Raw genomic sequence first — 1062517 nt, forward strand, 5'->3', positions numbered from 1 at the left:
GAAGTTTTGAATCTGGAATCTGTGTTATTGATCAGTGCTGCGCAATTAACTTGCCACCTTATGATTATGATTATGCCGCCGAATGGGGGGTGGTGAGTACAAGGCATCATGCATGTGTGGTGGTAAAGCCAACAGGTTGACAGGACCTCTGTTTCGTTTCCATTTCGTTCCAGTGCACTGAGCATATTTTGGGAGCCCTTGAATCTAAATATTTGGTTCTTATTACATTCATTTTTGTTTTACTTAATCAGTAAGTTTTCTGACAGTTATTCATATTTCATTTATATATTATATGGATGGTAACATTAGTATGTATAGTATTTATAATATATAACATATACTTTCTTTAAAAGTAGACAACTAAAAATATACAAGTAATTATATAAATATATGGAGAAATATATATAGAATTAAGCATTGCGTGACACATGCACCCTAATTATTTCTCAGTGCAGGGGTTGCTTATCCACCACTGCGTCGGTGGAGTGGGCAGCTGCTTCGCTGCCGCCGCCGACTGATGGTGGTGGTGGTGGGATGGTGGTGAGTTCAGTTGCAACTTCAACTTGTTCCTGAGGGTCGTGGACGTGGATATGGACGAGCAGAAGCAACCTGACTGTGACTGTGGCTCGCTCGGTTATTCGCTCACCACTCGCGCTTGAATACGGACGTGTTTGCGGTTCGAACTCGAACTCGAAGTCAAAGTCGAAGTAGAAGGCGAATCACAACGGATCGGGCGCCGCGCATCGGTTGAAAGTTCAAAAACTCGTCAATTGACATAAATTGAGTGCAATTTGCAGTGTGCGAAATGTGTGTCTAAGTGAAGCCAACCAGTCCAACCAGCCGATTTGCTATATTCGCCGCCTTCTGTCGCGAGTTCGTCGCTTAATTTGACCACTTAATTAGTAGACACAAACAAATCGCGCTTTGAGTCCGACATGGCCGACGAAAGTCTGCACACCGTGCCCCTGGAGCACAACATAGACTACCACATCGTGACGCTCTTCGAGCGCCTGGAGGCGATGCGCAAGGACTCGCACGGCGGTGGCCACGGGGTCAACAATCGGCTATCCAGCACCCTGCAGGCTCCCAAGCGCAGCATGCAGGCCGAGATTCGCACGCTGGAGTTCTGGAGGTAAGTCACTCCTGGCCTTGGATGAAGAAATATATAAAAACTAGGCGACAAGTATAGGTTTTATAATTAAAGATGGGATGGGATAATCAAGCAGGGAAAAGTTTAAAAAACTTGAGTTAAAAGTTATCCAGAATTATGTATTGCGCTTATGAACCCAATGACCTATAAATGCATATCTATAAGTACATATTATCTACTTAACAAACATGTTGTATTATATTATAAAGAGGGAATTATATATTTTATAAAAACATTGAACTATAAATACATGGATACCTCTAAATACATATGTTGCATTAAAAAGAGATAAAGAATTTTCCAGTTTTCCACTCTAAAATGCTTAAATAGGAATAATATTAGAAAAGTGCCATCTGTCGCATTTGATCAATAACTTGTTATTGGAGAGAGTACTTTAGGTGGTTTTCTTCGAGTGTAAGCCATCTTCAAACCTTTTGTTTTCGTAGTCATTATCTGCACTTGCTTTCAATTTGCTCAACTTTAGATGGCAATTGTTGGATGCCAACTGGCTCTGTCTGAACTCTAAGTAATTGAAATCCAAGTGTTATCCAGACGCACATCATCAAGATAATCGCCAAACTAAACACGACCAAAGTTTCGAGCACTTTGTGACCCCATACAAGGACCTTTTGCTCAGGGAACTGGCAAATGATTAACATTTCATCACGAGCTGATGGAGTAATTAAATCTTAGCCAGCAGCAGTGGCAGCAAATGCTTTTGAGGCATGTCGAACGCGTAAATTCCAGCTAAACTGCGGGACACTTTGCTTCAAGTCCTCCGACTGACCAATTAAAATGAAAAACTTGAACTTAATGGGCAGAGGGGAGAAGTTGAGCTACATAGTTCCAATTAAAGGGCAGCGCAACTGCCAAACCAAACAGCTGAATTTATGATTTTGTGGAAATACATAAGACCTCGATTTGTTTGCACTTTCGTTATCGTGCAGCGGACTTCGCGTTTTTAGCATAATGTGAATCAACTGGATTCGGCGGCATTGCAGCTGCTCATCAGAGCGCTTCCCCTAGAGCTCCCCCATCCGCTCCAGAACTCACTCCAAATGCCTCCAATCCCTCCAGCTCCTCAGCCTTCCCACCCGCCCCCTGCTTAATTGTCACTCCACGACTTGGGGCAACAAAAAAGAGCTTTGTGTGCAACTTGATTTGTGCAGTACAGTAAGAACCAGCTAACTCGAAAATTAAAAAGAAAAGAAAGAAAGATATTGTAACTACTTAATGTTGAATCTTTAAGTTTCTTGCTTCATATTTTATGCAACCAATCCTTTAGCTTAAGACGCTTAGCTTTATGTTATTTGAGCCCCAATATAACCCCGTTTACTGTAACCGATATTCACTGTACTGTACACACTCCATTTGCACATGCAGTCAGAGGAGCCACATGCAAACCAAACCCAGTTGCGGAACCATGCTAACCCCGGGCTCCTCCTCCATTCCAGATCCATCATCAGCGAGTGTCTGGCCTCCTTCATGTACGTGTTCATCGTCTGCGGTGCCGCCGCGGGCGTCGGAGTGGGGGCCAGTGTGTCGTCCGTGCTTTTGGCCACGGCTCTGGCCTCCGGGCTGGCGATGGCTACACTGACGCAGTGCTTCCTCCACATCTCGGGTAAGTCGAAGGAGACAATAAACAAGCGCAAAAACATCAACAGAACAGCAACGGGGCGACAAGTGTTTTTTCGGGGTGCCCATTGGAATTGCGTGGGAAACTCCCGTTTTCCACATGGAGGAGCCCCATGACCACAGCCAGAACATGAACCCCTTCTTTGTTTGCTATATTTTCGAGAAGGCAATGCACTCGGCTCCACCTACTCCAGCTCATTGGAATCTTATCGCCCCGGGCCAAGTTCCCCCACTTCTGCTGCTCCCTTATTCCCTTGCATTTATTCTGGTATTTATGTATTTGTTCATTTGCGTTGACATTCAAGGCAATTAAATGTCTTCACAAGTAAAAAAAAATCCGGACTAAGACCAGAATAATGCAGTTTGGAAGGGGGCCAACCACCCCATCCTTAAAAGCATCTTGAAACATGTGTTGTTGATTTTCCTGCAACTCCCCCATTTTGTGGCTTGCAATTGCCCGCCCTTTTCACAGCCAATTGGTTGTGCATTAAGTTATGATTTTATCTGGCCTTCTGTAGGCACTGCCTTCCGCAGAAGTGTCAAAGTGATATTAAATGGTGCTCCCCTTTGGGTGGCCCCCAAAGATTACATCCAGTATCTAAAGCCATGTTTCCCCTTTCTAGGCGCCCACATCAATCCCGCCGTAACCCTGGCTCTCTGCGTGGTGCGATCCATATCTCCGATCCGGGCTGCCATGTACATAACCGCACAATGTGGCGGAGGAATCGCCGGAGCCGCTCTGCTCTATGGGTAAGTTTCAAACTCTATACATACATATATTCTTTGGAATTAAGTACACACACTTTGCCAACGGCAGCGTTGATTTGAAGCAAGTAAACCGAATTAGTAAATAAATATTGCCCAACAAATGGGGATTAAGGCAGCTGTATTAAATACAGTTTTCCGTTTGGAAAGCCTCTCATAAAAAATGTAGCCAAATGATTGAGGAAAGCCATTGATAGTAAAGGCCATCTATTATGCAGATCAAAGCCCCGCATTAAAAGCATTATGTTGTCGAGTACAGCACAGCAAAACCAATTGAACAGGAAGGAATTCAATTTAAATACTCGGTGTGCAACAGTGTATTTAAAACTGTGTGTATTTGCACGCCTGACCACAGCAATGGCAGCATTATGCGAAGGACATCCTGCATCTGCCTGTGGAATTGCCCAAATGCAAGCTGAAGAGTCTCAAATTAAATCCAACAGGCTGTCCAAAGGACCTAGTCGTAAATCAAGGCGCAAAAGGTTGTTGGACAGAAGCGGGGTGACAGGACAGAGGGATACTAGGATGAATCGGATAGAGACAGATGAAACGCACTTTTGGGCGATGACTGTACAACAAGGACTCTCGGCAGGAAGCGTGAAATGCGTAGAAATGGGAAATCCTACAAAAGGAATGTGCAGGTAACCTAGCACGAGCACACACACATACACGCACTGACATACACACGCACAATCACCTGCAGGAAAAAGGACGCAGGTAGGCTAGGATTCCCTATCTGCCGGAGAAACATCTGCCCCTGCACTCAGTTGTTTGCGCAGTGATTTCCCGCTTCGAAAATGAAATTTCTTTGTGATGCCTAGATAAAGGAGCTACAAGGATCTACACGCACACCAGCTAGCCAAAAATCTGTCTGCCTGTCACGGTTTTTCCTTTGTAACCGAAAATCGCAGGACGAAGGAAATATGTACATACATATATATATATCTGCGCATGCGCACCATTTTTCAAATGTCGCTCCAGTTTTTTGTTGAACTCCTTTTGGCAGCAATGTTAATGTTAATGCCTCTTCCCGATTGTCTGCTCGACATCTGTTTCGACCCTCGGAGAAGCCTCTTTTTGAGTGCGTTGGCATCTTTACTTTCTACAGATCCCAACTGATCCTATGCGATCCGTGCGGGAGAATCAGGAGGCGGAGAAAGGGACGTGGAGAAACATGTTTCAGCTGCTGCCACTGCGATCAGGTTCGGGTTTTTTCTCCATCTTCCTACTCCTCCGATATGGATTTCTTAGGGTCCGACGAGTTCATCGAGTGCTTTAGTTGGAACATATGTTTCCCTAAAAAGCGGAGACTCAGGGAAGCGCGGAGCTCCTTCCCCCAGCTGCCTGTGTGCTGATTAATTGGTTTAGATTCGGCCCATATATGTAGGTTATAGCTGCGCCAGGCGATTTCTCCGAAATCGTCGTGATTTTATGATGGGTGTTAAACTTAATTTGTTCGTGATTTGGTTAAGCTTTGTGGCCATTAAGGGTTAAACACATAATACGCAACTTTAGTTGGGATTAGCAAAGGATTTATAGCTTATGTAGATTAACACATGCTTATTTCTAGCTAAGGATGAGGTAGAACCTCTAGAGGTTTGGTTGGAATACTGGCTTGAGCAGGAAACCAATTTGTTCGCTCGCTGCAAACAATGTGTGATAAACAACAATTTTAGAAATCTAGTGGAAAGGCATCCACTCTCCAAGGACCTCGCACAAGGAGCACTTCAGCACTTCAGCTGCTCCTTCTGGCTGCTCCGCTAGTCCGTTGTCACATGTCAGTTGGCACTTAGCCTAATTGCGACGCATATGCCACATGTGGCAAAGTAGCTAAAAAAGTACCAGCGAACTGAGCACATAAAACCCCAGTATGAACTTCATTATCTTTCGTAAAAGAAAGAGTGTTTCATAAAACAAAGAGCGTTTGAAAAAACATTCTGGTACTCGGAATGGGAAATGAGCGGGGCAGGGGCACGAACCTGAGTATCGATATCCGGCTCAGGAATATTTGAATAGTCTTTAGCTGCTCCTCGAATTTCAATGATTTCTTCCCGTTCTCAATTCATATTATTATTATGATGGCCTTTATTTTTTTTCTTTTGGTTGGTGGTTCGAAGAACGCACGCCGAGCACGTTCCAAAAATGCGAGTAGCCTTTGGAAATGTCGAGAGATAAAAATCAGGTAGAGGCCGCCAAAGGCAGCGGACGGCAAAGCAAAGGAAAAGGAGCCAGAAAGCAGAAAAACATAATTAACATTTCCCTTTCGGATGCGCCTTTGTCCAGGTTCTCCTGGTTCTCCTGGCCGCCCAGGCAATCCAGGCAGTCCAGGCTGCGCCTGCGCAGGATGCGTGGTGCGGAAACTTGAAATCAAACACGTGTCCGCTGCTGCGATCTGGTTGGTCATTCGAGGAGCAGCTGGAAAAAATGATCGGCGCACACCTGCTGCCCAAAACAAAAATTACTGTTGCCGAGGATACACGAATGGAGTGGAAAACAGGATTTCGAAGCGAACAAATTTAAATTTTAAGCAGCTAACTGCAAAGAAACGAACTGGACAACTCAAAAAGAAGAGAGAGAGATCTGGACTTGCACTGAGAGAAAATCAATGAGCACTACTCACGGTCAACGAATTGACTTTATATGCACCTTCATTTCAAGCACAGATCACTGATTCGTATTCTAAATGAATATCTGAATAAGATATTAATATGAGATTTTTTAACTCAAGGCAACATTATTCTTCTGTGTGTCCGTCGATTTGTATCTAGCATGGAAATGCACTTCCTGCCGTGCAAGGGATGGTTTTTAGAAATCGAAAACGAAATCGTAATCAATTCGTGTCACATAGGCAATTCAATTACTAAATCCGTTCGCCGTTGGATTCCGTTCCCCTTTTCTTTATTTGCTACTCCTCCGGCAGGCTTATCGCACTTGGCTGGGAAATAGCATCCTGCCAGTGTTTCCGGTTGCCTGCACTTGGTGGCCCCCGCATCCTCATTCCCATCCCCAAGCCCATACCCATTGCAATGCTGCACAGGTGGTCCAGTTATAGAGTTATGTCGCCGGCATTCATAAAACACCTGAAATGGTACATAAAACTGCACTTTTAGATTGGATGAACTGCAGGAAGCGGGGTCAATCCTCATTGTTTCTAAATACAAAGCGAAAGATATAGGTGCATACATTTATAAGTGTGAGGATGATGTGTGGCTGATTATTGTTTAATTTCATAAAAAAGAGCTTTGTAAAAACAAAATAGTTCAAGGATGAAACGTCTCTAGTGTACTTTGATTTTAATCAAGTGCGAAGCAGAAATAACTTCATTTGGCGCTTGCATCGGGAGTTCAAGTGCTCCACTCCCGGTCCCCAGCATCCCAATGAGCTAGAAAGCCAGCCACAAGCCAAAAAAAGACAGAAAAGCAAACGAAACCAAACCAAACCAAGAGCGTTGCAAATGGCACATGGCTATCCGCAGCTCACAGTTTGCAGTTCGCAATCTGAAATCCGCAATCCACAATTCGCCTTTCAGCCGGATACGCGGTGGCCACCAGTGCGAGAAAATGGGCTATGAGACGCCTTCGCTTGGGGATGAGGATAAGGATAACGATTCCGGTTCTGAGTTCAAGTTTGCAGTTCGGCTGCCACTTGTTTCTTTTGGCATTTTTTATTCCGCAAACAATTTGCACAGGAAGCGCTGCTGAAAGCCGCCCAACATTCTGCCATTTCCGGCTACTTAGTGGCTTTCTCCCCCAACTAAGTGTTTGTTTATCCCAGTGGATGAGTGCCTGTTGGCCTCTCGTGTCCTGTTGAATTAGCACTCTATGGATTTATGAGCAAGCAAGGGTCACTTTCAAGTCCGACCGTTGCGAAAATGTCTTTCGAAGCGATCAAATTTTAATCAAGACTCGGGAGCAGCTGTGCCAAGGAATTTTGGAAGCCAGTCGAGGATTAGGGCATCCCAATGCTCACTAATCCGCCCCACATAGATGGCGTATCTATTGCCCACCACATCGCATCTCAACCCGTAGTGCAGCCGGATTTTGCAGCAATTTCCTATTTGCTCAAGTACTTTTAAGTGCATTCCGAAAGCACTTATTTCCGGATTTTCAAAGTGGGCGGATTCGCAGTGGCAAAGGTTTGCGGTATGGTCTATATAAATACCTACGCTGCTCCTCCGCATTGCAAAATGTTATCTCACGGCGATTCCTGTGACAACAATCAACTTCTAGAGCGCAGTAATATATGGAGCTCTCGAGGAACTTTGCATCTGCAACCAGGAAACAAATTATCCGGCTGTTGAATCGCAAGGATTCAAACTCATCTGGCCCAAAGGTGCTCAACAACTTTGGTAATTGAAACTTTGACAAGCTAAATGATGTTGAGGCAGTTCATGGGAGCGCAGATTAATGGAATTGACTTTGGCGGGGTGTGCAGATGGATTGGAGGGTTGATTGCCGAACTGTCAGGATGATAAATAATAAATTAAACAAATTGTCATCGGCTTTTAGGCCAAAAAACTTTGCACTCAGATATTGGTGCAATTTTTGTGGGAGTTTAAAACAATATATGTATATGTATAAAATATATGTATAATGCTATAAAATTTAATCATAAGATGTACTTATTTATCCTTTCGTTTTATTTCACTTTACAGCGTTACTGTGCCTGGTTACCAGGGGAATCTGCAGGCCGCCATCTCACATAGCGCTGCTGTTGCCACATGGGAAAGATTCGGTGTGGAATTCATCCTCACCTTTCTGGTGGTTCTGTGCTATTTCGTATCCACGGATCCCATGAAGAAGTTCATGGGCAACTCGGCCGCCTCGATTGGATGTGCCTACAGCGCCTGCTGCTTTGTGTCGGTAAGTTGACTTCCCCCAACTCCACGAATGCGACGGTCAGAAATCAGAAATCAGCAAACGAAAACCAAAACCAAAACCCGCCAAAACCGAAAACGAGCCGAAAACAAACAACTGAAACGCACCTGCCGGACTGAGACGCTGTCATTTTGATGGTGCAAAATCGCAGCATGACAACGGACGAACTGGGATGAACTGAACTGGGTACACTCAGGTAGAGACAATCCCACATTCGCGGGATGCTGGAAGTTGGTTGAGCTGCAAGAGATAATTAATTTAGCACAGGGACTCCCTGGACTGAGCCGCATTGTTGGCATAACGGATGGACAGACGGTGGCGGCATCCAAAGAAGATGATGGCATCACATGGTTAAGTTCTCGAGGGGAACCGATTAGAGTCAAGAGTATATCGACCCAGGATTGAATTACGATTAAGAGACACCGCGGATAACGCGGCGTTTTAGCTCTCGTTTAGGCGCTATCTTAATGTCCTTAAATTCCGCGGAACTCGTTAGGGATAATTTATATCAAGTTATCTTATTTTTAATCCTTCAACTGAAAAACTGCATAGAAACTGCTGCGAACTCCTTAAACTCTTCAAATTGTTTAAACAGTTTACTCCCAGCTTTGTTTGCCAACTTCTTTCACAAGCATCCTTGGATGAAGAATATGCCCAGCTAGAAGTTGACACAAACGACATTGACGGCTGACCTATGCAGACCGTAAAGTACTTTCCTGGCTTGGCAGACATCTAACCAAATCCTCCCGCCTTCTTCTCCTTGCAGATGCCATACCTGAATCCGGCCCGCTCCCTGGGTCCTTCGTTTGTGCTCAACAAATGGGACAGCCACTGGGTGTACTGGTTCGGACCACTGGTGGGCGGAATGGCCTCTGGCCTGGTGTACGAGTACATCTTCAACTCGCGCAACCGCAACCTGCGCCACACCAAGGGCAGCATCGACAACGACTCCAGCTCGATCCACTCGGAGGACGAGCTGAACTACGACATGGACATGGAGAAGCCCAACAAGTACCAGCAGTCGCAGGGCACCTATCCGCGTGGCCAGTCCAATGGCAATGGCGGAGCTCAGGCGCCCGGAAATGGTCAGCACCAAGCTGCCAATATGGGCCAAATTCCGGGAGTGGTGGCCCCTGCCGGCCAGGGTAACTACTGCCAGAATCTGTACACGGCTCCACCGCTCTCCTCGAAGTACGATCAGCAGCAGGAGCCACTGTACGGCGGAACCCGCTCACTGTACTGCCGCTCGCCCACTCTGACCAGGAGCAACCTGAACCGCTCGCAGTCTGTGTACGCCAAGAGCAACACGGCCATCAATCGGGACATTGTGCCGCGTCCAGGTCCTCTGGTGCCCGCCCAGAGTCTTTATCCCATGCGCACCCAGCAGCAGCAGCAGCAGCAACAGCAACAACAGCAGCAGCAGCAACAGGTGGCGCCCGCTCCTCAGTCCTCCCATTTGCAGAACCAAAATGTCCAGAATCAGATGCAGCAGCGCAGCGAGAGCATCTACGGCATGAGGGGCTCCATGCGTGGACAGCAGCAGCCAATCCAGCAGCAACAGCAACAGCAGCAGCTGCAGCAGCAACAGCAACAGGCCAACATGGGAGTGCAGCAGCAACAGATGCAGCCTCCTCCACAGATGATGCCCGATCCCCAGCAGCAGCCGCAGGGTTTCCAACCAGTCTACGGCACTCGCACGAATCCCACGCCGATGGACGGGAATCACAAGTACGACCGACGTGACCCGCAGCAACTGTACGGCGTGACGGGACCAAGGAATCGCGGACAGTCGGCGCAGTCGGATGACAGCTCCTATGGCTCGTATCATGGCTCGGCTGTCACGCCGCCAGCTCGTCATCCCAGCGTGGAGCCATCACCTCCGCCACCGCCCATGCTGATGTATGCCCCGCCCCCACAGCCGAATGCAGCCCACCCGCAGCCCATTCGCACCCAGTCGGAGCGGAAGGTTAGTGCTCCAGTTGTGGTATCCCAGCCGGCTGCGTGCGCCGTGACCTACACAACCTCTCAAGGATCAGCGGTGACAGCCCAACAGCAACAACATCAGCAGCAGCAGCAGCAACAACAGCAGCAGCAGCAACAGCAGCAACAGATGATGATGCAACAGCAGCAGCAACACTACGGAATGCTGCCGCTGAGGCCCAACTGAAAGCGGCTGTCATGGGGTCCGGTGACCACGCCGCCGCCAGGGATTCACGCCCTCGCCCTCCAGCCCGGAGGCACCATGACCCTGCACCGCTGCAGCCTAGCCAAGCAGAGCAGTTTGTTTTAGTCGTAGTCGTAGTCGTAGTAGCACTCGGGCATCGCATCCAAAGGAAATGTACGCAAGTCTCAGCCCCTTAGCCTAGCATAGTCCTAGTTTAGATAGACGCAGCATAGCCACATTGTATTATTCAGAGCCAACGCGACGAGGAACTCACACCTAGCAGCAGACAACGATGCGATCAAGCAGAGATCATGTACGCTTAAGAAACTCATAAACGCAGATTACTACCGTTCACCGAAAGCTAGACTAAGCGAGTATAGGTGATCTAGACTGAAAGCCAGGTGCACTTAACTAAGCCACTTTCCTAATGTTTTGTTCAACTCTTCCAATTGCAAACAATTATGGTTACATTTTGATTTTGTCAAAAAGACACTTCCTTCTTTTTATGATGTTACAATGTTACTTTTATTTGTTTTGGCAAATCATTCGGTTATTTATGTTTCTTAAAAATGCACAACTAGACTGAATTTACCTGCATTTACTCAAACCATTTTGTACTTTATATTACAAAGTTTTATGAACATTTCCCATTTTCCAAGGACACTCAAAGATTTTCTTTTACTTTTCGAATTTAATTTGTATATAGTCCATATAGACCTAATATTAGACATATCTAAGCTATTCCTGTAAATCTTACGACCTTAGGCTCGGAAGTCGATACCAACTTATATGCTTACTTATTAAAATAGTTGTATTTTCTTAGTGATAAATCCGTTTGCTAATAGTTGTTAGAGCCTAAGAGAATAATGCAAATATATTGTGTATCAAAATAAAGACGAGTTCATCCAAACTAAGAGTTTACATTCTTATATTATTTTGCCAAGAAGCTAAGGATACATGCTTGCGGCTGGAGTCATTTTGTAAAATTGAGTCTTTTTTAATACATATGTTTTAAACTGGCATCAGTTTTCATCTTAATTACTTGATTTGACACATTCTACTTATCTTTAGAAATACATTTGTATTCTGAGAATCCTACTATTCAATAGCTATCCATATCGTTGTATGCGAACTTGAGAGTCTTACTTAAATATGACCTAGACATGTTAGGCGTCTTGTTGAGACGTAACTACTTAGAAGAAATACAAATAACATTTAATGCATTCTACGTTGATCGAGTTGCAATCAATATCTAACGTTGATCAAAGGAATAGTTTGGATAGTATCACTATCCAAGTCAACATGCATTTGGAAGATCCTGTTTGGTGGGCCAGTCCATGTGAGATTACTTCACGAAGGCTAACTCAACTCATCATCAGTGAAATGAGTGGTTGGTCCTCTGGATTCTAGGCCGAGGACATGAAAGAGAAATACAGCCGAACCTCGGACACAGGAAAGTGGGGTAGCTCCTTCCGGATCTTCGTGAAGTCGGTGCCGTATTGCTCGAAGGCCTTTGAAAGTCGGATCAGATCCTGGGCCTTCCAACGATGATAGCGACATCCGCGAGCTGTCTCAATCCTCTCCAGACGTCGGCTGGCTAGGGGCAGGTCGAATCCGTGACGTCGCAGGATGAACAGCGCCTGCTCCTCCTCTATATTGTAGTGACTAGCCGCAAAGTCCAGGTATTCGCAAACAGCCTTTTCGTCTTGATCCTGCAGCTGCGGCGACCACAGGATCGAGGCTCGGTGTTGCAGCTGCCGCAAATCATGTTCCCGCTCCCTCGGTGGCACATAATCCGGTAAGGTAGCTGCCTGTTTTTGCCAGTAATGGAAGTCTCGTTTCTCCTTGCGTGCGGACATCCTTCGTTCAAAACAAAAACAAAACAAATGACCTACATCAAGATAACACCGAGGGCAAAACAGCCCAGTGTTGTGTTATGATCTCTAGTTTCAGTGTTGGCTACTGCTGTTACTACACTTGACAAAATCACCCACGGAATTCATTAATTAATACAAATTTCTTTGTGTTATTGTCATCTCATTAAAAATTAAGAACAATATTTTAATTTGTTTCAAATTTTTGTTATTTTATTTATTTGTTTTAAATAAATGTAGGTATAATTCTAATGGAAATTCTAGTTTAGTTTTTAAAGTAAACTAAAGCAAATGGCAGCCCTAAAAACGCTGTTAGTCTTCATATAAGGTTGAGTCCATATCGCAATATTCCACCCCTGGCTCGAAGTCCTCTGGTGTGGAATCGAATTCATCTCTTGCAGGATCGGAGTAACTCTTCGTTTTCTCGTGCGTCAGGTACCCTTCCCAAAGGACCAAACCCAATGATGGAGGTGGAGGTCCTTGAGAACGCTCCGTATCGTAGATCAGCCAGTGGGCATGTTTTTGGAGATACAGCGAGTTGAGAAGAGTTGGCCAGTGGAAGAGTAGACCAACCTTGGTCAACTTGATTCGTAGGTAATAACCGTGTTGCTTCACCGAGTCAATCCTCACCTCTCCAAGCAGATTAAGGATGAATCTCTGAGGAGGTGTCGTTCCATTCACATAATATTTTAACGCATTTCTTTTTAGAACAAGCTTATACTCCAGCACCTGCTGTTCAACTATAAGTTCGACATGGGTTTGTGTCTGGTGCCATTTGACCATCGGATATACCGATTCTCTAGATTTTGCGACGCAGTTTAGGGACTGTAAAACGAGTTCCTTTGGAGGATCTTGGGGTCCAACCACTAATGTTTTATCTTGTTTAACGGATTTTTCAGAGGACATTTTGTGTGGAATTGTCTGGTTCTCTTCTCTATGCACTAGGTTTTGTAGGAATTCCTGTGTAATCTTTTTCTTTTGCGGACTTGTAGTGTCTAGCTCGTGAATCAGAGCGTTAATTAATGCAGTGGAACTATCTATAGGTAAAGCATCTCTGACTTCTCCCACCTCCACGGATTTGCTTAGGTCATCTACATCTGCTAGTGCAGAATTATTTTCATTCGGGAGTTCGACATCATTTCTTTCCTCCAACTTTTCATTGCTGTTAGGTGAAGCTGTGAATAAGTTCTTCTTAACCGGATCAAGGTCTTCTACATTTCTTTCCAACGAAGCTTGTTTGTTGTTACGATCAGCTAAGTCGGTAGCACAACATTCAATGTTATTCTTGTTGGCTTTAAACTCTCCCATTTCTTTTTTACAATCATCATAGATGGCTTGGAGCTCTCGGATGTTTGTGTTGTCAATTTTGGCGAATCCTTGTCGAAGCAGTTCCTTGCGCAAAAACGTTCTGTATACACTCGTTAGCATTGTTGGGCACTCCTCTATCAGAGCAATTTCCTTGACGTAAGCCACATCCAGAACACCAAAGTCGACTGTTATCTGCATGATCTCTCCGTTGATGGCAGCAAACCGCTCCTGCACCCATAGAATGGAGTCAATTGACCACTTTCCTCCTTGTCGTGATCCAACCAATCCCGACAAACGTATATCCATGGCCAGTTGTGGCAGGTTTCTAAACTTCTCCGGACACTCCAGCAGCTGACTCCCCTTGACCTGCACCAACTCAGTGCCATGATCCATCAACTGAACAGTGACCGGACGTCCGACAGGATTGTCCACAACCCTAACCCGGCTTAGGAGTTCCTGATGTCGCACAAAACACACATCGTTAATGTTATATGGGTCTTGTACCTTCCGTGGCACACCGAAGCTCATCTTGAAGGCTAACGTCGATGGATGTGAAGGATAAGGCACATCCATCCAACTGGTCGATCCTTTAGACTTGTACTTCATGGGTATAACAGCCATATGAGCGGCGTCATAAGCTTTGAGGAACTTGCATCGAATTAGGGTACCCGGTTGCAGAAGAGGACTTTCAATCTTCGGAAGATCCGTTTTAAGGAAGTGATGTCGCTTGTTGCACTGGTTGCGGTTGCAATCACCATTGCTTAGTTTGTATGGGCAGTAGGGAGAACCGACATCGAACTGCTGCTGACTAAAGGATGGGAATTGGGACATCAAGTGCTTGGTGGCCAATCCGTGATCCTGTAAGAACTTCATGGTGCGAGGCCATTCCTTGGCCTTCTTCTCGTCCAGCAATATATAAGTAATTAACTGCTGCACTCTTCCTATTGGTGTTGTAAATAAATTCGGTATGTTGTCGGCCATTGTGTGAAATCTGGCGGAAAATCTTAACCACGACTCCGGAAGACTGAAGTGGATAAGCAGCTGAATGTTTCTCACTTGCAACTGTCCCTGGACCTGGCTATCGTCGACCAGCATCAACTTATTAGGGTCCTGAAAGAGTTGGTTCGAAGATTAAAAGATTAATATCTAAACCAATAGCTGTTCTTATACTAACAAGATCATTTTTATGACGGACAACTCACCAGATTTTGTGAATTTGAAATGTCTATACATTGATGTCCAGCCCCTAGCAAGATCACTTTTAGATCCTTCAGCTCCATCTGATTTTTGCAGTAGATCAGTGTGCGCTTTCTGGGACCTTTCTGTGCTGCCAGGACATCGAGAAGCTGTCTTGCCTTCAAGGCGAAACTGCGAAGAATGACATTGAATTTGAGACCCCCGTATAGGGCGGCCTCTAAGAAGTCACCAAATAGTGCCAGTGGCTTCGTTGTACGATTTAAGAGCTTCTGAAATCTCTCAGAGTGCCATTGTTGAGCTACCACGACTAACTGCATTGGCAGACAACCCATGCTATTAACTTTCTGAAACACTTCTTCCAGAAGCTCCGGGTTCTCCAGTCGCATGCGATCATAGTCATCGAAGACTAGGAACTCTAATCTAGTCGAATCTACCAGTGGTAATTCATTGAACAATATGTCCTTTAAGTGCGCCAGTGTTGTCACTAAAACACCGCACGAGTTAAGTAGAATCAGGTACGCATCTATCACGGAACAAGCATGTGTATTGAGCACCTTATGATTCTGTGTTTTGAAATCTCTCATTAGGAAATCGCAATGTGAAGTCAGCTTTTCAACATTCTCTACAGAATCCACTACCAGTATGGCCAGAGGACCCGGGGCCATCCGATCGTCGAGGTTTGAAGTTACATTTTCCAAGGAGCGCAACACGGCAGAGCAGACAACAGGAAGGTAGCTCCAAGAGCGACCCGTTCCGGAGGGATTAACCAGCACCAGGGATCCGCGATTCACGAGATGCGGCCAGGCGTAAGTTTGCGTGGGCAGGGGTGTGTTGAAGTTCAAGTCATCCATGGCCTTTGAGATAGTGTTGCCTAAGGACAATTCCTTGTAACTAGTTACAGGATTCACTGGCTCAGAACTGTGGGCCAGCACTAGATTTTTTAAACAGGCACTTGGTTTTCTATCACCTGTGCTTTCTAAGCGAGATAGGTCCATCTTTTTTACAACTCTTTTTGTTGTTGAAACATTTGGATTTGACATCTGGTTTCGGCTTTTTTGTCCAACTCTATCGGAGGATTTTTTACCCATCATGTCATTAAATATCTGTTCCATTTTATCCATTGAAAATGATACTGCTCGATTTCCCGATTGGTTGGTAACATTTTCTTTTAAAGGTGCGGATGATGAAGGCGTTAAATGAGTTCTTGATGCATTTAACATCACGGAAGTGGGCACAAATGTTAATGACATCGATTTACGCACATCTGCGTTTGAATTTGTAGATGAACACGGTCGGTTACTTAATCCAGTCGATGATGAAAGCTTCAGTTTTGATAAACATTGTGATAGATGATCAGATCCCATTTTTCCATTTACGTCTAATAGTTTGTTTTTATCTGGCATTTCTTGGATCATTTGTTTTGACCTGTTAACCAGAGCAGTTTGCACGGAACTTCCGTTGATACTTTGAACCTTGCTCAGGACTTTCACTGACTTTGGTATAAGATAGGTGTCGCGACTCTGGAGCAGGGCATCTAACTGCTGCTGCTGAATCGCTGAAGGAATTGGAGTTGAAACTTGTCCAATTGGCTGTACGTTCTTGGACAATACGATGGGCTTTTGAAGGAATGGATTACCAGCCACTAGTTGGATTATTCTTCTAACACGTGGTCGTGCTTCGATCGACATGTCGTTGATCTCGGCCGTTCTAAAACTGTTATCCTCGTCAGAGCCGAGCATCGTCAAAGAGTCATCGTAGCGTCCTTGGTCCTGCGCTATCAGAAAGTTTGCAGCATCCTCAGTCTGGCACGGTGATCTGAACTTAAGTACGCCGAAATTCCGATTTGATTTGCCACGATGTATGACTTGAAATGTGAGTTTATTAGCTGCCTCCAGTTGCCTGTCCAAAGCGTTAATGGCGGATCGGGGCCAGCCACTGTCGCAATGGGGAGCAATCAAGGCCACACCACCCTCTTTAAAGTTGCATAAACTGCGGCTCAAATGGTCAGGCAGCGGCCACAAATCCCGCACAGAACAACATAGGTTAAATCCGTAATCCTGGATCCAAACCAGGTACTCATCGTCCTCCCGCCGGCGCACCACACCCCTCAGGAGCTTGTGTGGACGCCAGGGCTTGTAGCGCACAATAACTCCCTCATTCTCCACGTAAACCTGCTGCGTCCTTTCACTGGTGCAGTAATCCGCTAAATCCTGCTCTATTTGGCGGACCAACATGGCTGAGTTCTCGACATCTATGCATCTCACATAGCTGAATTGATGGGGATTTACAAAAAGAGTTATCAAAATGGATTCTTCCTGGCCAGCATTCAGTTGTTCCATTTTCTACATTTGGAAAGAAATAAGAATTGATTTTAAATATGGGTTTTTAAATGTTATCACTACCTGTTGGAAATGCTGTTCATGAATAAACTATTTCTTAAATCAGATACATATTTTCGGTAAATGAATATTTTATCTAGCAAAACTTGTCGGTTTAAATGAACATAGTTGTGCTTAAAGTCCGCCTAACTTTTGCCTGCTCACTCATGTGGAAATTTCTGCGCGTCAGAGAACTTTGCCCAAAGCGAGCCAAAAATTGTGTAGCCGGCCACAGGATTAAATTTGTGGATTCGGTTTGTGATTTAGTGTGGAGTGAATTAGCTAATTTAAGTTGGCCAAAAGCGAAAGCAAATGCGGCGAATGCGACGGCATCTGCAGCTTTCAAATGGGAAAACAAAGCAACTGGCTAAGCCGCAAGTAAGGAGGTCCTTGTGCCTATTTGCTGTTTGTTTGCGCTGCACTAGATCCTGCTGCAGTGCCTCCGCCCAGCGCCCTTCCCCTCCTCCACACCCACCAGTGGTGTGGCAAGTGGTGCTCCACAATCGGCAGTGGAGCGTGCTGCAAGTTGTTGTTTTATCAACACTTTAATTGACCGAGATGTTCTCTAAGCCATCTAAAATAAATGCTATTCATTATTTAAGTTCCTCTAACATGTGCGGGAAATCGGGAATTTGTCGATGCAATTGGATCATTGCTAAAAGTATCACGATCCATCCCAAATTAAGGATAATGCTGGCGAGTGTTTATTGGATCACTAGGAATTGCCTACTCACAAAACACAAGGAAATGGTTTAAAAATCTGTAAATAGTTATTGTTTAGTAGTCAAATAATTAAATTTCAATATCCAAGGCTCCAACTTTTGAGATGTGTAAAACCAACTGAATTCCAATGGGCAAACACTTCCAATTTTTAAACAAAATTCCAAGCGACATACGCACATGCATACATACAAGCCCACTTGTAAACAGAGAAGCGCCTGATTTCAAAGTGTCAGCACAATTGGAAAGTCGTAAACAAAAACGCAACATGAGATTCAAGACACTTTCTTTTGGGAGGCTGAACAGAACTATACGAAGAAATAGTTCCATACATAAGTATATAATATACATACCAGAGAAAGAAAAAATGTAATATTTCCTATTTTATGTTGAAGGAACCACCATTTTTATTGCACCGCTAGAGCTAAGAGGAAGAAAAGCTGGAAACTGAACATTTCCTTGCAAATTAATCGATGTCCCAAGCTTTAAGAGATCGATATCATCTTCAATCGGAATAAATCTACGGATCAGTCAGTTGAATTAAAAAATTTATTCAATATTCCCCGCAATTCAAATTGAAACACACAAACAAATGAATGTACCTAAATCCTTTTTTACCTAGCGAGCAAGCGATCATAACTAGGGAAACATATGTACGGTTTTTCCCCTATAATTGATGGCAATCTGGTCCCAATAAATCCTTTTCACCCATTTCGCGCCTGCTAATTGCCAAACAAAATGCAATGATTCAACCCAAAACTACGCTTTCTTTTCCTAGCACAAAAGCAACTTTTTACCCCTTTAACGGCCACAATTTCCCTTTTTCACCCTTTTGTTTGCCAGGTCACCCGAAAAAGTTTCACCGAGCAGGGTTGTCGCATGCCCCCCGCAACCCCTGCAGGATTTGCTTTTTATTCTCGTTTTATTTGATTGTTTCATATTTATGAGGATTATATGGCTGATGGCTGAGTGCTGAATATCACAGAAAATTGGAGTTGGACGTGTGGTAATATATTTTGCGACTAAGAGGACTGGACTTGTGGTTAAGTGGAAGTCCTTTTCCGCCTTTTGGTTTTTTGAGCTCCGGATTCCAAAGAGTATAATGAACTAACCTTGCCTTAATATTTTTTATACGTATGAAATTGTATATTAATTAAAAGTTGTTTTGTGTTTCGTTAGATGCTGTATAGAAGCTGTATAGGCTCTGTTACTACAACTTTTTTATAAATAAATTTGTAAAGCAAAATGATAACGAAGTTAAAAAATATTAAATTAAATAAAATATGTAAGTGCCTTATAAGGAACGCTTAAAAACAAAACATTAATTAATAAGTGAAAAGTTAATGACACTAGTTTACTTTGTATTTGTTGTTCAATGGCATTATACATATGTGCAACAAAAATGGCTCACATATGAAATAATATTTATTTATAATAAAATCCCATTTTTAAAAATATTCTGTTAACTAATTTTAAAAAAAATGCAAATTTATAATTAACTGAGTTCGAGACGGGTTGGCAGTCCAATTGTGTGACGTAGCACCTCCGCTGCTTTCCAACACTAGCCGATAGCCAGCCAAAATGGCGCCTGCCTGCTATCGCATTGCTCGAGCAAATACTATCGGTTCGGCAGCGCATCACACACACAAAGCGAAAAAAAAAGAAAAATACGGGTGGCCAGCGAGCGAATATCTCCGAAATTCATTAAATCCCGACGCCGAGATTTGTGCTACGATCCGAGAATCCAATAAGCTCCCGTGCACCGTCCACCCAAGCCAGCAAAATAACCAAGTTCAACATACGCCTGGACAACATAATGTCGAAGAATAAAAAACTGTCGCTGTCGGGCGGCGATACGGCGGAGAAATTTATTTACAAACCCAAGGATCTGATATGGTAAGCCGGGACCGTGGACCCATCAATATACTCGCTGTATTTCCAGCTCCGCTGTGCCGCGAAAAAAAATTAAAAGTATGAAAATCAAAGCAAATACATAACCTCAATCGCGCACCGTTGGCGCTCCGAAAAAAATAAGAGGAAAAAAACCCAGTGAAGTGTGCATAAAAAGCAATTAGCGCTGCCTTCTCGACCGCCACGCAACGCCATATCCGTGTAGCTCCATCTGAATGGCGTATATATTCCGGAGCTATATGCGTGGATTCCGGGCGGCGACGTCGACTTCTCTGCGTTGGCGCTTTTTTCGCGCGCGCGCCCTTTTTTTTTTTCTTTTATTTCTCCTTGCGACCAATATGAGTTTTTCCCTGTTTTCCGCAGTCAATTTGTCCTAATAGCGCATTTTCATCCTTTTTCTTTGCAGGGCCAAAATGAAGGGCTTCACTCCGTGGCCAGGAATGGTAAGCATTGCAATCGGCGATCGGAATGTTTACGCCGCGTCGACGTCGCGTCGCTGCCGCCTTCTCTGCTGCCATGTTGTTGTGTTTGTTTTCGACTGTACTTTTCGATTCAATGCTGCCGGCTTCGCTGCCGCCGCTCTGCCCACAGCCACGCACTTGCACACATTGCCCCCGATATTGCTGTTGTTGTTGCTGCTGTTGCTGGTGTGGCCGTCGCTGCCGGCGGAGGTCGGGAAATGGTCTCTTCCATGGGATCCGCTATCGGGGGCCACGAGCTACAGCTTTCGATCGTGTGTACAGCCGCTGGAAACCAGCATGTGCGGCCGGAGGAGGGGGAGTGACGCGCGGCGGGCGTGGATTTTGAGCAGACGTTGCCAAGGATATGAGTTCTTGTATATTAACTTTCATTTAACATAAGCATTGTCATTGTTGATCTTGTGATAAACCAATTGGTTTTGTGAAGTTTCGCCAAATGTGCTAATGATAGTGAATCACCTCAATTTGGATTTTATCAAATTTTTGGTGCGGATTTTATCAAATTTTGTGCAGGTTTCGAGACAAGTGAGGCTCCTCTTTACTAAATCCTTGTGATAATTAAATACTCAATGCAAAGTAAAAGCAGTGGTTTTCCAAAGAAAATTAACTGTCATATAGAAAACATTTTGGATAAGTTTAGTTTCATGTGAGAGATAACTTAACATAATCGAATAACGCTAAAAGATCAGTGGAATTCATGGGTACATCTTTATAGAGAGAAGTGTATTTATTTGTTTAAACGTCTGCTTGAAATATTAGGAATTCTGCAAGCTTGTTTAGAGTTTTAAGATGTGATGTAGCGAATCTAACTATAATTTCTCTCCTTAGATTGTTGATCCACCACTTGATCTGCTCAGTCAGCAGCGCCGGGCGAATACCAAATGCGTGTTTTTCTTCGGATCTAGGAATTTGTAAGTAAAACGCACACCACCCCAAAAGCGCTTGTAATAATGCGGGCAATATTTGACAGCGCCTGGATTGAGGAGAACAACATCAAGCCCTTCGAAGGTCCCTGGAAGGAGGAACTGGCCAAGGTGAGCAAGCCCGCTGCTTTCCGGCACGCCATGACGGACATCGAAAAGTACATTGACGACCCCGCCGAGGTGGACGAGCAAGTTAACAAAAGCTGCGGTGCGCCAAATCACGCCACCGAGGCCGATTTTGACAAGATCCGGGATGGCTTAGACAGCGAGGAGATTGTGACTGAGGAAGCAACTGCCGATGCCAACAATGGAGTGGTGGCCCATGTGGTGGGCAGCCCCGATGAGGGCGATGGGTTGGATGTGGAAATCAATGCAGATTCCTCAGCGTCACCCGCCACGACGCCGGCGGCCACAACGAAGGCAGGTGGCAAGCGGACGCCCAAGGCCAAGTCCGTGGCCGCTACATCGGTCAAGTCGACAAAGGGATCGGCAAAATCAGCACAGAAACGACGCACCTCTGCACAACAGACGCCCAGTGGGCCATCGCAGGCCAAGCGAGGCAAGAGGGCCGCTTCCGGGGAGGCATTGCAGGATGCGGATGAAGCCAGTTCCACGCCCACTGGCCGACGTCGGGTCGAGACTGACGCACTTTTGGCCTCAATCGCTGCCAAGCGTGCACCGAATGCAATTGCCCTGCTTGACCGACCGGTGGTCACGCGACCAGAGACCCAGGTGATCGACATGAGCTCCCGCTCCAACACACTGGCCGATCGCGAAATCGTGCCTTCAGAGCAGACCTTCGGCTTCCTGGGTCTTGGCATGATGGGATCTACCATAGTCAAGGATTTGATCTACACCGGTCACAAGGTTGTGGTCTGGAACCGCACCATTGACAAGGTAAGAGCGTACTGCACTGAATTCAAACATAAATCCTAAAAAAATCTCGTTTTATAGTGCCAACCTTTTGCCGAGGCTGGTGCTGAGGTTAAGGATACGCCCATGGATGTTGTGGAAGCTGCCGACGTTATCTTTTGCTGTGTGTCCGATCCAAAGGGCGCCAAGGATGTAAGTCTTCAATGTATATATGTATATATTTTATTTGAGCAATGCTTAAACCACCACGTTTTTGAATTACCTTTGAGCAGTTTTGTTTTTAATTAATGTTAATCGATCCGCCTTTTGTTACCACGATTTTCTGATGCTATCATTGTAAAGCGATGTTTTTTCGTAGACTGCATAAAATACGTAAAATTAAAGTAAATTAGAATACAAAATAATAGTGGAATTGGCGTGGCGTAATTTAATTTTATTTAATTCTTATTTATACATTCTTCTTTTCGCCGTTTAGCTCGTTTTCGGCAACTGTGGCGTTCTGCAGTTGAAGGACTTGAACAATAAGGCCTACGTTGAAATGTCTACGATTGATCCGGACACTTCGTTGGACATTGGCGAGGGTATCAAGCAGTGCAACGGCCGCTATCTTGAGGCACAAATTCACGGCTCGCGCCAGGAGGCGGCAGATGGTATGCTCATCATCCTCGCCGGTGGAGATCGTTCAGTGTTCGAGGAGTGCCACTCGTGCTTCAAGACCATCGCTAAGAACACCTTCTTCTTGGGGAGTAAGTACAGCCCGCACTGATGATAATTCCCCTAAAACAATTTATTAAAATACGTCGTTTGTTCACATCTAGCAGATATCGGTAACGCCTGCAAAGTAAACCTAATTTTGCAAACCATTTTGGGAGTGAGTCTGGTCGGATTGGCTGAGGCGTTAGCACTTGGTAGGTTTTGTTTAATTAATTGTGATAAGCTTTTACTAATTCCTATTTTTTTTTTGATTACTTTTGCAGCTGATCGTTTCTCAATTTCTCTGAACGACATCATAGACATTTTTGATTTGACTTCAATGAAATCACCCATGTTACTGGCTAAGGGCAAAGGTATGGATAGCACCAATAATATTTCCTAGTGCTTTAGCTTTAGTTATCATGTTGGTAAACACTTTCCTAATTCCTTTTCAGAAATGGCAAAGGGTGACTTTAATCCACAGCAGCCTTTGAGCCACATGCAACGCGACTTGCGCTTGGTGCTAAACATGGCGGAGAATCTGGACCAGTCCATGCCCGTCACCAGCATCACTAACGAGGTGTTCAAGCACACCAAGCGCTTGGGCTACAGTGAACACGATTCGAGCGCCGTATTCGTAAGATCCAGATTTTAACATTTAGTTAACACGACTAACGTTTAAACTATGTTTTATCAATTAGTTTAAAGCGTACACCGAACAGAACTGCACCGACACTGACAAACATACCAAACAGGACAGTAACAGAAACGCATTACCCTCACTTACCCACCACCCACCAATCCAAACTGACAGAGGCGTCCGATTGCAAGAACTTCCTTGCGACTGGCAGCGCCATCCTAACCTCTTCTACATCTTCCTCAATCTGCCCACATGCAAAGCGTTCATTGCAATATGGCTCCGATTCGCATTGAGCCGCAGACCGTCATATCAGGTTCTCCTGGTCTGACCTCGTCGGCCTGCTTTAGGCGCAGGAGCCACTGAGGTGTGCTTGGGGGAGTGTGTTTGACAGCACAGTCTTTCCGGGATTACTTTAATGAATTGTGCATTATACGACTTTAGAGTGTTTTATTGTATTCTTTGACGGGTGAAACGCAATCCCCAGCGAGGAGGGAGGCCAGGGCGCCGTGTTTCCGATTTTATATGTGTAAGGTGTTGCTTTCCAAATATCATTTTTACGTATGTGCATACATAACTTGTAATTGTATAGAATACTGCATCCGAATAAAATGTACAAAGCATACTTGTGAAAGACAACTCCGATTGTGAAATACCAAACGAATCATGGACCCCTAAGTGTGTCGATCCAGCCTTCCAACCTCCCAAACTCGCAACCTCCCACATTTTGTGCATTTACTCCAGTCTTATATTATCATGTATACATTTTACACAATCTTTCTAAGAATAAACAGTAGGCTAATCGATCGTACTGAGAGTAGAGTTGCAATCATATTTGGAGTGACGGTAACGACAGATTGGTTTAGTTTTAGTTATCTTTCCTCATCTGCAACAAACGAGACACAACCCGAAACGGAAAACAGAACAGAACGTACCACAACCGATACATGAACTAAAACAACAACCGGAAGCAAACAAAATAGCGTAAACTTTGATCGACCCCTTTGCGAGGGTCGTTATTAATAATAATAATAAGAATATATAATAAATAATATATTTTACTTATTATTTAGTCTGTATTTTGTTGTAAAACAAAGATTAATAAAAAGATAATTTTAATAGAGGATGTAAGGAAATGAAATCGAGTTCGCATTGGAATCTTAACATTTGTTTGATGTTTTTCCTAATATTTAAGTTATATACTTATTGGGTAATCTATCTATTATTAGTACGAAGGTATATTTTTATTTTTGTTTACTATTTTCCTTAAGGAAATAGAAAGTTGTTTTCGGCAAACAATTTTATTCTTTTTTATATTATGAACTTATAATAGTTGAATAAAATTACGTCGAATTCTGGAGGAAAATTTTAGCACGTTCTAAAAATATTAATACCATCTTTTCATAGTTTCTAGGGCCAATAAAAATAAGCCTTCCGACAAACTAAATTTAAATATTAACTTCAGAGATGTAAATATTAAATATTAATTGAACGGAATAAAAAATTCGAAAATTACTAGTTCCGTTTGTAGTGGTTCCAGCGATAGTTCCTGCGTCACGGAGAATAATCGTATCACGGAGTTGCTGGAAACATCGATAGTATCGCGTAAGCATCGACTTTTGTTCCACCTCTGTCGTGGATGTTTATGTGGTGCGTGTGTGGCAGAATTATTATCAAAATTATTGAAAGAATCAATTTTAAACCCCGCAGATCGTCACACTTGATAGAAAATGTCGGAAAAGAAGCGAACCCGTCGCCGCAAGGACGTAAGTGCAACCTGTTTCCAATTAGGTGGTCCTAAAGTGACTGTGCGTGTGTGGGTGCTACAGTCCATCCAATTGGCATGCCGAAAGTGTTTTGTTTTTTGTTTTGATAAAAAAGGAGAAAAAACGTGTGCTTGCCGAAAAAAAACGTAAAAATCGAATTGAAACATTACGCTGAATTGCGAGATCAGATGAGCCATTCATTATTTTAATATTATTTGTGGGGGGCGAGTTCAGTGCATGTTGCGCTGCCCTTTGGAGAAACCCCCGTGGAATGCCCCCCGCCTACAAAGGTCTATAATTAGCTTTGTGGAAAATGTCTTTGCTGCGTATTTTGATGTATCTGGAATTTCAGTTCTTCCTTTTTAACTTTTCAGTCAATTAAGTTGGGGTCTACAATACAAACAGCTGAGCTTGCAAGCTTTTGCTATCTGGCAACGCTGTAAGCCCGTCTTGTAAGCCGATCTCACTCATTCGCTCGCTCTCTCCCGCTTACCCTCTCGCTCATTACCCACACATGTCAGGTGCAGGCCCACTTATCAGCTGCTGTGCTTGTTGTTGTTGTTCGTGTTGTTGTTGGGGAAAGTTTGAGTACGCGTGTATTTTGGGCAGAGGCGGCGTTCAAGAGGGCCTATTAATAAAAGCCTTTTCACAATCTTGTGAAACTATTACCCATATCGTTATATCATTTAACAATTAGGAGTATCAATGCAGCTTGAACCCCCATGCGTGTTTCCCAACTCCGCCCCTGTTAGTATCCATGTGCTGCTGTAAGCGTGTGTTTGTTTGTTGTGGTGATCACCAGCTCGTTTGACCAGAGTCAAGATTCAATACTTTCTAGACTCTCCGAGCGAGTGCAACACGTCACGACCAAGAAAAACTACAGCCGCTTCTGGACTAGTTTTTCTATTTATTTAGATCGCAGTTTTAAAGTTATAAAAACTCTCAAAATGAGTGGCGAGGAGGAGTACTTCCAGGAGGAGGAAGAGGAGCAGGAGCAGGAAATTTACGACGATGGCACGGTACTTAGGCTCAAATAAAACCCACGTACATAATAAAGCCATCTCAACGGATTGAGGGTGACGAATACAAATTTGGTGTCGTGGCCTATATACTGCAAGCGAATATAGGCCCCCATTGAACTAATCGATCGTGAAAGTGAGTTTCTGACCTGGTTTTCGGACCTTTTTCTTTTTGCTTTCCATAGGAATACACCGAACCCGGTGCCCAGAAGGTGGACAAACCATCGAAGGATGAGAAGAACGTGGCCAAGTGGCTGAAGAAGAACGTTAAGACGAAGAAGACCAAGTTCCTGAGCCACATCGTCGAGTACTTCACCTCCAGCAAGGCCATCGACGCTCTGATGAAATCCAAATTCACCGAGGGCAGCAATCCGCTTTTCACCACCCGGGAGCAGGTAATCGAGTTTTTGGACGTGATGCTGGAGCACAAGTTCTTCCATCGCGCCAAGAAGGTGCCCGTCACTCTGGAGGAGATCAGAGGAAAGTCTGGAGGCGAAAAGAAGGCGGACAAGGAAAAGAACCAAGACAAAGAGAAGGAAAAGGATAAGGCAAAAGACGACAAGAAGGACACCGATCCGGAAGGAGATAATGGCCAAGGAGAAGGCGGTGCATCTGGCAACGAAAAAGAGAAGGAGAAAAAGGAGAAGAAAAAGCGCAAGATCCGCCTGGACATGCATCCCGAGCAGATCTTCGTGGACGGCTCCGAGGCTTACGTGTGGATATACGATCCCATTCCGCTCCATTACTGGATATTCGGCTTCATCCTGCTGCTTGGCGCCGTGGGCATTTGCCTATTCCCCCTGTGGCCACCACTGCTACGCAAGGGTGTTTACTATTTGTCCATTGCGGCTGCCGGCTTCCTTGTTTTCATTCTGGCTCTCACCATTGTACGCCTTATTGTGTTTATTATCGTGTGGGCACTAACCGGTGGCAAGCTGCACTTCTGGATCTTCCCCAACCTGACTGAGGATGTGGGCTTCTTCGCCTCTTTCTGGCCGCTATATGAGGTTTGTTTTGTGTTATTCATTTATGTTAGTTTACTAAGTTCACGTTCTCTGCAGAGCAACTATAACAGTGACGCGAATAATTCGTCCGCCAAGACCGACAAAAAATCGAAATCAAAGGACAAGAAAAAGGAAAAAGAAAGCGATGCAGAGGATACAGCTGTGGATGTGGATGCTGACGGTGATGGTGATGTGGATGCGGAGGTTTCCACGCTTGAACCAGAGAAAATCGAGCTCATTAAAGAACACGACACCGACATGGAGATCCGCAAACGTCGCAAAGTGGGAGCCGACGAATACGAGGAAGACGATGTGGATGATGAAGAACCGAAGACGCAGCCCAAGGATTCCAAAGCTGGGTAAGAAGGAACCGCTCAGTAATGACAAGGATTCCTGCTTTATTGCTCGAATTTGTATTTATAATTTCTTATATTTCCGTCGAACCTTTGGTTGTATGTTTTTCATACAGTAAACCATATTGAATAGCGCAAAAGACATACATTAACTTTAGCTTTTAATTGTAAAACTTTTGTTCCTTAATAAATAATATTGTATAATTAAAATGCATTAATCCTATTCTTGGTTTGCGTTCATAACATTATATTTCGTTTACGGAGCATGTCATTTTTAAATACATTTGTTTCGTGATTTGTAAGGGCTCATTTTATTGGTAGATGGTTTTTGTTTACTCATTTTTACGATCGTTGGTGATTTTGTTACTGGTGAAGTTCGAGGTATTCCAAAGGTTTCCAATTCGTTAAAATGTAAATAAAATTAAAATCGTGTTATCGCATCAAAGCAGAGTAAGTTTTGCATCCCATTAATTTTTATTTAACTTAATTTTTATTGTACGTACAGCTATACATTTACTTATGATAAATACTCTTACATTTTTAGTAATTTTATCATTTTTTTTTCTTTGCTTTCAGAACGCCACGCAACTCGGGATCCGATTCGGAGAGCTCGAGTAAAGATTATGAGATAATCAGTTCAAGTGAAGTCCAAAACGTTGCTGGCAACTAAGATGAAGAAATCACAATATATATTATTATTTAATGATCCACTTCTAGCTAATTGATAAGACAGAACAAGAATCACACATCAAGTACATCAGCATACACACGATTCCAAGTACAGCGAATTATAGTCCCACAAAAAATGCGATCGGTGTCGTAATTTTCGATTGATGATTTCCTAATCCGCTTTAAATTGAGCTTAGGTTTGAGGTTTTCCAATATTTTTGTTTGGAAGTAGGCGCGTGCATATGAAACAATATTTTCTGAACGCAATATTATGTAACCCAGAGACATTTGGTTTCCTACCATGCAGTTGGACCTTGTTTCGCCGCAAAAGTTCTCAAGCCGTTAAACAAACTATATATTACTTATTTGTATTCCTATGTTTGTAAATGTATACAGCAGAGCACTAGGCGGGTGCAAGAAAAGATTGCAATTGATAATAATCATAGCCAGTACGTAGATGTGAGCGCATACGTTTCTATGTGCATAAATATTTACTCTACATGTAATTAATGCAAACTAACAACTTAATGAAATTAGTAGTGTAACACGCGATTAACTATTATATAAATAAAGCTAGGCAATTCTGATCTGATGTGAGAGATATTTGAGCGTTTTTTAGTTCTTGCTCGAACGTTTTATTAAAAAATATACAACAAACAATTCGTCTTTAAAATGAAACTCGTGGTACTACTGGTATTAAAGGGATTATAACTGAAAGGAACAACATCGTATATTTAGGTTTGCTTTTCATCTATGACCACACTTATTTGAAACGTCCTTTTCCTGTGTGGAACTGTTATAAACAACTGATCTTTGGAATTGGTGGGCAATCCTTGTGGGTCTTGCTTTTGAGGTAAAGGACGTGGCCTAATAATCTCACTCCGTCCAACTCTATCTAGTGGATCGTAGACTGTGAGCTTAGCAAGAAGTTTGGCACAGGAGTTACAGCCGATCAGCCAGAAGAAAACGCCGGTCAAGGGAACATCCTTACCCTTTTGTGGAGCAGCTAGTAAGGCCAGCGGATGATTCCGCATAGGAAGTGATCTAGGGGTGCTGTTTTTGGATTATTAAATGGGTATTTATTTGAGTTTTAGTAGCTAACCTTTCCCTCGTTAAGCTGCTGTAAAAGAGAAGGGCCACGAAAGTGTTTCCTTGGGTGAGGAGATCGCCATCGAAGGTGAACTGCTTTGGTAGACCTTCCACTACTTGATGGCAATCTTCCTGCGACCAAGCGTTTTTGGTTTTCCTACCTCTATGATCTCGCTTAAAATGGGACGCAAATGTCTTCGACCTTATGAGGCATCCGCACATGTAAATGGGGCATAAAAACTCTTCTTCCAAGATTGATTCCGATGCTTGATTCACAGTATTATTTGGATGAGCTGGGTCCATTGAGATTACTTGCCAGTTCAGAGGGGGCAGTCCTTCATATTCGGTGGTTTTACAGATCATTTTGGGTTCCGATGCGGAGTCACAGTCAGTTTCTATCTTGGATTCCATAGTTAGGTCCTTTAATTCCGAGTGATTTGAGGAGTACGGATTGGCTAATAGACGTAATGGCTTTTGACTTGAACTTATTTCCATGGAGGAACTAGAAGAAGTTGATTCCTTTCGTGTATTCAAAGCAGCTTCGCTTTGTTTTGGGGGACTTAAAATAACATTTGGTGTACGTGAAGAGCTTAGATTATATTCTTCGGAAACACTTAATTTATTTGTAAATGGCTCCACAAACCTTTCAACTGAATCTGAATCAGTGGATCTTAGCAACTTTATCGGTTTACTCATTATTTTCTTGATCTTCAGTTGCAACGATTTGTCTATTTGCTTTCTTATCTCATTGCTCAGTTTTGATGAATTGTATTTTTGTATCGCTATGGGTTTCTTTTGGTAATATAAATCTTCTGAATTTTCTTTATCTTCTTTTGATCTCGAATACGTAGCATTAACTGCCTTTGGATTGGTTTCTTTTAATGGGTTCTCTTCTTTTTCCAAAATGTTCATTCCTACATCTGATGTATGCCATTTAAAGTTCTTGGCTTGCGGCTTACAAGCCTTCGACTGGCTTATATTGTTATCACTTAAGCAACTTAAATTAGCATCTATTGATTTTATTGGCAGAGACTTTCTATCCTTCACTGTTTTCATGCCAAAAATACTATCTGTCTCATACAAATTGGAAGCATCGTTGGTATGTATTATATTATTATGTGCTATTTGGTTGTCATAATGAAGCAATTTGTCATTTGGATGGTTAAAACTATCTGTTTGTCCTGCGTTGAACGATAATTCGAGTTTTTTGTATCTAATCTCGCGACTTTCGTATTTTACTGATTGGGCTGGAGGACTCGTTTTTTTGTGGATTTTAGACTGCTCCGGCAAAGGTAACTTCTTTGGACTGGCTTTATGGGGTATAGGAGTAACGTTTCCGCTATTATTATGCGAACTTTCTCCAAGATTTCGGTAAGTTAGCAGTTCGTTGGGACTAATGTCGGGCATACGAAACTCAAAGAGCGACGAAGGAGCATAGTCCGGAGGAATATACTCCTGAATATAGCCATGTATGGTTTGACCGATATCCACCAACTCCCTTACAAAGGTGGCAACTTGTACTTTGGGGATCTTGTGACACTGATGAGATACGGTCTCGAAGATTTGTATCACTCCCCAGTTGGTCGATGCCTCCTTATTAACTGGTACTTGAGATCTGAGTATATTCGTATCTTTAAGTGCGTTTCTGTGACGTTTTCCCAGACATTCGTGGTGTATCTTAGGAAGAGTATTCCTTGGTTGATCATTGATTGTGGCTGGTTTGTAAACCCTCAATGGCTTATCTTCTTTTGTTTGTAAATTTAAATATTTAAAAGTTCTATGAAATTTGAAAGCAGTCTGCGATGCGAGGGAATCCTTATGACCAATTCGTTCTCCTTTGCTTTGAATGTTTGTATTTATAGGTTGTTCTCGTAGAATGCTCTCTTTTGGGATTTCTTCAGCTGTTCTTGGCTTTGGGATACGTAGATTTTCCCTAAAAATCTCTGGGATTCCTCTTTGGTCTGCTATCTTTGGGGAATTCTCCATTTCGTGATCCACTTTTATATATTCTTGAGCTCCTGATCTTACGCTATTGAGCCTTTGCTTTATGGCGATTCCTACTTTTTTATTCAACCTGATTTCATCTGTATCTGTTTTTATAGGACTATTATGCTTTGTTTTAATTTTAGTAACCATATCTTCACGCTTCTTATGCTGTCCGCAGCGGGCACACTTATATAATGTCGGTTTGGCTTTAGCACAATCATCTTTTGTGTCACAAAACCGTTCCCAGCTAGAAGTGCTTAGTGTGTTTGAAACGGGTTTGGAATAATCGTCGTAGTGGTTTGTTTTATTTGAAGAAAATACAGTTTGCTCATTGGATACATCACTTTTCAAAGATACGGTTTCAGGGTCCTCGATGAACATGTCGTTAATCGTCTTATTAATATCCTCCAATTCAGGGACTTTGTCATCTTCGAAGATTCCATTTGAGCTTTCGGATGTCTGTGAGCAGAAGACTTGGTCCATGATGGAGCCTAAAATGGAGGATCTGTCCAGCTTTTCGGACTCTTCTGGTTTATTTTGTGGAGTGGTCTGCTGCATAGCTACCGGTTTGGAGGCCAAGTTGCTTGGTGGGCTCGTTTTATCTGAAATATGGCATTCGCTTCCAAGTTTATTAAGGGTCGTCATAAGATTTTTACGAACTGATTGCGTCATGAATAGGATCCCTGGTAGATTGTCAGCCATCGGATTCGGGATGTCCTTGGCTGCAGAAGTTGAGCTGAACTTATAGTTCAAGGATTCAATGCGATTGTTGGGCAAGTCCTGTCGTGGTTCGATGTGCAGCGATTTCGGACGATGGAGTAGATATCGTGCGCTACTCCCGACGAGAGCGTCTTCGGATGGACCTTCATACTCGTCGAAGGGGCAGAACTGGCTGGCCAGCTCGTAATCGGTGGTCTGCGAGTCCTTGGAATTGGAGCTACTCAAGCCACCACCCACTTCTCTGCCATCTGTCGAGTCTTGGCTGCTCAAGATGTTGGTTAGCACTTTGGAAAGGGGTGGCAATGGACGACTCCTGTGGCAGCGCGGCGGACGAGTGCTGTTCCTGCTCCTCTTGGAGATAGCTCCGCCAAAGGTATCCGTAATGGGACTCTGCAAGGGAATAAAGTTGCTGACAAATAGATTGCTGTAGTTCTGTAGTATGTGGTTTTTCGGATTGAAAACGGTATGGGCCATGGCCACCAGGCTGGGCATCTCCGAGCGTGGTGACTCCGTTGCTAGACGAGGAGGACGTGGTGGTGCCGTGGGCGATGGAGGTGATGAAGCCGAGGGTGATGGCGATAGCGTTGGAGATGTTGATGGTGTCGAAGGTGGCGGTGCTTTGGGCACCTGCTGTCGACGGGGCATTCCCTTCGGTTTCGAGTACAAGCCATGACGCCCCGGGTACAACGTGTTCTTCACCTCTTTGGGTGCCTCAGTACATTCCTGGCCAGCTTCTGCCCTGGCTAAGCCACCACACTTGAGGCAGTTCGTCCGGCAAATCTTCTTGGCTTTCGGCTTCTTTCCCCTAATGGCTACCTTCACCCTAGTCACTTGACCCTTTTTGGGCTCCTCCACGTGTCGTTGCTCCAGGATATGCGTCTGGCGTTGGGTGCCCTGATCTGCGTCCTCATCGCTGGAGGAGTCGGGTCCAGCCTCGGGGCGCCTGGCCAATCCGCACACCTGGCAGAGCATGTGACGGTTCACCGGGATGTGGAGCACCGCCCGCGGCAGCTTCTCGCACAGGCACCACTCCCGCGGCCATGTTAGCCCACTGGTCATGTTGTTCATGTACAACGAGTACAACTTGTAGAAGCGAAACATCAAAAGCTAGCTATTTTGATTTTTGGGGGGCCAAGCGGGTCGAGATACTTTACAAACAACCAAACGGCACATAGATTCCGGAAATTTGTGTCAGTTATGTTTTCAGAACTTTTTATTTGTACAACACATTCCTAAATATTGCCTATTTGTTTGTTGTCAACGGATACTTATAATATTTAGACATATGTTTGTTTATATGAGTGGGGTAAAATGGTAAAAGAACACAAATTGTACAAAACGTATGAGAAAAGACTTAACTGAATTTAGTAGTTTGTGGCCTTTAAAGTAACTGGCTATTAAATCACTAAATCAGATTGATCCATTCAGAACTGGCAATCAACTGTTTTCTTAATTAATTTTATTCAGTGAATATAAACCAAGTTCTACGTTATGGAATGGAATTATTAAAATTTTCCATTGTCTTTGTTTGCGGTTTCTGTAATTTGCCATTGAAGTTTGTGTGGCCGAATGGCTCTGATTGTACGTGTTCTAGCCACACTGAGTTGGGAAATTTAATTAAGTTTCTGCTGCATTTTTAATGTACGCATTCAATGGAGTGTTATTGAGTTTTTTGTACAGCTGTCCGAATAAAGCAGATTCTCCTGCGTCCTTCGAGAACCATTCACCAAATACTATTAAATGCACTATGCATACCCGCCCACTTCCTGCAAAAGGAGATTAGTTTCTAACCCTTCTAAGTGAAAATGCATGTTTCATATGCAATTACTGCTCACCGAGCGGGATTACATAGCACATACTTACATACACATGTATGTATTAACACTTAAAGTGGTCAAACACACACTGCACTTTGCCATTCAATCGTACTTGGAATTTATTTCGATTTTTACTGCAATAAATACAATGTATGCACAATGCTGCTCGGTAGCGCAAGGTGCATGCAGTTGACCCAAATTCCCGACTCCTTAGGCAGCTTCTTGTTTAATTAGCTTCTTGGCATTTGATGGATTGGAGTAATCCCCCTAACGTTCGACACCTAAGCCCGGTCATCAACGCATTTGGCAGGACCAAGTCAATAAACACATTAAAAGCGCATCGCCTTACAAAATGCTGGGCATCTTCGGCTCATTGAGCAGCTTTGGAGCAGCAAAATGGGGATTCAAGGCGTTTGGCAGCGCATTTATGCAGTCAAATCAAGCAGGTCGATAAATTATGGATCTATGGTCGCTATCCAGCCGGGAATTACTTAGCTCCTCTGTCCATTTTGAATTACACGCCGGCTGTCCGGGATTTATGCGCGCCACTGGCCATAAAAATATTATTCCCAGACTACAGACTATAGTCCCACCGAATCGGCGCCTAATTGTTCAGCATCGATTGTATTTCAATATATTCGACTTTGCGGGACACCGAGAAAAATTCTAACCTGTTATATTTCCACATTTCTTTAGTAAATTAGCTAACACAATATACAATATAGTTGTGTGGAAAGCACTTCAAGAGTTGTCTAACTTGGTGCAGCTAAAAGTAAATTCTTTAATAAATCGTAGCATACTTTGAAGCACCTTTAACCTTTTTAAACATTTAAATATAAATATAAATTTTAAAATATTTTACCATAGTTGCATTTAGCGTATAGAATGTTGTGGCTTTTTTGTCCTTGATCTTGGAAAGTGTTTCTTACCCTGTACTCGGCGGCAAAGTCACATCGATGTCTGCGATTGGAGCTGCAGAATTATTTACTCCCTGGTGAGGCATTTTAATGCGTTTTTATTGCGATACTTTTAGCGTCATTTCATTTTCGGCATTTTTCCTTGCCATGGCATTTTCATGGCCCACCCATTAAACCCCCTTTGCTTTGGCTTCGCCAGCCGTAATTTTTGTAATTTTTTGGCGTGGCTTTTAGTTGGCGTTTATTGCATTTCCTTCTGCATTTAAGGAACGCACGCCCGACCGGAAATTTAATGTGTGGTGCAACTATTTGAGGCATGCACACACGCAAAACGGGGCATGTCGAGGGTCAAAGGGCGGCAGCTGCAGGGTTGGCCGTTGGTGGGGATTTTGCTGGCCAAGGGGAGAGAATATTTTCGCATGCAATAGGAGGAAAGTGGTCCGGAAAATGCATCGCATACGTTGAATGCGTACGGTAGATGGTCTTTGTTTTTTTTTTGGTTTTTTAACGCTTTGGCCAGATCAAAGGTACAAGAACATATATATAATTATCCGCAATCGCAGCTGTTGCACCTTCATTTTAATTACGAAAGCAATTGCCCAGCAGTGCCACAAGCTATTGGCCACATTCCCGGAAGGCAGCCAGCGTTTTGGCAAATTCCAATTGTACGAGTATATTAAATACTTGCCATTACGTTTTAAGCAAATTTTAATTACACTGCCCCGTCGCTTCCGCCATTTAACACAAAAACAATTTCCGCCCGGGCATACATATTTTAGATCAAATATTGCAACTGCGCTGTGAGTGGGCTCCAAAAGTGGAGCTGGGATGTGGGTGGTGCTGGTGTGGGTGGTGGTGCAGGTTGCCTAAACGGTCTTTTCATACCCGTTACTCGTAGAGTAAAAGGCTATCGCACATCGATTTGCAAATCGATTTTCTGTGTTTTTGCGATTACAAATATCAGTATTTTGATCAGATCATTAAAAATATAGCTCCAAATATGGAATGCCATACCTCGTTGAGTTCGCAATTAAATTTCCAATCAAACTGTGTTTTCAAAAATAAAATTATATTTTTCTCAAATTTTGTTTGCAATTTTTGACGATGTGCTGTGCTCAAAAAAGGAAAATGTAATTTTTTGCCATTTTTTGCAAATTTTAATAATGCTAAAATTTTTTTTTTTTAATCAGGTATCAGATAGTCGGGAAACTCGACTATAGCGTTCTCTCTTGTTTTCCACTTGGCTGGGCGGCTGGGCTGCCCTGCCCCATGAAATATGAAATTCAGTTCGTGGCTACGTGACTTGGGAGTGTCTATTTTTCAGCAGGGTTTCTGCTGCACAAACGCATTCCCTGTTTACTTATTTAACACAATTTTCACATTTCATAATTCAAGGTTGGAGTTGGGAGTCTTTCGGTCACAAAATGATGGGCGGTGGGCGTGGCGGTTGTGATACGCATGCGTAACCCCGCTTTGGGGCACTTGGGGAGGTGCCATCACAACGTTTTTGCCGCTTAATGTTTCTCATCTTGCAACTGGTGATTGCATGCAACTCTTTTCCGCTTTTCCTCTTGGCCAGTGCCCTTATGCTACAGTACATAAGTGGAAAGCGCTGTCTGGGATCTCTAAGCGAGACGACAACCTTGAAAGGCACTCAACAAATAAAAGTGAGCACTTCTTGCTAAACTCCGTGTGCCCGTGTGTCCTTCGCTCACAATTATTATACATAGTTCCTCTCATTGCACAGGCACATCACGTATCCGCCGTGGTGGCCCACTCACGAACTCGACTCCTGATGCCTCCAATGGCGAGGAGGGGGGTGCGAAGTTTGCCTTTGAACACCGTGTCCCATGCCCACAAAACTTGCGCTTGATTTGCAAGTGCAACTAACACGGCAAAAATACTTTTGTATAACTTATTTACGAATCAATGGATATCTGGTAACCGCGGCAAGCCATCCTCTTCTTTAAATGTAATTGCATGGTGTACAGAAGTTTTTAATCTCCTTCTAACTTATTGCTGGAAATTGAGTGGAAGCAATTCCTTCAATGTTTATTAACATGACCCATTTTCGGCTGCTTTCTTGCAGTGCACAGGATGAGCATCTGGGCGGGATGTGGCAGAAGTGAAAGGTGTGCTCCTGATTGCTGCTCCTGATGTGACGGAATGTGGGCCTAGATGGGATTTGATTGATTGCAGTATGGGACAGAATCAGGTGGCTCGGCTGCCGTTTGGCCAGGAATGCAAATCCCAACTTTTCCGCTTTAATGGCTGTTAATGGCTGTGGTCTCTGGAGAATCTTTAATAAACAAATCAGGGAACTGCATAATTCCCTGCACAATGTGGAAGGATGCTTCGTGGCAAAGCTACTTTCGGGTTGGCCAGTAACTTCCGCTGAAAAACAAGCACTTCTAAAGGTAATTGTTTAAAAATGGACTTTATTCAGTTATGGCGCAGCAATGTCCTCAGTGGTCACACACATGCATATGCATCTGCATCCGCATCCACGTCCTCCTCACTCTCCTCCAACTGCATATAGTACTCCATATAGTCCATAGATCGGCTGTCTAGTCATGTGTGCGCGCTGTCCATGTAAATTTTAAGCAACTCTCCAAACTAACAACCGACGCAAATTGCTGCTGTTGCGGTTTATTTTGTGTTGCAAAAATATGCAGTGCCCTGCCCTTACCGTCTGTCTCCCGTGCGCCGTTCGTTGTTCCCGGGTCCTGAATCCTGTATCCTGGTTGCAGAATCGTGGCTCCCGTCTCCAGTCCCCTGCATCTGTGCATCTGCAGCTCCCCTCTAGTTGCGCAAAGGCCAGATGGAAGATCTGGGGGATGCAGATTGGACGGACGGCTGCTTCTAGTGGCGCATTGTTGGGCCTGACTTTTTGCTGCCCGGAATGTGCGGAGTTTGTTTGTTGTGATGTGTGTGCTAGCTGGTTGGTTGGATGGCTGGTTGGTTGGTTGGTTGGTTGGCTTGGCGGGCTTGTTATTTTACCCAAAAGCTGTTAAATTGCTTGAAACAAAACAGTGGAACTTCATGGTACTGGGTGTTCCGGGAGTACCGCCTGCGTCCATGGCCATAAATATTAAAGTGGGTGTCAAAAGGAATATGTGGTGCGAAATGCTTTGAATGCTGGTCCTTCCAGCATCCAATGAACGTGCGATTCGGCAATGAAATAAATGCCAGTGCCCAATGGAACATCCAAGAACGTGCCAACGATCCCTTTTCCAGATAGTCCGTGAAAAGCTAGCTTCCACTCGCCACATTAATCAGAAAAACAACCAAATGCGTAGACAAGTCGCAACCCAAATCCCTCGACAGCCGTACTTTATGGCCCAATGAAAGTTTCCACTTAAACGGGGATTAATTAAAAGTAAAAACTTGGCAGTGCACCTTGAATGAAGACTTTGCCATGCATGAATATTTTAATCAAATATCTTGTGCTCAAGAGAATGAAAAGAGCACGTTTTTTTTCGGTTGCACTGGCCATAAGGATTTGCCTTTAGCTGCGAAACTTTGCTTAAAAATTAAAATTATGCAAGACCAAGTTTTCTCGTTTATAGAGCACAGAGAGCTAAGCGAAAAAAGAAAAAAAAAAGGGGAATTGCTCCTTATTATTTATTGTGTGCCCAAGCCTTTTCTTGCGATGTGTTAAGAAATTATGCGGATCCTCTGACATTGAACTCGCCAACTACTGCTGCATCCGGGATTTTTATTAAGTTTCAAACGTTCAAGAGCTTTGCATTTTATCTGGCTGGCAGCCTTTGAGCGGTCTTAACTTTTCGACTACTCCCCGGCATCGAGCCCTTCTTATTTGTTATGAAAACTTCATTATTTGTTATGAAAACTTCGGTTTGGCGGCCTTCCAGGGGGCTACGACAAGTGCAGCTTGGGGCTTAACGTCTATGAAAAGCCCGCCTCGAAAAGCGACGTGGAGTCCTTTGTGGGCGGGCAGGTCCTGGGATCCTGGAATGGTGGCAAACAGAGCGGTGCGTACGGTGCCACGAAACAAGTTAGCTCCTTAGTCCTTGCTACTTACAGGGAACTACTTGTTTCCTGCCACCTCGTGTGTGTGGGTATGATGTGGGTATGTGTTCGTACCACCACTTACTTTGCTTGGGTGTGGGTACGGGTATGGGTGTATGGGATGCTGTTGGCTTCCTAAACGGATATACCGACTTCAAATAGTTTTTTCCTCTGTGAGCCCCATTCTTGTATGCTTCTTTACGAGTATTTCGCTTTTTCCAGTTGTTGCGGTTGCACTTTTTGTTTGTTGCCAGCCTCAAGGAGCTGGGGGTGTGGATTCGGGCAGGGGGTTCCTTTGCCGGATCCGCCCAGAAATTGCGGACGGAATCGGGATGCAGCAGCACGTGCCAGAGGTGTTCCAACTCCGTCTGCTCGCCCCCGACACTCCGCAACTCGTGCCTCGGCAATGATGAGTTGTGGAATATTCCCGAGGAGCCGGAGAGCCGGACGGAGTACGGAGTACGGGCCACAGCCAACGGACTTCTCGACTTTGCGACCCTGCCTGCTGATACGGAGATGTGCGGTGAAAACTCAAGTCTACTGCTACACCTGAAGAAATTGACAGAAACGTTGGGACATAATTTTTCCAGGGAATATTACCTTAAAATAGGTCAGATGTATCTAAAACACACTACGCAGCAACTAGTCAACTATTTCTTTTGGCTGAAAAGTCCTGTTTCCTTGCTGTGTATTTCTTTGAACTAATTTGTTGCAGTGCATGCTTTGCTGTTATCTGGTCCAGTGTTCTCCACTCGGCAACTTGGCTATCCACACAGGACTAGGAGCGACCCAGGAGGCGGTCGAAGATGCCCGGATTCGCAGGACTCTGTGTTTGGTGTTTGGTGCTCGGTTCACTTGCTGCTTTATATTTACTAACAGGCACTTGAAGTTCATCGCTTACAAACATATTTTCACTTCGTCCTTCCCCGGATCCACATCCACATCCACGACCACCAACGTCCTTGGTGAAAGTGCTTATCGCTTTATGATGGGTTCTGTTCAGTTCACTTCGGCTTAGAGAACTGGTATCCTTTGGCGCCTTGGGGGGGAATTTAATACTTGGGTGTGTGGCCAGGAAAAAGGTAAATGCGGTAATTATGTCCTTAAATTTCTGTTTCTAGCGTTCGACAGCCATTAGGCCAAGCTATCTGGGTTAATTGTTTAGGTCCAGCTATCAGGCAATAGCCAGAACCTACTCGAACTAAAATCGTCCTTAAGCTTTTGCTGAACATTTTAAATAACGTGCTGGGGCGGTAATTACAGAACAGTTTTGTAAAAATAAGCGAGTTGGTTTTTGGATTTTGTGAGCTGCATAAATTCATTGGGCGTTTTAAGCCACCGCCAACACGCAAGACAATGCCGCACAATGGGTGCAAAAACTGGAGCAGGGATTCGTTGGGGATTTTGAATGGGTGCAAGGGGTTCTCCCAGCATAATCACACCTTGACCACCACCTGTCCGCGCTGACGGACACCCTTTTTTCTGCCCCATGGTCGTTGCAGTGCATTTAATCTCGACAACATTTCCTTTGCCGTCGAGGACGAGGACGCAGCCCATGACATTTCCTACCTGCAGTCCACCTCCTCGCTTCCTTCCGGCACCCTTTCTTTTTTTTTTTGCTTCAGCCCTTTACTGTTGGCGACGTTGTCGAAAACAAAAATTAGTCCTGCCGTAAAATGGGCAAAGGAAGTGGTAAGTACCTGAACATCCCAACTGAAACCAACCCAACCCAACCCAACCATCCGATCCGAGCGTAGACGCCATCGGCCGACTGCAGTAACCGACTTTGGCAGTAAAAATTCGTAATGTGCTGCTAATTAAGTTCAAAGCATAGTTACAGGCGCTCTTCCCGGCCAGTCTAGTCCTCCTGCATTTAGTCCTGTGCCGCAACCGTCCGCAACCGCCAAAGGTCCTTGCAGTGGAGCGCCGAATGGCCGGATGGCTGGCTGGATGCGTAGGATGGGGCTATGGTGAGTTTGGTTCTGGCTCCAGCCCGTTGACAGTCGCAATCCTCAGTGAATTTTCGTATGATTGCCCCGGAAAATCCACCGGCCTCGAGGTCGGAGTTGTCCGCTTTGTGGCCGCCACATCCTTTATCCTTTAGTTCACGCAAATAAAATACAAAAATTGATTCCGCCCTCAAAGGAGAGCCAGTTGCCATGGCAATCCTTCGGCTATCCTTCGACCTCAAAGCATATCCAAATCCTTTACAGTGGCAGCTTTGCCATCAAAAATGTATATAATAAAATGTTAAATTTCTTATGATTTTGTGCTTATAGAAACAAACGAACAATTCAAAATGTATAGTAACTGCTAAATACTTGGTTTATTAATAAACCAATATTATTTGAAATATAAGCTTTAATAAATTGGATATTATATTTGCCAAAATATTTATTTTGTTCTATGTGCTTGACTTTGATTGTGAAGCTTATAGTAAGCCGAAAATTGCGGTCTGGGGAGCCAAGGACTTAACTGGCGTGTAAATATTTTGCTTTAGCGGAGCCTTGGTCATCATCAAAATTTAAGGACCCTTGTGAAAAGTAGCGGACACTTTTGACAGGTAGCCCGGGGGAAAGTTGTGGGACGGGACACTTCATTTAACGCCACTTAGAAGCGAATACACTCCATCGTGCACATTAAATTTATAATTGCATAGATTTAGACGGCATTAAAAATGCAAAATGCGTCTCGTGCCGCAGCTGCGGCAGATGGAAAGCGGAAAATGGGGGTATGAAAAGTGGAAAATGGCGAATGGGAAATGGGAAATGGTGATTGGGGTAGCTTGCTGCTCGCAACTTTATCGGTCGCATTTGTAAAGTTACGTCGCCTTATTTATATGCAAACGGCCACTGGCCACTGCCCACAATGCAACTAATTGCCAACGAGTTGAAATCCGGCAAAAGAGCCTTTTTCAAACTGGTTTCTGATGCGGCCAACGTTGCCTAAGCGTTGTCTAGTGTTGATCAAATACTTGCCAACTGCTCTGTGCCATCAAGGGCCATTTTGATATAGGGGCTTGCGGCCAGTGATATCGGGGCTGTCATTTTTGCCACTCTGGCCCACTTGTTGTCACTGAACTGGCAGGCAAACATGGAGTTTGGCCAGACGCTTTGCCGTTTTGCATGGACTGCGAATGAAAAGTGAACAACAACGCAACTGTTTCGAGTTTAGAGCCACGCCTTATTGCGCCCGGGGGCATGCAACAATATTTGTCGTGCAGTTGATAAAACTGTCCTTAACGGCCCTGCCCCGTTATCCTGCCCGATGATGGCGACGATTCCACTCGCAGGACCAAAGAGTCCTGCCACATTGTCGTTTTGTCTGATGAGTTTTTAAGTACAGACAATTACAAACGACAAGCGAGGAGCAACAAATGCAACAAACGCAATCAGCCAGCCGCATGCCATAGTCGCTCGCTTACTTAGCCAAGCCAGTGCCACGCCCCCTTTTCGGTCCTTGGTCCTTCAGGGCCAACTATCCTGCCCTTCGTCTCCCCCCCTCCATACAATCTGGGGCATTTCTGGGCGATGGTAACCATCTCAGGGACCTGCGTTTGCGGTTATCACATTCTGCTGGGCAGTTTAGCTGCGTAATTGAATTAAATTTCGTTTTAAAATGTAAAAGGCTTTTGATTTGGCTTGCAGTCCTTGATGTTGTTTCGTACTCCATAAAGTAATTAACATTTGTTTCAATTCCTGCGCACCAAGTTTGGACCACAAAGTGCGAGTAAATCAACGATAAGTCCTCTTTGACAGGAATTTAGATTGGGTTTCTTAAGCAATAAAAACTATAGTGAATTTAAGAACTTTGAGCGTTTTTTGTGGCGTCGAACGGGAAATAAAATGAATATATTTTATATAAATCAAATCACTTTTGGTTTGAATTTCTTTCCCTTTCGGACAATTCGTTATGCAATTTTACTATAAAACCCTTTTTCGGTTGACTCAAAAGGAAAACAAAATTCAAAGTAATCATTCTAAAAACCGTAATTTAAAAAGTAATATTCGTTTGGTTGTCAAAAAAGGTAGTTTCGAAATGCCCGGAAAATCCCTGGGCATTCACCACAATTTCGATAGTGTGCGTTGGTACCGCGGAATGTCCGCCGTACAGATGAAGGCCTGTGATGGATTGCTGCACGCCTTGCGAGATGACATGGCGCAGGGATCCACGTACCGGGTGCGCCACTGTGTCCACCAGTTGGGCATCTATCCGCCGGTGGGAGCGAGGCAGATCAAGGATATCATTGCCATGAGTCAGGGCAGCGATCTGGCATTTTTGTGGTTCCTGTGGGAGTTCGCCTACAAGAGCCGCCGAAGGAGCAGAAAGGACAATTGGAACTTGGATTCGGAACACTATTCGGTGAACGAACAGTTGCTGTTGTCCGGCATTGCCCATTTGGATATGCCATCCACCCTGAGAGCCTTGGATGCTCTGCTGCCACCTGGAACTCAGTCGAAAAAGCTCAACTCGCCAGTGAAAACTGCACAGAGTTCTTCGAAGACAATCCGCCCAAAACCGAAAAATTATGCTCTGCCATATTTTGCTCCTCAGGTTCGACCTCGTAAATATATCCCAAAGTCCAAATACCGGCAACCTGAGACCAAGGTTCCCTTTCTGGAATATTCGCAATATAAGGATCGTATGCAGATAATCCCAAATGAGAAGCCTCGTTGGTTTGCCCAATACCGATTGTGTCCTGCTAAACGAGTGGTAGCCACAATGCTCACAGAGGAGCTCAACGGGCTCTCATTGCAATCTGACAACTATAATTTGGAGGACAAAGATCCCAAATGTGAAACACATCGCTTCTTGAAGGAGGCGGAGAATTTGCAGAAACAGGAAAAAATCTTCAATCAGCCATGTCTAGCCCAGCTGGATGTGGTAGGAGATGAGTTGAAAGCTCGCCGAAAGCACATCCTACAGGATATAGAAAACAATGTTAAAAGGGCGAGTAAAAATCTTGGTAGGCAAACAAAAAGACCTTCAAGCCCAGTTAAACATGCGAGAACTACGAGGAAAAACTGTGATTCCACCATGGTGATGGGTTTGGGTATCGAAGAGAATCCCAGGTTGCATTCGTATGCCCATTCATCGGAAAACTCGATCAGGGTTATGCTCATGAAGGGAAACGAGTCCCATCGCTGTGGAGCAGGTGACTGTGAAGTCCTGGATGTGGACTGCGACGTGAAGGACTCTACGGACATAAACATTAAACCACAATCTAAAAGTACTAGGAGTAGTTACAAGAGCCAAAATGTACTAAAGCAAAATCGAAAATCAATTGAAAAATCTACAAAGTCCATTGAAGAAAAGCCATTGAATTTCCCCACTTCAAGTTTTAAGAAGCTCGCAGATCTTATTCCCGCTTGCAGTCGAACTCTGCGTTGTCTGAAAAGATCAGCCACAAAGTGTCCTGAAGAGGAGACCTTCACCAACAGCACTATTGCTGGCATTCAGTTGGACCACCACAAGGTATTCGATATCCCATCGCCTCCTGTAGAGCCCTTGCCATGGGAGGACAAGGTCCTGGACTTGGAGGACAAGAAACCTGTGATCAAAAGGCTCTGCATTGATGCCCTTGGCAATAACGAATCCAAGTCCAAAAAGGAGTTGCAGCGAAATAAATTCTTTCCGCCAGTTTCACGAGCAGCTGCCAATTGTGCAGTGGATATGTTTCGTAAAAAAGTTGCAGAGACCAAGGAGAATTCAGCTGATAAGCATACCAAAAATAATGGGGGGGATATAGTCATCGATCCGGATGACGACGAGCAGATAGAAAATCTTCTGAAGGAAGCTCTTCGGGTTCTCCGCGGCAATCGGCAATACGTGCTAGCAACCTTTTCCAATGCCCACAAGATGCCCGTGCTCCTTGATTGGGTGGCGAATCGCTATGGCAAGTCGTACAATCGTGCTGGGATGAACTCGCTGGTGAAGAACTCGTTCCTGATATACGAGAGCGTCTACCAGGATGAGAAAGGGCACAAGCGGGATATGCTGAAACTGAAGAGATCAGTGACGGGTCTGGGTGCCTCCATCAGCTATGCCAGTCACAAGAAGTTCATGTCCCAAGTGAGCCAGAGGAAGGCCGAGTACCACAACAAACTCAATGAACTGGCACTGGAGCAGACGCGTCTTGCCTGGCTGGCAATGCGAGGATACTCGCACCTGGGCGGCAACATCAAGGACGCCTTCTTCGCCTACATGCCCGCCAGGCGGCAGGATATCAAGCGCCAGCATGTTTGGAAATCCTATGATTACAGGGATATGGTTAAACTTCGGCTGAGATCGCGCCCAATGTCCATCTAAAAATGGTGATTTTAAATTTCAGAATGTATTTCGATTTGCCATTTGGAAACCACATCCTCCAGGACCGGTTCCGCAGGACAGATCGAAAAACATGCATGTCCATTTGAAATCGCCATTACATTCCCTGGTTTGCACATATCTCGTGATCTGCTTAGTGGCTGGTACACTCGAAAAAACATTCAATGAAATTTGTCATTCGCCATTGCGGCCAACTACTTATGTAAACCAAACTATGTATAATCCCAATTAAAAATGCTGATGCCCAACTAAAACGCCATGGACGGCAAATGAATAGCAAACACGGCCGAGTCGGGGCTTAGTTTCAGATTTTCAGCTATCGCCTGGTCGCCAGATTGCCGATGGGCCGTTGTTGCTCATTAATTAAAAACGGGGTGGTGAAACCGGTTGGAGGTTGGAGTGTCAAACCCATTTCGCATGCCCCATGCCCCATGCCCCATGCCCCACGTCCCCTTTCCATGCCGCACTGAATGGCGGAAAAGTGGGAAAGCGGAAAGGGGGAAAAACAACAGACTGGCAAGCTGCTGGCCATGTAATGGCGCTCCAATGACGCACGTGACACGTGTGGCATGGCGCTGACAATTCAAAATCGACTCGCTGACAGCGGGCAGATGACGCAGCCAGGAGCACAGGAGGACAGGAGGACATTTTCGGGCGGCGACGTCCTGGCTGATGGCAGGCAGCGGTCTGCCCGCAGCACTTTGTGTATTGAATCGGTTGAGCATGTGACAGGATTATGATATAAATCATTGCATACTTTACGGCTGCGATCGATTTAAGGGCGTCTGGCATTTTTATTTTTTGATAAACTGAAACAACGGACGCGTTCCTGCAATTGATGAGAGCTTAATTATTTATTTACTTCATTATTTATATATTTAATTTGTATAGTGTAAGTCAGAAATCATCCTTTTTTTTGGGTAGTTACAGATACCTATTTGCTTTGTAAAATGTTTTGTTAATTAATACTTTTAAGCTTATTAAAGAAAATAAATTAAAATACTTTCAGCTTAATCGCATTTGATACCTTTTCATATATTTAAGTACCCTATAAATGTTAATATTTATATACATATGTATTAAAAGATGTATCAATAGCACGTCACAGATTATTAGCAGGTCAGTCACAAATTGTATGTTTTTCCCCCTTTGGAAACCGTTGGACCAACATACTTTTGTAGGTGTCTTAGTAAGACCCAATCACACAGGTCCCCGGGCGGATGTTTTTATACGGACCCTGCAGGAGCTGTCCGATAATCGCCGGGTGGTGCAATGAGCTTGGTGTGGCAGGAATCCGAACAATGCCCCCCGGAGACGGATCCCCCATTGGCAGTGCCATTTCCATGGCCATTATATTCAATTATACGACAATAACGTGGCGCTTAGGGCGCTGCGGTTCACGGGAATTGAAAATAATAATAATATGGGGGGTGGTAGTAATGGTGGGTGTGTTACGTTGAATAGATAAAAAGTGCAAGCTGGCTTTTCGGAATGGGGGGTTGATGGTCCGTGCACAAGGACTTGGCCAAACTATCAGCAAGAAATTATGATTAGCTTTTCGTTTTGCTAAAGTTTTCGACCGCAGTCAGCTGTGGTGGGGCACTTGCGAGCTGCCATCGCATACTTTGCGGCACTAATCCGCCGGGCGGACGGACCAAGGACTACGGACAACACACAACGGACAGCGGGCAACGGACAGCGGATTTCGGACGGACAGCGGATTTCGGACGGACAGCACATCAGTGGAGCATGAATCGTGGAACCTGAGAACAAAAAAAAGGGAATTTCCGCAAGCGCAACGTTTTAATTTGACTCTTGATTGTTATGCCATTGTTGCCTAGCATTGTGCATTCCGCATTCTACACTCGACATTCAGCGCCCTTAACTCTGTGTGGGCTCTTTGTGTAATCGCCGCTAATGCGCCCGAAATTGTGCTAAACGATATCCATGCTGAAGCCTTACCCTCCAGCACATCCCAACACATCCCAGCACATCCCATTTCCGCCCACCAATTTTCGAGACTCCCGGACCGCGGGCTATTAAGCAACTAAGGGCTGTGCGTTACAATAACCAAGTTTTAAAGCCCCGAGAAATAGGGATGCTATTTTTCTGACTTATCGCAGGATTATGAATCGTGGCCCATTTGACTTTCCTGGGCATTGTGATTTGCATTTGCACGCAACATTTGTTAAATTTCTATCGTCTATCGTCATGTATGTCATTTCACTTAATTATGCCATTTACTTTGCATACAAAGCTGCCACAAGTTTGCTCCCAAAATTCTTGGACAAATTTTCGGGGAAGAGGCGAGGCAGTTTTCCAGCACAGAACAATTTGTCACAATTATTGCACACGAAATGACAGGCAGATGAAAGCCAAGCAGCTGGAAAACAAGCTCCGGCTCCGGAAAAGTCGACTCCAAGTAGGCGAGCCGTACTTTGACAAGTTAAATGTGTTCTGGGCCTGCACAATGATGCAGCAAATGCTCGCCGGAATATTCAGTAGCAGGCGTAGGAATGGGGAGCATGAGGAGGAGAAGGAGGAGCAGCGGGGCGAGTGAGCCAGGTGGCTTGGGCAAACGTGTCCAAAATTTTGTCATATTTTTTGGTTAATTTCTAAAATGCAAATCATCGATGTCCTGGCCGAGCGGAGCACGTCCTGTCGCCTTTTTGACAAATTTGCCCGCACTGCTCGTGCGGCAATGTGCTCGTCACAACTTTCTGTGGCAAGGAATATCATGGATCCGGTTGCCTTTTTGTAATTTTCCATCCTGCAAAAACCCGTGCCTGTCGATGTGAATGTCGATCGTTATGTTTTCCATGGAGCAGGCAGTCGCTCATTTGTTTGCAGCTTATTCGCATAGTTGATGTGGCTTTGCTGCATGGTTCAGAGAGCCATGGCTCCAATGGGCCATGTTATGCAAAGTTGGCATTTCCATTTCCTGCCTTTGTTTGCCCATTCCTTGGTTTGTTTAAGCTTAAATAGTCCTACGAATGCAACTAAATTGGATTATTTTTATACCCGTTACTCGTACTAGATTCGTTGACAAGTATGTAAAAAATATAAGTATGTATAAAATATATATATTCTTGGATCAGGATTCAGTTAATGAATTATTTTTATAATCGGAAAGCAACCCGCACCACGCACCCCGCACCCTAATTCCATTTTAGTTAATTTAAATTATTAAATAAATGAATTAATAACTTATTTTTGTAATTTCCTTATGTCGGAATGCACCCCGCACCCTAATTCCATTTTAGTTATTTACAATAATTAAATAAATGAAATAATAACTTATTTTTATAATTTCCTAATAGTCGGAAAGCTGGAATATTGTTGTGTTTGAACATTTCTATCTTAATACTGAATCATGATCGTTTTCGAACACCACATAGGAAAGCAACTTCGATGATCAATCTTCACCTTCTTTAACCATATGACATTCAGAGTGTAGAGCTTTCGTAAAGCTCGGACCGGTTCTCTCCAAATCCGAACTGCGCATGCGCAGCCGTCTCGCTGCAGTTTCCACGGCGCAGGGCGAAAGCAGAGAAGGTGTTGGTGTTGGAGACTTTTGGGCGTTAAAACTCATTCTACAAGCGATCGGATCGCACAGTTGAGTTCGAGACGTAGACGCGTGCGCACCTACACGAGCTTGGTGAGTCCCGATTTCTGCGAGTGTAGTGCGGCTGATGTGGTGAACCAAGTGAATCAAGTGCATTGATGGCGGACTGCGCTTACATGCCGTTTAAAGTGGCGCAAAGCATATCAATTTGCAATATTAAAAAATAATCTATCTGTCCGTGCAGGTTAATGTCGGCTAACGAAATGGCGCTGGTGAAAATATGCATATTTGCTTTGGCTTTGGCCGTGGGTAAGTGTGGAAAAAGCTCTTAATTGCATTTGCCAATTAATGATACGTCAATACCATGGCGTGCAAAATGTCCCTGTGCAAACGCCATTTGAATAATGTGCCGTGACTTTAATGCTCTTCTGCTCTCGGCGAAAACAATCGCCTCTAATTGTTGGCCGCACCCAAAACAAACAGCAACAAACGTACAGGTCAGCCTACAAACAAGCGAGCAACGCAACAAACAAACGAACAAATAAACGAACAAAAACCAGCATAATAGCGACAAACAAACCCCATATGCAAATGCGGTATGCAGAATGCAGCGTGCAGAAGCAACTAAGCTGAAAAATATTGTTGTTAACATTATTGGCGACCATGTTTATGCATATCTGCAGTGTTTGCAATTCTGGCCAAACCACTCTCATCATGTCAACTGTTGTCCGATTTCGATGGCACAGAACACGTGTAAATGCCACATGTAGCATATATGGCATCTATGGCATATAGCACACTCGTCTACCATATAGCACTTGCTGTTGTTGCTGCCAATTTGCATGACTTTTGTTATTCGGTTTTCATACCCGTTACTCCTTGTTTAACAGGGTATACTAGATTCGATTAGTAATTACCAAGTATTTATAAATTTAGAAAATCTATAAGCTGGAATGTTGTGTTACGATATACAGATACTAGAGACTTATGGATTCGTACAGAGTGCAAATCGGGGGTATCTGATAGTCGAGATATATAGCTGAAGCGGTCTCTCTTGATTGGTATAGAATTACAAGTGCGAACCCATTGGCATTCCAATTGCAATTGGCGAAATTCGGCAATTTAATTTTCTGGCAAATTTTCTGCTCATCTATTGTGTGAAAGCTCATTAAAAATTTGTTTGTCTCCAATGTGCGGGACATTAAAAATGCATATTGTTAACTCGCCGGCATAAAACAGACATATATTAAACAAATTGATAGGCGAGCAACTGTTGCACTCGGGGGCGTAAGCTGAATTTGGTAATCACATTAAAATGGCTATTGAAAAATATGCCAACAGCTCATAATTAAATGTATTGCAGTTTCGGGGCCGACGGGTGAAAGCAAATTAAATTGCCAGTTAATTGAGGGAAAAACTCGCCGCGTTGAGACAAAGGAAAAGTTTTAATTTGATTGCAAACATGTTTGCGTGAAAAGTTTATAATGTGTGTTTGCCCATCTAGAGAGTCAGACGACGAACACCTAACACCTTTCCCTCCACATATAAAAATCTCTTACATCCAATTTAACAAACCGGTCGGTTCTATGTCAATCTCGCATCAGTTCAGTGAATGACATGAAAAAGTGCTTCAATCTGTTTATTTTTAATCTATTTAATGTTCATTGAACCTAACACGCTGCCTGCACGCACTTTCCCAAGATGACAGCCTCGACACCCACGACACCCACAACGACGTATGTGACTGGAATCGAAAATCCAAAGATCCAAAAACCGATCCAAAGCGGGCCACAATGCGTATTATAGCCACCTCCGCCTGCTTCGCAATAGGCAGTCAATTAATCTAGTCTAACCGGACTGGGAACCGATTCAAGCGGTCCAGGACCGGGTTGAACCAGGCCCGTTGACAACGACTGACTCCGACTCCGACTCCGACTCCAATTCCAATTCCGACTGCGACTGTGACTGCGAACTCCATGGCAAACTCCATGGCAAACTTGTTGACAGACTGTCAGAGCGACGCGACGGCCCCCAACCAAGTGGACCAAGTTGACGAGCCCAAAAAAGCCAGGCCCAAACCGCATAGGCCACGCTTCGCTTGGCTCACTCGCTGTGCGGCGATATAAAAAAACGGGGGGCCATAAAAATGAAAGGACAATACCTATTCAGGAGCAGGTCGTAAGGGAAATGCCCTTGGGGGAAAACCATTTGAGGCAATTACTAAAGAAACGAGGAAACACGTTAATATTCGTAGGGTTAAATGTAATTTTTTGCTTCATAAGATACAACCATTATTGCACATTTAATTCTACACTATATTTAACCTATATAACCTATTAAAAGGTTACTAGTGATTGAGAGCTTAAATTTGGTCAATTAAATATGTTGAATTTACATGTATTTGCAATTTTAAACATAAAACTCTAACGTATCTAACTGATTTAGGTAAAATTAATGTCAATATGTGTAAAATCATCAATTATTTAATTAATTACGACTTTGGTTGTCATTTAAAATCTTAAAATTAAAACGAACAGGCAGCTGGAAAAAAGTTGTACAATAATGCAATTATGCGTTTGGTTTGGCTTTAGTTAAATTCATTGAAAATTTCAATTTGAACGCTGTCGAATAAGTGTGAATTTATAAAACTAAAAATCAATTAATAATATCTGGTGTGGTGAGGCATGTTCGTTCACATTAAAGCCTATTTCTAAAGCCAAAGCTTTCATTTGTGTGTAATTCACAGTTTCGTATGCAACTGTTTCGTTTTTGTACTGTTTTTCGTTGAACTCCTTGGCAAGAGTATTTGCCCAGTGAACTATGAAGCTTTGGTTACTTTTTCTTTCCAGCTTCTTGTTTGGGTTGGGGTACATTTTTTTGTTTTTCACCAGATGCCGGGTCGTGTACGAAACATGTTTCAATGACAAGCGACAGCTGCAACACCAGCAGCAACACCAGAAGCATCAGCAGCAACTTGCTGTTGTTGGCTTAAATGTTGGCCGACACTTCACGCACTAATTGCTCTGTGGAATTGTTTCTTTATTAACGTTTAATCGAATGTCAGCCGAGCGACGTCAGCATCACCATCACCATCACCATCAGCATCAGCAACTTGCTGGCATTGTTGATGTTCACTGCGGCTGCCGAACGAAAATTGAAATCGTCTTTTCTTGTTTCTCCGCTCGCTTGCCTTTTTACTGAAGTACTATGTATCTACATATATACATACACATAATATATATATTTATTTTTGGAATTTTTGCTCTGCCTGATTGGAGTGGTTTACCTTGAGGAGAGTTGCACCCGCCCGTTAACTGGATGCATTTGCAGCAAAAGTTGTTGCAACTTGCAGGAAGTGCGTGGCAATGTCTCGGTTTTCCGAACTGTTTGCCACCGGGTTTTCAAGGCTGGGTGGGTTGGCATCAGCTGATCAGCGGCTTAGATCAGCTGTTAATGGGTCCGTAAACCGGGCTTTGTAATCCCCGAGAGACTTTCACTTTTAAGGTCGCCCCAATCCAGTGGCCTGTGTCGCAATCAAAGCGCCAACTCATATACATATCGCTACATATTGGTTGCTATTTGTTGAGTAGCCGCAAACGGGTTTTCACGCAAACATAGTGGAAACGTTGGGCAAAAAACAAAAGGCAAAAACGTGCAAGAAACACTTGGAAAAAAAATGCAGACGTATTTTAATAACAACTTAAAATAATGTACATTTTAAGAAGCTTAAAAGTTAGGTATTTTGAATTTAAATTGTCAAATTTGTGCAGTAACAAAAGCATGAAATATGTTTCATTTATTATAATAATAGTATGTGTAGTTTTTGGCTTAAGACAGCTTTAAAGTCAAAATAGGAATTCAACTTGAAAAGTCTACTGCTATTACATTGCTAAATAATCAAAAGCAATGTTCAAATCAATTTCTCTCTCTAAAACAATCAACAGAGGAGTATTGTCAAAAGCTTCAACTAGATTAGATCCTGGAAATAAATTCACAAGCTTAGCAAAGTGTTTACACTCGTGACAAACGAACATGGAAAATATTGTTAAATTTCACACTCGATTAGGCACCATTTATTTAATAGATTAGCTTAGCATTTTGTTGCCGCATAGTATAAGAATAATTGTCGGAAACTGTGAGGCTTTGCTGCAATTTAATAACGAAACCATTGAGTGCAATGTAGTAAAAGGTTAAATACAGTTTAAAGTTTTATTTATATGGGAGTTGATGGGAGAAGTTTGTGATATTTCATAAACCAGTTATTGCAGAGAGTTTCCATCAACAAAGTAGATTAAAGCCACAAGCAAGGACATTTTGTGTGTTATTTATGTATGGACTGCGTTTACATGTGTATATCTCAAATTCCAACTACCTTCTCTGCAGCTCTGACCGCAACCCAAGCGCAGGAGTCGAGAGGCGGTTTCCGTGGCAGCAACAGCCAGTTCCGCGTGGGTCCTGGACATCCGCCCTCGCAGCGCCATTTGCCTCCACGAAACCGCGATCCCGTCCAGGAGGCATCGGTGGTGCCAAAGAGCAAACAGACGGCGGCGGAGAAGGAGTACGAGCCCACCGAGGAGTGCCCGGAGCCCAATGGCTTCTATCCGGACAGCAAGCAGTGCGACAAGTACTATGCCTGCCTGTAAGTGACCAACAAGTAGAAGACACCCCCACGGCCACGGGGCGTATGAGTAATGCTGCATGCTTAATGCCACATTGACCACCTTTGCAGGGATGGTGTGCCCACGGAGCGACTGTGTGCCGATGGCATGGTCTTCAATGACTACTCGCCCATCGAGGAGAAGTGCGATCTGCCCTACAACATTGACTGCATGAAGCGAAGCAACCTACGTGAGTATAGCTCCTTAATTTGTAAGACCCCACCTCACAAATCCCAAGAATCCTCCTCCTATATACTCGTATATATAGTATGTATAGTACATATCTGGCTCCATCTCCTCCTGGGCAGAAAATCGGGCAATAAACGCGCTCCGTGCTCGCACTTATTTGCTCGTTACTTCTGGGCTGCGCTTTTTGTTAACTTATTTATTATGCAAACGGCATGCGCAGCGGTTAACCCAAATTGTTGTCGTCAATAGGTCTTCGGTCTTCGGTCTTCGGTCTTGGTCTTGGCGGTGCTTTGTTTTCATTTTTTTCGCCTCCACCATAGACTTGTTTTATTCGTGACTTTATTATTTCCCCAGCGCCCGAGTCGCGCCATCGAAATTTTAAGCCCAATTCCATGGCAATTGGCTTCCCGCGGCTTTAAACTTGCCGGCAATTCAGTTTACTCTGTCGTCTGCCACGTGTGTGTGGGAGTAGCATACTTCAAACTTTCCGACAAAAGACTTTTATTAAAGTTCTCTCGATGAGAGTTTCTTGCAACAACGCTATGAAAAAGTGGTTTAAAGAAACTTTAAGAATTTTACCATACAATTTGTGGGGGCACTTTTTAATATTAAATATTAGTGCACGTTTTAGTTTTTACATAAATGATTTGCCACCAGCCATCAAGGCAATTAGTGCACATTGTGCAGGCCCATTAGCAATTTCAATTACCTTTGTCTCCTGTTGACATATAACGTTGCCATGGCATATATGCATATAGTTCGCAAAGCATACAGCACCTGAATAAATGTGTGTCTAGTACATTGTGCTGGCCGTAATGTATTTACGGATGTGCAAAAAGGGATTTTACGAACATACAGACAGTTACCTTATGCGTGGAAAGTTCAAGGATGCATAGATGGAATATTCTATTTGGTAATTTCTTCGTTCTCCAATCCCAGAAACACCTCAGCCATCGCTTCACTGTCCCCGCAAGAACGGATACTTTGGTCACGAGAAGCCAGGCATCTGCGACAAGTTCTACTTCTGCGTGGATGGTCAGTTCAACATGATTACCTGTCCAGCTGGCCTGGTCTTCAATCCCAAGACGGGCATCTGCGGCTGGCCTGACCAGGTGGGCGTCACCGGCTGCAAGTCGGAGGACGTGTTCGACTTTGAGTGCCCCAAGGTGAACGAGAGCATCGCCGTGACCCATCCCCGCTACGCCGATCCCAACGATTGCCAGTTCTTCTACGTCTGCGTCAACGGAGATCTGCCCAGGCGAAACGGATGCAAGCTGGGCCAGGTCTTCGACGAGGAGAAGGAGACCTGCGACTGGGCACGCAAGGTGCCCGACTGGTAATATATGGTTATCCTTCCTACTTCACATCTCTAATATCTCTATTCCATTTCAGTGCCGACTGGTACAAGGATCGTCTGACCGACAAGGAGCTGGATGAGCTGGAGAACCCGAAGCCCAAGACCACGACCACCAAGAGGCCACCACGTGTCCGCGGTCAGTCGAGGCGTAAGCCCCAGCCAAAGCGTGTGGAACCGGAGCAGGATAAGGAGGAGGAGGAGGAGTAGGCCTGATCCCCCCGACTGTTTTAGTCTTAAGTGAATCCCCACTGATTGTCACCATTAAACGAGTGCAGAAGGTACACCTAACCGTTGATCGCCTTACTCCAACTGGGTAATGTCATGGGGCCAAGCGTATCACTTGATGCTGCTGGGCAATCCGCGGATGCCAGGGGAATTAGCCCCAACCCCGCTGCTTCGTTCTCGATTCCCAAAGCTCCGGCGAATGTAATATGCATGGGAATTTGTGTGAGGAGCAGTTGATGTGGTGCCAAAACGAGAGGATTTTATGCGCATCCAGTGTGCACAATCCGTGCACTCTGCGATGTCCTCGTGTCCTGTCCCCTCGTCCTCGTCCTCATCCTCATCCCCCTTCTCGTCCTGGTCCTCGTTGTGCCCGTGACATGACGAAATCAATGCAGCTCCCTGCCCAACTCTTTGCGAGAGTTTTACCCATTGCCTGCAGCGCATAAATTCAATTTGCCGATGAGCGTGCACAAAAGTATGCAACAAAATGGCAACAACTCGATACAGAACACACACACTTACACACACAGACACATGCAGGGGAACAAGGATATTGTATGTTTGTGGGGGAAAGGGGGATGATAGAGCGAGGGACTCGGAGGATGGGGCAACATGTGTATGACGTTTGGCAGACAAGAAGCATTCGATAAAACGCATTGAAATTGCATTGTGGAAATTGTGAGCAGTTGAATGGTGAGATTTACAGTGGCCATTGCCAATGGAGGGAATGAAAACTTCTGGGGTGGAGAAAAAAACTCAGCAACTCGGCGAGCAGTTGAGGGCATCAATTCTTATTGTTTAAGGACCGACGTAAAATCTGAGCAAACGATGACATTTCTACTTGGCATTGCTCGAACGTTTGCTTAAATTTATTTATTCATTCGAATTGGGGTAGTTATAAATGGATTTTCCATTCAACTTGCTAACAGAACAATGAATTGGTGACGTGCCTGGTTGGCAGATTACCATGGAACAGGTTAATTGGCCAACTCCCATTTATTGGTATAGTTAAGTGGAAATTCATATGAATATTTACAGAAAAGCTAAATATTTAAAACACACATTTTATATGCAATATCTATCATGACAATATCACTTTTAAAGTTTTAGGTGTTTCGATAAGCACAAGAGTGTTATAAAAAGTTATTTTTGGCAAGACTAATTTTAGTGGCTGTGTCTACTTAAACTCCTAATTGTTACTACCTAAGATATATGCATTTTTCAAAACCCCATCCTCGCAATATGTGGGTCAAATTACCTTAGATCCCATCTCTTTGGGAACTTAGTAAGCCTGCGATGGACCAGCTATTTTGGTGTTAATTAGCCACAGCTACGGGTCATCTACCCTGGACTTTTGGCGGCTGCCAAAGGACATGGGACAATCGCCTATTGAGCAGCTGCCTCTAATTAATCAACAAACACACATGCACGCGCGCACAAGGACCAAGGTACACACACGCACACACACACACACACAACAGCAACTCGGAAGAGAAGCGCCTCCTGCTGCTCGGCTGTCAATAATTTGGCACGTCCTGTGACCCCGGGCGCCACCTGCTTGTCCTTGTCCTTGTGCTTGTGATTGTGCTTGTGCCATCCATCGTGTCAACTCGACAATGAACCGCAGTCAGATCCGCAACACTCCCACCCAGTCCAACTACATGCCACGCCCTTGCTATCCTCACCTTTCCGGTTCAGTGGAGGTCCATCTAAAAAGCATTTCGTCGAACTCGGCGCCTACTTAATCAAGTGTAACATGGACATGTCCAGGCTCACCTGCCGTTTGACATATTGCGCGATGTCCACCCGCACCCGCACCCGCTTCACCCATCCACCCATCCTCCTCCGCCGTGACCTTCACTTGGGCCGTGTCCTGTGACGGCGACGCACAGAGAACTCCCCTTCCGTGTCCTTCGGTCAGCGTGCGCTGCTATCAAATGTCAAATTTGACATAAACAAGTGTTTACATAATGACAACCACAATTTGCGTAATTGTCACAGGCATCCGAGGCAGCAGGCGATGGATACGGACCACGCACCAAGGGTTCCGTCATATCGCTGCTGCTCCAAAAGCCCCCCTCGGAATGTTCAAACAGAAGGGGAGTCCTGAGTCCTGGCGCACTCGTGGTGGCCCTCCGAAGAGGTGTTTGCATGCACCCAACATGCTGTTTCACCCTTTCAAAGTTGTCGTACAGCAAACTAGAAATGTTTGCCGGCACTGATTAATTGATGGGCATGTGCGAGTCCTTGCCAGGATCAAGCAAGATGGGAAAATCATTGTTTCGCAGCTGGGGAGAGTCAGCTAACTTTTTAATTTCATATTCAAGTTTGTTGGCAGCCCAGAAGTTCGTTATTGTTGTTAGGCAATAACCAAAGTCGACTCATCTTTGTTGTTCTAGCATATATAATATGACATACGTAGGTTTCGGCATTGCATTGAGTCATCAATTTGAATTGATTTATTTTGGGCTTATAAAAAATTAATTACGCGGAGCTCATCAATCAGTTATTCTTTCAATTTCTCTTATGTGTGAATAATATATTTCTTTTTTTGTGACTATGTGACCTTTAAGAACTTGACATTCATTCGTTAATTTGATCCCGATTGTCACTCAACTTCCATCAACTTCAGCCAAACCAGCATCCCAGACGCGTTTTCCTCACCAACCAGCACAACATTATTTCCAAAATATACACAAAGAAAAAAATTAGAAGAAAAAGAGGAGGAAAGCGAGGATTTCGTGCCCGGCGCTGGAGAAAAGTTGATTGTTTGGCCCTTGGGTTATTTGCTTTCTTGATGAAATAATTAAATGTCATTCATTGAGGTCGTTTGCCGCTTATTCTTGCAACGCCATCGCAGGACCTTTCCAGGACTTTGCCAGGACCACTATTCTGCTTCCTGATTTCCGGGCGAGCCTTGTGTAATTGCTGACCGCTTTGGCATATCCTTTTTGCGCCTTTCGCCGACTAATTTGTGCAGACACCGCCTTGGGACAGGGTCCTTTCTCGGGTGCGGGTCCTTCCGCTTTTGATTTCAGCTATTGTGCCCATAAGTTCATTAAACCTTTTGGCCAAGCTGCGCCATCGGTTCTCGGCTAATTAAGTGCTGCACATCCTGGCCGGGGCCAAGTTTAATGAACTACTGCCCAAATCTGACGTCACACCTGACGCAAACCGTCTGCAAATTAGCATATTCATAAGATACATCTGTCGCATCGGCTGGCAGTGTCTGCTATACAGATAGATAGATACTATATAGATGGGAAGAGATAGAAAGACAGACAGCCAGACAGCCAGACACAAGCAGCTCGACAACCAATTTGCTGCGCAAACTTTTGGGTCTTGGCCAGTTTTCAATTTGATGTAAGCCACCAGCCGAAGTTTGAGCCGAGTTTATTGCCTTGCCTGGCAAGTGGAAAGTAGTCGAAAGTGGCAAGTGGCAAGTGGCAAGTGGCAGCATGGAAATCAATTCTAGCCCAAGTCGCGTCTTTGGCCACTAAACTGCAGGTGGTGCCCCCAACCCCCCCACTGGGAAATGCCACTTTTCCCCTGGGGCTGTACCCAAAAGTCGGCGTAATGCTCTGCCAACTTTAAAACTGTCAAATGGACAAGCCAAATGCCAACCCAAAACTGTCAAAAGTTATGAATTTCCCAGGCTCACACACACACACACACACACACAGAAAGGATAGTCGGTGTCCCCTGGATCGCAATTAATGTGAAAAAGCAATTTGAACGGGAAGCCATAGTTGGCCATAGTACGAGTATTATATCCAGTAGCTGGTAACTACCGCAGCTAAACATTGCAATTGGGCTGGCCAGGACGCCTTAGGCAGCACGTATAAATCATGTGAATTTATTATGATGATGGCATAAATCATAGGGCCATGCAATATATAAAATTGCACCATTTTTTTAGGGGGGCTTTTGTTTTCTGTTGAGGCATCAACTTGGGGGCATTGTGTTCGTTGTTTAAGCGCCGCAGAATATGCAATTCAAGCGATACCAGTTGACAACAAAAACAAGGAGCTGGGGGCAAGGATGCAGGACCTCAACAGTGTTGCCTTTTTAGCTGCAGCACATAATTTAAAAAAGATGTATTGTTACATAAGGTAGGACTTGGGTATTTCCTTCAATGTCTCAACTAACAAAAATATCAGGTTTCAATTAACAAAATGAAATAATACTTTAATATTGCAACACATATTGCAGAAGGGTGCATTCTGTGCCAATCACTATTCACTTAGTTTATGAACAAAATACAAAATAATATTTTGAAGCAACAGTGGTATTTACAATTTCAAACCGTAAACAAGACGTCAGTCCCTTGGCTGCAAAATAAATACATTCATTTTTAACCGTAAAGTGAAATTTAAATGTCTGTTCTGGACAAAGTCCAAACTCTGTGGAAAAGTTTTTGCCACTTTTAATTACCTAGAAGGGAATTACTTCAAGTTGCTTGTGCTGGCCTGCTCGTGGTAGTAGTTTAGCTATTTTATTGTTTTTTAACAACTTGCCGTAACTTTATTTGGCGAATCTAGCAGTTCTCCTTGCTGATATGGCGGCACCACTCGAAAACAGGGCAACTCAGGTCAGCGCCTGTCAACGGATGGGGCTGGTCAGGGTGCACAGGATCAGGAGCAGGAGTTGGTAGCAGGGAGCTGGGAGCAGGGAGCATGGAGCAGGAGCAGAGTGCACCGCTGCGGCGAAATGTTCCGACAGCTCGGCACATGTACCCCTCGGTACTTTTGGCCACGTTTTGGCCCCCATTGAAATGGAGGCTCCTTTGTTTTTGTGTGCCCGGCCTAAGCTTGGGGCAACTGGACACTGGTCACTGGACACAGGATGGAGCTCCACCACTCCAGCACTCCATTACTCCACTTGCAAGCAATTTGTTTTTAGTGGCCTGTTTATGTTGTGAGTATCGCCGCAGTGGTTGCAGGCATGTCAGTAGTTTGGGTTAGCAGTTTGTAGTCTTTTGGCGGCTGTCACTTTTCATTGCCCCAGCTTGTTCATAATTTCCATGTTAATATTGCCCTTGAGTCGCAATTCAGCAATAAAATTAACTCGACTGTGAGCTCTGCTGTTTTGTCCTGCGGTTCACGCTAGTCCCCATCGCAGTTTCATTCCTGGGGCAACAAAAACATGTCCATTGCAATTAGCATATGAGCAACCAAACCATGTGTGGCCCGGAATTGTGGAGTTTGCGGTGAAATTGTGGGCGTGGCGGAGCCAGTAATTTATGAATTTTATGGCATTTCTGTTTAGGGACTTGCGGCGGCTGTCGATGATGAGGGCGGTCAACAACTAACTACTATAACTAACTTTTTAAATGACGAATAATCATCTTTGGGGAATTGGACAGTTGAAAAACGGTTTGAAAATACCCTAGGAATGCTGAAACTGGTTCCCACTGGGGGCGTAAATAACACTTTTTAACGATTTAACATTATTCAGCATACAAAATATGGCATTTATACAAAATCTATTGAGAATTTGGCAAAAAAAATGGCAATCAGAGAAACATGTATGTATGCCCCATGTACGCAAAACTTGCTTAAATAAAATGTATAGGAAACACGATTTGAAAAGACATATAAGAACATAAAATGTTAAAATAGCCCCCAGAAAAATAAAATAAATAAAAAAAAAGAAATTTATTTTTAAAGATGTATTTAACATTTAAAATATTAGTTTTTAAAAAGAGCCCGTTGTAAATAATGAGTTAAACTCTAAATTAATATGTACTTTTTCACAATATAAAATGAAGAAAGTATAAAGCACAATATTTATCTTTAAAAACTTAAAATGTGCAGAATGGCTAATGGGATACAAAGTATTTATACCTGGTCAAGAACGTTTTAACGTGTTTCCGGTGGGTTTGTCAAGCGTCCTTTTCAATTCAATGGCAAACTTTCATTTAACTTTCATTAGGCGCACTGCACTTGGTGTATTATTCAAAAGCCAACAAATTATGCATATAAATTTTCATTTTCACTTTTGCCAGTGCATTTCGCAGACATCATAACCAACTTTTGTTCGGCCAGCAACAATTAAAGCTAAAGCTCAACCTATAGCTGTATGTATATGAAACAAGGAGTTTTGGGAGCGCGCGGTAGCATCTACAACTTTAAACCAAACCGAAAAACACAGGCAAACAATTTGCAAACAAAATATAAATTCTGCAGCATACTTTGGGGCATTTAAAAAATGTTTGTGTGGTCAGGCAGCGGAGTGGACCCCCTTCGCTCGACGCCCCTGCCTAAGCCATGTTGCTTGACCAGGCTTTAAGATGAATTCAATGCGAACAGTAATGGAGTCTGGTTTGTTTCGGAAAGTTGCAGTCGAGATAAGCAAATGAATTTCAGCACTTATCACATACAAATTGGCAATCTTTTTTTGCTTCGTTTTGTGGGGGACAAGTTTTATTGTTTTGTTTTCGGAAAACACGACCATAAGTCCTGGGGAATTTTAAAGTGCGAGCTGCAATCCACGGTGGAAGATGTGGCAACTGGCAGTGCCAGTAGTCCGCATTCGACTGACAGGATGAGCAGGAGCAGGAGCAGGATGAGGATGAGGTGGTGGCTTAAACTATGCATCAGCAATCTGGGCTAACAACAAACTTGGCCGAGAGTGTGTCTGCGCTTGGCTGTGCTGCATATTTAAAGGCGCTTAAGTGCCGGCAAAAAGTGCAACCTGAGCACCCAAGAGTGCCGGGCGAAGGGATCAGGGGGTTGGGGTATGCAAGTGGAAGGGGGGTTTTGGGGGGCAGACAGACCCCCGACATGCGTCGTCATCCGACACATCACTCATGCTGTTTTTGAGTCCTGATTGTTTTGAGTGTCTGGCAGCGACAGCAGCAGTTGCACCAGCAACAATGGGCTACACGGCGATGGAAGAAGTCGGATAATGCCATGACAATATACTCTTTAACCCTAACAATTGTATTTTTCAGCACTCCTACTTTTAGATCCACTTATAAAGCTCAAAAAATATAACAAGTTTGCAGGCTTCTAGTTCGTATTCCTTTCTAAAATTCAAGTATTAATTACTGGACTGTAAGTTAGTTTAATATAATTCAAATAAATCTTTCGAACATCTAGTTGAAGTTAAAGCTTAAACAATTTAAGATTTAAAAATTTAAAAATTTAATGGAACTCATAAGCAACGAATTATTAAAGAACCTAATGTATATATTAAAGAACTAAATTGTATCAGCAGTTTTAATAAATATATCCAAAAATGCAATTATCTTTATCTTCGTACCTAGTTTCTACTGTGGCAGCATAGGAATTGAAAGCAATTTGTTACTCTGTACAGTAAAAACTGATTGCATTTGCGTCTGCCGCCAGGAGTCAGTGAATCGGAGACAATGTCGTTGGCTCGGCAAGTGCAGACTCCGCCGGGCGAGTCCTTGTTTATGCCTAAAAAGGTACTGAGCAGAGGGTCCTTGGACTTGGCTTTCGGCACTCTGTAGTGACACACACACACTCGAAAAATCAACGCCCAGCCAGCCAGCCAGTCAGCCAGCGCAAATAGTCAAACAATGAGTGTTTGGAGGAGCTGCAACAATCTGCAGGCGGGACAATTGAATCGAGTGTGGGCGATAATCACTGCCGACACCTTTGGTCGCCCCAAATGTTGACTGCTTTGCATATTGATTGGCCTTTGTCTCCGGCCGCCATATCCTCTCTGTGAGTCCCTCAATCCTCCATCCGCATCCTTTGCATCCGTCCTTCGGCAGTCAACATGCCAGCGACACCTACATCATCAACTTGTTGACACTTTGGCATCATCAGCAGGAGGAGCAGGATGCCGGATTTGCAGGATCGGCAGGACGTGGAGCTGGTGGAGCTGGTGGAGCAGCTCACGCGACATCCGTTCTTTATGGCTGTGAAAAACACTTTATGATGCCTGAACTCCGCTGTGCGTTGACGTTGTTTGACATTGTAGAAATTGCTTTTAATTAAAATATTCTGCGCGGCAAATATCAGCGCACATGCAGTGCATTTCAGCGAGGGCGAGAAGAAAAAAAGGAAAAGGGATATAAACTATATGGCTCAGCTTTAGAGACCTTCTTTTTTCGCTTTATAACAAAAGCGAAGGAGTGCGTGCACATTGTAGCCACACTTGAAGAAAATCCTGTGTCTTGGCTTTAAGGCATATTTATAAAAGAAAAATCTTAAAAGGGGGAGTGCATATAAAAGAAATGAGAGGTGTTTTATGCGTTTCTTTTAGTCCTTACAGAAGAGGGATAAATTAAATTAGAAGGAAAGGGTTGTTTTGTGACACTTTTGCATTAAATCGTATTTAGTAAATATCTTTAACAAAAACTTGAACCCTCTACAAAGTATTTAAGTTTCAAGTTCTCAATACTAGTTCAATAAATGCGCATTTCCAAACTCGCTTTCTCTCAGTGAACTCCTCAAAGGAGCGTCTCTGTTTGTTTGAAGAGTTTATTAGTTTAATTTCGCACAGAGCCTTCTTCGCATGGCTCGAATTGAATTTGAATTTGGTTAAAGCGTATTAGCCGGATCTGAGCCAACCCTGAGTTCCCTTTGATCGCCAGAGTGTCTCTTTTTTTTTTTGTGGCATTCAGGGGGGGAAATTAGCTGGAGACTCCCCCTGGGCTCGTTGCAATGCAATTTATGCTGATTAGCATGCATCTTGCATTTGGCATCTTGCATCTTGCAGTTGAGTGCCACTTAATGAATGGATTGTGCTGGCAAAACGGCAGCGGGGAATCCAATGATTGGATCTGTATGGGCGAGGGGTGCTTGTAGGGAAGTTGTCACATAATCTAGATTTCTTTGTTCCGTTCTCGACCAACTGCCAAATCCGCTTAGCAACTTTATAATTAGCCAGTGTGCTTGTAGTGGTCGTGTAGGCGTCACATTGTTCGGCCGTCGTCAATGGGCCACAAACCGATTGACTTGGCTGGTTCTTTTCGGCGTGATTGCATAATCTCTAAGCCCGTTCGGCCAGCGAAATCGAGGAGGCGGAGCTGCGAGTCGAGTAAAAAATCAATGGAAATAAATCACCGAAAAGCGTGCGGCAGACTACAGTCTCTACTTTTTTTCTTTTCATTCATCTTAGCCTGGCCAGACAAATGCCACGTCGCTTGACGGCACACTTGGCCAGAAGGAGATCTACTCCTGGCCAGGGGCGTCGCAATGGGTTAGCTACCAAATTAAAATCAATCAAAATTAATTGCAATCCGTCGCTATTTTATTAACTTATCAATTAAGCAATTATGTGATATAAAGTGACATAAGGTGTTTAAAATGGTATTGCTCATACTGTGAGCATTTGTTGTTTGAAAGTAACTTCAAAGCTTTCCTATTATAATCTCAATATTGTGATATATATATTTTTTTTATTTTTTCTGTAAATATAATTTTATTATCTCCCCGTTTACCTCTTAGTTTCCTGGCTACGCTCCTGCGCCCGAATTTCCTGTAATCGTATCGTTAAATTGATTAATTTCTTTATTTGCGCACCCGCTGAAAATTGCGGTCGCCTTGTCGCTGCGAGATTGAGTGAATCACTGCGAGGGGCTAGTTGGGTCCCCGAGGCAATCAAATTTGGGATTAGACGGGGCGGCGATTTAAAGGGAACACCAGATTTGCATTAATACCTTCAACGCAGACACAGCTGCGTTAAATCGCCAGTTTTGCATGGAATGCCACGTAGCACAGTGCGAATTTTTCGCTAGTATGTTTATTTTTCATACTTCACAATTGAGGTGTACACTGTTCATGTTATTGTGACTTTGATCAGAACCTTATAAATCCATTCCCCCCCACTTCCTTTCATCCACCCACTTAAGTACGCCTTCCGCGGCCGCCGGCGCATATTTTGATTTCAGCTTCAACGCCAATTTTGATGGATTAATGGGGCTGGGCGGCATTTGTTGTCACTGTCGGCATCTTGGCGTCAAACAAAGGCGTGGTCATAGCTAATGGGGCACTGGAAGAGAGGGGGGGCGGAGGCGTGGACGCCGGCAATTTGCTCTGGGTCGTTTGTCTTATACGCCGTGTTGGACGTCTGGCAATTACGTATCCGCCCCGTGTGCGCAATGTGTGCGTACTCCATTCACAGAATGCGGAAAGGTGATTATTCGCTTGGGGTTCTCTAATGTTGATCGATAGGTCAGCGCAAATATCAACGCCAAATTTGCTTGGAGTTCCTGTTTCCGAAAAATAAAGGCAAGCATGGCAATGCACATTCGAATAATATATTCCATTACATTTTAAATAAACTATAATGAAATGCAAGCCAACATAAACATTTGTCCACATACTGATTACAGTTCATTAGCAGCTTTAATCAGGTGATAAACGATTATCCATATCACGTTTTTCAGCACGGACAAACAAAAGTCTAGAATGTAGATTCTGCTTGATACCGAGAATGAATCGGCGAATCTCAAGCGGTACCTCCATTGTAAAATTCGCAATCTCACAATGACCACATAAAACTGAAGAATCAGTTGGGAACAGTAAGAGCGCACATCACTACAGAGCTTATCGCATATACACTATACTATAATTAATGGTCGCCGATAAGACATCATTTCGTCATAATATAACTGTGAGCAACTGGCCTAAGACGTCAGAAGTCCGACGAATCGCACAACGTAAACAATGCTACCCACCTGGCTGACCGCGGAGTATTTGCAGCCCAGACTAAGGGCCTACTGCCAGGACGAGCAGCTGAAGGTCCTTAAGATCTGGGCCAAGCCAGCGACGGGGAAGGGAGAGAACTTCGTTGGCGTAATGACCCGCATCTATGTGGACTATCAGCTGGGCGATGGATCGCTGGAGAAGAAGACCTACATCGTGAAACAGGCTCTTGCCGACGACGTTCCCCAGACGCAGGTCTTCTTCGAGTACGATCTGTACACCCGGGAAATGGACATGTACGAGTTCGTCCTGCCCAAGCTGAAGGAACTGCTGCAGGAAGCCGGCCTGGATGGTAAGCTAACAGCAGATGCCATCACCGTGGACCGCGAGTACAACACCATGATTCTGGAGGATTTGGCGCCATACAATTACGTCAATGCGGATCGCGTGAAGCAGCTGGACCTGGCGCACACCAAGCTGACTCTGGAAATGCTGGCCAAGTTCCATGCCGCCTCCATTATCCTGCAGGAACGCCACCCGGAGCTGCTCACCAAGTGCTTCTTCATCCACTTCTTTTCGCGCGACAAGAAGGCGTACGCCGAGGTCTTTGCCGGATTGTTTGAGGCGTTCTTGAGGTTCATAGATGGCCAACCGAATCTGAAGAAAGCCTATGGCGCCAAACTGCACAAGCTGCGTGCCCACATCATGGAGTATGGAGCACGGGCCTACGACGTGGGTGAAAGTGATGTGAGGACATTGAACCACGGCGACTGCTGGACCACCAACATCATGTTCCAGTACGATGATGCGGGCAAACCGCGCACCGTTGTAGCCATAGATTTTCAGTTCAGCAATTGCACATCGCCCACCATCGACCTGCACTACTTCTTCACCACTTCCCTAAAGGAGGAGTTCAGGGACAAGGAATCGGAGCTCGTGGAGCATCACTATAGGGCCCTAAAAGCGAACCTGGAGAAGTTCTCCTACAAGGGCTCGTTTCCCAGCCTGCAGGAATATGAGCTTCAGTTCGAACGCCGCCGATTCATGAGTAAGTACTGCGAAACTAAACAATGAGAGGGATAATTCTAAGCTTTCCCATTTTGCAGGTCTTTTGGCTCACATGTTCAAGCCTTGCATGATTTACAATGGATCTGAGGAGACCTCCGACTTCTCCAGTCTGTATTCGGATACCCCTGAGGCACTTCGCTACCAAAAGTCGGTCTATGCCAGTGAAGCGGTGATCAGGAGTGCCACCAAACTGCTGGCCGTTCTGGATGCCAAGGGGCTTTTGGATCTCCAATAAGCTGTTATTGTGTTGTTACTTTATTATTAAAATTCTGTAGGCCAAAAACATCCTTTATCTTGATGGTAAATACTATATACCTTCAGTCAAGATCTAAGTAGGCATCAGCATTTATTAGTTTCAGTGCCTTTAAGTCGTAAGAAGTAAATACAATTGAATAAGTAGCTTTCGTGTGCAATCTAGTTTAAGTGCAATCTGAGTTAAGGGTATCTGATAGTCATAGAACTCGATTTCATAGTTGAGTGCTGATAAATAGCCCCATCTGTTTGTATGCCAAATGACTTTTCATAGAGCACTTTAATGATAAGCAATCAGCGAACGCTAAATTGCTTTAAAATATCACATGTGTAATAACGTTACGTCATTTTGGCGTCACTTTCGGTGGGGAATGATTAAATACAAAGGCCTTTAACCTAAACTGACTAGGTTCTAGTGATAACTGCCTAGTTCTGATATTTAATAGCCTGTCTAAAGTTAATTAAACATTTTGCAACTGTAAATATGTCTGTACTGCAAGTATAGTTCTAACATCTTATTTCTTCCTCTGTACCTGCCAAAAAGTACGCCAACTTGGAGCTTTACTACGGGTGGGAAATCGTTTGCACCTGGACGGGCTTTCCGTGCGAATGGCTTGCTCAATGACCAAGCTCAGACTCGCACAAAATGTTTACGTACTCGTATTTGTGTGATTCTTGTGTAAATTGTCTGTGAAAACGGCCATGGAGTGCCTCGGCTCAGACTCAGTTCAGATTCAGATTCAGATCCAGGTTCAGATTCAGATTCAGGTTCGGCTTTTGCATCTGCATTTGCATTTGTCTGTTTTCAATTCCTTTCCATTTTCCCACTAGCTGTGATTTCGCTTTGCATACGTACATCTTCCGCTTCCTCCGCATCCCAACGCATCCCACCCTACACAATCCTACACTATCCTATCCTATCCTTTCGTATCCTACCCTATCCTATCATCCTATATCCTTTTTCCGCACCCACACACTCTTTTTCCGGGCAGCACACACCGATGCTCATTTCGCCAGCGCCAACTAAAAATGCATTTCCTGTCAAGTGTAAAAAGGAAATGATGTGACGCTCTCCGGCTTTAACGTGCAATCAATCATTGCCGTGCCCGTTTTCACCCAAAAGGACTCTCCGTGTCCTTCCCCATTCCCCTCTCCATTTTCATGTCCTTTTGCGGCGGCAAAGTCAACGAAGGCGGGTTTATTAAGTCGGGCAAATAGTGTTAAGTATTTGTCAAATGTCAAATGTCAAATGCCAGATGCCAGACTCCCTTTTGGCCGGGCTTAATGGATCCCCTCACATCCTGGCCAGCCACACACTGGCTTTTAATTGCCACGCCGATAGGCAAGTGATTCTCTCCTGTCCCTGACCCACCTGACCCACCTGGCACACCGTTTTCATCCCGCCATCTGGCATTGAGCTGCAGATTCCGCCTGCCGCGATGCCTCCTCAATTAGAGGGTCGTTGCCAGAAGTGTTGACTATTAACCCTCCGACAGCCGACGCACCTGTCTAAATTAATTAAAAAGCCGAGTGCAAATAGTGTTCTCTGAAAGAGCAGAGAAAGAGTAATTATTTCAGGGGGCTTTATATTTTATGTACTCTATCATTTAAGCAACCAATAAATAAGGCATGGGTTTAGTTACTGAATTTCCTTAATTCCTTAATTTATTTATTATTTTTCCTAATCAGCAGAATATTTAAGTTTATTGATTGGAAAGGTTTCTGGTGCCACAAAGGGCTTTATTTATACAAAAACAAAGAAATGCAAGCCCCATTAAGGCCAGTATCGCATTTTTTCGATGAAAATGTATCATAGAAATATACAAACAGTCGACTAAAAACGGGGCATAAAAGAATCCACTAAACAACATCGATTTCCCAGTACTTTCTATTCAGCAGGTCTACCATTTGTAAACACATACATATGAGTGAAGTAAAGGATTCACCCAATGGAAATCTAAGCTCCTTTGAGGCGTGTCCTGAGTCCTGAGTTCTGAGGCACTTTGCTGTGTTGGGGGTTAAGGCAGGTGGCAACCCACCAGCGTGTGCCATTCTCCAAAACCCCGACACTTTTCAAGTTCAAGCGTGTGATATATGCGATATATATATATGCAGATATATGTATATATATATGCCATCCCCCTGCTGAGCCCATAAGTGTGCCTTGTATCTTGATGGCTTGGAGCTACGTGTCTGGACGCTGTAATCGGATGTTTATGGCCCACAGAAAACTCACGGACGATCCACGCACTTTCAATTCTTCTTGCCTCCAGAAGGAAGGGGCAGTCATTGAACGGCGATCTCTCGATGGCTCATTGTTTACCGCCATACGGAGACAATTGTGGCCATAATGGAGCGGCTGGTGGCTTGAAGGCGCTTAATTACATCGATTCGAAGCGCTCAAATGAGTTGACACATTTTTCGTTGGTTGGGGGGTTGAGTGGTGAATTTCTTAGAAAAGCCTTTTGGGGCAACCTTCGGTTCTTGGTTGTTATTATATTATTAACAATTAAGACCCATTTTCGGTGACCCAATGCGCACTTTGTTCCTGGTTGGCAACCTTTGATGGCAACCAACTCATTCATGGAAAATAAAGGAGAAAAAGCAATAAAGGGGTCTGCAATTAGTAATCCGATTTGGCAATTTCCAGGCCTGTGAGCCAAACTTCAAAACTACGTGAAACTGTGCCAATCTCCGAATAAACACCGAATGGAACAATAATACAAATGTTTCAAAAAGACAGAAACAACAAAAAACTGAAAATCATGCGCCCAATGAAGCAAACGCCCCAACTGACACACAAACGCCCCAAGTCGCAAGTTATGTGTATATAAATATATATATATTTTTTTTGGGGACTTGGAGGTGTTGACAAGTCACCTGTATTTTCGTGGGAGGTGGAGAAATAGTTGGCTTTAGGGACAGCTTGACAGCAAATTTGGCGCTCCATTGGCATGCGCATGTCGCCAAGAAAAACACGGTGACTTTCAAGTCCGCTGTGCGCCGACAGAGGGCGCTGCAAGGTGGCGAGCTGACAATTGAAAAGTTAATTGAACGCCACTCAAATCGCAATTAATTACCAACTCGACGAGTAGGCCTACAAGGAAGCGCTGAACTTGACATCGAAAATCGAGCAGAAAGAGTCGAAACGAAACTGAAACCGAAATCGACACTCAATTCGATGGCAGTACCAAAACCGTGGACAAAAAGACAAATTACCTGAAACCAGTTTTGGCCCGCAATTGTCAAATTGTCAACCAAGATGCCGAGACACTTTAGTACTTGTTACCGGTTTGCTCTTCGGTTATTTCTCTTCTTTTTTGTATTTGCCCCATTCCGCTTTTGTTGAGGGCGCCACTTCTTTGGGGGGCTAATTCTGACGCCCCATATAAAGTGACGTGCGTCGGGAGTGGTCGACATCATTAAGTCGACGTCTCTGCAAGACGGATATACTCGGACGGATATACTCGTGTATAGTCGTCAGCCTGAAAGTCATCGCATCCTGTGCGGCACGTGCCACTTCATCCTCGAGCAAACCCAGTCCAGTCCAAAGGAAGTGATTCCACAATGGCAGGCAAAGTGAGTTTAATAAAGTGGAACTCTAACCAGCTCGATTTAAAAGGCACTTCAATTGCCAGCAAAGTGTCTAGTTTTCAAGGCAATCGCTCAACTCGTGTGTTAATATATCCTTTTCAAATTTTGCTAGAACTTACACGCATTTCTCTAAAAATCTGCAGCAATAAAATATCGATTAAATGTTTAAATTTGGTGTAGCCCAAAAAATAGGAGGAAAATTCAATTGAAGTGCGCCAGTATTTATAGCTTGTGATTTGCATAATCATGAAAATAAAACCAATCCAATCGGTATTGCTTCATATTGGATTTGGAAAAATTGTATAATCGAATTTGATTTCTGTATTGCATTTGCATATATGAATGAAACCGCAGTTTTAGATCAAAAATAAAGTAGAACACTTCTTTCTGCCAGACTTATTTTAATTATGAATCTCTATTTGGAAAATCAAAAAACAACTTTAAATTTCACGTAAAAAAAAATAATTATATAAGCTCAAAAAATGTTTAAAAAATATATAGGTGTATAGAAAAATGTTTTAATATGAACAAACCCTTTTCCTTTGCAGCTCCTGACTGTTTTCTCCCTTCTGGCCATCACTGCATCCTGTCGCGCAGGATTCGCGGCCACCTATGCCGGCTACCATCCCGCCTACGCCACCTACCAGGCTCCAGCTGCCGTCTACCATGCGGCTCCAGTGGCCCAGGCTGCTGTCTACCACCAGGCGGCTCCTGTCTTCGCCAAGACCTTTGTGCCAGCTGCTCCTGTGTACACCAGATCCTATGCCGTGCCCGCTCCAGTTGTGAAGGCGGTGGCTCCTGCTCCTCTCGCTCTGCCCCTTGCTGCTCCGGTGGTCAAGACCCTGGCTGCTACTCCCGTGGTTGCTGCTCCAGTGGTGAAAACTGTGGCTGCTGCTCCCGCGGTTCTAAAGCAGGTGGAGTTGGAGTCCTCTCCCCGCTACGACTTCTCCTACGGCGTCCACGACAGCATCACCGGCGACATCAAGAGCCAGGTGGAGACCCGTGACGGCGGCAACGTGGTGGGATCCTACTCCGTCCTGGATGCCGATGGCTACAAGCGCACAGTGACCTACACCGCCGACGACATCAACGGATTCAATGCGGTGGTTCAGCGGGAACCGGTTGTGGCTGCCCGTGCCGTGGCTGCTCCAGTGGTTTCCGTGGCTGCTCCAGCTCCAGTTCCCGTCCATGTTGCCGCTCCCGTGGCCTCGCTGCCCGCTCCCATCTACTATCCCCACCAGCAGGTGTTCGCGCCCCAGCAGGTTCAACAGCAGGTTGCCGAGCAGCAGGGTGAGGTGGTGGAGGCTCCTGTGGCCCAACAGCCCGAGCTGGAACCCACTCCCATTGACTACAACGAGGGTCAGCAACAGCAGCCGCAGCAGGAACAGCAGCAGCAGCAGCAGGAGCAGCAGCAATCCTATCCCCAGGATCAGCAGTTCCCGCCCTTCTCTGGCCAATCCTCTCCAGCTCCCGACAGCGATGATTCCGACGTGGTGGAGGCACGATCTGCCCCGGAGGCCAACACCACCACCACCGCTGCTCCAGTGACGGAGGAGAACAAGAAGACGGACTAGATTTGATTGAAAACGGAAATATTGTTGAAAAAATAAATAAATTACTTCGAGAATGATAATACTTCGACTAGTAATTAATGTGAAGAACAAGGAGGTCAATCAATAGTTCACACTTGAGTTAATTATTTTAAACTGCATTTATTCGCTAAAGCTGATAAAGTGATAATTCAAAAGTCTAAATGTGGGCGCTTCAAATATTTAATTTCCCATATTAATTTAGCGGATTACTGCCCGAAGAGTTCGGAAAACACACAATTGAAAAAGGGACTAAATCGATTGGCTGCAAAGGTGATTACCTCCAAAAAAAAAAAAAAAGAGGTGTTTATTTCTGACAGCCACACATAAACAAAATTAAAAGAGCATTAACCGGAAATATCTGCATTTATTGCATTATTAGTGATAAACGAGAGATTAAATGGTATTAGTGCAATAACAACATATTTGCAAGCAAAAAAGACAATCAAATTCTATATTTATAGGTAGACAGCTAAAATCAGTACGTTGTTTTCTCCAATTAAATGTTGATTTAGATGGCTATCATTGTCTTATTAAATATGGATGGAGTTTTAATATTTAACATATATCCGACGAACTAATTTAAAGCAAAAATTAAACACATATATATACATATGTTAAGTACAAAGACAAATATATTTTTGCTTGCAAAAAACAAACTAATTGAATTCGTTAAAGCTTTAAAAGTGTACAAATAAATAATTTATTTTTAAATTTTTTTTATTTAATTTTACAACCGAATTATTCTTACTAGAGAAAATGAAAGAAAGTAATCTATAGTAATGCAGGTCATAAACATTTAAATTAGCCCGCTTGGTGTGCAGATTCAGCCGCTTTCTGTTCAGCTGTTTGCTGAATGTGGCCTGCATGCGCACACGTTCCACAAACACATGATGGAACGCAAAAGCAGGTCCACCACTTGGCAAGCGATCAGTACTACGACTACGAATCCCGTAAGGTAAAATAATAATGTTCTAATATTAAGTGGGCTATGAAAAAATTACATTATTTTAAATAGCGTTTTTTTCTACGCGCGATTCTCGTACTCCAAAATTAACAGCAAGATTACATTCGATGTTAAGCACACACGTTCACACTGGCAGCAAACATCGATAGGCGACAAAGATCGATAGGCCATCTGCGTTTCGTTCGCCTCTAAGGCTTGCTTTTCAAATCAAACGGTAAATTCTGGCGGCGCCAAGCAGGCATTGACTCCAAATTCGCATCGATTTCGAGATTGTCTACGTTTGCCACAGCACAGTTCTATCGGCACATTCAGCGTGCTAACACGCTTGACAAATTCTCGTGCTTATCTTTCCTAAGGGAACGATCAAAATTGTAAAATAATTCAGTGAAGTGATTTTCAAGCCTAAAAAGCGAGCACACGCCTTCAAAAAGGGCAAAGGTAAGTGCGTGTATATTCGTTTGTTCCTTTTCACTTGCGTTTACTACTTTGCCGCCTCTTCCTTCCTTTTTGTCCTACTCTTCTATGCTCCCCTCTTTCCGCTAATCGGCAAATGGCGGATGCTGCAGCTGTTGCTTCGTTGTTGCCAACCAAAGGCGTAGTCCCGAATTCGCTGGGGTTTGGTCTACTTAAAATAATAATCTTTTCAAATGTTTGGCTTCTTGTGCTATTTTAGCTAACATTAACCTTTTTGTGCCAACAAAGAAACCCCTTTCTTAAATTCATGACTACGCCCCTGTTGCACGCCCTTGCTAAAGCCGGTCTGCCGAAAGGAACAGGGAAATATAAGAAAGAGATAGCAAACCTAGCAGCCCTTGATTCAGCTTCTTCTCCACTTTAACTCACATTTTCCTTTTCAGTTTCATACATTTCATCGCAGCAGCAACATTAAAACTTTTAAAGGGAAAAAGAAAAACTCGACAAAATGAGTAAGGCGGATTCTAACTCGCGACAGGGCTCGTACAAGGCCAACACCATCAACACGCAGGTAATGTACCAAGAAGCCGCAGATCCTCTGCAGAACCCCGTTCAGAGCTAACCTCACTTTGTGCCCTAGGACTCGCGCATGCGTCGCCATGAGGTGACCGTCGAGCTGCGCAAGGCCAAGAAGGAGGACCAGATGTTCAAGCGGCGCAACATCAACGACGAGGACCTCACTTCGCCGCTCAAAGAGCTCAATGGCCAGTCGCCGGTGCAGCTGTCCGTGGACGAGATAGTGGCGGCCATGAACAGCGAGGATCAGGAGCGCCAGTTCCTGGGCATGCAGTCTGCCCGCAAGATGCTCAGTCGGGAGCGCAATCCGCCCATCGACCTGATGATCGGCCATGGAATTGTGCCCATTTGCATACGCTTCCTGCAAAATTCCAACAAGTGAGTAGTGGCTATAAATAGCCGATAAAGCATTACTAAATCCCCTGAATCTCCAGCTCAATGCTGCAGTTTGAGGCCGCCTGGGCGCTTACAAACATCGCCTCCGGCACCTCCGACCAAACGCGCTGCGTCATCGAACACAATGCTGTGCCGCATTTCGTGGCTCTGCTGCAGTCCAAGTCCACCAACCTGGCCGAGCAGGCAGTCTGGGCTCTGGGCAACATTGCCGGCGACGGAGCTGCCGCCCGCGACATTGTCATCCACAACAACGTAATTGACGGAATCTTACCTCTGATCAACAATGAGACGCCACTTTCTTTTCTGCGCAACATCGTCTGGCTGATGTCTAACCTGTGCAGAAACAAGAATCCCTCGCCGCCGTTTGAGCAGGTGAAGCGGCTGTTGCCCGTCCTGTCGCAGCTTCTGTTTAGTCAGGACATCCAAGTGCTGGCCGACGCCTGCTGGGCTTTGTCCTACGTCACAGACGACGATAACAGCAAGATTCAGGCAGTGGTCGACTCGCAAGCAGTGCCACGTCTGGTCAAACTATTGCAAATGGACGAGCCAAGCATTATTGTGCCCGCCTTGCGCAGCGTTGGCAACATTGTGACCGGCACAGATCAACAGGTAACAAAACAAATGATCTTATTCTCTTTATTCTGACCCGATGATTTCATTTTTTTATTAGACTGATGTTGTAATCGCATCTGGAGCTTTACCTTTGCTGGGACTTCTTCTGCAGCACAAAAAGAGTAACATTGTCAAGGAAGCTGCCTGGACGATCAGCAACATCACAGCAGGTAACCAGAAGCAGATCCAAGCGGTGGAAGATGCCGGCATCTTTCACCAGCTGCGCACTGTGCTGGAGAAAGGTGATTTTAAGGCCCAGAAAGAGGCAGCCTGGGCGGTGACAAACACCACGACATCTGGCACTCCTGAACAGATCGTGGATCTAATTGAGAAGTACCATATATTGAAGCCGTTTATCGATCTGCTGGACGCAAAGGATCCGCGTACTATCAAGGTGGTGCAGACGGGCCTATCCAACTTTTTCGCCCTGGCGGAGAAATTCAATGGCATCGAGAACCTATGCTTGATGGTCGAGGAGATGGGCGGCCTAGATAAGCTGGAAACACTGCAGCAGCACGAAAACGAGGAGGTCTACAAGAAGGCCTACGCCATCATCGACACTTACTTCAGCAACGGCGACGACGAGGCCGAGCAAGAACTTGCGCCTCAGGAGGTCAACGGAGCCCTCGAGTTCAATGCCACCCAGCCCAAGGCTCCTGAGGGTGGCTACACGTTCTAGACTAATCGCCCACCACATATTTCAAACGCCGCTCACACGCCTTACAAACTACACCAACTCGTTAGACCTTCGACCGCGCTCACACGTTATTTTTTTGTCACAAGCTATGCCATTGTCAAACATACGCACCATCACATCTCACCACGAACATTCCCAAACACTTGGAGGTATGCATGGAAACACAGACGAATGCATTAGCTTAAATCATAATTGAATCAGGTTGGCGGAGACCACCCGTACCCCATCTATGCATGAATCCCATTCAACATTCCCGCATTCTTCGCATTGGAGTTCACAGATTGCAGCATGAATCTCCGGTGCAGTATTTCACGTTCAGGATGCAACCGCTCGGGCAGCTGTGCTGGCTGGGATCATGGTTGTTGCCCAGAATCCGTCTGTACAGGGTGCCCTTCTGATTGCGTGTGCTCGGCTTTTTATTGGATACGTTTCGAATATATTTTAGGCTGTTTAGTATTTATTTATGTATACAGGAAACGCTTTTAATCCTCCACCTTCGCGCAAGCATTACAACAACTACTCATCCCCTTTACACCAGTGTCCTCATCCCCGAATTGCAAGATTGTATTCACAGTTGTCAATAAAAAATGAATTGTTTAAATGATACATGCCTAGGCGTTTTTCTATAATATCAGGCGCTTTGAGAAGATTGAAGCATATTTTTGGGCCTTTTTATATATTTTTTATAGGCAATCGAATTTAAAATGTTATCCCTTCAGTGCTGGCGCCTTTTGTCAGTACACTCGCGATAAAAAGTCGTGCAGTCAATACATGGGTTTTTGTGCGTTTAAATCGCATCTCGACCGTAAGCGGATAGCCGGAAGATTAAGAGCTATCTGCCGCAGCCACGCCCATTCAAGCAGAGTAATCCGCAGCAGCGTGCAGCGAACCCAAAAGCGTTCCAGATTAGATATAATGATTAAACAAGCGACTCAACTCAACTACTGGCATAGAACGCGCCCCACCAACTCAATCAAGATGAGTCGCAGTGGTCCAGGGCAAAAACAAAACATAACAAGTGGGGCGACGTCACATCAACAACCATGTCCACGAACTTATTCCCATCGGATGCAGCGCGTCGGATACGGCGAATCTTCTCTGTCTAAACCAGCGGCAGCGGCAAACAAATTATAAAAATAGATTAAAAATTCAGCAGTCGAGCAAGTAGTTGCCGAAAATTCAAACTGAGTTGTGGAGGCATTGGCCATCCGGAGCTTTTGCCCCAGCGTTGCCCAAGTTGTCGTCACCGATGAGGCGGGCGGATGGATCGGATCTATCCAATTGGTTCTTCGAGGTTTCGAGCTATTTTATTATTTGCGAGCGCAAGCGTTTAGTCGACTTTTGGCCGAAGCTGCGTGCGGGCGTGAATCTCTAAAGGCAACTAATTTATATAATTGCAAGACGATCTATATTTCGCAGTTTAAACTTAACAATTACTTACAAATTCAGTTCAATAAAGGTAATAGAATAATGCAACGGCTGTGAAATCAACCTGAAGATTCGAAAACTGCTTCTACATAAGTAACATACGGGTATTTGTAAAATCAGCCGCATTTTCCCAGAATATGTATCGAAATTTTCACAACTATTGTTGTTGATGATGCCACTTCGAAAACGATTCTGTGATCTCATATGCCTCAATGAAAATCGAGTGGGGATTCGCCATATGCCACTGTGTGCATTTAAACGTTTACAAAATACAAGAAGTAAAAGCGCTAAAAAAACCGAAGCACTTTTGACAAACTCATGATGCAGTTAATTTCGTTGAATAAAACAAAAAATTGGCACACCAAAAATAAACAATAAACATCTATGTATGTAGCAATAGAACAGCGCTACTTTATAGCGAGTGTGCACAGCAAAAAATAAATGTTTAGATCCAAATAATATGAGAAACATCAAATTGTTATTGATTTTTAAAGTTAGAAGAGCTTTTAATGTGAAACTTAAAATTGTAAAATATGAATATATTTTCTTTATTATTTATCTTAAGAATAATCATTGCATTTCTGAGCAATGCCTCCGAGTGACATGCTATTCTGATAATTTATTCTAACGCATTGAACGATTTTTTTAGAAGTGTGGGCAGCGTGGTTCTCGCGATTTTGAAGCGGAAAACGCTTTTTCGTTTCGCCTCGGTCCGTTTTTATTTTCCAATTGGGGTGGGTGGGCGCGTATTTTGTTTGTTGATGTGGCAATTAAGCGCGCAAGTGTGCGCGTCGCGTAGAAATCGGCGTGCAGAGCTGCAGCATTGGATTGGCCAACTATATGGCGAGTGGGCGTTGAAGTGGGCGTGGGCTTTGGCTTTGTAGTGGGCGGGAATGGGGGGGAGTGGTGTTCGCCATAGAACGGAGGCGGCTGCCGAAATTCGCGTGAAATTAAAAGTTGCCGCAAATATATAGCCGCAGCACTGTCACAAAGTTTTCCGCCTCGGCATTTCCGCTTTGTTTACTTGCCGAAAATAGTGTCAAGTTTGGCCTAGTGTGCTTGCTCCCTTGTTCAGCGCACTTTGTTTGCTCAAGGCTTTTCTTTTGTATTCACGCGGTTCTGGCCCAAATGAAATGGAAGACAATTTACATTTTCATTACAGTGTGCACTTCAAGAGCCAAGGAGAATTTAAATAGGATTCAATGGATGGCGGATGGCTCGAATTTATATTTTCATTTTATTTAAAGCATCTCATGGCCCTAATAAATTTGGCCAAGTTTACTCACAAATGTATGTACATACATCGTCGTCGACGATGGCACATGTGTTTTGCATTATGCCGAAGGGCACATTTATGCTAAACAATTACTTTTGATAGAATCAGGCATGTGGAAGCGATAAATTCACGCCTTTATAATATTAATAAGACTTCATTTGCATACAAAAACACTGCCCAAGGCTTCTTTCGGAACTCAGATTTCATTAGATTCCTGGAAAAAGTGGGCATCCTACTCATACACCCCTTTCTGAGTTAAAAGTAGAGTAACTTAATATAGTAGGTAATTTTGCATTACAATATTACAAAACTTTAATTCCAATTATTAAATTATATTTTGCAGGACACAGAATGAGTGAAGCTTCCAATCCAACGCCCTATGACTGCCCCATAGGTGCTGGCATTTACCACAGCATAGCGACCAGTTTTGGAGATGAGAATGTGGTGGTATCACCAGTACTGCTGGAAGCCACGCTGTCCCTGCTCTTCCTGGGATCGGATGGAGCCACGGCCGAGGAGCTGCAGAAGCTACTGCGACTGAAGCAGCGCTTTCCCAGCAATGCCAAAATGGCCAACTTCTATGCCGCCGAACTGGCCAACATCACAGCAGATGCAGATACCTTCCTGCAGCTGCAGAGCCGATTGATGCTGGGATGTGAGTCTGGTGTGGCCGATGATTTCCAGAAGATTGCCCAAACCTACTTCCATGCCACGGCCGAGTGTGTTGACCTGGAGCAAACGGAGAAGCTGCGTCGCCACATCAACGAACAGATCCTGGCCAGCGTGGGTGGTGGCAGCTGGAAGGATATCCACGTGGCAGATGGTTCGGCTGCCAAAACGCTGCTCCTGCTGGCGGCCACACTGCAGAGCAAGTGGTTCCTGCCCTTCAGTGCGTACAGAACCGGACTCTATGAGTTCCACAGCGGCAGCAGCCAGGTGAAATCGGTGCCCATGCTCTTCGACGACGACATGTTTGTGAAGTTCGCCGAGCTGCGGGATCTGGATGCCCGTGCCATTGAGCTACCCTTCGAGCACGCCGAGGAGCTGTCCATGCTGCTCATCCTGCCCAATCAGCGAGGTGGCCTGCAGGAACTGGAGAAGCAGCTGCATGACCTGGATTTGGGTGCACTGCAGCAGCGAATGCAGATGGAGGGCGTGCAGGTGCTGCTGCCCAAATTTAGTATCGATTTCGAGTGCAGTCTGCGGCAGCCGTTGAAACAGGTACGTAACATCAATAAATGTATCCTCTTTTTCCATTTTATTTCAAAATGTGTATGTTCTCTTATAGCTGGGCTTCGCGGAGATATTTGCTCCATCCGCGAACTTCAAGCACCTGCACTCATCTGCGAATCTGCCCATTGCCGATGTTCTCCACAAGCTGCGTATCAATTTGAATGAGTCTGGTTCCGGACCCGAGTTGCCCAAAAATGCTACAGGTATTTTATTTCTTTGAAATACCCTGCGATAGATTTACCTCATGCATAACCTTTGCAGAATACAAACCCATTGTGATCAGCAATTCCTCCCGCCAGAAATTCTTCCGAGCTGACCATCCATTCTTCTTCGCCATTCGCAGTGAGAAGGTGACCTATCTGATGGGTCACGTGGTGGAGTTTTAATAGTTCCGGGGAAACTCCGGAATACGGAAGGGTTGTGCAATATTTTAACTTGTATACAAATAAGTAAAGTTACACTAATATTTACTAAACAAGAAATACGAGTTGTCAAGTGGCTGCGTTGAATGATATGGTAGGCTGTACGATACTCAGAAAGTGGGTGTTCTTTGGAAATCAGAATGAAAGTCATAATAATATGGATTATTTAAATACTTTTATAGAAATCTTTCCACAATCGTACCTTGTTGTTACAGCTTGACAGAAATTCTCTTCTTGTAATATACATAATTTCCTTTTAAGTTGAAACACACGCATTTCGTAGATTTTCTAACAAGAGTCTTGAGTTTATTTAAAGATATATCTGTATAATTTGATTTGTTCCAGAAATAGTCCTGTTATGTTTATTAGTTTTACAATTATTGTATTTTGTATTTTATCTCTGCATCTTAATAGGGCTTAATTTGGCTTTATTCTAGGAAACTTTAAATGGAATCAAAAACATGTTGTTTACACCTCACTGTCTTTCTCGCTCAATAATTTTTCAATTTCGTTCTCATTGTATTCTCTTCAATAGGCTTTTGTAAATCTAGCTAAAATGTTATCTTTAGTTTAAATTCATTCAATTTGTTTTACATATGCAATGACGTAAACTTTAAATGGTGTTCTAAATGTGAGACTATTTATGATTGATGTCTAAATCACTGAACATTTCCTGAATCGATAGAACTAAAAGTTAAGAGTTAAAGAATAGGGAAAACCAGGAGTCAAACTGATTGTTATCCATACTTGTTTTGGTATCTATATCTGATGAATATTCACAGAGATTGCTACTGTAGTTTAGTTTCGAAATTCGATTTACACATATTTACATCTGTTGACAGAAAAACGAAGCCTCTTAAATGCATCTTAGTGTGGGCATTTGGCCTACAAATGCCGCTCAGCTCACGGATATTGCTATTGTTTCTGCTGGCCATCATCACTGGTGGGCGGTGGGTTAATCCCGCCTCCGTCGGCGGCATCCACAGCTCCCCTGTTCAGCAAGTAGTCCAGATCGAGGGTGATCCGGTCCAGCGTTGCATCATTGCCCCCACTGCAGCCGCTCTGCGTGGGCGTGGGCGTGGCCGGCGTCGTGGTCGCCGTGCTGGTGACAGTCGATGTGGAGACCACCGCCGCCACCATGGTGGGCAGCAGGGGGTCGAACGTGGTGCGGGACGTCGGCTCCAGGATGGTCACTCGCTTCTGCGTCTTCGGCGTCTGGGTGGGCAGCGACATAGTCGGTATCGTTGGCATCGTTGGAATCGTCTGCATCGCAGGCCCACTCAGGTTTCCGCTTATGGTCGGAGGTGGCGCCATGCTGAGGATTAGGGAGCTGGGCACAAAGTCCACGTAGGGATTATGCTGCAGCGGAACATAATGAGAAGTGCTTGTGGCAGTGGGCATAATGGCACTGGTGTGGATGCCAATTATACTGTCTGTGGGTTGGAGAGCAGAGGGAAGAGTGGTAATCAGACTCTGCATCATAAATAATGTATGCTCATTTGGCTTCATCCTCCAAGTTTGAGTGTATATACTGTTTTTGCACGGAGAATAAACTATTTCACTGAATATCTATTAATTATAGGGTATAATTGTGGGAAACTTATTGCAGGATTTTTATAAAATATATTTTAATCTAATTTTTAATTGGTTAAAGATACAAAGTATTATACACTTAAAAGCTCGAAAATGCATTCTATTATTGGGCACTTTTTGTCTCTGTGTACTTACCAGCTGCCACGCCCTGCAGTATATCGAGCGTCTCGACGCCCACATACTCGCCACAGGCACCTGGGCGAAAGTGCGTCGGCTGGTGATGCAAGCTGCGTCTTCCCAGGCTACCAGTGAGTCCGCCCACTCCCACGCCCACGCCCATGCCCATGCCCACGCCCATGGTGTACGCATCGTAGGCGGTACCGCCGCCCAGAATGGCGCAGCAACGGGTGTCCGGGGAGGGGGCGACGGAGAGGGTCTGGCGGTCGCCCAGAAAGGATTCGGTCGCTCCATCGGCTGTGACCTGACAGCGCGGGGCCGTCGAGATGATTGTCAACGGCAGTGGGACACCGGATGCCTGTGCTGCGGACATGTCCAGGCCCACCTTCGCCTGCAGGGGCGGGGCACCGCCCACGCCGGCTGACGAGGCCAAGGAACCGACTGCTGCGCCGGACACGCCTGCACTGGACATTGACAAGGACACGGCGCAGTCGTTCTCCTTCTCCTTGTCGTGGTTGGTGTAGACTGCAGTGGGAGAAGGTGGCGATTAGATGGTTGAAGCTGGAAATGCGATTCAGGGGGCCAAAAACCTACAGCTCAGCGGACTGTTCACATTCGCCGTCGTCGTGGTGGTGCAGTAGTTCTCGTCCAGGCTGCTCCTGCTCGTGTTGAATTTGGCCTGCTTGAGGGAGCTGCTCTGGCTGCTCCCGTTGCTGGAGAGGAAGGGTGGTCCGCGCAGCTGGCTCTCCGCCTTGATGACGAAGCAGATGAGGATGGCCGAGCCCTGGAATGGCGAGCGATTGAATCATGGCCGTGATGGTGGGCATGGCATAAACTTCCAGCCCATCTGGGCTGACCCTAATAAAATTGGGTTTTTGTCAACGGGATGGGTTGTCGCCTGAATGGAGTCATTAAGTCACGGATGACCCTTCGATTACGGCCCAGGTGGATATCAAACCAAGCGTTTGGGGGAATTAAATGCATGACCAAAAGGCGGCCATAAATCGAGGCCAAACCATATGGGCCATATATGGCTATTGTATCCTTTTTTCATGAGCGCAATTGATGGGAGACATGCTCCAGATTCCGAATTCCGAATTCCCGGCCAGGATTTTCGAGCAAAATTAATTGCGAACTTAGCGCAGGGGCCTCAAGCTCAATCGACTGAACTGCTCCAATTATATAGATTCGCTCCAAGAGGATATTTAATTACATATTAGAGGGACTAACACACAGAGAAAGGAGATTATAGTACTTAAAATAAAAAGAGATATGGCTTATCTTGAATTAAACTCATTAAAGGTTTCTCTAGTTATTTACTCTATTAGTAAACTACTTAACTTGGATTTAATACTTTAAGTGGGATATATTTTTCTGCGTGTGCTGTATACGAGCTGGCCACTGTTTAAATAATTAAATAGCAAGACAGACGCACCATTGAAAACGCCCACAATCAAAGTGATTTTGGTGCACATTAATAGTCCTGGGCCAGCAGGACCATTGAGCACTGAGTGGGTTGTAGACATTGTGGTTTTGGATTCAAGGAGGCGGCGGCTCGACCTAATTTGTTTGTGTTTGTCTTTGTGTTTGAATTTGAATGTGCCATGTGCGCATTACGCATACGCCGAGTGGCACATCGGTATACACACACACACACACTTGCCGGCTGGCCACATCAAAGTGTGTGTGCGTGTAATTATGTGATTAGTTTTGCCAGGATACGGCAGGAGGATACACTTCGCCGTGCAGATAATTGTTTATTTAATTGGATTGAGCTGATTGCTGGGCGTGCGCGCAAAAGCACGGAGCATTCTGGTTAAAGTGGCTAGAAAAATGAAACGGGGCCCGGCCATCTTGGATTGATATAAAATTGAAACACAAGGAGATGAAGCCACTCAAGTGGCAGGTGGGAGGTAAGCTGGGTAAGTCGAGCGCACTTATTTCATTTGCACAGCAAATCACCGAGAAGTGGAATAAAAAGCAAACAATAACAGATGGAAGTGAAAGTGAATGTGAAAGTGGCAGTGGAGACCGAAGTCAAGTGTCAAAGCCAAGGACAGAATAAACACGAAAAAGGCTTCTTATTCAGCTCTTTGATCAGGCAGTTAATGCACTCAATGGAGTCCTTGCTGCCACGCCCACTCTCGCCTTCAGCCCCATATTCCGGGCTGATTTTGCATGCATAATTTGCACGGCTGGTGCGGCAGGTGTAAAAATATGCAGGCTTCACACTTTGATAAAATATGCAACTTAAATAAGTCGTCGGAAATAAAAACGAAATGCGATTTGCATAAGCCTGCGCGGCAGTGGAGTGCAAGTGGCCCTAATAGTTGGACCGGCAAATGGGATTGCTGTCGCATCAAACATTCGACCTTAATCCTGGCCAGCGATATATGTGCTCATGTATGTATATATGTATTTATTGATTGGATGGTGCGCCTAATTGAATTTCAATTGCCGGTCCACCTGACGCGGCTAAGTGGATGTAAACGGTACCCCGCACTTCCCGCACTTCCCGCACTTCCCGCACTCACCAGCAGTATGCACGATATGCCGAACGGATATGCCCACAATGTATCCGGTGATGAATTAACATAAGCGATAAAGAGTCCGTCGCTGCAGATCTTGGCCAGCAGCAGTCCGCCCGCCCGGTAGAGTAATCCAAATCTGGGAGAAGGCATTAAATTAGACGAAAGAGATTTCCGTTTAACATTGTGGCGGCAGCAATTGTTTCTTTTCTTTTACTTGATCGGATTAGACGGGACGAAATGGATGGAAATGGATGGAAAGTACTGGGCGGTCATTAAAATCTAAGTATTTCCCTCGAGTCTTATCTGTCAAACGCGTTTTCATTTTCCATTTGCCATTTACCATTTACCATTTACCATTCACCATTTCGCCCATTTCGCCTATTCACCCATTCACCCATTCGAGTGTTTCTCAACTTACCGCCTGTTCAAAGCCAGATTGAATTTATCCAACGGATGCGTATGCACATTGCGATTCTTGTGCCACAACCACAAAAGTTTCTTCATTAAAATGGCAAACAGGGCACAGAAGAGCAGGATGAAGAGCAAATCGATGCAGACGAACAGGATGAAGCTCAAAGAAGGCGATGGCGTCGTCGAGGAGTCACCCGCACCCGAACCGGAAGTTAAAGGCGCAGCTAGCGCGGAAACGGAAGTGGAGGTGGAGCTGGAGCTGAAGATGGAGCTGGTGCTGGTGCTAGCGCTGGAGATGCCACTCCAAGTGGCACTGAATCCACTGCTGCTTGCACTTTCAATGCTCGTGATTGATGACGTTGACGTGGCCACATCATCATCGACCGCCCGAGCAGTGGATGCGGTGGATGATGACGATGATGCAGTTGATGTCTCTGTTGGCGCGCTGCTGCTCCCATTTCCCATCACTGCCTCCGATTCGAGCAGTAAATTATCGCCGTTGAGCAGCGAGTGGGCCGAATAGAAGGCGCCAGAATCCGTATCCGCATACCCGGCCTCCTCTTTGCCCGCGCCGGCTTCCGGGGACGCGGATCCCGTCCAGAGAACCTCAAGCCACCAGTGGCGCGGCCACTGGCCAATGATGCTGCAGATTAGCGGGGCGGCGATGGCGAAGAGGAGCGGCAGCAGCCAACTGATGCCGATGGCGCCACGCATTCCCGCCGTCGAGTTGGGCGGCTGACGGCGAGGAACGGGAGTGCTGTGACCACCAGTGGTGGTGGTGGTGGTCGTAGTGGAGCCCGTGGTGGCCCCCAGGGGCGACTGAGCCCGGATCTGGGTGATGTTGCTCAAACTATCCAGTTCCCGGTCCCGGTCCCGTTCCCGTTCCCGTTCCCGCTCTTGTTCATGTGGCCGCTTGAGGCGGCGCTTAGTTGGCGTCGCCGGCTTGCTGCCAATTTGCAGATACTTCTTCGGCATGAGCTCCGTGTGGATGGCCAGGGCAATCGCAATCAGCGTGGAGATGCCCAGCAACAACAGCGAGGCCAGCGAGCTGCTAATGATGCCGTGCCAGCTCTGCAAGAGGAACGGAAATTATGAACGGCCGTTAATAAGGAAATGGAGTGCTTTGACGGCTGAGCTGCAACATCGTTATTTTTAATTAAATATAAAAAGCTGTCATCGTGTCGCATCAGCAGCAGCAACAGCAGTAACAGCAGCAACAGCAGCAGCAGCAGTAGCAACACCCATCAAAAGTAGCCATTTGGTGGGATTTTTTGCAACACCCTAATGGTGACAATTTGGCATAAATTTTTTATTACACTTTTCTGGACATGGGTTATTACAAAGTTGTAAACAATTTGCGGCACATCATTTTTTGGGTCCCGTCTTTCATAACCAATTAGGAACCTGTGTCCACAATTTATAGCACAATAAAAATGCATCTTTAACTGCATTATAGCTGTTTCTTGCGGCAAATTGCTTTTAAGGCTCTAAGTACATTATCAAAATAAGAGAACTGAATGTAAATTTATATCTTAAAGCACAACCAATTAAATCTACAAAACCTTATCAACCTTTCATACTTAAAAAGAACTCAAGCAACGGGCTTAAAGTTGCGACTGCTGTGATGGGAACTTATCATCTTTAGTAGCCTTGAAGCCAAATGCGATGAAAACATTTTGTCAACTTTTTAATTTTCAATTTACAATACGAAAAGAAATATGTATATTTCCGTGCCGTCAGTTTGCCGGGGAGTGGGAAAATTATGAGTTAAGTGCGCTTAAGAGCTTTCGCCTTTCACATGTCCTGCTTGAGGGCGGGCGTACGGGTCGTATGCGTAATTTATGTTTTCTTATTTATTTATTGTTGTTTCTGTTGTTTTTGTTGTTTTTGTTGTTTCTGTTGGTTTTCCTCTCTCGTCCCGTTTAACTGTCGCACTGAAACTGTATTTTATTTATGCTCGCAAATATATGCAATAAGTAAAATGAATATTTTAATTGTATTTATTGTGGCATTGCGTGGGCGTAGGCGTGGGCGTGGTCGTGCTCGTGGTCGTGGCCTGATGGTGGCTGCGGTTGACGTCCGACGCCGTTGGCAGCCGCGTCTTCGCTGCTCCACTTCCTCCTCCTGATACGCCTACTCCTGCTCCTGCTCCTGCCGCCGTGACACGTGTTTCAAACCATAAAATTTGCATGTGTGCACATGTTCGGCTGTGGTACTTTTTAATAAAGTTGCTCTGGCCGCGTGTGCGCGCAATTAATGTGCAATAATAATAATAATAATGACAAGTGTGTATTTGTAAGTGTGCCAGTGTGTGCACATTGTGTTATCAGGACCAAGTTTTCCCGCGGCACTTTTGCCAGAAAGCCCGAAAGTGCCGCGAAATGCGCATTGTGCAACGCATCCCACTGACGTAAGTTGCTCATTAACTTGGCCAAGAGACCGCATTGTGCTGCGATTGCCGTGCCAAAGGCCAGCAGTCTATGCCTGGTTTATTTTATTATCCGGACTTTGTTGGCTTCACAATCCACATCCGCATGCACAAGGAGCTTCTAGCACAAACGTTCATTACTCAAAAATTCCCTCAATTGCAATCCTTTGAGACACAGCCACATCCACAGCCCGTATTGCGTGCGGCAGAAATGTCGATGCAGATAGCGATACATGCTCGCTCCTCCGAATGTGGTGTCCATGCTCGGATTCACAGGCATCCACATCTTTGTGCCGTCGCCAGCGTTTATCTTTCCAGCCAGCATTGCGAGGATGCGAGTTTTCCCAGGAGCTGCACACCGAAAAAATGTTATGTCCTCGTAATTGGTCGCTCGGCAAGGACTCTAATGCTTTTTGGAGCATCAAATTCCTGTCATAATGATCAATATCCTATTGCTTTCCCGCTTAGACTATTTTGTGTAATTAATAACTATTTTGTGAGAGCTAACTAACTAGTTTTTAAACAGTGCTTTGTAATGCAATATGCCTTTGGATAGTCGAACTAGTCATGTTTTATATATTTGTTTTTTTTTTAGAATTACTAATTAATAAACATGATTTAATTATATGCGCTAACACACATTGCAGTTTCCTGTTACCTACTTCTTCTCTGCTAGATGATACCTAGTATTTTTGCGCAGTGTGCCTGCTGGAGCCACTTCTCCTGCCCAGGCCCGTGCATATTGCGTCCTCGCATCCTGTGACATTGTGAATCCTTATCTGCAAGTGTCCGCGCCTATGTCGTCTCCTCGTCCTCGTCCTCGTCGTCGTCCTCGTCCTCATCGTCGTCGTCGTCGACAATGTTTTATTTGTTTTTCATTCGTTTATTGAGCCGCTGCCTCCACGGTGGACCAGTTTATTACTAATTCAAAAATGTTATTTCTTGTTAGAGCTTTGCAGTTGCTTCATTTTTTGCTCCACGACCCCCGGGGATTAGGCATCGCAAGTTTATTCGCTTATGCTTTTCCCCGTTTCCCATTTCCCATTTTACATTTTACGTTTATAATTTAGACGGCTTGCGGGCGCTTTGGGGACTTGCACGGATCCGGAACCTTGGCCAATGGGTTTGGAATGGAGTTTGGATGGGTTTGGATGGGTTTGGATAGCATTGCCACCATGTATTCCTTCAACGCACTCGGGTTAGCGTCTTTCGCATTAACATTTTCCCACTTCAAACGTCTGAGAGTGTGCGTTTATAAATATTAATTTCGATTCCAGGCGGAGCACCTGACCTCTTGCTCCTTGGCGTTGGAGTTGGAGCTGGAGCTGGAGCTGGAGTTGGAGTCGCAGTGGCCGTCGTGCATTGTTGACTTTTAATTTGCTTCCCAAGGAAGGATGGTGGGTGGAGGATGCCAACAGGTTTGGGAATTGTTTTCCATGAATTTTCCGTTTGGCTGCCACGAAAACTAAATGTAAATTATTTGCTTTGTTGTCCAACAAAACTCCCAGCAGTTTTGCTTGAAGTACAAGTATATATAATATGGAATGAAAACGACTTGCAGACGACACGCTAATTTGTTTTGATGATGATTACGCATTTTTGCGCTGGCCTTGATTATTATTTGAAAAGTCAGGTTGAACGGTAGGTGGAAAATCGGTGATTGCCACCGCATATAATTACAACTTAAGGGTTTTCGCCCGCTAGTTAAAGCCGCTGGGATTTCCCATCCTTTTAAATGGGGGAGTGGGTGGAGGTGTGGATTGTGGAAAACTCGTTTGTGTTTCGATTGCCAGGCGCCGTTTTCCCATTTTCCTTATATCAAGCAACACTTTTTGTTATTACTTTTCCGAGCAACTGGGGCTGTATGTTTGGTTTTGGTTCTCGGTATTCGGTTTTCGGTTTTCGGGTTGCTTTGCTTTCAGCTTGGCTTTCCTCCATTTTACTTGTTTATTTATTTTGGCGTAATTAAATTTCACGCTTTGGTTCCCTTTTCACTTGTTCCTTTTTTGCTCCCCTTTTTCTCCCAGTGCAGTGACTCAAAGGCTTTGTGTTAAAGCGCCGCAAAACTGAGATGTATTTAAATGCACCGCAGCGCGCTTTTTCGTGGCCATTCAAATATTTAATTATTGTTTTGCATTTTGAAATGTTGTTACTCTTTGGTACTTTTTGTATAAGCATTAAATTGTTTTAATAATAAACTCTTATTTTTTCTCTCATGTTTAATGAGATACAATTGGTATTATGGACAACTTACCGCCGGCAGCATTTTCATGAATCCCAGCAGGTAAATGAGCATCACACTGGACGTGGACACGCAGAACTGCATCTTGAGGAACGTGACCGCGCACTTGCGATTGCACCAGATGGGCACCAGGATGAGCAGGGCGGATCCGCACTGGAGGAGGCAGCAGGCGCAGCTGGCGATCACGAAGATGGGGCGCCGGGGTGCGTGGTGGGGCGTGGCCTGGAAATGCAATTGTCGAAAGGCGGAAAACAATTAGCAATTCAAACGAGCAGCGAAACGACGCGAGGCGAAGGCCAGCCAAAGTTGGCAAAAATGCTGTTTGCCTTGGCAGGATGGCGCCCAGAAATCGACCGAATTCTAAACCAAATAGAATTTAAGCTACAGCAGCCTGACTTTAAATCTTTAATGCTCAGCCGAAGTAATTTTAATATGCTACACAAGTAACTGAAAAAATGCCATATTAAATAATGTACAATTTCCCAGCTTCATAGCACTACATTTATTATTTATTTAGGCTATTATTTAAGTAAGCCCCAGCATCTGAAAAATATCACCGAAATATGAATGAAAAGCCCCAGTTTAAGAGCCAAGTGTGTCCCCAAATAAAACCCCCTCGGCTATTCAATCCCTGTGCATCCCCGATTTAAAGTATTTCCGCCCTGACTGACTGAATGCAGCCAGCACAATGCAGAATGCAGAATACTGAATTCAGTAGTTTCCGAATTCAGAGGCGAGGCCCAGAAAACCCGAGTGCATTTGGAGCAAGTTCATGGCAGCAAAGGCCAAGTTGTTGATTGCGAGCCAGGGAAGCGGAAATGTGGAAATGCGGACGCTGGAGGAGCACAAAGGGTGAGCCGCTTGGCCAGGTGGAGGCCACTAAATGGCAGGACCTAAAAGTGCCATAAATCAAAGCGGGGCTCTTCCACTTTGGTACACGTGAATCGCATGAATTGGGCAGCTGGATGCCATGGCAAATCCACGGCAATCCATGGCAATCCATGGCATGCCGAGTGGCCTTGGCGACCTTGGTGACCCTGGCTTACATTTGGCTGGCGCTTGGTGAGCATGACCACGTAGGTTCCAGACAGCGGGCAGATGCACCTGGTGATGTTCGCCATCAGGTGCTTGGTGATGCACAGATCCGATCGCCACGTGGAGTCGAAGGAGGCCTTGTAGTCGTGACTGCGCGTAAAATGGTGCAATTAAATAAATAGTTTGCTATTCAAATTCTCAACCAGCAAGAACTCACCCACAAACTGCCACCCAGTCGCCTTTCTTGGGCACACTCTCGTGCTGGAAGATGATCTCCACGTGACCCGCCTCGAAGGGCAGGTCCAGTGGCTCCCGGAAGTTGTCGTTGGAGCGATTCGACTGGAACAGCCAGGTCTGGATGATCCGGGAGGCCAGCACGTAGTCCGAGTCACGGGGATCGCTGTTGGGTTGGTAAGACATATTAAGATATATATTAAATATGCAGTTTATATATTTTTATAGCTGACTTCAAAAGGTTTATTAAAAACGAAATGAAATGTATACAATTGCAGCTAATCAAATCTTGAGCTTGTCCCATCTTTTATGGGCAATCATCAGGATTTGATGGCAACTTTGCTGGCATTTTCTTGTAACTGAAAGCACACTTTTGGCCATTTTAGTTCTTTTGCTTCCTTTGCTGGCAGCTGCATATTTGCATTCTGTTTACAGTTGGGGAATTACACTCGTTGCTGTGGTATTGTTGCCAGTGTTTTCCAGCTGCTTGTAATACGCTTAAGCCAAGGAGCCATCCTGCCATCCTGCCATCCTGCCATCATTCTGCAATCCTGCCATCTTGTTGGCACAGCCAAAAGGACCAAGGAGGCTAGGAGTGACAGCAGTTGGCATTACACACATTTGAGGAGCAGGCAAACATGGCTTACGAATTATACATCGGTGGCCATAAGCCGGGCTTTAGCCAAGACAACTTTCTTGGTCGGAATGCATTAAGTCGGGGTATTAAACAAGTGCAGTGGCACATTCATCTAGTGGGATCGTTTAAACTGAAGAAGTTTCTTAAACTTTCGCCACACTTTTACAACTAATTAGCGGCCATTGAACGCAGACTCGCCAGGTGATAAATGGAAACTTGCAGCTCAGGGAACTGTGAACTCACCTGCCACGCGTGTAGTAGGTTTTGGGTAGGAAACTTTTGAGATTCTTGTACGAGATGACCGAGGCGAATATGGTTGAGTTGGCCATGATGTGCAGCAGGCGGCTGGATAGTCCGATGTCCATATACAGCTGGTCGGAAAACAAATCCTCACTGAAAAGAAAAAAGGGGAAAAAAGAGGACGTGGAAAATGGTAAGGAAACTGCATGAGCCGTCGTAAATCAGGAAAATTGTAAATGTAGCCGCCTGCACTTAAGGCTATTAATTAGCTAAATTAGACACTTGAAAGCCGTGGAGCAGAGCATAAGATGGAAATACCTGTCCTGAAGCGACAAGGTCGCCCTGCCTTTTAGTCCTGCACTCGGTCGACTTGGTCGTTCGTCCTGGAAGTCCTGCTCCACTTTTATGAGCCATTCCTCATGCCGGCAGCTCGCCGGTTTTATGCATTTTTTATTTATGTTTGCTCATAAAATAAATTTTCCATTAGTACCCCCCTCTGGCAGTTGGCGGTGTGGGTGGAAAATCGCTTTTCCTTCGTCGCATATATTAATCAAGGGGCCGTAAAATGAAGTTTACTGTTTACTCGACTTGCAAATTTGCATCTACCCCCGCTCCCCTTGCTCGTAATTAGAAATTATAGCCCAGTGCTCTCGGTTCGTTTGAAAATCAGACAGACGTGTGTCTGATTTCACTTCAAAGCTCATTTATCTGTTTTTGTTTGGCAGTGCAACTCACCCGTAAATGCGTAAATTAAACGGCAGCGTTTTCACCGACGTCATGTAAATGCGCAGCGAGTTCAGTCTGTCCAGTGAAAGGGTGTCCTCATCGACTGTCAGAATGCTGGAGGCTCCAGCACCAGCACCAGCACCACTACCTCCACCAGGACCACCGCCTCCTCCACCTCCTCCTCCTCCTCCGCCGGCTCTCGTTGCCTGCAGGCTGCCCGCGGGAGCGGCGGACATCTCACCTGCCGTGACCCCTGACCCGCTGCCATCGTCACCACGGGTCGAACTGTCACCTGGCAACGGCTGGCTGCTCCCGCTGGTCGAGGTGGCCAATTGGGAGGCCGCGATGGTCTCCCGGTTCAACGCCGCTGACTGTGTGAGCTGCTGCAGCTTTTTAATTTGCTGCAAGGATAAATAAAAGGACACACGGTTAAATAATGGCTTTCGCCGATTCATTGGGCAGATTTTTGGCCATTTTAATGCCAGGCAGGTTTTATAGTTTCGCACGCGAAATATTGCTCAACTCTGTTATTTCACTCTACTGTATTTAATTTTATTATTTATCCACAAAACAAGTTCTTATTTAAAGCAATAGAAAAGTCAAAGCCTTTGCATGGAAATTTAATGTAAATTCCCACGGCGATTCAAATCGAAATATAGCAATTTTTGAGGTACAAATAATAATAACTTTGTCCCCAGTTCAGCAAAAATATTCCAATAAAAATACGATTTTCCAGCCCCTTAAAAGTGGGCACTTGTTTATTTTATTCCCCTGGATGAGCAACATTTTGGCAAGTGTTGGTGAAAGCCAATATGAAGGATAGGTAGGGCAGATAATAACCCATGGCCCATATGCCATGTTTACATTTACGGACTCCACAGACTGCCACAGAATTCGACTCCAACAATGGGCATCACATGGAGTCCGGCGATGAACTATGGGCGAAATCAATGCCACAGAGTGGCACAGAGTGGGGGCAACAAGGACGAAACCAGGTCCTGCCGCCGGCCATGTGGCATATTTTTGCAGGATGCCAGGCAAGGGGAGCGGAAAGCGCAGTCAATGAACCCGGCCATAAAAATTGCTACGTTCTCGAGTGCAGTTACAAAGCCATAAAGCGAGGCCAATAAGCAGGCGGACCCAACTATAATGTTTGAGTTTTCGATTTTTCGATTTTCCGATTTGCCACAATTCACAAATCCGAAAGCCATGACCATTACAACAAAGCATCGCTCTGCATGGGAAGGGATTTGGCCATTTCTAATTCGAAAACAGGGCGGTACACAGCATTTTGTGGGTAAGTAGAAATGGGCAAGGAGTCGGGCATTTCCTGCACAAATCAAAAATATCATCGGATTTTTACATAAGATACTCAGTCGTACAAGCATTCTGTTCTGTTGCCGGCATAAATGTTTCGGGCCAACAACTAATCGAAAGCGAAAACAATTCGAATTGGAAAAGTTTGTGTAATGGAACTTTTTTTTCGAGGAGAAATGAAAAACGTACAACGAAAAAACGAAAAACTTCAGCATCATCAGAACATTAAGCTTTGCTGCTATAAGTACCAGTGCCACGCTCCTCAATGCAAAGCCTATTCAAATGTGTGGCATTCGTATGATTTCTTTAAAAGGAGCCGAAAAGAAACTCTCGAATTTGGGGGAGAAAAATGAAAGGGAAAGGGCCGCACAAAGTTTTCCATGTGCAAATTTCACTTGACTTTCGACCTAGCCACGTTTAGCAGTTTACCGGCAAATCACTTGGCCAACACAGCGCCCCCCGGCAAAAGGGGCGTGGCCATGTGTGAGATAAACTTTTTGCAACTGGAAAGTTGGGCCCTGACTTAGGGTCACGTTTGCAGCGAATACTTTTTGGCTAAGTGATTTGCCGTGATTTGATTCGAATGGGAAGCGCTTTTGGCCCACTTTTTAGCCTGCTGCCTAAAAGCCGTTCGAAAATAGAAAAAAAAGTGGGTCAGTTCGGTTAACTTTGCTGGTCAATACAGCGAACTTGTACTTATGCAAATCCCAGCTGCGTGTGTAGAAGTGTTTTAATCAACTTTCGGGATTCGCTTTGCAGTTATCCAAAAATGAGCACATTGCCATGTGCAAAAACTTTTTCAATTGCCATTTCCACAGAGGAAAACCACAAATCGGGGCGATCTGTTCACTGGGCGTGAATGGATATTGGTTAGCAGCAAATATACGAATTTCCATGCGAAATTATTATTATCCATCAACATATTGATGAGGCTTAGTTAGGCTGGTGGCTTATTCAAATCGAATACTATTTTTTCGGTTGATTTAAGTGGCATTATGGCATTATGGCATCATGGCATCCTGGCTAAACTTGAACTTTAAAACTTCGAACTCTTCAGCTTCAGTTCGAGTGAGCCTTGGAAATTGGCGTATGCCTGATTACATTCGCGGATTTTCTCGGACCGCCTCGATTCACTAATTAAACTTGATTGCGCGCAAAAAATGCGATAAACTTGCAGGGGAAGGGGATTCGACTCAGTCCATTAAACTTTTTGCTCAGTCAATAAAAACGATGCAAACTATTTGTGCAACTTTGGGAAAGTTCGAATGGCGAATGGCGAATGGCGAATGCCAACGCTTTTTAATCGACCCAATTATGCTGGCAAGTTTTTCAGACTGCGTCAGCTAATAAAAATTTAACATAAATTGTTCTTTCGCATCGACGAGCGACTTTCGGGCTCACATGGCGCTAAGGCATTCTATTGAAATGCCATAGCTCAGCCAAAACTCTTGCGAAACTAAATTAATTTATGCGCATTAAAAAGTTCTTTAATCCAACTCCGCGTTAACTATGAGCTTAGCGAATATATCTCGTTTGAGGCCGGAGCAACTTCACCCATCTTAAAGGTTGAATATTTAAGCCACTCAGTTGGCTAATAGATTATGCTGACGGTGTCCAAAGAGGCAGCCTTCCAATTATCCTCACGTCATGACAGGTTTCCCCGTTTTTCGGGGAAAGTGCCATATTCAAACAGTTGCAATCAACACTCTCATAAATTTGCATACCAAAAAAGGCCAGCCTTATCCTGCCAGTGTCCTTTCCCTCACTTTTATGCCGCACGCCAAGTACGCAAAAATTTGCCCACGGAATAATGCATGAGCAGTGGAGTGTCTCTGCCCCTCCCCCAAAAAACAAGTCCCCCTTGAAATCCTCAGTTGAGCCGGAAACAATGGAAACAACAATCTCAAATGGAGATATACACCACCATGCCATTCCACCACACAAAATATAAGGATACCCACTTTTCAGCGCCATTTGGAGGCTCGAGATTGGCCCAAAGTGTCGGCCTTTTTTGCCAGGTGATAAGGAAGTGGTTATCCTTATTGTCCTGCGGAGGGTCGCGGGTAAATTGTTTGATTGCGCCTCATTAGCGGCACCTTTTGAGGTCCTTCTCTATTAGCTGTTCTGCTTAATGTGGCGTGGATACACAAGGAAAAAGAGAGTTTAAATAACTACAAATGCTTCGTTGAGAACGGGATTTTCGTTATCAAAAGAAGATTCAAATTAGGCAGACTTGGTTTTTAATCTCTGAGATATTTGCATAGCCAACCAATTATCGCTGCAGTAAAATCGGCACGTGTAGCACGAAGCAATCTGATCTGATCAGTAAGGATATCACATAATTCAGCTCACACAGGACATGGGTAAAACCACTGACAAACCTGAAAAATGCACAAGCTCATGCATATCGAAAAAGGTATTCATTACCAGACTGGGCCGGCAGGCTCATCAATTCTCCGGCTGCTTTGGAAATCCGTACACGGCCTTCGGGAACGGGGGAGACAAATGTCCGTATGCAAATTGCAGGAGCCCAGTGACAGGCCAACTACAAGCTAAATAAAAGCTGGCAAGTGCCCACCTTTTGGCCCAGTTCAATGTTCAATGTTCAATGTTCGATGCTCGGTGTTCGGTGTTCGATGTTTCGAGCGTAATAAATAAATGCCCGGAATGGGTAAGGAAACCCGGGCTGGCAAATATTGAATATGGCTGCAGGATATAAATTATGGCGCTCTGCCTTTTCGCTGCATGTATGGGAGCACGGAGTACACTGGGCATAATTTATGCGGCGTTGCAGGTATAGCATACCGCCACTCTGGCACCGCAGTATCCTGGCATCCTGGCATCCTGCTATCCTGCTATACTGCTATCCTAGCATCGTGGCACTTACCTGTTGACTGTTCAAGGATTGGGCATTCTGCATGACTTTATCCAGGATGCGCAGTATAATCTCCGCGGCCATCTCGCGCTCCAGTTGTGTGCCTTTCAATTGCAGGTAGGTGTCGAGCTGTGAAGTGGCCAAGGAAACACAGTTGAGACAACATAATACAAGTGGCAAGGATTACCCGCCCCACCCTCTCCGTTTTTGAGGGGCCCCAAGATGGAGGAAGCTCCTGCTCAAAGCAATTCGTTAGTCGGGAAATTTGTGTGCGCATTAAAATGAAAAATGGTTGCTAGGCGACCCAAAAAAAAAAGAAAAAGGCGAAGAAGTTTTTTTTGACTGCAGTTTCGGTTGCCCGAAAATTGTGTGAAAAATGGCAAGCCGCTCGGCTCAGCAGCTTTTTGCATTCATTTGTGTGTAAAAATAGTTGCTGCCCCATCTTCTCAAGTGGCCGCCAGCCAGGTTTCCAAGGATCCAAGTATCCGAGGAGCCAGGTGAAGCTTAAATGTGTTAAGGGTTTTGCGGTCGAAGCAGACGGACCAGATAAATGCCACCCAAAAAAACGGAGTTTGCGGCAACAGGATATTTTGGAGCAATGGGAATTGCAATTCCGATTTTGATTAGGCCAATTTAAGCAAATCTGTCACAATACGGGAGTGTTAAGGCCATTCCCCTGATGGCCTTTACACTTTAATCTGGGATGAGTATGAGTATCAGTTTGGAATCTATACCATCTGGATGCTCACCTCATGCAGCATATCGATGAGGAAGCTGGCCTCGCCGGGCAGAAAGCTGTGCCTTCGCTGCAGAGTGAACTCGAAGCAGGCCTTCAGGATGTTGGAGGAGTTCGTCTGCTGGAATCCGGCACTCAGGGCCAGAAAGCGGTTGTAGATGAGCAGCAGTTCGTCCCGGACGCAGCCGGAGAAATCCGGTAGCAGCCAGGTGGAGTTGCCCGTGTCCCTCTGTTCGCAGATGCGTTTCAGGTGACCCTCGAATCCGCGCGGGCAGTCGGTTATGATGGGCGAGCCGGGGGCACTGGTTGGCCAATGGACGCCGTAGGTGGATTCAGCCGGACAGACGTGCACGGCATTCCGCTCGATGACATTGATGTAAACACTCCGGGAGACGGGACGCACACTATTGGAGACCAGACAGGCGTACTCCGCTGACTTCTGGATGTTGTTGATCTTCAGGATGCTGCCGTCGGGATACAGGTCCTCCCACATGGCGGTGGCCGCGTCCGACTGGAAGAGCACACCATTGCGCGTCCAGCTGTAGCCCAGTTGTGCATACCGCTTGATGTCATCGTTACCGGGTGACAGACATCTCACCCGCAAGGAGTCACCTCGCTGCAGGGTCACACTCGCCGGATCCACACGCAGACGGGGCGGCGACTTGATGTGGATGTGCAGGGAGCGGCACTGCTCCACGCCCCAGTCGGTCACCTGGAGGAGCAGGAGAAAGCAGGAGGAAACCAGAAGGTGGTGGTGGTTAGTTCAGCTCATTTAACAAAGTCCAGTCAGAGGGACAGGCCACAAGAAGCGCCTGTCAGCGGCATACCATAATGCCATCGGTTTGGGTTACTCATATCAACAGAAAGCCACAGTCGTGGTCAGGAATACTATATACTAGCCATAACCACGACTGTAAATTGAAATAAAAGCTACAATATAATATTCACACTGTATTGCTTATAATTGAACTATATTACTCACTACTAGTGAAGTAAATATATATACTTTGAACTATTATTGCCGCCTCAATTGTAAGCGGATTGAGAGCACAGCCATGCCCGATAGCCGAGAATCAGCAGCCTTGTCGAAGAGCATGGCACACATCCTGCAGGATGGGCATGGGGGGCATGGCCATGTCCTTTGCACGCATGTCGACATGGACAAGGGAAACAGCAGTTGTGGCCAGCTACTGTTTCTCGAACTGGAATAGCTGTCAGCCGTCGCCGGGGCATCCAAGGATTTGTTTAATAGACTTATTTGCTAGTCAGCAGGACCTCATTGTGTGCTGATTGGATATGACGAGTCCTGATTTGCTTGAGTTTGCCCATCGGCTTTGTGGAAATGTGATATGCTGATATGCAGTCATAATCAAATGTTGGGATGGGTCTCGTATATTAGTTTATGAAAAGTAATTTAAAGGCTTAACAGCCGGAACGGAATGCAAATCATATTTGTCATTGCAAAATAGGGCATTGAGTTGGGGATTAGTATTTGCTCGAACGGCAACTCAGACGATGTCCAAGGACTCTTGAAGCTCCACACGAGTCGAAGTATTTACGACCACTTGCTGGCTGGGCCAAGATGGCTACTTAAGGCCTTGGTAGGATTGTGTGGGTTCCAGCCAACCTTCTGCATTTATTTATTTATTTCCACGCGGATGGCAAGCAAACGAATTGTAAACTTGCTTTGTCGATGCTGCCGTTGTTGCACATTCCTCCTTTGGGAAAGCATCGAGTGCTACACTCGGCAAAAAGGTTGTGAATTCTATTTGTAGTCGGGAAATAACCCTACGGTAAGTAGTTATATACACTTTAAGTTTTCAAATATGCGAGGGAAATAGATATGTCTCAGCTAACAAAACCTAGGTTGCAGGTGAGTAACTCTTCAGGCAAGGATACTCTGCATAGTTATTTCAAGTGGGAAAACCCAGACATTGCCACGCGTCAACGATGATGATGATGATGATGATGGGCTGTTGCCCAGCCCATTTCCGTTTCAAATTTAAAAAAAAATATATAGAAAAGGAAAAAGGGAACAAAATGATACAGCTAACGAGGAGGCGGCATCATTGTCGCCGTGCTGAAGGTATCGCGCACTTGTCTGGCCGGGTTTCACTGCATCCTCGCCTGATATCTGGGCCCTCGGGCTCTTGGATTCAGTCGATCCGGAAATATTTAATAGACAGCGAGAGCAAGAGCGAGACACTCTTGGTGTAAGCCAAAGGTTAGATGGCATTTTTATGGCCATGGCGGCTTTAAATTCTGCGCTTCTCTTTGTGCTCCTCTCAATCGGGATGTGTCGTTGGGATTTGCAGTGGCATTTACGACTTTGCAGCGTCAACAAATCCTGGCCGGCCACAAAATCCAAATGCCAATTAACTCATTAAGTTGCGACGCTGGCCGACTGCAAAACTTCGGCATCGCCACGAGGAGAGGAGCGCCTTTATGGCTAAATGGTATTTTATTGGCCCGGATAAGTCGCGTCTCATTAACAGGCCAAGTCGTTAAACAACACATTGTGCCCCGTGAATGGCTAAGCATTTGGCCCGGACACTTTGCGCCGATCAATGAACAACACTCCAACGGAATTAATAGTTCATAAAATGGGTTATTTTCGAAGCCACCAGCATTTATTTGGCTAATGGATATTGACATTTAGGTTTCGAAATGCAACCGCAAAAACTGGAAGCAATCTTGTTTCCTATTGCTTTCATATTGTGCCAAATTAAGAGAGAAAGATACCCTTTCCTTTGCCCAACAGCAGTTGGCTCATACTTCATAGGTCGACACATCCTTCTTTCGGTACACTTATAATCCAGAGAACACTTAAGCTCCAGTCGTGTCCTGCGAAATCTGAAGTGGCTTAGGCAGTGGGGCTAATGCAGCTGGCTTAAAGACAGCACCGCTTGGGGCCATTGTGCACGTAATGGACCCGAGACGGCTAAGTTCCCCAGGGCGGATGAATTAATTGCAACAAGGCGTATACTTAATATCAATACATAAATAATAAATGCGCCTGGCACACGCCCCCATTAGAAGTGTACGCTTGCTGTTTCGCTTTGCTCATATATATATGGCTGTGTTTTCCTGTGTATTCCTGTGTATTCCTGTGTATTCTTGTGTATTTCTGTGGACAACTTATGGACGTGGACATGCATCCGAGTCCCCAAGTCCGCATAATGGGCCGTGGAGGCATTGGCAGGCGCTTTATTGACTTGGAACCCGAGGCGGTGTTATTGAAAAGGATTCATGCGCTCGAGTTTTCAGCAAACAGCTGCGAGACGTGGGCACAATCGACCTTCAGGGACCCAGTTTGGAGCACTCAGCTCCAGCTCAGGTCCGGCCCTCATCCTCGTGATTATCGTTCAGTTGTTGCTGCTGCTGCTGCCTCGTCCTGCCATTCTGGCATCCTGCCTTTGATCTGCCGGGTGCGTCATTACGGGGGAGCCAGGACAATAATAAGTGAGCGGCACGAGGCGCGCCAAAGGCACAAAGCGGCCAAAGCAGAGGCTCCCCCATAAAGAACTTAGTGGAATCCCCCTTGGGCTGGAGAGCCTCGGACCAGGCACTAAATACAATGGGTCTTGTGTCCTGGTTACTGCGTCCTGGGCCCCAAGAAATGCCAGCTGGGTGGTGCAACAGATGCTGACGCTTTTTGTGGCTGCAGTTCCCCTCCTTTGATTGCGATGCGGACTTAAAGTGCTTAAATCTGAGCGCAAATATAATAGAATGTTGTGTATTAAGTCGGGAGCCATTATGCTAATGCCAAAGTTCAATTGAGTTGGCAACAATTCCAAATTTGATTTATACTGATTTATACTCGTACGCAAGGGACGACGCACATTTTATTACAATCTCCCGTGAGCAGGCAATCAAATTACCATTTGATTTATAACTAACTTGGCATCCTAGTGAGTTGGTCATGTGTCCACGTACTTGGAGGTCCAAACTTTTCTTGGGCCAACTTTTCACGTGGCTTCCTGTACGGCGAGCCAATATTTTTTTACAAGCCATTTGCGTAATATGTTATTACCTAAGCCATAAAGAAGGGTCCTGCAGGATTTGGGCGGCCAGGAAGAAGGGCAGTTTTGGGTCTAATCGTCCGGAACAATTTAAAACTCTTATTTAGTACCGGGCTGTAAGCCAAAAGAGAGAGTGAGAGTGAATCCAGGGCCTAAAATCATCTTTGGGCATCCGTAAATTTCTACCCGGAAACCGCAGTCAAAAGAATGTTTAATACCATAGATTAAAATTTAATTGGCCCCCGAGAAAGAGCATTCAAGTGCAATGGATGGCCACATTTCTCTCCATCACACTCCTTTCCTATCTCGCCGCTCTACCATATTTTAATTAGTCTAATTAAAAGCAACGTTATAGCGAAAATGAAGAACACAGCCGTGAACAGAACGCGGCTAAGCCAAATGTAATTATGTGGCCTTCTGGGATGGATTTTCTAGACGGCATAAAACAGTCGGAGGAGCTCTGCGCTGTTATGATATGGCAATTAGACTGATTAGTCAGCTGAAAATACTACGGGGCGTCTGCCGAGGCCTGAAAGTGTTCGGGGAACCGTAATCGCTATAAAAAAAAGAAAAGCCAAAGGACCAAGTGGCATTTTCAGATCATCAGCGCGGATTGACATGGCATATATTTCGAAAGCCATGATGCAGAATCAATGCTGGCCTAGTTACGAATTCTAAAACGAGTTACATAGATCCTTTAGGAAGGATTATTGTAATAAGGAGATTGTAATAAGTTAAACAGCAATGTAAAGAAAGGAATAATAATTAGATATTAAGTGTATTTAAATAGAGTGGAATTGATGGGAAATGAGGTAACTTAATGATGAAAGTCGAGCATAGACAGTGCTACCTTAGAATAGGTAATAATATTTTGGGTTCAGTAGCCGAGTATGATCACTTACCTTGCAGCTATAGACGCCCTCGTCGATGCGACTCGCCTTGGTCACGCCCAGAATGGCGGTGTAGACATCCTTGGTTTCGGGCGGCAGGACCGTGGTCCATATTTCCCTGCAAGGAGCAGATGAGCAAATGTGCAGATGAAAGCGCTGGTTAGTCATGCTAATTAGCACTCCACTTTCGGTTTCCGCGAGTGAAAGTACTTGAAACAGATTCGCACACTGCCAGTCGTGCATTAATTCTCACGCCCCGTGACAGCCAAATGCCGAATGCCGAATGGCAAATGCCAAATACCGCATACAATATGCCATATGCTGCAAGCTGGATACCAGGGAGTGAGCCGGGCCAAGTGAGCTGGATCATATGCAGCAAGTCCGCTAATTGACACACTAATAGCAGCTCACTTATCACGGCCCCATATCCCCATAGCCCCCACTTCCCCCTCACTGCCCCCCGTTACCATAGCTCATGGCATCCTGGGCGAAAGAAATCATCGCTAATGGGGAAACAATCGCGGATGCTGCGGTTCGAAGTCAATTAGCGGGAACATGTTTCATTTTCAAATGTTTTTCGAAATGCCCTGGATGCGGCTGGCTCTGGCAACGCATTGTTGCTAAAATTGTTAATAGTTTTTGGTTTCGTGGATAAATGGGTCGCTTTACACACGTACACTCGCATGTGCCAATGAGTTTCGCCAATGAGTCTGGCTGGTGTAAATCTGGTTCAACCATCGGGGGAATGTGTTTGCAAACGGGGAATCAATCAACTGGGTAGACGACTTTTACTCTCACTTACGTTCCTACATGACTTTTTATACACATACGTACATATATAATCCGGCATTCAATTATGCGAGAATCGCAGAGCTCGTGTCTCTGACAAGCGATGTGGAATCGCGTAATTGCGAATTTAAATTCCGCCCCTCGAAGGCGGCGGCTTGAGCAAAAGTTGCGCAAACTGTCGAAAATGCACGGTAAGCCTATTAGACTCCTCCCGGGCATGGCTCATAATCCTCCAGAGAGCTGGAAATCGCAGATTGCACCTGGTTGCAGTGGTGGTGGTGCTGCATTGCATGAGCACTAAGCAAAGTAAACCGAAAGCCGAAAGCCGAAAACCAAAACCTTCCAGCTGGCAACAACTTAAGTGCTGTTTGAGGTTTTCGTGGCCAACAAACATCAGCAGTTTCCGCCTCACTCTTCTTCTTGCGCCTTTCTTCCGCCGCCTGAGTGCATTTCACTAATAACTTTTACGCATGGATAGCGCTGACGTCACGCCGGCAAAAAGTGCCCAAAAACCGCATCCTTAACCGCATCACCCATCACCCACCCACTCGCATTGCCAGTACCTTTGGATAGCTATTTACAGGTGTAGAGGCGTCTAAAAATGCGTTTTCAATGGGAATGGCAATGGGAGTGGGTGTGGGATTGGGCCTTGGGTTTTTGGGTATTGAGCTTTCGCATGCAGAGCACTTAACCTACAATTTACTAATGGCACCGGGCGGAAGGAGTCCTTTGTGGCCCCAGCTGGGCACCGCCAAGCACCAAGCACCTTCAAAATCAATTAAATGGCAACGGAAGTAATAACACTCCCAACCGGAAGTGCGTAACGCTTAAATGCGATGCAGCAGCAACACCGTACCAGTGCCGACTATGATGTCCTCGCAGGACTCGCTAACTACAACCGCAAAAACAGCAACGCGGCCACAGGTCCTGTTTGGCGCCGCTTACGGCAAATGGGCCCAGGCAGGATTGACATCGACTTTGACGTCCTGCATTGTCCGGCATTGTTCAGCATTGTCCTGGTCGTCCTAGTTGTCCTAGTTGTCCTGGTTGTCCAGGAAGCTGGCTAAGCCGCAGCAGCACCACTAATGCCACTGCATGGCCCGGCGCAAGTGCAACTGCAACTGCAACTGCAACGGCAGCAACTGCATCGCAGGACGAAGGATTAGGACCTCAGCGATGCGTACGTGATGAGAAAAGGAGCTGGTGGTTTGCTCTCTTTTGAATCGACTGCTATCTAATATCGCTGCGAAACAGCTGAACATTATTCGTTTTGGCTCGTTGGTGAGCTGGGCTGGAGCCCATTCGATTCGCTTCATGGTGTGTGCTCAATTCGATTTCCTTCGAAGGATACGCGCATATACTGTGCGAAAAGACCCAACAAAGGGCGCATATACGCATGTCCTTAATGCATGTATTTATCTGGATCTGGGCTGGATTATCCGCGCAATGGCCTCTAAGCTGTGTGTCAAATAATCTTCAAGTGTGAACGCCATTCGGTGGTATTTGCTTGCAGATATTTATTTTTATGGCAGGCAAAGGTTCCGAAAATGTAAATCTCTTGTATTTATTTATTTAGCTGATAAACATATAACAATCCGCATTGCAGTTCGCCAGTTTCAGTTAGGGTATTTAGGGTTTCGGTGCCCGCTTCCTCTTAATGATGCATTTTCCCAATGCGATTTGCCTCACGTAACCATCTCCGGCAACTGAATTTGCTCCCGGGGCAGAAACGTTTCGTTCCGTTGTCGGCTGCGGTTGCAAAATGCATTTGCCACTCCCCCGCCCAAATCCCCCTCCCCCTCCCCCTCTTGTCCGCTTTCCGGAATTGCAAGCGCTACAAATGGCCCGCAAAATGCCTTTGCGTAGGCGTGCGTGTCTGTGTGCGTGTCCTGTAAATACAACTGCAGCCAGACGACGGCCAGGATGCGAGTCCGCAGGATGCATCCCCGAGCTGCACTTCATTTGAGCTGATGTGCTTTGGTTGCTGGTCAAACAACTCATAACAACGCATTGGCTGTAAGGTTCAATGGACCAATAACGTCGGCTCTGGTGGCAAAGTCTTACGATGTCAGCAAACTCTGTTGTACATGCTCCAAAATCACGGATTTTCCAGCCAGTAATGCCCACTTTGCACTAATCACGAACAGTTCGAACCGGGGGAAAATGTTCAGCATAAAGGGTGGTGCCACATAAAATCACTGTATACATAGGTGTTCTTTCAGTAAAATACTTAGTTATTTTACAACTAAGATAGCCAGCTTGAAAACGTGCTTAAATATACTCCCATGTTCAATCAGCAAATGGAACTTTGAAAAAAGGATAGAAAGGGTTGCCATTAAATGTTAAAGATTCATTTTCCATTTAAGAAAAAATGATAGGAAAGGTTGCCATTAAATGTTGAAGCTTTAGTGTTCCATTAAATCAACTCGTCATGCGAATATTTATATTTTCCTACATGTCAATGCTGTCGCTGTTTAAGATCCCCTGTCGGAAACAAGTCCTTCTGCATTCCAGCACCCCAGAGACCTCCAGTTTGCAGCTCCGTTACCGTCTGATGTCGCATCAATTTGCTTAATTAGCTGTCGCGTCCTCATATGCAAGTTGGCTAATCCCCGGGGATATTTGATTGCTGTGCGATTGAAAAGTTGGCAGCATAACATTCAATCGGCGCCCCGCAACGGATCAAAGGCCATTGCAAAAAATTAGTTGTGAGCCGCATACCGATTTCTGCGCACTCTCGACCAGCGACACATGAAAACCATGAAACAACAATGGGAATGACCCATGGCGATGCTCGATGGTCAATAGTCGGTGTTATTCTAGCTCCTGCGAGCGGATGAGGTGCATATGGGCGCTTTTTATGGACAACGAGGCTGGAGGTCCTTCGAGCACGGACATACGCACTTTGGCATTCATATGCGTGGTTTGTATATATAAAATATACGATTTCGAATCGGATTCCATCGGAGTGTTTTATGAGTTCATAAAATGGGTGTGTAGGTGTTTATTATCGTTGTGTTATTTTGGTTTGTCCCCACCGCCAGCAATACGGCATGGGAAATTGAAATTGTCAAGTTGCTTTTCTTGCTGAATATTTTATCGCCGTCCTTCGCCACCCTTCGCCATCCATCGCCATACTCGTAAATATGAATACACCACGGCCCGGCAAGTGAGTCCATCCAATATCTTAAAGCTGCAGGCATCATTCCCGCAACCGTAACTAGATTAGAAATGAGCCTGTCCGTCCGGAGAACTGACAAGCCCTCCGTCCGCGGATTCGACCCATTCGAGGGCCATATAAAAAGTTTATTAAACGCAACTACGCATGAAAACAAAACGATGACAAAGTACGCGACCTCGTCGCTCCTTTCTCGTTTCCCCAATTTTTTTCAGCTGCAACAATTCACTTGAAGATGTAGCAAATTTCATTAGAATCGTAACAGGAAAACGTGTCTCAACGTCTAAATTGCAAGGGACCAAAACCAAATCAAAAACGGAGCAGTAGCCCACGATTTCGCAGAAGGCCGAAGGCCTGATTGGCTCTTATGAAGTGGGTCACAGTTCCTTACTTCTTATGTATTATTTTGGGCACAATATGTTGGAGCTGAAGAGTGCTACAGCAAAGTTGCACAACTATTTGTAAACGAACTCTATAGATAGTAAATCAAAATATTAAATTCCTCATCCGACATTTAATTGCAAGGGTTTGCATACCCATTTTTGTATAGAAAATAATCTTGGGTCGATGGCCAAACTACATACATATGCATACATTTTCAGCTGACTAGCTGTGTATCCTTGTTGTCTTTTTGTGGGCCAAGTGCCCCAGGATACGAGCACAGACAAGGAAAACACAAAAGGTGTTAGTGAATTTTATTCAAATTTGACGCTAATCAAAAGCTGCGTGACAGGAAAGTTAAGAGCTGCGAGAAATCCAATTCGCTTGGGTTTTCAATTCGAGCTGGAGTTTTCCCAGAGGCATGATTTATCCCTGATTTGGGATTGTTTTCCGGATTAGCCGGAGGACACTTTCATTCGGATTGTACTTGCAATAACAACTCGCTGGAATGAATCTTTGTTATCTTTCCGTTCCCTGATCCGATTTGATTTAGAATTAATTAAATGTAATTTCTAAATACGCTTTCTAGTGAAGTAAAAACACGATTCTTGCACAATTTCTTTTAAATTCTTGCATTTACTACTTCCTTCTGAAGAGCAAAGGGTAAATCAGGATATATGAAAACACACTCACTGATTTCTGATAAAGTCCTTTATTGGCGAAAACAAAATCACAAGCGGATATCAACTCTTAAATCGAATATTGAAGCTACCTTAAGAAAATCCTACCAAACTGTTGACTTCGCCATATTTGCTCACGTTTCGAACGAAGGACTACGTGCCATCTATGTTGGAACCCAGGAACAAACCGAGTTACTTTGGTTCTCGCGAAGAACTCCAACGTGCATGTGTGTGCCAGGTGACTGGAATGTGCTCCGCCTGCCGCTCCGCCTGGAATACTCCAACTGCCCTCCGGCCGATCGACTGCCTCTGGCGGCCTAAACGTATTTGGGTTTCCGCCTCCACTTGGGGATGAGGAAGCGGAACCGTTGCGCAACCGCCAGACGTCGCCGCCTTCATTTGTCCATCGCCGTGCCAGCAGGATTAGCCTCTCCACCATCGTCGTCCACATCCGCCTGCTCGATGGCCTTGGTGGCCGTGGGATCGGACACGCTGCCAAAGTAGTTGCCCGTGGGCTCGATCTCGATCTGGCGCTCCACGTCGTCCAGTTTCGGTGGTGCTGGCACCGTAATCATCAGTATTCCGTCCGCGGAGAAGGTGGCCCGTGCCTGGGTGGCATCGTAGTGCCGTGGTAGCTTGTAGGATCGCGTGAACTCGCGTGTGATGCACAGCTGACCCTTCTCCGCCCGGTCATCCGCCTGTTTGCCCTCCACGCACACCGTGTCGCTATTCCGGGCCTTCACTGTGAGCTCGGCGATCTGGAAGTGGTGCACGTCCAGCACCACCTTGAAGGTGCCCCGGCCCAGGGAGTCCGGTTCGGTGCCGGTCTCTATCACCACTCGACCCACCAGACAGGATCCATGGCACCAGGCACTGTCGTCCATCCGCAGATGGAAGTCCCGCGCGCAAACGTCCAGGTCGTGGGAGAGGTAGTAGTGCCTCTGGCGGCACTTCGACTCCCCGGTGGACCAGTGGCGACGCGGCGGTTGCCAGTGGTGGTGACCATGCTCGTGGTCGTGCTCCCAGTCCCAGTCCCAGTGGATGGGCATGACTGCGCCTCCGATTCCGATTCCCGGTCCGGTGCCCGATACACGGTCTCCGGTTCGTTGGACACGGAGCAAGCGTGTTGATTTTTGGCTTAGGTGGCCAAAAAAACCGTTGCCCTCCGCCCGGTTCGACTCTTACAAGCTAACTGAGTGGATGAGGGTATGGTAATCGGCGGAGCTTGGAGCTGCACAACTGTACCTGGCACCGAAGCCACTCTAACTGAGCTTGCTTCTGCTCCACCTTCAATGGCGCTTCTAGGTACAGTGACTGCTCTGAAGGTGGAACTCCCATTCGCTGGAGAGGATATTTGATACAATCCAAAAGAAGTTTCTGTAATAAGCTTGACCTATTTAATCTAAGCTTTTCTAGCTTCATTTAGCTAATTTGATTTCCCATTTTCTTTAGGAAGGAGCACTACCATTTCCTCTATACCGATGGAAGTTTTACTGTATAGAGCGACACGCGTCCCCGGGAAAGTGGGTCTCAGCCTTGTCCGACAACCCGAGCTGTTTGATCAATACCCGTCCCACCAGCAGTCCAATCAGCCGCGTAGCTTCGTCCTTTTATTGCACAAGTGGCGCCAAGCAGCCGGAATTGAAAGACGGAACAAGGAAAACACTGCACAGCGAGTTGAGCCAGTTATGAGATAATGCCAAAATTTTGAAGCAACCCAGTGCTGGCGGGGAATGTTGGGGATGGTGTCACTAATTGTGCCATTGTCACCCCGCCACGATGAGAAAGCAAAGCAAATCCGGGCAACTGAACTCAGCAGACGACGAGACGCATTGTGGCAAATGAAACTAATGAAAATCGTGACCCCCCTCAAACATTGGATGTGCATGCACTGAGAGAAATGGCAAGATGTCGCACTCTGAGCATCTGAAACTACGCAAAGAAAAAGGGAAAAATTTGTTGTATAGCTATGTTTTTTTTCAGTGTAATTGCAATACTAACCAAACAGCTGTAAACAGGGTGTAAGCTATTAGAAAAAATATGGCAAAAGTAAGCAACCAAAATGTTCGCATTGGCTGAAGATAATGAAAGCTGTGTCGGATTAAATTAGACGCTGAAACCATACGGCTCGATGGACCAAAGGAGCTCCTCCTCTCGATTTGCACCCTGTATTCGAGAGCTGCATTCCATTGTCCTTCGACGACGACGTCGTCGCTGCGTTGTCAAGACAGTTGTTGCCTCTTTGTTGCTGCCTAGAGTTGAGCCAATTTGTAAAATATATACGATATATATTTTACTTATGTCTGGGGCTGCTGGGGTCAGGCAATTTGGCTGCTCGCTGCTCACTGCTCGCTGCTGAAATTGAATTTTTGCTTTGGCTTTTAAGCAAGTTTGACAAATTTTCAGAGCACGGCCAAAAGTGACTGCAACAGTTTCGTTAGCTTCCAAGCCAAAGTCGTGTTCTTGGGCCAGGGGAAAAGCAAAAGGATAAGGGGAAGATGGGTTTGAAATTGCATTGACAGGCAGTCAAGCCCTTCCACTTCATGGCGCTGGGACAAATATAGATTACGCAAGTGCTTAGGGTTAAGCTAATATTAGCAGGAATCTCAATTCCCTCCTCAAAAGGTCAATTGGCTTGCTGGCTGGCTACAAATTGTGTACCGCTTTTACATAACACATCGATGTCAAAGACGTCAGAGAAACGAGCACAGCTTAGTTTGTTAGCAAGCTCCTGTTTATGGAATTAGCTGGAATTTGTGAAGCTGGAAGCAAATAAAATGTGGCAAAAAGTGATCTCGTTGTGCTGCTTTTCACTCTCTAACTCAGTTCAATTCGGGCTTTTAAGGTGCTTGCAAGCTGTGAGTAAGCAAAGAGTGGTGTTGTTGGAACGATAAAAGGACCTCGAATAGATTAAGCGATTAAGGATTATTTTGCAAAGTGAAAGCCCAACAATCGAAGTTGTTCCAATGAGAAGCATTTGCTTGGGCGCAGCTCCAATAATTGTATTACTGCTGTTGTGACACTAAATCAGCCCAACGGCCTTGTACTCCGGCAAATCCTCGCCCCAGATTGCAAAGGACACAGGATTAGGGGCGCAATTAATGAGCGTGGCCATTGATTACTTTACACACATGTGCGTACCTCCGCCTTCAAATGGCAATTGGCACGCCAAGGCATGTTAATCAAAGCCCCTGTTTTGGCAGTTTGGCAGATTGGGAGTTTGGGAGTTGTGGAGTTTGTGGCCAGCTTTTGGATGCCTTAGTGCCGTGATTGGAAAATAATTGCATTCATTAAGTGGGTTACTGCCTATGGCGCTGCCGATAAACATCTGCTAACTGGGTCACAATTTCGGCGACTGGCAATCCAATAGATTAACGGCCGAACGCCTTCGATGGCGCACTTAAAGGTAGCTGAGTAGAAGATACTGTATCCTTAGTCAGAAAGGATTGGAGATACATGTATTTTATGGAAAGTGGAAAGTTTTTTGGCACATTCTTAATCTGCACCTGAAACACATGTGTTCTTAATCAGTGTGAATATAGTTACTCCCTTAACTCAAACTTAAGCAAAGTGTCCAAATGTGCCAATTGTTTGCAAATAGCCATCGAGGGAACTAATCGGCAGCTGGCTAGTATTGGCCGTGTTTCGATAATAAATAGCATTTGGCCAAGTGAACAGCTCCCTGCGGTGAAATCAAGCATTCAAAATTCACTTACTTCCGGTTATTTTAGTACGCAAAAGTAAAGTCATCGGACGGATTTAATGTGTAGTCGTTTGTATAATGCAAAGTTGGTAAATGTCCAAATGAATGACTTCACTCACTTCACTTTAGTTAAAATATTTACTAATACTTGCCCCACCACCACCACCACCACCACCATTGGGGGAAAAACACATGTTTGCGGCTTTGTACGCCAGTCATTTTTTACACATCAATGCGTCCAAGTGGGCCACGCAAACTGGGCAAAACTGAAACTGATGGAGGGGCTGCCAGCCACGTGGAGGTCCTGCAGCAAACAAGGATAACATGTATGTACATACATGTGCTGGATCCGTACAAATATGCATAAAAGTAATCATAAGTCTGGGCCCCACCACCTCCAAAGCCATCAGAGGAATGGGGCTAACTGGCGGAATGGCCATGAAAGGGTCCGAATTGTTCCATGTTCCATGTAGCAGTTGGCATTTGGAAAACGCATAGTTGGCTTCACTGGCCAACAGAAACTGAGCTCCGAGAATAGATTTCGTTATCGATTTGCGGGCATGGGGGCCGTACATTTATTTATTTGAAAGGTAATATTCGGATGAACAATCTTTTATTCGAATAGCGCATAAAAATAGAACACATCGTTATCAGTGTGATAGCCATCTGCCGATTGAATAACAAGTAATGCATTTCGGGTAAAGGGTATCTATATATAGTTATATTTTAAACACACTATTATGGTCTCTTTTCTATTTACAAAATATTTTTATAACCATACTGATTCTCATAGAAATTTAGATCGTTTGAAGAGAAAGGAACTTTAAATTTCTGGTCTGATAAAAACAACTTTTGGCAACGTTTCGTGACATGTAGTTGCCAAAAAACTGGTTGTACCAGAATGCCCAAAAGCCTGCCGCCAGCCAAGGCTTAAAATTTTGTTAATGAATTGCGAATTCCATCGGCATCTGCACCGCCCTGCGAACGCCGTTCATTTAAGCAATCCCTTCCAAGGACCAAAGGACCTCCGCCTCGCTCCTCGTTTGCCATTCATTCACGCAACACATTTAAAGTTTGAGCTTTGTGGTGCGCTGCCTTCGGCTGCAAGGCGAATTGTCAAGGCAACATGGCGGTCGGAAAGTGGGTGGTGTTGCTCCTGGAAGGGCTAAGCTGCTCATAACCCCTGCCAAGTCGCCCAAGTAACAGCCCCTCGTTAGTTACGGCCATATGCTTTTTATGTAATGCACCCACACTCCCCGCCAGCCAGCCAAGTGGATCCGAAGGGATCTGGATTGCGGGGTTGTGGACTCCGAAGTCGGAAGTTGAAGGGATTCCGGAATGGAGTGGAATGGGTATGCCATTCGTATATGTTAGCCACACATGTGTTCCGGCTGGCCCACTCTGTTGGATTTATGATCAATCATTCGGCTAGGCTTACTGCGGTTAGGTTTCGGCCTGGTCCAGAACTCGGGCTCCCAGCTCACCAGTTCACCAGCTCCCAAGTTAGACATGTCCCTCGTCCTTCGTCCATGGACGCCACTGACAAATCTTTATCTTTGCCCTGACTTATTTATCCTTTTTGGCCGTTTCATTTTTATTCCGCCTGGCGTTTTTATGTCATGTTTATTGATGTGTAAAAGTCATAAAGTCAAATTGAACACTTGTGACGAGAGTCATCCCTCGCGATTTCCCCCGTTCTCTGACTTTCCGAGTGTGACATTGATTTTTCCCATATTTCCCGATTTGATTCTATACTATTTTATTAAAGCTCCAGTCTTCAGTCTTAGTTTGCCGATACCCCCCTCATTCCATATTCCATTTGGGGGGCACACAGTTTATGGCATTTCGAGCTGGCTTCGCGAGATAAGCAGCTGCGACTCCTCGTATATAATATAATATAATATAATATATAGTAGACTCACCTCGTCGCCTTGCTGGCATTCACCACAGCGCCATCCTTGAACCACTGAAACTGCATCCGGGATGAGCCCTGGGCCGTGCAGGATATGATGAACTCGCTGGCCTCGCGGACTCCTGATTGCGGCTGATTGACGGTCAGCTCCTGCAAAAGGGAGACAATGTCACACTAATTAGACACTGGATGGCTGTGGTTCGGTTTTCGGGGTTTTGAGCTGCTCGGCTTGGGATTGGATGCGGTCCTTTGGGTTTGGGTTTAACACACTTCCTGTCCGTCAAACATGTGGGTGTGGTAGAAGGGGTAGAAGGGGTGGAGGAGTAAGGTGCATGCCACTGAGGTTTGGCGGCTTGTTCGTCATGTTAATGCCACTTAATTGCCGGCCTCCTGATGAGCCCAATTGTTCGGGCGAGCTGGCCGCAATTAATAAATAATTATTTTCGTTGCCGTTTTCGGTTCGAGTGTCAAGTGCCACACTGTTGACATATTTATGTGCATATTTATTAACACAGCACTTTGCTACATTGGCTATTATGTTTTTATTCCGGCACACGCCTCAATAGTTCATAAATTATTGTTTAATATGTATCGGAAATGGGTGGCAGTGACCCATGTGGGTAGGGTAGGTAATGTGGAGTGCCTTGGTATATTTATTACGCTTTTAATAGCCAGGATGGTCTGCTCGGATGCGAATTAATGAAAATACCATTCGGCGAAAATCAATGATGGAATGCCTTCGATTGATGGATGTGCCCCAGAGTGCAAAGTGAAAAAATGTCTGCGACGAAATACAAAATTTATTTGCTCGAAATGTCCAGGCTAACCGGAAAATTTCAATAGATAGGCGAGCTTTTCAACTAATACTGGCCAATCAAATAACTCGAACGCACAATTCCGTTTGAATAAATTGGTAAAAGAGATGGATTATTGCTGTCACCAGCTACCCACCAGCAAGCCAAGTGGAGGATTCTCGTCGAAGTGATGAAAATTGGCCACCAGCGTGAAGTTGCCAATCCTGCCGCGCTCCACCATCCTGGTGATGGCATCCCGGATACGCTGCGAGTCTCCTTTCACCCCAAAGAAGTGGAAGGTGATGTCCAGGCGATCGGTGGAGTTTGATATCAGCTCCAGATCGCTTATCTTTGTGATGTTGAAGTTGCGCAGCACACGACCAAGCTGAAAGCACAAAAGGGAAACATTTCATTTAGTCCAGGTCCTTAACACCTCTCTGTATTAAGGGTATACAAATTTAGCACCATATTAACCCTAATACCCTAATACCTTAACCATTCCTTTGCGTAGCTTGCCTAGTCGAAAGTCCCAAACTCGTTGACTGCGTCGCCACTTTTTCATAATTCGAAATTAATGATAATATATTCCTGCGAATAGCACCACTGGGCATTGGGAATACAGGCACACATTGGCCAAAAGATACACAATTTTCGAGCAAAAAAAAAGGGGGAAAAACTAGGGTTCACCTGGTATGGCGACGCAGGAGAGCGCTTAAAGTGTCCTTGGATGCTCGCCTTTTCGGCTGCTTTGTTCTTATCGCCTGGCTTTAAGCTGCGGGCCAAGCTTCTCCCGCTCAAATTGGCCATAAAAGGCATTTTTCCGGACTTGCCTGCACCGGGGTGTGTCATAATGCCCGGCTGCAGGACTCAACTCCTGGCATATCCTTGTTTAAATGATTATGCATTATGCTAAAGCCGTTTTCCTTAGAATGGACGGTTAGAACGGTGGGTTGTTCGGTTGTTGGCCCACCTAAGTCCTTGTTAGTTCTGTTGTCTAAAAGTTTTAGCAACTTTATCTGTGTTAGTCCCGCTTTTTGTTGCATGCTCAAATATTCATGCCGTTTTTTCTTTGCCCCAAAAGCTCGAAGTCAATGGGTGTTTTTCAGCAGAGCCAAAGCCACAAGGTTCTTAAATTCCCAATTTGATTGTAATAAAGGAGTCGCGTTACCTTTAATTGTGAATTGCTTAGTGACCCACAAGCGGTGCTAAACTGGCAGAGTTCGCCCTTTTCTTCGACTTTCAGACATAACCAATTAGCGCTTTTAATTAAGATGCCACTAGACGCTCACAATAGTGCGGGAAAATGGGAAAAACTTCACGGGAAATGTGGCAAACCATGAAATCAAAGCTGACAGGGAAAGTCTCCTCGTGCGCCGGTCACTATGGTTTGTGTGGCCAAAAACTTATTGAAAGTAATTATGGGCCCCCATCGCGCCTTTTAAAAACCTTGGACTACTTCAATTGGCTTTTTGATGCCTGAGCTTTTCTGTTTCTGTTTTTTTTTTATTTTTTGTATTTTGTGGGTACCCTGCACTGCAATTTGTAATTATTTTCGCCGAATGCGAAAACTAATGCAGTTCTGGTGGCCTAATTAGTGGGACGACGGTGGGTACTCATACAAATTACTGGCAGGCTTCATTGTTGGATTGTTGGGGCACACAAACACTTGGAGCGACAATGCCAGAATGCCAGAATTCCAGAATGCTAGAATGCCAGAATGCCAGATGAAATCCGGCTGGAGAAGTGGAAAGCAAAGCTCGGAAGGATGGAGTCTCCGGCTTTGCGCTCTTCTCAAGTGGTCGCGCCGAAAACTTCACCCAAGTTGTGCAAATATATAGTTACGGAATTAATCAGAAAAGTGCGCATACAAAATAAAAATAAAAATAAATAGGAGTAGGAGGAGGAGGAGGAGGAGGGAAAAAGGCAGCAAGTAAGCAAGAAAATAAATATTTTCGGTTAATATAAAAGAATTTACCCCCATCCTCGATTTTTGCCTTGGCTTGGCTCACTTTTTGCGCTTCTTGCTTTTTAATAAATATGCCGCAAAATGAAAGATGGCAAGTGGTAAGAAAAAAAGTGCAACAGTGAACGTGCTGCAAAGTGGCTTCGGTTGTTTGGCTTGAAAGTTCCTAAGAGGCTTGTGGAAACCGGGTGAATGGGTACGACCAACAAAAAAAAAAAAATGAAAAATCCGGAACGGCACAGGAGTACGCCCATGGAATTCGGGATGGGATTGGGCTCTAGGCCCTGATGTTCCCGCTGTCCCTGCTGTCCCTCCACTTCATGAGTATGAGTAGGCCGTTTGTTTTGGGGACTGCTGCGAAAAGTTTTTAAGTAAAGTGTTGCAAACACAAAAAAAAGGCAAGAAAACGCCAACAGTTTGTGGAAAAGTTGTGTTGGGTTTGTACTGGGGGGGTGAGGAAAACCGGAAAATGTCAACTGGGCGGAGGGCTGGCTGCTCATAAGGTGTATTCAAATATTGATTCACTTGAAAACCTTTTCATTGTTTACTTCCTTATTCGCCGGGGCAATGAGCACTCAGAAAATTATAGTTAAGCAGAAAGCGATTGGTGATTGTGTCTACACAAATTTAAGAACAAACTATGCATTAAAAGGGATTTCCAATTTCACTTTATGATTTCAGGTAAATAATAATATTTAATATTGGCGGGCAGAAGCTGTGGAATTATTTTCTGAAATACATTCTGATCTTCAGTAAAAGCCGAGCGAAAAAATGCACTTCCAGCTTGCTGGCACGCCTCGATTACCTCGAGTGCCGCAGTGATTTCACTGGCGAGTAAAAATCGCAGCTCCATTAAATCTCAGGTCCTTATGAGCCTGTCTGTGTGTGTATCTGTGAGGGTTGCTCCTGGTGGGAAACGGGGAAAGGGGGCACTCGGGCAGATCCTGCAAGGACTTAACCCTCGGCAGTAATATTCCAGAGCCGGTGCCCTTGTCGGCTCCTCTGTTTAATCGCACTCGCATCGTACTTTGCCCGGCTCGGTGCTAATGGCATTTTAATTTCGAGAAGTCGGAACACTGGGTGTGCAAATATCCTCGAAGGACTACCCATTTCTCTGGCAAGCAGCAAGCATTTTACCTTTTATTGATACTGCCGAGAATTTGGCCTGCGAAAGAGTTGGCCAGCAGTTTGATTAAGAAATTGTTGCGATAATCTGGCAGCCATCAGCGTGCCAGAACTTCAAAAAGTGCAAGTGCTGCTTTTGCAGCAATGCAAAAACACAAACAAAACGCAAACTACTTAGAGCAGCAAGCTTCGGAGCCCATTAGCGGTGCGAAGTTGCCTTAACTCGAGAAAGTTAGGCGGCCACGGCGAAAATGAAACCGGACAGAGATGCTAATGCAGTTACCGGGTATAAAAGTCGGCATAATGCCGAGTTCTTATGCAAAACGAGGTAGTGTTTTTCAGCTGCACCAAAGTGTTGCATACATCTGGGCGCCCGAGTATCTCAACTTCTTTTGGCCGCCAAGTCGAGCTGCCAAGTCTTTGTGGGGCATTTTAATTCGAAATTAATGCCTTAGTTTCAGCCAGGCTGGCAAATTTGCCAACTAAACGGTTTATATCCTTTTGCAGCATCCACAGGATACGTTGACAGCAGCGGGTGATCCCAATCAGGATGCCGGGCGTGGTCTTTCTAATCGTTGTGCCTACGGCGAATTTTGAACGTGAGCTGATTTACGGTAAGTGGACTACATCCCCTATCCCCGAAAAAAGGGCGGCAAATTGAATAAGCGCCGCTGCCTAATTAAATACAAAGTTGCAATTTTGTTTACACGAAACTGTAGCATTTATCTAGGCGTCGGCAAACCGCATAATCTACCAACACATGCACACGCACCACCCTTACACATGTAGACAATATACATATAAGCAAACACACACACACCTGTATGCATTGGGCTTAGGCGCGTAATTACGTTGTTTAGTGGCGTTATTAATTATTTTATGACATCGTAAAAGTGTTCTCCGGGCCTAAGAGCTGGCCATAAATGTTGTATGAAGCCCGGCGGCCAGAGCCAGAAGTAAACTGAAGTAAACACACGTGGGAGTAGAGTAGATTTTTTGTTTTTTTGTTTGGTAAGAGGGGAAACGAAACTTTGCCAAGATAATTTTACAAGTGAATGCCGAGCGTACGTAGCGCATTTTGCAGCCCAAAAATTTAATATTAAAATTTAATTAGCCACGATGAGATTGGTCGAAAGGAATGCGCAGCCAACTGGTTGAGTACATAGAGGAGTTTGCTGGGCCAAATTACTGAAGGCCTTGAAAGCACAGACTTCAGAACATTTCTCTATGTACATATATATTAGATAGCAACGAATTAATTGCTGGAACTCAACTTTCAGCACTAGCACTAAGCAGCGACCATTTATCAAAATCAGCGACGATAAAAAGCCCACAATAAAAACCCATAAAACAATATAATTTATGAAACAAACGGCATGAGCGAAATATGGCATCTTGTGCAATACGGCGACAAAAACAGGCATGTACGAGTCGTTTTTCGTCGAAAGAGCATTAATCAAATATTTATTTAAATGCGAAACAAGGCGATGCCAAAAGCCATCAAAGGGAATCATCATTAATTTAGTTTGTCACCATGGCAGCGCCGCTCTGATAATGACAATGGAGCAGAACCCGGATTGATGAGCACCGAGTGGATGGATGGTATGTAGGTGGTGACTGGTGTCCTTGGGCCTCCTTCAAGTGGGGCGTGAACGAAGTTGCTCCATGTCGCTGGAAGAATAAATCACCTTTGCACCCTGGCCAGAAGTTGATCGAATATCAGCAGACCAGTAAATACAATACAATTATGACAAGCGAAATAGTTGCTTTGCAAGATAAGGATATAAAAACATTGCATCCTGAGTAGTAAACTGATGTGCAATACAAAGTAGATAGCACTAGGTCACAGGGTATAGCAATTTCGATGCCTGATTCCTGACAGATTCCAAAGCATGAAGACAAAAAACCCTCGTCCTGGCAACAGCTTAAAGAGTGCAAAACACTTGGGCAAACAAAAAGGACTTAGCTGGAGACCAAAAAAATAACATGCACTTCGGGTGAAATTCCGCAGAGTTCGGCTCATAGGTGTCAGACATAAATCATGGAACCCTCAATTCCATGGCGACCTGAAACGGAGATGTTCACGGCCGGAATTAAATAGGCAAAGATGAGCACATCGATGGCCAGGTTGAATGCTGACTTTGTGGAACTTTTGCCACTAGAGAAACTATGAGAAACAAACTCAGACATCCCCAAGACAAGCACACACAGACACACACGCACACAATCACACACATACAAGGGTCCTGGAAGTCTGAAAGTCCTGGCCTAAGCGCATTTAAGCCTTATTTTGGCATTTGTCAATGTGGCGGGATTTATATTACATTTCGATGTCTGTCTGGTTTCGCTTCTTGGCATAATAAATTGTGATCCTTTGTGTGGTTTTTATGTAGACTTTGATTTGATTTTTCGCCAGCCACTTTATTTATTTATTTATTTAGCACAAGTGGAGCTTAGGCTTGTGTCTACTCGTATATTTCTGTTTTATTTTTTTATTTTTATAGGGCCAGAACTTTAATTTAAGCATAAGTCATCCGCTTAATTGCATAACAACACGCAGTATTTGCTCGCGATAGCCGGCCATTTAATTAGCGTAATTTGAAGCTAAAATAAGCGTTGCGGTTGAAAAACCAAATATTTGTTAAGCGCTTAACTGGATCCAAAAATATCACTACAATTTACGCTAATTACAATATAAATAGTGCTATTGCCGTGAATTAACTAATTACAGGCGAATTAAGCCGGCGTTTCCAAACAATGCCAAATAGCGAAATTCCATTTTCGTATTCTGAGTATCCAAGCACCCCAATCCCCTCCTGCCGCCAAGCCATTTCCATGGACACGACGAGTCCAGCTTAATGGCAAATCAGCTTACGTTTATGTACACGACCACATCACCTTTTCATTAACCCATGCCAGGCACTTCCAATAATGCCCTGCTGGAGACGTCTGTCGGTGGCATTGGTGGCCATCCGGGACACCTTGGTGGTCATGGTGGCCATGCTGCGGTCGCTGCAGCCGCCAATGGAGGTGGCAACAATAATCTGAACATCAATCTTCCGGAGAATAACAACGCAATACTACGACTCGAAGTTGAATTACGTGACAAGAATGTGCCCAAGTATCGTCGTGGCGGAGGCGGTGGGCGTGGCGGTGGCCCAGGGATCGGACAAGTGGGCGGCGGCGTACCCAAGCGAACCGCAGGTGCAGGAGGAGGACGAGGAGCAGGCGCAGGAGTCCAGATTTTGCCAGCTGACACCTCCACGATGGGTGCTCCCATGGACAAACGTAATTTAGTGGTGCCGCTCGAAAAGGTAAGTCGTCGAACGGTCAGTTACGAGTTAGGAGCAGTTTCGGTCAAGTGGGCAGAGCTTTATGCCTTCCCCAAGCACTTAACGTTGATTCTCGTGTGTGGGAGGAGTGAAGTAGTGGTTGGAGTGGACATGGGTTCGATGCCAGCTGTGAGTGCGATTCATGCACAGAGAACAAAATGTTGCAACTACCAGTGGCATTTAGTGAAGCATGCGGAAGGTATCGTTTAAAAATCTATAAAAAATTTAAGAAACTAACATATTTTATCATGAGTAGCAGTTAGAATTAATGCAAGAAGTTGAAATAGAAAGCAGATGTGCAATACAGATTAACATTTGAAGAGAAAGCATCGTTTTTCTCAGTGTTTTCCTGCGATTGCGGTGGCGATGGGAACTGCGACAACGATTGTTGCTCCGCTTGTAAGGATGCACTTAACTCGACGAGAACGTGACTCGAGCGGTGCGTTCCGTAGGAGGTTACCCAAATCGTATCTTGGGGCGGATTATACTGATGAATGAGGTGGCTTAGACGGCCTGGTTGCGCAGCAGAAGATTGATGGATGCTGGTGCATCCTGGCCAGCCAAGGACGCGGCACACAAATCGTCAATCAGTTAGGGAGCAATGGGTGCTAGGACTATACATAGTTATAATCACATTCAGCCGATCCAATTAAATGCCAAGGCCATGTGCCATGTGCCATGAAGCCATAAGCCATAAGCTATAAGCCTGGGAAAATGCCACCCTAAGCTGTTGCTTCCCTCGTTTGTCCAGGTGCTGGAGGAGCTGCTTGTCAAGCTGGAAATTGAGCACGTTACTTGGACGACCAGCAAGAAGGGATACTTCCATCACGTCGTTTTTCCGCTGCAGGCGGGCTCCCCCTGCGAGACGACGCTGCACTGCCTCACGGAACTGGGCATTGGCACTAAATTGAATTCCAGTGTCAGGTAAGTTGAGACATTCAAGGAGTGCAGGGGGTGTGGCTTCAAACGCCAAACTCCGAACGTGTCGGGAAACTCAAGGAGTTAGCAACCAGGAGCAAGGAGCAACAGCTGGTCGAGCTCATCGGGTGTCTCTGGTTCTCTGGTTCTCTGGTTCTCCATGGAGATGCAATAAAATGCCAGAAAGATGAGGAGTCTGGCCGGTTGACCGAAGGACTCCCATGTTGCCAAGGTCCTTGAGTTCTGCATTTTGATTGCCTGCAGCAGCTGCAGTACTGCTTACAAAATTCCAAATACCTTTCGATAATGTAAATGCAATTTTACAGCTACTACAACGAATCCAATTAAAACCCCTTTTTGCAAAAATGTTAAACAACCGGTATATATGTACGCGTACTTTGCCTTCGAGTGGAATTCCCCAGTAATTAAATTAAGCAAAATACAATAGAGCCGAACAATGAACAGTGAACCCAACTAAGTAGTCAGGCTACTGCTGCATTTAATATGTACAAGCAAAAGAGCAGGAGTGGCAGCAAAAGTATCTGCAATCGTGGAGGCGGGAAAAGAAGGTGTGATAATCATTTAATGGCATTAAGCAGGGGGATTAAAATGCAGTTGAAGGTGTGACCCGATGAAAAGGAGATTCTTGTGCCAGTCGGAGGGTAAAGGGCAAAGAGCAGAGGGCACTGGACAGAAGGCAGAAGGCAGAAGGCAAACAGCAGATGTTTCCATGACCTCAAGGAGCCGAGTGGCCAGACAAAGTGCGACTTAAGCTTATTAATATGCGCAGGAATTCAATTAAGAAAGGATCTGCCGGAATGCACCTTGCGTTGATTGAGTGCCACTAGTGTAATCTATAATTCAGCCTCTCTGCTCAGCCAGAGCATCTCGAGATCTCGATGTCAGCCGGCATGTGCCATGCTGCACTGCATCCTTTGACGGCCCCTCACGAAATGCGCCCGACTTGTTTTACAGATATGCACTTGCATATATCAATTTCAAACGTATCTACACAGAGGGAAAGTCTCGACCTTTTTTCGGTGAAAAACAAGACAAATAGTGAAAGTTGTGCTCTACAGCAAGCTATTGAATGTCCTTACATACCAAGGGTCTAAGAATGCAATATTGAGAAGTAAATTCGGGGATTAAGTTTAAGCAAACATAGTGGTATTTTTATGGTCCAATTTGATATGTATTTTTTCTCTGTGCAGTGTGCTGCCGTGCAGCGTTAGTTATGATGCCATCACAGATGCGGCCAACATGCGAGATGACTACAGGTGAGTGCGCCACACGCATAGATGTGCGATGCGTTTGGATGGGGCACGGGTATTGTGTTCCGCTGGCATTGTGTTTGCTGGCTTTGTGCGGAGCCGTTAGTGGAGAAGGTCCTTTTGTGAGCAGTCCGCAGCTGTCGCTTTGTTAAAAACTAATTTCAGGTGTACCCTTCAACGTGTCAAAGGCGGCAGTCATTTCATTAACTTTCACTCGCACAATTCTTTCACTTTCGGTGAAAACGTGACATTTGACTGCCGCCTCTAGATATCTAGATGTCGCAACTTGGCCTCTTTCCCTTTACGACTAGGTTGGTCTGGCCCAAAGGGGGAGAGGTCCTTGGAGGTCCTTGGCTCAGGTCCCAGTTTATTACGGCCTTGGGCCAGAGTTACGAGCCACTTGGAATGGGTATCGCCATCGTCGTCGTGTTGAGTAGTGAAAACGGCGAAATTTGAATGGGCTGCAGGGTATGGGTTGGGTATCTCCGTTTTTGGCTGACTGCTATGGTTTAAATGCATCCATTTTATGTGACTGTGCTGAGTCAGAATGGCAGAAGTCGCCACTAAATATACACAGGCGATGACTTCTTGGCAGGCAATTGTCGGTGGGCACAAAACGAAACACCTGTGTGCATACCTGATGAGCTCGTAATTGAGGTTGGCTTGTGGTTTATTTTTGGGCGATGATTGAGGTGATGTTTTGGTTGGGTTATTAGAGCCACACTCTAATCAGCAGCAGACTGCAGGCGAAATGGGAATTATGTGGCTGGGTTTTGTGGTTGGAGCAGGGTAAATAAAATCTGGAATCAATTTAGTGACACACGAAGATGGAACTTCTCCCATGTTCTGGTTATCTTTGTATAATTCTAATCACACATACACAATTGCTTCTTTGTCCGCTTGTTTTAGTAATATCCTTTTCTCTGCAAACCGAAAAATAAAAGCCAATCAATACAAGTGCACTGCTGTAACACTTTCCTGCCCATTTAAAAAAAAAACCATTTCATTTTATGGCGCTGCTTACAACTGCATTTGTTTCCTTGAAAACAGCGAGGAAGCCGAGGATGCCTCGAAATGGAACAATTTCGTGGAATCAATTAAGTCGAAATTAACAGTCAAGCAGGTGGTGGATGGAGTTCGAGCCGGAGGATCCTTGTCCTTTGACTACTTGCTGCTTATCGTTACGGCCGAGTGAGTACACTGATCGAAATTCAAAGTGAAAATGATAAAAGAAGTTCAATGAAGAAGAAAGCATGTAGTTTTAAATGCAAAACATTTTTCATATCGAACTGAAATACGAAGTAGATTCTAATATCCTTTGAGTTTATAAAAGTAACTATAGTTCAAAAAAAATGTGAAATCCCTAGTATTTCCACCTTTATACTTATTAGTGTGGCGAATAAAAGGAGTTGCAATGTGTAGTGTTTCGTAGGATCCACCAGCTGACGGTGTGGGTCAGTAAAAGTCAGTTAAAGTAATCATTATGGGGCTCTACTCTTCCAGCTCTCTGGCTGCCCTGGGCCTCGTGGAGAATAATGCCCCCAATATAGTGGCTGCCATGTTAGTTTCGCCGCTCATGGGTCCCGTAATGTCGATAACATTCGGCGCAATTATCTCCGACAAAGAACTAATGGTAAGTGCAGTTTCCCCTTATGACTGTGGCTCTGGCTTTGGCTTTTTTCGCCCCAAATAGCAAATTGTGTAGCTCCGCGAAAAGCCATTCAAAACCACCGACAAAACGGCCAACAAAAAGAGAAAAGCATACACATACATCTATGGGAAACTATACACTACAGTGTTGTGAAAAATGGAATAGTGAAAATAGTTGTGCGAAGTGCAGAGTGGGGATACCCAAAAATCCATTTCACAGCGCGTTAAATGAAATCGTCAACACTCTGGGCCAACGCAACTCATCGACTGCTTCTATGTGGTACTTTTGAGTGATTTATGAGCAAATGACATTTGCAAAATAATAAAAAATTGCAACGAAAATTGCTATGCCAGTCCGTCCGTGGTGTTCTGCATCCTGTGTGTCCTGTATTCCAGCTGTCAAAATTCGCATGCAGCCAACAGAAATATGAGGGAGCTGTTTTTGGTGGCTATTCCAGTCAAATGCATAGCGACATGTCGCTGCTGTTTTGCAAATTTGCATCGCTTTGCGGTGTGGTAAATGGCAAACTTGCTGAATTGTTTATTGACGGCGTTGGCCCGAAGAGGGCGTGGCCCTATGAAACATACAAATGTTTGTTCCGCCAAAATTGAATGAGGCTGCAAGGCCAGCGAGTGTTTGTGATACACATAAGCACCTGGCGCATTTCTGCTGAATAGCAAAATATTTCTATCCCCTCGTTTATGGGGAATTAATAGAAAGGAAAGGAAAAAACTTTGACGGGTGTTGGGTTTTGGGTGTTGCACCATTGAAAGCCATAATACAAAGCCCTGTGCTGTAAATTACTGCGCTTAAAAAACCACACCTTGCGGCCGTGCAATCATTTTGTTCCTTCTGCCCGGTGACAGTCTGAAAAGTAAGTTAAGCTACTTAGAATTAAAGGACGCAGCACTTGGGACCGCATTCAGCGCAAAGCCAATAAAACTGAACTTTAACTGCAGTCGCCAGACAGCAGCTGCTCTCCAAAGTGTCATAATTGTCACCGCCAGGTGGCGGGGTGGTGGTGAGTTGGTAAGGGCTTATGCTGCGGGATAAGAACGTCTGTGTCTATAGTTTTTGCCCATCAAAGGCGGCGGTTTTGTGCTGCAGAAGGGCCAGCTACATAGCTCAGTGTGCAAGCTGAGTGGTAAATTCCGTGTACAAAAAGGACCACAACAAATAAAATAAGTGAAATAAAAATATAAGGTTTAGATCCATATAATCATCATTTCTGCCATTTCTAATGAAGAGATGGCTCTGTGCTGCTGTGCACCAGAGGCAACTTGTTGTCTGCTGACACAATTTCCACCGCACTCCTGGCCACAAACACAGATACATACACATACACACAGATACCGGATTCAGGAGGCAGGATTCAGGATTCAGAATTCCAGGTGTCTTGCCGACTGTTGACACCTGCGTCGTGTACTTCAATTAAATTTTAATTGAAATGAATATATTCGTGTGCGCACACATGCTAGTGTGCATCTTTTTTGTCGCCTCCATCCTTTGTGAAGTGGCTCCAGCTGCGTCATCATAATCTTTGATAAAGCCAGCAAGGAAGTTGAATCTGCAGCCAGCCTTCGCCAGAGTTTGTGGTCACAAAAATGTCCAGGCAACCAGAAATTAACGCAATGCCAGCTTTATTAAATTTACTAGCTTAATGCCAAAAAATCGAAATGTTTGCCCTTTTCAATTTGTGACTTTTGGCTTGAATTTTGAGCTGATAAAATGCTATATAAGAAACATTAAAAGCCCACTGTTAATTTATTAAGCTTCAGATCCTTGAGTTGTTTTGATTCCATTACATCTCCATAAAGTGTGCGATGGCCAGGGAAAAATGTTTTTAAAATACGCAAAAACCATGGAAAAACCATGGAAAAACCCGTTTGCGGGCAAAATTCATATGCAAAAGTGTTTAAACAATTTCACACAAAAATGCCAATTACAAACGATGACAAAAACGGCAGCAGCGAATGGGGCCGGTCAAAATTGATGGTCAACTATTAAAAATAATTGGCAGGAAAAAAACTTGCACCGGAATACCCATAATATAGTGAAAACGAGTTGGCTTTGCACATATTGCCAGCCGAGTTATTGAATAGCGATTTTTGCAAATATTTGCACGCCATTTAAAGTTGATTCGCACATGAATGTAATTTGTTTGCGCATTACGCATACGCAGTGTGGGTGCAGCTGCATTGGGGTGCTTCACATTTGTATGCTAATTTTAAAGCTTCCACTTTCAAATGCTCATGAGGAGCACTTACATTTTTTCAAAGAAAAGAATCGCATTAATACCTTATCCAGCTTGTAATACTGCCTTTAAGCCATAAACCATACAAATCTGAAACTTGTAGTAAACTTATATTAATGTTAGTCATATATTTCGAGCACCCTAATATGCATATGCATACCTGCAAATAGAAGAGCGAACAGTAAACAAATTAGCAAAAGTTTTCGCACCCCACTTAAATTGTTGTGCAAACTCTTTAAAGAGCATTTACAACCGGAAAGTGCGAACTTTCATATATTTTGCAGCATTCTTGCAACTTGTTAGCCGTGTGCTTTAAGCCTCAAGACAAGTTGCTTTCTATGTATGTGCCGCAGTTGTGTTTGACTCGTAAAATGGGGGGAAATTGGAAATGGGGAAAAGACACCAACCAGCCACACGAAAAACCACCCAACTTGGAGTAGCAAGACGACATCATGTGGCTGACATTAGAGCGTTTTTCTTTTGTGTGTGCAGCTGCCAACAACAGTTTGCAGTTGCGTGGCTGCAAATTTGGGTTAACATGTCACGAATCTACTCGCAGTTCCTTGGCGCTTCAAAGTATGCGGCATTATCGCTTAAAGTGTCGTTGGCTGGGGTCCTTTGGCATTTAACTCGCTGTCTCGCCCCTAATTTCGGCTCTGCATTTTCTATTTTCCATTCGCCATTTTCCATTTTCCACTTCCCACTTGCCATTTTCTGTTTTCCATTTTGTATATTTCCAGAGAGTTGGCTTTCTCTGCCTCGGATTGGGCATGTTTATCTCCCTGCTGTTTGGCTTCATCTTCGGCCTAATCCTGGGCACCACCGAGATGCCTTGGGGCCAGAACTCCGACTGGCCCACGGAGGAGATGCGCGGCAGGTAAGTAGAACCATCAAATTGGGTCCCACATCAATGTCAATCAGGCCGAACAATTGGGTTAGATTGCGCAAAATGCCGCACGTCCGAATCAAATAGCTAAACCGCCAGGAAGCATAAATTAATTCCCTTACAGGCCCATCGACATATTGATTGTAATCAAGTAACGACATTGCAGTAGTTGCGCTCTACGCAAACGTTAATATTTCCAATTTCCAATTTCGATGTAGAATTTAATTAGGACATATTTTCGATTTACGTTTGCCATAATTCCGTGAGCCCAAAAACATTCCAGTGAATCCGAATCAGAAATCTAGACTGAACGACTGCTGTCTATTCATTTGAATACATCAAAGGAATAGCTGAGCAGAAGGTATGCAAGTGACACTGCAAATAGAGAATTATCCTGGAAACCTTCAAAAATCCTTTAATGTGCCTATCACAGAAACTGCCACTTTAAAACGCAGAATGAGCTGAAATTCTGGGAACGATGTGAGCAACTCTTTAGATCTTTGATGGATGCAGGATAAGACAGACACTTAGCGATATGTATTTTCCGATTGTAATTAAGAAGCATTATATCACAAGTCATCCATTTCGCCAAGTCATGAAGGAGGGAGGCCACTTTCAAATCCCTCGACTTTCGAGAGTGAATTAGGAGTTTGTCGAAATCCAAAATCCATTAAGTATGTTAATTAACCAGTGTCTCGCACAGCTACTTGCCTCGCAATAAGTCGGCAGCTAAATCTATGAGTGCGAATGTAACAAATTACTTGCAAATAATTCAAATAATCTAGGGCCCCGCAGTAATGTGAGGCGTGTGCTCATTAGAGCGCCTGCAAGGCTTTCTAGGACACTCTTCCACTTTCACTCCCCCAGAAAAAAAGCACCCCAATTCCCATTCTCCACCATCTCCCAGTCACTTGAGTCTATATATATGGGCACACATTTATTACGGCATCGTTTTTTGCCAAAGAAATCTTTAAGTCGCCACGCGCCGTCTGCGTAAATCTCCTCCAGCATTGCCATTGGGTTCGGGCTTGGGTGTGGGTTTGGGTTTGGTCCTGAGTTTAGGTCCACAATGGGCTTAGTTGTGTCCTCCACAACACACACACGCCCCCTGGCGGCTGAAAAAGCGGCAGCACAATAAATTAAGCTCAGCCACAGAATTCGCCGGAAGTTGCGTGAAATGAATGTGTGTCGGCAATTGTGTTAATTGCACAAAATAAATTGTTAAAATAATAATACACAATGCGAGATGTTCGGCTGGTTGGCTGCTTGGATGGTTGAATGGTCGGCTGTTCTGGCCTGACATCTAAATATACTTCCATACATACTTATGTATGTTTCGTATCTCGGCCTATCTCTATAATTAAGTGCCTTGGGTCCATTCTAGTGCTTTATTGTTGGCCAAGGCCAGTCAAGTGGCCACTCCATCTCCATCGCCATCTCCATCTTGATTTCCATGCCCATCTCTATCATAATAATAGGCACACATAATGAATTTCTCCAGATTGCGTGTGCCCATCACCGGTCGGTCATGCAATCAACGTGGATTTCCAATGGTCATCCCACAACTTCATCCGCCCCGTTGTCATCGCTCACTGGCCTCAATAATTGTGTCACGTGGCGCGTGAAAATACAGCCTTGTCATTCGGTCCATTGGATTCGTGATGACCGAGTGGGATCGCCCACATAAGTAGAAGGTACTCAAAGGACCTCTACCTTATGCATGTACGAGTATGCATCTCATTGGGCTAAATTAATTTAATATTTCAGTTAGGTTGGGTAGAATGCGTTACTTGTTGTTTCATTACTAAATAAAGAGCCAAATGCTTTGCGTTTGAATTTGCTGACGAAAGCCTTAATTACATTAAAATTGATACAGCAATCCACACAGGGTAATGCTATTTTAAGCAGACAGCCAACTGCCCACACATTTGGCCCACTCTATTCGCCATAAATAACCGCACCGAGCCAAATTAAATTTATGCCACTTTACTGCGGGGGCGTGTCGACACGCCCACATAGTTGCAACCATTGCAACAGTCGGCAGATGCCACACATACCCACAGATGCCACATGCAAACCGGCGAAAATAATCAGTGCAAATGTCCTCGTGGGAGGATGCAAGTGCGAGTAGAGTTTATACACAAGGTGGTTGGAGTTTGTCTAGTTTGCAGTAGCTAAAAATATATTTTATTACTATTTTACACGGAGAATGGGTGAATTTGCACACATTTTACGTTTTCGGCTGCCAACGAGCTCTGTTGATTATCACATTTTGAATGCAGAGCAAAGCGAATTCCCATGGTCAGCTTAGTTAAATAAATCGCAATTAAAAGCAGAGCGTCTGTTCTGGGCGTTTTTCCATTCCCCATTTTCCCCTTGATGTGAACAGAAAGTGGCAGAAACCGAAGGGGTTTAAACGATTTTTTATCCAACGCTAGAATCTGAAAACTGGACCGCTGCGACCCACATCAAGCCAATCTAGATGCTGTTCTGGCCTCATTTGCATTGTTTTCAATCTACGAATTTCAACCATAAACAATTTGCTGCAACAAATTTATGTTTAGGACTTGCCTAATGTTGGTGGCTATAATTGAGCGTAAATTGCCGCCGTATAATAAAGTTGTTTTATGCATAAAAGTTAAATACTTGTATAACTCAAACTGCGGCGTTCATAAATAAAACTCACACTTTCGGTGGCGCAAAATCGCACGAAGGCAAAAGTAAAAGCGCCATTAATCAGTGAAAAGTTGGTCCCAGGTAAAAATCCCGGGTTTTCATATAGGCAAAAGTCCGGGTCACAAATGAGGCGAATGAATCAAAAAACGAGTGAGTTACGCAACTTGGCATAGTCAAAGTCTAAAATACCCTTGCACCCTGCTTGGATTTTGGGATCTTGAGATAGGGCAAATTTGTCGTGGGAAAAATGCTCTCTAGAGTGAACCTTGTTATTCATTACAAGTTGAGAAATATTCAGATATATATATTTAGATGAGCTATGCATTATAAAGTCAGTCAGTTTAAACACTAAAGATAACAAATAACATTAAAGTTGAATAAACAAAATATTAGACAAGAGAGAACGCTATAGTCGAGTTCCCCGACTATCTGATACCCGTTACTCAGCTAGTGGAAGGGAGTCTTAAACACAGTTTTTGCCGGTTTGTAGGCGTTATAGTGGGCGTGGCAGAAAGTTTTTTGGCAAATCGATAGAAGTTTACAAGACCAATACAAAAATGAAAAAATATCAAAACATTTTTCAAAAGTGTGGGCGTGACAGCTTTGGGCGGTTTGTGGGCGTTAGAGTGGGCGTGGCAAAAAGTTTTTTTGCAAATCGATAGAAATTTACAAGACCAATACAAAAATGAAAAAATATCAAAACATTTTTCAAAAGTGTGGGCGTGACAGCTTTGGGCGGTTTGTGGGCGTTAGAGTGGGCGTGGCAAAAAGTTTTTTTGCAAATCGATAGAAATTTACAAGACCAATACAAAAATGAAAAAATATTAAAACATTTTTCAAAAATGTGGGCGTGGCAGTTTTGGGCGGTTTGTGGGCGTTAGAGTGGGCGTGGCAACCTGAATCGACAAACTTGCGCTGCGTCTATGTCCCTGGAGTCTGTATACTTAATCTCAACTTTCTAGCTTTTGTAGTTCCTGAGATCTCGACGTTCATACGGACAGACGGACAGACGGACAGACGGACAGACGGACAGACGGACGGACAGACGGACATGGCCAAATCGACTCGGCTATTGATCCTGATCAAGAATATATATACTTTATATGGTCGGAAACGCTTCCTTCTGCCTGTTACATACTTTTCAACGAATCTAGTATACCCTTTTACTCTACGAGTAACGGGTATAAAAATCAACATTGTCAGCTCAACACTGCGTATGAGTGATAAACTTCAGATGCCAAGTGCTGGTACTAATACCACTTCTCGTAGGCTTAGGTCTAGTTTAAACCCACTCCAGTACGCCGAAGTTGGGAATTATGTTTAATCAGGGACTCAACTGAATGTCATGGGGTGGAGTAAACTTATCGGACCAATTTGTAATACCCCAAGTGAAGGGTATAAGGGCCGGGCGCCGTGAAAAGTTTGCCAACATTTCTCACCATTAAACGACTCTAACTCCTGACTCGCAAATGCCATGGGCGACCAGGCCGGTTTGGCGGAAGCGATAACAAAGCCGCTGACACTTGACAAACTTGCGCGAGTGTCAAAAAATCTCCGCGAAATGGGCGGCATTTGGTGGCTGCCTGGGTTTTGCAGCTCAAAAAAAAAGATAGAAAAAAAATGAAGGAAAAAAGAAAAGATGCCATCACCTGGCTTTCACGAAAGTGAAGCATTTGGCCCACCTGCTGACCCGGACACCAAAAGCCAGATAAGCAGTGTCTGCCACAGTTTCAGTCGCCTGGCTGGCCAAACATCCCAACATCCAAACATCCATCTTTATGCGACTTAATTTGGCGCCTCTTTCGACAATGATTGTAGCATTTAGCTGCTGGGCGCGCATTTGTCATCCGCCGGCTGTTGGGTTTTTTAATTAATTTTTCACATTTTTACATTTTTACATTGCTACATTTGAGAATTTCGTGCCCACTGTTTCGATGGCCATTTCACAGTTGATTTTTCAATAATTTCCCGCTTTTCCGATTCGCAGGGGCAATGTGCGCGCCCTTTGGATGGGCGTTCTGTGGGCGTTAACATCTGGCACGGGCGTGGCAGTGGCCTTGCTCCAGGGCTCCGCCGGTCCGCTGATCGGGGTCGCCATATCCGCCTCCCTCCTCCCGCCCGTCGTCAATTGCGTAAGTATCCCCCGCACCCCCCGCCACCACACGGGCTGAAAAATTATCCTAAATTAAATCAAATATCTGGGGCACCGAAAATAAATCATATTGGTGGTCTGCGAAAGAGAATTATTAAAAGAAAGCTATAAGTTATTATACTTAAAAACCAATAAACCTATAATAATGAAATAATACATAATTTATTTAAATAAATTTCTAAAGTCAGTAGAGAGTCCAAACTAATTTCTTTAAGCACTTTACTTAATAAATACAATTTTTCTAGAAATGCAAAATTACAGCTGAGTCAAACTTGTATTTGAATAAGTTCTATTTTTCAAAAGTTTGAGTATTAAAGCTGTACTATAGAACTTCAATTTGAATAAATATTCATTTACTTCGAATTGAATTAAGCCAATTAACGTACTATTTTAGTAAATTGCGTATAAACGACTGTTGAAAGCTACAGCTTTTTTGCTCAATTACGAAATTGATTCTGCAGACACACTGGAAAGTCCTTAACCACATCAAAACAGCTCCTAAGCCAAATATTAAATTTATAAAGTGTACATTTCGATTTACCTTAATTGATAATCCTGGAGGTAACCAGTAAGGAAAACATTATTCCTCATATGTGAGTACTCAAACTCATATTTACCCAAAATGGCAAACATCTACGGCGTCGCAGAAGCCCATTTAATAAGTGATTTTCCTTGGCCTTGAAAGCGGCTTCTCCATGGCAATTTTCCTCCCATTAGCATGCTATTAACAAAAGCTTCGATTCTGGCAACGATTGCGCAGTGGATGTTTCATCATGAGTGAGCAGGTGCCGGAAATGACTTTGCCAGCAATATTTATGGCCATGCAGAGGCCCAAAAGCATTCCTCAAAATGCGAATAGAACAGGCTTCTAGCATTCCAATCGAATGCTATATAAACATATATACACTTCGGTCAGTCGCATGGAAAATTGCGCAATTCCAATTTATATTATGCTCCGTTTATATTTTGACTCCACTCGAATTTTCTACCATCGATGATCATCGCTTTAGGCCAAATTGATATATATACGAGTATATAGTATGTGCTTGAACTGCCGCAAACATGGTCGAAACTTCCAAGTGGCCAAAATAGCCGAGTGGATGTAACGCACTTAAAGACCCAAATGCAAAGCGCTGCTAGAAGTTTTTGGGCTTGGCTAATATTTTTGGGGGCCTTCGAGTGAGTTTCACCATAAATTAGGCCGAAATACAATTTGCTGATTAATCTGAAGTGCATTGCCCAAAAACTTTCGCCCATAAATCTGTCCAGCAGGCAGGCAGAGCAGTTGTAGTCAAAGTCTGGGTTTGAAGATGGTTCTCAGCTGTTTTACCACTTGGTGCGGCGCAACCGCAACGAGTGCATAAATTTCGACCCAATTTTCAAGTGCAAATTGCGAATCCAAATCCGAATCCGAGACCTAGACCGAATCTGAATCAGAACAGAATCCCCCAAGCTGCTGGCGGATGTTGCGTAAAATTATAAAGCAAGTCGACTCCTCCCAGAAGGGGAAGTGCATGCAAAAACTAGGAAAAACGCACAGGAACCGGCAGGCCAAGTGCCACACAGAAACACAGAAACGCACAAACTGGCAGACAAACAGCCCGGCTGGATGACATTTATCAATGGTGACAGTGGGACAAAGGCGCCGCCGGGAGGCGTGTGTGTGTGTTCCACAGCCATGACAAAATGATGCAAGCGGCGAATTATGGACAACAGGAAGGGGCATTCCACATAGCAATACAGCCCGAACTTTAAGCGGCCAAAACAATGGCGCTGAAATCGCTTAATCATGCCGGCCGAGCTGCGGTCGAGCATGTGTGCAAGTTTGCGAGTGTGCAAGTGTGCAAGTGTGCAAGTGTGCAAGTGTGCAAGTGTCGCTCCAACTTCGCGTTCTTATCCTGCGAAAAGTATAGCATACATATGAGCTGCATAAATCAGTGGCACGCACCGAGCAACCGAGGCCGATGGAGCAACCTTTGTCCATGTTTTCTCAGCTCTTTTCCCGCATTGTGCCCCCAGGCCAGCCAACCCAGAAAGGAGCGTGTTACAATTAATTGCCTGCTGTCTGGCCCTAAGGCAGTGTCGCGGCCAACAGAGCGTATGAGTAATTTCCAGTACTCGCCAACTGCTCGCATTTCACATTTCACATCTCACATCCCGAGGTGCTGCTGGGTGAACATTCCAGCTGGGAAAGTGAACTGCAGCACAGCGGCACAATAATTGCAACTCTTAATTTTGGCTTATTAAATTGCCAGCGAGCTTATTTATGTGGCATGTACATGAACTCCAATGCCATAAAGCGGTCTGCAACGCCTTTACTTTCAAATCCGAGCACGCAATAATTTACCCAGAAACGGTCGTAAATTCGAATAATAGCGAAAATAGAAAGTAAGTCGGGCAAAAGAAAAGTCATGAGCTCGCACACAAATGGAAAAACAAACACACTCCAGCAGATTTGTGGATTTCACAGCAGAGGTTAGCTTACTAGCAGCATCAAGAATTTATATCATAAATTATAAGTTCTAAATAAGAAATAATTTCTGTAAAATTTAACTACATCATTTGTTGTATCTCTTAACATTTTTTATTATGAATATTTTTATTTACCTTTAGAAATATTTATATTCTTTTAAATTAAAAAGCAGGAAAAGATAAAATTAAAGTTTTTAGGTTTTTTTTTCCAAGATGCTACAGTGATGAGTTGACCCCAGTAGTAGGTGGGTTTATATAGAAAAGGCACGCACTTCCGGACTTGCTGAGCAATGTGCTGAGTCATTATAATTTATAATAGCAAAGCGAAGGATACAGAGCGAAATCGCAAAAAAAAACAGAAGAATGTAGAAGAGCGAATGGCAGAAAGAGGCGGAATGAAGAACGAACTGAAAATGCGACAATGAAGTTCTATCTACGAGTGGGTGGTGGGGTGGTGATGTCCTTGGGGGGCGGGGAGGTGGTGTGGCGCCCACACATGGCGCAAAGCCATAGTGATTCAAGGGCGGCGCAGGCACTGCTTGGTATGCCAACGGGAGCGCCATCTAACCGGAACTGGGCACGCGGCGACCTTATGACCTCGAACCGAAGCACACACATGGTCATGGGAAATGGAACTTCAAAGTCACAACTACCCATATTTATGCACTTTTTATATTGCGCTTGTGTTGCAGGGTCTGTTCTGGTCACTGGCCTGCATTTGGCTCATCTATCCGGAGAAGCGGATACCGCACTTGAAGAACGAGGCAATGAACTCGACTAGCGCATACCCATTCCTCTACACCAACTATCTGCCCACCGAGTTCCTGATCAACGGCATCGTGTCCGCCTGCCTGACCATCGTGAATGTCATTTGCATATTTATCACGGCCATAATCGTATTGAAAATTAAAGAGGTCTCGGCGCCATACACCGCCAGTCCGGACTTAAAGCGGTGAGTAGACATTTTCGCCACTTTGCAGGCGTATTTTAGTCGATGACGACATGTAGTCGTTGTTCTTTTGGCAAACCAATAGGGTGGACCTTGTTAAGACTGTGATACATATATTTTTGAGTTGATCATACATTTCCATACTGCGCAACATGTGCGACTTCGACTACTGAAAGTGGTACATGAGAACAGGGTCCACCCTGGAAAACATAATATGTATGAATAGCAGCAAATTAAAAATGTGCACAGCGAGATGCGCTGGAGTGTGTTTAATGACGGCGGAGCAAGTGCTTTTGAGCTTATCATTTCCGTAATGTGCGCTTGGTCAGTTGCCCATTAGTAAGTGTAATTAATAACGACAACAGAGACAGAATAAGAGACAGAGACAGGGACAGAAACAGAAACAGAGACAAAATCACAATGGACAACAAAATGGGTTGTATGGTCCGGTTGTCCAGTTAATACCCATTTAAAATGCACATCTATTAGCATGCGAATTATATATTACGTCAACATGGCCATTGACTGACTCTGCGATGGGTTAATAAATCAGATCTTGTCTGCTTTCTGCATTAAGCCCATCTTAGATTGCTCCACACAAAACACAATGCGCAAACACGTATGACCCACTAGTTGGGAGGAAATTAACCCATGTGGCTCAACACTTGCCATCCTGAGCATTTAAATCAATAAGGGAGCAGAATCCTTTGGGGCATCTCGGACATAGCTTGCTCCATCAGAAGTCTGAAGCTGTGATTTTGGAGTAGGTTTTTTAGGCCCACCGATTTGTTGCGAGAACCCCAAGAAATCTTTAACTTTTGGCAGGCTGTCTGCGCAAGTGCTTCGCTCAAAAGATGATATATCGCGTAATTAACTGACTGATTTCGGAGAGTGGCCGAGTGGCAATCCAAATGAAAACAAATGCCGCACATCGCCAGCTAGGATGACAAATGGGAAACTGAGCTCCAAGTCTGCGGCTCAGTCTGCCGCAGACATGTGTCTTTAATTTCCCCAAAGTGGCGCATTAAATTGCTTTAAGCGAGAGGACTAGGCTTTCGTCAACAACACAGCATACATATACATGCACATATACACACACACACACTTGGCCCGCGAAAGTATGCTACAATTTTATTTCGCTGCTGCCGTTTGCGACATCCTTTTTATTATTATAGTGCACATACATATGTATGAATGTCCTGCGACTGTTCCGACGTTTATTTAAGCACGCTCACGCTCGTTTGCCCATTTGTTTGACTTGTTTGTGTAGCTTTTAGAAATTGTGTGTACTTTGTGCATACCCTACGCAAAGGATCCCATCGTTTTGATCTCTAGCCTGCACTCCAGCCAGTCGAATATTGACCACTTTTTGATCACCCAAAACAAAGCCGCTCGAATCGGATTTCAATATAAGCCGGCCACTCGAAGAAACGGCTATCCAGCAATCGGAATCCGATCCCGTTTGTTGGGCTCACTCGCTGCCACTGTTAGTCGAGAGTCCTGGTCCTGGAAATGGACGAAAGCTCGGGGAACAGGAGCAAAAACAAAAGCAAAAATGAGAAAAAGGGTCTGGCATGGCCGGGCTCTTTCCGCAGGCTGTTGCATTACGCATAAAGTGCATGATTTCATATTTATTTGTTGTTACTCGTATAACCGGGACCCATCCAGTTTGCTCGACTCTGGCGAATTGGGTTTGTTTTCATTGCTGCGGTTTTCTTTTGACAGCGGTTTATGGTTGCGAATTCCTTGTCTCCGCCAATTCAAAATGATTTTTATGGGTTTTCTGTCCGACGAGAGAGCAACTCCTATGCCAACATAAATGGGGACAGTTTCTGCCTGGAGCCCGAAGGTTATTTCCCATAATAGAAAAAGTTTCTCGATGGGCACTGAGTAAAATTGAACTAAAACTTTGGCAACAAAAAAAAATCGTGCATTGGCAATCATTCAGCATACAATTTTACAGCTCTTTTACAGTGGATTTTCATTGGTGGTAGTAAGAAACCATTAAACTTAATTACAAAAGAGCACGTCACTTTTGAAGGCAGTTTAATAGGATAACAAAGGAGAAGTATGGATCTTAGAAACATTGAATATATATATGCCGAATCATTTTCCACTGAACTCTTCTATGCACACAATAATATTTTCCTCGATTTTAAAATAAATTTCCCACTTTCGCGCAGATTTTGGGAAACAGATCTTCGCACCGTTCGCAAAACGAATCGCTCAACAATGCGGCATCCTCGCAGTCGCAGCTCGATGGCCGGAGGTCCTGGAGGACATGGCGGGATGGGCACCGTCAGGGGCATGGACAAGTTCAGCGGGTGAGTCAGCGGGGGCAGACACACACATTCTGATGGGGGAAAAGCGCTCTTTGGGGACCGGCCGACCCTGAACCAATTCTCATATTTCGCATATCCTTTACAATTCCGTTTTTGTTGAATAATTGAGCCCGGTCGTGTGTGCAAACTCATTCTCATTCGCATACGTAGACTCATACTCATACTCATACTCATACCCACACTCATTCCCGCACTCATACTTATACTCATCCCCATGAAAACACGTCCTGGGGGCAAGTCAATTTACTCACAACATTTGTCTGGGCCAAACGCTTGAACGCAATCTGAAAAGGTAAATAATGAAGGTATTTATGTCGTCAGAGTGCGAATGTAGCGCCCACGCCGCCTAGTCCATAAATAAATATGTGCTGCACATTCTGTGAAATATTTATCGCATAATTGAAATCATTGCCGAGTATTTATGGCGGTCTTAGGCAAACGCAAATGCGAAAAAACGAAACAAATGGCTTTAAAATATGGAAGAAAAATGCAACTGAAAGTCGGAAACTACCCAAGTAGCTGACTGAATAATCTGAAAGTCTGCCTCAATATTTGTATGCTTTTTCCACTTTTAAATGCAACGTTTGCATGTAAAATAATTAAAAGCAACCAAATCGATGTGTACATATGTACACACAGCCAGCTCTAATTTGGATTGACCTAAGGGTAAATGAGTCCCAAATAAACGAGTTAATACCTGCAAAAGCGTTGGGAAAAAATGGCAACGTTCTGTTGGACATTTAAACAATGCAAATTCATGCAACAAATTAACACGCGGCTGTGAGCTTTTTAATTTAGCACAAAATGCCAGCACCATTTGTTTACACAAAACTAACAAAAAGCCATAAATGTTTCGCTGCACGACGGGCCGCATCCATTTCCACGCCGACGCGTCATTCAAAGTTCGTGGCATTGTTGCACCAAATGAACACTTGTTTGCCACGCCCCCTTCCCCCCAGGGGCGCCCACTACCACGGCCTGGACGAGCGGGACGCCCAGATGGACAATGCCCTGGAGAGGGCTCTGGCCCAGGCCGAGAACGATGCCACTTTCCGGAAGGTCAAGCGGATGAGCTACTCCAGCAATGCGGCTGGCGAGGTGAGCAGTGTTCTATATATTTAGTTTAGTAGTTCAGTTGACTGCCAAATTAGTTTGGTTTTAGGATATAAGTATTCTTTACACATGGTAACTCTGCAAGATCTGTGCAATGTCTGATTTAATTATACAAAACATATATATAATATACTAAACAAGCTAACACCTTTCAAGAACAACATATCCAACTTTTACTACCTCTGAAATAATTATTTATTTTGTGGGCCCAATGTGAATTTGATTTGAATACTTAAACTAAAGTGGTTTGCGAGTATAGGGTAGCATTGCCGTGTCCTGCTGATTCCATCGCTGAGCGCCTAATGTCCAGTGTGCTTAGCCAGAGTTCTGTCTCCTGTTGTTCCTGCGCCGGTTGCTCCTCCTCGTCTTGATCTTCCTCGGGCGGCTCACCTTCCGCTTGTAGGTCCTCTTGACTTTCCGCTTGCCACTGCCTGAGTTGCTTCCGGATGAGGCGGTGGTCGTGTCGCTGGCTGAAGCGGCGGCGGTGGTGGTTTCTTCAGCGGCACTGGCCGCAGTGGTCGTGTCCGTGTCAGTTGTGGGAGCCGTGGTCTCCGGAGTGGCGGTGGCACAGTCGGCTTCAGCCGCATTCGCGGGAAGCGTACAATCGACGCAGTCCGCATTGGTGGGATCATCGGCACAGGAGACGGCCAGCCCGGTTGGAAGATGGGTCAAGAAGATGGTCACCAGGAGGCAGCCCACGATCAGTAGTGATTTCCTCATGTTGCTGTTGGTTGCGGCAGTTGGCGAATGTTAATCTTTTCCTGCCAGAACCACCGCTTTTATAGCCACTTCGCCACCGATTGATTTCAATTCGCAAGTGTGCACAAGTGTGCCATCAGCTTCAACCAATTTTCGCACTTTGTCCGTGTTTGATTACCCATTGTGCCCAAGATTGGGCCTAACAATTGGTTCATACAAAATATTTGACAGGTTTCTTCATCAATGGGTGGATGGGCATAAGTCGTAGTGATATAATACCCATATATTTACACAGTTGCTAAAACACTTCGTTTGCATGGCATCCATCGATTTTTCAAATTAAAATGTCAAGCACACCTGCTTGTGTTTGTTTAACTGCTGCCGAAACAAAGAGTTCCCCTCTACGAATTTACGAATTTATTTTAATAAACTAGTTTTCGATCGATTTAAGTTTGGCCAAGTTTCGGGGCCAAAAAGTGGGAAGTCTCTTCAAATTGCATTTGTCATTGCCCCAAGGAAGGGAAGGCCAGCCAGCATTTAAGCTTAATTGCCGGCAATTATTTGGCGGATGGGCAGGGAGCAGACGTTGGCCAACTGACCTCAATCATTAGTTGATAAGCCCTGCGAGGCGGACAAGAAAATGCACGGCGAGCGGCGGAAAAAGTGCCGGCCAAACGATGCGACAATACTCGTAAACCAAGTTGGGAAGATCATAAATCAAGGGATGCTTTCCAGGATGGGAGAGCAAAAAGAAGGGGTCACTTGGGGCAGTTGCAAGGAAAAAAGCGGAGCAGCAGAGCAACAACTGAGTAGTTGAAAATCATGTAAGATTTATAGTTAAGCCAGATGAACCTGTTGCAAGACGAATATAAACTCCTTTCGGTTTTTTTTGCACTGCTGCCAGCTGAAACTATACCCACTGGGCAAAATATCTGTCATTTTGTAGCATAAAAACTGGAGCTCTGCGCTTAAGTTCTTGTCATTGAGTTTCGTACAGTGTGCTGGTTTTTTGCAGCAGGAAAAGCGTACTTAACCAACATCTGCATGTCCCATCACCTTGCTGAATTCGCTAATGACACTTAATCTGTCTGCCACTCGCCTGGATCCATAATCATAGAGCGAGCTCTGGTAGGAGAAACTTTCTTAATTTCCTGTTTAAGAGGCAGACGAGCGCCTCAATTAAAACTCGCCGGCAAGCAGCATTCAAAAGCCATCCAAGCGTCGATTGCCACAAATCAACTTCTACATTAATTCGTTTCCAGGCGGCAAAAAAAAAGTGGAAAGTTGGTGGTAGATGGTGGATGGTTGCTGGTGGGTGATGGGTGATGGGTGGTCTTGGGCCAAGAAACTCGAGTGGCTGGCAAGCTGACATGCTCCAAATATTTCGAGAGACAGCCACCAAATAGCCGAGTGGCATGCAAAACAAACTTGCAAAGCCTACGACCATCACCACCATCACCACCACCACCAGCACGCCCTCTGGCGGTAGCTTGTAATCAGTTTAAAGTGAGTCCTGGCCACTAAAACTCAATTAACCCCATTTGAATGGAGCACGAGGCAATTGAAAAAACACAGAAAACATGAAATGAAAACGAAAACGAAGCGCAGAGCGAGCAAATCAAGGCAAAAGATTAAAAACGGAAATGGTCGGCCATTGAGATGGGTGGTTGGTTGGTTGGATGGTTGGATGGGTGGATGGTTGGATGGGTGGATGGACGAATGGATGGATGGGTGAATGGATGGATGGGAGGATGAATGGATGGGTGGGTGGGTAGCTCGGACGGTTGCCAAAGGTTGGCAGCATTTTTCACTTAAAACCGCATTGATACTCAATTACCAGGTCGGCAGTCGACTCCCCCGCAAGTTGGACAAAACAAACGGCGGACGCGGAGCCCAGGAAAACGGAAGCACTTTGCAACGGAAATGAAACATCAATTAAAGTCGCACACCGAGCGACGGCGAATCCTTCGAAGGCGGAGCGCGGCAGGCAGGAAACTGTTGGCCTCCCATCACCCAGTCAGCCTCCTCTTCGTCTGTCGTCCTTCGTCCTTGGATGCAACCAGGCACTTGGAAGCCGCTGCAGAGCGAACACTTGTTCGTTTGCCGCCACAGGGCCTAAGGGCACATTTCGTTAGTTTTTATTGCTTAATTGTAATTTCGCATATGGGAAAACGGAAAGTTTAATTGGCTCCGCTGAAGTATCAGTGCTGAAGTCTCACAGGCGATTTATTAGGAAGAGTTGGGAGTTTGGGAACCGAGGCCACAATGGCAATCTAATTGGGTGCAGAGAAAATACTCAGATATTTTACTTTCAAAGTGCGGCGATGTAACAGCGTTACTATAAACATGATTTCAGTGTAATTCGGCAATATAAAATCCAAACTACATGTTTTAAACAACTATCTGATAATATTCTACAGACTTTAATACTTCAATCTTGATTTTTTCAGTTAACCGAACGACTGGCAAAGATAGCCGGCCTAAACCGCCTCAAGACGGATGGCGACCCAGGACAGACGGGATCGGGCAGTCTGACCGGCAGTCGAATGAACTCCATTCCGAACTCCCAGCTGAATGTGGACCTGAAGGCGCTGGACAAGCTGGTTAGCACGCTCCTGGAGCAGCACACTTCCGGTGCCCAGGGCGCCACTTCTTTTAAACCGGAAGTGGGCAGCCGCACTCCGCCACTGCAGCGGATGGCCTCCAAGAAGCTGAACCGCTGGCGTCCACTCTCCCGATCCGCCCACAGCTACAAGCGCCACGAGAGCAGCGATCTCATCGGCGGTAGCTTCACCCAGCTCATGGAGCGCGTAGATCCGCCGGCGACTTCCGCCCCACATCCACCCAACATGCCCACGATCATGGAGAGCAGTGCAGGCAGTCCAGTCACTCCGACCCCCAACAATGCCCAGCAGCAGGCGGCTCATCCGCCCATGTGGAACGCATCCTTGGACGCCACGCCAGGAGCGGTGAGAAATGTCCTGCACGGAGCGGCAAATGGAGGCAGAAATGAGCCCGAGGATCAGCTCAACTTGACGCAAAACTATGTGGGCTAAGCTTTAATTTTTTTAGTGTGCGCACTACTTTTCAAAGTTTTGTTCCTAAAAATCATTATTTAAAGATGTTAATATAATACAAAAAAAAAATTTTGCTGCAAATTATTGATGCCATGCTTTTCGTATTTTATACTTGTTTGTTTACGCTAATTAATTGTCCTAATTACTTTTTGAAAAGTATCATTTGCGTAAATAAATAATATAAAAGAACACATTGAATACAAATATGTGTGCTTTTCTCCCAATTATCCCCATTAAGAGCCATGTTAATTTTAAGTATCTCACAAGTGTCTTAAGCTCACCTGTCGCTCCATAACGCCCGACAACTGCTCCCGGTCGGCATGGCGATGGTATCCTGTAAGATTGGCACCCAGTCGCATGGTCACCTCGTATCTGGTTTTTCCACTGCGTGCCGCATTCCGGTTGCCCTTGGGGGCGGGATAACTCTGGCCAGGATGGGAGGCGGAGCGGCCAAAATTGTCAAAGTCGCAGGCCTGGTGGCATTCGACGGAGCTGGAGTTGCTGGTGCAGCCTGCAAGGATGGAAAGGATGGAAAACATTTGGTAATTGCTTCCATAAAAGGTCGAAACTGAGACATGGATGTGGATGAGTGGCTGTGGACCAACACCTGTGGCAACATCCACCCAGTGGGGCGGTAAGGAGCTGCTCTTGCATTTGCCACAAGAAGAATCCTTTAAATCTCCTTGGGGCATGAAGCTGAATAAAGGACATAACATCATGCAGCAAAAATATGAGAGGCATGTGGCAGGTATTCGTTTGGATAATCTCTCGGTTTTTCACCATCCCATCAAACTGCTTTTATTCATTTTTTGCTATAGCCGAAAAGGAATGGACTCTCTCAATCGATTAAATTGGAATTTTTTAGTTGTCATCCTTCTGGTTATTCGTCCTTCTTGAAACTAGGGGCTTGAACTATTTGGTCAGCTCTTTGAAGTGTTGGTTCCTTGAACTTCTTTTAAGAAACAGCCTCTAAAATTGTACATGCTTAACATATATAAGTGCTGCTTGATCCAACTGATTCACATTTAAAGATTTCACTGTACTGTAGAGGCTTTGTAGAATTTGAGTGCTAAAAGACCAAGGAACAAAAAGGGAACATCTCGCAATCCTCTTGCAGGATTCAGGACCTGTTCACTGCGTTCTCATTACCATGGCAGGCACTTTGCGATTCAATGAACTGCACAACTTAAAGCTTAAACATTGTTGCCGGTGCCTGGTGGCTGATGGCTGAAGGATGGTGACATTTTCGCAGTTGTTCGTGTCCTGGGGTTTCCACCGCGGAAAGCGGTGTATGGCAGCCGTATGGAAATTGGCACGGAGCCCGGACAGTGACAACCTGAGGTTTTCCACCGTGTTTGCCGGCTCCCTTTCAATGCTCTCCATTGCAGTTGTTATGCATTTTTATTGTTTTCCCACGCACTTGCCGATTAAATGGGGCGAGAGAATTCCCAGCTGGGTGGGGAAAATGGGTTGGAAAAGCGGGTGCATGAAGAAAGGGCACCGCCCGTCGCCTTTCCTTTCAATTTGTCTGCTCCTGTGTCTGCGCCGGTACCTCAGCTGGCAATGAGTGCATTTTTAATGCTAATTATTTCCTTAATTACATTTTCACTTTAACAGCAGCGCCCTTTGTGCCGCTCTTCCATGCCATTTTTCCAGCTTTTTATGTTCCCCTCTCCCCTTTTTTGTGGGCTGTCCTGGCGCCTATTATCCTGCATGTTTCCCATACCCGCGGGGTGGTCTGTATGTAGATATATCGCGGAAATAACATTTATTATTGCACTTACCCTGCGTAGCCTCGTTTATTTCGGGTATTTCGCATCTGGTCCCCTTGAAGCCCTTCGGACAATGGCAAGTTATGGCGGCGTCGCCGATGTGCCTGCAATTGATGATATGGCAGTGAAAATGTGGGGTCCACCATGGCTAAGCATCATCAACTCATATGTGAAAATAAAGTCGAACTGTTGGAACTATCTGTGATATTGGTAGGTACTTAAAATACTGAAGCTTGATTTATGCCATGTGTGATATAATATCATATAGTTTTCATTTCAGACTAGCTCTACCAAGACCTGAAGCAATTATTCTGCATTTCAACTGATTGCCAATGCAATTCCTCCATATTCCAAGGCATAGTTGAGTACTTACTTGCAAGTGCCGCCGTTCTGGCAAACGTTGGTGTGCAGGTCCTTGCACAGAGGTCCATGACCACAGTCACTGCCGCTGAAGCCGGGAAAACAGGAGCAGCCATACGAGCTGCAAAGAAGAACGAAGAATGGAGGATGTGAGCACGTTCCCAGTACTGTTTGCAATCTGGAAGGGATGGGCGGAGATGGAGATGAAGATGGAGATGGTCGAGTTGTTTGTCAGGAACTGCAAACTTGGCACCCGCCGGTCAAAGTGGACAAGTTATCACAGCGCCGGACGCAGGATTCGCATTTATCTCGACCCGAGATTGCGGCTGACTCATAAAACTTTTATTGGACCCACTTGATGGGAACGTTCTTTTTTTTTTTTTTAAGTACGTGCCTAAGCTGAATTTGTAGTTATTTGGAATTCCTACTCGTCGGTGAGGACACGACCGCGTCATCATCAGATACGGACACTTGGGTCAGGCTCTTGGCCTCGGACAATAATTTAAATATGTCAGTCGGTGGAGCCAAGGTCGGGAAATCGAGAAAAATGTCGCTGTCGCCAGTGTGAAAAGCTCATGAAAAGATTTTCTCACGCATTGAGGCCGCTTGCTAAACCAATTTATAAGTTTCGCCAAGGCTTCTACTTAAACTTTTTTATTAAACGCATTGCATTGGATTATTCACTCCTAGAAGCGTTCAATGAAAATCGATTTTTATACGTCTGTACTCAATGAAAATACAGAAATCGCACTACCATTCAATGTCAAATCAGTTACCTTTCATTCGCATATTTTTTATACAACTGCCTTTTTTATTTAAGTCCATTTTAAGTGCAATTTTTCCCCGAAATCTTTTAATTCTCAGAACATAATTTACGCACACAGCATTTTTGACAATTTAATTGGGCTACCCGGTTTGAACAATTTTTTATGCCAAAACAAAATGTGTACCCATTTGCTGAAAGTAATTGGGCATCCTTGGCCATTTGTTTTGCCCCATGTCGCTCGTTTTTCAGCTGGAGAAACAATTGTTATCCTCACCCAGTTGTTCGTAAGTCATGCGTTTTTGACACACGCCAACCCGAATTAATTCCCCATTTTGTTCTTTTACTTAAAAAAAGGTTGAAAGTGCAGAAGAGCGTCAGAATCTTACAGAAATAAGTAAATTCCCTTCTTTTCCTTGGCACTTCTTCGGAAACCTCAGCCTAATGGGCTTTTGATAAAGGAACAATTCTAATTGATCTATTAGTGCCATCTGCAGCTTCCACTTTCCACTATTATCATCAAACTCGAATCATATTGGGCATATGGCCATCTTTTGTAAGGGCCAAAAAGAAAAAGGAAAAGTTTTGCGCCGCTTAGCCGGGGAATAATCAAATCTTCTCCTGGGAAAAGGACAGGACCAGAAAGTGACAAGCAAACTTTTGAAGCTCATAAAAGTTGTACTTTTATGGGAAATCTTGTGTTTTTCTTGGCTAAAATAAGGAATCACTTTTGAGTTGGGCGATTCGAGAAAGTTGAATGGAGGCCGCAATTACGCAAAATATTTATTTATTTTACTCTAGACCTACTCGAGACAAAATTCCTGGTAAGTCCCCCAGCTCAAGTTTCTGTTGTCCAGCACATTCCGCAGCAATATTTTGAGCACTATATATTTTGAAAATTAAGCAGTTTATCATTCGAGCATGAATACTAGTATAGGGAGTAGTATGTTTCGTCCTAGGAAAGCCGCCCCTTTGTTCAACTTACCCACTGACCCACAGCCTTGTTACATAAGAATGTTGTGGTCCTGTATGCCAGCCATTGTAAGGCGGAAATTAATTGCCCTGTGTCCTGACATCTGCGATGCCAGGAGTCCTTGCTGCCTACTTATCGCCATGGCTCCTTGTTTCGCCTTCTGTGGCGGAAGCGTTTTTCTCGGCTAACATGAGATATTTTACACAGCTTGAACTCAAAACTAAACTTCCGTATGAGTAAGTAGAACTCAGCTGAGTTTGGATGATGAAAGTGTTGAAAATTCCATTCTTATGCAGCCACAGTATTATACATTATATAATTGATTCACATTCAGAGTGTAACTTAAAATTCCTTACCTACCTTAAAGTTCACTCATCGACAGCTATTCGTAAGGATAAGCTGGTCGAAAAAAAGTGGAGGAAGGACAATTCCGCTGCCGATTCGGCACTAAACCTTCTTCATTTCAATGAAACGGGCTTTGCATTTTTTACGAATCCCCGAAAATCACCTGCAGCTGTTTTTTGACCGTGTGTTTGCAAGTTTTGGCTTACTTTTTCCCTGCTTTTTATTATTTTCTGTTTTTTTGCATAATTCTGTGTATTTTGCGACATGTGCACTTGGAAACTTTTTTTTTTTAACACAAAAAAGTATTTGGCACACCGGTCTTTATTTTATTTTTGCCTTTATTTGTGCTCCCCGCTGCCGGGCCTTTGTTTTAAATAAAAATTAAATGTGCTGCACATACGGCAAATGTGTTACGATTCGCCGAAAATGGTGGGCATATAGATTTTTGGGCGAATCTCAGGGGAGCGGCATTGTTTTCCACAGCTCGTGGCAATCCAATTTTTGGCATTTTAAATTCATTCAGATTTCGCAGAGAGGAACAATTAAAATCGCTTGCCAAAAATCTGCAGCAACTTTATGGCACTGCACTCAAAAACTGCTGACAACGCTGCCGAAATGCTTGACTGCATTTGGAATATGACGATAGGCGAATGCGAATACGAATGTGAATCCGACTACGAATACCAATACGAATACGAATGCGAATGAGAATGAGAATAGCTTGAATGGCTAACCCAAAATACACATATGGCTGCCATGAATATGTCATATGAGACGCCAGCATTGTTACTTAGTTGCGAGACGCTGGCCAGGATTTTGGCACATTTTTGACAAAAAGCCAAAGTGCATTGGAAAATATGAAGAAGCGAATAGTCATTCATACATACACATCGCGTAATGGAGCAGCCGAAACTTGAATGTGAAACTAGTGCTATTGACTCACTGGAAGATATAGGGGTTATATTACATTGCACATGGTATAATGTATAGTATAATAGATAGATTGCAGCACAAGAGGAACATCCTTTTCAGCCAGTACAGCAAACTTAACTTCACATTTCACAAACTTCATTTAAACATTTATTATTTCATACTTTTACACATCTTTGTAAAAAGTGTAATTTAGATGCGAAGTAGCAACGACCTTAGAGACATCAGCTAGAATTCCTCAAACTTAATTGCTTTTCGAATACAATTTCAATAATTTCCGCCATTTCCACCTTCAAAATATACTGTTGCATACTTCTAGGCGCTTTTATAAATAATTCAATTTGAGTGGCGCAGCGACTTCTGTGACTTCAGCTATGTGTGCTGCTGCTTGCCACGGAATTAATTGCTTTTAATGAGAAGAATCAATAATTAAAACATGGAGCAATCGAATCAAAGCTCAATGAATTTGTGCCCCGCATTTAATTCCACTTTAAATGACGGCCGTATACGAAGGTGGTATTGAATGGACTGTTGGCCTGGCTGGCGTGCGATGAAAACGCAATGAAAGTACAACAAATTGCTTTTTTCTTGGCGATGGCACGTGTAACCCGTAAAAGGAAGCGGTTAAAAAAATGAAAAAAAAAGAAGAAAAGGCTGAAATGTTGGCAATTACTTTTTCACCCATTCGCCTAATGCAATAAAATTTAATTTGATGGTCGTATGTAGCATGTGAAAAGGTGACTGCGGCGAATAGGGATTGTAAAATGGTTTGCGGCTTCACAGTCGTAAAACACAAAGGATGTTTAATATGAAAAATATACATATACATATCTATATATATGTGTTATTCTATTTGCATTTTAATGGTTTTGTTTTTCAGCATTCAAATTATTTGTATTTTTGCTGCGCCAACATTGACTTTGCCGAAAGGCATTTCTTTATACATAAAATATATTTCATAACTGCTCTTTATTTCCCACACCCAGGTGGTATTCGAATTAGAATTTAATTAAAATGAGAGGTAGCTGGCATTTCTTTATACATTTTTCTTTATATTATACCTCTACGCCTGGTGGCTTTCATATATTTTGTAAACTTTCGAAAGAAGTAATAACATATCTCGTTCAAGCGAGTAGCCCAATTTGTGGTCAAGGTGCCTCAATGTCGTTGCACGACAGGAAAATTAAAAGCATCGAATTGCCACAATATTGGGAGCAAAAAGTTTTAATTGAGCGGCACATGCCGTAGATCGGTGCAGGCTGCCAATGTGCGAATTTCGGGGCCAAACAAAACTTAATTGCAATATGCAAAGCCCGGACTCCGCACGGCGACTCATCCTGACCCCTGCCCAACTGCATCCCTTTGGCCTTCCGTGAGCCGTTCCCTGGGTGCTCGACTTTGGATAAATGACAATGTTTGACATGGCAAACAATGCACGGGGCGCAGGCAGGCGAATCGGAATGACACTGACACAGTTGCCATGTGGCGAGCCCACTGGCATGTGCATCGGCCGCAAGGATGCACCTCCGCAGGACCTTCCACCCATTCACCCACATCCCGTCGACCTGATCTCATTTGGTGCCGACATTCTGTTTGCTCAGCACCAGCTTCGCTTTTTGTTATTTAAGCTGAAACGAGTGCAGATCCACAACGCATATTCATTGCCAGCCATGTTTATGTGCCTCCATCTCCAATCTCCAGAATTCGGGGCAGGCTTTTGGAAAATATTGCAATAGTTTTCCATTTTCCTCACTTTTTGCGGAACATTTGCATTTAAATTTCTGCACTTTCGCATTCATGGTTAATATTTAAGGAACATGATTTGGGCTAGGACTCGCTTTTCCAATTCTTTCCTTTCAGGATAACAAATATAAAAGCATTTAACAACAAATTGCTGCCGGGTTATTGAAAATAAGTTGAGCCAAATTTCATATTGATGGTCTATTGTTTTTGAATTTTGGATTTCCAATATCAAATAAACATTGCCCATGAAAACTACAAAGTTTTCAGCTTCAAAGTTTAAATACTTGTTGGATTTCAGTTTATAATTTCGGCTGTGTTGAAAATTAAGGAATTTCATCCGAATATCCAAAGTTTTAACAAGACTCATTGTACAATGAATATACGTTTCAAATGACTAAAAATCCCTGAAGGCTTCTTCTTTTGTAATGCAAAATGTAATTTTTTGAATTCGGAACTAAAACTCTCGATAAGATCGTGCTCCCCCAATCCGCCACTGGAATTGAACCCAACCAGCCTGTCGATTTTGGGAGCCACCCCATGTCCTTGTGGATGGTGCAGGTCCTTCGTCCTTCGTCCTTCCGCCGTCTGCCTTCTGCTTGTTTACCGATGGTCGCACAAAAAGGTTGCCAATCAGTCGGTTGGGGATTGGGTTTTACGGCCTCTTTTACATTTTGGGCCACTCAAATATACAATGTTGTGTTTAGAGCGAAAGTCTGCTGGCAATATATGCGTAACGGATGGAATTTTTTCACTGCGTCTGCTCATCAACTGTGAATACATTTGGCCACTTTTCTTCACTGTTGCGAACTTAAGGGGAAAATAGATTAAATTACACTGAATCGGTTCAATAGAAGCGGGCCCATCATCTCTGGCCCATCTGACGACCCTCAAAGCGAAAAAGTTTTTCAATTAAGCGTTTGTTAATGAAAATATAGAGATGCGTCGAAAAACCGAAAGAAAAGTAAAGGAAAACGGACTGACAACGGACAACAAAAGTAATGACCGAGTCCAAAATGGCTTAAAAGCGAAAAAGTATTTAAAAAATATAAATTGGTTACTGCTGCTCTGCTACTCAGTTTTGCGGTGAAGTGCAACAGATTTTCACTGGCCGGCGGCAAATTGATGAACACGACCCAAATAAATGCATAAAAATGCGACCAGAAACGCATCCAGTCAGTCGAAATAAATGCAGGACGAAAATGGAATGGAAAAGGACCAAAGGGTTCGAAATGGAAACCAGCATTTTCTGGCGGCGACAGCCACTCCTTGCTGGCTTTTGGCCAATTGTTTATGGCTTATTGTTTCTGCTCTCCGGCTTTTTCGCCGGCAACTTGGAATCGCTTTTCCAAAGTTTCTGCTAGCAGTTCGCAGCTCAACAGCATTTTGAATATTTTATGCAAAGTTTATTGGCAATCAAATGGGGTTAGTGGTCGCCACCATTAATGAGTTGTGGTCACTATTGCGAGTATAACCAATAAATAACCAAAGGGGGCTGTAGCTTTCATACATTTCAGTCTCTTAATTCAAATAAAATTCCCTTCTACAACAAAAGTTAAGAACAATTCATTTGAAGTCCTGCAAGTATGCGATTTGGATAAAACATTTCATTAGCTTTGAGCTGCGCCACACTTGACACTTTTACTTCACGCGTCTGAAAGCGCTTATTAAAAATGCTAACACATGTATCTGTACATATATATAAAATACACCCAAGGTCAAAATAATAGCCATTAGTAGTATTGCATACACAACAAAATGGTAGTTCATTACAATATATTTATGGATGTGTGTGATATTTATTTTAATGAACTCTATCTAATGCAAGCCTGCAGAAAAGAGGTCCCAAACTATATGTTTAAATACTTTTATGTCCATAAATATGTGATTATACTATATCTTTATAATTAGAAGATAATTGTTACTATTTCCAAGTTTTGAGTTCATATCTATAACTTTCACAGAATCGAATTTCCTTCAAGCTTCCGTGGCTCCTCACTTTCCCCCCAATCGCTCTATTTACGTGCCCCAAACTGTGGATACATGTTGTAGCATATGCAAAGTCAACGAGCTACCACTCCACGAACATCACAGAGGCGGCAGAGGCAGAAAAAATTAATAAACGAGGAGGACTAAGCGTATACGCATTCTGGGCGACACATAAAGATTCGGGCTCCCAGTTGCGAGTTATCCGCTTGTTTTTTATCATCTATTTGGCTTTCGCCGATGCCATGCATTTTTCGCACATTAACCTAACAAAGGAGCTGCTGAAAACGAGTGCCATAAACGGGATGCAGTGAGAGATTGGGCCAAAAACCGGGGGGCTAAAGATGGCTAAGGGGGGATGACTGGATATTCCCCTTTATCCTCGTATATCCTGGCATATCCTTCGGGCTGGAGAGCTGACAACATGAGCATGACTGTTTGGTTGTTTATACGAGTGCGCAGCATCTGTGATGCTGATGCTGATGCGGATGCTGATGCCTGTGCTCCTGACACAAGTCACTTGACAGCCCCCACACACAACTCGCTTCATCGTGCACTGCGAGATTTTGGGGGGTGCTTCTTGGATGCTTTGGGTGCTGGGATATACATCCTTATCTGAGGCACGTAGGGTGCGAGTTGGGCGCTCCCCATTTGCCTTTGGTTGGTAATTAAGTTACGGGCTGCTACGTGGCAGGCGCGAAATTATGTTTCCAGCTCCAGCTCCAGGACTCCGACTTTAATAAGGCGAAAAGATGTGATGCAACTTAGTTCAGCTGTCACTTTTATATTAATTTTACGCGCCTTGGGGGTCTGAGCATTTCACTCACTCACTCGCACTTCGACACTTATATTAATATTCAATTAGTTGGCCGGATGCGCGGCCTTGGGCCAGCCAATTAATTATAATTATGTTAAGTAGGCGTGGGAGTTGCAGCTTTCTTTGGCAAACTTTCGCCAGAGTTTGGTGCCAAATATACAAAATATACAAAATATACAAAATGTACAAAATATACGGGCTCGTAAATAGCCAAGTGCCCCAGCAAATCGGGCAATTAATTTGATTTGTTTAACGTTCTCTGGGGTCATTGTGCGCCGTGCTATTTACATGTTAATTGCCTACAAATTTCACTTTATTATTGATTCTATAATTGAAAATTCCATTTTATTTGCCACTGTTTCTTTGGGTGGATATTCACCCAAATATCCGAATACTGCGTCAAGGAGCTCTTCAATTAATCAAGAAGCTGCACGACTTGTCAAGGCATTGTACCACCGCAAAACCCTCTCACGTCAAACTCAATTGCTGAGCTTATTCATAAAACCCACTACCTGGATTTAGTCGGGAAAAATGCATCAAGCTTTTCCGCTTTTCTTTTGACTTTTGGCTGACTAGCATGTGAACACACACACGTATGTTGTATGTTGTATGTTGTGTACTTTTCTTTTCACTGACATGGGTTGCCGTCCATTGTTTCGGGCTGCCGTTCTCCGCTTTTCCGCCGAGGGAAATCCGGCCGGGTTTCTTTTTTTTCGCTTGTTTTCGGGCTCCACTTATTGAAACATTACAAATGTATGGCTCCCACTTGGTTTTAGATGGCGCAAGAGCGGCAGCCTTGAACCGATCCCGAATCCAAAGCCAAGCCCACAGTCAAAGCGAAGGGAACAAAAGATTGATGTGCGAGCAGTTAACAATTTCAACGGCTACCTGTCGGTGATTTCCATTGCCATGTATATGGATTTGTCTGAACAGAAAGGCGACTGAATTTTTAAACCATCTGAATCCGGTTTTCTCTCTCTCTCTGCTTTCCAGCCATTTTCACTTTCCCTCCGCCGCATTTTCACTGCCCGCATGATGGAAGGTCGTTGGGAGCCGAAAAAGTTTTGCCTCCGCTCAAATATGCTACATGTTCCGGACGCAGGTGCTCCTGTCCACAGGGAAACCAAACTGAATCGCTCGCGGTGCTCACATATATATATCAATTGCCACTCCCATTCCAAACTTTGGCACAGAACTGACTTTTGGCTAGCTGTAAGCGGAATGCGCGACTTTGCTTGCAAGCTAACCCAACGTTTAAGTCATATATTAAATCGTTATTTGTAGTCAACGAAGGTTAAATAGTTAAATAAATAGGAGGGATTTTCTAAAGTATTTTTGTTTGCCTATACTGCCCAAGCAAATGCACTGCAACGCTTTGAAGTAAACAGCACATGCACAAATTACTCATCCGCCATGTTGAACATCTTAAGTAAAATATAACATTAAATTACAATGGTTCCTAAACCTTCTCTTGCCATTTAAATTCTCCCACTTTTTAAATAAGTTTTCAGCTTAATTAAGTAAATTCTTTAAAATGTTTAATTTTCATTATCAAACGAACTCACCTGTAGTCCTCGCTCGCATAGCAATCCCCAACGAATCGGCACTGCAGCGCGTTGCACTGGGAAGGCTTCACCTCGCTCTGCACCTCGTAGGTGATGTTGAACCCGTAGACATCGAGCAGACGATCCAGGGCGCGCAGATGGGTGCCGTCCAGGGTGGCCATGGTGAAGCGGATCTCCAGGTACTGGCTGTGGAACTGCACCCACGTGACCTGGGTGACGTCGTCCTCGGTGAGCGTGAAGACGCGGTGGGCTGGTACCTTGAAGTCATCCGAGTAGTACATGTACTCGGTGAACTTCAGGCCGCTGAGCACGTACAACTGGGTGAGATACACCACGATGGACACATTCGCCTGGCCCGGCGGCGGCATATCGGTGGCATCGATTATCCACACGCATTCGATGGGCGTGGCGAATCGGTGCGGGAAGTTGGGCGTCTGGATGTGGCTATGGCGCGCCTTCAGCATGCCCCCGCATCCTGGACTGGACGCCGAGTGGGACGGGGAGTGGGAGTGGGTGTGGGTGTGTCCGCCGGAGGCATGCTCTCCGCCGGCGAATGCGTTCAGCGCAAAGTGATTCTTTCCGGGCTGGAAGGGCGGCGGCGGCGGGAGCGGCACGGCGGGCAGAGAGAACTTCTGGTCTGCATCTGGGGGCATCTGGTGTGGCAGGACCGCCGGCAGCAGGAGCATCAGCAGCCATATGCTCGCTGAAGGCCGGACGAGGGTCATTGACTTGGCTTTGGCAGTTGCGGCCCGCTCTCAAGGATTTCCTTTACGTTTTTTTCGTTCTTGGTATTCGTTTTTTCTTTTTTTTGTTAGCTGGCAGCTAGCTTATCATTCGGCGAGGACATGAATTGGAATCCTGGCGGCTGCCACGGCCCAGTCACTCATTGACATTTGGCCCATTTTTTGTGTTCCCGACTTCAGGCGCAGCTGCAAGCACAGAAAAAAAGAGTGGGTAAAAGATAAAGTCGAATTTTTAGTTAAAACCATTTTGACAGCTGTCGTTTGCATTTGAATAACTGCCGCTGGCTTTCCACGTTGACTCTCCGCTGTCAGCGTGAAAAAAGCAATTTGGAAATCCACTAAAACGCGAAGGAGCTCGCGGAGCGCATCAATCATGGCCTTCATGGGTGTCGTCGAGCCTGGCTGGCCATAAAACAAAAACACATAGCGCCCTCCCCCGCCCCTCGAAATTGTTTTGCCATATTTCCTGGAAGCCCACTTTCTTTCAGACCCCCCCATCTAAGTATGGAAATTTTTCGTTTGCATCCAATGGGTTAATAAATGTATAAGCCAGCCACGAAGTGGAGGCTAGAAATGCAATCAAATGGAATCAAATTTAGACTCTAATTCAAATGTATGTGCATGTGGCATGTGGCATGTGGCAGGGCAACGCAAACACAGCCGGTTGTAATTAGGATGGCCTAATCGGATAAGTAAAAACTTGGCAGGCCAAATCAAAATACGAATTGCCACAGAGCCACAGGCAAGTTGTCAACAATTCTGGCCAAATGCCGCTGCCTGGCAATTGGATGCATAAATTATTCAGCGTTCATAGAGTGCCATCTCTCAGTTTGGTTGTGTGTGTGCCTGTGTGGTTAATAAGATTATGCAATGGAACTTCCGGCGGGAACAGGAAATACCCGTGCAGATATATATGGATATATATATTTCGGAATTTGTGCTCGAGTTTCGTTCGCTTCCTTGGACCAAATGAGTTTGCAGCGTTGACTTTAAAGTGATGCTCCTCCTGCCAGCTGACAAACTTTGGCATCCGCACTCACATCCGCGCCCACATCCGCATCCTGCTGCGCGGCCTTCAAGACGATGCTGGTGTGGGTGTGTGTGGGTGGGTGCGTGTGTGTGTGGGGGTGTGTGTTAACAAGTTTAATCAAACGACAATGTCGCCAGATACGTGCATACTTTTAGGCATATGGGCACGTAGAGTGGCGCGCGGGGAAAAAGTATTTTAGCACGAGTGGAAAGCCAAGTCGAGGGTGAAAATGAGTTCTACTTTCAAATTGCTTTAGTTACGCATTTAAGGCATAATGAATAAAAACTCCGCGAACTTTTCGCCCATCTTGAACGCCTCGAGAATTCTAATTTGTGACGCCAGCTCTTTGCCGCTTGTCACCACATTTGATTTACATATTTTTCGAAAGGTAAACGCGTGACATCTCGTTTACCCTTTCACCAAACTTTTGAACGGCATTCTATTTAATACAAAATTTGATTTCCGAGTGCCAAAACTTTCGTATGACGAGCGAAATGGATTTTTAATGACCCTCTTACTAATGAGAATAGTCGGAAATGCCATTTTAATCAAAATTACATTAATATTGCAAGTTATATATTAAACTAAGCACAATAACTTTCATACAAAATGCAATAGTTTTCCGTGCCCAAAAATGGATAAAATGTGGGTCATTAGGAAAAAAAATATCTACGAAAATCATTTATATATTTATTTTGCTAAAGAAAATATAAAATTCGAAAACAGGTTGAAATAGCACTGTTTTACATATGTTTGCTCTTTTCAAACCGAAGTGCAAACAGCATTGTTTAGTGAAATGAAATGGCAATGGGAGTTTGATTAAAAAGCGATTAAAATGCTTCGCTGTAAAAATGGAGAGCAATTTATAAATATTTGTTGCACCTCTTGCAGCGCCATAAGCAAATGGCTTCGCTCTGGGAAGCAGCTCGTTTGGGCCAAGATAAGTTCGTTGGTACTCGTATTTGCTTATGCCAATTACGCTTGGCCCAAAACGCCCCCCTTTTGGCCCACTTCCCACTGGCATGCGTGGTGGGCCCGAAAAGAACGTCTCGCGTTAACAGTGACGCCTGGCATGCCCAACACTTCTCCATAGATAAGGCCACTAGGCTGGCACTTGAACTGAACTCAACTGAACTGATACCGATAAACATAAAGCCAGTTGGCCGATTCGCTCGCAGTCGCCGTTGGCATCGCAGTCACAGTCGAAGTCGCAGTCGCAGTCGCAGTTGGCGTGTGGAGCAAATTGGCAATTTAAATTGGCCGCGTTAAATTAGTCGAGTTATCAGCCTCCACGGCGGCAGGTGTGCGGAAGGTTTTTGCGGATCGGGCGGCAGTATTCACCAGATATCGCGTATACGCCCTGCACTCCGGGGCTCGGCACTCCAAGTGATTGTGATTCAGCCGATGAATGGCCCTCGTGGAGCGGAAATCGTTACGTGCGAATTGTGTAAAATGAGCTGACCCCATCGGAAATGGAGTTTTTTGGCAAGTGAAAAGCCACGATTGCTGTCCATCGGTTTGCCCCATTTGTATTTTTCTATTTCTGCGGTCATTTGACATGCCCGTTTTGCGTGCTCGACTCAAGTGGTTCGCTGTTTGGTTGAAAAGTGAAATGCTCAAGAATTTGGCGAGCTCTAATGGTGAATAAAAAGTGAATGCGCCAGTTTGTGAATTTCATTTCAATGCTATTTGACAAATTGACAGTCAACAAATGTATCAATCATCTTGAAGTTCTTGATATTGATATCTAATCGAAAGATATGGCTGACAACTTCGTGGAAACATTTGAGTGTTTTATATTCGCGAAAAAGTTCCTCATGCTTCAGTCGTCTATTATAAACTAAGTAGTTCAACATTTTACCAAAAATATGTTTGCGGTCAGTTCTTGGGTTTTTTAAAATGTGACAAACTTTTTCCAAAGTGCCTTGTAAAATGTAGCAATTATGTGAACTTTACTCTGGCCATAAAATCTTATCGCAGCACCGAAAATTCGTAGCAAACGTGCTCGAGCTATAAACCAAATCAAAACTGAAAAACTAAAAACAAGTGAAAAATAACAGAGTCAGGCAATGGCTTCATTATAAAATGCAATGAAATGGCAACATTTATGCCAGCAAAGAACAACAAATAAAGAAGCAGAAAAGTGTGCTGATAACTGATGGCTGCAAACGAAATGTCAATAAATTAATATAAATGAGTGACTCGTGACTGGCGGCTCCACCGATTCATTCCGGCCTTTCTCTTGTCGTTATTGTTGATCTAGCTGTTGCCATTACTTTGGTCAATGTAATGTAGTGTATTTTGTACAATTGTTATTTGTATTCCCAAGCAAATCATGTGGAAACAAGCAAAGGGGCAGTTCTTTATTTTCCAATTTTTTGTTCGGCGTTATCGACAAATCGTATAAGGAAATACAACACAATTATTGGCTGATAAAACGTTGCTATATGCAAGGGGTATGTGATTTTTAGAGGCACTGGTCCGCACTTTGTTAGTACTCCAAGTTTGGGGCTGTGATAATTGCAAAGCCCCCCAGGCCAAGTATCGTTGCCGTTGCCCTAGAGCTCTTGGCCAAACAATGAAATCCCCCCGCATAAATAGAAAACAATTAGGCATTTGGCGGCGATAAGGCCAAGATGATAAAAGCCAGCAAGCATACTGTGACTCATCGCGATTCTGTTGGCCGTGAAACAAAAAGCCGAGAAACCAAGAAATTGGTAGAAAATGGTAGCAATTCGCTGTGAGCGGTAATTAAAGCAGCCAGTTGACGATGCGCATCATTTTTGAACTTTGAAACTTTTGTTCCACAAACAAATTTATCAGATGCAAAGCAAATGCTGCTTCCCAGTTCTCTGGCACACTTGATAAACCGATGTGGTCGTGGTCGTGGTCAACTCGCATTCTCTGAGCTCCTTTGTTTTTGATGGCTAACAGAAAAGCTGATGGCTTACACAATATCTGCAGCCATGGCTCGTTGTCTTTTCACTGCGCACTTCTAGTTTTTGGCAATAGCATCCTAGATACTGGATTTACTGCTTCCTTTAACTCACTGAAAATAAAATCGGATTTTATGAGCTAGCTGATGAAATCATCGCATTGTCTTGCTCAAGAAAACAATACCTATTGCCTAATGCATGTATATAATCAAATGTAAAATCAAATTAAGCTTCCCGACATATCAACGCACTTTGTTAAAGTTTCCTTAATCATTCCAATGCGATAAGATAGTTTGTGCAATACATAGATATAGAACATTGACTTAATGCCCGAATGCCCGAACTAATCAATTTAAAGCCAATAAGTGTTATACTGACGAAGTAAATCGATTCGTAGACCAATCACAATCGAAGCATACGAGTACATAATCCGTCACAATTGCAACCGAACACAACAAATTTATAGCCGCAATTAAATCCTTGGCCATAAATCAGGGAATATGGCCGGGGTAATCAAAGTGTTTAACCCACACGCAGCAAACGAATCGAGATAAATTAGAGCGGGCAAACGAATACGAATCAAAGATATTATACATAAACGGATACAGATACCTGGATACAGATATAGATACAGATATCTGGTATCTGGTATCCAGTGCAACATGGCCTGCTTTCCCCGACTTTTCCATCATCGCAGCAAAAACAAATTCACGCCCGCCGAAGATGAGAACACCGATACGATACTCAACACACAAGATAGTGCCGTGGTGAGTTCCGCTTTAGTACTTAGTACTTAGTATTTAGTATTTAGTATTGCACTTGTCTGATAAGTCGACTGATAAGTTCATCAAGTGCTTAATTGAGTTAATCGGGGCGGCGAGAGAAAACCATAAATAATGCCAAGCGAAACAGTGACTAAAATGGGGATATCTAGACGAAGGAGATACCCAGTGCAAATAGACTAGGTTAATAACTAAATATTAATTAACTAACATTAAAATTAGTAATTGCAACACATCACTCGTTACTGCTTCTGTTCACTATACAGTAATCCAGTATAAATAAATTATTTGCAACCCCTAGTAACTCACTTTTATACCTTTATTGTATATAATAGCCACATGAACGCATAAAATCAGATTAAGCCCTGATATCACTTCCATTTCTGGGCGATTGCAATATCATTATCAGATGATTTCATGTGTAGTTTTATGATCGGAAATGACCTTGTGCTCCCTGAATAAACAGGGTATTGAATCACGCTGAAATGTGTTTGGAGCGAAACCTAGTTTGTCTTATCACGAATTTTGTGTCCATGACGTTCACTTTTTAACTGGCTTATCTTGAAAGCAGCAAAAAATACAGCAACCTGAGGGAAAAACACGAGTGTCGATGGCTGATTTCCCATTAACTTTTGCATGGGAAAAATATGTAGTTTCCAAGCTCATTGAGAATTTCAACACTTCAAAGAACTTTTTTCTAATTCACTTTTTTCTAATTTGCAAAAACAATATACATACACAAGCCAAACAACTTTTAATGAATGAATGATTTAGAATATTACTCACAACTTGGTCACATGCTGCCACTACCGAAGTAAATACATCCAACTGAAAGGCACTCGACTATCTGCAATCTTGGCTTTTCATCAATAGCAAACACTCTGCGACGAGTTGGCATTAGGTATGCAAAAATATGATAAGCATGCATATAAATAGAGGTGGTGGGGAAAACTGGGAACTGGGAACTGGAATCGCAAGGATGGAGCTTATGCATAAATCCACAAACCCGAGCATCTTGCAGCCGGAGCTCCAAATGACGTATAAATATGCAGGATCCGTCGGATGTGTAGCTATCTATGGGAACATCTGTATCTCTATCTGTATCTGTCGTACTTTTGTCAGAGGAGCAGGACTGACATGGTTCTAGGCTGAAATGAACGTGATTGCACGCACAACTTACACGTCACAGTAATTCTAAATAACTGCGAAATGTTTTCGGTGGAGGCGGCGGGAGTCAAGTCTGAGTTTGAGGGGCGGGGCCAAATGCCCCACGGTGAGGAATTCGTGAAATGACGCAGAATGTGGAGCCAGGGAGAATCCTTTCAAGCCAGCAAAAAAAAGAAAGAAAAAAAGAGAGAAAAACTTCCCCATCGAGTACAGAGCCACGTTATCGGTGACTTTATCGGCTGAAAAGCAGAATTCGGGGCTTCCGTGGGAAAACGGAAAACCTGTCAAAACGCCGTCGTTTAGGTCGATTAGCATATCAAAGCAGATCCAAGCAGGCGACTCGCAAATTGACACCAGGTTATGTATGCCCACACTAGGCACCCCAAAAACAGGCTTGAATATTTCATTAGACTCGTGCCAATTAACGATAAGATGGGAACGCTTTTCAGCTGAGCAAAGTTGGCATACATTTCTAATACACCCTTGCTAAAAAAAAGGGTCCATAATCAATTTAACAAAGACTATATCTTTACAAACCAATACTTTATTTAAGCCACTCTTTAATTTGATCTTCCGATCGGAAAGTTGTTAAGATAGATCGGAGATACATAACTAAGAATTTTAAATATTTCTAATTACTTTCTATGTAACAAAAGGTAAAATCAATGATATAATGGCAATACCTTTTAAAAGTGGTATACTAGAAATTCGGAGACTATCACAATGTGCCAACTCCACCTTCCGATGAGCACTGCACTTTCCTCTCCACTACTTTTGAGGCGCTTTGCATTAAAAATGCTAAAAAGCTGTAATAAATTCTGGATAGTATTTCCAGATTGCAAATGCTCACAACCAGTAATAAATCCAACTAAATTATGACTTATGTCAGGCACCAGTCATAGCTGTCTGATCTATTTTTAAAACATTTTTGCGCAACAAAACAAAAAGCAAACATAAAATTACTTTTACGACATACACCCACCACCGGTGTCAAAACTTTTCCATTTTTGAAGAGCCCGCATGTCTGAAGTCGAAATGGAATAATAAGTTTGCAAACAAGAAATGGAAGCTGGTGAGATTTGTTTGAAGCCCGGTTCATCGGCATTGTAAGCCGATCAATCTGGAACGATACACGGCGAATCCCTAAATGACGTGTTGAAAGGTCGGAATGTCGGAAGGTCGAAAGGTTAAAAGGGGAACACAATGGGAAACTTTAATGCGCATTGAGTGTAAAACGCCCCTTATGGAAAGCGGAAAATCACAATGGAAATTGGCTATTATCGGCCTATTGGGGGCTTAAGCTGACAGCCGATAGCCAAAAGTGGGCACTTTCCAGGTACAAAATTATGTTCAGCATCAGATTGCTTTTACGTAAACAGATATATGATAACAAAATAAACAAGACCCTCACATGACAATCACAATTGGCAATAAATTTGGTCAGCGGGGTATTTAAGTTAATGAAGATTGAAGTTTAAGTTTAAGTGCTCAACACTTATAATTCATTTATGTGGAGAACAAGCTCTTTTAACAAAAAGTGTTGCTTATAAAACTTTTCTACCAATATTGTTCATTTTAAAGTGTGCTGAAGTGCACAGCTAAACTTCTTTTCAACCGTAAGCTAATTTAAATTGTATTTGCGTTGATTTAAGTAAACATGACAGCCAGTTGCAGTTGGATTCAAAAGCATTTGTCATCGAAATATACTACGACTATGAATATGGCATGAAAAGTAAATATTAGTGATAAGTGTTGATGATGTTTGATAATGTTTGCATGCATTTAATGTTTGTGCATAAATTTCGTTTAGATAACTTCTTATTATACTAAAATATGCATTCTTTTTTGCTTTTTTGTAGCAAATTGGCAGGTACATCCGTCGCGAGGAGAAGCCACTGTACTCGCCCATCGTCACTCCAAGTGCCAGTGAGGTGAGTATCCCAGTAGCCAGAAACTAGAAACCAGAGCCCAGAAACCTCGCACCTGCACTTTATGTACCTGCTCCACCTGTTTATTGGGACTCGACTAATATTTGCACACATGCTTGTATGTTTCTTATACTTTCAAACGATTCGCTGGTGTACACAATAATATCGGCACAAAACACTTGTAAATACACCGCCCCCCCACACACACACACACCACCCACCCAACCACCCACTTGGAAACACCTCCAACGAACTTTTGCACCGCTGCTGTGTTTGTCTTGTTTGGCTGTGTTGGTTCGGATCCTTCGCTGCCTTTTGGTCCTTCAGGCCAAACTTCAGCGCCTCAGACAGCAGCCGCCCGGCTCACCGTCCGCCCCCGCCTCCACCTCCGCCTCCGCATCCGCCAGGTGGACCCTGCAGTCGGTTGCCGAAAATGGCAGCGCAAACAATGGCGTCCAGGAGCGCAAGTTCCGCACCAACAAGGACAAACTGCCGACGCAGGATGCAATTAATGTCACACGCTCAAGTTCGAAATTAAAACCAGTCAAAGAGCGTCGGCCCACCGCCCTGCCCACCGAGGTGCCCAGCATCGAGATCCAGGATGTGCAGGATGCACTGGATGCAAGGGATGGCCAGGACTCACTGGAGGAGGGGGTGGTGGCGCTGCAGCCGGGTGCTAATGCACATGTCGATGTCGTCGATGGCGGCAAGTCAAAACTCAAAGTGAATGTGAATGGCATAATTGATGAGGGCGTCGCCCACGACGACGATGAGGAAGACGACGATGATGTCGCCACACCCTCGAGCACCTGCACAGCCACGACACCTGTGACCGGAGGTCCTGTAAAGTTTTTCATTGGTCACACGCAGGAACTAAGCGCCCAGCAAACGGATGACACCTTGTCCTGGCAGAGCAGCGATGCCAACAACAACAGCAGCAGCAGCAGCGCCGCCAAGCTGACAAATGGCGTCCTGCCACAGGAGCAACAGGAACGGGAACAGGAAAAGGACAGGAAACAGGACTCCTCCAGAGGTAACCTGCAACCACCGCGCGCCAAGAGCTCCAGCAACCTGTCACTCAATTATCTGGCCAAAAGCCAGACGGATAGCCAGCGCCGCCGACGTGTGTCCACGATGCCCGATATTAACATACCGCCGGCACCGCCACTGCCTCCGGAGCTCCTCGTCCCCGGAACGCCGCTCCATCTGCGCAAGAAACGGAGCGTGGAGCGACCGCAGCAGGAGCAGCAGCAGCAGCAGCAGCAGCAGGAGCAGGGAAACCAGAAGAGCCAGCAGGATGCTTCGAATAGTCAAGTAAGTAATGAGGTGGCTTGCCAAATGACATCACCGGCAAACTGGCCAGAACTCTGCGGCTTTTGCCGGCATAGAAGTGCTTCTCTAGATGGGTTGATTGGTGGGGGTAGTAGGTAGTGCCACTTCCAACCCGCTTGCTCCTTGGTAGATGCATCAGTTTGCAATGATATTGGCTTGCAATGAAATGGTTTGGCTGAATGCCAACACTAATTAATCACAATTATTATTAAATAGCCACAGCTATTAAATAATTGCCATAATTATTTGCTCATAAATTTTAGAATGCTGCAGTGGCAAGTTAAAGAGCTTACCTGTAGAGAAGTAGCATATTTTTTATTTATTAAAAGTAAAAACTTGTCAGTATGCAAACTGCAAACAAGTAACTGCCTTTGGCATCGAATACAACCCAAACAGCCAGAAACTTCCATTCACTGACATCCCGTGAGTGTGTCTAACTGTCGGAAAGCTACACTCCATTTGCTATTTGATGCAACTTTCGTGTGTGGGGGTCATACCCACACACCCACACACACACAGCTCCCCTGACCTTTTATTGCCCCGGGACTCAAATGGGGAGACCGAAACACGGAACAGCTGGCTGCAATTGAGCCGTGCGCCCAGCACACTTGTGAAAACAAGTTAAACGTTAATTGTTCACCAACAGACACGAACCGAAACTTTTTGGCCACCGAAAGAGCCATTCCCTCAGCTTCCTGGTAGCTGCTCCATGGGCAGCCTGTGGCTAATAGGTGCTTGGAACGCTCCATTCCCAAGGAGTTTGTTGCCTAACGTTTATGTGCCGCTACCTTTGTTTCTAGCTTTCCCAATATTTTGGTCCGCGAAACTTTAAGACAATTTCCAAGAGCTTTTATTAAAGAAAATACCATTTCGTAGACTAACTAACCTGCTATTGAAAGGAAACACAATCGTTGCTCTTATCATTTGCACTATCTAATTCCTTTTTTCGGTAATTTCACACACAAATACAAAAAGGATCAAATAGCAGGAGCAGAGGAGGGCGGCGAGAGTCAGAAGTCCAGCGATTCCTCGACACCGAAAACCCATCGCGTGGAAGGTGGCCTCATCTATGTGCGTCCCAATTTTCCCACACAGGGCGACATTGAAATCGAATCTATTGCAAAGGACGAAGGGTGAGTAACCAGTGTTATATACCAAATTAGAGAGAAACCAACCATTCGCTGATTATTACCCAATGTATCCGTTCCACAGCACACGCAATCTCATACGAACGGCCATTGAGCGCAATGATTTCCTCAATAATCTAATGGACAAGGAGCGCAAGGAGATGGTTATCAATGCCATGGCCCCGGCCAGCTACAGGAAGCACAGCCTCATCATCCGGGAGCACGAGGAGGGCTCCGAGATCTATGTCTCCGCCGAGGGCCAGTACGATGTCATCCGTGGTGGCCAACTGGTGGCCAGCTTTGGACCGGCCACCGTCTTCGGTGAACTGGCCATCCTCTACAATGCTCCGCGCCAGGCGTCCATAGAGGGTAAGTTTCCAACTTTGGCATAACTCCACACAAAAAAGGGTTCGATATATAAATCAGAGGATCCTTTTTCGCAGCTGCCACCGATGCACGGGTTTGGAAAATTGCACGCGAAACCTTCAGGGCCATCATGCAAATCTCTGGGTCCAGGGAACGCGAGGAGAACCTCCAGTTCCTGCGCTCCGCTCCCTTTCTGCAGGAGTTCGACCAGAGTTTGCTGCTCAAAGTCGTGGATCTTCTGCAGCGGGTAATCCATTATGATGGCTATCGCTGCACTGCCCCCCAAACACTCAGTTGCTCCCATTGTATTGCAGAAATTCTACGAGACCGACAGCTGCATTGTCCGCGAAGGAGAGCTGGGCAACGAGTTCTACATCATCCGGTGCGGCACGGTGACCATCAAGAAGCGGGACGACCAGCAGCAGGAGCAGATTGTGGCCAATCGAAAGCGCGGCGACTACTTCGGGGAGCAGGCGCTGCTCAATGCGGATGTGCGGCAGGCCAGTGTCTATGCGGATGCCCCGGGCACCGAGGTGCTCATGCTGGACAGAGAGTGAGTTCTGGACAGGTTATGAATGGCTGACTGAGTAGGAGAAACCTAATTGGGGTTTCTATAACAACCGCACACATGCAAATAGTACATCATTATTGATGTGTCATTGATTTACTTCTTCTATTGACTAACAGAGTAATACTTCATACTATAGATATACTTGTTCCATCCATTTCCAGAGCCTTCATTAGCTATCTGGGAACCATAAAGCAGCTGCGCGAGAAGCCCAGCAGTCAGCGCAGCGATACGAGTGGTCGCTCCAGCAACAAGTCCCTGGAGTTCGACAACGAGTACTCCCAGGTGGCCATCTCGGAGCTGAAGAAGATAGCCACGCTGGGATGCGGCGCCTTTGGGCGAGTGGATCTGGTGGCCTACAACCAACAGGCGTTGGCCCTGAAGATCATCAAGAAGATCGAGGTGGTCAAGCAGGATCAAATCGAGCACGTTTACAATGAGAAGAACGTTATGATCAAGTGCCGTCAATCGCCCTTCATAGTACAGTGCGTCGTAACTCAAGCGCTTAACTTTGCTGAGTTGAAATACAGCAATTCATTTTCATTTCAGACTGTATCGCACGTACCGCAATGACAAGTACGTCTACTTCCTAATGGAGGCGTGCATGGGCGGTGATGTATGGACGGTGATGTCAAAGCGCCAGTACTTCGATGAGAAGACGGCTAAATTTATAGCGGGCTGTGTCGTCGAGGCCTTCGACTACTTGCACTCCCACCACTTCATCTACAGGGACTTGAAGCCCGAGAACCTGATGCTGGGCACGGATGGCTATTGCAAACTGGTATTTATATGTTACAAAACTGCACAGATGTTTCAAAACTAAACGATAACACCCTGAAAGGTGTATAAAAGTATGCAGCATTTGGTAACCTTTAAGGGGATTTACATACTTTTGGCATTTAGCATTTTTTGCATACTTTAAAACAGATTTAAAACCCATTTTACAACCTTTAAAGATCTGACAGACAAATATTTCTTTACTTCCAGGTCGATTTCGGGTTTGCCAAGTTTGTGCGGCACAATGAGAAGACCAACACATTTGCGGGCACACCGGAGTACGTGGCCCCGGAGATAATTCTGGATCGTGGACACGATCGAGCCGTCGACTATTGGGCACTGGGCATTCTCGTATATGAACTACTGGTGGGCAAAACCCCCTTCAGGGGCGTCAACCAGATCAAGATCTACCAGCAAATCCTCAGTGGCATCGATGTCATCCACATGCCGGCGCGCATACCCAGGTCCGCGCAGCACCTGGTGCGGCATCTCTGCAAGCAACTGCCGGCGGAGAGGCTGGGTTATCAGCGCAAGGGAATCGCGGATATCAAACGGCATAGTTGGTTCGAAAGCCTCGACTGGCAGAGATTGAAGCAGAAGCAACTGCCGTCCCCCATCAAGAGACCTTTGAAGAGTTGGACCGACTTGCAGTACTTTGGTCCTTCGGGTGTTGAGAACGACTATGAGCCACCGGAGGAACTGAGCGGTTGGGATAAAGACTTTTAGAGCTTTGGAAGAAGTACACTTTGTATTGTTTCGGATATTAGTTAGTAGGATAAGAACTGTACCCACGCAGCAGCCATTACAACCTCGTTTTAATTACTAAGTCTGTAACCAATTGTTAGCTATTCTGTACTTAGTTTGTTAGTTAAGCTACTTTTTAAGTAGACCTTAAACATGAACAATTATATCGCCCATTTATATAAGAACACTATACTATCAGATGTCTTTATTTCAGTATTTCTCTGAATATTTGCGCCTTGGCCTTGAAAGCCAAAATGTAATGCTCGGGCAGCTTTGCTCTCATTTGTATTTGAAGTATCAATTAGAACCACAAACTAGTTTTCTTTTCCCTTAACCAAAGCAAGCAAACTCAATTTAACTGCCTTTACTCAACTCTTTGCTTGCCAAATGCAATTCCCAGGAAGTTAGGAAATACAAGGCCACTTTGTCTTTAACAGGTGAAAACTAGAGGACAAACTGTGGGTTCCTCAACTGAGGCAACATAACTTATTACGACATCCCTGCGTTTATCATCGCCATCAATTTCAATGTGGTTGCTTTCTGTTGTCCTGGATACATCATCATTTGTGTGGGGTTTCCATCTCGCCAAATGGTCTTATTGTTTTCCTTGTGACCTATTAGAGTCTTTAGGTATAGTCAGGGATCCTTTAGAAGGATTGCTTATGAAACAAAGCAATATGCATTGAAATCAAATACATTTTTGTACGGAAGCCATGTAAGTTCAAAAATACTATAGCTTATATTCACGACATGCTTTCGGAAGCTAATTCATGCGCTAATAGGAAAGCACTCCCTTTAATCTTTAATCAAAACCAGAAACTCCTTAGAAGAAAATCGATTGAAATCCGGACGGGGATACCAACCAAATTCGATTTGGTATGGAAAGTTGAAATAAGCTAAGAAGCAATCGTGCATGGCGACCAACATGGTTAATCAATAATTTAGTATGCTGCGAAATGGTCAAAGGATGAAAAGTTGGGATCCTTGGAGTGGGCTCCTTTTTCGCCATAGACATTCGCACTCATTTAACAATTTTACGCTTCGTTTAAGAGCCGTAAGAGGGATTGGCTGGGACCAGTAAAGAGTTCTTTGATTCCCGGGAATTCTCTATATTAACATTTTTTTATATTTTTGTATTTTTTTCTGTGGGCTCAAAGTTTGTGGGGAAAATAAAAAGGCATTTGCATGGCTTTCTTAGTTAACCTTTCTGCGCACCTTTCTCCAGTCGAGAGGACGAGTCAACGACGGTCGACAGTCGGCAGTCGGCAGCGCCATCATTTTCCGCTGTGGAAAAACTAAGCGGCGGTTTTCCCACCCATTTTCCACGGCGTTGCCGGTTGAGCGCGCACAGTTTTCCCAGTTTTCCCAACGGAAATGATGACATTTCGTCTAACTTTGTCGCCGCGGTGTGCAGTCGCATAGAAATTGTGCGGAGGTGTCGAAGAAATGGCACATTCCATACTGGGACAGTTGCGAAAATGAAAATTTTCACTTTGCCACGCGGCGGTGGCTGGCGGAAATTGTTGAAATGTTCACCAGTTCCTGCGCTTCTTATTCGACTCACTCTTTTTTTTTGCTTGCCGTGCCACAAAATTGAAATTGTGGCCAAATGTTTTCGCCAACGGTTTTATTGATTTCCCCTCCACACACATACAAACATATATAAACGTATTTTATTTGGCGGAAGGAAGGTAGCAAAATGTTATTATCAATTATCGTTTATTATTGCGGGGCATTTGTTCGCTTCGTCGATTATGTTTTCTTTCATTTGCGGCCATTTCCTTAAAATTGTTTGCGTCTTATTTATTTAAGGAGCCATATACCTCCGATCAATGGTGTTTTTCATCAGGTTATTTGGGGATATTCTATCGACTGTGCAATTGAAATCCGAAAGCCCTGAAATAACTCTGCCGTTTTTAAACATTGTTTATTCTAGGAGTTCTCAGAAAACTACCAAGCATTCAACCAAAATGCCAAACCCGTTGCTACCAAAAGTAAATAAACATATGACATGTCCTGCCCATATTGCTTAATGTTGTTTAGTCAATTCTATTCTTTTTTTTATACACACGTTTACAAGGGTATGGCAAAATTGTGTATATAAACGAAGGCCAACGAAAAGTTTAAACCCTTAAAAACAAGGGGTTTGGGAATCTAATATATGCATGGCAATACAAGTCGACAGCTGCCGAGCAAATTTCTATTGACTCAAACAGGGACGTATTTATGAAAGTCCCTCAGAATCCGTCCATACAAATGCAAATTGTTCGGGCTTTAAGCAGAAATTAGACCCTAATCAATGTAACTATTGTTTACTTTCCACACACCATCTGGCAGAAAGGACTATCTTGTGTCTAGCTGCAGGCAACTTATATCTTTAGTATTTTTCCTTCTTTAAATTGCAATTTGTTTTTTTTTTTGTTGCGCAACTTGAAAAGGGATATCTGAACATCAAATCGGATAGAGCTAATACGTATTATGTAGAGGCTGCTTCTACAAGGTCAACAGAGACAACATAAATTCCGGTTTTTGGTTCCCCGAAAATCATGCGAGGGACAACACTCATCATTGGGGCCATCCTTTTTTGTCAGAACCAAACAAATCAGCACTACCATTTTACCATTTTAGCATTTTCCGTTTTGTAAACTATCCATCCAGTTTCCAAATGAACCGACTCGTTGACCATTTTCCGTTCACAAACACGGACAAACGTCGCACTTACCATGTAGTGATCACCCTGGGTGCAATTAGGATTTGAGTGTTCAATAAAGATTTACACAAAGGCTGGCCATTTCGACCGCCCACAGGCCAATATGGCACTGGTCTCCTGGTCTCCTGGTCTCGCAGGGAAGCGAGGAGTTTGCTACGTGCGTTCCAAGCGGAATAAGCTTTAAAATGTTACTAATCGAATGGCAATGCAAAAGTTGGCCAGCACGTGTGGAGTCCGGTAACAAGAGTAGCAATTATGAGGGGCACAAGGAGTACGGGGACACCCAATGCCACCTCCCCATTTTGATCCAATCTAATCAGCTTCGGTCGAAAGGAATCTGTTTACAATATTGACAATTTTGTTTCGGGTGCCAGACCTCAAACTGGAGGTTGAATCAAAAAGTTTCTTTTTATGCAAAGCATTTGCATATTTTTCTTCTATTTTTTTTTCTTGTTTTTTTAACAAGCACTAGGCACTGTGCCCTTTTTTTCAAGATGCCTCTTGCTGTTGGCCAATTTGTGGGCCAAAGTGGAGCTACTTGCAGAGTTAGGACCTGGCCACATAAACACTTCTCTGCTGAATGCTATGAATAAATAATGAAGCATGTCCTGCCATCGCTGGCGAAGTGATGGTCCTTGTGTTGCATACTTTTAGGACAATAGGCTCATGCAATATTTGTGGTCCATTTAAGCAGCTTCCCTTGCATTAAATCCCAACCGATTCTCCTGATGCTTAAGCATGGCTCTCAGTGCGGAAAAGACTATTAGATACCAATAAATCAAAGGAGCTGCCATAAAAAATAAGCAAAAATATATAATATCTATGCAAAAGCAAACATATGTTTACATTTGTTCAAGCCAAAATCACATTACCAAATCAAATTATGTTATTTTCATGAGCAGCCCGAAAGTATGCAAATATTTGCTAAGCCCAAACATTTGATGCGCCACTCGACGACATACGGAATTCAGAAGGCAATGGCGCAGCCAAGCTACACCAACAATGAGGTAGCCGGGCAGAAAGGTCGTTAGATTGTTAACAAGTTCATAAAAAGACGCTGGCAAACGGCACACACACACACACACACTCACACACACAACGTATACTCACACAATTATAGGTGAGGACGAGGGAGCAGAGGACGAGGAGCACAGCAAGGACTACTGCCTAAATACTATACGACGCGTCTCGTTGCGTATTTACAGAGCACTTTTTCCGTTTCTGCTGCTGCTGCCAGCAACAACAATCAGCGGCAACAGAAATGCAAACAAATGTGCACTGAAAACAATCACATTAAGTTGTGCCATGAATCTAATAAATAGCTGAGAATAGGTAATAAGTGAGTTTCTAGCGTTGCATACCTTAAGATACCTTTACAAATGACACAACCATTTAACTCCTTCATTTTTCCCAGTGTAGACTCGTAGAGAAGGGAGTGGAGGTCAGGGAGTCTATGAATATAAGCACGGGTGAACTGAACTGAACTGAACAGAACTGCGCTGAGCTGAGCTGAGCTGAGCACGAAGAGCTCCTGCGGTTGTTTGCATTAGGCAATTGATGTTTATTATTTCTGGGGGGCGCGGGGGGAGGTTGCTTTTGGAGGATCGGCGCCGGCGACAAAAGCTGGTGTCCCCTTTTCGGTGGCGTCCTTGTTGCGCCATCCATCGCCAATTTGCCAGCCAGCTGCAACAGTTGAAGTTGCATGTGCAGTGGCTTAAAGCAAATTAAAGCGCCATGAATGCGGCACACGGATGCATTTCCAATTCCAATTGCGTTTTCGAAAAGCCTCTTAAAAGCAGCAAATTCCGGCATCGCCGGCAGCGTTTTAGCCTTATTTAATAAACAGTTTGGCGGGCAGCAATTAAGCCCGGTTGGTGACCACAATTGAAATCTCTTTAAATTTACTGCCACCTAGGCGACAAACCATCGGATTTTGGATTCCGGATTCCGGCGACGAGAGCGGAATATGGTTTTGCAAATTAATTAAACTCGATTAAATATGGCATTATAAATTATTTGCCTTTTTGCGCAAATGGCTTTTTTAGTTCGCGCAAGTATTTGCTTTTATTAGCTTTGGATTATGATTAATTTATCAATAAAAGTTCTAATTAATGGTTCATTGTTCGTGCTTGCATAAAACCACATACATATTTACTTATGCGCATAAAAAAATATTTTTCAAATGCCTTTAACTGCTTTTTTTTTGCAATGGCATCCAAAAGCATTAAGTTTAATATTAAATTCTAAGAGCTCGCTTTTGAGTTGGCGCACAATTGAAAAGGATAAAGTTTTAATTAAACAGAAAATATTTGTTCAGTATTTATGGAAGGACGAGCAGTAAAACCCGAATATTGAATTATTTAGTGAGACGCAGCGGGACGCACAAGTGTTAATAATTGAAACATTCTCGCCGCGGCACAAGAAAAACTTGTAAAACAAATAGGCGGTAAAACTTTCTTCTTCGCCGCTGCGGCCAATTAATAATAAATCGCGATCCCCAAAAAGGGAAGACTCAAAATCAACTTCTAGCAACTAATGATGCGCTTCATTTGAGCGCCCAAAAAGCAAACAGCAAACAGCAAACAGCAAACGGCAAACGGCAAACGGCAGGTCGACCACGTGTAACAACAAATTACCGCCACAAAAGCGAAAAACTTCTTAGATATCCTAGATCGCATAGATGGCCATCTACAACCAACCTCCTTCCCAAAAAGGTGAAAGCTGAAAGGTTAAAGGTTACGCCAGGTAAACGGTTGCCAAAACTTGGAAGGCGGAAAAGGGTCGTTTTCGAGCGATTGTTGCGGACTTAGCGCTTGATTAAGCGCCACGGACACCCAGAAACCCATTCTGAACTGCTGATTGATAAGGCAAATTGGTGTTGGGATTGTTTTATGCATTCTTTGGGCCGAAAAGTTTTCATTCGGCCCATGCAAATTGCTTGGCAGCGGCATCGGTTGTATGAAATGTGCTATTTTTAATTAAAGCCGCCGTCATTTCATATCCCTGTGAGATGCGATGTTTATTTATCGCAAAAAAATTAAATGGCAGGCAGCAAACTTTATTCGTATTCGTATTTGAGTTGCTGTAATTGCAACCGTTTCCTTCTCTTCTTTTTTTTAAGCAATCTGACATTGTGGAAGGCTTCGTGTGCAGACATATCCACATATCGTAAGTATAATAAAGTTAATTTCAACAAGCTTTTCATTCTGTAGGAAAATGCGTATGAAAACGCTGCCTGCGGCATAATTATATTTTCTAATTGAGTTACCGCTGACATGGAGTACGGGAAAATTTTGAAACAGAGCGCAGCAGAAGTGAGATTGCCTTTGGCAATTTGTAAGCCACATTTCTCGACTCCGTTCCTCGTCCTTTATCCTTCGTCCTGCCGCCTGGCAATCTGGCTGGTCTTGTTTTCCCGGCCGAGTCCTTTACAATTCGCTGAGTTTGCTAATAAATTATTGTATGCCCGTCAAACTTTTGGGCGCATAAAAAAGCAGTAGGCAATGCTTTATGTCGGTTATGCGTATTTCGCCTTCGCTCCATCTGATTTATGCCCAAATGCACGAAAAGTGGTCCAAGTCATAATTTATGCTTGAGCTGCGGCATTAGCCATTTGCAATTTGCAGTGCTGAAAGCAGAACACAAAATCACTCCATGCATTTAGATAATTGGTGATTTTATTGCCGCAGATAATAATGCGGCGGCACATGAACTACATATCTCATATAATTCACTAAAATATCGCGGACAACAAACCGCATTTCTAAAGCCTCTTAACTCAAAGTCGTTGACTCTGAAAAGCAACTGAGCTTCTTTGACTTCCGTCTACTTTCAGGCAAGCCTCATGCATAATTAGAGCAGCATGTCTGCATAAATGAATAAGTAAATATATGTCGTGAATCCAATCCTTGAAACTCATTTATATGTCTAGTGGTATTCATAACAGGTCGCATCTATGAACTCGCTTGCGAGTATTCATAATTGCACGTCTATTTATGTTCGGTGGAAAAAGCTGGCCCCGAAGTACATGCTAAATAATTTAATCTCAAAATAATGAGTGGTGCAGCTAACTCGGGTTCAAGTGTCACGATTCAACTTTGGATCAACGATCGGGAATATGAGTTATATATTATTATATGCCACTCATATTACTTATTACTTTTAAGACTTTTCTATGCTGTATCAAATGTTCTTTGCCAGATTAAATTCATTTTGTAATTTGTTGGTGGCATCTTAGCTCACAAGAAGCCAGTCGATAAACACATGATTTACAACTATGGAAATTCGTTAACACACTAATAGCCGATGAAAACCAGATCGAGAAGGCAGGGCTAATTAAAACACTTCATTTGCGGCTAAAAGCACGTCTTTTGCACGGCAGAGTTCCTTGGCGAAACCCTATGGTTGCATACCTCATTGGGTGTTTATTGAAATTTATGGCGCGTTTGGCTCCGGTTTAACCGAGTTGAGTACTTTATAGGTTCGGCAATATGCGCAATTTATGGCTTAGCTTAATGGCCAATGTCGGCACTGCAATGGGCTTAAATCGAATGGTTGTGTGGGCCTGGCAATGAGTACGCTTGCTTTTGCATTGAGATAATTATGCAACCGTATAAGTACGAATTAGATAGCTCTTTGCTACAAATCTTTAAGGGAATCTCTGCTGGTTACTATGTTTGAAAGGCATATTTCCGGCATTTCATTTAGCATGCAGCGTTCCGAATATCAAGCCATATTAAAACCGCAATTGAAAATAAAAATTAATTTTAATGCATTAATTGCGCCGTTGCATCAATTGATTATATTAAAAAATAATTCAATTCAAAGCTGACCAGCTTAATACCCTTTACGGCACGCTTTCACATCGTATTAATTAACGCATACCGCGTAAAAGTGTTAAATGTACACGCGTATTTCATCGATTTAATCTGAGTGCCTGCCATAATTCAAAAATGGTATACCACTAAGTCCAGCTGGCTTACGACTCTGCCCTTGACGTTAATTGCCTATTAATTTGCAGCAACAATCCGGGAATTCTATAATTCAATGAAACTGAATGCTCAGTTGCGAAGTGTCAAGTGGACGGCAGAGAGCGAAATCCAAATGGAGTTGCGGAAATGCATGTTTTATGGAAAATCCACTCGACATTCAGCTCGATTGGGGGCCAAAAGCCGATGATAGCAGGCTACTAAATCAATAAAATGGTCAAGCAGTTGGCGCATAAGTCGAAAACATAAACACATAAACTGCTGGCCCATAAAAGGGAGATTCCATTTCATTCGCAAACAAAGGCATTCCTCCAAAGAAAAAAGCCGAAAAAAACACACAAACAATCGTATGCGGGCAAAAGTGAACCCTGACTTTTGTTAGTCCTGCTGAGCTTTTATTGTATTATGCTGGCTGCTGTTTAGAAAGCCAAATAAAAGATATCTCCCTTTGTCCGATCCCCCACGAGCTGTCCAGATAATGCGTCCATGAGTTGGCGAGATGGAAGGCTGTCCAAAATCAATTTTCAGCCGAGAGACCCACATTTCGTTAGCCAACTAAATTGTAGATTCATGACATCCAATTTCTGGGGTGGCCCAGCCCATGTTAATACACCTTGAAATGCTCCCAGTGGACTTGAAAATCAAGTGTGCGTGAGGAATATCGAAATAATGTGTAAAACGATGGAAATTAACCCGTAGAGCATATTTATTCCATTCCCATTTCTAGAGAACCCATCCCAATTATATGTTTGTGTAAGTTAAATTAGTCCTAGTGGACGCACAAAACCAATTGTGCGTGATGAATTTCAAAACTCGTTAAAAAGTCAAACGGGCAGTTTAGTCGATGGAAATTAACCAGACTAAAAGTGCCACTATTTTATTTCGTTTCCTTTCATTTCGTACGCTTCACTTGAAGTTTGTGCCACATTTTTCCATTCCCCATTTTGTGTTATTTTTTATGTTGACAAGACAATTTGCCAGATACACAGCATCATGTAACATAAGACGTCTGCAGCACATACTCGTAAATACATATGTGCATATGTACACTTGTATATATGTAAAAGAAATAAAATATTAATGCCTTTGATCAAAGCGAAGCAAACCGTAAAACTTGCGAATTATTTCGTGCATACAAGCGCCCAAAAAGGAAAAGTTTTATTTTTATTTTGCTTGTCTGTTTGTTGGTCCAAAAGTCAATTTATGGTTTTCCACCCGCATAATTTCGTTTCATTTTCATTTGGGCTATTTTTTCCCCCCATTTTGTTGGTTCACACAAGTGAATTATGCGAAAATCGTGTATTTGTTAAGGTTCCTTTCAGTCGTTTTACATTTCGTGCTATTTAAACGAAGGATTCGATTAAATTATTTTACCCATTAAATATGTTTTCAATTCGCGTTGACAGGCGCACGTCAAATTTTTACAAGCCGCTTGACAATAAACCAATGAATCGAACTCAGTGAAATAAATATTCCTTTGACTCCGGAATGGAAATTATTATGAGTAGATTAAATTTAAGCATGCATAATGTATAAGCGATTATTAAATTATTAAATAGCTTGTCCCCATTCCGTGGAAAAACCAGGGGGCATAAAGGAATCTATCGGCGATTTTTTAGAAAATACCTCGCTTTGTGCAGGAAAATAAAACATATTTTTATATCGCCGTTTTGGGATGAGGTAAGCGGTAAGCTGCTGACAGCGCTGACCAGAAACTGCATCTCCAAAGCCATTTATCAAAACTAATAGCCACCAAGATAAAGCCTGAAAAAGTGCAAAACGATGGGGGGCGAAAGTAAAGCCATTAGGAGGAATGCAACCAGAAATAGGAGAGGCAAACTATCATCGATGAAATAAGCGAAAATCGGAGGCAGGAGCCTCCTTTTAAAGCACCATAAGTGTATCTGTAAGCTGAAAGATATAGCAAGCTTATAGTTTTCTAACATTTACTTCAGCATTGTATTCAAATAAATAAACTACCTTACAGAAGTCAAAGAAATGGAACGTACATATGAGTTTCCTGAAGCAAACCAACCTTATAACCATAATCATCAACCCAGATGTGATGTTTTTGAAAGGATTCAAACTGAACAGACATTAAATTTACTAAGCAACTTGGCCCATGAGTACTGGAAATGGTTTCTCCAGAAACTTGCCCAACTCAAGAGCCTCTGCTTTTGGCCAAGATGCAACATAGGACTAACACTAGCCGGCGATCCTCAGTTGCTGGAGAGGATTAGCCAAGCTCGGGGCTGGAAAACCGCAGCCATCCGGTATATTGAGTTCCACCCGACCACCTCATTGATGGCACTTTTGAACAACCAGGACGAGGTATTGATCTACGACAAGAGGAGCGAGTGCCCCATCAAACTGCAATCCGTTAAGCAGAGGGACACCACCTGTGCCGCCTTTCGTCCTTGGTCCCACAGTTGTGAATTGGCCGTGGGATGTGCAGCCGGGATTTGCTTGTGGCAGGATACTCGGCGTCTCAATGTCAAGCTAAATATTCGACATATGACGGGCACTCATCACTTGCAAGTCCTGGAGGATGCGGCCCACCAGTATGTGACTTCAATGCAGTGGAACGAAGATGGCACCATCCTGATTACAGCCGCATTGGGCTCATCGCACATCGTACTCTGGGAACCGGACAGCCAGCAGAAGATACATTTGATACCGAATCCGGAGAGCTCAAGCTCCTTTTCCCTGCTGCGCTATAGTCCCGATTTTCAGGTGCTTTTTTGCGCCTCCTGCGATGCCGGCGCCAGTCTTTGTCAACTGAATAGATCGGAATGGAGGTCGAAGAAGGTCCTTATGCAGCATCGCATCCAAACGGCCGTCTGGACACCGTGTGGCTCCTTTCTGCTCCTCGTGACGGATGGCAGCACTCGGATTTACTCATGTACCAACAATGGCGAGGCCACGGTTTTCCTCTTCCCCCAGCCGCTGTGGAGAGTGGAGTTGGTAATGGATCTGCAGGAGGTCACCACCTGTGCTGGACAGCAGCGGTACTGCGGTGAGCCCCAGACCTTCGCCATGGATCCACTGGGCATCTACATGGCCACCATCTTCAAGGCGCAGTCCTTCGTGCTGCTCTGGCTCTTGGATAACTCGCGACCGGGTGCAGTGCGACTGCTACCCCTGGAATTCATCTTTTGCAACGTGGATGGTGACCAATATCCCACTTGCATCGCCTTTGGAGTTTTCAGTTCGCAAGCCAGGTGGTTGGTCATCTGCTGGAATACCGGGCACATTCAGCGTTATGTCATCACTGCAAAGTGCTTCAAAGAAGCCCAATTAATTCATAACGTAAAGTAAGAAGTATACAAATGTCCTACCCAAGTTCCAAGTATCAAGTTAAATAAAATAAATGGCGTGAATACAATTTTATTTGGATGCAGCAATTTGCGAGGCGAGCTATTAAATTCCCGTTCTCCCACATGAATATTCAACGGAAGCGCTTATGCAAATGGAAATGAAACTCAAGTCGGCGAGCAACCAGTTTCCGGATACCAACTCCATACTTCCACTGGCAGCCCAGAAACCCGGGAATGTCCTTTATGCTGCTGGTATTTTTATTCACCTGACAGCCGTGAAGTGAGCTTAATGGCAATAAATCGTTGCCTCGATTTCTGATTGCACACCGGAAAAATTGGTTTTACACAGACTTTACACTTTTGTAATTGACGTTTTTTATTCCAAAGGTTGAAATTGAAAATAATGCCATCTTGCTATCTTGCTAGCCAATACAACCGAATGTTTTGCCAAAAATTCCATTTGACATTCGACTTTTGGTCGCAATCGTAGAATTAATATGTATTTATTTGCTTTACTGCTTTATATGGGTTATTCTATTTTTGGGTTAAATTGGTCTTTAACGACTCCCTGGGTACTAAATTAAAATGGCAATAATCAAACCGGAAAAGGGAAAACAAATTTAATGCAGTCTAACGACCAACTCTCAGAGGAAATTGACAATTCAAAGTTAATCTGAGGTCTAATGGAAATTGATTTCGTTCCTAGCACTTGTTTGCTGGTTTAACTTAGGAAAAGAGACATTTCTACTAGGTTTTTAAGTAAATAATAAATAGAAAAAATATGCAACGAATTCCCAAACTATCGAACCAAGTAAATAATGGAGAAAGAACCCCATCAAGAGTGTTTATCCACTTGAATATTTCAATATTGACCAACCAACAATGGACACAAAAAGGGAGCTTAGTAGCAATAATCTGGAGGCGAATGGAGGCAAGAACTGCAAGTAAAATTGAGTAGGCAACCACATAATCGCAATCTTCAGATCCACTCATCGGCAAACCGACATTGAGTTTGGTCTGCAACTTTCCCTAGGTAAACAACTTACAACCGAAATGCCAAAATGCCTTTCCTGCCATAAAGTAATTTCCGAGGACTGAGAGATACGAGTATAACGCTGACCAATGCGGAAAAAAGCGCAAAAAACATGAATGCAAATAAGTTTCGAACAATGGCAGAAGCTCGTGAATCACTTAACATCCAAATACCATGCAAAATGGACCATGGAGCACAGAAGGCAATACGAGTGTCTTTGTTGTGGATTCGTTCGGGTTCCATCTATTCATACATTTAGCAGAACTAATGGAATTACCGGACTGGCAAGACCTAACTTTGCATGCCTGAAGAATATCAAGTTTGTTTTAAAACTGTATCTTAACAGCAAAATCAAATAAACAAAATGAATTTTTACTGCCCGCATTCCAAAAAAACACACACGAATCTTCAATAATACTCCATTTCCTGGCATAAAAAGCCTGAGGACCGTACATTAAAGTTTAATGTCGGGAGTGAAAATGTGTAGCCATAAAAATCATTTAAATGTTTGTTTTTCCGAGATCCCGTCCCATCCACTTTTATTGTCACGTGTGAAAATACTTTGGGGAGTCTGACAAAGCCGGCTTAAATTTTAATAGATATGTTACAATTTTGATTTGAAAAGTGCCTGGAAAAGCACACGACTAGCTCTCTGACATAACCACTTTGTATTGCAGAAAAATGCGTTAACATTTCGATCGAGCATTGAAGTAAAATATGCGAGGCTTGGAAAATGCCAGGAATAAACCAAGTAAAAAGACAACAACAAATGTTATTACATATTGAAAACAGCGCACAATCAAACAAATCCATATTTATTGTTTTAGCCAATTCGGCTCAAACATCAGGAATACAATTTAATGCAATGCATGTAATGGTTGGAGTACCCGAATCGGCAAAGTTGGCAATAATTTTGTGCAGACGTGGTTTAGGCCTTGAAATGCTGACAATGTGGGTGTTGATTTCCACCATCAGTTTCGGGGGAAAAACTGTAATGACGCCAGGACTCAAGATGCGAGAGGGCAAATGCGAGGTACACGCTAGACATACCAAATAACTTCACTTTCTTTGTGTGTGTGTGCGGATGTCCTTTTGAGTTTGGGGACGTGGGATTATATACGCTCATCCCCGGGAGATTCCGGGATATTGGGGGATATTTTCCGGAATGCGAGTGTGTCAAATGGCGTAAACGCAGAGCAATCAGCAATGAGGCATCAATAATTCTTAACGCGTTTGCGGCACTCTCGGCGCTTTGGAATTCTCTTCGTTTTCATCTGATGATCGGAAAAGCGTCTCGACCCATTAAAACTAAAGTTTTTTCTCCACAATTTCGGCCGTTTAACTTTTCCCATGACCCAAGCGATGCCTGCGGTTTTTTGATTTATGGTGCCACTGGCGGCACAGCAAAATACGACGAGTATGCCCAAATATTTCGGGCCTCTTTTGTCTTCAGTCTTCAGAGTGTTTTGTTTCGTAATCACGTTTTTATCTTTGGCTAAACAACTCATGTATACCAACGACAACAGCATTCTTTTTTTTATTTTATTTATTTTCCAAAAGCCTCGCACGTCACGATTATTTAAAAATGAAATCGCTGGCACATGGCGCATTGAGGAAAAACTTGTTTACACGGCAGTAAATAGGAAAGCATCTTGCTGTGGAAACCGATAATTGACAGGCCAAAAGATTTCGGAGATGACGGCAAAAACAAAAGGGAAATGTCCTTCAGCTAAACGCTGAAGTGGAGAGTGGTTGACTTTAATAGCCCGTAGCATTCTGGATGCCTCGTGTTGCCAAGTGCAATTGGTAATGTAGCCGGAGTTGTGAAGTTCTGAAGTTGATGTCATAAGCAGACCAACAGCTTTTCATGTCCTGTCATATTTTGTGCTCCAACTTTGGGCAAAAAGCTTATGAAATGTGTCCGATTGCGAAACGAGCAACAAAATGCGCTTAGGTGGGTGCTGAAAAATGTGTTTAATTTTCCCCACAATCTAGTTGCTTATTTACGGTGCAGTTTAGAGAGCCAAAATCATGACTGCGTTAAGAGCTGATAAATGCAAACAGCGCTCAAATGTAGGCAATAAAAAAACACAGTTTTTTTTAACAGTTTTGGATAGCAAAACAAACAAAATACATTTTCACTTTGGCCGATAAACAAACTGAAGCTGCTTTATTTTCGGTTTAATTAAAATTTATGCACGTTGAATGCGACATCATAGATTACAGTTGTTTGAAAGCCCACACAGAACTTGTCCACATATATATTTGCATTTTGCTCAAAAATCAATGGCCCAACTATAGCCTTTATTTGCTTTATTCTTTCAGGGGACGGCAAAAAGTCAACAGTGAACGGGAACGAGCGGCCAAAAATAAATTTCCAGCCGCAAATCCTTGACAAATCTGCTGCATTGGCTTTGGCGGCGGTCCTTCGAGATAAATCTTTATTGCCTCATTTTGCCTAAAGTCGATTCTATTTGTATACTCTGCCGAGGGGCGCGCTTGAATTTGTCGAGCGTTTGACATTTCAAAGGTTAAATAAGTTTTTATTATATGTGTGTTTAATTTTAAGCAACTTGACATTGGGCGAAATATCTATTGAGATACTCAACCACATACTCCTTAGCTTTCTTAACCACAGACCATCTAAAAAAGTGTATTTAAGTGAAGTAGGTATTTTTTAATTTTCCAAGAGTTACTTCAGTTTTTTGCGAGCATTCCTCCCTTTTTTGTGGTCAAAACTAACAGAGTTTAAGGCAGTGTCTTCGTAGTGCGGAGTCGAAAAAAAAGAAAAGGACTCCGAGAGATAACATGGCTGAGGAAAGTCCGCATTGAAACGGTAGTCAACAATGGCAACACGACGAAACTTTTCCGGAAAAGCAGGCGAAATAAAAACCTTAAGTATTTCAAACAGCCGGGGAGAAGCGGAAAATATGATATGTAAACGGGTAAACTTGTATTCGTGACCATTAAGACTCTGGCTCTCCTCCGTTGAGTAAACAGTACACACTTTTTCACTTCTGCAGCTGCTTCTCGAAAGTCGAACCAACTTGTCTATTTTCATGGGGTTAAAGTATTGTTATAGTGTGGAAAAATGAATGAGCGAGAAGTTGCGAGTGTATTATACTTACATTATGAATGTATCGCCGTCATGTGAGAATCCAGACGATGCACCTTGAGTGTAATTTAAATACAACCGGATGAAATTACGAAGTGCCGGATACGGATGCTGTGCAAACATACAGCCACGACAGAATCCAAAACTTGATGTTTACTTTTCCGCAGCTGATGATTTTCCCGGCGCTTCGTTGGTTGGCTTTTCATGCGTAGACTGCTCACACAGCCTACATTCCATATTATTTTACACTATTTTTTCCGTCGAACTTTCCGGCAGACACTTCCTTATTATTCTTTGTCCAGCACGGAAATTAATTTAATTACTCTTATTTTGTTTATTTAGCATTTCAGGGAGCCGTTAATTGCCGATTTGCATTAATGGTTCGCTAATCAGTTGCAAACACAAACATAAGCCCATTCCATCCTGTTCGAAATGAACACTTATAGCTGGTAAATAATGTGTAGTGTATTTGCCCGACTACAAATGCAATTGAATTGAACCTGATTCGAATTCAATGGGGAAATTGAATTCGCATTTGATCGAGTTTGCATGGAACTATATTCAATTGAGTGCAATCAAAGGCAAGATTGTTTGCCAGCATATCGGCATGCTGGAATTCAAAGACTACCAAGTGGGATATTTGTACATATATGCGGATAATGAAATCAAGAAGTGGGGCGTATGATTTACTATCAGCCTAATGAACTTAAAGTTGTAAGGATGCTGTAAAAGATCTAAACCCCTGAGAAATTGCAATACAAGCTAACAAATTGCGCATTTTGTTGTTACGTTTTTTTGTGTTTTTTGGAAAACTGTCTGAAAAATGCGCGCATATACTCTCAATGGTAAACCAATGTATTGCTGCGCCTGACAGGCTGCAATAAAAAAGCACGGCCACGCACACCAGCACACCAGCACACACACACACAGAGGCATAAAAATGGCGAAGCAATGGGAACCGGAAACGGAAAGCCCCCTCTCTATCCCCCTCTACCAACTGCCCCCGTGGCGACCTGAAAGCGAAAGCCCGGGCAAACCGCTGATGTTCAAACAATAAAGTTCAAGGGTATTACAAACAGGCATTCGCAGCCACACACACACTCCACACGCGTCTACTTAAAAATGAGTAATAGGGTATTCACATTTGTTGGTTTGTTTGCTGCATGCGCTCTGCGGTGGCCAAAGAAGGCCCACTTTCGGGTCAAGTTGGCCTGGCGATGTTTGCCTTGGGGGGCTAATGGAGCCTGGTGTTCGCCAACCGAATGTGTTTACCAAATTTTAATTATGCTAATGCGTAGCGTAAGCAACACCCCGAGTGTAGTAGTGTGCACACACAAGTTTGACACACAGGTGTATTCATCTGAATACGCTATGTAAGTTCCTTTGAATGCTCGGCAATGGCCAGAAACAAGTTTGCTCTGTTTGCTTGCGCTTTTCTTTAACTCTGGTGTTTGATTACTTTAATTTGCGCAACTACGCGAAACAGGCGGAATTATCTTTTACGTTCGCTAATTGGAGGGAACTGCACTGCAATTAGAAGCGAATTAGTGGGTATAACAACAGTCTTTTCTTCGGGTGAATCCCAATTCAAGAGTTTTAGATACGAATCGATTTTAATCAGTTTGTAGCATATCATTCATTCTGCTTATTTTCACAAGCTAAACATCGTTTTTATGCAAGTGCTACAAAATATTTGCAGCACATCCATTTTTCACATTTTCAATAAATGAATTTATTGTATCTGTATTCGAAAGGCCGCATGAAATATTAGTTTGCAAAATAGCCGTGAAATTCAAATTTATCATGCCAGCCAGAAGCTTTTAGCGCAATCATTTTGCTATTCAAAAACAATAACTACAATTTTTGTAGCTGATTGATGGCCTAACTGCCGCTGAATGCCACTAATCAAAGGCCACTAATTTAACTAACGACCAGGCAAAATAGAAATAAAATGCACTTTTTTCATGCCACTTAGGATGAGGCTTTGCGGCAAGTAAAAAATAATTCCTGAATGCGGCATTTATGCATAGCGGTTGAGTTAGGTCAGCACCGGAAATTGGTTGAACTGTGTGGAAACAAGATACATTCATATCCGCCACTAAACTCACAGTTTGTTCAATTACAGGCCACCACACTTATTATATTTGCATATTGAATTTCGCACTCGCACAAAAGCGCGACTATTTGGTTGTTAATTGAAATGCGCGTAGGATCACGTACGGCGGCGAAATCGCGAACGAGCGGAAGTATTTGGCCAGGATAACGCACCGCCAGGATAACCGCACATACAGCCAGACGCGATAGTACTGAAAGGCAGCGCCCGGAAGAAGGCAACGCCTGGCATTCGAAGGCGCAACAGCATCTGGAATCCGCAGGACAGGGTTGTTGGCGGCGAAACGAGCAAGGACGACGAAGGACGACGACGAGGAACGACGAGTGTCCTTCGGTTGGATGCTGTTCGTCTGTCCGCTCTCTTATCACAGCCTGCAGATTCAGCACGACTGCCGGTCGAATTGAGGCCGCTTAGTCGTTCAGTAGGTCAGCAACACAGCTGCGTCCCACAAGCACAGGCGCGTCCGGAATATTGGGCAGGGCTCAGTTCGCTGGTTACGGGAGGCAATTTGCAGTTTGTTATCCTTATTCGGAAATGATCTATTGAAATATCTTCCCAATTAAAAGTAAACTAACTTAATTAATCATAGTTCTTTGGAAACTTTAGACTTTTAGCACTTTTTATATATTTTATAGTAACTTGTTTCCCTTGTTGTTTTGTAACTTTTTAGAAACATAATGGTACAATAGTTGCACAGAACGATCTGTCCGCTTTGATAAACATATTATCATTATTAGGAGGCACATTCCTTTGGAGTACCTCACCTCTTTAGAAACCGCTAAACCTGCTAATTTAATTATACATTTTTTAACCCAAACTGTTTTTGTCATCCTCTTCATCCCTGACAACTCGTAAATAAATAAAAACATGTTGGCAAAAGGCAAAAGACACAGCTCGATAAAAACTTGCCCGAAACGCAGTCAATTGTGAAATCTCAATGGATAAAAGTAATAAATACAATATGATTAGCAGACAAGTCTTTATGTAGCATGAAGTTCATACGTATAAGCATATATTTGATGGCAAAAAATGACGGGGTAAACAATTGCAAAACATCATGGCCGCCGCTTGTATGACCGCCTAAAAATGTGTAAGACATTTACGAGCGTTTGAATTTGACAGATTTCTTTTATTAGAACGACAGACAGCGTCAAAGGAACTGGCGAAGCACTCATGCGTGCAAAATCCGAGTGTGGCTGCTATACTCCTATACTCGTATATGCCACACCACACACACAGAAATATGTTGCTACTGGGGATTTTCGAGGAGAGTTTAATAAAAACAAACAACCTACAAGAACCCCGGGCAATTGAAAACCCTATGAAGACATCACAAAATCTTTTATGCACCTCACCGCTTTTCAACTTCACAAAGAGCAGTTAAATGGATTAAGGATTTTGAAGCCCCACTTAGCTATGCACTTTTTCCTCACTTTTTATACCCCTTACTTGTGCAGTAAAAGGGTATTCTAGATTCGTTGTAAGGAAAGCCTTTTCGTCCCTAAAAAATATATATATTTTTGATCATATATGTTCTTGATATTCTTGATAATCTTGCCAACTTCTATTGATATGCCAAAACAATGTTGAAATTTCTGGTTTACACTCCCACTAGCGGAGTATAGGGTATCTGATAGTGATATGAAGAACTCTTGTCTGGTTCTTAGTATTTTGTTAAGCCCACACAAATTAATTAGCCAGACAAAATCCGACTTTTGTGGTTTGGGAAACATTCTTTCGAAGTCATTAAAAAGTTGGCCATTCAAATGAAGTAATCATTGTTTTCAGTGAACGTGGCCTTGAATGGGCTGGCGGAAAAGCTATTAAGGACATCTACATATGTACAGTATATGCTTTTGTGGCCTCCGGAAATAGTTGTAATGCTTGAAGTAAATATCGTATGACTGCTGCTATCAAATGCTCCAATTAGCAATCGATCGGCAGCTTTCGACCCCTTCAGAAATCAAAGGGGCTTATTGAACTCAGAAAAAAAATGTAAAAAAAAGTGGAAAAAGGGAGAAAAAAATGAAATCATTCCCCTTCCGAAAGCTACTTAACAATGCACGCTCCTCATCGTCAATTAAGTTTAATTGCCCCAGCGAACCACTTGAAATATGCATACAAAGTGAGCAGGGGCATCATTGAAGTACACAGCCTGCTCTCCACTTTTCACTTTTCCGCCGGCCAACATTAGCAGTTTCCATTTAACAATCAATTTATTCTCGCAATATTTTCGGTTTAGTGCCGCATCCATACCCAGTCCTCCTGCCACATCCTCTGCCCCAACTGGAGGCAAGTTTGCAAGTGCTATTTTCTTGCAAACTCGTTGCATATTCATTCGAATTCCGAGTGTCGAGTACTGAGGTAGGCATCGCCTGTCTGATATCGAAGCAATTCAAAGCCTAATTGGCTGACCTCCTTGTGCGCAGTGTACTGTTGCATGGTTGCAGCCACAAAATTGTGCATAATATCGTAATAACTTGTTACTTTCAAAACTCCTGTTACACCGACTTAATTTAGCAATGTCCACACTAGACATGCAACTGTTACATGCGAATGAAATGAGTAACCGTACAAAAGTTGTAAACAATATCTCGTTTTACTATTGCCAAATTTAAGTATATGTAGCTCTCTTTGTGAACACTAACCATGACTAGTAACAAATACTTGGAAATACATTATAAAAGGCTTTCTCACATACACTTAAGACTTATGAATACTATATTAATTATATATGTAAGTCGTTCTTCACGTAAATGCACATGTACACATGCACCCAAGAACCCCTGTATGACACAATAATAGTATACTTGAATCTCTGGAAAGCAGCTTAGTCTACCATTTGCTGGCGCCCTTCTCCAGCAAGCCACGGAATAGGGAGCCCTCCAGCTGCTGGAGCACCCTGGGATTGCCATCCTCCACGATGCGTCCTTGGTCCAGCACAATTAAGCGGTCGTAATCCAGAATAGTTGTCAGGCGATGCTGCGGATAAATAATAATGGTCATATCACAGCTGCTCTCGAGTGCCGCGATTATAGTTGTGTAAATGGACTCACGGCAATGGTGATGATGGTGCGACCCCGGAAGGCCAGATCCGCCGCCCTCAGCAGTGCACTCTCCGTGCTGCTGTCCAGGACACTGGTTGCCTCGTCCAGGACGAGGCACACGGATCCCCGCAAGATGGCACGTGCCAGGCACAACAGCTGCCGATGGCCAGCACTCAGGTTCAGTCCTCCGTCACATATCACCGTGTCTGCAGGACCAAACAAAGGTAATTATGCTTCAAGCTTAAACAGGACAGCATTCAAGTTCAATATATTGTATCTAGAACTATAAAGTACCTATAATGTGCTATATACTTTGCAGCACAGTGGCAAGAACTTAACACCTAATATGCATTTAAGTACTGCTTGCATTACCCGCAAAGTGCAATAAGATACTTTTTCGCCTTCATGACTTTCGCAACAGACAAATGCAGAAGCCAAGGACAGCAAAAGCCACTTGGGACGCAGTTGTTGGTTCTAAACTGCTGAAAAAAAAGGACTCACCCAAACCGAGTGGAAGGTGCCCGTTGACAAACTCCTTGAGCTGCGCCAACTCGAGGCAATTCCACAATTGCAGGTCCTGGAAGTAGCCGTGTGGATCGAGGTTTTCACGTATGGTTGCGTTGAACAAATGCACATCCTGCGGAATTATTGACAGTCTGGTTCGCAGCTCGTCTGGTCGGATGCGCTGGATGTCCACGTCGTCAATGTAAATGTGGCCCCTGGTCGTTTGCAGAACCCCGAAGAGGGACAGTCCCAATGATGATTTACCACTGCCAGTGCGACCACAGATGCCAATCTGTAAACGGATTGCGATGCGATTGAATATAGTTGCATTCTAACGAGTTGCATCTCCTCCCTCACATTTAACACATTCAACTTGGTATTATTTCAGTTATTTTACAAACTTGTGAGCCAGATGCGAGTGCCAAAAAAGAACATTCCTTTTCGTTCATCATCAATCAACATTTCAGTTTAGAACAATTAAAACCTATTAAACGCAATGGCTAATGCTTTGTTGCTTTGCTTCATATATCTGCGTTGCTCCAGTTTTGTGATTTATTATCTCAACATTTTTTAAATTCTCTTATATAGTGCGAACACAAATGGACTGCAAAAAACGGGGTTCACCCCTGCTTGCTTTTCATTGATGATTCAATTTTAAACTTCAATCAATATGATGGCTGACATCTGTTCTACTGATTTTGCCATCTAACCAAAGTCAGCGAGTTTTAGCCACGGTTTGCAGAATTCTTACTCCATTTGGCAAATCAATAAATATGTTAAAGGACTTTAGGATTTTTTGGATTTACTCACCCGTTGTCCGGCGGGAATTTTCAGTGTTAGATCGCTGATGACATTTTGTTTCTGCCCCTCGTATCGCAGACTAACATTATCGAAATGGATATCACCTCTTTGTGGCCACGAAATTGGCACACTTTGATCTAAAAGTGGAAAACAGTAGGGCTTACAATTACAATTTGGTTCGATTATTAAAATGTAAATTGTACAAAATAATTGAAATCATTGATATAACACCGCATTCCAAAATGCATAGTTTTGCGATTAGCAGCCTATACTTATGTATATTGTAATCAAATAACCCAAGGACAATCGCCAAAGTTTGTTTAAAATATTTGGGCATCCCAGAGATGCAAGAGTTGGGTGACCCAAAGTGATGTAAACTGGGACAGAACTTACAGCGTTCCAGCTTCCTGGCCGACTCATTTGGCAGGACGACCTTCTCGTCCTTGTCGTCCTGCTGCGGTGGCAGTTGCTTATCTTTAATCACCGACGTCTTTGTCGTCGCCTGCTCCACCTTGTCGCCAGCTGTCGCCGGGAGGAGGTGGAAGTTTAAGTGATTGCCGTCGCCGGTTGCATTGCCTGCATTTAATTTATCAGCGTTTGCCTCGGCCCCATTTCCATGTCCTTGCCCGCCACGTGCTTCTCCATTCCGGTGCTGGTCTCCATCTCCATCTTCATCAACATCACCGGCAGCTGTCGTTGCGCCTGGGTAAACTTTGTCACCACCATCCGACTGGGACGACCTATCGACTTTGCCGCTCACATCTTCATTGGACGACGGCTCCTGATCCAAGTCCGCATCCGCATCAGCATCCGCATCAGCATCCTGTCCCTGGGCATAGTGGGCGATGCGTTCCACGGAGCCCGCATACATCTCCATATCAGCCAAAAGTTTTACAACCCAATTAAGGTAAATCGGCACCAACAACGTGTAGTTTATGGCCAGACCCACCAGCGATGGCGAAGGTCTCAGCTCCGACGAGCTCTTAGTGACAGCATAAGTTTCGGATGTGGATGCGCCTGGGGATGGGAATGGGAATGGCAATGTCGTGGATGTAGTTGCCTCGTAGTGCCTCCTGCAACTGACGCTCGCCGCTGTCAATGCCGTCACGGTGGCCACAAAAACAATGCAGCCACCCAAATAGTCCTGCAGGATGAGAAACACATTAAAACAAGCGAGTGTGCGAAGTGGTTAAGGAGATGGAATGGTGACCCATCGCTGGAGAAGATGACTGAGGTCTGGTTTCGCACTGAAAGTGGTCCACCCGTAACTAAATCACTTAGCTGCCAGTAATTAGGCTGTTATAAAAAATTAAAGAAGCAACTAGCTCACAAGTAAAGAATGCTGGTTTTCAACTTCTGATTATTATCGAGCAACCAGAATACTTGAGGTAATATTTATATTTAACTCAACTATTGTATTTCCAAAATGTTATTTATATAAAGATTTCGATTTTGTATTTACCAGGGATACTCCAAGCCATCGATGACTGGTGTTGAGCAGTGCATAGGCGATTGTGTTCGCCTCGAGTCGTTTGAAAAGGATTTCAGTGAATCTCGTTTGTTGGTTAAAGGCTCGAATCGTGGTCACTCCTTGAATGGTCTCCGATAGATGGGATATGACGGGCGAGTTAGTTGCGTTCTCTATCCGCTGTAGTTCTCTGAAAATATCAAATATTACAAATATTGGCAAAACTAAAGCAGATACTAGACAACTCACCTGGCTGAGCACCTGTAGAACTTCTGTATGAGGTAGTATGCTCCACAGATGGGCAGTGTGAGTACCAAAATCCAGGGTGTGATGGTGACATTTATGAGAATGGCCGAGAGGCAGAGCAATGTGAATTGCAGCAGGCGTTGTCCTGTGGCTGCAATTTTCTGAGGACATAATACAAAATGGTTATGAATTATTTAAGATACAGGCCACTAGCACATAGGTTATGGCACAAGAAAAAACAAAAGAGAAGCCTTTTGTTGAGTGCGTCGACTATTAGATACCTTATGAGTAGTTAAAGCAATGTGAGAAAATGAATGTGGAAGGGTTATACGGACAGACGGACGGACAAACGGACATGGCTGAATCAAGAGTCTGTTGCATAAAGTTGTATATAGTTTTTAGCGAATCTATTGCACCCATATGCTCTGCGAGTCACGAGTATATTTATAGTGAAATAAATCCGTGCTTATCCACAGGACAATCTCAATCAGAGTGGCAACCATCTATCCACTATCCACTTTCGAGCCGGAACAAATGAAAATTGGGGACATTCGATGGCTAAAACAGCGGCTGGATAACAGAAATAACAAATCTCACCTTATCAATGACGGCCATATCGTTGCTGAAACGATTCACAATACGTCCGAGCGGGGTCACTTGGAAAAAGTGCAGCGTTTTATGCAAAATCGTTTGCAGCAGCTTATCGTGCAAATTACGACGGGCATTACAGCCGGCATATTGTCCGGCCGGTGTTGATACCAGGGCCATTATTATACAAACACACGAAATGCCAGCGTACATGCGAAAATAGTACGTGACTTCGTGGTCCTGCTCCGGTGGATGGAGCACCACGTGGCCCTTGGTCATGGTGGCTGCTCCATGGACATCGCTCCACTGCTGCAGCCAAACGTCCGTGTAGACACGCAAACACTGCCAAATTAGTGCGGTGATAAAAAAGATGGTGATTATGGGCAGGCCGGCGGCTCGTATGTACATTAGATATATGTCGTCCGATATTTTTCCATATTTGCGTTCCGTATCAATCGCCATCCTGGCCAGCGGCATCGATTCTCCGCCGGATCCACCTGCCTCCACCGGCACGTGTCCTTCATTGTGCTCCTGGACGACCGGGGATGTCACGTTTGTCCTCGATTCTTTGTCCGATGCTGAATCGCAATTGTCATCGCAATTTATTGTGGTTTCCTTCGAGTCAATATTTACGCCTGATTTTTTGAGGAAGAAAGGAGAAGTGGAGGATGCACAGGGTCAGGATGTGTTTGACAGAGCAAAAGAAGCTTTCTCAGTTGTGTGACATAATATTTGTGCAAATGCTAAGTTATTATAAAAACAAACTAGATCCAAACCTTAGATTTAAGTCTAAGCCCTAATGAAACAAGAAAGTCGAAAATAAACTCATATGCAATTTGAGTTGCATAAAGAAGAATAACTAAAGTTGCATGCAAGGAACTTCTGATTGACTTTTAATTGGTACTAATATGTTTTGTACCTTTTGCAAGTGCCACATGGACCCACATCAATTAAACCCTGCTGCCGTTTAATTGAACAAGTTCCGGCGACAAACTAATTGAAAGTAAAGTTTCCTCGGCGTCTGCGGATTTGCCTAGCAAAGGATTCGATGGGTTCGATGGGATCGAATGGAGTGACACTCGCAGCGCTGATTAAATCGAAAGTTTTCGCCGAACGAACCCGCTGACTTATCAGCCAAATATTGATAGATCAATGCATCCAGTTGGCCAAAGTTTCTGCCTTGCAAACTTTTCGCGCCCTGGAACACTGTCTCTTTGACTTACCGCTCGGGAGCTCAGAAAACTTTTAAAATCAAAGTTGATTTAAGTTTTAAGTTTTAAGCTACACGCATGCATACAGGAGTAAACTAAAAGGATGCCAAGTTCCCCAAGTGTATTGACATAAAAGCAAAGGATGAACCATTTTCTTTGGCCAATATTATGGCAATATTTTGTTCACAGTTTTCCCGCCCAACTGCACAAATTTTTGCTAATCAATATTCATTATAGAAAATTTCCACGACGCAAGAAACCGTAAATTTTCATTAAACTTAATTCGCTTAAAGTCTTGAACTACGATACAAAAATTCTCTTGGCTAATTACTAAGTTTTACAAGGAACTAAACGAAACTTGCTTACCTAAATTTAAAAGAGAACAGCTAAATGGTTTTGAACTCACATTTTTTGGGCTTTTCTTCTGGCTGCGTTTCATTTTGAACAGATTTGTTATTCTTACTTCCTTCTGTCGCTAAAATTGAGGCGGGAAAATGCACAATGGGCGGGGACTCCTCGGAAATGCTTCTATAAGAAAAATGTTGCAATATTAACAAACAGTTTTGGATAAAAAGTTTATGTTAGTTTTGAAGCAGTTACGTTGGTAAATATTTCCCTTACAGAATAGAGTTTGTTTCACTGAGTGGATGATGATGGTTCTTGGGCTTATTGGAACGCCGCATGGACATTCGGCGCAGGAACTGCTGAAAACTGCCCCGAACATGGTCATCCAAAGGACCCTCCGAGCTGGTATTGGACCTCCTGGCCTCCTCCGACTTCTTCAGCTCCGGATTGGCCACCTCCATGGCTGGCGGCGAGGAGGCGTTCCGTGACAGTGGCTGATGGGCCACATGCTGCGGCGGTTGCCAGGATTGAACTCGTGGCTCTGGTGCCGTCGTGGCCAAGTCACCACCATCCACACTGCTCTCCGCATAGCTGCTGCAACTGGTGGCCAAAACACTGCGGCTGAGCACATCGCCACTGGTGGAACTGGACGCCGAAGTGGCCGTCAGGGTGCTGAGGCCACTCAATCGATGCCAGGAGTTGGTGGTCCGACTGCCACGACGGCTGAGAGTGTGCCGGCGACGAGGTCGCATGATGACATCGTCACCCTGGCACTCGTCAATCGGCAGTGGAACATCGTACATCAGATGCCTTGAACCATAAATACTGGAACGTTTGCGTTGCAAGCTGTAGCCGCCACAGGTTGCATTGCCGATGGGATATGACTGCGGGTTAGAGAGTATGGGAATAATTCATTGATTGCATCAGAAGAGCTGTCTTGCAGTACCACAGACACCTGGTCATCCTCCTCATCCTCCTCGACCACATGCGATTGCATATTAGCCACCGATATGCAGCCACTGCCATCAGTGGCATCCGTGTGGCATGCAGCACTCGCATCCATCGTCACCGAAATCGAGCGCTGTAATCCCAACTTGCTCACGTTCTTCAGCAATTTCCACCGCTCACCTGCTGTTTTTTCACCAGGACTGCGTATGATAATGAATTATGATCGGAATTTGTAGGTGGAGGTACAAGTGGAGTACATACTTTTGGGAGGGGTTATCCTTCTTGGCCTTGGCCATCGCAATAATCGCGTTCCATTTGGCGGTGATTCGCGGTTGAGTCAATTCAATATCCGCAAAGCTGCCACACGCTTCTACACGACCATCTTTTATGGCAATTAACTTAAAGTTTAAAATAAAAAATTCAGTTAATTTTCTTCCTTATTTCTTAAGATAAAACATAAAAGTTCTTCACATCAAATGTGGGTTAAAAGTTTAAACAAGAGAAGGTCAAGTCTGTGAAACGTATAAAATGTGTATTGCCTAAGAAAGGACTTACGTATTCCGCCTCCTTGATGCGGTGCAATTGCTGAGTCACAAGGATAAAAGTTCGATTCGACTTTTGCAGCATCTCACGTATGCAGTGCTCAAATATGTGCTCGCCCACTTCGTTGTCAAGTGAAGCCAATGGGTCATCCTAAGCAAAATATTGTGTTATTTGTGTTAATATTAACAAAGTATATATATTCGGGTATGTTATAAAGTAAATATTCATATAGAGCTAGTTGACCGCGTTTATTGGATTAAAGAGCTTCACATCACAACTGAAACAAATTTAAAAGTCTCCCTCAAGGTATTTGAGTCATGAACCCGGTTCTTGGTGGCCCTTTCGACTATTCGGGACCCAGCATCTTGCTGGGCTGCACCCACTCCCTGAAGTCCTCCCGTGAGATGCCGTTGTGGAGGGCCTCCTCCTCCAAAGTGGTGCCGCTTATGTGGGCCGCCCTGGCGATCGCAGCGGCGCGCTCGTAGCCAATGTGGGGACTCAGGGCGGTGACCAGCATCAGGGACTCCTTGAGGATGCTCTTGATCTTGCTCCTGTTCGGCTCGATGCCCTCGAGGCAGTTGGCGCAGAAGGACTTCATGCCATCGCCCAACAGGGTGACCGAGCGCAGCACATTGGAGGCAATCATGGGCATAAAGGTGTTCAGCTGAAAGTGGCCAGAGGAACCACCCATGGTGACGGCCACATGGTTGCCCATCACCTGGGCGCAGATCATGGACATGGCCTCGCACTGCGTGGGATTCACCTTGCCGGGCATGATTGAACTGCCTGGCTCGTTCTCCGGCAGATGCAGTTCCCCAAATCCGCAACGTGGTCCCGAGCCAAGGAATCGTATGTCATTCGCTATCTTCATCACACTCGCCGCAATGGTGTTGAGTTCCCCGTGCAGTTCCACCAGCGAATCGCAGGTGGAGATGGATTCGAAGAAGTTCGGTGACTCAACAAAGGGCAGAAATGTTAGCTCGGCTATCCGCTTGATGCACTGCTCGGAATATCCCGGCTTGGTCTCCGCTCCGGTGCCCACCTTAGTGCCGCCCATGGGCAACTGATACAGTCGACACAGGGCCGAGTCCAGTCGCAACCTGCCGTTCACAAGTTGCTGCTGATAGCCACTGAACTCCTGGCCGAGGGACAGCGGAACTGCGTCCATGAGATGCGTTCTGCCAATCTTGATCAAGTCCATCCAATCATTCGACTTCCTGGCCAGCAGATCAATAAAGATCCTTAAGCTGGGATACAGCTTCTCCTGCAGTTGCATGGCCACGGCGATTCGCACGGCCGTGGAGAAAGTGTCATGGGAACTTTGTGCCATGTTGACATGGTCATTGGGATCCACCGGCTCCTTGGAACCCATCTGGCCGCCCAGAATCTCGATGGCTCGATTGCAGATGACCTCGTTCACGTTCATGTTCGTGTGCCCGCCGCATCCATCCTGCCATATGACCAACGGAAAGTGCTCCTCTTCATAGAGTTTGCCCGATATAACATCATCACAGGCCTTGGAAATGGCATCGCATAGATGCTCCTCCATGCAATGGATTTTGTTTGCCTCCGCAGCCGATTTCTTCACTATGCCCAGGGCACTGATAAGGGGTCGCTGTGAGTTTGGAGATCATAAGAATCTATATATTCAAAGTCAATACACTCATACTGGCATTCGTTCCTCAACGCCCCCAATCGGGAACTTCATCAGGGATCTCATGGTCTGCGGACCGAACATTCGATCGAGGGGAATGTGCACGGGACCCGTGGAATCATATTCAACTCGAGTGTCTGGCACTATCAGGCGAGCCAGTTTGTACATCAAACTGAAAATCTCCTTCTGGTCGAAAGACATTTTGGGAAATTTTTAGGTATAGGTATTTCGAATTGAATATGTAGGCCCAAAAGTACAGGTCAGGTAAAGATTACTCGATTATGGTCGGATATACATATATCACACTAAATGTTTTGAATTCCATGCTTAATGGAAATAACATCTCATTACTAAACATTTTACCATTATCTTCTTTTAAACATATATAAGCTTACCATAATGACCACATTAGCCGATGAATATATAGCTCGAGCTATGGCAATTCGCTGCCTTTGTCCTCCAGAGATGTTTACTCCGCGCTCCCCGATAATGGTAAGATCCCCTCGGGGCATTAGCTCAATATCTGGCTTAAGGGCACAGGCATCCAATACAAAATCATATCGCTTCGGTCGAAAGGCTTCTCCGAAAAGTATGTTCTCCCGAATGGTGTCATTTAAGAGCCAAGGTTGTTGTGAAACATACGAAATAGTGCAGGTTCTGGATAAAACAAAATTAAAATCAATTGTAAATTATGATTTGCCAAAGTATTTGCTTAGGTTATGCTTTTGCTTTGCTTTAGGTTTGCTTTTTTTGCTTTGGTTTCTTTTGGGTTTGCTTTGGTGCTGCTTTAGAATTGGGCTAGCTTTAAGTATGCTGTGGATTTGCTTTTGGTTTGCTTAGTGATTTATTATGGACTTTCTTAGGCTTTGCTTTGGATTTTGGCTTGGTTTTGCTTTGAGAATGCTATTGGTTTCCCTTATATCTGGTCATGTTCGTCTGTCCGTTTGTCTGTCCGTATGAACAAGAAGATAGAGAGTTGGTATTCAACGGAATCGCTTTAGCTGAGTAACAATCTATATGTGCACAGAACTACCTTTTATGTTTTAAATACCAAATGAGTGACTTAATATGAAATATCAGAGTTTTCTTGTTGAATGTATTTCAGGAAATATGTACAAAAAAAAGCATAAGTTTGCAAGTCAAATGCGGACAGGAAGGGAAGCCCCGAGGATACCACAGAAAAAAAGCGTACTCGAACTAACATAGACATTTATTACAGTAATTGAAATTATTGCACATTTGCCGGTTGCCAAGATGCAGTTGGAGATGGGGATGGAGATTTGGGTTGGGGATGGAAAGGGGCGGTCGTGCTGAAGGAAGCAATGTAAGCAAAGGCCACAGGATCGCATCGAGTCCTGCTGTAAGGAGCAAGTCTGCGTTTCCACTGCGCGATTTCCATTTCTTAAATGCATTTGTATATGGCCTCAATGCACCCTTTGCTCCCCTTTTTCTCCCTCAGCCAGACGACTATGCCATTTTTATTTTATGTGCAATAAAATTAACAACGCACACAGGCGTTTTGTGATAAATTACGGAATCACGTGGCTCGCATTGAAACGACTGTTAAAATATGTTGTATGACTGCGGCGGATTCGATTCGATTGCGGCAGCAACCACTAAAGTTTAAACTATTCCACCTACTTTCTTTGACTTTTTCCCGGAAAATGGGTTGACCTAATATCGCGTAGTACAGATATTTGCATTTAGAAGTGGCTAGATGAATTCCCATCGTATGATTCTTTAAGTATGATTCTTTAAGTACTATGCTTCTTTAAGTACTTAACTAACACTTTTAAATAAACCAGCCGCAATACAAATTCATATTTTTCAATATATTTATGCGTGCTAAAATAGTTGAAAATTATGCAATTAAATTGATAAACGGCCAAACAAACTTATCCACTATGTTGCGTGGCTTCTGCTGTTTGCAGAACTGAAAATAAGCACATAAATAGCTAAGCAAATTTGCAGGAGCCGTGTAGTCTGGGTGTTCTGTGTTGACAGACAAGGAAACGTGCTTAATCTTGGCCCCAGGAAATTGGAAAAGGTTTCCCATGCTTAAGGCAGCCAAAAGTGCTTTAAATTGAACCATATTTTCAAATTCGTATAAGAAAGTGAAATTTGCTATGAAAACTAGACGTGTGAAGTACTGGTAACCGGGACTCCCTTTCCGCATGTCCGTATGTGTCCGTATAAAAGTCAAGTTTTTGAAACTTTTAGAGCTGATGAGCAAGTGGAGGTTACGAACAGCAAAAATGAATTTAAATTAATAGTAACCACATTAGGGATTGCCTAAAAACCGAAGACTGTAAGAAGTTTACTCACTTGTGCCAAAACATGTTGCCTGCGAGGAGCGGCATCTCCATGAGGAGCGCCGATAGAAGGGATGTCTTGCCACTGCCGTTCTTGCCCACAACTATGGTTAGTTTTCCCTTGGGAACGATGATGCCGGGCACATGCAGTTGCACCACTGGCATTTGGCTTTGTGGCTGCCACGTGAAGAGGCCGTCGTTGATCGAGACGGCAATGTCATCGGGCATTTTCAGCAGTAGGGAATCACGTCGCCAGCTATCCGTGTTTCTGGCCCGGATCACGGAAAATTCCACGGGCCTTTCCATCACACTGCCGCGCATTTTCGGTGGACGAATGGCCACATAAGGCGTATTCCGGAGCAGTTCCCTACGCTGCTGCACCAGCTTGATGTGGCCCACCTCCTGGGCAGCGGATGGGGATATATCTCCCGCCGATTCCTCGGCACTTTGCAGCAGTGGTGTGGAATTAGTTGCGAGCTCAGGAGTTTGGGACTTTTGCGCCAACCTCTTTTCATTCAGCCTATTTTCCGCTTGGGCTGTACGCATTGTCAAATTCGACTTTTCCTGCGTTTCATACATATCCAAGGAGGCATCGCTCTTGCTCAGAATTCTGGCCATATTGCGTATGCCCTCGAACTGCTTCTGGATCTCGCTGGACTTCAGGAAACGCTCCAATCGACGCGTCGATACCCTGGCCGCTATGATGATGGGCACTGTGATGGGGAATATCAGGAGCGGTACTGTTAGCTGCTGGAAAAGTGCCAGCGAGGAGAACAGCCGACTGGCATTCAAATCGAAGTCCTGATCGCGATGCAACCACACATAAACGCCCAGAGTAACGAATGTGATCAGTACGGTGGCCACATGTGTCAGCACGGCTAATATAAAGAAATTGGGTTTATTGGTAACACAAAAAGACTTTGATTGTGTCAGGGAACAGGATCGTACGTACCCATTAGGGTCCAGAATGTGGCATCCTTGTTGAGATACTTGAGCTCATTTCTTCGAGCCTCCTGAATCTTCTTGAGAAATACCTCATCCCAGGCATTGAGTTTTATCACTTTTATGCCAACAAGTGTGTCGTGTATTTTTTTTAAACGCTCATCGGTATACCTCTATTATAACACAAGAAAATGTAAATAGAACTTAATAAAAGTTTGGTTTATACAATTTTATTATTTAATTACCGCTATAACCTCTGCGTTTTTGGACATTGCATTACCGATGAAAAACTGCAGGGGCGTCATTATCACAATGCAAACAATGGATCCAATAACTGCACTGATTCCCAAATTTACATATAATAGATATATGACCACGGCTATCTGAAATAAGCAAAGTAAAGACAAAGTAAGAACGCATATTAGTTATTTTAAAAATATGTTACTGAGCCCGGCAAATATTAAAGAACATTAAAAAGTCCTTCGAGTCATTTGTCTAAGAATTATTAGCGAAAATAGCAAATAAATATTTACAAAATAATTCGAAAGAGCTGCTGAAAAAGCTATTTTGTATAAAATCAAATTTATAGCCCGACTATTATAGAGCATATTAAAAACATTTATATTCGCCTTTCCACTCAAGGATTTCTCAGACAGCCAATGCGATAAATTGCCTCGAGTTAGCGGACATCAAATGGAGCCCAAATGGCACACAAGTTGCTCATAAATTGTAAAAACGATTAGCCAGACAACCAAATGGCCAATCTCCATACGAACCTTAAACGGAATGGCCCAGGCGTAGTGGATGATCAGGAAGAATTGCATGATGTTCAGGGTGTCCTCGGTCATGTGGTTGGTGATGCTGCCAATGTCATGGCCCACATTTGGTTCTGAAAAGTGTGGAGAAGAGGAGTTAATTCTATGGTATGGAAGAAAGTATTTAGTTTTAACAATGTTTAGCATATTTAAAAGTTGTCAAATGGAACATAGAAGTAAGTAACACAATCCAAAGTCAACCTAAATATAGGAAACTATAATCATGTACAAATCATTCCGATAAAAAGTAGATCCCATAGTGCCACTTTTTATTGACAAAGCTTCTTTTAAGCTTTAATTTTCTTAGGAAGACTTAAGTTTTTGTCTACATCAATTGGATTTACTCTATAATTCCCTGATTTACTGGCTCACCACTCGAACTGTCCACGTGCTCCAATGTTGCCATGGCTTCATTGTTTTTCTGCTTTCCATCCGCAGTTGGAGAAGTTGACTGAACTTGGGCCGTAGAATCACTGCTATCGGAGCCACCGCCCGCATTGAGGAGCAAACTTTTTCTATAAATTAGACCCTGCAGGGACGTCTTAATCCTGATGCCCGTCATGTTGAGGATGTGCGTCGAGGCCTGGGACAAGGCGCCTTGTGTGATGGCGGCCAGCAGGACAATCCAGGCGATGCACCAACCATTCGCCAGCAGATCCGACCAGGTGCTGCTGTAAATGCGCACCCTATCGATGTTGGTGCCGTAGACCTCGTCGAATTCGGTGCCCAGGATGCGGGAGGTGGACAACAGAGTGGTCAGCTCATTGTCCTTTGGCTCGGAGGCCTGGGCATAAAGTTGCTCGATATATTCAACGATGTTCTGTATGGCCAGCGGTCCAATCAGGGCAAATAAATCACCGACAAGTTTCAAAATTCCGCCCAGGGCAAACATTTGCCAGCTGTTCTTTATGTAGCAGTACCACAAGGATGGCGATGAATTTGACTTTTTCTGTAAGTCAAACTTGTTCAACGATATGTGTGCATGATTCATTAACGCCGCCTTACCTTCTTCTCAGTGTAGATGTACAGGAAGTGGTCGTAATGCGACCTGGCACTATCTTCCAGCTTCGTTTGACCCAGATCCTCCAGCTCCAGTGGCTCCTTGTAGCCGAGCCACAAAAGAGGTGTTAGCCACCAAAAACAGGACTTGGAATAAAATGTGGCCAGTGAGTGCTTGTAGCCAATTTTGTCATAGTCATCCAAATAGTCGTCGTGATAGCACTGTGGATTGCAATTTGTTTTATAAAAATTAGTTAATTCTATAAATCACCAGTGTCCTGTGACAATTGTTAAAGCCACAGCCCACAGTTATGTACATATATCCGCCCATCCAACATTTCGTGCATTTAAATATTCAACTCTTGGGTTGAGCCTTCACTTCCTACTTTGCTCGTTGTCCTGGGACTCATCCTGTTGCAAAGCCACAAGCTGCATAGCAACAACAACAAAAAATGAACAACGTAAACATTTTTGCCAAGTATGAAAAGCGTTAAGCTCAAAATCTCCACTTAACCCCAATTAAAATTTAAACATGCAACTCGCATTGCGATTTCTGGCTTCCTCTGTTGCGCCAACTTGCATTTATTAGCGGGGTTTTTAAATAAATACGTTTTAGCCATTGAAATAATCACATTAGTTATATAAAACAATAGAGCAGTTGTAATACTTTTGTAAAAAAATAACTACTTATCACGTTTATCATTGTTTTAAGTTATACACAAATTTATCATTGAGTATTCCCAGTTACCATCTACTTAAATCTCAGATAAACAAAATATTGGGTTCTAGCTTTAATAAATTTAAATATAACTTACATTTTAGATAGATGCATATTTATTTTAAATGTAACATTTTAAAGTCATAACTAATAAATAACAATGCTTACTTCTTTGTACACCGTAAATCCGTCCAGAAGTGCCAAGGATACCATGCACATGGCAGACATGGCCACCAGGCACGTCTGCAGCTCCAGAAAATCCTCGTAGCGAGCCAGCTCGAAAAGCTCATTGGAGAGCAGGGCAAAGGTCAGCGCCTCCACCGCCGTGCTGGCGTACAAGAGCACTGAAATTGGAAGATGGGTCGATGGGACACGTGAGCCAGGAGCTTGTTTAGTGGCCTTCCAGCACAACACTCACCTGTCGCCTTCTTGCGCTCCACAATGCGATGGTACAGCATTAGCATGAGGGTCAGCAAGGTGGAGAAAAGCGCATTCCAGAGTTCTCCCGATCCAATTACCACCAAATAATTAAGATCCCTGGGACTCGAGTGGAATATGTTGTTGAGGTGGCGAACATTTTGGTGCGGAAGAAAGTTCCTGGCCAATTCCAAGCTATTCAGGGCCAGAAGGAGCAGCGAGATCGCCGCACGTCCATTGTGGAACACTAGCAATGTTTTATGGCATCTGCATTAGAACGTTAAGAAAGTTAAGAGGATTGAGATGGTGGTTTTTTCTCCAAAAATCATAAGGATCTATGCTGATGACTATGTATTATTATCAACATTTAGTACTCCTGCTGAAGCAAAAACTTATAAAGTAGGGTAACTCATTTTAAATGAAAGTCCCACTTCTAATGTAGATCCCATGAAGAACCACTTCATAAAATGAGCATAATAAATCATAAAACTCATGCAGCTATATTTCTATAATTAACTGCAGTTCTTAATGATATTGATTTCGGGTATCAGACACGTTCATCCGCATATTTATTTATAAGAATCCGCCCTTAAAACAAAGTGCGTTGCAGCACCAATTGAGATTTATCCATTGAGATTCACCCATTGAGATTGTACCCATTGAGAATACTTTGGCACGCGATGCGTTATTTGTCGAGTCTGGAATGCCAAGTTGATTATTTTTTAATTTCACTGCGGGTTGCATTCGATTTTCAATAGTGTACGCAATGCACTTGAGCTCCGGATATCAATTATTCCATTTTAAGTGAATATCCAAAATGTAAGGGAAATGTAATAAATTGTTTTTAAATGATTTGTGTATAAATACAGTTTCTTGCAAGGAAATAACGATGTTTGACCTTTTCAAATATTGTTTAAACAATCAAACTTGTTTTGGTGATCAAACTTTCACGCTCACTTTTCGTTTAAACAAACAATTAGCCACAGTCACTTATGTATGCAAATGAGTTAAAGTGCGTGCAAATAAATAAAAGTTAGTTACTTAAAAAAAGTTTAATGTTATCTTAGGCCATAAATGCTGTCTGTGTGATTTCTAAATGAGGTAACACACTTGAGCTCCCTAGGAAATTCTCCAGAATTCGAATAATCTACAAAACGCATGTGCTAAATTTAAACAAATGTGCTCATTTGCTTCTTTAAAATATACGTATGCATATACATATGTTCATTGTACATTTCTACAATTTATTTACACTCTTATTTTGGCCCTAATTGAGCAAGGAGTAAACTGGACATCAAACTTCCGATGATAATCAAACATTTTGCATGGCATTTCATACCATTACATTTGACCCTATTTTAGTTTAGGGCTTTGTGCACAATTTAAAGCAAAAAATCGCCAGCTCAGTGTAAACAAAAGAAGTACATGTTTATACTTGGTCGAAGATAAACAAATAAAACAGGGCGAAAATCACTTTTATTCTAGTTTAAACTTGAAAGTGTGTCAATTTAGCGACTGCCTCCCAAGCTGTATATATTTGGGTGTAATGGCAATATACATATGTATATATATATGAATCCCAAAAATGAATGAAACTCACTTTTTGTATCTGCTCCAAACAAACATCCATCCGAAAATGAGCAGAAATATGCTGAAACACGTAAAAACACGCCTCACACGGTCAATGCCACAAACATCTGTATTCAAATTATCATAAATAGAGCGTACATGCCCATTTAAATGATCGCAGTGTATTATATTGAACAACTGCTTCATGATGGCCAATAAAACAGGAACTGCTGGTCAAAACTGTGTGCGCTAGTGCCGGTTATTAAACTTTGCAAAGATTTCACTTTTCTGATTCCATTTCAAAAGATTTTCTTCGTGTTGCGCATATCATTTTCTACGCCTCTTTGTATTGCCCACAATTAATTCGAGTCCATAGGCATACACTTAGAAATCTTTGCGCACAACAGGTTGAACAGCAAATACAGAATCGCTCAATATAAACAAACTATTTCGCAATCGGTAATATGGAGTGCAATGTGTGCTTTGCCCCCTAATACCCAATTGAATCCAAAATACATATGAACATGGATGGATCCAAAATGAATTTCGTTCCAAACTGAGCAGAGTCCGTCGCATCACCAGTTGCCATTCAATTATTATTCTTTTAAGTAATTTTTGTATAAACAACACAACACAGCACAGATATGTGGCGCACGTTTGCCGCGATTAAGAAATCTTCGCGAGAAGAAAAGGCCAACCGACTCCGACCGAGCGTGGCGGCACACTAAGCACACTAAGAAGACTCTCGCCGGCACGCCGGGAAAACCACGAAGAGCCAGCCAGCCGCCCGAACTCGAGAAGATATTGCACTGATCTGGATCTGGGGGATCGCGCACGTGCGCGATGGGAAAAAGCTCTTCCCACATCGCCAGATTCGTGGGGTTTCAGCCACTGATAGCAGCGACCCATATATGTGGCACTAAATCAACTCGAAGCAAATCACAAATCGCAGGCCATAAGCAATTAGCAGTTTAACTACATGGTTTGTTAAACTTCTTAAGATATAGAAGAGTGCGTTTAATATTCCTTAAACTTAATCTCGCACCTCATTTATTTTCTTATTCTAGAATGTCACATGAATGGATTTTGTTGAAATTTCGTAAGAGCTTAGAATAACTTAAATAAATCTAGAATGCCTAAGATTTGAATCTGCTCTGCAATAATAATAAAATACATGATTTCGGAGATTTATTTTTACCCTCAACTCGCATTATTCTTTGGATCAATATTGATGTATTATCCTATAGGCCATATATCACCTTAATAACAATTTAATATCTATAAAGTTCTTTTGAATTTAAAAGTCTTCTGTGCAGATCACCGGTTATATAAACTGATAAGACTGCCTTAAGTTTAGCTTATGTACTTGACTAACAAATTCCTTTAACCTAGCAGCAGTCAGAGGTGGAAACCAGCTCCATGGTGGACCTAAACAGAGGAGAAGTAGTCGCAGCTGCCGCACATGTTGTAGAGGTGTCCAGAAGCGGGTTCGATAAAGAATCGTAGGGCCTGAGTGCACTGAAGTTCGTGGCTGGCGATTTGCTGTTGCAGCAGCACCTGAAGCTGCTCCATGCTTGCAGAGTGCTCGAAGCGTATTCCACATTCGCAAATGAAGGCACCTTTGTGGTGACGTAGGTTTTTTATCTGGCAAACTGGGCACAGGACATCCTTTTGCTGCTCATCTGGCTCTGCGTAAAGCGTTTCCAGGTTCTTTTCGCCCAGGGCATACCACTCGTTGACATCCGATAGTAGCTCCTCCAGGATTAGCTCCTCCAGTTCCACATCCTTATCCAGCTCACTGAGTTCCAGGCGCAGGATTTCCCTGAGTTCGGACTGTAGAAACGGGTTGTGGTTATTAATGAGTTTACTATAAAGAGTTCTATGACCTACTAGTTGGATTTCTCGATTGGCATCCGTGCATCTATTGCGCGTTTCTATGATTCGCTTGCGGTATTTCTACAGGATATTTATGTATTAATATTTAGTTATTAATTAATGTATTTAATATTAAGGATATATGGTTGTCCTTACCTGTCTCAGCATTTCGCGAAGTCTAGGCATTTGCTTGCCCATCCGCTGTCTTTTGGCCACATCTTGAGCATGACGCTTTTGCTCCACGGAGGTGTGATAAACCGGGCTTTGAGTGGAGTTCATTACAGCTAATTTAGGTAGTTAATTTTCAGGGTTTTAATCTGGCTTGTATCAGATAAGTCAGTGTCGTTAATTAAGCAAGGATCCAATTTTAAAGCGCTGATTATGTATATGATCTAAAGTGTAGGGTATAAGAAATTAATGAAGTTAGAAGTAAGATTGTACCAATATCTACCTTTTAAAGAAAAAACAAATTAATAAAATAAGCAGTGTTACCCTAAGCACGAAATTAGAGACAACATTATGCCAGCTGTAAAATATCTAAAAATCTGTCTTTAAAACCATACCACCTGCATAATACGAATAAAAAATAATGTGCAAATGTTGTGTAAAATAAACAAAAACAACGAAGTGTATTAAATTACTACAAAATCAAAATAATTAAAATTGTAAACCATGTACAACAGAGTGAACACTGAATATGCGTATAAAGCACATGAAAACAGATCCCACCATGCAATACATAAACTAATAGCGACTAAGGCACCTACAAAACATATTTAAATACCTTAACTTGTGATGAACAAGCCAGAATGGTTGAAAAATCCACCTTTATTGCCAAAATTCCGCGCAATCTGCTGTTGCTTTGCTGGAGGTGGTACTTCCTCGATAGACCGCAGCGCAGCCAGTGTGACCAGTTGGCCAATGGCGCGCGTGTCACGCTGTCGCGCATTACCCAACACTGAAAGCAGGGTTGCACCGATTTGACAGCTCATAGTTGGCGTATAGCACGTTTCCGGTCTTTCTTTCCCTTTCTTTTACCAGCGTGTGCAGTGACTAGTAAAAGGTTAGTGCGATATTTTCAATAAAAATACAACCGAAACTGAAAGGAAACCGCTCAAATGCAACTGTTTTGTGCCGCCCACAGATGCCTGCTCCGGTCGCCAAGAAGCCAGCAGCGAAAAAGCTGCCCGCCGTGCCGGAATCGAAGCTGAAGTTCAGCAAGAAACAAATCTCCAAGCGAGTGGCCGAGTCGAAACGTCGCCTGAAGAAGGCCGCCGTGATTGCCCTGCGCAAGAAGGAGAACCTGGTCCGCGCCGAGAAGTACCAGAATGAGTACATCAAGGCGGAGCAGCGCGAGATCAAGCTGCGTCGCTTGGCCAAGAAGCGCAACCAGTTCTACGTGCCCGCCGAGGCTAAGTTGGCCTTTGTCGTCCGTATCCGCGGGTGAGTCTAGTAATGCTCCACCTACTCCAGCCACTCCAATTCATGCCCCAATCCCATTGCCCACAGTATCAACAAGGTTGCACCCAAGGTCCGCAAGGTTCTGCAGCTTTTCCGTCTGAGGCAGATCAACAACGGTGTGTTCATCAAGCTGAACAAGGCCACCATCAACATGCTTCGCATCGCCGAGCCCTACATCACCTGGGGCTACCCCAATCTGAAGTCCGTGCGGGAGCTGATCTACAAGCGTGGATTCGTGAAGCACAACCGTCAGCGTGTGCCAATCACCGACAACTTCGTGATCGAGAGGAAGCTGCGTCAGGCGCACAGCATTCAGTGCGTCGAGGATCTTGTCCACGAGATCTTCACCGTGGGTCCCAACTTCAAGTACGCCTCCAACTTCCTGTGGCCCTTCAAGCTCAACACCCCCACCGGCGGCTGGCGCAAGAAGGCCAACCATTATGTCAACGGAGGTGACTTTGGTAACCGCGAGGACCAGATCAACCGTCTGCTGCGCAAGATGGTCTAAGGACTCCTTTTGATTTATGTGCTGAAACGACAACTGCAGCGGTTCGATGTAAACAGTGAGAGAAATAAAAGTTACTTTTATAAACCCACGAAATGCCGTTCAGTACAAAAACGCAGTGTTTTCGCTTCGATTTGTTAATTTCGTCTTGCGAAATAATTTGGAAAATATCAGTGATTTAAGGAACTTCTAGGAGCGATTAGTTGCCCAACGTGCAAATAGTTTTATAAAAAGTTTGAATGTTTTTTTTTTTTTTTTTGGTTTTAATGTAAATTTTTCAAAGTATTTCCCGCCATTCAACAATCTTTAAATTTTTTAACATATTTTAGAAATTTTCTAAGAAAAGAAACCTCTTGTTCAATATAATTCTTTTCTGCTAATGCTTTAACTGCCTTGTATACATTAATTCTATATCATTTAAAATCTTTATCATTTACATTTAAATTGTTCCTTATTGCCCAGCCTCCCAATATTCAAACATAAGACAGTAATAATTTGCTTTTGAGGGCCCCTTTGTTGAAATGAAAACGCATGATTTTTGTTAATTTGTCTACGCTCTATATTGTTTATTGTTGTTCTGGTCGAATTTTAAGCGCGCTTGATGCACAACACTTAAATGCATAATAGCAAGCAAGATTCAGGGTGCCAGGGTTAAAAATCGTTTGCCAATGTACGCTTTATTGAATCATGGTTTGCCTTTCAGCTGGCAGTGGATTTTAATAGTATTTTACACACACAATAGTCCAATGCAGTTCGCAAACAAACATAAATGTAAATTCCAATTGCATGGAAATTAGTCAATAATTGGGGGGAAGCTGCTGGCACCCTTTTAAATGTATAATTTAATTAATCGTTACCACATGACGCACATGCCGTTGTCCGCTGTAAGATTCCCGCTTCTACTGGTGTCCACCAGCCTGCGTGGTGGTCACGTGAATGTTCTGCACCAGCCGCTGGCCCCAGTACTCCTCCAAATCGAATGGCTTGAAGTTTTTCAGCTGATTATCGGACTCGTTGCAGTACAGCACAGGTGGTCCCTGTTCGTAGACCTGGAGAGAGAGCAAAGCATGAAGAGCAACTGACAATTTCGACCGGGGACCGCAAACCTCAATGGTTTCTACCTTCAAAAGCTCTTGAATACTTTAAAAACTACATAACGTATCTTGCACTCGAGGTTGGCTGGAATGTCCTTTACTCTAAATTGGTAATTTTTATAAGAAATCTCTAAAACCCTCAAAAATTTTAAAAAACTAAAAGTAGCTTAGCCATTTCCATTGGCCTACGTTTCAAGTATTCTTCTAGCATTATTTTTGACACCTGTAAAATATTTCTTAAAGAGCTCTTGATGCGCAAAATGTGATGTTAAGTAATCAAAACTGGTTAAATTCCTATTGCAGTTCATTGCAGTCCTTTCTCATTTCTCGAAACAAAAGATCGGACTGCAAAGTCTGAATAACGAGCAAGTGTTCACGGTCCCTGTTGTCCGCGGGCAAAAAGCGAAGCAGGGTGACAAACGGGCGACCTTCTGGATCCAAGTAAGCTGCTCACCTTGATCCATGCCTCCCGGATGTACCGGATGAGCTCGTCGTGCTGCGAGATTGGCAGGCTCTGTGGTTGCTGTTGCTGCTGTTGTCCGGCGGCGGACGCATAAAGCGGATTGCTGTTGTTGTGACCACCGACGGATGGAGAGTTTCCGGCACTGTGGTTATTGTAGCCCGGCGAATTGGACGCGCCCGGCGCCGAGTTGTTGTTGTGGTGGTGATGGTAGCTGTGCGGCGCATTGTGCCCGCTGTTTTGCCGCCTTATGTTGTAGGGATAGCGTCTATAAGATTGTAAAACATAATATATTTAGTTGAATAGAGTGAATATAGTAGCTATCTTTTAATTTATAAAGGCGATAGGGTGTTGCAATCTCCTTCTAGTATTTTTTACTTAATCAAAAGTTTGTCACAATACACTTTCAGGTCCGATTTCTTAAAAACATTTCAAATGTAGGTTAAAGTATTTTTTCAAAATTCTGTCTAAAAGTATGCCGCAAGGTATTTGCTTTGCTGTATTTAAAGAAAAAATATTTAAAACCATGACCCACTTTTATCAGAAGTTGTATATTATTATATTAAATTAACCGATTTCAACTTTTATACAAATCCCTAAAACTCATATTTATAATTCTTAATATAGTAAGATCATTATCAATGGCAGCCATTATACTACTAATCAAAGTAATTAGGTTTGTAATGCTTCTTTTAGAAATACTTGTAATATTTAATTCGCATTTTTATATATAAGAAAATAACCGTAACGGTTAATCGGTAGGAAGATCGTACATACATACAGACATGCCATGTATATACCCGTGGATGTGCGTATGTGTGTAAACACCGTCTTTTGTCGCTTGACGCGCACAGGTTATTTTCGAGCGAGAGTAACTCTTTTGGGAGTTTGCACTGCTCTCCAAGTACTTTACCCGTTATTGCGATCCATATTTCCAGGTGCTAGTGTAAAATTAATCTTCTCAAGTTGTCTTGTTTATCGGCAAAAATTTATTTATATTCCGTACAAATCTTTTCTCTTCAGTCGCAGTGTGACCGCGGCTTAATGGTCCAAATAAACCAACAAATTATACCAAAATACTAGTTACTTCGCGCTTACCGTCGCGAATACCCTCAACGTCATTTAAGCCGAGCTTATTTTAATTTATAAATTTGAAAATATTCTTTTGAAATACAAAAATGTTATGTGGTTTGATTATATTCTCCAAGGAAAAATACTTTGATAATATTTAGTTATTTTCTTGTTTAGTACTTTTTGGTGGTAATTTTATTTCCGTTGCTTTTTTCTGGCTTAAATGCTATTAATGTGAAATAATTATTTTATTCTGCTTTAAAAACACCTAAATGCATTTTTTGTGCTTCCAATTTACAATCCAAGCATTATATTTAAAAGTGATATTACTTGAATTCAACGACGCTCTTAAGTGACGTCATTTTATTATTTTTAAAGCCCCAAAAAGATATTTGCTAAAAATTTAGGTCAAAACATTTTCGTCATTTATTTGGAAGTGAGTCAACAGATAAGGGAATGTACATTCATATTTCATTGTTTAGATTTTAGTCATCAGTACATTTATTTTTGTAAAATGCATAACATATTTTCAACTATCTCTAAAGTAAAGAAAGTTTCACGTACATATATTACAATACAAGAAATAATAAAAGAGATAAAAGTATCCGTCCAGTTTCCATTTACACATCATTTACAATAGTTCAACACGTAGATCTAAATAATGATGGTAAAACGTGCCATTCATCTTGAGCATTCAATTCTTTACACCACACTTTAGCGCCTTCATCCAATAAAACTTTTTTTGCGCAAATCCCACATTGTTCACTTGCAAGTAGCAGAGAGATTAGTCTTTTCTATTACACACATATAAAATCTTCAACCTTAGTCGAATGAGTTAAGCTGCTCCTGCACCTACAGTTGCAGTGGCTTTCTAAATAGTTTGGCGCTCCTTTTTCTTCAGAAAAAGGACTAGTTTTGGCAACTCACGGCAATCGTTTCTTTAGCACACTCATAGATCATCGTCGCCGATGCCCTCGAACGCCCCGTTGGCCACACGTGCTCCATTGTCCACCACGTCGTTGCGGAAGAATACGGCTCCGAAGGTACGCGAGGTGGTCAGCCTGGCCTTGGATCTGGGCGCCGAGTCCTCGGACAGAAACCTAACTGGCGGCGTTGTAGGCGCAGTGGACGTAGAGCACGATGAGGATGCCCACGTCGACGTAGAACACGTTGAGCTAGGCGTTGATGAGGACGGCGTGACTACATTCAGCTCCTGCTCCTCGTCGCTGTTGTGATCCTTTCCGCTGACACCGCCTCGCTGCAACAGTTCGTCGACCATGGCCTGCAGGCATACGGACATCAGCATGGCCTGCTCACTGTTAATGGTTATCCAGCGCAGCGTCTGCTTGCCAATAAGATACTCAAAGGCCAGCTGAAGGTGCGTGGGTTGCAGCCGGGATTCAAGCGTGTTGTGCGTGACGCTGACGCGCCAAGAGCGCATCCTGGTCACCCGGAACTTTGTCTCGTAGATCTTAACGCCACGTGCCGTGCGCAGTGCCAACTCCTTGTTGCCAATGCTGATTACCGCCATTGTGTTCGGTTCAGGATAGTCCACCTGCGCTTCATCGAACTGCAGGCACCCGTAGGAGGGCAACTGACGCACCAGGTCCATGTACTCACGCGCTCTTCCGTGCAGCTGGAGGCTGTTCAGTTGGCGACCCTCGCCGGGCGTACAGATGACCACCCACTCGCGGTTCACGTCCGCCACAGTCTGGTTGTAGAGCAAGTTCAATGCCACCTTGTTCCCGGTCAGCTTTGCGTCTCTACTGGAGTCCCAATAGCAGGTACGGAGCAGCAGCTCGCAGGGCTGTACCTGCAGACGCGTTATATACGGCGACTCGAAGTCCATGAGGCGTCGCACCAGGTGCAAATCGCCGGATTTCTTCTGCCGCCGCACTAAGAACAGGCAGAAGAAACGCACTAGCTCCTCGGGTAGCTGGAGCTCCCGGCAGACGCTCTTGAGCAGCGCACTGGCGTTCTGTTGCACTGAGCAACTGACCAGGATGCGTTCGCCCGCAGGATTCGTGTAGACCTGTACCTCCAGCTGCTGTTCCTCACAATCGGTGGCCACCTGGCCCTCGGCCAAAGCCGTATCCAGTTGGGCGCGCTGCAGGAACTGCTGCAGGTGGGCGGAACGGGCCAAACGATTGTCCTGGCCCACCGCCTGCAGGTACTGCTCCAGGGAGCTGCGACGCGCCTCCAGTTGGCCATTGGTGAGCGGCAGCAAGCGCTTGGGTGGAAAGGGCGGCAGGGGGACACCCACACAGTGCCTGCGCAGCTGCTCGTTCAGCGAGTGCAGCTGTTTGTAGCGCAGGACGCAGTGGTGGATGCCGTTGATGTGTATGTTGTACGCCGTGTAGGTGGGCGAGGAGCCCAGCTCCTGGGTGTCCGGTATGGAAAAGTGCATCCTGCTACTGTGCATCGGCGCCCGGCCTGCGGATCACACCTGCATTGTCAAGCGGCTCCTCTGCTAAGCGCAGCAATTGCTCTCAATTCAATTAAATCGCAGCTTCAATTGTTCACTTTTCGCCCAGCTGTATGACCGGGCTTGCATTGTCGCAAAATACCCTGAGCGTCGAAAATACCAAAAAAAAACCGGACCTCAAAAGTTTTCAAATGGAAAGTTCGTTAAAAATAAAAATATTGTTTTCTTTATTTAATCAATTAATTCAGATAATTTATGACAATCAATGAGTTTTTTTTTACTTTTATTAGATATATATGTAAACCTAAACATTGGTTTGTAGAGGCACAGAAATAATATTCATTATAAATTGTGTGAGTATTTAATATTGAAACTATACTAAAGAATATTGTTTTATGTTTTAAATTGTCAGTCGCTAACGCAGGAAGGGTTGAGTTAAAATTTATTGTCAAATTAGTATGAAATAATATTATCATGGGTGATCTCCTCTAACAAACCGTATTACAAGTCAACAGGGTACTGAACTTCTCCTTTTAGCATAACCACGCCCGAAGGATTTACCTTCACTTTGATTTTGGTGTTGGGATATAGAACTCCATAGTCAACGTTTTCGTATAGGTCCTGAAGCAAAATAGATATAGTAAGAAATTAAAATATGCTGTATCTTAGGCCTAGCTATATATTTACCTCCACTCTGTAGCCAGAAAAGTTAATCAGGCCCAGTTCTTTCAAAGTAACTGAGATATCCGAAGGAGTTCCATCGGTTCTCCTATTTACGAAGGCGATTGCGTAGGAGTAAAAGTTCTGGTAGAGTGGTCCAATCGGTCTTGACCAAATCTCAATGCCCTTATGTTTATAAATCCTTCGTCCTTGAATACCAAGAGGATCCTGATCCACGGCGATTATTTTTCGATTCTGTAAAATTTGTTTAAACTGCGGACGAATCGTTCTCAAATCAACGGACATCAAAAGAGGAGCGGCCAGAATTGACCAAATTGCGAACTGTGTTTTCGCTTGCTCATAGCTCAGTCCAAAATTTCCGATAATCAACTGAAAATGAAATGGCAAGAGATGAAAATAAACTACTTTTAAGTAAAAACCAATTACACCCACCATGTCTGGATCGTTCCAGTGTCCAGGACCAGCGTTGGGCGCTATTAAGTCCTGATTATTACCATAATAATCGATTATATTCTCAACGGACGCCCAGGAGTCCTGAATGTCGTCATAGTTCCTCCACAGGTTGCAGTGCGTTTGGATGGCCGAGTAGTTCGGCTGTATTCCAGCATATATCTGATACACTGGCCAGCTGCAAGAATACACCATCGATTTGCCTGTGCTGTTAAGAAGTCGCCCGAAAGTGGAGTAGCCATGATCCATGTCATAGGGTAGGGCATAGCAACCATCTAGCTTCACGTAATCCACATTCCAGTCCGCGAATTGGAGAGCATCCTTCTCCTCGTAACCAATTATGCCTGGATATCCGGCACAGGTGTAGTTGCCGTAGTCCTCGTAAATTCCAAACTTGAGGCCTCTCGAGTGAATCTTTGGTGGCAAAGTATACATAAACAAAATCGCCATCAGTTAATTTCTATACTCACATAATCAGATAAGGCTTTAATGCCGTTGGGAAAGCGTTTGCGATCAGCTACCAATTTGCCATCATGACTGCGGTGCTTTTCTAACCAGCAATCGTCGATATTTATGTATTCATAGCCAACAGATGCATAACCATCCGCCACGACAATATCGGTCATAGTTTGAAAAAGATTTTCACTGCAAATAATAATGCAAATAATGGTTTACCTTAACTAAGTTAAACTTTACAGGCTAGTGGCTTACCTAATGCAATTATCTGGATCGTTCACGCAGTCCGTGTTGCATCGAAATCTCTCCCACGAAAGCCATCCCATTGGAGGAGTTTTGGCGAGTCCATTGTCCAGGCAATTACACAAGGTGCTACTCAGTAATATAATCCAAACAATAGCTAACATAATTGTCTACAACGAAATAGTTAAAAAAAAGCAAGACATACATATACTCTTAAATGAAAAAGGTTTTGCAATAGGGTTATAAGAAAAAGAAATAAGGCAGGTTGGTGCATTTTGTAAATATTTACTAAAAACGAATGCTTTAGAAAGCTTTTTAATATGTTTTTTTACATCATATTTAGTTTAAATATTTGTTCTTCAAGAACTGCGTTTAAATTAAAGACTGCAAGCAGTCTGGCAACGCCGCACTGTAAGCCAGACTTACAGGTTCGTCTAACAATGACCAATTAAAGAGCAAAAAAAAAAAGAGAAAAAGGTCTGGGTTGGTAGAAGAGCTGTGCTGGGACTTAGACTCTATATGTGGAACGAAATGGTTCTCGGTCTATTGTACTCAAGATATAATGACAACAAAGGAGCACAGCTTGATAACAATGGAGCTGTATATTAATTCACGCCATGGTGTTAGAAATGATTAACAAACGTTAATCTGCAAGCTAAGAAGCTGCTTTTAATTAATAATTAAAATATGACACTTGAACTTTTAATTATGAATTTTAGTTCATTTTAATGTATATACATTTACACACTCTCGGCCAAATTTGAATTTGTGTGAATTTCATACGTACGTACACTTAAAAGAAAAAAATAAACTAGTTTGTGCAAAGAAATGTATGGTACATACCAATGATTTCTATTTGTATATCTGCAGCGCAATTAAGTAATAGCGTTTTTCGCATTCGAGCCGGTTTCTCGAAGCTAATGGTAGCTTTTGGGCTGCAGCTTAAATCCTTCAAGTTTTAATGTAATTTAAAAAGTTTGCAACGATTTAATTTAATACAGATCGGTTATTAAACTAATATTTATTGTGAACTTCAGTTTTAGCAGCTGTAAGGCCATTTTAGCCACTTAGATAAAACTCCAAAAGTAAATATTATGTGGCGGTGGCAAATGGAGACATTAAGAACTAAGGCACATAAATACGTATGCAAATGTATATATATATACACAAAACAACATAAAAAACCAGTTTTTTTATGTGAGTAAATTGCTTTTACTACTTGAGTTGTGAGGGTTGAAGTTGTATATGTGATAAAGTGCTCATTTATTACGCTACTGCTTCGAAAATGATTAAAGCGTTTAATAAAAAATAAACAAAACTGACATTAGATTTGCTTACATTTTATTGGATTCACTATACATTTAGAAATATTATATTATATGTATGGGGCTAATAACCATCGATGAGCTTATTGACATTTCTGTCTCTAATAAACTGGCACTTTTGCTCGAATTGCTGTAACGATTCCTCCATCTTAAAGAACTCGGAATTTATCATTTTATTGTTTTTACGAATTTGATTCAGGAATATGTCCATGGGAGTCGTGTCTTCCTCGGAGACTACTGAAAAATACAAATATATTTATCATAACAATAATAACAATATATTAGATATTATACAAACCTTCGTGAGTTTGCTGCACTACAGCCGGAGTTCCAGTTGAAATGGTGGATAAGTTGGAACGTCCAATTTTTTCGCCGCTTTCTACGAACCGAGCAATATCATTGCGGAATTTCTCGGGTATAAGAAATAGCCGATCAACGTTCCCCTTTTTGTAACACAGATAAGCGCTCTTCATTTGAAACCATTTTCTTCTGATTTGGGTTGGCGACTTATTTGGAAAACCCCTTTTCTTCATCTGATTGGCAATTTGGATGAAGGTGTACTGGGTGGTGCTCGTGGACAGTGCTCCTTGGCAATTGTTTACTTCCTTTATCAAGTCGAGCATGCACTCTATTTCGGCGGACACCCAAAAGTTTCGTTTCAGTTTCTCAGACTTCATGTTTTTAAAGATATTTCTAAAAACAAATATTTTTTAATCACAAGTTTGTTGTTCTACTGAAATATAGTGTGACCGAATCAAAAGAACTTTTAAATATCTAAAATGATAGAACATTAGTCCCTGAAAATTTAATGATTATTGAATGAAATTAATGGTTAAAGTTTGAAAGTGCTTTACCTAAGATTCGCAATAACTTATAAAAAACTACGCAATTTCAAAAACAAATTTTTAAATTCTTTGCTATTGTTATGTACATTTTTTTGTATTGTTACAGAAGAGTAAACATTTTTCCAAAGAAACAGAAAAATAAATAATTTTTAGAAATGTTACAAGAAATAAATCAGGTTGAGTTACTAAGTTCTACTTATTACAATATAAACAAAATTAAAAATATAACAACTAATGATTATAGTATATACCTAAATATACTATGTTCGTTGAACTTGGCAACCCTGGTGCAGTTCGCACGCCTGTTGCTTCTCTTCTTTCGTCTGAAACTTTTATTAAATATTTCCGGGCAGGAGAACTAATTTAATTATTAAAAAAGTGGCACAGGTAGGAACGATTAAAATTTATTACAAATCTATACATTTCGATGTTTTAAAAGATGACTAAGCATTAACTTAAGTGTAATTGTTTACTTTTCTTTTAAAGAAACGTGCTGCGAAGTGTAAATAATGGACTCAAAATACTTTGCCACCAGCAAAAACGATGCTGGAGGCCCATCGCCCGTGAAATTCTCCATCAAGCGGAAGCACGATGCCATTGCAAACAGTCCCATACTGGAAAAGAAAACGCATGTGGCCCAAATCAAGCAAACCATAGCTCCCATTCTATTGACCAGCAAAAGAACCACCATCGAACAGCACCAGCGATCCCTGCCCGTGTTCAATTGCCGCCAGCGAATCCTGAAGGAACTGGAACTAAACGACACCGTGCTGATCATGAGCGAAACGGGCTCGGGAAAGACGACGCAAATACCTCAGTTCCTGCTGCAAGCTGGTTACGCCAAGAGCGGAATGATCGGGATCACCCAGCCACGCAGAGTGGCGGCCATAACAGTTGCCCGTCGCGTGGCCCAGGAGTTGAACGGAAACATTGGCGACACAGTGGGCTATACGGTGCGATTCGAGGATGCCACCTCAAAGGCCACAAAGATTCGATTCCTCACCGATGGCGTTCTGCTGCGAGAGTCCATTAAGGATCGTCTGCTGCTCAAATATTCTGTGATTATTCTCGACGAGGCTCACGAACGAACCGTGAACGCGGACCTATTATTCGGGATAGTCAAGGATGCCCAGAAGGAGAGGCGGAAGCAGAAGTTGGGCAACCTAAAGGTAGTGGTTACCTCTGCTACGATGGATATCGATCACTTCGGAAAGTACTTCAGTTGCAAGGGCTTGTACCTGGAGGGCAGAACGTACCCGGTCCGCGTGATGCACACCAAGGAGGAACACGAGGACTATGTCCACACCGTGCTGGTTACCCTCTTTCACATACACCGCACCACTCCGAGAAAGTAGGTATTATAAAGTTGAATTACATTAACTAATATTAAAATATATTTATTACAGCCACGACGTTTTGGTATTCCTAACAGGACAAGAAGAAATAGAGTCATTGGCCCAACAAATTCGCCAGCTTGCCAAGGTGAGCCTATCCTCGTACAACCCACAGATTGCACATCATTAAAAATAAGTCGCTCACTATTTTAGATTGACACGACTGGAACAACAGATCTCCGCGTCTTCACGTTGTACGCTCAGTTATCACAGGGCAAGCAATTGGAGTGTTTTGTGCCGACACCGGCCAACGTACGCAAAGTAATATTGGCCACAAACATAGCAGAAACGTCGATCACTATTCCGGGAATCCGCTGTGTGATTGACTGTGGATTCGTGAAAGAGAAATCGTTTAATACTGCAAACGGACTCGATGTCCTGAAGTCAGTTCGGATATCTAAGGCTCAAGCCTGGCAGAGAGCAGGACGAGCAGGTAGAGATGCGGATGGAACTTGCTATAGGGCGTACACAAAGGCGGAAATGGACTCCTTTGCAGATGCAACTCAGCCAGAAATCCTGAGATCGAACCCAACGTCAATGGTGCTGCAGCTCCTAGCCTTGGACATCGATTGTAACAATTTCGACTTCCTAGACCCGCCACTTGAAGAAGGACTGCGCAGTGCATATAAGAGTCTAGATGCCTTGGGAGCTATTAAGACTGGAACAGTTTCATACATAACACCACTGGGTCGGCAAATGGTGCAGTATCCCTTGGATCCTAAGTATTCAAAGCTACTGCTAACTGCATCATCATTTGGCTGCATGGAGGAAATTCTAAGTCTCGTATCTGTTCTCTCAAGCGATCACGTATTCGTCTCGAATAGCGACAAAAACGAAATGGCTGCATTAGCTCACGCCAAGTTTCAGTCCAAGCATGGTGATCATTTAACGCTACTGAATGTGTTCAATGCGTTTTCGAAAACCGAAAAGCCAAAGGTAAATGTTTCGTCATTAAATCGTCGTTGTAAGGCAATCATTACCTTATTTGTTTTTTTTCAGATGTGGTGCCATGACAACTATTTAAATTTGCGTAGCCTAACGTATGCCCGAAATGTCCGTCGACAATTGACGGAAATAAGCGAGCGTCTACATTTGGCTCTGAATAGTTCGGATGACATTGAAATGTTGAAGAAATGCATTTTAAATGGATTTTTTGAAAACATTGCCGTTTTGCAACGCGATGGCTTCTACATAACCGTTTCCGGCAACATCAGGGCTAAAATCCATCCGTCGAGCGTTCTGCATGGGAAGTACAAGCCGAGCTACATACTCTTCACCGAAGTTGTCCAGACGGAACAAACGTTTCTCCGTCAAGTCACGGAAATATCCATCGAATGGATTAAGGAGATCGTTCCGTTTGTTAAAAACATACCAACAAGATAAAATAAAGTACAAAACTGTTGAAAGGATCTAACGATGTTCTCGTGTTATTTCGATTTTTCAATATGTGTTGTTCGGGGTCGTGAAGTTAAGTCAAGAAAAGATGAAAGGCGTAGTGTTTCTTTGGTATTCGAGAGTTTATTTTTTTTTTGCGAAAAAATAACAATAAGTTTAACAAAAAATATATCAAACGCGACTTTCATTTGTTATTATTTATTACCTTAACCAGTTAACATTTAAAATATTTTTGAGATTATTACAATACAACTATGGGATTGATTTATAGTATACCCGATAGAGCTGTCTCGTGTTCAGTAGCCGCCTGGCTATGGTACCTTAATCTAGCGTTACTTACAGGAGCCCCTGAAAGACAAAACAAAGGATTATTAAGTTGTACGAAAGCGATCTTAGAAGTTATTACTACTCACCAATATAACTTAATAGAACGGGGAGAAAGATCAGCCCGTGCGCCGCCCCAATTACAACGATTCCCAAGTACATGCGGAAATAAAACACTTGGAATATCTGACTTTTGGCAAAAGCTAGGACAAGTATGCCCGCAAATTTGGTTAAAGTAATTCCAGAGAAAATGGAGCTGCCCATTTTCGATAAGCTATCTGCTGCTCGATCAATTTGACTCACTGATTTTGAAGTGGAGAAGCTGTGCACCAAGTGCGAACAGAATTCCACAGATATTCCGACAGCCATAACAAGATTTACTAACGAAACAGCGTTTAACGAAATGTTCCAATAATACATAAGGCCTCCTAAATTAACAACAATCATAGTTATCGTAATGACAACAACTAATGCGGAATGAACGTCGAAGCCCATTAAAACAAATGTAACAACAAATATGGAAAGAACTGAAATACCCATGCTCTGTAGCGTATCTGACCACATGGTTAGATATTGTTCGTAAAACACGTAGAATACTGAATACGGAAAAACTTCGACCGTAAGGGCCGATGCCATAGGAACTCCATTGGACATAAGTCTGCCCTGCAACATTTGCGTAATATTTGCTGATATTTTCCTAGCCGACTCTAAAGCCAGAAAATAGTCCGACGAGGACTTTAGTATGGTGTGGTAGGCCATAAAATATGACGTCTCAATGTTCAGTCTTTCATGGCTGTTGGAGTACCGAACAGCACCGCCATATGCGGCATGACCGGCCTTGGCGCACGTGTCATCCGGATTGTCCTTGAGGAAAAATGGCAAATACTTTTCAAACTCCTTTGCCTCCGGCCTTAGAAGTGCATTTTTCGTAATATTACACTTCAAACACGAAGTATCTGAAATATGAAGGAAATCATTAGATATTTTTGCTGTATTCAACTACTGATTTGCAAAACTTACCCTGATGCGGGCAAAAGTCTCCGGTATCCTTTCGATACTTGCAACAGGATGCTGCTGCTGCCGCCCAATCGAAGTAGTCATCGATCCAACTGGATGCAGGCCGAGCGATATAGGTCTGGTTAGAGTGCCTACTAGCTAAGTATATCTGCGTCAGGACGCTGTCGTCGTTGCAATATTGACCTGCACACACTAAATTCTGATCGGAACTATTCGTATAAGCTAGATCGCCTTTCAGAACAAAGTACACTGGTGGACCAATGTTGAGATTCTCGTTCAACGATTGGAAATAATGCAATACGAAACTATCCTGGGGCATCGCCAGCTCTTGGTCAAGCCCAATGTCGATTCTTGGCGCAATAGCAATACTGAAGCATAGCCACGCAAAAAAGATGACCATTACACTAACGCGGACAATTTTCTTCATCAAAAATGGGACGTAAACACTACTGAAAAATTTGAACAATAGTCCCTCGTTATTAGCTATACTATCCGGTTTCTTTCCCTTGATGAAACAACAAATGTCCATTCGATTTTCCTCCCTGCGCTTGGTATCCAAAGTAAATAAGCTTACGAAACAGGTTATTTGCAATAAGAAGTCAATGATTAGGGCTACGCCCGCGTATAGGGCAAAAGCCCTAACGGCCGGCATATCAGAAAGGCCACCGAGAAAGAAGCAAAAGCTTTCACTCAAGGAAGTGAGCAGCATACTGGGTCCAACCTTGCCGAGTATTCGACCTATTTGCTGCTCAAGCGTTTCATTGGGTTTGCGTTGATCGCGCTGGTGAGTTTGGACTAGGATAAAAATGTTATCCACTCCGACAGCTAATACTAAAAAGGGTATGACCTCGACAATAATCAGGGTTGCCGGCACACCGATGTAGCCGAAAACTCCCACGGATGACACTACTGAGGCCAAAACTATGATGACACCGCCTATGCCAAGGGTAATCTTACTGTCGATAAACACTCGTTTGAACTCCTTTACGTGTCCCAGCGAAATCGCTATGTACATGAACATAATTAGGTAGGACACCAAAATGGTCAAAACATCCGACTGGGACTCCCTGTTAAGCTCATCTTCTATCGACCTCTCCGATGTGAAGGCTATGTCCATGTGCTGCGACATGTTGTTTCTCGTATAGTTGGTCATATACTCAACAAACTTCTTCTCCCACGTTAGGGTATTTTCCAAATCGGTTTTGTTGTGGTGATTTTTGACCAGGAATGTCAGAATGAGCGCGTTGGCCAACTCGAATTTCGTGCTCCCAGTCAGTTGGGCTCCAGGGGGCAGGAAACCACCAAATGCTATGGCTGGATCTACGGGACCACCATAGGGAGCTAGGCATAAATAGGGATTGCTAATGCAATCGTATACGGCATCCAAATAGGTAACCTATGAACAAAACCAGAATAAAGTTCAATCGCAAATCAATTGACGTATTTAGACTTACGTTAAATCCATTATCCTCATCGTGGTCATCCAATCTGTCTCGATCATCGCCAAAGTATCCCCAAATCGATTGAATAACGCACTTGGATCCATCAATTTCACTTCCGTCATCTGACAAGGGTGCGAAGCATATATCCTTTAACTGTGTGCCATTCGCGTTAATTTCCTTGATGCCCTCCTGCAGATCCAATACTTTACTTAGAAAGTCCCTGTCAAACACGGGACCAAATGTGTAGGGACCGTTTGAGGTATTGTGTACAATCTGTGGCAAGTTGACAGCTTTGATGATTATCTACAAGAAGAAAGTATTAAAAAGATTTAGCAATACCATTACATAAGATCTCATATTTTAAAAGCTTACCTGTTCCAGCCTATAGAAAGGCGAAAACTTGGTATCGAAAAACTCTCTCTCCAGTCTGGATTTGGAGTTCGGCGAGGCCCAAAGTTTAACAGGATCCGTTGTGATTTCTATGGAGTTAATGCCATACCCCAGAATAACAACCAAGGAAGCTCCGGCAATTAAAGTCAAGCCAGGATTGCTTGCAAAGTACGTTCCCCATTTGGTGAAAAATGTTTCCAGGAAGGTTTCGGTGTGGGCGCCAAGTTTTTCAAAATACGAATCGTTTTCGCTATAAGGCATTTCATCCGAAACATCATTGCCATCCACTTGAAAGTTGTCATCTGAAAAAAAGTAATTCATATTTTAAACTTCTAAGACGGTCATGTTAAAAGTCTATGATCTTTTTCGCTTGTATATTATAACAATAAGTATACTATACTGTAAAACTCTTATCAGTTTCGGTGTGTTCTTTTAAAAAATTCACACAGCAAGTATACTTTTAAGTGCGCACAAAATTCTGATACAGAACTATTCAATGTATAATCAAACTCACCCATTGACGAACCTTGCGTGAATAGAAACGAGCCCATTAGGAATACTAAGACTCCAACGAAGAATACGGCTGCCATGATGACGAAATAGGGGTCGAGTCCTACAATTTTGAAGGGCTCTGGACGGGGCGGTTCCGGAGGTCCTTGGGGACAGGACATGTCACAGTCCGAGCAGGAGCACGCGGGTAGTTTGCTCTGCAAACAAATTATATTTTGTACAACATGAAGACATCATGTTTCGAAATGAAGGTAACACTTACGCTAACCGCTTGGTTACAAGGAACGGTCGTTACATTCAGGGGCGTAAAGTTATCGCTATTTGATTTGGGCTCATGCTGAACGTAGGTTATTTGAAAAGGAACATATGGATTAGTGGCATCGCCCATAAAGTTGAACCATTTTGTAGGATTGCAGCGAGATGCTGAATAAGCTCCGCACATTAAATCAAGTGCTAATTGACCTGTTTGTGGTACAGAAACCTATTTAAAACAGAACAAAATTGTTCAATTAACAATGGGTATTTGTAATAATGAGTTCTGAAGTACCTGCGAGCACGATTTATAAGTCTTGTTGATGTATTCCGTCGATATATGCAAATCAACAGAACTTATGTAATCAACATCTGAAATGATGAATGTATAATTAATCATGAACATACAATACCTAGATTCACTTCGATTAACATCAAATACGTATGATACCACATTTATTTTATTGTGGTTTAATAGGTACCTTTTTTATTTTTTTGTGTGGCCACAACATGCATGAATTCCGCTTGCTTTGGGGAGCAGGTGAATTGGCAGATGTGCCGCACCAAGTTTTCCATGCAGGATGGACATCGATCCAAGAAATTTCCGGCCAGCTCTACATTCTTATTAAGAAGCTCCACCTGCCAGGAAAAAGTCATTTGTGTAACAATTGCGACGCGTGTGCAAAGCTTATATTACTCATACCTGTTTCTTGTCGCAGCAAAATTTGTTTTCGCTGTTCTCCACCAGAAATCCACAACGTTTCTTCAGCAGCTCCAGTCCGTCAGCTGCCATTTCCTTCGCTGTTCCATTATACGGACAGTTTTGACTGTGCATAATATCATTGGTGTTGCACACGCCATACCAAACGCAGTCCTTAGAAACAGAAATATATTTTATAGTAAAAGCAGTTTAAAACGATGCATTACAGAGCAGATAAATGGAAAGCGAGCAGTTACAGTCGGGTTTTTAGCTATCTCCAATGTCGGAGTTAATATCTTTTTGCTGACCCTATATACCTTTTTTATATTTAGATTTTACTTCGTGAGCTAAATACGTCATTTGCCACCCAGAACTATGAAATTATATATATTTCTTAATTGCCTTGCATCTGTTTTAGCTCATTCCCGGCAGCTTTTCCAATACAATCTACCAGTCAATTTTGAGAATTGATTTTACGACTAGTCTGCACGCGAATTTAAACTCAGTATTCTTAATATTCTTAATGATAAAAATGCGGGTTACCTGTTTCGATGATTGAATTAGTGTAAAGAGTACAGCAGCGAGGAGGATGTGTACTCCAAAGGGAGCGTTCCTGAACGGGGATCTTGAACTCATTCTATCACAATCGCATATCTGTAAAGAACGTTTTTGTTATAGAGCACTGGGCTTTAAATTATTTTCTAAATCGCACTCAAGAGTCTCAGATTTTCTACACGATTTTTCTGATGGCGTTCTGAACGACAAAGAGCTCGATCAAATGTAATCCAAGCCGGTCAAATTCAGACTTTTCGCTTAAATAAATAAAGTACTGTTCATGCAAATGTGAGTTTAGCCAGATGAAACCGTTTTCAAGCGAATTAAACAAACATTTATTCCAGCAAACAATATATGTACATACAACGAAGTGGCTAAGCCAAAGTTTTGGAACACTTGCAACTCGGAATTGCGATTTCTAGCAACTGAATTCTGGATTGGACTCTGTAGATGCCACGCAACTCTAATAATAGAATTGTCGACTCATAAAACAATATCAAAAAACTGATTCATTGCCACACTCTACTATCAAATACAAAGTATTATAATGTAATCAAACTGCACATTATATGGTTGGGTGGTTTATAATTTCGGATAATCCCTCCACCCATTAGAACAGATTCCGATAATAAACCATAAGTACCAAAATAAAAGATTTCGTTTATTTCGAATTTGATCAATTTTTATTGCCAAAACGTTGTATATTTACAAATAAAAATGTTAGTAAAATTTTCAAGATACCACAGGATTTTTTGTTATGAATGAATATGAATTTATTTATTTAATTATAAACTCAAAATTATTAAAGAATAGTTGAATGAATTGCAAAATTTTGACAAAATGTTTTTTCAACTATAGTAAAAACTAAACAAACATAAAAAACTCAAAATAATTGAAGAATAGTTGAATGAATTGCAAAGTTTTGACAAAATGTTTTTTCAACTATAGTAAAAACTAAACAAACATAAAAAAATCGAGATAAAAAGAATGACTAGGGATATCACTAGTTAAACAACCAGACTTCTGTGCACTTCAACTGTGCAAAAACATCTTACAGCTATGATTTGTGTGTTAATTGACTCAAAGTAAGCCTTATAAGACTGCGAAAACATAGCACATCCTAAAAGCTCGGGGTCTATTAAGAGTAGTTCAAGAATTGTGACCTAATGGTCTATAAAGAGCGAAGCACGGGCCGACCATTGAGACCATTTGATACCGATTAGGTTAACGAGGTAGCCGTCCACGGAGCTACATAAGTGGGGTTTGGTCTCTGACATTGATACGTTAAATTTCGCGCTAAAACGCATTGTCGTTAACTGGCTTTTGGTATATGTATGTACAATATAGACGGCTACTGAGAAAGTGATGATGCAACTAGTTGTCTGATTTTATGGAGGGGGAAATTCCATTATGCTCGCTTACTACGTACATCTTGGGAAATCGAAAACCGCTTCGATTGCGCTTTTTTCCCTTCGCCACATGCAAATTTGGCAACCGCATTGGTAAATGGGATCGGGAATTGGAAATCAGCGGATCGAAATATTCTGTGCGGGTCCATTCACAATGTTTTATTTATATATTTTGCGCTTTAGTTAGCTACATATGTGCATTGCTTTTTGTTAAGCGGATGTCACGGAATAAAGCAATCTTGTAGAGAATATATGGGGGACTGCGGACTGCGAACAGTAGCTACAATGAAGGGCACGCAATATAGTATACTATGCTATCACTTCCAGAGAAATCGTTAATTGTAAACATTAGTAATGCGCCGAACCAATAAAAATGTTTCCTTTGTTCATGCATATCTGTATATACACAGGTATATTATGAGGCATATGTATGTCGCGATGTGTGCACATTGCAATGAAGTCACCTTAGTTAATTCCTTCAGTTAATTAAATTACACGGTTTTCTGCTTAAGGTGCGCACCAAAATCTTTCTTTTTATCTGTACAGTACAATTTTAATGCTAGCACTTTCGAGTGACGGTATATATACGAGCATATACCCTCAACAACAATCCGATTTCGGAGCTACTAAACCTCGGTCCCAAAACAGGAGAGAGTGAAAACTAACTGAAATATACAATTAAAACGTAAACACTCCCACTGACTGCTTATCAGATTTAATGACAAGACAATCGATTGTTGTCGATATGCAGTGATGGGAATGCAAGCTTGGAACAATGGAAACGGAACACTCAAAGAAATTCATCGAATTTTTTAAAGCATTTTATATGCATAGAAATCTTAGACTAAATATTAAACTAAATTAAACGGAATTATTTTTATAACCAATTGCCCGTATAAGTTTTAAATTGTATTACTCACCTCAGAAGTTGTATTGATGGGCAAGCCAGACATGTATAGTCAGGTAGGAAATGACGCTGAAATAATTTTAATTACAATTACTAAACTTTTATTACAAGTGAAATAATTATTTGAATAAAATTAAAACGATAACGCCCGATAGGTTTTAAGCATATCCTACAGAGTTCTTTTTCAGTGTTCCAATAATGATGGAAAGCCCGAGTCCTTCATCGACTTTCGATATACAGTTTGTTTGTTTCTCCCGGCGTGCCATAACTAACTATCGTGCATTTCTACTTGTCATCATTGAGCTCAGCGGCTTGCATTTCAAAAGTCATGGTAAAGTCTTTATTGCGAATAATTGTGTGTCAATAGCATATGTTACAAACTTACCTCGTTGCTTTCAGTTTCGCAACCAGTACGATAGCGATGTTACGGTGTGGAGTCCGCAGGGACGTCTCCACCAGGTGGAGTACGCAATGGAGGCCGTGAAACTGGGAACCGCAACCGTGGGTCTGAAAAATAAAGAAACCGCTGTACTCGTCGCCCTGTGCAAGCCAACATCGGAACTGTCGGCCACTCAGCGCAAGATCATCCCCATCGACGATCATCTGGGTATTTCCATTGCTGGCCTCACGGCTGATGCGCGTGTCCTTAGCCGGTACTTGCGCTCCGAGTGCCTGAATTACAAGCACTCGTACGACTCAACCTATCCGGTCTCCCGGCTGATCACAAACCTGGGCAACAAGATGCAGACTACCACTCAGCGCTACGATCGTCGTCCGTATGGTGTTGGTCTATTGGTCGCCGGCTACGATGAGAGGGGTCCGCACATCTATCAGGTCACGCCATCGGCAACCTTTTTCAATTGCAAGGCCAATTCGATTGGATCGCGTTCACAAAGTGCACGCACCTATCTGGAGAAAAAACTGAACGAGTTCCTGGACTGCTCCAACGATGATATCATCTGCCACGGCATTCAGGCTATTCGCAGTACCCTGCCCACGGATGAGCATCAAAGCAAAGAGAATGCTGGCCAGTTTGTAAGTTTTTTAGACATTTGCCGCCGTTCATATGTAGTTAATTGTGTTTCTTGCAGAACATCACTGTGGCCATCGTCGGCAAGAACCAGCCATTTAAAATTCTCACTGATGAAGAGGTCAAAATATATCTTGAAATGGCCAAGCAGAAGGGCATTCCGCCTAATCAGCCTAAGGACGACGATGACGATGACCACCCATCCCCGCCAGAGGAACCAGCTGCGGGACCACGCGACCCAGAAGTCCTCGTTGCAACCGAGCAGCGTCCTTAGGCATTTGTAGGGGTATGAAACCATCTAAACCATTAAAAATGTAAGATTGAAGGATACAATAAAATTGTTCATGCGTTTGCATAGATCCTAAAACGAAACAGAGTGTCTATTACATTTGGATAGGTATTTAATATGCAAAACCATTGCTTCTCATTCTAGAAAATAAATACAAATAAGTGTCTATATTAAGGGATACATTTTTGTATTTAAATTTTAAACTTTCTTTCATTGGCGGTATTTATTTAATATTGCTTGTAGGTATATATAATACCAGCTTAGGGGAGTATTTCCTATATCGCAGTGCGGGCACACTGTTGGCTTATAAATATTCCTCAATGCCGGTATTAAAATATGTTTTTATAAAACAATGTTGATTGATTTTAGTGAATGACAAGTTGTCATTTAAAATGTTATTTATACCAAATAAAATATGTCGCTTGAGTGTCAACTTGAATATTTATTTTTGCACACTTAGAATACAATTAATTACATAACGAAAGTGCTACCAAATGGTTTAGTAAAATAATAAAATAAACATGGTTTTCTTACTAATAATAATTAAAAAAACGATTTATGCGTTTTGTGACGTACACGTGTACGTAAATATGTGCTTCTAAACATTAGTATTATTTGCTAACAAAGTTTCTTTACGAAGATTTGCCTTTGTTTACATTAGGCTTACTTGTTTTGCATGGTGGAACCTCACAGTTGATCAACAGGTGTTGTTTTATAGGGTAAAACACTTTAATTAAAATTTCTTTTTACAGACAAGATGACTTTACCCGATCTGGTAGCTGGACTTTCGTCGAATCCCTACTTTGGGGCTGGTTTCGGACTGTTTGGAGTGGGCGCCGCTGCTGCCATATTGCGGAAGGGACTCCAGGGCGGATTGATTCTGTTCCGGCGGCACTGCATGATTACCCTAGAGGTGCCGTGTCGGGACAAATCCTATCAGTGGCTGTTGAAATGGATCACCATCAGAGGAGCCCGAAAAACGCAGCACCTGAGCGTGGAGACGAACTTTGTGCAGAACGACAATGGCACGATTAAAACCAGCTACGACTTCATACCCAGCATAGGCAAGCATCTGTTCCAGTACAAGGGCAACTGGATTCAGGTGGAGCGAACCAGAGAGCAACAGACATTGGACCTTCACATGGGTGTTCCATGGGAAACAGTGACACTAACAGCGTTCGGCAACAACAAGGGTATATATTTTGACATCCTAGAAGAGGCTAGGCAACTGGCCCTGGAAGCCACAGAAGGCAAAACCGTGCTCTATACAGCGATGGGTGCGGAATGGAGGCCCTTTGGACATCCTCGCAGAAGGCGTCCAACTGGATCGGTGGTGCTGGATCGCGGAACTTCGGCAAGAATCATTGCCGACTGCCAGGACTTCATTAAGAGCTCTCTGTGGTACACGCAACGAGGAATCCCCTATCGAAGAGGCTACCTCCTGTATGGGCCGCCTGGTTGTGGCAAGTCTAGCTTTATTACTGCCCTGGCGGGCGAACTGGAGTACAGTGTTTGCCTGTTAAATCTATCTGAAAGAGGCCTCACAGATGATCGACTTAATCACCTTCTGAATGTGGCGCCAGAACAGAGTATCATTCTGCTGGAGGATATCGACGCAGCATTCGTCTCGCGGGAAGCTACTCCGCAGCAGAAATCCGCCTTTGACGGGCTCAACAGGATTACGTTCAGTGGACTCCTAAATTGTTTGGATGGTGTTGGTTCCACGGAAGCCAGAATTGTCTTTATGACCACAAATTACATTGACCGCCTGGATCCCGCCTTAGTTCGTCCTGGTAGAATCGATTTAAAGGAATACATTGGCTATTGTACGCAATATCAGTTGGAGGAGATGTTTAAGAACTTCTTCGCCAACAGTGACACCGCAAAAGCAGAGGAGTTCGGAAAACGCGTGAATTCCTTTGGACGTTCTGCCAGTCCGGCGCAGATTCAAGGATTTTTTATGAAGCATAAACTGTCGTCCCCGCAAACTGTTATTGATTCGTGTGAGGATATCTGGGAAAATGTTTTAGATCATAATAAAAAAAATAATTGAATGGTTGTGGACTTAGTTTACTTGAAGCTCTTTAAGACAAGTCTGATATCTAGTTGGGTTTTATACAATTAAAACATCTTTCAATTTACTGTCATCGATAGTAGTTTATGTGTGTGTTTTTAAATTTATTTCATTTTTCAATGATTTAATATTATCCATTCTTTTTTATGCACAATTGCATGAGTAATTCCCAATCGAACTCACTTAAATGAAGGTCGTGTTTTATATTATGATTTAATTACATTTTTATAGGTAATTTAAAAATATGAACTATGTTCTAAAATATATGTATATTTTATGTGACATTAAGTTTGATTAGTCCTTTGATCTTCTGGGCCTTCCGACCTTTCCTTTCCTTTGTCCAAGCGTTCCATTCGAGTTGGCGGGGCCCTTGAGTAATTTGTGCCAATCTTGCTCACACACCAAGCTAGCTCCTAACATAGTATACCTGCAAAAATGCAATTAGATTACAAATTGGTTCCTCATTATGAGCTGTTTAGACTTTGTTGATATGCTTACCTATCACCAGGACGCAGACTGGATCCACACTTAGCACAACTAAAGCACCTTAGATGAAATACGCAATTAATTATTTGTTTTTGTTGATTTTGTAAATCGATATTATTTATTCCAGTGAGTGCTTTCGCTACCAGTTCACTTGGCGGTATAGTTTCCCCGCAGCCAGAACAAACTCCGGAGCACCCAAACATGCTGGAAAAGAAATATTATTATTTTTAATGAGTTTAAATGTATCAGATCCTAATATCAACAACATAAAAACATAAATTGTTGCTGCCGATAAGTAGGCAACATGTTTTCAAGATGGATTGCAAGTAGCCAGACTTTGGCGGTCGTTCGAGTTCGTACCTGGAATAGTCCTTTTTGCAAAGAATCAGGCCTCGCCTCGTAAAACAGCTGGAGCCCACTTCTGCTAGCATCGCTCCACAACAGTGACATTTGAGGCAGCCATTGTGCCAGTATCTGTCCAAAGCGTATAAAAGATATCTATCACTTATTTTATCTGAAAGCGAATAAGAGAAGAGAAGTACGTTAAGTTATTGCAGCTCATACATATATACATGGATAAATAGGAGGGCAATCAATTAGTGTTCAATTGAGAGAAACTTACCTCCACAACCACCACACACTTTAATAAGGGAGTTGGAATGAATTAACTGCTGATTATTGAAATCGTTTGAAGATTCGTCCATGAACGATAGCTGAGACGATGAGATATTCGAGTTGGTCTCCACAATGTCCTTTGTGTGGTTTGAGTTTCTATAGTCAATTACTATGGGGGCGAAGTTCTCAGGACTAGATGAGTCTTGGTGATGTGCCGCTAGTATATCTCTGTATGAATGGAACGTTGCATTCATTGCAAATAATGTGGATGACTTAAGTCGTAGAAGGCATATGGGTCCTGTTTATGGTTTAAACCTGAAAAATACAAAAAACGTGTATTGATAGACGTAAATAATGCCAAATATTTACAAAATCACCTTTAAAAATGTGCAAAAATGAAGTTTAGTCGTGGAACTCCATAATTGCCGTGTTTCTACCATAAACTCAACGCATTAACCACATATAAATAGCTAGAAAAAGTTAAAAAAATTCAATTAATTTTTTTAAAAAAACTTTTAAACCTACAGATTAATGGTATAAAACTAAATAGAAAGTTGAAATAAATGTCTTTTAACTCAATCACACCGATTTTGAAAAATGTTAATACTTCCATCCAGAGACTTCACATGAAGTCAATAAAATATTTATTTTATCAATCGATGACAGAACGTGCTTTTCAGGCAAGTTTTTGCCGTTTGCGGATGCAAAAATAGCGACAGACAATCAGCAAAAAGAATTACTTCTGGAATTTAAGATCCGATCCAATTCGAAATTATTTTTGAAACATTGCATTCTGCACAGCTGTCATTACATACAAATGGATTATATACGCCACATACGTATGTACATAAGTAAAACACCCAAATTACCATACATACATACAGTCGCAACGAACGCTTGCTATGTACATATATGTGTGTATCAAACTGCGGTCTTATGCCGATAGATTAATCAATATTTAATGTTTGTAGTTTGCACTGTTCATTGTCAGGAACAAAAACTTAGCTAGCCAACTTAACGTTTATGTACAGAAATACTGATTTGCTGTCAATAGCACATTTGAGCGAAATTTTGTATACATATATATGCTGGTATTTGTTTCACTTAATCACTCGTCCAAACGCCGTTTTTGTAAACAATAAACACATTTTCAACTTACACACTCATCAATTAATTATTTAATAGCGAAAATTTCTTTGACAACACCATGAGGAACAGTAAAATCGCTTCGGTTTCAAACACCATTTCTTGTATACGACTTTACATACCAAACTAATTCATAGATATGAAAGCAAGCAATCCGCGATTATACAGGGTGCACCGTGCACACATCCACATTTTAATCGTTCAATTTAGTTATTTGGCTGTAAAATATCGCATTCAGTGATGACGGTTTAGATTTTTTACCTTTGAGTAACGGGGAACCACGACAAAAATGAAAATAGAATTTTATATTTAACTGTGTATACTACATTTAATATTATACGTCAATACTATTTTACTGGGCATTCATATATTTCACAAGAAATTAAGAACATATAGTTTAGGTTATCGGAATGTTTTTCTTCCCAGTGGGAAACGCTTATTTTTTCGTTTGCTTCTGGGACGTACGTCAGTAAAAATTCTTGTAATGTCTAACATATAATTTAATTTAATATGTTTTCTTTTATATTTTTGTATTACACATATTTGGAATCTATTCAAACGTACGTTAGAAAACTTACGGTGTGAATAAATGGAGTGGAACTGTGTGAAAGAGAAACGTCTCCTTATCCCGCATCCCAATGGAATGAATGGATTTTTCACCGATAAAAAACTCGATATCCCAAACCAAAATCAGCTGACGTGTACAGCTGAATCGCAAATTTCATCGAAAAATCTGCTTATACAGAGGGCCTTTGCCACTTTCGTGGACATAATTTGAGTGGTTGATAACTTTATGTATATACTAATCCAACAAATTGCCCCCGATGGTAAATGTTCTCGGTAACATCAGAAAAGTTGCTTTGAGAAGAGTAAATGTGCTGAGCAAACTCTAAGGAGGTGTACATCAACTATCGCAATGCGTCATATTAATTGGTTATAACCATTATACTTTACAATTATACTTATAAAATTATACTTTTAGTTCATTAGGCACTACTTGATCTATGCCGAAGTATTGACGTTCATACGGACGGACAAAAAGGACAATCGGGCCTACGGCCGGACATGACTAGATTTATTGTGTTAATTGTACCACTAGATACAACCCCTGTTGGTATGGGGTACACAAAAAACAGAGTACACCAGACCTACTAAAAAGTCTGGTTCAATTATCAATCATCTAATTATCTTAATAAATTGTAATGACGTAATAAAAATATAATGCGACTCACACCCAACCGGATAAGCTGGGGAAGGTCTCGTATTAATTTGACTGCTTTTAAACGAGCAGAGCATCGTTTAACTCTTTAAATCTTATCGCTTTTATATCTTTTATATCTACCTAAACGTTCTTCTATTGTACGCCCCCAATTTTCCGTAGAAAATAAATAAAGACATTAAATATAAAAGTATTTAAACAAATTATTTATTCAAATATGATAATTCTTATTTTAGGGTTTCTTGTAAAATAACAATTCCTTAACTTAACTATGAATTAAAATGTCTATGAAGTTAAATCAATGGAAATTATTCGCCCACTGCTATTAAAAGGCGGAGCCGCGGAAATTGCTTCAAACGTACTACTCTCAGTAGTCTGATTTGTAGTGCTCTTTTCCGAATTAGCCGAATGAGCATACCAGTCTGTAAGTGCGACCAAGTTCTTAGAGAAATTACAGTTTTCTTGATTGTATTCCTTTCTGTGTCCTTGAGAATCGGAAAAAGTATTCGATGTACTCAGAGAACTAACCAATGAATGATTAGATATCGAGTCAACAGTACAGCGCTTAATTACAGAGTTAGCCTTATAGTTTGAAAATATATATAAAGATTGCTGTAGCGGCTTAACAGAAGTATCGACTACTGATTCTGGCTCAGGAGCACATTTGCTTGGCTCAACAGCCCGCCTGCTTGACTTTCTGTTGTTATGCGTGAGTTTTATTATAGTAAGTGCATCCGAGCCAAGTCTTTTTGGCAAGCCCGTTGTTTGCTCTTGTTGCTCATCGTCGTCAGAGGAGCATAAGTCAATTGTATCAACAACTACTTCCTTGGTAGGTGAAATCCTCCAGTGCGAGTTAAGCGAATTGTGGCGCGTTAGTCTTATATTAAGTTTTGTGTTTGCAGTGTGATTTTGCTCTTCCATTACGTGTTCCGAAATTTTTTTCAATCTGACTGATATTGGACGGCATTGCTTAATCAGCGGAGAGTTTAGAAACAAAAAGTTCTCAGTAGTGTCTCTGCGTTTAACAAATTGACGTCGCGGAAAAGAATATATGTGGTAGTTATGTTCATGCGACTTTTTAAATGTACAGTGCACGGTAGTGTTTGATTTTTTCTCAAAATACTTTTGCCTGGTATTTGATTTTATGATCAATGGTGTGTAACAAAACCGATCCAGGCGTTCCTGTCTTTCCGAAATATATTCCATTGATATTGTTTGTTTTGTCGACTTTAACAATTGCTGTCCTGCAGGTGATGATATTGGGATAAAGGAACACCTACTAAACGAGTGAACCGTTCGATTTCTCCGTGATGGTAGACGCCTTTTTCTGTTTGATGTTTCCGTTGATGTTTCTTCGCTAAATGAATAGGTTTTCTGTTTTTCTTTACATAAACTGTTATCTGAGAATTTGGATTGCAGGTTAAAGTTTAAAAGAAAGGCGTTGCGCAGTTCGATATCTTCATTTTTCCCGTCACATTTGTTATCTGGCTCAGGGGAATCACAAAGTATAACGTCATCTTCCATGCAACAAATGTTTTCGTGTTCCTGTTATGCAGAAATGAGTTGTTAGGGCCAAAATGTTATTACTTATTAAAATTGGCATGGTAATCAACTTACGAGTATAGCTTCTTTAGAATAAAGTTCGGCATCACAGTTGTCGCATAGATATATATCAAAAGGGGGTGGCTCAACCATCATATGTTGTACGTTTTCACTAATGGAACTATTGTTCTTTTGCAGCAACAAGCACTTCCTATTCTTTTGTTGTCTATCATATGACTGTAAAGTACACATAATATTCGTTGCACATTAATTTAGAAAAAAAAGATTGTGAAGCCCAATGGTTTAAGGCAATAAGAAAGTACTTACCATGTTTTCATTTCGAAAGGTAACCAACAGTTTGTTGTTTCTCCTGTCATACAATGAAGTTGTTGAGTTATAATTGTTTATAAATCTCAAGCTCGCGTGTTCATACGCAGCTAAATCATTACAAAATCTCAAAAGAAATAAGCTTTTATGAAATTGATAGCATATGACCACAATTTCTTTCATTTTTTCCATCCAATTCTGTAAAAGAGATACAAGTGCATATTAGTAATTTATGGGGGTGAATGTTATTTATAAGCCATAGAAAAAAAAGGTATGGGAAAAAAAGCTTACCCCAACAAATGCTTTCGGCTTTTTGAGCGGAATCTCGAAAGGAGCGCTTTCGGGCCACCATTCTGGTTCACTGCAATCTATTTTCTTTGGTAAGTTAATATGTCCTAAAGAGCATTGCACCATGAAGGGAATAAAATTTTCTAACTGGGACTCCGTTATTTTTTCTAGGGATGTTGGATATCCGTTCGCAAACAAAAGCGGTAGGTTGGATATCATGTTGTGTTGAGCTTTATCCTTTTCATCCATTGTCACTAAAAATGAATTAAAAATTTATTTTATTTCATGTTATCGATGGTATACCCTAGTAAACCGTATAAGAAGATTATTTTAACATTTTTTACTTATTTTTCAATAATATTTTACGTAGAAGCAAGTCCACTTAATTAGATCTGACTCAAAAATAAAAATCAACTAAACGATTTGGATATTTTATAGCCGATCGTATTACGGAAATGGTCGGTTTCCTACCTTATAAAGAGCAGAATATCTTGACTAGGAGTCGATCCAGCTGTGTCCGTATTTCTGTCCGTTCATATGAACGTCGAGATCAACACCGAATAGAGTGAGTGATGAGTAAACTAATCTAAGTATTGTGTAATATTTTTTTTGTAGTTCTTGAAAAGTATTTAGTTATCTTTAGTAGAGTCGATATAGCCATGTCCGTGTGGTTGTCCGTCCGTATGAAAGTCGTGATCCCTATGACACACAGTTTAAAAACTTATTTAGGGTGTAACGTCCCCTTACTCGTAGAATACAATTATATACTAGATTCGTCGAAAGGATTTGCAGGTAGATTTACAATCGACCCTATGGAGTACACATATATAGTCTATATCACTAGTCAAGTCGATATAGCTGTATCCTTTTTGTCTGTCCGTATAAACGTCAAGATTTCAGGTACCAAACAGCAGATAGCCACGCCCCCTTAACACTTAAAAACTGTCACGCCCTTGAATATTCAAAATCGGGAAGGTCGTGCACAGATCGACTTCACGATCTAGAAAAACTAACCTTGCCTTTAATATAGGAGTACCTGGTACATTACTTTTTTTGCAGGACCAATTAAAGAACGGTCACACTGAAAAGTGAAGAGCGATAACGTCAAAATGGCGAAGATCCAGACTATCAGCCCAAAGCGACAATCGATTAAAGTATCAAGGAATTTTTTTTGTCCCTATAGGTACCTTGAAATGTTGATTGATTAGGTACACAAAGTGTACAAAAAAGGTGCAGATTTAGGTTTAAACTTTTTTTTCTTTATAAGAGACTATTTTCGCCACAGGCGTTGCCACACTCTTTTAGAACAAAATCAAGTGGTTACGCCTAGCGAATTCATAAAATGAACATGAATTGGATTGTTTCCACTTACAGGTTTATGCGCTTTCGCTTCTCGCATACGAACTTTACAGCTAAAAAGAATTATATATTCGTGTGGCAAGCCACAACCAGCGTTTCACTTTGGCAAAAGGGGCACCTCATAAAACTTGCGTCAAACTGCAGATTTCCTTACTGAAAAACCACGAATTGCTCTCATATGTGTACATGTACACATACGCGCACACACACGTACCAACACACATCTGTATACCAAGGGAAGTGGAATAAGTTTGCAAATAAAATTTTTACTGCATAACTTGCGACATTTTTATACGTAAACCCATTTATACAAACACTTCTAGATAATTATAAAAAAAACACAAATAGTCATATGTTAAATGGAGTCATCACAATTATGCTGTGGTATAAATATCCCACCTGATTTAGACGAGTGTATGTAATACACGCAACGAAAATTACCATGTTCAGCATCACTTGAAATATAATTTAAATAGTACACACTTATAATACACACTTATAACTGGTTGATAACGAACATTTCGACACCGATTTTGTATGGCAATACATTAAACTCAGTGCACTGGAATGCTCAGTGCTCTCTGCATATACATATCACTGAGTAGATCAAATCCATTAGAAAGGAGTCTTAAGAACCAATCAAAATAGAACCTACATCAGTACGCACCAAAAATTCGCAATGATTAACAAAACGGTAGACACCGAGATCTACAATCACAAATATGATAACATAGTTACAATACACAACACTTTCTTCGTAAAAAATTAATTTGTTGTAGTTGCTATCGAATAGTCGAAGTGAGAACTGACTGGTATATGACTGAACTCATTGTTACAAATACCACGCAGTCTTCAATTTGAAACGGGAAATCGGAACAAAATTTGGTGTTCCACCTTTACTTTGCTTGCAAAAAATTGTAAATGATAACTATATTTATTTTTCCAGAACTAATAGCTTGGATCGGAATTTTGTAATATTTAAAAGCATTCATTTATTCACATACATAAAGTCAAAGAGGTTTTTGGATGTAATATATAGCATCGAGTTGATTATTTTCCATCACAAATATTTAACTCAAAATGTTGATAGTCTTTTATATAAAGTAAAGGTGTAAAGTAAAAATGTACTATTAGCTTTGTAGCCCACTTGCTTCAGATCACCCAAACAGCAACAGATCAACATCTTACCAGTAAAATAAGAAAACCAAAATTGTTGATCAGCTGACCTTGCAAAAATAAGTTTCCTCTAAAAAATCGATAAAGTGCTACGTAGACATCCCATCTTGATATATAGAGACGACTTTTTTCTTTCTCGTCCGGACACTTCTTATTGTTTCCCACTTCCGACATGAGCGCTGTCTTGTACCTCTTTAAAAAGTAGTTTGCAGTAATAATGAGAACGTGTTAAATTTTAAGTTGAAACAAATAATTATTTTCGTATACCATGCCACCGTTTCTTAAGCAATAAAAAAACCAAACCGATAGCGATATCGGTAGATAGATACCGATAGATATCGATTTACCTGCTTTCCCTGCAGATCGTGTTATCGTATTGTTCGGCCAATTGTGCAACGTGTTTGAGTAAATCTGCGAACTAAAGACTAAAAATGAAAGTAGAGGCACTGGACAAATTCTGGGCTGACAAGAGTCGCTACGATCTTGCCGAGAAGCGGTTCTACGAGGGTCCCCAGAAGGTAAAGTCACCAAACAATCCAAATCATAAGTACTTAGGTTGATTGCAAGTTTCACGTGGCCGGTAACGGCATTCGGAATAGTTTCGGCAATGTTTATTGCAAATCTGTTTGTTTTAATAGCAAGGACGCCGAAACACACATGTTCTTAACTTCAATACACACTCAAAATGATCTAAAAAAAGATGTCTATATTTATCAGCCTTTGATTTTCAATTGCTTTGTTCATATTGCAAATTACATGTATATTCTTGTAACTGTATGTAACAGGTGAACGATGAACACTTTAAAACCACACAACTTTGTATGTAAAGTTTATACAACAAAAAGTGTGCAAGGAAATAAACATTTGCAAGCCAAATACTTACTACACTTACCATTTGGCAATTAAAAATGTGACGCAAATGGTATAAATACAAAATATAACATGCAAAACGTAGATATATTAACACCTAAAACATCTAAAACATTCTTATATTCATAAAAATTGTTGTGCCAAAAAACAAATTGTCTAGTGAATACAACGTTAAAACATATATAGAATTCTATAGTTAAGTAAAGGTTGTAGTACGATGTATTCTATCTCAACAAAAATTTACAAAATATATAGCCTTGCATTGTATAAGTAAAATACGTGCAATTTTTGGGCTGATTAGAATGGGGCTTATCAGTATTTCAACATGCTTGCATGACAACAGTCTTTTACGTAGATTCCAGTACATTAAAAATCTCCTTCTTTTATTTTATTAATTTCCCTGAAACCTTTGTAAACTATTTGATACACCAAATGTCAGTTCATACAAGTAATCAATGGTGTTGTCTTATTTTTAAAGGTAACTGATCGCAGCCACTACAGCCCATTAGTAAGCGAAATCGCAAAGGCTAGGGAACACATACAAAACTCGCTGGAAAAGGTAACTATTGTGATATATCCTCACTTTTGCTTGCTTATAGGCGGGTATTTATTTTGTATTTCAACAGTATGTAAACCATGATTTGATCACACTCCTAGGGTATTTTGTTTCCTTAAAACTGTAGAGAACTGTATATTAATCATTTACATTATAATTAGTCTTAGACTTAGCATAACTCTATGAGGCCTTGAATTTGATTAATTAACAATGCCATTTGTGTTTCCAGATCGATGGAGTAACCCTGGACGATGGCTCAAAGTCCGAGCTGGCCCAGCGCCTGTCCCAATTGGAGGGTGAAAACAAGGATTTGAAGTCCCAGGTTTCCTCATTGAGCCAGCTTTTGAATGCCGTAGTGAAGCGCTTGGACACCGTGGAGGCTCAGCTGAAACTGACCAATGGTGTGTCGAAGCAGCCAGAGGCCGCAGCGAAAAAACCAGAAGCAAGTGACAAAGATGATGACGACGATGTGGATCTATTCGGATCGGAAAGCGAAGAGGAGGACGGAGAGGCGGCCCGCATAAGGGAGGAAAGACTGGCGGCTTATGCTGCTAAGAAGGCCAAGAAAGTTCAAATTATTGCCAAGTCGAACATCATTCTGGATGTCAAGCCCTGGGACGATGAGACCGATCTGAAGGTTATGGAGACAGAAATCCGCAAAATCACTCAGGACGGTTTGCTGTGGGGAGCTTCTAAATTCGTCCCAGTTGCCTTTGGCATCCAGAAACTCAGCATCTCATGCGTAGTTGAGGATGATAAGGTTTCCATCGATTGGCTGACTGAGGAGATCGAGAAATTGGAGGATTTTGTCCAAAGTGTTGACATCGCTGCGTTCAACAAAATCTAAGGAGTATACATATATTTTTATAATTCAGGATCGGATTCGCCTCAATATAAATGTGTTTGGGAGTCATCTAAATAAATATTTTGATAAAACAACTGAAAAACTGTATTTGAACTTGGTGTAATTGGTTGAATATAGTTAAGTAGTTTAACTATTTAAACAAGAGTTATAGGATTAAGTCATGTATTCGGCATTTTTTTATTAATTAAATTCATTTACGCACGAGTATAAAAACAATGCAAATGACCTATTAAATAAATATTCCAGTACACAGCTAAATTATACACATATTATTTACGATTAAACTGAGGGACTAGTTTCATAAGGCTCTACAAATTATAAATAGTTAATAATAAGTTTTTTAACCATCTAAAGCATTACTTCGTTCTCTGGTTTCGTCGACGGTTGGCGGCTAAGCTCACAGCTGCCTGGAGAAGATCGAAGCGTGGTCATCGCTGTGCTAGTTGGAGCATACGATTTGGTCAAGCCAGCGCGGGTTCTAGTGGATGCAGTGCTCGGGCTCGATTGCAGGCCTATAATTGAAATGAACACATTACTTATTTAAATTAATTTAAGTAAGATGTAGATAAGAACTAAGAAACTTACCGAACTTAATCATAATTTCGTTATAAATTCTGCGCTTAAAAACAAATATAATGAAGACAAAGATACCAAGTAACACATTGAACGAATCGCTGATGGTCCAGAAGAAAGTTTTCTTGTGATCGTAAAACAAAATGCTCACTATTTCCAGCAGCCATGTGATGCCCATCACAAAACACAATTTTGTGTTCATAACAAATCTGGTCTTGTCCTGAAAAAATCGCCTTTTCAGCACTGGCTTATCGCTGTTTAAGCTCTGCATCTTGTATATTTCATTTTTCACTTTGTTGCAATACTTCATCGTAAGCACAAATAGAACCAAATTTATAATAAATAGTATGCCAACAGGTCCCGAAAAGAACAACAAGCTAGCTGATCCAAAAGAATCATCTGAAATGAATACAAAAATAAAGAAAGCCTTTAATAGGTTTATCCTTTTCTGGGTAGCATTATAACTTACATGTAAACCAGCAACGACCGTGTCCAAAGTTTGGCCGAACCACATCCGGTAAAATGTCAGATTTCGTAAAAGCTATAGTTATACCAGTTAGCAATGTTGGCAGTCCCCAGCCATAACACGAATACCAAATAAACTGCCTTCTAAGGTCGCTCTTTTCGCAGCTCTTAATCTTCGTTGATCTGCAAATAGAATAAGGACACATTTTTGTTACGTTTTTGAAACTTTTGAAAGGCATTTATACTTACCCAAACGTTTTCCATATGTCAAAGGAAGTGATGTTCATCCAAGAAAATGCAGCCATTAAACAGAAGTACACGAAAAAACCTTCAAGAGATTGGAGAAAGAAATATATTATAAATGATAGTTACTATATAATGAAAAAGCTATTGCACTGATAACTGTTAAATAAAAGTGTTTAACAACTATTTTATTAGTTTAAGTTCTAGAAACCGAATTGCTCAAGAGAAAGAGACAGAATACCTCTATACAATTAAGGAGTTCACGAGTATAAATATATGGGTAATAATAAAAGCGAGTGCAATCGATTATCCGCTTTTATGGGATAATAACTTTTAGTCTGCTGTCCCAGCAGGATTAGCAACTAATTACTTAATGGTTGAAGTACACACCAGAAAGAAAACAGATGTCGTCATTTGAAGTGGGTCGCAATTGGCCCAGCGCGATTCCAAGATATGCCGCAAACAAGCTGCTAACGAGGCAAATGAGGATTTTCCCGGGAAGGTTTCGCAATTTGGCAATTGAGATGTAGACAATCAGAGTGAGGGCATAGAAGCAGCAGGATATGAGAAGTCCAATCGGATACATCTTAAAGCGAATCCTGTCCCCAGTTACCACCTTATTATCAAAGCACAGAAATGTATAAAGCTGCTCTGAAAGAAACGAAGGCAAATAATTAGGGTTATAAAACACAATACATTACACCTATTTTGATTTAAATAGGAAGGAGTTTACCTTTTGATTGGGCCTGACCCTTTCCAAGCAGTATTGAGTATTTGTATACGTTTTGAAAGTGTTATGAATAATAAGTGAGCCATTGGACGGATTGATCGTGTGCGAATCATCTGGAAAATTATCAGGATCCAAGCGAAACTTTGGACACTGCAAGCCGTGAACAATTCCGAAATCTGAAAAGTATTGAACATACATTTTGAAATCTGACCTATGTCAATAAAAAGCAAATGTGTCGTGCATAGGTTGATTAGCCAGATAAGAAAGTTTGACAAAAATAATTCTAATGACAAAGCTAACGAAAAATGTCAACACTAATGAATGACGTAGATAATAACTTTGATAAAAACATTTGCTAGGCACTTGAAATCAATTGTTTATACCCTTAACAAATGGAAAACATCAAAATCTATTGCTTCCATTTCTTATTAATATTTTTGATAATTAAGTTTACGACTTTAATGGGCGATTACTGCGTTCAATTGGCGCTCATTTCCTGCTAAAAAAAACCAATAAAAACGCCTATAAAAGTGCTGACGACATACCTGTGGGCTTTGAGAAGTTAGCGTTGATATTCAGGTTCTGAAAACCCTCAAACTTCAAATCGCTGCCATCGTTTTTGCAATAGGTACTGAAATTTCCTTTGGCATACATTTCACCTTCGGCACAACAACGTCGAATACAGGGTATCTTTTGGCATATTTTCGTTTCCTGACAAGCACGCACCAGGTATTTCTGTTCCGGAACTCTTCGCCTGTCCAAATCCGCATCATCGAAGTCATAAATAGCTTCGATGCAAAATTTGGAGCTCGGCAAACTTTGGGAGCCATCTCTCCAAATCAGGGAATTATTATGGAATTGCACTTTTCCGGAGGACACCGTGTACTCCACCAGTGCTTTGTTGTCGGAACAGTTTAGGGTGTTATCAAAAAATATAATTGGACTGCTGATGATGGAGGCATAAACAAATAAATCGCTTTCGCCCGGTTTGCATGTATTATTTTCGGAAACGTAAATAAATCCCTGTGGGCAGCACTTGTTTACAAATCCAACACTTTGAGACGGCACATTCTTTTCAAATTCACAAGATAAAACGATGAGACTTCTGTTTAATAGCCCGATGCACGAGTTATTTCGCAAATTCAACGTGCCTTCACCTAAATCACTTATACTCAGGCTGGTGAAGTTCTGGCACCTTGATAGTGAGGGGAATTGGTGGCCTGAGTCATTGGTAGCTTTTTCTAATCCAAGGCCTTTTGGGTCTATCAATTGGCCTATCACTTGGCTTAGATTCGGAAATTCACTGAGGTTGCTGTCGGCGGAAGCACACTGGAATATTTCCGCATTGTCCGAGGTGCGGTATTTGAATAGTAACGAATTCGCGGCGCAACACAACTGAACGGCGAACACTTTTGAAATGCCACTTAAAATCAGGCACACTAAACTTAGTCCGATGATCATTGTTTACGCCTTGGCTTTTATTCTCAATGACCAATTTGCAAGCTTGTGTAATGTTTGTATCTTTTCTTAGAACGGACTTTTCATATCTTATCATTGAGGAATTGTTATCGGACCAAATACACTTCGAACCGCATGCAGTTGCCGGATTTAACGAACTGAACTGAACTGAAGTCTTCGCGATTCCTTCGCGAGCAAATGCGAATGTTTATGGGTAAACATTTGGCCTACACACAGACGGACACAAGTCGACGTATATAGGGAATACATTTATGGATTCGTAAGCTTATACAAATAAGTTATGCCCCATGGAGTGCTTAACACTTAGCATGCTGGGTGCTCACGGATGGTAACAATACATCCAAATGGTCCCATATTGATTTAGGTACGTTGTTTTTACGCATATCTAGCTACACAATTCAATTGATGACTTTGTACACTAACTTCTAATGGCAGGAGAAATGCGACTGGTCTTGTTGCCACTCGGCAAAGCTCATTAAGACGAAATTGATATGGTAAATGTGTACATAGGTGCGCGAGGTAAGCATTAGCCCGACAAGGATATTTTAATTGTGTAAGTACTCTAAGTAATTAACTAAAAACAGACAAGGACATGCAAGTATCTCTAAGGAATCAGCTAAATACAGTTAGGGATATTTAAGTATATATTTTAACATTAACATAAATACAGAAATTTCTTGCCGATTGTTTTACTCCAGTTTTATCACAAATGCAATTTCTACTTCTGTCTGTTTTTATAGTATAACTCGAAAGTGCAACTTGTTTATATTAATACGTATATACATACATGTATACCGTGATTGTACTAACGGAATAAGTAAAAATAATGCATATATCAATGGACTAAAGAAAGGTTACCAATTTGAAATTCCAATTGTGCTGAGATATAACAACTAAAAGTTTTTTTGTGCTATAGATTTTATTGCATTACAGTTTCTAATGCGTGTTTGAGCAATTAATAATTAATACTTTAAAAATATATCTGAAAACATTGTTAATACAATCAATTAACAACAATGTTAATCAATGACAATGACAATCAATTTAACTTCAAGTCAAATGTTTTACATCATACACGTTCAAATTTCCTATCATTCCTTCTAGAAGAAGATAACAAGATGAGGACAGTTCACACTGGCACACAGCTGCTACAGCTGTCACAGGATAGAGCAAACACTTCTCAGGTACCACTTAAATGTACTTGTAAGTGAGTAGCGTTTTTAGTCTTTTTAGCCGTGTCCGGAGTGTTGTTGCACAAATTAAAATTAATAATCGTTTAGTATGTAAATATACAAATTTATCTATGGCTGTTATAAAGAAGAAAAATTAAAATGCTTTTATTAAAATCTTTTTTGCCTTGATATGAAATTTGTATTGGTTTGTTTTACGCCATATGTGAATTTAAATTATTGCTTATTGACATTTTTTTTCAGAGCCTCTTGCAAAAACTGTTTCATTCCAACGTTCCAAGTCGAGGTAATATAGATTTAATATCTACACCGAGTGAAAATATTTTCCGAGTCATCAGAAATTTGTATTATTGATAGCATGTTGTAAGGCGACTTCACTATTTTGAAGCTAAATGAAATTTTATATTGAAACGCAAAGTTGAATACGTGAGCAGTATATAAAAATCGGTGAATACAGTGACTTCTTTAGTCAGCCGAAAGTAAAGAGAGCGAAATACATTTTTTAAACAAACTAAACTAAATTTTCACTGTGAATAATGATGACTGAAAAGTTAAATTCTGGGCACACTAATTTAACAAGCAAGGGGTTTGTATATTTAATATTTATTTACTTGTTTTCACAAGAGCACCCAAGTTTGGTGTCCCTTACAAACGTAAATATGCATGCACATTCATTTAGCCATATTTATGGTTAGATCCCGAAAACATAAGCAGTTTTGTGCTTCAGAACGTCCATTTTTGCAAATGATTAAACATGTAAAAGCCGTAGATCTGTATATTTGCAGCATCATGTATTAAGGCACAACTAAACCTGCCGGAACATGTTATCTAATGAAAAAGCCAAAACAATGTAATTTCCACATTTATTTCACTTGATTGTACGTATTAGCGGAACATATGTACATATGTATAATAGAGCTATGTACATATGTAGTTGCACATGTGCACTCGTGGATATATTTACCGCTAAAAAATTTGCTAAATATAATTGCACAGCCTTAAATCATTAAAAAAAACAACGCAATATTTATGTGAAACTGCTATTTGGCGATTCTCAACTCTTGAGATCAGAAGAAAACAGGTATTTTTTGCATTTCAGCAGCGTGAACAGTTATTCGTGGGCTGCCATTTTAAAATTTGGAGTAGCGTTTCTTTTTCTCTGCTCCACTAAAGTGCGAAAGAGAAAAGATCTTAAGTTTAGTAGCTTTTATATTGCCCAGTTATTAAACTCGATTATTGTATATTTAAAGCTTTAGGTAAATTTAGTACCGAATTAAAATCAAACTTAATATAAATATTTTAATTAATACATGGCTTAAAAATTAGCTTTACATAAAAAAATTAATTTACAAAATCTTAAAGCGGCTTCTTAAAAACAATTTCTTAAAAAAAACACAAATTTGTTACCAAGTGCCTATATCCGTATATTAATAACCATTTCATTAATTTCTTTACATCCAGGCTTATAAATGATCTTCAAATTGCTGGAAACACAAGTGACGATATGGGCTGGAAATCAAAGCTGAAGCTGCCGCCAAAGGACAACCGATTCAAAACAACTGTGAGTTTGCCGACAAAAAATATATCTAGATTTAAGCAATTTGAGCACAAACGAACAAACAAATAAATGTATCGCTTTTTGCAGGATGTGACCGATACGCGAGGCAATGAATTCGAGGAGTTTTGCCTTAAAAGAGAACTGCTTATGGGTATATTCGAGAAGGGATGGGAGCGCCCTTCGCCAATTCAGGAAGCAGCTATTCCTATAGCTTTAAGTGGAAAAGATGTGCTGGCTCGGGCCAAGAACGGCACAGGCAAGACAGGAGCCTACTGCATCCCAGTTTTAGAACAAATTGATCCAACCAAGGACTACATTCAGGCACTTGTGATGGTCCCCACCCGAGAGTTGGCGCTACAAACCTCACAGATATGTATTGAGCTGGCGAAACATCTTGATATCCGGGTTATGGTCACAACGGGCGGAACCATTCTGAAGGATGACATTCTTCGTATTTATCAAAAAGGTAGGTTCTTATAGTTCAATTACTATATGTCACATTAATTGTAACTTTTTTCATTTCTCTACGCGTGCAGTACAATTAATTATTGCCACTCCCGGACGAATACTAGATCTGATGGACAAGAAAGTTGCCGATATGTCGCATTGCAGGATATTAGTTTTGGATGAGGCCGATAAACTATTGTCGCTTGATTTTCAAGGCATGCTGGATCATGTTATACTTAAGTTACCAAAGGATCCACAGATCTTGCTATTTTCCGCAACATTTCCACTAACAGTCAAGAATTTCATGGAGAAGCATTTACGCGAGCCTTACGAGATCAACCTGATGGAGGAGCTAACATTAAAGGGTGTCACTCAGTACTATGCATTCGTACAAGAGCGCCAGAAAGTACACTGCTTGAACACGCTGTTTTCCAAGCTGCAAATCAATCAGTCTATCATATTCTGCAATTCCACGCAACGTGTCGAGTTATTGGCTAAAAAGATCACAGAGCTTGGATATTGCTGTTACTATATTCACGCAAAGATGGCCCAAGCACACAGAAATCGAGTGTTCCACGATTTCCGCCAAGGACTCTGTCGTAATCTGGTGTGCTCCGACCTGTTCACCCGAGGTATCGACGTGCAGGCCGTGAATGTAGTAATCAATTTCGATTTCCCTCGAATGGCAGAGACATACTTGCATCGAATTGGTCGTTCAGGGCGTTTCGGTCATTTGGGTAAGTTATTTACATTTGTGTTCTCCCTATTTACTAGTCAACTTATCTCGAAATTCTTTCGTTTTAAGGTATTGCTATCAATCTGATAACCTACGAGGATCGGTTTGACCTGCATCGGATTGAAAAAGAACTTGGAACCGAAATAAAGCCTATTCCGAAGGTCATAGACCCCGCCCTTTATGTCGCAAACGTTGGCGCATCCGTTGGAGATACTTGCAACAACAGTGATCTGAATAATTCTGCGAACGAGGAGGGCAACGTTAGCAAATAAAACGGATGCACTGTAACGCTAGGATCTGAAATAGAGTCTAAATCATGGAATCAATAAAAACAGATGAAATATTTCAGAAATCAAAATTGTATTAAATAAATGGAAAGCAATTCAATTTTTAAATGCGCTCTTAAGTTAACTGGCACGACTGGTCTATAAAAAAGCAAGCCTGTTCACTTACGTTTTGTGGGTTTTGGTGCTTAGGAGTATAGAAGTATAGATGCCAAACGAGTACGCTTGGGTCAGTATATACCCAGACTTACATAGATTCAAACCCCATATAGAATAGCCCCGAAGAGTTTACCCTAGTCGCAGAAATGGAATACTAGATTCGTTGAAAAGTGGATAGAGCAATTTATAATTTAAATAAAATTTATTTATTAGCATCCAAAATTGTAAGCTTTGCTTGTCAGAGAATATTTACAATAAATGTACAATATTAAACAAATCATATAGATATAGTCATAATCTTCAAAACTTTACGTATTAAATATGTTTGATGAGGAGGAAGAGGAGTCCGATTGGTCAAAGTCAATTTTCGCATAGGTATTTCCATCCTCCGGGCATGCAGACACGGGCGGAGATTCGCGGGAACCTCTCTTCAGGTATTTAGCTGGGTTTTGGCCGCTGCAATGGGGAAGATCAAGGCTGGCGTAGTGCAGCTCCGGCTGGGATATGCGCGATGAAGACCTTGATGGGAAATTCAAATCTTTTATCTGAAGAATGTTTTGTGGCGTACTTGGATCTGTGCTTCGCGAGTCAGCTGCTTTTGCGTTTATATTGAATTTGGTCACTGAGCTGCTGGCGGTGGCATTATCAGGAATCGTATTAACGCTCTCCGTGAGTCTATGCGATCGCTCCAAGTTATCTTTGTGAATACCCTTTTGGTATAGCTTGGATGAGATGAGTGAGCTGTCGCTTTTAATTTGCAAAATTTTGTAGCCGGCTTCGTTAAATTTTGTGAAGTCATTCGATTTGTCCTTGATTTGAGTGTAATCTTCACTGCTTATCGAATGAACCAATTTCTTTTCCTCATGGCCGCCAATATCCAAATTGTTATTTTCAACAATCTTGTCATCCAAGTTATTTTGTTTGTCGCTTTGCACAGACACTTGCTCACAGTCAATGTTGTTTGTTGAATGCACATCGTGGCTGATATTCTCGACATTTGTTGGTTTTAAGCTAAAGGGTTTTTCATTCAATGGCGAGTTCGACTTTTTCTCCTCGCTTGTTGTCTGTTCTCTCCATTTCTCAGCGGATATATTGTATGTGCTAATTTTGTTTAAGTCGTGCACTGGCGCTGCTGTTGTGAGTGGTGCGGTGTAGTCTGATAGCTTGAGCTTCTCTACTTTAATTGGAAGGCAATTCGAACTGGGAGTGTATGCATTACCGACTGGCTTCATCTCAAGGTATCCATCCTCGGATGTGTTCGCAGTGTTATTTAATTTGGTTCCATTGAAAATGTCTTTCTGACTTGTGGCGTGCAGAGTTAAGCTGGAGCTATCGGTTCTGGGGGTTTTTGGGAACACGTTTTCAATGTATTTCGGAATTTCATTGTTTTTGATGAACTTTTGCTTTTCCAAATTGGATGCTTGTGAAAAATCAATTTCCATTAAGTCACTCATTCGGTCAGAGTTTATCTGATTCTTCAGACTAAGGAGTGGAGCACTTGTAGATTTCTTTTGCCGGTTGCCACTTGTGCCATAGCCGGATCCTTCCTTCGTAATGCTACTCTGACTTCTATTCGCTACGAACTCATGTTTATTATCCTCCACAAGGACCACTCGCTGCAAGTCGCACCGCGGTATCTTCGACTTGGAACCAACCGAGTAGGCTCGCACGCGATTCGGATTCTGACCCGTATCATTCAAATGTCCCAGGCGCTTATTAAACTTTAAATGCTCAACTTTGTTTCCTATCGAATAGGCACGAATGGGACGTACGCATCTATAACAATATGTGATAACATTACTTTGCACGGATACAGCGAAACAAGTACTTACTGGTTATCAGAGTCCAGATCATAATCCTTAGCAAGTTTTTCCGATGCGTGCTCCGGAAAGTCAAAATGCAGAGATGCATCTTCCAATCTCTGCATGTCAATCTTCTCTTTTTCATGAATAGCATCGGTAGGATTAATTGGAGTCATCGGTATGTAGTTTTCGTCACTTTCTGCGGTTAAACAAAAGCAATTGATGAAATGCAATTCATGTACAAAAATTCTTATATGCATTACCATTTGGTTCGGTGACTTTGCTAAATTCCGCACTGGCAAAGTCATCAATGTTCTCCTCAGGAATAGCAGTCTCCGACGTCCGCGTGCTAGAAAATAAAATGATTATAAGTGAGTGTTAATTAACTATTTTGCAGTAACCCACTTTAATCTGTAGTGGCTATAACTTCCGTTGTCGTCGGATTCTTCGACACTAATTGATGACTCTTCAGATTCTGAGCATCTTAATGGCATGGTGAACGTTGGACTATTACTATGCTTGTTGGTTGAGTGCGGACGGTTGCCAGATATAGTGTTGGATCGCAGTCCATGGTTGGAACCAAAGTATGTTTGATTGCTGGACTCGCTTAGGGTTCCATTTCTGGTTGGTAAGCTATCGCATCTCTCTCTTCCAAAACCTGAAACATTTCAATTTGATTTATTCTGCGTTAAAACATTCAAATAAATTATTTACCATAGTTATGGGGCGAACTGCAGCTACGGAATTCGAGAGAGTTTTGACTATTTTGTATAACGTTTACGTTTATCGGCTTCGAAGCCTCGTTTGCAGACGATGATCGCTTTCTCATGGGCTCATGACTCAAGTCAGGTCGGTTCTGATAAACATTTATTAAATTCGTGTTGGACTCTGTTTTAGCTGACATAGCGCTGGAAAAAAACAGAATTATCAAAGTCAAACTTCATATAAATATTTCTTTTTTTAGGGGATCAATAGGTTGAAATACTTTTACATAAGTTTCAATTAAGAACAAATTGTGGAGTAATGTACCTTAGTATAGTGTTGTGCATATTAGTAGCAACAGCTGCGTTATCCGTTTCCATCCACAGATCGCCCGATCCCAAGACACTTTGGCGTCCGAGCTCCACGTAGAAAATACATTGTGGCGATGCATGACCACATCTGTAATGAAGACTTAATTATATTACAATCCCTTCAGTTTAATGCGACAACTAACCGCCTGATCGTGGTCAACAGTATTTCAATGCTGGCAACGCGATCCTCCCCATTGGGAGTCTTCTCCGGTCCTATGCACACGAATGTCAGGGATTTTGAAGTAAGGCAACAGTGGTAGGTTCCGGTGATTCCTACTTTCTCCGAAATACCCTTCTTTTGAATGACAACTTGCCAAACTTGGTCTGTAAAATGAAATAAATTGTTTAGGTCTATGCAGGCTAGCAGTTTTAGTTTGGCATACCATAAGGTGAGTGCGCTGTTCCATTCGAATTGGCTATGTTTCTTTGTAGAACTAGTAGTTTGTCCAGCCATTTGCGTAAATCATTTTCGTTCTCGAGAACGATGCCGAATCCACCGTCTCTGGAGGAGAGCACAATGACAAATCTGTGCTTAGTGTCCAAGCGGCGGTTAATGTTGAAGCAATTCTTCAGATAGATAACCCTTTTTGGCTCGGCTCTTTGCAGGAACTTCTTTTCGCTATCGTAGTATTCCAGACGGGCTGCCGAATGGCTGGTCTCCTCGTACAGCACGAAAAACTTCTTCTTCATGGTCTTCAACTTCTTAAGGTAGCCACTCAGCGCCATGCCGTCATCCGATATTGATGCCATGATGTCCGATCTTAGTTCCTGCAAGGCAACGTGTTCATATTATAGTTTATATTTGACTTCGTCGGCTTTCACTTTCTGGCGTCCTGATGGCATACCATTATTATAAAATATATATGTATTAAAAAACACTTTTCATGCTGGAAACACGAGAATTATGGTTGAGTTTTAGGATTTATGTGTGTTGGATGCATGAGTTTTTCTTTGCAAAGCATAAACAGCACACAATATTTCCCATGGCCGGAACAACAAATCGCTTTTCACAGCGCAAACACGCGAAAAGCATTCGCAATGTCGGGTGGCAAAAATCCTTGCCGTCTGTCAACATCGAACATCGGAAATCGCAATCAAAACACGCAATTACGTCGTTTATGTCAATATGCGAGTGCAGCTTACGCGGCGCGACTCATTCGAATTAGGATGTACAAGCGATGGAATTCGGAATGGGAATTGGAATTGTGAATTCATAATTGGCTCACTGTGGGCTGGCGCTGTAAAGATTGTTTATTTCGTTTTCAAGTTTCTGCGCATTGCATTAAGATAACCGCAGCTAGATGCTCATTTTATTATACATATATATGTACATGCATATGTATGTACGTGCGCGCGTATGTTTGTACATATTTTGTTTTATAGATGAGCATCATAAATATACATATATATATGTACATATATCTGTGGAATTCTAATACATCTTACATACATATGTATCTGCGAGTTATTTTTCCCCGTAGGCATGTATGTACAAACAACGATACATATGGCACACTCTGGTGGTATCATTTACAAACGCACATGGATATGGGAAATAATACCCCAACGACAATGTGGCTGGGTCATATGTTACCTAAGGCGTCTAGCTGCCCGTATACCCGATATGCGCAAATTCAGTGTTTACAAGTTATCCGCGCGGTACATTTAGGATTTGTATTATTATTGTTCACCAACGCAATTCTTTATTATCAAACCCACATTTATTCGCGATGACACTTTGCTGTTATCGTTATCGCAGCATAGGAATAACAGTACGAAGTTGCCATCCCGATCTTTACACCGGTGAGTGTTGCCATCCCGATTTCCACGCCGGCTTATTCGATAATTAGCAAGTTATCGAATGACCGTTTGTCGGTTGTTCGAATTTTGTATAACAGTTTATTATAATTTCAACGTTTTACAACTTTTATTTCAAAAGGGAATTTTATGTTAACGAATTTAGTAATTTTCTTTTTTCATATGTGAAAGATATATATTTCTTAAAAGTAAAAAGTCAAACTTATACCTTACTTATTTAAATGGATCTCTTTTAGTTATAATTAATATATATCCCTATTTAATATACATTAAAATAATACAAATATAAATTAAAGATTCTGAAATCTGGGCAATGAAATGATTTATCTGGTAATATGACGATTGAACTTAAGAAAACGATCTCAAAAACAAGGATGAGTAAGAAATTACAAGTTTTTGCATATTGATTTTATTTTTTAATGGTTACTATATTTTTAAATACAATTTGAATATTTTATTTGTTGTAATAATTTAACAATACACGCCGTATTGTTGTTAAGCTTTAGTTTTTTTGTGACTGACTAAGGAGGAAAAAGTCGTTCTCTACCGCGTTCTATTATTTGTGTTGTGTGCTTCGTAGTCCATGACTTCCTCATAGATTAGCTCCTTCCACTGCTCCACAGTGTGTTCTCTCTCGTCTACACTGTGATCGTATGGCTCCGGAGCGGGCTGAAAGGAATTCATTAAATTAAGGGATTACAAACATCCAATTCGTCGAAACTCAGTTTATGGTTAAGTCACTTACAGCATCCACTTCCTCAGCATCATACCACACATTGATATATTCGTGCTTCAAAGCCTCGTCCACAGATATCCGCTGCTCTGGATCAATGACTAGCATTTTACTAAGAAGATTTCTAGCGTCAGAAGCCTTCCTGCGGCTATTCTGATTATTATCATTGGGAAACAAGCCATCGGGGAAAAGTCTATCAAATGAGTATCCAGTGTATCTAGGACGATTTTCCACATAGTTTCGGACGGTTGGCTGTAACCGCTGCATAAATGAGGGTGATGGTGTACCTAATTGCTCTGAAACAAGATAAACTGACGGTCATAACGAGAATCAAGCCTAACGTAGGCAGTAGCTTACCAATAATTTTATTCCACTGATCTATATGATCCGTTCCAGGAAACAGCACACCGCCCCTAATCATTTCGCCCATGATGCACCCAACGGACCATATGTCCACGTTCTCGGTGTATCCCATGCCCAAAATGACCTCCGGAGCCCTGTAGTATCGGGTGACCACATAGGGAGTCATCATGAAGGTAGTTCCTGCAGTACGTGCCAGACCAAAGTCTAAAATCTTTAGAGTGCAGTCTGCCTTTACAACTATATTGGATGGCTTTAAGTCCTGCAAACAATTGATTGTTTAATTTTCGCGTTCGCTTAATGATATGTGCATACTGTACTCTGTGAATAATTCCTGCTGAGTGTAAATGTTTTATTCCGCACAACATTTGGTAAAGCAAATAAGACATTCTGTCGTGATCCAAGTCCATTTGGATGACCTGGCAGAGATTAGCATCCATCAGCTCCATGACAAGGTAGACATCCTGAAACTCCTCCAAGTTCCTTTGCGGCGTAAAAGCATTAAGTAAGCCAATTATCTATGGATTAAATTCTCTTTTAAATAACAATTTCCAATTATGGGGCCGGGTGTTATTACGTTTTTATGGTTAACAAGCTTCATTAGCTTGAACTCCCTATATGCTCTCTTGGCATGGGTCACATTTTGGAATGGTCGAGATAGTTTCTTAATCGCCACATTCTGCTGGGTGATAGTATCGTAAGCGGCGCTGTAATGCATTTAAAATAAACAATTTAGCAATTTTTTCATATTTGTCTCATCTTATCTAGTCCTATGAATAAACTATAATGGAGCGTTACAGAAGATACTTCGTTTGTTACCTTCCCAATAAAAAAGTATTCTTTTTTAACTCTTGCAATGGAAATATAAGTTAAGATCGTATCCATATAGCTATGCCAAAACAATTTAATGTTTTTGTTTACTTATGGAATATGTAATTATGGTAGTTTATATGTAACAAAATAGCCAGAAGCACTTACCATACTATTCCCTGGGCACCAGATCCTATAGGCCGTAGGTTAATGTACCGACTGTGGATGGTGAAGTTGGTGTCTCCCACCTCGACGGTGTAGTGTTGGTGCTGAGCTGTCGTCATTTTTCACTGTTTTTATTTATTACTAGTTGAGAGCAAGGAGCATATCGGCCTTTGGAAGTGGGTAAATAAGATAAATCAATACGGGCAGAGCACTCGGTTTCAGTAGGATTCTGTTTTATATAAGGAGCACAGACCGCGCCGTCTGAATGGCTCCATTTCAAATGGGTGGAGGCAGTTTTCAGAAAATTTCGTCTGCGACTGGGATTAGGGGGTAGGAAAACATGAACTTAGCTGGCCTTATTTCGGCAGAATGTTATGGCCATTAAGTGGGCCTGTCGTCGCGAGGGGTGAAATTCACTGGATAGTGTGTGGCGACTTTGTTGCCAAACCACGAGCAAAAATATCAAGTTCCTCAAAAAAAAGATACAATTGCATAACGCAGTAACTTATTTGAGCCGACTTCAAATGCCGAACCCCTCTATTGATAAGAATTTAAATGTTTGCCGGACAACACGAATATGGTTGGAAAAACACCGACCGTTTCTTTCTTTAAGCAAAGTGTTTAGCGGCACGCACATCAAATAAAACCGATTTAAAATCGATATGTCGGCTTAAACATAAAAGTACGGAATGTTGGACCACAGCGATGTACATAAGTTCATGTGTATGCATGCCGTTGCCTGTGTAAATATGTACATACACACGATTTGTATACTGGTGAAAACTGTAAACTTCTACTGGTATACATATGTAAGATGTAAGCTACATACAAGCATATGTACATACATTCAAACGAATGTGGGTCGATATTTTTGTAACTTTTCAAACTATCTTTCAGATAGAAGATATTGCTCGTATTCATACATCGAAAATGAGTTCGTTTGCGTTGCAGATAATAAAGCGGTCTTCGCTTCGGGTAGTGTCGATATGTAAACGTTAGACATTTGCGCATACATAGGTACATACACCATGGACAGTTGACATTTTATGTTAAATATCAATAATTTTTTTCATAACCGGCACAACTGTAATTGGTTTCAATCGATTATGGCACGTTTTGCAGGATTGTTTTTGGGGATTCGATATCTGATGTGAATGGAACGTAATAGAATATTTATTTACCATTTAACGCAGAAGTACAGATATTCTTGTGAAAATATAAAATCAATTTTTTTTATTTTATTCTACACACTGGGCATTCAAAGTGGCGAGCATTTTAAACTATGTTAATGTTATTGAAATTTAAGAACCAACTATCTGCGGCACTTTCGCATGAGAATAATTATACATGGATACAATACAATATACGAAAATCTATTGGAATATTCGATCACAACAAAGTTATTTAAATCGGTGTGACCAGACTGCAGTAGGACCAAAACCACAAACGACTAAAGTCAGACACTCGATTTTTAATTACAATCAGGTTCAACTACTGCTTTAATATCTATTAAGAGCTTGTAACCTATAAATATACATATATACCTGCAAATGATTAAGCACAGATACAAAACTAAGTAGGCGCCTTGTTCCATTTCACCGTTTCAACCATTAGTAATTCCATCGCTCGATTTATCGAGTATGCATCGAATGACGAATGAGAAATACTGCCATCACCAGCAATAAATAAAAACAAAAGAGTTGAAATATACAGCGATATGAAGACGGTTGGTTTCTTGGACACTGATGATTCACCTAAGCTGATAAGTGATTATTTTAAAACTTTCTTGTTGCAGTCATCACCAGCACTCAAATACCTCTTGGAGAAGGATGTTCAGGTGTCGAAGCATTTCGTTGTAGCCGTCTCCAACCTGAAATTCTTCAAATCTCTGCGGATTCACAGCAGATTTCTGGAGATATCCTGCGATGGAATTGCCTGGTTCGCCTCTTGGATTGCCTTCATCTGGTTGCTTAGCTCGAAGAGCTTGTATCAAATGCAAGTCAATATGCTCTTCGGCTTGATACTCGATGTGGTTGTCGTGGCTGTGCTGAAGGCGCTCGTTCGTCGAAGAAGACCGGTGGCCAGCAAGGATATGCTGACCATTGGACCCGATAAGTTCAGCTTTCCCTCGGGCCACGCCTCCAGGGCGTTCTTCGTGCTCCTGTTCTTCGCCAAGCTGTACCCGCTCCACATCGTTTTCCTGCTACCGGTCACAGCCTGGGCTGTAAGCGTGGCCATCTCACGGCTCATCCTCCAGCGTCATTATATTTTGGATATATGCGCGGGAGCAGTTATCGGCCTATTGGAGGCATTAGTCATAGGGCTTCTGTGGGTCAGCGAGGAAACTGCGTTTAGCATTGTGGGCTTTGTTACCGAGGAAACTGTCGATAGCATGGAGTAACGCCAAGTTCCGATTGGAAAACGAAAGCAATAGATAATCCCTAGATATTAAAAGATGCTTTAACCAAATACATTGTTAATGCTAAAGTACTTTCGACTAGTTTTTCTCTGTAAAAATGTTACTTCATATGGTACTAAAGTCTAAAGTCATCGTACCATCCTCTTTAAACAAAATTAAACAAATTTTTTTAAATCTAGTACTTAACCGCATTTTAATGTTTGGATTATTATTTATAAAAAATTATATTTTAAATTCTTTGTTTTGAATCTTAGCACTCCTAAATATATCGATTCATCGATAAGGAGTCAACAACCCCAACGACTTTGTCGGGGGATGAAATGTTGTATGCCATATAAAGTTTTCGCGAAAGGATAAATACAAAAATATTTTCGGATTCGTTGGCATGTCGATTGGATTATTAAAAAAACAAAAGACTTCATATTGTTAATTAGATTAAGCAATATGAACCAATATTCTTCATTTATCGTGTGCTTTTCGCTTCTACTTCTATTTACAAAAAAGGATGTGGGGAGCCATAATGTGGACTCCGGAATATATGGGTAGGTATTTCCACCCACCAGCGAAAGTTTCAACAATAAAAAAAGGAACATTATACAATTGTATGAACTATTCAAATCAGGAGCCTTAAATGTTTTTTCATTTCAAAATGTCCAATCCTTTTGTATAACCGAGTACAAAAATCTTTAGACGCCCTTCGATTTTTAAAAGTAAATTCTAAATGTTAAAATTCATTGTAATATTTGCCGTCTAGTTTCCAGCAATCCTCAGGTATCTGTCACATCTACAATGGCACTATCTGTCGGGATGTCTTGAGCAATGCCCATGTCTTCGTATCCCCCAATCTCACCATGCACGACTTGGAGGAGCGTTTGAAGGCAGCATATGGGGTGATTAGGGAGTCCAAGTGAGTATAATAGTAATTCAACATTTCGTAGCTTATTCTAAGTGCATATTTTCAGGGATATGAATGCGAATTGCCGAATGTACGCTTTGCCCAGCTTATGTTTCAGTTCAATGCCAATTTGCAGGACTCCAGAGCGCACGAACTTATTGTACTTCGCCAATGTGGCCACGAACGCAAAGCAGCTGAAGAACGTCACTATTCGCCGGAAGAGAACCAAGTCGAAGGACATTAAGAACATAAGCATTTTCAAAAAGAAATCCACCATCTATGAAGATGTGTTCAGCACAGATATATCGAGTAAATACCCACCAACCAGGGAGTCTGAGAACCTAAAACGCATTTGCCGCGAGGAGTGCGAACTGCTGGAGAACGAGCTGTGCCAGAAGGAGTATGCCATCGCCAAACGGCATCCCGTCATCGGGATGGTGGGAGTGGAGGATTGCCAGAAGCTGCCACAGCACAAGGACTGCCTGTCCTTGGGCATCACCATCGAGGTGGATAAGACGGAGAACTGTTACTGGGAGGACGGGTCGACCTACAGAGGAGTAGCGAATGTCTCCGCATCCGGAAAGCCATGTCTACGATGGTCTTGGCTGATGAAGGAAATCTCTGATTTTCCTGAACTTATCGGTCAGAACTACTGCAGGTGATTATTTTGTAATGTACTCAAATTGAAGTCAAAATAATTAATCATTTTTAAACCTTTTTAGAAATCCTGGAAGCGTTGAAAATAGCCCTTGGTGTTTCGTGGACTCTTCGCGTGAACGCATAATCGAACTTTGTGATATTCCAAAATGCGCGGATAAAATATGGATTGCCATTGTTGGAACGACTGCAGCCATCATTTTAATATTTATAATTATATTTGCGATTATACTTTTCAAAAGAAGAACAATCATGCACTATGGAATGAGGAATATTCATAATGTGAGTGCATATAACAAAGTGTACAACAAACTATTACTATTATTCTCTCAGATCAACACACCCAGCGCCGATAAAAACATATACGGAAACTCGCAGATTAATAATGCTCAAGATGCTGGCAGAGGAAACTTGGGAAATCTAACCGATCACATTGCCCTAAACTCCAAGCTCATCGAGAGGAATACTCTACTGCGGATAAATCACTTTACTCTGCAAGATGTCGAGTTTTTGGAGGAGCTGGGGGAAGGAGCATTTGGTTAGTAATTTTGATATAATTCGGGGATATGAAATTCTTAATATGCAATCATTATAGGAAAAGTATACAAGGGGCAGCTCTTGCAGCCCAACAAAAGCACCATAACAGTTGCCATTAAGGCGTTGAAGGAAAACGCCTCAGTAAAAACGCAGCAGGACTTTAAACGCGAAATCGAACTAATCTCAGATCTGAAGCATCAGAATATTGTGTGCATATTGGGTGTGGTGCTGAACAAAGAGCCCTACTGCATGCTGTTCGAGTACATGGCCAACGGCGACTTGCACGAATTCCTGATCTCAAACTCACCCACCGAAGGCAAGTCCCTATCACAGCTGGAATTCCTGCAAATAGCTCTCCAAATCAGCGAGGGAATGCAGTATCTGTCAGCCCATCATTACGTTCATCGCGACTTGGCAGCCCGCAACTGTCTGGTTAACGAGGGTTTGGTTGTGAAAATATCCGATTTTGGACTATCCAGAGACATTTACAGCTCAGATTATTATCGGTAAGACTTTGGACATATCAAGCTTGTAGTTACAAAGAGCAACAATAAGTTTGTGATGGATTATCATTGCAGGGTTCAGTCAAAGTCGCTTTTGCCTGTAAGGTGGATGCCCTCGGAATCGATATTGTACGGAAAGTTTACAACAGAGAGCGATGTTTGGTCCTTTGGTGTCGTTCTTTGGGAAATATACAGCTATGGAATGCAGGCAAGTACCACAAACTTGATATAAACTCGCAATATCTAACTTTATGTTCCCATTAGCCATACTACGGTTTTAGCAATCAGGAAGTAATTAATCTCATCCGTTCACGGCAACTGCTCTCCGCTCCGGAAAACTGTCCCACTGCTGTCTACTCGCTTATGATCGAGTGTTGGCATGAGCAGTCAGTAAAACGTCCAACATTTACAGATATCTCGAACCGTCTCAAAACTTGGCACGAGGGCCACTTTAAGGCCAGTAATCCAGAAATGTAAACATAAGATTTTACACATATGTATTTTCAACGAATGGACTGTAAAATAAGTAGTTTTAAGAATTTAATAAAACGAAATATATCAAAAACCCGTAGAGTGTTGGGATGTTTAGGAAGAACCAAATTGATTTTCGTTTATATTACCTTTTTTTATAACTTTATTAAGTGAGATTTGTTCGTAATAACCATATGGTATTTAAATGTTTTTGTGCCAATCAGACAATATTATTATCCAGTAGCAATGCCCAGGGCAACGCCACCGAAAAATGATGCCAAAAATATGTGGAGATCGTTGACTTTTGGACCCTCCTCATCGCCAATCAGTTTTGTGTACCATTTCGCCACTTTCTTGCTGTTTCGGGTTAAAAGGCTTTCCGCCCTGTCTAATTGATTGTCGACATACCTTTCGGTCTGCAAGTAAAGGTCAGCATAAATATAAAGTAAATCTAAATGTGATGTCTCAATTTCACCTTATCCTTCCAATTTTTTTCACGACCTAGGGAAGCTTCCACTTTATCGGCAAGCTTATCCACGCTCTTATCCAACTTAGTCCAATTTATTTTGATAAGTCCTTCTTGGTGGGCGATTTCAAGCAAGATTATGCTGCCACCAACGGCGAAGGCAGCAAATTTGCCTATCTTCATTGTCGTATATCCTGTGACCCTGCAAAATGGTTATATTTTTAGGCATAGGAATAAAATTACCCAACTGCTATGGATTTATCGAAGTCTGCATTTTATCATTTGGTGCATAGAATATACAACTTCCATGCCGAAATGTCTAGCTTATCTATTGTACATTATATATGCTTTATCTGAATAATAACTCATTTCCCTGGGTTATTGAGTTCATTCCTTTTTATGGAGGTCCTTTACACACATATGTATTCCTCAAACAAAAACAATCATTCATACATACGTATATATACGTACATTTTAGCAATACATGTAGCTGCTAAGCATTCTGTTTTATATTTTGAGACAAATCTCTACTGCCTTGATCTACTATTTATTAAGTGAAGAATGCAAACAATTAATTAACTTCAAATAGCAGGAATTCGGCTTTGCTAAAATTTAACTTGATGCGCCACAATGATATAACCACATACCATCCCGATGAGACACCAATAAGCATCTGCGAATATGCGGAACGCTGGCCAATATCGCTAAAAACTTTCTTTAAAAGTTCCGAATAATTAGTCATTTTTAAAATTAGATGTCGACGTTAAGATGCGAAATTCTGACGGCCTAGTTTACGTCAATTTAACACAATACTATATATCTGTCAATATAGCGTCAATTTGGGCACTTCTTTTGGGGTGTGTTTATTGGAATGCGGAAACGGAACAACATATGTTCTAGGAATTACAGGATAAATAGCAAAATATTTGGAAACAATTAGCGTAAAAACCAAAATCAAGTTTTTAAATTTTAGTAGCATGTGTTAATATTCCAATTAGGAGCGAAAGTTTAAACAATTTCAATCATTTCTTCAGCTCAGAGTGACCGTTTTTTTCTCAGATGATTTCTGGATTTTAATCTTTTTAAAAATGCATCTAACTATAATTTATACTTAGAATATTTTTTATTCAAAGGCATTTTAAGAAATGTGTTTTTATCTTACCTTTGCAACTCTGAATATTTTGCACAACTCTATTGATTGGTAAATTTTAAGATCTTATTAATCTTAGCTATAGCCCAGTTTTTACCTCTTAATAAAGATCTAATAATTTCTTTACGTCACTTTTCCTTTAAACCATAAATTTATAAATTTTTATACCGTTCTTCACCCTTACCTCTTAAATATCATAATTTCAGACAAAAACCCAAAGTTCGAATGAAATCTACAATACAAAATGTACATGAGTTTATTTAAAATAATTGTTAAAACTACTTAAATAAATATCATACAGTATATTTACAAATTCGAATAGATTAGCCAATTACTTAGCAATTTTAATTACTTTGCTAAATCACCAAGAATTATAAGTCCGTAATAAGCATTGATTACAGGTATGTTGATTCACCTGAAATAAAAGAAAAATATATATTAAATAAATTTAGTTTAAGCTGCTTCAGGACTAGAAAATGAATTTATTAACTAAAACTCAAGGAGGATATACAACAAAATAGCATGAATGAGTTATTAGCAGTACACTTTTGATGATGATGAAACATACAAAAGACAGATTCTGCTTCAGGATCTTTATGAGATATATATTCCAACAGCAAACTGTGAAAAAGCTAGACGAATTGGTCGAAATTCGACAGTTCGATGCTAGTTTTGTTAAATGAGTTGAGAACGACACTTGAAATAGCCAAAGACACATATTGACATACTTATGAAGCGGTGAGAGATGTTTGATGAGAATCGATGCGGATACTGATTAAGGATTGCCGGTTAGTTGACCATTCGAGCCGCAGGCATGGGCTCCCACTCACCTATGTACATTAAATTCTAAACAGATGTGCAGAGCCCAGCTATAACCACCGATCGGTTCCCCGTGAAAGGAAGTGGATCTGTGTAAGCCTGTCTGCTAGTATACTCGTAAAAGTCTTGGGGACATATAAATCCAGTTCTGGTGGCTTCGTATTATACATCAAAATTAAGAGATCGTTCAGCCAGAAGTCTTTTAAATCGTCTCGGGTGATTATTCTGGCGAAGTTAATAAGTCAATAAGAATATAAATGTGTGGACGACATATGTATGCTATAAAGGCTATCTCTTTTAACATCTGACAAATCTTTATTTGAATACCATTAATTACAAAATAAAACCGGTAGTGGTCAAGAAATCAATAGAAGTGAATCTCTTAGTAATTTAAAAGTGAAATTAGAACGAATGTTCAGTATTACTCGATTAAAACAGATAGATTTTAGTGAGATCTGGTCATTGAGAGTATAGTATGCAGCAAACTCACCGGATTCCCAATCTTCCTCGCCTTCTTCGGTACCACAGTTGAATTTTGGAGAGGATTGTTTACATGTGATGTATGAATTGTAATTGATGTTCTTATTTTCGTTTATACTTCGAGTGTCAGAGGTGATATGAACTTCACTATTCTGCCATTTGATTAAATCAGTTTTTTTAATGGACGGTTGATTAAATATATGATTTTTTTTTAGTTCCTCTTTTGTGGAATCATTCAAGTTTGGTAAAAGAGGTTTGCTATTAGGCTGTTTGCGTTTACACGCAGTCGAAGTATTTTTTGAATTGGTTGATGTGTCGTATTGGATTTTAGTCTACGAATATTAGATTTATAGATTAAGCATATTTTCTGCGCAAAACGAGTTTTCACTTACAACTATATCCTTATGATCCAACGGTTCTATTGTTTGACTTTTCGCTGTATTATCATTGACGATCGCAGTTAAGACTGTTTTTTCGGGAAAGCAGTTTTTTGGAGATAAACTGTCATAGTCGGATCTTTCAAAGTTTAACACATTTTCATTTCTCTCTTTTTCAGACGGTTCAACTTGAACATCATTGCTAAAATTATCTGCCTCAAATACAATTGAAATCTGAAAATAAATCGTCAGTTGTATGTTGTACTCGGAATCTATCGAAATGATTAAAATCGCCGTACCTTGAATTCCTCTGAAAACGTTTTATGTTCTCTGTCTTTATGCACATCATCGATTTCTGATTTGCTTAAAGTGTGTATATATTTGTTAACTGTTCCATCGGACTCGCAAGCTATAAAGAATGCGTATTAGATCGTCTATAGGATGCGTGTTACTTAATATACTTACGTGAATAATTTCGCACAAAAAATGTATTTAGCCAAAAGTGACAAATGATTTTATCTGAAGATTTTTGTGTAAGTTCGAATTTTACATCACCGCAAACTGGTAAATATGGTTTAATAGTCAAAACAAATGATTTTTTGAAATCAATCGTCCAGGTTTTCAGATTCTGCAAATATACAAACAAGAACAATTCGGGGATTAGATATGAGCTATTGTTGGAAAGAATGAATCACATAAAATATACATTTTTACTTCAGTTATCACTCTCTTAGGATCTAAGGTTGATCTTTTAGTAACTCTAATAGGCTGACGGGCAGTGAATTAAAAACTAATGAGTTGAAACCAACGCTATGGGTATACACTTACATCAGGCTCTGCATTTTCTGTGGTTGAGTCGTGTAGTACAGATACTGAACATTGTACCGTGCCTAAGTTTTGCAAGCAACTGGACTCCGAGAACCGTATTTCACATACCTGAGATACAAAAGGCATATTTAAATTTTGTCTGGATTGTGGCGCTGCTGCTTGGAATACTCACGTTAAGGCTTATTTTCGAATATGGAACACTTGAACAAACTAGTTTGGAAAAATACTGAACATATCGACGCTGAGATGGGATTGTCACACCTTTTCGGTCCTTTGTACGCTTCTCATCATACCACGCTAATGCATCGTCAGCGGATTTTTGAAGTCCACTGAACACTAAATATGCACAGATCATGGTACCTAAAATGAAAATAATTGGGTTAGTGGTGGCTCTACAGATGTCCAACCAAGGTAACAGCATGCCAAGATATTTCATGAACTTTCGCACAAAATAAGGACACTTTTCTTACCGGTTCTGCCTTTTCCAGCTTTACAGTGCACGGCTACAACATTGGACGAATCTTCCTTGAGCCATAAATCCACATCCATGCAAAATCGTTGTATTAACTCAATCGTTGGAGGGTTATGGTCTTCGAACGGCAGAACAGCTACTCTCTGTAATATGAAATAGCATATTTTACATTTTACGCTGCCAAACAGAAAAGTTTCCTCAAATTACCCCGTGAAATTTAGCAACGTCGTAGCTACGCTCTGAGCATAGGTTATATATTTTGTAATGCTGGGCATGATTCTCTTCCAAAAACTTGAAGACATCTTCCAGACGGTTTCTGTATAGGCCCTCTAGCTTATCCGTTGCTGGATACCCCATGGCAATTATATTATCATAAATGTCTGTAGGTAAATAATTAGTAAAGTTAGTTATCCAATGATTAAGGCTTATTCAATGACTTACATGTTAAATCCAAATTGTATCCTTTTTCTTTGTATCGTATACGTTTTTTACTCACTACATTGCGTATCACGTTGGACATTAACGAAATAGTGTTGGCCATATTTTTAAGGTTAAAGACTTGTCTTTTTAAATTATTTTAGCTGCATCCATTCAAATCTCTTGGGGAACCAGTGCTTGTCTTCTATTTACTCCATTTCAAAGTGTACGTTCTGAAAGGAAATCAAAGCGCACACATATATTTCAATTTGGTTGCTTTTTTAACAATCTGTGCTTTATTATAATTTATCGTATTATTTTTCAGTGACAAGTTTCAAGGGAAAGGAAGTTCTCTACTGATAATTGAATCCCCCAATCCTTTTGCTGCAGACAGGTTCCCAATATGGTCAATCGGAATTGATTTAATTATAGTATAGCATTCTGGAGGGATATACGGAACTAATAATGGGTTTGTTTGCCTGATCTATTTGGGTTATTCTATATAAAGTATAGTAGTTCTCACTCGGGTATGATATATTCCCGTTTGCAGTTTTTGCTTGGATACATATTTAAGCACGTACATACACATACAAAAGTGCACTCGCTATAGGATAGATCCCTCTACTTGTTTTCCCAGGAACAGGTAAAGATTAACTTGAGTTCGGTTTATATATCCACAAATATCCTTAGCACAAACATTCACACACGCACGCACACACAGACGCACACACACACACTGGCAGGCATTTGCGGCACACACGTGAAACATACTTACATGTATCGGCTATTACTATCAGAGATAAACAATATAACAATCTTCCGCTTGGCATAATACATTCAGATTGGTTGTCGAATGGTCCTGGTTGTGTTTAACAAACTGGTCGATAGAGTTTTCTTACTGAAGCCAACGTACGGCGATTTTAATTCGTATCCGAGCAATTAAATGGGCCCGCTGGCTGAACTGGCGATTTTCGATGGGTGAAAACCAAAATCAAAATCCGTTTTAGAAACACCGAACAGTAATTTCGAATTACTTAACATAGCGACTGATTTGGCAACTGTTTTTTGTTTTATCTCGCCGAGTAGACACACTTTTTTGACAAACTGTTTGCGAATGGTGGTATGTATTGTAGTTAGAGCACATATGCATGTACAGAAATATGCAGATATGGATGATGATGGGCATGTGCACATATATGCACCGATTTTTGTGCATTTATGTACATATTTGTATAAACAAAAACATATTTACAATTCCACAGACATTTTACACATTTACACTATCAGCACCACACGAATATATGTGCCTACTGTTTAATACATATGTATGTGCATATGGGTATGTTTAAGTCAATAAGCTAAATGTTCCAACCGAGCAGGTTTTGGCTACTGCATTTCAAAAAGCTATCACATGTTTTACTTTAAGCCACGAAATTTCAAATAAAACTTTTCAATTATGTGTAAAACTTAAACAGTAGCGCTCATGCTCTATTAAATGTATTATTAATTTATCAAGCGTGAGATCCACAGGGTGTTTACGGCGAGCGATACCACTACAAGATGTGAGCAAATGTACACGCATTGCTATCGACGTGCGTGCGGCCCTTTCGATTAAATTGTGTATGCAAAAACTATCGATTGGCCATCGATGGAACTATTTATTTTTTAAGCTCTGCGGGCTTATCAAAAGCAAACGCTGCAGCAGGTATTCTATAAAAATCGCAATTTTAAGCAAAACCCAATATTCTTATTTGTTAATTTTTGGGTGGGATACGTTTGGTTTGTTTTTCAAAATGATTTTCTTATACCTTAATATTTAGGTTTAGCCAGTGAAATGATAAAACTCAGTTTGGGAATACCCTGAATGTAATCCACGCTTTGCTTATTTACAATCGATAAAAGCGCAACAGGTTTTTAATGGGTATTCGATACTTTGCACATAAATATGATTTGGATTTCGAGCCAAAGGATTTGAGGTACCATCATTATATTTTAAACACAGCCCCGATACCTGCATTATTCAAAATTTAAGAAAATTCGCGAAAATGGAAAAATTACATTTGCATTCGAAGGCTTGTTGGTTTCCTCGAAATTGATTAATTATTTAAATTGCCACCAAAATTGTAATATTTTTCCCCTTGTTAAGCTAATCATAATTTGAAACTTGAATAAAACATAAATTAGTAAAATCGATCTGAAGACGAAGAAATAAAAACAAGAGTTTTGCCATGTTAACCAATTTCTCATTTATTTGTCTCTTTGCAATTCGTTTAAAAAGTTTCTGCAGTCGTTCGTTCAAATATATAACAGCCCCTTGGGCTAACTAACTAATCGTCGTTATCATAAGTATTGCTTTGTTATGTTTTAAACTTGAAGCAATCTAATAAATCTGAAAGTGGCGTTAAGAAATATTCCGACTAAGGAACAGGTCCTTTAGTTAAATGAATTAAAATATAAACATTAAAACCGGTGTGCTTAAGATACTCGCTTAAAGCATTGGCTAGATTTTTGCGGTTTTGGCCCAACTACAATAAGGTATAGATTTTTATAGTATTCTTCTTAATATGTAAAACGTTAGATCGATGGTTAATAGTCATGCAATATTTCTTACCAAATGCAAAGTCAATGATCTGTTTGTAAACACTTGGCGGTTATTGCTTTTTAGGTTTTCGAGATCCAGGAAACAAAGCCGATCTTCAAAAACTCGTTCTTACCGATTTTGGACATCATACTGCTTCATTTCGTAGGGTTTCTTGGGTCGGTTATAAGAGGTTCTGTAAAAATGAACACCTACACAATTCCGAGTTCTCAAAGTTCTTTAATATTTTAGACCAATTATTTTGCGAAAGCTTGTATGTATACGAGAAACTGTTCCGCATTTCCTTTATTAAAATTGCGTACTTCTAGATTTTGGTTTGACGTTGTTCGAGTCTTAGCGTATTTTTCTTACTAGTTTTCTACGTTATAACTTAGATTTTACATACGTGCTTGCAATTGTCATGTTAATGGTTATTCGTAAAATAAATAATGAAGAGACAGACGACGACTATCAGTTTTTTGTTGGTTTTTTCTTATTTTTTTTGTTGATGTGGGGGTGTGGGAATCTGTTGGACAATCGAAAACGATCGAATGCTACGATTTTAAATGTTTGAGTCTGCGTTTTACGGTCGCACTTAAGTTATTATTTATTAATTTTTACTCATAGGCAATCCTTAAGCAACTATGAGTGGTGTTGTCATTAGAATCGATGGTTTCCCACCGGCGAGCGGGACCTGAAGCGTCCGGCCGACTGACCGCCAGTGCGTCCATAGCTGGCGCTACTTCCGCTGCTGTAGCGGCTGCTCTCTCGTCCACCGCCGTAAACCTCGCGACGATTGAAGCCACTGCCGCCTCCCTCTCTGCCATTATAGCTGCTCGCTCCGGATCGGCCGGAGCTATAGCCCCGCTCCGTGTGCCGGCTCGAGGATCCGCTGGATCCGCGCTGCCGAAAACCGCCACCGCCGCTCCCACCGCTCGTGATGCTGTGCCGGCCGAAGTCGCCGCGTCGTCCTCCCCTGTCCATTGGTCCGCCACGCCTACCCTGGCGTGGCCGCCCCTTTGAGATCTCTACGCGCAACTGGGAGCCCAGCAGCTCGGATCCGTTCAGTATGTCGCACGCCTTTTCGGCATCGTCGCGGTGCTCGAACTCCACGAACGCAAAGCCCGGCGGATTAAAGGCTATCCACACCGAATTCAGCTTGCCGTACTTTGTGAACTCCCCCTCCAGATCGTCCTTTTTCACCTTATCGGTTAGATTGCCTACGTACACCCGTGTCCCACGCTGATCACCCATGCTGGACATCTGAATTCACTGTTTCTGGTTCGTTTTCGTAGATATCCTGCAAATCGGATAGCTGCCTTGAAAAATAAATAATCAATAAGTTATCACCACCGGACAATTTAGCGTTTGTATCTATATCAAGTTTTCAACCAGGGTGGTTAAACTCGTTGCAAAAATGCTAATTTTCAAAAAAAGCCTTGCATTTGGAACATTGAGATTGGGCGCATGTTGGACATATTTAGAGTTTAAGAGCCCTTTAAAAAAAGGACTTCCCTTTACTAACTTCCATTTATTTTGTTCTAAATTTAATTCATTTTAAAAACAAATCCTTAAGCTTGTAAAGTACATAAATAAACTAATAACATAGGAAATAGCATTTAAAAGATTGTCAGCGACTTCTCTATACTGTTTAAATCTAAAAACATTATAATTTAGTTGTTAAATTTACTAATACATAACATGTTGATAAAATAAATATGTTTTAAGTATACTTAAACTTGAAGCTCAAGCTAAGGGCACTTCCAACAACTATTTACTACGAAAAAGCTATTTATAATATTAATTGATTATTATCATTAAATTGCAAATCCTTAAAATAAATTGAATTTCGGTTAATATTTATTTATTTAATGCTTGAGTTTGGAATATGGAATTCCAATAGTTCTCTAAATGTGTTCTACTCCACCGTTTCTATGTAGACATATTTCGATAGGCATCTATGTGTGTAGTGGTTTTGTTTATTGTTACCTTGAGTATTTACGAAAGACGCATAATAACAAAGAGTTGCAAAGTTTTTTAACTATTTAAGAGACATAATGGCAGATATGGACATACAAAGTAATAAAATGTCGATAACGGAGGAGACGCAAGTGGTAATATATTATAAAATATAAAAGTAGCATGCTTTTCGCTTTGAACATGAAGTGCACTGTGTTAATGCGCAGTAAGAATATGTTTGTACATAAATGTACATGCATATATGCATGTGTATATGTATTCATGAATACATATATGCAAATGTTTGTTTTCATGTAAAAGCGCTAATTTTTAAAGTCGATTTTGAATTCGACTTTCGAATAAGAATATTGAAAGGAAGTTGTAAGTTAATTCCATTTATATTAAATTTATATACAGACGCGCAAAGAATGCGGAAAAAGAGGACGAAAACCAGGAAGAAAGACGTCTACTGAAAAATTGGACATCAAGGCCAAACTGGGTAAGACAAACATTATCGTACAGTTTTAACACTTAAAGAAGGTCGGTGGTTATAATATCATTATAATTTCCAGACGCTAATACTTTTTTTTTTCTATAAAAACAATTTTACATGTATTTTCTCTTGCAGAACGCAGCAGACAAAGTGCTAGAGAATGTCGGGCGCGCAAGAAGCTGCGGTATCAGTACCTGGAGGAACTGGTGGCGGATCGGGAGAAGGCTGTAGTGGCTCTACGTACCGAGCTGGAGCGCGTCGGTATATAACTTATCAAGCCACGTCCAACCAATTTATTTATTCTCATCTTTATTGCAGTTAATTCAATGGAATAACCAGTTGTGCGAAAGCAACACTCCAACCAACAATGACCAGTTACTTCAGGAACTCGGAATCCTCAAACAAGAATAACCTCCATTTAAATTTTTAGCATAAGAATATTACTTTTATAATAAATGTACCACAGTTACTATTACTTATTATTACGGAAAACCTGAAGACATTTTTTTTACAATATTGGTATTTACAACTCTTACGAGACTTTAAATTTGTAGTTGTTAAGCTTTTCTAACCGTCGTGGTACTTTATTGTTATTTTTTTATCGATTAAAACGAAATTCAAATATATTTATGATAAGTAACAAACCATAACATTCGTTAATTAAGGGACTGATTCCAATTGGTAGATTGGAACAGTGATCGTGAAACGATTATTCTTAGGGTTCGATAACTTAGTCGTGAAAAGCCTATCAATGGTTTCTCCCATCTCTCAATCGGCATAAAAATACAGAATAATCTAAAGAACTGAACAAATGTAAACATTATTTATAAGCGTTAACAGTTATTCAATTAACCAAAGTTTGTGCTGTAAGCAGCGCCAACATATGTGCCAAAATATTCTCACTACCATCAGAATCTCCAACAAGATATTATGGCTTTGAATGGATTTTTAGAATTCTTCCAAAAGGGCAAAGTATGTTTGGTCAATAACAAAACCATATACACTCGATATATTTGCAAACTTATTTCCAGACTTTCAGGCCAAAGAAGCCCTTTGCCTCCGGAACCATTAGGTATTCCTTACATAAGCAAGCCCAGGCTAGTTTGCAGTCAGGGATTAATTTGCGGCAAGTGGTGCGTTTGCCGCAAGGGGAGAATCTCAACGACTGGCTCGCTGTGCATGGTGAGAATTATAAATTATACGAAATATATAACAATACGTTGTATATTTCAGTCGTGGACTTCTTCAATCGCATAAATTTGATCTACGGAACTGTTTCGGAGTTTTGCAACGAAACTACGTGCCCCACGATGTCTGGCGGTTCCAGATACGAGTACTTATGGGCCGATGGAGATCTGTAAGTCCTGAAAATGATATCCCAAAGGCCATAAACTAATGTATTTACAAATTCAGATACAAAAAGCCAACCGCCCTCTCAGCCCAGAAATACATTGAGCATTTAATGGACTGGATTGAGACACAAATTAACAATGAAGCTGTTTTTCCAGTGTCCACGGGTAGGAAATTGTATACTATTTTACTTACAGCCTCTAATGATTTAAGAGAAGAATGCAGAGTCTATATAATCTATGTATTCCTCTTCAATACACATTCTTTAATTAGTACCGCTTCTTTATTTCAGATGTTCCTTTCCCAAAGAACTTCTCAGCTATAAGTCGTAAAATTTTAACTCGTCTGTTTCGTGTTTTCGTCCACGTCTATATTCACCATTTTGATCGGATTGTGAGCATTGGAGCGGTGCGTATTGCTACATAAGTTACTATAATCAACTCAATAAACTTTTAAATATTTTGTCAATTTTTAGGAAGCTCACGTAAATGCCTGCTACAAACATTTTTACTACTTTGTGCAAGAATTTGACATGATTTCGGCCAAGGAATTGGAACCGCTACAAGAAATGACATCTAGAATTTGCAAGGATAAGGATTGAAAGTATTTTGTACTAGATTGTGTTGTAAATATATATTGTTTATTACAAAATAAATAAGCAAACACGTAGTTTTGAATCCTTGGTTTTGAAAATGCACTATTTGATAATTTAAAGTATTTATTAACTGTGTGGTATATTAAGGGCATTCTGGTGGTGAAAATTGGTACAATAGTGTTTGATAGATTTGGTCGCACTGATGTAAACAGAGTTTTTCGCAACAATTTTATGCTGATTTATTTCTCTAAAATAAGCTTATAGTATTATACAAAATGGAAATGGTTGATCCAGATGCACACTTGGTGGCGCTCAAAGGTAAACTCTGTCTCAGTCCAAGTTATTGCCAAAGTACATAGATGGTTTTTCCATCCATAGTTATGCGTTTGATGCGGCCCACTTTGGTGGGACTGGGACCTGTGGTAACCTGCGAGCCCACGGACTTGGTCCAGAGATTCGGAAATTCCCAGGAGAGCGACGGAATAGCAGGTGCCTGTGCTGAGACCTTGGCGGCGGGCCAGGTGCTGCTCCTCCCACAGTCCTTCGGCAGCATTTACCTTGGCGAAACATTCGCCAGCTACATCTGTGTCCACAACACCACCCCCCACCCCGTGGAGTGCGTCACCGTTAAGGCGGATCTCCAGTCGAACACGACACGCATCAACCTTTCCATGCACGAAAACGCAAAGTCTCCAGTGGTATTGCCGCCCGGTGGAACCATCGATGATGTGATACGATACGAGGTGAAGGAAATCGGAACCCACATGTAAGTGGCATAGGTACTTATAAGTTTTTCCCAAAGGTAACCTTAATACCCTGTAATTTTTTCAGTCTCGTCTGCGAAGTGAACTATTCGACTCCGGCGGGCTATGCCCAATCCTTGAGAAAGTTTTTCAAGTTCCAAGTGCTTAAGCCACTTGATGTGAAAACCAAGTTCTACAATGCGGAAATCGACGAAATCTACTTGGAGGCTCAGATCCAAAACGTGACCACCAGTCCCTTCTGCCTGGAAAAGGTAGAACTTGATGGTTCCGAGGATTACTCCGTCACCCCATTGAACACGCTGCCAAATGGGGAGTCTGTGTTCACGGTGAAACACATGCTGCAACCCAATAATAGTTGTCAGTTTCTGTATTGCATCAAGGTAAGATGAGTTGAGCTCCAATACTTAACTAATTTCATACAATTTCGTGTGTTACGATCAGCCCAAAGGAGATATTGCGAAGAATGTAGATACGCTGCGGCAATTTAATAACGTGGGAAAATTGGATATTGTCTGGAGGTCGAATCTAGGCGAGAAGGGCAGACTGCAAACCAGCCAGCTACAGCGTTTGGTAGGGATAAAAATGTGTACATAAAGTAGATTCCTAATAATTTTCTTATTTTTTTGTAGCCATTTGAATGCAAAACCCTTCGCTTGGAAGTATTGGATGCAAAAAACACAATCAAAATCGGCACGATATTCACGTTTAACTGTCGCGTGACGAATACCTCTGAACATACCATGAAACTGAATGTGCGACTTGCTGCAAAGTTTTCGGCTGACAGTCAATACACGGGCTGTGCTGATTTCATGCTGAATCCACTGCAAAGTGGAGAATCTGCCGAATTTCCATTGTCCGTCTGTCCATCTAAATTGGGCCTCGTTAAAATATCACCCTTGGTATTGACCAACACGCTCCAAAATGAGCAGTTCACCATTGATAACGTCGTCGATGTTTTCGTTGTTAATTCGGACTACGATAACGACCCCACAACCCATCAGAATAAGTTAATTCGTTACGAGAGTGCTGCAAGCTGCTTAACTCAAAAGCAAGTTCAACTACAAGTTGTATAGAATTTTAATTCAATAGATATATAAATGTAAATTTTAAATTCATGTTACTGTGAAATGGGCTTATATTAACGTGATACATTTCGTAGTTTCTGTTATTCCGTGTAAAACGGTATATTTCAATAAGAAAAAAAGGCCTAAATAAAATAAAAAAATATAAATAGAGTTTATATATGTTTTTGCTATTAAAGCCCGGGGAATAACCCAATTAATTTATTTAAATATAATTGAAATTTTAGATCACCTGTTTCGTAGTTGCAAGAGTATTTTCTGGAACCTATGCCTTGGTCACACTAGTACACTTTTTAGATCACAACACTAGAACTTGAAATGTTACGAAATGTGTGCACATTTTCCACGCATTTTGGAAAATGCATTTTCCAAGCCCAGCAACCGGTTCGCGGAATGGCGGGCCATTCAAAGTGGGCCAACATCAAGCACACTAAAGCACTGAAGGATGGTGCCCGAGCGGCTCTGTTTGCGAAAATTTCGAGGCAAATTCGAATGGCAATTCAGGAGGGAAACTCTGCGGATCCGGCAATAAATTCCCTTTTGCGAACGGAAATAGAAAGAGCCCTCAAGCAAAACATGCCCAGTGGTACCATACAAAACACCTTGAACAAATTCAAGACCAGCAAAGTGCAACTCAAAAAGTACCGGCTCGACATTAAGTACAAAAGAAACGTATACCTCATATGCATTTTCTATACTGACAACTTTTCTGGCGTTAAAATGGATGCGACACCGATGATCAAGAAAGCCGGGTAATGTCGCAATTTGCAATATTTTGTTAGAAATAATCTATTTATAATGTTTCTAGAGGCGAGTTCGCGGATGTTGGCAGCCTGTTCGAGGACTTTGGATTAATAGAAACTCGCTATGATACTGCGAAACTTCTGAACGGACCCAGTTTGGAGGATAAAGCCACTAATGATGCTATCGAGTTGGGCGCCGAAGAGATCGAAATAGTTGACAACACCGATGGCACTGTCAATGTATGTTATTTTACTTATATCTACTTAATATACAAAGAAATGTGTTTTTTTTCTACACTTTTGCAGTTTCTGTGCAGTCCAGTGGTTTTAACTAGCTTAAGTAGAAGCTTGGAAAAGGCTGGATACACCGTGGAAAGCAGTGAACACATATTTTCACCAATGGTAAAGCGGCATCAAAGATTAAATTTCAGTGTAATTAAATAGAAATTATCTTTCAGAATGTAGTGCAATTATCACCCGCAGACCAAAAGGCATATGACGTGTTTATTGAAAAACTGAGAAACATCCCAGGCCTAGAGGATATCTATGACAATGTTGAACAATTATAACTTGTTGAATAAAACGTATAATGTTTTTATTATTATCAATATTATTATTATTAGTATCAATAGACCTAGATCAAGTGTCTTAGAAATGATTCAAAAATATACATTTTTTTATAACACTGTTAAGTAACATAGTGTGCCATGTCCAAGATTCCCGTTACAATGCCATACGTTTCGTAATGTTAAAGCTTATGTAAACTTGCTGGAATACCCTTCACTAACTGAAATTCAGCTGTTTGTGTGAAACCAAACCAATACATGTGGAATCAAAATCATTGGTCTAAATAAGAAATATGAATTATTTAAGAGTTATTCGGAATAATTGGAAGAAATGCACATTCGGAGCGGCAGTTTCTGTGTACGCGCTGCAAGCGCTAAAAACGCACATCGAGTATGCATTCAGAAAACAGTGAAAACTCGACGAAACTTTAACCTCTTATTTGCTCTCCAGGATTGAACAACATATGCGCGAATTTGCGTCCAATATCCAGACCAATTGGGTATCGGATCGCCCCAAGAAGGTACTGGTGGTTATGAATCCCGTGGCCAATAAGAAGCGATCGGAAAAGTTCGTAAGTAGCTGGCACATAGCTGACCAAGTTCTTTACCCAGCCTTAGATTTTTAGTTCAAGAACTACTGCGAGCCGGTTTTGCATTTAGCTGGATACTCCGTGGAGGTCCTTCGAACGAATCACATTGGTCATGCCAAAACCTACGTGGAAGAGCTGGCAACGCTACCCGATGCCATTGTGGTTGCCGGCGGCGACGGTACCTCATCGGAGGTGGTCACAGGGCTGATGCGGAGGCGCGGTAATCTCTGCCCGATCACCATACTTCCGCTGGGACGTTCCGTGCAATCCGCATCCAAGCGCATCAATATCTTTGGCGTCAAGGACGTCAACTATGTAAAAAGCCTTTCCAAAGCCCTGGAACCTATGCTCAAAGATGAGAGCCAGTACCAAAGCGTGATCCGTTTCGATGTGATCAACGAAGACGATGGCAGCGACAACCAGCTGAAGCCCATATTCGGCCTTAATGGCCTGTCCTGGGGTCTGTTAGAGGACATCAATGCGGCAAAAGATAAATACTGGTACTTTGGACCACTGCGTCACTACGCTTCCGCTGCCTCCAAATCCTTTGCTGATAACTGGAGCCTGAAGACCGACTATGTGTACACACCGCCGTGTCCTGGTTGCGTTGACTGTGCTGCTTCTGTTCAGCGCCAGGAAGTCTCACAGCCCGCTGGTCTCTTCACAAGAGGCTTCATAAAGTACCAGAAGAGCCCGACGGAAACCAAGAGGCCACTCATCAAGAACGACAATTGCAGCAAGAAGTTCGAGGGAAGCGCTGAAGCCAGTCAAATCAACATCAATTGTGTTCAGAACAAGGATAACTTTGCGGAGCTGGAGAGTCAGTTTATAAGTTCCTTGCAGCCGGGCTGGGAGTTCATCAAGCAAATACCTGAAGTGACGTGCAGCAACATTTTGCCAAGCTTGGTGGTTAAAAGCAGGACCATTCAACTGCATCCGGATAGTGAAATGGCCGAGAAGTTTTACTCCATCGATGGCGAGGAGTACGATGCAAGACCCATTAAGGTATCTGTTGTTCCCAATGCTATTAAAGTTTTTTGTTGACATTTTAAACGTGTATATTAATTAAATCTTGATTAAATGGCGCTACTAGTATAGCATAACACATTCACAGCAAAAGTTAACCGCTATTTCTTCCCAAATCCAGAGCTGCGTATAATCATTCTCAAACTTCTCAGCGGTGATCAAAATCAATTTATCATTTATTCGAATGCATGAGCCAGTTTTACGGCGCAGAACTTTTATTGTAAATGATTTTGGCTTGCAATTAAAGTGATCATACCAACATTTTCTGGCAATACACTCGATGGAACGGATATAGCGTGGAAAGTAATTTAAGCCTAAGTCAATCCAGTTGATTTTCGACGAGCATTCCCAAGGCCGCTGCTTGAAGCCATCGATTCTTGGATGTCCCACTCGATCCATGAACGCGCTTCTCGTGCGCAGGCTCTTGCTCCTCGGGGGCTCCTTCTTCTCCACCAACGCAAAGTGGTTGGTCTCCCAGGCGGGGAAGTGGCTAACCGAAATCGTGTCGCTATCCGCATAGAATGGCAGCTCGTACGACGACCGCTTGTAACCCAGATGATAGCTCTTCTCCTCGGGCTCGCCCGGAGGATCAATGCTCATGTAGCGCGGATTGAATGCCTGTCCAAGGATTTTGGCCAGCGACTGCGTGGAAAGCTCGGCGCAGTAATCAGCATCATCTTGAGTCGATCCAAGAACTGCAAACAATGTGAGCACAACGGCCAGCCAGTGCAGTTCACTTTGTGGTTTCATATTTGGACACAGTGCTTGCCGAAGCATGGCTGGCTAAAAACAGGGCTACACCAATAAAAGCAACTGATTTATCGTGATTACAATAGTTATCGTTACCCTCTACACTGGAACTTATTTGGGGATCGAACGGCAAACAATAAAAACCAATTTGATAAAAAAAGAGTTTAATGTCAGTGTCATTTCGAAAGATTATAAATTAAATTTATTTATATGTATGTAACTAAAACGCATTCTAAACTTTGGATAAATTTAATGTATATATTAACCTATAAGAGATGTGTCTAAATAGTTAAAGTCATAAGCGTTTAATATAAAAGTATCATCATAAGGTCAGTTTCGCTACAAAAGTGGGATCCAAAACATTCAAACATAATAGCCGAAAAAACAGCTCTGGTGGCTTTATGCGAAGAACCCCATCTCTATATTCGTACCGTAATGTTTTATCAAAACAATAGAGAGTATATTGTACGGTGTAAAATATACATATATTAAATCTGCATTACTTAAAATGATTCCTCGTATTACAACTACTGAGTGTATGCTAGTCCTTGGGTTCTGTGTAAAGTAAACGAATCGTACACACGCTGCAGTTCAGACAGACGATACTCCTCCAGGCAAACGATACCCTGGAGCGATGGAGAAAGCTTCAGGGCGCACGATAGGCAGTGGACCACGTGTCGTTTCTCTTGCTCCTTGATGAACAACACATTGAAAACTTCAACCTGCAAGCGCACATATGATTTAATAATAATAATAAAAAAATATACTAATAATACACCGTTAATACCTCGCATTGTCCGCAATAGTGGGATGCTTCGTTCTTGCCGCGTCCATTGAAACGTATTTCCACACCTTTCGACTTGACATACTCTTGTATGTGCAACACGTTTTTTAGCGTTTGGAGCAAACACATTCTGAAAACGAGCAATGCTATGCCTTAAGTATCTGCAAAAGGTGCCTTAATTGTTTACTCACTTTATCAGCTCGAAAAGTTTGGTATCCGACACTTTGATATTCCTTGCAAGATTCCAGCTTAAATGCACCATCGGAACAATGCTCTTGAAAGCCTGCACTTTATTCCACTCATACCGCTCGATGGCAAGAGAATATTGGCGGGCAGTTAAAGGACCAACGTTCCACGCAATGTTGTTGCACCATCCGATCGACTGAACCCAATGCACGCATCTTAAAGTCAGACAAACAAAATTGGTTAGGTCCCATTGTAAACACATATTCATCGTATATTATTTGCTTACCCGGCATTCACCCAAACCAAGTCTCCGGGTTTTTGTATAAATCTATAAACTGGTATATTCTCCTTGTATAAATCTTCCAGGACGGGCCACCACGAACCGTGCAGATAGCTGATGTTGTTCTTCTCGCACAGATTGTGAACTCCGCCCCAGTAGGCATCCGGGACGGCAAACCATTCACAATCTCCGGGCCCGATATTGATGTTGATTGAGCAGAAGTTGTTATTCTCTTGGTGGCCAGGCGTCCTACTTCCAGGTACCTTCATGTACAGCTGAACGGTGTTCATGCCCAAAATGACGTGGCCAACGTGAGAAAGCATATTGGCAGCAGATATAACTCGCGCAAAAGCTGGCAGTTTTTGTAGCTCTGTAAGTTGCGGCTTCCATTTCTTTTCATCGGAGAGGTCCACGTTGGTGCCGAACCTGAAATAAGCCGAAGCATTGAGTTAAAGTTGATCTAGTTCGCTATACAGAAGTAAATGGTCGTAGTGCGTCTAGTACCTCAACATTTTGCTGTTGATTTTATGTTTTTTACGCTTGAGAACAATGTTCGAGTTGGATACCGAGTCCTTTGAGTCTGAGTCCGACATTGCTTGTGAGCCCGGAAAACCTTTATCGCTTTCATCCTGCGGTAAAATAAGCTACACGATAAAGTAAACTGTATTCATGTTAAAGAGGAACCACCCAACGAACATTACCTTCAAGCTGTCTTGAAAACTGGATGCCTGATATTGGGCATATTTGGCTATCGTTGTGTGAGACCGATGCGAAATGCAGGCCCAGACTCGCTTGCCCTGCGAAGTGTCCCAATTTTCATCGGGAGACTGGTGAACTTGTGTCCGGACCTCAACACTATGGTCCGGGTTGGCTTCCACCAACGTTTTGGTCGAAAAGAGACCGAGATCTAGCTTCAAAGCGCCCGCCAAGCCGCGTACAACGGCAATCGGATGTTTCAGGCAAAACTCCTGCAACTGGGGGCTGAACGCGTTCTTCTTATTTTCTAAATGAACCGAGGGTGTGGGTGGCAGGAGTTGATCTCGCGTGAGTTTTTGCGGTGGGCAATCGGGCGGAGATGGCGGGGGCGCATTCACTTGCAAAATGGTGCAGTGCACGGGCGGCTCGTCGATTGGCAGCAGTTTTACAGCTGCCATCAACTGCTTTGAGTCCATTTGTATTTTGAACGTGGTCGACAGGTCGGCGTTGTCAGTACCAATATAATCGTGCCTCGAGTCCTCATTGTTACTAAGTGCATCGTGGCTTAAACGTTCGAGCTTAATAGTCTCATTTTGTTTATAAATATCATTCGAGATGTCGTCGAAGGTGTCTACAACACTTTGCTCCGAATTTTTATTGCTCTCCGGCATGGCGTTGAAGTTGCGCGGGTTTAAAGATTCCGAAATGTCTGTTTGAAAGGTTAGAAAGTGAATTAAAACTTTAATATATATCAATTTTAACTTGGTCACGTACTTATTAGATTTGGCGCAGATGTCTGACCGTTGTTATGTGTTACTTCCTGTTGGCCTGTGCCATCTTCCTTAATACGTTTCGAAGGTATGGGACTTTGGCTGAGTTGGCTATGCGGATAAGGTGGTGGCGGTCCCTAAACAAACATGATTTGAATAATTGTTCTTAGATCGACTTATGTTTGAATTCACCTGTACTGGACTTTGCTTTGTGACCTGTCTTGGTAGCATCTGCGCAGTTTGTTGTTGGCGAGAGTTCATTTCTAATGATATTGGCAGGTTCCAAGCTTCTTCAATTGAACACAGCTGGCGGCGCTTCGATGTAATACTCGGCAATGGTGCTTGACTGAGCTGGCCCTCCAAGAAAGTGATTCTCTGAGACAGGCCTTTGGACAATCCTATTGTGTCCTTTTTCATACGTATTGCTTGTTTTTTTCGAATTAATGAAGACTTCTTCAAGTAAAAACGTATGTTACATATGTAAAATAACTACACAAGCGTATGTATATACACTACCTGGAATGATATTTGTTTGGTTGCATTTAAATAGCAAGCATAGGCATCTCGTAATTGACCACAGCTCTCATAAAGTATACCCAGATTGGTCCACGCGGCTTTATGGTCTTTATCCAATTGCACAGCACATATGTAAGCTTGAAGGGCATCCGTGGGTTGATTTTGTTGCTGATATAAGACGCTATATAAATGCATAAGAATTAAGAAATAAACGGGTAAAGCAAAAACATTCATCGTTATTTTACCCGATTGAGCACCAAGTATCAGCATTGCCCTCACTTTTTTCCACCGAGTTTCGGTATGCTAGGAAAGCATCATGGACCTTATTAATGCCGGCGTAACACCTTCCTAGTAAATATAATGATTGTCCACTCTTTGGGTCAGCTTCAATTGATTTTTGTAGAAAATTTAATGCGTTTGCTTCACGTTCCTTTTTTTCGCCTAGGCATTCTACGCAATGGTACATCCATCCTTTACGATCCAATGAAAAGAAAAGAAGCTGTTTAAGTGCTTGGCCGTTTTAAATATCCCTTCCTTGCTCACCTAATTGTCGATAAACATCTGCTTTGAGCTCCAAGGAGATGTTTTTCTCATTAAGGAGGAATTCGTAGCCATCCTTTGCCGCCTTGTGTTTGTTTTGAACTTCATACAAATGTGCGATTTGAAATTTGACTGCAAAGTATTGGTAACGAAATTAAGTAGTTGCATAAATGTAGATTCACGGAGTTGATGTACTTTAATATATTAAAAATGAATCACAGATGTTTGGGTTAATTGTATTACTTGGTGATTCAATGTATAAATATTCTTTATATATAAGGTTTTTACAAGAATACGAACATTTTGAGATATGAAACAATAAGTAAAGAACTGAAAAACAAATCACAGTTCAAATTATGTATGAAACTATTGTGCAAAAATGTATAGTTATGTGATGTGAATTACATAGAAATACTTACCCTGAAGTTCTGAAAAGGTCGAGGGGTATGTATAAAGCAGCGCCAATTGCAAATGTTTTTGGGCAATATGAAACTCCCCGCAATGTTTTAGCATAAGACCAAGCCGCAAATGCACCTCATTTGCACATGTAAAATTGGGACTTAGGTATAAAAGCTCCTGAAACGATTTGATGGCCCTGGAAAAAGTAAATTCAAGCATATTTTATTTAACTTATAATTTTAAATTAAAATTATAATAATTCTTTACAGTGAGCGGTGTTTACATAAGTGCATACATACTTATGTGCATGCAGTCACGTACACACATGCACGCATATGTACATACATAAATACACCTAACCATTTGAACAAACAAATTCATGTAACGTACTTAATTTAACTAGAACTGCGATGATTAGTGCATAAAATCAATCCTAAATGTTAATCTGTTGCTAAAATGTGCTCACTAAACGCAAGTTTTGTTTATAAATCACAAAAGAACTTGCAGCCGTCGAGTCGGCAGACATGTCTGCGTGCACTCAAAAAAACGAGACAGACGGTTTCATGTCAGTTTATAACATAGAATTGAACTGAGAATCATTGATTACTTGCGCCAGACGGGGTCTGCCTTAATGTTAGCATTCAAAATTATTGAAATTAAACAAAGAACACATTTTGACCCCGCAATTCAATTAACGACCTTAAAGGGGGGCACTCATTGCATTTTGTACACAGACACACGCACACACACGCACTGCGACATACATACATGCATGTAATGAGAATTTATGTATTTTTATAACAGCGAATTTGCAAAAACAAACAAAGGAATATAATACAAATCTTTATATTCATATTAACTTTTAGCAATATTTTATCGGATTAACGATTATTATTGTAAGTATTTATTTTTACAGAACCCATTTGTTTTTTTTAGAACCCAGACAACTGTGGAAAGATCCAAAACTAACCAGTAAACGCACTTTTTTTAATTGAAAAAATGTCTGCAGTCTTAATTTTAATTCGTTGTGAATTGTTTATAAATATATATATACTATAAGTGGCAGTGTTGTTTCGTGTAGAATCTATTTAGTAAACAATTTAATATCAATACAATAGGGATGTGACAGGCACGATAACGTGATTAAAGGGGAACGATGTGAAATCGAAACGTATACATCGATAACAGTTTTCGACTATTTTAATTAATGAATGGATATGATTCCACTGCACATGCATCTACGTTTCGAAATTTCATATCGAATTTCATATACAAGGCATAAAAACAAGTAACTTTTTTCTTTTTTTTTTAAATAAAAAATAACTTAAGTATTTTTAATATAGTGCAGAACACACATATTTATGTAGAATATGTTTCTCAAAAACAAAAAAAAATTCAGCGGCTTAAATATAATAATATGTAAACTTACCATTTAAAGCACCGAAGTTTAAAATAAGCAACGCCAATTCCGTAAATGAATGCATGGTTTGTCCAGTAATTGTTTTCTCTGAACCGTAAGTACTTTTGATACGCTGATAGAGCTGCAAAAAATAGATGGGATACATACGGTTTTAAAACTCGATTTTTTTAAGCCTTTCGTATTGAAATAAAGGATATCTTAATACTTTCCATTTAAAAGTTAAAGCATGTCATAATGGCTTAGGCATTGGACATTCTATAACAATGTGCTTGAGTTTAGAAACACTTAAAGAAAGGGAATTTCAATTAATTTGACATTACGTATTACATAAGAGGTAATGAACGCCTGCCTAAGCTCGATCTTGAAATAATTATTCCCACATATACAAAATATTTTCCCGGAACTTCGATATGATATTATGAGGAGATAAGTATCCTATAGATAGTATAGGCACCGTCTCTGATTTGTATTTGGACCTGATGCAGTGTACTTTCTTTATGTTTATTTACCTTCAGTGTATTCGCCAAGTAGAAGATGCAGGTGGCCAAGTTTACAAAGAGCGTTAACGTAGTGTTCATCTTGGGGTTTTTCATTAATGTTAGACACCTTTTTATTAGCATCTTTATCAAAGGGTTTGGTCTCGTCATTATTTTGCGACGATGTGTTTTCCATATGCTCTGCTTGAGTTTCGGGTTCAAACTTTTGTATAGCATTTTTATTATCACTGAAGTTCTTCGATTCGTGCACCTGACCATTTGCAATGTAGTTTTGCAAGTTCGTAATAGTTTGTTGAACGAGATTTCTTATTTCCGCATTTTTCGAATTGGACAAGTCCAAAAAGCCGTAGTATCGACTGAAACGTAAATATTATTAAACAAGACTCGGGCGATTAACATTAATAGTACCTATCCAGCTCGCGGATCACGCAATCATCCTCGAAAGAAAGTTGGCCCATTTTTAAACCAACGGTTTTTAAAACTACTTGTGTTCAGAAGCGTGGGCAATAATACAGCGTAGTTTTAAAATCTTTTTTTATTTATATTTTTAGTTTAGAGATGGCACTAAAATATTCTTAGAGACGAGCTCTGTTTTCTATCGTCGACGTGTCACGCATTCATTTAATGTGTCATTCTCACTGCGAAATTGGTAACGGAACTGGAATGATCGGAAAGATTTGCGAAACTGAAAACAAATTATTTTTTTTATGCATCAGCTGATGACATGATTTGGTTATTGAAACCTTTATTATACAAAAACTCAATACAGAAGCTATTTACAATTGTTGTTTTAAATATTTAATTCTTAATGGATATTCGTTATATGCAGATTTAATATCCATTTGTGTTACTGAAACTGATATTATTAAAGTTCACAAAATAAACGGAAAAACTTGTTAAGAAAAGAAGAAATTTATTGTGCGAGTTTTCGCTAGAAGTAGATTAAATAAGAACATCCATGCACAAACGCCTTTGGCGTTATAAATGTTTGCTCCGTTTTTTAAGAATTCTATCTTACTTTCGATGTTTTTGTTTACTGCAAGAAAAGTAAAATTATGAGTAAAATTATATTGCATTACGAGTATAGTATTTGAGCAATCAAATTACTGTTAAATTATCATAAAAAATATTAAACATACATAGGTCCTCTGTGTTTATGAAATCTTCTGACACGCTCTCCACGTTTACAGCATCTGAAAAGTAAAACTTGTTTATAATAACAGAAAAGCAAATACTTTATAAAAGTAAAAATGTATTTAAACATTTAGTATTAATTTTTTGTTTACCAGTTTCTGAATTAGTCAAATCTTCTACATCAGTTTTAAAGTCATCTCTTACTGAAATAAAATAATTTAAATTTAAATGAATGAAATTATTGAATTTTTGGAATACAAAACCAAATACATACTGGGGTTTGTTGGGTCAGAAAAGTATACTGCATCAGGTTCAATAAATTCCTCAACTGCAACACATTTATATATTTACCGATTAAATACATGTAATAAGGGGGCATACAAAAATTCTTTAGGGACTTATAGAAAATAACTGGTAATTATTTGATATTTGATAAATACATTAAGATTAACTTTCATCCCAAAAAGCCGCATAAATTGTAGGCCTCTAAATTCTGGCTAAAAGTGGATCTTTTATCTTTTACCAGAGAAATATTCTTATCAAAATGCAGTTTATCTTTCTCGGGAAAGCACTGGAAAGGTTCTACAAAACTATTTGTTTTTTTTTAATCCCCAAACGATAAACTACTTTTGACAACAAAATAAATATAGTTAATAAATTTTTGTTTACGCTACCTATTTCGGCGGTTTTTCTTTGACGATAAGGAAGAGATGCACTGTAGTTGTTATTTTGAATGTCCGCAATCTCTGCATTCTGTATTATTGTATATATCCAACTTAAATAGGGGTTTAATTGCGTAAACCTATTTGGGTTTCGAACTTCAAGATTAGATTCCCGTTTGTTTTTCGATGGCGGGCCATAGGAAATAATTCCAACTAAATTACTTTCATGAATAACGCCATATCCCGGATATATATTTTCTCCATCCGAATTTTTCCAAACCTGTGGTAGGAATAATATTTTTTTTTTAAGATTTCTGTAAAAATTTAAACATGTAGTTACTTACGTAAGATTCCACGCCCTCCTGCAATGGCGAATCGGTAAAATCGTAGTCAGCGACTAAAACCCATTCAATATCGTTTCGCTCAGAAAGAGGAAGTTGCGTACTGAGTTTTAGGATCGCTATATCATTCTCCAACGATGAGAAGTTAAACCCTGGATAGATGTCTATGCCACCAACAAGATATATCAACTCGCTCAGGTCTTCACCTTTAAAGGATACCGCCAACCCATCAGCTTTTAACAATTCTCTTCCATTTACGAACTCGCTAGCACTCAATAAACAAGATGCTGATGTTAAAACCAGACGGCTCTGAACGATGTTTCCATAGCAGTGGCCGTCGATTAAATCTCCTGAAGTAGTCCTTCTGCGCAAAAGGACTTGGTAGGAAGGACGAAAGTACTCATTTTGCACAAACGGGAAAAAGCACAATATAATCAGAGCTACCGAAATCATAGTATCTATGGATACGTAGGCGGGAGAACCTTGACTGTCTTCACGGTTTCCTCGTTTAAGATAGTAACCTGCCGCAGATGCACAGCACAGATATGGCTTATCTTTTTGTACAATTTGCTTAAGTACAGCGGAACCCGCGTTCCTGCGTTTGCCTGCGATAATTTAGCATAAACAGGTGTTCGAAATAACACTTTTTTATATATGAAGTGTAACTGAGGAAGTACTCAAAACATTAATCTTTTGATGATAATAACCCGCACGAGGATGTCCAAAAATTGGTATCTTATTTCGAATGTCTTTACGGTTTCACTGTTGTTCGTCTTAAAAAATGTAAGAGGGTGGTTCACTAAACACGTAAAATCTTTAAAGCGAGAAAGATTTTTAGAATAAATATATATGATAAGTATTTTAAATAATAGGAAAAAAAAAATAATCGAATAAGCCTTAGCAGACAGCAGATTTAAAAAGATTTTTTTGCCTCGTAGCTCAACAAATGGTTTTAGTTTCGTTTGTTTATTGTTTTAATGGGAGATAGGAGAACAATTAATATAAGCAGTAATATTTATTTTCGTGCTTACACAAGCTTAGACTGCAATTTGTTTGCAAACGCAGCCGACAGTGCAGTAAGCTGATTATTTATGTTTTCAAAATAACTGTCGCAAAAATGTATAAATAAGTAGCGCTTTTTTTTAATAATTAACAAGAGAAAAGAGTTGAGTGTTTCGACCTTGATTTACTCATCTTCCCTCGAGTTAAAGGTTGTTATAAATCAGCATCAACAGCCCAGGCAATCTGGCTATTTGTACTTTAATTTTTTATCATCACAATGATACTATATATAAAATAGAAACAGCTTTTGGAAGTAGAAATGTTATTTACCCACAAATATAATTATGCATATAAACGTTTTAGTCCCAAGTGATCCAATGTAACAACCAACGTTTCTAAATAACCTTTTCATTGAAAATGGCCCTTTTGCTCCATAAATATCAGAATACTTCATAAACAGGATTAAACAAAAAATACCATTTTGGTTAGTTACCATTTTACTGGCTACATTAAATGTGAAAACAATAGGCCAGACTTTAGATATAAGTAATCTAAACTTACATACATACAATGAGCTTAAACAGCGAACATATTTACATGATAGCTTCTAATGGTTTGCAACAGGGCTCTTTAAATAACAAAAGGTTCAAATTTTATTAACTTGAATATCGAGTACAATAAATCGTTTAATTTAAATGAAACCCCTTTTCCTTAGTTGCTGTTAACAAGCGCTCTTTCATGATCTCTTCAGTTGGGTAGTCGGGAAGCTTTAAGTAGTGAACGCATGTGTTCACGGATGGATAGCTTCCAACGCCAGCATCTACCTTACGGACAACTGTCAGTCGGGGATGAAGGTTGGCCAGTCCTCCTGGGGGCAGGCTACTGCAACCAGTTGTGAATTGGAGGAACGCCTTCCTTTCGTCTCCCGACATGCTTAACAAAACGTTAACAAAGCGTTGGAATCCGGGACTGAAATTAAAGAATAAGTTAATTGTAATGATTTGAAACACCTCTAGCTGTTTCTAAGCTAACCTGTCTTTGTTGTAACCAAGTTTTGGTTCAGTGTATGAAATAATGTCTTCTCGGCTCCAATGGGGGAACTGCTCGCCACAAATCATCATTCGCGCCTCTGAGGGAGTAAAAGCGGCCAACTTCTTTAGAGGAAACACTTCGTTAAACCCATCACTGAAGGCCTTCATTTGCTGAGCGATTCCGTCCTGCAGTATGAAGTTCATCAGCAGTTCGCAGTACGCTTCCAGATTATCGATGGTGACGTTCACTGACGATCCATTCGGCAGCAGTTCAGCCTGGGTGTATCCATAGATCGAGGAACTGGGCAGATACGTGAACGTAAGGGCCAAGTCCTCGAGAGATACCTCCAAGCCATTTTGGGTGTGCAGCTTAAGCTCGTTGATAAGCTCTTGTTTCTTCTCTGCGCTTATCGTCTCGTCAAACTCAATTGACTGCTTCCGCATCAAAAGATTTTGCATTTCTTGTAGGAATTGATAACGAGTTGGATCTATTTCTTTCAAGTTTTCCAATGACAGAATACCGCCGAATGCATTTGACTTGTTGGAATCAGTTCGCAGCAATTTAGTGCAAGTTTCTACTATATCAGATTCTTCTGATACGACTGAAAGGTCGCCATTTCGTCTATCCGAAATGACCTTTTGGAGATTACGTGATAACACTTTGTTGTGACAAAGCAGTTGTAGAAATGATGTTGATAATGGTATGTCCACCAAGCGCATATCCTGTAAAACCTTTGCCACAAAAACGCCGAAGAACCAGAAGTATTTAAGAACCTTCTCACAAATTTCGGTATTCTGCGGTAGCGGTGCTGGGAAAATTCCGTGCTCCCTGCGATTTACGTAATACCCAACAGGTTTTGAGTTCCCTTCCGCACTCAGCGGCGAGCTTTCAGTGTCCTCGCCCAATTCATCGTCAGACAGCCACATACAAAGGTCGGAACGCTGAATTTCTGCGGCCACCAAGGCATAGAACTCCAACGTTGGTCCCAAACCAGTTCCTTCCTCATCCAAAAACTCAACCTCCAGCACGGACTTGCGATTGCAGTGAGTCTTCATGACCTGCATTGCCCACATGAGCAGATCCTCGTTTCGCGGAACTTTAACGCGTTCGTGCTTAAGACGCCCGATGCGGAATTCGTGATCATCCCGTCGCGGACTCATGATGGGTATCCTCTGTCGTTCCACAGTGACATCTCGCTGGGACTGTAGGCATACTATGCTGCGCGAAGCTCCGAACGACGTGCAGTTAAAGTACAACTGCCTGGTCTCAAATGGAAACAGAAACGGGCAGGATTGGTTTAAGTTCTCGCACCAATTAGGCAGCGCGTTGCTAGCGAGCACCAGGGGATCCTGAATTTGCTGCTGCAGTTTGTTTGTTATTTTCTTGCTGATGAAGAGATCTTCGGACAACACAGATACACCGTGCTCCTTGACATCCGAATCGATTTCGGACTGATTGAGACCATTGATTTGAGTGAGCAGCTCAAGTACATCGTCCACGGAGCACAGGTTATTATCGGCTACGTTGAAACCGATGTGCATGGGCGAGTTGGGGGACAAAGTTGATGCACCACTCTTTGAGGACACATCGGGCGTTTGCGGAAACTCCTCTGGATCCAAGCAAGTGGTCTCCTGTGCCTCGGGTGATACCTCCCTGTACACAATAGTGTATGTGGGCTCCCATATCTTTCGGAATTTGTCCATCTTGTTCAACTGACTGCACTGAAGTAATTCCTGTACCGCCCTGAATATGGTCCAGTCGGTGTTGCTCAGGTCGATTTCCACTTCGGGTATGCCACCGATTCCAGGACCTCGCAGTTTAAGGCCCAGCAAGGGCTGCTCGATAGTCTCAGGCCCACTTTGCTGGGGTTTGGGTAGTTCGACACCAAGGGGGGATATTTCCAGATCGGAAGTTTGGTTGACGTTTGTGCGGCCCGGTCGTGGATCGAAAGCAGGTATCAACGCGGAGAACTGCCTCTTTAGAACAAACTCGTCGTCCCAGGACTTGCGCTTGGTCACACCCACTAACCTGTTCTCCATTGCCTCGTCATCCATAAAGGTAAGCAAGTTTCGGGAGACCATCACTTGCAGCAGTGTGTTTCCAACCTCTTCGTACTCATCCTCGTTCTCCTCTTCATCATTGTCCTCATCCATGTCGTCCTCATCGTCCAAATCACCCAACAACGCCGGCGCTCTGCAACTCTCCAAAAAGTCTTCCAGGGATACTTGCTCACTGTCACTCGATGTGGAGGTTAGACTCATTGTTAGGGTATGATTAATAGTGGATGCCGATTGCTGTCCCGCAGAAGTATTTGTGGGGTTCGACGGAGCTATGTTTTCGCTATTATTTGACGATAAACTTGGGTAACTCTGTGCGGTGCTGAGCAGTCCCGAGTGGAAGTTGCTTGACAACGCCAACTTAACTAAACTGGTTACCGAGTGGCCGAGGAATGATCCTGATGCGTTCTGATCGCCGTGCTCGTTCACATTCGATTCGGCATTCATAATCTGATTATCCTGTATATTGGTACCTTGGGAGGTACGACGACGCGCGATTGCGGCAAATGTCTCCAGCAAACCGGTGTGGGTAGCCACTTCGGAAGTCGAGGGGACCTCCGAAGCTGAAGTTGTTGTCAGATTAGGAACACTGATACTCATCTGGCTGGGAACCGAAACGTTTTCGGTTGCAATCTGCGGATCCTTGATGTCCACGATTGACAACACAGCATTTGGTTGCTGACCTGGTTTCAAGGTTACACTGGGCTTCTTTGAACTCTTTGTGGGGAACTCTTCAGTTGTAACTATAATTTGCTTCTGGTTGGCATTATCTGGATTTATTAAAGCCTGAGCCTTCGGGGTCTTCTTAACGCCAACTGGCACATTTGTGCAGGGCACTGGGAAAGTGTCCGTGGACAGAATGTTATTGGAGTTGTTCCGAATCATGTCCACGCCATCGCGCATTTTGTCGATCATTTCGAGGGCTTCGGTGGAAAGTTGTGTGACTGGTGGACAGCCAGCAATGTTTGAGGTTCGGAGATTCGCGAGCAGGTCCTTGGATATCTTATTCACCGAGTTATTGGCGTTCATCTTATTGTTTTCCTCGATGTTGGATATGTTTTTGATATCGTTCTCACGCGGAGATGAACTCTGTACATCCGGATGGCTTGAGCTCTGACTCGCAGTAACACTCTCAGCGGGCTTGTAAGAAGGCGTAAGGACGCTGCATATATTTTCTTTGGACAATTCAGTTAGTGATAAGTTCTCCGAAATGGTGGCTAGGTCGGAAACAATGCTCGAGTTAATTGCCGGCATAGAGTTGTTGATGGCAGACAAGTCCGAAATGTGCTCCAACTCTCGGCTCAAAGGTGACGGTCCACTTATGTTGTCCTTATGAACTTGGTTGGTGCCAGACTCCTTGTGCTTGGCTCGAGCTTCCCTGGAGGAAGAGGTGTTCATAGCAAGTTGGTTTGATATAATCTGTGTTTTGGCCGAGGCAAATACGTTCTCAGCAATCGTCTCCACAGCCTGCTTCCAGGCCAAGTTATCCGCCGAAACGGTTTGATTTGACGCGCCCTCGGTGTTTTGATTCTTTTCAGTGGCTTCGGGCAGGGATGGAGTAGAGCTCGATTTGCGAGAGGTGAGTGTATTGCCTTTCTCACTGGCTTTTGGAGCTGCGCTCGCAGTACCTATCGACTGATTTCCGTCGAAGGTGGATAGAAACTCGCAATCAGCCAACTTTAAATCGTACTTTCCTTCGGCTCCCATGCGATAGGAGTTGCGTACGCCATGGTCCCACTTCACATCGATCCAGCCGTTGTGTATTTCGCCGGTTATTGTGCCCTCGGCACATCCATCCTGTTCCTCCCAACGCCAGTCGACACCACGAATCACTCGTGCTCCGGTGGTCATGTGCTTGAGCTGTGCCCTTATTTGCCGCCTCTCGCGCCTTATTTTTGCCTCCGCTTCCTTGACACTCTTTCCGATATCATCGGCAACTCCCACGACACGCCCATAGATTTCGAAGCCACTCAAACTCAGATAATGAGTTTGGCCAGACGCATTGCGCCCATTTTGCTGGATTCTAATGTGGCGGTACCTTACGGAATCGTCAGTTGCACAGGTAATGGGCCAAGTGGCTGTGCTGCCAGGCTCCACAAGACTCTTGTCATCCACATGTGTGCTGAGGGTGGTCCAAGTTAAGCCATCTTTTGAGCCTTGAAGTAGCCAATTTCTCAAAGCCGATCTTCCATATCCGCGGGCATGGCGCAGCGTATAAGCAGTGGGAATTATATAGACCCCCAAGTCGATGGCGAACCAAGCCTTTTTGTTGTCCTTGGTGTGACAATTCAGTGAGATGCTATCGCGAGATAGAATATCCTCTAGTTTTCCATAGGGTAAAGTCTTTCCCTCCGAACTTGTCACTTGCACCAGACCATATTGCGCTGGGTTTACCCAATCGCACGTCTTTGCATTGGAGCCAATGTAGAATAACAAGCCTTCCTCGTCGAAATCAAAGGAGTGCGTAAACACGGTTCCGGTCCTATGCTCCCGAATTTTTTTTAAATAAAAGTATGTTGACCGGTCGAGGTCGTACCATTGTTTTGCCACCATTTTCAGTAGATATTTGGAAAGTTGTCCAATCGTTGCCAATGGTTCCATTTTAAGAGTTCGTCCCGATCGATCGAACAATGTGCTTTCGCATTCTGCACGCTCCAAACGGAAGCGAAGTCTTTTCTGCAAAATTTGCAAACTATATCCAGTGCACGGAGTATCGTACAAGTACACTGGCAGCTTCTCTGTGCTTTCCAAAACCGACACAAGCTTTTGAATTAAAATACTTGCAGTACTTTTAGTTCTTGGTTTGTTCGTTGCAGACTCAACGTTGTCCTCCAGTATACATTTCTTGAATACGGAAACTCGTTGTTTTTGCATTTTGTTTCGCTTGCAGCGAGGTGAATTAGTTTCCCAATGATTGACCGACAATACGGCTACCAAAGCTTGTACCAATCCCGACGAATGCATTTCATAGGCGCTTACAACGCCGTCTTCATGTATTAGTTGAGATAGCTTCATTAGGGCGTCCGAAAGTGTGGTCTCCCAGTTTCCATTTGGTGCCATGTGCTGCTCCTCAAAGGATAGCTCAATTTGCTTCACTATATCCGTAAGTATGGCTACGGCGCCCCGAGGAATAGTTTGCGCAGACTTGAAGTACTTGTTATAAATTTCCCGCGATAGGTTTCGAACCTGGAACTTTTGACCTTCCGTCTTTGACTTGTTGCGCTTCTTTTTAGCCGTTGACCAACCGGATGCGAAATCGGGACCCAGGACAGTTTCTGCCGAGAAGGTATGCTTCGTTCCTCGATTGCTTTCAAAAATAAAACCAGGCAAATCATCCTGCAGCACGGTAACTTGGTGGCCTTCGGTGTTGTGTATTTGAAGTTGGTTTGTTTTCTGTGACTGCAGAACCCAGTTTCCAACAACTAAGCGAAGCGCACTCGCAGTGGGCAAAATTGGCTGTGATACAACTCCTGCAATCACGCAGGATCGAGCACGCATTAGTTTCTCAAGAAACTCGCCACGATTTTCTGAAAAGAAGAGACAAATCAATAAATGCTCTTACACCGTTTCTTATAACGTTAATAATTTTTTCATTTATTTAGCAATGTGAGGTATTCTTAGCTTACCAGAACTATCATTTCCGTTCTCGGGGCTTCCACTGGAGTACATCGTTGCCAGTTTGCCGTCTATTATGAAGCGGAACCATCCGTTTGAGCCATTGGAAAGCTCAAGGGCCACTGAGTCCGACCAGACGTACAAACAATCCCGGCCTCGGCAAATGCTCCACTCACGCCAGTGATAGGGTTTCCCTTGCAATATCTCCTTTGCGTCCTCCATAGGATCATCTAAATGGGGTTGTCTGATCGATGAGAAAAGGTTTCAAATCAAATGTATGGATTTTATACCTGAAGTTGACCTAGGAGTGACAGCCATACTGGTCGAAGATCTTTGCGTTGGGGCTGGTTCCTCTGAGCTCCCTGGTAATTGCACATAAAGTTCCTCCGCATCATTGTCCATCAGGGCTTGTACCTTTGCAAACACTCCTAGCCTTGCAAAATGGTCGAGGAATTCCTCTTGTGTTTTACACATAATTTCCTCAATAATGTTTAAAACTATTAAATGACCTTCATCGTCATCCTGAAATAACATTAAAATTGGAATTAGTTTTGAGTGATGATGATTGCAAGTTGTTTATACCTCGTTATCTAGGACACTGGCGACCACCTCAATGAGTAGGTTCCCACCATTTTGCTCCGATGTCGACGCCGCATCTTCGCTAAAACTGGTTTCACTGAGACTTTGAAGCACCGTTGGGTACGCGTACTGTACAATCTTTTTAATCAGGGCCAAACTGGCCCGCCGGACGCTGCCCAGCATCGAGCCCAAGAAGGTTCTACAGAATATGGGCAGAAGCACCTTTAGGTAAATGGGCGCCATTTCCGGATCACCCCGGGGCTCCATAAGTGTGTACTTTTTCCCATCTTTGTTGAGTAGCGAATGATCTGGAGACATCCACTCCCCGGGCGATTGCAAAATTGCGGCCACCTCCCGATGGCCGTCGTCCAATCTTTCGCGCGCCTTATCCAATGGTGTTTTGCCATCTTCATCTCGCAAATCCGGATAGGCTCCGAATTTCAGCAGGATTTTCGCAATGGCCGGGCGACCAAAACAAGCGGCATAGTGTAGGGACGAACTTCGTTGACCCTTGTTGACATCGGCTCCTTTCTCACACAAATATTCTACCATTTCCAAAGTGCCGAAGGCCGAAGCCCAGTTAAGAAGTGTTTGGCCCACATCGTCCATACAATTGACGTCAATACCGCCGGATTCGATGGCCTCGCGAAGGGCTTCCGAGTCCTTCGATCGTATGCAATCAATGAGCTGGCGATGTGTACGATCGGTGTTTGTATTATTACGTCTTGGTCGAGGCGCCAATTGTCCCTGATTCGGGTTGTTACTTCCTCGGTTTAACGCTTGGCGTCCCTCGAACAATAATAACAGCAAGAGATCCGCGAATCGCATGCAGTCCAGCACGCAACGCTCATCGCCCTGCAGAGCTCTTTCGAGGGCATCGGCCAACTGGGATCGCAATATGTCATGGGTAATCGAAGGAGATCCGCGACAAAGTGTGGACAACAAGGAAATCGTAGTTGATATCGACTGCGGCGATGCGGCGGCATCAGATGACTTAACCTTTGTGCTGTTGGATATGGTTGCAGTTCCCGCCACGTTTTCATTAATGGCATCCGAGTTTGTGGTTGCAACGGGCTGGCTAGAGCTGGTCGGTTGGGTGCCAGCCGCTGATAGCGAAGAGTGGTTGTTTCCTCCGACACTTTTCAGGCGCTTCAACAACTCGGTTGTCAGGCCGTACTCTGCCAATGGGGCTGGGTCCACCCACTTTCGTGTGAATCGATCCGCTACAGAGGCAAAGCACTTAAGGGCTCCATCGGATACCATTGAGTCTTCGTGCTGCAGCAGAGTGCTCAGGCTCTCGACGCAGTTCTGAATGCAGGGGGTGTTGGGCTCCACCTTGGTGCAGAGCCTGGATACCACGGACATGGCCGAGTGTAAGGTGTCCTTGTGAACCTGCGAGCCGCAGTCCCGAATGAAGGACAGGACGCAGTTGAGGCCGCCGCCCTCGAAGACGGCGCCCGCCTCTCGGGTGCAAATCAGCTCGAGCACCTTGATACATTGCTCGGCAAGATCGCGAGATGTGCGCGATGATAGATCGGCAACCACTAAATGATTGCATATGGCTTTGATGGCGCCATCAATTGAAACGATACGCCTGGTGCACTCAGCCGAAACATCCAGGTAATAGGTGATGGCTCGCGCAGTGACCTCGAGTACATTTTCAGGTGCAAGTTCGTCCAGGAATATCTTACACAGCGCCGGTAAAAATGTTCGAGGAGGGCAACTGATGTTGGGGATAAGTAGATTAGTGATCAAATGTAAAATATTCTATTAGTGTCAGTAGTACCTTTCGAAGCAACGATCTACATTATCGGACATCAGGAGCAGCATACACAGCTGCTCCAGTGCGATCAGTTGCATATCCCGCTCATCTCCTTGTCCCATGGACAACCATTCCAGCAGCGTCTCGGGGTCGACATCGCCCATCTGTAAGGAGAACAACAAAATTTTGAATATTGACTTTAAAGCTGTGACTATTATACATGTAATGTATTGACAGCTGGGATACAAATCAACAAACAAGCCGTGTAACCCTTAAATGGATTTCTTATGTCCAACTAAAAAGAAAGTTACTGTATATATAGACTTAGAATACAGATATGCGACGCTTCTAAACTTAAAACTAATACATACTATAATGTATTCCCGACAGTTCTTACGAATTTGGATGATCTGAACTAAATCTCTACGTACGAATTGAATCTAAATGCATTTAATTTTATTTTACCTTTGGTTGTTTGTTTTTTACTTAGCCAATAACTCAGTACAACACGTAATTACTTACTTTTGTAATCAATAAGAAAACGTCATTCTTCTTGGAGATGACATTTCCTTTTTTGAATTTTTTAGAGTGGCTTGCCCTTCTGCCTAACTTAACTCAATATGTTTAATATTTAAATGTTCTTTTAACTTACCGCAAATCGAAATTTGATTTATGCTTCTATACCAAAACTGAAAAAGACAAGAATTACATGTACATTAAAATTAATATTTTAATGACTCACAATGTTCATATATGTATATAAATGCTTTAATAAAGCCCATATTGGATTTAGTTTCTAGATTAAAATAATTGTGAAATCATTATCCAGATAAGAAGACAACTTGGCGTTGCTAGGCATTTTTCAATTGGCAAACATAGATACATTAGCCATGAAAAATTAACAAAAACATAATTATATTACTATTTCAATAAATCAACAAAATTTTAACCAGCCAATTTTTTCTTATGGGAATGTACATATACATATGAGTATGTACATATTTCATCATTCTTATAGAGATTTATTGGCAATATGCGATTAGCCAATTGGATAACAAATCATTCCTTTTTGAGCAACCCGAATTGCCAACTGCATAGCACACATGGAGCACAAAGAGATCGTTGGAGGGAAATTGCGTTGTGCCATTTTAACTCACTAAAATTTCACCGATGACTCGAAGTTCGTCAATTATGTTATAATATATGTATGTACATATATATGTACATTGTACATACACGAATTGTTTTTATACAAGATAACGGCAAGTGCTAGAAAACTGTTTTGAAAATCAACAAAATAAACATATGTACATCGATATGTACCGATATACACGTACCCATACATGTGCATGTATGTAATCACTTTTTTAATTTCACTTGATACTTTTTCTTGCAAATGATAAAAACGAAGGATGTCCCGTTTTACGTTTTAGCAATTCACAAAAGGTAATTAAATTTGAATGTTGCCAAAGAATTGCAAAAATTGTATGAATGATGACACTACATTCTTTTTCTTCCTTAACGAACTACCAGTTGTGTATGTATAATTTAAAGACCTTTCTTTTCTAAAATCCCAACAATGGAGTTACATAAAAACGCAGTTGTAATAACCATTGTCTTTGACAAGCTATGTACACAGGTCACAATACATATGTGCACCAACACGAAAACATGTGCACGTAATGTAATTGTCCATTATTTATTAACATTAGTGTCGTGTCTCTGCACGCACACATACATCTATATGCAGATGAAAAATACACAAATCTTTAGAAAAGCGTTGGTGAATCGAATTGGTTTACCTTGTTTGCATTATATTGAATATTTTGCTAGTGCTTGCAATATTTTTTAAGGCTGCTTATTAATAATTACTCAATACACAACACTATTTTTATTCACACAAATATCCAGCAGCGCAGCTCGAAAATTGATTATAGAGATGACATGTGGACGATACTTTAGCAATCTATCGATTTCCGATTACATTCGTAGTCATGAAATAGGGGCATTCGCACTTGCTAATAAAGCGTTTCTGGTAATGTAAATGTTTTTAAACTTTTGCCTACAATCGTTTAAGCTTTTGTTAAAGTAGAGACAATGGGTATTCTACAAATATGGTTTATAGTCTCTATATAACTAGCAAATCCGACGTGAAAGTAATTATTATTTTTATGAATCTCAGATCTCCGATCAGCGAATGTTTTATCAAATAATTTGCAGCTAAATTAGCTTACAACTTCTTTTCACGTTAAAATTAGGAATTCTACTTTATAAAATGGTTTCCTAAAGATAAATGAAAAGGCTTAGTTCTGTTTGATCATTTTTATTATTTTCTTTTTTTAAATAGATTATTAATATTTACATAAATATAATGAAATATCATTTAAGTAAGTTACGGGCTTAGTTATGTTCTGGAATAAGCTCCGAAGCCCAAACATCTTGTGGCCAACCCGTACGGCCCTTGGTCGACAATGGAACATTCTGAAATGGAAATTGGAATTACTTAACGGATTTAATAGATCGTTTGGACATGAATTTACAGGTTTTCAGCTTAATCATAAGTTTTCCTAACATACTCATTAATGTACATATGTTCAATATCTAATGTAAGTTGAACTAGATCGAATTTGCGTACTTGACTATTGGAAACTCAATTTGTGGATTTCAAAGCATTGCATATGACTAACTCATTTTGTTTATACAGGTCATAGTTTTCTTTTTTTGTATACAACTTGTACCCACAAATAGACAATTAAGAAGTAAACAAAAATATAACACGTGCACGGAAGCACTATGGAAGCACTTTACTATTTTATTTAGAAATGTAGCTCAGTTCTAATTGTTTGTGAGTCCCAGATAAAGACAACATCCACATACACTTTTACCGAAAAATCATTTGGTAAATTTATTGGTATATTTAACAACTACCTATGGGGATATATGTTCCTTCACTTCTCTCCTCTTACTTCTTTTATCGATATAAGTAGAAAAAGCTACCATGCTGAAAAAAAGTAACAAATTGTACTTGCTACCTTACAAAAGTTACAGGTTCAATAATTTTGAATTACGAAAAGAATACTTCAAAACGAATATTTCCAAAATAAGCCTTTATACAAGGCACTTAATTAATCAAACCCCTAATGGATTAAATGTTTTTGAAGCACCACTTAGACACTTGTTTCTGGCATTCAGATCTAAAGCCAGATTGCCCTATTAAATAAATGTTCCCAGCCATTATTTCACCCCCATTTTGTGAACGAGGCGGTTGGTTAGCATGGATTCTCAATTACGGCTGCAGGCGTCTGTGGTTTATCACTTCCGAAATTGCACAATAAAGTACAACTTACAACTGGTCACTGGACCTATATATATTTCGAAAGTCGATTTTTGAAGCTAAACATGGCACCCCACTTTCATTTGGAAAATATCTACAATCAATAGAGTTTTTATCTCCGGATTGTAAGGGGAAATAGCATTAGGCTTACGTATAGTTCTTATTTCTTTGAGGGCAAAACGTAAAATGCTCTTTTATAAAGTCAAGTGCTTTTGTTCCTTATAATAAACAAACAATTGAGATATCTACCCTAGTGCACAAAAAAGGGGGAGAAAATATCTTGTGTTCCAGAAAAAATACAAATTCCGAGCACAGATCTCAACGAAATAAAACAAAAAAAAATAAATAGAAGACTGGAATTATAACTATATATAAAAAAACAAATAATACGCCCCTTAAAGCGGAATCATTGTGTTTATCTATAACTCTGTATGGCATGTTTTTGGATTACATATCAATAACTTTTGGAATCTCAACGCTTTTTAATGCTACCCACTTATTACTTACACTTACAATAAATTACTAAGTAATTTAATCAATTTTTTGTTTTCCTTTAATATATGAAAAGCGCCAAGAATGAAGAGTATAAATTATCCGAATAGTTGTTCCAAAGACATTAGAATATTTATAATGTCTTTGGTTGTTCCGTCGGATTAACATAACTGAAGATATGCAAAACTTTAAACCGCTATCAGTCAAATTGAATGATTCTCGTGATTTGTTTGTAAATTAAAGGAAAAAGTAAATTGTAAAATAATAACTAGTTTTGTGGCACAAATGTTGTGATTCTCTTACTTGAATCTCTGATTTTAAGCAGTGCTTCTTTTCGCTACAAATCTTACGGCTGACCGGCTTAAGTTCGGCTCGAAATCCGCCTTTTGGATCCTGATCTCCATCAAGAACATTAACTAAGTAGTTTATGTACAATATGGCCAGCTTCAATGTTTTAATCTGTTAAATAAACCAAGCAAACAGTCACAAATGTTCTTCAAATTGTGCAAATAATTGATTATGTTTTTATGAAATAGGATAGAATTTCTACTTTCCGCTGCACCTTAATTATAACACAAAAATCTTAAACAAATGAAAATATGTAAACAAATTTAAGACAGAGAAATATTGAAAACTTCTATATCCACATTTTTAACTTAAGATTGTATCTCCGTCGGTGCAATTACCTTTGATAATTTTGTATCTGTAGGAACATTGGGAATCTTTTCACGCAGATAGGAAAACGCATTGTTTATGCTTTGGGTTCGCCTTCTCTCCTTCTTGTTAGCTGTATTACGTTTCTTAACAATGCGAGTATTTGAAGCTGGCACATATCCTAGGTGATTTGTGTTATATATCTGCTGCTGCACTTGACTTTCCGAGTCTGAAACAATTGGCAAATATATTCATTACTTTCAGTTTCAATGCACACAAAAAACGTGAAATAATGGTCGCTTTTGTACTATAACTAAAGGTAGTATCACAAATCACTATTTCAACTTTAACTAGTAAGAAGAATGGTTTAAATATTTACGTTTCATGTCAAACATGGTTGATGTATTATAGATTGAGTTATAAAACATGGTTGAATATTCGCACGGCAAGGCTACAGAATTTGTAAACATTTTCTAATTGAACTTATTTAAATCCAAAGTAAATTCTCGGCTTAAGATCGACATTTTCGCGATAGTACGGCACGTAAAACTCGTCTTTGCTGTCTGGGAAGTAACTGAAAAACTTTTCACTTGTTCAGTGAATGTGCGCCGAATGCACAGCATCTGGATATCCTCCCTCAAAATCCACCAATCGCAATCGCCGCCGTTTTGTAACATCTCCGTCGACCAATGGTGTTCAATCTCTTCAAGATGTGTATGTACCCCTGTGTATACACACTTCCATATATATCCGGGATATGACCTGCCTTTCATGGTCTAGTGATCCGCATTTCTGTTGATTTTTTATTTCATTTATCAGTCCGGTTTCAAAAGCCTCCCCGAACACTCCTCCTCACCAAAAGAACTTCATATTTCTAAGAACCTTTTTGTAAAATAAATGAAAGTATACGCGAACTGTGCAGCTTAGTTAATAAGTAACTGTTTTTTTTTTTTAGCTGTTTAGGAAAATTTCCCCAGTATTAACATTTGTTAAATATCAGAGCAATAACCATTAATAATTACATTTCCCATGTGATTTTTACAAAAATTTTATTGCGTTCATTTTATTTATTGATAAATTTGCTCTAATGGTACATCATAATATCTGTGCTTTGGTACAGACACATATAGGCATCGCAAAAAATACGCTTAGCGTGTTCAGGTAATACTTTATCGTTCGTTGAAGTTTCATTTATAGATCGTGCGCCCTCTTCCGAGAGCCACTGTGTTAATTCTGGAACACACGTAATTTCAGGTATATTGTATCCATTCTGTTCGCCTGGAAAAATATTTGCGCAAGTATTAGAATCTAGAAAGGTGAATTAGTGAATTTCTAAAGTTTAGCTTGCCTTTTCTATCAGCCATTGAATCGAAGAAACACCATGGAGCATCAGGTCCGGATCCAGACTTGACGAACGCCACGTAATGAGACGTTTCTATGCAGACGACAGCAAATAACTCCATGTACAATCGCGGCACAACCATGTGCTCGGCCATGATTTTAAATTCCTTTGGACTATAAATCTTTTTCGACACATGATTTGTTCTGAAAAATACGATCTTAGAAGGTTTTTTTCGTTTGATAAGAGTTTACACACCTTTTGATGTGACTGTGAAATGTTTTCAGACATTTAGGACAAAAAGCGGTGCATTCCAGCCCTGATCCAGCCTGCAAGCTACCAAAACAATCCCGGCACTCGTATTCAGCTAGTTTGCCACAAAGTGAGCACTGTCGAGGAGCTACAAATTTAATATCATTAAGACTTGAAATGCAAATTGTTAATCTGCGAGTACCTACAATTTTCAATTATATCTGTGACATCAAGAACCTGCGATGGCAAGATTCTTGGATACATCTTGTAGTTCTTTCCGAAACGAGGCATTTGAATAATAAAACAAGAAGGAACTTCCTTTAGTTTTATATCCGATGAGTGGAAACTTTGCTCAAACAGTTGTTGCACACTCGGTAATGTTAATTTCTCATCCTTTTCCACAAAAAGTTGGTAAAAATATGAATCTTGTCCCGAGCTTAGCTAAAAAATATGCAAATTTTTATATTATAAATGTCATTGCAGTATGAGTACAACAAGCACCTTTAAAAACGGTTCAACTCGCATAATTTGTGAGAGCAAACTATTTAGGAACTCTTCAGGATCTTTCTCTTCGCAGGTGAGACCGCTGACCGAACTTAGCTGGTCTAGGAGCTCGCGCAGCTTCATTACACGATCAGATCGAACGAAAACATTTTTCCGCAATGGATTGACGATTTCATCGCGCAAAACCTTCTGAACTTCACTGTAATTCCGAATATCCTGTCGAAAATAAAACAATTTGTAATTGGAAGGCCATTCAAACAAATTGACTATCTTACTTGTGGGCCTGGACGTCTGTACAGAATTGAATCAAAAACACTGGTGAAAGTGAACATGGAAAATAGAGTTGCATCAAGGTAGCAGGAATTATGGTGTCCTTGTATTCCTTTGAACTTTCCGCATATGCTTGCAAGCTCATCGGAGTTGTGTATTTCTTGAAAATAAATAGCTTCATAAAGTCCTTTCCTTTATTTATATATTTTTTATTATCTTACCTAATGGTGGTATCGAGCCATAAATAGCAGGGCAGTCAGCGACGCCAAATTTCTTTGCATGATTACTGGAAACTCTGTTTGCAGCAATGGTATTATCTACATCAGCAAATCGCCGGTCAGCGGTGCATCTGTTGGCTGGTACAAAAATAGCTCGACCATCGTGGCAAGTAAATAAGCTAAAAAAAATACAGAACACAAAAGCTAGTATTTAGTAGAGAATATGGAATTTTGAATAATGGGAAAATAAAGTTAGCTTACTTAAACAAACTTTAGTGACTACAACACCTTAGTATAAGTACCTATGTATAAATTTAATGTTTAAAAGTACCACATACCGTACGCCATTGTGCCGCCCATCCGATGCCACAACATTTTTCAAGTTGGATTCGTCTTCTACCTCGATTCCAACGAGTACGTTTTTTTGGGGGCCAGGAGGTATACCTATCCATCTTATAACGCCATATAAATCTTCACATACTCCGGGATTCGTGACTTCTACAAGGGAACCAATCGCTAGCTCAGTTCCAGGTATTTCAATCAGAGGTTGGTAATCAGCGATTGTAAAACCTAAGACAAAAACATAAACGAAAAAATTCTTTCCGATTGTTTAAAACTCGAAAGTAAAAAAGCGTAACGGTTTCATAATAGATCATACCTAGTTCTTCGGGCAATGAACTTGGTGAATAAAATTCTAGAACTGTTAGTGGAATATTATTGTGGATATCCGAGTCAGAAGATAATTTTTGTTGGTATATATTCATTTTAGAAGCCGCAATTCAATTCACAATTCAATTTCTTTATTAATATTTATGTTTTTCAGCAATTGAGAACTTTGGGAAAGTGCAGAACCAATAAAACTCCTCAACAAACTGCATATATTAACTCAGAGAACTAGCGTTTAACGTGAACGTAAATAGAATATATGTGTTCTTATGTATTTGACCGGCGATCTATAAATAAATACACAGTTTCATTGCGTGGTGTTTTGCAAGGAAGCAACGTGAATACAAGTCTTACAAAAACTGTAACGTGTCGATAATTACATTGTTAACAACAGTGAACGCTATATTCGAATAGAGCGACTATTACATACCCGTTACTTAGCTAAAGGTAGTGAGAGACAATTGGAAAAATGCAAGCAGTAGAGCGAGTGCTGTAGCAGGCAGAAATTGAATGTCTTAGCAAGCAGTAAAGCGACTGCTTGAAGATTGCACTAACTAGAACTAGTTTTTATGGTTCTCGAGATATAAACATTTATACGGACGCACAGACGGGATTAATGGGCTTGTGATCTTTATTCAATTTTTGATTATTATATTTTTGGTAATAGCTTTAACAAAAAGTAAAAATAAACTTACGTAAAGGTTCCTCTGCTTCTATTTTTGTTAATATGGGAGACGTTGGTTTTAAAATGAAGTCTTCAGAATTGCTAGGATCCGTTTTACTTTTGTTGTTTAAAATCATTGCAGCTGGTCCCGCTCGTTTTGGCCAATTTGTGCCCAAAATGTCTGCCAAGTCCACATCCTCGAGATGGGGATTTTCTACGGCACTATGGTTTGTTTCGCTGTTTCTAAAAATCGAAAAGCATAAGCTTTAAATGAATTTAAGCAGTTTTACTACTTACTTTAAAATTCCATTTTTTCGGTTAGGAATCTTTTTGGGGTAAACATGGGTCTTGTGCTCGCTCTCGTTGGATAGTTCATAGTTTTCCAGGGAATCCCCGAATCTATTTGTTATGGTCAACTTTTTTTCTTTTTCTCCTTCATAATCGGATTTGGAATTCATTATTTCCAACTAAAGGCTGCAACAACGTATTTATTAGTAATGAAATAAAAATGTATAAAAAATAAATTGGTCATAAATGGTATTTTTAAGAAAGAATTTATATATTTGACAAGAGAGTACTATATAGCCGAGTCAAAACTGTTAAAACGAAAGCATAAACGATTATTGATGTAACGGATTTTGGATGTAACTGTTTTCGCTTGCAGTTTGTTACATACATATGTACGTAAGTATGTAAGAGACACCAGGTTGCTGTAACATTAGTTTAATAAGCATTCCATTGTTTTTACACTTATCGCAGTATTGCATTCGTATTTCTTTGCCAAGGACTGAACAAATCAAGTAAAATGAAATACATTCATAACAATCACAATTTCTTAGCAAGTTTTCACTATTTGATAAAAACAATGACACACAACAATCGTCACTGCATTGGTTTAGTAATGTTGCTGTCGACTTATATACCAAATGACCAACTCATTTTTTAGCAAAACCCTTTTTGTATTTCAAAACAAAACACATGAATTGGACCAACAAATAAAAAGGTGTTTATATCCTTTATTTAGGTTTAGTATTTATAAAATTTGTGTCTTTTAGAATGCGATTGGAATAAATTCTTGTTATCGTTATCGATTTTACCGCAATTGACATTTATTGGGGGTATTCCTTTAAAAAAAAGTATACACAATAGGAATCAATTTTCAAATAACTATTTATTACCACTTTTTTTTTTTTTTGGGTATGTAAAAAAATAGTACGATTAGTTACATGTCGCTTATTATATCAAACATTCATAAAGTTTTAACAAAGTTTTGACTTATGTATAAGAAATAGTTTTAAATATATTCTAATATTTATTTTTTTTTTTATGGAAGGGTAAAAAAGTGTTCAAGCCTGCTCTGGCCGTCAATAATTGACAAAATAAGTCGTAATTTTGTAGAAGTTCTTTGTTTTATTGTTGGGGAACATTTTTATTAAAGTCTGGCAAGTATATGATGATTTTTGAATAGGATTACTTAGGCTACACTTTTGATTAGATTATCACTTTTGAGCACCTTCTGATGAAGGGGATTGAACTGGTAGTTCCACATGTATAGGACTTTGGAAGGCCATTGGTTGGAGTTGTACAAACTGAAATGGTATGGAGAATGGCATACCGCGATAGGCATTAGCCGACTCCTGTGGACTTAGATCTACGTTGGAGCTATTGACAAAGTCTGGAGCGGAGTTGGCGGCCTCCAAATCCTTTCCCGTGATATTGAAAGGAGTAGGGGGACCGACGAGCTTTAAGGAAACCCCATCTCGTCCAGGAGAAGTCGATTCAATACTAGTTTTGGGTACGTATTCCTGGTTATACTGCGATTCAAAACTACTTTTCGTTACGTAATCGTGCTTAAACTGAGGATCAATACTACTTTTCGTCACGTAATCGTGTTTAAACTGAGGATCAATACTACTTTTCGTGACGTATTCGTGCTTAAACTGCTGATCGGGAGTACTCTTCGGTGCGTAATCTTGCTTAAACTGCGTGGGCACTGAACTTTGATAGTCCTCTATCCTCGGAGGATGGTCCAATTCCCTTGATTTGTATATCCTGTTAAAGTAGTTGGAGGATGGTAGGCTGGAAGGTTCGTGTTCTCTGGGCGGTGGATGATCCATTTCAATGTTGAGTTTGAACTCCTCACCGCGTGGATAGCTTTCGTAGAGTGAAGATGACTCGTATTTATATGGCTCGCTGGAGCGAATGTAAATGGGAACCTTTCGTTCCACCTCGACCTTATAGGGCACTGGTACCTTCTTTTCGAGGTGAACTGGCACCTTTATTTCGACTGGATACGGAACAGTTCGGAGCACAGGATATGGTTTTGGGACGTGGACGATTTTTTCAATGATTTTTTCGACCACATATGGTTTAGGAACTTGGACGGGCTTCGGAATGTGTATCACCTTTTCCACTATCTTTTCGATGGGGACGTGCACTATTTTCTCAACCGTAACATTCACAAGCTTGGGCACATGTACGATCTTCTCGACAATTTTCTCAATGGGCACATGGACAACCTTTTCCACAGGATACGGTTGTGGCACCGTTTTGATCAGCTCCTTTATGTGGTTGTGATGATGGTGGTGATGGTGGTGCTTGATTTTCACCTTCATCCGCTTCGCATCCTTCTTGCTCGACTGCTCAACATGTTCGTGCAGGATCGCTTGTGTTCCGACTTGCTCGGATGCCTGGTACTGTCCGTCATCTTCATCTATATGCTCGTGTATCTCCTCAAACGTATGATAATGCCTACTTTCCGTACTGTCATCCGCATAATGCGGACTCACATTTTTTCTTCGAGCACCCGATGGCTTATATTTGATTTTATGCCTGGTTAATTTATCGCCTTGCTTTTGAAAGTTTTTCACACCACGTTTCAAAGTCACGTTGCGTTCGGTCTCCCTATTGTAATGTTGTACATTCAGCTTTTCCGGCCTTCTTCCGGTGCTGTGAATAGATGGTTTTCCGTATTCAGGATAGCTCCACTCAGCACTTTCGGCACTACTGGTTTTATTCACAGCATAGGAATCACTGTGTGCTGCACTTGCAAGAATTATCAGTGGTATTAGTAGGTATCCAGGAATCAAAGTTAACTGAAACAGAAAGGATGCGTGTAATTAACGTATAACAAAACGACTTTAATGAACTACATTTGCAATTTAACTTACCATTGGGTTCATTTTTGAAAAATATAAAGCCCGCTTAGTTTTGATGTGCTTTAATCAACGCCTTCAACAGAAATGATTTGCGCCAATCCAAGAAAGTATTTATATGAGCACGAAAAATAATTAAAATGTGCGAAAGGAAATTTCTTAGCTTGAAGTTTGTACACTCTATATTTTTTTGTAATTAAGACAAAAGTTATAAAAAGAAACTCCAAGGACAAATTTTAAATTTATTGTTTATCTAAAATTTATGTATATTTTTATTTATTTTAAATTTGTTAGAACTTTTTAGGTTTGAAATTCTTTTATATATATTAGTTTCAAATACAAGACTCTCTAAAGTGTTCATTATAAATGTATTTTATTATTAATTAATAGTTTATGCCTAGTTTGTTTACTGAAACAACGTCAAAAGTAAACTAACTTACTTAAAGAGAATAAAACTACACAAGTTTACTTATATTTTTTACGATTGAAAGCGCGCGGTCGCGTGATGCAAGTTGTGTGTGTGTTTGAAAAAGTGTACAAGTGCAATATCTTTATAAATGTTTGAAATTTCTCTAGGTGAATTTTTCGAACAAGCTCGTAAATGTAATAATAAAAGTGCATTGAGCTCAACTTTACGGAAATGCTATGGATTGTGTAATTTCCTGCAGTATCCGCTGCAGTTTTCAAGAGTGCAAAAACTGCATTTTCCGGATACCCGATACCCATTTATGATTAAAGAACAGGGTTAATTAACGCAACCTTTCCCAAATTGAGCACATCTTACTGAAACTCCTGTTGAAAGGCAACTAAAAAGTTTATTATACAAATTTAAGTTGGATATATCGAGTGATTGAATTAACAATGGTGAACTTAGTCTAACTCGATCCTATTCTCTAAGAATAGGCTTCCTGTGTGCATTTTTGATTCCTTAATTTTTAAGTGCGACCCTAGCAAATCGTCCATGGTAATGCTGACGTTATTACGATCAAGCGCTGCAGCTGATGGATCACTGGAAGTGATGAGCTGCCTCATCCTGTAAACTGAAGCATTTCGGCACATTTCTCGAAGGTCTGAGCCCGAGAAGCCATTTGTGAGCTTGGACAAGCGATTCAAGTCAACATCCCGACTTATCTCCTCCGATTGTAGGATCAACTTTAGGATGTCTTTTCGTTGAGTCTCGGAAGGTAGACCAATGTGGAATTGGGCTGGCATACGGCGCACAATGGCTTTGTCTAGATCCTGCGGTCGGTTCGTGGCTCCCATTACAATCACCGTCGAGTTAGTGTTCGTGCTGAGGCCATCCCACAGCATCATGAACTGGGTCTTCATCATGGCGGTAGCCTCGTGGTCGTTCATGTTTCGCGATCGCAGGAATGAGTCAATTTCGTCAATAAAAATAATGCATGGCTCGATTCTCGATGCCAGCGAAAAGACGGCGGAAGTCAATTTCTGGGATTCCCCGTACCACTTATCGGTGAGAATGGCAACGTCCAAATTGATAAAGCGCATTCCCGCCTCCTTTGCTGTCGCCTTCGCTATCAGCGTCTTTCCACAGCCCGGTGGCCCATGGAGCAGGACGCCTTTAGGCGCCTGCCACAGCTTTGAATGCTTGAAGAGCTCCTTGTGCTGGACCGGCAGCACCACTGATTCCCGGAGCTCCTGAATGACTGCATCCAGACCGGCGATATCGGACCAACTGACTGTTATGTCGGCGGGAACAACAAGATGTGACGCAATCATAAGTTCGTAGTCGCTAAATTCTTGCGCGTTTAGCTTGAAGCCCTCCTTCTCGGCCAGCCTGCATGTCAAGAAATCGGATTACAAATGTATAATAAAAATGTATAAGTCTAATAGAAACCTCTTCAACTGCTCTTCGGCCAGAATTTTGGCTTTTTTCTTGTTTTTGCTAGTCGGGTCCATCTGGTTCATCATCCATTTTACCGAATAGTATGTGATTAGCGAGGCCACAGACAGGCGAACCAGTACTTGGAATATCTGCCCCTTGCTTAGCTCCACTCCTCCAAGCCCGAAGTTATCCATGTCCCTGCAGATATACTAGTCAAAGCAAATATGTTGGCTTAGACGAATCTAATCTTTTTGTTCTTATTCCCCATGCACACAGACGCCAGTGTGACCGAGTGCTGGAAATGATAATATCATTAACAAGCAAAGGGGGGGTTCAATTGTGCTGCCAACTCGGGAATATTTTTGTAAGCCTGTTCATTTTCCACTGTTTCAAGATAGTATTTCCAGTCACAGTAAAGTTCAAATAAAAAGCAAAATATAAGTTTGAGTATTAACATATTGGGCATATGTATATTTAGTGAGAGCATTGTATATGTGTATAAAAATCCACTTTTTGATATTCATTTTAAATTTTCAGAGTTTGCTCTTAAGGTGTATAGTGCCTAGGGTCAATATTCCAAATCTTCAACTTGGAGTCGATCCAAGGACGAAGTTTAGCCACGTTGGCATATACTCCGGGAATGTTCTCTTCGCCGCATCCGATACCCCAGGCGACAATGCCGGCTGACATGAAGCGGTTACTCTGGCCAGCGATTGGACACACCAGTGGGGAGCCGCCATCGCCCTTGCAGGTGTCCTTATCCTTTTCACCGCCGGCGCAAATGAAGCTCTCGTGCAAATTGAAGTGCCTGCCGAGGCGAGTTTCGCGCAGATTCGCCTGGCACTGCTGATTGGGCACCACGGGCATGTCCACCTTCTTCAGGATGACCTGGTACTCGCCATCTTTGCCGAACTTGTTCTTGCCCCAGCCGGTGGCATAACAGCGATCGAAATCGAAAGTATCACCCAGGTTGGGCAAGCAAACGGTTTGGATGTTGTCCTGGAGGGTAAAGGGACCTTCCAACAGCATCACAGCCACATCGTTAAATAGGGTTCCTTTGCTGAACTGCTCATGGTAGATGATTTCCTTGACATATCGGTCCTCGTGATTTCTGATCTCATTCTGCGTTTGCGTATCCCATTCGCCAGCTCTTACTAAAACAATTCGTTTACAATTAGACTTAAATACATGATAAATGGATCCTAATGTACTTACCAACAATGCTCTTTGGCTGTTTGTTGTGAACGCAATGGGCCGCGGTCAGAACCACATTGGGAGCTAGGAGAGCTCCTCCACATTCGTACAGGTTAAGGTTGCCTTCTTCACGCAGAATTGCCAGCATCCAGGGGAATTCGCCGAACTCGGCCTCCTGGTTGACAGCTCCTGTGATTTTAAAGCCAACACCTTCAGGATTCTGGTATCCGCAGCCTTCGGGATGATCCGGTTTATAATTGAAAATCGGGTCTTTTCTCTTTACAAATAGAAAGAAAGAGTTCAATTCAGGTAATCAGAGATTTGTTATGGATATGTCTTACCTTGTTGGGTAGATCACAGCACAAATCCAAGTAGTTTTGGCATGGCGAACCCGTGTCAATTCGAATATCTATGATACCTTCGCCATCGTTGTTAATCGTGTTATTTGCACACAACCAACGGGGAACACACTCCTTTTGATCGCCACAGGACTGGTACTGAGCTGATCCGGATCCTCCGTTCTCGGATCCTGTGTTACCGGACGAATCCTTAGGGTTTACCACAGGAGTGGGAGGGGGACGGGGAAGGGGATTGGGATTGGGATTAGGATTGGGACTGGGACTGGGAGTGGATGATGCTCCGGCGTCGTCGGTTTTAAAGATGTCCGATATCAATTTATCCAAAGAAGTGTCCTGCGCTCCACACGACAATATGCACAGGCATATTACTAGGCAATTCAGTAATATCATATTCCTGGGAAGCAAACAAAAATATGTATCATGTTACTCTTTACTTATTCATTTAAGTAAACATATTTAAGGTCATTAGGCTTATTATTTCGACGAAAGCAGTGAAGACAAGGTGAGCAAAGCGAATAAAGCTCGTGTATTGGCGATTTAACGACGGTTGTTATTGCTGGAATATCGCACTTAAACCGGAAAATGGTAAATGTAAGTCCCCCAAACAGAAAGACCCATTTAAATGAAAGGCAGATGCGGATGCGAATACTGCGATGTTTATGCGGTGAACAATTAACCTACAAAATTAACTCTAGAATGTATTTTCTTATCACTTAGGCTTTGCTTTCTTTTTGGAGCGCATTTGAATTGATGAATACTAAAATTTGGAGCAAATATGTATATACTTAATGTTATTTTAGATTGCCTCACTATCATCCCTGATTGCTTTTTTTTTTGTTTATATATAGTCATATATTGGCGATAAGAAATTCCTGTATTTAATTGCTGATGTATTGTGGTGGGTCAATTTTCGATGTCAATAAACGCAGCGCGCTTATGGTTTAATTATTCTTAAGCCCGCAAATAGTTTTTAATTTTAAATTGCATTACTCGCAGGTATACAATTTTACACTAATAATAAGTTATAAGCACACTAATTCATTTTCATTTACACACAAAAGATTCACGACCAATCCACCATTACAATGTGCTCCTTGCAAATAAAATAGTTAAATAACTGGTTTTAGTTTCTAGTAAACTTATCACTATACAGTTCTTCTTCATTAATATATATAGTATATATATTCAAGTATTCCTATTGAAACTGAATTGTGCTCATAAAAGTACGTGAGACATTTTTATTTTGTACACTATTTATTGAACTTTAACATCTTTTAGATTGATTAAAGTAACAAGTATATACACATGTATGTATATAGCTGAAAATGATGCATATATGATATGTAAGTGTGCTGTAGATGTTTTAGATGCCTTCAGATATCCACTTAACTGAATTACACATTTTATAACCATAAAGTGGTTGGAATTTTATTTAGTATAAATTATGCATACTCTATTGGTAAGACTTACTTAAAGGAGCGACACGTTCGCTAAGCAATGAAGAAAACACTCAACTAATTTGATTTCTGATTCAATCTTAAGTCTGAGCCGATGATCTTCTGACGAGAAGCTTTAAAAGCTGTTTCCAATTGAAGTTGCCAGCTTACGTTTTACACAGCGGAAAACCGGTTTGAAGTTTCTACATGTTATACCTAATTGGCTGTCTGCCAATTAGCCAAGAACTTTGGATAATTATAGGGGGAGCTATGGGTGTTGTGAGCCTTTGGCAAGTTTTCGTGCCTGGCCTAATTCCATATCCTAATTAATTTACCTAATGTAAATTGTAAAACAAACATCTTACATCTTATCAAAAATCATCCCAACGGTTCGGCTATAAATGCACAGCTGTGCTGCGAGTTTGTTTATTTTCTTTTAGTGTAGGTCTCAACATTTTCTTTTGGTATTTTTTTCAGTGTTTTCTTTTAGTGTTGGTCTCCCACTTAACACGCAATATTTCCGTTGCATTTTTGACTATTCAATCAGTCCCACACTTTTCAATCAGTAGTCACTAAATCAAATTGTTTCCCCTCAACGTTCTGGCTACCGAAGCCGTCAGCAGCTCCACCACCTCCACAGCGAAGCCGTTGGCACTGGCTCAGCCGGCTGGATTCAACTGGAACATCACCATCAAGGAGATCACGAGGCCAACGGAGATCCGCATAACCGACGACAACAGGGCCAAGCCATCGATTCCGACCAGAAAGCAGAGCAATTTGATGCTCACCACCGAGGGACCTGCACCACCAGTAACCGGCAGCTCGCTGGACAGCACCACTACAGCAGCAACTGCAGCGGCGGGATTAGCAGGAGCAGCAGCAACAACAGCAGCACCAGCTAGCACCAGCACTGCTGCAGCAGCAACATCTCCCGCGACGGCAGCAACACCAACGGACTCCACAGCAACACCAATGGCCAGCCAAGACAGCAACCGAGAGCTTAAAGCTCATCGCCTCGGTGGGCTGCATCGAAAGACCCTTCTCGCCGAGCAGCAGCATCATCGTCCGATGCGGAACTTGATCCCGATACGGCACGCAGTGACAACATTTACCACATCATATCCACCACCGAGGGACCTGGAACAGTGGTCAAAGTGACAACGGATGCACACCCAAAGCCCAGAGAAAAAGCACCCACCATCCAAGCCGTGATCAGCCCAAACACAACCAAATCAGATGTGGAGAGTAGCTCCGATTTCGCCGAAGTGAGCAGTGAGATGCCGCCTGCATGGACGTGGATGACGATGTGCCCCAGGTGGGATCCAATCCAGGATTTGTGGAGCGAGCCCTGCCATTGGGGCGTCTATACCTCCAGCGGATCTACTGATAATCGCCGGCTGAAGGGAATTTACTTGAACGATCTAACCCTTTTATTGTACATAAGGACACCATAGGGCCAAGTGGCTTGGGAGGCAGCGAACATCCAAGCATTTAAAAGAGCAGAGTGGCAGAGTGTTAGGTTTAAGTAGCCAGAAGAAAGGGGAAGAAGATTTCATTATCGTTTCCATAAACTGCATGAACGACCATTGAATTTATCAACTTTAAGAACATAATCATTAACTAATGTATGATTAGCAAAGCTGGGCTCCCCAAATGCAATAACGAAATGTTTCCATTGTCCGGCAATCCATATTGCTTAGTTATATTTCTAGTTAATACCTATTTCGGTGCACTTGAAATCAAAATCAGTAACCATTGCCCACATTTGGAAATAAGTCGCAATATAAACGAAGGAGAAATTATATAACTTGTTTTATCCCATCACAATTTTATTTAATTTGTAATTTATTTCATAACGAATGAATATGATTTGATAAACGAGTTAATGGAATGGCCAACTCTGTAGACTGAATATAGCAAAGTTTTAATTCAAAGCCATTTACTCCTACTTTAACCATTATTTATATACAATTTAACGAATTTCTACTTTGAAATTGGATTTGTTCTCTGTACAAAAAGAAAGAAAGAGTTCAATTCCGGTAATCAGAGATTTCTTATGGATATGTGTTACCTTGTTGGATATATGACAGCACAAATCCAAGAAGTTTTGGCATGGCGAACGATACCTTCGAACGATACCTTCGCCATCGTTGTTAATCGCGTTATTCGCACACAAAACACGGGGAACACACTCCTTTTGATCGCCACAGGACTGGTACCGAGCTGATCCGGATCCTTCGTTCTCGGATCCTGTGTTACCGGACGAATCCTCAGGGTTTACCACAGAAATGGGAGGGAGAGGGGGATCGGGATAAGGATTAAGACTGGGACTGGATGATGATGCGGCATCGTCGGTTTTTAAGATTTCCGATATCAATTTATCCAAAAAATTGTCCTGCGCTCCACACGACAATATGCACAGACATATTACTAGGCAATTCAGTAATATCATATTCCTGGAAAGCAAACAAAAATATGTATCATGCTACTCTTTACTTAATCATTTAAGTAAACATATTTAAGGTCATTAGGCTTATTATTTCGACGAAAACAGTGAAGACAAGGTAAGCAAAGCGAGTAAAGCTCGTGTATTGGCGATTTAACGATGGTTGTTATTGCTGGAATATCGCATTTAAACCGGAAAATGCGTGTGCAGACCTCATGCCTATATTCCATGAGATCCCGTTATATTTTTAGTTTTTTTTTGGTTTTTTTCTTATGAAAAACCATGTTATTTAATTAAATTTATTAAATTTTTTGTTTGATTAAAAAATTAATTTGTTTTTTGTTAAAACATAAAACATAGCAACCAAAGAAAAACCTTTCTGCTAGTGCGTCTTCCGGGTATAACGACGTAAAGTCGTCGATCCCTTGAAAGTCGCTATACCCGGATTCTACGTGTATACACATGTATATATGTATATAGATGAAAATCATGCATATATGATATGTAAGTGTGCACTTTTACACTAATAATAAGTTATAATCATTTTCATTTTCATTTACACACAAAAGATTCACGACCAATCCACCATTATCTCTGCCGTTATAGCTTACAATGGATTCATTGCAAATAAAATAGTTAACTAACTGGTTTTAATTTCTAGTAGACTTATCACTATATAGTATATATAGAAGTATTCCTATTGATTTGTGATTTGTGCTCATAAAAGTACGTGAGACATTTTTATTTTGTACACTATTCATTGAACTTTATCATCTTTTAGATTGATATAGATATATGATATGTAAATGTGCTGTAGATGTTTCAGAACATAGAACGCCTGCTGATATCCACTTAACTGAATTACACATTTCATTACCATAGTGGTTGGAATTTTATTTAGTATACATTATACCGGTTTGAAGTTTCTACATGTTATACATTTATATTAAATAAAAGAGCAATAACGGTGTACATATATTTGAAATATAAAAATGTCTTATTATTACCTTTTACCTTATTTACCTTACCTTACCTTTTATTGGTAAGACTTACTTACTTGATAAAGTAGCGGCACGTTCGGTAAGCAATGAAGGAAATACTCAACTAATTTGATTTGAGATTCAATCTTAAGTCTGAGCTGATGATCTGACGAGAAGCTTTTAAAAATTGTTTCTCATTGAAGTTCCCAGCATACGCTTTACACAGCGGAAAACCGGTTTGAAGTTTCTGCATGTTATACATTTATATTAAATAAAAGAGCAATAACGGTGTACAAATATTTGAAATATAAAACAGTCTTATTATAAACTAAACATTATGCTTTTATTAAACGCGTTATTGTATCCCATTTTGCAAATACTTTTTTACGATACATATCTTGAAATTATTATATATAGATAGATGATAGACCCAATATATATATTAACATAGATTTTAAAACTTATTATTTTTTTTAATCACAAACCACTTAAAGGAACAACTGGAATGGAAACTCGATAACGATAGCTGTGCGATACAATCAAAAGCATCAGTGTGTCCGTGAGTTTCGCTTCCAAGCCTGTGTGTGTGATATTCGATGCGCTTACACATACATATGATGAACAGGAATTCTTTTTAGTTCATCAAATGAATACAAAGTTGTAAATTGAAAGGAAACGCCGATACCAATTGTTCAGTATTTACAAAAACATGGAACCGTTTACCCAAAATGACGGCAATCACGACGAGTTAATAATTCAGCAGAAGCGTGATATTGAAAAAGAGGTGAGTCTGCAGAAATGCTTACACACAATAGCGACAATGAACCGAGCCATAATGCAGAAATTCAATAATTGCAGATCAGCGAGACGACTCCGTTGGTCAGCGAGCAGTTGCCACTCACCTGCTTGTATGCGGAGTACAGTGGCGACGAGATCTTCACCGCCAAGATACAGGATCTGTCCAAAAAGTACAAGTTCATCCGCCGCACCCGCCCCGATGGCAATTGTTTCTTTAGAGCCTTCGCATATTCCTACTTGGAGTACTTGATCTCAAACAACAGTGCCTACCAGGAGTTCAAAAAACTGGCCGAGGAGTCCAAGGAAAAGCTCGTTCAGCTTGGATTTCCCAGTTTTACATTGGAGGACTTTCACGAAACTGTATGTTTACACGCCCCAATACGGATTTCCCATGCTTATACCGCCTTTTGTTTGCCTAGTTTATGGAAGTCATCCAGCGGGTTAGTCCCGATAATCCAGGTGGACACAGCACGGTCCAAGATGAATTGCACAAAATCTTTAATGAGCAGGGATACTCAGACTACGTGGTGGTTTACCTACGTTTGATCACCTCGGGAAAACTGCAGGAGGAGGCCGACTTCTACCAAAATTTCATTGAGGGCGACCTCACCATTGAGGCGTTCCGCCATCTGGAAGTGGAACCGATGTACAAAGAGTCGGATCACATCCACATTATCGCGCTCTGCACCGCCCTCGGTGCTGGAGTACGTGTTGAGTACTTGGACCGTGGAGAGGGCGGCACTGTGAAGGCCCACGACTTTCCCGAGGGAAGTGAACCCAGAATTTACCTGATATATAGACCAGGCCACTACGATATACTGTATCCAAATTGAATTGCTCTCAATAGTTTCTAGCATACGAAACGTTTTATGTATATAAGATGTATAATAAATTACCATTTATTTGCATATATAATGGATAATTCACCCCTTTCGCTTCTGTTCTGGATCTGTGTGGGATTGCGAGCCCCGCAATGGAAACGCACATTTTACACATATCGTAGATGTTAATTTATTTAAACACTAATCTTTATTATTTGATTTGAACGATTGTGATAGTGACATAATGAAATTGTCTAATGTTTTATAAAATATTAAGTTTTATTAACGGTACTTCGCCATCATTTCATCGGGAAATTTCTGGCGATGCGCAGACAATGAGAGGTTGACAATAATCTCCCGGTCGTCCATCCGTCAGGCGCCTCCACAGTATGATTTAATTGTAGGATGATATTGACCACAAGATTTCAGCTCAGTAAAGACTTCGGTAAAAAATCCAGGCTCAGCATTGATTTTAAGCATTTTATCACTTAGCTTGTTAACAATGACGAGGCACCTATACGTTACATTAAAGAATTTGATGCAAATGGAAAGTGTTTCATATAGACGCATATTAAGAAGTACTTTTTATGTATCTTACCTGTCCCAAAACTTCTCCTTCGAGTCTTCAACCAAAAACGGTTTGAGAGGATAGCTGATTTCATTGCCCATATACGAATAAGACAGATACAAACAGGTGAGTACCGAAGCCTGAAGATCCGATTCCTTGCTTTCTTCGCCGCTGACCAGCTCGCGAACCAGCATGTAGACAAAAACCACATTGGCTGGGTTTATGAACGCCACATCCTGGGAATTAAACATGTATTTATTGCTTGCTTGATATGCTGGAGAGGAGCTGCATTACCTGCCATCCTTGGAGCAAAAGGCTGCGATCCACAGCTCTTAGCCACATAACAGCATCCCCGGCATCGAAGTTGTTTAGCCTCTGGCAACGACAGTGCAAAAACATTCCCAAGCACTTAAGCAATTCCGAAGTGGAGGCCTGTGAGGTGTTCGAAAAGTTTATTAAAAATCCTATGCAAAACAAGGTAGTCAACCCATTTACTCTGTTCCTTAGAGATCTATTTTGGCAAGATAAAGTATTAAAACTAACTATAAATCAGATATGATCTATGATGTTAGAAAAGTACCATATAGGATGAGGGAACTGACGTTTTAGAATGCAAAGTATTTTAAAAAGTCCATGTGCTTTTAAGCACATTTGTGGACAACCTTTTGTCAACATTTTCCTGGATGGCCTTGACCCTAAGTAAAATTTCTTATCTCGTATTTCGTAAAAAAAATTGGCAGAATTCTCTTGATGATATGATGTGGTAGTTAGTGATTACTCCACCTCTTCCGTCGAGAAAATCCAATTTTTATGTTTTGTTAAAAAGTAAGTGCTACATAACTCCTTTTCCAAAAGCCACCCTTACTGATATGTTAGAATCCTAGAAGCGAATCGCTAGATATACCCATCTGCTGGTACATTACTTACCTGAATGACGGTCTTGCGTGGGATCTGGTTGGTGTTCTTGATCTGAATGGACGAGGCCTGGACTTGCTGGGGCAGGCTAAGTGTCAGTGGCTGTTTCTGGATCAGCTTGTTGTGGTTCGACATGGAGTTCTTGTTGTTGACCTTGACGGGGTCTTTCGCCTTGGAAGGGTTCTGCGATTTGCCCGGTGGCCCTGTCATGACCTCCTCCCGGATGTCCTGCACCTGGTTCTGGTTCTGATTCTGATTCTGGTGCTGGTGCTGATTCTGCAGCTGAAGCTGGTGCTGATGCGGATGCGAATGAGGATGCTGGTTGCAGTGCTGCTGGTTGTGCTCCTCGATGCGGTTGCAGTGCAGCTGGATGTTGCGATTTTTGTCCGAGGAGGAGGCGAACGAGGACTCCAGCAGCTGGGCCTTGAAGCAGGCCGTGGGCAGGTTGGCGCACTTGTTCTTGTTCTCGATCTTCTTCTTGTTGTGCGACGTGGAGAGCTTCTTCCACGAGAGCGCATTGATGAAGATCGAGTGCTTCTTAAGGTTCTTCTCGAAGGAGCTCTTCTCCGCCTTGAGCACCGAGTTCTCGTTATGCGTGTCCAGGACATTGGTGATGGTGTCCTTTGAGGCGTTCGCCAGATTATTCAAATTGTGCGAGCTCAGCTGGGTTTGTGTCTGCAGATTGATGTGGACCCCGCCGCCACACGGTCCACCCTGCTGACCAATCACATTCTTGGCCATCGAATGGCAGGCGGACTTCTTGTTCTCCCGATTCTTGGCATTGTTCAGCTGCTCGTAGGAGAAGTTATTCAAATGGGAGTCCATGGAGCCAGTGCTGTCGTTCTCGTTCCGCATGTCGGTCGAGTGGTTATATTGAAAATTTGGCTGGGACGAGTAGATGGGATGGCGATCCCGCGGATTGAAGCTCAACACCGTTCCCATGATGGCTGCAATTGCAAATGAGTTGCAAATCAATAAGACTGAGACCACGACCCTCGTCGCCCTTCGTTGGTAAGGTTATTTTAAAATATTGATTTTCAATCAATATACTCATGCCTCATTCTCATTTAAAGCAGTAATATTCAAAGTAGTAATATTGAAAACGAATTCACGCTGAGAAAACGCCGCTTAAAATGTAATTTCTCAAAGCATTTTCATGGATACTAGAGGTAGTTTTTACCTTATTAGTTTCGTATTACTCGGGGGAATAAAAATTCTGCCTAGACTGTTTGAGAATCCGAATATCCTTGCACGGCAGCTCGATGTTATACCATTTTTAACGCCTGCATGATCACACTTATCTACGGTAACCGATTGCACTAATCATATATTTTTTAAGTACTAATTTCCACCGTGCACTTGTTTATGAAAACATCTTTTCGCCACAAGCTTATGAAATAAGTACACAGTCTTAAAATCGATACAATGTACTATGCGCAGGCCCACAGGCGAGGGTGGGCACTTTTCCTTTTTGCCCATTTCTGGGCATGCTCAGTGCAGGTGTTTTCCAATTACTATTATTATTACTATGTCCTGGCCGACGAGGCCTGAGTCTATTTTTAGAAATACTTGAAAGACGAGCAAGGAAACTATGGGAATTGCAATTTTCTCAGATGTATTTGTTCTTTCTATTTGTCTTTCTACCAACTTATTTTATAATGTTTATTCTTCGTTTTCAGGCACTTTACAACTTTTTTTTATAGAATGAATAGCTTTTTATTAGAAATCAATCAATAAAAATTATAATTTTTAGACTTAAAACTAGGGGTTGATAACGGTTTTAAAGTTTTTATACTGAAATATTTCGCATAAACAGTGCTGTACAACACCCAAAGTCGCTTCCAGTGCTGAAAACGCAATGGTGGTTGATTTGGCTCCCGAATGACGTCCTTATTTTGAAATATATGTATGTATGATTCAACTGGTTTCGCAAATAAAATGTCTTGCCAATCATGTTGCACACCCCGTAATAAAACATAATCTTTATTTAACAATTGTAGCATAATCGGTGTTTAAATTTAGTAAGAGCATGCTTCCTGAGCAAACAACACAGACGGTTATCGCAAGATCACCCAACAGTGACTGAAGAATAAAGAATATACTGCTAAACTGCTTAATTTTGCTGGTAATATTCGGATTGATAAACATTAGTAACAAGGGTCCCATGCTGGCCGGTAAATGGTCTTCTTTATAATATTGAAGGAATGCCAGCTCCGCAATCACGAAAAGCAGAACGGGAATAAAAACACTGCTGTTTGTATAAAGAGCCAATAGGAAACCAAAGCCAGCCGCTAACATTATGTGAACTCGGCTTTTTAGCCATGCATTTCGTGTCGTGATTTTCGGCGGTGGGGGTTGTTCCGGCAAAAATGAACGTCTTATTGGAATATCCGGCTCCACCTCTGGATCGGAATATTGCGTATTTGAAGGTTCACCATCTGGAATTGGAAAATCATAAATATTAATAGATGTGCAGCTTTGCTTATGCCTAATATAGGCATATAATACAATATTATTATGCACAATGAACACACATATGTATGTACATATATATGTAGATTGAGGATCGATCATGTGTTACCGAGGTTTTCATTTTGAAACGCCGCCGACGCTCTGCCATTCAATTTGTCCAGTCGTGCCTTGGAGGCTTCCAATATTTTTTTTCTGCGCAATTCCCGCCGCAAAGCAAGCGACTGCTGTGTAGACTTCCCATCTGTTGTTTCTGTTTCGTTACTATCCATATTTATAAACACTAAAATAACTTGCAAGTTGACAATTTGGGTGTGACCTTGTTGCTGTAAAATACCAAGTCGCGCACGACAAGGTAACGCCGACGAACAGGGTGAAAACGAACCACTAGTATTTACTCTATTACCCGTTATTCGTTGAGTAAAATACTAAAGTTCGTAACGGGTATCTAGCCTACGGAGTTTTTAAGTTCTTGATTTTGATTACTAGCCGAGTCGATCTGATAGACTCGGTGTTCCTTTCGGGATAGTCGGGGAACTTTTACATTAGGTGCGCCGAGCAATGTGTCTATGGTTTCTACGATTTCAAGACGGTTTGGGAGCTGTTTGTTCTCGATTTAAGCGCAGCGATACGGTTTGGAAGTTCCGTAGTATGCTATTAAACGCCTTTTAGATTTATTAAGCCTAATGAACAATCAAGAATTTAATTTAATTAAGTCCACCCTTATGGTTTTGGTTATTTATTCAGAATTATTATATTAACAATACAAATGAAATGACGTTAACACAATTACTTATAGTTTCTCCAAACGTCTGGGCGCATATAACAGGACGTAGGCGCAGTGCCAATCTCCACCGCCGGAAAGCCGCAAGATCTCGTCCGTGGCCACTGCAGAGACCTCATCATCATCGAACTTGAACCATACATCTCCGCTGGAGCGAACCCAGGCCACATAATGGCCCGATGAACTCGAGCGACCCTTGTGCGTGAGCACCGCCTGCAGCGTATAGTATCCCGAATTGTTGCTGCCCAAGTCGTCATCGAACCAAAACTGCTCGTACTTGACGTCCTTTTTCTCTTCGTTGGGTTCATTGCGTTTGACAACATCAACTTCCATTTTCTTGTCTTCCAGATCCTTGAATTTCGAGCGCATTGGACAGAGCTTGTTTTGCAATTCGGGAGTACACAGCTCAAAGGCATCAAAGTCCATGGGGAATTTTATATCCTTCAACACCTTGGCATTTATGCCCTCCTTTCCTTTGTATTGAAAGCGAACGAATTGTACGGTAAGATAGGCTGGAAGTCGGCTCACCAAGTACTGAAACATTATAAGGTTAGTTTCGTAACGCAAAAATTAGCTAAAATCCTTACAGTACGAATGTACTTTGCATCACGTCCTAGGGTTTCAGATTTTTTCATCAGCTGCTCTTTCATTTTCTATAAATGTATCGTAAAAATTAGCGCTGCTTAAAAGTTCCTTCGATTTCACTTACAGATTTTAGGCCGCTCTGCATGTACTTCACATCCATTGAAATGAAGCAACTTAACTGCAAGAAATTTTCGCTTGTTACTGTTGAAGGTTCATCGGGATCCTCTTCTGAGCTCATCTTAACTTCAAAAGTGCCGCCAAAAAACTGGTCGATAAACGAGCTAAAAATGGAATACCCAATAAATATTGTCGAAAGGATGCATTAAGGTTATGTGCTTACCTGTGCCTTTTCTGGACAGTATTCGATGGTTCCTGGTTTGTTGGCCGCAGTTTTTGCTGCAACATTTTCAGGATTTCCGCCCAGCACTCATTGGCGTCCTGCTGCCTGTACGTGCCATTCTCGCCAGTCTGGGCGAATTGCGGTGATGCCCGGTGCAATGCCTGCAGCAGCACAATTGGCGTCACGGTTGTGCCCTTCTCCATTTGAGCAAATATAGACTTCATGGCAGACGATATGGAAAATGCGGTCGACATGGTGTCGGTTCCATCATGACTGAAAGTGCTGAGGGCAGTGCGCAGCTCGGGCACTGCATTTAGGCACTGAACAGTGGCGTTCATGTAGCACGTATTGCCAAGATTTGTCAGACCAGCTGGTAGACGCATCTGAAAAGAGGTATTGCTTATATGAGAACATATACGTGAACATAAGACATTAAATCTGTAAATTACTTATATTTATCTTTTTGAAACCATAGTTTACTAAACCTAAACACTTAGCTAGGCGTTTACCACATGCTTTAAATTCACTGTACTAACACTCGGCTGCAGTGCACCTAAAATAGTCGTGTACTGTTTTTTAGAGATTAAAAATATTACTTCAAATAATAACCTTACGTATATAAATGACTCAACACATTGATATAATCAAATTTTTAAAAAACAAACCGTTTCAATGATCTAACACCCATTCGGGTGGGTTGCAGTTCGGACTTTTACATTTTTACTATAACTTCCCAATCCGATAAGTTAAAACTGGGATCAGTATTATATTTGCCCAATTCCACCAGAATACATACCGCTGTGGCGGCTTCAGCTTCATTCATGTCCTCAATGAATTTGACCGGAGTGGCGGGCACTTCTGGTACACTTTCCTTGCTGCCCAGCAACAAGACCACAGCGCCCTGCAAAAGATAGACGGTTGCTGGTTAGACGCCAAAGGACCGTGGATGCCTACTTACGTCCTTGATCTGCAGATTCCACTGATCATCCTTGAGAATGCCGCCCTTGCACATAACTTTCTGGCGATCCGGTTGAACGCCAGTGAGGGCAAACAACTGGGCCTTAAACAATATTGGCTCTTCGTCGGTGTTTACATCGATATCTGTGTAGAGCTCCCGGCCCCACTTCACCTTAACTGAAAGTAGGCTGATGAGTCTGTGCGCAAACAGGAGTTGAAAACACAATGCTACCTTTAAATGCGGGCATGGCTAAATTTTTCGTTAATAAAAGTTGTTCTTTCTGTAAAATTCAAAGTCATACTAGCCGAAGCAGAGATGCGCAAAACTCCGATACTTTTCTGGATTGCAAAATACATTGGGTGCCAAAACTATCGTTCAGTTTGAAATGTCGGAACTGAAACAATTTTGCCTACATTGGGCAACGATTAGCAAAGCTAAAACAGATGAATTTAAATTAAAGTCCAGCTTTTAAATTGTTTAAAAAATAAAGTTTTAATAACCTAAACGAAGTATTTAAAAATATAATATTCTATGTTTCAAATATTTTTATCGATCACAAGATTTAAATAGTGTCTTTTTCTGGCATTCCGAAAAGGACAAAAATACCGTGTTCGGATTGACCCCACATTTCAACCACCATAAACATCGATAAAACAGCTGATAGTTTTCCAAATTCATTTTTACAATAAGTTAATTGCCCACATCGGCAAATTTATTAGAAAATTTTCTATTAAAAATATAAAAGATGAATGAAGCGGACAGTTTTGCGGAAATATTCAGGGGCGGCTTACCCCACTGCCTTCTTATTGTGTTTTCCATGCTGTTAATATGCTCACCGGTAATGCCGAGCGAATTCGAGGTTATTTCCATGTCCAAATACGATCTAAATGGACAGCATTATGGTATGTAAATAATGCAAAAGACATATATTAATTATGTAAGTTTATTGTAGATCCCGTCTTGGATATTAGTACACCATTGTTTCGTGTCTAAACTTAACAATTTCGAGGGTGCTGTGACCCAAATTTGTAGGTGCACCGACGAGGCCTCTTCTTTATTTAATTAGTACTATTGAATCTCATTAAAAGAAGCTTACGTGTTTTTATTATGATTACGAATGATAAATAGGGACTATACTAATCATAAGGCACATTATTTTGTAAGCTACCGCCTTTTAAAACATTTTAAATCACCCCTTGGCTCTTACTAATTATAATCTTATCCGAAGTATTATGAACTTATAACATTAAACATCCACATATAAATGTTAACTTTATGGCTAACTTTTGATTTGATGACCTTGATTTTTTGTAGGAAGCCGCGTTTCTGCAATATCCCTTGAAGCGAGATCTCTGTACTCGTGGAATACTTCTAGGCACTGTGTCCTCACACGGTAAGTACACCTTTTTCATTAATGCTGCTTGAAATGTTTTAAGCACTATATATTTTATCACACAGATTAACGGACTTGTCAATCCATGATTTCGATAAATTACGGCAAGGTGCAGGAGGTCTAATTCTCATGTTGCCGTCGAATATATTGAATCTGGATCTAGAAGCCAAAGAACTTATAACTATTTTGGAGCAATCAATGCTGACCCACACAGCTGCGGTTCCCATTTACTTTGCTCCGTACAACAAAGATTTGGAAAAGATCATCGATGATATAACGTATACGACTACGGATAGTCCGGGTCAAAATCAAACGGCATTGGCTCAATTGGTTGTAACCGTCTCGGCCAACAGATATCATATAAATGTCGGCGGCGGCAGCATTGCGGCTAATAAGAATAGCAAAATTCCCATTATCCATGGCGAACTGATACCCAATCAATTGGCCCTGAAACCCACGGAATCTGTTGCAGATGGACAGAAACTTCCCGTCATCTTGATAACCGCGAATCTGAAAACCTTTGGTATATATAATGTAAGTAATTTTGTGACTCAGGGATGATAAATTTGCATGTTTTTATCGGAAACTAAAAAAAGAGCTATCAAACTTTAGTTTTTAAAGCGTTAAAGGTAAACTTAACAAACTAACATAACACGCTGGTATCACCTTAACATAACTGAAAAATTTAATTTCTGCTTACAAGATAAGAGCTCACTATCTAAAAGATTATCGCCTTTATCTAAATGGTTCAAGTGGTTTTCTAATGCTAGGCAATGATTTGAAAGGTCAAAAAGCTTATCTGAAGTAAATGCAGTAAATGAAGTAATCAAAATTATGATGTTTTAACTTCTAGGATTACCCGGTGAATGCTGATGCTGCAGTTTTGCTGGTGCTGATGGAGTTGTTCAGTAAATTGCACTATACCTCCAGTATGGCACCCAAGTACCGTCTACGATTTTTGCTTTCGGACGCAGGCGTCCTACTGAACTTCCAGGGCTCCAAGAAGTGGCTCGAGGTTGATGATAATGCGCTGCAGGTAACAAAAACTTATAAAGCATATACATACATATACGTTTTTATCTGACATGCTATTATTCTATCATTCTAGAACGTTGAGTTTGTGCTTTGTTTGGACACCATTAGCGAAAGCTTATCCTACACAACAGAAAACGCTTTGTACATGCATGTCTCTAAGCCCCCCAAGGATAAGACTTCTATCAGCAACTTCTTCAAACTCTTGAAATCATCAGCTGAAAAGTATTCGAATGGTCTGGCCGTCGAGGGTGTGCATAAGAAGATTAACCTGGCAGACACCAAACTGGCTTGGGAGCACGAGCGGTTCAGCATAAAGCGCTATCCTTCATTCACCCTATCGTCTGTAAAGAGTCCTCGTAGCCCCATCCGGACAACCATTTTCAAAAACGACGAAAGTCGTCTTGTAGAACACACTCTCAACACGACGCGAATTATTGCGGAGGCTTTGGCTAGTTTTATGTACAAAGTGGATCAAAGCTCCAGCATTTTTGAGGGACAGTTGGTAAGTTTACAATAGTTTCGGTTTAACAAGAAATTAACATAAAATTCCTCCTAAAATTGTTTAGGCTATTAAGGAAGAAAACATCCGGCCATACTTTGGAGTTAAATCCATTTTGCATAATAACGACGTGAAGGATGCTTTCGAAAAGTATCTTAACAATGTTAAGATCATCTACGATAAGCCCGACGGCAGAGACCCAGAATTTATGTTCTATAACGAGAACGAGGTGAAACTGAATGTTTATAGAGTTAAACCGGCGATCTTTGATCTCTTCCTAACTTTCGTCATTGGCGCCTACCTAATGGCTGTATTCCTCGCCATACAATATTTCCCCCGATTTTACGATGAAGTTTCCAAGCTAACGAAAGAGGAGCCCGCGGGACAATTCAATGGACACTCTTCTGAGCGACTCAGAATGAAATCACATTAGTAACAAAATGGTATTGAGTAGTATATGATTGCGAGTAGGGAAATTTATGTTCAAAATTATTTTTCAAACCTTTTCTAATGCCAATTGAACGATTGTTAATTTAAAGTTAATAAATTCTATACTGTAGAGATCTGTCCACGGGTGATGTGGCTATCAAAATGTATCCTTCTAATATTTCCTTTTGTGCATGCAATGAAAATAGCTTTGATTATCATAAGTACGTTTTTATTTTATTGCGTATAAATTTGGTTTATGTTTAATATAAATATTATTTGTGTACAGCGTAATTTATTGAACTCATTAGCACGAGCCGTTGTTGAAGTTAGAACTAGCTGAGTTATGGGCTCGACTTGGCTTCGGTAGTGGGTTCCAATCCAAGTTGGACGAAGTGGGAGATGACTCCCTGAATTGGCCCTTAAACTTGCTTATTTTGTTTATGAACAAGTTACTTTGGGATGGTAGCTCATTGGTATCCGTTGTGCTAACTGAAATATTGGCGGACGTCACTTCCTTGGACGATCTATTATTAACATTATTTAACTCATTGGGATAGTTGTAATTGTTCTCAGCATAGGTTGGTGTTAAATAGACCTTTGTGCCCTTCGCCGCGCTTTCGTTTAGAATCTTCTGATTCCTGCTTATGGACTCTAGCACTTCCTTGATGGACTTCTTCTTCCGCATCCTCGGCGTGGGCGTGGAATTTGATTCCCGTTCCGCCGATATGGAAGATCTATAGCGTTCGCTTGTGGGTCTCTCACGATATCTTACATTATTTTCCAGCTCAAACTCTTCTCTTATTTGTAAAACGTCGCTGGTTTCAGCTGGGATCGGCTGAATTACATTGGAAACAACATGATTCTCTGTTTTCTTTGATATTGCACCATTTGTGGGGAGGACTTCTTTTTTGGGTACTTGACTAGAACCACTGGAACTAGTAATGTTCTCTTCGAAAATCTGTGAAATTTGTTTGACCGTGCCGAATGAATTGGTTTTCCTTTCTTCCACATACGCGTTATCATCTGGCTCAGGATCTGTGCTCAAAGTTTCGCATTCAGCGGGCAGCTTAGCATGTTCATTGGCAATGGACTGTTGTGTTTTGGATGTGGAGGCGCCACTACTGTCTTCGGGATCCACCAAGACGACCGTTTGCTTGGCAATCTCAGCATATTTCGGAGGTTCTGCCGTCTTTGGAGTTTCCTTAACAACTAAGGGCTCTTCTGTGATGCCGACAGGTATGGCACCATTTGGCTTTTTGATGACTTGGTTCACATCGTTATTGGGCTTCTGTTCGGAGCACACTGATATGTGTTCAGAAGAGTGCTCTATGTGGACGCTGGCGATGCACTCGGGAGTTTTGGAGGTGCAGGGAGTGGGCTGGCCAGCAGTATTAGGTGTGCGGACTTTTCGTATCTGAAGAGGTGTGTTAGGTGTTTCGGGTTTAATGGTCTGTTTTATGTGCACGGTGCCATTACATTCCGGTTTTGGGGAGGTGCAGGTATTAGTATTGTTATCGCATTCGGAGATAGTGACCTTTTCCTTATCAATGGCCGTGCCGTATCCATTGGATTGCCTGACACTGAAGGTTGGTGGTGCTCTGGATGTGCTGGGGTTAGGTTCGCTATCGGAGATTGGTGCAGTAATCAAAATTGTTGGTTCATTTGATTTGGAGACCACCTCGACAACTTCTTGTTTTATTAAAGATTCTTTTCGGTTGTTAACAAACGCGTCAATTTCAGAGGCAAGAGACTCAATGTCTTTGGTAGCTAGGTAATCTTGGACCTAAAAATACGTAACAAATTGAATTTAATTGAACTTTTCGTACATGGAGTTGCATTACCACTAGTTTTGGCGGCGGCGGAGCTCTCCTCTTCTTACGATATCTTCGACTGCTCATCGGGGAACTAGGACAGGACTCCGGCTGCGACTCGAAGGGATTGGAGCTGGCTAGACTAGATTGCGATAATCTAAAATGGAAAGCAATGGTGGTTAATTATCATCACTTTCGACTATACACGTTGTGTAGATTTACCTTATACTCTGATTGTTTGTCGAGGGATATCCGGAAAACTGCGTTGTACTTCTGTACCGATCATTCCGGTTGAAGAACATCCCATTTGAGGACAATGAGTCCGACTAAATGAGCAAAAAGGTCAATGATTAGGTCATTTACATGTTATACTTGAGTAAACTTGAGTAATCACCTCCCGTCGTCTATCAATATCTTGCAGGGATGTGTGACGGTCGCCGCGGAAAACTCTAGAGTTCATATAGGAACTACATATGTGGGTGTTAATTATAATAAAATCTTGGCCAAATCAGCGAGCTAATTTACATACTTATCGTTTAGATCTCGTCTAAGAGTGGGCGGGCTCTCCGATGTTTTGTTTATGCCTAACGTTGAAGACTTCTTCTTACGAAAAGAATACGATTTCCTGAAACAAGGAAAGTAAATTACACTTAATAACATTTAAACAAAGGAAGGGTGCAATGATCTAAGACTCTTCTCATTTGCGTTGACAGAAAATAGTGCATCAGGCAAGTTATTTATAAATTTTAGGGATCTCGAGGTACTAAACAAACTAAGCAACTCACCACAATTCTTGCAGGTTTCCAATCGACAGACTATGTCTGCCATTTTCGTTCTTCTTTTTGCTGAACCCAAAAAATCTGAGGCGTTTGTGATTGTCATCTTCGTAGAATGGATTTAGATGCTCCGGGTAGTTGTATATGGATATGTGACTAGTGTTCCTCTTGTTCCAACTCATTGTGAACTAGTGATTACGCCCGCCGTTAGTAAATCTAATATAAAATAAAAATAAGTCAACAAGTTATATATTTTCAAAACCATTTAAGAATGCACTTTGCCTTAGATGAGGTTTCACATACATAAATATATGTATACGTGAGCATTCAAAAGCTTATTCCTAGTTGTATTTCGAATACCATATACCCCTGATCTTTGTAATGATCTCCTATAAATATAATCACCAGCATGACGACATAACTACTTATTGATGGGTGCAGTTCGTTTCTACACACAAACCCGGTTTTGCGGCCTTCAAAATTGGTTATATGAACTAAAGAGTATATTGTCAATCAAGCGTATATTATAAAAAAATATTGGGAAATTAGCACTACTGCAAAAATTAGGCGATCGGAGCAAGAAACGAATTTTCAGACACACCCAAACAAAATTCGGCCAACCTTTCCCTGGAGTTTTTCTCGTTATCATGTTCTTATCAGATAGCCGAGTGCTACAATTATAATTATGCAATTACCGTTGACTTTCTTTCGATTTTCAGAGGCAAATTAAATGTCAACGTTGCTAACTGATTAAGCAGGTGACGAATCACTGTTACTAAATTACTTTCAAAAATGAAAACAATGGCAGCATTTGCCCAATAAGACAATATCATACATATATTTTTTTTTGAAATGTGCTTTTGTTTTTATGAGAGTGTTTCGAGGTTACATACATAAAATAAATATATATATTGAGTATACTTATGACATGTATCTGTGAACATGCGAATTTCCTAGTTTTCGCTTAGAAAATATCATTTTAATTAGAATAAAATAGCACAGAAACTGAATGAATACACTTCGGAATAAGATACACTATTTTAACTACATAAGAAGATTGATCTTTTGATTTTTTTTTTATGCATGATAGTGTACTTATGGTTTCCCTGATATCTTTAAGGTTTTTGGGCATGATATCATAAATTTGAAGATTCATTTCAGTTTCCTCAGGAAAGAGTGGTTCTGATGGGTTGAGTTCGGTTGGGTCGGGGATCCCTGGACAATTAGCAGATACACGTCTATAAAGATGGGCTAGAGATCGCCGCGTGCCAAGCACGATCGGTTGGAATGATCACATATGAATGCACACATCGCACCGAAATCTTTAGAATAAATATTATATCGCACTGTTGACACATTTCGTATATTGATTATGGGTAATCTGGAATCATATGATGGAACGCACTGAAGTTTGGCCACTTTTCCGGTGCCCTGTATTTATTTAATTATGTCAACTGTTGGACGAGAGATTATATTGTTTTAGATACCATAAAGCTTTTCGCTTTCGCCAATTCAACAGGTGAAAAGTGATCACGCACGAAGTTTATATTGTGGGGCACGCGCACGTCACTAATGTGAGATCATTTAGATTATTTTAAACACAAACAAATACACACTTTTCAATAGCCATGCACATAGATCGGCCGTATAAACATTCGCGTTATATAAAGAATTTTCCCCATTGTATCCATTTACAGATTAACCACCGCACATATGCCTTGGGTACAGGTACACACATGGGTACGCACGGGTACACACGGGTACACATGGGTACAATGTAGATAAAAATATACACAGGTATGCCCGAGGAGGATTGGTAATGTGTTCCAGATGGAGATGACCTCAAATGCTCAGCGCCAAGCTTTTCGCGATACTCACCCACCGAGTTGTACTTTAAGACTAAACGAACTTGATGAACTTTGTGTAGAGAGATAGAGAGCTTTGCAACAATTCGAGGGCTTTTTTCAAAAGTTATAGTACATGGGCAACAACAAATGACGAGGCAAACGAATGTGACGATTCTATTATGATCGTTATGGTCGATAGGGGCAGGGAAAAGGGCCATCTAGAGAACCAAACTTAAGATCATATGGCTGCATTCTACACATTCTGAGGGAAGCTAAAACAAAACCATGTATTCAGCAAAACCCAAATAGACATGAGTAACTCCCATGGAAATATTTCGGCTGTAAACTCAACTGGGTGTATTCGATTGTGTATTACCTCATGGATTTTTATTCTTTTTCAGGTATTCTACGAGTTGGGACGACACCTTACATACACATTCATGAGTGTTAGGCACACAATATATGGCTGTAAATTTCGAAGTTGTATGCTTATGGAGTGTAATATAATAAAATGAGTCTACCATGACTTGTACTACTCTCTTGTTTTAATGAAAATATCAAATATTTAATTTTGTGCAGTAAGATAAATGATTCATCAATTCATTCGATCATCACCATATTTGAAGGGTTTTTGCATTTCAGATCGGGGGTATACTATATTACACCAAGAAATACGATCCATAAAATATTCACAAGTGATTTTTGAAAAATGATTTAGATTACATTATCTGAATTAAGTATCGCATTTAAAACCGAATTGAAGTGAACAATTCCATCAAAAAAAATATAGAAGATAAACCATGTTTCCGAAAACGAAGTGGGCTTGTCATAAATAACACAGTTTTGAAATGCAAACATTATTGTTGACAAATTATATATTTTTTCTACGATAATATGGGAAGATATATCCGTTCCATACACTCATGGTAAGTATTACCAGTATGATAATAAATGGAAACCTTGTTTGTTGGCTTTTGTGCTGAAATTAAGATCCAAATTCGCCACATTCTGAATTTTTATTTGAAGTTTTTATTTTTAGCATAAGAAACACTGGCAATCTGTGGTGGCTTAAATCTATGTTGATCCTGTGTAGTATGTAAAACCGTCAAAATGCAGCCAATAATATTTTTACATCGTGTTACCAATGAAAAGGTAAATTAACCTGTGTATTATTTGTTTACTTAGATCTGTTTAATATGCCTATGTAATCATATATTTTTGCACTTAGAAACTTCCTTCTCGATTAGATTGACTCACTCGAATATTAGGTTCTTATCCTCTGCGAAACCCGGGCTTGAATAATAATATATTGTTGTTGTTTATTAACAAGTTAAACTGTTATTAAGTACCCGAAGTCGTTGATGGTCCATGGGATCAGATTCCTAAGAGGTCACATTAATGACATTTTATTTTTAATCTCTAACACAAAGATTGAGTGGCGACAAATGTGAAAATGTCCAAGCTGATTTTATTACATAATATAGAATAAATATTGATTACATACACAATTTTGAGCAACTGGACTATGGAATACCCCAAAAGTAACTTGAAATCAAACGATTGGTTGATACCAGTCATAAGGTAATGCATTTATAATGAAACTAAAACTTCAAAACTTTTCATCTTACCAAGTCTAAAATTCAACTACCCACTCCAATGAAATCTGCATTATACTTAAGGCAACACTGTGAGGTACTTTTTAGTCGCCAGAGGAGCTTACACCTTTGCTTTAAATTGTATGTTTTGAATTAAAATATTAAAAGCGCGTTATCAGTTACTCTAACCTCCGCCAATGGAAATATCATCGCGAGAACTGAAAAATTTGTTTGAGACACACGCGACAAATTATTTAAGCGAATAGTAGTGAGTATTTCCATATGCGGTGGAGCACATTGTTAAAAAATAGCATTTAGTTCAGTAAAAGAATATACTTAATATAGATTAATTAGTATATGGATTTGTAGCTAAGAAACCAAGAGCGTAACTGCCTTTTGAATTGCCAAGAACTTTATTTTTTAGGGTCCATACCGGAAGAGCGGTTCAGAGATCGGCGACATACAACTGAAGGCCACCTCCGAAACCTTGTCTCCAAAAATGGTTGTGGATTTCGTAGCTGGACTTCTCGGAGGTAAGCCTCTTGAACTTTACACACACTTCTCACTCTTATCAAATACATACCCATTTGAAATCCAGGAGCTGCGGGCGTTCTTGTCGGTCATCCCTTCGATACCGTGAAGGTCCACCTGCAGACCGATGATCCTCGCAATCCCAAGTACAAAGGCACATTCCACTGCTTCCGAACGATATTGCAAAAAGACAGCTTTAGAGGATTGTACCGGGGTATCAGCAGTCCCATGGGAGGCATCGGATTGGTGAACGCCATCGTCTTCGGGGTCTACGGAAATGTGCAGCGATTGTCCAACGACCCCAATTCGCTGACGTCCCACTTCTTTGCTGGCTCAATCGCTGGCGTGGCCCAAGGATTCGTCTGTGCGCCCATGGAGTTGGCCAAAACGAGACTCCAATTGTCCACGCAGATTGACCAGGGCATCAAGTTCACTGGACCCATCCACTGCCTCAAGTACATAGTAAAAACCGAGGGTATCAGAGGTGCTTTCAAGGGATTAACAGCCACTATTCTAAGGGATATTCCAGGTGAGTTCGGTTTACATACATCTATGACATGGCATTAATGCTTACGTCCTGTTTTTGGACAGGCTTCGCCAGCTACTTTGTGTCCTACGAGTACCTAATGCGTCAAGTGCAGACTCCCAGCGTCGCGTACACCCTTATGGCCGGAGGATGTGCGGGCATTTCGTCCTGGCTGGCGTGCTATCCCATCGACGTGGTGAAGACCCACATGCAGGCAGATGCCATGGGCGCGAATGCCAAGTACAATGGATTCATCGACTGCGCGATAAAGGGCTATAGAAACGAGGGACCGCAGTACTTCTTTCGCGGCCTAAACTCCACTTTGATCAGAGCTTTTCCGATGAACGCCGCCTGCTTCTTCGTGGTGTCCTGGGTCCTGGACTTCTTCAATGCCAAGAACGGTGTGGATTCAGTTATGCACTCCGACCAGCCACTGAGACTAGTGAACCTGGACAACAAGAGCCAAGCGGATTTGGAGACGACGGCGCCCACGGTTGAGGAAGTGGTGCGCAAAATAATCACGGACAATGTCATGTCCCATCAGTATGTGTCCACTCCTCAGGACGCCGTTCACAGCCACTACACGAGTAGCACAATAAACATTCCCAAGGAATCTAAGGCACGTTTAGCATCCGATTGTAATTTAAAATAAAGTAAAAATTCTTTAGTACCTTCATAAATGCGGTTGTTGGCTAATTACTAAATGGTTTCAACTATTTCAGTCTTGGCAGGCGAATACAAACAGTTTCCGATCCATAATTTAAGTTTATTTCAACGTAGAGATATTACAATTAAATATATATATTAGTCTATGTGAATGCATTTAAGAGCCGCAGGACATGCAGGCGTCCTTGTTTTCGAGCGAACAAACCATGTCGGCCATTTTCCGTTCTCTGTCCTCTTCGAATTTCTGGGGACTTCCTTCGGAGGCGCCATTCTGACCATTTATGCTCACTGCACCCTGCTTCTTGTTCACGGTGAACTGAATGGCATTCGCAGCTGGCTTTGTGCGCAGATAGTACATTCCGGTTTTGAGACCAGCTTTCCAGGAGTAGAAGTGTATGGAGGTCAGTTTTCCGTAGTTTGGCTCTGCCACATGAATGTTGAATGACTGACTCTGATCTATGAAGGCACCACGATCGGCGGCCATTTTAATCGTGGACTTGACTGAGATTTCCCACACCGTCTTGTAGAGATCGCGAACCTTCTGGGGGATGGCCTCGATGTTTTGGATTGAGCCCCGGCTGGATATGATCTGGTTCTTCATGTCGTCGTCCCACAAGTCCAGCTCGGTTAGGTCGCGCAGCAAATGATGGTTGACCACCTGAAATTCGCCGGACAGAACTCGCCTGGTGTATATGTTCGTGGTATAGGGCTCGAAGGATTCATTGTTGCCCATAATCTGAGCTGTGGAAGCAGTGGGCATCGGAGCAACCAGCAGGGAGTTCCGGACGCCGTGCTGCTTGATGGACTCCTTCAGTTTCTGCCAGTCCCAGAGGTTCGTTGGGACCTTGTCCCACATGTCGTACTGCAAAATTCCCTTGCTCACCGGGCTGCCCTCGTAGGTTTCGTATGGACCCTCAGCCTGGGCCAGTTCACAGCTGGCTTCCAAGGCGCCATAGTAAATGGTTTCGAAAATCTGCTGATTCAACAGACCGGCTTCTTCACTCTCATATGGGAATCGCATGAGGATCAGCGCGTCAGCGAATCCCTGAACACCAATGCCAACGGGACGGTGCCTCAAATTGGACTTCTTTGCCTCTGGCAGGGGATAATAGTTGATATCAATAATCTTGTTAAGATTTTTTGTAACTATCTTGGTGACTTCCTTTAGCTTCTTGAAATCATACGTCTTCTCCGGTGTGACAAACATGTTGAGGGCGATGGATGCAAGGTTGCAGACTGCTATCTCATCCGGCGCGGAGTATTCAACGATTTCCGTGCACAAGTTGCTGCACTTGATGGTGCCAACATTCTGCTGATTGCTCTTCCTGTTGCACGCGTCCTTGAAGAGCATGTACGGATTTCCAGTTTCCACTTGCGCCTCAATGATGGCAAACCACAGGGATTGAGCCTTAACCGTTCGGTTGGCACGACCCTCCTGCTCGTATTTCTCATACAGCTTTTCGAATTCATCGCCCCACACATCTTGGAGGCCAGGGCATTTGTGGGGGCACATGAGCGACCAATCGCCATTGGCCTCCACGCGTTTCATGAAGAGATCGGGTATCCACAGGGCGTAAAAGAGATCGCGGGCGCGATTCTCTTCCTTGCCAGTGTTTTTCTTCAGTTCCAGGAACTCAAAGACATCCGAGTGCCAAGGTTCCAGGTAAATGGCAAAGGCACCGGGACGCTTGCCGCCTCCCTGATCCACATAACGCGCCACATTGTTGAAGACCCTCAGCATGGGAACCAACCCATTGGACGTTCCGTTTGTGCCACAAATGGAGGTGCCCTTTGCACGAATGCAATGCACGTTGAGGCCGATGCCACCAGCAGACTTGGAGATCATAGCGCACTGCTCCACAGACTTGAATATGCCCTCGATGGAGTCGGCAGTCATGGTCAGCAGGAAACACGACGACAGCTGCGGACGGTTTGTGGCAGCGGCAAACAGCGTGGGCGATGCATGCGTGAAGTAGCGCTCCGAGAGGAGATTGTAGGTTTCCACGGCCGCATCAATGTCCTCTCCATGGATTCCGATCGCCACGCGCATCAGCATGTGCTGTGGTCGCTCGGCGATCTTTCCGTTTCTCTTGAGCAGATAGGAGCGCTCCAGGGTCTTAAAGCCAAAATAGTTATAGCCAAAGTCACGATCATAGATTATGGAAGAGTTCAACCGAGTGGCGTTCTTCTTAACCACATTGTAGTGGAACTCCGAAACCAAGGGCACTTTTTGATTCGTTTCCTTGTTCACATGTTCATACAGATCCTCGAAGACATCTAATAAGAATCATTATTGGATTATCTGAAGAACTTCGAGACAAGCAGTTGACTTACCGGAAAAAACCTTCTTGGTTTCCTTGTGCAAATTGGACACTGCAATGCGAGCAGCTAGGATGGCATAGTCCGGGTGATTGCATGTCAATCCAGCTGCGATTTCAGCAGCCAGGTTGTCCAGTTCCTGGGTGGTCACGCCGCAGTACAGACCATTGATGACTTGCAGGGTGATAGTGACCTACGAAGATAAATCATTATTACTTTTACTAGGAAAAGTCCCCACTTTCAATTTCTAGCCTGCAATCGAAATGATCTACTGATTAATGATTTCAAATGGTTTATATTTGCTGGGACTCCCACATGAACTTCACCTGGGGCGCTCGCACGTTTCATTGCAGATCTTTGCGAACCCAAAAATATATATTTTTGCATCATACTTACTGATTGCGAGTGGAACCTGTAGAATAACCATCTTTAAACTATAGAAACTAACTTACAGGATCAACAAAATCCATGTTCAGGTTGTAGCAAAGCTTCTGGATTCTTGAGGTTATTTTATCGAAGTGCACCTCCTCCTGCCTGCCATCTGTAATAAATATATTTAGAACAGTCATAGCGACATGAAAATATAACTGACCTCTCTTAATAACATATAACTTCGAGGTTTTCATGGACTTATTCTTCAACATTTCGACTGCTATATTTCACAAGAGGCGGAAAATTGCTTGTTGCAAGCATAAAAAGGCGCCAAATTAAAGTCATCATTAGTGTTACCGTTCGATAAGTTTAGTCAAATTCGGCAAAACCAAAAATCATAGTTTTGAAACGATCGAGAATTTTTAAACATTGTTAAATAAAATCAGTTAAATAGCATTATACATTTAAAAAAAAAATTACACTTCAAATTTAGTTTGGTGTTAATATAAATAATTAGTTGTATCTTTTATTTATTTAGCATTATATAATTACATAAATATAACAGTGTTTAAAGAACATTTGAGTATGTGTTTTATAAACGGTCTCGTTAGATTGTTATCAATTATACAAGTGATTATAATATTTATAAACAAGTTGTTAATAAAATATGCAATTACAAGTGTTTAATCTAAATGGCCGTGTCTAACTATTTTATTGACATGCTGTCCAGATTGCTGTTGGAACACACTACAATGAAAATAAATTTAAAAATGTATTATATCTCGATATTAATAGGAATAAACACATTTGTATACTTACAAAAAGTTATTTATTTTTTCGAGATCGTGTAGAATATCATCTTGGTCCGAATTTAGATCGTCTCGCTCCTTCAGGCTCTCTAGCAGTGTGACGTTCAAGTTTTCAATATACTCCTGCAGATTGTTGACCAATAGCTGGAGAGTTGGAACTTGAATTCCAGTGAGCAGCTGCCTCGAGATCCATCGATGGTTGGAATTCATTTGGATGCCAACATCACGCAGCATGGATCGAATGACGTCTACAATGGGAGTTACGCCATGTTTCCTTGCCTAGAAATGGACAATTATAATACAAAAAATTAAGCCATTTTTATAAGAATCAAATGAAATGTTTGAAAAACACACCTTTACTTTCATCTGAGCTATTTCCTTTGATTGAGCTAGGGCTATCCTAACCTCTATTTGAAGTTTTGATTGATTCGCAAAGAAGAACAAGTTTTCGTCTGAAGGAAAATCTGTTGCACCAATGGTGTTACCATTCACATGATTCATGGTTTTATCTTGGTTGATTTGGTTCTTTTGAAAGATTTTATCGTTTTCAAATTCCTTATTGCGTTTTGTTTCGCAGAATTCGGATTGCTTGCGAAGTACACCACTCGATAACTTTGGACACGTTTCAGAGTCGGAACTATAACTTTCATTATCGGATCCGGTTAGAAATTCCTCCTTTTTCATATCTAAAAACAAAAAACAATAATATATTTCAAATATTTATAATGACGTTTAAACATGTCTGGACCTACCATTATTTAAAGAATCTTTATCCCCGATCGCCAATCTCTTCCGTATTTCATCTCGATTGAATCGCCGCTGTAATAGGAGTATATATTAAGCTAATAATAATATTTTTGCTAGTAAATCGTGCTTACCTTTTTCTCTATCTGCTTAACCTTTTTAAAATGGTTTTGCAATGTTTCCACATCCATATCGTTTGCAATCTTGTACGCATCGAATTGTTCTATAAAAACATAAATCATTATATACTCAAAAACTGGAATAACTGATTCTTATTTGAAATTACCTAACACCATGGTAGAGCATGGATCTTTGGAGTACTTTATGGGTTCCTCCAAGTATTGAGACCAGCGCGATTGATTTAAGTACTTCCGACTTGCCACCTTATTATTGTCCTCGTCAAGATTCTGCTGGCTCCCACTTTGACCGATTGTCAAGTTGCTTAAACTGGGTATCTCACCCTGAGTTATGTTCGGACTATCATTTTTGTTCTTTTCCGGAACGGACGAGTACTGTTCAGCATCACAAATATATTTTCGTTGGCTATACGTTTTGTAGTCGAACGTGTCCGGTGGCAACTGGCGCTCGTCATGTGACGGTTTTGGATGCTTCGTTTTAACGATCTGGTGTCCGTATGGAGTGTTCTTCTTTTTATTTTTCCGAGTACTGTTTCCAGACAGTCGCGTCGAGGCTGTTTGCTTCAAAGCCTCCGTTCCATTGGATAGTTCTGCATCGCAAATCTGTAAGTTACAAGTCAGCTTTAACATGGTCGAACTTGTTTATGATAACTATTAATGTACCTTATTTAAATTTGATCCCTTTGACTCATCTTCGCTCTTCTTGTTTTTATATCCAGTGAGAAGTAGCTCGAACTCCCGCTCCACCTCTCCACCGAAATCCCCTACAATATCGATAGGGCTTTGTCCCTGCAACTGTCCCTCGTATTTCGAATTAATTGTACATGACCAGGGGGAGAACTCGGGATTGGTCGTATAATTCTGGCTTAGATTATAGATGAGGTCTGGCTTTTGCAAAGCTCGTTTGGAGTTTTCCGACGTCGCACTATAGTTCTCATTTACAATATCCGGAATATTTTCTGATCTGTTTACAATTTCCTCTGATATACATGTGTTTCCATTTTCGCAGTTACTCAAAATCACATCTTGGACTTTCTTAAATATTTCTGAGTCCGATTCCTTGACAACCTTAGTTGGAAACGTGTTTGGGTCATCTTCCCTGTCGCTATCGGTGAGATCGCTCTCATTGCATTCCATGTCGGAGTACTCTATGTAGTCATCGGAAAGGGTATGCGCAAATTTCTGAAATCCAGGGTAGTTGGGGTTGGTAATGCCCTTTGTTATATAGATATCCATTCTTGAGCTGGGCATTGGAATAAGTTGTCTAGACGAAATGGCAACGATGACAAATGGTTAGATTAGATGACTTAAATAATAATTAAAATTAAAGTGAAATATTAGTGCCACGTTAATTAACATGTTCAATATTATCAGGAGCTATAACATAGGAAAAACTATTTAACACAAACAATCATAAAATGGGAATTTCGCTTTTTTCGATTATTCTTCCACTTGTAAAATGACCCCACTACCTCCACTCCACTATTTCCTTTATTTCAACACATTTTCGAATTGATTTTAATAAATTACTTTAAGAATGATAATGGAATTACACTTGAAGTGTGTTTAAATGTATCTTTAAGAACACACGAATGAAATAATTTTATTTGTATTCTTAAAAGCGTGAAACGAGAACCAAGCCGAAAAAAGTTGATGTAGGTATAATTTTGTGTAACAGAAATATCTGGATACTTAAAGTTACTTGCATTTACAAATTCTTCTATTTGATTTGTTAAATTGATTGTATATGATGTGAAGAATTACAAAAAAGTCAGTTTGTTAAAAATGTTAATTATTGAATCAATGAAGACTTACAAGGACTTCGGCCTTCCTGCATTCAGATGTAAAAATTACTCCCACACATATAAGACCAATTACACGTTTGACGCATGCGCGAAACTTGGTCTGCAGTGTTATTAACAACACTTACTATTATCACATATTACTTAAATGTAGAACAAAAAATAGTGTATTTTTAAGTTTATGTGCTAAAAATTATATAAACAAAAGAACCGAGTAAATTAAAAAATTGGAACTGAAACTTTCTTTCAATTTTTCAATGATATCGCATTTTTTTTTAAACAAATACTGTTGTTTAAAGTATAGGCTTAAAACTTTTAGCTGTGTTTAATTCGAAGTGTTTAAAAAATCCTATAAATATATGAATGCCCCTATTTAGATTTTTTGCAGTCAGTATTTTTTTTACTCCGAGATATGGTAACACTTTAGCACAATGTGATTTAAAAAACCATAACATTGTATATAAAAGTAATAGAACCCCAAACACGACTAGAAAAATGAAATAACCGTAGGCCTAATTGATAAAAGAATAATAATGATATTATTCAAAGGAATGCGGCGGGTGCAATCCCAGCTAAGAACCCCGGTTGAATTGGTGCTCATTCGGGTGAGGGTCTTGGCCATTACGCAACAACGATAGCAACTATAACTTTCCAACTATTTGCAGTACTCCACTGCTGCAACGATATCTTCCCAAGATGACAGAGGTGTCACTCTAGCGCCACCAGTATCCCATCCGGGAAAGGTCCAGCATTTACCCGATAGTCAAATTACCTGGATGCCCAGTCCGTACACCATGCCCGGGAAAACCTTCAGCCAGTACAAGAAGCTTTCTAAGTTCCGGCTGACATGTAAGCGAGATGATTACTCGTTGGCCAAGCATCGAGAATAATTGGGCTTATCATCTTTCGTTCTAGCGCTGGTGGTCATTACAACGATGGGGGGCTATGCCATGGCACCGGCCGCTTTCGATCCCACCACGTTTGCGATGTGCACCCTGGGCACTGGACTCGTTTCGGCTGCGGCGAATGCCATTAATCAGTATCACGAAGTTCCTTTCGATTCGCAGATGTCGAGGACAAAGAACCGGGTGCTTGTCACGGGACAAATGACGCCTCTGCATGCCGTCACCTTCGCTGCGGCATCGGCAACTGCCGGCTTGAGTATGCTGTATTTCGGAGTGAATGGATTGACGGCGGCGCTGGGAGCGGGTAACCTGTTCCTCTACACCACGATATACACGCCAATGAAGCGTATCAGCATAGTCAACACCTGGGTGGGTTCGATAGTGGGCGCCATTCCTCCGCTGATGGGCTGGGCTGGATGTGCCGGCACACTGGATGCCGGCGCCATGATCCTAGCCGGAATCTTGTACGCGTGGCAGTTCCCGCACTTCAATGCTCTGTCGTGGAACCTCCGACCGGACTACTCCCGTGCCGGGTACCGAATGATGGCTGTTACCAATCCGGGTCTTTGTCGCCGCACTGCCCTGCGATATTCGGTGGCGATTGCCGGACTCTCAGCGATGGCACCCGTACTGGACGTCACGAACTATTGGTTTGCTTTGGAAACTCTACCTCTGAACGCGTACTTCGCATACCTTGGTAAATATTTTCACTGAACATGGAATCCTATGCATTATTTCTAATATGTTCCGTTTGCTTGCAGCGTACAAGTTTTATGAAAAATCCGATAGTGGGAGCTCGCGGAAGCTGTTCCGATTCTCACTGATACACCTGCCCGCCCTGATGCTGCTGTTTCTGGCCAATAAGAAAGAATGGTATTTCAGCAAACCCGCCGGTGAGGAAAACAAAAAGGAATCCACGTACAATGCGATAAAGCAGTCTGCTAGCAGTCTTGGTAATGTCCTTCCCGTCGCCGTAGCCGAAGGACCCAGATAGAAATTTTAACATTGATTTGATAAAATGTTAAGTATCGTGAAACTTAAATATACTTAGTGTTCTGCAACATGTAAAAACAGTCATTTAATATTAAGGAAAAAACGTACCTCTGTGCGGCAAATATATTTTGCTCTCAATAAATGACACCACATCCTTGAAAAACACGATGCAATTGAAATCTAAACTTTGGCACTGAATTCTTAAGCCGTGCAGTAATTTAAATTATAAGAATATTAGTGTGACCTTATTATTTGGGTGTTTGGGAAATACCATTCCATTTGTTTCATAATGAAGCATTTCCGTTAAAGGAACGGTAAAATATGTAAGTAGATGTAATACTTCCGTTTCCAGCTGTTTTATATCACGCCACAGCTGACATCACAACAAAAATTCGTTGAGTGCAAAACAGTTTTGTACTTCTAGTAGCGTATTATTTCTCAAGTCAGTTTTATTAACACCCTAATTTTCTTCTGCACGCTGATTTTTTTTAAATACAATATAAAACCACGGTACTACTCATTTTAAATTACTATGTCATAATATGATGAAGAAATTGAATTTCTGATACAAACTCATGCGTATATTTTTTATAATATTTTAAATATACTGCAAAAAATTAGTAAAATTAAAATTTCTAGCTAAAAAATGAGTATAGCTATTCGTTTTCGATAACAAAAATACCAAAAAAGTTGCCCCTATTTTAGTATATTTTACTGGTTCCTCTGATGTACGCGTTGGTCTTACAAATGGAAAGAACTATATTTTGTATTGTGTTGCAATAGCCTTGATGTTTTATCACACAAAATACATTAGCATAATCACTGATTTATAGCGATGCCGAGATGAACCATGCATCTAATGCGACTATCGCTGGAGCCCTCGTTTGGTAATTTGAACGGGAAACTAGATCAAATGAGCGAAAAATCTGTGGCGAACCACTGGAGTGAATTATTTTTAGTGAGCTGAACGTGGATTGTGACAATGAAAAATTGAGGAATAGTGTTTACATTCATTTTATAATTTATTTTACCAGTTATCTTTTTTATCTCGATAAAGGAGAGGCGTATGAAAGTTTCTTTACACAGTGCAAAACGAATATAAATTTCTAATTATGAATAATGTACCACATAAGTTTCGTCAAGTTTGTCGATTGTGCCTCACATTGGTTAACGAGTGCGATGTTGCAGTACTACAGATTTACGATAATTCGTCGCATAATAATAGTGCCCCAGACAGAATATCGGCCGATTTTCGTGGCGTCGCGAATCGTGCCAACTGCTTTTGCAGTGCTTTAAGCCCCAATCTGTGCAGTTGCATCGTTGATAACCCGCTATCAGCCAACAAAAATGAACGGCGCAACCAGGGAACACCCGTACCCGTGTCCGCACCCGTGCCTGTGGCCGTTCCAAGCCAGCAGACCCAATTCCAAACCCAAACCCAAACCCTTCACCAAAACCAAACTAAAATTCATTACACGCCAAGTGTGCCTTCTGCTGCGGACGCAAAGTCGAGTGAACGCGAACGCCAATGCCAATTGGAGTCGGACATCGCCGAGAGATCAACAGTATTCAAAAGTCAGTCAACGTCGGATCACGAACATATAGCATATAGTGGGGAGACGCCATCCCCCTCCGCATCGCAGTCTCAATCCCAATCGCAATCAAAATCGGAATCAACGCTCGAGGAGGAACCTCAGCATAATCATAATCAGCAGAGCGGACGCGAAGAGACAAGTGTGAATATAACAAAAATAAGCGGAACCGATAACTACGGCAAAGAGCACGGTCGGGATGATTCATCATCACCACATCTTACATTTCAGATATTCAACTGTCTCTCTATTAAGGTAAGCAGATTTCCATCCAACACATTTGCAAAGAAACGAATTTACATTAATTACGCACACACACAAGCGCGCACATACCTGTGTGTGAGTTGGATATATCGCGTATATGTACACGATAATGCCCGCACACAAGCACACTTCTGCGAGTGCTTGCCGTGCGCTAGTGTGTGTTATCTATGTGATTACGACACCACACGTCAAAATAATAGGAAATGATTGGGCCGCTTTTATCCCATGGCCTATTAACAATCGGTATCAATTGTTTGGTATTTTTTTCGATGAACCATTGCGAGGCATTGGCCCACGCACACCACGCCACACTTGTACATCAGTGTCCAGCGCACGAATGTAAATATTGCTATGTACCTACATGTGTGCATATGCACGCATGGATGTATGTTAGAGACCTACATACATTAATCCACGCCAGAGATAACACTCGTTTCGATTGTTTAAGTGCGGATATACCAACGTACATACACCTTTTATGGCCCCAATCGGTTTTTATATACTTAGAGTACTTTCATTTGTTATTATATTTGTTGATTTAAAAAATAATCTGTTTTTTTGATGGATGTCATGAGCATTTGTTTTGTGTTTATTTCCGTAGATTATATCTTTGAAACATATGTTTTTTTAAATTCATTTTTAAAGGATTTCTATCTAATTTTCCTAATTAAAATCATATTTCCCTTAATATTTACAGATATGACATTTTGTACATTTGTAATATAATTTGCATTTATGATCTTACAATTAATTAACTTTTAAATAGTTTTAGCTGTCCGGTATATACAATTTCAATGCAGCCAATGCTCTTCTTATGGCCCAAAGTATAACCAGTCATCCATCTCATCGATCGATTTTGTTGCCGCCAACTCCTTAGTCATTGCATCATTCACATTTCTAGCCAATGATAAAAATGGATAGTACATTATAAAATCATTCATATTTATTTCAGGCACTGCCTAACGATGGATTACCCAACGTGGTTTGTGGTGACTGCAGACAAAAATTGGATTCCTTCGAAAAGTTTCGTACCATGGCGCACAACTCACAAATAGCTTTGAATGAATTTTTAAATATATCCAAAAATCTTAGACCAGTAAGTATTGATTGACAGTAAATATGTTACAAACTCTGCATTCTTTAAGGCTATCTGAAACCATTAATTTAAATAGCCCCTTGAACTCCTAAAGAATTAAATAAGTACTAAAAACTTTGTTTTTTGCAGGACCCAAATGATTTGGAAACTAAGCTCGATGCAATTTTAAAGGCTTCATCAGAGGCTATAGCGGCAAAGGCTCTGACGGAGCTAAGCACGTTTTCTAAAGTTAAGTACGACCACAGTAAATTAGATTCCACCATCCAGCCCGGCTTGGATCGGAAAATCGAGATTAGCAATCAAGATATGCCAGCACATAGCTTATATCCAAGTTTATTCAAATCAATTACCATGAAAAGCGATCAAAAGAAGGCAATGTCTGGATCCTCACACAGTCAGTTTGATTCAAAACTGCAAAAGGACTCAGAAATCGAGAAATATGAAAATCTGCAGCAGCAGCTTGAAACGGCTGCCGTTTTAATGGATATAAGCAAGAAAATTGTAATTTCCCCTCCATGTTCGAATCCGCAATCTCCGTGTTTTTCTGCAGCTGTAGATACAAGTATTAAAAGTTCTGTGATAAAATCAAAACGTCCATTAAACCAAAATGAAATTCAGGACGGAGTTGAAATTGACCTATCCGTCAAAAAACAAAAGAACGATTACTCTAATCAACGGAACGCGGCCCCAATACACCATTTTTGCCAAACTCCAATGCTTGATATTCAGTCACACTTAAGAAGTGAAGAGGATTTTCAAAACTACAGTATTACCATTAACCAAGTTGGTGGGTCCGACTTCAAATCAAAAGCACCCAAGGCGAGTACCGGCTCCCTACTAGACTCTGGCGACAGCTCCGACTCTCACAAACTGGAGATGGACATCACGTCCTCTATAAATGATAGAAAGACTCCGGATAGCCTAAGCTCGGATCACGCCACAGATGCGGCAACTACTCAACTCTGGCAAGCACTGGCCAGATCAGCCGGTACGTATTATCTGTCTACTGTCCATGTATTAATAATAATAACTTTTCAATTTGATAGCTAAAAGCAAGGAGGAAAATCAGGCATCACAAATAATTCGCAGTATGATGAGCCAGTCTTACGTGTTTCCGGTTCCGTCGACAGTATCATTTACAAAAGTACCTGAAGAACCCATAGCACTATTAAAGGTAAACTATTCCAGCTATTTCAAAGCAACAAGTTATTTGGGAGTCTAAAAATCGGTGTATTTGTAGGATCTATCAGAGGCTCAATCCAGCAAATCAAAACCATGTAGAAGAAAACAAAGTTTTCCTACCAAAACTGATTGCATCGATGTAGTTAATGAGAATGTGACTGATACTTATACCACTTCAGAAGCAGCTCCAGATGATAAGAAAGATAAAAGGGTACGTTATTACAGTCATTATCATTGGCACACATATTAAATATACTATTTTTCGGTTTAATTGCGGTTTTGTAGAACATAAACCTTTTTAATGCCATACCTGGTGCTCAAAAAGATATGTCATGTTCGAATTGTGGCACACTCACCACAACAATTTGGAGGCGAAGTGTTCGAGGAGAGATGGTTTGTAACGCCTGCGGATTGTACTTCAAGCTGCATGGGGTCAACAGGCCGCATTCAATGAGACGCGATACCATACACACCAGACGCAGGCGTCCTAAAGAATTGGAGCGATCTAAAAAGAGTGAGTACCACAATTATCTACCATTTACATTAAATGCTGACCCTTCGTGACCCGTTCATTTATAATGCTTTTAATACCCCTGATTTATTGTGTGTTTGGCATTTAAAACAACTTGTTGAAATAACGTCGATATGAACAATTTTTCCTAAATCTTCTTCCTATGTTGACAAGCAATTGATTTAGCATTCAGTATAATAACCTCATACCTATCCAAAATTTTTCCTGGCTGGCTTGACAAATCATATATTTCATGGATCTTTTAGTGGCGATGCTCACATTTCATGATGTCATTATTGTAGATGGCATCGGGTGGTCTGTTAAGTCGCTAAAACAAACATCTACGAATCATTCATTTTATTATTTCTGAAGTATTATAATTTACCATTTTTTTTTGTAGAACACAAACAAATGTCATCATGTTCTTCAATAGAACCAACTAAGCCAGATTTCTTGACGTCTAGGGAATCTCTAGCCATGTCTGGCTTGGTTTTAAATGTAAGTATTTGCATTTGAAGTCTTTCTTTACAATCTTGATAACCAGTTGGATCTACTGGATCTATTTGCTTAAGAGTTAAAGCAACTCTAACTCTTCTGAATGATTTCTACAACTAACTAATAATGTGTTTGTATTTTAGAAATTCAAAAAGGAAATTGATGACACCGAGACCGCAGCAGCACTTAAAGATATTTTATTAAGGCGTAAGAAGTCAAATTCTTTGCCGGCGTTTAATGATACCTGTGAAAGTGCGGATCTATCCGCACCGCTTAACCTTGTTTCCAGTGAAAATAATGCAAAGTTAACATAAAACGCCAAATATATTCCCCTACTCACTTTTCGAAAAGAAGAACCTTTAACCCACATTTTGTTTATTTATGAGGTCGCATAAGAAAGAAAAACAAAAGGTATAGGATTAAAAATACGTATAGATTATTAATAAAATTTTCATTCTTTAAAACTAAATTTTATTCATTTGTATCTTTAAAAACTAATACCAAAATACTTATTAGTGTAAAAGAGGTATAAAAATTGAACCAGTATGTCAAAACTTTTAAATAATATCACACTAAATATAGACCTTAAGAGAGGACATCAATACTTAATGCAATTAAATTAAAAATAAACTTTATTATATTTATATTTATTAAAACCATTTTACAGTATTTTTAATTTTTTAATAACACAAATTGCTTCTATTAATATGAAAAGTTCAGTTTTAACAATGATTTTTCAGCTATCTTTGCAATTGAACAACTTCTAAAGCTAAAAAATAAATAATGTTTTAAATCTCTTGCCTATACGAAAATCATGTGATAATATAATAATCTCCACAAAACATTTTAATAGTAAAACTATGCAAAAAGCAATAATCACGCAATGCAAACTTTTCAAGGAAATATTTAAATTATATACAATTATAAGAAACTAAAAAACTTAATGCTGTTTTCGAATCTACATAAATTGTCTAAATAAAATAAGGACTTCATAATAGGCTAAGATACAAAAATATTACTCATTTATTTTTTCAAATAAAATACTCTATACAATTTTTAACAATCACAATAAAACTGGTTAATGTAAAATGAAAATCTAAATCTGACTGCGTTTTCGAAACTCCGCCCTGGGCTGGAAGGGATATTAAACCAGAAAAACGGGGTTTCTAATGAAAAGAATATTTTTTAAAGCTATCTATGTAAGTATTCTAATCCCATCAGCAAAGGACCTACTTTTTTCACGGCGGCTGTTCAATGTCAGATGCCGTAAGTGGAAACATGCTGTGAGAGTTTCGATTAGACCCTTATCGATAGAGTACAACGAACACTTTCCATCGATAGACCCATCGTTTACTTTACATCACCAAGCGTTGTTTTGGTATCAGATCCGATCCATCTGTTATTGCCGAGCAGCATGTTGGAAAGCAGTGAGCACTTCTTCGAGGGGGTTGAGAAACTGCTGGAGATTTGGTTTGAGGAGAGCTCCAACAGCGACGATGATCTGCGTAACATCAGCAGGTAAGTCCTTTAACAAGTGCGGAACCGTAACATCCTTCCTGTAAAAGTGCATTCACAGTCGCGGTCAAAAGTTTATGCACACACGTTAAAATTTTCGTCCTGACTAGTAATGAAATGTGTATCTTAATTAATATATATTTTTTGATGTGTTGTCTAAAAACATTAAATAGTCACAACGTCTAAATTATGTTTTAGGCTTATCAGATGCGGTACACGTGTAACGACTTTAAATATTATACAATCTTCATTTATAATGTTCAAGATGTACTAAATGTTGTTTGAAACTCCCAAAATAAAGTTATTCAGGAATATTTTATTTTTTTATAATTTTGTAAATTCAACTAGAATTAGGCTATCAAAAATCAGTCTTAACCCTTGGCCTTGTTGATAAGGTGATTTAATCAAACACAAATCATTATCTCATACAAAATTTTGGTCGAGGCCTTGTGTACATTGTTATACAAAAATCCTTGAACTTCTAATAAATGTAAATGCTTTTTTTAGAGCCGATTGGGAAAACGTGCTTAGCAATGTCAACTGTGAAATAATAAGCACGTCCAAAAACGACATTATAGATGCTTTTGTTCTGAGGTAAATATATAAAAATGTCTTCATTAAAGTCTAAAATAAAATAATATTACTTATTTTAAATTTGTATTCGGCTTAGTGAGAGCAGTATGTTTGTTTCCAAGCGACGATGGATTCTTAAAACTTGTGGAACGACTACCCCATTGAAATGCCTGGGACAATTGCTAAAGCTGGCAGAGGCCAATGGATACAATGTAGTCGCAGACTTGTTCTACTCGAGAAAGAATTTCACGAGACCGGAGGCGCAGGTGAAATTATAAATGAATTTTATAATAACTATCAATACTTAAAACGTTTCGTTTTTCAGAGAACCCCCCATCAAGGCTTTACGGAAGAAGTTACATATCTGGACTCAGTTTTTCCCAACGGAAGATCATATTGTCTGGGTTCCATGAACCTGGAGTGTTGGTATCTCTACACATTTAGTCGTTCTGATATCAAAATTTCTCCCAAACTCATAACGGATGAGAAAATTGTTGACTCCGATCCAGACCAAACTATTGAAATATTAATGCAAGATCTAGATCCCGAAACCATGTCCGTCTTCTACAAAAACAAGTTTGATAATGCTAATGGAGCTACTGTGGTATGAAGAAGTAATTTTTAATGTCTTAAAGCAATACATATAGATTGTAATTTCAGAAATCTGGAATCGATACCATATTGCCGAGCATGCACATTGATGACTTCTTATTCGATCCTTGCGGCTACTCCATGAATGGAATCAACGATAAGGTAGGACAGTAAATTCCTTTTACAAGAATTATTGATAAAAATACATTTACAGGGGGAGTACATGACAATTCATATTACTCCGGAGAATCAATTTTCGTATGTGAGCTTCGAAACCAATGTTGCTTTGAGTAACTATCGTAAACTTATCAATCAAGTAATCAATACATTCAAGCCCGGAAAGTTTATTGTAACCATCTTTGCCAATAAGGTAAGCTGTTGTTCTTTTTGTGTCGACTTTTTTAAAATACTTTTGAATATTTTGAAACAGTGCTCCTTGGCCTATGAAACCATGAAGGAACTAGAAGTGGAGTACTCCAAGGGATCGCACTGGAAACGAACTGACATGCAATGTTGCAATTTTCCATCCTACAATCTTCTGTTTGCACAATATTCTCACGCGGAGAAAACTGGTGATAATTTATAAAATTCCAAACCCAACAGCAATTGTGATTGTTTTGAGTATGTCTAACAAAACATATTGTTCGTTTGTTATTAATTAATCAAAATAAATGTCGAATATATAAACTATACTAGATTATACAAACATGCAATAACTGTTGATAAATTTTGAAATTAAAAAACAATTACTTTTTAGATCGACTGTTAAATAAAAATACTAGAAAATACCGACACTGGATAATTCGCGAATTCCAATTGTGGCAAATAATTATCGGATCTAAACAAGTGTCACAGCCAAAAGTTCCATCCCTAGCAGTATTTGACAAGTCGGCCCAAAAGAAAAATAAAAATGAGTGCGATTTCTAATGAAGACATTATTTGGACCATAAAGAACGGGGAATTTGAGGCTGTGCAAGCCGCTTTTCAGCACGATGTGCGTTTTCTAATGCCCCGATTAATTTTAAATTAACTAATTATATTTGTATACAGACACAAAAGGTGAATGAGGAAATTAAGGGCCGTTTCCCAGTACACTATGCGGCAGATTTTGGCCAGCTGAATGTCCTGCAGTTTCTCATAAATATAGGAGCCGACGTCGATGTAAGTAGCTCACAATGCCGATTTACCCAATTGTGAATCATTTCGTCAGTTACTGTTTTCATGTATATGTACACATATATACACGACTGCACCTCCTACGTTTGTTTAGTCATAGTCTTTGGCTACACAAATGAACCAGGTGTGCCCTTATGAAATGCCGGTTTTCAATAATATTTTGTTTTTTGATTTTGATTTGTTTGTAATTGATTCATATTTATTGCAGAGAAAGGACAAACATGGTATTACCCCCATTCTGGCTGCCATTTGGGAAGGACATACGAGCTGTGTGGAATTACTTCTAAAGAAGGTTTGTATATTGTATGTTTGGTTTACACCCAGTTAGCATATTTTTATTGCAGGGAGCTAGCAAAAATGGTTCTACTCCAGATGGCCAAAGCTACCTTGAGGCAGCGGAAAAAGACGAGATTAAAAAACTTCTTGCATAAATTGTATATGTCATTTTAGGATACAAACCTTATGTTTCAGTATCAAATACACTTTTAAATACAGTTGTGTATAGCTTTTAAAACGTCAACTATTTATATCGATGTTTTGGATAAGCTGATACAAAAAATTCCATTTTTATATAAAAAAATATTGTGTATTTTATTATTTTGAATATGTAAAATTTTGTTCTGATTTTACCCAAGTCAGCTGAGATCAGCTGATCTTTGCAAAACTGATATGGATGGAATCTCCCTTCTGAAGTGCTAAGAATATCGATAAGTGTTCAAGTGTCATCACTAGCCCAAAACACGATATTTTCTATTCAGCTGTTTCTAAAACCGGTGCTTAGAATTTCGCGCACTATGTTTCAGCCAGAAAAACACGGCCTTGAGCCCGACTTTCAGCTAACTAAGTTCACCACCCATACCGGGTGAAGTTGCAAAATCCCCCAGAAAGTACTGGAGAAGTACCTAAGGGGAACAGAAATAGAAAATAAGAAAAATGATGGATACCTTATCGGTGAGAGATAGTACTATCTGCAGATCTTGGGATTATCTTAATGTGAAATCTTAATTTCAGGCTCTGGAATGGACTGCGCAGTGATACCACTTAGGCGGCACACGGACTATTTGCTTATTCAAACCGTTGACTTCTTTTATCCCATGGTTAATGATCCGGAATTACTAGGGCGTATTGCGTTGGCTAATGTTTTGAGTGATGTTTATGCGGTTGGGGTGACGCAGTTTGATACCGTGGAGATGATCGTCAGCACTTCGACGAGTTTCAGCGAGAAAGAACGCGACACTGTGATTGCATTGGTGATGCAGGGTTTCCAAAACTCCCTAAAGGCAAATGGATATCGTAATACCCCGCTAATTATTAGACAACTGAAGATCAATCCCTGGTGCATTATTGGTGGCATAGCCACGTCTGTCTGCCGAAGCGAGGAAATAATACTGTAAATAAAAGCTTACGATGATATATTTAAGTTTATTAAATATATCTTGCCGTTTTAGACCGTCGAACGCGCAGCCTGGCGATGTTTTGGTCCTCACGAAACCCTTAGGTGGACAAATGGCGATGGATGCCCACCTTTGGCAGCTTAACAAGACGGAAAAGTACGACAAACTGCTGTCTGAATGTAGTGATGATGATATAAGAGAGACTTTTGAAATTGCTGTGAAGTCTATGACTTATTTAAACAAAAATGGTAAGTATTTCTTTGGAATTCTTTATATTATTTCTAACTAATTTCTTTTTTCAGCCGCCCTTTTAATGCACAAATATCAAGCGCACTGTGCCACTGACATTACCGGCTTTGGGCTACTGGGCCACGCTAAAAATCTAGCCGAATTTCAACAAGAAAAGGTCTCATTCCAAATCAATAAGTTGCCCATCATCAAAAATGTACTAAAATTCAGCACCTTGGTGGGCCAAAGCACAAAGTTTCGTTCTGGCAGATCGGTAGAAACCTCTGGAGGTCTCTTAATTTGCCTTCCCGCTGATGCCGCAGATCAATTTTGCCGGGACTTTGAAGAAGCAACCAACGGAGAGCAAAAATCTTTTCAAATTGGACACGTAATAGCCGCAAATCAGTCTGACGCAGTTCTGTGTGACAATGTAGAGTTTATCGAAGTTAGCCTTTAGTTAAGTGATACAAATTAATTATTCAACTTATGAGGACTATTTCTTAAAGGCCTTGGCTCGGAAATAGTCTGAACATTATTGTACATGAGAGGTGTGCAATAATTTTGATAATTGATCGAACCATTTAATCGAGATTGGTTATCGCGATAATAAAAACGACTACCGATATACAAATCATCGATTCTTAACGCTCTATAGATTGTAACTTGGTAGTTAACGTAGTAAACACGGTTTTTCCCCTTTCCCACAGCGCTATCCACCTTTATATTTAATTTATGCAGACTTTTCCAGTATACGACACCCATGGGCAATAATATACCAACAGTCACATCTGAACAAACACATGTTCGCAGGCAGTTGTCCTTATTTGGTGCTTTATACCGTTAGTAGCCTCCCCACGCGAAAAACACCCCTAACGTGAACCACTAAAGGACGGCAAAGGACACGGCCAAAGCCGAAATATTTGGATAGAAAAATAACGAACGGAATGCCAAGCATTCGAAAGTTGGCTCTGAAATAAGCTAATCCAATCCGCCCAATTCAGTGACTTTGGTGCAAGTGAAAGTAGCCGTGAAAGTGTAGCAGTTAAACTCAATCCAATCCACAAAATGTTCAGGAGCAAAAATGAGGGGAACATTGTGTACAAATGCACTGTGCGACTTCTCGATGACTCCGATGTCCTAGAGTGTGAATTTCAGGTTTGTGCTGCTCTTGAACTCTGCATTCTTCAACCTAATTGGACCGGACTTTTGGATGAATCAGCTGACCAAACTCGAAAGATACTGCTCATCTGCAATCGATGCAATACTCCTTGCCACCCGAGTTTGTGCTACGAATATACTGCTACTTTAGCTTACCAAGTGCACAGGATATTGTTCATCGCTAAGTTTATAAAAGTTCCCCCTACTTTTTATTTTTCCTTTCATTTGCGACAGTTCTAAGTAAATGCTTAGAAACATAGGGAGCTATTTGCATATTTTGTTCCTATGCGTTTGTGAGCTAACGCCCTTTCAGCTTGCCGGCAAAAATATTGATGAAGTAATCCCCAAAAAGCGTGCTATTAAAGCTGAATAGGAAATCTTTGATATTTGTGTATAATTCGTGTAGTGCAAGAAATATTTGATCTAAAGATATTTTTATAATCGTTCATTGGGCTTTTAAATTACTTTTAGCCAACTGGTATTAAACACGAAGACACTTTGTGGTTGTTTCTAGTTCTAACGCCATTTTCCTGCCTTGAGGGTGTAAACAAGTCATACTCTAGAAGTTAGAACGAATAATGATATCCTTTTAGAATAAGTTTTATTAACAACAAATAATATGTAAATATCACATATCTCACAGCCATTCCATAAGGGCATATACCTATTGGAGTACTTGTGCGGCGAGTTGGAGATCAAGGAGAAGGACTACTTTGGCTTGCGATATGTCGACTCCTCAAAACAGAGGGTGAGTATAAATAAATACAACTTCATTATTTGCGTAATGTACATAAACTCCTTTTAATACATTTTAAACAGCACTGGCTGGACCTGTCCAAATCTATTATTAAGCAATGCAAGGGTAAGTAATGTTCAAAACCTTAGCAGTTCTATTAACTGAAACTCATTTGTTGTCCTCAGAAATGGATCCCCTACTATTTTCGCTGCGAGTGAAGTTTTACCCTGCGGATCCATTTCGACTGACTGGAAATGCACGGATTATGCTCTATCAGCAATTAAAGAGGGACCTTCGACATGGTCGATTGTACTGCTCCTTGGGCGAGGCGGCTGCACTGGGCGCTCTCATAGTTCAAGGTAGATTTTAATACCTATTTAATAAATTAACTTGGTAACTACTTAAACCCTTCTTTGAACAGAGGAGCTGGGCGACTATAACGAGGATGTGCATGTGGGCAGTTATGTATCTTCCATAGAATTAGCTCTGCGCCAGACGGAGTGCCTGGAGAAGAAGATAATCGAGCTGCATAAAAAGCGTGAGCCCGGGCAGAATCTCTCCTTGGCCATGGATGAGTTCTTGGGCATAGCCCGCGGCTTGGAGACCTACGGCATAGATCCACATCCGGTAAAGGATCACCGCGGATCGCAGCAGTACGTCGGCATAAATAATACGGGTATCAGCACTTTTGTGGCCGGCAAAAGATCTCAACATTTTCGCTGGAACGAAATACACAAAATCAATTTCGAGGGCAAAATGTTTATAGCGCATCTGAGTTATACGGACGCTAGTCGCGAACCAGTAAGTAGTCGATCTTGAATCTTTATTGAGTCAGCAAATGTGATGGTTTATTTTTTGACATATTCTAGAAAAAGCATACTGTTGGCTTTAAGTGTCCAACTGGCGCCGCTTGTCGATACTTGTGGCGATGTGCCATTGAACAAATGCTGTTCTTTACGTGAGAATATATATATTTAATCCTGTGGATTTACATTACTGAATCGCTCTATTTGTAGATTACCCAATAGCCAAAGTGCAGCTGTGATTTCGGGCGGAGGATTTTTCTCATGGGGCACAAAATTCCGATATACCGGAAGAACTGAGCGTGAAATTTTGACTGAAAACATAAATGCGTTGCGGGAACAAAAAAATAACTCCAACTCAAGCAAGCGAAAGGCGAGCAGTGTGCCAGCCACGCCGTCCAGTCCACAAGGGGATTTAGCACAAATAAGTAAGATCTTTATCGTTGAATTGGGAATATACCACGCATTTTGCTTATGTATAAACGAACATGTCTAAAGAACTCGCGTCTCTCCCTCTATTATACACTTATTCATTATTATTATTATCTTTTCAGGGTACAGCAGCTTGCCGAGGTCTACGATGTCGGAGCCCCTGGGATACGGCATGCCAAATGGACACTTCTACGGACAGGACCATGGGATGAGCGAGGCCAATGGGGGCATCCAAATCTCCAGCCTGGAGCCGGTTTGCGAGGAGGCTCGCCTGCGATCCTCGAACATAGACGGTGTCAACTACTTGGCCAGCCAAATCGGGGGCTACGCCTACCGGGACTCCGTCGAGCATTCTTCCACTGAGAGCGGGCTGACCGTGAATGGATACGACCATCCGAGGAAGCACAATGAGTCCAGACAGCACGGCTCCTACTCGCCCAATCTGTACTACGGACAGTCGGATGCCGCCGTGAATTCCAGTTCGCCAGCCGATAGCTTCCTGCACGCGGATCCCTCCACGCGGAAGATGAAGAAGTTCCGCAAGTTCCACCTACTACACGCCTTTGTTCCGTCCGTGATTTTTGTGGCAATTGCGATGGCCGGAACTGCCGTGTTCATCATGGAATCGGAGTCGGAGGCCTTCGAGCAGCTACGCAACTCACCCGAAATGCTTTGTTTGCGCTATCAGTACTATCAGCCATTGAAGGAGTTTGTTTTGGAGAAGTTGGGTCGAGGGAAGTAGGAGTTCCTACCTGTGTAGACGCCTATTTAGTACCAGTAACTCCAGGCTGCATCGGGTATTTTAATAGTGTACTTAAGGCAATTCTTTAATATAATGCTATAATGATTCCATATTAAAACCAAAGCCTGAAATTTAATTTTAACATTAATACACATTGTTTTGATTGGGTGAACGCGAACTGAAACTTTTCTATGGAAAATTGGTCAAGCTTTTTTTGATTTTAATATTGCTGGCATGCTTTTTAGGTTGAAAAATCTGTTAATCTCTTAATTTCCGTCCACTGAAATGAGAATGAGATGAACAATCATAGCATTAGACCTAGGACACGTTCAAAAACAGTTCTTTTATTTGTCGATATTGGTTTTAAGTCAATCTTATGCATTAGATTTATTAAGTAAGACTTTTATTAAATAAATAAATGTGGCTATCCTTTTTATTATTACGGCGACAGACGAAACTTCACCACACCATCAATTGAATGTACATGTCTACGGTCCACTCTCAGCTGGTCACTAGAGCACCATGTCTGCCTGCAGACCCAACGATTCCGAGTGCTTCTTGGCCTTCATCCGGAGGTCAGCTATCGAAGAGCTCTTGCTGTGGGCGGCGGCGAAGGCGGCCAGATTTATTGAGTACTGGGGCACAGAAAAGAGTCCGGCCGGCACGGATCCATTAGTTATAGCGGCAGCGTACTGAAATCAGAAAAGGGTTGCATATATACAATATACATAATGAATACTGGGACCATTTTACACTATATACATTTTCGAGTACTTGTCTAGGAGTCTCCTTATATGCATTTGTGTGAGTTCTTTGAAACTAATAATATAGTGGGCTTTTGAAACATTCATATTAAATAGCTTACTATGTACTATTTGAAATTATCAAAACCCTTTGGAATATGTTGAACTGTTAGTTATTATTAAACAGATACTGAATGTATTATTACTAAAATTAGTTTAACTTCTTAAGTCTTATACTACTAAGTTTACGCTAGTTTAAAATCCACTAAAGTCTTTATAATAAACTTTTTCGAGAATACTCATATGGAGACTTCCAGCTGAAGCTTAATAAGCTACTAAATCTACGATTGGCATCCCTGAATCTACTGGTAAATATATGAATTGTACCATTTTGAATTTTACCTGGTGAGCTGCCACCGAAATAATGGCCGGATCGAAAGCGGAAAAGGCGGCGGCGGCTGCCACGGTGCTGGAAAACTGTTTGATGGCCGAGCGCGATATCGCCGGATTGTGATTATGCGACGAGTCCACGGTGACCACCTTGCCGGCGGAACTGGTGCCTCCGGAGCCGGGTGCCTGGGGATTCGAGCTGCTCGCTGCGGCGGGATGGGATGGAACGGATGAGCTTCGGAGGGCGGCCAGGCTGACGTAGGGAGCCACGCGACAGGGCTCCAGCGGAGTGGCGATCGGAGGACTCCGACTGCCCACGAGGAATCCTTCAAAGAATACGTGGAATGCATAAGATGAGTAGCACTTTGTTTGGGGTAAGTGTACGAAAGTATGGACTCCATTGGGTGGTTTAAATATTTAAGAGTATAAAGTTTACTAAAGCGTTAAAGAAATTAATTTTAATTTCAGAAAAATAAGGGTATTTCAATAAGTAAAGATTTGGTAAAGTCGTCGCTCTAAATGGAACTTGAATTAAATGGTAGTGTAGAGTATTTTTAGTACGATTATTTCATGGAAAAGGAAGTTATTTTGATAGGTATAAATGTAGGTTTAAGAGATATATGTTTTCGCGCTTATCATTGGATAGTTTTAAATATAAAACATTCGGTAAAAAAAAACATGCACTCTTACAGAATTTTAATAATTTGTAAAAATATTGTTGAACATATGTAAAATTAATTACTATATAAAGTTTTTTATGTTAATATTATTATACAAAAATGGTTATTTAACCTGTCTTGTGAATTATTGTAGAGTAAAATCGGGTGTGTTCCCCACAAACAATATTTTGTTTCGACATTTAGTTTTGTGCCTGCATATATTGCTTTTACTTTAAAAGAACCTCCAGGAAAAAAGCAAAATTTTAAAGATTATCCGCAGATTCTCTGCCGGCAATCACTCTGCTCAGATGGATATACTCGTACCTGCTGGATTGGCAAATCGTTTTAAGATTCAGTGACAAGTAATTGAATTCATTTTGTAATTTATTGCTCGGAAAACGCCCCGGAAAGCCGGAACCACAGGGACGTGTTACCGCTGGCAGGCGAAAGCTGGAAAGCCTGGAGCGGCACATACAAATGGGTCTCCTGGGACCGGAGGCCAGGTTAACGTCTTGTTTATGGGTGGTTCACCGGGGCGAAAAGCCTGAGAATTCATATGGACCCATAAAGTGCTGGCCATTCGTTGTGTCTGCCGTGCTTTTTATGCCAAATTTCAATTTGATTACATTTCCGAAAGTTTTTTATGCCCGAAGGTCCAGTATTGAAATACGCGCCAGCATTAGCCGGCAAATTTGATAAATGCGATTATATCTTTTAATCCAATTAAGTTGAGCCTCTACATGCGATTTATGTTTATGGGAAAAAGCACACACAAGTGGTGTTTAGCACTGAGCAACTCATAAATGTATAAATGTATTGATTTGCATTCCCCAATTGCTCGCGCACCTTTACACCTCTCGGTTTTCAGTTTTCCAGTTTTTCTCGGTTCAGTTTGTTTGCCTTTCGAATTATAATCAGGACTCGCAAACCCATCTGCTCAGATTTTGCCCAGCGAAATCCCATCGGCAATATACATAAAATAAGAACGCTCTTTTTTTTAGCGACAGCAACGCACAAATCATTGCTAACTTCATCAAATTAAATATTCGGGCAATAAAACGGAGAATACAAATTCTATTGAGTCGGCCGGGGAGTTGATGGATGGGGATAAGTCCTTGGAAACGAGGGTTGAACGGAAACGGAAAGCCAAATGAATTAATGAAGAGACATTTAAACAACTGTGAAAACCGTAACATATTGGCCCCAGCAAGTTGATAAGCCCGAAAATGAACAGCATTCCGAACGGAAATGTAAATGGTCTAGCCTGATTTTTGTGTACTTAACTAATTGCAATTTACACTTTCATTAAGCTTAATTGGCGAAAACTTGGCTACCATGAAGTGGTTGGTGAGCGGTGCTTAAAAAAGGCACTCATTTGTGCTAGTTTTTAATTACATTAATATTTTTTTTAATAAACTAGGCACTTAAGTTATTGGCTCACCTTTGTGCATTTGGTTTTCGTGCTTTCTACATTTCGCCCGTCTATTTTGAAACCAAACCTGTAAGTACACATATTGATAAATGGTAGCTTTAGTCTTCATGCTTGTTTCATTAATATAAATTAGGAAATTGAGGCATTATGATATCCGATTCCATCATTAGTATTGGTATTAGTAGTACACTGAATTATCACAGTTTATTTCTCATTAATCTCGGCAGATGCGTGGTGCTTCTTGGAGGTTTTAGCGGGCACAAAGTTACGAAGAGTGAAGCAATTTATTACGGGCCATAAAAAAAGTGACACTCCTGCTGGCTTTGGAATTGTATCTACATATTTCATGACCACATAGTGCCTATTCCAGCACCCTGATTGAGCATTTAATCTCTAACCGGCCCCCCGATGCTCGAGCAATTTTCTACTTGTGTCCCAGACGACAAAGGGTGGCGTAAACCACTTAACACCCCATATCTCTATGCCCTTGCAGTGGGTATTTTCACTTCTTTACGGATTTGGAACAGTCCTTTTTCGAACGTATTGTATATATCTTGCATCAGCATCGCTAGACGATCTATGTCCCTTTAGTGTCCGTATAATGTCCGTATGTCCCTTTGTCCGTATGAATGTTGTCCGTCTGCCCGTTTGTGCAGTCTTCAGTTTTAGCTCAGAAAACTATAAGCAAAGGTATTCCTATCATTGGAGGTATTAACCATGTGTGTTGGTACTAGCTGGATCAAAAAAGTATAACTTATATATCATAGGAGATGTGGAAAAACTTCAAAGCTTCAAATTCTCTTTTACTTTTCGGTATAGCACTGTTTTAGTTTAGTAATGCCCACTTCACATAAATAAATATAACTGAAATATGACACTTTATAGTTGCCATATAGCATAGGGTATATAAACTGCGGCTGGCCAAAGTAGTTTCTTTCCTTGCATTCACAGTGCCGGTGGTTGAAAAATCAAAGTCACTGCCTTCACATTCGTGCTGAATATTTTGGGGAGACAATGTCTGGTTGTCATTAGTACAAGTGTAATGAATAACCATTGAAAATCAATTTTGGCCCTCGTAGTGTCCAAAGGGGCGACCTCGGACATGTCCAATGTCAAGTTGCAATTGGGGGATAATTTATGGAATAGATTCGCGGACATAATTACCTGCACTCTAGCTTCGCTGAGGCCCAGTCGCTGACTCAGTTCCTCGCGCATGAAGGCATCTGGATAGTGGGTCTCCTCGAACAGTCGCTCCAGCTCGTTCAGCTGGTCCAGGGTGAAGTTCGTCCGCGATCTCCGCTGCTTGGTGTTCACCATTGACGAGTCCAGGGGATCGCAGTGCTCCCGGTGTCGACTGGGCTCCGGGGAGACGCACTCTTCCGCCAATAATGGCTTATCCGGCGCCAGCTTCGGCGTATTGCTGTCCTCCGTGCACTCGGTTATATTGGTCGGGACCACTCCAGAAGTTTTCGAATCTGAATAGGTTGGTTATATATAAGTAGGGTTGTTATAAGTTGTTTGTAAGTAAGGTATACCGTACTTATACCTTATGTACCTTATGTAACCGATCTACCACTTGATCACTTAATTAACACAAGGTTATGAACTTTAACTTATTTCGTATTTTTAAATCTATGGGTTATACCCATTTTTGCTTATATAATTGCTTAAAGATCTCTATATCTATTTAAACCTTTTAATTCCATATAAAGAACATTAGGCGTATAAAGGGTATCGGCGAAAAAACGTTTCACATAAAGTTATATTCTGGAGCACAAATTTAAATTTTTTACCACGTCCGTCTGTCCGTTTGTTTTGTCCGTATGAACGTTGAGAAAAAGTTAACATCGCAAGTACCAACCTGCTACCGACATAACTATTATCAAAGAAATAAATAAAACACAATATTTGAGTCAGGTCAAGCAAAGTATTGATTTATACACATGACATTTAATTTCTTTTGCAATTTTAACGCTATTAATATGAAAGTTATATAATACACTTTTAGAAGATTCGACAGAAGACTTTTAGCTCTAGGCGGGGCTTACCCCGGATCATGTAAACACTATGAACGAGATAATCCCCTTCTGGAACTGGCAGGACAACGGAAACCCGGTGGTTCACAAAGGTAATGGGCAGTTTTTCAACGATTATATCGTGCTGCAATTACTGGGTTACAATTAAATATTTTTGGCAATCAAATTGGCTACGTACATTATACGGACAGGAGTGATTCAAATTGGAATAGTCGGCAATCATTTCGTGAAAGAATCGAACTAGTGGATTGCGGTTTGTCTTTAGATACTCGCAAGCATTGGTAGTGAAGTTATAAAGAAAGGGTTTATAGCCATTCTTCAGCACCTGGATTTTTACCTATAAAATATCGACTCAAACTTATTGATTCACCTGAGAAAATGTAGCGCACGGTGTACCTGAAGATCGTTAAATGCCAGTTGGTGAATTCTAGTCCTTACAGTCAAATATTTGTACGTCCGATTTTTTGATTTAAGAAAACATGCTTCAAAATCCATGAATTCAATGTCCAGAGGTGTACATATAAGGTTGGTAAACTCGAACCCACCGTTGACCTGAATTATTAAATAACTTTTCACTTGCATTTACAGATCACGTTCATTCTTACCCCAAATCCGAATAAAACTACGCCCAGGAGCAACATCCAAGTCCATCTGCATTTTGTCATGTCTCAGTTAATAGTGGCACAACAAAGTACCGTGCTCGGTACTTTCCACTAGCTAAGTTCATTTAGCCGTGTCCGTTTATCTGTCCGTTTATCAGTCCGTTGGCATTGATAAGCCAATATATGTTAATTTAAATTCGATACATAGTACATTGCAATTACCCATAATGAATACTACAAAATCACACAAGTCATAATTACTGCATAACGCAGAACAGCTTAATTATTCAACCAGCTTACAAGAGATTGTTAAATGAATGGCATCCATGAAATTTAAAGCACATTTTGAGCAATTAAAAACATGTTATGAGTATTTTTTTAGTTTAAGCCATAAATATGATATTGATGTTCTATTGATATTCTAAATATAGCAAAATAATTGAGTTATCTTTTTAGTAAGAACATATTTAAAGTATCTACACTTAGGGCATGCACAATAGGAAAAATCCAATTACGGACAGATATTCCGAACAGATTCCGAATCAGCTTAAGTGGTACTTTAAGATACCCATCTTAGCCAGTTCATGACGTTACCTTCCGGCTGGGAGTCCACGTCCAGGTCCTCCGAAATTAGCCAGTTCTTGGGCTTCGGCTCCACCACAGCCTTGTGCAGAGTGGGACTGAGGCGATAGGTTTCCACATGCTCCTCGCGATGAGGATGGGATTCCTCCGGGGATTCCGCATCGGCCGCGAGGATCGTGTTGCTCTCGGATACGGACAGGTCGGTAATGTCTATGTCCACGGACTCCTCGCCACTCGCGCAAGTATCGGCGTAACTGCCGCCGGAACTGATCGAGTTTATGAATATGGAGTTTTTCACTTCCGTGGGCTTTTTGATACGCGCGCCCGTCATCGAATTGAATAAGGCGTGAACACTGTTGTTGGTTAGATTGAACTCAAAGGACTTTGTGACAAACTGGGCCAACTGCTCCATTATCCTTGGCTTGGGTAAATAAATAAATGCCGCTGCTTTTTTATGCGTTCGAGCATAAGTTGCTGTAAGGAAACTAAGCTGCCGACTATTTTATAGTCAACACCAATGGCATTCGGCGTGCCTAATCACCTCAGTTGGCTCTTTATTGCTGCGCATGTCCTTCGGATTATCCACATTCGATTCAGCCGCGTAAATTGGCCAAGAGAGCGGCATAATAATGAAAAATATTGGCGCTTCGATTTTGGCCAGGATCAAACGGACGACTGCCTGTTTTAATGGACAAATATGACTAGTTAGTTCAACATCTTGACTCCATTCAATTAGCAATTTCTTTGGTCCTGCACCAGCACTTTGCTCTCTTCTCCTCTCTGCCCCTTCTTTTTCCAGCTCTCTCTCTCGCGCGGCGAGTCCTTAAAAAAAACCACCCCAAGTCGGTGGGGCAATGTAAAGTGAAGTGAAGTCCTGCCTACGGTGGTCCTTTCAATTGCTCTCATTGGTCTACGGAGGAGGCGAAGTGGTTGCACGCTCAGCGATTCCAGCTTACTTTCCTATTATTGGTTATAGCCATTATGGAGCACTATTTATCCATTTATCCATTAAGCGGCAATGAAACACATTATAATTGCAATAAACGACGCCATGTGGGAGGAGTTTGGCGCCGGAGTTTCAGGACTCCTGGCCGCCGGATTCAGGCCCTCCTCAGCTTTTGCCACTTTATAAATAACTTTTAAATCGCCGTGCTTGCCACGAAAATCCACTGAAAAGGGCTTTATTTTCATTTCCCAAAGTCGTCGGCGTGTGGGGAGCTGTTTTATCGATTTGGGGGCGGGCTCAATGCCATAAAACTGGGATCTGAGTTGGCGCTCTGCCACGCCCCCAATATTCATTACTTCAACTTTGTGCTAATGACACTGGGCTGCAAAGGCGACATAACTCATTGCCGGACTTATTGTACAAGAACCCAATCAAAAGACACTCAGATAATGCCCCAGTTTTTGTAGACCGAACACAAGCCATCTTCATTTATCAAACTGAATTGTGTTGCGCAGTGTAAACTCATTTCATTTATCAACTTTTCGAACGTATTCAGATAGAGATAATTGCACCTAGAATCAAAAATTCATTCCATTTTATTTGAAAATCATTTATTTTTCCATTACTTTATAGACTTGGAAGTCAACTTGTTACATGAATTTGTTGATTATTTCATTATCTATATGTATAAGCAACAGATTAAACAATTGCATAAGCTGCATAATTGGCCATTCCGCACATATTGACTCCCTTGCGAATTCGGATGTAACCATTTTCGCCCCAATTTTGTCCCCACCAGTTCTTCAATATCCAATAATCCTTTCCAAAACCAATAACCACCATGGCATGATTAACTGAAGCTGACGAGCACAGGGGGTCATCGTAGATGCCGTCACTAAATCAAACACGTGAATTGAAAATTAAAATATATAATAATTTCCTGTGATTACCTGTACAGTTGAAATGTCTTCGGGGAGGCATTTATGGATATGGCAACTGGTCCGATGTGAGCAACTGCCGCCTGAATGGCCTGCTCATCGCGCACGGGAAGAATGGCCCAAGATGTTACATTAACTACGGATAGGTCGGGAACAAACTGGCATTTGCCCTTCTGAAAAACATTAGCATTAGTTAGGAGTAGAAGGCTTTCACTAGATAGCTGTCAATATACAGGTCATATTTATCATATTCCACATATGTATGAGCACTGACTGTGTACACTTTGTGTAAACCAAAAGGCTAAGTAAGTTATATTGCATGTAATGACTAAATAATTGTATGTCCTATTGTAATAATGTGATTTTTTACCATGATCTATGTACTACTAATAATAATATGATAATAACCTGAACAAAACACTAAAGATTTAATCATTCTACCGCCCTTTTTTTAAAGAGATAAGCTTTCGGTGTAACTGACACTCTAATATATAAAAAGCAACAATCATTTAAATTGTATGGTGTTCTAATTACCCTTGCCGCATACGGATAATCCTCTTCCCTCATTATGCCACCCGTGCTCTGCAAATAGCGCAGAGTATTTCGCAGGGAGCCGCCGACGCATCCTTGGTTTCCATGGGACACACTGCAGTCCACAATTTGTTGCTTACTCAGGCTCAGTATCTTCCCGGTTCGCTTGAAAACCTGGCCTACGATGCTCTCGGCGATGGAGAAAGCGTAGCAGGAACCGCAGGAAAGTTGGTTGTACGGAGGTGTGATGAATCCTTTACTGCGCCAATCCAAACTTTCGGGTACATTACTCATCAGGGGAGAGCCCACTATTTCGGCCATATTATCCGCGCTGTCTTCAATATTGCTCTTTAATAGTCGCAAATATCCCTTAAGGTAACCATCAGTGCTCTGGGTTTTAAAGGTAATTATATATTATTATGGTTTTTAGGCCCACAGTTAAATATTTTGGGAAATACGTACCATATCAGCGAAAATATTGGGTTTCAATCTGAAGCTCGTTTGACCATCCTTAAAGTTTTGGTTGTGTTCCTCAATAACTTTGTAGTTTTCCTCAAACGCCTTGTAACTTCGAATTTCATCATAGGTGCGTAGATATTTGCGATTATTATTATTCTAAAAGTGAATGCATTTATTAGCTTATTTATATTTATATTTATATTATTTTTTATTATTTATATTATTTATATTTTTTTAAGCTAACCTTAAACTTTTCAAATTCGCTCTTACAATCTACAGAAGAAGAATTGCCTTCGTTCAAATTGGAAGTTACAATTTGATTATTTAGGCCACATAAGCAGCTAAAGAATATTAATTTCCACATTGCTTTCGACTCCGCTTCGTTCATCTACTGTCAATATTATAAAACCGCAACTAAGCATATTTATGCTTTCCTAAGAAGCAACGAAAAGTCTGATCGAAGCTGTGAGCACCTATTACTTAAAATTTGTGAGAATTAAGCCGAATCAAAAGAAGTCAAAACAACACAAAATGAAAATGTATCAGAAAAGAATATAAATTGTCGCTAAATTACCAAAATATTAAAAAAAAATTAAAAAAAAACTTATCAGCTTTGATTAAGTTTATGTGCATGGCTTGACACGGACATGAATACTAATATATATTTAAAAACCCATAATAATTCCAGAATTTAATATTAATTTTTAACACACATCAGTCATTGTTTCACAACATCTTCAAATTCCAGGCGTACCCTGAGAAGTGCATTATGACTTACTCCGTAGAGAACAAATCTTGCAAGATTTTCTCAGTATTTTAGTAGAAAAAAAAGATCGAAGAAAACTTGAGAGTACCCCAAACGTAACTTCACATACCCTTTGTCATACTTGCCAGTCGGAAATCAGTGTTCCTTTTCATTTGTTTCAGAAATGATTTAAAGTGTGTATTCTTAGGCCCAAGAACAGCTGTTTTGCATAACATTGCGAATCCGGTTGATTTGCGTCAAAACAAAACCAGGATCATGCTGAAAACCGCTGTTAGTCGCTTCTTACAAGTTAACTCAGTAAGTGTGTCCATGCCACATGGTTATGCCGATAGTAATCCACCGTATTGCAGGTGCGATGTGGCAGCCGGGCGAATTCGGTTCGCAATATCAACCTGATTCCCATGGTGGTCGAGCAAACTGGCCGCGGTGAGCGGGCCTACGATATATTCTCCCGTTTGTTGAAGGAGCGGATAATTTGTCTGATGGGCAACATAACCGACGACATCAGTTCCACCGTGGTGGCTCAACTGCTGTTCCTGCAATCGGAGAACGTCAACAAACCGATCCATCTGTACATCAATTCACCCGGCGGTGTTGTGACAGCGGGCTTGGCGATCTACGATACGATGCAGTACGTCAAGCCACCAATAGCAACTTGGTGCGTTGGTCAGGCCTGCTCGATGGGATCCCTCCTGCTCGCGGCCGGTGCGCCTGGGATGCGGTACTCTCTACCCAATGCGCGGATCATGATACACCAGCCCTCTGGTGGCGCACAAGTATGTACATTCCAGTGTTATAATCGATCCGCATTGATATATAATATATATAATCTCGCCCAGGGGCAAGCCACGGACATCCTAATACATGCCGAGGAAATTATCAAAATAAAGCGTCAGCTGACCAACATCTACGTGAAGCACGCCAAGAACACGTATGAAGAGATGTGCGGACGCATGGAGCGCGACCACTTTATGACCCCCGAAGAGGCTAAGGTGCTGGGTATCATCGACCATGTGCTCGAACATCCTCCAGAGACTGTGTCCGAAACTGGACCGGCGACGGACGGCGGCGTTACCTCCGGCAAAGCCGTGCCTGAGGAGTGCGAGAAGAAGAGAAGCAAGCAGGCAGCCTAAATTGCTCGCTTGTCCATAGATCAAAATTCAATTCTAAGTTTGAAACATTTTGAACAATTCAGTTTTCTACAGAATATACACTTTCCAATTATACCAAGTCGACTTTCTCATGATTCTGCATTGTCACTATTGCATCATTAATGTTTAAAAGCCCTTACATAACAGTTGCTCTTAGTGGAGATAGGATGATCTGGAATTATCGTTATCTGATGGAAGAGCTAGTCTCTTTTAGCAAGAGCACATCAATCATTCTCTCCCTTGAAAAATAAACCCTCGTTAATATGCTAAACAAATCATTAAACTTTTAGTAAAATTACATAAATACAGTATTCAGTACGGCATTTGTTTGTGTTGGTTGTCGGTAGTTTCGGGAGCTTTATGCATGGTTTTATAATTAACTCTTTCAAGTCGATCTGCATTTATTTCTTATTAGAAAATCTAAAAGCTATATCAGAAAAAGAGATACTTGTTTGTGCGCAAACGCATATTCTTAATTAAGTAAAGGAATTAGAAACCAAGTTTCCCTTTTAACTTTGATCCATTACTATAATATCTGAGCTACCGGTGATGGAATCCTTCTGTATGTACTCGAAGATCTTGTTTAATTCTGGTGTTTCTTTGATCGACTTGAGGAAATCCACTAACAGCTGATTTTTGTCTGTTGGGCAGAAATTTCAATTAGTTTATCGTAAGATACAATGTTTGAACGATGTATACTTACTTGCTTTGGGTATTTGCGAAAGGGCCGACACTGCACGAAGGGCAGAACGCTTCAGTTCGTCCTGCTTTTCGTACTCCTGTTTCACAGAGTTGGCCTTCACCTTGTGGGTGCACGTATCACGTAGTTGCTGTATAAATTGATCGAGTCCTGGAATATTGAGGCAGGGTAAGAAGAGATTTGAAGTGACAGGCTGAGGTACTACTCACTTAGCAGGACCTTATCCGGGCACAAGATGGCCAAACGTGCCGTCATCAGGTACGTCAGCATCTTGATGTCGTAGTGGTCGCACAGACCAGCCTGGACATGGTCCAGGAACTGCATGACATCCACACGATCCAAGCCCTGCTCGAGAAGTGTGTACATGCATTCAAATGCCGCTTTGCGAATGTCGAGACCGTCGTCGACGGTGTGCTTGAAGGGACCCATTTCCACTTCTCTAATGAGTTCGCTCTTCACCTTCGTCTCCGAGTACAGCCAAGGCAAGAGGGTGGGCAACAAGTCGCGCACCAAGCTGGGCTTGTTGTGCACCGCAGAGTTGAAGGCTACTAGCGCGACGCGTCGCACCTGCGGCTCCGGATCTCGCAGAGCGAACAGAAACTCGCCAATGTTCTGCTTGAGCAGGGCATCAATGGGCTGCGGCTGATCGGAGATGGTGAACTTTACGGAGGAGACAACCACGGTGCGCATGGTGGGGCTTTCGGAACGCAATGCCTGCTGAAGTTGCGGCAGCAGTTCGTCGGGATTGACCAGCACCAGTTTGCCTAGGCACTCAGCCACCACGTTGCGCGATCCTTCCTCCGAGCACTCGCAGTGCTTGAAGAGCTGGGCCCAAATGGATGGCACCGAAGGCAAAAGCTGAGCGAGTCCGCTGGGCGAGACCGACAGCGATGAAATGACCTCCTTAAGCGAATGTAGCAGCAAATACTGTCTCTTCGGCTGCACCTCAATCTCGTGCAGAATCAGAGGTAGGTATGTCTGCAGGCTACCCACGGACACTGCGCCGAGAGCATGCGAGGCTGCAGCCTTTACATCCTCCGAGGTGGCCCCAAAGCATTCAATAATTGTCTGGGGCAGCACCTGTATGGAACTCAGATCAAAGTGCCGGCCAATCTCTCCGATGGTGAGCAAACAGAATATAATTTCCGTATCGTTACGCTTCTGCAGATCCGTTATCAGCTTTGTGGCCAATGGGGTCGCCACCTGGGGACACTGCTGTGTTAAGGCAGCGATGCACTTCGCCGATGAGTGATAGGCCTGCTTGTGCAGCTGCACCACCTCACTGGGAGCGCCGGCAGTGGCTCTGGAGTTGGCATCGCCGTTGCCAGCCAAAACTGGTGCCATAAGCTTCGAGACCAGCGAATGGTAGTCCAGGCCAGTCAGCTGTGTTTGCACCAGGGCCTGGAACAGCTCCAAAGTGCAATTCAATGCAGAGCCCTGTAACAATGGAATCAGTTATTAGTTGTGCTTATTGTCCATCTACTATCAATAATGTTATTTCGGCCTACCTGCAGCAAAGGTGATCGAACGAGGATAAGCACAGAGCGCAAGAACTGCTCATGAATGCCGACTAGAGCTTGGGGCTGCCTGCGAGCTACGGTGCTCAAAAGCGTCAGAGAGTACTGGGCAACGTGCAAATCCGAGTCCGATATGAGCGGTGGAATCTCAACTATGGCTGTCTGCAGTAGGTTTGCCTCAAAGTTGCTCGAATAGTTAATGACGATCTTGTTAATCAGATCGAGGGAGTGCAGCTTCAGGGCGCGGTGGTTCTTTCGAAGGAATGTGCCCAATGCAGGCAACACGTCGTGCAGGATGGGAGTCAGATCAATGCGCAGGGACGACGCTGCGATCAGAGTCAAGGCCTTCACGCTGCTCAGCCTGGTTACTTCGTTCTTCAGGCGCTCCATGAAGATTGGCAGACAAACTGCCAGCTCGTTCTGCAGCATGTCGCCCATGTTGGCGATAATCTGTCCCATGCAGGCTATGGCTCGCTCCTTCACCTCCTGGTCGACGTCCGTGACTTTCAGTTTCTGCAAGGTGCACGAGTAAACCTGGCCCACAAACGAAGGGGCATCAAACTCGGACTTGGCCGCATTCGGTTCCAGCGGACGAATCACCTTCACCAACTGCTGCAACACCAAGAGCGCCTCTGTGGCAATCTTATAGAACGGATCAAAGACCGAAGTCACCACAAGGGGCACCAGGGAGGGAATATGTGGATGAAAGACATGAGGCGGATGTCCTTGGAGCAGCGAGTAGAGGAATCCGAGAGACTCGATCTTCATGTTGCTGGTCGAACTCTTGTCATTCAGCGAATAGCTTATGCCCGGCACAATGCTCTCCAAGTAGGGACCCAGGGCGCCTGGCAGCGAATTCAAAAGCTCACGCAGCAAGAGGAAGCAGTCTTGACGCGTTTTCATCGATTTTTCCCTCATTAACGGCTGTATGGCTTTTACAATGAGCGGCAGCTGCTCAATTAACAGCGAGGTCGGACCCGATACTTGATCCATAGAGTCGTGGTCGTTGGCCACATCGTCGGTGGAGCGTGTGTTCTTAAGCAGGGCCACATAAGCGTGAAATATGTCGGACTTAACATTCTCCTCGCGCTCCTTGAAACGCGCAATCAAAGCCGGACTGAGGCTGCGATAGAAGTCCTCGATGAGTTCCTGGCGCGTGGATATCAATACCTCCAGACACTTGGCTGCAGCGCGACGAACTTTCCAGCTCATGTCGTCGTCGTCACTGTATTCCTCACTGTCAACGTACTCATCATCCTCCGTGTCCATGGCGTTGCCAGTATCGCCATCATCCGTCTCGTAGTTGTAGTTTGGATCGTACGTGATATAGTTGAGGCACAGCTCCAGGATCTAACAAAAACAATCCGTTATTCAATGTAAGACATAGCTCAAAACTCGTGTATACTTACCATGGGAATATGCGGGTTTATGGCATCTGGGCAGCGCATAACGAAAGCTTCGCAGGCCTGCAGACAAAACTCGCGCAGCTCATCGTCGTCCCGCTGACTGTACTGACTCAGCAGGAGCATGGAGCGATCAATGTGGTTGCAAAGTCGATGGCCAGCCTGCCGACTGAAGAGTAATAAACAACAAAATTATATCTAAAGCTCATATAATATAAAATATATACAAATATATACTTTATATACTTCGGGAATTAAGCAAGAATACAAATGCATGAGTAAGCGAAAGGGGAGCAGACGAAAATAAAGTAAGCCATACCATATCTGGTTTATTTTCTTAAGAGCAATCCTACACCACTGTCAATCGGAACTTACCATATCGAAGCCAGGCACTGAATGTAAGTTCGAATGGCAGCTGGATTTGATGGGTTCTCTAGGCCATCGAGCAAGTGATCGATGACACCGTTGTAGGCGTTGCTGTTGGCCTGGATCAGCAGGAACGACAGGGCCACAATGGTTCGCTTGCGGACAGCTTGGCGCGAGGAGGCCAACTGGGGCATCAGAGCTTTCAGTATGGTGCTGTGGAAGGGAACGAGGAACTCCCCGAAGCGGGATAGCAAATCGGCCAGTATATCTAGCGATTCCAGTTTCACTGAGACGTCCTCCTGGTAACGAACAGTCGATTAAACATTTTGGTGCCTAGGGAATACCAGAGTTACTCACCTTTTCAATAGCTGTGCTCAGTTTGCCGGTAATCCGTTGGCACACATTTGGGGCCAGGGAATTTGAGGACTGCGGCAGCTCGGCAATCACTGTCTTTAGGCCAATACTCGATATGTCACGCAGCTGCTCCGTGTTGGACATCATGTTGGCGCACAGCGAGTCCACGATTGTCTCCACTTGGATCTCCTTTACCTTGTTGACCAGGGGACCCAGGCACTTGACTGCCAAGTTCTGAACCTCGCCGTTTTTGTCCTCCAGCAGTTTTAGCACCATTCGCACCACCTTTTTCTCTGACTCGTCATCCAGGATAATGCTATCCTTTTGTAGCTCCGTCATCAGATCGTTTGTCGCCATGAAACGGAAGTCCTTGTCCGTCGACGTCATCTGCAGCAGATGAGAGCTCCATTAGAATTTCGATATGTTGCTAAAATGAAATTCTATACATACTTTTTCCAGCAAATTGGCAATTTGGTGGTACTGATGTGACGCCATAGCGAAGCCTTTGAAACGTTCGATCGGTTGCAATTAAGTGATAAGTGAAATATTGTATATTTGTTCCGGGTTGCCCTATTTTTGGAGTTAAAAAACTTGAAAATCTACTGAAATTTTTCCGGTATTGAATCTCCAAGTTTTATGTTCACTCAATTTTGTTATAAAGGCTGCTTAAGTGGGCCCAGTTTGAAAAAACGCAAACGACATATAATAATCCCTAACGCCTTTCGATGCCGATAAGGGTTTTAGTCAAATTTGGCGGTATAAAATAAAATGGTGAAATATTTTGGTAACCTATATTACCTACACGTTAGTGTACTTTGGTTTTTGTATTATTTACGTATTAAATTATAAATAAAATAAACAATAATACCCAATTTATTCACTAGCATAACATTTCGTCCCATTACCATTGTTTCTGATGAACGATAGATCAGTAAAAAGGCGCTGGGAGTCTCCCATCTCTAGGAATGTGCCGCTCGTTTTCAGGAATTATTTTAAACGAAATCGAAGCTCACTGCTGAAATTTAATCAAAATACATACTTAACATAAATAAAAGCTAACATAATGGATCAGATATTGAATAAGGAAAACACCGGCATTAATTGTATGTTGAATTGACTTCAATTCCCGTTGGTATGGTAATTTCATAGCCAGTTAATATTACAGTGCCGCCGAATCCCATGAAAAATGGAGTCCCTACCAATTCAGTATTGAAGAAACCACTTGGCAAACTTGACAATGTGATGCACCAAACTCCTGGAATAACCCCATTCAAAGGCTCTTCCCTTAGACTCGAAAGCAGTATCGCCAAGCTTTCGCTGCGAAAGCCCCCCAAGCAAAATGTGGTCAACAAGGATCGAGAGGAAGTAAGGTTTAAGACAAATAGCTGCTTTTTGGGAGCCTACGTGTTAAATTGCGAGCCCAGAGTCGTAAATTTGTTCAACTATACTGACTTTCCAAACGAGAAATGTTTGAAGAACTGCAGCAAGCGTAAGTACCATTAATTTTAAATTATTTCCTTTGTAAATTTTTACTATATTTCTGTAACATTGCAGCGGTCACAGAGACCTGGTCCGAAAATCAACCGGGCTATGAACGGCTATTGGATCAACTTTATCTTGATTTTCGCGCATTGGAAAACCATTTGGAAAATAAGAGCCTTCCGCCCCTAGATTTTATCGACCTGCCATACATATATAACACAGAAAACTTGGAGCCTACAGAGCCTGAATACGTATTAAATATATTTCCCCCAATGCCCAATTTGGAAGGTATTGATATTCTATTCTAAATTGTTTACAAGTTCGTTGCTTATATTGTGGTTGAACAATCCTAAACTAGGTACCTTCTAAAATAATTATATTAATGGTAGGCTAAGACAAACTTTATCATTAGCTGTTCAAGTTCGTTGTCTCATTTTCCAATCATATTTGTGAAAAAATATATGTTATTTAAGTCTAACTTCGCCAAATACAACTAAAATTTCATATTGTACGCTTCAATTGATTCAGTAATTTATTAAGTAAGTAAAAGCGACCATTGTACCTAGTTCTGAATTAAAATAACTGTAGCAATTAATACTGGCCTGTTATAAGATTTTTTGGAGGAATATAATATGGGTATTTGTATCATGTTTATGGATTTTATGGCTGTCAGCCTTTAGTCTCGTTGTATATCTCAACATTTTTGGGGCTATATTACCTTTATTGCTTTATATTAATTGTGTTATTTAGTGTAAGTATTCTATCAAAGTAATTTCAGTTAAAAGATTCAATACGATAGATGTATCCCGCTGGCTAGCTTTTGTTTCGATCTTTTAGCCTTTTTTCCGCTAAATGAGATCTGGCTTTTTTCTGGTGGCCAATAGTTGGCAACACTGCAGCACAGTAATGTATCCAGTTTTTTTTACATTGCTGCAGAAAGGTTTCTCGTCTCGCTGGTGACCTTAGTGGTCCGTTCTCCTAGATACAATAAAAGTGAAAATTAACAATATGAATGTATAAAACAAAATGTAAATGCAATAGAGGTATACATCTAATGAATGATCATACACTTGTGTAAACGAAAATAAAAAGATTTACTTAATATGTGCAATTGTACACTAATAATTGTGTTTGTGTTAAAACTATGACCTAATACGGCAAAGGGTACAAAATACATATGCACTTAACATACTGTCCGACCACACCAAATCGAAAGACTTAGGCGACAAACTTGTAATTACCGAGGGCTGTTGCGATGTACATATGTTTAAAGACGTGGCAGTGTCACCAGTGCAACAATACATCTCTTGTATGTATGTAAACATATGCTGTTAATGTATAATATTTCCTGTCTGATGAAATCAAGATCGCCTTTAATTACCGACAAGTGAACGAAAAGTGGAATTAAAAACCGTACTAATTATTTCTGGCCAATAAATTAATTAGATGTTCATTTCTGCAGCCACTCTGAATGATATGCGGTTTGATTTGTGCTGAAAACGAAACCCGAAACCATTCTTTGTTCAACATAAAATTGAATAATCTTAAAAATGGTCTACCCCGAAGAACCTTTTTGGGTTTTACCAACCGTAACTGGATTTTACGAAGATAGAGATTATAGAGGTGAGATTGATTTGTTTTTAAATTTATATGTAGGCATAAACCAGTCGTATAAAACGTATTTCTTTCAGTAAATGTCGTTGAAGCCCTTCAAGAGTTTTGGCAAATGAAGCAGTCCCGTGGAGCTGAATTGAAAAATGGAGCTCTTGTGATTTACGAATCGATTCCATCTAATAGCCAGCCATACATTTGTTTCGTAACACTTCCTGGAGGAAGCTGCTTTGGAAGTTTTCAAGTAATTACCCTATTTGCAAATGGTTAACGCAGTTTTGTAACACGTTTTCTACATTTTAGAACTGTCCAACCAAGTCAGAGGCTCGTCGCAGTTCGGCCAAGATTGCCCTGATGAATTCCGTCTTTAATGAGCATCCTTCGCGTCGAATTAGCGACGAGTTCATTCAGAAAGCTGTTCAAGATGCTCGAACTTCCTTCAAGGGCACATCGCAAGTCAACGAAGGCACAGAGTCGGGCATCGGAGCATTCAGGTAAGGCATTACACCATATATACTATGCTACCCTATCCTTCAAACGTGGGCATATATTTTCTTATTAATTATTATGAATTAATAAAAATTGTATTGGGTTTAGATTCATGCTGGAGGCAAACAAGGGAAGAACCATGCTGGAGTTCCAAGAGCTCATGACCGTCTTTCAACTGCTCCACTGGAATGGATCGTTGAAGGCAATGCGCGAACGCCACTGCTCCAGGCAGGAAGTGGTGGCCCACTACTCGAACCGGAGCCTGGACGACGAGATGCGGTCGCAGATGGCATTGGACTGGATTGCCAGGGAGCACGACAATCCCGGCGTTATTCGCAGGGAGTTAGTGCTCGCCGAGAGGGAGCTGGAGACTTTTCGCATGGCTGGGCGTGAATTGCGCTTTCCAAAAGAGAAAAAGGATATACTTATGATAGCCCATAATCAGTTGGGCGGCAGTGCCCTTAACTCGGCTTCCATTGATGATTAATCAAAACAAACAAAAAATTATTAAGCGATCGAAATTAACCCTTTTTTAGACAAATCGTATAATTTCACCTTTTAACGACGATAACTATTTATTTAATTGGCATACCATATGATCTCCATGATGAAAAACAAGCGGAAATTATTACACTTCGCACGAACACTTCCAAATTATGAAAATTAATTTAAAAATCTTTGAAAATGTGATTTTTAAAACAGCTGCTACAAAAATAAGACTAAATCCATTAAAATAAATATAATATTTTAACTTAAATATTTGTATTGCATGAATATTTTTATACTAAAGAAGTATAAATGCAGTGTGTAATCAAGGCAGTGGAATTAGGTGAGCTACAATGTTGATTTTTACATTTTATGAATAATATTTCTGGTGTTCTTTGAGCCTACTTAAGAAAGTTATTTATTAAAATGTATGAACAAAATGAATTATAATTCTCGAGGAATGGTAGGACCATATTACACATTTCCCATTCCATCGTTCCAACGCACTGCATTCTCACACACTTGCACAATTACGGGTGATGTCCATCCCTGGAACTTAGAGTCACTTGCGTCGCTACCTTATCTGTTTTTCTGTGAATGTAACACATACATACAATAGAAATAAGAAAAAACGAAGAAAAAAGTTTCCTCAAGCTGCCCAATTGCCTTCAATAACACTGAGCAAACATCAGACACGTTAGCACAGGGCACACGGAACTAAAAGTACAGGGACCCAGCAGCACAATGGCCTCCGAAGAGCTACCAGCTGATCTGGACAAGTTGAAAATAACACAGACTCATCGTCTCGTCAAATGCGTGAAACGAAATCCATTTTACGATGCAGATAATGGATTCGATCCATCTGAGGCCATTTGCGAAGGCCCCACAACTGATGGCGCCAAACCACGATCACAACATCGTTGGAAATGCAGACCTCGCCGAAAATCCGAGAGTTGTTTGCAGGACTGCAAGCAAGAGGACTCCTTTGTTCCAGAAGAATCCTTCGAGATTGTTAGTCCGTTGAGCTGCACCCACGGCGTCCAGAAGCAATATCAAAAGCGCAATGGCACATCGAAGAAGAACATATTTCGGCCACCCATACTGAAGTCCTTGTACGGCTGCGAGCATGGCAAATGGGTTGTACGAAGCGGTAGGATTGTGCCCTGCAAGCCAAAAGAGGAATCCAGTGATATTGTTGGCCAGATCGCCGACGAACTAAAGTCGAGTTGCACATGCGCATTTCGCGATGTCATTGGCGAATGCAACGCCTTGCTCGACGAATCGAAGAGGAGCACCCTGGGAAACAGCTTGCACTTATCAAGGAACAGCAGTTCGTCCAAGGCGCGTCACTCGGGAAGTGCTTTAGAAGTGCCAGGACCGTCTGGATCCGCACACAGCCATAAGAACGACACCTTGGGAGTTTCTGCCGCCGCAAGATCTCTGTCAGCCGTTTCGCTGGTGGGTGCAACGTGCTCGCAGCAGGCCAGCTACAACACCGCGAGTCCCGGGAACTGCGATGATGTTACCATCGGTGAGCTGGCCAGCTACTTCGACACCATTGTTCATATACCCAAAAAGATGTCGTCTATGGCTGAGATGATGTATATATAATTTTCGAATCGTCAACCATATTAATTCATACAATTTCTCTGAATATATTTTTAAGGTTTAAGTGTACGATATATATGTTATTTGTGAATTTAATTACACAATTTCAGCCCGTTGTAACTTCAGTTAACTAATATAAATATTTATACTGTATAATATGTACATAGTCATTGGTATATCCTGCGAAATACAGCATTTCTAAGCATACCTAAACACGACTTTTATTATAATCTCTGAAATTCTCACCCTTTGCCATTTGAAATATGAAAAATGCACAATGCAAACATTTTAATACTAATTATTCTTTATTCATTTGAAGTTCGGATTATACATACATAAATAGACATTTAATGCGTTATTCATATAATTGTTATCTATTTGTGCACTCAAACTTGTCAAATTGTTGTTTTTCATGAATCATGAATTGAATCGATTAATATGTAAAATATTAAAGGACGTTAAATTCAGTATTATTGATGTAACCTAAATATTTCTGTTTATTCTCGGAGTGCACCGATGTTAATTCAGTCATAAGATTAGAGTGGTTGTTCTTGTTCGAGAATCTAATGGGTGAAGTGAACACTTGCTTAAGCTTTGATATATTTCCAATACTCTTCTTAATTCGATCACTATAGTTCGAAAGGTGATTAAACGAACGACTATACTCTACTTCCTGCCATTGTTGGGCGCTCGTTTTCCACGGCGCAGCGGGATATAAAATGTGCTGAAAGTAACAGATTAAAATACCTTTTAATAAGTAAATACGGGTACATGCGGCCAAAGATTACAGATTTCACTCGTTCTTCAAGTGAAATGCAGTTCTAATGCTTTAATATTTGGCACTACTCTTTGAAACCCACCGAAACAAGAGCTTTCTCAGTGAAGGTTACGCTCTTCCTTATGATGTCGTCCGAGTGATGATGATAGTAGTATTGGGAGTTCTGTGTCTGCGAGTATCGGGTGTTGCTGCTCACAACATCGACGCCATGGTGATCCGCATTGGTGAAATTGTCATATCCGTTGTTGTTGCTGAACATATCTACAAAGCTAATGGAGTGGAATTCGCTGGGATGAATGTAGAAGGTAACAATCATTGCGGTGTACACGACAACGTGGAACAAAACGCAGGTCCAAATGAGGTTTATCTGCAAACGAATCGCATTCATTATTATGCAGTGTGTAAGTAGAATCTTACGCCATAGCTAGTACCTTCTTCTTGCGTCCGTACTTGGAGAACGTGGTAAATGGCACTAGGGACATGGTTAAAAGGCAGCCACAAATCACTCCAGCCAGCAGACCCAGGAAGTTGAGCTGGTAAGGCAGTGTTCCGATTCCGACCAACACGCTGCACAGGAGCAGCAGCTTGAAGAGCGCGATGTGCGGCTTGTGCAGATACTTCCAGTGCATCCAAACCAGCAGGGCAATAAGCGAGGCCACCACGCCACTCAGCGATGCGGAGGGTCCAACCTGTAAGCGAATTTTCAATTCAATTAATCAAATATACAAAATGACTTATTGGGCTGTCCGAAAGAAGGACACCCTTGTCAGAAGATGAAAATACCTCTGGTCGATGGGGCACCAGTATGGCGCTCGTTAGATTCCCAGCAAAGCCCGACATTATATAGACGATGGCCGTACGAACGGTGCCGATCAGTCGCTCCAGATCGGCCAGGAAGAGGTGCTGGAATATAAGGGTGATGGCCAGATGCAAAATGCCCGCGTGCATGCAGAGCGATGTGAGCAATCGGTATAGCTGATCCGGAGTCTCCACGGAGATGAATGGAAACATTCCGCATACATTGTTTAGGCACGATATCTAAGAAGTTCGGGATGAATATAAGCCAATGATATTGATCGCCAATATTGATCGCGTTACCTGAGAGCACAAGGATGCCTCCTCATGGAAATAACCCTTGATGAAGTCGCAGTACTCCCTCGTCGTTATCCGGCACTCTCCATATAAGCCCGTGCAGCACGGATGGCCAATCACCTCGCACACCATGTGCTCCGAGGTGTGATCCTTGTAGCGATATCGCTGGGTAAACGAGTTGGTTTTCCGGCAGATCGGCCACTTGGTAATGTCATCGGGCCACTCGTAGGGAGCTATCGATGCTGGAGCATCGCAAAACTTGGGATCCAGTCCGCAAACGGACCCGGAGATCCTTCCTCCCGGTCCGGACTCGCTGGGCGACCATTTCTTCCACGTAGATATGGATTTCTGCTTATGATCAATAATAAATCGTACTCTTTATTAAATTATTAACCATAAAAGGTTATCCTAAAGTAGAATAGTATCTAATTGACAACTATATGCATATCTACTACTACTACTTGGCCTCTTATAAATTCAATGAACACTCACCGTTGGGTAGAGCCCTCGGATGGAGCACTCCGCCTGGGAGCTCTGGACGCAGCCGGAGTCATCGTTGCGAATGCAGCAGGCCGTTTCCCTTTCGTGTCGCCGCGTCTTGGTAACCACCTCGGTGATCTTGATGTCTCTTCTCATGCAGGCAGCGAATTTGGCACCCATGTGAACCAGGTCAATGTTCCGCGGTCCAATCCAGAGGTTCCTCTGCTCCACATGCTGCACCGTCTGCAGGCTGAGGCTGGTCACCAGCACCTGGCCCGTCTTCTGCTCCGATCCGATGCCAATGGGTGCGATGCCGTAGCAGATGATTGACAGGATCAGCACCACCACCTGCACCGTGTTGATCCAGTAGGTGAAGAAGGGCCGATGATCGGTGCGGTCGTCCAGGTCGTTCACCGAGAAGTACTTAATGCACCGCAGAGGCGGACGACGGGAGTTCTCCAGGACTCCGTCGAGCAGCTGGGCAGTTATACGATTGCCCCGATTGCAGGTGGAAGTGGTCGAGTGGGAGCTCCGCATGGCGGGCTGCATTTGGCTGGAAACGGAGCTGCAGAGTGGTATATGGGCAGCACCAGCCTGATGCGCGGACTGATCCCCGGTTAGATTAATATCACTGGTGGCATTGCCGCCACTATTCAGGGCGGAGGTTCTCCAGCCGTTCTGTTGCCTCTCCGCCATGTAGACACTAACGCCGACGCCCGATGGATCCGCACACGGTCGTGGCTTGGCCGCCTGTCTGCCAATCTCGGAGCCCTCGTCGTTCACCGCAGAGGTGGTGATCTCGCAGGGACTGTCGAAGAACACCTCATCATCAATGATGGCCTCCAGGCCATCCGTCAAGCAGCCGTCCGCATCCGTCTGCTGATTGCTGTGCGATTGCACGTGGATGGGTGCAAAGCTGCGGGACCACTGCCACGGACAGCGCACCCTGTGCATCTGGATGGGCCGCCGCTTATTGAACATGTGCACCAGGTAACTGACCATGGCCACAAACATATAGCCGACCGATGCCTTGCGCTCCACGAACTCGCCGGCCAGGAAATCCCGATTGGTGTAGCACTTCTGTCGCCTATTGTCTCCCGACATTGTCATGTCCATGCCAAGGGCATCCTGAACGGGGAGGATGTCCGGGCGATCGGGGGCATAGTTGCTATTGGCGCCGTTGCTCTGACCCGCATCCTCGTTGGCCCCGCCAATGGCCTGCTGCATGTGATACTCCAGTTCCGTATCAAACATGCCAAAGCAGCGAATCGCCAGGCGCCGATGACGTCCCTGCCACAGGGCACAGTCCGCCGCCTCCGTGCTGGGCTCCACGCCGAAGAACTGCGAGGTGGTGCGCCTCATGTACATGCCGATGCGCTTCTTGCAGGACAAGTGGTGGTTCTGCGCTTGGGGCAGCACCTGAAGCGACTGGTGCTGCTGCGTCTGGTGGTGGATGTGCTGCAGCCGCGGATTGCTGGCCATCTGGCTGCGGTACAGCTGGTGCTGATTGGATCCGGGAGGCACTGCCATGTTGCCACCGCCATCGAGACGCTTCGCCTGCACGGATACCATGCTGGACTCCAGGCTCTGACTGGGCATCTGCTCATTCAGACCGGTCATCACTGGCATGGCCATCGGCACCGGCAGGGATATGGGTACTGGGCTGATGGGTCCCGTCGTCTGTGTGGTCTGATGAACTCCTGTGGTGCGGCGCACCGTATTGCAGTGCAGGCAAGTACCCGACGGATTCTCGGCCTCGATCTGGGCCATGGCACCGCCGCCGGGTGGCACCACAATTACTGAATCACTGTCATCGCCCCTGTGGTTACCTGATCTCGTCGAGCTCGTGGCCGTCATGATGGGCGAGCAGGAGCTGGTCGCCGAAAACACCATCGACATGCTGGTGGAGGGAGCCGGCGATGGCGAAGTGCAAGCCGGCGAGCAGCTGGCGTACGTCTGCGATGTGCGACTGAGGCTTCCGTGCGAGGCTTCACTGTGGCAGCACTTGGAGCGATAGTTGTACGGCATGTTGGCGTACTGCGATGGCAGCGCGGATGCGGATGTGGTTGCAGAGGCGGCACCGACGGCTGGAGTGGGCAGATTGCCCGCCGGCGAGGAGGAGATGCTCAGGTCCGAGTAGAGCTCCATGGCTGGGGGCGGGGTGGGAACGTACCTCTTCACCGGCGTGTGCACCGTGGATCCCAGGTAGGCATTGTAATTCTCGCACTGCGAGAGTGGCAAGGGTACGTTGGAAGGCAGTAGGAGGCGCGTGGAGGAGACCGAGGGCACTGCCGAGGGTATACCGCCCATGTTATCCATCAGTTTTGTCTGTGGAGTTGACTGCGAGTCGCGGTACCGCTCCAAACGATACCTTGAATTCGGCGAAACGCCACGCTGATGGTAATTTGCACCGTTAGCCGCCATTCCGTTTCCACTCATTCCGCTCGCCACCATTCCGTTTCCAACCATTCCGTGCTTCTGCATCACGGAAGTATCCGGCTTGATGGACCCCACGCTGCACGACTGAGACGGCAGCTGATTGGCCACACAGGTGGCAAAGCAATCGCTATTCGGAGCCGGAGAGGGCGGTGGCACGCCCCTATTGGCATCGTCGTACTTCTCCAGCGGCGATAACTTCAGCTTGCCGCCATGTGGCGGGAAGTTCTCGCCGTTAGGAGCGCGAAAGCGACCCGACGACAGGCTGCAGTACATCACATCGCACTCGTTGGACTCCAACGCCAGTTGCAGCTGGTTCTGAAAGTTGATGGACTTCCGGCGGGTGGAACCCATGCTGGCACGCATCGAGGCGTGGACATTATCGGGATTGCCTTTTTCAGTCCGTCTGTTATTGTGCCCCAGGTCACTTCCATTCGAACTCATAATCGCAGCAGTGATGTATTCCGAACTGTAAAAGATGTTAATAATAAACTTTATATGGTTAGGTTACTTCTACAACTGATTATATTTTGCTTCTTGGCATATCTAACCATTACTAACGACTAAGAAGTTCCTATTAAAAGCATTTTTAAGAACTTCAACTGCGTGCGTATAATTAAGTTTACATGACCCAATTGCATCCTAAAGCTCATATACTTAATCGTCTAGATGGGAACTAAGCAAGATTTTAGATAGATAAAAGGATTCTTTAATATTTGTAAGGTAATTTCATTATTTTTTAAGTAAAAAATTTAGGGCATTTCTTTCCCTATTTTCGTAGGTACAATTCTAATGTTAATTCTAAAATATTTCAAATATTAATCTTTGATGGTTTTTTTTTACATATTTTTTTAAACTTTTCTCCAAATAATATTATTGTTAAGTGTTTAAAATATCCGTTTATCCGCCAAATTTCTATTTGGGATACAAACATTAAAAAAAAAAGGGCCAAGGGCGCACATGAGTAATCTGAAATACATATTCTTCTGCCTTTAAAAATGGGAGTTCTATTTCTCACACAAAAGATGCCTACTATTCAGATTTTCATATATGTGTATTATTAAACATTATTTCCGGTACAAGCAGAAAAAATATGTACTGAGATTAGTATACATAATAACATAGAGATTGCTTAAAGGTGTTTTAAAACTTGAATTATCATCATTTATGGAAACAAACACATTGAACTCACTTTGGCAGGTTCGATGGAATTAAATGTATAAATGCATTTCACTGATTTTTCACTTCATCTTTATTTTTGTTAAGCCTGTTTACAGAGCGAAAATTGCTTTATCGATTTTCCACACACGCCTTCATAATAAAAAGTACAAAAGCACATTGTCTAAAGGTTTTCGATTTCAGCTTTTATCCTTTTCGATTCGTATTGTATTGCTTATTACTTAAATTAATAAATTTTCACATCGATAATTCATTTTTTCTAACAATTTTATAACCACTAATGCATATGTACACAGCACACTCGTCGAAAAAGTTCCAGCCACTCGGAAACATTTTTCGCCTGTTCGTGCGCATGTGCGAAATTCTTCGTTTGAGATGACATAAAATATCCTGCCGCCGAATTCGGGCATATATGCACTTCAATGTTTCAAAAATGTAATGCTCTAGTTTTTATTAATTCCATTTGTAGCTAAAATAAAAGTTGTCAAAATAAAGTACAGCTTAAGTTTATGGAAAAGGCAATGGAACGAACATTTCTTAGGTTTTTTTATAGTTATACATAACATAAAATAATACAAGTTTTACAATAAACATGCCCGTTTTAGAAGAATTTTCACGCCATCAAGTGCAAGCTTTTATTTATTTTCGTTTGTTATTGCAAAATAGTAGTTGTTTCAATTTTGATCCTTTACAAAATGATGTGAGTGACTATATTTAATGGAAATCTACACGGTTGACTTATTCCTTATGCGCATGGGATGTAATCGAAAAGTCCAAACGTAAGAAGATGATGGTGAACAAGAAGATGATATAAATAAAGCCGCTGACCAGCAGAGGTTCCTGCAGCATTGAAGTCTTCGAGAAGCTGTAGTAGAGCGTGAAGTCCGAAATGTGGCTTTCGACCAAGTTGGATTTGGAGAACGAGACCACCGGGCGACCAATGGTGTCCAGATACGTGTGCACCAGCTCGTTGGGCAATCTGCTGATGGAGTAGGGCGTGGATAGCTTAATGTCGCTGGATCCCTCGGGCAGAATAATCTTGATCGTGGCATCATCGATGGCCATATTGTCGTAGATGTGATCGATGAGGTGCATCTTCAGCTGGTACTTGTTGCCGTCGTTGAACATGTACTCGTACGAGGGTACATTGTAGCCCAGAGTGTACTGCGTTTTCCAGCCGCCAAAGAGCGGGAAGCGCGGACGCAACTCGAGCTCGATGAAGTCGCGCACAGCGTTCATGTTGGAGGTGGAAATGTTGCCATTGGTGTCGCGGTAATAGACCCCAGATGCGGATGCCGGCAAGTAGGTCTTGTACGACTTAAGGGCCGCCAGTCCGGAGCGTCCTTCCTTCTGGAAATCGTAGCGCGAGAAGGAACCCTTCAGCTTGGCCCCGGTGTGCGTCATCTGAATGGACTCCTGGACGGCAATGTTGCCCCAATGAGATATCTCCAGAGTGCGCTCCAGCGTATTGACGGTGACGAAGGGCGCGGAGTTCTCATAGTGGATGACCAGTGGCTCCTGGCTGAAGGCTGCACAAATTGAAAGCGTTATAACAGGTAATTTCAGTCAGGCATCCAAAATTACTTACCCTCAGCGTTTTCGTAGGGTCCCAGGGTGATCTTGTTTGAGGACACCGAGAAGGGCTTGACCTGGGTGTGCGACAAAATGTTCGAGGAGCTGAGCTTGACATTGGTCTTCTGGCTGGTGGTCTTGTACTTGGAGTAGAGATGCAGGTTGCCCGCATACCTAACGAACTGCTTGTCGTTCTGCCGAATCTCCTCCGGATGTGGGCGGATGCCCTTAGAGGCCACGGTCTCGACGACGAAAGTCTGCTTGGCGGCCGCCTTGGGGAAGGTGAACGTGAAGCTCTGCTCTCCCTTTACGGGTTCATTTCGCTTGAACGGCACACTCTTGTCGCCACTATCCTTCACGGCAATGTACGCCAAGCTGGGCTCCGAAGTGAAAAACACGTACTCGACAATCGGCTTGCCGGCTGAGTCTTCCGCCGATATCTTTGTGGTGGTCTTCACCAGCTGCGATGTTAGGTCCAGCGTTCGCTCCACATTTGTGTTCACTATTTCCCCGCTCGCTGTGGCTAGGCAGAGGAGTGCGCCAAGGCCCAGATAAATAACAAAATTCGTAGCCATGCTCGCCTCGAATTTGGACACGTACATTGGAAAATCTCGAAGCGTTAGGGCATACTTAGCACCATTTAACCGGCAAAGCGGCTGAGTGTGACCGTAGCACGCGTTCGTACTTATGCCAGCTACTGAGCAGAATTATCAGGGGTATTCCATATATTCTTAACAATTATTTCATTAATTAATTCTTTTATTATATTTATTTATTATATATAACTTGGTTAAAAGAGCAGTGATCGAATTAATAGCACTTAATAACTCATTTTAAACGACTATCCATAATAATATATAAAATATTTAAACATTTTTAATTAAAAAATGCAATAATTTCACAGAGTAAAGCGAATGTTTTTAGTTTTTTGTTGCTCATTGTTTTAATATTATTTTGCTGGCATATCATTCGAAAAGTAGCAATCCACTGACCTAACCTAACTTTTGGCTGACAGCAGTCAGCTGACTGGGCGGCATTGCAATCGATTGTCAGCAGAATAAAATGAATTTTTGAAAGCACCCCTCCCAAGTTCGAAAACTATTACCCAAAGAATAGAATAATACGCTCCGTTGTCACGCCACTTTCATTTTTGTGCGACTCATTCGATTGCGCCATGCCATTCGTTATGCCGCCCCGCTGTAAATATGAATAATATTAAATAATTCCTGTCATCATCCCTTCTTCGATTGGCGAGTCGAGTTGCCTTAAACACGCATATGCAATGCATTCCAGAGAGAGAGGATTGCGATTGCCACATAATGCGATTGCGTGAGTTATACGGATGGGGCTTTTTGCCGACTTCAATTTAGTCTACGATTGGCACTTCGAAAACGAAGTTGTATTCGCCGGGGTGTGAACTGCGGATTCTTGGCCCCAACCAAGTAAATTCGAATCAGAATTGTGCCATTTTCTCTAAACACACACACACACACTACTCTCGCACACACACACAGAGGCCGCGTGTGTGGAAATATATTGAAAATGCAGTGAGAAATCTGCACTTCTGACGGGCAATACATACAATTTATACATCTTTCACCTGTGTATCTGTATCCTCAAAATTATGTAGCTACAAAAATACGCATACGTATGCTTTATGATTGCATAAACAATTAGATGCGAAATGTGTATGTACGCGTAAGGATTTGCCGAGTACTCAGTGCAAAAAGAGAAGAACGTGAAAAAAGTGAGTTTTCCTACATCAATTTCTGTGTATGCATTTCCTCCAGAAACTCACACACATAAATACTTATATATATATACATATATAATTTGTATCCGTGACATGTGTTTTTTTTTAAGCCCGATTTGTGAACATAACACATTAGTGAATGTGAATACATAAGGTGGAAATGAATTTTCACGATTCAATTAAAGATTTTTTCCAAAAAAAAACATGACACAAGATTTAAGTTGTTTGCGTGACCCTTGCATATAAATATCTTGTATCTGTGAGATACAAAACATACATACACCACGGATATACAAGGTGCATCGTTATTGCCACAAATATTTTTAGAAATACACATAAGTCATTCATACATACAAATGTACTCATAAACTGAAGTTCGTTGCAGGAGGAAAATGTTGCGGGTATAAAGTTTAATTGGAAAAGTATACGATCCGCGGAGCCTCGATTTTGGGAATAATGGAACCGAAAAGATGGCACTTGCATTTATCATGTTTTTTGCTACTCCTTAGTTCAACTTTTTCTGGTAAGTAACTTTTTTTTTCTGGTAACTTTATGAAGTGAATCGTAAAACGATTTTTATCACTTTTGCGCTCTGCTGTATGCTATAAATTGGAAGCGAAAAGCTTTGATTGCGATTTTATTTTATTTTGATGGCTTTTCAAAGCAGATAAATAATAATAATAAATACATAGAGAATTTATTGAACGAATAAATTCAATAACTACTTTTTCATACTAAAGCAATTAAAAATGGAACGAAAGCTGTCTTATTCGTGTGGAAGATACTTATAGAAAAAGTCTTGAAAATATTTATTTAAAGATTTATTCGGTGCAACAATAATATACGAAATTATTATGTTTTTATTAATTTAATTTAATTTCGACATAGAGATATCTAGAAATAACTTCCTAAGTAGGTTAAATATACATCCAAACATCATTTTAGATGTCGGGAAGATCACGTCGTCTCAAAATCACTTTGGAAACACCATACAAAGTCAATTTAATACGAAGAACAACACTCGAGTTATTGCACAAAAAGGGGGACTTGCGATTCTGCCCTGTGTGGTCAAAGTGAACTCCCCAGCTACGGTAGGATATAGTTTCTATATAAATTACTCATTGGAATCCACACTAAGACCAATTGGCGCATTTCAGGTTTCCTGGATACGCAGAAAGGACTTCCAACTCCTGACAGTGGGCCTATCCACCCACAGTAGTGACAAGCGATTCTTGGTGGAGCATACACGGCACATGGGCCACTGGTCCCTTAGAATAAAGGCAGTTCGGGAGGAAGATCGTGGGTTTTACGAGTGTCAATTGTCAATTTATCCAACTCAGTCAATAGTTATAGAATTAAAGATTGTCGGTAAGTGGTAACCACTGTTTACAGAAGTTCATAAAATAACGTGATTTACTCTTTTCTTTTTATAGAAGCGGTAGCTGAAATTTCGAGTGCACCGGAACTGCATATTGATGAGACTTCTACCCTGCGACTTGAATGCAAACTGAAGCGAGCTACCGAGAATCCTGCATTTGTTTTTTGGTATGAAAAACGAAGAAAACTTAATTTTAAAAAAGTTATATTTTTACTGCCTGACATCAGCCAACTAAACCGAATGCAATTTTTTTAACCCAGGTACCATGATAGTAAAATGATCAACTACGACTCACAAGGCGGCTTCGTTGTGACATCCATTGGGTCGAGCAATCCGCAGAGTGGACTGATTTTCAGGAGTTCACCGGCGAACAAATCGCGCCCCACTATGCCAATGGAGTCCAGCAATGGTGGCGGCCTCAATAGCCTACTGGGCAGCTCGGACGCCTTCAAGACACCGGCCAATGTGCCCTCCTCCACGCCCTATATGCAACAGCATCAGTCCGCCTATCTCCTAAATCCCTCGGTCAGTGTGCTCACTGTAAAGCAAGTCAATTTCCGTCACGCCGGCAACTACACATGTGCTCCATCAAATGCCCGTCCTGCCAGCATTACAGTGCACGTTTTAAGGGGTAAGATCACCTGTCTATACTTGAATATTTGCCATACTCACAGTATATGTAATAGGTGAGAAAACGGCGGCCATGCAGCACGCCAATCGGAGTATTTTGGATACGGAGACCAACGGCAACGGCACCTTCGGATTGATCACTTTGGGTGGACTGAATGGAGCCAGCAGCGCATCTCTGACCGGTGGAATCATGTACTTCTCCGCTATGTTCCTGCTGATGAATGCGGCGGTATTAGATCGATTCTTGTTGGCGGCAACTCACAAGGTATTCGTAGCATTTATATTAGTCACTATGCATAGCTGAAACTTACAACTGATGGCATTTGCAATAGAGCAACTTCAATCATTCAAGGATATTGTATTTGAGGATATTTGTTTTAAAATAGAAGATTGTAAATAGATCATTGACATACCATATTTAAAATGCATGGGCATTGTAAGACATTTAAAGTACTCTACTGTTAAGAATAAATTGTAAATAGACTTCCATTACATGCAATGTATTGAATTGAGAAATAAGATGAGAATTCACGAACTTGTTACCACATACTTATAAAACCCATACCTATGTCATACAATAAGTCATAGGGGATTGAAAACCGCATATTTTGATGGTTCAAAGTGGTACGTAAGATAAAATGTATGCTTAGATGTTCATATTTATTGACTGGTACTGACATTTTAATGTTACAAACAATGGAATTAGCGTAAAATAATGATAAAGCCATACAGATTTGTTACCTAATAACTCGGAAAATTTGATCGTCACCTTTAAACTGTTATTCTGCTCAGTGTTCGATATTTAGTATATAGATTGATTTATGTAAGCACCTTTAGAAGTACGCTAATTCATATACTGTATGTACAACTGTAAATAAATATTACTTCCGTGAGCGTTTTCAAAAGCGCTGTCTTCAATCCAAATGGGCAGAAGTGCCAGTTTCGTTTTGTTTACCCTCAAATACGGATTGCAAAACGACTTTTAAATTTTGTTGCCGACATAAGAACGTTTTAAATAAACAGATCAATTTTAAGAAACTGTTTCCACTCAAGTTATTTGGTATTCAGTTGGGCTTTATGAATTTAAATAAGCTATACAAGAATGGTATCAATATTTTTTTCAACTGTTTTAAATGTAAGTCCCCTGTGATTTCTGTTCCACATACCGCAATTCCGAGAGATGCCATCTTAACTTGTCGATGTTTTCGATATAAGTTATCGATAAGCCGAATTATTCTACATAGCCGAGGTACCATCGCTGGAAAATGTTGGCAAAACAAAAAGATGAGATCCGAAATTTTGGCAACCGCCTTTTTGGGCTTTGCGGTTAGGTCGATAATCTCGCTATACTCCTACTCCGGTTTCGATACTCCGCCGATGCATGGCGACTACGAAGCCCAGCGTCACTGGCAGGAGGTCACGGTGAATCTGGAAGTAGGCGAATGGTACACAAACAGCTCCAACAACGATCTTCAGTACTGGGGCCTGGATTATCCGCCTCTGACGGCCTACCACAGCTATTTGCTGGGTCGGATAGGTCGATCCATTGACCCGCGGTTCGTCGAGCTCCACAAAAGCAGAGGATTCCAGTCGAAGGAGCACAAACGCTTCATGCGCGCAACAGTTATGTCTGCTGACGTCCTCATATATTTGCCGGCAATATTGTTCCTGGCCTATTCCATAGATAAAACGTTTCGAAGCGATGATAAATTGCTTCTATTCACGTTGGTGGTGGCGTATCCAGGCCAAACACTTATCGACAATGGACACTTTCAGTATAATAACATATCACTGGGCTTTGCCGCCGTGGCAATTGCGGCAATCTTGCAAAGAAGATTCTACACGGCTGCGTTTTTCTTCACCTTAGCCCTTAACTATAAGCAGATGGAGTTGTATCATAGCCTGCCGTTCTTTGCATTCCTTCTGGGTGAATGTGTTAGCCAAAAGAGGTGCGTATTCGCCATTCGAAACCATTTTTCTTATATAAATATAATACATCCAAAGAATTTATGATATTCAGGCTTAACATCTTATGTTCTTTAACTTCAGCTTTGCTTCTTTTGTCGCTCAAATTTCACGGATAGCTGCCGTCGTCTTAACAACATTTGCTATTTTATGGCTCCCCTGGTTGGGATCCGTTCAGGCAGCACTTCAAGTACTCCATCGACTGTTTCCTGTCGCTCGAGGAGTTTTTGAGGACAAGGTGGCAAATGTTTGGTGTGCCGTAAACGTAGTTTGGAAACTAAAGTGAGCTCATTATATAATAAACTGGATACAATTGTTAATGCAAGAAATTACAGGAAACACATAAGCAATGATCAAATGGCCCTTGTGTGCATTGCATGCACATTAGTTGCATCTTTGCCAACAAATGTACTACTCTTTCGAAGACGAACTAATGTCGGATTTCTACTAGCTCTTTTTAACACGAGCCTCGCTTTCTTCTTGTTTTCGTTTCAAGTAAGAACATTAAATATTGAAGCGATTTCGGTACATAAACTTATACATTTTCAGGTGCACGAGAAAACAATTTTGCTGGCTGCCTTACCAGCCCTTTTCCTACTTAAATGGTGGCCCAACGAAATGATTATATTTCTGGAAGTTACCGTCTTCAGCATGTTACCCCTTCTCGCAAGAGATGAATTACTGGTGCCAGCAGTAGTGGCCACTGTGGCTTTTCATTTGATATTAAAATGTTTTTATTCAACATCAAAGCTTAGCAACGTATTTCCATTGAAGTTCATGGCAAATATGTCGCACATTCTGATGATCAGTATTTTGGTTGCTTCTTTGACAGTCCCTGCACCTTTACAGTATCCAGATCTGTGGCCCCTTATTAATTCTGTTACAAGCTGTGGACACTTTTTGTTATTCTTCTTGTGGGGAAATGTTCAACAATTTACCAGCGAGTTAAGTTAGTCTCTAAGGAAACCGTTCTATAACAATACATACAACATAAGCCAAAGAAATGTTGATAAACCCTTTATCGAGTGTTGTTTTATTTTGTCCCATTTATTTTTTCTTTTAAGCAGTTAATTCAAGGTGAAATTTGCTTTATAGGCATTAGTAACTTAGTCACTTGCAATACTCTCATACTGCTTTATCGTATCTTATAATGGATTTAATCAGCAAGTGCCTACACTAAGCAAAAAATATACCAGTGTCGATAAAAGTCAAAAGAATTTGGAATTTCTATTGTAAAAATTTGTACTTGTTTAGAAAAAGCGAGTTTATGGTTTAGAGTTTTATATGCTATGTTTTAACGCATTGCCAAAGTCGAACGCACCTCAACAAATGACCCATAAAAGATACTCTTTTGTTGGATAGTGTTATCAATGCTTTGAGAGAGATAAGATAAGAGATAAAAAATCGTGAAATATTAGGTGAATAATATGTGGGGTTTTGTGCACTTGTTAGTCATGTACAATTAATCGATCGGTGAACACGCCTAAAGTACAAATTTAGTTGGCTAACAAGGGAATTTTAAGAACCATGAATTTAACAAAATCAGCTACGTTAGCTGCAGCGATTTGTTGTATCGTTTTGATCCAAGTTTCTGGCCAATCGCAAGATGACGCCACAACAACGAAACCAGAAACGCCAAAGGTATATAAAGTGTCTTTCCCACGAGATTCTGTGAAATAGCTAATAAATAAAATAGATGGTGCAAAAAGCAATTCAAATTTAAATTAAACAATTAAACGGAAATGCTGGAAACGTGTAATTTTCACAAATTATTGTGGGTGTGCGTATCTCGAATGCAATTGTAAAGCTGGCCAATAATAACTCTAAAATAGAGGCGATAAGATTACCGAATGAAATGATATGGTTAGATTTAAGATAGCTTGTGTAACTTAACTGAAAAATATGTGTACGACTACTGTAAATAAGTGGAAATTATTATTTAATTCTCTGTTCAATTTCTGATAAACCTTGATACAATAAAATTAATATTTGGGATCGACAGACAATAAATGGATGACTAAATGATATGCCTTATCCTAGGGTATAAAATATCACTACCAATTCGTGATAAGAGTAAAGTATTGCAAAGGTGACTAAACGGAAAGCAAAAGAATTCACCACAAAGCTTTGTAATCTAGACAAAATATTAAAATAAAATGAAAAGTCAAAAAACTAAAAAGGAACAAATAATATTTCATTTCTGTTTATCAATATGAAGTACAGTGAAATTTACAGACATTTTAAACTGAATTACGTTGGAAAACGATTAACTACGATTTAACAATATGGTAGTCATTAATTTGATAGTACCGTATATAACATACATTGTACCCCTACTTGCAGGAAATAATCAAAGTGAAGGAAAGCAAACTTTGTAAGAAATGCGATTGCTATCTCGACAGCAACTTACTGGATTGCTCAGAAAAACTGAAGGATTGGCTATCTGCAGAGGACTGGGAAGTGCTGACAAACGGAGATGTTGTGTTTAAAACTATCAATCTGGAGCACAACAACCTGACCAGCGTGCCAATCCTGCCGAAATACGATGTGGAGAACTTGTACTTGGCAAACAACCAAATCGATTCCATTGCGGTGGGAGCTTTTCAAAATTTAACCAAACTAATCACACTCGATTTGTCGCATAACCGATTGACTTCGAAAGTTCTAGTACCGGATGTTTTCAAGGGTCCTTACACTGAACAAGACTTTGAGGCGTTGGTAAACCTGAAGACTCTCAACTTGGGATACAACGATCTGCATAGCTTAGATGCAGATCTGTTTGAACACATTCCCTACATAGAGGAACTCGTTCTCTGCTCAAATAGTTTCCATGTCATTGATAGACTTTCAGAAACAGCCATTTCCGGTTTACAATCATTGAAGGTATGCTAAATTTAAATTCATATATATGTTCATTATCAAGGAACTTAAAAACGCTCGTTTTGTAATTTAGATATTGGATGTCTCTTACATGGAAATTGAAGACTTACCGGATACAATTCTACATGGTCCACGGGATCTTGACATCCTTATAGCAGCTGGAAATCTGTTTACTCAATTACCAAAGGCACTGAAACGTGCGACGAACCTGACCAGCTTGGTTTTGAATGAAAACCCCATCGAAAGTCTGATTGGAGACAAGTAAGAGTTTGAGAAGTATGTACAAAACATTATAATACTTATCAATTTTTCAGTGTATTTCCACCTTTGACCAAACTGACCCACCTGAGTATGACTTTTATGACCAAGATGTACAAAATTGGTCCTGGAGCTTTAAGTGAACTGCAAAGTAAGTAACGTACCTGCAAAACGAATAGCTTTAATCAAACAATAACTTCGCTTCAGGCCTAACCGAACTTATATTGTCCGATAACAAGCTGCTAAACGAAATTGATGAGGAGGCTTTATCCAAGAACGTAACTGGAGGCCAGTACTTGGATTATCCGCCATTGGAAAAGGTAATTAAAATGCAAAAGCATGTAGAGCTTGACTAACATAAAAACACACAGGTTTACTTGAATAATTGCAACGTATCGACTCTGCCAAAACAACTGCTAGTGCGATGGGATAAACTTAAGGCTCTGGATCTTAGATTTAACCCGTGGAATTGCGACGATTCCAATGACTACTTGATCAACGTCTTAATAGACCAAGTCAACAAGACCACGCCCGTTCTAGCCAAGGATGTGCAATGCGGCAGCCCAACTAAGTTGAAGGACGTTACGGTGCTCAGAGTGGCGAATGAACATATGGTAGAAAGTTCCACGGGCAGTCTTATATGGGTTGGACTCCTGGTTGTTCTGCTCATCGCTGTGCCTACTGTCGTTGGCGCCTACGTGATGAAAAGGCGCGGCTGCTTTGGCGTCTTCAGACGCCATGACAGCGGCGCTAGCAGTGCTCTCTATAATAGGACTAGTTTCAATGAGGATTTCCATATTTAACTTTCTTTTTGTATTATAATTAATGCCTTGAAACGAAGTGTTTAAATTGGGTAGTAATTTTTAGTACATCTGGATTAAACGTGTAAATACACTTAAATAAATCAATAAATTAAGCAAACTTTAATTGTTTTACACCCTTATTTTTATTTTACGGCTATTTTGCTTTAGATTAGATACCAAGTTTTCTTGTTTTAAATAAAGTCACGAGGATACCGATCGTTAATTTCGAACTAAGCCCGATTGAAAACCATTGAAATAGGGGTGCTCCAAAATGTCCTTAGCGGAAATGCGATGAACCGGATCGTAAATTAACATCTTTTGAATGAGATCAATACCATTCGCATCGAGATTCTTCAACTGGTTGGTTAATTGGTTCGTAGACCAGCAGGGGAACGTATTCTTATAGTCGGGCAGCGAAGTAACGCCCGGCCAAATGTCTTCGGTAGGTGTTTTAAGAATCCTGCCATTTAAGAGTGTGAGTATCACATATAATAGAAAATATATATCACCTATGGTTACCTGAACATTCTAAATAACTGGTCGATCTCCGAGTCGCCCTGGAACAGCGGTTTTCTCGTTGCCATCTCCGCAAATATGCACCCAATGGACCAGATATCGACGGGACAGGAATACCGGGGTGATCCCAGTAGCACTTCCGGCGCTCTGTACCACAAGGTCACGATCTCATGGGTATAAATACGCACCGGAATGCCAAAGGATCGCCCCAGTCCAAAGTCGGCGACTTTTATAAGGCCACTCTTGTCGATAAGTAAGTTCTGCGGCTTAAGATCGCGGTGAAGAACTCGCCGACGATGGCAGAACAGAATGGCGCTGGTTATTTGGTACAAATAGCTTCGAACCAATTCACTCTCCATGTGCTTATCAACTGGCAGAGAATCCATGTATTTCTTAAGGTCCATCGATAAGAATTCAAAGATCAAGTATATGCGGTTCTCCTCCATCAAAACATCCTCCAAACAGACAATGTTTTCATGTTTCAGCTCCTTTAGCAACGAAATTTCTCTGTAATGCGTATTAAATGTTACTACATTATGGACAAATATAGATGATTCGAACTATTTTGGCCTAATCATGGAGATATTGGTGTAAAAGTTGAATTGGAAAGTATTCCAGGATTTTAATTAATGAACATGAATAGAAAGTATGATGATGTACATATGCGTATATGTATGCATGTAAGAACATACATAAATATGTATGATGAACATAAGCCCTAACATAATTATGCTAGATTTAAACAGTATAAATTATTAACACTAAAGCTTAATTTTTACCGCAACACATAAGATGTCAAGGAACTTCCTTTTAATTGCTCATATAAATCATTTTAAACAAAAAGTCGCAAGGGAATATGAAACACTTGAAGGCTTGGGCGACCAAGCCGCGGCATTTTACCTGATCGCGGTTGATGGAACGCCTTCGTCGTCAGACTCCAAGCGGATTTTCTTCATCGCCACAATTTGGCCTGTCAGGCGGTTGCGACCCTTATATACCACTCCATATGTGCCTTCGCCAATCTTCTCAATTTTCTCGAAATCCTCCATAATTTGTTAAACTATTTATTTGCAAGCCACCGACTTTTAAATTAGCGCGTTTTTGACGTATATGCTACAGTATTACCAGACAGTTAAAAGGTTGCTAAGCTAGCCACATTTCTATATTTGGAATGCGAGAAAGAAACCATATATTCAGGCAACTTTATACATATATTGTTCATTAAATTAAAATTAGTTTTAACACTTTTTAAGTGCGGAGTACTTATCCAACTTTATAATTGCTTAATTGTTTGGCTGCTATTAACTCGCGAAGTTTACAATTAGTATGTGACCGAGGCCAGACGTAGTCCTAAGGTTTCTGCTAATACACTATTATTCATCTTATGATGTATTAAAAGTGTTCAATTTGCATTATTCTTTTTTGACGGCAAGTACCGGTAAAAAGTTATTTATAGCTATATATAGTAATTTAAAAATTAGTTTTTAATATGAACACCCCAAATGTTTCGGCTTATCTGGAGTTGTTTCAAAATTAGTTGGCTTTTGTCGATATCTTGACGCACTACATGCATGCCGCAAATGTGCATAACATATATTAAACATAATTATTTATTTGTAGCGACACAGCAGAGGATGTAAACATGTCGTTTTTAAGTAAAATTGCAGAGAAAACTTCAAGGTTCAGGTAAGACCAACCGAACTAAAATGTTACATCTCTGTATAATCAGAAACTACTAATGACCCATTTGTTTATTGTAGCAGCCTTCGATTGATGTCGGTATATCCCACACACTACGTCGAACCAATTGTACAAAAAGAAAAACAACTTGAGCAAAAGAATGATCTATCCCAGCTTTATCATGTGCCAATCAAGGCGGCGGTCAACAAATCGTCTGATACCATCTTCCACGACGATACAAAACATAAAATGATCAATTATATAACGAAAAAGGGGAACAGTGCCTTGGCCAGAACACTTTTGTCAAAGACGCTGGAGTTAATAAAACGCACCCAGACGGAGCATATGAATCTGGCCAAAGGGGAGAAGACAACCATCAACACCAATCCGGAAACGCTCTTGCAACAAGCTGTTGAAAACTGTCGACCGCTCCTCCAAGTCACCGCCATAAAACGTGGTGGAGTCACCTACCAAGTCCCTGTTCCCATTACCACAAAGCGGTCATATTTTCTGGCCATGAAGTGGCTCTTGGAAGCTGCTCGCGAGAAGGAGCGCAAAGTGTCCCTGCCGGAAAAGCTAGCCTGGGAGATTCTCGACGCAGCTCATGGCCAGGGAAGAGTCATAAAGCGAAAGGACGATTTGCACAGGCAGTGCGAGAGCAACCGCGCCTACGCACATTACCGATGGAGCTAAATGTACAACGAACTGTTTTTCCAATGCAATAAACTTTTCATATTTCTGTTAAATATCTATGATCAGGTATTTACGTCTGGGGAACGTCATATCACTACGAAATAATTTCTAGATTATCTGAGGATTAAAAGTGACGACTTTACCTTAACAATTTTGTTACGCAGCTATTAAAAACAGTTTTGATTATATTTCGATGTTTGTTTTTAATTTAAGCATATTAGACTAACATTATGACAACTCTTAAAATTTGCGACATTTTACAACTTAATTTTTTTTTCATTTGTTTCTATTCCACTTGAAGATTTTCCAAATAAAAAGATGGCATTATAACTTTTATGTACATTTGTATAATAATCATCTAAGCTTTACTTATGTTTCCCTTTGTTTTCTAAAATTCAAAATATTTTTTTTTTTAACTCTCACGTTTCATCTTATTTAACCTTTTTTAGAACACCTGATCGACATATTTACATCCACATATATAACATATAATCGATTTTAAATGCAATTTAATTTAAAAAAAACTTCACCTCTTTTATATTGTAGTGTATTTATTTTCAGTTTAAGTTCTATTTCATACAATGTAATTATCCTACATGTTTTTAAAATATTTTTCAGTGCACCAGCTAATAGATTTGACCATGTTCATCAAGGACCTGCAACACGCCAATGGTGTAAACGGTGCATTAAAGTTGTGGAGGTGTACTCTATCGAAAGGCCTATCGATTCTTATCGAATCGCAACGCTACAGATGACGCACGAAGAGAACAAAGATGGCGATCCCGAGCACACGAAAATTAAAACGAGCTGAATGATAAATAAAGAATTTTTTACCTATAGTTGAAATTCGCATAAGCGCAGTGAACTAAATTAGTTAATAGAAGTGTCATGCATAATTGCAATGTGTAAACGAAGAGTTTATCGCAAAACGGTTTACTTGAGCTGTGCATTTTGATATAATCCCAAAATACATAATCCTACTACTAGTTGAAGTCGACTGGACGACATTACAAAAAAAAAATTGGGTAAACTTATTAAACGCTATTGAAAACACAAGGATTCTCGGTAATAATACGAAATAGATATGTATATGTAATACGTACGCTGCTGGTGGCTCAACGTCAACACTCGCTGCAACAAAAGGAATTGCATACATAGAATTAACAGTGGATATTAGGGTGAGTACTTTTCACGAAATGTATTTTAATTCGGTGCAGGGTATGTTTTCTAGCCGTTTGATTGCACTACTTATGCTGCCCATGGATCTGCATACGTTTATTTGTTGAATGTGTGTATATACCCGTGGGTATACAGCCTTATGTACGAATTAATTCCTCTTAAATGTATGTGGATACCATTTTCATGATTCTGCATACATACACATGTATGTATGTATATGCATGTACGAATGCTCGTAAACAAAGTAACTACTTATGTATAAGCGAGTAAATGGGTGTAAAAGCGTATGAATTAACTTTATTCTCCAAGTACGTGTGTTTGTGTGTCTGTGCATTTGTTCGTTTGGGAAGTTATTTTAAGTTTTATTTTTGTGCAACAAACTGAGGGTTTTCATATACCATGTACGTGTATATTTCATGTAAGTATCATGTACATGTGTTCATGGAAAATGTTGTGAATCAGGTGTAGAAACATTTTAAGAATCGGCACTGTGTTAGTTTATTAAATAGATTCATTTCATTTATAATTTAAATTTATTTGTCTTGTTTTTGTATGTTCTGTGAGTTTTAAACAATGTTTAATGTATAAAAGAATCAAAGCATTTGGGATTAAATTCAACAATTAAACAAATATATCAAACAAATTATTTTTGTTATCTGAAAGGTTTCTATTGAAAGGGAAATATTTGCCTAAATAAGGAATCCTTATCTATGGCAAGGAAGGTCAGGTACAAGATGGGTTCCTAAACCTAAAATGCTATAAAATATTGAACCATATTTTTTATTAAAGTAACCAAAGATAACAGTTTTAGTTGTGCCTGCACACATTTTTAAACTATTTACAGGTAGAGCTAGTTGCAACACCTGCCACGCCCACTTTTAGGTCTGGTTAAATTTTTCTTGTGATAAGAATATAATCAGTTGTGGTTCTCACCATTTAAATACTTATTTTTACAAAATAAAAATGAACTTGGTTTTATAATTGGGTCAATAATAAAAACAAATTCTTTAAAGTTGGGACCATTGCAGATTGCCTATTCATTTTCGATGGCGCTAAAAGTAGTCAAGCAACTTTTTCCACATTATTTATGCAGGACTTGTACTTCGCTTGGCGCAATGCTCATAAAACCTAAAGCAAAGGCCCTGATTAGTTGGTTATAGGATCTATTTAATAGAAACATTGCCTAAGTGCATTTTAAAGTTATCTTAATCTTAATAATAATCATGTGCTTAAGTAAATAATTGCACATAAATTTCTGTGCTACATACTATTCTTTTATAAAATTAGTGAACTTTAAAAAAACAATTTGCCTACTGTGTGCAGGTAATAACCTGTTGCATTAAATATATTTCAATTAAGAAACGTAAATTAACTTTAAATAGTCTTCGAGTTTATTGTTTTGATAATTGATTAATTGATATGTTTAAGCAGAAAGGTTAGATTTAAATATATTTTTCAATAAATTTGTAAATATATGTAAATTATATTAAATTTTAATTTGTTTAAAACAACGACCACTTTCTATGATTGGTTTAGTCTAGGAAGCTCTAGTCGATCAGTATTTTGTTTAATTACTTTTTTACAAAAACGCATCAAATTAATGTAATGGCACGATTATGTTTATTTAGCAAATATGAAAAACAATAATATATCGGATATAGCCCTAGAAATTGAAATCCCTTTGGTATTTTAATAAAATAATGTAGGAGAAATAGTTCCTTGTTTATAGCATGGCGTCAATTAAGTTTTAAGGAGCACTAGCTTACAGTTCCTGTGCTAGGAAATGTTGTTATTCTGGCAATCCTTAACAGCTCAATAAATACAACGATTCTGCTCTTACTCTCGACCAATTCAGGCGACCAATTCAGGCTATTTATCTGTGTAGACAGCATTAACTTATGTCCTTCCGTTCTTTTGCAGATCTATTGCTGAAATGGCGACCAGTGACGATGAGCCGATGCACTTGTATGAGGTGTTCCAGAACTGCTTCAACAAGATAGCCAACAAGCAACCCACGGGGACGGTTGGAGCGGATCGCGGCGGTGGCGGTGGCTACCACTCGCCGTACGGCAGCCTGGGCGTCGAAAATGGCATGTACCCCAGTGACTTCAACTCGATGCACGATGCCGTGAACGGCGGCAACAACCGATATGCCAACGCCTCGACCGTCGATCAGTATTTCGATTCAGCTGCCGCTGGCAGCGGAGGGGCATGGTGTCAGCCGCAGATGGGCAGCGCAAATAGCTACATGGGCCAGGCGGGGTACCAGAATAGCGGCCCGCTCTCTGGCCACTCCATAGACCAGCAGCAGCAGGTGCACCAGGCGGACGGACTGGGAATGGGCGGAGGTGGCGGTGGCGGTGTCGGAGCCGATGGTATGCACTGCCCGGTAACCACGGGTCTGCCACCGATCAGCTCTTTTCGTGCCACCTCCGGTGGAATTGGAGGACCTGGTGCCGGGCAGCAGGCACCAGTGAACGTTAATGTGAATCCCCCAGCCGTGTTCAATTCGCCGCAGGCCCACAACCATAACCACACAGTACAAGCACAGCACAGTGCACTGTCCACGGCTGGACCGCTTGGCCATCACTCGCTCAACCACACGCCGCACGCACATTCCCACACACTCCCGCTCCCGCACGCCCTGCCCCATGGCCATCCCCTTCCACACCCCCACCACAGTCAGCAGAACAGTCCTGCCGTGCAGAGTTCGGATGCGTTCAGTGGTGCCGGGGCCAGTGTGAAGGTGGCCGGAGCTGGTAATTCCTCGGCAGCGGCACTGCGGCAACAGATGTACATGCCGGCGGATCAAAGTATTAGTAGTTTCGGCTCGAACCCCTCCACGCCCGTCAATTCGCCTCCGCCGTTGACCCAGTCGGTGGTGGGCGGCGGAGAGCCGTCCGTGTCCGGCGGCGCTGGATGGGGTCACTCGGTGCTAAATGGCGGACCCAGCTCCAGCTACGCCAGCGAAATGGTTCCTGTGTCCAGCCTGCACACCATGGCCTCGGTGTTCCAGGGCGTCCGCATGGAGGAGCGACTGGATGACGCCCTTAATGTGCTGCGGAATCACTGCGAGCCCGAGATGCTGGCTGGTGTAAATCAGTCGCTGGCTTCGATCGACAACATTGATGCGCTGACCTCGTTTGTGCCCAACTCACCGTCGCATCTGGGAAGCGGTGGGAACTCCGGCTCTGTCAGCAATACGTCCAATGCAGCACTGGTGCACGAGGTTCTGGCCTTGGGCGCTGCTGCCGCTGGCACATCCGGCCAATCGGTGGGCGGGGCAGGAAGCCTGGCCAATCTGAAACTCGATCGCAGTGCGTCCACGTCCTTGCCTAAGCAAACGAAAAAGCGGAAAGAGCACACAGCCATTAGCAATTCGGTTCCGGCGGGAGTGTCCACCACATCGAGTTTGACCAGCCTTGACATTTCGGACACGAAGCCGACCAGCTCCATTGAATCGTCGAATTCGGGCCTGCAGCAGCATTCGCAGGGGAAGGGATCGAAAAGACCGCGACGCTACTGCTCCTCGGCGGACGAGGACGATGACGCCGAGCCGGCAGTGAAGGCCATTCGCGAGAAGGAGCGGCGACAAGCAAACAATGCACGTGAACGTATCCGCATTCGGGATATCAACGAGGCGCTAAAGGAGCTGGGACGCATGTGCATGACGCACCTGAAGTCCGACAAGCCGCAGACGAAGCTGGGCATCCTAAACATGGCCGTCGAGGTGATCATGACGCTGGAACAGCAGGTGCGCGAGCGCAACCTGAATCCCAAGGCGGCGTGCCTGAAGCGCCGCGAGGAAGAGAAGGCCGAGGATGGTCCCAAGCTAAGTGCCCAGCATCACATGATACCGCAGCCGCAGCAGGTGGGTGGCACGCCCGGCAGCAGCTATCACAGCCAGCCAGCGCAACTTGTGCCGCCATCTTCGCAGACCATCAGCACTATGACCATATCCCTACCCGTCAACCAGGCCAACAACGGCCTGCCACCCCACTTGCAGCAGCAGCAGCAGCAGCAGCAACAATCACAGCTCGGACACGCTCAGCTTCCGCAATAGCATGCACCACCCAGGAACCCCTTCTGGAAATCGTCGTCGTCCCTCTCTTCCATAAAAACCGAATGTATTGAAGGCTCCGCGGCCAAGTACTCAGATAACTTGGAACTGGAGAATCAGGTTTTAAGCAATATGTTCTGGCGTTGTCGTCCTCCCAAATTGCAACCACAACCCCTACAAAATGTACAACACTTTTAACACACAACAAAAGTAAATGAGAAAAAAACAACATACACAAAAAACAAAAAAAGAAGAAAAAACGAAAACAAACGCCCAAATGATTGCCAATCCACACACAGAATTGCTCTTTTTAAAACGATTGTATATAGCTGTTCCATTACGTTTAACCTGGGAAGATCTTTTTCGTTTTTTAGAATGTTTGATTTAATAATTATTTGTTTTATTTTGTGCGATATCACCGTAGCCATATTTTTTATATACAATTACATGCATACATAACGACATAATTAAGTGAAAATAGTTTTATAATAAAAAAAACACAACACATAGACTTACTTCTATATATTCCCGAGAGCTAAGGAATAAATATGTCCATATTAATATTTTATATTGCGTTACAATGTTCTTCTTATGTGATTACAGAGAATATTTGCACATTGCGGTAACCACGGAATTAATCGTTATCTAAGATTAGCTGGTAATTGTTGTAGTATCTTAAGGCTTCAAAGAGACACGTTCACGTGTTGTATCATTTAATTAATTATATATTTTCGCGCTAGGGTAGGGCAATCGGAATTAAGCGAGTGATGCCATTATAATCTTAACTGAAATTGAAGAGTGAAGCCAATTTGATTTCCCCAAATGTGTGTTTTATATAACAATGACCACTCTTAAACTCAACAGCAGACTTGTTAAGGCACTGAATTCTTATATAAATACATAAAGTGATTCGAAAACGTGTACTTTCTCGGTGGTTTTCAGTCCAATTTAGCCCGATCATTTCTAAGCTTTCGTATGTGTTTTACACCGCTTACGTACTTCATTGAAACAATTTACCTGTACAATCTTTAGACTTGACTTCTTTGATTTCGTTATGAATAAATGGTATAATATAATGTTTATACCTAACAATACATGGTTGAGCTGTCGATTTATTGGTTTGCTGCCAGAGGATTCAATTTGATATTAGTATCTTAAGATCGGGAATCCACAGCGTCGTTTGAGTGAGTGGCCTCAAAAACGTTAAGTAATTTGTATAAGTTCAATTTAAGAGGGAATATGGAGGCAATTAACTTGGGTATGTTTAACAATCAATAAATGCCCGTCGGTATCTAACTAGAAACTTTCCTTAGTTCACGATAACTGAGAAAAAGTTAAAAGGAAAAAACGTTGAAAAACTATAAACATTTGAGTTTATAACTCAAAAACGGCCAAACAATTATGACTCGCTTAAATTAACGTTACCTCAATGCTAGGTTATCAGACTTACCCCCTTATGATTCGATTAGAATTCTAATCTTATATTAGAATTATGTTTCTTTTTAATCACTGCCCACCAAGGAATTATACATATGAGTATTTGACATGTGATTTCTACATATACCCTTCCGAGTTTACATGTAAAAATACTGATAAAAATAATTTTCCGATACATATACATATATATAATATATGAAATGACAATAGATCACAATACCAATTAACTTAACGGTGTACTCTATAATTTCTTAACCTTTTATCTAGTAGTTCAGATCGATAACAATCGCTTACACTCCCATTAACCTTAGCTAAAAACAAAAACCATTCCAGAGCTATTTACAAAACTTTTATTGCCATGAACTTGGTTCCTAAATGCACAACTATGATGTTAGTAATTAACGTTTAATGTAGCATTACAAGTTGGACACATTCGAGTCCAGCACGGACAGAGCCTCGTCCTTCTCCTCCTGCAGCTCCTTGCCGGTAACGCTTAACTTAGTCTTGGCGAAATCGCTGAGGGTCAGGCCAGAGACGATTTTCCATTGCTTATTCTTGATCTCGACGGGGAACGAGAAGATCACATCCTTGGGCGAGTCGTAGCTGCCGTCGGAGAAGACGCCCATGGAGACGAACTGGCCGGGAGCAGTGCCGTTCCACCAGTCGTGCATGTGATCACAAGCGGCCTTGGCCGCCGACATGGCCGATGACATTTTGCGGGCCGCAATGACGGCTGCTCCTCTCTTCTGAACGGTTTCCACGAAGGATCCCTGCAAAAAGGCGGTATCGTTGACCGCATCCACCACGGACTTTTCGGCTCCATTGGCAGTCACCTTGCCCTGTCCAGCATCGGGATACTGGGTGGAGGAGTGATTGCCCCAGATAATGATGTTCTTAACAGCAGAAATGGGAACGCCCAACTTGGCGGCGATCTGGGAGGTGGCGCGGTTCTGATCGAGACGCGTCATGGCCGAGAAGTTCTCGCGCGGAATAGAGGGTGCATAGGAGGAGCAAACCAGGGCATTGGTGTTAGCGGGGTTGCCCACAACCAGTACCTTGACGTCCTTCTTGGCGAACTTGTCCAGAGCCTGGCCCTGGGTCCTGAAGATCTTCACGTTGGCGGAAAGCAGATCCTTGCGCTCCATTCCCTCCTTGCGGGGCATGGCGCCAACGAGGAAGGCGGCCGAGACATCCTTGAATCCAACAGCCGGGTCGGTGGTGGGCACCACCTCAACCAGCAGAGGCAGGGCACAGTCGGCCAGTTCCATGACCACGCCCTCGAGCACACCAACCATGGGTGGAATGTCGAGCAGGTGCAGCACGATGGGCTGATCCTTGCCGAACACCTCGCCGCGGGCAATCATGTACAGCAGGGAGTAGGCGATTTGGCCAGCGGCTCCGGTCACCACAACACGAATTGGTTCAGCCTGAAAGAATATCCATTCGATTAGATCAATCTCTCTGGTTGTATTCCTTTCCTCATTACTTATCATTCATTTTCTTTATTTTATTGCATGAAAATATTCAACACATAAAAAATGCACCGTACTATGTTTAGAAGCAGCTAAGCTAATTATACTCTAATAAGGGGCAAATTTTTCCATCCAGCCTTTGCCTTTGGATCTATATTTTATTTTTAGACGCTTGGCGAAGATGAAATATATGCGAAAACTGCAACCTACACAATACTGCTTATGTATCCAGTTCGCCATTTGCGAGTTAAATCCCATTAAAGAGCAATTTCAGCAGAAGTAGTGCAAAAATGATAGTGGAAAATAAACAAAAAGCACTACCAGGTTTTTTGTTACTGGTATCAAGTGGATCTATATCAGCCTGCAATTGTTGTTTACAATAGATAACGAATTCACTGTACACATTGCTATAAAGGCGAATTCTAAAATTGACTGTCGCTAATTGTACTGCGCTGCAATATTTAAAAGTTCTGAAATTAATAAAGCATTTTATAAGGGGTGTGCTTTGCTTTTTGCCAGCTAGGCGCACTTGCCACCCATCCTAGTTACGCAATCCCTGTTAATCCTTTCCTAAGGGGCACTAAAAGTAGGCCACTTGTGGAGATTGACCCCTATTCATGTTTAGCCCTATGTAAAAGTGCAGGAGACAAGTAAGCGGCTAAAAATGGGAATTAGTATTCATAACGTGTATTATTTTATTTGTATATAATAAGATAAAATTATTATTTAGAAGGTTTGCAACTGCAAACAATTGACACCGTAACCCCTGGGAACTTGACAATTTTAATAAGATATGACAGATTTCAGGGACTTTCATGGACATGGACTTTGCTTTACGCCTCCAATCATCCGGTTTATATAAGCCCTATCTGCTCCGGCAAGCGCTAAAAACATGAAAACAAAATTTTTATCGCCGTCAATTGGCAATTAGCTTGCATTTGCAATAATTTGATGCTCTTGGGGGCTTCTGGAAATCCAACATTTGTGCATAGGTTCGAATTTACGTCACGGAGGGTTTCGGTTTTTAAGATTAGCATGAGAAGAGGTCAAATGAATGTTAAATTTCCAGAAAAATTATTGCGGACAATCACACATACCGTCATAACTACAGATTATTGTATCGGCACTTTGAATGCATACGTATGCATATTCTGCACATAATTAAATATGCAGAATATTAAATATAATTCGATAATATATACTTTGCTGATGCAGCGAAGAATTGCCGGCAAACTTACCATTTTAAATTTCACAGGTGCAACGCTCCACGGACGAACTTCTAGTAAAAACGTAAATAGGGATCGCCAATTGGTAACCTGTTACTTTTCACAATTATTTTCCAGTCACTACTTTTGGAATAAAAGTAGCCGTGACTCCATCGCAGTACGAATAATACTTCACGGTTTTTGCAACACATATCGATAAGAAAATTATTATTTATTTTTAAAATCTGTTGCTAGTTTTTACGCTAAAAAATAAACAGAAATAAGGATATAAATATTTTAAAAATATTAAATGCAAATACAAGTAGAATTAATAAAATTAAATACGGTATTATGTTACTATTTTAACAATAAAGAAACCAAAAATAAAATGTATATGTTAACAAATAAAAATATTGAAGTTAGATCAAAACAAAAACAAATTTCAGAAAATCAGTCAGCATTTTTATATAATGTTTATTAATCACAAATTGGTTTGCAAATACAAAATTGGTATATTTATAATTTTAAATAAATGCAAATGCAGTCGTGTGAAGTGATTATTTCGTTTGATGTCTTATCGATAGTTTAAACCGTGAGAAGAAATCGAATATTTCTTGTGGAAAAAAAATTGGAGTCTTTAATTTGGCGAATCAATTCGTTTACTTTGCGTTTATTTTTAGTCTTAGTACTTTCGTTTGATACGTTTGCTACCAAGTATTTATAAAAATTAAAAAACGTTCAAAAACACAATTACTAATTGCAACGTCGTTTCATCAACTATTCAGAGTGAATAAAGAAAACCTACATCACACCTACAATCATACGTGTTACGTGTACATACATATGTGTATGTATATATACTCTTGCTTATGTATATTAAACATTTGTCGTTTTCCTTTTCTGCCTGCCTTTTGTTATTGTCTTAAAATCGATTTTTTAACCTTTACAAGTTTGTGATTTGCCACAAATAATAAACAATAAATTGCAAGTGTGTGGTTTGGTAAATAAGTGCAGCGTGAACAATGTACGCTATGTACATAAACATTCGCATATGTGTGCGTATATAGTGGGTTAACAAATTGCTGATGTACAACTACTAAGTGATTTTACAATGCATACGCAAATATCGATGCAAATTCTATGAATTTTGCGTGATACCCACACGTATTGATATGTCGCCATATTTACACAGATGTTCGGTTATTAAACTCTTGGAAATACTTTCTTTTTTTTATCGTTTTAAAGAAAGCTTACGTTTAAAATTTGAGAACTTGTTGATGTACACAGGTAGTGCGTACATTTCCAAATTGGTTTGATTTCTGTTATGAAAAGGTATCCATATTTAAAAATACTTTTTGTTTGTTTGTCTGCGTTGTAGACATGCGTGTGTGTGTATATATACACAATAGAATTACCTGACGGTAAACACCTTCTTCTGCTAGCCTTAAATTGTCAATTTTCAAAGGTTGCATAAAGTCAACAAATCCACGAATACAATGGACCGTGTATAAACACACAAGTCGAAACTATTTCTAATAGCCTTAAATATGGATATTAACGAAAGTAGCTAGCTACAGGTGCTAAAATGCCAAAACTTGTTTTCATGGTGTGTAAAATAACGCCAAAGTTCGGGTGATTCATGTTTTGAAGATCGCATGGCTTCCCTTCGCTACATTTGTTATTTCTATTTTTGTTATATTTTTTAATACATTGGTTAGTTTACCTACTAATTTCTTAGGTGTTTATCCGAGAGTATAATATTAGGGGCATATATTGTTCTTTTTAATACAAGTTCATGCAAACCTGATGAATTTGCCTAAGAAAAATCCTACAAAAGCTATCCTTGAAATTTAAAAACAACAAACAAAACTTCAACTTCATTAAATATATATATATTTCTTTTTATTTACTTTCTGCAGCTTGGTTCTTATCATTATCAACAATTTTCTAAAATTACAACTGCAAATACTTCATAACCAATCACCAAATCACCTGAAAATGAACGGCCTGAGCAGCAATGATGATGCAGTCGAGTGCCCTTTGTGTATGGAGCCGTTTGAGGTGGACGATCTGACCTTTTTCCCGTGTACCTGCGGATATCAGGTACATACAATCATTCAAGTGCCTTTATCAGCAGCGAATTCAAGTGCTCTTGCTTCCAGATTTGCCGATTTTGTTGGCACAGGATTCGCACGGATGAGAACAAGCTGTGTCCGGCATGCCGAAAGGAGTACCCAGAGAATCCAGCTGACTTTAAGCCTTTGTCACAGGAAGAAGTAAGTTAGTGTCACCTGCCATTTCTTCCTCTAACTCGTACTTTTTTTTTAGATGATTGCCTTCAAGTCCCAGAAACGCCAAAGGGACCAACAACGAAAACAAAAGATCACCGAGAACCGAAAACATTTGGCCAACGTTCGCGTGGTCCAAAAGAACTTGGTATTCGTTGTGGGCCTACCACCCCGACTTGCTGATGCAGACGTATGTTGATTTTCCACCAGAGCTAACCGGCAGCACCCACTCACAATTGTCATTTCAGATACTAAAGAAACACGAGTATTTCGGTAAATATGGGAAAATTCATAAAGTCGTTATAAATCCAAGTACCACGTATGCCGGGGTCCAGGTAAGAGTTGTAAGATTCAATTATTTATTACCTCTATACATTCACATGGCCCGATGGGCTAATACCCGAGTTGCTTAGTCATTTTTAGGTGGTTTCTATGAAAACTTTGATAATGGCACGTTTTCAATGAAACTGAACAGATTTACATGTACCTACCAAAATTTATTTTCGATTCAAATGAATTTGAACCTTTTGTTGTTAGCTGCTCTGGTAAGCGAAGATAATTTTAATACAAATTGAAGTTTATTTCTTAACCTTTTTATTAATATATATATTTTTTTTATATTTTAGGCAAAATTGTAAATTATTATTAAATGGATCGGGATTTCCGTTCCGCTTATGATAAAAACAACTTTTGAACAATTGTGATAAGAGGTCTATTTAGACTAACCCCGATTTTTTTTTATAAAAATCAAAAAGCGTAACATTTGATCAACCTGCTTTTTATAAAACTGCGAGGGTATCAGAGTTTTCGGTCCACCGAATCGCGTTTCCCACTCTGCCATCAATGCTTATTCAGATTTTTCGATTTAAAGGGTCCATCTGCTTCTGCCTATGTTACATACGTTAATAACTCGGATGCCTTGCGGGCCATTCAAAGCGTCAATAACATTATGATAGACGGGCGGCTCATAAAGACCAGCTTGGGGACAACTAAATACTGTAGCCACTTCATGAAGAACCAGCAGTGTCCCAAGGGCGACTGCATGTACTTACATGAATTGGGCGATCCCGAGGCCAGTTTTACAAAGGAGGTGAGTTGTTAGATAACTAAATGTGTCCGTACCTAAATGTGCTGCTTTAATATTTAAAGGAAATGCATCAGGGAAAGCATCTGGAGTACGAGAAGCGCCTGCACGATACTCTAATTGCCTCACTCGGACCGAATACAACAGGTATTGTAAATGGTAACGGAGCTTCTAAAGCAAATGGTAATTTCAGCCAGGGTACTTACTAAATGACTTAATAATGTCTATACCTAATCAGCCACGATTCCATCGTCGTCATCAGCATCATCCTCGTCCTCTGGATCGGGAACTAATGGTTCAAGTGCAGGCAATGCCCAGCAGAAGGAGGCCTGGCCCAGCTTATCGGTCTCGCCCATCAATGGCAAGGAGGCCAGTGCCAGTTCGAACAGTTCCAGTGGGAAGAGTAAACGGGAGAAGCTGCGCAACGAGAAGAGGCACGAGAAGAACAAGTCGAAGAATAAGAACGGCGGCAACACAAACACCAATGCCTCGAACAAGGAGAACTATGTTCCAGAAACGAGAAGCAGCACAAGTACTGAGACATTCGCAGAGGCCACGGCGGATGCACCGGTTTCCACCAAGGCAGAACCGTCGCAAGCCTCTAGCAATCGATCGAGGGTGGAGCGCGGAAAAGATAGAGGCTCTAATCATGGGGCTAGTGCAAAGGAGCAAAAGAAGGTCAAGGAAGCTGCTCCAGCACCTGCAGCAAGTAAACCGGTGGAGCGGGTTGAAACGAGCGACAGTACAATAACACAAAAGAAGACGGAAGTAACCGAAAGCTGTGAAGATGACTTACCACAAAAGAGATTAGGGGAAACAAACGTTCAAAGATCTGTGAGCTCTTGTAGTGAAAATAGCGAAGGACATGCCTCTGAGAGTAGCTTAAGTGAAAAGAGTTTACCTGGTGATTATGCGGAGGAGAAGTGCAATAGTGTGAATTCGGAAAGCCAGCAGGAAAGTGTGAAGTCTCAGGAAGAGCTTGAAAAGAGCAACGAGGCTATTGCCGAGGCTGAAACGGTTCTGCCAGCAGCTGAATCCTCTGAGGACATCAGCCCCGTTGCAGTGGAGCCTAGCAATGGAAAAGATGAAGTATGCTTACCCGCTGATCCAGTCGAACCATCGAGTCTGGTGGATAATGGAAGCAGAGTAACTGGTATTGTAGCTAATCCCAATAATCGACCATCTTTTAAGTAACATTTCCATTTGCAGATGCGCTGTCTAAGCTCAACATTTTCGATGACACGCCAAGCTTTTTCACATCGCCATCATTCCAGCAAGCCCCCATTTTAAAGAATAAGATAGATTCGGAAATGCGACAGTCTCATTTACCAGACTTGGTCAACGGTAAGTGGCGACCTTTTGCAGAAAATGAAATGGTTTTTTTTCTTTAATTAATTAGTTGACATTTTCTCATTTTTCGGTACTGCTAAAAAATATCTACGGGTTTGAACAGACATTGATGGAATCCAAAAGGCATCAAATACAAACGGTAATAATAATAATTTGTATTATTAATTGTATTGATTGATATTTGTGATTCACGTTATGACAAACAGTAGTCATTGAACTAATTTAAATTTATTTTTAATTTATCTATCTTTTGTTAACAGAGTGGGAAGAAGCCTTCAAAAATGTGATGATGCGCAACACAAGGCACGTGGAGGAGCAACTGCTTCAGCAGCAACACTTGCAGCAGCAGCAGAAGCATCACCACCAGCAAGTATTGCACCAACAGGAGGAGTTCCTTCGCATGCACGAATTACAGAAACGCAACAACTTTGCGACACAAATTAACGGTCCTGCGAATGGTAAATAGATTGTTCTTGAGGTGTACCACAACATAAACCAATACATATTTTAACAATACTTACTTTTAGATTTCCTTAGCCATTTCCAGGCGAATTCGCTCGATTTGAATAGAGCTCAAGCCCATGCAATCCTTCAGCAACAATTATTACAACAGCAAGCAGGGGAAAATCTATTTGGCAGCAACATGTCGAAGTTCTTTGATTTCCATAAAAGTCAGCAGCAGTCCCATCATCAGTATCTGAATGGACACCCGCCTCAAATCAATGGAAACAGTGCTGTGCCCGAACCCCAAAGAGTGGCGGCCTCTTTGGAAAGCAATCGACTGAATTCGCCTTTTGTCGAAAATGGTAGGTCATACTTTTCAATACAAAATTCTTGCCAGCCGTCATAAATAATATTTTTCTCCTTATCCTAGGACTTATTAATGCGCAGCAGCAGCAACATAAGCAGAGAATGATGGGAATGTATGAATTTATGGTAATGATTCCGTATCGAGTTTATATGCCAACATGGCAATAACATAATTGTTTCGATTTTTCAGCCTCCAAACACGCAATCTCAGCAGAATCGGTTCCCACAGAACTCGATAGTCGACGATGACTTAGGTAAGACGTTGTTAATATCGCACTATGTAGCCTTTTTAATTATTGTGCTTCTTAAAAGGATTCGACCCCTTCGTTGAGACCCAAAAGGGACTTGCTGAACTTATGGAAAATGAGGTTGTCCAACAACAGAGTATTAATAATGAAAACCCCTTGCCGAAGTTGCCGCCACAGCCTCAAATTCTCCCCCATCAGCAACTGGTGGACAACCTGCAGCGAGCTCGAATGCCGCCACCAGGTTTTAATCACGTCAACGCATTGGGCTTGGGCGGAGCATCCAGACTGCAGCACACCAGTAAAATAATGCCCTTCATGAACATGCCCGTCAATGGGGTGGGAAACAGTGGTGCCCAAGGACAGCACCAAATACCAATGGGTGTCAACTGGAATGCACCCTTGGGCATGCACCAAAACGCGGGACAGCCTGTGGGTGACTCGCAACTGCAGCATCCAATGGCTCACAACAAGGGTAAGTAATCGCAATAGTTTTAGCTTTTGCACCCGAAAAACTATACAACGTTTGACCTAACTAATGATTTGTATTCCCAATAGTTTACAACAACAGTGATTGGACTTCAATGGATCCGGCTATACTTTCGTTTAGACAGTTTTCTTCTTTTCCACAAAACCAAATTCCCCCACATCCTCAGCAACAACAGGATTTATTTTTGCAGCATTTGGCTCAACAGCAAAGTTCCCAGAATGCTGGTAAGTGCATTTAAGAGTTTACAGATCAGCAGTCGAATAAAATGCGCCGGCTTGTGCACTTCCAGGTTTCAACAATCAGCCACAGCAACTGCTTCCTATGGGGATGCCCAATAATTTGCTGAACGGACAACAAACGCAGCCGCCACAGGTCAATGCCAATGTTCAGGGCATGCTTGAGTTTTTAAAAAGCCGTCAGTTCGTTTAGCTACAATACATATAAATACATTTGTTTACCTGTACTCTTTATTAAATATTTCTTAAAGTAAATATAGGCAAAATAAAATTCGAATATAATGAAACTACATGATACAAAAGATACAGCATACTAAAACATTTGTGCAGCAAGCGAAAAACTTTGATCTCGTCTTTGCCTGCCGGACGTGTCCACATGAATCCAGTTGTAGTATTCAAAGAGCCCCCCTTTTGCTTGGCAATAGTGCAACTCCCAGTGATTTTTCAAACTTGAAACCAACTCATTCCAATTGCTCGCTGGATAAAAGACAGATTACCATGGCAATAAATAGCAAAGAAAACCTCGTGATGTGAAATTATCGAGACTGTGTAAAAATGTCAACTTTTTAATAATAAATACGTGACTTGAAATGGTTGAAAAGAATTTATTACTACGATCCAAGCCACTATTTCCTATTTTTGGCGGCGTGGGGCAGGCGATTCCCTTGGCCAGCAGCTCCTCCCAGGCGCATCGCGTTGTTGGCAGGACCTCCATATCCTTGGCCGGGACGATTGCCGACATTGTTTCGGTTGCCACCACCAGGGCGTCCGCCGCGCTGATTCTGCGACGCGTTGCCTCCGCGGTTTTTGTTCATCTCTGTGCGATTCCTCGACTTGGCCTGCGCATCCTCCTTGACCATGTCGATTACTTCGTCAGGAATTCGCAGATATTTAATGGTGCTCCCTCGAATATAACATTCGGGCATGCGCCAAAACCGATCGCCATCCTACAAAGTATATATTACTATAAACAATCTGTGCATGTTATCATTTTTCCGGCTGTTTATACATCAACACTTTTGTATGTATTTACAAGTATTTGCATATTTTGCACACCGGCAATCTATATTACCTTTGAAGTGCAAATAACATCGCGCAGATTAATATTCATCCATGAGTCGCAACTGACCAAATGACCATTGTATGTTTCACCATTTTTCAGCTCCACCAACTATAAAATTTGAATAAACAATTATATGTATGACTAAAGTGAGCGGGTCCAAACATCTTACCATGGGATGGCTCTGTGCTGTTTTTAAAAGTGATAGTGGCAGCTAAAACACATGGAAATTATTCATTTTGCCATTTATTTACTATAAAATAATATTGCTTACCATTTTCGTGAAATAATCGTTTAATACAGCGATAACCGGAAATCGATAGAAATGAACTATTACTTAGCTGGAATGAAATGAATATGAAACATGTGCATATCGAAACAGGGTGTTCTGTTTTTCGTTTTCTGTAAATGAATTATAAAGATAATTTTAAAAGGAAGCCTGTTGAAATCGTTTGAATAGTATTAGATAGTATTATTAACTATAATTTATATTATCAATAAAGTTACGCTTAAAATTAAATGAATACCCAAAAAGTATTCGAAAACACAGGTAAAGATTTTTGTAATTGGGTTGTATTATTTTACTAAGTGGACAACAGAACAAGTTAATTATTTTAAAGCCAACCGGCCTTGCAATGACTGCAATTCATTTAGTAAAAGCGCAATATTATAGCGGACTTGTTGAAACATAGACAGTGGCAATTCTAGAGTTCGATATTCCTTATTTTGGAGTTTGAAGTGGAGTACTATTGTAGGCTTATCAATTTGCACGGTACTAAAACATAAAGTTGTTTTTTACATATATAATAAAGCAAACAGTTTATATGCATATGTACTCACTTTAACGATAGAGAAATGTTAATTCTCCATTGCAACTTTGACATTTTGACACGGTTCATTTTAGTTTCTGAAAAGTTCTTGCTCAATATGTCTCGATGGTTTAGCAAAACCTTGCAAATATCATCAACATATTCTTCGGTTAAACTGGCGACAAGAATAATAATAACTATGTTAGTAACGATCAAGTACATATGCATATGAATACTTGCTTTAAATCGTCCATTAAACATTTTCGCAGCTCATGATGTTTTACCACTCCCTTGGGATATCTTAAAAAGATTTGCATCATCAAGAAAATCATCGTGAAAAGTTCACAAAAGTTTGGAGGAATTTTATGTCCTCCATTTGTCAGTTTGTTTAGTGCTAGGGAAAGGACTTCCGAAGAGGACTTTTTTGATTCGATATAGTGCACAGACACTTGAATAAGGACTCGCAACATGGACTTAGTCAGTTGCGGAGTGAATGGAGTGTATGGCTTGACACTCCTTAACAGATTATATCTAAACGAAGACGACATGATGCATATTCAAAGATATTTTGTACAAAACATAAACAAACTAGGAATGGGAAACTTTCGATGTAACGTTCGATTTTCGAAACCTTCAATCGATATTAATCGTACTAATTTTAAAAATTGAAAGAAATGGAATTCATATTTAAATAATTTAAACTCATAACCAAAATAATTTAATACTCTAGCTATGATTTTTGTTATTAATAATAGTTAATGTGTTCATTTAGCGTTTTCAGCATACAGTTTACAGCATATTGTTTTTTGGAAAAAATATTAATAATTCAGTAGTTTGTTTATTTTTAAACAAATATTTACAAATTTTTGTTAACCACGAGCAGTAATTTTAAAATGCTACTAATCGGGCTAATTTTGTCATAAGTGGAAGTAGTTGACTGTCTCATTAAAAATGTATGATCTAATTATAGCTGCCAATAGCTACACTTTGACCGATTACAATTAAATTATTTCTGATTGAAGGATTTAAAAGCTATTGAGCTTTATGCTTTGCAAATTTTAAATCAATTGCACTTGGCAATTACCACCTGCAATTCACGCTGTCAATCAAAGAAAATGCTTTACTATAAAAAGGTACCAAATGTGCAGCAGGATAAACATTAGCAAAATGAATCTCCCAATCTGTGTGTTTATCTTAATACTACTCGCTGCAGGCGATGGTGAAATAATTCAGAGCATGGAAGTATCCGTTTTAACCAAGTTTGTTGCAAGCCTAGTCAAAACCAAGCAAGCAATAGTGTTTTCATGTTCACTTAAAGGTAAACAATGGACAAAGCTACAAAAAAGTTGCTCATAATATCATTATCATATTTGTTTTGTTAGATTTTAAAGAAATATCTGTTGCATTAATGGGAATCAATCAATTCGTAAGTGTAGTTAACCTTAACCAAACTTATTCTCTAAAATCCATATTGACACGGGAAAATTACGCTCGAACTTCTGTTCTGGTAAATGCCAGATGCAGTGGATCATCTGAACTTCTTTTGGAAGCCTCTGAAAATAGGTATTTCAACAAAACTTACCAGTGGTTTCTCTGGGGTGTTGATCTTCAGGTTCAATCCCTATTTCCTTTAACTCTCAACTATATTGGTCCCAACGCCCAGATAACCTATGTTAATAAAACCGCAGATGGCTATGCGTATTGGGATGTTCATTCAAAAGGACGACACTTAAAATCGCACCTGGAAATTAATTTGATAGCAACATTATATAACCATACATTAAATATAGTTTGCGATATTTTCCATTTGCAAAGCATTGATTTTCGGGGACAATTTAATGGAATAACACTAAGAGGACCAAGTGTTGTAAGTAAAGAATAGAGCCATAACCCCGGAGATTATTGCTATTTTACTTTTTGGTCCCAGATCGACAAGGAGGATATAATCTCGAATGAACAAATTGAATCTATTCTTTCGAGACCAACGAAGGATGCTGGAGTTGCGGCATTTATAAAGTATCACTACGAGCTTCTGGGACTTCTAAGAGAACGTTTCAACTTCACGGTTAACTTCCGAAATTCTAGGGGATGGGCTGGTCGGTTGGGTAATACTACTTTTCGACTCGGACTCTTGGGAATTGTTACGCGAAATGAGGCAGACATTGCCGCATCCGGTGCCTTTAATAGAATTAATCGCTTTGCAGAGTTTGATACAATACACCAGAGTTGGAGATTTGAAACGGCTTTTCTATACCGCTACACTTCCGATTTGGATACTCATGGAAAAAGTGGTAACTTTCTGTCGCCATTCAGCGACAGAGTGTGGTTTTTCTGTCTATTAACCCTTGGAGTTTTTAGCATCATTTGGGTGCTATTTGAAATTATCGACTGCAAAATTTTGCATAGACGAAATAATTGCCAAATGCCGGAAAATTTAAATCAGAGAACTACGGTAAATGGCATTAAAACCACATGCATTGAACGAATTCTGCAGACTTTTGGAGCTTGCTGCCAACAGGGATTGGACCCAAATCCTGTAGATCGTTCTGTGCGCTTTTTAGTAATGACTCTATTCCTATTTTCCCTGGTTATGTACAACTATTATACCTCTTCGGTGGTGGGCGGATTGCTTAGTTCTTCAGATCAAGGTCCCTCTACAGTCGACGAGATAACAGCAAGTCCCTTAAAAATTTCATTCGAAGACATTGGTTACTACAAAGTCTTATTCCGAGTAAGTTTATTCAAAACAGTATTAATAAGATAATAGCATTGTAATATAATTTATTTAATAGGAAAGCCAAAATCGATCTATTACAAGGTTAATAGAGAAAAAGTTGTCTTCGTCAAGAGGCTTAAATGAATTGCCAATCTTTAGCCATATCGAGGAAGCTGTTCCATATCTCAAAGCTGGTGGTTTCGCTTTTCATTGTGAAGTGGTGGACGCTTATCCGGTGATTGCAGAATTTTTCGATGCCAATGAGATCTGCGATTTGCGAGAAGTCTCTGGCCTAATGGAAGTTGAAATAATGAATTGGATTTTACACAAGAACAGCCAGTACACTGAAATTTTTAAAACAGCGTAAGTGACGAATTGTATGTATATTCGTTGCTTAACTTGCTAAACTGACCCTAAACTAACTTGCTTAGCTGACCCAAAAGAAATCGATATTATTATCCAAATATTTTATAATTCTAATGAATCATTTCTTTTGTTGTAGCATGTGTAACGCCCACGAAAAAGGGTTTGTGGAACGAATTCTTCGACGGCGGCAAATCAAAAAGCCAGCCTGTCAATCATTATACACCGTTTATCCTGTAAGCTTGGCAGGAGTGCTACCTGGATTTGTAATTTTGATATGTAAGAACAAATTAACAATATTGACTAGAATTTACATTTTCAAATATATTTGCATGCAATAGGTGGATTTGGAGTATCTCTTCTTTTTTTGTGTCTGGAAAAACTATATGCGCATTTTGAATTACAAAAATGGTGCGGTTTTTAAACATTTTTTTGACTTCTTATATCTAAAACAATAAAAAAAAATTACACATACTATATATAGTAGATTGTTCCAGCTTTATCACAATTTATGTTTCATTCCACGCGTTCCAAACTAGTTTAGTAATTCGAAAAATAAAACGAAATGTAACTCCAAATGCAGCCCTGCGCTCAAATTTTCAACTTCCTGTCACGCTGTATGTGTGTTCTTTCTTTCCTTTGATTCTGTTGCCGAAGCAAGGTAAGTTTTTGGGGGTTGTTATATTTTAAGAGTCGTTTAAGTGAAAATAAACACACAAATAAAAACTTAAAGTAGTCTTAAACACTTGTAAACTTTTACTTGTGAAATACATGACACTTTTTGATTGAACAATGAAAATGATTGCAGTGCACATGTAAAATTGACAAGCAACTAAAATTGCTAAAAAACACCCGTGAAAAAAAAATATTGTGAAATTTAAATTTATACATTAAGGTAAGTGAACTTCCGCGTGATTTGTTATCTGTGGATGGCCACACAGGCTTCCCCAGGAAACATATTTCGCACACCCAATCCTTCCACATGTTATTAACCGCATGAATGTATTTCAGAACTGGTCTCCAGAATTAACAAGTAACCATGCCGCAGAATGAGTATATGGAACGCCATCGCAAGCTGTATGGCCGGCGATTGGATTACGAGGAGCGGAAACGCAAGAAGGAAGCGCGTCTTCCCAAGGACCGAGCACGCAAGGCTCGCAAGTTGCGCGGCATCAAGGCCAAACTCTTCAATAAGGAGCGACGCAATGAAAAGATTCAGATTAAGAAGAAGATACAGGCCCACGAAGAAAAGAAGGTCAAGAAGCAGGAGGAGAAGGTCGAGGATGGAGCCCTGCCACATTATCTGCTCGACAGAGGCATCCAGTCCAGCGCCAAGGTCCTGTCCAATATGATCAAGCAGAAGCGCAAGGAGAAGGCAGGCAAGTGGGATGTGCCCATTCCCAAAGTACGCGCCCAGTCGGATGCTGAGGTCTTCAAAGTGCTAAAGACTGGCAAAACAAAGCGGAAGGCGTGGAAGCGCATGGTCACAAAAGTCACTTTCGTCGGCGAGAACTTCACCCGCAAGCCACCAAAGTTCGAGCGTTTCATCCGACCCATGGGTCTGCGCATGAAGAAGGCTCACGTTACACATCCAGAATTGAAAGCCACCTTCAACCTGCCCATCATTGGCGTCAAGAAGAACCCCAGCTCGCCCATGTTCACTTCCTTGGGTGTAATCACAAAGGGTACTGTGATCGAAGTCAACATCTCTGAGCTGGGTTTGGTAACGCAAACAGGAAAAGTTGTGTGGGGCAAATACGCTCAGGTCACAAACAATCCAGAAAACGATGGCGTTATCAATGCAGTGCTGCTTGTTTAACCCCAAAATGTCGCTACCTAATTTAAGAGTTTGATTTAATAAACAAACATACAATAACTGTTACCATTGTTTCCTTTTCTTAGCTTATCGTATTTAGCTTACCAATGCTACATATTTATATATATCTATAACAACATATTTTTGTCTCTTGCAGTTTGGTGACTGGAATACAAGATGCAGATCTTCGTTAAGACCCTCACGGGCAAGACCATCACTCTTGAGGTCGAACCGTCGGATACTATCGAAAATGTCAAAGCCAAGATTCAGGACAAAGAAGGAATTCCTCCAGATCAGCAGCGTCTGATCTTCGCTGGCAAGCAGCTGGAAGATGGCCGCACCCTCTCTGACTATAACATTCAGAAGGAGTCCACTCTGCACTTGGTGCTGCGCCTGCGTGGTGGTGCCAAGAAGCGCAAGAAGAAGAACTACTCCACCCCCAAGAAAATCAAGCACAAGAGGAAGAAGGTCAAGCTAGCTGTCCTGAAATACTACAAGGTACACACAACAATCTACCGACACCCGAAAACATTCTGATCTGTTCTTGGAATTCTTGAGTCTTGGTCTTGTGCTCTTTGGCTTAAGATTTGGATATCAGAGTGACTTCACCAGTGCCCTATATTGACCAAACCAATATTTATGACACTCCAGCCCTTAATAACCTTCTACGTTTATTCCACAGGTTGACGAGAACGGCAAGATCCACCGTCTCCGTCGCGAGTGCCCCGGTGAGAACTGCGGCGCTGGCGTCTTCATGGCTGCCCACGAAGATCGTCACTACTGCGGCAAGTGCAACCTGACCTTTGTCTTCAGCAAACCAGAGGAAAAGTAATTCTGCTACATAAGATCATGTACGTTTCCAGAAATCAAATAAAGGTAGTAATTGAATAAAAAATTCAATCGCTGAAACATGTCGTTTTTAATTTTGTAGTCAGCATGGTTTTAACTTTATTGTTCCATGACGAATTGATTATTTATTTAATAACCAATTAAAGAAAACACTTAAATCTCATTTGGGTGTATAGTTTATTTGTGAAAATATTGAATACATTTTATATACGCGGTTTTTACTCGACCTTGAGAAATGCAATTTGTTTATGGTTAACCACTCAAACGTTGACTGTGTCGACGTTGAGGCTTTTGGACAAGAAAGTCAGAATATCGGTGGCTTCCTCGATTCTCTTCGATGTCGGCTTGCCAGCTCCATGGCCTGCTTTCTGGTAGACCCGCAACAGAACCGGATTGTTTTGGAACTTGGAGTCACGAACAGCTTCCTGAAGGGCCGCAATAAATTTCAGCGAATGCAAGGGGCTGACACGATCATCGTGGTCGGCGGTCAGAATCAGAGTAGATGGGTACTCCATTTCGGCGCCCTTCGGAGTGTGCACGTTGTGCAGCGGAGAGAACTTGTACAGGTTGTCAAAGTGCTCCTTCTCCGATGGGTTGCCGTAATCCGAGCACCAAGCATGACCAATTGTGAACTTGTGGAAGCGCAACATATCCATGACACTGTGAGAATGAGGTAAACATTAGGTATTGAACATATGACCATAAAAAACCAGACTATTTACTTACCCAACTTGAGCCACAGCAGCTCCAAACAAATCCGGACGTTGGTTGATACAGGATCCGACCAAAAGGCCTCCGTTGGAACCACCCTGAATGGCCAAACGATCCTTGGTCGTGTACTTATTCTCGATTAAATACTCGGCAGCTGACTGGAAGTCATCAAATACGTTCTGCTTGTTCAGCAGGCGACCGCCATTGTGCCATTTCTCGCCATATTCGCCACCACCTCGCAGATTCGGATAGGCGAGCACACCATCAAAAGTGTCTATGAACATAAGCCTGCAAAGATTAATGGATATGTTCACATACACACTAGCTTTTAAAAGTACTTCTTAACATACCCTGATAGTCCGAAGGAAGGCAGCATGCTGATGTTGAAGCCACCGTATCCGTAAAGCAAACATGGTCGCGGCACAACACTATCACGTTTTTTCCTTTTCTTAGCTTATCGTATTTAGCTTACCAATGCTACATATTTATATATATCTATAACAACATATTTTTGTCTCTTGCAGTTTGGTGACTGGAATACAAGATGCAGATCTTCGTTAAGACCCTCACGGGCAAGACCATCACTCTTGAGGTCGAACCGTCGGATACTATCGAAAATGTCAAAGCCAAGATTCAGGACAAAGAAGGAATTCCTCCAGATCAGCAGCGTCTGATCTTCGCTGGCAAGCAGCTGGAAGATGGCCGCACCCTCTCTGACTATAACATTCAGAAGGAGTCCACTCTGCACTTGGTGCTGCGCCTGCGTGGTGGTGCCAAGAAGCGCAAGAAGAAGAACTACTCCACCCCCAAGAAAATCAAGCACAAGAGGAAGAAGGTCAAGCTAGCTGTCCTGAAATACTACAAGGTACACACAACAATCTACCGACACCCGAAAACATTCTGATCTGTTCTTGGAATTCTTGAGTCTTGGTCTTGTGCTCTTTGGCTTAAGATTTGGATATCAGAGTGACTTCACCAGTGCCCTATATTGACCAAACCAATATTTATGACACTCCAGCCCTTAATAACCTTGTACGTTTATTCCACAGGTTGACGAGAACGGCAAGATCCACCGTCTCCGTCGCGAGTGCCCCGGTGAGAACTGCGGCGCTGGCGTCTTCATGGCTGCCCACGAAGATCGTCACTACTGCGGCAAGTGCAACCTGACCTTTGTCTTCAGCAAACCAGAGGAAAAGTAATTCTGCTACATAAGATCATGTACGTTTCCAGAAATCAAATAAAGGTAGTAATTGAATAAAAAATTCAATCGCTGAAACATGTCGTTTTTAATTTTGTAATCAGCATGGTTTTAAATTTGTTGTTCCATGACGAATTGATTATTTATTTAATAACCAATTAAAGAAAACACTTAAATCTCATTTGGGTGTATAGTTTATTTGTGAAAATATTGAATACATTTTATATACGCGGTTTTTACTCGACCTTGAGAAATGCAATTTGTTTATGGTTAACCACTCAAACGTTGACTGTGTCGACGTTGAGGCTTTTGGACAAGAAAGTCAGAATATCGGTGGCTTCCTCGATTCTCTTCGATGTCGGCTTGCCAGCTCCATGGCCTGCTTTCTGGTAGACCCGCAACAGAACCGGATTGTTTTGGAACTTGGAGTCACGAACAGCTTCCTGAAGGGCCGCAATAAATTTCAGCGAATGCAAGGGGCTGACACGATCATCGTGGTCGGCGGTCAGAATCAGAGTAGATGGGTACTCCATTTCGGCGCCCTTCGGAGTGTGCACGTTGTGCAGCGGAGAGAACTTGTACAGGTTGTCAAAGTGCTCCTTCTCCGATGGGTTGCCGTAATCCGAGCACCAAGCATGACCAATTGTGAACTTGTGGAAGCGCAACATATCCATGACACTGTGAGAATGAGGTAAACATTAGGTATTGAACATATGACCATAAAAAACCAGACTATTTACTTACCCAACTTGAGCCACAGCAGCTCCAAACAAATCCGGACGTTGGTTGATACAGGATCCGACCAAAAGGCCTCCGTTGGAACCACCCTGAATGGCCAAACGATCCTTGGTCGTGTACTTATTCTCGATTAAATACTCGGCAGCTGACTGGAAGTCATCAAATACGTTCTGCTTGTTCAGCAGGCGACCGCCATTGTGCCATTTCTCGCCATATTCGCCACCACCTCGCAGATTCGGATAGGCGAGCACACCATCAAAAGTGTCTATGAACATAAGCCTGCAAAGATTAATGGATATGTTCACATACACACTAGCTTTTAAAAGTACTTCTTAACATACCCTGATAGTCCGAAGGAAGGCAGCATGCTGATGTTGAAGCCACCGTATCCGTAAAGCAAACATGGTCGCGGCACAACACTATCACGTTTTTTTCTAATTATGAACATCGGAACCTTGGTGCCATCCTTGCTCTTGTAGAATATCTGCTCAACGGCGTAGTCCTCGCGACGGAATCCTTCTAAATTCAGTTTAATTTCGCGGAATACTGAAGGCGACTGGTCAGGTGTCTTAAAATCATAACGATAAATAGAGCCGGGGTTCAAAAAGGACGAAAAGTTGTAGAATATTTCGGAATATTTCTTCTCTCCAGAGGTTCCCACAATGGTGCCGATATCCAAGTCGAATTCACGCAACAGGGTTCCATCCTTCAGAGAATTCACTTGCAATACGCTCTGAACAAGGAATACGATAAATTAGGCATGTATATGTATGACTAATTGGTTATAATTTACCTTCACATCCCTTATGTAACAAACGAGCAGTTTATCAGCATCAACGCACTTAACCCAGTCCAAAACATCCGACTTGTGCTCCTATAAAACGTAAACCAGCCGTGATTAGTCTTATCTACGTTTAAAAGCCAACTAAACCTACGGCTATGAGCGTTTCCCATTTGTCCTCCGCTGGATTATTGAAATCTATGGCAATAACTTGGTAATTTGGTGCATTTTTATTTGTACGGAAGAAAATCTTCGAGCCTTCGTTCGTAATGTACTGAAATAATAAGATATGCATATATTTCTATTTTGAGACTGGGAGCAATTACTTACATCGTAGTCCGCCTCGAACTTTTCCACTATTTTCTTAACATTCAGCTTGGAGTTTATTTCCGCACCTGGCGTAAGATCAGCATAGAACACGATGTTGTCACGACAATCTTTAACAATGGCCAGAATCAAGTATTTTCCACAATCTGAGACGGTGGATTGGCTGGAGGTGAAAAATTTGTCATAATCTTTGTTCTACCATAATACAATTTAAGGTCATTACATGCGCCACGAAGGCTCTTCCGGAAACTCGACCACAAGTGTGTCTTTGTCCTGACTCTCTCCAACTCGATGATAGTACAACTTCTGATTCTCATTTTGTTTAGTCTCAGATCCATCGGTTTTTCCATCTTGGTCAGGATATCTCTAAGGAATAACATACTAGAATTTGAACCACCACGAATGAAGTCTTTAGTACTCACACCATAGAAAAATCCCTTATTGTCTTTTGTCCACGAAATCTCCGAAAACTTTACCTTTTCGAGAACCTCGCTCAGATCCTTTCCAGTCTCCGCATCTCGAATAAGAATCTTGATCCAATCGGATCCACTTTCACTTAGCCCATAGGCCATGTACTTGCCATCCTCGGAGAAGGACTTCTGGGTCAGGGCGATGGTACCATCCTCGGACAGAGTGTTTGGATCCAGGAACACCTTGCTTTCACTCTCGTCACCCAGCGATTTCTGCTGGTACATGACGCTCTGGTTTTGCAGGCCAGTGTTCATGAAGTAATAGTAATAGTCGCCATATCGCATGGGGCATCCATATTTGGGATAGTTCCACAGCTTGGTGAGCTTCGTGTTCAGCTTCTTCCATTCGTCTCCATTCTCGAGGAAGGGCCGGCTTATGCTGTTCTGGGCGTTCACGAATGCCTCGGTTTCGGTTGAGTCCGGGTCTTCTAGCCAACGGTACACATCCTTGATCTGGGTGCCATGAAAGTCCTCCGCCACGGTTTCATCTTTCCGAGCAATTGGATAGGCGAGCTTTGCGGACAAGGTACTTGGCATGGCTCTAGTTACTTTGTGGGATTTATTACACGTATGAATATATATAATAATCTTTCGCTTTCCGGCATTTGCAATTCATCAATATATGTATATATATATATATATATAGTAGTATATATATATAAAAGTACTTACAATTGAAAGGCAATCCTTGATGAATGTAATTTCTGGGCAGTGCTTTGGGTACAATTATTTGGCAAAATCGGCGGTATAGCAGCGGGCCTCGAAAAATGGTATGCATTTGCAAAATTATCAATGCAAAAATGGAACTCTAATTTCCGATACTTTCGATAAGTGTTATGGGCACTCCCTTAATTTTGCTACTGCAGTACTGCGAACTATATATCGTCGCCTCCTCATATATAATTTCAAAATATGTTTTTATTGTAATTTTGATATATTATTTAGACTTTATCTTAAATTAAAGAAATTTTCTCAAAATTTTGAATATAATATAAAATATATACACTTGTTTGGCATTACCGTAGTTTCTTTATTCTTATCAGATATATAATAACTTTTCATAAAATTACTTAGTTTCCAATCATTTTTTCGTGTATCATAATATTAGGTTTTTCTGAGAACTATATTGACTTGAATGGAAAATACCGCAACTTCAGATTTAAATATTTATGCAAGAGTACCTCCAATAAAATACCACAAAATGTCAGGTATGAACAGCCAACTGTGGCTCGGAAATAATCGGCCCGTGAACAAATTACCTCTGTTAAACCATATGTTTTGGTATCGGGAGGCGAGTCGAGTCGATTTGGAATATAAACACAATCGAGCCGAACTGCCCGTGCAAATGAATTGAAATTAGAACTACGCGCTGTTATTATTTCGTTTAATTTGTTAGCAACAAGGAAGCGCTTTATTTGTTTGGTAGGTATTTTTATTTTAACTTTTCGTACATCAATTGCGTTGGGAAATTGAATTTTTCGTAGATTTTATTTCCATATGTATGTTTTTCTTGGTCAGCAACTTGTAGGCGCATATATACATATGTATGTTTGTATGCATAAACAAACATTTCGAATGTATTAACTCAGCTAACTAGTTATTATGTTGATCTAAAAGGTAATACAGAATTTATTCAGCTTTATGAACTTAAATGCAGTTTGATTATACAAGTATTTGTACAAAACAATGGGCGGGTTTCTGCGGGTTTCATATGACATATATTTATTTGTGCTGAGTTAACAAATTTGTTAGAAGTGACCTTGTAACTAAATATTTTTTGTGTATTTCATAAGGTGTATGACTTAAGCACGGCCTTCTAGATAATATCCGGGTGTAAAATATATTTCTATTTTAATTTAATTCACATTTATTGTTTGTAGATTGCAACATGATTTCCGAAGTGGACTCCAATAAGGATAGCACAGTACGTGTTGCTGTCAGGTAAGATTATTGTACTACAATTTCAAAAAACTATACTTTATACGTATAAAAACATATAATACCTTATGGTTATTTAGAATTCGACCTCAGAACTCGAGGGAGCTTATAGATATGTGTCGTATCTGCACGACAGTAACTTTGGGAGAGCCTCAGATTTTTCTTGGATCGGACAAAGCCTTCACTTTCGACTATGTTTTTGATACCAATTCGAATCAGGTAAAGTTGCCATGCTAACTTGCACCTACCCTTAAGTTTTATTCGCCAATATGAACCATTTCAGTGTGATATATACTCGGACTGCGTGGAAAGATTAGTGGACAGTACGCTGCACGGCTACAATGCCACTGTACTGGCCTACGGCCAAACAGGATCGGGAAAGACGTATACAATGGGCACTGGTTTCGACCACGAGTCGGAGTCATCAGAGTCCGTCCAGCTTGGCATTATTCCGCGGGCGGTTCGTCATATATTCAGTGGTATCGAACAACTGGAGGGGTCCTGCTCTTCAGAACTTTCAGCGGCTGGTGGGAGTCCGCAGTTCAGTCTGGCTGTTCAATACATCGAATTGTACAACGAGGACATCTTTGATCTGCTGGACCCATTCAATAAAAACAGCAACTTTAAGATCCACGAAGATGCCAGTGGACAAATCACAATATCTGGGGCGTCGATAAAGCCCATTTATCAACCGCAAGATGCCTTAAAGTATTTAGATTTTGTAGAAAATCATAGAACGTGCCTGCTAAGCTAAATATTTATAATTTAGGTACCTACAGCAAGGAGCTTTAGCTCGAACCACCGCATCAACAAAAATGAACGATCAGTCTTCCCGCTCGCACGCTCTGTTCACGATTTTTGTGCGCAGACAGAGACTACTTACCCCCAGTGACAACGCTCCAGATAACGACCTGGAAACCATGACCTCCAAGTTTCATTTCGTTGATTTGGCGGGCTCGGAAAGGCTAAAAAGAACTCAGGCCACTGGCGAACGGGCTCGTGAGGGCATATCCATAAACTGCGGATTACTTGCTCTGGGTAATTGTATTTCGGCTCTCGGTGACAAGTCTAAAAGGGCTCTGCACGTACCCTATCGGGACTCCAAGCTGACGCGACTTCTTCAGGACTCGCTTGGCGGTAATAGCCAGACCTTGATGATCGCTTGTGTGTCGCCAAGTGATCGAGACTTCATGGAGACACTCAATACGCTAAAGTACGCCAACCGAGCAAGAAATATTAAAAACAAAGTTAGGATTAACCAAGACCAGAGTTCCAGAACCATTTCTCAACTGCGTAGGGAAATCGCAGCTTTGCAGTTGGAGTTATTGGAGTATAAACAGGTAATATATTTATAAAATTATATTAAATTCATAACTTGAAAATGCATTTTTATTTTTACAGGGTAAACTTGTAGTTGACTGCGAGGGTAATACCACTATTTCGGACACGTTCAATGAGAATAAGTTGCTTCTTTCGGAAATTAAAAGGCTTCAGCAAAGGCTGAAATCGTTGCAAAGCACGGTTTCCACTCTGACCCAAAGGAATGCAGATCTGAAAACAAATTTGGATTTAAATAAGTGGACTAGTAACGACAATTCCGATATTGAAATATCAAAAGTGGTGGGCCAATACATGCTGGAAATCGAACAACTCCAGACCAAACTCATTGAGTCCGAAGAGCACCGTAAGCAAATGGAAATTAAAGCCACTACTTCACCGAGAAACGCAAAACCCGTTTATGATGGTAGGTCTCATAATAGTTAAAACCAAACTCATTTATATATACTTTTTCTTCTCTGTACGCCAAATGAAGGCGATATTATAACCAAGGCTAAAAGGGATTTGGAGAGAGAAAGGGAACTTCTGATGTCGCGTTCGTTGCCAGGAATTCAAAATCAGAATGTCAGCTCTGAGGAAGCGGAAGTGGCCAGTAGCGATTCAGAAGGTAACAATAATAATGTACTTTTCGCATATAAATTACAAGTAAATATACTCACAGCTGAGGAAGTAGTAAAGGATCTGGAGGCCATTGATAATGACATTGAAATGAGAACCAAACTGATCGAACAATTGGAGTTGACCAACGAGAGATGCGAACTAATGCGAATGCAGTACGAGGAGAAACTATCTGTGTTATATTGTAAAATCGAGAACACGCAAAAAGAACGAGACGATGTCCTGGCAAATATGAGTAAGCAATTAAATCAAAGGAGTATACCTATTAAAATCATTAACGATTACAATGATGTTTCAGCCACATCTGTGTCCACGGCATCGAAGGATAGTTTCAAAAAAGTAAAGTCAGATTATGAAAACAAGATAAGCCATATGCAAATTGAGATCAGGAAATTGCAAAACGCGCAGAGGGAACATATTCGAAGCCAGCAACAACTTAAGTCCCATGAAGTTAAGATTGGCACGCTGCGCAATGAGCTGAATGAGTTGAAGTTCACAAAAGTAAGCTGACGCTGATTTAAAATCTATACAAGTTAAAAACTTTATCTCTCCCAATTACCCAGGTTAAATTAATGAAGAAGATGACACAACAATCTAGCCGGCATAAGCAGGAGGAAAGTCGCAAATCAAAGGAAATTGCCCAGTTGCTGAAGGAGCAGCGCCGTCAGAAGAATGCTGTTCTATCTCTAGAGGCCAAAGTGAGTGCTAAGGAGCAAATTCTGAAGCGAAAAACCGAGGAAGTGATCGCCCTTCGCAAGAGCCAAAGGGGAAAGTCCGGCCAGAGGGCACCAGCTCACTTAACATCGAAAATTGCCACCCTTGATGGTTTTGCCTCACGAACCGCACGACATCGGTGGGATAATCTATACCGCAACATATTACATGCGGCCAGAAACAGGCAGTTGATCACGCAACTGGAGAAAGAGCTGGAACGCTTGATATTGGAGCGAGATAATCTCTCGCGGGAGCTGAACGTGATGGAAAACGGACAAACTGCTGATAGGCAAACTGATGATTTCAACGAAGTTGACAATCTGAGAACAAACATAAGTTACATTCAGGAGAATATAGAGCATGTGCAGCAGGCTATAATGGAATTTGAGGACACAAAGGACACTGTACAAAGCCATGTGAATAAGATACAAAGTCTGTTGGACGAAGTGTCAACCGTGGCGGAAGCGAAGTTCATTTTACAAAAGTTCTCCGACACCTCCATTGTAATGTCGTGCAATTTGGCTATTGCGGAATCTCATTTGCAGGAGAAGGAATCGCTGCTGAAGGAAGTTAAGCAAGAGAGCGGTATTCAGCAGCAAATCCTGCAGCATTTTCTTTCGCAAAACAGTAATGTCCATATAGCCGACATATTCGACTCCTTAAATCTCAAGGGCAGTAACCTCACAAGTAGTGCAAATCCAGGTTCTCAAAAGTCTTTGGTCAGTAATGCCACATACGACATCCCGCAGGACGATAAGAATTCAGAGTTTTCCCAAGTGGAAATGCGTAGGACGACGAGTAGAAGTCCTTCGCCGCTTGGAAATTCAGATCCGTAAGAATGACTTTGAATGTTTTGAAATAACTTTAAACTATATATTCTTCCTTCAGGTTCGATAAGAGCCCCAAAGTGCGTAGACGTACCGCAAAGCGGCAAGATCTCCTTTTTGGGGACACGGAACTTCCAGAACAGGTAAGCGTTATTTATTTTAAAATACCGGTTTTTACTTAACTAAAATTATGATTTCATCCGCCAGACTTTTAATAAAATGACGTGATTGTGCAATCGAAGATGAGGTCATGTGACACAAGCCGCGGTCGGAATTGAATAATATTGATTGGTAACCGCTTGCGAACAAATAATCAAAAGACAGTGTCAATAAGTTACTAAGTTATTATTGTAACTATATTTATTCAAAACTAACATACTAGTGCTTCCGTTTGTTTTTTTTGAATACCAAGGTCATTTGCAATTGGTGTCTTCTTAGTGGTTCAAAATAAACAAATTTTAGAGAATATTATTATAATATATTAATAAACTATTATAAGATACTTAGGACAATACCATGCCTTAAAATATACAGCATTAAACTTACTTTTATGATTTCCTGTAAGAGCTGAAACAGCTATTTGCTAGGAATATAAATGTTGTCTTGAGTTTTGGATACATATATGGTAAATTAATTTATTTAAAGACATATTCTAATAATAAATATATTTTATTGGATTACATCGTGTGGCTTATTAGAAAACGAGCTGTTGAACAATTGTCAATAAAGACAGCTAAACAATAAACTGAGTAATTGAACTCGTTATATTAAAATGCATTTAAAAAGCGAGCTTTTTTTGTATGTTTTTTGAATAACTATAAATAATAAAAAGAATTCATTATTATAAATTAGAAAACAGGATTCAAATTTTAACATGATCTTGTTCGTATACATTTAAAATCGATAAGCAAATAAATCGATATATCGATATACATTAACAGTATAGTTTTATTACCGTTTATATTCCGCTATCTTGACATTCATCGAACTATCGCTTTTAACCGGCAAATTCTGCATTTGCCATTGGCTTCATCCAAATTTAGTTGTACTTCATTTCATTTAATATCTCAACTTATAGTAATGTCGGAGACTAATGGACCCGCAGTGCGCATGCCTTGGTAACTAGTAATGCGACCTTAGAGATCCACAAGTAATACTATGTTCATTTGTTCAGGGTGGAGAAGTACAGACCAAGCGGACTTGATGATTTGATATCTCACGAGGAAATAATATCAACGAGTAAGCTATTTGAGCGTTAGGCCAAGTAAAGCCATCACTGACAACATTTGAATGTACTTCTAGTAACACGCTTTATAAGCCGCAAGCAACTGCCCCATTTGCTGTTTTACGGACCACCTGGCACGGGAAAAACAAGCACAATCCTGGCATGCGCTCGCCAACTGTATTCTCCTCAGCAGTTCAAGTCCATGGTTCTGGAGTTGAATGCCTCGGATGACCGAGGAATTGGGATTGTGCGCGGCCAAATCCTTAACTTCGCGTCCACACGCACCATTTTCTGCGACACCTTCAAATTGATAATTTTGGACGAGGCGGATGCCATGACCAACGATGCCCAGAATGCCCTGCGCCGCATCATTGAGAAATATACAGACAACGTGCGGTTCTGTGTGATTTGCAATTATTTGAGCAAAATCATTCCGGCCCTGCAGTCGCGTTGCACTCGTTTCCGGTTCGCTCCATTATCCCAAAATCAGATGATGCCCCGACTTGAAAAAATCATTGAGGCCGAAGCGTAAGGGCTTTTAACAGCATTCTATTGTTTTTCGCTTACCCACAATGCTTTCAGCGTTCAAATAACTGACGACGGAAAGCGGGCACTACTAACTCTTGCCAAAGGTGATATGAGAAAAGTCTTGAATGTCCTGCAGAGTACCGTGATGGCATTTGATACGGTCAACGAGGACAACGTGTACATGTGCGTGGGCTATCCGTTGAGGCAGGATATCGAACAGATATTAAAGGCCTTGCTATCTGGCAATAGCTTGGAGGACTCCTTTAAAAGTATGATGCATTTCGGATAGCTAAACACCAAAGCTAATGTTCCTTTCTATTCATTTGCATAGCTGTCGAAAGTGCCAAGTACGCTAGAGGTCTCGCTTTGGAGGACATTATAACAGAATTGCATTTGTTTGTTATGAGACGTAAGTTCTTACTATATCCTTATGATGACCAGTTAAATTTGTATTCTCAACAGTTGAGCTGCCCATGTCAGTCATGAATAAGCTTATTGTAAAGCTAGCACAGATCGAAGAAAGATTGGCCAAAGGATGTACAGAAGTTGCTCAAACGGCAGCGTTAGTGGCGGCGTTCTTTATTTGTCGGGATATGGTTTCAATGGAGAAGTAAAACAATGTATATTCCAAAAGTAGGGTAGAATTTAATTATAAAAACAATAACATAAAAAATGTACACAATTTATTTACTGCATGCTTCTCTAGGTTAACAATCATTAAATCTTTTTATAAGCGTTTCAGAGGTAAAAAATGTAATTTGTGATTATATTCATGCGAAAGGGCAAATGCATAAATCGACTAGAATTCCTTGACGAATTTCTTCTACCACAAAGTTTTCAATTGCTCTAAATTGAGTAAGGAATATTTAAGAGTACCCCTGTGATCTGTACCATTCGTGGAACTTCTTGATATCCTCAAAGACGCCGCGCTCCTCGCTACGGCACCACACATCGTCGGGTGTTATCTTGAGGCGTTCCAAAGCCGCCTGCGATGTGTCCTGAATGCGCGGGTCATCATCTTTAAATCGCAGTACACACGTACCAGTACACTCACCCATGCATGTACCGTGCTCAAACTCGTAGATAACCAAGTAGAAAAATGGTTCGGGGGGGCAGCGAAAGCCCGATTTTAGCACAAGTAAAGTATTCGGATCCTCTTTTGGCACTGGCGGTGACTTAAAAGCTTCAGTTACAGCTTCTTCCTGCAGATGTAGGGAGTCGGAAATGGGTGATGCTACCTGCGTACTTTCAGGTGTTCTGGATACTGGTTGCGGTGAGTGAGGGATCTCATTTATTGCTGTTGGCTGCGGTGAGTCTGGGTTCTCGTTGGATGCGGTTGGTTGCGGCGAGTCGGGGATTCCATTTATTGCTCTTGACTGCTCTGGGTCTGGGTTGTCGTTTGATGATGTCGGCTGCTGCGAGTGCGGCTCCTCTATTGATGGCTGTGGCGACGACTGTGGAGAATCAAGAATTTCCACTATCATGTCCTCCGGTGGCGGCGATAAAGATAACCTCTCGCTTGTTGCGTCAGGTTTCGGTTGGCTGAATATAACTGTGATATTACTACTTCGTTCGCTTTCGCCGTCCTCGGAGAACACAGGAGTCTGGGTTAGGGAGCGAGTTGCAGCATCGGGGCCATGTTTTTTCACGTAAAAAGAGCTATTCACTTGACCGTCGCTGTCAGGATGGGTTTCTTCTGTGTCGCGAACCGGCCCTTCAGCGATCCTCTTCTCCACATCCAGACACAGGGCGCACTTGAAATCTGTGCGCTCGTGTTTTTTGGGCAGTCTCAGGGTGCCCACCAAGCATTTCAGATGAGCAGAAGTGGCGGCACAAGAAGTACAGGGTATAATCACCCACGATAATCTGTTATAAGTTCTACCATTGGGGCAAAGGCAGTCGGGCTGGTCGCACTTCAGAATGCGTTCGTGCAGCTCCCTATAGGCGTTTCGTTGCTTTTCCCAAGTGGCATCGCGATCGGGTACGAAAACCGACTGCAGGCGTATTGAATCCCGGAAACTTTCCGATCGACACCAAATGCAGCGCAAGTAATATCCAGAGGTCAGGGCATATTGACGCATGCATTTTTTATGGGCGAATCCAAGGCGGCAGCAGTCACCGTACACAACGGAATGCAGCTCGACTTTATAGATAGAACTGAAGCAGATGGGACAAGTGTAGTTCCTCGGCGGATTGGTCTGTATCTGTTGCTTGTAGTCATCCATTGGCCTGCATCTGTAGCAGTAGCTTTTGTATTGGCCACAAAACTGGAAGACTGCGCGATTATCCAGGCCGCACTTTAAATGAAACAATGTCCGGCACTGATCGCATCGCAAACTGGCCCCTATCTTATTGCAGTAGCAACATTTCCTCTTTTCAGCGGCAGCTGCCTCCTCTCGGATGTCGCGAAGCAGAAAGCCTAGGACTCCACTGGAATCGCTGCCGCGCTGCGGCAAATGAGTTGAGAGTAGCTGTTGGATTAGGAATGTTACATTGTTGACAGAAAGTTCCATTTCAGAAGAACAGTCTCACTTACCAGGCAAAAATAGTGTACCTGCAAATTTCGTACGCTCATCCATTCACCAAAGACCAGGTCGTCACTGTCCGAATATTTGCATATCAGGCATTGCACCACCTTGTTATCCTCCATTTGAGAACTGGCCGCTTAGACTAGTTTCGCTGGACAAATTCACGTCCTATTATGAATTTATTCTAAAATTAATAACATGTTTTTTACTACTTTTCGACTGTATTGGCGCGCAAGTATTTTATTGCTTTTCAAAATACAACAGCGCCTGTTTAGACCTTAATTCCACGATGCACATCACTCCGGAAATGCTGTTCTCACTAAGTTACTGTTACAATGGGACTATCCTATTTAACCAACTCCGTTTTTTACGTTAACTTTACTTATATTTATATAAACTTTTAAAAAACTAAACACATTAAAAAAGTTGTTAGAATTTACAATAATAACCTGCAACATATTCTTTCGTAAATCGATGATTTGATTTGATATCCTTTTATGAATAACACATGACTATAATCCCGTCAAGGTATATAGATATATTATGTGGTGTGTGGATATGCATTAGACACTGAAACACCATCTTTAATGCACCAGCATACATCAAACAAAAAGAAATAGCAAAATAATATACAATAATAAAAACAAATATTTACTTAACATTTGGTATTCCAATGATTCCACTGTTTCGCAGAAAGTCTAAACGTGGCGTCGCTATCTAGACGAGCTTTCCAGCAATAAAGTTTAGTATAGTATATTTAATGTTAAACAAAATAACACTGTTTCATTAATTGATTGTGAATCACGTATCTCGTTTCACATCCCGCAGTCTAAAAAACGGTTTGTTTATAGCCACATTATCTTCGAGTGCGTTATATAGGGCGTAGGCGTACCATCGGGCTGGATCCACCTTAAATAATATGGCTGCCGAGATAAAACCAGCTCAGCGGACCAACAATGATCGCTTTAACACCTCCAAAAAGCCGGAATTGCTGAGTAAGCTGGAGGGCAGCAGCGACGATGTGAACGCAGCAATCCTAATTCCTGGCGAAAACGGCGTAATTAGCGTCTCCGATGACAAGTGCGTATTTGCAGCCCATTAATAATACCCTTAGATACAGAAATATATACCTTACATTTAATGTTTTTCTTAATAGAACCGTTCGTGTTTGGCTGAAACGCGATTCTGGCCAATATTGGCCGAGTATTTGCCAGTATATGCCTTCCGGCTGCACGGCCATCGAGTACGTACCGGAATCCCGGCACCTGTACGTCGGCCAGGAGAACGGAACGGTCACCCAGTACGCGCTATCCGAAGACTGCAATCGCCTGTCCTTCCTGCGGGATTACTTGTCCCATCAAGCCCGCGTTGTGGCCGTGGTCTTTTCGAAAACCCACAAGTGGGTACTCTCTGCCGGCAAAGATAAGCAGTTCGCCTATCATTGCACGGAGAGCGGCAAACGGGTGGGCGGATACAACTTTGAGACACCATGCACGGCTCTACAGTAAGTATGATAATTGGAGGGGGTGCGACATTGGATACGGGATAAGCGGGTCATTTAATTGGATTAAGCTGCCCTCTTAAGCATGGAATTAAAGTGACATTCTGCACGGTTATGGAATTCATTTCTAATTTGAGAATGACGTGTCAACTGACTCATTTTATCTAAACAAATTTTTGCACATTAAAAGAATGCATTGTCAGAAATATATATATTTTTTCTCATTTATATCCCACATTTAGGTTTGACGCTTTAGCCAAGTATGCCTTCGTGGGCGATCATGCTGGACAAATAACAATGCTAAGGTGTGATGTTCAAGGAGTGCAATTAATCACCACTTTCAAAGGGCATACAGGTAAATAAGCAACAAATGATATATAACAAGCCCAATATATCTAAATTGGTACATTTTAGCGGAAATCCGGTGTCTCAGATGGGTGGAAGGCCCCCAGCTGTTATTCAGTGGAGCGTGCGATCAGTCCGTGATAGTTTGGGACGTGGGTGGCAAACGTGGCACTATTTACGAGCTACAGGGACATAGGTATCTTCATTCTCCAATAATACTTATAAATCGAATACTTATCGGCACCTCTGATTTTGTAGCAACAAAGTTTCCGCCCTGTCGTACGCAAATCACACCCAACAACTGATAAGCTGTGGCGAAGATTCTGTGGTGGTGTTTTGGGAGATGAATGCAATGCGGAAAGAAGTTCCTGGCTGGGTGGAGTCCAACAACTGCCAGCTTTGCTCAAGGCCCTTCTTTTGGAACTTCCGCTCAATGATGGATCAAAAGCAGCTAGGTGGGATATATTGATGATTGTCGATCTACTCCTTGTTTTACAAATAATTTTCGTCCGCCAGGAATTCGGCAGCATCATTGTCGCCACTGCGGCAAGGCAGTGTGCGACAACTGTTCAACCAATCGCATTAACATACCCATAATGGGCTTCGAGTTTGATGTTCGTACCTGTGATCCGTGCTACAAACAACTTCAGACCGTCGAGCGCCCCTCGCTGGCCTCATTCAATGATGCCAAGCACTCGATCGTCTACATGGACCTTGACGAGGACAGGAAGCGTCTGTTGACAGTGGGCCAAGACAGGCTCATCAAGATCTGGGATCTCTCCAACATCTGGGCATAAAACATCCTGTACGCACACGCACGTACCAAAGGTATAATCATTCACGAGGCGTTTCGGTCTTAACTGGATCGCCCAATTAACGAACGATGTGGCTGGCAAAGACGAAATCCAATCCCTGCTAGGTTCTCATATATTTGATGTAAAGCAATAATTATTGTATGTACGTATGCTTACATTGAACACATAAATACACGAATCCATCGATAAAGGAGTGTTTTCTAAATGAGTTTTTATTAGTTTGTACTTTATATTTAATAGCCACCCCTGCCCGGTGGTGGTGCTCCACGGATCATGCTGGGCGGCGGACCGCGCATCGGAGGGGGAGCACCGCGTCCCATATTTCCTGGCATCGAGGGCATGCCGCCGGGAATCATGCCTGGTGGCGGGGCACCCATCATCGGAGCTCGGGGCACTCCTCGTCCCATTGGAGCCATGTGTTGTTGGGCGGGTCCGCCCACACCTCTTACGGGACCCTGGAGACCTGCTGGCACGGCGGACATATTGATGGGCACTCCGCGTCCGGCCACGCGACCAATTCCCGGGCCAGGTGCTGCTCCCGGAATGGGAACTCGGGGCAGGCCCTCTTCCGGCGGCGGTGGTCCCTCCACCGTCAGGGAAACTATGTTCTCGCCGCGCAGCAATACAAAGCCCAGAACGCGCTTCTCCTCGCGCTCCGGCACCTTTGAATTCTTCGAGCGAATCTTACGGAACTCCTCGCAATCTCCTAGGATCAAGTTCATGTGTTTGTCGAAGGCTTTGAAGGTACCGATGAAGGTACGCGAGTCCTGAAGCACGATTCGCACCCGATAATTCAGGTGCTGAATCATTTTGTTGTTCTTGCCGATTGTCTAAAACAAAGAAATACAAAGGATTTAATTGTGAAATACAATTGCATGAATAAAAGTCGCGCCATCTTTTGCAAGCCATTTTGCCTCTTTTTTTTAAGCGGGGATTTACAACCAATTTTGTCATAAAACCATGGAGTTTAGACTATTCAATATCAGCGTAGTGTCGAGCTTCTGCATTTAATTCAAAAAATATAAAAATTTGTTAATCTGCAAAAACAATTTGTTATATTCGCATGCATGTTTGTATGCATGTGTAAGCCAATGTAAATATGAAATCGTAACCGCGAAAGTAACTATAGATTACTAAAACTAAACAAAACTTAACCATTGCACTTAGATGTGTAGAACATTATTTTTACTTACCATTTTATTTCTATATTAATTATACCGCTGGTAAATAAAATACAGATGCCGGAACCCACGGCTTTTTTCGATAGGCATAAAGAATAAATATAGTGGCGTGTGCTGTAGTCAGCGTTTTCTAGTATTTTTCAATCGAGCCTATCGAATATAAATTTGTTTGATTTTGATTCTTTGATTATTGCCATTTATTGCTTTTATTTTATGTAGCAGCGACATATCAGCATTTTTTTTAGAAGTAGTCAAGTAATTATGGGAATACTACTTTTTTTAGTAGTGCTATTTTTAGTTTTTTTAATTTATGATACCAATTATACTTAAAAACTAATTTAAAGAAGTGTTTTGTTATAATGGCCTTATTTATCAGAAATTTAATATTATATACTTGGGAATTACGTTTTTAACGGCTAAGCTATTGCATTTTTTTGGTTGTTTTGTTGCAGAAGAGTGGTATCATGGAACAGCTGTTTTCTTTTAAATGTACTTTATACCAAAATTTGTTTCCTTAATGACCCTGCCCCGTAAGTAGTCAATATACGCTCATTAAAACATGACAGTACGTCAGATAACAAAAGAAAAGACGTTTTTATATCCATTATATATATTTATTTCAAATGTTCTTAGTTATCGAATACTTCTCCAGCACAGAACTAGTGCCATCCCTGGACAAAGCCGATAAGTCGGCCACGTCATTTTAAACTCTCTTCTCTAAGAAGTTTTTTGAGGAAGCGGCAAAGCCCTCAGTTTTCTACTCGTTGGCAAATTAGGCGAAAAGTAATTTTGGTAACGTATGCAGCTGTTGAAACCCTGGATACCGACATTCTTGCTATAGTATACATTTCCATTTTCATATAGGCGTGCGTTCCGAGACGCAGCGAAAGGGTACAAAACAAACAAGCAGCCAACCGGACAGACAAGTAGCCAAGTCGGCGGATTAGGTCAGGATGAATATCTTTCGCTTTGCTGGAGATCTATCGCATGTGTTTGCCATCATAATACTGCTGCTGAAAATATGGAAGACCCGTTCGTGCGCCGGAATATCGGGCAAGTCGCAGATCCTGTTCGCCGTAGTCTACCTGACGCGGTACCTGGATCTGTTCACAACTTACGTGAGCTTGTACAACTCGGTGATGAAGGTGCTGTTCCTGGCCACGTCCGGTGCCACCGTGTACCTGATGTACGTCAAGTTTAAGGCCACCTACGACCACAACCACGACTCGTTCCGCATCGAATTCCTGCTGGTGCCGTGCGCCCTGCTCGCGTTGGTGATCAACCATGAGTTTACCGTGATGGAGGTGCTATGGACCTTCTCGATCTATCTGGAATCGGTGGCCATTCTGCCGCAACTGTTCCTCGTGAGCAGAACCGGCGAGGCCGAGTCCATCACTAGCCACTACCTCTTCGCCCTGGGATCATACCGCGCACTCTACTTGCTCAACTGGGTCTACCGGTACATGGTCGAGTCGCACTACGACCTCATCGCGATCTTCGCCGGAGTTGTCCAGACTGTTTTGTACTGCGACTTCTTCTACTTATACATTACCAAAGTTCTTAAGGGCAAGAAGCTCCAGCTGCCGGCATAAGCGGATGCACTTGCATAGATGTGGGGCATTTGTTTTTTGTCGGTACACATCATCAATCGAGGTCAGAGTAAACAAGCGAGCGATCCACGGGCCGTTTGACAACGCGTATTTCGTTCATATTATACAAAAGATACAGAATCGAGGGGAGCGCCTAAGTTGTAATTATTTTATGAGAAATAAACCGAAAATCGAAAGTAAACTATCTTGCAATACCGACATCGTACATTGGAAATGTGACAAATGTATTAATCTCCGTTTTCCGAACTGCACACACTCGGCTACCACAAATTTTAGAATCCAAAATATTAAAACATTACTCCAGTAAGAGATAACGTTAATTAACAAAATTTAAACCATGTTTTCTCATTTGTGCGGAGGCTTATCTGATTCGCAATAGTATCACAAAAGAGGTCTTAGACTTCTTTGTTTAATTAAGAATTTAAAGTTATGCATTAAATAGCTGTTAAGCCGACTGTATCCTAAAAATCCGAGTAAGTTTAAGTCTTATTGTGTGGCTAATAGTAAAGTTAATGATGAGCGATGTCAACATACATACATATTATATACATATTTTGATAAACAGGCCGCAGGATCGTAGAAACTCCATGTGCTGCTTTGCACAACTTTTATTGAATTTCGAAAGATGTATTACATTTCTGCAATACCCTTTTTTCGCCGTGCACGCTTCGCAATCATACCAACAAATCAAACATTTTATTTAAAAGGAGATCATGTACGAAATCAATACGAACCTAATGTGGCATAAACAATATTTTAAACACTTTTGCAGATATTATATTATAAACAAAGTAAAATAAACATACTCAATGTTCTTTTATTTACTAGATTACGAAGTACAAAATTAGGTCAGTTACTTTATAAAGTAATTCAATTAAAGTACATTTTCAGTTACCAAAAACATTAAGCACAGTGTGTTTATCAAAAATGTGAGGAATGCCACTAATACTGAACTGTTATCTCTTAAACAGTTTTCGACACGGTCACACTGCAAAAATGTCATAATCAAAACAAAATGGGAAGAATTGGTTTTTTAAATCGGTTAATACGCCAGAAAACCACTACCAGAAACTTATTCCATTTCGGCAAAGCTAAGGGGTATGGGATGCACCTTATCTGTTCCATGACTGTTTTCTAATAGGTGCACTTGCAGAGATACTGGCAAATATGAACAGATCGTGTCCACCGGCCTGGTTTCCCCGGAACGTTGTGTTCCCGAGGAGATCGAGAAACCGGCTTACTTCTTCAAGAACCTGCCACCGGGCAACACGCTGGGAACCCCCGAAATCAAAACAAAGGATCAGATTGATGCAATGCGTCTGAGCGGAAGACTAGCGGCTAAAATACTACGCGAATGCGGTAAACTGGCAACAGTTGGCAGAACCACCGACCAAATCGATGCCTTTGCACATGAGAGAATTCTCGAGTCCAAAGCCTACCCGTCACCCCTCAGATACGCCGGTTTTCCGAAGTCTATTTGCACGTCGATCAACAATATCGCCTGTCACGGAATTCCAGATGACCGCCAGTTGGCCAACGGCGATATTATAAATATTGATGTAACAGTCTTTTTTAACGGCTACCATGGCGACTGTTCGGAAACATTTCTGGTGGGCGACGTGGACGAGCGGGGAAGCTTCCTCGTGGAGGCTACTAAATACTGTTTGGATCAGTGCATTTCGCTGTGCGCTCCCGGCGTGGAATTCAATGAGATTGGAAAGTTCATAGACAGATATTGCGACGAACATGACCTCGCATCGATAGCTGCTTTCATAGGACACGGAATCGGAAGCTATTTCCACGGCCCTCCAGAGATACTCCACTATTGTAAGTACTTTTGACGACTTCTTAAAATAATAGTAATCAAATCACATTGCCCATCATAGACAATGAGTTTCCTGGGAAAATGCAGCCCGGCATGACCTTCACCATTGAACCCATCCTGTCCCTGGGCGGAGCAGATATAGCTGTACTGGAAGATGGCTGGACGGCGATTAGCTTGGATGGCGCACGCAGCGCCCAGTTTGAGCACACTATTCTGATAACCGAGACGGGAACGGAGATACTTACAAGAGATCGATAGGATTTTATGTACATGATGCAATTTTTATTCGTGATTCCCATAAAGTGTTAAATGAGTGCTGGATGGCAGTCTTGTGCATTTTGTGCCGTTTTAATCGTCGTCTCCGTCTGGATAGGTGCTCTAATTGATTGATGAGGCAAACAGAATTTAGCTACAAATTGCATTGGACTTCTGCACCGGCTTCTGAATGGGAAGGAAGAGCTTAAACTCCGGCGGCAGTTCATCCTCCGAGTAGAGACGATCGGAGAAGTATACACGTCTAATGCGGCAATTAGCATGAATCTGTACACGGAGTGTCTCCACATAATTTGTGCCATATGCGCGACGCGTGAAGTCGGACAGGTTGAACTGGATCTGGTTCCATCCCTCGTCCAATCGCATGGGCATGGTGCAAATGAAAGGCTTGACACGAGTTGTCGACTGGTAGTTACTGGCCCTGAACCTTCGCCGTACGTTCTTGTCATCGAGAACCTGATTAGGGGAGGAAATCTTGGAATGACCGGCTTCTGAAAGAGGATCACTAAGCTTACCTGAACTTCGAAGGTAAAGTACTTCTTCATGTTCTTGATGATCATCACCAAGAAGGGCAGTTTGATGCCCAGCGTCTTCTTCGGATCCGCCGGACATGTTATGAACGTAGTGCTGACATTGGTGCCGACTATCTCCAGCACGAGGCTCTGTATGTCGTTGTCCGTGATCCGCTTGATGTGTCCATTGCGCACCTTCTTATCCCACAGCTGCAAGGGCTTCGAGCCAATACTGTACAGAATCGATAGGAATCCTGATTGGAAAGTGTTTTTGAACATTTCGCGACTGCTGTGCAGTGACCGGTTGGGCCCACGGATAGTATTGTCTCTTCGAAATTTATATAGGGCCAGTTAAAGTTGGCCGATAATTTTTTGCACAGCCGAAACTCGTACAAACTACGAACATCAATACGGAACTAGATTATTTTCTCATGTCAATGAATTTGTTTAGCACGGCATCCTGTTGTTGCCATAACAATAAAGGAACAGAGCTGCCACCTTTCAAATTGTTTGAACATGCTTGCATGTTTATGCGGGGTTTGAAATTGTGATGGTCCTTGCTTATGGAACGGTGGAAGAGAAATACAAAGGTAACTTGTAACCACTATGGGTAAACGATTTAATTTAATAAATGAATAAATAGGTATCAAAATAAAATGCTATTGGTGATTGTATATTAATTATTAATTGCAAGGAAACGTAAAAAAATTATGAAAGTTTACGGCTTTTGCAACGATAGCTGACTTCCCGATATTCCGATATCGTTAAAGCGTAACAATGGAATACCTAAACAGTTATCGAGCTATCGAGCCAGGTCACATCACCAGTTGATGTGAGTATTAAAAAAATATACAGCTTACAGAGTACAAATGGCATCGACATCGAGGTAAAAGTCGGGTTTCCTATCAATGTGTGGAATTCGATAATGGCTTACTGCTTGCAGATTGGACAACAACAAGGTGTGCTGCTACGCACACCCCGAATCTCCGCTGATCGAGGACTACAGGGCTGGCGACATGATTTGCTCCGAGTGTGGTTTGGTGGTTGGCGACCGCGTAATTGATGTGGGCTCCGAGTGGCGTACTTTTAGTAACGAGAAGAGCGGCGTGGATCCCAGTCGTGTCGGTGGGCCGGAGAATCCGCTGCTCAGTGGCGGCGACTTGTCCACCATAATTGGTCCGGGCACTGGATCCGCATCCTTTGACGCCTTTGGAGCCCCCAAGTACCAAAACAGACGCACCATGAGCAGTTCCGATCGCTCCCTGATATCCGCCTTTAAGGAGATATCCTCAATGGCTGATCGCATTAACTTGCCCAAAACCATTGTCGATCGGGCCAACAACTTGTTTAAACAGGTGAAAGTCGAGTTCTGGTTGATTTGGCGGAATCCTCATGCAGTTTTCTTCTAGGTGCATGATGGAAAGAACCTCAAGGGTCGTTCCAATGATGCTAAGGCATCCGCTTGTCTGTATATTGCTTGTCGTCAAGAAGGAGTTCCTCGCACTTTTAAGGAAATATGTGCTGTCAGCAAGATCAGCAAAAAAGAGATTGGCCGTTGCTTTAAGCTAACACTGAAGGCCCTTGAGACTAGTGTAGATCTTATAACCACTGCGGACTTCATGTGCCGCTTCTGCGCTAACTTGGGTAAGTGTCTCTACACTTTCCGTACTTGAAGGTACCAGAAGTAATACCTATACTTCTTATCAGACCTCCCGAATATGGTTCAACGCGCTGCCACGCACATTGCAAAGAAAGCCGTCGAGATGGATATTGTTCCGGGACGTTCGCCAATTTCGGTGGCCGCAGCCGCAATCTATATGGCCTCACAAGCATCTGAGCATAAAAGAAGTCAGAAGGATATTGGCGATATAGCCGGTGTGGCGGACGTCACCATCAGACAGTCCTACAAACTTATGTATCCGCACGCAGCTAAGCTCTTCCCCGAGGACTTTAAGTTTACTACTCCAATTGATCAGTTACCACAGATGTGAATCTTTTCGTAGATCCGATGCTCAATACTAACTCTAACGTTAAGTGAAGGAATATTCCTAATTTAATCACAAAGTACGATTTTATTAAATAAAGTTAGCATAACTAATATTCAAATAGAACTGTTGGACCAATCAAAACATAATTAAATAATTGTTAAATTAATTAGCTGAGTTAAACCCATACAGTTTTTGAACTTTATTCCAATGTTCGTAATACTTTGCTTGCTTGTTTTAGTTTTTACATTTTTTGTGTATCTTGGGAATAGCCGATTATAAATAAGCTAATAACCAGAAACAATAATTGCATACTACGTTTATTTGCCAGTTATTTGCGAAATTATGTTTTACAAACCACGTACTCTGTTTATAAATAAGCTTTAAGTAATTAGTAAAATAATATAAATGGATAAAATATTTGCATATAAGACCAATCTGTAACATTCAACATTATCAATTGCAAATAAAGCGGGCGTTTAAACGTAGTAAAAGGCTAACTTCATTTGGTGAGCTAAGCAGGACAGCAAACCAATAAATCCAAAGCATAATACATGTGCTAATAGTAAATGACGAATTATATCAGTCGCCAACAATAGTTATTGCTGATTTTAAACAGTGTATATATTAGATAACTAGTCAATAGAAAGCGAGCACTTTTCGTCATCACTGTGGCCAACGCACTCCAGCGCCGGGCGATGCTCGGAGTCCCACATCCCTGGACCACATCGCTTGCACAGGCCACTCAGGGTGCACGGGATCTTCGGCAGCTGCCGGTACTGGTGGAGCAGGCCGCGCGCCTTCCGCAATATCAGCTGGCCGTCCATGTACATGGCTAGCGAACTGAAGTGCAGCAGCATCTCGTCCGGGCGCAGATTCTGGGCCACCACATCGTCCGCATAGACAGCAATGATGGCCAAGCAGAGGAACAGATGAAAGTAGTCTGTCAAGTAGTTCGACCAGCACGCCTCCCACATCCGTATGACCACCGCTTCGGTGAACTCGCGCTTAAAGCACAACAGCAGCCATCGGTGGCAGAAGAGCAGCTCCATGGAGTCGTTGTGCTGCTCCAGGTGCTTGTAGAAGTGCGGCAGCATTATCCGGATCAGTTCGCGCAAGTAGCTCAGATTGTGGTCCACGTCCCGGTCGGTGGGCGTGCACACGAAGAAGGCCCGCTGCATCAGGCCCACAAAGCACCAGAAGGTCTCGGACTCGTTTTGAACTTCGCACAGGACAGGCGCAAGGAGATCACTCATACCCTGTAGATAATAAAAATATATAATTAAAATCGTTCTCCGTTGATAATTATAATATAGATAGGACATTTGGAAAAGCTAGTCGGACCATTAAATAGATCGGGGACCCACCTGGGAATAGGACATTCCGGTGTTGTATACGGCAAAGTTTAGCAGAATGTTTTTCATGACCTCGGTGTTGGGATTATCGTCGCCGCAGAAAAAGGGATTGGTGCGATCCGTTCGAACGACATCCTTCTCCACCACAATCTGCACGGTCTTCCAGAAGTGAATTTGCTGTTCCGGCGACATGGAGTACAGGCGTTTTCGCGTAATTTCCTCGTACTCCTGCCGCTTGATGTCCATGAGCACTGCACGATCCTCGAATGTCGACGAGAAGGAGTAGCACTTTAGGAGGAATGGCCACACCGTCTTTCGCAGACTCTTCTCCAATCCTCCAAAGAAAACACACTTACGGAGCAGCAAGTCGTCCTCGATCTGCCCCTTTTCATTGAGCAGCGTGCCGTAGAAAAAGTTCGTGGTTATCTTCTTGACATCGCCCTCGTCCGGATGCATTTCGGATTTCTTGACCTCTGGCCGACAGACCATGAAGTGCCTGTACGGCAAATCAAACTTATCCTGGCCCGTTTCCGATGTGATGTTGTGCAGAAAGCAATGCCACTGGTGCAGCACCTGGGCCAGGTGATCCAAGCCACCGTAGTGGAAATGAAGGATCTTGTACTGCGACTCCCGCGACGCAATAACCAACTGACCGGAAGTACAGTTGTCGTCGTTAAAGAAAAGGCGCAGCGAACGCATTTGGCTCAGGTCAACGGAAAAATGGCGGCACTTCATCGCGGATTTTTGGCGATCGGCTGGCGTCGAATTGCCGCTATCCGGAAACTCCAGGTTGTGCTTGAAGGCCAGCAGTTCCGGGGTCGTCCACTTTGGGTTATCGGCAGCCGCGCCATCCGCCACTCCAGAACCATTCGTGCAATCAGAACAATTATTTCCATCCGGCCGGATAGTGATGCAGTTGAAGGACTGCGATATATTGCTGTTCTCGATCTGCGGATTGGAGATCGTTATGTTCACCGATGTGATGGGGTTATTCTTCAGCAGAGCGGTCAGGTCGTCTATGGATGCGGTTTGGCCACCCAGCAGTGGTTGCAGTTCATTCTTTAGTTCCTGCATATCCGCCGCGCTCTCGTCTTCCTCCCGGATGTCCTGTTCCTTAATCGTCTGCGGTATGGTCACCTGACAGTAGCCGTTTCGGGAGTCCGGCGACCTGCTCCTCGGATTGCACTGACCGCGGCAATCGTCGGTGTTCAGATTGGTGTACTTGCATAGGGACGAATTCGGTATCCAGGTGAGCAAGAGCGTGGGCCTCTTGGCGCTATTATACTGATCCACAAAGGTCTTTGTCGTACAGGTCAGATAGCCCGGATTGTGCAGTATATCCGACTCATCGCGGGCGATTGTGGGCGGATGGATGCAGACGTTATTCTTGCAGAAGAGGATTTCGTTGTCTTCGTAAGAAATATCGATTTTTCTGTCCAATCTCTCGTCACCCAGTATAAAACTGGAAGCTTTTTTGATAATGCTTCCTATGGGCATGGTCTCGATTTTGATATTCTTGAGCGGGTAACTATATGATGAACTAGGTTTCCTTTACGGAGTACTCTTTACGGATTTACTATTGGGGCGGTAGGGGGACTTTTTCAGTGGTTAGCTTTTGGTTTGGCGGATCTTTGTTTGATTATGGCGGTTGCTGGTTACCATAATTTTAGGAATCGGTTGTCTAAACCTTTGATCTATTTATTGTAACACAGCGGATTGGTTAAAAAGAAACTTTTAACTTTTGATTCTAGGGACCTCTCACAAGCAGGATGACATTGGAGGAAAAGAATTTACGTGAAAACTCAGCGCAATCGCAGTTCACAGTCCATGGCCTTACAGCTTTTTTCGATATTTAAAAAACTGTTTTAATTTTTTTGGGTTATGTTTTGCATATAGAAAATGCAAGGCAATGTTATAATTATAAAAAAAGAGATTATGAATTAAATACTAATATTTGAATTTTATATCTCTTAATTTAGTATGCAAGTCAATAAATTTATTTTAATGTTTTCGTTTTCTAATCAAACTCTATATAAAATGGATTATAAAACATAATATATATACCTATTTAAAATTAATTTCGAAAACAATTTAGCAACTACAGGAACATTGGATTTGGAACAGAATATGTTTCATTTACCTATCGATATGGTCATTTATACCGTCTACCTATCGATATATTTATATTTACCTTTACTAAGATAATTAGAATCAATAAACGCGTGAAAGTATTTACTTTGCCTTAAGGTTTGTTTTGAGATAAAATGGCAAGCAAGAGAAAGCACCCGGGATCCCAAAAAGTGCAAGAGGAGTCCTTCAAAAAACACACGCTTGATTCTGATGAAGAGGATTCTGACGACTACGAAAGGTAATGCTTCTAAACCTGCAAACAATTGATTGTTTTGATTTCGGTACTTTTTCTTTGTAGGGAATATCTCAATGATAGCGACATTGAAGGCGGTGAGGAGGGCGTGGCAAAAGTGGAAGACGATGTAAAGGTAACACCCTTTAATATGAAGGAAGAACTGGAGGAGGGACACTTCGACAAAGATGGACACTACCATTGGAACAAGGAGACGGAAGCAAAGGACAATTGGTTGGACAACATCGACTGGGTAAAGGTAAAGATTCTATCATTGTGGCTTGGGCACAAACATTTGCTTCATAAGCAATATTTGTATAACAGATAGGCACACAGAAGAACCCGTTTGATCCGGCCAAAGATGACCAAAACTCGAACTCCTCAGATGAGGATAGGAACGAACCCGCGGGCAAGGCCTTTAACTTGTCCATGAACCTGATGAAAATGCTGGAGTTTATGAAACAGGGAGAAACCGTTAAGATGGCCCTGCAGCGTCTGGGAAGTCAGCGTCCCGTCCTAACAACCCTTCAGAGGATTAAGCAGAAAAAGGCCGGCATTGTTGACCCAAAGACACAGGAAATCTCTCAGCTCACCGAGCTGGCTAACGAGATTCTTTCGAAAACGGGGAATATGGATATATATCAGGATACCTACGAAAGCATCAAGGCCAAGATCGCAGATTTGCCAGGAACGAGCAAACCCAAAGTAGCCGATGATATTGATATGTATGCAGATGATTTCGAAACGAAAGAATTGGAGCGGTCCAAGGCATCAAATGATAGCTCCAAACCAGCGACGACTACCTCGGAGGTGACCTGGGAGTTTAAATGGTCACAGGATGAGACTGAAATCCAGGGCCCCTTTTCTACGGAGAAAATGTTGAAATGGTCCCAAGAGAACTACTTCAAAAACGGAGTCTATGTACGAAAGTGCGGGGAAAACACAAATTTCTATACTAGCAACCGCATAGATTTCGATTTGTACTTGTAGTTTTTAGGTAACGAATATTAAATTTGTGGTTTTTATAAGTTTCCTGAAAATAGACCTTGTTCTATTAAAAATGAACACTCTATCATTTCACTTAATTTACATTTGGTTTGAAGTTAAAATAAAGTTCATATGATTGATCGAATTTGTCTGCGCCAGGTATGCTAAAGAATGTATACCCAAGTTACTTGTAGGATGTAGGCTATATTAACCTAGCGTGTAATGAATACGCATGCTGGAAGCATCTCAAGGATACCCGCAATCCAGATAAATATTTACTTACTTGTCTGTATAGCAAAACGACAATGCAATATACATAAAAGAAAACAAATATATAAGTTGAATTACCTTCTCAAACTTTTTCTTTATTTAATTTTACTGTACTTTTTTTTGTTCTTCAAATCTTTACACACATACAAAATAAATGTAAATAATTATTAGCAGCATTATCCGTCCAGGTTTTGAGTTTGATCAGTATTTTGAACATATAAGTTAAAGCAAAACAAATTGAAATAATTTGTTCGGGATTTAAATATAATAATACGCGCCCTTAATTCTCCAAGGCGGATTTCGTGCGTGTCCACATTGTGTGTGATGGAAAAAACTTTATGCACTCGAAAACTACAATAATACATAGTTAAATTTAAACTTAAATGCCGAAACAATCTGGTGTAAAACAACGAGTTTCACTTTGAAAAGGTGCTACGAATTTCGGCTAACAAATAAAACGGATGAACCCCAATCTCCAGTGTGAACGTCTATGCAATGTGAACTGGTGTTTAAATAAGCTTATTCATGTCTTTTGATTGTTGTTTCCGCTGACTGCTGGTCATGTCTACTCTTGCGCTGGAGCCGGCTGTGGCTGCGGCGCCAAGCGGTTGACGAACCCAATGCCTCCACGGATGATCTTGCCAACGGCGGGCGGGGAGCGGGCGGCCAGCGCCTCAAAGGTTATGCGGAGCTCGGCAAAAGCAGTGCGCGGATAGGGATTGCGACGCGAGCTGTAGCGCATCATTAGATAGTGGTAGTAAATAATGGGGGTCATCAGTCCAGCGTGGTTCCTGAAATAAAAATTATACTGTGTTCAAGTGCATTTTTCTCGAAAGATATTTGTCAAAACTCACATGAAGGTCAGCACAATGGCGTAGGGCATGATGAAGATCTCGCAGAATGCAGTGGCCTTCAGGATATTTGCCGCCTGGAACTCCACAATGGATATGATGAAACGTGCACCCCACCACGAGTTCTGGCCAATCAGCTGTAAGTACATTTCTTATTAGACAAGTGCCACATTTGTAAATATTGTTTTCCTTACATCCAGCAGCTTAAGCGAGTAGCTGGAGGCGTGCAGAACTGAGTACAGCAGCACGGGAATCAGAACCAGCAGCGATGGCCGGATGTTGAAGAAGATCAGGGAGTACATCATGTAGTGACACGAGTCCTCGGCAAACAGTCGAGCAAGGAACTCCCGACTGAATGAGAAGGCGGGCACTCTCTGGTGCAAGCGCAAGGCAGAGATGGCGGCATTGGCCAGCAAGACCTTACTGAATGCGCTCTGTTGTGAGCTGTGGTAAAGTAAATGACAATTAGAGTAGGTCAATGTGGAAAACGCCTGTACTCACGTAAAGATGGGCAGCACGTAACTGACGGTAAAGAAGATAACCAACAGACGTAGTGCCCATAGCGCGCAGTCTATGCGGTTTGTCTGGAAATGCTGCAGGAGCTTGGCCGGTACGTTCTGTGATTGAGATTGCTGCGGTTGCTCCTGCTGCTGTGATGATCCCTCGGAGCTGTTGGTCTCGGCGCCCTCGGAGCGCGGAGGTTGGTCGGTGGGTGTGCTCATGATGAATTAGCTTCTGTGCTCGCTTACTGTTCAGTTTTCAGTCTGCAAGTCAGTTATGAAAAGGCAGAAATGAAGAGAAAATTGTTATAAGGTTACTTTCGGCCTTATCGGCGGGAATTTGGCTGCTATCTTGGGCACAGTCAGTGATAAGAGAACCCCGGCTAAGTAACCGCGGCGTTATCTGATGTGTTAGTGTTCAAACCTAATGAACAACCCACGAAATCTGCCCTCTATGACTCCAGGATTAGACTGAACTCCGCTTTTCAGTGTCTCAATGCACCGCGCTTCAGGTTTTAATTGAAAGTTAGGGCCAACTGTTAAACCAGTCAAATGGAAAGTCGTTGGCCAACGCACTTAAAACGAGAACGGGCTTGCCCAGAAGGCGTTTTAATGTTCGCTTTAGCCAAGATGACTTGCCCACCATTATGGACAGTGCTTTGCATGAGGCAACCGAAAAGAAAACAGTAGAGCCATCACTAAACTATCATGTACTCTTACGGTTCGGCAATTATATTTCTTAAGTATGAGGTTTACGATGTCTAGCGCGTTAAGCACTAAGATTTCGATACGAAGCTCGAAGTGAAAACTGCAAGACACGGCACAATGTGCATGTTGTTACGAAATACACGTCAAAATATTGAAACACAAACAGGTGGCAACAGGTGGAAGGGGGCGATGAAGTAAACCCGACGGAGTGGGTCCATCCTACGTGTACTTTCGATACACCTGGTGAGTAATGACACGGGCAGTGGGGCAGTCGTATCGATTGGGATCTGTGGACGGAGGGTCCTTCAACGGAAGTGGGTCAGCTAGTGAACTTTAGGCACCACTTGCCCCCTGCACATTATTCATGCACACCGAATCGAAAGCCCAATTTTATAAAAATATATGTTCTATGATGTCACATTATGGGCAGATCAAACGAATACAGGTACACGTCAGAGATTTGGAAGGTACCGCTCGCAAATTGAGGCTGATTGACCCGACTGAACTCCGCAATGAACGGGAACGAAATCAAAGTGCAGGGCTTTTCGCGCCGGGCTGTGGAAATTCGGTTCGGTTGCGCTCCGAAATTAGATGCTTCCTCCCCTGCCCGGAAGTCGCGGAGCAAGTCCAAATGCCGACCTGCATATTTCACTAGTGTAATCACTGGGTTAGCTACACTTTTATCCGATTTTGGAACGACGTTAAGCGAAGAAAGTTGGTCTTTAATCGCCTGGATGTCGATGAAAATTGGTTTTGAGCTGCAGTACTGGCGAGGTACTGATTTTCCTTAATTTGCGTAGGCTATAAACTTACCTCTAACTAAGCAGCAGGTATGTTCTATCCTGTGATATGATGTGACTTTAAATTTAACACAAGTTTTTCTCGTAAATGAATACGTATTACTTTGGTCGGGGCTCCCGTGCGAACTAGAGATGGACGGGAGGAACTGAGCCAGCTCGATAGAAATGAACTAGTCTACGCACAGGGCTGTTACCGATCCTTATCGCTCTGTTACAACGACTAAATATACAGTCAAATTTGAAAATATTTTTTTTTAAATAAGTTACTATACTGGATTCTTTTCTGGTCTGTTAAGAATAATCTTAAAATTGTACGATAAAACGATGTTAATTAGCGTTGACATATATTTTTGAAAAATGGAATGGTCTATATGCATACGCTTAAAAAATTTATTTTATTTCTAAAAATAACATTTCAACATGGCTATTGGCCATCCGAAACGTAATGGTCCATGCATACATAGGCGACAATTTAAAATTAGCGCCAAAGACAATTGAAAGGAGTCCCCCTAATATGTTCTCATTTGTATCGCAAATGTCGCAGCTCTAATCTTCAAACGCACATTTTGCTTTATTTTGATTTGAATGCTTTAAGATTTATTCGCATTGGTGAATAATTCATCATGGACGACGACATCTCGCTCCCCGCCGACACTTTGGCCATTCTCAACGAATTCCTATTGGAGCGATCAAAGCGCGAAGCCGAGGAGGATAGTCAAATTACCAACAAGACCGGCAAGGATGCCCACTTCGAAGAGGATTGGGCAAGAACACCTGCCAATACCTTAGAAACTCGTGGTGACTTCTCTCTGCTTGCAGCAATTAAGTCAGTTCTGGTACAGCACGGAAACGAAACACACTTTGCGAGATGTTGTTCGTAAGCTCCTGGCGGAACGCACGAAGGATTCGGATGACTTTAGTATAGCACTGCTCTCCTGCCCATCGCTTTACAAGGACATCAGGGACTTACATGACACAGGTAAGCGGACAAGTGAAACGAATATTGACGAGGACATCACTCTATCTTCTAGTCCACATCTTTGAGTTTGACCAGCGTTTCGAGGCCTATGGCACGGATTTTGTGCACTACGACTTGAACTGCGTGGGAAGCAACCCGGACTACCTCAAAGAGCACCACCACCAGTATGACCTCATCGTGGCCGACCCGCCCTTCCTGTCCCAGGAGTGCATCGCCAAAACATGTGAAATAATCACCAGGCTGCAGCGAAACCAGAAAGAAAGCAAAGTGATCCTGTGCTCCGGTGAGGTGGTGGAGCCCTGGCTGACCGCTCGCCTGCCTGTGCTCAAGTGCAGCTTCCGCCCGGAACACGAACGCAATCTGGGCAACGAGTTTGTCAGCTACGCCAACTTCAATTTAGACGAGTATATTGAAAATAAATAAGCAGTTGCGTTGAGGGATAAATGCCGGTTTGGAGTTGTAGTCTATTTCGCAGTCTGATCGGCTTCCTTGCGCTGTTGCACCAGCTCGCGCAGACCGTCTTCCTGGTCCTTAAGTGACTTCTGCAGGAACTCCTTCTTCTTCTCCAGCAGTTCTATCGCCTTGTCGCACTTTTCCTGCTTAGCCTTCAGGTCCTCGCGCATATTCTGCACATCGGTCAGCAGGAACATGCGACCGACGGATTGGTAAACTCTATAGGTAAACAGTTCAATTAGACATCTGGAGATTATTAATCGTAGCTTCAGTTACCTTGTGTCGTCAGACAAACTGCTGGTGCCCTTTTCCGTCAGCTGGTACTTGTGTTTGCCCGTCTTTACCATGTCGCACTTCATGTCGATCATGTTGATCTTTTTAGTGGTCTCCAGCTTATTAATCTGCATCTCGGTGAAGGCCTGTAGGAAAAATCAGTCGTGTATGAGTAAGTTCTTTTGGATAGCACGCGCTCGTAGGCGGCAAACGCCTTTTCCATTATTGCTTTCCGCTTACCTTCTTCAACTCTTGGTCCATTTGTGCCATTTTGTCTGTTAACTGTTTCTTCACAGAAGAATGAATGCAAATCTGTTGGTTTTGCAGCAAATTTAATGAAAATCTCAACACCTGCGGGAAGCTTATAGTTTTTTCTTCTTTATTAGTGAGGGGAGTTCGGTCTTCCTCCTGCTGGTTAAAAGTATCGATAACAAGCCCAACATTATCGATAGCAATTTTAGCGGCAAACACAAATTTAAACGCCAATTGCGTATTTAAAAAATTTAAGTAGTTATACATATTGACATTTAATTTTAAAGAAGGATGTATCGGAATAAAATGTAATTTTTTCATATACAACTGGACAACTAGGTTAAACTATTCATTTTTGTTATCGTTTCAAAACTTGATTTTAAATGGTATAAAGAAGGATTTGTTAATAAAAGATATAATTTTTAGCTATTTTTAAGTTACAAATTAAATTATATTTAATTCATTTTATTTGTATAACCCAAGCTTATGTCGAATAATCCTGACTCAAATTTTTAAAGTTTTCCTACCATACATATAGATTTACATACATTAGGAAATAATTTAATCCACCAACATTTACCAGCCAATAACATTTGACCGTTGGCGATTAACCTCAATTGCGAAGCAAGAAGCCATGAAACTGCTGCTGAGTTCCCGATGCGGGCTTCTGACTTGCATCAGCTCTTCATTCAGAAGACGGCATGGAGCGGTGGCAGAACAAACTGGCTGTGGTAACAGGAGCCAGCGGAGGCATAGGCGCCGCCTGTGCTCGGGCCATGATCACGGCTGGACTGCAGGTGGTGGGCCTGGCTCGTCGGGAGGCAAAGATGAAGGAGCTCAGGGACAGTCTGCCCACGCATCTGCAGGGCAACTTCATACCGCGGCGATGCGATGTCTCCAAGGAAGATCAGGTGCAGAGCTCCTTTGACTGGATCGAACGGGAGCTGGAGGGCGCCGACGTGTTGCTAAACAATGCTGGCATCACTCGCGAGACGGAACTGGTAACTCCGGGCAACACGCAGAAGCTTAAAGAGGTGATTGACACCAATGTGATGGGCGTGATCTGGTGTACCCGCGAGGCGTTCAATAACATGAAACGGCGGGGCGGCGAAGGCCATGTTCTGATCATAAACAGCATAGCCGGACACCAAGTGCTTAACTTTATCGACGTTTTACCATCGTTCAATATATATCCGGCCACCAAGTTCGCCATCACGGCCATAACAGAGACGTACCGACAGGAGTTCCAGCTGCACTCGAACAAAATCCGGGTTACCGGCATCTGTCCTGGGGCGGTAAATACGAACATCTTTCCGGAGGAGATCCATTTTTACGTAAAGGACATGGCCAGACTCGAGCCTGCGAACATTGCAGACGCAGTGATGTATGCGCTGCGAACTCCACCGCATGTTCAGGTAAGCAATAGTCGGTTGTCATGTATTAAAAACTTAGCCAACATAATTCTCTATCTTTAGGTCCACAAAATTACAATCAAGCCTATGGGAGAAATTTTTTAATCTCCCAATATACCAGCAGATGATTTTACTATGAAAAAACCACTGTACTTAATAAAAAGTCTGCGCAATATGCATGCTCATATTCAGCAAAAGCAATTGAGTAGAGTTTAAGTAATGAATTTTCTTGTTACTGACTTCAATTTTGTTTGTTTACAATCTTCTTAACGATCTTTGGACTAGTTTAGTGCCTCCAGTCGCTCTATTAGAGCTTCCTCGTTCAGCCGGTGCATGCATAGGAACTGGCCGTTGAAGAACAGAACAGGAATGTCGTGCCTAAAAAGGCGGAGGAACCTAACGTTTTCCTTCCGGTCGATGTAAACCTTCTCCAGACGGTATCTGCCGGCAAAGCCGTGTTCTAACTGCTGGACTAGCTCGTCGCACAACGGGCAGGGGTCCTTGGTATACAAAGTCAGCAACGGGAGGCCCTCCACCTGATCTATGCTAGGCACCCTGCAAGATGAATTTCGTTAGTAAAGGCAGGCACATCCGAGGTCAAAACTCACAGCTTCTCAAGGACCATGGCCATGGAGCGGCCATCCGTTGTGCCCATAAAGGCGCAACCCAGTCCCCCTGCAGGTAGAGAATGAACCAGATGCGTTAGCAGGTGACTGGCCGTGATTTGTTTGAAATCGTGCGTGCACAGGCGGTTGGCATGTAAATCCCCAAGTATGCTTTCTGGTATTCCCTTCTGCGTGCCTGTGACCATGTTCCAGGTGTAGATATCACTGGGCGTCACGGGTTCCCTTCCATCCAGGCGGTACATAGTCTGCTCGTGATCCTGCTCTACCGCGAACTCTCGTAGCAGGGCGAGCGGTTGCAGGTTTAGACGCTGGGCCGTCTGCAAAGTTGTCCAGGCCAAAGCAGCAGCTCCTAGCGTTGGCGTCAACTCAGGTTCAGTGGCCAGTTCAGTTCCAGCTCGCTTGCGAGACCGGGGCTGCTGCACGGCCATAAGCTCGTTGGACAGAACGCCGTGCTCCGGCTGGACAACCTGGCAGCGGGTATCCCCCGTAATAATGCACTGGTCTTCGCCGCGCTCCAGGCAGTCCAACGTCATCTGCAGACCGCTGATGGAGCAGACATCGTCCTGCAGGGCTAGTGTCTCACACTTCAGGCCCAACTCCTGGGCCACGCTGGAAAGCCGATCCCTGCACTCTGGAGCGGGGGTCTTGAGGGAGGAGCAAACAATCAGTTTGTTGTACTCCTCGCGTGGCACGCTGGTGCGTTTGACCAGTTCGTCCACAACTAGGCCCGCCAGACGCTGCTCCTCCGCCCGAAAGGGAGCACTCGGTGTTCTTACGGCAGCCGCAATCACCACCGCCTTGCTGTACGATCCGAGATGACGACCCAGTGGGCGCAGTAGCTGCCGAAGGCTGACGGAATCAAAAGCCAGTTAGTCATGGTCATCTATGTACATGAATAGACTTACCATCTGGAGCTAAGGGAGCGCAGACATGCCGGCATTTTTAGTTCTGTGGATAGAATATTTTAAGAACCTTACGTATTTCATTGTCGCCTCTGCATAACATTTATACTCAGTAGTGCTTAGAAAAAAGGGGTATATTGTTGGGGCATAATACTTACATTGTTTTTAGATATCTCTGTAATACTACTCAGTATCAAGGTTTCGTTGACTTACCTTTTTAACTGTTGCAACTGCCAAAGAATAAATTTATGCCAACTTCTTACTGGGAATCCTCCAGCCGAGGTTTCAATTTGATTTTATGACCACTTGTTTTTCGATAACAATAAGCTGATATCGATATCGAAGCGAGTAAGAGTGGTCGAGTTTTTGCAACAGCTGTTCCGTTGGCCTCCGCAAACAATAACAATAAGGGAGAAAGTTATTTTTAATTGCGAAGCCGCGGAAACAAAAGAAGCTAAACCAGTTATTACCTAAGGGCAAACACACGGCGAAACATCAGTTTGGCCGTAATTTGCTGGGTAAAACGGAGCGCTAGCTCCTCCAACTGAGTATACCCATGGAAGTGACCTTCAAAAAGGCCCGACTGGGAAAGGCCATGCAGGAGGAAACATCGGAGGAGGAGGATAGCAATGATGGCTCTTCTGGACAGGATTTGTTTGGGTGGTGGGCCCTACCGGAGCCTGCGCTCTTGATGATCTTTGAGCGCCTGAGTGTGGCAGACCTGCTGAGGGCGAGCCGCTGTTGTGTGCGATGGCACAGCATCGCCAAGGACGACATACTGTGGCGCCACAAGTTCCAGGAGCACTTCAAAGCCTCTCCGAGCATTCCGCTCAAGCCAGGGGCCGAGAGCTGGCGGTCGGAGTACCAGCGCCTGTCCATGCACATACCCTTTGTCCAGGCACAGCGCCTGGAGCCTACTGTAGAGAACAACCACGGCCACACGCACCAAGTGCTGCATGTGAGCTTTGCCCACAACGGGGAAATGTTTGCAACCTGCTCTAAGGATGGATATGTGATAGTAAGTGGAACCTGAAGCCTTTAAATAGCTTTACTAATCATTTATTCTTGCAGATCTGGAACGCCCAGCATCCGTGTACGGAGAAGTATGCGCACAACATGAAGCAGTTCAGCTGGAAGTACTCCCAATACTCGCAGTTCAATCAGAGCGACACTTTGCTCCTCGTCTCCGGTGTTCATTTCGGCTCGCCCCAGTCCACTTCCGGAGAGATTGCGGTATTCTATTTGGGAGCCACAGAGTCACACCTCCGCTGCCGGGTGGTAAATCGCCCGTATGACATCTTTGGCACCTGGTTCAGTGACCAATATTTGATCTCCGGCGACCTTCACTGGCTGGCGCACTTGGTGAGCACCTCGGTTCTGTGGCTGAATAAGGCCAACCAAGAGATCGACTCAGAGCATGTGCCGATCATGAGTCAGCTATATAAGTTTTACAACCGGAACGCCAGCTCGGTCCGAGCTATAATGGTGGCTAGGTGTCCATGGCTGGACTAGAGCAACGATCCCTTGGCCACAGCCGCCGACCAAGAAGAAAATCACAGTTCAGTGCTCTCGCTACGCAGTGATCCGGGATCTAGCTCGCAGGCCAGTGGCAATCCTTTGTCCCACGCTGCCAGCCTCCGACGCACAAGGAGCGCAACACTTGAAGAAAACTACTTGCCAGACATCAGCGAGCGCCGATCTAGAACAAGACCCGGAGATGCCACCATACACTACCTAGAGGAATACAGGAAAGCAGTAGCCTCCACTAATGAGCCGAACGAAGATGATGACGAAGAGTATGACTCTATGGACGTACAAGAGGAATACGACGAAATGGAGAACAGTATGCCGAAATATCTCATTTTTTCAACGGGCTCCACAACCTTTACGCCTCACCAAATTGGGTTCAAGCGCATTCGGAACGTGTTCTTTCCCAAAAAGCTTGATCCTGGGCCATCACTTAAGGAAAGAATAGCTGCGAAGAAGGCCGCGGAGCAACAACAGCAGCAGACCCCGCGCGCCGATCCAGACTGGTGGGATTATGAGTCAGTCAAGGATAGATTCGACAAGGTGGACAAGGTAATTGATTTGCACGGACACATCATTGGCATGGCACTGAGCCCGGACCATCGATACTTGTATGTTAACACACGTCCCTGGCCGAAGAACTACGTGATCACCAACCCTTTGGAGCCGCCACCCATTGCCCAAGAGATTGACATCCACGTAATTGACCTCATGACTCTCAAGCGGGTAGGCAACATGTTGCGGGCCCACAAGGCCTACACTCCCAGCACCGAATGCTTCTTTATCTTTCTTGATGTTTGCGAGGAGTATGTGGCCAGTGGAGCTGAAGATCAACATGCCTACCTGTGGGATAGATACTACGGCATAAGCCTAGCAAAGTTTAAGCACTCGGACGTGGTTAACAGCGTGGCCTTCAATCCTCGCGACTCGGAGATGCTGGTTACCACCAGCGACGACTACACAATCAAGGTATGCTCTAAGCCTTTTTCTTCACTATTGCAGTTTTAAACTTCCATGTTTTCTCAGGTCTGGCGCTCACGAGCAAAGGCCAAGGAGTTTAATATCGCCATGAACGTCAGCGAATCCTTTGAGTTGAAGCCGAAAAACTAAAGGCCTCATCCGTTTACAAATCCCAAGTGGTTCTTACTGCCCAAAAACACCGTCTGTGTTTGTAGATCCGAGTGCTTGCTAATTGGTTCCATGTTGTTAACGTTTATAATTATACATATTTAAATTGGAGTATGTGCTACAAACTGCCCGTCTGCTCAAAGTCAACACCTTGGGTTGGTTGTTTTGGATCGGCCTGGGATTCAACAGGTTCGGCTGGTGGTTGACTGGTGTCTACGGCCCGTGTTGATGTTGATGGTCCGTCCGGATGCGACGACTCCACACACGGTTTGTCCCCGTGATCGTGATTGTGTTTTGCGTTTCTTTGACGCTTTTCCGGATGGCCAAAGCAGTGCTCGCAATCTTCGTCATCCTCGGAGGAGCTTTCGCCGAAAGCCAGAGGTTTTTTGTAAATGCAGCAGCCTGGAATGGAAGGAAATCAGTTTTGTCCGTCGATGAAATAATCAATGCTTACATTTGGATTTCTTGCGATTCAAATGCTCGTTGTCGATGACCCCAGCGTGAAACACCACCCGGCGTTCATCCCGCGGATGTTCCAGACGCAGCTGGAGAGTGGGTGTTGTCCGGCCCGTCTCCGATGTAGCACAGGCATCTGTTTCGTCAATTATTTCGGTTGTCGTGCCATTGGATGTCTCATTGTTCTGCTTGTGAGCCATTTTTAACAAAACAAATAATAGGGTATACAGTGTGGACGTATTTACTGCCTGACGGCTTTGTACTTGAGACCTGTTTACACTAGGGTTGCTCAATTTTGTAGGCAGAGGAATAGGGGTTTTAAATGAATCTCAACTGCATCAAATAATCATAAAAGATCACGCTTAAGATATACAAGGTTTTAAATTAATTAAAACGATTACAGCTGATTCCGTGAAAGAAGACCCCTTATTAATCTGCACTATTTTTATTTTGACCATCTGGCAACGCCGCGTACAAACGTCACATTTCAGCTGTCAGTCAGTCGTCCCGAAAATGGCTGCAATTGTGCGATTTAATTTGTTAACAAAGCCGCAGATTGGTAAATAAACGCCATCTAACCATAATCCAGTTGCTTAACGGTGCCAATAGCTTGTTCCGTAAGGATCTTGCCATTGCCATAAGCTCTTCATGCCTTAAATACAACCGTTTCCCATGCCATCAAATTATGTAATTTTTGCGCAAAGCAAAACAAAAGTTTCCTGTGTTCTGCGCAATTTATTGATCTACTCTGAATGTGTCTTGCAGTTGCGGCTTTGCCGGCCAGCCTGCATGTGCAGCGGTTCCAGAGCACCCAGGCCCCGCCTCCGGGCACTCCTCCGCCACAAACGAAGACCAAGTTTGGTCCGCTGGCGGACGAAGACCGCATCTTCACCAACCTCTATGGACGACACGACTGGAGGCTAAAGGGAGCTTTAAAGCGCGGCGACTGGTACAAAACCAAGGAGATCGTGCTGAAGGGGGCAGACTGGATCGTTAACGAGATCAAAACCTCCGGCCTGCGCGGTCGTGGAGGAGCTGGCTTTCCCAGTGGCATGAAGTGGTCCTTCATGAACAAGCCCGGCGATGGACGCCCCAAATACTTGGTGGTGAATGCCGATGAGGGTGAGAAGTATGTCTTGCGTTTCCAGGCCAATTTTTAACTTTGTATTCTTTTGCAGGAGAGCCTGGCACCTGCAAGGATCGCGAGATCATGCGCCACGATCCACACAAGCTGGTGGAGGGCTGTCTGATTGCCGGACGCGCCATGGGCGCCCAGGCTGCCTACATCTACATTCGTGGCGAGTTCTACAACGAGGCTTCCAACATGCAACTGGCCATTGCCGAGGCCTACCAGGCCGGTCTGATCGGAAAGAACGCTTGCGGAACAGGCTACGACTTCGATGTCTTCATGCACCGAGGCGCTGGAGCTTACATTTGCGGCGAGGAGACTGCTCTCATCGAATCGTTGGAAGGAAAGCAGGGAAAGCCGCGCTTGAAGCCGCCATTCCCCGCCGACGTTGGCGTCTTCGGATGCCCAACCACAGTTACCAATGTGGAGACTGTTGCTGTTGCACCAACTATTTGCCGCCGTGGCGGTGTATGGTTCGCCGGTTTCGGTCGCACCCGTAACTCGGGCACCAAGCTCTTCAATATTTCGGGTCATGTCAACAGGCCCTGCACTGTGGAGGAGGAAATGTCCATCCCACTGAAGGAGTTGATTGAGCGCCACTGCGGAGGCGTCACCGGTGGATGGGACAATCTGCTGGGCGTCATTCCCGGCGGCTCTTCCACCCCCATCATACCCAAAAATGTCTGCGACGATGTTATTATGGATTTCGATGGCCTAATCGCCGCGCAGACATCGCTGGGCACTGCGGCTATCATCGTTATGGACAAGTCCACGGATGTGATAAAGGCAATTGCCAGGCTAATTTCCTTCTATAAGCATGAGAGCTGTGGCCAGTGCACGCCATGCCGAGAGGGAATCGGTTGGATGAACAAGATCATGACTCGGTAAGTCCGCAATATACATGTAATTATAGAAAATTTAACTGTCAATTTCCATTCTCGATGTAGATTCGTTAAGGGTGACGCCCAGCCCGCTGAGATTGATATGCTGTGGGAGATTTCCAAACAAATCGAGGGACACACTATTTGCGCGCTTGGTGATGGTGCCGCCTGGCCAGTCCAGGGCCTCATTCGTCACTTCCGGCCCGAGATCGAGAAACGTATGCAACTGCATGCGAAGCGCGCCAGCAATTAAGATACAAAGTTATAGCTAATTTTATTGATTTCATTAACCCGAGCGCGACTTGATGCATATAAAGTGTGTAGTTCTCTAAACGTTTCAATTATTCGTATTTTCGTGTAATTCAATTTAATTGCAAGCTCTTTATGTGTTTAATCACGGCCTCAATGTCCTCCGAATCTGGCTTTTCATAGTTTGGTGGAAAGCTGCATATGCTTAAAGGACCGCCAATCTGCTGACCGACTCCTGGCTGCTCCTCGCATCGAGCGGGGATAAACTGATATCTGCAAATAAGTGCCCATTATAGTGATAACTTAGTGCTGTTGCACATACTCCTTGGCATCGGAATGCGCCGAAATGAACCAAATAGTCACCAAGCAAAGCACCAGAGATTTGTAAAGCATTTTGGAATATTTTGTACGTTTCGCTACCGTGTGCTTATATGACCGGAGACCGACTGATTTGCCTCTGTCAAGTTCTATGCTTAAAACACCATTCAGTTCCCACAATTCGCCGTGTCAGCATTATGCAACACCTTGATGTGAAGTCATTTAAATATCCACTTATGAATTATTAATGCAACGGTTCATGATGATCGGCAAAGGTATGAAAGCCAGGCGGCATGCCTGATAATGTAATTATAATTACAGAATCACCAATAACCAATAACCGATTAATACACGTTAAGTTGGGCTGGTAATCATTAGTTCGGTAAGTTAATGGGCGATTTAGATGTCTAGCCTCCACATATTTTAAAAGTCCACCCGACAATCGTATGTAAGTAATAACACAATGAATGAAGTACTAGATAGCATATTTATAGTATTTTCATAGTTTCTCTGTTTTCGATGACGATTTTGTAAAGTACAAAACGATGGTTATTTAAAGTTAGCTTAAGGTTTATAGCCACTAATTCCAAGGCGATAACAACAGCTGCTGCTTCAGATGGCTCTAAACAAGGTACTCCAAAGATAGAACCAAAAACCAGGGGGAGTAAGGAGAGAGTCGCTCGCAGGGGAGCATGTACAAAAGTTTGGCAAATTAGAAATGCGGTGGCCACTGAATGGAGTGAAATGAAACCCGATCCAGAGTCCGATCCTTTGGGGGGCTCTGGCATCTGAAACGCGAATATTTCCAGCAGCTTGAATTGCACTATACACCGTGTTCAGTTTACTGAACGATATTAAAAATGGTTAGAAAAAGTGTATAAAGAATTAAGTCGAAGAATATGTATACAATACTAATTGTTATCATTTTGTTTTTGCTCACATTTACATTCATTTTTTTAGTTATTCACTTGTTAGTTATTATTTGTATGTAGTCGCATATGTATATAATTATTAATGTTTCGTTAGGTATGCATTCGAGTTTACGTTTAAATCGTTTAAAAGTTTTAGATCGAGTTTTAGTTTAGTTTGATTCGTTTTCCGTTTGTTTAACTTGGCTTAAAGCGTTCACTTATTGCTTATCTATGAGAAGGAACATAGTACAATATTTCAGCTTAAAAGACTAAACAACAATTCGAACAAGTCACTAGAAGGGTTTCGTTATTTTTGTATTTTTTTCCATGTTTTTTTTTTTCACTTGCTTTCGTTACCAGTGCTCCTCGTTATAGGCAAGAGTTGCCGCAGGACTCCGGTGTCCTTATTGCATAGCTTCAGGCGCACAACATCGTGTAAATAAGCGTCGACTAACACTGCTATTTAAGGTAGTATGTACTCTATATATGTAGCAAGTATCTTTCGTGTTATGCAATTGTTGCGTAGAGCTTTTGAAAAACATCTAGATAGTTTCGTTCGGTTGGGTTGAAGTTCGGTTTCGGAGTTCGGTAGTAGAGGGTCGTGGGGTCATCGGTACTAGGGGGTTCGGAGTGGGTGGTTAGAGGTTAGGGGTTAGGGGGTAGGTAAAAAATATACTATATATGCGTGTATATAAATGTGTATATATGTATATCAAGTTTAGCTTAGTATCACACTAGTAGAGATAATGCGAAGAGGCCTGAGCTCTATACTGTTTCGGTGTCAGCTTGATCAGCTTGGGGTTGAAGGCCCCCAGTGCCGCCTCGTTGGTGGACGAGGGAGGCGGCGGGGCGGTGTGCGTCCGGAAGCGCGACCTCAGGAAGTTCTGCATGGAGCGCAGGCGGATGATGGGCGCGCAGGGAGATTGTCGAAGCGAATTGTGGTTGAGCGCCCAGTAGATCACCGGACTGATGGCCGAGTAGAAGTAGCCTGCAAGAGGAGTGGTCAGTGGTAAGGCCCCATACGGAATCGGATTGGGATTCTGGACTCACCTAGCAGGAGGCTGAAGTAAACGGAGGTCTGACTGCACTGCTGATTGCTGCCGAAGTTCTTGTAGAAGATGCAGAAGACGTGCGGTGACCAGCAGGCAATGAAGATCACTGCCGAGGCGATGAGCATGTTGGCCAGGTGCCTTCGCGACCGCAGCGTGGAGGTCTGGGGCAGTGGGATGCCGGGTGTCGCTGGTCCCCTGCCTGCTCGGTTGATGCGCTGTCGCTGCGAGTGGGCGCGAATCTCCCTCATGGCCCTAAAGGGGTATTCAAGTTAGCTCACTTTATTTTGCAAACTTAAATTAACTTTCACAATATGATAATGGTCGTTTTCATAGAACAGAATATATTCTGATTAAAATCAACGGGACGTATGAGTAACATAAACATCTAGCTTGTGACAATATCAAGCATACGCCCTGTCAACCAAAGCTTTGGTAATACTTTCGAAAATATTTATGACTCACCTGGGCGATATGGGATTGCTAGAGCGGTAGGAGCCCGGTTCGAGGGCCGATCCGGCGGAGCCTGGCTGGCGCGGCTGCAGGGTGTGCAGCTGGATGTCTCCTGGACTGACGGCCATGGGACCGCCGCCGGGGCCCGTGCCGTTCCCGTTCGAGGTGTCGTCCGCCGTGGTGCCCCCACCGCAGGCCGCCTGCTGGGCGTTGGGGCAGCCCGTCACGATCACCATGTGGGTCTGGCGCCGCAGGATGGGAATGGGCAGGGGCAGCTCGCCGTGGGCAGCCCGAGCCGTCAGCGACAGGGCGCAGAGCTTGCGTCGGACGCCGTAGTGGTTGAGCAGCACGCCAATGCCTGGCAGCACGAACACAGCGATGGTGTGAAAGATGATGAAGGACATGAACATGGCGTTGGCGCCCAGGTCAGAGGTGCAACTGATGCTGACCGGATTCGGCGTGGTGTTCGCCGCCCCACCGCCCTTGACCACCATCGACTTGGCGATGATCTTGTAGGCAAACAGGAAGGGAGTGCTGATGGCCGCCGAGGCGAACCAGGAGAACAGCGCCAGGGAGACGTGCAAGTAGCGCCGCTGCCGGAGCTGCGCCAATCGCGGATGCTTGACTGTGGCGTAGCGGTCCAGCGAGAGCATGAAAAACGAAATAGTGCTGGCCGAAACGGGCATGACCTGGACATCGTAGGGTATATTTAGTTATTTCGCAAACTTTAACTTGCCTTAGAAGAAATACTTATTGCTTTTAAAACCCAATTAACTCACCTGAACGTAGTGTATGACCTTGCACAGCACCAAGGGCAGCGAGCGCGTCCGGCGATTCATCGCTAGATTGAGGAGCGTGACCGGAGCAGAGATGCCGGTGACCAGGAGATCGGCAATGCAGACGGCCAGCAGTAGCGGGTTGCGCAGGCGCACCGAGGAGGCGGAGCAGAGGGTCAGAACCAGCGTGGAGTTGCCAACGACGCCTCCGAATACCACCAGGCCATAGCTGACCGCAAGCAGGAGCAGCGTCAGCGGGGTAATGGAGTGCGCCGAGTCCACGTCATACGGATTGTCCAGACTGAAGTTGCCATAGTCGTAGTCCGCGGGAAGCTGGCTGGGCTCCTGGAGGGCGAGGTGCAGCTCCGCGGAGTCCAGGCCAAGGTCATAAGTGGGCTCCGGATGATGGCGCCGGTACGAGTTCTCCCACCACTGCTGCAGATTGTCTCTGTTCATGCTTTCGATCCCGCGCCAGAATCCCTTGCCGGCTCTGATGCTCCTGCCAGGTGTTGTGCCTGTGCCTGTGTCTGTCGCCGTGTCCTGGTCCGTACTCTTTTGGGGCGATCTTCGATGACGAGGCGCTTGCCTGGTCGCCTCATTTCATACTAAAGGAGCTGCCGTGCGGCGGGCAACAATGGAAGGTAGCAAAAGTAACAAAATGCCATCATCATCAGTCTTTTTGTCTGCCAACAAGGACACTTCTCCCACACAAACACCCACATCACCCACATCCCCCACAAGCACAATCACATGCCCGCCCCGTTGACACTGACACTTATGCAATGCGGGCACGAGTACGAATGCGAACAAGGCGCACTTAGAGATTACTGATGCTCTTCCTTCCGGGCGCCACCCACCGCCGCCCACTTCCACCCATCGGCAGCGAAATGAATGGCCACGCAACCTTGCACTTTGTGCACTCGACAAGCCACCACAAGGTCCGCACTACGCCCTTCGCCCTCTGCCCTCCTATTCCGGCCAGAATCAGAGACGCTGTTTCTGTTCTCGCCAGGGGCGAATGGTTCGAAACCTTTTCGGGGATTTCCCCAATCAGGGATGCAATGTGGAGCTTTGGGGCAACCGAAATCAATTTATTACTGAGCAGCAATTAGTCGCAGATTAAAAGTGTGTACCGTGTTTATAATAGAGTATGTGGGAAGGGGTCCTTTGTTGGCTATTCCTATGCGGTAATCCATATGTTTTGCATGGTATGGCAGTAATTATGAAAAGAGCGTTAACGTTTTTAACCGCTATGATTTAAGTATAACATAAATTGCATGTCCTAGTTCTATGGTATGCATGGGTGAAATTAAACCCCCCCTCCAGCGCCCTCCACTGGCAATTGGTTCAGATGAGGGCTGCCACTGCCATCGCTGCGCCGCTGACGTTAAGCCCCATCGAGGAAGCTTGTCTGGGAAAGTTTTCGCTTAATTGCGCGGGAAAGCCGAACAAACAAGTCCTTGCTCGGTGGGTTTTTAAAGGACGTCACCTGCAGTTGAAGCCCCACGAACACACTTCTTCACCTTTAACAACAACAGACATGTTTTGCTATAAAAGTTACACCGGGAGAAAAGTACCCACCTACACACGCAGAAGATGTGGAAACATATTTACTAAGTACATATGTCTAGGGAGCGTGGTTTTAACCCAACTCATTTTTTAGATCCTAGTTCTCATCCAACTTTATTCTATATCGATTCCCAGAGCATTTTGTGTTGATCTTTGTTTATATTTAGGTCACGCCCCCACAAAAAATATTTGGTGGTGTAGCAAATCGGGCGGAATAATTTTGCAAGTCACAAATTAGCATATTCGACTGCTGACGCCTTTTGGGTAGGCGCTGATTTCGAAGGCTCTCGACTTGGGGCTTCTCTCTCTACATTTGCTGTTTTGCTGGCAAGCGGATTGCGGCGATCCCAGAACTAAACGAATTGTGTATGTATTAATTTGCGTCACTCAAACGTCAGCAACAAGCTCAAAAGGTGACAAAAGCCAGGACGAAAGAGGGTGGGAGCTGGATTAGGGGGCAGCAGGATGGCCGTCAGGAGAGCCAATGAGGTGAGCGAGAGAAAGCGATGATGACGAGATTTGCCATTGTTGTTGCTGCCGATATGAAAAGTGTCCGCCACAGGTGACTTAATGTGGCGCAAGCAGATACGACACACACACACACAAACCCACAGACGGGGATGGGCGGAGCGGGGGTCCTGTCCTGGCCGAGGCGCAGGATACACAGCCACAGCTACAGGCACATCCACTTCCCTGCGCCTTGCCTTGTCTTGCCTTTCCTTTGGCTTTAACGTCAGCCAGCCCGTAGCTTTTTGTCTGTCTTTATTGATTTCAGCAGCTTTTATATTCGTATTAGGCGGACGGACGGACGGATGGGGATGAGGATGAGGATGGTCGGTGGTTGCCGGGGGTCCTTGCCCAGGCTTCTTGTTCGTTGGCCTATTCGTGACCGCCACAATGGCCAGCAAACAAGTCTTTGTATCTGCGCGATGAGGAATAATTATACAAGGAATTTATAGTCCTTTTTTACGAAATTCCCTCCTTAATTTTCGGCTCCATTTGCTGAATGGTTTTCGGGCAGGACACTTTCTAATTAGTTTCGCAGGCGACGCAATCACACACCCACCGCCGAAAAAAAGGACACCATAACTAATGAAACAACAGCGAAAAATAATGTTGCACACACACACACACTCACACATGCATATGCATACGCTCGCAAACAAACCAACACATGTGCATAAACAAGGATGCCCCCACTGCGTATACGTAATGACCTACCGTGTTATCCTTAGCGAAGTGTAGTGTGGCATTTGTTGCTGATCCTGCTGCTGCTTGATGTTGTGCTGCGGTGCTTTATTTGTGTGGAAGGCACTGTAATTTACAGTTAGATCTTTGTTGCTCCGCCGTTTCAATTCATGTATTACATTTAGCGAATATGTATTTCGTGTGCAGAATGACTCGTCGTACGCCGTACACTTGTAAAAACGCTTTAAAAACTCCTCGAACTATTTTGTTGATATTGTCAAATGTGCGCGCGTGTTTGTGTGTGTGTGTGTCTGTGTGCGTGTGTGTGTGTGTGCGGTCGGTGTTTGTATGTATGAGTGTCGGGTGGGGTGGGGGCGAAAAAAAGGTAAAATGAAACTCAAGGCGCGACGTGCAGGGACTGTTCCTCAGCGGCGCACATTACTCGACAGGACCACGGCGGAAGACTGTGTCAGGGAAAAATCCGCCGGAGCTCCGGCCGCCAAAGTCGCACTGCGAAGTCAAGAGTACTCGCGCGCGAGAGAGCAACAAGAGAGAGAGAGCGAGAGACAGTGAGAGAGCTTTGCGCCAGAGCTTTCCGCACGCTTACTTTCGCTTTCAGGCGGCAGGACATCAGGACTCAAGGCTGATACTGGGACTGGGCCTGGGAACTCAGTGGGTACAGGTCAGAAATCGGGGGATACCGCCAAACATCCCTCGACGCACTGACCTACAGCTACCCCAGTGAGGCTAATCCTTGATTCCAATTTGTTATTAGATTCGCAACCCAGGCCGCAGTCTACAGTCAAACCTCCATAGAGATTGCTGTGCAAACTTTAATCATGTTTGGCAAGAATCTGAAATCATTAAATGGTAAACGAGTGCAGTCTAAATACTAACATTCTCTTTATTTAAATATTCCTTTGTATAAGATTAAAATGCATGATGTACTAGTTAATAGTTGCAACTGGTATTGGATTTTTCCATGGTATACTTTTTATATGTAACCTATGCACTTAGTTCGTTAATTTACGTGTTTTTGTAGTTCTGTGGTTGCTTTTGCTCACTCTGTTCGAAATGAATGCAGAATACTGTAACTTGTTATGTGTAAATTACAAATTAAAAATTACAAATGGGTAATCATGCGTTTTATGCATCGTTTTTAAGCCTAAAGGTGGGCGGCAATAAATTATAGAAGGGGAACAGGATCAGGATGGAATAGTATCAGTTACGAGAATAAATTAGAGTTTGGAAACATAATCAACGTTTTTCCGTTTTCTGAGATTATCGTATAGTATGTAGATAGCGAGTTTAGCGTAATAATGATCTTTTAACTTATAGCATACAATTTGCTGGATTTTTGTGTTTAGTTTCACTTTCGATAAGTAGCAGCAGAGTTTCGATGATCAGTTCTCAGAATTTCCTACGTGGAGCAGTATTGTTGTTGGCAGCGGTACACGTGTTTGTAGCAGCATTTGGAAAGCCAAGCCGCACACCACCTAATCATCGATAGTGTACTCGGGCATCTTCTCGTACTTTTGCTTGGTGGCCTCGTGGGTGGTATCCACAAGCAACACCGTGTGCGAGTAACCCATGGTCACCTGAGGTATTTTAATGTTATCCAGCTTGGGGACCTCCTTGGGCACCGTCGACGACTTCTGGAACTCCCCAATGCCCAGCTCTCCGAACGTGGGCGATGCGCCCCAAGCGATCAGTGTGTCGTCGGCCGAAATCATAATCGATGTATTGGCACAGCCAATGTCGGTGATATTCCAGCCGGACAGATCCTGCACTGGCTTGGGGTACATGTTGGCCTCGCCTGTCTTCTTATTCTGTCCGAACAGGAATAGCAGGCCCAGCTCGTTGACGATCAGACTGAAAGTGGAGCCGCAAAAGACGCTTCGCCCACCCCGACCCTGTGTATCGAAAAACTTCATTAGCCGCGGTACCATTTCGTCCTTGGGCTCTGCGTGTCCGAGACGCCCGAAACCGCCAAAGCCCCAGCTGTAAACGCGCTTTTTGGAGTCGATGGCCACCTGAAGAGAAAAAACTTGACTTTAGACTTGAAACCGTCGGGAATGTATGTAGATTATCCACTTACCGTGTGGTTATTGCCGCAAGCAAAGTCCACTATCTGGACGCCATCGACTGGCGTTACATGACCCTCCTTGCTCTTCTCTATGTACAAAACGACCTTTTTGGGCGAAGTTTCGAAGTGGAATGACAGTTTGTTGGCGTTGACAAAGTACTTGGCGTCAGTATTGTGTCCCAACTGGCCGTACTCCGGCAGCCCGAATGTGTGCAAGCTACCTTTAATGTCCAGAATGACAGAGAACTCAGCTCCGCACCCGATACGAATGATCGGCGGACCTCGGTAGTTAATTGGCGTGGGCGAATAAATGTTAGCATGGGTATTTCCCACGCCGCACTGGCCGGACTTGTTTTCGCCGCAGGCGTATACGGTTCCCGTGTCGGTGAGAAACAGAGTGTGATGACGGCCGACAGCAGCTTGCACTATATTTAGCTGTTCCAGGGCCGGAATAATTGTGGGCTTCTCCGCCAACTTGATGTCCTGGCTGAGGCCCAGCTGACCACTGGGATTTCGGCCGAAGCCGAGAGCCTTGCGGTCCATGTTGATGAGAATGGTGTGTGCGGCACTGGGTCCGCTGGCCACATATCGGTACTGTGAAAGAAAAGGAAACTCAGCAATCAAGTGGACTACGACTGTGCAGAATCGCATACCTTCTCTTCCGTGAAGCGGTGGAAGCTGTACAGATTCGGTCGCACCTTCGCGACGTTCTTGCGGTCTCGCTTGCCAGTCAGGTCCCAGGTGACCATGCCTGCGACCAGCATCTGGCCTGGTGTCTTTTCCAGCGTGGCCAGCAAGTCCTCGGGAAGCTTGCTAGGCGGATCGAGGTCGTCGTGGGGAATAAGAACCTCCATCTGGTTGGCGGCCGCTGCCTGCTGTTGCACGCCGTCGTCGTCGGACTCGTCGCTGAACTCGTCCTCGTAGTCCGACTCCTTCTTCTTCGGGCGCCGCTTATTGGGACCGGCTCCGTTGCCACCTGCCTTGCGCTTGGCCGACATTTTCTCGCTACTTGGGTTGTTTGTGGACTGGACTGGGCTGGATCTCACTGCTCGGCGGCTGAAAGGGAGCAATGTAGAAGATAAGTTAAGGCCCTGAAAACCGGAACCAGACTTCGCACGCAGCAGAGCGTAGCTAGTATTGTGTTTATGTTATAATCTTCATGAACTGCTGAATACGTGAAGTCGAAGTAAACCATTTTTTTGTCATGATATTAAGCTTGGATAGACGTTAGGTTATTCTATTCGATATAGAATTAAATTTATTTATCTTGTAAAATATCAGCTTATGTACACTTTCGAAAGGGAAATTCGAGATATCACGAGCTCGGCTTCGCATAAACGCTGCACAAGCAAGCCGCTCTCGCCCGCTTGGTGGTGTGTGTTTGCTGTGCTCGCGTCTGTGTGACCCTGTGTTTGTGTGGTGGTTTTTGCACAGAAACAAAATGAAAGCCGCAGCAAGCGACGCCAACAGATATAGTGAATATTTCTAGCCTTTGATAAATGAGTTCTTGATACCCAATAAACTACGCATTTTTTGCATTGTTTTGGCTTCTGAACCAAAAAAGTTCAAGCCGAAGTTACAGAAAAGACAATGCCCGGCGCAAAATTCACCTTTAAAATGGTAGCGTCACTTTACAAACACAGAGACATTTCACGGTTTCAAAGGAACAGATAAGTTTTCTGATATGTTGTGTTCTTTCAACCATTTCGGGATGAGCCCGTTTTTTCAAATTCATTTATTTAGCGGGTGAACTTACAGTTCTGTGTGCGGCTTTATTACTTTTCACAGCAAAATTACAAACAACAACGCTAGGTTACAGAGCTGGAACATATATCGATGTCTGTTCGCGACGCGAGTATCGATGTTTCCATAAGGCATCGATATTCGATGATTTCGTTTTCCTTGGGGCCATCGATTATTTGTGTATATCGAGTTTTGTAAAATATTAATTTTTTTAGTAACATCTAAATATTTGTTTATATTTAAAATAATTGAACTTTTTCTTGAAAGTATTTTAAATTATAAAGTCGTTTGTTTTTAACCCTTAAAAATTCCGCCTTATTAGGAAATTTAAAAAATACTAATCGAATTTTGAAAATACATAATTTAACCACTCCAAGTGAAAATAAATTCCTAATTATTATTAGTTTGCCCTCTTTACTGAGTGCGTTAAACACAGAAGTGTCATGATAGTTATATCTAAAGTTTTGTTTATTCAAAAAACAAACACATGTATGGAAATTAAGCATAGTTCATTTGAAACGTATTTGATTTAGCACAAAACGGGTAATACATTGGCTTCTTGTTGGAGCAGCCCACTCCTACATCACAACTGTATGAGCGGCTGTCCCTGGCGCTCGCGGTAAGCGGACACATCTGGCATCAGTTCCCTGCGAAAGCGCTCGTGGTTGCGTGCGAACTCCTCCAGTGCTTTGACCTGCCGACGCTGGCGCTCGGCAGCGCTGATGGTGCTGTGATTGTTGTTGACCGCTCCCTGATCCCGGGCGTCGGGGTAGAAGACGCTGTTGGCGATACCAGGAGCGGGTGTGGGACGGCGCTGAGCCCTGGGCGTTCCACTGGGGCTTCCGTTTCCGTTAGCATCTGCAAGTAGAAAGTGCCTGTAGCCTGGCTTTGGGAATATGCAACAGATTTTGCAGAGAATGTCGCCCAGTGGCATTTCGCTGACTAAACAAGATTGGCTCCGAGTAAATGGCAACGATAAGCTGGCAATCGAAGCTCGGATTATACTGGGAGTATTCTGCCCTTATGTCTAACGCTTACTAACGGTAGACTCACGTTGTGATGGTGCAAAACAGCTGGGTTTTGGGGGCACAAATGCCGTATGATTGTGTTTACAGTTCCCTATGCCGTTAAACTGAAAAATTTTAGTTTTGTAACAAGCGTCTCCGTTGAAATGAACTTCTTAAAATCAGATGGATCAAGAACCACAATTTATACAGGCAAAATGATCGGTGTAATCATTCTCCATAAAAACCCAAAAAATTGTGATTCATCCGTTCAACTACTTTCTGCATATCTATACCCACAGTCAACCGCATTCTACATACATTTAAAGAGTAAATACATTAAGCAGGAATCTTGTGTATACCTTGCTGGCTCATCAATTTCTCCTGCTGCAGCCGCGCGTTGCTTGATCCGAAGTATCCGTTAATAAATGGCAGGGGTGACATGACTACCCCACCCCTCAGCGAGCTGTCTGGTGGCGGAGGAGCGGGTCTGTTGAATGGATTCGTCCGTCTGGGCGGCGGTCTGGGCTTCGCACTCTCCGAGGCACTTTGCGGTCCGTCAATGGCGCTGCCGAGCATCTCTGTGGGTTAAACGACGCGGATTAGTGAACAGGGATTATGGGATTAGGTCCAGTGCAGTCTCACTGTTTCTCGAGTCCTCCATTTCTTGCAGCTGTCGCTTCAGCTCGGCGAGGATGATGCGCTTGTACTCGTAGCCGGCGCAGGTAAGCGCCTTCATCCACGTCTCCATGCTCTCCTGGTTGTCGGCGGCGAGGATGTAGGTGCGGTTGCCGTTGAAGGCGATCTCGAAACAGTAGTTATCCACCTCGTTGGACAGCTCAATGGTGCAGCCCTCGACAATAATGAGCCCCAGGGGCTCCTTGTCCAAGCGCGACTCGAAGTAGAAGAGCAGGTTGCCCTTCAGCACAAAGTAGCGGCGTTGGAAGGCCTTGTTGACCTCGCCCCGTTTGTTGAGGAAGCCTGCAAGGCGTTTCGGGGATTATGGGATTATGATTATTAATAGACGAGCGAAAAGGCTCGGTATACCTTCCATGTCAAAGGGCGGCGTTCTCGCAAACACGTACAGGTTCTTCTCGTTGATCTTCATGGCTGCACTGTCTCGGGATGCATTCGAAGCAAAAGTGAATATTGGTGTCCTATTTCTTTCTCTCGCCTCTTATTATTGTGATGAACAGGTAAAAAAATGCAAATCGAGAAACAATTGACGCTGCGCGAACAGCTGATGGCCAGTGCTGCCACACCTCCGCCGGTTATCGATTGCTGTATGCGGAATTTCTTCTTGTCGATCTGATAGCAAACACAAACAAAGTTTGAATCCTGCGAAATGTCGTACCTACTCACGGAAATAGCGCTGGAGATGCTGGGCTACAAGTTCTACGATACCAATGGCACCTTCCACCTGACCAACTTTCAAAACAACTCGACGCTCAGCGAATTGCATCCGGATGAGCCCTCGCTGGCGGAGTTCATTGAACAAACAAATCAGGAGCCGGAGCAGCAGCAGCAGCAGGAGCTGCACACGCTGGCGGTAAGAGAGGGGGCGGACCTGGATGCCTCAACCATTCCCGAGTCGCGCAATCCGAGACGCACGCCGGCCAAGGCGCTGGCCAAAATAATGGACTACGAGAGCGAGAAGATAGTCAACCAGATCAGCACTCGTCTGGAGCGTTCGGTGGCACGTCGGGCGGCGGCGGACAGCGACGAACAGCTGGCAGAGATCATCGACGAGGAGAGGAAGTTAATCGCGTCGGATGCCGCTGTAATGCATAAGTTTCGCGAATTCGTGCAGAGCCGCCTGCAGCGATTGGACAAGCTGCCCTACGAAAAATACGCACGCACTTTCGGGCCGGAATAGGTTGCTGCCGTGCAATGGCAGAGTGAAACCATTAGATTGTTTAGTAAATAAATTAATAAATAAGTTACCGAAACAGGGTGCTTGCTGCACTTGCTTTTTTCGCACCAGTGTGTCCACTCCATGCGCATGCACTCCCCAGCGATAGCGCTGTGTATCGGAGCCAGTGTCATCTCTAGCAGCACAGCACGAGTAAAGGTCAGCTCTCGTAACTTGTCTCGGAAATATTCAATAATTTCGAGATTGCCGTCAAAATTCGTGCCGTGTACTTCAGCTAACGCTACCCCCGTTTCATTCCATTCCGTCTGCCCCCGCAGGCTCAGGTCAGCCCACATCTCGGCTGCCCATTTAGGATACACAGCCCGACATCCCGACGGTGACGACAACGGCGCTTGCATAATGAAAATCTGGACATCGGAGCACATATTCAACCACCCTTGGGAGACGGTCACGCAGGCGGCGTGGCGCAAGTACCCTAACCCGATGACGCCCTCCATCATTGGCACGGACGTGGTCGAGCGCCGTGTGGTGGACGGTGTGCTGCACACGCATCGCCTGGTCCAGTCCAAGTGGTACTTCCCCAAGTGGACGCACGCGCTGATCGGCACGGCCAAGACTTGTTTCGCCAGCGAGCGCTCCACAGTGGATCCGGAGCGCAAGCAGATGGTGCTGAAGACAAACAACCTCACCTTCTGCCGCAACATCAGCGTGGACGAGGTGCTCTACTATGAACCGCATCCGTCGGACGCTAGCAAGACGCTGCTCAAGCAGGAGGCCACAGTGACCGTCTTCGGTGTGCCGCTGTCCCACTACATGGAGGACCTGCTCACCTCGACCATTAGCACAAATGCGGGCAAGGGACGCCAGGGCCTGGAGTGGGTGATTGGGCTGATAAACACGGAGGTCAAGGGCATCGCCCGCGGCACCGACGAACTTCTGCACAACACACGGCGCTCCATCGACGAGGTGACGGAGAGCGCGCGGAAAAGCATGGACGAGATCAGTTCGCAGGCCGCCAAGGCGGCGAAGGCGATGCACATTACGTAGGTGGCGACGAGGCGACAGTGCAAGGTCGCGCGGGGGCTGTTCAGTAGTGAATTATTTAGATGGCGTTCGGTCGCCGTTTTAGTACAACTAATTAATCGATGGCAAGATGGACATCTAGCAACACGTGGGACAGCAAACACTTTCTTCTATTCTCAAGCCATTCAATGCATATATTTTATAATAATAACTCCCTTTCGAACGACCCGGCTATTATATTAGTCATCTCTGCTGGCCGACGGCCGATAAGAAGTCCCCGAATGGCAGAACTGGAGGGAGCTCACGCTAGTGCTGGCCCCCATTTATGCAGATCAATATACCTAAAGTACATAGTCAATGTAAGCTTTGTAAACCGCCGCAGATTTCGAAGAACGAGAGGAGCAATTAAACGACATATTTGCCTACGACCAGCCAGTGTCAAGTTCAATTGTTTAATTTTAATTCGCCGCACACATGTACTGCGCCTTTTGCATTTGTATTGCGTTCAGAACTGCAACTGCAGCGATGCATTCAAGCATTCTGTGTATAAATAAAACCCAAGAAAGCCGATTTGTGGGTTTTTTTATACATACGCGATTGGCGATTTTGGCGGCTGTTTCATTCGCATATCACTAAGAGCACACGTGCCTAGAAACCGTCTGTGGCTCACCAACTGTGTGCATAGTTAGCTCGATGAGCTGAAGACTGATATATGTAACGCTTATCAGGGTTATCAGTGGCGAAGAATGTGTTTGAACAGTCTGGCTGATAAAGGGGAGAGTGGGTGCTTGGAAACAAGTTCATTGATCAAATCGCTATAGTTATATGTTTTTGAGTACATTTGTATATTATTGTGGGTAGAAGTACCTAACATATCAACAGACGTAACTTCTTTATTAATATTTAGAAGTTTTCCTAAGCATTAATTAAAAATAAACAAGTAGTCCATATGGATTACAATCAAAGTTTTTAGTTCATTGAACCCCTATAGCATTAACCCTTGCATGTTACGCAATGAGTACAATGAGCGTAAGCTTTCAAAGCTCTGCCCGCCTAAGGGTTAATTTGAATGGTAGGCGGCCCCATCGCTGTGCAGCACTGGCCAACCGGTCAACGAGCAGTGTGGTGGATTGAGCCGCGGAGTGAGGGGAAACCGAGCTAAAGCCCCAAAACGATCGTAATTTGCAATTGAGACGCACGTGTGCTCCGCTCAGTGTTATTGTGCTTCAATTTGGGGTAGTTGGCGTTTATTATTTACATTTTAACTGAATTCCGACCATTCAGCCGGGCTGGTTTCCGTTCGCAATGGAAAATATGTTTACGCTGGCTTATCAGCAAACTCCGAGGCGGACAAAAACAAAAAACAAGTTGTGACGCCAGTGCAGCGATTGCTGCAGGCGATTCCATTGATTCCGCTCGGCTGTAACCTGATCCGCTGCTGTGGGATGTGGGATGTGGGCTGTGGTATAGGTGCCGCCAGTTGATAACCCCCAGCGTGGGCACGGCCCCACTGGTCGTCAACCGCTTCGCAACTCCCCAAGATCATTCGCGATTCGACGAGCGAGGAGTGCACACTGTCTGTACTCAATCAGCATTTCGTTTCTTGCAGCCCCACGACATGGTCATCCTTTGCTTCTACGATGTGCAGGCCCACTCCGCGGCCGAGGAGCAGGGTGTCCTGCGCCGTTTGCGCGAGGAGGACGCCGCCGTGGTGTCCGTGCGCATGGAGCGCTGCTATCATCTGGAGTACAGCGCCCAGGCAGAGCACTCTCTGGCCCTGGACGAGCTGCTGGTGTGGCTGGTGAAGCAGCCGCTGAGCAATGGCCAGAGCCTGTCCAGACAACCTGCTCTGCAGTCGACAGGACCGAGGCAGTTGCTCCTGGAGATCGGACCGCGCTTTAACTTCTCCACGCCGTACTCCACCAACTGCGTGAACATATTCCAGAATCTCGGCTACTCTGAGGTGCGTCGCGTGGAAACTTCCACCCGCTATCTGGTTACTTTTGGCGAGGGATCAAAGGTGCCGGAGGCAGCCAAGTTCGTTCCGCTGCTGGGCGATCGCATGACCCAGTGCTTGTACACCGAGGAGAACACCCCCAAGGCGAGCTTTGACGAGCAGCTACCTGAGCGTCAGACCAACTGGCAGTTCGTGCCCGTTTTGGAGGAGGGAAGGGCGGCGCTGGAGCGGATTAATCAGGAGCTCGGCTTAGCCTTTAACGACTTTGATTTGGACTACTACCACGACTTGTTTGCCAAGGAGCTAGGCCGCAATCCCACCACTGTGGAGCTCTTCGACTGCGCCCAGAGCAACAGTGAGCACTCGCGTCACTGGTTTTTCCGCGGACGCATGGTGATCGACGGGGTGGAGCAGCCCAAGTCGCTGATTCGCATGATCATGGACACGCAGGCCCACACGAACCCCAACAACACCATTAAGTTCAGCGACAACAGCAGCGCCATGGTGGGATTCGGACACCAGGCCATAGTCCCGTCCTCCGTCGTCGCTCCCGGTGCAGTGCGTCTGCAGGGCGTGCAGTCCGACCTGATTTTCACGGCGGAGACCCACAACATGCCCACTGCAGTGGCACCCTTCAGTGGAGCCACTACCGGCACTGGCGGACGTCTGCGCGACGTCCAGGGCGTGGGCAGAGGAGGCGTTCCGATCGCTGGCACCGCTGGCTACTGTGTTGGCGCTCTTCACATTCCAGGTGAGCACTTGTTCAATTGCATACCCTATTGCTATAGGTTAGTAACGACTTTCGTATCCTTGCAGGCTACAAACAGCCGTACGAGCCTTCGGACTATAAATACCCTGCGACGTTTGCGCCACCACTTCAGGTGCTCATAGAGGCGAGCAATGGCGCCTCCGACTACGGCAACAAGTTCGGCGAGCCAGTGATTTCCGGCTTTGCCCTCTCCTACGGACTCAACAGTGCGGCTGATGCCAGCCAGCGTGATGAGTACGTGAAACCGATCATGTTCAGTGGTGGCCTGGGCACCATGCCCGCTTCCATGCGCGAGAAGCTGCCGCCGGCTCGTGGTCAGTTGCTGGCCAAGATCGGGGGCCCAGTGTACAGGATAGGAGTGGGTGGCGGCGCCGCAAGCTCCGTGGAGATACAAGGTTCCGGAGATGCTGAACTGGACTTCAACGCCGTGCAGCGAGGAGACGCCGAAATGGAGAACAAGTTGAACCGCGTGGTGCGAGCCTGTCTAGAACTGGGCGACCAAAACCCCATCCTGGCCATCCATGACCAGGGAGCTGGCGGCAACGGCAACGTGCTCAAGGAGCTGGTGGAACCAGGCTTCGCCGGAGCTGTTATCTTCTCCAAGGAGTTCCAACTCGGCGATCCCACGATCACTGCCCTCGAACTGTGGGGTGCCGAGTACCAGGAAAACAACGCCATTCTCTGCGACGCTGATCAACGCGAGCTGCTGGAACAGATCTGCCGCCGTGAACGTTGTCCCATCAGCTTCGTGGGAGTGGTGACAGGAGATGGCCGAGTAACGCTGCTGGAGAAGCCTGCCCCCAAGAATCTGGAACAGGCTTTGAACGAGTCCAATCGCAGCCCAGTCTCACCGTTCGACTTGGAACTTAAGTACGTCTTGGGCGACATGCCCAAGAGAACGTACGACTTGAAACGCGAGCAGACGCCGCTCAAGGAGTTGAGTCTGCCGAAAGACCTGCTTCTGGACGAAGCCTTGGAGAGAGTTCTCAGCTTAGTGGCAGTCGGTAGCAAGCGTTTCCTGACCAACAAGGTGGATCGCTGCGTCGGAGGATTGATCGCACAGCAACAGTGCGTGGGACCGCTGCAAGCTCCGCTTTCGGACTACGCGTTAACCACCGTCTCCCACTTTAGCCACTCTGGAATCGCCACATCCATTGGAACCCAGCCACTGAAGGGACTCCTCGATCCGGCTGCAATGGCCAGGATGTGTGTGGCTGAAGCGCTGAGTAACCTGGTGTTTGTGAAGATCAGCGAACTGGCGGACGTCAAGTGCTCTGGCAACTGGATGTGGGCTGCAAAGCTGCCTGGCGAGGGTGCCAGGATGTTCGACGCCTGCAAGGAGCTCTGTCAGATTCTTGAGGAGCTTCACATTGCCATCGATGGAGGAAAGGACTCTCTGTCCATGGCGGCTAAGGTGGGCGGTGAGACAATAAAGTCCCCTGGTACTCTCGTCATCTCCACCTATGCCCCCTGCCCGGATGTGCGGCTAAAGGTGACGCCTGATCTGAAAGGACCTGGCGCGGGCTCGAAGACTTCCTTGCTCTGGATAAATCTGGAGAACAGCGCTCGCCTCGGTGGATCGGCTCTGGCTCAGGCATACGCGCAGCAGGGCAAGGAGGCGCCAAACTTGACAAGAAGTGATCTGCTGGGCAAAGCATTTGCAGTTACTCAATCCTTGTTGGGCGAAGGACTTCTTCAGGCAGGACACGATGTCAGCGACGGAGGTTTGCTGGTCTGCCTCTTGGAGATGGCCATCGGAGGATTGAGTGGCCTGAAAGTGGATCTATCGGAGCCCTTGGCCAAGCTCAAGAACTTCGATAAAGCTGTCGAGAAGCTTAATCGTCCCGAACTAGCTCTTCTCTTCGCTGAGGAGTGTGGATGGGTGGTGGAAGTACTGGACACAGACCTGGAACGAGTTCGATCCTCCTACGAAAAGGCAGGAGTACCAAACTACTATTTGGGTGTGACCGATGGATTCGGACTCGATTCGAAAGTGGTGCTCAAGAACGGCAAGTCGGAGCTACTGGACCAGCCACTCCGTGTGCTCTACAAGAAGTGGGAGCGAACCAGTTACGAGCTGGAAAAGCTTCAGGCCAACCCGGAGTGCGCCGAGGCAGAGTACAATAGCCTTGAGTACCGCCAAGCACCCCAGTATAAGGGACCACAGAATCTGCAGGCCGAGCTAGCTCTCAAGCGATCCTCCGCTCCAGTTCGCGTGGCCGTGCTCCGTGAGGAGGGCGTCAACAGTGAGCGTGAGATGATGGCCTGCCTGCTGAGGGCAAACTTCGAGGTGCACGATGTGACCATGTCGGATCTTCTTCAAGGTAGGCTCAATGGTAAATTTTGTTTAATAGGGAAATGACTTATCCAATTGATTTGTTCTTTCAGGCACCGCTAGCGTGTCCCAATACCGTGGACTGATTTTCCCGGGCGGCTTCAGCTATGCGGATACTTTGGGATCCGCAAAGGGTTGGGCAGCAAACATCCTCCACAATCCCCGCTTGCTGCCGCAGTTCGAGGCTTTCAAGCGTCGTCAGGATGTCTTCTCCTTGGGCATTTGCAATGGTTGCCAGCTGATGACTCTCATTGGATTTGTGGGCAGCTCGGGAAGCCAGGTGGGTGCAGATCCTGACGTGGCCCTGCTGCATAACAGATCGCAGAGATTTGAGTGTCGTTGGGCCACCGTGAAGATCCCAAGCAATCGCTCAATCATGCTCGGAAGTATGAAGGATCTGGTGCTGGGCTGTTGGGTGGCTCACGGTGAAGGTCGCTTTGCATTCCGGGACGAGAAACTCATTAACCAACTGCAGTCGGAACAGCTGGTGACACTGCAATATGTTGATGATGAAGGCAAGCCCACGGAACTCTATCCGCTTAATCCGAACGGCAGTCCTCAGGGAATTGCTGGCCTTTGCTCGACGGATGGACGTCACTTGGCCCTAATGCCACATCCTGAGCGATGCTCCTCCATGTACCAGTGGCCCTATGTGCCGTCTTCGTTCGAAGTTTCCCCCACACAGTCGGAAAGTCCTTGGCAGATTATGTTTAACAACGCCTACAACTGGTGTGTCCAGTCGGAGCAATAGCAATTCTAGAGGAATTGAAAGCAGTTAAATACACTCTTGGCATTTATGACCTGATACATCCAAATACAATATACAATACACGAATTTCTTTACTATTTTTATAAAATAAACCTAAATACCTAATCAACTTTTTAACTCAAATAAACATACTTCTGCTAAAGTAATGCCGTCGCGACGGAAACAAATGAAAGCTAATGTGAAATTTGTAACAAGCACTTAAGGTAGTTGGCCTTAGCTGCTGTGGAAGCCATATACTTGGAGTTCCAGTCGTGTTCGTTGATTTGCATCACCTTGTAGCCCATCATCTCTAGATGTCTCATCTTCAAAGACTCGGGACCCCGCAAGGCAGTCAGATCGTTTTCACAAAAAGAGTCGAGCTTCAGCAGGAGTATTGCCACTCTGAAATTGGAGTCATTAATAAAATACATGAATAAGACCACTTTCGCTTGAGTGCCAACTTGGTTATGCGATCCAGCATGGTGGCTTCCACGGGAGGAGCTGGGATGGGCTTCCTATCCCGGTCGAAATGTATCACAAAGTCTATTTGGTAGCCATAGGGAGTAGTGTGGTTGCAGCGGAAGTGGTTGTCATTCTGAAGAAGCTGTTGCAGCAGCTGCTTCACCTCTGCTGTGGACTCAGTAGGTATCACTGATTCTATAAGGAATATGTGATTAAGAACGCTTATAGGAGAATGAGAGTTTGGGAATACTTTTGCTGATCTGCGCCTCGATGTAGTTCTGTTGAAACCAGGGCACATTGGCCTCGGGAAAGTCCAGGCATACGGTGCGATTCAATTGCATAACCAGGTTAAGGACCCTTTCTGGATAAGTTGCTTTTGAGTAGCAGACCTGTATTTCATCCTCGATTCGCTGAATGAACTTCACGCAGAACACTTGATTGATTAGCTGCTCAGGTATTGATTTGTAGTAGCACAGTGCTAGACAAGCCTGGACAATCGACAATCCACTCATCTGGTCAAAGTCTCTAAAGGGAATACAACACTTTAGATTTGAACATTTTATGAATATTTATGCCCACCTTAGCAGCACTTCGGAGGCGTGGTTTAAAGCCTCAACGGATGCTGGCATGTAGCCCAAATTGTACGAACAAGTCAACACTTTCTCCACTGTGTCGCCGGTAACGTGCTCGTGCTGTTCGGAAATGTAGGCGAACATGGACTCCAGGAGCTCGGGAACAAAGAAATTGGAAGCATTGAAGTTGTAGGCCATGTCCCGAACCACCCGAGAATTGAGATCCTTGCAGTGCAGACTTTTGTACTGTGCCAAAGCTTGGTTATAAACCACCGTGTTCTTCAGCTCTGTAAAGGGTTACAATTGTTTATATAGGAATTAAACCGAAGTTATTAACTTACTCTTGCGGTGACTGAGTGTTCTGACAATCATGCTCAATTCGCTAGCATTCAGAGGGTCCTTTTCGGCATCACTCAAGTGCCTCTCAGCACAAGCAATGAGAATGCTGTCCATAGTGGAGAGCTGCATGCCAATTAGTGACGGAAGATGCTGGCGAAAGCGTAGTTCGCTGGCTATTTGCATGCCCCGACTGAGTAGAAAGCAATCCTGGATAGCAAGCTGGGGAGCCATGGCGAGCATTTTGCTTAACAGAAAGTTGGGAAACTTTTTCCAGGCCAGGGGAGTTTGTCCGTAAGCTAGCACAAAGGATGCAAGTCGTGCGAACTTCGCTGGCAGCCTTCCCGCAATGTCCTCCTCCATAGCAGTCATGCACATGCGACTTAACTTTCGCTCCAGTTCCAAGTGACGGTAGGTGCCTCCCAGGTTGTTATTAAAGTTCATATAGCGTTGGCAGTGTTTCAGGAACCGTAGGTGTGACTGCTCCTCCGGACTGGACTCCAGCTCTTGTATAACTCCTGACCAGTATGTGTTGCAGAGCCCAATGTCGGAGACCTTTAATGCACGCAGTACACTGAAGAAGTGTCCGCTCGCATTGGGGAGCAGCCAGGCCTCTTCGGAGTAGAGCAGTTCCCTAAAATGATGCAAGTACTTGTCTCTTTGCAGGGGCGTGGCAAAGGGAACTGCACACGACAGGGCGTCAGCTGAGCTTTCATCCTGCAGCAACTTTTCAAGCGATTTCTGGAGCGGCTCCATCAGTGCGGCGGGTTCTTGGTGGTGGAGAAACGCACGACACATGCTCTTTAGATCTGCAGACTCTATCTGGTGGATGCAAGGTCGCAATGCCAACATGACGTCCCGAATCAATTGGGTATGATTCTGTGACCACACTGGAATATTCAGCATGTGGATCACCTTAAGAAGAGCCTTGGGAGTTTTATAGCTTACGACGCCGCTTTGCATCAATTCAGTCAAGCGCAACTTAAAGCGTGTAAGCAGGTCGTCGTCAATGAGAAAGTGCAGCTGAAAGAGGCATGTGGACAGAAGGCGAACCTGCTCCTCGCTGTGGCACCGATTTATATGATGCTCCAGGTGCGGCACAAAGTTCCTACACACAAGCGGAGTGAAGAAGTCGCGTTCCAAGTTGATTCCCACCGAGAGGCGAGACAAAGCGGTCAAGGGAACGGCTTCATTATCCACTTGTCCCTCGATTAAGTGAAGAGCTCTCGTCAGCAGGGCCTCTACGACTGGCTCCGAGTTTGGTATGTGCATTTTGCGCAGGTACAGGTAGCACCTACTGAGATCATTGATCACCAGTTGGTGTACATGGGGGCTCAACGTTGGTAGCACTTTAAGCAGCACGCGCTCCGTGATGGCATCTCTACTTGGCTGGTCCGCTTCGTGATAGAGCCTCCATAGCAAAGAGATTCCCTCCACTACATGCAAGCTCTGCAGGCCAACACAGCTCTCCAACACATCCAACAGCTGGTCACCCGTCTTGGCCTCCTCCAGTCGGGCTAGCACAGCATCCGGCTCCTGTGCCACGCCAAACTTTTCCTGGATATCTCCGTTCACCAGCTGCGAGTGCTTCCTCAGTTTGTGTCCCAATGCCGGCAGCAAAGCAGCTGTTTGAATGGGCGGCTTTGCGCCAATGTTAACGTGACGTCGCAGGAGCTGAAGCTGACGCACCTGCAACAGGTACTGTAGGTACTTGCATTGTGTCCGCGGCAGGTGGTTCAGATACATGCCACTTTATCTCGCGCTTATTCAGAAATCGTTAAATAATAACAAAATTACGCCGTATAAACATGTGAGGCGATTTTGGCGACCAGCTGGTGTTGGAGTTGCCATATAGTCATAACTAACCATACACTGAAACCAATACTAAACGAAAATCTTTTATAAAAATGTACAGTGTACATTTTATAATATTTACTGAACGGTTAATAAGCGGTATACTTTGACTTCGTTGGAAAATTTGCCTTATCTGTAATATATTTAGCTTTTTGGTTAATAGTTATATTTAAAACAAATGTGGCAACTCTAGTTTGCAACAGGTTGTTCAAAAGTTGGCTTTTCAGTTTGTTTGCAACAGCTGATAAGCAGCTGACTAAAATCCGACTACCTCACAATTAAACTGCATAGATAACACTAAATAAACAATTTAATATGCTTAAGGAACTGGACAATGGCATACTCTGATCCTGCACAACGGAACCAGGTGATCGTGCTCCAGGAGGGCTACTCCCGCCAGGAAGACGGAGACGAGACCGCCATGCGGGCTAACTGCACCTGCACACTGGTCCGATGCCGAGATGGCACCAACATAATCGTGGACACCATGACGGCCTGGGATGGAGAGCACCTGCGTTCGTTGCTGGTGCAGCAAGGCCTTGGCGTCGATGACATCCACGTGGTGGTCTGCTCCCACGGACACTCTGACCACATCGGTTGCAACTACCTGTTTCAGAAGGCTCGCATGCATTTGGTCGGCGCATGTGCCTCGCATCACGACCTATACATGGACCACCTTGACAGTGGGAATCCGGACGAGCAACTGGCGCTGGACTCGAATGCCGAGGTGGTAGTGAGACGCTCGCCGGGACACACCCTCAGTTGTGTTTCCGTGATTGTGGACAACACCCAGCTGGGAGGACGCGTCGGCATCACCGGGGATCTTTTCGAGCGACGCGAGGACATCGAAGACGAGAACATTTGGATGGATGCTGGGAGCGAAAATGAGAAGGTCCAGCGTGAGGAGCGCAGTAAAATTGCACAACTGTGCGAATTTATTGTCCCAGGACATGGACCGATGTTTCCTGTCACCCCAGCAATGCGCTGTAAACTAAAAGAAGACGCCGCTTCTAGCATTTAATTTAATAAAAATAAAATACATTTAAGTTGTTATTGCATTCCCGTTGAATTATTTTAACTTGGATTTACTAGAATATAAATTTGTATTATAATTTTTTAGCCGTAGCTAAGTATCTAACGTAAGAATATATATTTAAATAAATAAAAATCAAATTTCGCGCCATTTGAAAATTGCCCTTTGGTACTTTTACCCCAGGAATGGGAAATTTTTCCAGATGATTGTGTTATTAGGCGAGTTGGCAGCACTGCTGCATGAGTTTTTGTGAATTGCATTTAGCTAACAATTGGAAAAGAAAACACAGCTGCACAACCAGCAACACAATAGCCGCACACCACTCGTGTCCATCCCACAATGGATCCCTCCGCGAGCCTGGCCGATAAGTTGGCCTCCAAGACTGCCAGCAGCAACTCCCTGGACAGCAGCTCCAAGTCCAGTTCACTGGGCTCAAAGCACGGAGGCGGGGAGAACGGCGTTCTGCGGGACACGCCCTTCGGCTATTTGGAGGGCGAGGAGGACCAGGATCAGAAGAACGACGTGACCTACGTGTGTCCCTACCGCGGTCCCGTGTTCGGCGCCCTGACCATAACCAACTACCGCCTCTACTTCCGGTCGCTTCCTCTGCGGGATCAGGAGCCGCCCGTCGTCGTCGACGTGCCTCTGGGCGTGATCGCGCGCGTGGAGAAGATTGGCGGTGCCACGTCGCGCGGCGAGAATTCGTACGGAATCGAGATATTCTGCAAGGACATGCGAAACCTGCGCTTCGCCCACAAGCAGCAGAATCATTCGCGCAGGACGGTGTTTGAGAAACTGCAGGCCAATGCCTTCCCGCTCTCGTACAGTGGACGCCTCTTTGCATTCGCACACGCCGCGGCCAACTCGGTGAACGGAAACGGCGGCTGGGACGGATGGGCGGTATATGAGCCGCTGGCGGAGCTGCGGCGCTTGGGCGTTCCCAACGACATGTGGCGGGCGACCAAGCTAAACGAGTCCTACGCCATTTGCGACAGCTATCCGGCCGTGTGGGCTGTGCCCAAGGCGGCCTCCGATGACTTCCTGAGGCGCGTGGCGCAGTTTCGCTCGCGCTGCCGCCTGCCGGTGTTGTCCTGGATGAATCCCCGTACTCAGGCGACCATTACGCGGTGCTCCCAGCCGCTGGTGGGTGTGAGTGGCAAGCGGAATGCCGACGATGAGGCGTACCTAAGCTTTATCATGGAGGCGAACGCCCAGTCAGACAAGTTGACCATCATGGATGCACGGCCAAGCGCCAATGCGATTGCCAACAAGGCCAAGGGCGGCGGCTACGAGTCGGAGGACGCGTACAAGAACGTGGAAATCAACTTTCTCGACATTCACAACATCCACGTGATGCGGGAGAGTCTGCGCAAAGTGAAGGAGGCTTGCTTCCCCACCACCGACGACTCCAAGTGGCAGACGGCCATCGACAACACACTGTGGCTAAAGCACATTAGGTGCATCCTGGCCGGTGCCGTTAGGATCGTTGACAAGGTGGAGACCATGAGCACCTCCGTCGTGGTTCACTGCTCGGACGGCTGGGATCGCACAGCCCAGCTGACGGCCCTGTCCATGCTGCTGCTCGATCCGCACTATCGCACAGTGCGCGGCTTCGAGGTTCTCATCGAGAAGGAGTGGCTCTCCTTTGGCCACAAGTTCCAGCAACGCATTGGCCACGGCGACAACAAGCACTCGGATGCGGACAGATCCCCAGTGTTCCTGCAGTTCATCGACAGCGTCTGGCAGGTTAGCCAGCAGTTCAACAACGCGTTCGAATTCAACGAGCACTTCCTGATAACCATCGTGGATCACCTGTACTCGTGTCGATTTGGCACCTTCCTCTGCAACACTGAGGCCGAGCGTGTGGCCGAAGGTTAGACTGATTGCTGTTCGCATGCAAAGTAATTGAAAGTAATTCTCACATTTATTGCAGATCTGAAGCATAAGACAACATCCTTGTGGACGCACATCAACTCTTCGCTGGACCAGTATTTGAATCCGCTTTTCCCCTCATTCACACACGGGGCCGAGCTGGTGCTGCGTCCCATCGCCAGCGTGAGATCCGTTCGCCTGTGGAAGGGCCTGTACTGTCGCTGGAATCCTGGACTTTGCGCTCCTCAGCACGGCTGCCAGCGAACCCGCGAACTGCTCTCCAAGCAGGACCAACTATTTAAGCTCGTGAACGAGCTGCGGCTTAAGTCGAACAACCGCAGCAACAGCATGCAGACAACTACGCGACTGGCCTCGCCTATGCACTAATAGTATTGCTTTTCTATTCCCCCTACTTGTACGCATATGTAGCGCACTTATTGTGCACTACGTTCTAATTCCAAATAAAAGGTTTTCTTGAATGGAGAGCTGTTCGATTCTGCATTGTCACAGTTTCCCATCTGGAATTTCAACCACATTATCGAAACTAATTAAAATGTTACATAGATTAAAACATCATATAGTTTAAACGCATCTTCAGTTGAACTACAAAACCAACTGTTGCATGCTCCTTGTGATTCATTCATAAGCACAGCTCCTTACAGGCGCCTGCGCGTTGGACTACGCACTTTAAATGCCGAATTGATACCACAGGACACAAAACAATTCGGCTTTGCGCCAAAATTAAATCACGGCTGCCTCAGTACGACAGCGCACGTTCATTGGCACAGACGTGTTCCGTTTTCCGGTAGGAAGAGGACAGGTGTTAAGAAAATATCAGGAAATGTGTTGGAGACAGTAGTCAGTTAGACAGTAGTCATGCCTGGTAGGATATGTGTGCTGCTGGTGCTTCTGTGCCTCGTGAGTTTCTGCCGCGGTAGCGAAAAGCCAGGGGAGGTGCTCCTGGTCGTCGCCTGCCCACCGTATCCTTTGCAGGCGAGAAATGAGTGCTCAGCCTTATCGCACAGCGTGCTGGAGCAGCAGCGAGCACTGGTGCTGGCCGGGATCTTCTCCGGAGACTTTGTCCTGAAGGTTCATGTGATGCATGAGCTATTCAACTACTGGACCCTGGTGGACGCACTGCCTCATCTGCGAGCCCAGGCACGTGTGCTGGGTGCGCGCACGGAATGGATTATATGGTGTCAACACAACACGCGTGTGACCTCGCTGCGCGGCCTGCTCGAGCAACTGCGTCGCCAGGACCCCAGGGAGGTGAGTTTGCCCCCGGAGGCCACAACTGTGCCCTGTACCATTGTGCTTCCTCCAGCTCTCCTTCTACGGCCACGCCCTCTACGATGCGGAGGCCACCATTATCCACCACTTCTCGAACTACCAGGATCCCCAGCGGTTCCCGTACCCCATGCTCAGTGCCGGAGTCGTTTTCTCTGGTGCTCTGTTGCGAAGGTGAGTCCTCTTTAAGCAGCATATGGGGGAAAGTTATCACTAATGCATGGCGATGCAAAAGAAAAGGATAATTGATAAGCGAAGCAATCATAGAGGCATATCTTGAATGAATCACTTCCAGGTTGGCGGATCTGGTGGCTCCCAATGGCCACAACATCAGCCTTCACAGCGACTTCTCCATTGATGCCTCTCACGAGCTGGCGCGCTTTATATTCGACAATGTATCGCCGCATCCGCACATTAGCACCCCGATTTCCGGAGGAATCATGCTGAAAGGTGCCAGCTACATTTGCCCCACCGCCGCATCCGTGCCGCACAGGAAAGTGGCATGTGTGCTGCACGCGCAGCCGGAGGAGCCACTGACTTCGTTGGGGCAGCGGAGGAATGGCTGTGTAAGTTTATTTATGCCTCGCATGCCTCGTTGCAGCAAAATCATATATCATGCTAAGGGGCTTTTGATTAAGATAGGTATTTGCAAAAATGACAAGTTTCGCCCATGTTTCATAAGTGTATTGAAGTTTTCAGGTTTGCATTGATGCGAGAGTAATGGAACCTTTGCTTTCTAAATGGAAAAATATGTTTAATTAGCCTTTTTTTATTAAGATTTAGACTTTAACAATAGTTCAGAAATATGACTTTCTAAAAGCAGGCAGTTTAAAGCCTTTAAATCAAAGTTCATTGATAGCAGAGTCAAGCAGATTCGAGATGCAGCCAAAGCAATTAGCATTTGAAACCTCCATAACCATAAATTGTCCATCGACCCCGAACTGAAACCCTCCGTTTCCGTTTCCATATCTGCATCCTGGCCACCACCCCAACCCGGACGAGCAGCAGCACACAACAGGATCGCACATATACTTCGCCATCAAAACCTGTGCGAAATTCCACAAGGAACGCATACCAATCATCGAGCGCACCTGGGCAGCCGACGCCCGGAACAGGAGATACTACAGCGATGTGGCAGGTGAGCAGGCCGACGACAATGAGCGGGCAATTAAACCGCATGGGGGATCGGGAGCAGCGGGCGGGGCACTAACAAAAGCCCCTAACTTAACACACACCCAAATCATCCACGGGAGTATATAGTACATATGCCTGGGCAAACATTGAATTTCAACCATTGTGATTGGCCAGCCACCAATCCCACTCGCACTTCCAATTCCCCAATCCCCTGCAGCGGCGGAGGAGGAGGCGAGGAGTTCACTTATTGAATATTCATTGATTTGACTTTCCGATTTCCCCCACTCCTGCTGCCCCAAACGAAACTCTCAACAGACGCCAGCATTCCGACAATCGGCACTGGAATACCCAATGTGCAGTCTGGACACTGTGCCAAGATGATGGCCATCCTACGATTATCCCTCAAGGACATCGGCGAGCAACAGGACATCCACTGGCTCATGCTCGTCGACGATGACACGCTGCTGAGGTGAGACGCCACTTACGGAGTGATGGGGATGAGTGGGGATACTTGGGAGTGACCACTTCCACAGAGGCTTAATGGCCAACTCCCCGAAATGATGGCCTTATTACTGCAGAGCGCTGCTGATCCGATGCTTAATTTTTTAATTTATTAAAGTAAAGCCTGTTTTGCACATAGTACTACGATTGCTACCCTATAAAGCACTTTGCATATGCATATCCCAGTCTGTCTGCTTTGAACTTCAAACCTATCTTTTCATCATCGATATCTTACTTCAATATCTTACGACTTGAGTTGCAAAACCTCGTAGGTGCCACATAATTCATGAGTGTATTCAAACTTCGGCTTGTCGAAGGCACTCGCTGTCTCGTTTCCAATTATGTTTTCCGACCCAATCGCATGACGGCGCATTCAATTAAAAACGATTATATTGATATACACGATACTCCCTCCTCTGATCCACACCCATTTCGCCAACAGTGTGCCCCGACTGAGCGTCCTCCTGTGCCGCCACAACGCCTCGGAGCTGGTGTACCTGGGCCAGCGATATGGCTACCGACTGCACGCTCCCGACGGCTTCAATTACCACACGGGTGGAGCCGGCATCGTGCTCAGCATGCCGCTGGTGCGGCTCATCGTGGAGCGCTGCAGTTGCCCCAGTGCCAGCGCACCCGACGACATGATCCTGGGCTACTGCCTCCAAGCGCTGGGCGTGCCGGCGATGCCCGCTGCCGGATTGCATCAGGCCAGGCCGCAGGACTACGCCGGCGAACTGCTGCAGCTGCAGCCGCCGCTGTCCTTCCACAAGTTCTGGAACACCGATCCGGAGCACACCTACCGCCGCTGGCTGGGAGGCAGCCTGGTCAACCGTAGTGCCCCGCTGGCGCCGCACCAGGAGCAGCCCGCTGCTGGACCACTCCACACGATGATGGGGCGACATTCCTTGGCCGCAGGCGTCGGTTTGCTGCAGGAAACGGGGCTGGGCAAGCACCTGGATCTCTGAGCCGCTGAGGTGAGTGCTGATGCAGGGAACAGAAGTTGGCAGTGGCAGTGGCGGAGGGCGGAATCCGAAAACCAATCTGCAGGCGGCAGACATCAAGCGGCTGCCAAGCACACGAATTCCCATTTTCTATAGACCGAAATTAAAATTGCGACTGGGTTTAGTCGCAACTCTGTGCACTCGTCTGCTTTGCGGCTTTCGTGTCAGTTTAATTAGTAGAAATGCTCAAATGTGGCTGCGTTTTCATTTTCATCTCATCCTTGGCGGTGTTTGGGCTTGGGAAATATTCATTTTCCTAGGCATTCGGTGACATCGCCAGCATTTTACGCTGACACAGATTTGAAAACTTTACACAAAAATGAATCTGGACAGTGACAGTGACTTTACTGCCATATTGAGGTTGATGCAGGGCTCAAAAAAGCTATCTGATTTGAAGTGTGCGGATAACCTGCTCACAATTGGTTTAAACTAAGTGAGCTACTAGATACTAAGATGCTTAGATACCAGATACTAAGCCTAGAACTTAGGTGTTAGATACAAATATGTTTCTGGAGGCACAAAGTCATTGAAATGGCATTTTTATGATGAACAACTGGCTTGGCTTTCAATATGCCTCCTTCCGTGGGAATTTGCCACTAGTATAGTGAGCAGATCCATTTCCCAGCATCGAATTTGCATTCGATTCCAATCGACGACACTTTAACCACATCGCAACCCAAAGTACCTGCTTAAATCAGCATTTTTCGCACCTCGACCTCATTAAATGCAAATTTTAAGGCTCCAAGGGACGAATTGGTGACTACTTCTCTTTCGGGGGCATCAACAGTTTACGCTTGGGTGCACTTTTCCAATGGCTGCCGTGGCTCTTGGGTGTTGGGAGTTGGCCACGTTGTACCGCCATCCGCCCATCGCGTATCCGGCGGATAAACAAAGGGGTCAATCTGCACGGAGCGCAAAGTCTAGTCGAGTACTTTAAGTGCCGTGTTGGCTTTCTTAGCGCCCCTCTTTAATACGCCCAATGCATCAATTATTCAGGCACTAATCAATAGTTTAAGCAGGTCACAATGTCAGCTTATTTTCCAAATAGGCGTAATCCACGTGTCAATTGCTTGGTTTAGTTCGTTGACAGCCGTAGAAATTGGCATTTAATTGGTGCTGAATTAATAAGCGACTGGGTGAAAGTTTCTGTCACTTATAGAGTTTGTTTACTTTTGGCATATTGCCATATTGCAGACCTTAGATATACTACAACAGCCAGTGGCTATTATTGTTTATTTATCAGTCTCGTAAGAAAAGTAAAATGCTTAGCAGAAAATCATATGAATCCGATATATAGCAAACAAAGAATGTTTCTGTGGCATAAATGTAATGGAATTGATAGTAAAGTTTCTATAAAAATAAAGGCAAGCTTGGACACAAATATTTATTGCTTTTCAAGATGTTTTCAAAACGATTACTGTTGTAGTTTGGCTAGTTTTTCCCAGTCCAGATACACGGATTCCGCATAAATGAATGCAATGCATTTCGGTTTTTTCTGGCTGTTCACCTGACCCCCAAAATTGCTTATCTCGCCCACGGCGAAGGATGCAGTGGTGTCCACGTCGACTACGTGCTGCCCGCTCGTCCTCCACGTCCGTCTGTCCTAATTAGTTGCGGATTTTTCAATGAACACCAAGCCCAACCCTCAAACCTCAAGCCGAAGTCAACTGCAGCAGTCGCATGGCCGTACTGCGACAAGTTGAATTTAAAACAAAATTTAATTTGTATAAATGCCGCATGTGAGTTGGGTGGAGTGCAGTACGGTGGAGTGTGCCCTTCCAGTTTGAATTGGCTGAAAGTCACTGGGAGGAATCCACAAGGGACTCCTTGTCGGAAGTTCTCTGCACCAGTTACGGAATCTTGAAGGATTCCAGGCAGTTTGGTGGGATTTCATATGGGATTTGGCATAGAGGAGATTCCTATAGGAATTACCTATAGGCATGCAGCTCAAGCAGCAGTTTCGGGTCATTTTCATATCGAACTAGCTTCATTCCAGTTGATTTGGAAAAAGTATTGGTTTTCTTAATTTTCTTTTGGGTTTACTTCTTACTTACAGATGCAATAGTTAATAGTTAATAAACGTATTAGTTAGTAATAAATTAAATAAATGAAATGGTTTAACACATTGTAGAACCATGTAAAGTTAACTTTACTTTTCAGTTTACACTTTGTGTTCTTCTCTATCAGCTTAAGTCCTCAGAAAAACCGTTTCAAAATGGTGCGGATATCATCTTGAGTTGGAGGGGCACGTAGAATTTTGCGACTTTTGCATAAAATTACAGTTTGTCCTGCAGATAGACACTAGTGGAGATTACAGGGACAACAGCCATGTGGTTGCCTCTGGCTCTTTGGAAGTGGATTATGGATTATGCTGAACAATGTGACATCACTGGGAGTCCAGCCAGGACAGCGGCGTTAATCTTGTCCTGCAACATCAAGAAGTTAAGCCATCAGAAAATTTAAGTAACCGCCCTGGAGCTGGACGGGATGCACAACAGGGCAGAAATTGTTTAAAAGATTTCTTTTGGCCAAAGTGAGTTCAATCCTTGGGGATTTGTGAGCATTTGTGAGCACAGGGGCGAGGTCGAAGTTCAACGGCGCTACAGCTGTGCGCAAAAAAGTAGTTACAGAGCTGGAAATTAAAGTATTGAACTGACTAAAGTTGATTGAGTTTCATTTGATCATAAAGTAATAATAATTTATATATTTATATTAGTATATATAGTAATCTTAAAATAACATATAAAAACAAATACCAAGATATCCAAACAGCAGAACTTTATACCCTGTAATCAAAGAGTATACAACACATATGCATTGTTTTATTACTTCCGTAATGCATTTAATGATTTACAAAAAGAGTTTATTTATTTTTATGTTCACAGGCGTGTATTTCATGTTGGGACCAACTTCGACATCCAGTTCCCTGTTGAAATGAGGCAATTGTTTTAGTTTGTCTTTGAATTTTGAATTCCCGCACTTGGCGATTTTAACACACGTAAACATATTGGGTAAACATAATGGGGTCCTTTCAATTTATATAAAATTCTTAAGGTGCTGCATTGCTCTTAAGTTAGTTTAAGCTATGGCCTTTGATTTTAAAGCCTTCTTATTTTAAAAGATTTTACTTATTATCAGAACTAATAATAAACCTAATTGGGTAATGATATACAAGATGTTCTTGTAGAAAACCTAAATTAATAATTGTATTTCAAAGTAAAGGGAGTTTTGAACTTCATTCTTCTGTTTCGAGTTCTAGGATAACACGTGTCATCAATCCAAACTTGCCACATTTAGCCAACTGCCTGGAGTCATTTGCCAGCCGCAATTTGCGGAAAAAATAAAACAGTAGGACTACAATGAAGATCGCATCAAAATGGGGGATGCCGCCAATGAGTTTCTTTCCTTTTTTGGACTCCGTGTCAGTTAACGTGCAATAAATTCCATGTCCATGTCCAAACTTGAGTTTAACTCGAGGAAAAGGCGTTTTGTGTCTATCAGGGCGTCTAATCTGCAGTCCAACCCAACCGACCGACTTGCCGCCACGTGCAATAAATTCGCAGGGCGAACGTTTGCACTATTTTGCCAAGCCTCAGGACTTTTCCTTCGCCAGGATAAGCGGCAGGACCTCTGCGCACTGCTAAGCTAGGCTCCAGTACGTGATCTGATAGCGAATGAACGGCAACCGCAGCCATGTGTGTGCAAACTTCTGGCCAAGTCGAGTTGCCACATTTGTTTGGCCCAAAGCACACGCACCTGTTCCGCCACCCAATCCACCCAATCCACCCAACCTCCTAACCACCACCCACCAATCCGAGCATTTCTGGTGGGGAACCCACACAAAAGGACGAGCATTTCGCGCTGCGCTAATTTACTTTAAATTGGTTTCTTGACAATGGAGTTGCGACTTCCTTGCAGGAATTATCAATGATTAATGACGACGACACCATTGGATATCCTGGCTGCAGGATCGATTTTGTGCAGAGCCAAAGCAAGACTACTACAACTGCTAACTGATGGATAAAGGAAATATATGCTTATGGTTATTGAAATGATATATTATTTATATATTTTTGAAATAGTATCTAAAATATATGTGACTATAGGCTTGACCGCAACTGTATAAGTCCCAATCTTCGGAGAAGGAAGGAAAGTCCTTTCCGCACAATATGTAAATTTTTATCGGTAATGGCATCTTGATGGCCGCCTTCGAAGTTAATAAATTGGTGAACACAACTTAATGCCACATAAGTCGCCAATGACCAATTGAACTCAAAAGCGGCGAAAGCAACTCCACAAATTTGCTTTGGGCGTCATTCATTTTTTGTTGCTCCCATAATTAATGAGCAAACTTTTGGAGCCTTTTGTGCCAACTTGAGCCACAACCCCAATCCAGAACTTGCGTCCATGTGAAAGTCCACGTTCTATTGTCGACGCAGGGCGTCCAGATGGGCGTGGCACGTCAACTATACCCATAAGATATATATCCATGTCCACCTCTAGTACTCCGCCTTCAATCAAGACGTAATTAATGGGCATAATGTTGGCCCTTTTATTGAGGAAATAATGGGAGTTGACCTACCAGGTTAAATAGCGCGTTTTGGGTCACGTTTAAATGCCATACGTTTTGCATGCATTTTGGTCAAATCGAATGGCAAATATGTCATCATTGGGCAGCGAATTTGGTTGCGTCCTGTGGTTCATTAGTTCACATGGTGTTACACAATTGCTGTTCTGCTTCCTGAAAATTCCACTCTTTGTACCTAGCTTATATAGATTTTAGATGGATTTTATGTTGTTCGAAATCCTGGTACCTTTTGGTTTCAGCTTTGGGCCTAAAGCTATAGTAATTGTTAATGACTGATATGCCAATGCCCATTTTCCTATATATATATATATATTTATATATATGTAAAAACCCCTATTTTCCCCTGAAATACAAAGTCTTGGCCATCAAAGCAGATTTAATACACAGATGTGCACAATTTGTGAGCAGCAATTGCCGGTGGTAATCATCAGTTACGACTTTCATTACATCTGACATTTTTGATACCGAGGAGGCATGCGTTCAGCGAAGCTTTGGCGACATAAATTAGTTGCACGTGACATCTTAAATGTACACAGCATTTCAGTGATTTCAGTGATTTGCGCGATTTCCACGACTAAAACAACATTTTCCACACCCAAATGGATTGGTGGTTGCATTTGGTGGCACATTCGCAGACCCCAAAATGGACGCACATAAATCAATCGTGAGGCGAAAATCGGTTGAAAAGTTTTCACGCACAATTGGCCAAAAGCGCAACAATTCAAACTGGACAGGTGACTTGGCCAAAATCACTAAAGTTGGCGCTGTCGTTGAAACACAGTCTTTAAAGCTTGAAATGCTTTCTAAGGACAACTACGAGTATATCATATAAAGTCACAATTTCATAACAGCCACGCTTCAGCTAAGCGTGTATTTTTAATGAACTTGCGCCCACATTTATGCATTAATTACACACTCTGACTTTTAATTCGCAAGGATATCTGCCCCTTTTTGCTGCCTTGCGCATCTTAAATGTACTCAGAAAAAACACTGAATCCTTTCGTAACCCTTACAGCTGTATTTAATAATCATTGGTTCAACATTTTCCATTAGGGCCACAAATTATCGAGCCTTAATGCGAAAAGGGTGAACGTGACTCGCATTGAATTTTAAAAGGTGTCTAAAATATATATATATATAATATATGTACTGGATACTACAACTAAATTAAAATAAATTTAAATATTTTGCAGTTTAATGACTCTACACAAGTAAAAACCAGTGCGGAAACCCTTTCAATTTATTTGTAAAAATTATGAAAAATTAAAGAAAGTTTTAAAAAGTTTATTGTGTTATTATAATTATATATAAATATACGGTGCTCCCTAAATCATTTCTTTGAACCTTTCCAAACTGCTGGTCAATTTAGGCAAAGTTCGAAGTTGAATTTGGTCAAAATGTTAATTAAAGGCTAGAAACATGGATAAATGATCAAGGGACCTTCTTAGCATGCGATTTACAAATGAGAAGCTGTTCATTGAGTTAACTCTGCCCATTCCAAAGCACTCTAATTACACTTGAGGATATGGCCCCACAAAATCCAACCGCATTTAAATTGCATTATTCACTCAGCACCTTGCTCCCCAGACGAATGCAATGAGTTAAGTTTGCTCAAACAATGTCAATTGGCACTGCAATTAGGGCCAGTTTGTTGCAGAATTTTGATTATTTGTTGATTTGATTATTGGATTTCGATTTGCATTTCGACAAAACACCAAAACACAAAAAGCCCGACTTTTTGAACTTCAATTGTCTGACTTGTTGACACAAAGACAACAATCCTTTATGCGACGAAAGGTGGCTGTTTTCCGAACAGATAAAATTAAGTTTTCGATTAATTAGCATCTAGTTGCGGAGCACAGGATGCACAGGATGCTGGGCAGTAAGTGTGCCTCGCCAGCTTCCGTTTTCAACATGCGGCCGTTAAATAAACGCCGCCTGCGGCCTTTGCATGCTACGTGGGTGCACTGATAAAAACAACGTGATAACTTCAATTAATGAATCACTTACTAACTAGTTTTGCTCTTTTAACTAAACTTCTTTTGGCAAGCCAACAAAGTTTACTTGACATATGTATAGTATGGTATTATGTGTATGTATACATAGTTTGTTTCAGTGTATTGGGTCTACGTGGTCAGTAAAACGGATGCAGTTTGTGGTGTCCAGTTTTTGTTCTCGGACCATTTGACGGGTACGTCCACACCCACACCCACACACACACACACACACATCCACACACTCGTTTAGGGGAAACGGAGAACGGAGGACACATAGTGCAAAACAAAATCAGACGAATGCTAAATTACGTGCAAAGTTTACAAAAACATTTGGATTCTCGCAAACTGATGCCGCACGCCGTTCCCGTTCCCTTGCCCCAACTAATGTTGCTTAATTATTTGCAGTCAGAACGGTTAGTATAAATAAAAAAGTGGTCTAAAATTAAAGAATGTCAGTGGCAGTTAAGCCAACAGCTTGGGTTAAGAAACAAACAAATATAAAAAAGAGAGAACGCTATAGTCGAGTTCCCCGACTATCTGATACCCGTTACTCAGCTAGTGGAAGAGAGAAGGAAAGTCTTAAACGCAGTTTTTGGCGGTTTGAGGGCGTTAGAGTGGGGGTGCAAAAAGTTTTTTGGTAAATAGATAGAAAATTACAAGACTAATACAAAAATGAAAAAATTTCAAAACATTTTTCAAAAGTGTGGGCGTGGCAGTTTTGGGCGGTTTGTGGGCGTTAGAGTGGGCGTGGCAACATGAATCGACAAACTTGCGCTGCTTCTATGTTCCTGGAGTCTGTATGCTTAATCTCAACTTTCTAGCTTTTGTAGTTCCTGAGATCTCGACGTTCATACGGACGGACAGACGGACGGACAGACGGACGGACAGACGGACATGGCCAGATCGACTCGGCTATTGATCTGATCAAAAATATATATACTTTATATGGTCGGAAACGCTTCCTTCTGCCTGTTACATACTTTTCAACGAATCTAGTTTACCCTTTTACTCTACGAGTAACGGGTATAAAAATAAAAACGTACGTCTCATTTTTAATACAATTTTCTTGTTCACTGATCACTGATTAAATGACACAACTTTTATGCACAATAATATGGTGCACATGTATGTTCCCATTGTTAGGCTTGTAAGTTTCGTACGAGCTGTTAAAAATAAGTTTGCTAATTGCGAAAGTAATTTTAGATACACATATTGACGTTTAAACTTTCCGCCATTTAATAGTGCTGCCAATCAAAATACACCTAGTCAAGTTTCGCACCCTTTGCGGCACACTGAGATTGCGCTTCGTCCGTATAGTCAGTTTATTTCAAAAGCGGTCACACTGGCCCACAACGTGTTTACAAAACGTTGTTTAATTAATTTACCGCGAAAAACACAAAATGGTTGAACTGGAGGGCTATGTAGGTAGGTAACCGAAGACACCTTGCCAATGCTGCTGCTAACTGAGCGCTCCTTACAGTGGTGCCGCTGCGCACATCGCCGCAGGCGCAACATTGCCACAGCGTCTACATGCGGGAGCACTTCATCCGGCTGATGGATCCCAACAAACCCAAGGGACGCACACTCTTCCTGGTCAACGTGCCGCCCTACGTGACGGAGGACAGCCTGCGCACGGTCTTCGGCCGGGCGGGAAGCATTGAGACCGTGGAGTTCGCCGCCAAGCCGGGAAAGGAGGAGACCATCAAGTGGTACGAGGGCACCGGCGAACCCTTCTCCACCACTCGTCCGCCCTTCGCCTTCAAGGTGGCCTACATAGTGTTCGAGAAGAACAGCAGCATCGGCAAGGCCCTGGCACTGCAGAGCATCGACCTCTTCAACAGCAGCGGCGAGTGCATCGTCAAGACCGGCATGGAGCTGTGGCACGAGGAGTACGAGGGCAACTACCTGCTGGATGCGCGGAAGACGAAGCTGCAGATCAGCAAGTACATGGCCGGCTACGACAAGAGGGAGCGGGCGGCGGCGGAGGCGGCCAAGACCACAGAGGCGGACGCCGACGGATGGGTCACCGTGGGCAAGGAGGGCCGCAACGCCGGATTCGAGCAGAAGGCGTCTGTGATTGGACGGCTGGAGGAGAAGATGGCCAAGGGTAACAAGACCAAGGAGCTAAAGAACTTCTACACCTTCCAGATACGCGAGAGCAAGATGCAGAACATCGTCGAGATGCGCAAGAAGTTCGAGGAGGACAAGCGAAAGATCGAGCTGCTCAAGCAGTCGCGCCGCTTCAAACCGTTTTAGTCCGTACGCATAGGTTAAGCATCGAATAAAACTTCTTTACGACACCAGAACGACCCCAAAATGCAAGATCCAGGATCCAACGGCCCGACCGCAGATAAATCCTCATAAATTCGCTGTTGCCATTGACACCGCCGCGACCAAATCCTGGCCAACGCCACGACAAAGTCCCACAGCAATGCCATAACTTATCCCGACCGCAGTGAGGGGCATAAAAGCTTATAAAAAGCGAGCAACAAGAAAGGCAGCGTGGTGGGGAACGGAGCTCGGCCAACAACCGCTGCGCTTATTGTGTGATAATCACATATGGTTTATGTTAATTTGAGAAATGATAAAAATATTTCGCTTATCATCTTTAATCATAATCGTCGCTGCGCCGTCGTCGCGCCCGAAACGCACTCTGGAACCCACTCGCCCAGTCCGCGCAGCACGCGATCCCTCCCTCCCCGATCCGCGGAAGGCAACGCTGGCTGAGCTCAGGTCCGGTCTCTCGGCGCCGTTTTGATACCAAGGCAATTAGGTCTTTCGGAATGAAATGGATTTGTTGATTGTAACAGAAGTGTATGATTTGAACAAGCCAAACTAGGTGCAGAATATATTAATTATATTAGGATAACAAATGTGATGCTACAGCCTTTTCAATCTTAATCAATTAAAAACCAAACAGATTCTTACTTAGTCGCCATACAAACGTACCTCTGTCCCAAAAATCCACAGTCATAATAATGTTTTCCTTATATTTTTGTATAGAAAGGTATCGGTACTACATTTGACTGGTTATTGAAGTACCCACTTTCAAATCCGCCCCTGATCTGTGACTAATATGTAGCGCGTAGGTCTTCGAGGCGATCGGGACCGTAGGTAACACGAGATTTGGTGGAGACTTACAAACGAGGTACGCGTCGGATAACGCATGCTGACGATGATCGCCGGGTCCTCGAGTCGAGTCTTCGTCGGCTATGGCTGTGGCTGTGGATATATGGAATGGGTATGGGTATGGGTATGGATATCTGGGTATCGGTTTGGTGTGGGTATGTGGCTGTTGTTATTGGTGGCCTACTGTGGAGCCTGGAGACAGCAACACATTCATAATTTCTTCCGATTCGTATCGTTTAAACATTTTAAATTGATTAAAATGCGATAAATCATAATCGCCAACGTCGGCCCGAGCGCAGACACTCTGGAACTTGGTAACTTGGGAACTCGTGAACTAGGGGAATGGAGGACTTGGGGAATGGGGGACTGGGGGTTTGGGTACCTCCTCGGGATCATGTCCGGGTGATGGAACGATTTATGCGCCTCGAACATAATAAAGTGTTAACGGAACGAGTTATTAAGGTAGTCTGAATGGGCCTAAGTTAATAAAGGCCAAAGGCAATTTGCATGGGCAGTGTGCCAGCTCTTGCGTCTAAGGTTGCAGCTAGGCATAGCTCTGGGCCGGGTCTCAATCTCGGCCAGCTATGCTCTCCCACCGATCGACGGACACACAAGATGTCGGGAAATATAACATAAGCCGACCACACGTACGTCTCCCATGCCGCACAGCTGGACGCCGTGCCCAGGCCCAGATCTCAAAACTCTAAACTCCAAACTCGAAGCTCAGTCCTCAGTCCTCAGACGCTGGATGAGGAAAAGCTGGAACGCCGTGTCTTGTGAGCAGAACAATCAATAAATTTGAACACGTGAGCGGACGCGAATGCGGACGGCTCTCGACGGGATCGTACCGATGCTACAGTCTACAGTCTACAGTTCCCCCCAAAAAACAACAGCCACAATTCAGAGCGATAAGTGATCAATGCGCCGTGTCGACTGATTGGGCAGCAGCGGTGCTCCAGGAGGTGGGGCAGTCGAAGGTGCGGGATTTTAACTGGGGGAGCCACCAATTTGTGCTTATCGACGATGCCGCAGAGAAAGTGATTTAAGGTGATCAGGATTTAATTTAAAATCTGCAAGCCAGTTTTTGAACTACTTAATCTAAAATTAAGCAATCATCTTCCAAAGAATTTACTTTATTGCTCCAAAAGCATTCAAGTGGCTCAATCAGTAGCAATCCTCGAAGTTGTACCATGGTGTGGCATCCACATCGTCCGTAATGATGGGCTCCCGACGCGCAGTCGATGGGCCGTAGAGGTTGTAGCGCCTAGAGCCAGCGACGATCTCGCGATAACGCCTCACCGGCGTCCTGGACATGTGCAGCTCCATCAGATCCCAGTCGTTGACGTCGCGGAACACGGAGCGAATCATGTGCATGCGGCCCAGCAGCTCCGTCTCCCGCAATCCCTCGTACCTCCGACCAGTGCGTGCCCGGAATGTCTTGTAGACCTCGCTCTGCTGCTTGGTCTCCGTCGCCGTCTGCAGCTCCTTCCTGTAGAGCGCTCGTATTCCGCGTCCCAGGTGGCGGATGTGCTCGAAGTTACGCACGTTGAGTGCCACCAGGGCGACGGCGTCCAGATTCAGCAGCTTGTGCCCATCAATGTAGTTCTCCCGAAAGGTTTGCTGAAACAAAGTCATAGATTGCATTCCGCCAAAATAGTGGGTAAGGCTCGTTGGTCACCTCGTACTCGGGATAGCCGAAGTTGCGCAGCCAGTCGGTCACGTCGTTGATGCTCCACTTGAAGACCTCGGTGCGGGCTTGGGTATCCACGATGGCGGCGCAGAGATTGAACAGCGAGTCCGGCGAGGCCTTGAAGGGCAGCGGTACGTCCTCCTTGTCGTACTCCACGTCCGGGAACATGTAGCTGGGATAGCGGAAGCAGAACTCCTCCTCCTCCTGCGGCGGCTCGCAGATATCCGGACTCTCCATGCCACTGGCACTGTGCGGCAGCGGGGACGGAATGGAGGAGCACCTGGACGCTGAGAACGACTCCATTCGAGTGGTGGAAGCGCACTGTTCGCGGGCCAAAGTGAATTGAGTTGCCCCGCAACGATTTGGTTGCGGTTTCCAGCGGTTCCTCAAGAATAAGTGCTGTTCGTGTCTGTTTACATGGTTTGATTGCGTTTCGCTTTCATTTGTTGTATGCCCTATAATTTTCCCGGAAAAGTTGTTGGCTCCACTCACTAGGCGCCAACTCATGCGAGAGTTGCACTTTAAATGGGCCAGTAGTTTAAGTAGTTTTCAAAGCAATCAGTATCCTTGAAAACTACATATCCTGGAATGTATCTGTATCTTTTTACTGATAGAAGTGAAATATTATTATTCCGCTTTCACTTTGAAGAGGATAAAAGTGTCATCGACTGGCGTTGGATTTTCCACTCCCATTTCCTTCGCTTGCATTTGCATATCCCGCATTTTCTGGGTCACTTTGTGGGTTGGTGGGCTTGTGGTGCTAGGGAGTTTTTGGCACCAAATCCGCCCACTTGGCAGTTTATGGGAGTCTTGTGCCGGAAAGTATGCTATCTGAAGGCAGTCACGACAATTTTCCTATTAATAACGCCAGTTTCGCGTCGCAATTTCCACATTTCCACTTAAGCTTTCCACCCCGAAGATCTTGTTCGTGTTTCGTTTTGCGGATTTCCGCTTGGGGAATGCGGTTTTTTGATTTATGGCCACCGGCACGGCACTGTTACCCACTTCAACCAGCGCAGACAGCGTGGAGCAGGTGGAGTTCACGCAGATCGCTCAATCCCAGGCCAATGGAAGCCGCATTCCTCGTTCGCGAAAGAGAGATGCCGCATCAGCGCCACCAGCGGCGTGGCTGTGGCTGTGGCTCCGCCCACCGCAACGGATCACTCGCATTGGCCACGAACCACCAACCACAAGCCACTCGCCGCTCTCGCCATGGCCTCTGCGCTGGGAAACCGGAATTCGGATGGGGTGCCTGTGTCTGTGTGGGAGTGGGAGTACGGGAACATATGGAGAAATCGGTAAACAAATCTCGGCTGCGCTCGAGGAAACGATCTCCGACTGAGCTAATGACACAGCGGCATGCTTGTGTGTAAACAAGCGATCTGTACGGCAAGGTATCCCATCTGTGTGTGGCCACAGTGGGATGAGGTCTATGGTAAGTGGTCTAACTGAATCTAGGGGGATTTTGAGTCATTATTATTAGTAAAGAGTTCAATAGCCTTATCTTCAGATCTATTCGTTTCTCATATCTCCTTTTTAAACGGACCTAGCTGGGGTATAACTTCGTAATACTTTCTTGTTAGGAGTATATCCTATATATATATAGGCATCATTTCAGACCCTCATTATGTATTGTTTGTGTATCGCTTATTGCTAGCATCATGACAGCGAGTCCATATCCTGCGCATCCAGCACTTCTTGCCCCACTGTAAGCACCAGGAACACACAATCTCAGCGAGATTAACCCCACCACCAGCAGCCAACCGCCAGCAGAGGGTTCCGCGTTGGCTGGGCAACGATCGATCGGCAATCGATGGCTGGTTGAGGAGCGTGCTCCCTGGCCGGTTCCGATCAGTTCTGAGTGGGATGTCTGGCACGGCGGTGGTTTAATCGGTGGTGCACAAGAACTGAGCAAATTTCGCGATCGTTTTATCGGCGCCCAGCGACGGTGTTTTGGACATGATAGTATCCGTATCCCCAGCTAACTTAACGATCGTTAACGCGTGAAATCAGTTTTGGTGACCCGAGTCGAGATTCGTAGATAGAAACATATAAGCCAGATATCCGAGCAATGTTACTACACGAGAGTGCCGCCAGCATGGAACAGAGTATGCCCGAGAACCTCAGCACTCACATGTACGGCGAGTGTGAAGTGAACCCAGCATTGGCCAAGTGTCCTGATCCAGTGGACGGCGATCAGGACCTGCCCACCAAAGAATCCTGTGCCCCCACCACCATAGTTCCACTTAGTTCGTCGCCAACCACGGCCACAAGCGCCACCAAAGTCAAGCTGAGCTTCAGTGTGGATCGGCTGCTGGGCTCGGAGCCCGACGAATCCCACCGAAGGAGCTCCTCCTCGCCCGCGACCAAGTCCTGCTGTGATGGCAGCATCCTCGCTTGCTGCTCCTTCCCACACTGCTTCAGTCAGGCGAATGCCGAACCCCGTAGGTTTGGACATGCTACGCTTCCTGCGACTTTCACACCCACTTCATCGCACCCGTACCCCTATGTGGGTCTGGATAAGCTGTTCCCCAGCCCCTTCATGGATTACAAATCAGTGCTCAGACCGACGCCAATCCGGGCAGCAGAACACGGTAAGGATGCACTAAGCGTAAAGGCGAATATCCTTTGGTTGCGAAAGATGTTATACAGAACATATACTTATAGAAACATTGAGGGATCTGCATTTAGAGTATCATAACTAAGACAAGATGATGGGAGGGAAACTTTTTGAGTTAATAATAAATAATAATAATTAATAAATAAATATTAAGTATATTGGTATTTATACTTTCGTACTTATCCGTATTCAATTTAAAGTTAAGCAAATATGACATTGACGTATGTTAATGCATAATCATATTTATATATACTTAAGCGCATTTTTAAGATACATTTCATATTCGAGGAATCAGCTCCGTACAAATAGCAATTCAAACATCCACTTGCTTATTCATTCGCTTGGAACCTTTTCTAGTTCCTATCAAAATAATACCTTCTAGATAGGATAAATCATCTGTACTATTTCAACTACATGTGAATACATATGTGCACTTCCAGCGCCAATAAAACTGATCAAAGCTAATCAGATATGGCGATTTGTCAATCATTCTGCATTCTTTTCTCGGAAATATGCAGGATCTCAGGGAACGATCAAAAGACTTGATGAGGAAGCTTCGCCATTTGCCCATCAAAATTCCGCAGCCATTGCGCTCTTTTTTCAATTATGGACTAGAATTATTGGCCATGTAGTGATTGCAGAAAAAAGAGAAATGAAATGAACATTCCTGGAAATTCAGAAAGAGGGAAAACCTAAGGCGCAGCCCCCAATAAATATCTCGTTTTTATTTGAATTATTAGTTGATCTGCAGCCATATTGTGCAATATTCCTGCGGCCAACTGTTCAGCACTTGACGAAAACAATCCGATTGTTGAAATCGACAACAAAATAGTCGGGATTGTTTTGGGTATTTGCCTTACTTCCTGCTGTTTTTGTATATCTGGGGACGAAGACTTCTTATAACCCTGCAGCCTGGGAGCGCACTTTGATCTTGTTTATGTGGAAATGGAAAAATGGGAAATGGGAATAGTGAGGAACCTAATCGGTAAATGTTTCGTTTTCGGTTTTCGAATAGAAATTGTTCATTGTTTAACAAGCTGCTTGAGTTTTATACATATCGTCAGTATTGTACACAATTCTTATCAAGTGGGTGCCAACAATGCGAGGGCCTTAAACGATTCTTAAAAATCTTTTTTGGATAAATGAGATATGTGTTTGGGATTCCTCAATGGGTAAATTGATTAGGAAATGTCTGAGTAACTAATTTATTTCAAAATGAAAGAACGGGAAATATGTAGAGTCTACATATTAAAATTATGTATAAATGGTATTAGCAATCTTAACATGATAGTTAAGTTTTAAAAGCTTATTAAAGGTTAGTCCTAGTAGATACAAGTAGCAACAGATTCAAAAAAGTAGCTGGATTCATCCAACGTAAATTTAATAGTAATAGCCTTAAAATTACGCCGAATTCCAGCCAAAGTTAAATGATGTATCAAAATTAGCGCCAAACTAAAATAAATTACACTTCCCACATTGATGGAGCATTCATGAAAATTATCATCAGTGCTAAGCGGTTTTCAAACACATTTGCTTCGGCCAAAATGGGAGGAGCAATTAGGAAGGCGAATAAATTCGACATAGCTCAATCAACAAGAGTTCGGTAAAGAGGAGAACAGACAGCCTCTGAAAGGCTTCATCAATCCTGTGGCCACCGCAAATAGCCGAAATAAGTGAAATGCAAAAGACCAAAGTGGAAAATTAAGAACAATTTATGAACAAATTACGAGTCAGTCTTTAAAAATAAACTTCAAGCTCACACGGATCGTGGAAAACGTTTGTGCAGAGCAGTTTGTTTATTTGCTTGGGCAATTGGCCCGTCATTCATGGGCAGATACAGATAGCTATCCATCTAATTGCCCTCGCTAATGAATTGTTCCGCCGGCGAGGAGATTGGGAAATGGAATGGGGCACGACTTCGACAGGTGGAGGCAACTTTGGCCCGGCCAGAGACGCGGATCTCTGATAGATTGGGCGCCACGGGTCCAACTACTGAGGCTCAACCAAACTCCATCGACTCCAACTCCAGCGAGGCTCGGCTGCCGTTTAGGCCAACGACAGTGGAACAGGGAACGCGGCTGACCGATGGATGAGTCGCAGTGGAATGAGTGCCTGGAATGGATGAGTGTACGGGTGAAGCTATGCGGTGTTCTTGGGGTCCGAGCCAAAGGCCAAGTATTTACACAACCACCCACTGTGGTGGCCTTTCCAGGAGGAGGCTACCCTGTGGCTGCCCGCCGTGTCCAACCTGCCGGCCTCTGCGGAATTATGCCGTGATGGATTGATTGCATCGCATCGCACATCATAAAATCATGGAGCAGCCAGATCGCAGCCAGATCTCAGCCGGCTCCTCCGCCGACTATTTGTTGCTGTTTGCCTGTCCCGCCTGGCGATGAGTAGTTTGTTGATTGTTGTTGCTGCTCTTCTGGCTGCCGATCGATCCATCCATCGGTCCATCCATCCATCGCTCCATCCATCGATCGATTGATCGTACAGACCATTGTCTGATATGGAAATGGAAATGTCTGAACAATAATCCGGCGCCGTGCGTCTAATTAATTAGCAATTTATATGTTAATCCAACTGTTAGATGCACTTTCAAAGCGCCTGAAGATCCCTGATTAATGACGGGCCCCAGACGATTTCTTTTGGAACTCTGAAGACTCTTTCTCAAGTTCCCAACAGCAGGGGAGGGCCGCTGTAGCAATAATAATTACCACGCACTAAACGGAACTGATATATGTAGATACCACAACATCGGATTAACCTCCGATGTATAAAGAACTACAAAGAATTGAGTAAAAATTGACGACAATTCCCAATTCGCTTAAAAGTATCTCAGGCGATAAACTATTGAAAGAAGAAACGTGATTTATTAAGGGAGGTTATACTTTTGATTTAAATCTGTTGCTAGCTTAGAGAGTTATTATATTTTGAAAGTACATAAATCAGATAAGATATTCTAGTAAAATTCAGATGATCGGATGTTCGAAAGTAGGAACATATCTATATTACATTTATTGTATTGGATTCAGTTTGCCTTGCGGAAGAGGTCATTCAAATAAACAACTACTCCACTTGTCCAGCCGCCAGTCCGCCATTCCGGAGCACATGGCCCACTGGGAGTGCGCTGCTGAACCCCAAAGATCATTCGCAGTTTACCCCAAAGTGAGCCACACTGGGCGATGTTCGCCCAAATCGTAAACGTGGAATTTGCCGGACTAATAAATCGATGCAACTTAAATATGGCAGCGAAATTTACGATTCGCCAACACATCCTGCTGCAGATACATCTGCAGTGCAGGCCCTTGAGTGATTTAAGATGGCATCCAAAAATGATCACAACTCATTAAGATATTTACGGGGCCGCGGGATTGGGGCACACGGTATTTATAAATGTATCTGAACGGCAAAGCAGGCAATTAATGATCTCGCGCTGCGAATGAACCCCAAATGCCCCGCCCAACGGAGGAGGTGTTGAAAATCGGTGAAAACTCATTATAACAAACCCCCGATGGTTGACACAGACCAAATGCCAAAACGGCCAATAAAGGCGTTATTAGCCCCTGCAGATGTGCTGAGATTCCATTGGCGTTCCCGATGCCAATGCACATGCATACAGATGGAGATACAAATGTATCTACAAGTGCAGCAGCGCATTTCCGTTGCAGTGTAAATACACACGATCGAGTAGTGTGTTGCTTAAGTAAATAAAACGCTCGATCTGGAAAACAATTAGGCGCATGCCGCGAGCACACAAACAAATCGAATTCCACCTAGCACAACGTTGAAAAAGGCAATAAAAAATGCTAATGATAATTTGTTGATAAAAGTTGGCTCCAAACAAAGAGAAATGGCTTTCAGCTTGCAATCAAATAATAATATTAAAAACTGAAGGATAGTGAGCTAAATTGTGGTGGGTTTTAAGTGTTAATTGTTTTACTTGATACCAGTATAAGAACGTTTGTATTAGTTGGTTTTATTATCGCAATTATAAGGATTCATAAAACCTTTTTTGTAGCATACTTCTCAACGCAGTCCTTTGAGTCACTGAATGCAGCATTGATCTTGAGTGACGAAGGACTGTAAATTAATGGGATTAAAATAGGGATATTAATGCCAAGTGGATTTTTTCTGTGTGCATGAATTCTCAGATATTTAAAAAACATTTAAGGGAAGTAAAGCACTCCAGTTCGACCTCAACCTCGTGTGCCCCATGTCGTGTTCGATTACCCAAATAATTTTCGCTCTCTGGAGGTAATTGTTGTTGTTTAGATTCGCGCTCGGAGTAAACAAATTTGGTTGCCCCCTAGCCACAAAACGCTTCAAATATATTTTCCAATTAAGTGAAAATTTTATTATAAACAAACCCATTTAAAAAATGTTCAACGTGCATTTTATTGAACAAAATAATTTACTCAAACAACAAAAAGTCGAATTTCATATTTTCTCTGGCGAAAATTATTTTAATTTCTTTGGACTGCGATAAATGTATTATTTCCTCCGGATACAATGTGCATCTACCAAGGGAGGATGTTGCCCATAAGTAATGGTAGTTTTCCTATAAAAATAAATATCGAAATGAGTGCGTAAAAAACGCACCGGATTTGGTATGGCAATAAAATAAGAGTTATGGCTAATAAAGGATGTATGAATCTACCAATTGACTTTAACACAATATATACCCGAATTCAATCCCCCGAACAGCGGCACCCACTTATCCCACGCTGGCCACCAATGCGCTCCTCCGCTTCCATCAACATCAGAAGCAGCAGCATCAGCAGCACCACCAGCATCAGCAGCATCAGCAGCATCAGCCGCATCATCAGCACCATCCCAAACACCTCCATCAGCAGCAGAAGCCCCCGCCACACAACCCGACGACAGCCGCGGCGCTACTGGCGCCCCTCCACAGCCTCACGAGCCTCCAGCTGACGCAGCAGCAGCGGTTTCTGGGCAAGACGCCGCAGCAGCTCCTGGACATCGCGCCCACCTCGCCCGCCGCAGCCGCAGCCGCATCCCAGAACGGCGCACATGGACATGGAGTTGGTGGCAATGGCCAGGGCAACACATCAGCCGGAAGCAATGGGAAGCGCAAGCGCTCCTGGTCACGCGCCGTCTTCACGAATCTGCAGCGCAAGGGCCTGGAGATTCAGTTCCAGCAGCAGAAGTACATCACCAAGCCAGATCGCCGCAAGCTGGCGGCACGTCTCAATCTCACCGACGCTCAGGTTAGTTACAAACCCATATTCTACAACCAATATCTGCTATCCTTAATGCTCGATTAGGTGAAGGTGTGGTTCCAGAACCGTCGCATGAAGTGGCGGCACACGCGGGAGAATCTGAAGAGCGGCCAGGAGAAGCAGCCGAGTGCAGTGCCCGGATCCGGAGGAGTCTTCAAGGCCTCCACGGCATCCGGAGAGAGTACGCCCCAGGAGCCACTCGACTACAGTTCGGATAGCTGCTCCAGCGTGGATTTGAGCGAGCAGGCCGACGACGATGACAACATTGAAATAAATGTGGTGGAGTAGAGAGCTGCTTATGTTATGTACATAGCTCCGTTTACACGTGTAAAATGCCATGTAGATGTATTCAGTGCTAGTTGTAATGTAATGTAAAGTAGATAGAAACTGCACAAAGTGAATTTAAATTATTTCAAACTGTACGATAATCTAAACGTTTATGTGTAAAATATTTATAATAAATTCTGTAGTAAATGAACTTGTGAATTCACTGTTTCATTTATTATTAATCTACCATTCACTATTGCCCAGTACGAAGTTATGGCAATACGCAGTGCCACATTCGTGCTCAACGCGGCAAGAACAGAAAGTTTAATTAAGCAAATACCGCTGCGATCAGCAGAATACGAAGCTCGGCGACAACGGGGAGACCTTCTCTAATCAAGACGACGATAAAAGACGATACGACTGAATGGCCAGAGCAAATACCCCCGGACTGGAGTCAGTTGGTCAAGCGCGGGGGTGCGATGGGTTATCCAATCCGCCGGATCGGATGGAGGATTGTGAGAGAGGAGAGGAAGGGGGAGGGGAAAAGGGGGGCACGACGGATATAGAGCACTAATTAGAAAAACAGTGAGGGCAAATTGTTGGTGCGCGACATTGAAATCGCACTCACATGTGCTTTATTGTCATTGGCGATCTCTTTGGGCAAGTTCGTTAATTATTTCAATTAAGTTAACAGTTAACACTCAACTTAAATTGTAGAAAACTACCAAAATGAATACCCCTTTTTAACTGAATTTAAAAAATATTTATTATTATGAGTTGTTAAAATATATTACAAAATACGGTATAAACAAGAAATGTATTTTATGCATACCTATTACTTTTACCTTACATTCTTGTTTAAGAAAACAATTGAGTAATATATATATGCGTTATTCCTAAAGGGTATTTAATCTTCGGTGTGTGGCATATACCATTTCCGCTCAGTTGAAGTCTGTTTGCTCACGTTCAGTTGTTTTCCCCAAAGCGAAGTGCGCGGTTGAGTTTCAGCTTAGGTGTTGCTACTGCTCCCCACAATTTGTAGATCTTACAGATCGGATCATTGGATTAGCGAAGATAGCGAGCACCATGGGCAACACCCAAGCCCGGCAGCTGGAGAACCGCAATGTGCCGAATCGGAGGAGCAGTGAGTGCCGAAAAGTACGATCTCTGACATCTTAAGGGCCCATTTTGTAACCGCTTCGTAGGCATTTTGTGGAACTTTCGGTACTCGAACACAGTGCGTCGTCGCGAAGATTTGGCCGTGATGGTGCACAACTCCAGGATGAGTATCAGCGATTGGCTGGACCTTCTGGAGCTGCAGCAGTACGAAGGTTTGCCTGATCAGCAGTTCCCCCCACAATCGAGACTGTATATAATATGCTTACCAGGTAACCTACAGGAGTTCAGCATCGTGGACGACGTGGTGGACATCACGGACAAGGAGCTGAAACAATGTGGCGTACGCGGTGCCCATCGCCAGCGGATGGTCAACAGTTTGCTGGGTGTTCGTGCCAAGCGAAGGCAGTCCATGAATCTGGAAGGTAAGCCAGTGAGATAGAGATAGATAAAACGTAGTTACCCCACAGAGATATCTCTCTTGATTAGCAATGAGCAGTCGCCCGCGAGAAGTTCCGCGGCGCAAGAACTCCTGTCCATTGGTTTATCTGGGTGAGAATCCCCAAGATATGGCGGGCAGCGGCGATAGCGGACCCGCTGTGATTACCACCAAGAGCGGCAAGGTGCTGAAGCAACTAACCTTCGATGAGACCTCCACCATGTAAGTGTGCAGTTTATAATGCAACCCTATACAAAATTCATTCAAATTCAAAGCAATGATTATTATGCTAATAGATGTAAGGGTATATCTATTCCCGCTTGCAAGAGTTTTCCCTTCAAACGCATTTGATTGTATTTGTTTGGGAAAAGCTGAAATATCCAACTTCTTCCACAACATCCACAAGACTTCCTGTTACCCTCATTAAACAACCATAACATGGACTCTGCGCATGCTCCGCGAATTTCCCAAAAAGCAAGTTCGAGCGTCCTTAGAGTTTTCCAACAAAACCCAAAACAAACTGCGCGGAGTAGCGTGGTGCACAGAAATCGGCGTGTCCAACCCCCAAAAGTGCACCGCACTCGAGTCCTTTGCCGTGAACTTTTCAGAGCAGATTCGAGCGGCAGGCAGTTCAGACTACTACCTACTACCGAAGGACCTTAAACTGCACTCCTTTTTTCGAGACTAGTTCTGTGCTGGAGAAGTCTAGTTAATCCCAAATGGAGAGTTTTGCATAGAAATCCTTTTTATCGGGCAGCTGGAGTTACGAGCTCTTTCGTACCACTAAGAAACCAGGTTAGGGTGTGTCCTGTCCCAAATTTTCCACTGCAAAATGGGCGTAGCAGGTGAGTGATAACAGAGGCAGATTCGATTCCTAAAAAACTAAATCATCTCGGTGCCATGTAAGTTTAATGCAGTTCCTTCGACTGCTTAAGCGAATTTCATGGTGTTGAAATATTAGACCTGCAAGTTTATTACTACTTTTTTTGCACTTGAACTTCACACATATAGTGAGTTGTCCATATACCAAGGACCAAATCCTGTGGGAGCGAATTTCCGCAAAGCCGCCTGTGGGAGGCCTTTGTGGCCATCAAATTACCCAAAATAAGGGAAATTAACTCTCTCACTCGTCTCTCCACTCGCAGCTACGAGGAACTGAGGCCGCGTTCCAAGTGCAACAGTCCCCATTGGGCCACCGAAGACAGCAGGATGGAGGGCTACGGGAGCAGCAACGCCACCACTCCGCTGGCCACCGCCCAGCCCAGTCCCGGCGAGCAACAGGAGGCCATCGCCCTGAAGAAGGCGCTCGAATGGGAGCTGAGTCTGGACGCCCGCGAGCTGCGCTCCCACGCCTGGTACCATGGAGCCCTGCCCCGCCAGCGGGCCGAGGAGATCGTGCAGCGCGAGGGCGACTTCCTGGTCCGCGACTGCGCCTCCCAGCCGGACAACTATGTGCTCAGCTGCCGGAGCAAGGCGGCCGTACTGCACTTTGTGCTTAACAAGGTGGGTATAGACACATGATTCCGTATTAAAGAACCAGTTAGCATTGCCTAATGTGCGTATATACTTCAGTTGGTGCTTCAACCGGAGACGGTTTACGAACGGGTGCAGTACCAGTTCGAAGAGGATGCCTTCGATACGGTGCCCGACCTAATAACCTTCTACGTGGGATCCGGCAAGCCCATCTCATCGGCCTCGGGAGCGCTCATTCAGTATCCCTGCAACCGCACCTATCCGCTCTCCTTCTACGGCCACAAGATCGTGGGCAACCAGCTCCACACGCAGATGCTGGCCGGCCTCCGAGGTCTAAGTCCTCTTAACTCGCCGATGGGCAGCAATGGGGCAGTGGGAGCAGGTGTGGCCGGTACCTTCCGCTTCGAGCCGCAGCAGCAGCAGCAGCAGCTCTCCCCGATGGCTGGCTCACCGGCCAGTCCGCACTGCTCGCCACCGAGGGCACGTAGAGAGGTTCCTCCGCCGCCGCGGCTGCCCTGCAAGAAGCAACAGCGCTCCCAGAGTCTCACACCAGCGCAGGCCATGTTGGTGAGCAACATCAACAAGCTTCAGGAGCAGCAGCTGCACATGCAGGAGCTGGAAAACGGCAACGCAAACGGAGTAACGCGCTTCCAGACGATCGCCAGATGCAATCCGACCAGTGAGCAGCACCTGGAGAGCAAGTTCACCACCCACTCGCTGCCCAGGCCCAATACGTCGGCGGCACAGGCTTTGCGCCAGCATGCAGTTGCCCGGATCTCGAGCCTGGCGAGGAACTGCAGCCTGGACTCGCCGTCGGACTCGCGGCCACCCAGTCCACCGCCCAAGCCGCGCAAGGAGCCCATGGCGGCGGTACTGGCCTACCAGGCCAGTGGCTCCGACTCGGGGAACGGGTCAGGGGATTCGGCGCTGGGGGATGCATGTGAGGCGAGCGTGCAGCGGGGTGTGATAATCAAGAATCCCCGATTCATGACCACCTCGGTGTCCAATGGGACGCTGAAGAGCTTCACAGAGTTCGACGTCCTGGCCGCTGAGGAAGAACTCTTCACCATGGCCATTGAAGAAGTTAAAACAGTAAGTTGCCTTAAATCTAGCTTAACAAGATTAATCTTAATGAATATTTATAGGCAAGCAAGTTTGACTTTGAGAATTTTGTTACTCTGCTACTGCCATCCGTGGAGAATAAGCCCCTGGACGGCGATGCCCTCAATACCTTCAAGATGATGCTTCTGGAGACGGGCCCGAAGCTGCTGGCGGAGCACATCACCCGCATCGACATTGCCCTGTTCTTGGAGGAGCCGTCAAACGAGGAGGACTACTATCTAAGCTGTTCGGGTCTGGAGCTGCTAACACTGCCCCATGGAAGGGTCTTTAGGGAGGACATAATAGAGCGGACGCAGTGCATCAAGTTGATGGTGGCCGTGACCATACTCACCTGTCAAACGGATCTGGACCGCGCTCAGCTGCTCAGTAAATGGATTCAGATCGCCGTGGAAACCAAGACGGCGCTGGGAAATCTGTTTGGCTTCTGCGCCATCATGTTGGGCCTATGCATGCAACAGGTGAGTACTAGTTTATTGCAGTGTACACAAAAACACGACACTTTTTGTTCGTTTCTAGCAGTTTATGGCTTAGCAAACAAGTAATGACTTCAATGCCCTTTTTATATTCGCAGTTGAAATGTATTGTTTTAGTGACACGTTAGCAATTTGCTCCATCGCAAAATCCATCATAACCGATTCTCTAGTTCGTCTACTTAAGTGTCTATCTCATCACCTTTTCCAGATCCAAAAGCTCGACCAGGCCTGGCACATCCTGAGGCAACAGTACACGGACAGCGCCTTCACCTTCGAGGCCAAGCTGCGCCCCACGTTGAGCATCATGAACGAGGCCTCCAATCCCCAGGCTCCAAACACAACCGTTCCTCACGTGCTGCTGTATGCGCTACTCATCGATCGGCCCGTCATGGACATCATAAACCACTCGAACATCGACGATCGTCCGGCTCTGTACCACACTTGTATTGCTCCTTGGGAATCGAAGGCGGACGACTTTGGCATGACCATTAACTTCCAGCATCTGGATGCCTCGCGCGGCTTCCTTAAGAACTTGGAACTGTATCGGAAGAATGCCAAGATCATCCTGGAGGACGCCAGCCCTCGGCTGGATGAGCTTCTGGCAGATGCCTTTCGGTAATATTGCACAATCCACTTCCCTGGAGTCTCACTCAATACAGCTTTATCCTTGCAGAACCGAGTTCCATGTGAAGTTCCTATGGGGCAGTTCCGGAGCAACGGCAAAGGCCGAGGATCGCCACAACAAGCTGGAAAAGGTGCTGACCCTGATGGCCGACAAGTTCTGCATGATGGCCGAGCAGTAGTAATCTGTGAAATAACATGGACTCATGTTTCTGGCTGATATAAAAAAACTAACTTAAAGCAACCATTGCCAGAACCTCCTACTTACTATCCACAATGTCTCCAGACCCTCCGCAACCTTCAATTTCGAGCTGTCTCTACCTCAGCCTGAGTATATATCATTTCAGCAGAAACACAAAAGCACTTTATGTTACAGTTCAAATACCGATTAATCCTTAGTTAAGTTAAATTTAGAACTATACGCGTATTCAAAAGTTAGTTATCATATTTTTATGGCAAACTCTTTAAGAGCAACCTCACTCTGACGTACTTACTACCAAAGTTTTGTATTTACTACCAATACCATTATTTATTCTATGCAATAACTTACTCTACTATAGATGAGACAATATACATTAATCAAAACATCATAAGCAAACATACTCTCTCACAAAATGATATAGGCATAACACTATGAATGCATAATTTTTGCAGTTTTGTATATGTAAAGATAATGATAATAATAAAGAAAGTACTTAGACCCAACTGAGTTGTTTTTATAATCTTTTTACAGTTTCCCAACCTCTTGTTTACAGTTTCAGATTGTTTTTATATATTTCATTTTATCAAATGATTATCATGACTTTGACAACACTTCTGGGGTCCGTAAATAGCTTAAAGAAGAAACCAATGTCAGCCAATCTTGGCCTAATTAATCCAATCAGCAAACATGTCGATTAACATTACGGCACTCTGGAGTACTTATAAACTGGAAAACCACTTGTGCGGATGGAAAATATCTCAACGAGGAATTCAAAACGAACACCGATTAGCCGGCAAAATGTGCAGCTCTATCAGGCACTCCAGCGGCGACCAACAGGCCTTATCGGCACCTCCAGAAAAGGAGCGTCCAAAGTTCCGCCAGCTATCCAAGCCACAGCCCACTGACCACCAGCCATTACCCTGACATTGTGCTCCGGTTGGCACTGGCGATCGGTTGTGCCCTCTTGTTCATCCATCCGAGTGGCGGCGAGTGGAGGGAGCTTTCAAGCTTTTCCTAGCGATACATTTGTAGTGTTTACTTCAAGCTCCAAAGTCGGGTCTTCAACATGAACGGCTGTCGCGGCAATCGAAAGCTGACAATGGCCGTAAGTGGATGTCTGATAATTGCAGTGATGGCCCTCACCGTTGGGCTCTGCGTGGGACTGGGCGGTGGCACCGAAGCCCTCGAGGTGAGTCGCAGTTCGCATTCGTCACATAGACTTTTTTGGAATGCACATTAATGATCTCTCACAATGGAAATTAATGAAAATTGATCTCCGCAGCTAGCCAAAGTTAAAAAAGAAATGATGAGGAAAACATATTTTATAGGCCATTTTCACTATATGCTAGAATTTCCAATACAGTGACATGAAAGCAAACATAGCGAAAATATTAAGAAAATCAATCAAAAAAACCAATTCTCAAAAATCGCATTGATCTCATGGATTTATACAAACAATTACATCACCCGTTTTTTACAATGAGAAATGTTATAAAAAGCAGAAAGTAAAACACAGAAACATAAACAAAACTTAACGAAAAGCTTAGAACTAAGTTATATATTCTAGAATGCCGGTTTAGTGAGTTTATAGAGCTGTCTTCGGACACAAGCTTACTTAAAGCAATATTATTTGTGTAGCCTAAGTGACAGTCCCAATAAAATCAAATCAATTCCCAGCAAAACAATAGACTATTTTCGAGTCGATTTCCAAACTGATGGCTGACTTAAATGTGGATTTTTCACAGGACCAGCCAAGGTTTGCGATCGACCATGAGGCCAACACGTTCATGCTGGATGGCCAGCCCTTCCGCTACGTCTCTGGATCGTTCCACTACTTCCGCGCTGTGCCCGAGTCCTGGCGAAGTCGGTTGCGCACCATGCGGGCATCTGGTCTCAATGCTCTGGATACGTAAGCAAACTTGCACTTGTGTTAAAGCTCGTCAAAAGTGGGCCTGCCTCATCCAACTGGTCATGTGGGCCATAAATCGGACATGGTGTTTTTTCGTTATATGCTTTTCGTTGCTTTAACTTATGAGCTAAGCTTTCAAAAACCAGAGACATCGGTTTACTAACGTGAGATTACTTTTCCCAGCTATGTGGAATGGTCGCTACACAATCCCCACGATGGAGAATACAACTGGGAGGGCATTGCGGATGTGGTGAAGTTTCTGGAGATTGCTCAGGAAGAAGACTTCTACATTATTCTCCGGCCAGGTCCCTACATTTGTGCTGAGCGAGATAATGTAAGTACAAAATACAATCTGTTCAAAATTTGCCAACCTCTCTTTGCCGAACTTTCTTTTACTTGAGTTTTTGTCTCTAACTGGTTTTTGTTTAAAATTAGTATTATTATTCATAGTTTTGACCAGTATTACCTCTATTCAGGGTGGTCTTCCCCACTGGTTGTTTGCCAAATACCCGTCCATCAAGATGCGGACCAACGACCCCAACTACATCTCAGAGGTGGGCAAGTGGTATGCGGAGTTGATGCCACGCCTCCAGCACCTGTTCGTGGGCAACGGCGGCAAGATCATAATGGTGCAGGTGGAGAACGAGTACGGGGACTATGCCTGCGATCACGACTACCTCAACTGGCTGCGAGACGAGACGGAGAAGTATGTGTCCGGCAAGGCGCTGCTCTTCACGGTGGACATACCCAACGAGAAGATGAGCTGTGGCAAAATCGAGAACGTGTTCGCCACCACTGACTTCGGCATCGATCGCAGTGAGTACGCCAAATGGTTGTCCTGAAAACAGGATGTAAACACCAAACCCGCATTGCAGTCAATGAGATTGACAAAATCTGGGCAATGCTGCGTGCCCTGCAGCCCACTGGTCCACTGGTTAACTCGGAGTTCTATCCCGGCTGGCTAACCCATTGGCAGGAGCAGAACCAAAGGCGTGATGGCCAGGAGGTGGCCAATGCGTTAAGGTAAGTGGAAAATACGGTGTAGAAGATTACTTCGAAACCGGTTTCGGGATGATTTCGGTTCTACCTGAAGTTAAGAAATTCGAAGGGATAATCTTGTAAGCTATTCAGTATTCACAACAAAGACTTATGAGCATTTACACAATTCCAGGACAATTCTGAGCTACAACGCCAGTGTTAACCTCTATATGTTCTTCGGCGGCACAAACTTCGGCTTCACTGCTGGTGCCAACTACAACCTGGACGGAGGCATCGGATATGCGGCGGACATTACCAGTTACGACTACGATGCGGTGATGGACGAGGCCGGTGGCGTCACCACGAAGTACGACCTGGTCAAGGCTGTGATTGGAGAGTTCCTTCCGCTGCCTGAAATCACCTTGAATCCCGCTAAGCGCCTGGCCTACGGAAGGGTGGAACTCACGCCCAAGTTGGCACTGCTCTCTACGGAAGGACGAACGGCGCTCTCCAAGGGAAGTCCCGTCGAATCGATCAAGCCCAAAACCTTCGAGGAACTGGACTTGTACTCGGGTCTCGTCCTCTACGAGACCGAGCTGCCAAGCATGGATCTAGACCCAGCCTTACTGAAAGTGGATCAAATTAACGACCGCGCACACGTATTCGTAGACCAGGAACTGGTGGGCACACTCTCCCGCGAGGCCCAGATCTACTCGCTGCCGCTTAGCAAGGGATGGGGCAGCACACTGCAACTGCTGGTGGAGAACCAAGGACGCGTCAACTTCTACATCTCCAACGACACGAAGGGCATCTTTGGCGAGGTGAGCCTCCAGCTGCACAACGGTGGCTACCTCCCACTGGAGAACTGGCGCAGTACCGCTTTCCCCCTGGAGCAATCCGCCATCGAGCTCTGGCGCCGCGAACACAGCGACCAGAAGGCCTTGGACACGCTGCTGGCAAGGCAACGCATTCTTCGAAACGGACCCATCCTCTACACTGGCAGCTTGGCAGTGACGGAGGTGGGCGACACCTATTTGAACATGGCCGGTTGGGGCAAGGGCGTGGCCTACGTCAACGGCTTCAATCTGGGACGCTACTGGCCTGTGGCAGGTCCACAGGTCACTTTGTACGTGCCCAACGAAATCCTTCAAGTGGGCGAGAACTCGCTGGTCATCCTTGAGTACCAACGTGCGAATAAGACAGCAACAGGCGAGGATCTGCCTGCGGTGCAGTTTGATGCAGTTGCCCAGCTGGACGGAGAGTCAGGTGATGCTCCACTTAAATAATGAAGCAAGTATTAATTGTTACTCGGTATTTCTTTATTTGAAGCGTTTTTGATTGATACTTGTGTCAACAACCTTCGTTAAGCTTTATTATAAATTTTCTAACTCTTACAAATCTATGTTTATATACGCCTTAATAAATTGCTGTTGATCTTTGCATGACTGACTCTATTTGATCTCCAGCTTATTTTCAATTGACTTTTGCGTTACCATTATAGCAGAATGTTAACTATTGTGTTTTTACACATTATTAATCGTATTTTGTTCTCGATTTAATTAGCATAGTTTTTTCTTTAAACATTGCACAGGGTAATTTGGCCAGATGTTTGTAAAGTAAAACCGATAGGATATATGTATGTATACCAAATAGGTTTCAATTTTAATGCCCACTTTGATCAAAAACTCTCTCTCTTTTGAGCAGTGTATAAGCAATTTGTCAACTTCATTTTGAATTATTACTTTGTATCGTAGCTGCCATAAAAATTTCATTGTTTAGAAATACAAAAAATTCCTTAGCTCTCACATCTGACCAATTGTTTAAATGCACGTGTACATAGAAGGTTTTTGGGCTCATTTTGTATCATTATTAACATGCAATGTACTAATGGTATTTAATGTAAAAGCATTAATTCTATCGTCTTTTTGAGCATTACAGCAATGTAGGCGTTGTGTTTCGATTGAATATTGAACAGCAATAAAAGTATAAACTGTTGTATAAATATAAGTTTCCAGACTGAGTTGTTAAAGTTTGAAACAGTTTAGGAAAACGGTTGGATACTGTTAGTTAAATTAGTTATTTTTTAATCTGACTAAGATTGGCAAGTTCTATAGTTATTTAAGTGACAGTTCATTGGACCTTCCAGCTATTTGGAGAACACAAAAACGTAATACTCTGTTCGGGGCAGTGGCGTTTATAATCTTCACTACTTTTGATTAGAATGTTTGCGAAATCGTATAAATTATAATATCATCTCTTTGCAATATAGATTTAAAAAGGTACAAGAGCGAATCAATGTTTTCCTTGTGAATCATGTTACAAGTGCGTTTTTAAGCAATTAAACCAGCAATTGGCTTACTTTTTACTCAATTATAATTGCTTGTTGCAAAAATATATTTATATGCTGTAAAGCTAACCATTTGTGCATAAATTTAGTTCAAGCTCATTAATATTCATACGCAAGTGGTATTGCTTTTTTCCATTTTTCGATCTGTGATATTGACATTTTCACAGAACTGTATTTTGTTATTCGCTTATAAAAATAACTATTATTTTGAAGACAAATATACGTGGTGCTAGGTTGTATTTGTTCAGTTTAGGAATGAGATTCGTGTTATGTTCATTCGATTTGTTGGAAATTGTTGCATTTGATTTCGGTTTTTCTATACTTTTCTTTAAAAATATATCACAGCTGCATTTCAAGATAAATTTTTCATTTCTCCTATGCCTCCTTTCACTTTACTTGTAAAATGTTTAGAAAATCTATTTAAAATGTTTTGCTCTTTTCTTTTCTTATTTGTTCTTGGGCAAAGGGAAGCCGACGTAAAAACAGCAACAAATTTGGCAACCTAGTTAATATTAGTCAATGTCCACGAAGACGGAATGCGTTTGCTTTAGTTAGACACATAGCGTACTCTTGAGTATAAAAGGGGTTATGGGTTAAACTGGGTCGAGTTTATGGATGCAAAAAGTAGATAAATCATGGACCATCTAATCAATGAACATTTTATGCCATCAAAAGCTGAGGGCCACTCGTAACTTCCAAGTCATAGTTTTTATGGCAATAGCATTAAAAATTGTTCAAAGACTAGATGCTACCCTCGATTTTCGTGCATCCAAATCGATCCACCCTAGTACGGGTTTACAAGGAATTTATAGTATAGTTAACTAACCGGAGCGTAGATGAGTAGTTACAGATTCTTGTTTGAAGTTGGTGGTGGTGTATGCTCCACGTGGCTTACCTCGAAGTTCCCCAATCCTTCACTGTCTTGGGTGTCCTTCTAAATGGCCGTTGGAGCAGGCAGAGCCATTTGTCAGTGCCACTTTGACTTTTGAGTGTAGATATCGGCACGCAGGTTCTGGGCAAAGCAAATGCCCAAAATCTATAAAAAGTGTATAGTTATAGGATCTATGCATAACCATAGTGGGAAAAATAATAATCAAACAGAAACCTGGAAAAACATCACAATTATAACAGTAGTGGAAATAATAATCAAGTTGTTCTCCATCCATTCTTCGCCTGCTTGAACACAGCCTTTTTCATAGATTATCTTGGACAACTCCATGCCCTGGTAGGAAAATAAAAAGTCCATGAAAAGAGAACAAAATAAAAAAAAATACATACAGTCTGTGGGAAATTATAAAACATAATGTTGCAACTACATTTCGTTAGTGTCAACGTTTAAAGCTATAATTGGAACATAAACCACATAGTCAAATAAAAAATGTTACTGATAAACGGTGATTAGCTATGTTTAAAAAATCCAAAGAATCTAGAATCTAAAAACTCAACGACAACTATAGAAATCACTGTTTTGCACCTGCAGGACCAGCAGAGCCACGCAACCGATCGCCACACTTATGAGATGGGCCTCTAGCCAATCCTCGCCAGCGCGCAAGCAGCCGCGCTCATGTATATTCCTATCCACCGGCTGCATGCGTACGATTCGTGGGTGAATTTCAATATGCATTTTGGGAAAGACAGGGTAAGACAACTAGCAGACTTACATATCCCTCCTTTCGAACATCGTATCCGCATTGCTTGTTTTTGATCACCTCCTGGGGACGCCTGCGGCAGCAGGAGAAGGGCACTCCACACGCCTCCCTGCTGCCAATAGCGATGGACGAGCAGTTAAAGTAGTTGTTGCCGTCCCAGTCCTTTGGACCATCAATGCCGCAACACTGCAACCAATCCTCCTGGATCCAGTCAATGAGATTCTGCTGGTCTGCGTCCTCGCGATAGTGGCGGATGAAGGCCTTTAGTCCCTCCGTGGCCTGGTCTTTGATCTGGAAAAGGCAAGCTTTTGTAGTGGCTGGCTTGAATAGTGGCCTTCAAACGGAACTTACCCAGCCCTTGTCCTTGAGCACGAAGGCCACGGCACAGAAGCCGATCTCTGCAATAAGCAGGACACTCAGGAAGATGGCGTACTACAAGCGGAAATAAGAAGATGAACTAGATACAGCAGAATAAACTAACAATGGAATACCCACCGCCCCCAGGAGACAGGTGTTCTCACGCAAGGCGCCCACACTGCCCATGAAACCCAGTAGGAAGGTGACGCCTCCCAGGATGATGAGCACGAAGGCGGGGTCCAGGGCGATAAAGTGCAGCCGAGTAATGTTGCGGAACATGCCCTTCTCGCTCCAGGCCCAGATGCCAACGGAGAGGACGAGTAGGGCCGAGAGCCACAGGATTACATTGCTGGCAAACAGAAGGTACTTCAGGCAGCAGCTGATTTCACTGATCTCGCGGCGGAACTTGCGCACAGCAGCTGGCATTGCTCCAATTTTAACAATAATAAATATGGCCAAAAGGAAACAAAAACGTATGAAATTCTGCTCGCCAGTGTGACCGTGACTGCACTTTTTTTATCGCGCAGTGTGACTGCTCCAACTACGATACAAATAATACCGTTCCACTAAAAACCGCCATTTTGTCCAAAGCTTACGAACTTTAAAACTTGGATGTCTGCCATTGCTCTTCCAGTTAATTTTGTTTTTGTAGTCGCTCTTGCATAAACAATGCATTTTACAGAAACAAATTTGCGTATTTACAATGCTGGTTCGTTTAGTTGAGCAACAACAATTTCAATTTAGCGCTGTATATATATATACATATATAAATATATATAGCGCTTAATTGGTGCAAACAAGAAAAAAAAAGATTATCAAACGCATTTTAATATTTTTTAATTTCTTTACTCATTATAGCTTTTCAGTCCACAAATAACAATTAAATTGGTATCTAAGCATTAAATGCATTAACAACGCAAGGCTTAACTTAAATGTGATAAGTCTAATAATGTTATATGTATGTAGCACATTTTGATCAAAAAGCCATAATAAAAAGCACTTACATATATTAATAACAGAATATTATTGTAAAATCAGTACATCCCTTGCAGGATGCGTGGCTTACTTATTGAAGAACCCATTTCTCGTTTTTTTGAAGCACATTTCATGAAGTTCTATACACTAGACCGTACTTAAGAAACCGTGCATATATGCATGTTGGATCCCATTGAAACAAAGCTGTTCCAAGTCCTGTCCCTGAACCGACATAGTTTTAATCGCGGCGACAGCTAGACTAAGTGATGCCTCTGACCGAACCGATTTTGATTTCTATGCACGTACGAAACAATAAAGGGGGGTCGGAGATAAGAACAGATCCGATTCGTCGACCTCCGATAAGAAAGTGGTTTTGATTTGAAAGCCAGTGCTGCACAACGCCGCCTGTGACTGGTATTTTTCCGAACTTTTGTGGGGCAAATCAGCGTTTCCGGCACTTCGACGACGGGTCACACTGGACACATGTAGCAGGAAAAAACGCAGACATCGGAGAAAGAAATCAGAAAAGTAAATTCGCATTAAAGCCAGCTCGCCAGTGCCGTGCTCGGTGGTTTTATGGAACACTCATTTCGATCACATAGCGAGCGTGCGCGACCCAACTTCCTATGACGACAGTGAGTTTTTGCCCAGTGTAGGGTGCCCAGTGCCTGAGCCAAGTGCGAGTGTGTGCGTGCCAGTGTGTGAGTTTGAGGGCACTTCTGATGGCTGAAAACGTTTAATTAGCAGCGAAAAGCGAAAAACTAGCTAAACGCAGACGCCCACCTGGCAAAGTCGGTGGATATAGATCAGGAAAAGTGCGGATTGCAGCCTCTGCGTTGGCCAACAGCGAAAACAACCCCCCGCACTAGTCGTGGAAAATGTTTGTATGTGTGTTCCCTCTGCTGGCAGCGCAATCGGGATTCCGAAAATCCGTAATAATTGTGAAAATCCGGACAGAATTCAATGCCAAGTCGCGGCTAGGTTAGGAACCACGTCGCGGATGAACGGATCACGGTGGAAACCCACGGACGGGAAAATCGCGCACCAATTGCACACGCCAGCAGAGCAGCGACAGCGCTGCAAAGTGCGTTGCGTCGCTGCCCGGTCGCCATCATAGCGAAAAATATTGTGATCCCACGCCTGGAAAACCTACATATATATGTGCCACTGAGGGCACAAAGTATATAGTGGATATATAGCGCCAGTTAAGCCGTTCGCGGGGAGTTACTATTTCGAAAAGTACAGTGCTGCATTCACCTTCCAAAAAAACAGCTCAGCTTTTCGGTTTCCGTTCCCCGCCCCCCGCTGGAAATGTGCAATATGGCAGGGCAAATGCGTAAAAGTTGCGTTCCTGCTGGAAAGTAACCAATATCCAGTGCTAATTTCGCCAAATCCATCCATATTTATGTACATGCTCGGTGCGAATGTGTGTGCCTGTATTCGCGTACCTGTGTCTGTCGTGCCCCGTGTCCGTGTAAGCTGTTTGTTTGTGCCCGTGTAAGCTGCGTGCGGGTGTGTGTGCGCGGCTGAAAATGGAAATTATATAAAAGAAGCTTTCGGCTTAGGCTGCTTTTCCGAGCGATCGGCGGTCGCAGAACGAAAAATCAGTTCCCCCAAACAACAATAGCAATAACAGCGAACAGCTGGTTGCAGTTTGGAAGTCCACACTTGGCACGCCGTGCACCCCAATCAATAATCCGAAATAGCAATCCACCGATTATGATTTGGAACGGATTTGCGAGGAAACAATATCCCATTATCCCGAGCAGCGCAGCAAACGCAGCATGCCTCTGCCGGCGTCTCTGCCGCCGATGTACTTTGCTCACTTGATACACAAAAACGGTACTCGTCGTTGCTCATCTCGCTCTCTCTAGGAGAGAGCGGGCTCTTCCTGATCAAGCACACGGGAAACTATACACACACATACACACACGCACTCTAGTCAGGCAGGCACACATTGCCCACCCACTTTTACTCCCTTTTTGGTGGTGGTATCGGCGGCCGTGGCGCCCCACATTCGGGCGAGAGTGTGTGTGCAGCACAACAACCACCAAAGCAAAGCTCTGTCCCGGCGGCTTCCTTTTGTCTAGCTGACAAACGCAAAAAATCAGTTGGGAACTCCAGCCGGAAGTTGGAGTTGACAGCGGTTTTCAACATGGCTTCGTTTCCGCTTTTGAATTTCGTCAGCTGAACTCGGAAAGATAACAGCTTTCACCTTTCGCTCAGTGTACGTGTTTGTGTGTGTGAAGGTCCTGTGTGCTAAATGTTTTGAATACAATGCGTATAATCCCCTTGTACACACTCGGTGTATACATGTTCGTTATTGAATTTGTAAGTTTATTGGTCGCTATGTTATACATACACACGGCCAGGAAATCCCCCCTGTTCGTGTCCGGGGTTGTGCCTGTATTGGCGTGCTCCACTTTTGTATGCAACAAATTCAGTGCTGCTGGCTAATCGCCGCTGCACTCTCTCTCTTTCTCTATCGGGAGAAGCCACATCCCCCTGGAGTGAAGCATGCAAGAAAGGCATTACTTTTCCTAGGCCCTGTCCAGGTTCCCATCCTGCGATCCCGGCGGCGGTACTGGATACATCCTCGCAATCGAAGTAACCTTTGGGCAGCGGCACTTGCACCGTCGCAAAGTCGTGTTTTCACCTCCGTAAATGTTTGTTTACCTGCGAGGATTGAGTGCAGGCACCACAACACATACACACACACACAGGTGATTTGATGTAGATACAGTGGGCAACAGGGGTTCCCTCTCCGATCAATAGGAGCGGTATTAAAGTGCAACTTAGACGCCAGTTCTTTTGTGGATAATAACCAATTTAAATCTGTCGACGGGGCAACGAATCGTTAATTAATGCAAGGGACGCGGGGTGGGAGTGTGTGTATCTGGAAAGCCACCATAATAGCTCGACCAACAACAAGTAACCCCTAGCTGTTGAAATATGCATATATCTAAACTGTAGTACCTATTATCGCCATCAGACACCAAAAATGTTAGATTTTCTGAGTTATTGCACATAAACATTAGATAAACTTTCATTGGCTTAAAAGTCAAATTTAAATAACGTTGTAATTAAGACAAATTTAATTGATAAATTAGGTCGATAAAAATAAAACAACCATGTCAATAAACCTTTGGCTTACAAGCAGCATTAGTTGTTTAACAGAAAATACAAAGTAGCTAAACTTCCAAGGTTTGTGGCCCAGAGCTGCCACAATAATTTAATAACCGGGACAGGTCTTTCAACCCTAACAACGAAAACAACCTGTCCGAAGCGCATTTAATATTACCAAGTTGTGAACTCCTGAACTCACCCGTGACTACTTACTCCATTACAGAACCGAAAGCAATAAATCGAATCTGAACTCATCTTAAGCCATGTCCGCCAAGTCTGAGGCGGACAACACGACGGCCGCCAACTCTGGCGGCGGAGGCGGAGCAGTCGGGAGCGGAACATCATCCGCTGGCGGCGCATCCGCGAACGGAACAGCCACTCCGGCACGCCGCCTGCGCACCCGAAACTCAACGGGCAACGGTACCAATAGCGGAAGCGAGTCCGTAAAGAAATCAAACGCCAACGACGAGCCCTCGACCCCAGTCACCCAGGCAGGAACCACAGGATCTCACACCAGCGTTCCGCCAGGAGCGTCTCCGGCGGTAATGGAACGGCCGATGCCCAGTGTTCCCATGAATCACGCCAGCAGCAGTGTGTCAGCCAGCAAAAAGTATCACAATAGCTGTCCTCATCCCACGCCCACGCCTGCACCCACTGGGCACAAGAAGTCGGTGCACACGCAGCCTCACAGCAGCAACAAGTTTGACCAGGGAAAGAACGAAGAGTTCCACTTCGACACGCCGCCAGAATGCCCCGTTTTCCGACCGACAACTGAGGAGTTCAAGAATCCGCTGGCCTACATCAGTAAGATCCGCTCCATAGCTGAGAAGTGTGGAATCGCAAAAATCCTGCCGCCGGCCACCTGGTCGCCGCCGTTTGCAGTGGATGTGGACAAGCTACGCTTCGTGCCACGTGTCCAGCGGCTTAATGAGCTGGAGGCCAAGACGCGCGTCAAACTTAACTTCCTTGATCAAATCGCCAAGTTCTGGGAGCTGCAGGGCTCTTCGCTAAAGATACCAATGGTGGAGCGCAAGGCCCTTGACTTGTATACGCTGCACCGCATCGTGCAGGAGGAGGGGGGCATGGAGCAAACCACAAAGGATCGCAAGTGGGCCAAGGTGGCCAACCGGATGCAGTACCCATCCAGCAAAAGTGTAGGCGCGACCCTGAAGGCGCACTACGAACGCATCTTGCACCCCTTTGAGGTATACACGTCGGGAAAGGTTCTGGGACCGACCCCAGCGTCATCTGGATCTGGTAGCACGCCCGTGAAGTTGGAGGATGGGGGCGGAACCGACTACAAAGCCCATGAAATTCCCACACGGCAGCAAATTGCGCCGCCCAACGAGACAAACACACGTCGCTCTAAACGTTTTGGAAACTCCAATGCCAGCTGCGGCCTGACTGGTGTCACACCCACGACAAAGCCATCCGCGGGCGTCTTTGTCAAGACGGAGACCAAGGAAGAATTTAAGAGGGATCTGCTCAGCAGCTTCAATGCTGTTAACAGCGGCGGTTCGCCATTGGCCACTGGCACTCCCGCAAACACTCGCGGAGCCAGCCAGAAGAAGGGAGGAGAGCCTCCAGCCCTAATCGTAGATCCACTAATGAAGTACATTTGCCACATCTGCAATCGCGGCGACGTCGAGGAGTCTATGCTGCTGTGCGATGGCTGCGACGACAGCTACCACACCTTTTGCCTGTTGCCGCCTCTGACCAGTATACCCAAAGGTAATATTCTATACACTTAGTTTACTAAAAGTTCTTACCAGTTTGTTTGCCTATAAACCTCATATACTAATGCGAATAAACATTCTCTTTTCGTTCGTTCTAGGCGAATGGCTTTGCCCGCGCTGCGTCGTCGAGGAAGTAAGCAAACCTCAGGAGGCGTTTGGTTTTGAGCAGGCGGAGAGGGAATACACTCTGCAACAATTTGGGCAAATGGCTGACCAGTTCAAGCAAGAATACTTCCGCAAGCCGGTGCACTTGGTGCCCACTGAGATGGTGGAGCGCGAATTTTGGCGCATCGTATCTTCTATCGATGAAGACGTTACCGTCGAGTATGGGGCGGACTTGCATACAATGGATCACGGCTCCGGGTTTCCCACTAAAAGCTCATTATATTTGTTGCCGGGCGACCAAGAGTATGCAGAGTCGAGCTGGAACCTCAACAACTTGCCGTTGCTGGAGGATTCTATTCTGGGCCACATCAACGCCGATATTAGCGGCATGAACGCTCCGTGGATGTATGTGGGCATGTGCTTCGCAGCCTTCTGCTGGCACAACGAGGACCACTGGAGCTACTCCATCAACTATCTTCACTGGGGAGAACCAAAAACCTGGTACGGGGTTCCAGGGTCCTGTGCTGAGCAGTTTGAAGAGACCATGAAGCAGGCAGCTCCAGAACTTTTTTCATCGCAGCCCGATCTGCTTCACCAGTTGGTGACCATTATGAACCCTAACATTTTGATGAACAACCGTGTACCGGTATTCCGCACCGATCAGCATGCGGGCGAGTTTGTGATCACCTTCCCCAGGGCCTATCACGCAGGCTTTAATCAAGGCTATAACTTCGCGGAGGCCGTCAACTTTGCACCAGCCGATTGGCTGAAGATGGGACGCGAGTGTGTTAACCACTATTCCATGCTGCGTCGTTTCTGTGTCTTTTCGCACGACGAGCTCGTTTGCAAGATGGCGCTGGAGCCAGCGAAGCTTACCTTTGGCATCGCTACTGCCTGCTACATCGACATGGCCGAAATGGTCGACACGGAGAAGAAACTGCGCAAATCACTTCTGGAGTGGGGCGTCACCCGCGCCGAGCGTCGCGCCTTCGAGCTAGTGAACGACGATGAGCGCCATTGCCAAGAGTGCAACACCACGTGCTTCCTGTCGGCGGTGGCCTGCGAGTGCAACGACAAACTGATTGTCTGTTTGCGCCACTACACAGTACTCTGCGGCTGTGCTCCTGAAAAGCACACTCTGATATATCGATATACCCTGGACGAGATGCCGCTGATGTTGCAGAAACTGAAGGTGAAGGCACACAGCTTCGAGCGATGGCTTTCACGTTGCCGTGACATAGTCGATGCACATACACCCACTTCGGTGACTCTGCAGGAACTACAGGAATTGTGCAAGGAGGCCGAGACGAAAAAGTTCCCCTCCTCGCTGCTCATCGATCGCCTCAATGCAGCGGCCGTCGAGGCAGAGAAATGTGTCACAGTTATACAGCAACTGGGTATTAATAAGGTTAGTTCACATCATCTACTCTTTGTAATATCTTATCTTATGTATCTTGCCACTTATTTGTTTATATGCTAAGCCAAATATTCGCTTAAATAAGCTTACCTATACTTCTATATCGATTCATCAGGTGCGAACTCGCTCGGACCACAACCAGGAAGCTGCTCAGTACAAGCTAACCATGGAGGAGCTAGAGTTGTTCGTTCAAGAGATCGATAATCTCTGCTGCATCATTGACGAGGGCGCTTCGGTGCGAGAGCTGCTTGTTTTGGGAAAACAGTTTGTGGAGCGGTCCGAGGGCCAGCTGCAGTTATCGCTGGAGTCTCTGGAGGAGAGTGAGCTAGAAACGTTAATAAACGAAGGTAGCTCCTTGCGCATCGAACTGCAACAGCTCGACCAACTACAGAAGCGACTGAAGCAGTGCAAGTGGTACAAGCGCTCGCAGGGATTGAGGGAGACCAGCTCGAAGCTGACCTACCAAGACGTGAAGAATCTGCTGCACATGGCGGCTGCTGACCTTGATCCCACGGATCCGTATGTGGACAAGGAGATGCGAAAATTGCAACAGATCGGTGCAGATATCGAAGCCTGGGAGTCGCAGGCAGCCAAGTATTTCCGGCGATTGACCCAACAGCACGAGTTGGGCGAAATCGAGCAGTTCTTGAAATCGGCCTCCGACATCAACGGTCAAGTGCCTTCGCACGGACTGCTGAAGGATGCACTACGAAAGGCGCGTGAGTGGCTACGGGCCGTTGAGCAGCTACAACAGAACAACCACGTCACATATTGCCACACACTGGAGGCAATGATCGAGCGTGGCATGAACATACCCATCCAGCTGGAGGAGCTGAGCCGAATGCAGGGACACCTAAACAGTGCACATCAATGGAAGGACAATACGGCGTGTGCCTTCCTTAAGAAAGGCACCTTCTATACGCTCTTAGAGGTTCTCATGCCCCGCTCAGACGCCATAAATATAGACTCGGATCTCAAGCCGCGCTTCCAGGTAAATATGACACTGCAAATCTTAAGCAAACCGATCACTAATTTCTTTGTATTTCCTTATGCAGGATGATTTTCTGAAAGAGAAAAATCCGGCGGAGATTGTGGCCAGCTTCAAGCACGCTGAGGAGCAGGAGCTGCTGGATATGCGCGACCTTCGGCGGCAAAACATGAACAAAAACCCGATGCGTGATATGTTCTGCTTGTGCAAGTCTGAGTTCCGAAATTTAATGTTCAATTGTCAGTTGTGCCGCGATTGGTTTCACGAGGATTGCGTCCCACCGCCCTCAACTAATCAGAATGGAATTGTTAATGGGGGATCAGGACCAGGTTCCAATCGACCGAAGTGGCTGTGCCCAAGTTGTGTGCGCTCGAAGAGACCGCGCCTAGAAACCATCCTTCCGCTACTCGTCCAGCTGCAGCAACTGCCTATCCGTCTGCCCGAAGACGAAGCGTTGCGTTGCCTGGCGGAGCGTGCTATGAATTGGCAGGATCGCGCAAGGAAGGCTCTTAGCAGTCCTGACGTCAGTGCGGCCCAAGAAGCGATTCTCGCTCAGCAGCAGCAAAAGCGGCGCTCCGAAGGAGGAGCTGGAGTGGGCAATATCAGCAGTCCACGAAAGCCACGTCGACGTGGCAGCCTGTCGAAAGAGGCAAGTGGTTCCACAGAGTCCGATGCCGACGACGATGATGACGACGACGAATGTCGCCTTCGAATTGTCGAAGACAACTTCAGCAACGATGAAGATGAGCCTCGTACCGCCCCCGCGACCTCCACTGTCAACTCCGATCTCCTCAAGCTGCTGTCCGACAGCGAAATTGAAAATTTGCTTGATCTGATGATGGAGGGCGACCTGTTAGAGGTATCCCTAGACGAAACGCAGGAGCTTTGGCGCATACTAGAAACGATGCCGCCCACGTTGCTGCAGGCGGAGGCCATGGAGCGTGTTGTCCAGTACATGCAGCGTCAGCGGCAACAACAACCAAATCCGCTGCCCACATCGGGCGCCGAAGACTCAAACGATAGTCTAATGGTACAAAATAGTCCCAATAGCAACAGCAATAGTGGTGGGGCAACTGGGTCTGCGAGCAATAGTGGACGCAACAAGAAGAGGCGCTCCAACGACGCTAGCGGCAACTCAGCAGTGCCGCGCAAGAAGCAGAACACACCGAAACAGACGCCGGGCAAGAAGGGATCAGCGGCAGCGGGCCGCAAGAGCGATGCTAAGGCATCCCCAGCAGCATCGACAACTCCGGGTGCGGATGCCGATGCCGAGAACAAGCAGGCCAACGGCGGAAATACGAACTCTAGTACAGGATCAGGTGGTGGCAATTCTGCGACGACTACGCCCACACCCGGCTCGACGCACAAAAAGCGCAAGCGCACCTCAACAACCGCCACCAACAACAACAATAATAATAACAACAACAACACGAACAATAGCATCAGCAGTACCAACATTAACAGCAACACTACCAGCGCCCAGGGAGCAGCCACTGGAGGCAATAACTCCACTGGCGGTCAAAAGAAGCACGCGCAACGGTCTCAACAGGCGGCGCAAGAGGACGACGAGGAGGAGTGCCGGGCGGAGAACTGCCACAAGCCCACCGGGCGAGAGGTGGACTGGGTACAGTGTGACGGCGGCTGCAACGAATGGTTCCACATGTACTGTGTGGGCCTCAATCGCAGCCAGATAAAGCCGGACGACGACTATATCTGCATCCGATGCACCAAGACAGTGGCCATCGGCACACAGGGCTCCGGTCACAGTATCAGCGTAGCGTCCACGACGACGCCGGGAAAGCAGCGGGCGGTGCAATCGGCGCGGTAGAGTAATATATAGAGTCCAGGAGTGGAGTTGCCGGGTCGATAAGTTTTAGATTTTGCAGTAACAGCCGATTGTGTTTTACGCATGATGTACTACTAAACACACCCGATAAAGGCCGTCTACCGGTATTTACTAAGTTTAGTAAAGTCACTTGAGAGTTTTTGTAGTACATATTTACCAATTATCGCTATATTTACGCATCCACAACGTAAAACACATTTGAAAACGACAAAAAAAAGAACTACAAAAAACAAAAGGAAAGTAAGAATCAAGAATAGGGATTATTAATTAAGCAAAAGAGAAGAAATGCAAACAAAGCAACACAACTATTTGTTTTTGTACAATTCAGCCCATTTTTACGTTCGTTAAACGTTCTTTTAATCTTATAATATACTTTACCATTACCTGCTATTCTTAGTTTTTGTTAATTTAATTCACTTTTTGTGTTCGCCTCTCGAGTTTTGGTTCAATGCGCACGCAAAGTTTTCATACGTTTTATTTTACTTTTTCCCTTAACCGAAGCGTAGGCGACTCTCGTTTTACTTTTGTACATTTTTGTTTACTTAAGGTTGCGAGCAAAAACCCTCAAACATTAAGAATCTTCCACTTTTACGCGTGGCGCCTTGTAGACTCTCCTTTCTTTGTATGTTCTTGTTTATTATCCCCAATTAAAATATTAAAGAAACAAACAACAACAAAAAAAACGAAAACAAAATCCTGTTAATAAAACGATCATACAAAAATTCAGTATACATTTAAGTTTACATTTAAAATACAATGAAAAGTGTATAATTTTTAATTTATAATTAGTAAGTTGACTAGAAATCCAGCAACGTGGAAGTAAATACAAATTACAAAAAAAAAGAAAACAAAACAAAAAAATTGCAAAACATCTTGGTAATATTAACGTACAACAATAAACACAGTGCTTAGAATTATGCAATTGAAAAAGCAGACAAAAAAACGAAAAACACTTTGTAAAATCATTTTTTAAATGTGTATAAAAACTCAAGCTGACAAATGTGCAGGTTCTAATTGCAAGCAACCCAAGATAAACGTTAACGAAAACAAAACAGAGCCCTAAACATATTAAGGATAACACTTTTATTTCATTAAGCAGTAATGTACGATTGATTTCAATGAATGATCCAAAAATATAAAAACATTGCCCTCACAACACCTTCCCCCAACAAAATATATAATTCTATAATTTAAATAAATTATATATAAATAGTATTTAAAAGAACATGTGTGTCGTTGTTTTTATTTTGATCGCTGGTACTATCATCTACGTCCATGGAAGGCCTATGACATATGCACATTACTCATTCAGCCAGTTGGTCTAGCACCTGCTGGAAAAATATACTGATTAATCAGGTTAAGCGAAGAATTCCCAAGAATTGATATACGTGATAGTAATATGTATACTTAAATATAGAGTTTTTTTGATAGATTAAAACGATACTTTGAACTTCCAGGACAAAACCTTTATAAAGCGTTCGTAAAAATTTAAAAGCGTTAATTTATGATTTGTCGCGTTTATGGTACGTCGCATTACAGATGGCTGAAGAGTAGATAAACTAAAGCGGTCAATGACTTCTGCATATTTTAATCTAACATCTAAAACAGTCAGAGCAGGAAAACATTCTCGACCTCCTAGGTGACCATTTTTAAGGCGCATTCTTCAAGGTCCGGCAGTTATCTAGCAAGCAATTCATATAACCGAATTGCCTACCATGTCATTCCACAGGTGCTTATCGAAATTAATATTATTATCAGTAGATAGCAGTGTGCCCACATGACGTGCGACATGCAATCCGCGTAAGCAATAACTTTTCAAGCTTCAAAAAGTTTAATTGGTCACAGAGTCGTTACAATATTTATTTGTTATTTATTTCATTAATTTGCTTACAAGTTTAAAGTGTATTCTATACATGCAGCCACCCCTGGCAAGTTATTTAGACTTTATTCTTAGGTAACAGTTTCAAGAGTCTATCAAAAATAGTAGTTGGTTGCTTGATTAATGACTTGCTGTCGGCCGGGGTGGCGATAAGGATTAATTACACCAAATCGTGTCTGCACATAAATGATCTGAAAGCATTATAAATATGTATCGAAAATACTAAGACAATAGTATAATAGGACAAGTATTACACACTAGATTTAACAGGCTTTCCAATTTATGAGGTAACAATTAATTAAAGCGCTCGAAAGTGTTTCTCAGTTAGGCCAACTAAGCTCACACTCTAGCATTAATACCAGAAACTATATCCACGTAATTGTTCATATCAGCCGCTGCAAGTGTCCGAGTGCCCCTTATCTAATCACAGAGATTAGCTGGTGCTACGAGTTTTGTTGTTCCCCTTATTTCTTCTGCATCCGCTGTAAATGTCTCTACGATGTATATATACATAAAAAAGCCGTTTTAGGTCTAACGCTGAGATTACATTCATGGCAGGAAACCTTGAATAGCATCGATGGCTTAGGAGGCCAGACCGCGCTGGCGTCGCTTCACGCGGGCGTAAGGTCCCACTGCTGGGTCCATAATGAAGTCGTATAGAACCCGAGTCCAGCTGGTGTGCTGGGGCATTGTGTCGTAGAATTCCTTGGCAATGCGCTTAACCTCTGGCAGCCTGGAGCCGGGCACCGCCGGAAAATCGTGATGCTCGTTGTGGTAGCCCACATTAAAGGTGATCCAGTTGAGCGGACCGTAATATGAGTATGTCTCAAAGCCCTTGGCGAACATGTAATGCTCCGAGATAAAGTGTCCAGCCACCGGGTGCAGTCCCATGGCGAGAATACTACCGATCAGCAGATAGGCCAGGGGTTTCCAGCCCAAGAAGTAAACGATCAGGGCGTTGAAAGTCAGCTGCACCACGGTGTTAATAATCTCAAGGCGTGTTGGTGGCTTCGGGTTAATCACCAGTGGACGGAAAATGTAGAAGAAAGGCTGCAGGCAAACCCACAAAAACTTTCCAAATGTCGTGTCAAACAGGCGCGCCTCCAGCAGTGTGGGTATGTCAGTGTCAATTGCCTCATCACCTTGGTAACTAAAAGGACAAAAAAACGTTATAGTTATTGAGTTGAAGAACAATGTATGTATTGTATGTAGTTATAAAGCCATCCAGAATGCATATGATTTGTTGTTGATCAACTACATGATTTATGTTAGACTTAGTTGGGACTCAGAAGCGAACATTGGGATTGGGACGTTGTTGAACGACAATCAATGATCCGCCCATTGGTGCACCTGGGCGATAAGATAAACGCTATCTGCGACTAGAAACTTAGTGAATGGGGTGACGGTAAACATAAACAACACTCATAAAATCATTTTGAAAAATCTCCGGGAACTTTTTTGCAGAAGGCGACGCTGTGACTCAACTGAACTCGACTTGTAGCCGGGAAGTCGAGTGGCAAATTACTGAGCTACGTGACCAATCGAGCGCTTATTCGGATACACATATAACTACAACCTTATCTAATCGGCGCAATTCAGACTCACTTGATGCCCGGCAAAAGGGAACAATATGAAAACTGATTCACAAGTTTGCGGGGAGAATTCACGTGAAATCAAATGGAGAACAGGCAGTGTTGGGCAATACAAGCCGGCTTTGTAATGAATATATAAAGCAGCCCCCTGTTGCCCAATGGGATGATGTTTTCGCTGTTTACTGTGTGACTACGCCCTAGTAACCACAGAAAAGTGGCCATGTGTGCGTGAGGGTGGGGTGTAGGGCACGAATTCGAACCGATTGGCACGTACCGGTGATGTTCCAGATGGTACTTCTTGAAGGAAATGCTCATTGGCAACCCGATAGGCAGGTTGCAGATGAAGCCCAGTATCCGGTTGTGCATGGGCCTGCTGTGTCCAAAGGCCAGGTTGTGCGAGATCTCGTGCACGGCCAGCATTAGCGAGTGGTTGACGATGCCTCCGAAGCAGTAGGCGGCCACGATAAGCCACGACCACGACAGGTCTTTCACCACAAACAGCGCCAGAATCTGGGTGAGCACCATAGCGCCGGCCACCCACTTGAAGTTGGGGTCGTGGCCAAAGAGCTTCTTGATCTGCGGGTACTTCTCGAGGATGATCTTGCGCCGAGAAGCGTGCGGCTCCTCCGTGTACACCCACTCGAAGTCAGTGCGCGAAACTTTCTGCCCCATCTTGGATGTTTGGACTGGTTGCGGTTCTAGGTTGTTACGGGTGACGTGCTACAGGTCGGTGTTAGTTGGCCAACATTATCGACCGGCGCGAGGAAGGAAACTGTCCAAACGTCCAACTGGGCGGATTGAAAAATTAATATGACCTGACGTGATAGGGCGGAAAACCGAACCGATATATTATCGATAGATTCACTTCAGAAATTCAATCGATATGATGATGTGAGGCTTCCCGAAATGCAAAGTACCCACCGCGTTTCAATATGCACTTAGCGGTATTCAAGTTCTCAAAAGCTTGTAGAACTTTTGGTGCTGATATTGCAGAATATGAAGACGCCTACAAAGCCTACATTGAAATTGGTTTAAAATTTCAAAGGTTTGGTTTATATGCAACTCATGTAGATTTGCGTACGTTTAGTTTCATTAAAACTCTGCCTACTAACTTTTCAAAAGCACCTATTTTTATCTGATTTTGAGATATGGAATTCTGCCTTGTTTGCTGCATGACACATTTAAACATTATCCACCGTACGCGCCCACAGATATATGAAATCATGCGAAGCACCCAATAGCGACAACCATATCATTCATTTTTGGAGGACAGTAGTGGCCGTACCCCGAAAGATATATGTTATTATATCTATAAGGTAATACATTTATAGATCTGGGTGGATGCGTTGGGTGTTCGTGTTAAGCGTAAAATGTTGCTTCGGTTGTCAGCTGTTTCTTAGGAGTGGTATATTTAAACATAATGTGTACATATGTATTTTGTTTTGTTTTTTAATATATTTTTATCAATAGTTCTAGAAAAAGCTAAAACAAAGGTGCGGCAAAAAGGTGTTCTGATATTGTGGCTTTTGCGTTTAGTTGCTAGCTCTCTTAGCACGTGGTATCTTGTACCTGGTTTCAGATATTACTTTTTTTAGATAGATGCAAATGTTGGATTTTGTTGTTTTGTTTTTTTTTTTTTTATATATTTGTATATATTTGTTGTTGCTGGTTGACGACGCAGTTTTAAAATTGATGATACACAGAGAACTAAATGGATACAGAGGGTTTCCGGCTATTCGGCGATAATTTGTAAGCTCTAGCTAGGTGTTGTTGCTGCCGCTTCCGCTGCTGCTGATGTTGCTGCTGCTGCGCCGATGCGGAAGATGTTGATGCTCTGTCCTGGTTCAGTCCTTTTCTTGGGTGGTCGTCGGTCGGCTGCCTTTTCGAATTAATGTTTGAATAAATATTTAACTTGACTTGTTGATCTTTGAATAATTTATAGTTGCGCTCGGTTATCGATTTCGCAGTTCTTGTTTGCTGTTTTGCTCACTCACTTTTTGTTTAGAATTCTTTCTTAGTTGTTTTGCGGCTCAGCAGAAAAAATTTAAATCAAATCGGCAATATTAGCAGGCATTTCCTCAATTGTTGTGTGGTAGAACTGTTCAATATCCTTAAGGATTCGTCGATCATCATCTGTAATGAAGTTGATCGCAACACCCTTGCGACCGAAACGACCACCGCGACCGATTCTGAAATGAAGTGAGAGTGATTGCATCATGTTTAGTATGGCACATAGCTAGATGGATTCAGTGGCGAGGTGACCAGCACTTACCTATGAATGTAGTTTTCGCGGTTCGAGGGCAGATCGTAGTTGATGACCAACGACACCTGCTGCACATCAATACCACGCGCCAGTAAATCAGTGGTAATCAGAACACGAGACGAGCCCGAACGGAATTGTTTCATGATGACCTCGCGATCACGCTGCTCCATGTCGCCGTGCATGGCCGAGACGGTGAAGTTGTGGAGAGACATCTCCTGGGTCAGCTGGTCCACCTGCAAAAAAGACAGACCATTTTGTTAGCAATTGGGTTGATTGAACTAATTCAGTTTTTTTAAATAAAAGGAATGAATGAATTTACCTTGCGACGGGTGTTGCAGAAAATAACCGACTGGGTGATGGACAGCGTATCGTACAGATCGCAAAGGGTGCCCAGTTTCCAGTTCTCCTGCTTCACGTTGACGTAGAACTGCTTAATACCCTCGAGGGTCAGTTCCTCCTTCTTCACCAGGATGCTAACGGGCTCGCGCATGAAGCAACGGCTCACTTCGAGCACATCCGGCGGCATGGTAGCGGACAGCAGGATGACCTGCACATCTGGGGGCAGCATCTTGAAGACGTCCTGGATCTGATCCTTGAAACCGCGGGACAACATTTCGTCGGCCTCATCCAGCACGAACAGCTTGATGTACTGGGTGCGCAGCACCTTGCGGTTGATCATGTCGTAGACGCGACCAGGAGTGCCGACCACCACATGGCAACCAGATTCCAGGATGCGGGCGTCCTCGCGCACGTTGGTGCCGCCAATGCAGGCGTGCGAGTGCACCTTCATGTACTCGCCGAGCGCCATCACCACGCGCTGGATCTGCGTGGCCAACTCGCGAGTGGGGGCCAGGATCAGCGCCTGGCACTCGCGGATGGACGTGTCGATTTGCTGAAGGATAGCAATCGAGAAGGTGGCAGTCTTGCCAGTTCCTATGGAAGAAATGAAGATGAAATGGTTAGTATGCAGGATTGGCGTGTATTATACTGTGCATGATGCAAATAAATGTGGTGCTACTGACTATGCATAATTACTCTTCTAGTTACGAGATATTCTTATGCGGAAACTGCAGAAAGCTGTAGTACAGCCAATATTCAATTTTGAAGATCACCATATTCTGTGCAAGTCTGTTGGTTAGGCGTAAACTTCACTGGTAGGAACACCAACCAGGTGTTTTAGCTATCGAGAAAGGCACTTGCATGAAAACGCACAATGTAACAGCATGTTGACGCTGTTTTTCCTGGCTGTCCCAGTCCCAGGTAGCTCTGGATCGTTAAAATCCTCACCTTTGTCGGCATTTCAGGGTCTAGCTTGGCACTAATCCCTGCATATACTGCGATGGGCAGGTGCAAGTGGACCACAAAACAGGGGTTGTTGATGAACTACATTAATATGTATATAGGGCCTGTTGGAGAGCCTGCAAAATGGATTAGTGCCGAATTTGCGATGTAGGTAGATCGCATTTAGCACAGATGACCTTAAAAACGCGTAGCAGCTGGAATTCGCCAAGAGCGAGTGAGCGACCTTCTTTCTGGGAACTTTCTTCTGCCCGGGCGGACGAGAAACGGAAACGCAGCTGGTCAGCAAAAAGTGGCGCGCAAGCGCAACGACGCCGACAATCGGAGAGAGCGGACGGGACACGGAGAGAGAGAATGGCGAGAAAGAGAGAGCCGCTGCAGAGCGGAATTTCAACAAAGAATACAAGGCGCAGCGGCTGAGTCATCGTGCTGCTTTTTCGCCGATTTCGCACACATTCTTGAACGTTTTTTTTCTTTGTGACTGATCGAGGGGGATGGCGATGATGTTGATGAATAATGGAGATGGGGTATTGGGGGACCCAGAGCCATTTACTCACCCGACTGGGCCTGGGCAATGACATCGCGACCCTTCACACAGGGAATGATGGCGCGCTGCTGGATGGCCGACGGCTTCTCGAAACCGTAACCGTAGATGCCGCGCAGCAGCTCCTCGCGCAAGTTCATGTCATCGAAGTTGTCGTACACCTCGTGCCAGGTGGACTCGATGACGCCCTCGGGTTCCATGCCGGCGGGGCCATCCTGAGGTATCTCACTTCGGTCATCCCTGCAAGAAAGCGAGAATACGTTAGTGGGGCGGAACAACAAGAAAAACGTCGGCGGTACGGGGGTAACAAAAATTTTCCAGCCATAATTTGTTGGTTATGGCGAATGGCAGAAAGGCGAAAAATTAAGGCGGTGGAGGGAGAATCGAAAACCGCGAACGCCGCTTGGCAACCACTCACATTATCAACAATAAAGAATTGACTAGGTAAACTTATATCCTGAATTTCGACGGCTTGGGCCCGGTTCACTCAATCAACTGCTTGCCTATTTGTCTAGAACGAATAACGGAGAATTTGAGCCGAAAGCCGACTGTGTTGTTTTCTCGAGCTAGCGAGCGTTTTGCTTTCAGTCCGTTACGTTTGTGCTGCGATGCGCTCTGCGAAGCGGTGACTTTACGTATGAGACAAAAAGCGATAGCTAGGCAGCCTTTTTGAGCGACGAGCGGCGAGAGTCCGCCCCTGAGCGTGTGCGAGCGGGACAACCCTAGTGTCGTTCGTGTCAATGTCAGCGGGCGAGAGCGGCTGAGCGATATAAGCACGTAACAGTGGCGCCAGTGTTGCCTAACGCCAGTTGCGAATGGTAGTAGTCGATTGAAAATAGCAGTAGCTTTGACAGTTCGGCGGGGGGAGGGAAAAGAAAACCGACAGACAGGCAAATTTTCAAAATCGAATCCAAAATTGAGATGGAGCAAGGTTAAATCAGCCCACGAATGCCGTCGTCCACTAAAGATAGCATCAACGATCTGCGTCATTGTCCAGTCATAAGTCAAACGGACGGACTAGTGTGCGTGAGATTCAGTCAAGTGGCGACCAACGTCACCGGACTTCAGCAAAAGTCCCCAAATCGGAGTTCTAGGTTCTGCGAGGGGAAACGGGGGCCAAAGGCCGAGGCTGGTAGCACAAGTCCAGCAACAAAACTCTCTTGGAGCAACCACTTCGCTCGTTCTCTCTCGCTCGCTCGTCGCCTCTCGCTCCCACTCCCTGCACTGTCATTCGGGCGTGTAATTTTTTTCCACTCATTCTGACCGTCAGAAATTTAAAAACGCGTTTTTCTGCATTAAAACACCCGGAGTTGGTGCAAAGCAGTTGCGGAATCGATGCGGCACGAGTTCGCCTTGCGGCTTTTCACATTTCGAACGCTTAATCTACGAAATATACTAACATTTTCTGAAAATTATTTGGCACTTTTTATACACGTGCTGCTACTGATTTGTTAAAACCAAGCAAAAGAGGCTCCATCTTGCAAAAGTTTTAGTGATGTAAGAAAACATCAGCGACTATCGATAACTCGATCGCCAACTATCGCCAGCTGTCAGGGTATATCCGGCGATTTTGTTGCCGTTTTGGAAGAAAGCTGGTACCAGCGAATGGAGCGGAAAATTGTGCAAATATTTGGAACAACTTTTTTATTATTTTGCAGAATTTAATGTGATTTTGGAGGTGCCATCTGAAGTTCAGGGCTGCATGCCAAGAGCTAGGTTGCCGCACTTTGGTGTCTTACTTGCTATCGGTAAAATTTCTATCAAAGCTTTTCACCATGGTTTGAGGCGGGGATAATACAAATTTTGAATGCTTACACTAAGGTAATTTAATTTTAAAATATTTAAGAATAAAACTAAATTTGATTAATATTGATTGTATTATGTTTATCCATAAAAAGTATTCAGAATATACAATTTCAGTAGCGACCTTATATAAATCTTAGAGACAAATATATGAAGGTTGGGAAACTAAAATATGCAAGCATTCATTAAACTATTTCTGAACCGTAGGATCAAACATTTTCAGCTGTCATAGTAATTACACCACTTAAAACGTTTAAAGTTCAAAGTACTATTCCACAATGTAGGGAATTTAAACTTTTTATAGCGCTGGTCTAACGGGGTCTTTAGAGGGCAATCAGTGAAGACATTCGATTGCAGGGAATATCGTGGTCGAATTTCTGCACACATCGATTGTATCGATTGAACAACGACTTGTGTTCCCGCACTACCGTTCATCGACGGTCACTCTGATTTTTTACCGCAGCGTGTGAACAGTGTGAGTGCCGTGGGTTTCCTGGAAATCCGTTTAGAAAGAGATTTCTCTGGGTTTACTGTACGTGGGGTGGTTAGAAAAAAAAGCCAATTGACCAACACTTTTGGGTAAATTGCGTAGAAACCGACTTTCGTGCTGGGTGCACTCCTTAAATGGCGAAAACCCACACATGTACGCGCTACTTGGCCAACCGCGTTGGCTGTGCGTCGCCGTCTGCGAACGTGTGTGTGTGCTTGTGTGTATAAGTGTGCAAAAAATTAAGTGGGAAAAGTTCAGCAGCCGGTCGGTATTCGGCATTCGGTCGGTACTCTTTATTCCATTCGATTTGTCAAGCAGCCAATGCTAACACAGATATTGCGGGTGCGGTGCAGCGTAGTACATTATGATACGTGAGATGGGATTCGCACATATAGGCGTTGAAATTAAAGGCTATTTTTAATTTATGACAGTTACTCAGTGCCGGCCAAGAAAGAGGCGATTCATAACACTCACTCGGAGAGCCGCCGTTGAGTCATCGTCTGCTCTCACTCGCTCATTTGCATTGTCCGCAGCCGGCTGATTAATAACGGCCCGCCTCGTACGATCGTCTCGCTCGCACACCCGCTCCAGCCGCACCGTTGCACTCGCCCTGGCTCCGGCTCCGACTCTCGCTCGCTCTCTCTGCCCCACTCGAAAGCTGTGGGTGAGTGAGCGGGTGACTCACGGCTTGGAATTGAGTGCTTTGGAGCAGGAGCAAGGCAAGCAGCCCCCTGCAGCGCGCACTCTCTTGTTCTCTCTCGAGTGGGTTTTCTCGAATTCAAAATCGGTTTATGGTTCTGCTTTGCGCTCATTCGACTTTTGAAATCCGCCTCGAACGCTTCGAAAATTCCCAGCGAGTCGGACGTGTGTGTGGAGCTGCGGCGTACGGTTTCTGTTTCTGTCTGTCTTGGTCTCCTTGGTCTTGGTCTTGCTCTTGGTCTCATCCCCCGTGCGTGTGTGTGTGTATATGTGAGTTTTTCGGAGGCGGAAAATTCGGCGCTTTGTGCAATGCACTGCAATCAAAATCACTAGTTAAAATATATATTATATATATATATATATATATATGTGCATAACGCAAATAAGCCGATACCCGGCAATTTGTCAAGGGCGGATGCAACACCCACTGCCGCATGATAAAATACGATACGATATGATAAATGTTAATCCATCTCTATATCTCTCTCTTTCTCCACCTCTCGTTGCAGTTGGAAGTAAGTTACCCCAAGAAAAAATCGTCGGTGTTGCGGTTTTTCTTTGTCTCCCTGCCAATTTCGTGTGACCCCCGAAACGAAAGTGCGACTCGCCGTGCGGTAAAGCAACAGCGATCCATATCCAGATCCGTATATATATATATCAGTTCAACTTAATCCGCACCCACGACAAACAAAGCACCATGAGCTGGCAAGATTATGTGGACAACCAACTCCTGGCCTCGCAGTGCGTGACCAAGGCGTGCATCGCCGGCCACGATGGCAACATTTGGGCGCAGTCCAATGGCTTTGAGGTGAGTACGTTAAACGGATGGATGGGAACCCATGGATTGATGGAATACGGACGGGAAAACGGCTAGTTGACAATGAATTTTCGCAAGTTCAAGGGTGTGACTCTCGCGCTGTCTCCCTCTCGCGGCCGCCATGATAACTTTCATTTGATAAAGAGCAACTCCCACCCTTTCGCCTTAGTCCTCGCCCTCGCCCTTGTCAGTTTTACCCCCTGCAGCGCCACTCCTGCGCAGGCTCGCTCCACACATACATATATACCCCCCCCCTTCCCCGCCAACGCTTTTGAGGGAGTGTGCGTGATCATGCGAAGCAGCAGGGAGACCAATTGGGCGACCAAACCGATACGGATGGATTTCTGTTTATCGGTGACTCAGGCGGCGCAGCTTCGCTTCGCGGTAATCACCAATGCACTTGCAAACGGCGATGAGTGTGTGGGGATGTGGATGAAAGGAGGGGGAGCGGGAAATCTGATATCAGCGCAGCCGGTTCGAATGTCTGCGGTGCTGTGCAACACTGGTTCCTGATAATGCAGCCCACAGGCGCCTGGCAGCAGCCCCACCCCTTCGCTATCGCTCGCGTTTATCGCACTCAATACAGACCGCTTCCTCTGCACCGTCGGCCAAAATAAATGCTCTTTATCGCAGCGAAATACAGAACCAAACAGAATCGAACCGAACCGAAGTAGCAGTAGCAGAAGTACAGAAAATATCTTGAGCAGGCGATGCCGCGTCACCAGCGCAGAGTGAATCGAATTGAGTGGAGTTGACTCCGCTTCTGCCACTGCTGCTACTGATTTCGATTCTGAATCTGAACTGCTACCTTCGAATGCGAATGCTCTCGAGCATTTCTCGTATGCGCGCCACGTTTTCGCCCTTTTGTGAGAGTGTCTGTGTGTGCGTGTGCAACTTCCTGTCGACTCCAAATACGAATACGAAAACGAATCCAACTCCAACTCCATGTGCTCTTATCCTGCTCTCTCTCCCAGCGAGTTTCCACTCGATTCGACTGGCAGCCACTCCCTAGTGCTTTGTCTGTCGAATGAAGTTTTCTCGCCGCTTATTAGATTAGAAACCGATTTTGGGCAAATTCGATCCGCTGCCTACGTCACCATCACACTCTTTATCTACCTGCCATTTCTGCACGCGCATCACTTTCGTTTTATTACCTCTCGCTGCCTTCGCAGATGCCTTTTGTTGTTTTTCCCTACTTCGCATTACCCAAGTTACCCAGTTTCTCGATCTTGATTCGCATGAATCATTGTGAATACTCAGCTTTTTCCTTTTCCGATTAATCAGCTGCGCTGGACCTTGGGAGACTGTTTTAAGGCTTATCATAAACGCTTTTATGTACATACATAGCTTTGCATCTAGAAAATAGACTGTAGGTGACAGAATCTGAGTGCCATGTTCATTCATTGAGAAACCACCAATTTAGGAGATTGTGAATACGTTTTTTGGCACTTGTGGAATTTTCGCTATCGCTATATAATGAGCTCCGCTTAGTTATTAACGTTTTTGGCATAGCTGTCTACGCAAAAACCGGCTTTTCGCGACTCTTCTGCTCCGCTCTCCTCATTTCTTTCTCTCACTCTCTCGCGAGTTGCGCTCAATGGAAACTTCTCGATGCCCAATTCGAGAATTTGAGTGGCATTCGGATGTGTCACCGTTCGGCAGCCGCAAATGAGTAACTATCAGTTGTGCGAGATTTTCAAATTAATTTCCCACCTCACCCCCCCGGCAAAAGCAGCTGTTACCTGGGGGATGGGGCTGCCAACTTGTTATGCATTTGGCCAAGGCTAATGACATTGGTGCTCCTCTCTCTCTCTCCTTCTCTTTCCCTCCCTCTTTGTCTCTATCTCTTTCTGCACCTCTGTCTCTCTGAACGGACAAGTCGCTCAAGTGTGCAAAACTTGTTTTTAAAATCCGAAAATCAAGACGGGCGAACATCCCGTGTTCCCGTGTAGTATCATATCCCTTAGCCAACTGCACAGCCTCCATGTGCCACACCCCTCCTTTTCCACCCCGGAATCGAGTGGACCACATTTGCTAATGAGTTGGCAGTCGTCGTCGATGGTGCCAACTGTTTTCAAATGGGTGGTGGTTTGCTCGCGGTGGTGGTGTTGTTGGTGGTGGTGCCGGTGGTGGTGGTGTAGTGGTGGGTTTGCCTTTGTTTGCGTGGGTCGTCTGCAGCTGATTAGAGCGATATTTTAACAGAAGGTCTTACTTTACTTTACACATATGTCTCGCAGGTCTTTTTGCCCCGAAAACATGCAACCCTACCACGCAGGCTGCTACCCAATAATTTGAAACCAATACCACCAAAATTTCGTACTATCGCTCAAATGTTAATTTCATTGTTCCCTTAGGCTCCTTTGAACTGTTGAGCGTTTTTCAAAATGACGTTTTTGCAAGTTGAATTAACGCAATATGATGAAATTCTCGCTTAAACAGGTAGTCTAAAGCAGTAGAGGTTCAATATAGTTGGGTTTGGTTTCCTATTCATACGATGAGTTTACTATAGATTTAGCAGTAAGTCTTTTTGAGATGATTTGAATTCCAAAACAAATGGGTAATAAACGACCAAAATGACCACGTCTACACCTTATTTCTACAAAACAACTATCCACCAAGCCCGGCCACTAACTCCAAACTTTCCATCTTGCAGGTGACAAAAGAGGAGCTCTCCAAACTGATCAGCGGCTTCGATCAGCAGGACGGTCTCACCAGCAACGGCGTGACACTCGCCGGCCAGCGGTACATTTACCTCTCCGGCACAGACCGCGTGGTGCGCGCCAAGCTCGGCAGGAGCGGAGTGCACTGCATGAAGACAACACAAGGTGAGTTGGTTGGCATCTAAATTCTAACTTCCTTCACTATTAGGGCTACTCGTGTGTTCCTTCGACACTCTGTGATATATTTTCCATGTCAGAAGCCTCTCAGTTTTTACTAGCGACTACTTTGCTGCAGTTCAGTCGCAAACACGTTTGCAATTAATTAGCTTACAAGATCTTTTCACTAATAAATGTAGTTTAATATCTTTTCATTTCCTGTTCTATTGCGTTAGGAACAGAACCAAAGTCAAATGCAGATTTTCAACCAACAGCTTTAATCAAATTGCTCACTTATTGTCTTTTATTATTTGTTTATTTATTATTTCTTGTTTTGAACTTATTTTCATTTTTGAGATTTGAAACTTATTGTTTTGTCATACTTTTTGCATTACTGGACTTACTCAGTATGTTTTTTACGTCTTGTTGTTTAACTAAATCTTATCGAATCTATAACGTTCAAAAAATGTATAATTATGCCAAAAATGTATCGTGATTCATTTAGATTTGAATGTGTTTTCCCAAATTTGATCAGATTACTCACATTGTCGGCATTACTAATCTGTTTGCCGGTTTAAGTACAAAACAATATACAAGTACTTCCTTCCTGAGGAAAGGCACACCCATTTTGAGCTATATTTTATAATGCCGAAATAGAAAACGGAATCGATAGGATACCTTGAATCTTAAAAGATTATATTAATTCTGAAAATTTGATACTAGTAGGTTGTGGTTTAATGAATTCGTCTACGTTTTTTATGGTTCTGTTAGTTGAAAATTTGCTTGAAAAGAAAAGAAACATTAAAAGCACGCAACTTTTGCATACAGAAAGTAGTAAAGTTTTGCCATCCGGTTTGATGGAAACTAAAAATTCTAGTTTGAGCGTGGAAATTTCTGCGTGGGTCCGCTGTTATCGATGCGTTGTCTGCCCCACCCCGATAACCATTATCAGATGTTTCTTTTTATAACCGGAGCCAAAGCGAACGGCGAAAGACATTCTACAAAATGTTTAATGCCATTCGTTCTCACAGACTTGTGACTTATCGCTGGTGAAAAGAATTTAATCCAAAACCCAACACACCAAAAGCAGATAAGTTAGAAGACCGTAAAGTGAATTTGAAAGTTATATTGAGTGATTTCTCGCCTATTTTATTGTTGAGTGAATTTGGAAAAACCTGCTTAAATTCTATCTCAGCTTTCAAATCTGTCACATTTAGCGCAAAGAATTTAAGGAAAATGAGAGTTATCATCACAATTTTACGGTCGCTGCTGCCGCTTTTGCTCGTTTTTCGGGGTCAACGAGCAGAGATGCCTTATTGTTGTCAGCCTCTCGAGATGGCCAAATGTTTGAAAACCTCATTCGCGCTCTCTCGGCCAATTTGGTTTTTTGTTTTTGCTGTTTACGTACGTCTACGACGACCAGTTTGTTTGCTGACGCGCCAGCCGCGCTTCCATATTTGTACAGTTTTTGCGGCAACTGTTGCGCACTGGCACACACACACACACACACACACACACACATTTTCCCGTCAACACCGACAAGGCGGCCAGCCCACCAGCAACGCCACCACCACCCGCCGCCCACCGCTGCATCCACAAGCTCAAGGTTATTGCCATAATCCATTTCAAGTGTAAATGTTGCACGGTGCGTGTGAATGTGTGCTGTGCAGCCAAACGCCGAGGCAGTGGCGTAAAAATAGAAAAATTGGCCACAAATGGCAAATGGCAAATGCTGCTGTCTGTTGTCTTGTCTGCTGTCTCTGTTCGCCGCTCCTCGTCTCTTTCCCTGGTCCGCTTTGGACCTGGTCAGCAGGCAGCCAATGAAGGCAGCATTGCTGTCTTGTGCCTCGTGTCCCAAAGGCGCCTTCCAGCTGATCGGCTGCTTCGTTGCTGCACTGCACCTTGCGCCCCACTCGAATTACCAACCGACTGACCTGGCTGGTGGCAGGTGCCTGTCGAGATTTGCTGGAGCGTGGCCTAGTCGCCTTAAATGTGTCACCAAATAGTCACTTTACTGCGAAACACTTTGATGAGGCCTTGTTTTGTTTGTCATGCTCGAAAAACTGTTTGTCTTGTTAGAATGCAAAACTGCTGCTGGTAGCTAAGTTAAATCTATTATAGCTAACTTAACAGATATTTAGTTCAAATCAGATTTACATTGTTCTTCAAAGACTCCAAAATTAGACTTAGTTTTAACAAGGAGCTTTCCAGTACGTACATATTAAAAGATACAGTACCAGACACCAAATTGATTAGAATATCCTTTATATAATGAAATGAGATACAAATTGAACTATTATTCATTAAAATTCGTAACACCTTTATATATGTAATGTGTAGTATAATATGTAGTAACACCTTTTATATATGTGTATAAAAAATACAAAGCCATCGGTAACTGGCGTTATTAACAAGTTGCTTATTGTTATGGTCACAATTGGTATGTAAACAGAGTGGCGTTATCGCCTATTGATACTGGCGCATCGCATTCACTATTGACTTGTGGGCTCTCCCGCAAACTGTTGATAGTAGCCGACAGGTCACCGGAGGTGGTGCGAATGTGACGCTCTCTCTTCGTCGGCTAGAAAGGCTCATAGCTCATACCTCATGGGTGCGAATCGGGTTTATTGACCCCCGGGCGATATGATTCGATTCGGCTGCTGAGCTGAACTGAGCTGAGCTGTGGCGTCCCCACTCGACACACAAACAATTGGGTGTCCATCAGTTGGCTGCTCATTTGATTAATGCATTAGCCACTCAACGCGAGACCTGTCAATCGGGTCCGTTCTCGTTTGCTCTCGACTTGTCGTCCGTCCAGTTTTCACCTGGGATTGCGGCGGACTGGCGGGGCTCTTTATTCATCGCTTTATTCATAATTTCCAGCTGGCGTAGAGATGCTTCTACTGCTACTGCTGTTGTAAAGAAACGGTTAGTTCTTATTTTTCCGCCGGCTGATGGCGGCTTTCTCCTCGCTTTCGAGAGCATTGTCAAACGAACGGACCGCTGAGAAATGTAATAATGTGACAATGGCGATGAAAATGTTTACCAACGGATAAAGTAGATGGGTATAGACGTGTAGGAATTGCGAATAAAATGGTTACATTTTAGTCATATACATGGATTACTAAACATGTCCCTTTTCTAGGAATATTACATATGAGTGCATATAAGATTTCCCCCAACAAAACCTTTTTTCTGATCTTACTGACTATTAACCCAATCCCTAATGCATCCTTCTTCTTCCATCTCTTGCAGCCGTGATCGTTTCCATCTACGAGGATCCCGTTCAGCCCCAGCAGGCCGCTTCCGTCGTAGAGAAACTTGGAGATTATCTGATTACTTGCGGGTACTAGGAGAATAAATCAACACAAAACACCCCCATCAACCACAACAACACACACACACACCAACAACTACAACTACAACAGCAGCAACAAATTTGATAAGAGCGAACCGTAAATGAACTAATAACACATAAAAAGTAATTATTAATATTTAAATGTATGGTAAAAGAAAACCAACGGCCAAGAAAGAATTTGCGGTTTTTTGTGTGTAGCAGAGGAAATGGATCGAGTAAAAATGCATATGCTTGAAAAAAAAATTATGTCAAAAAACGCAAATAATTACCCAACTACAACAAAATTATAAATTTCTGCATTATTATATTTAAAACTTTTTGGTTTATACGATAAAAATAAAAGGAAAAACACAAAACTATAAAATGCCCCTCATAATTAAGAATTCAGTCCTCAGCTTTGAACGAAATTTACAAAAAAAACATAAAAAAATAATACAAAAAAAAAAACACATATATTTGGCAACCTAAATTGTAAGCGAAAAGAACTGCAGATGCAACCAAAGCAACCAAAAATCGAAAAAGATTAACAACCGAGAAAACAACAACGCAAAGCAACGCAGGCATTTTTTGGAACGATTTTTTGTATAGCAATATTTACACAACCGACACAGTTTATGTATACTCTCGTACGTACATAAATCCACACGCAGGTTTTATATAGAAAGAAAGAAAGAGTGAGTGAGAGAAGATTTCGATTTGACCGGAAAGGAAGGAGGAGGGAGCAGGGAGCAGGGAGCCAGACGAAGGGCAGAGATGGAGAGTAGCAACCAGTATAAATAAATATCTCGATATATATATTTATATACGTAAACTATTTGGAGATCCACCGTGCTCTATTTTTATATGTGGTAAGAATGGAAGAATCGTGAATACCAGGCGCAGTGGTCGACTTTTTATACACACGACTGTCGTCGAATGGGGAGAACTCCAAACGAAACAATCTATCCAAAACTGAAATATCTGCTCCATCGCATAGTAGGTGCTCGTATTCAGATTCCATTTTCCATTGCCAGCCAGTCTATAAGTAGGTGCCACTCTCACTCTCCGTTCAAAGTAGTTTGCCATTATCCATTTTCCATCAACTGCACTAGGATTACTCATTCTGATCCCGGGAATCGCGACCCATTAATTGTCATTATCAGCATTATCCTAACGTTAGCTACGTTTAGCTAGACTCAAATCTAAGGTCTTCTTTCGCGCTCTCACACAACTAACCAAAACCCCCAACACCCCAACCCAACCATATGTCCATGTCTCGACCAGCTCCATACCCTCGATTCCCAGCCAACAGTTCCCACTAAAAAGAAAATTTCTAACGAGCTAAGGAGAACTTGAAATGAAAACCGAATGCATAAATATATGGATATAAATCATATAAAATACGATACTTTAATGCTATTAAAATGAAAAGCGAGTGAGACAACTGAGTGTGCTCCTCACAAAAAGTAAGCACCATGCGCATTGTTCTTTCTATCTGGGTTTTGGGTTCTGGGTTTTGGGTGCCTGGGTTCTTGGTGGTGGCTATCGGAAATCGATGGATCGTTGAACCGCGCTCCTATCGCGGTTCCCAAAGTCATTTCATGGTCGCATTAACAATTCTCTGTGCATTTATGGTTTCTTTTAATTATTTTAGAAGACATTCCGCGCTGCGTTGGCCATTTTTGGTATGTGCGATTGCTTGGCCAGGTTATTTTCGTCGACGCGCAATCATTTCAAATGGCTGACGCAACGGCGCAATTATTTTTCGCCAAAAAAATGTTCATAAATAAAACAGATATTTATTTATTAATTTTTTCTCTGCGCCTCGTCCACTTCGCAGCTGCCATTTCTTTCAGTAATTGTCGTTTTTGCATACTATTGCTCGCCTGTCATCTGCCGCCAGCGAAAAGACATTGACCCACATAATCCACATCCATGCCAGCAAATGTGTGAATTGTACTGAAATTTCTGGCGAGGAATAAGTGACAACATTTGGGCTCCACATGCTCACTTTCGCTCTCGAAATATTCGAATTTCGTTTTCGCTATTTCTGGTGAAAACTCAAATTAATCACGGAGAAAAGCTGGAGTGGAGCGATAAAGGCAAGCGAGTGAGCGCGTGAGGGTGTCCGACCACTTTTATCAGCCGTGAAATTAATCAAACATTATTATTTATTATATGGCCTTTGGCTCTCGCATCGCCGCGCAATTTGATGCGCGTGTGCCTTGTTTTCATCTCCGAACGGAGCATTCAAATATCTTTCGCCGCGGGCCGCGAGTAGTTTTCCACCTTGGTTCATTCAATTAAATATGCTAATTTAGGTTTCCACCATTTCGGAGCGCTCTTTTGACTGGTTCTCCACTGGCTAGCAGGTATTGTAACACTGGTCGCCATTCAATCACTCAAACTTCGGTCAACTGTCATTAAAAGTTATCCATCCAATGTGGTCACCACTTACCAAAAGCTTCTTTCTTATATATTTACTAAGGCATTCGGTTTCAAGCTGCCCACAAGTGGCACCGAAATTGTATCTTGTATCTTCCTTTAATAATTAATCTGCACAATTTAAAGAAGCTGCGGATGTACCTAGTAACCTTCACTGCCACGAAACCGCCTAATCTGCTCGAAGGTCATCCAGAACACCACTGAGGCAGGTCCGACTCGCATCCAATAGGGTATGAAACCCTTGTACATGGCCAGAAAGCCCTCCTCCCTCACCAACCGACTTAGGCAGTCCAGGGAGCCCTTGTAATGGATACCGCGTCCCTGCTCATCAGTTGGCTGATTCATGATCCGCGACTTGACCACGTCCGCGGGTAAACTCAGAATGGCATCCGCAACGCCGGCGGTCATGGCGGCTACGAACTGGACTTCTCGGTTATCCACCAGATCGAACTCGGCAATCAGCAGCCGCTTGCACAAGTCATAGCAGCTGACGTCCCCTTTGGGAGAAAATTAGAAAACTAGCTTAGATCTTTGCAAATTCCATACGTAAGTATTCTAAGAACATTTAAAAGGAAGGGGAAATCAATTGCCTCGACTATCGCATACCCGTTACCCAGTTAGTAAATTGTAAAATGTCAGGTAATATGGAACATGTCTACTTCATCAGAACCCCATTCATCCTTCTAACATTCCCGTGCCACTGGCAACACCTGATTCTAGGGCTCACCTATGGTGACGAGTGCCGAGCGCCACGTGTTCGGAACAGTTCCCTTCCAGAGCCCCGCCACACCACCCGTTCTGTAAATGGAAGTCAGGGCCTGGAGCACATTGTGAATGCGTGGGGGCTCGCCACGCAGACGCCGCTGGCCCTCCATCTGCATCTGGATCTTAATCAGCTCGGTGGGATTGGTGAGCACGCTGGCAGTTCCACCGGCCACAACGCCACCGATGCAGGAGCCCAGAAAGGATAGCTGCGGCCTGCCATCCACGTCGGGCACGATCATCTTATCGCGCATGTAGTCGTAGGTCAGCATTTTGATGCCGCTGAAGAGCGAGTGGCGGAACACCATGGCGGATATGCCACCGTAGAGCTTCAGCAGACCCTCCTCCCTGACGATTCCCATGGCAGTGGCCAGCAGACCCCGGTACTTCGCCGCCTTCTGACCCACCCTGCCGGCGATCTCGCCCTGGATCTGCATACGCGTCTTGCACACGTCGAAGGGATAGCCCACGATCTCGGCACTGCAGGCGGAGGCGAATGCCGTGAGGTAGAGTTCCAGCGGCGGAGTCTTCTTGTTGGTCACCAGGTACTCCAACTTGGGTTTCTCCCTCTCCTCCGAATTATCCCACTCTGCTGGCCTAAAGACTGTGTTAACGCTTTTTCCCATTGAAGAGAAATATCTTTGGTGTTTGTTGTGTGCATAGGAATATAAAAATAATATAAAACAAAACTACGAAGCAATAAGACAACAAAAGCATTTCATATTCCGGGATAGAATTGGGTTCTAAACTACTTTCATGATGAGTTACCAAACCGAAGTACTTTTCATTTGCTATAAATATGTGTACATAAAAGTAACTTGACTAAATAAAATGGGGTAAAGTAGAGTTGGTTTATTTTGCAAATTTTACTAAGTTGTTAAAAGACATACAAAATACGATACCAAGACTGAAGGTGTGCTGCTAAAATCCACTCTGGCCCTCCCACTGACGCAGTTGCTCAACGGACAGCCAGAACAGCACCGAGAAGGGTCCCAGGCGGAACCAAGTGGGCATAAGGCCCTTGTACAATGTGAGGACACCCTCCTCCCTCACCAGTTTCCTCAGGCAGTCGATGGAGTTCTTGTAGTAGAGATTCCGTCCGCTATCGTCCACCGGCTGGTTCATCATCCGCGACTTGATCACATCCGCCGGACAGCTGAGCACGGAGGCCGTTAGTCCGGCGCACATGGAGGACAGGAAGCGCAATGGCAGGCCGTCCTGTAAGTCCAGCAGGCGCTTGAAGGTGCGCTTGCTGATATCGTAGCTGCCCACATCGCCAGTTGTCATGAGGCAGGCACGCATGCAGCTGGGCCCCACGCCCTTCCACATGCTGGGCAGTCCGCCGCGCCTGTAGATGTCCACGAAGGCCTGCACCATGCTGTTCACCCGCACATCGTAGCCCAGCTGGCGGCGGCGGCCCTCCGTCTGCATTCGCACCTTGACGATGTCGAAGGGATTGGCCAGTGCCTGGGCAATGCAGCCCGCCGTGAAGCTGCAGCCCAGCGCCATGTGCACCTTGATCACCTCCTCGTTCTGCTCGTTCTGGTAGAGGAAGGGGCGCCGGAAGACGTCGTACAAGACCACGCGTAACGAATTGAAGATGAAGTTGCGGGTCACCATGGCCGAGAAGCCGGCGTAGAGCGACTTGAAGCCCTCCACTTTGATCATATTGCTAAGTGTTGCCCGGAATGTGGGCATCGCGGAGCCCGTCTTCCTTGCCTGCTCGCCATCCACCTGCATCCGGGTCTTGGCCACGTCCAGGGGAAAGACAAACGACTCCGCCAGATTGGCGCCAATGAAGGTGTTTATGTACAGCTGAAACAGATTGCCAGGGGTAAGTGGGTCAGCCACGTTCGTTGGAGGAAAGCGCGGCATGTCGTCGTTGTATGAGGATCGAAGGTGCCAGTACTCGCGTTCATCCTTGTCCATTGTAAACTCGTAATTTGGTCAGTATGTGGAATTGCTTGCAATGTGATTTTAAAAAGCTACAATTGACATATGTAAGTGTTACTTTCGCCAAAGATAGACGGCTATCAACAGGCGTCTTCGATTTGACTAGGAAATAGAATTACCCCAGTTCTCAATAATACCCATCCTTATGCTATTCTCGACACTAGTAATACTATGTATCACACGTCCCAGCATCCTACTTGTGAGTCCTTAAAACTCATGCACCCTACGGGCTCCTTTAAAACAAGTACCATGCTAATGGTGAAGAAGTGACTTAGTTTAAAGACCATGGAACACGCACCCCGCATTTATACATAATGGTTCATTAGTCATCGTGCACTACTGGAGACCACTCCCACGTGGTCCTCCAAGTGGGTCAGGTCAGTTACAATGAAGTGGCCTACACTCCCGACAATCTAACACCCGCTGACCAACTGACCCATTTGGCTAATGTCGGGCAAATCAGCAAACACTTGTGTGTCATATGTTCCGCACACTTTACGAAAGTGCTGACCATTTTGAAGTCGAAAGAAACCTGAGGAGTTTGTTGAACTGTCCACCATGGCAAACGAAAACGCTGGTCGAAATTTGCAGGAATCAGCTGAAATCGAAGCGATTGAAAATATTGCAGTACCGATCCAAATGCTCTATTATCATCATATGTAAAATCGCCAAGATTAGTAAGGAAATTAGGATGAACATATAAAGAAAGCATTCAATAAATAAATCGGTATAGAACTGTCTTCCATCCTAATTATCGTCATTATTTATGTAATATTTCTTATTTCTTCTTCTGAATTTCCTTAAACTTTCCACATGGCAGAGTATTTTGGTTATGATTCGAACCCCTTTTGGCCAGGTCCGTTCGAAAATTGTGTCTGCATTGGTTTTTATTCAGTGATACGATTTTCAAGTGAATTAAACTCCGGTTACCAGTGCAATCCGCCAGAACAACGCGGTTAATAGAGGAAACATATTTATTTCAGTCAAAAGAGGAAAATTACAAAAGACTGCTTCGGGGAACTCAGTTGGGTAAGTTGTGGAACTTGGAAGGCACCTCTAATGGATCTTCTTCCCCAGCAGAGAGTTCTAGAGAATATAAAAGCGCTGTCCATTGGCAAACGGAAGTTAGTGAGCGGAAGAAGAACATGGACATCCAACCACAGACCTTGAGGCTGATCTTCCTTTGGACATGCCTGGCCATTGGGCTATCGGTGATGTCAGGAGCAACTGCATCCGGACATGACGTCAGTCCAGCTTCCAGGGATGTTCTGCATCGCAGCAAGCGCACCATGACTACCATCTGCGTGGAGATCAGGCCAAGTAGTCCGCAGGATGAGCCGTATTATATGTGCCGCGGAGCTAACTTCGGTGGCGACAGTAGCCAGCAAAGTTGTGTGGAGGTCAGAAACGCAGGTGGCCAGGGAGAGCCATTCTACATGTGCCGTGGCGCGGAGTCCACAGGACCTGGAGCTGAAAATCAGCCCTCCATGGAGCATATGCCTCCGTTAAATCCTCAGCCCGCAGTACACCATGATTCCGGTCACAACTTTCCCGTGTTTCCCGCCTTTGAGGGCGGGTCATATCCTCAGCAGGCAGTCACAGAAGACCCCACTCGCATCCACCAAGTCCAGCCGGCGGGTCCGTCGTCATACCAGGAGGAGCTCCACCGCCAGCCTCTTCCTCAGCAGCATCAGCCCCACGCCCAGTACGGATTCTACGGAGGCCCCATGGCAGCCCCTCCAACTGCAGCTCCAGCGCAGTCAGCTGGCATGCCAGAATTTCATCACCCAACTCTGGGCAGCCCGCCAGCAGCTCCACCAGGAGTTTCAGCTGGCCCAGGCCCAGCGTCCACGGCCCCTTCGTATGATCCTGCAGCATTTGCGAGGACGCCAAGTCGTCCCAAAGAGAACGAAGTAGCCGGAAATGGTAGACATCGTTTCACCTTCGACGACGATGTGCTGGCTGTGCCAGATGTGGGATTTAGGCGAGAGGAGCTACAACAGCAGTACCGCAGGCCAGTGAATCAACCGGGAGCCCAAGATCAGTTGATGTGGGTGCCACTGTCACAGACACAGGATCCCGAGAACGATCCGGTTATGAAGGCATTCTACAGCAGTCTGGCAGTCGAAGGACACCCCGCACAAGAAGCACCAGTGGGCAACCAGGATGAGCCCATGGTGGGACAAATGGCCCCCGGCTATAGCCCCTACAACGGCCAATACCCAGAGGCACCTGCTCCGCCGACGCTGCCGCCACCACCTCCGACTTATTCCCAAGCTGATGTGACGACCTCTGCCAACACATACTGCAATGGATGTCCCCCCACCGCACCACCTATCCAATGTCCCACGCCACTGGACAACGGAGTGAGCTACAGCACCACCTGTCCGAGCTTCCAGCCGGTCATTATAAGCATGCCCTGCTACGCACAACGGCCACCGACTCCCTACTTTGGACTTCCTAGGGCACCACCAGCACTGGCTCCAGCCGTTCCCTTTGGTGGTGGATTTGGGTTGGGTGCCCAGCTGGGAAGCCATTTCGGCATGACTGCTCAGATGGGGGGACGGGGATATGACATGGAGCAGCAGGTGGGAGGCCCCTTCGGCATGGGAATGCAGCTGGGAATGGGAATGAACCCATTCGGACCTTTCGGAGCCCTCAACCCTTTCAATCCGTTCAACAGAATTCTGGGTGCACCAGCTCCCAATCCCAATCCTCCAATACCAAATGGTAACTTTTTTCAGCGCGTATTCAAATTCGACCAGAACGCTGTACCAGCATCGACCACAGAAGTTGCTCCTTCAACAGAAGCTCAAACGGAAAGATCGGGAAAGCTGAACTTCTCCAGCAGCACTCCGGCGTCGCCCAGCTCAGAACAGCCGGATTCCATTGTGGGCGATGACCTGGAGAGTGAAGAGGATGTGGACTCTGGGGAAAACATCGATAAGGAGGATGATCCGGCGGTGACCACACCTCTGCCTGCATCCGAGGCAGATGATTCCGCTGACGCATCCGGAGTGCCGGCCATCGTGAGCAAGGCGACGGATCTCCTCAAGCCCACGGAGAAACGGAAGCGACACCGTCAGCGCTCCGGCGGACGTGGCACCCAAAAGCACAGATACCTCCAGCAGTTGTAGTCCCAAGATCGGTGAATGGATTCCCCAAACTGAATAAAGTTTTATTTATAATATCAAAGGAGATGTACTTAATAACTGGGCAGGTGTAGTGGGGACTCTTTAACAACATATCTATCAAAAGTCCAAATATAAATATAAATATGGGGTTTTTTACCTAATATTAGAAGTGTAGAAATGTAAATTCAAATAAATGTATTTTCGTGCTACTATTTTTAGCTAGAGCTGTAATTAATGTTTTCGAATAGAAATGTCTCGAAGTCTATAAATACTTTATACTCTCTTGAACATATATACTTGAATTCATTATTGTGTTCAACCGATGAGTAAGCCCATGATTACTATAGGAAGTATATTTTACGGCTACCAATATATTTGTATTTGTTAAGAGTATGTGTTTCTGAACATATATCTCTTTGTTTTTCCCGACCAACTTCCGTTCAGCCCAATGCATTTTGCTTTCGATTGGCCAGCCTGATGAGGATTGAAGCCAAGGCAGTCACGCTCCACGGAGCAAACAGGAACCTCGACTGGTGTTTCGCTACCGTTTAATAATTTCGAGCACGTAAGGGAACACTTTGAATAAACAATAAGGAAAGCAAGACAGCAATAAAGAAAATACAAGTTAAGTGGAGTCATCGGCCTGCCAGTGAGGTTATTGGGACTCTTGGATCTTCGATGAATTGGGAACACCTGTTGGCTCTTATGAAAATTGGGTTAGCCATGGGGTTGGCTAAGCCAAAAGTTCAGTCTTAATTTTCTTTTATTCCTCATACCAGGCCATCTTTATAACTAGTTTCGAATACCCTTACTTTTGTTTACGACTTAGGGATAAGCTACTAGGAAGTTGCAGAGCTAAGCATCTCCTTATGTAACATGAGAACTTATAATTAAAGCCCATTTATTCATAATGTCAATATATTATATGGTGCTTTGAAACCCCAATATTTATTAGTAACACTATAAGATCTTTAATGTTTATTTTGCCAACTATTATACCCCATCACAGGTATCCACATACGCTGACCTGGCATTAATCCGCCGTAGTTTGCAGCTCCAGCAGTCGGCTGCGATTGGGAGCCACTGCTTCTGGTAGTTGCAATTGAGAGTTCGACCCGCGAGGTTAATGCTACCAACGCAATCGCCCCATGAAGATGCACCCCAGAAACAGATCGTGGACTCTGACCCTGCTGGCGCTGGGCGTGGTCCTGTCCACTTCAGCCCAGGATGTGACCCGTTCGAACCGGATTGCGGCACCGGGGGAGCCACTCTACTATCTGATGGCGGATGCGGGTCCTTTGGTGACCCCGAATGAGGCTCTGAAGCGCACGAACCGCTCGCTGCTCAAGTGGTGGGATGATCTCTTCCCCCGCAACAACAACAACAACTGCTGCAACAACAACAACAACAATCTGGTGTATCCACCAGCTCCACTGCTCCCCGCGCCCGCTGTGCCCAACAACTGCAATGGCCTGCAGCTGCAGGATCTGGATCCCTTCAAGCAGATGAAGCTCTTCAAGAAGCTACCCGAACTATTTCCCACAGCCACATCCTGTGGCCAGTGCGGCGGCGGTTGTGGCCAGAACAACTATGTGCCACCGGCGCCACAGAGTCCTTCCTACGGCGGTGATGGTTACGGAACGCCGCCCAACGGTGCGTACACGAAACCCAATCCCGAGTACGATGGTCCCGGCGATGGCGATGCGGGCTATGTAGCGCCGGCAGCTCCTGCCTACGAAGCTCCGGCGCCAGTTGCTCCTGCCTACGCGCCTGCAGCTCCTACCTACGAAGCTCCAGCACCTACCTACGAAACTCCAGCACCAGTTGCTCCTGCCTACGAAGCTCCTGCGCCAGCAGCTCCTGCTTACGAAGCACCTGCAGCTGATTACAATGCACCCGCTGCACCAGCTCCCACCTATGAGCCGGCAGCACCGAGCTACACCCAACCGGAAGCCAATTCCGAAGTCTATGCCAAGGGACAGGGATACAGCCAGCCCGCACAGCCAAGTTACGTTGGCGCACCACCGGCACAGATACTTTACCAACCCATCATCTACCTCACCGCTCCATTGGCATCGAAGTCGTCCATCCAGGTGGAGTATGATGATCAGAAATATGCCACTCCAATAGCACCACCAGCTCCACCACCACTGCCATCGGCTCCCGTTTACGAAGCTCCATCGCAGAGTTGCTACCAACCGGCGGCACCACCTGCTCCGAACTATGCCACGCCCTCGTGCCAAACGCCCATCCGCCTCTCACTCATAGACCAGCCGTATCGAGTGGCTCCGGAACTGTTCGAGGAGTACAACTACCGCCTGGCCCTGGACTCCCAGAATCTTTTGTAGTTATCTAAACGCTGATGTTTGACCAATCTGTAAATAAAAGTCTTCTAATGATTTATGGCTTTGTTCTCTTACCTTGGGCTGAAGATTATTTAAAAACTGATACAGTAAAAACAATAAAATAGTTTTAGGTAAATATAGCTTACCAAGTATTACCTATAAAAAAATCTGAGGTAAGTAAGAAGATGTAGAGAATTGAACATCAGCGCAAAATAATTATTGATTTTAAGTTTGCAATACAAATGAATATTTCACTTTTTGTTATTTTACTATCATCAGCGATATGTTTCAGATTCTTGCCTGTACAGCATTTTTGCAGTGTAGTCAATTTTTACAAAAAAAAATTTTTACGTTAAACGTTTTTTTTATTTTATTTACTGTCTATGTTAATATAATAAAATTGTACTTTGTTCATTAATGATAAGTTAATACTTTAGGCTATTAAAATAATTAATATCAAAATATTGTATGTCAAGTTAAACTTATTCTCCATTTTATTTTTCGTGTTAAAGTTAAATTTAAGTCTTTGATAGTTTTTCAAATTAAATAAAAATATATATATTTATTACTCTCTTCCCCTTTTTAACTACAATCACTTTAATCACATTTTCATCACCATCGCGATGCATACTTTTTGGATTAACTTTTTGATAAATGAAAATAATAAAAACGATGTGAGTCTTATCTTTCAGTGTAGCCTCAATCGAGTCATATATTTTTTTTAGCAAGAATGCAATCGTGCTAAAATATTGGGTCATTTATTTGCTCGGAAGTTCGGATTTTAAAGAGGTTTATCTTCGTTTCGTCGAAAGTTGTATACCCTATCGTTAAAACAATGGCATATTAGTTTATGTTCGCATAATTTTGATAAAGTATATCAAAAATTATCCATGGACTTATGTTTCCTAAGGCAAATGAAATGATTGTTTGATCAACAGATATAAAACTGATTAAAAAAATCTAAAAGTTAAAACGTTAAAAGCTTGTAAACATTTTTAAATGACAAACACAAATATTTATGGTTTATTTAAGCAAAGTTCTAGGGTATGAAATATAAATATATAAATTAGACAATTTTGTAATAATAATATGTATTTTACACCGCTACTATATGCGTATAAAACATGGTACATTTTCCATAACACAATATACAAACTCGCTAGTTTAAAACACAATATCTATGGGATATGCATTTTGTGCCACTATGTACACCAATTGGGAAACGCAATCATCAAACAATTGATTTGAAAATATCTGCAAGATACACATCTTCTCTTGGATTTCGGGGCCGCCTGTTTATACAGTTGCGAGTTCTTCGCCATCCCTCGGACTTATCACCATGTGTTGGACAAGCTGGTGGGTCTTCCCATTCCCAGATCATCCGCGTGCAGATATCGCCCAGCCTTCCCCTATGGAATATTCCTACCCCCTCCACAGGCCACAAAGATTCCATGATGACGTCGGCAACAATTTGTGCTGGCAAAAGGCTGAAATCAGTCAGTTGGTCGCTCGTTCGCCGGCTTCTTTTGCCCCTCAGCCAGCTTTCGATTTCGGATTCAAATGCCATGGCAAATTGCTAACAATGCACCACGACTTCCTCTCATATGCGGGAACCAGGCTGCCTGAAGTGCGATAATCACCCAGTGATTGGAGCCATCCCAACCGCAGTCCAAAGCAACGCGAGGCCATCGTGTCCATGACCATGACCATGAGTGAAAGTGGCCGCTCCATGCGCCCATCTTCCCGAAGTCCAGTGAGTCAGTCCACGCCCATGTGGTCATCACTAGTTGTATCCATCCGATGCGGTTACTTCCTCACTTTGCATGTGGCACGCATTCCGCCTCCGCCGGCGATCATCGCGTGCCGCCTTACATAACTTTTAATAGCCGTTGAGTGAGCGAGAAATACCACTAATTAATTAGCGCTACGCTCTGCCACAAGATTGTTGCACAGCACTCACATATGACGTATTACGAACTGCTGTAATCATTTTAGGGGCCCACCAACATGAGTTCACTGCGGGAACTCGAGTTCTTGGAAGTGTTATCCAATACTTTGTGTTTTCAGATTATGTGTAGTCATTTGGATTGTAGTCATACCGTACTTTTGATTCTAAAACAAAACAATATTTTAACAGAGGTTTTTATTTAGAAATAAATATCAGTCATCTTACGATTCTGCTTATGAAAATGAACTACTTATTTGGATCCGATTTTGCTTGTTCAACTTCTGTATTTGAAGTCAATGCATTTAAAGCAGTGAACTTTAAATTTCACTTCTCTTCTCGGGATATACCTGTAAGTCTATATGTGATTCTCGAACAGCTTATATGATAAAATCCAACTGGTGCTTACAATATATGACAAGACGATCGAAATCTTTGGCGGCCAAATGAGACAAGCAAAGTTTTCATACACAATAATACAAGCGAACTAAATTTTGCCAATTAATTTATCAGACTCAAAAGTAGTTTTCTTCCTGATGAATTATTCATATTTTTACTACTTTAGATATTGTTACTAGTGTATAACTGATTAATTTACTGATTTATTTACCAGATAAGGAAATGTTTTTAATTCAAACTATTACCATTCATATATTTTTTAAATATTTCATAACTTTTTTGATTTAGTTCAGCCCTTAAGATATTTTTTGTATAGCTTATTTTACTGATAAAAAATGTATATTTATTTAATAAATCTAAAAAAACGTTTGGTGTCCGAAAATTCAACAAAACTATACTTTCCTTCTGGGGAAAATATGTTCAGATTAGAAATTTTTCAAAGTGTCATATTTTTAAAAAAGTATTTTATAGTTACAGATACGTTGTCATAGACATATGCTAATGAAGACAAAATATTAATATAGAAGAGAGTATGTATATATTGCATCCTTTTTGAAAGGCTATTATTACACTTATTAGTTCTAGTTAGAGGATTCCAATAAGCAGCTTGTACATATAATATCATGTGCCACGGATCACATCAGTTAGTACACGGGTCACAAGTCTGGAATTCCATTTCTTAACATTTTTTCTTTGAAAGGGGGCGTGCTCTTTTGTCACTCCCACCACTTTTAAAGTGCAATGCACTAGATATCAACCACAACCTAAATCGCCAACCTAAACGTTCCCCTGCCCGGTGATGACCCCAAAAAGCTGACGATGTGGAGCTACTAAAGTCAGCGGTATACATATGTGCATTGGGCTGATGGAGCAGAAAAGTAATCAAGGCAAAAACGAAGAGTAGACCTTTTAGTTCTGGCCATTAAGTTGTGAACGTAGTGCTAACTAGGCAGATTGGACAGCTATATAAGATGCCCAATTGCCTGGAATTGGCATCAGTCACCTTTGGTAACTACCAGCAGCCCAACCAGCTCCCATCCGCCTCCAGCTCAATCTTCAAACACCAACAACCAAGATGAAATCCTTCGTGTGCATCGCTCTGGTCGCCTTCGCCGCCGCCGCTCTGGCTTCGCCCACGAACGTGGCTTCGGCCACCGGATCCACCGCCACGGTGACCACCCAGGACGGAGAGCTGGAGGGAGTGACCGGACAGGGATTCGGTGACCTGACCCGTCTCCGCAAGTCTGCCTACGGCGCCAGCTCCGGCGGCTATGGAGGCTCCAGCATCCAGGCTCCTCCCTGCCCCAAGAACTACCTGTTCAGCTGCCAGCCCAACCTCGCCCCCGTGCCCTGCAGCGCTCCCGCCCCCAGCTACGGATCCGCCGGTGCCTACTCCACCCCGGTGGCCGCCTACGTCGCCCCCAACTACGGCCTGCCCCAGCACCAGCAGCAGCTCTTCAGCGCCGCCTACGTGCCCCAGACCTACGGCTACCAGTACTGAGCACCTGCTCCTTACGACTGCGATCCCCGCCCAAGGACCACGAACCGATTGCCGAGAAACATAAACTTTGATGGATTTAACAAAAAATATACCCAAAAATATGTACTGCAATTAAATCACTAAAAAACCTAGATCATGAATTGTTTTTATTAAGGGCCTAACTAGTTGTAATCTAGCAGCCCAAAACCTGTAGATATATGGGAGGAGTACCATTCCGACAACGACAGAACAAAACTTGGCCAAGATAATCATTATCAGATGTCAGTTATCGAATTTGGCAAGAAGAGAAGACTTTTTGTTTGCAGCATTTTATTTAATTAATAAAATATAAGTATTAAGAAATATACAACAATATAAAAACATTCCTTGGATAAAACCATCCAACTATTTATTTATTTTAAAGGTACGTAGGTATAACGTTTTCTTTAGACATTTACACACAAAAAGAACGTAAATAGATTTGTTGCATTTATTACTATATTACCCGATAAATGACGAATAAATATATTTTAATGACCTTACAAAGTTGAATCTAAATGAGAAGGTGGAACAACTTTTACCATTTTTATACCCGTTACTCGTAGAGTAAAAGTGTATACTAGATTCGTTAAAAAGTATGTACCAGCGTTTCCGACCATAAGAAGTATATATATTCTTGATCAGGATCAAAAGCCTAGCCGATCTCCGTCCGTAATATTTTAATTATTTAAGTAAAAGTACTAACGTACTAACGTATTTCAAATAGAACAAACATCTAACACGGTATTAAAAGTTCAAAATGTCGAGTCAAAGCACAAGTCATCAAATATCCAGAAAAGAGAAATGCATAATACTATGCAATCGGCTCCTCCAGTTTTTCCCAATCCATCAGTTATCTGCAATTGCAAGTAGACAAACTTTCTGTTTTAACCTTTGTGCAAGCAGCTCGTTTTGGGTCACTGAACCGCAGGAAATGCTGCTACAAACCAAAATTGTGATTAAAACGTACTTGTACATATTATTTATAAATACATATATAATTATTTTTGCAAGAAAAAATGATTGCAACACATCCGAAACATCGACAAAGCGGAAAAGTGAAAAGTGCAAGCGATTGGGTAATGCGATATCGGATCCCATCAATCGCTTGACTGGGCGGTCAGCCTACAAGCCGGAAAGCAGCAGTGGCTACAATGTGCTGACCTTCGGGTTTCAGGTGCACGTAGGGTTTCCGAGCCCAGCCAAGTAATGGCACGGGCCCTCCCTGCAGATTATCCCATGCCCCATCCAAGCGCATGCCCCATTTTCTCGAACTTCCAACTTCGCCCGAGTAGTTGTGATCCCATCACTTGCCCTCTGGAATGTGCGACCAACTGACCCAGTTATTGGGTGTTACCTTGGCCATCTCCGTTTCCGCTTCGTTGTGCACTTCTAGTGGCATGAGGTTATAAAAGCCACTTGAACATCGCCGCATCTTGGCTTTCTCAGCTTGCACCGACGCCATAACAGGTCAGCATGTGGAAGTATCTCGGATTCCTTGCCATTTTGGCCGGAGTGAGTTCTCTGGGTCAGCAGACTGGCTTGGAAGCCTCAACATGTGGAGGCGGTACAGGGTGTTCGAGGTCATCAGCTACCGAGCACTCGGATCCGCAACTGAATCGTAGGAGGAGGCAGCAGCAAATCGTACAGGAGGTTGTCGTGGAGAACAACTTCGGAGGTCCTGGTTTCGGAGGACCTGGCTTTGGAGGTCCAGGGTTCGGAGGTCCAGGGTTCGGAAGTCCCGGGCTCGGAGGTCCAGGGTTCGGTGGTCCTGGCTTTGGAGGTCCTGGCTTTGGAGGACCTGGCTTTGGACGTCCCGGCTTCGGAGGTTCCAGTTTTGGAGGTCCTGGCTTCGGACGTGGTAAATTTGGCTTTGCTCGCAGCTACGACCAGGCGGATGAGGAGGTACCAGCCCAAGGGACATACCAACAGCAAGACGTACTCAGTGAAGTTCCTTCTCCAGCTTGCCCAAAGAACTATGTGTTCTCCTGTGAGGCGGTTATCAAGCCGGTTCCATGTGGGTACAGCTCATATTGATGAACATCTGTACATAATAAACTGACTCTAACAAGATATTTCAATCTTTTTAATTGCCATTCTTATTTACAAATTTTTTGGGAATATTAAATAAAAACAAGAGAGAACGCTATAGTCGAGTTCCCCGACTATCTGATACCCGTTACTCAGCTAGTGTAAGTGCGAAAGACAGTTTTTGGCGGTTTGTGGGCGTTAGAGTGGGCGTGGCCAAAAGTTTTTTGGCAAATAGATAGAAATTTACAAGACTAATACAAAAATGAAAAAATATCAAAACATTTTTCAAAAGTGTGGGCGTGGCAGCTTTGGGCGGTTTGTGGGCGTTAGAGTGGGCGTGGCAAAAAGTTTTTTTTGCAAATCGATAGAAATTTACAAGACCAATGCAAAAATGAAAAAATATTAAAACATTTTTCAAAAATGTGGGCGTGGCAGTTTTGGGCGGTTTGTGGGCGTTAGAGTGGGCGTGGCAACCTGAATCGACAAACTTGCGCTGCGTCTATGTCCCTGGAGTCTGTATACTTAATCTCAACTTTCTAGCTTTTGTAGTTCCTGAGATCTCGACGTTCATACGGACGGACAGACGGACAGACGGACAGACGGACGGACAGACGGACGGACAGACGGACATGGCCAGATCGACTCGGCTACTGATCCTGATCAAGAATATATATACTTTATATGGTCGGAAACGCTTCCTTCTGCCTGTTACATACTTTTCAACGAATCTAGTATACCCTTTTACTCTACGAGTAACGGGTATAATAAGATTAGCAATAGAGTGAAATCTATTATAAGAAAGCAGAAGCATAGCACATTAATTCTACTACATTAGGTTAACTACCTAGATAAGTTTCGTATGCTCTTTTTCTGCGTAACCAACTCCTAAGATATGGTATTACCACTATATGTAATAATGGTACATATATGACTCTTATTAATTTTATAGCAAGAAGATTTGTTTACACAGCTACAACAAAAGATATATTTATTCCTAAATTAAGCACATTTGTTCTTTTCAAACAAAGGTATACTAGTAAAACATTAGAGCCTTGTATTCACTGAATCGGCAATGATCATTAGATGAATTATTATAAGAATTATTATTTGTATAATTCAGTTAGCTGAAAGTACTTTGAAGAAAAAGAACTGATTGCCAAAATCTGAAAAACCCTTGGATTATCCCCAAATTAAAAATTCTTAAAAGGTTTTTTTATAAAAGCATTACTTTATTCATAGGTTCAGATGTCCAGTCAGATTCGGTTAGATTCTTAAAGTTCACGGACGAAGGGCACGGCGTACTGGGGCACGTACTGGGAGTAGGCACCGGCGGATCCGTAGGACTGAGCTGGGGCGGAGCAGGGCACGGGCTGCAGGGAGGGCTGGCAGCTGAACAGGTAGTTCTTGGGGCACGGCGGCGACGGAATGGAGGCGGGTGCGGAGTAGGCTGGTGCGGCTGGAGCAGAGTAGGCGGGGGCAGCGGGAGCAGAGTAGGCAGGAGCAGCGGGTGCGGAGTAAGCCGGGGCAGCGGGAGCGGAGTAGGCCGGGGCAGCTGGGGTGGAGTAGGCCGGAGCAGCGGGAGCGGAGTAGGCAGGAGCAGCGGGAGCAGCTGGGGCGGAGTATCCTCCGTAGGCGGCACGCGACACTCGGATGTTCTCGGCCAGCGGGGCGGGGATGAGGATGCCCTGTGTGGGCTGCAGCTGGATGGTCTCGGAGGACACGACGGACAAGGCCACGAGGCCGGCGAAGAGGAGGTGACCAAAGTTGAATGCCATTGCGGATGGTTCTCGAGCTGTCTCTACTTGCTGCTGAAGTGGCGAACGAAGGGTGACTGTTGATTGTAGCCTCCCAGCCAATCCACTTTATAGCCCACTCGGAAAACGCTGATCGCACTGCCGGAGTAGAACGACTGTTGAGCGAAAAAAATGCAAATGGAAGCACCGCAGCTCGAAATCTGCTGACGACCTGCAACCTGCAGTCGACTTTGGAGGAGGGTATTGGGTGCCGGATTTTGGCCAAACAGCTCTCTGCGCAAATGGCTAAGACGATGACGTTCTGGTTTCTGGTCTTGGCTCTGGTGACCTTAAATCCAACCTGGCCATTCTGGCGCGCAGGGGCTGCCGATGTCACTTCCGCATCGATGTTCCAGTTTCTGGACCGACACAATGCCGCAGGCGACCACAGTTGGTCCCACCTACTGCCCATCAACTTTTACTCCGAGATGAACCAGCAGTACTACAGGCGATTCCGGCGCCAGGCTGGCAGGACAAACACCTTCGGATCGGGAAGTCGGCGGCAGTACCCCTTTGAATATGCCCGATATGTCTAATGATAATAAAAGTAACCACGAATCACCCTTAGTTTTTCACTCCTGGCTTTTCACAAAGCTGGCTCAGTTCCCGCCAATGGCTCCCACCTGTTTTCAAACCCAGTTTGAATCGTTTTCCATGGAAATCCGTCTATCGATAAGCTTATATTAAGACCCCAACTGCGCATGTCCGCAGTGGTGGCTTTGACGTCACCAGGACGAAGGACACAACAAACCCCCGCATAGTAAGCACGCAACAAACGGACCGCAAACAAGCGCTTGACATTTGGACACCGCCATGAAGCTAACTCTGCGACGCTACTCCTGGGTGCTGCTGTTCCAGTTCGCCCTTTTGGGAGTGGACCTCTTCTGCAACGCCTTTGGTCCTTCGCTGGCCAGAAACCGATTGCAGACAGCCATAATACTCTTTGTGTGAGTATCTTAGGCCATCTAGGTGCTCTCCCTTCTTACCACTGCCAGTTACCACAGCACCCAGGATGCCCTGATCATCGCGGAGTACCTGCTGTTCACCCTCGCGCTGCACTCAACGTGTGTGTACCAGGTCGGCGCCTCGCACATAATCCTGCGGAACTGCAAGCTCTTCATGGCCAGCATTACCATCTACTTTCTGCTGTCCGCCTCCCAGCACTTCTGGATCATCTACCAATACCGTCAGCCGCCAGAAGAGGACGGCCACCATTGGCCATTGGGTCTGATTGCCCTATCAGTGGCACAGCGCATCAGTGAGTTCTGGAAATATTCCCTCCACGCTTATCCTCATGCTCTTTTCTCCACACACAGTGTCGGTTTTCTATTACTACAGCTCCAAGTCGACGGCGCTGACCATGGCAGATCCTCGCTTCAAGGAGGAGCATCTTGACTGGATCGCAGATCAGTTGGGCGACAAGTAAGACGACTGTTAAGTGGACAATGCAATGAGTGAGTCAGGATAAGAAGTGTACTGTACATAGAGTTATGATATAAATAGATATTCTATAAAGATATCCATGCCTCGTTAGTCGCTGATTAAATACATAAATGATAAATCCCTATTCCGTAGATAGCACATAAATTAAAGCGACCGAGTATAGATGCATATGACATTTTGGACTCACGTGTGATTATTGTTTCATTAGCATTCAAATTTCCTGACAATATTGTAGATCTCTTGCTCCCGAAACTATTGTGTATATGTAAATGTAAATACAAGTAAATATACTTTATTAAATTATTGATCCCATATAACAAACAACTAAACCAGTTATACAATTTATTTTTGTAGTATCTGAATATATTGCAAGGACTGCAAAAAATAATAACCTCTATATTTATAAATATTTACATTTAAATCGTGGTACAGCACCATTTCTTATTGATGGAAGGATTTAGCCTAAGTTAATAAAACTAATCTGACATTAAATAACATAGTCAATTAAGATCAACAATTCTAAACTTTGCACAATAATTGGAACAGGCTGTATTCAATTTTCTAGTAAAATATGCTTCCCACTTGTCCGTCCCTCGACAATTTAGCTGCACTACGTTCCAGAGAGACTGAATGGCACTCCAAATAGCTGCTCCCACCCTTTTCCGATGACATTCAGGCAGCACGCGGCGTTGGCATGCGTTTCAAACTGCAACTGCCATATCTCGCATCTGTTTTGCGTCTCGTCAATAAAGTTGATCGCATACTTTTGGTCTGTGATGCGTTCCACGTCCACCAAATTGCTCAATGGCTGATTAAGGCTAAGTTCTGGGTGAATAGGCTTCTCATGTATTTTATCTGACAGCCACGAGAATTTGCCATTTCCTGAGATGTACAAATGCGACTCCGTGATTAGGAGCAGCGAGGGTTGAAAGCAGGTCTTCTCCTGGTCACAAATCCATTGGCAGCTAGGAATCAGAGAGCACATCTTGACTATTTCGGACGCAATGGTTTCCAGCTGATGGCTGATTATGGGAGATGGTTGATGATTCAGTTTGCACTGCTCGTGTAGATTATCTGTGGAAAAACAATTAGTTTAAGGATGAAAGTTTTTTTATCCGAAAAGTACACTCACGTTTTAAATAATTCAGTAAACTATCGGTCCTCTGCATGTCATGCAAAAGCAGCACAAATCCTCCCCAATCCTTTAGGGTGAAGGTTAATCCAAGTTTCCAGGGCAACAGATCAATGGCCACCAATCGATTGACTGACACGCTGATGACCTGCCGCAGCCATTTGGCAACATCGTCATGGGGTTCGGCGAACGCCTCCATTAGGTAACACTTGCAGTTGGACATTATCACCAGACCTTCTCCCAAGGACTGCGTCTGCTTGTTGTAGATGCGACCTTTGGCCAACCACTTGAAATGCTCGCCATCTTCTTTAAACTTTCGTTGGTAGAAGTAGAGCTTAAGACGGTGGTCGATATCATTGAAGTCGCCGTAGTTAAACTTGTACGGCTGGGTTCCAAAGACAGTTGCCTCCGACTCGATTAACTTTTTTGAGCTGGACATGAGCAGATTGGTTGACTGAAATACGGATGCAAAAGGCAGCAGGCTGGCCTCCTCGGCGCTTTTCGAACGGCTGCTAGATTCCGCGTCCGAACCACTAACTTGGCTGTTTGAAGACTCGGTAAGCAGGGAATTTTTCAGATTTTGTGGCGCATCATTGCCCTGCTGCTCATAGGTAGTACATATGCTGTCCGTTACGGATCCCGACGAGCTGCTCTCCGTAAGCGGTACATGGGAAACAGCCGATTTTGAGGGAGCCAAGGGAGCTGGAGCAGAAGGCGACGTAACCGGAGCCTGCTCCGCCAGAAGCTGCCCAAACTCGCGTTCGATGAAGCTCTTCGATTTCGCTACTTCATCGCGTATTGTCTCCAGATGCGGTAGCTGGGATATGCGGCGCTCTTCTGAGGTCTTGCGACTGGCGCTCTGCACATAGTTTGGATCTAGTACCTCTATGCTGGACTGGCTCGGATTGGAGATAATGTCCACATCACTCTCGTTTGCCCGGAACTCTAGATCCCGATCCGTGTTCGAGCTGCCCACTACGGATTGATTGGAGTCGAAAGAGCTCTGCGAGTTGGTAATTTTCGAACAAGAGCTGCTCTCATTCAGCGAATTGGCGGAACCTATAATGTTGAAATATTAGTTAATTGCTCTAATTAACTCAAATAGTGTTTAATGGAAGCAGCATTGCTCTCTAAGATTAATAAAGCTTTATATATTACTTAAATTTTGATATATTTGCCGGTATCTACAGGTCTTATAATGAGCTAAATTTCGTTTCAGCTAATACATAATTTTGGGTACCAGGGATCAAGACGTGCAAGAAAATTTTATAAGACGTGTACAAAACCTTCTCGTTCGAGAACTATTAGTGAGTTAGCTTATCTTTGCTTCACGTCCAAATGCTGCTTCACATTACAGAACAAAAGCAAAACGCAAATTGTTTAGTGAAATAAAACGTATACAAATTGGCATATTAACTTTTTGTGGCTTGCGTCAAACTCCTAAGCTTGGGTGTGTTTCTTGCAGTTGTAAGCCTGCATTTGGCCACTAAAGTATAAATTAAGTTTTTACATCACAACAATGTTATTGTTGACGGTAGTTGGGTGAGAGAAAAAGTCCAAAAGAACAATGTAAATATACAAAAGTTAGATTGGTTTTGCCATTTTCGATTTGTGTTCGCATGCAAATAAAATAAAAAGAAATAAAAATTAAATTAATGTACAGTAAATATATCCAACACAAACTTAAAATTAATCACCAAATACAGCAAAAACCAAAGCGAATTTCAAAAAATGGCTGAATAACTAATGAAATGCTTCTGAAACCATAAACTGAACTACAAAAGCAATATTCTTTAGAAATTTTCTAGAATTTCATCAAAGTAAAAAAGAAAACTGGCCAAGGACTTGCCAATGCTGTTGCTTTCTTCCTTATTTGTTGCCCCAGAAAATGCCTCTACTGGGGATTCCTCCACAATCATGGCGGGTGAAAGTTTGGGCTCTGCCACCACTTCTCCAGAAGGTTTGGTCAGAGATGAGGATAACTCGGTTACTTCAGCTACATAGACACTGCGACAATCCGGACATCGCAATTCTGAAAATAATGCAATTCAAGTAAAATATTATTATATTACTTCTGCTGTACTCACCCTTGGTTTTATATCGCTTGCTTTTTCGCTCAATGGTAAATTGAGTTAGACAATTTACACAGCGATAGATGGATATGTTCATTTCGGTTAAATCACGCTGCGATAGAATGTCTCGCAGTTTCTTTTCCAGTTCCTTCATAAAAATAATACCATCGTTAATTGCCTGTTATAAGAATTATTTACGTTACTCACCTGACAAAGCGTATTCTCCACGCAATAGATACGCTCTTGTCTATCCTTTCGCATCGTGTCGAAATTGATTCGCAAGGTGTTGGACCTAACGCGCTCGCATGACTCCAGGATTTTTAGACTCCATTTGGCTTTTGTTCTATATAGTATATTGTGTAAAATAAACATAGTCTTTATCTAATGTTCCAACTTACCTTTCACTTAACGTGTCTTTTTCGCGTATAAAATTCGATGATATGGTGAGAAACAGTGCCTCGCTAGGTTTCTGTTCATGGTAGACTATGTAGGTCTCCTCATCGGACTCAGCATCGGATACTGCAATGTTCGGGTATATTTTAGCAACGACTTACTATACTCATCAACAGGTCTTACCCGGATCCTCATCGTGAGCATTAGAGGTACTTGCATATAGCCTCAACAATTCCTCGTGTCTGTCAGGCGGTCGTTCTTCTTCAGACAGCTCCGAAGTGGTGTTGCCTATACTCTCGTAGTTTGTCAATTCGCCCTCAGTGCAGGTTTCGTAAAGAGTTTGCTCAGGTGAATTGTTCGCTTCCGACTTTATTGGCGTTAGGGTGTTGTCAAAGGTGGTAGCTAACAACACGTTGTTCGTGGGTGTAGAGCTAATGTTGTGGTGCTCAGTATCGATTCTCGCTTCTGTGGATCCTGATAGTTCACCCAGGAACTCCTTAAAAAGCTGGCGAGACTCTTTGCGCTCCTGTTCAGTTGACTGCGGCGTTTCGATTCCCAGCATCAGCTCAGCATTGCCGGACTTCAACCACTCATTGCCATAAGTGAGACGTAGTGTCTCGATTTTTTTCTTGGTCTCCAGATGCGAAATATCGGCTTCCTCTTCACAGTCGGATCGAGGATTTCGCGTGGAAACGGATGCTGCGTCTGCATCGATCTCACTGCTTTCTTCGATGTCCACTGTTCGGATCTTAGACGAACCGATCCGTTGGCTATATTGCGAGGTGTCCATTGATATCGACTGATTGTCTTCCAACGCGTAGTTCTTTCCTTTTACAGACACCGAACGCTGCGAACCGAAACTGGAAAACTGGGAGCCGTCGCTGGTGTTAATGGAAGCACTAGAGCTGTTGATGGATACGGATGTACTCCTGGGCAATCGGTGGTTAAACGCGCCTATGTAGCGCCACTTTTGGCTGCCCGTCAACGCTTTCTCCGCCTTTGACAGTGGCTCAAAGTCCAAAACAAACTTCACAGTCGCGGAGTTCTTATGCAAATACTGCGCTGTCGCCTGGCGATGTTTGGGATTGCAAGCAAGCGGATTTCCTTGCAGATTTAGTACAGTCAGGGTCATCAGGGCACTCAGTGGCAGCAACTGCGAGTGCTCTAACAGGCAGTTGTCGGACAGATCCAGGTCGTACAAAGCGTCCAGTTTTGCAACGTCCAGTAGCTCCTCGACGTAGTTGTTGCCGATATTCAATAGCTGTAGTCGCTTGCAGGCATCCATGTGAAACTGTGGAAGGTGCGTAAGGCAGTTGTAGCTCAAGTCCAGGGTCTTTAGGTGAGGCAGCCATTTGATGGCGGCTACGCTGGTGAGCTTGTTGTGCCGAAGGTTTAGGTGTTGCAGGTGCTGTGCGAACTCCAGGGCTGTGTCTACACTGCGCAGGCTGTTGTAGCTGAAATCGGCCGTCTTTAGCTCGTTCCACACAAAGCCATTAGAGTTGTCCCCGCCGCAGCGAGTGATAACGTCGTCCACGCTAGTAATGCTTTTTACGCAGATCAGATGCTGCAGCTGGCCGCGCAGCGGTTGAATGCCCACCACCTGGCCAATGTTGATTTTGTTTACCTCGAGACGGCGCAGTGCTCGGAACTTGGCAATGTCGATGGCGCCCTCGAAATAGTGTTCGCTGGGAAAGTAGGTCAGCTTCAAAAGAGTCGTCTTTTGCACAAAGTCGTGGACCAACTGCAGATCGGGGAAGACGCTGGACTTGGCGTTGATGGGCTTTACCACCTGAAAAGACTGCGGCTGCAGGTAACCCGCTCCTGATCCGATCTCAGTGTCCGCGATCAGGGTGAAGGAGTCGTTCAGCGCCCGCAGCAGGGAACCTGTGCCGGAGAATGTGTTTAGCGATAAGTGATCGAACTGGGATTGGGGCGTAGTAAGCCTTACTCATCTATCACCCGCATGCAATTTCTGTTTTGCGTGCTAGTTTGGCTTACTTTTAGCTTCAGCTGCCTCACCTGATAACGTCAAGGTAAACTCGGAGCTCAATATTTTGTCGCCGTTCTGCCGGAGCAGGTTGGCCAGCTCGGTGATCTTCTGCGGATCCATGGTCGATCCCTCTGCTAAGCCCGTGCTTCTATCCCATGCGATTTATTCGTTGCTCTGGATGACGCGTCGGTGCTGGGAACAGTGAAATAGGTGTTACTATCTAGGTGTAGATGCACCAGCCTGTCCAGGATAGATTAGCTAATGCCTCAGGCACAAGTCTCATTTTTCAATACTAGTATACTATACGTATTCGCAGTCGATCGAAAAACAACAAAGAGAAATATGTATGACGACACTGCGCTGCGAGTTCGACTACGTTAGATCCCATTTAATATTTACATTGTGGTTTGGCCTGATTTAGTCATGTATCCAGATGGTCGACAGCATTATTCGTCGACTTTAGGTTTGGTTAATCAATTAGGGCGTAGGAATATTCCACTTGCAGAATGCAAAAATACTTTTGTTATGCCTCTTCTTCTTGCCAATCTGACAATAACAGCGAAACGCAGTCTCTAGGATCTAGCGATGAGCCGATGTGCTTATTTTTCTACACAATCGGTTATCTATTCTGACTATCGCTATTTGATGTTCTGCTTCCCCATAATAGACTCTTCACACTGAAATACAAATATTTCCAGCAGTAAATTAAATACAATATAATTCTTGTTTACATATTCGTAGCGAATGTTTATTTTTCTTCTTTGATGGAGCATAGTTAGGGATGCACCCCAAAATCATCGTATATCCCGCCAAATTGAAATTGTCAATTGCGATGGTTCTCAAGAAAGTGTATTAAAGTATGTTAATATTTATTCTTTTCAAAGCTAGAACAAATGTTTTAATTCTAAAAATATACTTGAAAGCAATTGTTAGATTATTACTTATTGGTGTGCCAGTAGAAAGTTTAGCTGGCGCCCTCTATGTATGGAGGTATAGTTATTTTGCATTTGGTCATCAGAGAAACTTATGATTTTAGCGCTATTCACACCTTAAAAATACGAAATAAATTAACACCCCGTTAATTACTCAGCTTTTATTTTTGCAACGATCTTTGGGTAATCATTTAACTCTATTATCTACGCAGTCCGATTAAAATTATACTAAGATACTCTCCGCTAGCTCCTTCGGTAACCGTTGAAATACTCGTGGCCACAAAATTACAATATATTTGTTAGGTACTTGCGTTTGTTTCTTGGCTAGTTTGGAATTAAAAACAACTCAATTTTAAAATTAAAGCAGACTTTGGTTGTCAGTTTTCTCCGTGGTTCGTTGGATATGCGTGGTTTTGGGTTTAAAATCAATAAGCTAACTAAGGCAACAACCTGTACAAAACATTTTAGTTAACTGGTTAGAAAATGGAATCCAAAGATTCATTGAGTTGGCGTTGTGCTGAAAAAATACATTTATTCTCTGTGGTGCATAAAAATGTTAAAAACGTCTCTGCTTCTTTAAGGGATTTACAAATTTTGCCTGTGAAATAAAAGAAGAAAGAATTTGAAATCAAAGGCTTCTCGTTCAGTTTCAGTTAACAATTTCATACACAACTGTTAAAATAAAACACAACCGTGCTTGATTAACTGAAAATTGCAAAAATTTATTAACCTTCAAATTTTGTGTACGTACTGCTTTTTGCCGATTTGAAGCTGCCAATTTTGAATGTAAAATGAGTTGGGAACACTTTTGGTTGGTATGTACAAAAACTTGTATTTAATTTATATTTATTTTAACAATTCCAATTAGGTTCAACAATTATGACACTCTTTGTTTTGGTTCGATTATCTAACACATAAACACTGTACACATTGAAAAACACTTGCGAGAATAAGGGAAATAGAAATGCAGTTGACGTGGAACGACTTTTCTGACTTTATGCATATATCTATAATGCCAGCTTTATATGCCTTGGTGAAGATGACTGGTTGATTTGATCTATGCGGGTATATATAGTATTTACAATATACATTTGACTGATCTTGTTTAGGTGTAACACAGTTTAAAGTTTTGGCGACGGCATGATGGACGTATCCCTATAAAAATAATATAAAAAGAAGAGAAGGAAACTAATTTGTAATGAATGGAAAATAATATTATTTCGATGGATTAGCAGTGACTACGGGATGTAACGAAATAAATGGCTGAATATAACTCTGAAAACGAATGAAACTGATGCATGTATATTGGGATTGATTATGATTAAATGATTTCTTTGGGGAATGTAAAACATTCCTAGTGATAATTTCATTTAAAAAAATTTTGAATTTCGCATCGAGTTTTATTATTTAGCACTTTATTAATGTTAGAGTTTAACTTAGTTTAGGTATTAATAAAATAATAATAGGGGAACAATCAAAGAAACAAAAACAGAAGGTGCATCAACTTAGCATAAGAGAAGGAGAAACTTAAAATAAGAAACATTAGTGAAACAATCATAAATCAAAAGTTAATGGTGAGAATACAAAGCCAGAGCTCATTTCGGGGATTTTCAGGAAGGCAGGATAACAGGATAACAGGATAGCAGGGTAAACAGGCGCAAACGAGATATAACCAATGCAAACGAAACACTTACATATGCTCAGGGTGATTGCGTATGCAATCAATTAAATCATTAGGCTTGAGCTGATTTGTGCATATTTTGTGGATAGCCGTGAACAGGGGGAATCTGCAAGCAAAGGAGATCAGTTATAGGCTATTCAATTTGATTGGCTTATAAGTTCGGTCGTACTTGTCCTCCAGCCCCTTGTTCTTCAGCATGTAGTTGACCTCCTCGGCAGTGGGTGGGCCCTGCAGCTTCTGACCGTTGAGCATTTCCTTCTCCAGCTCCTCAATGGTTTTTCCAGAAGTCACAAACGCCTCAGAGACGCGGCGGTTTCGGCCACCTGCAAGAGATGTATTGTTAGTTATCAAGCATTCTAAATTGTGAGTGCCACCTAATTGTACTTATGCATGAAACAACTTGAAATAACAAGCTTCCATAAACAGAACTAATTTATTACAGAGCAATTAATGTAGACTACAAAAGCAATTTGCAATTACTGTTAAATGTGAGTCACTGACTTTGTTGTTTTGCCTTTAAATAATGATAGTGTTTGCTGATTTATCAAATTCGTTGTTTGCCCGTTCCTGATAACCTTCTCATTTTAACCGAGCACCAAATTATATGTAACTCACCGTAGCACGTCGTGATCAGATCGGCCACGCCACAGCTCTCGAAGAAGGTGGACAGCTTGCTGCCGGGATAGAAGACGTCCACGAAGCGAATCATCTCCATGAGGCCCAGCCGGATGACAGCTGCTTTGGTGTTGTCACCCAGTTTCAGGCCATCAACAAAGCCAGCGCCGCAGGCCACGATGTTCTTGAGGGCTCCGCAGACCTCAACGGCGTCGGCGTCGTCCACGACCACCACGCGGAAGTGGTTCGCTTGGAAGAGATCGCGCAGCACCTTGCCATACTTCTTGTCCGTGCAGCCGATTGTCGTTTCGCAGAAGTTACCCTCAGCCACCTCGTTGGCCAGGTTGGCGCCCATCAGCACGGCGCATGGGATCTGCGTTGGAAAGTCACAAGTGGATTAGATATTCTGGCGGTGTCACCTTTGCGACGCTGACTTGCCTTCAGGTGACGCGTGATTATATGCGAGATCAGATCGATGCCGCCGCCCTCGGCCTTGTCGAAGCCCTTGATCAGGGAGATAGCGATGGCGTTGGGCTTGATCTTGCCCAGGAGCTGTTTGCAGAAGTTGGGAATGAACTGGTGGGGCACGACGAAGATCAGGATGTCGGCGTTCTTGGCGGCCTCAACCAGGTCGGGCACGGCAACCTGTGGAATAGGGGCACAAAGTAAACTTTTCTAATTACTGTGATAACGACAACAAGAAAAACAAATATATAAAACTCTGATAAGCGTGCTGAAGGTTAATTGAAGGGAACTGCAGACGGATCGCGGAAATCATTTTCCCAGCACGTGTTCCACTCCAACTTTTGGAGGCTCGTTCCTCAGCTGTCTAGACTACTCAAATCTCGGGCTGGCTGACCAGATCGGCTGAGCTTGATATGGGTGACTTTGTACATCAAAGTGTTTCTCCATATCGCCATGCTGGCTCGCCAACCTGTTTGTCGCATTTGAAATGAGTTCATTTTGCTAATGTTTTTGTTTTTTTCTACGCCCGACGATAGTGATTATGAGTTAAAAAAAACAGACCAAAATGGCAAGCAAATGGAAATTTAAAAAGCTTAAGGCAAATTATGTAGGTGTTGTTTATGTGATGTTGCGCTACTTGCATTTTAATGAACTTTGCGGAGCAATGACATTTAAATAATTGTTATAAATTTTGTAGTAACGTAATGAACTATGATAAAAGTAAACATGAAATAGGAAATTTAGCTAGATACACAAATTGCCAATCGATATTTCAAGAAATAGAGACCCTAAGGTGTTCGGCACGTAATTTGCTCTGCAGTACGTCGAATGAACAAACAGTAATTCTATACAGGCAAATAAACAGAATTTCAAAATATTTGCATTGTTTCTGTGTTGCATCAAACTCATTAGCTGACACATTTTCATTGCTGTTTGCATACTTTTTGCATATCTGACATTGGTGGCGATCATTGCTTATAGAATATCAGCCTCATTTATCTATTTTCTTTTGGCTATTCTGTTGTTTTGATTCCCCCCTCGCCTTCAGACACCAAAAGTCGCTGAAAGTCTGCCAAAATGTCCGAGTTTATATGTGTGTAAATTATATAGACAAACAAACGCCGTGGCATGGGAAAGTGTCGCCCACATTTTGTTTGGATTCTGTTTTTCACGTTTATCAATCCATGCCGCCAACGCATGATTGTGGGTCTGTGCGGCTGGGTTTTTTTCCAAAGCATGCTGGCAAATCGAGCCAACTACAGGGCTAACTTTGTCGCGGATGAACTGCTGACTCTCCTTTATGGATGGACTTTATCACCCGACCCCAACCAGTTGGGCTTATCAATAATCGCCAAACAGAACAGTTGGAGTGCCTTTGGAGCATGTACACATGTACGTGTGTAGCAACGCACCCGTTTCGAGTGGATCGCCCGCTTATCGGGTGTCCAATTATCGGCTAATAGAATGTTGACGCATTCTGGGCGGCCCTGCGAGGGGGTGGCCCGTTGCACGCCCACCGGCCTTGACCTACGTCAAAGGCACTGGGGCGGACGCGCTCTTTCGGGAGAGCGGAGAGCACGATGCTGGCAGCTAAGTGCAGCTAAGGTGCAACAAGAGAGTAACAATAGAGAGCAGCGCAGAGAGCGAGTACGGTGTAAAAATAGACGCGGATTCGAACGATTAGATAATTTGGGGCTGCACGGCCAAGATCAAGGTATTTGCAGTCTTTATGTAAGCGCACGGCTGTTTGTTAACAACTCGCTCCGGCGTTACATAAGCCCCATTGATTGGCAACCAGCAAGCAGCTACTAACACTCACCACATTGGGGGGCAGCTTGTGTCCTTTCAGGTACTTGACGTTCTCGTGCGTCTCGTTGATAATCTCCGTCAGCTTCTTGCCATCGATGAGCTCCTCGTAGACGAACATGGTCACCCGCTCCTCGAACTCCGGCAGTGCGGCGGCATTGGCGCCCACAATTTTCGCTATGGCCGAACCCCTGCAAGGGCGCAAGGTTTAGATTAGAGTGTTGGTGTTGGGTGTGGATTGCGGATTGGATTGGATTGGATGGTCATTATGTAAGTGCATATGGCGATGGCTAATTAAATGCACTCACCAGTTGCCGGAGCCCACAATGCACACATTTACTTTATCCGCCATATTTTGTTATTGTTGTCGATGGACTCGCTGATGTGCTTCTTCTTGCTACTTGCTAAGTACTACTTTGGCTCCGCGATTTGGCGCGATTAATCAATCGTAATTGTACTGCAAACTGACACGTCGAAACCGCGGCGACTACTGATTCTTGGTTTGCACTCCACACATGCTAATATAAGCAAAACAAGCACTGCGGCCAACAACAAATCGTTGCGATTGCGGAGAGAGAGAGCGGAGAGAGTCAGTGTGTTTGTGTGTATGTGTGTGTTAGTGGTGCGATAAGCTCGCAAGCGGAAAATCAGTTCACTTTTCCAATGCGCAGTGCATTCTGGAGTTGTTTTATCAATGGAAATGTCTTAAATAATCTTTAGTTTCACTAGAATAGCTAAACTCTGTAGTTTAGTTCAATTGCCGAACTTTGGGTGCGATGTAGCCCTGGGATGTGGCCAGTGCTGTAAAACTCGCTTGCGCAGTCAATCGTTTAGTGCTGCAAAGGGCGCAATTCGGGCGCCAAATACAAACTGGTTTTATGCATTTAGTACAAATTGTTTGTCGTTAATGATATTCGTCAAAATTTGAAATACTTATATTTTTACTTAACTACTTTCCTTATTTTCTATAAGCCTTTAAAAAGTTTAATTGAATCATCTAATGCACATCATCGCAGTACTCAAACTTTGCTAATGTTACTGAATTGCAGTCAAGTTCCTTCGGAATGCAAACAAATTAACAATTTGTAATCAAAAGCGAAAATTGCGATATTCCGCTTTGAGTACTAATGTTTTATAATCAACTGTGTCATCCTTTTGTCACTCTTATTTTTTATATAATCAAATTAACACACGTCGAAGATTCCAATCGGTGTTATCCGCCATAACCAAATGATGGCCTGGCTCAAGTGGATAACTATTCTTCAAGTCCTAATTATTTTCAGTGGTCAGTAATTTTACGAACATTATTGCAGTTTGGTAATGATTAGTACGGGACCACTTTTAACCAGCTATTCAAGTCGCCGAATTTCAAGAGCTGTCCGATGTGTTAAAGAAGAAGTATTATAACGCTGTCAGCAATGCTGGATCTACGATCAAATCCGCATCGGTAACCTTAGAGAGCGTTAAAGATGTCGTGGATAACGTTTTTAAAATGAAAAAGGGCGCGGCTCAACGTCTTGTGGATCTATTTAGCTTTCGTAGTTCAGAACCTCAAAAGAACTCCTCAGCAGCTTCTTCTTCATCTTGTGCTAGGGAGGATATACGGTGCGAAATCGAAGGGGTGTTTGGCTCAGGATCCATACAGCAACCAGTTCAGCCACTGACTTAATAAAGTTGGTAATTTACGCGAATAAAGAGGAATACTTTTAACTATACACAGCATCATTAGCAGATTCAATAATGCATACATTTTACAGGTCTAAAATGCCCTGTATTCTTAACTTCTTAGTGTCAATCTAGTAAATATTTGTGCAAGAGGTGTTACAATCGTATCGTTTAAATAGTGAAATACGGGCAAATTTGGAAAAAAAAGAGTAATTAGAATGCAGCAGATGTATGACTGAAAAATATTAATTATTACTTTGAGTTAACCACTATAAACTGAAACGCTAGTTAAAGTGTTGCGTGCTATTTACAGCACTTTCTTTTGGCGAATATTAAGCGTATTTTCGGTCAATTTGACGAATGGATTTTTTGTATTTAGCAGTGCTGCAGGACAAATATCCTGCCTGCCTACGCATACATAGATGCAGCGGTTGGCGATTCCTCTGCGCGGTGGCGTTGACCCATGCCAGGCATGCCAGGCATGCCAGGCATGCCAGGCAGCGATGTTCCGGGCTAATACCTTCATGTGAGCAGGACCACGTGCGCTCCTCTTCCTCCTGGCGCGTCTAACTCCGCTCGTGAGGTGGCCGGGTGGTTGCTGAGTGGCTTGGCGTTGGCGTTGGCGTGGCTGTGCTCTGCTCTGCTGTGCTCGGGGTTGCTCTAATACCACTGGCGCATCCCAGGCAGCTCCTGGTTGTTGCTGCTGTGCACCCGTAAAATTGATTGCGGCGAAAGCTGGAAAGCTGCACGTTATGCTCGTGGCCTGACTTGGTATCTCTGGTCTGGTCTCGTCTGGTTTGGTTTGGTCTGGTCTGCGCTGTTCTGCTCTGTTCCGACGGATGCAGGGAAAGCAGGAAAATGATTCCCGTGCCCGATCCCCACTGTGCTGGTGGGTGGCAGTGGGAGATGGAGGGCCTAACTGGTTTTCGTGGTGGTAATATGATTTTCTTGCGTAACTTAAAAAGGGGTTTTATGTTTTACTCCTTTTTGATTATCTTGTCTACTAAACTTCTTGTGCTTCTTGTAACTATCATCATCTGGTCATTTAATAGATAAGCCACTATGATGTTTTTGTCCATATCAGAGCATTGATTAGGGTGCATATATTTTTGACATCGAGGATGTATAAACTTCGGATTTCTGAGCTTAGCTTCTCTTCCTTTTAATTGCTTAGACTCACAATTAGTTTCCCATTCATTGTGCTCCTCCTTCACTCATCGATTCTCTTGGCTTAGCCTCATGTAGCTGCCATAGATTACAGCCATATACGCGGATGTTTCCCATCGCAGCCGCTGACCTGTTATTTCCGTCATACTAGGCGCATGCAGAAACTCAAAATTAGCAAACAGCTATCAATCCTGCAGCATGATATGCCGGCCCACGCCCCAAATTGGATGGACAAGTGCCACAATTCACATCATCAAGATTGCGTGGATCTTGTGCCCACACACTCGACTATATCCCATGTACCACATCCCATATCCCATAAACCATAACCCATAACCCATATCACACAGCACACATCACATGTCCCATATGCAGCCCACCTTTTTGGCCAATGCTGATTCGCTTGTCATGCTGACGATGAGGCACTCCTCGTTGGCGGCGGTGGAGGCGTGGGTGCGGGGAATTAACCCTTTGCACACAGCAATGTGTCTATAAAAAACAATGACGGACACTGGGGACTTGGGCATAGAATAATAGTACATCAAAAATTTTACAGCAACGAAATAAAATCATTTACGCAACAACGAGACCCAAAAATAAATGCCAAGAAAGGAGTAAAGAAAACGAAAAGTTTTAGCTACAGCTTAGCTACATTGGCGTTCAAATGCTCTTCAGATATAATATTTACCCAAATAATATATATCAACTAATGCCGAGTTTGGAATGCATATGGCAGTAAATGTGTGTATGTAATTACATGGTAGAAAGTAACAATTAAGCGGCTAATTTCTTTCTTAGCTCTGCCATAATTTGCTATACGATATTAGTTGGTTTTTCCGATTTTGAGGGTTTGGGGACTCACATTAGGGTATTTGGAAACTAGAAGAGGACATCGCTAAGCGGATGTAGCACGCTTATCCTTTACACACTCCCACTCTTTTGAGCAGGACATCTGGGCATTGGGTTTTATTTTTGCATTATTATTTTTACTTTATTTAAACCACACAAAATACTTAAGACGATTTTGTGTTTTGTGGCCCAAGATGTATTGCCCATGGCCAGCGGCAAAAGGAAAAGTGTGAAAAGAACTGGCAGCGGATGCTGAAAGTTTCAAGAGTTGGTTGGTTTTTTTTTTTGGGTGGGTGGGGGCTGTGGTGGGGAGCTGGTGGGGCAGATTCGAAAGGGTAATGTGCAACATGTCCGAGCGGTTTGTGCGGCTGTCCCCCTTCGATTTGGAGCTGCCGGCGTTTGCATATGCAAAATAAGAGCTCTTTCCTTACCTTTGGCCAAAGACATTTGTCTCAGACAATTGAATCGGGCTCTTTGATGACAGGAGATGTTCGCAAACCGGGCATCAATAATAGACGCATAGCGCACATGTCCTTTGAAAAGGATTGCTGTCTGCTGGCAGAGTTTATGACAGTCCCATAGTCCTCGGTCCTTGGTGGAATCAGGTGGTGGCATCCACACCCAATGCTTGGACAATGCTTAAGCATTTGCGGAATATGCGACAGCATACAAATTGAGGATTTTTATTTTCATTACGCTTTTTTATGATTTACATTTTTATTTGCCGCTCGCTTTGTCCTGCTAAACGTTTTCGGCACTTTTTTTGATGCTATTTACTTATCATTTTTTTTTTTTTTGCTGGCCCTCCGCTGTTGCTCTGCAAATAGTGGGGAAACACTTAATTGTTTTAATTGCATAAACTGGTTAATATTTTCTTCGTTTTGTGCGGCATTACATCCATTAACAGCATTTGCACTGGCTTACAAGGTATTTGGTTAGGTGCTTGTTTAGTTGCAGCAAACTTGGCATCGCACGCTTTTATGGGTTTGCCATCCGAGGCACCACTGTACTTACTAGCAGTGAAATTTATGCACCTAAATCAATTGCGTACAAATAAACCCACGATTCAAACAGTTAAGCCATCAAATCCCTTTTTATGCTTTTTCACTGTTAAATGTAAATCAGTTAAATGTAGTAAAAAGACTGAAGCATTACCTTGTTTACCGAAAAATTAGTATTATTATTATTTCGGTAAACGACATGCAAAAGAATTACGTATGTTGATATGCATTAATATACTCAAAAACAACTTTTTGTAAGGATTAGTAGACGAAAGCTTATCCTTGACGCCTATGGCCACGCCCACTCTTAACCCTCTAACGCATTCCAAGATAAAATCTATCTATTTGTAAATTCCCATTTAGATGACAAAAAGTGCATAAAATTTAAATGTGTTAATATATTTATCTGACTCGGATTAAACCCTTTGGAAGCGAAAAATACTTACTTATCAAGTAGTGAAAGTTTATAGATATCTTTTAAGCAAGATTCCAAATACTGTATCCCATAAATAGTTTCTTAATTTAGGAAAAGGAAAAAAATGCGATAAAATTTGATTTTTATTTTAATATATTTCAATTTATTTAAATTTTCCTTACATGGTTATTGACCATAATTATACATTCATTTATATTAATCAATGTTTCGTTTTCGCTATATCTAACTTCATGTTCTTACGAGTATCAATGTGAAAAACTCAATTACAAAGCATTCGGCTTGCATAAGCAGAGTACATACATTCTAGTGCCACAAACGGATGCAAGTGCATGTCCAGATACACAGATACTAGTGTATCCGTCTATGCATTAGATACAACTAACTGAAACATCAAGCCGGAGAGGCAACCAACGAGCCAACAGTAACAGTGAGGCATAACATGCAACATAAATTGGTCGCTTGACCTGCGGCAAAGTTGTTTTTTCATTTTCACGATTTCTAAACGCGTTATTCGAAATGATACTCCAAATGGAAAAAAACGTGGAAACTGAGGAAAACCGGGAGGAAGGTATTTAAAAAAAGGCAGTCATATTAAATCATGAATGTAAGAGTGGGCGGACTTTCAGGGATGAAGTATTACTGCATTTAATATACTCTATACTCTATAAATAGTATGACAAAATAGTAAAAGGTTTAAAAGGTTTTAAAAACATTCATTTATTTCATCCAATCATTCAATCCAATCATTTCATTCGTGTTAAGAAAATGGTTTTCAATTGATTTTGTGGGTTATATACCTGAATCTGAATTATGTGCCCTATTAAAGGGTATTTCGAAGTCAGAGCGCGAAAAAGTCCAACGATTGCGGAATCGCAGGACGTGGGGGAGTGATTTGTAAGTAAGGGCGTGGGAATGGGACTGCGAGGTCCTTGCCAGGTTGAAATAACATGGGGAATTTTTAGAAAAGCGACGACAAAACGTCGAATGAAAGATAAATAAAGAGTGCCGCCCAGGCAGTCAAAAAGAAAAATCCGTGGAAAAAGATGAAATAAATGTTAGAAATCGAAGCGAGTGTAAGGACAGCCCGACGCATTGCCGGCGATAAATCAAGGTGTGGTTGTGGGTGCGCCACCAACGCGGACTGCATCGCCAATGGAGGAGCACGGCTAGTACATACGCCTCCATGGCGCCATTACATGGCGTCCTGCGAACCGTCGCATCTGCAGCAGCCACCGCCCCCCATTTGGCCCTCCTCCCGCCGCCATGAATCTGAATAGGATTCGGGTCGCATGGGAATACAAATTCGTTCGCATATGGCGACGACCGATGGCGCTTAGGTGCTAGGGTATCGATTTTGATGACATTTCGGCTGGGAGCCGTGTCCGGTTCACTTGTCCACCTGGGCCGGCTCCATGGTGTACATGTCGCGCAGCAGCCGCGCAATGGGCACATTGCCGATGGTCTCCTTGAAGAACAGCGCCTCGATGGTGGCCGCCCGGATGGTGCGCAGCGAGGGGAGCAGGAGCAGCAGCCTGCCGAAGCGGGTGGCCTGGCGCGGGTAGCGCAGACGCACGTGGTCCGAGAGTATGCACTGCGCCTGATCCTGCAGCATCTCCACCGGCTGCACGTCGCACAGGCCGGCGGTCTCGGGGGCGAACAGGGCGATGGCCTTCATGCAGCCCACCTCGCTGCCGTCGGGTGTGATCTGGCGGAAGCGGCACAGGATCTCCTGGATCGTCTTCATCTCCGTCTGCGTGGCCTCGTCCTGCAGCACTCGCTCGCGGATGAGCGGTGATTCCAGTATGGGCGTTAGGTCCAGCGGTATCGTCCATTGCGCGAGGTTCAGCAGGAAGAGCTCCTTCCAGGATTCCTGGAAAAGAAAGGGGTTCATTCCGTTAGATTTCTGATTATTGAATGGGTGACTTAAAATAGATTTATATTTCCAGCAATGTTATTTAAGGAAGGAGAGTATGCCTACCTGGAGCAGCAGGTGCTGGTCGTTCTTGGAGAGCGTCTGGAAGGGCATGAGGCACTTGACCCAGCGCACCGCCATGAAGAGCAGTCGCGCCGTCGTCTCCTGCAGCATCTCCCAGGAGAGCAGCCGCGAGTCCAGCAGCTGCTGCGGGAAAAGCAGCGTGTTGTGCTGCACCTGGTACTGGATGAGCTCCTGGCACTTGTCCGGACTGAGCAGCAGTTCCAGGAACCCACTGGAGCTGCTGGCCGTGTTGCACGTGGAACCTATAGCAGCGCGCGCAGGTGGCGGCGTCGGCGTTGTGGGTGTTGGTGATCCGGATGTGTAGCTCGCCTGCTTGTGCTCCCCATTATTATTGTTGTTAGTATTGTGGTTGTTGTTATTGCTGGCGCAGATCATGAGGGAGGCGTGGCTGGGCGGCGTGGTGGCCTCACTGAGGCTGTGCCGCGACGTCTGGCGGTGCTGCGGCGATCCCGAGGAGGTGGTCAGCGTGGGTGCCGGCGAAATGCTACCAGCACTCAGGGGCGGCGAGTTCGATGGCGAAGGTGTCTCCGTTTCCACATTGACGCGCGGACTCTCGCTGCCCAGGCTGAGACCCTCCTCGCCACCAACGCTGCGCGACCCAATGCTCGAGATGGACTGGATGGAGTTGCTGGGCGAGGGCGAGGAGTAGTTGTGGTTGTTGCTGCTCGTCGAAGACGCCTGCGCCGCCGAGGCGTACGGCGTGCTGGTGGAGGAGACCACTGCCGCCACGGCTGTGGCGGTGATACCCGGCAGCTTGCTGGCCGCCTCTGCGATCAGATTGTGGTGCAGCAGGTGCGGGGGGAAGGGCAGCGTGGAGCCGGGTCCGCTGGCGGAGATCGCGCTTGAGCTGCCGCCAGGATTGCTGACCACGCCGCCATGTGGAGCCGGCAGCGCGTGTCCATGTCCGGGATGGTGGAAGGCCGTGGCGTGCTGATGTGCGGCGGCGCCGTGGTGCAGGTGGCCAGCTGGTGGCACCGCTCCCTGTTGGGCGCCACTGGCCGTCAGGTGGAAGCCACTGGGTGGCGCTGCCGGAGCCGGCGGATGGGTGGAGATGTGCTGCGTGTAGTTGAACGAGGCCGACACATTGGTCACCAGCGAGACGGGCATGGCGTGGTGGTGGTGGTGCAGGCCGGAGGCAGCCGCTGCAGCCACTGCCGCATGATGGGCGGCCGCTGCGTGGGCGTGGTGGTGATGGTGGTGGTGGTGGTGGGCGGCTGCTGCATGGTGCGCTGCAGCGGCGGCGGCTGCAGCATGATGATGATGGTGGTGCAGTTGCGGATGCAACTTCGGTTTCCGTGGACCGCGCTCGTGCTGCACAGCTGGGGGAGAGGAGAATGGGTGTTGAGTTTTGAAAACATTTGGAAGTTCCGAGTAAGAAGTGGATGTGTAATAATAAGTAAGGCGTACTCTTAGATACAAAGTTCTATTACCCTAGTTCCTAAGATCTTCAAGTTCAAAAAGGAAAGATACGCAATGAAATAGTATCGCTTAATATAAACTTTATAGCAACATTGACAATTCGCATTTTTAAATCATTGGCTTGCCATTTACATGCGACGAACCCATCTGGTTTGCATAAAAACATTTCAAGTGTGTAATTGCGATAATCTGCCTCTAGTAGTTAAATAAATAAAGTTAATTTCAAAGATACTCCTCGCTGGCTTTCCTCTCATCTTCTGCTGCTATCCCTTTTCGAAACTTTTCGGGACGGGCTTTGTGGCATGGTCGCAAAGGTTGGGCCTTAACCGATTTGGGTCAGAGGTGAGGGGAGGAGAGGGACAAAGAAATAATAAACCGATTATTAGGAAGCTGGAGATGCAAAGATACGAGCTATAAGGACACAAAGTAGCGGATTGGATAGATGAACTGTCCTCGGGCGTGAGAACTGTTGCACATGCCTCGAGCCAAAAACCTGAGCACAAAACTGCCTGTTGAGGGGCAGAGGCGGGGGCAGGGGTGGGGCACACCATGTGTGTGTGGCTGTCATGACTTTTATTTGTTTGTAATTAAATGTATCTATAGTAGCGCGCTGCGAATCTTGTAGATTGCATGACGTGGCGCAAAAGGGGTGACATTTTAATCCTCAGCTAATCGCATATGTGAGTGCGTCTCCCCGCAAAATGACTACAGTCACTCGAGAACCTGAGGCCCCAGCTTGGCTTCTTCCCGCTCCACGATTGTTGCAACTAGAAAAAAAATGTTGCCACCTTGCCACATTGCCACCTAGAGCGAGAAGAAGTCTCAAAGCTTTTAAAAGATCACAAATTTCAATTAAAGAAAATGCCAAACTCATCAAATTTTTATGCTGCGGGTTTAGCAAACTTCAGGTCCCCATTTCCAGTGGGACTCGAAAAAATTGCGGTTCAGCTGAATGCGAAAGAAAAGTTGAAAATACCCCTTGCGGAACTCAAACTTCAAGTTAACCCTTTGGCTGTGACTCTGACTGAATCCCCCACTTTTCTCCTATTTTTTTTTGTTTTGTCCTTAACACACAGAAACGCGTGAAAAAGGCAACAAAATTAGCTGCCTTGGCAGGAAAAACTTAAAATAAGTACTTGTTTTCTCCACATCCTTTTTGATTTTAGCATTCCACGTTTTCTACGAACGATGCCATTTTTTCTCGAAGCAAACTTTGCTTGAAAGGCAAGCGAAGGCAAGAGCAAAAGCAGAAAAGTAAGTTGATGAGCAAAAAGTAACGATTTACTTACTGCCAAGTTATGAAAATGGAAAATGCACAAGTCGTGTCTGCTCCCTAACACCAAACAGGAAAATTACTGCAGGCGTTTTGAAAAAGCTTACTTAAATTAAGTGGAAGTTCTTTTTCAACTAGTGAAAAAATTCGGAGTTTTGTTTGAATAAATTTGATCATTTTTCAAATTTACAAATTGCATTTAAAACCATACAGTTTCTTTTTTAGCATACAAGTTAGTGAGTAAATGTCACAATAAGAAAGCTGAGTGTTCCGACTATTTAATACCACAAAGGCTCTAAAAAATACATGAGCAAATAAACATCAAAAGGTACAAGTTAGCTTGACTCCAGGTAATAATAGAATGGATAGCAATTTGCTACCCAAACACCATATATACATAATTAAAAGTGTCTATTGTGATGATTGAATGGTTGAGATGTCCGTAAGTACTTGACAATTGGCCATTTTTTACTCCATTGTTGGCCCGCCACTCCCAATCCGTGGGTGAGTGCGCACTCGAGCAGCTTGTGCCGACACAATGTGGCCATTATGGACTATTAAGCACCCAGCTACTAGTCCTTGCAACCCCTGATCCTTGTAGAAAAACTGGGTCTGCACCCAGACACCCCTGCTCAGTTTGGCCTCGGCTCGGAGCACATCGAATCACTTCAAGTGTTTTCCTAATTTCACGGTTTATGTATCTTTTTATTTTATTTTACTGTTACGCTTCTCGCCCATGCCCACCCACACACACACACACACACACACACATACAGACACACAATTTGCAAACGTTGCCTTATTTACTTTTAATTTGCCTGCCAAACAAACGCATTTTGATATACGCGTATTCCTTTTCGCTGAGTTTTGATTACGACATAATATGCCCCGCATCTGCTCATTACCGTTTGCCGATTTATTTGCTTCGATTTCTGAGGCACGCATTGCGCTTTTCAGCTTATGGGCTGCTGGGTATCCTTCGTCCTGCTCCACTGCTCTCCAGGATGATGGTCATCATTTGGTAGTTTGCGTGCGGCATCGTCGTGAAGTCGCCGTGGTCGTGTCTCGCCGTGGGAACTGTGCAGCTGTGTGGCAGCTCGCTTTTCCACTGCCACTTATCATTAATTTTTCCGCCGCGTTTTCCTTGGCATCCGGACATTGCGGCCTTTGTCTGCTGCTCCTGTCGCTCTGCTCGCTACTCAGCTTCGCCGAGTCCATCGAAATGAGTCCTTTTCCCCCTCAAACGCATGTATTTTGACATAATTGTTTTTGCTCTCGTGGAACTTCCGGTCCGCTTCCCCGTGCTCTACCCTAATTAATTGATTAACTTCAGCAAATCGGTCAATATGTTCGCTATGCTTTTCCATTCCTTTTTCCATTTGTCTCGCTGTCCTGCGGCGTAGGTGGTGTCCTGTATGCCAGGGATGCGATCCGCGTAATGAGTTGCTAATTAGATTTGTAGATTGTAATTTTTTTCACTCGCTCTTTTCGTCAGCGGGCGTAACTTTTTGTACCACATTTCGGAAAAGCCTGGGAGGTTTTCCAGGTGTTTTTCTGCGGCGAAAAGGGGAAAGGGGATGCGGGATATTCGGGGTAAAAGCGAAACTCCTTGATTTCCGTAAGAGTTTATAAGTCAAGTGTTAATTAGATTTCATATTCATGAGATTTGCATACTTTGCAGCTATTTGCCGCATATGCATAGGATTAAAATATTCATGATTTACGAGCGGCTTGTTTCGGATTATGTTTATTATTGCTGTTCAATGTATTGAAAGTTGACGTAGTGACAAAAGACACCTAGAGTGCCATTCGGAAAGTACAATTTTAAACGACGATTGAAAAATATCCTTATAATGGGTTACTATTATTGATCAATAGTTGCTTGCAAATGTATAGAATGTTCCCTGCTAATACTTAAATCATTCGATCGGTAAGAGATAGTTGATACTCCCACTCCATCGATTTGCTGCCTGACTCTTGGATACTTCGTGTACATGGACGTGTGTGTGTGTCTACCGCCCATTCGACGTGGAAAGTGGCTACGAACATGATGAGGCCACCGGCTTTTATGCCTCTGACTCTCATTCGAGTGGTGCTCGCCCAGTGGGTAAGTGATTTTAAATCCGCTTTTAATGTTGACACTGACACGTTTGACTCACTCACGCACACTGCAATGCAGGCAGGATGTGTATGGGATGTGCATGTGTGTGTTGGTGTGTGGGTGTAGATGGGGTTGGGGCTGGTGGGGGTTGCATGCAGGGGTTCATGTCCATGACATGTGCAAGCCAGGCGCATTTACATGTCGCACAGTCTCTGGCGAAAGTGTATGCACATATCGTAGTAGGCTATAATGTCAATTAAGTAAAACACGCAGCACATGTGTGTCTGTGCGTTTGTGTGTATTGTGTGTTCATGCGTGGGTGTGCGTGTGAATTTGCATGTGTGGGCGTGTCTCTCAGCCATGGCTTTCTGTGCCCTGCAGCCATGTGTAAATGAAATTGCGTATACGCAATGTGGCGGGGGGAATTCAACGCTGGCTCAACCGATCCGGTCGGCTTAAAAGCTACACAATAAATATCAGCAGGGCTCGAACGTATGTATGTATGTATGCAAGTACATATAAATATATGAATGCGTACATGTGTGGAGGCGTGTGTGTATATGGCTGCACATCAGCAAAAATCAATACGTTAAAATGTGGTCATGAAATTAGCAGTGACTGCCTTTTGCGCCAGCGCCAAAAAGTCGTCTCCGGAATAGACATCAACAACAACAAAAGTCTGCATTGACACCATCACGAACGAAACGAGTGGCAGAGTGCCACAGACTTGGCCCAAAATGGAAGCCAGGCTGGGGAACCACAGTCTGTTGACAAAAGGGCTTAAGAGCCCAGAAGTATGCAACAAAATACTTGTACAACTCGGAGTATACACTCCTAGGTGCTAGTGACAACCGGACCCGGACTCGGAAACACCAACAGAAACTAAGACCACTCCATTCTGCAGTCCTTTTCAATGGGTTTACACTTGGCTGAATCTTGCAAAAGGTTTCCACTCGTCCACTTGGGATTGTCTCAGTTCTCTGTCTGTTTGTCCTGTCGTCTTGCCTTGCCTAATCCTTGCCAGAAACTGTGGGCGGAGAAAGTCGTCTTCGTTAAGCGCAAAAGTTAAAGTTAGTACACATCGACTCAAGCCGAGGTGACAGGATTGCGATGCACATTAAGCCACGCAATGGGAATCTAAGGACAATTATAAATCTTACTCCAATATTGATTAATAAACTTGGACATACCGACGTGCAGAAGCTCGAAACAATTTCATTGGTTTTCTGGGCAAGAACTTGCCAAGCTAACTTTAATAATTGAAAAAAACTAGGTACTGGATAAGAGTTAAACAATCTAATAAGAAAATTCTTATATTGTTCTGTTTAGTGCTTTTAAAGTTAAGTTTCCCGAATAATAATTTATTTTGTATTTATAATTATTTGGTTTCATTTGCGTGTAACAAAACATAAGGTTAAGGGGTCACACAAAAGCTTATAACGCACCGTTTCCCTTACTTAATGAGTATGGAATTATTTTTATTCAATGAACCTTGCTAGGTAAAACAAATACTTGGCTCCTACGTTTTTAAAAATTAATATAAAGATGAGTAAACCCTTAAAACATAGGGGATGCATAAGTATTCAAATTATAATCTAATACCAGTATTGTAGAAACATTATTCAAACCCCTCCTTTGTACTGTAAAATGTCTTCATTCGGGATATTTACGCATTTTTCTCGGCCATTTTAAGCATCATTACATATCACTTTTCGGCTCATCACACACCCGGGGGGAATAATGACCCCATCATTATTACACGCCCACTTTGCGGAGCTCGGAGCTGAAAGGAGCTTTTTAAGAATGGGATTCGAGAAGCGACACAAATCACTCAAAATGAGAAATCCGCTTAAATCGCCGCGTAAATATTGGCAAAGAAAAAGAAAGTGAAAAACTGTCTGATGCTTCAGGAGGGTCGCTACGTGTAGTATGCGTGCTGATGATGCTGACACTTTGGGGTATACAAATGCAAATACCATTAAATGTGACAAGAGGCAACATAATTTGTAAGGAGAGCTCTTTGTCGTCCCTTCCATTTTTTTCTCAAACCTCCAATCCGTAACCTCCCCGCCGGGATATTAGCATACAAAGTAGCCAACATTTGTAATTCTGTCATCCGATTGGGGGAGGCAGTTCTGGTTCTGGTTCTGAATTCTCAATTCTGAATTCTTTATTCTGAGTTCTGAAAGCTTTGACAGCGAAATGTGCGACGCCTGTCATATTTTCCCATAATAACTTATTTGTCAGCGCTAACATAAATGCGGTGGCATGCTGATTGGTCAGCTGAAAACTGTCAAATTGCCATTTCGTTCGGGAAACAGAGCTGTGTTCTCAGTTTAATGGGACATTATATACTTGATATATGAATGCAACTAAGAAAATTTTACTTTTAAGCGCTCTTAATATAGATATATTCGGCTTACTATGACAAGATTAGTTTGTATTCTTAGATACATTGCTAGCAAATCTATTTTGGCTGTTTTAATAACTTTGCAATTAGCTTTAAGCGATAAATGCGAAAACTAAGAACGGCGATCAACAGAACACAGTCTTTCAACACCCAAAATCCGCACCACAGTCATAAGGCCAGCGACCCCCAACAAGTTTACTACTTGCATGACCCACCCAATCCAAACTCGAAAAATGTTACACAAACGTGCCTTGAACGAATTTTGTGGCTTTTTTGCTTTCTGCTCTAAACAACAAAAGCATTTTGTCTGGGGAAACTAGAATGGCGTTAGGGCGGAGCATTTTTCTGGGGCTACACATAGTATAGCACATGGGGTGGGTGCCAAAGTGTGCTGTGTGCTATGGGGTATGGAGTGTGGAGTGTGGGGCTTGCGGAAGATGTGTGAATTGTTTGGCGTCCATGGCTGTTTGTTGTTTATTTACGGAACCAGCCAAGAAAAACCCCAAAAAGGCAGCCCAACATGAGGCTTTGTAGCGGCAAACTAAGAAAATATCGCAAGGAATGTGAGGAACATGTGTGTACATCTCTCAGCATGCTCATATCCCTGTCGTTTTGGATGTTTTCAGGTTCCACGAATTTATTTGGGGACTTGGACTTGAAAAAACAGGTTTATAGAAATTATGAACATTTGGCAACTAAGCAGAAGCTGAGAGTCCTAAAATTCCAAAAAGGCTTTTAGGATTCTGAAGTCTAATCAGCAAACTCTAATTTTGATTGCATCACCTATCACTTCTTTCAGATATTTATAGTATCTTCATTGCATCACCTATCACTTCATTGATATATATTTATATACCTCTTGAAATTATAGAGCATTTATCCCCACTGTATTAAATCCGTTCTCCTTTATAGGGAACATTGACGTCGGTTACCATTCTAATCGCTATAATGGCATCCTGGTTTTTCCAGTTGTGCTTTTTTTTGTGGGTAGCTCTAGTTTTCACTTGGGTGGTGGCAAAGGACCCTTTCCGTTTCAGCGCCCCTTATCCCGGGCCACAAGCCAGCATCGCTGTGAAGGTCCTTGGGTTGACTGACGTCTAAGTTCGAGCTTTGGGCATCATCACTTGATTGTCAATACATTTTAGTCGCATTTTCAGCGACCGGATAATGCGTGTAATCCGCTATTAAGTGCACATTGTCAATCGACCCTCACGCCTCACAACCACCCACCGCCCATCGCCAATCACCCAGCCAAAAGAGTGGCCTTTGCGTGTGAGAAAATCTGCTGCGATTCTCACGCTGCTCTGCTGCTCTGATGCTCTGGTCCCTTGTTTCTGGCCCGGCTCTTCTGTGCAGTGAACCCATCAATGGCAGCTCCTGAATACTGAATACCAAATACAGAGCACTGAATACTGGCATCCATGAGATGAGTTTGGCTCTTGGCATCCTGGATGTAGTCGACCAAAGTCCGCACCCACAGCTGCCAGCTGCCAACTGCCAACTGCCAACTGCCAGTTGATACGGTGAATGTTCGTCGCTATTATGTGTTTTTATGCTACATTTAATGTTGGCTTAAGAGCTTTAAAGCTAGCATTGTTGCATTGAGCTGTGTTCTCGGTTTGGTCATGGCTATCCCACTGTCGATTACCGCCCGAATGGGGCACTTCCATTCGATATTCAAATTCTAGCATCTGTGGTTGCTGGGTTGCTGCATGAGTTGGAAACTAAGTCCGCAGAATGAAAAACTTTGTCACTCTTGAACTACAGCTTAGCACAAAAACCTAATTATTCTAATTTGTATTATTATTATCAAATGTTTTCCAAATCCATTGCCCTTTTTCTGCTTTTAAAAATCAGTGTAGCTTACACAAATCAGTTGCAACACTTTCCCCCACGAAGGTTTTTGCTCCCGAGGCACAACCACAGGATTGGGGCTCGCATAATTTATAATCAGCTTAATGACAAATTCAGCCAAAATTCAAATGGCATTTTCTGGGGTCTGGCCACAAGTGCTGGAAAGGCGGGAGCCACCGGCATTTCGGTTTCCCCCACTTTTAATGTAATTTATGCCCAAAAGCCTTGGCGAAAACAGGCTTCTCGAGCTAATTTGCTGCATAATTAAGTGAATTTGGCAAGTAAAACAATACTTGTGGGCCGGGAAAAAGGGGAACGCATTGATGGCATGTCCTGGTGGTACTTACCATCCTTGTTCATGGCCGACTGGAAGCACTTGGCCAGGCGACAGGCGCGACACTGGTTCCGGTGGGTCTTGTCCACCGGACACCGACCCTTGAGATCGCCGGTGGCCTTACAGGTGTAAATCCGATTGCGATGGATGCTCCGCTTGAAAAAACCCGAGCAACCTAAAAGGGATTAGCTAAGCTTACACTGTTGTCAACTCGATCTTCTCCAGGACTCACCATCGCAGCTGTAGATGCCATAGTGCTTGCCGGAGCTGCGATCGCCGCACACCTTGCAGGGAATGTCCAACAGGCGATCGCCCGCTAAAAAAAGGATAATAAGGACAATGTAATAGCTGTGGATTTCTTGACAGTGGTAGTAAACACTATCATATGTTAAGCGAAGTTTCTGTTTGTATCCCTTCAATTTAAGATAATACAAAATTAGAGTTCTTGAGATTCTTTACGAGTTTAAGACCTTCTTCTCATAGATTTCTTGCCAACAGTTTTTAGATACATAAAACGTGTTTCAAATGTATGGCACTGGAAAACATAAGCTGCCTGGTGCGACAACAATGGCAAATGTATTTAATCATTGGCATATTTAACTTTTATTAGGGGCTAATCCTGCCGGAGCTCGTGCGTCCTGTAAAAACCAGTGAGTCACGCCCAAGGAATGTTGCCTAATTTGCGGCGCTACTTGGAGAGTGTTTGTCGCGGATTAGCTTGTGAAAATGGCCCGCACACGCCCACATTCTGTGTGGAGATAGTAAGCAGGAGCAGGATGGCAGGATGACGGGATGACAGCCCTTTGACTGGCACGCTTCGCAAATTAAGTTCAACACTCGGCACTTGTCAAAATAAAACGCTCGCCCTTTGTTGCGGTCCTTTGTCCTGTGACATTTGACATATTGTCGCTGGTGAAGTTCGCTGGGTTGCGGCTATGGTTTTTGGTTTTGGGTCGCCGTTCGGTTGGCGCGTGTTGCCAATTTTCACACCCTCCGGATCGGCAATTGTCCGCAGCGTGTTAACACCTCTCGAGTGGCCCTTTTTTCTGGGGTTGCATCCGATTCGGATTCGGAATCGGAATCTGGAGGACCACTGACACCTTGGGCCATGGACCTTTTTCAGCCCGTTGTTTTCTTTTTTAAATTTCGCTATTGTTGATTTTACATATTTCTGTTTACTTATGCCATCACTTCCTACTTGGGAACCCCTTTTTTATTTGGTAGTTGGCCGGTGTGCGGGCTATGTCTTCATATTAAACATATTCAATATGCTTTTTGCATTTTTTATGGAAATCTCGGACATGTTTAGATAGGCAAAGAGCCTGTTGGGTGTGGGAAAAACGTGAGGGGCTTGCATTATCGGCGTGAGAGCTTCAGAATAGGTCATTTCAAAATCAGAGAGACGTGGAAGACCAACAGGAAATCGAATTCACTAATTCCATAATTGGATCAAGATCGAAAACCGAAGTGAAAGGCTTTTGTAAGTGACAATCTAGCTGTGCCATTTTTATTAGCACGCCAATGGCTTCTTGAACTAGGAAAACTAGGAAATGTAATACTTTTCTACTTTTTATGACTTAATAACAATTATTATCAATCTTTTATTACGGGTAATTCTTTATATGGATGTAAAAAGGTTAGACGGTTTATAAAACAATATTTTAAAATTGAATTTTATTCTTAAAAAGTTTTGAGCTTTTTTATTTATCAATTCAACTGTTCCAATCGAAGCTGTTGGGGCAATGTAGGAAATTTTAAAACATGAAACAATTTGCAGACAACCACAAATGTTAAAGGTAGTGGGAAAGTGAACAAATTTTTTGTAGTACAGAACTATGCATCTAATTGTGTAAGCCAGATACATTTTTTCTGAAATAAACGTAATAATAATAAACGAAATAATAAACGTAAACGTATAAACGTTCTAAGTGTTTTTGCTCCAAAGAATATGGAGACTCGGATGTCGTTTACCTCTTTGAGCTTACTAATTTTTATGAATTATAAACGAATACTGTTTGGGTTTACAATAAGCACATGTATCGTTACTGCCTTGTGGGAAACACTATGACAACATTTTAATCTCATTTAAGAGCCAATGCTAATTTTTACAAATTTTACAAAAATGTAAGTCATTGCTTATTTACTTTAGATTGAGGCTATCAAGCTGACTAATGTGGACACTCATAAATGATTTGTGAGAAAACATATTTTCAATTGCCGACGGTATCTCCACTAGGGGTAAATTGAAAATTCCGACGCATTTCGTACCTGTGCCCATTTTCCGTTGATGGAAGTATTTGAAGCCTAACGTATCCAGTTTGCTACGATTTATGTTCCGCGCTGCGCACTTTAAATTTGAATGGAGAATAGTGCGCGACTATATGGCGATTTGTTAGCAATCTTAGTTTCACAATGTCACTTGCAATTTTTAGAATATTTTGAGATGTTCAGCTGCCGACGCGATTCGCTGCCGCTGGAATCAGAGTTCTGAAATCGGAAACCTGCTGCGTACGCAAATGCGGATCGCCTGGGCTGACGGACCAACTGCGAATGAAACGGGAAGCTAAGGCTGGCAGAGCCAGCAGCGAACAGACCGCCAATTACGAAAGTGAAGCTGCCAAGGAGAGGTCCTTTTTTGCAGTCAATTTGACAGGAGGGCGAGCCAAGCCAAAGGCAGTAGCCACCCCCACCCGCCATCCCACACCCAACCACTCACCCCCCGCCTCCCCCAGCAAAGCCACAAACGGAAAAGCGAAAACCCCAGTTGAGTTGGGAAAATGAAAAGCGGCGCGCTCGCCGAGAATCGAGTGTCGAGAGTCGAGAGCCGACAACCCAAAAACGAACAAAAACAAACAGAACAAAAAAAAAAAAAAGGAAGACCAAACGAAAGTCGAAAATTTACGAAAAGCTACCAAATGTTACATTTCATCCCCTGATAGTGGACCAAAAGCGACCGACCAGCCCAGCCACCCAACCACCCAGCCACCCATAGAACCACCCACCCATTCACTCTCCCATGTCGGTGTGAAGTCCTCGAAGAGAGTGCGAAAGAGAGCCGAGGGAGGAGAGCGAGGAGTGGCGGGTAACCAACCGGAAAACGCCCTTTTTTCAGTGCCCCGGTCTGATGCGATTACAGCAAATGAGGGGACTTCCTGCCGTCCACCATTTTTGTTTTTTCCCATTCACCAACACGCACACACACCAACACACTGGCCACCCAACCAGCTGCACACGCACACAAGCGCAGCGGCGCTCGGCACGCACACTGGCGCACATATCCTGTGGCTTTCGACAATTCACCACAAAATGTCAAGAATGACGAAAAGCTAGCCGTGGAACGGCTGCGACATTGTATTGGTATGTGCTGGCGCCGTCCTGCTCCCACAGCCTGCCCTCGGATGTCCTGCTCCTGTGCCAGCTCCTGTACTTGCCAAACATCCTTCGTCGGCAGAGATGCTCAGCTCTCCTGGCTTCTCTCGCTTTTTTCTACACTTTTTGCTCTTTGCTTGGCGCAATCCGGCGCTTGTAGGCTGTCGGATTATTAGTTCTAAAGTCAGGACCTCTCCTCTTCCGACGAAAGGGCGCTACGTTTGGGTACATTTAACCTAACGAGTCATTTGATAATCGCAGCGAAGGGCTGCTGCAAATTACTTCGATTAAGGATGTTTAGACGAAATTGGTGCGGAATTAACTTAAATTTGTGAAATCGCTAATATATTAAAACAGTGTATCACAAAATGAAACACTAAACAGAGGATATACATATATGTTCAACTAGAAAGGGTATTAATACTTTTATTATGCTTAGTTTCAGCTATTCGAAATCAATTTCATTGTCTGTTTTGCATGCATCTTGAATTGGATATAATGCTACAAATTTAAGGATAGAGTATTACTCGATTTGGTGACTTGTAGGCAATAGAAATAGTGTATTATTTTACTATTTACTGCTGCACAGAAACTATCGCCAGCAGAAGGTAAGGATCCATATAGCTCGGTAGCATTCGTTGTGTGGATAGGATGTAGAGCGCTCAGACATCTATTCCTGCACATGATTCGGTGCGAGTGGTAGTGTTTTTGGGTTTTTGGGACTCCACAATCGCAATGGCGTTTCTCCAGCCGGCACTGGTGGCCGGAGTAACTATAGCTATGGCTATCGAAATCGCAATCGCAATCGCAGCTCGGTCGGTTGTTGGTATGTTGATAGGGGTTGATTTACTGACTCTCATCCAAATTGAAGTGACTTTTGCGACAGTGTGAGCAGGGGGGGTGAGCTCCGAGCTCACCCACACAACCGCGCAGCAAGACGTTCTGGCACATGACACTCGGCTTAGAGGGTGGAGTCTTGTAAGTCGATTCGGCGTGGGTCTCAGGATAAGCCCCGTGTCCATTACACAGCCCATTTGGCTGACTCTGCTCCCAGGGGCCGGCCCACCGGTCGTATATAAGGCAGCCCCCCCAACGCACAGTCCCCCTCCACCCCCCTTCCCGAGTGCGATCCTGCGGTTATATTAACCAGTCAGAACGCAAAGTCATTTGCAGCAACGACGTGAGCGTCGCCGTCGGTCGTAACTCAACCACCCAACAGCCACCACCCACCACCCGCTGCCTGCCATCCCCACTCCGCTGCCCGTCCCTCTCCGCACACATGGCAAATTTGCGGCATCAAGAAGTCGCATTTTTCTATGCCACCCCACCCCATCAGCATTTGTGCTCGCTCTCTTTCGCTCCAACAACCCCGACTCGTCCTGGTTTCTGCCGCGTTCGTGTGTGTGTGTGAGGCTAGGCCACGCCCCCGAGGCAAGGAAAACTCACCACTTTCCGGAAAACCTGCGCCTGCGCCTGCTCAGTTCGAACTGGAGTTCGAAAGACGCAGGAGGCTTGGGGATTTTATTTCTCTGCCTGTCGACTTTTGCATTGCCAGTTGTTCATTCCATTCGGCCCTTTCAAACAAATCGGAAGTCCGTCCAGTAAGAAATAAAAAGAAACACCTATTTTTTATAAAAATTAAAAGGCTGCTTTCCATACAAAAGTGTCAGGTATGTTAAGTAATAATAATAATACCAATAATGTGCTAACAGTAAGATTTCAGTGAGCATGGACGGCTTCTACGGTAACAACGGCGGCTACTACTCGCAGAGTCCGCGAAGCGGCAACTGCGGCTCATGTGGCAACTGCCCAGGTGGCCAATGCCGCCGTATGGAGGCGGGTGGTAGTGGCTGCGGCACGCGAGGCCCCAGCCAGCCGAGTTGTCCTGGCGGCAAGTGTTGTCCCGGCGGACGGTGTTCGTCCGCAAAGTCGCGCTTCAATCCCGACTGGCAGTATGGTGGACGCTAGCACCCAAGAGTTGGCGCTTCCCAGCCCTGCAAACTGAACGCCTGCGAATGGACTTCCACGCTCATCTTACCCGAATAGCTGCACACAGGAACCAGATTAGGTGAACATCATGTCACATCCCAATCGAGAGGACGCGGATCTGCTGGTCAACTCGGACATTTTCATTCACGCATAACATATTTCCATCATCTCTGACGAACAAGAAAATTAAAGTTGCATACACAGATTTTTGTAAATAAAAACGCTGCATTGTGTGTTAACATAGCTCACTTTATTAAATTGTATTTTTCAAACTTCGCATGCCGTAATATGTATGCTTTCTATCTCACACACTAACAATAAATATATATTTTTATGTTTACGATTCTTTATAGTTATGTATGTAGTTTGTTATGCTGGGACAGGTTGCCCCTGGGTGTTGTGGTGTTCTTCGTATTGCACTAACTGTGGCTGGGTATTGATTACTTAACACTTTCCTTTCTGATTTGAGATACTCGCTTAACACATTTGAGAACTTTGAGCCGTATAATTTGTGTGGGGTATAAAGTTACATTTGCTCTGGCTTTGGTGCTTCGCATTCTTTGGATAGAGTTCGGGAATTGAGTTAACAGACGGGGGAAATGGAATTGCATTTGTTGCTCCTGCCACAACATTCATTTACATATTAACAGCCACCCATATGTTATATTTGTAAATTATTATCAATGCAACATGTAGATTCTCTACAAAATACGGAATGTTTTTTCTACAATCGCTACCGATAGATTTATCTAATTTCTTTATCTTATATTTAGAGTTTTTCATTGTTATGTGACCTTCATATTTACAATAATTTAGTATTTGGGTGTTTCGTGTGGTAATCGATGGAAGGAGTTGAATGGTTGCGAAATTTGCTTCCGAAAACAGCACATTCTCATTTCATTTCTATACATTAACTTTTCCAATTTTCCTTGTGTAGTTCATGTTAAATTTAAGTGCAATAAGAAATATTGCTCTTAGATGTCGTGACCTACGTAATACATTTTTGAATTGCTTTTACTTCTATGCTCTTTATAAGTAATGTCGAGAAATCCTACTTGCCATTAGTTTAGTGTGAGGTTGTATTGTTGTGTGCTAAAACGTGTTCCGTTCCCGCAAAAGGTGCGGGGATATCCTTTGTGATGTGTTTGGTTTTATTTGCTAGAGAAGTGTTTGAGTTAACTATTTAATTGATATAACTGGCGGTGCTTAGTTTGTGATTTTTTATTGATTTAGCTGGTGTGGACTGACGCCTTTCTGTGTATCACTACGGTAATCTTCAAGCTTCCATTTGAGTTTTGTGCGCTGGCAACTTTTCGAAAGTCTCAGTAAATAGTTAGTATTTAGAGGGTTTTTACATCTGCATTACATAACTATTAATTGTCAATGCTTGCGATGTATGTATAAGCAACATTTATTATGGTTTAACGCGTGTTTAATAAATAGTTATAAATAAATATATAAATTATATTGCAACTTTGATTGTGTACATAAAAAATTCGATTTAAACTATGTAAAATAAAGTGTAAAATCATATAACAGCCTTTGGTTGAAGTCAATTTAACTTGATTTGGATACAAGATTGGGTCGAAAGAATAAATAAAAGCTTTAAACCTAACTACGTATAACATTAACTAATAAAAACATTATTATGGATAGCTTTCGATTGGTTACTTGTGTCTGCGTGCCACATAATTTTCCTAATTGTCCAACGAGTTCGTGCGCAGTTGACTGTAGCATGCCTGGCACACTCTAACTGGCTTCAGGATGCGAAGACGCGAAATTTCCGACTCGAAGCGACTGCATTTGTTGCAGAAAACTTGGCCACAGTTGCGACAATGATGCTTTCTCTCATAGAGTGTAAATCTGTAATGATTTGATAATGGGGTATACGTATTTTTGTTAATGAAGGTAAAGTTTATGTGCTTATGAAGTTGATATTATAAAATTTTTATTTTCAACAACTCACTTGACGTGGCATTTGACGCACTGATCCGCCCCCTCATCCTTCAGCCAATGATCAGCCACTCCGCGACCAGGTTGTTCCGTTACGCTCCATGAAAAGATGCGCCCGCGTGCATCGCCTTGAAAATGTTCAAACATTTTAATTAAATTCCATATTTTTGTATATTTTGTATACTTTTTGGGCGACACTTACCGACATATAAAATTTTATGGTCCTTCGACACTGTTAATGCTGTAATGCTGGCTGGCTCAGCATTGTCCTTACGATCGTATGCCGTATGCATGGTTAGCTTTGATCGGAACATTAATTGACGTTGCCATCTGAAACCTGAATATAGGGAAATAAATAAAAATATGAGAACTCATTTACATACGCACAGCATTAACTTAAAACGTACCTTTTCTAAGAATCTGATCGCCTCTATGCCTGTCATTGTCTATTACAACGAACCCGTCAGTGAGGCTGGTATCTGATTTGCTCGGCCGCATAGAATGTTCATCTGGAAAAACGTAAGATCTTAGTTTAGATCATTCAAACAAAAAAGCTTTCCTACCTTCATTGGATTTGGGATCGTAGCTGCCGCTCTGGCCTTCTACAGTGGCAGACTTCATTTCGTGCAGGGACTTTGCTCCAGAAATTGAACTTTTCCTGCGCTCACCCTGCAGCTCAGGTTTGGGACCTGTCTCAGCCGACTTACTAGATCCATGGCTATGTTGTGAGGCCTCCGAAATGCTACTTTCCGAGGCGGATTTAACAATCTCTGTAATTGAAGAAATAGTATCAGGTAGTCTTAGTATCAAAGGTATACACATTAAAATAACTCACCCATTTCTTCCTCCGACTGGGAAAGGCTTTTAATTTGCTTCATGAGGCTCATTTTGTCGTCCTTATTGTCCTTGTCTTCCAAAGAGACGCTGTCGGGTTTGTCCTGTGAGGATACCTCCGTGCCTCGCTTTAATTTGCGATCGATGGGCACTTGTGTATGCTCCAGAGACCACATCTGCGTGTAAACAGACCATTGATTTATTCCATTTATTGTAAACTGTTCACACACTCACCCTAACTACACCGTCGGTGGAGCCAGTTATGATGACATTTTGCTGGTCCCACTCTCGGATCTGGGAGAAGGCCACACAGAGGATCTGCTGCATGCGATCCGCACTGCCCACACATGTGTTGACCATAGCTAGGGCATCGCCATTGATGGACCACACGTGAAGCCAGGTGGCTGAGCAGGTGGCAATGTCCCCGGTCAGCTCATTGATAGAAACAGCAGCCACTACACCAGCATGACCCCGCAACTGGCGCACAAAAGTGAACCGTGTCATGTCCCAGACGATGGCTGTGCCATCCCGCGATCCGGAGACGATGACATTGTAGGCAGCACTGGCTGCTAGACACGTCACAGCGTCAGTGTGTCCATGCAACGAGTGCTTAACGGCAAGGCTCTTTCGGTTCGCATCGAACTTCCAAATCGTCACCACGGAACTGGTGCCAGCTGTAACAATCATCTTGGCATTTGGACAGGCGCAAGTCAGGATCTCTCCCGAGTTCTGTGCCGATGCCTCGGACACGAAGGATGCCCGGTCCGTGTCGTAGAGTCCCACGCGGAGCGAATGATCGGCAAAGCCCCAGGCAATGTATTTCGTGTACGAAGGCGGCATCATTACCTTGTTTTGCTCCACGGCAAATACCGTCTTGTCTGGCTGCAAGATCTGACCGACTGGACCTTTCAGCTCCTTGATGGGCTGCAGACTGGGCTTGAGGTTGTCCAAGTTGTGAAAGAACAGGCGATCTGTTTGCAGCACTGTGCTATTACCCTGAATCAGAGATGTAGGATCTATCAACGCAGAGTGACGAGAGCCGCCCATCTTTTTAGCAGGATGCGCCTTTTTGAACAGCTGCTTTGGAATCTGACCGAAATTGTTTATGAAACCAATTGTGGCGTTCTTCTTAAGTGGATCGTCAATGCTGTAAAGTAACAAAGAAAATATAGTTCCATTTTCTGCGAACAAATAGTGAAGACTGTGGTGATTACTTGTAGATGTCCACGTTGCCCTCGTAGAAGAGATGATGGAACACATTCACTGCGTCAACGGCGGCTGGTCCCTGTTGCTTGCAGCCAAAGATTAGGTCAATCCACTGCAATACATGTCGTTAAAGGTCTCCACTGAACTGATTAGTATCCATATGAGCTTACCAAATGTAAATGCTGGCTGACATAGTCGCATTCCAGAGCACTTCTGTGAAGCCGGATGAACTCTCTGGGGTCGTGCTTGGCCCACGGTGGCAGGATAACGTGGTTGAGTGTCTCGCCATTCTGCTTGGTACCCAGATCGAAGCTGTTAAAGTTGCTGAGAAACTCAGGCAGGTAAAAGAACTCCGGGATGAGTTCCTTGACGTCGGCCATGTTCAGCTTGGAGGCAGATAGCCACGCCTCCTTTATGCTGTGAAACATGCGGTCCGCAAGGTCGAAGTGTCCACCCTGCAGCTTGAGGAATGGCTGCGAAAAAGGCTCCAGCCGCACCAGATACGAGCACACGATCATCGCAGAACTGTAATGTGTGCCATAGTGGTATGGTGGTGTCTCGCCATGCGGATCGTCCCACTCTTTGAAGCGCTTCTGGAACTGCTCCAAGCGTTCCTCGGCTTGGGCGCCCATTGGGCGCGAAAAGTCTCGGAAGGTTTTTGGGTTGGTCAGATCCAACTCTTCAGAATCGTAGTCGGCTAGGATCCAGGGAAAGACGGGGTACTGCATCAGGTCGTTGTAGCTGCGCCCGGCCAGTGTGTTCAGGTGCATGAGGTACTGGAAATTTGAGATCTCTCCGCGCACCCATCGCTGGGTCACCGAGGTCTCGCCTATCAGTCCGCTAAAGATGCCAGCTGTTTGCTCCACGCTAGCCGTGCGCTTCTGTCCCGCCACGGACTGCTGTGCGTTGTCGTTCAGGGCAGTGGCGAGGGCCAGAAAACGCTGGTTAACCTTGTTGCGCACCTTGCGGGGAAAGCTCAGTAGATAGTTCCGTCCATCCTCGGAGAATACTTCTAGAGCGATAGGCTGAAGCAAGTAGCGACGCTTGTGCACTTCCCGGATCTCTTCGTATGCGAATTTCGAGCACTGCCTGAGCTTGTGGCTTACTGCCCGCGAGGTTGTCGAAGAGGTTCCACCCGAGTTGGGAATGATGGGCTCATAAGCTCCTGGCGGCAGGGTGTCAATGTCACGAATCTCACGGTTCTTCAGCAACGTGAAGCCATCCACAATGTAACAGTGCTCCTTGCCGAACAGCAGAAGTCCTTCAAAGGTGTCTAGTCCTTGGACTCTTGCACAACGGAACATGAAGCTAATCTTCTCCTGCTCCTCTAGTAGGCGCAAAAAGGTCTCATTATCGCTCGTCATCGAAGTATCCTCCTCTTCTTCGTCATCCTCTGGTGCATTGCCGTCCACCGACTCCTGTGGACAGGGCGTTGATCCGTGTCCCACGAGCTTAGGCAAAACCATGGGTGGTGGCGTTGATGTCGAACTGCTGGTCTCCAAACGATGCGAGTGCACTGCTTCTAGAGAACTCTGCTGTTGCATCGCATGGTGCTCCGCCGCCTCGGCCAGTATACGAGGCTGTTGCGGTCCGTGCAGCGCGTACGTTTTGCTGTCCAGACTGGAGGCCACCTTGTACTTCAGCTGCCGATTGTCCGCAAGCTCCAACTCCGGTCTGTAAGGATAGTGCAGATAGAAGACATCATTGCGCATCGTTTTCTTGCGCATGCGGTGGGGTCCTTCGGTGGTGTCTAAAATCCACTTATCCAGTGAGCAGCTGCCAGTGGGTCCCCAAAGACCCCGCTCCCGAGTTAGCTCCATCTCCGACTGCACCCAGTCCTGGTAGACGTAGCGCTGCGTGTGCTGCAACATCTGCTGGTACTGCTTCGCACGCAAATCCAAAAGATCCTTAATGAGCTGCACGTGGATGCCAGTGGACTCATAGGCGGCCTCGCGAGTTAAGGTCGATCTGGTTCGCACTAGTTCCTCCTTTTTGGTTTTAGTTCTGCTGGTCAAGCGGGAGAGGCCACCAGTAACCTTCTGGATTTTTGATTGGATCTGGGTGTGCAGCTCCCAGGGCGCACGATAGGTGGCCTTACGTTCCGCCTCCACATAATTGAACCATAGTTTGGAGGCCAGCTCCATTACCTGCTCTCGCGTGGTCTGCAAATCAGGTGCTTTGGAGTTCGGCGGTGGGGATGTCAGCGAGACTTTAAATACCTCCTCAATGGCAGGCTTCTTGCATACGTATAGCTCCTCCCAAACACGAAAAGCAGCGCCAACGATCAGATTCCTGCCCTGCAACTGGTTGAGATCCTCGTCCTTGGGCTCTGCCGTCTCAGTCTGCGGATTTACGTGCCATGTGGTGTTTCGGCTGGTGGCTGGCTCCAAAATAATTTTCATATCGGCAGTCAACTGGAGCAAGCAGTATGTGAGGCATCCAATGAATTCCAGCTCGTGGTTGCCCGCTCCGAAAATGAGCAGGCGGTGCTGAATGATCTTGTGCAGCGCCTCCAGCACGCTCATCTGATCAGCGCGCGAGTCATCGGTGGGGCGGGAGAGCAGGAAGAGAATGCTGCGATTCAGCGAGTGATGGAGATGCTCCAACGACAACGACGATGACCGCCGCTTGGCCTGTACGATCAGCTTTATGACAAAATCGAAAATGTCGTGTGGATTGCGGGCAAGGCACCCCTGCCACAGCTTATCCACGATGCGGGCGGTTAGGTAAAACACGTTTGGGGCGATGTGTTGCATTTGGCTCTGCAAGAGAGTCACCAGCGGGAGCGCTGCCTGTTCTCCTACAAGCACATCGGCGGCCAGCAGGTGATCCATTAGGGCGATGATTATCTGCGTCTGATACTGCACCTGGAGTGGTAGCTCTGCCGATTCTGGGGCGGCGTCCAGCACGAGATCGATGACCGGAGTAGGTTTACCCTGCATGTTCAAGCCGAGAGAGTCCACGACGATAACGCGCAGGAAGTCGATAATGCAATTACACACTGGATGAGCGGTTAGCTTGGGCTGCGGAGCTCCATGAAACGTTTCCGGCGGTGGCAATGCAAAGCTGCTTCCCGTGTCGTCTGTGGGTGTCGATGCTCCACTGTTCGGCTCAGAGTCAGTAGGACGTGATGCCAACGGAAATAGCACAGCTACTAGCGAGGTGACCACATCGCCCGTCATCATCACAGGCGCAAAGTCTGTAAGGTTTTGGTACAGGCTAAAAAGGAGCTGGATAATCGTCTCTGGGTGGCTGTGCAACCATGGAGCGCACTCCCCGCCATGAACGATTCCACGCACCATTGCCAGGAGTACACATACGCCTTCGGGACAAATGTTCAGCTTTGGCAGCTGCGTGTTGGCGGAGACCGGAGCTCCCCAGAGGAACGACCAGACGCGGTCAAGGTCGAACTTTGTGTGCTCTGTAGCCAACACCTTTACTGGCTGTCCCATAATCAGGGCGATAATTAGGAAGTACAGCTCCGGAACGTCCAGGTGATGATTCATTAGCCATTCAAGAAGCTGGAAACCTAATATGTGGATGAAAAATAATATTATTTTGCACGTTGCTTCAAATAAAGTTATGCACCCACCTGGTATATTTAAGGCAGCAGCACGAACCTCTCCTGCGATCTGTGTGGGCAGATGCTGTATGGTGTTCTGTGGCGTGGCTACAATGACTGTACCAGTGCCATTTGTCGGTCGCTGGTTAAGTTGCTGGGCACCAAGACCCAGCATCTTTCGCTGTGAAACCATCTCAGTAAACCGAAGGTAACCGCCGTTGTGTGTGGCATCCCGGAAGCGCACAAGAAAACTTTCGTTGGCACAGATTACGACCAGGATGCGCACTGCTATGATTACAGTGGTGAAGTGGACGTGCGGTTGCATGAAGAGTAGCAACCAATCCATGCCCAATGTTTTGGAAATGTCGTCGCAGATAACATAGTTAACGGTGTTTCGCGGTGTGAATAGCAGTCCGTGGAGCAGCGACAGGCAGCGATTTCGTAGGTATATGTTCTGGGCCACGCCACCATCCTGATCCTCGGCTGGATTTTTCATGCTGGGTAGCAGCACGGCGCGTTCCAAGCCTCCAAAATGGGCCTGTGGCAGCTTGGCCGCCACATACTGACCGAAAAGCAATAGATCGGTGTGCCTTGGCTGACCGCCTAGTAGAGTTTCCAGCAGACTGAAGAGGATCTCTCGTGTCGAGTGGTCTTGGATTTGAGTGATTATGTGCAGCAATTTCACTAGAAGCTGCAGATCGCGCATGATCTTTACATTCTGCTTCTTGTCGCTGGACTCCACTACTAACTCCAGTAGATGCTCTAGCAGGGAGCGCAGGAGTCCGTTGGGTGCATTATGCCAAATCTCAAGATCGCACAAAAGATCTTGGAAGGCCGTCACGTTTGGGATAGCCGACATATCCTGTCCGCTGTTCACCGTGCCTACCAGACCAAAGGTCAGGTGCAGAATGTGCGAGTTTAGCAGATGCTTTTTCTTTTTGAAGAACATGCCCAATGTCTGGTAGCATCGTTTCCTATCCATCTCCGCTTGGGCAGCGCGATTGCTCCGCACCACGCATGTTAAAGCCTTGACACCCGCGTATAAGGACTCTACGTCTTGAGCCATGGCGATGATGCCCAGGAGCACGTTGCAGCCACCAACTGTGTCGATCATTGCTGAGACGGGATGCGGACTGAATACTCTGACGCCCAGATAACCGACGACCACGCCGCCAAGGGAGCGTCCAGCACCTGCAAGGTGTCCAGCAGAGTTGTGCAGAATTCTAAAAGAACAGATGAACAGATATGAGACTTATGTTTCACCCACTAATTTAGCGTATATCAATCATTGGTTCTACTTACTTGATGGGCGTAGCATTCTCGTGCGAGTTCATGTTCAGCTGCTTGGCAATGCTTTTGTTGTCCGCTCGGCTGTAAACTTTACGTATTTTAACAAGTGTCAGCTTGGACACCGCTTTAGCATTTAGACCCAGGAGGACGCGATCCTCTGGCACCAAAGGCGCCAATGACTCCGACTGCTTGCCAAGCTGCGGAGCTTGCAGCGAGCCCATGTAGTGTGGTCCCAGTTGGTATATTGTCTGGACCGTCTGCTGGGTGAGCACATCCTCGATAAGGTGGCAAACGCCCTGCTTCCAACACAGACGTGAGTAACGCCGCCATATTGGTGGCGTACCGATGTACCCAAAAATCTGCGTGGGTGACGTCAAACTGGCGTTTCCCGCTGCGGGATGCTGGGCAATATAGTGCAGCTTTTGAGTATGCATTGGAACCCCGTCCAAGTAGAGGAACAAACTCGAATTTTTCAGTACGGCTCGGTTGAGCACAACGACCAGGTTATGCCACTGTCCTTCGTGCAAAAGATCAGGACACCAAATGCGAGCGATACCATCATCCGATCCTTCGGGTTCCCAGTCACCGATACCTAGAAAGATGGGCATTACATTTCGAGCCGAAAGCCAAGAATGATAATACTTACTTTTTCTGGGTGTGACCAAGGTCTCCTGGGTTGAGACGACGATCGCCTTGTCTCGCGCGGAAAGCAAAATCGATAAACATGCCAGATTTTCCTCGCGTGGATTGTGGATAGTCCTAACCAAAGTAAGAAGCCGAACGCAGTGAGGGTCCGTCTTAGGATCTGAGAACTTTTCAACACAGAACCAGGTGGAGTACGTAAGTCCAGTTTGTGGTGGAAATATGCGATCGCCAGCCCCGATGCCCCCAATGCTGTTTGCATCGATTGTTCCACCAGCGGTGGCCGTTGCCTGGGGCGCCAGTGAAGGCAGGTACAAGCAACCGAATCCCTCGGCAGACATGTCCAGCTCCACGAAGGGTGGGAGCGTGCTCGAACCGTGGGCTCGGAAGTCACGCGGCGTTGTCATAGATACTAGAGTTTTGATACGAGTCAGCGGAACGGGACCGCCCAGCTTGTATGGCTGCTGAAGATCTATATCCGCACACGAGAGGGGCTCACCCAGCCGCAGGAACTGGCGCAATTCGGTCGGTTGCAGTGCTTGTGCGGCAAGACGCTCCAGAATGTACTGCATTGGCACGTGCAACGGATGCGCCTCCTCCGCCAGTGCTCTTCGAGTCAGCTTCAGCAGTTTCTCTGCCAGACCGTGGTCACACATTATCTGCTGGTTGCGTTCGCTTCGCACCAAGGACTTGATGATTTCGCTTAGGTATACTTGCAGTTGCACCGCCTGCAGAGGAGCCGAGTCGTACTCCACGGCGGGGAGCAGCTGAAGCATGCAGAGAACCACACCTGGGTGCACTATCCTAGGCTCGGGAGTGGGCTGCGTGAGATTCAGCTGGCTGGGGTGCACGGGTGGCGCCAGCTCTTTACTCGGCGATCGCAAAGTTGCCGGAGGATCGCTGAAGAGTGTGATAATGCCGCTTAGATTTGGAGCCTCAAAATTATCCAAGGCAATACTATATAGCAGCCGAAATACGATGCACACGTACGACAGCGGGTATGGAACGTCTTCAGAGAAACTGCGAAAATGAACAAATTTTACTGATTATAATAATCTAAGGAGTACATTTGGCTTAAAACTTACCTGACGCTTAGAATATCTCCGCTGAAAATCTCATGATAATACTTGAGTAGCGACTGCTGCGGCTCATAGGTGCCCGTGTAATCCTGTAAGGCACACGATCCCCCAAAGCATCCCAGCAGACGAAGTGTGTCGCACAAAGAGCTGCTGCTAATCTCCTGGTGAAAGAACTTGGCGTTGGCCGGTTCAAATCTCATAGCGGTGGCTAGCGTCTGGAAGACTATTTGCAGTAGCAGAATGAGATCTTGTTGTGGAATGTCCGGTTGAGGAAGGGCCATGCTGCCATCCAGAGATACAAACACACTGGTGACGTAAACGAATCCGCCCACTTTGCGGAAGACGGTCCGTGTGCGGTGAGAGTCTTTCAGGCAGCCCAGCAACATGTTTAGTATCTGAATCTTAAACTCCACTTGTAGTGGGCTGACGCTGTGCATCAGTGAGAGTATGTGCAGCATGTCGTCGTCTCCACCTGCGGACAGAATCAGCTCCCTTACGATTCCGAGAGCCTGTGGTCGGCAATGCTTGAACTTCACCAACTCATGGACGCACTTAGCGCCCCCGTACTCACGAAAGAGTTGCGCATTGTTGCTGGCACCACCTCCTAGTAGCATGGTGAGGGCCTCCAGAACATACTTTCCAAGCGTGTCGAAGCGTTCTTCTTCCGCTTCACTTTCCAACTCCACCACCACCGACTCGTCTCCCTTGGTAATTTTCTGCACATGAGCTGCATAGCGTGTAAGACAGCCAACAAAGATCTCCAGAATGCCCACTTCGCGGTAGACATCTTTGAATACAGTGTTGTGACGGAGAATGTTTAACAGTGTCTTTAAGCAAAGAATGCTGCAGGACGTCGACTGGTTGTGCTTAAGCAAAAGCGAAAGGCTGATCAGCTCCTTGCATGGCACGAAGTTCAGTTGGAAGACAATGAACTCCAGCAGATCGTAGAATTTTTCCTGTATTTGCGGGCTTTTCATGTGGATTCGCTCTGCGAACGAACTAAGCGTTTGCTCCGATTCTAGGATGAAGTAGTTGGCATTTTCCGAATGGTATACCCGCGAAATGGCGTCCAGAATCGTGCAGCAGAGCGCAGGCGTCGTTGACTTAAGGAACACGTTCTGCAGCACCTGGAAGGCGTACACATTTCGCACGCATGTCTCTCGGGAGGTTGCTTGTGGGAGTTGGAAGTTCTGCAGTTTAAAGGCCGTATTGAACTGCGAGGCTGGCGGTCGGAGCTCGTAGAAGCCACACATGCACAACGAAGAGATCATCAGAACCAGATTTCGAATGGCGGCTTGAATCTCCAACGATTGGCTACGATTGTTGTCAAACCTGAAAATAAATATTTTTTAGGAAGTGCTTTATAAGATAACTATTGTTCTTACTTGAGTAGAAAATCACTAAGAAACACGTAACCTTGAGAAGCGCGAAAATCATCCATCAAAATCTGGGATACCTGGCTAGAGTCCTTGAGAAAACAGAACACCGTGACAAACATTTCAACGATCTCCAAAGGATTTCCAAACGTCAGGCGTTGCATATTGTCCACGCAAAGTGCCATGCAGCCCTTGGCTAAATAAGAAAATACAGAGAAACAATTAGAAAATACATATATGAAGTTATACTGATTCAGTCCGACATGCTTACAATGTATATAGCTAACGACTGCATCGGTTAGACCATTCCTTGATATTGTGGTCAGGATTTCAGCAGCGTTCTTGCGCCACACAATGTTATGGATGGGACATGGCGATGTGATGGCCGAGAACAGCAGCGTCAAGTCGTCCATGCGGGCCAGTTCCTCAGCGGGATAGGGATACGAGCACAGCTTGACCAGCAGCTGCACAAACACCTTCTGCAGAAGCGTCCGTCTTTCGTGGGCATTAAATTCACTCACTGCCCCTCCGTCAGCTGAAGGCTCATCGTCCTCAACTATGGGCAGGTCGAAGAACAAATACAAACACTTGACTAAAGTAGAGGGAACCGCTGCAGCAGTCATAACCTAGAATGGATCAATAAGAGGCGATATATTACACATGGTTTTCCGTTCTCCAGAGCCCAAGGCAAGTTCTTTAATCCCTGAGGATATACATATACATATCTATATTTTGAGATTCATTTTTTCACGCACAACCTTTTTGATCAGTTGCCAAACTAAAACCTAACTATTTTCAACTTGAATTCTATAGTAAGTCTGAGAAATGAACCAGGTTTGGGTGTTCTTTAAGCTCATCGAGGTGGTGCTGGGCAGTGCTTGTATGTTTTTCCACATACGGGGCTCTTCCTACTGGCCAGAGCGCACTCCGCATGTCATCCTATACTGCGCCACATTTTCCTCCTTCACGGCACTCGCCGCTCTAGGTGCGTTCCGGCTGATGCTGGCTAGGAGTTCGGTGCTCTCCTCCCAGCTTCTGCTCACACTGAGTGCCGTGCTGTCGCACTACTTCTGCGGCGTGCTGATAATGCGCACCGCTATGGAGGATCCTCACCTGGCTTCCATCAATTCCACCATCGAGTACCTGGAACACCCGCACTTCGCATACTGCAAGCAGAAGAGCATCGCTGCACTTATCACTGGCACCATGTACCTGATGCACATGTTCCACGTGTTCGATCTGCTGATGCGCATGGAACCCGGCGACTGGAAACGTCAGGCGACAGGCCGTACGTACTTTGAGGGAACGGAGTCTGGTTCAACCGGACTGTTTGTTCTTTCCAAGCCAGTGGACGACTTTCTGTGCAAGTGCTGCAGTTGCTACTATAAGTTGGCCAGTTCTCAGACGCTGTACTTCCGGCCGAACGCAGATGTGGAGCAGCCACACTTTGTAGCCCGCATGTGGCAGTTTCTTGGGGATGCGCGTAAAAAGTTCTTTTCACTGCATCAGATCGAGAGTGAGGAGAGTTTTCTATCCACGCCGACAATAACCACCAGTGAATCGGATAGCACACCCGTGGTCACCGAGTACAGTCCATCCATGGAAGAGGAGCCTAATAAACCACGACGATCTGCCTCAGCCTGGCGCGGCTCCAGCGATTCCTCGAGCCTGTGGGCCAAGATCGAGGACAGAAGCACTGTAAGCCTCGCTTCAAATCGGTCGAGTCAGAGCAGCGAGGCCACAGTGAAACCCAGTGCAATGGACCGCAGGCTAACCCGGCGATCTACCCTGTGGGGAGACACCGAGAGAAGGGAGAAGTCGGAGATTCTGCTGGTGGAACAGGGTTCCAGCTATTCTCGGATCAGAACTCTAAGCAATGCGGAGTTACTCCATAAGCCAAGCGATGCAGGACAAAAGGAACAACCAGTTCCAGATGCACCCAACCCAAAGATAACTAATGGGGAAGCTACGGGATCAGACATCAAATCTTCTTCTAAACATGAAACTGGGCAAACTTAGAACATCAGTAGTATTAAAATTTTGACTTCGGTAAATGCTTATTTCAGCATAACGTCGATGTTTTTTGACCATAGGGAATAGTGATGGTGTGGTTTATAAGTGGGGGCGTAAATTATTTTCAAATGGAACATACCTGTATAAGGGATACGTCTCCATTGGCCAACAAATTGAGTGTGGCCAAAAGCATCCATCCGCTGCTGGTTTCCTCGGTGGTTTCCACCTCCAGAAACTTGACGATGGCAATGGACGCCGCCTCCGTGCTCTGGTTGGAGGCACGCTTGCGAATTTCGCTGACCATGAGACGGGACACTTGCTGGCAGAAGGCCACCACGTCCCAGAACTTTTCGCTCATGTCGTTTGCCGGGCAGCTGCTGAAGACCTGTAAGAATGCGGAGTTAGTAGCCAATTCCTTCACACCGACTGATTCATTCACCTTGCAGAAGAGGGGCAGCATCTCGTAGAGCTTGCCATCGCGCTCCTGTTCGCTCAGCGGCTCCCGCGGATGAGTGTATTCGTTGAAGAGCTTCTTAAGCGTGCTGAGGCTCACCTGGACGCGGGCGTCCATCAGGGCCTCCTCCGCACTCCGTCCATTTGCGGCGGTCGGTGCTCCCACATCCGTGCCGTTCCTGCTGCCGCCGGGTGAACTGTTGTTCGCCGTGGAGGTTCCACTGCTGCTGCCGCTGACGCTGCCTGCGCTCGCCGCTCCGCGCAGCTTTCGCATTACATTCATCTTTGAGTTTGTTGACTTGCGGTGCGATTAATCTGGAAAAGGGGAAAATTGAGGCTAAATTAGGGAAATACCTTCACAAAACATGGAAATGGTGATACGTCATTCATTTTGTTGCGAAGCGTTTAACTATTTCTGTTGTTATAATTAATTGTGACAACTTATCTGATTCATTTGCTTAATAATATGCATTTTTAAAAGGGTCTAGATTATAAAGATTATATAGAAAAGTATTTCTTAGTATCTTGAAACTATTTTAAGCATAAATTTAGACTGTGCTGCTGTGCCTTAAAACAAAAGATTTCGAGTCAGTTTTTAAGAACTTTTATACGGGTCTCAGTTCAAACGTGTCGTATTTGCCATGCGTCGTCACATTGCTTGGAATTTAAACATATGTTGCAATCGAATCTGTTTATTGTAGATATTGTATCTTTGTCCATCGGTGTGGTATTCTGGCGATTTATTTGCACAGCACTGACACCAGCACCAACACTTTCAATTAAGTGGCTTTCAAATCACAACATCGCACAGTGCAGCTCGCTTATTGCTTGTTTTCGCAGCTATTCTATTTCTGCTGCCGTCGCCTTAATTAGCGACCGCTGGAGGTGAATCACGCGAAAAGTGCGATCATTGTATTCGCCGCGAGTATTTACTTTTTGCGAGTGAATGAACGTTGCCTTCTGCTTCTGCCTCTTCCGCCGACTCGACTCGATGCGATTCGTACGCCTACATAGCGATCAGCCGATCAACAGATAGTGGTTATTATCCAATGTGTTCGGGAAATATTTACATTTTGTGCAGCGACAGCTGTTCTGGGTTTACTTATTGCGCACTTGTTTGTTTACTCCAACTCCCATTGAAGTACCTTCTATCTGACCTCTCTTTTCGGCCAACGCATTTGGGGCAGCTAACGGCCGCTCTGTTGTTGCTTTTTCGCAGTCCGCTTTGCGCTCTCTTTCGTGTCGCACTTTGTTTTGCTCGAGTCAATCGCGCTTCACGACAATTTTATTGATTTTTCTTCCTCTCTCGCGTACTCTCGCACTGACTCTCCGCCCACCACCCGCCCCTTTCGCACACAAACAGACAGGTCGAATTTGAAAATTTTCACTGCCAATTTTGCGGCTTATTTCGTGCGGCCGTCACTTACTTTTGCTATCCGTCGCTAGCATTGTGTTTCCCGTGTGAGTTTTCACTATTTTGGGCTCTAAATGCACTCGCTTTACATCTTGTTTCACGGATGAAAATGCGAAACAAATTTTCTCCAGCTTTTCGTCTGTACTCTCTTTTCGTTATTCTGTTTAGTGTTGCGTAGGGCTGCCAGAGCTATCAGCTGTTCACGTTTTCCACCACCGCAGCCAGTGTTCGTAGGCGAGAGACGTCAGGGCTGCATTTCGAATTGTGATCGGCGGTCGAACTTGGACATTTCAAATTCAACTGTGCTGATAAGGAATCTGCTTATTTGATTCTTAAAGTATCTTTGAGCTCAATAAAAGAATGTATTCGGAGATATGAAGAATAAAGATTGAAGAATGATTTGCACATTGCACATATAAACGTTATAAGTCATATATTCATTTGCTGGTAGTTCTTTTATATAAAAGTCAGATGCTAGGCTACATCCTTAGTTAACAGATATTATTTAATACAAAATCCTTTGCATATCGCCTACAATGCTCAAATTCTCAGACTTTACATATTATCCAGCATACTAAACATGTCATAAACTGTTTTGTTGTATAGCTAAACTAATTTAATCTCATAAACTTAGCATCTGAATAGATACTTAATTAGCACTTACATGCTTACTGTGTATGTGTGCCAATTATTAAGTTTGATACTGTAAATAATATCATATTAGTGCTTTCGCATCTGGGCAAATAATGGGTATTCTTAGGCCATTGGCCATTGACCATTGATTTCCAAATTTTTGTCTCGCCCAATTTCCACATGAGTGTGAGATTCTTTATTGATTCTGGCTAGGGGTTATTAATATTTGTGTTTGTACTTCCACTTGCTATAATTGTCAGCATCAACAGATAGCTGTCGGATATGAAAACAAATTTATTTGCATATTGATTGAACGCCCGATGATGGTGAACTTCAAGCGTTGATAATTATGCAATTTGCTGACTCATCTGTGGCAGAGACTGCTGTAAGTTTATTGGGATTGATGGGCGGGCCCATTAAATGCCATGCACGTCCTTCTGATCTAATTTCCCAGTACCCGAAACCAATTCAGTGTGTCTCCACATTTTAATGCGGATAAAATTTCGCTTTTGAATCAATTAGGGGTGCAAAAGAAAAAAGGCGTGTCGTGCTAAATATTTACCCAGCTGTCTGGCATCGGGCGAGTTATCCCCATGTCCAACTGCCCCGCTCCCCAAAACTAGTTCTCCCTTGGGCGTTGCCCCCGCCACGCCCACTGACCCCTTGCGTGACTGCCCGGATCCACCCGCTCCCACATTCCTCACTTTTCCAGCTAGCCACGCACACAAGCTAAGCCCGAGTACCCTAATGCTTGTTTATGTGGGAAAGCGTTTGGGATTGGCACTCCTCAGGTATTATATCTTACCACCCAGACAGGTACTTTGCGCACTTTCCCGTCCCACAAACTCCCCTCGCGAATCATGGGGCAGGGTGGAGGGGTAAGACCTTTGTCTGCGGCAATATTCTAATGGATTTTTCGGTTTCGACTATATATAGGCGCCCGACAACTGACAAAAATGGGAACAATATCTCGGATACCAAGAAGGGGTAGCCCAGTAAAATGATATTCGGTTGATTGATGGCACACTTGAAGAAAACGCGAGACGAGGAATTAAATCATTTTTATTGGTGTTAGGGGACCACGCCTTTTTCGCACGACTTAAGGAATCGGAAAACATTCAGTCAATGCAGCAAACATTCTAAAATACACCACAATTATAGCCGTTTTTGTGTCCAGGAGGAGCTGAAGCCTAGCACATTTTAAAGGGGATTTTCCAGTGAAATGTACATACATATATTACCGCGAGTTTGGCAAGGACCGCATCTGCTGCTCGAGGGGCTTTCGGCAAATTTAAAAGCGTAACCCCAAAAATCATTTGCACAGCAGTCATGGGGGACTCATTAGGCGGGGCATCCCCCCTTTTGTTAGAACGAATAACTTTTATTTTCGCCTCAGAGTCCGCCACTTCATCTCTGCGCTGTTGTTGACAATGAGCGAAACATTTGCGTATCGAAATTGGCAAAACCCCGGGCGGCGTCTAAGGATATTCCGGCCTCCATTCCCGAAAGACATGAATATTCATTCTGTGCGAAGCGGGTCCCAATCTAGCAAGAAGATGCTTCAGGTTGCCGGGGCTTTTGGGATTAACATAAAATTTCAGTTGATTGTGTTTTGGTGAAGATTTTTATGGGATATAAGGGATTTTATGGGGCAACTAACTTGTTTGGCTGGATGCCTAGTGAAATCTCAACGGGCCATAAGATGGATGGGAATCGCTTATACAATGGCCATGGATATTCAGACTTTATCGCCCATGTGCATAAGTGTGGGGCTAAGTGTTGATGTTGATTTTAAATTCGACCATATTTAAATAATATATCTAATAGGTAAGTGGAATAACATTTAGGTAGAGTAAAAGGGTACACTGTTATGCACAAAAACTTATAATCCAACTGGAAAAGGATATCTTATACTCGTAAAAAGAAGCTCTTCACAAATCCTAGCAATAAAAATCGCCGATTATTCCACTGCAAACTGTGTTTTACGATGCAATTCGGCCATGATGGTTTGACAATATGAAAGATTGATGAGTATTCTTTGATGAGCCCCCGACAAGGTCGTTCCACTTTTTATTTTGGGCACCGGGTTCCTGTTCTTGTTGATTCTTTGCTCTGAATGCGAATGTATTTGCCTGTGAAATATTTCGAGTAAATATGAATTGGGCAAATATCAGATAAAGTGCTTGGCGTGCTATAAAAGGTGAAAGCAACGCCGAAAGGAGGCACAGTTTCGCACTGATTTTATCATGCATCGATTGGTGGTCATATTCAGTTGCTGCCTCCTTTTGGTCGCAGGACATCTGGTGGAGGAGTACGAGGAGTCCCAGGTAAGACTGATCCTTGTGCAATCAATGTTGCTACAATTAAATGTGCTCATGCATACAGTGCTTTATTTATTTGTATTTTTGGTTATCGCCCCACTTAAAATCGCATCTCTACTATAATATATTCCAGGAGCTCCCTGATAGCACCACCTTTTACCCTGTCCATGGCTTTCCAGATGAAGGTCAAGAGCTACCCGGCATAGTCGCGGAGACCGATGAGGAGATTGAAAAGGATGCCCACAAGATCAACTGGCTGCCCGTGTGGGAGGAACAGGAGCATATACGCTTTGCGCGGCAAGTGACCGAGAAGACAGTTGGCACCACAGCCACTCCCGAGCAGTCCACAGCCAAGGATATCCTGCTGCCCAAGGAGAACAAGGAGTGCCCCACCAGTGCCGAGCGTGGACTAACGAATCTCATTCGCGTGGCTCGTCCACTTTTGCCCGCTTCCCAACTGAAAAACATCTTGGCCAATGCCGTTGAGGATCCCCAGGTTCGGGAGCTGATCAAGTTGCTCCGCAGCGATGGCTTCAAGACGCAAGTCCAACTGCTGAGGGCCAGCAAGCAGCACCAGCAGCTCCACAACTATGTCTGCCGGCGGCTCAAACTGGATCCCACCTACTACGCGGAGTTCGTGCGAGTGTTCCTCGACCTTCACATTTCCGACCCACCGACCAGCAAGTTGCCCAACCGCCGCCCCGGAGTCCGCGGACTCCTCCAGGATCTCCGTGACGCCCTGCCCCGCGCCACCCTTCGGGATTTGTACCTGCGGCTCTACTCCTCCGACTCGGAGCTCTCGAACGCCGTCCGCCTCATCCGTGGCTCCGAGTTCCGGCGCTTGCTGCGCGATCTGCGCCAAGTGAAGGAGTACCGCTACCTGGCCGCCGATCTGGAGAAGACTGGTGTGCCGCTGCGCCAGCTGCAGCAGCTGATGGCTACTGCCCTCGGCTGGACCACCCTGGACATGGGCGGGGAGACTGTCATCTGGAGTCTTTAGGTGACGAAGGTCTCTACGTTTTTTTTTTTCTCATTTGCACCGAATTGGATGGACCCATCTAGAAATTTGCAACTTACCTCTCAGGCAATCTTTGAGTTTTTAACTAACCTTTTTTCTATCCTGTGATGAACTACTTTTTTATTTCAAAATATATTTCATGACTACTTTTGCATAAATAAATTATACGATTTCAAAACGAGCACCAACAGTTTTTTTTTGTTTTAGTTACACCCCTTTTATTGCCTTAATAATATTTAGAAAGCAATTAAAACTAACTGGGTGAAGGGGTAAAGTTTCCTTATAATCAATGAAATTCCATTGTAAGATCTAAATAAAACGTATTTTATTTATGTGCTATATATACCCCCCATCTGCCTCATTCGGATGAAGTCGGGCTATGGTTCTATCTCCCACCAAGACGGCATCAACTGAACTGAACTATGAGCATATAACTCATTTGGTGCAATTACATAAATAAATACGCGACGGCTACCGCATCGATGTGTTTACGTCTTCGAGGGGCAGGCGACCGAAACCACTTCAAATTCGTTCAGGGTCAGAATCATTAGGGTGGAAATGTGTGGCAGTCTATTCCATGTCGCCGCATGTTGCCACCAATTGCCACGAGGCGGCAAGAAAAAAACAAACACAAAAACTGCTGCCACACATGTCGCCATGTCTTCCAAGACTTAATCATCCGTGGTGCTGTCAACGCTGACTTCTAATCGAGGCAACTGTTGCCATAAACAAATTACGTACTGATCGACCAGACGTTGGCCAAGGAAACGACTCCAAAAGGGGCAAGTTGCAGCCTCGTTTACGGAAATACGCTAGCCATTTCCATTTGATTTACCCGCCGGAGCAGCGACAGCAATCGCAGACGCCAACTGAACGTGTCAAAGTAAATAAACATTTTTGGGCAACACAAAGAGCAGGCAGCTCGATCGATAAGCCAGCTGGGTTTTTTTTTTTTTGGTATGGGTATGGAGTTTGATATGGGGCCGATGGTGGATCGGATTGCGATTCCATGTTGCATGGCGCAGAAATTGAGACACTTTCGCCAGATAGCCAGATTGCCAACTGCCAGTGATAAGTCACTGGTGATGAAAGCGTTGGATGGGCGGGGGCGCAATTGGGTCAGTCTTGGCCAACTCATTCAGATAATTTCCGATGAAATAGGTAACTTTGTTGGTTAGAAAATGGAAGCTCTGACCCCCGCCCAATGTGCACCTTATAACCACTTGAATTTGAAAAGCATAATGATTGTTGGTGTATCTGCAGAGTTTTCCAATCTTTCGCATGCCAGAGAAAACTTTTCTAATTGAATATGAGACTTTCACTTCAAAGAACCTTATGGAAAAAGTTCCAAGAACTGGGAAAGTCTAGATCCTACCGACATTTTCCGAGCAATAAACACATAAAGCCATCTACAAAAGGTTTCATTTGCGGAGTATCTTGGGCTGCTGCCAGAGGTTCCAGCATGAGACTTTTCACCCGCTTCAAAGTTCAATTGTTGGCGGCGAAGTCGCCAGTTTTTCCATGGGTCAGTCCCCGTGGAAAAGCGTTCCTCAAAAATCCGACAATTGCTGCGCGAAATCACTGCAACGGCAACGTTTTTCCTCAACCTTTTTGCAACATTTTCGTTCCGCCATTCAAACTCAATTAGGGAGAGTCGTTCACCTTCCTTGCCAGTCTGTCAGTCTGTCGTTGTTTGGCTTTTGTTGTTCAGGGCCCGTCCCTGTGGATAGCACAATAGTCGGGAGCTTCCAGACACCCACACCTCGACTAGGTGAACTCTAAAAAAAGTCCTGATCTAACATTTTTCTAAAGTAAAATCATTATTATATTATATGTACATATATATCATAATATCAATCGTCAGAGTTAGTTGACATGAGAAAACTCGAATTATTTGTATAACAAACAAAGCTGCAACTCAATGTTGAACTCTGAATCTTCAAAGTGCTGTTTAAGCGGGTTCTTAATCCATGTTCCAGTATGCCACCCCCATTGCTCTCAGTGCAGCCGAATGCTCCACTCCACTTTCAACTTTACGCTTGGTGCTTCCGCCCGCGGAAAGCGCTGCGAGTTGTCGATGTTGGATTCGCTGGCAAATTTGCCCCTTTCTGCTTTCTGGGCTGCACAATTGCTGGAGCTGCAATTGCATTTGTTGGCAGAAGGCGACCATCTGAGCACGCTTGGCCGCACAGCGCTAATCTCGCAACTGTTTACCCACGCCAACTGTCAGACTGGCCAAGGCCAATAACCCCCTGTACCCTATACGCTATACACTCCACTCCAACTGGTACTCATACTCGTAGTCGCACTCGTACACGTAACCGTAGTCCAAATAATCCGCGGCTATCCAACGCATTTACCCCACACAGAACTAACAACGCTCAGATCGCGTTTTTTTTTTGTGATTTTCGGTTTTCGGGGCCAAGAACTCGGGCCACTTTTTGGCCACAGAGCGGCTTTTTACGTCATCGAAATGATTGGAAGGCAGCGTATCAAAGCGGAGGGCAGGAAAACTCTGGCTCCGCCAACGGAAGCCATTAGAGGCTGGCCAAGAACATGGACCATGGAGCAGGGAGCAGGGAGCATGTACATAGCTTGGAGCTTGGTTTTCTGGGAGGAGGCAGCAGGCATTCCAAGCAATTAATAATAATTTCCGCTGCCTCAAACAAAAAGCAACTTGGAAGCTTCTTCTCGTTCTCGTTTGGTGACTCTGCTCATGACTCTATTTTGCAGATGGCTCTTGGGAAATGGAAGGGGAGTGGTCCAAACTCAAGATTATACTTCTCAAGAACTTGGTATAAGTTTGTGTTGCTAATTTCAAGTATCTGAAGGTGTGAAGCAGTCGATCTGACTAAAAACAATTATCCAACTTAGAGGCAAACTATAGTTGTGGTATAAATTTATATTAAAGAAGCACACTGGTTTTTAACTTTTAGCGCTTCTCTTTGGTATTAAATAAATTCTCAACCGGCAATCAGATTTCTTATAAGTTTTGTATTGGAAATGTATGTTAATAGGGAAATAAGTATGGACAAGTGTCTCATTTCCCTAAATACATCTGATTTATTGAATATCCAACGCCTAATGAATACCAAGTGATGAGTTCGGGTCAAGATGATTTGAATGCCAGTGTGAATGAAAACCCCATTATTAAAATCCCTTTCCCCAAACTACTTCTTCATTGGAGGGTCAAGTTTGCTCCAACAAGCGCATTCCAAAAGTCACTTAGTTTCGACACTATAATTATATAATATAGACTGACGGACTTCTCGGCTATTTCACCAGTAACCCCTATATCTAACTTTGGTCTGGGCGTTACGCAGCTCGACAATTCACGCCTAATGAATGGGTACCACATATGCCCATAGAAACGAGGCAAAGCGATGCTGAAACACAAACCGAAAACGAAACCAAACCACAAATCAAATTAAAATTCCAAAAAAGCGCTTCAAACTAGGTACATGCATATTGCAATGCCCGGCTTGGAGTCATTAATCTCGGTGGGCCGTTAGAACGCTAGAACGTATCTTCATCTGGAGGAGAAGAAGTGCAACTGCGTTGATTTTCCGACAATCGAGCCGCCATGAAAACCAAACAAAGCCAACTCTTTGGCTGCCACGCATGACTTGGCGATTGTTGGAGCGCTTAACCCAAATGCAAACAAAATTTCCAGGGTGGCGGCACATGGGAGTTTCGAGGTAAAGTTGGGATACTCTTCAAACTTTTCGTGTCATCTGTAGTATATTGTAGTTTTTGAAGTTGCAAAATGGTAAAACCCAAATGTTAGCAAATACAAAATGCTGCAGAACTACCTAGCTCTACTATCAGAAGTATATATACTTCTTTTATATCATGAGAGCACTAAGATAACTCGAATTACAGACTAGTTTGTACCTTTTGGATCCTCTATTTCGAATGAGTAACAATAGTACCCCATCGCACCCTATATTCCCAGGGCAACGCACCGCGATGACAACAAAGCCCAGAATGAAAGTGCATGTGGCGCTGGAAAGCTGCTCGACTTGCTTTAATCAGCGCTTTTCGATCGGGCCAAAACAATTGCCGGCCGGCACAATATGACCACGAATGGCTCTTCATCAGCTGCCCGATTACCCGATTCTCCAGCCTCTCGACCCTCTTCTCTTCTCCTAGCTCCTCCTGCGCTGGCACACAGAAATTGTTTTGAAAACTTGCTGAGTTTTCAATTGGGCAATACAGTGGGTAGCGTTGGGAGGTTGGGCGCTCAATTTGTCTGGTCAGCTCGGGGAGTTCGGTAGAGACAGCTGATTTTATTGTTTGCCACTGGCCAGTGAGCAGTGGAAAGTGGATACTAGGGATGGGGGGTGCTCAGTGGGTTAAGTGCACTTCATGGCTTATTGACAGAGTTTCCGCTCAAAGGGTAGAGCGATACTGGACCGGTCTGATGCAGTTTTTGTTTTTAGAAAAACTGCGGCTAATAATCTTTATTTGGTGACCATACTTGCTGCTCACTTGGCTAATGTATCGAATTCGAGGCGTAGTGCGCAGCTGAATCTGCGATGATTGATGATGCTGATTTGGGGAAGTTTGTTTTGCTCCACAAAAGTCGTGGACTGAATTTGAATTATTGTCTATTTCGTGGCGACTCGAAAGACTATTTATGATGACATCATTGTGGATGGCAGTTCGCTTAGTGACGAAGCGCACCGAACACTGTCGTGATGGTCTGAGGACACAAGAATGAATGAATGAATGGACTATCAGGTACTACTCAGCGGGGGATGAATTGCAACGAATTTAGTATACCCTTTTACCCTTCGAGTAATAATTGAAATAAAGTGCTGTATTCATAGCCACCAAATTCGTCTACGGTTTCGGCAATAATAACTGCCATTTAAAAGCCGCAAGCTCCATTCACAAGCCGTTTTATCAATGAAACTCAAATGACTTAAGTCGAGTTTAGTGAATGAATTTGTTACGCTGCTCGGCCGTCGAGGTCTTAAGTTGTTTTTCAGCCCACGCTCCTTTTTTTCAGGCCAGACGAACCCACCGACGCAGAAAATGCAGTAGGACTCGCAAACAGCTCAAATCATAAGAAACCAAATCAACTTATTTACAACCAAGAGTGTGGGCGCCACGGAAAATGTTGCCACGCGCCAACCTGTCGCGCTTCCCATTAATTACCCAAAATATTGGCTTGGCATCAAGTCAAGTCCCAGTATCGCGGATGCATAAACATATTCACATATTTGGACCATCAGACGCCGCTCGTTATGTAAGTCGAATAAAAAATCGGAAGCTTACGGCGGATGCCTCTGACTATGCCCATAAAGATGGTAGATGATTTTTCCATATGCATCAAGTTTTATGCCATGTGCCCAAGTCTTCATGTCGTAAATGCCACAGAATTGATGACGCTACTTGGCAAGACAATGACCTACATCAAAAACGAGTGTAATAGTTTTAAAGCGCCGTGGAGTAGGCGGTTCTAACTGAAAGTGCAAGCCTACATATATAAGTAGAGATAAATATATATAGATAAACGAATTGATAGTTGGAAACTTTGGGAATCTTTTTCTTGCTGATTCTGAAAAACAACTTCTCCATTATTACATCTGACCATCTACGTATCTGTGAAGGAATTTGTAGCCAAATTGAATTGGATTTCAGTGCAGTATCGAATGGAGTCTGAGCCAGTTTGGCTGCTTTTGCTGGGCGTGCCGCGACGCCTCCCACCTCGTGGCGGCATCAACTGGGGGCCATTGTGGCAGTGCAACTGCCGCGCTAGACAATCGCTGGCAACTGCTCAAGTGTCTCATGGATATGGATGCAGCGCCTCGTGCACTCACAATTGTGTCAACGCTGCACATTTTCGCTTTTTCTCACATTACCAGTGGCAGTGAGTGAGTCTGAGTAACTGAATAATACGAGCGACTTGTTGCCTTGTTGGCTTGTTTTCCATAGCCAGGCTAATTTGCAACTTTCCACATGCCAGCCAGTAATATTGCGATTGCTCTTTATCTCGCAAATTGCACGGATGCTACGAGTGTGGCAGTGGGTGTAGCGTCTGGGATAGATGTGAAAATGTTGATGTTATGCTTGATTTTTCAGCGATTTATGTGTCATTGTTTTGGCGTTTGGAATTACCCAGTCTCACTTCTCATTGAGAAGGAGATGGCCAATGGTAATGTGGCGCTGATAACTTTCCCTCCTCTCCATTGTTACCAAGTGCGTGTCGGCCGGAAGTGTTGGCTTCATGGCTATATGGCTTGATCCATGCGAGATGATGTAATGATAGTGGGTGCTGCGCTGATGGCCATTAGGCGAATTAGTGCTGCATTCGAAAAGGAAAGTTTTTCGCTTGAATAGGCAGTGAAAATTGTAATGATTTTCACCCAGCCTCTGCGGTTGAATTCAATTTCGATAGCACAAGACAGTGCGCCATTGTTTTTAATATGGCAAATTTTCTTCAATTCCAGACTGTGGGCGAAAAGGAGAAGCTACTCGATCCCACTCATTAATGACCACTCGCCCACCTAATGGCCTCTTCCAGTTGCTTGATGATGATGATGACGGAGCTCATATCTCCCACTCGAAATTCTGCCTAAGTTGTATCTTAACTCAGTAGACGAAGATCAAAGATCAAACATATCATAGGATTATAAGATGATACCCATTGTCAAAAATGACAAGTAGTTTTTAGATATTTTTGCTAATACAAATAAGTTAAATTCGAGTGCTCCTGTAAATGTATAAATGTCTTAATTAGTGACGAAACGCACAGCTAGTTGGTTCCTAAATCTTTTTTAATGAAAGTGAGTGGTAACTATATTGATTATAATGGAATGCTGACTGGTGATTGCTGTGCAATTGTAATACAGACTATTATAAAATGTGTGTCAACCATATTGACAAATGCAAATGATCCACTTTCAAAGTGTGACTGTCATTACCTGTCGCTATCATTTAACCGCTCTTACAACATCGCCTTTGAAGTCTCTATCGATACCCAGTGCTCCACATAGCTCCTTTGTTTATTTGGGCACGTTGGGCTTGTTAGGCTTCCGGAGCTGCGAAGACCCGGTTATTATTATGTCATATGATTCCCAATTTCGAACTATAATGGGTCTCAGCACGCAGGCAGCCGAAAATGCCAGAAGTCAATTAAAAGTTCATTATCCACGCCATGGATGCTGCCCGGCCCACCAGAACTGCCTGTGGATTTGTTTAATAAACAATTTCCGCTTTGATTTCTGGCCGCACGGCGGTGAGAATTCCCCCAAATCCAGGCTAATTAACCTGCCTGCTTCTGATGCGGGCAATTATGCCAGCTTGGGTGTGAAGAGTCGCCCGCTGCCACCGAGTGGGGGTCACCGGGGTGGGGTCACCAGTTGGGGTCACCTGGCAGCTCCAGGCTCAGGTGTTTTTTGCCGCCTCTCGATAGGAAGTGGCTGCTTCCTTTTGTCGGCAGCAACAGTGCAACGCGTTCTTTGCGCTGCGATGCCTTCGCATTTTTCGCGTGCGCTGCGCCAAATTAGCCAGCAATTCGCTCCGGCTTCCTCCGAGTTCATTGATTCTGGTCCACCACTGATCGATCCACTCGAATGCAATTGGCTTTGTTTGGTATTTCTCCCTTTCAGCAAAAGCCGACGAATGCGAAGAACTGCACTCATATAGCAAATCGATGTCATCGGAAGGTAGCCAAGTTGCCATATTAGCTGCTTTAACTTGAGATGAACATGTTGTTACCAGCACCTGCGAACTTCTTTATACCTTTCTTACTATACTATACTATATTTACCTCATAATATCTGTGAGTTAAGTACGGTGGGATATGGTTGATTACTAGCACATTAGACTGGTGGAACAGTCAATTAGTGCATCATTGATAGTTGGAAAGGGCAAAAAGGGTATAGGACAGGAACTTCCCCTTTTCGCTGTGCCAGCTTCCACCGGAAAATATTTGCTTCCGTTCTCTGCTATGTCCATTCTGTGGCATGGAAAATAAATTACAATTAAATGCAACAAACATGCAACACACTTACGCGCTGCGCAGCGCGGCGGATGTTTATTATCAAGTGGATACAACGGCGACAACCTCATTAGCTTCTGTCCCTAGTCGCTGGCCATCGATGGCATGGCTCCCATGCCCATGCCCATGACCATGCCCACCATCCATCGCCCTTTTCCAGATCGAGCGACAGTAAAAGTGGCCCGGGCATGCTAATCCGGAAGTAGGTCATTTTCCGAACGCAAATGAAAGCGTGTGCTCCGGCCGAACTCGGTCTGAAAAGCGATGAAAATCGTAGAAACATACACATATGAGTGCCTGCTGCGAGTGGGCTGTGCTGCCATGGGAAATTGAAACCGAAAACTCTGGTGAAAAGCGAGCTTCAAATGGGAGTCGCATGCACACGGAGCCACTGTCATTATAGTACGGCAATCAAAATGAGAAATAAGACATCGGTTTTGTATGCGAATGGTGTGACTGGGAATAAAGATGACTGTCTTAACGTTGCGATGAAAATCTGCTAACGACATTAATAGGCATAAACATAATTGTTTAAGTGACTTCATATAGTAGGGTAACATTACTTCTTATAGAGCCTATAGAGGGTAACAATCTATACTAATCTAATTCTGTGCTTTGAAATATTTACTTATGGAAAATGAACTATTGTTTGGTTGTGTAGATATACATAGTTTAATTTCGCCTCTAGCCTAGCTGATGAATTTTGTTCACTTAATTGAATTTTAAATGCGCAGTTATGTAAAATATATTGTGTTTCGTTTTCCTTCTAAGGTAAATTCCAGTATACTGTCAATATTACACCAATCTTGACTACGATTAGGGGGCATTAAAGACTTTTGACCATTTGTGGAGCGGCGGCAATTTAAGCAGTGTTCCGTAGACACCACGCAAAATGCGAGCAACTTGCGCATAAATCGCTATGTTTTCAACAATTAACAGTGGCCACCTACCCAAAATGGGGGATCCAAGCCGAACCACAGAGTGACCACAGATCGCCCACGAGATGGCCATGCCTCAGTTTATTGAATCCCACGTTCAATTTCGCTTTCAATTTGACGCGTGCGCAGGCGCAACCTTTCAATTTACATATTCGACATGTGGGCGAAATTTAGTATGATTTCTGCTCATTCTATCCGCGCTGCGGATGTTGGAATTTTTTTTGAATTGCTGTTTCACTTTTGGCCAAAGACAATGGTTCGTTTGTATGATCTTCCCCTGCTTTATTTACATTTAATTAGACCTGGGAAGTCAGTTTGCTTCGATAACAAATATAGCGTGACTGCAATGATCTCAGACATACATTTCTGGATTTTATATAACTAATTATGTTATACACACTAGTTTACTACGCTAGTTAAAAAATAATATACAGAAGAAATATTGGAAACTATAAACTACTGCCCATATAAATAGTTTTAGCCTTAAAGCTTCAGAGGTGAAAAAGTAAGGGAAGTCTACTAGTAATGCAGTTGAGTGCTAAGAAAAAGAGAAAAAGCCAGACAACGTTTTTTTATTTAAATATCCGTACCTTCTGTGGGACTTGAAAGTCCGAAAAAATCTATTTACGTCGCAGTTTAGAGAACTCACTTAAATGGATGCTGTTCTGCCACAAAGTTAAATTTCAAAAGTAAATAAGCAGTAATAAGCAGTGGCGCTATGTGTGGATGTGGTTTTATTTTGAGAAATTTAAGAAATACAAGATGCGATTATTAAATATCAAGCAGAACGAAACAATACCCGTTGCAAAAGCGCTTATGTAACACAGAATTCGTATATATAAGCAATGCAATAATATCTTAGGTACTTCAGGTGAAGCCACTTCTTCGAAATGAACCAGATTTTGTTATGCTCTGCAACTTTACGTAAGTTCACTTATGAAATTTTGAGCACTTTTAAAAACGAGTATTTCTGTATTTTTGTTTAGTGGTGCTTTTTACAGTGGCAAACTGTCAAGCTTTGAAGCCAGCCAACTCATCTATCAGTGATGTACCAAAAAGCGATTCTGAGAACAGTAGATCTCCGCCAAAAATTAGTCCCAAGAACGATGAGGTAGAGTCCAATAATGCTAAAGACGATTCAGTCCAGACAGATTCGAAGAAGAATTCTATCAAGAGTGATGCTGAGGAAGAGGATGATTTGGCGCTGAGTGATGCCCAAACACTAAAAGCCGATTTCCCACCCAATAATAATACCAAAGAAAGTCCTCCGATAGAACCCGAAAATGCTGTCCTGCCAAAACGAAGAAATTCAAGAGTACAAAATACAATCAGGGCCCTGCAACAGAGGTTATTTTTGGAAAGGAACACTACTTTCATGTTCCGGAACATTTCCGTAGCATTGATGAGAGAAGTAGAGGTCAAGAAACAGGAAATTCTCAACGCCCGAAAGTCAAATCTCAATTTGGAGGTCGAGCTAAATGATGCGAACCGCAGGATTTTGGAATTGAATTTGCAGCTGGAAGATGCTCGAAAGTCCGTGAGGCCGTGTCCAAAAAAGGATCCTACCAATCAGTTAAAAGAAGCCAAGCTCATCAAAAAGTATCGTGAAGAATATTGGTCCCTAGTGAAAGAACTTATAAAGCGGCTCTTTAAAGAACTCCCGAAACCGAAGATTGTTCCTTATAGCTTATAATCATATGGCTTTCAATTGTATTAAAACAGAAATAGGAACATGCCGATGGTATTGAGTCATGGCAAAACCTTCTAACTGCGCACTTACTTAATTTGATTGCTAGCCGTAATAAACGCGATTTAAGCCGCTTAAGTCAAGGGGTCTTTGAATTCTTCACAGTCTAGAGAATACGTTTCTACGATGAACTACTTCGTGCCGCTCTGCATTTTCTGTAAGTTTGTAAGGATCTTGGCGATTCGTAGAGTTTTCCTAACTTGGTTTTCATCACTTAGTCTGCATTTGCCTCTGGCAACTCGGCGATGCTGCCCCCTACATAAGCGTTCAGTCCAGTTCACGATCGAGTTCCCAGAAAATGATGGGCGGCATGCTAAGAACATTATATGACTACAATGTCCAGGACAATGTGAACGATTCGAGCGGGCAATTGGTACACACTCACAAAGCAGACTTCAACTCGGATGTCATGAGTCCGCATGAAGTAGAGAAAGTACGCCACCAACTGGCCATCTCACCTGTAATTTACCACCTTTAAATCTCTTAAGAAGTGTTTGTTTTATATGATTTTAATACGCATGCATCTATATTATATATAATATAATTCATTCAAATTATATGATAACCAAAATAAAGTATTTACCCTATTATAAGTGACTAACTTCACAGACTCTGAAAAGCTTATACATATATATTCTAGAAATATGATTCTGGTTCGATTTCTATTTGTTAAATACTTCTATCTGAAGAATAAGCATCAAGCAATATAAGATAGGCCAGCAGACCACAGGACATAAATATAAAGTACATTTTAGAGAAAAACTCAACCCGTAGGCCATAAAGATTAGTCCAGATCAACTTTCTCAAATATGGAATCAGTAATATGCGATGCTGTGGCGCCACTTTAACATAGTCGGTCCACTTGGTCAGTTCCTTTGCTTTTGGCCGACATTTACCTGCTTTAGCTACCTGTGGTCCCCGTGGTGATTTGTTCGTCTGCCCTAATTTACACGACAAAAGTGGAGTGGAATTTCGGCCTTAACTGGAATTCTATACTCGAATAGCATAGGTAAAAGTGTTGTGTTACGTGCTATTAAAATGCCCTTTCACTGCTTGAGAGCACTTCGTTTGACAAATTTATGAATACTTTCAGTTAGGGGATCGAACCCTTTCCTCACTGCTTGAGTTCCAGATATTTCCAAAATTTATGATATGTAGGCTAGAATTTGTTCGCTTTTATTGCCGGTTTTAGAGTACTAATGGCGTCGAATGAACTTTAAATTTCGGGTATGTTAAAATGTAGCTGTTGCATATATTCTTTAAAGTTTGCGGGCCATCTTCATACTAATCCTTTTAAGAGTTCTCCAAACAGCAAACACCTTTAAGTCCTGCGTAACTTTTTGCTTCTGCTCGTTTTTTGTTGGCAGGCAGGCACATTTTTACGAGTAGCAATCAGTAAATGTGTCACGTAATCAAACATGAAAATGGGCTGAAATAAATTTAATATAAACACATACTTGAATGCAAGAATGATATTTATATTTAAGGAACATGACAATCCATTATGAACATAAAAACAAAAAAGAATCATCTGAATTGCATACATGTACATGCCAACACATTTTTCATACCATTTATATTGCTTGGCCAAAAGACAAAAGCCTCCCAACAAAATTACTCGTCCAGAGTGGCAAAGCCGCTTTGTCATGTTGATGACAGCATAACAGCATAAAGAGCTGGAATGAGTTAGGGACTTCTAGATTTGTCTGATACTATAACATCATTAAGAACTCATGACTACAAAATGAACTTATTTTTCATTCCGGGTCTTTGATCCAAAATCATTATTGGGTTAATCTGGGTTTTAAAGCCAAGTCGATAGTTTTGGGTATGAGGAAAGCGATCTGATCAGAACATGGCCTAATAGTGGTCAGGCCCAAACTGTTAAAGGGATTACCGAAGCTTAATTAATTAGAATTAAGTCCGGTCCGTCTCAGTGGTTAACACTTTAATTTCTACCTGAATCAAGAGTCCCGAGTCAAGTGAACACCTGGCCACGGCTGCAGTACGAACACTTCACGGCTAAGTGTCTACTACTTAGCCAACTCTCACACTGCACTGTGCTGGCTGGATACTTTCGAAATGACTTTTGTATTGATTGGCAAGGGACAATGGAAATTAAATCGCATTCGTTGCGACGCAGGACAGGAAACGGAAACGAAAAACAACCGAAACATCGATTCCCATTCAGAGGAGACATCCTGCGGCGCCTTTGTGCCGATTGAAGTGAATCCTGGCCCATGAATGAACCGAAAAATTACCTACACGAAAATACATTTCCACTCATTGTCAATTCGAATACGTTTTATCTCAAGCTGGGAACTTTGTCACCTGCCAGCCAGCTAGTTTTGCTACTTTGCTAAAAATGAAAAAACACAGGTATTAAGAATAATACAATCTATCTACGAACATAGAGCACTCTTTCTTTGTCGAATCAAAGCAGATTGCTTATTGGATTTATTAGCATTCAAATCCCGCAATGAAATAGAGCTTAGACTAATGTTTTATGTAATTTGCAATGTGATTCCTCAGAAGAATTTACCTAAACCATTCATTGTCGTTTATGTTTTTATCCTTAGAACAGTGTTAAAGTTTACAACGATTGTTTAAAAAAGAGGGCACTCTTAAAGACTTCTATAATTTATGTATCTTATCAGAGGGAAGCTTAAATATTTACCATCATAACAAAAACGCAAACTGTTTACTTAGCTGTGTACCCATCCGCTTAGATTTTGATAAGATTTGATTTATACCAGTCCTAGCCGAGCAACTTCGACATACCCTTCCTCGCCGGAATCCTCTGACAATTATTATGATCCAATTACAAATAAATAGTTCCAATCATAAACAATATTGGGCCGTCAACACAAAGGCGTTCATTTTGCGTCATCTGCAGATAAGCTCCATTTCCTGTCACCCACAAGCCCCATGATTTCGACAGACGATTCAAGATAAATATTAGCATATTGCTGTTTTGACTGCGAAGTCCGTTGTGCTGCATTGCAACTTTAAAGGCTTATTCCCTTACAAGATTTTCTGTGTTTTGAAGGAGTAACTCATGGATGTTTTTTTTGCCAAAGTGAATAAACGAATTTTAATTGTTCCCCCATTTAAACGCATATAATGAAATAACATTTGATTTGCTTATTTTTTCAGCTGCGTACACAGGTCTTCGTTTCGATGTTTTGCACTTATTGTAAAGTGATATGAAACCAGCGGAAATCATTGGTTATGAAGAATACGCACAATAAGCAGTTTTGATGGAATAAGATACTCTCTTGTATTAATCTAAAAAACCCTCTATTACGTATTGGCTTCTTTTGTGTCTGATAGATAGATAGATTTTCCATCCAATTAATTAACCTTTCTCCCATTTTCCTTGGCCAAATTAGCGCCTTTGTCGCACTCGTTGGCCGAAGTACAGAAATGACCGAATTGGGGGCTAATCAGTTAATTGGCTGATGCGAGCGGAGTGATGGGATTGTGCGTGAACTTTTGCCGGGAAAACTTTGATGGTTTAAACAAGCGCAAAACACACAACTCGGGCGAGCGTGAATCTGAGATAAGACGTCAGTTCTAAGCCCGGATTATTTCAATTTGAGCGGGGAAATTGAGTAAGTGCTCAATCGATTTGCAATTTTCCAATTCCCCAACTTGGCTCCCACGCCTGTCTTCTGCACGCTGCTTTTTTTGAATGGCTCTGTGCGGTTTGTGATTCACGTTTTGCTAATTTCTCCGAATTTATTTTCTTGCCTCGTTGTTTCGCCGTTGTTTCGTTTTCAACGGGGCTGGGGCTGAGGTTATCCCGCCAGCTTTTCTGGGCTGGGGTTTCCATCTCAATCAATTAGATTGAAAGTGAAAAGCTGAAAGTGCGAGTGAAAATGATTTGCAATCAAACCACTTTGATTAGAGCATTCATTTTGATTAGCACTAATGAGGCGGGCGACTGACGGCAGCGTATGCAAATGTCGATATCTGTAATTGCCGCGTCTGTTTATGCAATTCTGATGCCAAGTGTGGGTATACCCTCTCCATTTCTCCATTACTCCATTTATCCATCGGCAAGTTGGCCCAATCGGCTATTGGGGCACCCGCACAGTAGGAAAAATTAATTTCAAATTTGTTTCAGACCCAAAATAATAATCAAAAAAGTCAGCAGACCACAAAATTAATTTGGGCTTCTGTTTCCATTTCTCAGATGCGCACCACATGAGCTCATGAGATGCGGCCATACACTTTCCCAAAATGCGGCTAACTTTTTGAGCTGCAAACACTTATAAATATTTTTGTATTACTTGAAAACACCACAATAATTTCAACACACAGCACCTACTCGTAGTAGTTTAATAATAAATTTAAATTAAATACTATTTGGATATCCAGTCAATAATGACTACTTGTAAAGGGTATACACATGTCGTTCAATATACTTTTTTTAATATGTACGTCTGGGCTTTCAATAAAGTGGCACTTGTTCTGATTAACCCTTTGGTGGAAGCCCAAATAATTATAAATTAATGTGTAACCATCTGCTGTTCATTCCACTCCCTTTCTTTAATATTTTCATTGTTTTCCCTTTTCTGAGTTGGTTAATATAATTATGTGGGGCTTGCATTGGCTTTAATTGTGCCGCTTTTGATGTTGTTTTTAGCACATATTTGGTTGCCGAAAAAGAATTTTTTTGTTTACCAAAAATATTTGAGAGTATTTCCGTAGCCCCAAAAGGATCTTAAAGATACTTTTCATCGTTTGTAAATTTCTCAAGAGTAGATGTTTACTTTAACCACCAAAGTGTTTTGAACACCATAAAGTATAACGAATCCTGAATATGATTAACCACATCCAATTTGCTTGTGGCGGTTTTCATAAAACAACTTTTTATTAGAGTTACTAATTCTGTTGGTCGATGATGAAGGCCTTTAGAATCATAGGTATTGCCATATTTTCTGGCTTAAATACTTGTCATGTGTTTAATATTCTTTATATTTTCATATCCATTACTAGCTGTTGTTGCCTTATCTTTATTGCTTGTTGCTAACCGAAAGCAAAGATGGTACCATTTGCATAAAGGCATCCCGTATCCCATACTAGGACCGACTATTTAAAGTGAAGCCTCGCAATAAAGTTCCTTCGTAATGTTATCTACGTTGCGAATCTTTAAAATCCATCGTAAGGTATGTTGAGTTATGGCCAAGTGGGTAACTTCAAGCTGAGGGATGCCTATTGCATTCAGATAGAAATCAGAAGCAGTGTAAAAGGCTGGGAATAACTAAAAAAAATTAATCCCACTTGAATGCTAATGCTAAACTACATATTAACATTTCGAAACTGCTTAAAACTGAATTGAGGAATCAAGTGAACATTCTAAACTTATAGACAATCATCTTAAGCTCGCCAATTCTAGTCCATCAAAGGCACCCCATTCTATAGAGCTTCCTATCCGAAATCGCTATCAATGGCTTTCAATACTCTGGCGGTTCATTCATAGCCAATTTGTCAGTCAGCCGCTCATTTAAAAATCGAGATGTGTTAACATGTAAATTGATATCTCAAAATTGTTCACTGCCTCAACGATTGAGAACGAACGCAACTTGGAGTTGAAATTTAGGATCGTCGGAAGAGGCAAAAGAAACATGCAAATAAACCTATTTACATACCATATACGAGTATATGCGATGAATAAACCTGGTAATGATGCCCCACAAATGGATTAACCGACGATGCCCCGATCAATGGGGCTCTCTAGTGTGGTTTTATGCCCTCCAATGCCGGTTGGCGTTGGCAACCCAGACATTGTCTTTGTGGTCGGATTGCCGGCATTCGTGGCGTCGTCAACCTTACACTGCCTTACACTGCTGACTTCATTGATAAAACTTGTTAGAGCTGTCGCTTCCTCTTTGTAAGTGATTTTTTTCTCCCCCCAGTCTCGGTGGCTTCTTTTTTTTGTTTCGAACGCAAATCTGGTCGACCGGATCTGGTCTCTTGGCCACTCTTGGTCTCTCATCGGCCGGTGTCGATGTCATGTGACTGCCGTGGCCCAGTGGAGACTCCCTGGCGGAAGTTGTTGTGGGAAATGGATTTGTGTAGCGAATACTCCGCGTCACTTCCCTAAAATCTAAGCTTGTTGAGTTTGGCCAACAAAGCTGGCTGACTCTTCTGGATGGTCAAGTTGCTGCTTAATTTATGTACTGATTCGGCGGATGTTTATTTTTGCTATATTTCTATTTCATAACACAATGAACATCATAATGGGGGCCATTCAATTAAATCTGCACAAGTTAGTTCTCACTAAATGTTGCCCTTGATAAATTGCTATTAACTCTACCAATATTTATTTAAAAAAAAAAACAATAGTAAATAATTTTTTTTTGCAATTTTTTAATGCCCATGCTAGAAGTTGGAATACATAAATGCATACATTAAATACAGGAGATTAGTATATATGTGTGTGTGTGTCTCCCTTGTGTGCGGGTGCGCAGGCTCCAGTTGGATTAAGCTGCTGCTGCTGCTCCTTGGTGTGGGTCATCCACCCACTAAGCCTGTTGGGGCTCGGCCTGAACTTCGTCCTGCTTTTGGGGAGCAGCTTCCAGCAGCGGAACCACCAAGTTGTCATCAATTGCGGAGGTCCGCAGAGATGCCGGTGGCACGGCACTGGGAATCTCGTCTGCCTTTGGCTTGGGATTTGCAGCTGGTCCTGCGCTTGGGTTGGCTGCAGTTCCAGGATTGGCAGCTGGATCGGCATTGGGCTTGGGTTCGGCCACGGGACTCGGTTCAGGAACGGGAACGGGAACGGGCTCCGGCAGTGGAGAGCCGTAGGCGCCGTGGAGCACCACAAGTGTGGCCACTAACAGAATTACGATGGCTGCCTTTAGCTTATCAAACGTTGGCCAAGTCGAGCGGACTACTTACCACAGGCGAATGCAAAGACCGTCAGGAATTTCATGATCCTCAAACTGAACTGGTGACTGATGGCATCGTTCCCTCTTTTATAGGTCGCCAGTAGATGTCACATGCACGACTATCGAACAGCGATCAAAATCAATTAGATTCATTGCTCGCCGTGTCCATTGATATGTTTATCACTTCTCTGATAGGAAATAATCGATTTTGATTCAGGTGCAATGCATTTAATTTAAAAAATGTTTTGCATTTTACATGGGCAAGCTCATAACATTTGAAGGTAACAAAAAGCGCTATAAGGATCTTCTTTAACGGGAAACTAAGAAGGTTTGATTATTCCGATGGCTTTTGATGAATTATGATAATTATATGATTAATTTAAAGTGAGTGGATAGACTTAAATAATTACATAATTATTAAGTTGTAGATCATTTTATGGTACATGCTAATTTGGGTAAAAAGGATTCATTTATAAGCTCCAAGTTGGAAATGAAAATAAATTGAAAGTCGGACACTAGGTAAAATCAGTTTTGACAGACCCATAAAAATAAAAAAGATCCAACTTCATTAAAGTGTCTATCTTATTAAACGAAATTCTCATTTTAATACCCTATTTTAGAATACAGTTATATCAATGGGCAGAAAAACTCTTTCAAATTTATTCATTCATAATAACACATTTAATCTTTCATATATCCCCAGATATCTTATAAGGTGTAATATGCGTTGACGTCTTCGGCATCCAAGGATATTGGCTAATTTTTTTCTCTGCTGAGCCGTGAATGGAATATTCAGGAAGGGTCAATATGGTCAAGATGATAACTGCAAAATTAAATATAAAAAAATGTATATAAAATAAATCTAGTATAATACATTGTTGTACATTGATTGCTTACCCATTTCGGTAAGGAGTTGTCTTAAATGCATGGCGTTTGTACAGTCAGCTTGCGTAAATGGGTCCGATTTCTATCGAAGTCAGTTTATAACGCACTCTCGAGCTTCAATGTGGTCATTGCCCATTAAATCAATTTACAACACATTACAGCTCCGAGGGTCGTAAAAAATATATTGATTTTTATGAGTAAAAACGTATACTTCGATTAACAACTGCACATTTTTAAAGAGAACTTCAAAAGCGTTTCTGTAGTGTGGTGAACTACACTACCTTTAGATACTTGGCACAAAGTTTGCGTACCAAGATATAAAGTCAGTCCATAGTAAAATATAAGATGCGTTCTAAAAACAGCTTGCTTCTCATATTCTTGTACTTTTTTAACTAATAATGTTAGTAGTTTAAAGACATATTTCAGTCTAGTAATCAATACTGAAGTGTAACATTACCAAGTTGAATTTTGTTTGAAATTCAGGTGTTAACTGTTGCGAATAAGATATGTTTCAGTCATAATTCAGTAATCGAGTTAGACGTCTATTGTGTTCTTCTGAGTAATGTGCCCAAGTAGTTCGGAAACTGAAGTGCTGGCATGGAGATCCACCTCATATTTGGTATGCTCTCGACACTTTGGATTGATTTATTGGTTTAATAATGGACATGTAGTTATAGTCTCTTTGGTGTTGGGGAAAACCATCGCAGACGACGAGTGCCTATCCTGCGGCTGGAACAGTGATGTTCATTGTGGAAAGGTGGCTGATGGCTCATGTGTGTTTACTGCTCTAAATCGTTGCCAAGTTGAACGCATTGGATGCCGTCGAGAAGCAAAAAAACTGAAACGTAAGTGGAATATATTAATGCAATTTCGCCTGCAACATTATGAATATTTATACACTTCCACAGCCTTCACCGAAATTGTTAAAGGAAGGTGCCCGAAGGATATAAAACAGTGCGCCAAGCTGTAAAATAAATTCATGGTCCATTTCATCAATTAATTATTAGTATTGTTCAATCTAACAAAACTACATTTCGTATTATAAAGTAATCGGCATCTTGGGGCTTTTCGTCCTCAGTTCTTCAAACTCGGACTTTAAGTTCATGTAACTTGCACTGAGCCTGCGAACTCTTTGCCTGAGATTGCTGCAATCCAGGACTTTTTCCAGCAATTGGGATTGCAATTTAAGGATAAGCTGTTTCTGCAGGAAAACAATCCTTTTGAAGCGATTCGCCCTTTCGTTACTTTTCATGCAAAATTCTTTGGAGGTGCTGTTTACATCTGACTTGCTGTCCTGCAAGAAAATACCTGCAGATTGTACTTTAACAGACAGAGTAGTAGTAGTTTAATAATTATTAAGAAGTAAAAAGGATTTGTTAGTTACCAGCCAGATTTTTAAATTTCGTTAAAAATAATTTGATGTCCTCCTTCACTTTGCTGTCGGCTAAATGGACACAAATAGTTGCTAGAGATAGAATAAGATAAGTTATTATTATTTCTCGGGTTGCCGTTCTTGTCTTGTCTCACCAAAAAGGAAAATCAGAATACATTTATGGAATCCATTCATTTCGATACCTTAGATCAACATGCGACTAGTCGTTTCGGTTTGCTATATGTGATAGATATTACTTCTTAATCTATTTCTTTTCAGTACTTAAACACATAAACAAGCGAAAGTTCTTGGAGCGACTTAAATATAATTATCTTAAAATTAGTCAAGCCTTTGTAAGAGTAACGTTTTCAGGCTGAGATTTCCTCAATTGTGGAACCATAAAAACCCGAAAAACAAGTCACTTAACAATGCGACCTATCGTTTTATGAGTAATAATTTGATTTGAAAAGTTATAGTTCTCCCCAGAACCTAAGCTTTATACAACCTGATGCATTTACATATAAATTTGGCTAGGGAGCAGATGTATTCCGGCCATATTGCCCACGCTCCCACTCTCCGTCAAAACAAATAACTTTTCCAATGATTGTATGGCTTTTACTGCTTTCCATATTCCGTGTGGAGTTGCAGAGTTTACCGAGCGCTGTGCGCTGCATTTCCAAGTTTATTAAAGAAACCCATACCCATAATTTCTGTGGCCCAACTTAATATTTTCTGAGTAGAATTCATGGGCACTGCGTTTCTCATGTAGTATAGACGGTTTTATGCCTCGATTGATTTGTAAATATTATGTGTTTCGAATGGAAATGTTTGAGGAACTGCAAGCGAGCGTAAGTTTTGTGTAAATGAATCTTTTGATGGGCAACGGGAACACAGCAGTTCTTCAATAACTACACATTAGCTGCCATCATATATACATTGAGTCTACTTAAAAGTATTTCTTTAAGGTTTCACTTGAATAAAAACTAGATTAATTGACAATTAATGGGGCATTATTTATATATCACTCGAATTTTCGACTCCATCGTTGTGTAAGCGACTCGAATGAGATAGCAATCGAAAGCTAATGTGCTTTTTTAGGTGATTGTTAAAACCACATTAGTTAAACGTGAAAATACACCGCTGAATATGCGCTGCCTTTGGAAGTTTAAAGCGCATTATTAAAAGCGTTCTTGGCCCACACCGAAAGTCAGACTAAAACTACAAATATTTAGTGGCCAAAAAAGAAAATGTTTCGCATAATAAATCACCGAGCAATAATATATAATTTAAAATGTGTATCCGAATGCAAAAAGCAAGCAACTAAAACGAAAATAAATAAGACGAGTTTGCTCTCGCTTAAACCAATAGATTTTATTCATATAAAATCAATCTTTTACATATAAAATTTAACGTTGTTAAAAATAACTTCTTTAACCGAATTAGTATCATTATTAATTCAAGGCACGCCAAGTAATTCACCGTTTAGCTGCTCTGCACAGCAGAACCTGATATCGAAGTCGCTTCATCAAGAGGTCGGGTCGGTAAATGAGTTATGAATCCTTGATATCCTTGACGCCTTTTCGCTTGACCTGGCGAAGGCGAGGCCACCTGGCTGCGATATGGCCAGGACATCGGCGGAAGTCCTCCCGCCCTTCCGTCCCTCGACCCACACTCCACACTCCACGACTTGTCTCTGATCCAACTGCCGATGCCACCTGTTTGGGTCTCTGCAAGCTGTCGCCCCTCAGCTGCTGAAAGTTTTGTGTTTTGTGTTTTATTCGTTTTTGGCTTTAATAAGGACCTCCGCTAAGCCGCTCGTGGCACTTGCCACTTGAGCAGACGCCGCAATCGGAAGTTCTTGTTTATGACATGGATACAAGATACTGAAGCCATCGGCCAGCCAGCCCATATCAGCTGCTTCACAGGCGGAGCTTGATTTATACCCATCAATTGGGGCGATCTCGTTTAGGGTAAGTGATGTTTAGGCCTTAAACGAATATTTCTTTGCTCCGATGCAAACTAATTCGCTGTGCAATCATTTCGGTACATCCAAAGCGGCCTTAACAGGCCTCCACTTAGTGGCAAGCCGTCTAAACAAATCATTTGAGCGCAAACTTCATCTCGGTTGCCTGCAACTTGATAGATGGCATAAATGGTAGTTCTCGTCTTGCACTTCTGCCACTTTTCGTTTTTATTTATGCTTTACAGCTACTATTTATAGGAAATGTGCTCAGCACGCAAAAAGTCGGTGCTTTTTGTACCGAAGGGGAAGTCGGAATCGCAACCCACTTGACAGACTTCGCTGCCATCCGGAGCAGATGCTGATGCCGATGCAGATGCAGATACAGTTGCTGATGCAGACACAGATACAGATACAGATACAAATATATACAGATACAAACCAGCACAAGTGCACCTCGAGGCGAGTGTGTTTGTGCGATCCGAGCTCCAACATTTTTGTTTACAATTGGAGCACGTCTGTTTTGGCTGCGGCAGCTGCTGACCATTAGCCATTAACTTGCAGCCGGCCGAGCTGAGTTCGCAATTGCAACTCAATGCGCGTACAGGCCGAATTGCCAGGGCGGAACTCGAAAGAATTCTGTTTGTGTTTGGAAAATGATTTGAAAACATTGTTTCGCATTTTATATGCAATGCTTTTGTTTTCATTTCCATGCCACTTAATTATAAGTTCGATGGTAAGGGCATTTCAAATGCTACCTTAAGCGCTTTCGGTGGGGCGTCACGAACAGCTTCGTAGGCTTCACTGTATTTGCGCTGGACAAACACGCTGACTTCTGTAACTGGAGCATACCTTTGCCGCGGCTCCATCTTCCATCTTCATCTGGAGGAGAGCAGAGGGCCTGCATCCAAGGTGCCCGCCCCCAACTGGGCCGGTGTGTACTTTTCACACGGCTGTGTGAAAAGCGTGCTATGATACCATTTTCATGTCCACACAGTGCTACACAAATATTTAACCGTTGGTCAGAGGAATGCCACTTAGCTGCAAGATGTAACTTTTAGTGCCCCTTGGGGTCGAGGACAAACTTAGATACCCTTCAGGTGGTCGGAAAGGGGTATGTCCTAGAGCCAAACAATTTGAATACGCTTTATTAACGCCTTCGAACAGATCTTTATGTTCGGGAGTCTGTTGGCTCCAATGTGTATACAAAACCAGTATCAATTTGTTAAACGGCGACCTCTAATTAGGGTCTGATTCATGAATTCTTAATTGACCGCCCCGGGTCAGATGCAAACATAGCTTGCCGTGCTCCGACTAATTAAATTACTCTCAAAAGGCAAACAAATAAAATTGGTTCCGCATTTTTCGCTCAGATTTTCACAACTCTGCGAGTCCATCAGCGACATCCCATCCACTCATCAACTTCATCTATCAAAAGTCTAATGAATTTTACTTGGCGCATCGGTTGCTTTTTTGCTTCCTTTTCATCTGCAAATTATCGAGCAACCAAAATGTGTTATTTATTTTTGCTTTGCGCTTCGCTGATGATAATTTCACTTTCATTAATAATTTTTGGACTTTTTGACTTTGTCATAATTAATTTTTCAACTTTTGCTTTTCGTTGTTGTTTCTGTGCGGTTTAAAAACTCCCGGTACATCATCAAACCGAAGCAATCTACATATGTAAGGCTTTTTGGAATTGCATATCTCGTCTGAATGTTGAACTTTCTTTCGCCTCTTAAGGTTTGCATAGTGTCAAAGTTCAGGGCACTTTTATTTCCTGGGCTTAAAGTTACTAAATCGATCCTGTATATATAATCCTGTATATATATATAAAATATAAATGGTTTAAGCAAAATGCTTCAGCTTCAAGTTGTTAAATTGCTAAATCAGCTAAAGTTCAATAGCAAAGTTATTGAATTTTGTTGTACTTTAGTAACTAAATATACTGCTTATGCCGTATATATGCTAAATACATATGTACATATGATTACCAGCTAAAGAGTTGTGCTTTGGAAAACTCCCTGATTTATTACAAGTCCATAAACTCTAGCCGTGCCTCGCCCTTCAACTTTGGTCATTTATGTAGCGCTGCCCAAGCCCATCCGGCGTCGCTCGACCGCGAATCCCCATCCCCAACCCCATCCTCAGATTTCCACGAGGAAACCCACATGCCGGCGAAGACCAAGTCTGATTGGAAACCAGTTTTCCTCTCTCCGAAATGAGCGAGCCGCAGACAGAACTAGTTCGCCCGCTCACTCGCTCACTCGCCCACGAAGCGCCAACACACACCCACACTGGCTCCATTTTCCCGAAATCCATTCACCTAGCATTCATACTATTCACATGGTAACTTTGAATCAGATCAGCTAGGCTTATTTACTGAACTTCATTTAAATCTTTAATAGAAGCTATACACTTAATACTAAACTAAAACCGAACAATATTAGTTATCAAATTGTATACAAAACGTTCAGGCAATGCCAAAGTGGAAGTATCAGCGTTGCTTTCCGCCGATCAAGCTAGAGTTTCTCACAGTGCAGAGAGGCGAGAGCGAGCGCACACACACACACATAAAAAGAGTATCTGAATGCGGCTCTCTGCGGGTTAGACCTCGCAGACGCTAGCGGTGCGGCTTCAGTGCGTCTGTAAACACTGCCGAGTGCGGTACTGAAGCGACATTAGCTCCGCTCGAAGATTCCCAATTCTGGGTGAACTGGCTAACGGTAGCAAGCCCATCCGAACGAAAGTGAATGTGCGTCCAGGTCTAAAATAAAATTGGTACGGAAGCCAAACGAATATACAAGAATATACGAAGTGAACAAGTTCAGATAGAGAGATAGATTCAAAGTGCAGCGCTAAATAAAAAATCAGTGCAGCTGCTTCCTGAGTGCACCTGTTTCCCCAGCAGGGCGCACGTACGCATACGCACCTTTGGATACGCGAAGAAATGGGAAGTACACACGCTGGTGTGGTGTGCAGTGCTTGACAACTTAATGCCAAGCAGTCGAGAAGCCAAAGGGCCCTAAAAACAGTGCGACCTTGTCTTGTCTTCACCGGACTTCTTATACCCATAGGGCCATACATCAAAGTCGGGCCTTAAGGTCTTGGGACTACACACAAATCACATTTGGATAATACAACTCATACGCTAGAAGGTAAGCCCCAGTTGATCGCTGGTCCAGTTTTCGCTCTTCATCTAGAAAGTTTGATTGGTGGTCGAGATCTAGTTCGGTCGATTTGATTTCTTCTCGCCTTGGCGAAAGTCCAGAATTTTCACAGCCCACTCTCCTGCACTCAATTATCGAATTGCGATAAGATCCAGACGGTTTCGCTGGCCGGAGTTGGTTGAACCCGCAACGGTAACCAAGTTGTTGGCCAGTCACTTCCTCCATTCCCGAGTTCATCTAGGGGATTACAATGCAAATACGGAATTCCTGAGCATCATTGTCCGGTTCTCGGCCTCCGACAAGTGTACATCCGTGGATATGCAACTCGACAATTTGCTCAGCATTTTTATGCAAATACTTCAAAATTCCATCGGGGGCCACACAGGCGGACAAAAGACCTTCCCAGCTATTTTGAAAATGCATAAACATTTCATGTAAATTTCTTGGTCGAGTGACTCTCTTAATTAGTCGACTTGGTTTGCTGGCCGATTATGAATGACACAAACTTTGGGTCTCGACTAAACATTTGATTTGACGTATATCTCGTATCTCGTAGATTTCGGTGAGAAAATCCGTCTCTTTTGTTTCAAGCTCTGATGAATGATATCACTCAGTTCGGTAGCAAAAATCATTGGGAATTTTCTATTAACAATGCCTCAATCGGATACACATGTGTATCATTTTGTTTGTTTTTGCTGTTTATTGTCAAACTCCTTGAAAAGCAGTGTTGCTAATTAATGCCAATTCCACATAAAATCATTGAGGGGTGAGATGCAATAATAAGTTAGCCATGTTTACCAGAAAAGCTCTCCTAAACGACCATGATTATGAGTGGGGAAAATCCCAATGTCCAAAGGCGGTTGGTTTTGATTATAAATTGGCTAGCCTGAGGTGGTGGTTACCATCACTTTCTCGCAATTTTCAACGCAACCGCAGAAAAGTGTTGATATCGAATTGATTTCCTGTCCTCTCGGACACAGGAGCATTGATTTCTTGTGGACACACTGAGGGGCAGGAGAATTCACATACCAAGCACGTATCCTCTGTCCGTTTGGCCCAACTTGTTGTCTTTGTTAGGTTCTATTTGGCTAATTAAAAATCAGGAAATGCACGAGTACAATGCGCCCCACAGGGCTCAACGTGCTGCGATCCCATCCTGAATTTCAGAAGACTACGTGAGAGAGGGATTACCTTTTTGGGCCTACCTGTGCTCGTGTGCTTCTGTCAAGTGCGGTTTCCTTCAGTTTAGCGCCTTTACCCTGGATTTTCGGAACAGGTAGTACCACCAAATCTGTGCTTAACCGAAGTATCTTGTATTGCGCTGGATACGTGAGGCATGAAAAGGAAATTCGCCTCATTTGGTCTTCATATTGCACACACGTACTTGCGAGGGGCGTTTTAAAAGGAAGTAGTTCTATTGATTAATCGATGGACTGGAGGATGTAGGGAAGTCGAGGGTGGTCTTCATAAGGGCATATCTTTCACCGGAGATCTTGGCACTAACATTTCAATTCACTCTTATAGTGTTTGCAGTTGGATTTTGAAACCTTGCGTAGCTTCTATCATATTTTCATTTTAGAGCTCCATTCGAGTGAATGGTTCCACAAACAATTTGTATAATTCCTTCGGTAATTTATGCGTGGCTTTATAGCTTGAGGAAGTTGCTTGACTTCCATATACAGTTATGCACATTTAAGTCTATTGTTTCTCCATCGAACCAAAGACACACCCGCACTGGCAATAAAAAGACAAAAGCATTTGTCAATCGAAAAAGAACTGTACAGAAATCGACATATGTATGTAAATGTTCGCTACCCGGATTTTTGCTTACACATATGTACATACGCGAGTAGTATTCTAAATTATTCTGGCTCTTAAATAAAGCCATTTATTCTACTCGAATTTTCCTAAACTATTTTATTTTATTTCACACCCAAAGTCATAAATTTTCTTGCGGAAAGTATTTAAACGTCGTCTTAAATTGATTTGCAATTTATTCAGTCTCGTTGGCAACACAATTTGATCGAGCTTAGCATTCCGAAATATTCAAAATTCAATTGAATTGAATGCTGGCCCGAATCGGGGTTTTTTCTCTTACGTATATTATGCACTGCAGCCTCGTTTAACGTTTCTCGCTAACTCGGCTAAATTACAGCGAAAATCGCACTGAGTCAGCGGCTTCAAAATGGTAAATTCAATAAACAAGTTCAGCAGCGAAATGAAAAAATAATATACGACTTCTTTAATATAAATGATGGCACAAAGTCAGCAAAAAACTGGAAGTTGGCGCTTTTACTCGTGGTTTTTCTATCTGCCGCTCTCAGTTGATATTTTTTGTTGACACTTCGTTTTGTTAACAATTAATTAACAAAAAACCAAGGTACACAAAGCCTGTTAACTGTTTGTTTGCGCACGGCAACCTGTGAAATGCGGTGCCGTAAAACAATTATAACGCCTTATGGCATCTGGGTTTTCTAGCACTACCGTGTATAATTCGAAACGATTAGAGGTTGAGGAATTTGTGTTAAGTGATTCCGTATGGATTTGGCTTTCAGTGAAACTAGCATTAGTCATTAGAAGCACATTTGCATTGTAGATGGGTTACTGCGAAAAAAGAGCTTTCAGATTTAGTCGTACGAATGATCAGACAGTCTTCTTGTGATAGGAACATCTTCACTTGGAATATACCTTTCTCATTTTCCTAGATTGCCATCTTAGTTTCCCTTTATTAGATTAGGTAATACATTGTTTTACGACCAGACAAGTTCAACTGGAACTTTCTTCTGTCAAAGTGAGTTTCTTCGCCTCGCTTTTATCACTTTTTCCAGCAGATCAGATGATCCATTAGGGTCAAGCTGCTAACCTTTCGCTTTGAACTGAGGCCTCGTTAAACTTTCATTCGGCCGTAAATCCAACTGCGAAATGTATCTCACAGTGGCCATCTTATCGGCTGGGAAAATCGTTCTCGACACTGACTTTCCACCGCCGGATGGGCACACGTGCCTCCGCAATCCGCCCACCTGAGGGGGCGGGCGACAGATTCTCACGCCTAAAAAGAAAAGCAAACTTGGCAGCTCGCATTTGTGGCTGTGCAAGTTGGCCGAAACCGCAAAATGCAACCGCAAGTGATTTTGTTGCTGTTGACTTTGTTGGTGTGGCTGGTTGGTTCTGAGCTTCCCGATTCCCAGCAGCTATCCTGGGACAGGAATTTGCTGCCTCGGACTCTGGCTTAATGCACTGTGGGAATGCGGAATGTTGGGACCAAAAGTTGATTGACTCGCCACTGCTGTGGGGATTCATTAACTGCCCCTGCAAATGCAGCTTTTACTCGCCTTTAAATCGCTCGCAACCCCTCGATTCCCAGCTGGTTTCCACTACCTGGTAATCAATATGCGTGTAGCACCCATTCGACAGGGGGCAAAAAGTGCTAAAGGCCGGAAACTCGCTGGATTAAAGCCAGTGACGATTATAAAAACTCTGTGCTGAGCCAATAAAAAACAAAGAACCGAAAAAAAACTTAAAAGCTTGCCCACTTTGGAGCTCTATTTGAGCGTTATTAATATCCGCACATCAGTCACTGGCACAGCGGCTAAATACAAACACTTGGCCCAGAAATCCAGGGCCCAAAAACCAGAGCTCGAATAAAAATACAAAAAAACAAGTACATTCTCCACACAATTGCACTCTCTGCACATCTCCTTCCACTGCCTTCCGCCATGGCCATGATAAATGAACCAAGCTAAAGGCCGTTGTGCCGCTCCAGCTGGACACTTGGACACTTGGACACTGGGCCACTTGGCCACTGGACGGGTGACAAGTTGACGTCTTTGTTGGCACATCGTGCGCTCCAAAAGGGAGGCTTCATGCAGGAAGCTCCACTGGAGTTCCAGTCCCTCCCAGGCGAGTTAATTGTGCGTTTGCAAATTTGTGTGAGAATCGGATTGGGTAACACCACTGGTCCTTTGTCTTTGCCCGCTTCCTTTTTTTTTTGACCGACTTTTTGGCAGCTTACAGTTTGCATTGATTGGAAGCAGCTCCGTTTTGATTTGTGCGCTCCATGGGAGAACTTTGCGAGCACTGGCACTTTTGAGATATCAACTTGCAGATAAAAACGAGACCGTTCGGTGCCTTGAACCTCAGCTACTGCTCCACAAATATATATAAGTGAATAATATGTGCACTTATCTTGCTCCGGCTGTAGTCTGAAATAGGAACAAGGCCTGCTGCAGATTCATCTGCCAGTCGCTTTCTCCGTAACCCGTAAGATAAACCATACATCACAGAGGGCTCTTAATATAGAGCGCTGCTTAATATGAAAGCAACTTAATCGACACTCCAATAAACAAAACGAGGGGAGCAGCGAAGAAATATGGAAAATATTAATTGTCGGCGCTTAAGTGGAAGCCTCCTCCTCCTGCAGCTTTCATCATATTTATGGAATATGCAAGAAAGAGTGGCATCAAAAATAAGTATTTCAGCCCCCGGTTGAGCGATATTCTGTTCTTTCAGTTCATAACTTCATTAGGGCGAGGCATGGTTCTTCACGGCATTTCGGTTTCTTTTGTATCTTCTAAAGTGGGCGAGCTGCAGATGCAGATGCATCTGGGGGCAACAAAAGAGTGTGGTGGTTTTTTAAGGCCGGGCGCATTTATTTAATGATTAGTTTTGGGCCTGTTGTGACGGGGAACGAGGCAGGCATTAGCGGGGAAACGCTTCAAGTGTGGGACAGTAATTTGTGTATTATTTTTAGCTGATTTATCCGAAACAAATGTGCAATTTGTGTGGGGGAAAAACTCAGTTTTGTTTTGGAATCCCACAGAAGACAATACAGCGACCTTGCGTTGGATCACAAACAACGATTTCCATGGCGAAAAGCGAAAAGCGCCTTTGTCTAGAATGGAAATTAGAATGCAATTTGGAAAAGCGCGCTCTTTATCTAAATAAGCGGCACGAAAACATTTTGTCGGTAAATCCATGTTGAAATTATTTATTGACAACCGCGAAAAACTGGAGTACAATACCTGGCAGGCTTCCAGGGAAAATTCAAACAAAATACCGCTGGCTTTTTGTAATTGTGTAACTCAGCCAAAGCGGAATAAAAAAAAAAAAAGGAACCACGCGCTTTTGCTCTGAATTTATAATTTCCGTCGAGAGCTGAAAGCTTTATGATATTTTTTAGAGTTTACCCACTCGTTTTTTTTTAGGGGTTTCGTTTTGGTATATGTATATTTTAAATTTATGAGGCGGCAAGCGTTTTCAGTTTGCAGAGCGTTTGAAGGGCGAGAAAGTCCATAAAATATGACAGGATTTTTACAGATTTATGAATCGCTATTTCTTTTCAATGAGCAGCGAAAAAATGCAGTGAATTATTTAAAACAGCATATGGGGTTAATGCAGTTGATCAGTGGGAGCATGCATAATTTCGAACATTTTAATTAAATTGAACAATATGCCCAACCGGCAGCCACCGACTCTGGGATGCTCTTTTCACGCTATTAATGGTAAATTCAACTAGGCCAAATGGAGAGTCTTAAATAATCGATCCATTTATGAATACTCATTGAGCATCTGCAGCGAAGAGTCCGCGAATTATTGCTTATTGCGAAGTGAAAACCATTTATTTCCGTTTTTATTGCCTTGCAATATACATTCAAGTGCCGAATAATTCTGTTCTACGGCGAAAATAAATCACATTAATGCGCGTTATGAAAAATGCATAATTGATTAATTAATTGAACAACAATTGAGTTTAATTGAATGTCAAATCGAGATTTCCCCGCCACGCAATTGCTGTGGTTTTCCGCGGCATGAAGGAGCGCTGTTTTTTATACCATAAGTGCCACTACATAAAGTTGGCTATAGCTTCCGACATGGCCAGGAAAATGTCAGGGGCATGCCGCATTAACGGTTAATACATCATCGCCGGCTGAAAGCCAGCATAGCATACTTGCACTAAATACCGGAGTGGCAACTTTTTGCCTTGCTCAGATGCTGCCAAGTCATTTTCCAGGCGTAATAGCGACCAAATTGCCGAGGCCAATCACCTTCAGCCACTTGTCCCAACAGCTGCAACTGCCACTTCCACCTTTGCTACTAACTTGGCTACTAACTTGGCAGCAGCGATGAGCCAAGTCAAAGACCGCCAGTAAAAGCTCTACTCCAACATGGCCATGTGGCTAAGATCTGTCGTCGATCACGCGGCTCGTGCTGCAGCGGCTACGTCAAAGCGTGACAAATAGCCGCTGAATGGAGATGTTTACTTATGCCCTCCCCCCTTTTCCCACTGACTTCCGAACTTAGTCAGAGGCTTACTTAGTCATAGGTCTAGACTCCGGAGCTGGTAGCGTGCCCTATCGTTCAAGATGATCTCTATGATCATTTTGCTACTATCAGCTTTTTATATACCATATCTCCATATCAGTTTGAAACTTTTAACATCCATTTACTTTATTTTTGAACCCAACTGCAGTGCACGTTTCATACATTACCCCAGACTGGTGTTTAAATAAACAGGAATTATAGGATTAATTTAATGATGTTATGTTTAGCTTGTTATGGTTTCAATGTCGAGGAAGGAAATTCAAACTTGTTGCTGGGGCAGCTTTAAATCGGCATTTAGCTGGGAACAAAAGCCACTGATAATCGGCAACAAAGATACCACAGAACATGTCAAATGGGAAAAATGTTTATATAGTTTCGTACAGAAACCATTAACTGGCTGAGCTGAACCTAATTTGGCCCAATCTCGGATTCTGTTCAGCAGCAGTAGAAGACCTGGGCCAAACAAATTTCATGGGTAATTTCATTAGTACTTGGCTGGCAAAAATGTTGCTCGTTCCCTTTGGGAATTCGGGAAACAGAAAACCAGTTTAGTTTTGCCTCGCAGTTCCTCAGAAAAGCTGGCAAAAACGTCTACTAGCGCAGCTTATGACCGGAGCTCATTAAAATACTGGAAAACTTACTATTTCGTTAGTTTTGCCCACGAGCAATGCCCAACTTTTGGTAATTTATGGCCCCATGAATAGAATAGTTACACAAAACACATTTTCTGGGCACCAGACACAATCAGCTTCCTGTTTGGCGTGGCCCACAATAAATGGAATGTCTGCTCTACAGACTCATATACAAAGGAATCCGTCCACTCATGCCGACAAATTGTCCAGTTGACAATATATCGCTTACCAAACAGTTTGTGAACGGATCGTAAATTTCTCCCGATTCGCCAGTGGAAAAAAAGGAATAAAAACTATTGGTGGACTACTTTTTGTGGCCACGGCAGGAAGTGCCCCCCAGTGAATCAAGTGTAAGAGCGACTAATTGATAACTAAGAAAGGAAGAATTGAAAGGGAAAATGGGAAACTGATTGGTCACAATCCCTTGAAATCATGCCGTGCAAACAAACATTCTTTTCAAAGCAGCTATTGTGAGTCCTGACTAATGACGGACAAATTCTGATGGGAACATTGCTAAACATGACGATTGTGTGCACTGTGCTCATGATGATAAAGAACTATAAGTATTACTAGTATAATGAACAAAACCAGATAGCTATAGAGAGGTATTTAAGAGATACATGAATTCAAAGAGCATACGTGGGCTAGACTAGCACCTTTTGCCACATAAGAACGTGAAACCTTACATAATTATGCCAGCTCAAGAAGTCGGCAAGTAGGGAGAGCGATCGACCCACACTCTTATCGTGGGCGATGCATCAACCTGCGGCTCTGACAACTAAGACCCTTTACCTAGAAAGATAAGCACACCTCTTTTCACACCTCTGGATCGTCTCGGCTTCGTTTGTTTTCCAATTGTGGGCGTTGGCCTGAGACAAAGGTCGCACAATGCGGGCTAAACGAATCTCGTTAGCAGCATCTGACCTCCGAATTGTGCCATGCCAAGGATCCCAAGAAATGGACGCTCCACGGCATGGGAGCTGAGCCACATCCGAACCGGAAACAGCATACGGATCCAAACAAAACCGAAATCTGGACCGATAAAGAACGCATTTGCCTGTGGCACTCATTCAAATGGCTCCACAATCAAAGTGGCCGACGAACCGGATTTTTGAGTGGCGGGAAAAACATCATCGTCGAGACTTACACATTTTCACATTTCCCTGCCGCATTTTCCACATGTTGTGCACATGCACATGCGGATGGATATGCACACAGAACACAGCTAGCTACCTGCTATTCCGGCTACCTCTGGAGAACTCAGCTCAACAAAGGCAGCTGGGACCTGTCTGATTTTCTCATAGCGAAATTCCCACACTGCGCCGTCGCAGTTGCAGTCGCATCGTCGCTATCTATGGATATGGATGTGCATTTGGATGCAGCGAAGGACTGCAAGTCAGCTGCCGGCTCAGCTTCCATTCGCCGTATCAAGTGAATCTCATGGATGCGAGTTGGCGTGGCCAAAGCATATGTGCGTGGCGAGATTGTTTTGCCGATGTGGCTCAGAACGCCGCGGCGTTCCCTATGCTACATGCTGTTTTCTTTTTGTTGTTGCTGATTTTCCCATATGGTTTTTCATAATGCAAACCCAGTGGCAGCTGTCGCGTGGCCCTGGGAAACTGGCCAGGGAAACAGTTGCAGGTTGCACTTTGCATGGCGGACAGCCGTCCGATTGATTAATGGTGTGGGAACTAAATGCTCGAGCAAGTCTATTAAAAGCTGCCTTCGTGCCTTTAAGGTTTAGTGCGCTAGACATTTTATTGCGCTGGTAAAATTAAAGCAAATTTCTTAAGCTTTAAGAAGAGCCTAAGCTCACTTCAGGTACTTGCCACCCCACGGCCTTCAAAGGCGCTCTGAGGAATTCAACAATCAAGAGGAATTTGAAACCGAAAACGTTTCCGTTTACCTTAAGCCAAATTCTATTTTAAACATTAAATTAGAAGTCTATCCATTGCCCAGTTGAAAAATAAAAATAATATTTTATAACACGTCCAGTTAGTAATTTGATATTTTTTTTGCAAATACTTGTACTGTAAGTTTGTGAAAGTTCCTCTCATATTTGTTTTTGCACTGACCTATAATTATTGCACACACTTTTCAAACTTATACAGGGTTTCACTAATCGATTGTATTTCCCCAATTTCCTTTTCGTTGCAGGTAAGCACAGCTGGCAGCTCCTCTTTAAGGCGGGAAAACTATTCATAAGGTAACTTGAGCAGTGCTTCGCTGGCTTAGCAACAGGCCACTTGCGGAATGCCTGAAATGACAAGACAAATAAAAATTAATAGCTGAGATGGCGGAGACGAGTCCGATTCCATCTTCCCTCTTCCCCAGTCCCCTTTTACCATTCTTTTCTTTTTTTTGCCCCAGATTTCGCCCTAACTTGGGTTTTGCCCTGCTCCTTTGGCGGCTTGTTTGCCTTTCAGTCGAGGCTTTTTCCCTTGTGTGCCGCGTTCTTTGTTGGTTTTGTTCGCGGGTCAGGCCAAAAATTATATGCAAACCTCTGCCCCATCCGAATGTATTTTCAAAACACAGCTATGTATACACGTTTTGCGTAATGCGACAGCGGTTGAAAGCGCTGTCCTCCTTTTAATAGTCTTGAATTCCTGAGCAAATAATTTGACGGCAAATAGTGCCCCATGCCAATGGCCAGGGACAAAAAACCCGAAAAGGGAGCCGGCCTAAAGTGACAGTGAGATGAGGAAGGACAAGAGAATTTAAGGTATTTATCTATTAAAGACATCTTTCGGGCGTTTAATAAAACCGAATGCCTTTAACTTTAATTAGATAATTCGACAAATGCGGCCGAGTAGCAGCCAACGAGACATTCGGCATGAACGCAATTGGGACTTGAGGTTGGGAAACCATTTCTCTAATTCTAATTCACTTTTCTAATAGCCTCAAATGCAGGTGGTTCCGCATTTCCTAATGGGAATGGAAATGGGAAAACTAACAGTTAAATGTGTAGGTTCTCATTGGCGTCTAATTGAATTTCCGTACTTCACGTGGCACAATTAATGTTTACACTTCCTGTTTTCCACACGCACCGAACCTACCAAAAACATTGAGTAGAACGGAAAGGAAATGAGTGTCGGCCTCCATTTCCCCAGTGCAACCAGAACCATAGTTTGTTTTCACGGCAGCGTGTGTCGATGTTTGGCTAAAAAACTTAACCTACTTGGCTGTGTTAAGTTCCACTAACATGGAACTCAATCAGTGGAGGAAACATATCAAATTAATTCTTGTCCCTCTGGGCACTCGTTTAATGTTGACAAATGCAGAAGCTCTTGGCAATATCGCATGTTGTTGAAGGATCCATCTTCGACCTCATCTAATATACAATTCACCCAAAAGTAATATGTATCACTTTGCCTAAACTTTTCGCTTACTGGCGAAAAAGTGGCGGAAGAAATGTAAGGCGTTGTGGCTGGAATGATGCAGCCACATCCTTAACCACATCCACACCAGTGACAATTGTTGGTACGTGCAGAAGGATACGTCAATTTGAGGAATTTTCGTATTCAGCAGAAAGGCAAAAGGCGAACCACCACTATATGGAATGTCTCCAGCAGAAGTGTCGACTCCGAGGAGTCCAATTATCCCGCCTCTGATTGCTATGCCAAATGTACAATCAAATCAGCATTTCCTCCTCCCAGTACGGTCCACACACGAGTAAATATGGACCACAAGAGCACAATTTATATATATCCAGCATTATTTAGCATAACGATGGAATTTGCTGTTTTTCCAAGCAACCGGCTACCGGATGTCAAATGCATTTCGAACCAGTTTCCAGCGATGGGCGCTGCAAAAACCATCGGCATCGCAGCAGCTATAAATCATATCTAAAAGAATTTATGCAGCAGGCAAATTCCTCCGCTTGCAACACGTTTCCACTCAACAGGTTGCATGCTCGATCCAGCGGAAGTGGCTGGAAAACGCTTCAAGTCGCGCCTTCTATCCGCTTCGCTCCTGTTCTGTTCCCTGCCCCCTGTCCCCTGTCCACCGTCTTCCCCTCTCTTAATGATTGGGAAGTGGTCTTTCAATTCAAATTCCACATGCACTTCCTGTTTGCTGTGTCTAGGATGCACTCCGTCTCGAACCACTGGCTGTGTTTAAGTAATTGGTTGTTAGAGTTAACACTATCTAAGTACATTAGAGGATACACTTAAATGGGTTTTTTGAATTAATCAAATCATCCGGATTCTTAAATCCCCTAAAGAGATGCTTAAAAGCTTGCCTGAAGTCATCTGCATTTGTTGCGAAAGACAAACGTAGTTTTCACTGCATACTGTTAGACAGCCTTATTAATGATTTTAAAGTTATTTCTGGCGCAAATAGTTTAAGTATGTGCTTGCAAAGCTATTAATTGCACTCAAATTTATACGCGGCATAACTTATTCTAGAGCAAATCATATGCAATTATCAGCCTGCTCCTAAATCATCTCTTCTACGCCCACCTCCATAAATACATCCCATATGCTGCGAGCTGAATTTATGAGGGCTCCAAAACTTTTTGCTCTAAAGTATGCAATGGCGAATTGGGCGCCATGTGGGTGTGTGTGTTTGTGTATGTGCCTCCACATATGTGTGCTATGTGCATGTGTATGAGTGTGGGGGCAACTCCACGTGCTTCTGGAGGTGTGTGCCAATGCTTCACTGCATTCGATTCAATTTCATAGTTGATTCTCTCACCTACGCAAAATTTACGACACTTTTAAAATGTGCAATTTATGAACGGATGGAAGGAAGGAAGGAAGGATCCAGGGCTTCGCATGTGTGTGTCCTGGCTTCTCGCATCCTTGCCTTAAAAATAGGGCAAAACTGCTGTGCTAAAATTGTAATTCGGGCATTGTATAAGTTGCCTTTTCGGTTTCACTTGAAAATGATTTACAAAAGCATGACTAACGAAGTTTGCTCAGCAAACAATGCTGCATGCGAAGAACGGCGAACAATGTTGTAATTCTGGGGCTTAAAAGGAGTTGCACGATCTGGAGTAAGGCTTTTAATCTAACCGATTTTTGGGTTTGGTCAGGTATTATCCGAACTGAAAAGAGGACAATATTCCTGGCTCTGATATGAAATCAACCGAGTCGGAAATCTGGCTTGATGAAAGATGCAGTTGCACATCTGGCAAAGGGAATGACCCATATAATTATCGATTGGAGTGCGAATTGCAAACGAAATGCCGCAATGTATGCAAATGATGAGGTGACAAAAACGAAGCAAATGCCGCATCTACTGCTGCCACTGCTGTTAGTTGACCACAAATTTTTAACACTTTCGCCGGATGCAACATGCAGAAGGTCTAATGGAAAATGGGATGCCCAAAAGTATGCTCCAAATAATTGGAAATTATTTCTGCTGTCACTGTGATGTCGCCGTTTCCGCTTCCTGTCCTCGTCAGTCTGTGAGTGTGTTTGTGTCTGTGTGAGCTTTGACATGGGGACATTATCTACGCATCCCTGGGTCCTTGAACAAATGCTCTCCCCGCCGGGCACTGCAGCTTACCTCTCACTTTATGCTTACATAATTTCCAAAACATAATTTCCCCGTACGCTCATGGAGGGGCCTGCTGGCATGTTAATCTACCAGCTCTTGTTTTGCATAATAACTGGGCGGGTAGTTGGGCTCCTCTGTTCTCCAAAGGGCGTCGCTTAAATATGCTGAAATGGCGCCCCAGGCCGGGAATGTTGATGCTGGGAAAGACGCGAAGTGATGAAATAAATTGGTCTGAGCCAGTGAGTAAAAACACAGGAAGCCCAAGTGCATTTGTTATAAGCTAGAATCGAGAGCTAGAAAAATGCATTTGTTATAAGCTAGAATCAAACGCTAGATAAATCCTATTCGATATGCACAATGAACTCTCAAATGGTTCAATCAAAAACCCAAAAATATACTCTTTTAAAATAAGTCATTTCAGGATGCAAATATTTTGGCTAGTGTGGTCCTCTATGAAAGATGAAAGATGTTTAATTCGCTGCGTCGTGATAACTTGCAGCCACAACTGGTCTTTATTGTTAGAGCTACTCTTAATTTCGCTTCATGCTCGACTGGCGCCCTTTTTGCCCTTTTGACTCTATTTTGAGCGGCATCCTTGGTGCAGCACCTGCATCCCACATTCCACATCCTGCATCCTGCATCCAGCAACCAGCAGCGAGCATCCTGCATTTCCCATTTAGCTTCTCTTGAAGTCCGAGCCCGTTCTTGGTTACCCAGCTAACATTTTAATGAGGAACGCCCCGTTTGGTGTAATGCGTTTTTAACGCTTTTGTGCTGAAAAGTGAAACAAAAGGCGCTACAGCATGAGTTAAACAAAGCCAAATCTGCCCGTTCGCCAATTAACGGCTTAAAGGAATCGGCCCGGAAATTAACCCTTCTGCCCTCAAATGCGGTCGAGGCGGGGAAAAGTTGATTAAAAGTGAAATTTAATTTTGATATTGTTGTTTGACTTTTTGCTCTGCTGAGCGAGTGCCCCGGCACGGCGCCTTATACTATGCAACACTTTTTTACATTCTGTACATTTTGTTTTTTGCATTTTTAATGGCATGAAAAAATGGCCGGCTAAGCGGCTTACAAAGCCGAGCGGAAGGCAATAAAAAATGGTTAAGGAGCGGATTTATGCCACCGAAGATAAATAAATACCCCGCTTAAGCATTGCATTATAAATGTTAGTGAGACAGCGAGAGTTTTCAAACTAATTTGTTCTGCCACTTTTTGTGGCTTTTATTTTATGTCGGCACTGTGAAAATAGTTTGTGCCATTTTTTATCCCCACTGTTTGTGTTAATTGGTCAGCGTGGTCGGGTACGAAACATATTTCATGTTTTTTTCCCCCGTTCAGTATTTGAATTGGATGTGTCTGCAAAAAGTACATCAACTGAATCAGAACTTTCAATTCGCCCATTTAATTTAGCTGCTTAGCGGTTTCCCATAAAGCTATTATCCCAAAAATAGAACCGAAGTTTGTAATGAAAAATCCAAGCTGGCTGCGCATAAATTAACCGTAAAGCGAAACACCGAAAATCACTCAACTAAGAATCCGCAAAGTAAATGAAAAAAGAAAATCTGTGGCAATGCTTCGCTGGCCATCGAGGCAAAGTGAGCTAGAACATGGTGGCCCCAAAGTGGGTACATCGAAAAGGGCCTCTGCCAGGCAATAAACAATTTGCCATTAAAACGGTTGACTTAATTGACTTTTGCAAGTCAATTTCATTAATTACATTTGGCAAAAAGAAATCAAACGCGATTTATTATCGAAAGCATCGGCCCATTGCATTTGTGAATTTCCTGCCATATGGCAGATGCATCAAATATGCAAGTAGGCGCACATATGTGTAAAATCAGGTTGTTTAAATATTTACTTCTGTCATTTTTCAGTCAGTTTCGCAGTCAAACCAGTGGCCAGGTACACTTTCGCATTTACATTTATTTGCCGGTTTGATTTCATTTTCATCGGCACTATTTGCATACAAGCTGCAAGCGATGCACTTTATAAATCTCCATTAAATTGCCAACCGTTGAGTTAATACGACGGCACATAATTAACAGCTGACATCTCTATGAAAATGTTTTGATAGCATATGCGTGGTGCGTTTGTTGACTTTCAGTAACCTTTTTGCCAGTGCTACATACAAATGATCTATCTTGTTTACTTTGCCCCTTTAAAGAGTGCCATTTTTCACTATCCTGGCAATCCTTGGTCCTTGCCAGCCCGACAATGCAGGCAATGGCCACATTTGGCGAATACGCCGAGTCTGTCGTCGTTTGTCTCGCATCCATCCATTCATCCATTCATTCATCTATTCATCCGTTCCGACCTCTCGGCTCCTGTCTTTGATTAATAAAGAAAACGTAACATGGCAGTCAAATCTTAGCAGACACGTCAGCCGAGTTATTCGGAGAATTCCCGTGCCTTTTTCGCACTTAAAGTATCTTTCCTTGTTCTTCAGCAGCGAAAAATGTCCTTAGTCTCACAGCCATTCCTTCAGACCCTTGCTGACTTATTTTTGGTCCCTTTTTCTAGTCTGCTGGCCATGAAAGTATTTGCTTGTTCCCTGCGCTGCTGTTGTAATTCAATCAATAATCCTTTTGGTCGTTTGCCTCTCGAATGTGTGAAAGTGATAAAGGACACGGCCCCAGCTCCGATAAACTTTCAAATATATAACTACAAACTTTGTGCTGCTCAGCAACAAGTTCAAGGACATTGATTCCATGTTGAATGTCAGGGAAGCAGGCTTTATGACTCTTGACGCGGAAAAGCCTTGCTAGAAGTTCCAGTTAGATATGGATACGTGAGTCGCCACAATTTCTGCTTTAAACCCAACATCACGATCCATATGATATGATGATGTGCAATATCATTTAAGGCTGGTCTAGTTTTACTTGCCTTTAATATCAATCTGTATGAATGTGAAAATATTTGTCTGTGCCAAAAGTAGCAGGAACCTCTCAGCCGTGAGCGATGCTGTCATCTCCTTGGGTGGAAACGTTTACGATTTCCTCGCCAAGAAGTTGAAATTAAAACATTCCTCGCAAGTTGGAGCATCTTTCAGCATCCGACTCCTTCCCGTCGCCAGCTGCTTTTTATTGCCTCTTTTGTTTCTTGCCAGCAGTTGTAAGTTCTGTAATGTAATGTCTGTCTGCCAGTTACTTACTGACTGCTCCGTCTCGCTCTGTGTCTCCTGCGATACAGCGTTCCTTGTGGAATTTATGCGACTTTTCCAGCACTTTAAGGACCGACTCAAGTGGGCGTGGCACCTTCAGCCGCTCCTATCGATGGCATAATTGGAAAAGTTCGGGGACACAGTGTCTCAGTTAAAACCCAATGAGAGGTCACTCACTGCTAGTTGTTCCGCAGTGACGGCTATAAATCTTTAACTAATATCCACTTAACTGGTCTTATTCCTGCCTCTTGTCACCTCAAACCAGAACCTTTCTGCCAGGATTCCCCATTTCCCTCCACCTTGATCCTTGTTCCTTTGCTTTCAACTTATTTGCCGTGTCCAGAGGGTCCTGAAATTGTTATGCGAATTTCTAATTCAATTTCCCATAAAATAATATTCTTGATTTCCTTCTGTCACTTTTACTCATCTTCAACTTTGCAACTTTATTGGATTTGTTTTTATTATTTTCTGGCTATTTTTTTTTGGTGGGGGAAATTGGTTGATTTGCAATTGGAGACAGCAAAGTGCTTTTCACTGACCCTCAATTCGCTCATCGTTCTGAATGCCAGGATTTTTTGTTCAACCTTATAATCCCATGGGTCTTGGATAACATTTGGATCTCTGTCGTTAAGACAGTTGTCTGCGTTGAATGATAAGGAAAATTAGTTTTTAACAACAATCGAGCTCTATACATTTGATATGCACTTCTATTGTCGTCTGAGACTTTTAGATGCGACTTTCAACTTTATGTAGTTTTTATGAGATTTTCCCAGCACTCGCACTCGCAATCGCGATTAAGATGAAGTAGGCGGGCTGGAGAGTTCAATTTTGCCGTGACCCGAACAGCAACTTGGCGTGAAATTCTGCAACATTAGCCGCTAATTGCGGGAACGGCAGACGCCGGAACTTGAGCGTTCTAACTGCTCCTCGTTCCCAATCCCCGCCAGCCACAAATTCACAGTTTGCACTGCTCCAGCGGTCCGCTGCGGTTCACTTGCTCCAGCGGCTGCGACTGCGACTGGCGGGTCCGGTTCTAATTAATGGTGGATGAGATGGGATGGGAGACCAGCAATCATTGCTGCACTGCTGCCCCCCAAACTTTCCACATTTCAATTAAATATGGCTCGGTTCCAATATGCTTCGCCCACACCAGACGACACACAGTCGATATATAGTTATGTATATGCATATGTATATGTATATAGGAAAGTATAGGAAAATGGAGAGAGCTCGATGGGGATTGCATAACCGGATGTTGAGCCAGGGCTATCCCACCAACTTCCGCTTGCAATCGCCTCACAATGAGGCACGCCTCGAATGAATCTCAATGCCTCGCTGGTTTGGGGAGGGAAAAACATCAGTATTTAGTTGGGTCGCGGATCGGGGCTCTAGGTTACAGGGCTTTCAATCAAATGACAGGCGGCAATTTTCCCCGATGCACGGCCCATTTCGTCCATTCATGCCTCATTGTCACCGCCATGGAGAGTGCCACGATGTGAGGCTGCGAGACTGGGAACCCTTTATTAATTTCACTTCATCATCCCCCAGTTGCAGCACTCCTCCTCCCTCTCCATTGCCTTCGAGTGGTGCTTCGGCTGAGGAGGACACTCTCCTCAATGTCTTCCCCCTCATTTACATGCCTCAATGAGCGTTGGCGGCTGCCTGAAAGTGGCTGCATTCATCGGGGATTGAACAAAGTTGCCCTTCAGAGCCCCCATATTTGCCTACACGGCGAGTAAATCATGATGTCCACTCAATTTTACAGGGGGTATATTTAATTATTCCCTATAAACAGGGCTTTTGATTGCCTAAGAAGGAAGTATTTTATTACGTCTATATAATATTTGTATTTTATTATTATATAGGTGTTGAAAGATTGTATTTTTATGCTTATGCTGTATGCAGTCTGCTTTCATTTTTCCATGTGTACTCCCCGCTTAAAGCAAACCGGATGCGGCAACTTCATTTAGAGTAGCAAGTGCTCGCCGAGTTTTCCAGGAAGCACTCATTATGAATAAGACAAAAGTTCGGGGTATCCGCAACCATATGACCATATGACTAACCCGCATCTCCTTGCCCATCTCCACTTGCAGATGCTGAAGCACGTGCAAATCTCGCCGCTGCGGAATCGATCCGATTCGGTGTCCCTTCGCTCCTCCAGCCACGCCTCCTCGTGCGCCAGCTCCATGTGCGGCAGTCCGGAGCCGCCGGCGGAGCTGCAGAGGACGCCCTCGAGGGCCTCCAGTTACTCCAGCCTCAACGAGCAGCTGCCACAGGTGAGTCCTACAAGGAAATGCTCTTGTTGAACCCATCACTCATGCGACATTTTCCCGCCCACAGACCACAATCAAGGTGTACACAAACTGCCTGAAGATCGACATCGAGTACAAGACCCTGGGCATCCAGTGGGACACCACCAGCAAGGAGGTGATTGGCCAGCTGCTAAGACGGTAAGCATATTGCTTTATTTCGCCACTGCTGAATCAATATTTAATTCGATTTAACTTTCAATTTGCTTGCAGCCTCAAGATGCGGCATCGCGATCCACGCCTGTTCTACCTCTCCATGGAGGTAGCTGTGCGTCGGGCCGGAGTGAAGACCATCTTGGTGCTGGACGACGACACCCGGCCGGCCATCATGCAGGCCTGTCATCCAAAGGGCGAGTCCCGCTTCTGCCTGCAGCTGAAGCCAGGTGGCCTGATCCGCGTCCACACCTCCGCGCTGCAGCCCAGCTCCCAGTACAAGTCGCTGGTCATCAGCGAGGAGACCACCTGCGACGAGCTGCTGCACCTGCTCCTCGGCTGCTACAGTTCGCCCGAGCCGGTGGAGAACTTCTCGCTGTACGAGGTGTGTCCCGGCCAGGAGTGCCAGCGAAAACTGCACCCGGACGACCTGCCACTGCGCACCCAGATGGAGCGCATGAAGCGCGGCGAGGGCTGCCACTTCCTGGTGCGCCGCACGCCCAACTACGCCCGCCGGCGCCAGCTGCTGGCCAATCTGAACGAGGCGATTGGCCAGGCGGCGGAGGCGGCAGAGGATGCCACCAGTCTGCTGGAGCTGTCCTTGGAGTCGGACATCTCGCTGTCCGAGGATCTGCGAAGCTGCAGCAGCAGCGAGGATGCGGAGGACGCGGACGAGTGCGCCAGCAGTTCCGGCTCCTCGGACAACTCGACGGAGTGTGCCCTGCGCCGGGACTTTTACCTCCACACCACGCCCGCAGCTCCAGCTCCAGTTGTGCCCCAGGTGGCGGTGGCCGTGTCACCCGCTCGAGTCTACAGTCCCGTGTACAACATACGTGAGATTCGCACCGCCTCGCACTCGTTCTCGTCGCTGGGAAAGGACAAGAAGCTGCTGGACATCCACATGAACGCCCGCTTTGCGTCCGGAGGAGTCTACGGCAGACTGATGCCCGTGGCGGAGACGGAGACCCAGGACATGAACGGCAACACCAGCACCAAGCTCACGGCAGAGGCCGTCAACAACAATCCGGCCAAGGGCCTGGGACACTTTGTCTACCTGTAGCGAATTGGTCAGTGGGAGTGCAACCCGTACAATGAGACCCAAAAATGAGAGAAGATATCGAGTACCGTTTGGACCAAAGATGCATTTGTAGTTTAAGCCGTTAGAGTGGGAAAATGTAAATAGGAAATATGCCTGCGAGTAAAGTAACCTAAGATTAGCTACGATTAGTTTAGTTGTTTGTTTTTAGTTTTTCCTACGCTACGAAAGATACTTTGTCCTTAGTGTAATGCAAAGAAACCATCTGCTAACAATCCCAAATCAATGGAGTCTATAGCTTAAGGCTTTAGTTCCGCAACTAAAGCTTCGATAAGAGTATGAATCTGGATAGCTTGTGGCTAACATTCGTGTGTAAAAACCAAAAGATATTTTAATAATAAGAACTAATTATGTACAACCTGATCACATCTCTCGTTCAATTCAATGGGGAGCTATGGCAGTGTGCGAATGGCCACTCACCTGGATTATGTCTCCGGTGCGTTTTTAATTGTACTTAAATCAAGTTAAACACGTGAACGCCACGGCAAACGGCCGTATAAATAGGCCGCAATTAATGCAGCCAGCCACGCAATTTGTACTTCGGGGAATGGACGGATCCGGGTCCGGGTTCGGGTCCTCGTCCGGATTTTCACCCTCCTTCTCTGTTCCGCTGGCGGCTTACGGCGAATGATTTATGCGGCGTATGCGTAATTTTCAGAGCCATAAGCTTTTCTCTTTTAAATGAGCTTACTTTACATAATGATCGAGGGGTTTTTTGTTTTTGGTGTTTCGTGTAGCAAGGAATGACTTTTCGAGGGCCTTCGTCCGGAACTGCCATTTATCGAACCGAAGCGAGTCGAATCGCCTGGCCCTTTTACTAATTTATTAACAATGGGTCGCTTTCGGGTCAGATTAAAAATCAACAAAATTTCCCAATCAAATCCAGTTTGCTGCATCCTAAAATAATAGCTCTCCCCAAGTAGAAAAAATCCTTTTAGAAACCCAAAGAAAAGGGGTTTTGCTCGCTACTCAAATTGAATAGCCGAGCCGAGTCGAGAGTTTTTGTTTTGTTTTCGGCTGCTCATTTGGCAGAACTTTAAATCTGAGACTTGTATCTAAATTGAATTGCGAAACTCATGAAAAATGCAAACCGAGTCCAGTCGGAAACGGCTGTGCAAACGGAAGCGGAAATGCTAAACAGGCTGCTCTGCTCCGCTGGCCGGCGTAATAACTTAAGCACTTTATAAGTCGAATTTCAAATTTTCAGACTGAAATCTCGCCCGGATGCAGTGGCTGCACTTAAATTTCAGCAAAACTTCAGAGGCTGCTGCATTCGAGATAACTGTCTGTCATTCTGGGGGTCGGCGAGTATTCAGATTTTCAGTTGGCTTGGCACATGCATGCACATGTACACTAGTAGTAGCTGTGGCAACCTCTGATTTTCGGCAGTTTTGCTGAGAGCCTGTCCAGACTGCCGTATGGGCAGTTCAGTAAGTTGACCGCCCCCCAACTGCCATCCTACCAAAATGGAGACTGTTCGAAAAAAGAGAAATAAAAATTGGAAAAGAATTGGGAAGGAAAAAATGCCTCACCAGGGAATCAGAAGCGAGCAGCAGGCAGATCCATCAGGTGATGGCATCGGGCAAGTTTACGAGTATTTTGCATTCGGTCGGGCCTGCAGGCCGAGATGCAATCACTCTTGGCCAAAGAATGAAAAGTTGCTGCAACTTGTATTTGTCTTTCGCATTACACTCAATATATTTCATTCAAATTAATTTCGAAAGCACAATCACACACACACAGAGGGAGCCCTGCTCTTGCCGTCGGCAGTTGTCCAATCCCGAGTTGTTCAGACAAATCCAATGCTCTCCACTTGTTGGAGAAACTTGCCACTTGCCAGTTGGCACTTGCCACCTAACTTCTTGGTGGGATTGGGCTCGTGGCTGAGTGCAAAACTTTCCCAAATGGCTGGGATATGCGCAAAGTTTTGTGTTTGTGCAAGATTGAAAGCCGGGCTAAAAGCGAGTCGCATAAAAATAGCTTAGTTCTGGCCACGGCCGCTTGTCTAATCACCCACGCAACGGAAACTCGCACAAAGCCGAATCAAAGTTGCAACGTGTAACTCGTTCGACTAATTGCCATAAGCCGTTAGGTAAATTTGTACACGCTTTTCGCCGTCCCCCCGGTCAAACTGTTATTTTTGCACAACTAATCGGATTAGTGGACATTCCCGTCCCAGTTCCAGTCCCAGTCCATGGATCCCACCCAAGCACATGTTCTCCTCGAATCCTCCAACTCCTCCTTGGCGTCCTCCACGTCGCCCGGGGCTTTGTTGCACTTGACTTCGGCGACGGACGCAACTTTTCACTTCGCCGATTCGTAATCCATTCGACGCTCCGAGCTTGTGTCAACGGCTCAAACACAGCAAATTAATTTCCACAGCTTCTGGGAAATTATGACTGCCTTTCCACTTCCCCTGGGAGCTGCCATGCTGGCCTATTCAAATAGCAAGTTTAGTGTCAATGAGTTAAGCTGGCCGGCTTTTTAATTAAAAAGCCATTGCATAAATTACTCCACATCAGCTCCAGGGATTTGGATTCCGATCAATTACGCCCCGGGCTCGATAAACAGTTTGCCATGGTTTATCAGCTGGTTAGGAGAGATTTTCCGCCTGTCTAGCTGGAATTATGAGCCATTTGAGCAGGTTTTTGGTTACAAATAAAATGGTAATTGAATTAAAAACAATATGATTTATTATATATAATTATTGTTTATTCTACCCATTCAAATACCAAACAAATTACCAGCGTACCCAAGTATTCCTTACCTGACTAAAGCAACATTGCACCATTTTTAACGGCAGCATATCGAACGCCATTTACAAAAGACAAAGTTTATGAATAAAAACGCGGCCAATCAAAGGCGAAGTCCTCACTCCTTTGAGGTCCTTTTGCAGAAATAGTTTGACACAGTTTTTGCAACGCTCTTTGCATTACAAAGCATTGTGGAGAAGCGGAAGAAAAAAGAAAAGAATCGCAAACAAACAACGAGTTTCAAGAGATTTTTACACAGATTTTTGGTTTTTAATTTGCGCCAACGTCAGACCATCCAGTTAATTGAGTTTTTCTCTCGAGAATTTACTGCAGCGTTTTTCCCATTTGACTTACGAGTCTGCGAGTCTGACAACAAATTGCAGTGCTAAGCAAAAAATTCGACCACTTTTAATGCAGCCGCCTCCTGTGAGTGCCACATATTTTTTGTTTTTTTGGCAGCCGCAACGGAGCGTGTTCTCTGGCTGACCATAAAACCCCTGTCATCAGATATCGCAAGTCAGGTCTATAAAGATATGGTACATAAATTGCGGACGCACTCGGTGGCGACCAAACTGCATGACGTTATTGCGGAATAGCTGCAACCAATTCTAGTATTTGAAATTGCAATTGAATTTGGCTATGGAAATGGAGACTGAAATATATTTTTGCAAGCAGTAATGAACCTTGCTGCTTCATTTATTTATTTATGCCGACTCGCACTAAATCATATGCTTACACTAAGAACTTGAGAGCAATGCTCCAGGAGCTGCATATAAGTTAATTGGTTTTATCTTAAGAATTGGCTTACTCTATCAATACAACTTGACACCAGTTCCGCTTTGGCCGCCGACTCGATCCGAGCGATAGGCTGGCTTCCAAGATCACAATGAAGTACTAGCTAACGGACCGGAAGTGGGTCCATCCTTCGATGGGCTGGGGGTCCTAAGAGCGGCGCCCGAAGAGCTTGAGGGGCCTCCTCCAGCCGCGTGGCCATCATAGCTGCTCGTTCCCGATGTGGGTGGTGTCCGTGGGCAGCGAGTGGGTCTACGGCGAGGGAACGGCGGACTGTTTACGGGTCTAATGGTAGGTGCCTGGTGCCAGGTACCAGTTACCAGGTTCCATGTTCTGGGTGAGAGTACTCACCTGCAGCGCCTTGCGCTTGTGGTGCATCGAGGAGTTGGAGGATGACTTGCCCTTGCCCTTCTTCCAGGAGCAGAGCAGCAGCTCCTTCATGCCCTTCCGAAAATTGCGACTGAGGAAGGCGTAGAGAAGGGGATTTACGCCCGAATTGAAGTACGTGACCAGAAAGGTGAGCGGTGTTAGCAGCGCATTAAAATTGGAATCACCGCGATACGAACGTGACCTGCAAATGCATATACATGAAAATAACTATCTGTTCTATATATATATATATACATATATATATATTATGTTCGGCACAATGTGTGCTCTGCGTGTATGCAAATCAGCATCTGTTGGATAAACACTCCCCATTGAACTGACTTCTGGGTTCTGTGGGGTTGTCCCCCAGTAGATTACAATTTTAGAGCCATCCAACGCAAAACTTGGCCGGTGCAAAGTTTGCGCAATTCCAATTCATTCTGCTGCCTCAAACGGTTTTCCATACGACAAGTTTGTGTTTCCCCTAATAAATTCATGAGCCAAACTACGCTAGTGAAACCATTAATTATGCAAGAAATAAAGTGTCACACTGTGGACTATATATTTAATTAGAGAGACACCCAATTCAAATCTGCACAGGGAATGCAGCTCTTTTAATTTAGAAGTCATCCGTTGACTTATACACTGAAAAAGCTATCTAATTTGAGCACACATCATATAATTATTTACTGCTGTACACTTATGAGTTTATGCTATTTATTGGAATGTTTTTGAACCACTTTTGCACTAAAATATGAGCTTTTAGGTACTTTTGATGTACTAGTAGTTTCATTGGCACTTCCATAATTTCTTCCTGTGTAACAGTTCAAGTATCCAACGAGTGGCCTAGGAAGGTGCTGACTTTTGTCCACTTGAATGTCCAGGTGATTAAGCTGCTCTTGGCAGTATTGTTTTTGGCCAACTGGGAGCAAAAAGGGCTCGAAAAGTTGCCTAATGGATTGGGGAATTTGGGCAGGAGCAAAGTTTCTCGCCGCCTGCAAGTATGCAACATAAACTTTGCCCGCAACTTGCCATGCAGAACAATATTTAACGAAGAGAGGTAGGTATTCCCACCTTCTGCATCCTCATCTTCCTTTCCTTTTTTTTGTACTTTGGACAAGGCGAACTTTGGAGCAACTGTCAAATTGTCCTGTAGTTGCCGCCATGCACTTGCAAGTGGCTCAGTCCGCGAAAAGAGTTGGCCAACTGATTGGGCCACTTGAATGGCCTTTGCTTTGCTTTAGCCGCTCCTTGAGAACTAAAGTGGCTCTTGGCAACCGTTGGCAAAGGCCCAGCTCCGAGCCAAATTCAAATGTCACTACGAAATGAAGAGCCAAACTCTGGGTGGCCATTTGTAGACGCAATGTGCTGCATATCCCGTCTAATGAGTCGCAGTTGCCAGCTGCTGGCAGTTGACATCGTTATCCTTATCGGCGGACTGGCGGGAGACAAGGGGGTTTTGTGGGCTAATAATGAAAACGTGGCACCCCATGACTCCCAACCTTGTTAACCCTACGCATTGCAGTTGCCGGGAAATGTAAGCTCGCGTGGCAATTACCCGGACGTGCCCGCTTTGTGTGGCAATAACAGCCGTATGATAATGTGGCCATTGGATCGCTAGATTTTCCATCTGATTTGCGCTGTCCTCGTGACACGAAAATGGGATTCGTTTTCTTCAAAACATTTCAGATATGCAAAAACAAGGGTTGATTTAACGAAAATATTTGTCTCGATTTTTTGCAGTTTTTCACTGGTTATTCCGAGTTGTGCAAACAGCTAACAATATCAATATCCCAGGGCATACGATTCTTCAAATAAATGAAAGCCGAAAGTTCAGACAAGTAAACAAGTGAACTCGCTGCCCAGTCGGGCTAGACATAAATCTCAATTATGGCATTGCAGCAGAAGTGGGAACGTGGGATGTATTTGGCCAGATATTATTTATATTTATGTGCCCGCCATTCGTTTTACATTTGTGCAAATTGAGTGCTCGAACAAAATTCAAAAACATTTTCGTTGCGTCTGCCAAAAGTGCAACGTTGCGAAACGGCAGCCAAGTATTTTCTTACACGTTGTTACAAAATTGCACCTGCAATTTGCACTAATGAGAAACAGCGATCGATATATATTTCAGTAATTCGAAATTTTAACTAATGCTATAACTGCCACTTGCCTCTCAAAGCGTAATAAACATTATATTCGACATGTAAATGCTTTTCCATTTATAATTTACTTAAAAGGGGTTGTGTAAGTAAAACCTAATTTCAATAAAAACATTTCTCCTACGTGCCAACAATTGCCAATGGCAATTGCTTCACACGCTTGATGGCATTTCCCATCTTTAATCTATCTTTTGTGTTTCGACTTTCGCTTAAAGGACATTTCTGTGGCATTTAATTTATTTCCAATTTACAGTAGTCAGCAGCTTAAGTGCACGTTTTAAACTCCACCCAGGGAGCAATTAACTCCTCCTCAATTTAGCTCGTCCCTCCATTGCAAACAACACTCCCACCGCCCACTCACTTATCAAGTTTTCCGCCCACGAGAACCTTCCTCTCCTCCCAGCCGGAAAAACCAAAGTGCCCAAATCCAAAGCGATCCACCCATTGGAAAGTGCTCCACCGGAAGCGGAACTGATAGCCAAAGGGCTGGCTAAATCGGACTTTTGTTTAGCGACCGAAGAAAGCGAACCTGGCGTCTTTGGGCGTCTGACGTAGGACGAAATTGGATTGGAAAACGGAAGACCGCTTTCAAATCATTTAGGCCAAAGGCAAAGCTGGCTACAGCTCCAGCTGCCCATTGATGACTTAATTGTTTACCAGCCTTCATAGCAGCAGGAAGCCATCTAGGGCTTATCTGGTCATTCGCAGATGTTAATTTCCCGTCCAACGTCCCACGTCCAACGACTATGCAAATTGCCGCCGATTCCCGGTGCAATATACCATAAAATATTGTTTACACTCAGTTCGTGTGGGCTGATGAATGGCTTGCGGTATGGGCCGGGGATTGGGATTCGGGTTGGGATTGGGACTCAACTTCGGATTGGAATGTGAAGGTGGGCGGAGGTGCTACTCACCAGTACTGCCACATTTTGCGGGCATGATAGGGCAGATTGCAGAGGGCGAATGTCAGCACGAATATTATCAGCATGCGGACGACGCCGCGCCGGGCGCGTAGGACGTTGCTGGACGAGTGGGACATGTGGGTGGCTCCAGCCACGCCCCCGCCGCCGCCGCCGGCCACCGAGGAGTTGCCCGCCCGCTGGTGGTGGGCGTGGCCATGGCCGTGGTGGTAGAAGCTCGTCTTGCGGCAGGCACTGACAATGGGACGATCGGCCTCCAGGGACACCTGTGCGGATTAACAGGTGTAATGGCATTAGGTCTGTGGCCGCAGCAGTTGTTCGAGCATTATCATATCGATTTTGATATTCGACTTCGACCTACCTTGCAATTATCGAGCTAATTTGTGTTGTGGTTGTGTGTGATTGTTATAATTGGGGGGGTTAGTAGAGGGGGATTAAAGAGTTTTATTGATCAAACGAAAGGTAGAAAGAGAAAAGAGTTCAACACAAAGATAGTTAGGCTGTTATCTGTGGATATCGGGGTCGTAAGTTAACGAATAGCGAACCAAAAGTTATGTAAAAGTTTTATCGAGGTGTTTCCGCTGTACTCGTAGTATTTCTTTCCAGACTTTCTGACTTTTTGCGGCAGTGCCCTACCATTTGACGGCATTTAAGCATTTAATGGAAAACATGCCAGAATCGAACCAGTGCTCTTGACATTTGATACTTCGATGGAAATTAAAAATTCAAAGGCTTTGCCTTTACTGGTTTCCAATTTTCAAGCTGTGGCAGCTGCACAACTTTTCCATATGTCATCGTGTCACAAATTCTCGATTTTTATCCGCCGGCTTTTATTGGCAAAGTGAGCTGGCGATGCTGATCAAGAACAATGATGTGTGTGCGCCAGTTTTGTGGCAAAGCTGCTGTCAAGCTTGAAAATAAGAAATACGCCATGGTGCACCCGACCAATTGAACCCGCTGTCTGGCCACCAATAATGGAAAAAACACTTTTGCCATAACTTTCGCCCCTCACTTCCTCTCACTTGCAGTTTCGCCATGTGGCGGTAGTTACTTCCACCACTCCATACCTCTCCACACCAGGTGTCACATCGGTGGCAGAGTTTGTGGCAAGGTCTGCGTTGGCCTTAATGTGAATTGACACCTGCTCCGAGGACCGTGCCACTTGGCCCTAGCAAAAGCGAAGCGCGAGCGAAAGCTCCGGGGAAAGTTTTTACGACTGCGAACTTGGCCGGGCCGGCAAATGGTGTATCTAATAAATTAGTGGTCGAATGGCGATGTGATTTTCAAGGAACATTATTTACCACCCAGCACGTGCGGGACTCAATCGAAGTTAAAGCCGTTCCGGCCAATTAGGAAACAAAGGTTCGACTCCACTTTCGGTTTATTGCCACGGTTAGGCTCCGTTCGAAACCTGCCATTTTTCCGCCTACCTTGCGGATGCAGTGTTTTCCCGATAGCTCACCTGGCTCTCCGTGATGCTGACGCCGCGCTTCTCATATTTACTGCTCTGTTTGCGGGACAAGGACGTGGTGCTGCTGCCGCCGGAAGCGAGTGACGGACCAGGACCGCCCCCACCACCTCCAACTCCACCCAAACCCACTCCCGCCAGGGGAACGGATCCTGCCGAGGAGGCCGCCGATGGCAGCTGGTGGTGCGGGTGGTGATGGTGATGGTGGTGCTGGTGGTGGTGGTACATGCTGTTGTGCATACCCATGCCGATGTCCTGGCAGGATGCCTGCTGCGGCTGCTGCTGCTGATGCTGCACCACATGCGGCGTGAGGCCGCGTGAACTGCGCCACAAGGCGATGGCGATTTTGCTGTACAGCACCTGCAATGCAAATGGGGTTCGTTAATTTCATTATTCAAATTTCATCGCAAGTGGCGATTTTAAGCGAAGTGCCTTGCAATTCTTGTCTCTTGTCTTCTGCTCGCAAGTTAAAAGAAAATCCACACTTTGCTTAAATTCCTTCACTTCATACTGAAAATCATCACAAAGCAATTGCCATTTCTGCATTGCGTATATATTGCAACTAACTTATTCGTTGTCTTCGTTAATTTCATTATTCAAATTTCATTGCAGAACAAGTTGTCAACCCAAAACTATTTCAGTTTTGTCTCATGAGAAAGAAATATGACCTATAGTTATCTTTGATATAATTAATCACTTTAAGATAAGATATTTGTTCCTTCTTAATCAAAGATTTTACTGGTTTATTAATTAATGTCAGTGCAAGGCTATGTTACGTGACTAGAAAACAATTTTAGATTGCCAATAAATTCATCAAAATGATTTCCAGACATTAGCAAAACATAATTATTTACTATCATTTGTATACCTACCGTCATCACCAGCAGAGGCATAACGTAGAGGAGCACGAAGTTGATCATGTCCAGCAGCTTCGAGTTGAACATCTCGCGGTCCAGGACACAAATCTCCTCCTCCTGGCCGTCCTGCGTGTGGATGTTCTTAATGGTCTTGCTGAAAACAAACTTGGGCGTGGAGTAAACTGCCGATGTAATCCAAACTGTGACAATGACCATCTGCAAAAAACACGCATTGACGTTTCGTTTTGTTTTGTTTTGTTTTGTTTTGTCTACTCGGTGCTGGCAAACACGCAAACAATTTGTTAAATTGCGAATAAACACACTGAATTTGCATGTTAATGGATGGCCCATTTCGTTGTCTTTATGTCTCTTGTAGTTTAATTAGCACAATCGTCATTACCGAAACACATTTTTTTTTTCGTCTGACTCTGTGAAACAAGCGAGCTATGTGGTTCACCCTTTGGGTGCCCCCCTTTCCGAGGGCGGAAAAGTTTTCCACAACCACAAAGTTATGCCCACGGCTTATTAAGCCTTTCGAGTCTGTTCTGCCGGTTAATTTGCATGACTCTCCGGGCTGGGCCTAATAAGTTTCATTAGCTTGCAAATTGTATTCAAATGAAGTTATCAAAGTTGCAAAAATGTCTCAAAAACAATACATAAACGGGTCTCGTCCGCTTTTGACCCATCAAATTGGAAAATGAATAAAAGAGAATGTATATATCCCTCTTTTAAAATGAATACTTAGGAATGTCTGGCCATGAATATGAGATAATAGTAGTATATGGATAGTACTTACCCTCAGACGAGCGGCAGTTAGGATCTGTTTGCAGGTAATGGGATGCACAATGGCAAAGTAGCGCTCCATGCAGATGACAACCAGGATGAAAATGGAGGCCGTGTAGCTCAGGGAGTGGACAAACTGGTACATGCGGCAGAGGAACTCGCCGAAGACCCAGCTGAAAGGACACAGACACACGCTGCAGAATTAATAATTGTTTATGGAGAAAAGTTTCGGTCTTTAAAGAGCAGCCACTTGGCTTTGGCTCTAAAAGTCTGAGCCAAATTTAGCACCAGCCACATTAAATGTTATGACACACGCCCGATAAACTAATGCGACATTAAGGTGTCTTTAGTATTTTATGGGGCGCAAAGCTTTTTCCTTTTTATTACCATTTCGGCTGAAATTACATTCGAAAAGCGTATTTGTGCCTCGTTATTAGCAATGCCACGTAATTTCTTCTGCACGGCGCCCATGCGTTTAAATGTGGCCAATAATACTGTAATATACACAATAATCCTGAAGGTTGTCGCCAAGATTTTGGATAATGCGTTTCTTAAAAAGATTTCGCATCTGCTTGGTGATCCAATTTCTCTCTTTAAAAAGGACTAATCCTTGCTAAACATAATAAACCCAAAAGTTTGGCACAACGACTTTAATGGTGTACAGTTTATAATCATAAAATTAAATTGTCACTCTCAGCCATAAGACCCACAAATAATTTATAAATACATAAATTATGCTTTCTCGTAATCTCATCTCACTTTGCATATGATTTCTGGTGGGCGTCAAGTTGTGCGCATAATTTAGATCAAATTATGCCACACACAGATTGGTCATCTCAATAATTTCGTTTTTTTGGGCGCAAAAAGCATATTTCAAATCAAAATGGGAAATATGCAAACCAATTTCAGGAATGCAAATAAATCATTATGAATGGTTATAATTAAAAACATAATTGGTAAGAATTCTAATGAGATAGATAATTACTTTTTTTTTAATGTATTTAACTTTAATGTATATAACAATATTTTCAATTAAACACAAATTATACAATCATCACACTAATTTCTTTTCATAAAGCAATATTTATTTATTTTAAATTATAAAAGAACTGTAAGCGGAACACATTGTCAAAATACTTTTTAAATTACCGTGCATATTCAATCTTCTGCATATTCAATCTTTTTTAACTGCCGTGCTATTTCTATCTTCTGCTGAAAATGTGAAAAAGGCTTCTTCGGTTGAATTTTCAAACAGCACTCCGCGCTTCACATGTGTGCCCTTTTTTCTGAACGCGACGTGTTTTTGGGAAAGTTAAGGAAACACAATGCAAATAAAAGTGATTGGAGTGAAAGCGGGGCGTTGGGATATAATACTGAAGTGAAAGTGACGCCTGTGGAGTTTTAGTTTCCTTTATGTGACAGGCGGCGTAAATATTTCACGGCTGAAAGTTGAAACTTTTGTGGAGTATTGTTTTCAATGCACATATGCACCCAGAAGTGTGACGCCATTTCAGGCAAATACTACTTTTGAGAAATAAATAAATAAACAGGCCAGCAAAACAGGAATTTAATATTCTACTAACTAAAAAACTACATTAATTTTGTTCTTTATTTTTAACCTATTTTAATGAATTCAGTGCATTTTTTCACACTCTTGAATTTAATAATATAGCATTTCTTTAGCTACGTTACATTTTTAATGTGCATAAAAACTGACATTTAAAACAATTTGCAACTTAATAGTAAAGTTGGTTCACGTATTCTTCTTATATATTCCAAGAATCGTGCAGCTCCACTCGTGCATAATGAAACGTTAATTTAATACTGAAATAATGTTGTTTTTGCCAACTTTCACTCACACTCACCTTTCTATCAGATAGATGGACAGATTCTGCATCACGCAAAAGAGTCCCACACAGAAGTCGGCGAACGCCAAGTTGGCCAGGAAAAAGTTTGTTATTGAGCGAAGTCGTCGCGATAATGTGACCACCAAAATAACAAGGAGGTTACCTGGAAAATTCACAAAAATAACATTGCGGAATTAGAAGAAAGAGATTTCCGTGCAAGCGTTTAATTGGACTGTGGTCACAAATGCACTTTAGAGATTTACGAACTTAGCACGGATCTAACTGAAATTGCTAATGCAAAATAAATTAGCCCGCATTTTCTCACAAATATAGGGGTATTTGCAAGTTTCGCTTAATTAAATATGCTCTTTAATAAAAATGTTAGTTACTACAACTAGCCAATAATCCACGTACTAATATTTATTACGTATACATAATAATTCTGCACTTGTATGGTTTAAATCGTATATGAAAATCAATAGTAGACGAGTGCATACAAATTTATTAGCTTTAAGAATTTAATTAACATGCGTATAACCATTTATTGTTAAGGTATAATAATACAATAAGATATTTAGAATAATAATAATAAAACAAACGGAAATTCGTGCAGTGCAATTAAGTTTTTGCCTTGCATAATGTACCAGCTGCTCTTTTAATTGCCCAATTCAGGAAAAGAAAACATTGACTTTTCCAAAGTTACAATTAAAAGTTAAATATTATCACAAAAGTCTTATAGTTATGGTTGGGTCTGCAATTCGTATTTCACTTAAAATATATTTTACAATCGTATGGTCCACAATGTAACGCAATGGTTTTTGCAGCCTCACATGGCAAGCAAATGTCGGGAAAAACTTTTTTAATTACACCGGGCAGGGTGACAGGAAATGGGAGTACAAAAAAGGAAAATGGAAAACAAGACAGGGCTGCCAAAAAATACCAAAAACGTGCAACACTACAAGCCGTGCTCTGAAACTCGATACAAAGGAAAGGAAACAGCATGAGAACATTTCAGAGTTTCAGCGGTGGATTCCGCTACATTGTCATATATGTATATACATTTATAATTAGAGAAAAGCACACTTTTATTATTCGATTTTGTAGTATTATTGAATTAGTTACACACAGACAGCGCATTAAAAACCCTGTGCCATCTTCAATACACATTTATCTAATTACCATTCCAAAGAAAAGGAAGAAATTAGACGATTGGTTGACCACTGATGGTAAGTTCTTGAAGTGCAACTTAAACTGCCATTTTAACTAAAGAATACGAGTTGAGTTCACCTCTGTCAACTGTTATGATATTGTTCGCCCATTCCCAAGGTAACTGCCATCCATGCATTCCCACTTCCATTTGAATGTGACAATAAGGTATCCCGTTCAAGTGACGGCAACAAAGAAGCATACAAACAGAAGCTTTAAACGTGACTGACCCATGTAAATTTTGTGGGCGAGTGTGGAGCTGGGCGTCCTTGCGCCCACCCACATCGTTTACGCCCACATTCCGGGCGCCAGTGAAACCAACCGAGTTGCTTACACTTTGCAATTGTCCGCACAATGGCCGGCCACGCCCATGTCTGTGTCCGGTGGGCGGCGTTTAGTCGCCATTCGGAATGGCGAGTACACATGTTCCACTGCTTTATTGTGCATGCTGGTGTCACTGCGGGTAATAAAGCCTACAACTGACGATGGCCGAGATTGGCCAACACCCGCAAAAGCCCAATCGAACGAGCTACGTAATTGATTCTAACCATCCGGACTCGGACCCAAACCCGGACCCAGATAAGACGCAAGGTTAAAGGACATCCCGTTGTTATGTGTGTCTGCAATTAAGAGTTGCAGAAACAAATTGCAAATGGCCTAATGGGCGCTATCAATAAAATGTTTTCATTATAATGCGTCACATGGGGCGTATGAGTGTTGTACGTTGTGTTGTAGAAGAAAGTCTGCTGAATTTATTCCACATCAATGGAATATGGGCTTGAAACTGGATCGATATCTCGCAGTTAAGTGTGTTGTTAAAGCATTTGGAATGTTCAACTATATTCCGCTATATACTCAGCTATAATTAAATCAATGCAATTAGTCACAGAAATATCACATTAAAATTCCTCACTAGTTGATAACTACGCTCTCTATGCTTGCAACACAACCATTAGGATTTTCCTGAATTTTTTACTGACTACACAGTAAATGCAAAAGCTCTCAAAGTACTTGAATACTAGGCAGACTGGACAGAAACACAGCATAAGCCGAACAGCAGGGCATTGAGTAATTGGCAAGTCAGCAGTAAGTTTGCACATCCTGGTCGACCCAGAAAAATGTCCCTGGGGCGCCGCAAACGGTCGGCCAGGCCATCTTTTCTTTACTTTCATGTGTGCTTCACGTGCGTTTCGGTAGGCCTTTGTGCCCCATCGTCCCTCATGCTACATGCTGCACAATCAAACATAACTTCGAGCTCTGCTCTGATTAATGCGTATGAGAACTATAAATCTTGTGTATATATGTTGCACAGGAAAAACGCTGTAAGTGAACGCAGCAGCCTGCACACAGAAAAATATTGTCGAACATCATTATCAATTATTATCTCTTAATTAGATTAAAGTTATGACTAAATTTTGTGTACATAGCTGACGGGTTTCCGAATCAATAATTCCGCACTTAAATCATTTCAGTTATTAGGCCAAAATAAATTCCAGTTTACTCACCAAAGAAGCAGCAGCAAAACACCAGTGTGTAGAGGGTGATGAATATTATGCGCACATCGGTGCGATCAAAGATGTACTCGCTGGCCTTCTCCGCATCCTCCGCGTCCTCGTCCTCGATGACCGCACCACTTCCGTCCCCCGAGAGAGAGAGTCCGGTGGTCAGGGCGGGCACGATGGATGTGGTGGGGTCGCCGTAGAGCAGGATGTAATCGGTGCTGCTGCCGTTGATGGGCGGACTGATGGTGCTGGTGACATTGGCGGAGGCTGTCAGCGCGGAAGCGGAGAGCACGGCGAGCAGGATGGGCAGCGTTGTCCGGCCGGAGAAGTGGGTTACGGAGCAGGACGACCGGGGTGACCGAAGCTGCTGTTGTCTGCTGGTGGTGGGTGGGTGGTGCGGTTGCCGCTGTCGGAAGGCGGAAGTGCTCTGATTTGGCGAGCTGTTTGGACTGCCGTTGTTTTGATTATGCACCACCCTGCGGTGGCCGTCGTCATTATCACTGTTGAGGTCGTAAGCCGCTGATATGTGTGCCCCATCAGGTCGCCATCGCTGCTTATGTTGTTTTCGCTTCTCCACTTCCGAATCCTGTTGCCAGGACCAGGACCTTGCTGTCTGCATCATCGTCATAATCATTTTGTGCGTGTGGCCGCCAATAAAAGACGCAGCTGCAAGGACAAAACACAAAAGAGTGCGATGGAATTTAGTTAGTTCTTGTCTGTACTTCCTTAAGTTCGTTAGTTCTTGTCTGTTTTTCCTTTAAGCATCTACCAGTCAGTTGTGATAACATTTTTGTAGTTTTCTTCAGTTAAATCTTATTTCTAGTTCCTAAAGCTAACTCATTTTCAAACATTAGCTATTAGCATTAATGGTTCGTAGTCCACTTTCAAAGCCTATGCACACGGTGTCCTTTTGATGTATACTTCAACGGGCAGGTTTAGTTCATTAACGACTGAGTCACGTCTCTTATGTCCTACGGCAATTAAACGTGAGCCACCTGAAAATCTCATAGCCGCCTACACAAGTCCACGGATACTTATCGCAATAGCTGTTTGAGTGGACATTTTAATTAAGCCGCCTTTAATAGCGAACATAATTAAAACATTTGTCTGCCAATGCCACGACACAGGCAGTAGTCAAAAAAGGAAAATTATGCTTTTCCATTTGCCACGCACGCAATCACTGCTCATTCCATCCAATATTTGTATATATGTATGTATCTATCTGGTGGCTGGCACTTTGCTATTTTTAATATGCACAACGCTTTGTTGCTAATTACGCGAGTGCAGTTGGCAATATCATAACATTCAGCACCTCCTCCCTGCTCCTCCGTTTGCATCTTTGATTATTGCTCTCTGGGCTCGTGTACGTGCTCTAATTAATAGACACTCGTATGCAAACTCACTACATCAAACATGCGCCAACATAAAGACTGTCAAGTAATTAACACACTGGATTCTTATGTGCCCATCCTTACAGACGCTTTAAGGGGTATCATGCATGCATAATTTAAAGGAAATCCACTAAAATCCATTGGGATAATCAACGGAAGAGAAGAGAGTCTAGAGAATCTGCAACATTTAACGAGTATCACATGCCCGTTTGCTCCGCAGAAAATGGTTATAAAGTTAAAATGTTATAAAGCGAACATGAAACTTTTATGTGGAGCTTCAAGGCGAACTTTAAAGTAATCTTTAAGGCCTTCAAAGATACTAAGCTGGAGGCTAGAAAAAAGTTTTAGCATGTATCACTTATTGAGTAGAATTACGTAATGATTCCTCTCAATTTGAACCCCTTTTGATATCAGTTACTGCATCAGTAACTGCAATATTGTGAGTTAACTAGAGGCAAATATTCTATTACACTAGAGATACTGTTCATTGTCAAGGAACTTGCCAGAATACTTGAATGCCAGCTTAGTATAAACAAACACATCGAAGTCCTAGAACTAAAGACATTAAGCAGGAATTGCACTGTAAATTCCTTACTTTACTTGACAGAATTTACAATTGACTCCTCGCCGACTGCATTTTAAACGCCTTTTAAGAAAATAGTAGCAAATAGTTCGTTAAATAAGAAAGTCTGAAGTGCGAAGGGTATGCCGCGCTGCTGACGACTTCCGGAACGGAAATACGGAAATTGTTTGGAGCTCTAATGAGGCAAGTGGCTTTGAGTTCGACTGCGACTGGGTACTTGGAGCCGCTAAGGAGCCGTAAGCCGGAGACAAATGAAAAGCGACGTTTGCCGGGTAGTCTGCTTCTAAATTGATTTCCTTGATACTGATTTAATTAAAAACCAGCAGCTAGTGCAATGGAAGCTTCCTTTTTGGCTTTGTTCAATTGCCCAGGGGATTCTTACCCTACCATTCATTAGAAGTAACAGTGTTCTCTGATTGTTAAGATTAAGCACTTGATTTTTGGCAAGTAATCTAAATACGAATGCAATGCTTAGTGAAAAGCCCTAAATAAGATTCAAAATCCTACATTTTTGTTGCATTCTGAGTTTAATTTAAGGTCGAAACGGTTTGGTTAAATATCAATGTCAGCAGAGCAAATGAAAAGTATAAACAGAACTTAAAACACCAAAGAAATGTTGTATATTGCTTCTGAAGACAGAAAACAAAACGCAAAAAGAAAAGTCATTACAACTTGCTCACATAGCGAGCAAATTGCGGAAAAATATTATTTCCCCGTTTTGTGGGCAGAGCAACAGCAGCCGAAATTGCAGAATGCGAATTCATGTTGCACTCAGTTGTCTGAGGCTGTTGCAATTGGAATTCGGTCCCCATTTTCCTATCTTTTTTCCTAGCCAACCACTTTCCCACCCAATCCGCATCCGAATGTTTGCGTAAATTGCGCTCAAGTCAGGACATTAGGTGGTAATTGAGTGTGCCGACAAGAACCAAGTGAAAAATGCCTTCCCACAGCGTCGGCACTTTCCCATGCGCCACAAATGCGAGAACTGTGAGCACTGCTGAAAGGAACTGGGGCGACTAGTTGAGTGGCAAAATGGAAGAGGCTCTCAGGACGGCACTAAATTATGCTCCTAAAAAATATTAAATTTTTGGCAGGCCAAGCTGAGAAATTAGTTTTGCACGTTCCTCGCTTGTTATTATTATCATGCCCCATTAAAAATCTGTCCAGCTCTGCGTAGCTACGTTGTAGAATTCCGCACCACATGCATCGATATAGTTTAATTGGTTTGTTACCCTTATTTTGTTTGTTAGAAATAAACACCAACCGCATTGCACCATGATTATATATTATATTTGTTATATATTTGTTATATTATATTGTTATTTCTCCTGTGACGGTCTAGGCAAGGAAAATTGGGTTGGTTGATCCAAATTATGTAAAAGTCTCGTCGGTTATACGGACAAGCAACTGAACGGACAGACTAACGGACGGAGGAACGGAAGTCTAGGATAACACGGCTGCAATATAAATCAAGAATATAAACAAGTTACCTACTATTTAAAGAGTTTGGTATTCCCTTGCTATGTTGCTAAAATAGTACATTTATTTGTAACTTTTTTCTTATTTCCTGCCTTTTTATTTATTCACCGCTTGGATTAGTACACGTACCTTTAAAGCAAAACCAACCTACAAACTCGTACATGCATTCCTATTTTAGATACGTTTCAGGGTCTGGGGCATGGAGACCCACAGTTTCCGGGGCCAACACTTGTGCAACGCGACACCTGCTGCAAGGTGGCGCAGGAGAAATGCGTTTTCACGATTTGCTGCCACGCTCTGGTTGCTCTGATGGCCGTGAATGTGCGCACCGCAACCTTGGTCACCTTTTGTCCTTTGACTCGCCGAGCCATTGTGTTGGCCAAAAATATGTAATGGGAACTGGGACTATTGTTTGTTTAGCGGGCAGCAGAGAATGGTATTGGGGGTCTGGCTGGCGGAGGACAGGACTTTTGGCGTGGACCACGTTATTGGAAGCCAATTTAGCTGACAAAATTGGCTCGAATGGCGGCATCGCGACGGGTGGCCAATTGGTGCAACAACAGTGCAGCACGAGATGCTCAAGTTGCATATTTATGGGGCATGGGAAATTAATGTGGCTCGGATAGCGAAATGAAAAACGGCTTAAACGGCAATTGGCAATTGGCATTTGGAAATGGCCTTCTTGCGACAATTTTCTTTAAATTTGCATTTAACTCAAGACTTAAATCCTGCCATCCTGCATCCTTCCATCCTGCTATCCTTCCATCCTGCCTGCAGACTCCTTTGCATCGACACCGAATAATTTATGACAGTCGCCGCCAAGTATTGCGGATATGGGGAGGAGTTTTCGGACGGACTGGTCGAAGATTATGCAAAGTTTTCGGCGCCTGCTCGCGGCAGTTGGAGCACCAACTTTCCCAGCCGAAAATTGCCCACTGGAAAATTCGATTCAGAATGGAGCCAACTTTTGGCTCTGGGGAATTTCTGGGTGTACATATATGACGTGCTTGTGGGCGCGAGACAAACGTGAGAAAATTGGTGGGCGGAGGTCGGAGGCCGGAACTGACAGCGATATGCGCGAAGGACTAAGCCCTGGGATTTCGCGGCGGGAAAATGAACACCATTCGAAGGGCCTTTAAAATTTATTAAAAAAAATTCGAAGTTTTCACTGGCCAAACCAAAAACTGGCTGGTTGCCATTTGGGACCCGGATAAGCTTTTACAACGAGCCACTCCTGCTCCAATCTCCGGCACAAATCAATTTCAAACGTTTGCGGCCCCAGAAAAACCCTTCTGGATTCCGTTTCATTTTCAGTCGAAATAGAAATGCTAACATTTGAAAACCGCAAACCCGAAACTGGCCTCAAAACTGCTATTGCCTATTATATACGCAATCAAAAGGGAGAGCAACATGCGATCCGATTATGTAGAAGGCCCAAATGAAGGCCTCATGGTTGCAACTTGACCTAAAATCAAACCTGTGCAACGTTGCTCTACTGACCGAATTTACAAATCAGTTTCATTTCCTTGGGAAAACAAGATAAATAAAGAAGACATAAGTGAGGGATATTTTTAAAGAGGAAGTCTGAAAATGTTTTTCAGTGAAACATTGTATAACTTAATTTTATGAGCAAATATTAAAACCACCCTAAGGTAAAATCGCTTGTTGATCTTAAGGCTAAAACTTCAGATTTAAGTCCAGATTGGAAGCCAATCACCACACAGAAATGTCGAATCTAACCGCTACAATACCATTATCGAATATTTAAGCTCAAGCAAGGAGTAACCGAAAATAATGGTGAATGCAATTCCATTTCGCAGAATTGAAAAATAATAGGCACTTTCCATTTATGGCCAAACATTCCCACAACTCTGCCTGACTCGCCTTTAAACGAGTCCTAATGTGACAGCCAACATAAAGGGAAGGCAGCAGGCGAATTCCCCGAGGCAACGACACTTGCGAGCTGCCATTTCGAAGGCGCAGGATGTAGAGGCTCGGGGCTCGGGGCTCAAGTGTATTGTGATGTTGCCAAGGAGGTCCTGTACGTGGAAAGTGAGTGCTCGGGGAGGCCTAGAGCTCATTAATTAGGCAAGACCACAACTAAAGATACGAATTGAAACAATGGCCTGGGCGGGCCTTGAAAATATGTTGAGGACATTCATCATACTCAAGTGTCGGTCAGGATGGTCGGCTGCAGGCAGCCCCATAAATATTACATTATAATTATGAAGGCCAGACAGCTGCTGGTGTGAGTGGTGGTGGGGCGGAAAACTTTTCGCTGCAAAATTAATCAAGCACTTGCGAATAACAAGACCAATACTGAAACTGCTCTCGGTCATTCATTATTTTATATGCCGTCTGGCCCGTCAGACGGCCCACTAATCGAAGAAAACACAATACGCAACATGTGCCAAGCTCGACGCGCCGAAAGTCATAAAGACACGATGGTCCAGAAAGCAGTTTGGAATAAATTTGCCAGTCCTGCAACTTACACCGATCACATTGGCAACCGGGCAACCAATTAGCCCAATCAATTTAATTCGCTGGTTCAGGAAAATCACACACTCGCGCAGACAACGATGTAATAAAGTGAGAAAGGCCAACTTCTGGCTGCACGGCATCATGTGATTGGCATTTGGCAGCCGCAGTCACATGACTTAAAGTCAACCTTTTCACATTTGCCCAAACTTTCGATATTCCTTTCAGCAAATGCCATGGAGCAGCGTCACGTCCACGGCGTTTGACAAGTTTTTCACACGACTCCTGGCTGGCAGGGTTAGGTGATAAGCCAAGTTTCGGCATTTGATTCAATTAATAGCGGATTACCCCGACCAGAAACACGAAACACGAAACTTTCCGCCAAATTGCGCAACTTGTGGCGTACTCATTTGAAATTCAAGAACCTTATTACATTTCAAATACTGCAAAGTGTGCTCGGTTGGCGGGCAGATGCGAATCCTTCGAGAGTTTCCGGAAAGTATGTTTGTTGCAACACAGAAATTGTATGACTTTATACGTCTAAAGGAGATACACTACTAAACACGGCCCTTCTAGTTGGGATTCACTTTTCACACTTCTCTGATAAATGACTTTAAAGCGTATCAAGCAGTCCATACCCGTGTCGAAAATCTATTAAGGTTTCAGAGCAAGTAAGCCCCATCTGGCATTTAAGCCCAGGCTTCACCAGGAGGTGAAGATATGCCCCAAGGCGGCGCGGCGCGTCTTTTCAAATGGCATTTTGTGTACGCCGCGCTATCTGGCGCTCATAATCATTTGTCCTTGCGGCAAAGATCCTTTAACCAGCTCCCCCCGTCCCCCCATCCCCCCATCCCCCCTACCACCCTTCCAGCGCCCATGGACGCATACTGGCAAACGCTTGGGAATGGGGCTCGTAAGTTTGTCAGTTAAGCGCCATCTTCATGTCTTCATGGCATTTCGCTGAAAGTGCAGGTAAAACTCGATGGTGAAAATTGATTTTGTCTGAGCATCACCCACTTAGGGGCTGACATTGCTGGCGCACGTTAAATTTAATTTATGCCATCGAAATGCAAACACACAAACGAAAAATGTGATTTACTCGCCGAGTTTATGTTGTCCATGTAGCTGTAGTACTTTATGTTTGCTCTGCTTCCCCTCAAGTCGGCAATTTATGAGCTTGCATAAGAGCATCGAAATTAATAGCCAGCCGTTAGCCACATTTAGAAATTGGGGAAAGACGAAGTGGGCTAAGATTCATCTCCTCTTAAACGTATATTTTTATTAAAGAGGCGACACTGAGTACGGAAAACTGTGAGCTCTTGGAAAGAGTATAAAAAATGCTCGTACATCACAATTCCGACCTTTTTCACTAAGCCCCTTCGATAATCGGACAGTTTCCATACGAAATGCATGGGCTAAAACGTCTGGTTTGTAATCGAAACAATTGCACCTCGACAGAAAATCCAAAACATTTTAACCATCGTCCAGGTTAACCCATTTTTATTTGCTCTTGCCGCCCACTTGCCAACCATTGTATGGCATAGAATGCTCTCTTGACAAAATGGGTTTTGTTTTCCACAAAATTCCCATGGCCATTGGACCTCGTTCAATTTAAAATCACTTGATTCGCAGTCCTGTGTTTCGGTCTGTGATGTCTGTTGTGGCATTCAGGTTTTACTGGGTAAGTACGGATTTATTGTGTCGGATTGCCAAATGAAATAGAAGCACGTGAAAGAAGAGCGAAATAATCAATTCATTGTGAGTGGTATTAATTGATTTATTGCCCTGAAACTGCATCACATGCAAACTGAAAACGTTAGCCTCATAACTACTGGTAATGAAATAAATCAATCGGTTTTTCTGTTTTCAGTAACATTGTACAGTAATTGTTATAAATTTCAGGCATTTTTCTCGCCAGTCTGAAAGTCAGTTCAGTAAAAATGGTTTGGTTACTTCGTCATATTAAACTCTTAGATAAATCTCATCCTTCAACCAAAGAGGGTAAAAGTCACAGGCTCACTTAGTTTCAGAAGCTAATCATCGCGAATTTATAGCTTCAAAAGTTTTGATTCGCTAACAAAGTTTTGCATCTCTTTTCGGGCCACTAAGACAACTTCCGTCGGCAACAATTTCCCTACCACTTTTCCTGTTTCACCTATGTGTTTTCCAGCATTTTGAAACTATAACAACTACGTCACGGCGTCGTCAAGTTGTGAAGGCGGAAATTATTTTGACGTTTGTTGTGGTTTATAGCCCAGCTTATTTAGCCCGCCCCAAAGTGCTCACCTTTTTTGTTGGTGGTAACAGGGAAATAATGCCCATTTTTGTCGTGATCTAACCTGACCCTTTTATAGTTACCACAGCCATGTATATGGGCCGAAGTTTAGCTTTTCCTTTCGCAAACGAGATTGCGGTTTCGCCGCTTGCCTGTTGTTTCAGTTCGTTAGCATAAATTTGTGTGTGGTGGCTGTATGAAGAACACAACAAAATTCGCCACCGACTGACGGCATTAGGAGTTTGGTACCTAATTATCCTCGGCAGCAGGCAAAGAGTCAGCTTTCCATGCAAATGAGTTTAAAATTGCGCCAAGCGTCAAGAAGGAGCAAATGCTTAATGAATGCATTGCGCAAATTACATTGTGGAAGCCACAGGATTGCATGACGTCTCCCTCCACAGCCGGGACCAACTTGGCCCAAAATGACGTGGTTGTTGTCTCCTGTCTCCTGGCCAAGTTGAAAGTCCAAGCCCAGCACGAGGTGTCGTCGAAATGGTTATTTTCTGCTTTTCACCACGAAGGTCACTCCAATCGACTTGACCCTGGCTAAAAACTGGCTCCAATTCCCCGATGATTGTTGTGTAAATAATACACGAAACATGAGCGAGCGATGGGTTCGAGTGCCTCGACTATTGGATACCCGTGACTCATACATTTCAATTGAATATGCTTGCATGGTGAGCAAATATCATTTATATATATTTAAACAGTTTTATAATATTTAATTTTTAGACAAAAAAACATAGATAAATACTTTTCTTAAGTGCCACTAGTATCGTTTATAATTAATATCTATTCGGAAACTTAAATGCATTCCTATTGCCTATCGATTATGAATCATAGCAATGAGATTGCGTAAAAGCTTAAAATGACAGTCATGACCTTTTAAGGATACATTTCAAATCAAAGTGTGTGCCCACTCCCCAAAATATCTAATTCCTCTGAGAAATCCTGCTGAATTCGACCAAGAAATGTTCGTTCAAACGATTTACTTTAAAAGAACAACGCCTAAGTTTGCTCAACAATCAACTTTAAATTTTAACATGGTCTAGTCTGAACCCACGCAAATGCAATAAAATACAAGACTTGACTGGATTTAGCCACTTTTAATCAGGTACATATGTATGCCTCCCTATACAGGCTACTTAGGAAAGACCCATATATCTCTGGGCCACAGACAAATCGCCCATTAATATGCGCTAGGCAAAAAGTCGAGCTCGGTACATAGGACTCTAAAAATGTACTCCACTGTGGGCCGCTTAAGAACAACAAACATGTTTATTTGGGTCATTATGTAAACAGGGCCAACTGAGGAAAGTTTGACCCCAGACCAGTAGATATGATAAATGGTAGGTCTTTAAACCGTAAATAAAGCAAATAATTTTTAAGTTTGGTGGGCTTTTTCAAGCAATGTTGAAACATGGAGGAAAATAAATTTTTCGTGGCTGAAGGAAAATGTTCTGATATCGGATTTCCACTAACTTTACAATGTGAATTTTTTGGTTTACGCCCTAAATTAAAACAATAAAACAAAATACAGCGCTTTACGTATGAGTTTTCATATTTCCCCAAAAGTGCCAAAAAGTATGCTACAAAATATGTAAGGTTTGCTCGATGCATCGCGATGGAAGAAGGGGTGAAATTCAGGCTCGTAACGTAAAGTTACCGCCAACCGAAGCAAAGAAAACTCATATGTACGAAAGTCGTAAGCAGCGAGGCATAAATTGTCAGATTACCTTCACGTTCACCGCCTAAGCTTTATTTTTCAAAATTGCCCTATAAAATCGAGCTTGAAGAACAGGAAGTATATGTATTGAAATCGAAGCAAATTGTCACAGGGCACAAGAAAAATGTGACTTGTAAAATATTTATAAAAGTCCACCTTTCGCATTCCATTCTTCTTTCTCATTTCTCCTAGATTGGTTCCATGCTCTTTGTCATTTAATTAATCAGCCATGGCTCATTAATTTAAAACGTATTTAGTGCAAATACTAAAGAGTAGTTTTAATACACTCTGTGTACATTTTTCACTAAAAAACCCCACACATTTCATATGTTTACCTTTTTGGAGTTGCAACAAGTACTTGCACTTTTAAGTGGAATCCATTAAATTGCGCTGTTCTGTAGCCGACTGTTTTTAATTAGTTTTGAATGGTTTTTAAAAATCGTAAAACCAACGCAGCGGTAAAAGCTTTTGACTACTATAGAGCCGAAACAAATTAACTGATTATACTCTCATAAATTTATCCAAAATAATTAAATTAATTTGCGTTCGCCTCGCAAAAGCCGAAATTCCAATAAACGGTTGGATGGCGCAGACCTAAATTAATTCGATGTTGCTGTGGGTATTTGAATTTCGAGCATCCTGTCGTCAACAGAAAGTGGCAGGAAAAAGGACCCGCAGCGCAAAAGAGGCAATCTCACACCTTCATAGTTCAGTTGGCAATGTTTGTCATTTGCGCTTCATTTAGTTTTTGCCACTTGTGGGTGGGTGGTGGTTGCAGGCGATTTCCATGATGCCCAAATCTAAAAACCAAGTGATTCGAGTCTTGAACTTCGATTTCTAAGTGTGAAATAAATCAATGTCACTGAGTGCTTTGCTTTTGCATTATCACACTAAAACTGTAAGCGTTAAACTGAAAGAGTTTTAATTAAGTGCTGTGTTGCAAACTACTGATGTGAATTGGTTGGAAATTCTTTCAAAAACTAAATCAGCTCCAAATTTAATCCCAGATTTTTATTCGCTTTGTCATTTGTCTTTGCGGCATGAAAATATCTCTAAAGCAAAACTCAAATCTCTTTTGTGACCGTAATAAAATTTATCACGGAACAAAAAGAACAACGTTATACAGGGCCTTAAAAGTAGTTTGTTTCTGGCTGCAAAGCAAGCTTATGGTTTTAAATTTTCTTTTCTGACTAGAATAAAGTTTTTATGTTTCAGCTCAAGCTTTTGGCCATAAAACCATATAAGTCAATAATTTACGAAAACCGTACTTCATTGCGGACATACTTAATTTAATCCTGTGGGGAAAACGCTGTGAGTGGAGGACAACATGTGCATATGTGTAATCACAAGGCTCGTGTCAACACATTTTTCAAAAGGTATCTTAATGAACCCCAGTCTGTCTGATTGTACGAGTAGCTTTTGGCTTGATGGTGATGGGGAGATATAGGCAAGGACCTGTGCAAACACAAATCTGCCATTTGTTAATCGAGACACGCACACGCAAATCAAAATCACAAATAAACCAGAAAAACAAAGACGCAATCCGAATTAAATGGTCTAAGGCACACCTGCGACACGCTGCCATCACTTTTGTTTGTTCACTTCAGGATTGCGTGGGAAAACTCACATTTTTTGTCTTCCACGTGCGGAAAGTCGAATTTCAGATGATTATGCGGCAATCTTCCCATCGTTGAGGTTGAATTGTCGGATAATCCGTATTAATTATCCAGTATTAAATATTAATCTAAAACTTTCTTACCTGCGTTTGAATATCGGAAAGTATATCCTTCTTAGTATTAGCTACTATCTTTCCGGTAAAGTGCTTCAAGATTTCGCTGGAATTCGTTTTTAAGAAAGCTGGCAAATGGATTAGCCAGGTTTTTAGCCGAAAATCACAAATTCAATCACTGCCTAGTGGAAAAGTCTATAATACTAAGACTCCGATGTGCGGATACTTTCGGGTTACATTTCTTTTGGGTTCCTCACAGATATTTTACAACCGAATTTCTTATAGCGTTTGAAAATATTGTTTTTCCGTTAATGCTTCGCTTATTTAGTGTAGCGCTGAAATTAACAAAAATTTGTATTTACTCATTGCGAATCCAGCATGTTGTAAAAATGACCTTCGGTTTTCACAATCGTTTAGTGCCTAAAATTATTTTATTATTTCCAATTAGCTCGGCGAATGTGGTTCACTTCTAAAAATAATTCAGTATTCTCAGTAGATATAATTTTTGCAAAAAGCTTCATGCTTCCTTTGTAATAATTCGTATGTGTAAGTTAGGCATTTAAGCAAAGGCTGATTTTAGTTTTTCAATTTGCAAGTGCATTAAATCTATACAATTGGAGCAAAACCGTATTCCGTGAAAGTTTTTAAACTTAAGACAGGGTAAAATCAGTAAATGTTGAAAATTTGTTTATCTTAAATAACACAATTTTGAAATGATTTTTTGATCATGAGGGTTTCTATCAACAGCTTTCATAGTTAAAATCAAATAAGTTTACTTTCATATTTACACACTTTTAAATACATGAAAAGTGTAATTATTTCGAATATAGCCGAGCATTAAGGTTTTAATTTGAATCGTTTTTCAGGTTTATTTTACATTTTATTGTATTCCCGGTATATTTTCCGTTACAATACGATTTTCGCGTAGTCCGTCGGACGAAATAAACTGTTCAACAACTGAAAACATTTCACTTTTGAGATCCTTAATCTTTCGAAAACCCGCTGCAGCTTTTCACAATTTACTAACTCGCACTGACAGTATCATAAATATTTCAGAAATCGCGCTCCTGTCGAATCCGCGCATTCGGCGAACTTACACAACCACGAGCGGATATTCCGCTTGTTCAGTTCGAAAACGAGTGAAATATTATTCAAATATCACTCGGCGTTCTGGGTCCGAGTTCCCGCTCGATTTTGGCATTTCGCGTCCGATTCGTTTGAGATGCCGCGACATTCTGACGACGGCTCGTTTCCCAGAAGCGGGCCAACACGAAAGGCGTCCGAATGCGGCGGCAGTCGACAGCGCCTGCTGGCCAAGTTAACAGCGCTGTTAGCCAAGCTGCGCTGTCTGTGCAGGCCTTTGCATTTCCACTTGTGCGTCACGTGCTTTTGGCTGTTGTTGTTGCATTGAACTTGAACTAGTGGCAAAGTTGTTGTCGTTGTGGTTGCCACTGCAGTTTTTTCTGTTTTTCCGACATTGGCGCGCATTTTGCCGGCTGTTTTTGGCTGGCATTCGGCATCATTTCTCACCGCGCAGGCGCTCTGAATTGGGAAGACCATTTTTGTGTGATATTTGGTTTCAAATTTCATTTGATTGCCCCCTGCAATGGGAAAGTCAAAGTAAACTTATCATTCAGCACGGGTGCGAACTTACTATAATTTCTAATTTTAAGGAAGCATATTCTGTGAGCTACGCTTATAAATAGAATTCATTCGTTCAATTCAAATTATGGCGCAATTTGAGCGAACTGAATTTGAGGATCTTGACAACAAGTGCTGTGAAGCGCATTTAGAGTTAACAATTGGCTGGCATTTCTAGACTTAAATTTAATAAAAGTGTATTTGAATATAAAGGAACCCAAAGTCGTTACATTCCGTATATAGATACTGAATAGATATTGGATGGCAAGGATCCAAAAACTTTATTTAAATCGTTGGTCCCTAGAAATTTAGCAGCTAATTAACAGCTAATTTTTATTGAATAAAACCTACCTATTTATTGAATACGTAACGACAAGTCCTGCTGATATTAATATGCCAATTGTTCAGAAGTGTCAAAGTTGTACAAGTAACCACTTCCCCGCATTCTTCAAACGGATAAGCATTATGCACGTGCCTGCTGCTGAATCCCAAATACTCGTAGTATACAAATTTAACAAGGCGGGAAAACTTGCACCTTGTGTGCTGCGGAAAACTGCGAGAGTGGCTGCTGTTTGAAAAGCTTTGCGTGCATTAGTGAGTTTCCCAACAAAAATCAATCTTAGAAGGCGTATCTGGTTGCAAACTCCCCCGCGATGTAACCCCATCTTCTAAGGACGTTTGGCTGAGCTGCCAAGTCGGAATATTTAAAGTTTGATTTCCTCGGAATTAGCTAGTCTTTGCCCGAGTGTAAGCCGCAAAGCTACCTCGAAAATATGTTATTTGGATGGTGGCACTGAAGGACTCACCAATCCCAATGCAATTTGATTTTTCAACATTTTCCGATGGCTTCGCGGATCTCCCCTTCCAGCTTTGAACATTTCCGTTCTTGGCAAAGCGAAAACCTTCGCCAAGTTCAAGTGGAAAAGTAGTCATAAGTCGGTGGCAGCACATGGGTGCGGTCAGTACTTGGGAACTGAAAGAATTGAATTGTGGTCGGCGAGCTTTTCGCAAATAAATTAAGTATGTGTACTTTGAGCTTACAGCTTGCCAAAGAATCGCTCAAAATGGAGTGGGCAAAAGAGAGATTTAATGCTGCCAAAGACTTTGAATGTAAATTTAATTTGAGTCGCAGCATGATGTATGGCATAGCAATTTTAATCAATTGTCTCCAACTCGGCAAAGAGTCCAACAAACACTTACCCTCCTTATCCCGTCACAATTCTATTGAAATTAATTGATTTTGGCTCAGCAGTAGGCAAACATATACATATCATCAATGCGGTTGGCCAAATACGCTGGAGAAGCTAAGCAGATTAAATAGTCGCTCATAGGAGGCAATTAATTTTACATTCTAAGTAGTTGCCATTCAAATACACTAGGCTATAGGCAGTATACTGCACAATATTAAGTATACGTAACTATAGAAAGTACACCTAAGTATAATTCCATTCTGCGACTTTAAGCTGTTTGGCTGTTATTTAATGAATTACGAGTATATATTCAAACCTTTCACTCACTCGTGTGAGAAAACGAGTGATTATAAACAGCATGGAAATCTACAGTCGAGTCCATCGATAGTAGACATATTTTAAAATAAATATCATATTCAAAGCATACACTAAAAAAGGGTAATAAGACACAAGGAAAAAAGGCATTGGTGGCAATAAAATCACAATCAATTATTGTCAAGTCTCAAAGCCCCTTGTTGCAAAGGCAAGGAATAAATATAAAGCTACACATGTTGCATTTAAAATACCCAACATTTTGTATTGTTGTTTAGTATATCAATAAGCAATATTTTATCTCATTCTTAAAAATGGATATCGCATTGCCCACAACGGACTGAGGTACTTTACCACTTTACTTGGTAATTTGTTAAAGGGGAAGATAGTCTGCATAGACATGAGTTGTGGCAACACGTAACATAATGCCTATTACATAGCGCGTTTTGTACGTAATCAATTTTTTCAGTGAAATCGTTAGGAAAATGTTGTTAACAGCAAGCAGGCGGTTACTTATCATCCGGCCACTAATTAAAACAAGCCGCAGGCGAAAAGGCAAGTGCTCGCCTGATAGTGAAATCCAACTTTGGGGAGTTGGCCAACCTCTAATGAATAATGACGGCCCAAAGCGGCGTAAAAAAAAAGAAAAAACCCGGTCCGAATGTCGGACAGCACTTTGCGCGTAGCGTGCGTGAGCGAATCAAACATGTCCTTGAAGGACGAATACGTGGCGAGGACTGGCTTAATGGAGGGAAACCGGGCAAACCCTAAATATCCACTGGCATCGAGAATTATACAATCGATTTGATGCCAGTCGGCAGTTGCAAGTTGCTAGTTCCCAGTTATCCAGATGAAACTTTTTCCAGGTCTAGTCGGCAAAGTTTTCGCCAGAGCAGCAGGTCCTTTGAATGGATGGATGGATGGATGGATGGATATTGACCCAGCCAACGTCCTTTCGCTTTGCATACTTTGCGCCGCAGTGCCAACGCAATTTGTTCCAATGTCGTGTGTCACGTTTGCTTTCATTCTGGCATGGCTTTTGGCTCCTTGGCTTTTGTTTGGCATTTTGCTGTTTGCGCTTGTGCCATTTAAGCCCCAACTGCAGTTGCCGGCCCCCCCCCAAACCCCCATTTCAGTTTTCTGCGTCCACCTTCCCTGCATTTTATACGTTCATTGGCTTTGATGTTGTAGCTGGAAGGACTAATGAACCCTTTGGCGAACGGCGATGCCGGCAAAGGCCCATAAAACTCAAGCGAACACCGCTCTCATTGCGATAGATAACACGAACACAGCGCCGAGTATGCCATACATGAACTTTATAGTTCCTTTGTTCCACGCCGCACATAAGACATTTTTGCCACTGAATCTGGAGCAAAGGGTACGTTCGAAAAGAGTCATAATTCTGGGATGGCAATGTTTATGCTGATATGGTTCATATTTTGGTGGGGCCTTGAAACATTTGCTATACTACTACTATATTTTTAATTTGGGTTTGTAGATTATCATGCCAGGAGCTACAAAAATGGGGTAATATAGCTGCATTAAAAGCTTTTCACATTTAGTCACTTTGTAGAGGCAAAAATTGAGGTTTCGTGTCAGCCGGAATCGTTGCACGGCATTTTAATTGGCGCTTGAACCAGCTGGAATTTGGTGTTAGACTGGACACAAAACAGGAAACACGCAAACCCCATGAATAACTAAATTTGTTTCAGAACTGGACAAATGTAAGCTAATACAATGTTTACGATCAGATTTCAATAATGTCTCCAAGGCTTAGTTTGTGTTAACATTGAACATAATAGTTTTCATTTCAAGGGTTAGAGTACATTTACGGATAGAACATCTACATTGTATGAAACTGATATTAGATCTCCCCGTCCATTTATGTATTGTATTTCTACATCAATGGGCTTAGAATACAATATTGCAGGTACAAACAATAATCATTACAGAATTTGTATTAAATGATGCAGACTATTTACATTTGCCACAGCATTTATAATTCAATTAGCTTGATGATTCACCCGGAGCAGCAAAAGGACGAGCTGCGTCTCAAAGGCCAGCGGAACTTATAATTACCACAAACGGTGGCCGTTTCTCGGTTACAGGTGGGCGGTGCGGCCACCCACCCCTCTCGTCACCGTTATTGGCAATGGCTTGGGGCACGTTTCGTGTCAATAACTTACAATTAGCTTGAAGTGGTTGAGTAGTTGAGTGGGTGAGCCCGCAGAAGGCGGTGGTTGTCGGGCCAAGGGCGGGGGCGTGGCCATTCAGTCACTCGGGCCATAACTAATAGATAATAATGACACGACCACGTCAAAAGTTGATGGTATAGGGGTTCATTGGACCTCCGATCCCAACTGCCGGGTTAGGGGACAAAGTTCACTGCGCTATACATGCGATTCTCGTGTTTATATTAATCAAAAAGTCCCAAGAATAGTAATAATAGTAAAACTTAATAAATTAAAGAATGAAATATCTAACTAACCGCCAGGAGTAAGGAAAAATGCATATTTGTGTAACAATGCTCACCGTATTTGGAATTGAGAATTAAAGCTGGATTAAACCTAAACAAATTTAAGAATTCAACCAAACATATTCTATTAGTTGCAAACTTTAAAATGGCTTCGGCCTGTGGTGGCGATAAAAATAAATTTTTGTTTGCAACAGTTGGACAACCGGTGGTGGTAAGTCGTCCAGCTAAGAGCCATTATAAGTTCAAAATTCTACTTAAATTTGATTGCACCTACTTAGCTCAAAGCACACTTAAAAGTCTATCGACATCAGATTGCGGATTCAGCACCCAAGAGATATATGGCCACTCGACAGATCGAAGACGCCCTCGAATATATCTTTTGGCAATAGTATATTGTATCTGAATCGCTGTAGAAATAGAAGGCTGAAAAAGGCAATGGCTTATACTTATAAATGCCGTCAACGCCTTGAGGCGCCAAACATATTGAAATTGTCTTTTTGTAAGACGGTTCAATGCACAGACTTAAAAATTTTGCCGTCTGGTCAAAGTTGAATGGTCAGAATGTCGGAAAAAAGTCAACTCTCCTGGTGTGTTTTGCCAAGCGGTTTGTAGGTAATTTAATTGCCAAATGCAAATTTCAAATTCCCTGCGCAGGTTTTCACCGACATTAAATACACAAAAATAATGACTAGAATAAAATTATGTAGCGCATTTGGTCAACAGATGAACTTTGAAAGGAAAAACATAAATAAACTGCTAACTTTAAGGGAAAACAGAAATGAAATGTTGTCGACTATAGGGTAGACAATAGTCTTATAAACTTAATCGCTTCGAAATTGCTTAACCAAGCTTAAGTAAACAAATATTTGCAGTTGGCTCGAGCTCAATTTGCCGATGCTCAAAGGATACTTGTAGATATTAGTGAGAACCTCTTCACTGACTGCATCTGTAAATGGCGACATCGTAAACAACTATTTACTCAAGGTCCTCTTACAGACCTCGTACATAATTATCTGCATTGGTTTGGTAAACAGGTCCTGAGAAAGGAAAGGGTTTGCATCACCGCCTTATCCTGACAAAGGGAAATAAATCAACACAACCACAAATCTGTGGGATAGCATCTATTCCTATTAGACTTGACCCAAAGTTTGAGGCTGCGCATCAAGAAAAAATACATAAAACAAATAGCAAGCCAGACAACTAAGGCAGGTCCTTAAACAGCTGGAACTGAAAGTGTTTGTTAAAATAGTTAATTCCCAAGGGTCCACAAAGCTGCTTTTCTTTTATGTTTGAACTACTGCTACTCTACTGCTAAATCTTAAGACTGTTTAATATCTTTACCATTAGTTTGTTTGTTACAGACAATTGTGCTAGAATGAAAATATGTGCCACTAAAATTGTTATATAAAAGAGTAGGCTCAGCATTTGTAATTAAGAAAGAATTGAGTTGAAGTACATTTTACATTCATTTCTCTTCCAGACATAAGCAGAGAAAACCAAAAATGCCAGCTCAAAAGGTAAGAACCTCTGCGTAAATTATCCAAACAAATTTAATGTATACCTTTTTTTTCAAAATACAGCCCCCCGAGTTCAAGTTTCCCATGCATGACATACACTTCAAGCAAACGTTTCGCAATCTAAGAGTGGCCTGTACTTTGGCTTTAATAGCTCCGCTGCTTTTGTACACTTTACACAACAATCCGCGCAGAAGGAAGTACAGGAACTTTTACTCCAAATACGATCCGCTGGATGCGTTCGATCGCATGATGAGTGGAGGCTACCTAGCGTCCTGTCCGCCGGGTAGTGGACCCAAAAAGGATGACAAGAAGGACAAGAAAAAGAAATAGAACACCATACAAGCACTCATTTTAAACTTAATAATACTAACATAATGGCCCTTTAATTCATTTCTTGATATCAACTCATTAAATTAACCAAGTGAGCTCTTGACGACACACTTCCTAAATGGAAACCTAAATTAACATGGAACTAGTTTACACATTATATCATGTACACAATAAATTGGAGCATTGCAAACTATTATTTTCGATGGTACCTTTCATTTGCAAGTTGAAGCAATAAAGTTTGTGGTAGAAGTACTTGCGATCAGCAGCGATTTAATCGCATTTAAGCGGTGGCAACCAATATATGTTGGATGATGTCGGAAACCCGCCGAGATGTTGCCTAAAATGCTGAATAAAGGATGTGAAACCAAGCGAGATGGGCGGTTGGAGATGTGGGCCAAGCCCAAGGCAGCTGTCGAGCGACAAACTTGGAGGCAGTATCGAAAATGAAACTTTTCGGTGGCATCAGAACAACAAATGCGGGCTCATATAATGCGGGAAATGCATAAAATTTCAATAAACTTGCTGCCTGCATGCTAAGAAAAAGAGGTTCGCGGTTGCATTTCGCCATATTTTCGGGAGATGGGTGCAGCCCTCTTATGGTGAATGTGCAGTGTCAGTAAAATGGGGAACTTTATTGCAGGCCGCGTTGACATCCCTCCCGGCATTGTCACGCTGCCTGGATAAAAGAGGAGGAGCCTCAGAGGAGGGGGAGCTGAATCGGGAGGAATGGCAATAGGTTTCAGCAAGTGCACTCATTGGTGCCCACCATGCAGCTAAGGGGCCAAGGGGCTAAGGGCCATTTGTGCAGCGAACCGCGTTCTTCAGCATGGGAAGCATGTCGCTAATTATCCTCTTCAAAACCTAAGCCCGAAATGTTCACCATCCAACTTGTCTTAGAAAATGGTGAACTTTTGGCATTTGCAGCTAAGCCTCTCAGACGCTTCCTGGGCCATATTTAAGCCAACACCAACCGTGCCCAAATGCTGCACTGCCTCCCGACTGCTCCTGCACCTCGCCGACCTGACTCCAACTCGCCAAGCAACTCGCTCGCATCCTGGTAGCCTCAAAGAGAAGCAGACGTGCTCGGCTGAAGAACACCTCAGATAGCAAAACCGCAAATACCACAAACTGCGCCATCTCGACGGAGCAACAATGGAAATCAGTCAGATGTCTCAAGTCTCAAAGTCGCTAGTGCAATGCCCTACACTACCACTTGTTTTAGCTTAAGCATATCCTAAAGAAAAAACTAATAAGTAATAAGTGCTTTATTTTAACTGGCTTTGATTTTATATAGATACATCCTGATATATTTTAATTAAGAACAAATATCTCATAGCTACAAAATTGACCGTAGTTAGTTTCATAAATAAGAGTATAATTACTATGTATAAGCTTACAAGGTCCTAAGTCTTGCTGAAAAGTGTGCATGCCCACTCACGTACAGGGTATAAACAAGTTGAGTACTTAACAAAATTTGTCTGCGCTTCTTTTTCGAGAGTGGAGCGGCTATTTTGCATGTTGCTGCCACCTGCCCACATAAACAGAAATGTTCCTGAGCACGTCCTGCTGTCCGGGACTTTTATTCAAGGCAAGGAAACATTTTTATAGCTGTTTTGGGTCATAGAAAAACGGGCAGTTTACTGTTTCCTTAGTCTTGTTTTTCATCCTTCAAGTGTTTGAGGTAGTAGAGGTGTTTTTCGGATACACTTTTCGTGACCCTTTTGATTGCCAATCGATGGCCCGTGTTAAGGAGATATCAAAAGCACTTGGCAGGCAAACAAATGTGTATTTCATATTTGTACATTTTTGGAGCACTAAATCATGTTGAATGTCGCAACTTCTCGTTGCGCCTGTATGTTTTTCCTTCCCAGTAATGTGAGAGTCCCGAAATAGACATTTCCTGGCTGGGGGTAAATGCATAATTGCTACTTAGCAGCTCCTCGACTTGCACAGCTCATTAAACCCCCCTTGTTGTGGCAGTGCCTCAAAGTTGGACAAATTGCATGGGACCAGCAGAATGATGGCCCAATTGTGCGCCTCGTAAGACCGAACGCCAGGCAGCCTGGCTTCGATAAATCAAACTGGCAAAAAGGATTTCCGCCCTGACTTTGACTTGATGTGCATTTAATGGGCGGTTTGCGTCACGAAGCTTTCCAATTGGCCCAGTGCTGGCAGACGGACTGGCCTGCTCGCTTGGAAAATTGCAGTTTGGCAGCTTGGCTAGCTCGCAAGTTTGGCAATCCGCTTACACGTCACGAAAGTCGGCCCAAACGCCCAAGCGCCCAAAAGTAGACAACATTCTGCATTATTCTTCATATTTATGAGTCAAACTGCAGAATGTCGCTTTATTAGGGGCAACTGGCCGGGCAGCTCTGCCTTCCCAAACAAGGCACCCAAATGAACATGCGAAATGCCGATGAGTGAAGCCCCATTTCGAGCAATTGAACTTTTTGATTGAGTTGGGGGCTTAAGCGATTTGCCATCACAAGGGTTTGCACAATGGGTGTTAAATAGATTCAGACCGAATTGATGGATTTTACACTGCAAACGGATAGGTTAAAAAATCAGGGAAATATAATTATGGAATAGTAAAGAGATTAAAGACATTTATAATAGTCTGTATTATGCCAGATCTGTTCATGATATAAAACTGCTGCGAGTGCTACAGTTTTTCCTTCTTAAAGATATAACAAATTGATGATATACCTAAATGACTAACTAAATAAAGTTCTTGTTTTAATTCAGCATTAATTCCTTGACTTTATATAACCATGGAACTCAACTTCTTGAACCCGGGAGTGGTGTTAAATTTGGAGTGCAAAGGGTAAAACATGCATAATGTCGGAGTGAAAGCTGCAAATCCGTTGTGGATTCCGTGTAACCTCCTCCTTATCCCTTAGGTTTTTTTTAATTATGGTTACGCTGACATAGGCACGTCACTGGCAACAACAAGAACCAGGACACGAGGATACAAGGACATCAGGACACCAGGACACGAGGACAGCAGGACAACGGGCGCATCTGGCACATAATTTCATTCATTTTGTTTTCATTATTGCACCACTGCTGCTGTCGAGAATTGGGAAGTGATTGCCGTCCTGACAGCTTAATTTAAAAACAGAACTATTGGCGAAACGCTTTACAATCTGGGCAACTTTAATTCGGTTAGCCCGAAAAATGGATGTACACTTTATTATTCCTTCACTTTGTGCTTGCAAACTGACGTTTTTGCGCCCGACGGGCTTTAATAACACTGAGCTACCGCATTTGTTTACATTTATTTGGTGTTCCCACGATCAAGGATTCCAAGTGGGAATGTTATTTAATGTTTTTTTTTAAACAACTAGTTCAGGCAACACACATTTCCTTTTTTTTTTACTGAAAACATGCCTAACTTATTCGGCTTTAAATGTTTTTTTCATTAAATGATTATATTTGAGTACAGAATAAAAATGTTAACAACTTTGATAATAAACAAACGTTGCTAAAATAATTTATAGGTATAAATGAAAAGTTTAGTTCGCACATGGGGCTACTTTCTACCCGCTTCGTTCAAATATTTTGTTGGCTACTGTTACACCTCACGTCGAGATGAAAAACTCTAGCGATGCATAGTTGACGAGACAGGTATCGAGAGAGGTTAAAACAATTGCGATACACAGCATTTTCCTTCCACCCACCTGTGAATAGCGAAGTGTTCGTCTAGCAGTGCCTATGCGATTTAAAATGTTGAAAAACAGGAAAAACAGAAGGGAAGAAAAGAAAATGTAAGCGAGGAATCGAAAAGGATGCGAAGGGCAAATAAAAGGATTTATGTGTGCGATGGTAAGCTGCGGCTGAAATAAAATAATTTGTCTTGTGCTCTTTATTACTGCATATGTAAGTCATCCTCCCTTGGTTCCTTCCACAGAAATAGAAGACCCTCGGGGAGTGCGGCACACAGAAATACACTTTGAAGATGTTTTTATTAACCACTCTGCCCTCGGTTTTATCCCTTTTTATTCATGCAGAGAAACAAGTATGTTTGGTCGGATCTGCTTTAAGTTAAATCAATAAACATACTTTATTCTTCGCGGTTATGGCTGGTTTTATAGAAATTTCTATGCCGGTCATGAGCTTTGATGTTTGAGCCCTTGCCAATAATAAAAAAGAACTTGGGGAAGTGGCAAAAATTAAGCATGCGCCGTGTGGAACCGCGGAAATTTCAGATGCAATCGGGGCTTAAAGCCGAAGGAGTGTTCGCCACCAACAGTTTCCATTTGGATTTATCACTTTAAGAATGGGGCGAACGGGTCGATGGAGCACGATGCTAAGCACTTCTCCACTTTGTAGCAATCTCTCGGAAAACATGGCGTATGCGTAACGCGTAACACATAACTCAAATCGCCGGGCATATTCATCTCCATATGCAAAGTAGATTTATGTCGCATTTCTGTTCCGGCGTTGGCATTTTTCGGCCCTCTTCAGCCATTTGAAATTCCCACAACTTGTCGGCGTATTTCGCTTGTTTGCTGATTAAGGCTCGAGCTGTTTTCGCTCTTTTCCCGCATGAGCGTAAATGTTCCCCTTTCACAAAGCTTAAAGTCAACATTTGCCCCTAACTTCTATTTCTATTTTTGTTTCTTTAAGCAGGTATCTAATTCAGGCATGCATTATTTAATTACTTAAATTCTGTTTTGGGCGTTGCGCACACAGTTCACGTGCCTGAATTTTTGACTAGAACTTTTCGAGAATAATGGAATTCTAAATGGAACCGTAAGAATTGCGAAGTTTAGACACGTTCTTAACAAAATATTGGCCAACAACCAACGAATACAAGTGCTACTTCTAAACTTTGGATTTACACTTTATGCTTCATTTAAATCTAGTCTCAGTGTTTATAACAAATAGATAAAAGTAATTATTGATAAAATGATGGGATCAAAACTTATGAAACTAATAAGCTGCAAGTCTTTAAAGGTCAATCCAGCTTAAGGCCAAAAATGTATACAATTGAAAGAAAAAATGTGTCAAAAGTTCTTTATTGAATTTCGTGAGGAAAATGCCAAGCGAAATGCCGGCAATGAGGCGATCCAAATAAGCTGCAGCCCACAGGCCATATGGCTCATGAAATCCCGGCAATGCAGGCCAGCGGGAAACCGATGCAAGGCGGTTTTCCACTTTTCCATGGCACCGTTGACACAAAAGTGAAGCCGGTCCAGGTCGCTTCCCATTCCGGGGTTTGTTTTGGGCCAGAGCCAGCCAGTCAGCCACTTCGGATGAGCCTCGGTTTTATTGCTCACTTTAACAGCATTTGGGCCATGCATTTTCCGAATTTTCCAGCAGTTGAGCCATGAATTTCATGTTAGCATAGCTTTCCTTTTGTGGTTTATATGATTAGAATTATGCTAATGTTTTGCCTTTAGTTTGATTGGAATATATTCCAATAAAAGACTAGTCAATTTTTGTGGCTCTTGTCCACTTGCAAATATAAAACGTGGTGCTGGCAAAGAATTTTTATATTTTGCACTAGTTATCACTTCTCAGGCAAAAGTTTTTTCCTGGCTTCCTAAGGGAATTAATCAGTTACATTCAACTCAAGGCAACAATAAATTTAAAAGTTCAGCGACAAAAACTTTTGTTGCGGCATAAGTTGAAACTTATTTACTTTGTGGACTTTAAACTTTTTTGTCAAAAACATCAAAAATTTAAAGCTTATACCCTTTCTAGCAATTCAATTTCATTCAATGTTGCTTTTTCTATGAGCGAAATGGTTGTCCAATAATTAATAAAATAACATTTTCACAATCACATGAACATTCTGCCATGCCATTGCTACTGTTCAGAGATAAAGATAGAATTCGTAGATATATGTATATGAATACTGGCGCATGGTATTCGAAAAGTACACAAAAGGCCATAAAATAAAAGCTTCCTGAATTTTGGTTTTTCATGTGCATCATTTGGCCCATTCTATACGCCGCAAATTGTTGCATTTTTTAAATATTCTGACTGAGCGCATTTATTTGTGGTTCGTAAAAAGCTTCAATTCCCAGTGGACCTCAATCCAGCAGACCCATAAAAATGATTGCACTGCAGAGCCTAGAAATACATTCTACGCAAAAATAGCAATCAAAAAATCATCGGCACTGGTCACTCGTTCTGGGCCATGATGTGTCCTCTATACCTTTGAAATGGAACTTTTTGGGAGCAGATTAGGTCTTTTCGGTATCGATACCAATTTGTAGATTTAGATTGCAAATAAAAGTGCGAAAAATGCTGAAATTGGACACAGCCAACATCAATATTGGCCAGCTTTAAAGAGATTACGGACTAAGGCAGGATGACAGCTCCATATTACACCTACGTGATATTTATATATTGTTAGCAAACTAAATAAACATTTCTAATTCATAGCAGGCAAATACCCATTCAAATCTTACAGGCTTTGGATCGAAATATATTCAAACATATATTTTGTATCAAAGTAAAATTTCATATAAGATTTCATATCACTCCCAATTCGACATTCTACCGGACGTAAAAACGGGTTATGTTCAATCTTCGGGTAACATTTTACAGAATGTAAAATATCTTTGACACGCTCCTCTCCTCACAATTTTAAAAACTGAAATGCACAAATATGTTATGTATTGTAATTAGTAATGCAAAGTACTATAGGAGTGGATTTAATTTACCTGGTTTTTTATTATCAGCTCTTTGGCAATTTATATTTTTCATTTGGCAGGCATTCACGGCTTCCGTATGACACTGTCCATCGAAACCACAAACAGGCCGAAAGTTTCGTGAGCAGAACGTCTGACAACTTTCGGCAAAACCAAACCAGAAGCAGATTAATGCCAGTTTCAAGATGTGCATTGCTTAAACTATATAGAACTATATGGAGCAATGGCAGCAGACGAAAACCTTTTAATATACTTGGAAGTCTGCTACGGATGATCGGTTCTGCTAAGGTTACTTAAATGCGGAACAAATGGGTTTCACAAACTAGATTGGGATTGATATTAAAGAAATCTCGCTTGTTCGAAGTGGGTACACTCTTACATGAATGACTACCATGCGACATCCCTGCAGTACCCAAATTGCTAGTAAGTGGAACCTATTGTACATTTAAAGTCTGCCAATCTACAAACCGCGTCAAGTTGAATTCCATTGAAAATACTGAGGAGGCATAACATTCTTTACAGTATCCATAACCCCAGTGATTTATTGCTTTCAGCATCGTGTGCGTCCCTATATGGACATCCATCATACGTTTCATAACAGAAAACTGATTTTATTGGCCGTATGTTTTTTAATGTGTTGAAGGGAAAAGTTCAGCTCAACCGACTTGTTTGCTTGTGGCTACGAAAAATACATTGCGGAAGTCCATATAACAGGATATTTATAAATGAAAATCCCCTAACTTTCACCAGTGACCACAAGCATGAGTTTATGGGCTTCTCCGAAGCCGGAAGTCACTGAGCACCGCAAACTCACCGTCAACTACAAAATTGAAAAATCAAGGAATATGCACATCCTGACGGCAAGAGTAAAGTGAGTAAAGTGGTTCCCAAATATCCCATACACATTTAACGCTAAGGATATATACGTGCAAACTGCACAGGACTCAAATTTACAAGCAGCTTAGCTTGAGCAAAACCAAAAGTCTCACACTCAAAGTATTTGAATAACATATTTTTAGGTTCTGAGGCTTTGGGGTTACCCACACCACTTTCCGTAATTAAATTTAATTTTCAGACTTTAGCCATGAAAATGCGAGAAAATCACTTTGTATGGTAAAGTCATAAAGGTCAACAAGTTTTTTTTTTTTGTGAGTCGTGCAACGCCGAGACATTCATACCGCGTCCTGAATGCGAAACGCAGGAATATTTTCCGCACAATAAATTTACAGCGTATATTTAGTTTATCCCTGCGTCCTCGTGGGCACGTTTCCGCCTTGACGCCATCAAACAAAAGGCACCCGGGAGGCCGCCCGGTTCAGCAAAATGTCGAGCCGCCCCACAAAAATAAACCGACTCTCGCAAAAACACATATGTACACTTCCACTATATATTATAGTATGCCGCTGGCCGTGTGAAAATTCTCGCCTTCCGCTCGACTTTTTTGCGGCTCAGTCTTTCACAGCCTCTATTTCATTAACTTAGTTGTGTCACATGGGGCTCAGCTCTGGGCGAAGCCTGAAAATAAATGAAAGTAAATAAATTAAATTCACTTAATGCTAAAGTAATGAAAAGGGACTTCAAAGTGGTACGGGTATATCTTTTTGTTCATTTCCCAACTCAAACATCAGGCAAACAAAGTTACATTTGTAGTTGCCCAAAAAAGTATGCTACGTTAAATATAGGTCCGACCTTCAGATTTGCTTCCATGATGCGATTATCCTGCCAATTAGCTATGCCCAAATAATAGGTTCAAAGTGCAATTCTCTGTCTCATTTGTTTTAATTATTGGCTAATGGTGGCCTCCGTCAATAAGTCAATACTCAGAAGTCAAAGTTGAGCAAGCCAAAAAGGATTTAAGTGTTGGTCGGAAAGTCACTTTGCAAATATAGTCATACACTATGCTTTGCTCTAAAATCTAAGTCATAAATTTTCATTTGTCGCAAACAATTTGCACTTTTTATACTCTGCAGAGTTGCTGGCCATAATTCTGTCTATTGCTGTCCTGGGAAGAAGCAATTCAACTTTGCACAAGTTAATTAATTGATTTTCATAAACCAAACTCAACGGCTTCTGGCATTTTTGCCCATAATTAGTGTTTCTTTCAAAGTGCGGTTTTTGGTTCTTTCATCGGCACTAGAATGTACCCATAATTAGGTTTATAAAATGTTATAAAATTAACTTGAAGCTATTTAAAGAATGGAGAGTTGTTGGGGGTTTGCTATATGTTAAAATGACCAAATTAACAATCTGGGAAAACGAAATGAAATTTCATGCTCGGCCAATCGAGAGACTTTAAAACTTTGCCTCGTTTTCATGACATCTCCACTGGGCGTGCGGATCGCCACAATACGCAATTAGTTGGGCACTTAATCCGAGGAGCAAACACCACCAGTGCAGAATGACACCCCGATTAGCGCCGGCTGTGATGGGGATTTATCCCATGCCAAATGCCCCGTTCTCGGATGGCTTAGCTTGAATGTTAGGAAATTATTTGAGAGCTTGTTTTCGCTTTAAAGTGCAGCTAGGAGTCCTTTTTTTTGCTGGCCCCCATTGCTGATTAATGAATATCCCTAAGAGTGTTTTTATATACATGGCGAATCCGAAACCGAATCGCATTAATCAGCAGACGCAAACAAAAGAAGAATCAAGGTCGTCTGGGTCTGATGAGTAAACAATGGATACATTTCCCTGCTCCTAGCTGCATTCAAAATAAAATATACCCTTTATCGATTCATTAATTATTCTATTAGATCCAATGATTACAAAGTAACGTACATATACATACTCGGTTTATTATTAGCGCTGTTGTTGTTTGGAAAAACATTTATATATTACATAAAAATCGTTTCAGGAACAGAAATACAGATAAAAGGCTTACTATCCGCATCCATTTCTCTGGATCTAATATTTCTACGGGAACGGGGATATAAAAGTACACAGGGACAAATTTCAAATACTTGTATTTGACTAGGCTGGCGAAAGCTGCTCACTATGCAGAGTCTTCGTAGACATCTAGGCTAAGGCAGTTGGTCCAAAAGGCATCAATGGTATGGTACAAATGGGGCAGTGCATTGCCGATGCCATGGTTCTCATCGGTGTAGGTCTGAAAAATGTGGCAAGAGCTTTAGACGTGTCGGTGTGAATAAATTCTAGGTTGTAGGACCAACCTGTTCCTCGAACTGAATATCTTTTCTCTGTAGCAACTTGGCCAACAGCAGGGAGTGCTGGTAATGGACATTGTCGTCGCCGGAACCGTGAATCAACAGGAAGTCGTGGCTCTTGAAGTTCTCCAAGTTGGTGAACACGCTACTCTCCATATACTTCTCCAAGTTGTCATTCTCAGTGGGAAGTCCCATATAGCGCTCGGTGTAAATCGTATCTACATCGAGACTGAAGGTGGTGAAAAAATAATAAAAATAAAAGAAAGAGAGTTGACAAACCGTAGTACAGCCATGAGGTAACTGGAGCCACTGAAACTCCGCACTGAAAGACCCGCTCGTCATCCTTCTCAATGGTCTTGGCTGTCATGTAGCCACCATAACTCCATCCCCAAATGCCGCAACGCTCCGCATCCACGAAGTCCAGATTTTGTTGCATCCAGCGAGTGACAAAGAGTTGATCCTCGACCTCGTGATCACCCAGATCGTTGTTAACCGAGAAGAGCAGGTCCTTGCCCTTGTTACCCGTACCACGGCCATCAATATACGCATAAATCGTTTCCCGCGAGGTCGTGACAAACGCCTCGTAGCCCAGGGTGAATCCGTTGGTCACTCGCACCGAGTTGGGTCCCTGGTAGACAACCACGATCAGTGGGTACTTCTTCGACTCCACGAAGTTGGGCGGAAGGGCGAGCTTGGCGTAACCAACACTGCCATCGGCCAGGGTGACGTTCATGAAACGATAGCTGGGACGCAGCTTGTGCTCTATTTGCTTGCGGTACGCTGTGTTCGGCTCCCAGTCCACCTGGAGTGACTTCGTGGCGGCCTCGAAGATCCTGGTGTAGCTGGGATTGGGTCCGGTGCAGGAGAGCGTGTAGTAGGAGAAGGACTTGCTGAACGTGGCCGAAGCGGAGCGACATGCCACTCCATCCGCATCGATTTGGCCGCAGCTGAGGCACTCATCATTGCTGAACACATGGTACACCGAGGGATCTCCGGGCAGAGTGGCCTGGTAGTAACTGCAGAAGACGTCTTTCAATTGGAATCGCTTCTATATATTACTAAGGTGTATGCTTACAGTTTGTCCCTGGCTTCGTCATATCCATACACGTTCAAAACCGTGAAGTTACCGCGCGACTGCCAGCTGTTGAGACCTGTCTCCAGGTCCAGGTTCCACACCTGGTGCCAGTTGTCTATGAAGTAGCCGAAGATGCAGCTCTTGCCAGAGGTGAGGCACTTGGGCGTGCCAATGTCCACCCAGCCGCGCGGCTCCTCCAGTCGCTTCACCTCCGCACAGTCACCCAGGTAGCTGCAGCTCTGAATGGAGGTGAGATTCTGGCGGCGATTCATCCAGGTGATGAGCAGGTGCGTCGCGTTCGACCAGACGACGCTCTGCAGGATGTGATCGCTTCCGACAATCTCCACGGGCGCCACGATGCTGTGCACGATGGGATCAGTGTCGGACACGTCGTAGACGCGTAGGCTCACCACCGGGTTCTTGGAGCCAGATTTGGGGTACTTAAGCTGCTCCTCGTGCGGATACTGATAGAAGGTGGTGGCGCCGTCGCCGTACAGGAAGTAGGTGAATGTCTCCACCTCAGTGTCGTTAAAGAAGCCCACGGCCAGCCTGCTGCCGTCCGATGACCACCAGATCGCACTGCCGCTGCTCAGGACCTCCTCTTCGTAGACCCAGTCGGGCACTCCGTTGTAGACCACCCCGTCCACGCCGTCGTCCGTGATGCTGACCTCCGAACTCTCGTTGAAGTGGATGAACACGTTGTTCAGATAGACGTAGGCCAGGCGATCCCGCAGTGGCGACCATCCGCAGTACTGCAGCTTCTCACCCTTGTGGATTTGGACGGACGTGTTGGTCTCGATGTCGAAGACGTCGTACTGCGCTATGTACGAGTGTCGGAACTTCTCCGTGAGGTTGTGCCGGATGAGGATCTTCGTGTTATCGGGCGAGAGTGAGAAGGTGGCACCCACATAATTGTTCTAAAAACAGTGAATCGTTAGCATTTTCCAATCCATTTCCATCGTATGTAAAGTACATTACCAGAAATGAAGAGTTTTGGAAGATCACATCTGTCTTGGTGGCCGCATTGAATTTGTGGATAGATCGGTCGGTGGCAGTGTAATAGAACTCCTCATCTGAAAAAGTGCATGTGTTAAACATCAAAGATCCGAGTGAAGGGTATCTGACTTTCTATCGTTCTTTAGATTTTTTGGCGATCGCATCGATGCCCACAGGTTAGTTAGATAACACATTCAAATACAAACACCCTAACTAACTAATTAACTTTGTACAAGTTTCAATTGCAGCTGTTTGAAGTAAAGCGTGTCATTGAATCTGGAATACCGCCAGAAAAAAAGGCAACTAGAAATTTGGTGCTTCGAAAGTTAAGTAGGAGAAATCTGGCATCGCGCCAGTTTCATAACTGTGCACCAAATGCCCTTCTTTATAAGGAACATCATCGAACCACAACCAAATTTTCTATTACTAAGCCATTGTAAAGCGCAAAGTTCCCAAGTAACTTGGAAGTGCCAAAGGAAAGCAAATCTAAGATTTTTCTACTATCTAGACACTGCCATTATGGTTAACCAAACGTCGCTGATAAGAAACACTAAATAATCGTACTATCGAGCTGCAGAATGATGATCGTAATTCATTCAAGATAAGATTAAGCACACTAAACTAGCCAAAACTTGAGCTCAAATTGTAAGTCTAGCAAGTTTTCTTCGTTTCTTCATCAGCTAAGTATTATAGTTCTGGGTTAATTCTTTTTTCTGTGCATTACTATAGGGGGAAATGAATTGCCCAGCCGTATTATACGTAAATTAGCTCATTGATAAGGGTCGGAGCACTCGCGGTAGGAATTCCCCGGATGTTAATTTCCCCCAAGATGATAATTCCCCGCGGGTGATGCTCTAGGTGATAGCAGTCCCAGGCACAAAACAAGGTTCTTAGCGTTGGTGGTGTGATGGGACAACAAAAGGTTCGACGACCCAGAACCGATGGGATCGATGACAATAAGCAACGAACCTGTTATCCAGGTGCCATTGAAGCTCCGAAGCCCCGAGGTGCCATACAGAGCTTCCGTAAGTTCCCACGCTGTCTTGTTGCCCTCCGCTCCCTCGATCCGTCCAACAACCGCCGTTGTCGACGGACGCGGACACATGGCCATGAGGAGGCCAAGGGCAGCGATCAGCAGCGGATTAACTAGCATGTTGTATGCCGTCCGTAAAATCGTAGATCGTTGAAGTCCACTTCACACTTGTCACTTCGCGAAATCCGCAACACGCAACAGTCGGCGGCGCGGCTAAAATGCAACTGAGCCGGAGTCGGAGTCGGAGCAGAAATCAGAAATCAATTACAATCACACAGCAATTAGCGCGTATGTCTACGCCGACGTCAACGTCGACGGCGGCAGAGCTCGCGACAGAGCGAGTGAGAGCCACCTGTTGAGCGCGTCGCGGAGTTGCCAGATGTCGCCATTTATACACCGCTCATAAGAAATAACACTTGCCGACAAAGATCACACTTTAATGTCGCACGTTTATAGGGATTTCTTTATATTTCCACATTTAATATTTCCTCGTTAGTTTCTTCAACATAAGTATTTTTGAATGGCTTACCCGTATTCCAGGTGCCATTAAAAGCTAATAGTCGCCTGCCCAAGCCGTACAATGCCTCCCTTATTTTCCATGCGCTTTTCACTCGCGTTCTGCGCTCCGCGTCTGCTGCGGGAACAGATCCTAATGCTAATTGGAGCAACAGCAACCAGGCACTCAAGCTAAATCCACCGTGCATAGCTGTATAGCTGCAGCTGAAAGGGCCACGCTTAATCTGATGTTGGAAACAAGTGCGGAGTGCTCGGCATCTCAAAAGCGAGTGAACTGGCTTTGCTGAGCGTAAATGATTATATTAAATTAGTGGCCAATGGAGGAAAAGCCATAGCGAAAGACCCCATTTAACAAGTGGAAGCGGCACTCATTAGCTCTAATTCTCATAAAGACTTTGAAGCCCTAAGAGCTGGCTGATACCGCTTTCTGGTGAAAACTACTACAGGAATAAGATACATCCTTTAAATGTTTACTACATACTGTACGGAGCTTACGGAGCTTTTTTTAAAGTTATATGTCTATCATACTTACATATTTGAAGTAGACAAACTTCAAGGCACCGAATTACTGGCTTTTTTCTGTGAATAGTGAGTATCCAATAGTCGAATCCCTCATGTAAATCATTCCTTCCATAAATTCCATGTAAAATTCAATTAAAAGGGCGTCTACCTCCACGGCTTTTGAATTAAAAATAACATATGTAGGTTTTTACTTTCGATTTCTAATTTAATTCTAAGCTTCAAAGAAGATTAAAAATGATTTTTCTAAATATCAACCACCCTTTTTCAGTTTTTATTTGATCCGAGCGTTTCTATAAACGTAAGGATGTATTTTACTAAGCCAACTCCTTCCATGAGAATGTTGCATACTTTTCAGCGATGTCGAATGTAGCAAATAAAATTATGGTGCTCAATTTGTTCTATTAAAAAATTAATAACTTATTTGCAGAGAGAGAACGATTCTGAAAAAAAACAACATTAGCTACATAAGCTTGAAAACCAAAAGGCTTAAGCAATAATCCAGCGACTTTCTGGTTTTAAATATATTTATTAATTAAGTTTATTTTAAATCTTATAAACAGTGCTGCATGATTTTTGTTAAGTTTAGTGGCACCGATCAGCCTGCAAAGCGGCATGTTACAGCAACCCAGTATCTAAAAACAATTGTTCATACACTGCGGTCCAAAATTGAGGTTTCGAAAGTCAGAAGAGTTGTTCACTGCGGCCGCTGAGCCGTTTGGTGCTGATTTTGCACCTGGTGGCTGGGAGTCTGCTGCTGCAGCTGCAGGACGTGGCTCAGGATCTGCGCCTGCTGCTCGAGACACTTGGGGAAGAAGGTCTGCATGAGGTCAACCTTGCGTTCCTCCAGCTCCAGTCGCTGTCGGCATATCTTCGTCTGTTCGTAGAGCAGCTGGTTCTTTCGCCGTACTTCCTCCATGTAGAGCGCCTCAAGCGAATCTGCGTGTGGAGGATTTACAGAGCCGAATGGACGACCTCGCTTGCGTGGCACAGGAACGGGGGAGGCGCCAACGACGGCGGTATTGGAGGTTGGAGTTGGCGCTAGGGCTGGAGCCGGAGCTGAGGCTGGAACTTGAGCCGACACCGGCGCGGACATGCCACCGTTTGCGTTTGTGGCCACGCTGATGGTGTTATTGCTGCTATTGATATAGGCTACCGCCGTGATGGGCTGGTGGTTGACGCTCGATGTGGCCGCAGTGCTATTGCTATTGACGCTGTTGTTATTGAATTGAGTTTGCTGCTGCTGAAACTGCGGCTCATAGTTCGCTTGGAACTGCTGTTGCTGTTGTTGCTGCTGCTGCTGTTGTTGCTGTTGTGGCGTCTGCAACTCGAGCAGCTGAGGCTCGGCTGGTGAATACTGTTGCAACTGCTCTTGAAAGGGAATGGAGCGGTACTCTTCGTCCTCGTATTCCTGCTTGACCACCTCGTCGTACTGGTCCGTGAACAGCTCCGTGCTAAAACTCATTCCGCCGCTGTTGTTGTTGTTGTTGTGGCTGCTGCCGTGATTACTATTGCTGCTGCTATTGTAAAAGGTGGCCGTACTTGGCTCACTGGCCAGTCCCAGGCCCTGCTGCTGCTGCTGAACGGATTGTTGCTGTGGCTGTTGCTGCTGCTGCTGCAACTGCTCCGCGGACACATCATCCCGGGGCGGTGTCATGTCGCGGTTGTTGAGCAGGGCCTCTGGCGGCAGCGGATCGGCGTTCTTGGGCCTGTGCAGGTTCTTCAGGATGCGGTTGATGATGTCGTACTTCTTCCAGCGCGTAGCATGGCTGGATGGATCCGCCTGCAGCTGCTTCTTGACTTGCCTGAGTGGAAACCGCTCTGTTAGCATGCAATCATAACGACGTGGTCAAATGGTTAACCTACCTGAACTTGGCCCTGGTCTGGTTGACCTTCATCTGGATCTCCTCGGGCTTCACGTCCACTGCGAACCGGTCGCGCAGCTCCTCGGCCCACCGGCCAAAGAAGATGGTGTTTTTGCCGGTGCGCGTCAGCCGCCAGTTGTCGCGTCCCCAGATCTCGTACAGGCGCTCCTCCTCGCTGGGCGTCCAGTAGCGACGCGCCTTCTCCTTGCCCCTGCCCTCGAGCAGCTCCTGACCACCGCACATACCCAAATCCTGTTCGGCACCGCTGCCGCTTCCGCCCGCGTTCAACGCCAGCTTATCGTAGTCCATCGACTGCTCTGCTCCTGCTCCTGCTTCTGCTCCCGCAGATGCTGTTCCCTGTTCCGGCGCCTCTGGGTATGCGGTCTCTGCTCCAATTACACAATGCGACGCAGCAGGACAATGGTGGAACACACGGGAAGCCAAGAGTAGTTTTTTCTGCACAAAAAATCAACAACAGCTCTGATACACAGAAGAGTGTGACCGTGCGGCGCGGAAACGCCGAAAATGCCCATAACGTAGGGTGACCACTCCGCAGGGAACTTATACAATTTCTATCTTATATTTCTGTTGTTTACAAAATTTACTTTCATACGCATTACAATTTGAGAACATAACACTTAGATAGCAAGGGAACATTATAGATAGCATTGGCTACATTTTATAATTGATATAATTATTAAAAATAAAGTCGCTTGATCGAAATAAGAATCATATTATATTTTCTAACTTCCGAAGATTTCAAGAACTGTAAAAGTATGTTAAAGTAAAAACCGTTGGTGGTATCTTTTGCACCTGCTGCCGGGTCGCATCAAAAGTGTTCTTGGTATTTCCGCGCTTTCCGCGACTGGTCCTTGGTCACGTACGAAAATGTTTGGATGCTAGCGATTTCACGGAATTGAAGTGGAAAATGAGCGGCCAGAAGCACCTGCGATTGCGCTACTACACCTCCTTGGAGGAGGCGATGCTGGTGCGGCTGTGGCGCGAGCACCTGCACGACATACCCTCCTACACGGACAACCTGCCCATTTTCCGGGAGATCGCGCACGGCCTGCAGCAGCACGGCGTGCGTCTCAACAAACAGGAGGCTCGCCGGCGCATCAACAGCTACCGCAACAAGTATTTGTAAGTCGCAGCTGCTCTGGCCACGTCCAAGTGCTGATATGCCCTATTCCTCCTTTGCAGAAACGAGCGCAACCGCGCGGAGGGCAATGCGGACTTCCAGACCGACTGGCGCCTCTATCCGCTGATCGACAGCCTCTTCCGTCCTGCCAGGCCGTCGACGGACCTCTTCCACGCGCGCAATGTCTTGGAGACGGCCGCCGCGAGAGCACGGGCGGATCTGCCCTCCCTGCCGCCACTGCATCTCACGTCCGCCGCCCACCTGAAGTTCGAGCGCGACCCGGACGGAAGCGCCTTTCTCGATCCACAGCCCATGGTGCACGCAGTGGTGAAGACAGAGCCGCGGCAAGACGACCAACACCAGCCGGTGAAGACTGAACACAATCCCACAGAAACGCAACTGGGAATGGCGGCTAACCACTGCCCGCAGGGAGCTGCCGCCGACATTGCCATTCGGCGGGCCCCTCTCATGCCTGCCAACCACATCCTGCCCGAGGCAGAGGAGGCGCCATATGGGTGCCACACCAACGGCCTGTCGGACGCCGAACGTTCGGCGACCAAACGGCGACGAGGGCGTCGTAGTATTCTGCCACACACGGGCAAGATCACAATGGCCGTAGTGGAGGAGCTGCGCAAGGAGAACAAGATGCTCGAGGAGCAGAATGACGCATGTCTGCAGGCGCTCGAGCACAAGGAGAAGCAGTTTATCACCATGAAGCAGAACTTCCTGGCCTATCTGGAGCGGCAGGAGGCCTTGCTGGCGCAAATACAGCAGAGAGCCATTAAGCTGGAACCCGATCGCGACTACTAGAACGTCGGGTGATGATTATGAGCCAGCTTTAGGTTTAAGTAGAGAACAGAGTCCCACCGGCGGACGTCGAGTCTCGTCGCTTGACCATGTGTATTTCATTTCGTTCCTTTCGCAGACACAGAAGTCTATTTCACTTGACGTACAAAGCAGCATAGCGAACCGAAGATATTTTTATTTCTTAACCTTTTCTTATTAAAACGTATGTATAATGTGTATAAAAAAAATCCGACTTTGTAAAAGAATTCTGTACGGTCTTTAAGTTAAGTTCAGTTACTGATTAAAAGTTTAAAATGTAAACTTGACTAATATATTTCGAAATAGTTGGGATTAATTTAGATTTAAGATACATTTCAAAATCAAAAAGCAAGCAACTGGTGAAATAATAAATTATAAGAAAGAGGTATACTTTATAAGGATACTATTGCGATAATTAAAGAATATCCGCTTGAGTACGAGTACTAATAGGTGCAACCTATTTATTTTTAAATAGTAACTAAGTAAAACATTATTTCAACTGAAATGTTTGTGAAAAATCAATTTAGTTTGAATTTTGTTTTATTTAGTGTGTGCAACAACCGGGGGCTATTTGTGCACCAACCCTAGTGGGGCAGCAGTGTGACCGTGGCCAGAACGCGGCGAAAATGTATACATTTTTAAATTTTGTATATTTTCCATTTCGGATGTTACATGTTTATGTATGGGATCTACTTATTATTATGTAAATCAGCTGTCCAAACGAATACAAAATCTTTAAAAACCTTAATTTCTCAAAATTTAAAATTAACAAGTATGCCTTGCTGAAAAATTCTCTTAACCATAAAAATTTAACATGTGATTAACATATAATTAACATGCTGTTAGCAGCAGTGTTCTTAAGAGCAACCTAAGAGCTTTCCTAGTCGATTGGCACGGTCACACTTCAGAAATACCAAGACCATCGAGTGGCAACGCCGCAACAACGGCAAATATCGGGAGTTGGCAATATGCCATTCGATTTCGAGACTTTAAGCGAAACGGTCGTGTTTTTGCGCGTGTGTGCGGGTGGCGGACGCGCGTGCCAATCGGAAAAGGCCTTTAAATCAAATGAGTGGCTCGCCAAAGGAGCGCATCAAGGTGTGTGCAAGTGCCGAGTGTGGCTGTGTGTGTGTGTGCGGCGCGGAGAAAGCCAGCCTTCCTGTCTGGGATAAAAATAAAGATAACGATTGGGATAAAGATCGCCGAACGGATTGTGCGAAATGCACAAATCGCCGTGGAATCGGTGCTAGAGAAGGAAAAACAAGTGTGCAGCACACAGATTGAAATGTTTGCCCATGTGTGCGCGAGCGTCACCTAAATAAACAACATAAAATTCGATTTGCAGCAAGGAGAGCGAGTCGGAGCGAGTGAGAGGGAGAGAGAAAGAGAGAGAGAGCTGTTTTGTTGTTGTTGCCGCTGCATGTGGCATGCCCGAAAATCCCAATCAGAATCAGCTGAGCCCTGCCTCGCCTCGCCTCTGCCTCCCTACCACCCTTCCTCCCACCATCTCTTCCTTTCGCACGGTGTGTGCAGGCCAGTGTAAAAGTTTTTGCGTGTCTCCACCGTTTCTCTTTCTCCAGGGCCGCAACACTGTGCTACAAACTACGTGAAAACCCGTTTCGTTACATTTCGCTTCGCCCCGCCTTCCCCCCTCCACCACTCCCTCTCACCCGATTCGGTTTTTTTCTCCGCTGTCGCGTCACGCCTCGTTTTTTTTCTCTGTTGTGTGTTGCAGTTGTTGCTTTTACTCGGTGCCTCTTTCATTCATAGAAAACGGTCAGCAAAGCAAAGCAACGCAAAGCGAAGCGACAGCAACAACAAACAGAAACAGAAACAGCAGAAATAACAGCGCGATTTCTTTTCGTTTCGCCCAAAAGAGCAGGCAAAAAAAATCAACAAAATACGAAACACAAAGCCAAATCAAAGGAAATCAAATTTCAAATTCGTGCGGCCACCAGCAATATCGAAATATAGAAATTATCTAAATCATCATCGACATCATCATCAGCAGCACAAAAATCGAAAATTGCCTCGCTGTGTGTGTGATGTAAGTTCGACAATAATATTTAACAATTGCAAAAGTTTATTTTATACATTATGCCTAACTGGCGCCCATTGTTCGCCCCTTTTTTTCGCTCTTCATTTGGCTTTCCTACGTCTTCCGGCTTTTTTATTGAAATTCACTAGTCATTTAGGGCCAACTTTATGTGTTTTTCAACGTATTGTACATATTGTTAACACCTCAAGTGCAATAATTCTTTATGGTATTTAATGTTCTTTTAATTTGTTAGAATTTTCCCATGATCGTAGTCATGTATGGGTTTTTCCTTCTGTAGTAATCGTGCGGGTCTAGACCACTAGAATGATAAGGTTGATAAGATTCTTGGCTGTAATTATCGAATCTATGGCAAAATCATAACTATTTTTTTTTATTATTTCTTGCTGGCAAAACTGAGATAGATCGTTTTTGGTTTTCTACCGATTTGATGAATTTCATTTTCCAATCGCGTTTTAATTTTCACATTAAAAACACATTTGTTAACCCATTAAAAATTTGTTTGGCATTTGTTTCCTTTCAAAACAGCTCATTAAATCCCCGCAGTCCACATAAATCTTGTCGTCGTTTGTGGCTAAATATTGTCACTTAGCAAACACCCGAAAATACATAACTTAACTCGTGCGCATAAAACGAGCATTAGAAATAGATTTTGGAGGTGTCGAAAGAATAAATATAAATATAAGAGGTTTGCTAAATAGAAGTGTATTAGGTAATTGTACACCACGCATTGTTATAAACATTAATGCCTTCTCATTGTTATTTGACAATTCTATAAAATGTATTTGGTGCTTGGATCTTCAGTTAGCTGGGCTAGTTGTATAAAAATAGACATGAGCTGTCCATAAAAAATGAACATTTTTTTGTGAAGTGGTTCAAACGGGCAATTTAACACGATCTACTTAACTTGTGTGTTGCTGTTTATTAATAAAATATTTGCCAATTATACGACAGTTTACGTGTTTAGTTCCATGTGTTTCGCCCTATTATTAAATATTTGTGCTTTATAAACACAACTTATTTACTCCATTAGTATGATTCGAGCATTTTCTGGGTAATCAAACGAACTAAACAAATGTTTTTCTCAATAATGGAAAATATTTGTGTAGCAAGAAAAAAGAGCTGTTTTCCGCATCACAGAACTCAGTATTTTATATCTGATGGCGCATATTGTAGATAAGAAATTATAGTAAGTGTAGTAAGTAAATTTAAGGCGATACCAACGCATTGCGGTGATTGGATTACGTAGAACATAGGACCTTGGATACGAATAGCTCGGAAAGATTTCTGGTCTTTAGATAAGGAGCGAGAAACACAATTTTCTACACAAGCGGAAGTTTATAATCGCTGCCACGAAAATTCCAGAAGGGTGATTTGTGGGAGATTTTCAAGAGAAAACAGTTCTGGATAAATTCTCCATATGGGCAACCACTATTGCGCCTGTATTCTTGTTTCTTTGTAAATAACACCTCTTGTGTATTTTAAGTTTTTAAAAAAATAAATTGCTATTATGGTTTTATTAATTTATCATTTTCCCCCTCTGACCTGAAAAGTTTATACCCCCCGCCTGGTGACTTTTGAAATATAATTGACACCCCCAGTGACGTAACATCAAAGCTCACATGCATTTACACAAATTTTGTTTGTCATGGAGACAACTGAATCATCTTAGGCCACAGCATTTACTACACTGGTTGACAAGAAACCCGTTTTAATTTGTGTTTCGCTACTCTGGTGGGAAAGTTTTAATTTTACACAACCAAATTGAGATATGAAATTGAAAAATTAAAATATAAACATATGTGTACGCAGATCTATCCAACTATAATTATTATAGTAAAAAGTGTTACACATCATACAAAGCTAAACATGAATGTTAGATGAACAAGCTTTTTGTTTTTTTTTTTTTGCAGTTAACAAAATTCTAATTTTTATAAAAACGTAGCAATTCAATTTCTTTCAATTGTAAATTAGCTAGATTTTGTAGTCCACATGGGTTGAAGTTGTAACCCTTTCCCTGCATTTCTTACCGGTATTGCATTACCGTGTTGTGGTAAACCACAAATAAGCAGTTTTGTTCATTTGGTTTTCCTTGCGTTTTACACTTTCCAAGACCCAGACCCTAGAAATAAGTCAATTGTAACGTACATACATCATACAACTCAAGAAAGTCAGGTGCGCAATTGACTGCTTCTAGTTTATTCATGATACCTAAAATAGTTTTTTATATATTTTTATATTCGTAAATGATTATAAAAAGTTTGATTTGGAAAGCAAAACTTTGCGACCCAATTAAATTTCAAAAAACTTTTTTTGTATCTTCAAGTGAACTTTTTAGGTCACGCATTGAACATCAAAGATTCAGTTATTCAAAACTTCATATAATTGGTATTAATATCTTTTGCTTTCGTATTTTACTACATTTTATTAATGTGCTCATCAAGCGTTGTGTTCCCAGTATCGCTTGTTTAGGCCAAATATGAAATGGGGCAGTCGGCTTTGTCATGACAACTGTAGGGCAACAAAATGTTTATCCAACTTCCTCTAACAGTTCGGCACGCAAAACCGTCAGTCAGTCACGGCCAGGGGTATTCCGCCGGGGAGAAGGGTGGTGGCTAGGGATAGGGATTGGGTTCGGAACTGGAATTGGGAGCGGGACAGGTGCGCCCCGTGTGCGGTGTTCCGACACCTTTCTCCACGGCCAGGGGCCATGTCATCGTCAGCATGACGAGCACTGGGTTGCCCAGTTGGGCGGCCGGCGGCTTATGCTTAATGGTTGATTGAATTGAAACGAGGGAAAATGGGTTGTTTAAAGGGCTGTAGTTGGCCTGGTGGTTCCTAACACCTAGATGAGTGCTCTATGAAAGTCAGTTTACTGGAAAACACGTTAAATCGGACGTTAGGCAACTCTGGTTACCAGCTTTTTATGTAGCGCTTACTTGAGAACGTTGGTATATTGTTTACCAGACTCAAAAATTGTTTAAATGAACCTCTTTTCATTAAATACACTTTTTTTTTTTTGATTTTTTGGTGCATTTAATTTTAGCAAGGTAATGCAATTTCTTACACCTAGTTAACAAATTTGTTTCGGTCAAATGTTCCTAAGTTATTAAATCACCTTTTCTTCGCCGTTTTAGATATATAACCTTCAAAGATTGAAAAATATACATCTCCAAATTATCAAAAAAAACAGAATTGAGTTATGTATAAAAACCTATATTGCATGACTACAAACAGAAGCGAAGCTCATACTGAAACTAGCTGATATGTTTTTTTAATGTTCAATTATTCTATTTGAAAGATGCATCTAGAGCTACAGACAAAGAGGTATTCCAGCAAACGACACAATTAAGATGGCACATTTTCATCAGGGCGCATTGACTGAATTCAGGCGCCTGGCAATATTTATGTAGTACTTTCCTCCACAGCGTCGCTTTTCATGCTCGAGCAGCAAAAGTTTAGTTGTAATTATTATGCAAATATATACAGTTCGAGCGACGAGAGAAAATGTTTGTCGGCTAAAAAAGTGAAGAACTTGAAGGCGACGTTGAAGGCATTTGCACAAATCATTGGTTGGCTCTGCCAGAGTTGCCTTATTGTTATGCAAAAGGGTTGCTTACTAAGGACAGACTGTTGCTATTGTTGTTTATTGCTTTATTATTGTTTGTTTTGACTGCGCCTCGTCTTAACTCGATTGAACCTTTAAAATGGTATAAATAAGAAATTGAAAGGCAAGCATGTATTTGATTTTAATATTTATATTCTAATGGTAAGCGGCCAAGAGGTAGCACTTCAGTGGGGAAGAGAAAGAAATTTAATTAAAATTCGTTTGCCTTTACCGCCATCACTTATGCTCTTCGTCTGTGCAGCTTGTGTGTAGTTTTTGGCAGGCTTCCAAGTGGAAAAGCCGCCTGTGTTGTCAGTTTCTTTGTACCTGGAGAAAAATGTGACAAATTTCCGCATTCCATGTCTCAGATGGCATACCTTTTCTTAAAAACTAGGTAGTAGGTGCTAGAGTATACTCGTGTTCGGCCAAGGGAGTACTTTTCCAGATATTGTCAAGCTTGTCCTAATGCTCGAAATGTGTTGACGGAATCGTTTCTCTAAGTGCAGGCGGTTGGGAGGGCTTAGAGATAAGACTAGGAGGATGGACCATGGGTGATGGAGTGTGGCAGCCACTCAAACTTGACATAGACTTGGGCCACGGGCTTTGTGTTCGTGAATGTGCTGCTGAGGTTGTGGTGGCATTTGTGTGTGTGTCTGAGTGTCTGAGTACAGGGACGTGAGCACCATGTGACCACTGTGGCACACATGCCGTGGACAGGGACAAAAAATGCGGGAAGTCCTTAGTGGAAACCAATTTCATCACTTATTGTCCCCAGCTAAGCTGGCAAAGAACCCGTCTTGTGAGCCTGGGCACAACCTTTGATGGGATTTGAACACTGTGCCGCAATTCGGCTTAGATTCAGGCTGAGCAGCTTGCTGTTAAGTGAATTAGTGAAAAACACATTTTAGTTTTGAGCTGCATTCTCGTGTTCTTGATTACTTAAAAGCTTTTCCTCACGCACAGACTGTCACAGGCCAAGAACAAGGGCGCTTGTGGCTTTTAAATCGATAGTGGCTGAGAGGTAAGGAGGCTGCATGAATAGGCATAGAATGGACCTTCGGCTGGCGATCTGTGCATTTGATTGAACTGAGAGGACTAGAGCCTTTTCAATTTATTAAGCGCCATTGAAAATGAATGAGCGGTAAGGACATAACGTTCAGCATGCTCGGAAATATAATATCAGATTTCCGACAATGCAAAAACGTAATATTATAGATATAATAATGCAAACTGTATGACTTATAAAAGTTGGTAACATTTCAAATAGCTGGTTTCCTTTTAATTTGCAGAGAAAATGTACCAAGGAAATTAAACCATCTTTAATTAGGGAAACTAAATTTTTTTTTGTATTTTCAGAGCGACAAAGTTTGTTGGGGTTGTTAAATAGACGGTACTTAACGTGCACGGAATATGTTCCTTTGTCTTATTTGCCTTTTTTGTTGTCTCTCTTTTTTGCCTGTGAAAAATATGCCAACGTACTTAAGGTTCTTGTTGCGCATACAAGTACTGACAAATTGCCTTCATAAACTACCCACCCACTTTAGTTTTGCTTTTGAGGACTCATTAAAATCCGGTAAGAATAAATCTTTACAAATTTCAACGGTCGCTGCGGGAAGTCTGTTTAAAATTGGGACAATGTACATATTCTCTTAGTAATTTAGTGTGCCGAAACCCCATTTTTCATGATGCCAAAACGCGTTTGAGAAAAAGATACCAAAATCTTGAAAACTGGCAAAAAACTAATTACTTGTGGGTGCATTTTGAATGTACATATGTCTTTAAAGATTCATATTTTGCCCTGCTAGTTTTAGTGGTACTTATTTAATTATTTTATTTTGCTCGCCAGCTGTTGTAGTGGCCTTTTTAATGAGTGCCCCTGAGAGATTTGTTTTAACTGGTTACCATGAGAGAACGACGAGCTGCTTAAAAGGATAAGCGTTGCATGAAATATGAAAATGTCCTTGACCAACATGCTGCAAACTTAGCCTGTTTTCAAAATCATAATTTCACGTATGAATATATAAAATTATGAAAGACTCCTTTTGTACAAATTCCGGAATAATTAGGATTTATTATGATTAAATTTTATTTAATATCATGCCACTTAAGCTTTAATAAAGCAAATGAAAAACGTTCATGCAAAATACTTATCGAAAGCCGTTCGAATGGTAATTTATTTTATCAAAACATTGCGGAGTTTACCCCTGGATGGCTGGACTCCCACATATCGGCCCACTGAAGCATCCAGCCGGTAAATCAATATGCCACCTCGAGAGGAGTCATCCATTACGACCTGCTTGCCAAACATCCGTGCGCAGCCAACAGGCGAAAAAATAATGACGGCAACTGGGTGTCGACAATGGATCCTTGTGCAGGCCAAAGGCACAGGATATCGCCGCCAAAGGCGGGTAATGTCATTAACAACAAATTGAGCACATTAATAAATATGAATTATGATTGTTAATAAAAAAGTATGGCCAAAAGCCACGGAACTGGAAGTGTGGCGTAGTTTCGGGCCATTTTCACGCCCAGTGGCAGGAAGCTGACACCTACCACGGTGCCACGCCCACTAATGGAATGGGGCGCAGTAAACGGAGTTGCGGGTAAACCAAATGGTAATTCGCCCTGTGGCCCACAGGCTGATGTTGCATAACTTTCAGCGCTCCATGGAATGCGAGTGTGTGGTGTGGCAGACATCATAAATCAGTTTTTGTTCCGGGAAGGGGCCACCCAGTTTCCATAGTTGAATGAAAATAGTGATTTTTATTTCGTCCCGACTGAGTGGCCCAAAGCTCAAAGCTTCAAATGGTCAGCAGAAGATAGAAGAAATGAAAAGCCACTGACAGCTCATCAAAAATTGGCTTCGAAAGAAGTTTGAGTATCGACTGAAAAGTTTATTTAGTCGTAACCCATTCTCTACTTTTTAGTATACCAACCTGCTGTTAAACGTGGCCATGCTTTCACCTTAAACTGCACTTTAAAACCCATTTACAACCTAAATCCTCGTAAACCGCCGAGCCCGCAAACGGTTCATCATAATGGAGGCCAGAGCCATTCTAGCCAAGTTACTGCTCATCCGCAGAACGGTTGCCATTTTGTTTTTATTATTTAAGATACGGGTGGGAGGGGCTTAACTAGGACCACAAAGTGGATACCACCTACCCATTTGTTGGCATCAAGAATTCCTTTGGTATATTCGATTTTCGATTTTATATTGAACTCAAGTGCGCTTCAGTGTGTTTTATTGATAACGTCAGCTCGTCACTTTTTTCTTCGTGTTACTTAACTCGAAGAGTGACAGCCGTGAATTAGGAGAAAGAAAAGTTTTTCCTCAAACTGTGTCCCTGTCTGTTTGTAAGGCTATCTGTGTAATTTGGACCCAACATTTTCGCAAACGAAAGGGGCGTCCTGTTTTTGCTTCCTTCCAGACTGACACTTGTATTCGAACTTTTTCCTTACACGAGTTTTCGGTTTGACTTGATGTTATTTGCAGCATGCCACATCGTCATCGTCATAATGATGATTCCTTTATCTTTACAGCACCTTGCACATTCATCGCATTTCTCTTCGTCAGTGAAGTTTCCAGGCTCTAATGTAATGTGAAATTTGACTAATTAAGTGTTAGACGAGATTATCTTGTAGGTTGCGTGTCAAAGACCATCTTTTTGTCATCACAGCCTCCATTTTCAAACGTAACTGAAACTTCACACACAATGGACTTGAAATTAGACGATGTCTTGTGAGATTGATTGCGTTAGTGCTCAATTAAACAAAAACCTGCCCAGTTCATCGTGAAATGTGATTTGGTAATTGGAAAATATTTGGGGTAAGACCTGATAACCATCATGATTAGGCGGCCATTGAGAAAGTTTTTAAAATCCCCTTTGCTTCGCTGTGCAGCTGAGGCTTGTCTACCAAATAACAAAAATATCTTCATTTAAAATTCGTTTATTTCCGGAATTGAAAGTTTACAAAAAGGGCAATCATCTCTTTAAGATGAATATTCGCTTAAAAATGTTCGAAATTAACAGGCAGCTGTGTCATATGGAAAGAGAAATATATGCAAATCGAGTTAGCCCCGTCAGAATCTCAAATGGTCGTGGGTTTTTTGCGTTTTTTTATTTTGCCTTCGGCTGCTCATGCGACTGTCATATGTATTTTTAAGGCCCCAATGCTTTTGGCCATCTCTCAGGTTGGTTGTTGTTTTTTCTTTTTGACTGATTGCCGCCTCAGGCACGATGCGTGTGTAATATTTATCAGTCCATTCAATTTACATACAAAGTGCTAAGTGTAATTGAAATTTGCAGTAATTTCCTACTCCGCTCGGTAAACTGTCCGTGAAATATTATGTACGTCCATTTCAAGATTTTATATATTGTAAAGGAATACTTGTCATATTCGTGCAATGTAATCCTTAGGTTTTTTCTTTATCAATAGAAAAGACAAACATTTTCAACTTAATAACGGACCATAAAACATATCAGAGTAAAATATTTGACTTATTTATGTTGGCTAATCTCGGTTCCTTTTACTTTTCAACGCTTTTGTGTATTGATTTGATAGGCACGTACTAATATCATTAATTTTCAAGGTATATAGCTCACGGCTTTTTAATCTTATCTTTTGCCCAACGGCAACCTTCAACAAACCTACTATCAATTTTCCATACACCATACACCCTAATGGTGGAAAAAATGGGTTTTTTAAACTGTTTATATTCTGTTCAATATTCAATCATTAACTTGTATGAATTTATAAGCAAACCCTCTTTGTGTTCAAGTACAATAATCCTTTTATACTCCATGCGGCTCATTAAATAGCAAATAACACTGTTTACACGGATTTTCTTTCAAGAGCAATTAAATCTAAAGGGGCTTTTAGAGGCTCTAGGAATTAAAAGCCATTTGCTGTTAGAAGTTGGATGTACTTTTTAATTGGCCATTCATCGTGCCACTTAAGAAACTTCTGTTTTTGGTACAACGTCAAAGCACGGTTCTGATTTGTTCCAATTCCAAGATAACGTATCTAAGAAATTGGTACCCAAATTCAATTTTCCTTCTGCGGAAACCAAATGTATGACTTGACATGTTTTACAACTTCTTATCAACGAAAGAGCAACTGCCTCAGTTACTTTATTAGAATTGATGTATACAGGCATATTTTCCACGTAAACATAGTTTTTAATTAGTGGATGTTCTTAAAGACGAAACTGTTTTCATGCTCAACCCTTTTTCCCTATAGTTATTATTTTTTAAATAAATACCTTTTTCGAGCAATTATTTGGCAGTGTATTGGGTGGTTGCAACTTACCCTTTCACTAAAATGAAGCTGATTATGTCTACAGACTGCGCTGCTGGAAACTCAATTAATTTTGAATGCAATTTAAAGTGCACTTGTGTAAAGCATTCTACTTAGTAGACACTTTCCCATCTGCGAACTAAGTCCACTCGGTCATTTTCCTTTTAAGTTTTCCTAAGGGTTGCGGTATTTTTTCGGCGCTTTCCATTGAAAAAAGTTTTTGAAATACGCTAATTTTAATTAGCTTCCGACCAGAGACTCAGTTTCACTAGCCAATGCCGTTCGACCATCCAATTTCGCTTTTATTTCTCTACCCCGCCCACCAGATCGGGTAAACATGTTTGCTTTGGTCTGGCTGCCGGTATCGTTATGTAAGTGCCTAGTTTATATATAGTGCCTATATATTTATATAGTATATATTGCCCGTAGTCCCAACGTATTCCATTAGCCAGGCGAATGCTTCCCCGGGGAAACGCACAGTTTATTTGCTCTGTTAATTAAAATTACGAGCGTCAGACAAATTTGTCTGCAATGTACATGCAATCACCCCATTATAGGTAGTTTGATTTGTTAGTCCATGGTTCATTTGCAGCTAATTTAATTAACATTTTGGGCTGTAACTTGGTGGCTTACTCACTTAGTATTACTTCTTAGCCCGTATTAGTGTAGAGCATTGTCCATTTTGTACAGGACTCGTCGAAGAAAACCATTAAGAGTCTTTTATGCCATGGTGTGCCAGGCACACTCGCTTAATCTTCGGCTATTCAAGTACAAATCTGGGCCGTTGGGTTTTTATTATTGGTTCAAGCCATGCAAGGACCTATTCAGCGTCCTCACCACAGATACAGCTGAAAATACAGAGTCCCCAAAAGTGGGCAAAATACCGCGGAATCGACTTGCCTGCAGTTGTGGATTTTGCTGGTTCAAAATGGCACACTATATGTGAACACACTTACTTGACATGCAAGTATATTCATCTAAAGGTTTATTTATTATTTATTGCATACCTTACTATACTGTCATGATTTTCCTTAGGCGGTGAACAATAAAATGTAAACCAATAGTGTTTACTTTATTATTATCTGTTGATTGAAAAAGTCGTAATAATTTTAGTTTGCAGAAAATGAGAAAATATTAGTTATATTCCAGTTCCGGATATTGATTGATTTCTTTTGTCATCCTTTGCAGTAGCTTAGCTGCATTTCTTTTCCAATTCTAGGGCATCTCTATCCGAGTTTCCACTTTGCTTTCGTTCGGTTTTCCCTCTCGCCAAACCTAATAAATTTTGCATTGTGCGCGGCGTTTGGTTGGAGTCCGCAGTTACCTGAATTCAGATATTGCCTTCCGGACATACAACTTGGCAGCAGCTGAGGCTGTGGTCCTTTTACCCCAACCCGCCATCGGAATCCTTAATATTCCCTTGTTGGCTGACCCTGCGAAAGCGCCTTATGGTTTGCTAAATATTTTAACTACGAAGTGCAGCAGTTTAAAGCGATAACATAAGCTATCTATATGAGGTTTGAATTTTTGATAGTGTGAGCGGTTGTTGAAATTTGTTGCTTGGCATTTGAACTTTGTCTCTCGTCCTTTAAAATGCTCGGAATGTGTTATGTGCACATGTTAAGTATTGCTTTAAGTTTCCACTTGTAGAAACTTTTGAAAAATCTTATTATTCAACCACAGTGCTCTTGACTTGACCTGACCTATGGCTTCCACTTGGCCTGGGTGCATCCATCTCCTTCATGTCTCTAGACAAAACAGATAAATGACTTTATTTGTTGAGTTTGCTCTTGCTGCAACATCCCTACCCCTAATCCTATCACCACTCGAGAAGTCAAGTGGCGAGGACCAACTGCTGAGCTGGGCTGAGCCCTTCTATGGGTTAAATGGGGAGCAAGGAGTCTGGCGGCTTGTAAGGAAACCCTATTACTTAAAAAAGTATGAGACTGCTGCACTATTTGCAATGAGCAGGCAAACCATGTGTGACCACGAATTACTTATTGAAATCCCACATAAAAGGAAATTGGCATTTGTTTTCGATGCAGTAGCAGCTTTTCAAAGTACATATCATCTTTGCAAAACTGGGTGAAAAGCATTTGCAAACTTTAAACTTAAACCTCTTAAGAACAAAACAGCGTTAACCTGCTTTGTTTTCTTTTGACTCAGCTTCGCCTGCTCCTCACTAGAAGTCCAAAGTACACACCTGCTAACGGGTAACTACCTTGAGGCTGGGAGTCCTGGCTGCACTGCATCCCCGGGGCACCGTTTATTCAGCAGACGATGACGGGGAAAATGTGCAGAAAGGCAGTTTGCCTTACTCTACACCGTCTTTGTGTTTGGTTGCACATCAATTTTTAAGCAGACCAAATGCAGCTGAATTGCATTTTAAAGCAGACTTTAACGGTTCGCCTGCATTGCGTAGAAGATTGCCGGAGGCCTATTTAGAATACATTGTGTAGCTAACCCAAAATCCATTGTTAGCATTGCATGTAAGAGTGCTGGGATCCTAGCTTGCTTTTGGTTGATTTCAAATCCTGTCTAAAAACTAGTTACATAAGCTTAAATATACTCCTATGATTGTACAACATATCTATCTAATTAACTTCCAATTCTATTATTCATTAGAATATGACTAATTACATTTATCATTACATTACATTTATTTCTGACTAATTAGATTTATCACATTTGACTAATTATTCTTATTCTCTGTTTTTCAGTAACTAGCAAAATAAAATAGGTGAGTGTTTACCAGTTCAGTCTTGGTTTGTATCATAAACTTACGTTTCTCAAACTGAAGATTAGTTTTTGCTTAGACTGTTTTTCTACTGTAAACATCTGTTTTAAGTAAAAAATTAATATTTTTCTTAGATTAGGGTCTGTTTTGATTTATCTGGGGCAATGCTTTTGGGGGTAAGGGGGCATATTGATCAGAAGTACGTGCCAAAATTGAAAACTAAGTCGAAAACTTTGAAAGGCGACAGAAAAACAAAATGCTCTATGCTAATTTCGCTGGTTCGGGCAAGGTAACACCAAAATTTGGATTATCCGGCAGTAAACATAAAGACATCCAATTTAGTTAGCTGTCCTCGTTAATCACCGCCATCAGTTTGTTGTCATGCTTTATTTTGTTGAGCCCGGCTTGTCGTTTTCATTAACCTTAATTAGCGTGTGCCGTTGACATTCGTCACTATCCACATAAATGCAATTGCTTTACACCCGTCACTATTCCCCGCCGCACTGCACAGCCATGATTATCAGCAACATCATCGCCAAATGAGAGTGATATTTTGTGTCACACGTTTTCCACGTCGCTCCTCTGCATTATACTCTTCCCTGCCATTCTGGAATGGAATGGCCCAAAGACCTCTTCGCCGGCTTCTGATATTGACCATGGCTGGCATTTGTGGCCAACCACCCATCTCCATCTCCATCTCCATCGCCAGCCAAGCAGCCACTTCCATTTGCCCAGTTGCTCATTGCAACTGGCTTGGATGACTGCCATCGCCGTTTGTGTCAGCTGCAAATGAGTTTCTGGGCCGCAAAAGCGAAGTGGAATAGTAGAAATAGTAGAAATATGGATGCATGGTACACCGAGTTTCGAATATTGAAGGTTGAGAGGTCTTGAATATTTAGGCAAATCACTGGTAGGATAGCAATCTCATAAGCTCTGCGTTTTCAAAACGATGTTTTATTTGCCAATTAGAGTGTTTAGGCGAGAACGAGTGCATATTGAACCCATTAGTAATATGCCAACCAGCACTAATTACGCCCATGCCTTAAGTCGCTTTCCACCCCAACTTGCCATATAAGCCTCGGGTGCGATGTCGCTTTTGCTCCATTTACTTGCCAATGACAGTGAGTTCGAAAAGTATGTCGACCTATCGCTTACTTCACTGCCCACATGGGGAACTAGTTTCTTTTTTTTTTTTTTTTTTTCATTTTGTATAAACGTTACTCGGCAATAGCATTTTGTATTGGAATCGCATGGCACGCGGCCTGATCGTGTGACTTTGAACTCAATAAGTGTGGATTGGTCCGGTCGATTTTTATGACAAGTAGCGAAACCGAACAATATTAAACTGGATTAAAACGAACCCAAAGTGCCAGTTGTAAAAACTTTCACGTAGTTCATTTGCCAGATGGAAAAAAGCTATTTGTGCCTTTTTCCGTCCGGCTGTTTGTCACGTTTGAAGTTTGTTTGGCGCTTTTTTCGACTTTTTTTGCTTCCTACACTGGTATTCTTGGGATCTCGAGATCTTGGTTTGCGGTCCGGGTTTTTTATGATGGTTCTTCGAAAGCCTGACAGCTTGAGGACTGCTTGTCAATAAAGTTCTTGACACCTTTTCTTCATTTGCACAGATTTCTCTCGGAATGACTTTCGGTTTACTTTTCACTGTATTGTTTTTTTTCTCATTCGAACACACATTCCATGTAAATTCAATTGCTTTTTTTCGCTAAGCAATATAAAGATACTTGAACGGAAGCCCATGAATATAAGATAAGAGCGCATACATTAAAAGTATATTGTAGAGAGTTCGTTAAACTTGTGGCCCGCATTTTATGACCTCAATAATTGTGCTTTAAAATAACAAATTTGATGCTAAAAAAATCCTGAACTATAAAGTGGTAATTGTTTCAAATGATGTTATTGTTCTGTTCTGCTTTTTTTATCTTTTGAAATTGTTAGCATACAATGCTTTGTATTTCATAATTGCTGCTGAATGAATGGCAGAACACAATAGCTAACACACTAAATAGCAATAAAAGGCATTTGCATTCAATTTGCTGCATCAAATGCTTAATGACCGAGTGAACAATCGCAAATACACGCACAAATATATGAATATGGCTCGTTTCTCGTTCCTCGAGCCGAATTTTATTGTGCAAACAAAAGCAACCCATCTCCCATCTCATCGCCGCGGACTACTGGTCACCTGCCTGACCTCAGAGTTGAGTTTGTGTGCCTTAATTGCTTCTGACTTTTTGTTGCTTCCTTGTCTTGGCTTGTTGAACTCTCAAGGTAACAAGAAGTAGCAACCTGCCCCCTTCCGCGGCCCCCATTTAATTTCCACGAAATGAAGAGGGAAAAAGCGGCAAATAAAATGTCTAAGATTGCGATTATCTTTTTAATAACATCTCGAGGAGAGGCGAACATTACCACAAAAGAGGCGGGAAACTGGCAATGAAAAGAAACTAAAAAAATCACGAATTTAATTACCACGCACCCAGATAGCGCCCCAAATGAAGCAATGAAATCGCAACAATCGCAACAACGGTTGGAGTATTGGTCACTGCAAAAATATCATCTAACTAAAACCATTGCCCATATGCTAAATAAATTAAATTAAGTTTTTACTACGTGTTTTCTGTAGTTTTTCCGCATGCCTGCATCTCAAAAAGCATGTCTGACATAGGTCTTGGGTGCCCAAACCCCCTAATCGTTTCAGAGTTTTGCTCTAAATGTTTTCATGGTCCCCGTAAATATGTGGCAGTTATTTATTTCAAATCTCATTCGTTTGTAAATGTCACTGCTCAAAGAAAGCCAACAGACTGCTAAGAATAGCCAACAAATATCTACATAAAATACAATTTATTTCATTTTACACAACCCTTGCCAGGCCAACAAAAGCTAGAACAAAATGACATTGCTAAAATTCTGTGAGTCGCATTCATGCGCAAAAATCATTTCAAGTAAATTAGAACTTTTCCTCTTCACTGGTTCTAGAATACAGACATTTTCATTTATGTTACTTTCCTGTAAAAATAAACTTTAGGTATCTATTTCATTATGCGGTCAATTTGACTTGGTTACTTAAACTAATAAACTACGCTTCCAAGTTCAATACCAAATACGCCAAGTAACTATAACCGATATACTTTAATAAATAATTAGCTGGATGAACTGAAAGCACTGAGTAATTGAACTCCAAAATAGCCGTTTACAGTTGAAGAGCGCATCTCGAGAGTTGGACCGATTTCATCAGCCCTCCGCCGTGTGAACATGAGGCACTGGCTCCTGACCCTGCCGCTGATCCAGTTGCTGCGGCGGATTGTTCTGAATACTGGGGTGCTGATGGGCTGCCGGCTCCTGCTCCTTCTCCTCCATCTCCTGCTCCTGTGGCTCGAGTGGCGTCTGCGGTTGCTGGGATTCCTCGGAGGACTCGGCATTTGGGGGATCCGGATCGCCATCACTGCTGAGCAGGGCGTAGTTCGGGGGCTTCTTGAGCAGGTAGCGGGTGTTTGGATGCTGCTTCGTCTCGAGCTCCAGGCGATCGATCAGCCAGCCCTGTTTCTGGTTGTTTGAGGCCCAGAAGTAGACGGTGCCCCTGTCCTTGGGACCCTGGACATTAAACTGCAGCTGAGCCTTGTCCTCGTCGCAGCGGTTCTTCTCGTTGGACAGATTGAAGCCGGACTCCTTGATGGGCTCGCCCAGCAGTCCCACGGCTCCACTGTGCTGGCGCAGCTGCTGGATGGCCAACTGGTAGAACTCCGTCTGGCGCACACGGTCCTCCAGTCTCCAGCGCATGTAGGCCAGGCCCGAGATGGAGGCCAGTGCTCCGCAGATGCAGATGCCGCTCATCGTTCGCCTCGAGGGCAGACCGATACGCAACTTTAAGGTTGGCATGGCGGCCTCTTAGACGGCAAGAAATCACTTTTAGAATTTTGTGTGTGTGTGTGCGAGGTGTCAGAGGCCTACAAATACTTGGAATGCGAAACAACTCGATGACAATGATCTCACAGATCTCGAACTTGTAGCGCCGTTCCCACCAAGCAGCTATCACTAGATGGCACTTACCGCCGAGCCTTGAAATCACTGCCGCTGCCTGGGATCGGCGGGCGTTGCCTCCGCATAATTGCACTGCAACTTCCTCCTTGGCCTGGCCAACAAAATGCTGCTGGCCGGCTTGGCTCAATTTCATAGTCACCACCCAAAAGGCGGGGATCGCAAAACGCCGCCGACGAAATCCAGAGATAGAACACAGAACTCGTTTCGTTTCTCTGGCTAGCTGTACATAGTAGTTTTCTTTTTTGGTTTGTAGGCCAAATGAGCGGCGGCGCCATTAATGACAGTCCGAAAAGTGAGCCGTCCACTGGATGGATGGACCGGACCTCTAGTTGCATCCTTGTGGCCCTTTATCGTAGGAGGGCATTAAACCAAACTAGTGGGAAAACAAAGGCAAACGCTTTGTTTTTAGTTGCAATTATATCTTAGAACATTCAACACGCGAATGCTTCAGTCTGATCGGAGCTTTCTGAATGTAAGCTTATTACTTATAAGATTTGGTTGTTATTCACGGTCTCGAGTGTATACTATATATAGTAAGTGATGCCCACTGCGTCCATCCATACTTTTTGTTCATTTCATTACAGCAGTGCTATTTTTACTGGCCAGGCCAGTGGAGTCGCGCATAGAAGCAGTCGAGAGACCAATGAGTATCCAATTAGGGAGCACATAGTTATTTAAAAATAGTTCTTCCAAGAACGCAGGGTATGAGAAGTGGCCGGCCCCATCGCGTCGGTAATCGATACTCATGCAACGCCTGTCACGGATGGGAACGGAATATTGCATCTGATACGATACTGGCGAGAGTGTGCGGTTAATCTATCAATGCATCTTCAAGTTTGAATTTCTGCTGCGGCGAGCCTGATGTTACATTTCTGGCCTAAGTGGCCTCTGGTGTGGCTGTCCTTATCGTGGAGGGATCATGAGTTACTCACTTACTCTGTCTGCGTGTCCCCGTCCCCCTCCGCTGGCCGGGAAATGTGACAATTTCTGTGTTCGTTTTTTAGCCTCATTAAGACCTCTCTAAACACTGCCACTTAAAGACCATTTTGGTGTGCTTATCTTTATGGCCAAGACAGCTAGTGCGAGCCCCCTCACCTTCCTCCGCCTTGTATCTTCGACGTCTAGTACGCCATATGCTTAACATGACTTTGATGTACTCAGCATTACGGCCCGAGTAAGATCTTTAATAAATCAAATTGCCTTGGTCGGCGGGAAGGGGGTACGGGGCACTTAAAGCTAAATCTTTCTGCTTAAGTACTTCCCAGAAAGTAATTCCATGAGTTTAATAGCCGTTTGGCAAGCCACGGGTTCTGCAGGTGTTTCTCTTACTCAAATCTGTGTATTAACTCTTTAACTCCTTACCATAAAACCGAACTTGAATGCAATGCATGCTTAAGTGAACCATTTTCTCGCCAAAATTACATTGAATTGCTATTAAGAAAATGTATTATCAGGAATTACAAGTTTTCTATATTCTTTTTTTAACCTGACTGCGGAGTTTCAAATGATTACCTTCACATAGTAAGCCTCATACAGCTCAACCCGTTTTAGCAGTGATTAATATTACTACTTGGTGATTTCATAGTCTTTACAACATAAGTTGTAAAGATTAATTAATCCCCCTTATAAAATTTCGCAAATTCTCTGGTAGACACTGACGCACAATACGAGAAAAGACAATCAACATCTTAATGGCATTAAATGAATAAGTGCTTTTTGTTAAATTTGTATAAGCAAGCGTCAAGGCTTTTTAATTAGTTTTATGCTGAAAACGAGTAAATGATGCTCAGCATAAATTAATTGTGAGTTGGGTCAGACCCGAGCTGAATCATAAAACTGGTTGCTTGTCTTCCCAAAGATGAAATATGCAATTGCGCACAACAGTGCCGCAGAAAGGTAATGGCCTACGAGTCTGACTACGGCGTTCTTCGTTGTGAGTTATATATTTTGTTTATCTAAATTATTTAGTCAATCCTAGTCACTGCCCATCGATTTCTAAACCTTCATTAGTCCAAATGGCCTTCAAGGCTCAGCAGCCAAATTACCCATTTGCTTAAAATCTGAAAAGACCATAAATTATGAAAGACTACTGAAGATTCCAAGCAAAAGAGGTCGCCGCAGTTGTCAGTTGTGTTCGTTCAATCAGGCACTTCTTCAGTCAGCCGTTTCAGCCATTTACTCACTCAGCTATTATTTTCAATAAAAACAAAATAAATATGGCAAATTGTAGGGGCCAGCCAGCATTAGCAGCCAGCGGCAAAAACTACAAAATCGAACTACAAGTCCAGCAAACGCTGTGCGCCTGCGCAACACGCAATGCCAAAAGAAAAGCCGCTGGCGAAGGCAAAGGCAAAAGCTGCTATACTCGGACGTGGCTCAATTGAAGCCGAAGCTAAAGCCTCAGTCGCAGCCAAAGCCAAAGCCAAGGTTTCTGCCTTTGTAATTGCTTGTCTCCGCTCGGCTTCAAGTACGGCCAGCAGAAAAAACAACAACCAAAGCAAATATCCAGCGACATGCGTCTGAGTAATGTTAGCGCCATAAATAGGCAGGACAGACAGAAACAGACGAGCGCGCTATAATCGAGTGCCTCGACTACCACATACCTGTTACTCACCCAAAGGGAGTGCGCGATTTATGCTGGAGTCATGTGCGCAGCATACTTTTCAAAGCGTCCAGCATACCCGGCACTCGTAGGGTAATTAACATGCCGATCGAACCTCGAGGGTTCAAGATGCGGAGACGGCGGGCAACCATGGAAGCAACTTGTGTGTTTAATTGCCAGTTGTAAAAATCTTTTAGGGTGGAGCTAATCACCAAGCAACAGAAAGAAAACAGCATCCCTTTAAGTGAATTGAAGGTTAAACCTTTTCGCTGTACTTGTATTCTTCAGGATTAACGGGATGCAGCGATGTTCACAAGTGAAATAAGATTAAACTGCTTATCCAATAGGTTTATTTATACACAAATGGTAATTACTTACCCCTTTTTAAGCACTAATTAAATGTTATTCCTCGTTGGAAGCTGGCCACGCCCTCCTTTCAAGCAAATGGAACTCGAATTGATTAGAGCTGCACATGGCACACATATGGACATGCCACCATGTGGGCGATGGAACGGGATACAGCAAAATCAGACCCCGAACCACTCTTCCGCTTGAACTATGGGGTATTATCTTATATGCCTGCTGCTGGTTGCTGATACTTCAGCTGCTGGAGGAGCTCGGTTTCCATCTGGGAAATGGCTGAACAATGGTCACTGATAAAGTCCAGCGAAAGGGAGCTGTTCCTAAGCACTCGTCTGTAAAGCAAAGTAGCCGACATAAAACACCAGCGAAGCTACCAGCTACCAGCTACCAACTGAATCTGAATCTGGATCTGTGTCTGGGGATTTCTTTCTTTTATCATCGGCTGTCAGGCCAGCGGCGGCGAGCGAATCGAATCGAAACTGCTTTCAAGAATTTTCTATTTAGGAAATGCAACCATAGCGTTTCCTGCAAGCGAGCGGACGGCTTTTGTTGTTAATTGTTTCTTTTATGTTTATGTAATTGCCAGTGAAAGACAACGCTCACTTTACACTTTTCTCCACTTCACGAACAAGCTATTATGGCGCTTTTAGTTTAACTATATAATATATCAGAGCGAAGGACAGCTTCAACTAGGCCACAAGATAAAGTTATTTGGAGAGCTATAAATAAAATTGGGGTAGACAAAATAATGCCTCTTTAAAACTCTCTCTTTATAAGCTAAGTATGTCGCTTCCGACAAATTAAACTTCCTAACTCACAAACTTATACTTTTTGGGTAGATAACGTTTCAATTTTAAAATACACTTCTCTTGCGCGTACAGAAATGGTAAAATTAATAAACGGAAATAGCTCTTTGTTCAGCTTGGGCTTTTCTGAAAGTGCACCATCTGCTGCACTGCGGCAAAGGCAGTAGTGGAAGTCTTGGCACTGCCTCCTCGAGCTCTCCAAGATGCAGTCGCGGATTAGATGACAGATTAGTTAAATGCGCATGAAATGAGGATCCGTTCGCACCGTTGCCTGCTGGTTGGTAGAATCCCAGACCCGTGGCTGCCTCGAGAACGCTTCCTACTTGGTCTTATGACCATACGGAGCCTCCTTGGCCTCCAGCACGCGTTCCTCAAATGTCTTCATTCCGTAATCAGGCGTCGGGCCAAGCACGCGTAAATCGCCTCTATTAATAGGCGTTGTAATTGCCGGTTGCATGCAGGTGATTAACTGAAGTCGGCCCCAAAACGGAGTGGGCACCGAAAGATGCGTATTTCAGATACTTTGTGATTCCCACTGGAACTCTTACAGCTCTTAGTTCCCAGTTTTAACGCATTTAATTCAAACGCGTATTTTTGTGATGTCACTTTCATTAATGAGCTCATGAAGTAACGCGCTTAAGGGTCGTTAAAGTTCAACTTTATAACTGAGCCCACAGGCTTTTGTATTCCTTTAGGGCTTGAATAAACAATAATTTAAATTCAGCTAATGAACCTAATGACCTCTGGTCGCCCTTGAACTAGTTCACCATAATTTATATAAGTGGAGTAGCCATATGCCTAATTGCTAATCGACTTCCTTGTGGCAGTTCATGTTTTCTAACCGCAAGTATCTGAGAAACCATTGGTACTCCGCTGAAATAGCCACAATTGTTACAGCACACCTAGCTACCCGATTATATCTCCAATTGCATTTTACCAGATCCGATTTGAAGCAATCAGCGATTTATGCCCCATTACCTCTCGTTCACTAATAACCCACAAATGTGCATTCTATCACATTTGCCAGAATTTTACACCATGATTTATTCGCATTACTATGCGAGTGTGTTCTCATATTTGTTTGGTTTCCACTTCATTGGTTTTTCCTTTCCTTTTTCCGTTTGCACATCCTGTCTAATATGCTTTGTTGGCTGAAATCGCTTCTGATAGGATTAATAACACACCATTCGCATAACAAAGCATCGGCATTGCACATCAACAAAGGTTGTATGAAAATAAAGGAAAGCAATAAATAATGCTGAGTCAACTGGAACGAATACTTAGATACACCGACTTGGTTACCGATAACAATAATAATTGAGTTTTCCTAAAATATTTGCGTTTAAGTTACATAAGTTGTGTGAGTTGACTTTCATAAATCCAATGGCTTTCGTCTATTATATAAAATTCCATATATATTTCATGACTGCGTTTACTTTTCGAATAACATGAACTGAAAGTTTACTTTACTTAGGAAGTTTTGTTTTTGAACCAAGTAATTCTGTTTTTATTCTAAATTAAACTCCAGTTCTATGTATTTTGCGATCATTTCCCCACGATTTAAAGCCTCAACACAAATCGCTGTTAAAATACCTATCCTCAAATGCTGCGATTGTATTGCCTGAAGCTGTTTTGTTGTAATGACAAGGGTACAAAAGAGCTTGCCACACCCAAAACTTTTCCCTTGCCTCTTGCAACTCGAGGTGGAAGAAATGTGCGCAAAAACCAACAAGTGATATTAAATGTTGCTGCAAAAGGGGGGAAGCTGCTCAGGGCTCTCAATATTTGAATACCTGGTACTCGTAGATTAAAGGGGTATACTAAACTACTTAAAAAGTATGCAACAGTAAGCGGTAAACCGAAAATATGCAGTCGTGTTCACATTTTTTAAGTATTACCATCAAAACATTTATTAACATGTTAATGTAAACTTTCCCTGAAAGTGCGAGTATTGGGTATCTGATAGTCGACGTACTCGACCACATCTCCTGCTTGTTCGCATTTTCAGTGCGGTTCAGCGCGAAGGAAGACGGCTGGCATACGGAAAAGCTGTATACGGCGAAAATGTTGAACGCAATTGTGCTCGCACTGCTGTCACTTTTCCATTTGGCTGCCGTCCGCATAAATAAATAAAAGTCAGCGAGTGTGTCCGCATCCTGGTTGCCGGCTTTTAGCGCCGTTGTAGCTTGTTGCCTGCTTTAAGTCGCTTTAGGATCCTTACACTTTCCGCGACTCACGATTCACGTCCTGCGTTCGTTCTCATCATGACTTTGCTCTGCAAACGCACTCACCTAATACTCGTACTGTATTCATGGTGCGTGCGATAGAAATTCGTTTGCACTCCTTGTGAAGGCTGGACGAAGTAATGAACCCGTGCTCACGTAGAACGCTTTCAGTTCGCTAGAAGAACATGCTGTTTTTCTTCTGGCGCGCAAAGTACCTGCTAATTAGCTCTCACCGAGTGGTAATCATGTAAGTCAACAATTGAACGTGAAATTTCATTAGGGCAGCCGACGATAACAGCGCGAATATCTCAAGTACCTGGTCCGCCGTTTGGCTCCCAACTGCCCAACTTCTCGATTGCGTAATTTTCCGCATCCCGCGTCCGCTCTGACCAATCCATTAGTCGGGGAAAATCACATAATGCATGTAAACGATAATGAAAATGACATTAGTCCAGGCCACACGAGAATCGGCCGAGCCAACAACAGCAGATTGAACATCAAATTCAGATGTTTTCGCATTCCCAAAGAGGGAAGCAAATATTTGCAGGCAAATGAACTTGCAAATGCCCTCTAAAATACATTTAATACATTAAACATTTAGCAACAACTAGCACTTTGTAATAACTATAAAATATTGCACAATTAAGATGATGCTTTCCTAGTATGGATTAAATGGATAAATGGATTATCCAGTAGACAAAATGGTCTTGCTAAACCTGCAATACCCTGTACAAATGCACAACCCAGCGAACGGGAAAACGAAATTAATGAAATTAAGCTAACAAACTGCGACCAAAACGCTGTGTGTGTGTATGTGGGGAAATGTATCTATGTGGATTGGTTTACGTCCTCCGCCCACGCATATCGCATTAAGTTTTCCGGCTCCTTTTTTCAGCTGCCGCAGATACAGTCTTTGCCCCTCCTCGTCCCCGCCCACGGAAGTGATAATCGATTCGCACCTGTCCTGATGTGGGCGTGGCTCCACTCTTGCCAACCTTTGCCCATACCGCCAACTGTCGCTCATTATACGAATTAATGTCACACATTTGCGTTCGATATTTTCCATCTTATATTTAGCATTTGTCCAGGGCAAAAACAAAACCGTTGACATCAGCCATCGGACATCGAAAGATATAATGGCATACAATGACATGTTATTGGCAGTTAAGAGACTGTTGAACTTTGGCGGTGCAGCAAGCTGTATTGCACAGGAAGGAATAAGTTAAAATAACAAATATTTAGCTTGTGATTAGCAAGCTTTATTATTTCTTATTTCTCCAACCAGCATCGCTACTTTATCCATCCAACATTAGATGTACTTTGCTTTATCTCGAAAAAACCACAATTTCCTTTGAATTTTCTTCCCTCGGTAAACATTTGTATATAGAAACTTTGTTTGCTCTCCTCTCGTTTGCCACTATCTGGGTGTTGCGGCAATTTATTGGTTTTTCTTGCTTCATAACTTTAGTTTTTGTATGTTTTGATCGCGTGATACTTGGCGTCGCTAAATAGGCAAAAACTGGCTGGCGATATACATAAACCCGTACAAGGTTCTGTCTCGACCGAAATCGGTGGTCCGTGGCAGCACCTACCCTCTAATTCGTGGCGTGTTTGTTTGCCTTTCGCTTTCGCCGCGTCTTTCCTTCGACTTTCCTCTTTTGGCCAAAAGCTTCATTAGTGCCAATGCACCCATCATCGCAGTATTTGTCGCTGCCAGTTGGCACCGAAAGGAGCTCCGAATTGTGTTACGCGTCCATGAGGTCAAAACCAATCGATTTTCTCGGCTTTTTCGGTCGCGTTTTTCTTGCGATGTTCCTGTTTTGTTATTTCTTCGCTGGGGCAGCACTCGCATTTGAGAATTGTGTTTTCTGTGGCACACGCTGCGTATGAGCAATTTATTTCGATAGGTTTGCACTTATAGCTTCCACGACACTTTACACTAAACAAAGATATCAAGTAAACTTTTTGAATGGGCCAAACAAGGTAATATTAAACTTACTACGGCTGAAACAACATATTGGATAAAAGAATAAAAAGATGGCTTGATTTGATATTTCCGTGACGGTTGTAATTATTGTTGTGTATGGACACAATAATAGGTTGTATTCCTTTGTATGAGTAACATTGCAGGGCCATGACAAATAATTGTAGCAGTAAGTGAAACGATAGTATATTTTTGTGAATTAGTGGGCTCTCGTGAACTAATCGACAAAATTACGAGAAACCCATATCGATCGTGTTTAAAAATGTTATTATTTCCACAATTTCTACATCTCGGGTTTAATTAATGCCTAATTTTCTTAAATTAGTTTTATGCAATTATTCTTAGCGGTCACATTAACCAATTTTATGGTTGTTAGACCTACAGGAAGATGTGACTAATTAAGATTCAAGAAAACGTTAATTTTATATATTCCTTTATAGTCGAGATTTCTCCGTTTCTAACCACCGATTGGCATTGCTAATGAAGTTACTATGCAAGTGCCGTTGGGTCTAAAATCTCTTTGAATTTTACGAGGTGGCGTAAATCTTCGTTAGCATGGAAACATCGCAATCGCCAGACGAACTGCGTGGCCACACCCTCAGTAAAATGGTTATAACTCAATTCTGCCGTTTTCGATGTCAAAACATATGAACTAATATAAATTGAATACTTTATGAGTGTTTCTATGTTTGGGTCCTGTCCAGTCCCGCAAGGTTCCTTCCTTTCCGAGTAAAAATACGACAATGGCAAACATGGTGTGACAGGTATTTGGGCATTCATCAACTTGTGTATGACAGCTTGTTGGAACTGCCCATACCATAGTTCCACTCCCTGTGGGGAAGCGAATGCGATATTGACCATCAGGCCATCATTAAATGGCCATAAAACTCTTTGTTAATTTATTTACGCGTAATTATCGATAATTATGGTCTTATCTTTTGACTAGGCTCGCAGTTTTTTGTTTGACTGTCTGCCAATTATGTCGTGCATTGAATTACTGAATCCCGGCCAATTGCTAATTTATTTAAACTTTATTGAACACCATCAATTGACTCAGAGTCACGCAGAGTCAGGCCAAGCGAACATGATTAAACTGATTAAAACACAATTTTTTAATTATTTATACGTAGTCGAACTGTGCGGAAAATAAACCTAAGATTACTGCTTGCAATTAAGTGGGTTTCCTCGATCATCCCCAATTGACCCGCCGCCCAATCACTTTATAAGCTAAGCCTGGTATCCAAAATAAGCAGTATCCAATGGGCAGAAACACAGAGGCGAAGCAAACAATGTTTTCATAAACGATTTTCGCCTGTGACCGCGTCGCAGAAATTTCTGAAAGAGGCGAAAGGCGAAAACGAGAAATAATGAGGCATTCCATTCCGCAGAGCCTCCCAACCATCTGGAAATGCCCAACAAGGGGCCATCGCAATCTAATTAGACATAATAAGGCAGGCAGGCAGGCAGTCGGCGGGGGTAGAGGAGGCCCATCGGGTTGAGGGCACCACTGGTCATATATACCAAAGAGTTTGTCAGCTCGGAGCGGATCCACTGTTGCCAGGCGAAGGTTAGTTTCGCTATAGCCCCAGCCACTCCGCAACTCTAGCGACTCCAGCCACTCCATCCACTCCAGCCACTCAAGCAGCAACTTGGAACTGACCAAACGACCCAGCCGGCAAGGCCCCAAACAGCCTCACGAGAATTGGCGATCGCAGTGCGGAGTTTTTCCGGCCATGCTCTGTGCTATTAAAATATATTACAGCAGCAATTTCAGCCGACTTTATTTTTGCGCTTAGCTGCGGCTCTTGAAGTCCGCAAACCGCTGTTCGCTGCTCGCTTATAACTTCATTTTTTATGGTCATGAAAGTCAATTGCAGTTTGGCATTTCTTCGATGGATTTTCCCCTCGTTCGTCCGTGGAAATGCCATCATCATCGCCCTGCTGCACCTTGGGATCTGTATTGTGGAGAAGAAGTCGTAACTTGGGCGCAGCGTAAACTGGGTTGGTGTGGAAAACTATTATTCACTTTGCACGAACAACTTTGCAACTGACCAGTAAGCATATGGACACATTCTAAAGAGAATATTCTATTCTAGTTTTGTGTAGCCTTTGTACGTGTATCAAAACTAATTTTAGTTCTGTATATTCATTTTGAGATAACCGGTTTAAGCAGTATGAGAAGATTATTAACCTCAAGCTTACCGGTGACTTATGAAGTATGCAAATTTATATAACATAACGGGCCAAGGATTTAAAAAAGATTACAGTTTCAGCAATACAATATACCCTTGAACTCTAGGGCTATACGACCAAAAAAGTTCTGCTTTTTAGCAACCCACACTCATTGTTTCAAAACCAACGTGTGTCGCACTTCACGCCGCCTTTTTGGGGGCACAACTTCAGTTGGCAATTGAAAACTCATAAAAATTCTCACGTTTCGCTCCAAATTTTGTAAGTCACACAACTTTTTGGGGCTTTGCAAAATCACCATACCACAACGTGCCACACACGCCGCAGCAAAAACAAAGTGACGAAGAGCAGCCACAAAGTATGTGAACGTGTGGAAAGAAACAAACAAAATCATAAAAAAAATATAAAGTGTTTGGCTATTGAAAGATTAATGCCAAATGTGATCGTTAGGGTAAACTAAAGCTACAAACGTGTTGCCAAGCCGAGCTGCTCAGGTTCCGGATTAAGTTTCTCTCTGCAATCAAACTATTATCAGGCCTCAAATTGTAATGCTGTTGAGAGCTGTAGTTGGAGTAGTTGCGTCGGTTTCCTGTAAAGTGAAGTGCGGATTACTGGCTGCCTGATTGACCAACGGCTATGCAAATTCATCAGCCGACAATGCCCCAGAAACACAAAAAACCGGTGGCACTTTTAGTGCCCTCCAGGAGGCCCACGCGTCCGCCTACCATACAAATTAACGATGGAGCAATGAACTCAAAACATGGTCCATACGGTCTAATAGTTTTTAATTTCGGAACTCGTGTGGACCCCCAAGGCAAGTCCGCTAATGAATGTTTTTGTCTTCTCCAGAAGTCGCGTTTGATTTGTATTCATCTGACCAACACACCTTGGCATTTGTTGTGTTCTTTTTGGCAAAGAAAATATACTCCGTGCCTGGAAAATAATATTTTTATATGTGATATTCAGGTGTAAGGTCAAGTGTTGCCTATGGCAGTTCACACAGAACAAAAGGCCGTGGATGAGCAAGGTTTCAATGGTGTGCTATAGGCCTTTCCATGATATCCAGTTTCCCTTCTAAGCAGTTATTTTCTTATAAACAAGCATTCAGCCTAAGCTCAATCCAAAAACTCAGTGAGTTGGGAATTCTGCTATCAGAAGTCGAAGCGGAAATGTTGAACAACTGTTTTGCTCTCTCACATGATGTTTTCTTATATGGACCCTTTATATATACTTGTATACATCTACTTATATATATTTCACGCTGCTGACTAATATCGCAGAAATTGTGCCTTGATTTAGCCAATGTCGTTGCACCCGCGAATATTTAATTCCGGCGGTATCCCTCAAAATTCATTGTGAATCACAAAGTTGCCGTGCGCACATGTTGAATGCACAAGACCTGAACTGCTTTCAAAGTGGCATTGAGATCTTTAAACAAGTCGACACCCGCATCTTGGAATTCTGAAGCCCCGAGAAGAGTGCTTGGCAAACGGAGACCCACGTAAGCACTTCCTGTGCGACATTTTGTTTGGTTAACCACGCCGAATGATAAGTAATCATGGGCAGTTAATTGATAACGAGCTCAAACAATACGCTGGCAGATACGTACGTTGGAGAAAACTGTGCCAATTAGACAGGAGTTCAGCAGTATCATTTCAAGAGTCTCCGGCTTCAGTGTATTTGCTACCAAATGGAATCCAATATACGGCAAGGAAAACTATTTATTTTCAGTTGCAACCGAAAAGTTCTATTATTTATTAATTACCGAATTAAGAGCTAGCAGCAGTTGGCTTATCACATGTTGTAATTGAATCATTTTGAAATTCTGGACAGCTTACATCTGAAATTGTTTAAAAATGCAAAAGGCAATTCTAGTTGTTTGCATTTATTGCCTATTTATTAAAAAAAAAATTCGAGTGAAAATCGACAACCAATTAAACGAGTGAACAAATTCCTAGAGGAATATCCAATGAATGCATTTATCATAAAATAAATAATTAATTCTTGGAATCAGTGTGCATATTCAGTAAATAAACTTATTGGAGGGTCACTAACAAAAAAAAAAGTATAAAACAGTTAAGTAGCAAATCGTATGAAATTTATATAGAAATTTGTCTGTGCGATTTGTTATCTTTATTTAATTAAGATTGACATATTGAAGCTGTTGTAAAACAAGTAAAAATATGACGGCGTCTATCTACAGACTTTAAGTTGTGATTACTCCCTTTCTTGTGTATTTTATAATTAAAACACTATCAATAAGAAGTCTGATCAAAAAAACCACGTTAAACTCAATTGCTAACCACAGCCTGCCATTTTCAATTAGAACTACACGCTTCTGATAAGGGTTTCTTATGTATATAAAAAATACACTTTTATACTTTATACTTTTCAACAATAGACACAATTACTCGATGCAAGTTTATTTAGAACTCAAAGATCAATAAGTCCTTTTCTAACGGGCTTTTATTGCAGAAAAGAATCATCAGTCTTCATCTCATTTTCACATGCAATTCCATAAAAATAAGGCTGTGTATTGAATATTGGCTAAATAAAATATTGGAAATTTTGTTTTTCGTGCACCTATGCTAAAATATTGTTTTAAAATGATTAAAAGGTATCTCATAGATGGAAAATTTGACAAAGTTGCCCAACTCCACCAATGACTTTCAAACCTGGAAACTGCTAAACCTTTGAAAAGCGCCATCTACTGTACAGGGTGTTTCCCATAATATCTCTGAGGGCGCTGCTGTAAAACTACATGTTTTGTACATGTATATCTACATGCTAGCATGTAAATGATTTTAGGTTCCCGCACTTGTTGTTTTTTTTAAATTTTTGTTTAAATACGTTATTACAATGTTTTTTTTTTTCTTTGCAGCTACAACATGCGTTTTGAGCCTCTGGGCCAGAAAATGTTCACACGCCGCAACTGGTTGCTGCGCTGCAGCATCCTAATCAATGTGGCGGTGATCCTGTACATCGGCAGTCAGCTGATGATCGGCGGCGGCAACAACTTCTCCAATGGCGGTGGCTTCCTGCTGCAGGAGCAGCAACAGGTGTCGGTGCTGCAAGTCGGCTCCGCCTCATCAGCTGCTCAGGTGCAGCAACAACAGCCGCCCACTCCCAAGAACCAGAACGTAAGATACATCTAGATAATGCACATACGACCTTTGCACCATCGCCTCGTTTCCTCTTCAGCAGGTGGTCGAGATCTTCGAGTCCGAGGAGAAGCAGCTGGTCAATGCCAACGCAGATCCTCCAGCACCAGCGGCTCAGGTGGCTGAAGGCGCTGCTGGAGCTCCGCAGTTGGCGAACGACAGTGGTGCCGGTGCGGCTGGTCTGGGCGATCCCGCCCAGGTGATCGGAAACATTGGACCCGGCGGTGTCGCCTTGAGCGGAAATGCCGAGGTGAACAACAGCCAATCGGACGGCGGCTACATAGTCACAGGCGACGAGAAGGAGCTGGAGGAGCGGGTACGATCGCTGATCAACTGCTTCGACCACGACTACCACCAACAGACCCTGCAGCGCGGCGACTTCTGGGTGCTGCAGAACTACGTGCGGGCGGAGCACGGCGACATCAAGTGCCACGAGTCGATCACCTACACCACGCACGCGGACTACACGTTCCTGGACAACCTGGTGCCGCTGCTGGAGCGCTGGAACGCCCCGGTGAGCATCGCAATGCACGCGCCCGGCACAGACTTCCAGCCCACGCTGGACTCGATCCGGTATTTGCGGGAATGTCTGCCCGGCAGCCACCTGGTGCGCGCCTATACCACCTTCCACATCTACTTCGGCACCAAGCACATCCCCAAGTCTGTGCCCAAGCCTCACGAGGTCTTCAAGACGGGATACAACTGCACACTTCCAGCTCCGTACTTCAACGTCAGCTCTGGTCACCTGTACAAGGCGCAGAAGAAGCTGCTGTATCCGGTGAATGTGGGGCGTAATATTGCCCGCGACTCGGCACTCACCCACTTCATCCTGGCTTCGGACATCGAGCTGTATCCGAACCCGGGTCTGGTCAAGAAATTCCTCGAGATGATTGCGCGCAACGAGCAGTACTTGAGACGCAAAGCACCCAGGCAAGTGCCTTCACTTCCTTGAAAGGAAAGCCATCTGATTGAGATCTATCTTCTTTTGCAAATTATAGAGTATTTCCATTGGCCATCTTCGAGGTGGAGGAGAACTCCCCAGTGCCTCACGACAAGACAGAGCTGCAGGAGTTCCTTCGCACGGGCAAAGCCATACCCTTCCACAAACGGGTGTGCGCCAGCTGCCACGGGGTGCCCAAGTCCAAGGAGTGGATGTCCGCCAACGAGACGGATGAGCTTAGTGTATTCCACATAGGTACTGAATATACAATTACAACTTTGTGCCCTGTAGATTAAATTAATGTTGTCTTTGCAGGAAAACGAACGGGTTACTATGTGCACTGGGAGCCCATCTATATTGGAACTCATGCCGATCCCCATTACGATGAACGGCTCAGCTGGGAGGGTAAAAGCGACAAGATGCCTCAGGTAAGTTACACCACATAATAACTTCGCAGAAATAATATATTAAATAATATTTTAAATTTACAGGGCTATGCGCTCTGTGTGATGGACTACGAGTTCCACATACTGGACAACGCATTCCTGGTGCACAAGCCGGGCATCAAGGTGCTGAAGAAGGACAACCGACGGGCGATGCTGTCCGGCAAGACGAACCAGCTGATACGGAAGATCATTTATCCGGAACTGAAAATAATGTATGGCATGCGCAAGGGATGTGCGATATAGTAACTAATACTGAAACCGAGCTGAGGTCAGTCCCGATTGAACGGGAAGGAGGAAAAGGCGAAAAGACTACAACCAACTTCACTATTACTATTTGCAATGCTATAGATCGGTTGTGTCGACTACCGGTTCCCATTCCCTCTATAGCATTGAATGCGCACTTCAAGTGCGTGTTTTACAATTAGCTAGAGACTTAGCCCTAGAACTAAAGAGCATTACGTATTTAGGCTTAGCTATAGGTCAGGACGTGTAACGCCATGGGGGCCTATTGGGTTTTACCGCGTTCTTGGTTATCTTTTTCTACTCTGCAAAGCCTTGAGAGCATGGCTTACATAGACTTAACGTAGTTAAATGTGGCTTTTAGGTATCGTGGTGTATTCCATTTAGCTGGCCATTCTTAAGTTGGAAATAGCCGCCAAATAAGCAGATGGCCCTTTTGATAGAGCATGCTTAAGAATCTACGCCTACAATTGATCCACTTCCATGGAATTTCTGTAAATAATAACACACTTGGACCTATCCTCCCTTCTGCTCTCTGGACATAAGCCGCCAGAGACTTGAGTTATGGGGTGTCCACCACTCATAGGCAGTCATTATCAGTTACTTTTAGTCTAGGCCATAAACTTAAGTGTAACGTTATTTAGTTGAATTTTCCATATACATTCATTAACGAGTTAAAGATAGTTTTATCGGATTTCCTTTTTAAAATACTCAAGCGAGTTATTGAGAGCAACATTATTTTTGTATACCGGGCCGAGATTCCTAAACATCAGCAGAAGAAGCAGTCTTACCACTTTTGTGTTTCTATCTTTCCGCAGTAAAGGCATAGATTTAACAATGTTTGTTGGGCAATGTAGACTTACTGCAAAGACCAAAACGTAGATTAGACCGATACCGGGCCAAAACAATTCCATCGTTAAATATTTGACTTGATTAGCAGAGTAGGAATCATTGAATTGAAACGTATTAAATAGACTTTGAGAGTTAAAGCGTAATAGTACTAATGATAAAGACAAGTTTCAACAAAACACAATTACTATTAAAATTTATACAAGAAACACACACATTGAGAATTGATTTGTTTACTTACCGCACTGAATGGTAGGCTGAGCAGTTAATGCAATTGAAAATTACTTTTCAATAAGCATAAATGCGAACCGTGATATTTGTACTAGTAAAGCGATTTGGAGATGTTAAACCTATTTGATAAGAAATGAGGGAACGATCAAAAAAGAAAGATCAGAGGCCCATATGCATTAAACTTAACCTAAATTTAGTTTTGTATTAATGTTTTTAATTAGTGTTGAACATTAAGTCAAACTTGTGCACATATAAATGTTTAAAACAACATGTCGAAATCGAATCCACGATTAGACTTCGAGTGAAATGCTGAAGGTTTTTGTTGCGTAGGCCTTAACATAATAAAGATTTGTAATTGTAACTAAGCTGTCGGTTTTAGAGAGTTTAGAAAAGATTAGTACTTAGCTGAAATACGGCAAATTTTACGTATGTTGTTGAATATTTAATGCAGTACGTTTTGAAAGTGACTTGGGAACAACATACAACAGATGGTGTTTGTATAAGTACATAAGCCTTGATTCCGCTGATATCATGTTTGCAAATCAAGTCTTCGCTCAAAAATTGATTTAATTACATATTTTCCATTCGTAAGACTAAAATATCACTAAACATAATGAAAATGTTAAAAATGTAGCTAAGAGCAGAATTAAAATATAATTAGAATACAAAAATTTGAATTACAACAATATATTTGTATGATGTAAAGAAAAGTGTAAAAGTGCCTTAGACAAAACGATGAATATAAATTATTTGTAAGAACATTAATCAAGCAGCTGAATAATATTGAGTTTGCAATTAAATTGGCAACGCTGTGTGTTCAAGCATACAGCATATTTTTGTATGTACATATATAAATAAAATCGTACGGCAATGTATTAAATTAAAATGTTTACTATATATCGAAATAGATTATTTTTTATAACTTGAGTCTATGTCACAATTTGTATTGAATGAGTCTTCTTGATGATTCACAGCCTGCCAATTATTTAACTTCTTTTGTTTAATGAAGAATACTTTTAATTAAGTTGTCATCTAATTTTATTAGGATTTATAACTAATTTGACTAGAAGTCCTTGATCGTAAAATTTAGATTTACACATATTTCAAGAACGCCTCATATGTCCAAATAAAAATGTTTTAATAGGTAATTGCAAATCTGCTGAGCATGGACTACTAGCTAAAACCTATGGAAAGCTACACAAAAAAAAGACAAAATAAAGAAGAATAATAAAAAAAACGATTAAAAAGTCTTTCACCTTAAACATTATTTTCAAGCGAATAGTCGAATGGGTATACGTACTTAACTCTGTCAAAAGTCATTTGTTGCGGTGCCTTAAACCAGTTCTCCGGTCTCATGACATTTGCTGCATCTTTCGTCATTACTTAATTTAAGCTTTGATTCTTTAAAAATCCCCACAAGCAAAGTTAAGGCCTAATACCAAGATCATTGTCAGATTGTCAGATTTTCGTGATTGGTACGGCCTCATGGGCGCAGTCGGCCTTGACTTTATGTTGGATTTTCTGGTTTCTATTGATTTTCGGCTGTCTGTTCACCGAAAACAAAAGTGCGAAATATGGTAATCAAATCAAACATAAATTAAATGCTGACTTTGTTCATTAATATTTAAAACAGTTGCTAGCCGAAACTGGAAGCAGAGCTTTCAGGTTTGATTAACTGACTCATCTCGAACGAAAGCGAGTTCAAAGTATTCATTCTTTATTTTTCCATCGGACAAATGTTAAAGCGGAAACAAATTCCCAGAAGAAAGTAGATACCAATTGTGAAAGAATCAATCAACAAAATATGGTTGCAAATTGTAAACACCGCGGGGTTTTCAACCTAAATTATAATCGCCAGTTGCAATAATGTTTCATTTCTGTCGAAATGTTGTGCCATCCGATGTCTTTTCGTTTATTCGTTATTTATTGACAAGTTTGTTTTAATGGCAATTGAGGCTGAGATTACGACGGCGACGGCAAAAGCTGTTGCGAATCCCCACCAGGTAGGGGAAGATCACCAAGCTCCGGCGACGTTTCGCTCGCTCCGATGATCATCATCCAAAAGAGCTTCAGCTTCAGTTTCAGCTTCAGATACGAATGTGAGGTTACCAGTTAATATCTGCGCTGCGTTTCTAGCGCAAAACAGTCGAAATTGTCAGCTCGTTGGTTGAGCATCGCAGTAGCTCTTCCTTAGTTTAACTTTTAGTGATCGCAACCCGAGGACTAAATACAACAGTTAAAATGGCTAAAATCTTAATCAGTGCTCTATTGTGCGTTGCCATGTTTGGCTCAATGGGTTAGTATACTATATATTTTTATATAATTTGCAAAATGAATGACTTTGGTCACAAACTTTGCTGGTGCTATACTATAGCAGCGAAAAGTTCCAGAAGGTGACACAAAGAAGTGCATATACGTCAGCACAAAATTTCAATAAACTCATTTCATCTTGAAGAACTACAGATTCATAAAATTTAATTTTTATTGCTTCCTATTCAAACAAATTCGCATATTAATAAGAAGACCCACATATCCGTATCTGAATGTGGCAAGTCCCACGTTTAGTTGCAATTATTCAGTTTTACAACGCATAAAACTGATACTCATCCGACTCACAATACCAGGAAATTACGCGATTTTGCAAACAAATTAACCAAAAAGTGTATGTAGAGAAATGCAAAGAAAGCTCAATAGGTGCCAGTAATTATTGCCATCGTAATGGCCAATATGTAAAATCCCACCGAAATTTCATTGCTATTTCAAGGTCAGCAGGCAGCCTTTTCAGAAATTTGATTCACACGCCGCAGCGGGCAGCGAAACATCAGTATTGCATAATCTTTGGCTGGCACCAATGGTCCATTGTGTGGAACGGGTTTATCTCGCGGATAGCGGTCAGACATGTTGGGGGAGCTGGAGGCGACAGATCCATCTCGGTGCGTGCCCAGCCGGTTGTGGTGACCTTTAAGCGCGTTTGCACCTCTTTCGATTCAGTACGACATCTTTACTGTGTCAGGTTTCGAAAAAACCAACGGTCGCGAATCGAATTTCGAGACGGACGTCACGTTTTAGACGAAACCTTTTTTGAGCTCATAAGTGGAATGGTATTTTAGCATGTTTATTGATTACATTAATGGAGGTAAAAACAGGAGCAATCTGCTTACTTCTTTTTAAACATTAAACTTATTAAATAGAAAGGAAATAATTTAAAACCATTAAATTGTTGGCAGAACGTTCACAAGATAAGTTGTTATAGTTGTTCTAATATTAGTTGGTTGGTTTTATATCAAATGATAATATAAATGAAACTGATATTGAAAGCGGTTTATGACGTCAATGACAGCAGCTAAATATGCTCATTGATTTTTAAACTGGTTAATATGGTAACAGGTTTTTATTAGAGCAGGTACTCCAAAAAGGCGACCCTTTATGTGGACTTTAACGACTTATTCCTAAGATATTTTGCACAAAAAATGATTTAGAATCTTAAGCTTTTGGAATTAGTTGGCATTATAAGCAACGAATATGGTTCGTATGCATTCCTGGCAATCCCAATTCACTGTCACTTTCTACAAGATGTACAAGCTCCTATATTCCAACGTCATAAGTCCTATTCCCACTACACACGGAATGTCTTAAAAACACAACCATCACTTCATCCAAGTCCCTGGCACTTGTCTACTAAGCAAACTTATTTCTGTTACACCGCATTAAATAAACATTTTTGAATCAAATTCGCGGGTTCAACAACCGGGGTATGTGCCCACAAAGTCATTAAAGTTTCAAAGTTTTAATACCCGGGTATGTGTATGTAATATCGCGGGAAGACGAGAAAATCCATTGTCAAGTGGAATGCTGCCCTGCGGCAATCCCACGACTCGTTGATCATAAAGTACGTATCAAATAGCTAAAACAAAAAAAAGAGCCAGTTTCCCATCATAACTCATTAGAGGTAAGCTAGCCACCCCAATCCCGTGGATCGATATTAACCGTCGTACGCTATTTCTTCCAGCTGCCGCTGCCGCCGGAGGATGCAAGGAGGCGAATGGAACCGCTCCCGTTTCCGGATCCTGCGATGCCTACATCGAGTGCAAGAACGGAGTGGCCGAGGAGAAGCTCTGCCCCGACGGTCTGCTGTACAACGAAAAGTCCACAGGATACCCCTGCGGCTACCCCATCGACGTGGAGTGCACCCAGGGACAGGCCCGCCTGCAGGCCGCTCAGCCCACTGATGAGTGCCCCCACCAGTTTGGATACTACCGCATGGGCGATGCCAGCCACTGTGGACAGTTCATGAACTGCGCCGCGGGCCGTGGCTTCGTGTTCGACTGCCCCGAGGGTCTGGCCTGGAATCCGGCCACCTACAAGTGCGATTGGCCCGATCAGGTTGAGGACTGCGATGCCGAGGCCTTCCTGGGCTTCCGCTGCCCCGCGCCGGCACCCAAATCTGAGCTGCTCGGCGAACAGGAGGCGGACTACACCTTTCATCCGTCGCAGGACAACTGCCAGGTGTACTTCATCTGCATTGAGGGACGTCCGCGTCGCATTGGCTGCGGGGAGGATCAGGCTTTCAACCAGGAGCTGAATCAGTGCGACGACATCGAGAACGTGCCCAACTGCAGCAGTGACATTCGTGAAAAGGGTGCCCAGATCAAGGCCGCTCGTCTTCATGCCAAGAAGAACTAAGTCAAACCAGTTGTGATTTTGCCCATGCACAGGCCATATGGCGATAGGCTGCTCGAGTTTTCTAGTCTGTAGTTAAAGAATTTGGCAAACTGATTGTTGACATTTTGCTCGTCGAAATAAAAAACGGAAAAACATAAACAAAAACCACTTAAGCTTTCCTCAATCCACAAACTCCGCTCCCAAATGATATGCCATCTAGCTAATAACCTGCGTACATTTTTGTCATTACAGTTCTTGGCTCGCCGGAATGCCCCACGCCCAATGGACGCTTTGCATCGGGCGATCAGTGCGACTCGTACACAGAGTGCCAGGATGGTGCTCCCGTGGAGAAGTTGTGCCCGGACGGCCTGCTGTTCCACCAGCGCACCAAGGCGACCGGAGAGTGCACATACGCCCCGTACTCCACCTGCAAGGAGCGCGCCCGCCTGCAGCCCGCCAACGGAACGGATGAGTGTCCCCGCCAGTTCGGCTTCTATCCGAACGGAGATGCGACCAAGTGCGGCGTGTACCGCAACTGCGCCCACGGCGTGGCCAGCCTGACCAAGTGCCCCGAGGGCCTGGCCTTCAACGAGGAGACCTACCAGTGCGACTGGCCCGATCTAGTGGCCAGCTGCAACGCCGAGGCGTACCTGGGCTTCAACTGCCCCGCCGCTGACTCCGCCGATGATAGCGCTGCCGCCGCCGTGGACGTCAGTCCGGAGGGTGAGCTGCGCTACTATCGCCATCCGCAGACCTGCAAGAAGTACTTCGTGTGCGTCAACGGACATCCGCGCCTATACAACTGCGGCAAGTACCTGGCCTTCAACTCGCAGTCCAAGCTGTGCGACTTCTACAACAAGGTGCCCGAGTGCTATGCCCTGCTCAAGGAGAAGCAGCGCCTGAAGGCGGAGAAGCAGCAGCCCCAGGTGGCTCAGCCGGAGGCTTAGGGTCTTGGAGAAACCAATGGACTCTCAGAGGCTGCTAGCTGTACTCTTCATGTGCAATAAATATAATGCTGTAAATATGTAACTGCTTATTGGTTATGCAATGAATAAATAAGTAATCTATATAGAAATGGATGTGCACTGTTATTTGAAATTTGTGATCTATAAATATTGAGGTGTAGAAAGCTTTTTAGAAGATTTCTCCAAAAGAACCAAGTAGAATTTATCCCACACTTAACTAAAAACTTAATTTGGTTTCTTGAGTTTGTAATTTATTATCAGTTTCAGATTTTCCGTTTTTTGAATTTAGTGTTAGTTATTAATAATAGGTTTTTTACTAGTACTTGGTAGATTAATTAAACTTATATTATGTTACATAAGTAAGATGGCAAACCACTTCCACACGGTTAAGCATTTGTTTGCGAACTCATCATGGTCGTTTCTTCACTTCATTTATAATTTTTACAACGTCTTCATTTATTAAAAAAATATTGTTTTTAAGAACCAATTTTAATCCGCAGTTACGATTTTGTTTTGGAAATTATTTAAGCTCGAATTTCGTATTGTTGATTAAAAACATTTATTCTGTATTTATCACTAAGTAACCAATTAATTTTCGTTCAGAATTGTTTAGGACTGCTTAAAACTAAATTCTTCATTAATCCTTTTGGATCCGATCGCTTCCGTTTCCTCTGATTCGTTTCTTCTTTGGCTATAAAAATTAAATTACATATAGGTATTGTTTTTTGAACTTTTGCACTATTCTGTTGTAGATGTTTTTGCTGTTGTGTGTGAGTATCAGTTTGTTCGTTATATTAAATTACAACAAATAATTGGTAGTTAAGTTAAGTATTATATTTGCTTTTACAAATTTTTGTTTCACTTCGATTCATATCATTTCTTTCTTGCTTTGTGGTGCTTGGCTAAGGCGACTTTTGTTTGGTTGTTTTCACTTTGTTTTTGTTGTCTTTACATTTTGCAATATATTTAACTTTTGTATCCGTTTTCATGCTTTCCGCTTTCTTTCACATATACAGAAATAAACAACTTGCACTGAATGAAAACTAAATAAACGATAGTTCGACAAAAGGAGTAAATTCGGAAAAAGAAAACAAATGTCTTAGTCGTTTTAAAATTTGTGCTAGAAATTCGGCTATTAAAATTATTTAAGTTAATACACACACTTGAGAAAAAGTACATATCCTTTCATTTCATTGTTTTTGTTACATTTTGGTTTTCATTTTAACATATTCAGTCTTTCAGCTTTTAACATAAATAAATTAATTAAATTAATTTATTTAATTACATTTAAAACATCATGCTGCTTGTTGCCTGTAAATAATTTTGAGTTCTATTGCATTTATGTGGTAATTTTTCAGTTGTCTGCCTATCATTGCTTGTTTTTTAAATTTATAGCCAAAAAGGTTTTTCAAAAATTTTGAAGAAATTTTACATCCTTAGTCAAAGTTTGTTGTAGAAGCCAAAAGTTTTGGTTGCTTGCTTGCTGCCTTCTTTAACTTAAATCTATTCTATATATTTTTTATCATTTACATTTAATTGTATTAATTATATGTTTGGTAATATAGTTTTTCAACTACTCCCCTCGTGTTTTTTTTTTTTTTGCGCTTTTGAATAGCTTTTACTCCTAAACTGGTTTTGCTCTGTTTTCCCATACGTTTAAAAACTGTTTTAGTGGACGTAGAATCTCTTTGCTTTGGGTAGTTCAAAATGTGTCGCTTAATTTTAGTTTATCGATATATAAGAAATATATAAAATTTTGTGTCTAAATTCAGTTGTTTTTAGGAGTTGTTTTTGTGAAACTAAAATAACTTCTCTTTCACGTATTGGTTTAAAAGTTTATCAAATACTCTCCGTTCAATTAAAAGTTTTTTATTTTCTTGGTTTTTGGGTGGGGCTTAAGTTATTTTAGTTTTATATAGTCTCTTTCTTTCGATCATTGCTTTAATATATGTACGTAAACTGAAAAGATTTCTAAATTTGTTCTCGTTTCGCTCGTTTCTTACTGTGTAAACCGGTCTCTTGTTAAGGCATCTGCATTTTGTCACTGAAGTTGTGTTTTTTTCTTTTGTTTCTAGTTTTGGTTTTGCATTTTTACAGAATGTTTTAACTGCATTGGAATTTGTTTGTATTTTAAATTTCAAAACAAGACTTTCCAAAATATAATAATAATTTGCGTTTGCCCAAAGTTTTTGAATTTTTGCTTTGACTCCTAAAAACAACGAAATATGTTTTTGTTCGTTATGAGTAATTTTGCTGTGCCTTAAGATACAATTTCTTTTTTTTTGAAAATTTACGTTCACTTTGTAGTGCTGTAATAGACAAAGTTTCCCGTTTCCCTTTGTTATTAAATGGGTTTTAGTTGTTAAAATTTTGTTAATTTCGAATTAAATTTAGGTCTCTGAATAAACTTAAACTATTAATTTTGTGGCCTAACTTTACAATGCGCATTAAGTAATTTTAGTATGCTTATTTAATGTATTTTTTTTTTGCACGCAAATAAGCGCTTTGCTGGATAACCATGCTTAATTGGTAAGCTGAAATAATTCAAATTTCAAAGTCAAAATCCGTAAAAAAAATAAAAAACACGGTTGTGTATAATATAAGAACATTTTAATAAAAATTCATTTAATTATAAATTGGAAAACTTAACATTACGCAATAAAATATAAATGTTCAGGAAGCAAAAGTAAATGTCAATCCAGATCAAAAATAATAGGAAACTTAACTTTTTAAAGCAATTAAAAACATATATTGAACGACATAAAAATGCCTACACTTTTTTTATAACCTAAAAAATGTTCTCACTTAATGGGGTATTTTGTGCTCCCACTTAATTGAATTTTCGCTTTTTACCGCCACGTTTTTTTCCCTTTCCCTTTTTGGCCAGTTTGCGCTTTTTGCTTCCATCGCCACGCAGAGCTGATTCCCGACTAATCTCCCCAAGAATTTCATCGCCAAGTGTGCCTGCGGATGGATAAGTCCTTTTAAATTTCTGATATTAGAGAGGAGTAATGAGAGCATACCCAACGTGGTCAGCTTTCGCTGGCGATGCTTCTCCGCCTTGGTCACCGGCAGACGCATCAAATAGGTCTCCTCGTACTCCTGCTTCTCCTTCTGAGCATGGGATAGAATCTGCTGAGCACGGGAACCAGATGAAATCTCTGTGGGAGCATCCAAGTACTCCTCTTTAAGGTCCTGCAGCATGGAAGACCTGGTGGGAAAAGAGACATACTTTGCTGTTGAATGGAAACTAGTTAGAAACGGTGCTCAAACTCACGTAATGGCCCGCTTCTTGGCCCGGTCCAGTGCCTTTTTCTCCTTGTCGGCATCGCGTTCGTCGCCATCGTAGTAAACGGGCTTGATGCGCGGTGGCACGTACACTCCGGACTTTCCGGCTGTTGCCGCTTTCCGGGGCATTTTCGCTGCGCCGGCCTCATCCTCGTCCTCCTCCTCGTCGTCATCGTCCTCCTCATCGCTGTCATCTTGTCCATCGTCGTCGTCTCCTCCTGCTCCGCCTGCGCTGCTCATCATATCATCCGGATTGGGCTTGTAGAGAATGGGATCCGTACTGCTGGAGACCCCAGTGGTGGCTGTCTTTACCAGTTTGTCGATCTGGTAGCGTAGCTTGTGGTCTATGGGACGAATCTTCTCCAGCACCGTGCGAATCTCGATCAGGCGTTCGATGGAGGGATCGCCCTCGATGGTCTCGCCGGAGCATTTGCGCAGCACCACATAGGTCAGATTGATCAAGTAGTCCAGCAGCATGTGGTACTTCACCTCCAGGAAGCTCAGGCCGTACTCCGTGGTTAGTTCGCCTCGCTTCACCCGCTGCAGCATGCCCTCCACCAAATCTGTCACCTGCTTTACGTTGCTGTTCATCTCCCCCAGCAGCTGAATCGCCTGCGGGATGTCCTGGCCCTGTACCTCGCAATCGTAGTCCAGTGCCTTCAAGGAAGAGTTGAAGTAAAAAATTGAATGAGTATAGGAGTCATAAGAATGACTGATTTAGGTGCATTAAGTACTAAGCAAAGGGTTTTATTAATTCGGCGCTATAGCAGCTTTATCAGCTTACCATGCTTAATTCCAGATGTGTTCTAAGCCCGTAGTCGGCTTTTTTGGTCGATTCAAATACAACGTGCCACCATATATTTACATAACATTTTACCGCATCTACCCCTTTGCCTAGTTGAGTGTCGCGCAACTCATTTGCATATTTTATTGGTTGCCATTTAATTATTTGCATTTTACAACATTTTTGGCAGCACACACAATCCACCGCCCACACCTCACCTCACGGGCATCTGCTTTTTGACCGACCCGGCTTATGTTGCATTTATTTTCAATTAATATTAATAAAGCAGGTGGCTAAAGGCAGTGGATCTAAGGGGTGAATGGGGGTAGTGCTGCTGTGCTGGCGATTGGTTTGCATGTTTTAGATATTAATTGCAAAATACAACGAAAAGCTCATTTTTCATATATTTGTTTTTGTCATATGCGGTCTGCATTTTTGGCCTGCAGTTTACAAAGCCATTTACCAAATAATTATTTCGACAGCAAAGTTGCTGGTCAAGTGCAGAACAACCCGCAGCATTTATTTCAAATTTTGTGTATGTCCTTATTAGCAAATTATTTTAATAGTATTTTGTGGCCACGCATACACAAAAAAGAAAGGGAGGTTTGGACAAAGGATTTACTACAAAACTAATATATATATATATATATATATATTTGTTTTATTTATTAATTCATTCATTTTTATTTACCATATATATAGTTGTCATCTGCAATGATTGCCAGTTTGAATGCAATTACGCGACGACAAACCGGACCATCATAGCGAATAGTCACTGTCGCACAAACAAAGCGTTAGATAAAACGCAGGCATATTTTAGCGACGAAAACGGCACAAGCCAATTGCAGAAACCCAACCCCCACGTACAGATGGCCCAAATGAGATGATATGGGCATAACGAGGCTTCCATTATAAAGTGGAGCCCAAATAGAGCACCGTCTATATGGGACCTGCCACAGAAAAATAAACCAAATTGCAAACTGCGGAAACATAGACAGACCACCACCCGGTTTGCCCTCTATCCACCACCCGAAATGATTATAAATTCTAGGGGCTTTTGTGTCATTTGCAAATGCACCAGCCAAAACAATGCAGTTTTTGCAATTATTGCAGTTGTTGCAATGCTGTCGATGTTAAGCATTAACAGTTATTACGCAATGCATTTCATGTGCGTGGCCGCGAAAAAGGGGTCCTTTGGGCCAAAACCAACACATAATTCGCCCATAAGTAGGCAATACGAGTGCAATTGAATTCGTACCGAGAATCGTCCCCCCTATTGTATATATATGTATATGTACATAGGCATTTACATATATACACAAATAGCCACCGGCCACACTCCAGCGACTGACAAAGGATGGAAAACGCGAATAAACAAACAATATTTCGTGGCAATTTTTCCGTTGCATGAATAAAATATATACTGCAATTTCTGTGGGCTTTCCAGCCAGGTTATGACCGTTCATTTTATTCATTTCTCTCTCTCTCTGCGGCAATCCGCTGAATTTAATGACAACATTTGATGGCGTCTGCCCCATTCTACCCAAAATAAAACCCACCTTTTTTGCCAACCACAAGCGCAGCTGCACAATTTCAGTGGTGCCTAAAATAATTTGGGTGTAGGACACCTTCATTTGTATATAACCAATTTATTTTTATACTATTTTATGCAATAATGTCATAAATAAATGTGTTTGCATGTGGTTTAAGCCTCGTCTGTGATAATTGCGCAAAAGCCTTTGCATATTTATGGGCTGAAATTCGTATTGCATATGCAATTTTCGACAGACGACATACGCTTAATGCATTGGTTATCGCAGCAAAAAAGAAAGAGGGGCCAATAATGCCAATAATGAGGGTTTCTGTTTGTGGTGTATCTCACTTTGCAAACATTTTGGTATGCCCGACACTTTTTGTTCGACTTTTTACAAATTTATTTTATAATTATATTAAATAAATTGTATTTTAAAGCAAAATTTAGCGAAGGGAAGCTGTTTTTGTGGACTTATGCATTCAATAGTCTCCCATAACCCGTAAAAATAATGAACTGCCGGCCTTAAATTACCAATTATTGCTTACCGCAAAAAGTGGGCAGGTGACGAGCTCATCAATGTCAGCTTGGCAGATATGAAATCACTGCGAAACACTTTGTTGCTCATCGCGATGGCATCACTGCAAGCCCAAGTCAAAGGATAGGAAATCCTGGCCGTTTAGAACTACAAATGAAGCTACCTCTCCTACACAAAACCCCGCATTTTAAGCGCGTCAGCCATGGCAAGAGTTCCGTTTTCCCCATGGCCGGGGATTGTGTATCGCAAGGCCCATTAGAAATCGATTGGCATAACTCAAAAATTGTGCAAATTAACGTTAACCCAACGAACCAGCGACCAGAGAAACTCCGCAGAATATGACGGCAATGCACTCAAAAAAACTTGCAAAAGACATTAATTTCATAAGACTTTAGTTTTATACCCCATACCGTTTTATACCTCGGGGTAAGTTAGAGTGTATATTTATATTAATAAATCTTTAAAAATATCTCAAAGATACTGAAAACAAAGATACTATACACATGATACAGTGCTATCACTTTTGGTTAGAGTGTATCTGCCGATACACTCATCTAATACCCTCAGGCTGGCTCCAAACCGCAGTGAGCCACCCAAACACATAGCCACCCAAAACTACAAATCCTGTCCCCCAAAAGTCTGATGTCGCGAGTTTCCCCCCAAAAGGGGCATGTGCAATTTTTGGTTGCAAGTGTCGCTGTCTTTGTCGCCGCTGCAGTTCGTGGTGTTGACGTTGTATAATGCCAATAACCGAAATATTGATTCTAAGTCATGGGTAGAGGGTGTAGATTTTGTGTTGTTGCACTTTAAGAAATATATCATATTTATAACGGTTTTTCCGTTGCTGCTTTGTTATAAAAAGTAATATACAATATTTGCCATTAATTTCTAATATTTTTAAGATACATATTAATTACTGATTAACCAAAGTTTGGCTTTAAGCAGGCCTAAAATTATTAATTTCAAAATGTAACACACATTATTACACATTTTGCCTGGCAATTACCAATTTATTTATGAACGCATAAATAACAATTGTAAAAATACGTCTGACTCTGATTCGTATTGTAATCCCAAGAGGAAAATATTCCACATTTGACGTTGACATTATATTTGTTGTGGTTCGCATGTGAGTTGGATTTGCGTGGGTGGATTCAATTTGGTTTGGTTTGGGTTTGTATCCGGCAAAAACGGGAAATGAAACGGCTGTGGTCGAACCAATGGAAAAGTGAAGCTGCACAACGAGCACTAATTTTAAGCACCAAAAAAATGCCATCTATAAAATGGCATTGCACCATACAGACACCATCATTTTCCGCCTCGATTCGCAATTGACAATTATCAATTTCAGATTTATTTATTCAACCCCCATCGACCAAATTGTGAGCAATGTTAAGGTCCATTATTTATTTTAATAATTGGCAAACCCAAAAGAGCGAAATAAATTTGAAAAAATAGCTAAGTGGATTGGTACTGAAGGTTGCGCAAATAAATTGTAAAAAGTAAATACAGGGATTCATGTAGACAAGGGCGAATATTAGGAAATAAAAATTTTAAACAAATATTTTTATATACCGTGCGTTATATAAAAGAGGTCAAAAGACTCTACAGTTGGAGTCAAATGAACGTAGGATAATCAACATCCGTTTACTTTGTAGGGTTGAAAGGAGATAGTTCATAAGCTTTTTGGTTCTCATATTTTTAATTTTCGTAGTGCATCTGTAAAAGAATATTCGCTTTGAATCCACCAATATGCACATTCCAATTCCGTTTCACTTTGTTCGTTATTATTTAAAAAATACAAATATTCCAGACACATACACAAACCGAATGGAGTGAAACAAGAAGCTGAAAAGGCTGAAAAGTAAATAAAAAAGCAACGACACTGCTATGAAATATTGCCAATCAGAAATGAAACCGAAAATAAATCGATTGTTGCAACAAACGCACATAGCACGACAACATGGACGCCAACATGGACAACAACAACTACGAATCAGACTAGCCATGGCCAAAAAGCAAAACAACAACCATATGTCACTGGAGAAAGGCCGAAAGAGTCGGAAACAACACGTTCCCTGTCCCATTCCCCCGAACTCTGCGTTACGCGAAAAAGTGGGTGGCTTTTGGGGGGTGGGCATCTGGGTGGTCATCTGGGTGGCGCCAGTGTAGTGGGTCGGCTGAGTGATTGCCGCGTCTGCGGGGGTGCAAATTGAAACAGAGTTGAGCCCCGATCTCTGAAACTCTCGACCAGCCCACGGATCCACCCGTTATGGCATCCATGTGTTGTCGTTTTGTTCGCCGCTCGTTTGGGCCCAGTTCGTGTCGCTCTGCCGCTCCTGGCCAAAAGCCTCGCGGACCCAACAAGCGCGTCGAGTGATTGGGTGGCACGGAGGTGAGGTGGTGGTAGTGGGGACTGGGCATATGGGTTTTGGGATGGAGACTGCCTGATTTCCGCCGCTGCACGTTGCATTTGCATGTGTGTGACATAATTGGACAGCATGGAACGTGAGCACAGCGGAGACGCATTGGATGGCAGGCACAGTGGTCAGGAGGAGCTGCTATCCACGAGCTGGGACTCATTTACCCGAAATATGCTATTTTATATGCCTTCTGGTACATAAGTTGATCAGGTTAGGCAAAGTATACCACTTCCATATATCAGCATATACTCTCTTCAAACTTCTAATTAGATGGCTAATGCTAGTTCGTATTTGATATAGCACACCATCTTACAAAAGAAGTGCCTTCAAACCAGTGTTAGGGGTCCTCTATCATCGGTTTTCTTTGTGGCATTCACAGACTCTTTTATTGTGGACCTTTGCATATTGATGAAGCTGCCGACTCAACCCCTCTGCCATTCTTTGTTGGCCAGCTTATCACAGGGAACAGCTACAGCCTTCGTTGCTAAATCCAAAAACACTTTCTCGGGCTTTTAAACTGCAGGGCTCTTGGAATTGGGACAAACTTTCATTGAACAAAATCTTGTCAAAAAAATATCAAAAGTTTAAGCTAGTTCAGGTGCTATAAATATATATATTCAAATGTTAAAATTCTAATTAGTACGCTTTCATTGCATAACGAAATTTAAAGAATGACTTTCCATATGGCCTTAGTTCATTTGCAAATTTAGTTAAAGCTTTAGAAAACCATAAAGTCTTATGATCTATCGCAGGTCTGACAAATGGCTCCTCCTTCAACGAAAAAATATATAATGTACAAGTTTATGTGCACCAAGAATATGACAAAAAGCGGTGGTTTTTCTGGGTGTGTGGATATTTTTGCACGTCGAACAGAAATTATTTATAAAATACACAAAACACAATTGTGTACACACAATATATAGGATGCAGGAATATACGGAAAAGCTACCCTCTCTCACTCACTCCCGTGCGCAGAGACAGGGCCGGAAAACTGGAATGGAGATCCACATAAATTTACGTGCCAATAAAATAAACAAGCGCGGAGTTTTTGGTGATTCGCCAGTGGAAATAACAACGGGCAAGTGGCAGTGGAAGTGGCAGGAGCTGTAGACGGACGCCACAGGAAGGGGCAGCGACAGAGGCTTTTTGCCATTTATACGAGCCCACAGTGGCAGGAGTAACCACCCTTTTCGCCGCCCCTCCCCTCCCCTCCACTCCATGCATGCATAAATTGCGCGAATTTTTAACGTTGATTGTGGAGCAGGCAAAAATAACCGTGTGGTGGCTAATGCTCGACGGAGAAGCGGGGTATCGGTGGTCGGGAGGTGGATGGCGGATGGCGGGGAGCACACAGACGTTGTCACAACAAATACTCCGCGAATTTTATATAAATTTTAAATACAATTTGCTATCGAGCCCGCCGAAAGCGAGTAAAAACAACAGCAAACGACCAAATGGTCGAATGTTTCGACTGGTGTCGATGAATACTGGGGAAAGGGTTAGACGGTCTATAGATGCGCACGGGCAAAGAGCACACATACCACACAACATACAGCATACAGCATATAGCATATAGCAGAAATCGGTGGTCGGGAGAGCGGACAAACTGTCGCTTAATTGGAAATTGTGTATTGTTCTGAGAGCGCGGCGAAAAAGCATAGATAGCCAGCAAAGTTCCATCAATTTTATTTGCTTTTTAGAGGCAAATATTCTGAATATTTATAATGGCGATGTGGGAGGGGGCAGACATATCATGGCCATATCCTTTTGGAAATTTAGTTTTAAACTCAAAGCTATTTTCAATAATAAAATACGTTAGAAAATAATAGTATCTCATTTGTAGAGTCACATAATTAAACAAGTCCGACGCAATTACCACCTCAAATCCACTGCCTAACCTTCTATGCTAAGAACTCCACTCCCGCATCATCCAACCTAATCCCTGTTTACGAACTGGGTGGATTGAAAACAACGGACTCCAAGCCCGCACTGTTCTCCAAAGGAACCCGTCTAATCTATTAAAAATTCGGGCGGCACAGGGAAAGGAGGAGCAAAAAAAAAATCATTTTAACCGAAAACGGGACAGAAAGGACACGGATACTTATCCGTAAGTAAAGGACAACAGACTTGCTTTCGAATGATGAATGAGCGAATGCATTTGCCGCTGCCATATGACTTGACAACCGCAAATTGTGGACAGGATATAATGGTGCCCACCGATGCGAGTCGCAGATAAATTTTATAAATTAAATAGACAAACTCCCGGTCTGCACACATTCTCAAAAATCATATTACCGTAAAATTTGCGCCAACTCCTCGACGAAACATGTACGTAAGTACCAAGTCGACCCAAAACAGAAAATCTCATTACAATTTCAACGCGATCAGACAAAGCAGCATCAGCAGGAAGGCGGCGAACAGAGGAAACCCTGATGATGAAATGGATTTTTATCCCAAAACAGGACACGGCGAATGAAAAAAGCATGCGAAGGGATAAAGGGAGCAGGGAATTATGGAAAAAAAGAAGGACTAGCCGTAACAACAACGTTAACGATGAAGCCCTGTTCCAGCGCTCAACTATCTGATACCTATTAACTGGCACAATTGTTTAACTATAAAAATAATTACTACACATGCATGCGTCAATTAACAATATATTTTTAGACTACATTATAAGAAGACATCGCTTATTGTTTAAACTTGGTTAAACTTAAACTCAATTCATGTCGGTTGCTTGTTTTCTTCCATTCCTGACTGTTTACTGTAGGGTATCAAAAATGAAAAAAATCACGGCATCAGCAGAAGTGGATGCCATTCCTCGCTCCACCGATGCAACCTTTCCCGCACTCCCATCCTCGGAAAACAAGAGCATGGGGCGAGTTGGTCCTCGGCGCGTAAAAAATGCAAATCCCAAGTCAAAGCTTAGCACCGTGGCGCCCGTACGTGGGGCAGCCTGGCAACATACGTGCCACCTTCCTCTGTCCACGCCTCACACCCATACAAACACACAGATTTGAGTAATGGATAAAAAAAAACCTACGCAGAAATGGAATTTCAAAACGTATGTCCCGGCATAATGCAACACACTGCGGGGCGGTGTGGTTCTTCCACTGGAGATATAGCATGGGGAAGCAAAATTCAATAAAAATGAAAAAATAAAACGGGCTACAGCCACGGGGTTTGAATTGAAGGCCAGTTTGGGGTCCGGTCTGCTCTTTCAAAGATTGGGATTGGTGTGGTGGTGATGGGCAGAAGGACCAGACCGACTGGTTGCAGGACTCTCCGGATCAATGACGAAAGTGCGTTGAAGTGTAGCGCAAACAATGGCAAGAGGCATAAGCAAATGGGCCACGTGATGTTCATATGCTGGGTGGTGGAAGAAAGAGTGCAAAATGGAAAATGTTTTAGGAAACCCCAAAGAATCCGCTTTCCTTTCGTTTGTTGAGGAAGGTCTTAAGGAAAGCATGTTATAGGTATAGATATATAGTCATAAGCTATAGAAATTCCAAACTGCAAACCAGCTTCAACTTGTAACTTTCCGCCATCTTCCTCCCGTGCTGTCAATCTTAATGCCCAAAATCGGTTGGATGGCTGAAGCCCATTCCCAAAGGACATCCCGCAACCTATCAGTTTTCATTGCCACGAAGCGCTGATTAAAAGACGCTTCCGCTGCACTCAAACAAACGCACCAGGAGACGCATCTCCGGCAGAGGACTCTGCGTATCCTCGTCACTGCTGCCTGCAGATGGCCGTTATCCTTTGCGTTGAAGGCGACCAAAGGGCCAACTAAACAGACGTCAAAATCATTGCCATTACACGGGGGGTTAGCAACCGGACAGGAACTGGTAGTTGGATTTCGAGTGGGTAGACTCCACTCCAGCATACAATGAAAGGGCGCGCCCACAACCAGGACCACGCCTCCCCTCCCTCCGACCAAGCGTGATGGTCAAATGTCCCGCCTTAACCCGTCAGCCGCATGCCTGGTCGCGGAAAAAATACCAGAAAAGGGAGTGGAACCTCGCCCACCGTTTGGGTGGGGAATTTGAAAAGCGTCGCCGGTTCAAGCTCAAGTAGCTTGTGTGCCATTTTTTCCCATTTCGCTCATCGTTTTTGTTCTCAACTTTTGCTCTATTTCCGCCATTGCCATCGCCACCGCTGTCTGGCTGACGTTTTAGCGCGGCCAGTTAGCGTCGGTGGCTTGGGGGGTGGAGAGCCGGAATCCAGGATCCGAAATCCGGAGGCGGGGAGTATTCAATGCGGTTGTCAGTCGCTGTATGAGACGTCTCCGGCAGTCCATCCTCTGGGGCCCTTTGTGCCGGCATTCTGCATGCAAAGTGAAAATGTTGTCGCTGTTTAATGTCAAGCGTTGACTTTTTTCGTGGCAACTCCAAGGATCATTGTCAACCACGACGTATTCTTCCCCTCCGATGGCCGCAGACGTTTTCAAGCCGGGCGGAACTGAAGTTCCTGGCCGATTTTGCATTTGTAAAGCACTGTCTTGATGGATTTGTCAGGGTCAGTTCCGATTTTCGGTCACTTGAAGTGCCACTATAGGATAGCTGGCATTCTGGGAAACCAGCTCTCCAAATGAAATTACCAATTACATATCCTCCGTGCAAAAGCATTATATATAGTCCCACCCATAAATACGTCATCACTATTCCGGTTAATACACATTAATATTCAATATTATATCATAAAATTGACGCTGGAGTATATAACCATACAGTATTTGGGATGTACTCCCCCAATAAAAAGGAATGGCATACACATTACACATGGGTGGGAATGGGAGTTTATGGAAAGGGAGGCAGTCTGGCCCAGAGCGACAATGGCAAATGGATAAAAAATGTTTTCGTTTGCAATCATATTATATTTATGCAATCATTCGTTGGGTCTAACTACCCGGTCTATCTATTTCATTTGATGGTTAACCCTCTTCTATATGCTACGATTTTTTTCCAAGAAATAACTTGTGGGGAGGTAATTTTGTCGTTCGGGTTAATCAAGGCTAGAGATTTGCCATTTTTTTTTTTATTAACAAGCCACTGTGCAGTGCTGGCAAAGTTTGGATTTTTCTATTTGCAAACTCATTTGGGCTGTTTACATTGCATTCCACTTTTTCGGCCGCAAAATAAAAAAAGGCAGATATTTGGAAACGGGACAGTTTGTGCTGCTGTTCGTGCTGTTTTTTGGGTTCCAAAAATATTTAAATATGTAAATAATACTCGAATGTTCGTGCACATGTGGGAACACCACACATGCAGAGGTGTATATATCATCAGCGCTATGGAGGAACTGGAGGAACAGGCCCAGCCCAGAAAAACTTCAGTTTTATTATTACTTTTTTGCAGCCACGTGTGGCGTTTTTTTTTCTTTTTTTTTCCTTTTCTGCTGGTCGCGAGTGTGTGAGTGTTTGCATGTGTGTATGGTTGTACTACGCCCTTTTCGGACACTGCATTTTTAATATAATTTTTACAGCCCCCACTCCATCCCCCTGTCTACCGTATCAACGCCCCAGTCGCAATTTTTTCCACAGTCTTGTTGTTATTATGGTTCCACGCCCCTCCCACCGGCAAATTTGTTTGCAGTGGGCGTGCATACGTATGTGTATGTGTTGTGTGTACTCATTTTCAATTTCATTTTTTCCATTTGTGCCCGGAATCAGATTTTTTTGGGGTTGGTATCCGCCCATTGGCAACTGTCCGGTTTGCAGGTGGTCCTGCCGCTGCATAAGCGAGAAATGCTTGCGATGCTTTGTTATACCCCTCAACTCGCCATTCAAAGGGCATATTACACATATTCAAAAATGTAAATCATCGAGAATGCAGCATTTCTATCCTAATGAAGTGTACTCTGTTATGATGTGAATGAAAAAGCAGACTATTCAGACATATTTGCCTGTCTGTCATTTTTTTTATCCACATTTCAAGAGTTTTGAAAGGACTGCAGGCTTTTTTGCTTTTCATGACAGCCAATTTTTTTCGTAACCAAACTTTTGGGAAATATTTAGTTTTAATAACAATACAAGTACAAATAATTATATGATTAAATTTATTGTTCGACAGGTCAGAAATCACGCGGTATCCCATAGTCGACCAACTCAACTGCAACTTTATTTTTGCTGTTATTTATATTTTATATTTTAATTTCTGCTTTTGGGGAAAAGTGGGCGTGGCAGGACTGCGACTGGGAGGAATAAGGTAATGAGCAGGCGACGTTGTCACGCCTTGTGAAAAACGTGAGGGGAACATCAAGGATGGTGTTCACTGTAAGCGGGGGCATTTTTTCTGCCGCATAAGCAAGAAATGTTTTAATGAATTTTTATTCCGGATGGGGATGTGTTTTTAATTAATTAAAAATATAAATTAAAAATTGCATAATACTTTAATTGAAATGGAGATGGGGCTTGGGTAAAAAGTATGAAGAAAGAGTTGTGGAAACTGAACGCACCTTTGTCGGCTAAAAGAAATACATTAAATAATCTTTATGGGCTTCTGACAGCTTAACAAATATATTTATATTTATTTGCTAAGGTCGAGGATCAAATATTATTAAGTTTGGAACAAAATTCTAATAGTTGCCTTTGCACAATCCAATGCATTCCGCATACGATTTGCGGAAGTGGAAGTGGCAGGGTTTGTTTATTATGGTTATAAATAATAATAATTTATTATGAATACTTTAGAGACCAACATTTTCACGCAAACAAGTGATTTGCGTACGAAAGATGCTCTTTGTGCTTAGACAACTAAAATTTGATATGCGAATAAAAATCAATTTTTCTCTGTGCACACCAGACTGCGGTACCGCCAAGAAAAGGGTCACCAGACAGCTTAACCAAGTAACTTAACCCGTTCCCGATCTTGGGAGACCCTCAACTTGGCCTGACCACAAAGTAGGGCTGCTCCGCAGTGGGGCAAACGACCCGCTCGAACAGCTCGGGCACCACCGAAGGTCGCGGCTTCTGGTCGTCCGGCAGGAGCATGCTGTTCCACAACAGGTTCGAGATGATCGCGTGCCCGCGCTGGCTGAAGTGGAAGCAGTCGTGGGAGAAGAACCGCCAGTCCGTGTTCCCATCGGGCAGTACGGGAGCAGTTAGTTTGGTCAGCATTGGATGCGCAACGATGGCAAAGTCCTGGCGATGAAACTCGGGCAGCCTGGCGATCTCCATGTCCAGCTGCTGCCAACGGGTCAGGGTGTCCATGCGCTCATTGAACTCGGTGCGATTGAGGCGGTCGTTGATCAGGCAGTGGCATCCCACACGGTGCACCACGAAGCACTGCAGCGGCACCTGGGTCATGGTGCTCAGCACCAGCGGTATGTTTGGCACCACAATCAGATTGATCAGCAGGCGCGGCACATGGTCGCGCAGGAGGCGGAATGCCTGGCGCAGATCGCGGGCGTGCTGGTCGAGGAAGCTCTGCGGAGTATCCCAGTGGCACAGGTCGGAGCAAATGTCGTTGTTTCCCACATACACAGTCAGCAGCTTCCAGTGTCGCTTCATGTCCACATGGCTATCGCGCCGCAGCAGATCGATGAGCACGCGAGCCTGGAAGGGCAGATCCCGCGACATGATCATCGGCTCGGCGATGTTCAGTCGTGAGGATCGGTGGTTGATCACCAGGCTGTTGCTCACCGCGAAGCCGTACAGCTTGGGATTGAAGATCTTTAGGATGTTCGGCAGCGTCACGAACCTTCGCCAATTGGCCAGTCCGCCGCCGGAGAAGGTCAGGCCGCGGAACTCGTTGATCATGTCGATGGCATTGTTGGACAGAATTCCGTTGCCTGCGGATAGGGAGTCGCCGAAGGCAGCTATGATATCGATGTCACCCGGCCTGAGGTGTTCTATGGAAGTGGGGGGACTCGGGGACCGTGTGTTGTTCGTGGGACACCGGAAGGGCACCTTCTTGGACACCGGAGACTGGAGCTTTCCCTCGCGTCGACCGCGACTGCTCAGCGCCTCGATGTTGTTGAGGGCCCATCTCAGCGTGGTCTGCCTGGTGTTGAGGAATATGTGGCGCAGATCCTGGTCGATGTCGGTGTACTGTTGAATGCCATTTTCCGGCGCACGGGGATCGTAGGACTGGGCACGTACTCCGATGTCAGCCAGCAGGCGATCTGATCGATTTTGTCGCCGAATGCGACGATTTGCGGATACAAGAGGCGAGAACAATATGAACAACGAGCACAGACACAATGCATAGGTAATGTAAGCCATTTCTGATGATTATTTGGTCGAAATTCAAGAGGTTCAGTCGGAGTTCTTATCCATTCGGAATTACTTTAGCAAGCTCACGCAAGCTCACACCCGATGAACTTCTGAACGCGTTCTCATCCGACAGGCAAATGTGTCGATCGTTTTTAATGCCCGCCACAAACTATATGAATTCACAGGCCGAGTCCCCTCCTCGCAACTCCGTTCGCTCCGTCCGCCTCGTCCGCTGGCTCTCAAACTCATTTCTTTCCATTAAAGCCAACAACAAGCCACACACGATCGCAGAGGATGGGGAAGGGATTGGGACGGGGCTCAGAACTTGACTTAAAAGCGTTGACCGAGACATTAACAATCATAAAAATGACAGAGCGGCCTGATAGCAGCACCAGCCTCTGGTTTCAGCTCGAAAAAATACACACAAAGTGCCCTGCGGTTCAAAAGCACCAGCAACACCAACAGCTACATCAACAGCAACGAAATGCCCTAAACAAAATACTGTACTGTTTAGTGTACGAAATAATTACCTTGTGGCAAAACATGGATGCTACCAAAACACGCCGAGAAAACGCACATTTGTTTGTGTTCAGAAAAAATGAAACAATAAATATAATTAATTTGAAGCTATAGAGACAGGGGCGTAGACTTTGAGCTCGGGATCTTAAGGTGAGCCCAAAAATCACCCTACCCGACCAAAAATTTTAAAATCAGGTCATTGAGTTAAAAAGTCGGGGAAAATTTTGTTTGTTACGGCCAATTAAAATAATATTTTAATGTGGTGATTCCTGTAAAGAATTATTCGTCAATTTAACGTTTTTCTTATACTCTTCCGTCTGTCAATATTTAACGTTTTTCAGTGATATAAAGATGGTAATTAAATAGTTACCGGCACAAAGAATGAAGTTGGTTTCTAAGAACAATGGACACATGTATACCTGGCAATAGTAATTAAACTTTATAGTATATAATTTTAATTTAATTTATCTTAACACGTTGAAAAATTACATTTTTCCCCGTCTCTGCCTAAAATTGAATCTTATCTGCCTTAGATCTTCAACTCCCCATTCATGCATTTCGAACGAGGAAAACACAAGCAAAGAGCTTCAAAATATTTGCACATTAAGCTTAAGTAAGTTGGTAATGTAATTGTTGCTCGAAATGCTTCAAATCTTAATAGCTAATTGTTTGTTTGGATCTCGCGAAAAGAGTCTTGAGACTTGAGTGCTATGCGAAAACATATCCGTTTTGTCGAACTTGATAGCGGTTATTGCCCAGCAAGCAACCAAGACAATTTATATAAAATATTATTAAGTAAAGTGATCTATAAATATATTGTGCGGCTCTCACAACTTGACTCACGCTGGGTCTTGTTTTCGAGGCGTGTCATCTGAAGGCTGTAAACACAGCCTGCGGCATCAGCAAGGGGCCTGAACGTGATGGAATTTTACTCTGCGGTTCCGGTTTCCGCTTGGCCCCCCGCACCCTTTCCTTGACGGGTTGGCAGAAGCGGCCCCTCTTTTGGTAACGGGATTGAGCCCTAAACACATTGAACTCATTATCTGCTCCTTGCTCTAGATTTAGAAGAGTAAGTATCGAAACAAACCCGTTAGATTCCATTTTGAAGCTCATAGTCAATGGCAACCTTTGAACCGGGAAAAAACTAAGCAAACTGTTAGCCCTTTAAAGTGCAAACCTTTGAAAGTATAACCATAACAATTACACATGTGAGAGTTAAGGAAGCCTAACACACAAGTTTTTGAAAAATTAAGTAACCAAAACTTCTTTTGCCTGTTATTGAACGTACATCTGTTATTAAGCCAAGAGACATCGTTTCAAAAGTAATCATATTTAATTACTTTCTATAAATAATACAATGTATTCACTATATAAACCAGAGTAATTAAACAAGGAATAAATGCAAAATTAACTTGTCTGGTTAGTAAAGCGAAATCAATTAGCTCGGGAGATGTGGAATTTTATAATGTGTCAATTTTTATAAATTGCTGCCCTTCTAAACGTCGATCACATTTAATCGCTTATTGATTAGAGATATAATTTATGTGGGGTGCAAAGATCTCAACAGAACACTTTGACATTCTGAGTAAGATTCGTTGGCTGATATTTCCATAATAATACTGTAATCCAGTAATGCTGTATAGTAATAGTAACCCAGCTGCAGCCACTCACTTCTGCTTACGGTGTCAATAAAAATATCTCATATTCATTCCCTTTTAACTAATTGAGACTAAGGGGTGTTGCTAAGTGAAGTTTTCGTTTTTGTTTCAGCAACATTGTGCAGTACGTAAGCAACATTTTTGCTGCTCAAAGCAAGTTTGCTTATGCAACTTCATTCAAAAAGATTTTCATGATAACAACTTTTTTTATACACAAGTTTATTTAATTTAATTTGTAAAAATATAAAAAAATATATTCCACTGATTTAATTCTCCCAAGAGAGTTTTTATAAAAGCTTTCCAGATCGGCTCTGCTCGAAAGCTCCAACTCGAAAATTAAATAAAGTTTAATTTGCATTAACGGGTTGCCAGACTGGTATAATTTGTATGTTTGCACAGTAAATATACACGCAAAAAAAAAAATTGCATATTTGAATAACTTAATAATCACTTCTCGTGATTTTACCAGCATAACTGAACTAACTTGTAACCTAATATCCCTATAGCCAAAACAAATACCTCTTAATAGCCATATACACATGTAATATTGTTGTTGAATATTTAGCAACGTTTTAATTGTAGGCTAATTATTGTTATAACCGAATGATATCGCAATTACGGACAACGTGTCAGATAATCTAGGAGAATGCGCTGTAACTGAATTATTGTTGTTATCGATTGCTCTACACGACACTTTATAAAGGGCTACAAAATATAAAAACAAAAAATAATGGAAAGTTCTATTTCCTTACAAAAAAAGGTTAGTGGTGTAGATTTTTGTTAAAATTCAATGCACGAATAGAATATTCACACAACATTTTTATTAAAAATGCTGAGTCACCTGTCTCATCAGATAATGTAATTACATCCGTTACTCGTACGGTAAAATGTAATATTGTATCTAACTGATTGATGATATAAAATATATATTTGCGATCTGACTAGTTCTCATAACCGTTCAGTTCTTTACATTCAACTTTTTATATACCTCAACCTCCGCAAAATAATCCTATACAATTAAACAACCCCAATAGTCTAGTTGATTTATCCGCAATTAAAATGGTTTATATAATAATCATTGTTGTTAAATCTTAATTATATTTCTTTAATAAAACTAATCCTCATTTTAAGCCCTATAATCAATAGTTTAGTTTGTAGATAATGCATCACTGGAATTTCCAAATGATTCAGTTGCCGGAGGAAGGCAGGTTTAGTTGCCCATTGCACAACAAATTGCTGGTTGATAAAAGTTTGCCACTTTTTTCACAAGTCCCCATTTGCCCCGATCTAAAATATATAGCCCGATTAAGCGGAAAGCTGACAGCAAGTGAGCAGGTGAGCAGACCAATAAGCGGACTGCGCAGACGGTGGTCAGCAAACCCTAAGTGGGTTGAATCGTCGGTTGACCGACTGGCTCGGCTCTCTGTGATAACAAACGTCAGCACGAGCGCGGAGTGCAAGCCCCAGAGCTACCACCTCCGCCTCCACCTCCACTTCCACTTCCAGCCCGCTTCCATCCCACTTCCAGGCCGTCGAGCTGGCCAAGAGCGAGTGCCAAGCCGCTTGCGCAGTCGCAGTCGCAGCTTCAAGGTCGCCTATTGTAAAAGAAAGCGCCAGCGCACGGCCTTGAACACGAAAAATATGTTAAAAGCCAATGGCTGAAACAAGCAGAAGCCGAAGCATGGAAGCATGTGCCAGATAAAAGATGATATGGGATGAGAAACTTGAACTTCGATTTGCCCTCTTTTGTTTCGCATGGAAACGTATGTTTCATGTTCGAAAACTATCGAAATGTGAGCAAACAAGCCAGTTTTGAGTGCCATAAACTTAGCGCTTGAGTAAGACAATGGACAAAGCCAATTTTTTGAACCAATTTGTATACTTGTTACTATTCGTCGTCGTTTAGCTTTTTGCAAACTTGTGCAAGAGGGCAAAACAAGAAATCGCCAGCAGCATCCCAAAAATTCGAAATAAGGCAAATTGGGGTTAAATGGTTGGCAAATGGGTTAACCCTCTGCTGATATATTAATTCAGCTATGTTACCACCATTTATTTGGCAGTGAGGAAATAAATACATTAACTTAATACTATATTTAATGTAAATTACCTTTTTGTTAGTGAGTAAGTAAGTGTTGCTAGTCTGGAAGTAAAGTGATCTCGGAAATGATCCCAATCTTCTTTATGAGCCCTATTAAAGTGGGGATGCTTGATCTTCGTGCAAAGTGTACAATGTGAACTATGTTTCTCGAAGTGCTCAGACAAACAGACATATTCTAACGCTCTCCTAATGAAATATTTTATTTATTATTTAATTTTTTACCCGGAAGCTGAAATCTAAAGTGCTGTGACCCTTGTATTTCAGACATGATTTTTAGAACTTTTTCACTCTATGGACGATGTTCAGAAGTTTAATTTTGTCAAAGTTTACAAAGTCATAGGTGACCCCCTTGTAAATGTGAAGTTGACTTCACAATTGATTCCGAAAATATACAACTAAAAGAAACAACATGTGTCCATTTTTGATTTTAGAAAAAAGAAGTTGAAAGGCATAACAAAAATTCATTAACTAGGGTATCCACCCTAACCCGAAAATCTAGTCCATAAACTCTGTTAAATTATTGGCTGTAAAACTAAAATATACAATTTATATAGCGCAATTAGCATTTTTAAACTTACTGTGAAATAGTAATTGTTATTAACCTGACGTTTCTAAGCAATGTTCACATACCTGCAAATAAATTCGAAGAATAATTAGTTGGTTACGAATCAATTGGTTTCTTGATGAACAGGTTGTGGGATAAGCACATATTGAATAATTCATAAAGCCAAGTACCAGATAAATGCCCTTTTTGAATAACATGGCGGCGATAGCATCGGATAATTATAAATATGTGTATAAAGAATTTATTCTCTCCACCTTATAAGGATGTTGATGGTATATACATTCGCACTCACTCATTTGTAGAAGTTAACAGGTAGACGCCGCACAAAAAACAAATAGATAGAAAAAGCGCAGCGTTGTGCCGCATTAATAATTTTATTTCGTACAATCTATCTTCATTTTTTCATACACTCGTTACCCAAGGAAACAACAAAAAACCCGCACAAACAAAATCTTTTTTTATTTTCAGCGTCGCGAGTTGCGAGTTGCGCGCTGCGATCGACGAAAGCCAAGAGAAGCGATGACTGGCGCCGGATCCGAGCCAAGCTGAGCCAGCCCAGTAGAGCACAGTTGAGCCCAGTTGAGCCAAGCCACCCGGCTTGGTGGATTGAGCTTGCGAGCGCCCGATCCGCCGCTTGGTCAGCTCAGTCGAGAAACGGAGCTTGCAAGCGACACTTGTGGCAAGCGGAGACGTTCAGCCGATCCGATACAGTCGAGCGTGAAAGACCGTCGAAAGAAAAACGGAAAAAGCCAAAAAGCCACTCGTCGAATCGGCGAAAAGCAAAGAAAAAATTGCAACACCAAAGCGCGCGTGCGCAACCCGATCAGTTAGAAGATAGGCGAAAAATCCCTCGATTTATACGGTACGGTTAAACAAACCAAAAAAAAACATTTCTACATACCAAAAAGAAATACTTAAGCAGAATTTGTGTGTGAAAAGGAACACAATTTTAAGCTACTACAATGTGAAGTAAAAGATTCAAGCATTTTTAATAATAAGTGAAGCCTTTTTATCGTCCAAATAACGATTTCGGATGAGAAAAACCACTCACACAAACACATGGGCAAAGAAAAACGAAAGACTTAAGATACAAACTTGAGCGGGCTGCCTCGAAGCATGACCACATGTGAATTTTATCCGGGTGTATGTGAATTTCGTTGTGTGTACATAAGAAGATCTACGGCCAGGCCACGAGCCAAAAATATTGTGTTGAAAAACTGCGACAGCTAACATTATCAATATATTTCCGGCGTTCTGTTTGCCTTTTCCAAATAAAGGTTTAGCAATAAAATAAATATCAAGTGTTTAAAAAGCTTACTCAAAGCTGAACTGAGCTACGCTGAGTCGAGCGGCGGTTGGTTAAGCAATGCAAAATATTGCAACAGTACCCCATCCATTTATTTATCTCTTCGGTGTGTTTGGGACCCAATGATTTCTGCTTATTTTTCGGTTTCAAGGGGGAGTTAGAGCGCCACAAAGAAATTGATGCTAGCAGGTGAAGCAATTTAACATAGGGATTATGAAAAAAGGTACAACAGGGGAAAATGCACATAACTTGGGGACAATAATTTCCTCTGAGATGGAGTAAGATTGAATGACAAAACAGAAAACGATTTCGACTAAAGCGTACTGTGACACACAAATCTTTGATGACGAACTGAAAACACAACGACTAGGACAAATCGCTTAATGAATAGCATAATGACATAAACTCACTTGTGCATTCAATGGGAAAAAATAAACAAACAAAAGCAATGCTTGGACAAGATGCATCATCCTAATCATTTATGAATTTTAAAGAGATTGAAATGAGATAGTAAATGAAAAAGTGGCATTCAGAAACCTAATACTTTTCAAGAAGTCAGTTAATTTATCTTGAACATTAAATCACAATTAGATTTTCTCTAAGAATAATGATTGGATTTTCTTACTTGAAGTCAGGAAGTTGTATGTCTTAATAATAATGAGCATACATAATTAGAATCAATCGGATACGCAAACCGTTACATCAGTGGAAAGGTAAATGATATAAACACAGGCGCGCAATCCGAGGCAGACAGCTGTTGTGGATATGTATGTTGCTGTTTCTGCCGCTGCCGTTGCAGTTTGACCGAAATGATTGTTGTGGCATTATATAAGAAGTGGCCATGCCACAAAAACGATGAAAGAGAAAGAAGAAAATGGTGAAAAAGACTGCAAATGAGAAGGAAGCAGTTGCCAGGAGTTTCAGCAGACAGCTGGCCAGGCCAGCAGGCTGGAGAGTGGTTTGTCGCAGTTGCAACGTGTTGCACGAACTAAATACCCACTAACACTGGAATAAGCCATCCGAGGGGCTGGCTCACCGTTGATATGGTTGGCCTGCTAAATAAGCCGTTAAACCGCATCAAGGTAACAGCAAACTTGTTGGCCATTTAGCAACGTGTTTGGCAATAATTACTTACACCTACTCTATTGGCCATGCTCGTGCTCGTGGCTGTGTTCTGAGGGGCTGAGAAAGCAATTTGGGGGTCCGTCCCTATTTTTCTAAGCGGCTCATGGCCGTGGCAGTTCAATTGCAAACATTGCGAAACATTGGCAAATAAAATGCGACTGCAGCTGATGGCAAGACGGCAGCCACACCAACAACACCACCAACAGCAAAACATCAATAAATATAGCCACCAATTTTGGGAGCCGCTCGCAATTGAGTTACAACGTCAGCAGCGGCGGTCCGTTAACCAGTTGGCAACCTTGATGCTCACTTCTTGGTTTTTTTTTTCGTTTTGTTAATTATTTCGGGTTTTTTTTTATTTGTATTATGGCAGGTGTCGGTCTTGGATATCGATTGTTGTACCGAAATGTATTCATTTAGTGCATATTGTTAAGGCGGCAATATCGATTTGTTGAGCACATTAAACCCTAGTAATCCCTATGTTTCCACTGTAAAAAGTTATGTGGAAAGGCTACAAATTACTATACATGTTCATTAAATTCAAATGTGCATTGTCAACTGTGTCACACTGGTTTAATGGTTTTTTATTTTACTTAACCTGAGCCGCATTTGTTCATGCTTCCCACTTCGACTCGAAAGATGCGCATAAAAACCATAAAACTTAAACGACATTAAGCTGAAATAGTCGTCCTTTGCATCACGATTTGCAATGTTAAGCAAACAGCAAAGTTGAAAACAAGCCATAAAGTTATGACCACGACTGTGTGTTACTAACCTTACTCAATTTATTTTTTGGGTAAATGCTTACTCTTTTGTAGGTTATGCTTTCGAACGCTTTATGGGCGGGTTTTGTTTAGTTTTTTTCTCCACTTTATTGTTGATTTTGTTGTTGATTATGTATATATCATGGCGAGATAAATAAATGAGTAAGAGAGATAAATAGTTACAAATGCAATCAAGTAAATAGTTTATTTTTGGCTTGAGACTAAAACATGAGTTGGCAATCTAAGTGGGTCAAAGTCTGATTAGCGAGGTCACATGCATATACGAGTATAATGATTTTGTTTCTGTTTCTAGGAATTTCCTGTCGCATATCAAACGGGAGAAACGATCATAACGACTCAATGCAAATGTTACAAATAAAATATAACCAAAAGCGTTAGAGTTAGAGCGTTAGATAATTAAAGTAGATTTACTTTAGTTATAGTATACAATAGTGTTTTACACATCTTACAGGTCTAATGGGTCGGAAAACAAATAACTTCAATTCGACACATTCAGTCGTTTTGTACTTTTCCCTTGAGCAAACGATATCTGCGACTACTTAGGTGTCATGATCCACTTGCGATTCATTTCACATTTAAAAGGTTTTGTCTCGACATGCAACAGTCAGCTCTTCCCATTTACAAGTCAGATTTTGTGCCCCTTAAACCTCTCATGACATATTTTCTTTTCAACTTAAATCCAGTTCGCAAAGTGTTTATTTATTCTAAATGCATTTGTACTGACGTTGGGTAGACCTTAGGTATATAGATACTTCTCTACAGTATATAATTGTTATTCAAGACGATTCTGCATCTTTTCATCAGAAGTTCCGTGTTGCTCAACAAGTTTGTCATATACTCGCAATGGTATGGGTGTAAAATACTGCATTTTAATTTAGCTGACACGATATTCTTATACCCTTGGAGTAAGATACTTGGTCTATGGATATTTTAATATTCTAATTTTTGTAATATGACTGCTGGTATATAATTAGCTGTCTTATAAATTCTAGGCCCGACGGTTTAAAGCTCATAAAAGTTTATTGTTACTAAGATTATTTAACGTGTTAATTTTGACGCATGCTGGTTATCGAAACTTGATGTGCATTTTCAAGCAAGAGGCCAATGAACCTTTTCTTGGTTAAGTTAGTTAGAACTTACACATTTCGGTTTCGTGTTCATTCAACCGCAAAGATGGCTAATTAGCGAGTACTTAGAGCTCGAATAGCAGCCCGAAAATAAGTTTGGACCTCCCAAGTGATTTGAGTGCCTCGACACGTGCATGCCATAAAGCCTGGCAAATCAATAAAATACATAACCAAATCAAGAAAATGCGAATTATTGACGCAAGTGATTTATGATGTTCCGAGTGAAGGAGCCAGAAATAAAAGAAGAGGGTAGCATTGTAGCTATAGATGCTAGGAATGTCTCAAATAAAAATAGTATATATGAATTCCATTCCGCCCACAAGCATGAAAAACATTGAATTATTTATATTAATTATTCCACAGAATAAAACATAATGGCGGCTGTTGAGGTGCGGAATGGCTATAAGTACTATGGCTCCAAATCGAATCCCAAGATTGTGCTTAACCAGCTAAATATGAACGTGATGCGTGGTTCTATGTAAGTGTCATTTAAGTTTTTTTGGTAAACCGAACTAAGAACTATGCTCAATCTCTTATACGATCAGATACGGATTGCTGGGTGCCTCCGGCTGCGGCAAGACAACCCTGCTCTCCTGCATTGTTGGCCAGAGGCGCCTCAACGGAGGCGAGGTCGCCGTGCTGGGCGTCAAGCCAGGAGAGCCGGGCAGCGGCGTGCCAGGATCACGGGTGGGATTCATGCCCCAGGAGATCGCCCTGGTCGAGGAGATGACCGTCAAGGAGACCATCTTCTACTTTGGCCGCATCTACGGACTGACTGACGAACGCATCCGGGAGAAGTTCAAGCTGCTGAAGGAGCTGCTCCAACTACCGCCGGCTAGGCAGATGATCAAGCAGTGCAGTGGTGGACAGCAGCGACGCCTGTCTTTTGCCTGCGCCATGATCCACGATCCGGAGCTCCTCATTCTGGATGAGCCTACTGTGGGATTGGACCCCATGCTGCGTGAAAAGTGTGTGCAAGAAAGTGTTTGGCCTGCCCGCAGAATAACCTAATTTGTATCACACCTTTCAGGATCTGGGATTTTCTCGTGGAGACGACGAGGAATAGCAAATTGGCTGTGATTATAACCACCCATTACATAGAGGAAGCCAAACAGGCAAACTGCGTAAGTGGAAATAAAAACAGTGATTAATACGGAGCTTAATATATACCCTAATTACCCATTCAGATTGGTCTTATGCGCAATGGTGTGCTATTGGCCGAGGATACGCCTACCAACATTATGATCAAGTTCGGAACTCAGTCGATCGAGGACGCCTTCCTCATTCTGAGCCAGCGGCAGGGCAACGAAGACGAGTTGGCCCAAATCATGGATCACAACAAGAACCAGGCTTTGCCGGCAGCTGTGCTGCCACCTGAGGTAATAGACACACACGAGCCCAACTCGCCGGAAAAACAGCCCATCCCATTCGAGGAGCCCCTAAACGAGAACCGCAAAAAGATTTTCTTTACCACCAAGGGCAGGGTAAAGGCCCTGATGACCAAGAACTTTGTACAACTCTTTAGACAGCCCTCGTAAGTTCCAACCAACATCCAAAGATGTCGTCACGATTAATGACCAATTATTTTAGGGGAATTATTTTCATGCTACTGTTTCCCATCATACAACTGACGTGTTTTTATCTGGCCATTGGAAAGACGCCCACGAACCTTGAAATAGGAGTCTATTCCGGCGAAGTGGAGAACTATGGGGAGTGCTTCGACGAAAACCTGGTCACTGTCTACAAGGACAACGACAACGAGAGCTGTCTCTTCAACAAGCTATCCTGCAGATACATCCGTGAGTTGGGCGACGACGTGGCCACCCGGAAATACTACGCCAGTGAAGCAGATGCATTGAGTGATGCAAAGCGGGCCACAACCGTTGGCTATTTGCACTTTGCCCACAACTTCAGCGATTCGATTCTCTCGGTGATGGAGGACGGCATCCACACCAATGACGGTGCCGTCGACCACGCCGAGCTTAGTATCCACATCGACATGACGGGTAAGACAGTGTCCGTGCAAAGTCTTTTAAATCTATAAAGTGGTTCTGCAGATCAACAAGTGGCGTACTTCATGCAGCGAAAACTACGTGACAAGTTCAGCACATTCATGAGGAGTGTTGTGAAGGACTGCAATGTATCCACGGCCATTGTAGATCTGCCCGTCCAGTTCCAGGAACCAATCTTTGGCAGCACAGACATCGAGTTCCAGCAGTACTGTGCCCCAGGAGTGGTAATGACGTGAGTAGAGCATCCACACAATGGACATCCACACAATTACCTCTGCTCACGTGTTTATGTTTTTTATTTTATGAGCTGACGAAATTCACCGCAATCCATTAATTGGTTCTTCGTTGGTAGTAAATCAGATCTTTGCTTGAATCAACATTACCCTATACCCCTATACCCTAACTGCTAACTTGTACCACCACCTCTTCGCAGCACTGTTTGGGATTTCCATTTATTAATTCCTTTAATTGTATCATAGCATGGTGTTCTTCTTGGCCACTTTGATGACGGCTGCAGTGTTCATTTCTGAGCGCATGGATGGCATCTGGGACCGAACTCTTTTGGCAGGTGTCTCGGCCAACGAAATGCTGTGGGCCCATCTTCTAACCCAGCTCATCATCATGGCCCTGCAGTCGTTCGAGGTTATTATGTATATTGGCTTAGTGTTCGATACTTACAACAATGGGGATACCACAACGCTCATTGGGTTGTTAACGCTGACCGCATTCTGTGGCATGTTGTTCGGTAAGCTGAGACACAAGAAATGTGCCAAAGGTGCAGTTTAAGAACTATGCTGTAATCCACTAGGTCTCTTCATATCCGTCTTTTGCAAATCGCATACAGAGGCAAACTTTGTGGCTACTGGCGCATTCTACCCCATGATTATACTGTGTGGTAAGTGTCCTCCAGCCAGTTTTCCCACATTCATATTTAATGAAACCTAATTTGGAATACCTGCAGGACTTCTGTGGCCCTTGGAGAGCATGCCGCAGTTCCTGCAGGACCTAGTGATGGTGCTACCCTTCACCATACCCTCCATCTCCGCTCGAAATGTGATCGAGAAGGGCTGGAGCATCACCCACGAGAAGGTCTACAATGGTTTCCTGGTCATGGCCGGCTGGACGATCATCTTCTTCGTGCTCTGCCTGATTGGTATCAGACGCAAGGCGTAATTTTTGACCTAACTTTGGGCTAATCTTTAATATTCGGGGGCCTTTCATTTAGTTGTAAGGTTTTAGCATTTTTTGTTAGGTGATCTATGTATGTGCATATCGTTTTAATTTAATAACTATCGGAAGCATATCACTCGCATGTTGTAGACTCTCATCACACAAGGAAACACATTCATACCAACGAATCGTAACATATTTTTAGTCAACGTTTTATACTGCACTAAAAATATCATAAGGTCTTAAGGGTGTCTCACAAATAATATTTATAATACACAGGACAACAAATCGTACTCATTGACAAGCACAAATTTCGTATTTAATTATTCGATCAACTCACACAATTTACAACAAGTCATACATTTTTATTCACATCGAATGTGTGTGAACTTTGTATATTTAAATGTGAAATTATGTAAATCGAAATTTCAAATCAACCAAAAATATAAACCTAAATTAAATGATCGTAAAAGTGATTGATTTCGGGGTAAAAAGGTCATTTTGTAAAAAGTTATTAAAAGGTTAGTATAACTTAAGGCATCGCATTTAAATCAGCGATTAACATCCGTTTAAGGCAGTCAACAAAAGTTTAAAGTTTGTTCTTGTGTGAAATTCAAAGCTGCATAAAACTAAAGTCCATTCCTCCTACACACGAATATGCATATATAAAATTGTATGTTTGCTTTTATATATAATATTGCTCCATGTGTGTGGGCCAAGGGCAAGGACACACTCACGACGACGATGTCGAGGACGTGCCAAAGTTGCTGACACACTTCGGCCTGGAAAGTGCTAGACAGAATGTCTGCCCGGCCGGATGACTGCCCCGGACCTCCCCGACTTTCTCGGTGTCTGCCAGCAGACATTTTTATTACAAAACTTTATCTTTGCCAAATACGAAAAGGAAGAGTAGGAAAAATACATATAAAAAGCCATCGTTCTGCCATTCTTCCTGCCAAGTCCCCGGTGTCCTTGTGAGCGTCTGTTTTTGTGGGTGTGTAAAGTGATGGGTGGCATAAATCTAGTTTGGTATTCTATATAACTTGCATTAAATATGCAAGATAGGAGTCATTGCATAAGTTTGAGTGCTAACTTGTTGCGTTTTAGGGAATGTGCATGCGACTGCCAGATGAGATATGCAATGGTAATTCTAATGATTAGGCTTTAAAATTTGAGCAAGCATTCATTAATAAATGGGTTTCCCTCTGTTTTATATTATACTATGTTCTTACAAATAATTAGGTAAAACACATGTCTCCACAGTTCCCAACTTACATCAAGAACATACACATAGTTGACACTGAAATAATATTCTATCATTTTTGCAAGAGCTTTACGTCTTTTCAAAAGTCATTTCAGTGTAAGTCCTCATAAATTGGGGTCAATAATTCATCTGTACTCGCAGATAAACTGAATCTTTGTATACATTTAAATTATTACCATTCCGCATTCTGCACACAAAATGCCAAGTAAACTTTCTGGTCAATCCTTCTGTCTGGCGCACACAGACAAAGACTTTCCTGGGGATGCCCCACAAGCAACAACAACAACAACAACAATAACAACAAGGAGGAATTAAAACAACGTTTTTGATAACAAACAAAGTTGCATGAGTAGGTCAAGGTGCCTGAAAGTAGGCAACTGAAAAGTTTTCTCGAGCGTTGACTGCGCACAAACAATTTGGGCTAGCCATAGTTTAAACTTTGAACAAGAACACAACCACACCCGGACAATATCAACAAACTGAAAAAACCTCCTCACTCCCAAAATATTAACACATTCTCCAGACTAGTGAAAAAGCTGTAACAACTTTTGACCCATTTCATGTATATACAAAAAACATGTTTGGCCTTAAATTTACTTTGAAAGGGCGGCGAACTGAAAAGTTAGTAAAATACTCTCGTAATTTGACCTTCAACCGAGTGAAGCCAACTCAGGACACAAACTCACACAGGGACAGCAAACAACCAAAATCTGGGGGAAATGAGTAAATATTTAAACGTTTGAAACAAAAGGAATTTTAGACTCAGGAGCTTGGAGTTCAGTCTGCAGAATGTTTCTGGTTTGCTAAAGGTCGTGTATGTTGTTAAATTCACATCTGAAATATAGACCAATTGCTTATTGTACACTTTAAATGCAAATGAAACTAAAATTGCAAGGATCAAGATTTATAATTCCGTAGATCGGACTATCTTCCTTTATAAGAGTCAATCGAACAGTAATTAGAAATAAAGAAAGTTATATTATATATATAAGTTCCACCCAAAAAAGGAATGATGTCGCCCAATGACTTCTGCAAACATAAACAATGTCTATAAAGGCGCAACACAACTTTTATCCATAGGATGTGGGGCCATATTTTTCGAAATTAAAAGCATCTGGCCATCAAAATGAAAGATGACACAATTGAGCTTCGAGGGCGAAACGGTTTGTTGGGCCACACAGTTGGAAAGGAGCCCAAAACAATGCCGACTTTTGCATTTCATTGACCCTTTAAATGGCTAAGAAACACACAGATGGCACCGCCAGCACACTCCTCTGCATGTCAGTCGAAGTTCTTTCTCTCGGCAAAATGGAGAAAAATTTGATTTGGGGAGTTTATTCAATTTGCTGCATGTGGGCCCGCCTGGAGGGGGCACATCACATAGATAGCCACACTCACTCGCACACTGGCATTTAAGTGCACGCCGCTCAACTGATGTCTGACGGACAACCAGAGTTATGGCCAGTGGGTGGCTGGAATCGGGTGGGTGATTCTGGGTGATTCAGATGGGTTGCGGGGTGGCCTGGGCTGGTATGGAGCGCTCTGAACTTTGCCAATATAATACAATCAACGTTGTGCTTCGATTCGATGCGCATTCAATGCGTTTGCCGCTGTTGAGGCAGTTGAGGTGGCTACCAGTCCAGCTACCGATGCGTAGGCCCACCCAACCTCACGTGCACCTGCCCCCAATCCTTATCCACATCCAGATTCACATCCCCACACAAGCCCACACCCACACACTCATACCCACACACATGTCACTCCCGCTTCTCATGTGCAGAGGATGCCTTTTGTACATAGGCTCGTTTCATTCACTCGCCCGAGCAGTGTGTTCGATTTTTACCTCGTTCTCGCTCGCTCCCTATGTAGTTTATGTACTCCTGTGCTCCGAGTTCCTTGTCCTGCACTCCGTCGCACGCAGCGGAGCAAGGGGGAAGCAGCTGGGGGATCCTGACCACACATGCGTTTGGCCTTTTGCCTGGCACACATAGCAACAGCAGCAGCAGCAGCAACTACGTCAGGTTGCTGCAGCAGCAGTGGCAACAGCAACAGCAACAGAAATGTCGCGCTGTGTTTCAATCGTTTTATATGGCGCAACTGCCGATTGGATTGGTACAGTGGTCACTCTTAACCGAATGTAGTACAAATAATTTGAATTAATATTTATTAATCAGTAGTATTTTCTGAAGCTTCTTTATTTGATTATAATCCTACACCATTTTTTCTGAATAAAATACCAATAATCATGAATAATAATTTAATAAGCATAGATGACTTTTTTCAATGGTGAGTAAGTTCCGTACAATAGTAGAGCCACACTGAAAACTCTGGGGAGTAATTCAGTTAGAGTGGTATTTTTGTTTGGACTGATAGGATAGTTGTTTCCTGGCTCACTGTGCACAAAGGCAGTGCTCGAGAAGCGTCAGCCAATGCAGCGACCGGGAAAACAACAACGGCGGCGGCTGAAATACATGCGTGGGGAAAAGGCGCGAGTGCAGGGGGCGGGGAGGCTCTGTTTTTCGGGGGGAGTTGGGAAATTTTGTGGGTGAGAAAGGGTGGCAGGGTGTTGCGAATGGAAACGTGGACGGCGAAGCTGGTGAAAATGGCGGCAGCGACAGCGACAGCGACGCAGCCTATTTCGGTGGCCAGAAATATAAAAAAGGGGCGTGGACGGGGAGAGGTTGGGGCGGCCGGGGGTTCGTGGCAGCTGAGGGACAATGTGCAATTCACCAGAGAGCAAGAGCGAGAGAAAGAGAGAGAGCGAATGGGTGGAAGTGGGCGTGCAGGCACAGACCGAAATGCAGTCGGAAAACGAGGACCTGCACACAACTGCACTGGGGACTATGTACGATCCGGATGTCGTGTATGTATTGCCATTGACCAGGACATTCCCCCTCTCGCTCTCCGGGCCCATCTCTTTCTGGCCTGCTTGCTTGTTTACCAATTTATTTTGCGCACAATACGAAACACGGAAAATGCATGAGACCACCGGCTGTCTCCCAGCCCCAATCCCACCCACAAGACCGCCGCCCACCGCCTATCGCCCACTGCCCACCATCAGCCCCCCCCAAAAAAAAAGGCCGATGCGTTGCAAACGAACGCAATGATAGCCACACAGCAGAGCAGGCCAAAAGCAACAACAGGGAGCGGGCCGAAAAAATTGCAGAAATTCCAGTTCGATTTTTGGCCATAATGCAAAAAAGCATGCTGCCCTGCTCTCTCCTCCTCCCCCTCCTCCGCACAGATGAACATATATGTATGTATCTGGCATCTCGGTTGCTCCCGCATTCAGTGTTTGTTGTTAGTTTCCGGTTGCCACTTTGTGCGGGGATTTCTGCCTTTCCCCAGTTTCCTTTCCCGGCTTTTCCTTGCTTTTTTAGACTTTCCTCGTGCTTTTTTTTCCAGCTTTCTGTTTGCCTTTATATCCTTTGCAGGCCGCGACTTCCACTTTGATAGAACGAGCGCCGTGTTTTATTTTGTTCCTCCTTCATTGTTGCCCCTGACTTTTGCCAAAAAAAAGAAGGAGAAAAATAGAAGGAGGTTTGGCGTGTAGTACCACGCTCGTAGTGAGTTTTTGTGCCCCATGTCCTTCGTAGTAGTTAGTACGCGTGGTCCAAAGTCAGTCATCAGCACATACGCATTTCGCTAGTCCACGTAGAAAAAGTCGCTATGGAAATGGAAAGAAATGGAACGAACGACGTAGAAAGGAATGGCAACGAAAAATTGAAGGAAAATGGGGCACAAAGGATTCGAACGTCCTGAACAAAAACCGAATGGAAGAACCGAATGGCATCCTAAGAGAGGGACACATTTTTCGTTGGCAAATATTCCCTATTTTAGGCCATTTGATACTATGAAGCTTCTGTAACTTGAGATTACTTGAGAATTATGAGAAATGTATGTTTTCTAGATATTTCCATCGAAGCAACCCGCTTCATTTTAGTTTAAAACTCGCACCCCATTCTAGATCCGAAATATCTCAAATATAAAAACCTGCCATGCAATGAGTGCCCCACTACTTGCTTTCGTTATCCTTGGGCTGTTCAATGCAGCATCCTCGTTCGTTAGCTGGACTGAAGCGTTTCACGAGCAGCAGGCGACGTATCTGCGTCCTGGTGAGCCCCACATCCACGATGCACAGACGCTGCTCAACATGCTGTACGTGCACAATCAGATCCAGGTCTACTGTCAGCCCCCAATGGAGTTGACCATGTGGAACGTATTCCAGAGCAACCGCCTGCGCTTGCAGATAGCCGCTGACGGAGATTATAGTCAGTATAAGGGAGCCACCGTGCGGGAAGTCCATCAGGCGGTTCGCCAGCTGGACGAGTGCCACGAGGGGAAGCCACTGGGGCATTCAACAGAGGAGCCAAGGATCGTTACGATGGCCACACATGACCACGCCTGCTATGGCATCTATACAGTCGAACCGTTTGTCCTTACGCTGGAAGTGATCAGTTGCGACCTGGAGCGGGTAACACAGTTCACCTTTGGCCTCGTTTTGTGGCTAAGCTGTCCGCTCCTGGCGGATTCGCTGCTCGCCTTCTACTGCTCAGCTGCGTCCTTGGGCGCCCACCTGGCGGGTGTGTTGGCGGTCGCAGCCGCCCTAATGTCATCGGACCGCGAGCGGCACCTGCGCCTTGGAACGCTTAAGGTGAACTTCAAGCTGGTGCTCAAGGAGCGACCTACTGCGACAACCTTGGCGCTGATCGGAGGCGCTTGGCTGCTCAAGTCCGCCTGCCAGCGCTTCAGTTTCCTCTGGCGGCGCACTCTGTTCCGCCGTCTGCATCACCGCCTGCTGAGGGCCACCTCATACTGGCTGATCTTCACTGCATCCGATCACAGGGGCTTTGGGTGGACCTGCCTAATGCTGCTGATCCCCTGGCCGGAACTTTTGTCGCTGATAAGCTGGCTGAATACCCAATGCGCTCGATACCAAAGGTGCTGCTTGAAACCAACGGAGCAGTGGGAAATCGTGAGTCAGGAAGCCCCTTATCAAGGGTCACATTGGCGGATTGGGCGATCCGGACACGATAATCTTTTATCCGAAAGCCAAGGGAGTTTCAATCCCATTAGCATGCGATTTTATCACGAGCAGCGACAGGATGAGCAAAATGAGCATAATGATAATGCCTTAGTCTGTGAATCCTGCCCTAATTGTCATGGACGACCCTCCACGTGGAGCTGTTTTAACAGATGTCTTCAGATGAGCTCGACTAGAAATCCACCCAGCCCAGAACCCCATTTGACCACCTTATATCGCAATCTTCACTATTCAAACTCTGAAAGCAGCTCCGCGTTCCAGTGATAAAGTAGAAAGTCCAAGCCAGCAAAAGGAATCGGAGAAGGATTGGATCCACTGCAATCGAATCGATGCTAAAGGAGGCAAACGAGAATTTTCTATTTGCCAAGATAAGTTGCCTTATGAAAGAGGTTGTCAATGGGTGGCAGACAAAGTTTCTCAAAAGCGAGGAAATGTGTAGGCAAACTCTGCCTTATTACGTGCAAAAAAGGTCATGAATGAACATCACTAATTAACTAAGGAATGAAATATTACCTAGAAAAAGCTGTTAAATGGGCATCACAAAAAACCAAGGACTGAATTTACAACTTTGATTTGATTTTATGCTTAATGTTGTTAAATTTCGTTTGTGTACGAGTAAAAGTTTTGGTTTTCATAAACAAGTGAATCCATTTTAGAAGGATTCTTTAAAGTCTAATCATCTAGTATAGGAATCTGTAATAATAGTGGTGAATGGCCGCTGAACCTAAGTTCCATACTCCTGAGCAGACGCCCATGGAGCTGCATCCGTGCTGCTTTTAACTTAATTGTCCTGATTAGCATGCCTCCGTGCCTGTTATCCTCGTTGAAATTTTTGTGCTTTTGACATTCGTTGGCGCTTGGAGTTACGAAATAAGAGACTCGCTGTGGGGCGAGGGGGTTCGGGTGGTGGGTACTGCGTATCGAGTGTGGGGGCACAAATGTGCCTATTACCTCCTCCCCAGCAGTTTACCATTAGCCACACGAGCGGAGGAGCAGGCTACTAATACTGATGCTGATGCAGCTGCAGCACTGGAACAACAACAAAGTTCGGTCAAACGTCAGAAATGTTCGTGCGCTTTGGCTATTGAACGCAGTCCAAAGCGCAGTGCAAAACGCATTGAATCCACCCACTGCCCACTGCCTACTGCCCACCACCCAGTACCACCAACAACACTCCATGCAGGGACCAAGGACCTACTCCTCTGCCCGGGCATCGGCAAATGCAAATGCAAATGGGTAAAAAGCGCTTTGACGACCATGTGGATGGAGGCGGTTGGGCTGGTCCTGGATGCAGTGATGAGTGGGCGGTGGCTGGTGGTGCAGGGTGGACAGTTGGACGGGGCAGGCGCAAAACGCATTTCAAATCGAAAAGTGGTACTTCACTCATTTGGCGCGGGGAAACGGCGGCAGGTGACTAACCAGAGGATTCGTTTCTTCGCATAGATACAAATACAGGGTATCGAGAATAAGTTTGATGGTTTATGTTTTCTTAATTGCACAAAAGCTTAAAAGTAGTGTAATGGATTTCGATAAAGATCATCTATTTAAAATTATTGATAATTGATAATAATTGATAATCGTTTTAAGTTTCTGAATCTTTAGCTGAAATAAAAGGGTGTCAGCTAGTTGCAACCCCAATTTAATGTTCCTGGCTTCATTTGGTCCGCCTGGCTGAAGGAAAAATTGACTAAATGCGCCGTTTTAGGTGCATTACGTTCGAAGGCGACCTGTACGGGCGGGACCGTCTGTCGATATCGAAGCACGACCAACCATTTCTAATTGCCATATTTGCCATAACTCTGGAAGCTCGACAGTTTTCTATATATGTATATTTTGTATATTTTTCGAAACTTTCCGGTTTTGGTGGTTGATTTGGGCTAGGGAAAGTGCAACTAGGGGTGAAGTGGGGGTTGTGCTGGGTTTTTGGGTGGTTTAAGACTGACTTGGGTTGGGTGGTGAGGCGCGAATCGACTCGGGATGTTAGCTAAAAAGTGCATTTTGAGCTGCGGTGTCCCGTTTTGGGATTATGGGGGTTGTGCACGATGGCGTCAAAAGGTCAGTAGCAGGGTGGAATATCATTGTTTTGGAAACCTGAAATAGTTTTTTTTTGATTTGTAGCAAGGAAATAATTCAGCACATGTTTTCCGTGTACAATATATGAATTTATATGAATTTTTTATAGTAGTTTAGATAATACGAAACTGGTTAAAAACAAACATTATCAAATATTATTTTGTAATCGAGGATAATACTGATATACCACACAAACTAACGTTAAGTAGTCGATTCGATTATCATAAACAGCTACACATTTTAGGATTCAAGGAAAGAACATACCATATATTCGAAAAAATAAGTATTCCATATTATATGTATACAGCGCTTTTGAATAGACCGTAGAGTAACAAAAAAAAAAGTATCTGTATCTGGAGTATTTAGGATGATTCAACAAATTGCAGCGACTAGAAAATTATAAAAACTTAATTCCTAAAAATATCCTAGTAATAATGAATGGACATAACATTTCAAGAATTTCATTAAAAAATTATTAAAAATGTTTAATATAGCTTTGCTTTAAAATTAAGTATATTACACACCTGCACCATTTTGATGTCCTTGTGTGAGTGTCCCGTTAATGAGTCCTAATCCAACGGATATTTGCGTGCCGGTTGCTCGGCGAACGGTAAATTAAGCAGAGGAAGCCGTTAGAGCGAGACGCCAGCAAAACAAACGAAAGCAGCTACAACAACTGAACTTAAGACGCGAGAGAGCGGCGCACGTGGTGGAATCACTTTTGTTTTAGTTGCGCTTTTATTGCACTGCTTGTCGAATTCATTGAATTTGGGGGGAATACGCACGCACGGGCTGCAACACACACACGCACTCACGACTGCATTGGCGAATAGTGTGGGCGGAGTGCAACGAAAGAGCGGGAGAAGCGAAACGAAAGACACGCGGTTTTAATTTGTTAGCAGTGATTATCGCGATAGTAGTGCTTGTGTCTTGGATTTACAATTAAATGTATTGCACTGCGCGAGCTTCAGTTGACTGCACCGCTTCGAACCGCATTTGGCTCAGTACTTGTTTGCTTTGCCGTGCGCAACACGAACCGAACGCGAACTCAGTCAGTTTATTCCTATTTCCCCGACGCGTTCTAGAGTCAGCTGCGATGGCTAGCGGTGGAGGCGGGACGATAACCACCGATACTATCGGTGTTACAAGCATCGATACACGACTGGGAGAGTCGATTACTTGCAAGGGTTGCAACTTCTGCCATTTTGGCTATTTGGCTATTATTGGTTAATTTGTCTGAATGAGAATGAAATAATACAAACGAAAAGCCGTTAAAAGATAAATGGTTTAGAATAATTTAATACAATTAAAAATACGCCTGTTTCCAACGACGAAATACCGAAAAATACTGTTGGTTTATTTACATCTCAAGTTTATAGAGCATGCAGCTCAGACCCAAACCGTGGTGAAAAACTTGGATATATCCTTTTCAATTTCGAAAATATTGAAATGTCTTCTCTTTTCTAGTGACTATATTAATCAGTATAAAAGGGAAATGAATTAGGGTTCCCTGGATTGAAACTTATTAACGACTTGTACATTTTCGCAATTATTTATTTAAAGGATGCCCGTTTGAGAGCGTTCCAGCAGATGATTCAGTGCCATCGGCTTCCAGTTGCTGAAGCTTCCATCGCTGACCATGCAGACGTGACGATCGATGTAGCAGAACAGCTTGCCCACGCGATAAATCTGTAAATCAGATCATAAATATATCAGCATATAAATCTCTTTGGTCAAAAACGAATTTTCATTTACCTGTTTTCCCATCTCACGTCGCCCTGGCAGAGGAGCGAAGATGATTCCCAAGTCGGCGCATTGCTGCGACACCAGCTCTTTGAACTCCAGCTGGGCGGGCGGATGAATCAGGTCCATCATTATGACTGGAGCCGGCGGAATTGGAGGCGGAGGCGTGGGCGTGACCGTGGGCTGCAGCAGGGCATCGCTGGCTCTGTGCATCATCTCCAGAGCTCGCCGCAGATGCTCCTTAACGCTGGGCTCACGCAGAAGCGGTTCACTCAACATGCTCTTCCAGCCGGTGTACCAACGGGAGATCTCTGCGTAGTCCGGCGACTGATTCAGCCAGACTACGAGCACCTGCATCCAGCGCGGGAAGAAGTGTCTGTCCAGTAGCTGCGCCATGTACATTGGATCGATGAGCTCGTGCCACTCCCACACCTGTTGCCACAGCTCCAGGTCCTGGTGCAGTGGGTTGATGATAAACTCGGCTAGAGTCACCTGCAGCTTGGGCACTATGTGCCGCTGCAGGAACTCCTGCATTTCCTCCTCGGGGAAGGCCTTCTGCCAGGGCGTGAGCATGGCCCTAGCAGAACGGTCTTGCGGCGACCAGGCGCGCAATGCAACGCCCAGTTTGCTGCGGATCTGAGGATAGACAGCCTCCTCCAGCTTAGTGCCCAAGATGGCGTGCCACGGCAGCACCCAACTGTCGATTGGGACGGTGTCGGTGAGAGGGTCCCAATCCTGCACTCCAGCCGCCAATCGTGGCAGAACCAGTTGCTCGAGCACCGAATCCAACACCCAACTAGGGAGCAGTGGTGCCCAAGCATCCAGCAGTGCCGCCATCGGCGGGTGCTCCTTGGGCTGCCATGCGGCGGCGCTGGCCCGAAACGACGGCATCACCCCGGCCCAGATGAGCGAGGAGTACGGATCGAAGACGTTGCGGGGCTGCTGCTCAGCGGCATCTCCTTGCTGAAGCATCCCGCGCCATTTCTTAATAAGCTGCAGCGGCTCCGTTGGATGTTCCAGTGGCTGCCACTGCACTAGTTCCTTCTTCAGGAGCGGCGCTATCACACCCGCTGCCAGATCTGCAAGCCCGAACTCTTGGAATTCGGCAGCGTAGTCCACGAGCAGCTCCCGAAAGAGTCGTTCCGCCTGAGGTAAACTCAAATCTGGGTTCTCGCTTAATCGCTCCACTCGGTCCAGGGATTCCTCCAGCGTGCGTATGTGGTTTCGTTCTAGTTGGACGATCTCTTCCAGCTTCCGGTGCTCGCTTTCCAGCGCTGCCTGCTGGCTGGAAGACTCGCGTTCCTCGTTGTCGATGGCGATGATCTCCTGCTCGCACTGGCTGACCAAGAGCTGCAGGTTGTGCGTCAGCTCGGGCATGGCAAACACGCAGACGGGAGCGGATCCCTTATCCGTCGTTTCCGCGTCGTAGAGCGTCTCCTCTGGCGTAATTTTAGCCTGTCCCAAGGCATGGTAGCCACTTAGCACTCGCTTCTCTGGGCCTGTCATATCGATCACCGGCACATTGCCCAGTTTCTTGCTCAGCTTCTCCGACAGCAAGTGGCTAGACGTGTTGCCCTTGGCAATCACCTCCTCCACGGACTTGTAGTAGTAGCGCTTACCCTGCCGCTCTACCGTATCGGCTCCACTGGCTGAGCCCTTTCGCCACTTGTTCAGCTGGTCCTTGAACTCTTTCGCCTCGCGCACGTCCTCATCCACCTTGATGCTCTTGTTCGTCTTTCCTCCGATGCTTGCGGCTGTTTCGGGTCCATAGGCGCCAATAGCGCCTCTGCCTTTGCGGACATGGGCTTGCACCGGCTGCGAAATGCCCTGCAGGTCTTTGCCCAGACCCTTGCCGGGCTCGTAGCCCATTTGGAGGAGCAGCTTAGCTCCGATGCCACGTGTATGCTGCTCCCAGGCGCCCACGTTGCGCTCGCTGGCGATGTGCGAGCGGTGCTGAAATGTGGTGCTTGCCGGTTTCCGGCCCAGCGATGGCTTCTCCTCTTCCGCGGAGCTGTTGGAGCTGCCCGGGTCGTTCTGGCCAAAGGCTGGTCGTCCGCTGTCGGCGGAGTCGTTGCTCTGCTCGTCCTGGTCCCCTTCGGCACCATCTTTTTGCGAACCTTTTTCGTCATCGGCTTTTAGCGCCTTCTTCTTCTTCTTACCCGCCTGCTGAATGCCGCCGGCCACAAAATTGACGGGCATGGTGTAGTCTTTGGGCTTACGGGCGGCGCGTCCCCTTCGTGTGGCTCCGGCCTCGCCGCCACTCTCCTCCTCGCTATCATCCGCCCAAATGCCTGTGAAAAGTTAGTTTACTAACTAATTCTGGCCGGAACTTCAATACGTACCGTAGATCTGTTGGTGCCGGCTCTGGCGCCCACGAGGCCGGTTGATGTTGAACTCATTGTCCAGATCGTGGTCTGTAATCTCAAATCGCTCGTACTCGTTGTCCGACATCCTTGCTAGACGTGGATGTATTACTTAGAGCTTAAACTGAAACTTCTATGAATGTAAACAAACGCACCATCGACAATAGGGATGGCCAATCAGTTGCAATCTTACTATCGATGATGTTATCGATAAAGCAATCGATGTAAAAGTGCAGTAAATGTATCGTAAATGGCCGCCAAATTTAAATTTGTTGATTATCAAAAATCATTATTTTACGTGCGTTAACCATATTTTTGGCTCTTTAACTTCCTTTTAAAGTGATCCGTATTTAATAGAACGCAATAAAACAACAAAATAATAACGTAACATGGTAAACTTGATAACCTGATTTCCATACACAATTATTTTTAGAACATTTTGATAGGGATTCGATTTTGCTGATAATAGTTATAAAGAGCGGATAATCGATTTGGTAACAAATGTATGTTAAAGCCGCCTAATCGTCTCTTGACCAAACTGGTAGTTGACTAACGATTGATTAGCGCTATCAAATGTTTATTGTTATTGAATTGATATGATAAGGAAAGGAAAATACGCAATCGTGATAACTAGACGGATAAGAAAATCTCTCTAACCATGATCACATCGCGGGAATTTTAGTAAATTTAGTCTCTTTCCATTATTCATTGCTGATTGACTGGTATTCGGTTCGCGAAATAAATTGTCTTAAAATCGTAACAGCAGAAATCTTTGAACGATTGGCGTTGGTTGCGTACGTTATAAAATCGTTATAAAATGTGATTATCTTTTGAAATTCCAACTTTTGTTCTTCGAAATGAAAGCGGCAACAAAAATAAACTTGTTTTAATATTATCTTGCCTATTGGATGAGCCTACATTATTACAATTTTAATATAATCTTTATATGTTCAATTAACTGGTTTAAAAAGATCTGCGCGGTTTTTCTCTGTGTATGAAACTATAAATGCGACCGCTTTTATCTGCGTACGTAAATCATGTTTAGTTTTACTGGGTAAAAGGAGGTAGTCATCTTCATTATAGGACAGCCCCATTATCAGAACATTATAAAACATCGATGAACCTCCAGGCATGCTACCACATTAATGGGATCTTATCGGATGAGTACAATACTAATTTTTGTTTATACAAAGAGACCAGTAAATTAGGCCCAACTACAAGGCAAAAGCTCAGTAGCTACCATAAAAACTTCTTTTGATATCCAAATCCAGTTAAGGGCGTAGCATTTTCCACGGATTTATTTTAATATTTCGGTTTTCGTCTACAGGTGTAGGTGGTGTTGTAAGGAGTTCCAGAATCAATGCTCATGAATTCAGCATGGTGACCCTAAGTTTCTGCAATAGAAGATACATCCGTCTGTGGCCAGTGCTCATACTTCTCAGTGTGGCACTGCTGCTGGTTTGGAGGAACTTTCAGCAGGCTCAGAAACTTGCCGCATCTTCAAACATCGGTGGGGTCAAATCGGTGTCACTCTTGCTGCCCAACGCCTCAAATCCACCAAGTTCCTCTGCAGACTTATATCTGCACAATGATCGGCAGCCCAAAGTCATGCGAGAGGACTCCCCTCGCACCAAGGAGCTGCAATCATTGCTCAAGTGCCGCAATCGATCGCTGCGTTTCCAGAGGCTTCAGCATGGAGACTTCTGGCTGCTCCAGAACCTCGTGGTTGGACGCAAGAGTCGGGATGTCGGCTGTGCCGAGGCCGTGACGTACACCACCAACGGGGATTTCACGTTCTTCGATAATCTTGAAATGGTGGTCTCACGGTGAGTGCTTTAAAAAACTTTATAGCTATGCTCTACAGTTGTGGCTAAGTTAATAGCTGTATTTAGATTTCTTTGCTTATTTTTTGCATTTATTTTTCAGCTGGCGTGCTCCTGTAAGTTTTGCCATCCACACGCCGGGCTATGATCTAAACACCACACTGGATGCCATTCGGTATGTGCGAAACTGTTTGCCGGAGAGCGATAGCATCAAGGACTGGGTCTCGTTCCACGTGTACTTCCCGAACCGGCACATGCCGGACCACGTACCATACGACGAGGCTGAGGCCCTATTTTACCCGAATATATGCACGTCGGTATCGCCGCCCTACACACGAATCCCTCCTACGGAAAGCTACAAGTCCAGGGCCAACCTCACCTACCCCATCAATGTGGGCCGCAATATAGCCAGGCAGGCGGCCAACACCCACTTCATCTTCGCCTGCGACATCGAGCTGTACCCCAGTCCGGGTTTCGTGGACCAGTTCCTTGACATGGTGGCCAGGAATCACAGTGTCCTGCCCCTGGATCCCAGGCAGCGTAGAAGGGTGTATCCACTGCCCGTTTTCGAGATCGAGACGGGTGTTCAAGTGCCGGCAGACAAGGACGAATTATTGACGCTCTATCGGAAACAGCAGGCACAAGTGTTCCACCTAAAGTTGTGCCCCACATGCCACACGATTCCGGGCCAAGAAGAGTGGCTCAATCGCACCTCCAAAGCCGATGACCAGCTGCACGTGTTCAGCAAGACGCTTCGGAAATGGAAGTTCCGCGCCTGGGAGCCCTTCTACGTAAGCGATAACACGGAGCCGCTGTTCGACGAACGCGTCACCTGGGAGGGTCAGTCGAACAAGCGCATACAGGTGAGTGACTACTGTAGTGAGGCTTACGATTCAGAGTGCAACATTTTATTGCAGAACTACGCCATGTGCCTTCTGGACTACGAATACCACGTCCTGAGTCCAGCATTTCTGGTGCACAGTCCTGGCATCAAGAAATCCAGCGGAAGAGACCCTACTCGTCTTCAATACGCAAAGGAAATGACCAAATTTATCAAGGATAAAATCGAACCCGAATATAAAGTGCTCTTCGGAGCGAACTCAGCATGTAGGACGTGACATTACCTTTGCAATGAGCAACGCCCAAAAATATGAGATGAGGTAACTAATGAATTTATGTCCCATCTAAGTTAGGATTATGCCAGAACTATGGTGGGAAAAGAGCCTATAATATGTAATAAATATGGTATTATCCGATTTTACTAAAACCAAATAGTATGTAAGTACACAACATGTAAGTTAAATAACAGTGCTGGCGATCCAATCAGAGTGAAAATATAATATATTAAGGGACTTTACTTAGAGCACTTGTGTAGTTGCATAAATAAATAATAAATATAACTTAAATTAAAAGTACAAAATAGTTGAATGGTTTCATGACATTATATATTTATCTAAATCGCAACACTTTCTTTGTGCAGATAGTCTTTTTTTATGGCATTTCGTCGCAAAACATTTGATAAAAGCTCCTGGCGCTGAAAAAAATCAGAGGACACTTCGTTCGCTTGGTTTTGTGGAACGCTGGCATCAGTTTTTCCATCCTGCCACCACTTTGTTTGTGGCACTTCCCACAGTTTTTGCCCCGCTTTGGGCATTACGTAAATAATTATTGGTTGTTGTGGGATCGGATAACTGGATGCCACTTGCTTGAGTTGCCCTCCGTTTGTTACGGGGTTCAGAGGATCTGGGCCGTAAAGTCGTTGATATCGTTGGCTCCGCACCAGAAACATTATTTGCACAAAGGCAATCAACGCCAACGTGTCGTAGGTCACCAGCACTGCAAAAAATGAGGTTATCATACACAAATGTGGCATAACAAATTTCGATTCCTACTTGCGTAAAATGTAAGGCCAATGGTCATCAAAATTAAGGTGGCCAATGGCACAATATGTCGGGCAATACGAAGCGTTATAATGACGACTACGACCACCTGGACTGTGTAAATGAGCTCGAAGATAGCCAATGGTATCACGTGGTATTTCTTGAGCTGCATTGAAAATATTAATTGTACTATTCTTATATATGAAACTATGTAAAGGCTGACCTTGTATGCGCCATAAGCCGCCAATACGCAAGTTGCAATGTGGCAAGAACTGTAGACTTGAATAAACATCATGAGCTCCTTGGAATCTGTAGGGTGATATAAAGTGATACAATTCAAAGATTTGTTTTGATAGTAAGTTACTTCTAGTTCCACGACATATAAAGAAAAACTATTTTAGAGCTCAAAGCCACAGAACTAGGTATAGTAGTGTATATTCACCACCTATAACTACTTACAATTCTCCGCCCAGGTGGCGGACTCCTTAACAATCGTGCTGGTTCTATAGTGAGTTTCCATTATGTTGATAAAGAAGGTAATGAAATTGGTGCCGTCGGCGAATATCAACCACATCAAGACAGTGTTTTTTAACTGAAAACGAAATAAGTGAAAACTGGGATCAAAAGTATAGGATAAACTCACGATGGCCGCGATGCAAGTGACCAGGACACCCAGTCGCACCGAGGCACAAAAGAAGTAGCTCTCCATGAGCACCATGTTGTCCCAGGACCAACTGGGCCACCTGTTCCAGTTGAGGCCGACATTCTGTGGCTTTCCATTCGAGATCTGTGCAGCGAATGATATATGTTGGCCATTCGAACCGAAATTTGACGCCTTGGATATGAAGTCCATTACCGCATGTATTCAGATTGGCATCTTGTACATGGTTTTGTCATTTGCTGGACGGCAATTAGTGCGCATTTGTGGTTCTTGTGTGGCTGACACACCGAGTTCTCTGTGGCACGGAGTACTCAGTTCTGATTTACGGACCAACATTACCGGTAATACCACATTCAATATGTTATTAATGGAATCCTATATGTGTTATTGCTCGGTGCGTCTCGGGGTCATTATTGTTTCTGTTCTGAATATCGTAAGTTACAATAAATCCTCTTTCTTACCCATAAAACTTACCCTTTCCGCTTCCAGATCAGAGAGTTGGCCTCTAGTATCACACTTTTTGTGTTGGGCGTCAAAATTTTCGAACCTTTGATCGATTTGCTGGAGCACGACGCGGAGTATAAAGACAAAAAGTGGGCTCGAAGGTTCATCAGTTGGTGTGAAAATGGTGGGTGTCTTGTCACCAAATATTTAATGGCATTTTAAATTATATTTTCACGCAATATTTTGTTTAATAAGATCCCGGTACCTTAACCGCAATTGCTCAAATAGTATCTTATGTCCACGTGGTGGCAGGCATCTTAAGTATTTATGGTGCTATTAAGGTAAGTTTAGGCTAGTCCTTTCAATTCATTTGCTTTGTACCAAAGAGTTTTAGTTTCTTGTTTCAATCAGCTACGGAAGTGGTTTCTACTACCCTTGGCATTCTGCGAGTTTGCCTACTTTATACACATTACGTTTCTTCATATTATTCTGATGATCATGCTCAAGAAGCAGATTAACTTGGGCTTTCTCATAATTCTCACTCTGCTGGGCTGTTTCTATATATGTAAGTATCGCTAGTTTTCTATTATAGTTGCTATAGAAACATTAATGACTCTCCACCGACTTCTCTCAGTGTTTGTGGGCTACAATGCCTGTGCCTGCGTGGCCATGTTCCAGATCATCGGCCTGGTGAAGAGTGACCGCTACCGCGAGCTCTATGGAGACGATCCCTTCCATCCGCTGGCCATGAGGAGCACTCGCCCGAAGGATGCAGCGAAGCCGCTCCACGTGCTGCGGATGCACGACATGCACGACACAAACATCGACGAGGAGAAGCGACTCAGCAAGCTGGGCCTGTGGCCACGTCGTCAGCCGCCGGTGGTTTCCGTCCTTCCCGTGCAGGCATCGTATCCACAACCTCCGCTGAAGTGGTGGCAGCAGCAGGCTCTGAGCACCGGAGATGACCACCAGCCGGATCCATCCGTCTACCGCAACTGGCAGACCAAGGAGCTACTCAACGGAGTGGGTGGCGATGTGCAGCGCAAGAGTGAGCTGAATCGACGCTACGCCGAGAACCAGATGCATCGATGGTACTGATCACTGATTCCAGGAACGGTTGACTGTTAGTTAGTTTATTCAAATTAACAAGGTATACATAAACAATTGAAACAGTTTTATGCTATGCCTAGGTATCTTTAAAGCTTCTTTGCAAATAAGCAACTCATGCTCCTATCACTGTAAGCACACAATTGGATATATTGCAACGTTCAACAGTAAAAAATAAAAAGAAATTACAGAATGTAAATTGTAAAGCTAAATTAGTAAATCACAAGCTTTAAAAAGTTTTGTAAGTTCTCTGAAAGCCAACAGCGTGAATGAAAAAATCCCTATCTGCTTATTCAATAAGTCTTCGATTCCTCTCCTCAGTAACTTGCACTTGCACTGTGCAACAATATCCTTGACAATCCAGCAGGACGAAAGTTTCCATCTCTGTGGGTGTGGGTTTGGTTGCCAGGACTTTTGGCGGGCACTTTGCATAAACGGCACTACAGATTATGCAACTGTCTGGGAGACACTTTGCATATCCTCGACCAGGAAGCGGGATGCTTCAATGGCCGGTTCGACTTACAAATGCTTTTCCCATTTTACATTCGCAACCAAGTGCACAGCGACCGGAAAAGCTGGGGGAAAAAGGAAAAGAGCAGACAAGCTGCGGGCAGACAGGGATGGGGATATTCGGTGAACCATTCTATTGTGTTGGCCAAACGACAAAAATCAAAATACTTAACAATTGGTGACGCTGGCAATGGAGCGTGAGTCGCAGTGGATAATGCTGGGAATGCGTCCAATGGCTTCCAACGATATTCTCAATTTCTCCTTTATTCTCTCGATGTTTCTTTGAGCATCTGCCAACAAAAATCCGGGCCACATGGACATGAGTTGTGCCCAGGAGACTTCTGCGATATGTGCTGACACTTTTGTTGACTGCTGCCGTTGCATTGCTGCCCTTGGGAAAGCAGCTTCTGTTCTCACCAAAATTTTTTGTGATTTAATTAAAAGTTTTTGGAAAATATTGCATCTCTGCTGAAAAGTACGGACAACTGGGCATTTGTTTGTAATATTTAATAGTGCCTAAAATTATATATTTTACCAACTCCCATGTTGAACTCATGATGTTACTCCATCGTTTGTATTATTTTGTCTTTACTGACTTGGCCTTACCTTAGAATAGTCTTAGAGCGCAATAAGCTTGACTAATCCTTTCATCAGCGTCTTTGGGGCAAACGTTTTTCTGAAGCTCCTTGGAGGACATCAACAAAGTCCTTAGGACACGACTAGGATACACGTAAGCCGATACGTGTCGCTGATTATCTGCCGTGTGCTTAGCACTGGATTAAGCTGCCAAAAAACGTGGCATGGAGGCCAGGAGGCTGGAACTGTCGTCGGTGAAATACTTCAGGAGCGGAATCTTAAAAAAGGCTCTCAGATAGGATGTACCTAATCCGCTCCTGGTTAAATAGATATAGAAATGTGTAATTCTGGGCAGGCTCAACAAGTAGGTGAGACTTGGAGGTGGAATGTAAACGTTTGACTGGTCGACATGCTGCAAGGATTTTTAATTCAATGTACGTGTATGTGCAAGGCAGCAAAGGATTCGAGCCAGGACGCCACTGGAAAGTGAATTAAAGATTAACTTGGAGTGATTTGCGGATCGCATGGACTAACTGAATTGAAAATTTATGGAATAAAACATTATGTAGCACATTTTATTTGATGATGGCTAAAAATTGCACTTTAGACTTAGTTACTAATTCAGTTCGGGTCCCGAAGGGATGAGTTGCCAAGTGTTTGCTTACACTTAATATCCATCCACCCAGTGATATATTAATGGAATACTTTTACACATTTATTCCCAGCAGTAAATAAGTTAAATTTCGGTCTCAATTTTCGCTCAAGGACATTACTTCGTTATAATCCGTGCACAAACTCAAATTGTGGGCAGATGATGCTCGGTGCGATGGAGCAGGTTTGCATTCTTGTTCAGCGGCTGCAGCTTCACGTAATCTTGATGCGGGTGGTGATGATGCTGCGTGCTTGGCAGCAGCGGTAGTGATGTGTTTGAAGTCTGTAATTGAAGGACATACGCAAATAGTCATTAAAACTTCTTGAATTATCCTTTGAGAGGATGGCAGTACGTACCTTTGATTTATCCCGGGCCGCGGCGATGGCCGCCGCCTGGGCAGGACCAGTTTGGAGCTGCTGGGCCGCGGTGGCCAGCATGAACTGCTGGGAGGCGAGCTGCTGCTGGCGGAGATTGGCCGCCTCCAGGCTGTTGACGTGCTCCAGCTCCCGCTGCTTGGCGATGTAGTCGTCGAAGTAGGAGTGCTTTGTGAGCTTCTCGCAGGACCAGCGCTTGGTTGGGTCCTTGTCCAGGCACTTCTTGAGAAAGTCAATGGTCAGCGGGTTCTGCTGCGACTTGGCCGGCATCTTGTCCTCCAGCGGCTCCAGCGTGGGCGGCACTGGCAGCGTGATGCCCTTGAAGTACTCATTCTGCCCGAAGATCTGGATGTGGCGCGGCAGCAGGTCGCCGAGCGTCTTGCGGATCAGGTAGAGCTGGTCCACGTCACTGCGTCCTGGCCAGAGGGCCTCGCCACGCACCAGCTCGGCGAAGAGGCAACCGATGGCCCAGACGTCCACGGGTGTGCCGTACTGAGTGTCGCCCACCAGCAGCTCCGGCGCCCGGTACCACCTGGTGGCCACGTAGTCCGTGTAGTTCTCACCCGGACTGAGCATGCGGGCGAAGCCGAAGTCGCACAGCTTCACCTGTCCCTGTGCGGTGAGCAGGATGTTCTCCGGCTTGATGTCGCGGTGCAGGCAGCCCTGCTTGTGGCAGTAGGCCACGCCCAGCAGCGTCTGGTAGCAGATCTGTTTGGTCAGGTGCTCCGGACAGCCCTGTGGATGGCGCTCCAGTTCGTGCAGCACGGTCAGCTCGCAGAACTCGAAGACCAGGTGGAGGCGCCGCTTCCGTCGGAACACTTCTAGCAGGGAGACAAGGTTCGGATGCTTCAGGTTCTGCAAGAAATGTCTCGTGAGTAAGTAAATCAAACAGGTATCCACGACTAAGTTAGGGGTTACCTTTAGTAGCCTAATTTCTCTCAGTGCAATTTTTCGAATCGCTGGATCGTCCTCGGACTCCACAAACCGCTTCACCGCCACCAGAGCACCCGTCTCCCGATCCCGACACTTGTAGACCACGCCGTAGGAGCCCTCGCCCAGCCGACTGAGCTTCTCGTAGCGATCCATTTTGCTGCTACCTTGTGGTCTGCAAGGAAGTTTAGGGGGTAAGAGTTATTCCGGCATTCCCACCCCGACTGCGGCTAACGATCAGTTTGAGTTTGGAGTGGATTTTACCTTAGGCTCAAACATTGACCACGTTTGATGTTTGCACGTCGCATTGCTTTGCATTGGGCACACAAAATGTTTAGGAATTTTTCTGTTTGATAGCTCAGACACGAACACATGTGGACTCACAGGGGCGAACTTGCATTCGAGGGTATGCGAGTATGGGGTGATTTGATATTCGATTCGATCTGTTATTATTTCAAGGGCTATCTTACGATTTGATGTGATATGCATATATACAGTTTATACATTATATTGAATAGATTTTGTTTTGGGGATGTCCAGAACATGGTGGAGGTTTGGTTTCACGAATTCGGTATGATTTGGTTAGTTGATTTCGATGGAATGAAACAAACAACAAATGAGAAATCGTTTAGAATGAGTTAATTATTTCAAACGTAAATTTTGGTTTGGTTTCGAAATTGTTTAATGAGTCTTTTATAATAATACGGAAATAATACAGATAAGAAACTAAGTTGTGCCGAAGTATATCTCCCTGCTAACTTGTACCAATCTAAATGTAGCCTCACGGTAATAAAGCTAATCAAATAAATCGATATTGTAAACATTCAATTGCCATTAGATACACAACCTAATCATTAACTGTCTGCCATTTATAAGCACGAGAACTAAATCGATTTTTTACCCAAGTAAAAATTACCCCATGTGGAATTGCTTGCTGCAATTGTCATTGATTTTAGTGTATGGATTAATGAATTGCATGAAATGGAAAAGAAAACATATCTGCCAGTTTAAGTGGTGTCGACATTGAAGCTTTTGCCTTTGTGTAAATAAGATTAAAAAAAAGTATTTGATGTCCATTTTGTATTAGATTCGGAACCGAAGGTAATTAACTTTCTAGCGTGAACACGAAAACTAAATCGATTTTCAGCCCCAGGTGTTCGAGAGCGTGTTTCCTTCAAATCGGCATTACTTCCACGTTGACAGTTCAATGCCAGCCACAAACCTTAAACGGGGTAACTGAACCCTACTTAGGGCTTTCTGCATCTTTGCTAACATGTGTGTGGGTCATAAACATGGCATGCAATTAAGTATTTGTGTGCTTGTGTGCTGCTGATATGATGGTTTTGGTGGGTGGCACAAATAAATGGAAGCAACACAGGACACCGAAAACGCAGCAAGCAGATGACTTACCTAGGCACCCATCTGGCTAATATTTCACGTATTTGCCACTAGAGTTATATATTGAATTGTGAATGAATTGGATTTTATTTGATTAAAGTCTTTTTGGGAAAGTCTACAATACACACCATGCGCCAAATACTCTGCTTAGCCTGTCGATCAATAAATATTTGAATGGGTAGACCGCTTGAGCGGACGTATGTTTTGTCTGACAACCGAGCACCGAATGGGGGAATCGCTGGAGCAGACCTGGCCCCATGTCCCAGGTCGACTCCACCCCACTGGCCAATGTCATAGCAATGCGACCAAAGTTAACAAAGCTAAAAACCACAACAAAACCAAATCCATGCGCAGTTGCCACAAAGTTGTTCAAGAAGTTTCTCCCCCTTTGTTGTTTTTTTCTAGCGACTACCGGAAGACATTCAAGGTGTGCTTCTTTGGCTTTCCCAGCTCCTTTCCCTACACATTTTGAGGTTACCTCCTGGAGTCCTCTATCCAAGGAGAAGGCGGCGGAGAAGGAGTGGCTTACGAACCGGGTTCTTTGACACAGATTGCTGGAGGATTCCATAAAGCTAAACTGGTGCAGCAGTGCAATAAGTTTGTCGTGACTGGTGCTACGTGAGGGTTTCGGGGTGGATTCTATTTGGGGTCCTTATTACTAATTAATGTTTGAATCGCCGGGAAATTATAACAGTATTAGGGATGGCTTTTCCTGGTTGAGTAACTTTTGTTGCCTTGCAGCTAATTTGCCTGCAAGGGGTCACCTATTGTGTTTGTTTTTCGAAGCTGTCCTAACTTTAAACTTTCACGGCAATCAGAAACTTGTATTATTTATTAGCTCAAAGGTTAGTTATGTTAATAAGCAATAGGAAATGTTAATTTTTTTTGTCTTTTTTTAACGTTTATTCTCTTGTATTGATGTGCATACCTTCGCAGTGAGAACAATTTGGATATCTCAAACATTTTCATTGTAATATCCAATTTTTTCCAGTTCACCGTTTGTCTATGTTTGGTTTGTTTTCGTGTTCACTTCACTTGGGCCAAACAAAGAGCCCGATAACTTTTTGGCAGAACTACACGATGTGAAGACGTTAAGAGCCGGCAAACGACTGAGGTGCTTTTGGTTAGAAACGAGTTTGGAGAGCGCCGGAGTTGGTAGCAACTCGATTGCATCAGCGGACATCGCACATACGCCGCGTTGGCCAATGGCGACTTTGATTCTTATGTTTCTGTTTGTTTTGGTCTCGCGTGTTTCATTAATAATGCATTTAAGTGCAGTGGCAAAACACGAAGGTGAGCGTCGAAAATAAATTAAGCACCATAATCACGCATATTGTATAAGCAATAAATAAGGCACATACATAAGGGAAATTCTTTGTCCGGGATAGTATTTTGGATCCCTGGTTTTCTGGAACTTCACCACTAAGGAGAGTGGGTAGACTCCCACTGGTTTCTTTAATTTCATTTGCATAATTACAGAGAACTCCAGTCGACCCCGTTCCTACTTAAACACCATCTGCTTGCCGGTTTATACATTTGACAGCTTTTGTTTTCCGCGAAAGCACTTTAACCTTTCCCACTTTGATTTTTCCTTTATTCTAGGCTCTTGTGGCTTTTAATTATATTTTTGTATTAATTGTTCTATGAAGTTGTTTGCGCACCATAGTAATTATTTGTTCATGTCGTTGGCATGATGTTTGCACTTGATGTTGTGGTCAATGCCCTTTAGCTTTATGGCTCTTTGTTTATTTACCATTCTGATATTGACCGCCGGCAATTGTGTGGGCTAAAAGGGCTAAAAGTTTTTGAAGCTATGGGTATTGCATAACAATGATACGGGAATGGTGACTTTTATATTAAAGGAAAAGGAACATTTACTTAGAGGCCAAGATAGACTCTAATATGAATATTAAACAGATACATTTTACAGATAATTAAATGAATGAAAGAGATTTAGTTAATAGCTTTTGTCGAAGAGACAGAAGGTAAAATTCCTAGCGAAACACATATTTTTACGTAATTACTGCTTTGTGTGTTTATTGCAAGTGTCTGTACTTGCGAAAATAGGAATCATATGTCAGGCAAGTAAAGTTTTTAAGCATAGCCCCCACATTGCCTTGCAAAGTCCCTGAACCTTTTGGCCACATAAATATTGCGGGCTGGTGGTGAGGGCTGTGTTGACGTGGCCTTTGGGAAAACAATCGTAAAATGCAATAAATAACAAGCCATTAATGCCGAATGCTCACACACGCACCGAGTGTCCCAAACTTAGTGCGAGGTCTGTGCAAAAAGCATTGCCTACTTACGGGGATAGAGGAGGTGCTGTGTGCTGTGGCGAATGGAGAACGAAGAAGGCATATGCGTGTGAAATCAAAGGCCAAGGCCGTTGCAACACCAGCTCCACCGGCTCCACCAGCAGCGACTCAAATGTCATTGGGAAAAGTTTATCCTTTCTGCCCGTTTTAGCACTGTATTTCACTTTCATTCCGCAAAAAGTTGGCAAAGCTAATTAGGGCCACGAACGGCGCTAATCGACCCACCTGTACTGCCTGGTCTCAACTAAGTCCGGCTCATTGCACACCTGGATCTTCTGTATGAGCCGGTAGAGGAAGGAGTTCTGAAACGATTGCGGCAAGTAGAACGAGGAGCTGTGAAACATTGCACGTCGCCAAGCGTTCGCACGGCTGCAGGGTCCCAGGATGACTAAGGTTCACTTGAGCGGTCTGCCGTCTATTTATTTTATCGATACATGATTTCAAATGCAACGGACATCATGAATCCTTTATGCAGGGAGCGACATTCCTTCTCAGACAGGTGCAAAAAACGGCTCTGTTTCTGACGTGTCTCGTGCCGGCATTGCCTTTTCATTTTGTTTAAGATTTTTTTTGGGTCAGAAAAAATGCGGCCGGGGGAAGCCAAAGGCACATGCAAATGAGTCAGGCGCATTATGCGAGAAGTGAGAGTTGCGACGGCAGGCGAATGAGAGTCACAAGCCTGGCTGAGGCAGAGCTTGCCACATGCCACAGCGAGGAACACGAATTCAGTGGTGCGAACTGGAGGGGACACGCGGCTTGAGGGGATTCAATTATGTAAGGTGAGGCGGGGCACCTGTGATTTTTGGGATCTACTGTGGGAATGGGAGCGACTGTCAAATGCCATGAAAGCAGCCGACAAATGTGAGTACCCTGCTGGCGAACTGAAAACGCGAACTGCTGAACAGTCCCTTCGCCAAGTGAGTTCATATAGGCAGAACAGTCCCATTATATCATTTTTAAACACAAGAATAGAATAAATCTAGTTTCTTTAACTTTATGTCCGTACCAATGAACATCTAGATCACGGGACCTTGGTGAAGCAATCTGCATAATGCATCTAAATATAAATGAGATTGGATGCCGGAGAATCCCAAGATAAATTACTTTTACCTATTTTGCAGACTTCTAAAATTAAGCCCTTGTGTTTTCTTTGATTATGATCTTGTCTTATACTGAATCAAACTATAAGTGATATAATTACCAAAGAAATATATGTAACTCTAAAGAACCTTCTGCTAAACATGTGGCGAATACAAGTGTTAGGTATCATTTATTTGTGTACAGTCTGCTTGGCAATATTTTTGTCTATTTTAGTCAGATATTCCAACAAATACATTTCCCCTCCGCTGGCCGCACATATATTCCTGTTCCTTTCAAACAGAAGCGCAAGTGTCGTTGACATTTGCCAAAAGAAGGTTTTCGTCTACAAGGATCAAAAGCATTAAAAACCGCTACATCATGCGCTCCCATAAGTATGCAATATTCTTTCGGAGCTGCTTGTCCTGGCTGTCAGAATTCGGATGGTAAGTGGGGTGAATGTGGGGACAAATCCGAGCAACGAACGCATTTCAATGCAATTTGATGTCTCTATGCTTGATTTCTTCACTGCTTGCTTTTGTTCTTCTCCAGCTTTTTTCCATGCACATATACTCGCATTGATTGAAATTCAATTTGATTGGAGTTTTTGTCCTTTTTGGTCCTGTGGCTTCTTGGTTAGATCTTGTGTAAGTTGAGTAGCTTTTAACTGTCAGTTTCGGGGCGTTCAAAGGAGGCATCTCAATGTTAGTTAAAGAACGAGTCCCACAATGTTTTTATACGATGATTACTATTTACAGCAAGGTTATACACAAGGCCTGATGTTAAGCAAAACAATATCAGGGCCAACACTTTATCTGCGCGCCAATCTTGAAGTTCAAGTTTGCGCCAAAACAATGCAAAAATGTTTTGGATAGCACTTTTTGTTACCATTCAATGCAATGCAATGCCGACTTCGACTTACCTTCTGGGCAGAAGTGGAAGGTGGTTACCAAACAGCCAGAGACGTTTCTCTCCGAACCATTTGTCCATAGACAAGCATTCACTAACTGTTTGGAAGATTGATTTTAAAACGCCGTACTACTGCTGGACTCTTGAAAGTGATTTCCGCATTCTGCGAGCTATAAACTAACTTAATTTTCACGGGCAAGATGCGAGGCGAATTGCGCGTCCGTTGGCTGAGAAATATTAACAAACTTTGTTTATAAGCGTAGTCCACGCCGTAAACGTAGCCGGAATTTGTATGTGCGCCGGCATTGAAAACGCCGAAGACAATGGGATGGAGTTTCCAGGGGGTGGGCTTGTTGGGGTGTTCGTGACGGTTGACATTGGCAACGCTTTGGGGCAAGAAAGCCGGTGGGCAAGGGGATGGGGATACGAATCAGGGTTGCTTTCCTTGTATTTCGGTTATTAATAGTGTTGTTATAGCGCATGCCGTTGTTTACGTTTGCGTTGTCAATCTGTTGTCATTAAAAACAAACAGCAAATTTGAGCTAAGTTCACGCTTTGATTTCAAATATTTCTAGTTAAGCTCTTTTTATTCGGGGATTTCGCCACAACTTGGCCAAAGAAGGTGGCAGAGCTAAAATGAAGACGGTTTTTGTACTGCCAATAAACATAGCTAACTCCCAAACACTATTTTTATAATTTAAGAATTTTCGAATTTTTTTTTTAAATTTTCGAATTAATTTTTGATAAGGGTATCCTCCTAAGCTCTTAGCTTGGTGTGTAGGATATGGATTGGAATGGACATTGCTTTTGAAGTAATTAGGAAAATATTAAATAGAACATTCGGTTGCTTTTCTAGATATTTATATCTACTCAGTGTTCAAAGCATTTAACTGCCGTTCGTTGATTAAATGCCTGCTTTATTGCGTGACCAAAGTGTGACCTTGTATTGAATTATTATAAATAAGTTATAATATCAGAGAGTAGGCATTTACCTATTTATAGTTTACAGAGAAGGGACTTTAAACGTAGCGGATATGGTACTTTGTTGCTAAATATGTTCATATGAATATGACAATTTAAATGACTTGTATGTTTAAACCGATGAAAGATAGCGCATTGAATCAGAGATATTTCAAGAATTAGACAATTATTTATGTTTAATTTATCATTAAAGGACATTCTTAATCGGCTTGAAGAAAGCTTTCTAGAAATCTAGAATAGGAGAGCTTTTAACTAGCCAATTTTAGGGCTGGCAACGCCTCGAGCGTTTACCGGTTGTCAAAGTAACGGCAAAAGGGAAATGGTGAAACTTCACCGCCAACCAATACACGGACATAACGAAGGAGCGGCCACACACACACACTCAAACAGATACCAAAAGCCGGCCAGCATATGCCAGCGCACTAACACACAGAATGGCACCAATGTATTTGCACACGTGTGCTCACACATACATTTATATTTTAGCGTTGAATGCGCTTTGCATTTTAAGCTTTTCTCTTCCACTTCGCTCGTTGTTTTATTTTCATTTTTTGGGGGGATTTGTTTTCCTGTATTTTTTTTTGCGATTTTATTGTTTTTTCAGCGGCAACGCACAACAAAAAGACAAAAGAATGGCCGAAATGAGATAACCTTTAAAAGCTGCTCGTATGCTAAAACTAAATAACGGCATTAGAGCCAAATGGCAACCAGGACATGGAGGTAGACCAACTGCTAGTCCTCATGTGTGTGTGGGTAGTAATACCGTTTGTTTGGAGCACAGCACTGAAGTTGTGGCTCTCAAGTCCTTCTCTTTCTCTTTCTTCTCGGATTGATACCCTCTAGTGGTAATGAAGGTTGCCTACTAATGCAATGGACATTTATATTTTGGCGTGCTTAAAATAATACTATTTTTAAGTATCGAAATGTCGATTTAAAAAAGCAGACTTCATAATAAAATTTTAGACATATTCTATCTATTATTTATATATAAGTTGTTACAGGGTATCCCACTGTCGATTGGGTACTCCTGGAGCTCTAAGAATTTAGTTGCCCAGGACAACAGAAAAAGGCAACTTGAAAGCAACAACAAATGCAAATTGCTGGTTCGCTCACTCACTTCTCTCTCTCTCTCTCTCGCTTCCACTCGTGTGTTACAAATGAGTGCAATTGTTTTCCATGTGCAGCAAATTTTTTATGATTATCCCTCTTTTCTGTTGACGGTGGCTGGGAATCCCCCAGCATTCTGCCGTCAGCTTTAAGTTGTTGCGAAATTTGGATAACTAGGTGCACGCCAGGATCTGGAAAAACGGAGAAGAAAGCGGAAAGGAAAGGAATGGAAAGGAAAAGCTTTAGCGGAGCAGGATTAACACCTGTTTTGTGTGCAGCGCCAAGCCTCGAATTTATTGTGTTTGTTTACAAGCTTTTTGCGTGCGCAAATTCTGTGAATTGTACCAAGTTATGAGTGCCAGCGCGTTTTGGGCCCCCATTTTACGGGCTCACGCAGCAGAAATTTCGCCAGCGGCAACTTAACGCAGAATTATGGTCCGCCCAGATAATGTGAAAAGGAAAGTGCAGCAGACCAGGTTCCCAGCTTCCCAGGCCGCATTTCGTTTGCATTAGGAGTGACATTCTAATATGCACGAAGCCGTGGAAAATGGAAAGTTTGCGATATCTCGGGAATTTCTGTGGCAATACCGAGCTTAACGAGATCTGGAGTTTTGCAAGTTGCTAGCCAAGCCGCAATTTGCACGAGAAGTAAATCGCAAAGAAGCCGAAAGCTACCAAACTTCGCATTTCTTAGTTAGGTATTTTTAACATGATTGAAATTATTTTAAAAATCGTTTTCAGAGAGTTCGAGAATTTTAAACTTAACATTTCTATGTCTGTAGTTATGCAGGAAAATATTCCTAATATAAGCAGTTCTTTTATTTTATTATATATATTCTTGTAGTTTCCAAGTGATTATCTTTAGCCCGCTGTTTTCAATTTTTTTGTGAAAACGCCATTTTACGAACTCCCCTGGGGATTAACTGGTGGCTACACAATTGCGGTCAGATAGCACACATCTTTATAGTAAGCGAAAAAATTAAAATGAAGCAAAGTGGATGCCTGTGAAAAAACTTTCACTGGCCCCTTCCGCACAACCCCCTTTCACACATTACGGCCACAACAACCTTGTGAAAAAGTTCCATAACAAAATTTATGCGCGTAACTGGGCGCAGTGAAAGGAAAACTGCTGAAAAAGTAGCAGAAAAGTGGGGAACAGGGCAAGGGGCAAGGGGTGGAAAGCGAGTCTCCCTTAGTACAACTTTTAAATAAATTTCTAAATACTCAAGTTGCGCTTTCTCCACGCGCCTCGAGACGATCGCAGGCAAACGTGGCAAAGTTTAAATGGCTGGAAAGAAATGCTCGACTTTTTCAATGATGATGATGATGATGGGGGTTAAGGTGCTGGGTACTGGGGAATTGGTTGGTATTCTTGGCCAGCACTTTTGACTTTTGCGGTGGTAAAGTTTTCCACCACCTGGCCAGGAGTTTGGGCCCGAGTTCGAGCTCGGTCCCGCCTCCTCGGTGTTTGTACAAGAATTTATGTTAATAACTTTTCGTTTAAGTGTGTTGGCTTGTGTAAAGTTATGTTGCTGATAATGGCATTGATAGCGTTGTAAATATTCTATATATTGGTGTTTTCACTTCAGGAGCCCCGCTAACCATTTTCTGACTTCCTAGCAAGTGAAGTCAGCCAGAAAGTGAAAAATCTGATTTTTCCAACGGGTACACACTTATTCGAAGCTTTGGCTTAATTTAAGCTTACCAATTGGTAAGAAGTTTGGGAATACGTCGTTGAGCAGAGCTTTTTTGGTAGCATTTCAAGCTTTTGCAGTTCAAAGCTGAACTTTTTTAAGCAACACGAGTGGCCAACTTGGCGAATGAGTAATATTTATGCTTCCCTATAAACACATTTAAATTAAAACATTTTTTTGGCAATTATTATTAACTCTACAGAGTTTTTAAAAATCAGTTTCCTTTAAAAATATTCCAACTAGAATTGAAATACCATTCTAAAACTCCAGCGTCAAAGTTACCTGTGTCAATGTTGGTAAGCTGTTTAACCTATTAGATGGCTTCATCATACGCACTTTGCACTTGAACCGATGCCAGTAACTCAATCCAGGCCTATGCCTCCACTATGGCCAGACACGCCTCCTCCGTTTTAGCCCTCATGTTTATGGGCGGAAATTACATGGCAATCAAAACATAAGCGCTAGTTGACTGCTGTTTTGTGCCCTGTGCCTATGCAAATGTCTGCGGTCAATGTGCATACCAATTTGGTGCATAACACCGCCCAGTGCAGCAGAGCGCTCCTGATGCCGACCGAATCAGAGATGACTACCTTGTGTAGTCCACAGTGTTTTGCCATTCATCATAATATAACTTTAGGGTTTCATATAATTGATTGCATAAATAAAAGTTCCGGTATATTTCTTAGGATCGTAAACTTTTGTGTTCATTAAACGTAGAGTATTGAAGGAAGATGCGCTTTGAGGATTCAGATGCTGAAGACCACTGTGCGGTGGATGGATATCAGGCCCATAAGGACAAACCGTCATCGTCGATGGCTTTTGGCTTTAATTGCCTTCGTGCATAGATGGCTCTCACATGCTTGTTATGACGTTTTGGTTTATGTGCCCCAAACCATGTTAAACTTGCCAAAACCCTCAAAACTGTTGATGTATAGGTGTGAATATGATTGGCTTATGTATGTATACATATGCAGACGTGGTAACTCTGTGGGTTTAGGGCTTAAGATATATTTAACATCGCTATAGTTATAACCATGTTAAAGTCTTATATATAGTCATGTCCCATACTTTGCATTTTAATTGAAGGAATTTTAAATTCTCGATCAAGTAGCATAGGCGGCACTTGAAACAATTCTTCTGTTTATATTGCTGCACCGTTGCCGTTCAATCTACAAATTACATTGTATGGTAAAACGAATCAAAAAATTTGCCATAGCACATATTTGCCAGAAAGTTTGAACAGCCAGCAAAGGCAACCCTAAACTACGCTTTGGGTTTTAGTTTCCAGCCCCGTACTGCGGGCCAAACTACTTTTGATTACTGCTGCAAGTACAATGAAGCCTCACCCATCGACTGCAGCAGGCAGTCGAGCATAACTTTTGACTCCATCGACTGCCCCCCATCCTTCGGAATCCGCTCGATCCAATCCCCCCGCCCTGAAATTCCATAGTTTTGGGAGCATGGAGAAAGTTTTGGGGCGGAGGTACTCCATGGAGCGCTTATGCTGCGCATTGATTAAATTTGACTTGAATTGCATTACGCAGGCATTTGCATGGAAAGGAGTGTAGCATCGTTTTAGGCGCTTGTGCCTGAAATTGGATTCTGTTAGACACACTGGCTCAATTGTTGGACGGGCTGCCTATACTGCTACTGCTGCTGCCACTTGTTGACATTCAGGGAATGCCGAAACTGCTTTTCGAAGGGTTTTATTTATTGGTTTAATTGAGTGCCTTGAGCAGGATGAAGTTTCTACCATTCACATTTTGTGGTACACTTTACGAGCTTTTCTTCAAAATTTTCGTATCAGCCCGTGCACGTCGAAAAGTTTCCACTTCCACTTCTACATCCACTTCGGTGGGCGGGTGCTTAGTCATCTCCAAACAGCTCAATAATTTCTCCATCCACTCGCGAGCCATAAAAAGCAGCAGCCAGAACTTAGTTAAGATCTCGTGTGTGATGCGAGTGCTTGGTAATGGTGGCCACAATGCCGTCATAACTGCGGCACCAGTTTTTGCACTGCCCCCCAAAAGTTTTGTCTTCCAGCAGCAGCAGCAGTAGTTTCCGGCTTATTGTTATTTTTGTGGCCGCGTAATGTGCCACGTACATTAGGAAACGTTAAAGTGGCATAAAAACCAGAACAAGGAAACGGCGCAACAGTCGGCGACAACAATGTGACACCTGTTTTTGTTCGCCATTTTGTCAGGCTTTCTACTGCGATGCCAAATGCCAGTGTATGTGTGTGTGACTTGGGTGACATTTATGTGCAGCTCGACATTTTATTTTCAGTTCGATGCACGGCGAAAATTGCTCATGAAGTGCACCATGACTTGCCATTGCGACTGCAGTGCAAAAAGCGCAGGATGAGTAGTGGAAATGACTTCCATCACATACGAAACCTAATTCAATGATTGGGAAATTTATTAGAAACTGAGTGGATCAGCAATCATTTGCAATGCACTTTAATAATAAGCCAAGTAATAAAAATTCTGTGAAAAGTCAATTCTCATCTTTCTTTGAGTGTAAGGGGCTTGAAGTCTTGAATTTGCTTCATCTTCAGTGCATATTTTCTTTATACGCGCTATGGGTTTCCGTCATTCCTTGATTTTTTACGCGATTGCCAGGTTTGCCGTGTTTTTATTAAAATCCAAGTGCGAAAAGCGAGTAGGTCTGTGGTTAGTGCGCTTGGCTAACTATTACTTTCATCATTGTCCCGCGGCGCATAAAATCTTTGCTTAAAGTTTGCTCCTCATTTCTGCACTGGCTGCCAGCTATGACAAGAGCCATGAAAAATACAAGCCGAAAGTTTTCCCATTTTGGCTCTCCACCCCCCAAACAGCTAATGAAACATAATCATTATGTAATAATTAGTGGCACACACTAAGTCACCGCCGGAAGAGGATAATCTGGCCCACTTACACAAGACGGCAGTGTAAAGCCGCTTTTCCGACTACAAGGAGCACAATCTCGACAAGCTAATAATGCAAACAACTTTTTGGGAAGGGGCTCTCTCCGTCTGATTGTGGGTGTTGTGACTGGGACTCTCAGCCTGTTGTTATGGCTGCTCATTGGGGCCCGGAATTGGTCAAGCGAGTAATTATAGCAATTGTCGTTCATCGTAACGCTTTGTTGACTCCTGAGGTGTTAACGGGGCGGAAATTCATTCGTCTTAATGATATTAAATGGATTTGGAGAGCCCGTGTTTTTTCTCAGCTTGTCAGACACAGCGTATACGTAATATATGACCAATGCGCATTGCGCATACGCCACGGTGGACAGGCTCACAATTTGTGGTACGGCAGCTTAGCCGTAAGTGCAATTTAGTTAATTTAGCACTTAATTAACTTAAAGTTTTACAGGCAGTGACGTGAAGTGGCGGCTGGGGGAAGTTCGAAAGCAATTGAAATGCGCATTGGGGCCAGTGGCTGTCGGAAAAACTCAGCTGCAAACAAAACTTTCCTTCATTTATGTATTTATTTTTTCTGGTTGGCTATTTAACTGGCTGGGCAAAGTTTTTTTTAAACAGCGCTGGTGTTTGCTGCTCGTTGTTCGCTGTTAGTTTTGTTGGGGGTGTTGTTTATTTGCGGTCAACAACCAGCACTGCTGCCAATACATCGTTTTTCCCGTTAATTCTTGGTGATAAAAGGGTATACTGGATTGTAGTTGGAAATAGAAGAAGGTCGAGTCGAATTGCAGAGCATCGCCTCTCAAAAAACTTATTTTTAAATGAAATTCTTTCATAATCTCCAATTTTTACGAATGAACAATAAGAAGTAAAATAAAATACCTATTTCTTGTGATTTGCATTGAATACCTTGAAAAAGCGTTGAGGTGAAATCGGTTTGGACGTTATCAAATTAATTTAATGGATTTTTTAAAGCATTTTTCGGTTTTCTCTATCGTTTTTGCATATTTTGGGTATTGATTGCATTTTTTCACTTGTACGTGAATTTTTGTTAAGCTAAGTATGCACGGAATTCGTGCGAACATTTTTTGTCTATCGCTGAAATGCAGCAGTTTGTGGGATTTTATGAGCAAACGAGAAAAATCCATTTAAATTGATTTGTGTTGAGGAATACATACTTTGGAGGCCGGGAAAGAGCAATTAAAGTCAAAATTAATATTATTTATTATTTTACATTTTTTTTGTGTGCGTGCCTTTGTTGCCAACTCGCTCAATTGTGTTTTTCCTGTTCGCAGAAAGCAAAGAAAAGAAAAGCATGCCAAAGAACAGATTTCCGCCCTTCAGTGCCAAGTTTCCACACACTCTCTTCTCATGTAAAAGTCTCTTGAACTCTTTTCAATAATTTTAAGATGCACATATATAAACAAATAAATATTATGTCTTGCCCAACTTCGATACAAAAAAAAAGCCAACAAATATGCTGAATAAATGGCAAAAGCCTTTTGGCTCTGCCTTTTTGACACAGATATGAAGGGTGCGAAAGCGACTTGGATTTGCATTTAGTAATTGAATTTTGTTGTGCAATTTATTTCTGCTTATACTCGTGCCAATGCAGCAAAATAAAAAGAAAAAGTTCGTTTCCATTATAGGAATAAATTTATGACTTGGACTTAAATATACATGTATGTACGTATGCATATGTTGTGGCTTAGCAATAGGATTTAAAATCATGTAGCAAGTATTTGATAGTCGAGACACTTGACTAATTGGCTAAAGAAGAGACTTGGCACGCAACCCACGATTATCAATTTTTAGCTTAAATTTTATCACCTGCACTTTCACATTAAACTGGCTGAAATTGGATTGCTGCACGGGCGTTCAACATGTTGCAATTTCAGCTCAGCTCTGAGCAGTTGCTGTTTATGGTTTCGCCTCCCCAGAGACCTCAATTGAGGCCAGGATATTGGAAGCTGATTTTTACGATAATGTATATGAAGAACTTGCCGTGGGTCAGATCGTTAAATCCGAAAAAAAGTCAGCAGGTTCGACGTCCGAGGGGCTACTTTAAACTCCATTAGGTCATATTTACGGCACAAGTTCAGCTGAAGTGGGATGTCCTCGTTCGAGTCGTGGGCAGAAAGTGTTAAAGTTCCCATGCAGCTAAAGCAGCAAAAGGATAATAAAAAGTTGCCAGTGCTTGCAGCTCATGATAATAAAACTGCTGGCACGTGCTGACTCCAATGGACACGCAGCCTGGTCACGAATCCATGGTCTCGAGACACTTTTTGCTTGCTGTTGACATTCCACACTGCCTCACACCCCATTCCCACTCCCATTCCCTTTCGCTTTTTGTATTTTTTTTTGTGTCGCCCAAATAGATTTCAAGCAGCTTCAGCAATGTGAGCATTCCTCGCCTGCAGCAATTTGTTGCTGAATGATGTGTGAAGGACATAAAAATGCAGCAACGAGTGGAGCGTGTTGGGGTGCCGTATACATATTCGAGTGTATTCGCGCAAAGTAGACAACTGGGGGCAAGAAACGCTCCGGGTTGACAAACGTGCTTATGGCTGATAATACAAATGCTCAGGATCATTTATAAGTTTAAAATGACTGCAGAGTAACGAACCAATTATAAGTCTCTTGCTATCACTTTTTGAGCGAGACACACCATTAATAGTAATCTGGTAACTATACCAAATGATTTATTTGAAAATTAAACCAAAGTTGCAATCAAGAAAATTTCGGATTTTCAATTATCCGTTGACACTTCTGGCTGGCGCATGCCGAAACAAAAGTTAATTTGATTACAACTTGAAATTTCATATTCGTTGCGCCTGCACTTTCCAATTTTACTTTCTACTTTATCCAAGTTTTATGCATTTCACTTGCAGCCTACCTCGGTCACGCCCCCATGTTTTGTTTACAACAACTTTGCGTCATGCCAGGTCGCTGGAAAACTTTTCCCTCTGCCGCCCGACGTTCACAGTCGTCTTCGTTGTCGTCCTGGTCCTCATCCTTGTCGCCGCCGCAGCTTTTCCGTCTGTCTTGACTGCACTTTGCGGGCAGACAGGGCGGATGAATAATTAAATCTTCACACAGAGAGAGAGAGAGAGAGCGGAGAAGTTTTAAGAGAGAACTCACATATCCTTGAGCTGCACTTTGTTTACGATGCAGAATATCCTCAACTTTGTACTTTTTATCTTAATGTTTTTCCTCACCCTTGGGCTTTCTGGCAGCTGAATATTCTTTTTCCATTATTTCATCATTTGCATTTCTCATTAGTCCGCATCATGTGTCTCGCCAACTTAAACGGGTGGGTTGCCATGTTGAAAAATATCCGAAAATTCCCTTGCTCATTACAAGTTTATTAAAGAAACATACGCCAATTGGAAATGCCTATTTGCTTGCGGACATCAAACGAACACGGCCAACTAGGCACGCTGTAGTTGCTGTATTTGCTTAGCCAATTAGAGAGTTTCTGCCACAGTCAACAGCAACTTGTTCAATATGAAATATTTAAAGATTGGATTTGGTATCAAAACATCCGCTCGCTCGCCGGCGGCATAATTCCGAGCAAACATGATTTGCCGTATTGAATTGTGAACAAAGCCATTTAAATTGCAGCCAACAACTAATTGTTTGTCATACTTTTGTGCTGTGCGGAATTGTCTTCTTTGTATGCGCGGCAAGTAGCTTTGAAAATTTACACAACAAAATATACTTAGGAGATAAACGATTTGAGAAGTAGGCGGGGGGCATCATGCAAATAAAGCAGAAAGTACCCCTAACAAGATTTTCCGGACAAAGCGAAGGAGGGAACGTGGAAAAGTGGAAAAGCTGTCTACGTGTTTGGCGTCAAAAGAGCCGCGTGTGGAAGGGCGAAAGTAAAAGGAGGAAAAATATTAAGTCCGAATGCGTCGCCTTTCCTTAATATTAACTTTTCTGCTCAGTTTCTTGCCTTTTCTGTTGCAAACTTTTCCACCGAACTTCGGCTCCCCCAAAAACAACAACGGTGGAGATAACAACGGGCACTGGCAGAGTAAAAATTTCTGTTTATTTTGCCAGTCATGCATAAAATAATAAATTATTAGTTATGAACTGTAACAAGCCAACCAAAATTATTATGTTGCGATGGATGTCGAATCATTTTTGCGTCCATGTGCGCATTACAATGGCAAACACAATTTATACCTGAATATTTAGTTCAACGGGAAACAAGAAATAATTTGCGTTGATTACATTGGCTTTTGGTGTCAAACTCATGATAATTGTGTTAGATCGCCAATGGAAATTGGGTTTATGTGTTTGCTCGATTTGTGACAATAAATTTAACAATTTATTGCAATTTCCTACTTTCGAAACTTTCAAATTGTGTAACAAAACATAAACACAAAAGGGTTGAGGTAAATGTTAGGTATAAAATATTTTGTTTATCCCATTTGTGAGACATTCATTTTATAAGACGGTCAAGGGTCAATTTTTTTTGCTCATATTTATTTCCCATCCAATTAAATCGTTTTCCGATTCTAAGAAAAACACTGTGGGCGTCCAATGCAGCTGGTGTCTTATTGAGAAGTGGGAAGTTGAGAATTCAGCCTCCTTGGGCATTCCTTTCTGTGCCGCAAACGTGGCCACAAGGAAAGCAACCGCTTATCTCGAGAGCGTCTTCCGCTTGCCGCAATGGGAAACCGGGAGGAAAATGAAATGAAAAATGACGCCAAGTGAAACTAAGACTCGGCCCAACTAATGGTATTATAAAACGTAAAAGAAGGCAACGCCAAAGCAAAGAGCATGGCGCACAATTTGATTAAGTGCCAAAAAGTAGACGGCGACTGTTGTGTTTGCACTTTCCTTTCTTCCTTTCTTCAGCCCCAAATTAACCCAAAATATCACTTTACTTCTGGCCACAGCGTTAACGATTTCAACTTGATTAGGTCGAGGGTGTGTTTCCAGTCTGACCGCACTGACATGATTTTCTGTCAAGGGCCGAGATACGGCTTGTTAAAAACAATCGATTGAGGTAACACTGTTTCTGGAAATGATTTCAATTTGGTCCTATCTCGTAGGGGGCACAGATTAGTTTGGTAAGTAGGTTACGAATGAAGCTAAAATGAACACAAAAGAAACTTAAAATCTGCATTCCTTTACTAACTCATAAGCAAGGGTAACTACTTAGTTACTCTTACTTATTTGAGCTCCTAGCGAAAAAGATGTTTGTGCAGCACTTGACTTCCACTTGTGCCGCTGTATTAAATCGCTGGGGCACTTTGCTTCGATATGAGTTAAGCCAAGTGTCACTCACTTGTAACTGGTAACCCATCGTTAGTGGTTAGTGCACAACCTGGCGAATTTAATGAAATTCTTTTTCCTTACACACTCTTTGCTTGCATGCCGCTTTGTCATCATCTCGGCCATAAATCAACCGCTCACAAGCCATTAGCCTAGCTGCCGTTTGAACGCCTAAATAGCTGCCACAATTTATTTCCGCCGCGTTGTGCGAGAGTTGAAATATCGGGATTCGGGATCTCGATGATTTTAAATTGGCCATGCCGCCAAATTCCTTTGCTCCACTGCATCTCAGTGGCGTCAAGTTCTTTTTAATAGCATCTATGTGGGTATGCAGGCATAAATTTGAGAAGGATGTGTCGAAAGAAATTCCAGTTAGCTCTCTGGGCTGAAATAATTTCGACTAAGCTATTAGGCATTTTCGTCGTTCCTTGCCCCATCTCCTTTTGGCCATTTATGATTAACACTGAGCAAACATGCAAAGCTTCTTGTAACGGCCGTTTTTCATTAGGACACCACCGCCCCCCGCCCCCCACAGACCACAACTATCAGCTGGAAGGAAGTCCTGGCGGAGGCTTTCCTACAGGCTTTCCCGGTCTGCCTGTCTAACGAGCATTTGTCATTTCTGCTCCTGACAAGCCGACCCATGCACATTGGCAAATAGTTGGCCTATTTCATTTTTTTAGCCAGAGCCTCGTTATGGCCGCTGTTGTAGGTGTGAAATTATAAATTGCTGAGAATTTATGAGCCCATATCCAAATGTTACCACTAGCGCAGCTCGGTCTTTAAATTCTTTCAATTTTCCCTGACAGCCAGGTATGTTATATGTATTAGCTGAAATGTATACAAAATCAATTTATAGTACTAGATTTTCAAGAGTAAATGTTATGAATGTTGTACAAGAGACTACATATACCATAATAAAAGGTTATATATTTTTTTCTGAAAGGAATAACCCTAAACTCGCATAATCACCAGTTAGCCAATAAAACACGTCCTGCAGATTTGCATAGTCTCGCATAAATTGCTTTAAGTTGGAATTTTGATGCTATTTCTGTCGCTCAGGGCATTGTTAATTCCAAGCCAGCTTGTCGTCTGCTAATTGTGAAAATTATGAGCCAGTTGGCTTTAGGACGTGGTCGAAATGGGGGAAACGGACCTGCGGAAATGGGAACCCTGCGATGTTGGCAACGCTTTGGCATTTGCTTTGATGTGCGCGGTGGGGAATCCCCCAAGGTGCTGAAAACAGAAGCTGTGAAAAATGCGCAGAAATAGTAGCAAATTAATAAACATGACGGAATGTACGCAACAGAAAAGCTAAATTTAAAAAGAATGGAGAGTATAATAAGTTACGTAAAGATTTATTAAATGTTTGAATTTAAGCCAGGAAAGGTTCTACATGCGCTTTTAATACATAAAGCTAATAAATATATGTAAGATTAGAGCTAAGTCAGTTAATATCTGCCTGTGCAGACCACATAAATAGCCACTTATATCCGCCTATATCAATAACTAACAGGTGGGCACGCACTGCCACAACGCCAATAATTAAGTAATCAAATTGGCATTTGCAAACGAAAAACGATTAAATTGAGGGTATTATGTGCGACGGAAATAGTAAATACCGAACGCATAATATTCAAATGGTAATTACTGCATGATAATAATCCCACTAATTTATTTTGATGGTTCTCGAAATTATTTTCAAATGCATTCGCCCATCGCTGAGCTAATCCAAAGCAATTAGAAAGCACCTTTCCAGTCTGGACAATCTGGACAGTCTGGACATCTGGGGCAGAAGGAGTGCCTAGCGATGTCCGTGGAGCTGGCATAATTGACCAGGAGCCTGTGCTTCAGGTTCAGCTTCCGGAAAACACGTTCCCCTTGGGCACCCAGGACCCCCTAATTAATTAATGTTCATTAGCAACTGTAATTTCTCGGTCTGAGTTACGGTTTGGATACTCGCACAAATCAAAATGCGTGCGGCTTGTCTGATTGCCCGAAAAGTGAGAGAAGTGCGGGGAAAACTTTTTCCATAGAGTTCTTTCCGAACTCATTTGAGGTCGGACAAGGGCTCAGGAGTAACTGGGCCTAACTGAAATCAGACGCTGATAATAATGGTTAATTACGTGTTTAATTATGCATGAGATCTCTCACGCCGTCTTGTCGGACTCAGTTTGCTGTGCGGAAGTGGGCGCTCAAAGTCTCGTTAATAAATTATGCAAATTGTAGGCACAAAAGTCCCTCTTTGACTCTGGGAAATGGAAATTCATCCACGGCCTTCACGGGGAAAGCAAAACGAAATCAAGGAAGAACTAGGTTGGGCTGGGAAAACTGTCTTAAGCCGAAACGGAAGTAAACAAATGAATGAAATGAGATGGGATGTCATATTTTAATATAATTATATGCCAATTATCGTTGCTAATATATTAATGCTCTAAATGCTTTTTTAATAAGACAGGTGTTAAGTTTTTTATGCTGGATTATAATTAGTTTAATAATGCTTGATAACGTTTCCCTTTGACCAATTTGCAGTCGTGCTAATGAGAACCTCTTCGACTTTTGGCGATTTGCTAAACGGCGCTTTCAACTTTCGCCAGTTTTCTACTTTGCACTGCAGTTTTAAACTTTCGAAATATTCCTAACCAACTCTTGACCTTCATGGCTCGACGTCAACCAACTTTCGGAAGTTTTGAGGGGAACTTTCGCTGCAAGGAAACTGAACTCATCGCTTTCCCTAACCCCATTCGATGCATGACCTCTAGGACAGAATTAACTGAAAGACTATAAAAATGTGAGAGAATGGAGTAAATAAGTAGGTGTGTAAAAAACAAATCCAAATAATAATCAAAACTTCACTGAATGCAAACTTTCTATTTAATTTTAATTAGAAAACTTTTCAGCTTAAATTCAACTTGTAAAAGACATTTACTTGCGATTTTTGGTTCCAGGCTACACAGGAATTAAAATAAAACAAAAGTTTTGCTCGGCGAAACTGAATAAAGATTTTGAGGGCACAGCGCAAAAGAAAGTGAAAGAGAATGAAAATCCAATGCAAGACGATTTTTCACAAAAAAATTCATAGATTGTAAAAGTATACAAATTGAAAGTTGCAGAGTCAAAGTACGGATAAGTTTCGCATAGGAAGCTTAAAGATTAAACAGAAAAGCTAAAAGAAAGCTGATTAAAGCCTTTAAATTAAAGCTGCAAATAGAAACTGACTTGTATTTAAAAAAAATGTATTTATCCTAGTCTGTTGAAATCCTTTTATTCCTTCAAGGGTAGGAAGTGAGTTATTGTATACACCCAGACACCGTTTTATTGCATTTTTATCTCTGGTGACGTTTCTGCTTTTGTTATATTTTTGCGACTTTGCTCTTTGTTTGATGAGGGTTTTATGAGCGCGCCTGAGCAGTTTCTCCGAATGTATATTTTTTGAAAAATATTCATATCGAGGATTCCGGTGCTTAAACCAAATAATTACAAAAGAAAATCCAGCTTATTTGATCACACCTGGCGCACCGCTCTGTAAAAACGAACGAAAATCAAGTTTTCTTTTCATTTCTATTCCACAAAAACTATATGCCAGTTAAGCTCGATTCAATTTAACTTGACAAAAGGCAACACACAATCTGTTGTGATTGCGCATAGAAAAATATGCGGGTGCGGAGGGATAGCGAAAATGTGGAATATTCATTTGGCAGATGGACAGGTCCATGGACAGTCCACAGCTCTGGAGCTTTGGAGCTTTGGAGCAGGGGCTCTCTTCCATCCGCCTGGCCTTAATCACAGTCACGAGTCGAGTCGAGTCGCCCAGTTTGGCAGAGACAATCATTTGTTATTTGATTTGCACATCAGCCGGATGTGGACGCGGATACCCAAGCAGCCGGACAGCCACGATGGCTGGCAGTCAGTCAGCCAGGATGTCAGGACATCGAGACATCGGGACATCGGGTGGCCAGGGGCTTCCTCGGCACAAACATTGCAATTTCCCGGCGCCACTCGATGCCCGGACATCGTTGATTGTTGGTGCTGTCCATTTTCGGCGACTCCCAATTTAAAGGCCGTGTCGCCTGGCCAGCAGATCCACACTCAGTAAATGCAGATACCCGTGGCGTTGACGGAATGAATTGCAGCCGCTCGGCTGGAGAGGCACCAGATGCCATCGATGCACCGACGAGGTGCTGATGAGCCACAGCTAGAGTCAACTAAAGTCACATTTCGTGATGCACTTGGCATGCAACCGATAGCGTTTCTGCACAAAGACTCAGTTTCAGTGCGTTTCTGGGCTATAAAAGAAATATTTGTTGTCTTTGATATGTAGGACGAAAGTCTGCAGTTAACTCATTACTTGTCGTAATGCAATTTGTCTAATTTTCTTATTGTCTGCGAATTGCGTGAGTTATTTATAATAGCATAAACCACCTAGGAAAGGACTTCGTCAAGCTAAACGGAGCCCTGGAGCTCCATGCATGACATCCTAACCCTTTCCGTGCTGCACTTGTCCATATCGTTGACATGTGTTGCGTTCGCTCTAATTTAATTAAAATCAACTTGGGGCAGCTCCAGCAGTCGACTGCAATTCCCCGCCTGCCCCAAGCCCATGGCCAATTTGTTACGCTTTTAATTTGTTAATTTATTTGCTGGCTGCACGGAGGGCTCGAGAGATAGGCAACAGAGTGTATCCTTCGCTCGCCTCTTCGCCCCTCCGCCACTCCTTCCCTTCGGATTTTATTTGCTGGAAACATTTTTCCCAGCGCCCAGCGTTTTGTGGCCCCGTTCTCCGACTGCAACAAGTGCATCAAGCCGCCGCCGACCTGCCACACATGGATGCACATCCTCACCCACACACCCCCAAACCCACACACCTAGACATCCGCATCCATAGCAGCACTCACACAGAGACGGGCAGTCCAAACACACAGACTCGCACACTCGGATTTGCAGGCGCTTATCCCGTGGTTGATTTTGTTTGTTTTAACTGCTTTCACTTTCCTATTTACCTTAGTGTGTGGCGCCAGCAATGGAAAATGAAAAATGGCAAAACGCTGTTTATTTGCTCAGCTAACAGCAGCCGGCACACACACACACACACGCACACACTTTTACGGGCGTGTAGGTGTTTTAAATTTTCCACTTTTCCAGTGGCTGGATGCTCGTAGGCATCGTCGTAATAAAGTTGCATCACGCTTTTATGCCGACACACAGTGTGGTTTATAAATTTTATATATTTCTTGATATATTAACTTTTAGGCCCACGGACGGGGCTTGTCAGGGCGCTCTAATCGGATTTCGAGGCAGCCGGATACAAATCAGGTGGGATGCGCACCTCATAACGTGAGATCTGCTTTTGGGAAGAAGAAAAGCTGGGCATTATCCGCTATAACATACTTCAATTAATTCCAAATCAGATCAGATTGTATATTAACAAAATATCAAATTGTAAGTTTATATGTAATTTTAGAAAGGAACTCTAAAATATAGGCATATAAACATAAAAGATAATTCAGCATTCGTTGTTACCTCACTGATGCTACCCGTTGTTTTCCAAATTAAATTATTTGCTGCATATGCCAAGACATTCGACGCCATGTGGCATGCAACATAATTTTTTATTTACCCCGCCACTTTCCCAGCGGGAAGCACGCAATCTTTGCTCCTCGCTTAACAAAATGCCAATGTCCTGGCTATGTGATGCGGCTTTAAGATAGAAAATCTGGATGCCGGGATAGCTTGTCGATGCATTTTCAATGGCAGATACTGCCATTGCTGAACTTAGAAGATGAGAAAAACTGCTCATGTCTTAGCGTATTTCTTAGGATACGATATTTAAGATAAGTTATTGCTTGAACGTTGATATTCATTGAAGTAGAAATGATACGGGAAGGCGCACCTTCAAGCCAACTGAGTACCAGAAAAAGTAAACGACTGCTGGGCGATTTCAGCAAATTGTATTTACCTTGAAAAGGCAACAGCAGAAAAGTCAGTTTAACCAAATACAGGCGAAAGAAAGCCTCTCGAATGCCGACTTCATCTCAATAAAAATTCAGGAATTGACTTGTTTGCCCCAGCTAGAACATAGAAAAAACATAGGCAAATCCAGCCAATACAAATGATTAATGTTTGCTGTGTCAGCCGAAAAATATGTGCTGCCTGTCTGCGCTTTCCCAGATAGATGGCTTTTCCATGGCCGACGGCATGGGCCCAGGGGCTCCATGGGCTCCACATAGATCAATTGCCGTACACATCTGCTAACTGCTAGTGCAAACACAACAGCCAACTAAAAGTTGGCTAACTTATGCTGATTATAGACCACATTGGCCGCAAGTTATTATCAAATGTCTCCCCAGAGTGATATATATCAAGGAATACGCATTTCGAGATCGCCCCTTTTTCCTTCCATGTTATTGGGCGCTCGATTTCGGTGGGCGTTTCAGCGTTTAACCCACTAATCGAGTTTTCTGCGTGGAAAACCGTTTTGTGCCTTTTGGCTAAGCAAATGTTTTTTGGCCTATGTGTATAGGCCGCCTTTGCCGGGGGCCACGGCTATCGGGTGGTCCGTAAAAACAAGTGCCGCTAAATGACCTTGTTAATCATGTTCCAGTTTGCCTGTGTGCGTGATTTATGCTTATTTATATTTTATGAACTAAACAAAAGACAGGGAAAGAGTGGCTGGAACATTTGTTTGGATTGGGTCCAGCAGGGGAATAAAATGGACAAGTTCTACCCGTGTTTTCGACCAAGAAAAGCTCCCTGTGTTAATGCAGTGGATTTCGCAGCTCTATTATATTTAAAAGCTGATTTTCGCAGTTTAAAAGCCTGTTATATGAAAAAGTTCTCTTATGATATTTATGTTTATTTAAAAAGAATTTTTGGTTCACACGCTTAACTTGTTTGTTTTCCATTTTTAGATACTATAATGTTTTGTTTTGTTTGCCAAAATGAAAATATCGTATTAATTGATGTGTGAGTAAAAAAAGAGCTACTTAAATAACATACCCCAAAATAAATAAAGCCATGGTGCAGAATATATAATTCGTGGCCTGAATTCAGCTAAAAAGCTTAACGAAGGGTATTTACGTGTATCTTGTCGAACTGCTGGCCAATGATTGCAACTGACCGTTTGGGGGGTGGAGAACTTAATCAGCTCGTCACTTTCACCAGCTGAGAGAGTCGCTGCACTTAATAAACGCAATTAATCCAATTAAAATGTCATGTCCCATTAACGCGAATTAAACTCCGCGCAAATGCTCGTCAATTAAATAAATGCACTTAAACCAATGAGACGCATACACTCGCAACGCACATACCCATTGAATGATGGGTGGTTGGGTGGTTGGGTGGTAATAACCATTCATATCGATGGCTCAAAGCCGCTTGACAGTTGAAAGATGAAAGAGGGTTGCGGACTCAAAGGAGCAGCTGGTGGGAGAGGGGCAAAGAGGCACCGAGCCTGCAAATTTACACGCCGCGATAAACATCAATGCACAATTAAATGCAAGTGCAGTTGTGGCCTTGTCAAGTTGCATTTACCCAACAGCTAAGCCCCCCTCCTCCCCTTTGCCCGATCATTTCCCCATCTTGACTTTATTAACATAATCGACTGTGTCAACGCGTTCGGTCAATTTCTCCTCCGGTAGCAACTAATTAAATATGGTAAAATGAAATGAATATATTTCCGATACGGGCGGCGGATGATGTGGGGTATTCCCCCCTCGTGTGCTGGTGTTACACAAACAGTTTTCCGTTTTTCATTTTTCATGTTTATTTATCATCATGGAATTACCATCGGAGCCGCAAAGCATGCAGCGTTCAATTAATATGCGTAAATTACACGTTGTTTGGGCTCAATTCATTTATTGTTTGCGGCACGTGGCAACAGTTGGTGGCATGGAACGTGAATGGGGAAGGTGGCACTTGCAGTATGACTTCATTTTACCAACATTGCTTGTTAAATATAATTATTTACGTATTCTTCAACCAATTAATTAAGGCTTCATTTTTCAAAATAATGATTTATGACACTATATATAGACCTTATGCTTATTATGCTGATGCAGTCGGCTTAAAAAACGATAAATAATCGCATCAAATCAGTTATTTGATAAGCTTCAAATAGGAAAAAAAAACCTTAAATATAGACGTTATATTGCAGTTCACTATAAGGTATTCTTTCCATTTGAAAGCCAATTGCATTCAGGTGAGTGTTTTATCATAAATTCACGTTCCTTATATTAATTTAAGCTGAAAAATCCTCTAATTGAATTAAATTTGCTATAGCAAACTATTTGCACACGCATCCCTCCAGCAAACAGTATCAAAAATCAGCCATACAGTCGCAAAATCACACGCATGTAGACGCTCACAGATTTAAGTCAAACACAAATATTTGAAAATCATGTTCATCATCCTGTTGACAGAGTCGTTTATAAAATAAATTTACTAAGCAACATGTTTTCATTGGACTTAAATTGTTTATGTCAACTGCAATTGGAAAGAAGGAGGGGTCCTGATCCTTAAGGCAAACATGTACATAAATACGTGTGCTCATTGTTTTAGTAGCGCACACAAAAGATGAACTATGAAATGTGATTAGGTATTAATAGCATTTGCTTAAACGTGGCTAGTTGGCAATGGGCGAAATAAAATCTTTGTTCGATATGCGAAAGGGGGTTTACAACTCCAGAAACTAAAGATACTCATACCCAACAGAGATATATATATATGGAAAACACGTATATCAACAGATTTATGGAGGGTTGAATGCCAGTTTATTGTAATTTCTGGGCTGTCAGGACGACACCTTGACGAGCTAACACTGCATATTTTTGGTATTTAGGGTATTGGTTGTGCCAGGCAACGACAACGGCGAAACTAACTCGAAATTTATGTTATTTATTTTGTAATTTATGCTACTATACGGCATTCGAACGACTTCGAATGGCTTTGTTTCCGTCAATCAACTTGACAGGTGCTTTAATCATTTTTCCCTCGTTTTCGCTCTTCTGTCACTTGTGTCATGTGGGCTTGTATTGATTGCAGTTCGACACTTAAAAGCCTTTCAAAGACTGTTCTCTGATTATCTAAACACTTTCACGCACTTCACATTCCATTGCTTTACTTAGAATATCATTTTAGGTTTTAACACATGAAATAATTCAATAAAAAGAAGCTATTATTATTGTAGATCCACTTATGTTGCTTTATTGTTAGCACCCTGATATTATAAATATGCACTATAATATTTTTGAGCAGCTCTACCATGTGTCTTAAATTAGATTTGATATTCCAACTTACTGAAGGCCATTTGTAGGAGCATAAGTAGGGCATTCCTTAATGGCAGTGTTTCGAATATTTGGAGCAATCACTGGGATGCCCCAGGTAGTCATTCCGAAGGAAGTGGGCTCCAAGTTTTACATATGCACTTCTTTTGTTCAATCTCTGGCCCGGATTTGGCAAATTGTTTGCAGGAGAAACAAAGGACACTGGAGGGGGTACGAGTACGAGGTTGAGAAGGCTGCTTATCCTTGCCCGGCAATCCAACTTCTTTCGTGTCGGAGCAATTTATGCTGCCTGCCCGACTCCTCGGGGGCAATTGTCTGACTGCTCCTCCTCGCCTGGAACCTCGCCTGGAACCTCGCTCCTCCTGCCGTCCTCCGTCTGGGCAGGCAATCTGCTGCTCGTTGTTTGCAGTTTAAAGGTTGAGAGTAGTTCAAATTGTTTGCCAGGTATTTGCACTCCAGCACTTTTGCCAGCTATTTGATCTGTGATTGAGCTGAATGAGCAAATAAACTTGTGGCCCGACTCCATTGAGCATGCAGAGACATGGAAAGGTTAATGCGCTCAAATGGATTTGTGGCTAAACGTAAAATACAATATTTTAACGGGCTCTTAGCTGGGATAGGTTTCCAAATCTTTTAGCTGCACTTTGACTCTTTGAATGTGCAAATGATTGCGAGTTGCGTACAGCTTAAGGAAATGGGTAATTTTCCAGCTGAAAAAAATCCCTTTCGCCCTATGTCAGTCGATGTCTGATACAGATACGAGTAGTGGATGTTCATAAATTAATTGGTTTTGCAATTTTATTGGTCCCGTCTTAATTTGATTGACCTATCTTGTTACGCCACTCGCTTTATTTATTGTCTTTCGGGGACGGCTACAGCACTTTATCATTTATCAAAAATTATGCGACAAAATATCTGTGCCACGTCAACGTTTCAATAGGCGGCCAATAAAATTTATGGCCAGTGCAGTGGCCCCAATCCGACCTGCAACAGAACCGAGTCCTGACCACACCACACCACTCCAACCCGACTCCAGTGGCAACTTCGACCAGCAGCTCGTCCTTCGATTCCGCACAATGCAGTCGGGTACATTTGTCATGGGTGTGTTGTGGCCAGACTTATTAAACGGCTTTTAAGCGCCGGCCGGGAAGATCCTTATTATCCTTATTATGCGCAGAGTGTTTTCTATATATCTCTGCCGAGATTTATGCCCGCCCAAATGACTTCTGTATCGGTTGTATTTCGCAAGTGATGCGGTATTTTTTGTATGAATAGGAAATCCCATCTTTAGGGGCAAACATAAAGGGAAGCATGCCAAAATTTGTGTTGGGCCACTAATGACAAAGAGGCTTTTAAAGGAAATGAACTACATGCTTTTAAGTTGAGTTCAGCGTTAGTATTATTCTTGCGAATAACAGATGAAACTATCTATTAGTTGAAAGGTAATCACCATTTTATGCTTATATTAGTCTTGAGTTCTCTGGGCTAAACAGATATTTATTGATATTGTATTGTATCTACTTTGGTCGCCAACCTTCTCCTCTTCAGATACTTTCAGATGAGCAAAGCACTCAAATATTCCATAGCCTTGACTACAAGGGTATATTAGGCATGTATTAAAGGATGCCAGGAAAAAGAGAGTGCTACAGACATATAAAAAATAATCTGAGTTCATATACTCACAAAACAAAAAACAGGAATATAAAACATTTCTCAAAACAGCTGGGAGTATGGCACATATCTTGCCACAGGAATACAAGTAGCGGGTATCCAATAGCCGGTATGGCGCTTTAGCCAGCAAAGTATATTTAAAATTTACGAGGCCAGCTCACTAAATTCAGCAGAGCACCGCACCGAAGGAGCCGACCCCAAAATACAAATGGGACCCAAGCTGTTTATGTTTTTCGAACGTGTTTGGATGTTGGGAGCAGTTACATTTGCACGCAGCTTGTCCATTTGTAATCCCCCCACCCAAGTGGCATGGGTGTGAGTGGAAGTGGAATGTTGCCCAAATTAAGTTGTTGCCTTTGGTAAATTGTCAGTCTGCTGCGTAGACACATGTATAGTATGTATGTGAAATGGGAAAACAAGTGGAAAGTAATGTGTGAACCTGCGGAGAGGGGTCGCCTAAGCCGCTTTAAACAGAAAAGTGTTTCCCACCAGATAACAAACGGCTGTAATTAGTAGGGACATCGGGGCGTCCACAAAGAATGCTCTACGCATAATTAAACAGCAAATTAAGCATTATCAAGGGGCGCCCAGCTACAAGCCTACACTGCAAAAGGAGATGGTTACGCCAATCCCCAACTGAGTGGAGTGGACTTGGCCCAATTTGGGTTAGTGTAAACTCGCCCAGCGGCAGCAGGTTGCGCACAAAGGACTCAATATTAATAATGGTTAATTGGCAACAAGTGATCGGGGTCGAGTGTTGCCTAGTTGCCTAGTGACCTTCGGGGACATTTCATCATCTTAATGGCGCCCAGCTTGGGCCACCAGCAAATCTGTGACAATGCACGCGTGAACCTTGGCAGCCCCACTCAAATTAGAAAGCCCCCGAGACATGAAGGGGGCTGTAGAATGTCCTTCGTCCTAAGCGGCTTTCCCGCACCCCCTTTGCCACCTGTCACTGCGGTCTGGACCGTCAATAGCACTTAAGCGGACACATAAGCGAGCGGACTTCTGGCAGCGGGCTGGGGTCAGGGGTCAGCAGTTGGGGCTGCCCACAAGGCCTGGCTTTGATGGAGTCTAGTCATTGGGCTTAGTTAGTACTTGCGTGTATTTGTGTGTATTTGTGTGTATGGGGATTGAGCAACAGTTTATAAGCTTTCGAAGCGGGTCGAACTAAAAGTTCTCAAGAGTCTTGAATATCTGGATATTTTCTATTTACCGAACCCTTCAGTTATTTTGTGATTTATCTGGAATTTTTAAACAGCTAAGCAGCGCCATCATCAAACTATTTTATGTTAATGGAATAGAGAAACAATTAAGACATCCCCCAAATACGACGGACTCAGCACCCGATTCAGGAAGGGTTCATCCAACCCTTATAATCACTGCAATTAGTAATTACGTCGGCCCCGTCCCAACTTGCCACATGGCAAGGCGACCACCCCAGATTCACACCTGTCCTGGCACTTATCCCTTTTAATTAGGCGCCACCAAAAGGCAAATTTTTCGAGCCCAAGGAGGCAGCGAAGTGGTAACGGCAGCTCTAAAACCCCGAACCCTTCTGCCATTTCCCTATCTATCTGTCTGTCTGTTTGCCTTCCTTTGGCAGATGCTTCGACTGGCAGCTCGGTGCCCGATGCCTTCGGCCCATTTCAGATTTTCATTTTAATTATTGCGAGTATTATTCTGAAAATCAAGTGAGCGGCAACTTTGGCAATTGCCACACGCCCCCTCAGGGCGGCAAGGGGCGTGGCTGGAGCCGTTGAGGCAGCTGTTGCAGAGCTCCAGAGCTCCTGCTCCTTTTTTGCCCAACTTTGCCACCTGCCAGCAGGGTTTTTCCCTTCGGAGCTCGCTGGTGTCTGCATGTTTCCGTATCTGTGTGTTATCATATTTCACGCCTATTAGCGTTTTAATTTAATTAACATTTATGGCGACAGTTTGAGCCAGCTGCACTGGAAATACGAGCTGTTTAGATGAGTTCGAAGGCCGTGCAGTGCAGTCGTGAATTCCCCTGCGTCGAAACTTTAAGAAAAGCTTTAATCAGTTTAGCTGCATTGTTTGACTTTGAAGCTAAGCCGACTGGGAACTTGGCGGCAACTTCATTGCGAGTCAGCCAGGTAGCCAGGGGAGCTCAAACGGAGCTATATTAGTTACCGATTCCGGAAATAATTTCACGTAACTATTTGCACGTAATGCCAGCCAGACAGCTGAGCCGATGTGAGTGTCGGATTGCCAGGATAGCCAGGATAGCAGTCCATCGCCGTTCGCAGGACTAAATTTATTGAAGGTCCCGCCCGACATGGACATGACCAGGGCAACTTGAGTTGGAAATTACATCCGCTTGTGTCTGCCAGACTCACACTCACACTACACAGTAACGTCCAAGAACTTTAAAGCGATTGATGTAGAATTTGGGGGCAAAAAGTTGAAAACATTTCCGTTGCCTATTTGCCTCTTATAATGACATAATTAAATTGACACGCCCAAACGCACAGGCACCGGGCGTTTTACAATAACATTTCCAGTTCGTCGCCATGGATGTGGCTTTTCCACCAGTTCGCTTGTTGTGGGCTAGCAAAAACATCCAGTTCGACCTTAACAATCTGTCAATTGTCACGAACTGCGGGCCGTGGTTGCTTTGTATATTTTGAGCACATACATAACTCAAAATTCGCGACATTTACTTGTTTATTTAAAGTGAAAAGTGATCAAAACATAATAGTCTAGTGCCTTAACTATAAGATACCCTGTACTCCGCCTAAGAAAGTGCAAGTCAGTATATATCAGTTTTGTATATTTTGAGCATATATGAAAATTCGCGACATTAACTTTAAAGTGATAAGAACAAACTAGTCTAGTACCTCGGCTGTAAGATACCCCGTACTCCGCCTAAGAAAGTGCAACTAAGTATTCATATATCAGCTGTATTGATTGCTCAAGAGCGCCACCTAGCGGCGTTCACATAAAGTTCTGATACTACTTAGAAAATATACAAAATCTTAAAAGTGAAAACAATTACCTACTTAGAGGTACCCTTTAGGTTTTGCAACTTTTAAGTTCTGGCTGCGTTGCTCGGCGTGGAGCACCTAACCTGTGTATTTTTCCCCAATAATAGTTCTCCATTTTTCACCCGTACTGCGCCATAGGTCAGCACCGAAGATGGAAAGGCTTTTCCCGCAAAACCCCCTGTCTTGCCACGCTCTTTTCCGCTTTTTGTTAACAACAAAGGCAGCGCGGCAGCAAATGAAGAGGCTGGCTGGTAGTCGGAAAGAAAGAAAGGAAAACATTGCAAAGGAAATCGAGGAGGGCATTGTGCGAGTCGACTGAAACTGCAGTATTTTACCTTGGACTGCAGGCAAGCATGAGAATTTAATGAGCAGCATGCAGGAGCTTTGAAGTTGAAGTTTCCACTGCCAGTCCCGAGTTTGAACTGTTTAAGGCTTGATCGCGTTATTGGCAAGATGCTCGATGGATACCAGAATCAAATGGTCTGTTTTGGGCAATTATATATTCACAGAGGGCCCATTTTATTGCCCAATAATTGCTGGAAAGTGCATTTAATTTCAAATTTAATAATTCCCACGGCCAGGCAAGCTATTTTCAATTTGGCTATTTGTGGTCTTGTGCAAATTCAGTTTTGGTCAAATTGTTAGACATATTGCATTTACACGCATTTGGCTCGGACTCTGGAGTTTCGGTTTCGGTTTCGCTTCGGGTTGGTTTGGTTAGCTTTGATGGCAAACAATGGCAGGCCATTTGTTGTTCGGCCCATTGAAATTTGATTTTGTGTTGTGTATGTTCAAGCTTGCATGTGTAATTGCCAGAGCCTACGGATTATGTGGTTAAGGCCAAGTAAATGTTTTTCTAAGCCTTATAAATAAATATTTAACCATATTTATCAACACAAATGAAAACACGAATGGGTGGCTTCCTGGGCAGACAGAAGTCTATGCAGTATGCAATTATTTAATCTGTTTATGTTTGGAAACGTTGCTGGAAAATGATGTAGTCCAACGCAATATGTTCACTAGCAGAAATGAGCAAACAAAAAAATTGTATGACAATAAGATTCATTAAGAAGATTGTATTATTCTCTTAGTTCGTTTCGCATTTTAATTTCCCAAGACTTTCCTGTTCAATTAAAACCCCTATTGGGATTATCTTTCAAAGCCCGTGTGACCGTTCGCAAATCTTTTAGTGCTTTTTACGTGAAAATCTTGTTGCCAATTAGGTGCCCAATTATCACCTTTAATTAATTGAATCTACCGCCGCCTGCGGTCGTCCAATCACAATCTCACTGCATTCTCGACCTCTTTTGGACGCGACTTTTACTCCTTTCCTTCCCTGGCTTTCCCTCCGATTTCCATGCTAATCACAGGCAAAACTTTCGACTGCATTTATCCTCGGACTCTCTTTCAATTAATTCTGGCAACCACTAAAGGCTATACCTTGCTAATTGGGATTATCCATTATCCATTATCGGGCAATCGGCATTTGAATAATTAAAACGTCAAATCGAACTAGTTTGCCAATTTGCCGGACTTTAAATTGGGTGCTGTTGCTATTGCTGTTGCGCAAAAGAAAACAATTTTTGGCTTTTTCAAATGCAAATTTCATTGCTCATACGACATGTGTTCCGTTGCCGTACGTGATGCGTTTGCCAGTGAGTGTTCGAGTTTCGGGCTCGATTTAAATTGATTTTTATTGTTCGCAGAAGATCCCGAACAGTGTGGCATATTTATTTTTGGATCGCTTGCAGCAATCACTGGCATTTTTCCCATAGCAGGATATCAGGATATACGGGAAAAACGAGCTAAGAAATATCTCGGCCAGATGTCAAATAGTTATGCAATCGTGACAGGCTCACTTATTATTCTCACTCGATGCTACTGCAAGGGATGAATTTAATTGATTTAGAGAGAGGGAGTAGTAAAATATTTTTTCCCCATGTTTTGCATACGATTCTAGCTTGCTAATCACATATTTTCACAGTCGCTCAATGCATATGAAATCGGCCACTCCGCACCTACTTCACTCACTTCCACATTGCTAAGCTATTGCCTTGGTTATGAAAAACTTTGCTTATGCATAAATTTACTCCCACCGAGCGGGGAAAATTGAAATGCTTAAAAGCGCATGAAAATGTTGTTACAAGTTTGAAGTTTTTGCTGGGTCGCTTTTTATGCGGAGCACAAACTTTAAATGCACGTTAGAGTATGTGTGTAAGTGTATGTGTATGCGTATGTTTGTGTGTGCGGTGAAGAGAGCCTTGGCTATTTGTTAAGAGAATTTCTATAAAATGTTCAAGGCTTTTGTTATGGAAACTTTCCCTGCGTGCCGGCACCCAAAAACTGCAAAAAAAGTGCTCCCGCAGGCCACTACAGGTGAAAACTTTCGTTTACATCTTAAATATTTTATATGTGTTGCGATCATAATTTGCATTAGTTAAGCCCACCCAAAGCCGAGTAGAAAGCCGCCCAAGAAGGCCACACATAGGCGACCGCTGGTTGCACACGCCTTCCTGGCCTTATCCCCCAGTTCCTGAACGCGGTTGAGATTCACTCGCTCCAAGGACATTTCTCTCACTGGCAACTGCTGAACCCGGTGCTGATCCTGCTCCAGTTGTGAGAGTGTCTTGACCACATCCAGCCTGACGAGGCCCGCCTGCCAGGCCAGCTCGATCGCCAGAATGGTCCCGCCCGCGGCCACGGCCACCATCTTGCTCGCCTTCAGGAGCACGAAGCCGGTGAGGAAGCCACCGGCTGCTCCCATCCCAATCTGGCTATACGGCGAACTCTGGCTGAGGCTATTCATGGCTAATGGTCGGGTATTAGAGCAGTTGCCGGCTGTGTTGCGCTGATTCTACATACGTACTGCTCTTCACCACGGGTAAGTCACTCATTGCAGCTGCTTTCTCCACCTGAGTCTGTGCTGTGATTTCACATACAATTTGGGTGACCCCCTGTGAAAGGTAGCTCACAGCATGCCACAACTGCCGCTTTGCTTTGCGCCCTTCTATGCGCTTCTCACACTCCCCAGCTGCGCTCAACTTGGCAAATGTGCGCCAGACCGTGAACGTCTAAGCCGACAAAAACATCAAAGTTCGAATGCGCCCATGAAAGATTGGGTTGGCGTTACGGAAACGCCGACCCTTACATTAAATGGCCTTAAATTTGGTGTAAAAGCAGATTTTGAAAGTTTTTAATTAGTCATAAACTCTGGCAAATCATTCCTGCACAGAGCAGGGCGCACATATTTACATTTAACTTTTCATGGCTAGTCAGTATTGCAAACTCTTTAGTTAGCTTACACGCTTTTCACTGATCTATGAAGCGCTTAAACACAAGGGAAAAATAGGCTAAACAGCAAGTTTATCAACGTCTAAAACGTTGTATTGCTTTCATCTCAGTTGAACAATTTAAAAGCTACTCCATAATGAAAATTGTAAAATTGAGTATAAATACTTGAACAGTATAGTTCGTTCAGTGATTCATCGCCTTACCAGTATTCCAGCTGAAGGTTTTGTTGGCAGAGTTCAGGCTTACAGTTCAATTGGCTGGGACCTCCGAAATGGCAACGGACTTTAACGATTGAATGCGTTTTGGGGTTTAGTCTCGGCACGGCTCTTATTTAATTTATCGTTCAATTATGCGCCCAGCCACGCCCAAACCAAATAGCTGAGGCCCCAGGAGCTGTCGAGGTGTTTTTCGCTTATCGCTAGCAGAGAATCAAATTAACAATGAGCACGCAAATTGCCACAAATGACTGCGGAACTGGACTCGAGCGGAAAAGGGAATTCAACTATTTTCCGAGCGATTATCTAGGAGGAGTAATGCAGTCTTTAAGTGCTTTTGTGCAAACAATATCTCAGTCGGACAGCGGCAGTAAACACCCTTGGGTGATTCTCTGGATTCTCTGCAAGCAACTAAAGTGTTGGAACATTTAAATTGACATTAATAGGAAAAGTAAAATGTGAAATCGTCTTGCCCAGAGGAAACGGAAAATAAAAACCACACATGAAATATAAATGAAACAGAATGCAACTTGACCATAAAATGTGAGCTCAACTGAGCGAAAAAAGGGCCAACACAAGCGGAGCAACCGACTAACAATTCCAACATCAATGCGAAACGTGTTGGCCATGTGGCGTAGATTCTCTTACGGCGGTGAAGTTGGCAGAAGAAATCCTGCTATTCGAAACTTTCTCCCCTTACCTTATTTTTTCCTCAGCAAGTCCTGATTTTATGTGCATTGTTTAATACAGGTGTTTCTGTAAGTACGTGAGGTGGTTAGCAAATGATGTCGTTCGACTTGTTCCATTTTAAAATATTTGAATATTGTCATGTTTTCATAAAAGAAATATTTGTACGTACATGTTTATTTAATAATAAAGCGTTGCATGAATTTTTGGCCTGGTTGACATCTTTGGAAAAGTTTACTGCGGCTTTTTACGCTCTCTTTTCGGCCTTAGACAATGTTGAATTAAACAGAGGATTATTGTAATAATCATATTGCATTATGGTTTAAAACCGTATACAGGTAGGTTGGAAAGTATCCAAACTATTGCGAACTGTGCAATTGAAAATTAATGCCACGTGAAAAAAGATGCATCACTGCTAGATGCAAATAGCAGGCGCAACAGTACGTATACGCAATGCATATTTACCCAATTTAGAAGCCAAGTGCAGTGTGCTCTTCCCAACCATATGGTTAATGCGATGTGGGATACTGGCTGGTCCGACTGGACGCCAGAAACTTTGGGTGCTTGTACAGGCCCTCGCCCGTTGACATGCTGTAAATTTGAAAACCGTCATCCAGTGGATAAAGTGTTGCATGTTGGCTCAAAGCAAACGAATTGCTCCTCCAGCCGCTCGTTGGTTGCTTTATTTGTGTGCGGGCTTGTACAACAAATTAACTGCGGTGGGCGGGGGTTGGGAGCTGGGAGCTGGGAGTTGGGGGATAGGTGGACTGCAGGATTGCCAACGTTGTTAGTTGCAGCTTGCGAGCGATGAACGCAGCTTTGTGGCTGCCACCGAGGCACCGAGGAGGTCAGGGCTGCCTGGTCGACAGTTCGTTGTCGAGTTAAATGGTTTGTCTGTTTCGGAACATTAATTTAGATGCTGCAACTTGATGCAAATAGGAGATGCAATTGAGGAGCACACTTGGAATGGCTTAATATTTTTATGATAGGTTCGCCGAGAGGCAAGACAGTAAGCGTCAGCAGATATATTTCATGTACCCCAGCATCTGCTCAGGAAAATTTAAATGGATTTCAGTGCTTGCACTGTGCTGGTATGTACTTGCTTAATGGAGGTGTCGTCAGTTTTGAACAAGAATTTTGATTCATTATCCAGTAATCCACTACAGAAACAAAAAAAAAAAAGTCGCTTGAATAATCCCTGAATCCTGCATAGGCCGCAAAATGTGAAAAGTCCTGCGATGGAACAAGTGAGTGAAGCAAATGCCAATTGCAGATGGAAGTGCATGCTCAAACGCATCGATGCCAAAACAGAAATTGTGGTTACCCCAAATGGTTAAAGGATGCTGCAGAGCTCGAAGCTAAAGGCGAAATAAATAATTATACAGATTGCGGTGCATGCGCACTTTGAAATGGAAAACCGCATGAATATGAATACCAACGCTGTGCCGGAGGAGCTGGAATTCGGCGACTAAATCAAATTTTATTTTAATTAGTGACGCCTGCCTGCGGTTCATTCGATGTGTGTTTGTGTCCTGTGGTATTGACTTAACAAGGCTGGTTGTGCAATTAGTCCTTCGTCCTGAAGCCTTACACTTAAATTGTGCCCATAGAGCAGCTTCATCTTGGACCTTCTGTTCTATGAAGCCCCTTTTGTGCCCCTCGTGAATTATGTAAACTGGCAGCCAGAGAACTGGGGAACTCTACTATTTCCATCTTGGGCGATCCTGATGTTGCTGAAATAGTTTATATGAGATTCGTGCTGACTGAGTCCTTTTGGGTCAAATTAGTGGGACACGCAACACAGCTTAATGCTGGAAGAAGGTCTCGCAACAATGTCTCACATTTTGCATAAATGCATGGGACAAGCGACTTTACTTTCTTTCGGTTGCCGATTTTTTATGCATTTACTACGTGACTCCCCCCAAGGGCTTCGCAATTTGTTTGCCTTTTCCTGGCGAAGAGTTTAATAAATAAATTACGAAAGGCGAGAAAGGTTCTCGGGGCATAATTGCGCCATTCGGAGTGAAGGTGATAAAACGAGATTCTCATTCAATTTGCAAAGCTTTTGAAAATGCCACAACGCAACGTTGACAACTTCTGTGAATTCGGAATTGTGGTCTTATCCTTGGACAAATAAGTTTCGTCCTAAAATAATAATTTAGGTAGATCCATTTACAGTTCGATATTGCATTGCCAACAAATAAACCAATGCATTATTGATCCATAAATTAGTTTGCATTCTACAGATGAATCAGAGCCGAGGTGCAATGAATTTTGTCAAACTTTGATTTGGGCTTCCCAGCTGCGATCCTGAAGCCCAAAAATATTTCATTTCACTGATTCTGGCCAACTGGCGATGTGGAACAGCCAGGTGGAGATGCCTGCAGTTGGCATAACGACGCCCCTTAATTAGCAGAAAATATGCGCAAATCGAAAACCAAGGAAAATGGCAAAACTGGCTAATTGGAGAATTTCAGTGATGATTCCCTTGTTCTCCAAGCCCAACGTTAAAAGGCACTCTTGTTCGCGTTTATTCCGGTTTGGGTTCTGCTGGGAGATGTGGCTAAAAAACTGTCGTCCTGAGATTAACATTTGATTAATGCACGAAGCCATGGCGATGGGCAGCTGACTGGGGTCATGTTTGGACCAGTCATGCATTTGAATGCAGCTCACTGCCTGCTGCGTTCTATTAACACCCCACTAACAGCTAACTGCGGCTCATCCTTATCTCCATCACTATCACCATCACCACCGCCATGCCCATCCCAACTCCTATTCCCATCCTCAGTCCGGCTTCGTTCATCCTCCTCCTCCACCGCAAGGCATGCCATTTTTGGGGCCTTTCTCGGTGGCGCTGTCTTTAGTGTAACACATGTCGCCACTTAATGCGTTGAGTGCATACAGAATGAGACGAAATGGAAAATTCCAGCTTGGGACGGGCGTCGTGGGGCATGAAATATGGCAACAACGCGGCAGCTGGCAAGGCAAAATGCAACACGAAGGAGGCGCCTAAGTTGTCGCCTCGCACATTTCCACAGCTGACAGGCTGGCTCTCGAGATGAAGCCCCCCTTTCGCTAGCTATCCATTTTCAAATTGATGGCATTTTAATCGGCTGCGATACAGAGGCGACTGGGAATTTATATAACTTTAAGGCTGCCTTTGGATAGTTGCGTTCCATTTAATTAACTGTTCGGTTAACTAGGCCGTCTGGCCACAATTCATTTACTCTTTTGACTTGCTGAACTCGCAATGTTTGTCTTACTCTGATTTCGCAGCTTTGGGCTCGATAATTAAGAGGCCAAATTGATTAATTGCTCGTCGGCTCGCCGCCTTTTGGCTGCAGAGTGGGTGAACTGAAGCGGCGACTCGCCAGCGGCCTGCAATTAATAAAGGGGCGAAAAAATCGGCGGTAATTGCTGTCCATCCAATCAATGCGTTCGATAGTCCTGTGTGTCCTGCAGTCTGGCTAAAGTCCGGCTCAACTGCAGCTGCAAACTAAGTGTTCGTTTCAAAATACAAGCTCTTAATAATAAAGAGAGGGTGTTGAAACTGCTGTTGTGTTTGTAAAGAAATTAGTAAAGTATAGTAAAATGCTTGTATTCTGTTGATTTCTGCCTCGGTTCATTCATCATCATCAAGGATCCGCTAGTCTGCCTGTCAGCACGCAGAGCCCTTGCGAATTCAATTATTCGAAATACAGACCAGCCAGACACATTTAACACAGCTGGCCTTTATAAATTGCAGTGAGCTCGAATTTAGAATTGTCAGGTCAACCAAAGGGGTGGCATTCGAGAGGAGTTGATAGGGCCCAGGCATCAGGAAATTAGAAACGCATGCCACGTGGTGACCAGGACATAGGGGCACATGTCGCTCGGCGTTCCCCCAAGGGTATGCAATAGTGCAACAATGAAATCCAGAGCCCAAATGCAAGGGTTTCGTTGCATTTCCTGAGCGACGAGTGATAGGGTTGAGGGCTGAGCTGTTAAACGAAACCCATGGCAGCATTGTTTGTGTTGGCCAACACGTTTGGCTCCCATTTCCGTTTATGAATTGCATCGCCCGATGGACAGTTTGGGCCAACATCTGGTCGGCCGTTAAGCATTTAAGTCTTAGAGAGGAAAGTGGCCTTTAAAGTGGAGTATCAGTAGGAGTGCTAGGATCACAGAGAGGAGTATCAGTAGGAGTGCTAGCATCACAGAGAGGAGTATCAGTAGGAGTGCTAGCATCACAGAGTCGAAGACGCGCCGCATGGAATTCAATTACGAAGAAGGCTCACAAGTCGACATCGACTGGGTTGCCAGAGAGGCACTCGTGTAAATTCATAAAACGAATTGGTTTATGGCCCAGCCTCCAAAAGTTGAAGGAATCTGCGACATGGAGCAACGCCCCAACCGACGACGAGTGCAACCGACAACAGAAGTCAAAGCCTCTCCACATGTCGTCCTTTTCGCCAGACTGGGGTCCTGCCAAAAACATGGAAAAACCCAAACGATACGATACGAAACGAATCGAAACGCAAGCCGGCAATATGTTTATGGCCAAAGTTCAAAGACTTTTGTTTGTCTTTTGATGGGGTGCAAATTGAAATTGAATTTGGCCGGGTTAAGCGCGAAACCCTCCCCCATTATACAGCCGCCCATTTGGGCCATAAAACTAGTGGGTGGGTGGCTTAGTGCTGTCGCAAAAAAGCAAACATTTGCAGGAAGCGCGCCCGAAATATTTCTGCCACATAAATCATAACAATGGCCATATTGTATATGTAAAACTGCATGTTACAGCAGCAACTGCTGCTGCATGCCGCTTCAGTTCGAGTGTGTGTATGTATGTGTGTGTGTGTGTGTGTGTGCCACCACAAGCAAACAAAATTCAAAATCAAATGCTATATAAATCTGCTCCAAGCTCTCGGAGAATTCGCGTCAGATGACTTGGGACACATTTTCGAAGCGGCAGATAACTGGAATTGACCCAAAAGCAGAGTGAATTAAGCCACACAAATTTTCAATTTATTCGTATTGAAAACTGGGTATTTAATGGTCGACTACATTGTTAAAATATTTCGTTAGTTGAAACACTTGATTTGATTTTTATCGCCTTAAAACCTTTCAAGTGAAGTACAAGAAAAGCTAATTTTTTAAAGTTTTAAAGAGCTGTCAATAATAACACTGATTCATTACTAATTTTTCACTCCACATTCCATTTTCAAAAACCTCCACTTACATTGAAGCCATTTTAACTGGCTCTACTTTGAAGCCCAGTGTAGTTTGCCATTCCATTGTGTGGGAACTTTTTGGCTTAAAAAAACTTTGCCTTCCTGCACCGCATTCCCCGAGCGTCCGCAGCAACTCTTGTAATAAATTGTCAATTTTTGAAATGTTTGCAATGTAGGCAAGGGCAATTTTATGGCCATTTCGGTGCTGATTTAATGCGCTAAGCGAACAGGATTAGCCGGAGCCGTAAATCTGACGTTAGATGGGGCGTTATGGTGGCAAACGTGCCGGATTCCCATGCCCGGACAGCAGACACTCAAAGCGGCCTTTTTCATAATTAAGTGGCGCATTGTTGCAGCCCCCGGGGCCCAGGTTGCGTTCTCGTGTAGCATCATTAAGACACGTGGGCGGATCATCTTCCTAACAGGCACTTGAACATCACACGGCAAGCAGAAAGTGCAATTTGCGTTGACAACATAAACAGCCAGCGGCTGTAGGAAGTAGGGGATTTTAGAGGGAGGGGACAGGGGCCGTGTCCTGGCAGGATGTTGCAACAGCAGCGACTCGAGTGTAAGCAGCGCCAAGGATAAGCCGCAGGAATAATGCTCAACATGCATAGAGTGCTGAAACGAGGAGCAACGAGGTTTCAGTATACACGCTCTGTTACCCACTTGGCCCGCGGGCCCAAGCGATTTTCTTAGCCGCTTTCCGACGATGAGCCCAAGGATGAGGATGAACATGATAATGGGGCTTGGGGTTGGGGCACGGAATGGGAATGAGGCTGATGGGGAGCTGAAGAGGCCTGCATACGCTTAGTGCAAGGCCAAGTGGAAACTATCCAAGCAGATTTCTTTCCGCCCGAAGGCCACAACGAATGCCATTATAAATGTCGCAAAGTTAAGCAGCAAATGCATGAAAGTCAAGTGGCGGTTTATTATTTCCCTCATCCACCATCCACCATACCCCATACCCCATCCCCCACCAGCACAATTAGAAAAGCCCGAAAGCGTACTCTGCTGTCCCTGACTGCTTCATATTTCATAGCGAAATGCAAAAACGGAAGGGCCCGGAACACGACAAAAACTGCACCAAGTGGCTGGCACAACAGGGCAACTGTGACAAAACACAGCAAAGGACATGTGTAAGAGAGCACTTCCAGGACAAGCAGACTGTCAGTGGCCACGACGCTGCAAAATAACAAACAACTGGGGAAAGGACATTAAAAAATGGGTGCACAAAAACCACGAGAGGAAGCATTAACAATCAGTGTTGTCGAATCCAGCACCGGCATTCCTTTTGCAGAAAGTCAGGGAGTTCATAATTCTTCCTTTACTGATTATAGAGCTTTTCAGAAGATAGCGACAAATATTATAGGAGTAAGAAGATCAAGAACACTTCATTGTTAACTGCGATATTCTCAATTTCACATTTATTTAACATCAATTATGGTAAAAGTGTAAAGCAATCCGCTCGGCTGGCAAACCATTAGCGTTTTTGTGTTTTGAATTTAGGAAAGGATAATCGTGATAACGAGGTTCATTGGGGATTACATGCCCATGCCGCCCATGCCCATGCCACCGAGAGCTCCCAGTCCAGCAGCCGCTCCAGCGGCGGCGGCCTCCTCCAAAGGCAACTCCGTCACCACAGCCTCGGCGGTGGTCAGCAGAGAGGCGACTCCGGCTGCGTCAGAGATGGCGGTGCGCACCACCTTGGTGGGATCGATGATGCCGCGCTCGATCATGTTGCCGTACTCGCCCTTCAGCGCATCGTAGCCATAGTCGCCGTCGAGGATCTCCACCTTGGCCACCACCATTGCACCATCCACGCCGGCGTTCTTGGCAATCGTGAGGCAGGGCATGCGCAGTGCACGCCGTATGATCTCGATGCCCATGTTTTGGTCCTCGTTGGCGCCCTTCAGGTCGTTCAGCTTCTGGATGCAACGCAGCAGGGCGGTGCCGCCGCCGGGCACGATGCCCTCCTCCACGGCAGCACGGGTTGCATTCAGGGCGTCGATGACTCGGTCCTTCTTCTCGCTGACCTCCACGTCACTGGAACCGCCCACCCGCAGCAAGGCGACGCCGGAGGAGAGGCGCGCCAGGCGCTCCTGCATTTTCTCCTTTTCGTAGGAGGAAGTCGACTCCTTGATGGCCTCGCGCAGACCCTCGACTCTCTTCTCCACATCCGCCTTCTGGCCCTTGCCCTTGAGCAGCATTGTATCGTCCTTTGTGATCACCACCTCGCCGACACGCCCAAAGTCGCTCATCTTGATGTCCTCCAGCCGCACCAGATTGGCCTCGTCGCCAAAGACGATGCCACCGGTGGCCACGGCCATGTCCGTCAGATTCTCCTTGCGATTGTCTCCAAAACCGGGCGCCTTCACCGCGCACACTTGGAGGCCCACCTTCAGGCGGTTCACCACCAGGGTGCTAAGTGCCTCCGCCTCCAAATCCTCTGCGATAATGACCAAGGGCTTGCGCTGCGCGTTGGCCAACTCCAGGGCAGGCACGATGCTGGGTGCCGACTTGATTTTCTTTTCGCAAAAGAGGAGCAGCGCGTCCTGGAACTCCACCTTGGCTCCTTTGGAGGTGTTGATGAAGTACGGCGAAATGTAGCCCCGGTCAAACTTCATGCCCTCGATCACCTCCAGTTCGTCACACAGTGTCTTGCCATCCTTGACCGTGATAACCCCGTCTCGTCCGACCTTCTTGATGGCCTCGCTGATGAGGTTTCCCACCGACTTGTCGCCGTTCGCAGAGATGGTGGCCACCTGGCAGATCTCCTCGGGCGTGTTAACTGGCCGCGACAGCCGGCGGAGGTTGTCCTTGACCGTCTCGATGGCCAGCATTACTCCGCGTCGGATCTCCACCGGACTGGCACCCCGGGAGATCTTCTCGAATCCCTCCTTGGCAATGGCGCGGGCCAGAACGGTGGCCGTGGTGGTGCCGTCGCCCGCCTCCTCGTTTGTGTTGTTGGCCACATCCTGCACCAGCTTGGCGCCGATGTTCTGGAACTTGTCCTTCAGGGCAATCGACTTGGCCACCGTCACGCCGTCCTTGGTGATCTTCGGTGATCCCCAGCTCTGCTCGATGATCACGTTGCGTCCTTTTGGTCCCATGGTCACGGCCACGGCATCCGCCAGCACGTCCACTCCCTGCAACATCATGCCTCTCACCTCCGGCCCGAACTTTACATCCTTGGCGTAGCTACGGGCCCACAGGACGTGGCTGATCCTGGCAGTGCGCTGCACAGTGTTGGTGTAACTGGTGAACATGCGCATCATGTTGAGCTGTGGTTTACAACGATTGTAAAGTTGGATTAACTAGTAAAAAAGGTATGATTGGTAATCTCACTTACTGATATAAGCCTTATTTCTGTATTATCGGTGTTGAAGCTAGAGCGGTCAAATGTAAAATGGGGAACTCAAATACCAAGTGCTGCTGACAGGTTGAGCCACAGGATTCCAGCCTGCTGAGTTTCTCAAAATAATCTAAAGGGAATCAAACATCAAATATTTGCCTAGCTTACATTTACCTAATATAAATTTCAAACTATCCACATATAGTTAGCATTGAAAAGTATAGACATATTTTGTGACAGAGCCTAGTTTTTAGTCATTGAATTAGAGCACTACTGTGCTATTAAAGTGGGTAGTATGGTAGACCACACCCAGCCCTTCTTCACTTCCAACTCTGCCCGTATCCAGTGAACACTTACCTGGTCGACAATTTGTAGCCGAAAAGTGAAAACCATTTAAATAGTCGTAAAAATGTGCGACGACAGCGACCGAAATACAATAAAAGCCAAAGTGGAATGCCATTCCCCCTCCTAGGGAACCCCGATTCACCCCGAATCCAAGAAACATAAGCTCTTTGCTGGAGTATCGTTCGCTAGTCGCTGTCAGCTGCGCTTACAAGCGTCGGAAAATTGAAAACTGTTAAGGCAACGTAAGGCGAGCCTTGCAGCTAAGGACGAACAGGATCAGGGGAGGGGGCGGTGGCGATGGAGGGGGACCAGAGATTGAAGACAACTGGCGGTGCTTGTTCATGAAAATTTAAATTGCAAAATGGGCTCTATAGGTGGGCGGCTACATCCCCAACCATTGGCTAATATTTGTGTTTTAATTACCTGGAAAAGTGTCAGGACATTCTTGGCTAAGCCTGGAGTTCAGAGCAAATTTGCTATCAGCCAGCGACAACACATGGCGCAATTCGATTAGATTCAGCTTCCATTCTTATTTGTTTCACTCTGGCCAGAATTTAAGTATTCACAATGGTTACAGTGAAAGTTTAAGACACGAAAGAAATATATAAATATTTGGTGTTAGCCAATTTCTAGAAGATATACATTATTTATTTAACGCCACATGTTTCTGAAATGCAAAGTAATCTCATAAAGACGTTCCTAAAATGAAAATAATCTCAGATTCCCTATTTAAAGTATAGTTCGTTTATAATTCACTTAGTTGCGGAGATTCTGATTGCAGCCAACGGGGAGTATATTCAATTAAATGCGCGATGTGAATGAGAAGCATATCGATTATCTAATGGAGCCCACCCACGCACATCCTGGCCGAAACTGATGCATCTGATTTAATTACAACAGCCGCCTTAAATTAGCAGACATTAATATTACAAGAGAACACTGACCTATTAAGACGACCGAGGAAAGTGGAATGGGCCAAGACAAGGCCACGCATCATTAGGAAAATGGCAACGAAATTAAAGAAAATTAGCAGCTGACTGGCGACGGCAAATGAGGCACATTTATTCGAATGTAATCCATTATGAAATCGCATAATGAAGAGATTAGCACACGCATTTGGAGCGCAATTAATAAATGACCCGAAAAAAAGGCAAAGGACACACGCCGGCCTGGGAAACTGACCTCTATCACTCCATTTGCGTGTTGAGCCCGCGAAGAAATCCAATAAATTAGGCAAACGGTAATCATTTGTTTCATTTCGTTTTGCTTCGTTTCGTTCGTATATAAGTATCAGTATATGACGCAGACAAATAAATCAGGTGAAGTTCCATGCCCCATTGATGATTACATTGTTCGGGAAAACTTAATGGGACAATAACTCCGAGCATAATGGCTGCGAAACAGCTGGCTGCTTATTAAGCCGTTGATGCTCGGCTTTTGTGTCAACTCCTCGTAACAATGTTCCCTTTAAAAGTCTTTGCACTTCAATTAACTTGTCTTTTTGAATTCGACCCAGCGAAGGACCTTCGCGGGCGCGATTTTTCCCTTTGCTTTCACTTTGCCCCTCTAATCGATAATTAACCACAAAAACTTGGCACGCAACAGGAAAGCGGATGGGGGCGGTAAATGGATCGAAAGGGGCACTGAGCCTAAGTATAAAGAGGGTAATGGCACGGCACAAAGTTTAATTAAGACAAGAAAGTAAGCTTATGCCGAGGGTCTCGACTGCAAAGCACTCATTGCTACTCCAAAAAGATTATTTGTTTTGTATGTTATTAAATAAAAAATGTGTTTTGATAAAACCATATAAATTTCAGTCTGATTGGTACCATTTTTTAAAAAAAAAAAAGTTTGAGAATTAGTGGAATCCATTTTACACACTTTGGGCTAACAGAACAGATACTCCTTTACTGTGCGGTAAAAACGGGGTTTCTTAACTTAAAGTGATGGTCAAAATCTTGCCAAAGTTGAAAGGGAAATTTCAAGGCGAAATCTCATAAAGTTCATTAGTCGATTGGTCCCACAAAAAAAGGATGAAAAGAATATTATTATTTATAGAAAGGGTAAATAAAAAGTAATGTTTTAAAGCCAGTAAAAAGGAAACGCCCAAAGCAAAAAATGAAACAATAACTCATTTATTGCATATTGTGTGCTTTTTGTAAAGTCAAGCTCTTTTCCCAGATGCAAATCTCAAGCGTTCTATAAACGGAGCTTTATATCTGAAATCCCAAGTTTATAGTTTAATAGTTATTAAATACTTATTTGGAGATATGAGAAGGTTGCATTGAAGCTGGAATGGATACAGGTGTACCAGGAACTGAAGAAATCCTCCTGATGCAACTGCACGGCTGTTTGGTGTGGTCAGGGATGCACACTGCGTGGCTAGCCGCACATTCCCTCCAGGATACACGGCCCTTTGCAGTTGGCTGCACACTTTGATTAGCCGAAACGGCTTGGCGTGGGCTCGCCTGTTGGATGGTCTGGTTTTTAACACTCAGCCCCTGACCCTGAACCACCCGGCTATACAGCTACCTTCCAGCCATCCAAACACCACATCATTCCAAGCGCCACCAGTTCCACCGGTACCACCACCTGCTGTCTGGCCTGCTCACATGAGCCGGAAGCGCATTATAAAGGGCATTTCCGGTATTTGGGTTAGGTCGCTTGACTGGGATCGTACCGTGCTTTGTATTATTAGTTCGGCGAATTCGGTGAATTCGGCGCGCGTTGGCTTCTGGGGAAGTCAGGTGGAAAAGGTCACACTGGGTTAAACATGGCGTGTGTGACGGCTTTTGGCATAAGAAATGTACCGAAGGGGATAACAACTTTGCACTTTATTCCCTTGGAAAACAGGGGAAAAGTTACACAATCAAAAATTATGCTGTCTGAGTGAATGAAAAACAAGTTCAGACTCGTGGATGCAGTGCGTTCCGAGGCAATCATAAGTCCGACACATCCCCGAAAACTTTTGTTCGATCGAAAAGTTTTGTCTTAACGCAGTCATCGCTTGCCGCCAATTTTGGAAAAAAAAAAACAAAATAAAAAATTGGGTAAAACGAAGTTTGAACTGTCCAAAAAGTGTTTCGGGATAAGCGCAAACTTTCGCACACAAACGATTTTTGATGGTCATTTTAATAAATTGAAAACTGGCGGAAGGGATGAAGGTCCACAATCGATGGCAGGACGCGACAGACGACTCTCTCACTGCCACTTTTGGTCCTTCCCGCTTGAGCAGGCTCATAAAATCTGTTTACAGGCTTATAAATAAGCGACTCGATTTGTTTTTCTTATAAAACTTTCGACTTCCTCTTCCTATATTGCCCTCAACTCGCCTGCCATCTAAGGACATAACTTATGCATGTCAAGGACCTGGAAACTAAACAAATCTCGGATCAGCCGGAATGTCTTGCTCATGGCCAAAAGTTTTTAACATTTTTATTGAGTTTGCTTTGTAATTTAAATTGTTTGTCCTCAACTTGTTGACGTGGCAGAGCACGCCTAACCAATTCTGGGTCGAAAGGATAAGCAGCACGGCGAGGGGTAAAGAGATTTGAGATTCCCTACTGCCAGATGACAGCATAAACCAATGGTATTCTATCTCTCCCAGTGACTTTCAATCAATCGCATCAGAGTTCATTGTAGCGGCTAACAAATTGTTGTCCGCCTGGTCGCCCTTTTCCACATATGTACATATCTACATATGTATGTATATATGCACTCTGCCATAGATGCGATGGAATAATCGAAGCTTTATCATATCCGTCAGCGGCAGCCACGAAATGGGCAAAACAGGAATACATTGGTATGCTGGGCCAGCTGAACCATCAGAAGCATTTGAACCAGCTGGGATCTGGATTTTTTCTATTTACATATATATATAGGAGGAAAAGCGGTAGAAGTGCCACAAAGCAACATGCTCTTATTTTTTGCACAATTCCAAACATCATCGATGACGCTTTGCCACGGGGCGTATACGTTATGGACCAGTGCACCGAGTGGTTAACTTTGTTCAGTAAAGCATGGGTTACCCCAAATCTTGCATCGAAAGCAAGTTAAGAAGGGAAAAATAATCAAGGCTATTGACAAATAATGTTTTATATTTCGTTATTCAAGATATTTTGCTTTAATTAAGATGGTAACTGTGAGGAGTAATTCACTAAGTTTGAATTTTGCGAAATTCCTTGCATAGATAACAACTCTGTCCATCTTGCACGTAAATACTCGAGTGCCTTTAGAGACCCGATAGAACCACAAGTCCCACTTGCTACATTCAGATAAAAAATGTCCTAACAATTGTCTTCGTAGAAAAGGCTGCACGTGTGCGGCTGTTGGTGCAAGAGGAATAACAACATAATTCATTTTGTCACTTGTATTTTCTCGTTATTAAATTGTTTTCTGAGCCACCGCCCACCGCCCACCGCAAGTCGCTTGCCCTTTGCTCTCGCCCCTACTTTTCGGTAGCTTTTGGCTCACTCCGAGCTGACAGTTGAAATTTATGCAAATTATAATACGCAAATACCCAAGTTATGTGTACTCGGAGACACAATAAACAAGATATGTGTGCCATGCTGGGTGCAAAAACAAAGACGTACTGCAGCGCAATTCGCTCGGAGTGGTGGTGTGGTGGTGTGAGGTCCTGGGATCCTTGGTCCTGGCATAATTGCGAAAGCAGCTCGAGTCCGGAGTGGGTGCTGCAAGGCAATGTGTCTGACACAATTGAAACAATTGCACTTTCCGCTGCCTGCTTCTCACTTCATTCCCGGTTCATTCTTTTTCTCGTGCCACAGAAGGCACGGCATGAAATGCCTTTTCCGACCGAAGTCGGTAATTATAAAGTACACTGCAGCTTTCTTTTATTGTCTGCAGACAGGGAAGTGATGATGAAACTCGGAAATCCTGTTAACCCTTTTAACTCGACTGAAGTATACGTTATATTTCCATGTCACGTAGTCTCTTTAGTGGGAAAGCATACATCCACATAGTTCACCAGTTCGTTAATTGAATTTTGAACGCAAGCAAAAATATGAAGTTTCTTTCAGTGTACCTGAGCTGCCGACATTAGACAACTGGCAACAAGTTCAGTCTGCGCCTAAGCCATTTCGGAGTTCTTGCTATTCAATAATCCATTGGCTGGATGCCAAACAGTTGGCAACTCGGAAGCCATTGCAACGATTATGAATAATTTACTCTGGCTCTTACTCTCTTAGTCGCAATTTTATATTGCATTTTGCCATATTTTTTGCTGCTGGTAGTGCGGAATAAAAATGCATAAATTGAAAATTAAACTTTATGGAGCTAATTGAAGGCTGGCAATTTCGGAAACTGTTGGGTCAGCTTGAATTGATAGATGTGGCCGGTTCAGGATGGATTTTTTTGAACCTAGTTTAAGTGTGGAAATTTTCACATAAAATTCAATTTGACTTTTTGCATCCATTAAATGAAAAGGAGCGACTGGAGCTGCAGGAACAACAAATGCATTGGGGGAAAATAGACTGTGGGTGTTGATTCAATTGTAGTAAACTTTTCCATTAAATGATTTCTGCCACTGAAATTTCGGGGCAAATTAAAGCATTTGCCCGCACCCAACTCTAGGTCAATTAACATTGATGGAAAACTGGGAAAACTGGGAAAGCAGGAAAAGCTGGGTACAATGCTATGGGAATGAACGTCAATAAAATGTACAGCCATTGCAAATGTCGGGACTTCAATCAATGTGTCGGTATTCAACTGGGGAGGTAAAGTACAATATTTCGTCGTATTTTTTGCTGTACAAGGAAGGGGATTTTGTTCTTTGCGTATGGCCCAGCTTTAACATTCACAATTACTTATTTTCGTATATTATTTGTTTTGTATTCTTAATTACCTTTAGTTGGTCTCCAAAATATTTGGTTATTCTTCAGTTTTCATTACAAATTTCAAGCCAGAACTTTTTTAAAATCTGAATATCACTACGAATAATTGTCACAACTTGTGTTTTGTATGAAGTGTGATATTACAGGCATTGGCTGCTTAGCTTCAGTCTTATAATTTTCTTGACAATATTTAAAGTTTTTATGACGAGTTAAACTTTATACAAAATGATCGAACTATTTTTTCCACCTGTAAGCATTTAACAAAGTCTGAGCCCGGAAGGAAATAGCACCTTTGGAATAAAATGTAAAAAATCTTCTTAGATGTCGATGGCAAGAAAAAATATTCGCGATAAATAACTCAAATCACGTTCAGTAAACGCTTGCACATGCAAAAACAAAAAAGATAATGGTATTTTACTTCTTTTTGTAAACCTACTGGCATTTATCGAAGCCGATGCAAAACTGCTGTTGACATCACGTTCCGCATGTAGAAAGACATTTTGTACACGTTTACGAAGCTCATTTTTAGTCCTCAGACTTTCCGGGAATGTGTTATTGAGATTTCTGCTGATGTTTTCAGTTAATAGTAGTTTATAGAATATAGATATTCTCCGTTTCTAGCACAGCAAAAGGGTGTACGGCATTCGTTGAAAGCCGAATAAATCACATTTGCAACGCTTAAATCAATAGTTAAGCCGTTTACTAATTAAGCCCAGGCGAATCATAATTTAGTTGCTGTTGACACCATAATGCCATGGAAATGCCATCGGAAAGAAGCCAGCTTACTTTGCCTAATAGTATTTATTTGCGAAGCACTTTTGTCGGCCGGTAATTTGTGCAGAGGACGTTTGGAATGTCAGATGGCTCTGGAGGGCAAAAGGATAATGCGATCGGGTGTTCTGTTGTGTACCAAAAAGCACCAATTCACCTGCGTAGACAAAGTTTGCGTTTGCGGAAGACCAGAAAAGTGCCAAAAATAAATTATTTGTATGACATATGGGTTAGTAATCATACTTTTTCGTAGTAAATTTAAACACAATGTAACAAATAAAAAAAGAAAAAGCTTACGTGTAAAGGCACTAACAAAACGTGGGAATTGTATGGCTTACTGGCGAAATTCTATCTCCAGACGATTTCATGTTGCATGCAGCCTTCGACGGATGCCAAAAACATGAGCTGAGCTAGCATCCAAACAGTCAACAGCGTGTGCATCAGCAAAATTAACTGCAGTCAGGTGGGTATTCTTGAACACAGCCCCACTCAATTGCAGGTGGAAGAGGCTGTTGTTGTGGCTAATGCAGCCAACGCGTGAGGCCAGCTAACGAAAATGACCACCACAGATGACCGGGCTATTATAGCGGGCGCTGGGAATGGCTAATCAAAAATGGAAAGATCCTGGGCTTACTACCACGCAACAAAGAGCTCCTCCATTAGGTTGGTTTGCGTCCATTGCTGAGCCGACAAACAAACTAGGAGCTGTCTCTCAACCAAGTAAAACTGCATTCGACCGCTGCCAATTGAGCGTTCGAATTTGTTTGCGCCGTGGACTGCAGCTTCTCAGTGCAATCAGATGGAATATATCCCGCTTTGAGCTGGCTGCTTTGGAAATGATAGAAAGTGTTGCCTTTAAGGGAGTCTCAGTTTCTTTCTTTTTTCTTTTTTCTGCATTCTGAATTCTTTTTGCAGCCCTATGCTTTGCATTCGCACCACCCACTGTGCTCTTTGGTGGCCTTATTAAGTTGGCGCCTCTATCTATGCAACTGCCATCAGCCGGGAAAGTTTTTCGCGTACCTTCGATGGTCTCGGTTCTTTCAATACACGGTATATATGTAGCCTGGTTGTTTTATATTGAATTATATGAGGAAACAATTAGTATCATAGATGAAGCATATTAAATATCTCATGCTTTATTGTCTTAATTCACTTCTGCACTATCATTTATCATTAATTTGAATATTTAGTAGCTCAATTACAAATATCACTTTCATAGCTAAAGCTAGTAATTATTGTTTTCTGGTTAGGTCATTTGGGTAGGGTAATTTCTGATCGACTCCTGTCGCAAGCTTTCCCATTTATTTTCACTCGCTCCAGTTTTTTGGCGTCGTCAACGTTGCAACTTCATTGTCAAAGTTGGCAAAGAGTCTTCAAGGGAAAGTTGGAGTGGGAAACTGCAAAGAAATGCACAAAAACTGCGTTGTGCAAATAAGGAGAACGTGAGTGGCGAAAAGCGAAAATGCAGCGGCCTGCCAGTTGGGCGCTAATTATATGTAAATAGCTGAAACGAAACCGCCGCTCGAGGTGCCAGATAATTGGCCCTCATGCAACTGCCAAGTATAGTTTACGGCCGAAGTGATCAGGGGAAATAGGCTGTGAAGAAAAAATGCTATAATTGTCAAGGCGTGACGAAATTCAACTGTAGACTTCTTTACGGTGAAACTGTTGGCAGGACCCCCCGGAAGAATTAGAGAAATTTAAATGTGCCTGCTCTGGATGCCAAGGATTCCGACCAAGTTACCTAGCTTGTTACTTAACTTGTCCTAAGCAATGGCTGTTGGCTTTATTTGGGGAAACTTAAATTGTACCTAACGCAAAAGCAATTAGCTCAAATGCTGGATAAATTCCCTTGCATTTAGATCATTACAGAAGAAAAATTTCATAACACTTTTTGGTGTGCGTGAGAAGGCATTTGTCCCCCGGCCACTCCTTCTCCCCGGAGACAACATTCAGGACATAGAGTAGCATTACAAAATTTCCCCAAAAAATTCGTAGAAATGCCAAAATAAACGAGTGGGTTCGGTGGAATGAGATGGCAAGGTAAGGATGTGGAGGATGCTACCCACATGAGCGACAGTAACCAACACGTACAAAACGCATAAACATTCTTGCCTAAGTGAGTTTGTACATAAATTTGGAGCAACTTGCGTTGCAGGATGCGTTACAAGGAGACGATTTCGTGTGGGTCTCAGGATCTGTTTAAAGGGTCTGAAGGGGAGAGAGTGAAGCAACACTGGGAGTAGAGCTAAACTTACGCAGAAATCCATGGAAAAGCAAGTGGGTTTGAAGTTTAGACGGTTCGCTCTGTTTCGGTATCCTAATTTATTTATGCAGCCCCTGGCAAATGCAACTTTACTGAGAATGGATATCACTCAGCTATTCGTCTTCATAACAGCAGTGCTGATTGGAAGGTATTCAGATGCAATTGTTTTATATTCGGCAGATATTTATTTTATAAATGAATTGTTAGATCTTTATTTATTTAAATATTACTTACCAAATAGCTGAATAGTATTTCCACTTTATGTGTTGCACGACAGCCTGTTAAATACCAATTACCGATTATGGTCTGCAGCTTGGAAGCTGCAATTGAAATTATTCAACGAATCATGGCAATATCATTGGCTGTTTGCATTATGCAAGCTTTCCCGGTCCTTTGAGGCTTGATGGCATTTCCCGAGCACCTACACACACGCAGCCGGAAAAGAAGCAACTTTAGTAGCATATTTCACGGCGCTACGTCCGAAGAGAAAGCGCATTAAAGAGCGCCACTCGCCAAAGAGATGGAAAGAGAAAGAGAGAGCTGTTGTAAGAGAGACCACAGCGCACATTACTGACCTACATTAAGTAAAAATTTATTTATGCCGGCTGCCAAATTGGTTCCCCAAAGCATTGGCAGGTCCCGCTCTCCCCTGGCCCCTGCCCCCTGGCTTTATGACTATGACGGATATGATTGTTGGTCGGAGCTCTCTCCATTCCCCTCCTCGAACTTGCTACTATTACTGCCTTTGTGGTTGTTGGCTTAAATAATAATGGCTTGTAATTTGCATAAATAATGTTTGATTTTTGCATTGATGAGTGGAGAGTGTGTGTGGCGCGTGTGTGTGTTTGGGGAATTTTAAATGATTGAAAGCTCGGTCATCATTGGGGAATGTCGGGAGTGCCGGCCACGGAATTTTTGCATTTAAATCGATAAATTAGTGGGAAGAGCTGAAAATATCAGTCCGCCAGGATGTGAGTCCTTTGGTCTATTTGAAACATTCATTGTAGGTTTAAGCCCACCAAACAGGGCTAATAGTTTGCTGTTTGCTGCTACGAGGCCTGACTTTGTTGCCCCAACAATGGTTTCTTATCCTGCCACAGAGCACTGTTAACCAGCTAACAGAGCTCTGCCTCTGTTGCTCTTTAACAGAACCTGGTTCTCTTTGCATTTTGGACTTCGGCTCGCTTCGGCAACTCGGCGAGTGCTTGCCGAACTGCACGAACTACGAGCCGAAGAGCGTTCGGTAGTCGGCGCTCGTGACGAATGGCGGCGATTATCGCCCTTCGAGGACTTTGTGTAATCAGTGCGTCCTGCTAAGCAAATTAGTTTAGTATGGTTTTAGTGCGCAACGCTGACGGTCGCGCCAGTTCGCAGCTCTTAACACGTTGGTGCCGAAAGTCGACGCGCTCGCGTTTCGTCCCTCGCTTGAATTCGATTCCGCGAGACAGCAGTGCATGCGATATCATCGGAGGACAATAGCTCAGCACTGGACGTAAGCGGAAGCAATGGCTAGAATTAAATAAATAAATAAAATAAATAAATAAGTGCAAGACACAACCGGAGACGCTGGCTGCCAACTTCAATTTGGTACTTCATTTTTCACAGCCCGCTTAACGCAAATTGTGCCGGTCCTGGCTCCTTGCTGGGTGTACTAACGTCCTGGCTGCTTACCCGTGCATCCTCTCCTTCCCCTCCCCTTGCTGATTGCATTCTTGGCGGTAAGTCGAGCGTGGCTCATTAAATGGCTGGCGAATAAAAAAGTGGCAGATGAGTGCGAGACCGACTTGCGGAAAAACAATCACAGCATTCCTCTCGGCTGGTAGAGCCTGCAAACGGCATTTATAGAAGGGCCCAGCGGCGCTGCGAAATTGTGGTATTTTATTCGCAATTTCACTTTGACTGTCACGCCAATTGAATTAATTCCACCGAGGAATTTAGGATTTAATTTGACATTTAATTATTGCAATTAAAAGTGCCCCGCTAAGCGCAGCATCAGCAAAAAATATCGTTTTAGTTCAGGATTATGATCAAACAAAATGAAATGGTATTATGAAATTTTGTTTGAAAAAAATTAACTACTTTTGAAAGTGGTTGACAACATAAAGCCGTGTCACATTACAGCAGCGGTTTGCTATAAAACGCGTATCTAATCTAAAAAAAGGGAATAAAAGCTTGTAAATAGAAGGTAATATTAATCAATTATTGCGCGGAAAGCAAAATAGTTATTATATACAATAACATATGTACACTTTGATAAGGCATTGGAATTTATTCTGAAAGGATACAAATATGTATTATTTGTTTTTTCAACATATTAACACGTTATTACACACAATTTTTTGGTCTGGCACCCGCTGACTATTTTTGGATTTGGTTTGAACCACAAAAACCGGTTACACTCAATATGTGGAGATTTCTGAGTTTCTGCATTGCTATCTACATATAATCATGACTTCAAAAGTTATGATTAAGTAATTGAAGGCAATGCAATTTATTAAAGCTATACTTTCATTAAACTATTAAGTGAGTATTAAGTAAAGTCCATAGGGATATGAAACACAATATAGACTGTGTGTAGCCAGCAAAGATGTGCTTAACAAATTAAGTTCTCTGCAACAAAACATGTTAGGCAATGCTTATCCTCTATTATATGCATTCACTACTTTCGTAAATACACATATTTTTGAGAAAAGTTTGCGAAACGCCGAATACTTGGTATCAGCCAACTTTTTATAACTTTACTTCGCTTGTAGCCCGAAAACTGGTTGAACGCATCCCAAGTGCAGGACGAGCACCAACAAAGGACGAGCTTTAACTAAATTATTGGGAGCCCACGTCAAGTGTCAGAGTTTTGGAGGGGAAAAGGAATAACAGTTTGGCTTTGTTGTGACTACAATTTTGTGGGGCGCTGCTCGTCAGCGCTAATGAATAGGTGGGCAGTTTTGTGCAAAATTATCAAATAAAACGGGCAGCCGACCGCACAATTACACCCAATATTTTCGCACACGCACCCAAAACGGATGCCGTATAAACAACATGAACATGAAATTTAGCTGCTGGCAGCACAAACACATACATAGCCGTAGATGCACAGCTCGTTGTGCACATAAAATATGCGAGGACTAACACACACTGGCACACGCGAACGAGCACCAACACATGCACATGCGGATGAAGCACTCGCTGCGAGTGCGGGAAATATTTTATGCACTTTATGCGGCCTGGACGCCGCTTGCTGCTGGGTATCGCTAATTAGGCAATATGCACTTGATTGTGTTATAATCATTAAAACCGGAAATGCATGGCCAACCCACAAAACACAAACGAGTGCAAACGCTCAGCCACTCGCACACGCACACACACACACACGAGTTAGTATGCGTGAATGCTGTCAGGTGGCTGAAATAGTTTCACAGCATTTTTGGGCAGGGCCAAAAAGGGTTGCCCCAAAGTTTTGAATTTCCATTATAGGAGCAAATGGGGAACTACCAACGTGGCCGATACTGATAGTTTCCCGTTTCACACTGATTAATTATTTGGTGAACAATAATTAAGTCTTTGAGGGGCTCGCCGGGCGTCGGAAGAACAGCTCGTTCGCCCACAAAATGACGGAAAGTCACATCAGTGGCTCGCCGGAAACGGAAGTGCGGGAAAGCAAACACGTGTCGGAAAAATGTCTGCTTGCAACAATGTGTGCTCGCTCGTATATGTATGCCAATGCACTTCCGCACACCCACACACCCGCACAGCAGGCGCTCGTGTTGCATATGTAAAGCGGCTTGTAAGCTGGCCAATTTTTTATGCATTTATGCATTTCCCCCGCTGCAGCTGCAACCCCCCGCCCACGCCCACGCCCGTTGACCGTTTTTTATTAAAGTTGCCCGTTAAGAAAAGCCGAGAAACCGCAGCAACAAACAGGAACGCCCACTGTGCGAACTGCATCGCACGTCCAAACGCCTTTTTGTAGGTTAATCAAATGCAAGATGGGGAAAATGCACAAGCTGGCTGCATGGCAGCGGAAAATGCTGCTTGTGGCTAGTTAGTGTGAGCGGGCGTTGGAGCAAACATTTTGCCATCTTTTTGTATACGCATTTCGCATGGCTTGCTATATTAAAAGAATTTTCCCATCCGAGGAAAGGACAAGGCGTGGAAAAACAAGCAAGCATCATGGCAACTGACAGCCAAGATGGACGGCGCTGTGATTTGATTTTTATTCCGAGCGATGCACAACAGCAGCTGGCATCCAGTGGACAGATGAGTTATGGCAAATGATGTAAACGCTGGATGTGGCTCTAATTAAACAGAGGGCCAAGAAGCACTCATAATGTGCGCTTATACAAGCACTCATTTTCGCCTTTTAGAATAGATAAATGGCGTTTCTTTTCTCCGCAAAACTTTCCTACCCTTGCTGGTTGCCTAACACCAGGATGATATACTTCCTGTACATGCATATTTACTGGTTCTCAAGCAAATATATACTTCCTGTACAAACAAAACTAAAAGTTTCCGAAACGAATGACAGTAAGTCTGCATTATAGAATGACCAAACAACGCCGCTTCGAAAAGATAAATATTTCAATTCATCAGCAATCCGAGCATACTTTGATTGGGAAAAACGCTATCAAAGATTAAGCTTCATTTAATGCATTTTCTGCATATTACCAGCGACAGTAACCAAGCTGAAAAAAGGAATGAAAAGCAGAAAGTACCCACCATTTCAGGTGACATAAACAAGCCCTTTATTTGGCATTCTGCTGCAGTTTTTGACACGCGAAAGTAGCAAAACGCTTTCAAAAAAGAGAATGTCAAATAAAAAACGGAAAGAATGCGGATAAGAGGAAAATTCACAAAGAAAAGAAGTCGAGGAAAATATGGATGCAGACGGAACTGAGCAAAAAACTAGTTTTGGGTATATGTATATTAAGCACGAAAAACTGTCACTCATGGTTGACTCGACTGTTGAATACCTACTTTTTTGTTTGTTTATTATTATAATAATTACTTATTTTATTATACTATTATACATTTCACATGTAGCTTAATATTAATCAAAACTAAAGTGAATTTTTCAGACTAAGCGGGTTTGCTTAGGTTTACTAAACATTGCAAAAACAGTGAGCTCAATTTCTTATACCTTTCATACCCTTTGCACAATATACCCTACTCTTTACGATTGGCGGGTATAAAAATGCACAGTCCAGAGGGAGATATCATTTGTTATTTCATTTCCGAAGCAGGACAGCGGCAAAGCCCGAGACAGCAGGAATGCCGTGGATTAGCAACTGTCATTGACAGTCGGAAATCATAGACGCCATTTGGCTGGCTGCAAATTGCTGGCCGCATTTCTTTGTTTGTCATTTAACGATTGACAGCTGGCGATAAGCAGAACGAAACAAAACGAGACGGCTTGGAGACCTGGCCAAAACAAAGAATGCTGCACAACAAGCCAAATGGGAACAGTGGACTGCCAGCCATCAAATGGAAATGTTAATGACGCACCTCATCGAGAAGGTGTCAATTGCCTTGACTTTATACTTGGCCAAAACTGCCAAGTTTGCAGCCCATTGGCTTACCTATTCGGCATTCCTTTTTCCTCTGCCCGGCTATTTATCATTACGATGTTGGTGGACTCGGCCGGGTCGAAATGCCTTGGGAGCAGCAGATGGGTCTCTGTGTCCCAGAGCTGCTTATCAATGATAACTGACCGATGAACGGAACAATGGAAACCGGCTTGAGGAGATTCAGTTGGGATTCTGCTACGATGAGTCGAAATACTGCTTATTAGATGATAAGGATTGTCATTATTAATGCTGTCTATTAAAGGGAGAATTGAATTTTGAATAGAGTGTAAAACTGAGATGAAACCACGTTAAATTCGGATTATCTACATATATATAAATGATCCTTTCTCCTACACACATTGTATAACTATCTTATGCATAAGGACCCTGGTGCAGTGTGGCTTGCACTAAAAACTAGCAAACTTAAGTACTCTATGGACCACTCCCAGCTTTTTCAGGACCATTTCTCCCCACAAATGTCAAGTCACCTGTCCTGCTGTCATTTCTAGTTAACCCCTTCATGTTCTGGGATTCGGTGGTCAACCATTTAAGCCAATTTATTAAATAAGACGTCATTTGTCACATTTCGTTCAGGGTTTCACCACTCTCTGGTTATCTTCTTTATTAGCTCCGTTCAATCTACGCTTTTGACCCCTTTTCACCGCATTTTGGCTTATTGTGACCGCTATATTTATGATTTTCCAGCGAACATAAGGAACTGGCAATCCGGCCAAACAATGCCATAAATGGCCAAAAGCCACACAAAGGTGACAAAACCGCGCCGAAAAAATAATACCAAAAGAATTCAGCCCGGACAATATATTTTTATTAATTTCCACCTGGTCAACTGATTATGAAACACCCAAATGGACAGCTGACAAGGATGATCTACGGTGGAAACATTGAGCTGATAATAATAATAACGAAAATGGCAGGCCCTTTTGCGACCCATCGATAAAGCGAAAGGACGAGTGCCGAGGAAATCGTGGCCAGGGATCTGACCGCAATTAGTTGATTGCCAGCACTCAATTTCTTCAAAGATGGAGAGTGCTTTCAGTTTCATAAGCTAAAAAACCCCCAACTCCCGCTCAGTATCTGACTTTGGCCATCTCTGGCACTTACTATGTGCCACACTCGACGGGAAATTAAACTTGTCCAAAAGTTTAAATGCCTTTCTGCCGCTTTCCGTTGCGTTGCGCTCGACTTTTGTTTTCAAGTTTCCTAAGATTCCCCGTTGGCCTGGCCATGTCCTGCCTCCTGCCTGCTTTCAACCAAGTTTTCCCCTTTTCCTGGGTTTTCTAATAAGGCCACTTCTAGCAATTAAAGAAAGCTCTGGCCTTCGCATACACAAGTTATAAAATGATACATTTTGTGACGGCAGTGGCATGGGAACGAAGGCGGAACATCCTTGAAAAGGACCCGCAAGTACGCAACTGAAAACGGCTTGCGGTTTGAAAATGTTGCATTCTGATTAAGTGGTGGCAAATGAAGCATGTCAAGTTACCCATACGCCTCGTTGGCTTGCCTCAATTGAATCCACTATTTGCATCATTCAAGGGCCTCTTTGACTCCCGTGACCCTCAGTTGATATTTCAGCCAGTTGGCTTGCCAGTTAAACCAGTCAACAAAAAGTGGATTTGTAAACTTTATATTTAAAACGAATATAAAAATTGCATAATAGAGTAAGCAATGTGGAAAATATTAAAATAAAACATGTTTAATATATTAGTTGCAAAATGAAAATAAATAAGTATAAACGAAAAAAACGACATTAAAAGACCATCTCACTGCATTACCTCATATCCTTACATATAGTATATTTTATATATATATTACATAATACATATATATATAATATATTAACGCAAAGCTATCATATTACGAACTGAAATTTTCGAAAGGGGTATACGAAGCCTAATTAAAATCGTTAACTCTGCATTTTGGTTCATTATTTTTACCTTTTCATTAAAGTATGCAATTTTCATGAATTAAATGCCTTATAAAGCAGTTTTGAAATGCCAGTTCGCGGTATTTTTAACCCTTAACACCATTTGTACGCTGTTAACAGCTCTTCCCATCTAACACACAAACCTGCATATTTTATGAGGAGTATATCCATGAACATCAGTGGAGTTTAAGGGAGAGTGGGTGCGTTAATAATGAAATTATATTTAATAATATAATGAAAACCATTACTGCAGCGCACCGACCATAATACATGCATTAAAAAATTAAAAGCATGCCAATCATTACTGATACATAGTTTACATACAATGAACTTTTTTTTTGCTTCCCTTTTCAGTCACACACATCCGCAGGGAATTCGAACATTGGAACAACGTCTGTAGTAATGCATTGGAAATGTTGTCCAACTTCTCGGCCCAGAGCTGAGCAACACGGTGGTCATAAATATTTGACAATTGCGGAAAATCGAAAGTGAAGCGGTCGGGCTAGAGCAAGGATTCTTACGCCAGCTGCCAAGAGCGGCTGCAATCGCAATCAGGAGGCAAACAATTACGAGCAGGACGAAAGGACGAAGCAGGACTAGCAAATAAAAAATGAAAATTAAAATATTTCCGCTGACAGCGGATGCAGCGACAATTGCCGCGGGTCGCCAGCGCAGACGGACGGCGGGGCAGCTGCAGCGGAAGCGAGAAATGCCGGAAATATCCTGCCGGCTAATTGTTGCCACTGCCACCGCCGCCGTCGCCGTCGCCTCGATTATCTGCCTCTCCTTCTCGCTACCCGGCTGCGCCGCCCAGGAGAGCGACGACGAGGGTGAGCTGCACCACCTGGACCAGCTGCACCACCAGCACCAGGACTTCATCATTGGCGAGTCCGAGGAGCACGATCACATCGCCCATCATCTGGGTAAGCAACTGCCATCTGTTTACTAAGCGTACTTATTATTAAATCTCCTACAACAATTCAGACATTATTTCAAAGTTTTAATTCTACCGTTTATTGCATGTTTTGAATTTTTGACAGTTAAGCATTGTATTTTTGTATAAAGTTGTCTGTGAAGTGGTACGAAATTGTCTTTTTGTTATTTAAAGCCAAAATGACTTAATAGCTCTCAACCTTTTGCTTTCTGCTTCCGGAATTTAACTTTTCAATTATCTTTTGTAAATTGTTTTAACTGGCGCATATCCCTTTTGGCCAGTCAACAGAATCATTCCACGAATTGGCATATTTCTTGGATAGGGCAATCAAACACAACCTTAAAGTTTTTTCTTTCTTTCCTTTTTTTTTGATTTAGCAGCGGAGTGCCGGTCGCAATGTCAACTTTGACGCCCTTGCCAAGTGGTAACAAAAAGTTTTGAGTGGCTTAAACTCGGCATCCTCGGCATCCTCGGCATCCTCGGCAAAGCTATCTGGATGTTATTTCAAGTGAATTATGGGACTGGCGTCTGGTCGGGCCCAAAAAACAGCCTGGCTCATTGAGCACATATTGGGGGTAGTGACGATAAACGCTGCGGGGTGTGGAGTTCCAGGAGCACGTGCTTGGTTAGCTTTAGTGGCTGTTTAAGTTGTCATTGTCCGCCCACAGTCCACAGCATAATTAAGGGCACACATGGCGTATGCGTATTCTGGCTTACTCCTGACCCGACACGCGCCCTCCTTCCGCCCCACCCCCTGGCAACTGCCTTTCAGGCTCACAGCACACACACACACACAAGTGACCACTTAAGTTTTCTTTGTCTGTGGCCTGTGGGCAGCAAGTCGAGTCCTGCGCCTTCGCATCCCGTGTCCTGCCCTTCCTTCCGCCGAGGCGGCTCAACAAGTGGACAAACGTTGACATTGCACACAATGTTCAACCTCTGAAAATATATTCTCTTCCTCCGCAAATGTGTGTGTGCTTGCGATTGTGCCAGTGTCTACTTATGACAAAAAGTGATTGACATTGTGATTGATGGCACTTTGGGTCGTCGGTTTCTGGGTTTATGACTTCACATGATGACCAACTCTATTCCACCCATGAATTTTACGTAAAGGGGTTTTGGTCGAGATGGGATTCACTCCGCTGTTGGGGATTTGCATTCGGGCTTAATAGTTACTTATAATTTTAAATATTGCTTGTGAAATGAATGAGTCTTTATGACCTTCACTGTGTTCTGAAGTCTGTTCGCCTTGAAATGTAATGGAATACCATAAAAGACGTTTGATCAAATTCCTTATTAATTTGCAGCTAATTTGGGTACGAAATGTGCTGTCATATTTAAAGATGATTAATTGAGGAATTCATCTAAAATTAACCAAGAAACAGATAACGAACACAACTTGAACCCAGATTTTAAATCAATTATCCACTTTAAAGGCACTAGTCTGTACTGCAGTGAGTTCCCACTATAACGACTCGGGTTGTTATATATCTGGTTAAGCTTGCTGACAATAACCTCCAATTAGCTTTTCATCTCTGGGCCAAGTTCCGCTTTAGTCGAATTTAATTTTCGTATGGTTTTCCCAAATCGTTTACCCCAGCCATTTTCACCATTTCCATTCGACTGTTTTCACCCGTTACTTCAGTGGAGACGGGGTATATTTTACTTCTTGGCTGACTTGTAACAAATCTGCATCACACATATGAACTTTTTAAATCCAATAAAAGTGAAACAAACACTACGTAGAAAATCACTGTGTAGCTTTAAATCGTTTTCTTCTAACTCAAAAGTTGAAGAACACTGTACCTGTACAGACACTTCGTTGCTAGCTGCATATGAGGTATCATGCAGTCGAGGCACTTCCTGTTGTATTCAGCAATTGCCGCTGATGTGCCAGCGATTGTTTGACAATTTTCAACAATTCCCATGGACTGCAAAAATTTTCCGCCCTCCGCGCGCTGTGTCTTCTATGTCAATTCCCTTTTATTCGCGCCCATTTTCCGGTTGTCTATGCCCGTGTGTGTTTGTGTTTGTGTTAGTGCTCGTTTTTGTGCGTGTTTGCTTTTTTCACACGCTTTCGCACTGCACCTAAAAGTATGCACGACTTTTTCACGCTGGCTTGCTGCAAGTCCTGGCAGTCAAGCGTATGCGCTGCCGAGTGGAGCGGTAATCAAAAGGGGGGCGGGGGTGGAGCTGGGCTGGGAGCTGAACAATCACGGGGGCTGTTGGCCTTTGAGGCTCTGTTGTCGTTTATTTGCCTCAGTTCTTGTAATTTGTGTTTTATGTTGGCCCGCTGTTGTTTTTCCTTCTGTTTGCTGTTGCGCTTTTGCGCTGCTGCCTCCAGGCGAGTACCTGTTAAAGCTTCTATTTTTGTATCCGCTGCCCGTTTGAAGATGCCCTCTTGCCCACCTGATCGCCTTCAAATGCTCAGTCAAATGAAATTTACTGAATGTTGATTTTGGACATCAAAAATGCCGCTCAGCTCAATTAGGTTGCGCAAAAGTTTCCCATTAAAACGAAGACACAAACAGAAAACGCGAGTGAATACTGTGGGAATCCGTGCTTCCTTTTTTGGACTGCTAATTTGAAAGACTTCGCCGTTCTTGGAACTTCATCGCTTTGTTGTCCAAGCAAATTGCAAGAAACTTGCAGCAGAGACGGATCAGGGCTCTGGCTCACGTCCGGAAAGTGATGTGCTGCCAAAGTTGGCTTAGAAACTTGGCCAGCGAGAGATTGATGACCGGAATGGTCGTGAAGGTGTTGCGCTCGGATAAGACGCATCTGGATCCTCAGCTCTCCTCCAACCACTGAGCCGTGTAAATGCGGCTAATTGGAATCATTAGCCGGGCCAAGGCAAACACTGGCAAACACTTGGGAATCATAGACAAATTTGCGCAAATTTCGGCCAGTTGTTGACACCACCGAAAATGATAATCCGGCGCTTGTCTGGCAGGCCAATAAATCATCTGGCCCGCCGGCAGACAGTGAAAGGGAATTGGCTTAAGTGCGTTAGCAAAATCAACAGCGGCTGTCCCCGACAGCAGGTGCTCGGCTTCTCAGGACCTTCCATCCTCCATCCACCATCCACCATGCAGCATTCACCATTTACCATTCACCATCCAGCACAAATAGCAGATAGGCGTACGTACAGAGATTGCCCGGAATCCAGAGAGGGCCTAAAGCTGTCCGCGGATACTCGAGTCTCGAGCCGCGTTCGCGTTTTTGTTGCATAATATTTGGGGCTCTGGCAATATATACATATTTTCATTTGTTTGCCCTTGTTTTTTTTTAGTTCTGTTTTGGCTACGCCTTCGCCGTGTTTGGGCTGTTCCCGCTTCCTGTAACTGCGTGTTCCTCTTCCGGTTCCGCTCAGCTCCCCGCCCCCTCGTATCTGCCACGTTGTCTGCCAGGACTGCCAGGAGTGGCAGGCAGGACTGCCAGCGACAATGTTCGGATGTCAAATTTAAGGCATATTTCTTGGCGCTGGGCCGCGGGAAAAATGGCATAATAAATAAATCTACTTTGAATTAGCGCCATTTACTTTACATTTATTCTCTGCCGCCGTGCAATTTATAGCACTCAACGCACTCTTCCCTAGCTTTTTTTTATTTCCTTTTTTTTTAAGGATATTTTTGCGTTTGTTGTTTCTGTCGTTTCAATTTGGCGGCGCGTGCTTTTTGGCTAATGAAGTTTTGAGGTTAGACAGCAGGAAAATGAGAGCAGCCTGGAGGTGTGCAGCTAAGTGGACTTGAAAAGCGGCGCGCTTTAACATAAATTTGGGTAATATTCATATTTTAAACGTAGACTTAAATCAGCAAAACAAATCCCGATTCGTTCTAATTCAACGCAATTATTCGTGCAGTTGAAAAAAGATTCCTTCTTTGTGTTGCGTAGATATCTCATATTAAAGCATATTAAAGACATACAATATTAAAACATACAAAAATGGAAATTTGGATTGGGATGTATTTAAATGTATTTCAACTAAAGCCTTATAAGTTTTACTGCTCATTAAGGAAGCCACAAATTTTTGTCACGATGTTGTTTTTAAAAAATCGTTTATTAACTACAACTCATATTATGGTATGTTAAATTTTAAAGTGGTATTTCTAAAGCTCCGCTATATATTTATTATATGATACAGTCTCTTTTTTTCAATATAGCCTGTTTAATGAGCAGGTAATGAAATTAGTAAATGATTTCTGCTCTGGTGTATAAAAAAAATCCCCTCATTATTAAAAGTACTCAATAATTGTTTTCTGCCATTTAAGACAAATAATGTCTTGGGGATATTTTCTATACATCTATGAAATATAGCACCTTAGTTAATTAAATAAATCTTAGTAGGTGTGCCGAGTTCAACAACCCAGATAGTTTCCTCTACAAGGTTTCACTGAAAATGGCAGACAACATTTCTCTTTGAACCTCGAATCCCTATCAAAGATTCAGCTGTTCTATTGCTTCTGACTCGAAATTGCCACAGAGTCGCTGGCATCACAACCCCAGGATCCGTGACTCCTCCTCTCTTTCCCCCATCATTAGTTCTCGCTGGGAATCTTTCACGGTCACGTCGTTGTGCCTGCAAATCACGTCATACTGGGCACAAAAAGAGCAACAGAGCCGGACCAGAATCGGGAACTTTTTTGGGCAACTTTCGGAACACTTTCTTTCCGGTTTTTTCTCTGTGCTGTCTGCGGCGCAGGCACGTAGCAGTGCCTGGAAACATTTGTTGACCCACTCGATGCGTTTTCCATGTCTGCACATGGAGCGAAAGCCACAAGGAGCGGGAAATGCACTGGCATGCTCTGGAGAAATGGGTAGTGACGGGCGCCTGCAAGGATGCAACACAAAATATTACAAACAGCAGCCAGACCCAGTCGCATACAAAACTTGCTCGCCAGCAGTTGATTCTTGCCTGCCCCTGCCTTTCTTCCCAACCAGTTACCCAACAATTTCTCGTATATACGAACGAGAAATCGAATTTATTGCATACTATTGTGCGTTTCCAGCAACCACAAAACGTATTTGCATTGCCAGCCAGCTGCGACAGATGTGGGAAAAGTCGGAAAAGTCGGAAAGGCCGAAAGAGTCGGAAGAGACGGAACAGTCGCCTCCTGCCCAGTTAGCATGTGCTATACGTTTATTAAAATGCAAACGGCTTCGACTCGTAGATGTAGTCGCAACACGAAAATTAATTGAAAACTCAGTGCTTTTCCTCCGGTCTCCGGTTCAAACGGCACTGCCTTGGCATTCAACTCGCTCTGAATCACCCAGCACATCCCTATTCACATTCACATCCCCATTCACATCCACATCCACATTCACATCCACGGCGAATGGGAATCCATTTGCGCTATTGACTCGTCTGTCTGCACGCAAGGAGACACGCGTTCAAGGTCTCACCGGTTATAGATGACATTATTTTATGGCGCAGCCGGAGTGGCCGGAAAATAGGATACAAAAGTATGTGTGCCAAGGTGCCGGGCGTGGAATGGAAATGGAAATCAATAACGAAATAGTCGTCAACTTGGGAAAATATAAATTTGCCATGCCAAAATAACTCATTTCAGCAATGGGCAAAGAGCTCTTTAATAATAATTTTGGTCTAAGGTGTGCTCGTTTATTTTTGGTGAAATTTTTAATTTATAAATTTGATTTCGGTTTTGTAATTCGTAAATACATTGGCTTGTTAATTAACTTATGCGATTTGTATTTGCGCACATTTTCCAGGGCTGCCAGAGCTGTGGTTCGAATTTCCACATTCTAAGCGCGAGCTCATAAACGTAAATCTATTTACCCATTTGCTGGCATTTGCTAAATATTTTATGGCGCGTGCCGATGCAACGTAAAATGCATTTTACCTGTTACCTGCGGGAATTGAAAACCCTCCACCCAATCGATTTCATCTGCACCACCGATGCAGCTGCATAAAAGTCAAATTGCCACTTCATTTCGTGGCTGTGAAAATTACAAGCTGAGCGCCAGCACAGAAAGGCGTTGAAAAAGCGACCTTAAAATATTGGAAAAGTTCACGAAACAAGAATTTTCCTGCCTTGGCATTCTGGGCGTGTTGGGTGCGGTTTTGGGGTTTTAAGCTGGCCAATTTGGCAGGAGTGTGGACGGGCGGGCAGGGGGGTATCTGTTTATATTCCTTACACACTTCTCACCACAAATTGAATTTGCACTAAGGATAACCAAGCCAATATTAACTACCTCTCTAAATGTACATTCCGTCTCTCGTTTCATTGCTCTTCCTCCGGATGAACTCTCAACACTTTTCATGCCCGGCACTCGGAATGAAATCTTGCAGCGGAAATGCAAAATAAGGATGAGCTGCTGGAGGACATACGCGAGGATACGGTCGTCAATGCGATTCCCGAGAAAGGTAAGTCACTTGCAATGCCAGCTCATCCTCGCATCGCCAATTCACACGACTTGGATACCCATGCACATGGAAGGCGGTGAGAGGGGGGTTTGCAGAAGGATTTTATGTCCTGCGACGAGGCACAGGCACATTGGCTTATAATGCATGCTTCACGGATGCGATAGTGCACTTAAGTGCCTTATTGGATGGGTGGAATTGCATTGAGTATTTTCCGGACTGCTGCAGCCTAATGATTTCAAGGTTGAAACACATCACTTATTCAGAGGGTCGAATGGATTTTAATCGCTGCAAGTGAACTATTATAAATTCATTTGTGTTGTTGAAAGTCAATTTAAGTGCATTTAAGTGCAAGGATTAACAAATTTAAGGATTAACAAATTTGATAAAGGTTTTTGTTCAAGCAGTGAGCTCTGGTTTTAGATGTCCTATCACTCTACTTTAAAAGCTTTTAAGCACTTTTATTTAAAACGTGAATGTCTAGTTATTATTTGGTACAGCAATTATAGCAGAACCCATAATCAAATGATTGATTTCCTTATTACGAATATTAAGAACAATTAATTGTCAGCCCGACGCGTCGGTCACATCCACCTGAGTTTGTAGCCGTGTCCTTTTTATGTCTCTTAAACTTATCCCCAGTGTCGTCACGTGCTTAGTCCTTGTCTGAGTCCCAGCTTCCCCAGCTCTCTGCTTTTCCCTAAAACGGCGCCATTAAGTCAGTTGCTTTTCCCCGCGCTTTTCCGCCTGCCCGCTTTCCCCCACCCTCTGGTGTCTCTGAATACGAGTTGCTCGGCTCTTGTAGCAGTCTTTCTCTCGCTTTTAAATTTTATTTATTGTAAATTGTATTTGAAACGTGCTGAGGTTCAGTTTTCTCTGCACAGAGACGGCGGACAAATGTCAAGCTTGCCCTTGGCATGGATATCGTATGGTATGGTATGTATGCAGGATATGGGATATGGGATGTTGGCTGTGAGAGAAAGTGAGGCAGCCTGCATGTAAGTGTGTGTGTGTATATCTCGAACACATCTCGTGCGAGTGTGTTAGTGTGTCGTGCAAGTTAATAGAGTTGTTTAGCATTTAAATAGCGCCATTTACTTGTTGTTGCCTTTTCTGCCTCTGGATGTTGCCGTTGCGCTTATTAAGTTGAAATGCCAGTCAAGTCGACTTGACTTAATAAAGTTGGTTTTAAGCAGCGGAAGGAAAGTGGGAAATTGTGCCTAGTGAGCTTGAGAAAGTGCTCCATTAGGCACTGGTAACTAAGTCTAAGTAATTTATAATATCAAGCGAGGAAACTGAAACTCGAATTGCATACGATGCCCAACGCTTTCTGTGTTGTACCCTGCCAGCTGTATCCTGTATCCTGAAATCCCTTAAGCTGAGTTTTTATGCAGGACACTAAGCCTCCAAAGAACATGCCCTAAACGCCGATTTACAATTTCTTTTCATACATCATAAACATTATGCTAAGCACTCAGAGCCATGGATGCGAGGGTGCCTTTGGCATTTATCCACTTCAGATACAAAGCAAATGCCCATTAAATCCTAATTTCATATGCCCATAAATCCACTAAACAATCACACTTTCAATCCAGAAGACGAAGCGCAAAATATGTAACAAATTTCCACATATTCACACACGACCGCCTCCAAGAAAGTATGCCATAAAGCCCCTCCAACCCCCACCACCCACACACGCAGGCATATCCTTGTTGTCTGGATGGATGTATCAATAAGCGGAGGCAAATCAAATGAGTTGGCAAAAGGCGGCAGGCGATGACAAAACAGTTTGCGATGGGGCCCAGAACAAGGACCTTCTGCTTCGGCTGTGACGAATTGAAGCCCGTGTTATCGAGCTTATTAGTGATATCCTCCACTCGTTCGGGCTTGGTTTCATTATTATTATCAAGTGAGGTGCAAGGAGATACAAGATGAATGCTTAGAAAAGCTCTTAGCTCTCTCTCTTAAATCCGCGGTGGATAAAGCTACAACATGTGTAAATTACTAATTCACTATTCAAATATTCATATAAGTATATGGTTCATATTAAGTCATGGCTCTCCACAATTGCATTCTATTTTGATTATTTGAATAACTACTTAAAAGCTTTAATATCCTTTAAAAACAAAGTGCTTTAACTTAAAGGTTTATCCAGATATCCATACCTTTCCAAATGATACCCTAGTAAAGTTGGCATCTGTAAATTGAGAAATTCTTCTATAACATCGGAGAATCGAACTATATGTTAATATGAGTAGTTTCCTAACTAATATTCCATGGAATTAAAGTCCACGATCAGCACGCCCACCAACCGGCAACTACCCGAAGCCAATGACGGTATCGTTGACAACTCGAAACGTGATGTTTAGGAAGAGATTAGGCGACAATAAACGACAGGACGGGGACTCGCAAAAGGACGAAACGAGCGAAAGGTCGCCGTTCTCTCGATGTTGCGCATTTTGCTGCCGCAATTGAGATTTACGGCCGCATCAATAAACATCAAAAAAATTCGCCCCGCCACTTTCTTGGCCATCACCCTTGCTTATCGCCTTGTTTACGCATTTTAAGTACAAGATTGTTATGTGTTGATTTGCCTTAACCGATGCGTGCCCCGCATATGAGAAAAAGCCTTCGTCTGGCAGGGTTTTCCATGTTTTTATTTCATTTTATTATTTTATTCCATGGCGTATGCGAAGCGCAAACTTCGTCGAGGCTTCTGAGCATGTCAGCGACAAACAAGAGCAAACACAAACAAAAAGCAGCGGCGTGAGGCGGCTAAGTTTTAAGTCATGCCCCGCCTTTAGATTTTCCCCGCCCAAGCAGCCAAACCACAAATCTGTTGCATACTTGCGGGCGCGCCTTTAAAGTCAACGCGCTTTTCCAACGCTTCGCTGAGCATTCCGTTGCGTAGTGTGAGTGTGAGTTGGTGTGAGTGGATGTGGGTGTGTGTGTGTGTGGGTGCGCTGGGACTTTGATTGACTGGTTGAGTACTGGCTGACAGGGCAGTCGAGTCCATGATTGTTGCTGTTGACGTGGGTTATGCTAAACACAGCGGAATGACCGCCGGCCCACTGATATCTGATCTGAGCCAGGTCGCCTAAATTAAATGAAATTAAATTAAATGCAAAATATATTCATTCACACTAAATCACTTAAGCACGTATTTAACTAAAAGGTTAAGAGACAGTTTCATTCGTATCACTTAATTTCTAATAAGTTTCAAAATAAAACAAGTTGAAGTAGTTTTTCAGTTGATTTTGTAGTCGAATTGTCTTAGAATAAAGGTTCTTAACTTATACATGATATACATAAGTTAAGCTCCCCTATTCTAAGACAAGTGGGACCAAGATTTCATTGATTGATCATAGGATATAACTTGAAGATGCTCTTTCGTCCATTCGGAACAAAGGTATATACAGATGTTTCGATCATCCAATATAGGAAACAACCTGATATGTACCTTGTTTTAGATTAGACCAAGAACAATGCAGTAGTGATACCCACTTCCTCTCTTCCAGATCTTCCAAAGTTCGGAGAACTCCTGCAGAACGTGACGGTGCCCGTAAGTCGGGAGGCGGTACTCCAGTGCGTAGTCGACAATTTGCAGACCTACAAGGTGAGTTTTTGGTCCAAAACTATATGAATACATATCAACGCAACTGTTCTGTTCCGTGTAATAAGTATTCCTCATCACCTACCCTTAGAATCAATACTTGTTTTCCGTTTCGGATAGGTCATTACAAATTAAAGCACTACTCATGTGTCTCTTGTGTCGTAAAGAAGCGTTTTAGTCACTTATACCATTCTCACATCATCGGCTTAAACGTGGCATAGTAGGGGTCCTAGAGTTTTACCTTTGCGTGCCGTGCTTTTACGTTGAGTTGACCCTTTTGTTGGTCACGTTCCGGAGCCCATGGGCGTTACTTTGATTCCGTGACACACTAAAAGGTAAACAAACCGAAAATGTATCTCAATGAATTGCCGAAACGAAAATACCAAGGGTATTTTTCCATTCTGTTAGTCCGTTTTGATTATATCTGGCCAGGTTATTGGGGGTCCTTAGTCCTTTGTAGTGCATTGTGTGGCCCAACGATGTTATCATTATCACTGTTGCGTGGGGGCAAACAAATTGAAAGATAGTTAAACTGATGTCTGAATAGTGTGGAAGACAACAATTTCTCTACCTTATAGCTTGTGTGCCCCATGAAGTTGGTTGGATTCGAGTCGAGTCGAGTTCTTTTGATCGCCAGAAAACGAAGCCAAAGAAGGAACAACCTCAGTAACCGGTGATCAATGGTAACTCGACCCATGAATTAGATTTTCTTCCTTCGGTTGAATCAGATTTGATACCACGTTAAAAGTGTCCCAGACCGTATAGCAATCAAAGGCCAAAGCTATGCAATCAGGAATACTCAGAATCTGGTACAAAACACGCGGGCGAAGCGATGATCCTTGCAGTTTCTTTGAGCTATATTTCATAATACCCCCGATGACAAAGGCGCCGCAAGGAAAGGTCTTTGTCAACCCGAGTACTAAGAATATAGAACAAAGTTAAAATCAATTTAACTCGCGGGATCCACTGGGCACATTATCCAAAACGCTTTCCACCTTCTTGGCGACACTTTGCCACATTTCCCGGCGTTGAGACTGGCCGTAATAAATGAGCTCCGACCACGCCACTGGGGCATTAGCAGTGGGACGAGGAAATCGCTGAACGCTTTAGTTTTACAACTCAAATGTACCCAAAAATAAACGGCTTCTATTACTACAGTGTACATTTTTTGTTCTCCTAGATTGCGTGGCTACGTGTCGATACACAGACCATTTTAACGATACAAAATCACGTCATAACCAAAAATCATCGCATGAGCATAACTCACGCCGAGAAACGTGCCTGGATTTTGCGTATACGTGATGTGAAGGAGTCCGATAAAGGCTGGTAATGTATCCCCCTGCCCAGCTGCATGCTTTTTAGCTAGTGGAAATCCCTTGAAATAAACCAATACTTCAAGTGGCACCCATAATTGCAATGCTCCTCTGTCAATCCCAAACTCATTCGCATCGCTTGCAGGTACATGTGCCAAATAAACACGGATCCCATGAAGAGTCAAGTCGGCTATCTGGATGTTGTCGGTGAGTATTCGATATTAAAGGTTGCGTAACTCCCAGGCCACACACTCCCATTTTGGCTAACCAAATAGACCAAAGCTCGTCAAACAAAATTGATGCATGTATATGCATATGTACATATACATGTACATACGTAGTTAAGTCTGAGGGGAGCTCAAATGAATTGTAATTTGGCTTGAGTGGCTCAACTCGGAGCCAGAACAAAGTTGCTGTTGATAGTTTTTCAAATTGCACTAATTGCTCAGCCAAGTGGCAATTGAATGCGAAAAGTGGGTTTGAGAAAGCGCAGTTGTGCAGTTGGACAACTCCAACTATCGTGCTCTCGATTGAGTCTAATTGCGAAAAGAAGCAGCTGATATTCGACTTAAGCCAGACTCCGTGCCAGCGGAAAAGTTTTCACTTAACCAACACATTAGTTCGTCCCGCAAAGTGTGAGGAGAGCGAAAGGTAATGAAACAATTTACATGCTACGTGCACCTGTACCATCCCCATTTACATCTACATCAACATCTATGTCCAGGTCGTCCATGTCGTCCATGTCGTCCATGTCCTGGCGTTAATTATTCAGACGGCGTAGACGTTGGAGCCGCACCGAAAAACCTCAGAGCTCACTGGGCGAAGGATTCGCCCCGTAGGCGAATTTAAAATGAATATGCCGCCCCTTTTTGCGGAGCTGGGGCTTTGTGTCCCACTTCCGGTTGCCCCGCTCCATGGCTCCATCCGCATAAGTAACCACTCTGGTTGATTGTGTTTTCATTGATGTTGAAATTCATTAAGGACCCAGTCCTTCTACTCGATACACTGAGCGCAACGCCGCCGCCTCCTTGCCATGGAAATAATTCTCACCCAGCCGCACTAAGTCCGTAAGCAAAATGGCAAGCCGCTTTAAATCAGCGCGGGTTTTCCCGCTGCCACTGACAAAGTGCTCGATATTATGGAGTTTGCCATTCAGCGCACCCTGACTCCCACACCCACCCACTTCCATACCCCCTAACACCCACTTCCACACCCACTTCCATACCCACTAACACCCACTTCCACACCCACTTCCACCCACTCTGCCACACGCACACCCACCGCCCACCGTTCAGCCAACGCGATGGCAACCAACTATTATTGTTGTCAGCGGCGGTTGTAGTTTTCCACACCGCGAAATAAGCAAATAAACGGCGGCGTGAAAGTGATCGGAACTCAGCAGTCAGTCGCTGGGATTTGGTAAGGGAAAGCTCAAAGAGCGTGTTTGACAGAAGGGCTGGGAAAAAGGATAATAGGTGAATTGGTGGTGACCTCATTTAGGATAACGAACCGCTACTGACATCAACCAAGCACTTAAAAGCCAAATCGTTGTGTTAGCCATACTATTAGGGAATATTAAATTACATGCACATATGTTAATAGGCTGAAATCAAGTATTGAATTATGATTATAAAGATAATGTGTCATTCCGGTTAACGCCTACTTTAGCCGGCAACAGCGAACGGGCTGGAAATAAATTAAAGCAAACCAATAAATAAAAGTTAAAAATATTAAGAAAGAGGCTTAAAGGTTGGAGGCAGGTCAAACAAAAGTAAATTAATCCTTCCCCACGTAAAATAATTATCCATCGTTCATTTGCAACAGTTGGCTCATTTCAGGATTCATTTACAGAGTAGTCGAGGTACTACTAACACACCAGGCATTTCTTGAAACTCTGAAAAACAAAAGAATTTAAATTAAATTTAAAAATAAATTGTACGTTTATTTAATATGGCAACGATTTTCAAGAACTTACTCCACAATGTTCGTGTTCTTCATATGCCTTTTCTTAGGGAAACCTGTACAACATTTTAGCCCTTAGGGTTAAAACTTTGTCTGGCAAAGCCACTATAATAAAACTGGCCCATTATTTATATTTGATAAAAGCCATTTCTATTTATATTCCATTTCTATTGGGCAACTAGAGCTAGCCACCTACTAAATGAAACCTCTTTCAAAAATCTAACCAAAATGAATATTGGATAAAGGGACGAAGACCATCAAAATACGGTCAAAAAAATAGTTTTATACAAATATCAGTATTTTTGCACTTTAGTTTGGCTTCGAACTTTGTGAACTTGTTTTGCCTTGTTTGTCGGTTAGTTTGTTGTTTTTGGCGATGATTGTTTTGGGGATCAGTGGGAAAGCCAGCCAGGCATTGAATAATTTATATACAGCAATATTCTCACTGTTTCTCACTGATGTTTTGGCCATAGTTAAATGGGCTCACTCGAAAAGATGGACGTGGGCCGCAGAAATCGACGAGCTGATTTGAATAGAGCTTAAAAATATGATGAATAGTTTAAATGCGGATGTATTCGAATTCGATTGTCGTTTTTTTTCTTTGAGTTTACCCAAAATTGATTAAACCGATTATGGTTTTCCAATTGCGTATTAAAGTTCCCTAGTTTCTAAAGTATTTAAGCCCTTATCGATAATTCCCAAATCAGTCAAGCTCATATCTGCCATTTGCCGTCATCGCAAACCAATTGAAATTAATTTCTGTAACGTCAATTTAATCACACATCATTTCACCTGATTTCATAACTTATCAACGCGTGCCGTGCGCAATAACAGCGCCAAAGAAAAGAAATTGCCAGCCACGCCCACTCGGGCCAGCCGCCCACACGGCCGCTTTCTGTGACACGAGTCGGGCTATTAAGGGAAAAGTCAACACAGGAAAAAAGCAGCTGGAGCTGGAGCTGGAGCTGGAGTGAAGCCCACATTCAATTTGTAGGACAGGACGTATGCGGATGTACAGATGTGTGTGGGCCGGGTGAAAAGTCAAAGTACATTTTGTAAAACATGCACATCATTGTTGGCATGAAGTCTTTGAAGCTTTGAAGTCGCATTGTGTGTGACTCATAACTTGGCTTTTGGGCCGGGTGGCCTTTCTGTAAAATTGAAACGTGCGACGACGTTGCAAATCAAATTCAATAAAAGGGAAAATCAAGTGCTGTTAATAGAGCCAATCATGCCGGAATCTAATTTTATTTTGGCCAAATGTTACAGGTAGAATAACTAGACTGTGCCGAAAATGGTGCTATAATATTTGCAAAAATGTATGTCGTCTTATTGCATATAAAATACATAATATAATAATATTAAGCAGCATGGTTCCATTAATTTTCTGCCACTAAGTTAACTGCCCTAAATTGTTTCCTTTTTGGCAAGTGCAGAATAGCCGGACGTACAATTATAATTAATGGAAGTGCACTGCAAAAGCTGCACACAGACATAAAGCCCTCCAGTAGTACATGGCATGGAAATGCAAAGTATTCAGCAATTGTAGAGTTACCTTTTGCTCGGCCTTGCGTAAAACCTGAAATAAAATATTTTACTGAATTACGGCGTGGTGCCAACAGAAAATCGTTGTATTATCTCCAAACTAGTTGCAACACAGCCATCGGTTTAATTTGAATTCAAAGGTTGGGCAGACAATAAGAACCTAATTTAAGAAGCAGACTCTTAAATAACCGAATGACAATGTGCTTGTTATGTGTCTCTCTTTTCCATGCAAACAACTTTGTCACCGCAAACACAAACTGGCAATGTATCTGATGTATCTGAACCCGCCGCACAATTCACTCGCTGGCCGTCCCACACTGCGTATGAATAATACGCGCCGCCGCCGCCTGGAAACTTTGTATCTCCGCATACGTGTGCGCACGTGCTCTGGGCCACCACCACCAATGCAACAGTGCCCCCCGACATACTGGACTACCCGACCAGCACCGATATGGTAATACGTGAGGGCTCCAACGTAACCCTCAAGTGTGCCGCCACGGGATCGCCAACTCCGACGATAACCTGGCGACGCGAAGGTGGCGAACTGATACCGCTGCCAAATGGCGCCGAGGGTGAGTTGCAAGTTCCGAGTTCCCAGTTGCGAGTTGCATGTTTCCGCAGCATTAAGTTTCATTACAAAACATTTTAAAGTTACTTTCCTCTGTGCGGTAATTAACTCGAGTGTGTTGAAGCAGCTCGAACTGTAACAAATCGGAGCACCATAATTTACGTTATTGAGGTTGTTGCAAGTAAAACGGTTTGATTGCTTGCCACTTGAGTGAAATTTGGGTTGCCCCTAATAGCTGTAGCTGCTACATGCAGATTAATATGAGATAAGATCTAATTTGATCGACCAGGCGCTACTGTGCTTACAAATTTATTGCCCAAAAATCGAGGAGTTGCAGCAAACAAGATGGATGCAATAGGGAAAAGAATGCATGGGCGAAACTAGCAAACATGTCGACTCCATGCAATTTGAATTTCCCATCTTTGCACTGGAATTGTCAGAAGGATTTCACTTCAGATGAGTTCTGCTTCTGTCGGATTGAAGGCTATTCACTGAAGGAAAAACTTGTGTGTAACAGCTTGCAGTTGGAAATATTTGTTCCTTTCACTTGAAATTTATAGAAAATGGAGAGAAGGCTTGTGGCTCTAAAAAATATTTTAAAATATCTGATTTCACATATAAATTAAATCTGTCAAATTTTTAGTTTATTACGAAAGTAAATCCTGTAACTCGAAAAAGGTTAAGAGTGAAAAGGTTGAAAGTGAGCTGCACAACCAAAATTCCTCTAAAGATTTTCTGCTCGTGTGCTGATGTGATTTTCCGAGTTGCATAAGCAATGAGAACGCGATGATTAGCTCCACAAGACACCATGTGTGTGAATTCGAATATGCAGATTTTCCTCCAGCAAAGGGGCATTCCCTTGTGAGTGAGTGTGAAACTCGATGCCGTAGACATTCCGGCTTATAAGCAATATGGCATAGAAAAGTGATTGCCACCACACAGTAGAAATGCCAATCGGTGTGCCTGATATTAATCGCGCGCTATCGCTTTCACAGCCCTTTATATATATCTATCTATCTATCTATCTTTCTATCTATTTTGATATATTATATCTCCATCCACAGCCGTCGCCTACAACGGATCCTTCCTGACCATCGCCAAAGTGAACCGCCTGAACATGGGCGCCTATCTCTGCATCGCCTCCAATGGCATTCCGCCAACAGTCAGCAAGCGTGTGATGCTCATTGTGCACTGTGAGTATTTGGGGCGGGGCGGGCCCATCAATTTTAGCATATTTAAATATTTATAGTTCTGCGCCAGGCTCTGGCACCGCATCCTGCTCGTGGGACCAAGTGGGCAGGGTGGTGGGTAGCAGGGTGCTCCAGACGAGACCGCAGTGGAAAACAGCAGACACAGTCACAGACGACCACCAGTGCCACTGCCACTGCGACACACACAAAGTCGCACTCGAAATCTTGCCATGCTAAATATGCCCTGCATTTTAATTTTCCCAGGGAGGTGGCGAAGGGGGGGCGGCTGGAAAATGCTGTATACATTTTAGGTGCCAGCATAAAGCAAATAATTAAGTGTGTGCTCAGCACCCCGCAGTCCTCCATGCTCCACGCAGCTAGTTAGCATTTTCAGGGCACTTTGCCCGGCTCCTTCTCGCTAATTAAATAAAAATGAAAATTGCTCAACAATTTGTTAGGTAAGTTCACGGCACATATTTAAGCCGGACCGCCGCAGAAGTTGTTGCTAAAAAATCCTCTTCGGTTAGTCAACCACAATTCGGTTCGGTTCGGTCCGTTTCCGTTTATATTGCAAAAGAATTCTTTTTGTGGCTTTGCTATAAAATTAAAAAGCAATTAGTTGGAAACAATAAATGGCAACCACAGCAAGCAGCCAAACGGGAGCATAAAGCACTAGAAAAACAATAACGATAACGAACGGAATTTCTCTATAAATGGGAATTCTTTGTTCCGCCGCCCCCATTCACCTGGAATCGCTCGAAACATTCCACACCTGACGCAACACTCCGGCCCACATATTTCCCCATCAGCATTGAACCCCCTTCTCTGCTCTGCTTTCAGTTCCGCCCATGATTTGGATACAAAATCAATTAGTCGGCGCTGCCCTTACGCAGAACATAACCCTGGAATGCCAGTCGGAGGCGTATCCCAAGTCCATCAACTATTGGATGAAGAACGACACGATTATTGTGCCAGGTAAGTGATTCGATGGAAGTGAAACTAGTGGAGGGGATCAGGTGTTTTGGTGAAATAATGGGGTGTGCAACAATTTAATTCGAATCTGAAAGTTCAAGCCACGGATTCTTAAGTGTGGTAGTATAATATTAATTTCAAACTTAATTGAATTGGATAACTGCAACTAAATATAAGTGCACTCCTTGAAGCAGCCGTTTCCACATCCCTAATATACAGATATTAGTGCGGTAGCCTTCTGCACTAGAGGCATCTTATTTCCAGTTCAATTTCAATAGTTTGTAGCTGCTCCTGGCTGGCCAAGCTCTTTATCTAGTACGTGCAATTTAATTTTCTAAGGGCCTTTAACGATGGATGGGGTCCATCTCTTCATTTAACCTCTTCAACTCTCCCACTCATCTTCACTGCGAAATGAACTGAGTGCGATGACAAAAAACGCTGCGGAGTCCAAGTAAAAAAGCGATGGAAAAAATATACATTCAGACGAACACTCGAATCCGCGGTCGCTGAATAACTGCACTGGTGGACCCCACGTTCCACTTAACCCCCGACTGCCCGCATTGGACTGGACAGGAAAAGGCATCGTCATAGTCATCGGCATGGAGGCCGGCGGAAAAAGTCACAGACATGCAGTCGCGGAACGCTTTCCTTTTTTTTCCCCAGTTATTTTCAAGTTGGTTTTTGCCAGCGGAGAAAATGGGAAAAAGTGATTGAAAATGACCTCAAGTCAGAAGCAGTTGCCGACCGTCGCTGGATTTTAATGGAGTTTTGTGTTTTAGTTCTGAGATAGTCAGTGGATCCATCGAGTGCTTAAAGAGCCATCTTATTATCCGGTTAAAATGCCCCAGAATGGTATGGGCACCACCCAATAACTCGTAACTCGTAACCGAAACCCAATTATTTCTAATCAAGAATGGGTACGAAATCTAAATCTCTGCTGGGCCATCACAATGGTATTTGCTGAAGTAATCAGTCGCCTAGCCGGCATGCATAACAATTACCGAACCTGTACAAAATGTAATGCTCGGCTTAGTGCTACTAAATCTAACCGACATCAAACGTAAATCAAAACCTGCATGACAAACAAAAACGGGACAGGCCAGGCAACAATACCGAACCGAGAAACAACCGACTTGTTTTTGTATAAATTAAAACGAGCCATTTGACAGGGGCAGCAGGGTCCTAAAAGCCAGCAAGGATGTCGCAGGGATGCCAGAATGGCAGGACCAACTTGGGTCTCGCTCAGTTGGACTCATTTGAGCTGAGCTAAGCCGACCTGAGTTGAGCTGGGGCGAATGCAAAAGTTCTTTTCTTACTAAGTTAAATTACTTTGACAAGAGGCTGTGAAGGAGGGCAGAGGCAGAAAGTTCAGTTCAGTTCGGTTGAGTTTACTTCGAAAAGGGGTCAAAGTGCACTGTGGTTTCGGGGGCGGCTTCAATAACCCCTTTCACACCACCTAACTGCCAAGCTTCTCTTTCAGGTGAGCGCTTTGTGCCGGAAACCTTTGAATCGGGCTACAAAATAACCATGCGCCTGACCATCTACGAGGTGGACATCCAGGACTTTGGTGCGTATCGATGTGTGGCCAAAAACTCCCTGGGCGACACTGACGGCGCTATCAAGCTTTACCGTAAGTATTGGCCTAAGTAACAATAATAATAGCAAGAATATGTTCGCCATGGGCCGATAACAATAACCATAACCGCAGACCCAATAAACAATGGCCATAAGTCAGGGCGCCCCTGGCAATTAGGCGCAAACTATTTGCCCGGCCCAAGCCTTTAATTAATTTAAGTCAATGACTCTGCGTGAGCCGACAGCCATGTGCGTTTGCCTGATACATTCCCCCAAAACAAAGGGTCAGTCGGAGTTCGAAGGTGACCATGTCCCCCAGTGTCAGTGATTGATTTACGAGCAGCAGGCTATTCGGGATTACAGTCGGTGGAGAAAATCTAACATATGGAAAGAGCTGCATGTGCTACCTAGACATACTTTTAAAGTCAGTTTAAAGATGTTTACTTAGATACTCATCTTCAGTAAATAATCTTATTAAAAAGCTAGTTTACAAGTTGATTAGCTAAATGGATCTTACTTTTCACCACAGATATTCCGCAGACCACCACGATGACGACCATGGCTCCGACGGTGTCGATCAACACGGTGCCCGTGGTGCTCGTGAAGTACAAAGGTGAGTACTTCCGACTTGGTAGACCCTAACCCAGCTGACATATACGTATTCGCAGAACAACGATATGGCAGCAGCCAGAACAGCAACAGCAATCCGTACAACTTCAATCCCGGCAACGGTCAACAGAACACGAAGCTGCAGCGCGGCAAGTCGAACAACAAGGGTTCGGATCAGTCCTCCTCCGGACTGAACAACATGTTCGTGGGCGCCACGTCCAGTCTGTGGAACTCGCAGGATCACCACTCGTCCTCCTCCTCCTCCTCCGCGTCCTCGCGGGGAAGGGATCATCACCAGCAGCAGCACCACCAGCAGCAGCAACAAAACCACGGTGAGTTGGAGAAGGAGTCCTTGGTAGAAACTGCGGGGAATCGGCCTGCTGCTAAGCCACTTGGAGATGGCAATTGATGGAAAATCCTTCCCTGGGGACGCCGTAGCACACCATAAATATTTCGCCATTTATTTTATGCTTATGACAAATCATAACGACTTTAGCCGCTTGGCTTAAGGGTCTCTGGCATGTCGTTGTCGCCACTTGTTAGATATAGATACTTTTGGCTCGAGCTGCCACAGAAGTTTGCCAGGAAAGGAAAGGGTTGACTAATGGATACCCTTTATTTGATGTTGGATATACTCAAAACTCAAGCTCGCTTTTGAATAACTTGCTTCAATGTTCTAATAGTAGAGATATTACCAGATAACTAACTATTTTTATGTAGAAGCTATATAATACTAGTAGTCTCACATCCCGCTGCTCCAGTTGCGTAAGCGTATAAATATTTGGCCAACTCGTAGAAAAGTATGTTTTTGTATCCCTCCCCCTGCTGTACGTTGGTATATACTCTTTTTTTGGCGCGTTTTTGGGGGAAAAATATGACTTTGTAGCATGCAATGGAAAGGTTTTCTGGGATCTCTTCTTGCTGAGTTGACAATGTGTCGGCTATAATGTGCTGCTAATGCGGACCATCGTAATGTACAATCACAATAAATAATAATGGGCTTTCTGCTAGCATTTGTTCCCAGCAAAAGTGAGAGAGATATCCAGCCCGAGGTGGCAATGGAACTATCGAACTGCTGGCTTAAAGCGCCAGTCGAAGTCTCCTTGGAGCAGCTGCCAATCGATAAGCATAAAGTTTTACACTTGCCTTCCGATTTCCTCCATTTCCCGCATTTCCCGATTTTCCCACATTTTCCCGATCGCAAAACTGGCGACAATGCTACCCCCCTCTCTTTCGCCCGCTCCGCAAGGACGAACGCATAAAACTTTACAGGCCCTTTGCTGCGATGTGGAATTTTCTGCATACGCGCTTGACTAAAAATAAAATGCACTCGACAAAATCAAATCGAACAAATTGAATATGAGAGTGGGGCACTGCAGGGGGAGGAGCAGGGGGTGGGGGGTTACTACAAAAAGCGCAATATAAAAATAGCAGACAAATTGCACACAAGGCGTCAAAGCGGCAGAGCTGCCCCTGCCCCTTACCCCTGCCCCAAAACTTATTCCGCCGTTTTTGGCAAACGCCAGCAAAAATGTTGCATCCCTCGCAGGATGGCCGTCCACTCGGAAGGGGGTTTGGGGGGAGGGGTGGCAAAGGGGGGTTGCCATTGTGGAATGGAACGCAGGGGGTGTGGAAAATGGGAGCCATGGATGCGGGTGCTACAATGACGACAACTTCCAAGCGCTGCATGCAACGTCGTAAGCGCTGCGTTTACAGTTAGATTTATTACCTGCTAGATGTTGCACATATCGTGCCAGTAGGTGGTATACTACCCCTTTTTAGGGGGCTGTTAAAGTGGGAGTAGAAGTGGGAGTGGGAGTGGGTGTGGCTTGTTCGCTTATCGTTGCCGCGTTTTGCATATGTCGCGACTGTTTTTGCCCATCCGCTGACACTTTAAGGCGGAACAAGCCAGCGACAAGCGAAGTTTTCATGACCACACGCCCCTCGATTTGCGGGTACACGAAGTAGGCGAAAGTGCTGCTATGATAGGGGATTTTTCGGACTCAGATACTTTCAGCAGCACCTCCATGCTCCACTGTCACTTCAATTCACAACATGGCCTTCTAATTACCCATGTGCTCGATTTCTGCTCAAGGATTAACAGCTGAGATGCGAAGTTAGTCGCAGGGAATGGCAATTGGAATACAAATAACACACACACCACAAACATTTGACTACAAATTCAATGGTCACCGGATGAGTTCAGTTCATCGTGCGTCCAAATGTGCCGACGGCTATCCGCACGTCAATTAAATTCAATTTCCAATTATCACTGGAGTCGAATGCTCCACTGTCCGTCCAGTCCGCCCAGTCAGCGCTTAGTTGTTAGTGGGCCGGAGGCCACAAAATCGGTGTGCCCATTAAGTGCTGCAGATGCTCTCGGCTCGCCACTTAAACTGTCATTAAAGTGTTGCAATCAACCACAGGAACTGCGCTGCTTGCTACGTTGTCGCTGTCATATTTAATTTAAGCGGCCAACAGCCAAACAATATGCCACAAATTACAAGGAAATGCAATAAAAGAAAATTGCACTGCTCCAGCCAGGGAGTTCACATGCGAAATCCCTGTCTGCACTCGGCATGGAAACTCGGAGCTCCCAGCTCGGATGGATGATTACTTCAGCATTCAGTGTCTGGCAATAATTTGCCTATAATTTCAGCCAAGTGAGAAATGCTGAAGTAAATGAAATGCAACAGACAGCCAGACTCCGAATGGCCATCGCGTGCCACGCGTTTTTATGGATGCAACAGCCTTTCGACTAGCAAGTGGGGCACGACAGGGGGGTTGGGGGGTATGTTGCTGCACAATAAATATAACGCGTGGCAGGAGCAAGTGCGTCTCAAGTGCAGAGTGCAAGCGGCGCTTTTCCCAGTTCCGCTCGAGTGCAGCAGACGCGGAAATCGAGGTGTGAAAACCGATCCCAAATGGGGTTCAAGTCGAAACATACCATTAATAACATGAAAGAACGCTGCAGTCGACTGCCTCGACTAGCAGATACCCAGTACTCAGCCCAAGGAGTTCTTGGGAAATGCAGATAATCAATTAGCACAGCAACTAGTTCCTAGATTGCACACTTAGCATTTTTAGAGATTATCATTTTTAAATGAATAATTTTTCGTGTTTGTGTGAGAGTTTTAACCTCTAACTTTCATAGCCTTCCCTTTTACGAGGTAATAAAATCTGTTGTAATGAGGAGTTGCTAGCTACAGCTATCAGAAAAGTTTTACATTGACACTGGCCGTGCTGACTTCTAAGTTATGGTGGTTTCAGCTCTCTTAAGCCAGTTTAACTTCAGTTGTAGTTATATTCACATTAATACCCACACTTTCACTAAAGGTGTGTGTGTGTGTATGAAGAGCAGACGCAGTGTAAATCTATTAGTCCAATTGCTCCCCGCGGATCGTCCGGGGAATTATGCAAAGATGAGTTAAAGTTCCTAGTAGTTTCAAGAGTGCTCCGTTGAGCCAAATCGTTATACTCCGGCAAACAGGACTTTCTTTGCTTTGCTCGCCATCCTGGCACCCGCCCCCCTCCCCCTCTCCATCCTCCCCAACCGTTTGGGTCTAAGCTCTTTAAAGACACCGTTGGGACTTTCCCAAGCACCAACCCCCTATCCCCAACCCCCAGCCTGCCCCCATAAACACATGCTCAAACGTCAATAAAAATCAGCCACACACACACACATACACATGCACAAACAAGGACACGATGCGTGTTGGTGTTGGCGGCGTTCACACATGGAAATGTTTGCAGACGCCAGCAAAATAACCAAGGCAACACCAGCCAGGAATGGCAGCGCAAAGGAGTTTTGTGGAAAGCTGCTTATGGAGAAATAAAAAAAAATAAAAAAAACCCAGAGACACACCAACACTAACACCAACACCAACAACAACGGACGAACACAGACACCGACAGACAAATACATTGGCAGCCCGGTGCAAAGCAATTTGCGCATTTCCGTTATAAAAATAAAAGGGTTCTCGTTAAAAACAATTCGCAAAGTCCCTGGATGGACCAAAAATGAAGGACCAGCCGTCGGGCCATATTTCATAGTTATGACAAAGTTCGTTCAATTCAATGAAGTTCGACTGCGCCGATTGCGGTGCGAGGACCAAAAGGACCTCGTTGCCAGCATATGCGACTGCCTCTTGATTTAAACACTTTATTTGTCCATTGAAAAGATAATTATATATGCTAACTAAAGTAGTTTCATAGTTTAATTTAACAAAACTGATAAAGTACTTATATAGAGGCAGTACTTATGCTTATACGAGTATACTTTCAATTTGAATCGTAGTTGATTATGTTGAAGATAACAGCGTAACTAAAACTCCTATGGCTGTTAAGATATTAGGTGGTGTGTAGGGCCAACCCAAACACGTTTTTTAAAGAGTCCCGCAAGCAATTGTTTGCCATCCACCTAATGACCAATGGCCTCACGTCAAAGTCAAACAGAGCCAAATCGAGGGGACAAAAAATGGGGCGAAAAGCCCCCACACCATTTGAAGCGGGGCCAAGCCCAACTGGCAAACAAATGTCCAATGAACCAGATTTCCGGGCAAACAAACAGCCGAAAAAGAACGACTCGCAAAAAATACAAACTGCACGATAAATTGATGGCAAAAACAATAGCCTGCCGCCCACTCCACAGTTCCCGATCGCCATGTGTCCTGCAGGACAATCTCACACACACACACACACAGAGGAACCCCATATTTGGAATGCAGGGCGCAAGGGTTTAACGCACTTAAGCAATAAAAATCGAAACAATTTTCGATGCTGCCAAGTGAAATTGAAACAAAATACCAGCAAGGACGAGTGGTGGAGGGCGGCGGGATACTTTCGCTTTTCGCTTTTCCCATTGAGATTGGGTAAAAGGAGCGAGCGAGTATAAGTGAGAATGTAACAAATAAGTGGGGCAGGCGAAGTTGTGTCCCTTTTATATGCAATACTTTCTGCCCTGCCAGTTGACAAACAGTTTGGTTTTGTGTATCCTGTATCCTGTATACTGAGCTCACTTTCCCCCTTCTTCCCTCGTTCGATTCCCTGAAACTGGAGGTCGTTTTATCTCTTTCGCATTGTCGCCTGGTACAAATGGCTGGCCATAAACGCATCCTGGGTCTATTGTTTATGCTCGTTGGCGTGTGGCAAGCGCATAATTGAAAAAGGACATTCAGCTGATGGCATTCGAGTGCCAGCCAAATGAAGGCCGCACCATAAAGTGGCATGTGTCAGTTGATTAAGTCAGCGTAGTAAAAACCAAGAGTCCACAAAAGAACCATAAATATTTCAATCAATCATTGAAATCTCCTCTCCATCTCCTCTCTATCTCCTTCCAGGATCCGATCACGGCGCCTCCTATCGCTCCGATGGCAAGAGTCCGCACCTCACCAAGCACGACGCCAAGTCCTTGACCGACGACCTGGATCGCATGCAGGACCTCAAGGGATGGGCCAGTCGGCTGGCTCCCGTTTCGCCGATCCTGGGACTTTCGATGATCCTGGGAGTTGGCTTTCTGGGGCCGTGGCCGGGCTAAAAAGTGTACAGAAATGGGCCTATTGATAACCGATATTAGTCTAACTAAGATAAACTACTTTTTAAGCAATACCCTTATATGGTAAATCGTGTTGGTCGAGAAACTATTATTTTTGTGCTATGTGGAAAGTTGCTTACTGTAAAAAGTTGTTGATGTTTAAGGTAAATCTAAAATTTAAGTCGCATTTTGAGCAAACGAGTATAAATTCATGGGAACTGGGATTCGCAACGGAAATACAAAGTATTAGAATATAAAACATGTGAACTTAAACCAAAAAATGTAGGCCGCGTACATCGGTTGCTATTTATTTTCTGGCTTATAACTTTTAAATTTTATTATGGATTAATAACTCGATCTTTACATGAGCAAAAGTATAAATAGCAGCAGGTGTACGTGTCTACAGCATGGAACTCGAAGCGAGATTAGATCTAAGTCACCGGAATCAGTTGAAGAATTAAATATTTTTACTTTTAGCCCAGTTCTAGCTTAGTTTCCAAGCACTGCAAGCTGTATAATAACTATTACCTAAACAATTTCATCTTGTTTAAGTAAAAATAAAAATGCCGTCTTAAATCTTGTAAACCCTAAACCTAAAACTTGTGTCGTTTTTTGCAGCTATTAACGGAAAATGAATAACTCCTCAAAATAAACAACGATTTCCACATTTTCTGGTTGCTTTTAATCATTTGGGTTGTTGAAACAATATGTTTTTATAGAAATTATACATGAATGAACATTTTGCTGATTAGCAGGAAGCAAACATTAAGAAATTTGTTTGATTGAGATGTGGCGTCTACGGAATTATAGAGCTTGTTTTTAGGAATTAAAACGCCACATTTATATGCTAAGATGTGCGATTCAGTTCAATCAGTATTTTGCGCCAAGAAGAACGAGTCAAAATTGGTTTTGCGAAGCAACCCTTATAATGCAGGAGCCCCAAAGCGAATATTTACTGAACCGCAAAATGTACTATAACCCAAACAAGTGAAGCCCCGCCATTGTTTACTTTGCCAGCGAATTTGTGCGCCATCGACCCACATGAAAACATTTTTCATTTCCCATTTTCAATTTTTCATTTTTCAGTATTCGTTTTCATTAAAAAAGTGAGCACAGCGAAAAAGTCTCGCGACTTTATAATTTCATTAAAAAAGCGGTGGGCATGCCAAAGCGTAGCAGAGTAGAGAGCTCAGCAACAGCAAGCAACTGCAAGCAAAAACTGCAAAAACATAAAAAATAATTATTAAAATAAATTAAATGTCTGCCGCTGCCCCCATAAACTTCGTCGAGTGGGCAATTAAAGGAGCTGGCGTGTGAGACGCGGGTGTATAATGGAACGTGGGTAGTTTTTCCTCAGCAGCTGAAGAGTTAAGCGGCAGTCGAAAAAGGCACACCACACATTGCACCACACACAAAAAAAACAAAAAAAAACTAAAAAAAAAAAAAAACAAAAGAAAAAAAATCGAAATTGCTGCCATGGCATTTTGACTCGAGTTTCACACAACGCCATGGTAAATGGCGAAAAATTGGCAAGTGGAACGATTGCAGTCGACTGTCCCTTCGGTTCAACCTCCTGGCCATTGCAGCAATAAAGGCTCCAATTCCAGTTAATAAAGCTAACAGAGCATGTGCCGTATGTCAAAAAAAAAGAAACATATAAAAACATTATGACGGGGAAGAGGGCGGCAAGGAAAAGGCAAGGAAAGCAATCGGAAATATGCAGACGGACTAAAGAATTACCGGAAATGAGCTCCATTATAATGCACAGCTATTTGCGGCTACCCACTGTGCTTTCCTCATTATAAATTACACTAAAAGCCGACTTCTTTTTCCAGGGGCCAAAACGTATAAATATTTAAGCTTCACAATACGTGTTGAACATTTCGTAAAATGAAGAAAGGATAAAGCGCTGCGACTACCTGATATCCTGTACTTTGAAAACAAAGTGGGCTCTTTACACACGTAAAAGAGTTTTAATTTGAATCACAGCTAAGTTGTATATGGAATTTAGATGCTACAGTTGTCCAATTTGATTAGTATGTATTTATAATATAATAAAGATTTAAGGAAGTGGTTTCTAGTATAGCAACATTAGTCAAACAACAAAAGGTGTTAAAGCAGGCTGTATATTGCAAACTTTCATACTCAAATTGTAACCTTTGTTTTTTACGAATGTAAATGAGATTTAATATTTCAAGGTAGGTATTTGTATGGCAAATTAATATAGTTTCATCTGCAAAAGTGATAATTGAAATATGCGTGGTAATCAAATATGTGCAGAGATGTGCGACGTTTCTTCTGCAGTTTTCGCTGACACAATAATTTCTATTGTCAAGGACCTTTTTTTGCACGCAGGACATTGAGTGGTTTAATGACGTAAAGCCGCAATAAATGTTCAACATTAATATTTGACAACATATTAAATGAGCCCAGTGCATACACTTTGCGACCGCACTTTCATCAGGTTAAAGTTACAGCCTCAACTCTGACCTTAAACAAAAAGCATTGAGGCACTTTTTGTTAGCCAACCGCTTACATTGTGGATCCTGGCTTCCTTTTTTCGCTTTGATACGTTATGCTTTTTGTCCTGCCCTCTTTCGTATGCAGTGCATTTCTTTCCCTTCTTCTGACCATATTTTTTCCCAGCTAGGTGCACTTTTTTCTTGAACTTGCAAGGCGACGTAAGTGACACTCGGAACCAGGAAATAAAGTCAAATTAAGTAATAAGTATTTATAAGTATTTGCTTGACAAGGACTTATTTTGCCGCTTGGGAAACCACTATTTTTGAAAAGAAACGTCGGTTTTTAATAGCTGAGGCATCAACCTTTGAGAGCTTTTCGTAATTGAAGTCAGTAACCATGCGAGCTTTTTCGAGCTCGAATCGCGTAGAATCGACGTAATTTTACACGTACTGCATCACTTTTCGTATTTTGGTCAATGGAAAAGTCAGCAATTTTAAACATCTATTGCAAAACAGTAACCAGTTAGTTCGATAGTTTCTTGTACTTTTGTATAGTCACGGCCATATTAGTAGGGCATAGTTTATTATGAAATAATAATAAATACTGAGAACCCATCGCTATGGCTGTATACCTATTATAATGTCCATGGGTGTGTGTTAAAAATGAGAACAGATAGCTTGAAAATATAGTTACACATCTAAATACCTATTATAATGCACATGGGTGTGTGTTAGAAATGAGAACAGATAGCTTGGAAATATAGTTCAAAGATATATTGATATAGTTCCTCATATGAAATTTAAAGATCTGCAGAACTACCAGTTAAGTACTGTTGTTGAGTTATACACCTATGAACCTATTATAATGCACATTGGTGTGTGTTAGAAATGAGAACAGATAGCTTGGAACTATACTCCTCAGATGGATAGATAGTGGCTTATAAGCAACTCGGAGATCTGCAGAGCGCCCAGTTGAGCACTGCCGTTCCAATGGACTTCACACTGCTGCTGCTAACCTCGCTGCTCAGCTTCCTGCTGGGCTATCTGCGCTACCGCTTCAGCTACTGGGAGCTGCGGGGGATTCCCCAGCTGCGGCCGCACTTCCTCCTCGGCCACTTCTCCAGGCTGCAGTCGGTGCACCTCAGCGAGCTGCTGCAGGAGACCTACGATGCCTTCGGGGGCAGTGCCAAGGTGGCGGGCACCTACGTCTTCCTGCGCCCGCTGGCCGTCGTTCTGGATCTGGACCTGGTCAAGGCGGTGCTCATTCGGGATTTCAACAAGTTCGTGGACCGGCGCAGCTTTCACGGCGATTCGCTCACCGCAAACTTGTTCAACCTGCAGGGCGAGGAGTGGCGTGTCCTGCGCACCAAGTTGTCGCCCACCTTCACTAGTGGCAAGATGAAGTACATGTTCGGAACTGTGTCCACGGTGGCCCAGCAGCTGGGCGCTACTTTCGAGGAACTGGTGGGGTCACAGGTGCAGTAATTCACTCTTATATTTATCGCAATAAATTGAAATCATCGCGATCTTAGGGCGCTGTGCTGGAGCTCCACGATCTGATGGCCCGCTACACCACCGACGTCATCGGAAGCTGCGCCTTTGGAACCGAGTGCAACAGCCTCAGGGAACCGCAGGCGGAGTTCCGGCAGGTGGGACGTCGGCTCTTCCAGAACAACGGCAGGAGCATCCGGTGGCGCATCTTCAAGATGACCTACCTCAGCACGCTGGTCAAGCTCGGCCTCCCAGTGCGCATCGTTCACCCGGAGATCACCAAGTTCTTCAACCGCATAGTCCGCGAAACGGTGGAGCTGCGGGAGCGCGAGGATATCCGTCGCAATGACTTTATGGACCTGCTGCTGGATCTCAGGCGGCAGGAGCAGGGTAAGGGACTCTCTGTGGAGCAGATGGCCGCCCAGGCGTTTGTGTTCTTTGTGGCCGGATTCGAAACCAGCTCCAGTAACATGAGCTACGCCCTCTTCGAGTTGGCCAAAAACCAGGCTGTGCAGCAGAAACTGCGACTGGAGATTAGCGATGCGATGGCCAGGCACGGGGAACTAACCTACGAGGCCATGATGGAGATGCCCTACTTGGACCAGACCATCACAGGTATGTACATACACATTGTGGTTGGCTTTGTTTCGTAGATAGGAAGTCTGAGGCTGCCTTATCTCCTAGAGATAAGCCATTCCAGAACAACGACGTACAGTGACCACCAGTAGTGGGCAAATTGATTCTTTCAAGTCAACTCTTGACACGATTAATTGAGTGATAGAGCTAAATTTGACTACCGAGGTATACAAAAATCACTATTCTGGGAAGATGAATGGCACATTGAAAAGTGCGGCTTGCAGTTATCAAGAATATAAACATTCGAACCCTTTTATTCTCAAAGAAACAGGCTTACGAAACAGAGCTATTATAAAGTTTGATTACAGCTAAAAGACTCAAATATCTGGATAAATAACGCCAGTGTATACAATTCGAACCCATGGGTTCTATAACAGCTTAATCAGGAAATATATACATATGTGTACCTTGATCAGGAAAACATAAACACGATTCCCACAGTTTTATCTGATACACACTGCTCAAGTAACAAACTAATAAATATACTGCAAATAAATGAAAGACAACACAAGTTGGAGAATTCAACACCCTCTTATCAATGGCAGCTATAGTATAACATCCCCTGATCAGCTTACACTAACTCCTCGATCGTAATACATATTTAGGAATATCTTTAAATAGAGTACCTAGAATATTGAAATTTTTACTCACCAAACACGCTCCTCTTTCCAGAAACTCTGCGCAAGTACCCGGCCCTCAGCTCGCTCACCCGTCTCGCCTCCGAGGACTACGAGATCGCCTCGTTCGATGGCGGTGACCCCGTCGTCCTGGAGAAGGGCACCAGCGTACACATTCCGGTGCTGGCCATCCACTACGATCCCGAGTTGTACCCGGAGCCCCACGAGTTCCGGCCGGAGCGCTTTGCTCCGGATGCCTGCCGGGCGCGGCATCCCACCGCCTTCCTGGGCTTCGGCGACGGACCGCGCAACTGCATCGGCCTGCGTTTCGGGCGGATGCAGGTGAAGGTGGGCCTGATCGCGCTGCTGCGCCGCTTCCACTTCAGCCTGCCGCCCGGATCGCCAACGCAGCTGAGGGTGACCAAGAGGCATGTGATACTACTGCCCAGCGAGGGCGTCCGATTGCAAGTCGATCCAGTTGAGTCGCGCCTAATGTAAACACGATTCGTGATTCGGGAATAAACAACGCAGCTTGTCGTTCTGTCAGCAGAATATTCCATTAAACTCACCCGCTCCAGTCGGTCGCTCGATTGAATGCCAAACCCAAATTTATGGCACCCGCAAAGTCGCCCATCCCATCCGCCACCCAAGGCTACTGCTCAGTTATCCCAGAATCCGACACCATGGGCATTAAATCAACACAGGCGACACAGGTGGATGGAATGGCTTGGTGGAAGGGAGGAGGGGGGAGGGGAAACCAGCCAGCCATGTGAGCCGACCAAAAGCCATTGCGGTTCAGTTTGATGCACTTCTCCGATGGCCAACAGCACACACAGTCCACAAGCCAACACACCCCACAAGCGCCGCAGTTGTGCGTGTGTGAGTTGCCTGCATAAATCCAAACATTTACAATATTTTGCTAATTAGCAAAATATGTGTGAATAATGCATTTGGCAGGGGCCGCAGAAGGAACGCAAGGAGTGAGGGGGGAGTGCCGAGTGGAGTCCTGCGTCCTGCAGGTGTCATATTAAATTTATGACCAGAGCTGCCCACACAATCAAGAGACACTCGTGCGGATGGAGAAACTGTGACAAGTGGCAGCAGTGGACAGTCTCAACATTTTGGGCATTTCGGTGATTAGTTGTGGGCAAGCAGAAGACTCACTGTCGGCATAATGAGCAGCACTAATCAATAAATGAATGAGGGGGAGAAATTGTGAAATTTTGAAATAGTGGTACTCCGTTTAATGGCACTATGAAGTGCTGACTAAATGGGTTATATTATCGCAAATATATTTAATGCTTCTCACTTAAAACATCCATTTGAATTTATATTAAATTTCGAGTGTCATTCAGAAATGGAACAGTTTGTAGGCTTTTGAAATGCTAGCTGTATGGTTTACATAGCCGCATGAATTAATATCAATAATGTCATCTTTACTCACCCAAAACATCCATTTGAATAGGTGTTTAATGTACTTTATATCACTGTTCTGTTCACCACAAAAAAAACTGATTGCCATAAAGTTCCGAGGTCGCAAAAAAGAACTTCACAATTACTGTCGACGATATCAACTGATCCAATCACCCGATTTCAATGGCAGACTCAGTCGTCTAAATGCGTTTGCGGCAACATAAACAATTATAAGAGAGTGCACATTATGCCTGAAGTGACAAAGAGAATAAATCAAATTAAGAGCTAAGTATTTGATAATCCTACGGTACACCACTCAATGCCCTTCCAAGAAATATATCCCATAAGAATTATAGGTGGACCGAACTCAGCTGCCATTCAAAATAGTTACCTTATCATTGATATTAAAATGTGTTACTACGATTGCTTCGTCAATATCAAAGTATCTGTGGTCTATTACAATCAAATCACAGATATATCGATTTAATGAAAGGCAGGCAAGAAAAGTCGTTTTCCTGTGAAAAGTTGACCGGTGCAATAACCATGAAGTAATATTTAAGTAAGCGCCCCTGTTAATGTCTCTATTTTAGACGCACGATCCAAATAAATTGCTGTATCTATTTCCATATAATCATACACTTTTATAGACTTTTAATTGGCAATTTCCTAAGCTGGTTGGCAACCTTGACGCTTCGTCTATAACTCAACCAGAACTTTTGTCTATTAAACGGCGCCGTAAAAGCGAAAATATAGTCATAATTTATGGCAGTTAAGCAGCTAACAAACTATCCTGCAGATCCTCCCCCACCTTCCCAGCTCCCCACCACCTTTGCATGTCGTGTCCCCATCAGTGGGAGTGGGAAGATGTCCCGATGTGGAGGTGGTGGTGGTGCTGGTGGTGGTGCTGGTGGTGGTGGCTTCAGACGCGCTGGTGATTCGTCCGCCGGGTGGCAGGTGAAAGAACTGCAGCTGTCGTCGTCGCATCCAGCGAAAAACGCGGAAGCGAGTGAAAAGCAATTATCAGGTGTCAAAATTTATATTAGGGGCTCCGGAGCTCGAAAAAGGATACCAGCCAGGAAGCAAGGCAAAGGAAACAAAGCAAGAAACTTGAAAACAAGTTGCTGGTCGTCCTCCTAGTCCTTACACACGGAAAGAAAATAGTGCGAAGTTCTGGTTTTGCTACAGCCTTGATATCTAACTGATAGGTGCTTTGTTGAACATGGTATAATATTTCATTAAAATTTATTTGTGCAAGCTAAACTCTCTAGCTAACTCTCCTTTTTATTCAAAGTACTAACACCATTTTTTCCAGTGCACCACTAACCCTTTTGGTAGAAATGATTTGTGGCTCCAGTGCATTGGCACGCAATGAAAAGTTTTCGATGCAGAAATGGAGCGGGATAGATAGCGCCTTCTAGGGACGCTCTATAAAACCTTTTTCGACGGCATAAAATCTGTTACTGGTGGGGCTCTACTGTTTCCACCGCCATTATTATTTATTGGTCGTGTGCGTGTGTTGTGCGAAATTATATGCCTGTTATAAAGACGCGAGGGGGAAGGTGCGGGGGTTGATTAGCTACCGAAAAGCAACTAATATATATATATATGAGTAATATATATATGAGCAATTTAGAGTTGCAGGGCGGTGGCCAGGTCAAAAACAGTGCCTGACACAATGTGGCACGGTTATTGAAAACTGGCGACTGGCTGGTGTGCGTGTGTGGGTGAGTTTCCTGCCTCGCTTGTTGCACTTGCCACACAAAATGGAAATCTCAAATGAAAAGTTTCACCGAGCAGGAGCAATTTAATTAAATAATCTATCAACCAAACGACTTTGGAGCACTCGGGAATCTATTGCACGCATTTTAAATTTGTATTTTTTAATATACTCTGTGTACCGTGTTCAGGCACTAATATATTTAATTGTAATATTTAATTGTAATCGAAACTAAGTCCAAAGGAAGCTGGAAAATTTTATTTGATTATATTTCACGCTAAAAAAATTGTTATATTGTATTATACATTTTAGTGTGTCCAGTTAAGCACTAATGTATTCTGTTCCAATGAAATCTGAATTTTGAAGAACTTTGTTTTTGCATATATACTAAATTAGCAAAATTAGGTTTTACATTTTAATGCATAATTGTTATTTACAGTTTAAGCATTTTTTGCGAACTTTGTTTATTTATAATAAAAACTGAAATTAAAGCAGAGGTTTTCCAAAATAGTATTTGCACTAATTAACGGATTTGAGTTGTAATGTAATCCTGCAAATGTTTATATTACATTTAACTTCTTGCTTATTTAGCAGAAATGTCAGTGATATATCGTCCTGCAGATTGGTTCAGTTATTTTTCATCGACCAACAAAACAAAAATAATAGTATTTTTCTAAGCCAGCAAAGTATTCGTTTAGTCTGCAGTACTTATCGCAGTCGTAAGCAAGTGATAATTCCCAATCCCATATTCAAGTGCCACGACCAATGACAATTCATTTTTCCATCCCACCCACTTACTTACTATCAGCACCCACAGCCCCTCAACCCACCCCACCCTTCAACCAACTGAAAAGGGTTAACCCTTCCTTGGCTACGGAATTCATTCATAAATGCGAGCCTCCAGTTTCACGCGCCCAAAAGTATGCAGAGAGAAATTCCCAGGCGCTCAATGCCATTCAATTCGTGTTCAACCGAGCCGAGAGCGCTTCAATCGTGGTGAGTTGCCAGCGCACACCCTCCATTGGGCAGCACAGGCACACACACACGCGCAGAGCATGTTAGGAAAAAAGAAGCACCACGAAGCGAAAAGCGCCCGCCAACAAAAAGCAAAATAAAATGTGGCCCAGCAACAACAAAAATCACAGTTGTCTGATTCGTTCGCGATGCCGCTGCCCACCCCCCGGGCGTCCACTAAAAAACACCACCCACCCACTGGGGCGCCCACGCCCGCCCCCTCGCCAAACGACGACGATTCGCCAAAGGAGCATCTTCGGCATCGCTCGGCTGTCGCTGGGAGTCGCTCCACGCGACTTTGGTGGCCCTCGGAATCGCTGGCTTCAGTACATCGACGGCGCTCGGTTCGTGCGGTTGGCTTGGAGTCCTTTGATCCTGCTGGAAAACAGCAAGCAGAGTCGCTAGCGGAATCGGAATCGCGAGTGTTTTGCCGCCAAGTGTTGCATTCGTGCTGCAAGTGAATCGAAGTGATGCTGAAGTTGCGTGATGAGTGACTTGTGCTGAGCGAATTTCTCGACAGGATTCTCAAAACATCCGGTGTCCGGACAGCTCAGCCGCAGGACATGTGCAATTTGGAGTTTCACGAAAAATACAAGATAGCCTGACTTGATTGCCTAGAAAATGCTTTGAAGAAGGTTGTTATGATGCAGCTATTAGATTAAATGCAGAGTTCAATTAAAGTATGCATGCAAAACTATTGAAGGAAAACCCGAATTCTTTTCTAATCACTGGCTGTGAAGGCATTCAAAAATAGAGTTTGGCAGCGATTTCGGGCACATCGACAACAAGTAGAACTCGCTCGCGTGCCAAGTCGCGCGCGTTTTTAGCCGCTTGTTGGCAATTTAGCCGCGACTTTGGCGACATTTGCCGTCAGCTGCGTGTTTGCTGTAATTATATTTAAAGTAAAAACAAAGCCCGAGTTATTTATGAAGCAACAACAATATCGGTCCACCCCCTGCGGTCAATGCTCGTCACATGATTTGCCATTTCAGCTGCATGCGTGTGTTCGTTTGCGTTTGCGTTTGTGTATCCTGAAATTTGCCTACAAATGTGTCTGGCGCGGCACTCGACGCTGTTTATTACGAGTGTCCTCATATGCCGTATGCCAAGAGTATGGCAGGAGTGCACTGTTTAGGCCACATGGGCAACAATTGCATATTTTATGTTTCACGGCTGTTCGGCTGTAATTTAAAGTTCATTGATATCCATAAAGCGCAGGACTAACCCTCGACGCGTCGCTCCATGCCAATTTGCTGTCTGCTGGCCATTTGTTGCAAATATGTTGCAGCGCTTTTGGGCCCAACCGGAAATAATATGTACACCCCACATTCGGTGGTTTTCCCGGGGGAACGATGGTGCCTGTTTTCGATTTATGGCGTTTCTCTAACATTTGCATTTTACATATAATTTCTGATCAGTTGTTATCTGCTCGATTGTGTGATTTCAGTTGGCCCACAGTCGTGTGTGCAGTTTACTGACGCTCCAGGTGCGGTCCAAAAATATATACATTATGGAAATTAAAACATGTTGACTCAAGATTGAAAGCCCTGTTGTTCTGCAGTGAATTCGTTATCCCCTTAATCCGAATCTGGAATCCGAATTCCCCCGCCTGCTACAGTATCAATTGCATAAGAAGGATTCCAATTGCCCTCGGAGCCATATCGATATGGTTGGCAAGACCGCCAGTCGGCTTGACATAATGGCCGGCATGTGAGGAGCCGGATTTTTCCTGCCATTGTTGTTGCTGTTGTTAATAACAAGCGATAATAATCAACTTCCGTGCTGGCAAGTGAGCGGAGGAGAAAATTGTGAAAATCCAAGCGAAACTCCGCTTTCTAGAAGGCGCCGCCAGCCGAACACTATGAGTTATGCAAATTTTATGCAGGGTCCGTTAACTGGGCTGCCCTGTTCTGGGCCGGATTAAAAAATGAAAATGAAAATGAAAAGCTAGACGGCGAATAATTCTGAAAAATGTCGAAGTCCCATCGCGATAGAGGGGGATATTTATCACGTGTTAATTAATGTTTGCTCTGGAAATTGAATTTAAAGTATAGCTCGAGAAGTCTGCTAGTATAGCGTATGACATTTCAGTGGGCTTATACATGTCAGCATTATTGGTTTAAAGGGAAAATGGCCAAAGACCCCTCATATAAGCAGCAGGCCGTTCGGGTGCTGAAAATTTGCTATAATTCAGCAGCTGATTATACACATATGTAGGAGCTCTGGATAAAAGAGGCCTGTGCATGTCCGAAACCATAAAAATAATATATGGCTTGCACACTAGAAAGTTGCCATGAGCACCTCTTATTATTTGTCATAAATATTTTCTTTTGACTGGTTTTTCATAAGTTGAGCAGGGAAGACTCCCATGATATGAGGCACTTGTTAGTAGGCTTGAAACAGCGTAATTACCGGAAAAGGATTTTTAAATGCGATCTGTACACTCAAACTAGCTAAATAAAAAAAAAACAATTTTTGTAATGTCTCATTTGCTTAGAAAATAGTTTCAATAAATTTTTTTGATTTAGTTTTATTGAAGCGACGAATCCCCACATGCAGTACTAGTATTTCAATAAATGCTTGCCGTGCATTTATTTATTACAAAATAGTTTTTATAATTAAAAAAGGATTTAAAACACAGTTGGATATATTTGAAAAAAATAAAATTTAAAACAAAATAATAATGGAGATTTAACAGTGAGCTAACGAAGATATTTTTTCAGTGTAAGCCGTTGTATCAATTATAAAGACAAACCCCTTTAACTGCTGATAATTAATAAACATCAGTGATCTGCACCGCCATCAATATCCAATAGCAAGCCACCAGCAGTAGAGAGCTACTTTCGACACACTCGCCTCGATATGGCTTCGGTTTGTGGTCAGGCTATGGGCCTGAAGCCGGAGCCATCACCTGTCCCTGACTCCGAGTCCGAGTCCGAGTGCGAGTCCGACTCCTGACGTGGCCCGCATGCTCTAAATTATTAATAATATTGCCAGGCCCATTTGCTAGACATTTTTAGTGCCTACCGCCGTGGCTGCCCCACCTCCACCTCCACCTCCACCCCCACCTCCACCTCCACTTCCACCACCACCACCTCCCCGTAACCATTTGCAGTGCTGTCGCTTGCCTGTTGTCTTTTGTAGTCTACTTTTCTGGGCATGCAATGCGGATTTAAATGTGTGTGTGTGTGTGAGTTTGTGTATGACAAAGGACACATAGCACACATGCCGGCAACTTTGCTTTCAATTCCGCTAAATTATGAAAAAATCAATACGAACTGAAAGGGAGGAGGGGAACAAGGAATTTTAATGAAATGTCAGTTTAAAATGCTTCCTGTCAGTTTGCGGCCGCCAGAAAGTAGAGTTTTATTTTTTCAAGCCCGAAATCGTTTGCATGTTCAGGCTCATGGCCGAGTCAGCTGGAAAGTTAATCAAGGTTCCCCAATCATAAGGGCGGACTTTGGAACATATTGATATCTGCGTCTGGCACCCTTCTATTATTGGGCCAGAACTAGTTTTAAGTGTTCTGTAAAAATAGTTTGTACAGGAATATATGGTTTGTCAATAGTAATTTAAGTAATTGATAGAACTTGACCAGAGAATTTAAGCGAGTAACTGGGACATAAACGATTGTAACTTTTATTTTTGTGTTTTACACCAATTTGTTTTCGGTGAGGATCTACAAATTATGGCTGAATGTAGTGAATGGTAATCTCAACGCATTGTTATACGTCTTTGTAGACAATGATATTCTGTTTCGATAAGTTTAAACCGCAATTTATCAGTTGGGACTTCTTAACTGTAGACCTAGCAGATGATTTTGACCATTCCAATGAATTTTCAATAATAATGGCTTACCCTGCGGAGCCGATAAGCTTTGCGATTCATGATCACAGCCCAATAAACCATAATCGCAAAAGTCTGATTACAACTGCAATGGGAAACGTTTGCCCGCAAAAGTTTTGTCGTGAACTTAACTTAACTCTGGCATTAAGCCCAACTATTTCGGATCCATCAGAGGTCCGTAAAGATGCACGATTTGATGCTTTATTTACGAGCTCACAGCGATGCGGCTGCCAACGAAACATTTCATTTCCGTTCCGTAAACAGGTTTTGCCCACCGGCCACGCTTAAGAGCCGTGAAACAAAACGGAGCTGGCTAAAATGAAATGAGCAGACTGCCAGAGAGGCAGGGCATGCAACACCTTTTCCACAGAAGATAGTTGCAGGTTGGTAGTTAATTTCTGGCAGCTGTTCGCCTGCACAATTTACACAGGCCAAACACGCAAAATAAGCCAAAAGCGCTGTTCTCCGGCCGTAAAAGGAAATATGCTGAGCTCGGCCCGGTGGCGCAGGATACGTCCGGAGTCCGGACTCCGGAGGGGAAGGACGTTGGCCCTACGGGTCGGATTTAAACTTGAAACTTTTAATTTGGCGTATTTTCAACCGGCATCGCGATTATTGTTTGCCATTGTTTCGTAGTTTTGATTCTGTTTTCAAGTACTTTTTGTTGAACTTTGCCCTGTTGCCTGTTTACACGCATAAATATAAATAGCAACAGCAATGGCCAGAAGTTGATGCCATTAGAGGCGCGCTAATGACTGCCAATTACGAGGCGCGCGGATATTGCCCACTCGACCCTCCTCCAGATTCTCGAGCGGTTATCTGCTGGGGATTTGCTGGAGTTGGAAGGAAAGGATCTGCACTTCTTGTTTCTCTCTTGACACCTTTTTATCGCAGCCTTAGATCCATTACAGAATTATACATAGTCCTAAGAAAAATATCTAAATAAATACTGATAAGAAAACAATGTTCCCATTTGACTTGATTTCCTAGACTAGCTTTAAAGGAAATATCCGATAAGACAACTTCATGGTTTCCGGTCACTAATCAATCCAATCAAAGAAAGTAAAGCTCATATATTCAAAATGCAATCAAACTGCTGTCAATATCGTATGCAAACCTGTGTGTTAAATGTTATTCTGCTTCTAATCCTGATGAGTCAACAATGTAATCCTCAGAGAGTGGAAGTGCCAGCGGAAGTCATAGGTAAGTCAGTCTATAAAAAGTCTATAAACAAATTCTTAATTATAATTACTTCACACAAAACGATTAATATTTGCAGTTTTTTGAACGGTGTCGTATATATTCATATATGTTATGTTTTTATGTTTAGCATTTATCAGCAAAATTGATTTGATTTCTTCTGAATTGAATAAGTATTTTCACGCAATTTTCATGATTTGCGCTGACAGAAAATTCCAAACATTGCCGCGAGGCATTCAAAAATAGATATTTTGCTAGCTGGTTAAATGTGTAGTTTTTCGATATTAATAAATCCATCGTCATTCGGCGATTGATGATTTCCCGAACACACCTAATAATATTCAGCATCTGACATAAATGTTGTCTTTATTTAGCTGTCATCATATTCCATAAATTGCATTATATTCCAATTATTTGCCAATCAAGCCGGATGGCGCCGCTAACACGAATATCCTTCGACTTTATTACAGTTGATCCCAAATTTAGTTCTCCAATTGTGAATATGACAGCGCCCGTGGGACGTGATGCCTTCCTCACGTGCGTTGTTCAGGACCTGGGGCCTTATAAGGTGAGTTCGCAGTTGGGGGGAAAGCAATCCGTTGATAACTGAACCTAAATTAGCAAATCAGCTCGGTTCGCATCCCCATCCGCATCCGCATCCTCGGCGCTCAAGCCATGGGCTCAATTACACACTCAATAAGCAGCCACAAAACCGAAACCGGCCGCATTAATATTCATTAACATTTCACCATCCCCATCTGCATCCCCATCTCCATCTCCATCCCCATCCCGATGAGCCGTGTAATCTCAAAGACCAAATCTCGACACCCAAAAGCGGGCAACAAGAGTTGAATGGCAGTCGGAATGAAAGTGAAAATAAAAACATAAATAGGGATATGCCGGGCTTACTGGATGACAAAAGCGAAAATCACATAAAAAGTAATTGAAATATGAATGAGGACGTGTTAAGCGAGTCCGGACTCCGGACTCCGTACTCCGTACTCCGGATCCCAAAGTGGGAGTCCTTTTCTCCCCCCCGAGTGTCTGTGTTTTTATTTGTGTTTGCATTTGCATTCGTTTGTCTCGATGGGGGAGCCAGTGTATCTGTATCTGTATCCGCATCCTCATCCTCATCCAGCTTTCCGCCAGGTAACAGCAAATGTACGAGTAGATCTCCATTGAAGTGGAAAGCTTTGTCCTCCCGGCCCGGCCCAACTTCGCATCCTGTTTGTGTAGAGGGGGATGGAAATCAGGGATGTGGAGGACAAGGCCATCCCTCAGTCAGTGCCGTGCACAATTAAGCAATGTTCCGCTCAAAGATAATTGAGCAGGCACTTGGGTGTAATTACTTACTTTATGCTGACAGGGCTCTGGGACCCAAAACAAACCCGAAATTCAATTTGACCGAAAATATTTCATTAGCCTTCGATTGAACGACTGGATATTAGCCAGTGTTTAATTTATTTATGTGCACACTTAAATATGCGGTTTCACAAATAAGTCAAATAGTTCTACGTGTTGACATGTTGGCCTAATGGAACGGGGAATGGGAAATGGGCCCCAGTTCATTTTCACATGCGAGGGTTGATGTAAAAGGGGTAAATATGCTACCCATATTCAAAATATTTCAGCTTTTTAACTTACAAGCTGCGTGCTTTATCGCATAATAATTTACCTGGGTAATTGTACAATTACGAGCTTTTCCATGGGACTGTGCGGCTAAGTGTGCGTGTGGGTTAAAATTTCTTGAATAGTTCTGGGAATAGATTTTTTGTGTATAATTGAACAGCGTTGCATGCCAGTTATGTGTGTTCAATTTGGGACTTTCATTCATGATGGCGCGGTGTAATAGCAACTTTTTGCTAGATAATGATATCGCTGGAATTTGATTACAGTTATAGAACTATAGTTAGGTGCGACAATTATGATAGTCCTGCCTCTATTTTTGAAAAGCTTTATCCCCGTGATTATTAAATCTTAACACACAAAATAGATTCCAAGTATGTAAGATAATTTAAACATTTTTGACGGGTAATGCAGCCATGTAAAATATGCTTCCAATTACAATAAAACCATATTCCTGCTGAATGAATTAAAACGTTTTTGGACATCTTACTTAATATTATCTTAAGTGATAGATGACCGCTCTTCTATATTTTTCATCTTCTTCATATTTTTTAATTAACTATTGCAAAAACTTTAAATATAATAAATTTTTTGGTACACAGGTTGCGTGGCTTCGGGTCGACACACAAACAATCCTGACGATACAGAACCACGTTATCACAAAAAACCAACGCATTGGTATTGCCAACTCGGAGCACAAAACCTGGACAATGCGCATTAAGGACATTAAAGAGTCGGACAAAGGCTGGTATGCACATTATGTGAATTGAGGGATTGTTCATTATAATTGGTAATTGGTAATATCTCAGGTACATGTGCCAAATCAACACGGATCCGATGAAAAGCCAGATGGGCTACCTCGATGTTGTGGGTAAGTGGACTGTTTTTTGCCCATTACGTTATGGTTGTCAAACAATCATACGCCTCGTTGCCCGGACTGGAACTCCCATTGTTCGAACCGTATTCCGTGAAACAAAAATATTAAAAAATTAAATGGCAAAAAGAAGAACTGAGTTGAACAAAACGTACCTGCGCCGCCAGGTTGGCTTATTAAATTCCACTGGCTAATTCAGCGCTCCCCCCCAAAATTCCCCAGCAACTCCGCCAGCGAAGCGAGTGCTTAAACATGTTTAACCGTCCACTGAACCGCAGAAACTGTTGATTTTGAATTAAAACGGCAACGCAGCAGCAGTGAGTGGAGGCATCGTAAGAAACGCTGCCAGCCCACGAAGTGTTCGCCGCGCACATTGGGGCTGTCCATTTGTGGTCTGGACCCATTCCCCATTCCCCATTGGCCACTCTCCGTTGCCCCGTTGCCCCATTGCCCGTTGACCGTTCCCAGCTGCCCACTGAACTGCCTAAATACCTCTCGCTGGCAAATCTAAATCAAAGCGCTAAATATTTTAGCCACCATTGCAGTCGGCGCGGCATTCACCGGCAAACACGAAAAAGTATAATCAACTGTGTGTATTTGCACTGGATAATCAGCGGGCGCTGCACAGTGGGTCAAAGTAAATTGCATAAGAGACATTTAGATATTAAAAAACATTATTAAATTATTTTCCATGTAAGCATTTAAAATTTTTAGAAAAATTGAAAAATTTATGTAAATTTATTTTTGAGAGGTTTGCAATGTAATCAAAATAGTTTGAATACTTATATGGTTGCCATAATGGTAATTGTTTTTTGGACCACAGTAGGTATTCGGTATATTTAGTCTTCAGAAAAACCCTTTTCGACCCACTGTAAGCCGCATGAAATGGTTTCGAGGGGAATTCGAGGGTAGGCGGAAAATCGAAAATCGGCCACGGGAAACGTTCGAGTTTCGAACGAGTGGAGGGTGGCCCGTGGACGGTGGTGGTCGCCTCCTGATGATTTTCGTGACCGAGTGCAGTTAAATAGTCGACGACAAACCGTAGCGGAAGCGGCAGAGCTCTCACCTTTTCCGATTTCCAGTGCCTGCCCTCTTGTCCACTGTGCCGTATTCCGCACACTCACGTACCCTCATTCAGGATGTGGACGCAGGACGAGCTTAAACTCACATGACTGCCGGCCGTTGCGACATTCGAGCAGATGAAAAATGCATATTCCCAAATTTTGTTTAGCGACACAAGATACCAGCTTTAATTCAATCTCTGACATAATATGAAACTCGTATGACAATCGTCTTGCAATGGGGCAGCCATCGGGGGTTTCACTTACCATGCCCCACCTTGTTTTCTGAAGGTTCAGAATGGAATCGTGAACGCAGAACGACACAGAGCCGCAGAGCCACAGAGCCATAGAGCCACCACCACCCGGGTAACCAGTTTTCTGGGGCTGCAATTTTCCCGCTCCCAGGCTAACCTTGGCCACTTAATGACCATCCAGTGGTCACCGGCCAGTGGCGCACAGACTGACTCACTCGCTGCCGAGCTTAACAAGCTGTTTGTCAACACCAGCACATTTTTTGGTCATTTACCGACCACATAATTGCGGGATATTATATGCATACAATCCGGGGACCAGCCCCGTGTTCCACCACTCGCTTCGCCTGCCCTGCCATTATTACGTTTTCACGGTTCATAGGTTGTCCGCTGTGGGTGTCCGTCCGTTCTGCTGTCCGTTGTCCGTTGTCCGTTGTCCTTACCGCAGCTATGGCTGTAATAATTTGTGTGTTTCAGGACATGCGAAAAGTTTGTCCTTAAAACAAAGGAGAACGCGAGGAGCGAGCTTACCATTCCGCCAGGACATCGAATGCAAGCGGGAGTATACTTTGGTGGTCCGAATGAATCACTGCCATTGCCGCCGACCTGTACAGTCCGAGCTAATTATTTAAATGAAGAATTACACACTTAAATTATTTAAAACGCTTTCTCTGATCCGCGCTCTTTTGCATTTTCCTCTGTCTTCTTACATGTGGCCTTTTTGTAATGTTTGCTATAAATATTATCTTACCGCGACAAACGTCTGCCGACCTCGATGGCAATCCGATGGCCGATGGCTGCAGTACCGCCGGATATCCTAGATTATCCTACGAGCACGGACATGGTCGTTCGCGAGGGCAGTAACGTGACGCTCAAATGCGCTGCTACCGGTTCGCCAGAGCCGACAATTACATGGCGACGCGAAAGTGGAGTGCCCATCGAGCTGGCCACCGGAGAGGAGGGTAAGTTGAGGCTTGTATTTTGGGCTACCGGGCTACTGCACTGCAAACAATTTAGGCGCAGTCTAAATATTGTTAATAAGTTTACATATATGTTACATATCTAGTTTAATCGTATTACAGTCCAATTACTTTATTAATTACGGACATACATAATGTTATTAATAAGTATTTTAATATAAATTACCAATCTGTTTTAAACCTTTTCTAGTTTTCGACTTTGAATCAATGTCTTCTATGCAACATAGCTGTTTCCTTATATGGGTACACAAATATTTTAGGCTCTAACCCAAAGTTTGAGCTGCTTTCCATGCCGGTTCAGTTTGCTGATAGCTTTTATTTCCGTTTCTCACGGTACAGCTGGGCCAACCCCTCCAATTGTGCCCACCCTTCTGATTTGTAAGTACCTGTGCTGTTGTTCCCGACTCCGCAGCCTGAATGAGCCCTGCCATCCAACATTTTGGAGTACTTTTACACAAAAAGGCAGCGGCAGTGGCAGCCCAGCTGGCCATCAGCAGTTGTAGCTGCAGGCAGGACTCGGCCTAGAGAGTCCTGCCCAAGGCTATCGAGTGGTTGGGTGGGTGCCAGCATTGCCAGCATGGCAGGCTCGATGGGTGGCAATCCGAGTTCGTGGCCATGCCACCTGCACATGCAGACTGCAGAGTGGCCAGCATGCAGAGCTGTGTTCCCTTCAGTTGTCCGGTTGGTCGTTTGGCCGTTGATGATGATGATGACGTCTGACTGACAGAATTAGCAAATGGTTAGGGGCCGATCATTGGTGGTGGCGAACTGGCGGTTGGAGCGAACCAGATTTGCTAATTGGCCTTGAAGTATTCGCCCGTTGAGAGGAGTTGCAAATTCAATTTGGAAAGTTTGCAGCACCAAAAACGAGTTTGTACACAGTTTGGTATTTAAAAAGAGCTCTCTGTTAAGATTTTTTTAAGCATATAGTTTAAAATATTTAAAGAAAATCTATAACCTTTACAGCGTTAATATTGAATAATACTTTAAACAAGTATGCAAACATTTGTAGCATACGTTTTATTTTATTAAAAAAGGAATTAACTTTATGACCGAAAATGTTATTGGGCCGTAATGCATTAATGTTGAAAAGGAAAACGGAAAAAAGTGTATGTGCACCATAGGCCACACAATGCAATAATATAAATGAACTGAAATCAAAGGTGCTGCAGAAAAGATCCCCGGAAAACCTGAAAACATGAAAACCCCCCAAAACAGCCAACGTAAAACGGAAAAAACTCATACGGCTAAATAGAGGATGCAAAAAATCAGCATAAAGAGAACAAAAAGCGGGCGAAATGACCTTTTCGCCGGGGCTTAAATGGCTGCCACCCAATTCAGCCCTTTCTCGGCCAAACGAGTCTGCTTCCTGTCCGGCAACTGCACTGCCCATGGAAAAGAGGGGCTTTCCACTTCCATTTCCCAGGACTCATTCGTGTGTGCCTGTGTGCGGCAAGTCAGAGGGCTAGACTAGATTGGAAGTCAGCGGGGGCAAAAAGTTTGTCGGCGATGAAGAGTTTATAATATGGCAGCTTTGCCATCAAATTTCCATAGCCTAACGCACTCGATATAGATACTACCTTTAAATAAATAATAAGTTTTAAGCAACAACGTTGAAAATAGTATTTTAAGTTAGTGCGAGAGAATAACTTTGGAATTGATATTTTTTTACTTAATTAGGAATAGGTAGAGTAACAAAACCACTTACAAAATTGTATTAATACATTGTTCAAGTAATGAACGCTTTCCCACCAAAGAGTATTTCTCATTCCACTTGCACTTGCTATATTTTTTGAAGCCCCCTTTTGTTTCCGTGGACAAAGTTTGTTTCATTTGAAATTTGATTATTTCGTTACGTGTTCGTCGCTGCTCTGAAATAAAATGAAATCGGCCGAACAGAAGTAAAGTTTTATGCCGTGGCGGGCTCAAACAAAATTACACGTATTTCGTGGCTATTACGTTTAATGTCCACACTGTGAACCGTCGGAACCGCACACAAAAAGCACAAAAACAGAAAAAATGTAAACTGGCCGTGGTGTTCGGCTAATAAGCGACTCGGTCGGGCCAAAATGGACCCGTGGCTCAAAAGGCCAAATCAATAAACGAAAAATCCGCATATTATTATGTGCCACAACCTTACCCAACAATATCAAGCGCAAACTAGCCAGCACTTCCGTTTCCGGCGCACCCAAACAGTACCACATTCATTCGTATCGCCGTCTGCGGTGCTACCGGCCTAAACCACCTCCAATGGCATTTATATAATACAATCTCGACCCGGCCATGATAACAGGATGTTTGTGTTTGTTCGGGACACGAAAGCGTTGAGCAACGCCATAAAAGTCACCAGCATCTGGTATTTATAATTTTGTTGAGTTGCAACGAACTTTTGTTGAATGCGCAGCACTGAAGTTGCACACATTTGCTGCCGAGCTTAGAAAAAGGTTATTATTACTGCAATAATGGCAAAGTTTTATTCGCACTTTTCTCGCTTGGAGGTAATTACAACTGTGTACTTCCGGTTATCCAACATAGGGCTTTTCTGCAGGAAATTAGAGCCAATAAACGAACTGAATTATTTTTGATGTCAAACTTCTCGGACAGGAAATAAGCTCCTTAACGTGTTCTAGTTTATTGTTCGGGAAAAAGGGGAAATATTTAACAATTTGCTTAAAATTAAGGTTAAATTTCCATTTATATTTCAGTAATGAGCATCGAAGGCACCGATCTAGTAATACCGAATGTTAGGCGCCATCACATGGGAGCCTACTTGTGCATCGCCTCCAACGGAGTGCCGCCCTCGGTGAGCAAAAGGATAACACTAGTTGTGCACTGTGAGTAGCCACAAAACACTCTGAACTTTTAGGCTTGTAACTATTTTGTAACTTCGATTCAAGTTCCGCCGATGATCACTGTTCAAAACCAGCTGATTGGCGCTGTAGAAGGAAAGGGCGTCACTTTGGACTGCGAGTCGGAGGCATATCCCAAGTCGATCAATTACTGGACCAGGGAACGCGGAGAGATTGTGCCACCAGGTGAGAAGTCAGAAGTAATACAAGATAAACATACATTCATAACTCCAATCGAATCGAACCATTTGGTCGGCAAAGCAAAAGTGCAAGAAACAGTCCATGAGATACATTGATAATTGTAATAATACGATGTAAGGATAATATATTCAATGTTCTAGCATTTGAAAAGGCCACTTCAAAAACTCTCAAATATGTATATAATTTTAGTGAACAATTTGTCGCATCACATAAAGTTATCTATTTAAATTGAGTGCCAACATTTTATTACCTCACATTCGGTGAGTGCTAAGGGACATTTAAGAGGTCATAAACCGTGACGACCACATTAGCACATTAGCACTAAGCCCGCAGCCCGCAGCCCGCAGACCGAAGCCAAATCAGACTCCTGGCCGCCAATCCCTGGGAGGAAGTAAAAGTTGTCAGTTCCCGCCGGAGCGCCAACTACCGACTAACAAACTGATGACCGCCGAGTGCAAGCTGCTCGCGACAGACGCAGACACACCGAAAAAGTTGTTAATTAGCTGATTTAGTCGCGGCACTAACACGGATGTATACTCGGTCTACAGGACCGCACGGCAGCGGTTTCATCCTGTCGTTGAAAGTGGCAATGCGATGGCTCGAAGAAGCGGTTTCCTGGTTGGTTGGCTGTTTGGCTGGCTGGGTTCGCAGTCGTTGTCATAACTGGAAATTAAATTAATTTACAATTTTGTTTCTGGCAGATTTTAATTGACACCAGAAAAACCGAATCAGCCCCACACACAAACACACACACCCACACACCCTCCTGATCTCGGCCTGCGGTGTGACATGAGTTCGTGCATAAATTTATGCCTGTCAGCAACATTGTTGAAACTTTTGCCGCCCGTACTTACGGTCGTTGTGCGCGTGACATGCATTTAATTATTAAATAAGGCAACATTTCAATTATATATTAATTAGTTTATTATTTTAATGAAATATTAACTCGGAAATCAAACGCCCTCCCTCCAAACGCAGGTGGCAAATACTCGGCGAATGTCACGGAAATCGGCGGCTATCGCAACTCGATGCGACTCCACATAAATCCCCTTACACAGGCCGAATTTGGATCCTACCGTTGCGTGGCGAAGAATTCCCTTGGCGACACGGACGGCACAATTAAGCTGTATCGTAAGTAGTTCCCAGAACCCATTATATAGTGCAGATGCGCTAAGGATCGGAGTTCTATCGCCCACAGGAATTCCCCCGAATGCCGTCAACTATGTGGAGAACTTTGAGGCGCGGCACAAAGGTGAGTGGCACAACAACTCGACAGCACCTTCTAGGTTAGAAGACAAAATGCTGGATGTACGCCGACGTGGGCAGGAGTCTGGCACACCGAATACCCTGCTTTCGAACTGTGCCACCCAACAGCAGCCTTTCGGGTGAAGTAGACGAGATGGAGCGCGAGAGAAGCAAAATTTAATAGCCACTTGGCATAAATTTAAGATGAGCTGGCGTGGGGGCGTGGCAGGAATCATGGGAAATATAAAGCTGTTGCTGAGCGAGTGGAAGGCGAGGAAAAAAAGCATAAATAATTCATACGCCATGCAAATCCGTTTCAAATCGTCAACGCCACGGATCAGGTGAATGCTGGCAGACGAGTGGAAGTGTGGTTGAGGTCAGAGTGAAAGTTCTGGGAGTGGGGTTGTATTCAGCGACAAACAGCGACAGGGTATTATGAATATGCATTGTAAACTCGAATCCTTTTCGGCAGTAATTTAAAGATACAAGGCTCCTAAACTCAACCGCAATTCGATCATTTCTCGTTGGCGCAGGCAAAAAGCGGACGAAAAGCTCGGAGTCGCATCATCCGGCCAGGGCCCAGGAGCACAGTGGCGAGGATATGGAAAATCCGGGCAAAAGAAAAGGTAAGAAAAAGAGTAAGAGAGCTAAAAGAAGGTAAAAGGAAATGGAAATGGAAGGGCTTGCGGCGAGTGCGGCGTGCCGATTAGGGTTATGGGCCATATTTCAAGCATTTGCCCTGCGGTTTGGGTCCAGCTTAACAGGCCACTTGAGACGGGACGAAAGCCATAAAAAAGGGGGCCAGCCCCCACAGTCCCACACCCCCGCCTCTGTTTAACAGATTTTCACACTAATTTGCAAAGCGGAAAGACCCACAAAAAGTGAGGGATGTGGGATACGGCGAACTGAGCAGAGCGGCAAATCGTAGCATACTTTTTGGGGCAGGTAGCAGGTAAAAGTTTCTCGTCCTTTGCGGAGTAATTGTATATCAATAAACACGCTCGGCTTGGCATTATGGCCATTTAATGATTTGTAAATACTTGGCCACAATCAAATAAATTCGTTCTTGTTCGCTGGTGGCCGAAAGTTGAATTCCGTGCTCTGCGTTTTTATCGATTTAATTGGTGGAAAGGGAATTACCTTATTTTTTGGCTAAAATTGAGTCTTTATAATGTTTCAATATGAGTATGCAGGAGTGTAAAATCAGTTGCCCTTCTAAAAATGTACTTAATCGATCACTTAAAAGTTCCTGTGATTCTGGACCTAAACCAAGAGCAGGGCAACCTCTTCCCAAACAATTTGGGGATAAGCCCGACCAGGCCAGCTAATCAGTTCACTCAAAAGTCTTATCCAATTTCCGCTGCTGCCCAGCCATGCCATTAACATACGAGTGTGTCTCCTCTTCCCGCAGCCGATTTGAGTCTGAGTGCGGAGAGCATTGACAGCATTTACGGAAACTCCGCAGCTGGGACTCGGCGCCAGGACCTCGGCGGAGTGCTGCTCCTGCTCCTGCCAGTGGCTGTGGCAGTGGCTGTGTCACTGGCGACGGCGGGAGTGATGCGGGAAGCTCGGATGACACTGCCGCCACAAACACTGACGCATGTTTGACACAGACGCCGAGTTGACATGGACATGGAGTCAGTGCTAAATCTGGACTTGCTGCCAGAGACGGAGGTGGAGCTGGAGCTGGAGCTAAAGTTGGAGCTAGAGCCACGGTCTGTGGCAGTGCAATGATGATTGAGTTTGTCAATGCCAAACGCCGCTTGGTGCTGATTTATGGCTCGTTGCGGCTGCTTTTAGTTAAAGTTCGTCGACGCGAAATTACATATATCAAATCCAGCTGTAGCCAGTAAGCAAACTAGGCTTCCTAAATCCTAATTCCCAATCGCGCGACTATCCAGCAGTTGGATTCTAGTTAAGGTTCGAGTTCAGCCTGCAGAGCAACCTTTGTAAAATATCGCAGTTTGCACTTCAAGTACGGCACATGTATATAGACGAATTACAACGTTTTTTGTGTATAACTCTAGCAGATAAAGAGATCGGAGATGGCAAGGGGCTATGTATTATAACACTTGTATAAACCAGAGGTTTGCATTAAGGTTTGATTTATCGTTTCATTTTAAATGTATTATTTCTTTGTCACCAACAAGTTGGCAAACGGGAGGGGAAATCCATGAGATATTGGAAGATATAATTGAGTACATATTAACCGGTATACCTAACTATATCGCAAAACTGCTAAACAAATTTAAAACCGCCAAAAGCTTAATGTAAAAACAGAAATAAATTAATAAGCTCAGCAGCTGGCTGTGTTTTTTTAAAACTTATACCATTCAAAATGTTTTGATACATACCCAGCTTGGTTGCTCCTGATATATTATGAACCCATTTAAAATGTTTAACAATATTTGCCTCGTTCAACAAAATACATATCAATTATTCAACATTCTAAAATTGAAATTTGTTTAATGCGTTCCCTTGTATGGTTAAACTTCAACAAACAATCCATTAATTTATCCTACATTTAAAGGTAATATAAAAAGTATAGGCAAGCCGTAAATTTAATGCGCGAATTAATCTCACGATTTAGTGCGGATAATGCTCCATTTAATATAGCTAAATGTATATTTCCAGACAAAATTAAATTGTTAAATACAAAGTATATCGGTTATGTTGAAATCGCTATCACACACACACATATAAACTTATCAAATACCAATATTAATGAATATTTGTAAGCATCACATGTACATGAAAGTGTAAGCGAATTGCCGAATCGACAGGTATATTTATAAAATAAACAAAAGTTTAAAGGGTTAAGTAAAACACGTCTTTAAATATTTGCAATTTGTCTATTTATGAATAGATAAGTTTATAAAAATAATGTTGGTACTACCTGTTTATTTGGTAAGTACAACTTTTTCGTACCTAACTTTTTGTATAGTTTCTTAACTGATTTGCAAGATACTTTAAATCAGGCAAAGGTCTTTGGAGCATAAATTACAAATACGTCTAACTGGGCACTAAAAAAACCAAATTAAAAGCGGCTACAAATTTGAAATAAAACAAAAAATTGCTTTCATTAAGAAATCTTTAAGTGCTGGCAAGCACGCAAAACCAAACCATCAAAGCAAAGCCAAAATTAGAAAATACAACTCGGAAAACTCTTCAAAAAGCTCCGGCTAATAAAAGCCCTTTCCAGTCGCTGTGAGTGTGTGGGTGTATGTGTGTGTGTGCTGGGTCCTGGCTGTGTATGTGTGTGCGCGTGTATTACGGCTAGTTTTTATTACATTTGTTTCCAGGAATTTTCAGACATGCCAAAACAGGTGCAACCGCAGCACCATTCGGCTTACGTGAGTTGCTTGTTTCCTCCACTTTAGTGCATTTTCATGGATTTTTCTCTCGCATGGTTTTTCCTGCCCGAGTGGCGGAGTGCCATGACCCATGGGTATATCTGACAGACATTTTTGCATATAATCCATATAAATCTCAAGGTTAAAGTGTTGTAAATATGCATTTGCCTCACCGGAGATTGGGTAACGTTAACCGAAGCCATTGCCCAAATGACCTAAATAGTTTCGATTTTAATAATGTCAAAATGTTTTTCTGGCTATTATGGCGTTGCACGTTGGCTTACTACATAAAATGAAGAAAAATATTGAATTTCCCTGCATGGCAGGTATTCAATGAGAAAATGGGCTTGCAACCCGCTCTTTAAATTTTATTTATGGTACTATGTGTACTCAGAGATACATGGAATCTAATCCTAACTATACTCTATGCTCTTCGTCAGCACATTTAAATCCAGTTACTGTCAGCTTAAAGACTTTCAAGTTTTTACTCAGCTTTTTTATTTATTTCGACAGTTGTATATAAAAATGATCCTACAAGCTGGAGTATCTATAAAAAGTACGATTATTGCTCGAAATGGTATTTGTTTAACAAATTGTAAAGCGCCTTACACAATTCTTGGCTTGCTTGGTCTCATTCTGTAAATTCAATTAAGTGTGCGCAATTACACGAGTTTAGATACGCCACCCGGAGCAAACTTATATATTAGCATAATTACAAGTTGAAGCCGGGAGTAAGAAAGGAAACCCAAGCGGTGGCGCCAGTTTTTTGGCAGCGAATGGCATCTGGCAGCTTGAGTACAATTAACATTACTTAAATACACATTAAGGTTAAAGACGCGCAATTTCTTCATGTTTTGCGGCTATTTTTTCGGCGTTGAGTTGTTTATCAACCGAAGGGGAGGCCGCCCAAAAAATTGCGTGACGCACAAAAGGAAAGCATTTCAGCACACAGGACGAAGGGAGGGAGGGAGTGAGGAAAATCGTGTCCTGGGGAAAATGGGGACTCAATGGTGAACAGGAAGGGCAATGAAAATAAACACAGTAATTAAGTTAATGAGCATTTTGAGATTTATTATTAATTTTCTTTTGTTCGCTCTCAATTGTGGTGCGAAATCATTCCGAAACATTTTCTGTGGTTATTTATTATAATTATTGGCAAGCTCTCGCATTCGTACTAATTTCTTTTTTTTTGTTTTTCGTTGCTGCCTTTGATTTGCATTTAAAACGCTCCGAAGCCGCAAAAGTGCGCTAATCCGCATTGTGGATTTTGTTTTACAATAATTGTTTTATATTGTTTGTGGCTGCGTGCGTGCCCTTAATTGTTATTTAAATGCTTTGCAAATGCTTTTAAATACTTGCAGGCAAGAACGTTTTCTGCAAGCCTGCGCCGAAAATGGTTCGCTAATTTATGGCCAGTCGTTAAAATCAGGGACCGCATGAGCATTTTGTCATTGTGCCAGCCGTGATTACGCCATTCCCATATGAGAAGCACCCCATTTAGCAGTTGTCCCTAAGTTTTACGATGTTTCACATTGAGGTTTATGGCCGAGCAGCAAAATAAAAATTACAAAAGGTCGAAAAAAGGACCTGAACTTGTGGCCCGTACAAAGTTGCAAATGAGTAACATGAGTAATTGCGAGAGAAGTTCATCGAATTCAGTTGGTGGCAGCAAATGAGACGCCCAACGACTTGTTTCAATTGACGAGGCACAAAGTACCCTCTCATTTATTTATCACTTACCACACAATTAGTCGAAGGAGGCTCATTCGAGGAACATATCTTGGCCATTTTGAATCGAAAGCATTATCGGGAACTCACAAAGTAATGATAGTGCTAATGACGAGAGGCCTGCAGGCGATTAGGCCTCAGCTCACCGAACGTGTAAACAAATTGCCAGCCAACTAAAGGACTAATCACCTGAAAGGACCCTCTAACACACACGCACACACACACACACACACATACGTTCTGAAATGCCCCAAAATCCCCTTCGGACCCTGTCAGATGGCCCACATAATCAGGTCTGACTCGCTGCCATCGTGTAAACAAAACTACAATTAATCAAAGATTTTTACCTAACGGGACTATATTACACGAGGCTTTGGTTAATTGCATAAATAAAACTGGGACGGAGAAAAGCTTAATTAAGCCTGCTCCACCACCTGCCGACTCCCCATGGACCGGGCAAATAAATAATAAAAACAGAAATTGACACAAACGCACACAATTGTGGGTGGCTGGGCACTGAAACAAACACGGAAATGGTTCCCAGAATAAAGGGACGGGATGGCCGGCCAACAAGGAAGTGCAGTGTCCTCGGGCTCTGTGGCAAGGGAGGTGGAGGAGCAAGACCATAACATACCCGGGTCAAAGGTTATCGTTAGTTGCGGGTTCTCTTCATGGGACGCACTGAGCTGTTCGTTTATTAACCTTCTTGAAATGGGTTCGTTAAGTGGCACTATCTACAAATATAAGCTCCGCCACGTGAGACATTTTATTAATAGGAATTTAAAGCAAATTGCAGTTAAAGCCGCTGATCTTGTAGTTTATTGAGTAACTTGCGAAGGTAAAACAAAGTGGGATCCACCGCCACTAATCAAAAGTCGTGTATAATGTGTAGTAGAATTAAAATCATTTTGCTAGCCCAGCAACCGATGCGATCTGCTTCTGTCTTCCAGCACCAGTCGTCCCTTGTAGGATTTGCATGCATTGCAGCGTGAAAGGGCGATGGACTAACGAATGTGGGAGAATGTTCCGTGGAACTCTTAACGACTGCGCCCCGCATCCTGCGGATCGATGTTGGACACCCACTGCACTGGGTTAATGTAGATGTTGGATATGGTGCCGCGCAGCGTATCGAAGCCCTGATTGAGGGGAACCGGCTTGGCCCGCTTGTCCACCTGTTTCATCCAGTTTTGCCAGGCGCCTTGGGAGAGCTGTCGGCGTTCGTCCTCCAGCTTCTGCTTGTTACTCTGCAGTCTGCGCAGGCGTTCTCTTTCCAACTGCTGCTGCTCCTTCTTGACTCGCTCCCACTCCTGCAGCCGCTTCTGTGTCATCTCCGGCGGCAGGACCTTTTTGGCAGGACCGACACCAGAGCCGGAAACGGAGCCCGAACCTGGCGGACTGGCGGCGGAAGCCTTCATCTTCGGCTTTTGCTGTTGTTGTTGCTGTTGCTGCTGCTGCTGCTCTTTGCGGCGACGCCACTTCTCGAAGTGTTCCTGGGCAAGTACCTGTCGCTTTGCCGCCTCCGCCTCCCGCTTCTGGCGCTCCAGCTTGGCAGCCAGCAGATCCTTCTGCTTCTGGGCCGCCTTTCGTTTCTTCCACTTCTCAAAGGACTCCGCGCTCTGGCGCTCCTCCAGCTGCTTGCAGTACGTGGACGTCTCCGAGGCGCCGCTGGCCAGGCTCAGGGTGGGAATTTCGCTGCGTCCATCGCAGGGCTGTAGGGCACCGCGGTACATGTCCGACCAGCTGCAGGTGGACATCGAGGAGCCGTCGTGGTTGCGGTTGCTTCCCGAGTTACTGAGGTCGTATGTGCGACTGGACAACTGGCCCAGATCCGCCTCGAGGGACGAGGGCGTGTGCTTCCTCTTATCCTTCAAGGAGGCCTTCTTGTGGAAGGTCCTGCTGCTCAGTGCATCCAGCTTGTCCTCCTTGAAGAAGGTCCTGGTGCTGATGCTGTCCAGCTCGTCCTGCTTGAAAAATGTCCTGCCGCTGATATTGTCCAAGTTGTCGACATCCTCACCGCGCTGCGTCACCGTTGGCGTGCAGCTGGCAAAGGAGCTCAGGCTCTGCACATCGTGGTCCACGTTCATCACGGTCTCCGTGTCCGTGGCAGCTGCCTCATCCTCCTGCTTCATGCCTCGTTGATCCACAACTTCGGCATCAGCTTCATCCATAGCTTTCGGCTCTCCGCCTGCAAAGCTCACCATACCACTTAGCAAGGCATCGTTGGCCTCCTCCTCCTCCAGTTCTTTGCAGAAGCTCAAAATGGAATCGGTTTCGCTGTCCGAGATGTCGGCGTGTTCCTCCAGGGAATCCTCGAATTGAAGGTTGTCGGCATCCTCGAAATCCGTCTTCGTTTCCGTCTGAGATTCCAACGCGTCACGATCGTCTCCCTGGCCAACATACCTCACAGTGGGAGCTCCATAGGTGCGGTTAGTATAGCCCAGCAGCGACTCCGAATCCTCGTCACTGATGTCCGACTGGGAAAGGGGACGTACGCTGCCCCGACTGGACACCTGCTGGCGATCCACCACAGTGCCATCGCTACTCCGACGCGCTACAAAGGCCATTCCGGCGGTCTGCGAAAGATCGACAAATGTGGGGGATGTGGGTATTAGATCGGGAAAGATTTCTCTCGAGTTTTCGAGACGATATGTCGTGTCGGCTTTGTGTCTGTAGACTGCTGAAACATTAAATGTACACTCCGACCAGCAGAGCCTTGGTGCACAGATTGCTAGGGTCGGAAAATAGGGGACAACTTTCTACTTAAGTTAAGTCAAGTTTCCTATATACATACATAAGTGTACTATTATATTATAAGGGCATTCCGTTTAATACGTTTAATTTATTAAATATAAAAACGAGTTGGTTTTTGTAAAAGTTCCGCTCTGACAGGTTACAAATCTGATGTTTTCCGCCAGCACCAGATACCACGTGGACTCGTATGTGCTCGAGTCCGGTGCAAAATGAAAACATTTTAACTAATGGCAAACAATTACTTAAACAACGAGCCGAACGAGGCGGGCGGGGGGTGAAACCGAAGGTAATTAAAACCCAACACCACACGCATCCTCATCCACGTACATCCCACTTTCAGTGGAGGGGTTTTGGGTGTTGAGGCGAAAAGTCGCCGGCTCAAAAATCGTTTGTTGTCCTATGAGGGCGGCGGGTTCGTTTGTTTCTCTGTCTGCTCTCGGCCAGGTAATGAGCGTCTCTTTCGTTTTTAATGAGTCCTGGCACACACCCACACACACCCACACACATACACACACATGGAGATAGTGGGCCACCCACTCAGGTGTAATAAAAAAACTTATCGCCGCTGGCTTTTGGGGGCTTTGGGTCGCAGCGTTTGGCAAACACAATGAAATGATTTTGTACCTCGTTAATTGCTGTATCGTACGTCGCCATCGTCTTGGCTCTCAAATTAAGCCCGAAAGGTGGGTGACACAATTAAGTTGGCCCTTTTTTCAACGAGCTGCCAAATGACTTGTCAAAAGTGGGCGTGGCTGGGTGTGTGATTGCGTGTGTCCTCTGCCATAGGCTCAGTGCTCCATTTTCGGAATCAGGTCACAGATAAAGCTGCTTTAAAGCCGTTTTAAAAACAGTGAAAGTGCTCTGGCCTAAAATCAATATCGATACGTTATTGTAAGCTGCTTGACTAAGAATACAGTATTCAACGTTTGTTCTTTTACCCAAGCTGAGTTCCTCGACTATCAAAAGGACTCTAAATAGCTATGTGGATTGAGATAGTTTCTGTGGGATTATAATGTAGTGTGATTTGGCGCAGCCAACTGTTGCATTGACTGTTGGAAATCCGACAAGTGGTTAAGCCATTATGAAATGTTTCTGTTACACAGTTCTGGCACGCAGCCAATGAAAGTTTTATTTCGAGTTTTAATTATATTTTTAACCCGTGTTATTGTCACGGACGAGCCATTGATTATTGGCGCTCGTTTAATTAAAAACGTGACAATTTTACCTGTGGCCAGTGCGGCGCATATTTCATACGCCATGTGTGACCTCTGACCCACTCGCAGACTGGCCAGGCGCGTCTACTTTCATTTGAAAATATATGAATTGTTGTTTACACTAATAACAAACAGTTCACGATCCGCCGTCGAATGTCGTTACATTTCACTTTCGCCAGCCACAAATTTAATTAAGTGTATGAATATGACGACGGTGGTGGACGCGGCCACCGGGGATTGTTTTTTAATCAATGAAGCGTCAAATTGAACTGATTAATTTCGCCTGTTTGTCAAATGAAAAATTTTTCCAATATTTTGCTTGCGGGTATAGGCATAACGGCTTTAAAATAAACTAAAAATTCACGTCGCAGCAACTGTTATTAAATACTTAAAATTTCTTAACAAAAATGCTTTACTGTTGCGCATTTAAGTGGATGAAAGTGTAACTGAAAGTTATTTAATCCGACAACTCCAACTGTGATCTGTGGTGGTTTTACCTAATTAAAACGACGAGGCTGCCAGACAGAATTGAAAACTCATTGACAATCTTTCCACCCCAATCTTGGTCTGCTCATTGACGTCGTCAATTTCTTGGCAGCTCACGCACACCACACAACCGCAAACAAATCAGATAAGTAACTACCCCGAACAAAAACAGAACCTGTTAAGAGGAAAGTAAATTGCGACGACCCCTGCAAACGAACTTAGTTGGCCAATTTACCTAAGTGGCTTGGCCAGGTTTCGTCACTGAAATATTTTCGTTAATTCAGCAGGACTATCATTCCAGAGCTGGAATGTGGATCATGTATAAGCATTTATATTTAAATCCAAATTCTTAAGTGGAAAGGATTAGCTGGTAGCCAAAATTCATTCATATTCCAGTACTTTTACTGCTTAAAGTGGAAAAGATGTGACTTGCTAGTTGGAGCTATGTATAAGCAACAAACTTGCAGTCTGGTTGACATTTTTCGCCTTCGATGTCAACAACAGCAGCGTAGGAAGTTCTGAACTACAATTATATCTGACCATGGCGAGGTGATTGGCTGGCAGTCATATCATATTTAATTAAGAAACTTTCAAACAATCGCTGCTGCGGCATTTCCCTCGACTTATCAGCGGTAGTTAAGCCAAAAAATCATATTCCACTCGCCGGATTTTGAGTGTCTCACAGAGACTCGGTTGACATAGTTTTTGCGGGCATGTCGGGTTAGAAGGCAGACATCGAGCAGACACAGTCAGCCGCAGCACACACCCACCCACACCCACCCACACACACACTCACACACGCAAGCCGAAGGACGAAGGATAAAGGACGATGGAAGTGGAAGATGGTGTGAGGAAGACGGCGAGACAGCAGTTGCAGTTACAGTTGCCCCTAAGCCGTAATTGGTTGCGTCACTGCATAAGTCACGAGCTCGCTTCCAGTCCTTCGAGTCCTTGTCGTTTCCATAGCGACACCAATACACTAGCAGTCGCAATCACAACACACACACACACACACACAAAGACACTCACCTGCACTGCATGCGGCAGTCGGAAAGTATGCTGTATTTAAATAAGATAAATGCAAGTGCCCACTAATTGAATTGCTGACAAGATTTCCCAAGCACCGACCGACAGCCCGGCAAACCCGTCCAGATGGTTGTCGTCTCCTGGAATTTCGGTAATTAATAATTTCAAGTAAGCGGAAATGTGAAACAAGCATGACTACCGTATCAGGATCAGCAGGAGCAGCTGGATTCGTAGCAGGAGCAAGTTTGCTCAACGGACTCCATCCGATTGTTGTCGAGCGAAATTGAGTCCCAGACTCAATGTGTGTCGGTGGCTTAAAGTTTATAGTGGTTGCAAGTTTGTTCAGCCATCAGCAGTTCATGAGCGGAAAAGTAGTGTGTGTGACAAGTGTAGTTTGAGCAATGAATTTGAGGCAGATGGTAGAAAAGTAAGAGTTTGCACAAGAAAACTGAGGCTATTTTGTGAAAGTTTAACATCCAAATTTAACACCGCAACCACATTGGGAATATGAAACGATCTTGCACAGTATAATACTTTATGTTAGTGTTAACAGGACAACATATATATTTTGTGATGATGTCTATATGATGTTTATATGATCTGACTACAAGTTGAACAAAAAAGCGTATTGATCTATATTCATAGCAGCTTAGCATTGACCCTTAGCTGGCTTGCTCACTCGCTTTAAGAATATTTAATATTTTTAATTTCTAATACAAACAACCCCAAACAGACAGTCAAATGATAAACCACGTGGGAGCCCCATGCCAGACGATTGTGGGATGGGTTAAAAGCCCCAATCCCACTGGCGAACACTTTTCACTGCATTCCCTCTTCTCGAGGTTTGTTTGTGGGCCTCGTTCCGTAGGATGGTGAAAAAAAAGAGGGAAAATAAGCTGAAATAAAACTGATTTCATTACCTTGATTAGTTGGTCTCTTCAAGTCTTTCCCTGCTGTTTGTCCGTTTGTTTGCCCGACTCTTTCTGCACACACATTTCAAAATCCCACGATTCGCTTATGATGGCAACCGGCGGAAAAACGAGGATGAGGCTGGGAATGCAGAAGGCCAGGACGAGATGGTTGGGATGGCTTGGCACTCGCCATTTTTTGGGTTCAATGCAAACATTAACCTCATTAGCATGCCGCTCTGAATGGATACGATTACTCGGCGGATGCTACCTGCCTGCAGTTCAGTTTTATTTACCCTTTGCCCTTTTTATTTTTAATGGATTAATTTTAATAGCTTAAACCGATTTGCTTGTTTCCAATTGCGATGTAAGTGCTATTCGACGGAATCTTTTTGATCAACTAATTAAATAAGAGATTTAAATAAACAAAGGTTAATAAAAAGGATTTATATTGTATAAAGATAATTATATATTACTTAGTATACAAAACCACGGGCATCTGATAACGTAGGTGCATTATTACTATTTGACTTAAGATAGATCTATCCTTCAACATCGTTCCAGCACTTGGTACTCTCTTAAAATGTCAAGTTTCACTTGACTATTCACTATTCCGCAATTTAAGCAGCGGCACTTGGCTTATCCTCACCTTGTTGGTCCTGCCACGCCGCACTTTTCCAGCATCGAAGTTGCAAAAGGGCGGAGAAAGCAGCTTAATTAAGCATAATATGGTTCTCAGCTCGCCTGCAGGACTCCGGAGAAGTTGTGCAGCTTTTTATCCTTTTTATGCTTTTCATGCTGCTGTCTAAGTAGCTGTTGGTAATTTTTCTAAGCCACACTCACAGACCGACACTTTTTTGCCGGGTGCCGTGAAGCTTGCACAATTTTAATTGCATTTCCGCTATTTTTGATGCCCCTTGAATTTATAATTCCATCGGACTGGCTCTGCTTGTTGTGTCTTGCTGCTTCTCCCTTTCCACTGGACACGTCCTGAGAAAAATAATTCAATTAATTACAAAGCGGACAGGTGCAAGGCAGCTTACTCTTAATATTAATCATACGCACTGTAAACATCGAAAAAAGGCTATAGCAACCGCAATGGCAATAACAAAAAAATAGAAGGCAAAAAAACGAGGCCCTCTGACTCGCATTTGTATCTAATAAACATGTTTATTTCATTAGAGCTACACATGCGGCTACTTCATCCGGCCCCTCCCACTGTCCCGCCCCCAGGGATATCATTTGGCCCATGCCCAAGGATTCCGACATGAAAAATGCGTTCGCGAAAAGTTGCCACGAGTCCGCTCACTTTATGATTGGGGATTTTTCGTGGCGCCACTAATGTGCCATAGCCGCCGTACGTTTTCCTTTTTTTTTTTCTCTCGCTTTTTTACCCACCAACCTGCTACTTCTGCAGCATTTTCTTGCCACCGTTGGCTTTTCCCACAGAGGCTCTGCTGTCGACATCATTACAAATAAATTGAGCGTGAAAGATACATTTCGCCAGCATTGACATGCAGCAATGATAGGCACATTTCCCTCCACTCTCGAGGGAATCCTCACGGAGAGGCCGTGAGCTTCTGACTGGGCTTATTTTACTTTAAAACAACCTGAGCAGTTCTGGCAAGTAGTTGCCTTAGTGTGAAAGCCATGCAAATTTATAAAAAATAGGTGGAACGCTTCAAGCGACTGTTTCGACTGTCAGATACCAATTGCTAACCTACTCTATATATTGAAATAAATTCTATTATAACGAAAGCACATAAGTTACTTTTAAAGTTATACATAGGTATTATTAATGGTTTCCTGATAATTGATAGTTGTGCTATTATACATATTAATAAATAAACAAAATCTTTCTCCTCGATCGTTAGTTTCATCTAAGCTATCAACATTTTCTGCAGTGTCTTAAGCCAGATGAAAGGTCAAAAGGTACAAGCCGAGTTGATTGCGATGGCAATCAGAATTTAAGCCTGTTAGTCAAAGCCATAATAAGCTTTCATGTTATGATTAGCTTTAAAGGATTTCAAATGTCGTAAAATGATTTAATTATATAGTGTGCCCAAAAGGAAAACGAAAACCTCAATATAAATTCTAATTTTACAAATTTCCAACGCACAAGATGCACAGTGTGTATGTATTTATTGAATATATACATATATGTGTATGTATGTATTTGCTCCATGTGCGACAATTTCAAAATGCGAATACAAAAGTCAATTTATTGAAGGCCGAAAGCGAGAGGGAAAAGTGAGTGAGATGGCTGCAAGAAATGTAAGCATCTAAACATAACCATGAAAGATATTTGATATAATAACATACGTGACCGCATTTACAATTTTCAAATCAAATCCCAGCACCCGAAGGATAAAAGGGGGCGTGTCGGGGCATCCTGCCATTGTCTGTCTATTGCCATGCATGTAAAATGAATCCGATGTTGAAAGCCATGAGGAATCTGGCATGGTGGGGCAGTTAAGTGTGCTTGCCATGCTGTGAAATTTGTTAACATTTATGCATTATCATTTCGACTTACGACATTTAATGAAAGCCAAGATATGCATTAACTTACAGGGGGAATGAAAGCAGAATGTATCAAGGCTATCATTGCTAAATGAGGCACCGAGGAAAGGACCAATATGCAATGACTAAATCAATCAATTTTTATAGCATTTTTAGGTACTATGCTTAATATGTATATTTAAACATTTTAAATAATATTTAAATCTGTGTTAAGCTAGTTAAAATATGGTTGAATTACACGAAAAATAGTAGATATTGTAACAAAAGTTGAGCTTTGCTTTGATTTGCACCAGTAAGATCAGTCCCAAATGATAATATTGGTTACCATCCATCTGCGCATAAATAAATGGAGGGAAAACAATAGTTTCATTTAGTTACTCACATTTATTTTCCCCACCAGCGCCTGTGAATATCAGTGGCCACTCCCAATCCATAATCTGCACACCAGAATGAGAAATTAGTTGGCTCAGTGTCGGCCCATTGCCATAAGCCCAATTAAGTTTGTGGTTTCCGCAATGTCATAATTTTGAATTTACCCGTTCGACTTTTTCGACAGCTGCCACACGGAGAGGTATGCCCAATGTGGTATGGGGTACGGGCCTTCTCGCAAAGGATTCTACGCGGAACGCTTTGGCGGAGGAGGCTTTGGAGGCTGCCAACGCGGCGTATAATTAACAATAATGAAGTCGTAAAACCGCAATGCAATCAGCGATGCGCAAAACACACACAACCACACACACACACCAGCACAACCAAAACCGATCCCGAACAAACAGTCAAAAGGCCGAAATGCACACAATGCACACGCTGCCGCGGGGCATTGGAACTCAGTTCAGTTCAGTTCAGGTATGTGTCAGGTATGTTTCTGGCCAACACACACCCATCACAAGCCACCCAGCCACCCAACCACCCACTTCGAAGTCAGGGTCACGCGGGCATTATACAATATTTATAAACCATTTGCACGCATAATTAGCCTGTCATTACATTTTGAGATTTTCGCCGTTCGGCGCATCGCCTGTTTGTTTTCGAATGTGTCACTCGGGTCAATTGAGCATATGCGTTTGTGTGTCCTTTTGTCCTTGCGCTTAAATTGGCAACAGTGCGTCTCGCCCGCTGAAAATGCTCAACTTTTGGCTAAGTGATCAATTACCATGTGTAGTGCCCCTGACAACGTGATGACTTTCGATGTACATATGTTAAAACCATCTCTTTTCAGCTAAGGATCTTAAGTATGCAAATTTCTAGATTAATATTAGTGTTCAATATGAACATCTATGAAGTTAAGCTTAAAGAAACTCCTTTCAAACTAAGATGTTGGATGCAGTGTGCATGATATGGCGATCGCTTAACTCTTTACGGAGCCTTAAAATGGCATCCTGCTCAACACGACGGCCAAGTGGGCCAAGTAAACAGAACTGATGGAAGCCTTTATATTACATACACTCACTCCGCTGGAAAGTAAAACGAGTATCATTACAAAGTAATTATACCCTTCGCAAAATGAGACCCACGACGGGTTGATGGCCAAAATTCATGGACGCACGAGGGGTCAGTGGGCGATGGATGGTGCATGGTGGGTGGTGGGGCGTCGAAATGTCATGTCATGTTGCGACAGGCGTCGGAGCGTTATGCACTGCGGCTGCGAAGGTCCGTGTACATGTGTTCGGCCATAAAGTAATCAGCGGAAATGTCAATGGGCCGCCGCCATTTACTGATGTGTCGGCAACTGAGGTTTACACCGTCAGCCGCGACGTCATCGCCAAGGCACGCGTACTATATCCTGTATCCAGCTACTTGTTGTTGTCCCTTGTTGTTGTCCCTTGTTGTTGTTCGTTGTTGTTGCAGTGGCCGGCATTGTAATTACATTTTTCCGCTGCATATGAAAGCGCAATTGGCCAGGCTGCAGGTTTAATTGCTCGACGGTGGGCAGCGACAAACTTTTCACGGCTCGAATTGACGAGCGCTTTTGTGCGAGTCGCCCAGCAGTGTATGGAAAACAACTCAAAAACTTCAGTAACACTTTCGAGCCTTGACTATCGGGTTGAAAAATCGAAAAGCTAAAAAAATTATTTTGTTCAGCAGTGTGTTTACTGATCTCTCTCGTTCAACAGGCACGTACACACACACACCTTTCTCGACAGACAGCTTCAGCAAATGGCATTCTGTGGCCACGTTAGCTCCTCTGGACAAATAGTCCTGCGGGATGAGATCTTCACCAGCAGGACTCGCGTCGTTTCGTCATCCAGAGGCTCACCAAACTCTATGTCTTCGCCCAGTTCGCTTGCCCAGGACACCACCACACGCACGTACTTCTTCAAGGACGCCGCTGAAAATCCTTCGCCCCAATCCACGGGTTACTGGTCACCCGAAGGACTCAAGCGATCGGAGAACCAGAGCAGCTTGGTGCCCTCGCTGTGCCTCAACTCTCCGGACAGCTCCCTCAACTATCTCAGACACGTAAAGGGAATTAAGGTATGAGTCTTTCATTATACATTACATTGTAAGTTGATAATTTCCCACATTTCTCAGGTGGACCGCCAGCCGGAGGCCGCCTACGAGAACTGGTACTCGGCCAAGCAGCAGCAGCTCCTAGACAAGCAGCGGCGGATCAAGGAGGAGCTGAACTTTAAGCAGCAGCAGAGGGAGGAGCGCAAGCAGCTGGCCAGGATGTGCTACGACCAGTGGCTGAAGGACAAGAGCCGCCAGGCGGCAAACTTGCAGCTGGAGAACCACATCCAAGAGGCGACCATGAAGGCCAGCCTCGCTCTGCGCAAGAGTCCCCTGGTGTCTCTGCGCAAGAATCCACTGGTGCCCGCACCCAGCTCACTGGGTTGCGGGCGTAGCTCCTCGACGGCATCCAGATCCATTCGCAAGGTGTCCAAGGACGAGATACGCAGGGTCGTGGAGGACTGGTGGCTAAAGAAGCAGCGTCAGCAGCAGGCGCAGCGCGAGGAGAGGCGACGCGCCATGTTGTCCAAGGCCTTCGAGGAGGAACAGCGCCGGCAACTCGCCCAGGCTGCCTGGTCGAAGTGGATGAGCAACGTGGACGCCAAGCCGAAGCCAGTGCCCCTCAATCAGGGCTTGGACTCACTGCGAGGCACCATCTCCCAGCTCTACGTGAATCCTAATTCATGGGTGGCTCCAGCTAAACAGCCGCAGATGTAGTCCTCATTATTCAGATGTCCAATTATCCGGAAAATATTTAGATATAAAACAGTGATGTTGAGCTTGTCGAAAAATATACACCGACAGGGTTTCAAAACTACAATATTACTTGTTAGAGTTTCAGCAGCATTTCAGATGATTAGTATATTATTTATATCAGATAAGAGGTCATGCCTCAAGATTAGCCCACATTTGGTATGGTATCTGTTTTCAAAATATATATTTGGCACGGTACTAAATGGTTTGTCGATACAATCTTTGCCTCCCCGCCCAAGTAGAATGGTCAAACACTGTTTTCAAGCAATTCAAAAGTCAATTCGTACAATTGCACCAATACACAGTTTAACCAATTTTGTAAACCAATACGAAAAGCAGGACAAGGGCAGCAGCGCAGGGGCACTTACCATTGCAAATAACAATTTGCAAGAAAAACACAAAGGAAAGGAGGTAAGCAAAAATCGAATTCAGGACTGCAGAGGACAGGACACTCAATAAGATTTCAATTGTTGTTGGACAAGATACATTTTCGGGCAGGATGCGAGCTGGAGGAGCTGACGAAGGATGCCGAGGAAATGGTGTAAAAGCACTGCCCATTTTCATTAGATTTCCAGTTGTGGCTGATCCAGTGCGTCTGAAAAGTTACAAAATTATATTGTTCCAAAATAAAATAAAGCATGTTTTAGGTAGCATCAAGTGGAAAACAGGGACTCGGTCAACTCGGGAGCAGGAGTGGGAAACCGAAATGCAAACAAACAAAGCCAAAGGCCTAAAGTTCATTTGCACAGTTTCCCAGCACCAGCACCAGCACTCGGCTGCCTCCAAGCTCCCCCTGCAGCAAAGTCAAAGGCCAGCCGGTCCAGTCGGTCCAACTGGCCGGGCAAACAAAAAGACCGAAAAGACGTTGGAAATCCTTTTGATGAGGTCAACGTTGGTTTGGTTTCCAGTTCACACACACATGACTCCGCACACACACAGGCAGCGAAAGTGCACTGTGATTGAAGTAATGACACCAGTATGTTAAAGTCTGCGTCGACCCACCGTGGGACATATGTTTCGATTTCAATCAGCTCGAAGTTGAAGCTAATTAATATATTGCATTGGAGTTAAGAGTGAATATGTCCTCAAAGCACACTTAAAGTTTAATTTTATATAAAATAAAAGTTGTTTTTTTACTCATCTGAAGTAAGTTATACTAGAATTTGTAAAAGTCACCTGGCAAGTTATTTTTCTTAAGAGGTTTCCTTTCAAATTTCGAAATATAAATTCTTTACTCATTAGGATAATTCGTATCTCCTTAAAAAACGTGATGCTTAATTTTTAAAAGACAATATGGACTTCATTACCATATTCACCTGGTGCGCTTCGTCACTATGTGAACTGCCTTCCAAAGATCTAAAAATCCCTTAAAATGAAATCCTGAAGCTCTCAACATAATTTAACAAGTTTCTTTTTTATTGTCACATACCTTGTATATTTTAGGTATATTTCCCGCAATTTAAATCTATTAACTCTGATTTTTTGACAGTGTGCCTTTGGCCAGGTCGATGCCTACTCATGCATGTTCGGTTGTTTGTCCGAGATACTGGGAAATGATGGGGAAACGGTGTTGGTTGGCGAGGGGGAAGAGGGGTGGGGGTGGACCGAATATCGAGCATTGGCAGGATTAAATTTGGAAGGTATTGAAGCATGTTATTCGTCATCAATGTTGTTTGCACTAACTAGTTTGTGCTGCTTGTGCTGCTTTTGTTGTTAAGCCCGTTGTTTTTGTTGCTGTTTGCTTTCATCATCCCCATGATGACCATGTTGTTAGTGGCCTTGTTGCTATTGCATGCAACTTGGTCGCCGAGTCAAGTCGTTTCCAGGTTGCTTGCATTGTTTACGCACTTTCGCTTTGATATTATTGTAGTGTGCATTTCGGCTTGATACCCATCTGGCCAGGGTAATGGTCAGATTGAGCAACCGCCCTCCGGACCACAGGAAAACCTGCCACTCAGAGAAAATCTAGACAGTGTGAGTGTGTGAGTGTTGTTTTGAAATCGACAACTTTTAAGTGACAGCTTATAAAGATCTTTTCATGCATTCGGAAATGTAAGACGAGCGTAAATGTAGCTGTTTGAAACTTGGCTTATTAATCAAGATATATTATATTTTGGGTATTTGGATGAGATGACAACATTGATCAGAAAATAACAAGTAGTGTGGTATTTATATTTCAAATCGCCCTAGGCATAGTACGCAGTTACATTGGATGTTCTTCTACTGCCTACCTATCCTACACTCGGTTGTTCCGAGACCCATGTCGAACATCACTCATAATCCCATCCTCCATTCGAGACAATCCTCTCAAGCCGCCCACGTTATTGATCGCACGACATCAGTTTGATAAATCTCTGGTCCATTGTGTGAGCATAAAACTCGGCATCGACGGATCCGCTGACCTCCTCCAGCTTTCCTTTACTTTGCACCTGCCTTTGTCGGGCATTCAATGGTGGGACGGACTGTACTCCCCTTCTTCCATGGCATTATTTATGGGCACAGCGAGCAGTCCAGCTTGGCGCAGTTGTTAGGTTGGTGGGGGCTTCATTGTTTTTACCACTAAACACCTGGCAATATATCTTTTTGGTGCCACTGAAACGCGAGTTAATCTATGGACTGGCCCTTTTTATTCCGCTTTATCTTGCTGAAAGGCCATGAAAGATTGAGCTTTTCTTATGCAAAATGGAGCGAAGGGAAAAAATGGTCGCGCTGTTCAATGGCCTTTCCAACGACCTTTCTTAAATCAATAGTTCCTAAAGTTCTTACATTCTTGTAATCCAATAATGTAGCGACCATATCTAGTAATTGCCCCTTTGAATTAAAGAAAAAACCTAGAGCTAAAGTCTAAGGATAATATACGCCCAGGTTGCGCAGTTCCATTGGCACGCAGGAAATTTAAATCAACAATTAATTAAGGAGCAAATTGAAATTCATGACTGTCGCTAATCAGGCCCGCATTTACATGAAACCAATAGCTGCAGAACGGTGGAAAAAAACTATTAAAGGGCAAAGGCGAAAAAAAAACCGGCAAAATTATGTCAGCAATTAGGCAAACTATGACACTCGAAAGAGGAACTGACACTCTGCGAGGGAGTAGGGCGGAAAATCGAGGAGCGAAGTGGATTTGAAGGCAGACGGTAGATGGCGAACGTGGACATCATTAAAAACTCATTTACATGCAGGCTGGGCTCTGTCGCAGGACATTTGGCCGGGACGGGAAAGGACGAATCCGGCTAACTCGGTGACTCGCTGACACGCTGACTGGGCCCAGGACGAGGACGAGGCTGACTGGGCTGACTGGGCTGACTGACTGGGGCAGTTTGTTAATTTTAGATTTGAGACACGTCTCCAACTCAATTTTATCGCATGTTACGCCTTGCTGCCTTTCGCTGTACGCCCAATGTCAACGGACTGCGGACAACGGAGCGACAATTTTCCAGCGATTTCCCCTTCCCGCGTCGTGAATTTTGATTCCAAGTGTCGCTATTTTCATCCAAAGACTGGCCCAATTAGGGGGCAAGGTATAATTTATGCGCCTCAAGAACCTCCCTACAAATTGGCCATTGTTGCCACTGCCATTGATAGCACCACATTCCATTGCAGCTAGCCAAGTGGTATGCCTCACACGGCATAGCTCAGCGCAATACAAAGTTGAACAATGGCATCATACGCAAAGTTTTAATATGATTTTTGCATAATATTTTCTCAGCCGAGCAAAGTTTGTGGAGGACTAGGCCGGCCACCTAGCCACCTGACTGACCGCACGCATGGGAATTTCGACAGGTGCTGCGCAGCAAACTCATAAAGCTAATTAAGAAATGTGCCAAAGTTGCTCTGCAAAGTTGTGTGCGGCTTACTTTGGGCCAGCTCTCTCTCTGGAAATTAGGTAAATTTATTAAAAGCCGACAAACAAAGTTTGAGTGCACGGCCAAGTGGTACGTTTTAATTCAATCAAGTATTTTGACTTGCAAATAGTCGTTCTTCTGCGCAAATTACGACCATTGGAGTTACAAATGTCTATATATTTCTCATTGGGAAAAGCAGCCTATTAGAGTCATATCTGGAACATAAGTTGCTGGGTGTATAAACGTAACTACCCTCTGAAAAGAGTGCGCACATCCAGAAGTCTAATAGTTCCAAGTACAAGATGTTGAGTGAGTTGTAAAGTCTACAACAAAGCCCGAGATGGCATAAACACTTCGCAAGCAACAATTTTGCATATTTACTTATGCAGTATGACTATCTAGCCCAGCCCAACTAAGCTGAACTTCTTTTCGAGCTTTTATTTAATCAGGCATAGTTCAAAAGTTGTGAGCAAAAACTTTTGGCTCTGCAATTGTTTTCCTCAAATGCCTTTGACATTTTGCTCGGCTCTGTCCTTTCGGCATCTACGACATGAGATGCGAATATTTGTCGCAATCAAATAAAAACTTTGCAGGATTATAAAAATGTAAAGAAACGGCAGTATTCCCAGAGGAAATTGTAGGCAAATGGTACGAGAAGCGCAATAAGCCTGCCTACATAGCTGCCAAGCCACTTTGGGTTTGAAAAATCTAATAACTGGTAAATCACCTTGCAAAATGTTCATTTCACAGCGCTATAAACACGCATCGAGCCTCGTCCTTGGGTCCTTGGGTTCTTGGGCGGACTACCGACCCCTTGTCGACTTAAACACTTACAACGACTTAACCACCTTTTGTTATTTTCCCTGCGTAGCCCTGTCTGTCACTTTAATCTGCCTGCCACACGCAGAAGAGCCACGGCAAGGAGGCGAAATCCCACGAAGGACACTCACATGAGTGAAGTTTGCATGCCTGGCGAGGCTTGCAAAGTTATTAACACGCGGCTCCGACTTAAATAAGTCATATTCCAGCCGCCTTTCGAGCTCAGCTCACTGCCTCACTGCCTCCTTGACTGACTTCTTGTCTGGCCTGCAAAGGAGTGAGGACATTAATGGGGTTTTCCTATTAATTGCACGACTGGCCTGAAAGTGAAAGCTCTGAGCTGGAAAAGTTGGCTACAGACTGCTCCATCGTCTGTGGCCAATGTGGTTTATTTAAATTTAGGGCAATAATCGTGCTAAACTTGTTATTGTGATTCTTACGAATCTTGTGGCAACGCAATGAAACCTGAGCAAACGAAGCAACTCTTAAATTTATGTCAATAACTTACACAGCTTGACATTTAATTTGTTTAGATGAGAGACAGGTATCTGGTAGTCGAGCCCATACCCATACACGCCATGTAATCAGTGCGATTGTACAATCTTTCCATTAACGTTCCCAGAAAGTTTCCTGCAAAATTATGCGTTTCAAGTAAATGTACCTTGGGGAAGCGATTTCGATTTCTATCAATGATTTTGTGAAAGTTTCGTGAAATACATCTACCGCTAATGGAAATTCGTGTTTCGAGGACCGCCATCTGCGCCGCCTGTCGATAAAGGCAAATCCTGTTGCAAATGTCGCTGCAGTCGTGCGACTAGTTTGTAAATTATAAAATAATGCCAGTTGCATTCGCAACGACGTCTGCTGCTTCTGTTGGTTCTACTGACGCCGTTTTTCCACTTTTCCGCCTTTGTTTTTGAATGTGGTCATAGGCTGGGGGGGCGTGGAGGTTGGGCACGGCAATTTTTATGCTAAAGTGGCACATTTTTGGCTTGGCTTTTAAACATCGCGACTAGAAATCGTACCTGTGCACCAGGGACAGTGGCCACGAATACTACTTGGGGGCTTATAATCCCAAATAGTTTTTGGCTTATATATATTGCCTGTTGTGTGTGGTTAGTGAGGTTGAAACCTAACTAACATAGGGCGTCTTGAGACCCCCTTTGATCCACCAAGATCCGCCCCTGGAACCGAGCAGCCGATGTGATGGAGCAGTGAGGCAATGAGGCAGTGTGGCATGTCTGCCTCGGCAGCGTACTCAACTGTCGGCACTGTCAAATAACTGACATTACCCCGCCGCCACAACTGCACAACAGCACAACAGCACAACTGCACCACCGGTGAGCCACTGCACCACCGCAGACGGAGGACGCCGTGTTGTCGTCATCGCTCCAGAGCCGCGCACTTTCGTGACTGTGAACAATAAAAATTTCGATTAGAATGTAAGAGCAACAACCGTTTGCGGCAACTTCAGCTGCTGCTGCAATCAAGTTGTGCGAGGCTCGATCGGCACTCCGTGGACCGGGTTTCGAGGGTGGAGTTGAGTGGGGAGTGGGTTGAGCTGAGCCACAGACGTAGAATTATAATAGGAAAAAATAGCTAAATTGCATATTAATAGAAATTGAAACCTAAATGTTATGCAGCGCAAAGCGTGCGGTAGACAACATTTGAGGGCCAACCATTTCATTACATTTTCCGGCCCTGAGAAAGGTGGCAGCAGTCGAAAGGGTTGTGCTGGAATATTTAGGACATACCCCTGCAATCTAGGGTATGACGTATTCATTCGAAATATATTTACGAATGTTTGTTTGCTAGCAATCGAAAAGGTTAAGAGAATATTCATCTCACTTGAGTCTTATGTCAAGTAACGAAAAAAGTTTATTGTTCGCTATTCCAACACACAGGCTTAAACACTTTTCATAGGCTTCAGAGTTTATCGGTTTTGAAGACAGCTAAGTGTTCCATAAATCGTCTCTGACGACGTATTGAAGTTGAATATTGGCTACACAAGAAGGTAGGTGCACCTGCCCCATAAACATGGCTATGTTGAACTCACACGAGAAACCCTAGAAACCAAGAGCACTGCAAAATGGCGTTTCTGTGCAGAGTCGACAGTCAGGGAACCCTTGTTGACCGCGAAGTATTCAGCCCATCTCAGCAGGATTCAGCAGGCTCAGCCAGAGAGGATGAGCCAGTTGTGCTACTGCCGCGGAGAAAGGGTTCCAGGACCTACATCAAGACCTGCGACAAGGACAGCCTAGTGCGCTCTATGGGAAGCCCCAGCACAGTGCGCTACGTGGGCAGCTCCGGGTCGTCCAGTGAAGTCAACTCATTGGACGAGACGGAGACCTCCACTCTGCGCTGCTGCTCGGATTTGTCCCTGTCCCTGGGCACCCTCAAGTCGAACCAGACAATCGAGGGGCCCCGCACTGGTGAACTGGGAGAGGATATCGAGCTGCAGACGGAGTCGGAGACGGTCTGCCTGCATCTGGGCAGTCCAGGCAGTAGCATCAGCAGTGACCGCAGTAGTTCCAGTGGCAGATCCTACACCTCTTCCCGTAGTGGCAACTCAGCCGACAAGGACTCCACGACCTCGATGTGCAGCTGGGAGGAGGCCATGTCCCGGGACGACAGCATGCTGTCCCCGCTCGAGGAGCCGCTGAACCACATCCTGCCCTCGCTGCGCCTGGGATCGGGCGTAGGATCGCCGCCCCTCACCTACACCCGCCGCATCGAGCCGCTCCACATCCAGCGGGCCGCCGGCATGGCCTACGAGAACTGGCTGTCCGGCAAGCAGCGCCAGTGTCAGAACAAGCTGCAGGCGGAGCAAGCCGAGCGGGAGGCGCAGCGGCAGCGCACGGAGCTGAGGCAGCGGCTCGCCAAGGAGAAGTACGAGCAGTGGTGTCGGCAGAAGGCGCAGCAGACCGCCACTACCTCCAAGCCCGCCAAACCAGCCCAAGCTACTCAACTTCCGCCGCAGAAGAATACCGCCTCCGTGCAGCACCACCTGCAGGAGTGGGAGATGCAGAAGATGAGGCTCCTCGAACAGCGACGTCTGGAGGAGCGCAACGCCGAGCGGCGGCGTCAGGCGGAGAAGGCCGCTCGCCGGACGCAGGCGGAGGAGGCCTTCAGTCGGTGGATGAGCAATGTGGCCCAGCGGCCCAAGCCGGTGCCCTCCAGCCAGGGAATGAAGTCGCTGCGCGGCACCGTATCCGACATCTTCATAAACCCCAAGCAGTGGGTGGATTAGGCAGACAGATTTCAGTTGGTGGTGGAGGTGTCGGAAAAGTGAATGGCCTGGATAGGCTGCCTAATAGGTGAGAGTTAGCTCGCCCTGTGAAACCGAAAGTTTTAACAAGTGTAACCATATTTACCCATTTAACACTATTAAATACCCTCAATGAAATCCCTAACGATTTTGCATAATATTGCGTAGGCCGTTGTGGTTTTGATACATGATTCTGCAGCAAAGTTTGCTGCAAGAATATTATTTACAGTATACTATACCCCCCTCAGTGGTTGATAACCACCTCCTCATTAGTGGGGAATCGAAGCATCGATATGCTCAAAGGTATTTAGTTTGCTCCTGGCAGTCGGTAGTCCATCAATGAGCTGCATTAAGCTTACCCCACAAAGGAGAAGTTGCATGCTCCCAGTAATACTATAGCCTATCTTCATCATTAACAAATTTTAGGCAACATTATGTCTGCATTCAGCCGCAAGGTGTCAAAATGTAGACTTTCGTGTTTTTGAATGTTTCACAATGTTTCACAATTTTGGAAATTTGAAGTATATGCAAGTGGTAAGGATATAGTTACCTCGACTGTTAGATATCCATTTCTCGCATCGGGCTTGCTTAATACAGGGTCCTGACTGAATAATATGTAATTGAAATATGAGTAACATTTTACCCAAAAGTGCAATGATTTGTTCCCGCTTCCAAAAAAATCTGTGATTTATTTCGGATGGAAATCTATAATCAACAAATGCAATTATTAAGCTGAATGTATATGCACAACAATGTGAGCAGATGAGCCAATTTTTGTCTCAATTGCAAACGAATATATTTAGTGTTTTTTTGCTCCTATTCCAAATATTAGTATAATGGAAATGCCGGTAACAAAGCATTCATTATGCCAAATTATTTCGATTCCCAATCGAATTTCTCGACTTTTGGCAAACACAAAATGAATAATGGCTGCAAGTGCAGCAATAATACCATGCAAGAAAACAAAACCCCAGGCCTCAATTAATTTTTTCGCACAAAACACGCGAATAATCAAAAATTAGATAGCACCTGCTGACCAACTGCTGCTCCTGCTGCTCCTGCTGATCCTGCTCCTGCTGCTGCATTTGTTTTTAATGCAGCTGCATCGAAAAACAATAGCCAGAAAGCTGTTATTCCATGATTGCGGTGAGTTTTTGGCCGGATTTGCTTAGGCCTCGCTGGTCGTCGTTACGCAGTTGGCAGTCGTGAAACAATAATGTCCGCAAATTGACGCCACAAGCTGTTGGTTCAATGAGAGCGCCCACTGGCACGCACAGATGCACGGATGCACATGCCACTGCGTCTGTGGCACATCCCCACAGTGCCGCCATATTGAATTCGAAACCGTGCAGGCTGCTCGCCACTTCAGCTACCCCGGTTTCCCGGCTCCTTCGGTTCCCCGGCTTGCGGGTTTCCCCGGGCTTTCAATGTACCTTTCAATGTATCCCACCTTTGCCCACTTCCGCCCACCGTAGCTTTAGAGCTCCGCTCTGGGCCCCGGACTCTTTGGCGCTCCTCCGTGTTTTGGTGCGGTTTTTATTTGCCAGCTTGTTTTCTGCTGGTTAGCCGGTTGAATTTCCCGAATTTTCCGGCTCCCAGGCAGGTTCTACTACGACGTCATCGTCGCGCGTGTTGCCCTCGAAAAACAAGCAAACATATTGGCTCCCTTTGGATCCAAAGCTCCTGGTCCTGGTCCTGCTCCTCCTCCTCCTGGTCCTGCTCCTGCTCCTGCTGCTCCACCTTCGACATCCCGCACAATAATTATCGTTACGGGAGCTACGCAACACGTTGTCTAAACGCATTGTTTGCGAATTGTTGGACAGAAAATCTGGTGAATAAATTAGTCACTCTTCTAAATTCAAGTAATTATTCAAGTAATTATTACAAATCGAAATAAAAATCTGACTCTAAATGATTTAAAATAATTAACACTTATAAAATAATAAAGGCTAAATAAATGCACAATGAGTGTTTTTTCACACACATTTGCGCACTGAATAAAGAAAATTTCTCTTGGTTGAAAGGGATTTTTTTGCTATTCGAAATATCCTCGTTTCAGTTGCCACAAATGGTGTGGTGAGAAAGTCAGAAGTTTATGTTACTCGTAGGCATGATGTGCCTATATTTATATTATTAATAATTTGAAGAGTTAGGTTTCAAGCTATTACTCGTAAGACAGTAATCTATTGTGAATGTTCTTAAACTTAAATGTATCAATAGAACAAAAGATTGGTAAATGTACGAAGCTCAATAATTTGTTAAGCTTGTAATTTGTAAAAAAATCCGATTTCGTAAGTTCGTTTGCCCAGTTTAAGCCTGTGTAACTGAAAGTGCATGACTCACACCAAAGGAGGCAAGATCTTCGATTTTCCCACCGCACACATATTTAGCATTCACATTGCGTTGCAGCTCGCTATTATGCTCACCTGTATTATTAGCTTCCATGTAATACTCGCAAAGTGCATGCTTTTGACTTTGCCGCATACGTTTCAAAGTCATTAGGCGATGCTAACCCAACTCTGACCCCTGACCCCGGATTCCATACTGCTTACTACGGACTCCGGACGCCGGAACGAACCGTGGTCATTATGCGGCTGGTTATTTTCCAGGTTCCGTGGCTCAAGTGCCTATTTGAGATCGAGCAGGGGCCGCGACCCCCAACTAACTGTTCGAGTTTCAGTTTGCTTTCCGCTTTTTTTGCCACTGCTAGCATTTCAAAAGAAGCACTTAAAAATCGACACGGTATGCAGTTATTTGTTATTTACTGTTGGCGAAAATTGCTTACTTGGAGTCGTTGGAGCCATCGGAGCCATTGGAGCCGTCGAAGTCATCGGCCAACAAAATTCTGTTGGCCCAGAGAGCTGCGTTATATCTACGCTTTTCAATCAGCCTAATGACAGAGACGGTCGAAATTTGCTTTTTAATTAAAAGAAAATACCATTCAACATTGTCGAAGAGCAGACACTCGAAAAACTCAACTACTTGCCTCACAGAAACTTGGGCCAAAGGAAAGCCCAACTCAGATAAACAGAGTAGCCGAGTAACCGAGCCATAACAACAATGGTAAACAAGTTCGCCACTTCATTTTGAATGGTCCGGCGACGTTGTGATAGCTACTTAGTGCCCATATTAAAATCCGACCACAAAGCCAATGCAATGGCAACTTTCTGTTCAAACAGATAAACATCATGGGTAGCCAGCATCAAGAACATAAATAAAAACGACACTGCAATTTCACCAAAATGCAACTTAATCAGCATTTGTGAACGAAACTCCAAACTATTGCTGCCCTACACGAAACTGAATTAGTAAACGGGTATGTATACAATTGGGTCAGGTTTAGATGACAATCGTTTTGCTGCCTCAGACTACCTTAAGCTGGCTAAGGGGTATCTGATAGTCGAGACACACGACTGCTATTAAGCAAAGTCGAATTTAAGTTTTGTAAAGAGTCTTACGATTTCGTGTACACAATTTACTTTTTCCCGCTTCGTATTGCCACCCGTTAGAAGCTAATAATTTCATATTTTTATGCTGGAGCATTTATTTGCTTAACTGTCTGGTTGTTTGGCTGTTGCTTCGTAATCTGTTGGTTTGTAATCTGCCAAATGTGCCAGCCGAATGCTGCTCCTGGTCTCCTCGCCACTCGAGCTAATGACACTTTATGTGGCCGAGGCTGAAGTGGCTGGGAACTGCGGGAGGTCCTTCAGCACTGCTCCTCCAGTCTGCCACCGGCTTGGTAGTCATCCAAGTTGCAGAGAGCTAGCATTTGCTAGCCAGCAACCTGCTGCCTCAGTTTGGTCTCTGGATAATGTGCTTTATGCCTCTTGTCTGTGGTAAGTTTTCAAACCAAAGGCGTAATCCCCGAGAGCGCTTGGCTTTGATGAGGCCCTCGAGAGTTAGTTTTTCCGGGTATATGGGTGTGGTGTGCTGGGGTGTGTGTGGTGTGTGTGGTGTGGTGGTGCACTTCGTTTACATGCCCATATTGATGAACTCGTGACCGAACTGGGGGAATATTTCTATCGAGTGGTGCTGCTTAAAGCCCACTTTGCCCATTTGCCAGCAATGGCTGCATTAAAGTTGTACCTTGCAGGCCATTAGGCCTATCATTTGCATCTGGCTATCTCCATTGAAGTGGGTGAGGCGTGTCCGGGCTTTACAATTTTAAACACTTCCGCCGCACAATGCAAGTGGAAAATAAATAAAGTGGAAACAAAAAATCTTTACTCAACCACTGTTGTCCGCACATGAAACTTTCCCATTCGGTTGTCTGTCTGGGCAATAAACAGAAAAATTTACGCGCTGCTAACATGCAACTTGTGGCTTGATCCTTGAGTCAAGGTTTTCCGATGGTCTTCCTGGCGAGGGGTCAACGAGGGGTTAATGCAATTTCGCCATGCAGCTTGCATAAAACTTGCAGCTGGAATTTTCCCCCGAGCAATTTCATATTAGAGTTCCACTCGAGCAACTTTGTAATTGAAATCAAAGTGTGTAAAGTGAGCTCGAAATCAAACCGAAAGCAAAACACACATGAACACTTCCAAAACGAACCATTCCATCAGCTTCGCCTTCGCAATTGAATTGTGGGACAAAGGACATGCCGGCATTCAGAAAACTTGGTCATTTATTTTGATTAAAGTTGCCTAACAATTAAACCATCTGTAAGTGAAAACAGTTTTCCAGAATTGCCACCAAGTGTTTGCCAATTGTTTGAAGTCAGCACGACTTGGATAACTTTTCACTTGATTGCGTTTCTTATTCATGAAAACAAAAGGAAGCGATTGCTGAAAGCGATGGGAGGCTCCATTCAAAAGGAACTTTTATATTTACCGCGAACTAAAATGTTCGGTGTAGCCAATTGTTTTGTTTATATCATTCTTTATGAGAACTTTGTGCTGATTACGTAATTAATACTTAAAATCCAATCGCAATATGTCATGCCTTCTTGTCATTGAATTTAGGGCATTAATTAGTTTCGTATTCATTACAAAATCTATAATTAATATGAAAATAATTTGGGCAACAGCATGCAAAATTCATGGAAATCATCTTAATAGTAAATCTCAAATCAATTTGCCAAATCCCCAGCGCACGCACACAGCTGCAGCATACGCACACACACATACGCACACACACACACCCACAAGCACACGCACCCACACACGTGCAATCGAGCAACAATAATCACAGGAATTTATCTAAAGTAGGCAGCAGGCAGGAATCAGGACGACGTCATCGGGCCAAAGTCGACGGCATTTACATAAACTTCGTGGACACTCAGGCCATCCTGCATGCAACTGCAGCTGCAGCTGCAACTGCGTCGTAGGAGATTCATCCTGCAGATAGGCAGGATCTGCAATTGAGGACATTTATCATGCCCCTGACGGCCGACGACGATGACGGGCGGCCTAAGCAACTTGGTTAATTATAATGGGTGCGCTTTTGGGGGGAGTGCAGTGATTATGGCTCAATGTAAGCAGGAGTAGGGGTATAGGAAGGGGGAGGGGGAGCTCTGCGTAGGACGCTGGCAAATTGCAATTCCAAGAGAGACGACGACCGGAAGGAAGTGTAAAATTCAAATATGACAAATGACATGAACTTAAGCGGCTCCTGGATGAGGCAGAGTCAGAGTCAGAGGTAAGGGGAATGATTGCGGGGATATGGCTTACTCAAAGCGCAAACTACGTAAGATTTATTGTGTGCCGGGATATGGAAATTATTAATATCGTAATGTCTTGCCATGATTTTGAGCAGAGCGGACCACCAGGAGTCTTAATTAGCAATTTCGTAATTTGTCATTTTGCATGCTGGTCAGGCGCAAAACGCAAATATTTTGATGACCCTACGACCCAATGGAATTGTGGGTAAATTGAAAATAAAGTTTTGGCTTGGGCAAGCAGGCGACAAAAGAAGATTGCCCTGATTAATATTTGATTGAAAGACGAACCATTGCATAATTTAAGTCGCCAGATTGGCTTGTGTAAGCTTTTAGACCGATTATGGTTAAATTATCATTAACAATGCTGAAAACTTTATTAAATCTAATATGTAACATTTAAGTTGAACATATCCGAGCATTTCACATTTTAGGAATAATTATAAATATTCTATTTGGAAACCCCGCACACTAAAGTATCCCGAGTTCCAGCAACAGTCGAAGAGCTTTAATTGTCGGCCAGGTCAACAGTTTCGATTCGATGCAAACCCTTCATCAATGCCTCAAGATGCTTCCAATCAAATACCAGTACTCGAACCGACCACAAGCTCTGACAATTGAGATTCCAAATGGCAATGGTGTTGGACTGGGGGGCATCCAGACCCCCCATGACAATCAAGACAAGGGCAGCGATTCAAGTTGCTTTGAGCATGTTGTGGTTCCACACACAAGCCATCCTGCCGCATCGACCTCCAGGAGCAGCGATTGTAATCCCAGGCGCGTCCAGGAGCAGGCAGCGCCGTAGCAAGGACAGATTACAGGGCATGGTGCGGAAAAACTGGAGCTGGAAACACGATAACAATAAAAAGTGGCTGGCTGCTGACACAAAAAACAGGAAAACAGGAACGGAACTCGGGACGAGCTCTAAAAACAATTTGACATTTGGCCAGCAAATGCAGGGGGGCCATCAGCCAAAGAGCTCACAGCCAGAGCCGTAAAAAATTAGTGGGTCTGGCTGGAGGAGAGTGCCAGGACTCACGTTATCGGCATACACCATCATCACCCGACCTGACGGACGTTGTCAACACCCAAACAAGGACATCGGCCAGGAGTCAAATGGGCCGGGCCACGGGTTCAAATGCACTCACGCCTATCAACAGTGGAGCACTGTGTCCAGGTGGTGTTCTCAAGGTACTTTTAAAAAAACTCTGAGTTTGTATTTGTTTTATCATTTGTCACTTTGAAATATTATGTGTTCCTCAATATCGGCGTGACGCAGTTAACTTATTCATGTATTATTCATTTACTCACTACTTTTTTTGGGTACTTTACTCGGTACCTGGGTGGCCGAGCAGAGGCGAATAGTACCTCAAACAGCACTGCCTATAAGTTGGTAAGCGAATCAAATTCTGGCAGGGCGACAAAGCTTTGTGGCCATAATAATACGTGACCTGTCTGATTCTGGCTCTGTTCCCGCACCGACTGGTTTCGGTTTCTTAAAGTCAGCGATTTGGTTAAACAAAAAGCTGGCCAAAGTAGTGAAAATCTGAGGCGCTGGTATGTACAAAGTCCGTTTGGGTTGCTTACAAATTGATGTGAATTTTTTCACATGTTCACGTGAAACTAACACACGCAAGCCATTCATCATCATCGGGAGCAGTGGAAGCAGTGGGGGGCATTGCTGAATATTCTATTTTCCAACGGATTTCCACCGCCCCCAAAATACAGGGCTCTCACATTTCGGGCTAAGTATCAAATGGGATAAAAGATACATTCATCTCAAAGAGGGTGTGAGTGTGCATGAGTGTGTGTGAGCTCGTGTGTGAAAATAAGTTTACAAGTTGCAGCCTACGGCTATTTGCCTTGGATAAACTTTTCGGCTGGTGGAAAGGAAATGCAAGCCAGCACAGTGTCTCAAAATGGCTGCAAACTTGGTTTAAAATATTTGGAAAAATCAAAGTCCTCACAAATTTTTATACAGATTCTTGGTCATTAACTTGACCATTTTGGCATTCACAATTTTAGTTGGTAAATTTTTTACAAAAAAAGTAAAACCAAATTTACAGAAAATGTTTATTCAAAGTGAACAAAAAATTGGAAGTTAGTGTAGTAGTAGTCTTATTATAATACCACCAAAATTATAGGGCCCTTTTTTTGTTCGAACTTAGTATATAAATAATAATTTCTCCATTTCATGACATCCCCAAACAGAGTTATATTGGACCAGTGTGCTTTTCTTTTCGCTTGGCAAGTTGGCTCAGACTTATGGCTATCATAATACTAGCATGAATGGCAGCTCACAAATTTGCTGCCTTAAAATATTGTCTAAGTGAAAAACTTTTCGCATATGATTTATATACTCGATAACTTCCCCACTTGGGTCGCAGCAAATTATGAAGATGGCCATCGCATCCTGGCGATTACTAATTTGATCAGTATCTATTGATTGATGGCCAGGTGGTCGTCCGTTCGGCTGAGTCATTGCGGGAAATGGAAGGGGAAATCAGCTTAATAATGGATTCCTTTACATAATGATCAAATTCGCAACCTGTTGGGACCGCAAGAGGGAAGCTCCCAAAAGGTGTACAACATTATTCAGAATGTGTAACTTGATTTAAAGTCATGGCACTCCCACAAAGCTGACAAATTTTATTTCCGCCAAAGTCACGCACCAGGGAACTGAACCACACCGACCCACATTCACAGCAAACATTGGGGCCTGGGAGTGGGGTACTTTGGGGGACACTCGTTTCAGCAACATTTATACGAATTGTCTTTTGCGCGCTTCATTTCGCATAAACAAATCTCGACCGTTATGTATTTATACCGGAAACGTGCAAATATCGCCCCAGGGACTAGGCGAAGTCGAGTTCCCCAACGTTCCATATTGTCAGCATTGTTGTGGCCACCGCCTCCACTGCCACCATTGCCACCTGCGTCGCTCGGATTTTTGTGTTGCTTCGCTTGCCGTCCTTCTCCGTTTTTTTCCTAGGCTTTTTCATCAACTAACTACGTAGAGCTGAAAAAAATTACTTGACGTTTCCGCTGCAGTAAAAACACATGGGCAAAATACAAATAAACAAACATGAATGGCAATGAAGGCAAGCGGTGCTCAATCCGAAGTCTGGATACTTTATACTGTATACTGTCTATCTGTTAAATGCATGTCAAGTTTGGAAAAACCTGTCTTTACTTTATAGATAAGGAATACTTCATTTGGTGGACATTTACCTCGAAGAACTGCTGCAGATAGTGAAACAGAAGCTTACAAATATTTTTTGAATCACTTATTACTGAGGTATTGGACATTAAATTAATCTATTTTCATGAAATTAAGCCCTTAGTAATGTTACAGAGTTCCTCCACTTCTTTATTAGCTCTTTCTACTAAGCTAGTTATAGTTATTACCTTTCTTTCGTGCATTTTCAACGGACTTCATCGGGTTAGGGTGCTCAGTCAGTCGGACTGCCGCTTTTTATAGTCTACTTTTCGGCTTTCCGCGCCTTTGTGGGCCCCGTGTGTGTGTGAGAGAGAGCGATGGGACTCTGAACGGTGGCTTAGTGCGGTTGGTTGGATGGTTGGATGGTTGGCTTGCGGCTTGGGTTGGCTTTTGTGTGCACCTATTGTCAAATTGAATTGTAATAGACACGTTTTTGCAAGAGCCAAGTGTGAGTGCCAGTCGGCCTGCGCCTGTGTGTGTGCGAATTGGTGCGATGTTGGTTTCCGTGACACTTTATATTTACAGCTGCGCCCGCCGCTCTCGACCAGAATTCTGCAGAAGCGGGACGAGGCGTTGGCGGCTATGATGGTGTGTCCGCCCTAGCCGAGACTTAATTTTATACAAACGAAACGTATGCGTCTTCCTTCGAGCGCATAAAAAATATTATTGCATACATTTGGCCGCCCTCGCCCACTTCGTCCTTTCTCGCCGCTGTCCTGGGCTTCGTCCTCGTCCTCGCATTTGCATTTTCTTATTTAAATGTCGACTTCTAAATGACGACAAATTGTTTTGACGTTGTGTCGCTTTTTGATTTTAAAAATGCTAAGAGACAACGGGTTGAAAAGCCCCACATGAGACAGTGTGTGTGTGTGTGTGTGTTGGCATAAGAATGTGTAGCTAGTGGAAAATGCTTTTTGTGCTCCGTTAAAGGCTTAAAAGCAGTCCTGCAATGCCTGCTTGGACAAAGAAAATGCGAGGGAAAATTCTTTGGCCGAAAAAGTTTCAGAAGAAAATCAAATGGAATTTTCTTAAAGAACCACATGCGGATCGTATTGATTTTAAATAAATAGAGCAAGAAAGCTTTTCACTCAAGACGTAATGTTTTATATAAGACAATCTTAGATTTATTAACACTTTTTCAAATATCCTAATTTTTTAAATAAATTATATTATAATTAATATTTGTTTTTTACGTCGTTCCAGTTATGGGAGCTTGACGGTATGTTACATAATTTCAATCGCAGCTTGGAATGCAATTAAGCTCCTAAAAAGAAAGTAACAGGTAAAAATATGCATTTGAATCCGTTAACTATTATCAAAAATAATCTATAATATTTACAAAATTAGATGTTTTAAAATGAGCCTTGCGTTGTTTAAGCTCCCGAAATGCGATTTTAACAAAAATACACTTATAATTGAAAATAAACAAATTATGCATCTTAAGATTGCGCATCCCATGCTGTAAAGTTGGAATTAATTAAGAGTTTCAATTGAGTTAATTTATTGCCTTTCTCCAGCAGGTTATAAAGCAATCAGCGTTGCTCAGAATTTGGCGCCTATGGCTGATTTATGTTTAATTAAATGGCCAAAGTTGTCTTGTACCCATGGTACTTCTTTTGAGTAGCTAAGGCGCTGAGAACTTTTCCACCTGTCGCTCAGGAGAAACAATAAAAACGGATGGCAAGCTGGGAGGGGGGTGGTGGAGAGAGCTGGACAGGCAGGAAATAAATTCAAACTTGTTTAATATGAAAATGGCGTGCAGGTAAAAATGTTGTTGTTACTCGTGCCCCCGTTCGCCACAGGGATTCTTGGCCCTAAGCGATTCGGGCCCTTCAGTCCACACTCCTTCGGTCGCATTTCAGCCTTGCAAGTTTGATTGGAGCCGAGATGAAAATTGACAGACGGGTCGAGCGAGACGAGTCCTATACACTTCGCCGCAAGTGATGATATAATAATTATTCATGGCCAGCCGCACAGTAGTAACTCGCAGCCAATTTAAATGTTAATCAAATTAAGGCGCCCACCCGCTCCAATTAACCGGAAGCCGCCGCCCGTGTACCCGTGCTCCTTCTCATACGGCGTATTTTCGGATTTCGATTTTTTCCCGTTTGCGTGCCAGTACATTTTTTAATAATTTAATCCACTGCAATTGAGCGTCATGGCATGTATTTCAAGCCTAGACAGATTTATCGAAAACACAAACAAAGAGTACACATGCACCGGGCATGAAAGCTAAGAGTGTGGAAAAAAGGAGAGGCAAATATTTTTGCGCAAACATTGATTGGCAATCGCAGTGAATGGAGATGGGAAAGGGGCTGTGGCTGGGGTTGGATGATGGGCCACTTCTCCATGCTCCATGTTAACACACACACACAGCCAGGTATTTGTAAATATTTCCATGCAAGCCATCCGCCCACACTTCGCAATAAAGTCATGATTAACTACTACCGCACAATGGGATCATGTCGGGCTTTTCAATTGCAGTGCTATGCCTAAAACACTTTGCTCCTAAAAGTCTAGATATTTCATCTCGATAATCACTGCTTAATTATGCAAATTAAAAAATATCTTGAAGCAAACATAAGCATAACAAACTCGAAAGAAATCGTAAGCATTTTCATGGCTTTAATTCCGGATCCAGTTTATATCCTGTACAAAAATTTTGCAATATTTTAACACAACATTTTGCAACAAGACCCATTGTGGGACTCACGCTTTTTGAGTGTGTGTCTTCAACTCAATGGAAAAAGAGCGGAAAAGAAAAACAAAGGAGGTGAAAGGTGAAGTGCAGGGGGGAGGGTGGGGAGTGAAAAGTGGAAGGCAGAAGGACTTGTTTTATAAATGAAAATTCATTGAAAACTGATAGCGTGTGAAAAATAAACGAAACGAAAAGTCGGCAGAAATATGAAGTGTCACTGGTCCAATATACGGAATGACATGGATGCACTACTAAAAATGATATACCATCAGTAACTCAACAAGTATTCATTTAATCAAACTGATGAAACTGATACTGAAATACCAAGTTTTTTGCAAAAAAAACAACAATTAAATTCACCAACTAATATGCTTGTATACGATTAAATAAAAAATATTATATATAAGTGATAAATTAGTCAAAGAGTATTGGAATGCCTACAAAAGGCTCACTTTTTCGGGGAACCCGCTTTGATACCTCTTTTATATGTGAATTTATGTCAACTACTGCTGCTTTGCAGAGTTTTCATTGAGCCAAGCTTTTTATGTTATACAATTTTTCCAGTGGCAATTAGTAAGCCAAAGCCCAATTTGTTTTGCCATCCACTAATTAAAACAAATTGACGGATTTGTAAGCAAAGGTGAATGAAAACTATTCACATATTGCATAATCACAAATTGAAAACAAGAAAGTACGTTATAGTCTGTATTTGATATCCGCAAAGCAAAAAACTATCTTAGATAAACCCCTGTAAGGGGGTAAAAGGGTATCTGATAGTCATATCACTCGACTCCAGCATTCCCCCGCGTTGTTAAGTGTGCCAGCAACATTTTAAAAACGATGGGTTCATAATTTAAATTTATTTATGCACTCTTCTCGCGAACCACAATTTTGCGGGAAATAATATTTTAATTAGCCCAAATACCAACGGCGGGTGGGGAGGTGGTTGGACCTGGAAAATAAACTACGAATATCAGAGTCCTGCAAACAACATTTTGTATGCATATCAGAAATAGCAATTACTGCCTGGCAACATTTTGCCGTCCCCGAAAGCCGGTCCCCAACCATTATTTCGATTCCATTGCATGAGGAATGGCCACATCGTCATCCGAGTCTGTGTGTCTGTGCAGTGGAATGTTCAATGGTGCTATGGCATTAACGTTCAAAAGTCAATTAGTGGTTTTTATAAATGTGATTAAATTAAGTGACAGTGTTGTTTACTGTTTTTCGATTTTTGGCTATTAGCTTGCATTTTTATTGGCCTAACATTACTCCGTAAATTGGCTTACCGGGCCACACAGCGGTTATATTGAACTTTAATTGGGCGAGGTAAATTGGAAAATTTCTCGACAACGGACCATTTACACCTGCATGTGAATCACATACTTATAATGGTTGACCATATCTGTTGGTACATTCCACAAGCTGCAAAAAAAAAAATTGTCACTCCCCTTTCCCTGCTAAGTAATGGGTATCTGATAGTTGACTGGATCGCTCTCTCTCTCTCTTTTACTTTGTGAGGAGGGGAAATGTACAATGTATTCTTAAGTCAGCCCACTTGGGGCCTAAAAAAATTGCCTTAGCGAAAAGATCGTAGATCCTTACGCTGGGCGAGCTATTGGTTTTAGTTTTCAACTAGCAATAATCGCAGCTCAGTTGCAACTTCATTGCTTGCGATGTTGCCACTGCACAAGGTTGTTGATGCCACCAAATGCAAATGCTTGCCTGCTCCAAGCGGAGTCTGTTAAAACAGTTTGGGAATTAGAAGTATGAATCTATCAAAAGAAGTAGACAACCCGTTCGACAAGAGTGCCACCTCCTATATCCAGTTGCCAATCGGTCAACCCTTAAATTCAGTTGCCCATTTGCAAGGACTTGCTCCCGGTCACTGTGAGCATTGAGAAAGTTGACCAGTGCTGAAACGGGTCTTCCCAGCTATTGCATTTTTATGACCTTCGAAGGCGCCTGGACCCGTTCGATGACGAGCATTGCCCGCATCGAGTCCGCAACTCAGAGAGCCCTGGGGACCAACATAAAAGGGAATAGAATGGAAATGGCAGTTGCAGTGCAAAGGGTCAAGTGTTTGCCTGCGCCCGACTCAGATACTTGGATTATGCGAGTTAAGCCGCTTGGCCGCAAGCCGGCCAAATTGTAAGCGGCTTTAAGGTAGTTGTCTGCCGATTTGGCCTTAAAGTTCAGAGCCACTCAGCACATCAGCATTCCAGCCGAGACGGCCATGTCCTTCGAATTTTGCGAACCGAAAGCCAGGACGAAACCGAAAAGCCGACGATTAACAAAGGAGTCCGCTGGCCCGCGAAATGGACAAGCATTGCGCTTTGTAATTTAAATGGCTCTTTTATGGTGGCGGCCATAAAATGTACAAATAAGGGTTAATTATGTCCCGGTAGTTGACGCCAAGCATGCCAACATAAGATGCCCAAATTTGTGGGGTGCAATTGGGTCACGGGAATGTAAATAAGTGCGAGTTTAAACGAATTTTATGCTTTCTTACGCTCACTCAACCGAACCAAATAAATACGAGTATATGTATTTTCTTTTTCAGCTTTAAGTTGTTAAAGCTGATTATAAACTATGGTGTGTGAAGGACTCAAATCCCCGTACGTGCTCTAAAAATTTGAATCTGTGGAAAGAGAAGAAAGCCCTTCTCATTAAATGGGGCTTATGGCTTGAACTGCCTACAAATCAGTTAACGCACCACTTTCTCGGCTTCTGTCGAAAGTGACAGGCCCACCAGCTTATTAACCCTTGTCAGCAACGCCCCCGGGCAGCAAATCGCTAAACGGATGTTGGCCCTGTATACACGGCAGGCAACAACTTCAACATGGCCAACAAAAGCTACGTTTTTTTTTACCAAAAAAAGACGCCGTAAAAAGCAGACTCACTCGATTGCCTCATCGACGAACCGGAAACAATTGACTCGATTACCCGGCAAACAAAAACAACTTGCCAACATAAACATGACATACCAATAAAGGCAACAAAAAAAGGACAACCGAACAGAAACCACACACAAAAACATTGTGGAAAGTGCAAAGAGTGCGTGTGAATGGATGTCGAATGGTCGGGGACTTGGGTTAAATGTGGGTCGACCTCTGTTTAGTTTTCCGGAGTCCTTTGCACTAGATTTTCGCCCATCGGTCTAAGGACTTTTTTGACAGGGTTTTCTACTCGCTTTGATTTCATTTGATTTGATTTGAATAAATGTGTTTGACTCCTCACCCTTTTATTCGAATTGTTTACGCTGCTGCGAATGCTCCAACCACATTAAACTATTCTGTGTTATTGTTATTTATGCCACAATTTTCACTTTCTTTTTTTTGAGTTTGTAAAAACGTTTCTAAAAACCACAAACGGTTTTATTGTCTGTGTGTTTTTTATTGCGGATGAAATATTAATTGGTATTTATGGGCCAGCATGCATTTTGCATACATACTGATACAAGGCGATTTGTGTTCTTGTCATGTTCCTCGCCAATAAAGTCAAATAATTTGTATTAGATAGGCAAACGTGTGTGTAAAGTGTGTTCATACGCATATGTCAAGTATTAGGGTTTATTAACTACCCTTAAATTTATTTAAATTCAATTTGAAGTCCTTGATTTTGATTTGTAAGTTTTGCATTTAGCTGAGTTACTGGTATATTTCTGTATATTTCTTATTTTCACATAAACGTACATAGATTCTTTTATTACAAAACTATCTTTCCATTCTTAGAAATAAGCAAGTCTTTCGCAAAGAACTTCCAAAGGATCCCATCTAAAATATCATTATTCTAACCTAAATTGTATTTCACTGAATGTACGCAAGCCTCTTCACTTCTCTACTTCTCAAGTCGCCTGGTCTTTTTTTTCTTTTTCGCACTGGAAGCACTTGTAATTTGCTCCAGCGATGAGTAACCCGTAGAAGTTGAGTCCCGACTCTGTCGATAGGTGTGCAGGGGCTTTCTGGTCAACCAGAATCGAATCACAAAGTAAAACTCCGCCTTCAGTGCCAGCATAGGTGGAATCTGAAATGGATACGCATATGAGTATAAAACTAAGTGGCCACCCAGGAAGTTGGGTGCATACCTTCTCCTTCACCGAAATGCGCTGCACGTGCCACAAAAACTCGGCGACACCGATCACAAGTCCCACAATCACGCCGACGATCAGCACCACGAAGAGTCCACTCAGCGAATCCATATCGAACTGGCCATCATCGATGGTCGGGAGATTCGAGTCGCAGATGCTCTCATTGCTGGTGAACCATTTGTTTCGCAGCTTGAAGAGCTCACCCCTCTCGCTGAGCCGCAGGATTCCCACGCTGAGATTGGACCGAAAGTCGGCGTCTGTTGGAAAATGTCGGTGAAAATAGATAAGAATGTTTATTAATCGGAGTTACTTACTCAACGGCACTGCAATGCCATAGTGCTTCTCGCCGAAACTTTCCCCGATTTGGGTTAGCTCGCAGTTGCGCTCAACGTAGTACTGCAGATTGGTGGTCTCCATCAGGAAGGCGTAGGTTCCCTTGCTCAGCTTCACCCGATCCACGCCCTCCTCGTTGTTCTTGGTGAAGGCATCCGGCTTGAAGGACAACATCTTGTTCCACGCCATCCGGTTTTCGGTGTCGTTCGATTCCGAGAAGTACACCGACGTAGCACCGCCACGTATGGTGCCAAATTGCACCTTGTTCTGGTCCACCAAATCGTGCAGGGAGCCTATATCGCCAGCAATCTTAGCGGAGGTTATAAAGGCAGCCAACTTGGCGATGTATGTCTGCGAGATTAGCAAGGCAAAGATCCACCAGAAGGCTGTCAGCAAACGCATTGGAACGCCCCTGAATAGAAAGGTGCATTTGGATTATTGTCTCTCTCCTAGTAGCTAGTATGAGATCTTCCACTTGCCTGGGCAAAAGATCGCAGCCTTGATTGAGTATTGAGCCCAGCACCAGCCACATGGTGTTACTCAGATGCCAGATGTTCTGCCGCTCCAGCTCGTGATTCACATTCTCCACTGGCTGATCCCACTCGAATTGGTCTATGCGACCGGTGAAAATCAAGGCGAAGGCCGTGATCATCATGGCAATCATTACGAACAGCCAAACTTCGGCATTATACGGATTGAGGAATGCGTATATGTCGGCCTTCGGTGGGGGCTCCTTGTACGAGAGAATACTTATGCCCAGCTGCATGAAGGGCACAGTGAAATCCACCACCGACCGACGCGCCTGGGTTATGGTCAAGTCACAGATTCCGATTTGGGCATTCTATTAAGAAAAATTATTAAGAAATATTAGAATGTGCAAGATGATACATGAAATAAGTATATTATTCCTTACATTATCAATCAGTTGCCGGATTATACCATCCCATTCATCTGTGTTCGCATCGTAGCTTCCATATTTGTTATCCCTAACTGGCTCAAAGTTAAAATCGAACTTGCACTCTTGGGCCAACAAGTAAATCAAATCCACGGCGTAGCCCTCAAAGCGTTCGTTTCCCTCGAAGTGGACTCCTTCAGGCTCCTCTCTGGAAAAAAGTTAACATTTGTATACCAATTTCAATATGATAAGATAGACTAAATAAGTCCCTTGATGACATAACATCATATAAACTAACCGCCAGCTGAAGTAGGGTTTGCCCACCCGTGTGGCCACTGTGTATTTGATGGGTTTTTGCGAGAAATCCTCTTTGGTCTGGAGTCTTTTCTGCTTAAGGGCTTGAGTTGAGTTCTCCCTCAGTTTTTCAAAGTCCACCAGCTGAAACTCCTTGTTCCATATGTGAGTTACGCGATCAATGATGGGATTGTAAACCTCAAGATTAAAATCTTCTCGCTGGCCTTCGGCATTTATCTGTAGTCTTTGTGTTTTGAAGGGAGGTTTCGCCAGCTTTGGGGAAATCTGCAAAATTACCCAACACAATTAATACAGTGAACTCAAATTATATCAAAGCGGTAGAAGTACGGGGTATACTATGTTCGTTGACATGTCCGCAAGTACGTCCGTTCGTCCGTTTCTCCGTCTGTCCTTATAGATAAATACAAAAGTATTCTTGCCTGTTTCATTTGCTCCACCAGACGAGGTCCTGGCTGCCAGAAGCCACGTCCGCAGCTGAAGTTGGGTATGTAAAACCCGGGAAGTTGACTTATTTCCAAGAGAGCATTGTAGAACAGCACAACAGAATCATAAATCAGCTGACTTTCAAGTGAAGAAAACTATAAATACAAAGGAAAAATGAAATGAGCACAGCATATGGCGACTTGTATTCTGCGATTCTACCCGGGTATCCACACTGTTGTCAAACACATCTATTTCATCGTGAACTGGCGGAGGCACATAGGTTCGTATCCTGACAGCCGCCACCGAGACGGTGAAGTCCCGTGAGTAGAATTGATCAATGCCGCTTATATGTGTATCCAAGTTCGTTAAAAATAAGTGCTGTTGATTCGGAAAATAATCAAAATTAGAACGTGTCTAAAGAATGCTTTAAGTAACTCACATTAAATGAACCAGTCATGTTATATCCAATCGAGGCATTGACTACGTCCACCAAAATGTCGGACGGACAGTCCAGAAGGACAAACTTTTCACGAGCGTCGTTGATGCGTTTCCACAGAATCCTGTAATCATCTCCTCGTTCAAATTCCTGCATCTTGATCCCTGCTTTGTGGAGCTGTTTCCATGCTAGGATGTGCTGCAGGCGAATGAGGTCTTTGTGGGAAAGGAGATGTTAGCAAAACTTGGATGGTTAAAGGGTGTACAACACACTACAACGGAAGCAGGGGTTAGAGTAAAGCATAAAGAGTAATGAACGAAATAAATAGCTTAATTTTGACAAAAATGTATCTATATGTAATAATAATATTTATATTAGTTATTAGATGTGCACCATGCATATAAGAAGTTAAGTACTAACTATACACAAGCAATCGAAGGAGATAGGTAACAATACATACGGGAACTCCTCTCGTAGGCTATGGTAAAGGACTTCCAGTCGAAGCTCTTGCTGGCCAGGATATCTGAGAAGGCGGCGGACAGGAAGAGCTCCATGGGAGCCACATTGACGGTGAGTTGGTGGTTAATTCGCTCCCTGCTCGACTGCTGGGGATGCCAATCGAACTGCAGGTGCGGTATACCCGTCATATTGCACAGTACCTCGACAATGTCTATGTGTGAAAGAGAGAGAAAAAAGAAAAGGAGAAAGAGAGAGTATGGGGGGTGTTTATTTTTGTTTAGAAACATCGGGGGAACGAGCAGAACGCACAACGAAAGTGGCGATCAAAACACAAAGAGCACAAGGCAAACAAAAAACGCGGCGATTTGTGTTGGCTCTGCTCCAAATGGTCCCCAACCACCGGACGCTTTATTTACTGCAAAAATGTTTGGATCCAACGATGGCTAGCCCAATTTTATGACCGAATTGTGTGAGTGTGTTTTGGGTATTTCGAAGAATCATTAACGAGGTTGACGAGCCTTTAGAAGATCTCCTCTGATCTCCTCTGATCTCCGCTGCTCTTTTTCTATCCGTTCTCTTTAATGGATTCGTATACGTACATGCAGCTAGACAATATTTTATGACGCCGAACCATATGATTCGGTTTAAAAATAATATATCCCCAGAGGGTATACGAAGGAAAATGAGACTTACCGCTGTTTGTCTTTGAACTTGGTCCGAAAATAGCAGCCACCCCACTTCCAATCAAATCACAAGCTAAGACAGGAAGATTTATTGGGTTAATTGTGCACTACTTCCGCACCGGACAGGACTCACAAATATCCTGCAGGACAATGCTGTCGTCAACGGTCACATATCGCTTGATTGCCTCCAGTTTCAGCGCGCCATTCACTGCATTCACTTCCTCAAGTGCCGCACTAAATGCTTCGGCCAACTTTAATTCCGTGTCGAAGAAAATGGCTCCTAAACGAAATCAGTCCGTACATTTTGGATATTCCCACCGTACTCTTGAGTTATCAACCAACCGATTTTGACCACTAAGTTATCTTCGTTGGCGCCGCTGGATAATGCTAATGCCAGAAGTACCAGCAACTGTAGACCGTGCATTATTTTAACTTTAATCAAGACACAATAAAGCAACGTAGAACGCACTAAACCTATATATTTTTGAACGCGCAGCGATATTATTCCGACCCAGAAATCGGCCAGTTCCGGGCACCGCTCCACGAGCACTGACAATCACAAAAAATGTATATTTTTTAAAGCTCCGCCACGAGCGATCTCTTCGAGACTTACTACGTCATGGAGAACAGCAGCCATTGTGGGTGGTAGGAGCGCACCGGAGTCCGATTTGTTCTCCGGATTCCGAAGAGCAACCACCACATGTCTAGACTCTAGATTCTAGACACTTTATACTAGATACTCTTTAATCTAGACCACGCAGACACGAGTATTAGCTGGAAATGGACCAGTGAATGAAAACTAAATGTGCCCTAAAATTAGGCAAACAATATACACCATTTAATTTCCCAATTAGCTGAATATGTAAACACAAATATTAGTTTTAATGCTATTTGTAACGAAAATCATTTATTGTCAACTATTAAAGTATGAGTGGCAATAGAAAATTGTGCTAAAATTAGTTATAATTTCGACATGGCGCAGTTTTTTAAAATTATTTGGCAATTACTAATTTTAACCTCGTAAAATCTCCAAAACATTCAATATACCCAAATGCGCTTTCTGTGTTCTAAAATAGTTCTACAAATATAGCTCACAATATATATGAATAGCATGGAGTGCCTCATTTCGTAGAAGACTCTTTAATGAAATGCCAAAGTAGAAGACGTCAATCGTCCAATTTTCCGACGACCGTCTAGCTGACCGTCCTGCTGCGTGACTTTTCCTTGGAGCTGCGCCTGGAACCGGACGATCTCCTGGACGAAGATTTGTCCCTGCTGCTGGAGATCCTCATGGGCTTCCTGCGGACCCAGAACTTCAGGGCAAAGGTGAGCTCCGCCTTGAAAGCCTGCCACGGCGTCACTCGCTCCTCCACAGCCACCTTCTGCACGTTCCACAGAAACTCATAGATGCCCAGGATCACGCCGGTGAGGACGCCACCGGCCAGAACAAGGAACACGCCACCCAACTCAACTATGGACAACTCGTCACCGTCCACCTCGTGGTAGGAGTCACAAGTGACATTGTGGTTCTTCCACCACTTGTTCTTCATCTTTTGCAGATCGCCCTTTTCGCTCAGCTGAAGAATGGACACGCTGAGATTGGTCCGGTAATCAGAGCCTAATTGAGATGGAAGAAGCACTGGTATCGATATCCGTATTCACTGCATGCTGGGGGAATAGCTACTCACCCAGGGGCACGGCCAGGCCGTAGTGCTTCTCCCCGATCTGCTCGCCAATCTGGGTGAGGTCGCAGTTCCGTTCGATGTTGTAGGTCATACTGGTGGTCTCCATGAGGAAGGCGTATTCGCCCTTCTCCTTGCGCACACGTGCCACTCCCTCTTTGTTGGTGGTGGTGAAGGCCGACGGCTTGAAGTCCTTCATCTGGTTCCAGGCACGCTGGTAATCCGTGTCATTCGACTCCGAGAAGAACAGCGAGGTGCTGCCGCCTCGCATGCTGCCGAAGTGCACCTTGTCCTGTTCGATGAGGTCCTGCAGGCTCTTTATGCTGCTTTGCCACTTGTCGCTGGTCAAGAAGGCGGCCAAGTTGGCCGTGTAGGTACTGAGCATCATCAGGGCAAAGAACCACCACATCCCAGTGAGTATACGCATGTGTGGACCTCTGAGGGTGCGAAGAGTTTACATTTTGATACCCATTAAAATATTATTTAATAATGTAAGAGACCTTGGTAGAATGTCGCAGCCCTGTTGCATAATGGAGCCCACCATCAGCCAAGTCGAGTTGTTCACATTCCAGATATTCTCCAACTCATCTGGATCCTGAATGGCGGGATTCGGAGGCAACCATTCGCGATACGAAAGCCTGTAGGAGAAGTCAAGTCAAAGTAAGCTTCGAGACAGAGAGGTGAACGGTGAACTAATCCCACCTGGCGATGAAAACAAACGCCAAAGTCATGATCAACTGGGCAAAGACCATGTAGATCCAGACCTCGACGGCGAACGGTTTCAGGAAGGCAAACTGGTTCTTCGGTGCCGGAGGACTCTTGTAGTGCAGAATGCTAATGCCCAACTGCATGAAGGGCACCGTGAAGTCCACCACAGAACGCCTCATTTGGGTGATGGTCAAATCGCAGATGCCTATTTGTGCATGCTGCATATGTGAGATACAAATATCAAGTGGAGTTACCATTACATCTGGTGGAACCTACGTGGTCTATCAGTTTCCGGATAATACCATCCCACTGCTTCGTCTCCGGGTTGTATTTGCCATTGCCGTCAACGATCATGAACTCGTAATCGAAGTTCAGCAGCTCGGAAAGCTTGTTAATAAGATCCACGGCATAGCCCTCGTACTTCTCCTTGCCTCTAAAGTTCTCGTGGTCCTCCCTAAAGGAATTGAGAAAGGCTGTAGTCTGCGGAAAACTGAATGACCGCTGTAAAAACCAACTTCATCATGAAGTAGGGCTCCTCATAGTGCGTTACCACTGTATACACCTTGCGCTGCACCGAGAAATCCTGAGTGTTGCCGCCACTTTCCAGTTCCAACGTGAGGCGACGCTTCTTTATGCCGTTGTCCGGTGTCCAGACCAACAATGGTTCGTTCACGGTTGGCTTGTAGATCTCCAGGTTGAAGTGGGTCCGCTGCCCATTCTCGTTCAGCCTCAAGTTCTCGGTCTTGAAGTGCGGCTCCACATCGTCCTCGGAAATGGTCTTCATCTCGTTGACGATAAATGCTCCCATCATCCATGGAGACGCACTGCCGCAGTGGCGATTGGGTGGATGGAAGGACTGCATGGCAGCAATCACATTTCGAGCAGAGCTGGCAAACAGGACCACAGCGTCGTAGATGAGAATGGGCAACATGGTTTGGTCGGCCAATATTTGCTGGGGAGTACACTAAATAAGATCCAAGGCAGCAGACAGACAGGGCCTCCACTTACATCCACTTGGGTAAGCCGCGTCTTCTTTCTCTCGAATGGATTCGCGTCGACCACTTTTATGCGCACCGAGGTAATGTTGGCCTTAAAGTCTTCGTTATAAATATCCCTCAGACCCGAGCTGTGCGTGTCCAGATGGGTGAGAAACCAGTTCTGAAGATAAGTGACTTGTTATCCGTTTGCTCGCTTTCGTAAATGCGGAATTACCCTAAATGGTCCCTGCAGCTTAAAGTCTATGGACACTTGAAGCAGCTTCTTCAGTGTCTTCGGCTCACAGTCCAAAATGATGCGCTGTTCGTGGAAGGTCTCGTCGGTTTCCTTCCACAATATCCTGTAGTCATCCGCGTAGTCCGCCAAGTTTCGCAGCTTGACATAGTCATCGTTCAGCTCTTGGATGTTCATCAGATCCTGCAGCCGCGCCAGACCTACGCACTTGTAATGCTGTTCATATCTGTAATGGTGTCCAATGGGTTCCACTACTTACCCTCCGGAGTCTCATAGACCAGGGTGAAGGTGCGCCACTCGTAGTTGGTTTTGATGATCTCGAAGTAGGCGCGGGATAAGACGGACAGGGAGGGTGCCACATTGACGGACATCTGGTGGTTGAGTTGCTCCTGGCGCGTGGCCTCCAGCTTCAAATCGTACTCAATGTGTGGAATGCCGGTCGCGTTCGCGATTTGCGCAACAATATCTGCCACGGAAGGGGAAAACCGTCACAATAGAAGCAGCATCGAACATATGTTTTGGGCCATGTTCACACACAGTGTGTGCTTTGCTTACCACTGGCTGCCTTTGAACTTGGTCCGAAAATAGCCGCAACGCCATTGGAAATCAGTTCACATGCTACGCGGTACACACGGAAGATGAATTTCTCGTAACTTGTCTCTCCCACAACCGAGCGTATTTACTTACTAATCTGCTGCAGAAGAAAGCTGTCGTTTGTGGGCATAAAGCGCTTGATGGTCACGAATCGCAGCTCCGAGAACTTCATATTGTTGACCTCCCGGAATGCCTGATCGAAGCTGAGCTCGATCTCCTTCTCGTTTTCGTAGAAAATGGCACCTTCAGGGGCAAAAGGTTGAGCAATTGCTATCAACTGATCACCTGATTGGTCAAATCGATGAACCTACCCACTGTGATTTCATTGCGCTCGTCGCCGCCGAGGGCGAAACTCAGCTCCAGAAATCCACTGATGACTAGAAATGCACAGATGACGACTGGAGAAAGGCGCATTTTTGCTGCCTCCAAATTTCCGTTTACCTCAACACACTCGAAACTAATTGAATTTTCTAAATGCAGCAGCCATTTCGTGTTCACTTCTCAGCTGCATATGTACAAATCTATATCTACTGCCGCACACACAGACTGCCTCACAAAAAAAACTATGAAACGAGCAGATACAAAGTGCTGTCTTCTTCACAATTTATTTTCACGCAACGGAAGCACCCAGTCTTGGAGCGCTTTGCACGGCTACTGACTGCCGGAACTCACTGGCACGGCCAAAAAAATGGGATCTCAGCCGGGGGAATCTCTCTCCAGTCCGTTCGTCGCGAGAGTCCGTCCCACACGTCGTATACGCAACGTGCTCTCGCGCATTTCCCGGCGACGCTTGTCCATGACGTCGACGGCATCAGTCAGTCTGGCGATTGTTTATCCCCTCATGATCACAATATTGTTTTGATTTCTATAATGCTTTGATTGCGCTTTATGGAGTGTTTTGGTGCTGGCAGCCAGGAGAACCTCTTTGATGCTCGGTTGAAATGCATTCTGAATTTACGTTTCGATTATAATGCGATCTGGCAGGAGTCACATCTTTCGCCGTATTTGATGATCGTATATGACAGTCGAGCCGTGTTTCGGCGATTCTATAAATTTGCACAGCGGATGCTCCTCGGTAATGTATTTCTCTATGCAGAGCATCGAGCCATCGCCCTTGTGCGAGAAGCACAAACCCTTGACGGCATCCGGTATGACCTTGTAGTTGTCCGAGTCGTTGGAGTACACCCGGCCATTGCTCCAAGTGATGAAGCTCAGATCCTGATGGTTGGGCTCCAGGCGGCGGCGCCCGGCGAAAATATCTGCCCACGGATGGGATTTGGAGCCTGCGGTCTTGAACCTGCGCAAACTCTGCTCGAAATCGATGTAGCCGGACACATTAAAGCCCTTGGCATCTCGGGTGCTCACGAATACGATGGTCTAAGTAATAGATATACCCATGTATATAGAAAAGTTGACTAAGAGTTTAATAATAAATACCTTACCGAAATGGTTTTGGTTACATTCAGCTTCTCGCGCTCGACAAGTGCCATCATCAGTGGATCGTTGGCGACACCATGCTCGCTGAAGTAGAAGCACGTGCCCAGTGGAGAGAAGTGCACCTCGTGGAACTGGGTGGGCGTCATCACGACCGTTCCCACTGCGGCCCTCAAGGGGACCAGTTGGTGTATGACATTATCGTTGGGTAGATACCGCTTGTCCTCCAGCTTGATGAACGAATTCAAATATTGATCGTAGGCTCGATGTCCTCTGGAAGCAGTGTTTTTCCCCTGCGAGTCCTCCATTTGCAATAGAAATGACTGAATACAAAAGTAAACTTTTTCCCTGTGTATGTTGTGACAGCCAAACAAAATGTAAATAAATACACTATTAAACTCTGACACTAGCACACGACAAATACACTTCTTTATGAATTAAAAAACACTCACACATAAAGGGGCTTTTTCCTGAACCACACAAAGAGCAAGGACCTGCTCTTGGCTGAAGTCCATCTACACCAGCAGTAGGATTAGGATGGGCTCACAGGGAAAGAATGTGGACTTCAGCGTATTGGAGTTTGACAACTACACTGACTACATCTCCTCGTTTGCCACCGTCACGGACCACAGATATTTGGGCAATGAGAGCACGATCAAGACCATCGTCCAGCTGGGCTACCGCACCACCAAGATACCCTACACCGCAGAGGAGTACGTGAAGAGGGTTGACTTAGCCCTGGAGGCCATTAGACCAAAAATGGCGCATGTGGGCCTGTTCAGCGATTTGTTGCCCCCGACGAACACGGACCCAGTGCTTCTGGAGTTCAAGGCCCGCGAGCTGCTCAACTTGAACAAGATTCTTTCGGTAGGTTCGAAACCTCAGCTAATACCCTCGGTTTCTGAATATCTTCATTGCAGACAATCGTGTTTACCTCGTACATCCACGTGGACGGCTCGGAGATCTCCGGCTACATAGACCTGGACATGAGCTGGCGCAACTGCTACCGCGAGGCGATCAAGCACACGGACTGGCGTGGAGTCTTCCAAGGTCGCTCGCGCCTGAAGCCCATGCCCCACCATCTCAGCTACTCGAATCCCAGGTACAACATGGTCAAGTACACGGACAGCGACAACTACCAGGTGATGCACGACCACCACTTTGGACTGATGTTTATGCATCGCGGAGATCACAAAATGATTTCGGTCGGCGGCCAGAACAGCATTTACTTGAGAAACGCCAAGCGATCGATGGTATACTCTCCCAAGTTCGGGTATGTTGTCTTCTACGATCACTTTGTCCGCAAGAAGGTCTAGCACGGTGAGATGAGGTATCAAAATTGTAACTAAGTTGCATGTGTAAAATATAGACACTGTAATGTTCCCATAGCATAAAATATACAAAGTTTAAAATACAAAAACCCCTTTTAAGAAGAAATAAGAAATTTTGATTTCCATATGTTGATACTTATTTTTAATATTTCCTAATCTTAGCAGTGTATATGTACAATTACAACAAGAATAACGACTAAATTACCTAAGACTTAAACTACAAACTGCATCAATCGATGACAATGACTTCCGTCTGATCCTGGGGATCCAAATCCACCTGCTCCTCGACCTCCGGATGCGGATGCCAGTACTTGACCTTGTTCTTGTTGCTGGGCTTCTTGGAGGAGATCAGGGTGCGTCGTTTCAGGCGCTTGAGCTTCTTTTTCTCCCGCTTCTTCATCTTCTCCTGGGCGAACTCCAGAATGGTGCCCCTCAGCTCCATTCGGTAGTTCTTCAGGTGGCTCAGTTCCTGGGCCAATGGATCCTCAGCTGTGGGAGCACGGTTCTCCTCATCATCCTCGTCCGAGTACAAGGATGCGAAGTCGGTCCAGGACTCGTTGGTTTCGCCCAGCCGTTGCCTTTGCAACTTGAGCAGCTCCTCGGTGAGTACGAGCTTGGATGTGGCCCACTTCATCAGCTGGTGCTTCTTGCAGCCCATTTGCTGCCGATAGCTGAACAAATGGAAGGACAAATTTGGCACAATCTCCTGCGGCACCACCACTTCCACTGGCTTCAGCGCCTCCTGCTCCTTTTCAGTCACGATCGGAGTGGGCGTGGTGTTTGTGGCACGTGCCTCTGAGCAGGACACCTTGCGATCCATTACGTTGCCCATGTTGTTGTCGATCTGAAGACTCGATTCTCTCTGACAGCTGCAATCCCCCATCTCTCTGTCTTATATGCCAAACCGAAAAGGGGTTTTTGCAATACGGGCTTTTACCTGCAGAGGAGCTTTACCTGTCCTCAAAAATTCGGGACACTTTCCTTTCCAAATGCTTCGCTGTTTATGGCCCAAACACCTGGACTGGATTAACACAAAGTTGACAAAGTTATAATAAATGCTGCCAAGCCACACAGTAAATTCAAATCCATTTCGGGATTTCTTCCTATAGACTTTCCAAAAAAGACACGTGGTCTAATAACCTGCTTACCTTGGATAATTTCCCAGTTTCGGTTATTAGCTGTTTGCAATATCCTTAATATCCTTGGCGTTTCTTTAAGTTCTTATAGTCCTCTTAGCTTCTGCTTGTGACTGATGATATTTGATTGCCAGGGTTTCCGACTGTTTGACTTTTCTTACCTAACCTCAGTTAAAAAGTGAAATGTTAGATTCAGCAGAGCGAAATATTTGACTGAAATCAGAATTCGGATGAATCAAATTATTTGGTAAAATAAGTCAATTTGTTCAAAAAATGAATATCTGCTAGCAAGATGAAAACTTATGAGCCACACGAATTGTGTCCAGTTTGGACAGACACATTATTTTAGCCAACACTTATGACCTATTTGACAATTCAAGTATGAAAATATATGAAAATAAATATAAATATGTATTCTTGCTCATAGTTTTCAAGTAATATATTTACTTATGCCAAATCTAAATTTGAATTTAAAATTCTTTTAGTAATTCATAAGAAAAATCTGGAAATTAAGTCCAATTTAATATTACAATAATGTACATATGTATGTACATAGGGCACTGTTACTATTACTTATGGATTAAAGTATGGTAATACGACTTCTAGTTAATATACGATATGCAAATCGTAAAAAACTTTTTAAATTGTACAGCTTATCTTATTTGAACACTAAAAACGTATACTATATCTATATATATTTACCTATTCGTCTGAATTTGTCTTCTATCAGAAAAGAATTTAAGTTTAATACAACTTAAAACAAATCAAATTTATAAGTAAGTAGTATTACCAATACATGTTTCATTTAAAACCAAAAACTATATTGCATTAAAGGATTTGTACCACCTAGAAGAACGAGTTTTGCCTGAACTTCGGCAAAATAAATCCTATTGTTAAATTTACCTAAATGGTATATATCACTTTCTTAGGGAAAAAGCAAATTGGCAGGCAATAATAGATCTAAAACACCATCTGTTGCATCCCAGGTATAAAATCGGCCATTCGCATTTTAAAGCTTCAAGAAAACCCACCCTTTGACCTGCTGAACATCACAATCAGCTCAGAACACCCAATTGACTACCTGTCGCACTATATAAGCCAACCAAATCAACCACATCATTATCACTCACACTCCAACCACCGATAGCCATGGACCAGTCCACGAACTCCAAGAAGCTGATGATGTTCCGCACTCCCAACGAGGAGGAGGCCCTCAAGAACCAGATATTCATCTTCAACTCGCCCATCGACTACAAGGACCAGCAGCTGATCGTGTACCAAAAACCGGGCATCCTCACCGGGGACCAAGATTACGGCTACTGTGTGGTGTACAAGCGGGATCACTACGTGTTCAATAACCAGCCCAACTTCAAGAGTCCCACGAAGAGGAGCTTCCTCAACGAGTGCATCCGCCAGTTGTATCTGATGAACGGCATGGGTCACAAGATGTACTGGAGGACCACAAGTGCGATGGCACTGAGTACACCCGGCGAAGTGTGGCACCAGGTGAACAGTTGCCTGCTCCCAGAGCGACTGACGCCCCAAAAGGAGAGCATGAAGCGGGTGAAGAGGCAACTTTTCCGGGATCCCCGTGCCGATCGCAAGAATCCGAAGCCACTAAAAGGCAAATGCTGGGGCACCCAAGTGTTCAGCTTCAAATCGATGCGCGAGAAGATTGGCAGGAAGTACATCCGCAGGGGCTATCTGACCATTGCTCGCCGAGAAGCGCTGCAGGAGATGATCCGGGAGCACTTGGCACGCGAAATGGTCTGCACTCCGGCTGCCTGCAAAACGGTGATCAGTGCATCCGACGGCATCTTCAATGTGAATGCCGGCGTCATCGGGGACATCTGCAGCTACCACAGCCACGTGGCACGTCATCAGCCCGTCGTGGAGCGGCGCCTTACGGCCGGAGAGGCACGTCTCCGGAACAACGAGGCCTGCCTTCTGACTCAGCGGGCCAAGCGACTGGAGGCCATGTTCATACACGAACAGGTGCGACGGGCCGTCCAGAACCATCAGCTCATCCTGGAGGAATCGGTGCGATCCATCTACTATGCCAAGGAGCTCTTTCGCCTGATTGAGGATCACGAGGAGTTCGTCTACACAGACAACAAAATCCTGAGCAGGACCTGAAGGGCCTTCTTCTTGACTGGCATAGCCAATTCGTATATACCCTTTAATGTACGCATATTTGTAATTATAGAAAATTTAGAAAATAAAATAGAAATCACAATATTATCCAATGGACTTTAACTTTGAATGATTATGGGGAACTTAATCATTTAAACTTTTGCAATGAAATACTACTCAACATCTTTCTCAAAAAGTTTATAAAATTTAAAGCGTTAACATATAAAAATACATTTATTATATAAAAAATTCGTGTGATTTGATTTGAAAACTATAATGCTGGTTCTGATGGTAACGAGTTTAGAAGTTCGATGGAATCCAGATCTCCATATTCCCTTGGTTATCGGGGGTTACGTCGTCTTTTGTTGCTCTATCAGCTTGGAATGTACGTCCATAAGGCTCTGCAAATATGTAACGCATAATAATTAATATTAATCGTAACTACTGTTTATATTGAGACCTAATCTTATAAATTACCTTAATGCATATTAATCTATAATATAACAACTTTATATATTTCAAATCATGTCAAGGTCCTGTGATTTATTTAATATTTACATCAAGATGAATATCAGGCAAATTGCTTTATTTTTCTTAGAATGATAAAACATGGATAAAACAGCATTCAAAACAAATATTTAATTTTGTTCATAGTTTTAGTTGGTTTATTCTAACTTAAAGCTTAGCATATAAGAACTAGTATTTAGCCGCAGGAAGTCTTCCATCCAAATCACGATTACTTGGAAGAGTTTTTGGTTCTTTTGATTGCAAAGATACTCTTAGGCATCAATATCATTTACTTAAATATAGCTTTGGTATCTAAATGTGCAGTTTGGCATAGCAGAAGCAAAATAAAGCGGTATACTTTACGTAAAATCAGTTTTTGTAGCCCTCCAGTTGGGAGCCTTCGTCTAGATCTCTGAGAATGCCCTGTGAAATTGTGGGAATGGCCAGTCAGCCAGTCGTTAACAAAGTTCTGTTTTTCGTAACTCTCTACTTAACCACATACCTACAACCGTGGAAGCATATATTACAAGCTTATAGGCATGCAAATTCTTAGACCTAAGTAACAACCATATAAGAGTGCCCATTTATGCACTTTGGGATCTAAAGATTAGGCAGCAATGGTAGTTTGATTAGGGGGTTATTAGACCAACACCTTCGGAAGCCACCTTAGCACCAGGTTACCAGTTCGTCTATGCCCAGTTCTCTACAAAATCGACGAAATCGTTGGCGGGCATACCTTGAAGTATTTCACGGTCTTAACTCTCAGCTCCAAAGTGGCATCCTCGTCGCAGATCATCAGTGTGTTTGCATGCTGCTGGAAGGCACTAACGGTCCACATGTGATTCACACCCTCCTCGATGGCCTTGTACAGGGCGAATGCCTTGTGAGCTCCGGTGATCAGGATCATCACCTCCTTGGAGTCCATCACAGTGCCAACGCCCACGGTTAGGGCCTGCTTTGGCACCTTGCTCATATCGTTTTCGAAGAAACGGGCATTCGCTTCCAGTGTATCCTGTGCCAGAGTTTTCACGCGAGTCCTGGACACCAACGAGGATCCGGGCTCATTGAAGGCAATATGGCCATCGGGTCCAATGCCACCGATAAACAGCTCCACTCCGCCAGCCTCGCGGATCTGATCCTCGAACTTATTGCACTCGGCCACCAGATCAGCTGCATTGCCATCCAAAATGTGCACATTCCTGGGTTCAATGTCGATGTGTTTGAAGAAGTTGTTCCACATGAAGTAGTGATAGCTTTCGTGGTGATCTCTGGCCAGTCCTAAATACATTGGATTACATGAAACATTTCTGGTAATCTTTATGTAACAATAACTCACCCACATACTCATCCATATTGAAGGTTTTCACATACTGAAAGGATACCTTGCCCTGCTTGTGAAACTCGATCAGCTCCTTGTACATCCCCAATGGAGTGGAACCCGTGGGCAGGCCCAAAACAAAGTATCTGAAAAATAGTGCCTGTTATTAAGTGCCAAATGTATATACAGTTTAAGTATCCATACCTGTCGGCGCTCGGCTGGAAGTCATTGATACGTTTCATCACATATTTGGCTGCCCACTTGCCAACCGAGTCGCTGGTTTCCAAGATCACCAATCTCATTTCGAAGCTAAAAGTATTATTAAAGTATAAAATAAGTGCAGAACTTGCTATCCTTACTTACTATCCTTTTCAGTGAAAAACTAAAACACATTACCAGCTGTGAGTGCCGAAAAGGAATGACAGTTTCAATATGGAAAACAAAGGCCTTATCGCTTCAGGGCGTTAACAATCCCAACCCAGGATTTAGATTAGATGTTGATATTGTACATATGATAAGATACAACAGTAATGCGACCCATTCAGCTGAGTTTTTCGTGTGTACTCGCTTGTTTATTGTCCAACTCAGCTGATAAGCCGCAAATACTTGGCCATTATTGACAATTAACCCATTTATGGCGTTGCCCCCACGGAAAACACTTTCGTTCTCACTTGGCAACGCGAATCGTACTTGAGTTTATTCAATGTATAAACTTGGCTACTCACCTTCAAAACACGCGAATGCAAACTGCTACTAATTATTATTATTTGATTTTTGCTTCAACTGGCTTTTGTAGCTTATTTCCGATCTGAGCTGCGAACTGAGACTGTTCAATTGTTCAATTCGAACAGCAATTTATGCAGCGATTAGCTGCGAGTTTGAGTTTGTTTTTGCGGCTGCGGTTGAAATACGCTCTGCGGCTGAAGAAAAAGAGAGTATAATCAGAAATGCAACTGCGAGCAACCTTGAGATACTTTTGTTATCGTTATCGCGGGTTGAACGGTCACTGCATTTTCCAGTTGAACGAACTTTAAACCGCATCTCTCGCCTTTGAGTGGTTTGCATTGAGTGCGTTTCGTCTGAGTGACTTGCTCTCTTTATTGTCGCACAGGGTTGACACCTCACAAAATTAAAAGAAACAGTCAGCGCCGGAAAAAGAAGAAATATATTTATAAATATAAAAGCACGTTGGTTTTGAACTTTCTGCTCTCCAAAATATCGATAGCAAATCGAGATTTGACTCAAAATTTATTTGTTTTTGAGCGATTACAGCGCCCGCATTGCATATGTGTGCAAAGCACACACAAACGTAGAAAAATTAAAATTCCAAAAATAACTCATGGCGACGAATGGAAACGCAAAGCGGACGACGAAAAAAGGGCCACCAGGCGCCGAAAGTGAAATGCACACCCTGCAAAGACCCAATGCGAAAGGGCATATTGGTTTCAGTATACTCTTTACAATGTTTTAAATTACAATTATTTTTCGAAAGTGAATTAAAATTACTTCTTTATTTTTATTAAACATGTTTTCTTTATTTTAATTATCAAATTATTAGCAATTACATACATAAACGTAGATGTACTTAAAATGTAGTTGTTTTGTAATAGTCTGTGTGGGCGTTGAATTTGTTGGGCCGACGTAAAACGCGACCACGCCCACCCATAAAAAATGCGACGGATCGCTGAGCCGCTACATGTACCTCCATTTTCCTTCGCTTTTCTTCTGTAATTGTTGTACACTCGTGTTGTTGCTTATGTTGTTATTGTTACTTGTCCGGTAAAATGTCTGCAGGAAGCTCAAGAACCGGTCTTCACCGGGAGAAAGCCGTTTTTTGGGACGTGGGGGTGTGGGGATCGTAAACCCTATGGCCATGGCTAAAAATATATATTGCTGGCTGGTTGTCATTTCCATGTAGGCATGATTCTATATATATATATATGTATAATGTATAATGTATTTTATGTTGATTGTACAAAAAATACTTAAATAAATATGTCTGTTGTCAGGAGCATCTTTTAGTTAATCCTCTTGACCTGTATCTTATAAATTCCTCACTATGTGCTCGTTGTGTTTGTTATGCTGGTTGGTTGGTTTATCTGGGCTATTGCTTAAAAACTATTTCCCTAAATAGGGTGGAGCGCAAGTACATCGAAAATATTGTTTCCTTGCAATATTTTCAAAGTTCTTGTCGCCGCAAATACAAAAGTGAATGTTACGTAAATTCTATGTGGCATAAGAGAAGTACAGGCCTTCAGTTTATACCAAATAAAGTTTACAGTGGATCAGTTAACGCGGAAACACAAAACGTGGACAGTACGTTGTCATCGAAACAAAAAAAACTCTAGAATTGGTTAAGAAAGTAAATGAATGCACAGACGAAACAAAGATTCTCTCATAGCTGCTTGAGCAGATCTACACAAATGTTTTTGATTAAATTACTGGCATTGCGGCCACAAAAAATAACTTAGCTGAATATTAAATCTCTGTACCTCAGCGTTTGTTTGGGTTCTTGTTTATGCTCTCCGTGTGCTTTTTGTTTGTCTGGTTCAGAAAAGATTTGTGTTGTTTGATTTTACATAATGGCGCACTTTTCGTTTGACGCCTGAGGATCGCCCTGCTGATGGTAGAGCTGCTCATTGCCGTCCACGGCACTCACGCTGCGGCGACGACTCAGCCGGGAGGAGGATGTGTGATGGGACACCACGCGCTTGACGCGATCCAGATTGGCCACAGCCTCGCCCTCGGAGTTCAGCAGAATCGTCCTGGTGTTGTCGGCGGCCACCCACTTCTGTGACTTCATCACCAGACTCGATGGCGGCTCGTGCGAGGCCTTGGTGTCCGCCGACCAAACGGTGACCACGCCATTTGGCTCGATCTTTACCGACCGATGGAACTTGTAGGTGGTCGATGGACCGCCCTCGTTGATCAGTCGCTGCAGCTGCCAGCCACCGATGGCCACCTCATCGCTGCCCTTGTTGAACAGCCTTACGAACTTGCCCTCGGGGTCAATCTCCTTGATCTCCACGTTGCCCTTGGCACTGGCGGACACATAGTAATCGGAGACGCTGTGATCCTCAGACTCGTCGACCACGGCGCGCTTGCGCTTCACTGCACCAGAGGGAGTGCGACGCGATGGCGTGGCACGGGTGGAGCTGCGCAGCGATTGGCTGAAGGACTGCACAGTGGCCGCGTTGGCAGCTGGTGTGATGTTCAGACGAGCCTCCTCGCCCACCAGCAGCTTGTCGTATGCGGCGATTTCCAAATCCAGGGAGACCTAAGCGAGTTCGATTCAAGTATTAATAGGGAACCGTTTTAAGAAAAAGATTAAACTAACCTTGATGTCCATAAGGTCTTGGTACTCCTGGAGCTGCTGAGTCATCTCTTCGCGCAACCGGATGAGCTCCTTCTCGAGAAGGGCAATCTCCTGACCGTGGCGTTCGCGATCATTGTCCAGCTGGCGCTCCAGCTCACGAATGCGCGCATTGAGGTCGGCATTGGTTTGCTCCAGATCGTTGATCTTAGCATTGAGCCCATCGATACGCACACGAGTGGAGCGCAGCTCCTCAATGGACTTGTGCGTGGAATTGGATGTGCGTGCGGCGGCCTCTTGCAGTCGGCGGATCTTGTCCTCGTAGAGGGACTCGATGTCATCGCGATTAATGCGCATCTGCTCCTCGTACTGGGCGCGCAGCTCCTGCAGCGATTGCTTCAACTTGGCATCGTACTCGGAGCTGAGGCGACCATCGATCTCACTGTACTCCGTCTGTTTGATGCGGCGCGACTCGTTGATCTCCTGCGAGTGGATCTGGTCCTTGAAGGAGAGCTCCTCGCGCAGACTCTGAATGGTGTTCTCCAGGTCAACGCGCGACAGTGTCTCCTGTTCCAGGTTCTTCCGCGTTTCGTCGAACTGCTTGCGCAGTCTATCCAACTCCTTAAGCGCCTCATTGAGGTCGTCGTTAATCTTCTTCCGATCGGCGTTGGCCTGGTTGTATTTGTTGTTCAGTTCGTTGGCGCGCGACTCGTACATGCGGACATTTCCTGCGGGTTGGGATAATTAATCAATTAATGTAGGTTGAATGCAGAATGGGGTGGATTTGGTCATTAAAAGGGAGTTAAGCTACTAAATGAACATTTCCTTCTTGCTTAAAACCACGCCTTATAATTTGCGACTTCTTGATTCTTATTTTTTATGATTAATGCCAAGTGTCAAACGTAAATGCGTATATTTACGAAACTATTCAAGCTATTTCCAATTCGTTACTACAATTTCATAGCTCTACAACTATCTAGTACCCAAACACTTACCCTCAGCCGTGGTGCACTCCTTGGTCTTCTTGTCCAGCCTGCCCTTCAGCTCCTCGTTCTCCTCCCAGAGACGCTTGATGTCGATCTCGGCACGAGCGCGATCCCGAGCTGTGTCATCTAGAAGACGGCGTGTCTCCAGCAGCTCGGCCTCGAAGATGTTCTTGATGTTGGTGGTCTCGCGGGTGACCGTGTCCCTGGTGGTCTGCACCTCGATGGTGAGGCGGGAGTTCTCCGTCTCCAGGTTGCGCACCCGGTCGATGTAGGTGGCCAGACGATCGTTCAGGTTTTGCAGCTCCACCTTCTCGGCCACGCGGGAGTGGCGGGTGGGGCTCAGTGGGCTGGAGGCCGTCTGAGAGTGGGTGGGCGGCTGCTGGTGGTGCTGCTGCGGACCAGCCGAGGGCGCCCGTGGGGTGGAGGTGCTGCCGGGCTGCGGCGTGGCGGTGCCAGCACGTCGGGATTTGCTCGACATGTTCACGCTGCAGAAGAATGAACAAAATAGCACGTGAAATATTTGTGGCTGACCCCTTCAGAACTACACTTGAACAAACGTTAAATAGCACATTTACTATGACAGATTTAAGATTTAGTATTGCTTTTTAGTGAATCGCCTGCCTTGTGAATACTTTTAATAAAATGAAAGCATCACCTCTAATATATAAACCTTTTCGTTCGGTGTAGGGTATGTTACTTTTGCGCCCTGATAAAATTCCAAACAGATCCGAACACGAAAAAGGGGAAACGCACAAAACGCTCAAAAACAGAAGCTAAACGAGTTTCTTGTGCTGGCTCTCTTTCTTGCTCTCCCACTCACACGCATACACATGCACGCCACTTTCCACTCAAGCGACTGTACTAAAGCGGACGAGAAAAAAAAAAGCGAGTTTGTCGGCGTTTGTTTATGGGCGTGGAGCCAAAAGGCGGGGCTAATACTACTTTAATCAATCGCAGCGCTTAACTAATCCAAGCGGCGCACTTTAAACGATTTGATAAGCTCCCGAAAATTGCACAATATGGCGGTTTTAATTCAATATTTGCGGCATTTTCACGCAGCTGCAGGCAGGGGGGTTATTTCGATTTCGAGTGAAACTGCACCGCCACTTTCGGTTTCGGTGGGCATTTACTTAGTTATTTCAACTTGTTTTTTAAGTTCTCCTATTGCTCGTGGGCGGCAGCGAAACTCACCTGACTTTTACTAACGAACGTAAAATGCACAAATTGGAAAATGAAGTATTTTGCAGCAAGAAAACGCGGCCGACGCTGGAACGTGTAATCGAATTTGTTGCGATGGTTTCAGAGACTAATCGATAACTTTCCGGCATGGCCGGTGTGACCAAATGCTTCGCAAGAAAAATGTCCTAAATAGTGCTCAATCTCAAAATTGTTGTTAAAATACTTTAAACGTAAACATGGCAACCAATTTTAATTTAAAGCAGTAGAAATACGGTATTTCATGAAAACCTTTTAATTATACCCGTTACTCGCAGAGTAAAAAGGTATAGTAGATTCGTTAAAAAGTATGTAACAGGCAAAAGGAAGCGTTTCGGACCATATAAAGTATATATATTCTTGATCAGGATCAATAGCCGAGTCGATCTGGCCATGACCGTCTGTCCGTCTCTCCGTCCGTATGAACGCTGAGATCTCAGTTGTTATGAATAACTATCGATATCATTAACAATACCAGCGCAGCTCGTTTAAGGTCTGAAAGAAACTGTGGTCACACTGCTCTGCTCTGTTTTTTTCCTCCGCATCACGTTAAAGGTTTTTAATAGTCAATTTCACTTTAAAAGTTGTATTTTAAAGTGATAAACGTGCCCAAAAGGTGAGTTTAGTCCGGAAATTCATACTGCTCTAAAGAAAGAAACCGCCCGTAATGAGTATTTCGTTCTATTTCGAAATACATGCAATGCGGTGCGGTGAAAAAACAAAATGGCGGAGGGTACGCCGGCACCGGTTCCGCAAAAAAAGCGGCATTTTTTTTTTACAAACACATGTAACTTACACCAAGTCGCATGCTCCTTATTCCCCAGTATCTAGCTGTGAATTTATAGCCGTTAACCAGAGAAAGAAAAGCAGTAAGCAGCAATGGCCGATAATGACGATCTTTTGGACTACGAGGATGAGGAGCAGACCGAGACCACTGCGGTTGAGAACCAGGAGGCGCCCAAGAAGGATGTCAAGGGTACCTACGTGTCCATACACAGTTCCGGCTTCCGCGATTTCCTCCTGAAGCCGGAGATCCTGCGCGCCATCGTGGACTGCGGCTTTGAGCATCCCTCGGAGGGTAAGTACTTGCCTCGAGTTGCCAAAGGTACAGTCGCTAACGTTGCTATGCTTGCAGTTCAGCACGAGTGCATTCCGCAGGCCGTTCTGGGCATGGACATCCTCTGCCAGGCCAAGTCCGGCATGGGCAAGACGGCCGTCTTTGTTTTGGCCACGCTGCAGCAGCTGGAGCCGTCGGACAACAACACCTGCCACGTCCTGGTCATGTGCCACACCCGCGAGCTGGCCTTCCAGATCAGCAAGGAGTATGAGCGATTCTCCAAGTACATGCCCACAGTCAAGGTGCGTCTATAATTTATACTTTATTCCATCTGTTATACACAAAAATGGAAAAGACCATAAGTTAGCAGACACTTATTGTTAATTTGGAATTTATTTTCAGGTTGCTGTCTTCTTCGGAGGAATGGCTATTCAAAAGGACGAGGAGACCCTCAAGAGCGGAACCCCGCATATTGTGGTGGGCACCCCTGGCCGAATTCTCGCCTTGATTCGCAACAAGAAACTCAATCTGAAGCATTTGAAGCACTTTGTTCTGGACGAGTGCGACAAGATGCTGGAGCAGCTGGGTAAGTTTCCTAACGATCACCCTCAACCCCTCACAATTTACTAACGATCAAACATTATTTTAGATATGCGTCGTGACGTTCAAGAGATTTTCCGTAGCACGCCGCACGGCAAGCAAGTGATGATGTTCTCTGCCACATTGAGCAAGGACATTCGTCCCGTTTGCAAAAAGTTCATGCAAGATGTAAATATCAACGTGTTCATAACCAAAATGCTCGTACTTCTCCACCTCGCATCCACCGCTATCACGACAATTAGTTATTATTTTGTTAATGCCACGCGATATCGAACTCTCGATCTTGATCCCCCGTATAAGCCAACCACCATCTTGCAAATGGTTAAACGCGTACACCCAAACGTCCAGCGCTCTGTGAGCATAACTCGTATCGAAAAAGTTAGTTAATAACTACCAGACACCATTTTCTAAATGGTTAATCGTGGAAAAAGCAACCGTTGCGAAAGCATAAACAACCAGTAACCGCTGAAAGCATCAATTAAAATCACAATGATTTAACAATACCAACGATAGCAAAAGGCAAAATCCGAATAAAACTACAAGAAACAGCAAACCAAACATCCCGCCGACTGGCCGATGAGACAAGGTGAATCCAGAGCGAATGCGATGCGATATGCCGCTCATCTGTAATCCGCACACTTCTCAGAGCGATTGTCGATCCTCGGGAGCAGTTCAGAGTCTTGTTGATGAGATGTGGTGGTCGCGTGGCCGTATGTAGAAAATTCTAAGCATATTGTTGTATGTTCCGAGGCGAGCCTAGTCTAAGTTCGATTTCTGTTTACCCCTCTTAATTGTGTCCTTTAAAATGCGCCACATTCTATTTCCCAAATCTAGCCCATGGAGGTCTACGTCGACGATGAGGCCAAGCTTACGCTGCATGGACTGCAGCAGCACTACGTCAATCTGAAGGAGAACGAGAAGAACAAGAAGCTGTTCGAACTGCTCGACGTGCTCGAGTTCAATCAGGTAAGCCATTCTGGGGTCCTAACTATTATTTATCACTTACTAATGCTGAATGTTTATTATTCATGCGATAGGTGGTTATCTTTGTGAAGTCGGTGCAACGTTGTGTGGCTCTGTCCCAGCTGCTGACGGAGCAGAACTTCCCCGCCATCGGTATCCATCGCGGCATGACCCAGGAGGAGCGTCTGAACCGCTACCAGCAGTTCAAGGACTTCCAGAAGCGCATTTTGGTGGCCACCAATCTCTTTGGCCGCGGCATGGACATTGAGCGTGTGAACATTGTGTTCAACTACGACATGCCCGAGGATTCCGACACCTACTTGCATCGCGTGGCCCGTGCCGGTCGTTTCGGTACCAAGGGACTGGCGATCACCTTCGTTTCGGACGAGAACGACGCCAAGATACTTAACGAAGTACAGGATCGTTTCGATGTGAACATCAGCGAGCTACCGGAGGAAATCGATCTCTCTACATATAGTGAGTTACAACATAATCATCCTATCCAATGCAATGCTAAATTGATTTATTTTCCAGTTGAGGGACGCTAGAGCTCGAAAGTGCATGATATTCGGAACAGAACAGTACTGCGTAAGACTAAAATGCACTTCGAATAGATACAAACTAAAATCTTTTTTAAACTCTACTTTATAACTAAATAAAAACTATTCAGACAATGTGTTGACAAACAGAAGCGGATGTATAAATAATTTATTTATTTCGGGAATGGATCTAACACATTATCGTTTTACATTTCCGTTTAATTTACTTTACTAGACTTTTTATGAAATAGTTTTTCATAATTTGGGGCATATTCCCTTAAATAACCTAATACAACATTAGCAATATTAATATGTACAATTTTACAAATCAAACTCAATAAAATTCCCAAAAATCCCCAACAAAACCAGGGAGTTTTCATCTAACCGATGATGGTGGAATAGAAAGCGGGAACTCGCCGGGAATAGTTTAGTGTGTCCGTTTCAGGACATGCGCAATGGCCGGGAGCTTCCGGCAGCTGCATTGCGGCAGGAAGGGAGGGGGTCGTAGGGGTTGCCCAATGAGGACGGAAAAACAGGGGACGAAAAACAACGAGGACGTCCAAACAATGTGAGAAAATGCACGCGTGCGAAAATGCTGCTGAAAAAGTATGTGAAAACGCGGCGTAAGCTGAAGATCCTCCTCCTGCTGGCCATCGTCGCCCTGCTGGTCATTACCATCATAGTGCTGGGCTCCAGCGGACGTAATGCGGCCATCGAACTGCTGCTGGACGAGCGCTTCATTGCCCGAGCCTACAGGCCCGGGGACCAGCCTCAATCGCCGGAGAAGCCACCGCCGGTGGCCGTCGCCCTGCTCCAGGCGCAGCGGGAGAACGGAGTGATTGTGCCCGAGAAGTTCGACGAGCAGAAGATCAAGGAGCGCATCATTCAGAGTAAAATTGATCTGATGAAGCAGCAGCAGCAGCGGGACCACGAGGCGGAGCAGTCTGTAAGTTTCCATACCGAAGTAGTTGAGCCAAAGAAGGGGATAAATCTCGATCCTTAAATCATAAAGTGTCTTAAACTTTACAAATGAAACCTTTTTACACTTCGTTCAGTCGAGAACCACTTTGGATGCAGTGATCACCGCAGTGCACATATTCTACACTGCCCCCGTGCCCTGGTACAAGTCCAAGAAGCCACCTCCGCCGCCAGCGGAGCACCCAAACGACGTGCCCCTGACCACGCCGCGTCCGGTGAGGATTCTCAACACCGCCTTCTATCCGGCACTGGGCCTGTACAAGCCCAGTGCCTCGCTGCTCGCCCAGCACTTTGAGAACATTCGCAGCTGCGGCGTCGGAGTGGTCATCCTGAACTTCTCCGGCGGCAAGCCGGCGGAGGCGGCACTACTGCATCAGATCCTTGAACTGGCGCCGCAGCACAATCTCAGCGTGACCTTCGAGCTCAGTGTGGCTGGCAATCAGAGTGTGGAGTTTGTGCGGCAGCAGCTGCAGGAGATTGCCACGTACACCAGCCGAGCTGGATTCTACAAGGTGTGGAGCCAGTCGAGAGGTGTCTCTCTGCCGGTTCTCTACGTGAGCAATGCCTACAAGTTGAGTGATAGCCTGGGAAGGCTGTTGTGTCGATCGCCTTCGCTGGTGGAACCGGATGGCCTGAGGAGGGTTCTGGATGCCTTATTCATTGGACACATAAGGTGCAGTGCCCCTAAGACTCTACGTACTTCCCATTTCTAACTTCCGTTTCTCACCAGGCTTAAAAGCCATGCTGATGTCCTGCGACGGTTGTGCTTCGATGGCTTCTACAGCAAACTGCCCAGCAATGGAGCTGTCTTCGCCAGCACTTGGAAGAACTGGTCGTATCTGAAGTCGTTTGCCTTGTCCTACAAGATGCTCTTCGTGCCCACGGTGGGACCGGGATTCGCGGAGAGGAACAAGTTTCCGCGACATGGAGACATCCAGCGGCACCGCAGCAATGGAAGGGTGAAGTCACCACCAATGGAAAATGCAATCTAATACTGATTTGTGTACATTTAATCCCTTAGTACTATGGCGTGGCCTGGAGAACGGCCATACTCAACCACGTGGGCTTCATCAACATAGCCAGCTACAACAACTGGCCGGATGGCAGCCAGATCGAGGAGGTGGTGCCCCGGGCCGGCTTCCTGGACTACAATCCCGGCTCGAGAACGAAATATCTGGATCTCACGGCCCACTGGGTGGGCAACTTTCTGAAGACGCGGCAGGAGGCGGCGGCTGCAGCCTCGCCGGCATCGCCGCCAAACTGCTACGAGCTCCTGAACGGAACCATATGCTAGGAGCACCGGTCACTTGCGCAGCGGAGATAATCCTAGTTACTTTAGAAGCAATAGCAACGATTGCAGGCCACACAATTACTTTCCAACTGTTAAGAAGTCTTCTGCTACACACTTATACACTACCTATATCGTTTTGATAGTGATATTTTGAATAACGCGCCTAATGTCGAGTTTTTTGGCGGCAAGTTCACTTCACTTCATTCGATTTAAATAATATATGTACTAAATGCCAATCAAAGAGAGAATTTTGCAAGAGGGGTAGCTTTGCTGCCAAATCACTCGACGAAATATGAAAGGAAAGCAATTACGATTGATATCAATTAAAAATGTAACTCTAGAGCCAGACGTACTTTTTTATTACATCTATAATAAATAGCTTTCAATTATCGTAGACTATAGAGGAGAACAATATCATAACTTAATGCCATGCCATATTATGTAGACACCAAAGGAAATTATCTATGTTATAACGATATAAACTAAACACTTGTTAAACGATTGGTACTTAACAAATTTTAACTTTATTACCAGTACGATATATAAATACTTTAACTAAGCTTTAATAGTTTAGTGCCCAGAATCGCTGTTTCATTTCGAATTCCCATTTTTTCAACACTCATTTTTCGCTGACTTTTGAAGTGAGCTGTCATAAATGAGATATTCAATTCATTCGTGGAAGACATTTAGGCAGCACCATGTCAACGCCGAAGAAGAAAAGTGTGGACAGGAGCGAGGGCCGGAAGGCCAAGGGCCAAGGACCGGGTGGCGTGAAAGGATGCTGCTGCAAGAGGTCGCAGTGCATCAAGAACTACTGCGATTGCTATCAATCCATGGCGATCTGCACCATGTTCTGTCGCTGCATTGGTAAGATTTCTCTTCTACATATTCCTTTAACTACTCCTTCTACCACATACCCTAATAATTAGACTGCAGGAACACGGAGGTGCGCAAGCTGGTGGACTCCAACTCCGGCGCCAAGAACTCCAGCGCCGTGAAGAGGCAAAAGGCGGCTGCGATGAGCGCAAAGGCCGCGGCTGCAGCTGCTAAGGCGGGCATCGGTGTCCAGGCGAAGGGGCTCCCGGTTGGCGGATCGGCTGTGGCGCTGCCCGGCAAAGCGCCGCCCAACTTTGGCCTCGTGGCTGGCAAGCAGTCGATGGCCGTACCCATGAACATACCCATCTCCCGTCCCATGGCGACCAGTGCCACTCCAGCCAGGGTAATGAAGCATCCGGCGGAGACGCAGCCCGCTAATGCAATCATTCCGGTGAGGCAGGATGATCGCCGGGAGCGGAACCTCTTCGTCCAGCCGGTCAACGCGGCTTTGCTGGAATGCATGCTCATCCAGGCGACGGAAGCCGAGCAGTTGGGTCTGAACGAACTCCAGGTGGGCCAGCTGGTACTCGACGAGTTTCTGTGCGGCTACAAGAAGATCTTGGAGAAAATTTGCGAGTACAGCAAGGATTATTATTAACTGAAATGCACGAATATCCTGGCAGTACAATTATCGGGCTTATAGATATGTACATTTGTAACTATAATGCAAAATAATACAATATTCGATTTGTGTGCAACTAAATAATTAACAAATTCTGTTTGTAAGGTCAAGAAAATGGAAACTACCAATCAGGTGGCTGGAAAATCAATTCCGTAACAAGCATATCGCAACTGGTTTTCCTTTGTGACAAACGGGAGCCAGCCGGCGTGGATTTGTGCCTGTCCAGCGGCATCTCACTGTCACTGTCGCTCTCCGACTCCTGATCCTCGTCGGACTCGTCTTCATCCTCTTCCATGCGTCGTCGCTTCTTTCTGCCTCCTTTTGGAGCCTTTGAGGATCTAAACTTTTGCCAGAACTGCGCGGGCTGAGCGAACTCAATGTAGTTGGGGAATCTCATGGCCAGCGCTCGGCAAAAGGACTCAAAAGTGTGCCTGAGCTCGGGACTCATGACGGGCTGAAGGTTGCGATGGGTTTCTTCCACATAGCGAAGACAACGCTCCAGTTGCTTGAGCTGTGAAGGAATGAATACATGTTTTTGAAAGGGAAAAGGTAATCAGAAGTCAGTTAAACATACTGGCTCCTCGGACAAGTCCGCCTTTCGGCCTCTTCCTCTGGCTGTTGCCTCTCCTGCCTCTGGTCTTGGTGGTGGAGGTGGTGCCTCCGATGGCCCATCTTCACCTTCATCGCTGTTGTCGCCTTCGCCCCGAGAACTCTTCTCCTTTCCCTTTCCCTTAGTGCAAAAGCAAATGCGCCGCATGATGAAGAGCATATCCTGAACCACGATTAGGGCGCCGGGATTATTGATGAAAGCACTGTCTCTGGTTTTTTCTACAATAAATATATACTTAGCATATGTTTCTAATAAAAATATAAGATAGCGTTACTCACCTGCCAGCAGTTTTAGTTGACCAAAGTAAAGCAACAGCGCGTTCTCATCGACAGAGGACATAATGTGATTGTAGAGCAACCTGCGGTTTTTGGCCATTTGTGAACCCTTAAGAGGTGATTTGTAGTTGCCATCCGTCCTCACGCCCCTCAAAATAGCCTGACCATTCAGATCGAAGGGACACTCCTTCAGGCAGTGATCAAATAACATTTTGTTGTACAGTCTTTTGTAGCGCGTGAAGAAGGCATCCGCCTCCCTGGCCACCTCGGCACTTTCGTCCACCAGACCAGCCAGCATGGAAATGAGAATGGGACCCTTAAGCTTGATGTTCCCGGAGAGAATCACATCCTTTACGCACCGAAAGGTGCGCACTCTGGTCATGGCAAATTTCGAATGCAGCTTCGACAGAATCGCCTGAAAGTTACTCTCAAGAATGGATGGATGCTTCTTGCCGAGATCGTTGAGTGCTATTAAGGTGGTGTTGATGATCTGAGGTCTGTCATTTTTGGTCAGAATGGTTCTGTACAGCTTGGATGCGGTATTAGCCAGATGATTCTCCCTCAGGCACAAACGACCGGCTATCACAATCATCCAGTTGGTCATGCGCTCGTTATCCGAATCGAATTCCGCCTCACTGAGCTTGGTGCACTCCTGCAGGTACTTAAACACAATGCTCACGATCCTATTGTCTACATCCTGGGGCACCATCACAATGAGCTCTGTATAGGCACCCAGCAAGCACTGCAGGCGGGCGTGTTCCTCCTGGAAATTTCGAGCACTGGTCAGAATGCCCTCGGTGAGATCTTCCAGCAAACTGAGCTGCCAGTCTGGTACCTCGGAGGCTATCGAAGGAGACTGGCTCGTAGACAGGTGATGGATCTGGTTGAGCAGGTTGACGGCACTCGAAATGATACCCAGCCAAATACTGCCCGTACGCAGGGCATTCAAGAGTTTTTGGAATAGCTGATTTAGAGCTGGCTTGGAGAAGTTCCCCAGGCAACCAATGATGAGCTGCAGGGCCAGAAATTGATTGGACTTCATGTTGTAGGAGGATAGGCCATTGAAGATGCCAATCAGTGCGTCCATGTTGTTGGTGATGCGGCTGGACAGGAACAGCAGCAATCCCCAGGCATCGGTGGCCATGGACGTGGATAAGTGGGAGATTATTACGTTTACTAGCCTGGGTCTGCAAATGTATAAGGAGACTCTTATAATCCTTGAGATTCTTGGTTAACTTACGTCACTATGGATTCCCTTTCCAGTAGGACAGCGAACCTCTCCTGGAGATAGGCTCTTGGTTGTGTCATCAGCAGGGTGCTGATGATTCGCCAGGGCATAAAGTGTTTGGGTTCGTTGGAATACTCCAGAGGCTCAATGTTTTTCAAAACTATTCTATCAAAGCTCTGAAAGGAAGTTACCAAGTTTATATAATTATGTTTAAAAACTTTCCAAGGGCTTTCCTACCGAAATAGCTAGTTTTTGGAGCGCCACATCCTCATCGCTCATTAAGCAAGCCCAAATCCGGCAGTACACACAAATCAGGGCGAAACAATTGGAGTAGGCCTCCAGCAGGGTTTCTATGGTATCCAGCGCAGATTTCCTCACGGAAGCCAAGCGATCCACGGCCAGCAAGGATGTTTCCTTCACAAAATTTGTGTTATAGATGATCAGGGGATTGACTAGGACCAGTCTTTCTAGTAGAGCTATGCCAGCGGATCGCGCCAAACCATTATCCGCAGCCAGGAAACGCTGGTATACCGTTTGTGGAACGTTCTTGACCTCCATCTCCAATTGCTCATGTCCCTGAAAGCTGAAGGCATACTGGACGATTCCGGGCTTCTCGAAACGCAACTCGTTTTGCTCGACAGAAGGCTCGGCCAGGGCTTCCACATCAGTATCCTCAAACTGAACGAAACGAATGCTCTCCTGCAGAATTTTTTTCGTCATGGGGGATCCCTGTTTCAGGGCCAGGATGAGCACTTGACACGCCTTGCGGCGAACAGTTAATGTACGATCGTTGAGGCAACGCATCACCTCCCTCAGGAGCAGAACCTCTCTGGGTACCTTGGACACCTCGTAGCGGAAGATGCTCCACTCCACCTCGCTTTGCTGCAAGAGGATCTTCTCGATCAGATCCAGAGCACGCGTTTGAATGCCCACAGCATCGTCTGCTTTCACGGCATCCAAGACAAAATCGGCGCAGGATTTGTTGCACTTGGAGAACAGAACCCGGTCGTACTTGGCTGCATAGCCTATAGCCACCTTCTCGTCGTTGCTCTTCCACTGAAATGGTATAGATTACGGGTAAGTAGAGGTATCTCGTGGGGTTTTACATGAACTCACCGCTTTAATGGGGTTGGAAACCACGCACTCAATGTAGAAGTGCAGGATACGGATGACAATGTCGGGATACTTGTCTATGAGTTGGATAAACCAGTCCGATATGTGCTCCCCGTGCTGCATCGTTCCTATTCGACGTCCTGCTCCAACTATCTGGGGACTATCCGTATAAACGTGCATCGGAAAGGTCTGTCGCATTATCAAGTGAAGAGTTTCGTAGACATCTCCGTTGTGCTCGTTGGCTATTTCCCCGAAGAGCTCAAAACATTTGCCATGCAAGCCGGAAGCACCTGGAAAGTAGAGTAAATTTAGTAAATATTTAAACGCGTATTTTAAAAGATATTACTACAAAATTAAAATTTAAATGTCCGTTAACAAATAATCGAAAACTCGATAAATTTGGTGCAGTATTGCCAGCATGAAAAAGACAGAATCGATAACTGCATCGTTTTTTTGGGCATCTCTAGCGGACAGGGGAAAATAATGAAATAATCGTGGAATTACGGCAAACTTTTGAAATTCCGGAAGATGTTGGGTGTACTACGTATCCAAGGAGCGCTGGCTTCGGCGGGGCAGTCGCGTCTTCTATCCGCCCGCCTCCTGGCCAGCAAATCCTCCACTGACATGACCACAAGCCGAGGTGAATCCACACAATCGCCGGCAACAGAGCACTTTGATATAATCATTGGAGGCGGCGGATTGGTGGGAACCACTTTGGCCGCCGCTCTGGCCAAGAATTCGACGCTGGCGGACAAGAAGGTGCTGTTGCTGGAGGGTGCTCCTGAATTCCGTGGATTTAATCCCACTGGGCCATACCAAAATCGCGTATCCGCCATCAACCACAACTCCATTGAGCTGTTCAAGTCCATAGATGCGTGGACGCACATCGAGTCCGCGCGCTACAAGCCCGTCAAGCAGATGCAGGTGTGGGAGTCCAACACGGATGCATTGATCCAGTTCCAGCACGATAACTTTGCCAGCGATGTGGCCTGCATCATTGAGAACGATTTGATCCTGGATGCGGTATATGCGCGGGTCAAGGAAGCTGCCAATGTGGAGATCCTGAACAAGGCCAGAATCCAGTGCGTCCGCTTGCCCAAGGACTCGAACTCCAATCTCTCCGAGCTGCAGCTACAGGATGGACGCTCCTTTTCCTGCGACCTGCTGATTGGAGCGGATGGCGCCAATTCTGTGGTCAGAAAGGAGATGAACGTGGATGTCTTTTCCCTGAACTACGACCGCATGGGCCTAGTGGCCACGCTGGAACTCGGCGAAGATGCCTGTGATAACTCCGTGGCGTGGCAGAGGTTCCTGCCCAACGGACCAGTGGCATTGCTCCCACTAACAGATAGGCTGAGCTCGCTGGTCTGGAGCACCACCAATGAGCAGGCCAAAATGCTGCAAGCCCTTCCCCCGGCGGAATTCGTAGACGCCCTCAACGAAGCCTTCTGCAGGCAGTATCCCCGCGTCGAGCTCGCCGACAAGGCTGTTCAGGCTCTCAACTCGCTCTTTGGACACAATGCCACCCAGCACCAGGTGCAGTACCCGCCAAGGGTGTGCGGCGTGCAGGACAAGTCCCGTGCCACGTTTCCGCTGGGATTCCTGCACGCCTCGTCGTACGTCTGCAATGGAGCCGCTCTGGTTGGCGATGCCGCCCATCGAGTGCATCCGCTCGCCGGCCAGGGAGTCAATCTGGGCTTCAGCGATGTGCGGTTTCTGGTGGAATCGCTGGCAACCGGAGCATACGCTGGCTTCAAGCTCGGCGACAAGCAGCATCTCATGAAGTACGAGCGCAAGTGCCTGGCCAAGAATGTGCCCATCATGCTGGGCGTGCATGGACTGCACACGCTCTACTCCACGCAGTTTAGTCCGGTGGTTTTGCTGCGGAGTTTGGGACTTCAGCTGACCCAGAACTTGCCGCCCGTCAAGAACTTGTTCATGCGCGGCGCGATGGGTCAGTAGAGCAGCGACAATAAATGGTTACAATGGGGAATTTAAATCTTAAGTGTTTACTGTTTGCACATCACTTGTGAGCGGAATAAAGTCAGAGTTTATATAAAGCTTAAAACCTACTTAATAACTAGGTCAATGGCATGCTGCTGATTTATTAGTCTATCGTTTGGATTCGGCCAATAACTTGTGCACTATTCGACTGATCTACAGCTTGGAGATGCCTATGTCTATTCCAAAAGAAATATTGCTTCTCAGACCAAAACTGGTGGTGTAAATTTAGATTCAAAATATTGCTTTACAACAAAAACAAAGAATGGTTTAACATTTCTGAGATTCCAAACACAATATATAGATTAGTACTAAGTGTGTTTTCTTATAGATAACAAATGTTTGTCATTTAGGAACATTTTTGGCGAGTTTAGGTTTTGAAAAATTGCACAAAATATTAGGCCAGATAATCAAAGCTTTAACTTAACCTATCATTCGTTGTTGATATTTTTGGTGGATTGGGTTAAAGGCACATTTGGCAGTTGGCAAACTAAACCTAACTTAGTCTAGGTAAAATTTGGCATGGTTTCGTTCGGAAGTTGCAGGAGTTTACAGCTCCTGGTGGCTCTTGGACAAGCTCTCGCCCAGCTTGAGTTCCGGATTGAGCTTGAAGTCCAGCTCATGATCGAAAACCTGCTCCCGATCGCTTTTTAGCCTGGCCTCGCCCCCTTCACTGGTGTCCACACTGATTTGCAGCGAGTCCTCGGTGTCGGAAATGTAGCCATTTTCGCCTGTATAGTAAATGGGATACAGCAGGAGTGGCGAGGCACTGAAGGCAATGAGATTCCGCTTGGGAAAGGCTTCGGTCCAGGTTTTGTTGGGATGACGATCGAACATCAAGGGCAGAAACTCATCTACCGGTATGAGTTTGTCCAGCGGCTTGGCTGCCAGCAGCTTCAGAGCACCCTGCAGGGTAATTACGTAGCCCAGTGTCCAGTAGGAGTAGCCGGCGTGCACCAGATTATCCGCGTTCGTCACTGTAGGCTCACTTTCCTCCTTCAAACGCTTGCGGCCAAAGTAAATGAGATCGTACTCCGCCACGTTCCTGGCCTGATTTAGGATTCTGACTGCGTTGTGTCGGAAGTACGGCTCGAAGCGTATGTCGTCCTCCAGAATGAGCACCTCCTTTAGTTGCTTGCGCACCATCATCACCCAGATGTTGTAGTGGCTCAGGAAGCAGCCAATCTCGCCCATCGTCATGGCGCGATGGTGGTAGGGATCCTCGTAGCCGGGCAGAAATCGCACGCCCATCTCCAGCAGGCGGTCCGTGGTTAGTTCTTTGCCATCAACAGCCGGGAAGTGTTCCGCCTCTATGCCAATCTCGTCGAAGAGCCGTTCCATTTTCTCCCGCCTCTCCGGTCGCCTTTTCAGATTAATCATAAATATATGGTCCAGGGAGAGCTTGCTTTTCTCCGGTTTCTTTTCCAAATGCTTGAAGTAATCGAGCAGAGGAGGCACAGCCCCAAGGTCATTGACCATGATGCTCTTGAGGTTCACCAGCTGTTGTATGTCGTGGTCCAAGGTATCGCCTGGCTCCAATGGCTGCAGTATATAACCAAAGATTATATCGTTGCAGATATGCAATGGAATGCCCGAACTGTTGGCCCATATGGCAAATACAATGATGTCGTCGGCTGGTCCATCGTACAGTGGCTCCTGCTGCCTGCTTTTCTGCATTTCCACCAGCTTGTTCCTATCGAAAGTGAGATTCCTAACCGCTCTGTGGTTCATGTTCACCAAAACGGCTGTGTGGACCATCGGCACTGGAAAACTTCCTTGCTTTTTCACGTGGTAGATTTCCTTGTACTCATCAGTGCGCCTGTAGTAGTAGTCCTCTGACATGCCGCCCCAGAAATTGGAGTACAAGCTCTCCGAGATCAGCATGGGAGCCACAATTGGTAACTGGAGACGCGTGAGGACTGTCAGCGAGTCTTTGGAAGTGAGCAAGACATCGGCGTCTAGGAAAAACACAAAGTCAGCCCAAATATCGCGGCCATACTGAAAGGCCTCCTCTTTCAGAGCGATCAGGTGTTTGAAACGCGATGCGGGCCACTCGTACGGTGAACTCTCGTTGACGAAACTCTGCTCCTCCGGCTTAAACTCGTAGTTTACGCTGTGATAGAGATCCCCCGAGTTATCGAGCCACTGCCGCAATAGCTGTATGCTGTCATCGTTGCTATGATCGCAACGTAACCTGATATATTTCGAAACTACAGTTGAGATTCTAGATTCCATATTTAAACAAGTTTACTGACCAAAATGCTATTCTTTCCTTGGGGTAGTCCTGCTGCTCCAGATAACTCAGGAACATGGGCAGTATGTGGGCCTTGTTGCGCACCAGCAGGGCAACCAGTACCGTTGGCGGCTCCTGGTAATCCTCCTCATCCTGTCCTGAAATGCACACCAAAAGGCAAGCGAGGAACAGGCCGAATATAACTTGTTTATTCATCTCCACGTCATCGATTCAACACATCGCCGGGTTCAAAGGGGTCACAGTACACAATCTGGCGGAGCGGAAGCGTCCGGTTCGTTTGAAATGCGCCGGAGAATCAGATTCGGCGTTATCTATTAATAAACTGCCTCCTTCTTTTCCAGCTCTAGATGGAGTGCAGCTCAAACTGCATCAGCTGTGACGCCTCTCAAACTGTGCGGCGGTGTTATCGCTTGTTATCGATTTTGTTGGGTTTAAATGAATTTCGGTTGGAAATTTGTCGTATTTTTTTCTTTTCAACTATTTGTTAGAAAATAGTTACTAACTAACTTTAAAAGCTTATCATTCCGCACAGCTTTATGAAGAAGAACTAGAATACACAATGACTGGAACATTTTAAAATTGGCATAACAAAGATTTATTGTTTCAAAACAAAGACCTAACCACCTTTTCCTCACGCACTTGCCGCATGGGGTTTTGCATAGCTGGGGAAGTTCAGTTTCAGGCCCTCCTTGGCTTCAAAGAAGGTGTACGAAAGGGTGATGGTGTCACAGGTCTCCAGCGCCGGATCTGCCATGATTTCGGGATCGATGTAGAAAAATACGGGCATGTCCACTTCCTCGTGGGGATTCAGTTGCTGTTCCTCGAAGCAGAAGCACTGGATTTTGTTGAAATAGGCGCCCGCCTCGAAGGGGATCACATTGTACGTGCTTATGCCAATAACCGGCTTATCCGTGGGATTCCGGGCCGTGTAAAAGGCTAAAGCCGTCTCGCCAGGAGCCACTTTAATCTCGTACTGCTGCGGCTTGAAGTTCCAGCGCATGGAGGATCCAATATCGGCGTTAAAGCGGATCTTTAGCACTCGATCCTCAACCTTTTTCATGTGCTCCACCTTCTCGGCATCGTGCCCTTGCGAGGTGGTGCCTCCGTAGCTGTAGGCTTGGCAAAAGATGCTGTACAGCGGCACAGCCGCATAACTGAGACCCACGATCAGCACTCCGCCGGCGGTTATGTAGTAAAGTGTGGATTTCGCACGCAATTTACGGGCAGCTTCCTCCGGAGAATCCGTCGACTTCATCCGCCAAAATTGTTGTGACTTATGGACTGAGTTTTGAGGTCGGATGGAGCTCCTAAACAGCTGCTGGCACTGCCCACGGAGGGCAGAAAGGCTGCGCAGCATCGTTAGTTCTTTATTTGTATTAATTAACGTTAACTTCCTTTAGGTTTTCATTTATTTTAGCACTTGTTTGTATAATCTTCAGGTCGTTAAGTGTGCTGCAGTGTGTACACACCTAGTTAAGTCAGCTGTTTGCAAGTAATCACAGTCAGTCGATAGGCAAACAAATTTGTTATCGGCGGCGAAATTTCTTAAAAAATAATAGCTTTGCGACTGAGCTAAGCTATAAATAGTCCTGTTTTACATTTCTTAATTACCTACATATTAAGTTTTAAGAAAGGATTCATCTCTGAACTTTCCTCTACTATATAGTAAATTAAAAGTTTTGGCGCCAAAAATTTGTTAGCAATAATTTTGAAGTTCAGCCTATTCTTCATCTTATATCTATGAAAGTTAATTTATAACATAACGGGCTACACTCACATGTATTTTGATATCCTACTTTAAAGTTCATGTAGAGCACCTCCAACAGACAGCGAATGATGCGGTCTCGCGGCTTGAGGTGCTCCTTAAAGTGGACATAGCGAAAGACGATCTTCAGGTCATCGCAGATGGTCAGGAAGAACATCCAGATGATGTTTGCGCGAACGCTCTTGTTGTTATTCGCTTCCAGCAGCCGGAAGATCTTTAGAACCTGTTCGATCACATCCTCGTCGAAGACGCCAAAGCTCTTGGCTCCAGGAATGGTCAGAGTGAGCAGGTAGGTGCTCGCCGCGTTGAGGGCTAGCTGCAGATTGAGGTTCTCGTTCAGCGTTGTCGGAGCAGCCTGCTGCACATGCTCGGGCGGAATGACCAGGCTCACAAGCGAATATATGTACGCCAGATAGCCTTGCGCTGGAGAAACCCCAATTAAACTGGACCAATTGTCGTGGGTGTTGCTATAGCTGGCCTGGTTCTCGTCTCGCATGGCCCGTATGACCCCGGACAAATCCCGGAGCAACTGCAGCTGCGTCTCCTGGTGGCCAATATCCTGTAAACACATGGCCATTGACCAAAACTTCTTGGCGCGCTGCTGCAACGGTTCGTCCTCGGCTTCATCGCCGTACAACCAGTCCTCCACATCCACCCACTGCACATGCGGCTGATAGTACACTTTTAAATCACTAAAAATACGATGCAAATCCGACATGTTTACATTTTAGGCGTCCCGTGCCCAAACACACACCGATAACCCAAGCGAACAGCTGTTCGCAGTGCAGGGCAATCGATAAACGATTAGACGAGAAGAGCGGTTTGTTTTCAAAATGGTACAAAATCAGGGCTGATATATTAATGCATTTACTTGGCTTATTATTATGCAATTTAGTTGTTTCGTGGTTACATACGCGCACTTAGTTTCTAATTCCGCTGACAGCTAGAAATCCAGCGAGGCTGTGGCATCGGAATTGCTCAGTAGACCGGAGTTGCAATTGTCCGGCTTGGCAGATGACTCCTGCAGCTCCGGCGGCAGGTGGAACTTTTCGATCACGAACTTCTTGCGGCGCAACTTGAAGGCCAGGTCCGTGGTGTCCGGCATGTGCACGGCCAACGTATTGAGGGCCGACATCTTGTGCAAATGGAGCAGTCCACTGTACTCCTTGAAGGCTGGATGCGTTTCACGCTCCGAACCGGCAAACGACTCCAGTTCAATGGCATAGTCCACCAGTTGGCGGATCTTGGGCACCAGGCTGGCATCATACTTGGCAATCAGGTGCATGGGCATCGTGATCAGGCACACAGAGTTGCAGTTCCGCACACTGGCCATCAGCAGCGTGAGGAACTTGATCAGGTCCTCACCGAAGTGGTCGTCGTACCACAGCGGCGATCCCAACGAGGTCAGGCAGACGCGGCACAGGTTCTTCTTGGTCCCAGCGACGAAGCTCTCGTCCCGCAGCAGCTGTTGAATATCGTTGAGCAGTCCTCGGTAGCGGGGGTTGTGGAAGATCTGCGACTGCGACTCCTGGCTGCCTGTTTTTGTGCTACTGGTCACGCTGCTGCTGTTGTTGTTGTTATTATTATTATTGTTGTTGTTGGCAGAGTTTTCCTCCTGGGGAGGCACCTTCTCCTGCGGAGCAGTCTCCTCGCCTGGAATCGGTGGGGCATCCTCCGCGGGCTGCTGCTCCAGCGATGGAGTGGTCGGGGAGCTGCTCTTGGAGAACTCCTCGGCAATGACAATGTCCTGCTCCTTCTGGCTATCGTCCCACATGGTGGTATTGGCGTAGTAGAGCATCATCGAGTCCATTTGCTCCATCAGGTTGAAGTGGTGACCGATTTTGGCTGTCGCGTGCTCTGTATTTACCAGCGGTAGATCATTGTACCGCCAAGCGATCCTAAGGCCATTTTCGGCGCCACCAGCTTCCTGCGCCTGCTCCTGGCGCTGCTCCACCTCCGTTTCCAGTTCGGTCAGCGGTTTGGGCAGACGACGCAGCATCTCGGCCGGAATGTCGTCCAGGCTGCCCAAAAATATCTCCTGCTTGGAGATCACGCCCTCGGCCAGAAAGTACTTGGCCAGCACCTTGGCGTGCGTCATGAAGCGATCCTCCTCGATCAGGCAGATCGAACCCATGGGCAGACCGCCGCCAATGACCACGTCCAAGGAGGGATTTCCGCTGGAGGTGATCACCTGCGCCGTGTGCGGCGAGGTGCGGGTGCCGCGGATCGGCTTCTGCACGGTGCGCTTGCGGAAACTGGTCATCTTCGTCGCACAGATTTCGCTAACCTTTATTTTTTGCGTTCTTTTTCGCTCTGTGTTTCCTTCTCTTCGCGTAAACTTCTATTTCGATAGTTTCGATAGATATTATCTATTGTCGATGGCTGCCAATGGAGGCACACTCTCCAATTCCCTATCGATGGTCCAAACAGCTGTTAATTCGCCAATTCTGGGCAAGGCGATAGTTTCGTTTTTATTGCTTAAAAATAAATTGGTTTTAATGTTGTATATTTTGCTGAATAATGTTAAATCGTAGGATGTGAGAGTGATGATCAGAAATAAAACTCATCGATTGCTTTGCAGTTAAACTTCTGTTCAAATAAATCTTTGGAATGAGCTATTCTAGCCTTTACAATAATAGTTACACAATATGTTTTAGTTAGATAATTTTACCTTTTGGTAAATATTTATTTTAAAAATACATATTATATATATAATATTATATTTTTAAGAAATGATTTCCGAACAGCTATAAGCAAATATTTGAAATATTTAAACTATCGTTAGGGACTTCCGAAAACACCATCTCACTCCGATAACAAAAACAGCTGTTTCGGCCAAGTTCCAGTGCAGTTTTGATGACATACTTTTTTTTGTTGGTAGTTGAGGAAAACAATTGGGAAAAATACCTTTAAACAACAAACAACAAAATGGCCGAGGTGCCGTCGCCGCAAATGACGGAGCAACTGGATAACGAGGAGGTGCGGGAGATTCTGAAAAACACCACGGATCTGCGACAGTATTCACGACAGATTGAAAAAGAGTTTAAGGAGGTGGAGAATAAGTCCATAGAAGGTAAGCCCCACGTTTCATATGCAAACATCATTTTATAGATCTCTTATTGTCAACAGACTATATTGCTGAATCCCAGAATATTGCTAACCTGCACAATCAGATAAACGATTGCGACGATGTGCTGGAGCGAATGGAAAATATGTTGATGAGCTTCCAGAGCGTTTTGAACAACATTAGCACTGAGATCACGCAGCTGCAAAGAAAATCCGTATCCATGTCCCTCCAACTTACCAATCGTCAATCGGTCAAGGCTCAATTGTCCCAGTTTATTGAAGACATGGCCGTGTCCGAGGAGATGATCAACATAATAATGGAAACACCGGTTACGGAGCGGGATTTCAGCACTCAGTTGAATGTACTGAATCACAAACTCTCACTGGTCAAGGAGCTCAGCTTCAACGAGTCCAAGTCCACCAGCGATGTGAGCGACGTGCTGCAGAAGCTTCGACTTAAAGCCATGGCCAAGATTCGCTCTTATCTGCTGGAGCAGATATACAAGTTCCGGAAACCCATGACAAACTACCAGATTCCACAGAACGCCATGCTGAAGCACAAGTTCTTCTTCGAGTTCATCCTTTCCAACGAGCGGCATGTGGCGCAGGAAATATGCAGCGAATACATCGATACGATGGGCAAAATATACTATAGCTATTTTAAGGTTCGTTTGCAATGTTGTAGAAGCAGATTTGTTATTGATTTCATAACATTCCTGCAGAGTTATTCCACACGCTTGACGAGCCTCAAATTCGAGGAATCCTGCACAAAGGACGATCTGATGGGCATCGAGGATAATGCATCCAAAGGTTTATTTTCCAAGACAACGAGTCTGAAGCACAAGAGCACCATTTTCACAATAGGAAAGCGAGGCGATATTCTTAACCAGCAGCTGGAGGCGCCTATTATAGTGCCACATGCGCAGCTAAAGAATCGAGTATGATATATGGTTCATACACTTACAAAATAGATACATTTTAAATATTATACAGTACACAGTGGAAGCTCTCTTTCGGTCTGAGCAATACGCCCTAGTAGATAATGCCTGTCGGGAATACCTCTTTGTCACGGAGTTTTTTATGGTTCGTGGCACACAAGCGCAAGATTTGTTTAATCAAATCATGGGTAAAACCCTAACTCTGATGATTGTAAGTTAATGATTTTCATTCCCGAAATGTAAATCACTTATTTCTCTCGAACTTAGAAAAATCTGGAGACCTCCATACACGACTGTTTCGATACCATAGCCATGTTCCTGTGCATCCATCTCATTTTCCGCTATCAGCTAATGTGCCACAAGCGCTGCGTTCCTGCATTGGATAAGTAAGTCTCCTTATGGGCGTTATTTCGGTTCACAATTAACTATTTGAATGTTTTAACTTCAGATACTGGGACTCCCTGCAAGCGGTAATTTGGCCACGTTTAGAACTTGTATTCCGCTTGAATATCCAGAGCATACATGACTGTGATCCAACCAAATTCAACAAGGAATTGGGACCGCACTATGTAAGTATACGATCTGAAGTACGCAAAATCGATTTTGATAGCGACTTTTGATTTATAAAAAGTAATTAATTGGCCAACCACAAAAAAGGAATACCAGTATTCTAAATGTCAAGAGAAGGCCAATAGAGATAACTTAAAGCATATGGTTTCAACAAAATGCCTTGTCATATAAAACGTATATTTTACAGATAACACGGCGCTACGCAGAGTTTAGTGCGGCCATTGTGGGAATCTCAGAGCATTTTCCTAATGAATTGGTAAGCCGACTGCTTCTGGAACTGCAAAATGAAGTGGAGTGCTTTATCCTTCGCATGGCCGCAATATTTCCAACGCGAAAGGATCAGCTCATCTACTTAATAAACAACTACGATTTGGTTTTGGGTGTGCTGATGGAGCACACGCGTGATAACTCCAAGGAAGCAGAGGCGTTTAGAGAGCAGCTCAACTCCCGAAGTGCAGAATATGTCGAGGAGATCCTAGCCCCACACTTCGGAGGCATCATTCAGTTTGTCAAGGAGTGCGAGCACTTTTTCGAGAAGGAACAAATGGATGAGTTGCGAAAGCAGGAGCGTAGAAGTCTAGCTTTGGTGGCCAGCTTCTCGGCCAACTGGAAGAAATCTCTGGAGGAGCTGAACAGGGAGGTGCTTCTCTCATTCCCTTCTTTGCTGACGGGCTCACAGTTGCTGCAGCTCGCGTTGGCCAGTTTGGTGCAATACTACCACCGCTTCCACAAGCTCCTCACGCCCAATGCCCGCGCCCAGCTGACGAACATCCACGTAGTGATGGTGGAGATCAAAAAGTACAAGAGCAATTACTGAGGGACGTTTTAATTACATGTGTTTAGACTTCTGTGTATTCCAACTTGAGTTAAGTTCCAAAATATATGTATGTAAAGTATAAGACTTAATCCTCATCCTCGAACATCATCTCGACGAGATCCTGGTTGGAGCAGCGCTCGCCGTCCAGGCGCTGTGGCTGCTTCCAGCGCAGCAGAGTGGGCAAGAAGATCAGATGTGTGTTGGGATCCTTGCGGAAGGGGCAGTTCAAGTCCTTCCAGCTGCAGCGAAAAACAAATGTTATTTTATTGCTTACCACGGTTTGCTGATAACAGGCGGCATGAATACAACTCGAGAGCATTGTAAAGCTATCGGTGTTTAATGGTTGTTTTTATCATGAATGTTCTCGGCGTGTGAATAAGCACTCGAGTGCTGTTCATTTCATCATCGCACAGCTGCGGCTGAATGACTAGCTACACATTTCCAAAACTTATTAAATTTTTGGCCACTGAATGAATAAGCTTGAGTTTTGTTGTCGAGAGCAATAATGGATGGAAACTTCCAGTTGTTAGTTTCACAGTGCATGAAATATTAATTCCTGCTTGTCTGACCGCAGCTGTTTCCCCCAGTTGGTGGTATTAACTTACTATGCCCGCTCGCCCACATCCACATGCACAAAGTGCGAGTTGCCGGGGGCCTTCTTCAACGCATCGTGTATCACCGGCTCCGCTGCAAACATACGTATGTGTGATGAATGTGATTGGAAATCGGATAGGCAGCGGTTAGCCGCATTGGGATCAGGGCATTCTCACCTTTGACGCAGTAGGGACACCAGCTCTGTCCATTCTCGTCCTTGCCGCCGCTGAAGAGGACATGGACCGGCTCGTTGCCGTTCTCCAGTTCCTCCATCTTCTTGGAGAACTCATCGTATCCCTTTACGTTGTGTGTGACCACCATGATCTTGCTGGGATTCGTTTTCACCGCGCAGTAGCGTCTGAGAATGTGACCGAAAAGCGTTGGAAGCGACGTGATGGCGAACTTTAGAGTAACTGGCTTCTGGAGGGGAATGGACTTCTCCTAATTTATCAGGTTTTCTGACTTTTTGACGTAAAAAAAGCTTACTGTAACAGATGGTAGGGTTGCCAGCTTACGCGCGTACTGATACTTGGCCATTTTCAAGCCAACGCCAGCTATCAATGGAAATAGCAGATTTTTAGCTAAAAGTTTAGATTTTGTAACTTATGAATGGGGAATAAAATGTGAATGCTTTGATATATATTCGGTTTTCATTTCAATTTGTAACATTAGTCTTATCATATAGATTTACATTAAAACCTTTGGCTATAACTATTTTAGTGGAAATGGCTCGATATCACGCTACGTAATAAACATGTGGCAACACTATTTATATCTCCACTAAACAGCTGATTAGAATTCTTTTTTCATAAAGTGTATTTATTTGTTTTTTACCATTGATTTCGACGTGAACAATGTCACGGTTAGCCTTATTGCGCAATTTGGTCAGTCAGCGGCAGAATTTGCTCCCCGCCAACTTTACCAGGCTAAAATGTGCGGCTGCGATGCACTGGAGTCCACATTTGCGCCAGGAAGCGTCGCGCGGTTTGTGCATCAAACTTCTCATCGGGGTACACCTGGAATATTAACTATGTTATTTATGCAGAGGGTGGCGGATCTGTTCAACGGTCGCAGGATAATACCCAGGTGTCTACGGATGTGCGTCCCATTGGCGAGAAGATCAAGGAGAACACTAAGACGGCTAGTTATACGGCCATTATAATTGCCGGATTAGGGGTAACCTGTGTGATGTTCTTCGCCATTTTCCGGGAGCTATTCTCCAGCGAGAGCCCCAACAATATATACGCGGATGCTTTGAGCCGAGTGGTCGAAGATCCGCGGGTACAGGATGCAATTGGTGCGCCCATTAAGGGATTTGGCGAGACATCCAGGCGCGGACGCAGACAGCATGTGGCGCACTCCAGCTATGAGCGCCATGGAAAGCCTCACATGCGGATGCAGTTCTATGTGCAAGGCTTGAGGAACAAAGCCACCGTGCAGCTGGAGTCCAGAAGAGTAGGCGTGATTAATATCTTGCATTCCTCATTCGTCTAATCCACAATCTTTACAGAATGACGCTGGAAAACTGGAATATCGTTATCTGTTCGTGCAATTGGATCACTATCCCCGCACAACCATCATCCTTGAGGACAACCGTGCATTTGATCCCTCACCCGAGCCAGCGTCCGCTGGATCTTCCTTTGGCAACCTAGCCCTGATGTCCAATAGCCGGGATAAGTGAGCGGATCCTTCCGATCTCCTGCTCTCCACTTAAATTTCCTGTACATTTGTTATATTTATTATTTGACTGACAATGAAATTGCATTGGGTAACCAACCACAGCCAGCCTCGAGTCATTCGCCAATCGAGAAGTTGTCCATCTCCAAAATGGCGCCCGATTGGTGTCAGTAGAGCTTTTTCCAGGGTATGATCTCCCAGGAGCGAACGATGTGGCGCCCGAAGAGAAAGTCCTTCAGCTTGTTCATAATGTAAAACGAGATGCCGAAGAAGGAAGCGAAGTACAGCCAAAACTGTCCAAGCCGTTCCCAAATGCTAAGATGATAGCGAGCGGCAACTTGGAGCACGTCCAACTCCAGGTCAATGATGAGACCTGGTTCCAAGCGAGGCGACGTTTCCCTATAGTATGTCTCCTGAACGGCCAGCTGGAAATAAGCTGGATTCGCCTTGACTTGCGCCAGCAGCGATTCCATTTTGAATTGATCTATATTTCCGGTAGTAGAGTTCGTGTCCAAGTGAACCTGGCGAAACTGAGTCTTGATGTTGCGTCCGGGAAATGGACAGGTGAACTCCACGTATTGCTTCAGTTGAAGCTCTCCCTTCAGTTGAATGTGCCCATTTCTGAGGCGGGCGTGGATGGGAAGCTGGAGCTGATGGGCCAGCACGGACGGAGGCGATAGATCGCACTTGTGCTGCAGTTCGGCCTCAAAGAAGACCAACAGATTGAAGCTGACCAATCGCGTGGGCACATCCTGCAGCTCCAGCTGAAAGTGCGCCCGATCTGTGACGCCATCATAGTCCACATCCTCTGTCCAATATCTGGTGGTGGTGCAACTGTTGGTATAACTCGCCATTTGGGCATTGAACTGGCTGAAGCTGCTGCAGGCCACTAGCGATTCCTCCTCCTCGTATTCCCCCTGGTCCGTTGTGCCCACGAAAATGTATTCGTAGTTGAACTCCACATTCGGCTGCTCGTACAGGACCCGTGATTCAGATATTCCAGAATAAGGACTCAGCAGAGACACCAGCAGAACGGGCAGCATTACAGAGAGCGCTATGAAGGCCAGGACCAAAAGCGAGGCAAAGGAGCACAGCGAGTTCTTGTACACGATCGCTGTATTCGTCGTGTGCAGCGGAATAAACTTCATCTTGGCTACTTTAAATTAACCTTTTTTGGAGCACCTGCTTGCTTGACACTTGCCACTATGATTGGTTTGCTATGAAAAGTGGTTTTCGTTGCCAGGCAACATACAAAAAAGAACTTCCACCACTGATTTAAACCTTCTTTTTAAGTATGTATTAAGTAAGTATTACGAATATGCGATATAGTTATTTAATTTAATATTTAGTTATTTAGGAATTAAAACAAAAAATATATATATAATTTTCTGGCTTAAGTTTTGCGCCATAATGATGGTATTGCTTTCGATAAGTCGATGTGGAATATCGATATGTACGAGGACACATCAGTAAGTCCTTGCGAAGTATCGAAAGTAATAACAGTTTTAAATTCAAAAATATTCATAAAAAAGGAGCTTTTAATAAAATTTGAGGGGTAAAAGTATTGATTATAAAGCCGAAATAAACCCAGATATATATAAATAAGTTTCTTAAAAATCCATTTCTACCCCATTTTTTACCTGCATGAATGAATCGCCTCCCAAATCGCTTTATTAGCAACTACCGGCCCATCCTCCACTTCTCACAGCTGAGACGAGACTCCAACTCCATTCCCGTCCAAATGCGCATCCGTTCCGGCTTTAAGCCGATACCAAAAAAGTATTGATTGCACATAATTATAGGATTTGGATACGGGCCTTCTTGAAGCTCGCCCAGCCCAACGACTAAAGTGAAAAGTGAGCCTGTAAAGAGAGGCATCCGGGGGAAAAGTGCGAAACTGAAGAACGGAACGCATAACTTGGCCAACATTTGCTCATAATTAAGACCGCCAACTGGTTTTCGGTTTGGCTGCAGGAGGCTCAAAATGCTTTCGTGTGCACCGCGCAAAAATCGGAAGTTGCAGCTTTGCAGTTAATGCGCTTATTTTAAAGAGTGTTGAAAGCGGAGTACTCAAAAGAAAGAAGAAAATTATACTATATATGAGCATAATTGGACAGGCCTTTCGCCTGAGGAAAATTATGGAATATAATGGGATACTTAATACGGTATCTGACCCGATTTTTAGCAGAAAGTTTTCATAGAGCAATAAACTGCAAGGGGGAAATATTCTGGCTTAAATTATTATTTCTTAGTTTCAAGTCCTAATTTGAATATATTTGATTTGTAAATTAGTATTATATGTAACTTTAGAAGTGATAAAATATTTAACATATGCCAGAAATGAACTTGTAATGAAGTCCTTAATCCTCGATTGCCTGTCACCTTTGCAAGTTTCCTGTTTACTTTTGTCCAACCGAAAACTTGGACTTTTGATTGGAGTATTTACCTTCTATTCGTGTCATGTCAGATTGGGTAACAAAGTTTTTCTGATTTGTCTTTTGACTCTTTGCTGTGTGACATGTGTTTTGTGCATATTAAAAATGTGTGGTAAAAATGATGGGCTGCCAGTCGGTGTCAGGAATACCGAAAAATGATGAATAAATAAAAGTGAATCACATTTTGACAGCTATGTCAGCTTTATTTGCGGCTGATCCTCTGACAGTTTTCCCACAATTATTTCTCCTGATTCAACGACGTAGCATCCTGAATTTAAGTAATCTTCCGCCCGAAAAAAAATCAATAACTTTTCTACATTTTCCGTTTCCACATTGCCACGCCATTTTACAAAAGGGCCGAGGCAAAAGAAATGGGCGAAAAGTCTGTATGTAAAAGCCAAGATGGCAGACAAGCAGACAGATAGGGCGGGGGCTATATACGTACATACATACCCATATATATATATATTTAGATGTATACGAACGCAGTTGGAACTCAGCTCACGGCCCCAGGACAATGCCAGCTCTGTGCCCATATATCCTTTTTCAACGAAATTTCAGCTTTCACTCGTTTCGCGTACGTGACCGTGTTGCCACCAAGGAGCTGTTGAAGTGGCAAATTCGCACAGCGCCACCATTCCATTTGCCATTGCTCGGGTGGTTGCAGGTTGAAGGTGGGCTGTTGGGCTGTTGGGTGGCTCTGGGTGGTTTTGGGCGGGTCGTGGGCTGGGGTCAGAGTGGTGGTGGGTGTGCGCCAGGTGGGCGCTGGCAAAAAGTAGCAGTTTATTAGGCGCACCAAATTAACATAGGACTACTAATGACTGCCACGGCAAACTAACTAGGCGGGCGAAAAGTTGGACTGCGAGGATACAGGAGCAAGGAGGAGCCAGGATGCGGGAATTCGGGAATTCCATGGCAGTGTCCTGCTAATTAGGTTGTGCAAAAGGTGCTGGGAGGCTGGAAAAATTGTAATTCAGTTGATAAGAAGTAAGTGCCACTCAGCACCTTACATTATCTATGCTGATATTCCAAGGGAAAGTTGTGTTCCGACCACCAAATTAACCATCGGTAAAATAAATGTGATTATTTTTAAATTTTTTGATTGATTTAAGAAACAATCTAATTACTGAATTTTTCCATTATAAGTGCTTACGATTGGTGATTAGTAAAGATCGCGCGCTGAAAAGTATGCTACAAATAAGGTTCAAACTTACTTCGCCAAACAGAAATTGTTGATAATATTGAATATAATTAAAATAATAGAACCATTGTTATTTTCAGAACTCAAAACAAGCGCGTGAGCCAATTTATGCCACTCACTCGAGGGTGTTGAGCATTGAATGCCGGTTGAAAGTGATTACAACGCCTGCGCGGACTCACATCCTTTTTGCTCAGTCCAATGCGAATTCCCCGAGCCGACACCCCTTCAACTGGATGCTGGAATGGAAGGCAAAAAGGGGAAATGCTTTCCCTGAAGCTTTCCTCTTGGCTGGCGCCTAGCTCCCCAAGGAAATCAAAGGGAAGCACAACGTATGGGCTACGTTGAGGTTGCTTTAATATTTATGCGGGGTTCATGTCTCTATCTGTGGAAAATTCCCCTTACAACACTCAAGTGGAAAAGTGTTATAGATGTGTACATGTGCGGGGTATTCACTCAAGGAGGCCGCAGGACGAAGGATGGAGGTTGGCGTATGGGGATGCTGTCGAGTTGCTTTGGTGAACTATATTTGACAATCAAGCCGCAAGCATATGTTACCCGATAATTTGCCGAAAGTTTTAATGAAAGACATGGGACTCATTTTTCCTGCCACACTCTCTTTTTATTTGTGTGCGTGTATGTGTGTGTGTGGGTGCAGGAGTTAATGTCCTTATTGTGTGAGTGCGTACTGCTGCTGCTCAGTCGCCATTTTGTGCATGTCTGTGTGTGCCAGCATATTTTGATGAGCTCGAGAAAAGCAAGTGTCCTTTTCCGAGAATTTCCGTCTTGCCGTTTGTGGACGTGGGTGGGAGTGTCTGTCCTCGGTTTATGTGTATAATTTCCATTTTATAAATGACTTTTCCGACGAATTTTCCGACTAGCCGCAGGCCACTGTAATCACGCCATATCTGTTGAAAGTTTACAACTTTTTGCCAGCGTTTTCGGAATACAAATTGCAAGGGTTTAGTTGCTCGAAGTTTTGAGAAAATATTGCGTGTCTAGTTTGGCTTCGATTTGTTAAATAATATTTCACACAATCTCTCCAAGCGATTGTCCGCTTTATCATCTTAATTATAATTCCAAAAATATTTATAAATTTCCTTTTATTCAAACTTTTGAAAATATTTAAACATTTCTCAATGGGAAATAAATGAAAGCATAAATAATGCAAAATACCATGAAAACAACAAAGTTTCTGTCATTTCCACTGTGACAAATCTGTTCAGTTAGCATGATGATCATTTTAAAAAATATAAAAAAAGGGCTTTCGGTCACAGCACCGACGTCCAAGTACTCTCAAAAATTAAAATAAACTTGTAGGGGACTATATAGTTATTTTAATATAAATAATTTTTTTTTTTGAATTTACAACGGCACTGAACAATATAATTTTTCTTTCTGAAAATCCAGTGCTTTTTACATGGCAAAGGGCATGATAAAAAGAGTCAATTTGAGAACATGGCACACACCCACGAAACTTCGCCACCACATCCCGCTGGGCAGTGGAGGAGACGACTAAAAAGTGGACATGTTCGTGGTGCCCGGAAAGTGGCACGAAAATCGGTGGAAATTTGGGGGCACGAGGAGACACCATGTCATACAATTTTTCAGTTGTTGCGACTTCCTCGGTCACCGTTGTTGATTTTTTTCGCCCCGCAATGGTAATAAGCGTAAAACTTTGACAGTTTGTTATCCGCATTTGTTCGGTGGCTTGCAGTTTTCATTTGCCAGCTTTTTTCCCCCAGTCTTTATATTTTTTATTTATTTTTTCTGGCTCCCTGCTGCTATTTTTTTGTGCCCCCAGCGAGCACCTGTTAAAGTTGCCGGCGTGACAGCAGCGGCACTTTCTAAACGGCTCGCCCGGGAGCTGCCGCATGATAAGCGGTGTCCACGAATGATCTGCCAGGACCTCGTCCTGTATTCCTATTTTTTTTTGTGGGTGTGCTCGGGCAATTAGAACAACAAGAAGCACTTAAACAGATGCATGTTATTTTGCGGTTTTCCCAAACCAATTTTTTCGGCTGCATTTCCGTGTACTGTTCAATACTTTTCTCACCTTTTTCCCTAACGGAAGTAAGCGGTTAGGGTTATCTTAACCGCTTTTCCGCTGCGTTTTTTTTGAACCACGCACTTACCACATTCCTTGTGGTAATTATAAATTTAAACATTTAATTGATGGATAACTGCGGTTGGAATAAAAAGTGAAAAGGACGCATGTCGACCACAATTAAGGATCACTTATGTCAAGTTTATGACATGGAATTAAATGAATTGAACAGTTTTTTCAGGGAAGAAGTAACTTAAAATATACGTTAACTAAACATACTATTATTTGTTTTAAATGTTTCGATTAAAGAAAATCTTTGCGGTGACATACAGAAACAGGTAATTTCACTTTGGACAATTATAATGGCCAAAAGTGCTTAGGACGAGAGATTCATCTGCGATACGTGTTCGGGGTCTCTTAATCGCCTCGAAAACAACAAGGGCAGCAGCAACAACTCTATATCCTTGGGCCACTATAGCCTTATGCTAGTCCTGCGACATCCATAGTCCGACCAACGAACAGCAATTAAAACGGATTAAAAAGGCAGCAAACTGATTTATGAGCCAAGGAACTCAAATAACGACAATACGACCACTGAGCCCAGAACCACCAACCACCAGCCACCAACCACTGACCACTGACCAAGTGCTCTGGGCATCCGATTCCTAGTCCGTTTCCCAATCCGGATGCCTGGTGGTTTCCACTCGGACCGCCTCAGTCGAAATTGAAATAATTGCGCAGCGAAGCAATTTAGAAGAATCACTTGCCATTTTCCAATGCGTTCGATGCTGCTCTTGTCTAATTGAAAACATAAGGGAAAGTTGGCGATTCGAACTCGATTTTTGTCGTACTGTGTAGATTATCTCCTCAAGTGTAGTATATTTCTACATATTGCTTAAAAAATCCATTGTTAGTTATGCTTTGAATATAACTTTGAGAGCTTTAAACTTGGCATAGAATTTATAGTATATAATTAAGTTTATGGTATTAAGTAAACAATATATACAATATACATATTAAAATCACAATATGCCTAAAGCCTGACTTTTCTATCGATATAACCCTCGAAATATGTTTTAAAGCTTAAGATGATTTTATATTTACAACATCCTTAACCATCTAGTACTCGTAATTCTAGCAATGCCTCTATTACACGGTATAAATATTAGGCAGCAAAGCGATTGGCTTTCGCCGATTGCGACTTAAAAAGAAAACTCATTCACTGTTGCTGTTGCTGTTGCTGTTGCTGCTGCAGCTGCTGTTGCTATTGTTGCTGCTGCAATTTGGCGCATGGATCTGGCCAAGCGGAGTCGTTCATGTATTTGGGATTTATAACCGCATATAGCGCACATAAATCCAGCAGCGGCAGCAACAACAAATCGAACTTTATGTGCTGCAATGGCTGCCATATGGCCATGGCATGCCACGCCCCCAAAAACTGGTGGCACTGTCGCCAAAGCTATTGCCACCGTTAGAAATTGCTGCCAGAGATTCGAATTGGAATCGCTTTGGGTTTGAGTTTGGGTTGGAGCTTCGGTGTGGGTGTGTGTGTGTGTGTGGGTTTGGGGTTCAAAAGGGCGAGGATTGGTGTGTGTACAACGCTTATAATTGCTTGTTGCTGCTGCTGTTGCTGTTGCTGTTGCACGCATCTCTATCTGCGACACCATGGGCCGCCCACACTCGGCCAGCGTGCTGTAAAATGTAAAATTCCAAATAAATGGCCACGATGTTGCTGCTGCTGCTGCTGCCACTTAAGCGCCTCCACCATGTGTGTTATGGCCTAAAGTAAATCTTCATTAGATTTGCCAGAGTAACCAAAAGGCTGATGCTGCTGCTGCTGTTGCTGCTGCGGATGCTGATGTTGCAACAGAGCCATAAAAAGCAGCGCAACTGGAGATGAGTATTTATGGCCACTTTTGTTGTCATTTTAATTGATTTCAATTTTTGTGCATTGAGCAGCAGCTCCTGGCAGATAAGGATGAGTTGCAAGACGATTGCACAGACGTATGTATGTCTTCTCTATATTGATTCGTTTATGCTGCTAATTTATGTTTCTGAACCTAGATAGTAAATATTTGCATGTGCATATGCGCAGGAGAGCTTTTAAAATTCAATTCATGTATATTTACTTGATGGATACTTGTTTCAAACCCAGTTATTTATTTAACACAGAAAACAAGAAAGTTGTTGAAATAAGTTGATGTAGTTTGTTCTAGGTTGAATTAATTGTGTTTTTATTCCTTTCGTTCTAAGTTCACTTAACTGTGTTGTTAATTCTTTGGTTGTAAGTTGACTTAATTATGTTTTTTATTCCATGAAATAAGCAAACTTATGAAACCTTTCTCACATTTAATGTAGAAACCATAAAAGGACGCTGTCCATCTCGTGTTAATCGGCTTGGGCCCACTTTCAACCCATCTGCTCCCTGCCAAACTTTCCCCAAATTGAATTCAACTCGAATTAAATGGAATGTGACCGGAGTGACCAGCGAGTTCAACGTTCAAACTGATCCACAGTAAATGACAGCAGCTGGTGCCACATCGAAGTCTTCAGGGTGCCGAAGGACCACCCTCCTCATCGGTTACCAGGCACTTTACTCCACTTTTTACCACTCATTACCAATTGATGAAGCGCACACGAGAGTGGAGAACCGAAAACTTTATGAAATTTTGTGGTTGCTACCGTTTTTGAAAAATGTCTGCGGTCTGTGCCATTCCCATTTGCTTTCGGCCCATAAAAAGCCCAGCCACATCGGCATACCCAGCCAACCCCTAATTGTTGTGGCCAGTGGACTCATGTAAACCCGGCCATGTACAATGCAAAAGCGTCTTGTATATCTTGTATATAGCAGTAAAGTTGTGAAAGAGCAATAAAGATGATTAAAATGTAATTATCCTTAATATTCTGACGAACGAACGAACACACACACAAAAAAGGAAAGAAACTTTCGGGCTGGTTAAATTTTAATTGATGAGCTCCGGGGTTGAACTTTTTCCACCTTTTCAACTTTTTCAACTCCATCTCCTGGGAAAGGAAGGATTGTGGAGGGTTTCTTCTTTTTTGGCTACCGGCAGTTGAGTGTAAATTAATTTGTTTTGAATATTTGCCAAAAACTTTCGCTGGGAACCTTTTTACAGCGATGGGAAAATCTTGAATTGGGTTCATTTCGCTTTATTTTGTGCCAAAAGAACAACTTACACTTGTTACGGCAATTATTGATATTTGTCCTGGGCGTTTTCCCTTTGGGATTTGCGAGCCACATAAAATCAGGGGAGTTTTCCGAATCCACCCCTTTGGGGGTGGCATTTGGTCAACATATTAATCACATATAGGCCCAAAATAAATGTTCCACGAGTGTGTGGCAAATTGATATGTACATGGGGCATATCAATTGCATGGTGTACAATGTGGTTTGATTTTGGTATGGGTGGGAAATTCTTTTCAATTTTCGTGGCTGCAGGTTGAGGGAAAATGACACATGTGCAATAAATTACGTTTTCGCAAACCGTGTGAGTCATAGAAAAGCAGTATCTATTGGTTTTCTGTACAAATTATTTGGTTGATTAAAAATAAATATTTCAAAGTTTTGAAAAATGAATAACTAAATAGTTGTAGGTATTCGGCTATAATCTCCCAGCAAGCACAATAAAAATGACTAAATTAAACGTTAACTTGTCCTCGATTATACAAATCATTGTGGTTCAGTTTAGTGCCGCGCTACAAAAGAAATTATAATTCCAAACTTTTCGATTATACGGTTTTATGCTCGAACGGAACCATAAAGGCCAATCAATGAATGTATAATATCCATCAGAAGTGTGGAAAACATTAGGGGCCGCCAGAAGAATGAAATAAATAGTTATGGCCACAGAAATATGTGATAAAATATGCTATATAATTTGGGCTGGCAGAAACATAAAGCCAAGGAATGCGTAAAAAGACACTAAATTGGAAAGTGTGAAGAAAAGTATCAAATAGCTCAAAAAAATAAACATAAAATGGGCGAACTTCAAGCACTTTGGCGGCCCCATCAAGTGACCTCTCGCCACTTCGACGATCTGAAGATCTGTAAGAATATAAAAAACGCTACATGGATCCTTCTGCTGCTCGAAATTAAAGCGGCATTGTTCGGTGGAACCACAAAGTGGACACGAATCGAAGTGGGGAATTTTCCACCCGCTGGGCAGCGCGGCAGGATGTGTGTGGAAATGTGTAGGGGCCGCAAAGAAAATGCTCAAGGAAAACATAACTGAAAAGTAATAATATGCGCTATAGGCATGCTGCCTCATTAGCATTTATGGCGCCTACTTTGAGTTCAGAACTTGTAAAATATAAGACCTAAATAAGTTTTACCTAACTATAATCTATCTTCAAATAGTATGTTTTTATATTAAAGTAGTACATTATTGTATACTAGTCATCACACAATTGGTTCATATACGTTATTCACATATTATAGTATGCTGTGTGCATGGGGAAGTTAACCATATAGTATGGCACTAATTGATGGAACATCCCACCACCCAAACCACCCACACCACCCGCACCACCCACTAAATGATGGCTGCGACGTGCCCACGGCGATATCCGATCAATATGCATAATCGGCGTAATCAGTGCGTTGGCACAGGTAAGGGGGATGGAGGGGGGGAGACATAGCGATGAGGTGTGTTGCCGTTATAACGGTGTTATGTCGTTAATGTGCAATTGCCATGTTGGCAATACCAATTGCGTTCGCACACTGGCACTTCCACTCGCAATCACGCATCCAGAAGCAGTTGCCTCAAATTGAGGCTGTTAAATTGTTAATGGGGTAATTCCTTACCGAGAAGGTACAGTACGTGCTCGCTAAGAAGCAACGGGGGCGTGACTGTAGAACCATAAGCCATTGCTCATAAGCCTACCGTCTGCGTAATAGTTGTGAATACAGCTGCCATATTAAAGTTAGTTGGCATATGTTTGGGCCACGATTGGGGATAGCAAATTTAAAAGATTTTAATTAAGGAATTATTTAATAACAACATTAAGCTAACAAGAAGATACTTTAAATAGTATCAAAAAGATATTTACAAAAATAATGAAAGGCTTATTTTCTTCTTAAGTTGCTTGAGTTTCTTCTGCTTAAGTTGCTTGAGTTTCTTCTGCTTAAGTTGCTTAAAAACCCCAAAAACATGATGACTTCTGGGACAGCTTTGTAAACTGGTTTATGTTTCCTACTATTTTCCTTTTGATTTGCAAGGTGTAGTCGCCCACCCACCTGAAGTTAGTCCGATGTTGTTGTCTTTCTTATTGCCGGCGACGACATCCAGAAATTCGCGCGCCAATTTAGCACTTGTCATTCGCTTGGCACTCTGCATCGCCCTCATCTTGGGCCTTTTTGGTTTGGGAAAAAAGTAAGAGACGACTGCGATGCGCAGACGTATCATTTTCATTATAAATATGGCACTAGAGAGGGTTGCACTCGGGATGAGCTGGGGTTGGGGTTGTGGTTGTGGACGGGATTGGAATTGGGCTGGATGAGGCAGGAGCGGAAGGTGGAGGTCCCAGGCATAAGCCACGAATTTATGACATTTTGATTTGCGTGAAATTTGCTTTTGGCACGCATGCGTCCTCCACAATCCGTGCTCGTGGGTCCTCCTCATTCGCAGTGACAAAAACAAAAATTTCAAGGTTGAAAAAGAGATGGATTTTCATAAATTAATAAACCTATTATTATGTGCGTAGAAATAAAAAATTTAATCAAATGAAGCACCCAAAAGAAGTATGAATTGTATGAATGAAAATGAATTGAGTACTTTACAGCTAAGTAGCATGACTTATGATCTATAAATAAGTGCAAGTAGCAATTATTTTTCCCAGTGCAGTCCACCTCATCCACCTTTGTGTCACGTGCTGCTGCGACTGCTCCCTCGACTGCTGCTGTCGTCGTCGTTATCCTGTTCGTTCTGTGTCACATTAAATGCGCTTAAGGCGCTAAACAAACCCGTCCGGATCGTCCGGATAGTAAGGTTGACTTGGATTCTGGATTCTGAGATGGCATGGGAGTGAGGAGTGGACCCGGGAGGCCCACCTATGTGTGCGTGCGGTTGCCACATTTAGCGTCATCGTTGGAGGTGCCCATGGCTGGGATTCTCCTTTTTTCCGCTTGCCAATTAAAGCGAAATATGCGCGCATGCGCAGCAGATCCAGATCCAGATCCTGGAGTGCCATCCATGGTGCGGTGTTGGGCATGAGGTGCCGGGACAAAGCCTTGTATGCAACACACCATTTTTTGACATTTTTATGAGCAGGCAGCGCATATATCAAGTTGGAGCAAACAGTGGAACGGACTCGGCAGTTGGATTCGGTTGGAGCTTCGGGTTTGGGCTTGGGTTTGCACTGAAAATTCCGCACATCAAGTTTTTTGTGTGCACTGCATACCCTTTAAAATCAAAAAATACTGTCGATTTATTAGATACTTTTATTTTAATTATATCGCTGAATTCTGGTATCAATATATAAAGAAATTTGCAATCTTTATGTTACCTAATTCATTTAAAAATACATTTAACTTAAATTAAATTAAATACTGAAAATGCATTCAACATGGCCTAATTACACGTATATATGTTAAAGTTTAGGAAGGCATACAAATTATTTAATTCAATTATTTAATATTTATTAGAGAGTGCCTAGTGCTGCGACTCAAACCATTCGCATCTGTATTATTTTCTTGTGTTTATTTTTCCGCGGCGCCCACGTCGAGGTTAAAGAGGCAAGAGGCGCATTTTGCCCGGGGGCGCCAGTTTAGTCCATTTCGCGCCTGCGCAGAGTCACAAAAAAAAAGGGATGGGAAATCCCCTGCCTCCCCACTCACGGAATCCTCCTGCCAAGGGGACATATATCGTGCGAATATTATTTATACGCGTTTCGACCACAAGGCACAAATGAAACGCAAATATTTATCACCATTTCTGTTGTGCGCATGAGCCTGGACCCGAGCCTGGATCCAAAGCCCAAAGCCCTACACCCGAACCTCCTCCAATGATATAAGGCATTCCCTACCAATGCCCATCCGCGTACCATTTCCCCCTTAACCAGGTCGAAACAAATTGAACTGTAGGTGGTTGCTGACCGCTTGGCCTCTGCTGTGTTGGCCCTTGTCATCTCCCGTTGTTATTTGGCTCATAAATTTCCTCACCGATTTTTACGCGCTTTTTCGCTCTTGATTTGTATTTGTATTTCAACTTTTGGGGGAGAAAAACTTTCCGGGGCCCTGAATTATTGAACATGGCTGCGATTTATGACCCAGAGAATTTTGTGGCCAGCGAGGGGAAAATATGCCTCTGCAATGGTGGTCAAATGGTAGCGCAGAGCCTAACCCCATTGGCTGCAATTTATTTGTTGTTGGTTACGGCCATGTCAAAATATGTGTGATATGCAAAATAATGAGTTGTTGTGGCTTACAGCCCCACCCACATTCAATTTAAAATATTACGTTCATTTCGTGGTGGACATTGATAGGGTTTATAGATAGAATTTTATTATATTTTATTTGCCTTCTTATAAATCAAGTTTATATATTGTAAATATATGAAGCTCTGAAGCGTATCAAAACTAGAGGGCAATTAATCTTTTCTGCTTTCATAACATTTCCCTCGCATTCTTAATGCTGACACACATTTTTCGTGTTCCAACTTAACCCCAATTGCCATATAACACATTACCACATAGCCCCGATATCTGATCGAGATTCAAGAAAAATAAAGGAAGATTGCGTGTCTTGACAAACAGATAGGAGCAGAAACGCACGAGAGATACCAATCAGCAGCATGAAAAATCCGAAGAAAACCAAAAATGTTTATTAAAAAATTACGATACATTCCCGGGGCCCTTGATGATGATCTGTCCGCCGATCCCAACCCATCCCATCCCATCCGATGCGATCCAATCCCTTCGAGAGCTGTAGTGCACATTAAATTGTGATGCATCAATAAAATTTGCCTGCAGCAAGTTCCCAAAGCCATGCTACGAAAGTGTTAACTTCGAAATATCTTGCCGCTCTATAATTATGGATGGTTTTTCGGTATAATTGCAGCCGGGCATCGTTTTTGGTTTCCTCTTGGCTTGGCTTTGGCTCTCGGCTCTCGACTTGGTCCAGTCTGGTCTGGTTTTGAGTGTTTCAATCACAGCCGCTGACGAATGGCAGTCGCCGCTGTTGATAGCCCCGACTAAAGGTGCCCCATTCCCCCACTCCCATCCCATCCAGAACCCAAATCTCTGGCATCCCTAGTTGTGCGTGCATCTGTATCTGTGTCTGTGTCTGTAAATGTATCTGTATCTGTGTCTGCATCCATGTCTGGTGCACGGCAGCCGCTTGAAGTAGCGCAAATTCATTTATCTAAAAAACAAGAAAAGAACACCGCTGCCGACACGCCGACCGATTCTAAGGTGTTGGCCGCTGCTTTGGGCCACAAAAAATCTGAAGGAGACCCAAGTAATTCCGGTAATTTACGAACATATTCCCAAAACACCACACTGACCAAAATAAAATAAAATGTTATTCCACTCCTTACAATGAGCTATCTTCTTCGTTCATAATGTCTTAAGATATAGCGAATATAATTAATATGTAAAAATGTAGCTTTTTAAAGTTTGGCATGATTTTGGCTACGATTTCTGACAGTGTAAAAGCAAACTCCACACCGTTGTCGACGCTTATGAATCATAATCACAATTTCTCTGGGCCTGGCTGTGTGATGATGATCAATGATCTGAAAAGTGTTTCTTCGCCGGCCAGTTGGAGACTTGGAGCTGGAACTTGGGCTTTATGACGCGGTTTCTGGCCGCCGGCTAAACGTGCGCTCGCCTTAATTTTCAATATGTCTGGACGGCGACGATTCCCCGATTCCCCAATGCCTGATACTCTGATGCCCGATACCCTGATGCCCGTCATCAGAAACCGGCGACTGGGTCAATGCTGATGGCCTTTCGTTTTTATGGCAGACACATAGGCACCTTACGGCCAATTTATCGAACAAAAACACCAGGCCTGCAGAACCCGAAATATTCGTGAGCCACTTTGGGAGGGATATGCAGGATATGCGTGTCGCAAAATAATTTAAAAGGGGCGAAGGCAACGGTGTGAGACCAATGGAATTTGCAGGTTTTTTATTAACCAAATTAGAGCTCAGGTAGGAAGTGATATCGGAATTGGGAAGATATTAAAGAAAGACTGTTTTATGAATCAATTAGGCTATAAGTGAAAGGTAATAAGGAGGCAAACTTTAAGATCCTTTAGCGAAATTTTAGAATTATTGGGTATTTTTATAGATTTCTATTATTCAGCCAATTGACTTCCTAATTTAAACGTGAAATTAGCCACTTTGGCACAGCCTCTTAAATTTTCATGGGCTACCAATTTTGTGGCAGCACATACATGCATTCCAGCAACCATTTACGCAATCATTAAGCACGAAGCTAATTTGTGTGCCACAGAATTCAGAGATGTTGGCATGTTGCACGTGTTGGCCAAGACGGAAGACGGAAAGTCAGAGGATGTGGATGTGGAAGGAGCCTGAAATCTGGACACTGGACACTGACAGCTCCAGTCGGCATAAACCCCTTGAATTATGCACAATTATCGGGGCTCCGGAAAGTAGGTGCGATGAGCGCCTGTCCGAGGCCGAGGTGAGCAATAAAATAGCAAAAATAATTGAAATGTAATTTTGTAAGGCTGCGTTGAGGCCTCCGATTGAACCATCTCCATCTCCATTTCCATCGGCGTGTCACTAATTGGAACTGCCTGCGAACACTTCGCCAACACTTGGCGCCCAAAACAATCATGTTTATATACAAACTCTGCAACTAATCAAAATTCCATAAATTCATGCATTTAACGCTGCACTTTTGGCCATATCGAATGCCTTGGTATCCGCATCCACTGGTAGTACATTGGTAGCATCTATCAATTCGTGTCTTCAAAACATCTCAACAATTCAAATATCTTCGAAGATGGAAAAAATTGTGCGTGGCAAAATGCGCGTGAAATCGTAATTGCCTTCAGTGAAAATTGTTTTGCAATTATCTCGATTAGTAACGAGTGGAAAATGCTGTTTTCCTACTCTGTTGATAATGTGTTGAAATGGGGATTTACTGACCAATTGATTGCTTCATGCGATTCGATTTGTGTGCCATCTGAATTAAAGGTCAATCGCTAGATTCACCTTTAAGTTTTTATTGGATCTAACCTTTTTTAAACGATTTAATAGTTTATTTAACGCTTTGTATCATTATAAGTTAGAAAATGAAATATAATGCTTATTTATAAGACGTATTTTCATTTTAATTTCGCATCCCATTCACATTTCAATGCCAAGATCTTTCAATCAAAGTTTTCATTCGCATATCTTTGTTATTTGACAGATCACAGTTCTGAATGCTCTTGATGGCTCTGCTGATGTCTCGAATCCAGTTTCAATCTTATTTCTATGGCAGACAGAGCAAGTTTTTTAGATTACTTAATTATATATGTAGAACACAGCTAATTTATGTGCGCCCCAATCGGCAATCTTTCCGCATATCAAATGGCACAAAAAGACATGTGTTAGCTTTGAAATTGGCCCAAATAATCAATAAATTTTGCCAGACTTATCTGCATTTTTATTGCATAAATGCCAATCAACGCATTTCGTTCTAAATCGAAGAAGCGACAAAAATACAACTTGCACTTATTGATTTAAAATTATCAAGCAAATGACATGACAGAGCACAGATATAAAATCCCCTTATGCAAACTGATAAATACAATAATGAAAACGAGAGAAAAAAGAGACACAGGGCGTTCGAGACAAAAACTGATACAATATCCATAACTCTGCCACTTTACGAGCAATTAATTTATGCGTTGACAATTCTAATGACTCTTGATATATTCTCCCCATCTCTGTGGCCGTAGTTATTGCCTTTCCGATCGGCATTAATATACATACATATGGATTCGAATGCACAGAATAGAGTGTGTTGGCTGTTTGGAGCATGGAATCCCGAATCCGAACAAAGCGACAATCAAGCTGCGAATAATCATATAATATTAATAATCATAAAACGTATTGAAATGGGCGCTAGCTAGTTGATTTGATTAAAATGCCACTCGGGATGCTCAGCGCACCTTCAGATTAGCTCCGATCAGATTATCGAATTCTTGCCCCATGTAATCAGATATTGTGTTATATCTCGGCATATCTGGTGTTTCTGACGAGCTGTTGGCAAACACTTTGGATTTCTGGTCTGTCAACTGGTTTGTGGAGCATTCATGACGGGTAAATCGAATATTTAGTTTGACTACCACAGTGTGTTACAAATGGGAAAATAAACACATTTTATTCGCATTGTCTTGCTTGTTTGTATCTCAGGGAAGTGCCAATTAGACAAACAAAAGTTATTGGTAATAACTTGAAAACCTGCTTTGAAACTGAACATCTGAATAATTTCTAACTGCACCGGCTGGATTATTCATATTAGCATTAACACAATAATCTTTAATTTTTTGAAAATACGGCATATGCCGCAGGTGATAAAAGGCCAACAGCCATAAAGACGCAAAGAACGGATTTATGATCTCCAGTCTTTCTGTGAATAAAATATAATTAAAATCTATTAGCAAGTCTTCGGCGAAAACGATTTAAATGTGGGCATTTTTCGGCTGCCCAAAAGCCAACTTTGTATGAACGTTGGGGAGTGGGTTTTTAATGGGTTTGAAAGCGGTTTTAAAATCAATTTCTGCGAACGCCACTTGGCACAGTTCTAAATCAAGCGAAGCGCCCCAGTTTGACATGTGTGCAACATTGTCGCTTCTTTCAGCCATTTGGGGCAATAAGCAATATGCTATTCCCTTTGTTTTAATGAGAACAGGCAAAAAAAGGGGTGCAAAAATTGTTTCATAGCCTGTCATAAATGTCGGCAGCGGGGCCTTTGGCCGGTGCACAATTTCATCTGCCACTTCCGAGGCACTATACATGTATATACATATATATGCGATCCAGTGCCGCCGCAATTTGCAGCATCTTCATCTTCGACGAAGGAAGTGCAGAACAGTGGAGCGGTGCTGCGTTATTATGATCTTTTAATAGCCCGCAATTTTCTCACCTCGCAAAGTGTGAATATTATGGTGTAATTGCATCAACGCATCAACTCCTACCAATTTCAGGCTGAGGGCTAAAAAGGCCGCGCCAATTGCCAAAACCTTCCCGAGTCCAGAATCCACAGAATGCCCAGCACCGCCAGCATCCCAACTCATCCTGCCGAGAGGAGGACAGGACCAGAGCGATCCAACGCCGCCGGGGCCGGCCCCATCATAACTTCTGTTGGGGCCGCCAAAAGTTGTGGTCTCTCTTCAGCTTGCACTGAAAAAAAATATCTTGAAATGATACAAGGTGCGAAAAATGCTCAGGTAATTACAATATCATTGTACCAAGTTTCTACGAAATGCGCAATTTCTTGATCAAAGGTTACCTATAATACTAGATTAGAATGTGAATTCATATTTTGAAGTAACCAACTTGTGTTATACATTTAAGCATACATATATTTAAGCTTCCCATATATTTAAGTTCCCAGTGTACATATGGGTATGATCTGCGCATGTGGGGCGTTGATTGTGGTGCAACTCCTTCTTTTCCGAGCCACTTCGCTGCCATTTGGCCGGGTTTTGTGGATTGCCGACAGGTTCATGTTACCTGATGCGGTGTCGGTGCCTTCTCTTGTCGATCCGCTGCCTTTTATGAAATTATGGCAATAGTGCGTAATTATTTTTTGTGCTCTTAATTTTTGAGAAGATTTTTATTCGGGCCAGCGGAGGGAGGGAGACCATTGAGGTCCGTTTATTGAAATTACTACCTGCATTTATAACATTTTTTGGGCCATAAAGCGGATCAGCAGGCAGTTCGATACTTTGATTAAAATAAATACCAACATTAATGGCAATGATAAAATAATTCCAACTAATTAGTTTAAATGGATATAAAGAGTAATATAAGTAACAAAACATGTTTATAGAAGAACTAGTTACTGCTATCATATTTTTAAGTTATTAGATTATTATATTATTATTATAATAGTATATATTTCTTGTAACTGATCATGTTTTTGGCATATAGTTAACACCCACACTTGGTTTAATAGGCTTTTTCCTTACTTGAGAACCCATTCACGATCAGCTTGGAACAACGTCTATATCCAAACCAATTAGAGTCGCATTTTTGCAGCAAGGCGAGTTGCTCTAATTTGCTTACAAGCTCGTGGCTGTTGCTGCTGCCACTTTTCTGATGTTGCACCTTATGCTGCTGCTGTTGTTGCTGCTGCACGCATTAGGTTCACACCCAGCAACATTTTACTTTGCACATTGCACACAAATTGTCGCTGCAGTGCAGCGCTTGTTGCAGGCCCAGAAAAACACGAGTATTCTAGCTGCAACACTTGCTGCTTCTTCCATTTGTTGCTCTTGTTGCTGCCGCTGCTGTTGCTGCTGCATGGGCTGTTGATACCAATTTGATGGCATAATTTCAGCATGCCCTGCGGCCATATAAATTTGTATGTTGCTGTCGTTGCCATCGCCCTGCTGATGTTGCTGCTGCTGCTGCTCCTGCTGCTGCTGTCTTCCCTCCTCTGAAGCGGCTGTTGTGTTTAATGCCAAACAGCGGCGGCAGCCTCGCATCCTGGCCGGGATTTCAATTTTATGCCCAAAAGGTACGTCAACGTGGCCGGGATGGCTGCTTGTCTTGCTTGCAGCACGCCGCATAATTGTCGGTGCTCAGTCGCCTTTTGATACCCATGATGTTCAAAGGCTGCAGATGCTCGTTTCGCTTATGGGCTACCCTGCAATTCGTTATTAACATACTCGCAATAGAAATTTCTATTATACCAAACTTTTTCTTGCCAAATTCTGATATGATATTTAATACACATATATTTATAGGTAGGAAATGTTTTAATATTCCTTATTTTGACACCCATGATGGGTGCTCGTTTCACTTATTGGCTACCCTGCAAATCATCATCATTACTGACTCGCCAAAGGAATTGGTTTTTAGTTTTTCTTTCCAAATATAGTTAAAATCATACAATTTATTTTCATAATTTTGTTGGGCTAATTCTAGATTCCTGGGTATCCAACTATTCGACGTGTAGCCTTATCCTTATCCACGGTAATTGCGATTGGATAGAGCAGAGATCGCCTGAGTAACCCATCCGTTCGGCTGGATGGCCACGCTTGATGACCCCCGGAGGTGTTAAAAATTGGAAAATGCAAATGCATAAAAATAATTTATTTCGCAAGTTGCACTTCTAAGTTGGTGCCGCCATCAGCCGCCTTGTCGACGCTGGGATTATTCGGCGGCTCTGGATACAGTAGCTGACACAATTGTCATTTCGGTGGCTTCACTGGCTGCGCGGTGTAACTACAGTCGCGGTGAGAATAATAGGTTTTTTCAGCGCTTTATACTAAATAAAGTGTTTTGTAGAATTTAAGTATAAGTACAAACAAATACCCTGTTAGGGCTATTGGGCCTAAGGTTTATCTTTTTATTGTTGAACATGAAATAATAAGAGATATAAATTATTTATAAAATCGTTATAAATAAATCTCAATATAAGTATATATTTATTTTGACCTAAATTGTACTTGCTGTTGCAGTATTGGCCGGGTGAAAATCGACTGGAAGATTTATGCCGCCTTGGTGAGGCGTACGGCTACTGGTTTTGTACATGCGCTTTTATTTCCATACCGCAAGGGTTTTAATTTCACACCAGACGCCGCTTGCCGCTTGCCAGTTGGCAGTTGGCAGTTTCCAGTTTTGGCCGCTTCCTTGGCTCCTTGTAGTTATGTTGTCTATTATTGGCTGTCAATATAAATGTCAAAACGTGGCTCTTAATGGCCTTTCAAAAGGCCGCTCTCGCGAAAACGGGCTTTGGCTAAATTTAATTAAAAATAAGCTGCTTCTTGTGGCCAAGAAAAAGGAAGTGGAATTCAATTACAGCCCAATACCTTGGCATAAACAACCTCGAGGCTTATTAACTGCAATTTCAATTAGCTTTTCCCCAACAATATTTCACCAGTGTGTACATATCCGTTTGTGAGCTCTGCAGATGTATATACATACTTATTTTTGGGTATATGGCTACACCCACTCGTGCAAGCAGCGAGATAAACATAAACGCTCTGTTCGATCGTAAAAAACGTAGTAAAGTTGTTGGTAATTTGTAAAAGAGCGCGTCGAAAAGTTTTGCGGCACGAAAATGGTAGCCAAAAAATGTTGTGTTATGTTGTGCCGCCATTTTGTTTGTGGGTGGGCCCAACACACACTTATATACGAGGCATGTATAAATGGGTAGGGTGATTCATTGATTCAAGTTGTGCATAACAAAAGTAACTTTAAAAATTATATGAAAAAAACTAAGTAATATAGAGATTGTACAGTCGAACTTACTTAATATTCACAAAAATGGAGTCAATTACTTTTTTATTTTTAAGAAAATTGCACTAGTGATTCAAATATACTATAAAATTTCGTAAGAGGGATTTTAGAGTTTAGGTTTACTATTAAAAATAAAATATATTTTAATTTGCATATTCTTCTTTTCAACACACCTTCTTTCATTGGTTCACCCTCGTGCACCACTCAATTTATATAAATATGTTCATCTCGTTTGCTCCTTTTCGGGTGTGGATAGGGTTTTGATAAACTTTTTACACATTATATGGGTAGCATTGTCCCTCCGCCCGGAAACGATTAACCCTCTTCTTGCGCGGAGTGGGTGTAAAAAAGTTGAAAGCAGACTTAATGGCGCCACTTGCGTTTAAAATTTATTTTATGATGCGCACGCTAAGCCACAGTTGAATTTTAAAATACATACACATCCTAGGTCCTGGCTTATCCTTAAGGGAACGGGTTCGCTGCTGCCCGAGAGGAAAAACTCTTTCGAAAAAGTTTCGCGCTACTTTTTCGTATGGGGTTGAGAGTGGGCGGAGGAGATGGGGTTTGTTTTTTTGGCAGGGTGGTGCGGAAAATGGCATGTTAGCATGTGCCTTGGCTGTCAAGAACGCTGCGGGGCTTAACGAAAGGATTTATGTATCAACGCTTTAAAATTTGGCTCAGATAACGCGCGTTTAATTGGCTCGGGGAGCGTGTGCAGGCCGGCAAAACTTATCCTGGCTCCTTGGGGGCACCCGGGTTTTTCCCATTTTGCCCCCCTCTTTTCCACCGACTCTCTGGGGCTCGTATGATTTCCGCATTTTTCCAAACCCCCCTAATATGAATTCGGGTGTGTGCTAACTGCGCTGAAATCTTTTTCAAAACTGCGTGTCGCCGCTTATCTCAGTTTTAGAAAATTGAGTGTTGGTCGGTCGAGGAATTGGTAGAGTGAAGGTTTAAAATAAGGTTGTTTTCCGGGAATTTTACTATTAAAACTTCACGATAAAATGTGGATATATACACCACAATAATAAAACATTAAATTAGTCTACTGCCTTTTCCCTACTGTTAACATTTTTTCTGTCATTTTTTCACATGTTCAATATGCACTTCTTAGCCACACTCTAATCTTCCGCTTGAGCTGCGGCCGTTACGGTCTTTAAACTGATTTTATTGCTTATGCTCCACAATTATGAAACCCAATTTGGGACAAACGAAAATGATCAACGAAATCAGCATTGTTCAATCAAAATTCCCATCAACGTCGATGTGAAAGGTCTTCACGAACTTCACAGACTTTGGCAATGGGCAACTTAACACATAATACAGAGCAAAAGTTCTTAAACAAATAAAAATTAGTCTTTCGCCATAATCAAGTCATAATATTGTGAGGAACTGATATAAGCTGCTTAGTCCTAACAAAAGTTGAGTCTCTTGCACAGGTTTATGGCTCTCGAGCACTTTTTCTTCTCCTAATCAGCTTATATATACATGTATATACCTTTTTGACCTGAACAAAATAAAGTGTTAATTTGTTTGAAAACCAAATCGTATGCAAACTAAGTTGAGAGATGTTGCGCAAAAAAGTGATCGAATCTCAAAACATGCCAGCCAACATGGAAATACACTTTAACCAGCGATAAAATGCAATAAATTAGAATTTAATTAAACTAAAAGCCGGAGCGATAATTTGACTGGGCCTCAGTTTGGGCCAACTGGGGAATTCTTTGGTCTTTCATAAGCGGGCAGTAAAAATGTCAAAATATTGTGCTCGCCCCAGACCAGAAAAGCTGTCGGGCTGTCAAGCGTATTCGAAACTCAGCTCTCATTGTCATAGCCATTCAGAGATTCCCTCAAGCACTGAAAGAAAAAAATACAGGTACATTTATAGACAAAATATTATACAGTCGGTTTTTTCATTAAAAGTTGAACATGAGTGACCACGGACAGCGGACAACGTAAGATCTCTTTCTTCTCTCTTTCTGTTACATACTTTTCAACGAATCTAGTATACCCTTTCACACTATGAGTAAGAAGTATATGAGGTGTTCCAGTCCTATGACTTTAAGATGATGGCTTCCCTGACACATTTGTTATTTTCTTTAAGCCAAAGTTGCATTTTTAAACAGAACTGGAACAGTTGTAATCTTTTTTCTTGGTGTACACATCGGAGGAACCAGCTGCCCAGGTGGATCCATTGTTGTGCCCCGCTTCTAACGCCTCACTAAACAACACGAGCTTATGTCCGTAAACCTAATGAACGGATTAACCATCCCCCGTTGCCCGATCGGCAGACCAACCGTTTCCCGAGATATTTCATGGTTGGTGCTTTGTGTGAAAGATCTTACATCGGATCAACTGGGGCCGTGTGTGGCAAGGTGATAAACTTTGATATTTTAATGATATTTTCAACAAAACGCTCGTTGCACATAAAACAGCGCCTCTTTTCCCATTCTTCGATCACTCGCCTGGTGTGGCATTGTGGAAGAATTGTAACTGTACGGCTTAAATCGGTTTTGCTTTATAGCCGCCTAGTGCATTGGTATTGGGAAATACCATGTGGCATTAAACTTATTTTACAGGTGTTTCGTGATTTATGAGCTGTAAAAATCGCAATTTTCAGAGCTGTCACTGATATTTGCCACCATGTGGGATTGATATACGAAAATGCATAGACAGAGTGATTACAATGTATAAAAGGAGTCGAACTGATGGAGATCAAAACAGGATATCTCCAGCAAAATGGTATAGTTTAGAAAGTGGGAAAACTTCTATGACAATTTTTTATCATCTATATAATTTCGAGCAAGCATCATCGCTTTTAAGTCATTTAACGCTAAATTCATGGCCTTTCTTTGTTTTCTGGTATTTATGTAAATTTTTGAAAGAATTTTAAACGTTTTATTGGACCATACGAAATCCAATAGCTTCCCAATCGATCATCTCAAATATCATCTTTCCCCCTATCGAAGTGCCTAACTTGAACGCTCCCAAAAACAATTTGAATATGTTTTTCTATTCCGTGTAACACGAAACTCTTGCCGTTTTTTTGTTTTTCTAGTTGTGGAATATCTTTTACAGTAAGAGACTGTTGAGTTTTTCTTCTCAAGTTTTATGGCAATATAAACGCGACGATTAAATCGTGAAAATCAACATTTAAAATCATGTTCGGTTTAATTTCGAATCGAATTAACGTGGATAACGTGGCCAAGTAAACTGGCTGGGCAACGGAGCGTCTATGTGGCATAGGCAGCTATATCAGCTATCCACGGCCATGTCAGACAATCAACTTAACCAAGTTAGTCAACCGGAGTTGGTCATTCCATTCGGCGGCTAATAAAATGCCTGAGTTATCCCACACGAGAGGCAATCTTGCCTCATGGCACATCATTAAAATCAACGTTTACATACGGCAAACATCAATGCAGACAACAAAACTTTTTTAAACTGCAGATAAAAATCAGCAAAGCGGCGCACACACTGCGAAACAAATGTGCAAAAATATTGTATAATTTACATTTAAACGAAAGCGCGAAACACGAACACATCCACATCCACGTTCAAGACTCAAAAAAGGGGTGCTGCTGGCCAAGATTGCCCACTTCCTCCTGAGCAGCAGCTCATTTACAATTCCAATTATGCACAACATTTTCTAATTACACGACGATCAAAATGCTCTGGCGGGGAATGCCTGAGATGCAGTCGGTGCACTGGGAGAAACAGGGGTGTAGTGTGGGAATTTTCAAACTAATTATTAAAGACTGCATTATTGGAAATCAGTTCTCTAGAATTTATATTAAATACTTAAGTTAGAGATTAATTAATGTAGTTATTTCGAAAAATGCCTTAGACCCGCTCTTAAAAATCCAGTAATTTCTCGAGCAGATTTCCTTTTTGCCTTAGAGACTTAACTCAAGTGTATTATTTGTTTAGTGAGCTCTGCATTTTTCTGCTAATGTTTTTTGCAGTGCACGCTCTAGAGCACACATATATCAGCGACGTCGTCGCGCTGATTTCATTTGACTACCAAAGGCGTGGGCCGAGTGTCTATGGATATGCCCGCTGGTCATCATCACCTGCCCCCCCTCCCCACAATCCCCCTCCCGTTCCGCCCCCCTTTCGCCAGCTTGGAAGCAAACGCTCCTTAATTATCGTATGGCTTTAATGTGCAGCTAATTGTGTTGCAATCATATTGCCGTATGGTGAGCAGATATTTTAATTGCCCTGCACTTAAATTCAATCATTTTTCTCGCCGCTCGTTTTTGTTGTTTTCATTTTTTTTTTTGGTTTTTGCATTTGTTAGCTGCATTTTTATTTCAATTTCACATTTTCTCATTTCTGCTGCATTTCTCCGTGCATTGCACATACGCCGTGTGTGCTCGTATATACTATGTGCTGCATGCGGCATATAGTTTTTTTCAACAGCTGTTAAATTAGTTCAACACTTCAGTTGACGGCATGTTCCATTGGCATGACATTCAACTGACAGTTGGTAATCTCTGGCATGTTGGCAATTTCAGACGGAAAAGACGAACGGACCGACGGATGGACGACCGACTGACAGACAACCAAAATGTGGATGAGATGATGGGCAGGGAAAAGGGGCAGTGGACTTTGCTACTGCGCGACGAGGGTGCACTGGCAGAAAATAATTAAATAATCGCAATTAATTGTTAACTTTGGCTGCATAATTAATGTGGCTGGGCTCGAAATAGAGAGATTATGACGTGGATTGCGGAGAGGAATGTGCACAGCTACACAAAAAGTGTAAAATGACTTGAAAGTAATAGGTATGAAAAAACTTTCGTGATCTTCACAGTTCAGTTTTCCACAAAGGTGAATTGGAATATTCCATACTCCCTTTTTATCATAAAAAATATTCATCAAAACATTAAATAGTAACTTCGTGCTTAATGAAAGTTATGAAACACTCTAAGACCATATTATTAATTTGGCTTTTTGTGAAAGCGAACAATTCTTTTCAGCGAAAAGCACAACTAGGCACCTGTTCTTCGCAGTGCAACCACTCGCATGCCTCAAGTTCAAGTTGAGTTGCATGCACTGCTGCTGCAAATAAAATTGTTGCACTTAAGCAGTTACAACAGCAACCGACAACCTAGGCAGCCAGGGATTTGGACAAGGGACTCGAGATCTCACTGCATTTTCCTGAGACCCGAGGGCCTCTTGTAAATATGCACGTTGATGTTTTTATTATGATTAGCATAAAGGGCGTGGCCGAGAAATGGGGCGGTGCAGCTATCTGCGGATTATCGAGCCATTTAACCAAATACAATTATCGCACGGCAAGCTCCTTTCTCGCTTATTTTCGAATTTTGATTCTGGGATTTGTGAATTCAAGACTGCGTGGGTGGATTGCCCCACGTTGTGGCAATGTTCGATGCCCCAGCGATGACGATGCCCCAGACGCAGCGACGACGTTTCGGGTACAGTGAAAACCACCTGCTGTGCGCTGGACACAGGACCCAATAATCAGTTAAATGGCCGCGAACGGGAGACGGACAGCATTTGGCCACAATGAACACGCCATAAAGCAAAAGTCAAACAAAAAATTAATAAAAGCGAACACGGACCCCAGCAGTCTGTGTCCAAGTTCTCAGTTCTTCTCGGTCTCGGGACTTGCAGTTGGCCTTTTTGCATGTCGAACGATCGATCAAAATATAAACGAGGGTATGCAAATGTTAGGGGTCTCACCAGCCAACTGCACTCGAAGAAAAAAGGTCCTGCTCTTTCCCACGAATTTTATGTTTACAAACAAGATATATCAAGGCATGCAAATGACTCCGAAATTATGCAGTGAATAATGCTACCCCATGTGTGTTGGTTTCTACTGAACTAGAAACGCCATACTTATATACTTAACATACTTTTTTTTGCAGTGGAGTCCTTAATTTTCTTCGATGAGGTTCAGTTGCAAAGCTGCTTATACGCATCCTTACGAATTCGCCTATAAAACGGAGAAACATCCACAAATACCTTGGGCATTAAAAGCGCATATAAAACTGTCAAATGGTTTTGTGCCGTTCGAAAATTATGAGCCTTCATTAGCGTACAGCTTGTATGCAGTTTGTTAAGTGAAATTGAAAACACCACTCGGTTACCTGGGATTCGGGCATCGCAAGTCCTCTGGATATTTGGCCTTAACACTCAGGTTTTTTTCGGCCCTGCTGTGCTGACCATTTTTTGGGGTCTAACGCATGTGTTGACAGCTTATTAATGTTGCGCCATAAATCGAGCCGAAAGTAACAGACGACGAACCGAATTTTCGTTTCGCAACATTGTAGATACGGGTAAGATTGGATCATGGAATTTTAGGTATGTCAAATACATTTATTATATTTTAAGATTTTCAAAATCTGAAGTTATATGAGCCACTTCATATGGTGCTCATTCTATATTTACAGTAGCATTTTGTTGCTTGGTCAGTTTACACAGAGTCCGATTTTCATAATCCCAGCGATCAACTAAATGCTTCGAAGTGCAGTTAGCTCATTTCAAGCATAAGCTGGGTGGTCTCCCAAGCAAATGCGAAATTTGTTTTGCAAAATTGCGAAAATCCGCACCACTCCCCCTTTTTTTTCCCACAAAACTCACATCGCAAACTTGCCACGAGAGCCTGTAATGCTGTCAAATCTGACAGTTATAATTGCCCCATCATAATGCTGCGTCATGTCTATGACAATTTAATTGTGGCTAGGAAAGCGCGCAATTACATGTCGAGCGATAGAATGTGTGGTGCAGTGCACAGAAAATGGGGGGAAAAATAATAACAAAAAATTAATATGTAATTGAAAGCAAAAATTTGCATTCCGCAGCAGCGACTGACGGCCTTACCACCCAATTAAAATTGTTCACACTTTCGCATAATTATTGCACAAATAGAGAACTTGTCATCTTTGCCGATCGCGTCTGCATTGTCTTGGACCCAAATCCTGGCCCTCAAAGTGCAAATTTGTCACAAGTGCTACTTCTGCGAAGGTCTCCCCTTATTATGTGGCTAATTATGATTTTTAACGAAAACAGACAGCCGTTTGACAGAAATGGGCGGTCGCGCCTGACAATATTTACGCATATGACAAATAAAAATGTTGCAAAAATGCCAAACAAAACAAAAATGCAATGTAAGAAGAAAATTGCACTGAAAATAAAAGGGGAAGAGTGGAAAAGCAGGCCGCCTTTGCCTTTGACTGACAACCAAAGTGTTGCTTGCCATTGGGCAGGCAAAAACTGTCATCTGTCAATTTGACAGTTTAACTAGGTAATTAGTATGTGTGTGTAAGGAGTGTGTATGTGAGTGTGTGTGGCGACTAGAAGCGCGTCTGTCAGTGGGCAATGAAGCAAGCCACTTGAGTCTGCCACTGATTCTTGGAGGCCCCAAAGTGCACTGCAAGAAACAAAAGTTAAACTAAAGTATTTTACATTTTTCTACTCAACATTTTGAGCTTCACTCGATTAGTTTAGTACTAGTACTTAGGGAACATTAATTTTATATACAACGCTGATCTTTTCTTTTTTACTCCAGCATTGAGAAAGGCAGTTCTTTCCGGGCAGTGTATTTTCCGGCTGACTGCTGAGACAGCCACCGTTTCCCGGGCAGTCTCACAGAGTCTCGGCCTCCGCCAGGGCGAAATGTCTCTCTTCCGCTTGTAATTCATCATTTGACATGGGGCTGACTGCGACTGCACTCGGCACTGAATGCAGTGTAAAGTGATATGCGACTGCGATGATCTGCAGGCGCGTACTTCCTGCTGCCCGACTGCAGAGCACTTCAGCTTTTGCAGCGACTGCTGCAACTGCATGTGCTGCTGCAGCAAGCTACTGCAGCAATTACTGCAGTTTTAAGTGCTTGACTGCCAACTTCATTGCAGCGCATCGTCATCGTCGCGTTTGTCATTCGCATTGAAATGGAACCAAACAGACGAGTTCGCAAATAAATCATCTTGCCAGGGCCTCCAGTTCGCCCATTCTGCATCCTCTGCTCTACTTTATGGCCACTTTTCCACCGCTTTTGCTTCGCTTTTCCCCCTCGACTCGCATTTATTTGTCTTTTGGGCGTTTCGTGTGGCTTGCAATGTGGCGGAAAATGATGTTGTATGGGGATATTCTACACGGCTGATCGCTATGCAAACACTTGCGAATGAGGACTTCTTGAAATGTAGCTCTGCAAAGCTATGGGTTTGTGCGTTGCCAAATAGTTGTTTAAAATTTGGTATTACAAGACAGTTTTCAAAGGCTTTTAGCTCGAATGAAATTCCTTTCAAGATCTGGAATCCACCTTGACCAGTCGCCACATCTCCGTTTTTCTGCCCCTTGATAGGTATTAATCTTCGTGGCAAGTGCAGTTCGCTGCTTAAACTGGACCAGAATGAACGGCCAATTCATTTAACAGTTAATTAACCAAGTGGCTTATGGCTAGAATACAGACAGGATCTACACAGATCCACATACATATATCCGTGTGCAGCCCATCAACTTGCCAGGCGAGACTTAATGAACTGTCTTTAACTATCATTTCGTATGCTTGCAGCAACCGCAGCAACAGCAGCAGCAGCAGGCACATCATTATTAAAATCACCGGTAATCAAGTTCAAACGTCAAAAAAAAAAGAACACAAGAAGGGAAAGGAAAGAGGGGCAGACAAAAAAGTAAAACTAGTATAAAACTAGAACAGGCTGCGGCGATCAAAACAACATCGAAACCGATTTAAAATCGATTAACCTGTTTCTCTGTGGCACTTCATAAGCCAAGTGGCCGCCGAAAAACGTGTGCGGCAGCAGCAACAACACGCAGCAGCAGCAGCAACAACACGCAGCAGCAGCAGCAACAGGTTGATTTACGGCAAATTCTCACATGTCAGACAGCAACAGCAACAACACCAGAGTTTAATGCGGCTGCAGCTAAAGGAAAAAAATCAAAAAATTAAAAAAAAAAAAAAGAAGAGTGAAGAACACAGAAATGTTGCCGCTGTGGATGCCGCCTCTTTTATGCCGACAGAACGTTCAACAACGAACACGCCCACAACGGCGAAAGGTAAAGGGTAGCAGATACGCCAGCAACCTGAGCAAGGTGAGAAAATGTTTGATTAGAATTTGGGGTCGAACAAGATAAGGCACAGTTCCCAGATCGCGGAGGTAAGGAATTTGTGCACTTTGTATACCTACAGCAGACAAATGCCTAATGATTGTTCAGATATATATCGCATTTAACTTGGCATTGGGTTAAATTAACTTTGGCTTTATCGATGAGCTTGGTTTATTGTGAAGGGATCTGAATTTATATATACGCTTAATATTACTTTTATGGTACGGTTTTTAATCTTATTTGCCTCTGTTTGCCTTTCATATCCTTAGCACGTGGAAGGTCCTTTGTTTTCGTAAAAAACCCGCATTTAACCCTACTTTAAAGGCCTACTTTATTCCCCTGCCGAGCTAATCTCAATTTCACGCCCAATACTTTAAAAGTGAAATTTTAATTTATTTAGCGGAACAATTTTATAAATTGCTCTCATTGCAGTCGGCCCAGGGATAAGGGACAAGGGGTTGTATCTATGGATATGGAGGAACCCGGTAAGGGTTGTTAATCCAGCGTAACTCTGCCGTTGTTGTTGCTGCCACGAGTGCCAAGTTGTGATATTTCGCACATTTTACCCCCTCGATTCGCACTGGGTTCTCTTTGGGTAGTTGACTTCTTTGTGAGGAGGGTTTTCTCGGCCGTCCGGAAAAGGGGCGGTGAACTTTTCCACCATTGGGGTTGACTTAATCAGCGGAGCTTTGTTGCTGTTTTGGCCCAAGTTGACAGTTGATTTTCGTTGTTATCTATGGTCTCATTAACGGGGTAAATCGCCATACATGCTTCAATGACTCTTGACTTTGTTGTTACTTTTGGCCGCTAAAATCAGTCAGGTTTGAAATCAGTTTCAGTAGGACAAGCCTAGAAAGGCGGGAACCGGGTCACGAATCAAATGGGGAAATGATTTAAACTTGGGATAACTTTAAAGTATTCAGCGGGGGAAGTTTGTGTTATACTCGAAGAAATCGTATTACAAGTGTGCAAACGTGATTTGGATTTCAAAAAGTAGCATGGCCTATTTATCTTTGACAGTCATGTGTGGATATTTATTGAAGGGAGGCTTTCAAAGGCTCACTTTCTTCTAATGAGAAACATAAAATATTGTCATGTTTATTGGTTTATTGGAGTATCTTTATCCATATTCCTTGTTCTGCAGTTTGCTATCATTGCAGCTCTTGAGGGTCCAATGAACTCGGACATCTGATGACATATGTCCCGGCAGTTTTGCGAAAATTTTAATAATTTAGTTTTAATGTGTCTTTTGTGTCTTGTGTGTGTGTGCAAATAATGCAATAAATCGACGACACGCAAATGGCTCATTAGCCGTGCTGGTGCCGATGGGCTGGCGAAGGGGGAGTGCCCCTAACGCCGTGTGGCAATTAATAAACTTTACAGCTCATTATTAAGCATTATTGTCTTTCAACATCGCCACATAGACACAGACACTCGACCAATGCCGGCCCATCCTGCCCCACACGGTTGGTAATTGCCGCACAAGCAGCGGCCCATACTAGTCGCAGTCATAACTCATTCCGGCCCATCTTCGCATCAATTAAAAGAGTAACATGTCCGCTATCACCTCTCCATCTGTGATGATGAGTAAATTGCATGCACCTCGATAACGCTTCAGTTGTCAATGCAATCCCGAAACCGCCAAGTTACTGCAGACACCAGTCCTAGTATACGAGTTAGTCGCGAATTCTTGAGACAGACAATGGTCTGTGGGATTGTGTGCGAACAGGCGGCTGCTTTCATCACTTGGATATGTTCTTTCAGGTTTTTACTAGGCCTCGACATGCAAACATAATTTAAGGGAATATTTAAGGCGCTTACTTTAATCTCTATGAAAGCGAAAGGAAGTTGTAAGTTGTACTCTTACACAAAAGGTGTTTTCCACAGTTGCTTAATTAAAACTACATTTTTTAGTTTTATTTTAGTAATCACATTAACACCACCATATAGCAAGACAATAGTTCATTTCAAACTTTGCCCATATGCAAACAGCAGTTCACCCCATCACCGAATAGAATGGCATTTAAATTTTGAACAATTCCTACAATTTATGCAGACATATGTTGGCATTGTCTCGTTGCTCTTTTCGTGTTAACACTTTGTAATTTCCCCGTGCGGAATCAGTGAGCCGGAATCTTGTCAAGTGAAAGGTTCACGGAGTAGGCCATAAATCAATCCACCAGTCTCTGCACTAGACTTGTATAAATTTAAATTGAGTGACAAAACAAGGCGAGCTAACTTGTTTGCGATTAAATGATGTGTAAAATTGAACCGTTAAACATGTCCGTAGGGAGCATGTCCTTATAGAGGGGTGTGTGTCCTGTTTCTCCTTATTTTTTTGTTCCTATATCACAGCCTCTTGATGTATGCAAATTGCAACGAGACTACTGCTCCCCGGCTGCCTGATAAAATATTTGCCGTGTCCATCTGCTGTCATATTAAAACTTAACAAACACTTGGCCAGCCCAAATGCTTTTGACACATTTGGTAATTGTCATTTACGGACACAAAGCCGGGCAGAGAGGCCACAGCCACATCCGAGTTGATTTGCTAATTGCTGAATATGTCTCCAGATAATCAATGTTTAAAATTTGACACTCTGTACCAGCACGAGTCCAAGTCCAAGTCGGAGATGAAACAGTTTTACCAAAATTGACACGACATTTACCTGAAACCGAGAGGCCGAACAGGATGGGCCTTCTATGTAAGCGCACACTGAGGAAAATCAAGGGATATATGAGTTCATATGCAGATCTGTACAGTGTATATATGTTTCTTAATTTTACAGGTATTTTTTCTTAGTGTTACTTGTTACCCTTTTCGGTCAGCTGCTCATTTGGTGACCACAGCGTGTCGTGTGCTAACAAGCCAGCTTGTCCCCATCTCCTGTCCCCATTCCTGAAGTCCTAAGGTCCTGGAGTCCTCCTGTCCAGTCCTGTCCTGTCCATGGCATCGTGTGTCCTCCTGCGAATGTGTTACTTTTGGGCTGTCTTGAGCAGTTATTGTTATTACAATTGACGTGTCGCAGAGGAGCAGCAGTCGAACCCTGCTTCGAACCCTCCATCCATCCGTCACTCATTTTGCGGTTGTGGAGCGTCTGCTGCTCGTACCCCTAAGCCACTAAGCTTTTGCGGTTGCCAATTCGCATTTTTACTACTCATAATTAAAAGCACATTAATTAGTGGTCGAGCACTGCCAACTGCTTGTGTGCAGCGCCTTTGTAGTCTCGGCATCCCATTTGGTGTCGATAGAGAAGCGTTGATGTGTCAACCAAAGGAGCAACAGCGAAGTGCCACCCTCTTTGATCTTTTTATATGGCTGCAATGTGGGGGAAAAATGAAAAGCAAATATAGTGTAGATAGGAATGCAGTTTTGGGGGCATAAAAATGGACTCATTGCGCTATATTTCGCAGAAATGGCGAAATCTCATGATATTTTAAAGATATTTAGTATTAAAAGAATTAATAGCATGCTAACTGTTATTTTAATATTAAACAAATGGTTGCACAATTTAATGGGATAGTGGATAGCTTAGGAGTATATAATTTCAGCCAGGCTTTAATTTTACTATTTTGTTGTGCTGATTTATTACAGGGGCTTTCGAAAGTCGCACAAAACCCGCCATTTGAAATCGCTATCCGCAGCCAGAGGAGCCCACAAAACGCACTGACTAATGCGCGACGATTAGAAGCTGAGCCAAATATATGACCGCACATATATATATATATATATATATATAGTCTATATAGAATCAAGACGGCTCACCCACACAGAGAGGCGGCAAAATCTCTTTGCAAAATGTCGCCGACGACATTTTATTTCGCCAGATTTTCTCGACTAATTTTTCATTTTCTTGCCCGCAAATGCGAGTACAACAAGCGTAAAAAATGCAAGAAAATGGGGAAAAAGTAAGCAAAGATATAAGAAGCCATGTATCCGATATATACACTTATTTATGCAGAAGACTCGAGTGCAGTTGGCAGGCAGCACAAGGCACAATTAATCACGGCCACCGGGCAGAGCAGAAAAAAGGGGCAAAGCCGCAGCAATGTGACAAAAATTTCGCTTGATTTTGTCTTAATTAACGCCAAACGCTTCAATAGCGATAAAATATGCCCCAGCCGAAGGCTCCCCAACTCCAATTAATGCCCTGCAGCCCGGCCCCATCAGTCAACGCTCCTCCGCGTGTTTTTTTATATTTGGCTGACTTGGCTTTGCGAAATTCACGCATCATTCGCACATTTGGTGGCAGACACGCCGAAGAGTTGCAAGGCCCAGAGCCGCAAAAGTGTTTAATTGGACCACACAGAGTTGGCCCAAAGCGGTGAGCAGTTCCACTGTATTTAGATACAGTGGGGTTTTTTTTGATGAATTTTCAGGGAAGTATAAATATTCCATGCTATTAGTTGGTGAATTTTTTTAAGATATTAGTATGAGAAATCTTTTTTTAAAGAGCATTTTAGTTCAGATTAAATGAGTAGTTGAAGTTGATAAAAAATATAAATATTCCATGGTATATAAAATGTTGGTGAATTGTTAAAGATATTAGCATAAAATCCCTCCTATTTAAAGAGCATTTTAGTAGATATTAAATGAGTAGTGATAGTATTGCATACCCATAGTTAAATTTACATAGCTACGATATGAATGACTACCAATTTTTGTTGTCATATTTCAGAATTATAATATTGCACATCACCCCTTTTCGGTTTTTGTGCAAATCTCTCATTTTTTTGGCAACTCAGATGCGTCGCCAGTTGAAACATTTGTCTTATTTTGCGCTGACAACTGGGGAAGCTGCTTAACTTTGGAGCGCGGAGTAGGTGTCTGCCGCTTCGGGCTGCCGCATCTTTGGGGGTCTTAAGTGTCGTTGAACCTCCGAGTGGCAAGTGGTTCACTGGCTACTGTCAGATCGGTTATTTATAAAGCGCCTTGGTAAGACTGTTTGATCGGCGGCCATAATTAGCATACCACAAAGTGCAATTTAAATTGTCGCATACAATATAAGCGGCATTTGAAAGTGGTCTAAATACAAAATTATACTAGAATTTCTGAGAGTACACAGAGAAAACGGAATCAAACTAAAAATGTGATCAAAAATGGAAATAACAAATTGAAATGCAAGTGAGAATAATGTTTGGAGATACTTATACTACCGCTAAATCAAGGTTTTAAAGCAAGTTGGAATGTTTCATTGTACTACAGAATTGCAGTGTATGACACTACAATGTACTGAAAGTCGTGCTGTCAAAAACGATCAGCAAACACACTTGTCACCTTCGACATCGACTTCTATTTCCATTTCCAACGCCATGCATAACTTACCTTTTGAGAGGTATTAATGAAGCTGTCAGTCAGCCAATAGCCAATAATCCGATCGTCCAGAGTGAAAGGCAACTTTCAAGAAGCGTTTCGATTCTGTTGGGCCCAAAGGAACCACATCTGACTCATCTACGACTATCCCCCACAATTTCTATACAGAATTTCATAATCGAGGCATTCATCGATCATTCGGAGCGGGCACGTCATAATTCGCTAGAAAAGTAGGGGCATAATAATAAAAAAAAAAAAAACCAACTCGAATCATGTTCAACTGTCGCTGGCTCTGAATTGTGGCAGACAATAGCCGCATTAGACTCCCACCGGATCGTGACTGCACATTGTTTATAAGGTGTGAAAATATTTAAGACTTTACATGAAAACGTTTGCCTACAAAACTGTTGATCGTTGAAAATTATGATTGATGACCGCGCGATTGAATGCGCAACAATTGATTTGAGCGAAACAACTTGTCGTCCTTTCAAATGGATTTTCCTTTATCTTTTACGTACACAATTTTTATGACCATACCACTTCTCTGAAGTTATCATAAAATAATTGCCTCAAGTTTATGGCTCGCATAGATTTATGAATTTTTCGGCGTCCAATCGATCAGCGTTTGTCAGCTGCCCATGTGGGTGGCGTGCTTTTTGGACCCACTGTAATAGCCATTGTGTCTGCGTGTGGGTTAGCCTCGGGCCAAAAGTATCAGGTTTTTATAGCCATAAAACGTTAGGCTTCAACGGCGATAGTCTGGAAGCTGGTAAAGCCAAATGTCACTTGTAAGTAGTAGGGCACAATTGGTTTCATTTATGAGAAGCATAGCAATAACGATATGTTATATTATACATTATTTATAATAAAAGTTAAGAATTCGTTGTTGAATGAACGTATGTATGTATAATATTTCAACGTATTACATGATATTCCACTTCTATGCCAAATTTGTTTATATAAAAGTAACTAAAGAACAGATTTTTATATTAACTCTGTCTCAAAGAGTATCTTACATATCAGCCAAAATTTTCAGTTTCTCTTTCTAGTTCCAGCGCGATTCTTTCCGCTGTATTTCCATTTTTATTTGTGGGACACACCTTTCACTTGTGCTTGGCCTACGCACGAAATATTTGGTGTGTAGATTTTGTTCGTTGATTGCCGATATCTTAAAAGACTTGTCAATCAACACAGTTGACAAGGTTTTCGATCGGTTAATTAAGAGTTATGATCGAAGAAACGCGCATAAATTGTGCCCCACGTTGGGCTACCGATCATGGGGCTAAACTGCCATGAATATCGGTAGATATATATGCAGATAACAATGCCCGGACTTTGGCAACGCCTTGGCCTCCAAGTGGCTCCCACTTGTCAAAAGCTAAACTGACTTCCAGGCCGACTTTTTGCTGGGAGTTTACTTGAATTGTTCGGCTTTTAGCACCCCAAAGCAAAATAAACACGTTCAAGCCGCACTCACTTCGCATGCAAAAGTGTAAGTTGCCACAGCGCGGTTCAAAATAGTAGTGTTCGATGACTGCATTAAGAAATAAAATTATTTCTTTGCTAATGGGCAATGCATAGGGATTGCTGTTTGCGGTTTACATGTATGTGGCATTACTCGTTTTTATTTTTATTTTTGTGTTATATTTTTAAAGTCTCCTCTCCTAAAACGTTGATTACATCTGTGTGTCCATCTCCTGACATGGCACTCGGCTTTTATCGAGCAGCACAAATTGAGTTTATTGCGCCGCCGCCTTATTGCTGGCAAATTACAGGTCGGCGCTTTTAACTTTGTGGCAGGATACACTGCAACTGCAACACAAAGGGTGCTACTAATGAGCAGGCCAAGAAATGTTATACTACTGAGTTTACACACGATTCCATTCACATTTCTGAAGAATATTTGTACGTGGAAGAAATCTGAGAGTTCCTGGATAAGCTCGCAAAAAATCTGGAATATTTTCTAATTGATTTATCTTACAAATACCAGTCGTGAAAACTTGTCTTACGATACCTTTGGCATCTCTCCAGCTCTCTGGTTTTTGCTTTGAGAAATGCTCTTAATTTTTTCTCACCTCGTTGCATTATTTAACGCAAATTAAAATAATTTGCGGTTCCGTTTCAGCGCGGCCGCTGCCCCAAGAAAAAAAAAGAAAGAAAGATATATGGTAAAAAACAACGGAAAAACACAACAATCCATCTCTTGCGCGTGGAACAGGTTCAGACTTCAGATCGACTTGGACTCAAGTGCGACAGTCCAACAAATTCAAGTGCAGCACGCATATGAAGCCGAAGAAAAGGCCGAGAGAGAAAAATGGGGAAAGATATTGCAATTTACATTTGCTGCAATTATGAAAATGAATTGGAAACTTGAGGCAGCAGCAGCAGAAGTTGCAGCAGAAGTTGCAACAATGCACCAGCGACTTCAATGTCGGCTGGTCAACTTATAAATTGAAAGCAAATGCAGCAACATTTACTCTTAATACACTTTCCGATTGGGGTTTGAAATAAAATGGCTTTGATAATGTTACTTAAATAATACTCCTGTTTATAAAATATTAAAAGGAAATGTTGCTTAGGTTTTAATGTGCAACTTAAATAATGCAAATATCAATCTAAGAATAATTGAATGCAATAAACCATTTAAGTGAAATGTGGTTGTAAATGACTGTAATTGGCTAACCTTGAAATGCCAAAGTGAATTTTCCGTATGGATGAAATTTAAGATTCTGAATGAAGTGATGCTTTTGAATGATGGAGTGCTGATGGATGATTTGTATTTAAATATGTAAATGAAATGTATAATTACTTAAAAAAGCATACAGACATTATTTTACCTTCATTTGGCAGAGTATCCCAATCGTGATCCTCTTTCTTATAAATTTCCCATTACATTTTGAGCACTTTTTGCTTCCTTCTGGCTGTCTCTTTGTTTGCCGTTTGCTGCTTCCGCACTTATTATGACAGGTGACAACACTTGAGGCGCGCCAAGAAGGAAATGAATGTGTCGTTGTTGCCGCGATGCCTCTGCATCCTACCTACCCTTTACACGGTATGCGATGTGTGTACGAGCATACTATATTGTGCATATGGATGCCTGACTGACTGGCTTAACACTAGGGGTGTATTATCCACTAAGTTGTTTTTAAAAGCAAGACAAGCCATAATTTCTTTCTTACTGCGAACTGGCGGCAACTGGCGAGGCAAAACTTGTTAACTGCTTTTGGCATGCAAATGAGACATTAGTCAAACGCAGTGGCCCATCAGCCTGGTCCGCTGAATATCGCTCCATATACATATATACACGTTATATACGTACATAACAACATAGAGCTAACCCTTTCGACGGGGGGCCATAAACAAATAAACACATTTAACCCCTTTTGGGGTTCAGCAGGTCCTGCAGGACATACCACCACACCATACAATAGCATAGCGTACTATACAATAGCATTCCCATTCCCACCTGCCAACGCACATGGCTTAGACAAAGGCATTAACAAATTTACTCCTATTCCGTTAATAGTTTGGCGCCCTGGCACCCAGCACATATTTTCATGTTTTCCTCACGTTTTTTACGACACAAAAGGCTTGGAGTTATGCTTTCCACCTTTGATGTTTATTTGTTTGCCTCCCTGGCGAACTGGCGGCGAATTGCATGTCAGTCAATCCAGGGTAATGCCTAATAGACTGCATTGTTGATAAGAAACTACCATATAACACAAATCAACACTTGGAAAAGTGTTTTGCCCCCCCTCCCCCTTTGCAGCCCGCTGCCCATTTCCATTTCAGCAGCGCTGACAGAAAATCAATTGCAGCCCGTAGCTGGAAAATTCATCCAACATATTTTCTTGTTGACAGCAATTTAATATTATCGCAAAGTTATTTTCTGCACGGACCTCAAGTAGCATATTCCATATGAACATGCAAGGATTGAAGGGGATTGGACAGCAGTGCGTGTTCGGGTTTTGGGATTGGAGTAGTCGATATACATATATGCTGGGAAATATATCTTGGAATGGTAGTTTTAAAAAATTAATTTATCACAAATAATATAATAAGGGCGTAATCTTAAAGCCACTTGATAGGTAGTTAAGAAGATAGTTATATTTCAGATACATAGATCTTTTCATACAGTATTTCGTACAAAACATCCATTTTATAGTTTCATTCTTTGGCTGCTTAAGGTAAGGATTGCTTCAGTGCCTTGTGACTCATAAACCACAACACGCATTCAATCATTGCTGCCACACAGCAATCGGAATCTCGGTCCGCAAACAGGATTCCACTTATCATAAACAAGATGGCGCCACGTGTGGTCCTTCTTACGACCATCAGCAGCGAATGGCTCTAAATCAGAAAATGTAAACAAGTGCAAAAATATCAATAAAGAATGCGGGCGCGGGAGTTCGAGGATTGGGGCACGAGGATCCGGACTCAGCATGCTGTACATTTAATTTTCAACTTTTGACATATTTATGATAACTTGGGTCATTTACGTGCAACCTTTGTCTGGTTGCGCAGCCCCAGAATTTCGAATGCAACGCGAACGGAGAAGACGATGCCAGGTGGAAGAAGTCACATGGGCATGCGTGGCAACAGCACTGAGAAAAATGGGGAATAACTAACTATTTAATTTTAAAACTTACAAGCTACCGCTTACTCATAAATGTATTTCACCTATCGATAAAAATGTACTAAACTAAGAAGGTATTTATTTGCAAATTGTTTTGATACTTTTGTCTATAAAGTTGCATTATTTTTTCCCAGTGCCCCACTTGATGGAGGGCAAACCCAGGCAGACATTCAGTCAGCCTGCCGGCAGGACATCGTTTAATTGCGAACAAGTTTTTTAACACGATGTCGGACAACCTCCGCGCCTTGTTTGCAGAAGAATCAAGTGGAGTGCAACATGTTCGTTGCCAGCTGAACTCGTTTCGAATCGCACGATTATCCTTATCCCCTTTTGGGATCCGTACAGTCCTCCATGGACTGATAATGAGTCCTAACCACTTGCCATATTGATCGCAGCTGCCCTCGAGCGGCGGCACACAATTCGCTTCGAGTGGCGATCTTGGAGCGGTGATAACGCGCTGAAAGCCACACCAAAAATTAATTAATTTATGAGTCCGTCATCCGACGGCACACACTGAATGCTGAGAAATGCCGCGCTGATGAGCATAAAATTGCCACGCCAGAGTGCCACAATGCCAGAATGCCAGAATACTGCACATTGCTAACCCACATTTCGCATGTGGCATGGACACCATAAATTCCCCTGCAAATGTTGATGCTAATGAGCGACACGCTAACTGGGCCAGCTCAACAATTGCCGTGGAGCCGAGCCACGTCGAGCCGAGCTGGCCCAGAGTACTGCCGACCAGGCCAGGATATGCATAGTCGAGTGCTCTATCCACATATGCACAGTGGATAATATCGGAGTAAATCTAGGAAATGTGCTTATCGTAGCACTCTTTTAGGAGCCGTTTAAAAGTCCTTGCACATCAAATGAGTTTTACAAGAATAAGATATGGAAATACCTACCAATTTATATTTTCTATTTATATTTATTATTATTTATTATATATTATTATATATTAATTTTTGCGAGTGCAACTCCTGGCTGCGCGTGTGGAAATGACTATGACGGCGACTGCGGCTCCATGGCTTAGCAAATGAAGCTTGAGCAGGCCATGTCCTTGCCTAGCATAACTCATAATTTTTCATTTTCCGCCCGCTTTTCCCGCCGCCTTTCCCCTTTTCCCAACTTTGACTACTTTGGCGAGTCGAGAGCTGCGAGCTGGGCGGCCCACACACGAGTTCTCCTCAGCGTCTGCGGCTTAATTTACACTTTTGTGCCTGGGCGCGTGTTTATCGCTCACACAAAATCTCTTTTGGAAACTTGCACACACACCTACGATGGATGAAGGGCTAGGGATTCGGATTGGGATGGGGATTGGGATATAGATGGGGATGGGGATTGGAAGTGGGTGCTGTATATGTGGTATATGGCCATGCGGCCGAGTGCTGCACTTTTATAAGCTGCCAACATGCGAAAATGGGCTTTAGCAGTTGTTATGAGTGTTAACACTCATGGATATGCCTTGGACCCACAACCGGTAACCGGTAACTGCCAACCGGGGACTCTCGTATATTTCACACACCGCCACCGCCACCGAAACCGAAACGGAAAACGAAACCAAAACGAGAACCAAGTCCATGTCCCCAGACCATGGTTCTCCACTTCTCTGCGCTATGACGAATGCTGTGCGTTCCAAGGATATATGGGGTATATGGGTCTCTGGGGATTCGAGGATCGTAACTACGAATTAGGAACAAAAACCAATAGAAAAAATGTTTCCAAACTTAATATAAGTTATATTGACTAGCTGTTTGATAAGTTGTCGAGTTTATAAGAAATAATTATACTTCTCCTGATAGCAGGCTTGTGCTAAGAATTTCAATTTACAAAAAGTACTTGCTCAATGGGTATCCCATAGTCGCATGCCAGCTGTCTTCCACCTTCTCCTATAATATTTTCAGTCTGGTGATATAATATTTTTTACAACCCCACCACCCTTTGCCCCTCTCGCCTTCGACTGCGTGCCCATGCCTGGCATTTGTAATTTGCTGTAAATGTTGTAAAATGCCTGGCGTGTAATTTAATTAATAACAAAAAAACCCAACAACACTGAAACACGATATAAAGAACTGGGTGGCAAAAAACGAGCAGTGAAAGTTTTGCAGTTATTAGTACGTTATAAAAATAGTTTTCGAATGGGTTTTGTACTTCTACCATAAACCCATCCCATTTTCATTCGGGAAAAAAAACCTTTGGCGTGGCTTTTATGAGCGTGTTGGCCAAGTTTGATTGTGGGGGCTGGTGATATGGAATTATGAAAAATGTCAACTGGGTTGGTCAACAACATTTGCATGGCTACTCTTTGATGTAATTCCTCAAATTTGTTGGTGCAAGAATGGGGTGTGTGCGATTACACATACTTATTAAAGGCATACGAACTCGCTCCTTAGGTATTCATTAAATATTTTCATACTTGAAAAAAAAGAGCTCAAAAAAAGTTAAATCCTTAAAAAAACACGACAAGCTTGTAATCCTTATTGTGGCTTGTTTTTGCATATGTTTTCTTGCCGAACATGATAACCTGCTGTGACGAAAATTCTACAAACAAAGAAGCGAGATTTTATGAATGAACCCAAATTCGTTTTGGAGACGCTCCGATATCCGATTCGATTCAATACGATTCGATTCGACTTGGATGCGACGAGATATTTTGGCTACCTGGGTCAGAGAGCCACACACACACGTCATTCATAATCGCCGCTAACAAATGTTGATAAATGAACAAATTATTAACCGAATTCGGTGTTTGTTTTGGAGGTCTCCGCGGGTCGCTTGATTTAAATAAATAGTGCCATTTATCATGGCCAAGCAGCAGGCCCGTACAAAGCGCAACAATGTTATGTTGAAACCATTGGTTGGCCAAACTTTTTCATATGTAAATGGGTCGGCAGACCACCCGAAGTATAGCCACCATATGGGCAGGGCTATAGGAAAATCTTCTAAGCTTCGTGGAGAGTGCATTATTAGCCCGGCTTGCTTATCGATTACAACTAATCGTGATTAAGTGCATTCCATTTGGACTGCAACATGTTGCACACTCATGCTGCACGAAGACGAAAACGAAAAAAAAAAAAGGGGCGAGAGGAGCAAGACAAATTAATCGACGCGATCAATTCCGCGACTCTCCGCTGCTGCTGATTTCGATCTTCGACACTTTTGTGACCACTATATACCACTAACCCGGTATACCCCGCCGCCACTCGGTATCCGTATCCCTAGCATCCAGTATTCGCCCAGTCACTGCCGCTGGCTCAGCATTTCTGGCGGTGTTAAATAGCTTGTTTGTTCAGCTCCCCACACACAGCAGATAAACACGGATACTCCCGGCTGTCTAACGCTGGATATTGCACTCAGAAAAAAAGTCTTCAAAATTATCAATTTATTTAAATTAACTCATTGAAAAAGCGCGGCTTCAGATTAAGCTTTGAGTAATGAAAAATATATGTATTAATAACAGAAGCGATTAATAATTGGATAAACCCAAAGAGATACTATAATAAATGTTAAACGATAAAATCATATCATTCTAACCGATCAATTTGGTTACCTTGAGTACTTGAGTCATTTTCATTTTTCACCTATTCAAGTAGGACTTGCTAGAAAAACCAATTTCTCGCAGTGCATCCGCGGGATTAGCCGCCTCAAATAACTCACGACCGTTGTTGAGATTGTCAGTCAGTCAGGCGCGCTCAGTGGGTTTTATTAGCACTCGACATTGTTGGGCTTTTTGAAGTGTGTTCTTGCTTGTTTGCGCTGATGTTGCAACAATGACGCGACACAAATGCAGGGTATAGAAATCGTTGATGGACACATTTCTGAGGAGTCATGCCCCGGGACCAGGCACGCGTCAAAGTTGATAGTTGATCGGGGCTCTGTGCATTCGATCGGGATTCGAATCTCAATGCAGTGCGGTGATCGACAAATTTGTGGGTCAGTTGCAAACCTCAAACCACTGCGAAGGTCTCAAAATTCAAAACTCGACGGAGACTTACTGACTCGACCAAAAATCGACAGTAAAAAGTACTTAAAGAAAAGCAGCGCTTCCGTTTCGCATGGGGGCAATTCCAGGAATTGAGTCAAACTTTTTCACACACTCTCTTATAACACACTTGCCGTATCAACAATTATGGCCATGAATCGAGGTACATATGATATGCTACAAATATATACATATGTGTATATATCCCACCGATCGTTTGACGAATGGAGCGTGCAGCGCCCGATGCTGTCGACAAAACTGCAGCGACTGCAATTCTGCGCAGCGGAAGAGAGTCTCACAACAAAAATGTTAAAATAAAAATACATACTATATAGTATGGAAAAAAAAACAGAGCGGACAAAAAAACTCGCTACAAATTATGCTGAAAAATTGCGCGCGCACAAGAAAATAATTTGGCCGAAAAAAAAACATATTACAAAAACTGGAAAAACTTGTTGCGAATCTTGGCCAGAAAGAGACGGCCAATACAATTGCGATATTGTGGTAGTAGTTGACGCTTTTCTAGGCGACCAACCAAGACTGGTTGGCTGAAAACTTGCGTGGGCTTTATTGGCAGTTTCGCTGGTGTGGAAAATATTTGGCTGAAAATTGTACAAATTAAATTAACGACATGGCGGCTTTTTGATATATGTGTGCTGCGGAATCACTTGCTTTTTTTCCTTCTTTTTTCACGGGTTGGTAGTAGCAACCCACTCTAAATTTTCATCGTAAAGAAAAAGTTTTCATGACTATAAATCTATATATGTAAATACTAAAGGAAATCTATAACACTTGCGATATTGGCAAAAGTTATACCCAAGCCGATGTTGTTTGGAATAAACTCGTAGGTGGTTAATACATTGTACTTTTGGCATTATAAATCAAATCAAGGATGCCCCTCTTTTGCCATCAGTTCTCATGGATTGGTGAGCGGCTTGTGGGGTCGATCCGCAGCACTTACACACACTCAGATCGACACTCACACTCGCATTCACACTCACACCCATGGCATTCGCAGCGGGTGACAGGCGTTCCATAATTTAGACGGCTGTTCATCAGCGGGCCACGTAGCCAGCCACGAATCCATCAACAGTGGCGCCTCAGTTTGAGTCTGGTTTTTGGCTCTGAACATGAATTTACACAGAAAAAAATTGGAGTATTTTTTAAACATTTTCCCTACCTGCAAAATGCCCCTACAAAAATGAACGTAGCTTTGAGCCAGCAGCGGTTAGGCAGTCATTTTATTTGGTTAGCTTATTTTTAAGCAACAGAAATCAAGCAAAATATTAAGCCTCAGATGTACATCCATTTTCTTTTACAGTGCACAGTTGCATCACTTGTCTCTTTGAACTGTGCCAGAAATTAATGCATGTAATTAATAACGTGGCTCGGCAATTGTGTCTGGTTCGTGGAAGCCAGTTTCTGCCACCAGGTTGTTTCTATTTTCCAATTTTCTGGCTCTAACCATTTGTGTTTGTGGGCTGGATGCATCGCCCTGGTGTTAATGGGTGTGCCTTCCATTGTTGCGGTGGTGTCCACAGAACTGGGCCTTGATTTTTGTTCATTTTTCCCATCCACCATTAATCACAGCATCTTACAAGTGCTATCTAGACTGCAGACTGCAGACTGATCCCTTCGAGTGTCGAGGGTTTTGGTTTAAGGCGTTGCGAGTCTGATATCAGGTAGCACTTGATTGGGCCTAACCTTTTCCGTGATCCTTTCGATTGAATGATGTATGAATGATGTATGCTGGGTCGAAACACGTGTAAGTTGATTTCTTGATAAAGGGAGTGGGTGCTGAGGCTTTCTCGGAAGGTGACGCCACTTACATAGTAATTTTAATTCATTAATTTTTTGTTAATGCTTGCATATAATGCTAAAAATATATGCCTTGGAAATTTGTAACTAAGTCACCTTGAATTTATCCCTCCCGAAGTTCCCCCAAAGATTAGAGATGTCCCTGACATCTCCCACAGATAGATGAGAGTTTTCCAAGGACTTTCGTTTAGCTCCAGGCTCAAGAACCGTGCTATTAACCGTCGCGCGTCCGGCAGTGCGTCCTTGAGATCCTTAAACCAGGATGCAGTGACATCCTGAAACTTTCCCAGCGGCAACAAAAACTTGTCACCAGCTCCTGTCGCGTGTCCCTCAACTGAAGCAGCACGACGACTACTTACACATTCTTCCGAGTTTGTTTATAACAAAACAGAAATCCGTAAGCGAATCGCCAGACAATATGTGTTCAATAAAGTTTTACAATCGCCGACGACACCCGCGGATTCGAAGGATTTCTTTAAACACGCGTACGCAGCGAAAGAGATACCATTATTAATTTCGTAAATGCGCGTGTCAAATGTCAAACTCTAAAAATCAAGGTGAGCCAGTGCCATTAGTTGCTTGCACCTCAAGGACACTCTAGGCCATAAAGGCATTTAGGCCCAATCAATGCCTTTATTGTAGTGCCCTAAATGCCCATAATGAAGTGCCACACGCAGTTAATGGGCCTGCATATATCGATAGCCTTGACAACCTGACAAGGTCATACTATGTACTCCTAAATACTCCCAAAAAAATCGAGGGTCTTCTAATTATTTAAATTACTTACTTATTCGCAATTGAGTTGAGCCATGCTAATGTTTTCATTTGTCCTAAGTACTTCCGCTCTATTTCGAGGACCACCCACTGGAATTTCACCCTTTCCCAAAACGCGGTACCACCTCATTTCATCACTCATTAATCAGATGGCTGCCTTTGATGTGGTTTTTGTGGTTTTTTTGATACGGGGTATATGACTAGCTACAACTTAAAATCTACCTTAAATACAGATGTAAAACTTGGAGTTTACATGTTGAGTAGAGTACCCTCCATTCGTTGACTGCATCTTAAAACAGCGAAAAAATCCGTATTTATTATGGTGTTTACTTTGTCGCCTGCCGCCTTAAATTTTATTTTACTATTGTTTGTGCCCATAAAAAACGGGCAGCAACAATTTCCCGTTTCGGTTGTTGTTTCTTTTCCAGTTGCGACTCATTTAAAAAGTGTACATCATGTGGCCATTAGCTTTGATGTTCGGCGTTGTGCCGAAGGCAACCTCCCGCCCTGACAATTACGCATATTATTTGCACAAATTACGCATGGCAAATCATTTGTACATATATTTTATTGGACTTTCTCGTTATGCGTGGGCACGCAATCCATGGATCCGTGAATTTCGAGCTGGAGCCGCGACTCTAACAAATTGTTAACAACTTGATTATGCGTCTAATGGCGAAATTGCAAGAGCGGAAATCCATCGAGTGGAAGTATATAAACGAACTGCCTACAGACCACCCCAATTCCAATTTCATACTTTTATTGACTTCGGCCACCATAACTTGACCACAATTGCGTTTTCTTTGCCATACTACATATATGTGTGCAATTTGCTGCCACATCAGAGGCGACATTTTCGCCTGCTGCCCCACCCATCAAAGGAGCACAGAACGCAGAAAAAATGTGACGACGACCACATGAAAGCAGCCAGCAACATAAACATATACTTAATGATTTTGTACACCCAGAAAATATCATATGTACGGGTGGGTATACATATCTGGAAATTCTGGTGCCGCTCTGTCTTCCATTCATGATTCAGTGGGAGGCAATTTCATTGTTGTTTACATAGTAAATTTATACTTTTTTACAACATGTTTCCATTATTTTAGTAGAGTAAACACAGTACTTGTGGCACCACATGTGGCACAAATTTTGTGCGGTTGCAATTGTGAACTTCAAAGTCTCGGAACGTGCAGACTGCGTGGCAACATCCAGGCAAAATATTATAGCCCCCGTCTAACCCAACTCTATTCCACATCCTGCACTTGAAACTACTTGTATTCTGCTTCCCAGACAAGTGAGATATCACTTTCAGCTGGATGTAAAGAGGAATTGTTGTATGAGATAACTTCTATACCAGGTTTTTGTTTTGAATCTATCATAGGCAACATTTTATTGCCTCATAAAACATTAGCCAATCGATCATTATTAAACGTTTTTTCTACCGTATCATTCCCAAAGATATCGCATTGCAAAATCAGCAATTACATCTCGTCACCCACAAAATAAGAAAGCCGAATGGTTCCCACGCAAATATGGGTGTTGGATATGTAACCAAATATACGACGAGTATATACACATATTGGGAAATATGTTTGGCCATAAAAATGACAAGTGCCGAACTCCGTGGAACATCAAAGCCTCGTGAGGCGTGTGGCACGTACACACATGTGGCAGTAATAATGAGGCAAGTGCAACATACTTGCAAAATGTCATTTGGTGTCACCGGCACCGGCACCAGCCGAAAAAAATATATATATTCCCATCAAAAATTGTCTTTCTTTGCTCGTTTGGTGGTTGAACACGAAGTTTTCCCCCTGGAAATTGGGGAATCGCTTAACGATGCGGATACATCTATATATGTGGGTAATTTTCCAGGGGTTGTGAGAGTGGTACAATTTTTAAACCGTTTCGTGTCTTCTCTTTGTTTATTCAACTACCTGAAAGTATTGCAACATTTTGTCTGCCATGCACTTGTCATTTTTGGGGGCGTAGACTTCGCCAAAAACCTTGTATGAAAAAGAGTTAAAGAGCTGACAAAGTTTCCGAAGTTCAAGAGTGCAGTTGAAAACTTGGCCCTGCCCTTCTGACTTCGCTATATTGTATTAAAATTTTTATTGAGACATTATTAGCACAAATATTTATGAGACTGGTTTGAACACAATCTTCTCTTTTTTTTGCATAAACATAAATCATTTAAGTCGTTGACTGTATAGTTTACGATTTTTGCATAATTTATACTTATTAAAAGGAAAGAGAAAACAATTAAAAAGATTCGTGTCGAACCCGCAGATTTGTATATTTACAACCATTTCTTACCACGTTTCGGACTTGAGTATTTCGGTTTATGTTTTAAACTTTTTTAGATTTTCTACCTTTCTTCAGGAACATAATCATTTCGAAGCTGCTAATAAAGTGAGTATCTGTTTGGTCAGTTTTATGTCATTCCCAAGGGGCGATTGGCGATACAATCGGTTCAGAAGTCAATTTGATTTAATATATTTTGTTTCATTTGCATGCTACATGGGCAGAACAAGTTTTCTGATTTTACAAATCCGTTTTATCGTAATTTTTTTTTGATTCGAAGGTATCGCATAACGTACACAACGCATATCTTATGCTTATCTGCACTCAATGGCAACGTTTCATCAAAATGTCAGCGTATATCATAGAAATCAATAAATTTCAACTTGCCAATGCACAGGCGAAAAATAACAAAAAATGTTTATCAATTTATTGTGGCAGCATTTTGCATAACCCCCTCTTGATTTCCAGTCATATTTTAAAAGCAGTCGCAGCTTGAAAACAAAAGAATCTGAAATGAATGCGAATTTATGTATTGAAGGTAATATATATATCGCTTTCAAATGATTTTTTATATTAGGGTTACACTTTACATTCATCATTTTATATATACAATTTAAGATTCCAGTTAAATGAGCAGAACATTTAAGAAATACAATTTATCTGGCGAGCTCAGGCTCCTAGAATTAGTGCAGTAAAGATTCGGGTTTCGTCAAGAGGCCAATCTCACACATGTTGGCTTTTTCCATCTGACCATAAAGTCACACATTAAGCACACAAGATTTAACAGAATTTGCTCATTTCGCACTAATTTGCAACTAATACCCAGAGCATTCAGCAAAACACTGACCGCAAGGCGAAGGCCGGTCTGAAATGGCCAATTGTCTGAAACGTTAAGCCTTTTAATCAATTGCCAAAAATACAAAAAGACCCAGACTGCAGAGCCACATATATGTATGTATATCCAAATGGGGATTTTGTTCATTTCGAAAGGCATTAAGTTCTCATTGAGGGGACAGGCACGGTTTAGTTTTGGTTTTCCTTTACGGATCTTAATGGCACCCTTTTTTCTGGCCAAAAACTGAGCCTGCTTAGCTCCACACACGCATACCCTTTTATTTGAGTATAAAAATCAATTTTCCTTGGTAATTACAGTTATGTGGGGGCGTTACGAACAATTTGACCTGAGCACTGAGTACTGAGTACCCAAAAAATGATTTTGTTTTTCCGCTCTGCGGTTGCATGTGTAAAATGTATTTGAATATTTGATGACTTTGACAAGTTTGATTCGTTGGCAGAGTGACAAGCCGATAGACAAAGGTTCCCTTCGAAGATATCAGGTAAACGTAAACGTAAACGTAAACGGCATATGACATGGAAATTGTTAATGATACATGAGTTCGGCTCTCCGATTTCCCATCTCGACTTCTATCCATCTAATTGATTTCGCTGTGTGTCCAGCCTAACATGTTACTTAGTCAGCAGCCTGACAGTTGGACAGTTTTGTAGCTCTCACCCCGCGGACGACACAGGCTGTGTTTATAAAGTCATTACCCACCAGCCAGCTGGAAATAGTGGGTATCAGTGGTAGGAGTTGGGAGTTCCATTCGGATCCCAACCTGCACATCATCAGCCACATCAGCAACGAGTCTCAGCACCTTTTCCAAATCCTTTTTATATCTACAGTCGAACTTCTCTAGAACGAAGTACATGTGTGCAAGTTAATTAGCTTAATGTTCAAGAAGTCATAGGCCAAATCATAATATTCTTGAATTTAATTATATAATGCAAATATAACAATGATAATATGTTATTCAAAAATCCCTTAAATATCTATAATTTTGGCATCATTCCAAAGTTATATACACTGTATTCTTAAGATACCCTTGTCATTGGAGTTATGGACCGCCAGCTGCAGTATTTCTCCCATTGATTTTTATGCAATTTCACTTAATGACAAAGAGAGGCGCACAAAAAACGTTAATATCTACAAATTTTCACCGTGGCGCCAAGGTGACAAGGGATTTGGTGGCACCTCCATGTCACCGCTGTCCATAAACTCGCAGCCGGCAGCCGTGGCAGTCGCACTTTGTGGCACACGTGCCGCGGCACTTGGGTGCACGTGCCACGCCCCCTTTCGGCCGCCCATCTACCGTTAGACATTTTGCCCGATCATGTTTGGGTTAATGAGTGGGGCGTGGCAGGGGCAGAGGCAGCGCTGATTGTTGATTGCCGGTTCAACTTGCAACTTGCCTCAAACGCGTGGCCACTCATTCTCGCGCTGCAAATGCCACAGAATCTGAAAGTCATGCCAATACCCCTTTTAAGTTTGAAACTGTACGGCATCAAATGATTTAGAAACGAAGTTAACAACACGTTCAGACTGCATTGTATTTCTTAATCATTTATTGCATTATTTTATAAAATCTGCATAATTGTAAAAAGATATATACATTTTTTTTTTTTAATAAATTCCCCGCCAATTAACCTCTTATGCATATCTATTTGCTTTCAATTATGTTTAATTGTCCGAACTAAAGGAATTGAACTTTTTCTCGCCCCAATACGCCATAATTCACTTGAAAATATGTTTATTTGAAATGGGTTCATTTTCAAATCGATTTCCCTTCGCTGGCATAAATCAATTCCGGGCCAGCCCATCCACGCCCCCCCAATTAAGCGGCTCAAATATTTACAATACTTACAAACGCCCCTCGGGAGAATTTAAATATTTTGTCACTGTTTGTTGGACACCCGACATTTAACCTTAGCCCACAAGTCTGCCGCTCATCAGCCGCCCGACTTCCTCATCGTATAGTACATATATTTATATTTATGGTTTGGTATGGATGCTATGGTATGGTATGGATGGTATGGTGTTGTATAGAGTGGAGTGGCGTGGGGGCACCAGAAGCCGCCGAGATCCACAGCTGCGTCAGCATCATTTACATTCAAATTAAAACGAAAACGCCAAAAGGAAATTTATGCCAAGGGAGCCAACCGAGAGTTGAGCCCAGAGTTTCCCCATCTTGTTCTTGTCGGGCAAATGATGAGTTTGTTACCATTTTCGTGTGGGGCGGCGCTCTGTTTGTTTTGACACTTGGACTACACGGATCTGCGGCGTTGTTGGCCTATAAATTACCCCGACATTTGACATATGTATGTACAAGTATATGGGTATATGGTAGTGGTTGCTCCTGTAAAGATCGCCGACCGGCGATAGCCTAATGTTTTGTTTGTTCTCGTGATTAGTTTGTAATTAACTTCGGGTCCCACATCGAAGATTGCCCCTTCAGATAGGTATATCCACACAATGTCCGAGGGAAAGTGAATGAGCAGGTATGGAAATTAAAATTTGGCAAGTGAGGTG

At 43.2% G+C, this 1062517-nt stretch overlaps 205 protein-coding genes, 15 long non-coding RNA genes and 1 other non-coding gene across 328 annotated transcripts; 117 read left to right on the plus strand and 104 right to left on the minus strand.

Annotated features, from left to right (window-relative positions):
- Positions 1 to 614: 614 nt before the first annotated feature.
- LOC6527945 (neurogenic protein big brain) lies at positions 615 to 11505 on the plus strand. The gene is made up of 5 exons (XM_002088976.4): positions 615 to 1132; positions 2605 to 2771; positions 3409 to 3535; positions 8205 to 8412; positions 9194 to 11505. Exons 1-5 carry the CDS (start codon positions 936 to 938, stop codon positions 10592 to 10594), a joined length of 2100 nt encoding a protein of 699 aa, XP_002089012.3. The 5' UTR covers positions 615 to 935; the 3' UTR covers positions 10595 to 11505.
- A 59-nt stretch (positions 11506 to 11564) lies between these two features.
- On the minus strand, positions 11565 to 12486 carry LOC6527946. Its single transcript, XM_002088977.3, has one exon. The coding sequence runs from the start codon at positions 12448 to 12450 to the stop codon at positions 11998 to 12000; it is 453 nt and encodes a 150-aa protein (XP_002089013.1). The 5' UTR covers positions 12451 to 12486; the 3' UTR covers positions 11565 to 11997.
- A 179-nt stretch (positions 12487 to 12665) lies between these two features.
- Positions 12666 to 18496, minus strand: LOC6527947 (putative ATP-dependent RNA helicase SoYb). Of its 2 annotated transcripts, none has more exons than XM_015197493.2 (3): positions 18422 to 18496; positions 14976 to 17312; positions 12666 to 14883 (listed from the first exon to the last, which is right to left on the minus strand). In XM_015197493.2, exons 2-3 carry the CDS (start codon positions 17307 to 17309, stop codon positions 12778 to 12780), a joined length of 4440 nt encoding a protein of 1479 aa, XP_015052979.1. In that variant the 5' UTR covers positions 17310 to 17312; positions 18422 to 18496; the 3' UTR covers positions 12666 to 12777. The 2 variants fall into 2 exon arrangements, with proteins under 2 accessions (XP_015052979.1, XP_039226672.1); XM_039370738.1 differs by lacking the exon at positions 18422 to 18496 and adding an exon at positions 18083 to 18160.
- On the plus strand, positions 18224 to 18890 carry LOC120320603. The gene is made up of 2 exons (XR_005560136.2): positions 18224 to 18404; positions 18464 to 18890. It is a non-coding gene; the product is annotated as an uncharacterized LOC120320603 (long non-coding RNA).
- Positions 18891 to 19682: 792 nt separating this feature from the next.
- Positions 19683 to 24720, plus strand: LOC6527948 (putative oxidoreductase GLYR1 homolog). 2 transcript variants are annotated; one of them, XM_015198360.3, is made up of 9 exons: positions 19683 to 19964; positions 20386 to 20422; positions 21287 to 21369; positions 21429 to 22278; positions 22336 to 22446; positions 22730 to 23000; positions 23073 to 23162; positions 23232 to 23321; positions 23403 to 24720. In XM_015198360.3, exons 1-9 carry the CDS (start codon positions 19885 to 19887, stop codon positions 23600 to 23602), a joined length of 1812 nt encoding a protein of 603 aa, XP_015053846.1. In that variant the 5' UTR covers positions 19683 to 19884; the 3' UTR covers positions 23603 to 24720. The 2 variants fall into 2 exon arrangements, with proteins under 2 accessions (XP_015053846.1, XP_002089015.1); XM_002088979.4 differs by having other exon boundaries at positions 19684 to 19964; positions 23076 to 23162.
- A 480-nt stretch (positions 24721 to 25200) lies between these two features.
- Positions 25201 to 28998, plus strand: LOC6527949 (translocation protein SEC62). 3 transcript variants are annotated; one of them, XM_002088980.3, is made up of 5 exons: positions 25216 to 25234; positions 25295 to 25350; positions 26555 to 27376; positions 27431 to 27732; positions 28303 to 28998. In XM_002088980.3, exons 2-5 carry the CDS (start codon positions 25315 to 25317, stop codon positions 28394 to 28396), a joined length of 1254 nt encoding a protein of 417 aa, XP_002089016.1. In that variant the 5' UTR covers positions 25216 to 25234; positions 25295 to 25314; the 3' UTR covers positions 28397 to 28998. The 3 variants fall into 3 exon arrangements, with proteins under 3 accessions (XP_039226286.1, XP_002089016.1, XP_015053847.1); XM_039370352.1 differs by having other exon boundaries at positions 25201 to 25350; XM_015198361.2 differs by lacking the exons at positions 25216 to 25234; positions 25295 to 25350 and adding an exon at positions 26183 to 26369.
- Positions 28999 to 33432, minus strand: LOC6527950. The gene is made up of 2 exons (XM_002088981.4): positions 29498 to 33432; positions 28999 to 29448 (listed from the first exon to the last, which is right to left on the minus strand). Exons 1-2 carry the CDS (start codon positions 33289 to 33291, stop codon positions 29130 to 29132), a joined length of 4113 nt encoding a protein of 1370 aa, XP_002089017.2. The 5' UTR covers positions 33292 to 33432; the 3' UTR covers positions 28999 to 29129.
- Positions 33433 to 42896: 9464 nt separating this feature from the next.
- LOC6527951 lies at positions 42897 to 45537 on the plus strand. The gene has a single exon (XM_002088982.4). It carries the CDS (start codon positions 42995 to 42997, stop codon positions 45263 to 45265), a length of 2271 nt encoding a protein of 756 aa, XP_002089018.1. The 5' UTR covers positions 42897 to 42994; the 3' UTR covers positions 45266 to 45537.
- Positions 45538 to 48841: 3304 nt separating this feature from the next.
- LOC6527953 (protein obstructor-E) lies at positions 48842 to 55340 on the plus strand. Its single transcript, XM_002088984.3, has 6 exons — positions 48842 to 48941; positions 49093 to 49157; positions 53232 to 53487; positions 53578 to 53696; positions 54635 to 55031; positions 55088 to 55340. The coding sequence occupies exons 2-6, from the start codon at positions 49097 to 49099 to the stop codon at positions 55257 to 55259; spliced, it is 1005 nt and encodes a 334-aa protein (XP_002089020.1). The 5' UTR covers positions 48842 to 48941; positions 49093 to 49096; the 3' UTR covers positions 55260 to 55340.
- A 10528-nt stretch (positions 55341 to 65868) lies between these two features.
- On the plus strand, positions 65869 to 67721 carry LOC6527954. The gene is made up of 2 exons (XM_002088985.4): positions 65869 to 66950; positions 67009 to 67721. The coding sequence occupies exons 1-2, from the start codon at positions 65924 to 65926 to the stop codon at positions 67203 to 67205; spliced, it is 1224 nt and encodes a 407-aa protein (XP_002089021.1). The 5' UTR covers positions 65869 to 65923; the 3' UTR covers positions 67206 to 67721.
- A 2398-nt stretch (positions 67722 to 70119) lies between these two features.
- Positions 70120 to 72449, plus strand: LOC6527955 (pupal cuticle protein G1A). The gene is made up of 2 exons (XM_002088986.4): positions 70120 to 70801; positions 71365 to 72449. The coding sequence occupies exons 1-2, from the start codon at positions 70790 to 70792 to the stop codon at positions 72388 to 72390; spliced, it is 1038 nt and encodes a 345-aa protein (XP_002089022.1). The 5' UTR covers positions 70120 to 70789; the 3' UTR covers positions 72391 to 72449.
- Positions 72450 to 73591: 1142 nt separating this feature from the next.
- On the plus strand, positions 73592 to 76673 carry LOC6527956 (importin subunit alpha). The gene is made up of 5 exons (XM_002088987.4): positions 73592 to 73810; positions 74230 to 74357; positions 74427 to 74740; positions 74797 to 75367; positions 75429 to 76673. The coding sequence occupies exons 2-5, from the start codon at positions 74295 to 74297 to the stop codon at positions 76047 to 76049; spliced, it is 1569 nt and encodes a 522-aa protein (XP_002089023.1). The 5' UTR covers positions 73592 to 73810; positions 74230 to 74294; the 3' UTR covers positions 76050 to 76673.
- Positions 76674 to 77245: 572 nt separating this feature from the next.
- Positions 77246 to 80486, plus strand: LOC6527957 (serine protease inhibitor 42Dd). The gene is made up of 4 exons (XM_002088988.3): positions 77246 to 77526; positions 79115 to 79992; positions 80060 to 80207; positions 80266 to 80486. Exons 2-4 carry the CDS (start codon positions 79123 to 79125, stop codon positions 80388 to 80390), a joined length of 1143 nt encoding a protein of 380 aa, XP_002089024.1. The 5' UTR covers positions 77246 to 77526; positions 79115 to 79122; the 3' UTR covers positions 80391 to 80486.
- Positions 80487 to 80706: 220 nt separating this feature from the next.
- LOC6527958 lies at positions 80707 to 185364 on the minus strand. Of its 4 annotated transcripts, none has more exons than XM_039371046.2 (21): positions 184912 to 185364; positions 182705 to 183114; positions 154029 to 154957; positions 144923 to 145030; positions 144562 to 144653; positions 143059 to 143288; positions 114055 to 114282; positions 113114 to 113253; positions 102473 to 102578; positions 97562 to 98260; positions 96825 to 96941; positions 92630 to 93021; positions 91898 to 92047; positions 91001 to 91183; positions 90795 to 90933; positions 89761 to 89970; positions 85086 to 86149; positions 84671 to 84803; positions 82731 to 82920; positions 82155 to 82661; positions 80707 to 81859 (listed from the first exon to the last, which is right to left on the minus strand). In XM_039371046.2, exons 3-21 carry the CDS (start codon positions 154751 to 154753, stop codon positions 81342 to 81344), a joined length of 5931 nt encoding a protein of 1976 aa, XP_039226980.1. In that variant the 5' UTR covers positions 154754 to 154957; positions 182705 to 183114; positions 184912 to 185364; the 3' UTR covers positions 80707 to 81341. The 4 variants fall into 4 exon arrangements, with proteins under 4 accessions (XP_039226980.1, XP_015054509.1, XP_039226979.1 ...); XM_015199023.3 differs by having other exon boundaries at positions 184800 to 184937; XM_039371045.2 differs by having other exon boundaries at positions 182705 to 183130; positions 184800 to 184935.
- On the minus strand, positions 107505 to 108754 carry LOC6527960 (heat shock protein 23). The gene has a single exon (XM_002088991.4). The coding sequence runs from the start codon at positions 108535 to 108537 to the stop codon at positions 107884 to 107886; it is 654 nt and encodes a 217-aa protein (XP_002089027.1). The 5' UTR covers positions 108538 to 108754; the 3' UTR covers positions 107505 to 107883.
- Positions 110290 to 142929, plus strand: LOC6527964. Of its 2 annotated transcripts, none has more exons than XM_015198362.2 (13): positions 110290 to 110346; positions 117493 to 117599; positions 119905 to 120299; positions 121069 to 121241; positions 122447 to 122512; positions 123557 to 123697; positions 124010 to 124139; positions 127152 to 127288; positions 131961 to 132105; positions 135290 to 135549; positions 137730 to 137870; positions 138848 to 138986; positions 142151 to 142929. In XM_015198362.2, exons 2-13 carry the CDS (start codon positions 117536 to 117538, stop codon positions 142754 to 142756), a joined length of 2397 nt encoding a protein of 798 aa, XP_015053848.1. In that variant the 5' UTR covers positions 110290 to 110346; positions 117493 to 117535; the 3' UTR covers positions 142757 to 142929. The 2 variants fall into 2 exon arrangements, with proteins under 2 accessions (XP_015053848.1, XP_039226985.1); XM_039371051.1 differs by lacking the exon at positions 110290 to 110346 and adding an exon at positions 110369 to 110621.
- On the minus strand, positions 138997 to 142132 carry LOC6527965 (protein new-glue 1). The gene has a single exon (XM_039371054.1). The coding sequence runs from the start codon at positions 139719 to 139721 to the stop codon at positions 139317 to 139319; it is 405 nt and encodes a 134-aa protein (XP_039226988.1). The 5' UTR covers positions 139722 to 142132; the 3' UTR covers positions 138997 to 139316.
- Positions 157324 to 167718, plus strand: LOC6527968 (cGMP-dependent protein kinase, isozyme 1). Of its 2 annotated transcripts, none has more exons than XM_039371048.2 (10): positions 157324 to 159504; positions 162546 to 162617; positions 162942 to 163928; positions 164922 to 165079; positions 165159 to 165442; positions 165517 to 165686; positions 165754 to 165992; positions 166172 to 166492; positions 166557 to 166788; positions 166995 to 167718. In XM_039371048.2, exons 1-10 carry the CDS (start codon positions 159400 to 159402, stop codon positions 167508 to 167510), a joined length of 3084 nt encoding a protein of 1027 aa, XP_039226982.1. In that variant the 5' UTR covers positions 157324 to 159399; the 3' UTR covers positions 167511 to 167718. The 2 variants fall into 2 exon arrangements, with proteins under 2 accessions (XP_039226982.1, XP_015053850.1); XM_015198364.3 differs by having other exon boundaries at positions 157326 to 159504; positions 163485 to 163928.
- On the plus strand, positions 177160 to 180904 carry LOC6527969 (aladin). Its single transcript, XM_002089000.4, has one exon. The coding sequence runs from the start codon at positions 177225 to 177227 to the stop codon at positions 178542 to 178544; it is 1320 nt and encodes a 439-aa protein (XP_002089036.2). The 5' UTR covers positions 177160 to 177224; the 3' UTR covers positions 178545 to 180904.
- Positions 184414 to 185392, plus strand: LOC120320679. 2 transcript variants are annotated; one of them, XR_005560202.2, is made up of 2 exons: positions 184414 to 184758; positions 184817 to 185392. It is a non-coding gene; the product is annotated as an uncharacterized LOC120320679 (long non-coding RNA). The 2 variants fall into 2 exon arrangements; XR_005560200.2 differs by having other exon boundaries at positions 184414 to 184733.
- Positions 185393 to 187384: 1992 nt separating this feature from the next.
- On the minus strand, positions 187385 to 204751 carry LOC6527970 (ATP-binding cassette sub-family C member Sur). 2 transcript variants are annotated; one of them, XM_002089001.4, is made up of 23 exons: positions 203963 to 204741; positions 202364 to 202629; positions 202114 to 202289; positions 201234 to 201449; positions 200601 to 201177; positions 200190 to 200302; positions 199659 to 199796; positions 199424 to 199586; positions 198485 to 199349; positions 196555 to 196816; positions 194518 to 194655; positions 194224 to 194360; positions 193961 to 194162; positions 193291 to 193898; positions 193076 to 193197; positions 191468 to 192093; positions 190874 to 191031; positions 190619 to 190814; positions 189550 to 190300; positions 189166 to 189293; positions 188353 to 188647; positions 187861 to 188057; positions 187385 to 187786 (listed from the first exon to the last, which is right to left on the minus strand). In XM_002089001.4, the coding sequence occupies exons 1-23, from the start codon at positions 204136 to 204138 to the stop codon at positions 187640 to 187642; spliced, it is 6657 nt and encodes a 2218-aa protein (XP_002089037.2). In that variant the 5' UTR covers positions 204139 to 204741; the 3' UTR covers positions 187385 to 187639. The 2 variants fall into 2 exon arrangements, 1 of the variants encoding a protein (XP_002089037.2); XR_005560199.2 differs by lacking the exons at positions 187385 to 187786; positions 187861 to 188057 and adding an exon at positions 188713 to 189101 and having other exon boundaries at positions 188566 to 188647; positions 203963 to 204751.
- LOC26535465 (fumarate hydratase, mitochondrial) lies at positions 194735 to 196443 on the minus strand. Its single transcript, XM_015199140.2, has 2 exons — positions 196175 to 196443; positions 194735 to 196120 (listed from the first exon to the last, which is right to left on the minus strand). The coding sequence occupies exons 1-2, from the start codon at positions 196358 to 196360 to the stop codon at positions 194852 to 194854; spliced, it is 1455 nt and encodes a 484-aa protein (XP_015054626.1). The 5' UTR covers positions 196361 to 196443; the 3' UTR covers positions 194735 to 194851.
- Positions 204752 to 204947: 196 nt separating the features above from the next.
- Positions 204948 to 206704, minus strand: LOC6527971 (RIP-like protein). Its single transcript, XM_002089002.3, has 4 exons — positions 206591 to 206704; positions 205963 to 206198; positions 205822 to 205887; positions 204948 to 205764 (listed from the first exon to the last, which is right to left on the minus strand). The coding sequence occupies exons 2-4, from the start codon at positions 206083 to 206085 to the stop codon at positions 205360 to 205362; spliced, it is 594 nt and encodes a 197-aa protein (XP_002089038.1). The 5' UTR covers positions 206086 to 206198; positions 206591 to 206704; the 3' UTR covers positions 204948 to 205359.
- A 49-nt stretch (positions 206705 to 206753) lies between these two features.
- On the plus strand, positions 206754 to 207863 carry LOC6527972 (60S ribosomal protein L7). Its single transcript, XM_002089003.4, has 3 exons — positions 206754 to 206869; positions 206951 to 207249; positions 207316 to 207863. Exons 2-3 carry the CDS (start codon positions 206951 to 206953, stop codon positions 207773 to 207775), a joined length of 759 nt encoding a protein of 252 aa, XP_002089039.1. The 5' UTR covers positions 206754 to 206869; the 3' UTR covers positions 207776 to 207863.
- A 567-nt stretch (positions 207864 to 208430) lies between these two features.
- LOC6527973 (MAPK regulated corepressor interacting protein 2) lies at positions 208431 to 210452 on the minus strand. Its single transcript, XM_002089004.4, has 3 exons — positions 210240 to 210452; positions 209321 to 209594; positions 208431 to 208821 (listed from the first exon to the last, which is right to left on the minus strand). The coding sequence occupies exons 1-3, from the start codon at positions 210254 to 210256 to the stop codon at positions 208672 to 208674; spliced, it is 441 nt and encodes a 146-aa protein (XP_002089040.1). The 5' UTR covers positions 210257 to 210452; the 3' UTR covers positions 208431 to 208671.
- Positions 210453 to 210799: 347 nt separating this feature from the next.
- Positions 210800 to 212951, minus strand: LOC6527974 (sorting nexin-17). Its single transcript, XM_002089005.3, has one exon. It carries the CDS (start codon positions 212817 to 212819, stop codon positions 211347 to 211349), a length of 1473 nt encoding a protein of 490 aa, XP_002089041.1. The 5' UTR covers positions 212820 to 212951; the 3' UTR covers positions 210800 to 211346.
- Positions 212952 to 213252: 301 nt separating this feature from the next.
- LOC6527975 (alpha-N-acetylgalactosaminidase) lies at positions 213253 to 215877 on the minus strand. Of its 2 annotated transcripts, none has more exons than XM_002089006.4 (6): positions 215496 to 215877; positions 214665 to 214822; positions 214424 to 214598; positions 213936 to 214367; positions 213510 to 213872; positions 213253 to 213443 (listed from the first exon to the last, which is right to left on the minus strand). In XM_002089006.4, exons 2-6 carry the CDS (start codon positions 214814 to 214816, stop codon positions 213324 to 213326), a joined length of 1242 nt encoding a protein of 413 aa, XP_002089042.1. In that variant the 5' UTR covers positions 214817 to 214822; positions 215496 to 215877; the 3' UTR covers positions 213253 to 213323. The 2 variants fall into 2 exon arrangements, with proteins under 2 accessions (XP_002089042.1, XP_039226987.1); XM_039371053.2 differs by having other exon boundaries at positions 215401 to 215877.
- A 99-nt stretch (positions 215878 to 215976) lies between these two features.
- On the minus strand, positions 215977 to 216739 carry LOC6527976. 2 transcript variants are annotated; one of them, XM_015199019.2, is made up of 2 exons: positions 216276 to 216739; positions 215977 to 216211 (listed from the first exon to the last, which is right to left on the minus strand). In XM_015199019.2, exons 1-2 carry the CDS (start codon positions 216652 to 216654, stop codon positions 216042 to 216044), a joined length of 549 nt encoding a protein of 182 aa, XP_015054505.1. In that variant the 5' UTR covers positions 216655 to 216739; the 3' UTR covers positions 215977 to 216041. The 2 variants fall into 2 exon arrangements, with proteins under 2 accessions (XP_015054505.1, XP_002089043.1); XM_002089007.3 differs by having other exon boundaries at positions 215977 to 216214; positions 216276 to 216736.
- Positions 216740 to 217091: 352 nt separating this feature from the next.
- On the plus strand, positions 217092 to 219625 carry LOC6527977 (ATP-dependent RNA helicase DHX33). The gene is made up of 5 exons (XM_002089008.4): positions 217092 to 217209; positions 217309 to 218173; positions 218229 to 218304; positions 218370 to 219152; positions 219216 to 219625. The coding sequence occupies exons 2-5, from the start codon at positions 217332 to 217334 to the stop codon at positions 219597 to 219599; spliced, it is 2085 nt and encodes a 694-aa protein (XP_002089044.1). The 5' UTR covers positions 217092 to 217209; positions 217309 to 217331; the 3' UTR covers positions 219600 to 219625.
- A 168-nt stretch (positions 219626 to 219793) lies between these two features.
- LOC6527978 (NPC intracellular cholesterol transporter 1) lies at positions 219794 to 226924 on the minus strand. 3 transcript variants are annotated; one of them, XM_039371418.1, is made up of 12 exons: positions 226809 to 226924; positions 224790 to 224900; positions 224250 to 224420; positions 224029 to 224185; positions 223842 to 223918; positions 223557 to 223775; positions 223299 to 223491; positions 222767 to 223086; positions 222407 to 222697; positions 220956 to 222348; positions 220025 to 220891; positions 219794 to 219959 (listed from the first exon to the last, which is right to left on the minus strand). In XM_039371418.1, the coding sequence occupies exons 2-12, from the start codon at positions 224880 to 224882 to the stop codon at positions 219877 to 219879; spliced, it is 3864 nt and encodes a 1287-aa protein (XP_039227352.1). In that variant the 5' UTR covers positions 224883 to 224900; positions 226809 to 226924; the 3' UTR covers positions 219794 to 219876. The 3 variants fall into 3 exon arrangements, with proteins under 3 accessions (XP_039227352.1, XP_002089045.1, XP_039227351.1); XM_002089009.3 differs by having other exon boundaries at positions 226675 to 226923; XM_039371417.1 differs by lacking the exon at positions 226809 to 226924 and having other exon boundaries at positions 223311 to 223491.
- On the plus strand, positions 224907 to 225454 carry LOC120320798. Its single transcript, XR_005560359.1, has 2 exons — positions 224907 to 225089; positions 225146 to 225454. It is a non-coding gene; the product is annotated as an uncharacterized LOC120320798 (long non-coding RNA).
- Positions 226925 to 227343: 419 nt separating the features above from the next.
- On the plus strand, positions 227344 to 228519 carry LOC6527979 (proteasome subunit alpha type-1). The gene is made up of 3 exons (XM_002089010.3): positions 227344 to 227448; positions 227517 to 228152; positions 228209 to 228519. The coding sequence occupies exons 1-3, from the start codon at positions 227446 to 227448 to the stop codon at positions 228419 to 228421; spliced, it is 852 nt and encodes a 283-aa protein (XP_002089046.2). The 5' UTR covers positions 227344 to 227445; the 3' UTR covers positions 228422 to 228519.
- Positions 228520 to 228687: 168 nt separating this feature from the next.
- Positions 228688 to 230583, plus strand: LOC6527980 (mitochondrial chaperone BCS1). 2 transcript variants are annotated; one of them, XM_015198367.2, is made up of 2 exons: positions 228688 to 228762; positions 229189 to 230583. In XM_015198367.2, exon 2 carries the CDS (start codon positions 229194 to 229196, stop codon positions 230487 to 230489), a length of 1296 nt encoding a protein of 431 aa, XP_015053853.1. In that variant the 5' UTR covers positions 228688 to 228762; positions 229189 to 229193; the 3' UTR covers positions 230490 to 230583. The 2 variants fall into 2 exon arrangements, with proteins under 2 accessions (XP_015053853.1, XP_015053855.1); XM_015198369.2 differs by lacking the exon at positions 228688 to 228762 and adding an exon at positions 228866 to 229016.
- A 115-nt stretch (positions 230584 to 230698) lies between these two features.
- LOC6527981 (LIM domain transcription factor LMO4.2) lies at positions 230699 to 232918 on the minus strand. 2 transcript variants are annotated; one of them, XM_015199018.2, is made up of 6 exons: positions 232771 to 232918; positions 231989 to 232081; positions 231619 to 231926; positions 231357 to 231510; positions 231009 to 231200; positions 230699 to 230937 (listed from the first exon to the last, which is right to left on the minus strand). In XM_015199018.2, the coding sequence occupies exons 3-6, from the start codon at positions 231863 to 231865 to the stop codon at positions 230805 to 230807; spliced, it is 726 nt and encodes a 241-aa protein (XP_015054504.1). In that variant the 5' UTR covers positions 231866 to 231926; positions 231989 to 232081; positions 232771 to 232918; the 3' UTR covers positions 230699 to 230804. The 2 variants fall into 2 exon arrangements, with proteins under 2 accessions (XP_015054504.1, XP_002089048.1); XM_002089012.3 differs by lacking the exon at positions 231989 to 232081 and having other exon boundaries at positions 232771 to 232917.
- A 331-nt stretch (positions 232919 to 233249) lies between these two features.
- Positions 233250 to 234169, plus strand: LOC120320797. Of its 2 annotated transcripts, none has more exons than XR_005560357.2 (2): positions 233250 to 233690; positions 233740 to 234169. It is a non-coding gene; the product is annotated as an uncharacterized LOC120320797 (long non-coding RNA). The 2 variants fall into 2 exon arrangements; XR_005560356.2 differs by having other exon boundaries at positions 233748 to 234169.
- Positions 234162 to 238311, minus strand: LOC6527982. Of its 6 annotated transcripts, XM_015199017.2 has the most exons (6): positions 238160 to 238295; positions 237892 to 237947; positions 236137 to 236387; positions 235846 to 236043; positions 235594 to 235755; positions 234162 to 235521 (listed from the first exon to the last, which is right to left on the minus strand). In XM_015199017.2, exons 3-6 carry the CDS (start codon positions 236380 to 236382, stop codon positions 234262 to 234264), a joined length of 1866 nt encoding a protein of 621 aa, XP_015054503.1. In that variant the 5' UTR covers positions 236383 to 236387; positions 237892 to 237947; positions 238160 to 238295; the 3' UTR covers positions 234162 to 234261. The 6 variants fall into 6 exon arrangements, with proteins under 6 accessions (XP_015054503.1, XP_015054501.1, XP_015054499.1 ...); XM_015199015.2 differs by lacking the exon at positions 237892 to 237947 and having other exon boundaries at positions 238160 to 238311; XM_015199013.2 differs by lacking the exon at positions 237892 to 237947 and having other exon boundaries at positions 238148 to 238295.
- Positions 238312 to 239028: 717 nt separating this feature from the next.
- LOC6527983 (probable elongation factor 1-delta) lies at positions 239029 to 241041 on the plus strand. Of its 2 annotated transcripts, XM_002089014.3 has the most exons (3): positions 239030 to 239186; positions 240017 to 240097; positions 240324 to 241041. In XM_002089014.3, the coding sequence occupies exons 1-3, from the start codon at positions 239100 to 239102 to the stop codon at positions 240939 to 240941; spliced, it is 786 nt and encodes a 261-aa protein (XP_002089050.1). In that variant the 5' UTR covers positions 239030 to 239099; the 3' UTR covers positions 240942 to 241041. The 2 variants fall into 2 exon arrangements, with proteins under 2 accessions (XP_015053856.1, XP_002089050.1); XM_015198370.2 differs by lacking the exon at positions 240017 to 240097 and having other exon boundaries at positions 239029 to 239186.
- A 66-nt stretch (positions 241042 to 241107) lies between these two features.
- Positions 241108 to 245426, minus strand: LOC6527984 (G-protein coupled receptor Mth2). Of its 3 annotated transcripts, none has more exons than XM_039371423.1 (7): positions 245308 to 245426; positions 242974 to 243146; positions 242631 to 242891; positions 242247 to 242325; positions 242002 to 242180; positions 241545 to 241931; positions 241108 to 241471 (listed from the first exon to the last, which is right to left on the minus strand). In XM_039371423.1, exons 3-7 carry the CDS (start codon positions 242824 to 242826, stop codon positions 241308 to 241310), a joined length of 1005 nt encoding a protein of 334 aa, XP_039227357.1. In that variant the 5' UTR covers positions 242827 to 242891; positions 242974 to 243146; positions 245308 to 245426; the 3' UTR covers positions 241108 to 241307. The 3 variants fall into 3 exon arrangements, with proteins under 3 accessions (XP_039227357.1, XP_002089051.2, XP_015054498.1); XM_002089015.3 differs by lacking the exon at positions 245308 to 245426 and adding an exon at positions 243516 to 244683 and having other exon boundaries at positions 242631 to 242886; XM_015199012.2 differs by lacking the exons at positions 241108 to 241471; positions 241545 to 241931; positions 242002 to 242180; positions 242247 to 242325; positions 245308 to 245426 and adding an exon at positions 243516 to 244958 and having other exon boundaries at positions 242700 to 242891.
- LOC26535572 lies at positions 244734 to 245749 on the plus strand. Its single transcript, XR_005560358.1, has 3 exons — positions 244734 to 244813; positions 244885 to 244968; positions 245554 to 245749. It is a non-coding gene; the product is annotated as an uncharacterized LOC26535572 (long non-coding RNA).
- Positions 245750 to 246015: 266 nt separating this feature from the next.
- Positions 246016 to 248732, plus strand: LOC6527985 (ATP-dependent RNA helicase me31b). The gene is made up of 5 exons (XM_002089016.4): positions 246016 to 246225; positions 247101 to 247200; positions 247285 to 247663; positions 247734 to 248381; positions 248450 to 248732. Exons 1-5 carry the CDS (start codon positions 246176 to 246178, stop codon positions 248650 to 248652), a joined length of 1380 nt encoding a protein of 459 aa, XP_002089052.1. The 5' UTR covers positions 246016 to 246175; the 3' UTR covers positions 248653 to 248732.
- A 274-nt stretch (positions 248733 to 249006) lies between these two features.
- Positions 249007 to 253450, minus strand: LOC6527986 (insulin receptor substrate 1). 2 transcript variants are annotated; one of them, XM_015199008.2, is made up of 9 exons: positions 253293 to 253450; positions 252082 to 252466; positions 251842 to 252022; positions 251655 to 251786; positions 251340 to 251533; positions 251031 to 251283; positions 250889 to 250974; positions 250656 to 250824; positions 249007 to 250599 (listed from the first exon to the last, which is right to left on the minus strand). In XM_015199008.2, the coding sequence occupies exons 2-9, from the start codon at positions 252446 to 252448 to the stop codon at positions 249132 to 249134; spliced, it is 2850 nt and encodes a 949-aa protein (XP_015054494.1). In that variant the 5' UTR covers positions 252449 to 252466; positions 253293 to 253450; the 3' UTR covers positions 249007 to 249131. The 2 variants fall into 2 exon arrangements, with proteins under 2 accessions (XP_015054494.1, XP_002089053.2); XM_002089017.3 differs by lacking the exon at positions 253293 to 253450 and adding an exon at positions 252544 to 252936.
- Positions 253451 to 253895: 445 nt separating this feature from the next.
- On the minus strand, positions 253896 to 256971 carry LOC6527987 (stress-activated protein kinase JNK). The gene is made up of 7 exons (XM_002089018.4): positions 256766 to 256971; positions 255588 to 255752; positions 255187 to 255316; positions 254930 to 255127; positions 254607 to 254871; positions 254262 to 254545; positions 253896 to 254185 (listed from the first exon to the last, which is right to left on the minus strand). Exons 2-7 carry the CDS (start codon positions 255701 to 255703, stop codon positions 254060 to 254062), a joined length of 1119 nt encoding a protein of 372 aa, XP_002089054.1. The 5' UTR covers positions 255704 to 255752; positions 256766 to 256971; the 3' UTR covers positions 253896 to 254059.
- Positions 256972 to 257154: 183 nt separating this feature from the next.
- On the plus strand, positions 257155 to 258074 carry LOC6527988 (phospholipid phosphatase 6). The gene is made up of 2 exons (XM_002089019.3): positions 257155 to 257310; positions 257380 to 258074. The coding sequence occupies exons 1-2, from the start codon at positions 257302 to 257304 to the stop codon at positions 257983 to 257985; spliced, it is 615 nt and encodes a 204-aa protein (XP_002089055.1). The 5' UTR covers positions 257155 to 257301; the 3' UTR covers positions 257986 to 258074.
- Positions 258075 to 258327: 253 nt separating this feature from the next.
- On the plus strand, positions 258328 to 261160 carry LOC6527989 (tyrosine-protein kinase transmembrane receptor Ror). Its single transcript, XM_002089020.3, has 8 exons — positions 258328 to 258545; positions 258758 to 258910; positions 258966 to 259556; positions 259621 to 259837; positions 259889 to 260093; positions 260151 to 260598; positions 260671 to 260803; positions 260860 to 261160. Exons 1-8 carry the CDS (start codon positions 258448 to 258450, stop codon positions 261070 to 261072), a joined length of 2058 nt encoding a protein of 685 aa, XP_002089056.1. The 5' UTR covers positions 258328 to 258447; the 3' UTR covers positions 261073 to 261160.
- Positions 261161 to 261199: 39 nt separating this feature from the next.
- Positions 261200 to 262348, minus strand: LOC6527990 (FUN14 domain-containing protein 2). Its single transcript, XM_002089021.3, has 3 exons — positions 262180 to 262348; positions 261542 to 261734; positions 261200 to 261482 (listed from the first exon to the last, which is right to left on the minus strand). The coding sequence occupies exons 1-3, from the start codon at positions 262272 to 262274 to the stop codon at positions 261300 to 261302; spliced, it is 471 nt and encodes a 156-aa protein (XP_002089057.1). The 5' UTR covers positions 262275 to 262348; the 3' UTR covers positions 261200 to 261299.
- A 560-nt stretch (positions 262349 to 262908) lies between these two features.
- LOC6527991 (phosphatidylinositol 3,4,5-trisphosphate 3-phosphatase and dual-specificity protein phosphatase PTEN) lies at positions 262909 to 267628 on the minus strand. 4 transcript variants are annotated; one of them, XR_001454365.3, is made up of 12 exons: positions 266851 to 267627; positions 266100 to 266308; positions 265866 to 266038; positions 265657 to 265801; positions 265359 to 265546; positions 265187 to 265294; positions 264824 to 264986; positions 264658 to 264767; positions 264374 to 264592; positions 263992 to 264313; positions 263513 to 263726; positions 262909 to 263097 (listed from the first exon to the last, which is right to left on the minus strand). XR_001454365.3 is itself a non-coding variant. In XM_015199005.3 (12 exons), exons 3-12 carry the CDS (start codon positions 266197 to 266199, stop codon positions 263078 to 263080), a joined length of 1548 nt encoding a protein of 515 aa, XP_015054491.1. In that variant the 5' UTR covers positions 266200 to 266308; positions 266851 to 267179; positions 267340 to 267628; the 3' UTR covers positions 262909 to 263077. The 4 variants fall into 4 exon arrangements, 3 of the variants coding, with proteins under 3 accessions (XP_015054491.1, XP_015054492.1, XP_015054490.1); XM_015199005.3 differs by lacking the exon at positions 263513 to 263726 and having other exon boundaries at positions 266851 to 267179; positions 267340 to 267628; XM_015199006.3 differs by lacking the exon at positions 263513 to 263726 and having other exon boundaries at positions 266851 to 267179; positions 267328 to 267628.
- Positions 267629 to 268899: 1271 nt separating this feature from the next.
- LOC6527992 (RNA-binding protein Rsf1) lies at positions 268900 to 270043 on the minus strand. Its single transcript, XM_002089023.4, has one exon. The coding sequence runs from the start codon at positions 269914 to 269916 to the stop codon at positions 269314 to 269316; it is 603 nt and encodes a 200-aa protein (XP_002089059.1). The 5' UTR covers positions 269917 to 270043; the 3' UTR covers positions 268900 to 269313.
- Positions 270044 to 270604: 561 nt separating this feature from the next.
- Positions 270605 to 271597, plus strand: LOC6527993 (REPTOR-binding partner). Of its 2 annotated transcripts, none has more exons than XM_002089024.3 (4): positions 270605 to 270767; positions 271030 to 271111; positions 271241 to 271362; positions 271424 to 271597. In XM_002089024.3, the coding sequence occupies exons 1-4, from the start codon at positions 270711 to 270713 to the stop codon at positions 271514 to 271516; spliced, it is 354 nt and encodes a 117-aa protein (XP_002089060.1). In that variant the 5' UTR covers positions 270605 to 270710; the 3' UTR covers positions 271517 to 271597. The 2 variants fall into 2 exon arrangements, with proteins under 2 accessions (XP_002089060.1, XP_015053857.1); XM_015198371.2 differs by having other exon boundaries at positions 270606 to 270767; positions 271241 to 271366.
- A 251-nt stretch (positions 271598 to 271848) lies between these two features.
- Positions 271849 to 273110, plus strand: LOC6527994 (MOB kinase activator-like 3). The gene is made up of 6 exons (XM_002089025.4): positions 271849 to 272077; positions 272137 to 272287; positions 272339 to 272462; positions 272519 to 272622; positions 272748 to 272863; positions 272931 to 273110. Exons 1-6 carry the CDS (start codon positions 272036 to 272038, stop codon positions 273054 to 273056), a joined length of 663 nt encoding a protein of 220 aa, XP_002089061.1. The 5' UTR covers positions 271849 to 272035; the 3' UTR covers positions 273057 to 273110.
- A 102-nt stretch (positions 273111 to 273212) lies between these two features.
- Positions 273213 to 275045, plus strand: LOC6527995 (probable trafficking protein particle complex subunit 13 homolog). The gene is made up of 5 exons (XM_002089026.4): positions 273213 to 273368; positions 273429 to 273816; positions 273882 to 274194; positions 274256 to 274384; positions 274444 to 275045. The coding sequence occupies exons 1-5, from the start codon at positions 273326 to 273328 to the stop codon at positions 274885 to 274887; spliced, it is 1317 nt and encodes a 438-aa protein (XP_002089062.1). The 5' UTR covers positions 273213 to 273325; the 3' UTR covers positions 274888 to 275045.
- A 133-nt stretch (positions 275046 to 275178) lies between these two features.
- Positions 275179 to 276243, plus strand: LOC6527996 (probable transcriptional regulatory protein MYPU_6240). The gene is made up of 4 exons (XM_002089027.3): positions 275179 to 275648; positions 275705 to 275879; positions 275946 to 276041; positions 276098 to 276243. The coding sequence occupies exons 1-4, from the start codon at positions 275215 to 275217 to the stop codon at positions 276206 to 276208; spliced, it is 816 nt and encodes a 271-aa protein (XP_002089063.2). The 5' UTR covers positions 275179 to 275214; the 3' UTR covers positions 276209 to 276243.
- Positions 276244 to 276409: 166 nt separating this feature from the next.
- LOC6527997 (acylglycerol kinase, mitochondrial) lies at positions 276410 to 277914 on the plus strand. The gene is made up of 3 exons (XM_002089028.4): positions 276410 to 276596; positions 276657 to 276777; positions 276832 to 277914. The coding sequence occupies exons 1-3, from the start codon at positions 276499 to 276501 to the stop codon at positions 277837 to 277839; spliced, it is 1227 nt and encodes a 408-aa protein (XP_002089064.1). The 5' UTR covers positions 276410 to 276498; the 3' UTR covers positions 277840 to 277914.
- LOC6527998 (protein trunk) lies at positions 277836 to 278747 on the minus strand. Its single transcript, XM_002089029.3, has 2 exons — positions 278668 to 278747; positions 277836 to 278604 (listed from the first exon to the last, which is right to left on the minus strand). The coding sequence occupies exon 2, from the start codon at positions 278596 to 278598 to the stop codon at positions 277885 to 277887; it is 714 nt and encodes a 237-aa protein (XP_002089065.1). The 5' UTR covers positions 278599 to 278604; positions 278668 to 278747; the 3' UTR covers positions 277836 to 277884.
- Positions 278748 to 279009: 262 nt separating this feature from the next.
- LOC6527999 (lysine-specific demethylase 6A) lies at positions 279010 to 285222 on the minus strand. Of its 6 annotated transcripts, none has more exons than XM_015199000.2 (15): positions 285068 to 285222; positions 284672 to 285015; positions 284172 to 284283; positions 282763 to 282938; positions 282347 to 282475; positions 282049 to 282274; positions 281804 to 281984; positions 281480 to 281737; positions 281292 to 281424; positions 280523 to 281226; positions 280326 to 280450; positions 279828 to 280247; positions 279547 to 279756; positions 279359 to 279485; positions 279010 to 279293 (listed from the first exon to the last, which is right to left on the minus strand). In XM_015199000.2, exons 1-15 carry the CDS (start codon positions 285115 to 285117, stop codon positions 279099 to 279101), a joined length of 3390 nt encoding a protein of 1129 aa, XP_015054486.1. In that variant the 5' UTR covers positions 285118 to 285222; the 3' UTR covers positions 279010 to 279098. The 6 variants fall into 6 exon arrangements, with proteins under 6 accessions (XP_015054486.1, XP_039227354.1, XP_015054487.1 ...); XM_039371420.1 differs by having other exon boundaries at positions 280326 to 280465; XM_015199001.3 differs by having other exon boundaries at positions 281480 to 281740; positions 285068 to 285221.
- A 330-nt stretch (positions 285223 to 285552) lies between these two features.
- Positions 285553 to 287306, minus strand: LOC6528000. 2 transcript variants are annotated; one of them, XM_002089031.4, is made up of 6 exons: positions 286800 to 287306; positions 286468 to 286735; positions 286068 to 286121; positions 285946 to 285996; positions 285799 to 285852; positions 285553 to 285695 (listed from the first exon to the last, which is right to left on the minus strand). In XM_002089031.4, exons 1-6 carry the CDS (start codon positions 287247 to 287249, stop codon positions 285556 to 285558), a joined length of 1017 nt encoding a protein of 338 aa, XP_002089067.2. In that variant the 5' UTR covers positions 287250 to 287306; the 3' UTR covers positions 285553 to 285555. The 2 variants fall into 2 exon arrangements, with proteins under 2 accessions (XP_002089067.2, XP_015054484.1); XM_015198998.3 differs by lacking the exon at positions 286068 to 286121 and having other exon boundaries at positions 286800 to 287305.
- Positions 287307 to 288427: 1121 nt separating this feature from the next.
- Positions 288428 to 298777, minus strand: LOC6528001 (E3 ubiquitin-protein ligase Ufd4). The gene is made up of 8 exons (XM_015198997.3): positions 298646 to 298777; positions 297496 to 297532; positions 296868 to 297007; positions 295085 to 296804; positions 294793 to 295024; positions 294514 to 294732; positions 288831 to 294414; positions 288428 to 288767 (listed from the first exon to the last, which is right to left on the minus strand). The coding sequence occupies exons 3-8, from the start codon at positions 297005 to 297007 to the stop codon at positions 288485 to 288487; spliced, it is 8178 nt and encodes a 2725-aa protein (XP_015054483.1). The 5' UTR covers positions 297496 to 297532; positions 298646 to 298777; the 3' UTR covers positions 288428 to 288484.
- A 383-nt stretch (positions 298778 to 299160) lies between these two features.
- LOC6528002 (heart- and neural crest derivatives-expressed protein 2) lies at positions 299161 to 301904 on the minus strand. Of its 2 annotated transcripts, XM_002089033.4 has the most exons (4): positions 301703 to 301900; positions 301356 to 301552; positions 300973 to 301128; positions 299164 to 299324 (listed from the first exon to the last, which is right to left on the minus strand). In XM_002089033.4, exons 1-4 carry the CDS (start codon positions 301791 to 301793, stop codon positions 299244 to 299246), a joined length of 525 nt encoding a protein of 174 aa, XP_002089069.1. In that variant the 5' UTR covers positions 301794 to 301900; the 3' UTR covers positions 299164 to 299243. The 2 variants fall into 2 exon arrangements, with proteins under 2 accessions (XP_039226597.1, XP_002089069.1); XM_039370663.1 differs by lacking the exon at positions 300973 to 301128 and having other exon boundaries at positions 299161 to 299324; positions 301703 to 301904.
- Positions 301905 to 302355: 451 nt separating this feature from the next.
- LOC6528003 (ubiquitin carboxyl-terminal hydrolase CYLD) lies at positions 302356 to 306332 on the minus strand. Its single transcript, XM_015198996.2, has 11 exons — positions 306230 to 306332; positions 305534 to 305710; positions 305268 to 305479; positions 304245 to 304476; positions 303910 to 304085; positions 303694 to 303848; positions 303416 to 303634; positions 303121 to 303355; positions 302921 to 303062; positions 302672 to 302868; positions 302356 to 302601 (listed from the first exon to the last, which is right to left on the minus strand). Exons 2-11 carry the CDS (start codon positions 305692 to 305694, stop codon positions 302408 to 302410), a joined length of 1923 nt encoding a protein of 640 aa, XP_015054482.1. The 5' UTR covers positions 305695 to 305710; positions 306230 to 306332; the 3' UTR covers positions 302356 to 302407.
- Positions 306333 to 306659: 327 nt separating this feature from the next.
- LOC6528004 lies at positions 306660 to 308418 on the minus strand. The gene is made up of 2 exons (XM_002089035.2): positions 308407 to 308418; positions 306660 to 308331 (listed from the first exon to the last, which is right to left on the minus strand). The coding sequence occupies exons 1-2, from the start codon at positions 308416 to 308418 to the stop codon at positions 306736 to 306738; spliced, it is 1608 nt and encodes a 535-aa protein (XP_002089071.1). The 3' UTR covers positions 306660 to 306735.
- Positions 308419 to 309181: 763 nt separating this feature from the next.
- Positions 309182 to 310546, minus strand: LOC6528005 (outer mitochondrial transmembrane helix translocase). Its single transcript, XM_002089036.4, has 2 exons — positions 310250 to 310546; positions 309182 to 310189 (listed from the first exon to the last, which is right to left on the minus strand). The coding sequence occupies exons 1-2, from the start codon at positions 310429 to 310431 to the stop codon at positions 309262 to 309264; spliced, it is 1110 nt and encodes a 369-aa protein (XP_002089072.1). The 5' UTR covers positions 310432 to 310546; the 3' UTR covers positions 309182 to 309261.
- Positions 310547 to 310675: 129 nt separating this feature from the next.
- LOC6528006 (phenoloxidase-activating factor 2) lies at positions 310676 to 313378 on the minus strand. The gene is made up of 4 exons (XM_002089037.3): positions 313261 to 313378; positions 311773 to 312184; positions 311453 to 311708; positions 310676 to 311391 (listed from the first exon to the last, which is right to left on the minus strand). The coding sequence occupies exons 2-4, from the start codon at positions 312178 to 312180 to the stop codon at positions 310784 to 310786; spliced, it is 1272 nt and encodes a 423-aa protein (XP_002089073.1). The 5' UTR covers positions 312181 to 312184; positions 313261 to 313378; the 3' UTR covers positions 310676 to 310783.
- Positions 313379 to 315025: 1647 nt separating this feature from the next.
- On the minus strand, positions 315026 to 316829 carry LOC26535890. Its single transcript, XM_015199188.3, has 3 exons — positions 316730 to 316829; positions 315298 to 315682; positions 315026 to 315233 (listed from the first exon to the last, which is right to left on the minus strand). Exons 2-3 carry the CDS (start codon positions 315676 to 315678, stop codon positions 315210 to 315212), a joined length of 405 nt encoding a protein of 134 aa, XP_015054674.1. The 5' UTR covers positions 315679 to 315682; positions 316730 to 316829; the 3' UTR covers positions 315026 to 315209.
- Positions 316830 to 317215: 386 nt separating this feature from the next.
- Positions 317216 to 318360, plus strand: LOC6528008 (ubiquitin thioesterase otubain-like). Its single transcript, XM_002089039.4, has 3 exons — positions 317216 to 317436; positions 317511 to 317810; positions 317870 to 318360. The coding sequence occupies exons 1-3, from the start codon at positions 317362 to 317364 to the stop codon at positions 318281 to 318283; spliced, it is 789 nt and encodes a 262-aa protein (XP_002089075.1). The 5' UTR covers positions 317216 to 317361; the 3' UTR covers positions 318284 to 318360.
- Positions 318361 to 318456: 96 nt separating this feature from the next.
- On the minus strand, positions 318457 to 321486 carry LOC6528009 (cyclin-dependent kinase 5 activator 1). Its single transcript, XM_002089040.4, has 5 exons — positions 320935 to 321486; positions 319767 to 320701; positions 319134 to 319271; positions 318870 to 319075; positions 318457 to 318785 (listed from the first exon to the last, which is right to left on the minus strand). Exons 2-5 carry the CDS (start codon positions 320694 to 320696, stop codon positions 318644 to 318646), a joined length of 1416 nt encoding a protein of 471 aa, XP_002089076.1. The 5' UTR covers positions 320697 to 320701; positions 320935 to 321486; the 3' UTR covers positions 318457 to 318643.
- Positions 321487 to 321704: 218 nt separating this feature from the next.
- On the minus strand, positions 321705 to 322730 carry LOC6528010. The gene is made up of 2 exons (XM_002089041.4): positions 322336 to 322730; positions 321705 to 322192 (listed from the first exon to the last, which is right to left on the minus strand). The coding sequence occupies exons 1-2, from the start codon at positions 322493 to 322495 to the stop codon at positions 321738 to 321740; spliced, it is 615 nt and encodes a 204-aa protein (XP_002089077.1). The 5' UTR covers positions 322496 to 322730; the 3' UTR covers positions 321705 to 321737.
- A 216-nt stretch (positions 322731 to 322946) lies between these two features.
- On the minus strand, positions 322947 to 325242 carry LOC6528011 (ubiquitin carboxyl-terminal hydrolase 14). Its single transcript, XM_002089042.4, has 7 exons — positions 325122 to 325242; positions 324891 to 325066; positions 324729 to 324833; positions 323933 to 324315; positions 323717 to 323873; positions 323595 to 323660; positions 322947 to 323541 (listed from the first exon to the last, which is right to left on the minus strand). Exons 1-7 carry the CDS (start codon positions 325135 to 325137, stop codon positions 323017 to 323019), a joined length of 1428 nt encoding a protein of 475 aa, XP_002089078.1. The 5' UTR covers positions 325138 to 325242; the 3' UTR covers positions 322947 to 323016.
- Positions 325243 to 325551: 309 nt separating this feature from the next.
- LOC6528012 (nicalin) lies at positions 325552 to 328409 on the plus strand. The gene is made up of 6 exons (XM_002089043.4): positions 325552 to 325792; positions 326205 to 326283; positions 326349 to 326817; positions 327137 to 327319; positions 327392 to 327820; positions 327885 to 328409. The coding sequence occupies exons 1-6, from the start codon at positions 325636 to 325638 to the stop codon at positions 328248 to 328250; spliced, it is 1683 nt and encodes a 560-aa protein (XP_002089079.1). The 5' UTR covers positions 325552 to 325635; the 3' UTR covers positions 328251 to 328409.
- A 49-nt stretch (positions 328410 to 328458) lies between these two features.
- LOC6528013 (proteoglycan 4) lies at positions 328459 to 331065 on the minus strand. The gene is made up of 6 exons (XM_002089044.3): positions 330843 to 331065; positions 330587 to 330682; positions 330452 to 330524; positions 330280 to 330383; positions 330088 to 330214; positions 328459 to 330029 (listed from the first exon to the last, which is right to left on the minus strand). The coding sequence occupies exons 1-6, from the start codon at positions 331013 to 331015 to the stop codon at positions 328551 to 328553; spliced, it is 2052 nt and encodes a 683-aa protein (XP_002089080.1). The 5' UTR covers positions 331016 to 331065; the 3' UTR covers positions 328459 to 328550.
- Positions 331066 to 331198: 133 nt separating this feature from the next.
- Positions 331199 to 333235, plus strand: LOC120320805. Its single transcript, XR_005560376.1, has 2 exons — positions 331199 to 333021; positions 333082 to 333235. It is a non-coding gene; the product is annotated as an uncharacterized LOC120320805 (long non-coding RNA).
- A 251-nt stretch (positions 333236 to 333486) lies between these two features.
- LOC6528014 (mitochondrial basic amino acids transporter) lies at positions 333487 to 336012 on the plus strand. 3 transcript variants are annotated; one of them, XM_015198373.2, is made up of 5 exons: positions 333487 to 333606; positions 333707 to 333832; positions 334700 to 334808; positions 334874 to 335335; positions 335398 to 336012. In XM_015198373.2, exons 2-5 carry the CDS (start codon positions 333791 to 333793, stop codon positions 335982 to 335984), a joined length of 1200 nt encoding a protein of 399 aa, XP_015053859.1. In that variant the 5' UTR covers positions 333487 to 333606; positions 333707 to 333790; the 3' UTR covers positions 335985 to 336012. The 3 variants fall into 3 exon arrangements, with proteins under 3 accessions (XP_015053859.1, XP_002089081.1, XP_015053858.1); XM_002089045.3 differs by having other exon boundaries at positions 333720 to 333832; XM_015198372.3 differs by lacking the exons at positions 333487 to 333606; positions 333707 to 333832 and adding an exon at positions 334166 to 334261.
- A 44-nt stretch (positions 336013 to 336056) lies between these two features.
- Positions 336057 to 339063, minus strand: LOC6528015 (ribonucleoside-diphosphate reductase large subunit). Its single transcript, XM_002089046.4, has 4 exons — positions 338910 to 339063; positions 338770 to 338858; positions 338333 to 338510; positions 336057 to 338275 (listed from the first exon to the last, which is right to left on the minus strand). The coding sequence occupies exons 1-4, from the start codon at positions 338959 to 338961 to the stop codon at positions 336156 to 336158; spliced, it is 2439 nt and encodes an 812-aa protein (XP_002089082.1). The 5' UTR covers positions 338962 to 339063; the 3' UTR covers positions 336057 to 336155.
- Positions 339064 to 339182: 119 nt separating this feature from the next.
- Positions 339183 to 342274, minus strand: LOC6528016 (schwannomin-interacting protein 1 homolog). The gene is made up of 8 exons (XM_002089047.4): positions 342195 to 342274; positions 341043 to 341643; positions 340529 to 340982; positions 340377 to 340465; positions 340251 to 340317; positions 339853 to 340184; positions 339509 to 339777; positions 339183 to 339436 (listed from the first exon to the last, which is right to left on the minus strand). The coding sequence occupies exons 2-8, from the start codon at positions 341628 to 341630 to the stop codon at positions 339373 to 339375; spliced, it is 1863 nt and encodes a 620-aa protein (XP_002089083.2). The 5' UTR covers positions 341631 to 341643; positions 342195 to 342274; the 3' UTR covers positions 339183 to 339372.
- A 310-nt stretch (positions 342275 to 342584) lies between these two features.
- LOC6528017 (protoheme IX farnesyltransferase, mitochondrial) lies at positions 342585 to 344157 on the plus strand. Its single transcript, XM_002089048.4, has 4 exons — positions 342585 to 342786; positions 342847 to 343030; positions 343097 to 343783; positions 343848 to 344157. The coding sequence occupies exons 1-4, from the start codon at positions 342715 to 342717 to the stop codon at positions 344078 to 344080; spliced, it is 1176 nt and encodes a 391-aa protein (XP_002089084.1). The 5' UTR covers positions 342585 to 342714; the 3' UTR covers positions 344081 to 344157.
- Positions 344158 to 344900: 743 nt separating this feature from the next.
- LOC6528018 lies at positions 344901 to 350320 on the plus strand. Its single transcript, XM_002089049.4, has 8 exons — positions 344901 to 345926; positions 346888 to 347031; positions 347161 to 348019; positions 348078 to 348205; positions 348272 to 348424; positions 348499 to 348727; positions 349125 to 349222; positions 349363 to 350320. Exons 1-8 carry the CDS (start codon positions 345192 to 345194, stop codon positions 349531 to 349533), a joined length of 2517 nt encoding a protein of 838 aa, XP_002089085.1. The 5' UTR covers positions 344901 to 345191; the 3' UTR covers positions 349534 to 350320.
- Positions 350321 to 350580: 260 nt separating this feature from the next.
- LOC6528019 (S-adenosylmethionine decarboxylase proenzyme) lies at positions 350581 to 352611 on the plus strand. The gene is made up of 7 exons (XM_002089050.4): positions 350581 to 350737; positions 351242 to 351328; positions 351405 to 351573; positions 351633 to 351911; positions 351968 to 352060; positions 352113 to 352268; positions 352329 to 352611. The coding sequence occupies exons 1-7, from the start codon at positions 350634 to 350636 to the stop codon at positions 352482 to 352484; spliced, it is 1044 nt and encodes a 347-aa protein (XP_002089086.1). The 5' UTR covers positions 350581 to 350633; the 3' UTR covers positions 352485 to 352611.
- Positions 352612 to 352727: 116 nt separating this feature from the next.
- Positions 352728 to 353588, plus strand: LOC6528020 (myotrophin). Its single transcript, XM_002089051.4, has 4 exons — positions 352728 to 352892; positions 352949 to 353059; positions 353283 to 353366; positions 353419 to 353588. The coding sequence occupies exons 1-4, from the start codon at positions 352809 to 352811 to the stop codon at positions 353503 to 353505; spliced, it is 366 nt and encodes a 121-aa protein (XP_002089087.1). The 5' UTR covers positions 352728 to 352808; the 3' UTR covers positions 353506 to 353588.
- A 173-nt stretch (positions 353589 to 353761) lies between these two features.
- Positions 353762 to 355327, plus strand: LOC6528021 (selenide, water dikinase 2). Its single transcript, XM_002089052.4, has 4 exons — positions 353762 to 354025; positions 354086 to 354464; positions 354523 to 354716; positions 354771 to 355327. Exons 1-4 carry the CDS (start codon positions 353869 to 353871, stop codon positions 355151 to 355153), a joined length of 1113 nt encoding a protein of 370 aa, XP_002089088.3. The 5' UTR covers positions 353762 to 353868; the 3' UTR covers positions 355154 to 355327.
- Positions 355328 to 355493: 166 nt separating this feature from the next.
- LOC6528022 (FERM domain-containing protein 5) lies at positions 355494 to 358715 on the plus strand. Its single transcript, XM_002089053.4, has 8 exons — positions 355494 to 355851; positions 356498 to 356602; positions 356674 to 356716; positions 356776 to 356949; positions 357012 to 357391; positions 357460 to 357548; positions 357607 to 357821; positions 357948 to 358715. Exons 1-8 carry the CDS (start codon positions 355762 to 355764, stop codon positions 358565 to 358567), a joined length of 1716 nt encoding a protein of 571 aa, XP_002089089.1. The 5' UTR covers positions 355494 to 355761; the 3' UTR covers positions 358568 to 358715.
- A 180-nt stretch (positions 358716 to 358895) lies between these two features.
- On the minus strand, positions 358896 to 365423 carry LOC6528023 (short stature homeobox protein 2). Its single transcript, XM_002089054.4, has 5 exons — positions 365024 to 365423; positions 362956 to 363266; positions 361801 to 361858; positions 359713 to 360026; positions 358896 to 359259 (listed from the first exon to the last, which is right to left on the minus strand). The coding sequence occupies exons 1-5, from the start codon at positions 365421 to 365423 to the stop codon at positions 359080 to 359082; spliced, it is 1263 nt and encodes a 420-aa protein (XP_002089090.1). The 3' UTR covers positions 358896 to 359079.
- On the plus strand, positions 363136 to 367992 carry LOC122319455. 2 transcript variants are annotated; one of them, XR_006245093.1, is made up of 4 exons: positions 363136 to 363274; positions 363800 to 363919; positions 366916 to 367801; positions 367857 to 367992. It is a non-coding gene; the product is annotated as an uncharacterized LOC122319455 (long non-coding RNA). The 2 variants fall into 2 exon arrangements; XR_006245094.1 differs by lacking the exons at positions 363136 to 363274; positions 363800 to 363919 and adding an exon at positions 363930 to 364352 and having other exon boundaries at positions 364416 to 367801.
- Positions 366554 to 368300, minus strand: LOC6528024 (procathepsin L). Its single transcript, XM_015198994.2, has 5 exons — positions 368130 to 368300; positions 367889 to 368041; positions 367430 to 367816; positions 366908 to 367065; positions 366554 to 366852 (listed from the first exon to the last, which is right to left on the minus strand). The coding sequence occupies exons 1-5, from the start codon at positions 368271 to 368273 to the stop codon at positions 366657 to 366659; spliced, it is 1038 nt and encodes a 345-aa protein (XP_015054480.1). The 5' UTR covers positions 368274 to 368300; the 3' UTR covers positions 366554 to 366656.
- Positions 368301 to 368762: 462 nt separating this feature from the next.
- On the plus strand, positions 368763 to 369877 carry LOC6528025 (ATP-dependent Clp protease proteolytic subunit). Its single transcript, XM_002089056.4, has 3 exons — positions 368763 to 368948; positions 369002 to 369427; positions 369491 to 369877. Exons 1-3 carry the CDS (start codon positions 368907 to 368909, stop codon positions 369782 to 369784), a joined length of 762 nt encoding a protein of 253 aa, XP_002089092.1. The 5' UTR covers positions 368763 to 368906; the 3' UTR covers positions 369785 to 369877.
- Positions 369878 to 370129: 252 nt separating this feature from the next.
- Positions 370130 to 374812, minus strand: LOC6528026 (cullin-associated NEDD8-dissociated protein 1). Its single transcript, XM_002089057.4, has 8 exons — positions 374593 to 374812; positions 374146 to 374529; positions 373798 to 374087; positions 373429 to 373591; positions 372011 to 373369; positions 370712 to 371939; positions 370506 to 370652; positions 370130 to 370442 (listed from the first exon to the last, which is right to left on the minus strand). Exons 1-8 carry the CDS (start codon positions 374635 to 374637, stop codon positions 370312 to 370314), a joined length of 3747 nt encoding a protein of 1248 aa, XP_002089093.1. The 5' UTR covers positions 374638 to 374812; the 3' UTR covers positions 370130 to 370311.
- Positions 374813 to 375102: 290 nt separating this feature from the next.
- On the plus strand, positions 375103 to 376219 carry LOC6528027. The gene is made up of 3 exons (XM_002089058.3): positions 375103 to 375245; positions 375308 to 375631; positions 375697 to 376219. Exons 1-3 carry the CDS (start codon positions 375206 to 375208, stop codon positions 375930 to 375932), a joined length of 600 nt encoding a protein of 199 aa, XP_002089094.1. The 5' UTR covers positions 375103 to 375205; the 3' UTR covers positions 375933 to 376219.
- A 283-nt stretch (positions 376220 to 376502) lies between these two features.
- On the plus strand, positions 376503 to 378481 carry LOC6528028 (protein limb expression 1 homolog). 2 transcript variants are annotated; one of them, XM_002089059.4, is made up of 5 exons: positions 376503 to 376652; positions 377087 to 377247; positions 377316 to 377479; positions 377539 to 377729; positions 377833 to 378481. In XM_002089059.4, exons 2-5 carry the CDS (start codon positions 377175 to 377177, stop codon positions 378209 to 378211), a joined length of 807 nt encoding a protein of 268 aa, XP_002089095.1. In that variant the 5' UTR covers positions 376503 to 376652; positions 377087 to 377174; the 3' UTR covers positions 378212 to 378481. The 2 variants fall into 2 exon arrangements, with proteins under 2 accessions (XP_002089095.1, XP_015053860.1); XM_015198374.3 differs by having other exon boundaries at positions 376504 to 376667.
- Positions 378482 to 378786: 305 nt separating this feature from the next.
- On the plus strand, positions 378787 to 380031 carry LOC6528029. Its single transcript, XM_002089060.4, has one exon. It carries the CDS (start codon positions 378955 to 378957, stop codon positions 379819 to 379821), a length of 867 nt encoding a protein of 288 aa, XP_002089096.1. The 5' UTR covers positions 378787 to 378954; the 3' UTR covers positions 379822 to 380031.
- Positions 380032 to 380104: 73 nt separating this feature from the next.
- LOC6528030 (inactive rhomboid protein 1) lies at positions 380105 to 386245 on the minus strand. The gene is made up of 7 exons (XM_002089061.4): positions 385797 to 386245; positions 382181 to 385073; positions 381695 to 382036; positions 381380 to 381634; positions 381028 to 381285; positions 380679 to 380963; positions 380105 to 380542 (listed from the first exon to the last, which is right to left on the minus strand). The coding sequence occupies exons 2-7, from the start codon at positions 385046 to 385048 to the stop codon at positions 380267 to 380269; spliced, it is 4284 nt and encodes a 1427-aa protein (XP_002089097.1). The 5' UTR covers positions 385049 to 385073; positions 385797 to 386245; the 3' UTR covers positions 380105 to 380266.
- Positions 386246 to 386382: 137 nt separating this feature from the next.
- On the minus strand, positions 386383 to 388003 carry LOC6528031 (dolichyl-diphosphooligosaccharide--protein glycosyltransferase subunit 1). The gene is made up of 2 exons (XM_002089062.4): positions 387372 to 388003; positions 386383 to 387312 (listed from the first exon to the last, which is right to left on the minus strand). Exons 1-2 carry the CDS (start codon positions 387955 to 387957, stop codon positions 386522 to 386524), a joined length of 1377 nt encoding a protein of 458 aa, XP_002089098.1. The 5' UTR covers positions 387958 to 388003; the 3' UTR covers positions 386383 to 386521.
- A 713-nt stretch (positions 388004 to 388716) lies between these two features.
- Positions 388717 to 392154, plus strand: LOC6528032. Of its 2 annotated transcripts, XM_002089063.4 has the most exons (7): positions 388717 to 389102; positions 389494 to 389631; positions 390054 to 390199; positions 390266 to 390476; positions 390542 to 390653; positions 390747 to 391117; positions 391173 to 392154. In XM_002089063.4, exons 2-7 carry the CDS (start codon positions 389565 to 389567, stop codon positions 391418 to 391420), a joined length of 1155 nt encoding a protein of 384 aa, XP_002089099.1. In that variant the 5' UTR covers positions 388717 to 389102; positions 389494 to 389564; the 3' UTR covers positions 391421 to 392154. The 2 variants fall into 2 exon arrangements, with proteins under 2 accessions (XP_002089099.1, XP_039227268.1); XM_039371334.1 differs by lacking the exon at positions 388717 to 389102 and having other exon boundaries at positions 389484 to 389631.
- A 192-nt stretch (positions 392155 to 392346) lies between these two features.
- On the plus strand, positions 392347 to 394102 carry LOC6528033 (probable dolichyl pyrophosphate Man9GlcNAc2 alpha-1,3-glucosyltransferase). Its single transcript, XM_002089064.4, has 4 exons — positions 392347 to 393065; positions 393166 to 393363; positions 393417 to 393576; positions 393631 to 394102. Exons 1-4 carry the CDS (start codon positions 392401 to 392403, stop codon positions 394033 to 394035), a joined length of 1428 nt encoding a protein of 475 aa, XP_002089100.1. The 5' UTR covers positions 392347 to 392400; the 3' UTR covers positions 394036 to 394102.
- A 205-nt stretch (positions 394103 to 394307) lies between these two features.
- On the plus strand, positions 394308 to 397146 carry LOC6528034 (insulin-like growth factor-binding protein complex acid labile subunit). Its single transcript, XM_002089065.4, has 6 exons — positions 394308 to 394722; positions 395425 to 395964; positions 396035 to 396222; positions 396276 to 396370; positions 396427 to 396539; positions 396591 to 397146. The coding sequence occupies exons 1-6, from the start codon at positions 394609 to 394611 to the stop codon at positions 397020 to 397022; spliced, it is 1482 nt and encodes a 493-aa protein (XP_002089101.1). The 5' UTR covers positions 394308 to 394608; the 3' UTR covers positions 397023 to 397146.
- LOC6528035 (cyclin-dependent kinase 1) lies at positions 397063 to 398659 on the minus strand. The gene is made up of 3 exons (XM_002089066.4): positions 398439 to 398659; positions 397542 to 398045; positions 397063 to 397482 (listed from the first exon to the last, which is right to left on the minus strand). Exons 1-3 carry the CDS (start codon positions 398585 to 398587, stop codon positions 397242 to 397244), a joined length of 894 nt encoding a protein of 297 aa, XP_002089102.1. The 5' UTR covers positions 398588 to 398659; the 3' UTR covers positions 397063 to 397241.
- A 407-nt stretch (positions 398660 to 399066) lies between these two features.
- On the plus strand, positions 399067 to 399964 carry LOC6528036 (28S ribosomal protein S7, mitochondrial). Of its 2 annotated transcripts, none has more exons than XM_002089067.4 (2): positions 399067 to 399224; positions 399299 to 399964. In XM_002089067.4, exons 1-2 carry the CDS (start codon positions 399181 to 399183, stop codon positions 399909 to 399911), a joined length of 657 nt encoding a protein of 218 aa, XP_002089103.1. In that variant the 5' UTR covers positions 399067 to 399180; the 3' UTR covers positions 399912 to 399964. The 2 variants fall into 2 exon arrangements, with proteins under 2 accessions (XP_002089103.1, XP_015053861.1); XM_015198375.3 differs by having other exon boundaries at positions 399070 to 399224; positions 399302 to 399964.
- A 702-nt stretch (positions 399965 to 400666) lies between these two features.
- On the plus strand, positions 400667 to 406073 carry LOC6528037 (protein daughterless). Its single transcript, XM_002089068.4, has 2 exons — positions 400667 to 401089; positions 403011 to 406073. The coding sequence occupies exon 2, from the start codon at positions 403024 to 403026 to the stop codon at positions 405151 to 405153; it is 2130 nt and encodes a 709-aa protein (XP_002089104.1). The 5' UTR covers positions 400667 to 401089; positions 403011 to 403023; the 3' UTR covers positions 405154 to 406073.
- An 841-nt stretch (positions 406074 to 406914) lies between these two features.
- Positions 406915 to 409445, minus strand: LOC6528038 (malate dehydrogenase, cytoplasmic). The gene is made up of 2 exons (XM_002089069.3): positions 409298 to 409445; positions 406915 to 408014 (listed from the first exon to the last, which is right to left on the minus strand). The coding sequence occupies exons 1-2, from the start codon at positions 409298 to 409300 to the stop codon at positions 407004 to 407006; spliced, it is 1014 nt and encodes a 337-aa protein (XP_002089105.1). The 5' UTR covers positions 409301 to 409445; the 3' UTR covers positions 406915 to 407003.
- Positions 408730 to 409291, minus strand: LOC120320776. Its single transcript, XR_005560321.1, has 2 exons — positions 409157 to 409291; positions 408730 to 409026 (listed from the first exon to the last, which is right to left on the minus strand). It is a non-coding gene; the product is annotated as an uncharacterized LOC120320776 (long non-coding RNA).
- Positions 409446 to 409888: 443 nt separating the features above from the next.
- On the plus strand, positions 409889 to 416069 carry LOC6528039. Of its 6 annotated transcripts, XM_015198376.2 has the most exons (17): positions 409889 to 410111; positions 411184 to 411367; positions 411427 to 411540; positions 411593 to 411742; positions 411801 to 411896; positions 412424 to 412642; positions 412702 to 412819; positions 412875 to 413789; positions 413846 to 413980; positions 414090 to 414125; positions 414247 to 414444; positions 414514 to 414792; positions 414861 to 414922; positions 414987 to 415050; positions 415109 to 415516; positions 415600 to 415755; positions 415821 to 416069. In XM_015198376.2, the coding sequence occupies exons 2-17, from the start codon at positions 411263 to 411265 to the stop codon at positions 415958 to 415960; spliced, it is 3195 nt and encodes a 1064-aa protein (XP_015053862.1). In that variant the 5' UTR covers positions 409889 to 410111; positions 411184 to 411262; the 3' UTR covers positions 415961 to 416069. The 6 variants fall into 6 exon arrangements, with proteins under 6 accessions (XP_015053862.1, XP_015053865.1, XP_015053864.1 ...); XM_015198379.2 differs by lacking the exon at positions 409889 to 410111 and having other exon boundaries at positions 412702 to 412795; XM_015198378.2 differs by lacking the exon at positions 409889 to 410111 and having other exon boundaries at positions 412702 to 412783.
- Positions 416070 to 416298: 229 nt separating this feature from the next.
- LOC6528040 (U6 snRNA-associated Sm-like protein LSm4) lies at positions 416299 to 417162 on the minus strand. The gene is made up of 4 exons (XM_002089071.4): positions 417102 to 417162; positions 417000 to 417041; positions 416840 to 416938; positions 416299 to 416714 (listed from the first exon to the last, which is right to left on the minus strand). The coding sequence occupies exons 1-4, from the start codon at positions 417102 to 417104 to the stop codon at positions 416394 to 416396; spliced, it is 465 nt and encodes a 154-aa protein (XP_002089107.2). The 5' UTR covers positions 417105 to 417162; the 3' UTR covers positions 416299 to 416393.
- On the minus strand, positions 417102 to 418244 carry LOC6528041 (COMM domain-containing protein 5). 2 transcript variants are annotated; one of them, XM_039371647.2, is made up of 3 exons: positions 417877 to 418244; positions 417668 to 417811; positions 417102 to 417168 (listed from the first exon to the last, which is right to left on the minus strand). In XM_039371647.2, exons 1-3 carry the CDS (start codon positions 418182 to 418184, stop codon positions 417165 to 417167), a joined length of 456 nt encoding a protein of 151 aa, XP_039227581.1. In that variant the 5' UTR covers positions 418185 to 418244; the 3' UTR covers positions 417102 to 417164. The 2 variants fall into 2 exon arrangements, with proteins under 2 accessions (XP_039227581.1, XP_002089108.1); XM_002089072.4 differs by lacking the exon at positions 417102 to 417168 and adding an exon at positions 417385 to 417602 and having other exon boundaries at positions 417877 to 418240.
- A 263-nt stretch (positions 418245 to 418507) lies between these two features.
- LOC26534710 (ionotropic receptor 75a) lies at positions 418508 to 421180 on the plus strand. 2 transcript variants are annotated; one of them, XM_015199054.2, is made up of 6 exons: positions 418508 to 418954; positions 419019 to 419503; positions 419564 to 420367; positions 420429 to 420715; positions 420855 to 420994; positions 421057 to 421180. In XM_015199054.2, exons 1-6 carry the CDS (start codon positions 418777 to 418779, stop codon positions 421137 to 421139), a joined length of 1977 nt encoding a protein of 658 aa, XP_015054540.1. In that variant the 5' UTR covers positions 418508 to 418776; the 3' UTR covers positions 421140 to 421180. The 2 variants fall into 2 exon arrangements, with proteins under 2 accessions (XP_015054540.1, XP_039227580.1); XM_039371646.2 differs by having other exon boundaries at positions 418509 to 419503.
- A 101-nt stretch (positions 421181 to 421281) lies between these two features.
- On the plus strand, positions 421282 to 425367 carry LOC6539130 (ubiquitin-40S ribosomal protein S27a). 2 transcript variants are annotated; one of them, XM_039371648.1, is made up of 4 exons: positions 421282 to 421376; positions 422689 to 422936; positions 424636 to 424956; positions 425141 to 425367. In XM_039371648.1, exons 2-4 carry the CDS (start codon positions 422709 to 422711, stop codon positions 425288 to 425290), a joined length of 699 nt encoding a protein of 232 aa, XP_039227582.1. In that variant the 5' UTR covers positions 421282 to 421376; positions 422689 to 422708; the 3' UTR covers positions 425291 to 425367. The 2 variants fall into 2 exon arrangements, with proteins under 2 accessions (XP_039227582.1, XP_002089110.1); XM_002089074.3 differs by lacking the exons at positions 424636 to 424956; positions 425141 to 425367 and adding an exon at positions 423214 to 423440 and having other exon boundaries at positions 422689 to 423029.
- Positions 421302 to 422591, plus strand: LOC6528042 (ribosome biogenesis protein NSA2 homolog). 2 transcript variants are annotated; one of them, XM_015198381.3, is made up of 2 exons: positions 421302 to 421376; positions 421727 to 422591. In XM_015198381.3, the coding sequence occupies exon 2, from the start codon at positions 421755 to 421757 to the stop codon at positions 422532 to 422534; it is 780 nt and encodes a 259-aa protein (XP_015053867.1). In that variant the 5' UTR covers positions 421302 to 421376; positions 421727 to 421754; the 3' UTR covers positions 422535 to 422591. The 2 variants fall into 2 exon arrangements, with proteins under 2 accessions (XP_015053867.1, XP_002089109.1); XM_002089073.4 differs by lacking the exon at positions 421302 to 421376 and adding an exon at positions 421484 to 421610.
- LOC6528044 (prolyl endopeptidase) lies at positions 423539 to 428459 on the minus strand. Of its 2 annotated transcripts, XM_039371645.2 has the most exons (10): positions 428278 to 428459; positions 427558 to 428153; positions 427359 to 427501; positions 427139 to 427298; positions 426963 to 427082; positions 426821 to 426901; positions 426430 to 426760; positions 424442 to 424502; positions 424107 to 424379; positions 423539 to 424040 (listed from the first exon to the last, which is right to left on the minus strand). In XM_039371645.2, exons 1-10 carry the CDS (start codon positions 428381 to 428383, stop codon positions 423641 to 423643), a joined length of 2271 nt encoding a protein of 756 aa, XP_039227579.1. In that variant the 5' UTR covers positions 428384 to 428459; the 3' UTR covers positions 423539 to 423640. The 2 variants fall into 2 exon arrangements, with proteins under 2 accessions (XP_039227579.1, XP_002089111.1); XM_002089075.4 differs by lacking the exons at positions 423539 to 424040; positions 424107 to 424379; positions 424442 to 424502 and adding exons at positions 425466 to 425967; positions 426034 to 426306 and having other exon boundaries at positions 426369 to 426760; positions 428278 to 428458.
- A 419-nt stretch (positions 428460 to 428878) lies between these two features.
- Positions 428879 to 433817, plus strand: LOC6528045 (kinesin-like protein KIF21A). Its single transcript, XM_002089076.4, has 12 exons — positions 428879 to 429027; positions 429486 to 429546; positions 429624 to 429762; positions 429827 to 430251; positions 430313 to 430883; positions 430945 to 431287; positions 431357 to 431488; positions 431543 to 431734; positions 431798 to 432000; positions 432063 to 433045; positions 433102 to 433183; positions 433248 to 433817. Exons 2-12 carry the CDS (start codon positions 429494 to 429496, stop codon positions 433266 to 433268), a joined length of 3144 nt encoding a protein of 1047 aa, XP_002089112.1. The 5' UTR covers positions 428879 to 429027; positions 429486 to 429493; the 3' UTR covers positions 433269 to 433817.
- A 188-nt stretch (positions 433818 to 434005) lies between these two features.
- LOC6528046 (replication factor C subunit 5) lies at positions 434006 to 435598 on the plus strand. The gene is made up of 6 exons (XM_002089077.4): positions 434006 to 434158; positions 434215 to 434279; positions 434343 to 434793; positions 434848 to 435062; positions 435125 to 435202; positions 435256 to 435598. Exons 1-6 carry the CDS (start codon positions 434121 to 434123, stop codon positions 435405 to 435407), a joined length of 999 nt encoding a protein of 332 aa, XP_002089113.1. The 5' UTR covers positions 434006 to 434120; the 3' UTR covers positions 435408 to 435598.
- On the minus strand, positions 435460 to 437557 carry LOC6528047 (PHD finger protein 7). The gene is made up of 2 exons (XM_002089078.3): positions 437330 to 437557; positions 435460 to 437264 (listed from the first exon to the last, which is right to left on the minus strand). Exons 1-2 carry the CDS (start codon positions 437441 to 437443, stop codon positions 435660 to 435662), a joined length of 1719 nt encoding a protein of 572 aa, XP_002089114.1. The 5' UTR covers positions 437444 to 437557; the 3' UTR covers positions 435460 to 435659.
- A 523-nt stretch (positions 437558 to 438080) lies between these two features.
- On the plus strand, positions 438081 to 440172 carry LOC6528048 (WD repeat and FYVE domain-containing protein 2). The gene is made up of 6 exons (XM_002089079.4): positions 438081 to 438401; positions 438478 to 438825; positions 439065 to 439177; positions 439237 to 439363; positions 439426 to 439622; positions 439684 to 440172. Exons 1-6 carry the CDS (start codon positions 438241 to 438243, stop codon positions 439962 to 439964), a joined length of 1227 nt encoding a protein of 408 aa, XP_002089115.1. The 5' UTR covers positions 438081 to 438240; the 3' UTR covers positions 439965 to 440172.
- A 4-nt stretch (positions 440173 to 440176) lies between these two features.
- Positions 440177 to 441294, minus strand: LOC6528049 (small nuclear ribonucleoprotein-associated protein B). The gene is made up of 2 exons (XM_002089080.3): positions 441176 to 441294; positions 440177 to 440812 (listed from the first exon to the last, which is right to left on the minus strand). Exons 1-2 carry the CDS (start codon positions 441176 to 441178, stop codon positions 440216 to 440218), a joined length of 600 nt encoding a protein of 199 aa, XP_002089116.1. The 5' UTR covers positions 441179 to 441294; the 3' UTR covers positions 440177 to 440215.
- A 524-nt stretch (positions 441295 to 441818) lies between these two features.
- LOC6528050 (ER lumen protein-retaining receptor) lies at positions 441819 to 442954 on the plus strand. Of its 2 annotated transcripts, none has more exons than XM_002089081.4 (2): positions 441819 to 441955; positions 442028 to 442954. In XM_002089081.4, the coding sequence occupies exon 2, from the start codon at positions 442117 to 442119 to the stop codon at positions 442753 to 442755; it is 639 nt and encodes a 212-aa protein (XP_002089117.1). In that variant the 5' UTR covers positions 441819 to 441955; positions 442028 to 442116; the 3' UTR covers positions 442756 to 442954. The 2 variants fall into 2 exon arrangements, with proteins under 2 accessions (XP_002089117.1, XP_015053868.1); XM_015198382.3 differs by having other exon boundaries at positions 441859 to 441960.
- A 758-nt stretch (positions 442955 to 443712) lies between these two features.
- LOC6528051 (methionine aminopeptidase 1D, mitochondrial) lies at positions 443713 to 444934 on the plus strand. The gene is made up of 3 exons (XM_002089082.3): positions 443713 to 443871; positions 443927 to 444600; positions 444660 to 444934. Exons 1-3 carry the CDS (start codon positions 443789 to 443791, stop codon positions 444854 to 444856), a joined length of 954 nt encoding a protein of 317 aa, XP_002089118.1. The 5' UTR covers positions 443713 to 443788; the 3' UTR covers positions 444857 to 444934.
- Positions 444859 to 445880, minus strand: LOC6528052 (cilia- and flagella-associated protein 20). Its single transcript, XM_002089083.2, has 2 exons — positions 445387 to 445880; positions 444859 to 445327 (listed from the first exon to the last, which is right to left on the minus strand). Exons 1-2 carry the CDS (start codon positions 445660 to 445662, stop codon positions 445004 to 445006), a joined length of 600 nt encoding a protein of 199 aa, XP_002089119.1. The 5' UTR covers positions 445663 to 445880; the 3' UTR covers positions 444859 to 445003.
- A 283-nt stretch (positions 445881 to 446163) lies between these two features.
- Positions 446164 to 447856, plus strand: LOC6528053 (transcription initiation factor IIB). Its single transcript, XM_002089084.3, has 4 exons — positions 446164 to 446269; positions 446327 to 446738; positions 446793 to 447027; positions 447091 to 447856. The coding sequence occupies exons 1-4, from the start codon at positions 446253 to 446255 to the stop codon at positions 447372 to 447374; spliced, it is 948 nt and encodes a 315-aa protein (XP_002089120.1). The 5' UTR covers positions 446164 to 446252; the 3' UTR covers positions 447375 to 447856.
- LOC6528054 (TBC1 domain family member 16) lies at positions 447534 to 450517 on the minus strand. Its single transcript, XM_002089085.4, has 2 exons — positions 448736 to 450517; positions 447534 to 448627 (listed from the first exon to the last, which is right to left on the minus strand). The coding sequence occupies exons 1-2, from the start codon at positions 450218 to 450220 to the stop codon at positions 448004 to 448006; spliced, it is 2109 nt and encodes a 702-aa protein (XP_002089121.1). The 5' UTR covers positions 450221 to 450517; the 3' UTR covers positions 447534 to 448003.
- Positions 450518 to 450915: 398 nt separating this feature from the next.
- Positions 450916 to 452217, plus strand: LOC6528055 (CD2 antigen cytoplasmic tail-binding protein 2 homolog). The gene is made up of 3 exons (XM_002089086.4): positions 450916 to 451091; positions 451152 to 451344; positions 451410 to 452217. The coding sequence occupies exons 1-3, from the start codon at positions 450988 to 450990 to the stop codon at positions 452073 to 452075; spliced, it is 963 nt and encodes a 320-aa protein (XP_002089122.1). The 5' UTR covers positions 450916 to 450987; the 3' UTR covers positions 452076 to 452217.
- A 423-nt stretch (positions 452218 to 452640) lies between these two features.
- On the minus strand, positions 452641 to 455368 carry LOC6528056 (Krueppel homolog 2). The gene is made up of 5 exons (XM_002089087.4): positions 455215 to 455368; positions 453695 to 453957; positions 453388 to 453637; positions 453197 to 453330; positions 452641 to 453133 (listed from the first exon to the last, which is right to left on the minus strand). Exons 2-5 carry the CDS (start codon positions 453913 to 453915, stop codon positions 452908 to 452910), a joined length of 831 nt encoding a protein of 276 aa, XP_002089123.1. The 5' UTR covers positions 453916 to 453957; positions 455215 to 455368; the 3' UTR covers positions 452641 to 452907.
- A 364-nt stretch (positions 455369 to 455732) lies between these two features.
- On the plus strand, positions 455733 to 456624 carry LOC6528057 (protein-lysine N-methyltransferase CG9154). The gene is made up of 3 exons (XM_002089088.3): positions 455733 to 455965; positions 456021 to 456180; positions 456233 to 456624. Exons 1-3 carry the CDS (start codon positions 455825 to 455827, stop codon positions 456601 to 456603), a joined length of 672 nt encoding a protein of 223 aa, XP_002089124.1. The 5' UTR covers positions 455733 to 455824; the 3' UTR covers positions 456604 to 456624.
- On the minus strand, positions 456553 to 457306 carry LOC6528058 (prefoldin subunit 1). The gene is made up of 3 exons (XM_002089089.4): positions 457147 to 457306; positions 456910 to 457052; positions 456553 to 456852 (listed from the first exon to the last, which is right to left on the minus strand). The coding sequence occupies exons 1-3, from the start codon at positions 457174 to 457176 to the stop codon at positions 456645 to 456647; spliced, it is 381 nt and encodes a 126-aa protein (XP_002089125.1). The 5' UTR covers positions 457177 to 457306; the 3' UTR covers positions 456553 to 456644.
- A 493-nt stretch (positions 457307 to 457799) lies between these two features.
- On the plus strand, positions 457800 to 458771 carry LOC6528059 (farnesol dehydrogenase). The gene is made up of 2 exons (XM_002089090.4): positions 457800 to 458573; positions 458634 to 458771. Exons 1-2 carry the CDS (start codon positions 457860 to 457862, stop codon positions 458673 to 458675), a joined length of 756 nt encoding a protein of 251 aa, XP_002089126.1. The 5' UTR covers positions 457800 to 457859; the 3' UTR covers positions 458676 to 458771.
- Positions 458772 to 458776: 5 nt separating this feature from the next.
- LOC6528060 lies at positions 458777 to 460416 on the minus strand. The gene is made up of 4 exons (XM_015198993.1): positions 460312 to 460416; positions 460102 to 460144; positions 459179 to 460045; positions 458777 to 459125 (listed from the first exon to the last, which is right to left on the minus strand). Exons 2-4 carry the CDS (start codon positions 460134 to 460136, stop codon positions 458852 to 458854), a joined length of 1176 nt encoding a protein of 391 aa, XP_015054479.1. The 5' UTR covers positions 460137 to 460144; positions 460312 to 460416; the 3' UTR covers positions 458777 to 458851.
- Positions 460417 to 460456: 40 nt separating this feature from the next.
- LOC6528061 (F-box/WD repeat-containing protein 5) lies at positions 460457 to 462900 on the plus strand. Its single transcript, XM_002089092.4, has 3 exons — positions 460457 to 461116; positions 461170 to 462594; positions 462652 to 462900. The coding sequence occupies exons 1-2, from the start codon at positions 460655 to 460657 to the stop codon at positions 461608 to 461610; spliced, it is 903 nt and encodes a 300-aa protein (XP_002089128.3). The 5' UTR covers positions 460457 to 460654; the 3' UTR covers positions 461611 to 462594; positions 462652 to 462900.
- LOC120320863 (F-box/WD repeat-containing protein 5) lies at positions 461905 to 462735 on the plus strand. The gene is made up of 2 exons (XM_039371799.1): positions 461905 to 462594; positions 462652 to 462735. Exons 1-2 carry the CDS (start codon positions 461905 to 461907, stop codon positions 462733 to 462735), a joined length of 774 nt encoding a protein of 257 aa, XP_039227733.1.
- Positions 462794 to 463475, minus strand: LOC6528062 (E3 ubiquitin-protein ligase PPP1R11). Its single transcript, XM_002089093.4, has 2 exons — positions 463208 to 463475; positions 462794 to 463155 (listed from the first exon to the last, which is right to left on the minus strand). Exons 1-2 carry the CDS (start codon positions 463407 to 463409, stop codon positions 462872 to 462874), a joined length of 486 nt encoding a protein of 161 aa, XP_002089129.1. The 5' UTR covers positions 463410 to 463475; the 3' UTR covers positions 462794 to 462871.
- Positions 463476 to 463634: 159 nt separating this feature from the next.
- On the plus strand, positions 463635 to 465560 carry LOC6528063 (NADH dehydrogenase [ubiquinone] flavoprotein 1, mitochondrial). Its single transcript, XM_002089094.3, has 4 exons — positions 463635 to 463768; positions 463975 to 464331; positions 464388 to 465222; positions 465286 to 465560. Exons 1-4 carry the CDS (start codon positions 463723 to 463725, stop codon positions 465470 to 465472), a joined length of 1425 nt encoding a protein of 474 aa, XP_002089130.1. The 5' UTR covers positions 463635 to 463722; the 3' UTR covers positions 465473 to 465560.
- On the minus strand, positions 465469 to 465944 carry LOC26535966. The gene is made up of 2 exons (XM_015199193.2): positions 465791 to 465944; positions 465469 to 465741 (listed from the first exon to the last, which is right to left on the minus strand). Exons 1-2 carry the CDS (start codon positions 465859 to 465861, stop codon positions 465582 to 465584), a joined length of 231 nt encoding a protein of 76 aa, XP_015054679.1. The 5' UTR covers positions 465862 to 465944; the 3' UTR covers positions 465469 to 465581.
- Positions 465945 to 466254: 310 nt separating this feature from the next.
- Positions 466255 to 472205, minus strand: LOC6528064 (5-hydroxytryptamine receptor). 2 transcript variants are annotated; one of them, XM_002089095.3, is made up of 6 exons: positions 471912 to 472205; positions 471766 to 471858; positions 468979 to 469589; positions 468212 to 468888; positions 467748 to 468001; positions 466255 to 467685 (listed from the first exon to the last, which is right to left on the minus strand). In XM_002089095.3, exons 3-6 carry the CDS (start codon positions 469429 to 469431, stop codon positions 467432 to 467434), a joined length of 1638 nt encoding a protein of 545 aa, XP_002089131.1. In that variant the 5' UTR covers positions 469432 to 469589; positions 471766 to 471858; positions 471912 to 472205; the 3' UTR covers positions 466255 to 467431. The 2 variants fall into 2 exon arrangements, with proteins under 2 accessions (XP_002089131.1, XP_039226523.1); XM_039370589.1 differs by having other exon boundaries at positions 471766 to 472205.
- A 406-nt stretch (positions 472206 to 472611) lies between these two features.
- Positions 472612 to 475697, minus strand: LOC6528065 (protein RCC2 homolog). Its single transcript, XM_015198992.3, has 4 exons — positions 475575 to 475697; positions 474472 to 474874; positions 473831 to 474412; positions 472612 to 473765 (listed from the first exon to the last, which is right to left on the minus strand). The coding sequence occupies exons 2-4, from the start codon at positions 474814 to 474816 to the stop codon at positions 473229 to 473231; spliced, it is 1464 nt and encodes a 487-aa protein (XP_015054478.1). The 5' UTR covers positions 474817 to 474874; positions 475575 to 475697; the 3' UTR covers positions 472612 to 473228.
- A 303-nt stretch (positions 475698 to 476000) lies between these two features.
- Positions 476001 to 477754, minus strand: LOC6528066 (sesquipedalian-1). 2 transcript variants are annotated; one of them, XR_005560106.1, is made up of 5 exons: positions 477613 to 477754; positions 477211 to 477546; positions 476928 to 477146; positions 476615 to 476693; positions 476278 to 476419 (listed from the first exon to the last, which is right to left on the minus strand). XR_005560106.1 is itself a non-coding variant. In XM_002089097.4 (4 exons), the coding sequence occupies exons 1-4, from the start codon at positions 477671 to 477673 to the stop codon at positions 476145 to 476147; spliced, it is 891 nt and encodes a 296-aa protein (XP_002089133.1). In that variant the 5' UTR covers positions 477674 to 477754; the 3' UTR covers positions 476001 to 476144. The 2 variants fall into 2 exon arrangements, 1 of the variants encoding a protein (XP_002089133.1); XM_002089097.4 differs by lacking the exon at positions 476615 to 476693 and having other exon boundaries at positions 476001 to 476419.
- A 156-nt stretch (positions 477755 to 477910) lies between these two features.
- LOC6528067 lies at positions 477911 to 478514 on the plus strand. The gene has a single exon (XM_002089098.4). It carries the CDS (start codon positions 477911 to 477913, stop codon positions 478439 to 478441), a length of 531 nt encoding a protein of 176 aa, XP_002089134.1. The 3' UTR covers positions 478442 to 478514.
- On the plus strand, positions 478499 to 479889 carry LOC6528068 (protein slowmo). Its single transcript, XM_002089099.4, has 2 exons — positions 478499 to 478636; positions 478756 to 479889. Exon 2 carries the CDS (start codon positions 478838 to 478840, stop codon positions 479483 to 479485), a length of 648 nt encoding a protein of 215 aa, XP_002089135.1. The 5' UTR covers positions 478499 to 478636; positions 478756 to 478837; the 3' UTR covers positions 479486 to 479889.
- A 706-nt stretch (positions 479890 to 480595) lies between these two features.
- Positions 480596 to 485463, plus strand: LOC6528069 (phosphoribosylformylglycinamidine synthase). Its single transcript, XM_002089100.4, has 4 exons — positions 480596 to 480697; positions 481071 to 482169; positions 482235 to 484511; positions 484576 to 485463. Exons 2-4 carry the CDS (start codon positions 481080 to 481082, stop codon positions 485271 to 485273), a joined length of 4065 nt encoding a protein of 1354 aa, XP_002089136.2. The 5' UTR covers positions 480596 to 480697; positions 481071 to 481079; the 3' UTR covers positions 485274 to 485463.
- Positions 485303 to 488480, minus strand: LOC6528070 (FAST kinase domain-containing protein 1, mitochondrial). Of its 2 annotated transcripts, XM_002089101.4 has the most exons (5): positions 486646 to 488477; positions 486312 to 486591; positions 485983 to 486257; positions 485732 to 485927; positions 485303 to 485672 (listed from the first exon to the last, which is right to left on the minus strand). In XM_002089101.4, the coding sequence occupies exons 1-5, from the start codon at positions 488384 to 488386 to the stop codon at positions 485465 to 485467; spliced, it is 2700 nt and encodes an 899-aa protein (XP_002089137.1). In that variant the 5' UTR covers positions 488387 to 488477; the 3' UTR covers positions 485303 to 485464. The 2 variants fall into 2 exon arrangements, with proteins under 2 accessions (XP_002089137.1, XP_039226522.1); XM_039370588.2 differs by lacking the exons at positions 485303 to 485672; positions 485732 to 485927 and having other exon boundaries at positions 486116 to 486255; positions 486646 to 488480.
- Positions 488481 to 488715: 235 nt separating this feature from the next.
- On the plus strand, positions 488716 to 489547 carry LOC6528071 (metallo-beta-lactamase domain-containing protein 1). The gene has a single exon (XM_002089102.4). The coding sequence runs from the start codon at positions 488829 to 488831 to the stop codon at positions 489513 to 489515; it is 687 nt and encodes a 228-aa protein (XP_002089138.1). The 5' UTR covers positions 488716 to 488828; the 3' UTR covers positions 489516 to 489547.
- Positions 489548 to 489751: 204 nt separating this feature from the next.
- Positions 489752 to 491947, plus strand: LOC6528072 (myotubularin-related protein 2). The gene is made up of 2 exons (XM_002089103.3): positions 489752 to 491400; positions 491461 to 491947. Exons 1-2 carry the CDS (start codon positions 489867 to 489869, stop codon positions 491784 to 491786), a joined length of 1860 nt encoding a protein of 619 aa, XP_002089139.1. The 5' UTR covers positions 489752 to 489866; the 3' UTR covers positions 491787 to 491947.
- A 214-nt stretch (positions 491948 to 492161) lies between these two features.
- On the plus strand, positions 492162 to 501243 carry LOC6528073 (beta-1,3-glucosyltransferase). Of its 4 annotated transcripts, none has more exons than XM_039370536.1 (7): positions 492162 to 492668; positions 492724 to 492860; positions 492982 to 493252; positions 493683 to 493824; positions 494136 to 494289; positions 494764 to 495295; positions 501104 to 501243. In XM_039370536.1, exons 1-6 carry the CDS (start codon positions 492276 to 492278, stop codon positions 495284 to 495286), a joined length of 1620 nt encoding a protein of 539 aa, XP_039226470.1. In that variant the 5' UTR covers positions 492162 to 492275; the 3' UTR covers positions 495287 to 495295; positions 501104 to 501243. The 4 variants fall into 4 exon arrangements, with proteins under 4 accessions (XP_039226470.1, XP_002089140.1, XP_039226471.1 ...); XM_002089104.4 differs by having other exon boundaries at positions 493692 to 493824; XM_039370537.1 differs by lacking the exon at positions 501104 to 501243 and adding an exon at positions 497483 to 498798.
- A 1963-nt stretch (positions 501244 to 503206) lies between these two features.
- LOC6528074 (ribosomal RNA-processing protein 7 homolog A) lies at positions 503207 to 504213 on the plus strand. Its single transcript, XM_002089105.3, has 2 exons — positions 503207 to 503332; positions 503388 to 504213. Exons 1-2 carry the CDS (start codon positions 503308 to 503310, stop codon positions 504161 to 504163), a joined length of 801 nt encoding a protein of 266 aa, XP_002089141.1. The 5' UTR covers positions 503207 to 503307; the 3' UTR covers positions 504164 to 504213.
- Positions 504214 to 506153: 1940 nt separating this feature from the next.
- Positions 506154 to 507063, minus strand: LOC6528075. The gene is made up of 2 exons (XM_002089106.3): positions 506715 to 507063; positions 506154 to 506656 (listed from the first exon to the last, which is right to left on the minus strand). The coding sequence occupies exons 1-2, from the start codon at positions 507027 to 507029 to the stop codon at positions 506201 to 506203; spliced, it is 771 nt and encodes a 256-aa protein (XP_002089142.1). The 5' UTR covers positions 507030 to 507063; the 3' UTR covers positions 506154 to 506200.
- Positions 507064 to 508539: 1476 nt separating this feature from the next.
- LOC6528077 (homeobox protein H2.0) lies at positions 508540 to 515075 on the plus strand. The gene is made up of 3 exons (XM_002089108.4): positions 508540 to 509320; positions 514054 to 514577; positions 514635 to 515075. Exons 1-3 carry the CDS (start codon positions 508798 to 508800, stop codon positions 514875 to 514877), a joined length of 1290 nt encoding a protein of 429 aa, XP_002089144.1. The 5' UTR covers positions 508540 to 508797; the 3' UTR covers positions 514878 to 515075.
- An 835-nt stretch (positions 515076 to 515910) lies between these two features.
- Positions 515911 to 520805, plus strand: LOC6528078 (breast cancer anti-estrogen resistance protein 3 homolog). 4 transcript variants are annotated; one of them, XM_002089109.3, is made up of 9 exons: positions 515911 to 516000; positions 516062 to 516187; positions 516245 to 516397; positions 516462 to 516633; positions 517557 to 517914; positions 517984 to 518976; positions 519030 to 519464; positions 519688 to 520094; positions 520153 to 520805. In XM_002089109.3, the coding sequence occupies exons 1-9, from the start codon at positions 515943 to 515945 to the stop codon at positions 520280 to 520282; spliced, it is 2832 nt and encodes a 943-aa protein (XP_002089145.1). In that variant the 5' UTR covers positions 515911 to 515942; the 3' UTR covers positions 520283 to 520805. The 4 variants fall into 4 exon arrangements, with proteins under 4 accessions (XP_002089145.1, XP_039226842.1, XP_039226843.1 ...); XM_039370908.1 differs by having other exon boundaries at positions 516062 to 516397; XM_039370909.1 differs by lacking the exons at positions 515911 to 516000; positions 516062 to 516187; positions 516245 to 516397; positions 516462 to 516633 and adding an exon at positions 517013 to 517206.
- Positions 520806 to 521250: 445 nt separating this feature from the next.
- Positions 521251 to 524643, plus strand: LOC6528079 (beta-galactosidase). Its single transcript, XM_002089110.4, has 6 exons — positions 521251 to 521491; positions 522048 to 522211; positions 522395 to 522545; positions 522688 to 523027; positions 523087 to 523234; positions 523383 to 524643. The coding sequence occupies exons 1-6, from the start codon at positions 521369 to 521371 to the stop codon at positions 524473 to 524475; spliced, it is 2019 nt and encodes a 672-aa protein (XP_002089146.1). The 5' UTR covers positions 521251 to 521368; the 3' UTR covers positions 524476 to 524643.
- Positions 524491 to 528134, minus strand: LOC6528080 (tetraspanin-17). Of its 3 annotated transcripts, XM_015198990.3 has the most exons (6): positions 527681 to 528134; positions 527537 to 527617; positions 527198 to 527476; positions 527011 to 527121; positions 526642 to 526758; positions 524491 to 526572 (listed from the first exon to the last, which is right to left on the minus strand). In XM_015198990.3, the coding sequence occupies exons 1-6, from the start codon at positions 527966 to 527968 to the stop codon at positions 526504 to 526506; spliced, it is 945 nt and encodes a 314-aa protein (XP_015054476.1). In that variant the 5' UTR covers positions 527969 to 528134; the 3' UTR covers positions 524491 to 526503. The 3 variants fall into 3 exon arrangements, with proteins under 3 accessions (XP_015054476.1, XP_015054475.1, XP_002089147.1); XM_015198989.3 differs by lacking the exon at positions 527011 to 527121 and having other exon boundaries at positions 527681 to 528122; XM_002089111.4 differs by lacking the exon at positions 526642 to 526758 and having other exon boundaries at positions 527681 to 528117.
- Positions 528135 to 528967: 833 nt separating this feature from the next.
- Positions 528968 to 538578, plus strand: LOC6528081 (lysine-specific demethylase lid). Of its 3 annotated transcripts, none has more exons than XM_015198386.3 (5): positions 528968 to 529045; positions 531867 to 533374; positions 533478 to 534892; positions 535017 to 535892; positions 535957 to 538578. In XM_015198386.3, the coding sequence occupies exons 2-5, from the start codon at positions 531907 to 531909 to the stop codon at positions 537715 to 537717; spliced, it is 5520 nt and encodes a 1839-aa protein (XP_015053872.1). In that variant the 5' UTR covers positions 528968 to 529045; positions 531867 to 531906; the 3' UTR covers positions 537718 to 538578. The 3 variants fall into 3 exon arrangements, with proteins under 3 accessions (XP_015053872.1, XP_015053871.1, XP_002089148.1); XM_015198385.3 differs by having other exon boundaries at positions 528970 to 529152; XM_002089112.4 differs by lacking the exon at positions 528968 to 529045 and adding an exon at positions 531062 to 531240.
- Positions 538579 to 539547: 969 nt separating this feature from the next.
- Positions 539548 to 542016, minus strand: LOC6528082 (sphingolipid delta(4)-desaturase DES1). Its single transcript, XM_002089113.4, has 2 exons — positions 541481 to 542016; positions 539548 to 540764 (listed from the first exon to the last, which is right to left on the minus strand). Exons 1-2 carry the CDS (start codon positions 541876 to 541878, stop codon positions 540197 to 540199), a joined length of 966 nt encoding a protein of 321 aa, XP_002089149.1. The 5' UTR covers positions 541879 to 542016; the 3' UTR covers positions 539548 to 540196.
- A 567-nt stretch (positions 542017 to 542583) lies between these two features.
- Positions 542584 to 546851, minus strand: LOC6528083 (eukaryotic initiation factor 4A). 3 transcript variants are annotated; one of them, XR_001454367.3, is made up of 6 exons: positions 546713 to 546851; positions 545326 to 545552; positions 543789 to 544402; positions 543479 to 543702; positions 543201 to 543395; positions 542584 to 543085 (listed from the first exon to the last, which is right to left on the minus strand). XR_001454367.3 is itself a non-coding variant. In XM_002089114.4 (5 exons), coding segments are annotated over exons 1-5 (1212 nt in total). In that variant the 5' UTR covers positions 546715 to 546851; the 3' UTR covers positions 542584 to 543250. The 3 variants fall into 3 exon arrangements, 2 of the variants coding, with proteins under 2 accessions (XP_002089150.2, XP_039226844.1); XM_002089114.4 differs by having other exon boundaries at positions 542584 to 543395; XM_039370910.2 differs by lacking the exon at positions 546713 to 546851 and adding an exon at positions 545731 to 545829 and having other exon boundaries at positions 542584 to 543395.
- A 615-nt stretch (positions 546852 to 547466) lies between these two features.
- LOC6528084 (profilin) lies at positions 547467 to 555586 on the plus strand. 2 transcript variants are annotated; one of them, XM_039370912.2, is made up of 4 exons: positions 547467 to 547590; positions 548814 to 549112; positions 551775 to 551946; positions 555193 to 555586. In XM_039370912.2, exons 2-4 carry the CDS (start codon positions 549002 to 549004, stop codon positions 555288 to 555290), a joined length of 381 nt encoding a protein of 126 aa, XP_039226846.1. In that variant the 5' UTR covers positions 547467 to 547590; positions 548814 to 549001; the 3' UTR covers positions 555291 to 555586. The 2 variants fall into 2 exon arrangements, with proteins under 2 accessions (XP_039226846.1, XP_002089151.1); XM_002089115.4 differs by lacking the exon at positions 547467 to 547590 and adding an exon at positions 548416 to 548574.
- Positions 555587 to 556688: 1102 nt separating this feature from the next.
- Positions 556689 to 559183, minus strand: LOC6528085 (mitochondrial uncoupling protein 4). Its single transcript, XM_002089116.4, has 2 exons — positions 558447 to 559183; positions 556689 to 558216 (listed from the first exon to the last, which is right to left on the minus strand). The coding sequence occupies exons 1-2, from the start codon at positions 559105 to 559107 to the stop codon at positions 557861 to 557863; spliced, it is 1017 nt and encodes a 338-aa protein (XP_002089152.1). The 5' UTR covers positions 559108 to 559183; the 3' UTR covers positions 556689 to 557860.
- Positions 559184 to 559313: 130 nt separating this feature from the next.
- On the minus strand, positions 559314 to 560530 carry LOC6528086 (mitochondrial uncoupling protein 4C). Its single transcript, XM_002089117.3, has one exon. The coding sequence runs from the start codon at positions 560408 to 560410 to the stop codon at positions 559403 to 559405; it is 1008 nt and encodes a 335-aa protein (XP_002089153.1). The 5' UTR covers positions 560411 to 560530; the 3' UTR covers positions 559314 to 559402.
- Positions 560531 to 561318: 788 nt separating this feature from the next.
- LOC6528087 (trithorax group protein osa) lies at positions 561319 to 563629 on the plus strand. Of its 2 annotated transcripts, none has more exons than XM_015198389.2 (2): positions 561319 to 561463; positions 561512 to 563629. In XM_015198389.2, the coding sequence occupies exon 2, from the start codon at positions 561580 to 561582 to the stop codon at positions 563569 to 563571; it is 1992 nt and encodes a 663-aa protein (XP_015053875.1). In that variant the 5' UTR covers positions 561319 to 561463; positions 561512 to 561579; the 3' UTR covers positions 563572 to 563629. The 2 variants fall into 2 exon arrangements, with proteins under 2 accessions (XP_015053875.1, XP_015053876.1); XM_015198390.2 differs by having other exon boundaries at positions 561515 to 563629.
- LOC6528088 (extensin) lies at positions 563017 to 565971 on the plus strand. Its single transcript, XM_002089119.3, has 2 exons — positions 563017 to 563022; positions 564665 to 565971. Exon 2 carries the CDS (start codon positions 564717 to 564719, stop codon positions 565914 to 565916), a length of 1200 nt encoding a protein of 399 aa, XP_002089155.1. The 5' UTR covers positions 563017 to 563022; positions 564665 to 564716; the 3' UTR covers positions 565917 to 565971.
- A 3272-nt stretch (positions 565972 to 569243) lies between these two features.
- Positions 569244 to 569936, plus strand: LOC6528089 (vitelline membrane protein Vm26Aa). Its single transcript, XM_002089120.4, has one exon. It carries the CDS (start codon positions 569333 to 569335, stop codon positions 569756 to 569758), a length of 426 nt encoding a protein of 141 aa, XP_002089156.1. The 5' UTR covers positions 569244 to 569332; the 3' UTR covers positions 569759 to 569936.
- Positions 569937 to 571208: 1272 nt separating this feature from the next.
- Positions 571209 to 571849, plus strand: LOC6528090 (myosin heavy chain IB). The gene has a single exon (XM_002089121.4). It carries the CDS (start codon positions 571253 to 571255, stop codon positions 571811 to 571813), a length of 561 nt encoding a protein of 186 aa, XP_002089157.1. The 5' UTR covers positions 571209 to 571252; the 3' UTR covers positions 571814 to 571849.
- Positions 571850 to 573015: 1166 nt separating this feature from the next.
- Positions 573016 to 573655, minus strand: LOC6528091 (vitelline membrane protein Vm26Ab). Its single transcript, XM_002089122.4, has one exon. It carries the CDS (start codon positions 573580 to 573582, stop codon positions 573079 to 573081), a length of 504 nt encoding a protein of 167 aa, XP_002089158.1. The 5' UTR covers positions 573583 to 573655; the 3' UTR covers positions 573016 to 573078.
- Positions 573648 to 574161, plus strand: LOC6528092. Its single transcript, XM_002089123.3, has one exon. It carries the CDS (start codon positions 573843 to 573845, stop codon positions 574134 to 574136), a length of 294 nt encoding a protein of 97 aa, XP_002089159.1. The 5' UTR covers positions 573648 to 573842; the 3' UTR covers positions 574137 to 574161.
- Positions 574162 to 574346: 185 nt separating this feature from the next.
- Positions 574347 to 575560, plus strand: LOC6528093 (transmembrane protein 138). The gene is made up of 3 exons (XM_002089124.4): positions 574347 to 574547; positions 574605 to 574858; positions 574917 to 575560. Exons 1-3 carry the CDS (start codon positions 574414 to 574416, stop codon positions 575024 to 575026), a joined length of 498 nt encoding a protein of 165 aa, XP_002089160.1. The 5' UTR covers positions 574347 to 574413; the 3' UTR covers positions 575027 to 575560.
- On the minus strand, positions 575389 to 581192 carry LOC6528094 (serine/threonine-protein kinase 11-interacting protein). Of its 3 annotated transcripts, none has more exons than XM_015198985.3 (10): positions 581030 to 581192; positions 580660 to 580822; positions 578824 to 580524; positions 578646 to 578766; positions 578455 to 578590; positions 578263 to 578395; positions 578025 to 578207; positions 577593 to 577661; positions 576176 to 577234; positions 575389 to 576117 (listed from the first exon to the last, which is right to left on the minus strand). In XM_015198985.3, exons 2-10 carry the CDS (start codon positions 580748 to 580750, stop codon positions 575654 to 575656), a joined length of 3957 nt encoding a protein of 1318 aa, XP_015054471.1. In that variant the 5' UTR covers positions 580751 to 580822; positions 581030 to 581192; the 3' UTR covers positions 575389 to 575653. The 3 variants fall into 3 exon arrangements, with proteins under 3 accessions (XP_015054471.1, XP_039227774.1, XP_002089161.2); XM_039371840.2 differs by having other exon boundaries at positions 580660 to 580930; XM_002089125.4 differs by lacking the exon at positions 577593 to 577661.
- A 516-nt stretch (positions 581193 to 581708) lies between these two features.
- On the minus strand, positions 581709 to 586637 carry LOC6528095 (glycerol-3-phosphate dehydrogenase [NAD(+)], cytoplasmic). Of its 2 annotated transcripts, none has more exons than XM_015198984.3 (7): positions 586438 to 586636; positions 586143 to 586320; positions 584297 to 584503; positions 583859 to 584231; positions 583413 to 583566; positions 583257 to 583349; positions 581709 to 582160 (listed from the first exon to the last, which is right to left on the minus strand). In XM_015198984.3, the coding sequence occupies exons 1-7, from the start codon at positions 586479 to 586481 to the stop codon at positions 582148 to 582150; spliced, it is 1062 nt and encodes a 353-aa protein (XP_015054470.1). In that variant the 5' UTR covers positions 586482 to 586636; the 3' UTR covers positions 581709 to 582147. The 2 variants fall into 2 exon arrangements, with proteins under 2 accessions (XP_015054470.1, XP_002089162.1); XM_002089126.3 differs by lacking the exon at positions 581709 to 582160 and adding an exon at positions 582369 to 582717 and having other exon boundaries at positions 586438 to 586637.
- Positions 586638 to 587323: 686 nt separating this feature from the next.
- Positions 587324 to 587844, plus strand: LOC26536095. Its single transcript, XM_015199207.3, has 2 exons — positions 587324 to 587414; positions 587479 to 587844. Exons 1-2 carry the CDS (start codon positions 587360 to 587362, stop codon positions 587796 to 587798), a joined length of 375 nt encoding a protein of 124 aa, XP_015054693.1. The 5' UTR covers positions 587324 to 587359; the 3' UTR covers positions 587799 to 587844.
- A 4104-nt stretch (positions 587845 to 591948) lies between these two features.
- On the minus strand, positions 591949 to 605274 carry LOC6528096 (protein dissatisfaction). The gene is made up of 5 exons (XM_002089127.3): positions 604903 to 605274; positions 602867 to 602950; positions 602648 to 602809; positions 593226 to 594562; positions 591949 to 593117 (listed from the first exon to the last, which is right to left on the minus strand). The coding sequence occupies exons 1-5, from the start codon at positions 604910 to 604912 to the stop codon at positions 592635 to 592637; spliced, it is 2076 nt and encodes a 691-aa protein (XP_002089163.1). The 5' UTR covers positions 604913 to 605274; the 3' UTR covers positions 591949 to 592634.
- A 2214-nt stretch (positions 605275 to 607488) lies between these two features.
- LOC6528097 (keratin-associated protein 5-5) lies at positions 607489 to 608235 on the plus strand. Its single transcript, XM_002089128.4, has 2 exons — positions 607489 to 607673; positions 607727 to 608235. The coding sequence occupies exon 2, from the start codon at positions 607732 to 607734 to the stop codon at positions 607969 to 607971; it is 240 nt and encodes a 79-aa protein (XP_002089164.1). The 5' UTR covers positions 607489 to 607673; positions 607727 to 607731; the 3' UTR covers positions 607972 to 608235.
- On the minus strand, positions 608221 to 623984 carry LOC6528098 (WD repeat and FYVE domain-containing protein 3). The gene is made up of 18 exons (XM_002089129.4): positions 623828 to 623984; positions 622387 to 622715; positions 622087 to 622332; positions 620206 to 620560; positions 619944 to 620130; positions 618565 to 619890; positions 617484 to 618499; positions 616850 to 617429; positions 615578 to 616770; positions 612156 to 615514; positions 611994 to 612097; positions 611014 to 611926; positions 610781 to 610955; positions 610509 to 610715; positions 610353 to 610454; positions 610148 to 610282; positions 609959 to 610073; positions 608221 to 609855 (listed from the first exon to the last, which is right to left on the minus strand). The coding sequence occupies exons 2-18, from the start codon at positions 622681 to 622683 to the stop codon at positions 609690 to 609692; spliced, it is 10476 nt and encodes a 3491-aa protein (XP_002089165.2). The 5' UTR covers positions 622684 to 622715; positions 623828 to 623984; the 3' UTR covers positions 608221 to 609689.
- On the plus strand, positions 620669 to 622005 carry LOC6528099. Of its 2 annotated transcripts, XM_039371855.1 has the most exons (2): positions 620680 to 620746; positions 620920 to 622005. In XM_039371855.1, the coding sequence occupies exon 2, from the start codon at positions 620934 to 620936 to the stop codon at positions 621951 to 621953; it is 1020 nt and encodes a 339-aa protein (XP_039227789.1). In that variant the 5' UTR covers positions 620680 to 620746; positions 620920 to 620933; the 3' UTR covers positions 621954 to 622005. The 2 variants fall into 2 exon arrangements, with proteins under 2 accessions (XP_002089166.1, XP_039227789.1); XM_002089130.4 differs by having other exon boundaries at positions 620669 to 622005.
- Positions 623985 to 626608: 2624 nt separating the features above from the next.
- On the plus strand, positions 626609 to 627959 carry LOC6528100. The gene is made up of 2 exons (XM_002089131.4): positions 626609 to 626774; positions 626902 to 627959. The coding sequence occupies exons 1-2, from the start codon at positions 626694 to 626696 to the stop codon at positions 627766 to 627768; spliced, it is 948 nt and encodes a 315-aa protein (XP_002089167.1). The 5' UTR covers positions 626609 to 626693; the 3' UTR covers positions 627769 to 627959.
- A 5353-nt stretch (positions 627960 to 633312) lies between these two features.
- Positions 633313 to 637461, minus strand: LOC120320625. Its single transcript, XR_005560154.2, has 2 exons — positions 636361 to 637461; positions 633313 to 636293 (listed from the first exon to the last, which is right to left on the minus strand). It is a non-coding gene; the product is annotated as an uncharacterized LOC120320625 (long non-coding RNA).
- Positions 637462 to 637550: 89 nt separating this feature from the next.
- LOC6528101 (accessory gland-specific peptide 26Aa) lies at positions 637551 to 638503 on the plus strand. The gene is made up of 2 exons (XM_002089132.4): positions 637551 to 637659; positions 637722 to 638503. Exons 1-2 carry the CDS (start codon positions 637626 to 637628, stop codon positions 638426 to 638428), a joined length of 741 nt encoding a protein of 246 aa, XP_002089168.1. The 5' UTR covers positions 637551 to 637625; the 3' UTR covers positions 638429 to 638503.
- A 46-nt stretch (positions 638504 to 638549) lies between these two features.
- LOC6528102 (accessory gland-specific peptide 26Ab) lies at positions 638550 to 639083 on the plus strand. Its single transcript, XM_002089133.4, has 2 exons — positions 638550 to 638639; positions 638701 to 639083. Exons 1-2 carry the CDS (start codon positions 638609 to 638611, stop codon positions 638958 to 638960), a joined length of 291 nt encoding a protein of 96 aa, XP_002089169.1. The 5' UTR covers positions 638550 to 638608; the 3' UTR covers positions 638961 to 639083.
- Positions 639084 to 643360: 4277 nt separating this feature from the next.
- On the plus strand, positions 643361 to 646264 carry LOC120320526. The gene is made up of 3 exons (XR_005560020.2): positions 643361 to 643413; positions 643487 to 643656; positions 646085 to 646264. It is a non-coding gene; the product is annotated as an uncharacterized LOC120320526 (long non-coding RNA).
- LOC6528103 (protein TsetseEP) lies at positions 644841 to 645547 on the minus strand. The gene is made up of 2 exons (XM_002089134.3): positions 645392 to 645547; positions 644841 to 645326 (listed from the first exon to the last, which is right to left on the minus strand). The coding sequence occupies exons 1-2, from the start codon at positions 645423 to 645425 to the stop codon at positions 645016 to 645018; spliced, it is 345 nt and encodes a 114-aa protein (XP_002089170.1). The 5' UTR covers positions 645426 to 645547; the 3' UTR covers positions 644841 to 645015.
- On the minus strand, positions 646014 to 646692 carry LOC26534632. The gene is made up of 2 exons (XM_015199046.3): positions 646279 to 646692; positions 646014 to 646204 (listed from the first exon to the last, which is right to left on the minus strand). Exons 1-2 carry the CDS (start codon positions 646307 to 646309, stop codon positions 646071 to 646073), a joined length of 165 nt encoding a protein of 54 aa, XP_015054532.2. The 5' UTR covers positions 646310 to 646692; the 3' UTR covers positions 646014 to 646070.
- Positions 646693 to 646776: 84 nt separating this feature from the next.
- Positions 646777 to 647266, plus strand: LOC26535386. 2 transcript variants are annotated; one of them, XM_015199131.3, is made up of 3 exons: positions 646777 to 646885; positions 646938 to 647111; positions 647175 to 647266. In XM_015199131.3, the coding sequence occupies exons 1-3, from the start codon at positions 646864 to 646866 to the stop codon at positions 647234 to 647236; spliced, it is 258 nt and encodes an 85-aa protein (XP_015054617.1). In that variant the 5' UTR covers positions 646777 to 646863; the 3' UTR covers positions 647237 to 647266. The 2 variants fall into 2 exon arrangements, with proteins under 2 accessions (XP_015054617.1, XP_015054618.1); XM_015199132.3 differs by having other exon boundaries at positions 646789 to 646885; positions 646944 to 647111.
- On the minus strand, positions 647254 to 647903 carry LOC26535069. Its single transcript, XM_015199095.2, has 3 exons — positions 647794 to 647903; positions 647651 to 647731; positions 647254 to 647586 (listed from the first exon to the last, which is right to left on the minus strand). Exons 1-3 carry the CDS (start codon positions 647831 to 647833, stop codon positions 647306 to 647308), a joined length of 402 nt encoding a protein of 133 aa, XP_015054581.1. The 5' UTR covers positions 647834 to 647903; the 3' UTR covers positions 647254 to 647305.
- Positions 647904 to 652221: 4318 nt separating this feature from the next.
- Positions 652222 to 672307, plus strand: LOC6528104. Its single transcript, XM_002089135.4, has 4 exons — positions 652222 to 652756; positions 670480 to 670662; positions 670727 to 670836; positions 670909 to 672307. Exons 2-4 carry the CDS (start codon positions 670480 to 670482, stop codon positions 671906 to 671908), a joined length of 1293 nt encoding a protein of 430 aa, XP_002089171.1. The 5' UTR covers positions 652222 to 652756; the 3' UTR covers positions 671909 to 672307.
- Positions 672308 to 675357: 3050 nt separating this feature from the next.
- LOC6528106 (trissin receptor) lies at positions 675358 to 699506 on the minus strand. Of its 7 annotated transcripts, none has more exons than XM_015198980.3 (11): positions 699362 to 699506; positions 698295 to 698599; positions 686607 to 687269; positions 683914 to 684058; positions 682062 to 682221; positions 681281 to 681481; positions 680403 to 680768; positions 679302 to 679316; positions 678935 to 679206; positions 675841 to 676060; positions 675358 to 675741 (listed from the first exon to the last, which is right to left on the minus strand). In XM_015198980.3, exons 3-11 carry the CDS (start codon positions 687235 to 687237, stop codon positions 675691 to 675693), a joined length of 2061 nt encoding a protein of 686 aa, XP_015054466.1. In that variant the 5' UTR covers positions 687238 to 687269; positions 698295 to 698599; positions 699362 to 699506; the 3' UTR covers positions 675358 to 675690. The 7 variants fall into 7 exon arrangements, with proteins under 7 accessions (XP_015054466.1, XP_015054464.1, XP_015054463.1 ...); XM_015198978.3 differs by having other exon boundaries at positions 699142 to 699502; XM_015198977.3 differs by having other exon boundaries at positions 699057 to 699502.
- Positions 699507 to 705295: 5789 nt separating this feature from the next.
- On the plus strand, positions 705296 to 705926 carry LOC6528108. Its single transcript, XM_002089139.3, has 2 exons — positions 705296 to 705400; positions 705464 to 705926. Exons 1-2 carry the CDS (start codon positions 705386 to 705388, stop codon positions 705728 to 705730), a joined length of 282 nt encoding a protein of 93 aa, XP_002089175.1. The 5' UTR covers positions 705296 to 705385; the 3' UTR covers positions 705731 to 705926.
- Positions 705927 to 712148: 6222 nt separating this feature from the next.
- LOC26536396 (enhancer of split M1 protein) lies at positions 712149 to 712634 on the minus strand. Its single transcript, XM_039370443.2, has 2 exons — positions 712408 to 712634; positions 712149 to 712337 (listed from the first exon to the last, which is right to left on the minus strand). Exons 1-2 carry the CDS (start codon positions 712586 to 712588, stop codon positions 712267 to 712269), a joined length of 252 nt encoding a protein of 83 aa, XP_039226377.1. The 5' UTR covers positions 712589 to 712634; the 3' UTR covers positions 712149 to 712266.
- Positions 712635 to 715167: 2533 nt separating this feature from the next.
- LOC6528109 (venom dipeptidyl peptidase 4) lies at positions 715168 to 719379 on the minus strand. 3 transcript variants are annotated; one of them, XM_039370441.1, is made up of 6 exons: positions 719190 to 719379; positions 717610 to 717704; positions 716632 to 717548; positions 715836 to 716572; positions 715563 to 715774; positions 715168 to 715498 (listed from the first exon to the last, which is right to left on the minus strand). In XM_039370441.1, exons 1-6 carry the CDS (start codon positions 719362 to 719364, stop codon positions 715385 to 715387), a joined length of 2250 nt encoding a protein of 749 aa, XP_039226375.1. In that variant the 5' UTR covers positions 719365 to 719379; the 3' UTR covers positions 715168 to 715384. The 3 variants fall into 3 exon arrangements, with proteins under 3 accessions (XP_039226375.1, XP_002089176.1, XP_039226376.1); XM_002089140.4 differs by lacking the exon at positions 719190 to 719379 and adding an exon at positions 718597 to 718889; XM_039370442.1 differs by lacking the exons at positions 715168 to 715498; positions 715563 to 715774; positions 715836 to 716572; positions 716632 to 717548; positions 719190 to 719379 and adding an exon at positions 718593 to 718907 and having other exon boundaries at positions 717633 to 717699.
- Positions 719380 to 720204: 825 nt separating this feature from the next.
- LOC6528110 (myb-like protein AA) lies at positions 720205 to 722085 on the minus strand. The gene is made up of 2 exons (XM_002089141.4): positions 721562 to 722085; positions 720205 to 721500 (listed from the first exon to the last, which is right to left on the minus strand). The coding sequence occupies exons 1-2, from the start codon at positions 721867 to 721869 to the stop codon at positions 720393 to 720395; spliced, it is 1416 nt and encodes a 471-aa protein (XP_002089177.1). The 5' UTR covers positions 721870 to 722085; the 3' UTR covers positions 720205 to 720392.
- A 305-nt stretch (positions 722086 to 722390) lies between these two features.
- Positions 722391 to 723808, plus strand: LOC6528111. Its single transcript, XM_002089142.4, has 2 exons — positions 722391 to 722703; positions 722764 to 723808. Exons 1-2 carry the CDS (start codon positions 722489 to 722491, stop codon positions 723509 to 723511), a joined length of 963 nt encoding a protein of 320 aa, XP_002089178.1. The 5' UTR covers positions 722391 to 722488; the 3' UTR covers positions 723512 to 723808.
- Positions 723809 to 724475: 667 nt separating this feature from the next.
- Positions 724476 to 757679, plus strand: LOC6528113 (beta-1,4-glucuronyltransferase 1). Of its 3 annotated transcripts, none has more exons than XM_015198393.3 (8): positions 724476 to 724624; positions 725404 to 725573; positions 737208 to 737227; positions 754329 to 754587; positions 754649 to 755538; positions 755607 to 755803; positions 755864 to 755976; positions 756040 to 757679. In XM_015198393.3, the coding sequence occupies exons 4-8, from the start codon at positions 754336 to 754338 to the stop codon at positions 756235 to 756237; spliced, it is 1650 nt and encodes a 549-aa protein (XP_015053879.1). In that variant the 5' UTR covers positions 724476 to 724624; positions 725404 to 725573; positions 737208 to 737227; positions 754329 to 754335; the 3' UTR covers positions 756238 to 757679. The 3 variants fall into 3 exon arrangements, with proteins under 3 accessions (XP_015053879.1, XP_039227271.1, XP_039227272.1); XM_039371337.2 differs by having other exon boundaries at positions 724489 to 724624; positions 725297 to 725573; XM_039371338.2 differs by having other exon boundaries at positions 724491 to 725573; positions 754652 to 755538.
- LOC6528112 lies at positions 727943 to 741215 on the minus strand. Its single transcript, XM_002089143.3, has 2 exons — positions 728522 to 741215; positions 727943 to 728457 (listed from the first exon to the last, which is right to left on the minus strand). Exon 1 carries the CDS (start codon positions 741113 to 741115, stop codon positions 740471 to 740473), a length of 645 nt encoding a protein of 214 aa, XP_002089179.1. The 5' UTR covers positions 741116 to 741215; the 3' UTR covers positions 727943 to 728457; positions 728522 to 740470.
- A 1730-nt stretch (positions 757680 to 759409) lies between the features above and the next one.
- On the plus strand, positions 759410 to 763051 carry LOC6528115 (protein obstructor-E). 2 transcript variants are annotated; one of them, XM_002089146.4, is made up of 2 exons: positions 759410 to 759610; positions 762229 to 763051. In XM_002089146.4, exons 1-2 carry the CDS (start codon positions 759556 to 759558, stop codon positions 762921 to 762923), a joined length of 750 nt encoding a protein of 249 aa, XP_002089182.1. In that variant the 5' UTR covers positions 759410 to 759555; the 3' UTR covers positions 762924 to 763051. The 2 variants fall into 2 exon arrangements, with proteins under 2 accessions (XP_002089182.1, XP_015053880.1); XM_015198394.2 differs by lacking the exon at positions 762229 to 763051 and adding an exon at positions 761324 to 762141 and having other exon boundaries at positions 759419 to 759610.
- A 119-nt stretch (positions 763052 to 763170) lies between these two features.
- Positions 763171 to 801564, minus strand: LOC6528116 (neuroguidin). The gene is made up of 4 exons (XM_002089147.4): positions 800988 to 801564; positions 766219 to 766886; positions 765965 to 766152; positions 763171 to 765905 (listed from the first exon to the last, which is right to left on the minus strand). The coding sequence occupies exons 1-4, from the start codon at positions 800994 to 800996 to the stop codon at positions 765772 to 765774; spliced, it is 999 nt and encodes a 332-aa protein (XP_002089183.2). The 5' UTR covers positions 800997 to 801564; the 3' UTR covers positions 763171 to 765771.
- LOC6528117 (phospholipase B1, membrane-associated) lies at positions 777543 to 782076 on the minus strand. The gene has a single exon (XM_002089148.4). The coding sequence runs from the start codon at positions 779724 to 779726 to the stop codon at positions 778383 to 778385; it is 1344 nt and encodes a 447-aa protein (XP_002089184.1). The 5' UTR covers positions 779727 to 782076; the 3' UTR covers positions 777543 to 778382.
- LOC6528118 (ABC transporter G family member 20) lies at positions 785171 to 792554 on the plus strand. Its single transcript, XM_002089149.3, has 10 exons — positions 785171 to 785419; positions 789264 to 789378; positions 789446 to 789868; positions 789931 to 790024; positions 790088 to 790434; positions 790491 to 790906; positions 790958 to 791144; positions 791392 to 791657; positions 791721 to 791807; positions 791874 to 792554. Exons 2-10 carry the CDS (start codon positions 789275 to 789277, stop codon positions 792083 to 792085), a joined length of 2136 nt encoding a protein of 711 aa, XP_002089185.1. The 5' UTR covers positions 785171 to 785419; positions 789264 to 789274; the 3' UTR covers positions 792086 to 792554.
- LOC6528119 lies at positions 797257 to 799036 on the plus strand. The gene has a single exon (XM_002089150.4). The coding sequence runs from the start codon at positions 797350 to 797352 to the stop codon at positions 798652 to 798654; it is 1305 nt and encodes a 434-aa protein (XP_002089186.1). The 5' UTR covers positions 797257 to 797349; the 3' UTR covers positions 798655 to 799036.
- Positions 801565 to 801922: 358 nt separating the features above from the next.
- LOC6528120 (septin-interacting protein 1) lies at positions 801923 to 804778 on the minus strand. Its single transcript, XM_002089151.4, has 3 exons — positions 804549 to 804778; positions 802219 to 804497; positions 801923 to 802152 (listed from the first exon to the last, which is right to left on the minus strand). The coding sequence occupies exons 1-3, from the start codon at positions 804655 to 804657 to the stop codon at positions 802021 to 802023; spliced, it is 2520 nt and encodes an 839-aa protein (XP_002089187.1). The 5' UTR covers positions 804658 to 804778; the 3' UTR covers positions 801923 to 802020.
- A 486-nt stretch (positions 804779 to 805264) lies between these two features.
- LOC6528121 (beta-1,4-glucuronyltransferase 1) lies at positions 805265 to 807820 on the plus strand. 3 transcript variants are annotated; one of them, XM_002089152.4, is made up of 4 exons: positions 805265 to 805363; positions 805897 to 806395; positions 806496 to 807255; positions 807310 to 807820. In XM_002089152.4, the coding sequence occupies exons 2-4, from the start codon at positions 805947 to 805949 to the stop codon at positions 807508 to 807510; spliced, it is 1410 nt and encodes a 469-aa protein (XP_002089188.1). In that variant the 5' UTR covers positions 805265 to 805363; positions 805897 to 805946; the 3' UTR covers positions 807511 to 807820. The 3 variants fall into 3 exon arrangements, with proteins under 3 accessions (XP_002089188.1, XP_039226924.1, XP_015053881.1); XM_039370990.2 differs by having other exon boundaries at positions 805265 to 805595; positions 806496 to 807820; XM_015198395.3 differs by having other exon boundaries at positions 806496 to 807820.
- Positions 807821 to 807929: 109 nt separating this feature from the next.
- Positions 807930 to 810673, plus strand: LOC6528123. The gene is made up of 5 exons (XM_039370991.1): positions 807930 to 809366; positions 809423 to 809561; positions 809633 to 809718; positions 809789 to 809942; positions 810012 to 810673. The coding sequence occupies exons 1-5, from the start codon at positions 808980 to 808982 to the stop codon at positions 810473 to 810475; spliced, it is 1230 nt and encodes a 409-aa protein (XP_039226925.1). The 5' UTR covers positions 807930 to 808979; the 3' UTR covers positions 810476 to 810673.
- A 1599-nt stretch (positions 810674 to 812272) lies between these two features.
- Positions 812273 to 819450, minus strand: LOC6528124 (cyclin-dependent kinase-like 1). Of its 6 annotated transcripts, XM_039371042.1 has the most exons (5): positions 815053 to 815785; positions 814937 to 814974; positions 813515 to 813701; positions 812579 to 813451; positions 812273 to 812504 (listed from the first exon to the last, which is right to left on the minus strand). In XM_039371042.1, exons 1-5 carry the CDS (start codon positions 815053 to 815055, stop codon positions 812367 to 812369), a joined length of 1239 nt encoding a protein of 412 aa, XP_039226976.1. In that variant the 5' UTR covers positions 815056 to 815785; the 3' UTR covers positions 812273 to 812366. The 6 variants fall into 6 exon arrangements, with proteins under 6 accessions (XP_039226976.1, XP_039226975.1, XP_015054460.2 ...); XM_039371041.2 differs by lacking the exons at positions 814937 to 814974; positions 815053 to 815785 and adding an exon at positions 819239 to 819450; XM_015198974.3 differs by lacking the exons at positions 814937 to 814974; positions 815053 to 815785 and adding an exon at positions 817465 to 817627.
- Positions 819451 to 844162: 24712 nt separating this feature from the next.
- LOC120320709 lies at positions 844163 to 845688 on the plus strand. Its single transcript, XR_005560237.1, has 2 exons — positions 844163 to 844264; positions 845294 to 845688. It is a non-coding gene; the product is annotated as an uncharacterized LOC120320709 (long non-coding RNA).
- A 1856-nt stretch (positions 845689 to 847544) lies between these two features.
- On the minus strand, positions 847545 to 848144 carry LOC6528125. Of its 2 annotated transcripts, none has more exons than XM_015198973.3 (2): positions 848022 to 848144; positions 847545 to 847963 (listed from the first exon to the last, which is right to left on the minus strand). In XM_015198973.3, exons 1-2 carry the CDS (start codon positions 848047 to 848049, stop codon positions 847593 to 847595), a joined length of 399 nt encoding a protein of 132 aa, XP_015054459.1. In that variant the 5' UTR covers positions 848050 to 848144; the 3' UTR covers positions 847545 to 847592. The 2 variants fall into 2 exon arrangements, with proteins under 2 accessions (XP_015054459.1, XP_002089192.1); XM_002089156.4 differs by having other exon boundaries at positions 848018 to 848129.
- Positions 848145 to 855955: 7811 nt separating this feature from the next.
- On the minus strand, positions 855956 to 864255 carry LOC6528126 (60 kDa heat shock protein homolog 2, mitochondrial). The gene is made up of 3 exons (XM_002089157.4): positions 864122 to 864255; positions 857911 to 858043; positions 855956 to 857842 (listed from the first exon to the last, which is right to left on the minus strand). The coding sequence occupies exon 3, from the start codon at positions 857834 to 857836 to the stop codon at positions 856103 to 856105; it is 1734 nt and encodes a 577-aa protein (XP_002089193.1). The 5' UTR covers positions 857837 to 857842; positions 857911 to 858043; positions 864122 to 864255; the 3' UTR covers positions 855956 to 856102.
- Positions 864256 to 864670: 415 nt separating this feature from the next.
- Positions 864671 to 866029, plus strand: LOC120320614. The gene is made up of 2 exons (XR_005560147.2): positions 864671 to 865344; positions 865451 to 866029. It is a non-coding gene; the product is annotated as an uncharacterized LOC120320614 (long non-coding RNA).
- Positions 866030 to 868480: 2451 nt separating this feature from the next.
- Positions 868481 to 901522, plus strand: LOC6528127 (hemicentin-1). 4 transcript variants are annotated; one of them, XM_039370541.2, is made up of 14 exons: positions 868481 to 868639; positions 868753 to 868865; positions 875011 to 875579; positions 881901 to 881975; positions 885491 to 885588; positions 886766 to 886911; positions 887044 to 887105; positions 890819 to 890977; positions 892038 to 892166; positions 893004 to 893138; positions 894616 to 894765; positions 895240 to 895323; positions 895379 to 895651; positions 900659 to 901522. In XM_039370541.2, the coding sequence occupies exons 3-14, from the start codon at positions 875267 to 875269 to the stop codon at positions 900853 to 900855; spliced, it is 1821 nt and encodes a 606-aa protein (XP_039226475.1). In that variant the 5' UTR covers positions 868481 to 868639; positions 868753 to 868865; positions 875011 to 875266; the 3' UTR covers positions 900856 to 901522. The 4 variants fall into 4 exon arrangements, with proteins under 4 accessions (XP_039226475.1, XP_039226472.1, XP_002089194.2 ...); XM_039370538.2 differs by lacking the exon at positions 868753 to 868865 and having other exon boundaries at positions 868482 to 868639; positions 900659 to 900858; positions 900944 to 901522; XM_002089158.4 differs by lacking the exon at positions 868753 to 868865 and having other exon boundaries at positions 868482 to 868639.
- A 2398-nt stretch (positions 901523 to 903920) lies between these two features.
- On the plus strand, positions 903921 to 906610 carry LOC6528128 (probable cytochrome P450 6a14). The gene is made up of 3 exons (XM_002089159.4): positions 903921 to 904790; positions 904847 to 905420; positions 906114 to 906610. The coding sequence occupies exons 1-3, from the start codon at positions 904305 to 904307 to the stop codon at positions 906554 to 906556; spliced, it is 1503 nt and encodes a 500-aa protein (XP_002089195.3). The 5' UTR covers positions 903921 to 904304; the 3' UTR covers positions 906557 to 906610.
- A 3920-nt stretch (positions 906611 to 910530) lies between these two features.
- On the plus strand, positions 910531 to 927161 carry LOC6528129 (limbic system-associated membrane protein). Of its 2 annotated transcripts, XM_015198397.2 has the most exons (12): positions 910532 to 910837; positions 915039 to 915251; positions 915719 to 915816; positions 917477 to 917622; positions 917684 to 917745; positions 919864 to 920022; positions 922746 to 922874; positions 922938 to 923075; positions 924069 to 924221; positions 924289 to 924342; positions 924869 to 924961; positions 925747 to 927161. In XM_015198397.2, exons 2-12 carry the CDS (start codon positions 915131 to 915133, stop codon positions 925941 to 925943), a joined length of 1350 nt encoding a protein of 449 aa, XP_015053883.1. In that variant the 5' UTR covers positions 910532 to 910837; positions 915039 to 915130; the 3' UTR covers positions 925944 to 927161. The 2 variants fall into 2 exon arrangements, with proteins under 2 accessions (XP_015053884.1, XP_015053883.1); XM_015198398.2 differs by lacking the exon at positions 919864 to 920022 and having other exon boundaries at positions 910531 to 910837.
- A 3045-nt stretch (positions 927162 to 930206) lies between these two features.
- On the minus strand, positions 930207 to 932123 carry LOC6528130 (titin homolog). The gene has a single exon (XM_002089161.3). The coding sequence runs from the start codon at positions 931978 to 931980 to the stop codon at positions 930454 to 930456; it is 1527 nt and encodes a 508-aa protein (XP_002089197.1). The 5' UTR covers positions 931981 to 932123; the 3' UTR covers positions 930207 to 930453.
- An 8207-nt stretch (positions 932124 to 940330) lies between these two features.
- Positions 940331 to 941592, plus strand: LOC6528131 (coiled-coil domain-containing protein 34). The gene is made up of 2 exons (XM_002089162.3): positions 940331 to 940796; positions 940854 to 941592. Exons 1-2 carry the CDS (start codon positions 940479 to 940481, stop codon positions 941487 to 941489), a joined length of 954 nt encoding a protein of 317 aa, XP_002089198.1. The 5' UTR covers positions 940331 to 940478; the 3' UTR covers positions 941490 to 941592.
- A 6458-nt stretch (positions 941593 to 948050) lies between these two features.
- LOC6528132 lies at positions 948051 to 949602 on the plus strand. Its single transcript, XM_002089163.3, has 2 exons — positions 948051 to 948203; positions 948260 to 949602. Exon 2 carries the CDS (start codon positions 948279 to 948281, stop codon positions 949437 to 949439), a length of 1161 nt encoding a protein of 386 aa, XP_002089199.1. The 5' UTR covers positions 948051 to 948203; positions 948260 to 948278; the 3' UTR covers positions 949440 to 949602.
- Positions 949603 to 955460: 5858 nt separating this feature from the next.
- LOC120320729 lies at positions 955461 to 956400 on the minus strand. The gene is made up of 2 exons (XR_005560260.2): positions 956153 to 956400; positions 955461 to 955957 (listed from the first exon to the last, which is right to left on the minus strand). It is a non-coding gene; the product is annotated as an uncharacterized LOC120320729 (long non-coding RNA).
- A 6183-nt stretch (positions 956401 to 962583) lies between these two features.
- On the minus strand, positions 962584 to 962728 carry LOC6528133. Its single transcript, XR_005560446.1, has one exon. It is a non-coding gene; the product is annotated as a U4 spliceosomal RNA (small nuclear RNA).
- A 1922-nt stretch (positions 962729 to 964650) lies between these two features.
- On the minus strand, positions 964651 to 969192 carry LOC6528134 (glutamate receptor ionotropic, kainate 2). The gene is made up of 13 exons (XM_002089164.3): positions 969008 to 969192; positions 968799 to 968945; positions 968676 to 968738; positions 967984 to 968193; positions 967527 to 967738; positions 967307 to 967465; positions 967084 to 967242; positions 966648 to 966928; positions 966368 to 966557; positions 965934 to 966295; positions 965436 to 965866; positions 965119 to 965378; positions 964651 to 965057 (listed from the first exon to the last, which is right to left on the minus strand). The coding sequence occupies exons 1-13, from the start codon at positions 969087 to 969089 to the stop codon at positions 964872 to 964874; spliced, it is 2742 nt and encodes a 913-aa protein (XP_002089200.1). The 5' UTR covers positions 969090 to 969192; the 3' UTR covers positions 964651 to 964871.
- Positions 969193 to 969540: 348 nt separating this feature from the next.
- Positions 969541 to 973307, minus strand: LOC6528135 (glutamate receptor ionotropic, kainate 2). The gene is made up of 12 exons (XM_002089165.4): positions 973191 to 973307; positions 972973 to 973122; positions 972841 to 972903; positions 972545 to 972751; positions 972268 to 972485; positions 972064 to 972213; positions 971571 to 972007; positions 971332 to 971509; positions 971050 to 971273; positions 970848 to 970985; positions 970354 to 970784; positions 969541 to 970283 (listed from the first exon to the last, which is right to left on the minus strand). The coding sequence occupies exons 1-12, from the start codon at positions 973291 to 973293 to the stop codon at positions 969859 to 969861; spliced, it is 2724 nt and encodes a 907-aa protein (XP_002089201.1). The 5' UTR covers positions 973294 to 973307; the 3' UTR covers positions 969541 to 969858.
- Positions 973308 to 973458: 151 nt separating this feature from the next.
- LOC6528136 (cilia- and flagella-associated protein 299) lies at positions 973459 to 974621 on the minus strand. The gene is made up of 2 exons (XM_002089166.4): positions 974322 to 974621; positions 973459 to 974256 (listed from the first exon to the last, which is right to left on the minus strand). Exons 1-2 carry the CDS (start codon positions 974619 to 974621, stop codon positions 973867 to 973869), a joined length of 690 nt encoding a protein of 229 aa, XP_002089202.2. The 3' UTR covers positions 973459 to 973866.
- Positions 974622 to 974850: 229 nt separating this feature from the next.
- On the plus strand, positions 974851 to 975733 carry LOC6528137 (cilia- and flagella-associated protein 299). The gene is made up of 2 exons (XM_002089167.4): positions 974851 to 975180; positions 975234 to 975733. Exons 1-2 carry the CDS (start codon positions 974851 to 974853, stop codon positions 975627 to 975629), a joined length of 726 nt encoding a protein of 241 aa, XP_002089203.1. The 3' UTR covers positions 975630 to 975733.
- Positions 975734 to 975782: 49 nt separating this feature from the next.
- On the minus strand, positions 975783 to 977157 carry LOC6528138. Its single transcript, XM_015198972.3, has 2 exons — positions 976793 to 977157; positions 975783 to 976665 (listed from the first exon to the last, which is right to left on the minus strand). Exon 2 carries the CDS (start codon positions 976525 to 976527, stop codon positions 975874 to 975876), a length of 654 nt encoding a protein of 217 aa, XP_015054458.1. The 5' UTR covers positions 976528 to 976665; positions 976793 to 977157; the 3' UTR covers positions 975783 to 975873.
- Positions 977158 to 977631: 474 nt separating this feature from the next.
- Positions 977632 to 979021, plus strand: LOC6528139. The gene has a single exon (XM_039370407.1). The coding sequence runs from the start codon at positions 977930 to 977932 to the stop codon at positions 978914 to 978916; it is 987 nt and encodes a 328-aa protein (XP_039226341.1). The 5' UTR covers positions 977632 to 977929; the 3' UTR covers positions 978917 to 979021.
- Positions 979022 to 979128: 107 nt separating this feature from the next.
- Positions 979129 to 981658, minus strand: LOC6528140 (glucosamine-6-phosphate isomerase). 6 transcript variants are annotated; one of them, XM_002089170.3, is made up of 6 exons: positions 981464 to 981658; positions 980943 to 981047; positions 980757 to 980884; positions 980157 to 980698; positions 979784 to 979843; positions 979129 to 979314 (listed from the first exon to the last, which is right to left on the minus strand). In XM_002089170.3, the coding sequence occupies exons 2-5, from the start codon at positions 981038 to 981040 to the stop codon at positions 979790 to 979792; spliced, it is 822 nt and encodes a 273-aa protein (XP_002089206.1). In that variant the 5' UTR covers positions 981041 to 981047; positions 981464 to 981658; the 3' UTR covers positions 979129 to 979314; positions 979784 to 979789. The 6 variants fall into 6 exon arrangements, 4 of the variants coding, with proteins under 4 accessions (XP_002089206.1, XP_039226343.1, XP_039226344.1 ...); XM_039370409.1 differs by having other exon boundaries at positions 979779 to 979843; XM_039370410.1 differs by lacking the exon at positions 981464 to 981658 and adding an exon at positions 981102 to 981126.
- Positions 981659 to 982472: 814 nt separating this feature from the next.
- On the minus strand, positions 982473 to 986363 carry LOC6528141 (lamin Dm0). 2 transcript variants are annotated; one of them, XR_001454370.3, is made up of 5 exons: positions 986229 to 986363; positions 985047 to 985522; positions 984076 to 984779; positions 983231 to 984015; positions 982473 to 982615 (listed from the first exon to the last, which is right to left on the minus strand). XR_001454370.3 is itself a non-coding variant. In XM_002089171.4 (4 exons), exons 2-4 carry the CDS (start codon positions 985513 to 985515, stop codon positions 983314 to 983316), a joined length of 1875 nt encoding a protein of 624 aa, XP_002089207.1. In that variant the 5' UTR covers positions 985516 to 985522; positions 986229 to 986363; the 3' UTR covers positions 982473 to 983313. The 2 variants fall into 2 exon arrangements, 1 of the variants encoding a protein (XP_002089207.1); XM_002089171.4 differs by having other exon boundaries at positions 982473 to 984015.
- Positions 986364 to 986716: 353 nt separating this feature from the next.
- On the plus strand, positions 986717 to 989563 carry LOC6528142 (ATP-dependent RNA helicase WM6). The gene is made up of 8 exons (XM_002089172.4): positions 986717 to 986868; positions 987077 to 987330; positions 987388 to 987611; positions 987712 to 987895; positions 987959 to 988077; positions 988744 to 988875; positions 988947 to 989349; positions 989407 to 989563. Exons 2-8 carry the CDS (start codon positions 987132 to 987134, stop codon positions 989418 to 989420), a joined length of 1275 nt encoding a protein of 424 aa, XP_002089208.1. The 5' UTR covers positions 986717 to 986868; positions 987077 to 987131; the 3' UTR covers positions 989421 to 989563.
- Positions 989564 to 989920: 357 nt separating this feature from the next.
- Positions 989921 to 992263, plus strand: LOC6528143 (glycoprotein endo-alpha-1,2-mannosidase-like protein). The gene is made up of 4 exons (XM_002089173.4): positions 989921 to 990357; positions 990467 to 991062; positions 991120 to 991348; positions 991411 to 992263. The coding sequence occupies exons 1-4, from the start codon at positions 990004 to 990006 to the stop codon at positions 991681 to 991683; spliced, it is 1452 nt and encodes a 483-aa protein (XP_002089209.1). The 5' UTR covers positions 989921 to 990003; the 3' UTR covers positions 991684 to 992263.
- Positions 992264 to 992378: 115 nt separating this feature from the next.
- Positions 992379 to 993154, plus strand: LOC6528144 (protein tesmin/TSO1-like CXC 2). Its single transcript, XM_002089174.4, has 2 exons — positions 992379 to 992547; positions 992610 to 993154. The coding sequence occupies exons 1-2, from the start codon at positions 992379 to 992381 to the stop codon at positions 993152 to 993154; spliced, it is 714 nt and encodes a 237-aa protein (XP_002089210.1).
- On the minus strand, positions 993126 to 1003199 carry LOC6528145. Of its 2 annotated transcripts, none has more exons than XM_015198969.3 (7): positions 1002437 to 1003199; positions 996408 to 996694; positions 995529 to 996347; positions 995304 to 995467; positions 994067 to 995244; positions 993753 to 994006; positions 993126 to 993689 (listed from the first exon to the last, which is right to left on the minus strand). In XM_015198969.3, the coding sequence occupies exons 1-7, from the start codon at positions 1003140 to 1003142 to the stop codon at positions 993300 to 993302; spliced, it is 3798 nt and encodes a 1265-aa protein (XP_015054455.1). In that variant the 5' UTR covers positions 1003143 to 1003199; the 3' UTR covers positions 993126 to 993299. The 2 variants fall into 2 exon arrangements, with proteins under 2 accessions (XP_015054455.1, XP_002089211.1); XM_002089175.4 differs by having other exon boundaries at positions 994067 to 995250.
- Positions 996845 to 998472, plus strand: LOC6528146 (ubiquinone biosynthesis monooxygenase COQ6, mitochondrial). Its single transcript, XM_002089176.3, has one exon. It carries the CDS (start codon positions 996933 to 996935, stop codon positions 998364 to 998366), a length of 1434 nt encoding a protein of 477 aa, XP_002089212.1. The 5' UTR covers positions 996845 to 996932; the 3' UTR covers positions 998367 to 998472.
- Positions 998398 to 1001011, minus strand: LOC26535693 (glycosyltransferase 25 family member). The gene is made up of 2 exons (XM_015199167.2): positions 1000661 to 1001011; positions 998398 to 1000599 (listed from the first exon to the last, which is right to left on the minus strand). Exons 1-2 carry the CDS (start codon positions 1000852 to 1000854, stop codon positions 998955 to 998957), a joined length of 1839 nt encoding a protein of 612 aa, XP_015054653.1. The 5' UTR covers positions 1000855 to 1001011; the 3' UTR covers positions 998398 to 998954.
- On the minus strand, positions 1001231 to 1002293 carry LOC26536298 (cytochrome c oxidase assembly protein COX11, mitochondrial). Its single transcript, XM_015199237.3, has one exon. The coding sequence runs from the start codon at positions 1002014 to 1002016 to the stop codon at positions 1001291 to 1001293; it is 726 nt and encodes a 241-aa protein (XP_015054723.1). The 5' UTR covers positions 1002017 to 1002293; the 3' UTR covers positions 1001231 to 1001290.
- Positions 1003200 to 1003249: 50 nt separating the features above from the next.
- Positions 1003250 to 1004960, minus strand: LOC6528147 (putative elongator complex protein 4). The gene has a single exon (XM_002089177.4). The coding sequence runs from the start codon at positions 1004685 to 1004687 to the stop codon at positions 1003368 to 1003370; it is 1320 nt and encodes a 439-aa protein (XP_002089213.1). The 5' UTR covers positions 1004688 to 1004960; the 3' UTR covers positions 1003250 to 1003367.
- A 295-nt stretch (positions 1004961 to 1005255) lies between these two features.
- LOC6528148 (vacuolar protein sorting-associated protein 52 homolog) lies at positions 1005256 to 1007897 on the plus strand. The gene is made up of 7 exons (XM_002089178.4): positions 1005256 to 1005497; positions 1005554 to 1006155; positions 1006213 to 1006428; positions 1006484 to 1006639; positions 1006696 to 1006814; positions 1006877 to 1006997; positions 1007186 to 1007897. Exons 1-7 carry the CDS (start codon positions 1005353 to 1005355, stop codon positions 1007813 to 1007815), a joined length of 1989 nt encoding a protein of 662 aa, XP_002089214.1. The 5' UTR covers positions 1005256 to 1005352; the 3' UTR covers positions 1007816 to 1007897.
- LOC6528149 (thioredoxin domain-containing protein 17) lies at positions 1007809 to 1008900 on the minus strand. The gene is made up of 3 exons (XM_002089179.3): positions 1008586 to 1008900; positions 1008421 to 1008502; positions 1007809 to 1008054 (listed from the first exon to the last, which is right to left on the minus strand). The coding sequence occupies exons 1-3, from the start codon at positions 1008728 to 1008730 to the stop codon at positions 1007901 to 1007903; spliced, it is 381 nt and encodes a 126-aa protein (XP_002089215.2). The 5' UTR covers positions 1008731 to 1008900; the 3' UTR covers positions 1007809 to 1007900.
- Positions 1008901 to 1009185: 285 nt separating this feature from the next.
- On the plus strand, positions 1009186 to 1010190 carry LOC6528150 (mitochondrial import inner membrane translocase subunit Tim21). Its single transcript, XM_002089180.3, has 3 exons — positions 1009186 to 1009393; positions 1009455 to 1009864; positions 1009920 to 1010190. The coding sequence occupies exons 1-3, from the start codon at positions 1009264 to 1009266 to the stop codon at positions 1010088 to 1010090; spliced, it is 711 nt and encodes a 236-aa protein (XP_002089216.1). The 5' UTR covers positions 1009186 to 1009263; the 3' UTR covers positions 1010091 to 1010190.
- Positions 1010125 to 1011353, minus strand: LOC6528151 (transmembrane protein 231). Its single transcript, XM_002089181.4, has one exon. It carries the CDS (start codon positions 1011232 to 1011234, stop codon positions 1010254 to 1010256), a length of 981 nt encoding a protein of 326 aa, XP_002089217.3. The 5' UTR covers positions 1011235 to 1011353; the 3' UTR covers positions 1010125 to 1010253.
- Positions 1011354 to 1049712: 38359 nt separating this feature from the next.
- On the minus strand, positions 1049713 to 1050322 carry LOC120320769. The gene is made up of 2 exons (XR_005560311.1): positions 1050291 to 1050322; positions 1049713 to 1050231 (listed from the first exon to the last, which is right to left on the minus strand). It is a non-coding gene; the product is annotated as an uncharacterized LOC120320769 (long non-coding RNA).
- Positions 1050228 to 1051178, plus strand: LOC120320768. The gene is made up of 2 exons (XR_005560310.2): positions 1050228 to 1050337; positions 1050398 to 1051178. It is a non-coding gene; the product is annotated as an uncharacterized LOC120320768 (long non-coding RNA).
- The last annotated feature ends 11339 nt before the right edge of the window (positions 1051179 to 1062517 follow it).

The sequence above is a fragment of the Drosophila yakuba genome, chromosome 2L (assembly GCF_016746365.2).
Source record: "Drosophila yakuba strain Tai18E2 chromosome 2L, Prin_Dyak_Tai18E2_2.1, whole genome shotgun sequence".
Lineage (NCBI taxonomy): Eukaryota > Metazoa > Arthropoda > Insecta > Diptera > Drosophilidae > Drosophila > Drosophila yakuba.

What these genes read in the sequence shown, in the direction of transcription:
- LOC6527945 (XM_002088976.4), top strand. Translation starts at nt 936, where the DNA reads ATGGCCGACGAAAGTCTGCACACCGTGCCCCTGGAGCACAACATAGAC. An exon ending in GTGCTTCCTCCACATCTCGG is followed by an intron (nt 2,772 to 3,408) that starts GTAAGTCGAAGG and finishes TCCCCTTTCTAG; the next exon opens with GCGCCCACATCAATCCCGCC. An exon ending in GGAGCCGCTCTGCTCTATGG is followed by an intron (nt 3,536 to 8,204) that starts GTAAGTTTCAAA and finishes TTCACTTTACAG; the next exon opens with CGTTACTGTGCCTGGTTACC.
- LOC6527946 (XM_002088977.3), bottom strand. Translation starts at nt 12,450, where the DNA reads ATGTCCGCACGCAAGGAGAAACGAGACTTCCATTACTGGCAAAAACAG.
- LOC6527947 (XM_015197493.2), bottom strand. Translation starts at nt 17,309, where the DNA reads ATGGAACAACTGAATGCTGGCCAGGAAGAATCCATTTTGATAACTCTT. An exon ending in TTTCAAATTCACAAAATCTG is followed by an intron (nt 14,884 to 14,975) that starts GTGAGTTGTCCG and finishes CAACTCTTTCAG; the next exon opens with GACCCTAATAAGTTGATGCT.
- LOC6527948 (XM_015198360.3), top strand. Translation starts at nt 19,885, where the DNA reads ATGTCGAAGAATAAAAAACTGTCGCTGTCGGGCGGCGATACGGCGGAG. An exon ending in TCACTCCGTGGCCAGGAATG is followed by an intron (nt 20,423 to 21,286) that starts GTAAGCATTGCA and finishes TTCTCTCCTTAG; the next exon opens with ATTGTTGATCCACCACTTGA. An exon ending in TTCTTCGGATCTAGGAATTT is followed by an intron (nt 21,370 to 21,428) that starts GTAAGTAAAACG and finishes AATATTTGACAG; the next exon opens with CGCCTGGATTGAGGAGAACA.
- LOC6527949 (XM_015198361.2), top strand. Translation starts at nt 26,298, where the DNA reads ATGAGTGGCGAGGAGGAGTACTTCCAGGAGGAGGAAGAGGAGCAGGAG. An exon ending in AAATTTACGACGATGGCACG is followed by an intron (nt 26,370 to 26,554) that starts GTACTTAGGCTC and finishes TGCTTTCCATAG; the next exon opens with GAATACACCGAACCCGGTGC. An exon ending in CCCAAGGATTCCAAAGCTGG is followed by an intron (nt 27,733 to 28,302) that starts GTAAGAAGGAAC and finishes CTTTGCTTTCAG; the next exon opens with AACGCCACGCAACTCGGGAT.
- LOC6527950 (XM_002088981.4), bottom strand. Translation starts at nt 33,291, where the DNA reads ATGTTTCGCTTCTACAAGTTGTACTCGTTGTACATGAACAACATGACC. An exon ending in AGCAGCTTAACGAGGGAAAG is followed by an intron (nt 29,449 to 29,497) that starts GTTAGCTACTAA and finishes ATCCAAAAACAG; the next exon opens with CACCCCTAGATCACTTCCTA.
- LOC6527951 (XM_002088982.4), top strand. Translation starts at nt 42,995, where the DNA reads ATGCCCGGAAAATCCCTGGGCATTCACCACAATTTCGATAGTGTGCGT.
- LOC6527953 (XM_002088984.3), top strand. Translation starts at nt 49,097, where the DNA reads ATGTCGGCTAACGAAATGGCGCTGGTGAAAATATGCATATTTGCTTTG. An exon ending in TGCTTTGGCTTTGGCCGTGG is followed by an intron (nt 49,158 to 53,231) that starts GTAAGTGTGGAA and finishes CCTTCTCTGCAG; the next exon opens with CTCTGACCGCAACCCAAGCG. An exon ending in GCACGCAAGGTGCCCGACTG is followed by an intron (nt 55,032 to 55,087) that starts GTAATATATGGT and finishes ATTCCATTTCAG; the next exon opens with TGCCGACTGGTACAAGGATC.
- LOC6527954 (XM_002088985.4), top strand. Translation starts at nt 65,924, where the DNA reads ATGCTACCCACCTGGCTGACCGCGGAGTATTTGCAGCCCAGACTAAGG. An exon ending in CGAACGCCGCCGATTCATGA is followed by an intron (nt 66,951 to 67,008) that starts GTAAGTACTGCG and finishes CCCATTTTGCAG; the next exon opens with GTCTTTTGGCTCACATGTTC.
- LOC6527956 (XM_002088987.4), top strand. Translation starts at nt 74,295, where the DNA reads ATGAGTAAGGCGGATTCTAACTCGCGACAGGGCTCGTACAAGGCCAAC. An exon ending in CCAACACCATCAACACGCAG is followed by an intron (nt 74,358 to 74,426) that starts GTAATGTACCAA and finishes TTTGTGCCCTAG; the next exon opens with GACTCGCGCATGCGTCGCCA. An exon ending in TTCCTGCAAAATTCCAACAA is followed by an intron (nt 74,741 to 74,796) that starts GTGAGTAGTGGC and finishes CTGAATCTCCAG; the next exon opens with CTCAATGCTGCAGTTTGAGG.
- LOC6527957 (XM_002088988.3), top strand. Translation starts at nt 79,123, where the DNA reads ATGAGTGAAGCTTCCAATCCAACGCCCTATGACTGCCCCATAGGTGCT. An exon ending in TGCGGCAGCCGTTGAAACAG is followed by an intron (nt 79,993 to 80,059) that starts GTACGTAACATC and finishes GTTCTCTTATAG; the next exon opens with CTGGGCTTCGCGGAGATATT. An exon ending in GTTGCCCAAAAATGCTACAG is followed by an intron (nt 80,208 to 80,265) that starts GTATTTTATTTC and finishes TAACCTTTGCAG; the next exon opens with AATACAAACCCATTGTGATC.
- LOC6527960 (XM_002088991.4), bottom strand. Translation starts at nt 108,537, where the DNA reads ATGCCCATCCACTGGGACTGGGACTGGGAGCACGACCACGAGCATGGT.
- LOC6527964 (XM_015198362.2), top strand. Translation starts at nt 117,536, where the DNA reads ATGCCGGGCGTGGTCTTTCTAATCGTTGTGCCTACGGCGAATTTTGAA. An exon ending in AACATGCGAGATGACTACAG is followed by an intron (nt 122,513 to 123,556) that starts GTGAGTGCGCCA and finishes CCTTGAAAACAG; the next exon opens with CGAGGAAGCCGAGGATGCCT. An exon ending in CTGCTTATCGTTACGGCCGA is followed by an intron (nt 123,698 to 124,009) that starts GTGAGTACACTG and finishes CTACTCTTCCAG; the next exon opens with CTCTCTGGCTGCCCTGGGCC.
- LOC6527965 (XM_039371054.1), bottom strand. Translation starts at nt 139,721, where the DNA reads ATGAGGAAATCACTACTGATCGTGGGCTGCCTCCTGGTGACCATCTTC.
- LOC6527958 (XM_039371046.2), bottom strand. Translation starts at nt 154,753, where the DNA reads ATGACCCTCGTCCGGCCTTCAGCGAGCATATGGCTGCTGATGCTCCTG. An exon ending in AGGGCGTCTATAGCTGCAAG is followed by an intron (nt 98,261 to 102,472) that starts GTAAGTGATCAT and finishes CTGCTCCTCCAG; the next exon opens with GTGACCGACTGGGGCGTGGA. An exon ending in ACCTACTACACGCGTGGCAG is followed by an intron (nt 91,184 to 91,897) that starts GTGAGTTCACAG and finishes CCAACCCAACAG; the next exon opens with CGATCCCCGTGACTCGGACT.
- LOC6527968 (XM_039371048.2), top strand. Translation starts at nt 159,400, where the DNA reads ATGGCCTGCTTTCCCCGACTTTTCCATCATCGCAGCAAAAACAAATTC. An exon ending in TCTATTGCAAAGGACGAAGG is followed by an intron (nt 165,080 to 165,158) that starts GTGAGTAACCAG and finishes TCCGTTCCACAG; the next exon opens with CACACGCAATCTCATACGAA. An exon ending in TCGTGGATCTTCTGCAGCGG is followed by an intron (nt 165,687 to 165,753) that starts GTAATCCATTAT and finishes ATTGTATTGCAG; the next exon opens with AAATTCTACGAGACCGACAG.
- LOC6527969 (XM_002089000.4), top strand. Translation starts at nt 177,225, where the DNA reads ATGGAACGTACATATGAGTTTCCTGAAGCAAACCAACCTTATAACCAT.
- LOC26535465 (XM_015199140.2), bottom strand. Translation starts at nt 196,360, where the DNA reads ATGTCTTTCGACCAGAAGGAGATTTTCAGTTTGATGTACAAACTGGCT. An exon ending in GCGTTGAGGAACGAATGCCA is followed by an intron (nt 196,121 to 196,174) that starts GTATGAGTGTAT and finishes CCAAACTCACAG; the next exon opens with CGACCCCTTATCAGTGCCCT.
- LOC6527970 (XM_002089001.4), bottom strand. Translation starts at nt 204,138, where the DNA reads ATGAAGCAGTTGTTCAATATAATACACTGCGATCATTTAAATGGGCAT. An exon ending in CGGCTAATGTGGTCATTATG is followed by an intron (nt 194,656 to 196,554) that starts GTAAGCTTATAT and finishes TATTTTGCTTAG; the next exon opens with GATGACCCATTGGCTTCACT. An exon ending in GCACCTTCCACTCGGTTTGG is followed by an intron (nt 188,058 to 188,352) that starts GTGAGTCCTTTT and finishes TTGGTCCTGCAG; the next exon opens with ACACGGTGATATGTGACGGA.
- LOC6527971 (XM_002089002.3), bottom strand. Translation starts at nt 206,085, where the DNA reads ATGAACTCCACTCAAAGCCCGGTTTATCACACCTCCGTGGAGCAAAAG. An exon ending in TTCGCGAAATGCTGAGACAG is followed by an intron (nt 205,888 to 205,962) that starts GTAAGGACAACC and finishes AATATCCTGTAG; the next exon opens with AAATACCGCAAGCGAATCAT. An exon ending in CCAATCGAGAAATCCAACTA is followed by an intron (nt 205,765 to 205,821) that starts GTAGGTCATAGA and finishes CCGTTTCTACAG; the next exon opens with TCCGAACTCAGGGAAATCCT.
- LOC6527972 (XM_002089003.4), top strand. Translation starts at nt 206,951, where the DNA reads ATGCCTGCTCCGGTCGCCAAGAAGCCAGCAGCGAAAAAGCTGCCCGCC. An exon ending in TTTGTCGTCCGTATCCGCGG is followed by an intron (nt 207,250 to 207,315) that starts GTGAGTCTAGTA and finishes CATTGCCCACAG; the next exon opens with TATCAACAAGGTTGCACCCA.
- LOC6527973 (XM_002089004.4), bottom strand. An exon ending in TCCGGGAGGCATGGATCAAG is followed by an intron (nt 208,822 to 209,320) that starts GTGAGCAGCTTA and finishes CTCTCTCTCCAG; the next exon opens with GTCTACGAACAGGGACCACC.
- LOC6527974 (XM_002089005.3), bottom strand. Translation starts at nt 212,819, where the DNA reads ATGCACAGTAGCAGGATGCACTTTTCCATACCGGACACCCAGGAGCTG.
- LOC6527975 (XM_039371053.2), bottom strand. Translation starts at nt 215,433, where the DNA reads ATGAAATTCACACAAATTCAAATTTGGCCGAGA. An exon ending in AAATTCAAATTTGGCCGAGA is followed by an intron (nt 214,823 to 215,400) that starts GTGTGTAAATGT and finishes ATTTCGTTGTAG; the next exon opens with ACAATTATGTTAGCTATTGT. An exon ending in ACTGGAACGATCCAGACATG is followed by an intron (nt 213,873 to 213,935) that starts GTGGGTGTAATT and finishes TTTCATTTTCAG; the next exon opens with TTGATTATCGGAAATTTTGG.
- LOC6527976 (XM_002089007.3), bottom strand. Translation starts at nt 216,654, where the DNA reads ATGAAGTCTGAGAAACTGAAACGAAACTTTTGGGTGTCCGCCGAAATA. An exon ending in AGTGCAGCAAACTCACGAAG is followed by an intron (nt 216,215 to 216,275) that starts GTTTGTATAATA and finishes TGTATTTTTCAG; the next exon opens with TAGTCTCCGAGGAAGACACG.
- LOC6527977 (XM_002089008.4), top strand. Translation starts at nt 217,332, where the DNA reads ATGGACTCAAAATACTTTGCCACCAGCAAAAACGATGCTGGAGGCCCA. An exon ending in AAATTCGCCAGCTTGCCAAG is followed by an intron (nt 218,305 to 218,369) that starts GTGAGCCTATCC and finishes TCACTATTTTAG; the next exon opens with ATTGACACGACTGGAACAAC. An exon ending in CGAAAACCGAAAAGCCAAAG is followed by an intron (nt 219,153 to 219,215) that starts GTAAATGTTTCG and finishes GTTTTTTTTCAG; the next exon opens with ATGTGGTGCCATGACAACTA.
- LOC6527978 (XM_039371418.1), bottom strand. Translation starts at nt 224,882, where the DNA reads ATGAGTTCAAGATCCCCGTTCAGGAACGCTCCCTTTGGAGTACACATC. An exon ending in TAATTCAATCATCGAAACAG is followed by an intron (nt 224,421 to 224,789) that starts GTAACCCGCATT and finishes TCTGTTTCTAAG; the next exon opens with GACTGCGTTTGGTATGGCGT. An exon ending in CACACAAAAAAATAAAAAAG is followed by an intron (nt 223,919 to 224,028) that starts GTACCTATTAAA and finishes TCATCATTTCAG; the next exon opens with ATGTTGATTACATAAGTTCT.
- LOC6527979 (XM_002089010.3), top strand. An exon ending in AAGAGAATGCTGGCCAGTTT is followed by an intron (nt 228,153 to 228,208) that starts GTAAGTTTTTTA and finishes TGTTTCTTGCAG; the next exon opens with AACATCACTGTGGCCATCGT.
- LOC6527980 (XM_015198369.2), top strand. Translation starts at nt 228,995, where the DNA reads ATGCGTTTTGTGACGTACACGT. An exon ending in GCGTTTTGTGACGTACACGT is followed by an intron (nt 229,017 to 229,188) that starts GTACGTAAATAT and finishes TTCTTTTTACAG; the next exon opens with ACAAGATGACTTTACCCGAT.
- LOC6527981 (XM_015199018.2), bottom strand. Translation starts at nt 231,865, where the DNA reads ATGAATGCAACGTTCCATTCATACAGAGATATACTAGCGGCACATCAC. An exon ending in AGTGTGTGGTGGTTGTGGAG is followed by an intron (nt 231,511 to 231,618) that starts GTAAGTTTCTCT and finishes ATTCGCTTTCAG; the next exon opens with ATAAAATAAGTGATAGATAT. An exon ending in AGTCTGCGTCCTGGTGATAG is followed by an intron (nt 230,938 to 231,008) that starts GTAAGCATATCA and finishes GCATTTTTGCAG; the next exon opens with GTATACTATGTTAGGAGCTA.
- LOC6527982 (XM_015199016.2), bottom strand. Translation starts at nt 238,041, where the DNA reads ATGTATTGCCATACAAAATCGGTGTCGAAAT. An exon ending in AGCCGAAAGCATTTGTTGGG is followed by an intron (nt 236,044 to 236,136) that starts GTAAGCTTTTTT and finishes TCTCTTTTACAG; the next exon opens with AATTGGATGGAAAAAATGAA. An exon ending in ATTCTAAAGAAGCTATACTC is followed by an intron (nt 235,522 to 235,593) that starts GTAAGTTGATTA and finishes TCTGCATAACAG; the next exon opens with GAACACGAAAACATTTGTTG.
- LOC6527983 (XM_002089014.3), top strand. Translation starts at nt 239,100, where the DNA reads ATGAAAGTAGAGGCACTGGACAAATTCTGGGCTGACAAGAGTCGCTAC. An exon ending in TCTACGAGGGTCCCCAGAAG is followed by an intron (nt 239,187 to 240,016) that starts GTAAAGTCACCA and finishes TTATTTTTAAAG; the next exon opens with GTAACTGATCGCAGCCACTA. An exon ending in TACAAAACTCGCTGGAAAAG is followed by an intron (nt 240,098 to 240,323) that starts GTAACTATTGTG and finishes TTGTGTTTCCAG; the next exon opens with ATCGATGGAGTAACCCTGGA.
- LOC6527984 (XM_002089015.3), bottom strand. Translation starts at nt 244,431, where the DNA reads ATGATCATCGGACTAAGTTTAGTGTGCCTGATTTTAAGTGGCATTTCA. An exon ending in CGACATCTGTTTTCTTTCTG is followed by an intron (nt 242,326 to 242,630) that starts GTGTGTACTTCA and finishes AATCTCTTGAAG; the next exon opens with GTTTTTTCGTGTACTTCTGT. An exon ending in CGGTCGTTGCTGGTTTACAT is followed by an intron (nt 241,932 to 242,001) that starts GTAAGTTATAAT and finishes TATTCATTTCAG; the next exon opens with ATGATTCTTTTGGATCAGCT.
- LOC6527985 (XM_002089016.4), top strand. Translation starts at nt 246,176, where the DNA reads ATGATGACTGAAAAGTTAAATTCTGGGCACACTAATTTAACAAGCAAG. An exon ending in ACAACCGATTCAAAACAACT is followed by an intron (nt 247,201 to 247,284) that starts GTGAGTTTGCCG and finishes CGCTTTTTGCAG; the next exon opens with GATGTGACCGATACGCGAGG. An exon ending in TCTTCGTATTTATCAAAAAG is followed by an intron (nt 247,664 to 247,733) that starts GTAGGTTCTTAT and finishes CTACGCGTGCAG; the next exon opens with TACAATTAATTATTGCCACT.
- LOC6527986 (XM_002089017.3), bottom strand. An exon ending in ATGCACAACACTATACTAAG is followed by an intron (nt 251,534 to 251,654) that starts GTACATTACTCC and finishes GTTTTTTTCCAG; the next exon opens with CGCTATGTCAGCTAAAACAG. An exon ending in CAAAGTCACCGAACCAAATG is followed by an intron (nt 250,825 to 250,888) that starts GTAATGCATATA and finishes GTTTAACCGCAG; the next exon opens with AAAGTGACGAAAACTACATA.
- LOC6527987 (XM_002089018.4), bottom strand. Translation starts at nt 255,703, where the DNA reads ATGACGACAGCTCAGCACCAACACTACACCGTCGAGGTGGGAGACACC. An exon ending in CAGCAGGAATTATTCACAGA is followed by an intron (nt 254,872 to 254,929) that starts GTACAGTATGCA and finishes AATTGTTTGCAG; the next exon opens with GACTTAAAGCCATCCAATAT. An exon ending in ATGCTGAGGAAGTGGATGCT is followed by an intron (nt 254,186 to 254,261) that starts GTAAGTGACTTA and finishes AATTCCTTTCAG; the next exon opens with CCCGCTCCGGAGCCATACGA.
- LOC6527989 (XM_002089020.3), top strand. Translation starts at nt 258,448, where the DNA reads ATGAACCAATATTCTTCATTTATCGTGTGCTTTTCGCTTCTACTTCTA. An exon ending in GTGGACTCCGGAATATATGG is followed by an intron (nt 258,546 to 258,757) that starts GTAGGTATTTCC and finishes TTTGCCGTCTAG; the next exon opens with TTTCCAGCAATCCTCAGGTA. An exon ending in GGGGTGATTAGGGAGTCCAA is followed by an intron (nt 258,911 to 258,965) that starts GTGAGTATAATA and finishes GCATATTTTCAG; the next exon opens with GGATATGAATGCGAATTGCC.
- LOC6527990 (XM_002089021.3), bottom strand. Translation starts at nt 262,274, where the DNA reads ATGACTAATTATTCGGAACTTTTAAAGAAAGTTTTTAGCGATATTGGC. An exon ending in ATTGGTGTCTCATCGGGATG is followed by an intron (nt 261,735 to 262,179) that starts GTATGTGGTTAT and finishes ACCATTTTGCAG; the next exon opens with GGTCACAGGATATACGACAA. An exon ending in AAAAAAATTGGAAGGATAAG is followed by an intron (nt 261,483 to 261,541) that starts GTGAAATTGAGA and finishes CTTTACTTGCAG; the next exon opens with ACCGAAAGGTATGTCGACAA.
- LOC6527991 (XM_015199005.3), bottom strand. Translation starts at nt 266,199, where the DNA reads ATGGCCAACACTATTTCGTTAATGTCCAACGTGATACGCAATGTAGTG. An exon ending in AGCTGGAAAAGGCAGAACCG is followed by an intron (nt 265,547 to 265,656) that starts GTAAGAAAAGTG and finishes TTTTCATTTTAG; the next exon opens with GTACCATGATCTGTGCATAT. An exon ending in CGAGGAAGATTGGGAATCCG is followed by an intron (nt 263,098 to 263,991) that starts GTGAGTTTGCTG and finishes CTTTTATTTCAG; the next exon opens with GTGAATCAACATACCTGTAA.
- LOC6527992 (XM_002089023.4), bottom strand. Translation starts at nt 269,916, where the DNA reads ATGTCCAGCATGGGTGATCAGCGTGGGACACGGGTGTACGTAGGCAAT.
- LOC6527993 (XM_002089024.3), top strand. Translation starts at nt 270,711, where the DNA reads ATGGCAGATATGGACATACAAAGTAATAAAATGTCGATAACGGAGGAG. An exon ending in TAACGGAGGAGACGCAAGTG is followed by an intron (nt 270,768 to 271,029) that starts GTAATATATTAT and finishes ATTTATATACAG; the next exon opens with ACGCGCAAAGAATGCGGAAA. An exon ending in TACGTACCGAGCTGGAGCGC is followed by an intron (nt 271,363 to 271,423) that starts GTCGGTATATAA and finishes TCTTTATTGCAG; the next exon opens with TTAATTCAATGGAATAACCA.
- LOC6527994 (XM_002089025.4), top strand. Translation starts at nt 272,036, where the DNA reads ATGGCTTTGAATGGATTTTTAGAATTCTTCCAAAAGGGCAAA. An exon ending in AATTCTTCCAAAAGGGCAAA is followed by an intron (nt 272,078 to 272,136) that starts GTATGTTTGGTC and finishes ACTTATTTCCAG; the next exon opens with ACTTTCAGGCCAAAGAAGCC. An exon ending in GGATTGTGAGCATTGGAGCG is followed by an intron (nt 272,864 to 272,930) that starts GTGCGTATTGCT and finishes GTCAATTTTTAG; the next exon opens with GAAGCTCACGTAAATGCCTG.
- LOC6527995 (XM_002089026.4), top strand. Translation starts at nt 273,326, where the DNA reads ATGGAAATGGTTGATCCAGATGCACACTTGGTGGCGCTCAAAG. An exon ending in ACACTTGGTGGCGCTCAAAG is followed by an intron (nt 273,369 to 273,428) that starts GTAAACTCTGTC and finishes TTCCATCCATAG; the next exon opens with TTATGCGTTTGATGCGGCCC. An exon ending in CCAGCCAGCTACAGCGTTTG is followed by an intron (nt 274,385 to 274,443) that starts GTAGGGATAAAA and finishes ATTTTTTTGTAG; the next exon opens with CCATTTGAATGCAAAACCCT.
- LOC6527996 (XM_002089027.3), top strand. Translation starts at nt 275,215, where the DNA reads ATGTTACGAAATGTGTGCACATTTTCCACGCATTTTGGAAAATGCATT. An exon ending in ACACCGATGGCACTGTCAAT is followed by an intron (nt 275,880 to 275,945) that starts GTATGTTATTTT and finishes ACACTTTTGCAG; the next exon opens with TTTCTGTGCAGTCCAGTGGT. An exon ending in AACACATATTTTCACCAATG is followed by an intron (nt 276,042 to 276,097) that starts GTAAAGCGGCAT and finishes ATTATCTTTCAG; the next exon opens with AATGTAGTGCAATTATCACC.
- LOC6527997 (XM_002089028.4), top strand. Translation starts at nt 276,499, where the DNA reads ATGAATTATTTAAGAGTTATTCGGAATAATTGGAAGAAATGCACATTC. An exon ending in GCGCTAAAAACGCACATCGA is followed by an intron (nt 276,597 to 276,656) that starts GTATGCATTCAG and finishes TTTGCTCTCCAG; the next exon opens with GATTGAACAACATATGCGCG. An exon ending in AGAAGCGATCGGAAAAGTTC is followed by an intron (nt 276,778 to 276,831) that starts GTAAGTAGCTGG and finishes TTAGATTTTTAG; the next exon opens with TTCAAGAACTACTGCGAGCC.
- LOC6527998 (XM_002089029.3), bottom strand. Translation starts at nt 278,598, where the DNA reads ATGCTTCGGCAAGCACTGTGTCCAAATATGAAACCACAAAGTGAACTG.
- LOC6527999 (XM_002089030.3), bottom strand. Translation starts at nt 285,117, where the DNA reads ATGGGCCAACTTTCTTTCGAGGATGATTGCGTGATCCGCGAGCTGGAT. An exon ending in GTGATCCGCGAGCTGGATAG is followed by an intron (nt 285,016 to 285,067) that starts GTACTATTAATG and finishes TTTACGTTTCAG; the next exon opens with TCGATACTACGGCTTTTTGG. An exon ending in ACTATTGCGGACAATGCGAG is followed by an intron (nt 279,294 to 279,358) that starts GTATTAACGGTG and finishes GTGCGCTTGCAG; the next exon opens with GTTGAAGTTTTCAATGTGTT.
- LOC6528000 (XM_002089031.4), bottom strand. Translation starts at nt 287,249, where the DNA reads ATGATTTCGGTAGCTCTGATTATATTGTGCTTTTTCCCGTTTGTGCAA. An exon ending in AGGAGGGCGTGGAATCTTAC is followed by an intron (nt 286,736 to 286,799) that starts GTAAGTAACTAC and finishes TTCCTACCACAG; the next exon opens with GTTTGGAAAAATTCGGATGG. An exon ending in AAGAAAAACCGCCGAAATAG is followed by an intron (nt 286,122 to 286,467) that starts GTAGCGTAAACA and finishes AATGTGTTGCAG; the next exon opens with TTGAGGAATTTATTGAACCT.
- LOC6528001 (XM_015198997.3), bottom strand. Translation starts at nt 297,007, where the DNA reads ATGGGCGATGTCGACCCCGAGACGCTGCTGGAATGGTTGTCCATGGGA. An exon ending in GAACGGAAATGATAGTTCTG is followed by an intron (nt 294,415 to 294,513) that starts GTAAGCTAAGAA and finishes TCTTCTTTTCAG; the next exon opens with AAAATCGTGGCGAGTTTCTT. An exon ending in CTTGGTTACAACAAAGACAG is followed by an intron (nt 288,768 to 288,830) that starts GTTAGCTTAGAA and finishes CTTTAATTTCAG; the next exon opens with TCCCGGATTCCAACGCTTTG.
- LOC6528002 (XM_002089033.4), bottom strand. Translation starts at nt 301,793, where the DNA reads ATGTTTACAAATTCTGTAGCCTTGCCGTGCGAATATTCAACCATGTTT. An exon ending in AACCATGTTTGACATGAAAC is followed by an intron (nt 301,553 to 301,702) that starts GTAAATATTTAA and finishes CAATTGTTTCAG; the next exon opens with ACTCGGAAAGTCAAGTGCAG. An exon ending in GCTTAAAATCAGAGATTCAA is followed by an intron (nt 299,325 to 300,972) that starts GTAAGAGAATCA and finishes TTTCCATTTCAG; the next exon opens with AATGTTCCATTGTCGACCAA.
- LOC6528003 (XM_015198996.2), bottom strand. Translation starts at nt 305,694, where the DNA reads ATGAATTCCAAATCCGATTATGAAGGAGAAAAAGAAAAAAAGTTGACC. An exon ending in ACAGACGTCCAGGCCCACAA is followed by an intron (nt 303,635 to 303,693) that starts GTAAGATAGTCA and finishes TATTTTCGACAG; the next exon opens with GATATTCGGAATTACAGTGA. An exon ending in TTTCACAGTCACATCAAAAG is followed by an intron (nt 302,869 to 302,920) that starts GTGTGTAAACTC and finishes CGTATTTTTCAG; the next exon opens with AACAAATCATGTGTCGAAAA.
- LOC6528005 (XM_002089036.4), bottom strand. Translation starts at nt 310,431, where the DNA reads ATGGATAACTTCGGGCTTGGAGGAGTGGAGCTAAGCAAGGGGCAGATA. An exon ending in GCCGAAGAGCAGTTGAAGAG is followed by an intron (nt 310,190 to 310,249) that starts GTTTCTATTAGA and finishes CTTGACATGCAG; the next exon opens with GCTGGCCGAGAAGGAGGGCT.
- LOC6528006 (XM_002089037.3), bottom strand. Translation starts at nt 312,180, where the DNA reads ATGATATTACTGAATTGCCTAGTAATATGCCTGTGCATATTGTCGTGT. An exon ending in GCTGTGATCTACCCAACAAG is followed by an intron (nt 311,709 to 311,772) that starts GTAAGACATATC and finishes CTATTTGTAAAG; the next exon opens with AGAAAAGACCCGATTTTCAA. An exon ending in ACAGCCAAAGAGCATTGTTG is followed by an intron (nt 311,392 to 311,452) that starts GTAAGTACATTA and finishes GAATTGTTTTAG; the next exon opens with TAAGAGCTGGCGAATGGGAT.
- LOC26535890 (XM_015199188.3), bottom strand. Translation starts at nt 315,678, where the DNA reads ATGATATTACTGAATTGCCTAGTAATATGTCTGTGCATATTGTCGTGT. An exon ending in GCTGTCATATATCCAACAAG is followed by an intron (nt 315,234 to 315,297) that starts GTAACACATATC and finishes CTTTTTGTACAG; the next exon opens with AGAACAAATCCAATTTCAAA.
- LOC6528008 (XM_002089039.4), top strand. Translation starts at nt 317,362, where the DNA reads ATGGAACCGTTTACCCAAAATGACGGCAATCACGACGAGTTAATAATT. An exon ending in AGCGTGATATTGAAAAAGAG is followed by an intron (nt 317,437 to 317,510) that starts GTGAGTCTGCAG and finishes CAATAATTGCAG; the next exon opens with ATCAGCGAGACGACTCCGTT. An exon ending in TGGAGGACTTTCACGAAACT is followed by an intron (nt 317,811 to 317,869) that starts GTATGTTTACAC and finishes TTGTTTGCCTAG; the next exon opens with TTTATGGAAGTCATCCAGCG.
- LOC6528009 (XM_002089040.4), bottom strand. Translation starts at nt 320,696, where the DNA reads ATGGGAACGGTGTTGAGCTTCAATCCGCGGGATCGCCATCCCATCTAC. An exon ending in TTTTGCTCCAAGGATGGCAG is followed by an intron (nt 319,076 to 319,133) that starts GTAATGCAGCTC and finishes TTTAATTCCCAG; the next exon opens with GATGTGGCGTTCATAAACCC. An exon ending in AAGGAGAAGTTTTGGGACAG is followed by an intron (nt 318,786 to 318,869) that starts GTAAGATACATA and finishes TGTAACGTATAG; the next exon opens with GTGCCTCGTCATTGTTAACA.
- LOC6528010 (XM_002089041.4), bottom strand. Translation starts at nt 322,495, where the DNA reads ATGGATAGTAACGAAACAGAAACAACAGATGGGAAGTCTACACAGCAG. An exon ending in GTTTCAAAATGAAAACCTCG is followed by an intron (nt 322,193 to 322,335) that starts GTAACACATGAT and finishes TTCCAATTCCAG; the next exon opens with ATGGTGAACCTTCAAATACG.
- LOC6528011 (XM_002089042.4), bottom strand. An exon ending in AAGCTGAAGCCGCCACAGCG is followed by an intron (nt 324,316 to 324,728) that starts GTATGTATTCTG and finishes ACCTCTTTTCAG; the next exon opens with ATGCGTCTACCAGCTGGTCT. An exon ending in ACTGTCCAGAAAAGGCACAG is followed by an intron (nt 323,874 to 323,932) that starts GTAAGCACATAA and finishes TTCCATTTTTAG; the next exon opens with CTCGTTTATCGACCAGTTTT.
- LOC6528012 (XM_002089043.4), top strand. Translation starts at nt 325,636, where the DNA reads ATGAATGAAGCGGACAGTTTTGCGGAAATATTCAGGGGCGGCTTACCC. An exon ending in TCTAAATGGACAGCATTATG is followed by an intron (nt 325,793 to 326,204) that starts GTATGTAAATAA and finishes GATTTTTTGTAG; the next exon opens with GAAGCCGCGTTTCTGCAATA. An exon ending in GCATTTTTGAGGGACAGTTG is followed by an intron (nt 327,821 to 327,884) that starts GTAAGTTTACAA and finishes AAAATTGTTTAG; the next exon opens with GCTATTAAGGAAGAAAACAT.
- LOC6528013 (XM_002089044.3), bottom strand. Translation starts at nt 331,015, where the DNA reads ATGAGTTGGAACAAGAGGAACACTAGTCACATATCCATATACAACTAC. An exon ending in GGAAACCTGCAAGAATTGTG is followed by an intron (nt 330,683 to 330,842) that starts GTGAGTTGCTTA and finishes TCCTTGTTTCAG; the next exon opens with GAAATCGTATTCTTTTCGTA. An exon ending in ATATTGATAGACGACGGGAG is followed by an intron (nt 330,384 to 330,451) that starts GTGATTACTCAA and finishes TTGCTCATTTAG; the next exon opens with TCGGACTCATTGTCCTCAAA.
- LOC6528014 (XM_015198373.2), top strand. Translation starts at nt 333,791, where the DNA reads ATGCAGCCAATAATATTTTTACATCGTGTTACCAATGAAAAG. An exon ending in ATCGTGTTACCAATGAAAAG is followed by an intron (nt 333,833 to 334,699) that starts GTAAATTAACCT and finishes TTTATTTTTTAG; the next exon opens with GGTCCATACCGGAAGAGCGG. An exon ending in TATTCTAAGGGATATTCCAG is followed by an intron (nt 335,336 to 335,397) that starts GTGAGTTCGGTT and finishes GTTTTTGGACAG; the next exon opens with GCTTCGCCAGCTACTTTGTG.
- LOC6528015 (XM_002089046.4), bottom strand. Translation starts at nt 338,961, where the DNA reads ATGTTGAAGAATAAGTCCATGAAAACCTCGAAGTTATATGTTATTAAG. An exon ending in GTTATATGTTATTAAGAGAG is followed by an intron (nt 338,859 to 338,909) that starts GTCAGTTATATT and finishes TATTTATTACAG; the next exon opens with ATGGCAGGCAGGAGGAGGTG. An exon ending in ACATGGATTTTGTTGATCCT is followed by an intron (nt 338,511 to 338,769) that starts GTAAGTTAGTTT and finishes TTATCTTCGTAG; the next exon opens with GTCACTATCACCCTGCAAGT.
- LOC6528016 (XM_002089047.4), bottom strand. Translation starts at nt 341,630, where the DNA reads ATGCCCAGCTCAAGAATGGATATCTATATAACAAAGGGCATTACCAAC. An exon ending in TTAAGCAGATAGAGAAAAAG is followed by an intron (nt 340,318 to 340,376) that starts GTAAGCACGATT and finishes CTCCTATTACAG; the next exon opens with CGGCGATTCAATCGAGATGA. An exon ending in GAAAAAATAAATAACTTTTT is followed by an intron (nt 339,437 to 339,508) that starts GTAAGTATACAA and finishes TTTTCATTGTAG; the next exon opens with TGTGTTCCAACAGCAATCTG.
- LOC6528017 (XM_002089048.4), top strand. Translation starts at nt 342,715, where the DNA reads ATGATATTATTCAAAGGAATGCGGCGGGTGCAATCCCAGCTAAGAACC. An exon ending in TTGAATTGGTGCTCATTCGG is followed by an intron (nt 342,787 to 342,846) that starts GTGAGGGTCTTG and finishes AACTATTTGCAG; the next exon opens with TACTCCACTGCTGCAACGAT. An exon ending in CGCGTACTTCGCATACCTTG is followed by an intron (nt 343,784 to 343,847) that starts GTAAATATTTTC and finishes GTTTGCTTGCAG; the next exon opens with CGTACAAGTTTTATGAAAAA.
- LOC6528018 (XM_002089049.4), top strand. Translation starts at nt 345,192, where the DNA reads ATGAATAATGTACCACATAAGTTTCGTCAAGTTTGTCGATTGTGCCTC. An exon ending in AGCACTGGCCAGATCAGCCG is followed by an intron (nt 348,020 to 348,077) that starts GTACGTATTATC and finishes TCAATTTGATAG; the next exon opens with CTAAAAGCAAGGAGGAAAAT. An exon ending in TGTCTGGCTTGGTTTTAAAT is followed by an intron (nt 349,223 to 349,362) that starts GTAAGTATTTGC and finishes TTTGTATTTTAG; the next exon opens with AAATTCAAAAAGGAAATTGA.
- LOC6528019 (XM_002089050.4), top strand. Translation starts at nt 350,634, where the DNA reads ATGTTGGAAAGCAGTGAGCACTTCTTCGAGGGGGTTGAGAAACTGCTG. An exon ending in GATCTGCGTAACATCAGCAG is followed by an intron (nt 350,738 to 351,241) that starts GTAAGTCCTTTA and finishes TGCTTTTTTTAG; the next exon opens with AGCCGATTGGGAAAACGTGC. An exon ending in TAACCATCTTTGCCAATAAG is followed by an intron (nt 352,269 to 352,328) that starts GTAAGCTGTTGT and finishes ATTTTGAAACAG; the next exon opens with TGCTCCTTGGCCTATGAAAC.
- LOC6528020 (XM_002089051.4), top strand. Translation starts at nt 352,809, where the DNA reads ATGAGTGCGATTTCTAATGAAGACATTATTTGGACCATAAAGAACGGG. An exon ending in AAGCCGCTTTTCAGCACGAT is followed by an intron (nt 352,893 to 352,948) that starts GTGCGTTTTCTA and finishes ATTTGTATACAG; the next exon opens with ACACAAAAGGTGAATGAGGA. An exon ending in ATATAGGAGCCGACGTCGAT is followed by an intron (nt 353,060 to 353,282) that starts GTAAGTAGCTCA and finishes TATTTATTGCAG; the next exon opens with AGAAAGGACAAACATGGTAT.
- LOC6528022 (XM_002089053.4), top strand. Translation starts at nt 355,762, where the DNA reads ATGTTCAGGAGCAAAAATGAGGGGAACATTGTGTACAAATGCACTGTG. An exon ending in TATTATTAAGCAATGCAAGG is followed by an intron (nt 356,717 to 356,775) that starts GTAAGTAATGTT and finishes TGTTGTCCTCAG; the next exon opens with AAATGGATCCCCTACTATTT. An exon ending in GAACAAATGCTGTTCTTTAC is followed by an intron (nt 357,549 to 357,606) that starts GTGAGAATATAT and finishes CTCTATTTGTAG; the next exon opens with ATTACCCAATAGCCAAAGTG.
- LOC6528023 (XM_002089054.4), bottom strand. Translation starts at nt 365,423, where the DNA reads ATGGAGCAGTTGGCCCAGTTTGTCACAAAGTCCTTTGAGTTCAATCTA. An exon ending in CGAAAACCAAATGCACAAAG is followed by an intron (nt 360,027 to 361,800) that starts GTGAGCCAATAA and finishes TATTCTTTGAAG; the next exon opens with GATTCCTCGTGGGCAGTCGG. An exon ending in TTTCGGTGGCAGCTCACCAG is followed by an intron (nt 359,260 to 359,712) that starts GTAAAATTCAAA and finishes TTCTGATTTCAG; the next exon opens with TACGCTGCCGCTATAACTAA.
- LOC6528024 (XM_015198994.2), bottom strand. Translation starts at nt 368,273, where the DNA reads ATGAACGAAGCGGAGTCGAAAGCAATGTGGAAATTAATATTCTTTAGC. An exon ending in GCGAATTTGAAAAGTTTAAG is followed by an intron (nt 368,042 to 368,129) that starts GTTAGCTTAAAA and finishes ATTCACTTTTAG; the next exon opens with AATAATAATAATCGCAAATA. An exon ending in ATTATCCGTATGCGGCAAGG is followed by an intron (nt 367,066 to 367,429) that starts GTAATTAGAACA and finishes GTTTTTCAGAAG; the next exon opens with GGCAAATGCCAGTTTGTTCC.
- LOC6528025 (XM_002089056.4), top strand. Translation starts at nt 368,907, where the DNA reads ATGCTGAAAACCGCTGTTAGTCGCTTCTTACAAGTTAACTCA. An exon ending in GCTTCTTACAAGTTAACTCA is followed by an intron (nt 368,949 to 369,001) that starts GTAAGTGTGTCC and finishes ACCGTATTGCAG; the next exon opens with GTGCGATGTGGCAGCCGGGC. An exon ending in AGCCCTCTGGTGGCGCACAA is followed by an intron (nt 369,428 to 369,490) that starts GTATGTACATTC and finishes AATCTCGCCCAG; the next exon opens with GGGCAAGCCACGGACATCCT.
- LOC6528026 (XM_002089057.4), bottom strand. Translation starts at nt 374,637, where the DNA reads ATGGCGTCACATCAGTACCACCAAATTGCCAATTTGCTGGAAAAA. An exon ending in TTGCCAATTTGCTGGAAAAA is followed by an intron (nt 374,530 to 374,592) that starts GTATGTATAGAA and finishes CATCTGCTGCAG; the next exon opens with ATGACGTCGACGGACAAGGA. An exon ending in TTCGATCACCTTTGCTGCAG is followed by an intron (nt 371,940 to 372,010) that starts GTAGGCCGAAAT and finishes CCATTGTTACAG; the next exon opens with GGCTCTGCATTGAATTGCAC.
- LOC6528027 (XM_002089058.3), top strand. Translation starts at nt 375,206, where the DNA reads ATGGATCAGATATTGAATAAGGAAAACACCGGCATTAATT. An exon ending in GGAAAACACCGGCATTAATT is followed by an intron (nt 375,246 to 375,307) that starts GTATGTTGAATT and finishes TTAATATTACAG; the next exon opens with TGCCGCCGAATCCCATGAAA. An exon ending in TTTGAAGAACTGCAGCAAGC is followed by an intron (nt 375,632 to 375,696) that starts GTAAGTACCATT and finishes GTAACATTGCAG; the next exon opens with CGGTCACAGAGACCTGGTCC.
- LOC6528028 (XM_002089059.4), top strand. Translation starts at nt 377,175, where the DNA reads ATGGTCTACCCCGAAGAACCTTTTTGGGTTTTACCAACCGTAACTGGA. An exon ending in CGAAGATAGAGATTATAGAG is followed by an intron (nt 377,248 to 377,315) that starts GTGAGATTGATT and finishes TATTTCTTTCAG; the next exon opens with TAAATGTCGTTGAAGCCCTT. An exon ending in TCGGGCATCGGAGCATTCAG is followed by an intron (nt 377,730 to 377,832) that starts GTAAGGCATTAC and finishes TATTGGGTTTAG; the next exon opens with ATTCATGCTGGAGGCAAACA.
- LOC6528029 (XM_002089060.4), top strand. Translation starts at nt 378,955, where the DNA reads ATGGCCTCCGAAGAGCTACCAGCTGATCTGGACAAGTTGAAAATAACA.
- LOC6528030 (XM_002089061.4), bottom strand. Translation starts at nt 385,048, where the DNA reads ATGAGTTCGAATGGAAGTGACCTGGGGCACAATAACAGACGGACTGAA. An exon ending in TCCGAGGGCTCTACCCAACG is followed by an intron (nt 382,037 to 382,180) that starts GTGAGTGTTCAT and finishes GATCATAAGCAG; the next exon opens with AAATCCATATCTACGTGGAA. An exon ending in AGTACGGACGCAAGAAGAAG is followed by an intron (nt 380,964 to 381,027) that starts GTACTAGCTATG and finishes ATTCGTTTGCAG; the next exon opens with ATAAACCTCATTTGGACCTG.
- LOC6528031 (XM_002089062.4), bottom strand. Translation starts at nt 387,957, where the DNA reads ATGTACGTGTCCAAATTCGAGGCGAGCATGGCTACGAATTTTGTTATT. An exon ending in ACCCTACGAAAACGCTGAGG is followed by an intron (nt 387,313 to 387,371) that starts GTAAGTAATTTT and finishes CAATTTGTGCAG; the next exon opens with CCTTCAGCCAGGAGCCACTG.
- LOC6528032 (XM_002089063.4), top strand. Translation starts at nt 389,565, where the DNA reads ATGGAACCGAAAAGATGGCACTTGCATTTATCATGTTTTTTGCTACTC. An exon ending in CCTTAGTTCAACTTTTTCTG is followed by an intron (nt 389,632 to 390,053) that starts GTAAGTAACTTT and finishes ACATCATTTTAG; the next exon opens with ATGTCGGGAAGATCACGTCG. An exon ending in TATAGAATTAAAGATTGTCG is followed by an intron (nt 390,477 to 390,541) that starts GTAAGTGGTAAC and finishes TTCTTTTTATAG; the next exon opens with AAGCGGTAGCTGAAATTTCG.
- LOC6528033 (XM_002089064.4), top strand. Translation starts at nt 392,401, where the DNA reads ATGAGATCCGAAATTTTGGCAACCGCCTTTTTGGGCTTTGCGGTTAGG. An exon ending in GAATGTGTTAGCCAAAAGAG is followed by an intron (nt 393,066 to 393,165) that starts GTGCGTATTCGC and finishes CTTTAACTTCAG; the next exon opens with CTTTGCTTCTTTTGTCGCTC. An exon ending in AACGTAGTTTGGAAACTAAA is followed by an intron (nt 393,364 to 393,416) that starts GTGAGCTCATTA and finishes AAGAAATTACAG; the next exon opens with GAAACACATAAGCAATGATC.
- LOC6528034 (XM_002089065.4), top strand. Translation starts at nt 394,609, where the DNA reads ATGAATTTAACAAAATCAGCTACGTTAGCTGCAGCGATTTGTTGTATC. An exon ending in CGAAACCAGAAACGCCAAAG is followed by an intron (nt 394,723 to 395,424) that starts GTATATAAAGTG and finishes CCCTACTTGCAG; the next exon opens with GAAATAATCAAAGTGAAGGA. An exon ending in GAAAGTCTGATTGGAGACAA is followed by an intron (nt 396,223 to 396,275) that starts GTAAGAGTTTGA and finishes TCAATTTTTCAG; the next exon opens with TGTATTTCCACCTTTGACCA.
- LOC6528035 (XM_002089066.4), bottom strand. Translation starts at nt 398,587, where the DNA reads ATGGAGGATTTCGAGAAAATTGAGAAGATTGGCGAAGGCACATATGGA. An exon ending in GTTCCATCAACCGCGATCAG is followed by an intron (nt 398,046 to 398,438) that starts GTAAAATGCCGC and finishes TACGCATTACAG; the next exon opens with AGAAATTTCGTTGCTAAAGG. An exon ending in CAGTTATTTAGAATGTTCAG is followed by an intron (nt 397,483 to 397,541) that starts GTAACCATAGGT and finishes CTTAAATGGCAG; the next exon opens with GATTCTTAAAACACCTACCG.
- LOC6528036 (XM_002089067.4), top strand. Translation starts at nt 399,181, where the DNA reads ATGTCGTTTTTAAGTAAAATTGCAGAGAAAACTTCAAGGTTCAG. An exon ending in GAGAAAACTTCAAGGTTCAG is followed by an intron (nt 399,225 to 399,298) that starts GTAAGACCAACC and finishes TGTTTATTGTAG; the next exon opens with CAGCCTTCGATTGATGTCGG.
- LOC6528037 (XM_002089068.4), top strand. Translation starts at nt 403,024, where the DNA reads ATGGCGACCAGTGACGATGAGCCGATGCACTTGTATGAGGTGTTCCAG.
- LOC6528039 (XM_015198376.2), top strand. Translation starts at nt 411,263, where the DNA reads ATGAACGGCCTGAGCAGCAATGATGATGCAGTCGAGTGCCCTTTGTGT. An exon ending in TTTACCAGACTTGGTCAACG is followed by an intron (nt 413,981 to 414,089) that starts GTAAGTGGCGAC and finishes GGGTTTGAACAG; the next exon opens with ACATTGATGGAATCCAAAAG. An exon ending in TGGGAATGTATGAATTTATG is followed by an intron (nt 414,923 to 414,986) that starts GTAATGATTCCG and finishes TCGATTTTTCAG; the next exon opens with CCTCCAAACACGCAATCTCA.
- LOC6528040 (XM_002089071.4), bottom strand. An exon ending in CAGCACAGAGCCATCCCATG is followed by an intron (nt 416,939 to 416,999) that starts GTAAGATGTTTG and finishes CAAATTTTATAG; the next exon opens with TTGGTGGAGCTGAAAAATGG. An exon ending in ATGTTATTTGCACTTCAAAG is followed by an intron (nt 416,715 to 416,839) that starts GTAATATAGATT and finishes TATACTTTGTAG; the next exon opens with GATGGCGATCGGTTTTGGCG.
- LOC6528041 (XM_002089072.4), bottom strand. Translation starts at nt 418,184, where the DNA reads ATGTCGTCTTCGTTTAGATATAATCTGTTAAGGAGTGTCAAGCCATAC. An exon ending in TGTTTAATGGACGATTTAAA is followed by an intron (nt 417,812 to 417,876) that starts GCAAGTATTCAT and finishes TCTTGTCGCCAG; the next exon opens with TTTAACCGAAGAATATGTTG. An exon ending in AACATTTCTCTATCGTTAAA is followed by an intron (nt 417,603 to 417,667) that starts GTGAGTACATAT and finishes TTTATGTTTTAG; the next exon opens with TACCGTGCAAATTGATAAGC.
- LOC26534710 (XM_015199054.2), top strand. Translation starts at nt 418,777, where the DNA reads ATGTGCAGCAGGATAAACATTAGCAAAATGAATCTCCCAATCTGTGTG. An exon ending in CACTAAGAGGACCAAGTGTT is followed by an intron (nt 419,504 to 419,563) that starts GTAAGTAAAGAA and finishes TTTTGGTCCCAG; the next exon opens with ATCGACAAGGAGGATATAAT. An exon ending in ACTGAAATTTTTAAAACAGC is followed by an intron (nt 420,716 to 420,854) that starts GTAAGTGACGAA and finishes CTTTTGTTGTAG; the next exon opens with CATGTGTAACGCCCACGAAA.
- LOC6528042 (XM_015198381.3), top strand. Translation starts at nt 421,755, where the DNA reads ATGCCGCAGAATGAGTATATGGAACGCCATCGCAAGCTGTATGGCCGG.
- LOC6539130 (XM_039371648.1), top strand. Translation starts at nt 422,709, where the DNA reads ATGCAGATCTTCGTTAAGACCCTCACGGGCAAGACCATCACTCTTGAG. An exon ending in TGCTGCGCCTGCGTGGTGGT is followed by an intron (nt 422,937 to 424,635) that starts GCCAAGAAGCGC and finishes CTGGAATACAAG; the next exon opens with ATGCAGATCTTCGTTAAGAC. An exon ending in CTGTCCTGAAATACTACAAG is followed by an intron (nt 424,957 to 425,140) that starts GTACACACAACA and finishes TTTATTCCACAG; the next exon opens with GTTGACGAGAACGGCAAGAT.
- LOC6528044 (XM_039371645.2), bottom strand. Translation starts at nt 428,383, where the DNA reads ATGCATACCATTTTTCGAGGCCCGCTGCTATACCGCCGATTTTGCCAA. An exon ending in GAAGAGCCTTCGTGGCGCAT is followed by an intron (nt 427,299 to 427,358) that starts GTAATGACCTTA and finishes TTTCACCTCCAG; the next exon opens with CCAATCCACCGTCTCAGATT. An exon ending in GTTACATAAGGGATGTGAAG is followed by an intron (nt 426,761 to 426,820) that starts GTAAATTATAAC and finishes TTCCTTGTTCAG; the next exon opens with AGCGTATTGCAAGTGAATTC.
- LOC6528045 (XM_002089076.4), top strand. Translation starts at nt 429,494, where the DNA reads ATGATTTCCGAAGTGGACTCCAATAAGGATAGCACAGTACGTGTTGCT. An exon ending in CAACCGCAAGATGCCTTAAA is followed by an intron (nt 430,252 to 430,312) that starts GTATTTAGATTT and finishes TTTATAATTTAG; the next exon opens with GTACCTACAGCAAGGAGCTT. An exon ending in CGATGTCCTGGCAAATATGA is followed by an intron (nt 431,735 to 431,797) that starts GTAAGCAATTAA and finishes ATGATGTTTCAG; the next exon opens with CCACATCTGTGTCCACGGCA.
- LOC6528046 (XM_002089077.4), top strand. Translation starts at nt 434,121, where the DNA reads ATGTCGGAGACTAATGGACCCGCAGTGCGCATGCCTTG. An exon ending in CCCGCAGTGCGCATGCCTTG is followed by an intron (nt 434,159 to 434,214) that starts GTAACTAGTAAT and finishes TCATTTGTTCAG; the next exon opens with GGTGGAGAAGTACAGACCAA. An exon ending in CGAGGAAATAATATCAACGA is followed by an intron (nt 434,280 to 434,342) that starts GTAAGCTATTTG and finishes ATGTACTTCTAG; the next exon opens with TAACACGCTTTATAAGCCGC.
- LOC6528047 (XM_002089078.3), bottom strand. Translation starts at nt 437,443, where the DNA reads ATGGAGGATAACAAGGTGGTGCAATGCCTGATATGCAAATATTCGGAC. An exon ending in AGGTACACTATTTTTGCCTG is followed by an intron (nt 437,265 to 437,329) that starts GTAAGTGAGACT and finishes CTAATCCAACAG; the next exon opens with CTACTCTCAACTCATTTGCC.
- LOC6528048 (XM_002089079.4), top strand. Translation starts at nt 438,241, where the DNA reads ATGGCTGCCGAGATAAAACCAGCTCAGCGGACCAACAATGATCGCTTT. An exon ending in ACACCATGCACGGCTCTACA is followed by an intron (nt 438,826 to 439,064) that starts GTAAGTATGATA and finishes TCCCACATTTAG; the next exon opens with GTTTGACGCTTTAGCCAAGT. An exon ending in CACTTTCAAAGGGCATACAG is followed by an intron (nt 439,178 to 439,236) that starts GTAAATAAGCAA and finishes GGTACATTTTAG; the next exon opens with CGGAAATCCGGTGTCTCAGA.
- LOC6528050 (XM_002089081.4), top strand. Translation starts at nt 442,117, where the DNA reads ATGAATATCTTTCGCTTTGCTGGAGATCTATCGCATGTGTTTGCCATC.
- LOC6528051 (XM_002089082.3), top strand. Translation starts at nt 443,789, where the DNA reads ATGGGAAGAATTGGTTTTTTAAATCGGTTAATACGCCAGAAAACCACT. An exon ending in CATTTCGGCAAAGCTAAGGG is followed by an intron (nt 443,872 to 443,926) that starts GTATGGGATGCA and finishes GTGCACTTGCAG; the next exon opens with AGATACTGGCAAATATGAAC. An exon ending in TCCAGAGATACTCCACTATT is followed by an intron (nt 444,601 to 444,659) that starts GTAAGTACTTTT and finishes TGCCCATCATAG; the next exon opens with ACAATGAGTTTCCTGGGAAA.
- LOC6528052 (XM_002089083.2), bottom strand. Translation starts at nt 445,662, where the DNA reads ATGTTCAAAAACACTTTCCAATCAGGATTCCTATCGATTCTGTACAGT. An exon ending in ACTTTACCTTCGAAGTTCAG is followed by an intron (nt 445,328 to 445,386) that starts GTAAGCTTAGTG and finishes TCCCCTAATCAG; the next exon opens with GTTCTCGATGACAAGAACGT.
- LOC6528053 (XM_002089084.3), top strand. An exon ending in CCAACAACTTGTTTAAACAG is followed by an intron (nt 446,739 to 446,792) that starts GTGAAAGTCGAG and finishes GTTTTCTTCTAG; the next exon opens with GTGCATGATGGAAAGAACCT. An exon ending in CCGCTTCTGCGCTAACTTGG is followed by an intron (nt 447,028 to 447,090) that starts GTAAGTGTCTCT and finishes ACTTCTTATCAG; the next exon opens with ACCTCCCGAATATGGTTCAA.
- LOC6528054 (XM_002089085.4), bottom strand. Translation starts at nt 450,220, where the DNA reads ATGCCCATAGGAAGCATTATCAAAAAAGCTTCCAGTTTTATACTGGGT. An exon ending in CCGGAATGTCCTATTCCCAG is followed by an intron (nt 448,628 to 448,735) that starts GTGGGTCCCCGA and finishes TATTATCTACAG; the next exon opens with GGTATGAGTGATCTCCTTGC.
- LOC6528055 (XM_002089086.4), top strand. Translation starts at nt 450,988, where the DNA reads ATGGCAAGCAAGAGAAAGCACCCGGGATCCCAAAAAGTGCAAGAGGAG. An exon ending in GATTCTGACGACTACGAAAG is followed by an intron (nt 451,092 to 451,151) that starts GTAATGCTTCTA and finishes TTTTCTTTGTAG; the next exon opens with GGAATATCTCAATGATAGCG. An exon ending in ACAACATCGACTGGGTAAAG is followed by an intron (nt 451,345 to 451,409) that starts GTAAAGATTCTA and finishes TTTGTATAACAG; the next exon opens with ATAGGCACACAGAAGAACCC.
- LOC6528056 (XM_002089087.4), bottom strand. Translation starts at nt 453,915, where the DNA reads ATGAGCACACCCACCGACCAACCTCCGCGCTCCGAGGGCGCCGAGACC. An exon ending in TACGTGCTGCCCATCTTTAC is followed by an intron (nt 453,638 to 453,694) that starts GTGAGTACAGGC and finishes ACTTTACCACAG; the next exon opens with CTCACAACAGAGCGCATTCA. An exon ending in ACTCGCTTAAGCTGCTGGAT is followed by an intron (nt 453,331 to 453,387) that starts GTAAGGAAAACA and finishes ATGTACTTACAG; the next exon opens with CTGATTGGCCAGAACTCGTG.
- LOC6528057 (XM_002089088.3), top strand. Translation starts at nt 455,825, where the DNA reads ATGGACGACGACATCTCGCTCCCCGCCGACACTTTGGCCATTCTCAAC. An exon ending in CCCACTTCGAAGAGGATTGG is followed by an intron (nt 455,966 to 456,020) that starts GCAAGAACACCT and finishes CTCTGCTTGCAG; the next exon opens with CAATTAAGTCAGTTCTGGTA. An exon ending in CAGGGACTTACATGACACAG is followed by an intron (nt 456,181 to 456,232) that starts GTAAGCGGACAA and finishes TCTATCTTCTAG; the next exon opens with TCCACATCTTTGAGTTTGAC.
- LOC6528058 (XM_002089089.4), bottom strand. Translation starts at nt 457,176, where the DNA reads ATGGCACAAATGGACCAAGAGTTGAAGAAG. An exon ending in TGGACCAAGAGTTGAAGAAG is followed by an intron (nt 457,053 to 457,146) that starts GTAAGCGGAAAG and finishes TTTTTCCTACAG; the next exon opens with GCCTTCACCGAGATGCAGAT. An exon ending in AGTTTGTCTGACGACACAAG is followed by an intron (nt 456,853 to 456,909) that starts GTAACTGAAGCT and finishes GTTTACCTATAG; the next exon opens with AGTTTACCAATCCGTCGGTC.
- LOC6528059 (XM_002089090.4), top strand. Translation starts at nt 457,860, where the DNA reads ATGGAGCGGTGGCAGAACAAACTGGCTGTGGTAACAGGAGCCAGCGGA. An exon ending in GAACTCCACCGCATGTTCAG is followed by an intron (nt 458,574 to 458,633) that starts GTAAGCAATAGT and finishes CTCTATCTTTAG; the next exon opens with GTCCACAAAATTACAATCAA.
- LOC6528060 (XM_015198993.1), bottom strand. Translation starts at nt 460,136, where the DNA reads ATGCCGGCATGTCTGCGCTCCCTTAGCTCCAGATG. An exon ending in CGCTCCCTTAGCTCCAGATG is followed by an intron (nt 460,046 to 460,101) that starts GTAAGTCTATTC and finishes TGATTCCGTCAG; the next exon opens with CCTTCGGCAGCTACTGCGCC. An exon ending in GCCATGGTCCTTGAGAAGCT is followed by an intron (nt 459,126 to 459,178) that starts GTGAGTTTTGAC and finishes TTCATCTTGCAG; the next exon opens with GGTGCCTAGCATAGATCAGG.
- LOC6528061 (XM_002089092.4), top strand. Translation starts at nt 460,655, where the DNA reads ATGGAAGTGACCTTCAAAAAGGCCCGACTGGGAAAGGCCATGCAGGAG. An exon ending in CTAAGGATGGATATGTGATA is followed by an intron (nt 461,117 to 461,169) that starts GTAAGTGGAACC and finishes TTATTCTTGCAG; the next exon opens with ATCTGGAACGCCCAGCATCC.
- LOC120320863 (XM_039371799.1), top strand. Translation starts at nt 461,905, where the DNA reads ATGGACGTACAAGAGGAATACGACGAAATGGAGAACAGTATGCCGAAA. An exon ending in GCGACGACTACACAATCAAG is followed by an intron (nt 462,595 to 462,651) that starts GTATGCTCTAAG and finishes ATGTTTTCTCAG; the next exon opens with GTCTGGCGCTCACGAGCAAA.
- LOC6528062 (XM_002089093.4), bottom strand. Translation starts at nt 463,409, where the DNA reads ATGGCTCACAAGCAGAACAATGAGACATCCAATGGCACGACAACCGAA. An exon ending in GAATCGCAAGAAATCCAAAT is followed by an intron (nt 463,156 to 463,207) that starts GTAAGCATTGAT and finishes CTTCCATTCCAG; the next exon opens with GCTGCTGCATTTACAAAAAA.
- LOC6528063 (XM_002089094.3), top strand. Translation starts at nt 463,723, where the DNA reads ATGGCTGCAATTGTGCGATTTAATTTGTTAACAAAGCCGCAGATTG. An exon ending in GTTAACAAAGCCGCAGATTG is followed by an intron (nt 463,769 to 463,974) that starts GTAAATAAACGC and finishes TGTGTCTTGCAG; the next exon opens with TTGCGGCTTTGCCGGCCAGC. An exon ending in ATGAACAAGATCATGACTCG is followed by an intron (nt 465,223 to 465,285) that starts GTAAGTCCGCAA and finishes TTCTCGATGTAG; the next exon opens with ATTCGTTAAGGGTGACGCCC.
- LOC26535966 (XM_015199193.2), bottom strand. Translation starts at nt 465,861, where the DNA reads ATGCTTTACAAATCTCTGGTGCTTTGCTTGGTGACTATTTGGTTCATT. An exon ending in GCGCATTCCGATGCCAAGGA is followed by an intron (nt 465,742 to 465,790) that starts GTATGTGCAACA and finishes ACTTATTTGCAG; the next exon opens with ATATCAGTTTATCCCCGCTC.
- LOC6528064 (XM_002089095.3), bottom strand. Translation starts at nt 469,431, where the DNA reads ATGAACAGAGACAATCTGCAGCAGTGGTGGGAGAACTCGTACCGGCGC. An exon ending in AGGTCATACACTACGTTCAG is followed by an intron (nt 468,889 to 468,978) that starts GTGAGTTAATTG and finishes TACGATGTCCAG; the next exon opens with GTCATGCCCGTTTCGGCCAG. An exon ending in AGCAATCCCATATCGCCCAG is followed by an intron (nt 468,002 to 468,211) that starts GTGAGTCATAAA and finishes ATACCCCTTTAG; the next exon opens with GGCCATGAGGGAGATTCGCG.
- LOC6528065 (XM_015198992.3), bottom strand. Translation starts at nt 474,816, where the DNA reads ATGTCGGCCAAGCGCAAGGCAGGTGGCAACGGAGCCGGTCCCAATAAG. An exon ending in ACCGCTTCACGGAAGAGAAG is followed by an intron (nt 474,413 to 474,471) that starts GTATGCGATTCT and finishes TTTCTTTCACAG; the next exon opens with TACCGATATGTGGCCAGCGG. An exon ending in CTTGCGGCAATAACCACACG is followed by an intron (nt 473,766 to 473,830) that starts GTAAGTGGATAA and finishes TTTTCTCTTCAG; the next exon opens with GTGGCCATCGACTCCAAAAA.
- LOC6528066 (XM_002089097.4), bottom strand. Translation starts at nt 477,673, where the DNA reads ATGAAGATCAACGAGAAGAACCTGTACGTGTTTGCGAGAACGCCGCCC. An exon ending in GCCGCCCTTTGACATGGAAG is followed by an intron (nt 477,547 to 477,612) that starts GTATACCGAGCC and finishes AACGCCTTGCAG; the next exon opens with GCTTCCTCAACAAACGGGGC. An exon ending in GAAATTGATGAGCCAGCAAG is followed by an intron (nt 476,420 to 476,927) that starts GTATACACAAGA and finishes TTCTACTTGCAG; the next exon opens with ATGCTAACGGAAACGGAAGC.
- LOC6528067 (XM_002089098.4), top strand. Translation starts at nt 477,911, where the DNA reads ATGTCGTACCTACTCACGGAAATAGCGCTGGAGATGCTGGGCTACAAG.
- LOC6528068 (XM_002089099.4), top strand. Translation starts at nt 478,838, where the DNA reads ATGAAAATCTGGACATCGGAGCACATATTCAACCACCCTTGGGAGACG.
- LOC6528069 (XM_002089100.4), top strand. Translation starts at nt 481,080, where the DNA reads ATGGTCATCCTTTGCTTCTACGATGTGCAGGCCCACTCCGCGGCCGAG. An exon ending in TGGCGCTCTTCACATTCCAG is followed by an intron (nt 482,170 to 482,234) that starts GTGAGCACTTGT and finishes GTATCCTTGCAG; the next exon opens with GCTACAAACAGCCGTACGAG. An exon ending in CATGTCGGATCTTCTTCAAG is followed by an intron (nt 484,512 to 484,575) that starts GTAGGCTCAATG and finishes TTGTTCTTTCAG; the next exon opens with GCACCGCTAGCGTGTCCCAA.
- LOC6528070 (XM_002089101.4), bottom strand. Translation starts at nt 488,386, where the DNA reads ATGTATCTGAACCACCTGCCGCGGACACAATGCAAGTACCTACAGTAC. An exon ending in AACACTCAGTCACCGCAAGA is followed by an intron (nt 486,592 to 486,645) that starts GTAAGTTAATAA and finishes AACCCTTTACAG; the next exon opens with AGCTGAAGAACACGGTGGTT. An exon ending in GCCTCCGAAGTGCTGCTAAG is followed by an intron (nt 486,258 to 486,311) that starts GTGGGCATAAAT and finishes TATTCCCTTTAG; the next exon opens with AGACTTTGACCAGATGAGTG.
- LOC6528071 (XM_002089102.4), top strand. Translation starts at nt 488,829, where the DNA reads ATGGCATACTCTGATCCTGCACAACGGAACCAGGTGATCGTGCTCCAG.
- LOC6528072 (XM_002089103.3), top strand. Translation starts at nt 489,867, where the DNA reads ATGGATCCCTCCGCGAGCCTGGCCGATAAGTTGGCCTCCAAGACTGCC. An exon ending in GGCCGAGCGTGTGGCCGAAG is followed by an intron (nt 491,401 to 491,460) that starts GTTAGACTGATT and finishes CATTTATTGCAG; the next exon opens with ATCTGAAGCATAAGACAACA.
- LOC6528073 (XM_039370536.1), top strand. Translation starts at nt 492,276, where the DNA reads ATGCCTGGTAGGATATGTGTGCTGCTGGTGCTTCTGTGCCTCGTGAGT. An exon ending in ATACTACAGCGATGTGGCAG is followed by an intron (nt 493,825 to 494,135) that starts GTGAGCAGGCCG and finishes AACTCTCAACAG; the next exon opens with ACGCCAGCATTCCGACAATC. An exon ending in GACGATGACACGCTGCTGAG is followed by an intron (nt 494,290 to 494,763) that starts GTGAGACGCCAC and finishes TTTCGCCAACAG; the next exon opens with TGTGCCCCGACTGAGCGTCC.
- LOC6528074 (XM_002089105.3), top strand. Translation starts at nt 503,308, where the DNA reads ATGGTTGAACTGGAGGGCTATGTAG. An exon ending in TGAACTGGAGGGCTATGTAG is followed by an intron (nt 503,333 to 503,387) that starts GTAGGTAACCGA and finishes CGCTCCTTACAG; the next exon opens with TGGTGCCGCTGCGCACATCG.
- LOC6528075 (XM_002089106.3), bottom strand. Translation starts at nt 507,029, where the DNA reads ATGGAGTCGTTCTCAGCGTCCAGGTGCTCCTCCATTCCGTCCCCGCTG. An exon ending in TCGGCTATCCCGAGTACGAG is followed by an intron (nt 506,657 to 506,714) that starts GTGACCAACGAG and finishes ACTTTGTTTCAG; the next exon opens with CAAACCTTTCGGGAGAACTA.
- LOC6528077 (XM_002089108.4), top strand. Translation starts at nt 508,798, where the DNA reads ATGTTACTACACGAGAGTGCCGCCAGCATGGAACAGAGTATGCCCGAG. An exon ending in AATCCGGGCAGCAGAACACG is followed by an intron (nt 509,321 to 514,053) that starts GTAAGGATGCAC and finishes TCCCCCGAACAG; the next exon opens with CGGCACCCACTTATCCCACG. An exon ending in TCAATCTCACCGACGCTCAG is followed by an intron (nt 514,578 to 514,634) that starts GTTAGTTACAAA and finishes ATGCTCGATTAG; the next exon opens with GTGAAGGTGTGGTTCCAGAA.
- LOC6528078 (XM_039370908.1), top strand. Translation starts at nt 515,943, where the DNA reads ATGGGCAACACCCAAGCCCGGCAGCTGGAGAACCGCAATGTGCCGAAT. An exon ending in TGTGCCGAATCGGAGGAGCA is followed by an intron (nt 516,001 to 516,061) that starts GTGAGTGCCGAA and finishes ACCGCTTCGTAG; the next exon opens with GCATTTTGTGGAACTTTCGG. An exon ending in TGCACTTTGTGCTTAACAAG is followed by an intron (nt 517,915 to 517,983) that starts GTGGGTATAGAC and finishes TATATACTTCAG; the next exon opens with TTGGTGCTTCAACCGGAGAC.
- LOC6528079 (XM_002089110.4), top strand. Translation starts at nt 521,369, where the DNA reads ATGAACGGCTGTCGCGGCAATCGAAAGCTGACAATGGCCGTAAGTGGA. An exon ending in GGTCTCAATGCTCTGGATAC is followed by an intron (nt 522,212 to 522,394) that starts GTAAGCAAACTT and finishes TACTTTTCCCAG; the next exon opens with CTATGTGGAATGGTCGCTAC. An exon ending in TGACTTCGGCATCGATCGCA is followed by an intron (nt 523,028 to 523,086) that starts GTGAGTACGCCA and finishes CCCGCATTGCAG; the next exon opens with TCAATGAGATTGACAAAATC.
- LOC6528080 (XM_015198990.3), bottom strand. Translation starts at nt 527,968, where the DNA reads ATGCCAGCTGCTGTGCGCAAGTTCCGCCGCGAGATCAGTGAAATCAGC. An exon ending in ATGTTCGAAAGGAGGGATAT is followed by an intron (nt 527,122 to 527,197) that starts GTAAGTCTGCTA and finishes GTACGCATGCAG; the next exon opens with CCGGTGGATAGGAATATACA. An exon ending in TGGCTCTGCTGGTCCTGCAG is followed by an intron (nt 526,759 to 527,010) that starts GTGCAAAACAGT and finishes TTTTCCTACCAG; the next exon opens with GGCATGGAGTTGTCCAAGAT.
- LOC6528081 (XM_015198386.3), top strand. Translation starts at nt 531,907, where the DNA reads ATGTCCGCCAAGTCTGAGGCGGACAACACGACGGCCGCCAACTCTGGC. An exon ending in TCTGACCAGTATACCCAAAG is followed by an intron (nt 533,375 to 533,477) that starts GTAATATTCTAT and finishes CGTTCGTTCTAG; the next exon opens with GCGAATGGCTTTGCCCGCGC. An exon ending in ATCTCAAGCCGCGCTTCCAG is followed by an intron (nt 535,893 to 535,956) that starts GTAAATATGACA and finishes TTCCTTATGCAG; the next exon opens with GATGATTTTCTGAAAGAGAA.
- LOC6528082 (XM_002089113.4), bottom strand. Translation starts at nt 541,878, where the DNA reads ATGGGGCAGAAAGTTTCGCGCACTGACTTCGAGTGGGTGTACACGGAG. An exon ending in TACCATCTGGAACATCACCG is followed by an intron (nt 540,765 to 541,480) that starts GTACGTGCCAAT and finishes TTGTCCTTTTAG; the next exon opens with TTACCAAGGTGATGAGGCAA.
- LOC6528083 (XM_002089114.4), bottom strand. An exon ending in TCTGCAACACCCGTCGCAAG is followed by an intron (nt 543,703 to 543,788) that starts GTAAATTCATTC and finishes TCTTTTTTGCAG; the next exon opens with GTGGACCAGCTGACCCAGGA. An exon ending in CGCGAAAACTACATTCATAG is followed by an intron (nt 543,396 to 543,478) that starts GTAAGTGCTGGT and finishes ACTTCATTTCAG; the next exon opens with AATCGGTCGCGGTGGTCGTT.
- LOC6528084 (XM_039370912.2), top strand. Translation starts at nt 549,002, where the DNA reads ATGAGCTGGCAAGATTATGTGGACAACCAACTCCTGGCCTCGCAGTGC. An exon ending in CGCAGTCCAATGGCTTTGAG is followed by an intron (nt 549,113 to 551,774) that starts GTGAGTACGTTA and finishes TCCATCTTGCAG; the next exon opens with GTGACAAAAGAGGAGCTCTC. An exon ending in CTGCATGAAGACAACACAAG is followed by an intron (nt 551,947 to 555,192) that starts GTGAGTTGGTTG and finishes CATCTCTTGCAG; the next exon opens with CCGTGATCGTTTCCATCTAC.
- LOC6528085 (XM_002089116.4), bottom strand. Translation starts at nt 559,107, where the DNA reads ATGGGAAAAAGCGTTAACACAGTCTTTAGGCCAGCAGAGTGGGATAAT. An exon ending in CTCGGCACTCGTCACCATAG is followed by an intron (nt 558,217 to 558,446) that starts GTGAGCCCTAGA and finishes TTTCTCCCAAAG; the next exon opens with GGGACGTCAGCTGCTATGAC.
- LOC6528086 (XM_002089117.3), bottom strand. Translation starts at nt 560,410, where the DNA reads ATGGACAAGGATGAACGCGAGTACTGGCACCTTCGATCCTCATACAAC.
- LOC6528087 (XM_015198389.2), top strand. Translation starts at nt 561,580, where the DNA reads ATGGACATCCAACCACAGACCTTGAGGCTGATCTTCCTTTGGACATGC.
- LOC6528088 (XM_002089119.3), top strand. Translation starts at nt 564,717, where the DNA reads ATGAAGATGCACCCCAGAAACAGATCGTGGACTCTGACCCTGCTGGCG.
- LOC6528089 (XM_002089120.4), top strand. Translation starts at nt 569,333, where the DNA reads ATGAAATCCTTCGTGTGCATCGCTCTGGTCGCCTTCGCCGCCGCCGCT.
- LOC6528090 (XM_002089121.4), top strand. Translation starts at nt 571,253, where the DNA reads ATGTGGAAGTATCTCGGATTCCTTGCCATTTTGGCCGGAGTGAGTTCT.
- LOC6528091 (XM_002089122.4), bottom strand. Translation starts at nt 573,582, where the DNA reads ATGGCATTCAACTTTGGTCACCTCCTCTTCGCCGGCCTCGTGGCCTTG.
- LOC6528092 (XM_002089123.3), top strand. Translation starts at nt 573,843, where the DNA reads ATGGCTAAGACGATGACGTTCTGGTTTCTGGTCTTGGCTCTGGTGACC.
- LOC6528093 (XM_002089124.4), top strand. Translation starts at nt 574,414, where the DNA reads ATGAAGCTAACTCTGCGACGCTACTCCTGGGTGCTGCTGTTCCAGTTC. An exon ending in ACAGCCATAATACTCTTTGT is followed by an intron (nt 574,548 to 574,604) that starts GTGAGTATCTTA and finishes CAGTTACCACAG; the next exon opens with CACCCAGGATGCCCTGATCA. An exon ending in ATCAGTGGCACAGCGCATCA is followed by an intron (nt 574,859 to 574,916) that starts GTGAGTTCTGGA and finishes CTCCACACACAG; the next exon opens with TGTCGGTTTTCTATTACTAC.
- LOC6528094 (XM_015198985.3), bottom strand. Translation starts at nt 580,750, where the DNA reads ATGGATCCGCAGAAGATCACCGAGCTGGCCAACCTGCTCCGGCAGAAC. An exon ending in GTTTACCTTGACGTTATCAG is followed by an intron (nt 580,525 to 580,659) that starts GTGAGGCAGCTG and finishes TCTCCGGCACAG; the next exon opens with GTTCCCTGCTGCGGGCGCTG. An exon ending in TGGAGAATACGCTTTGTCAG is followed by an intron (nt 578,396 to 578,454) that starts GTGAGTAACGTA and finishes ATTTTTATGAAG; the next exon opens with GAACTGGAAAAGAAACTGCG.
- LOC6528095 (XM_002089126.3), bottom strand. Translation starts at nt 586,481, where the DNA reads ATGGCGGATAAAGTAAATGTGTGCATTGTGGGCTCCGGCAACTG. An exon ending in TAATCACGCGTCACCTGAAG is followed by an intron (nt 584,232 to 584,296) that starts GCAAGTCAGCGT and finishes TTTCCAACGCAG; the next exon opens with ATCCCATGCGCCGTGCTGAT. An exon ending in TCTGATCACGACGTGCTACG is followed by an intron (nt 583,567 to 583,858) that starts GTGAGTTACATA and finishes CATCTCTTGCAG; the next exon opens with GTGGCCGAAACCGCCGCGTC.
- LOC26536095 (XM_015199207.3), top strand. Translation starts at nt 587,360, where the DNA reads ATGATGGCCTGGCTCAAGTGGATAACTATTCTTCAAGTCCTAATTATT. An exon ending in AGTCCTAATTATTTTCAGTG is followed by an intron (nt 587,415 to 587,478) that starts GTCAGTAATTTT and finishes ACTTTTAACCAG; the next exon opens with CTATTCAAGTCGCCGAATTT.
- LOC6528096 (XM_002089127.3), bottom strand. An exon ending in GTCGGCCATGAACAAGGATG is followed by an intron (nt 594,563 to 602,647) that starts GTAAGTACCACC and finishes CCTCTCCCCCAG; the next exon opens with CTGTGCAGCACGAGCGCGGT. An exon ending in ACCAGCACCTGCTGCTCCAG is followed by an intron (nt 593,118 to 593,225) that starts GTAGGCATACTC and finishes TTTCTTTTCCAG; the next exon opens with GAATCCTGGAAGGAGCTCTT.
- LOC6528097 (XM_002089128.4), top strand. Translation starts at nt 607,732, where the DNA reads ATGGACGGCTTCTACGGTAACAACGGCGGCTACTACTCGCAGAGTCCG.
- LOC6528099 (XM_002089130.4), top strand. Translation starts at nt 620,760, where the DNA reads ATGAACCAGGTTTGGGTGTTCTTTAAGCTCATCGAGGTGGTGCTGGGC.
- LOC6528098 (XM_002089129.4), bottom strand. Translation starts at nt 622,683, where the DNA reads ATGAATGTAATGCGAAAGCTGCGCGGAGCGGCGAGCGCAGGCAGCGTC. An exon ending in TGCTGCCCCTCTTCTGCAAG is followed by an intron (nt 622,333 to 622,386) that starts GTGAATGAATCA and finishes GCATTCTTACAG; the next exon opens with GTCTTCAGCAGCTGCCCGGC. An exon ending in GAGACGTATCCCTTATACAG is followed by an intron (nt 620,561 to 622,086) that starts GTATGTTCCATT and finishes GATCCATTCTAG; the next exon opens with GTTATGACTGCTGCAGCGGT.
- LOC6528100 (XM_002089131.4), top strand. Translation starts at nt 626,694, where the DNA reads ATGCATCGATTGGTGGTCATATTCAGTTGCTGCCTCCTTTTGGTCGCA. An exon ending in AGGAGTACGAGGAGTCCCAG is followed by an intron (nt 626,775 to 626,901) that starts GTAAGACTGATC and finishes AATATATTCCAG; the next exon opens with GAGCTCCCTGATAGCACCAC.
- LOC6528101 (XM_002089132.4), top strand. Translation starts at nt 637,626, where the DNA reads ATGAACCAGATTTTGTTATGCTCTGCAACTTTAC. An exon ending in GTTATGCTCTGCAACTTTAC is followed by an intron (nt 637,660 to 637,721) that starts GTAAGTTCACTT and finishes ATTTTTGTTTAG; the next exon opens with TGGTGCTTTTTACAGTGGCA.
- LOC6528102 (XM_002089133.4), top strand. Translation starts at nt 638,609, where the DNA reads ATGAACTACTTCGTGCCGCTCTGCATTTTCT. An exon ending in CGTGCCGCTCTGCATTTTCT is followed by an intron (nt 638,640 to 638,700) that starts GTAAGTTTGTAA and finishes TTCATCACTTAG; the next exon opens with TCTGCATTTGCCTCTGGCAA.
- LOC6528103 (XM_002089134.3), bottom strand. Translation starts at nt 645,425, where the DNA reads ATGAAATTCCTGACGGTCTTTGCATTCGCCTGTG. An exon ending in GGTCTTTGCATTCGCCTGTG is followed by an intron (nt 645,327 to 645,391) that starts GTAAGTAGTCCG and finishes TAATTCTGTTAG; the next exon opens with TGGCCACACTTGTGGTGCTC.
- LOC26534632 (XM_015199046.3), bottom strand. Translation starts at nt 646,309, where the DNA reads ATGCATTTAAGACAACTCCTTACCGAAATGG. An exon ending in ACAACTCCTTACCGAAATGG is followed by an intron (nt 646,205 to 646,278) that starts GTAAGCAATCAA and finishes TTAATTTTGCAG; the next exon opens with TTATCATCTTGACCATATTG.
- LOC26535386 (XM_015199131.3), top strand. Translation starts at nt 646,864, where the DNA reads ATGGAGATCCACCTCATATTTG. An exon ending in GGAGATCCACCTCATATTTG is followed by an intron (nt 646,886 to 646,937) that starts GTATGCTCTCGA and finishes ATGGACATGTAG; the next exon opens with TTATAGTCTCTTTGGTGTTG. An exon ending in AGAAGCAAAAAAACTGAAAC is followed by an intron (nt 647,112 to 647,174) that starts GTAAGTGGAATA and finishes ACACTTCCACAG; the next exon opens with CCTTCACCGAAATTGTTAAA.
- LOC26535069 (XM_015199095.2), bottom strand. Translation starts at nt 647,833, where the DNA reads ATGAATGGATTCCATAAATGTATTCTGATTTTCCTTTTTG. An exon ending in TATTCTGATTTTCCTTTTTG is followed by an intron (nt 647,732 to 647,793) that starts GTGAGACAAGAC and finishes TTCTATCTCTAG; the next exon opens with CAACTATTTGTGTCCATTTA. An exon ending in GAAATTTAAAAATCTGGCTG is followed by an intron (nt 647,587 to 647,650) that starts GTAACTAACAAA and finishes TGTCTGTTAAAG; the next exon opens with TACAATCTGCAGGTATTTTC.
- LOC6528104 (XM_002089135.4), top strand. Translation starts at nt 670,480, where the DNA reads ATGCTGAAGCACGTGCAAATCTCGCCGCTGCGGAATCGATCCGATTCG. An exon ending in TCAACGAGCAGCTGCCACAG is followed by an intron (nt 670,663 to 670,726) that starts GTGAGTCCTACA and finishes TCCCGCCCACAG; the next exon opens with ACCACAATCAAGGTGTACAC. An exon ending in ATTGGCCAGCTGCTAAGACG is followed by an intron (nt 670,837 to 670,908) that starts GTAAGCATATTG and finishes ATTTGCTTGCAG; the next exon opens with CCTCAAGATGCGGCATCGCG.
- LOC6528106 (XM_015198980.3), bottom strand. Translation starts at nt 687,237, where the DNA reads ATGATTATGACGATGATGCAGACAGCAAGGTCCTGGTCCTGGCAACAG. An exon ending in GTTTTGCTGCTGCTTCTTTG is followed by an intron (nt 684,059 to 686,606) that starts GTGAGTAAACTG and finishes TGAATTTTCCAG; the next exon opens with GTAACCTCCTTGTTATTTTG. An exon ending in TAACTGCCGCTCGTCTGAGG is followed by an intron (nt 681,482 to 682,061) that starts GTAAGTACTATC and finishes TGTTTTTTGCAG; the next exon opens with ATGGTCATTGTCACAGTTTG.
- LOC26536396 (XM_039370443.2), bottom strand. Translation starts at nt 712,588, where the DNA reads ATGCACATCTTGAAACTGGCATTAATCTGCTTCTGGTTTGGTTTTGCC. An exon ending in AGCTGATAATAAAAAACCAG is followed by an intron (nt 712,338 to 712,407) that starts GTAAATTAAATC and finishes TGTGCATTTCAG; the next exon opens with TTTTTAAAATTGTGAGGAGA.
- LOC6528109 (XM_002089140.4), bottom strand. Translation starts at nt 718,780, where the DNA reads ATGCTAGTTAATCCGCTGCTGATCGCTGCCCTTGGCCTCCTCATGGCC. An exon ending in CAATGGCACCTGGATAACAG is followed by an intron (nt 717,705 to 718,596) that starts GTTCGTTGCTTA and finishes GCACTTTTTCAG; the next exon opens with ATGAGGAGTTCTATTACACT. An exon ending in ATATTCAGTTCGAGGAACAG is followed by an intron (nt 715,499 to 715,562) that starts GTTGGTCCTACA and finishes CACATTTTTCAG; the next exon opens with ACCTACACCGATGAGAACCA.
- LOC6528110 (XM_002089141.4), bottom strand. Translation starts at nt 721,869, where the DNA reads ATGGACTACGATAAGCTGGCGTTGAACGCGGGCGGAAGCGGCAGCGGT. An exon ending in CAGACCAGGGCCAAGTTCAG is followed by an intron (nt 721,501 to 721,561) that starts GTAGGTTAACCA and finishes GTTTCCACTCAG; the next exon opens with GCAAGTCAAGAAGCAGCTGC.
- LOC6528111 (XM_002089142.4), top strand. Translation starts at nt 722,489, where the DNA reads ATGAGCGGCCAGAAGCACCTGCGATTGCGCTACTACACCTCCTTGGAG. An exon ending in AGCTACCGCAACAAGTATTT is followed by an intron (nt 722,704 to 722,763) that starts GTAAGTCGCAGC and finishes CCTCCTTTGCAG; the next exon opens with AAACGAGCGCAACCGCGCGG.
- LOC6528112 (XM_002089143.3), bottom strand. Translation starts at nt 741,115, where the DNA reads ATGCCAACCTTAAAGTTGCGTATCGGTCTGCCCTCGAGGCGAACGATG.
- LOC6528113 (XM_015198393.3), top strand. Translation starts at nt 754,336, where the DNA reads ATGCGTTTTGAGCCTCTGGGCCAGAAAATGTTCACACGCCGCAACTGG. An exon ending in CCACTCCCAAGAACCAGAAC is followed by an intron (nt 754,588 to 754,648) that starts GTAAGATACATC and finishes TTTCCTCTTCAG; the next exon opens with CAGGTGGTCGAGATCTTCGA. An exon ending in AAAGCGACAAGATGCCTCAG is followed by an intron (nt 755,977 to 756,039) that starts GTAAGTTACACC and finishes TTAAATTTACAG; the next exon opens with GGCTATGCGCTCTGTGTGAT.
- LOC6528115 (XM_002089146.4), top strand. Translation starts at nt 759,556, where the DNA reads ATGGCTAAAATCTTAATCAGTGCTCTATTGTGCGTTGCCATGTTTGGC. An exon ending in TGCCATGTTTGGCTCAATGG is followed by an intron (nt 759,611 to 762,228) that starts GTTAGTATACTA and finishes TTGTCATTACAG; the next exon opens with TTCTTGGCTCGCCGGAATGC.
- LOC6528117 (XM_002089148.4), bottom strand. Translation starts at nt 779,726, where the DNA reads ATGGCTTACATTACCTATGCATTGTGTCTGTGCTCGTTGTTCATATTG.
- LOC6528118 (XM_002089149.3), top strand. Translation starts at nt 789,275, where the DNA reads ATGGCGGCTGTTGAGGTGCGGAATGGCTATAAGTACTATGGCTCCAAA. An exon ending in AAGCCAAACAGGCAAACTGC is followed by an intron (nt 790,025 to 790,087) that starts GTAAGTGGAAAT and finishes TTACCCATTCAG; the next exon opens with ATTGGTCTTATGCGCAATGG. An exon ending in CCCCATGATTATACTGTGTG is followed by an intron (nt 791,808 to 791,873) that starts GTAAGTGTCCTC and finishes GAATACCTGCAG; the next exon opens with GACTTCTGTGGCCCTTGGAG.
- LOC6528119 (XM_002089150.4), top strand. Translation starts at nt 797,350, where the DNA reads ATGAGTGCCCCACTACTTGCTTTCGTTATCCTTGGGCTGTTCAATGCA.
- LOC6528116 (XM_002089147.4), bottom strand. An exon ending in GCCAAGAAGCGGGCCATTAC is followed by an intron (nt 766,153 to 766,218) that starts GTGAGTTTGAGC and finishes TTTTCCCACCAG; the next exon opens with GTCTTCCATGCTGCAGGACC. An exon ending in GCGAAAGCTGACCACGTTGG is followed by an intron (nt 765,906 to 765,964) that starts GTATGCTCTCAT and finishes ATCCATCCGCAG; the next exon opens with GCACACTTGGCGATGAAATT.
- LOC6528120 (XM_002089151.4), bottom strand. Translation starts at nt 804,657, where the DNA reads ATGTCGGACAACGAGTACGAGCGATTTGAGATTACAGACCACGATCTG. An exon ending in CCGGCACCAACAGATCTACG is followed by an intron (nt 804,498 to 804,548) that starts GTACGTATTGAA and finishes AACTTTTCACAG; the next exon opens with GCATTTGGGCGGATGATAGC. An exon ending in GACGTGAGATGGGAAAACAG is followed by an intron (nt 802,153 to 802,218) that starts GTAAATGAAAAT and finishes TCTGATTTACAG; the next exon opens with ATTTATCGCGTGGGCAAGCT.
- LOC6528121 (XM_039370990.2), top strand. Translation starts at nt 805,947, where the DNA reads ATGGTGACCCTAAGTTTCTGCAATAGAAGATACATCCGTCTGTGGCCA. An exon ending in CTTGAAATGGTGGTCTCACG is followed by an intron (nt 806,396 to 806,495) that starts GTGAGTGCTTTA and finishes TTTATTTTTCAG; the next exon opens with CTGGCGTGCTCCTGTAAGTT.
- LOC6528123 (XM_039370991.1), top strand. Translation starts at nt 808,980, where the DNA reads ATGAGCACCATGTTGTCCCAGGACCAACTGGGCCACCTGTTCCAGTTG. An exon ending in CATCAGTTGGTGTGAAAATG is followed by an intron (nt 809,562 to 809,632) that starts GTGGGTGTCTTG and finishes TTGTTTAATAAG; the next exon opens with ATCCCGGTACCTTAACCGCA. An exon ending in GCTGGGCTGTTTCTATATAT is followed by an intron (nt 809,943 to 810,011) that starts GTAAGTATCGCT and finishes GACTTCTCTCAG; the next exon opens with TGTTTGTGGGCTACAATGCC.
- LOC6528124 (XM_015198974.3), bottom strand. Translation starts at nt 817,583, where the DNA reads ATGTTTCACAGCTCCTCGTTCTACTTGCCGCAATCGTTTCAGAACTCC. An exon ending in GTTGAGACCAGGCAGTACAG is followed by an intron (nt 813,702 to 817,464) that starts GTGGGTCGATTA and finishes ACTTCCTTGCAG; the next exon opens with ACCACAAGGTAGCAGCAAAA. An exon ending in CGGCCCGGGATAAATCAAAG is followed by an intron (nt 812,505 to 812,578) that starts GTACGTACTGCC and finishes CTTCAATTACAG; the next exon opens with ACTTCAAACACATCACTACC.
- LOC6528125 (XM_015198973.3), bottom strand. Translation starts at nt 848,049, where the DNA reads ATGAGTGACTTACCCGTGGTGAAGAGCA. An exon ending in CTTACCCGTGGTGAAGAGCA is followed by an intron (nt 847,964 to 848,021) that starts GTACGTATGTAG and finishes CCCGACCATTAG; the next exon opens with CCATGAATAGCCTCAGCCAG.
- LOC6528126 (XM_002089157.4), bottom strand. Translation starts at nt 857,836, where the DNA reads ATGATGCGCATGTTCACCAGTTACACCAACACTGTGCAGCGCACTGCC.
- LOC6528127 (XM_039370541.2), top strand. Translation starts at nt 875,267, where the DNA reads ATGAAAATTAAAATATTTCCGCTGACAGCGGATGCAGCGACAATTGCC. An exon ending in TCACATCGCCCATCATCTGG is followed by an intron (nt 875,580 to 881,900) that starts GTAAGCAACTGC and finishes GAAATCTTGCAG; the next exon opens with CGGAAATGCAAAATAAGGAT. An exon ending in ACAATTTGCAGACCTACAAG is followed by an intron (nt 885,589 to 886,765) that starts GTGAGTTTTTGG and finishes TTGTTCTCCTAG; the next exon opens with ATTGCGTGGCTACGTGTCGA.
- LOC6528128 (XM_002089159.4), top strand. Translation starts at nt 904,305, where the DNA reads ATGGACTTCACACTGCTGCTGCTAACCTCGCTGCTCAGCTTCCTGCTG. An exon ending in AGGAACTGGTGGGGTCACAG is followed by an intron (nt 904,791 to 904,846) that starts GTGCAGTAATTC and finishes TCGCGATCTTAG; the next exon opens with GGCGCTGTGCTGGAGCTCCA. An exon ending in CTTGGACCAGACCATCACAG is followed by an intron (nt 905,421 to 906,113) that starts GTATGTACATAC and finishes TCCTCTTTCCAG; the next exon opens with AAACTCTGCGCAAGTACCCG.
- LOC6528129 (XM_015198397.2), top strand. Translation starts at nt 915,131, where the DNA reads ATGCAATCAAACTGCTGTCAATATCGTATGCAAACCTGTGTGTTAAAT. An exon ending in GATAACACTAGTTGTGCACT is followed by an intron (nt 922,875 to 922,937) that starts GTGAGTAGCCAC and finishes CTTCGATTCAAG; the next exon opens with TTCCGCCGATGATCACTGTT. An exon ending in AAATCCGGGCAAAAGAAAAG is followed by an intron (nt 924,962 to 925,746) that starts GTAAGAAAAAGA and finishes CTCTTCCCGCAG; the next exon opens with CCGATTTGAGTCTGAGTGCG.
- LOC6528130 (XM_002089161.3), bottom strand. Translation starts at nt 931,980, where the DNA reads ATGGCCTTTGTAGCGCGTCGGAGTAGCGATGGCACTGTGGTGGATCGC.
- LOC6528131 (XM_002089162.3), top strand. Translation starts at nt 940,479, where the DNA reads ATGGCATTCTGTGGCCACGTTAGCTCCTCTGGACAAATAGTCCTGCGG. An exon ending in GACACGTAAAGGGAATTAAG is followed by an intron (nt 940,797 to 940,853) that starts GTATGAGTCTTT and finishes CACATTTCTCAG; the next exon opens with GTGGACCGCCAGCCGGAGGC.
- LOC6528132 (XM_002089163.3), top strand. Translation starts at nt 948,279, where the DNA reads ATGGCGTTTCTGTGCAGAGTCGACAGTCAGGGAACCCTTGTTGACCGC.
- LOC6528134 (XM_002089164.3), bottom strand. Translation starts at nt 969,089, where the DNA reads ATGCACGGTCTACAGTTGCTGGTACTTCTGGCATTAGCATTATCCAGC. An exon ending in ACATGACTGGTTCATTTAAT is followed by an intron (nt 967,466 to 967,526) that starts GTGAGTTACTTA and finishes CCGAATCAACAG; the next exon opens with CACTTATTTTTAACGAACTT. An exon ending in GGCTGCGATCTTTTGCCCAG is followed by an intron (nt 965,867 to 965,933) that starts GCAAGTGGAAGA and finishes CTTTCTATTCAG; the next exon opens with GGGCGTTCCAATGCGTTTGC.
- LOC6528135 (XM_002089165.4), bottom strand. Translation starts at nt 973,293, where the DNA reads ATGCGCCTTTCTCCAGTCGTCATCTGTGCATTTCTAGTCATCAGTGGA. An exon ending in GAGCCCTACTTCATGATGAA is followed by an intron (nt 971,510 to 971,570) that starts GTTGGTTTTTAC and finishes CAATTCCTTTAG; the next exon opens with GGAGGACCACGAGAACTTTA. An exon ending in TCCGGAAACTGATAGACCAC is followed by an intron (nt 971,274 to 971,331) that starts GTAGGTTCCACC and finishes TCACATATGCAG; the next exon opens with CATGCACAAATAGGCATCTG.
- LOC6528136 (XM_002089166.4), bottom strand. Translation starts at nt 974,621, where the DNA reads ATGGAGGACTCGCAGGGGAAAAACACTGCTTCCAGAGGACATCGAGCC. An exon ending in ATGTAACCAAAACCATTTCG is followed by an intron (nt 974,257 to 974,321) that starts GTAAGGTATTTA and finishes TCTATTACTTAG; the next exon opens with ACCATCGTATTCGTGAGCAC.
- LOC6528137 (XM_002089167.4), top strand. Translation starts at nt 974,851, where the DNA reads ATGGGCTCACAGGGAAAGAATGTGGACTTCAGCGTATTGGAGTTTGAC. An exon ending in ACTTGAACAAGATTCTTTCG is followed by an intron (nt 975,181 to 975,233) that starts GTAGGTTCGAAA and finishes TCTTCATTGCAG; the next exon opens with ACAATCGTGTTTACCTCGTA.
- LOC6528138 (XM_015198972.3), bottom strand. Translation starts at nt 976,527, where the DNA reads ATGGGGGATTGCAGCTGTCAGAGAGAATCGAGTCTTCAGATCGACAAC.
- LOC6528139 (XM_039370407.1), top strand. Translation starts at nt 977,930, where the DNA reads ATGGACCAGTCCACGAACTCCAAGAAGCTGATGATGTTCCGCACTCCC.
- LOC6528140 (XM_002089170.3), bottom strand. Translation starts at nt 981,040, where the DNA reads ATGAGATTGGTGATCTTGGAAACCAGCGACTCGGTTGGCAAGTGGGCA. An exon ending in CAATATGGATGAGTATGTGG is followed by an intron (nt 980,699 to 980,756) that starts GTGAGTTATTGT and finishes CAATGTATTTAG; the next exon opens with GACTGGCCAGAGATCACCAC. An exon ending in AGACCGTGAAATACTTCAAG is followed by an intron (nt 979,844 to 980,156) that starts GTATGCCCGCCA and finishes ACAATTTCACAG; the next exon opens with GGCATTCTCAGAGATCTAGA.
- LOC6528141 (XM_002089171.4), bottom strand. Translation starts at nt 985,515, where the DNA reads ATGTCGAGCAAATCCCGACGTGCTGGCACCGCCACGCCGCAGCCCGGC. An exon ending in GGAGTGCACCACGGCTGAGG is followed by an intron (nt 984,780 to 985,046) that starts GTAAGTGTTTGG and finishes CCCAACCCGCAG; the next exon opens with GAAATGTCCGCATGTACGAG. An exon ending in AAGACCTTATGGACATCAAG is followed by an intron (nt 984,016 to 984,075) that starts GTTAGTTTAATC and finishes GAACTCGCTTAG; the next exon opens with GTCTCCCTGGATTTGGAAAT.
- LOC6528142 (XM_002089172.4), top strand. Translation starts at nt 987,132, where the DNA reads ATGGCCGATAATGACGATCTTTTGGACTACGAGGATGAGGAGCAGACC. An exon ending in AGTACATGCCCACAGTCAAG is followed by an intron (nt 987,612 to 987,711) that starts GTGCGTCTATAA and finishes ATTTATTTTCAG; the next exon opens with GTTGCTGTCTTCTTCGGAGG. An exon ending in ACGTGCTCGAGTTCAATCAG is followed by an intron (nt 988,876 to 988,946) that starts GTAAGCCATTCT and finishes TTCATGCGATAG; the next exon opens with GTGGTTATCTTTGTGAAGTC.
- LOC6528143 (XM_002089173.4), top strand. Translation starts at nt 990,004, where the DNA reads ATGCTGCTGAAAAAGTATGTGAAAACGCGGCGTAAGCTGAAGATCCTC. An exon ending in TTATTCATTGGACACATAAG is followed by an intron (nt 991,063 to 991,119) that starts GTGCAGTGCCCC and finishes GTTTCTCACCAG; the next exon opens with GCTTAAAAGCCATGCTGATG. An exon ending in GGCACCGCAGCAATGGAAGG is followed by an intron (nt 991,349 to 991,410) that starts GTGAAGTCACCA and finishes TTAATCCCTTAG; the next exon opens with TACTATGGCGTGGCCTGGAG.
- LOC6528144 (XM_002089174.4), top strand. Translation starts at nt 992,379, where the DNA reads ATGTCAACGCCGAAGAAGAAAAGTGTGGACAGGAGCGAGGGCCGGAAG. An exon ending in CATGTTCTGTCGCTGCATTG is followed by an intron (nt 992,548 to 992,609) that starts GTAAGATTTCTC and finishes CCTAATAATTAG; the next exon opens with ACTGCAGGAACACGGAGGTG.
- LOC6528146 (XM_002089176.3), top strand. Translation starts at nt 996,933, where the DNA reads ATGTTGGGTGTACTACGTATCCAAGGAGCGCTGGCTTCGGCGGGGCAG.
- LOC26535693 (XM_015199167.2), bottom strand. Translation starts at nt 1,000,854, where the DNA reads ATGAATAAACAAGTTATATTCGGCCTGTTCCTCGCTTGCCTTTTGGTG. An exon ending in AAGGAAAGAATAGCATTTTG is followed by an intron (nt 1,000,600 to 1,000,660) that starts GTCAGTAAACTT and finishes GAAATATATCAG; the next exon opens with GTTACGTTGCGATCATAGCA.
- LOC26536298 (XM_015199237.3), bottom strand. Translation starts at nt 1,002,016, where the DNA reads ATGCTGCGCAGCCTTTCTGCCCTCCGTGGGCAGTGCCAGCAGCTGTTT.
- LOC6528145 (XM_002089175.4), bottom strand. Translation starts at nt 1,003,142, where the DNA reads ATGTCGGATTTGCATCGTATTTTTAGTGATTTAAAAGTGTACTATCAG. An exon ending in TTTCCAACCCCATTAAAGCG is followed by an intron (nt 996,348 to 996,407) that starts GTGAGTTCATGT and finishes ATACCATTTCAG; the next exon opens with TGGAAGAGCAACGACGAGAA. An exon ending in GAAAGGGAATCCATAGTGAC is followed by an intron (nt 995,251 to 995,303) that starts GTAAGTTAACCA and finishes ATACATTTGCAG; the next exon opens with ACCCAGGCTAGTAAACGTAA.
- LOC6528147 (XM_002089177.4), bottom strand. Translation starts at nt 1,004,687, where the DNA reads ATGACCAGTTTCCGCAAGCGCACCGTGCAGAAGCCGATCCGCGGCACC.
- LOC6528148 (XM_002089178.4), top strand. Translation starts at nt 1,005,353, where the DNA reads ATGGCCGAGGTGCCGTCGCCGCAAATGACGGAGCAACTGGATAACGAG. An exon ending in GGAGAATAAGTCCATAGAAG is followed by an intron (nt 1,005,498 to 1,005,553) that starts GTAAGCCCCACG and finishes TATTGTCAACAG; the next exon opens with ACTATATTGCTGAATCCCAG. An exon ending in TGCGTTCCTGCATTGGATAA is followed by an intron (nt 1,006,815 to 1,006,876) that starts GTAAGTCTCCTT and finishes TTTTAACTTCAG; the next exon opens with ATACTGGGACTCCCTGCAAG.
- LOC6528149 (XM_002089179.3), bottom strand. Translation starts at nt 1,008,730, where the DNA reads ATGGTGGTCACACACAACGTAAAGGGATACGATGAGTTCTCCAAGAAG. An exon ending in GTGTCCCTACTGCGTCAAAG is followed by an intron (nt 1,008,503 to 1,008,585) that starts GTGAGAATGCCC and finishes GTATGTTTGCAG; the next exon opens with CGGAGCCGGTGATACACGAT. An exon ending in GATGTGGGCGAGCGGGCATA is followed by an intron (nt 1,008,055 to 1,008,420) that starts GTAAGTTAATAC and finishes TTTTCGCTGCAG; the next exon opens with CTGGAAGGACTTGAACTGCC.
- LOC6528150 (XM_002089180.3), top strand. Translation starts at nt 1,009,264, where the DNA reads ATGTCACGGTTAGCCTTATTGCGCAATTTGGTCAGTCAGCGGCAGAAT. An exon ending in GCGCCAGGAAGCGTCGCGCG is followed by an intron (nt 1,009,394 to 1,009,454) that starts GTTTGTGCATCA and finishes TTATTTATGCAG; the next exon opens with AGGGTGGCGGATCTGTTCAA. An exon ending in TGCAGCTGGAGTCCAGAAGA is followed by an intron (nt 1,009,865 to 1,009,919) that starts GTAGGCGTGATT and finishes CAATCTTTACAG; the next exon opens with AATGACGCTGGAAAACTGGA.
- LOC6528151 (XM_002089181.4), bottom strand. Translation starts at nt 1,011,234, where the DNA reads ATGAAGTTTATTCCGCTGCACACGACGAATACAGCGATCGTGTACAAG.